At 42.5% G+C, this 1065314-nt stretch overlaps 3 protein-coding genes across 11 annotated transcripts; 2 read left to right on the top strand and 1 right to left on the bottom strand.

Annotated features, from left to right (window-relative positions):
- The first annotated feature begins 90590 nt into the window (after positions 1-90590).
- Positions 90591-715370, top strand: LOC124593688 (disco-interacting protein 2 homolog C). Its single transcript, XM_047131994.1, has 27 exons — positions 90591-92593; positions 465512-465586; positions 494764-494844; positions 603522-603656; positions 612658-612960; positions 623242-623358; positions 627974-628167; positions 629498-629621; positions 629750-629955; positions 630588-630815; positions 632034-632295; positions 633689-633923; positions 636421-636560; positions 641944-642161; positions 652809-653021; positions 657900-658131; positions 661153-661265; positions 662502-662748; positions 663351-663490; positions 664803-664930; positions 671485-671649; positions 680688-680803; positions 689900-690123; positions 700505-700699; positions 702233-702518; positions 710831-710954; positions 714869-715370. Exons 1-27 carry the CDS (start codon positions 90604-90606, stop codon positions 715119-715121), a joined length of 6744 nt encoding a protein of 2247 aa, XP_046987950.1. The 5' UTR covers positions 90591-90603; the 3' UTR covers positions 715122-715370.
- A 55998-nt stretch (positions 715371-771368) lies between these two features.
- On the bottom strand, positions 771369-794218 carry LOC124593179 (leucine-rich melanocyte differentiation-associated protein-like). Of its 7 annotated transcripts, none has more exons than XM_047131969.1 (5): positions 793918-794218; positions 785941-786122; positions 781997-782123; positions 775409-775506; positions 771369-772209 (listed from the first exon to the last, which is right to left on the bottom strand). In XM_047131969.1, the coding sequence occupies exons 2-5, from the start codon at positions 786114-786116 to the stop codon at positions 771999-772001; spliced, it is 612 nt and encodes a 203-aa protein (XP_046987925.1). In that variant the 5' UTR covers positions 786117-786122; positions 793918-794218; the 3' UTR covers positions 771369-771998. The 7 variants fall into 7 exon arrangements, with proteins under 7 accessions (XP_046987925.1, XP_046987883.1, XP_046987906.1 ...); XM_047131927.1 differs by having other exon boundaries at positions 775409-775542; positions 785941-786118; positions 793918-794217; XM_047131950.1 differs by having other exon boundaries at positions 775409-775542; positions 794012-794217.
- Positions 793884-871299, top strand: LOC124592818 (organic cation transporter protein-like). 3 transcript variants are annotated; one of them, XM_047131875.1, is made up of 7 exons: positions 793884-794078; positions 859246-859406; positions 862591-862819; positions 863113-863216; positions 864516-864670; positions 865073-865241; positions 870451-871299. In XM_047131875.1, the coding sequence occupies exons 2-7, from the start codon at positions 859264-859266 to the stop codon at positions 870683-870685; spliced, it is 1035 nt and encodes a 344-aa protein (XP_046987831.1). In that variant the 5' UTR covers positions 793884-794078; positions 859246-859263; the 3' UTR covers positions 870686-871299. The 3 variants fall into 3 exon arrangements, with proteins under 3 accessions (XP_046987831.1, XP_046987841.1, XP_046987851.1); XM_047131885.1 differs by lacking the exon at positions 870451-871299 and adding an exon at positions 866077-866158 and having other exon boundaries at positions 793885-794078; XM_047131895.1 differs by lacking the exons at positions 793884-794078; positions 859246-859406; positions 862591-862819 and adding an exon at positions 862876-863036.
- The last annotated feature ends 194015 nt before the right edge of the window (positions 871300-1065314 follow it).

Raw genomic sequence — 1065314 nt, 5'->3', positions numbered from 1 at the left:
TGTTGTGTGCTGTCCTTAGGTTAGTTAGGTTTAAGTAGTTCTAAGTTCTAGGGGACTAATGACCACAGCAGTTGAGTCCCATAGTGCTCAGAGCCATTTGAACCATTTTTTTTCTTACCTAAAGCGGAAAGAAAGATTGGATTGATTTTTCCCGGGATTTTCCGAGTAGTGCTTCCTAATATTTTAACCACTTGAGGTTAGGGGTCCTCTTTTACCACACACAATTTCGGACAAATCTCGGACCCACGGTTGTGCCGTCTCCTTGTAAGTCCGACCTTGAACCCTGTAATAGGAATTGTGAAGCACTGCAAAGAACAGTGAGTCACCAAGCCACACACGATTAAACATTTATTCTGCTGTATTCTACCGGATCATATGGTCCTTGCTGTATATGTAATCACGAGAGACGATTTGCCCCCACATTATACCTTTCACTGTTCTCTGGTTCGTGATCCAGTCACCGGTAGTGCCTCTCGTATTACACCACGCAGTTTCCTCGTTGCCTAACTGTTACGCCTCCGGTGGTCTAGCGGTTCTAGGCGCTCAGTCCGGAACCGCGCGACTGCTACGGTCGCAGGTTCGAATCCTGCCTCGGCCATGGATGTGTGTGATGTCCTTAGGTTAGTTAGGTTTAAGTAGTTCTAAGTTCTAGGGGACTGATGACCACAGATGTTAAGTCCCATAGTGCTCAGAGCCATTTGTTACACCTCGTAAGAGTATATTATGAACGGTTCAGTCATTCGCCGTGAACTTTCTGCTCTTACACCCTCGGCCTGAGTAAACAAAGCTGCAGTGTGGTTTCAGTTGATGCAGCATGGTGAACTAGTCGTACGGTGAATGCAGGACAGGGCACGTGCCTTAGCCGCGCACGGTGCCCCAGCGATAACACCCTATGCCCGCGCACTTTCGGAGATGCGCGTAGCTGTTTACCCGCCTTTCATCCCCGGCCCCCTATTAATCTAGCTAGCGCGCGCACACAATCGACCGGCCATCGGCCGCCATTATTGCGCTCCCGTTAATGGCTCGGTGATTCCGGGCACGCCCCCGGGCTCTTTGTAAACTGTTTCCTGCGTCCGCGGGCGCTTCCAGCACCTGTTACTCGCACCGTACTGCAGCTGTCGCGGTTGCCTCTGCGCTAGCCGGAGCTGCCTGTGGGCGCGTCGCTACCGCCAGACGCTCCGTCTCGAGGAACAGCTAGTCCACGATCTTCTCGTTTATCTTGGGGCCAGTACAGCGCGTTCAGGCTAGAGAGATCTGGAACGGACCTTCTCGTATAGCTTAGAGCGCTAGCTTTCGAGGCAGGGAGGTAGGTCACATCCAGCCCGAATCCGTTCAGTGGTTTAGCGGATACTGTTCTTGTACTAAGACCGGCTAGGAAATGGTTTTAGGCAATTTCTGTACATCGGTTACGCTGATGACATTTTCTGCCTCCACCAAGCGATGTGGCGCAGTGGATTAATACACTAAACTCGTATGTCGGAGGAATTTTCGCTGGGACAACCAGATTTACGTCAACCATGGTTTTCCTCAAGTTCTTACGGCAAATGCCGGGACGGTTCCTTCAAAAGAACGCAGCCTATTCCGTTCCCTTCCTCATTCTTGTGGTACACCAACAACCATTCTCCGCAAGCCACCTTATGGTGTACGGAGAATGTAACATTGTTGTTTACCCCACTTACTGTTTCAGTCGCGAATCGCTCCCGGTTCAAAAATGGCTCTGAACACTATGGGACTTAACTTCTAAGGTCATCAGTCCCCTAGAACTTAGAACTACTTAAACCTAACTAACCTAAGGACATCACACATATCCATGCCCGAGGCAGGATTCGAACCTGCGACCGTAGCGATCGCGCGGTTCCAGACTGTAGCGCCTAGAACAGCTCCGCCACCCCGGCCGGCAATCGCTCCCGGGAAGAACGATTGTAGGTTAACTGAAATCTCTAACTGTTCGTTCATGGTATTTCCTCGAAATATACTCAGGAGGTATATTGGGTAAAGGAACTTCTTTTACTATCTAACTATTTCCATTCGTCTATTATTTTCTTCTTGCGAATCTAATAAAATTTGTTTTCCTTTTTGAAAATGTGCTTTACGTATCACATGCTTTTTTTTCCTTCTCTTTTAATGAACAGTGTAAGTATGTAAAACACAAGAAAAATGGCAACTGTAGAAACAGACGAGCCTTTCTCTGCAGCTTTTTACTAGTTTTTGGTAGCAAACGACCCACCAACCTACTAAGGCGGTGTGTCACTCTATAATAGCGGGTGATCAAAAAGTCAGTATAAATTTGAAAACTTAATACCACGGAATAATGTAAATAGAGAGGTAAAAATTGACACACATGCTTGGAATGACATGGGGTTTTATTAGAACAAAAAAAAAACAAAGTTCACAAAATGTCCGACAGATGTCGCTGGACAGCAAAACGTCAGTAACTGCTACCGTGACGGGTGAGAGGTACGCTGATATGTTACAGAATCGCATCATCCCCAGCTTGGCTGATAAACATCTGCTGGAACATACGATGTTTATGCAGGATGGCGCTCCACCCCATATTGCTAGACGCGTCAAAGATCTCTTGCGCGCGTCGTTTGGTGGTGATGGTGTGCTGAGCCGCCACTTTCGTCAAGCTTGGCCTCCCAGGTCCCCAGACCTTAGTCCGTGCAATTATTATTGGCTTTGGGGTTACATGAAGTCGCAAGTGTATCGTGATCGACCGACATCTCTAGGGATGCTGAAAGACAACATCCGAGGTCAATGCCTCACCATAACTCCGGACATGCTTTACAGTGCTGTTCACAACATTATTCCTCGACTACAGCTATTGTTGAGTAATGATGGTGGACATATTGAACATATCCTGTAAAGAACGTCATCTTTCCGTTGTCTTACTTTGTTATGCTAATTATTGCTATCATGATCAGATGAAGCGCCACCTGTCGGACATTTTTGAACTTTTGTATTTTTTTTTTTTTGGTTCTAATAAAACCCCATGTCATTCCAAGCATGTGTTTCAATTTGTACCTCTCTATCTACATTATTCCGTGATTTATTCAGTTTTCAAATTTATACTGACTTTTTGATCACCCGGTATATAGGCTGTGAGACTCTTCCAGGAACGTACGCTCTCAGACTTTAATCAATAACCCACGCTTTGATGCAGAAAGCCTCCCTTGCAACGTCTGCCTGTGGACTTGGCTGGACGTGTCCGTGATGCTTTCGCGCTTGTTTAATGAACCTGTTACGTGGTCTACTCTTCTTCTTTGACTCTTCTCTGTTTCCTTTCTCAGGCCTATCAGGTGCGCGTCCCAGACTCAGGAATGAATTCAGATAATGTTTACGGACGAATCCTGGATATGTTTGTTTGAAAATGATGGCCGCATTATGATTCACCACAGACGGGGGGAGCGGTCTCACAGTGACTAAATTCGCACAAGACATACCAAGGTACAAAGTTAACTCAAGGGCTTATGGTGTGGGGTGCTATTGGGTACAACCACAAATCAAAGTTGAGGCATGTCCAGGGCACTGTGACCTGTGTGTCCTACTTGAATTACGTCCTGCGACCCGTAGCTATACCCTTTCTGCATAACACATCAGACGCCATTCTTCTAGCCAATGCACGGCCACGTGTCGCTGCACAACACGTGCCTTTTTGGTGTCACAGGAAGCCAGCTTTTTGCCCTGGCCCTCCAGATAACCAGGCTTCTCGCCAATCGGAATGTGTGGGATATGGTGAAACGACGCAGAACATAGTAATGTACATGTCCTGTGAATATGAACGTCCTGTCTCTAGTTGTTCCCTAAACATGAATGTATAATCTTCGCTGGGATACGCCCGAAGTTACTTTTATGTCGATCTCCCTGCTGCATTCTGTTTGTTGGATACTATACAGTGCACTCATATTGATATTCATATACCGTATTCTCGTATTTGGTTTATTAGGCGACATTGCGGAACGCCTTCTTTAAGCCAAGGAACACGAGCACCAGCATGGGCGCCAGTATCTGTTGCTTTCTGGTCTCACGAACGAAGCTAGTTTTAAATCCAAGCTAGTACTCCGTCTCTAACGATCGCCTCGCGGACGGTATGTTAAACACTGATCTTGCTGCCTTCCTACGTTCTTCACTGATTGGCTCTTCCTCCTTTCAGAAACAAAGAACACGCAGATAAACTGGGAATGGCTTAACACATACGAGTTAATCTGTGTACCCCAACTGTCTTCGTTTAGTGTTATTCATGTGAAAGTGTGCGGAAGTTTTCTAAGTATTTGCGAATGATGTAACTACGGCGGAACATGGCTGCCAGTACGGTGTTCTCCTAGTGGGCTGTGGGAAACCGCCTGTAAAAACCACATCGAGGCTGGCCGCCGCACCGACCCTCGTCGTCAATCCGTGGGGCGGATTCGGTCTGGGCGAAATGTGGTCACCCCTATCCCAGAAGCGGCTTGATAACGCGCGGCTATCGGGGCGGGTATTTGGATGCACATGTATGTGAAAGAAATACGTGCAATAGGCGTACTGCAAATTGAGAACATCCCATTTATACTGTGTTTTATGGTAACCTTTTAAACCCTTAAAAATCTCTGTGTTTATTGTTTCGTTCTTTACAAACTACGTCCAGTTTTCCTTAGAATGGAAGAACTTAATATCTTGTTTTAATACTCTAAAAGTTCGCGGATCGCATACCGCGTCGTTAATGTTTCACGCAACAACGTCGCAGTAGACCAGTTTTGTGAAGTTCTTGCAAGTTGTTGAAGCTTCTTGTCGCAAAAGTCAGTGAAAGCAACAACAAAAAAATCTTCTTTCGTGCTAGAAGAGAGTAACGAAGCGTTACATTTTATCCCGTCAGCGGGAAAGGTAAAGCTGACACTGTGTAAAGAAACTGCAACCCCTTGCATACAGTATAACTGCACAAACATTAAGAAATATCTGAGAATGTACGTTTGGAGTACGGCACTGTATGGTAGTCAATCATTGGCAGTCGGAAAACCGGAACAGAAGAGAAGCGTTTGAGATGTGGTGCTACAGAATAATGTTGAGAATTAGAAGGACTAATAGGATACAGAATGAGGACGTTCTCCGCAGAACAGACGGAGGGAGGAATATATGGCAAACACTGACCAGAAGAAGGGACGGGATGATAGTACGTGTATTAAGACAGTAGGGAATAACTCTCATGGTACTGGATGGAGGTGTAGAGGGTAAAAAACTATAGGGGAAGACAGCGATTTGAATACATTCAACAAAGAATTGAAGACGTAGGGTGCAAGCGCTATACAGAGATGAAGAGGTCAGCCCAAGAAAGGAATTCGTAGCAGGACGTGTCAAACAAGTTGGAATACTAATGACTCCAAACAAAGTTAAATTATTTACTTTACGAAAGACCATCGACGTAATATTTCTTAAAGCGAAGCAATAGACGATTCGTGCGTGGTAAATTCCATAAGAATACCTCCAAATAAGCACTCAAGGTGATATTCAAGACAAGATACGGTAAGGGGCCATACAACACGTGCATGCGACACCGTGTCGACAGTAATAAGATAGAATAAGTCCTTTAAGAAATCCGAGCAAAACCAGCCTCACATTTCCCCACAAATAAAATTTCTGAGCCCTTCGGGTAATGCAGCAGACAGGCAACACAGTATTTATCTAATAAGCAGAATGAGTTCTGTCGCAGTACTGCATATAATATACAGCACTGTTTAAGAAGGAAATACTGCTGTTTTATGGCGTTCTCCTTTATTGAGGAGAAAATAAGTTCGATACCAATTAAATGTAAATGTGCTAGGGATACCGAATCGGGCAGCTTACTGTATATCGCCCTCAAACAGAATTTAGAATAAAATTAAAATATCTTTTCCCTATAGTGCGCATTTCAAGATAGTTCAGAACTTGCAGCTTCACTTGCAAACATATTCCGCTTAATAGCTATGCCTTTCACCTGCCAGTAGTGCACTATGTAGCGCGCCTCAGATTATACGGGCCGGTGATGTAGTGCCCACACGGACAGTTCTTTACGGAAGGCGGAAGGAAAGCCGTCTTGAAAGTGGTTCGCCTGTGTCGCTGACAAGTGGACTTCCATCAAAACCAGATGTGACAATGCCCATAAGGGGAACTACCACGCCACGACCGGAGAAAGCAGAGGCTAGCGCCGTGTTACGAGGCGGCTTACTCTAGTACCGCAACGTAGCACACTGCGCTCTAACAACACTGTACGTTTTTCGTATCACTTTACACGCAACTGTGGTTGTTTGCAGACGTGTTTTACCGATCCTTTTCCCTCTGCCACTTGTAAAAGTATTGAGCTATGTTGTGGTTGCCTGTGTTCAAAAGTCACTGCAATCGATTGTGATCCTTTAACCAACCACTCAGTTGTGCGTTGCGGGGAGGAAAAGCCCTGGAACTGTCCTCTGTTAGTTCTCTCCTTCAGGCGGAAGTTTTCCAAGCATCAGTCACGTGTCGCGATTTGGTATTTCGTCAGTTTTCCTGAAGCTTGTTTCATATATGACATCTATCAGCATTCTGCTTCGTTTATGCTTCTAAGTATCGCCAGTCAATTCTTGTTGTTAACCACCTTCCTTTCTTCCTGCTTGTATGCGGAAAAAGATGAGACTGCCGAATGAGCAGTGTGATAATTTATAGCATATTTTGAATAGGGGGACATCTCTTCTAGCTGCCGACTTCTAAGCTAATGTTAGTAGGAGCAATTGTGTGTTGTGCATCTTCTGGACGCATTCGAGGGTTGCGAAGTGCTGCAATTTTTAGTAATTCTACGTTCAGTTGGGTCTGTTTATAGCTTTTGTGGGACCGTCTCATTCCTCTCGAGTAACCTCTTCTTCTTCTCGCAGAGATCATATCTGCACTCGAGCGAGGCGGTGCAATGATAAGACACCAGACTCGCATTCATGAGACAGCTACTATAGTCCCAGTCCCTATCGTGCAGATTTAGGATTTCCTGGGGATGGATGCGTTAAAAAAATGGTACTGCCGATTTGCTTATCCTCTCCTGTCTCTGACCCTAATGACTTCGTCTGCGACGGAACTTTAAACTCTATTCTTCTTTCGTTCTTCAATTTCTACACATTGTACACTCTCTAAAGTTCATTATATAAATACCCACAATGCGGTGGCGTGACGGTTTAACCGGAAGAGCCTTACAAAAGTCTACTCTTTCTTTCCAGTATGGTCCGTTTCTTAACTCCACAATAAGACACAATTTGAGTCTTATTTTTCGAGATTTCTACGTTCTATTGTTCACACACTTGATTCCATTGGAGAAGTATTAGTCATAATTATTTTTAATATTTAGCCATTCTCGGCAAAACTAAAATATTTAAATTGTTTTAAAGTTTTGATACCTTAAGTTTAGTCACTTGTAATGGAGGATAATCCGGTTTTGTCCGTTCACTCACCCAGACATAAGAAATACTTAGAAATGTTACACACAATTGCCATACTAAATTTGTCCATTAAAATTTCGTATTTGTTTTACCTGCGCTTACTGCAAGTTTAGATTTCTAGCGTAATTTACGAGGGAATTTTGATGAAGATGCCATTATTCATCGTTTTAGCGTAGGCATTTACGGCGTTTAATGAACTAAAGAAGTAGTTCTGAAGGCTAATCCATACCACGTGCTGAACATCGGGAACAGGATAGGAATACCTTGCTGCATTGAGACAACTTACACACACACACACACACACACACACACACACACAGACAGAGAGAGAGAGAGAGAGAGAGAGAGAATGTGTGTGTGTGTGTGTGTGTGTGTGTGTGTGTGTGTGTGTATCGGGGTTAGATGAGGATTTCAAACAAAGTGAATTATAGAACCAGACGGCAGTACCTAGTGTACTCCTCTCGAATAATGAGTATGGTCTAGCGACCATTACGTTCCCATTCGAAAGTTGTATCACTAACATCAGTCGAAAATCCTCACTCAATGAGATGTTTAGTTCAGGACGATGCCGCAGAGTTTGATAATCTGTATCTGTAAGCGAACGTCTCTCCTCTCCTGTCCTTTCCTTTCCTTGCCGCGAAGATACTGCCAGCAAGTCAACAGTTAACTTCAGGAGTCATTAAACTGCACTTGGATTCGTTACCGATTTCTTGGAAGCGCAGTCGCGCAGCCTTATTACCATCTGTTTTTTGCGTTTTGCCTAAAGTGCATCTAGTGACATAATATTAACAACACCGTTTACGGCGGTGAAGGTTTAACTTTGCTTTCGTGTACTCTGTTTGAAATGGGAGATACTGTAATAGTATCTTCTGGTAGCTGCTTTTCAATTCAGTGTTTTATGTTGGGATATTGATGCATGCGGAATTCTCTATATTTGTGGCTGTGTGGTCCCGCTCATTACAGAAAGGATAATTGCATCTTGTATAAATATTTAGTACGTTTCAGTCAGTGGTTCTCAATAGCAATTAATATATACTGATTAAATATTGAAATTGTAGAAGAAATAATTGTGGTTCAGCAGATAACGTACAAAGATATATATATTTTTTTTTTTTGTACAATGGTACCCCAACCTATTTTGTAATGCAGTTAGTGTGCTTGCTGTGACGTGTTAAAATTGCAGAGAGGTTAACAGCTTCCACTTTTCATCATCGGTCTAAATGACGAGGTAACGCAGATGTAAGGAAAACTAGGTTCAAATGGCTCTGAGCACTATGGGACTAAACATCTGTGGTCATCGGTCCCCTAGAACTTAGAACTACTTAAACCTAACTAACCTAAGGATGTCACACACATCCATGCCCGAGGCAGGATTCGAACCTGCGACCGTAGCAGTCGCGCGGTTCCGGACTGAGCGCCTGAACCGCTAGACCACCGCGGCCGGCAGAAAACTAGGACTGGAGTATGGGACAGTAAATGTTTCAGTTTCTCGAAACTGTCAGCCCTTGTAGAGGGATTACGCTCATGCTTGAAGAGGAAGACATGTATTGGCGAGCCTGAAAAGACAGCGTATCGTCTGGGCCCGAATAGGTTCGAATGGCTCTGAGAAGTATGGGACTTACCTGGTGAGGTCATCTGTCCCCTATAACTTAGAACTACTTAAACCTAACTAACCTAAGGACATCACACACATCCATGCCCGAGGCAGGATTCGAACCAGCGACCGTAGTGGTCGCACGGTTCCAGACTGAAGCGCCTAGAACCGCTCGGCCACAGAGGCCGGCGAGCCCAAATAGTTGTCGACGACTTGATTGACTTCGTGTAACACTGGCTGGTACGAACAGCATTAATTCGCTCAAATTTTCGGCTGCCTCGATGTAAACATTTTACGAATGTATTAATAATAAACATCATCGTAACTTCAACAGAACTTCGATTTACCTTTTATTAACTGCTTCGTTCTTATGTTCTTGTACAAAACCTTCCTTAATTTTATGTCTAGGCACAGTCAAAATTTTTGCTGTTTAAATTTCAGTGTCTAATGATCTTATTTATGTCTTCATTAAATTGTAATGTGCATGATTGCATGGAAATGCAATATGGAAATTAAATATGGAAAAGAGAGATGGAAAAATGGTGAAGTATTTTTGAACTGCTGAAGCCTGATACCAGGCGGACATTTGCAGAGATACGTTAAACACCGACCGAAAGACAGAGTTAGTGGCCTCCAAGAAACTTTTCTCAAGACGGAATCTAATACTATTTTTCAGTCTCTCACGTATGACTCCTGCAAGGACTGTGGTGGCAGACTGAACGAGATAAGAGAGCTCCCACAGAGACGTATATAAGCATTCGCTCTTTCCTCAGTTCATCCTGAAACAGAACTGTAAGAGACAGCTATAAGTTAACTTTAGCCGCGCCGATTGCCGTCCTAGATACGTCAACACCAAACCGTAAGATGCTCACTCAACTACCCCCAGCCACGAAAAGCGGTCCCCTGCCGCGGCTGGCGTTACTTTTCGTATGTTTACACAGCAGCATCCTTCACCACCCCTTCTACGTGGCGGGATTTCGTATTACTGAATCAATGAAGTGGCAGCCGTATTGGGTCCATCTATTATAAGGTTATACATTACCTTCGCTAGTGAGTCACTGCTGTTCTTCTTCCATCACTGACTTGTTGAATCCTGGGTCTATTCTGGAAGCGTGTCTCTAGTAGGTATTTTGTCAAGTAACAAAATGTGGAACAGGTGCATCGAATTACAAAACAGTTGACGAAAGTTGAAAAAGAAAGCAAGCAGAAGGATACCGGCAGCCGACAAGTGATTTAAGCTGCTCAGAAAAGTTCTGCACCACTCTTGTTGTTGTTGTTGATGTTGGAAATCTCTGTCTCAGTATTATTTTCATCAGAGGAATCGTTGTTTAGAGCCACGTGGGTAAATCAGCTAAAAGTAAAGCTGCATTCTCAGTGAAATTCAATAGAACACTCCTTGCGCCAGTCGAGAAAAGGGACAGTGCAGCTCAATCTGCGAACATGCCTTGAAAGACCATTTCAGGCTTACACCGGGCGCGCATTGTTACTCTACGGCAAGAGGAGTTGTTAGCAGGGGTCACAGTCATCGTTCGAACATCCACCCTTTATCGTCAGTGACATAACGTTGAAGATCGGGCATCAGACGTTCAGCTGAGTAAAGCATTCACATCCGACGTTCTGGTCTTCGACAGTGTTGCCCCATGAGCGACATACCGGAGCAGCTGGTCGTAATCTAATAGGAAGTATGAGGTATGCTGTTAACGTCTTTATTCCTGGCTACCCAAATAAGCGAATTCTGCGGATCAAAATTTCATTCCGCATTGGGAGTGTCCAGGAAGCAGTTCACCTATAGGCGCTTCCATGAAAGGCAGCGCAGCGATATTAGCCATAAAACTGTATCATTATTTTGTGTACGAGGCACTAATATGCAAGCACCGTTAGTGTAGAGCATCGTGCTCTGTTTAAATGTCTTTCTAAGGTATCGTCGTTATATTGCCATTTCTATGCCACACCCACGCTGTGAATGTAACACGTAGCCGATCTGACCACCTGGCAGTGAGTCTTTTTCTGTTATTTACATTTATAGTACGTGAAGTTCAGAAATAAAATATGAACACCAAGGCAATAAAATGCAGCTATTAAAATTTCTGGAGAAGGTGGGCTTCGAAGATTATCGAGGAACTTCAATTCACTAAAATTATGGCGAATTTCACGACGGGCCACGTGGGTCACTCGACAGCGCTGGGTAATGGTAATTGTATAATCAGTGGCTCGCTGGTTGGAATCGCCCAATGGCCTCTTACTATGTTTTTTTTCGTTTATTTCGAATACGTACATCATTTACATATGAATTTCATCACATGTACCGTAATTAACACATGTCTAATCATCAAATTTTATGAAAAATAAGAATCATCCTTTTTCTAATTACATATCACACATATTGCAAAGATAAATTCTTAATTATTGATATTTTTAAAAGATTGTTAATAAATTTGTAATATTGTTTTTAATTTTAACAATCTTGTAGAAAATAACGATAATTAAGAATTTATATTTACAATGAGTGCAATATGTAATTAGAATAAAGAAGAAGTGCAGTTTTCATTAAAAATGATGATTAGATATGAGTTTAGTAGCATACGAGTGATGAATTTTATATTTAAATGATGTAGGTATTCTAATTGAACGAAAAAAAAAACGAAATAAGTGGCCATAGCGAGATTCGAACCAGCGACCTATTGATTATTCACACTGTAGGTTCGTCGTCACTAGCTAGAGGCACTTACAGTAGTTAATAGAGACATTGTTGAGCTCCTTATCGACGTATTCACCGCTAGGCACTTTGAATAACTCGCGATCAACGTCTGTGTCGTTACATCATAGATTACTGTATCCTGGTGTTGGAACCGATGTGCGTGATAACCATCTTCACCCTTTCGTCATAGTGGAAATGTTGTCCGTGAGGATTTTTCTTCGTGTATAAGAGGTCATGAAATGCTAGAGCCGCCCTCGGGCGAGCACTGCCGTGGAATAACGCACCACGTGTGGCGGCATATTTGCAGGAAGTGACAGCCGAAATTTGTAATCGTGAAACGATGGTTCTCCGAAGCGTGCATTCCTACCTGATCGATAAGAAGTGGTCGGTCGTGCACATCGCTCTACAGTATAGACCGTTCCGTGACTTTAAGGCTGTTGCTTGAGACAGCAGCGCACCACTTCGTCCTGACCTATAGCCACACACGGGATATGGCCGGCTGTGATATAAAATAGAAGTTACATTCAGATTGTTCCAATACTTTTATCTGAGACCTGTTACCGGAGTTGGCAGAAGAAAGAATCATAGCTGTCCTTACCAGTCAGTGCAACGATGATGCTGCAGTCAATCGAGAAGTGTCAAGTGCTGACCACGGTATCTCTCTACACACGTGGGATCGTCTTCAGTAATTTTTCATCTGTCATCTGTTCCGGGGTGGGCACACTTGAAGCGTCTCATACCGCAGCTGTTATCACGGAACTGGTGTGTGTGTGTGTGTGTGTGTGTGTGTGTGTGTGTGTGTGCGCGCGCGCGCGCGCGGGAGGGCTTGCGTGTGCGAACATCAAAAGCGGCGTGCATAATTCGAGAGAGAGAGATACACAGAGGAGGCAGGTAATTTTTAATTATGTATCCGTTTAGCTCACGGCCTGTTGAAAGCCTCTTTAGTTGGCTCAACTTTGTCTTGCCTAGTGTATTGCACGTCCGTGTTCGGTTAAAAATACTGATACTGAATTGACCTGAATTCTAGCGACAAAATGTCTGAAGGTGGTTCATCGATATTTTCTGAGTGTTTAGTTATCAGAGACAATGTTCTCTCGAATGTTGGAGAGTAATTGCATTTCATTTGATTTTTTACCCCCCTTTATTTATATTACTGTACATAAGTACTGTCCTGTCAAATAGTTTACAGTTCGTAGTAATTGACGAAAAGTCATGTAGTGGAACGGAAGTGGCATATGGAGTTGCCCAAGAAAATATTATAGGCCCTCTGCTGTTGCTAATCTATATAAACGATTTAGGAGACAATCTGAGCAACACTCTTAGGTTGTTTACAGATCGTGCTGTCTTTTAACGTCTGTTGAAGTCATCACAAGATCAAACGTAATTGCAAAATGTTTTACACAAGATACACGCATTGAAAAGTTGTAATTGACTCCGAACAATGAAAAGTGTTACAACCCCCACGTGAAACATAACTGTTTACTTTCGGTTGCACGATAAATCACACAAATTGAAGGGTTGTAAATTCGACTAATACTTAGCGATTATAATGATGAACAACCTAAATTGAAACCAATGCACAGAAAATATAATGGGGAAAATGAACCAAACATTGCGTTTTGCTGGCAGAACATTTCTAGGCTAACTTATCTACTGAGAAGCCCGGTTTCACTGTGCTTGCCCAACCTCTGCCTGAGTGTTGCTGTGCACTGTAGGATCCTTATCAGATAGCATTGCCGGCGAACATCGAAAAAGTTAAAAGGACAGGTTGTTTCGTACTATTGCGAAATAGCAGAGCGTGTGTCTCGGGTGTGATAAGCGAGTAAGGTTGACAGTCATTTTAAAAAAAAAGCAATTTTTGCTGCGAAGGAATCTTCTCAAGAAACTTCAATTACCCACTTTACCTTACGATTGAAAAAAAGAAAATCACCGTTGATTTCCACCTAATAGGGAGAAATGAAAATCGTAATAAAATAAGATACCAGAGTTCACAAGGAAAGATTTAGCTGTTATTTTTGCGCACATGGTTTTCGAGAGTGGAGGGCAGAGAAACAGTGTGAAACTGGTTCTGTGAAACCTGCCTGTTGTTCCATTCAGGTATGGTACTTCCTGTTGACATCAGTAGTGCCCACAGGACTCTTAGCCTGGTCATGAATTCAGTACTGCTCGGTTGCGTCCCGCGTCTTTACAGGATGACCCAAAATCTGTTAATATTTGACAGTGCACTAATTCGCGTGATAATGCAGGCAGAGAGGTAAAACTTCACTCATGTGCCCCAAACGACTTGAGGTTTTATTGAAACCAGAAACGAGTGCAAAAACCAGCCGAGAGATGGCGCTCGATAGCGGTATGCTACGTTTCGAACTGTTAGCGTGACGGGTGCGAGGTACGCCGATACACAGGTTGCTTGAGAAAAAAAGAACCTCCCTAGTTTTAAGTGTAAATTTAATGTAGAAATTAATGGAAAAACAGTAATATCAGAAATTGAGTCCGCCTTGATGCAAAACACCTTGTTAATCGTTTATTTCTTTATTCTCCCAAACTAGTTTCGGCGACAGATATCACCATCCTCAGTGTTTTTTTAAATCTTATTTATTGTATGTTACAGCATGTTTTATGCAATTATTGTCGCTGTTTGCGACATATTTTCTGTGCGCTTTTTTTTTTTTGTTACCGTTTTTGTACTTAGCGCACATCATCTCGTGTTCGTTGGATGGTATGTAGCTGCTTTTTTACACAGAAAAGCAAACTTTCGCAGTTTTTTTATCATCCAACTGATCAGTGATCAGTCCTCTGCAGGTCTTCCTGCATTTCGTATCAGTCATCTCTGTGTGGACAACAGCCTTACGCCGCATCTGACATTTCCACTAAATTGCAAGTATTTTGTAGGCAATAACGCCTCCCTTCGGTTACTCAAGAAATTGTGTGTACATATGTCGCTTACGTCATGTTGAGAACCAAAGATGGAATGACCACGTAAAAGAAATGGCAGGAGAAGCAGATGCCGGGCTAAGATTCGTTCGAAGAATCTTGAGGAAATGTAATCATACACGAAAGAAGTGGCTTATAAAGTACTCACTCGACTGGTGCTTGAGTATTTTTAATTGGTTCAAAAATGGCTCTGAGCACTATGGGACTTAACTACTCAGGTCATCAGTCCCCTAGAACTTAGAACTACTTAAACCTAACTAACCTAAGGACATCACACACATCCATGCCCGAGGCAGGATTCGAACCTGCGACCGTAGCGATCACGCTGTTCCAGACTGTAGCGCCTAGAACCGCTTGGCCACACCGGCCGGCATTTTTAATTATTCCGCGACCCTCATCAAGTAGGATTGATAGAAGATATACAAAAATGAAATGAAATGAAATGATCGTATGGCATTGTTGGCCGGGAGGCCCCATGCGGGGAAGTCCGGCCGCCGTATTGGAAGTCCTGTTTAGTTGACGCCACCTCGGCGACTTGCGAGTCAGTGATGATGTAATGATGATGAAGAACACACAACACCCAGTCATCACGAGGCAGCGAAAATCCCTGACCCCGCCGGGAATCGAACCCGGGACCCCGTGCGCGGCAAGCGATAACGCTACCGCACGACCACGAGCTGCGGACAGAAGAGATACAGAAGGTCCAGCATGCACACCACTCGCTTCTTTTTCTACATTCCCCACGTTTACATGCTCTTCTCGTGCTTTGACGCGCGGCCTCTTACTCTGACGAAACATTAATTGCGGAGCAGACACTTCCTGTAAAGAAAGGCACATCCAACCGCATTACAGAGGCGATCAACGTACTCCATTGGCAGACTCTGCAAGTGGGGCGTTGTACAATCGCGGGGAGCTTTACTGCTGAAATCACAAGAGCGTACGTTCGGAGAGGAGTCGGTCAAGAAGTTACTTCGTCTCACACACGTGTCGTGAAAAACGAGCACGACGAGAAAATTGAGAGACTAATAGATGGAAGTTTTTTTGCCAGTAGTTTTTGCACTCTCGAGTTCGCGAATGCAACGGGGAAGGAGGCACCAGAGGTAGCCCTTGCTACACACCGTCAGGTGGCGTGCGGAGTGTAGATGCTAAGTTCTGTCTGCTAGGAAGTCATGAATTGTCTCACAAAGCCGGTGCTGTATTGGTTAAGCTCGTATTTTGTTCAGTAAACTACAGTTCTCCTCGTTGTGTCTAATTTCTGTTTATGAACGTTTTATTCGACCGCAGGGATTCGAACTGGCTACCGACTCGTCTAGCCTGGCGACATGGACTGCGGGGTTGGGAGAATATGTAGCCAGCGCGACTTGACAGGTGGTGCTTCCGGCTACGGCTGAGCTGTATTCGTGCTGTGGAGTGCGGAACAGCCGCTGCGGCCGCTCAGGGCAGGGATGCCGGCTGTGCGCGCGAGAAAGCGAATTGCCTGCCTGCCCCTCAGTTGTGCAGTCGGGTCGGTGTTGTCTGTGGCTGCACGGCGCTTTCCCACGCCGCGCCACCGCTTCTCATGCCTTGACCCACATCCGGCTGCCGCCACGCCTACCCGCAGCATGCACACCGCTCGCTTCTTTTTCTACGTTCCCCACGTTTACATGCTCTTCTCGTGTTTTGACGCGCGGCCTCTTACTCTGACAAAACATTAATTGCGAAGCAGACACTTCCTGTAAAGGAAGGCACATCCAAACAACTAGAAAGAGTCAAATATGAAATATGAATTACATCCATCATTGCTAAGTTGTTGGGTCGGTGACTGATACTTAAATTTAGAGTACGTATGTAATTTCGTGTCAGTCTCCCAATTGTTAATTCATTCGGTAATCGTTTCGATGGCTAACCATGACCATCAGCTTAGGTCGCGTCTTGCACTGTTAATAATTAAATTGTGTAGCAATAGAATGTATAGATGTTACGTCGCATATGATTTAAAGATGTAAAAGGTGCTCACAGCTGAAGAAGTATGCAGTACGTGTGCTCCATTCTGGCGCTGAAAATCGCATGTACTTCCCTCTGTAGATAAGGCACACAATCGTCTGTGTAGCAAAGCTTTCAAATCTGCGACGAAAAGAAAAACCCTTTTTTGCTGTCAATATCTTGCTCATAAAATTGATCTATATTTCCAGTCGTGTGAGGTGTAATCCCCTGATACAGTAGATACCTGCGCATTTTAATTAAAACGTTAACACGAATCGGTTTTACATAGTTTATCGGTTAACTGTCCTGTTCAGTATCCACTGAAAATCACGGCGTGACTTCCAAAATCCACTACTGGCCATTAAAATTGCTACACCACGAAGAAGACGTGCTACAGACGCGAGATTTAACCGACAGGAAGAAGATGCTGTGATATGCAAATGATTAGCTATTCAGAGCATTCACACAACGCTGGCGCCGGTGGCGACACCTTCAACGTGCTGACATGAGGAAAGTTTCCAACCGATTTCTCATACACAAACAGCAGTTGACCGGCGTTGCCTGGTGAAACGTTGTTGTGATGCCTCGTGTAAGGAGGAGAGATGCGTACCATCACGTTTGCGACTTTGATAAAGGTCGGATTGTAGCCTATCGCGATTGCGGTTTATCGTATCGCGACATTGCTGCTCTCGTTGGTCGAGATCCAATGACTGTTAGCAGAATATGGAATCGGTGGGTTCAGGAGGGTAACACGGAACGCCGTGCTGGATCCCAACGGCTTCGTATCACTAGCAGTCGAGATGACAGGCATCTTATCCGCATGGCTGTAACGGATCGTGCAGCCACGTCTCGATCCCTGAGTCAACAGATGGCGGCGTTTGCAAGACAACAACCATCTCCACGAACAGTTCGACGACGTTTGCAGCAGCATGGACTGTCAGCTCGGAGACCATGGCTGCGGTTACCCTTGACGCTGCATCACAGATAGGGGCGCCTGCGACGGTGTAGTCATCGACGAACCTGGGTGCACGAATGGCAAAACGTCATTTTTTCGGATGAATCCAGGTTCTCTTTACAGCATCGTGATGATCGCATCTGTGTTTGGCGACATAGCGGTGAACGCACATTGGAAGCGTGTATTCGTCACCGCCATACTGGCTTATCACCCGGCGTGATGGTATGGGGTGACATTTGTTACACGTCTCGGTCACCTCTTGTTCGCATTGACGGCGCTTTGAACAGTAGACGTTACATTTCAGATGTGTTACGACCCGTGGCTCTACCCTTCATTCGATCCCTCCGAAAACCTACATTTCAGTAGGATAATGCACGACCGCATGTTGGGGGTGCTGTACGGACCTTTCTGAATACAGAAAATGTTCGACTGCTGCCCTGAGCAACACTTCCTCCAGATCTCTCACCAACTGAAAACGCCTAGTCAATGGTGGTCGAGCCACTGGCTCGTCACAATATGCCAGTCACTACTGTTGATGAACTATGGTATCGTGTTGAAGCTGCATGAGCAGCTGTACATGTACACGCCATCCAAGCGCTGTTTGACTCAATGTCTAGCCATATAAAGGCCGTTATTACGGCCCGGGGTGGTTGTTCAGGGTACTGATTTCTTAGGATCTATGCACCCAAGTTGCGTGAAAATGTAATCACATGTCAGTTCTAGTATAATATATTTGTCCAATGAATACCCGTTTATCATCTGCATTCCTTCTTGGAGTAGCAGTTTTAATGGCCAGTAGTTTAATTCCAGAGCCGGCCGAGGTGGCCGTGCGGTTCTAGGCGCTCCAGTCCGGAGCCGCGCTGCTGCTACGGTCGCAGGTTCGAATCCTGCCTCGGGCATGGATGTGTGTGATGTCCTTAGGTTAGTTAGGTTTAAGTAGTTCTAAGTTCTAGGGGACTGATACCACAGCAGTTGAGTCCCATAGTGCTCAGAGCCACTTGAACCATTTTTTTGTAATTCCAGAACTTCAATGATGCTGCACAGTCGAGAGGAGTCTGCATTGATTATCCACACTCATGGGGCAAAAGCTTACGACCGTTGCCCACTAAGAGAATGAATGCTGCCTACATGCTGGTACATGACGCGATAAAAGAAGTATACGACAGCAGCAGCGCCAAATGAGGAATTACTCTAGCGGCGATACGGGCCGCAGTTGGAGAAATCTACTCACATCAGTAACGTTGACAAAGGGAAGATCGTTATGGACCATAATACCTAAATATTATTGCGGACGTCTGGCTGTTCTCCACGTTTTATTTCTTGCGCGACGGAGATGGCCTCCTCCAGCGGGACATGTTTCCATGTGCCGGCGCGGTAGCTCAGCGTGTTTGGTCAGAGGGTTAGCTACCCTCTGTAATAAAAAAACTGTGGCAACAGCTCAACACTGGAAAAAAAAGTGGCTAACGTTGCTGCCTCTGGATCACGGGGTCCCGGGTTCGATTCCCGGCCGGGTTGGAGTTTTCTCTGCCCTGAGACAGGATGTTCGTGTTGTCCTCATCATTTCATCATCATCATTCGCAACAGTGGCTAGTTTGGGCTGACTACAGTCTGGTACCGCGCGACCGCTACGGTCGCAGGTTCGAATCTTGCCTCGGGCATGGATGTGTGTGATGTCCTTAGGTTAGTTAGGTTTAAGTAGTTCTAAGTTCTAAGGGACTGATGACCTTAGATGTTAAGACCCATAGTGCTCAGAGCCATTTGAACCATTTGCCATTGGGCTGTGAATAAAATTGGACTGTATAAAAGTTGGGACTTTGTACGGGCGCTGATGACGCGCAGTTGAGTGCCCTACAAACCAATCATCATCATAATCATAATCATCATCATCAGAATATCAGGCGGCAACTCCGCGTCCACAAACCACTTCCCCGTAATTTATTGGAGTAGCTTAGACAACTGCTGTCACATCTCCGGCAGCCTATCAAGGTATTGTCAAAATCTATGGCACCTATAATACCTTCTGTATTGTGTTGCAAAGGTGCACCAACGCGCTGTCAAATGGGTGGTCGTTGTGTACGTGTCTCCACATGTTGTTCCAGCGCGCACGCGCTTTGCATTCAAACAGTGAAAAAGTGAGCTTATCCCTTCAAGTACTACATAGCCCATGTTTTGTGCTCCTTGTCTCCGTTCACTTGTTAATCCTAGATTACTCAATTTATGATTGCAGTGGTATCTCTTCGTGGTTCCCGCCAATCGGGACACGTGAGCGACACGTGCTCTTATGTAGCCTCTCGTTGTTAACATTGACTGAATTATTTACTACCTGACACTAAAGGTTTGCTTTCCACTGTTGCCTTGTCGTAATGTCATGATGTGCCTGTTTCCTAATAGTCTGCGTATCTATTTATCGCTTAGAATTTATCTTAGAGCGGCATCTTATGTGAAATATCAAGCAGCCACAGTCGGAAGGGTGAAGTGAAGTATTCATCTCTTTAGTGCTGATCTCGCCTTTTGCTACTGAAAGCAGCATATTCTCATTGTGCTGAGTTTGAGTTTGTCTAAAAAAGCTAATAGACACACGGATAACAAAGAATTTAGTGAAGGGGAACATTTTCTTGAAGAAGATACAAATGTACAAATGGCAGTGATGTAGGCCCAGACTTTTAAGCAGAAAATGGGGAATCAGAGGAAGAATCGCTGCGCAATAGTTGAAGATATATGGAGCTAGGTCTTGCTTAAATTGAAATGATAGTGTCTAAAGAAGGAGACTCTTTGCTCATTCTGTGTGTGAAATACTCCTGCAGTTAAAATAATTATTATAATTTGTAACTAGTAGATAATAAAAATGACTTCTTTCCCAATAACATTTTGAGCAGTAAAACTGTCATTACAGGGTATAGAATAGGTCATTTTTTAGTTATTTTGTATATGACATACCATTGGAGATCTAACAACTGTAATTAACTAGTACATAACCTATAAATGACACTTTCCTGTGAATAAAATTTGGAGTAGAAAAATTTACGATGGTTTAGTAGCAGTGTAACATCTCCTCCTTCCTTTATTGCTCTAACGTTAAATTGTTGGTATCTCTGTAACTCTCTATATGAAGTGATTCGCTGCGGAAAATGTTTCTTACTTTCATGCCAGAAGTATACCTTTGTCTGAATGACAGTTCCAACACAATCACTATCGTGGTCAAACCTACCGTCTGGCGAATGATTACTTTAACTTCTCTTTGAGATGAACTGAGCGTCAGGAGCGATTGGCTGTTGTTCCCAAAGTGTTATGTTTCCGGCAGCAGCGCAACCCGTGCTCGATGGAAGCGAGTTGTGTGCTACTGTAGTAGGTAATACCTCTCTGCTGGCAGGAGCGAAAACTTAAAAAACTGTTAAAACAGTAAGAAACTTACTTCCTTCCGCTCATCTGTGGAATATTCAGACAGTTCATTCATCGTGTTAATGAATAGAATACCATTTGAACTTTCGCCAAGTTTTAACGTCATATTAGCGAAAGAGTGACTCGTGTAGTGACGGGGTTTGTGCTGAGAAACGTTCTCCTTTCCTGTCTTAATGGAGATTAAATCTTCTCACTGCCATCCAGAAGTGACAGAATGTCTCATTTCAGCAGAACGAAATGTCGCATTAGGTCAACGTTGACATCATTACCCTTCCCATTACTAAAGTGTAAAACCGGCTTAGTAATCTAGCTAAGGTAGTTCCTGCAACCTTAGCAGTATGTATGAACTTGGTGGTTTTCCTAGCTGCAGGTGATTTACTACTTCGACTGTGATTGTGATGTCCTAGTCTGCTGCAGTCCAGCGTGTCAAGCAGATCCCAGTACGTGTCTGCCTGATGAAAAATTTTAGCATGCAAAACGTGTACCCCGAAACTTATGGTCCACATGGAATCCCTATTTGGGTTCACAGAGTGTGCGCGATTGTGTTGGTCTTCTACTTAGCTTGCACCTATCGAGCAAAGTCTCAAGCGAGTGGAAAAAAGCGGAGGTGACTCCTGTGTATAATAACGGGAAAAAAACAGACCCGGACGTTGGTTTCCTGCAGAATTCTTGAACATAGTCCAACTTCGATTATAATAAATTTCCTTGAGATGAAGACCTGCTGTCCATAAATCAGCAGGTATTTAGAAAGTGCCGTCAGGGCGAACTTCAGCTTGTTCTTTACTCACATGATATGTTGAGAGCGACGGAAGGCAGATTCCTTATTCATAGATCTCGGGAAAACGTTTGATACGGTGCCCCACTGCAGACTGTAAACGTAGATCCGAGCACACGGATTAGATGGCTCTGAGCACTATGGGACTCAACTGCTGAGGTCATTAGTCCCCTAGAACTTAGAACTAGTTAAACCTAACTAACCTAAGGACATCACAAACATCCATGCCCGAGGCAGGATTCGAACCTGCGACCGTAGCGGTCTTGCGGTTCCAGACTGCAGCGCCTTTAACCGCACGGCCACTTCGGCCGGCAACACGGATTAGAATCCCAGAGATGTGAGTGGCCCGAAGAATTTATAACAGAACGCAATACGTTGTCCTTTATACATCACGTGATTACTCTGCTGTTCACAAGAAAGTGACTGGCAGAGGGTTCAGCGAACCACCTTCAGGCTGTCTCTGTACCGTTCCACTCTCGAACTGCACGCGGTAAAAACGAGCACTTAAATTTTTCTGTGCGAGCCCTGATTTCTCTTATTTCATCGTGATGATCATTTCTCCCTATGTAGGTGGGTTCCAACAGAATGTTTTCGCAATCGGAGGAGAAAACTGGTGATGGAAATTTCATGAGAAGATCCCGTTGCAACGAAAAACGCCTTTGTTTTAATGATTGTCACTCCAATTTATGTATCATGTCTGTGACACTATCACCCAAATTTCGCGATAATACAAAACGAGCTGCCCGTGTTTGTACTTTTTCGATGTCATCCGTTAGTCACACCTGATGCGGATCCCACACCACACAGCAATACTCCAGAATAGGGCGGACAAGCGTGGTGTAAGCAGTCTCTTTAGTAGACCTGTTGAATCTTCTAAGTGTTCAGCCAATGAATCACAATCTTTGGTTTGCTTTACCTGCAATATTATCTACGTGATCGTTCCAATTTAGGTTATTTGTAATTGTAATCCCTAAGTATTTAGTTGAATTTACAGTCTTCAGATTTGTGTGACCTATCGCGTAATCGAAATTTAGCTGATTTCTTTTAGTACTCATGTGAATAACTTCACACTTTTCTGTATTCAGGGGCAATTGATACTTTTCGCACTATACAGATATCTTACCTAAATCATTTTGCACGTCGTTTTGATCATCTGATGACTTTACAAGACTGTTTGCAGATGACGCTGTCATTTACCATCTAAGACGGCTACTCAGATTGTCTCCTATGTCGTTAATATAGATCAGGAACAATAGAGGGCCTATAACACTTCCTTGGGGAACGCCGGATATTACTTCTGATTTACTCGATGAGTTTCCGTGTATTACTACGAACTTTTACCTTTCTGACAGAAAATCACGAATCCAGTCGCACAACTGAGGCGATACTCCGTAAGCACGCAGTTTGGTTAGAAGACGCTTGTGAGGAACGGTGTCGAAAGCCTTCTGGAAATCTAAAAATATGGAATCAATTTGACATCTCCTGTCAATAGCACTTATTACTTCATGAGTATAAAGAGCTAGTTGTGTTTCACAAGAACGATATTTTCTGAATCCGTGCTATGTGTCAATAAATCGTTTTCTTCGAGGTACTTCATAATGTTCGAATACAGTATATGTTCCAAAACCCTACTACTAATCGACGTTAGTGATATAGGCCTGTAATTCAGCGGATTACTCCTACTTCCCTTTTTGGGCATTGGTGTGACTTGAGCAATTTTCCCGTCTTTAGGTACGGATCTTTCTGTGAGCGAGTGGTTGTATATAATTGCTAAATATGGAGCTATTGTATCTGCAGACTCTGAGAGGAACGACGGCAAGTGTTCATCAAAGACAAGGGTAGTACCCGGAATGCACCGAGGAAGTATGATAGGACCGCTGTTACTCTCTATAAACTCGCACCCAAGTGATCTGACGGACCTGGTGTGTAGCAATCTTCGGCTGTTTGCTGATGATGCCGTGGTATACGGGAAGATGTCAATAAGTGACCGTTGGTTCAAAGCGTTACTTACCTCCTCAGCTTGAGCGGCTGGAAGAGCTTCCGTCCACAGGAGAGACAAATGAAATGTGAACCATTCATTACAAGCGGGCTCTTCGGAGATGGGAATAATTGGACACATTTATTTCGCATTTCTGTTAGCACGGGAAGAAACGTAATTGTGAACCTGCGCCAAATAACCAGTGACAGCAAAGCCTAGATAGTAACGAGAAGGCAACGCGCCGGGCATGTATTAGTACCTTAAGGCGTATCGAGTACTGACGGTCAGGTCTGCACAGAAATGACATCAAGTCGACTGCTTTCTAGTGATTACATGGAGTGCCCGGATAGCGGCTTGGCGTGTTGAATGGAGTGCCGGCGAGCGCGTTTTTCTCGGGAAGCTTTTGTCGCAGGTCGGAGAAAAGCACGCAGGTGGAAAATGTCGCACGCGGCAGCCGAGCAGCGTTCCTCCTTTAACGGCTGTGGTGGCGACGTCTGCTTTTTGCGCGTTCCATGCCGGCCTGGTATTCAGCGCTGTCACGGTTCTGCCAGTCTATTCGCTGCATGGAAATAGCAGCTGGGAGTCCGGTACATTCCATAAAACCACGCAAGAATTCAGCCCTGATCAAGGCTCCTTAGGCAAAACAGAAGGCTCATCCGACGATGCTTATCCAGTCAATACAGCATGCGGGAAATGGGGGCTTGCGTTACATGCCAAGACCAAAGCTGAACAATGTGATATTACTCTGCAAAATGTTACTTTTCAACGAGGTCACGCTGTGACGGCCGTAAGTTACTGGATATGATCAACATACACCACAGCAAACCGATATCGCACTTTACCAAACATTCCAGCAAGCGGTTAAGGCAATTAATTTGCGTTGGCAAGGATCTGAGTTCAAATCCTTGTCCGATAATGCATATTACCCTCGTTTCAGCATCAAAACGAGGGGCGGTTATCTTCCCCATCCTCGACCAGACGAGCTTGCTGTAAATCTCTTTCTGTGTAGGCTTCAACAGAGACATTGAACTCTAAACTTACTTACTACCTAACTTCCAACCACCGGTAATTGCAGGCACATGATTTTCTTATGTCTGTGGAACTGCTCGCCCATATGTTTCGAAGAGACTTGAAATATTTTGTTACAAATCAAACTGTTATGATGTATATGTTCATCATTCACGATAAACACCTCCATCGGACTCTCCTGTACATTAAGGTTCAAAAATGGCTCTGAGCACTATGGGACTTAACTTCTAAGGTCATCAGTCCCCTAGAACTTAGAACTACTTAAACCTAACTGACCTAAGGACATCACACACATCCATGCCCGAGGCAGGATTCGAACCTGCGACCGTAGCGGTCGCGCGGTTCCAGACTGTAGCGCCTAGAACCGTTCGGTCACTCCGGCCGGCGTACATTAAGGTCTTCAGCAATATGTGTCCTTATTGCACATGAATGTTTTCTGATGTCTTCGACCTACTTTCTTTAGGTGGTGTTCTCTATCTTTTCTTATCTCTTGAAATCCAGCAAAAACATTTTGGACCATCTACTACCCATTTCCAAGTTACATATCCCAACCCCCATTCCGTTCATTTTCGGTGCAGTCATATTTACGTGATGTTCTCCCGTCTTTTACTTGATCCGTATATTTGTTCTTTCTGTGTCTCCTAGGTGGTTCAAATTCTCGCCTGACAATCTGACTGTGATGTAATTTGTCCGATAGCCTGATCCATTGACACAGTCAGCGTCAAGTTGGGAAACGTTCTGACTTGTCAGTCAGCGTCAAAAAATGGCTCTGAGCACTATGGGACTTAACATCTGAGGTCCTCAGTCCCCTAGAACTACTTAAACCTAACTAACCTAAGGACATCACACACATCCATACCCGAGGCAGGATTCGTACCTGCGACCGTAGCAGTCGCGCGGTTCCGGACTGAGCGCCTAGAACCGCTAGACCACCGCGGCCGGCCAGTCAGCGTCAAGAGAGGGTAAAGTGAGGTTGTGTGTGCCGTGTCTGTCGCACATCACGGATTTCGAACTACGCGACAACGTTATATTGTGTTTCAAGTTACAAAAAACCGTCAAAGAAACTCGTGAAACGTAGAAGTTTGTGTATGGCGATAATGCTTAACTCTGAATACTGTTTTCTAATGGCACGAACGATATAAAAGGGGAAATGAGTCGGTAGAAGGGGAACAAAGTTCAGGACGTCCATTAAGCTTGTAGCAAGCGCTGTACACGTCGACTGCTGTGGTCCCGCGCGTTACCTACGTTCACGGTATCCGTAGATGAAGTTGTGGCGCGAGCTGAGTAACTATGCGGTGACAAATGAATGCTGTCAACCACCTTCCAACCAGCCACGCAGTTTGTTCAATATTCCTATCTGCCTACGGCTTCGTTCCTCTAGAGATCACGCACATTGCTTCTAAAAGACGGGCAAATTTTATCGCATTCTTTCTGTAGAATTGAACTGCAGTGGTCGTTAGTGTGTTGAGTGATTTAAGTTTTCTATCCTTTGGCCACCTACGTCGATAGCTGTCATTTTGGCGTCTATGAGCCGACTTAAAGGAGGAACTTCAGCGCGATCTTCTACTGTGAAACAGTTTTGGAAAAAGACCTTTAGTATTTCGGCCTTTTCGGTATCATTCTCTGTTTCAGTGCTACTTATCATCACAGAATGACGGGACAGATGACTTCGACACGTTTACTGATTTAACGTAAGCCCAGAACTTCTTAGGATGCTCTGTCAAGTTGGTAGGTAATAGTTTTACTTCCGTATTTATTCGTTGAACGTTTCACACACAGCTCTGCTTACTCTAATTTTCCTGATTAACTTATATACGTATGTCGATAGGCAAACGTGTAAAGAGGTTCTCGTTGCTTTCAGAGATTTAATCCATATTCCACATGTCCTAAATGTAGTGAACCTCAGGGATGGAAAAGAGTTAAAAATTAGACCTCTTTTTCGATTGCGATTGAATTAACAATCTTGGTGAACATGTAAATGTCCACGCATTCAAGTGCGTAAAATCACATATGGGCTATAGTTGACAAGTATTTGCAGATGGAAAAAATAATTATAAATGTACCTTCACTGTTAATATTTTGAGCGCTGAAGATTTACAGAAGTGTAATACTTCATTTAACTGTTGTTATATGGTATTATTAATGAGTTATTTTTACTAACAAATTAGTGGATGAAATGGGAAGAGTGGGCCACCAATAAATCGTTGAGGCACCTTTTAAACTGTAATGTGTGTAATTGAGCAGTTTTTCGACTGAAGTAACTGCCGTTATGGTTGTGGTATGTATTGATTCTTGTAGATAAGGATACAGGGGATAACTAATGAGGTGATTATGAAATCAGAAGTAATAAAGAGACTTCGACAGGCTAGGCTAGCGTGCGAGGTTGCATCAAAAGAGACTAAAGAATACAAGACCCACGTTTCTGTTTTTTCTGCTATTGGCTTTGTGAACGGAGGTGTTGGCTGGGAAGAGGGATGTATGTATTACTTATGGTAATTGATGTGGAATCAGTAGTTATAGTGCTCAGTTTTGTAACAGGCTTTTTTAAGGACATTCTTGAAAAAAATGTGACTTGCGAAAGTTGTATTTAGTTAGAGGTGTTAGTATAAAATATGATGTTTCACACAGTGAAATGAAACTACGTTCATCGGCTATTTTGTGGGAAAATTCCGCTGGAAATCAAAATAGCTTCTTTTGGAATATCAGTTTTCCATACGTCTTCCGCAGAACTGCCTTACTCCTCTCTTAATAATTAAAGCGAATGGTGCCGTCATGAATTTGTTTTATGCATTACTCCTTATGTTTTACTAGCTGTCCAGTATTTGCTGTTGCTGCATTTAATTCAGCGTTATTTTCAAAGGAGAAATAAAGGTTATTCTCATTCAATTCACTTGTGGATCGTTAAAACATAATTTTTGTCAGAACTGTAATACTCGTTCTTGGCCCTGCTTCTTATATGGTGGTGTCACCTGGTTTGTATTTAATAGCCTTGTTGCCGGAAAACTTGAATATCACGCCTAACATAACTCCGCCGCCTTGGCGAAAAATTGATATCGATTACCTTCAGCTGGTTGCCGGTCCCTCCTACGGCAGTATATTTACTCGCGAATTTAGTGTAGACGTTCAGTTGGACGGCCTCGTTGACAAGAACATGAAATACCTGTCAGTGAGGCTTCTCGAGATGGAATGCTCTCTCTCCTTTCGAGATGAATATCCATGTAATTATTCAACACCAAGGCGTTTGTCTAAGGCTAGAAAATAACCATTTACCTATCATTTTAATAATGGTCAAGCTGTAGTTTAAAGAACTGTTTTGGAGTTTAGTACCCTGAACAGCTAGTTAATAACAAGGTTCAGGTTTTAGTAGACAACTTCTTTGTGTTAACGACGTGTAACGCCAGTTTGATAGACTGTCGAATTGAAAGAGCAGTAATGTTAGTAGACAGTACCAACAGAACATCGCTCGTGTGTGTGTGTGATCCATATTAGATAGGTGAAACAGGAGATAATGTACGTTTACAGACTATGGCAACAAGAATGGTCACAGGTCTCTTTGACCCACGATAGGGTGTCACAGAAAAACTGAAAAGCATGATGAACTGCGTTGGAGACAGATGCAACTACCTAGCGAAAGCTTACTTACAAATTTTGACGAACCAGTATTGAGTGAGTAGTCTACGAAGACACTACTGCATATTGCTTCCGCAGCGACTGCGAAGACAAGATCAGACTAACTGCCGCGCACACAGTCTTTTAAAGCAGTCATTCAAATCTTCGGTGCACCAAGACAATGATGAAATTCCTGTAGCCACATATCTTTCTTCAGAAAGATTCCAAAACTCGACTTCTGTGCTGGACAAAATGTACCGTTAACAGTCGGCGCAGGTGATCTGTCCGGTTTCTTGCATTTTTTGCTGGTTGCGTCTCTTAGCCAGATTTGGGAACAGTTCTGAGCTAACCTAACTGACGACCTAGTCAAGATGAGAGCACCGTCGTCCAGTATACCCGCACGCCAGAGCGCTGCCGTTCAGTACACGTCATTACGTCAGTGCCCTGCGCAGCCCCACAACTAAATGTAGACCGCCACGTTTGTTAAACACTTCTCCTCAGGCGGTATCAGTTTGCCAGCACTTGAATCGTATATTTTTTACGGCCTTAAGTCAGCCGACACATTCGTCGGAAATTGAGAAAAACTGTTTAGGTAGTATTTTAACTTTATATTGGCATCTTTATTCGCATTGTTATGTGACGCAAATGTGATTGGCAAACAAGAAATAGAATTTTAGTTGTTATATTTTGGTTATGTATACAGAGGGGTCCAAAGAAATGTATCCGCTGTTTAAAAGTCCATAACTTGCAAACTAATTGACGGAGTTGCCTCATTTTTGGTGAAAGTGTAGCTTAAAGTCCAACTTAAAGATATCACTGTAGGTGTTCGAAATGGTCACCATTAACATCCACACACAAACGATGCCGCCGAACTGCAGCACGAAATACTGACGGCAACGTGTTCAGTTGTATATTTGCACATGAATGTACGATGGATTCTCGAAGTTCATCCGATGTGCGTGGCTTTTGTCGATAAACGACGTCCTTTAGTGTTCCCCACAGGTAAAAGTCGAGAGGAGTTAGGTGTGGGGAACATGGTGGATACTCCACAGAACCTCTACGGCCTATCCATCTTCCTGGTCGATTTTCGTCGAGATACCCCCGAATACGATTTTGGTAGTGGGCTAGGGTACCATTTTGTTGAAAGTAAACTTTTCCTTCCCCATAAATGGCTCAGATGGCAGGTAAAATGGATGTCTGAAGCTTCTGAAGGTACACATCACCGGTAACTGTGCCGTCAAAGAAGAATGGCCCAATCAAGCCCCGGTAAGACAACCCATACCACTCATTTACTCCTGGCAAATTCACGGCTTTATCTACATGGACGTTCGGATTTTTTGCGGCCCAGTAGATGCAATTGTGGCGATTTACTGTATCACTGAGTTTGAACTGCCGGCCGCGGTGGTCTCGCGGTTCTAGGCGCGCAGTCCGGAACCGTGGGACTGCTACGGTCGCAGGTTCGAATCCTGCCTCGGGCATGGATGTGTGTGATGTCCTTAGGTTAGTTAGGTTTAAGTAGTTCTAAGTTCTAGGGGACTGATAACCACAGCAGTTGAGTCCCATAGTGCTCCGAGCCATTTGAACCATTTGAGTTTGAACTGTGCCTCATCAGACCACACCACCGTCTCTGCAAACTCTTCATCGTTGCGCACCATGTTAGTAAACCACTCACAGTACTCCATTCTACGATCTGGGTCGTCCTCGTTCATTGCGTGTAGCAATCGTGGGATGTAGCACTTCCACTTTGCTGCCTGCAGAATTCGCCGAACACTTCAGCGACTCACGCCAGTTTCACGGGCACACTGTCTCACAGACTTCTGTGGTGAGCGAGTGAATTGTTGTTAACACACGACGGGAGTTAGCTGGACTTGTTACTGTTACAGATCGTCCAGATCGTTGTTTGTGTACATCTTTAACACAGCCTTCGGCTTCAAATTTGTCTCGAGTGCGACGAAGCGTTAAACGTGTTGGTGGCTCTGTTTGATACTCATTTCGCCATTGCCGTTGAACCTCATTAATATTTTCGTACGTAAAATACAACTTCAAAACTGACTTTCTTTCATCGAATGTAAGCCTTGCGCCAGCCATGTTTACTCGAGTAACTAGGTGCAACTAAGAACAAAACTCTGACTATCTGGCGATTGTCATCTGACAAAACAAAACAACGCAATACAACGCTTGTATGGCGATTGCCGGAACTACAAACTATTACACTACCAAAGATGAGACAACTCCGTCAATTAGTTTGCCAGTTATGGACTTCTAAACAGTGGATATATTTTTTGGACCCTTCTGAATATCATTAAAAGCTATAAACTGATGGCTTTATAAAAAATGTAGAAGATACTGATCTCGGACGTTCCTTGTTATTCACATTAACGTTATTTTGATTGCACACAATCCAATACGTGCAGTTCTACATTTCGCATTGCTGATGCATCGTACCACGAAAATAATGAGTCCATTCACTCGTCATCTTGGCGGTCGTCCTTTACAGGCCAGTTCAAAATTTCATCTCAGAAAGGTAGGTGTTCGTCAGGCAGAAGACGTTGGAGTTTTCTATGTCCTTGAGTGTATTGGACTTACTTGGAACCTTTCCGGATGGATAATCTAATTTTTCTGGCGCAGTCAGTGGACCATGTTGGAGACTCAAAAGAAAAGAGTGACTAATCAGTCCCTTGATCATTGTAGAAGCTTTAATACAAACCATTTTTCCTTGTCTTCCAGTACTTTGAGTTTCTTCACAGATTCTGGATTTCCTGTAGCACGGCTGCCGCCATGACTTTAAGTCTAGTATTTCCAGTAGCAGCAACCTAGCTAATAAGAAATTTACCTGCTATAGAAATTGTAAGAATCACCTCTGCGATATCCTGCACAACAAACAATCTGTCCTGTTTACCTAGTTTTTTTTAATATATATAATGATTAAATCTCTATTGCATAGGAAAAACTGTCGTCTCGCTGTGAAGTAATGATGAATGTTGTTGTTTCTCCCAGAGTCGGTTAGGTACAACAGATTTCTGCTGAGAGTGTTACTCTTATTCCGAGCGGAGCAGTTGCCTAAGAATAGATGAAGTTCGGTGTGATCTCGTGGTATATCGTTATAAAATCTTTTACAAATGAGCACATTTCATTTGGACTTTTTGCCTTCCGCCACGCGATAGACATTTACGGTGCTTGTATACGTTTTTAAACTGTGTAAACAAACTACATTGACTGGATTTTCGAGAAGAAAGTATTATCGGTGCTCCTATGTGAACTTTATTTTCAAAAGGGCACGGGTCACGACTGATGCATCTATACTTTTAAAGGGCGCGAGGCAAAGACTGCTGCCGCTATAAAAAAAAAAAATATTGTTTTTCACGATGCTATACAATGTACACTAACTGACGCAGTGGTTCCCCTTTAATGACAGCTTTTGCAGATACGTAGGAAGTACCTGAAGCAACAACAAACTCAAAATCACCAAATTACGGACTGATGCCGTTACAAAAATAGATTTATTTATTCACAGAATAACGTGTAAGAATCCACATTTCATTTAGCTGTACCACTAGCCACGCTATCTCTTATGTCTTATAGGTTCGTAAAAATATACGTAGTTCGCATGTTTTTAAAACTGTATCATCTCGTTGGTATATAATAAATCTTTTATTCTAGCACAGTTAAAAAAAAATCATAGAGAGAAGAATTGTCCTCCATAGTGGAGTTTCCGGGTCGGGATGAGGATCTGAGAACGGAGGGAGAACTGAATGGTTATGTTGTATATACGTGTCAACCATCCCACGTTATAGCCGTTCACGCCGCCGTATGACATGCTATAAATTGGAGCCCTCTAGTGGCAGAGGATTGCAACATGGGTCAGCGAAGCGGAAAAGTCGATCGAGTAATATGCGTGACATTTTATACGTCAACCGATATTGAGAGCAGCATGAAAAAATCGAAGGTATTACTTTTAAGCAAGACCTCTCATTTCGTCCCATTACATCCTATATCATTTGCGAAAAGGAAAGCCACTTTCCTCCGTTCCTCCGTCGACTCTGACGGTCAATGCTGCTGCTCGCGATAAGTAGGAAAATCCGCGTTCAAGTCCCGGTCAGGCACAGATTTTCAGTTGTCACTATATTCTCACTGCCATGCAGGTTCAGATTATCTGGCCGAGTTACTCTGATCCCATTTCATGTCCTTATATCTGCATTCGCTTCATCTCCCTTGATCCACTGATTTCATTTAGGTACATTTAATTCTGTTAGTGGATCTAAAGTCCGCCTGTTACGCAAAACAAATTTTCTTCAGATAGGGCCAAATGTGTTTCAGCACCTTTGTGCTATCGTCAGTGGGTTTTCTTGTCAACATGTTTTAAGCGATAATGAGTGTACGAAAAATTCTGGAGGACGACTCTTCAAAGCAGCATCCGGCCATCCAGATTTAGGTTTTCCGCGATTTCCTTAAGTCGCTCCAGGCAAGTGCCGGGATGGTTCCTTTGAAAAGTCACGGCCGATTTCCTTCCCCATCCTTGCACAATCCGAGACTGAGCTCCGTCGATGTCGACGGGACGTTCAAGCCAAGCTTCCTTTCTTTAATGTACTAAAATTAGACCTGAAACAGTTACCGTTTCTTGTTGTCATTAACCTCATTTTACATCACAGATATATGCTGGACCCTTTGTACGTCAAGGCTAATGTAGCTTGTCGTCTGCAGCTAAATTATGTTGATGTGAATTTGGTTGGCGAGTTAGCACATCAGTTTATGGCTCTGAGCACTATGGGACTTAACATCTATGGTCATCAGTCCCCTAGAACTTAGAACTACTTAAACCTAACTAACCTAAGGACATCACACAACACCCAGCCATCACGAGGCAGAGAAAATCCCCGACCCCGCCGGGAATCGAACCCGGGAACCCGGGCGTGGGAAGCGAGAACGCTACCGCACGACCACGAGCTGCGGGCACATCAGTTTATATCTGAACGTAATTTTCTTCTGATATTTCACGACTATATTTGCGATTACTTACTTTTAGCTGGCAGTTCCTCTTCCATGTGAATCAGATATCATCGCACAACAAAATTACATTCAGAAATAAAAATGTTGTGTAAACTCGATAACCAAATTCACGTCAACATTACTTAGTTGCAGATGACAAGCTACCAGCACCCGATAACGTCTGGTGGGGTCCTGCATAACCTTATAACGTAAAACTAAGGAAATGACTACGACAAACAACAAAAATATTTTTACTCGTAATTTTTGTAGATTAATCATCAATTACAATAAGTTTAAATAAACAAAACCCACCGACAATAGTAAAAAGGCGCTGAAACGTGTTGGGGACTATATGAAGAAAGATGTTTTGTATAACAGCGGACCTTATATGCTGTAATTTTATCTGCAAACATGGCCAGTGCAAGAACAGCAAAACCAGGTGATGAGCATTTAATTCATTCCGATTATTTGTTACAGGTACCACGCTTGTTTGCTGATTAGTAAAGGGAATGTGAAATATATGAAAAGGATCATCCATTATTGTTGCGTCTGTTCAGGCGCAAAAAGCGCTGCTCTAGTTTATCAAAAATTGCTCTTCAGTGTATTATGAACATAATTTTGATGTTAGCGCCCAACGTTTTTTAGCTATGTGAGAAACTTTAATACGAGAAATCAGTCACTGTTATATCCTTAATTTAACTAAAGTTTCTGTTGAGACGGTTATTAGTACGGAGCAATTACTATCTTCTCTGGTCAGCGATTACGTTCTAAATACTCAGAGCGTGTTGAAATATTCTCTGTTGGTTCGCCAGTTGCTACATAATGACTCTGACCACGTCATTATCGTAAACGTAATTTGTTCATATTATCTTCCGAAGTAGCTTAGCTTGTCAATGTGTGTGTACTAGACTGATGTGTGTCACCGCTAGGGAAAAGGAATATTTATCAGTATGCGACTTGTAAGCAAGCCAACGGCCTTGCCGCAGTGGTGTAATAACGGTTCCCGTCAGATCATCGAAGTTAAGCGATGTCGGGCTGGGTTGGCTGGGTTGGATGGGTGACAATCTGGTCTACCGAACACTGTTGGCACACGGGGTGCACTCAGCCCTTGTGAGGCAAGTTGAGGAGCTACTTTATTGAGAAGTAGCGGCTCCGGTCTCGGAAACTGACATACGGCTGGGAGAGCGGTGTGCTGGCCACATGCCCCTCCTTATCCGCATCCAGTGACGTCTGTGGGCTGAGGATGACACGGCGACCGGTCAGTACCGTTGGGCCTTCATGGCCTGTTCGGGAGGAGGGTATTTTTTTTTCTGTTTGTAGTAATACTTCTAGTCTAGAAGACTTAGAAAATAACTCATTTGTTTTCTTTTGTACTCATAGACAAGTCATAAGACGTGTTCTTTATTAACTGTATTTTTTCTTTTGTAGGTAAGAAGCGTTTAATGACCTTTGAACGATAGAAGGCAAACACAAGAAACTCGGTGAGTATGTTAATAATTAGGAAGCAGTGAAGCATCTTCCATAACGTTGCGGTGAATCACTGTGTTGAATAACGTGAAAAAAAAATTGCATTACTCTCTAATCAAAGTCATTATTACTAGTGCGTGATCTTTAATTTGATATTTTGGCGTAACAGTAAGTACAATTTCATTAGATTATTTGGAAATCAAATTTCTTACTGTGTGGCATGAGAATAGGCATTTGTTCGGTATCTTGCGCGTAAAGAAGCAAATATGCTATTCCTGGGCTAGTAGTCTCTCAGTAACTTGACTAGAAGCAAAAATTGTGGGGCAATCCATCTATTGGACTTTGTAGTTATGCAGTACGTACTTTCAGATTGTTTCAATCGGTATATACTAAACCTCTTACCATATGTACTTGTACAATTTCATGCTTTGAAAACGCTTACGGAACACTTTCGTGTGTATATGGATTAGACTGCGTTTAATCATAACGTAAGTTAATTAGGACTGAGTATTTTAGATTCTAATGTGTCACACGCGCTCGTTTTCGTGAGCTCTCAGCTTCCTAGTCCTCAGTTTAAGTCTGAAAACTATTCTTGGTTCTGTGGTTGCTACCAACCTACATATCCAAACTATGCTGTAAGTGATAGTAATCATTAGCAAATGTTTCGTTTTGTGTGTCGGGTAACTTCCGTACAGTAAGGCACGTTATTTTTAACACAGTAAGTTGCGCTGCGTCGTAAAGGCTCGGGGTTAAAATCCCCGTTTTCATCCTCATATGTGTGTCCGGTGGTTTCATTAAATAGGTTAAGGGAAATGATGGGATCTTCTTTTGAATATAACACGGCTTGTTTTTATTCCCACCAGGATTGTCCACCCCGATCTCACCATTCAGCCGTAATTGTCTTCGTTGATCGGACTTTAAGTTAATGTTTCGACCCCACCCCCAACCGCCAGCCCTCACATCCACCCCAACCATATTCGAACAGAAACATCTCTCCAGTTCAAGAACCAGATACTAAAATAGAAGCACACACACACACACACACACACACACACACACACACACACAATAAACTCGTAAATCTCTTCTTGGTGTCCAACATAGTTTCAACTTGGCCGTCTCACCTACTTGAGATGTGAAGATGGTGACACAAATCACCATACGCCATTATACGAATATCGTCGACTGAAATATCGGGACGAGTCAGTGAAAAGTAATCGACCTTCGGAAAACATCTATAGAGAAGACACGGCAGCTGTAACTTTACCATTTTAACATACGGAAAAACAACATGTTACTAACTATACAGTTAATCTGCACAAAGGAATTCGTATGGATTAGCACACCAAAAACTAGCGTATATACATATTTTCAGATAGAAATGTTATGGTACTTCCTTCGACTAGTATGTGTTTCATTCCTAAAATACGAAAGCCAACACTGAAAAGCATTGCTGTTTCGCAGATGACTCACTAAAAGTTTATCAAAACAAATGACATAACAGTACTAGTGGAAAGGAAACATCATAAAAATTAATATTCTCACAATAGCTTTAATTATCCACATTTCATGCGTGCATACAATTTTCAGAAGAAATGAAAAACACCTCGTGAAGATGCTGCAACAGTACTGTCATTGGACTTCGTGTAAACAAAATTGTGTTATATAGCTAAGAGCATATGCACCGTTTATTTATATATTTTATAATTCGCAATTGGTCTAGAGCTCTCTGAGTGGTTCCGTGATAATTGGCAAGTAACTAACTTTAAGTGGATAGGTACACAACTGTATAAAGACAAGTTGTCGTTAACAAAAATCTGAAAAAGTTCTTACTTGATTTTCTTCAAACTTTTACCCGATAGTCTAGTAAACGTTCCGACGGGCGTAGACTATACATTTCTGTAATAAATAGAATATAAATGTATAAATGGGAAAGGTCGATGGCAAAAATTTCGAAAGAATTTTTAGACGATACTCTAACAAACGTTGGGTCGAACATTATGTGGAAAAAATGTCGAAAAATTCTCGACCAATATGCTTAAAGTTTTGACAGAAAACTCTAGTAAAAAAAGGAGAAAACATAAGATGCAGTAAATGAAGCAGGAGAAAAGGAGTACAAACGTCTCAGAAATGAAGTCTATAGGAAGTGCAAACTGGCTAAGCAGGGATGGCTAAAAGACAAATGTAAGGATGTAGAGGCATATCTCACTAGGGGCAAGATAGATACTGCCTTCAGGAGAATTAGAGAGACCTTTGGAGAAAAGAGAACCACTTGTATTAATATCAAGAGCTCAGATGGAAACCCAGTTGTAAGCAAAGAAGGGAAAGCAGAAAGGTGGAAGGAGTATATATAGGGTCTATACAAGAGCGATGTACTCAAGGGCAGTATTATGGGAATGGAAGAGGACGTAGGTGAAGATGAAATGGGAGATATGATACTGCGTGAAGAATTTGACAGAGCACTGAAAGACCTAAAGCTATTTACAGTTTGTACAGAACCAGATGGCAGTTATGAGAGTCGATGGGCATGAAAGGGAAGCAGTGGTTGGGAAGGGAGTGAGACAGGGTTATATCCTACCTCCGATGTTATTTAATCTGTATATTAATCAAGGAGTAATGGAAACAAAAGAAAAATTTGGAATAGGGATTAAAATCCATGGAGAAGAAATAAAACCTTCGAGGATTGCCGACGACATTTTAATTCTGTCAGAGACAGCAAAGGACCTGGAAGAGTATGCTGCGAAAATGTGTGGTTTCAATTTCTTTCCCGCAGTCAGTTTCAGTTACACCAGCAGGGTATTTAAATACAGTAGTAGATAAATCGTTTCTCCCATATATATTCATTCTGCTTTTATATAATTTCAAACAAAAAGTGTGTACCCAACTACATGCTGTTTTGTTTTCTTCTTCGCAGTCGGTCTCAATAGAAAACAAAGTTGTATGTATGGCTTATTGGCTTATCATTAGGAAACTATTACGATATGTGAATCGTCCGGTACTTTGTAATCTTGCCCGTTCACAGATTAAAACGATACTAAAAATATCATTGAAAATATTATCCTTATAGATACAGCTGCAAGGGAGGTCTGACTTACCCCGTGTATGATTTAGCGACTTGAGTTCCCAATCATGGATTCGTTGGCAACATAAGTAAATAAAGTTCAAGGTTAGAGAGAGGGGTGAAGTGGAAATCGACCGACATAAAAGGGGGAATGATTTAGAGACGCGGAAGGAGAAGATTGGTTGGGAGAGGGCGAAGAGGAGGAGGAGGAGGAGGAGGAGGAGGATATCGTCACAGAGAGGTCCGAGGAGGAGATTAAGATATACCGGGTAATCAAAAAGTCAGTATAAATTTGAAAACTGAATAAATTACGGAGTAATGTAGATAGAGAGGTACAAATTGACACACATGCTTGGAATGACATGAGGTTATATTAGAACCAAAAAAAATGCAAGCGTTCAAAAAGTGTCTGACAGATGGCGCTTCATCTGATCTGAATAGCAATAATTAGCATAACAAAGTAAGACAAAGCAAAGATGATGTCCTTTACATGAAATGCTCATTATGTCCACCATCATTCCTCAACAATAGCTGTAGTCGAGGAATAATGTTGTGAACAGCACTGTAAAGCATGTCCGGAGTTATGGTGAGGCATTGGCGTCGGATGTTGTCTTTTAGCATCCCTAGAGATGTCGGTCGATCCCGATACACTTGCGACTTCAGGTAACCCCAAAGCCAATAATCGCACGGACTGAGGTCTGGAGACATGGGTGGCCAAGCATGGCGAAAGTGGCGGCGGAGCACACGATCATCACCAAACGACGCGCGCAAGAGATCTTTGACGCGTCTAGCAATATGGGGTGGAGCGCCATCCTGCATAAACATCGTACGTTCCAGCCGGTGTTTATCAACCTGGCTGGGGATGATGTGATTCTGTAACATATCTGAGTCCTTCTCACCCATCACGATTGTCATACGCAGTCACTGACGTTTTGCTATCCAGCGCCGTCTGTCGGACATTTTGTGAACTTTTTTGTTGTTGTAATAAAACCCCATGTCATTCCAAGCATGTGTGTCAATTTTTAACTCTCTCTCTACATTATTCCGTGGTTTATTAAGTTTTCAAGTTTATACTGACTTTTTGATCACCCGGTGTGTGCCGTTAACTTAAGCATTTCGCAATTGCGAAGCATTGTCAGATTCGCCAGTATCTGCTATAAAAACTAAACTAAACTCTGCGAGAACAGGCCACGAAGGCTCACCGGTTCCGACCGGCCGCCGTGTCGTCCTCGTCTCACAGGCGTCACTGGATGCGGATATGGAGGGGCACGGATTATATCGCCCTCCTTGGCAGTCGCTTCTGTGCTTACCTAAATGGAGAATGTTTGCGTGTTGCTAGGGTAAACTGCCGAATGGCAGGTTCGGAGTTTGTGTGTAAGTTGCTGCTCCTTCCCCTGGCGGACTACTTGAGATTTCGAACGGCTTTTACCAGACAGGCGGCTACGTGTTTCCGGGAAAAGCTTCAGCGGACGCATTGCTCCGGAAAGCCGAGCGCCGCGGTTTTCAAGTAATCCGCGGAGTGAGTAGCAGAGTGCAGACGCTGCGCTGGCTGGATGGGGAAGAACGGAATTGTCGGGGGGTGAGGAGGCGGCAGTAATTATCTCACAGGTAGGGAAGAGAGGGTCGCTTGCTACTGCGTGGAGCAATCAGCGAAGTGCACGCCGGTAACCGGCGGCGCGGGCCACACGTGGCGGACCCCTGCAGGGTAGAACAAGAGTACACACTGCCGCCGTGGCTGGCGGCTTACGCCGAGCAAACGCTCTCCACCAACAGCCACACAAATGCACTGCTCTTTCGCATTTCTCCTTCCTCTACAAGAACTACCAGCCCCAGAATTCTGACAAGGAAAGTGTACAGCCTTAATATCCAAAGCTGTCTGGAAGTTTTGGTGACGAAGTCTGCTTACTCTAAGCAGATAGCACACGGAAACTGAGGTCTGTTTTATAATTCAAACACCGAATTAGACCCTGCGAGCATATCATACTCCCGATGGCATTTATTTATGGTTTTATTTGTTTGTTTAGTTCTGTACGCCTGTTAATGTTGATCTGGCTTATATTTTGGAACAGCAGCGTACCAGCGAAATCAGTGACGTTGATGACAATGGGAGTTAGTTTTAGTCTAACAGTGTTGACTGGTCAGACAACACGCCAGCGAAAATCCAGCGTGTGCGGCAGCTACCGCGCTGGCGGACAATTGGGATCGCTTTAGCGTTTCTTATTCTTCTACGTACGAGTAGCTATGGATTACGGTTATTTCAACTGTTTCATTTCCTCCGTATTTCTCGTTGTGTCATTCTTCTTTCTTCTGTCCAAGTGGCTCAAGTAATCTCCTTCGGTTTTCCGCGGAAGCCTTTTGAGTCGTGTAATTTCTTTCAGAGTGGCAAACGTTCCTCAGTATCGCGTGGAGTAATTTGTACTAGAATTAGCGTTGCCAGACTAAATTGACAAAATTACCGACCGTTGCCTGTCGAAAGTATTCGCTGAGCTGAGTGCTGTGGGTGAGCACAAAATAAAAATTGTATTTGTTACGGCAAGTTACAGCTTTCAGCAATTTTTGTTACCTTTAATTTTGTTGCTAAAAGCCTCTCCATGTTTCAAACTACAGATTACAAGGATTGCATTAGTCTGCTTTTATCGTACCTATACTCAGTTTGTTTCTAGCGCGAGACAATAAATGATTCATCTGACTGAAAACTCTCACCGCATAGACATTGCTGCACGGAACCACCATTGTCCTAGTGATAATTTGCTTTTATGTTAGGATTTCTTCTCCTTTTAAAAACGCTTTCCACAGAGACAAGTTTTTGGACTATAAACTTTAGTTCATAATTGTTCCAAAGTTCTAGATATGTTCGTATAAATTATCAGTGTCGTCTTCAGTACCCAACACCATCGATGTTTGTACATATTTTTATTATGCGGACATTACCAAACGTTTAGTGATTTGATTTTGCAAATCAATAAATAAATTAGTGATACCTAACCATTTACGCAGTGACTGATTTTATTAGTTTTGTTGAACGGGTTGTATTTAAACAATCTCCTGGTGCAGAGGAGGCACATCCACACAAAAGCAATATCACACCAGCCGAGAGCGCTACTTTACGTTCACTCACACGTATCCAGATGTTATTTTACCTGCGGAGAAGATCAATGCTATCGTTGTTTTGGTCAAGCAGGACTACGTTCAAAAGATGCATTGTGTACTGTCTGTTTCAGCGTGTCGCAGGATCGGTGCAGACCCCAGAGAAGTGTTGAGAGAAAAATGGACACCCTCCCGAAGAAAAGTTCCGAATCGTAGAAGACTCTAGGTAGTCGAGTTCTTTATTGTACTGTCCTCTCTAGGTTAAATGGCCTCCCTGAGGTCCACAAGGACCGATTGTAACATATCGACATATCGTGTAGCATAACACCTTGCTACTCTGTTGAGCCCTATAGTAGGTCGGTGTGAGCACCACATTAACAACTCGGTAGAGTTCTTACGTCGATTAGAGGGAATGCAGTTCGAATGACTGACACTCTAGTAAGTTTTGATGTGGTCTCTCTCTTTCACTCTTGTTCCTCTGTTTAATTCGTTACGGTTGCTGAGGTTAAATTTGGCGCTGAATTAACGAACCTATTTCGACAAGTGTTGACTTCGACGTACTTTTTATTCAGTAACCTGTACAAGGCGTAGCCGGATGGAGTTGCGATGGGGAGCCCATTGTCACCTATTTTTGCCGATTTGTTTATGGAAGATTTCCAGGAACGTGTCTTGGAGTGTGCGGCTTTACAACCTGCGTGTTTTTTCGGATATGTAAACCATAATTTCGTTGTTTGTTCTCGTGGCAGTGAGAATTACGACGACTTTTTAGAATTTTGAATTAGCCGAATATTTTTTCACGATTGAAGTGGAAAAGAATGGCTGTGTTCCCTTGTTTGGTCATGGACTTTTCGGCTGGTCCCGGCGGTGGTTCGAGTCCTCCCTCGGGCGTGTGTGTGTGTGTGTGTGTGTGTGTGTGTGTGTGTGTGTGTGTGTGTGTGTGTGTGTGTTTGTCCTTAGGATAATTTAGGTTAAGTAATGTGTAAGCTTAGGGACTGATGACCTTAGCAGTTAGGTCCCATAAGATTTCACACATATTTGAACATTTTTTCCCCTTGTTTGATTTGTAGATCAGGAGGAAAGTGGATGGTACGTTGGGGCATACCGTTTATAGAAAGCGTACCTGTACTGACTTGTACCTGCAGGGTGATAGTTCTCACAATCCGGCCCAACTTGAAGGGGTACTTCCAAACATGGTTCACAGGACGCATTTCATCTCGCACCCTGAGAGTTCGTGAGTTTAGTTCGAAGCTTTCGCCAGAATGTTTATAGTAAAGACAAATCAGACGTGCGTCGCGCTGTTGACCAACTGTACCCCGAATGAATGATAATATTGAGGTGGCACGAAAGTGTATGGCGTTTTTGCCTTACGCAGGGAGCATTTCTAAAAGGATGGCTCGTATTTTGTGGAAGTATGATGAAGTGTGTGTTTCGACTTCCATGTAAGATAAGGGTCCTTCCATAAAGGATGAGCTTGGTTTCCGTAAGGCTTTTGTCTACCGTGTTCCTTGCAATAATGATACGTCATAATAGATGACGGAAGACAAAAAATTCAAGAATAATAACATCGTGCGCATGGCAAAGTGAAAAAACGTTCCAGGCTCACATTAATATATTGAATGTTTAAACACACATCTTCCTTCGAAAACGAGAAATAAGAGTTATTACAGCCAGAAGATGATTTTTTTGTGTATAATTTCTGAATTTCCATGCCGTTTGTTTTTGGAAGTAAACCACTTTCAGTATAAGATAATCTGCAATGGTCCGACTTGAATCTGTTCTTTAGTAGCTACCACACAACCCTTTCGCCAGCTTCCTCTCTCTCTCTCTCTCTCTCTCTCTCTCTCTCTCTGTCTCTCTCTTTTTCCTACTGTTACGCATTCAGTAAAATGCCAAGGCAGATTGTACTTATAATCTCTCATCACATTCATATCAACAAAAACGACTTTGTTTTGAAATGGAAAAGAAATTCACAGGAGAAACGTCCTACATGGTCAAAATGTGAAAGTTTGAAATACAGCTAAACGTGTTACCCAGAACTGTCGAATTTTTCGTTGCCTTATGTCTTGGAATTAGATTCACTAATTTACGGTTCCGTTTCATTCTCAGCTTTGTGAATCTCTACTCTGTACTTGTAAGCTAATGAAGCATTTGTGAGATAAAAAAATCTGAAGTGCTTTGATGGGGAAACTCCTACGTGTGGAGAGCGTTGTATCAGTCTCCGCAAGCTTGAGAGAGTTGAAGCAGAGTGTACGTACGTGAAACACTCTTGTTCCAGCTAAAGGTATAACAATGAGCAGCTGCCTGAAATATTAAGTTTTACATCTCTCTGCATTCGCTAATGTGTCCTTGGTCCGACCTCGTAAATAGGTGGTCCAGACTTTAGATGATGACACACGACTTCACTATTGTGAAGAAATTTCATGGTAGCATTTATCCGAATGGTCTGTGCGTAAATCATGCGAGATTACAAGACGCGCTTTTGTGACTGCGGGATAAATGGCACTAAGGAATTGATTTATATCCAACGGCGCAAAGAATACCATTGTTAAACTGCTCGACTACAGTGCATTTGCATGGAACACGCTGCCTTGAAGCTTTTGTTAACGACAAGCGAATTACTTTCACGAAGTCTTATTTTGTCACTTCTTTTGCCTGGCCTCGACGGTTCTTCAGCGTTATTTGTTCACACAGAATCTCTTAGGTGCTTGCCAGATATTTGAGCTAAATCGCATGATCGCTTGTTCCAGACCCATCAGTCTTCGGGTAAAACTTAATGTTGCTTACTCTGGCGCTGTAATTGCTTTTCTATTTCTTATCATTCGCTCGCGACAATTATTCGTTACTAACCAAAACAGCTGTCATCGCATTAGGCACGCTGCGGTTTGATTCGCTCTGCAAAATCCTCACAAGACACGGAATATATGAACTAAAAATAATTGTATTCTAGTTTAATTTTCCTCTGTTGCATCATGTCTTATTAAAACCACATCATTAGTCGTCTCATCTTACAGTTTAACGCCGTGAACTCTTGCTCATACCTTTGTGTTAAATGTGTTGGACGCAGCTAACAAATTCGTTAGTGGCAGACTTATTTTTGGTATTTCATTCGTTAGAAGCTTACTATGTATATTAAACTTTGTGCTTGTCGCACTGTTACGAACAATAACTAAAAAAGTTGCGATAAATTCCTATACTAAGCATTTTTAGTGGAAAATTCTACTATTTTGGTACATTAGTAGACAAGCTAGGTGCCGCAAACGTGATCCTAGTTCAAGCAAATAAATCAGTAAATACCAGCTCCTTCTCACGAATAAAACTGTAATTTTACAGGTATTACATAATTATGACGAAACTGTTGCAACTATTTAGCTATAGAAAATTAGACTCATGTTTATGCGAGGTACGTTGTTTCGGAAGCTGCCTATGTTGCATCATGGTAGTATGTTTTGCTATCCATGAAATATCCCACACCATGTATCCATACTGTCTTCTATACATCTACTTCTTCACTCTCACTGTTTGCAGCAGCTAAGAAATTTCGTAACACAAGGACTTTTCCCGTTTGTATTTCCAATGTTGGAAACTTTATATTCATCCCCATAGTCCTCGATCACATCTCACGACTGAGACTTGTGATAAATCAGATGAGTTCGCGCGGTATCCCCACGACGTAGTGCGTTGTCTTCGCTAACCGCTGCTCGATACATTCCGAACCGGTTGTCAACCGAACTCATATGCTGTAATGAGTACAGAAATTTGCCCGTGTTTCCTGCAAAATAAGTTATTCTTATGTAATGATACTGCGGAAAAGAAAACAGACTGTGAGAGTGTGCATCAACAGCGCTTTTCGCAAGGTATTAGCAATATGCTTAACACTTTCGCTTTCGCAATACGTCAGCCTCATACAGGAACATAAGTAAAAATGACAGTGAACTTGGTTTCTTTGATCTCAGTTACATACGAACGAGGGACTACTGGATAAGTTACGAGACTGGCGTACTCCAGAATACTGTGCCGTCGTTGGATCGTAGAAATCTTTCGAATTTCTAGTCCGCATGTATATTTTATAAAGTTCTTGTGGCTCACTGGGCCAGCTATATGTTCCGTATCTAGATTGGTGAAAAAGTAAGGAAACCAGTACTGAGTACCAAGTGTTATGCACTAATCAGTCCACAATAGCAGACACGTTTATGATTGGCCACATGCGTCAATAATCATGTTTTTGGATACTACTGCTTCTGATTAGTGTGATTGTGGCAGTTGGTTATTTTATAGTGAAAGATTTTCGTTTTACCTTGAAAAAAAAAAATCCACTGCAGTGTCTTTGTAAGATTGGTGAGCTTAAAAAGAGTGTGGATGCTAGTACGCGCACAACTTTTGTTTGCTTTACTTTGTCATTGTGAGTTTTAATCCTAGCATTACCAACGTATTTTCCATAACGTGCATTACCTAGAACGATTGGGGGGGGGGGGGGGCGGGGCTTTATGCGCGCGCTGCTGCTGCGCGCGCACACACACACACACACACACACACACACACACACACACACAAACAACAACAACAAAAAATCGGAAAAAATAAAATTCGTTGTCTTTATTGACTTGCATCAACATCATACTTTTTAAAAACCTACTGATGTATAAGGAAGGTCTGGAACCTGAAAACAGTGAATATCACGTTTATTGGGGAAAGTGACACTGAATTTTGGGGTTAAGTTCAACTGAAAATTTAAAACGTTTATGGAATCTGGTAGAAGAATTCGTTGGAAACATTTGTTTCACTTTTAAAATATAAAGTAACTGAACAGATGGCAATTTTTTCGAAACGTAGTCATAGAGTCGCCCATCCCGTCCTTGGTACTGCTCGAGTTAAGGTGATGGAGGTACAGGAACTAAAGCTTTCGTTGTGAACTGCTTAAATCAGTGTATGAGAAGAATGTGCTAAAACTGTATTTTAGTTTTACCCAGAGTGATGTAAGGTGGAACTGCCCACCTTAATCTAGCCGCGATGAAGTTAGACGCCAGACTCAAATTTATTGGGAGAGTAAGAATTCATGCACAAAGAGCTTGTAAAAATTTTTGGGTGTTTCCCTCAGTCTGAAATCCTTACCAGGTTATTTGAATTGACGAAAAAGAAAGCAAGATCAAAGCTGAACTGCACAATTGGTGAGGGGTTTGTTTAGCATGTGTGAAAATGGAACACACGTGATTGACGAACTGCAGAGGGAACATTACAAGAAAAGGAATGTTAGATTGCTCCTCATCACGTCTCCACATGTTCATACAGGGAAGCACTGTATTGATGCGTGGTCAGGGCAAAGGACAACTTTGAGTTAGCGTGACTGTTTTTTGTGATTTATTCGAGAATGTCTATGCGTACACCATAGTTTTCATAATAGACTGTGTTTCTCCTCCCTGTACGATGTGGAATTCTCCTCAACATTGCTGACGTGATGGAAGCAGTTGCATGTCGAACAGCAAGCATCCTTAATTTCGTCAATTGTCCTGTAACGTGTGGCATGTGTTTAATGAACCTAATGCCTTGTCGCAAGATGACAGATCACAACTCCAAAAGGGCAAGCAAATAGACAGAACCACGGCCAACTTATTTACCAAGAAATACCCCATTTAGTTATTCTCAAACAGCAATAGCGTAATGGGCTGGTGCTCTATTCTGCTGGAACCTTGCACGACCGATCAGTTCCCGACCTTGCAGATGTGGTATAAGCTAATCACGTAATATAGTGAGACATGGCGCAATGTGATTCAAAGCACCGTCGAAGGAATACGGACCTACCAAGTGGTTTGCACGCACTGAAGGCCAGATTCTGACACACAGTGGGTTGTTTCAAAGTTCCTCATAAAAAAAGTGGGTTTTATTTACTCCGGTTTTAAATGTTCCAATGTTCCTCGGGTTGGAACTGCAATATATTGCACACTCGATCGAAAAAAACGCTTTCCTTGAGGGAAGAGCTGTAAAGATGTCGAGCATTCGCCCACAAGCCTGATGACGTTTTTGCATGTAATTATCACTCATCTCGTTTACAAACAGTGGTTTAAATGCATTTAACTTCAACTAATTTTTCATATGTTTTTTTAATGTCGAGTATGGAACTCCCAATTGTTGTGACCGCTTACCAAGGGGCTCTTTTGGCGAACGTTCGACAGATGCTGCGGCCTCCACAAACGTTTCCAGTCGTGTTGGTGGTCGCCCTGGGCGGGGCTTATCTTTTATGCAACCAGTTCCGAAGTTCTCCGCCTTCCACCGTAAAACTATTGGTTTTGATGGCGAAGATTTCGGAAACCTTACAGTGGGATCATGCTGAATCTCTCTAATTGATTTTCCTGTATATATTTAAATTCTTGTGTCAGACGCATACATCTTATGATTATATTACTTTTGGCCAAAACTCGGCCACTTCCAATGCATTTTCTGTTCCTTGATGAAGTCCTATGCAAGAGTCTGGACACAGAAGCGTATTACGAAAGTCGACTCTTCTCCACAGTCACACTGAATATCATCTTGATCGCTGTAGCCCCATCTTGCTAAATTAACCTTTGATCTTCTTACTCCAGATCTCAGTGGACTCAGTCGACCATATCTCATCATAGCCAGGATGTACAGTTTCTGAAACTCGTTTACAGCCAGAGGAATGTAGGCCATAGTCCTCCGTAATTGTACCCTATTTTTTTCAGCAGTGGTTCTAAGTGCCATCGGCGTTCTAAGATAACTCGTCCTTGATTTCAGTCGTTGCGGACGCGGTTCGGCCCACACACAGGATGCGTTCCCTCCTGCTACCCTTTCTCTCTTCCGCCATTCGCAGCTCTTTCTCTTCGAACAGGAGGTGCCGCTATTCTTCCGAATTGATAAGACCATTCGACTGGAGTGGATTTCAACCAAACTGTTAAGATTCTGCAGGTGTCTTTGAGAGTTATGTCCGTCTGCTTGTCATGTGTTGAATTATACACCAATTACGACATGTATGCTATGCCGCTGAGAGCACAGTACCAGAGATTGGTGAAGTTTCAGGTTGGCTACCCCAATGTGATCCGGCCGGTTTCCCTAGAAGCTAGTTCCTGGTGGGAACTTTCGACTTCCAGTTACTGCAGTGCTTCTTGAAAGTAAGACATCTATCGAGTGACAGTTGTAAATACTTCGAGGTCTCACATTGTTAAATTTCGACATCTGACCAGCGTGCCTTTAATTTGTGACTAGCTTCCCTATATCTCAAATGGGGTCGGTCGGAGCCCACGTGATTATTACGATCTGTTCAGTAACATCAGTGTCATGTGTAGGAGGTAATTGGGCTTTCTGATCACTCTGTACATCGCAGAAATACGCACTCAACTTACGTCCAAGAGTCCAGTTTCCAAAATAATTCTAAAAACCTTTCTCGTGCTCCAAAACATATATCGCGTAATAGCAACAAAGCTAAAATTACCGAAATTCATATTCATATGGGACTGTACCCTCAAATATCTAGGCGTAACGTTGCAAAGTGACACGAAATGGTACCAGCATGTAAGTTCGGTTGTAGGAAAGGGGAATGACCGACTTCAGTTTATTGGGAGAATTCCAGGAAAGGAAGCTAATCTATAAAGCAGGCCACATGTAGAACACTTCGTCGTCCCATCTTTAAGTACTGCTACGGTGTTTGGAATCGCAATCAGGACGAGTTAAAGGAGCGCATCGAACCATTTAAACGTGCTGTTCGAGTTTTTACCGGTAGGTTCGGTCAACACGTTTGTGAAGTATTGCGGAGATGCTCCGAAATCGCAAATGGGAATCCCTGGAGGAAAAGCAATGTTCTTTTCGAGGAACACTATTGAGAACATTTAGAGGACCTGCATTTGTGGCTGACTGCAGAACAATTCTGCTGCCACCAACGTACAAGAAAAATAAGGGCTCGTGCGGAATCGTGTAGATAGTCGTTTTCCCTTGCTCTATTTGCTCGTAGAACAGGAAAGAAAAGACTGGTAGTGGTACAAGGTACCCTCCGCCATGTACCGTTGGTGGTTTGCGGAGTATATATGTAGACGCAGATGTTTTCTTTCAGTGTCGGTATGATCAAAGAGAGGAATCCGCTGAATTCCGGTTGTAGACCCTGGCGTATGTTATGTAAGACGGGTAACGAGCAGGTGTTGCGGTGTCACAGCTCGTTTTCCCAGAGACGAACTCTGCGGTCTGCCTGTTCCACGAGAGTGTTGGTGGCTCACCAGCACTCGCGGTTTTGCTGCTTAGTCTCGTGTCAACTCTGAGCCGCTGGAAACCTAACACTTGTCATAGGTTGTCACACGCCAAGGTTTCATACTGCTGTCAGTTCCCGTATGCGAACGTTTGGGATGATTATTACTCTTAACAGCGTTCCCGCCTTAAATCAAAAATCTTTAAAGGCTTTTTCGAATCCGAAAACGAATCATTTGTTGTAATATTGAGTTTCCACACCGAACTTTCAAAAGTCACTGATCTTCATACTACATCAAAAATTGATCAGCAAATTAGTAGCAAACTAATCAGTAAACAGTTCCTCCGATACTAATTGACGATGTTTCATTATCCTATCAAAAAGATCTCAGGATAGTCCTAGAAGAGCATCTAAATTGGATAGAACGAAAGCTTGCAGAATGCAGTAAATCTGATAATTCAGAAACCCAGTAAAATAATCCCACCGAAAATTAAACACAAACTCATCATTGCTTCTGCCGAATCGGTTCTGCTGTCGAACATCGTAACATTGCACAAATAAGTGTTTAACGTTGGATTATAAGGTGGTGATTGCCATTCTTATACTCGGATTGGTTGGATTCGACTGGGTAGGCGATGTAACTTGTATTCGTCATCATTGTATTGGTCACTGGAGTCTCCCGTAACTCAGACATCGAAAACCTATCAGCATCCGTAATTGCAATGTACGTGGTGATTCAGATGCCCCCACCGATGTCGTTTTATTCAACCCGCAATAAAAAAAAGTGAGTGTGTTTCGTATTGTCTCGCTCATTAGGCACAATCTGTTAGTCATACAGAAAAACTAAACAGGATCCTTTTGTAGAGAAATTTAATGTAGTTATTTTTTGTACTGCGATACGTTTTTGCTAGAGGCTGTAGTTTCCGGGTTATTCAAGAAAAACGGCCGGCCGGTGTGGCCGAGCGATTCTAGACGCTTCAGTCGCAGGTTCGAATCCTGCCTCGGGCATGGATGTGTGTGATGTCCTTAGGTTAGTTAGGTTTAAGTAGTTCTAAGTTCTAGGGGACTGATGACCTCAGAAGTTAAGTCCCATAGTGCTCAGAACCATTTTTTTTTTTCAAGAAAAACGTACAAAAGTGATTTTCAAACGCACCCCCACTCCTACACTCAGCTCCCACCGGTCAGGATTTCTAGCACGTTGTTTCATAGCAGTCCCTCCTACCATTGTACAAATATAAGCGACTGCACGAATTATTTCCAACATTCAACCTTTTTTGGTGTTCATTGATCCACCTTATTACGCCGCCGGCTTAGTTGAACACTTACAAATTGTAAAATTGACGTTTGTGTAAAATTTACCTAACAATTTTGTGAATTTTAACAACATAATATAATAACAATATAATATACTAACAACGGTGGATTATATGTACTAATACTGTTGCTAACATTGTAGGGTAGGCACCTTTCAGAGGTTGGTAGTTTGAACCAAAACAAGGAATAAGCCTATTAAACATGGCTCTAAAATGCGTACCTGAGGAGCTATGTGCATTTGTTCATCTTCGCTGCTGTGAAACACTTCTCCTTTACTGAACAAGTGCTCATAGCTCTTAAAGTATGTATTTTAGAACCTATATTTACTAGACACTTTTTCTTGTTTTGGTCCATACTATCACCTTTGAAAGATGCCTACCTCGAATCTTAGCAACAACAAAATGGTTCAAATGGCTCTGAGCACTATGGGACTTAACTACTGTGGTCATCAGTTCCCTAGAACTTAGAACTGCTTAAACCTAAAATCACACACATCCATGCCCGAGGCAGGATTCGAACCTGCGACCGTAGCGGTCGCGCGGTTCCAGGCTCTAGCGCCTAGAACCGCTCGGCCACTACGGCCGGCTTAGCAACAACAGTACCACTGCATGTATTTCACTGTCAGAAGCATCACAACGACTTTCGCTTATAACTTCGGACTCATTCGTTTCCGGTGGAGGTACCCATACCTCAAATGGATAAATTTATAATCATCCTAGAAAGTTTATAACATCATCATGGAATCAACCTCTCTATATACATAAATTTGTTGACGCCGGCGCTTATAACTTTGACGCTCTGTAACGTCGTTGGACGTATGTATGTAAAACTTGATCTACTAGGTCCCCTCTACGACTTCTAGAAGTGTGTAACATTAACTGTGAAACACCCTGTATATCTAGGGATTGGCGTACTTTCAGGAAATAAGGTAACACGTTTAGTAAATCCAGAGCTATTACTACAACGTTCCACACGTGTTAGATGACATAATATGTTAAAAATTTTAAAAACGATTATTTGCATCAGAATACATTGAAAATAATGAAAATGTTGCATGAATTTCGTTTGTAGCTGGGCCTGGTACTCTAGAGATAAGGGCTTTTCGCCAAAATAGCTGAGATACACGACTGTCGGCAGTAATAGCGCCAACACACACACACACACACACACACACACACACACACATACATTGATGCATGTGCGTGTCTGGTAGAGAAATATTCAGCGCTACTATTTTGGCTCTCAGAGGTTCGTTAGTGTACCAAGGCAGAACTTGGCAGACAGACGGAAAACAATAAATTATCATGGAAATGCAAAATGTTGTTTATTACCAAATATTACTCGACCTTTCATGTCATACATTGTCTGGATTGTGAATACTTCTCTAGATAATATTTCTGCATTCGGTGTCTGTAGATCATCTTGATTTCTAATGGCTGAGAGAGACCTACAGTCATCATTCATGTTTCTTGATAACATTGCTTCACAAGTTGCCAAGAACGGTACCAAAATTAATGGGAAGGTCAGATGATAAGGCTCCATTTACTGCCTGGTTTCGTAACGCTGGCCTCTCCAGACGGGGTGGGGGGTCCATTAATCTTGTGCGCCGGTGCGTTCCGCAGCGACGTGGACCGCTGCCATGCCCACTGTCGGGGCGTGTCCATTGGCTGACTCACACCTTGTTCCAGCTCCTGTTAAGTAGCTACTTTACGATGCTCGCCACACACACACACACACACACACACACACACACACTGCTTCACGTGCTGGCGGAGAGCGAAGGTGGCAACTATTTTCGATTCTGAGTTCACACGAACCCACGGACCTTTGTAGGTACAAATTGTCTCTGGAACCAGATGCTAACACCCATCAAGTAGTTCGTTGTTCAGCATTATAGCAATATCAGACGATTTTTTGTATCATCATATTGTTAGTAGAGTATGAAAACGGTGACTTAGAACAAGGTGCGTGATGACTCGTCATTCAGGTTTTTCCTCGTGAAAAGTGTTTAGTCGTTAGTGGTACACCGTTGAAGCGACGTTGATAATCGCTTCCGGTCTCCTGAAATTATTCGAACCAATAACACTGTCATTTGTTAAAGCAAGCTTCCCTCAGTCGAAATATTCAAAAGAAAAAAAATCGGATTTATTGCGGTATGTGGGTTTTATTTATAGAAGTGTTCACTGTATTACTTCTCCTCTTCTTAGAGCAAATTAGATTATTTAACAGTTTATGCGACACTCACCCTTCCCCCCCACCCCCCACCCCTCCCTCTGCCCCTCCCCTCCCTCTCCCCGTCCCTCTCCCCCTCCCCCCTCCCCCTCCCTCTACCACTACCACTACCACTACCTCTATATCTCCACCCCCCCCCACACACCACACCCCCCCCTCCGTTCTTTACCCATGTTTTAATATCACGCCGCTACAGAGAAGCATCATTTGGTCAGGATTTACAGAGGAGAATACGCATAATTGAAACGGACGACTTGGGACGTCAGCTAGTATAATATATGTTAAAAAATGACGAAATTCCTCCAGCTATATTAAGGTGTTTGTTTTATTGGCAACTAGTTTCGATGTTGTTACATCATCATCTTCAGGCCCATACTTGTTGGCAGCAACTGTATGTGTCTAACACTAGTAGTCAGTGGTGAGATAGGCGTGCTCCATTTGTTGCATCCTTGAGCCCCCCCCCCAACCCCCCACCCCCACCCCCACCCCCACCCCCACCCCCACCCCTTAGTCTCCATTTCTGTTCCTTGCTGGGCGCTTCGTAACTGGTCCGCGCCGCATCGAGTGTTTCGCCCGCTTTGGCCTTCCTCTAGGGTCGTGGTCGCCATCTCAGGAGTGTCAGGACAAATCTGTAGTGTTTGGTGCTCTGTCTCGTGGCTGTTTTCTCGGTCCCCATTCTTATTTCTTAGGGACCGATGACCTCAGCAGTTTGGTCCTATAAGACCTTACCAAAAATTTCCAATTCCTGTTTCTTGTGAAATTTCGATGTGTTTTGCGTTGAGTTTTCAGAAGTTCAAGAGCTGAATCCCAGGCCGTGCTGAGCTGGTATCCAGTGTCACGGTTGATTAGATTCTCCGCGATCTTGATCTCGATGGACTCTTTTTATGACACTGTCCCAGTATCTATGGGTCTCTGTGGGAATGTTCGTGTCATTGTAGTTCGTCAAGTAACTGAGCTCTAGACAGTGTTCTGCTATGGCTGATTCGGTTGCCTGTCTGCGTCTGGTATGTATCTGGTGTTCTTTACTTCTGATGTCCACTATCCTGGTGGTCTGTCCGATGTATTACATCCCACACTCGCATGGTATGTTGTAAATGCCTGGCTTCCGTAACCCCAGGTTTTCCTTTACATTTCGCAACTTGTGCCAATCTTAGTGGGTGGGCAAAATACGCTCTTGATGTCATGTTTCATCAGAATTCTGCTGAGATCGATCCAGCATATGGCAAGTAAGCCACCGTCTTCGCTTCTTCTGGTTCTTCTTCTGGATCCTGTGGTTGACCAGGAGTTCGAAGTGCCCTCTGGATCTCTCTAGATGGGAATCCATTCTTGCTGAACACCGACTGTAAGTTATATTTGCATCGCCAAACAGTTGGGGTCTGAGAGAGTACGTGCTCTGTGGACTAGAGTTTTGAGCTCTGTTCTTCTGTGCCGGATGGTGGCAGCAGTTGGTTTGCAGGTATAAGTCAGTGTGTGTTGGTTTGCGGTACACATTGTGCCCAAATTACCATCAGCCTTCCTCTTAATACATCCAGGAATGGGTGTTGTCTATTCTTCTCCAGTTCCTTGTGAATGTTATATTCGGGTGGCTTGAATTCAGATGTTGCAGAAAATCATCTAGCTTCTTCCTGCGATGGGACCAAATGACAAAAGTGTCATCCCCATATCCAAAAAAAGCACGGGTTGATATGTGGCCGATGTAAGTGCCTTCTTTCCAAATTTTTCCATGAGTAGATTGGCAACCACTGGTGATAGGCGGCTGCCCATTGCCACCCCTTCCGTTTGTTCATAAAATTGATTCCCATGTAGGAAATACTTTGAGGTTAGTACATGCCTGAATAAGCCGAGGAGAGCTCCATCGAATCTCTATCCAATAAGATCGTGTGAGTCATTCAGTGATACTCGTGTGAAGAGAGACATCACATCGAAACTGACCATTATGACAGAGTCCACAATGTGAAGCTGCCTCAGCCGTTATAGGAAGTCCTCTGACTTCTGAATGTGGTGCACACATTTGCCCAGATGTGGTGCAAGCATCTTTGTTAGGTAACACGCAGGAGGATAGGCGGCAGCACCGATATTGCTAACAATAGGTCGAAGAGGAACCGCGTTCTTGTGAAATTTGGGGAGTCCATACGGTCTAGGTGGTACTGGCCCTTTGGAACACAGCTTTTTGATGACTTGTTCAGGCAGGCCCGTCTCATTCAGTGGAGCCCTGGTCGTTTTGTCCATTTTGTCCGTAGGGTCACTTTCTGTTGGTTTGTATGCAGGATCTTCCAGACGTTGTTGCACTTTTCTCTCATAATCTGTCTTCTTTCGGATGACTGTAGAGTTCCCCATGTCTGCTGGCATCACCACAGTGCTGTAATCCTCCGGGGTTGCCCGAGTGCCAACTCTTTATCGCTTGAGATGTTGGATTTGGTTGTCTTGGTCTTGGTGAGGGCCGTGCACGTCTCTCCACGGATCTCTTCAGCCACACTGGATGATCGCTGGTTGGCCGCCAAATCGCCTGTGGCCCGTGGCACATGAGGCTGGCCGTATACGACACTGCACTGCAAGCGGGCTCAGATCTACTCAGCCTCACATTCACAGAATAAGTCTCTACACTTCTCCATCACTGGAGGTTAGTTTTGCTCTTTGTGACAACCGAATGAATTCGGCTGAGCGACTTGCAAGGAGCATTTCTTCAGGTATAACCCACCTTTCCAGTTAATGCGTTCGAGCGTGCTGCGTATGTACTGTCGTTCGTCTCGGGGCTGCGACTGTTACAGTTGTCTTTGTGAGCTCTTTCTCGATGCAGTCGTGGTCTTACTTCCTGGTTACGAAACAGAGTTGAAGTTTATTACGCTGTTGCTTTGGTCTTCTCTATTGTGGATGCAGCTTTTCGTATAAATTCCAGCCTTCGGCATAGAAGACCAGTTATGTTACTTGATTGAAAAGTCCCTGGCAAACAGAACACGGCATATCCTTCTAAAACGGAAAGAAATCTTCAAGCGCAAAAGTGACTTCGGGCGAGACCCCAAGGGAATGCTTTAAGAATCATTACTTTTCTCTGTATATATTAACAACCTTGTGGATAACGTCGTGAGGCTTCTATGAATGATACTGTTGTATACATGGAGGTCGCAACGGCAGAAAACTGAAGCGAGATTAGTAAGACCTGCAGAGCAATGATGCTTGGTGCACCGAGCGGGGTGTCGCAGTGGTTAGCACACTGGATTCGCATTCGGGACGACAACGGTTCAAGCCCGTGTCCGGTCATCCTGATATAGGTTTTCCGTGATTTCCCTTAATCGCTTCAGGCAAATGCCGGGATGGTTCCTTTCAAAAGCACACGATCAGCTTCCTTCCTCATCCTTCCCCAGTCCCGATGGGACCCGTGACCTCGCTATTTTGGTCCCTTCCCCCAAACCAGCCAACCAACACTTGGTGCAGAGATTGGCATTTGTCCCTCATATAATCCAGATGTAATATATTGCTCATAAACAAGTAGAAAGACACGCTATTGTGTGGTTAGGTGATTGAGGAAGAATCACTGCAAACAGTCATATCCATTAAATACCTAGCAGTATGAGTACTGGGCGGCTTAAAGTGGAACGACCCCCATAAAACTAAACTTCGTTCGACCAGTACTTCAGTGTTCCTTATCGTTCTGGGATCCGCACCAGATAGGATTGATAGAGGAAATGGGGAAGATCCGAGGAAGGGGAGCGTGTTTCATTACGGGTTCATTTAATGAGCGCTAAAGGAGCGCGGAGATATTCGGCTAACTGCAGTGGCCGACGCTGCAACAGAGGCGTCATCTGCTTCGCATTGTGGTTTACTGTTGACGTTCTGAAGCGTACGCTCCTAGAAGCGTCAGCCAATGCGTTTCTTCCTCCTACTTAAAGCTTGCGAAAAGATCAGCAAGGTGAAAGTAGAGAGTCAGGAGCTCGTATGGAGGCTTACCGACAATCATGCTTCCTCTGCACCACTTGCGGCCGAAGCAGAAAAGGGGCGAAATGACAGTGGTAAATAAAACACCGTTCGTCATTCACGACAAGGTGGCTTGCCGAGTATAGAGGGCGTCCCAGGAACGATCATTTGAAGCATAAACTTTATATTTGACATAAGCCTTATTCCGAATCGTTTCCCGGATATAACACACATAATGTGCGTCAGGAATGCCCGAAGCCGTAGTTTACCCGGGCCACATTGGAAGAAGACGAGATCACTAACAATACTGAACACTAACAATAACTGCTGGCCAAAGGGTGAAAAAAAATTGGGGGAAGTTCAAGAATAGAATCACGTGGCGGGAGTTTCAAATCGAAAGTATTCAGTTTATCATAACTTTACCTAAACTGGATTTTTTTCCGATCGTGTTATAAATGCTTGCTTCTTGGGCCGCATTGGTTCACACTTTGGACAGCCTGCTACACGCGGGCTGCGAGTTAGGTATCCGTGATGTACATTGTTATTTATTTTCTCTATTATCCAATACATTGTCAGATTTACGTTTGTACAACAGTCAGTAAGGTAAATGAATCCAAAGCCGCCAACCAGTTGCAAAACAATGTGGTTTCACTCCACCTAAACCACGATTTCGACAGATCAAAACCCGTCTTCTTTAGAAATACATGTAACTAAAATTTCACACTGCAAAAATTACCAAAAAATGAAACTGTCCGACATTTGTCAAATGAAACTATGCTGTCAGCGTACATCATCGTATATTGTTGTTATTGTGGTCTTCATTCCAGAGACTGGTTTGATGCAGTTCTCCATGCTGTTCTATCCTGTGCAAGCTTCTTCATCTTCCAGTACCTACTGTAACCTACATCCTTCTGAATCTGCTTAGTGTATTCATCTCTTGGTCTCCCTCAAAACGATTTTTACCTTCCACAATGGCCCCAAATACTAAATTGGTGATCCCTTGATGCCTCAGAACATGTCGTACCAACCGATCCCTTCCTCTAGTCAAGTTGTGCTACAAATTTCTCCCTAATTCTATTCAATACCTCATTAGTTATCTGATCTACCCATTTCATTTGTTTCCTTTACTGATTTCTCAACATACAGATTGAATAACATCGGGGATAGGCAACAACCCTATCTCACTCCCTTCCCAACCACTGATTCCCTTTCATGCGCCGGCCGCTGTGGCCGAGCGGTTCTAGGCGCTTCAGTCTAGAACCGCGTGACCGCTACGGTCGCAGGTTCGAATCCTGCCTCGGGCTTGGATGTGTGTGATGTCTTTAGGTTAGTTAAGTGTAAGTAGTTCTAAGTTCTAGGGGACTGATGACCTTTGATGTTAAGTCCCATAGTGCTCAGAGCCATTTGCACCCTTTCATGGCCCTCGACTCATCATCGTATACGTTATTACATATCCAGGCCCCTATGGTCAGCGCTTGGCAAGTAAGTAATCAAACCAGTCAACGAGCTGTTCAGACAACCAACCCATGTTCTCCTAAGAGTACACTAGTGCACTGAAGTCAGCTAAGGGGTATTCGGACATTTACTGTGTACTAGACAACAACTGCAACAAGACGTGCACAATAATGTGTAGAGATTCTTCATTATTTGTTGTTTTTCCAATGTGAAGTTTTACTTATGTGTATTTCTAAAAAAGACGGGTTTCGATCCGTCGAATCCATGGTCACAGGTTGAATAAAACCACCTATCTTTGCAACTGGTTGACTGTTTCGGATCCATTTACTCATCCCTAACCACTGCTGAAGTGCGACCATGTTTAAAATATTACAGTTAGTAAATATTACAATACGCATTTTACGAAGTTTCAGTTGAAAAATACATAGCGTGTATTTTTAACAAATTCACTCCTGAGCATTATCGTTCCCGTCACGTTACAGCTGTTACACAGTGCACGATAAATGTTCTAATAGTCCACGTTTAACTTCATTTTTGCACTAAACGGGGGAAATGTGTTGGTAGTCTGAATGCCACTGTACGTTCCCTAATGAGGGCAAAAGTGTCCAAGACGTGACCAAGCATTTCATCTCGGCCATAGGTCCACGGCTTCCGTTTGTACACCTCAGACGTCATCCAACCTCATAAACAAAAGTCAAATTGCGTAAGGCCTGGCGATATTTCTGGCCGGTTAATTGTACTACCACGGCCAATCTAGCGATTAGGGGAAACAGGGCTGAGACGTTCCTTCATACGTCTGATAAAATGTGTTCTACTTCGGAAACCACAAGTCAGTAAGAAGTTTTTTGCTTCAGGTGTGCGTTCCTGTCATATCCCTGAATATTGACCATGGTTGCTGTTGCGTGGTGTAGATTTAGATGTAGAATGCCAGGAAGAGCGTTTTCACGAAGGTAACAAAACTTGTAGCATTTCCAGAGGAGTGGTCCGTTAAAGGGCTGTAATGAAGCGGCATGCCTGGTTAACAGTGTTCGCGCGTGGCGGGACTGTACCGCAGGCCGGTCGGTGCGGTGGCGTTGTCGGCGCTGTTGCTGCGCTGCCAGGAATCCTGCGGGCGTGACCCTGCCGGCGCACCCACGCACGCCGACGCCGAAGGCCGGCACCAGCGCAGCTGCGGCCGCAGCCGCCCTTGCCAGGGAGCCCAGCCGTCCCCAAATGGACACTGCGGCTTCAGGCGATCAACACTCCACTCGGGTTTCTCGTGTTTACACTAAATCGCGAACCGATTACTTCCTGCATTCATGTGCACACGAGGTGGAGATCCGTCTTCAGTTACATCGATACACACGCAATGTTAGAGACTCTAAATGTGCATCAGCATTCACATCTGCCACCTTATGTTGAGTACGTCCGGCGGTTCTTCAACGAAAAAAGTGGCTTGTAAGCAACCCCTATGAATGCGATGTAGCAAAAGACCGATGATGTTTACAACATTCGACGCCCCACATATTGCCTGCCATGCAACCATAGTATTGGCTGCTAATAATACAGGGTGGCGGGACAGGAGGCATCTAGTGGTTAGCACGCTTGAGTCTACAGAGCATAGTTGAATTACTTGAGGACGAGTTACTCACAACACTGCTACAGTACTAGTGGTGTTTATACGGTACAAAGCAGAGCCATGGCAACGATAAACAAAACAAACATATAACAGTTGCCAAAGTTGATATTTCATCAGAAAGAAAGGCAAGGAATTTTAGTGAGAAAGAAGTGGCATCTGCAAGACGAGCCAGTGGAATGTGTGGTGTCGTACACGCCCTACTGTGCGGACAATGTAGACGTCGAGTACAATATGACTATACGTACTTAGTTCCGGCGTAACGATAAGCGACGGCATGAAGATGAAGAACGTAAGAGCAAAGAAGGCTGTGAGACGACGTGTGGCAGTAGTCCGCTGACAAGGACCGCACCACGATAGGAGCGCCCTCTAGCCGAGGAGAATATAAGCGCCGCTCCTGGCGGCCTCGGCCGGACAGTACTAGAAACACATTATGCACGTCGGCCTAACAGAGAGTGCTGCGATAGCAGTTAAGTAACGATTCATATCAGTTTCTTACATGGACATTGTCTATAGCGAAGAACATTACTTGTTTGCATGTTGCCCATCGCTTGCGACACCGTTGTAAATTCAAAGTTAAGTATTGTCGATCTTCTTATTTGTAATAAAAACCATTAATGTGATTTGCTTGAATTGTTGTATAGCTATCCGAGAAAGCCGCATCCTTTAGGCACCCTATAAGCTACGAGTGGGCAGAAGCCCCCACGTGCTTAACAAGTGAAAGTGATACTGAAACGGCTGTCGAACCACGTAGTTCATCATCGTTATAGGACGGGGAGCCACAAATCTCGTCTCCTGTGAAACATAGTAATGGATAACAATCATTGAGCAAGGAGCGGGTACTAAACATAATTACGTACTTGGAAGTTGCCCCGCTGCTTGGTAAAAAAACAGTCATGAACAGACTTCGAATAAGTCTGCAGCAATATTTACGTGTCGTGTATCAGAAAACTACGGGTATTCGAGGGAGGACAAGGTGCACTTGTTACAGAAAGTGCTGTTTGCGCGTTTCAAGGATTCTCGATACAGTACACAGTATATAGGATGGACATGGTAATGACCTACTACATTATGCACATCGGACTGCACGCGACATATATATTACAGTGATTTCAAGGGAAGGATGGATGGTTTCGTAACTTCAAACAGTGCTACGCTATTGGAAGACGTAAGATACAGAAATTTCAAACAAAGCGCCAACTAGGCGATACGCATTTGTAGATGAAATAAATAAATTTATCCCAACCCTTAGTAAAGAGTTTGTTTTCAACTCCGACCAATCGGGATTTGAAGTCGAAATAAGTATGAAAGGAACCCTGGAAATTAGAAGTACCAAGAGAGTTGTATCAAGATAAACTAACATCAATGCCTTGACGCATTCCTATACAATTGTACCGACTGTTAATCTGGGTAGTAAATTGGCTGGAAAGTAATTTATTGTGCTCTGATAAGTTGTAAGTGCTCTGCCCCTTACGATTCTTTCTCGTGTGCGAGAGCTGACAAGGCCAGTAGGGAATGTTTGTCACAGCAAGCAAGAGTGGAAAAAATGGGCCTAAGAGAACTACAGCTATGCTATGAGCACTTTCTTTTGCTTGATTCCTGCTCAGGGTACAAAAATGATACTTCTTTAGAGCAAAATATCCCTTCTGAAAAGTGTTTAACATTGCACTTCTTACCACCTGAAAACACTGGACAAATTCAGCCTCTGGATGTTCGATTTTTCCATGCCTATAAAATACATTTTCTCAATATCTGCAGGCACGGCTTTAACGATAGCCAGTTTCAGCGTAAGCCCCACGACAGACTGTTTCGCATTCGGTTGCTTGTCATCACATTCCATCAGTTCTCACCACCCCATTACACCAATATGATTCTATATGTACTCTTTAAGAGTTGAATCCCAACCGAACGCCCTGTACAGTTTGTATCTCCCAAGGAGTTCAGCTTCGATCTTGATGCTGCGAGCATTTGTGGTTACATGTGGTGCGCCATTTTCCATTCGGTGTTTGGCGCGAGCTAATCTTTTGTTTTGAACTTCCCTTGAAAGTAGACAACATCTATTTTGTAAAGTGTAATGCATACATCCCATAGAAGGTTGAGCTCTGCACCTGCCGGACAATCATGTTCTGTCTGTATGATGAGTCATTAGTAGCTAAAACTTTTCCTGTCGTAATTGTTCACACTTTCAAGTGAGCCTTGCTAAAGATTGAACTCCCGACCTAGCAGTCAAGAAGTTCCTTGTTTAGAAACCACTCGTTCGACAGATTCTTGGGTCTTGCTTGGAGTCTAAGATGCTCACTACGCAACATTAATAGAAGACACCGAGAAAATCCATAAAAGAGGGGGGGGGGGGGGGTGGGGGGCGTTTCGGCACGGGTTTGTGCAGTAAACATTACGGAGATGGTCAGAGACGCTGAAAGATATCCGTTTAGCATCACTGAAAGATCTACTTTTATTAAAATAATCTTTACTGCTTGAGTTACATTTTACTAATATTTATAAGCATGACACTCTTCAGCAACATGTCGCTATCGTCTGGTATCTTACATTCACCTGTTCATTAATATCAAGTGTGATGAGAGTTATGAATTGTGCCTACCAAAATGTAATCACTTTTGCGGGAGTCTTTGTGGCACACAGAGCACAGTAATAAACACGGCATCATCACTTCGCCCTTTCACGTTCAGACGTTAACCAAACGTTGCTTCATACACATCTAACTGTGAAAGCGTTCAGTGGTGATATGTTCTTTGCTAATCATCTGAATGTGAAACGCTAAATGATGGTGATTTGTATTATTGTACTCTATTTCCAAGAAAAATTTCCCGGAAAGAATGATAAAATTTCGGCACGTAACCTCACTGGCACACCCGACGAGTACTCCTCATCACACTTCAGATTAATGTACTGTATATGTAAATGGTAAATGTAATGCTCTAGGTGACGGCAGCATCCTTTTGAAAAGCATCGTGCTATTAAATATTGCTAAAAAGCGACTGAAGTAGTAAAAGGTATTTCAAAAATTTATTTGAAATTCCGATTCCGAGACACTATGTCCTGACAAGTGCCAGATGACATATTACTTCTGCATACCACGTAGAAAACCAGAGAAATTAGAGCTCATGCGCTGGATTATTGACAATTTTCCTGGATACGCACCATTCGGAAACGGGATTGGTGAGGAAGGAAAGTATAGCTACTCTGGTTTTCTATCGTTGATAGGACGCAATACGCTGTCTGACTCTTCTTAGAACGCCCATTCTCGGAATGTTAAAAGTAATCCTCTCCGTGACGCACAGCTGCTATCTTTTAGCGTCTGCCACTGGACTTCGTTAAGCACCTTTGTGAAGCTCTCGCTTCTGCTGAACGAACCTGCGGCGGCATGCTCATCGTTGTTATCTATTCTGTTAATCCAGGCTAACGGGTCATACCCCAAAATCGGTCGAACGAGTGTTTCTTAACCACTTCTTTTGTGGAGGAATTATGTTTACTTACGACTCTACGAATGAATTTGAACGTGACGTAAGCTTTTTCTACAATACTTACATGTGCTCATTACACTTTAGGTTGCAACGGACGTTTGCTTCTAGATATTTTACAGTTGTTAATGTTCCAGTGACATATCGCCGGCAGCGAAATCGACCAGCAATAAGTCTTTCCGCCTGCTTATGTGTAATAAATCATACATATTATATTATTGTCAACCCAAATCCCAGCACCAAGCGTAGATCCTCTGCATGTCTTCTTGCACTTCGCTACAGTTTTCTGGAGATCGCAACTTAGGTGCAGACAACGAACTCTGAAGGTTTTTGTGTGTTAGAAACGTCGCTAGTCTGTCATAACTCGGTAAGAGGTTCTACTGATAGGCTTCGGTTCAGGTTACTTACTGCGTCAGTTGTAAAAGAAACGTCAACCGTTGACAACATTCGCGGGGTGATTTATGAAACCACGCGTAACTCTATTGTTAATAATCCCATTCTTGTCGGAACCGGCTGTTTATCTTCATTGTAGACGCGCGTGCTAAGCAGCGACCTTTATTTCCGTACCTACGTGCCAGTGGGAGGTCGAAATCTACCGTACAAAGTTATAAACGTTACTGTTCTTAGTAGTCGTCATAAGTGTTTCAGTCAGAATGGAGCAATGTTTGAAAAATATACAAATTTGGGAGATGTCGTCAGCTAGTAGGGAACACTCCGTCTCGTCGGATACAGCAGATTCTTTTCGAGAGGCATAATAAAACAGAAATATCTGATCATGAAACTAACAGTGAAGTAGAGGACGTTTGCGAAGAAAACGAAATAATTATAATAATAAGACAATTGGCTATATTTGTGGATAAAAAGGTATTGCTTGACTGTGTTTCTTGACATTTAGAATAGGATACTTTTCGGTATTTTTAGTTTGCTAGTTTTACTATCATTTTTTAAATTGAAAACTCATCGTTTGCTTTTTCTCTACAGTTTACTTAATAGACAATTATTTGATCTCAGAAAATATTTCTGAACATTGTTTGAGCAGATTCACTTTCTTTTCAAGTTAATTTCAAAAACTTTTAAGAGGCCGATGTTAATGTAAGAACCTCATTGTTGGTTATATCATGTTTTCTTCTTTAACAAAGATTAATTTTTCATAAATGAAAGTCTTCCTTTTATTGATTCCTTAACAATACTTTCGAGAAACAGTAGTAAAGAGATTTCAGATAGGTTTTGTTTCCACGAAGTTGTTAATGTCATTCTAAATAGCGAGTGTAGTCAAGAGTTAATACAAGATGAATAAAAGTGAAGCAATAAAGGATAAAGTAAGTAGTGTGTTTGATCAGAGAACGCAGGACATGTTTGTAACAAAGACAAATTTATCGACATAACAGAGAGAGATTTTACATAATAAAGAAATAAGGGTTATTAGTCGTATTAGGGTCACTGGCGCCATGACAAGTTAAGTTCGACATCGATGTGGCGTTTAAAAGTAGTTGTGTTGTACGAGGTTCGTTATTATACAGGGTGAGTCACTAACTATTGCCACGTAGAATAACACCGAAAGTATGATACTAGCTGAAAAGTTTGTGGGACAAATGTTGAATGGGAAACGGGGCCCATAATATGACGTTGGTTTTTTTTGTTGCTAGGTCGGGTCACGTCAGAGATATAAAGGTCCACTTTTTCTTTTTTAAATGGGATGCTATAGTTTGGCACTTATTTTCTCATAGCGGCAATGGAGACGAATCCGATGATGTGTAACAGTAAGGACTTTGACTGAATTCCTCCATTACCGATGGAGGACGCCAGGAACTTGTCACTTTCAGCCAGGTGTCCGTGTACTTTTGATCACATAGTTAATCTCATGCAATGATGGGTGGATGAAAACTGTATGTCCCAGAGGTTCCAAAGTGAAACCACCTCCTTAAAACAACTGAATGTTTACTTTTTGCCCATTTATTCTTGTACTTATTGGTTACTACGATGATAAAAACGTTAATTTTGTGAAAAATTTAAAGTCGTATTCATTTTCATATTGCTGGGACATAAAAGCTTAAATAGGATGCTGCCTATTTCCTGCACCAATCTTCCCTAATCCAAAATTATGCACTTCTTCAATGCCTTATCGTCGACGGAGCTTTAAAAACCCTAATCTCCATTTTTCCCCTTCTTTGTGCACCAAAGAACTGATTAATCTTTGGTTTCTTAGAAGGGAATTCGGCAGATGAAGTATTTTCTTCAAACATAGTAAGCTGTGAATAAATGATAAATTATTATTTTACACCGTCATCTTTACAGGCAGGTCATCGTATTGTGTTAGGTCTAAGTTGTGAAATGTGTGTTCAGGTGTTCTGCAGGCTGAGATCACCCTGCGTATTCTTTTTCTTCTCGTCTTGCTGTGTCATTTTCAAGCATGCGATAACATAATTTTCTAGGTATATCCAGTGGTTTATGTGCTTACTACCTGCGGACTGTGCTCTGAATAGAGTTAGTACTAAATAAGTAATAAATTTGAAGTTCATGCATGATGCGGCAGTTTTTCACACATCTTCTTGTTCGTGACGTCATATCTCACGAAGTATGATAGGTAGGTGGTTCTTACCTCGACAGCTATTTACCTCGACAGCTATTTTTAGCCAGACAGTGAGGGATATGTGTATGAAATTTGATTGAAATCGATCCATTGGTCTAGCAGGAACGTGGAAAACACACACACACACACACACACACACACACACACACACACACTATATACTCCAGTTACCCCCCCTCTCCCCTTCGTGCCCTTTTGTTAGTCTACCGCCTCCCCCACCCTGTGTGCTTCACTTACCTTCCTCACCTAGCTCCCCGTGCCCCTCAGTTAGTCTCCCTCCCTCGTCCCCCTCAGTAGGCCATGCCGCCCCCCTCCGCCCCCCCCCTTCCGTACTCACAGTAAGGTCCTACCAGCCCCTCCTCTTCCTCATTTACTCTTCCCTCATCCTTAGGCAAAAGTTTGAAAGCAATCTACATTAACATTGTTGTTCCGTACATGGGAAAACTCGGGGATAGTTGTTGCAGAAATACAAAATAGTAGTCGTGTCATTTATAATGTTTTGTATTTATATTCAGCTCGATAGTTAAAAAAATGCCGTGACTGCCATTCTTTTTAAGAGAAATATTTTCGTATAGACATTTGAGCTATGGAGGTTGATTGTGAACCTGATACCGACAGCGAACGAGTGGCGGAGAACTAGATGCAGTAGACAGCGCGCTGTGCCGGTGTGGGCCGGCTGTGTGTGTACGAGTATGCACGCTCAGCGGACGTTGCCCCCGCACACTCTGACTCGCCCATAGCTCACGACCCGGCCAGAGATGCTCCGTGACCGCCCCGCAGTGTCCGGGTACTCGCAGAATGGGCCCGGGTACTTCCCCCCTGCCATTTTAGATCGGTATCACCGCTGGAAGGCGGCGTCGTCAGTGACTCTATTCTTGTTTTCTCCTTTGTTTTTCTACGTAAACTGGCTTTGCACTTAAGGGTATCAGCCTTGTGGAGCCTTGGCTAAGAGAGTACATAATAATGAGTTGGATGATCGCCAATGACAATAAGAATCTTGGGTGGCCCTGTCAAATTTGCTTGCGTGTCCAAAGCTACGCCATACGAACAATATCTGTGCTGTTTTGCCTTCTGGTCTGTACGCAATAATCGTGACCTGTCACGTATAATCAACACATAATAAGATTACTGTCCGTAGCCTCATTGTGTTCTCATTCACATATATTAAGTATAATTTCTTGAGCGGAATTCACTATTATGAACACATTTTCCATTTTCGAAGAAGGGTTTTTGCTTCTGACCGTAACATTTGTTTTAATAATCACCACAGAAATTTCGATTTTAAAATCATTTTCAACTAGAAGACACCGAGCCTACACACATGTCAGAAATGGAAATACATTCTGGCGTCCAACCCTGCTTTCACTTTTAATTTTTTTGTCGAATGATTTATCAAAAAATCTGTGTTCCAGAAATAGTCCGTAATACAGGTTCTGAAAATTAGTTTCATTTTGTTCCATCATGTCAAGATTTCTCACAAAATAAAATACCATATTTGAACGAGTCAAGTAATCCATACATATTATGAAAATGAATGTACCTACATAATTTTTCTGTCTGTGACAACCCATAAAAATTATGAAAACCAAAAAACCTCATCGCTTACTATATTTTTGCTGTTTATGCAATAAATCTGCCGCATGAAGCTTCACGTTTTACTTTATTACTTCTTCACTACTAACTGTATTCGCGACACGTAATAGAGACAGTATTCACACATGCCACTGAAGGCACCACAGAAACTGTTGCACTGTACGATAAATAGTTCAACAGATACGATGGAAAATAGTAAGAGGCAAGAAAAACTACCGTTTTAATTTATTACTTCTTTACTATTGACTCTAATCGCAAAACATCTCGCAGACAGTAGCCACATATTTCACTGGATGTACCTGCAAAATTATGTCAATGTACGACTCATATTTCAGGAGATACGACGTCATAAATATTGAACTGCGTGAAAATGAAACTGCACGGCGAAATTCGCTGGAGATAGAGGTGAAATATGTTAAATGTTCGTGAAATACACTGAGGTGACAAAAGTCATGGGATACCGTCTAATAGTTTGTCGGACCTCGTTTTGCTCGGTGTAGGGCAGCACTTCGACTTGGCATGGACTCAACAAGCCGGGGGAAATACCCTACAGTAATATTGAGCCATGCTACCTTTATAGTCGTTCATAATTACGAAAGTGTTGCCGGTGCAGGATTTTGTGCACGTACTGACCTCTCGATTATGTCCACTAAGTGTCACATGGGATTCATGTCGGACGATCTGTGGGGCTAAATCATTTGCTCGATTTGTCTAGAATGTTCTTCAAATGAATCGCGAATCATTGTGGCATGGTGACATGGCACATCGTCATCCATAAACATTCCATCGTTGTTTGGAAACATTAAGTCCATGACTGGTTGCAAATGGTCTCCATTTCCAGTCAATGATCGGTATAGTTGAACCAGATGACTCAGTCCATTCCGTATCAACACAGCTCACACCATTACGGAGCCACCACCATCTTGCACAGTATATTGTTGACAACTTGAGTCCATGGCTTCATGGAGTCTGTGCCACACTTGAACCCTACCATCAGCTCTTACTAACTGTAATCGTGCATTACCTCACCTAGCCACGGTTTCAAAAAATGATTGAAATGGCTCTGAGCACTATGGGACTTAACATCTGAGGTCATCAGTCCTCTAGACTTACATCACACACGTCCATGCCCGAGGCAGGATTCGAACCTGCGACCGTAGCAGCAGCGCGGATCCAGACTGAAGTGCCTAGAACCGCTCGGCCGCAACGGCCGGCACTAAAGTTTCCCACTCGTCTAGCGTCCAACTGGTGTGGTCGCGAGCCCAGAAGGGGCGCTGCGGGCGATGTCCTGCTGTTAGCACAGGCACTCATGTCGGTTGTCTACTGCCATAGCCCATTAACGTCAAATTTCGCCGCACTGTCGTACATCCCACAGTGATTGAAAATTTGGAACTTTGTAGTAAATTCGTATGGGATCAAACTACACACACACACACACACACACACACACACACACACACACACACACACGAACCTCCGACGGGGGGAGCCTCGCGGCCCGCCACATTGACTTCTGTGGTTATTTCAAGCAGTGTTGCTCGTCTCTTAGCACTGACAACTCTACGCAAACGCCGGCGCTCTCGATCGTTAAGTGAACGCCGTCGGCCTCTGCATTGTCTGTGATGAGAGGTAATGCCTGAAATTTGATATTCTTGGCACACTCTTGACACCATGGTTCTCGGAATGTTGAATTCTCTACCGGTTTCCAAAATGAAATGTCCCATAATAATAGCTCTGAAATTTTTGCAACATGAATCACCTATGAATGATAGGTACCAATGCACTGCCTTTTTATACGTTATTTACGAAATAGTGCCGCCATCTCTATATGTGCATATCGCTATACCAAGACTTTTGTCACCTGAGTGTATACGCGTATTTGACACTTGCATTCGTGGGCAGAAACACGAGTAAGAAGCTCATCCTAAACCCCTGGAACGATTTCAACCAAATTTTCTACACACTTAGTTACAGTCTGGAAGGAAATATTGTGGGGGTAAGAACCACAACTCTTCTGTTGGGCTGAGCGTGATAATGTCGTGATCGAGGGAGGGAGTAGATGGACAGATAGAGGGGGAGGAGGGGGTGGACGGACAAAGGAGAGAGGAGGAGATTGGTGAAAAGGGACGGGGACAGGTGATGAACAGAAACTGTAGAGGAGGAAGATAAAGGTAGAAGGCAGAGATGGTCAAAGAAAGGAAAGCGAAGGACATGAACAGGGAGAGGTGGGAACAGGAGATGGACAGATAGATGAGGATGAAGGAGGTGGTCAGAAATTGCGTGGAGGTGGAAATGGATAGTAAAGGGGGTGAAGGAGGTGATTGACAGAGAGGGATGAAAGAGGAGATGGACAGAGAGAGGGGGTGAAAGAGGAGACGCACAGAGAGGGGTTGAAGAAGGTGATGAAAAGAGAGGGGGGTGGAGGAGGAGATGTACTAATGGAAGATCGGAATAAATACATGGCTTCAGACACACAGCTAGTTGGAAGCATGAATATTATGATGAAATTTCAGTCATTGTCTAAATTTTACTAATTAGAGTTACGTATTTTAGGAATCACAACAATCAATTCTCTTTGCAACTATGAAAACACTATGTTAGCTTTGAATTTTTCAGTTTCCTCTCAGATCCTTCATTTTTAATCTCCCTCTTCAATATCCAAAAGCAGTCGGCTGCCTTGTTTTTCCATCTTCTCTGGTACCTCTTCTCCGTCTCCTTAACGTCTTGGTGGAGGCGTTTGCCTTGCTGTTCTCTTTAAAATTCCCGATTTTCGAGAAGTAGTCACTAGGTTTGTGTAGGAAGTGGACATCTACATTCGTGTTACAACACAGCTTAATCGTCCGACAATTTTGTTGTAGTTTAGATGCTATTTATCCAAGAACGTTTTAAGTAACAGACGTGAAGACATTCCACGCATGTTTCTTCTTACTCAAATGCGTACTCCTTCACCAATTTGAGAGTTTGTGAACCAAGAGAAATTCCCTCTTTTAATTTTTCGTGGCCGATTTAAGGCAGTATCCATCTTGTGAAAGAGCTCGTATAAACTGCTTCATCCATCCCAATTTGATTTTCATTGCAAGACAGGTTAGTCTCAGGCAAAAAGTCTCCAATTTCGCCAAACCTGTACACTCCATTGCTTTTGCTTTCTCAGCTACACCACTGACCTGAAAAGGGGGCGATTTTTTTGTACATAGCCTGCTGCCCTTATAAAATTTCCTTGACAAAAAATAAAATAAACTTTATTCCATTATGAAAAAAGTTAGCCACAATGGAAAAAAGTTTTGAAATGAGCATAAACAGTTAGTTAAGAAAACATTTTTATTTTCAATCATCTGATGTTATGGAGAATAAAGTAATAATTTCATGATCTAATCAGCCATAATTGAAAAAGTATGCGCTGTTGCCATTTTTCGGGGTGCACTCAGCCTCGTGATGCCGATTGAGGAGCGGCTATCCGCATCCTCCTCTGGGGATGACGCGACGGTCGGATGGTCCCGGTAGGCCACTCGTGGCCTGAAGACGGAATGCTTAAATTAACTTGGGTTAGTTTTTGTGGTTAGCTGAGCGGAAATATTGTTGGCTTCCACCGTTTGAACTGTGTTGACCATGGCATCAGATGTTAGTATATACCACGAGGTGTCTGTTTCTCGCCGGCCGCGGTGGTCTCGCGGTTCTAGGCGCTACAGTCTGGAAGCGCACGACCGCTACGGTCGCAGGTTCGAATCCTGCCTCGGGCATGGATGTGTGTGATGTCCTTAGGTTAGTTAGGTTTAAGTAGTTCTAAGTTCTAGGGGACTGATGACCACAGCAGTTGAGTCCCATAGTGCTCAGAGCCATTTGAACCATTTTTTGGTCTGTTTCTCTGACATGTGCATAGGAGAAAACTCTTTCTCTTGAAAATGAAGGTAAGTTCGAAACTACAATCGAGATGATTCAAATAAAGCTGACAATTAAAGGCAAATCCTGTAAACTACGATCCGGTAGTTTGTGGACTGCAGCTGGCGCCCAATAGGATCCCAGAAGTATTCCAAGGGTTCAGATTAAGTGAATGTGGAGGCCAAAATGTCAAAGTGAAGGTCACTATCCTGCTCCTTAGACCACCGTAGCTGGATTGCGGGCTTGTGACAAGGACAGTTATCGTTTTAGAAAATGGCATCGCCGTTGGGGTACAGACATCAGGTATGGAGGGATGCAGGTGCTCCGGAAAGCTCACGTAGCCTGCAGCTGTTAAGGCATCTTCGATTACTATCACAGGTGCCTTGGAAGTTCAAGTGAATGTTATACAAAGCATAAAAATGCAGCCTCCGACCTGCGGCCATGGCACAGTGCCTGTTCAGATTAGCCGTTCGCCTGGACGATGGCGTAATAGGAAACGTGAATCTTCAGACCAGGCGACAGGTTTCCATTGATCCACGATAATCACGTGCCCACCGCTATCGTAATTGACGTCGTGTGTGGGTCAACATGGGAACACGAAGGCGTCGTCTGCTGCGGAACCCTATTTTCAACAGTGTGCGCTGAACGATATGCCGAAATATTTATGATTGCACAAGCATATAACCTGTCGATGGACCTTCCACGGAGCGCTGGCTGTCGTAGTTTACAGGGGATACAAGCATCCGACCTCCGCGTTCTGTGATACGACGTTGACTTCCAACACCTTGTCTACTCCCAGTGTGTCCGTTCTTCACAACACCTTCCAGTAGGTGCTTATGACTTTACACGGGACTAGCCGACCAGCCTTGCTGTTCACGAGATGCACGTTGCCAGGTGGCCGAGCCACAACAGTCTGCTCTTCGTCAGTCGCTTATGTTAGCTGGCGTCCTCATTTGCGAATCATTCGTCTGTGCTCCGCTGATATACTCGTATTTTTCCTACCGCGTCAGGAGCCCGCAACGCCACCAGGCGACATCCAATCTCGCGGTGGGCAGCGGCCATAATGTGTATTGTATGTGTTGTATGTTAACCGCGGACCTAGAACGATAGAGAGGCTCCGTCCCCGCCGCAGCCGCAGTGGTCCACAACCCTAAGACGACTACCGCAGTCCACTTCACCCCTCCGCCGCCCCACACCAAACCCAGGGTTATTATGCGGTTCGGCCCCCGGTGGACCCCCCAGGGGACGTTTCACACCAGACCGTGTAACCCCTATGTTTGCGTGATAGAGTAATGGTGGTGTACGCGTACGTGGAGAACTTGTTTGCGCAGCAATCGCCGACATACTGTAACTGAGGCGGAATAAGGGGAACCAGCCCGCATTCGCCGAGGCAGATGGAAAACCATCTAAAAACCATTCACAGGCTGGCCGGTTCACAGGACCTCGACACAAATCCGCCGGGTGGATTCGTGCCGGGGGCCAGGCGCTCCTTTCCGCCCGGAAATAATGTGTATGGTCATCATGGTATTTCCAGCGTTGACGACTTCTAGAAGGACGTACCGTTGTGACGGTACGTAGATATTTTTATATATCGCTATTATTTCGAAATATGGGTAGTCGGGTGCATCAAGAAGGAAGGTTCCGCTTCCATGAGAGTATTAGAGACTGTGCTTTAACAAGGGTTGGACACGAGCTGGAAAGGAATCGTTCATGGTCTTGTCGAAGCGACTGTCCTGTCAATCGCTTTAAGTGATTTGCAAAAATTGTGAAAAAACTAAATGGATTTGTTTTATTGGGTTAACAGCTTCTGTAGCAGGTGTACTGATTTTTTTCTGTTGCTTAAAACAAATGCGTTTCACTGCTAATTGAGGAATCATATCAGTGGTGGATGACGTTAATTACGCCTTTTCACATACTTTGAAATCCACAAATTTCTCCCGCGCCAGCACGGCTTGTGTTCGATAAGGCTTGGTTTCATGTTCATTTTTCCTGTTTTTTCAGCTTTTACGAGCCCTATTCTTCTTTTGGCGTTCTTTGCACTTCTGTAAAACTTAGTACAAGTTTTCTTCAAAAAATTTTTACTGTTTCTCCCTTGCTGTACGTTCAGTGTAGGAAATTTTCTGTGAAGACAACTTATGCTAAGTTACATAAAAGTGAGGTGTAAAGAAATGTGATGTAGCAAAAGGCGAACGTGGGGTTTTTAAGTCGGAAAACCGCTAAGGGTGAACGTAAAACCAAGCATTTTTGAACAGATCTCTGCTGGCAGCGATGGCTGAACCTGTCGACTTCAGAATATGTAAGAGGAAATGATTAACGGCTGCCACTACTGACGATGTTATGCCAATGAAAGCGAAAAGTGTCTGGTCTAAAATTTTGTTGAATTGTGCTGCGGTTAAAAAATACACTTTTAAATCAAATGAAGATCAGGAGACGGGGATTTGACAGCGCTCCTAGCGAATTTTTGTTATTTGTCGTCAGACTTGGGGCTAATTTAATGCACCCACGACGACTTTCCCTCCTGTGCCAATCTCTCCGTTCAAATAGAGCGTACACACAACTTACTCAAGTACTAGTTACATACACAAGTATATTTCAGTCTCTATCTTCGCCTGAAGTTCCCTTACTTCACAGCTCTCCCAAGTACCATGGGAGTTAATTCCGGATACCTTAAACCATGTCCAACCATCGTGTACCTTCTTGTCAGAACCACACGGGGTAGCGGCGTGGTCTTAAGGCGCCTTGCCACGGATCGTGCGGCTTCCCTCGTCGGAGGTTCGAGTCCTCCCTCGGGCATGGGTGTGTGTGTTGTCCTTAGTGTCTTAGTGTAAGTTAGATTAAGTAGTGTGTAAGCTTAGGGACCGATGACCTCAGCAGTTTGGTCCCATAAGAACTTACCACAAATTTCCAAAAATTTTCCTTCTTGTCAGTGTTCCCCACACATTCTTTTTCTCGCCGATTCTGCGGAGAACCTTCTTATTCTTTATATCAGTCCAACTAATATTCAATATTCTTCTATAGCCCCACCTCTCAAACTCTTCGATTATCTTCTTTTTCCGGTTTTCCGACAGTCCGTGATTCACTACCATACAATACTGTGGTGGTGGTAAGTCCCTATGGGACCACACTGCTGAGGTCATCGGTCCCTAGGATTACACACTACTTAAATAGCTTACGCTAAGGACAACACACACACACTCATGCCCGAGGGAGGACTCGAACCTCCGACGGGGGAGCCGCGCGAACTGTTGCACAGCGTCGCAGACAGCGCGGCTACATAACTGTGCTCCAGATGTTCACACTCAAAAATTCTCTCTGAAATTAATGCAAACTTTTGAGAATTTTAGACTTTTTTGGCCAGTAATGCCCTCTTTTTCCTGCGGTGCTCTGCTTCTTACGTCATCCTTGCCTAGCGAATAAAGTTTTGAAAAGTTCTGCGCAGTGACGTGCCGCCGCTACGTCCAGATTGTGTCGTAATAAGTTTTAGTAGGCGTGCGTGACGTGGTATGTCGGTTGGAGAGAGAGAAAGCACACAGGATGCGCGGTGAGGAAGTGAGGCTGATTGGTTGCGGCTGAGGCAGCTGGACGCCCGGGCCACTCAGCGTCCTTGGCGCCCGCTTCGGTTCCTGCCGGAGATCGGAGCCGCAGCCGGTGCATTCCTCCCTAGTCACGCACCTGGTTAGTCTTCCACCTCCATTCGGAAACTCATTTACAAGTTTCTTCGCTATAGTCCTTTCTGCAACACACGTAGCAGCACGCAACACAGTGCTTTTCCAAAGCAGCGCTGAAGATCCCTCTGTGCCACCTGTGAAAGGTTTCGCCTAATTTCTCCAAACAGTACACTGAGATTGTTTATGTTAACATGACAGTTTCATGTGTGTGGTATGGCGTCACATTGTAAATAACTGTCTCTCTTGAAACTAACGTTTTGGCCGCGACTATAGTGGGTCTACCGTATTCAGGTCCCGCGTGTATTTTTGTTATCCCGAGTCACCGATTTTGTCAAAACTGTTCTAGCGAGCACGACACTACGTCACAATTTTAAAGACATGATATTTTGTCGCTAGTCGTGGAATGATTGCGAGACGTTATTGTAATAGGTTTTCGGTTACAGGAGAAGGGAGGATTGGGGGGCTCAGTGCACCCTACAGTGTGTGTTGCCGTGATAGGCAGTCATCAGCGAAAGCGGGGCTCGAGCAGTACGTTCGACTTGAGGACCATAGCAAATCTGCAGTGCCCAAACACCAGAAAGACTGCTGTAACAAAATAAAAATCCAACGAAACTTGCCGGCTGGGGTGGTCGAGCGGTTCTAGGCGCTACAGTTTGGAACCGCGCGACCGCTACGGTTGCAGGTTCGAATCCTGCCTCGGGCATTGAATTGTGTGATGTCCTTAGGTTAGTTAGGTTTAAGTAGTTCTAAGTTCTAGGGGACTGATGGCCTCAGAAGTTAAGTCCCATAGTGCTCAGAGCCATTTTCCAACGAAACTTGATTACTTGCCAGATAGCCAGGAATGGCCACAGAGGCCATTTGAATATTGGAATATTCTAATAACGAGAATAGAGAGGATGGACTTACGCTTCCACCAACCTGGCTGCCAACCATCAGAACAAACAGGCCGCGTTACCGGCGTGTAACCACCGCCGCGTTGCCGTATCCAGCTTGAGGAAAACAGGAGCCCACATTCGCCGATGACTACCAGTCATGGCAAACACTGTAAGAGGTAGTAAACAACAGCAGATCCCCACTCCCTCCGCCACAGGACGCCATCACAGTAAAGTTTCCCATTCCTTCCGCCACTAACGACCATTAATACCATCGTCTTTAAAATCGTGACGTAATGTCATTTTCGACAGAGCAGCTTCGACATATACACTGTCCAGCAACATTAATGTGACCACCTTCAAAAGCTTGGCTAACAACTTTTCACAGCAGGGAACACTGCGGGACATACAGGAAGAGAGTCAATGCGGTTCTGGAAGGTACCGACGGAGCACTATGGGACTTAACTTCTGAGGTCATCAGTCCCCTAGAACTTAGAACTACTTAAACCTAACTAACCTAAGGACAGCACACAACACCCAGTCATCACGAGGCAGAGAAAATCCCTGACCCCGCCGGTAATCAAACCCGGGAACCCGGGCGTGGGAAGCGAGAACGCTACCGCACGACCACGAGCTGCGGACCCACGCGCGTACACCGCGATCTGTGTGACACGTTGCACTGCACTGTCGTGCCAAGGAGAGACAAACCGCATGCAGGAGTGAACATGGTCGCCAAGGATAGATAGATACTTGTATTGATTCACTGTACCTTCCGCAACGACGAGCTCACCCAGGGAATGCCCTCCTGCCTGGACCCTTTCGACGATTGTTGCGGGGTATTTACTTTCAGACGTTTCGCGTTGTACACGGCGATGGACATCTGTCCAAAGGAGCATGCAAACGGATTCATCTGAAAAGGCCACCTGTCGTTACTCGGTGGTCGTCCAGCTGCGGTATCGACATGGAAATTCCAGCCGCCATCGCCGATGAACAGCAATCAGCATGGGTGCATGAAGTGGAGGCCTGCTGCAGAGGCCCACACGCAGCAACGTTCGGTGAACAGACGTTGAGGAGACACTGTTGGTAGCCCTTTGCTTCATCTGGGCGGTCAGTTGCTTAACAGTTGAACTTCTATTCGCTCGTACATATCGTTGTCATCTATGGCCCGTGGTGCTTCACAATTGCCTCGGCACCGGTTATGGATCGCGCCATTTCGTCTTGCACGATGTTCTTTTACCGCGGCGGCAAGTGAACAGTTTACACACACAGCCATTGTGGAAATGCTTCCACCCTTGGCACGAAAGTCAATGATAATGCCCGTTTGGGCTTCAGATAAATCTTCCCGTTTCCTCATTGCGACAAAGACTGCAGTGTTTTCCGTGTCATCTCTACACGCTTTGTATACCCTCCACTGCTAGTGCTGCCACCTGCCGTCTGTGATTGGTTATTGCACTTCGAAATCGGTGGTCACATTAATGTGACTGGACCGTGTTTAAGTAACCCTGGATCACAAAAATTCACCTTTGCACCGGTAACCGGAACGTTGGTTTCGTCAGTGATAGTTATTCACAATACGACGCCGTGTCCTGTCCAGAAAAACTTTAATCTTAACAGGCTCTGGACGCAGAAAACCTACGCAGTTATACCAGTTGGCTGTGTTGTTACCTGAACAATGTAATACCAGTAACACCCTATGGTATATCAGTCAGCGTCTTTCAGTAGAAGCAACGCTGTAATGACTTTAATGCAGGCGTGAGTAATGTATCTATTATTGCGCAGCTAAGTAGACAGTCAGTCATTTAAACACAATGAAATTTTATAGTTGAGCTCAGAGGCTACATAAGCCTCAAGCTCATCCCGCCTCTCTCTCTCTCTCTCTCTCTCTCTCTCTCTCTCTCTCTCCCTCCCTCCCTCCCTCCCTCCCTCCCTCCCTCCCTCCCCCTTTCCCTCTCCCTCTCCTTCCCCCTCCGGGCTATCGGAACGTGAAAGAAATTATTCTAGGCGACAGTTTGTTCAAAAAGCTTCAGGAAGTTGTTTCAAAAACATGCATCCAATTCCACAAGACTCTTATCTTTTACATACGTGAGTATGGAAACTTTCGCACCGAAACTAAAAGTGTACCTTAGTGTCACTTGTAAGTTGCCGGTTCATGTGTGTATCGCTAGTGGTCTGCCTGCTGCAACCAGCTCCCTCCCTCGCTCGTTTACAAAATGTGCGTCGAGTCAAGGCGGCGACACCACGTCAACAAAATGCATTTTGATTTCTCCGTTTCAGCAGGTAAAATTCCGGTGCAAATGTGTTGCAAGATTTTCGTCGGAGTACGGAACTCGATCGGCCGGAAGGGACGTATGTATCTAACATTACATCATGGACCTCAAAGGTTATCTGATTCCTCATGATGCGATTGGTTTGTGTGTGTGTGTGTGTGTGTGTGTGTGTGTGTGTGTGTGTGTGTGCGTGCGTGCGTGCGTGCGTGACCACACTGAACATTTTGGAAAGGGAAATGAAAACTTTGATCGTTAGGGTAGTTGTGGAAAGTACCCCAAGGTTGTATGTGGAAACATGCAAAAGAATGCCCTTGTAAAATCTGATGGTTCGCTTGAAAGGGATAAACACTGTCGCGTCCCAGATTTACGTCTTCATTCATGTAAAAGAAATTCAGGATGTTAAAAAAAAGATATTCCACCTTTTGAGAAGTGATAGTATGGGCCAAAACAAGACAAAAATGTCCACTAAGCATGAGTTCTAAAATGGTTATCTTAAGAACTGTGACCTGTGAGCACTTGTCCAACTTCATTGCTGTGAAACAATATTTTCTACTGTAAGCTCTTCGCTATTGCGAACGACATACAGAACGCAATAAACAATTGTTAACTCTTTAGTTTCTTATTGTAAACAGTAGAGCTTTCTGATGTAATCTGCTTCCTGTTAAGTACGTACGACCTGCATTTGCGAGTAACAGCGATCCTTATTGATCTGTTATTTCCATTATTGAAACACATTTTGAGATAATGAAATGCCTATTTGTACGGAATATTGTTAATGTAATTGTAAGCTGACAAAACCTCAGTATTTTGTATCTCCATCATTTTGTTTTGGCTCATATGAGGTTAAAATAAAATTTTGTTTGAAATAGCGGGAACGTTTCTGCGGTTGTCTTGTGAATTAAGAATTTCGCTGTTTTAATTTTCAGTTCCTGATTTAAGCTTACAAATAGCGGCGTAGAGGAAGCTTATGCAAAACTAAGTCTGTTGTTGCAGTGAGCCTGCCCACTCCAGAGAAATTTGCGAAGAACGTCTTCGTCAAGGCCTCGATCAAAATTATCATCGCGATGGAGAGATGTTGTTGACGAAATTTTTGTATTTTAATGTTGGTATATGGTTCAAAATAGCTTCAGTCAAGTACAGATTTCATCTGTAGAGTAGTTAAGTTTACAAGCAGTTTTAAAACCGTCTTTTGTTCCGGATAAACTGGTATACTGTGCCGCTTTTAAAACAAAGTGGTTTATCTTCATAGTAACTAAGTAAAAGTTCCTTCATAGATGACAGTTGAAGCATGGGCATGTGAACTGAGAAGCGCCCGCAATATCTTTGAAGAAGATTCACTCGAAGGATTTCACAAGACAGCAACCACAAATGACGACTTCGAAGACGTGTTTGGCGCGCTGCCAGTGTGTATGTTGGATGCAAAAGTATCTCACTATTTACAGCCTTGCAAAGGATAAAACATTAGGTGGAAAACATTATGAAAGCCTTGTAGCCCAGTTGGTTAAAAAATTACATGATAAGCGGGCTTGCAAAAGAGAAACAAACAACATTTCATCGGGAAAATGCACCTGATACAAAAGTGTTTTATTATTGGGTAAGTTATAGAATCTTATGTGGTACAAGGTCGTGGGAACACCTACCGTGTTCATCAAACATGACACATACAGTGTTTGACCAAATCCCACATATAAGGAAATTTGTCGGTGAAAATCATTTTCAGTCCATTTAAGGTGAATGGTTTGCAGACATACTTCAGGGTTGGAATCTGTTCACTAGAAAACTGTAAGGCAAAGTTCGTCGACCTAAAAGGTGACTTCATTGCTAAATAATTGAAATGTTGACCGTTCAGTGGCAGGTGGAGAGCTTTTCACCTCCGCGTCATACGTAGAAGGACGAAAGTCATTCATATGTCAGTGTCAGTCTCTGAATCGGTATGGCATATATTTATAACCGTGAAAAAACCTGACCTCTTGAAAAGTAATCTCATTTGGTCACTAATGAATCACTATCAAAAAACTGGTGACATGGTTAAAACAAGAATTGTCTTAATTCTTCGAACGTTCGAGGATAATTAAAGATAATGCTATTCTTTACTGCTGTGCAGAAGAGATAACGAATGTATGAGTAGCTCTTTTTATTTTGCACGTACGCTGTTGAAGGTCTGTTATTTGTTCATTGCTGGCCGGTGTGGCCGTGCGGTTCTAGGCGCTTCAGTCTGGAACCGCGTGACCGCTACGGTCGCAGGTTCGAATCCTGCCTCGGGCATGGATGTGTGTGATGTCCTTAGGTTAGTTAGGTTTAACTAGTTCTAAGTTCTAGGGGACTGATGACCTCAGAAGTTAAGTCCCATAGTGCTCAGAGCCATTTGAACCATTCCTTTGAAGAGGAAACGGTCGATTTGCTTCCCAATGCTGGCGCAGTCAAAGCTAGTGTTCCATCTTTTAATTACCTCGTTGCCGACGGGAAGCTAATCACTAGCCTTCCTTCTTAGAAAATGCAGTCTGATTCGATTAATTTTTTCTTTTATAAATAGAGTTCAGTACCATCGGTTCACATTTATTTCTTACACACCGGAATATTGAAAGTTTGCAGTTTCAAGTAATTTAAATTTGCCGCTGTAATAAAAATTAAAATGGCGGCCAACAAAAGATAGAGGATTTCTTTTTTAGTTAAGATTTTCCTTTTCCCAATAAATCATTTAAATTGATGCCACCAATAAAAAAACATTAAATTTTTTGCAAATTAGTTTAACACAAACCCATGCTATTTTCAACTAGAAGTACAGACGAAGTTGCTATATGATCGCAACTAACAATGGCTGCGCTTCTTGCAGCTATGATAAAACAATTAATAGAAAATTATAATTAAAAGAGGAAGTGAATTTTCAATAATTAATCATAAATAGTTTTAACGCGTTTGGCTCTATTTGTTTTTATCAGCAAATGAACATAAAAGTACAATAATTTTACATTAAATGTTTTTCATTTAACAGACCTAAAATCGATTCGCGTCTTGCGACGTACATCGGAAGAAGACGACAAAAGGGTACAAAACAAAATAAAAGAATGACATAGATTAACAAAGACTGTGAAACAAATATTGTCTATGTTATGCATAATTATCATCTTTTTAAGAAATAATTACATAATTGAGTGAATATTATCCACACGTTCGTATTCCACTCGTAATAAAAAATATATATGTCTCGTGGATGTTATACAGCCATAAGACTACGATCTGCTCCATCCGTATCCATTTGCTACTTCACTGCTGCTAAGACTTTTATGACCTCGACGTAGAGGACTTCATGCCTTTGTCCCGATATACCAGAGTCTCATCAGCTCACTGACACCTGTTTGCGTTAATGAGGCTCAACCGTACGTCTATACGAGAGGGAAGAAACTAGAAGTGTTACCGTTCATTAAGTAACCGAGGAAAAGATAGGAATCGCTATATCGTAGAAATTTCCTCGTGAATTGTGTAGATAGATGGATGATTTTTCATCAAGGGAGCATACTGCATCTCATGTATACTGTTGGCGACCCTGTTGTCTGTTTTGAGGTAGAGAGCACAAATATTACAAGGATGTGTTCGCAGGATTTCGGAAATCAGAAACGGGCGTGTTATTCTTTACTTCAAAGTCTAAACTTCTGAATTATTGGTCAGATTGTCAGCTGAGTGTGTTACTCCTCACTTCGAAGACTAAATTTCTGATTTATTGGGTAGTTCGTAACCTACAGCTGACACCATGTTCTTTCTAAACAGAACAATTCAGTCAGGTTTCCTAATAAGCAGCGAATGGGTTGACTGAAACTCCAAGTGGCGAGTCGTCATCGCATTTGAAAGGAGCGTGCTAAGTTTGCTGATATCTAACGGATGAGTCTCGACGTTGGCCGTCTCCAACGGAATGTAACCGGTCACGTGAGCGCAATTAACTGTAGTAGATCTATTTTAGTTGTCATGTTACAGTTATCGAAGTAAAAGGAATGGAACAGCTCAACTCTTTGCCCGTCCACAGCTTGCTCTACTCTAAAATTAACGAAGAAGCCAACTTGTCCTGAATCGAATTGTGACTGACGTACTATCTTAATGTGTCTGCCCCTCCTCCTTCCACCATATCACGCTGATTATAATCAGCTGGAACGTGCCTCGCTAGAGATGTAATTGAGTAGGGAAACCAAAGGTGTAGTGTCACAGACGAAGAAAGCTGCTGTTACCGGGGAAACGGTTATACGTATGCGTAGCGGTCATGGATCGTGTCCAGCTAGCAGAAAGCGTGTGTACACTCCTGCTGTGAGGGAGGAGTAAGTCCGCTTGGCTCCTGCATTTACTTCACGTCTTGATGGCTCTTTAGGACCTTTGTTTCTCGCAGTATCATACCACAAATACTGCATGTCGGATAGTGTGGTCTGATCGTGCGAGCCATTCCATTGATTCAACAATCTCACCGTACCAAACTACAGTACTGAATTGAAAATCTTACTAGGGCCAACGGGAGTGGGATGAACCCTGGTTCAGTGCAAGTAACGATTCTGGCCACTAGTTGGTGTGAACTGATCGAACAACGTTCTATGTGGCACAAACAGTACTCTGGCGTGGCGGTGTACATTCATACCTGGTCTAGGCGGGTATCAGTGATAGTGTTTTTTGAAGACGACCTCCTGTTACTGTATTCTTTCACGCAGCGTGTTTTGAGGCGGATTGCGGAGCTAGTTACCTCCGTTGAGGTTATGCCACAGATTTTAATCAGAACTAAGCATCCTCCTTGTAAGGTCGTTCATGTAAAGAAGTGGAACTAGTCAGTTAACAGAACGTAATTGGTATTTATGTATGGCCACATGTGACCATTTACAGGTGAATTCACATAACAGAGAAAATATCTCATCTGTCAATAACATTAGGATGTAACGCCTTTGCTCTAAATACGCTAAAAATTCTACAGAAAATTTTTCTCTGCTATTGGAGAAGTCGTGCGTAAGAGACTTCCTCAGATCAAATTTACGTTTCATCATACCTGCCAGGCATTTCACATTGTTCGGTAAGTGATCAAATGATATAGTAACATCTGTTTCTGAGCCTATGTCTGTCTTAATGAAGAGTAATTGTAATTATTAATGTCATTATTTCTCCTGAAATGTAATAGATAACTTGTAACAAATTTCTTAAGAGAAATATGCAATGTGATGCCGTAGTTGAAATGCTTAAATCAAGCAGTTGTGTACAACATATTATTGTTGTGTCGCGCTTTCATATAATGAAGACTTTTCTTGGTGTTACCATGCCCGAACCATACTGTGACACGGTGGTAGAGCTTGGGACTTCGCGTAGGCGAGTGCCATCACGTTCCTGTCTTACATGTAAATAAAATCGACAAAATCTCCAGATGTGAGGTGTGAAAAGTGAAAGTCCCACCTTTTCAAAAAATTGCCTTTTCAGTGCTGTTGTGTTCTTGGTACTCTGTTGCATGTCCTTAGGGTTGTTCTAAGGCCCAAATCACGAATAAAATATTTCAAACGTTCGTTATTAGACGGCGCATGGTCTTCGTGCCAAGCAGTGTTTCCCTCTGCTGTCCCAAATGCTATGCGTCAAGGTCTCCTCCACGTATTTGATGCACAGTTCGTGTGTAAGCTTTTGTTCATATCAATAAAACATCTTTATAATGAAAGGGAATAATTATGGTTTCAAAAATAGTACAACAAACTTCTAGATGTGAACAAACAACACATCGGTCTTCTGAGAGAGATTTTCTTGATTTAATTTTGTGCTTTCTTATAAAAAATTCGAAAGGCATGTGAAAAATGTTTTTATTGGCTACAGTTCTGCTGGTTAAGACATTACTGTTGTATGTCTGTTCTTTTATTATCACAGATAAAACATGATGCAATATGGTATTGCTTGTTGACGAATATGGTTTCCAAACTCAGTTTCCGGGGGATCTTTAAGTGACTGTAGAGGCTAATCCTGGAGTGGTAGATTTCTTCCACATTGTTGACATACGTTCGTTCTGGTGAGGACTGGCTACATAGTGTTGCTTTCCTGCAAGAGCTCGCTTTGTTTCCTAGCACTGCGCTTGCCAGTTTCTGTTTTCCACTTTAGTTGCTCAAAGCTCTGAAATCCTTCCCAAACATTGGGATGCCATAGTGGACGATTAAGTGCAGAGTTTCTCAGTTACCAGATTCAATTTAACAGCTTTTCATGTTGTCCTTTAATACATCTTTGTATTGTTTGTGTAGTCTTCCTAGTTTTTTCGACCATTCTTAGCTGGGTGTACGCTGACAGCACTTCTTCAGAGATCGTAGGCGCCTTCTGGAAGTAGTCCATGTCTTCGCACCCATTTGTAAGAGATAATATAACAGTAGCCTGGTATACATAGAGCTTGGTCTTAATACCGATGTTATGATTATCAAATACCTTCACCCGAAGACGACAAAAAGCGTGCTGGTACGTTTGACGGTGTCAGATTTTAGCATCAGTATTGCATTTACGGAAAGATGGTTGCCAAGGTATGGGAAGCGTTCTATGTTTTGCAGGTCTTGTTTGCCTTGTACTGTGATTGTCGGGGTATGGCGATAGATTTCGGTACAGATTGATGCAGAATTTGTGTCTTCTGTTAAGGCTTAATCTAATACTTGCATATGCTTCATTAAATGCATTTAGAATTGTTTGTAGATCTTTTTCTGAGTTGGCAAAAACGACATTATCGTCTACATATTGAAGTGTAATGATGGCTATAGTGGTTTTTTTAGTCTTGGCCCGTAGTCTACTGAGACTGAACAAACCACCGTCAGTGCTATATTATATTTCTGTGTTCTTTGGCAGTTCCGAGTCGACAAAACGAAATACAATTCCAACAAATATTGAAAGCGAAGTACGAGCTATCGCACAGTCAGCTATCACACAACCTTTCTTCATACCCACCGTGATTTTGAAATTATCTCCAGGTCTGTTGTTGGCAATAACCTTTCCATTCACGTTATCGTGTAGCGTCCTAACTGTGTTAATGTACAAACAAAACGTAATGCCACAGTAGTAATGGCACTTCGAACAAAAACTTTGTTTTTCGCACTTGGACACAGTTACTTCTGTGGTATGACACCTAGAACGTTCTTAAAAAATTATTTATTTTATCATTTGTCTCAGCATTTTTTACTGTGAAGAGACGTGCAACATCATTCTGTGGCATCAGAATACCTTGTTAATTTTTGGAACAGAAATAAGTTGTGTAAACAGAGATACATTGCATGTTGATTCTCCTGACAAATGTGCGACTTGGTACTTAAAAACGTTTGACGTTTCCAGTCTTCATGTATTTTTTACTCTCTTGTTATCGGTCAGTATAGATATTTTGTAGAGTCTTTTCGCCCAGATTCCTTGTTGCCCCTCGAACACACTGAGCCGAAGGCAACAAGATGTTCGATTGTTTCCGCGGCCCTCCGGTACGGATGCGGCACACGGTCGTCGGTTACGCCATCCGTGACGCATAGTTGGCCGGCCGAGGAAAGCGAGGTATCTGTATTCCTGACCTGCGGCGCGCCTTCGTCCAAGTGGGGCGTGCGGCGAAGGACGAAGCCGCGGTATAACACTTCGGCTGCCTTTCACGAAACAATGGAAGTGCCATGACAAGGAGGGGCAAACAAGGGAGGTGTGAGGTTTCCATGACACTGACTCAATTCTTGCGCACATCGGAACGTTACAAGCTTCAACACTGCGCTCTGTGAATCAGTGGTGTGTAGGAGACAGATGAACAATTGCCTTTTCAGCTGTTTTTGCATCACGGCGAATTCCAGCAGATTATGTAATTAGCTGTTATTTCAGGTATGACCTTAGGATCAGGAACGAAGTGTGTCCATCGCGATGAGGGTAACAATACGAAACGGAGACAAACGGATAAACATAAAAGTTTGTAGTTCGTATTATTGAACCTCTCTGGTAAGTTTACATATGAAGTAGTATTAAAATACATGTTTGGTCGTGCTCTAGGAACTGCAACATCTGGTGGTGGTGGTGGTGGTGGTGGTGGCTGTGGCCGTCGTCGTCGTCGTCGTCGTCGTCGTCGTCGTCGTCGTAGCGGGCTTCTAGCATGACACGGCGTCTGACCAATTGAATTATATTGTAGCTTGTTGTTTTTCTCCTATGTGCCACAATAGATATTAAAATACATGTCAGAAAAAATTCCAGGATTGACCGAGATACAAATTATGTTTGTAGCTGGGCCTCCACGTTTTTTTCCACTTACTGTCTACTTCTTTTTAAAAGAATTATCCATTTTTCAAAAGATTATCTTGACACCAGTACTAATCTTCCGCAATGAGCACAAGCCATGCGGCAGTCACACGGACACACAGCAGTGATTTAGAAGAAGCAACACATTTTCTTTTCATTCTGAACACATGTGAGAGATTTGTCAGTTTGGTTAAGGGCCTGAAGTGTCAGGGCAAATATCTGTACTACTAGGAATCAAATCTGTCAAAACCGTCGCTGCCTAACCCAATGTTCAAATATCTCGCCCTTGTGACGCCATTTTTCGCCGGAAACCACTTGAAGCTATCTGTGGGCTTTGCCTTGGTAGTGGTGATACTCTCCGCCAGGATCACCTCCAACCTATTGTGAAATTGTACGTTGTGAGGAAAACTCTTGAACAACATTGAATGACTATTGACTATTCCCCTAACAGTGATTATATTTTTTTCTGCTGTCCATACGTGTATACTCGTTGAAACAGGTATCATAATCTTTGTAGAACTCAGGAAAATTACTTACATTTCAAATAACATTTTATGATCCTGTTGTACGACCTGGATTAAATTCTCTGTGATACGAACGTACCACTCACCGTTACAGTTTGTCCTCGTCTTATCACAACTCTGTCACGTAAACTAATATTGAACATTTGCACACAGCCAGATTCTTGGCAGGCTAGATGCTATTGATCTGTATTGGGACACGTTTTACAACATCTTGAGTTTCTGATTGCGCATGTCTGGCTTCCGATCAATTTTTTGTTCTAAACTCGTCTGATACTTTTGGATATCAGTGCAACAAGTAGTGGCCGAGCGGTTCTAGGCGCTTCAATCTGGAACTGCGCGACCGCTATGGTCGCAGGTTCGAATCCTGCCTCGGGCATGGATGTGTGTGATGTCCTTAGGTTAGTTAGGTTTAAGTAGTTCTAAGTTCTAGGGGACTGATGACCTCAGATGTTAAGTCCCATAGTGCTCAAAGCCATTTGAACCATTTGAACAAGTAGTTGTATAATAAAGTTATTTATTTACGATTCACAGTATTTTAGGGAGAAGATGCGTACGTGAATCCAGTAGCTATTTTCTTTATCACACACATTAATTTTGTGATCTCTCCGGTTTTCTCGGCATGATTAATTCATTCATGGTATTCTGTCAAGCCATTTTTGTACAATATTTCGACGGCCGATCCATCTGTTTTCATCAAGTGCTGCAAGTTTTGCCTTTACATGTACTCCCAATGGAAACAATTCTGCAGAACACCTGGAAGCACGCTATTAATAAAATTCATTTTGTTTCGTTGGTGACGGTAGCTGGGGCTACTCAACGTTTTTTTTACTCTAGATTACAAATAGTCGATACCAGATCAAATCGTTTTCGCTGCTCCTTACATCGACGACTTGTTCTGTGTGTTGCATGTTGTAATCAAGCTGCCCTGGGACTTGTTTTTATTAAAAACAAAGGATGTTAACCGAGACTGGCTCCGAACTTAAAGATATCAACGATGCTGTGACATGTTATGTATACAGAATTTTTGCCGCGTCGTGTGATGCCAACCTGAGTTTTTACAAAGTGGTTGTTGTTCATTTTAGGGATATGAACTTCAACGGCTATGGAAGATAAAGTTATTAACTGATTAACAATCTAGCTTTTCTACATTACATTAATATTGCTTAATATTCTAACAATTAAATGAGGAATCGGACTTTGATAGAGAGGCCTGTTCTGAAATACTGTTATTAATTGTGAACCAATTATTAACATACGCCGCTATATTTTTAACGGAATGTTACTAAAAATGTCGTTGATTTATTTAGCTTAACTTTTCTCTTAGATCATAATAAACAAGTTACTATTTGAGGGTACTTCTGGAAGACAGGTAACATGACGCGTTACTTTTTTGTGCCTTTGTCCATTAACTCCCTTGCAAGCCTGATTCACATCATATGTTGGTACGGTTGTTGGTGACTGATGGATTATCTAACAGACAAATGAACGTTTCACGAAAAAAACTGCGACTAGCAGCAGTGTGTTGATGAAGTTTTCTCAGTTTACACCGCAATTGCGTGCTTAACGGTGTCTGCAGTGGACAAGATAAGTTCAAGATAGAGTTTATCTAGTAGTACATTGGATTGCAAAGAAGTATCAACTTTTAATAATGTGTAGCTGAAGCATACATTTGAAATGGTTCAAATGGCTCTAAGCACTATGGGACTCAACTGCTGTGGTCATAAGTCCCCTAGAACTTAGAACTACTTAAACCTAACTACCTAAGGACATCACACACATCCATGCCCGAGGCAGGATTCGAACCTGCGACCGTAGCGGTCGTGCGGTTCCAGACTTTAGCGCCTTTAACCGCTCGGTCACTCCGGCCGGCCATACATTTAAAGAAATGTGTGATGATTGTAGTCTATCTTTGCAAAACACCATTATGTCTATTTTCGTTTTTACGCCGCAATCATGCTTCAGAGCAATTGTAAATAAAGTAATATTTTCTCGCTAGAACATTTGTGAGCCTGTATATACTACATGTCATGGAACAGCCTGTCATCAGCAAAAATTTGTCGGTGCGTGTTATAAGAAAAGGTTTCCATTCTTCTTTTGTAGTATTATTTTTAAATATGTGTCTCTGGTTGTTCTATTTAACAATGGAGAAATCACTCTGTAAAATTTTAGCAACTTTCAGGAACAAGTTGTTTTTCGGTAAAAACGATAATTAGTCGATTTTCACCATAACACTCCGTAACACCTATAAAGGTAGCAACAATTGTACAGAGCGAGTTGGCTCAGTGGCTAGCACACTGGACTCGCATTCGGGAGAATTACGGTTCAATCCCGCGTCCGGGCATCCTGATTTAGGTTTTCCGTGACTTCCTTAAATCGCCTCAGGGAAATGCCGGGATGGTTCCCTTGAAAGGCCACGGCCGACTACCTTCCCTAATCCGATGGGACCGATGACCCCACTGTTTGGTCCCTTCAATCACATCAACCAACCAACCAACAACCATTGTACTGTGCATACAAACAGTACAGTTGTAATGATTTCGAACTTGTGCTGAAACATCTTTGGATCATAAAAAAGTAGGAATAACGTTTCTCGACAAAAGTAAATCACTCCTAATACGTACAGTAAGCTCCTGGTTGTCCCGTTTGATGATTATCCACGCATAATCGGCAGTTATTGAAAAATTAAGGAAATAACGTAGCCAGAAGTATTGTGTTGTAATTAGAATGAATATTTTCTTTAAAGGATACAGTACTGTGCGTGTGATTCATATTTCCCCGCCAAAAGATGGTGCAGCATCGGACATCCCTGAAATATTTTTCTGTTTTTAGTTTCATCTTTACGCCAAAGTCCGCTCTTATTTCCTGAAAATATGTTTTCATATAAAGCCGATTATTACCAACTTACGTGGACGATTGCTTTCCGAAAGCGAATGAAAGCAATTGATACGAAATACGTTGTGGCTCAAGTCGAATTTTATAAATAATTTGTCAGTTTCAGCCGAGTAACGTCCAAGTAACTTAGTGGGCTATCAAGTGTCTCGAGTAGCATGGTTTGTAGGTACACTAAATAGCAGTTTCGAGTAGAAACATATGTATTTCTGGATTGTTAATAAGTTATCTGTGCAGTCTCGGGTCCGCATTAACTTAGACAATCGGCACTTTCCTGTAGTTTCGTCCAGCGAGGTAGGAATCGGAAGAAGGAGCTAATGTCATCCATTACGTGATTCGCTCAGACGTACGCAACCTCTTCAGCAGATCGCGTACGTATCAGGTGGTTTCCCCGCACAGTTCATGTCAGTTGCAGCTATAGTTGCACAGACTATTCCCGACAGTATACAAGTGGTTGCATTGTCATTCATGGTTGCGAGCCCAGGAAGACGAAGGCTGAGCAGCCTCGAATGTCCCGAGAGGCAAGGCAATAAAAGCAAATGCGTCGTTCGCTCGTTTGGCCGGTCCTGCACGGCCATGCGGCAACAGTGGACCAGCGTTCCGGTTTTTAGTCCCTCCACTCGCCCGCCTCCCCACGCTCCTGCCTTTTTATCTCTGCCATCATCATCCTCCTCTTCCTCCTCTTCTCCCTTATCTTCGGCGCCTGGCAGCGTCACATGCACACGCACTCTAGGTATCCGAACGGACAGATTTTGAGGAGAGGCCCGAGTGCTTTGATCTCTCGTCATTGGGAAGGGTCCGCAGGAGTGCGCCGGTGGGCAAATGACCTTGTGCCGGCCGCCGTTGCGCGGCGCTCGGCTCGCTCGCTCGCCGGCCGCGGCTGGAGCTGTGGCTTTCACCGCGCCTCAGTCGCTCCGTGGACGGCTAGCAGGCCGTGCGCGCAATGCTGCCGCCAGGCGACGGTGATGCGCCATGAAGCCCATCACGTTCGAGAACTTGCGCCGCCTCGTCGGTGGCGGCCGCAAGAGCAAGAAGGACCGCGCCGAGTCGTCTTTCAAGCGCAGCGATTCCTTCAAGCGCATTTCCATCAAGAGGAATTACCTGGAACGCGGAGGAGGGAAGGCCAAACAAGCTGCCAAGGCGGCGGCCGCCGCCGCCACGGCGTCTGCCGTAGGGGGCGGTGCGGAATCTGCCGCGCAACCGGAACCGGCCTCGCTGGCGGCGGAGACCACCAGCAAGTTGGTGACGATAGCCGACGAGGAACCGGACTCAATGGTGATCGGCTACAATCAGTGGATTCGTGGTATGCGCGACGGCGGTGCGTCAACGGCTGAAGGCAGCGGAAAGTTGCGGATCTCGGTAGAACCGGCGCCATCCACGGCTGCCTCCCGACGTCCGCCGACGCCACCCCCGCGTCTCACGAAAGATTCTGGCTCGGTGGAGATCTTACGTTTCGAGCGTTCTCCCGTGTACTCGCGGAGGCAACCGCGCTGTTTCCGAGGTGACGATTTGGGACCTAGTGCGAGTGCTAGTGTGGGCAGCAGTCGGCCGGACTCTGCGCTTAGCGTCAGCCTCGGACGGGTATGGATGGACGCGCCCCTCGCAATGGCTCCGCGCAGCCTCGAGTTACCGCGTCCGTCGCCGACATCGTCGTCTGGTGGCGCCTTGGATGGTGGTGCTGGCAAAAGAGCACATCATTCCCTCGACTCGGCGCTAAAGGATCACCATCGTTTTCAACCACGCACCATTTCACCCGCCGTGTCTTCTAGTAAGGATTCTGGTTTCTCATTTTCCAATCCGAGACTCAGTGACGCTCCACTACCTTCTCCGCCACCGTTTAGTCCCCCATCCAGTGGCGGAGGCTTCTTCCGCAAGAAGAAGCCTGCTGTTGCGAAACCGAAACCTAGTGTGAGTCGCGATGGCTACTTCAAGAGGACCAGTGGTGCTAGCTGTTCTGTGAGACGTAACAGCAGCCGCAAGAGGAAAAGCGGTGGTGGAGGACAGCGCCGTAAGGGACAGCAGTCGAATACAGCGCGATCTGACATGTATCAGGTAGTTATTAGCCGACCCCCTCGCTCACTGGCGGCGCTCAAGCTCGATCCCATGATCTTCGTACCGCCAGAGAGACGAAGCGCTCGCCGTAACAACCACAAACCAGTGAAATACGAAGTGCGGGAAATTCGCGACTACTGTGCGCCGCATGACTCCACTCATTATCCCCTGACGCTCGGTGGACTGGATGACGACGACGATGACGATGACGGACTGTACGAAAGTATTCTGGGAGACTATCATGGTAAACAGTGTGACAGTGGAGAACGGCAGTACCCTCCACTGCCTCCAACCCGTGCAGCGACAGATGGAGACTCCAATGCGCGGTTAGGCGACGAACCAGCACAGATGCCATCCCCTGCACCGGGTCCAGTGAGGAGCAGTAGTTCTGGGGACAAAACTTCGCGTTCCTTGGGAGAAGGGGATAAATCGCGGCCAATTTTACGACATAGCAAAAGCCATGATGTGGGAGAAATAAGTGCACGACCGATCAAGAAAGGCGAACGCTCACGCAGTGTTGTTTCTCTTTTGTCTACAGAACAATTAGAAAGACAACCCGCGAATTACTTACCGGAACTTCCTGTGGCAGCTACGTGCATTACCCTAACTGGCGACGCTGCATCAGAGTCCGATGATGAACCACCTACGCCCCCCGTGCGAGTGACAAGTGTGAAACAGATTCAGTGTGTTACGGTAGTGGAAAATAGCGAGTCAGAAGAAACATCGGAAGAAGAGACGTATGTCCCATTGGGCGTGTCTCCCGTGCCCCGGCGACGACCAGTGCGGAGGAAGAAGTCACAGCAGCTGCGTGGCAGGAACGCCAACGTCAAGTACTTGGCGAAGCCGGGCGTGCACCGTGCGGCCTCGACTCTTCGGCGTAGCCGCCGGGGACACGCAACCAAGAAGACGGGTGAGTCTTCTTCTGCCTCATGCAGCAAAAAAATCTGGTGCAGGATAATTTTTACGGTCCAGACTGTCGCCGCCCACTTAATTGAATAGCCACGTCCGTTTATGAAACAAAATAAAACATCTGTCTATATCAGTCGGTCTCACGGTTTTCAGTAACACCCACTACTGGTTTCAACGGTAGATATTGCGTATTTTTTCGTAAGTGATAATTCGTATACATGTTTATTTCTGCCCAGTCAGCTGTAAATATAACAAGGCAGTAAGTACCTGGTAGAAATACAGGAGTATCCATTATCAGTTACGTGCAAATCCTCTGCATCCAGCTAAAAGTGTAAACCATCGAAACTAAACGCTTCATGGGTTCTGTAAAATGTTATGTGATTTACGCAGGTAGCTGTTTTATTTTATTGGTTCCTTGTGCCACTTTGCTTTAACGAGATACGGAAGTTTAAATTTCTTGTCTCGATTTTGCTGTGGCTGAAAATACAGGTATAAAAGGGAATGTGGATTTGACATTGTATTCGCCCAGCGCTGTTTCGATAATACAAAAAATAGTTGACATCCATATATAACAAATGAAGCCCGTAATGAAAATGACAGGCATATCAGTTGGCCACCTTTCTGTCTCCCACCAAGAATAATTCTTTCTACATCTCATAAGTAATCACATTATTGGTGAGAGATGTACAATAACTATATGACGTATTTATTTTCTAGCGGTATTTTTTATGTAGAGGTTCTTTTGTTTTACCTTTAGTATATTAGTTTTATTAGCCTAATACGGTAGGATTTCTGTTGTTCTACATACAAGGTGGGTTAATATGATGAGATTTTTGTTGTTTCGTTGTGGGTGCTCTCAAGTTTTCATAACCAAGAGCAAGCGTTTCATTTCATACTGTATCATTCTTAGCATTAAGTGGGATCAATAGTGAACACTTTTCTGTTAATTCGACTTGATAAAGAACATGACCCTATATTCCTGAAGAAACTGCTACTTCGTAGCAGCTGACCGCATGTTCTTCTCTCACCTCGCGGTGACGCGTACTCAGCTCGATGTTTACCGCTGTTGAGAGTACGTAATACAAACTTATTACCACAATTACGCGCTGTCCGAAAACTGATCGCTTCTTACTGCCCCTGTTACGAAACTACGACAACACAGAAGAGATGTAGAGGCAAGTACCGTCCCTGGTATGCTGATACATACCAGGTGTACCGGTATGAAATGAGCGTTAAGATACAAATGTGTCGATAGGGAACATTTGTTGTGAACGAGCCTTAATTTGTTTGTTTGGTTGGTATGACATCTGTCAAAGATATTTAGTATACATCAAGTCATGGAACAAACATCATCATTTGTTTTCATCGTGTTAACAATGTAGAATTTTGCACCAGAAGGTGATGATTTGGGGAAAGCATTAATTTTTTGTTTTCATTTGAAAAAGTGCTGCAGAGTCGCATCGAATGCTTGTCGAGGCATATGGTGATGATGCTCTATCAGAAGCAACATGCAAAAGATGGTTTCAACGGTTCAGAAATAACGATTTTGATTTAAGAAATGAAGAACGTAGAAGACCACCAAAAAAGTTCGAAGACGCCGAATTGCAAGCAATATTGGATGAAGATGATACTTTGAGTCAGAAGCAAATGGCAGCAATGCTAACTGTTGCACAACAAACAATTTCTGAACGTTTGAAAGCTATGGGAAAGATCCAAAAGTGTGGAAAATGAGTGCCACATGAATTGAATGAAAGACAGATGGAAAACAGAAAAACCATTTGACAAATTTTGCCTCAAAAGACATGAAAGAAAATCAATTTTGCATCGAATTGTTACTGGCGATGAAAAATGGATTTATTTTAAGAATCCTATACGGGAAAAATCATGGGTTAATCCGGGACAACCATCAACATCGACTGCAAAACCAGATAGATTCGGCAAGAAGACAATGCTCTGTGTTTGGTGGCACCAGAAAGGGGTGGTGTATCATGAGCTTCTAAAACCCGGTGAAACTGTCAATACTAATCGCTACAGGGAACAAATGATCAATTTGAACTATACATTGATCGAAAAAAGACCAGAATGGGCCAGAAGACATGCCAAAGTAATTTTTTTTACACGACAATGTAACTGCACACAAAGCAAAACTGGTTCAGGATACAATCAAAACACTTGGCTGGGAGCTGCTACCCCACACGCCGTATTCACCAGACTTGGACCCTTCCGACTACCATTTGTTTTCATCAATGGGAGACGCAATGGCTGAGGAACACTTAGATACCTACGAAGAAGTCGAAAATTGGGTGTCTGATTGGTTTGCTTCAAAAGACGAACATTTCTATTGGCGTGCTGTCCACAAATTGCCAGAAAGGTGGTCAAAATGTGTAGAAAGCAATGGGCAGTACTTTGAATAAAATGTTTTTACTTTTCAATTCAAAATTAGTGTTTCATTTTCACAAAAAAAACGCTCATTTCATACCGGTACACCTAGTTTTTCGTGGTCTTGATTACTGTTGACTTACAAGAAATTTTGTCGACTAGTTCCCAGTATTTCTCAGTCAAGTGGACTTAAACGTCGGTTTCTCCCAGCTTTAAATTCATCCTGTGTTCTTGCGGCGCAGAGACTTTACATGCAGTCGCCACAGAGCATGAGCTTCTTTGAATAATTTAAGCAAAAATTGTCGTATCACTGTCATATGACAGCGAGGAAGCAAGTTTCATGTTCTACTTGTAAAGCGAATAGAAGGAGCTGTTGAGTTCCGCTCGTTACTCTTTGACGTAGCTACACGACAGCCACTGAAGAAACTGAATTAAAGAGTGAAGAGATCAAAGTTCGAAGACAGAATAATTTTCAGTTATATGTCACTCATCTGAGAGAAAGATAGTGCTTTACAACTCTACAGAAATTAATTTAATCAAATTGAGCAAAAAAAGCGAAAATTAACACTTCACCCCTGATTTGAGCTTTAATTCCTATCTACATTTCGTCAATAGTGTTGGTACAAGCTGTAAGCTGGATTAGAGTTCAGGCCCGGTACATATTTTCAATATGTGTGATAGGTAACCTGGATAGTCCACGAAGACGCGGTGAAAAGTAATGCATGTTGATTTTTTTATGTGAAAACTCTTCCACGTTTTTAAATAAAACAAACATCATTAACGTTCTATACCTTTATTCTTCATGTCTACATATTTACAGCCTTTGACGCTAGAGGGCTCCGAATTGTAGCGTCTAACATAGCGATGTGTAACGTAAGTATGTCTGACCGTGGGTAACAGCGTACTCTAATTAAGAGTTTCGAATTCGAAATGTTCGTTCACCAATGGAGAACCCTCTCTTTCGGCTTGATAATATCAGAGCACACCGAGCGCTACGAAATCAGCAACCATCCGACGCCTTGGGTTCACTGTCATCGATCATCCTCCGTACAGTCCCGACTTAGCCTCATCAGATTTTCATCTGTTTACAAAAGTTAAAGAACACCTTCGACAACTTCACTTTGATAATGATGAAGCGGTGCAAGCAGAAATGAGGTTGTGGCTCCGTCAACAAAGTGAAACATTCTCCAGTGATGGTACAGTCTCAAGAAAATATTCTCTCGTTGGGAGAAATTTGTCGTCGTTAGGGTGACTACGTTGAAAAATAGATACGTGGACATGCAGAACAAAGATGTCGAAAGTTGATAAAGATTGTTTTATTTAAGGTGCCGTAACAGTATTTAAAAATTAGAGGCATTACTTGCAGCACGACCTCGTACAAGGTATCTACCCAGACTTCTCGTGCGTCTCATTTGACACATGCAGGCTGTTTTTCCGCAGCATCACTCCTTCAGCAGTAAACTGGAGGGCGGCTTCATCATTTTGTGTCGGCCGTTCATACTTCCACATACAGTCTGCACGTGCTTTAAATGATCAGGTGCGATGGGTGAAAATCTGACGAATCCATTCGTAGAGGTCTGGATCTGAGGAATTATTAACGCCATTTGATCCGTTCTTTCTCAGCTTCATTACGTGTCTGTAATACGAAGACCATTACATAAGACCAAGCCACACGAAACAACAACATTAAGAATTTAGGTTAATAGAAAGTTCTAAAAAGGAATAGCCTCAGGGTCAAGATGTCTCTACTCACTAAGCAACCCACTCAAAAGTAAAGTTTTGTCAATCACCACAAAGATGAAGATATACAACACTATTATCTGCCCCATAGTACTATGCGGCTCAGAAAGCTGGACGCTTACAAAGAATGAAAAAGAAAAACTGAGTGTTTTCGAAAGAAAGGTAATGAGAACAATCTGGGGACCTGTGTTGGAGAATGGTGCAGGGAGAATTCGAAAGAACAATGAAATTTATGTTAATGAAGCAACCCACTATCATTCAGAAATTAAAAAGTAAGAGACTGCAGTGGGCTGGACATGTGGACAGAATGGAAAACAACAGGATCACCAAGAAAGCATTTGAGGAACTCTCCAGGCAAAAAGACCATTGGCCGACCTCGTACAAGGTGTAAAGATGATAGAGAAGGTCATCGCAGCATTAGGAATTTCCGCAGGGTGGAGAGAGGCTGCGAGAGATAGAAGGCGGTGGAAGCAGATCGCTGATGCAGCGCGTGGTCTACAGGGCCTGTGATCGCTGAGAAGATAGAAGAAGAGAGAGATTGAAAGTTCTAAAACAAGATCCTCTGCAACGAGGAACACACTTGAGCTTAGACAGATCAAAAGCAAACTAAAAGGGAGATGGAAAAATTTTGTTTAATAAATTGAAAGTTGTTCCTGTCAGGGTGTCGTCCAGTGTTAAAGACAAGTACTAAGAAGTAAGAAATCAAAGACAGTGTAAATAAGCAAAAAATACTCCTTGAAACAGTTACAAGCTTCTCAGAGTTTTAAAATTTAAGTAACGTAATGACATGGCTTCATGTTTGTCAAGTAGAGGAAGCCTCCAGAAATGGAGAAGAGACACCTAAAATATAAATCTCTGTAAGTCATTGCATGTCGGTGACTTAGAAGATAAAACGTATACAGATATCTGGGTGAGTAAACAAAACTGGATATATGTATCTCTTTTGAGGATTTCACCTGTAAATTGTGGAAGTTCAGTCTCCTTCCACGATTGTCCCAGAAAAAATAGCCTTACTTACTTAAGTATTGTGGAGAATAATGAATGCATATTCCCTTTATTATGATGTCAGCATCACACAGTTGTGTTTAATGTTGTTTATTAACAGAGACCAATTTCAGAGCTTTCAAGGTTTGTCGTCAGCAGGCGTGGTGACCATTGATGTACTCTGCAACTGAAAAGTGTAATTTTTTTTCTTATTCGTAGCTGGTTATCAAGTGTCGTAATATGAAGACATACGTATCAACGATCTCTGACTATAAAATATATCGTGATGGTATAGTATGATGATGGTCACCAGGTGTGTCAGTTGATGGAGCCATAAGAGCGTCTAAATCGACTGTAATAAATAAAGAAAATGGCTCTCAGCACTATCGGACTTAACTGCTGAGGTCATCAGTCCCCTAGAACTTAGAACTACTTAAACCTAACTAACCTAACGACATCACACACACATCCATGCCCTGGGCAGGAATCGAACCTGCGACCGTAGCGGTCGCGCGGTTCCAGACTGTAGCGCCTAGAACCGCTCGGCCACCCCGGCCGGCAATTATTAAAAAAATTTAAAACAGCTGTGTGAAGTGAGTACCATCATAAGGAGAATAAATAGTGCATTACTCTCCGCAACAAGTCTATATTAGGTGTCGTCCCCAATATCTTCCAGCAAGATGGCATGTAGAAGATTATTTACTGATACTTCCATTCTTTAACAATTCTGAAGTTGTTTGAAAATAATTCCGTGTTGTGGTTTTTGTTATCAGTTTTTTGGTTAGCGCTTTCCTTGTTGTGATGTTACTTTCTGCGCAACCATGGCAGTGTTACAGAAATTACTGAATTTTAATGCACATGGCACAGGTCGCTTACCGAACATTTAAAATGCTAGCAGCGCACCGAGTTTTGTACGGTTTCCTGAATTAATTAATTTTAATGACATAACACGCAGTTCTGTTGTATCTTGTGCCTAAATATCAGTCAATTATAATTGGAATCAGTAAACACATACAAAACCCTACTTGTTACAATTAGGGAGAGGAGCATGAAATAGAATGATCGCAGTTACTGGGCAGTAAGTAAATCGGATGGTTCACTTCGGTCTTCTGTTAGGATACTGGGAAAATGTAATAAGTTTAGAAAGGATGTTTCTTAAAGAAACAATCGTGCAACCTTCTTTAGAATATCGCTCGAGTGTGACGGATCTGAATCACATAGGATTAACAGGGGATATTGAACGTATACCTAGAAGGTCAGCACGAATGGTTACATCTTTGTCACGGAAATGATGAAAACCTGGATTGGCAGACATATGAATATGTGCGCAAATAATCCCGGGAAACCCTACATTCGGAGCTTCAAAAACAATGCTAAGTGAAGAACCCAGAAATACAGGGCATCCCAGGAGGAATGGCAACATTCAGGGATATGACAGGAACGATCATTAGAAGCAAGTCAGTCTAGCAAACATGGACACTAAAATGTATACTTCAAACAGTTATGAACGTTTCTTCAGTCGAAGACATGTGTTTCCCATTATCGAAGAAGTGGTAGTGCTCATAGGTTGTAAGGTATGCATTTTAGTGTCCACGTGTACTAGACCTTTTTGCTTCGAATGATCGTTCTTGTCACATTCCTGAATACTGGCCATTCCTCCTGGGCCACGCTGTGTACTCCAGCTCCCTGTATATTTGCTCTCGTACGGACCGCGAAGACTGATAAACTAATGACAGCGCGGAAAGCGTCGTTTAAACAGACATTACGCTCGTGCTCCTTGCGCGAATGGTATGGGAAGAAAACGTTTGTGCGAAGGGGAAGAGCCCTCTGCCATGCACTTCACAGACGTGTTCAGAGTACAGATGTCGATGTAGACTATGCCGGAAAAGGTGTAGCAGTCCCTATCTTTCCACCAGTCGCCCAACCTACATTGGGTAACGTGGAATAAGTAACTTTATGTATGGACTATTTAGTTGGGAAAGTACTATGTAATGCGCTAATGTAATTCCATCGCTTGGACAGTGCGTGGCGGGTTGTGTCTTTGTAGCACCCTCCCCTCTCTCCTCCTCCTCCGTCCCCCCTACTTCCCGTACACGTCATTAATGGCAGTCCTGTGTATCAGTGGTTTTCACATGGCCTTCTTTCCGCAGCGCCTCGTCAGATTGCACAAGATAACCCGTCCTTGTACAGTGCATACGCAGTCTTGTTGCCAGTTGCGAAAGATACAATGATAATGGGACTCCCTCGTATGCGTGTAGTGTGGCGCCGTGTAGAGGCAGCTCGCACGCAAGGTTAACAGCTTCTGGTCACCACTGCTCACAGCAGACCGGCACCGCGAGCTCCGACGGGGAACTCCTCGGCGGACATAAACGCTGCTGGAAATAATCAGTCTGTGTGCCCGATACATGTTTACGTGCTCCAACAAGTTCTGCGTCAATTCATTTGCCACGTAGGAAAAGCGTTATAAGTATTTCGTCCATATGAGCAGAATAACGCTGTAGGAAAAGCTCGCCTACGTCATCTAAGAAGCTAATTAGAACAGGCATGTTCACGACGGGACAAGACCAAAAGAAACAGATTTCTCTGCAAATTCCATGCTTAAGTTCTCCATTGACACAGTTTTAGATCTTTGGTAACAAGCTTTTTGATGACAGCATTGTTCCTCCAACCGAACCGTCAGTGGTTGGGTAATGACTCTTCGGTGATGGACAGTAGACTGTGGATTAGTCTTGTACGCCGAAACAGTCTGGGTATTGAGGCACGCTGAACAGAAAATTCATTGCCTCTGCCTCTAGTGAAGAACTGGGACTCCAAACCTCCGGCAGTGTTCTCAGTTTACTCTCAGAACGACTATAATTTGTAGCATGTGATGAGCACTCATTTATCCAAGGATTTTTGTTAATTCCCCCGTTTCTTTACCGCTTCTCATATTTCTGGATTCTCAATTTAAGCTCTTATTTTTCCATCTTTTGCATGCTATCCTTTTGTTATTAACAAAATAATTTGGTGTTATTCTTCTTGAAGTATGTTTTCTGTAGTAAATTACACTGTGTGTGTGTGTGTGTGTGTGTGTGTGTGTGTGTGTGTACAATAAATATGTTATAACTTGAAAAAAAAACACACAAAAACAAAACATTGTTTTGTTCAGCACAGAATCTTAAAAATATATTCATTTGTTCTTAAGTAGCTATTTTAATAGAAACACAATTCTTGAACTATTCATAAATATTTGTGTCAAATTTCACCAATAATATCGATGTTGTTGTTGTTGTTGTTGTGGTCTTCAGTCCTGAGACTGGTTTGATGCAGCTCTCCATGCTACTCTATCCTGTGCAAGCTTCTTCATCTCCCAGTACCTACTGCAACCTACATCCTTCTGAATCTGCTTAGTGTATTCATCTCTTGGTCTCCCCCTATGATTTTTACCCTCCACGCTGCCCTCCAATACTAAATTGGTGATCCCTTGATGCCTCAGAACATGTCCTACCAACCGATCCCTTCTTCTGGTCAAGTTGTGCCACAAACTTCTCTTCTCCCCAATTCTATTCAATACTTCATCATTAGTTATGTGATCTACCCATCTAATCTTCAGCATTCTTCTGTAGCACCACATTTCAAAAGCTTCTATTCTCTTCTTGTCCAAACTATTTACCGTCCATGTTTCACTTCCATACATGGCTACACTCCATACAAATACTTTCAGAAATAACTTCCTGACATTTAAATCAATACTGGATGTTAACAAATTTCTCTTCTTCAGAAACGCTTTCCTTGCCATTGCCAGTCTACATTTTATATCCTCTCTACTTCGTCCATCATCAGTTATTTTGCTCCCCAAATAGCAAAACTCCTTTACTACTTTAAGTGTCTCATTTCCTAATCTAATACCCTCAGCATCACCCGACTTAACTCGACTACATTCCATTATCCTCGTTTTGCTTTTGTTGATGTTCATCTTATATCCTCCCTTCAAGACACCATCCATTCCGTTCAACTGCTCTTCCAAGTCCTTTGCTGTCTCTGACAGAATTATAATGTCATCGGCGAACCTCAAAGTTTTTATTTCTTCTCCATGGATTTTAATACCTACTCCAAATTTTTCTTTTGTTTCCTTTACTGCTTGCTCTAATGGGGATAAAATAACAGAACGGCTGTCGGTACGTGAATGAATATCATGGCACGGAACAAGAGGAATAGCATGATTTAAAGCCGTTGTGCCGTTTAATTGGAACTTTTCAGGAGCAAACTTCGTGCTTAGTGGAGTACTTCCAAACTTGATACGTTCTTTTGGTTTTACAGATCAATATTTGTTGAGCCTTTATCCTGACGGTGTTTCCATGTCTTGGATTAGTTCGTTGTTCGGGTAGTTTCTGATCATAAGGATTCTTATAAGGAATTTCTTTAGTCCGTTTGTTGTGACTTTATCTGGTTATCGTCTTTTTGATTTTATATAATTGAATATGACGTCGTTAACACCTGAGTTTCCTTTTACTCGTCTATTCATCATTATGCCGCTTCTCAGTATTCGTGTCGTGTTACTTTGAGCTGTTCTATTTTTTGCTTGGTTGTGGATTAAAGAACACAGTGATAGTACACACTGATTACAAACTTGATTTGAAGCACGTAGAGAATTTACCTTTGAATGGGACTTTGTTTCTCAAACCATATTCTAATTTATCTTCTGTAATTGCTAACCGACTGCTCATTTTCGGTTCGCTGCGAGCTTCTATAAAGTTTGGAAGGTAGGAGACGAGATACTGGCAGAAGTGAAGCTGTGAGGACCGGGCGTGAGTCGTGCTTCGGTAGCTCAGATGGTAGAGCAGTTGCCCGCGAAAGGCAAAGATCCCGAGTTCGAGTCTCGGTCGGGTACACAGTTTTAATCTGCCAGAGAAGTTTCATATCAGCGCACACTCCGCTGCAGAGTGAAAATCTCATTCTGGAATCACACATCTTATATACATTAAAATATGTTACAGGCCATAGATGATGCTTCATAAAATTCGAAAAGCACATGGCAGACAAGCAGAGTTTTATTTATATTCCGGCTTGGATCTCCATAGTAAAGGTGTAATAGTAATGAATCAGCGTTATCTTTTATCGTCACTTTATTTGCTTCAGAACTCTGACTCTGTATAATTGTTTTGTGTTTCTTCTCCCACGCTTGTCTACCTAGTATTTACTGAAGTTCAACTGCAGTAGAAGGAAACGAACCGATGGTGTTAGAGAATTGTACATAGGTTTGTCTTGAGTGTTATCTTTCATTTTGGACGTAAAAATTATCTGAGATATCTGATACACGCCCTTAAACATTTTGTTATTTGTTTTAATTTATTTATTTGTGTAACTTAGCAGAATTAAGGCCATCGGACTCTGTGTTACATCTAACCATAAAATTCTACATATTTCGCATTACGTTCATTACGATAAGTATGTTAGAAGTTACAACTAATTCGCAACATTATAAAGCATTTAGTAATTCGGTTGCACGAAAATACAAAAAAGTTTACATTCGTTCATGAATGCAACAAGAGAGACAAATTACAGTTTTAAATTATGAGGGCTAACAACAAAGGACATCAGAGAAAAGGGGGATGAGTGAGAGCTAGAAGAAGGTGATAAAACACGATTAATGAAGATGATGGGGGGTAGGGGGAAGAAGAAAGTGACACGACTGATTGAAAAATGAAAAGAGCAAAAAGCGTAAATGTGAGAAGATGGGAGCATTTTCTATACTAGTTGACAGAAGGGAAAACTGAACGTATGCGTTAATTTTTGGGGAAGCGTTATGAGGGTGACGGAATAAATTGTTTTAGCCTCTTCTTGGTGTACGTTGTTTGCCCAAACAGTGCCGACTGCAAGAACACCTCCTTGGTCTGCGCCAATCTCCAGAGTACGACACAATCGGGAGCCCGTAGAAACCCGCCTGGCTGAACATTGAGATCGAGTCGAGGATGGCCGACCACGCGCGTCCATCCAGCGTCAGCCTTGCTGCGCGCGCCCGTATCCGCGAAACCGCTCGCTTCCTGCCCCCCCCCCCCTCTCCCCACCCCCTCCCCCTCCCCCCTATAGCCTTTCTACTCGTTACTGTCCGTGAGCGGCAGCCGTGTGCCTTCATAGCCCGAGTGTCTCGACTGCTGAAATTTCCGTGTAGTGGTGGAAAGTCCTCATTCTGAATACAGTTGGATGCTATTTGTAGGAAGGACTTCGGTTGGGCGTATCTCCCAGTGCACGGAGAAATGATGCACCTCAAGACATTCAGAGGAAACAGAAGTCGACCGGTTTCTTGTTGAAGGAACCTTATTGACGTTCATCTCTTTCCTGGGCTTTGTAACAACGAGCTCAAGTACCTATTTTGGATGTGGCTGGTGCCAGAGTAAGGCGTGTTTTAATTTAGCTATTCCGTTTTATTGTCTGATGTGACGTCCGTGGTTATAACGATTAAATTTATTTTGTAATATTCCCTCTCAGATCCCTGATGATAGAGTAGTCCCTAACAAAGGTCGAATAATAAGTAACCAGTCTCGTAGTTTAAAGGTGTATCCAAGCCTTAAATTTAAAGCACTTAATAATTGCATATTACTGAGTTTACTTTATTATTGGCGTTGTTCTGTGTCACAACATTTCAGATGGTTGCAGGTTCTTTCGCTCCCATGGACCACATTTCATTTCCATGTAGTAAAACTGCTTCAGACGTCCTCTTCTCGGTTGATGTTCTTAAAAAAAAAAAACCATTTATCAGGTATATGGGAGCTGCGGAGGACCACACATCCGAAATATTATAGAATTGTTCACTGGGCGCTGTAAAGTGCAACAGAGCGAAAAATTTTAATGAGTACACGTAGAGCCACAAGGAGAGTAAAACACATTAATATTGTTCTATGCGCCGAGGAGAGCATTAATCAGAATCGAAACGGAAATTATCCTGGTGAATGCGATGGGAGAAAGCTGTGTTTTACATTACGCCAATCCTAGCATACTACGTACTTAAAACCGTTTATTTGTACGATGAATGTAAAAGAAAGTGTTTGTTAACTCCAACAACGTCCATTGGATATTATACTCTATCAGCTTCTACACTCTGAACTGGTGCACGACTCTGTGCGTTAAAAGCTGTAATGCAGCTGGCTTATTTCGGCATACTAGACTTGCATATCTCTGAGTGAGGAGCAGATACCGATATCAGGCTTTTCTTACGTTCATATTCGCAACGAAGCATTATTTCCCGGCGTAGTACAATTGTAGATGTTTACATCAGGTAGCCCACATTCATAACACACGAGAATTCGGCGTCGTTAGCACCACATGTAGCGTGTTTGAACGCCGGTGACAGAAAAAATTCTCGCCACTATAACTTGGGCGGGAGAGAAGCAGAGATGGTGACCCATTATTCCCAATCACCATACAGTGCGCCATGGTCTTAAATTACTAACTCAGATTTCTCCATAGAATTTTAAAGAGTTAGGACTTGTGACTATCGACGGTGATGCGTCCGTCAGGTGGGAATATTAAAATCGGCGACCTTCCCCCCTTCTCGATACTGCAGAGGAACGGGTTTCAAGTTTCCCTCCCTTCTTTAACCAACTGCAACAACAACACAAAATAATACACTGTACAAACACACATCACAATACAGATACGCACGTTAGAATTCCTATACCTACGTAATTCGGTGTGCCCCTCGAGCAGTTATGATGCTGAGTAGATCGAGACGACATGTGCTCTACCGTTAGGCTTACGTAAACCGGTTTCATTACTGCGCAAAAGTGATGCTGAGGAGGTGGCCAGATGCTGAGGAGACCTCTGATCTGAAGGTTAAACGTAAATATGTTCCTACATGATTTCATTGCATTGTGAGTCAGTAAAAAAAATTAAAAAATACTGTAACTAAAGGTTGTTTTATTTATCACTTCTAACAATACCACCTCTTGCAAAGTAGGTTAGAAATCAGATTAATAATGTTGCTCACGCAGCATATGTTCGCTTTATCGGGCAACAACAAAGTTATTGACTGTGGATGGTATCGTCAGAATGGAAATAATGAAGTCACTGTAAAAAAAGTCATTAATTTTGGCACTTATCTTGAATGGATTCCCTCGTAGCTTTCGTCGAAGTTGTTATGGCTCATCTTGTTGATTCTGGGGTGATTCCACTTTGACTGCTAGAAGGTCCAGATCTGTATTTTAGCAATATTTGAAGACCTAACAAATATGTTTTTCAGGAAATTCTTAATGATCAAACAATCCCAGATCAGAACAATGGTATGGTAGAAATAATTTTCGACTTGGTGTTCACGATCCACATTTTTATTAAACTTCTTGTAAATTCACATATACTACTTCTTAATTGTCACATTATCAAGAAAACAGTTTTGTATCAATCTTCATATATTGAATTTCCACTTTAACCAAACAGAAGTCATGACTGTTCTTTTACAAAGCGAAATAACAACTTAACTTATGCAAAGTGAAACAAAGACTGCTCTGCGCGCATTCGCGCCGAAACGGTTACAAGTAAGTCAAAGATTATGACAGCCTCACAGAAATGAATACACACAAGAATCTTATCACTATAATATATCGATACATCGGAGTACCTATACATTAATAAAACCAAATGTGAATATTGTCACAAAAATATGTCTGTTACTTCGCAGAAAAGTAGTACGATATTACTGGTATCGAGAACTGGGGTTGGAGTGCCGTAATGGTCACGTAAATATAGAACCATTACACACTGAATGACAGTTGCAACTTTGCAAAGGGGTATAGGTGAAAAGAAAACTGATGAGTAAGAATTATTTATTTTTGGTTACCGCCTTCGTTGCGGGAATATTCGGATGCGGCGCTTTTGAAGCGAAATGAGTGTTGCTCCTGACGCTTGTGTTTATGGAAATGTTTTCGTTACTGCGCCGCGGCCAGCCCGGGTGGCAGAAGAGTTACGTTCAGAGAGGGCCCCGCGGTTCAAGGTCGCGACCCGTAATAACTCTGAGGAATTCCCGAGGGCCCGCGTTGTGTAATGGACGCCCGTTCCCACCACGTGGCGGCCGCGGAATCCGAAAGCGAGCGCGCTCGGAGCCGGCGGGCCGGCGCTGACGCGGCCGTTCTCACACTGGCGAACGCCGCGCCGGCGCCCTCTTTACGTAAGGCGCGGCCGGTGGGAAAGTGTGTGCGCTCCGTGCTAAGATGTGCGCTGATTGCAGGACCGCTCTCGCCACTAGCCGCGCCGGATTACAATTTTAGTGCCCGCACCGCTCTTAATGCTCTAGTCCGAGCTGTAACGGTAGCAAGGCCCTTCCGCCGTCTAACCACGCTGATGAAAATGGAAAGTGTTACACCGTGAAGCACTAGTCTGATATCTATCAAGCTTTGTGGAGGTGTTTCACCACGTAACGGATACTATATGACTAAATTTTCATTCCGCTCGGAACTGGTGTCCACATTAATACACTACTGGCCATTAAAATTGTTACACCACGAAGATGTCGTGCTACAGATGCGAAATTTAACCAACAGGAAGAAGATACTGTGATATGCAAATGATTAGCTTTTCAGAGCATTCACACAAGTCTGGCGCCGGTGGTGACACCTACAACGTGCTGACATGAGGAAAGTTTCCAACCGCTTTCTCATACGCAAACAGCACTTGACCGGCGTTGCCTGTTGAAACGTTGTTGTGATGCCTCGTGTAAGGAGCAGAAATGCGTACCATCACGTTTCCGACTTTTATAAAGGTCGGATTGTACCCCATCGCGATTGCGGTTAATCGTATCGCGACATTGCTGCACGCATTGGTCGAAATCCTGTGACTGTTAGCAGAATATGGAATCGGTGGTTTCAGAAGGGTAATACGGAACGCCGTGCAGGATCCCAAGGCCTCGTATCACTAGCAGTCGAGATGACAGGCATCTTATTCGCGCGGCTGTAACGGATCGTGCAGCCACGTCTCGATCTCTGAGTCAACAGATGGGGACGTTTCCAAGACAACAACCATCTGCACGAACAGTTCGACGATGTTTGCAGCAGCATGGACTATCAGCTCGGAGATCATGGCTGCGGTTACCCTTGACGCTGCATCACAGACGGGAGCGCCTGCGATGGTGTACACAACGACAAACCTGGGTGCACGAATGGCAAAACGTCATTTTTTCGGATGAATCCAGGTTCTGTTTACAGCATCATGATGGTCGCATCCGTGTTTGGCGACATCGCGGTGAACGCACATTGGAAGCGATATTCGTCATCGCCAAACTGGCGTATCACCTGGAGTGATGGTATGCGGTGCCATTGGTTACACGTCTCGGTCACGTCTTGTTCGCATTGACGGCACTTTCAACAGTGGACGTTACATTTCAGATGTGTTACGACCCGTGGCTCTACCCTTCATTCGATCCCTGCGAAACCCTACATTTCAGCAGGATAATGCACACCCTCATGCTGCAGGTCCTATAGGGCCTTTCTGGACACAGAAAATGTTCGACTGCTGGACTGGTCAGCACATTCTCCAGATCTCTCACCAATTGAAAACGTCTGGTCAGTGGTGGGCGAGCAACTGGCTCGTCACAATACCCCAGTCCCTACTCTTGATGAACTGTGGTATCGTATTGAAGCTGCATGGGCAGGTGTACCTGTATACGCCATCCAAGCTCTGACGCAATGCCCTGGCGTGTCAAGGCCATTATTACGGCCAGAGGTGGTTGTTTTGGGTACTGATTTCTCAGGATCTATGCACCCAAATTGCGTGAAAATGTGATCACATGTCAGTTCTAGTATAATATATTTGTCCAATGAATACCTCTTTATCATCTGCATTTCTTCTTGGTGTAGCAATTTTAATAGCCAGTAGTGTGTGTGTGTCCACCACAGGTGCGCATTCTGTTCTGTAATCGAAGCGGCGCGGAGGCAGACGGGATCTCAGTTTCATTTGAGGAATTTCTTGCCGTGACAGAAACACGTGCTGTGTCAGATAACAAAGAGGTGGAGGCTGGTATGAAAGTTTACATTTTAATGTCACATCTCTGCGGGTGACACATCACAAGACCAAGTAGACCAGTCAAGGATCCGTACAGTCTTTAAGGCGTTTTCGATGTGAACTGCATTACATTGTCCAGCCATTATCCTGCTGGACTGTACTATTTGGTATCCAGGTTACGAAGGGTATGCCAACAAGGTTTACCATTCTTGCCACATACCGGTGAACATTCAGCCTCCACTCCATAATTACCAAATCAGTCCTGTTCCCGTATCCAATAGCTCCCGATTCTGTGATTCTTGGAGTTGCATGGCTCTCGTGGGTCGCTCCTTTGTGTGACCTCTCACGAGGCTGTTTATAAACAACCACAAACAGAAACGAAACTCGCCTTTGAACGCCACAGAATGCCACTTAACGTCCCAGTACACTATGCAAGTCTCCGCTCCTAACTGTTCTGGGCGATATTCCACCACGTATCCCTGCTTAGATTTCAGCTGCTGTCATCCGCCTGTTCGTCATAGCCAGTGTAGTTCGTCTGGAAGGACTCGTTCCTGTTCTCGCCTCACTATTCTCCTGGGTACATCTCGTCTACACTCGGTGTGCAGTCATAATTCTACCGCAAACTGTTCGTGCAATCTATTGGTATGATGCTCTCACACCCCCATACGCCAGTAACCTGGTGTTTTCAGAGTCCGAAAGATGGCTTTAAGCTGTATGTGTGTGCTCGCTGAGTATGCTGTGTTGCTATCCCCACCTGTACATTTGCATTAACGTTGGACATATTCAGTAGCAATGACTTAAACACATTGCTCGTCATTTGTAGGATGGCTTGTTTTTGTACTGAAAATAAGCTATCATAACGATGAAATTTTAATCATCATATCCCAGAGGTATGGAAATACTGAAGTACCGGGTCGGTAGGACTCGTTCGAAGCGTTCATAGTGTTACGGCTCCCATTTCCATCAGTGTATGGGAAGCTAGACGAGACACAAGATAGATTCTGCATCGTGCAGAGCATCCTGTTTATATAAATAGTGAAGTAAAGCTGGCTCTAACTAGCAGTCTCTTTGGAACACCGCAATGCTGCATTAATTGTGCTCTTGTTGGGGATGGTATGCCTGTGCTTGCCTCCTACATTCGAAACGACTTAGCCCAGCACTGTACAGGCAGACTGAAGTTTGACGTGGACTCAAAACCATGATGAAACTTCACGTTTTTTACATAAGCAAATCGTTGTCAGAACTGAAAGACTCGATAAGCGACAGAACATTGTCCTTGGACCGACTGGAGATTGAACTTCGGAGCTTTGGATTAGTGGTCAGGCATTTGCCCACCGAGCCACACAAAAGCATATATTAAATTTACAGAATTTTTTTATGATCCCGGTCTGCAATATTTTAACGCTACCGCCTTAATTGTTACATCAACTGTGGCATTGTTCTTAAGCGATGTTGCCCTCCTTTATAAATCTGATAACGAGACGCTCTAATTTCGGCAATGGCCAACCATATCTTCAGCATGACTTTCGCACAGTAATGAACTCGGTTTCCATGAGCCTAGCAATAGAGCACATGTCATCCCGATCTACTGCTGTTTGTGGGACGCTCTGAATTACGTAGCTTTGGGCATTCTTATGTGCGTATCTGTACTGTGATGTGATTATTTTGTTTGTGTTGTTGTTGTTGTTGTTGTTGTTGTTGGTACTGCTGGTTGTGCAAGGGAGAGAAACTTGAAATCTCTTGACGCTGCATAACTGTTCCTCTCGGGTATCAAGAAGTGGGGAGGGCGGAGGGTCGCCGTTTTTTATATTCCCACCTGACGGACACATTACCATCGACAGTCACAAACCCTAACTGTTGAAGATCCTACGGAGAGATGGTACTGTATGGTGACTGGGAATAATAGGTCACCATCTCTGCTTCCGTTACCACTGAAGTAATAGCGATGGGAATTTTTTCTACCTCCAGCGTTCTAACACGCTTCATGTAGTGCCAACGATGTCGAATTAGCGTGTGTTAATGAGCTTGCTTAGGAATGTGGGCTACCTAGAGGCTCATACCGGTATCTTCTTCTCACTTAGAGATCTGTAACTGTGGTATGCCGAAAAAGGACAGCTAAAATTACAATTACTATCGCGAAGTATTATGCAACAACACAGTGTGTAGAAATTGCTACATTGCTACGATTTTTACACTCATCGTACAGATAATCATTTTTAAACACACAGTATGCCAGGATTGGTGTGATGCAAAACGCAGACTCATCTTGTCGTATTCTCCAGGATAATTGGTTCAAATGGCTCTGAGCCCTAGGGGACTTAACGTTTAAGGTCATCAGTCCCCTAGAACTTAGATCTACTTAAAACTAACTAACCTACGGACATCACACACATCCATGGCCGTCCAGGATAATTCTTGGAAAAGTTACACACATAGTGTTTGCATTCGGATTAATGCTATACACGGCGCATAGAACATTATTAGCGCGTTTTACTCTCCTTTTGTTTTGTACCAGAAATTATTATTCTTTTTTTTACTGTGTACATTTCATTAACTATCCTTGCGGGTAGAGAAAACTGTTTGAGGTACGACCCGTGTAGATTTCGCTTCTTTTGCGGCAAATATCAGTGAGTTGCGATTAGGGCAGAGTGGTTCTAATTAGAAAATGTGTAATGTAGACAAAAGGTTGGCTGATTACAACAGTGCTGTACTGGGAGATGTCCTATTGTAGGCGGTATGCCTTTCCCTTCCTCTGACCTTCAAACTGTCTTGTCAGGACAGTTACGTAAAAAACAGCCGGCACACTTTGATGTTTGCAATATTTTTGTGTGTAGCAGTAAGATATAAATAAAATTTTAACCTTGCATTTATTTCTTCTCTGCATTTCATATGAGAGTTGCTGTGCGAAGCAGGAAGAGCTGCAAATCTTTAAACTGGAAAGTATTCACGAACCGGATGGTTGGTATTGATCCCTCTATTATGACATTGTTTTTCTCAAGCTGAGATATTCTTTTCACATAGGCCTTTCAACCGTATATATTATGCAGCTGCTTTCACACTAGTATGCCTTGTGCACCAGTGAAACTTCGCCTTTTTTGTTTACGCGTAGGATCATAGGATTCTTGTCTTGCTGGATAAATGTCTTTGGCAATTGTGCCGTGAATTTGTCATTGATCTGTATGTCAATCTCGGGGAACCGCACCTGCATCGTCTTCGTGTTGTATACCTCCCTCACGTGCCCTACGTACAATTTCTCATAAGGTCATGGCAGGGATTCTGAAATATGTAGTTTTCGCTCCGTTCTTTCTGCCCGTAATTTATAAATGGTGTGACACAGGAAACGATTTTGACTCGTATTGATTCGGCAACTTGAGAGACCTAATACCATGAGAAGCCAATTTCGATTTTCAGATATACTTGATAGTAAATAATCTCGGCTGATGGGCAAATACTGTACAAATTTCGTAGTTTGTTGTGTAATAAAACTTTATTTAGAACTACTCAAGAGATTTGCCGTTAAGGTAGTGCCATTTTTTCCCATTCTTGCGGAAGAATTCTTGGCACATTCGATACACGATTATCCAGCGTTTTTAGGCTGCACGAGGGGAAATGTAGACCGTGTCAGTTAAGAGTTTTACGCTTAATAGAGGAAGATCACGCAGGCTGAATGCGCTACTTGGGGCGTAACGAATTGACCTCTGCGAAACCGATACCTCTCCTGTCCCCTCTAATTTCATCCTTCCATTGGTATAAATCAATATGTAAAGCACTGCTCGCTTTGACGACTCCTGTGATTTCCTTGACAGGTCTTACGCTTTGGGAAATACTGAAAGTGTACCGTTGCCTAAAACAGTTTTAAAGCAACCCGTGACCTAAGTCAGAGTTACGTCACTACCTCGTTCCAAAATATGGAAAGCGAAGCGCTCGCAGTAGAAGAGGTTCATTGTCAGCGGTATCAGAATGATTTCTCCTCATAACTTAAGAGTCTGTCGTTTCCGGACCTGGGTCCCTTACCTCGGATTGATACATTTACCCTCCTCCGTCATCACAGAAAATTAGCAACATCACAACGGAATCACTGTGCATGCCTCGTGAAAGGAATAGAGTGATAAACTCGGAGAAACTGAAGCTTAATATAGTGTCTCGTCGACATTGCATCTTCTTGGCGCACCTTATGACGTGGCACTGGACTCGCATTCGGGAGAACGGCGGTTCAGATCCCCATCCTGCCATCCAGATTTAATTTTTCGTTGGTTTCCATATATCACTCAAGGGAAATGGCGATATGCTTCTTTTGAAGAGGAAACGGTCGATTTGCTTCCCACTGCTGGCGCAGTCAAAGCTAGTGTTCCATCTTTAATTACCTCGTTGCCGAGGGGAAGCTAAACACTAGCCTTCCTTCTCACGCAGTTTTTTCGGGAATATGGTAATGGTAACCGAAATAGCTTTAGCAACAAGCTGTATGGCGGCCTTTCAGAGTATAGGTGCGGGTATAGAGAGGCGAAAGTTACAGTTACCGGGAAAAATCCTATCGAACCGACCAGAGACAGACTCTTAAATCATTGATTTACTAGTTCTTAATTTAACCAGCAGAGATAGATAATTACGGAATTTTACTGACATCGAAGTTCCGGTTCGTCAGGTTGGTCGTGTGACGTTACGGAGTCCCAAATGCCAGACCCAAGCTTCAACACTTACGTCAGAGGCGGCGAACCAAATACTACGTGTTTCCTTTCACTTGCCGTATCAGCTCCTCAAGTTCGCCGTGTAAAAGTCAGAGGTGAAGTTCAGATGGCTCGGCGGAGCGCGGCCGGTCCCTTAATGGGTTTCGCCGAATGTTAGTGGCAGGCGATTTGCGAACGTCGCCGTTATGCCGGGCCGAGTCCAGAGGTAAACGGCCCCGCGCGAGGTGTGCGCGCCCGCCTGCACCGTTAGGTCCGCTGATGCAGCACCTTCCATCCGTCGACGGTGAACGACGCCATAGCACCGCATAGTCAACTACTGTCTGATGACGAAGATAGTGTAGTAATATTATTCACAGCAGCAGAAAACGTCTTTCTCATATTCAGCATCAATAAGATGAAGAAGGGAACTAATGCTTGAAGCCAAACTTCAGTAAGATCAGTTTAGGTTGTGGAGAAATGCAGCAACACGCGAAGCAATACCAACACTACGACTTCTCTTGGAAGGTCGATCGTACAAAGAGGAGTCTACATTTTTAGTATATGTTAATTTTTAATTTTATGCAGTATTTTCGAATGTAGGCGAAAGCCACTGATTTGAGATAATCTTTGATGGCGGGTCGTGAGTCTGGCCTGGTTAGTAGTAAGAGGCGAGGTTATGGCTACAAGTCCAGGTCTGGCTTAGTTTTAATATGCCGAGAGGTTTCAGAATACAGTAATATTGCCTGGAGTTCACCATTAAAATTTTTAAGTTGTCAGGAATAAAACAAAGGGAGCGAAAGGTTATCTATAAATTGTTCATAAACCACTTACGAGAAACGAAAGATACGAAAGGGAAGCACTACCTGAGACTGGAGTGAATCATGGTTGTATCCTATCCCTCGTGTTACAGAATCTCTGCATAGAACAAGCGAAAGAAGGAAAATGGGGGAAATTTGAAAAGAAATAAGAATATTGCGGTTTGCCGATGGTAGTGTATTCCCGTCAGACGCAGCAGTGGACGTGGAAGATAATATGAATGCAGTGGAAAGTATCTTGGAAAGATGTAACAGCCGGCCGGAGTGGCCGTGCGGTTCTAGGCGCTTCAGTCTGGAACTGCGTGACTGCTACGGTCGCAGGTTCGAATCCTGCCTCGGGCATGGATGTGTGTGATGTCCTTAGGTTAGTTAGGTTTAAGTAGTTCTAAGTTCTAGGGGATCGATGACCTAAGATGTCAAGTCCCATAGTGCTCAGAGCCATTTGAACCATTTTTGAAAAGATGTAACAAGTTGAATATCAATCGAAGTAATAGAAAAGTAATGGAACGTGGTCGATTTTAAAGCGGGCGGTGTTGAGGAAAGTAGAAGGCTTTTGCTATTTGGGTTGCAAAATGATTGACCATGGCCGAATTAGAGACGATGAAAACTGCATGCCGTCAATAGCAAGGACAGCTTTTCTAGAAAGGGGCATCTGAAAAAAATATGTGTGTAAGGAAATCTTTTACTAAGATATGTGGCCTCATATGAAAGTGAAACGTGGACGATAACCCGTACAGACAAGAAGAGCAGAGAAGCTTTTGAAATGTGGTGCTCCAGGAGAATCCTGAAGGATTAAGTGGGTTAACCGGATAATTAAGGAAGAGTACTAAATGGATCGGTCGATAGGACACGTCGTGCGACCTCAAGGAATCGTCAGTTTGGTGATGGGAGGGGGGGGGGGGGGATTGTATTGGTAGACCAAGGGATGAATACAGTAAGCAAATATCAGTGGTTGTACGTTGGAGTATGTTTTTATTTATTTATTTTTTTTTCAATTTATTCGCTTTCTTGACATGCCCATTTAGCCATCTTAATAGCGGAATGTCAGTTACGACGATACGATAGTAAGGACGACAAACGCTCAGTCTCCGAGCGGAGGAAATCTTCGACCGTTCGGGAATCGAACCCAGGCCTCTTCCTCAGCAATTCGCCGCGCTGACCGCGCAGTTTCCGAGGCGCACGTTGCAGTAGTTACACAGAGAGGAAGAGGCTTGCGCAGGATAGGCTGAGGTAGAACAACAACAACAACAACAACCACAACAGCAGCAGCAGCAGCAGCAGGTCAGCATAAAGGAGAAACTAGAACAGCAAGTAGCTGATATAGCAGGTACGCCTGTCAACTTTTGATAAATTTGTTCAGTTATTTTGGATCTGTCGGCGCTAGATCGTTTAGATCGTTGTATAAAAGCAACATATTTTTAGAGAGGTCAAGGGAAGGGTGCGAAAATTTAACTCGGTAAGGAAAGGCTTACTTTCATGTGGCTTACCTACTGTTTATGAGCTCGCTTGCTATACCTAAACAGAATTGTTTTTGTATGATGCAACCTTTTGAATGCTACAGCCTTGGTAGAAATTCCAACGCACTACTCTTTTGTCGAGTTCAGTGCTCACTGGTATTTTTTACACAACACCTTTAACAGTACGAATACTTGTCTTCCTTGACCTTTGTGTTTCGAAGTAGTTCAGTCATTGCAACACTTTTGTGTCGCTGGAGGTTAGTTCTACATTTGAATTGTTATTCCAGTTCGACAGCATTTATGCTGCAAGACCTAATTTCAGCGCTGGCATTCAAATGGTTCAAATGGCTCTGAGCACTATGGGACTTAACATATGTGGTCATCAGTCCCCTAGAACTTAGAACTACTTAAACCTAACTAACCTAAGGACATCACACACATCCATGCCCGAGGCAGGATTCGAACCTGCGACCGTAGCGGTCACGCGGTTCCAGACTGACGCGCCTAGAACCGCACGGCCACACCGGTCGGCGCGCTGGCATTGCTGTGAAATTCGTGCAGCTATCCTTGCAAACGTTTCACTAGAACAAAATTAATATAGCTCAGAAAAACACAAATACAAGTAACATCGTCTTCAAATATAACTTCACTCTGCAAACCACTGTGCCAGTAGGTACGTCTCCTTCGCGTTCCCTAAGAGAGCAATATGTACAGGGTTCCCGTATGTACCTAGATTGCTCACTTAATAATGACCCCTTAGACTCTGTAAGTACGCTGTCACAGAATCGTTGGCGTTTGTCTTCAGTTCATGGCTTATCAGCACCTCTGTTACACGCTCCCCTGGGTCAAACAATTTATTATGCTTACGACAGCGGGAATAGTTAATATTCGGTACGGTATGCTCATTTAGTTCTCCTTTTTTTATTAAGAAATTAATATTCATCCGTATGTATCGTCTAGTAGATATGAGGCTTGTACTTCTGGTCAGAGCGAACCAATCCATGCTGGACGTCTGTGCAAATTTCAGTATTGGATGACGCCGTCCCTGTTACGTGTGTTTGTTGCTAACAGTGATTACGTACTTGTCTGAGGTTTATTAGTACGTAAAGCTGGTCTCAATACGAAGGCTAGTTCTAACAGCTTAGTGTTACACTAGGAATGGTCCTATTGGAGGCGCTAAGCTTCTACAGTGTTCATACCTACGGATTTACCCAACCAGTTACGGAGGACCTGCTGTTCAGTGAAGGCTTAGAACTAGAGCGCGGTATGGCGCATTAACAACTCATTGCCAGAAACGAAACAAGCGACAAGTAACAGAAAAGTTCTAGGATCGAATGGTGGTTAAACACTGAACCGTTGGATTTGTGGTCCAAGCCACTTACGCGACGAGCCACACCCTCTTCCTATTCACTACAGTTCATCTGATTTTACTGTCTTAGTGCAGTAGTGATAAATTTTTGTTTTCTCTGAAAAATAGTTGATATTTTAAGAGATGAAATTTTAAGTGTAATCGTCTTTGGTGTTAAGTTTGCCCACTCTCCGGATTGCCGTCATTTCCGCATACGTGGCACTCCCTACAATAATCTGCTGCGCATATAGTGTCCGTAGTCGCTATAGGCGATTCCTTTCCTCAACTTTTCCTCCTCCTGCTGTTCTAATAATATTGGTCGTTATAGGCGATTTCTTTCCTCAACTGTTCCTCCTCCTGCTGTTCTAATAATATTGTTCTGTCTACAGATTTCTCTCTGTCTGGATGCGCATTCAGAAAAATCGCCATTGGTTGCTCCATCTGGACAGCTTATCTTCAACATCCTTCCGTTGCATCACATATCCAGGACTTCTACCTGCCTGCTTCCTTTTTTTCCTGTTGCCCAAGTTTCTCGGCCGTATAGGCCCACTGTCCAAACAAATGTTCTCATACTCCTGATTAGTTTCCTTATTTTCAGACTTATGTTCAGACTGGTAAACTTCTTTCTCATATTAAATGCAAGTTCGATCTGCTGTAATCTATTCACAATTTCTTTCCTATTGTCTACCGCCGGCCTAAGTGGCCGTGCGGTTAAAGGCGCTGCAGTCTGGAACTGCAAGACCGCTACGGTCGCAGGTTCGAATTCTGCCTCGGGCATGGATGTTTGTGATGTCCTTAGGTTAGTTAGGTTTAACTAGTTCTAAGTTCTAGGGGACTAATGACCTCAGCAGTTGAGTCCCATAGTGCTCAGAGCCTATTGTCTACCATCGCTTATGATCTTGCTCCCCAAACAGTTAAGCTCTGTCAGTTCTAATTCATCTCTTCCAAGTGTCATTCTTAGAGATTGGTGTATTCTTTAGTACAGCACACCATCACTTTAGTCTTTTTGTTGTTTATTCTTACACCAAACTGGTTACAGAAAATACTTTCCATTGTGCTGGGGATGTTCTCTACGCCTTCTTTCCTCTCCTCGGACACAGAAATATCATCTGCACATCGCAGTATGTCTGTCTTCTGCCCTAATGTCGACCGCAGATTGAAGCCCGGACCTTCGGATCTATAGTTACCTACCACATACCCACCGACTCGCAAAGAGATCGACTGAAATTTGAATTGCAGCGCGTCGGTGGTTTCGCGAAACGACGTTACGACCGCTGTGGCCACGCTTCGGCACGATTGCCGCGTTCATTGACATTCGTAACTCCGGGGGCTGCAGCAGCCGCCGCCGCCAGTAGCCGTCTTGTAGCGCGGCGATCAATTCGGCTGGCCGGCCGTTGCCCCATGTCGTGCTGACGAAATGCTCTTCTTTTTTTCCCCCTCCTTGCGGTTTAGTCGCTCGACAGTGTCATTACGGTCGACAGCGAACTTGCAGAGCGAGCAAGGTCCGCTCCGCTCGCAGCGTGCTCGTGGCTCGTTGTCCTGTTTTCCGTGCTCCGTTCTCGCCACATCCCTGCGCTCTGGTATCAAAGAATGTCGTGTTTTCGGAGAAGCAATGGGAGCTGGTTCGGCATCGAGCCAGGATCACGGGAGCCATGAAAGTAACGCGAGTTAGGGAATACCTTGTCGGACTGTAAGTTTCCCTCTGGTTCTGTGAGTCCCTCTGTATTTGCATCCTTATTCTGCTAACGACTGTGAAATACGTGGCAGGCAGTACTTCCCATTGTTCCGCATTCCAAGCTTCCTTACCATTCCAATCATGCATGGATCTCGAGGAGGACAATTCATTAACCTCCTGTCCTCGCCGCCGGGAGGAGGTCATTTGAACTAGGCAGCGTATTGAGCACTGCCTTTTTAGCCATCGTCATTTGATAAGTGGCGCTACCCCACCACTTTGTACACATTGTGCCCAAGCTTTAACTGTCTGCCACTTCTTGATGGAATGCCCATTTTTTAACCCTTTACGTTCCCGCTTGGGTTTGCCGTCTGAGTTATCGGCCGTTTTAGCAAATGGCGAAGGCCATTTAATTTTCGGTTTTGGACCTCCGTTTCTGTATGGTGTCTTTTTAGCTGTTTCTCCACGTGCCTGTTTTTAGCTGTCTTATATTATGTCAATTGGGACTTACGTATAGTCGTTTAACTCCTCTCTGTCTTCGTGTTCTATAGTTTTGACTTGGTCGCGTATGACCCCAGTTGTTTTTTGCGTCCTGAACCAAAATCAAACCCATCGTGGCGACCTATACGGGAGCGACACACAGGAGATTGTGGTACCTGTAACTAGAGTCATCACTTAAAGTTGGTTCTTGAAACTTGGTAGAAAGCCTATTACGAGATAGTTTGCTTCTGCCAGTGCAGGTTTTTCACCGTCTCCGCTAGTCTCTCCTGCGGACCGAACATAACTGTGGCCATTCGTTCGGCATTTCTTCGTATACGTTCGATATTCTCTGTTAGTCCAGTTTGGTACGGGTCCCACATACCTGAGCATTATTCTCGGACAGGACGCGCGAATGCCTTGTAAGCAATCTCTTTTGCAGGCTGATTGCATCTCTCAAGTGTTTCACCAATAAACCAAAGTCTGTCACCTACTTTACCTACGATCGAGCCCATGTGATCGTTCCATTTCATATCCCTACACATTGTTGCACCCAGGTATTTGTGCGAGCTGACCTATTACAATTGTCACTCATTGATATTATATTCGTCGGATACTACATTTTTCAGTTTTGTGAAATGTTAGTCTTAGATTTCTAAACATTTAAAGCAAGTTTTTCAGTATTTGTACCACTTTCAAATCCTGTCAAAGTCAACGTTCCAGCGACGTTTTTCAGAGAGCACTGTATAACCGCATCATCTCCGAAAAGTCTGATACTGTTTGCCAGATCATTAAAGTACAACAGGAACAGCAGCACTTTCACGTGGCATGCTTGAAGTTATTTCTTCGTTTGTCGAGGACTCCCATCCAAGATATCATGCTGCTTCCTCCCTACCGAGAAATCCTCAACCCAGTCACAAATTTCGCTTGACGACCATATGGTCGTACTTTCTATAATAAGCGTAACTGAAGTACTGAGTCCAATGCTTTTCCTGAATGAAGGCTGAACAGCCTTGGTTTGTGGCTTTAAGGATACCATGTGAGGAAAGCGCGAGTTGGGTTTCACAGCACCGGTGTTTTCTGAATCCATGCTTGTAGGAGGAGGTATTTTTGTTCTAGAAATCACGTACGCTTGAGCTCAGAATATGTTCCAAGATTTTACAACAGATGGATGTCCGGGATATTAGGGCTGTACGGTAGTTTGGTGGACCACTTCTGCTAGCCGTCTCGTAGATCGATATTCTACCAACCACTGGGCACAGTTTTTGTTCGAGGGATGTGCAGTATATCACGGTTAGGAGGGATCTAACTCAGCCGCAGATATGGTGCGGTATAGAATTTGATAGGGATCCTGTTGAACCTGGAGCACATTCCGCGTTAAGAATTTCAGCTGTTTCTCAAAGCCACTGACACTAATGTGTATTTCAGTCGTCTTTGCAGTGGTGTGAGAATTAAACTGTAACGTAGAATTTGCTCCGGATTCCAGCATCCAACATCACTACCGTCTCTGATTTCAGCTCTTGAGTAACAGTGGGCTCCCATTCCTCCTCAGACATTCGGGCACCTCATTGAAAGTGCTCGCAGCAGAGTTCAGGCCGTCATAAAGGCGCAGAGTGGATACACGGCATGTTAGTGTAGATATCCGGTTACCGGTACGTATGATCAGGTAGAGTAGCGGTTAGTTGTTTGTTAACTGCCGTGGGTCTCTACTATGTCTCCTGATTACTTATTTGTGCACGATTGCGTCTAGTACACGTGCCTGTAAATTTTGTTTTGATGAATCCACTGTAATTATCTCCATTAATTACAGGAACATAGACGTAAATTATTGGATAAACGCTGAAATGTAAAAGAAGATATTTACGAGGATCATTCAATAAGTAATGCTCCACTTTTTTTTTTTAAAGCCATTAATATACACAGACAACGTCCTTGTTGGTGCTTCACAGTTCATGTTTGCTCTTTCCTGTGGTGAAGTTTCGAACCGTTCTGGCAGAAGGCAGAGCCGTAGTACAGCATCAAAATGGCGTCTGCATACGACTCACATTACAAGCAGCGTGCTGTTATTGAATTCTTGTGTGCAGAAAAAGAAACCGTGGTGAACATCCATAAACGTTTGTGTACAGTGTATGGCGATGCTGCAGTTAATATGAGTGCAATTGGGCGATGGGTAAAGAAAGAGTCAGCCACAGGAAATGCAGAAACAGAGCTCCGTGATCAGCCACGCTCGGGACGTCCTGTTACAGCCACTGTTCCAGACATGCTGAATCGTGCGGATGCCATTATTCGTGCCGACCGCATGGCAACTCGACAATTGGCTTTGCAGTTGTCGTTCAGCATTGGAAGTGCGTCCGCAATGATCGAGACTCTTGGATATTCAAAGAGGTGCTCACGATGGGTTCCACGAATGCTCACAGCGAACCACAAAATTCAAGGAAAGGCCATTTCATCTGAATTGTTGGAGCGTATTGAGATCGACGGAGACCCCTTTCTGTCACGGATCGTTACGGGGGACGAAGACTGGTGCACCAGTTTGCGCCGGAAACAAAAAGGCAGTCCATGGAATGGCATAATCTTCATTCACCACAAAAAGAAGAAATTCAAGAAAACACCATCTGCAGGAAAAGGCATGGTGACAGTCTTCTGGGACTGTGGTGGCGTTATTCTCGAGGATGTGATGCCAAGAGTGTCAGCCATCAATTGAGAGGCATAAGTGAAGACTCTGAATAAACACAAGAACCGTTTCCGACGTGTTCGATCGGTCACGAATCCAGCAGAAATCTTGCTCCAGCACGATAATGCACGCCCACACACAAGTCTGAGAAACCGGGAACACATCGCCAAATTGGGTTGGACATCATTGCCTCATCCACCCTACAGTCCTACATCGGACTTCGATCTCTTTGGGCTGCTTAAAGATTCTCTATGGGGAACACACTTTGAAGATGTTGGGAGTGTCAGTCATGTAGTGAAAACATGGCTATGCCAGTAGGACAAAAGTCTTTACCAGCAGTGAATACACGTTCTTCCACAACGTTGGTGTACCGCCATGGAACGTGATGGAGATTACATAGAGAAATAGGACATGGGCAAGACATGTTGATGTACATTGTCTCCAAATTCTGACTCTTAACAATAAAAATGTGGGGCATTAGCAGTTCATACCTGCTAGGGAAACTCACCTGTGTCATGCGTAAAATCGATGATTGTGATGGAATCCGCAACCACGATAAATTTCTTGAATGGTATCAGTTTACCGGATGGGCTGTTTCTGCTAGGATTCAACCATCCTTTGTTTTCATGTTGTTCACTACTGAGTAGTTTAAGCTGTGTAGCCATTCTCAAGTTCGGAGTATAGCCCATTGAGCGAAAATAACTGGGTATCGCTGTTACAGTTCAGTACTCCATTACGTTTCCCAACCACGCTTTGCTTCTAAAATAGTGTGATATAGACAAGTATGCTGACTGTAACCCAAGTATGTGCATTTAACCGGTCATATTTTGGAAGATCTCGTATTACTCTGTCGACTGAACAGACAGTGGTTGCTCTATGCCATGTACTTTCATTGTATTGTACGTGATATGTATTGCAGCACACGATAATGGCTGCACAGAAGCAATTACGTAGTAGTGAACAAAATGAAATAATAGGATTGTTAATACCTAATACTAAGAGCCAGTGCGGCACACTGATATCATTCAAGAAATTACTTATTTATAGATTACCCAGTCGTTTAAAACTGATTACGCAAAACCATTTTCTAAATGTTGAATGCCTTCCATTCGCGAATGACAAAGGGATGATGATTCTTAACTGAAACAAAATTGAATGAGTGTATCGATTCATGCCGTCTTCGTTTCTGTCCTTCCTTATGTCTGCCGGTAAGTTGACGCACTTGATTGACAGTGGCTAAAGAAACACATCTTTCAGGCGCAACTGCTTCGAGACCAAAAGGACGCTCTTTATTTGAATCGCAGGGTCAAAGCGTAGCTACGGCGTTGCGTTGCAACGCCACTCGGAAAGAGCGCTCATTAGAATTGCTCACTTACAGTGAACCACTATTGGTGAAATTTACTGAATGATTTCTTTCGAATGCACCGCTTAGTTAACTGTATGGTTTATGTTGCGTGAGTCGCCGTGGGTGGATAAATACGTAACACTTGTGCAGCGTTTGACGGCACGTTATTACACGTGGTCAGTACGGGGTGACCGACTGGTGTCAGGACAACGCTAGTAGCTGCCGGTGAAAGTCGAGCGTCTGGCGCCTTTTCCGGTGAACGGCTAGGACTCTTCCGCGCAACATAGTGATCGAAGCTTATTGCGTAGCTCGTAACAGGACTGCTGTTTGCTGCTGCATCTGTTACTAGAAACTTGCGTAATGGTGAGGATTGAAATCGTAAGAGGGAACTTTCTCGTTAAATCACTTCTGAATCATCTGAATCTTGTGTTATGATGAAGAAATTCATACATATAAAGCGCATTTGGGAATGAAACTGTAAGAAACTTAATTTGAAAAACACATGAAAAGAGGTCACTGTTATACTTCGTGACAAGTTCACATAAAGATAGTAAGTAAATCTGTTATGAGCACGTGCAATGGCAGTTGATTCATTTACGGTACTGTGGAATTCTGTTCACAGTAAGCGAGGAACCGGCCTTCAGAACGCGAAGAGAAGGTTATACAAATATTGCTGCGGTTCTAGGCGCTTTAGTCCGGAACCGCGTGACTGCTACCGTCGCAGGTTCGAATCCTGCCTCGGGCATGGATGTGTGTGATATTCTTAGGTTTAAGTAGTTCTAAGTTCTAGGGGACTGATGACCTAAGATGTTAAGTCCCATAGTGCTCAGAGCCATTTGAACCATTTGAACAAATATTGCTGTTGTGCTGTTCGCTCCCTCACGCCGCGAACCAAGTATTGGAATATTTGCCAAAATAAAAGGTAGCTGCGAGTGGCTTCTTATCTCTAAAGATGATGATAGTCAGAGGCATTCGGTGTGATGACTTTTAAGTTTTACTACTTAAATTAAAGTCGATGCACAAGGATTTGGCAGAGAAAGATTGCTTTCTGTCTTTAAGCTCTGATATGGAAAAAGAAAATTGCGTAAACATCTAAACATGGGAATCAACAAGTGTCAACGAGAGATCTGTCTTATGGAATCCTCGTAAGAAGAAAAGAAAGGAAGGAAGAAAGGTACGTAGGCTAGAGTTCAACATTCAGTCGACGACTGGAGCACTAGAGAGGTAACACTGGATGGAATCGAGCTCTGGGAATAGTTCCTTCCTGAAGGACATGACTGATTTCCTTCACGTCCTTCTCAGTCCAAGCCTCCACTTCTTGTCGTCGACAAGGAAATGTGGTAAGACTGTTAGTGTTCACAAGATATGTGAATGATCTAATGTATTACGTCGTAAACACTATAGGTAGCAACGCCAGGCTAGCGAAATGCAGGAAGACCTGCGGGTCGATTATTGGTGCAGGGACTGGGAGCTGGCCCCCGAACGTAACTAAATGTAACATATTGAGCGTAAAGAGGTCCATTACTGTTCGATTACGCTATTGGGGAAAAATCACTGGAAACACTGTCAGCTGCAAAACACTCAGGTGTAAGCGCCCAGAGCGACCGAAGAAAAACTAGCGTAAGCAGATGCCAGGCTGAGATTAATTGGAAGAATATGAAGGAAATGCAATTTCACTAGGAAAAAAGTGGCTTGCAAGAAACTTGGTCGACCGATTCTTGAGTATTGCTCATTCGTCTGGGAGCTTTACCAAATTGCGTTAGCAGAATAAATAGAGAAGATCCAGCGAAGAGTGGTTTGTTTCGTAAGAGGATCGTTTGTTGGCGCGAGAGCGTGCGGATATGTGCAACAAAATTCAGTAGCAGAGGCTGCAAGAGGTGTATGTAAATCACAGAAAGGTTCTCTATTGACATTCCGATATAGTACATTCAAGGGAGAGACGAGCTAAATATTACTTTCTGTCACACGTGGTTCGGGAAAAGACAACAACGAGTAAGTCTGAAAAATTAGAGCAGATGCAGTTTACCGGCAGTTATTCTTCCTACACGCCATTCGTAAATAGAACAGGAAAGCAGGAAGAGATAGTGGTACGAGAAGCGCCACCCGTCACACACCGTAAGGTAGCTCCTGCAGCATAGGCGTAAATGGGACATTAAACTGTAATCTTTCTTCCTGCTTTCCAAATTCAGACTGTAGGAGAAATGGGACAGGAAATCGAGTATGGGTTTCACAAAAGAACCACCCAATCATTTATTAAAATGGTTCGGAGATACCACATAAAACTTCAACCAGTATGATCTGGCGGGGATTGAAACCCCGTGCCTACCGCCGGCCAGAGTGGCCGAGCGGTTCTAGGCGCTACAGTCTGGAACCGCGCGACCGCTTCGGTCGCAGGTTCGAATCCTGCCTCGGGCATGGATGTGTGTGTTGTCCTTAGGTTACTTAGGTTTAAGTAGTTATAAGTTCTAGGGGGCTGATGACCTCACCAGTTAAGTCCCATAGTGCTCAGAGCCTTTGAACCGTGCCTACCTAAAATGAGACCGAAATGCAAAATGCAACATTAGGCATTTCAATTTTTTATATTGTTGGCAAGATGCCACTTACCCACACAGATACATATTGATTTAATCACCACTAACCCCCTCCCCCTCCCCTACACACACACACACACACACACACACACACACACACACACACACACACACACACACACACACACACACACACACTACTAGGTTGAAATCCTATAACTCTGCTTTACAAGTGAGCGAATGCTATCCCGAGACCACTTGTCGGAATTTCCTTGTGGCTTTTCGCGGATGATGCTGTAATATACAGAGAAATTGCAGCGAAATGCAGGAAGATCTGCAGCGGATAGGCACTTGGTGCAGGGAGTGGCAACTGACCCTTAACATAGACAAATATAATGTATTGCGAATACATAGAAAGGAGGATTCTTTATTGTATGATTATATGATAGCGGAACAGACACTGGTAGCAGTTACTTCTGTAAAATATCTGGGAGTATGCGTGCGGAACGATTTGAAGTGGAATGGTCATATAAAATTAGTTGTTGGTAAGGCGGGTGCCAGGTTGAGATTCATTGGGAGAGTCCTTGGAAAATGTAGTCCGTCAACAAAGGAGGTGGCTTACAAGACACTCGTTCGACCTATACTTGAGTATTGCTCATCAGTGTGGGATCCGTACCAGATCGGTTTGACGGAGGAGATAGAGAAGATCCAAAGAAGAGCGGCGCGTTTCGTCACAGGGTTATTTGGTAACCGTGATAGCGTTACGGAGATGTTTAATAAACTCAAGTGGCAGACTCTGCAAGAGAGGCGCTCTGCATCGCGGTGTAGATTGCTCGCCAGGTCTCGAGAGGGTGCGTCTCTGGATGAGGTATCGAATATATTGCTTCCCCCTACTTATACCTCCCGAGGAGATCACGAATGTAAAATTAGAGAGATTAGAGCGCGCACGGAGGCTTTCAGCAGTCGTTCTTCCCGCGAACCATACGCGACTGGAACAGGAAAGGGAGGTAATGGCAGTGGCACGTAAAGTGCCCTCCGCCACACACTGTTGTGTGGCTTGCGGAGTATAAATGTAGGTACCGGTAGTATTTGACAGGAGAGAGGTAAGTGACGTCAGTAGGGTGTGAACAGAAGGTTGTCGGGCTACGCAGCGGTGCATTGTCCCCAGCGGTGCGTGCCACGGCGCCTTGTAGGGCGACGCTGTCGGCCCACGGCGGACACACACCCACAGCTGGTACGCGCGGGCTGGTGCACTTGATCCATGTCCCGGCCAAGGCCCCTCACTCGTGTGCTGCCCCGCCGTATCTCAGACTTAGCTGATAGTTTCAACCATGTAAATAAATGGCACGGTCCATAACAGGTTCTGTCTTCGCATACTCGGACGATTAATTGGTTGTGCCGTGCGTCTTCTTACGCTGACGTTCCGTTATTTTCTCTTTTTGCATCCTTCGCACCGCCGACCCTCATTACTGGTTGAGTAGCTTTTCTGCGTATACTTGGTGAAATTACGATGAAGAGTTTAGAGTCCAATGTCCTTTCGGCAGTGCGGCAATTATACGAGTTTTCTGTTGGACGATGATGGAGACGAACTCGAACGTAGCCCATTTGAGATTTTTGCGCGCAGTTCAATTCAAGCAATCTGTGAAAACCTACATAAGGATTATCCTCGTACTATCCTCCCGGTAAGAATCCAGTCCCCTTAGCATTGCCCAACCTCACCTAATGTTACACTTTGATTTCAAACCCTGGTTTTACATTGCAACTCAGACTACTGCTACTACTACTACTACTACTACTACTACTACTACAAGTATTATTATTATTATTATTACTATTATTATTAGTAGTAGTAGTATTAATATTAATAGTGCCACAGCATGAGTTGTCTTGTCTTTCTTCAGATGGGCAGGGAGAACGATATGAGGAAAGTTCCCTGTGCTCGACGCAACACGAAATAGTGAAGTCTTAACGGTAAACATGATGCCACCATCATAGAGATGAGGGCGCGTGCAAAGGCCTGTAAACAATCTTTTTTTTTCCCTGCTCAATACGCTATCGTCCTTCGCCGGTTCTTGCCTTTTCTCAAAGGCACACTTGGTTGTGCAACGTTTAAACAAGGAAGAAAATTGTAGATCACCTTATTTACGTGATGAATGACTCATTTCTAAATGCGCGATATTAGTGGTCGTTTCAGGTTGTTGGAAGCTGTTACTCATGTTAAAGAAATGAGTAAATTTGTTCCAGTGATACATGTTAGAAAGGATGCACTACGGAAGTCGCAAGTGTTTATGTCCTGTGTCAAATGGTTCAAATGGCTCTGAGCACCATGGGACTTAACATCCAAGGTCATCAGTCCCCTAGAACTTAGAACTACTTAAACCTAACTAACCTAAGGACATCACACACATCCATGCCCGAGGCAGGATTCGAACCTGCGACCGTAGCGGTCGCGCGGTTCCAGACTGAAGAGCCTAGAACCGCTCGGCCACACTGGCCGGCGTCCTGTGTCACCTAAGTTCATAGTTGCGGTTGGACTGTCGCATGTGGCCCGAAGGAGGGAAGAAAATCCCGACTTAGGCAGCTTTGAACCTTGTGTGCATTTCTGTATCATGTAGAGGGGATTATTATAAACATCACTTGAGCAGAATTCAGCGGGAAAACAAAGAAGTGAATTGCGCGCTGAAAAATAGAAAGTTCGATTCTTCTGTGTAGTTATGGACACGTTGTTGAGAGAAATACTCAGTACACTAGACGAGATGAGTTTCCATTTATATTGAAGGAAACGCCCCGCATTAAAACGTAGTGATTAGGAGAGCTATATTAGCCAAAAAGGCGAGAAATTTTCACTAGTCCTGGAGATCATACAATACAATAATGGCATACATTATACTTACACAATTATTTAATTAATTTTTATTGTCACGGGATATGTTTGTGTCAGTCGCATGAGATAACAGACCACCTCATAACCTATCCAGGACTGTTACAAAGAGAGGGGTCAGGGATTTTCTCTGCCTCGTGATGACTGGGTGTTGTGTGATGTCCTTAGGTTAGTTAGGTTTAAGTAGTTCTAAGTTCAGGGGACTGATGACCATAGATGTTAAGTCCCATAGTGCTCAGAGCCATTTGAACCATTTTTTTTGTTACAAAGACAGGAAAAAGCAGCACTATGAAATGCCAATCTAAAGTAGTTGCAGCAACACAACGCAAGAATAAACAAAATTTAGCTAACCTGCAAGCAACTTCATGGCGTTTGTTGGAAGAAACACAAAAAGACGTAGGTGGCATCAGTCAGATGTTGCTTCCAATTTCAGTTCTTTTGTGCAGTGTGTGTTACATATCGATTTAGCAGATGTTCCAGAATTTTTTGGTGGTATGTAATATTTTGATTTAGTTACATGGCGTAGAGGCATAAGGTGTGCGACTGTGTGTTCGATGCCTGGCCACATAGGTATTTATGACGCAGGCAAAAGTTTCGCAGGGGGATTTCTACAAAGCAAAGGTTTTCGCTGCAGCTATTGCAGACTTCTCTTAAACCAGAAATATTCTCATCGGGCTAGAGGCTTCCTTTTTCCCGGAATGTATGCTTTCGTATATTCCACACTTATTTCTTTCTCTTCATATTCAATTTAATGGGGACCAGTTAACACTTCACTTGTTTCTGTCACGCAGTGGCCAAGACTGCCTTGCAAAAAATTCTATCTTGCATTAGCTATTTAATCTATACTTGGCTGCGCCTTCATTTACAGATCTGGAAAAAGTAATTTCCGATTGTAAGTTCGTTTTTCGCTGGGAGCAGAGACGAGGCCTGGAGTGGGCAATAAGAGGGCCTACTCCTCCAACCTCTCCTCCCCTTGCCTTTCCTAGTTATCGGACAGAAGCGGCAGTCAGCCAGCAAGAGCAAATTGTATTTCACCCTCCGAGGGTCGGGGCTTTTTCTGCGGAGCGATCCCTGCCGCAGCCGGAGTCTTTTTCCTATTAATCTTCCTTCAGAAATGATCATGAGATGTTTTGCTCGTTCTATGGAAGCAGAATGAGACTGCCGATATCAGATTGACCTCCTCGAGTGCGGCGTAGGGATTCCGTCCGAGAACGTTCTCTGTTCTAGAGTAGCTGAAACCGCGGTGCAATAGTTTTGTAAAAATACGTTCAAAATTTAGCACGTGATCTAAGAGATCCGTTGTTGCATTAGACGCAGAATAAGTTGTTTCGTCCACGTGTCAGAGTTGTAATTGTTCAACTCGGGAGATTGCAGGCGATAACAGCAGAAAAGAGAGCAGTGTTTCTGGAAGTGTGTGAAAATTAATGAAGCAGTAGAGATAGAAATTCCTGTGGTCATAAATGTTTCACTGATGTAGATAGATGTTTACCATTCGAAATGATATTGGTTTGCTCCATTAAATTTTTGACAAACTGCCGGAGAGCCGTAAAAAAAATATTAGTTCATATATTATTTATCCTTTTTACTATAGCCTGGCGAAGGTGTGTGTGTGTGTGTGTGTGTGTGTGTGTGTGTGTGTGTGTGTGTGTGTGTGTGCGCGCGCGCGCGTGCGTTTGTTTTTACGACTGACTGGTCTTGTCTTAGATGGCTCTGAGCACTATGGGACTTAACATCTGAGGTCATCAGTCCCCTAGAACTTAGAACTAGTTAAACCTAACGAGCCTAAGGACATCACACACATCCATGCCCGAGGCAGGATTCGAACCTGGGATCGTAGCGGTCTCGCGGTTACAGACTGAAGCGCGTAGAACCGCACGGCCTCACCGGCCGGCCATATCTTAGAGAGTTCGGTGATAAATCTTTTTGTACGCAGAACACAATGTCAGCTACTAGTGCTTCCTTGAGCTACGTTATCGCAATAGAATAAATAAACATTTAAGAAAAGCCTGCTCGTCTCAGCACGTGATCGAAATGATGCGTGAATTAAAACAGTAAGTGGAAGGAATTGACAGAAAATAGGCTAATTGTCATTGCTACTCTTCGTAATTAAATTACGTGAGCTAATTGCACACAGTTTCGTTATGGTGCAATATATAAAGTGAATAAAGGAATTAGTACTTAAAATGCTGCGCGAATGTACGTCTGAAAACTCCCGCAAAAAGTAGACAAAAGCTTTTTCGGAACATTTACCTAAGCTACACTATTCACTTCCTGCTTTTGGATGTTTTAAAGACATTACAGTCAACAATTAACGCTGTATTTGTTACACTGAATGTGCAGACTGAATTAAGAGTGGAAGTGCGCTCTATTGCCATCAGTTTTATTGCTGCAAACCGTGTTTGGCAAGCCTTGTTTTGCACTGCGCTTAGAACAACGCGCAGTGGAGCGCGCGGAAAAACAAACTAAGTGGCTACAATATATCATCCATACTGCAGCGCTTGTAATTACTGCAATTCGCGCGTTTCAAAAGCCAATAGCGTCCGTCCGCGTTGATGAAGACCATTCCCTGGCGCCGCGACTGCCTGTGTATTGGGAGTCCATCGGCTCTCGTTTTTTCTTTGCCGCGGCTGTGATGAATGGAACCGTTCACTGCGACACGAAATAATAACAGCCCCTCTCCACGGAGCAGCCGATTTTGCGAGCCAGACGCGATCGTTAACACCGTGGCCAAGGACGTTGGGGGCACTAAGCTTTTTGCGAAGTGGTGAGGGATTTGCAGATAATCGGTGACTCTAATCGTAAAATGAAATGAAATGTAATGCAGTGCACGTAAATGGACGAAAAGCTAAGATATTGTTTGACTACTAGATCGTATCTGTTCAGAGTGATTTGAAGTGGAACATCCAGTCATGGGAAAGACAGGTGCTATATTCATATTTGTTGGTAGATTTCAAAGAAATATAAGGCCTGTACCGAGTTGGACTGACAAAAAAGGTGTTGAAAGTGTTGGAAGAGGAGCCGCACAATTGTTCAAATGGCTCTGAGCACTATGCGACTTAACTTCTGAGGTCGTCAGTCGCCTAGAACTTAGAACTAATTAAACCTAACTAACCTAAGGACATCACACACATCCATGCCAGAGGCAGGATTCGAACCTGCGACCGTAGCGGTCACGCGGTTCCAGACTGAAGCGCTTTTATCCGCACCGCCACAACGGCCGGCCCCGCATAATTGTCACGGATTTGTTTCGACAGCGTGAGACTGTTACAGAAATTGTCGACGGAGATGTTGGTCACGTTCTAAAATGCGCATTAAACATACTACTTGCTGCAATATATCTCGCGTAATGACAACAACGCAAAAATTAAAGTAATTTGGGCCAACACTTTTCATTATATATATTAATAAATTAGTAGATAACGTCGGAAGTTTCATGATGCTTGTCACAGATGATGCTGTCGTGTACAGAGAAGTCGCTTTGCTAGAAAATTATAGCGAAATGCAGGAAGACTGCAGAGAATCGACAATTCGTCTAGAAACTGGCAGAGGAATCTCAGCATAAAAAAATGCAACGTATTGCGTACAGATAGGTAAAAAGAGCCATCATTATATGATTGCACGATTGCAGAACGATCACTACAAGCAGTCGCACCCCTAAAATTTCTAGGAGTATGCGTACGTAACGATTTAAAGCGGAACTACTACATAAAGCTAATCGTAGGTAAGGCGGGAGGCATACTGATATTTATTGGAAGAATCCTCAGGAAGTGTAGCCGAACCATAAAGGAAGTAGCTGAAAAACTCTCTATCGACCAACACATCAATACTGTGTGTAAACAGGGTGATTCACGAAGATATGCAAACATTTTACCATGTTATTCTACAAGTAAAACTAAAGAAAAAAGTTCATATAAACATAGGTCCGCAAATATTTAGTTACGGAGTTACGGCTAGTAAAAGATTTTGCCTTAAATTTAGCAACGTCGCTAAAATGAAGCCATCGCAAAACTGTACGAGGTTAAAGCGGATTTCCATTTATTTTGTTGTTATTGGTCTGCTGAATTTATTAAAATATTTCCGAGACGTGTATCTGAAGTGATTTTCCAGTACATGTAGATAAGCAAAGATTATTGTAGAAGTATATTTGTTTACTTTCCATTAAGAATGTAGAAACCTTTGTCATTGTTGGCAACCGTTAGCGAGTTGTTTCAGTCATTTCCTAACCTTGAAACGAGTTTGTTTTCTGTATTGTTCAATGAAAGAGCATAATAGCAACAGTGTATTTAAGTGATACCACATAGTAACCGTTGTAGTTTATTTATGAAATACGGATGCCTTTCAAATTTACGACAGAGGAATTACGACAGACAATTTTTGAACGTTTGTTGTGAATGTATTGTGAAATTGTGCGTATGCTGTACAACTTCCATAACACTGAGCTTTATATTTTCCGGTTTAACACGAAGCATTCACGAAGATATGCAAACATTTTACCATGTTATTCTACAAGTAAAACTAAAGAAAAAAGTTCATATAAACATAGGTCCGCAAATATTTAGTTACGGAGTTACGGCTAGTAGATTATGTTACACATTCATATAGTTTTAGTTAACGTTGTTACCATCATTTTTCCAAAATTAAATTCTCTGCAACTTCTTTTGAAAATGTTTTGCAGTTGTCTGGAATTTAAAAAAAAAAAACAAATTGGGCCAAGTAGTTAATAAATTAAAAATTTTACTAATTTACTACTTTGCTTCTCTGGATGTTCTGGAAAACAATTGCAGATAAACATCTGTGAAGTTGCTAAATTTCAGGCAATATCTTTTATAAGCCGTAGCTGTGTAACTAAACATTTGCGGACCTATGTTTATATGAACTTTTTTCTTTAGTTTTACGTTTAGAATAACATATTAAAATATTTGCATATCTTCGTGAGTCACTCTGTATATCTTCGATAGCTTGACGGCTCCATGACATTGGCTTCAGTAGGATGCACTAATATTATCCGAACTCCTACGGGAATCAAAAAGTTGCAAGTAGGGGTTTAGCAGACGAGGTGCGCTGCATTGCGGATGTGCGGTAAGTTGGAAATTTGGGTCGGTCAGGGACAGTGTCCGGATGGCCGAAGCGGTTAAGGCAACCGCTCATGAGAAACGGTAAATGCGGGTTCGAGTCCCGGTACGGCACAAATTTTCAGCTGTCATCTTTTCATTTTCACACTACTCTTTGCGGCTGGAAGTCACTAGTTTGCTATCTACCCTTTCCCTTTCTTTCTCATTCTTGTTCTAGAATATTGTTCGTCAGTCTGGGAGTGTCTATCTCGTAGGGTTAAAAGAGGAAGTAGAGAAGATCCAAAGAAGAGCAATGTGTTTCATTATAGATTCATTTAATAAGCACGAAAGCGTCATGGAGATGCCCACTCAACTACAGGAGGGGCGTTCTGAATCATGGCGTGGTTTACGGTTTACTATAAAAATACTGAGAAAAAACGTTCTTCAAAGAGTCAACCAATACATTGCTGCCTCCTGGATATATCTTGATAAAATACTGTGAGCATAAAATAACAGATATATCATCACGTGGAGGCTTGCCAGCAATAGTTCTTCCCCGGGCCATTCGCAACTGGAACAGAAAAAATGAGGGAGTGGAGTGGAGTGGAGTGGAGTGGAGTGGAGTTTCCTCCGCTTCACACAGTAAGGTGGCTTGTGGAGTACAGATGTAAATTAACATGGTATTGTGCTTACATTCCTCCTGTAGTTGTAGAGTACTTACGGCATGATTATTAGGTTGGTGTAAAAGTTCGTAGCATTCTTGTACTGCATGTAGATATTTCGGTTGGTATAGGTTTATTTATATATCGGCTTTTTTTATTTGTAGTTCACTGTTGCCATTTGAGTCTGCATATTGTCACTTTGTCATTTGGAGATAGTGAATGGAGCTGTGGAGGCTAGAAAATGGAAGCCAAGTGGCATATTCTTCTGATCGAGTTCAGCAAGGGGTTGAAACTAGCAGAGGCAACCAGAAACATTTGCGTCTTATATGGAGATAAGGCGATTGGACAGAGCACGGCAAGAAAATTGTTGTCTCGTTTTAAGGACGATCGCTTTGACAATAATGACTCTTGACGTTCAGGAAGACTTTCTGGGTTGGATGAAAATCTTTTAAACACATTAACCCACATCGATCCACGTCAGTGTTCTCGAGAACTGGGAAATGCGACGAACTGTGCTCAATCCAGCATCATGCGACATTTGAGTGCAATGGGGAATACTCAAAAATTGGGTTTACGGGTACAGCATGCTCTAAACCAAATTTACAATAATTAGCGGGTGGTGATATGTGCCTCTTCGTTTCCTCGCCATCAGTTGGCTTGACAACAACATAGACCATTCCTGTCGTGTATCGTTACTGTTGACAAGTAACTGCGTCATTACGCTAACCTAACGAAAAAAAAGAAATTGTTGAGCCCAAACAAAGCAGCGACTCACTGTAGAAAGACCTGCGCTTATTCCCAAAAGATAATGTTTTTATGCGCGTAATGGAATAACGATGGCATGTTTACTAACAAGGGGACCCTCCATACTGTAAATTACGGATTTTGATGCGCTTCAAATATGTTGTAGAGGCACTTACGCTGAGTACCTGGCTATTCGGTTTTTTTGCGAGGGCCTTAGTTTTTGAGAAAATAGATTTTTAAGTTCATTGCGCGCTCCCTATACCCGTAACATTACATTATTCCGAGCAAATCAGCGTAGCGCAGCGGTAAAGATTGACGGCTATTGCGCTGGAGGTACCGTGTTCGAATCCTGTTCTTGTTCTTTTTCTTCAATATCGACCGAATTTTTCAGTTTTATTTCAAAGAATATCAACAAACAGTGTAAGGTGTGCGAAATTATGAAGATATATTCATTTATTATTTTTTTCAAATATTCATTCCGTTTGTGGTTCGCGTGATATTCTCCCAATTCATCTTCTTCGTTTTGAAATATATCAATTCATCATCAATAATGGTTTGTCTTTCGGCCAAGACATACTGTATTTGCGATACATATCCATCGCCAATTGCAACGAAATTGGCAGAGATCACGCTAGGTAATGGCATTTGTGATTTCGCCTTCTGATTCTTCGTTCAACTCATCTACTTGTGGATCTTCTTCTGGCTGCACTGCCGCAGAAACACTTGGATCTTCCATTTCACTGAATTTTCTAACATATGGCATTTCTGAGGAAGAGGATGTGGAACAAAAATGGAAAAAATTCAGAAACATCGTCCAGTACGCCTTAGATAAGTTCGTACCGACTAAGGTCCAAAGCGAGGGGAAAGATCCACCGTGGTATAACAATCATGTACGAAAGGTACTACGGAAACAAAGAAAGCTTCATCATAGGTTTAAGAGTAGTCGAATCATAGCTGATAAGGAAAAGCTGAACGAAGCGAAAAATAGCGTAAAGAGAGCAATGAGAGAAGCATTCAACGAATTCGAACATAAAACATTGGCAAACAATCTAAACAAGAACCCTAAAAAGTTTTGGTCATATGTAAAATCGGTAAGCGGATCTAAATCCCCTATTCAGTCACTCGTTGACCACGATGGCACCGAAACAGAGGACGACCGAAGAAAGGCAGAAATACTGAATTCAGTGTTCCGAAACTGTTTCACTGCGGAAAATCGTAACACGGTCCCTGACTTCAGCCGTCGCACGGACGCCAAAATGGAAAATATTGAAATAAACGATATCGGAATTGAAAAACAACTGCTATCACTTAGTAGCGGAAAAGCATCCGGACCAGACGAGATACCCTTAAGATTCTACAGTGATTATGCTAAAGAACTTGCCCCCTTTCTATCAGCAATTTATCGTAGATCGCTGGAAGAACGTAAAGTACCTAGCGACTGGAAGAAAGCGCAGGTCGTTCCCATTTTCAAGAAGGGTCATAAATCAGATGCGAATAATTATAGGCCTATTTCGCTTACGTCAATCTGTTGTAGAATAATGGAACATGTTTTGTGTTCTCGTATTATGACGTTCTTAGATAATACAAATCTCCTTCATCATAACCAACATGGATTCCGCAAACAGAGATCATGTGAAACTCAGCTCGCCCTATTTGCCCAAGAAATTCACAGTGCCGTAGACACTGGCGAGCAGATTGATGCCGTATTCCTGGACTTCAGGAAGGCATTTGATACGGTTCCGCACTTACGTTTAGTGAAAAAAATACGAGCTTACGGAATATCGGACCAGGTTTGTGATTGGATTCAGGATTTCCTAGAAGAAAGAACACAACATGTCATTCTTAACGGTTCAAAATCTGCAGATGTAGAGGTAATTTCGGGAGTACCGCAGGGAAGCGTGATAGGACCTTTACTGTTTACAATATACATAAATGACTTAGTTGACAACATCGGTAGCTCCGTGAGGCTATTTGCAGATGACACGGTTGTCTACAAGAAAGTAGCAACATCAGAAGACTCGTACGTACTCCAGGAGGACCTGCAGAGGATTAATGCATGGTGCGACAGCTGGCAGCTTTCCCTAAACGTAGATAAATGTAATATAATGCGCATACATAGGGACAGAAATCCATTCCAGTACGATTATGCCATAGGTGGTAAATCATTGGAAGCGGTAACGACCGTAAAATACTTAGGAGTTACTATCCGGAGCGATCTGAAGTGGAATGATCACATAAAACAAATAGTGGGAAAAGCAGGCGCCAGGTTGAGATTCATAGGAAGAATTCTAAGAAAATGTGACTCATCGACGAAAGAAGTAGCTTACAAAACGCTTGTTCGTCCGATTCTTGAGTATTGCTCATCAGTATGGGACCCTTACCAGGTTGGATTAATAGAAGAGATAGACATGATCCAGCGAAAAGCAGCGCGATTCGTCATGGGGACATTTAGTCAGCGCGAGAGCGTTACGGAGATGCTGAACAAGCTCCAGTGGCGGACACTTCAAGAAAGGCGTTACGCAATACGCAGAGGTTTATTATCGAAATTACGAGAGAGCACATTCCGGGAAGAGATGGGCAACATATTACTACCGCCCACATATATCTCGCGTAATGATCACAACGAAAAGATCCGAGAAATTAGAGCAAATACGGAGACTTACAAGCAGTCGTTCTTCCCACGCACAATTCGTGAATGGAACAGGGAAGGGGGGATCAGATAGTGGTACAATAAGTACCCTCCGCCACACACCGTAAGGTGGCTCGCGGAGTATAGATGTAGATGTAGATGTAGAGACGCTTTGCGAGCAACTGACGCTGTAGTTAGATGAGAACGTAAAGGAACTCCCATCCTCATTGGCCGCAGCGAGGAGCTGGGCTTCCCATTACGGGCAATGGTAGTCACGGGAGAGGGGATGATAATGGGTGGAGATAGATTTCAAGCAATACAAGTAGCGACCGTTGTACGAACATTTGGAACTCCAGCCGGGAACCACAAACGGAATGAATATTTGAAAAATTAATAACTGAATACATCTTCATAATTTCGCACACATTACACTGTTTGTTGATATTCTTTGCAAAAAAATTGAAAAATTCGGTCGATTTTGAAAAAAAAAAAAAAAAAAGGTACACGAGCAGGATTCGAACACGGTATCTCCAACTCCGTAGGCGTGAACCTTTACCGCTGCGCTACGCCGACTTGCTCCGGATGCATGTAATGATACAGGTATACATAGTGTGCAATGAACTTCAAAACCAATTTTCTCAAAAACTAAGGCCCATCGCTAAAAATCCCGATAGCCAGGTACTCAGCGCAAGCGCCTCTACAACATATTTGAAGCACATCAAAATCCGTGATTTACAGTATGGAGGGTCCCCCTGTAAGAATTGCTTCCTCGAGGTGTAAGCATCCCTGCTAACGTTTATTGTCGACAGCTGAGAGGTCTTGAAGATGCAATCCGAGAATACTGACAAGAAGAGTGAGTGAAGCGACGCTACTCCACGGTAACGCCCGCCCACATTCTACTAGACTGACAAAAAACACTGTACAAGAGATAGGTTGCAAAATCATTACACACCCACCGTATTCACCTGAACTTGCACTCTCAGATTTTCGCCTTTTCCTGGCTCTATCGAATAACGTTCAAGGAACATTCTTTCCGGGTGAAAATGCGCTACGAACATGCCTAAACGAGTTCTTCACCTCAAAACGGCGTTTTTGGCAGTGAAGCATTTGTAAAGTTACCCCATTGTTGACAGACTGTTGTAAATAGTGAAGGTTCAAATGGCTCTGAGCACTATGGGACTTAAATTCTGAGGTCATCAGTCCCCTAGAACGTAGAACTACTTAAACCTAACTAACCTAAGGACATCCACACATCCATGCCCGAGGCAGGATTCGAACCTGCGACCGTAGCGGTCGCGCGGTTCCAGACTGAAGCGCCTAGAACTGCTGGGCCACGTCGGCCGGCAATATTGAAGGACAATATATTATTGATGACCAGTGTCTTCGGTATGTGTATCTGTTGTGTTTATTGAATTACGGCAAAACGGTACGAACGTATGAGCGAACGTAATATTTTGTGAAAGAAAAAGAAAAGAAAAAAAAAGTAAACCTGAGGTTGGGCGCCGAGACGCTTAGAGCTGCTGAACTGAGCTGCGTCCGCACTGTCGGCCGGGTGAAAGCTGCGGGCGTCACTCGGCTGCTGATTGCGCGCGTGGCGGAACAGATTACGGCCGAGTGGCTCCGAGGTCGCCCCCGCCGACCCGGCTGCTCGCGTGGAGAAAGTGCTCCGGGCTTTGGGCAGGGCGGCGTGGGAGTGTAGCGCAGTGCGGTGTGCGGGCCGGGCCCCGTGCACGCCCCCGTGCCGGCAGATTACCATCTCGCCAAGAGGCCGCGCCTGCCGCTCATAAGAAACAACAGAAACCTGAGAGCTGATCAGACGTCCATCAACCGTTTCGTTGTGGTCAGGTACTGAGCCTTTCCGATAAATTACAGGCACGGCGCTGGAGAGGAGTCTTTTAGAACATAGCGCGCAAATACTGGCCTGCGACGGGTTTACCGTGTAATAACAGACACCGTGGACTGCAGCTGGAACTACTGTCATTTTTCTATTGGTAATTACAGACCTGATAGTGAAGTTCGCCATCATTTGCAGTTGCTGTAACTACGCTTGCTCAGAACCTTTCGGCGCGGCTTCCATCTAGAAAGTGCTGAGTGCTGGACAAAGACTGTGTCGCCCGCAGTTCTCGAGTCGGTGATTCGGTAGCAAAATAAGTCACTGAAGGAAAAGACAACCCATTTTATATAACCTTTACTAGCATAATTCTTAAACCTGAAAATGAAAGAAGTTCTTGTGGTCTTCAGTCGACAGACTGGTTTGATGCACCTCTCCATGCTACTCTGTCCTGTGCAAGTTTCTTCATCTCCCAAACCAACTGCAACCTACATCCTTTTGAATCTCTTAGTCTTCCTCTACGATTTTTACCCTCCACGCTGCCCTCCAATACTAAACTGGTGATCCCATGATGCCTCGGAATATGCCCTACCAAGCGATCCCTTCTTCTAGTCAAGTTGTGCCACAAATTTCTCTTCTCTCCAATTCTAGTCAATACCTCCTCATGAGTTATGTGATCTATCCACCTAATCTTCTTCATTCTTCTGTAGCACCACATTTCGAAAGCTTCTATTCTCTTCTTGTCCAAACTATTTACCGCCCACGTTTCACTTTCATACATGGCTACACTCCATACAAATACTTTTAGAAACGACTTCCTGACACTTAAATCTATACTCGATGTTAACAAATTTCTCTTCTTCAGAAACGCTTACCTTGCCATTGCCAGTCTACATTTTATATCCTCTCTACTTCCACCACCATGAGTTATTTTGCTCCCCAAATAGCAAAACTCATTTACTACTTTAAGCGTCTCATTTCCTAATCTAATTCGTTTAATAATTGCTTCTTTTAATTTATAGTCTTTCGAGTACACTCCAAGCAGCCGTTCACGTAAATAAATCAGAATTACAGAAGACTGGTAGAGAAAACGAACCAGACTAACAGAACAAACACTAATGACGATGCGAAAAACAAAGGCAAAAAATTTGAAATAATATATTCGAAATTTCACAAAATTATTTAGTTTACGTCTGTCAGTTCTAATCTCTCTTGTCGGTTCCGTTATGCCCGGGTGCACGGGTTCCCGGGTTCGATTCCTGGCGGGATCAGGGATTTTCTCTGCCTCGTGATGACTGGGTGTTGTGTGAGGTCCTTAGGTTAGTTAGGTTTAAGTAGTTCTAAGTTCTAGGGGACTGATGTCCTCAGAAGTTAAGTCCCATAGTGCTCAGAGCCAGTTGAACCAGTGGTTCCGTTATGAACGACTTTGGTTGTCAATAATGGTGGCACAGGCGTTGGTAAGTCGTATCCTAACAACATCCTGCAACTGAACTCGGGCTCGTTCACTACCTTGCCCGGGTTCCCGGGTTCGATTCCCGGCGGGATCAGGGATTTTCTCTGCCTCGTGATGGCTGGGTGTTGTGTGATGTCCTTAGGTTAGTTAGGTTTAAGTAGTTCTAGGTTCTAGGGGACAGATGACCATAGATGTTAAGTCCCATAGTGCTCAGATTCATTTCGTTCACTACCTATTTTTCACGTGGCTCATCTGCAAAGGGGGTTGGTAGTAAACGGTTGCATTTGCGCCCCTACTATTGAGTCATATATTGGCTAGCTTCTGAACAGCAGTGAATTGAACTATACACATTCAGATTGAAACTTATTTACTCAAAAGAAACTCTTTAACTTCGCGGCCATGCATTTTTAAGTTCACAAATAAATCCGATCTGTACAGATAATAATCGGTGCAATTCGTACACTGGTTATTGTCTCGCACCTACACACATTCACGTTGTTCCTTCGCATACACTGGCGTCCTTGCTTACACTCGCGGCACTTTGCAGCTCCCAACTTGCCACCACAGCGGACCAACCACAAAAGACCCAAGATTCCCGCTCATATTCACAGTCCTGAGTCGGTTCACATGACACTACATTAGTCAAAATAATCCCTAAACAATTCGTTTATAATTTTTTTATAAGATTTAAATACTTAAATCTAAATACATGATATAGTTTTACACATTTATCACCACAATTTTATAATTCGTTGCAATTAAAAGAAAACCAAAACACTATGCAACGCAACTACAACGCCCATCAAGACACAAAACAAGTATTTTCCGGTCTATTTTGCCCAACATATTGTCTCTGCTGCTGTGCTTTAAATTTGAATTACGAACTACTTGAAAGAGCTCCATATTATCCCTTGTTACCTTACAAATTTTGACGTGACGTCCGACTGGTTGACGCAGCCAGAAAGTGTGTGATTTGTGCCTTGCATTACTCTGCAGTCATAAGGCAGAGATGGTGCTACGCTTACGCTGTGTATTTACTGTACAAAGTGACTCTGGTTGAACTTCAACCTAGCTGTGGTAACTGTAAATTTCCGCACACAATTACACATGAATCCATGGCATCAACGTCTGGTTTGTAGAACGGGTGTTATATGCTAGTAGGGTTTTCCTTCAATTATGTGGGAACCTTGTCATTCTTTGTCTGACTCATTCCAAATCGTCCTCCTGTAAATAGGCAACGAAATGTGTGTATAGTCTTCTGTCCCTAAGATTACTGTTTTCTATGTATATATAATCTCCAATTGTGCTGCAGATGTTAATTCATTTTCAGAGTGCAGCTTCATAATCTTCGCGAGGAATTAGTGAACATAACGTGATGGTGACTTACAGAGCATGGTTAAGAAGTGGGTAGAGTACTTTGGTCGTATTCGGGAGTAAAGGGTTTCGGCTAACCTGGTTTCTGTAAGTCAATTCTGGTGAATACATGACTGATTTGCTCGCAAGGACAGCTGTCGATCCCTTCACATGTCCTACTACATCTACGTCTATACTCTACTAATGATTATGGAGTGAATGGCAGACAGTATTTATTGTATCTTACATTAAGATTTCTCCCCATTCATCAACAGATCAGTCGTAAGAAGAATGACTGCTTCTGTGTCTAAGGATATTCTTAGTTTCTGTCCCGAAAGACGCTTTTTGAGCTTATGTAAACAGATTCTAGCAACATGTACAACTCTTTCTTCGAGTGCCTGCTAGTTAAGTATCTCGCCAGTTAGTCAAGCCTGTGACCATTCGCTCTATGCCCTGTTTCAAATGCGTTCGGTGATGGTCTGATCTACCACTTACAAAATTTCTTATAGGCAACCGCATCAAGTACGAAATCCCGCGATTACAGTTACTACCGTCCGCTACGTTATTAATACGTGGAGCACAACCAGACATTACTCCAGTATCTAGGTAACAGTCCATTAGAACGTTCTGAGTCCCGAGTCCCACCTGTCAAGAAATTTTCTATCGATTGCAGTCGCCGCGCGGGATTAGCCGAGCAGTCTAAGGCACCGCAGTCATGGACTGTGCGCCTGGTCCCGGCAGAGGTTCGAGTCCTCCCTCGGGAATGGGTGTGTGTGTGTGTGTGTGTGTGTGTGTTTGTCAGTAGGATAATTTAGGTTAAGTAGTGTGTAAGCTTAGGGCTGATGACCTTAGCAGTTAAGTCCCATAAGATTTCACACACATTTGAACATTTTTTTGATTGCAGTTGTCTTGGTTAGATATTCCATGGCTACGTAATGTATTATTTCAGAAGGTAATGTTGGCACCAACCGAGCTTGTGCTCCGTTTCTAAAAATCCCACTGCCGAAGGGGCTACGAACCTCTTCTTCTTCCTTTTTGAGACTGAGAGAAGTCGTCGTCACGGATTCAGTATGCTTTATATTGTTGTAGTTAGTTGGTGACCCGCCTAATATTGAACTTACCTTGTTAGCTGAAAAGGGCTATTAATTCCTCAGCATTGTTTATAACTAACACGATACACCATTGATCGCACAGTTGATTGGTTAAAGCAGCCGTGACACAAAATATTTGAAAATGGGTCGTCTAGCGAAGGTACGGCTGTGCTTCAACAATAAGAGAAACAACATAACTGGAAAATGAGTTGTGAAAATGTTCATACTCGAGTGACTGTTAAAGAGATTCCCGAATACTCAGTGTAACTGGTGTCTGATATTGACCATAAGTTTTCTCTTCTTGAACTGCTTGCGCTTACACTTGAAGACGAAGTGCCGCGCATCTGCTTCCAAGTGGCAGAACACTCTTCGACAACTGTAACAGCATACCGCAAGCGCCAGAGTGCAGCTTCAAACTCCCTCTTGTTGACTCACTTAGAAGCGCAAACTTGGGAAATTGCGCTATCGACGGACCACTACCAACCAGAGTGAGGGGTCGGTTTAAATTCCTTGTTGAAAGCAGTGCCAGTTCCTGCTAGCAGTTCATCAGTGGCCGGCGTGTTGCTCAGTGAAAGCCTTTTTCTGTTCATAACACCCAAAAATTTTTTGAAGCTAACCATCAGAGCATTTAGACTAAAGGATGAAAGTACAAGCATAACTGATAATTAAGCTGCTAAAAATGAAATAAATCGAGCTGGCTGGTGTCTCACTGTAATCATAAATAACCACAAAGACTGATACCTACTTCGGTGATAGACATGAGAAAGTTATAAATTCAAATAGGACAGGTAATCAAGTGAAAGAAGCGAACAGCTTTTTGTTCTATAAATGAAGCTGAGTAAACTTGGGTCACATTTTCATGATAGGGAACTGCTAATCGAAAAAAAGCACAGTAATCATACTGGAAGAATGTGTAGAAGTCGCTGTGGCGTCACAAAAGACAGGGCAGCACCACTGAATAAAAGCGAAAACTGCAGATGGTAAGCCCCATCACCGCGCGGAGTGGCCGTGCGGTTAGAGGCGCTATGTATGGATTGCGCGGCCCCTCCCGCTAGAGAGGTTCGAGTCCTCCCTCGGGCACGGGTGTGTGTGTCGTTTTTATCATAAGTTAATTTAAGTAGTGTGTAAGGCTACGGAGCTGTATGTGTAAGAGATTAGTCATAAAATTTTAACCATTGCTTCGAAGTAATAAAGTTACGGGGTTATTTTTGTTGTTACATGTCTGTAGTTTCTGGTACACGTGGAAAACCCGCGCACCAACAGCACAGCATGCCACTAGTCAGTCTAAACAGAATGGCGCATTCCATTGATGAATTGCAGCATCGTACGGCAAAATTCGTTTTCGGTAGCAACGGAAATATTGCAGCTGTTTCAGACCATTGTAGATGAGTTTGTAAGCCACGTAATCGCCAGGGACGAGTGCTGAGTGTATCGCTTGGCCCCGAGGCGGCGCAGAGCAAGCAGTTTGTCATTGAGCATGTCTAGGATGCCTTTCAACGTGCTGTTCAGAAGAGATCTCCATGCCGTTCAGAAGAGATCTCCACCCCCTCGTACTGTTACGGTTTGATGGACGTCCCTTCAGGATTCATGGTGTCAATTCCCTCCAGTACTACTTCAGACATTAATGGAGTCCATGCCACGTCCTGTTTCGGCAATTCTGCATGCTCGCGGGGGCCCTACGCGATATTAGTCAGGTGTGTACAAGTTTCCTTAGCTCTTCGGTATATATATATATATATATATATATATATCGTGTGTGTAGAGATATTTATCCGTGAAAGACTTTGTAAGCTGGCCGGGGTGGCTGAGCGGGTCTAGGCGCTACAGTCTAGAACCGCGCGACCGTTGCAGTCGCAGATTCTAATCCTGCCTCGGGCATGGATGTGTGTGATGTCCTTAAGTTAGTTAGGTTTAAGTAGTAAGTTCTAGGGGACTGATGACCTCAGATGTTGAGTCCCGTAGTGCTCAGAGCCATTTGAACGAAAGACTTACTAAGCATCCCAACATGACAAGTGGCATTGAAGCGGACATATATCTGGCGCGCGTACAACGATATGAAGATATTTTTAGCTTATTTTTGACAACTGCGTCTCTGAAATACTGCTACGCCGTATATGACTGAATTAGGTATTGACGTTGCTATATGTTTTCCTATTCGTCAAATGTCGAAATGAGAAACGAATTTGTGGGGGAGGGAGGCGATTTGGAGAAAAAAGGCTTCTTTGATAAACCTGGGTGCACCGTTCTAACATACATTAAAAAGGATAGAACTTTTATTTGAAGTTTTTTCATATGTGTTAATGTTACAACAGTATACATGCAGTAATCTTGAACTCAGTATTTTTCAAGTGGCTGTTGCACTCCTTTAGTGGTCGTATGGGCACTTTTAAAAAATGTTAGTCTTGAAACTTCCTGGCAGATTAAAACTTTGTGCCGGACCGAGACTCGAAGTCGGGAGCTTTGTCTTTCGCGGACAAGTGCTCCACCAATTGAGCTAGCCAAGCACGACTCACGCCCCGTCCTCACAGCTTTGCTTCTGCCAGTACCTCGTCTCCTACCTTCCAGACTTTACAGAAGCTCTCCTGCGAACCTTGCAGAACTAGCACTCCTGAAAGAAAGGATGTTGCGGAGATATGGCTTAGCCACAGCCTGGGGGATTTTCCAGAATGAGAATTTCACTCTGCAGCGGAGTGTGCACTGATACGAAGCTTCCTGGCAGATTAAAACTATGTGCTGGACCGATACTCGAACTCGGGACCTTTGCCTTTCGCGGGCAAGTGCTCTACTGACTGAGCTACCCAAGCACGACTCACGCCCCGTCCTCACAGCTTTACTTCTGCCAGTATCTCGTCTCCTACCATCCAAACTTTACAGAAGCTCTCCTGCGAACCTGGTGATACTGGCAGAAGTAAAGCTGTGAGGACGTGGCGTGAGTCGTGCTTGGGTAGCTCAGTTGGTAGAGCACTTGCCCGCAAAAAGCGAAGGTCCCGAGTTCGAGTCTCGGTCCGGCACACAGTTTTAATCTGCCAGGAAGTTTCGTATCAGCGCACACTCTGCTGCAGAGTGAAAATCTCATTCTGGAATGTTTGTCTTATTTTGCTCTACACTACGACAGATTCAGTGCGTATCAAAATCGAAGTGTATCCTTTGGGTAGGTTTATTTGCAAAACCACTGGCATATTCAGTTGTCGCAGCTTTATATATATATATATATATATAACAGAAGAGATACTGAATTTAATTGATGAAAGGAGAAAATACAAAAAGGCAGTAAGTGAAGCAGGCAAAAAGGAATACAAACGTCTCAAAAATGAGATCGACGGGAAGTGCAAAATGGCTAAGCAGGGATGGCTAGAGGTCAAATGTAAGGATGTAGAGGCTTATCTCACGAGGGGTAAGATAGATTCTGCCTACAGGAAAATTAAGGAGACCTTTGGAGAAAAGAGACCCACTTGCATGAATATCAAGAGCTCAGATGGAAACCCAGTTCTAAGCAAAGAAGGGAAAGCAAAAAGGTGGAAGGAGTATATAGAGGGTCTGTACAGGGGCGATGTTCTTGAGGACAATATTATGGAAATGGAAGAGGATGTAGATGAAGATGAAGATGAAATGGGAGATATGGTACTGCGTGAAGAGTTTGACAGAGCACTGAAAGACCTAAGTCGAAACAAGGCCCCGGGAGTAGACAACATTCCATTAGAACTACTGACAGCCTTGGGAGACCCAGACAAAACTCTACCATCTGGTGAGGAAGATGTATGAGACAGGTGAAATACCCTCAGACTTCAAGAAAAATATAATAATTCCAATCCCAAAGAAAGCAGGTGTTGACAGATGTGAAAATTACCTATCTATCAGTTTAATAAGTCACAGCTGCAAAATACTGACGCGAATTCTTTACAGACGAAATGAAAAACTGGTAGAGGCCGACCTCGGGGAAGATCAGATTGGATTCCGTAGAAATGTTGGAACACATGAGGCAATACTGACCCTACGACTTTTCTTAGAAGCTAGATTAAGGAAAGGCCAACCCACGTTTCTAGCATTTGTGGACTTAGAGAAAGCTTTTGACAATGTTGACTGGAATACACTCTTTCAAATTCTAAAGGTGGCAGGGGTAAAATACAGGGAGCGAAAGGCTATTTACAATTTGTACAGAAACCAGATGGCAGTTATAAGAGTCGAGGGGCATGAAAGGGAAGCAGTGGTTTGGAAGGGAGTGAGACAGGGTTGTAGCCTCTCCCCAATGTTATTCAGTCTGTATATTGAGCAAGCAGTAAACGAAAGAAAAGAAAAATTTGGAGTTGGTATTAAAATCCATGGAGAAGAAGTAAAAAGTTTGAGGTTCGCCGATGACATTGTAATTCTGTCAGAGACAGCAAAGGACTTGGAAGAGCAGTTGAACGGAATGGACAGTGTTTTGGAAAGGAGGATATAAGATGAACATCAACAAAAGCAAAACGAGGATAGTGGAATGTTGTCGAATTAAGTCGGGTGATGCTCAGGGAATTAGATTAGGAAATGAGACAGTTACAGTAGTAAAGGAGTTTTGCTATTTGTGGAGCAAAATAACTGATGATGGTCGAAGTAGAGAGGATATAAAATGTAGACTGGCAATGGCAAGGAAAGCGTTCCTGAAGAAGAAAAATTTGTTAACATCGAGTATAGATTTAAGTGTCAGGAAGTCGTTTCTAAAAGTATTTGTATGGAGTGTAGCCATGTATGGAAGTGAAACATGGACGATAAATAGTTTGGACAAGAAGAGAATAGAAGCTTTCGAAATGTGGTGCTACAGAAGAATGCTGAATATTAGATGGGTAGATCACATAACTAATGAGGAAGTATTGAATAGGATTGGGGAGAAGAGGAATTTGTGGCACAACTTGACTAGAAGAAGGGATCGGTTGGTAGGACATGTTCCGAGACATCAAGGGATCATCAATTTAGTACTGGAGGGCAGCGTGGATGGTAAAAATCGTAGAGGGGAGACCAAGAGAAGGATAGACTAAGCAGATTTAGAAGGATGTAGGCTGCAGTAGGTACTGGGAGATGAAGAAGCTTTCACAGGATAGGGTAGCATGGAGAGCTGCATCGAAACAGTCTCAGAACTGAAGACCACAACAACAACAACAACCAAAGCCGTGTGACAGCTCCTCGTAATGAAGTCACGGCGTCCTTTCGGGGGACTACCTGCCGACGTGGGAGTGAGCGCCGGCGGTGTGCCGTGGCCCGGCGTGCCCTGCCGGTTGCGCCAGCGCCGCGCCGGTGCAGTGGCGGGAGAAAGTGAGTCGGGTCGCCGGGCGACGCGGGGCCGATCTGCGAGCGCGGCGCCGGGACAGCCGGCCTGGGCCGGACGCGCGAGTGCCAACCCGTGTCGACAAGGACGGACCCTCCTCCACGACAAGGACGCCGCGCACAGGCGACGCGGCGCCTCCGGCAGACCGTGCGCCGCGGTGACGCGCCGAGACGCGTGCCGCCGCCTCGTACGACACGGTTTTCGGCTTTGCCCTTCCTCGCCCTCCTGCTGGCGGGTTTCCCCCCTTTCAGATTTACTTGCCGGAGGCGCCGTTGCCGTGCTGCCGCGGTGTCGACCTACGACGGGATGCCCTCCTTGCACGGAGACTGGCCCCTCAGTTTGCCTCAAGTACACTCAGAGTGCGCCAACCGTGACCAAGGACTCGACCCTTTTAAGCGAACACTGTCGCAACATCGGTTTCATTTAACCTAAAAAAAATTCTCTTTTCCTTAGCTGGTATCGCACGACGTTTCGCTTTATCTTATTGGTGTTTGGATTTCGCGCCAAGCAATTAGCATGTTGTTAATTAGTACGGAAACGTTCCTTTCGACCGACCTCTGAGCTTCCGAGGCGTGAAGCGAATCCCACTCGCAGCCGCGGCGAGAATCTGTGCAGCGCTGTGCGACGCGTGATACCAAGTACGCGACGTATTGCTGTACCGATGTACTAGGAGACTGAGATTCATTGGAAGAATCCCAAGGAAATGCAGTCCGAAAAGAAAGGAAGTAGGTTACAGTACACTTGTTCGCCCACTGCTTGAATACTGCTCACCGGTGTGGGGTCCGTACCAGATAGGGTTGACAGAAGAGATAGAGAAGATCCAACGGAGAGCAGCGCGCTTCGTTACAGGATCATTTAGTAATCGCGAAAGCGTTGCGGAGATGATAGTCCAGTGGAAGACTCTGCAGGAGAGACGCTCAGTAACTCGGTATGGGCTTTTGTTGAAGTTTCGAGAACATACCTTCACCGAGGAGTCAAGCAGTATATTGCTCCCTCCTACGTATATCTCGCGAAAAGACCATGAGGATAAAATCAGAGAGATTAGAGCCCACACAGAGGCATGCCGATAATCCTTCCTTCCACGAACAATACGAGACTGGAATAGAAGGGAGAACCGATAGAGGTACTCAGGGTACCCTCCGCCACACACCATCAGGTGGCTTGCCGAGTATGGATGCAGACGTAGATGAAACATTTATTGCGGGAGCCGGCTTAATTGTTACGCTAGTACACTTGTAAAGTCTGTCAAAATGAAGATGAACAACCTTGCGAGACAAGGTTACTCTTCCCACTACTCTAAAGAACTAAACTCCGACCGAACAGGTCTCAGAAGGTCCAACGGGCACCGATCGGCCGCCGTGTCATCCTCAGCCCACAGGCGTCAATGGATGCTGCTACGGAGGGGCATGTGGACAGCACACCGCTCTCCCGACCGTATGTCAGATTCCGAGACCGGAGCCGCTACTTCTCTATCAAGTAGCTCTTCAGTTTTCCCCACAAGGGCTGAATACATCCCGCTTGCCTGCAGCACTCGGCAGACCGGATGGTCACCCATTCAAGTGTTAGCCCAACCGGACAGTGCTTAACTTCGGTGATCTGACGGGAACTGGTGTGACCACTGTGGCAAGGCCGTTGGCCACTACTCTGAAGACTGCGTTGCGACTACTTGAATGGAACGTGTACGCCGCCAACACTTTATTCGCCGCCTTCAACTGGCTCTTCAGCGGTACCTGCTGTCATCTACACAACAAAATAGCAGTATCATTCAGTGCAAAAGACACACAAAAGCACAATATTCAAATTTCGGCTTAAGAAATGCTTCAGCTAAACCTCGCAAAGTAAACTTCGTTCAGTGAACGCTGCCTGGAGCTAATGGCCCCACGCTCTGATGAAAGATGTCCCCACATATCAAGCTCTTGAGCAGTTACGAAAGGCATCCATCGCTAAGAAAAACCGGGAGATTACTAAACACAATTCTACCTCCGCGCACGGAAACGCACTTCCTGTTCTTGCATTCTTTCCGTGTGTGTGTGTGTGTGTGTGTGTGTGTGTGTGTGTGTGTGTTTTAAGGATCACCAACTCTCAAGTCAAGTGAAGACGTTAAAACACCAAATCCGCACTATGGTCCGCAGCTCGTGGTCTAGGAGCTAGCGTTGCTGCCTCTGGAACACAGGGCCCCAAGTTCTATTCCCGGCCGGTTTGGGAATTTTCTCTATCCGAGGACTGGGTGTTTGTGTTGTCCTCATCATTTCATCATCATCAGCATCATCATCATTTGTGAGAGTGTGTAGACTGGATTGTGAAAAGAAAATGAACTGTGTAAAAATTGGGACTTCGTACGGGCGCTGATGACCGCGCAGTTGAGCGTCCCACAAACTCATCATCATCATCATCATCATCATCATCATCCTCCTCACTATAGGGCCTGTGACGCTCAGTCCTATGAGAGTTGTCAAGCGAACCCTGATTGATTTCGTGAGCTCCACACAGGTCCAGGTAAACTGTTTCAATATTTATGCCCTTAGACGATCAGAATGATTACCCGCGTGAAGGTACAGTAGTTGCATTTGCCGATTCTCGCTCACATTAATACACTAAACGACAAAATACTGCTTCCCGCCAGGGCTTTTTCAACTGTTGCTAGCAACCGTCGGCCATCCAATGAAAACGACTAACCTTTAAGCTGCAACCCATTTAGGAAGATTGTGGAAAATGTAAATGTAAAATCTGTATCGCAAGCCTGTGAGCAGGCTATTGGCGTGACTCTAGCTGGAGCAGAATCCGTTTTTCGTACACCCTTACCGCCTTCTACGGGAAAGACCCCTGGTATTCGTTTGATGGGAGGCTGCGTGGACCTGAGGCCGTCCTGTAGGGACTGGAACGATGCCACATGTGGTAAGTGACACATGAAGATCCTTGGGCTGGCGGGAGAGCTATATCCTGATCCTTTCTTTCTTTCTTTCTTTCTTTCGAGCTCTTCCTAATTTACTCACTGAACCACCAAGCAACAAAATAGGCAAAACACTAAGATATTCTGAAATCTAGTTGTTACATGATTAGACACATCCTTACGATAAGTCCAATCTGTAAACCATGAACTTGTACGGAATGGGTGGGAGTGTGGTGGGGTATAGCGAATAGATTGCATAATATAGGACTACGGACGTCTCTGGCATTGTGTTCCTTCTGCCTGTTCTCTACTCCACGCTTTACATGCTCTCATTTTATGATCACATAACCGAGCGAGGTGGCGCAGTGGGCTCGCATTCGGGAGGACGACGGTTAAAACCCGTCTCCGACCATCCTGATTCGGTTTTCCGTGATTTCCTTAAATCGTTACAGGCAAATGTCGGGATGGTTCTTTTGAAAGGGCACGGCCGATTTCCTTCCCTTCCTTCTCCATTTCTGCTCCATTTCTAATGACCTCGTTGTCGACGGGACGTTAAACAATAATCTCCCTCTTAAGATCACCGGTGTATGCGGCTGTATGAGAATAAGATTCAGTCAGTTCTAGTGTAATTTATACCCGACAAAACCACATTTCATGAAGATACTGTAGCGCTAAAATGAAGAAGCTGCCTTCACCGTGTAATGGTTATCATTGCTTGTTGTTCATGCGGAGGTCTCGAGCTCGATTACCGGGGTGGACCGGGGATTTTTCTGTATGCGCCCGCAGTCGTCGCCAGTTTTGTGTATGCTTTTTGTGTGTTCTGATTCTTTCATTCAATCTGTAATATGCTGCATTGTGTCTACTTTTATGACATGATAAAGCAACATTGCTGCATATTCAGTCCTTGTGATGCCAAATATTTGGTTGTTTCTAGAGCTGTTCTTGTTAACCTAACTAACGTACAGTGTCCTGAACAAATGGCAGAGAGAATTACGGCTCATAATGTGTCACTTGGATGCGCTGATTTCACCCTTCTCAACAAATTCGGTAGCATACTTAAACGCAAGATCAGCCATGCCGTAAGCAGTGTAGTTGAACCACGAGAGGTAGCACTTCGTGTCGTTTTACGCTGTACCAAATGAAGTGTGCTTTTATGGTGTCATTGTCTTCTCTTATTGATACTGATGACAAATAAGTCGGTGGCAAATGAGTCACATAAAGTGGTGTTTAAAAAATGGAAAAGGGGAAAAAGAAGAACATTGCCGTAGGACCTATCTGTTGTTGGTGACGTGTCAATTTCTTACAAGAGTTTTTTTCGTAGAGGCTGCTCGGCGAAGATCGGAAAGTCGTCTGAAATCTTGGCGGGCTGGAATAGTGAAAGACTTTCTCTGTTTCAATTTGTAACCTCTATTAGAAGAAAGAATACATAAGAGGAAGATTGAGCCCTTGGGATGAGAGCATAGGAAGGAGCTACAATCTGACATAACGATAAATGTGGTCAAAATTAATTTCAAAATTCACCGATACTGTGAAGCGATGGAATGGACTGGCTACTGCGTGCGAGGGGTGAATACAAGCTCTCTTGCTGTTCCAAGCGCTTGACGCTGTGCTTGTACAGCAGTATTAACAAGGCCCTCTAAATAAACATTAGCTGCCCGTGAACAGTTTCATCCCACCACCGTTATGCAGTCGGCATTGGGAACGTTGTGTATAATGGGTTTAATTACCAATGGGTACAAATGCATGGCGCCCGACTGGAAGCTCCGTTGTGTTACTGCGAGACTATTGCCGCAATAATCTTCATTTTGATTTCGCGTGGACGCAAGACTGGTCCAGCTGGTTCGATGTGCAGAACAAGGCTGATTGTTTCCTCTGATTACGACCACAATTTCAGAGTGCTAAGTGAAGCTTGTTATTCGCTTTTCAACACCGTAGGCGGTTTGAAATGGGTCGTACAAGCGAGACAGGAATTATAGGGAACTTTTAAAGTGTACTGTGATTTTGTCTCGGTAGTTCACTGTATGTGAACGGAACGCTGCGTTCACATACATCTCGGTTTTATAAAACATCGTTTTCCGGTGGATACGTTTATCGAGAAGTGATAGCAGGGGGCCTACCTGCACTCACTGTGCAACGACACCGGCGTGCTGGAGCTCCTGACGAATGGCTTTCCAATAATTTGTTCAAATTGCTTTATGGCTACAGCTTTAGGATAACAACACTTTGTGTCAAAAATTTAACGCGGCAAGAATGCATATAGCCGTACCTTGTTACTATCCGATAGCCAAGTCTTATTTGCTTCCACAAGTTCCATGTTGCACAGTATAGAAATGAAATGTACAGACTTCTCTCGGGGAAGAAACTAACAGAAAATGCTGAGCGTGACAGTCAAGTCCATCATCCCCGTTCTCGCCAGTGAGAGTTGGGCACAATGCTGGAACCCTGCGTTACTGTCCTGCCCAACAAACAGTTTGTGGCCGGGGGGAGGGGGGGGGGGGCTGTCTGCCACTTGATACTGATCAGCAAATGATGTTTTATTGTAAATAATTGGTGGATGCTTGTGCAGTGCGATGTTGTGTTGCATTAGAGTTGTTACGATTGCTGATGTAGCTGAAGGCCAGTGAGATTATGAAATACGATTCCTACACACATCGTACTGCATTGGAATTGCTACAATGGGGCCCGAACTGGAACATCCTCATCCCAGGTACAAGTCACCATCGATAGTCCCTCAAGCCTTTACTGTGGAACAGGGGGGTGGGGGGGGGTGGACTAGGGAACTACGGAGATCTTTTGTGATTAATCCAGGACATTAGAACCCTTTCCGCTGATCAGAAAATATACTCTTATCACTGCTACTGCACTTGCTACGAGAAAACAGTAAATGAGTTTACATCCTCCAACAAGATTCGGACAGGCTAGTTGCAGGTCATCTAATTAAATTAATACCGAAACATCGATAGTCACCTCAGTGGTAACACCCGTAATATTGCGAAATTTGTTCCATGTATCAAATTATTCGGCGAATGATAGTGCGCAAGGGGCGGGTGTTCTTTTAGTAGAGTTATTACACCATGGGTCGGTTAGTGCGAGACTACTAATCCAAAGGTTCAGGTTCAACACTCAGTCGGCTGTAGGATTTCTATGTGCCACTTACTGCTCATTTCTCCACTTTCTACATGTGTAGAATGCACAGTTGTACCGGGTTCAGACTCCACGTTAAACTGTATGTGTGACCTTCCCCCCCCCCCCCCCCCCACACACACACACACACACCACCCCTCTATAACTGACAGAGTTTAAATGTAGAGTGAAGAAGAGGTATGCCACCTCCAAGAGTTCCATGCCTAATAAGACAGTGTGATGTTGTAACCAGTCTTCATGTTCACAACCGTTTTGTCTTAGATCTCAGATTTTTGTGTTACCGTAATGCAAAATAACTGTCATCATGATGGAAAAAGAGCCACTGAATTGTTTTTTTCCTCGTGTGACACTGCGTACTTTCCTTAACGACATTTCGACAGTAAAATGAATAGTATTCTGATACTGCAGATGTTAATTTTGTCTTACCATTCTTAATGATTAACACTGCCTGTTTTGTAACGACTCATTCGGGTAGAAACTGTAAACAGGCCGTTTGCAATCTTTCGATATGCACGTCCACCTCCAGAGTTAGACGCTGCTAGAGAGGCATTGCGCATTCCGAGGAGATTTACTGTTGAAATTCGAAGAGCGTGCTTTCCACGAAGAGTGAGGTATTTATTACTCCCTTCCGCATGCTGCTTGCGGAATGACCACGACGAGATAATCAGAGGAATTTGAGCACAAGCATACGCTTAAACATCACCATGTGCGAAACGACCAGGAAACACGAGCGGTGGTAGTGACTCCAGAAATATCTTCCACTGCACACCGTTAGGTTGTTTGCAGGGTTTCATTGTTATCCCATTTGCCAGCTTTCGAACTGCTGCAGTCTTAAAACCACACTGTGCGCAAAGGAACTTTCTTTTTGCTGTCGACGCTTGGTATGCGATGCTAGTGAAAATAGCGGAACGTGGATGGAGCTTATTGGAAATATGCACAGGAAAATTAAATATTTTTTCCTTACTTGCATGCCGTAGAGTCTACGATAGCGAGATGTGCACTGTAAAAGTTCCCATTTTACGCGAGTGGGTACCACAGTGTCTGGGTGGCCGATGTTTTACTGACGGTGCGTCTAAATTGCATGCGAGAGTATAAGTAAAATAAACGGCACCTTCTGTGAAATGTCTTTTTGGACATCGACTTCTTAGACATTGCTAGGTGACCAGCTCATTGGAGTCAATTTCTTCACGCCATATTCGTTATCTCCGTCCTTGGTATCATATACTTCTTGGTTTGTTCGTTATCTCCAACATCCTATGTCTCTGACGAGTCCGATGAATCTCATGGCCCATTTATCGTAACTTCGAATTTTTTTTATTTATTTACCGGCTTCCTAGCTGTCTTCTTATTGTGTAATTAAAAAAAAAATACGTGTATATCTATTTTCCGCGTGTCGGCGGATAATGTTTTTTGAACCTTTATCATTTCCATCCTTGCCTATTGCATTCGCAAAGAACAACTACTGTTGATGTACCTTCACACGGACTGTAATTTCTTTATTTTTCTCATCTTGATTACCTCGCGAGACGTATTTGGCGGGAGGCAGCATGTCTTCTGATTCTTCTTGAAATTTAAACCCTCGGAATTCCAACAGTAACCGACTCTGTGGTAAACGTCGTCTCTCGTATCATTCCCGTCATTGGAGTTTCATAAGGATCTCTGTAATATTTTCGCGCTTTCTAAACAATCGCGTGGCGAAACGCGCCGCTCTTCGTTCTACCTTCTGTATATCTTCTATTAATACAACCTGATGACGGTCCCAAACTGGCAAAAATTGGTCGAATGAGTGTTTTCTCTAAAACTACCATTTGTAATTTTGTTGAAGTTGCCATGAGAAATATCTTTTGCTTGCGATGACTAGTTTCGGACACGATGAACAGTATCAAAACATCGCCTTCATCGCATGTATTGAATCATAATAGAATCAGTACTTTCCAAATAGACACAGTCGGCAATCACGAACAACATGTATAAAATCATCTACAACATATTATCAGTACTAATTATCACGGTACCACCATAGCCACTACTTTGCTGGGCGACCTACATTTTCTCAAGCTTTTTCCTTAGAATGTCTGCCCAGCACGTGGTTTTCCTACCACCAGTATTCATTGCACTTTGTATTTTACCGTTGTTCCTGTGTCAAAATTTTTTATCGGCAATAACTTAATCAAAGAAAAATCGACCTCTTAGTCTATTAGTACACAATACCTTACATTTATTTTTGTTCGAAGTCATGGTATGGATCATATGCAGGTCTTACTGCATTAATTGGGTGATTTATGCTGATGTAGATTTGTATCTATGTTCGGCATGACAGGGCTTCGATTCTTACAAGAAGATCACACGGCAATCGGATTTTTCAAACTTTTTACCTTTATGTTACCAGACCTTCACAACTGCGAGCAAAATATCAGTTTCCCTAAGCAGTACGTTGCAACTCTACACCGAGCGAGGTGGCGCAGTGGCTAGCACACTGGACTCGCATACGGGAGGACGACCGTTCAAACCCCGGTCCAGCCGTCCATGATTAAGTTTCCCCTGATTTCCTTAAATTGGTCCAGGCAGACACCGTCATGCTTCCTTTGAGATAACACGGCCCATTTCCGTCCCATCATGACACAATCCGAGCTTGTGCTCCATCTCCAGTGACCTCGATGTCGACGGGACGTTAAACCCGATCTTCCTTCCGTTGCATCTCTCAAAAATTCACACGAAAATCGACTTCAAAGTTTTCTAAATGTGCTTAACACCCTAAAGTACTGTCGACGATTCGACAGACAGTATGGCACTGTGGTAGAACGCTTGCCTGTCATGTGGGGGGCTTGGGTTCTGTTCCCCGCGGACGCCAATTTTTAGGTGTATCTTCTACGAGAATTTCGTGAAGTGTAAAATACGTAAATATGGATGGAAAAAATTAGTATCGCGTAGCGCTAGAGCGTGGAAATAGCTCATTTTAGTGTTGTTACGCTCATTATGTTTTTTTTCCGCTCACTTCGAAGACCTAGGTCATTTAAATATAAAATTCATCAAATTTATGCTAAGTAACACACATTTGTTAATTTTATAAAAAAATAGTTGTCTTCTTATTTATAATTTCATATGGCACCAAAAATTGAGTTTTCAATGCACATATAAATTCTTACTTACATCTACAGGCATGCTCCGCAAGCGACTCTACGGTGCGTGACAGAGGGTAACCTACACCACTGCTAGTCATTTTCTTTCCTGTTTCACCTGCAAATAGAGCCTCTGTATGATCCCTAATTTCTCGAATCTTAGCTTCGTGGTCTTTATGCGAAATGCATGTTGGCGGCAGTCGAATCGTACGGCAGTCAGCTTCAGATGCCGGTTCTCTAAATTTTATCAGTCATGTTTCTCGAAAAGACCGTTGGCTTCACTCCCGGGGATTTTAGTTCCCGAAGCACTTTCGTAGCAGTTGCCTATTGTTCAAACCTACCAGTAACAAGTCCAGCAGCCCGCTTCAGAATTACTTCCATGTCTTCCTACAATCCGACCTTGTGCAGGTGCCTGAACTCGAGCAGTACTCAAGAATAGGTCGCACTAGCGTCCTATATGTGGTCCTTTACAGATGAACCACGCTTTTTCAAAATTCGCCCAATAATCCGAAGACGACCATTCGCCTTCCCTACTGCAGTCCCTACATTCCCGTTCCATTTCGTAACGCTTTGCAGCATTGCGCCCTAATATTTAAACTACGTGACGGTGTCAAGCAGGTCACGACTAATGCTGTACCTGTACGTTACGGGTATGTTTGTGCTACTTATCCCCATTACCTTACGTTTTTCTACTTCACGAGCCAGCTGCCATTCATTACACCAAACAGAAATTGTGTCTAGGTCATTCGTGTCAACCTACAGTCACGTATCTTCGACACCTTCCTGTGCACCACAGCATCATCAGCGAACAACCGCATACTGCTGCCCACACCGTCTGAAGACCATTTATGTGTATAGAAAATAGCAACGATCCTATCACACTTCCCTGGGGCACTGCTGATGTTATCCCTGTCTCCGATGATCAGTCGCCGCCGAGGAAAACGTGCCGAGTTCTCTTAGTTATGAAGTCTCCGAGCCACTCACGTCTGGGAAACTATTTCATATGCTCAGACCTTCGTTAACAGTCCTTAATGGGGCACCGTGTCAAATGCTTTCCGGAAAGAATTTATAAAAGATTTTTATACTGCTTGTTCGATTTGAAAATATTTAAAAAAAAAATGGTTCAATTGGCTCTGAGCACTATGGGACTTAACTTCTGAGGTCATCAGTCGCCTAGAACTTAGAACTACTTAAACCTAACTAACCTAAGGACATCACACACATCCATGCCCGAGGCAGGATTCGAACCTGCGACCGTAGCGGTCGTGCGGTTCCAGACTGTAGCGCCTAGAACCGCTCGGCCACCCCGGCCGACCAAAATATTAAAAATTAAACTTTTTGCATCTTCTGTGTATTTGACGGAAATGCACGTTGAACCATCACCTATGTTTAAAAATGTGCCACAGCCAGGAATCGACCTGAGGCATCTACATGGTAGGCGAACATTCTGCCACAAAACCACACTGGCTGTCGAAACATCGACCTTCATATAGCGTATCAAAGGCACTCGGAAAACTTTAAAGTCGATTTTATCGAGAATTTCCGAGAATCACATCGAACTACCTTGGAGGATTGATATGTAACACAGGACACTGTTATGACCATGACTTACACTTGCAACGTACCGAGGACATCGCACAGGTGCCGCTTATGGTCAATTGCTACAGCGCAACGTGCAAGGTTGACTGGCGGCTGCACTGACGTTTTAGCTTGCATTAATCACGGTGTTTCCAACCACTATACCTAGCCTTACTACTAGAACTCATATAAATTTAATGTTATGAGCATAAATAGGCGTACAAATCGTATTAACACACGACCGGCGATCACTCTCTGGAATCAGCCTTCAAGTACCTAAGAATTTCTATCCGTACGATTTAAGGTACGACCACCGTACAAATCCAGCCGTGTGCAACGGAGACAGTACACGTACAAGGAACAGTTGTACCCAACTTGTATATCAGTACGGTGCGCTTCTCACCAGTTTTCGAGAAAACGAGACCTAGAGTTTTACGAATCTTTCGAATCCCACCAGGCGTGGAACAGCGGTGTTAGCGCAACCGGCTGAGGCACCAGACAGGGAGTCCGCCCGTACGCCGTTTGAGCGCTTTTTTTGTTTTATATTCTTCAAATAAATACTCCCGTGGTGGCTCTTCAGTCGCCGATGGCGTTCGTGGTTGATTTCTCGAAAGTGCTTCAGAAGCATATCACAGTAGAGTAGCACTTGATACATCTGAGTATATGTCACAGTCGTGCGAAATACGAGCACAATGAGTGACACGTTGGGTGCATGCTTTCCTTTTCAAATTTTCAGCAAGAATCCAGAAGAAGTGCAGTTAAACGCACGAAAGAGGTCACTAGTAAAACACTCATTCCACCAGTTTTTAAGTAGGCCTACTGCTAATCATTCTGAACTCTTTATCACGATAGTTCAAGCAAAAAGAGTTCCAAAGAAGAGCCGCATGATTCGTCGCGGGTTTGTTTACTCGATAAGAGAGTGTCACGGAAATACTCAACGAAATGCACTGGGGATCGTAACAAGAGAGGTCATGCACATAGCGGAGAGCCTGTCTCGAAATTGCGAATGCCCACGTTCAAAATGAGTCACAAAATACACTAACAAACATCTCGCGAAATAATCACGGTATGAAAAAAAAAAATGATTCAAATGACTCTGAGCACTATGGAACTTAACATCGAAGGTCATCCATCAGTCGCCTAGAACTTAGAACTACTTAAACCTAACTAACCTAAGGATATCACATCGAACTACCTTGGAGGATTGATATGTGAATGATGAACTTCACGTGCCATAAATAATTGCAAAATTGCCCTGTGGTCAGCGTATTTTGCAATCATACGCATGAAATACATTTGCGGGTGCGGGCTACTTGGCAAATACAGTAGCAAGCGCATGTGAAGTGAAAATGGTGCGCCTAGTCGGGATACATGCGTTACGGTCCTTCTTGCTGCCTACCACTGCGGTATCCGTCTGACCTTCAGAAGGGCGTCCACTGACCGCTCCACGTGAGAAATGTATGTACGCTCACAGTTCCTCCGCAGTGGGCACCGCCAGCCATATACCGCTCCCCCGTCTCTGTAATTAGTGTCAGCGTCTAACGGCTAGGCGCTAGTATACGAAGTGCTCTCCAGTAATGGTTCTCCAGACTAGCAATCATTCTGAGGTAACGCAAGACCAATCGGATACGACGCAACATGAGAGCACAGGCACTTGCCTGCCGTGTTCGGAACACGTTTTAACGACACTTTCTGTAGTTCCTGGTGCGGTCGTCTTCACGTATTGCTCCTTACATTTCTATACCGAGCGACCCGAAGGTCCACAATGCTTAATACGGTGTAAGATGTTCTATGTACCTAACCAGGCCAAAGATACGATATTCTTGTTATTGTTTAGTAAGATATGAATTATTGCGCGGCAGAATACAATTACCTGAATTTACACAGTACATCCTCCACGCCATAAATTCGTTCTCACAAATGCATAAAAGTGATATGAAACTTGGATAGCCGCGTGGTCTAGGGCGCCTTGTCACGGTTCGCGCGGCTCCCTCCGTCGGAGGTTCGAGTCTTCCCCGCAGGCGTGGGTGTGTGTGCTGTCCTTAGTGTAAGATAGTTTAAGTTAGACTGAAAAGTGTGTAAGCTTAGGGACCGATGGCCTCAACAATTTTGTCCCATAAGATCTTTTAAAAATTTCCAGTTTCCAAAACTTGGTAGTCAAGGGTAAGAAAATTTACTTTCGACTATCTGTGGCAAATAATGCAGCACAGCCAAACGCAAACAGTCTCATATTAGGGAATCCAGCATCAGTTTTCCGTCCCACATTGCTTTGATGTTTTCACAAGTATAACCCAGTTACAATTTAGACTACTTTAACAACAACGCATCCTCTAAACTTTTTCACTCGACCTTTACAACGTGATAACCTTACTAGTCATCTAAACAGAAATTACACCTCCATTCGTAAGCTTCCTCCATTGTGCTTACCAACGGCGGCAGTCAACTGTAAATTGGCAAGCGTCCCAGATTCTTTTTCGTAAAGAAGATAGAATTTTTCTTTTCGAAACTCAAAATATTTATTTGTTTGAATTGATGATAAATTTTCAGTTGACTGTTATATTAAACAATGTTATCTTCAGTTCCAGTAGCAGCGTTTACAGCTGTAACCGGTTTCGACTTAATCGTCGAAACCTGTCATAGCTGTAAAAATTCACGATTGGGACGGAAAATAGAACTATCTCAAATCAGTTACGTGCATTACTGTGAAAAATAATACAAATTTGCATTTGCAGTTGCACAGTATATCATATTACAGTGTCGGAAGTACGGGGAGAACATTTACACTGTTAGCTACGGCTTGAATTAGCAAATACTAATGTTAACAGTATACAACCACAGATCGAAATAACCTCAGAAAACGCTTGTTGCAACTAGCTTTTCAGACCCCCTGCATTACAACTACGAAAAAAGAATATTATACCTTTCCTAGAACTTATTTTACCCTTCACCTTCATAGTAGTCCCCTTGGCAACGAATACACAGATTTTAAAGGTATACTGAAATTATTTCTGTATTAGTTTTGAAAGTCCCTAGTCCGGAGGTTAAATTGTGAATTAATGTTAGCCAACGACCAGCTTATACTTATAGGGGAAGCAGACTCAATCCTCCCTAGTTAAAAAACCAAATCATAGTAATACAACACGAGGGAGTGCAGTGCTCGTTGCTGTCAGAGAATAACAAATCAAACGCAGTTGTATAGATACAAATGTCTTAGAACATCGTGATAAAACTATTCATCGACCGCCTGACCAGGGGTTACATACGCTGTATGAGCAGCCCCTTACATTATATATATAATCAACACTGACTTCATGGTGCTCTTGTTTTTATCTACCTCTACAACCGTACTCCGCAAGCAATCTTACGTTGCATTTGGCTGTCACTTCCACTCTTTCCTGCTTAGTTGCGAATGATTTGTGGGAAGAACAATGGTTGGTAAGCCTCGCGCGATCTCGAATTTTACCTTCACCCGTCTTTTCGCGAGATATGCATAGGCAAAGGCAGTATATTGGTTGATTCCTCTAGGAATTTACGTTCTTGGAACTTCAACAGTAAATCACGCTGTGATGCAGAACACCCGACTTTGAGCGTCTGTCACATGAGGTCGCTAAGCACCTTCGTGACCATTTCGCGCATAACAAGTGGCCGTGGTGAATAAGTGTTTCATTGCACCGATTGCCGTCTAGTATCCTTGACAGACATAAACCCAATTTTCGTCTCTAGTGATAAGCTTTGAAAGAGAGTTTGAATCGGCTTGAGGCGGCTGTTTAAGTTTCCTGCAGACATGCACGCCTTGTTGGTTCTGATTGCCTTTAAGCAGTCGTAGCACAAACTTCGCCGTAACCCTTACGTTCAGTTATTCTGACAGCATAAGTTCGCGTTTGCCATGTTTCATTCCATATGTGTTACAGAGGTTTTGGGTAGTCTGGACGCCTGCGATCTTGGGTAATCAAGTGCGTAACGCCCTGCACATTCTCTGCTGTGGTGCCAGTTAACTGCTGACCGTAAAGATCACTGATTCATTCTATGTTCACCCGTTCTTGAAAAGTTTGTAGCAGTCGCGAGTCTGAGATTATCGTAAACCGTTGTTCCAAAAAGCTTGTTGCAACTTTTTTACGCATTTGCAGAGGTTTACTTGCGTTTAACACAAAACTTTATACAGGCACGTTGCTCTTGAGGTCAGCCACCGCTAAACCGCAAGCTCACGAAAATACAACAGAGGGCACTTGCTCACCAATAGCTTACTAAACCACTTAAATTGCAGCCACTTGCCGCACTGATTCGAGGAGGACGTATGGGGAGTCACTTAACGCTGTTTCATTACCCGCAACGATTAGCGCGCACATTTCAAATTTCGGGGATTTGGGTACCTCCTCGTACGTTAGTCTTCGGAAAGAGCAGGATACAAGTTTCCGCCCAAGCATACTCATCACGTAGCTGCCCCGCGGCATCCGCGAATAACGTCACTCCAATGTTGGGATGGGTCATTTAGTAAGACAGCAGGCCTTCGTCTTCGCTTTGATCGCCATATCCGACCTTATGTTCCGTTTTAAGCCTTCTTTGCACGTCTCTGCATTGATGTACCTGTGTAAGCTCGAACTTGTCGTTCATTGTTTAATTCATCTTTTCTTCCCGCCTAGTTGTCAGCCCCTTTCGGATCTCTTGCTGTAACATCAAGATTACGAAACACTCTTAATTTCAGGATGAAGAGAATTGCATTACTTGTGATAACTACAGCTTTTTTGTAATAAATACACACAGCTAAGCACTTGAAGCCGCTGTTTCAAATTCACTCGCCCACAGGAAATTGAACCAGTGATAATGGTACCATAAGTACTCTACGCCACATACCACAAGGTGGCTTGCGCAGTATGGGGTGTAGATGTATATGACAAATTGTGTAGCGTCTGGAATTCCAAGTTTGCCTTGTCGTATCGTACCTATTGAGGAACGATACGTTTCCATCGTTTCGCGTAAACAAGCAAGAGCGTGTTGGAACAACCCGACCCAGCGTACCACATACTCACTGTGTGACCGACAGTATTGGGTTCCAGAGCACTAACGCAATACGGTGTCGAGTGTCGGTATCGTTGCTAACTCGCTACACACAGCGATGATGAAATCTCGCTAGCTGAATGGTGGAGATACTCGAGGGACGACAGAATGTGCTGAGAGAACACTGGAATCGACACTGTGTAGTAGATTTCTCTTTCGTTGTTTTGTCAGAATTTGAATGGTTTTCACTGGAAGGAGTGATACTAAAAAAATGAAAAAAAAACCTTCATGAGAAATAATCAGTGAAATATTGTCTAGTATATTGTAGGCCCGAGTCATGTTCCCTTGTGTTTTGTAAGTGCCACTGTCATAGGCCGCCCGAATTTAAGATTAAATGCATCCGCTTTCTAAGCTAATGTAGAAGCGACGCGCGGACAGAACAATGGGGGGCACCAGAAGTGTAATAGCGCGCCCGCTGACTTGTATGGCGCGAGATGGACGTGGCTTGCCCACTGAGGTTATCGACCATCGTTCGTTTCTGTCGTTACTCTACACACGACCGTGTCATCGCTGGTAGTTTTCCACAGTGTTCGTTAAAGAATTATCCGGTGTCAACCGGAAAGCGACGCGAACCAACGCTTAAGACCGGCGTTAATTTATTCGACACCCGCGGTACCAGCTATGTTTATCGCAACCTGCGGCACCCTTCTCACGAACTTTGCGTCATGGGAACTTCCTGCGTTTTCTTGCAGCAGACAGGTTTATGGCGTTGATGGCACCTGTCATTTAGGTCAAGGATATCCCGGTGGCCACATAGGAACTATTTTCGTGCCTAAGCAATGACCCTTTATCTGAAGTCATTTTGTAATGACTTCATTTTTGGTATACGCTGTTGACACAGTCTCAAAATGTATGCATAAAAAAGTTGCTGTCCTCAAATTTGCATCATTCTGCTACCTTGTTAATTTCGTAGTTAATAGTACTTTCTTCTTGAAATGTTTTTCGTACAGCCAAAGCTATTAAATTAATAACTTATAATGCAAAGTAAAAAGACAATTTACGGAAGTAAGTCATATTTAAGAACCACCAAGAGCTGCTGACGACAATCATTATTTACAAACAGTTTCGAGCAACCGATTATCATTGTTATGATAAAATTATTTACATCAGCCTGTATAGTACTATTCATACTGTGATAGAAAAATATAAAATAACGAAACAAACAAACCTTACTTCGCTGAAACTCACTTCAGCAATAAAACGGATTAATGTTTCCCGGATACTGGTTTGATACGTCTCTCCACGCTAATGTGGCCTAACCAGACCTTTTCATCTCTGCAAAACTCCTTCAACCACGTACATCCGTTTGACCCTGCGTACTATACTCAAACCTCAGTTTGCTTCTACAATTTGTCTCACCCCACCCCACCCCACCTTATTTCCTTGCATTACCAAACTGAAAATTTCTTGATGCCCCGTGTGTTGTCCACCGCTCCTCTCTTTTAGTTAAGTTGTGCAACAAACTGATTTTTATAATTCGATTTAGTGTCTACTCATTAGTTAAGCTATATACGAATCTAATATTCAACAATGGTCTGTAGAACAATAGCCGGCCGTTGTGGCCGAGCGATTCTAGGCGCTTCAGTCCGGAACGGCGCTACTGCTATGGTCGCAGGTTCGAATCCTGCCTCGGGCATGGATATGCGTGATGTCCTTAGGTCTGATGACCTCAGATGTTAAGTCCCATACTGCTCAGAACCATTTGAACCTTTTTTGTAGAACCATATTTTAAAGACTTCTATTCTCATTTTGCCTCTGCTGCTTCTCGTCCACGCTTCACTTTCGAATGAAGCTGCACTCCAGACAATTAAATTTATTTTAGATGTTAACAAATTTCTCCTTTTCTTGCTGTTGCCACTGTCCACTTTACGCTCTCTCCACTTTGATCATCGTCAGTTATCTTGTTGCCGGTGTCTAACTTACTAATCGATCAGCATAATCTCATTTAATTGGACTACATTCCATTACCCTTGTGTTGCTTTTGTTGATAACATCTTTTCAAAACACTATCCATTGCGTTCAACTGCTCTTTCAAGTCATTTGCCGTCTCTGACAGAACTGTAATGTCTTCGGTATGCCTCAAAGTATTTATTTCTTCTCCCTGAACTTCAATTCATTTTCCGCATTTCTCCTTTGTTTCCTTTATTACTTCTCCACTGTACAGATCGAATAATTTCGGAATAGCCCAGCCACTGGTTATCTTTCGTGTGTTAGACTCTTACAACTGCAATCTGGTTTCTTATCTTATTTCCAAAGTCTCTTCAACTTTCCTACAGGCGTCATCTGTCTTTCCGCCACTAATGCCTATTTCTACAGCCTTGCATTTGTCCTATAGCTACTACTGCTTCGCCATTTTACATTTGCTATTTATTCTGGACGCCTGTATTCTTTTTTGACTGCGTCATTTTGATGCATTTTTATATTTTCTCCTCTGTTACCTAAGGATTGCAACTAGGATTTGTCCTTTTATGTATATGATCCCTTCCTGTCTTCCCTATTTCATCTCTGAGACCTACCCATTCTTCTTCTGTTGTATTCCATTCCCCTGCTTCAGTCTGAATGTGCCTAATACTCCCTCTGAAACTCTCAACAACGTCTAGTTTTTTCAGTTTATCAAGGTAATAGCTGCTTAAATTCTTACTTGTTCGTAATTTCTTCAGTTCTGATCTGCAGTTCATAACCAATGAATTACGGCCAGAGCTCACCTCTATCCCTGAAAATGCCATAAATTTTAAAATCTGGTTTAGAAATCTGTGTCTTACCATTACGTAACTAGCCTTAAACCATCCAGTGTTCCCAGTCATTTCCACGTGGTCAGTAACTTTCATGATTCTAAAACGCAGTGGTCGCGATAGTTAAATTATGCTCTGAGCATAATTTGTCTGGAGGGTTTCCTATTTCATTCCTGCCTCCCACTCCATATTCTACTATTTTTCGTTCTCTTCCTTTTGTCAACGAATTCCAGTCACCCATCACAATTAAGTTTTGGTCTCCCTGAACTTTGTGAATAATTTCCTTTATCTCATCGTATTCTTTCAGTGGCCATCATCTGTGGAGCTAGTTGGCGTATAAATTAGTAGTGCTGTGATGGATGTTGGCTTCGTGTCTGTCTTGGCTAAAATAATACATTCACTATGCTATTCCCAGTAGTTTACCCTAGTTCTTATTTTCTTATTTATTATTACGCCTACTCTTGCATTACTCGTCTCTGATATTGTGTTGATAACCATGTGTCGCATTACCAAATGTCCCGTTCATCCTGGCAGTGAATTTCATTAATTCCCACTATATCTAACTTCAACGTATCCATACCCGTTTTAAAATTATCTGACTGCCCGATACCACGTTCCGACATCTAGACTGTCAGTTTTGTTTTTCCTGATGATAATATCCCCGTGTTTAGTCCATGCGCGGAGATTCGAGTAGGTAAATATTTTATTCATTAGGATGTTGTAATTATTAAGCCTAACAGTGGAGTGTATGTGTTCGTGAAATTTAACGGCTGTAGTTTGCCTTTGCTTTGAGCCATTCGCAGAACCAACATAGCAAGCGCATGGTGGGTAATGTTACATGGCCCAAACAGTCAATCATCCAGATTACTGAAAAGGCTTCCATTGTGGTTGCCCCTACGGTAAGGCTATCTGTATTGTTGAAGCACACAAGCCATACCACTTCGGCAAGGTCCATGGCTTATGGATATACATAGGTACAACAAATTGTCGGCACAAAGTTATAGAATGAAATTAGAACTATAAAGTGCAAAACTTTTTAAAATGATTGTATGTAGGATGATTGATATGTTACCGATACCGACATCGTCATCTGTGTGAAAAAAGTCAATGCAAGAGGATTGAATTGCCGCGTGTATTCAGCCTATAATTACTTGTTACGTGAGTCTGAGCGGCTTGTAAATAGGGTCGTGATAATACAAGAAGTCGTGCGACGAGTTGTTTGCCGGGAATTCCTGTGACAGCTGTTCGAGTCTTTCCAGTTTTCAGCCAAGTAGAGCAAGGCATTAGCGGATCAGGTCAGAGCTGAAGTGCGCACGACATGAAAAGAGGTCCTGCAAGGTGCGACGAAATGGCAGTGCAGCTCTCTCGGCTCTCTCGTTTCCTAGTCTTACCATAGGCGGAAGGTGAGGGTATACGCTGTCCACTTGGAGCGAGATAGCGCAGAGGTTCAGCCTCGGGAACCGAATCAGGGAGGAGTGGTTCAAATCAAAGAGGCTTCGTTCAAATCCCCACCGGCTGTGCGGATTTAATTTTCCCGTAGTTACTCTGAATGACATAAGGTATACTCCGCGGTGAATACTTATCAAAGGACACAGCCAATTTCATTCAACATCCTTCCCATATCCGGTTTTATGCACCGGCTCTAAGGAAGACAGATGGAAGTCCCGTCGACGACAAGGTCATTAGAGACGCGACTTAAGCTCGGATTGGGGAAGATGGGGAAAGAAAATAGACAGTTTCCTTTTTGAAGAGATCACCCACCATTTTCCGTAAGCAGTACAGGGAAACCACAGAAAACTTAAATCCGGATGGCCAGAGAGGGCCTCGAACCGCCGCCCTCCGGAATGCAAGTCACTACGCCAGCTTCGTCTCTGAGTACTTCATCGTTGACGAGACACTGAATCTCTGGACATTGTTTTAGAAGACTCGTATCTCTAACATGGAGCAAAATGTGGCGTTATAACTTGTTTTTATTTTCTTAGTTTTTATGGCTGCATAAGTTGTTTACCATTGAATACTGCCGAAGTGTTTGTGGTGTTCTGCCTATCGGGAGGTGATTTATTGAATGGTGCTACAGAGTTCATCTAACTTCGTACCTTTACAACCCTGGACGCGCAAAACTGTTACGGCTGATCCAGGTGCGGTCACCAGCATTACGAGCATGAAGCGAATCCCCAATTAGTGCTCACTTAAGATGTTAGCCCTGGTTAACATGTTCATCTAAATACGTAAAATTTAAAATATTCATCACTGCACTCGATCTATAAAGTTGGCGAGTAACACCCATTTCACAAGACTTCCAGAAAACATGACGTTACACGCAAAATCGACAACCGCGGGAACTGATACCTACTTTCATTTGCGTCTGGTTTGCCGGAAGTCTTGTGAGACGAGTATTATCCGCGAAATAATTGTGACGAGGAATAATATGAATATTATTGCTCATCGTTTCGCAAGCAGCAATTTAAGCTACCCTCTCTGGTTCCTGCCTAACCACCCACTCGGAAGTTTGTAGCTACATATTCTGTGACAAGGAATAATATTAATTTTATCGCTGCTCGTTTTACTCGCAGCAAGTACTACATCGTATAGTTGTTGTACATTTCGTGTTGTTATCCCACTCTCAAGCTACTTTACACCATATCTCTGTGTAGAATGACATTTATAGCACGTAAATATATGTTGTTTTCTTCTATAAGTAAATTAATTAATTACTCGATTCTGCTGTACCTACGCAATGTTGAAGTTGCTTGTCCGTCTTATAAATAACATACGTTCACAGAATGAGATTCTTCACTCTGCAGCGGGGTGTGCGATGATATGATACTTTCTGGCAGATTAAATCTATGTACCGGACCAAGACTCGAACGCGGGATTCTTGCCTTTTGCGAACAAGTGCTCAACCTACTGAGCTACCAAGCGCTACTCACGACACGTTCTCATAGCCGTACTTCCGCCAGTAAATCTCCTACCTTTCAAACTTCACACAAGCTCTCCTGAGAAACTTGGAAGACTAGCACTCCATAAATTTCAACTTCAGTTTAGCTTATTCTCTTAAATGCCAGTAAGAGGACTAAACCGGAGGGAGTGAAACTTAAAAGTTCAATGCTATTGCTTAAACTGTCTATATGTAACTTTTAATCATAGCCAATTAGTTGTGAAGAATCAGCTGTCTGTACCTCGTATCGTCCAGTGCTAATAGGCTTAACTGAGGTTTTTTTTCTTTTAAAATACCATACGCCTTTTGCTTCAGACAATAAAGTGTTCTTAAATATAATACAATCTAATGGGTTTCGGGTCAGCACGGAAGTTATTTTCCTTAACATTAATATTAATCAGATTTAGCTTTATAAAGACTTTTTCCGACGCTCGTTTGCTAAATAACTCCACTTAAGTGGTTACAATATTGATTCAGTCAATAAAAAAGTCAACTGAAGTGGATTACCAATAATACTATGCGCTTCGAAAAAGCACCTGCGAAAATGCTGTTTATATCGATGCTTTAGCGCATTCACGTCAGGCCAACGATTACGTTATCACTTATGGACATCTGCCGCAACAGTTGAAACATTGGAACATCAGTAACGTCTTATGTAACATTAACATTTAAACTTCTGTAACGTCTATAATGTTCATATAATAATAAACAAATAAACCAATAAATAAAGCCATTGCCTCATAATAAGTAAATAAAATAACTATTTTACAAATCTTAACCAGCGGCTTTGAACTAAATAAATGTTCTGTGCAATTTCCGTCACTGGTCATGACGATGAACGTCGCATCCGTAATAAGATGACAACCGCCCAGGTCTGGGCAATAAACGCAGTTTAAGTTTATACCTTTTATCTTGACAGTACGTAATACGTTTCTTACTTGTAAATACATCGCATTTGCATGATGTAGAGTGACTAACACATCTGAAGTACATCACTAAACAACTTTCCTGTTACCACAGAAAGTAATTACGTAATAGCTGACGCAAAACGTGTTCATGGCATAATGCTGCGCCCACATTTACCTTAAGGTTAATACACATACCCCAGTAATAATTAAAATGAGTAAATCGGTTAGTATCTCTACTAGTAATTCTGCCTCCTGCTTTCAAAGCTCAGATCTTCATCTGCGTACTCATTACAGATTAAATATTTTTCAAAGTTATTCTTACGATTATCGGATGTCTATTATACTCACTAGGACACACAAACCACCTTTTCAATTCTGCTCTAAACTTAAGCAATGTCATCAAGTTACCGAAGTGTCTGGAACTCCATATAGTTGGTTCTGCCCTTTAAGGACCAACAATAATATTGTCTTCATTGCAGTGTCACTAATACATCTGAAGGCAAAAATCGCAATCAGCGAATAAATTTCGTAATAAAAATTATGAGCTGGACCCGAGATGGCGGATTCCAAAGTGGCTACCATGATGGTAACGTAATTTCACAGGTTTTCCCGTCCCCCATCTTATATAAACTGACTTCAGATGTTTTATGCAAGACGGGTGGATGACCGCTGTACAACAGGGAACACAGTTCGCTTCGTCTCCCTCTGCAAAGTCGAAAATAGTAGATGTAACTGAAAGCGAAAACGCTAGATCTCCCTGTTAGCGTTAGTCCGGTGTTTGCTGTTCAGACCCCTGGCCAGCGTATGAGGAGTCGGTGTTGACGCTGTACTGGCTGAGTTTTGATCCGGCTCTCAGCCTTGCTCAGCCCCTCGGCTTATTCGCCATGCTCGTCGCCTTTGGCGGCGCGGCGCAAGGCGAGGACGCTATCTGCTGTGCTAATTGGCCCCCGGCGCCCGGGCCGGCCGTATTTTGCGGTCGCGGCCGCCGTCGCGCAGCGAATGCGCCGCTAGCAGTAATTACCCCAGACACTCCGGTCCACCAGATACGTCGCAGCCGCAGGCCTGGCGCGTGCGCTTCACTCCTGTCCTTGAGCACGACTCGAACGGTTCGACATGCACATATCCTACTCAAAGTAGAAAAATAACATTTAGCCCAGTACAGCGAGTGGTGCAGAACAGTTGTTCTGTACATCTCGTCAGCATTATTCGAAGGACGGAGTAAATAAAATCCATGTAACAGCGTTCCAGAAGGAACGAGAACTTAGTGTGGTATGAGGTATCAATATCATCCAATGGACGCCTTCACAGTTGGGAACGGAATTTCAAGTTTCGGTTGGATGCCGGTAGCTCTCGCGCGTAAGCTGGCTCACACGTGCATCGGTCCTGTACTGCGGGCGCACTCTGCTGCCGCAGTACAGGATGGCCAGCGGTAGCCAGACGTCGACTTGCGCTCGGACTTCTCCACGTGACGCTAGGCAGAAGCCGTTTAGTCACGGAGCCAACATTATAGTGCGTGCTTAGTGTAGCGAGGATCTTCCTCGTTACCACTGATGAGCTAGACTCTGTTCCTAGCTGCATTATTTGTGTGGAGTCTTCATTCGCTTGCAGAAAAACAATTTAAGTAAATCTTCGGCTTATTGTGTTAGGGAGGGTAAAAATCGTAGAGGGGGACCAAGAGATGAATACACTAAGCAGATTCAGAAGGATGTAGGCTGCAGTACGTACTGGGAGATGAAGCAGCTTGCACAGGATAGAGTAGCAGGGAGAGCTCATCAAACCAGTCTCAGGACTGAAGACAACAACAACAACAACAACAACAACTGTGTTCAGGGGACCACGCCGGCCGCAGTGGTCGTGCGGTTCTAGCGCTGCAGTCCGGAACCGCGGGACTGCTACGGTCGCAGGTTCGAATCCTGCCTCGGGCATGGATGTCTTTAGGTTAGTTAGATTTAAGTAGTTCTAAGTTCTAGGGGACTGATGACCTAAGATGTTAAGTCCCATAGTGCTCAGAGCCATTTGAACCAGGGGACCACACCGTGATTCAGGTCGAAAAAAATAGATTTTTGGTTTTCATCCTATTTCGATAGATTAAGGTTTTATTTAAGTACTCAGAAAAGGATTAACGAGAGACAATCATAAAAGATCGTTTATCACCTCGAAAAACGGAGTTACATAATTAATTCGTTGTTTGTTTACAGTTAGATATTTGCGCAGTCTGGTGCACATTGAAATATCTGCGTTACATTTCCACGGCGCATCGCTGAAAGAGCCAAAACAAAGTAGCGCAGCTTATTAGTATTGTGGAGTATCGAGCTGTAATTTGTTTAGTGCATTTGAAGCGGAACGACACCGCAACAATCCGTGCTGAGTTCGTGGAAGTGTGCGGCTAGAGTGCACCATCATATGACACGTTAGTTACGTCACGCCAGACAGTACCTGCGTGATCAAACAAGTCTGAATGGTGAACAGTTTGGTATATCATCTGTCTGTGAGGAACTAGGGATCGCAACCGAGCGGTTCTAGGCGCTTCAGTCTGGAACCGCGCGACCGCTACTGTTGCGGGTTCGAATCCTGCCTCGGGCATGGATGTGTGTGATGTCCTTAGGTTAGTAAGATTTAAGTAGTTCTAAGTTCTAGGGGACTGATGACCTCAGATGTTAAGTCTCATAGTGCTCAGAGCCATTTTTTTTAGGAAGTGGATGTTCCCTGCCCGGAGACAGTCGTATCACAATCGAGGCGACAGTGTAAAAACTGAAAATCAGCCTTGGATCATTTTTCAACATCGTGCCCAACATTTTGAACATGCCATAGGTCGCCAGCCGCTGGATTGCACGACTGCTCACGCTTATTCAGAAATGCCGCCAAACCGAGCCCGCAGCTGTGTCAGGCCAGCTGCCTACTCACAGTGGACAAGTTCTGGGTGTACCGCCATGACCTCCAGACAAAGAAGCAAAGCAAGTGTGGGAAACCCGTGGATTCGCCGTCTCCGTAAAAATGGAAGACCCAGCCGTCTTGTAGTGACGTGGAGCTGAGCAGAATTGCCATGTGGTGGTCCTTAAAGATAATAATCGTAAGGCATAAACCGTCGCATTTGTTAGCGGAATCCCGTGAGGAGGTTACTGAAGGCTGTCAAGATGAAACGTCGCGAGTAACTGTCCAGTGGAGTGCTTTTACCTCGCGACGGTCCAGCTCATTCTCCACGGGCTTCTTTGGCCCTTCGCATTTATCACACGTTCGTATTCTGTTTATATGGCATCGGGGGACTTACTCCTCTTTCCTCGAATGAAGAAACCGTTACGTAAGAGGCATTTCTAAAATGAATTGTATGTAATATTCGAGGTTGAGGTTGTTAATATATTAGCTCCATACTTAGGAATCATTTATAACCGCGTGCTCGACGATAGATGTATACCTAAAGAGCGGAAAATTGCACGGGTCGCACCCGTACTCAAGGAAGGAAATATTCCTCGGAATAATTTGCTTAACTGCAGAACCATTTCACTTTCGGCGGTTTGCAGTAGCATTTTAAACGTCTACGGAGTTCCAGTTTTATGAGTTACGTGAAGAAAACGATTGGTTGACACACTGCACGGATTGAGAAAATATCGTTCTCATGAAATATAAGTAGCTCTTTATTCTCACGATGTAATAAATGGTATCGACATGGGACCTCAGATTGTTTCTATATTTATGAATTTCCAGAATGCTTTTGATACCGTTCCTCACAAACGGCTTCTAATCGTATTGCATGCCTTTGAAGTATAGTCTTAATTGTACGGCTGGATTTGTGATTTCCTGTCAGAAAGGTCACAATTTGTAGTACTTGAAGGGAAGTCAGAGAATAAAACAGAAGTGGTATATGAGGTTCCCCAAGGTAATGTTACTGGCCCTCTGCTGTTCCGATGTACCTAAACAATTTCGCAGAAAATCTGAGCAGTCCTCAGATTGTTTGCAGATGATGCTGTCCTTTTCGCTCTAGGAAAGTCATAAGAAGATCCAAACGAACTGCAAACTGACGTAGACAAGAATCTCTGCGGAGCAAAAAGCGGAAACTGACTGCAATAAAAAGTGTAAGGTCATCTACGTGAATATTAAAAGGAATCCGTTAAATTTCAGTTAAACGATAAATAACGTAAGTGTAAAGACTGTGAAGGGTACTAAATACCTAGGGATAACAATTACTGGAACGATAACATAGATAATGTTGCGGCGAAGGCGAACGAAAGACTGCGCTTTATTCGCAGAACACTGAGAAGATGTAACAAATCCACTAAAGAGGCTGCCTACGTCACGCTTGTCCGCCGTTACCTAGAGTACTGCTGTGCGGTATGCCATCGTTAACAGATTGGACTGACAGAGGACTTGGAAAAAGTTCAGAGAAGGGTAGCTCGTTTTGTATTATAGTGAAGTAGGGGAGGGAGTGCCTCGGAAGTGGTGCATAAGTTGGGAGTGGCGATTATTAAAACGAAGGCGTTTTTCGTTGCTGCGAAATCTTTTCGCGAAATTTCAATTTCCAACTTTCTCTTCCGAGTCTGAAAGTATTTTGTCGATGGCCATTTACATCGAGTGAAATCATCATCGTAGTAAAATAAGTCAGTCCTCGCGCGTAAATATTTAAGTGTTCTTTTCTACCGCACGCTGTTGGAGACTGAAACGGTAGAGAAATAGTGTGAAAGGGGTTTGATAAATCCTCAGCTAGGCGCGTAAGTCTGAATTGAGGAATTGTGATGTAGATTTAGGTCGTTTGCTGAACAGTGTACATTTCTCCAATGAAGTTCGCCTCCAAGCAACGCCACCTAGACGACAGGCCTTGCGACGTCACATACTGATGGCTGGGTCTGTACCGGGACGCTCCTGTTAAGCACTCTGCAACTGTACGAACTTTACGAGTTTCAGAGCTGATACCGCATAGGGATTCTCGTGCTTTCCTCTTCTACATGGCCTTGTAATCAAAGTATGGAAATTTATATCATTGAGTAAAGTAACTGAACAAAACTGCGCTATGTTATTTCAAGATGCAAAATTATTTTGACGATATGCTTTAAATACGCGTTTCTAGGCTAGAATACAAACTGTAATTTTAAATTCTGTCTTTCACCTCAGGAGCTACGCTTTCTTGCCGTAAAAATTCGGCAATATGCAACAACAAGCAGACGTTTTAGATTTTAAATAAAGCAGCTGGAGCTCCTACAGAATTTAAGAATTTGTTTCCCTGGTTATTTTCGTAATTTTTCCTCTCCAATTTGCTGACCTCACACGAAACTCAAATCATTCGACGAAATGGAACATCTCCTGACATAATGTTTAATAAATAAAAAAACCCGAAAAAATATTTTATTTCCCTGTTTCTCCAAAACTTTAGAACGTTAAACATGAAAAGATTGTTTCCCCTATATCCTTGATTGAAATTCGTGTCACAGAGTGCTGTTAATTTAATCATAATGCGCTTACCTCGAAATTCTGCTTTCTATACTGTTTAATCTGTCGAACTCTGAATTCATTAAAGCAATTCTCTAAGGTAGTTTACTCAAATTGAAATTATTTCCGAATAGCTGTATATGTAAAACTGAACAAAATCATTCTGCAGCTCATCCGAATAAAAGTATTGGAAACTTAATAATCTGGTAGGAATGATAAGGAATACTAAACATTTTCGGGCCACACTAATTAATATAACTATTCTGTGTGACAATAGTTGCAAATATGAGAGACATTTCACAGCCACCTTCGTATTAACCTCGCAGCAATGGTCCAGAATCAAGAAACAAATGATACTGGTACATCATACATAAATGCTTTTAAAAACAATTGCCAAAAGTGGTGCAATGAAAACAAAAAAACAAGCTACAAATTTTTGTCATTTACTTACCCTTGAATGATGCGTAGACACAAATTCCTGTCTGGGAATAGCTGCAATCCAGCGATTTCTCAACTTCACATATTTGGGAAATCGAAACATGTGCACTTTCATGCCTTTTTGGGATTTATATTTTCCCTGGCAAAAGGGAACGCAGCACTTGTATCCCATACTTCGAAGAACTGTAGGCGAATACTGTATGAAATATATATCACTTTCACGTATCAGACACTTTCAACACAACATACACGCCAACTGGACTGCCGACTGAAGATAAGATGGCCAACAGTTTGTGACGTCACGTGCCAATATGGCCGCTGTGCGTAGGCCTTGTATCTAGAAGGCTTTGCTCCAAGTCACTTATCATCGGAAAAGATATGTCGCGTTCAAGGTTGAATATGTAGAGGAGTAACGCCTTCAGCAAGCTTGATTTTTTTTTTTTGGAGGTGGTGATTAGAACTTTATGATAAGTAGGTACGACGGTTGGCTTGTAGACTTTCCCCTAAGCTTGCATATTTTTGCTACATGAGTAAGTACTGATCACTTTATAATCCAGGTGTAGCACACGGCTAGACTCTAGAACCTAGACGTTCATTCTTCGTGTACCGTAGACTACAAGGAGCAGCGACTTCGAGCGTCGCGGAAATTCAGTGCTGGCTGTGTATCTTGGAGGCAGGCGCGTCTGCGCACACACTGAGGCGCGACTTGGGCCGCTTGCGTTCAGTGCGTAAAATATTGTGTTGCGGGCGGCTTCGGCGTGGGGCGCAATTTTGGGGAGGCGCGGAAGCCTGCGTGCGGCGGTTATTTATCGCGGAGGTACGCCGGAAGACCGCGGACTGCTATACTGCCTCTGGCGCCGAGGCCGCTCCTTCGGTCCGCTCCGCTGATTTATATTCCGGGCGGCAATTTCGTTATGGGTCCTCGTGGGAAATTCGACAAATGGCTCTAGGAATCTGCTTTATATTCATTAGTTTCAACCGAGGTTCCGCCGTCTCAGTATGTTCGACTCCAGTCAGAAGTGGGTAAACTTCTTGGCAACCAGGTCACCGTAATGAAGGCACTCCGTTTAATGAAGTGATTATGCCTCGGGCGCCGTCTTTTTGCGCTCAGAGTAAATACAGCTGTGCCACATCGCCCGCTGCTCTGACGAGACGTTCGCTGGCATTCCGCCATCACGACCACGCTTTAATAGTTAGCTAACGAAGGATCCAATCGCTACTTATTCTGTTAAGGCAGTGTGCGTCTCTTAGCGTTACACGTTATTTTCGGTGCTCGGATTCGGTAGCTTTTGTATCTCTCTGTTGATCTCACATTATTTCTCCTCCTCCTCCCTCTCGCTGTCCATATTTTGCTACCTCTCTATCTTCTCCGCCCCCTCCTCTCCCCCCCCCCTCTCTCTCTCTCTCTCTCGCCCCACATCCTGACCCATCTCTGTAATCGTCTCCTGCTTCCCGTTTTCCATGTCCATTCCCTCACACCTCTCCGTTCATCTCGTCCTCCCCCTCTCTTTGACCTTCAGCTTTTTTTTATTGTTATTGCTAATTCAGATTTTGTAGTAGTGTTCTAACCACAAGCCATAAATACAGCTTTCATGTTTGCGAACAACGTTTCCTATTATATAAGTATATAGACGTACGTGTGTCAACGTTTATGACAGTAACGGGTAAAAATGTGAAGTAAATCGGAAAGATACTTTTTTAGATTTTTGGTAAAAATGTTTCCGAATTTGGTACCTAAAAACGCCAGTAATATATGTACCAGAGGGTGTTCCCATAGTTATATAAAAAGACTTGAGTATTCCAATGCATTGTTGCGTCGAAATTTCAAAGCAATCCATGAAGATCTTTGGGAGATTTGAGATTCTGGAGAAACGAACTTATACGTTTGTATTTATATAGAAAATATAGATGTTCCTAATCGCAAAGTTCCGGAAGATTTTGACCGATTGCTTTGAAATTTTGACGCAGCTTTCCACCGGTAAATGTGCGAGTTTTTATTTTCTTTTTTAAAAATATGTGTAATATATAAATGTACATAAATTCAAAAATAGGGGAATGTTGTTAGAAGAACCTCACAGTTACAATTACGTATGCCATACATAATATATTAAAGAAATAGGTACTTGAAAACACGCCTGTATTAGAATGCAACGTTTTGTCAAAATTTCAAAGCAATCGGTCAAGAACTTTCAGAGATAAACGATTTTTAACAAACTAACATTTACATTTGTGTTTATAGAGAAAATAAGTGCTAAACAATTAGCAAATGACATAATTTGTTTGATTTACGGATTCACTTGCCATATCACTCTTCTTCTCAGTTAAAAGTTAAGTAAATACATAAATAAAATAAAACAACAACTCTCTTCGCATATATCGCTTGTACATGTTCTACGGAAAGGCAACGTTATGTCGCACGAGACAGCGGTGATTTTCTTTTCCTATTTAATGAGTGAAACAATTTAGACAAAACTTTCGTTGAACTGTTGTTACCGGTGTCAGGCGAATTGAGCCGTCTTGAGATATCATATTAAATACGGAATTCTTGTTGCTACCTACATCTGAAACTTGGACGCCGTTTTTTAGCAACCGTCCTGTATGTTGTTTTAAATCTCAAGATGGCTTAATTCGACCAAAACCAGTAATAACCATTGAACAAAAATATTGTCTAGACTGTTTTGCACATAGAATATTTTCTTCGTTAATTTCCTAGGTTTGTACGTCCACCTATTAAAAAGCAGTTTTCACCAAAAAGTCGCAGACAACACACAGAAGTATGGCTGATACGGCTTGAAAAGATATTCCGTTATTTTATAAGTTCACGAAGGTATGAGATCTTATTAATTTTGCGAATTAAATGACACATTACTGCTAAAACGTATGTGGTTAACCAGTAACACTTCGATTTTCGCTTTTTGTGGAATAATAAAAACAAAATTGAAGTCTCAGATACCGGTGGAGTCAGCAGCTTTAAACATTCGTAAAGACGAAAGGGTCGATCATTTTTGTGTTGTGACAGAAGATGGTTGCAACACATTGGAACGCTGGTAACCTCCTTTCGGAATCTGCTTGTAGAAATATATCCCCGTGTAGTTATGAAGTCCTGAGAATAGTGCAGTATCAGCAACTGTGAATCAACCACGATTCACCGCTCGACAATGACGGGCAAATGGGCCGCGTTAATAGCTGTAAGATACGAGGGGAAAACTTCCAACTGTCCGGCCGGTTGCCAGCATAAAACTTCTCTGTCGCTATGATGTCTTGAATATTCATTAGTTAGTCCATTATTTTATATACATTATCGTTTTGCCACAAATTGAAGCAAATGATACCGCTACTAGAATACTACGCAAGCGAAGTAACAGTGCATAGCGGAAGATACGTCGTACCGGTATTATTGATTTCCCGTCCTATATAGTTAGTGCGCTGTGCGAGGGAAGAATGACTGACTGTGTGCCTCTATCGGTGCTATAATGTATCTTACCTTTTTGTCGTGATCGCTACGTGAAATACATCGTCGTGGCAGTATAATGGTCGCAAATTCTTTTTCGAATATAAATTCTCTACAAGTAAATTAACTCCACAGGATTTCGCAAAAATGACATCGCACTACATCGGAACGTCACAAAATGTGATCTTTTCCAGCCGGCTGGAATCCCGGGAGCTTTCATCGGCTGTAAACGCCGACAAAGTGTACATGGTCGCATCAGAAGGTAGGTTATATTCTTTTCAGGTTAAAGTACTCGCAAAGACTGACATCAGAGAGTTCGACCGGAGGAAATGTGTAAGTCTCCGAAGTGCCAACTAACTAAACATTGGCATACTCTCTTAGAACACGACTTATAAGTTTTGTTAGGCGAATTTCAGTTGTTTTTCCACTCTCGTCGACGTAATTATGTCACGCATTATCCCCATATTCAAAAATTAAATTCTTTCTGTGATAAATGGTCCGATATATGTGACTAGAGAACGCAGAAAACTATTTTACTGCTGCGTCTAACGCTGGCTATATTTTAAATCGCCCTTAAAGCAAATCGAAATTGATTTGATTGTACCATAGTGATTTGTCAGCGTAGGTCCTACTGGCGTTTGTATGACCTTTCTTCCTACGACATGAGAACCATTTATGGGGAGACTTATTTAACGTAGGATCTGAGAATAAGTGCATCATGGCATTTCTGCTCACAGTAAGTTCTACCAAACGAAGGGAGGGGGGATGAAGAAGGTAGAGGAGGAGGAGGAGGAGGAGGAGGAGGAGGAGGAGGAGGGAGGGAGGGAGAGTGAGAGAGAGAGAGAGTGAGAGGGGGGAGGGGGGCAGAGGGGGGGAGGCAGGTTCCGGAAATTGAGGAGTGCCCCTCGCTGTTAACAACCTCTCCTCCTTGTGCGTCTTTTGACGCCCTCTGTGTTTCACCGTAGTGCACGCTCTTACTTTCTTTAGCGTTATTTACGCAGAAAATGATGTCCTTGAAGTTGCGAAGTGGCTAATTACCATCAGCAGCTGGCCCTTGTAAGTTGACGGTGAAATTTCGCTGCTTTTGCTTTACAGATTTAAGATGTAGTGCGTACAAATGGCAATCTGCTCTTGTCAGCTCTTCAGAAATTCTCTAATCCTAAAAAGGAGGTGAATCGAACTGTTCTAACATGCGCAAAATTTTAATTGTTAGTTTTTCTGAAAAGCGGGAGCGTCAGATGTTTTTCTTTTTTTATTAACGACAAGTATTGTGACATTTCTTACAGATTCACCGTTTTTAAGTTGTTTTCCATAGTCAACCTATACTTGAGCCGATCTTCAGACGCGTCCTGTAAAATATTTCATTCTTAAATGGAAAATGGGCCAGTTGACTTCCACACGGCGCGAATTTAATACTCAGACGTTTCGTACGGAGTGTTAAACCGTAATATTCCTTACCTCTTATAGCGGTATTAGACGGAAAATAAAAAAAAATGCTTGTAAGCTGTTCACCAAATAATTACTAATTTTTACTACCTCATTGTGTCATTCTCAGTCGGAAGACTGGATTGATGAACCTCCGCGTACTAAACTACACTGTGAACTCGTCGTCGTCTCTGTACAGCTACTTCAGCCTACGGCCTTCTGAATCTGCTTACTGTATTCAAGCCCTGGTCTCACTCTACAGTTGTTTACCTCCAACACTTCCCTCCATTACGAGGTTAGCGATTCCTTAATGCCTTAGTATGTGTCCTGTCAACCATTACTTTCAAGTAGTACCGCAAATACAGGACTACACATGTAAACACCTCCACAGAAGAATTCCTAATGCTTGAATTTATTTCAGGTTGAATTACAAATGGGCCACCTTCAGAAAACAATTGACTAGCGTCTGAAAGGGGTCCTAACCCTAGGGGTAACCAAACAAAATTAAAGATATAATCCACTTGCATAGAGTCTTGCGCGTCAGACTTGTTTCTTAACGTTGAAAATACACTTTACGCAACGGACGGCCTTAAGCGCAATAAATATACTACATAATATTGTAATGCTAAATTTTTAGCGATCTGAGTACTCTTCATTTCTCAACCATTGTCAAGACTTTACGAATTTAGCATTATAATCAATTAATCTCTGTAGATTAATTATTTATTGTGCTTAAAATCCTCCATTATGTAATGTGCAATTTCAAAGGTGTGAAACAAATTTCATGCACAACATACTACGCAAATGGATTGTATCTTTGCATTTGCTTGGTTACGTAAGACCTACTTTCCCTTTCAGATGCTAGTCGGTTGGTTACAGCAGATGGCCCAATAAGCGGAAAACTATGGGACGTTCACGCCTCATCACATGTTATGGAGATTGGGGGCTTGCACACACCGGAACGCAGTACAATGGGCGTTGTGTATCAGATCTGACCACAGAGTACAATGCTGGTGCAGGCACAAATGCATCGCAGCACACCGTTCCGCGTACGCTGTTGAAGCTGAGGCTCCGCTATATACTTCCGTTCCCGTGCTGACCCAAAGATAATATTAGTTATTAAGATTGAATGGGCACGGGTTCATTGAGATTGAACTGTGTGTCATGGAAACGTCTGACGCTTCTTGTTACACCAGGTCGATGAACGTGCCTGAATACGCGTCATCTAGGCGAACGGCTTCTCGAAACTGAGACCCGGTGGCAGGCAGCTGGGGACAGTATTATGTTATGGGGGACAGCCACCTGGACTACCACGGGACCTGTGGCAGTACTCGAGGGCACCATGTCAGCCGTGGACTACGTGAACATTCTTGCAGTTCATCCTCAAACCTTCTTACTTGATGTCTTCCCTGACGGCGATGGCTCTTTCAGCAGGATAACTTGGTTCAAATGGCTCTGAGCACTGTGGGACTTAACATCTATGGTCATCAGGCCCCTAGAACTTAGACCTACTTAAACCTAACTAACCTAAAGACATCACACAACACCCAGTCATCACGAGGCAGAGAAAATCCCTGACCCCGCCGGGAATCGAACCCGGGAACCCGGGCGCGGGAAGCGAGAACGCTACCGCACGACCACGAGATGCGGGCAGGAAACTGTGCTGGAACCTTTATTGTTCATCTGAGACACTATCGGGTGCCAGCTCCACGTCTTCGAACCATCTGTCCGTAATGTATAGGAACTGCGTGACCTTTGGGTAGACTTCTGGAGCCGTACATCCAGAAACCTACCAAGGTTTAATCGAAACCATGCTACGCAGAATCGTTAATGTTTTGCGTTCCAAAGTCGGGCCAACACCGTATGAAGTATTGGGTCATAATATATTGGCTCTTTAGTGTAACATGAGAGTGTAAGGCAGATCGTCGACGACGAGGAAAGTAGCCGGTATGATAAAATGAAAAAGAGTCGCTGGCAAGTGACAGTAACGGAGTACTGTATGAAACCCAACACTAGGGTTGATGACAACAACAGACAAGTAGGTGTTCAGCGAAGGTCGTCCCGCTTCGCCTCCGCCCTCCGTCTGGGTACTCTGTCCCTGGAGGCGGTGTGTGGCTCTGGGGACCACGGCACGCCGTCTGTGCGCTAGCAGCATATGCTTGCTGTTTACCAAGGCGCGGCCGCGCTAATTGCGGGCGAGGCAGGGCCAACACGCCCAGCTGCCGGCGCATGCGCGAGTGAGCCCCGGGTTTCTTGACCTGCGACAGGATTCTGTGTGTGTGTGTGTGTGTGTGTGTGTGTGTGTGTGTGTGTGTTTTCACTGCTGCCATAGTCCCGTTCTGTTGGGGAGTATCCTGGCAAAGCGACCACGCCACACAGTGAAGGTGCATCTATATCTGTGCTCCACAAGCCACTGCGCGGTCTGTGACGGATCGTTGTCTACCAGTCTCGTCTCTTTCCCTCTCTCCTCCATTCCCCCCCCCCCCCCTCCTCCTCTCCATCACTGTCTCTTTCCTTTAATCGATAGTATGCGGGAAGTAAACCGTTGGTATCCCTCCGTATAGGCCCAAATTTCTCTAATTTTCATGCCGTGATTGCTGACCGCGGTGGCCGAGCGGTTCTAGGCGCTTCAGTCCGGAACTGCGCAATTGCTACGGTCGCAGGTTCGAATCCTGCCTCGGGGATGGATGTGTGTGATGTCCTTAGGTTAGTTAGGTTTAAGTAGTTCTAAGTTCTAGGGGGCTGATGACCTCCGATGTTAAGTCCCATAGTGCTCAGAGCCATTTGAACAATTTTTTTGAACGTGGGCATTCGGAATTTTGTGAGACAGGCTCTCCGCTATGTGCATGACCTCTCTTGTTACGATCCCCTGTGCAGTTCGTTGAGTATTTCCGTGACACTCTCATATCGAGTAAACAAACCCGCGACGAATCATGCGGCTCTTCTTTGGAACTCTTTTCTCTTGAACCATCGTGATAAAGAGTTCAGAATGATTAGCAGTACTTAAAAACTGGTAGAATGAGTGTTTTACTAGCGAGCTCTTTCGCGCGTTTAACTACACTTCTCCTGGATTCTTGCTGAAAATTTGACAAGGAAAGCATGCACCCAACGTGTCACCCATTGTGCTCGTATTTCGCACGACTGAAATATACTCAGATGTATCAAGTGCTGCTCTACTGTGATATGCTTCTGAAGCACTTTCGAGAAATCAACCACGAACGCCACCGGCGACTGAAGAGTCACCACGGGAGTATTTGGTGGAATAATATAAGACAAAAAAAGCGCTCAAACGGCGTACGGGCGGACTCCCTGTCTGGTGCCTCAGCCGGTTGCGCCAATGCCACTGTTCCACGCCTGGTGGGATTCGAAAGATTCGTAAAACTCTAGGTCTCGTTTTCTCGAAAACTGGTGAGAAGCGCACCGTACTGATATACCCGTTGGGTACAACTGTTCCTTGTACGTGTACTGTCTCCGTTGCACACGGCTGGATTTGTACGGTGGTCGTACCTTAAATCGTACGGATAGAAATTCTTAGGTACTTGAAGGCTGATTCCAGAGAGTGATCGCCGGTCGTGTGTTAATACGATTTGTACGCCTATTTATGCTCATAACATTAAATTTATATGAGTTCTAGTAGTAAGGCTAGGTATAGTGGTTGGACAAAATATGAAACACCGTGATTCATGCGCGCTAAAACGTCAGTGCAGCCGCCAGTCAATCTTGCACGTTGCGCTGTAGCAATTGACCATAAGCGGCACGTGTGCGATGTCCTCGGTACGTTGCAAGTGTAAGTCATGGTCAGAACAGTGTCCTGCGTAGTTTTGAGTTCATTATGTCGGAGCTAAATCAATTCGATCGTGGGCGAATTGTTGAATGATCGTAACCGACGGTCACAGAACAGGTTTCTGATAAAGAGGACGACAGCTGCAAAAGTCACTGCAGAACAAAAGGTCGCATCCGCGAACCCTGCCGGCTTCAAAACAACGCGAAGCGTACTCCGTGACTAGGAACTACAGGAGGGCCTGGAATTTCAAAACTACAAATAAAACTGATGCAAATATCCGTAACACGGAAACGTGGTTGCCATAGTGGAGCATGAAGCATTGTTACTTTAATTGGTGCATGCAAAGAAGCCGGGCGGGGTGGCCGAGCGGTTCTAGGCGCTACAGTGTGGAACCGGGCGACCGCTGCGGTCGCAGGTTCGAATCCTGCCTCGGACATGGATGTGTGTGATGTCCTTAGGTTACTTAGGTTTAAGTAGTTCTAAGTTCTAGGGGACTGATTACCTCAGAAGTTAAGTCGCATAGTGCTTCAGAGCCATGTAAAGAAGAGTTGTTTTAGTGTAGAGAAAACTCATACTTATTTTTACAAGCATCTGCAGTTGAAGCGGAGTTATTACCACGACGCAAGCTGCAGCAACCACCGTGTGACTGCGACATAATCGTTCATACTCCCTGCTGGCAACCGCGCCACCTTGCAAACTTACGCCGAATCTTACTACGAGACAGGCTTAAAGTGCGAGGTGCATTCAAGTTCTAAGGCCTCCGATTTTTTTTTCTAATTAACTACTCACCCGAAATCGATGAATCTGGCGTTACTTCTCGACGTAATCGCCCTGCAGACGTACACATTTTTCACAACGCTGGCGGCGAAGGCTTCTTTAGGAGTCTGTTTTGATCACTGGAAAATCGCTGAGGCAATAGCAGCACAGAACCCACAGAAATGCCAACTCTGGAGGCGATCTGTTCAACAGTCATTCGGCGATCCCCCAAAATAATTCTCTCCACTTTCTCGATCATGTCGTCAGACCGGCTTGTGCGAGCCTGAGGTTGTTTCGGTTTGTTTTCACACGATGTTCTGCCTTCATGAAACTGTCGCACCCACTCCATCACCACATGTCTCCTTCAACTGTCGATGAATTTCAATTGGTTTCACACCAAGCAAATTCAGAAAACGAATGATTGCACGCTGTTCATGTAAGGAAAACGTCGCCATTTTAAGTATTTAAAACAGTTCTCATTCTCGCCGCCGGCGGTAAAATTCCATGTGCCGTACGGTGCTGCCATCTCTGGGACGTATTGACAATGAACGCGGCCTCATTTTAAAACAATGCGCATGTTTCTATCTCTTTCCAGTCCGGAGAAAAAAAATCGGAGGCCTTAGAACTTGAATGCACCTCGTAGGTTGCTGTTCCAGTATGGGAGTTGCCATCGTTTAATCGTTGTTTTTCGCTTCTGCGTTTCCGATTTGTCAAAAGCGGAGCAGAATAGCAAAGAAGGCACACGAGTAGAAGGGCGGTCCGCACGCTCGGCTCGCCTCTGGACGGTCGCGCTGTCCGACGTGTGGGAGCGGCGGTGACGCTGATAGGCCGTTCTGAACGGTGCGGCGCTTATCTTTACGCGGATCGCGGAACAAACAGGCGGCCCGGCGTCCGGACGTGGCAGACGCCCAGCGCGGGGTATCCGGGCGATACGGCGGCCAGATAAGGCCCTGCCGCGCCCTGACCTTCTGCCGTCTCGACCTCGCCCCTCCCGTCCACACCAAAACCAGCTGGCCTGTCCCGCCGCCGGACCACGCTTCTTCCTCTCTGGCCTATTCCTACCGTCTCACGTGGCGCGCTTAGGCAACACGCTGGAGTCGAGTGCACGTAAGAAGGCGACTACGTGAATCGTTCTCAGGAGAGAGACACAGCTGCTTTCGTGCTCTCTGCCTCGGTCCCACGCCGCCCGCTCCATCCTGCCGTGGTACCTGGCAACCCTGTGATAAGCGCCGCATCGAACCACTCTTCCTGTTTCCGACTTTCCGTAGAAAAATTTGACATTGCTATTGTTGTGAGCTCCAGTCAAGGGACTAGTCTATTTCGTGCAAACCTCTTCATTCCCACGTGTGTCTACGTGACTACTGCAACCTACATCCATTTACAACTGCGTACTTTGAAACGTCCCCTTAGAAAAATTAGTGACTTACTGTGCTCCCCTTACGTTATTTGATTTTCAAACAGCTGAGCAAAACTGAACGTACTCAGACATTTCTCTCTTTACTTATTCTGACCATCACCAAACTGACGCACAATATTTTTAGCGCAACGCAATCTGACTTTCAATAATCCCTACAAAAGAATGGCCCTGACTAACAATAACCTATACCTTTCATGAATCACTTGCCTCACAAAAATCTTCGTTACTCGAACTACTGCAATACAGCGAGCGCCAATACTGCCAGCTAAATGAAAGATTCTAACTACTGAAATCACTAACTACTGATAGGCATAGTTAGCAAATGAAAGATTTTGATGAAGAACAAACAATGTATTTACCTTAACAGTGTTCAAAAGTCATAACTCGTATATATATATATTAGTTCATCACATCCAGTCTTACAAATTTACTGTCTCTGATGGACACACGTCCAGATCATCCGCTCTCAAAACTCCGCCATTTCTCTCCCCACATCCACCACTGCCCAAAACTACAATAGCATATACTCCAACAATGCAAACCAACCACAGCCTTCACACAACACAGTGATTTTCATATAGAGCGCTATGTGGCGTTACCAACATAAAAATCTAAAGAGCCTACTTACAACTTGTATTCAAACCTTCTCTTCCGTTCCGCCACCACCATCCCTCCTCCACGAAAACACACTCTCCCTTCCATTACCAAATTTGACACTTCCTCGATATCTTGGGGCCGCGCGGGATTAGCCGAGCGGTCTAGGGCGCTGCAGTCATGGACTGTGCGGCTGGTCCCGGCGGAGGTTCGAGTCCTCCCTCGGGCATGGGTGTGTGTGTTTGTCCTTAGGATAATTTAGGTTAAGTAGTGTGTAAGCTTAGGGACTGATGACCTAAGCAGTTAAGTCCTATAAGGTTTCACACACATTTGAGCATTTTTGGATATCTCGGGATGTGTCCTGTTAATCGATCCCTTCTTTTAGTGAAGTTGTGCAGTACACTTTCCCCCATTTTGCTTCAGTACTTTCCCTTTAGTTATGCGATGCGACATTCTTCCGTAGCACCGTATTTCAAAAGCTTCAATTCTCTTCTTGTTACCTTTCGCACAAGGCTACACTCTACACAAGTACCTTCAGAAAAGACTTCCAAAAACGTTAATTTGAGGTTAGATGTTAAAAATTTTGAACCTTCCGTTGCCTTTATCTTATTCCTGACACCTTCAAAAATTCAAAGACGGTATTCCAGTTAAGATTCTCAAAATTTTCTCTAAGCCTGGAAGTGATATAAACCAAGGTTTGGCTTTCTTCAGCCTATCTTATAATATTAGTATTATCTCACACGTTCCCACGTTTCCCCCAAACCCAAACTGATCTTTCCCGAGGTCGTCTCTACCAGTCCTTTCATTTTGCAAATATTTCGTGTCAGTGTCTTACAACCATGACCGTTCTGTAATAATCACACTTGCCAGCACCTGCTTTCTAATGAACGGGAATTATTGCATTCTTTTTGAAGTCTGAGAAAATATCTCCAGCCTCATACATCTTGCTCACCAGGTGGAAATAACAGCTCTCACTTGTTATTGTAATACTTGTATATTTGCTTTCTGCTGTGTTAATGAATAACTCAGTGGCTAAGTACCCCTATTGTACCTAACCTAACCTGAAAATGAACAAGTAATACATAAGGTGCTCCCTGAATGGCATGCAGCTGACAGACGCGCCAGAATGACGCTGTTGGCTGGCGCGTCGCGTGCAACACTCCCCAGATACCAGACTTCTGAAGTAAACACCACAGGAACAACGGAAGTATCCAGCTCGAATGCCTAACCCTAAGTAAAAATGATTTGTAAATATGGATATCCTTTCTACCACTCGTCAAGATAATACATTTGTAAAATCTGCATGTGTCAGTCGATGTTTGGAGTGATATGTAAAGGAGGAGGGGAGGGAGAAAGGGAAGGGAAGGGAAGAGAAGGAATTGTTGATGTCAGCTGCATCGGAACTTAAAGCGTCTTCACCGGCGACGAGTAAAAATGTGTGCCGGACCGGGGTTCGAATCCGGGATCTCGTGCTTACCAGGCAGTTGCTTTATCGAGAGCGCCACCCGAACACGGTGTTAATTGCAACTGCGCGGACTACCTTGGCAAGCCTCTCGGCCGTTCCACCTAGCGCCACCTGTCCGTAGTCCATGCCCCTGTCTATGTCCTCCATGCTCGCTACTTTGAGATTCCCGCAGGAACTCAGATGTAATCCTGCATCCACAGTGAAGGAGGTCGACTCGTTGCCCATCGAGACGAATCAGTTATACCAATGCATGTCCGAAAGAATACGCACCACAGATTCATTTTATCACATACAATGTTCGAAGATTAACAAATATGAAGACTGCAGAAACGAATGACACTGACAAAACGGTACCGTACTACAGACGATTATGATAACGTGTTCCACACCAGTCATAAATGACATGTTACATGTTGAAAAGCTTAAAAAAGCTGTCTGAGACTAAGTAGGTGAACTCTCATAATATTTCCCATCGTTGCTCGTTCATCCCTTATTTGTCATCGAAGAGCAGATGTGGAATTTCATTGAAGTGATTCAAACACAGCAGTGTGGAGTATCACGTGACGAAGACAAGGATAACGAAACCACTGTGGCTTGATACTGGACTTCATGGTGTAGCTGCACAGGCAATTGTGTAGCATATCCACATGTTGTCCTGTCAAATGTGCATACTGTTCCATTCCACTGTAGCAGCAACCAGCTACAACTGTCTTACAGTACCTTTAAGCTACTTTTTAAAAAAATTTCACTCTTGAAGTAAACAAGTTCTATAGTTCTCGATAACCGTTCCAAACAATGCTGCAAACCCAGACTGGTGAATTTAATAAGCAGTATTTTGCAGCCTATGGAATGATACTTAGCTGTACCGTGTGAACGACTGTGATGCCTACCTGCCCAGCACAGTATTCTTGCGATTGAGGATGGAAGAGGATGAACACAGACGGCTTCTCGTAGTGTACTCGTTTGTAATACTGCCCCGACGCAATGGCAGAAACACGCGACTCCTGTCTGGCAGGCCAAGAGTCCAAATCCTTGTACGGGCATCGAGATTTAGGTTATCTGTGGTTTCACGAAATCTATAAAAGCAGATGCGAGGATGATTCCTTTGAAAAGGACACGTCCCATTTTATCTTACAGAGATCGTGCTTAGTCTTTAATGCTTCACCGCCAACGACACCTTAAACCACCTAAGAGCGCCCAAGAATCGTCCGACCATTACTTATCCATCCATCGAGCGGATCACCATGGGTGGTATGCCCTTATTGTAAGAATCACTGAAGAGACTGTTGGGATTTAATCCAGGCCACTGACGAGAACACTGGGGATCCAAGACTTTGTGCTGTCACCTCCAATCACTTTTACTCGCCAAATCGCCATCATAAAAATTGTATATACTACTCTGGGTATAATGCCATTCTGCGTTGGTAGTTAGTTACGTTGGCTAAATAAGGAGTTGTCTCCATGATCCTTCTTCTCATTTTAGTTATAATACTCGTATATTTGCATAAGTTGGCACAACCATTCGACGATTCCGTCTCAGGGAATTTATAAACATAAATGTAACGCTAGGAAATATGAAAGAGTAACTCGTCCATGTGCCACACACTTGTTTGTAGTTTCATTCCGTATCCGAAAATTTTGGTTCTTGATTACATATATCTCGAATTCTGCTTACCTACTGCCCCTATTTTCAGTTTAAGGTCGCGAGGTTTTGCTCCAGTCTAGCGTCAATTGACTTTTTGGAAATGGAGTGCGTATGACAAAGATAAAATTTCGTACTCGGTTGTCCTTAAACACCACCCTTGTTGAACCACAGTAGCATTACGAAGGATGCGACGTATTTTCGCCAGTTTCCTTTTCCTCTGATTCCTTTTAGATAGGCAGTAATCCAGTTAATTCTCTAGTAGAGAATTTATTGGTTGCGGAGTACAGGGTCAGATTTCAACCCACAGTTGATCATCAGCCTTCTTTCAAGGGGGGAACCTACCACGAAATTATTCAGCGGCTTTATGAATGGAATGTCAGATTAGTAACGGAAATTTTTGTCTTTGGAGTAATGTTCTTTGCTAAAATAATATTTTCACGGAATGTCTATGCGTTCTAAACACGGATTTCGAGGAAGAAATTAGTATCTGTAATACTTTTAGAGGAGCTTCCATGCGACGATACTTAAATAGCCGTGCTTGTTATGTAGTCTTTGTCTCTGTATGAAAGTCGTCTGTAAATTATGTTGACTTGTTTACGTTCTGCTTGTACCAGAGTGTAGTTGCATGTGTTCTTCAAAGAGCAGTGGGCGGTAAGTCGCAGCATGAGGTTACTGTTGACTAGATTGTGTAAGATTGTATCCATTATCTATTCATGCGTGCTAACCTTGTAGTAACGTCTTTCCTACATAGCGATTTTATCTCCAGTAATTTGCACTCATATCAGATACAGTGCCATAAGTGTCAGACACACAAACATTGCAACTAGCCACAGTATTTGTTTATTCTCTCATCACTTAGTATTGTGTCAACCAGAGTTACCGTAGTGTATCCTAATACAGGAATTCAAACTTACGAGCGTTCAATACGAGTGCTGACCAGCGTTTTACGTGTTAATTTGCGTTCGTCGCGTATGTATTTCGTACGAAAATGAGAAAGTACATCAGGCGTTTAGATCAGCGCAGAATATGCATCAAAAGTTTGCAGTAGGACCATTGAATTAGTTAGCTTTCATCAGAATTGCAAAGAGGATAGGCTCTTCTGATATAGAGGCAGAAATCTAACACTTATAATCCGCAGAATACAGGACAACTTAAGCATATAGCTCTATCCTGTCCGTTCCACTTGAACTGATCGCTAGCAGCCTGACTGTGCAAACTTGTTTCCGTAGTCTGCGACTATTCGACTACCTTATATTAGGATCTAGTCAGCTTTCGTGAGCCTGCGCCATTAGTTCCTTTGCCTCGCAAATATATTTTACGGAATACGTTCGGACATTCTTCTTCTCCCTTTCCCTCGAACACCAGCGTCAAATGTTCATATTGTGTGAAACAATTATTTCAGCTCGATTTTAGCTGGAACATCGCATCTCGTTCAATTTCTTCTACGTGCTATGAACGCCATGACTTGACTGTTGCTGTAGTCAGACAACTTCGAGAAGCACCACGGTGTTACAGATCTGCCAGGGAAGTAACAATCGTTGGCTATTACTGCATATGTGAGGGAAGAATGAATATTTTAATAAAGTTTGTTTTGAACGAAAGTGAGCTTCACTCGGGCATAGTTTACGTAGTATTAGGCACATAAGAGTATTCCGTAGTTACGTTTACAGACTTGGAGAACTTGTAGAGGGGACTGAGTACGCAATATCTGAATATGAACCCAAGAAACATACCATTTCGGTGTTACACCCACTTGAGATCAGGTGTTCCAACTCATCAACTTGGGTTGAGGGAAAAATCAATGTCACATATTCGCCTGTTACGATATGCAACAGGACCGTCAAGGTAAAGTATCAGACCATCACGTGATGTCACATTTAACAGGTGATTCGTGCAAAGGTGGGTAGATCGAGGTGGTCGAACTACTTGCACCCCTCCCTCCCCCCCCCCCCCCCCTCTCCCTATCGCCAGCCAGATTTAACCCTATTGACTTCTCTTGGAGAGACACAAGAAGAGTTCCATTTGAAAGACCTTTGTAGATTGGTGAACGTTGGGAGGGGGGGGGGGGGGGGGACGGACGGACGGAAGATCTGCTGACACGAAATGAAGTTTCTCCACAAAAGATTGACAAGAGATTGAGTGAGCGTACCAGAACATGATTCGTAAGTAAAACAGTTTGCCGACATTGTTGGTCACCTCATCGATCCACTGTTACTTTTATTTATTTTTACACGTGTATTGATTAATTTAACCTGGCAAAATCACGGCGATCGCACCGTCTGTTACATCTAACTAAGAATTTTGCATTACATTCATTATAATAAGCATGCTATAAGTTACATCTAATTCAAAATAGAAGATTTAGACATTACTGTATTAGAGAAAGAAAAGTAGAAACATGGAATTTGTTCATAAAAAGCACAATAACAGATTTGTGATAAAACACAATAAATGATGATAGGAGAAGAAGAATGTGAGATGACTGACAGAAAGGAAAATGAAAATAACCGTAAATGGGAGAAGATGGGAGCATTTGCCGGAGGGGGTTGCCCACATACATTAATTTTTACGGAAATCGGTATGAGAGTGATAGAAGTTTTTCAATTTATTCTTAAAAGTGATATTGTATTTAGTTGTGCGCGCTGAGTGCAGGATAGCTTTCTCAATGAGTAGACCGCAGGAGTTAGTGAAGTAGATAAGTGAGACAATGCGTTTCCTTTACGATTTGTGTACATGCACTTAATCTTTGACGCGAAGTACTGGGGAGCATGTCTATTCCTTTTGAAGAAATGTAAACAAAGATTTAAGTTTCATCAGAGACAGTGATAAATGGGCGAGTTTCGTTACTTCTCTCCTTAGAGTTGTATTCTCAATGGAGTTTTGTTGTTGGAAACGAAATGTACTCTGTCACTCCAAATTAAATTCCATGGCGGATGGGTTAAATATTTGATAGGAAAAGTTATAGAACGAAAATGATACGTATCTGTACATGGGTTCTTAATCAAAATGTGTGTCGCATATGCCTTCAGCTATGCAGCGCGGTACCTTTGACTGTTCAGAGATGTCACTAAACCCGCCCGAAGATGTAAACAACCATGCATGAGCAACGCCTATTAGACAGAGGCGATCCGACATCCGATCAGTTCCAGTCATTCTACCAGGAACGAGGTACACGGCTCTTTTTGTCTGTAGTTCAACCATGCCTAGACGGTCAGTACCGCGGTTCAATCGCGTCCGCATTGCTACTTTTTGCCATGAAGGGCTCTCAACAAGGGAAGTGTCCAGACGTCTCGGAGTGAACCAAAGCGATGTTGTTCGGACATGGAGGAGATACAGAGAGACAGGAACTGTCTATGACATGCCTCGCTCAGGCCGCCCAAGGGCTATTACTGCAGTGGATGACCGCTACCTACGGATTATGGCTCGGAGGAAACCTAACAGCAACGCCACCATTTTGAATAATGCCTTTCGTGCAGCCATCGGACGGTGTGTTAAGACTCAGTCTGTGCACAATAGCCTGGATGATGCACAACTTCACTCCCGACGTCCATAGCGACACCATGCAGCGCTGTACAGAAGGGCCCAACAACATGCCGAATGGACCGCTCAGGATTGGAATCACGTACTCTTCACCGATGAGTGTTGCATATGCCTTCAACCAGAAAATCGTCGAAGACGTGTTAGGAGGCAACCCGGTCAGGCAAGTGCAGCAAGGTGGAGGTTCCCTGCTGTTTTGGGGTGGCATTATGTGGGGCCGACGTACGCCGCTGGTGGTCTTGGAAGGCGCCGTAACGGCTGTACGATACGTGAATGCCATCCTCCGACCCATAGTGCAACCATATCGGCAGTATGTTGGCGAGGCATTAGTCTCCATGGACGACAATTCGCGCCCCATCGTGCACATCTTTTGAATGACTTCCTTCAGGATAGGGACATCGAATGGCTCTGAGCACTAGGCGACTTAACTTCTGAGGTTATCAGTCGCCTAGAACTTAGAACTAATTAAACCTAACTAACCTAAGAACATCACACACATCCATGCCCGAGGCAGGATTCGAACCTGCGACCGCAGCGGTCGCTCGGCTCCAGACTGTAGCGCCTAGAACCGCACGGCCACTCCGGCCGGCGATAGGGACATCGCTCGACTAGGGTGGCCAGCATGTTCTCCAGACATGAACCGTATCGAACATGCCTGGGAGAGATTGAAATGGGCTGTTTATCAACGACATGATCCGCCAACCGCTCTGAGGGAACTACGCCGAATCGCCGTTCAGGAGGGGACAATTTGGACCAACAGTGCCTTGATGAACTTGCGGATAGTATGGTACGACGAATACAGGCATGCATCAATGCAAGAGGACGTGCTACTGGGTATTAGAGGTACCGGTGTGTACAGTAATATAGACCAGCACCCCTGAAGGTCACGCTGTATGGTGGTACAACATGCAATGTGTGATTTTCATGAGCAATAAAAAGAGCAGAAATAATGTTTATGTTGATCCCTATTCCAGTTTTCGGTACAGATTCCGGAACTCTCGGAACCGAGATGATGCGAAATTTTTTCCTGCCAGTTTTCCATTTTATGAATGTTTGGTTGTTGTCTCTGTAAGATGACGAGACAGATTCTCCGAGTAATCCCAGTACCCTATAGTTACGTATCAAGAAATATTAAATTAGTTCGCACTGCTGCTGGAAATTAACGTTGAAATTATTCGGAAGTGGTCATAATCCAAGAGTTATGTGCGTTCTTAGCACGCTGATGGAGTGAGCAGTCTTCAGTATGTGTTCGCAATTATGCGCCAGAGGCAGTTACAGAAGCGAAACGCGAAAGCCCGCAGCCGTTTCGCAGATGCAATCTCGCTTTGCGGCAGCACGGGACTGTGTAAGTGGTCGCCGTTTCCTACGTGAGTTCCCGCGCAAGGACACGGCACATTCTTTCTGCTGGCGCGCTCGCTCAGTACGTAACCAAGTTATTGCGCGCAGCTCTCTGCCGGCGTTGTCATTTCTGTGCCACGCACGGGACGCTGTTGGTGCGCAAATTTCTGGCAATTCTCGGAATACGAGGCATTTTGGAGCAACCCGGTGGTAGAATTCAGAACTATTGTATTCCTTTCTCCCCCTTTTTTTTGTCGTATTCCTCAAGACTTTCTTCCTGAACCGTGACCCACTTACCGTATACGGTATCGCATTTTGGGGTAACTCATGAAGCCAGACTGCAGTTTTCGGGGTCCGAAAGCATCTGGTGGGAATTCTTTGCGGTGTAAATTTGAGTTTGTATCGCGGAAGCTTGTTCAGAGGATTGTGTAAACTAAGTACTCTATTCCGGCATGTTTATTCTCTAATGAAATTTGTTATTAGTAATATACGCAGCGGTGATGCAGCTAAGTCAGAGCATCCCAGATGAATCCAGAAATAACGTTTTAAAGTGGACAATATGGCGAATTCTCAGAGGCACCCAAGTAATTTTCAGCGTTTGTAACTCTGTAATTCGGCACTGACTTTTTCTAATGGAACTATATACTTTTTCTGTGACATTGGAAATAACTTTCGGAAAGGGCTACAACGACGTAACATGTGTGAACTATGGCGTCTTCAAAATTACTTTGTGATGGCCAAGTACGAGGGAAGTAGTGGGATGAGGCTCACGGGAAAGGTATGGCACGCATTTAGCCACAAAACCAAGAAATCATTGAACAAGCAAAAAGACATCGAATATAGTGGCGTGAGAGTGGGAATATTATTCCCTCGAATCCAATTATTTTAGAACAGAACTAGGCCCAAGTGAAGTGAAATGTCGAGAATGACGATAATTAGCCAGAGCCAGGATATAGTTAAAACATAAGCCCGTCAGCACCCCATGTGTGACGATTCGTAGGAATTCAGAGACATGCTGCTAGATTTGTTTCCGGTAAGTTCGATCAACATGCAAGAGTTACGGAGCTCAGGTGGGAATTCCCGGAGAGAAGAAGACATTCGTTTCGAAGGACACTACTGAGAAAGTTTAGAGAACCGGCATTTGAAGATGACCGCAGAACGATGCTGCTGCCGCCAACACCCATTTCGCGTAGGCTCCACCAAGATAAGATACGATTAGGGCTCATACGGAGGCATATAGACAGTCGTTTTTCCCTCGCTCTCTCCCTCTCTCTCTCTCTCTCTCTCTCTCTCTCTCTCTCTCTCTGTCTGTCCGTGAGAGGAACAAGAAAGGAAATGACTAGTTGTTGTACAGGCTACCCTCCGCCACGCACCGTACGGTGGCTTGCGGAGTACTTATGTAGAGGTAGATGTAGATCTAGATAAATACTCAGCAGGTACCGTGGATTTATGACATCGAAATGGCTCTGAGCACTATGGGACTCAACTGCTGAGGTCATTAGTCCCCTAGAACTTAGAACTAGTTAAACCTAACTAACCTAAGGACATCACAAACATCCATGCCCGAGGCAGGATTCGAACCTGCGACCGTAGCGGTCTCGCGGTTCCAGACTGCAGCGCCTTTAACCGCACAGCCACTTCGGCCGGCTACGACATCGAAAAAGACAAATATAAACCAGCATTCAGCCCACCCACAAAATGATAGTATCTAATGAAAAAAAAAATACAACCAAATGTTATTCTAATTGAGATTTTTCACTTGTGATTTCCTTTAGTTTTATGGAGGTTACTGGTATGTGGAGTTCCACCAAGCAGAGAGATAAAACATCGATGGAACAACCAAGCAAACTGTGCAGGAAACCGCAATTTGAAAACAAACAGTGCCCAAGCAGAATAAGCGCCATAACCCCAGACTGATAAGGACATCAGTGTCCTAAACAACCGGCACCAGCTACGAAGATGTGGTAGTCCCTAATAAAATAAAATAAAATAAAAATCGAATCGCACGTGACCGGTGATGGCAGCAACCATGGTTGCCGTTGCCGGCGCTTCACCCCCACCACTTCCCGCTTGCAGTATACTGCAGTTTGGAACAGCTTGCTGACCTATGGGGTCGTTTGCAGCACACTGAGATTTTGTTGTCATTTCTTACAGATGCAAGGTTAATATTTTATCTATTATTACTATTGTCTGTTGAGACCCGCCCGAATAGTCGAGCGCGTTAACGTGTCGCTTCCAGGATTCGGGGAGGGGCGCGTATTCTAGATCGAATCCACCTCGCAGCTTAACGGCGAGGGCTGGTGAGCCTGCCAGCGTGAATTTGGTTGTTCGGCGGTTTTCCATACCCAGCTAGGTAAACACGGGGTTGGTACCTATGTTCCGTCTAAGATAGACGCTCCGCGAACATTAGTAAAATTTGTCACACACGAACGTGAGATTTACTTCAGATGCAAACAGCTGGGGCACACACATTCCTCCCGGACCGCTTGGTAGCGTCAACTCTGACCAACATTCCCCAAACTCGTATAATTGCGAATCGCTGGAGAAATGGTAAATGGCAGAAGAAGAATGCTATTGTTTGTTTTGTGGCACTGAACAGCGTCAGAGACAAGCTCGTCAAATGTTATTCAGTGGAAATGTTCGACGTCGCTCTCGTGCTGAAGGGTATCGTGTATGGGGTGAGTCGGGAGAGCCGTTTCATCCTTTACGCTCCCACGCCTTCAAAAACTATTCCTGGTTATGCTCACAACTGTTCTGTTGCTTTTGACAAGACACCTAACATGAAAGTTTCAAAGGAGGAGATGATGGGTTTCAGAGTCGAGACGTCGAAGAAAGTAACCAATTTAAAAATCTAAACGATCTGAAGTTCTAATGTGTCACCATAAACTACGATACATCATATACGATATCGAAGAGCTTTCAAAAACATACGGGCGTACGGTCATTAGAGTGCTTTCCTCTCACTGCCACTCCAACACAATCGAATTTATATGAACCCAAATTACAATTTACATTGCCAGCAAGAGTATTAAAAAAAAAAAAAAAAAAAAAAAAAAAAAAACTGCCTACAAGTGACGCACTCCACGACGAAGCTGTTGGGGAAGTGACCTGTGGATACCGGCAGGAAGCCGTCAGTCACACGCAGCGCATCAAGGAAAAAGCGTGACGGAATGAAGGCAATTGAAAAATTAGTTATAGGAAATGATGGTGCCAATAAATAACGGCAGGGACGAGAGTCATTTCAGTAGCGTTCCTGCGTCTTCATCACAAAAAGATGCGTTGACTGAGTTAGCTATATATTTGGTGTGTGCGGTTTAAGCAAATACCTGCACAGCAAAATAGATTTTTGTAAGTTTTGGCTGGTAATAGGAGATCTGTTACCAGCAGCTAAATCCGAATAAAGTTCATCTCAGGAACTCAATTGCGCGTAGGTAATACCTCTCACTGTTTGCATTATAATTGTTGAAATACTGAAGTAGTGTGTATTGTTTCACTGTTTTTCCGTCCTAGAAACCGATAAGTTGTCTCACCTCGATTAACATGCATTTTCTTTTTCTTTCTGTTCAATAAGCTGAAAGTTTGACCCTGCTGAGGTTTTCACGCGCGAGCACAGTTGAGCATTATTAGTTCTGACCTGTCTTACTTAAATAACAATATTGTACCGTATCGTTGATTGATTTATTTAGTATGCACTATATGCATCGTACGTGTGACAGAATATAAGTCTGTACATATCCTCAGGCCATCAGCCGTGCGGTGTCTGCTGACCCCGCGCATCGCCGGATATTGCAGCGAGTATTTGGCGGGTTGTATTTTTAGTGGCCTGTCTTTTTTCCTGTCTCAACCTGCATATCTTCGTCTGGACAGCTCAGTTCACGGAATCAACGACAGTAAAACAGACTATTTTCTTGAAGGCTTTGTCTCACTTACTTTAGTCTAGAAGGACATCCATTATTCGGAACACTCGTTGTCAGTGGCTTACAGGCAAACATAAAAAGTTTTGATTACTAATGCAGTACGGTTTGTGAGGAACACAAAGGAGGCATTTCTGGCATACTCCTACTACGTTGCTAAATTTCGTACTGGAACCTAGTGGTACACATTATCATCTAGACGTGTAATGCCTGAATTCAAAACGGATTCAGTGTAAAAGTGCGACCTGCCGTGCAATTATTCCTGTTTTTCACAACTTTTGGGTACTGTAGCATTCGAATTACCGTATGCGCTTCAGCTGTTCCCGGGAAAAATTATTTGCATTACTTCTGTTAGTGCTTTTCACCGAAGAAAGCGAAAGGCACTGAAAAATGCTTATTCATTGCCCCTGGAGTCACCACAGAGTCACCACATTCGTTTTGCTCGCCAGGAAATGTATATAAAAGTATTTATTTCTCTCTTTTTCGGCATAGCGGTCACATGGAATCACCGCATTAGTTTTCGCATCAGAAACCTTATAGAAACGTATATGTTTCTATGTTTTTCCGCGTAGCGTTACAGACGGCAGTGGTGGATTCGTAGTTATTTGTTCGCTTCCAGGAAAAACCTCATTCTTAGTTCTCCGGATTTTTTGCTCCTTCTGTGTTTCATCCCGACAGGAGATACTTCGCAGAAATTTCTGGTGTACTGCGTTCAGAAAATTTAACTGCAGGCTGTGAACCCAATGTAAGTTTTCTATGCTTGGAACAGGTGGCGCGTTTTTTAAAATATTTACAGAACTTTTTCCATCCGATAGCTTTCTGACTTGCTTGCTCTATTCACGAGCCAACAAACTCGTCAACAAGCCAAGTACATCCATTTTGGAGTCCTCCCACAGAAATGTGATTAAAGTGCGTCATAACGTTCGGTTATCAGCGGCATGGAGACCGAATGTTCCTCATGAGAACAAGCGTAACACAGGACACTATGGCTTACAGTCTTCGATATAAGGTATGCTCTTTTTGAAGTACTTGTTTTGGCGGTTTCACAACAAATTCTAATCATGTAGTCATAATTCTGAGTTGTAGAAATGTCGAAGCCAGAATAACCGTGAACTATCTTACAGAAAAATGCTTCACAAGATTGAGTTAGGTTCATTATTTCGTCACAGTACTACGCCTCATGTATGAAACTGATGCGACTGGTATTCGGTGTTTAAAGAGATTTGAGAGACAGATGATTTATTTAAATGATGTAAATATTAATGCTGTTATATATGTTACTAGATGAAACCGTTGTCTCAAGTTCTTTGTTGCGTAACTTATTCACATCGTCTTTATTATAATCGAAACGTGTGTTTTCAGTATTTACCTTTAAAGTTCTGTAATCAGTTATGCTCTCCAACTTTACTACAAATTAAGTCAGTTTTGTAACAAAATACAAAATAAAGCAATGTGCTGAATTTCTTCTTTGAAAAGACTCGAGAGACTGAGTCACATATAGCAGTAACACACGTGACTGTCCATGAAACTACATGGGTCTACCTACGTATCCGTTCATGGAAAGTAGCCAAGTGCTCAAGTTGCTGCTGACTAATTCGCTGCATTGTTCGTGAATGTGGAAAGTTGGCGCAGTAGAAGAATGAAAAGTAGCTATCACTTTTGAGAGAGTTTTGTTTTACGAATCAGTTTTGACTGCATATCTACAACGTTTACGTCCGCAGCTCGTGGTCTAGTGGCTAGCGTTGCTGCCTCTTGACCACGGGGTCTCGGGTTCGGTTCCCGACCGGGTTGGGGATTTTTCTCTGCCCGGGGACAGGGCGTTTGTGTTGTCCTCATCGTCAGCATCAGCGTCATCATCATCATTATTCGTGACAGTGGCTAGGCTGGATTTATAAAAATTGGACTTGGAAAAATTGGGACTTTGTACGGGCGCTGGGGACTGTGCCGTTGAACGCCCCACAATCCAAACATCGGTCAGAAATTTTCGGCTGATAGTTGCTGCAACTGTATTGGGCTTCCCACAGTCCCCACCCCCCTCCCCTCCCCTCCCCAGTCTCTCGACAAGGCGCTTACCTCACCCTTCTGAGTTCAATTTTCGTGAATTATTACGGAAGAGAATGTTACGGCGCTGTGGAAATTAGCAGAGGAAAACGTACAACCTGCTTGTCTCTTGCCAAAATAAAGTTGAGTTTTTGCGACGGTCTGAATCAGCGAACTCTCAGTGGCGTAAAATCTTATAAAGGTATGGAATATATGTCGTTATGGGTGCTGCATAATGTGTGTTACACAAAGTGATTGATGGTGAAAAAATTGTAAATGATTCTGTATCGGTAATATCATAGGTGTTAAAACTTGGATTCATTAAATTCCAGTTCCAACAGAAATGTAGAACAAGAAAGGGATATTTGTAATTGAGAACCCATCTGTTACGCCTGCCAAAATATAAAGGGTGAAGGTTTTATATATTTGAAGAGTATTTGACGAAACTTCAAGTTCTTTCCTTTAAAACAATAGTCACTTGGCTGGCGAACATCCGACAATTTCTAGCGTAATGGGCAGAAACGTTTAAAGTAAGATGGGAACTTGAGAGCTGATTCCGTTATTAGGGCACTCGACATTCTTTGGGTAACATAATAAAACGGGAACGGTATGATTTTATATGTATGTGACGGCATAAATTACCGTAGTTAATGAACACGATAACAGCTCTTTACAGAAGATGGCTTAAATAGCTACGGGGTACGTCGTGCATGGTCTGTTTGCCATGCAAATTAGGCTGTCACAAACTGCCGAAAACGACGTTTCAATCAGTATTATCTTGACAACCTTGTGTAATAGGCTTGAAAGCTCTTTAACACTCTCCCCCAGTCACAAATTCGTGTCCTATGACTTGACGTTACTACGGCATGTCTTTCGTATTTTATTTTAATGTGGTGAATACTACTGATACGTTTTCAGAAATAACGATTCAGTGGGACAAAATCGCCGTCCTTTGATAACTGCTGGGGAATCACTTCAGAGCAACTTTGTGTACACGGTCTTTTTTTTTTTTTTTTTTTTTTTTTTAGCCACCGGAACCCCTTCTAAATAACGTGTAGAACATTCCTGATCTTCCGTGGTAGATTAAAGATTTCTGTTTATGAACTGAAGTCGTAAATATCCTATTGCGTGTATGACGTAAAGAACACAGCTCCAGTTCTGAAGGAGTGATATGATACTGCGGAGAGATGCATTTGCCTGCGTTGTAGTTCTTCTCTTGCGTGATAGAAACACGAGCTATATATATATATATATATACTGCTAGGATGATGTAAAACATCTTGTTGGTCCACAGTCCGGCTCTCGGCACAGCAATGCGATCAGCAGCTAACGCATAAAAACAGGCATCGGAATATTCATTGAGGCTAAATACACACGATGGAACTTTCTATATTCTGGAAAAAAATTCTATAACGTCTTGGAATTGTCATGGGCACTCGATGATTTACTGCTGATTGATCCGTATGTCTTGCCGAATATTGGTGTTTCACGAACAGCTATTACAACTACAATTCGCCAATATACTGAGCACTGTGTTTTTTTTGCCGCTAATAAGCCATTAGCTTGTCAGATTGTTCTTCACATATAGACGAGGATACTTGGCGTGATGAGATGTGATTGTTAGATTTGTTCCCCACGCGCTGTCCCTCTTCGTTGTTGAAGACGATCTTACCTCTGTCCTAGATTAAGAAACTCGTGGACTGCAATATTGTACAGTGGGCATCTTCAGTGTACACTGAGGCGACAAAAGTCAAGAAATACGTCTTATTATCATGTCGGACCTCCTTTTGCGCGGCGAAGTGCTGCAGCTCAACGTGGCGTGGATTCGAACCTGGATTTCCCGCTTATCGCGAACGGTCCACGGAACTGCTTCGACTGCCCAAGCACGCTTCCCATCCAACACAAACTTGCAGCCTTATCCTCACTACTGACGTACCGACACCTCCCTGTGAACCCCTCACTCGCTGTCCCTGATTCCCGTAAGAGATCGGGCATGGTGTGCATCCGCACTGCAAGAAAGGATCATTGGTCGTCGTCAACTAAATTGATATTTTGATATGCCGATAAGGTGACGACGACCAGTGATCCTGTCTTGCAATGCGGATGCACACCATGCCAGATCTCTTACGGGAAACAGGGACAGCGAGTGAGGGGTTCACAGGGAGGTGTCGGTACGTCAGTAGTGAGTAGCAGGCTGGGACTATGGCTCGCAAGGGAAGCGTGCTCGAATGGCCGAGGCAGTGAAGGCGACTGCTCGCGATAAGTGAGAAATCCGGGCTCGAATCCCTGTCTGCCACAAATTTTCATCTGTTACCATTGATAGAATTCTATGCTGAAATGTGGCTAACGTCGTTAAAACTTGAGAACTTTTTTGAGTTCTCATGTTGCATTTACTGTTTCCTGTAATTTAACTGCCTAAAAAACAAAATTTGTCGTTACTACCACATACTTTTAACTTCTTATTTTGGGTTCAAACTACTTTATAAGAAGTCTCAGCTGTCTCAACAACTTCAGCATTTGTCTTCTTTATAATGGTCAGTAGTATGGATAATTTGAAATATTGTTTACATTTCGTGTTTATTTTCAGCCCAGATAAGCAGATTTTAAGAAGACACATCAGGAAAGTACACTACTGCCCATTAAAATTGCTGCACCACGAAGATGACGTGCTACAGACGCGAAATTTAACCGACAGGAAGAAGATGCTGTGATACGCAAATGATTAGGTTTTCAGAGCATTCACACAAGTTTGGCGCCGGTGGCAACACGTACAACGTGCTGACATGAGGAAAGTTTCCACCCGATTTCTCATGCACAAACAGCAGTTGACCGGCGTTGCCTGGTGAAGCGTTGTTGTGATGCCTCGCGACATTGGTGCTCGCGTTGGTCGAGATCCAATGACTGTTAGCAGAATATGGAATCGGTGGGTTCAGGAGGGTAATACGGAACGCCGTGCTGGATCCCAACGGCCTCGTATCACTAGCAGTCGAGATGACAGGCATCTTATCCGCTTGGCTGTAACGGATCGTGCAGCCACGTCTCGATCTCTGAGTCAACAGATGGGGACGTTTGCAAGACAACAACCATCTGCACGAACAGTTCGACGACGTTTGCAGCAGCATGGACTATCAGCTCGGAGACCATGGCTGCGGTTACCCCTTGACGCTGCATCACTGACAGGAGCGCCTGCAATGGTGTACTCAACGACGAACCTGGGTGCACGAATGGCAAAACGTCATTTATTCGGATGAATCCAGGTACTGTTTACAGAATCATGATGGTCGCATCCGTGTTTGGCGACATCGCGGCGAACGCACATTTGAAGCGTGTATTCGTCATCGCCATACTGGCGTATCACCCGGCGTGATGGTATGGGGTGCCATTCGTTACACGTCTCGGTCACCTCTTGTTCGCATTGACGGCACTTTGAACTGTGGACGTAACATTTCAGATGTGTTACGACCCGTGGCTCTACCCTTCATTCGATCCCTGCGAAACCCTACATTTCAGTAGGATAATGCACGACCGCATGTTGCAGGTCCTGTACGGGCCTTTCTGAATACAGAAAATGTTCGACTGCTGCCCTGGCCAACACTTTCTCCAGATCTCTCACCAACTGAAAACGCCAAGTCAACGGTGGCCGAGCCACTGGCTCGTCACAATACGCCAGTCACTACTGTTGATGAACTATGGTGTCGTGTTGAAGCTGCGTGAGCAGCTGTACATGTACACGCCATCCAAGCGCTGTTTGACTCAATGTCTAGGCGTATCAAGGCCGTTATTACGGCCAGAGGTGGTTGTTCAGGGTACTGATTTCTCAGGATCTATGCGCCCAAACTGCGTGAAAATGTAATCAAATGTCAGTTCTAGTATAATATATCTGTCCAATGAATACCCGTTTATCATCTGCATTTCTTCTTGGTGTAGCAGTTTTAATGGCCAGTAGTGTATAAAGCGAATCACTTACCCTCTGCGAGAGCAGGACTTCAGTTTTGCCAAACCTACGTCGTATCGCATTGGAGCGATACAGTAGTAGTCCACTTCGATGTAACCCCGGGCCGCGAGTGAGCGACGGCGATAAGACTTCAGAAGTGGGACCACCAAAAGTGACGTATTTTGTCGCGGCACTTGGCGAGAGCAGCTGCTGTTGGGTCGGCCCCTCGGAGGCAGTAAATGGACGGGGATGAACGTGGGCCGGCCGCCGGCGCGGCCTTCAGCCTCCCAACGCGCGGCCTTGCTGGATCCCACCACACCCTGCCGCGACAGCGGTTCTCCAGTGTCGCGCCGTGCCTGCTGCAGAATGGACACTCGATTTACGATCGTGTAATTCTCGGAATAGCAGAGAGTATATGTATTGGGAGCCGGTATAGGTGGGAAGACGCGGTCGGCACCGGCGCGTGTTTTACGAGCGACGAGTGCGGCGACCGACGGCGTCGTAAAGCGCGCTCGACGCGGCCAGTGCGCGTGCCGCGCCAAGTTAGGCCCCCACCAGCTTAAACAGTCAGCATTCCGTGCAAAACCTATGCTCTCTCCCGACAAACGGACGAAGCTGAGTGCGAGTCACGCGCGGGAACTGGTTACATTCCGTCTGCGTGGGAGTGAACTGATAGTATTTAAAACAGCGGGTATGAGTCCGTTCCGTAGGGGAATAAGCCAAATACGCGAGCACTATGACGACTTTCGCTTTCTGTAATGGTCCACAGTCATTTTATTAAATGAAACTATTTTCCTCAAATGCTGGTTTTCTTCCGATTAATCATTTACGATCTCGGTGTATTTTGCAGTGCATATACGTCGCTAGAAATATTACTGGTAAACTGTTGATTACGGTCAGAGGAACCTGAAAATGACGTCGCCACTTACATTGCATATGTACACGGTTTTTGCTATTACTAATGGTCTGTTGTTGAAGCTTTTTGTATGTGCTGCATTTTATGTTTTTATGTTGTGATTTTTCTTTCTAAACCTCTTCCTTTACTTCCTGTTTTTATTTAATTTAATAGTATGGCTAGGGCCTCCTGTCGGGCAGGCCGTTCGCCGGGTACCGGTCTTTCAATTTGACGCCACTTCGGCGACCTGCAGCCGATGTGGATGATAGGATGATGATGATGATGACAGCACAATACCCAGTCCCTGGGCGGAGAAAATCCCCCGACCCAACCTGGAATCGAACCCGGGCCCAGAGGATTGACAATCCGTCACACTGACCATTCAGCTACCGGTGGCGGACTTCACTTCCTGTGACTCTACCGTGTTTTGTATAGGACCACAGGAACATATGATGTGGAGTCAGTTTTCGTACATAATCGCAACGCACGTCTCTCTCTCTCTCTCTCTCTCTCTCTCTCTCTCTCTCTCTCTCTCTCTCTCACACTCTCTCCCCGTGGTTATAATGCAACGAGTAATGCCTTTCCATTTACTCGCAACTGGGAATGCCTCTGCGCCATACCATCTCGCCCAACTGCGACTCTGTAATGAACTAGGTTTCCGACAACCCGCTCCACACCTTGCAGTAGAGTGTCAAACAGACGCAAAAAGACCCTGTTTTGATGGTCTGCCAAACACTTTATGCGATCTGTTAAAACAACACAATCACATATATGTGTGAATGATACGTAGTCAATCATGTTTAAATAATTGTTTTCGGTTTTTGACGATATTGTCAAACTTCAGTATCATTTTAATATCCGAATGCATTTCTGTTGTTCCTTAACGTAAGTGTACTTCAAAATGGTACTGAACTCGAAATTGTTCTATCGTGACGCTTAACAAAATCTCGTTTAAAAACAGTTTCATAGGAAAAGTTGTTTCACATAAATATGAACTGTGCCTGGCATGCGTTGCAATATATAGAGGTATAGAAATACAAAGCAGATGCATTTACATGTGCAAAATAAACTGATGTGACGACATTCATGGGGTAGCGATATACAAACGGCAGCAGAATCGCTTACACAAGGTATAAAAGGGCAGTACATCGGCTGAGCTGTAGTTTTTACTGAGGTTCAAAAATGGTTCAAACGGCTCTGGGTGCTATGGGACTTAACAGCTGAGGTCATCAGTCCCCTAGAACTTAGAACTACTTAAACCTAACTAACCTAAGGACATCACACACATCCATGCCCGAGGCAGGATTCGAACCTGCGACCGTAGCAGTCGCGCGGTTCCGGACTGAAGCGCCTAGAACCGCTCGGCTACATCGGCCGGCTTTTACTGAGGTTATTCATGTGAAAATGTTCCCAGCGTGGCTAAGCCTGCATGACGGGAATTAACAAATTTTGAACGCAGAATCCTATTTGGAGTTAGACACATGGAACTTTCCATTTCGGAAATCTTTGAGGAATTCGATATTCCTAGATCCCACTGCCAAGAGTATGCCGAGAGTACGAAATTCCAGGCATTACCGCTCACTTCGGACTACGCGGTGGCCAATAGCATTCGCTTAACGGCCGAGAGCATTAGCATTTGCTTAGAGGTCTCAGTGCTAACAGACAAACAACACTGCGTGAAACAACCCCAGAAATCAATGTGAGACGTGCGGCGAAATTTGGCGTTAATGGGCTGTGGCAGCAGACGGCCGGCGCGGGGCCTTTGTTAAGGGGCTCCGGAACGCCCTATACTTGCAATGTTAAAATAACGCTTATAAATTACATCTTTCCTCACAAAGTATTTGAGGTAGGAGGTTGAACTTTTTACAGATTATTTATTGGAATATGGGCTACAACTTAACACAGGGATTTTACAAAATTTTAGTTCAGTTATTAAAGATGATTTTTTTTTCAATTGTAATGAAAATTCACAACATTTTTTTGCAAATTTTTATTTATATATTCAAAAATATACAGTTTTTTCGAAAAGGCTGTGTTAAATTATGCAGAAGGTACTGTGTAACATTTACTGAAAGTTTGAAACAAATATGTTTAGAAGATCCTTAGAAAACATGTAATTAGTATGAGAAAATAAGACTTGGGAATCGAGCGACAAAGATTGGATTAACTTTTTAGTGCATTCCAGGTCCATAGGATGGATTATCTTCATCCTCTGCAAACTCCTCCTCCAGCTTCCTCTTGTTCCTCCTCCTGTTTACTCTTGCTTGTATTTCTAGACTCTTTACAGCCCTGTCTGCAGCCCGAAGGCGTTCCTTGTCTAAAGCAAGCATCGCTCGTTGTTGTGTTCGTAGATTTTGCTACCATTTTCTTCAGTTGCAGTTACTGCAACACTGTTCCAAAAGGTGGTCATGTATGAACACTTATCACATTTCAGTTGTATTTCACTAGCAAGTCCTACGTGCTTTATTATGGAGAGTTCCAGACCAACTTCACTACAATGAATACATCTTACACAGTTTGAAAAAATTCCTTTGAGAACCGACATATCAAATATTTCATTCACATCCGATTCGCCCATAAAACATTCATAGTTTTCACTCATTGAACCAAGCTTCTTCTGTGAGGTATTTTGTTTCCCACTTTGACTGCTATGGGCAGGTGTACTTGAGAGGTTAGGTTCACTCACTTGGTTATCGTCTTTATTGTTTACAGTAATAACACATAGCTTTGGCTTTCCAACATTTCTCCTTTTCTTAAAAGCCTTCAGAGGATTTCTAATAACTTTACTTTTACTCATTATTATACTTCAACAAAACAGAGACTCAAGAAACAGAATTAATTACGAATATTTTCGAGATAACGACAGAGTAAATAAACATGAAACAATCGACAATCACACCAGCGATATATATTGAACCATCACAGGTTAGCCACAACACATACTTTATCTCACATCACTAAAATGTACCTGATGAACACGGACGTTAATAATAACACCATTTGACAGCAGTTTAACAGCGCCACAGTAGGTCACGCCCGTGTAGAACAGATTTCAAAAAAAATTTAAAAATAGTTGTAGTCTTCGGAATTGAATAAATTATATATCTATTAAAAGGTAATAGTCTGCAGATTCAGAAAACGCAAAAAAGTAAAAATTGAACTTTTCATGATTTTGAGCCTTTCCGGAGCCCCTTAACAGTACGACAACGCCTGCAGCGCCTGTCGTGGGCTCGTGACCGTATTGGCTCGACCCTAGACGACTGGAAAACCGTGGCTTGGTCAGGTGGGTACCGATTTCGGTTGGTATGACTTGATAGTGTTGGAGTGGGGTCCATGGTCCCGTGGAGTCTGCGCACCAGTTGTCAACAAGGCAGTGTGCAACCTGGTGGTGGCTCCGTAATGGTATGGGCTGTGTTTACATGGAATGGACTGGTTCCTCTAGATGTTCGGCTACTTGAATACCATTTGCATCCATTCATGACGCTATTTTACCAAACAACGATGGAATATTTAAGATTGACAATGCGCCACGTCACCGTCCTCAGTTGTTCGTGACTGGTTTGAAGAACATTTTGCACAATTCGAGCGAACGATGTGGCGACCCAGATCGCTCGACACGAATCCCGTCGAATATTCATGGGACAAAATCGATAAGTTAGTTTTGCACAAAATCTTGCGCCGGCTACACTTTCGCCATTAGGGACGGCTAGAGAGGCAGCGCGACTCAATACTTCTGCAAGGGACTTCCAACGACTTGTTGAGTCCATGCCACGTCGAACTGCTGGACGTCCGACACGATATTAAGAGGTATCCCATGACTTCTGTCACCTCAGTCTAAATGAAAGATGATGATTCTTCATGCATTCAATTACATTTGAAGTAGGGTATTCACGTTCTTTGGAGTATACAGAATTTTTTGTTCTCTTCGTGTTCTGCAAAAACAAATAGCGTATAAATTCGAGGTATTTCAAACATAATTGTACACATATTTCATTTGTGTCTCTAGCGAATTTCGCCGTGCATTTTCGTTCTAGTTCTGTTGGCACGTGTAATTCTGCCAGTAAGTGCTTGTCGTTTCGAGGGTAAGGACTTTCGCCGACAACGGATTCTCCGCTGGTTTGCATCATGCGAAACCATGTAGGACGTCAAATGTACCTGTGGTGCTGAACCCGTATGGCATGATTTTCGGCTCTGATAAAGGCTGACAAAATTATGGGCTCTCTGCAGTGCTGGTTGGTTGGTTGGTTGGTTGGTTTTGGGGAAGGAGACCAGACAGCGTGGTCATCAGTCTCATCGGATTAGGGAAGGATGGGGAAGGAAATCGGCCGTGCCCTTTCAGAGGAACCATCCCGGCATTTGCCTGGAGTGATTTAGGGAAATCACGGAAAACCTAAATCAGGATGGCCGGACGCGGGATTGAACCGTCGTCCTCCCGAATGCGAGTCCAGTGTCTTACCACTGCGCCACCTCGCTCGGTACTCTGCAGTGCTCATCCTCGTGGTGTCGAGCAGTGAACAGTGCAAGTAAGAGACAGATTGCGCTTCGTATTTTTAAGGTATTCCAACCGATTACAGGATAGAAATGCCAACAACTCGCTTTCAGTCGTTTCTTTGTGTCTTTCCTTCTCATTCTCACCCTCACCTGTAACGGTAGTAGCGATATCTTATTCCCAGTGTATTTTTATACAAAAGTATATTGTGTGTATACCAAATTTGTTTTCTAATGGTCTAGGTGTTCCCGAGTTATGCTTTTTTCTTACGCCGTTTCAACCCAAATCTTCAGCCGTGATGGTGCTAAGAATATCCTACTGTCACAATGAATTTTCCCCGGTAACATGTGATACGTGTGCCAGTTCTGCTGTGTTGTCACAGTCTTTGCACCCTTCCTGCTCCCTGTCCTCTACTGTATGTGTGAAACGTCATTGTGACTGTCACCAGGAAGTCTAGAGACCCCGATAAATACTGATTTGATGCTAATCTCTGTCATTATCGAATATTTTTTACGTGTCACATCTTCTAACCGCCACCACACTCGTACATGTCGTTGGGATATGTTACCTTCACAATATTTTCATAAGAGTAACGGGTCATGTACGTACAAAATTTGATCGTAATTTCTCGAGACGTTCCTATGCCAAGCTTTTACGTCACCCTCTTCTCACTTCTTCCTCTGTGGTGGGTGGTAGGCGTTCCTTGCTCCCACAGAAACCTTTGCGGGTTTGCGCACAACAGCTAAGCATACTTCGTACTGAGCTGTATAACGCATCTGTGCTAAAGATTTGATCCCAGATTTTTTTTTCCAAAACACGCCTTTGCTAGAATCATTCTGAATACTAGGTATGAGGGACATTCAAGTGGAAAAAGAGATTGATGGAACAGAAGTAAGCAAACTGTAAGTTGAAACTTCCTGGCAGATTAAAACTGCTTCGCAGGAGAGCTTCTGTAAAGTTTGGAAGGTAGGAGACGAAGTACTGGCGGAATTAAAGCTGTGACGACGGGGAATGAGTCGTGCTTAGGTAGCTCAGCTGGTAGAGCAGTTGCCCGCGAAAGGCAAAGGCCCCGAGTTCGAGTCTCGGTCGGGCACTCAGTTTTATTCTGCCAGGAAGTTTCATAACAGTGCACACTCCGCTATAGTGTGAAAATCTCATTCTGGAAACTGTATGTTATCTCGAAAGTAATCGTCACAACTGTTAATACATTTATCCCGCTGTGAGCCCAGACGGTCAATGCCTTCATGGAAAAATTTTTGCGGTTGCCTACAGAACTGTACCGAGGTGTGCACCTCTTCTTCCGAAGCAAGTCGACGGCTACGAATTTCTTTCTTCAGGGCTCCAAATATGCGGAAATAGCATGGCAAGAGGTCAGCACCGTATGGAGGACGTGTAAGGGCTTTCCACTGAAACTCCTGCAGCGTAGTCCAAACAAGAGGCACGCCCGCTGTAGGAAAGGGAGTTTTTCTTTAACAGCAAGGGCCCTACGCTCATTGGCTTCCTGGAACACGGCACTAAGTTAACGCTCAGCGGTATGTGGACATTTTACGAAAACTGAAGTGTGCCATCGAGTCCAAACGGTTGCCGTCTGCAGGTGGTTCAGTTTGACATCACCACCGGTATTCTCTTCGTGGGAACAAACTCTGGGAAATTAAAGCTCTCCCAGCGGCTTGGCCGACCTCCTCTCGGCGAGAGAGCCGAGAGGAGATCACTTTACTAAGTTTGGGTGCTGTATTTTCAGCATCGCAATATGTTGAGAAGTGATCCCCCCACCCTTTTGTGCTCACTGTCGTCAACCTATGACGGTTCACCATTTCCTGACCGAATGCCTTTTTTTTTATTCACTTAAGTTCTAGTGTATGTATGTCGTGTGAGTTATCGGCCGTTTTACGGACGGCACGCGGGCTGTCGACCGCGTTTTACTTTTATCCGTCGTAGCATCATTAATCTTTGGTTCGGAAGCTCCACTGTCTGCACGACGTATTTTGTGGACCCTTCTCCAAGGGGAAGTCCTAGTTCTTCGCTCTCTTTCTTCCTCCCCTAGGTTGGGCTTAACGTGTAGTCGCTTTTAACTTCTTCTTCGTATTGGTGTTCTAGGGTTATGACGTGGGCACCAGTGACTTCAGTTGTTTTTGCGTTCTAAAACAAAACAAAAAAAAAGAGTCCAAACGCCCGTGAATGTTGACGGACGGCATCATTCTTTTGAGAAATATTGCTCGCCGACACGTTGCCAAGGCTGTTTCGACTAAGCTGCATTATTTCTGGGAAGCCCTCACCCATCCTTCATACAGTCCCGATCTCTCCCGATGCGATTTCAACATTTTGGTGCTCTGGAGAACGATATACGTGGCCGTCGATTTGCTTCGGATGAAGAGTTGGACGCCTGGATACAATCACGGTTTCGTAGGCAACCACAAAAATTTTCCCATGAAATCTTATCTTGCGTCAGCACCGGCTTGATCTCCATCACCGTCACTAACTATGTGAGCTTCGTTCTCGTTTCCCACACTTTGACTGAAAAATTTCATAATGTTCTGCCTACATAAAAAAACGTGCGAGTCTCCTCTGAAATTATTCTACGTGCAACGTCATGTAACACGTAAGGTTTAGTACACAACTATAAATTGTATAACAGTGTGATTATGAACAAATGTAGCTCGAAAGTGTTTTTGTTGACAGATCGTGCACTCTTATTATTTGGGAAGTGTGAATGTTGCGTAGTTGATTAATTCTAATCGTTCTGTTTGTTTTTCGCCCTATTTCTGTATTATAGCTTGAGCAGTAACTAGGATCAAAATTTGTCAGTCATGAGAGTGGTGGTAATGACTGGTGAACGTAATAATTTCGAAATCGTTGTACTATTTGTGTTTCTTTTTATTTTGACAAACTAGCTAGACAAAAGGCATACATTTTCAAGATCTCTGAAACGCGTCCGCGGCTCGTGGTATAGTTGCTAGCGTTGCTGCCTCTGGATCACAGGGTCCCGGGTTCGATTCCTGGCCAGGTTGGGGATTTTCTCTGCCCGGGGACTGGGTGTTTGCGTTGTCCTCATCATTTCATCATCATCATTTGTGACTGTGGCTAGATTGGACTGTATAAAAAATGGGATTTTGCGCGGGCGCTGATGACCGCGCAGTTGAGCGCCCTACAAACTAAATATCATCATCTCTTAAACGTATAATAACAAAATAAGTTCGTCTTCACGCCAAGTTTCATTCATTACCTCCCTTTTCGAAACTTAATTTTTTTATGTAGATTGAGAAAAATATAATCAACAGAAATTGTTACTCCTAACGTGTTACCCGCCATTAATTGCAGCTTGTGCTATATTGTTTCAGCACGATACAATGATGGAGTGTCTTATGTTTTCTCTACTAACTACCTGCCAGATTTGTTCAACCGAAAATGTGACTCCTCCCCTTGTTTTGCCACCTTTTCCGCGCCCACGACAAAGAGGTTAGGCCGACAGGCCGCCGCGTAGCGCAGTTACTGTGTTACTTCGACGCTTTTGTACTGCTGTAGCTCTCACATCTGTGTTATTTTGAGGGCCTGAGTATCGATAGCGAACGCCGACGGCTTTATGTAAATACCGGTTCATTAGCGGGACCGTGTAAGAGACTGAGGGAGGACGTTCCGCCTCAGATGCTAGCCGACGCGCTTCGCCGTAACTTCGTTTTCTGTGTTTTCTCCGAATTTTGTGGACCTGCGACGTAAAAGGAACTTGCACCCCGCGCGAGTCGTGTAATCAGCCTCCAAGTTTTATTTGCACGGCGGATTCAGTTCCCAACTCTGGTAGTCGAAAATTTCTTTGTGACTGTCTCTAGAACAGTGCGTCAGGGGCAACGTGTTTGACATTTATTGTGTGATTCAATCCTGGGCGTGTACCCTAATTTTTCGTTTCTTAAAGTTTAGCTTTTCTTGTCCACGGATATATTATTTAGCTATAGTACACTTCATAGAATACTGTAGCTTAATCCAGTCATTAAATCCAAGTACTGTCTGGTATTGTTCATGTTACACTCGCACTCGACCACAAGTGGAATGCGTTCGTGTGTGACACTGGATATAGCATAACCCTCTCTATTTCGTAGCTCTTGCCACGTCATTTGTGGTCCACTGTTCTCATGATCTGGCAAATTTACTTTAACTTTGTAACCGGATGCACTTCCTGTCGCCACAGTCTTCAGTAAGTGTTATCATATTTTGATTGTTTGGGTGTCGTATTTTTTTAGGCTGGGATTGGGGTCGACTTCAGCATTTACCCTAATGAATGTGGAAAACCGATTAAAACCTCGTAAGGGCTGAGCTGACGTGTGTACCAGTCATTAAAAAAATGGCTCTGATCACTATTGGACTTAACTTCTGAGGTCATCAGTCCCCTAGAACTTAGAACTAATGAAACCTAACAAACCTAAGGACATCACACACATCCATGCCCGAGGCAGGATTCGAACCTGCGACCGTAGCGGTCGCGCGGTTCCAGACTGAAGCGCCTAGAACGGCTCGGTCGCAGCGGCCAGCGTACCAATCATTAATTGTCCATGCGGATTCAAGGTCGGACCTACTTCGTTCCAAGAAGCACATTTAAGCGTTGAAGCTGTGAGCATTCTACAATCCCCTACGTATCGTTCCAGTAGTAGATTTAGATATATTACAATGTCCGCAGAGTCGATTAACCTGGCTCTTCAACAGCCGTGGAGAAATCGTGTCTGTTTGTTTCGGAAAGACACCTTCTTCTCGACATAATTACTCAAAAAGTTTACAATATTTTCTGTCGTCTTGATCAAGTCCTTACATTATGTTACTTAAAAAATTTAAAATATATGTTAACGACAGTTATGTCATACGAAAATTTTGGCCTCCAATATTGTTTTTACTAATTCGATTCGAATGTAGATTTTTTTTCCCTTGATTACTGCTTTCTTTTGGATCCAGAATGTTGATTCGCCGTGCCGAGCTAGCCTGTGGTTACTTAAGAATGTTGGCGAGAGTTAATTAAAATCATCATTAACAGTGCATGTCGAGTGCAGCTTTTTACGGCATTAGCCGATGTTCTTTTTGTTTACATGCTCTTTTCTTCGGGACTTAATAATAAAAGTACTTGCCCCCTCCTTTTATCGAGTCTGGTATGTGTACATCAGTCTTACCTGATATGATGGCATGTTTTCACTTTTATAACGTGTAATTGACTTATTGTGTCCAAAACTTCTTAAGTAATAGAACCCAGTACGTTGTCCTCGCTGGTGAGTGTTCATCGGAGGTGAGGGTATCATCTGGAGTGCCCCAGGGAAGTGCGATAGGTCTGCTGTTGTTTTCTATCTACATAAATGATCTTATGGATAGGGTGGATAGCAATGTGCGGCTGTTTGCTGATGATGCTGTGGTGTACGGGAAGGTGTCGTCGTTGAATGACTGTAGGAGGATACAAGATGACTTGGACAGGATTTGTGATTGGTGTAAAGAATGGCAGCTAACTCTAAATGTAGATAAATGTAAATTAATGCAGATGAATAGGAAAACGAATCCTGTAATGTTTGAATACTCCATTAGTAGTGTAGCGCTTGACACAGTCACGTCGATTAAATATGTGGGCGTAAAGTTGAAGAGCGATATGAAGTGGGACAAGCATGTAATGGCAGTCGTTGGGAAGGCGGACAGTCGTCTTCGGTTCATTGGTGGAATTTTGGGAAGATGTTCATCCGTAAAGGAGACTGCTATTAAAACACTAATACGACCTATTGAGTACTGCTCGAGCGTTTGGGATACCTATCAGGTCAGATTGAGGGAGGACATAGAAGCAATTCAGAGGTGGGCTGCTAGATTTGTTACTGGTAGGTATGATCATCACGCGAGTGTTACGGAAATGCTTCAGGAACTCGAGTGGGAGTCCCTGGAGGAAAGGAGGCGTTCTTTTCTGAATCGCTGCTGATGAAATTTAGGGAACCAGCATTTGAGGCTGACAGCAGTACAATTTTACTGCCGCCAACTTATGTTTCGCGGAAAGACCACAAAGATAAGAGAGATTAGGGCTCGTACAGAGGCATATAGGCAGTCATTTTTCCCTCGTTCTGTTTGGGAGTGGAACAGGGAGAGAAGATGCTAGATGTGGTACGAGGTACCCTCCGCCACGCACCGTATGGTGGATTGCGGAGTATGTATGTAGATGAAAAGTATTCCATTGCTGTGTATTGACTGTGAAACTGCTTCCCCCACTGCTGTTGGCGAATCTAGTTTGAAAGTTCAAGTTGTTATTTTTTTCTATACTTCATGATGCGGTTAAGAACTGTTACGCCTATTTCTACTTTTGAGTATTGGCGTGGGTCATGAAGTGTTCAGTAAGTGTGGGAGTGGGGTTGATTTTCAGGGCTTTGAGATGTTAGGAATACCTCATTTTGAAATTCACACGTGTCTGATCTGTTTGCCTTGTTCGAAAAGTGGAAAAACATGGCCTTTCTGGCAACGAAGGTAAAACTTGAAGCAGGTGTTCGTGCAACTTAAAGACGTCCAGTTAAATTTGACGTTTCGCAGAGAAGTGGCAGACTTTATGGCGAAAGGCGTTGAGTGAGTTAAATGTTAATAGCACCTGTTTCGTCAGGAGTGTGAGATCCCTTACTAAATCGTCGCACGTCACAAAAAGTCGCCGGCTGTCCTCCTTTCACGGTGTTTGACGCAACTGGCTGCGCTGGGAGCGAAAGCACGGAGAATCTCGTGGCGCTACTGAGCCGTTGAACGCCGCCGGCGCTGCCACATGAAGGGGGGGGGGGGGGGGGGGAGACGCGGCGTCGCTTAAATGAGCGACTGCGGCCTGCGGCTTCCCCAGCTATTTAAAGACTATCGCACCACTGCAGCAGTTGTTCAGGTTTCCCCTCATCCGTACTCTGCAGGCACGCTAACTCGCAGTCTTGTGCCTAATCGCGTTCCTTAGTAGTGTGTTTCACTCGATTCGAGAACCATCATTTATTTCGGAAAAATAGCATTTTTGGTGCGGGTCGTGCAAGGCATCAGCCATTCATTGTAGCGTGAGTTCCATGAAGCGATTGGCGCAGCGGAAAGGTGCAGAACGATAATCAGGGTGTCGTGCGGTCGAAATATTTTATGCAAACTTTTGTATTTCCAATTTTTACCTTACGTACACTGCATACAACCCGAAAACGCACACTAAATTGAATTTATTAATATCTTCATAAAAGGCATGAAAGCGAAACGCAAAGTAAAATTTGGATTGCAAATAAATTTACAGGAAGAGCCTATCCGAGAACTTTGTATGTAAAATTACATTCTTTTATTATTTGCTTGTTGGTGATTTCCTCTGTTAGGGTGACACTCATCGTAAGAACAGAGAAGCAATCATTTTCGCTGCGCGGTGTGAGGCGCCTTGCCAATGTTCGCGCGGCTCCCCCATCGGAGGGTCCAGTCTTCCCTCTGGCGTGGTGTGTGTGTGTGTGTGTGTGTGTGTGTGTGTGTGTGTGTGTGTGTGTGTGTGTGTGTGTTCTTAGCGTAAGTTAGTGTTAGTTTAAGTAGTGTGTAAGCTTTGGGACCGATGACCTCAGCAGTTAGGTCCCAAAGGAACTTACCACAAAATTTCCAAATTTTGCAATAATTTTCTCCCCATTCTGCACACATTACAAACGTTGCATTTTTGCAATTGCAAGATTCTTTTAAAGTTTCTGTAGGAAAACAAACTCGGTTTGCATTCATTAAAGGTTCTGTCGCATAGCACAGTATGTCAGTAAACCACGTGTAACGCACCGTTTCGCCGAATATTGGCGAGGATAGCTGCTGATGTACAATGGAATGTATTTTGATCCACTTCTCTCAGGATGTGGTTTATTTTTCCCTCTGGATGGGGCAATAGCAATTTTGAAGCTTTTCGTTCATCTTTATCTGACGGTAAAAACAGACATCAAAGGGTTTTATTTGCACCGAGGGCTGCTCGAAGATAAAAATGAAACCAACAGAATACGAAATCGCATGCACTTTAATTACAGTAACTTATCGGTAAGTTATTTTCAGAGTCTTCGTGGACGCCGTAAGTGTAACACCTTCCTCCAAATGTATTTGTTATATCAGATTTTCCTTTGCCTCTCTTTGTTATATCTTTTTGAAAACGTTAATAAATCCGATATATTAAGCATTATTTCGGTTTATTTGCAGTGTAAATAAAGCAGAAATTGGAAGTAAAGCTCTCCGCTTAGGTGCTCCACCCATGACCTTCAGATTACCGTTCTGCCCTGTTTCCGCTTCGTCAACCGCCGTCTGGAAACAATGTTATTATAAATGGCTCATGCCCCGCCCGTCCCGCACCAGAATGGCTATTTTTTCTAAACTCTTGGACATCTGGAGTTCCCACTTCATTCACTTCCCTATCTGGCCAAGTCCTGCATACACCATACGTTTGAACGAAATCGTCGATGACCAGTAGACACGGTCCGCTTGTTAGCAACGATAACGGAAAACTTTGCAGGTGCCACATAGTTCCTTAAACAGTCATTAATCATTTTTTCCTCTACTCTTCCTGTTTCCAATTTTCCACGGTGTCCGTATTCTGTCTTGGACAGCGTTCCATAGCGAAACGCAAGACGGTTTATCGTCATAATCGCCACCCTGCCACTTTAGGTGCTGAAACCGGTCGCTGTTCCGCCTAGCAGAATCTAAGATGACCTTTCCCGCTCGGGGAACTTAAGTGCGTAGTGCAGCCTGCTATCCTACCTGGATAGTAATTTGTTCTAGGCGACGGAAAATGCCACCGCATTCCCTCTGTGTAACTGAGAAATCGTGACGGTGCTTTGTCACATTACCACGGCCGTTACATTAGCATCAGTCACGCTGGTACTTTGTGTTGTCGTGTGAAAGGACCTGGGCTACCACGACTGCATTACACGAAATCTTGGAAAGGAACTGGCAATTTGGAAGTGAGACTGCTGACCGACAAAGCACTTGTCCCACCCATGCTTGATTGTTTATCACGTCTTCCGGCTTGCTGTCGTATCTAATCGAAAATGAAGACTACTTCAGAGAAATTGCGATGCATCTAGGTTGTCCATATCAGCTACAGAAATGATGACTCATGGACAAGCCTTGACGCTGCTAACTTACGGCGAACATAAAGACTCAGTAAAAGGCAATGACAGCCGGACTTCATTTGAGCATGGCGCTGACGTTGAGACACATTGCAAGTACGCGTTATCCTGCTATGTAAGGACAAAATATCCGCTTTCATAGTGTAGAAGCGCGAGTATAAACGTTTTACACCGACGCCGGCGGCATTTGTTTTGTTCATTATTGTAGTTAAACTCATTATTCGTCATTCTCGTCATCATCAGCCATTTGACACAAACTGTTATGCAAAAGGACTCTCTCTTGAGCATACACAATTTTCTTCTTTTTCACCCTTGAGTGTTTCGGTGAAGGTTCACCATCATCAGTGGGTTCACATTATTTTCTTAATAGCACATACTGATATTCAGGTAGCCGTATGTCGTCTGCGGCCGGCCGTGGTGGCCGTGCGGTTCTAGGCGCTACAGTCTGGAACCGCGCGACCGCTACGGTTTCAGGTTCGAATCCTGCCTCGGGCATTGGTGTGTGTGATGTCCTTAGGTTAGTTAGGTTTAAGTAGTTCTACGTTCTAGGGGACTGATGACCTCCGAAGTTAAGTCCCATAGTGCTCAGAGCCATTTGAACCATATGTCGTCTGCAGTACAGTTGTTATTTTGGAGCAGTTTTTCATTTGCAGTTTCTGTGGTTTCCACTTTGTCACGACTGTGTGAAACAGTAATCGTAAACACACACTGTGTAATGAGACAGTGAGCAAAGTTTCTTGCTAATAGAGGGTAAAACGCGAATAAATATAAAGACGCTTCGACAGTAACAAGTAAAACAGCAAAATGATATCTTAAGTATCGCACGCGTAGAAATTCGTTTTGCAATTTGCCTCTTGACACAAATTTATGATACGGTCAAATAAAAAAATGTACAAATTGTTGTAAAGATTAACAAATTGTTTCACATCAAAACTAAAAACAGAACATTGGTGTTAATTACACAACGACTCTGAAGTCCGTATATTCTTATAAGCGACGTCGGTACGTGAGTGCTAGGAATAATACGTACTATTTTTTTTTTCTATTCTCCTTACGCAAATAGAGACAAAGGCGTCCATAAATTTCCTTGCACAAAAGTGTTTGGCTGTTCCATTGATCGTCAGACCCTCAAAGTGCGACGACGTCTTCTCCTCGGGATTACACTTCTTATAATTACCTTCAATTCGTAACCACATAGATTTTTGTAAGTATAAGTGAAGGGGGTTATGTGTACGACTGTTGCACTGCGTAGTCAGATCTTCGATGGATTTCTTACATCTGCTTTTGACTTGACTTTATAGCGATATTTTGTTCCATTCATTTAAAATACAACGTGTTTTTATTGTACTAGTGGAGTACATTCTTCCATTCATTCCTTTCACTTTTCAGTGTTTCCGCCTTTCCTCATCCACGCCACACTCGTTCAACGAGAGAAACTGCATTTCTCTCTTTTTCAGTATGTTTCACGCCTTTTCTATTTCGCTGTAAATCGCCGGTCCAGCGTTGTGAAACGTCGAATAGGAATGTGGTCATGAATACCCACATACTGACTTTATTCGTCCGTGGGACAGATAAAGAATACTGACGTACATTAATTGTCCTGCTTTCCTGCATTCTCAGTTTAGGTATGATGCTCGGGAGCATTGTTTCTAATAAGCGTGTTCCATTAAAGGGTACAGTTGCATCGAATCACTCGAGAGGGCTCAGTATAGTGCTAGGAATGTTCTTAAGCTGTTCGAAGTATTTATAATATTGTTTCAACGAAAACAGAAATTACATTTCTGTGACAGAGAAACTGACGGTAACTTTCACTTTTAAATTTAAATTAAGTATCCCGGTTCGAAGCATGGCGTGCTTACGCAATGGCTTTACTGTTATTTTTACTGTAAATAACGGGTTGTCGTAAATAATGGGTTCTCTGTGAATTTGTTAACGTTGGTTATTCGGTAGTACTGTGTCTGTAGCGATTTCGTATCTTGCTCAGATGTTAATCCAACAAGTGCTTTTATCCAAGAAATTAAATGAGAGATCGTAGGCAACTTTGTGTTATCCTGCTAGCTATCCTGCGAAAGTTGCAGAAGTAGCACTCCTGGAAAAAAGGATTTTGTGGAGACTCCTTTGCCACAGCCTGGGAGATTTTTCCAGAATGAAATTTCCACTCTGCAGCGGAGTGTTCCAGGAGAGCTTCTGTGAAGTTTGGAAGGTAGGAGAGGCGGTAGTGGCGGAAGTGGAGCTGTAAGGACGGGGCGTCAGTCGTGCTTGGGTAGCTCAGATGGTACAGCACTTGCCCGCGAAAGGCAAAGGCCCTGAGTTCGAGTCTCGGTCCGACACACAGTTTTAATCTGCCAGAAAGATTAATAAAGCTTTTGGTTGTCGCAACTTGCGCAAGGGCAGTTTCCTCTATCGAGAACTTGAGTGGTATGCCACTGGCAGGTACGGATTCAAGCAATAAAAACGTCGGCTTACCCGTTCGGTTTACCAAAACTACGTAAGTTTATGGTTTCTGCTTGTGCCCTGTGGAAGCTCTCGGCAACATCGAGGCTTGCATGCGTTCTACGAGACTGCCGGTTGCACCGTTATGATTTTTTAAAGCATGTGTATGATGACCACTAGATATGAGTGTTAGCAGCGGTTTCGACTCTCGAAATTACGTTTAGATTGATTGAGGTAATGCGTAAAATAAATTTTGAAAATTAATTTTTGATTCATTTATGTCGTTTTCCTGTTAGAAGTAATTTCGCTTCATAACGTATAAAATATTTCGGCTTTTTCTAACTATGTATATTTGTAGACACGAAAATTATCGTACGTCGGTTTGTTGTAACGGTATGTATTCTACTGACTAGGAATAAGGGTTTCGTAAGTGCTAGGGTGCGTTTTCGAACTACTAAAAATGCAGTTTGCTCAGGCATCCTTGTTCCTCAATAAAATGTGTGTTACAAAGTAATAAACTATCTGATAAAAACATCCTGGCACCCCTGTGTAATGTAGAGTTGATCATTAGATGTCACGAGAGCCAGATCAGCCAGTACAAAACGAGGAGGGGTGTATTGTACTGTGTTTTGGTAGTAGAGAAGCAGTAAGAGCAGTCTGAGTCATTCAGGAGAGCTTTGTTACTTCTAACGTGGGCAAGTCACCTGAGTAACAAATACTCAGGTACATTTCAACCATTCTACCGGTGCCCCAGTCGAGACGTATCGGCGGATAGGTTAGCGGAGGCTGGTTGCAAAAATTCCGTAAAAATAAGGAGCAGAAATCAGTCGAGAGTTCTAAACTGCTATCAGCAATCGAGCTAGCACAGTAACTGCGCAAGCGTCCCTTACAATGTTCGAGTAGGTCATAAGTCAGTGCTAAGCGACGCTTGATGTGGTGTAAAGAACAACGCTGCTGGACAGCTGATACTGGACACGTTTGATTGGGAATTATGACTCACGGTATACCCTGTCACAGTCTGAGGGAAGGGTTTGGGTTTGACGAATGCCTGGAGAACGTTACCTGCCGCAATGCGTAGTGCCAACAGTGTATTACGGTGGAGGTGTGTTACGGTATGCGGGTGTTTCTCGTGGTTAGGGTATGCCCCCTTAATGCGTTTCAGGATACACTAAATGTGGTAGGATATGAAAACATTTTACAGCATTATATACTACTTGCAGCAGAGGAGCAGTTCGGAGAAAATGATTGTTTTAGCAAAACAAAAGGAGTAGCTGTGCTGCAATCGTTGATGGACGATAACATTCCTGAAGTGACTGGCCTGCCCAGATACACGACGTGAATCCAATGGAAAACCTTTCGGATGATTCAGAACGTCGATCTGCCTTAGACCGCAGTGTCCAACATCACAACCGTCTCTGGTTTCAGCCTTCGTGGAAGAATGGGTTGGCACTCTTTCACCGATATTCAGACACCTCATTGAAAGTTTTCCATGTAGAGTTCAAACTTTCGTAACGGTGAAGGGTAGATACACTTCTTATTAATGTCCACTAATAGGTGTCCGGACCTTACGATTGGATAGTTTATCAAATATAAAAATTATGAACGCCCGGTTTTCTTTTCATGTTGTTGGTACATAAAAAGAATCCCTTCTCTTTCCATTCGATAGGGTACTTGATGCAGGTTCCCACATTAGCTTGTCAGACTATAAATGATCTATTTTTTTCACAGCGTTCTGGGTCAGAAATATCAGTGATCAGAACAATAAGGTGGTAAGTTCCTTCGCTGAAATAGTTACATATATTATCTTGATAACGAATACTATAAGGACGGCTTAGAGGCTAGTCACTTGTCCGATAGCCTGTGATATGTTTAATTACTGGAAGCCCTTTATCTACTATTTAGTTACTTCCACGTGCAGTGTTAACACGAAGCCAAACGATACAAGGCTCTGTATTGGTCCACTGACCTGTTGCCGGCCGAAGTGGCCGTGCGGTTAAAGGCGCTGCAGTCTGGAACCGCAAGACCGCTACGGTCGCAGGTTCGAATCCTGCCTCGGGCATGGATGTTTGTGATGTCCTTAGGTTAGTTAGGTTTAACTAGTTCTAAGTTCTAGGGGACTAATGACCTCAGCAGTTGAGTCCCATAGTGCTCAGAGCCATTTGAACCATTTGAACTGACCTGTTAATATTCATTACGGTCCCACATTGTTCTCTCTCTCTCTCTCTCTCTCTCTCTCTCTCTCTCTCTCTCTCTCCCTCTCCCCCCCTCTCCCCCCCCTCTCTCTCTCTCTCCCTCTCTCCCTCCCTCCCCCCAACTGTCCATTATTTAACAATGATCAGTGACTAGTTCGTTGATAGTTGACGTACTGTAGAAGTTTCATTTAACTCTTGATAGGTGGATAAATGGTGCTATTCGCTTGAGTGCGCGAAGGCATTATCAAGTCGCGTCGCAGAAACTACGTGCCAACGTTGGGGTGTCTTTAGAGGACGTGTATCTGCATGTCAGACAGCAGATGCCTACACTGTCAAAGTCTATATGTTATAAAGCTAGCATTTAGTTGTCCCAACACTTACATTGGTCCCGACGCACGTTTCAGTTCGATCGCAAGCTGTGGGAGCCATTGCTCTTCAAGGAAGTGATCTAAGTTCCCTCGACTGTGTTTTCAGTGCAGACTGAAACTAAACCGAAACCTTCCCACGCCATAAAACACTTCGGTGATTTGTTTGTTAAGGATCGTATCTCTCACATAGAACTTCATAGGACTTGGAAGACGTACAGAGCTATGACTCTCTTGAATTTTGACCACTCACAGTAAAAGCGCTATAAATGGTTCAAATGGCTCTGAGCACTATGGGACTCAACTGCTGAGGTCATTAGTCCCCTAGAACTTAGAACTAGTTAAACCTAACTAACCTAAGGACATCACAAACATCCATGCCCGAGGCAGGATTCGAACCTGCGACCGTAGCGGTCTTGCGGTTCCAGACTGCAGCGCCTTTAAGCGCACGGCCCCTTCGGCCGGCAAAAGCGCTATACGTTGTATCGTTGTGTTGAATAAATCGACCTAGAATTACAGGTGATAAGCAGGAAGATTAGTATAACCGAACGCCGTAGTGTACCTCATGGGCAACTATTTGAGAGCAGTGTTATAACTTACCAAATCGATTGCCTCTGCCAGGCACTTAAATGTGATTTGCAGAGTAACCATGTAGATTTAAATCAAGAACGGAACACTGTCCACACGTCTGTTAAGGGAATCCAACCTCATCGTGAATTCTGTTGCTATGTGCAGCGATAAATAATTCCAGACTGTTTTCTGCATTTTACCGTCAGGATCTCGTTTGTTTCAGATAATGTGTGTATGCGGCATAATCTTTTTCGTTTTTTTGGGGCGGGGGGACAACAGCTTTTTCTCCAGTTTTTATCTATAATGGGGAGTAGCAGTGGCCCTAGGCGCCAGCAGCCTTTACTGGAGAGAAAGCGATAAGGTTCATTCAGGATCGTTTTTTCATCACAAATGGAAAAAGGTTTTCATATCATGTAAAGTATGGGTTAACGAGTGTCGTTGTACGTTGATACTCTCAGCTTGCGACAACATAATAAAGTACTGGATCTAGATACGAGATGGATGAATAAGCTGGATTTCTGTATTATCGTCCAGTTTTGAACATGAAGTACAGTTATCGATTATTTGTTTGGTCTCCGGATATTAATTGTTTTCAGTGATTCCGCTCTTCCCGCAACTGTTAACTTTTAGTTTATTTTCGTGACATTGTTTAATTTCGGCTGTAGAAAACTTTCAGGTGACCTTTTAGAAAGTTTCTAACTTAACAATGTTTGATCTTCAGTTAATCGTTTTTAGGTAAAGTAGAAAGAAGTGACTAAATTTTTTGCTGTGCAGTAATACGAAAGTAAACTAAAAACTAGCAGTTGTAGACAACATGGAGTCAATACAAGAATTCGTAATTTGTGGGCCTAGGCTCAAATAAAATCGTCAAATATTCATTAATTCAGATATGCTTCAGCCACAGAATTTGAAGTCCAACGTATTCTGTGAATTATATTGCAATACAGTTAAAGGTCATGCTACGACAGCGGCTCGCTTGAAACAGAAACCCATTTACTGAATGGGATTCGAACTCGTAACCTCAGATTTTCTGGGCAGCACTGCCAACCGAGCAGCACTGCCAACCGACATATTTTCAGCACAGCACTGCCAACCGACATATTTTAAAGCCATTTCAACCCTACAGCCAGTAACCGAGATGGCACAGGTTGTGGAACGAACCCCCCTCCCCCCCCCCCCCCCCCCCGCCCTTTCGTACGCCGTCCATGCTCAGCCCATTCATAAATTTGTCACTTCCTGCAGGATATCCCGTGCCCGTGTTTCAGGGTCATCTGTGGTACCAACAGATGTCACCGAATTTGTGGAGCGCTTCTGCTGCACAAACTGTTTCGAACTAGGGCACTCATCGGTGGTGCTATTTCAAACAGAACCTGCTCGTGATGAGCCTTCAAGTAACATATTCATGATCGTAAGACGATAAACATAAGGAGAAAGTTACTACAAGCCACTCCATATACATCCGGGTCAGTAAATAAAGTGAGGTACGGATTTTCTAACTATTTCGACAACGTAACAGATGCTTATGTTGATAAAATAGAACAAGATACTCGTTCCGCAAACCAGAGCCTGCCGTCGGTAGAGGAGTCGCCACTAACGTGTGCTCTGCTGCACTAAATGCAGGCAGACAAGTAAATCAGGTAAAGTCCGTGTGTTCGACAGTGCTCTTGGAAGCTGTAGCCTGTGCTGTGATGTTTTAGCGGCCAGACTACTGGCTTCTGAAGTTACTCAGCCGCAGACTGTATATACTCCCGTGTTTTTTGTTAATGGCGAATGTGGAAACTTTTAGCAGTGCTGTTGTATGCTATAAACTATGACGATCGTGCCAAGCGCTCACCTCTTCTGCTGGCGGAGGCACAGTAGATTGCAGCGTTGTTATCGTGTTAGTATTTGAACAAGTTCCACACATATTAAGCCGTTTAACTTTTTTGGAAGCCGTTTTCGAATGCCACAGTAAAATGTTATTAGTACCATTAAAACTAAAGAAAGTTCCGTAATTCTACAGCCATAAACGTTAAAAAGCACTTGTGTAAAGTCATAAAATTCGCCGCCATAACTTGACAAAATCCACTCCTTGTTTTATTTACTTCTGGATGTATTCGGGGTGTTGTGTCACACAACCTTACGCTGTATAATCTTACCATCCACCTGGTGAGCAAGATGTATTAGACAGACGAAATACTCTGAGACTTCAGGAAGAATGTAATAATTCCAAATCTAAAGAAGACAGGTGCTGATGGGAGTCGAAGGTCATGAATGGGGAAGCCGTTAGTTGAGAAGGTAGTGGGTCAGAGTAGTCCCCCTCTGTCGTTCGATCTGCACACTGAGCAAGCAGTAAAGGAAATCGAGGGAAAATATGGAAAGGGGCTTAAAGTTAAGGAGAAGAAATAAAAACATTGCGGTTTGCCGATAACAGTGCAAAAGATTTGGAAGAACAGTTGAACAAAATTGGATTGTATGTTAACATTCAATACCAATTTAAGTGTTAGGGAGTGTTTTATGAATATGTTTGAATTGTTTATCCTCTACGTTTCACTTCTGCACAAGGCTACTTGCCTGACAGCCAGGAAGAGAATAGAAGCTTTTGAAATGTGTTGCTATAGAAGAGTGCTGAACATTGATGGCTATATCGAGTAACAAATGACGAGCTACTGGATCGAACAGTGGAAAAAAGAAAATTATGGCACAACGTGACTAAAATAAGTAATCGGTTGATAGGGCGCATCTTTAGGCATCAACGAATAGTCAATTTGGTAATGGAAGTAAATGCGGGGAACAAAAAATTGAGCCTTGAATAAAGTAAGCAGGGTCAAGTAGATATACGTTGGGGTATTTACGCAGAGACGAAGAGGTGTGCACAGCATACACTAGCATGGAGAGATGTATCAAACCAGTTTTCGGACTGAAGACTAAAACTACAACTAACAAAATGCACTAGAGGATAAAAGTATTATTATCGATCCGATACAAAGAGAGTTCATGTTAAGCATGGAAACATGAATATTTGATCATTTTCGGGCGTGCGTCCGTGTCATAATTCGTACTTGGTCGGACATTTCGGCCGAGTTTGCTCCAGCCATTCCTTATCCATGTCTTTTATTGACTGTCGATTGTGAAGGTGTACCTGTTCATTTTTTGATACGCCAGAACTACTTGACAAAATGCGCAAGCTCCAACAGATGTTGGCCGGTTCGACAGCGACACACACACACACACACACAAGCGTGCGGAATCTGCTAATGAGACGGTTCCTCGTTTAAATTCGTCGCTGGCATTAGGACAGAAATCCAAGGTGTGGCATGACAGGACTCGATTACTAGTAATTGTGTGGAACTGTGTTCTCGTCCCGGGCTGATGAGATTGTCTGCTATTCGTATTTCCCCTTCTTCCTTGAACGCTGCATCCTAAAAGGCTGTGGCTGTGGCTGTGACTAGTGAATCGAAGCCTTCGAACCCCACGGAATGGCCGTTGGAAGTACGATGTTCGCGACCGCAGAAGGCCTGTGTGCCATTTGCGTTCGATGCAGCATTCTTGTACATTGACTATTAATTTGTCCTATGTAGCTTATACCACAATCGGAGAGAATTTTGTTGACTGTGGTTCTCGGTGAATATATCGAAAGAGGAAATGGACGATGGAGTCGTAAATCGCCGAATATCCTAAATGCAAAGAAAACTTCAGGAACAATGAAACATAGTTAAGAAAACGAAGACATTCAAACTTTTTAAATTGTTTTCAGAATTGTGGACTAAGAAACAAGAACAACAATAACGCTAATATGGATAAATGCATGTTCCATCCACGAAAGTTGAATATATTTTAGGTAATAATTGGTGAGACACAGACTATGGCTCTGCTGCATAAAATGCGCTAGGTGAAACTCTGAAACGGGTTAAAGAGTAACTGACAAAGTGGCATTCAACGCGAGACTCCTAAAGGCGTGAGAATCATAGATCCACGTTCAGCTCCCAGTGCGGCAACGGCAAAAGTTTTAATTCGTTTGGAAGCTTGCAACAATTTAGAACATTGCTTGTGGATGGCAAAATAAATCTGTCCTCTGCTCTAAGGTTGATTTAAACTCTACAGTGCTTTACTAAGCATGGTCCTTTGAACTGACTTAAAATGCCAGTTACAGAGGCATTACAGTTCAAAATGGGCTCGTAACCACTATGCAACATAGCTTTTTCACACATAAGGCTCCTTGCGAAAGGCGAAAAAACGCTTTATTGACAGAATAAGAATTCTAGGATCAACAGAGAATTGAGTTCCGCACTTTTCGATTTGCATTTTTCCAGTTGGCCGCTGAGCCTCAACAACAGAAAATTTTGTGTGTTAACAAATGAGGAATTTCTACGCATGTCTCCCAGATTTCAGTTTTTTTTCATAATTGCAAGCAATTAACAATGATTGATTTACTGAAGTATGCGGAAGTGACCACTTAAGTATAATCTGCAACTACAATTCTGAGTTCGGGTGTAGCACTTAAGCCGCTAATTAATGAAGCATCTGTTTTTAAATGTGTAAATTTTCACGTCAGTGATGGCAATGAACATGGATTTGTCGTAGAAAAAACGAACACAGGTGATAATTTATTGTCGTTCTTACTCTTAAAAAAAGTAATGCGTAAAATGGGAGCAAGCAGAAAATACAATAAAAGCTGAACCGGATTATTACCACAGTTGATATTCGTAACGGGGCAGCTTCGAAGTGCTCACGGATGACAGCGATTAATACTCACCGGAGACAACCGTGAAAGGGAAGATAAACTATGCGGACGTAGCCACCAATCATTTAGAAACGCAGTTTTGATTGCACTGCATGCAGGATTATAGCTTCGCCGGTCGGCGTGTAGACCAGTAGCTTGTACGAGTACGTCCACCTACAGAGTGGCCGGCCATATTTATGGGATAATGAGCCAAGTCGCGCTGTACAGGCGTCGCGGTGCCGAAGGTTATCGGGATTTACAATCGCAGTCACTTTGCGGCCAGTGGGACTGTGTGACGAGGCGTGGGTATGTCCCATTGCCAGTGACTCACCCAACTTTCGCTGAGTAGTCCTAGCGGGCGATGCATACCCAATGCGATCGCCGCTACCCGATCGCAATATCAATGGATGAGTAACTTTTCTGACAGTCACACGAACGTGAGTGCTATGCCAAGTAGTGTGTGTTATATACCTTTTGTGGACTGGTGGAGGCCTCTGAACAGTAATGGATAGGTAAAGGGATTCTATCATGCATCCAGTCATTCTCAGAGTATTTCATCGTTTCGCCAAATAAGGCGCTTGCAGATGTTGCGTTCCTAGGTGAAATGCGGTAGGGAGCTGTTGTTGAGTGGAAAGGAACTGAGCCATAATGAATTTATTAACGTTTCTAAAAACACAAATGAATTTATTTCTAAAAGCAAATATCCAAGAACAATATTAAGTGAAAAGCCTAAACTTCAATAACCAACTGATGGCAAACACCTCAAAGGGCGACAGTATGAAACCAGTTCCTTTTTGTAAAGAATATTAAATGAAGTAAAAAAATACATTTACATTACAAACAGCAAAAATATGATCAATTGGTTGTTACAAACGTCAACCATCGGCTATTGCCAATAATTATCAAAACGCCATTGCCTTCGAAGTAGCCAAAATGACTGACAGAAGTCGTTCAAATTTATGACGACGATAGATGCGGTGGCAGAGGCGACGGCAGTAGCAAGAATTCCTCCTCCTGTACTAACGTAGAACGGCGGTTGCCGCTACCACAGTACTAGAAACTTCTCATTAGAATTTTCAGTCATGGTACTGAGGCATCTTGAACAAGATCACAGTTAACATGAGATATAATCAAGTATCCTGTAAAACAGACAACTCATTAATTATTTAGTAAAAAATTAACATACTACAAATGCAGAAATTCTTCATTAGTTTTCTTTTCTAGATGCACACAATTGAGTAAACAGCTCGAGCTCGTGATGCTAACCAACAGGCAACGATAGCCATGCATCAGAAATAAGGTAACTAGATTCAACAATTTTCACTGACTGTAAGGTACAATTCGTAAGTCAGAGGAACCACATCTGGATTCTATACCGTTGGATTCTAAAATCATTTTGGGATAGTGACGGCCACAATCCCACACACATTGACAGAGCTGGACTCAAGCAGTACCAGGCAAAACCTTCATAAACAACACATTTATATAAGTAACAACGGGCAACCAGGATACAGAGTCCAAATAACCACCACACGGTCAAGTGATGTGCACACTAATCGGATTCTCACCGTGATTTCTCATAAAATCCAGAGCCCATTGATAGACGCTTGCTTTGAGAGCACCGAGGGAAGGATGTAACGAAGATTACTCGAAGTAGGAAACCCACGAGTATCATCCAGCAGACGCCACCGCGTCCAGTACTTGCAAAGGTCACACCGGACTCCAAATCGGCACCACAATGGGCACCAACTGTTTGCAACCTCAGTAGCAGAGGACACGCCGAATACTGTGCGTCCTGCCGAAGTAGCCTTCCACTAGCATTGCTCACGGCTGCGACCCAACTCGGTCCCGCCAAACCGTGAGGAAAAGCACTACTCTTGCCAAAGCCGCGCGGGATTAACCGATCGGTCTTGGGCGCTGCAGTCAAGGGCTGTGCGGCTGGTCCCGGCGGAGGTTCGAGTCCTTCCTCGAGAATGCGTGTGTGTGTTTGCCCTTAGGATAATTTAGGTCAAGTAGTGTGTAAGCTTAGGGACTGATGACCTTAGCAGTTAAGTCCCATAAGATTTCACACACATTTGAACATTTTTGAACTCTTGCCAACGGGTCACGGCAGACGCTTGTCCACAACACCTCTCTGTAGGTCGCTGCAGCCCGTTAACTAACATCTCCGCCAACCTGCCCTCTTCCGGCGACAGTCATGCTCCATGCGCTCTCACGGCGCGAGGGATTCCAAATCGGCCGGAAATAACCGAAATTAAACCCCGGCACAATAGATCATATGCTACAGTCCAACTGCTATTAATACAGTGACCTACATATCAAGGCAGAGTTGAGTGAAGATACAGAAAACGTACGTGGCTGACACTGAAAGCCGGCCGGGGTGGCCGAGCGGTTCTAGGCGCTACAGTCTGGAACCGCGCCACCGCTACGGTCGCAGGCTCGAATCCTGCCTCGGGCATGGATGTGTGTGATGTCCTTAGGTTAGTTAGTTTTAAGTAGTTCTAAGTTCTAGGGGACTGATGACCACAGAAGTCCCATAGTGCTCAGAGCCATTTGAACATTTGACACTGAAATTGGTTGCGTTAGCCTTCCGGTACCGGTCGTCGGCATTGATCAGTGAGGTAATGAAGTCGCGTGTGATGTTATGCGTGCAGAAACACAAGCGGAACACAACATCCACAATGTTTATTTTGCTTATATATTATTTTTTGGGATGTAATTTGCGGCGAGAGACTGATTTGTAGCGTAGCCCGAGGTTAAGTTATGGTTGGAAGGTAATAGATTGAGAGTTGGTGAATCCCAGGAAAATTATCTTATAAGAATAACTGTAATTCTAGTTACGGCGCGTATATTAGATGTATCGGATTTTTATGAGCGGTTTACGTCCACCGTTTTGAACATGGAACACTCTTTTTAACCAATTCTGGTTTACAAGACCTTCTTATCCTATTTGCACTACATAAGTAAATACATAGTGTGTATCGCGAAAACAATGTACACATTGTTTCTAAAAGGACATTACTACTTTGAGAATTCAAAGAGACGTATTCTTATTACTTACAGACCTGGTTTTGATATCATTATTCAGCAAATTTCATCATTTTTTTCCCTTGTAGTAAACAGGTTGACTATAACCTCCATTGGTTTTGTGGCACACAGCTCATCGGAAGTACGTTTTTTGCCAAACTCACTACATAATGTCAGACATAATTCTTGCTCCGGACGCTGCTACAGAAGCCATAAAAAGTGATACAAACATGGTATCCTTGATGAATCCCCAAAAGAAAAAAATCAGGATGTGTCCGGCCCGACGAACATGGGGGCCATGTAATCGGTCACCTCAACGAATCCATTTACTTGGAAATACGGCTGCTGAGGAAATTTCTACATTGGGAGGCTGTAGGGCTGGGCGCCGTTGTGCCTGAAGTCTACGCTGCGTTATTGGTTAGTCTTCTTAGTCAACGGCGCTAGAAAGTTTTCCAGCATATCTGAGTGTACTGTTCCGTTAACTAATTGTTTGCATTTGGAAAAAGAAAACAGTGTAAACTTTGTTCTTACGTAATGCACAGAAGACATTAACTGTTGAGCTATGACGACCAACTTAGTGAAAAGTCGACGCAACACTAACGGTAATGTCTCCTAAGAACTCTGTCTTTATCGAATCTATGTAACATTCCCCCCCTCCCCCGAAGTTCTTACGATTAATTCTGTCAGTGTCTTTTAGTTCTTGCAGTATTGTTCATTTGTTCGGTTTGAGATGCAGACGCCTTTTTAACACACGCCAGTCGCATATGGGACGTGCAGTACGCGAGAAGCACGCCGGGTTAGCGAAGCTTTGCTTCACTTGTTCTGCGACGTCTTCAGACACGCGCGGTCGACCTGAGGATTTGAATGGCTTACGGAGTACACCAAGCAAGGCGGCGTTTAGCATTTACCGCCCTGATGTGTGGCTTATGAGCAGCCGCTCGACCGTGAAATCCAAGTTTCCTCACCTCGCGCCTAACTGTCATCGTGAATCCCGATGCAGTTTGGAGTTCCTGAGTGATAGTCTGGACAGATGTCTGCCTATTACAGGTTAACACCCTCTTCAACTGTCGGCGGTCACTGACAGTCAACAGACGAGGCCGGCCAGTAGCTTCTGTGCTGTACGTGTCCCTTCACGTTCTCACTTCACTATCCCATCGGAAACAGTGGACCTAGGGATGTATAGGAGTGTGGAAATCACGCGTACAGTCGTATGACACAAGTGACACCCAATCACCTGTCAACGTTCGAAGTCTGTGAATTCCGCGGAGCGCTCTCCCCTTCTGCTCCGTCACGATGTCTAAATGAGTACTGAGGTCGCTGATACGGAGTACCTGCCAGTAGGTGGCAGCACAATGCACCTAAATGAAAAACGTATGTTTTTGGGGGTGCCGGATACTTTTGACCACACAGTGCGCCTCGAAAAGCAGTCCTTAATATTCTTCTCGTTATATGTTTTGAAGGAAGTCACGTAGGTATGTAATTCATTAATTTCTTTAATTGTTTTGTTCTCTTATGTTTTTGATTAGCACCAGCACCTGTGATGTATTTGCTACGAACCTTTGAAGATTATAGTGTGCCGTAAGCAACAGCAGCTGCAACAAGTCCGCCGCTTATTCATTCCCTCCACCTTTTTGCAAAGGCGGTAGTGTTACTCATTGAACAATCTAGATGTCACTAGATGTTAAATTGTAGCGTAAGGGGAAAATATTAATGCATAGCTTTTACCACATGCATGAGACACCTGTTTTTGGTTGTTGCAAAATTGCAAATTTTAGGTCATGGTATTATCTGCCAAGAACTAACTTAGAGACTGAAGAGTACTTGACTCCTAAATTAGAATTCAGACAGTAGTACCAATACTGTGAACCAGAAATTCGTGTTCGTCGCTTAAACTAAAATTCAGTATATGTATTGTATGTGTTACGATTTACAAGTTTAAATTACTGTTGAAGTTTTTCTCATACTACTTTTTTCCTCTCTTTTTCAGGTAAGCTGCACCTCAAATATTATAAGGCGTTATTATGTCTGTAAGTAGTGAAGTACTACGTTTCTTTCATCTAGTTGCAGTATTTAATAGTGTATGGAATGGTTTCACATGTTTAATGTACGTCCTCGGTTTATGGAGAGCTATAAGGAAGCAATTTGAAAAGCCGGATTTTAGTCATTATTTGATGCTGTCTTACTCTGTTCTGTCGCCATCCGTATATTGTAACTCCACCAGCTCCGTATTCAAAAGCAGACAGACATTACGGGCAATTGTACTCTAGAGTACGTGAAACGTGTAATGTGAATAAAAGTATGAAAATCAACCCCTGGCTGCAGAATTCCATAGGTTGACATTTTCACTGAATTCACCTGGAGACTGTGGTATATTCTGAACGCATAATGGAATCAGAAATGGAGTGACTAGTAAATTGTGTGCGTGACATTTTCTAGGCCCCCCTCATGACCCTAGCTTTTCTTGGCATTTCCATTTTCTTAGATCGCCATTAGCAACGTATGTTATGGCGGGATGTCGAGCTTCCATGTGATCACTCTCCAGTAGCCAAGTCCAGGTCAACTTGCCACCATCACTTCGATTAAATTATTTATTTCTTCAGCTCTATATTCTGTCGCACCTTCGTCTATTCTGTTATGTACGCGTTTATTTAGCGAGAATACTAACTTTTAGAACCTGACTAATTTCGAAAGTTTCTGCGCATTTGAAGTATTTTAAAAAGACACGCTGCTCGTATTCATTTTTGCCGTCACTGCTCCCCTCGTCCATACAAGTCTTCTGAAACGAACAGCGAGTTCGACTAAACGTCAGCCATCTAAAAGTTGTCTGTTACGTGTTTTATTGAAAAGAGAAAATTCCTAATCTTGTGATAGCGGTTAAAGGAAGCCTGCATTGCTTTTTATATATATTCCCAGGTGAGCCCCTGATGAATATGCGATGGCGACCCTCTGCCACATGGCGTCATTCAGATGCGGTGTGGAGGTGCATAGGCTCAGCACTCGGCTCACCCTGGCATTTTCAGCGTGTCTGTTCTTGGAACCCTTACTTCTCATTCAGGTATCTCCTGAGGTGGATTGGTGCGCCCTGTGCCAGTCCTTCGGCCAAAGAAAAATCCACGGTAGTACTGAAAATTGAACCCATGTCGTCCACATGGCAGTCAGATACGTTGACTGTTCAGCTACGGAGTCCAGCTCTCCATACAGTGAAAAATGAAAATTTGTCCACGCCAGGACTCAAACTTACATTTCTGTTTTCAGTTTTTGTATACTCTATTGTACTCTTGTCGTTTTTTGTTAGTCCCATGACGTGTAAGTTATTTACTATGTATGTATGAAGATCATTGGGCGCCCTGAAAAAAACAGTTATTTTCTCCTGAATATACCAGATTCAATTCAACATTTCAGTGTCACTGTTATTTCACTCCTACTATTTTCTGTTCTTCTGCGGGGCATGACGTAATAACGTCCAGCATCACCCGGAGAACGAAATTGGTGGTGGACTGTGACTTACCCGGTCACAGATAAATCTCATACCTGGTTCAGTACGCCATAATTCTCGATGATATCTTTTCACGTCATTGGTGTTACTGTGGTCTTCAGTCCAAAAACTGCTTTGATGCAGCTCTCCATTCAACTGTATCCTGTGCAAGTCTCTTCATCTCCGTGTAGCTACTGCAACCTACATCCATCTGAATCTGCTTAATGTATTCATTTCTAGACCTCGCTCTACTATTATTACCCCCCACCTTTCCCTCTTCACGTCATTACATTTCGTCATTATAATATTGGCAAATTCAGTTTATTTTATATAAATCAGTATGACACGGTGACGCACAGTCCTCCGTCAAATCCATTCCCCCAAGGTGGGAAACATCAGTAAGACTGAATGTTTGCGACAAGCCTAGAGGTGTGTTCAGGTAGGTCAGTGGTCAAGGCGACCGTTCGCGATAATCAGGAGATGACGTATCGAGATCTAGTCTGCCAAAAAACTGCATTTGACACAATATATTTATAGATCTTACCCACTATGGCTCCATTTGTTTCAGAGAATCCTGCACGACTTGTATTACCCGATTTCTTTCGGAGTAACCTGCCAATGCGCTTCGTAATATTTGTGACGAACCGTCTCCCGTGCGTACTTTGGTGTAATTTTGTGCTTTAAAGTTCTGCCATCTGAATTTCTAGTATATCCCTCAGCCATTAGTGTTCTAGAGAACGGAACCTCAAGCACTAGATTTTCAGCATCAATGATGGACGGAACGCTTGTTATGAAGTAGCCGTTGCAGCGCATTGTAACAAAATAATCGGATACTTTTCCTAATGAAAGGGACGCACTTTAACAGAGCCACAGCAGTGCAATCGAGTGAGCCTGAATAAAAAACTAATATTGGGATTGAGACATCAAAAGATAACAGAAGAAGCAAATATTATTTTACTGGTGCTCAAAATAGTTTCGTAACAACTTTTTCGTCGTCCGTCTTCTGAATAGTTTGATGCGACCCGCTCTCTGACTACAGTTTCTATGCCGACAACCTCTGAGATCTTCATCTCAGAGTAGCGCATGCACCTTGGGCCCTCAGTCACTTGCTGGATATTATATTCCAATCTCTCTCTTTCCCTATAGTTTTTACCTTCAGTAGCGCCTTGAAGTACCATTGAAGTCATTCTTTCGTACCTTAACATATGCTCTATCATCCTGTGCCTTCTCCTTGTCAGTGTCCTCCATTCGTTTCTTCCCCGCCAATTCTGTGGAGATCCTCATCATTTGTTACCCATCTAATTTTCAACATCTTCATATAGCACCTCGTCTAAAACATTTCGAGCCTGTTCTCTTCCGATTTTCCAACGGCCCATGATTCACTTCCATACAATGCAGTGCTCCAAAAACGTGCGTTCTTAGAAATTTCTTCCTTAAATTAAGGCCACCGTTTGATACTAAGTTGACTTGTTTTGCCCAGCGTGGGGTAGCGTTTTCGCTTCCCACGCCCGGGTTCCCGTGTTCGATTCCCGGCGGGGTCAGGGATTTTCTCTGCCTCATGATGGCTGGGTGTTGTGTGATGTCTTTAGGTTAGTTAGGTTTAAGTAGTTCTAAGTTCTAGGGGACTGATGACCATAGATGTTAAGTCCCATAGTGCTCAGAGCCATATTGTTTTGCCCAGGAATGCTCTATTTGCCTGTGCTTGTCTGCTTTTTATGTCCTGTCTGCTTCGTCCATGATATGTTGTCTTACTTCCAACATAGCAGAATCCCTTCACTTCATCTACTTCGTGGGAACCAACTTTGATGTTTAGTTTATCACTAATCACATTCCTGCTATTCCTCATTACTTTTGTCTTTCTTCAGTTTACCCTCAGTCCGTATTCTGTGCCGAGTATACCGTTGATAGCATTCCTCGGGTTCGGTAATTCTGCTTCACCTTCACTGAGTCTAGCAGTGCCATCAGCAAATGTTAACATTGCTATTCTATCACCCTGAATTTTAATCCTCAACTGAAACTTTCTTTTATTTCCAAGACTGCATTCCTACCTGACACCGTTTTTAATCCGACCGCTTGGTATTTGGTGTTCCACTCGTATTGTTCTCTGTTTCCTATCTTTCCCAATTGCTTACACTAATTTTTTTAGAATGTGGAACATCTTACACAGGTTTACACTGTCGAACCATTGTCATGGTAACTGTAGTATATTCTCGCTGGAAAATCTAGGAGTACGTTGCCGCGTCATATATTTCTTGAGCAAGTTAGATAAAAATAATGGAAAAAGTTGAGTGTATGTAAGAGAATATTTTACTTAACGTATTGTAAGAATTGTTACTATGTAATGTGTCATTTCTCTAGTAGTTCATTGCTTCAGTTAAAGTTTAACGTCGACAGTCATCCGTTAGTTCACTGTTAAGCCACAGTATTCAGTTTTACCAGGTTCATGAGCTCGTGGTAGGTATAATCCTGCCACATGCTGCGTATAGTACAGTATGATAGTGAGCGAGTGTAATATCCTGGATGTTGTCATTTATTTGTTTCCCGGGGATGGCACAGACTTCTACAGGATTAAAAAGCGGGCATGTGGCGCACAGCTGCCTTTGAAAGCAATTTCCGTCCCCTGACAGTCCTATTAAACATACGCGGAGGAGCATTTGTGGCTGTCTACCTCACTTCATAATAGTACCAGAGCCTTGTGGAGTACTGCTTATGAAAGCGTACTCTTTTGTTAGCAGACGCGAGGACAAAATACATTGGATGCTAGTGACTTTATACTGGATTTAATAACCAGAAATCTCATTTTAGCTAGAAGCTACGTTTGTTTCTCTTTTAGGAAGTAAGACTCGTTAAACAGAAACGGGGGAAAAGAGCGAGGGCATCTGTCTAAAACTGCCATATTTATCTCTGATGACCCTGTCATGTTCTCCCCGTTTCAATCGACCGTCGTTGAATGAAACTGACATTTATGTTCTTATCCGTTTGCTATGACGTCTGTGAAGATAGAAAATGTCGCCGCAGCATTCTAACAAAGCTGACGTCTCTGACGACACAACCGTGTTCTTGAGGACGTCTGATTGCATTCGGTATTATGGGACCATCCGCCAACATTAATGCTCTTCACTCGCCATGTGACACTTCCTGGCAGGTTAAAACTGTGTGATGGGTCTAGACTCGAACTTGAGACCTTTGCTTTCGCGGACAAGTTTTATATCAACGCACACTTCGCTGCAAAATGAAAATTTTATTCTCTTCACTATTTCTTTCCACATCATCATTATTTCTAGCTGCACAACAATAGTGCTATTATTCTGTAGGCATGGAAACGTTTCTGATACCGATTTTAGTTTGCCGTAGAGCTATATGTTTCGCCTTGTCAATCACGCCGTTATTATTTATAAGGTAGAGTAGATACTCTTGTTCTCTTAGGATCGTGGGCGCTTTTCATTCCAGCTTTTTCCCATTCTGCTTACTTCTGTTTCTTTTCTTTTTTCCTAGATTGTATTTCAACACTCATAAGAGCTTCATCTTTCGTTGTTATCTACCAATGGCTTGCTGCCGGGATACGAGTTTTTGACTGCTCGATAGTTTTGTGAAAGAAGTTGTCGGATATTTATTTGATTTCAGAATTAATTTGTGCTCTGCATCGGAGTACGTGCGGGTTTGAATCTTTCTGGCAAATTAAAAGTGTGTAACGGATTGGCACTCGAAGCTGGGACATTAGGATGAGGGGCGCATATCGTGAGTCGACAGAGCTCTTGCTACGAAAAGCAATGGTGCCAGGTTCGAGTTCCAGTCTTACACATAGTTTTAATCTGCCAGAATTTTGTTTTTAATTATTGCTGTTACAAACTAAACCGTAGTTTCGTTCACTAATGTAAATTTGTAACACATATATTAAAAACATGCATCACTATCTCCTTCTGTATCATTAGTATTTCAGTAGGCTGGTGGCTCTCCACCTGAATCTATTAGAGAGCTGCCAATTATTATACAGTGTTGAAAATATTCGCTACAGCTAGAATAATCAGTACTAAGAACCCACTACCTAACCATCGAATACTAAATATCAGGATTTTGTCTGTGTGGTAAGGTATCTTTTTATGTAGGAATTATGACCTGATATTCCTAGAGCAGATGGTGTTCTGTCATTCAGAATCTGCACTGAACTGTTCGAGAAAAAAAATTCACTCTGAATACGTAGTATATTACTACAGTCGGTCTGCTTCTGATAAACACCCTGTCCCTTGTTATCTTATCCATTCTACTGGCAGTCGTTACGATACGAAATTGGTTTTCTTTCTTTGTGCGTGGGATGATCAGCGTGTCTTCAGCAAAGTTTCCCTAGCACCACATCAGCGGCTGTACACCCTTCGAGTGGCATCCAACACTACTTCCCCACCAGATTCATCAGGAGCCATTTCTCCCACATTGTCCGTGGGAGAGCGCGGCGCTAAACGCCCGACCTCGGCCCCTGATTTAAACTCCCAAAAATTCACTGTTCTTAGTAGTTCTTTGGTCGCTGATCTACCGTAGACACTTAACTTCTGGCGGTGTTGTAAAGGCCACGTCTTAATTTTGATCTTTTCGTAGTTCCTGTTGACGTTTTTCTCTACACCAGTGATTACTTGGTTGTGTAAGAGTAATTCCTAGTGAGTTGTTTTGAGTTACTTAACTTTCTTGCTCGACTGTCTTGTATTTTGATATCCATCCAGTTTAACTTGGGATATAACTTTTTATTATTTAAGTATCTAACAGCTGCTCCGTTTCCCCAAATGGTTCAAATGGCTCTGAGCACTATGGGACTCAACTGCTGAGGTCATTAGTCCCCTAGAACTTAGAACTAGTTAAACCTAACTAACCTAGGGACATCACAAACATCCATGCCCGAGGCAGGATTCGAACCTGCGACCGTAGCGGTCTGGCGGTTCCAGACTGCAGCGCCTTTAACCGCACGGCCACTTCGGCCGGCTCCCGTTTCCCCATTAGGGACTCTTATCATATTCACTATCAAATCTTCATTCCCTGTCTAAATTCTATGTATTGATTGCATTCAAGCGAAGTTTGCAGACAGAAAGATTATGCGTCACTTTGACGACGATAGATGGGAGGTGGTAAACAGCATAACTGCGGTCAATCAAATGCACTCGAGCCGCAGTGATGGGAGGAAGTGATGCTCGCCAGATGATGGACAGGATGCTATCCAGTGGCACACAGTTCCTCCTCCGACCGGATGATCCATCAGTATGTGAAGCCTATCACTTTCGGTACAATATTTTAGCTTCACGCGTTTCACACGCTAATATAAGGACAACCAGCAGCGTATGTGGATATCTGTCCACCATTCCAAACAATAACAACATTAAAGTAACGTGCAATAGAAAATTTTGTGAAATGTTAGACCTATCTAAAGTGTTTGGAAGAGGGTGTCAGTGACTTCTGAGAGTGTAGCTTGGCCCTTTTTCTTTTTCTAATCTTTTTCATTAAGTGGTCGGCCATCTACATTTAACAGGCAGTTCCAGCATTTTTATTCAGTCGATTCTAGTTCCATAATTTAGTGTGTCAATCCATGATCAGTGCACGTTTATTCCATTACGAAGACGTCAGTGTCAGTGGTGACATTAACACTGTCCTGAAATTTGTTTGATTCCCTTCATTTTGATACAGAGATGACCATTATTATAAGAATATGCCCTCACTTGGACAGTTTGTGGACAGAAGTAACGTAGTTGTCAGATACACTAAACTTATCTGTAATTAAGCAACCACCGTGGGAACCGTGACCTTAGTTTTTAAATGTCGTAGCTTATTTTAGGAGGAGATTTTTCGAAACTATTGGTTGATTTACACTACAAATTGTTTTTATCAGCGACGAACAACATATCTGCGTCGACATCTACGTCTACATAAGTATTAGCGTTCGCAGACGAAAACGTAAATGTACCGGAGGACCATGAATTGAAGAAGACTCTATAATGGTTCGAATCCATTCAGATTGTAATGAAACACGGGAGTTCAGATAATCACTTAATATTCATAGGTAAGTTAACAATCAAAATATACATCTTTGCCGTTTACATGGCACGCGCGCGGCCACGAGCGAAGGACAAACCCCCCGACCGACATCCAATTCACCACTGTCAAATCTCTCTCTCGCTACGGCGAGTGTACTGTTATGTGCCCTTGGTGGGGTGGCACACTGATCACTGTCTCTCATGTACAAATACCTCGAGGGAGGGCAGCACTGTCCAGAGACTTAGACAAATGTAACCACAGAACAATAAGCACTCCGGAAGCAACGATGCGGTGTACGGTGGAAGGTACTTTTACCACTGCTAGTCATTCCCTTTCCTGTTCCACTCGCAGATGGAGCGAAAGAAAAACGACCGTGTATGCGCTTCCGTGCAAGCCCTAATTTCTGTCTTGTCTTCGTCTCCCTTACGCGAGATACACAAGAGTATTTTTTTCCCGTTGGTCGCACAGCATACACGCCAGACAAGTGCCAGGCGGGTTGTGTGTGCAATAGGCGGTTGCGCATCTCCCGCACGCACCACACGCTCTGTCATTGCCGAGTTCGAAAGTTAGATTCTACTGGGCTGCAATCACGTAAATATGGCCGCCTCAGTTGATTCCCCCGCTAAATTCGAATTGCGAAGCATTTTTAGTTTCCTACAAGCATCGTGATTGCTAGTAATAAAACAATTTTTTATTTACAGTTTTTTATTTATGTACCGTAGGTGGTTGAAAAGCCATGTATGTTGTGTAAGTAGGCTTGTTCTGTAATCTGTCGCGAATGCCGCTTGTATAAATTTAATCAGTAATAAATCTCAAAAAATACGTCATCTCCCTTCGAGTGACTCCTATTCGAGTTCAGAAGCATTTGCGCAATATTCGGTTGTTGATTGAACTTAACGGTAAGAAATCTAACGGGATGCCTCTGAATTGCTTAGATATTTTCCTTCTGTTCGACCTGGCTGGATTGCAAACCCTCGAACAGTACTCAAGAATGGGTCGCACAAGTGTTACGAGTATGTAAGCCGTCTCCTTTCTGTTTCCTTTGCAGATGAACCACATATTCATAGAATTCTCCCAGTAAACCGAAGTCGACCATTCATCTTCCCTACATCCGATCTTCTATGCTTGTCTCGTTTAATGTCGCTTTGCAACGTTATGCCTTGATACGTAATCGACATGAGAGTGTCAAACAGCACGCTTCTAATGCTGCTGCGTTCGGACAACACAGGGCTGTTTTTCCTACTGATCGTCTGTAACTTGCGTTTTTCGACACTCCTAGCAATGTGCTGTTTATCACACCAAATTTTTCTCCAAAATGTTAATGCTGCACGAAAAAACATTCGTCGGCACAGTGGTGGGTTCTTAGATTTACTGTTGGAAGAAGCCGAGTGGATACTACATCATGTACAAAATATTCGATCAGTTTATTATAACTTGAACACGATGAAATTCTGAACTTGTAAAGAGTCCATGTCCACAGTACTGTCTATGTTTATATGTTAATAACTGTCACTGAACACCAACGTATCACACGATACAATACAGAATAGTAGGCTCTACCCCTAACATACAGCTGATTGTAAACTGTGCTTTATAGTTCTACATCTACGTGATTACTCCGCTATTCACAACAAAGTGCCTGGCTGAGGGTTCAGTGAACCACCTTCAAGCTGTCTCTCTACCGTTCCACTCTCGAACGGCGCGCGGGAAAAACGAACACTTAAATTTTTTTGTGCTAGTCCTGTTTCCTCTTATTTTATCGTGATGATCATTTCTCCCTATGTAGGTGGGAGGTGGGTGCCAACAGAATGTTTTCGCAATCGGAAGAGAAAACTGGTGATTGAAATTTCGTGAGAAGATCCCGTCGCAACGAAAAACGCCTTTTTTTTTTAATGATTGCCGCTCCAATTCACGTTTCATACCTGTGACAAAACGAGCTGCCCTTCTTTGAACTTTTTCTGTGTCATCCGTCAGTTCCACCTGATAAGGATCCCACATCGCACAGCAATACTCCAGAATAGGGCGGACAAGCGTGGTGTACAGTCTCTTTAGTAGACCTGTTGCACCTGTTAACTTTTCTTCCAATGAATCGCAGTCTTTGGTTTGCTCTACCCGCAACAATATCTGTGTGATCGTTCCAAATTTAGATTATTTGTAATTGTAATCCCAAAGTGCCTAGTTGAATTTACAGCCTTGAATTCTGTCTGTCTCACACTTTTTTTTTTATTCAGGGTCAATTGCCACTTTTCGCGGCATACCGATATCGTATATAAATCATTTTGCAATTCATTTTGGTCATCTGATGGCTTGACAAGACTGTAAATGACAGCATCATCTGCAAACAATCTGAGAGGGCTACTCAGATTGTCTCCTATGTCGTTAATATAGATCAGAAAAAATAGAGGGCCTATAACACTTCGTTGGGGAAGTTCTGTCTAATACAACTGCCACGCTGCTAGCTCTGTCGTGAGACGATGCTGTCGTCTTTGGCGTTGACTGCAGAGTGAGCTGTGCGCCTAGTTACCTTGGAGCCGCACTATGGTCTTCAGCAGTGGCGACGAATCGAAAACGTTGAGGGCGTGTCTATGCTGACGTCTCGCGTTCGTAGCTGCGCCTGACAGCGCTTCTGCTTCCGGTTCCGCCGTGAGATACCAACTTTGTCATGTGCCTCATTCTTCGGACGACACCAAACGAATCATCCTGTATCCTCCTACGGTCGCTTAAAGACAACAGTGTCCCGTTCACTACAGTGTCATAAGCAAACAGCCGCAAATCGCTGCTCACTCTGTCCCGGTAGTATCATACTTCGCCGTGCCAGTTGTGACGTTATCTCGTCTCTGATGAACGTTCTCCGCCCAGGACGCTGTTATTTTGAAAGTCTTCGAGACATTGACGTATCAGAGAACCTGTTCCATATGCTGGCAAGGTATCTGATAAATGCGGGAGTGTATACATAGGTCAGACCATTCGTACCATTTAGGACCGATGCCGAGAACATCAACGGCACACTAGACTGCAACAGCCCAGTAAGTCTGCAATCGCTGAGCATTGCCTGTCGGAACTCCACAGCATGGACTATGACCAAACCAAAGTCCTGACACAGACTTCAAAATACTGGGACTGTGTCATCAAAGAAGCCATAGAGATTAGAGTAAGGGAGCCACAACTAAATCGCGACAGCGGTTACGTGCTTAGCAAGGCGTGGGAACCCGCGATCACTCAGATTAAGAAGAAAAAAGATATTTCCCAGAGTGTACCGACTTCGGGGGAGGAGGGAAGAACAACGAGAGCGGTGCCGGCAGACCCTCCTAAACGAGAAGATCTGGGACACAGCGCCCAGACGGCGGGAGAACGGACGCTGTAGCTGGACCGCGCGCAGGGCGCGGACCGCACCGAGTCATAGGAAGCGCCTGAGGGAGGAGGGAGATTGTCCTATACAGTATATACCTGGCGCCGGACCACCGCCAGTCAGTACATCAGCGCACCATGGCAACGTGGTCGATTGCCGAAATATTGTGTTCTATGCACACTCATACCAGGCTGTTCACCCGAGATTTATTTCGTGCTAATATTCGTCACCGGGAAGGGAGGGGGGATAGTCGTAGCTTGTGACCATGATTACCACCAGTGAAGAGTTGCATGAAATCTTTGTTTGCAAGCGTAGAATTTTAGAACACGTTAGCGGAGTACAGTGAATGGGGCTAACGTGTTAGTGACGCCTGCTAGACAGCGTTGTTGGCGGACGCGCCCGCACCTGGTTGCGGCGTGATCCGCGTCCGCTTTGTGGCGCGTCTCATATGCGGACGGCCATCAGATATTCATGGCGGCCAATCTCGGCGGCGATTGAGCGCGGGGCTTATTGAGGAGGCCCGGCGCCTGCCTCTGGTAACGCGGCCTGGCGCGTCATAATGGTTTTTAATGAATCGCCGGTCGGCGCGGCTCTGCCGCTATCGATTGACCCGGTTGCCGCTCGTCGCTCGCCACTTTGTTGCCGGCCGCGGGTTTGTACCAGCGCATGGACACGGCGCCAGCACTTTGCTGTAATGGATGCCGACCGTTTTGGCGCTTCACCTGTTCCCGTTCACGTCCACCGCTGGTGTAGGTAGCGTTGCTTACATTCCTGTGGCGGACGGGACCGACTTGGAAGGTTCATTCAGAAATTGACGAAGAATTGGAAATAGACGTCCAGGGCCGGCCGTAGTGGCCATGCGGTTCTAGGCGCTACAGTCTGGAGCCGAGCGACCGCTACGGTCGCACGTTAGAATCCTGCCTCGGGCATGGATGTGTGTGATGTCCTTAGGTTAGTTAGGTTTAATTAGTTCTAAGTTCTAGGCGACTGATGACCTCAGAAGTTAAGTCGCATAGTGCTCAGAGCCATTTGAACCATTTAGACGTCCAGGGATTCGACAATATAGAGAAGCCACACGGGATCACACAGAAGTGCGGTCAATAATGGGAGACTACCGGACGAAAGGAATGCTGTACGTAAGTGATTGACAAAGAACGTCAACGTACAGTGTCCAATCACATTAAAGTGACCACCTGTTAGAAGGCTGAATAACCACCTTTTGCAGCGCGGACCGCTGCGAGATGTGCAGGAAAGCAATCAATGAGATTCTGGAAGGTACTGACAGGGATGTGGAGCCATGTTGACTGCAATGCCGTGACCAGCTGCGCTTTGTTTCTTGGTTGGGGATCCATGGCCCGAATAGCCCGATCGAGGTGGTCCCACAGATTTTCGACTGACAAGGGGACCCTATATACTGTAAACCACGGATTTTGATGCGCTTCGGATATGTTGTAGAGGCACTTACCCTGAGTACCTGGCTATCCGGTTTTTTGGCGACGGGCCTTAGTTTTTGAGAAAATCGATTTTGAAGTTTATTGCGCGCTGTGTATACCCGTAACATTACATATATTCCGAGCAAGTCAGCGTAGCGCAGCGGTAAAGATTCACGGCTACCGCGCTGGAGGTCAAGTGTTCGAATCCTGCTCCCATTTTTTTTGTTGTTTTTGTATGCAAGAACCGTACGGAAAATTTGATCCTAACGTTCAAAAACACATAGACGAATTAACTGGGAAATACAGAAATGTAGTCGTGTCCGGCACGAAATCCGGGAAGTTCACGAAACTGGTGTACGAAGAATTTTTGCGTTCTGTAATTCTTCCGTACGTGGAACAGAAATTTTTTTTGTACATTATCGATTCGTGGGGAGGGCAAACCGATTCAACTTTATACTATCATCTACTCACTGATGAAAGGAAAGCGAGCACCTGCACCATAAAAGTGGTCCCACCAAAGTGCACGCCTCATTTGCCAGTTCTACGGTGTTTGTTTTTACCGACAGGTGAAAATCTTCACGAAAATGATTCAGAATGCTCCCGTCTTGATGAAAGACAATAGAGAGATCGCTTCTAGGGAAGGTTCGATAAAATTGCATTCCCTAATCCTACATCAAATCAACACACCTAATTTTGAAAGCATGATTAGATACGCATGGTTCCCATCGAAATTAGCGGATGAAAGAGAAATCTTTTTGAATGCAAAAGAATTGTGTTTCCCGGTATTGCTCATGAAGAAACCGTGCGCCTGCAAGACGGTTGCTGTCATAAAATGCGCGTGATGCTGCGAAAATTTGTGCTTTGGTTGTTTCTTTGATAAGTATCACCCACAATATTGTTCTGGCACATCAAGCAAAGTGGACGATGAAAGATAAAGATTTTGTAATATTGTATGACAGAAAAAATTAATAACTGAATATATCTTTATAATTTCGCACACCTTACACGGTTTGGTGATATTCTTTGAAATAAAATTGTTAAATTCAGTCGATTTTGAAAAAAAAAAAGTAGACTACACGAGCAGGATTCGAACACGGTACCTCCATCGCGGTAGCCATGAACCTGTACCGCTCCGCTACGCTGACTTGTTCGGAATGTATGTAATGTTACGGGTATACACAGCGCGCAATGAACTTCAAATTCGATATTTTCAAAAACCAAGGCCCGTCGCAAAAAAAAAAACGGAAAGCCTGGTACTCAGGGTAAGGGCCTCTACAACATACTTGAAGTGCATCAAAATCCGTGATTTACAGTTGGAAGGTCCCCTTGTGAGTTTAAAGCCGGAGGGTGTGGTTAGTGGCCACAGGAATACGGTAAACTCATCTTGGCGCTCTTAGAACCACGCACGTACACCGCGAACTTCATGTTACGTTGCATTGTTTAAGAAACTGTATGTAGGGCTAATCCTGGTCTCCGAGCATAGACGAATACTTTCGTTGATCTAATGTGCCTTCCAGAATGACATCACCCGGGGAATGCCCTCCGGCCTGGACTCTTCCAGCGGTTGTTACAGGGCGTCCGTTTACAGACTTTTCACACCGTACACGCCAACCAACGACCATGAGTCTGATAGAGCATAAAAAGCGTTTCGTACGAAACTACCACCTGTCGCCACTCAGTGGATGTCCAGCTGCAGTACTGGCGTGCAAATTTCAGCCTTTGTCGCCGATTAACAGCGGTCAACATGGGCGCCCAAACCAGGCCCCTGCTGCGGAGGCCCATACACAGCAACGTTCGCTGAACGGTCGTTAAGGAGACACTGTTAGTACCCACTTGGTTCATCTGGACGGTCAGTTGCTCAACATTTGCACGTCTATTCGCCCGCATACATCTCCACAGCCGTCGTTCAGTCTTGTCACCCATGGCCCGTGCTGCACCACAATTGCCTCGGCGCCGGTTTTGGATTTTGCCGTGCACGGAATACTTCAACCACGACAGCACGCGAACAATTTACTAATTTGGCCGTTTCGGAAATGCCTCCATCCGTGGCCCGGAAGCCAATGATCTTACCCTCTTGGACGTCAGATAATTTCCCCCCCCCCACCACCAGCACCCCCACCACCACCATCACCCCCTCCTACTCCCTACCCGCCCTCCTTTCCTGACCCAGCCGCGAATGGCGCGCGGTTAGCCTCCGTGAGAACTCGGATGTCTCTAGTTTTGTCTTCATCAACGTTTCTCGAGGTATGTGCAGCGGGACTCCTCCATGAACATGTGCTCTCGGAATTTCAACAGTAAATCAGACCGCAAGTCACACCCGTACGTCGTACAGCGTCCGCCACAGGAGTTGCATAATCAACTCCGTGACGCTTTCGCTCTTGCTAACCGACTCCGTGACGAAATGTGTTGCTCTTCTTTGGATAGTCTCATTTTACTTTCATGGGCAACGCTGTAATCAACTGAACACCAAGTGTAACCCTGTGAATAAGTTTCGCGACAGTTTGCCATGCACTCAAGATCAATACATCGTTCGCCGTAGCTCCGCTCTCAAGCATTATAGCCCGGTAAAATATGAAGGGGAGGCTCTGTTACGTCTACGAAGTAGAATACTATGGGAATTGGCAAACTGAAAGTAGAACTTGGCCGCGGGAGCTGTCTGGACAGCTCAGTTGAGGATGACAGTGCTGTAAGTGGTAAACGCAGGCTGGCGCCCTGTAGAGAAAGCAGTCCTGACAATCTGCAGAATTAGCACGTGTACAAGGAAATAGGCCACACTCGTTGGTCGACAAACTAATTTCACTTGATGTATTTGAGTCTGTAGAAAACAGAGATGTGTGAGCTTTTTAGAGCTTGGTCAAACTGAAACTTGGTCGGAATGATGATGCACCGCACACACAGTCTTGTGCCGGATGTTCACCATGTTGGTTAAGATGATGCACATTATGTCAATTCACTTGACCACGATTCGTGAAATTTGATTCATCGGAGAAAAATATCTGTTAAATGAAATTAATTGACTGTAACCAGTTGCTGCAATTCAGGGGATTGTGAAAATCGTCACCATGCAGTTCTTGATGCTGCGATAAATGAAATGGATGCCATTTGTGTGCATGCAGTCTGTGTAGAACGTTTCTATACAAAATTCCTGAACCTCGCGCGATTTGCAGCTATCGCAGCTAAAACATTCACTGTGTTATTTTCGTTTGTCACCGGCCGCGGTCGGACTCTATCTCTAGGTTTAACACTTCCCGTTTCAGTAAACAGGTGGACAGTACTGCGAAACGTCGTTGCGAACGGAGCATTCCTCTCGGGGAACAGAGTAGCATACCTTTGACGAGCTTCGTCAACATTTGTATGGGCCTCAAAGTACGCGGCAATGACATCGACCTTCTCTGCTATCGTTAACATCGTGGAACAGTTGCGACTAGATGTGTACATTCCGAATCATTGTAGTAACATGCACAGTCCGACCGCGGACTGAGCGCATGATAACGGTCAGTGCTTCAGTCGATTGTGGGAGGTGTCACGTGATAGCATTATCAGAAATATCAAAAAAGTATTTCGAGTGTCTTAATCGAATGTGTAATTGTTTCAGGTGGTACCGTTTTGCAACAATTGTCATCCCATTTCCATGTGTGCCGATTACAGCGTCATATATGATGAAACGAAAGAAATGTTTCACACAAAAGTTACATATTTTTTTCACGAAGAATCCAAATATGCAATAAAAATAGGGGTTCCTATTTAAGATTCCAAAGTCACCCCCCCCCCCCCCCCCCCCCAGGTGTGGTGCAGGTGGGTCGAGCGTTATGTTAATGTATGTCCCTTTTCGAGGTAAACAAAGTTTATTACGACAAACGGTTTTAAATGCCACCCACACACACACTTGCTTCATATTGTTACGTATTGCTCTAATAAACATTTGGGCGGACATAGCCGTATAATTTTACATGTAATGTATAATTACGTATACAATTTATAACGGGGGAACGTTGTTTGCAAAAATTTGGAAAAGTTATCGATAGATTTACTTCAGATTTGTAAATGATACCCTATTAAACATACGGACGGACATCAACTATATGTTTTTTAAACAACACTGTACAGGGTTTCGGTTAAAACGGACTGCGAGGTAGAAAAGGCTTTACTGTGCTGTCAAAATGTGCAGTTTTGTTTCCTTTCTCGCATTCAATTTCCACTATGATAGGGGGATATATAAACCACTAGACAAATTGCTTCCTCCATGTATATTCATTCACGTTATACGTATTATCCAACAAGAATTGCGTACTGAACGGAATGCTGTTTTGTTTTCTTCCTCACAGATGGTCTAAACAGAAAACAGGAAGTTGTATTTTTGGTTAACCGCCGTATGACTAGAATACTGTTTACGGAATGTGAATTTGCGTTAACAATAAACGAGGTCAAAGACACAGGAGGGGGGGTGGCGGCGTTGATGGACGGAGGGGGGGGGGGGGTGAAGAATGGGACACAGAGAGGGGGAATGCGGAGATTGAAAGAGATGGAGTGGGGAGTCTTCTTGTCTTCATCCTCGCGGTAGACATACACAGTGCTTGTATCAGTCTTTATCAGCATCGTCGGTTCTGCTACCTGAAATTTAAATTCAGATGGTACGATTCCCGGCTGATGGCTCTTTTACTTTAACAGCTCAAGAGTCATTGACTGATGTCGCTATAAAAAAAAAAGTAAGATTAGTATCACTTTAACGTCAGTTTGTGCAGTTACATATGTAGTACCTGAAGAAATAACAAACTCAAGACCATCAAATTAACGACTGATTCCCTTCACAAAATATACGATTCAGTTTTGCACGTTTATATTTCTTTGTATGGCCAGATACTCAGCGTAACTACTCGTGAGATAACTGAAGGGAGGTATGACATGCATCATCTACTTGAGAGTCGTGTAAACATTGTTTCGCGTGAAATCGTACTTTAACTGTTTGTGTATAGTGTATTCTGAGGCAAAAACAGAGCACCTGCCCATCAGTTGCTAAACTAGCGTGAAAATCGCCTAAAAACTACATAGATTGGCCGGTGTTTCAGAACAGTGCTTGTTAATCCGCTCTGCGGATTCTGTCCGTGTCTCCCTGAGCTCCCTTATCTGAAACAAGTACGCCGCGTGTTAATCTTAACGAGCAGATGTCATAGATTGCAGTCTCCTACAAATTAACCAATGCTATTAACCGACTGATTTCTCGAATCAAATCGTCCTTTTCCAAATGTGTGTGTGTGTGTGTGTGTGCGTGTGCGTGTGCGTGTCTGTAATAATGCCGTCACGGACATGGAGGCATTAAACATGAACTAAAGAATTAAACGTTGGCCTTCTGCCATTACCTTCATAACAAGCTATCTAATACATAGATGCAGAACCGACAAGTGGTATGTTTGCTCCTGTTACCTTTTTCGACTCATTGCGTGGGCTGTTAGGTTTTTGCTTGTGCGTGTTGCGTCCGTGACCTTGGAGGGACTTCGAACTCTTGGCAAGAGCAGAGGCGGCCGGCACGGACGAGGAGCACGTACATGCCCGCACTAGTGAGTCCGCGCTCGCAACTTCTTGCTCTGCCTACGTCGAAACCCATAGCAGGTGCCCATTAATGTTTTCTGCGTTACACTGTTCACCTCTCCTTGCCACCACTTGGGGCACGAGTTGGAATGTCAGGAGGTGGGATACGTGGTGGGTAGTCACTGTTTACTTTGCCCTTTTTGTAGGAGATTCTCGTGTTTGTCGGTTTAACTCGCTCTCCATTCCTCTCACCTCTCTTTTTTTTATGTAAAGTGGAGTGTGATTCGAGAGCAGCAGTCATATGCTTTCCGAGCAGATTAGTCGCTCTGTCATCGCGGTTTTGTGGTCGCGGACGTCGTTTATTCGATGTGTTGCTGCCTCTGCAGCAGCAGCAGCAGCAGCTGCGAATAAACGACACGTATTAAGGGGACCTCATGGATTGGCTCTCTTCTGTTTTCCTCACTCTTACAGCAGTTGGATCTCAGTGCCTGGACATAAGTTTTCTAAAACAGTACGGCGCAGTTCTGAAAATGCTCAATAAAATTGCTTTTGAGTATTAGAATATTTCCGAGCGATGTTCATTACAGTGGTAAGTCAATAACTATCTGATCAATTTTTATAATTTACCACAACAAGTGTACACAATTTTTATTGGTATCAGTTTTCAACAGTTACCATGTTTTTCAGTTACTTATTATCTATCGTACGATGATACAGAGCTTGGATCAAATACATAATTTTAAGAGTATACATTGTAAGAAATGACAAGCAAAATACATGTACAGAATCAAATGTTCAAAGTATTATGCTAAATTATCTACACATTACGCAAGTTCTTAGATTTAGAAGTCCAGTCTGTTGATCCAGTTGAACCCTTCAGGTGATGCATGGTGGATGTCATTTATTGATCCCCCAAAGGCTCGTTTCGGGCATTCACCAACAACGTGATTGTTTGCAGGGCAGCTCCACAGTCACAATCTGGAGATGTTTCCCAGCCCCATTTGTGCTTTAGATATCCGCAGTTCCGTTGTCCTGTTCGGATGCGGTTGATGGTTCTCCACTGGCGTCTGGGTAGTGTGAAACCTGGAACTCGCATGGAAGGCTTTTCAACCAGTTGACCGTTGAACACTGACGATTCTTCCCACTGACTTTTCCATACTTCGTTGATGTTAAAGTCGCAGGCTTCAAGATGTCGTGCAGTTCGCCAAGGTGCGTTTCTTGACTTCAGACGCTGATGTTCTGCTATTAATATATCGCTCTGTACGGGTAGCTGGCGGTTCTTCTGAACGTATCTCCAGGTCTTCAGGAGAGCATCTGATCTTCGTAGAGCTGGAGGTTGGATGTTACTTACAACTGGTAGCCATGCACTTTGAGTGCTACGTATGCAGCCTGTGGTAAGTCGCATTGTTTGGTTGAGTTGCATTGTTCATCCAAGTTGGACGACAGTATTCAGCGACAGAGTATGATAGTGCCAGAGCAGTTGATCTCAGGGTTTGAGCGCTGCAACCCCAGAGGTACGAGCAAGCTTCTAAATGATATTATTACGGGTCTTCACTTTTGCGGCCACGTTGGAGAGATGTTGTCGGAAAGTTAGGGACCTATCGAGTGTTTTTCAGTTCACTTGGTCCACCGCTTCTAATACACCTTCAGACCACACAAAACAGATCACGGAACGCTGTTCTTCTATGTTTCAAACAGGAAGTGGTGCGCAAACCGGACTGATGTGATAACGCCGCAACCTACCACAGGCGAAGACCGCGGTGCCATGTAGCGACTGGAGAGCGCAAAAAGTCTTAAGAGCTAACTCAAAGACGATTAGAGCAAAATTGAATTCTAACTGACTTAACCTCGTATAAAACTATTCACATAGCCGTCCGTAGGTTAATTATTAGCGTGCAAGTCTAGTAATTGTATGGGTGCTGGGTTGAATCTTGTTAGTAGAAAAACGTATTTGAAACTTTTATTCAAATTCTAGACTCATTGTCAAATAGAAAGGTTAATTAACGAATATTGAATCATAATTGTCCAATAAAATGCTTTCTAATTACTTGTTGCATGCAACTAATTTAAAATTTGATACGAACATACGAAGGGCCTGTTGTTAATATTTTTTTTTTAAAACGTGATATACATCATTAATGCAATTCATTCTCTGGAAATAAAAAAGATTATTTTATTTTCTTTCGACGTTTCACATTTTCGCACTAAATTTTAATTTATTGTGAATACCGACATTTCCATGAGAACAGTAATTAAAAATCAGGTGATGTTATTTTTTGTTTCAAATGATTCGGTATATGTTTTCAACATATCCGTTTGATGACAAATACAGAATTTAAATAAAAGTTAAACGAGTGTTACTACTAGCGAGATTCCAACCAGCAGCCATATAATTAGCAGGCTTTCACGCTACAAATTCTGCTACCAATGGCTTCGTTTATAGTTTGAGAATGTTTCATACTTAACAGCGCTGGGAAACTTTCTAATCTTGAAAATCGGTTTTGACGATGTTATTTGAAAATTCTGTCGTACAAGTTTAGGAGACCGACGTCCGGACAATAAGTTTCAAACACAAGAACTATGAAAAAAATGGAAGAGGGCCAGCCCGTAAGGTGCCTTGCTAGATCGATTGCCAAATATGCTGCGGAAAAATGGCTACTTCAAGTTAGAAGCTCGACAGCTTTCGAACAGTTTGATTGCGTTCATGGGCTTTTCACAATCATAGCGGACTGTGTCTTAAATTTTGGCGGCATTTACACTCGAAACCAAAATAATTTAACGTAAATATTGTGTTGGAGAAACAGTCGCTACAGCGAATAGAATTGTAGCACTCATGAAACGACTGGAATGGTGTCAGCCCATATATTCGCAGTGAAAATGGCACCAGAGTGGAAGCTGTAAGAGATCAGCATATTCGCCGTATAGAGAAAGCTTTTGGTTCAAGTGGTTCAAATGTCTCTGAGCACTATGGGATTTAACTGCTAAGGTCATCAGTCCCCTAGAACTTAGAACTACTTAAACCTAACTAACCTAAGGACATCACCCACATCCATGCCCGAGGCAGGATTCGAACCTGCGACCGTAGCGGTCACACGGTTCCAGACTGTAGCGCCTAGAACCGCACGGCCACCCCGACCGGCAGAGAAAGCTTTTGACATTGTTGACTAGCGTACACTACTGGAAATACTGAATGTGACAGGGATAAAATACAGGGAGAGAGAGGTTATTTCCAACTTGTACAGATACCAGAAAGCAACAGTTGAGAAGGGAGTGAGATAGGGTTGTAGCCTATTCTCCACGTTTTCCGATCTGCACAATGAGCAAGCAGAAAAAGAAACCGAAACAATAGTTTGGAAAGGGGAAGGTAGTATTGGGAGAAAAAAATAAAAACTTTGCGGTTTGCCATCGACTTTGTAATTCTGTCAGGAACAGCAAGGGATCTGGGAAATCGGTCGAATGGATTTGATATTATCTTGCAAAGAGGTTGTAAGATGAACATCATAATAGCAAATGAATAGTAATTGAATGTAGTCCAGTAAAATGAGGTTATTTGGAGCGAATTAGATTAAGAACTGTCTCTAAAAGTAACAGAAAAGTTGTTGTTTTGGTAGCAAAATAAGTGATGATGATCGATGTCGAGAGGATATAAAATGCAGGCTGGCAGCCGCAAGAAATGCTTTTCTGCGAAGGCACGATTCTTAACGCCGAATACAAATTTGTGCCAGTAAGTCTTCCTGCAAATGTTGGTCTGGACTGTACTTTGTATGGAAAAATGGAAAAACAGTAAAGCGAGGGAGAGGATAGAAACTTTTGAAATGTGATAGTGCAGAAGAATGTTAAGTGTTGTATCGGTAGATTGTCTAATTAATATCTTCTCAAGCGAAATGAACAGAAAAGAGTTTTGTGGAACAACTCGACACTCGACTAAAAGGTGTAGGTCGACAGGACATATCGTGAGGCATCAAGGAATCAATTCGATAATGGATGGAATATGGGGGGGGGGGGGGGGTGTACACATAAATGTAGGTTGCCGTAGTTAATCGGAGGTTGAGAGACGTGTACAGGACAGAGTAGCGCGGAGAGCTGCATTAAACCAGTTTATTGAATGAAGACCACAACAGAGACATAATCATAATAAGACGTATAGCGCCCGACGCAGGATCTCTCTTTCTCCGAGGTTGTGTCGCCACTAGAATTTCCGCGTGTGAAGAATGTACCCTGAATACGTCGGTTCGAGGAAGACGTTGCCGCTGCGAGTCTACTGCCTTAGACAGTGAAGAGCTGATAGGGGTCAACATCGACTATCAAGGATTGAAGCAGCATAGACACGGTTAACTCTCGAAGTTAATGCTTGTGACAGGAATACTGCCTCTGAAACGCGAAGCATGGACGCAGGTCGCCTGAACTGATGAGTCTTTTTTTTTGTAGACATTGGTACCGCCGATGTCAGGACACGGAACGTTATAAACCACACGAGGCGATCCAGGCCTCTCGTCGATGGTGCGTCCTTCAGGCAGGGAATGCATGTATTCCGTTGTGGGGATGTCCATATGGGATGCAGTGGCCTCCTGATAAATCTGTTGTTGTCTCTCGGTGGCGAACTACACAGCAGCTTACTTTCCGGTCATGGTCATCCGTATGTTGCCAACACCACGTGGCAGGAAACCTCTTCCTTACGGTCCCTTCTTTTGACTACAATCCTATTGGACAAGTTGGGTCGCCTTAGAGCGAGACGAGCGCGACTTGAAGCCACTTACGACGCTGTTGAACAGTGTCGGCCCGTGATGATGAATCTCAAAACACTTTCTCTGTCCATGCCACAAGGTGTCCGGCATTGGTCATGTCCGTATGTGGTGCTGCATGCTACTAGAAAAGTGTGTTTAATTGAGTTGATCATACAGTGTGTATCGACATGTCTGAGAATTTATCATTTATTCAAATGCAATTGTGCGTAAACACCTTTCTCGTATACTGACACGCTTTGTTGGAATAGCACACTAATTACTTGGAAATAAAAAACACGAACGCCGTGTGAGTACCCAGCCTTACAATACTTCCAGTTGTATTTAATTTTACGTCACTTCCACTTTACTGTTGGCAATAAATTTTGCTTTTAACTTCTTTACTTCGAAATTAGTAAGAGAAGATTCAGTGAACTGGCAAGGATAGAATTTGAGTCATCTTGCAGGAACCATTCCAGTATTTTTTAGTTCAGGGACGTTATTGCAAACATGAACTTGCGTGACCTTACCTGTTCGACAGCCGCCCCTCTAGAATATTTGACCATCGCAGAGCACAGAGAAGTGAATGGAAGATATTACTGTACTATTGTAAGATGTTCTCCGGCTCCGTGTGTGGATGGGGGAGAGGCGTTGGAGCTGTTAGTGGCCTATGAACCTTCACCGTGGTATGTTGTTTGACGTATTAATGCTCGTAGATTCCGCCGATGAAGCCAGTTCTTCGAATCTTCAGAGTAGTTCTTTTGCGTACTGTACTGCGTCTTTCATTGATTGTTTTACCATTAATATTTTGCAGCTTTTACCCATTTTATACGCAGTTACGTAAAGCTTCATTATCCCCTTCACTGTCTCATAACGGGGAACATACACAATTGAACCTTAGTATAGCACAACTTATAGTTCGAAAAGTTCTTGGAGCTACAAAATAAAAGTGTCGTAAGGTATTTCAGAATTGTATACCGCATATTATTCGAAAAGCTGTTCTTACGCGTGGCTCAGAATAACGAAGAGACTGCCAGACACTGAAAGGTGCAGTGTTGACCGTCCACTGCGACCTACACGCCCAGTATGGTCACGGTAATGACAACTGTGCAATACAGCTGTGCGTTCTTTGATACGTTTTCCGTCAACCTGCAGTAAGAAGTTTGCATTTCAGAATAAGTACATGAAGAAAACGTATCGCAGCGCTTACATTAGCAGCCATAATTGTCGTCTATAGAGAAATACGACAAAGGCGACCAAAACTGAAGGCGCGACCAACTTCGTTCTCTGGACGGTTGCTCCTATGGTTGCTCTTTTGTAAACAGGTACCTGACGATTGCTTTCTTTTCGAGTATAGGTTTCAGAGATACCGTGAACGCGGATGCTGTCAATAGTGAGAGCCTATGCAAATGTTATATCTGCTTGCAAGTTACGAGTTAGAACCTTTGTGAATGAAGACTGTATGTAGTCAAGCTATAGAATATGCTTGTAGTCACCTGCACACTGCTTGCCGTACTTGTGCTGGCAGGCGTTTTTTTGGGCAGCGGCAAGCGCCTGGCGAGCAGGCTACCAGCGTAACAGAATACGACAGACCTCCTCACGGAGTATTGCAAGAGCCCAGAGCGACATTGAAACGAAACGTTACGATTATTCCGTTACAAACGGAACTTACTAAAAATGACACTGATGTTGAGCTTCTCGGATTATTCTTGAGAATGTTTGATTCTGTCGCTACCTTTTTGCCATACAAATGTTACGGCCACCGGGGTTGCTAAGCTCACTTAGGAAACCTATTTTATTTGGCGGATGTAAGGCATTTTCAGCCTGAGAAGCTAATTCACCTTAATTACATTTGTCATTGGTGATGAATGCTTTTACGCGAGCTGTCCGGATAGCCGATTTGGGAAGCGCGCCGGCCGCCGGTGGATTCCGACGGGTTGATTAAAAGGTGAGGACCAGTGTACCGGCCAGTCTGGATGTTGTACGAGAATGGTTTGAAAAGTTCTCGGAACGGAATAGAAAAAAGTTCTTACATCACTGAACCTTTTTCTATTTTTCAATGTAGTCTCCTTGTAGATTAATGCAGTTGATCCAGCGATGTTCCACTGCCTTGATCCCATCTCAGAAATGAGTTTCCTCCAGTCCTACAAAACAGTTGTCAACTCCGGCTATCAGTTCTTCGTTTGAAGTGAATTTTCGTCCACCAAGAAAAATTTTCAGTTTTGGGAAGAGATGTAAGTCTGACGGAGCCACGCCAGGTGAATAATACGGGTGTGGCAACAATTCAGACCTTAGTTCGTGTAATTTTGCCAGGGTGACGGCACATGTGTGCAGGCGCGCATTGTCTTGATGGAAGATGACTTTCTTCCTTGCTAAACCTGGCCTTTTTTCCTGTATCTTGTCTTGCAATTTGTCCAGGACGTTAGCATAGTATTCTCCAGTAATTGTTTGCCCAGTGGGGAGATAATTTACAAACAGAATTCCGTTCGCATCCTAGAACACTGATGCCATGACCTTTCCCGCCGAAGGAATTGTCTTTGCTTTCTTTGGTGGCGGAGAATCAGCATGTTTCCACTGTTTTGACTGTTGTTTTGTCTCTGGGGCATAGTAGTGCACCCAAGTTTCATCTGTGGTCACAAACAGGCGCAAAAAACTTGTTCGTTTCTCCTATAACGGTGCAGACATTGTTCCGATACGTCCCTTCTCTTGCGTTTTTGATCCAGCGTCAAGAGTCGCGGCATTACAGATAATTTTTTCATTTTTAATTCTTCAGTTAAAATGTGATATACTCTTTCAGATGACATCTGGCAAACGTGAGCAATTTCACGCGCTTTCAGTCGGCCATCCTCCATGGCCATTTTGTGCACTTTTGCAATTATTTCTGGAGTAATGACACATTTTGGCCGACCACTGCGAGGATCACCATCTAAGCTCTCCTGACCAAATTGAAATTCATTTGTCCACTTGGCAACAGTTGAATATGAAGGAGCAGAGACCCCCAGTGATTCTGGAAATCGGCATGAAAATCCTTTGCTTTCATACCTTGCTTTACGAAGTACTTAATCAGTGCTCGAATCTCGATTTTTTTTCCATCTTCGCAAATCACTACAAGGGAACAACAAGAGTCGACTCACCGCCACAGCTCTCTTCCAAGAGCACTGACGTGGCACGCGTTTACAGGCAACAGTCCAATGAATATCACGTGACCAACTCGTTGGGCTAGCGCTAACCTCTCCCGGTGATTCGGAGAACTTTCCAAACCAATCTCGTATTTTGGCCGTTCTCCACATCCGACTAGGTGAGTGCCGGGCTGGTACCCACTGCGCTCCTCTGTTACACGATTCGAAATCGTTCGCGTAGTTTACGGGATAACACTTGACGAAGACACGTCGAGATACACACATTCCTTCCAGGGGGTGGGGCGACAGTAAGGACATCTCGCCACCCTTTACTACTAACATTGCCAAATTCAAACTAATGTGCCGACGCCATGAAGATAAGGGTTAAGGGCAGGAAAAAGAAGAGGCACTTAGAACGGAGCAACGAAATTAACAGATCAAACACTACTTTAACAGGGAGAATTTGACTGATACGCGATTGTGCATGTGATTACCAGACGGCGATCGGTCTCTTTGCCGTAGTCGGTCGTTACGCGGCTGTACCCCACAGAAAGCAGCGTTGCGAGTTGCGGCTGTTGTGTGTCAGCAGACACGTCGCTCAGCCGCCTACCAATAACTGACTCCGACTAATAGTCAATGCTTACACTGTCGCCCAAAGCCTTGAGTGTCCTCCCAATAGGAGTGGATCACATCAGATATAGTGGCAGTGTGTTCTGCTGTAAAAGTATTCCTCCACCATCTCTCTGTCTTAGCATTGCAAAGTTAACTGCGGCTATATCCTCACATTCGACTAGCCCCCTCGGGTTCTTTGAGCTGCTGTAGTCCGTTCAGCACTATGTCCGGTATTCACCTTATCTGCTAAAGGGTAACTTTAATTCTGTATGGCCGTGCGAGAATTTTAAGCTCGTCCCTCCAGAATAAGAGTACAGTGTTTTAATTTCTGCGCCGTGTTGCTCGGTCCCTAATTGTGGAGCCAATCCGTAGAGCTGGCAACCGTACATGGCTTAGATCCTGCAGTGACTGGTGACGTCAGACGCGCGTTGCGTCTATCAACAGTGGTGAGCGGAGCCCAAATGGGTCAGGAGGGAAGCATTTGCGCCGCGCAGGTAGTTACAGCACCGCTGCCCCCCCCCCCCCTCCTCCCTCTGCTGTACCACGTTATGTGGCGGATAACGTGTCTTTCGTACATACACTGATACACGCAAGTGCAGATCATAACACGTCTCCAAGGGTGGTAAAGGATTTTCTCTTCCTTCACAGGCGTCTCTCCAGACCAGGCGGCAGCCGCTATAAGATATAGTCTCCCATTTCGAGCGAAGAATTGTAGAATAAGTGTTACCATGGTATACTTTTAGTATGGGATTTACTGTTCATTCCGTTTCTCGATCATTGTACAGGGCGCACCAAGTATTTTAATACGATTTCACAAGACTGAGTCTTCTACACAAAAGTTGACAGAAACTTTCTTTAGACATTACTCCCTATACCTCAGCACAGTTACCAGCATCGCATATTCGCTAATACAGGACCAGTATTGCATCGTTAAGGAATGACTATCTTGTTAGGAGCTGGTTTCCCCTTTCAGCAGGCAGCCTTCGTTTTGCGCTCCTCTCCTGTACGTTACATTAATTATGCTCCTAATTAGGGCGGCAGCTGTGGTTTCTAGAACTGACGCAAAATTACTTGGCACCCACGCAGAAACGCAGTGTCGTTCTCGGCGCTGGGCGAGTCCGCATCCTCCGTTCCGAAGGGGATGTCGTCCTACAAGGAGGCCAAACGGCAGTCTGTGTGTTTTAATTTTTAATATTCATGGTAGGGCCTTACTTAAGTTCAGCACTCAGATATCAGTAGACCAAAACACGTCGATGAAACACTGAGAAATTCTCGAGAAAACCAACTTTGAAACTTTCCGCGCATTTTTAGTACCCTAAAATAAGTTCAGCATTCCGACTGGCAGCGTGAGACTGTGATAGAATGTTCACTGCATGTGGACGGCCTAGGATTGATTCCTGGGCGTCGTAATTTTTAAATAAATATGTATACTCCTCTAGTATATCCGTGAAGTCTAGGGGCCCTACCAATTGAGATGCCGCAGCGGGTCTGATGGCAGTGACGCCAGGGGGGGGGGGGGGGGGGGGGCAAAAGACGCAATGGGGCCCGCCGCACCTGGCATCTGCCTGAGTATGACCGAGAGAGGGGCCGCCGCAAGGGTCTTGACACAGAATCTTTTTACCTGCGAGACTCAGGGAATAGCTACTTGGGACACTCATGAGGACCGCTGAAAAATCGAACGAAAAAAAAAGACGATGTGAATTATGAGCGTCAGAAATTTATTTGGTTAACACAAGTGTGTATAACTTGTCACTTTTTATCTATGGATTACCGGTTTCGATTATCATCATTGCTTGGTAACAGCAGGAATCCCCGGCGTGAAGCAGGCTCGCCCGTGCTGGCGTTGAAAACCGGTAATCCACCGATAAAAAGTAACAACTTATACACAATTGTGTTTACTAAGTATATTATACTATTATTCGATAACTATTTCCTGGCATAATGTTCAAAAAAATTTTAACGTCATAAATGAAGTCCAGTTCGAAGAATAGCCCCTCCACATTACAGTCACGTTCAGAGTAGTCATAATAAAGCAGTTTCGCCACTCTGTCTCGCTGGAGATGCTGGAAATTATCGATCCTCAGTTTCCTCGCAACCTGTTCTGCTCCACTGACAATAACTTTAGACTGCAGACAAAGCAAATTGTACTGTCCGGGATATGGAAATTTTCCTCAAATCCTGCTTCCGCACCGAAGTAGGACATCATCATCATGCTAATGGGCCCGATACGTCAGACACGCTACGTTTATTTTAAGAACTAAGATACGTAGACAAATGAAGCAGATTTCCTACTTTTTGGTCAGAACATTTATGAATTGAATTTCAGTTTGTAATAACGTTTTTCTCAAATAAAAACTGGAAAATCAACAGTTCACCAAACTGAAAGGACCGAGAAACGACTTCTAAGCACCGGTCGTTCAGCGTTCCCTTAAAGTCGGTCTCGTTCCACCTTGAGTCCCGTTCGGTCGGTCTCGCTCCTCGTTCCGAGCTGGGTCTCATCCTTTGCCGGTGGTGACTCGTCGCTTGTTCGAATTCCACAGTCCTTCGTTTAGCGCCTAATTTTTTTCGTTTCGTTCATTGCGTTAACCCGCTCTCGTTAAATTTCAAAGCGTTTCCTAAATCTCGACTTACCGGTTTTGCGTACACCATTACGCATCTACGAGAATCCCAGATTCGCTAGAACTCGCTTTTCGGCATGCTAATCTTCTTTCTTTTTTTTTAAGTAGCCGTGATTTCTTCTTTAATTGTTCTTAGATTTTTTGAATTAGTTAAAGATGTGAGCGTTCAACAAACTGTATCACTGCCCAAAACATTTCCTGAAATTCAGTTTTACTTTTAAAAATCGGGTAGTGGTATCCACTACAGTTTCAGTATCGGAGAGGATGATAAAAGCTGCCAAAGAAGGCCTTGCTAATGAGTCAGTTATTGTTAGCCGAGCAACATTATTTGATTAACATTAGCAAAAGAGCTTCAAAGCACGTAGTATATGTGCAGGTTTATGATGGACGTGTTTAAAGTTAGGCATCATAGCCTGCCATACAGCTAGATGTATTAAATCATTATCAGTTTGATATAGGGGACTATGTAATGGATACTGATCTATATCAAGTGCGCCCAGAATCATTTGTCGTGAAATCTGAAAAGAATTACACGAGTTGGTGTTCCCCTCCACTCTTCTTACCTCAAATGTGGGGTACGCCTTTGTTATCGAGTGAAAGTACTTCTAGTTTACAGTTTTGACTTTTTTAAATTGCCTACAGCATTACATAATTATACAGAGTGGTGCAAAAAAATGTATCTACTGTTTAAAAGTCAATAACTGGCAAACTAATTGACGGAGTTGTCTCATTTTTTGTGAAAGTGTTGTTTAAAGTCCCACTTAAGGATATCACTGTAGGTGTTCGAAATGGTCACCATTAATATCCACACACAAACGATATCGGCGAACTGCAGCACGAACTACTGACTGCAACGTGTTCAGTTGGATATTTGCACATGAATGTACGATGGATTCTCCAAGTTCATCCAATGCGCGTGGCTTTTGTCGATAAACGACATCCTTTAGTGTTCCCCACAGGTAAAAGTCCAGAGGAGTTAGGTCTGGGGAACGTGGTGGATATTCCACAGCACCTCTACGGGCTATCCATCTTCCACCGGCACTGTTACCTGTGAGGTATACCTTCAGAAGCTTCAGACCTCCATTTTACCTGCCATCCGAGACTTGTATGGAGACGGAAGAGTTTACTTTCAACAAGATGGTGCCCCAGCCCACTACCAAAACCGTGTTAGGGCGTATCTTGACGAAAATCTACCGGGAAGATGGATAGGCCGTAGAGATGCTGTGGAGTATCCACCACGTTCCCCAGACCTAACTCCTCTGGACTTTTTCCTGTGGGGAACACTAAAGGACGTCGTTTTTTGAGAAAAGCCACGCACATTGGATGAAGTTCGAGAATCCACCGTACATTTATGTGCAAATATCCAACTGAACACGTTGCACTCAGTAGTTCGTGCTGCAGTTTGGCGGCATTGTTTGTATGTGGATGTTAATGGTGACCATTTCGAACAACTACAGTGATATCTTTAAGGTGGACTTTTTCGAACAACTGCAGTGTATCTTTAAGTTGGTCTTTAAGCTACGCTTTCACCAAAACTCGGTCAATTAGTTTGCAAGTTATGGACTTTTAAACAGTGGATACATATTTTTTGGCCCCCTCTGTATATAAAACGGGTGGTGGACTAGTAAAAATAAAGTGACCCAAAAATGACTGGTCACCAATAAACTAGTTGCCAACGATGCAAATTTGTCTATCGCTGGAGAGGACCCGTGTGAAGATGGCGCAGGTGAGCCGTACCGCTGTACCCTCGCAGGAGTGGCCTGCCCCTGCGGCTTGAATGTGTCGCCAGGGAAGTTCAAGGCCCAGGCGTTGCGCAATCGGGGTGCCGGCCGCCGAACGGCGCGGGCCCACGCCGCGTTCCGTGTTTACATATGAATGGCCGCATTATGTGGCTGTGCCGCCCTGTTTGAATTCGGGATCGACGTATTTGGCCGGCCGCCGGATACACATTGCCTTCTGGTTCGTTACCGCGGAATTAATCACCGCCGGGCTACGCCGACATAGAATGGATTAACAAAGGCTGCGCATGACAACTGCTCCAGCTGCCCCGCGTGCGAATTCGGATGCACCGCTGCGGTTTGTTAACAAATAATCACAAAACGCCGTCTGATTTTGACAGACTGAATTTAAATACAGCCGAATTGTTGGTTTGAAACTAATCCGGTGTATTGATTTCAATTCCTGTTGTAGTTGAATAAAGCAGCAGATTCGTCGGCAGTATAAACATGTTGCGGTCCTACCTGTGTACCAATGGAGCAGCTGTTCGTAGCTCTGTCATAGCAGACTATGTGAGACCAGAAACACTGTTCGTTTACTGTTCTGAAATAACAAATTGGCTCTCAGTTACACTCGTAACTGCTGGCAGGTATATGCCTGTTCAGTTTATAACCAGTAGGTACTATAACTAAAGAAAAACAGAGAAAAAACGCAAACTTTTTAAATGAATTATTTATTTCATCGTTCTTATTTTCGGGCCAAGGCCCATCGTCAGACTCAGCGAGGATTTCTAGTACAGATATAACAAAAGCTTTTACATGATATGCAAGGTCTTTAGCCGGCCGGTGTGGCCAGCGATTCTAGGCGCTTCAGTCTGGAACCGCGTGACCGCTGCGGTCGCAGGTTCGAATCCTGCCTCGGGCATGGATGTGTGTGATGTCCTTAGGTTAGTTAGGTTGAATTAGTTCTAAGTTCTAGGGGACTGATGACCTCAGATGTTAAATCCCATAGTGCTCAGAGCCATTTGAACCATTTTTTTTGCAAGTTCTTTACACTTACTGAATTGGGGAAAAGATCCCCCTTGTACAGTGGGGACTGATGACCTCATATGTTAAGTCGCATAGCGCTCAGAGCCATTTGAACCTTGTACAGTGTAGTATAGAGGTGTGCTTCATTGATACATGTCATGCTGAACCAAGACCTAGCTAAAGAAAAGCTGACGGACACATGTATTTACATCTGCCATCACATCAACTAGAGATCAGATTTGCTGTACCGATGAACATTATGATACAGGCTTACAGTGGGCGTAGGTCCGAAACTAGTTACAGCGAAATAGCTACGATGAAGTAAATTGTTCTTTGAAAACAGTCTGGTTAATTTTTTTTCCCTTCAGCGAGATTTACGAAAACAGCTGCTTTATCCCCAAACCATCGCGGATAAATTAATTGTACAGTGCTTTTAATTCTGTAAGTATTCTTCATAACAGAAAAGATATACTTTTGCTTTCCTCCGTTTCGTTTTTATACATTTTTTCGACTAAGTGGGCAAGTGCTCGACTGCAGACGTCCAGGGTTCAAACCCAGTCGGTCTTACGATTTCTGTTCTGTCACATATGGCTTCTTTCAACTTTACTAATGGTTTTTTAAGGTTAACCATGCTAAGTTGCACCGCGTATCGGCGTGCACTTCAAGGTTAGGTTCCCCGATAATTGGCCGAATGGGACGGTACAGAGGTCACTTCTGGAGGAGGCAAGGCCATACCATCTCAAGTAGGACCATTCCCATTAAAGCACTCTGGTACTCAAACCTTTGAGTGGCGAACTATTTCCTTGTATATTTTCTAGTGTTCGTATTACATGTACGTTAATGATTGACTAGTACCATTGAAACCTTCATTCGTTGAACAATTAAAAAATCGATATTTTAAGGTTAAAAACATTTAAACTCAACAAAGACGCTGGTACGAAAAGCAAAGCAAAGTTACTAAATGCAGTGGATCTGTAACATGAAAATCGCTGATTTAGTTCTTAGAAACAATGGTAGTTGCATGTCATGCATCGTATGTAATGAATATCTCAGTAGTAAAAAGTCAGTGAAACAACAGTGCACCTTTTCACGTAAGCGATTACTGATTTGGAGCAATCATCCTACGTAAAATACGAAACGCTGCTGCTGCGTTTTCTACTCTTGTAATCATATGAAAGCACAATACTGCTTCGACCTCCATCCTCTTTCGCCCCGACGCGCATGCATGCACGACACACACACACACACACACACACACACACACACACACACAGAGAGAGAGAGAGAGAGAGAGAGAGAGAGAGAGAGAGAGAGAGAGAGTAGAAAATACGGAGTGATAAAGACATTTTGTTCATACACTGACTAAAAAAAGATGCTGCACCCAAAGACACGGTCGGAATCAATCTAACTTCGTGCACGTAAACACCGTCGGCAGGTATATAAATTGTTAGAGTTGCAGTTCTGTGTGCCAAGTAAAGAGGCCTCCTCTGTGTATTAATGTTCTGCGGCTTTGTTGTTAGCTAAAAAATCACTCTAAAGCAATATGGATCGATAAACAGTGCCCGGAACATTCTCCAGGAAAGATGAGTGTCTACAAAAATAGTATGTTGAAGAAAAATAAAGTGGAGTAATATACCACAGAGACAGTAGACAAAAATCGTTTGACCATAAAGGCAAGCAGTTGTCAATGAATGTACTCTATGACATCAGTTGCAAAGGATGAGAAAACCAGAAGCTGAAAGCTGCGAAAAATAGCCTTCCCGTTTGCGCAATGTTGTCTTGAAGCCAGATACAGTTCCGAAGAAATACTGCGCTCTGAGCACGCGCAACACACAGTGTGCACTTGAAATATTGGGTATCAATAGATACCACTACAATCGTCCTGAAAAACTACTCAATGAACGGACTGGTTTTAGTGACACCTCCGCTCCTCGATACCGACAAACCTGAAGCGCTGTGCAGTCGATTTTGTTTTGCCCCACAACAAACTGTTTGGCCAGTAATGTACATCATTGTTCTTGATTATGAGTGTGCTGTTATGCATACTTCGAAATTAATTTCTTGGTTTTTTTTTTTTTTTTTTTTTTTTTTTTTTTTTTTTTTTTTTTTTTGTTTGTACCGGTGTGCACAGTCACATCTTTGTCAGTAATGGCCTAATAACGCGGAAACTTCCGTAAGTCACATAAACGTGAATAAATAAATACTTTGAAACTCAGAAACAGAGATTACGAACAGCTATACCTGTGTAATGCATAGATTTATAGACAGTGTAAAAAGAAGTTTTAAGATTCCAGTCGTTTCGAAAGCACAGTGAGTCGGAAGCCGGCGGATGCGCGATGATGCATAAGTGAAAAGTTTCGTTTCATCACTGAAAATCGCGAATCCTGTGCAGAAGGCATTCTGCGGGTAATGATTTAACATTTGGCTTGCCGGTATTACAGTGCAGAGATGATTTGCGCGGATTGCATCTTTTAGTAAGATGGATCACATTTTTAAATCACTATCTTCCAAACGGTTGGATCTGCTGGCCGTGTAGACGCTTTGTTCCGCTCTTGACACCTAGATGCCCGACCTGACATATAATGATTTCTTTTCATGTTGTTATGTCAAAGACCTTGTGGTGTGCCTCTCTGCCGGAACTAATTACAGAAATGAAAATGCTCATTTGTAATGCGCTTGCCTCGGTGACTCCACATGTACATCATAATTAGTGTGCGATATCCAATTTGCAGAAATTCGGAGCTTATGGACTGTTGGTTTAAAAAAATCGCCGATACAGTAACATGAAAAAGGTGCATATTTTCGATCTTTAGCTAAGTTCAAATGGTTCAAATGGCTCCGAGCGCTATGGGACTTAACTTCTGAGGTCATCAGTCCCCTAGAACTTAGAACTACTTAATCCTAACTAACCTAAGGACATCACACACATCCATGCCCGAGGCAGGATTCGAACATGCGACCGTAGCGGTCGCGCGGTTCCAGACTGTAGCGCCTAAAACCGCCCGGCCACCCAGGCCGGCTTTAGGTAAGTAATTCCTTATAATGTGTTAGGAATAACAAAGTCGCGACACTGGTTCAGCTGCATTGAAAAGTATTGTACGAGGGCAGTTCAATAAGTAATGCAACACATTTTTTTTCTCGGCCAATTTTGGTTGAAAAAACCGGAAATTTCTTGTGGAATATTTTCAAACATTCCCGCTTCGTCTCGTATAGTTTCATTGACTTCCGACAGGTGGCAGCGCTGTACGGAGCTGTTAAAATGGCGTCTGTAACGGATGTGCGTTGCAAACAACGGGCAGTGATCGAGTTTCTTTTGGCGGAAAACCAGGGTATCTCAGATATTCATAGGCGCTTGCAGAATGTCTACGGTGATCTGGCAGTGGACAAAAGCACGGTGAGTCGTTGGGCAAAGCGTGCGTCATCATCGCCGCAAGGTCAAGCAAGACTGTCTGATCTCCCGCGTGCGGGCCGGCCGTGCACACCTGTGACTCCTGCAATGGCGGAGCGTGCGAACACACTCGTTCGAGATGATCGACGGATCACCATCAAACAACTCAGTGCTGAACTTGACATCTCTGTTGGTAGTGCTGTCACAATTGTTCACCAGTTGGGATATTCAAAGGTTTGTTCCCGCTGGGTCCCTCGTTGTCTAACCGAAGACCATAAAGAGCAAAGGAGAACCATCTGTGCGGAATTGCTTGCTCGTCATGTGGCTGAGGGTGACAATTTCTTGTCAAAGATTGTTACAGGCGATGAAACATGGGTTCATCACTTCGAACCTGAAACAAAACGGCAATCAATGGAGTGGCGCCACACCCACTCCCCTACCAAGAAAAAGTTTAAAGCCATACCCTCAGCCGGTAAAGTCATGGTTACAGTCTTCTGGGACGCTGAAGGGGTTATTCTGTTCGATGTCCTTCCCCATGGTCAAACGATCAACTCTGAAGCGTATTGTGCTACTCTTCAGAAATTGAAGAAACGACTTCAGCGTGTTCGTAGGCACAAAAATCTGAACGAACTTCTCCTTCTTCATGACAACGCAAGACCTCACATAAGTCTTCGCACCCGAGAGGAGCTCACAAAACTTCAGTGGACTGTTCTTCTTCATGCACCCTACAGCCCCGATCTCGCACCGTCGGATTTCCATATGTTTGGCCCAATGAAGGACGCAATCCGTGGGAGGCACTACGCGGATGATGAAGAAGTTATTGATGCAGTTCGACGTTGTCTCCGACATCGACCAGTGGAATGGTACCGTGCAGGCATACAGGCCCTCATTTCAAGGTGGCGTAAGGCCGTAGCATTGAATGGAGATTACGTTGAAAAATAGTGTTGTGTAGCTAAAAGATTGGGGAATAACCTGGTGTATTTCAATGCTGAATAAAACAACCCCTGTTTCAGAAAAAAAAGTGTTGCATTACTTATTGAACTGCCCTCGTACTATCTATCAAAAGTAGCGGCTGTAGGCTGATACTAAAATTTTTCGTCAGGCTTCAGCATTATTCAATATTAATAATCACCATTCAACAAGTATAATCAATAGTTACCCTGTACATGCATGGGAATTTTTCTCGCTATCCAAATTCAGCCGTTTAATCACTTCGATTGAACTCAAAACGCAACAGAAATAAAACTACCCAAAAGAAATGGCTATACACGCACTAGCGGCAAGAAAACTGGTCTTTGGCAGACTTTAGCTGCTAAGTCAGTCAGTTATTCTCGCTCCGCTACGTCGAGGGTGGATCGCCGGCATCTAATAGCTCGAAGTAGTCACATACTCAGGGAAAATGAGCGTGGGGAAGCAGACGCAGGCAAGGCCCGAATGGAGGTGGTTTGCCGTTGCCGTCTCCGACCTGTTACGAAGTGGCACGTTTATATCTGTGTCGTCTTGATGACGGTGATGAGTGCTTGTGCACTGTAGTGCTGGGCTTTTGTTGTTACGGGTGAAGGGAAGGGAGAGGGTGAAACCCGGCGCCAGCACGTAGCCTGCTCCTCTGGAGTAGCACAAAGGGGGACGCCGAGCGTAACGCCCCCATCTGACGGACACATCACCATCAAGTGTCACGTGGTCTCGCTTCATGAGACACAGCGGAGGTTTGGAACTAAATCCAGGACTCTGACGCATAGACTGCTGATCAGGAACTTTGCCCCACCAATTCTCCTCCCCATGCCGGCTAAATACTGAAAGTGAAAGTTTTCTAACGACAGGATTCGAACCGGCCGTCCCCGAGTCGAGCGGCCAATCTCTATGATTGTTATCGATGTGTCGCTATGTATTAAATAGTCTTAGCCCTTTGCGACTACTGTACTCGTTTCGAGTCGTCTGCACGTTTGACATGCTTGTGTGCGCGATCTGTACAAGAACTGGGAAACACAGTGTGTTGGTCGCTCCGCTTCCCCACCGTCGCCTTGCCTGCTAGTGTGAAGTATCTTTGTAGCAGCAGGCCAGGCGGTAGTGTGACGCGAGCAAGCGGCGCTATGCGGGTCGATTGTGCGCAGTTCTTTTGTGTCGCGCGGCGCGGGCGGAACCTCGTCAAGTGGACGAGCCCATATTTGATTAGCCCTTTCAGCGAGCGCAGCTGCGCCTGGCCTCCCGAGCGCCTGTGGCGGGAAGCCGGGGAATTTCTTTGGTATCTCGCGATCGCCGCACAACGGGCCACGCAGCGTTTACGCTGATTTGAACCGTGTGGCGGCGGGCAGCCTCCACTCAAGCCGGGGCTCGCCGCGTACTGCTCCTTTGTGGCTGGGCACTTTGTCTCCTAACGAACTAACAGCCTGTTGCGCTCGAAAAATGCCGCGCGGCGGTTCGTTATTTTCTTTATTTCAGAAGCTGCCTTTATCGCGACGTGTATGTTTTAGTAGCGTAATAGGTGTAAAAATGAATTTAAAAAAATAACTGTGTACGAAGTGAGTTGGAAAAATAACGTTTTTTTGGGAAGGATTTTATTTATTCGTCTACATCAATCTTTCACTCTCCTCAAAATAGTCACCGTTAGACATTGTGTAAGTAATCCAACGATTTTTCTAATCCCCGAAACGCTTCTGAAACTCTTACCTTGGGGACAGTTTTCAGCCCTCACACGACGGGGTTTTAATCTCATCTATGCTTGTACCAGGGCCGTCAAGGAAGTAAACGATGTTTACTTATATACCGGGTGATCAAAATGTCAGTATAAATTTGAAAACTTAATAAACTACGGAATAATGTAGATAGAGAGGTAAAAATAGACACACATGCTTGAAATGACATGGGGTTTTATTAGAACCAAAAAAAAAATGAAGTTCACAAACTGTCCGACAGATGGCGCTGTGCAGCAGAACGTCAGTGGCTGCTACCGTGACGGGTGAGAGGTACGCCGATATATTACAGAACCGCATCATCCCCAGCCTGGCTGATAAACACCTGCTGGAACGTACGATGTTTATGCAGGATGGCGCTCCACCCCACATTGCTAGACGCTTGAAAGATCTCTTGCGCGCGTCGTTTGGTGATGATCGTGTGCTCAGCCGCCACTTTCGTCATGCTTGGCCTCCTAGGTCCCGAGACCTCAGTCCGTGCGATTATTGGCTTTGGGGTTACCTGAAGTCGCAAGTGTATCGTGGTCGACCGACGTCTCTAGGGATGCTGAAAGACAACATCCTACGCGAATGCCTCACCACAACTCCGGACATGCTTTACAGTGCTATTCACAACATTATTCCTCGACTACAGCTATTGTTGAGTAATGATGGTGGATATATTGAACATATCCTGTAAAGAACGTCATCTTTGCATTGTCTTACTTTGTTACGCGAATTATTGCTATTCTGATCAGATGAAGCGCCATCTGTCGGACATTTTTTGAACTTTTTTTATTCTAATGAAACCCCATGTCATTCCAAGCATGTGTGCCAATTTGTACCTCTTTATCTATATTATTTCGTGATTTATTCAGTTTTCAAATTTATACTGACTTTTTGATCACCCGGTAGTTCGCGCCCGTGTCATGTGGCAGCCGCTCGCTGGTTTCCAGTGTCTACTGTGATGCCGACAGTTGCCGGCATGTGGTTGCGTGTCGGACCTTCTCGCGTTGTAAGTGCAGAGATAGCTTGACCTAGGCCGTGCCGATTGCGAATCCCGCCGACTGAGAGTTGCGAGGTGTCATTCGTTTGCTGCAGGCGGAAAATGGTAGACCCTCCGACTTTACCGCAGACGTGTTACCACTTATGGCGATGGTGTAATGAATGCCGTCAGTGTCAAGAAGTGGTGCATAATGTTTCAGAATGGCAGAACAGATGTTCGGCCGGCCTGTTTGACCGAACGGTTTTAGGAGCTTCAGTTTGGAACCGCGCGACCGCCACGGTCACAGGTTCGAATCCTGCCTCGGGCATGGATGTGTGTGATGTCCTTAGGTTAGTTAGGTTTAAGTAGTTCTAAGTTCTAGGGGACTGATGACCTCAGCTGTTAGGTCGCATAGTGCTCAGAGCCATTTGAACCATTTGAACCATTTAAACAGATGTAATCAGGGCGACCGTTCGTAACGATAGATGTGCTGAAACGAAAGGCGTATTGCATGTTTCGAGATCATTGACAGTTCACGATTAGTGACGTGTATGAACAATGTCCGGAGGCACCGCGTTCAAATGTGCATGAAATAACCGTTCAGCACTTAGGATACCACAGACTCTCTGCTTGATGAGTGCGACACATGCTCACGGATGACCAGAAAGCTACCTAAATGGGTGCTGCATTAGTATTCGTGGAGCGTTACGAAAGAGATTTCAACACGTTCTTTGACCAGATTGTTACAAGTGAATGAAACATTGTTTTGTCATACCAACCCCACAGTGAAGCGTGAGCTATGGAGCGGCACTATCCTCAGTTTCCGCAGAAGCCAAGCAAGTTCAAAGTGCATCAACTCAAAGCTGATGGCTTCTACGTTCTGAGACTGTGAATGGGTCCTGCACGTAGATTTCATGCCCCGCAACAGCGAATATTGATACATTCTGTGCTACCCTTGGGCATGTTCGTCGGGCTATCCGGAACCAAGGAAGGGTCAAGCTGTTGCGCGCAATTATTATGTTGCCCGACAATACAAGCCTGCATAATGCCCGGCAGACACAAGCCTTGCTGCGTGAGAAATTCCAGCGGGTCTTCTAAGACATCCTCCCTACGGTCCGGTCCTGGCACCGTCGGACTCTTTCTTTTGTCCAAAAATGGAGGAACACCTTGCTAGCAAATGCGTGTCCTTCCTGAAGGGCGCTGTCGTGACGGCATGGTACGAAGACGATATACAGAAACTCGCGGCAAGATACGACAGGTCCCTTAGCGTCAAAGGCGACTATGTGGAAAAGTAGTCTTCTTCTTCTTCTTCTTCCTCGTATTATTATTATTTAATAATATTTTAAGATGGCAGAACGATATTTGCTTTCTGGATGGTCCTTGTAAAAAGTCTGACTTTAAAGTTATTCTGATCCAAAAATGTTGTGTGTGAAATCTTATGGGACTTAACTGCTAAGGTCATCAGTCCCTATACTTACACACTACTTAACCTAAATTATCGTAAGGACAAACACACACACCCATGCCCGAGGGAGGACTCGAGCCGGCCGCGGTGGCCGAGCGGTTCTAGTCTCTTCATTCCGGAACCGCCCGACTGCTACGGTCGCAGGTTCGAATCCTGCCTTGGGCATGGATGTGTGTGATGTCCGTAGGTTAGTTAGGTTTAAACAGTTCTAAGCTCTAGGGGACTGATGAACTCAGATGCTAAGTCCCATAGTGCTCAGAGCCATTTGAACCATTTTTGAGGACTCGAACCTCCGCCGGGACCAGCCGCACAGTCCAGGACTGCAGCGGCCGAGACCGCTCTGCTGATCTCGCACGGCCCTGGTCCAAAAAATGAGATGTCAGATGTGGCAATGTCCGGCGAATACGGAGGCTGGGACATCATTACATTGTATTTTTTGTCCAAACATTCACGAACAGACAAGGAAGTCTGAACGGGTGCATTATCGTGGTGCAAAAGCCATGAATTTTTTCACAATAAATCCGGGTGTTTTCCTTTCGGATTGCTTCACCCAAACGCCTTTGTACCTGTAACCAGTACTCCTTATTGATGGTTCGAACTCGTGCCAGGAACTCACGGTGCACTACGCCGTTAAAATCGAAGAACACCTTGGGCATATTTGACTTAGCTTATCGAGCTTTTTGCGATTTTGGCATTCCAAAATGCTTCTACTGGGACTAATGCAACACGCGAGACTGCAAAATTTCCGTTACTTTTTGAACTGATCTCGTGTATAAAAGTTGTGGCCTCTCTCTCTCTCTCTCTCTCTCTCTCCGCTTTATCTTGTTAGCTACTCCATTGAAGCCTGGAGTAAGACCCACAAATGATTCAAGCAGAGGACTGAGCTGAGGATAAGCGGTAGTGCGATAGTGACAGCTGTACACTCTTTCTCTGTAGTGATGCGCGTGATCGTCGACGTGGGCACTGTTCGTTATGTGAAGGTCGGATCCAGCACGGCTGCGCCTAGTCGGCGTGGTGGCGTTTCGGATTGTGGACGTGTGTGGCCGGTCGGGTTACCTGCAGGTAGCAGTGTGGGCCGTTGCTCGGATTTCCTTCGCAACCCTGGAAATTGGACCTCTTCTGGCGTGCTGCGGCTCCTCTCCTTCTGATGGCACGCCGCACAGCTGTCACTGCCACTAAGCCGCTCAGAGAACCATGTGCGACGCTTTTCCTAGTTTCCGCTTTTATTGCGTCACTCGCCGTACGTTCGAAAAAGCCAGCCACGCTGCGTCCGTCGACATGTTAGGCCGTATTCGTGCATGTGGAGACCTCGAAGCCTTTGCCCCACTTCCCTTTTTATAACATTTTTTATGGCTGGCTGCATCAGCAGCCCCCATTCTGTGCAAATCTCTTCAACTCGGAGTGTATTTTAACAGTCAACGTCCTCAGTTATTACATAGGGTCCAAAAGGAATAGCCAACATTCAGTGATATGGCAGGAACGATCATTCGAAGTAAAAACATCTGCTAAAGATGGGCTCTAAATGCCTACCTTAAGTGAGCTATGAGCACTTGTTCAGTAGAAGAAATGTCTTTGAAAGTAGGAGGCATCACCAAGGGCTCATAGCTGTTAACATACGCACTTTAGATTCCATGTTTGCTGGACACTTTCTTCTTGTTTTGATTCATACAACCACCTCTGTAAACACAGGAACAAAGACGTAGTAGCAGAAGAGAGATGCTCCGCTCTTCATTCGTAAAATATCATGGCGATATTCGGGTTTTGTCCTTGTACGGGTCAGCATTGCAGCATCAAAACTTCTGGCTGCATCATTGATTCGTGCACGAAGGGTAACAGTGCCATTGAATGGTTTTGTGTGCAAACGATCCCTGACGTAACTTCAGAAAGAGAAGGCCAATAGTATGACATCGGGAGAGCGTGGGAGCCATGCGTTCGGACCATCAACACCCACCCACCCCTCAGCAAATGTGTTATTCTGCACCTCTCGCACATTCAGACTCCATATTGGGGTGCATCATCATGCTGGAAGAACGTGGACGGCAGCTGTTCGTCGATCTGTTGTAGCAGGGGCTTCAAAATGGCTTTGAGCACTATGGGACTTAACTGCTGAGGTCATCAGTCCCCTAGAACTTAGAACTACTTAAACCTAACTAACCTAAGGACAGCACACACACCCATGCCCGAGGCAGTATTCGAACCTGCGACCGTAGCGGTTCCCACTGTAGCGCCTAGAACCGCTCAGTCACTGTAGCAGGGACTGTTCGAGCATGTGCAGTTGAACAATTCCCATTATCGTTTCCTTTGCCTAAGAATTAGGCTCGTCACCCTATCGTGCATTATGCAACACCAAGGATTAAGCATACGCCTATCGTGGTAATATCCATGTGCGTTGTGTGTGTTCGGAGCACCAGATCCTAATGGTGTGTCGAGTCACATGTTCATAAATGTGGAACGTTGCTTCATCTGAAAACAAGCAATTTTTCAGGTAGTAAGTGGAGGTCAGCATGGAGTTCGCTACTGAATACCCCAGAGGACAATGATTGGCCTGCAGTGCTTGGACTATTTGAACCCTTTACGCAAAAAGGTGTAACCGCTCATGTGAAACTTTATGGACAGTTGGTCTCGCCTTCTGCAGTTCGACCAACTGAGTTCTGGGGGCTGCGCTGAAACGCAGCTTGCACTCTGTGAACACTCACTTGAGACACAGCGGGACGCCCACTTCGAGGACGGTATTCGACACTGTCTGTCACTTCAAAGTTATTGAACGGCCTCGCTGTGTTTGATTTTACCGGTGATGCCCTCCCATACTGGCGTCAATAATTCCTCAGTACCGTTGTCACATGTTTGGATTCTACATACCAGATGACACTTGCAACTTTTCCTGGCCTGTTACTACTTTGAAGAACTCTAAGTCTAATCTACTATATAGGACAAAGGAGAAAAGCTTTAAGAACTGTTAAAGGTTTTGCAACGAATTTCGATTCTGTACCTCTAATAGTTTACATGTTATGATTTTTGAAATGATAGCGGGAGTTCTGTGTTCGTCTACAGTTTTTTTCTTTCTACAACCCGGCGCAGTACCTGCATGCCTGTACGTTGGTGCTGAGCTCGACGATGGCCGGTTTGAATCCTGTTGGTAGATGAAAGTTCTTCCTCCCACCCCCTCCCCCCTCTCCGTATTTTGCCGACACGGAGATGGTAGGAGGTGGCGTAAGGTTCCTGATCGCCAGGCGATACAATAATGGCCTATATTAAATTCCAAACCTCTCCGCAGTCTCTCATGAAGCGAAAACATGTGACGCTGTTGATGGTTATCTGTGCGTCAAACGGACACACCAAGGGCGGCGGTTTTTGAAAATTTGTGGTAAGATCCTATGGGACCAAACTGCTACGGTCATCGGTCCTTAAGCTGACACACTACTTAATCTAACTTACGCTACGAATAAAAACAAACACACACACACACACACACACACACCGTGGCAAGGCGCCCAAGACCACGCGGCAACCCCGCGCGTCAAAGGCCGGCGGTCTCTTAGTGTTAGTGTAGAATGTTTTACTGATTATCTTTTATTACTTGCGAGTCTGAGACTCATACTAGGCAGGATTGATAGCGAAGACTGGTAGAAAAGTGATGCTCTTGATCACGGGTTCGTTTAGTAAGCGCAGTAGCGTTGAAGTGTCAGGCACTTGAAGTGATGCGTTGCAATACATGGAGAATTTTACTGTTAATGTTCCGAGAGCGGTGGTTCCTAGTAAAGTCAGGCTACGTACTACTTTTTTCCAGCCACACGTAAAATGTAATCGGCGGAAGAAAGAATCAAAGAAATTAGAACTGATATGGAGGATAACTAGTTGTTCTCCGCGTGTACCTACTACGAATGGGCCAGGAAAGATTGCAGTTAACTCCAAAGCAAAATGTAAGTTGGCACGCGGAGTATCGATTTAAGTGTAATTCGTCGTTGTGTATCTAAGGGATGGCAGAAGGGTACTAAGCAGGTGGGAAAAACATTTGTAAAGATTTATCGTCTAAAAAAATTATTTCCTTCGAAAGATATAGAAATTACTTAACGTAGCGGGAGTCGGAGACCGAACACTCTCGTTTAGAAGTTTTTACGGCTCTTGTGCTCCACAGTCAAACAGTTCATTACGTTCTCATTGTTGGAAGGTCTCTATGGATTCCCACAAAAACACTGTAAAGTAAACACAGAGAACATCAAGCAAGCGCTGTATTTCTGTATTAACTTTGTGTGTGTTTCACTGAGAGATTTTTTTTTATTTTAGTGTCGTAGAAGCGTATACCAAGCGCACTGTACTGACATAGTTGTGCAGTTTCCGCGACGGAAATCCTAGCTTGTTATGACTAGACCGACGCAGGTTTTGTAGCTCCTGTCACAGCAAACACACTGTCTTACAGGCAAAAATTCTACGAGAAGCGTTTGTCTTGTCTTTAAACGTACTAGCTACAATCCTTCGCCTTAAAGCTGAACTACTTTTTTTTTCTTTTTATCGCGAGTGCTTGGGGCACGTTTCTATCGATTGTCACGCCTTCTCGGAAGATTGATGATCTATTAAAATTTTATGGCCTGTCAGAATGCAGTCCGCAGTTCCTGCCTTCTTGTTCATTCGTAGCACGATTACGTATTGAGCATCATTTGTAGTAGACACGACAATTCTGAAATAAATTTTCGACTACAACAGAGTGTCAATTGAAATCTTACACGTTGTGGAGACAGGCATATTAGCTGCGGAAAAAAAGATATGCTAATCAGTTAGCCTCACCACGGAAAGTAACGTACTAACACGTGGATTGATTTAGATGTAAGATTGTTCCTCGAATTTCTCAAAAATAAAAAAAAAAATAAAAAAAGGCTCTGAGCGTTATGGGACTTAACATATGAGGTCATCAGTCCCTTAGACTTAGAACTACTTAAACCTAAATAACCTAAGGACATCACACACATCCAATCCCGAGGCAGGATTCGAACCAGCGACCGTAACAGCAGCGCGGTTCCGGACAGAAGCGACTAGAACCGCTCAGCCACATCGGCCGGCCGGAATTTCTCCAAAACAGTGATAATGGGGTTAATAGGCCACGGGAATAGTAGTAAAATATGTGGGCGCGATGCTGTGGATGGCCTGCCGGGGTGACCGAGCGGTTCTAGGCGCTACAGTATGGAACCGCGCGATCGCTACGGTCGCAGGTTCGAATCCTGCCTCGGGCATGGTTGTGTGTTATGTCCTTAGGTTAGTTAGGTTTAAGTAGTTCTAAGTTCTAGGGGACTGATGACCTCAGAAGTTAAGTCCCATAGTGCTCAGAGCCATTTGAACCATTTGATGCTGTGGATGACGATAATGACATTTCACAGCAACACAGGCTCTCCCTGCTTGCTCTCGGCATAAGTTTCTGCAGTGCGCCCTCCTAGCACGCCAAGCGAGCTAACGCTGTGGGAAGACTCTCTTATCACATTCGGTAGGATTAAAGTTTCAAATCCCTGGCAGACCATCCAGACTGAGGTTTTTCTGTGATCAATGACGTACTTCAGATTGTAGAGCCGAGTTCTTGTTTCCATAATCAAATACATAATTTCTCATGTTAACATCCCTTCTTCTCAACACATACTAATCGTACAGGGATGAATGAGGTACAGTTAGAAAGGTTTTCTAACAGGCGTCTGACACTGCGTACCAATTTTGCGGTAGAACGATTTGTGGGAAATTTTAACGAGAGAGACTTTTAAGTATTACAGGCAAAAGGGTATCACGGATGCGTAGCTTCATACCTATGTTTTACCAAGCTAACGTGTTAATCAAGAATAGAAGACTCTCTTCTCATATTATTTTATTACAAAGAGCATGTTATTTTTTTTAAAGTACTTATAAAGTGGATAATTTGTTTACAGCATTGTCATAGGTGATGGTGTTCAAAATTATGTGCATGCAAAATGCATATGGAAGGAAGTATCATAAATTCATGATTATTATTTCACGTCGTTCGGTTCAATTTCAACTATATCTTCTCTTCACTCACGCTGCCACCCTTACTCGAAAGGCTGTATTGTTCCAAATACTGTCAGTATTTACAAATATAAAGGTGCGAAAATTACGCGCTGGTCCCGTATTTCGACAACCGGCACTGTCGACGTTGTCTTCAGATGGTACAGGTTCTGCTGTTCCGTGCACTCGATGCCTGGGCTCAAATGGACCGTCAGAAGGAAATTCGGTACTAAAGACTCTGGCACATAGATTTCGAGCACTTCCAGAGAAGGAGATCCTCGCCAAAGAGTTACAACACCTACGAATAGTGTGCCGAATGAAAGAGTACTCATATCGTCAAATTTAGCAGGCATTGCAGTCAAAATTAACAGCGCATGGGAAAGAGGTTGAGACTCAAAGAAAGAGAAGCGTGTCTAACTTATGCTACTCCAGTATTCGGTTCAAGTAGACCAGTAGACTCTGCTCAAGCACGGCGTCCAGTGTATCTCGCTCCCGTCAACAAATATAAGAAATAGAAAAATCAGCGACACAGGCGACTAAAAAGGAGCAAACAAATTAGCGGTTGCCTAGCACTGCCTCTAATATAATCATGAAATGAAATACGAGACCAACATCGTGATTTAAAGGCCAAGTTTCCGGGACATAGCCCATCGAAGTAAAGATGTCAAAAAATCTATTAAACAGGAACAGAGGTTTCAATTTGAAGAAGGCTTGGGGTCCGGCTTTCGGTTAAGTTCCAGCCAGCCATCACATCCACCAGAGCTGGAGAGTTCTTAAGGAAGTGCGAGTTTCGGGGAATACAGGTACTGTCTCTGAAAAATAAAAGAGCATATATGGGCGTGGTGGGCGTCGGGAAGCAAATACAGCTATAAATAGCGACCGGGACCAACAATAATTCACGTTCTGTTTGAAGTACAGACAGCACACACCACAGCAAACTTCGCAGCACGCTGGGCCGATCGTCGACATATTGCGCATATAATGGAGACATCAACTCGACTGTATTCTCGGAAGCTCACCATTAATCAATCACGTCGGGAAACTCTGAGGTTACAAGTTCTCAGTGGTCTCCCTAGCTCGCTTGAGACAAATAGCAGGATGCTTCCTTTGAGAAGGACGACTTCCTTCTTCCCTGCCTAGAGCTTGTGCTCCTTCTGTAATCACCACGTTGTCGACGAGACGTTAAAGCCTAATCGTTCTTTCTTCCTTCTTAGCGTTGCGCACTCACTTTGTCTCCACGCCCAACGTGGCTTCTTAAAGGTAAAGGACGTCACGGCTTTCCAGGGGTAGATTGTTGACGTCCCCTCAGTGTGCTGTGCATTTCGTGAATTTCAGGATGCAATAGACTCGTTCCGTCAAATAATAAACAGGAAAAAATCTTGTTCGAGGATCCAAAGAAAGTTTTTGTAGACGTTCCTCTTGGCTGTAGGCAGATACCGGAGCTGGATATTGCCTTACAAGTAATAATGCATATTCAAATTATCCTTTTTATTGTAAAAAGAAGGTTTCACATCATTGGACGTTTATTCTGACATGAGAGCGTTTCGAAAAATCGTGATAGGTGGGTACGTCAATAGAAAATGAGTGAAAGTAAGACCAGGACTGAAGTACGTAGATCAAATTATAAAAGAAGAATGACGGCGACAATGATTACCTGATGTTTCCAGGATGCTTATTTTGCTAATCTCACATTAAACTGAAACTTCCTTGAAGTCAGAGTATCATAACTTCCATATGTGTGTTAAGTTTTATTGAAGGCGCTCCGGGCGTTCCAGAATTGTTCTGTAACATTCACAAACGCATCAATTTTCGTATACTGAAATTGAGAATATCTGCTGTCTGGGATCTTCTTGAAAGATACCGAACTTTTCAACGAACTAAGTTCTAGATCTGCTTGCTGTGCCCTTACGTATAGGGAGTTGAAAGTACACAAGATTCTAAATTGCGACTCTCAAGTAATTCCTCTTGTGCCGTGTGTCAAGTGGACAAATAGTTCATTATGGAAATAAACAATTAGAGGTGCGATACGGCAACCGCTCTGGTAGTGTGACCACATTTTTTACGGCAACAGAGACAGAGGGGGATGATATAAAGACCTGGAGAACATGATTTGCAGCTGCCTAGCCTAAAGTGAATGACCGTAATGGACAGATAAAAAAAAATCAACACAAAATAAGTCTCAACGACCATAATATTTCGAGGCAAACCTCGGGATCAGCATGAATAGAGAATTTATGCTTGTTGTTTATTTAATACAAGCATCAGCGACACAGATCACCCTCCAAATGTGAAAGTGAGTTCTCTGGAGAATAAATCGCGCCTGCGTGCTCGTTCGCTTGTTGGTGTCACGGCTAAATTTGCTGCTTCAAATATGGCGATCTGGACAAGCCGTAGGCAGGACATGCATTAGTCATAGGTCTCGGGTCAGAGCTTGTTCGCTCTGGGCCTTTGTGATACTGTAGAATCCGAACAACGGAAAGTAGTAATGAGAGTTTTTGTTTTTGTCGTTACTGTTGTAGTTTTGATTCTGGTGGTGATGGTGCCGTTGCCGTCGCCGCCGCCGCCGCCGCCGTCGTCGTCGTCGTCAGTGTTTTAATGTCCAGTGTCAGTCGAGTAATATGGGCCATACCAAAGTCGGGTGGTATGAGCCACATAACGAAATCTTTTCTTTGTTTTTAGGGTACGATGCCAAGTTACAAGAAGCAACTTGGCAGTGGGAGTCGAGGGCAGTGGCCTGAGACTGTAATGAAGAAAGCTGTTTTCAAATGTTTTCGAAGGCGGAATGAGCGAAAGGAGATTAAAAGCAGTTGCAGGCAATTAGCAGACATCTGCAACTCCTCAGATGGGGTCTTTCAAACAAACTTTGTTTGTGGAGAGTTTATTTGAAGAAAACTGAATGCAGTGTCAAAGATACCAGGGTGGGGCACATGAACTTGCAGATAATGAGGATCCATTGCATTACAATGAAAACATTTTTTTAAACTTCAACTTTGAAATTAAAAAAAGGATTGTTTAGGTAATTTGCGTCGTATAAAAGAATCAAAATATTATTTCCAGAGTAAAATTTACGTTTATTAAGTATGTGTTTACTTTAATTTTTTATCATATTGGTCTTCTGATGTATAAACAAATCACATAAACAAATGAGACTTGTATGTGAACTCGAAACACCTTTCTTATTTAAAAAAACCTGTATTTTGTTGTATGGCCCTTACTACCTGGCGCTTTTACTAATATCTCGAATTGTTAGTCTTAGTGTATCTTTTCTTAACGTGCGTCGTTTTCGTTACAAATATTTTTTCACTATTTACAAAAAAAGAAATGTTCAAATAAAATGATAATACTGGTTTTATACCAATTTCGGCTAAAGTGGCACATAGTTGCCTCCGTTTCCGTAATTACCGTCGGTCTGCTACAACAGGCAGCCCGTGTAAGGTTTTCAGAAGACAGCGCACGTTGACTTAGATGAATATCGGACTGGTCCCCTATCCCCGCCGCAGGACTCGAGACATACGCATGTACGTTTACGGTAACATACAAAACAAGGTTTACAGGATTGACAGGCAGATAGATGCTCTACACGACGATCGTCCTTTACGTTAATGGACGATAGTGGCATACAAATAATTTGAAGATCGTGAAACTAAATAAATGTAAACTCCTGGACGACGGGACAACGCAGAGGAGGAAGTAGAAGAAGAGCAAGGGACATAAATATACAGGCTGTATCAAAATTAATAGCTAATACGGGTGAAGCTGTAAGACAGTAGGAAAACGTTCTTAATAAGAAATTCAGAAGGGTTGACATTTCATTACACTTGTACCTGTTAAAAAGATGTTCCACTTTTCGTTGTCGTGGGCTCGGATGCAACGGTGCACCTCTCTGCAGCTAGCTACGAATTATTGCAAATGTGCCTGGAATCATATCATAAATCTTGGTAGGACTTTACAATTCACTGCAACAGTTCTTCAGCAGAATCAGCTGGATTGTTTTACATCTCACTTGTGAGATGAGTTCAAACAGAAGAATTCAGAGGTTGAGGTCAGACAAGGCAAGTTACTGGCCCTGCTCGACCTGTCCATCTTGGACCGCATCGGCACGTTGCAAGTCGTCTTACATCAGCAGAAAAATACGACAGTGTCCCATCTTCCATGCATCACATTCCACAGCCGTGGGGGAAATTAGAACTCACTCAGATGTGGAATTAACAGAAAAAGTTTACATTTCAAATACATTTGTACTCCTCGTTTCTGGACCCATCGTTACTGGAATGCTTCTATTATTGCATAATTTGATGTGTTTTTCGCTGTCGAAGATGAACCACCCTGTGCTTATATATCAAGTGCGATTTGCAGAAGTTCAATGATACGAATATTTTGACTCGTCACGGCACGGTTGCATACGTGATATTGAGGCAGTATTATGTACTTATCGGTGTATATTTGTTAAAATATATATTTGTTAAACCATTCAGTGGCAAGAGCGAGGTAGACTCCAGACAAGCAGCATGAGGCACATTTGGCGACACGTACAAGGTTTGGACAAAAGTATGGAAACACATACTTGAACATAAAGGCAGATGCTTGCCAAACCTGCAGGTTGCGCTGTTGTGTTTGTCTACGAACAGCACCTGTGCAATGTCCTCAATATGTTTGCAAGCGTATTTATGTAGTTGTGAGTGCGTTGTGTCTGAGCTAAGTGAAGTCGAACGTGGGCAAATTGTTGGTACTCCCATAGTGAGTGCTTTCGTAACCAAAGACGCCGAAATATTCGGCATTACAGGTGGCAGCGTCTCGAAGATCTATACCTCATACAGGGAAAGCAGACAAACATCATCCTTTAAATCACAACGCGGCCGAAAGTGTGTTTTGAGTGACCGTGACGGGCGATTATTGTAGAGGCTTGTGACGAAAAGTAAGAGGATGCCAGATATAAAAGTCACTGCAGAACTGAATGTTGCACTCGCGAACCGCGTCAGCGCCAAAACAACACAAACGGAGCTCAATAAACAGGGAATTGCAGGGCGAGCTGGAATTCCAAAACCATTCATCACTGAGGCAAATGCCCATAACAGGAAAAATTGGTGCCGAAGCCATAAAACTTGGTCTGTGGAGCAATGGAAGAATGTCAGTTGGTCGGATGAGTCTGTTTCACACTGTTTCCAACTTTTGGCGGAGGTGAAACATAACGGAGGTTCAGTGACGATTTGCGCAGCCATATCGTGGTATTCCACGGGCACCGGGCTACTTTCCATGGTCGCATTACTGCCGAGGATTGTGTGAGCACTTTGGATGATCATTTTCATCCTGTGGTGCAATATTTGTTCCCCAGTGCTGACGCTGTGCTGCAAGAGGACAGAGCCCCTGTTCACACAGCCGGCATCATCCACGATTGGTTTAGTGAGCACAAGGATGAATTCTCACCAGATCTCACTAGTATTGAGGGTTTGTGGTCTACGTTGGAAAGAAGGTGTATGAATGCTACCCACAGCCATCATCGTTCCAGAACTTGCCACTATTTTGCACAAAAAATGGTATAAGATTCCCTTGAAAAACATACAGGACCTGTATTTACCCGTTTCTAGACAACTAGAAGGTATTTTTAAAAAAAACGTTCAAAAGTGTGTGAAATCTCATGGGACTTAACTTCTAAGGTCATCAGTCCCTGAGCTTCCACACTACTTAACCTAAATTATCCTAAGGACAAACACACACACACCCATGCCCGAGGGAGGACTCGAACCTCCGCCGGAACCAGCCGCACAGTCCATGACTGCAGCGTCCAAGACCGCTCGGCTAATTCCGCACGCCAAGGTATTTTCAAAGCAACGATTTTCCTGTAGCGTATTAGGGATGGAATGTGTTGTATTCCTTGTGTTTCCGTATTTTTGTCCACAACCACCCCCGCTCCTCCCCCCCCACCAGCTCCTACCTCCCCCCCAGCTCCTCCCTCCCCCCAGCTCCCCCCCCCCTAGCCGGCCGGGGTGACCGAGTGGTTCTAGGCGCTACAGTCTGGAACGCGCGACGGCTACGGTCGCAGGTTCGAATCCTGCCTCGGGCATGGATGTGTGTGATGTCCTTAGGTTAGTTAGGTTTAAGTAGTTCTAGGTTCTAGGGAACTGATGACCTCAGAAGTTAAGTCCCATAGTGCTCAGAGCCATTTGAACCATTTCCTCCCCCCACCCCCAGCTCCTCCCCCCACCAACTCCTCCTCCTCTAGCTCCTCCACCGAGCGAGGTGGCGCAGTGGTTAGCACACTGGACTCGCATTCGGGAGAACGACGGTTCAATCCCGCGTTCGGCCGTCCTGATTTAGGTTTTCCGTGATTTCCCTAAATCGCTCCAGGCAAATGCCGGGATGGTTCCTTTGAAAGGGCACGGCCGACTTCCTTCCCCGTTCTTCCCTAAACCGATGAGACCGATGACCTCGCAGTTTGGTCCTTTCCCCCAAAACAACCAACAACCTAGCTCCTCCTCCCCCCCCCCCCCCCCCCAGCTCTTCCCCCCGATCCTCACCGTGCGTAGCTCCTGATCACGTACCAAGAGGTATTTTATGCAAGGTCATTAAGTTCAAACTGGACAGAGAAAACAGGTGATGTATCACAGGATTTCTGTAAAATAGACCTAACCAGGAAACTTGACAAATCCTTTTGTTCCGGTGGAAGGAGTGCGCATACGACACCAACTGAGTAGACAATCTGGCAGAAGCCAGTACAGCAGTTTCTCGGAACCTAACCGCCGAATAAAATACCAAGGGCTTTCCTGGTTGTACAGGAGCTCTCTTGTAGACGGGCGGGGTAAGGGAGAGGAGACATCTCCGCGAACAACGGCGGGTCCTTACGTCACTGAGATAGATAACCGCGGTCTGCAGGAAAATCCTGGCAGAATTGTTCCTCTGGTTAGTGCACATTATTCTCACAATATCATGTGCGTTGAAAGCAAATAAGAAAATATGCCATTTTTACCGGGGTTCCTGCGTTCATAAGTCCTTTGGATGACCAGTGTGTTGCTAAGCCCACCCGCCTTGCCCTTATCGATCCACGGTCACAATACTGATGGTCGGCTTTCGAAGTAGGACCGAATTGATGTCCTAGCATCCAGAGGATTTTAACTTAGAATAATGTAAGGGGTTGCACTTTCAGAGTAATCGTTCAGAAACATTAATCTGGCGACGTTAGTTTATTCACTTACTTCAAATAGCGATAACAGGCACAGTCGGCCGGAGTTATCGGTGAGTCATGGGCGATTAAGAAATCTCACGGCGAGGCAGGTAGATGGTTCCTGAGACAAAAAAGACTATAACTAAAGCACAGTGTAACTTATTGACCGGTACAATGGCGCTACAGTAATTTGTTGCTACGTTAGCTAAGTTGCATCAGTATCCTTGAAAGTATATGTACAAGCTGCAGCGGCCTGAAATTGATCGCGTAACAAGTGCTTGCAACTGCGCAATAGTTTTATCACGAATAGTTCCGCTACACGTGCGTGACGCCGTTTAGTTCGCAGATAACATCTTTGTTTCTTTTTCTCACGAAGACTAAGAGATAGCGATCAGTAGAAGTCTCAGTGAAGGGAATTCTGTGCAATGGAGTAATCCCTCGGACTGACCGTGAGAGGGAAAGGCCAAGAAAGCGACCTCCGCGAGAGTCCGTCAATTGTTTCGCCGCGTTCGGGCGATTGCGACTGGACGCCGGAAGTGCATTCGCGAGCAGACGGCCGTGTGGCGACCGACGGAATCGTTGCTCCAGTCGGCCGGAGAGCACTCGGCAAGCCGAGCGCTGCGACGGTCTCTTGACGCCGCTCCACTCGTCGAGTTTTCGAGAGTGCCAGTCGAGTGACTCTCTGCGAGGCACAGCTGCCACGGGGGCGCTTCTCGGAACCCCAAATCGACGCCTAACGTTCGCAGTACGCGGGACACCGGACGTGAGTGTCTGGCCAGTGGTTTGCGGAAAAGCGGCGCGGCGTCACGCGGACAAATTGCGTTAGTGGAGGCCGATTGCGGATGACAGCGCGAGGGAAAGCGGGCGGGCAGGCGCCCACGCGGTGCCGCAGAATCCAGGCGCCTGCGCGCTCTCGCCCATGACCATAACTCGCTGTCGTTGCTCGTCGCCCTTCGTGTTTTCAGAAGCATGCTAGGCCTCGGCTGCGCAGCTTCTCAGTTTGGTTTTAAGGGACTTGGCTTCACCGTAAATTCTTCGTTATACAGCTTCTCAGTTTCCGAAAGTCGTCACCACCACCACCACCGGTTAACCCTGCGACGGGTGGTCATCAAAGTACACCTCAAAACTTCGCCATTGAAGATGCTTCGTGAATAACTCAAGTCCATCCGAACAGGCCTCGGAATGCCCAACGCTACCGACTAACCCCCGTGTCACTCTCAGCCGATAGGCGTTACTGTATGCGGATATGGAGGGGCACGTCGTCAGCATTCCACTCTCCCGGCCGTTGTCAGCTTTCGTGAACGGAGCCGCTACGTTTCAGTCAAGTAGCTCCTCAAGTGGCCTCACAAGACCTGAGTGCACCCTGCTTGCCAACAGCACTCGCCAACCCGGGCGGTCACCTAGCCGAGTGCGACCCGGGCGGTCACCTAGCTGCATTTGTTGCTATAGCTATACTGTTCTTCATAAGTTAGAGAGCTTCTTCGATGAATTTTGCACAGCATACATACCATACTTAGAGGTACATGAAACTCTAGAATTTATTTAATTTATGGAAAAACGAACGAGCTGTTGTATTTTAAACTTCATGTTTAGAAAAAAAACACAAATTTTGTAGTTAATTACCTAAATTTTTACCACAGTTTTTAATAGATGTGGAAAATTCTAGAGTTTCATACACCTTTAAGTATGGTTTGTATGCTGTGCAAAATTCATCGAAGAATCTCTCTTATTTATAAAGAAAAGTGTACCTATAGCAACAAATGCTGCCCTTAGTAAGTGAAAAAATGATGAAATTTCACATGTAAAAAAATTATTTTGTTATGTTTTACAACTTCCACTGCTAAAAGTGTGAATTCTGAATCCTTCCTGGTGATGCTGACAAAGTTTTATGAATTTATTTATTAAAGTATAGACAGTGGAAATTAAAATGTCCTGTGATGCCTCTCCTGCTCCAAGTCGGCCCGTTTAACGTCCTACGCCCCTTACCTTCATAAACGGAAGTCGCATGCTGCCTCTCCACACGCATACAGACGCACCAACTCACAAGGAAACCTCCCCATCGGTTCCCCCTCAGGTTTAGTTATAAGTTGGCACGGTGGATAGGCCTTGAAAAACTGAACACAGATCAATCGAGGAAACAGGAAGAAGTTGCGTGGAACTGTGAAAAAAAATAAGCAAAATATTCAAACTGAGTAGTCCATGCGCAAGATAGGCAACATCAAGGATAGTGTGAGCCAAGGGCGCCGTGGTCCCTTGGTTAGCGTGAGTAGCTGCGGAACGAGAGGTCCTTGGTTCAAGTCTTCCCTCGAGTGAAAAGTTTAATTTTTTATTTTGAGACAACTATCAAAGTTCAGGCACTCACACATAATGAACTTAGCTCTCCAAAATTCCAGGACATGTTCAGATATGCTTGGACATATGCAGGATTTGACGGTCTGCACACCGATAAATTTGAAAACGTTAAAAACATATGTTTTGACAGAGCACAGGGAAAACTGTCCGACTGTGATACTGTTGCATTCATTTGTTGCAGTTTATGTGACAAACTCTTATGTTTTCATCACTTTTTGGGAGTGATTATCACACCCACAAGGAAACCTAAATCGGGCAAGGTAGAAGAATCTTTTCACCCAATCGCCAAGTGTGCAAGTTAGGTGCGTCGACAACATATTCCTGTCATGTGACGCACATGCCGTCACCAGTGTCGTATAGAATATATCAGACGTGTTTTCCTGTGGAGGAATCGGTTGACCTATGACCTTGCGATCAAATGTTTTCGATTTCCATTGGAGAGACACGTCCTTTCGTCTACTAATCGCACGGTTTTGCGGTGCGGTCGCAAAACACAGACACTAAACTTATTACAGTGAACAGAGAGGTCAATGTACGAACGGACAGATCATAACTTTGCGAAAATAAAGAAAATAAACTTTTCACTCGAGGGAAGACTTGAACCAAGGATCTCTCGTTCCGCAGCTGCTCACGCTAACCACGGGACCACGGCGCTCCTGAGCTCACACTATCCTTGATGTTGCCTATCTTGCGCATGTACTACTTAGTTTGTATATTTTGCTTATTTTTTTTTCATAGTTCCACACAACTTCTTCGTGTTTCCTCGATTGACCTGTGTTCAGTTTTTCAAGGCCTATCCACTGTGCCAACTTATAACTTAATCTGAGGGGGATGCGATGGGGAGGTTCCCTTGTCAGTACCAGTTTGAAGAAACGCGGAACGTTTGATGGATACTGATCTGTAGCAAGTGCAATGTCAAAACTAATTCGCTGTTCACCGCGGAATTAGTGTGTGTTGCCGAACCGTAACTGGGATGCTGCGTACGCTCCTGACAATACGATAGGGAAGTACTGTACGCACGGAGCAGCGGGAGCGCGCTGGCTAGAGCGGTGGGCGGTTGAGCGCGTGGTCCGCGGCGCGGCGCTAGTGTCGCGCGTGGGGCGCCGTGTGCGGCGGGCGCCGGGAGGCGAGGGAGCCGCCGCCAGTGTCGGTGCGCGCGCGCCCGGTGCCGGCCGCGGGACAAACGGAGCAGAGCAGATCACAGCACAGCAGAGCAGAGCATAGCGCAGCGGCGGTGTACGTACAGCCCGGCTCCGCTCGCGACGGGATGTCGATGTCGCCATGGACGACGACGACGAGGCCGCCCGCAAGCAGAGCGTCGTCGATCTCGAGGAGCTGTACGTCTGGCTGCAGCAGTTCGAGGACCCCACCATCGGTACGTCCGCAACTTCCTCGTTGCTGTGGCACGATCTGGTGGCCAAGTCACCTCAACTAACTACGTATAAACCACGGTTCGAACGAAATTAAACCCCTGGATGTTTCCCATCCCTCAACATCTTTATCTATTTATCACTCACACAATTCAAATTCCGCGTAAAGTACGAAGTCAGAGGTAGTCCAGAAACATCTACCAAACACTAAATTGTCACAATTCAAAAAATTTCGTTATTCACTGCAGTTACCGGTTTCGAACTTAACCAGTTAATCTTCGTATACAATACGCAACATCAGAATAGGAATTAACTTCATTTTCAGTTGTTTAAAATTGTTTTTCGCTGTAGGACACCGTGGCGCTGACAAGACGTGCAACAAAGGATCAGTGACGCTGCGTTATCTTTTTTCTACTGGACCACTCTAAAGATGGACTGAGATAATTCGAAACCGCTGAAGGCAATTTAATCATAGAATTACTTGAATACAGCTGCTATTTAATTATTCTTAGCTTTTTGAGAAGTGGTTAAATTTACCGAGCAACAATGGTCACTTGTAACTGGTCTGACAATGGTTGAAGGAACACGAATATATTGCTTTTTACGTGGAAAACGCCAAGGTGCTACTCTTAGGTCCTTTGTTCGTCACCCCCCCCCCCCCCCCCCCCATTGCGGATATCAGAAGCCGTAACTTCAAATATACGAGTAGCTCAGTACTCGGTACGGGCTTTTGTTAAAGTTTCGAGAACATACCTTCACCGAGGAGTCAAGCAGTATATTGCTCCCTCCTACGTATATCTCGCGAAGAGACCATGAGGATAAAATCAGAGAGATAAGATCCCACACAGAGGCATACCGACAATCGTTCTTCCCACGAACAATACGAGACTGGAATAGAAGGGAGAACCGATAGAAGTACTCAAGGTATCCTCCAGGTGGCTTGCGGAGTATGGATGTAGATGTAGAGATTGTTTTCTGCTCGGTGTGAATTTGCCACCGCTGAAGGTTTAAGCACCCTCGTATTTTCTTTCCCCCATCCGCAACAGGCGTCGAGTAGTTGATTCGAAAAACATAGAAAGGTAGCAGTTTACACCATCCAATCGTAACGGTAGTCTGATAAGATATTTAAGCAATTTTCGTGATTGAGATACTGCATTCACATTCGATGCGTTAAAATAATAACTTGTATATCCATGATATATATGTGAAAATACGGAGCAGTACGCTTATAGAAATGCATAATAATGCAAAGGCGGTTCGTTTCAATGGACTTGTGCAACTGGAACAGTTCTTTGTTTGTTCATTATTATAAATCAGAATGTTGCAATTACATTTACTAGTTTTTACGCCGAAATCGTAATGTTTATACGAGACACTGAGACTGCTACAGTTCACACTAAGCTGTGAAAACGATAGCCCGACATTACGTTAATATATTGATTTTTTTCTTTGTTAATTTAATTGCATAGTACTGGAACGTTCGATAGCGAAAGTTAACATGGCCATTTTTACATTCTTAAAAGAAATCAGTTTTTTGCTTGTCAGAGTGTGCGACTGTCATTAATTCTGCTCTCAAACAAATATCAATTTAATTTTTTGTGTTATAATATTAAAATAGTTTCCTGGGATCTTTGTTTGCACTATCGGAAGAGAGAGAATTTGATTCTTTGTTTTATATCGCTGCACGAAAGTGAATGAATGCAGTAAGCGAGCTCGGACGTGGGTAGACGCATTGTCTCACAGCGCGAGAAGAAAGAAGTTGAGCTGCCCTTTTGAAAGCCGTGTACAGTTCTCGGTATGGTGTACGTGTAGAGCAGTTGGCCAGAGACCTCACGGAGAATGCGGTCGCGCTACGCAGGTACCGGCGTGGCGCTTCCGCCTGGGCACGCCTACGCAGCCGGCGCATGCATCGCTCTCCTCTGTTTCGCAGAAGGTCCTCCCCCCCCCCCCCCCCCCCCCCGGCTGCAGGGGCAGTGACCCAGTCGCCGCAGCACTGGGACACCAGCCATTGTCACAATTCAGACGTACCGGAAATGGCGCCGCAGCAGCCTCTGACCAGGCGCCAGTGTGGCTGTGTGCGCCCCACTCCCGTCCTCACCCACTCATCCGGCACACCGGTTTTCCACGGGATATCTTCTCCGAGTTTCTTCTTTTATTATACCGTCACTCTTCCCACGTTTACCGCCATTCGTCCCAAGTCTGCTTCGCCCCGTGCCTAATACTAAGCGTTTTGACAATACTGCTATAGTCCAGGTTATCGAAGAGATCCATCCACCTGATCCTGTCTCGTTCTACGCTGTTCCTACATTTACTTTCTTGCCGTCTCGAACACCTCATTTCTCAAGCTGCGACATCGTCGCGAAAAAAACAGTTACCCGTATATGTAATAAGTTTCCTTTAATTTACGTCTATGGTCACACTCTTTTTGTTTAACAGATTACCGGTTTCGGTCTTTAATGACCATCGTCAGATCTGTTTCATAAAGACAAAGTCATAATGCACTGCAGCCGTACTGGCATCGTCAAATGTTAAATGCGGAATCAGCACCAGCATCGTCAAATACATATAAATCACATCAAATGCACGAGTCATGTTGTCAGTAATACTGAATATTCTGCAAACAGACGGTAACCTCCATTGCGCCAGTTGTTAGGGTTTCTACCGTTCCATTCAAGTACGGAGCGCGGGAGGAATGAATGCTTAAATGCTTGTTTGCGCTTTGTAAGTAGTGGAACTCTCTCTCCGCTATTCCTAGGGCAGCGAAACTTAGAGGTTGTAGCATATTCCCAGATTTATTACTGAAAGCTGGTTCGTGAAACTTTGGTGCATCTGTCTTCAAGTGTCTGCCTGCCAGTTCAGTTTCTTCAGCATCTCCGAGACGTTGTCCCAAGGGTCACCCTGTTAGTTCAAAATGATTCAAATGGCTCTGAGCACTATGAGACTTAACTTCTCAGGTCATCAGTTCGGTAGAACTTAGAACTACTTAAACCTAACTAACCTAAGGATATCACATACATCCATGCCCGAGGCAGGATTTGAACCTGCGACCGTAGGGGTCGCGCGGTTCCAGACTGTAGCGCCTAGAACCGCTCGGGCACTACGGCCGGCACCCTCTTAGTCCTATATGTTATAAGTCCCACGCACTCTAGCAATATTATAGGGTGGCCCACACAAGTGCTTCGTAAGCGATCTCCTTTGTAAGCTAATTGCATTTTCCTAGTATTCTACCAACGAACCGAAGTGTGCCACTTGGTTTACCCACGACCGAACGTATGTGATCGTTCTATTTCATATCTCTTTCAAGTTATTACACTCTGGTATTTGTATGAGTTAACCGATTCCAGTTTTAGGGGTAGGCTGCTACTTTTTTTCGTTTTATGAAGCGCGCATTATTACATTTGTGAACATTTAAAGCAAGTTGCTAGTTTTTGCACCACTTTCAAATCTTATCAAGATCCGACCTGGGTATGTACGCATATTATTAAGACAGTTCTTCATTATTGATAACCGCAGCATCTGCGAAAACTCTGAGATTATCTACTATTGTCTTTAAGGTAATTAATATACAATATGAACAATAAAGGTCCCAGCACAGTTTCCTGGGTACGCCTGAAGACACCTCTACACCTCTCGATGATTGTCCATTCAAGATAACATGCTGCGTTCTCCCTATCGAGAAATCCTCTGTTCATAGTATTTCAACTTCTTAATTACTGTTGACTGCGTCATTCACATAACTTAATTCGTCTGTATTGTTTTGGAACATGCACGCATTCTTAGAATGACAGGTGATCCCAGAAAGCCGAATGACTTCCACCTTTCAGTATGGCTGTTATAACTGAACTGTTTAGTGTTGTTAATCTAAATACCGGGATTTGGCAGGCAGAGTTAATGTGCGATAAATATAGGGTATGAAGAATCACTAAGGCTTCTCAGGTTGAGTGTAAGCTAGGCCAAAACACACACATCACCCAGGTGGGATTGCGTTCTGAGAATCGGCGAGAAAGTGTTCTGGATGAACCTGGCAATCAGGTGCTCATTCAAGCCAAACGTACGTGGTCATTGTGTTCTCTGCCTTCTTTATACGCCAGATATTACGACTAGACCTTGGCTTTCAGCGAATATGAGCATTTGGTAATGTGAAACTTGACGTGAATAAATACATAAGTAAGTAAATAAATAAATAAATATGTACATAAGTTGAGTGTAGCTCTGCGACAGTTATTTCCTGCAGTTGAGGAATGGTGTCTGAGAGGAACATCCTTGGATACTGCCTGTAGTTTTCAACCTCGGAAAAATAGGTCGTTACTCAACAGCAATGGAAGTTTCTAACAAATAATTCGGATGGCGAGACGAAAAATCAGAACTGGCCAAGCTGGTGAATGGACAGGCCCATAGCCAATTGTGTAGATCGTGAGTGAAGGAAATTTCCCGGTGTGGGCGCTTCAGCATTGCCCAGGGCTGGTTCTCCAAATGACACGCTTTTAATCTTCCTATCGAAATACTAGGAATTATCACTTGGAGTTCATGTGCGGTGTTTATAGCGTATGAAATATCACAAAAGCTTCGGGCACTGTGTACAAGCAAAACCAAAACACTCGTGACCCGGGAGGGATTGCTACTTGAGAATCGGCGAGGAAGTGCTGTGGGTGAGCAGATAAAGTTAAACAGGTAACTTACAAAATTAACCTCTTGTTCAAGTTGAATTATATGTTTTAGAAATTCACATGTTGCTGTTGCACCAAGGGTTCCACTGTTCGAAGCTAGCTCACCATACCAGTGTTCTACGCAAAGTACGTAATTGTAATAATAGTAGTTCCTATCAGGTCATCGACACTTAAAATTTATTCCCATGTAAGTACACTGGGTAGTTCTTAATATTTTTTGTCCATTGCCATAAAACATCACTACATGTAAAGTACTGTGGACCTCGTGCACCATTGTCTTTCAACGTTATAGTTCAAAGGCTTTTGACAAAAATTATAAATGCATTTCATACGATGAGGTACACAGAACACGGCAGATGTTCTTTGGTTGGGTACATCGATAGAAAAATCCTATCTATGTAGGTTTCTAAGACAACACAGCATTCACTTTTTGGTAGGTGAAAGGATGTAAATCTTAAAGAATAAGAAGTATTGTTATTAGATTGAAACACCAGCAGAGCAAGAAGTGAAGTTCACGGATACAGTACAAGGTAGAACGGACATACCATTAACAGTTTACGTTTGAACTTTAATTATGTTAACCATGTGGGTGGAGACTTTGGGCTGATTGAGCTAGTAATGTTTATCGTAGAAAGTGTTCCTGTTTTATCAGCTCTAGTGATAGAACTTGGTTTGCTGCTTTCCTCTAAGGATTTATGGAATAGACATAAACAGCTGACACTATGTGTTTTGCCTTACATTGAATTTGTAAAGCATAATATATCTTACCCGTAAAGTGGACGCTACTGATTCGAGTCATACCCCAGGAACGCGTGTGTGTTAAAATATCTCCACCTGTCCTGTCTGTGTAATGTCTAATGTGTTGCGAATGTAAGTGAAATTAGTAAAAGATAATACTAACATGTGAATAAGATACATAAATTGATTGAGCCCATAAAAGCTGATGGGATATTTGTGGTCTAAGTTGCCATATGCCAATTAATAATAATGATTTTGGAGCAGAGAGTCGTGTCCTATTAATACAGAATTTGAAAGCTCGTTATTTCTGATATGGTGAAAAAGGATCTTTCGTCGTCGTTGTTCATCTCCCAGCAAAGCCAGTGTCAGCCGCCTGTAACATTCGACAGCCGTTTCATTGTGTTGTATGTTTATTGACTCATTCGGTATAATGAGCACGTAATCTCACTTGAGTAGTAGATACGGGGTCTATCTTGTAATTAGGCTCTTGGTGTTAACAGTTATCTCCAAGACGTAGACGGCGAATTGTTCGTCCATCCGTCGATATAAACGTTTCCATCACCCAGGGCAGACTGAATGGTAACCTTGTCAGAACCCTGCTTTCGATTCGCGATCGACCCACGCCTCTTTTTAATACGATTCTTGTCAGACTGCAGCCATATTCCTTTCGAAACTCGTGGTGAAGTAGCTAGTCGTTAATGAGCTCATTGTCGACAGAACATTACGCCCAGTTGCTACGACTCCGCCCATCATAAAGTCGCGTAGTGCGTTGCCGCGTTGAGCTTTTTACTCCCATGCCTGTCGTTCCGTCTCTGAATTTATAACGACTGCCGGGACGGAATAGGCATAAATAATCTGGCGACCTTAGATAGAATATCTCTCCACGTCCGTGTACGAGTAATGCTAGCTTTCCACAAAGTATATGTGTCGTTGAAAGCTTCCTTATTAGCTTGCAGTTTTACTTCGTGAGAATAGCAACATCTATTAGCGACTACATTTTGACTTCACAATGCGGTACAACTCTACGCAACAATGATTACCGACGTCTCCGAACCATATGTTAGCCACAGGCGACGTTTGGCATTGCGTGATCAAAGTAGAGATGCTGTAGACTCCTTTATTGGAGGATTTTTACAGCTGTTACCTTGAGAAACCTGTTCGGCCTTCACTCTCGTCGTTAAACCTACGACACTAATTTATGTAAGGCGTTGCTGTAAAGAAAGAAGCACCACTTAACAAATACACGCCAGTTGTGACTGCTGTCTGTTCTTTAAGATTTTTTTCCCGGAATTTTGTTTTTCTTTGGAGGTTCTAGCTGCATTATTAGCGCACACGCACACAATTTTACAAACTGTATCCTGTTTCTTCCGTTGTGTTGCTAAGAAAATCTTAATCCCCTAAACCTTTATTTTAAGTGCTATCTATTACGAAATAACTAGAAGCAGAGATAAGTCCTGTTAACCGACTGCATATGTGTTCCCACGTACTCCACAGTTGAATCTTTTGTGAAGCAGAAATCGGCTTCTGAACTATGAATTTAAAACGGGAACACAGATTTCCATTTCCCGATGAAGATATCAGTGTTAATTTTCCATTGCTGTATGAGTTATTTGTACATTCTAAAATACCTCTCTTAATGTCCGAACGTTGTCTCTTTTTACACCCGTAATAGATCTATGTAATGAACAAAAATTGCTGTATATAATTGGAAAATAGTGTTATACCTTTAGCAAGCACAACTTTCCTCTTTAGCGCCCATACATATTCGGTGTAGTTTCAGCATCGTCAGCGGGTATAGTTTAATTTTTGAAAAGACAAATTATGCGTTGATGTATTCTTCTTGTGGTTCAACCTCCCGTTACAAATATATAACTACAAGATATATATATCTCAGTGCCAAGCCAGGCGTTTCCGGTAAAATAAAGTGAACTCACTGTCCATGGTTGAACTTCTCCGAAATATGGATGGATATTAAAGAAGAAAATTGGGTTTCTAAGGAAGAACCTATTTCTACACTTACATATTTGAAAGGAAACACGGACAAAAAGGAAGCGTCAACCACAAAGTGAAACATTGCTGTATTTGTGATTCTTCAGTTTCTCCCGGCACATTTCTTGCTCGAACAGTCCGCGGTTGTACTGCCGGTCCATAGCGTCAAGCCACTCGCATTCAAAATCACTTTAGTCAAAATCAAGGATGGTTTCTTTGAAAAGGCAGCTGCTTATTTCCTTCCACGCACCCGATAATTTGAACATATGCTCTTTCTCTAATGAGGTCGACCAGTACACAACGCTTGAAATGTGGTATTTCGTCCTATTTTCGTTATCAGCACCAAAGTAAATGGACTTCGATGAAGGTGATGTGCAAGCTGAGGCTTTCCTATATTGTGATTGCACTAATCACAAAAGCGCAGTGGGAGAACTGATCTGATTCCATAGTTTTCCGGCGAATCGCTCCGCTGCTGAAATAATCGGGGTGGGGTGCGGGGGGGGGGGGGGGGGGGGGAGAGAGAGAGAGAGAGAGAGAGAGAGAGAGAGAGAGAGAGAGAGAGGGGGGGGGGGGGTTTCCTGTCTTACAAACGAAGCTGAGTGATAAAGGCTTTGAACTCATATTGAAGTGTTGCAGGGTTCACATCCTAGTCCGCTCATCAGCATGTAGGCTTTACGTGCTTTCACTGATTTATGTAATGAGCCTTAAAAAAGGCCCCGTCTAGTTTTCTTTCTTATCCTTGTCAAATCTGTGCCACTTCTCCTTCTCGAAGTAACTCAGCATCGACGAAACAAAACTGTAGCCGCGTGGTTCGAGGTGCCTTACCACGGTTCGCGCGGCTCGCCCCGTCGGAAGTTCGAGTCCTCCCTCGGGCATGGGGTGTGTTTTGTGCTTAGCGTAAGTTAGTTTCAGTTAGATTAGTGTGTAAACCTAGTGACTGATGGCATCAGCAGTTTGGTCCCATAGGAACTTACCACAAATTCCCAGTTTTCAAAACAGTAATCTCTGTCGGATTTTATTACGAGATTAATTTACAAGTACATGGAGTTGTTTGAGCATGGGCACGTACAAGAATACGTGAAAGTACTATTCAGTTCAGAATAGTGTGCTGGACGGGTACTCGATACCGGAATCTTTGGCTTCTTTCTGGGAACAGCCTCCCAGATTGCAGCCAAGCCATTCCTCGGCAATATCCGTTTCTCCAGGAGCGCTAGTACCGCAAGCTATGCAGAACAACATATGTGTACTTTATTAGGTAAGAGAGAGGTACTGACGGAAGTTAATCTGTGATGAGGGGTCATGTGACATGCTCAGGCAGCTCAACGGTAGAGCAATTTCCTGTCAAAGCAAAAGTTCCAGGTTCGTCTCGGTCCAGCACACAATTTCAATCTATGAAGTTTCGATTCAGTGCGCTTCACTTTGTTCTGAGAACGGGAAAGCGTATGTGAGTCCTCTTCTTCTTCTTCTTCTTATTCCTGGCCTCTGTTCGTATTTTTACGTGGCCAGCTTTTTAATCTGGATTTGGCAAATGTTGGTTGTAGAGGGTGGCTGGGTGCCTTCTCCTCCCGCCGGCCGATGTGGCCGAGCGGTTCTAGGCGCTACTGTCTGGAGCCGCGCAACCGCTACGGTCGCAGGTTCGAATCCTGCCTTGGGCGTGGATGTGTGTGATGTCCTTAGGTTAGTTATGTTTAAGTAGTTAAGTTCTAGGGGACTGATGACCTCAGCAGTTAAGTCCCAAAGTGCTCAGAGCCATTTGAACCCTCTCCTCCCGTTCCATCTTCCCTCTTTCCTCCTGCGGGGCGGAATTTTTTGTACACATCTGCGTGCACATCTACTGTTATCCCCCTCAAGTGGAACTCTTTACTGTTTCCGAATTGTTTGTGAATCCAATAACTGAGGCGAGGCGTGGGTACCAGGCCTGTATTCACCTGGTCGGATGTGAGAAACCACCTGCAAACCACATCCAGGCTTGGCGGTACGCCGACCCTCGTTCTTAATCCGACGAGCGGATTCGATCCGCAGCCCGTGCGCCTCCCCGAATCCTGTAAGCGATATTTTAAAGCGCGCTGCTGTCCGGGTGGGTCAGTGATATGTACGTTTATTTTTTTTTTTTTTTTATTTTTTTTTTTTTTTTTTTTTTTTTTACCGTTTCTTCGTCGATATTGGGGAACATCCGGTGTAACTGTACTATGGCGATAGGCGGCTGACGATTTAGCAGCATCGCTTCGTGTTCAGGAACACAGTTAACATCTAGTGATATATGAACAACCTCCTTTGTCGTTCATTACGAATGATTTTCAAGTTGTTGATTTCTGCCCTGTTTAATCATTCGACGATGATGTACCACACGCGGTTCCTATGCCCGATTGAGCAATCGTTTCCAGCAGGAGATGCACGTGTTTTGGCAAAAGTTGAGATAAAGTTGCTGCAGAGAAACTGAAAGTTCCCGAATGAGATTTTCACTCTACAGCGGAATGTGCGCTGATATGAAACTTCCTGGCAGATTAAAACTGTGTGCCGGACCGAGACTCGAACTCTGGATCTTTGCCTTTCGCGGGCAAGTTTGGAAGGTAGGAGATGAGGTACTGGCGGAAGTAAAGCTGTGAGGATGGGGCTGAGTCGTGCTTGGGTAGCTCAATTGGTAGAGCACTTGCCCGCGAAAGGCAAAGGTCCCGAGTTCGAGTCTCGGTCCGGCACACAGTTTTAATCTGGCAGGAAGTTTCAAACTGAAAGTTATTAGCGTGTTCCTGATCTTGCATTCTTAATTCGTTTGCTACATCTACATCTACAAACAGACTCAGTAAGTACCGTACGCTGCGTGGCTTAGTGTACCACTAAAATTTCCACTATCTAATAGACCATAGATCCGTACGAGCCCTGATCTCTATCGTCTTACCAGAACTCTGAATAGAGATGTGGTTGAGCTCATTGGCATACAGCTGATGATTTGTGGGTGGCTTCTATTAACTGCGTCTTATTCACCGGAGCCTTTGTGTTAGTGCTGCGACTCGCTTCCTCGTTATCTTCGTGCTTTCCTTTGTGTCGATGTAAGAACACCAGTGATTGAAAAGTGCTTTGTCGTGAGCCTCTTCAAACAGCGGAGGACTAGTGACCTGTTAGCTGCTCGTTTATCGGCGGGTGCTTTCTTAGGAACCTTTGTTTGTAAATGGCAGCTGTTTGCGTGTACGTCGTCAAGAATCCGGGCTGCGGATGTTGCTGGAATGAACTGCATACGTCGAGGCCGGCCGCCAGTGCTGCACCAGATGTTGCGACTGCAGAATGGATCTGCTCTGTATGACTGAGCAACACATGGGAGCGCCGTATCAACAGCGGTGCCACTCGGGGGAAGTTAACCCAGTTTCTGTACTGTTGGAGAGCCTGCGAAACTCTAAAGCTCGTCTGAAAGCGGAGACTTTTCTTAAGAAAACCCCTCACATATTATTACTGTGTTACGGATTAGCAATCGAACGGAGGTACTTCACTTCTGAACGCTATATTTACCGGAAGAAAAAAGTATAGCCAAATGACCTAGCCCGTCGTTGTTCTGGTTAGTTCAGTCGGAACAGCATTGTTCGCGAAAAAGAAGTGTCCGGGTTAAGAATGTTGCGACTCACAAATTAAATCTGTCTCGCAACATAATAAATTGCATCGCAATTCTAGATATTTTCGTAGGCGAAGGTTGCGAACATAGGGACACCCTACGACGACACGAATGTTGTAGACAATAGCACAATTCAACATATTTTCGTAGGCGAAGGTTGCGAACATAGGGACACCCTACGACGACACGAATTTTGTAGACAATAGCACAATTCAACATACTTTTCATTCTCGTTTTCTTAATTTATCTGCAACGCTATATACACACGGAATCCTTTCGACGGTAGCCATCCAGCGGCGACAACATATGGACGTCTCTATCTCTCGTATCGATTAGCTGCTAAAGTGTGAATTTCGAACGGAAGTAATATGGATTCGTGATTGAAGACGGTTACCTTCAAATACAGTACATACTTGTATCAAGGAATCTGAAATTAAGAATGTTGTAATATAACGCAACTAGGAGAAGAAAAATGACATTCAAGACATTTAGTAAACATTTATTATCGTGACTCATATTGCATAAGCCATTTTAATATAACTGCAATTACTGCTATTAATCACTCTGTCTTCGGATCACACAGGCTGCACAACACTTCATCAAGTAATTACAGTGTAACAGCTTTAGGTTGTCTCAGGGTGGCAGCAACGTAATAAAGGCAACTGTCGACACAAATTGTTCCGAATGGTGCCGACTTTTAACGGTTACTTCTCGGGGGCAGGCAGCCAACATACAGCGCCCTTAATACAGCTCCTCGATTAGGGACTTAGCCTAATTCGTCTAGTTTACCAGTTAATAATAAGACGAGTACATGTGCGGCTGGAAGTTACACCTCACGATGTATTGGCTCTTGAGCAAAAAGATTTACAATCGCTGGTTTACGGTATCACATCCCCATTTCTGTTATTTTATCGGGTAATGCACGGAAAGAATGATTTTCGATACGTCACTGAGACTGAAGCTTTTAGGATGCGCCGCGCGGTCTAGGGCGCCTTGTCACGGTCCGCGCGGCTCCCCCCGTCGGAAGTTCGAGTCGTCCTTCGGGCATGGGTGTGTTTGTTGTCCTTAGCATAAGTTAGTTTAGATTAGATTAAGTAATGCGTAAGCTTAGGGACCGATGACCTCCCATAAGATCTTACTTTGTAAAGGACGTTTCAGGTTACCGTTCGTTGATAGTTTCTCTGACACTACCGTACACAGTTACTATTCTCTCTAATTAGCCATTCAAGTAACATCTATTGCAAATTATCAGTTGCTTCTTGCAGTATAGGTAAGTATTGACAACACAGATACACCTGAAGTAATATTTATTGCTCTTTCGCAAGGGATGCCTGCTAGTAGTAAATTTTTTTTCTTCCAGTTTCACAGTAATGTGGAATGCAACTAACGATATCAATTTCTCTGCTAGCCATTATTATCAGAATTACATGTCGATATGACGTAATTAAGAAAATGAGATGATGCTCGACGCCGGTAATAATTAGTGATTTGTTTCTAAATATCCCCTCAGTGGTAATGAGAAGCCAGGGAAAAATGGCAGCCGACGTAGAAGGAAAATTTTAGACTAGTGCTAAGGAGAGATGGAGATGCAATTCCGTGTAAAGTTCACGGTCTCCACGCATGTCACGCTTCCATACAAATTGAGACACTTAAATTCTTCCTTTCCTGCGCCTTTTGCATGCTCCGTCAAGAACAATGCTCTCGCCAGGCAAAATAATCCTCACTGAACAGCAAAGTTCCACATTGTGGCTCTAACAATATAGAGTTTTATCCTGTATGCCGAATATTAGCTCCAAAAACTAAAAATTAATAACACATCTTTCATAGGCAATGTTCTCTACCTCGTGTTCTCTTCCGTTCGCTCTAATATAAACGATTCTACCCATACACAAGCGAATGGTACTGAATTTTCTGCAAATGATCATTCACATGGATTCCGTTCGCTCCATTGCAAACCAGACTCCGGATAATTCCGCTATGCAGCGCTGCGTGAGTGATTCGCCTGCAGCTCTGTATAGGGGCAGAGCTTTAGAGTCGCACACCAGGCGGGCAGGGCTGTAGGAACCGGTGTTACAAGCTGTTCTTCGCGCGGCAAAAATGTGTTACTTCAGCGTTTTTTACAAAATGCTTGCAGAACCTCTTAGCAGGTAAAATTTTGACAGTGCATTTCTTTCGTTGTCTTCTTCCTGTGTAAAAAATTTCAGGGCAGATTTCGACGCGTCTTATTGGACCATTTCCCTGTAAGACTGCGAGAAATTTTGTATTTGTACTTCGAATCTTCCTTCTCTCTTCGGTTATTGTCTACAATACTTTCGCCAGTAGCATGTCACGCTTATTCAATCCGATTGAAGTCCGTGGAGGAACGTGGCCATATACCAAATGGAACCCAGATCTACGGAAATGTGTACATTTCGTTGCGGCGGGTCATCCGTGTACGTCTCAGGCATCGCAGTACGCCTAGCGAATTAATTCAGTGGCGTACGTGCTACTAACAAGACGCTGCTCCCGATGAGACCACTAGCGCCGCTGTCTCGCTCTGTGCACGTGATAGGCGCCCCAGTACCGTGCTTGTTGAGTGTTGCAGGGGCGCGCCGTGTGAAGAGTCGTAGAGACTCGCTCTCCAGGCTTACACACGCGTCACCTGTGTACAGTGCACTACCCCACGTGTCCCTTGTTCACTCAAGCTGAGCAGGACACCAGCTTCACCGAGCAAAGCGGTAGCTTTTTGGGAATAGATATGACAGGTCGCCGAGCATACAGAGCAGTCGCTCAAACCCAACGATTCTGGCGGACGGGTGATATGTGATCCAGAGGATGCTGCGAGCTTTCTAGCTAGGACGCCTGCTGTGCTGGTAGGACATAGACGGGAGGGGGGGGGGGGGGACGCGAATGCAAAATGTCGACCCTCGTACCATTTTGTAGCACGCGATCACCCATGGTCTCTCAGGCGTTGAATGTTTACTTCGTCATGGAATAGCCCACGCAGGTAGCATTAAACGCATGGCTCCCCCCCCCCCCCCCCCCCCCCCCCCCCTGGTTGATTATGGTTAGCCTCTAACCTATCGAATAGCCATCTGAGCGCAATAGCTTTCAAAAGTGTTCGCTACGCCATCCTGCTTGCCATCAATTCGGAATACTGCCTGCCATATGTACAACAGTGGGAACCACTGCCCACACAGACTGTACAGGCAGGATAAATGGTCTCGTACTGGCGTGTCACCTCAGTCATGTGTTGCCGGTGTCGCCATGACGCAATGTTGTTTCATGCACAGAGCAGCTCTCTTGATTTGTAGTCATGAGTGAGTTGAACTGTATGCACAGTCCTCAGTTCTGCAATTTTGATGAGCCGGTACAACTCCATGCAGTGACTATAAGGAGACAAATGTACAAAAATCGTGTGTACTGTTAGTCTACAAAAAGTTTGACCGTGATCGTGTTACTAATGGTTGGTTTACGCAATCGGACTTGAACATGATTATTTTTTCCAGAACATAGCATAATAGTCCGATTCGCACATACTTTCTAATGACGAAGGAAATTACAGTAATTGAACTCAAAGTGTCAATGAGTAATCAACTTCCTGCATTAACTATTTCATGAGAAAACTATCGAACAAAATTTTACGTATAATATTAATTACCTACTTGACTGTGAGACTAAATAACGAAAATTCCCTTCATCACATTAGCGGTTACGAAAATATTCTGTATAGTGACGCGGTCGCGAAGTGGGGCCGAGGCAGTTCCATATAAGTTTTACAGTCTGACGATAGTTTATGGATTTGTAGTTTTAGGTTGACGATGTCCACTATGGAAAGACGGTAGTTACTGTTATTCTGAAGAAGGTTGGGTTATTCCGACTAAAACGATAGTAAATTCTAGGCAAACAGTGCAACTGAGACTGTTAATTATTAAAATTAAAAGTACCATTCATGAGTACTCCTCGAGTGTCTGGGATCTGTGTCACGTCGGATTAAAGAAACACATCTAAGCAGTTCAGAGTCGTGCCGCTGCATTTGTTACCGACAGGTTCGACTAACACGACAGTATTATGGAACTTCTCCATGAAGTCTAATGGAAGTCTCTGGATAGGAGGAGGTTATTTTTTTGGCGAAACACTTCTACGAAAGTTTAAGGAACCAACATCTGCGACGGACTGCAGAGCATTCCTACTGCCACCAACGTGCATGTCCCGCAAGGACAGCAAATACCAGAGAAATCAGAACCGGAACGGAAGACTATAGGCAATCTTTTTCCAAAGCTGCATTTGCGAATGGAACGGGAAAGGGAATGATTAGTAGTCGTACTACGTGCCCTTCGCCTCCACCGTTTAGTGTCTTGTGGAGTATGTATGTACACTACTGGCCATTACAATTGCTACACCAAGAAGAAATGCAGATGATAAACGGGTATTCATTGGACAAATATATTATACTAGAACTGACATGTGGTATATATCCTGAGAAATCAGTACCCAGAACAACCACCTCTGGCCGTAATAACGGCCTTGATACGCCTGGGCGTTGAGTCAAACAGAGCTTGGATGGCGTGTACAGGTACAGCTGCCCATGCAGGTTCAACACGATACCACAGTTCATCAAGAGTAGTGACTGGCGTATTGTGACGAGCCAGTTGCTCGGCCACCATTGACCAGACGTTTTCAATTGGTGAGAGGTCTGGAGAATGTGCTGGCCAGGGCAACAGTCGAACATTTTCTGTATCCAGAAAGGCCCGTACAGGACCTGCAACATGCGGTCGTGCATTATCCTGCTGAAATGTAGGGTTTCGCAGGGATCGAATGAGGGGTAGAGCCACGGGTCGTAACACATCTGAAACGTAACGTCCACTGTTCAAAGTGCCGCCAATGCGAACAAGAAGTGACCGAGACGTGTAACCAATCGCTCCCCATATTATCACGCCGGGTGATACGCCAGTGTGGCGATGACGAAACACGCTTCCAATGTGCGTTCTCCGCAATGTCGCCAAACACGGATGCCACAATCATGATGCTGTAAACATTACCTGTATTCATCCTAAAGAATGACGTTTTGCCATTCGTGCACCCATTTCGTCGTTGAGTACACTATCGCAGGCGCTCCTGTCTGTGACACAGCGTCAAGGGTAACCACAGCCATGGTCTCCGAGCTGATAGTCCACGCTGCTACAAACGTCGTCGAACTGTTCGTGCAGATGGTTGTTGTCTTGCAAACGTCCCCATCTGTCGACTCGGGGATCGAGACATGGCTGCACGATCCGTTACAGCCATGCGTATAAGATGCCTGTCATCTCGACTGCTAGTGATACGAGGCCTTCGGGATCCAGCTCGGTGTTCCGTATTACCCTCCCGGACCCACCGATTCCATATTCTGCTAACAGTCATTGGATCTCGACCAACGCGAGCACCAATGTCGCGATACGATAAACCGCAATCGCGATAGGCTACAATCCGACCTTTATCAAAGTCGGAAACGTGATGGTACGCATTTCTCCTCCTTACACGAGGCATCACAACAACGTTTCACCAGGCAACGCCGGTCAACTGCTGTTTGTGTATGAGAAATCGGTTGGAACCTTTCCTCATGTCAGCATGTTTTACGCCACCGGCGCCAACCTTGTGTGAATGCTCTGTAAAGCTAATCATTTTGCATATCACAGCATCTTCTTGCTGTCGGTTAAATTTCGCGTCTGTAGCACGTCATCTTCCTGGTGTAGCAATTTTAATGGCCAGTAGTGGAGATGCATGTGTAACTGGAATGGAAGGATCCCAACAACATTCATCGGCCGCATCACAGACACATCGAGGCCCACGGTGCTGGATCAGCCAGTGACTCTCGCACCAACAGAGTTACGCCCGATGTGAGCACTCAGGTCTGCTGGTTACTGTCCAGTGGAGCCCCCCACCTAATACTCACCACGGACAGCGCCTGTCTGGTGCTGTGGCGAAAGCGGTAACAGCAGAGCCCCTCTATTACTGTGTTTCCTTATGGCATCGCGTCCAGTATGCCTAAGTGCTTGCACTAAAATGATTGTTTTGGGAGGAGGGTGTCATACCCCTTCCCTTCTCTAGCCCCTCTTGGCGCTGCGCCTGACTGCATCCTGACGGCAGTCGGCAAGGCTTTTGGTTGACGGAGCCCTTGTGCCGGCATGTTGTACGGTATGGCGTGCGCTTTGTTCTGGCGTTTCTCGCAGGGAGTCTCTGCAGTGATCCGCTTAGGCGGCCGGCTGACGTGACGTGGTGCGGCGTGTGGAACGGGAGCCCACGGTGCGGCCCGGCCTTTGTGATGGGAGGGGCTGAGCGGGGCGGGCCCGGGCACTTGCTATTCAGGCGGCGCGGCCGGCGCGACATCCGACCCCGGCTTCCTGTTTCCTGCAGGCTGCAGCTGCCGGACAGCCGTCTGGCTCCTCGCCGACCCGCCGTGCATTCGCAATCGGCCTTGACACCCCTTCTCCTCCACTCAGGCGCCACCTCTGGATTCACACCGCCAGCTTCCTACAGCCCACAAAAGACTTCCGTACTGTTGACGATCGTAACGGCTTAGACGAGATATCTCGATGGTGCGGTAAGTGGAAAGTCACGATGAACAATGAAAAGTATATGTGTTGTGTTGGCAGGAGAGCCAACACAGTGTTACTAGTGGAGGCCGAAATGCACGCGTTTTAGCTCACGCAGGCTGGCGTGAGGAGGGAAGAACTATACTGACGTGAGGTCTGGAACATGACAAGGAATTAGAATTCAGAAAACGGACGTAATTACTTTGATACTTAACTTTAATCTATTAATCATGAACGTCGCTCTTGACGGTACATGATTCACTATATTATCTGTTCAGAATACATTCTTGAAGAATATGGCGCCTTGCTAGGTCGTAGCAAATGACGTAGCTGAAGGCTATGCTAAACTGTCGTCTCTGCAAATGAGAGCGTATGTAGACAGTGAACCATCGCTAGCAAAGTCGGCTGTGCAACTGGGGCGAGTGCTAGGGAGTCTCTCTAGACTAGACCTGCCGTGTGGCGGCACTCGGTCTGCAATCACTGATAGTGGCGACACGCGGGTCCGACGTATACTAAAGGACCGCGGCCGATTTAAAGGCTACCACCTAACAAGTGTGGTGTCTGGCGGTGACACCACAGTATGGTACTGTGACGCGACAACGCAATCTGTGTGTTTAGCGCGTTGTAAATTTTCAGTTAATTGCTATTAACCAGTTTGGACTATTTAGTCATTATCGAACTATATCCAAATAATTTTATTGCAACATTTCGCAACACCTCTGTCATTAATAAGTTGATGTTCATGTATGAAATGATGTCCGCCCCTGGTAGCTGAGTGGTCAGCGCGACGGAACGTCGTACCTGACGGCCCGGGTTCGATTTCCGGCTGGGTCGGAGATTTTCTCCGCTCAGGAACTGGGTGTTGTGTCGCCCATATCATCATCATTTCATCCCCATCGACATGCAAGTCGCCGAAGTGATGTCAACTCGAAAGACTTGCACCAGGCGGACGGTCTACCCGGCGTGAGGCCCTAGCCACACGGCATTTCCATTTATGAAATGATGTGGCTGTTAAATGCGGTCTGGTGGATTGATTTGTACACTCGGGTGACGTAAGTCATGCCATACATCCTAATATCATGTCGTACCTCCTTTTGCCGGCATGGTGCAGCAGCCCGACGTGGCATGTCGTTGGAAGTCCCCTGCAGAAATACAGGGATTATGACGTATAAATGTTCGATAGGATTCATGTCAGGCGATCAGGATGCCCAAATCATTCGCTCGAATTGCGAAACGGAGTAAATATCGAGGTGCCGCCTGAGTGGTGGGAAGGGGTGTCAACGCCGATTGCGAATGCACGGCGGGTCGGCGAAACCAGTTTCGAACAATTGTGGCCCGTTGACATGCCTCATCGTCATCCATAAAAATTCCATCGTTGTTCGGTAACGTGATGTATATGGATGACTGCAAATGATATCTAGATAGCCTCACGTAACAATTTCCAGTCGACGATTCGGTAATTGTACCAGAGGATCCAGTCTATTCCACACCATTATGGAGCCACCAGCTACTTGCACAATGTGTTGTTGACAACTTTGGCCCATGGTTTCGAGGGGTCTGCGCCACACTCGAGCCCTACCGTCAGCTCTTACCAGCTGAAAACGGGACTCACCTGACCAGGACATGGTTTTCCAATCGTCTAGGGTCCAGCGATTTGGTCAGGAGGCCCGGAGAGCCGCCGCGGGCGGTGTCGTGCTGTTAGCAAAGGCATCCGCGTAGGACATCTGCTACCAGAGCCCATTAACGCCACATTTCGCCGCACCGTCCTAAGGGATACGTTCGTCACACATCCCACATCGATTTCTGCTGCTATTTCGCGCGGTGTCGTTTGTCTGTTAGTACTGACAACTGTAGGCAATTGCCGCTGCTTTTGGTCGTTACGTGAAGGTCTTCGGCCAATGCTTGCCCGTAGGGAGAGAAACTGCATTAATTTTGATGTTTTCAGCACACTCTTGGCACTGCGCATCTCTGAATATTCAATTCCCTAATGATTTCCGGGATGAAATGTCCCATGCTTCTAGCCTCAACTTCACTCCGCGTTCAAAGTCTGTTAATTCCCATCGTGCGACCATAATCACATTGGAAACCTTTTCACATGAATCACCTGAATACAAATAACAGCTCCGCCAATGCACTGCCCTTATATATCCTGTGCACGCGATACTACCGCCATCTGTTCATATCGATATCCCATGACTTTCGTCACCTCATTGTGCGTCACATCTGTTGCGACATATTGCTTACAGGTTACCTGGATGTTGTCTGATAAAGGCTAATAAATTGAAATTTGCCAGCAGCATCCTGTACAGCCCATAACGGACCGTACGTATGTGTTCATGTGAGGTCGTAAACATACACAGAGACCCCGAGTAATTAAAAACATATACATCTCCTTATAGAATCTGGATCCATTCGCTACTACAGTAACAAGTTTGTGAACTTTTTTTTGTCCTATTGATTTAATTTGGAACAGATGAAATTCCATGCCTGACGTATTCCCTTGTGCTTATAACAGTTCTGGTTTGTCAGAACTAAACGAAGAATCACTAGAGCATCATCCGTTGAAGCCACGAAGAGCCGATAAGCTTACGGCTTACCGGAATTGTGTGTTTGCACAGCACACGTCAGGCTGACTTGACAGGTGTCGTGGCAAACACACCTCTACTGTTCCAACTGGACTTGGGTGTAGCCAGCTTAAACAGACACAAGGTAGTGTCGTGCAAGCCAGCTTACAGACTTTAAGAATGAACGGTAAGTTTGCGCCGTTACAGGCTTGTGTGCTACAAAACAGCAATGTGTGAGATACAGCTTCGCATGAGGCTATAGAACGACTAGGAATTCCGAACTTCGACAAAGCAGATTTGGCGAAAAATCTATTAGACGTAGGTACTTCGAGGAATGGCAAAAAAATTGGTGTCATTCAAGTGATCCCTCCAGAACGTGTACAGGAACAATGTAGTAGTTTAATTGAGTATTTTGTATATGTGTTTCTGAAAGTATTAAGACACTCTATCTGCAAGAATACTAAGAATAACTTTTACTTTTAGAGTTGGAAGAGAAGTATTACAAATCACAGTATCTTGTTGTTCATTTGAAGTTTCAACGCCACGGCCGGCCGCGGTGGTCTCGCGGTTCTAGGCGTGCAGTCCGGAACCGCACGGCTGCTACGGTCGCAGGTTCGAATCCTGCCTCGGGCATGGATGTGTGTGATGTCCTTAGGTTAGTTAGGTTTAAGTAGTTCTAAGTTCTAGGGGACTGATGACCACAGCTGTTAAGTCTCATAGTGCTCAGAGCCATTTGAACCATTTTCTCAACGCCACCAAGGTGGTCTTCAGACTGAAGATCAGGAACTCTTAACTGACGGTTTTTCTAACGTGTGGCGGATCCTCATTTGCGTCTTCTGACAGGAAGTATTCTGACGCTGCAAGTGTAATCCATTATGCTATCGACCTTCTCGTGCACTTCTACTCCCGCAGTCTGAGTAACCCGGCTGTCATATAAACAATCAGGCGCGAACTGTGTTGTCCGTGTTTCACACTGCAGTGGCACGGCGAAAGCAGGCCGTGTTAAAGGGGTCGACATCCAAGTGTCGTACGAGTGCACAGGCATGTGCATGCTATTGCATCCATCTAAACGAGGCTTGTGAGGCAATGCGCACTCCCCGATCGTTCGTAGTATCGCTGCCGTAGCGATGAAGTGGGAAGTCCGACCCTTTCTCCTGCGAACACTGAAGATAAGTCTCCGTTAAAGCGTGGAAAAGCTTCGCTCTTGGACTCAACTTTCTGCAACCCTTTCCAACCCTTCTCCCTGTCCTGGACATCGCAACGGGCCATTTGGAAGAAGGGGCGTGGCGTGCTAAGTGCTTTTACCTCTGTGCTCCTCAAACAGCCGTAAGCGGCGACAATCGTCAATGTACTCACGTGTTTATTTAATTTTACCGTCATTAATGAGCTGTATGTTGGAGCAAGAAAATTTTTTAGAAATTCTTTATGGAACGAGTGAGGTTTTAAATTTGCAAGGCTTTCTCCCATTCATCTCTGACTGCAGTTTGTTGGGCGTTTGTACGAAACGTTTCAGTGTTCAGATAGGCCGCCTATCTGTCTTCATGCTGATGCATGTATGGCACGCCCCCAAATGGTTCAAATGGCTCTGAGCACTGTGGGACTTAACATCTTAGGTCATCAGTCCCCTAGAACTTACAATTACGTAAACCTAACTAACCTAAGGACGTCACACACATCCATGCCCGAGGCAGGATTCGAACCTGCGACCGTAGCAGTCCCGCGGTTCCGGACTGAAGCGCCTAGAACCGCACGGCCACCGAGGCCGGCGGCACGCCCCCAAGCTTGGACCGTTGTCGTCATGTGCGAGAGGCTTACTGGCAGACCTTGGATTGGAGAGGATATTTCTTGCTTCTCATGTATCACGGATACAATATTTTAACATATTTTAACTTACTTTAACCTTATTTTGGCATGCTTTGTGGACACTATTTTAACATATTTTAATCGTAATTATGTATGCTTTGTAGACTCGTATTTTAATATGCACCATGAAACGTATGTCCTGAAACCGAGGAGTGCTTTCCTTTATAGAAATAAATAATTTTTGCAACTGTAGCGGATTTTACATTGCCGAAGGTTTTGCGTTGCTCTGATGTTTGAACTACTTACGCAATCATTTTAACGTCGTAGCTATGGTTCAGTTTGGCATTTTTGACCTATAAAAATCATTTTCGTAAGGAACGTAAAAAAGTCTTGGAAGCTACTTTGGATCAAACCTTTTGATTTTTACTTCGATTTCAACACACGGAGCCATGTAGCCATTGTAAGCGACCCATTTCTTTCGTGAATCACCCTGTCTTAGGGTCCTTCCAGTGAATCAGAGTCTGACCTTTGCCTCTCTCTGCCCCCAAAAGGTTGTGTTAGTCTCCGTTTTGTTTGCTTTCGCTATCTCGACCTGTTCGAATGACAGTACCACGTCGGAGTTCAAGCGTAAAGAAAGACAAGAGCGCTTTTAACTGTTTTGTCAGCAGCAAGTACAATGAATCAGGTGAAAGGTGTTCTTGAAAACCATGGCACACATTTCGTATTGCGCATTTTTATACTGTTGTAGATGTGTGGTAAGTGCAAGATATTCGGGACATCGCAATGTGAAGTCAGTTTGAGGCCGAATGTTATTACCTAAAAACACCCGTTATCCAACCCTGAGTAACACTGAAGCATGTTAAATACTAGCCTTCCTTCCTTCCTTCCTGATTTACATCGGCGCCAGAGCTTGGACTTACCTTTGCCTAAGCCGCATGAGATGCGTGGCCGAGTGCCGTACACTTGCCCTTGCACATGCTCGCAGGTCGCAATGCTAAAAAGATGCAGCAGGAGAGGATGCTAGGAGACGGGAGCAAGCTGTCGTATCAAGGTGACAGCTAGCAGCGCTTGTTACACGGGTCATGCGGACGAAGGGAGCGTCCGACCCTGGCGCTGTTTGCCAAATGCAGAGTGGGGCAGGTGCTGCATTCCTGAGGCGCAGGTGCGCTCCGCCATGGCCACCTGTCTTCACCGCAGGACCTGCACACTCTTCTCCCAGCTGCTCTGCAGCGACAAAAACCACTGCTGTGCGACAAGGACGTTGCCCCCTTTCTATGTTACTTGTTCGTTTGCAGTGACACAGGTTTAATGGCTTACATACTGTGGGAAACGCTGTCGAATTGATGGGTGTTGAAGTTATACATCCACGAGAAAGAATTAAAAAGTAAGATACACTGCCAAGTTATGGCCATTTATTAAACCGCATACACATAAGCAAGAAGGCTATGACAACATACAGTGTAAGTTCACTTTTGCATATAGTTCCCAAGAGACTGTAAACATTTCTCGGAACGGGTAACCAGCTTTTCGATTTCGGATGCGTCGGAATCACCACCAGCTACTTTCCTAATCGTTTCGGAATCGTCGTTCACTGTGATCCTCTTTTATCTTGGCGAACAAAAATCATGATAGCATGGCGCTAGGCATATACTGTATGGAGCATGTTGCCATACTTCCCACTTGAATCGCTATAACAGTTCTGACGATTGACAGGCCCCGAGTGCGGTGTTGCGCTGTCGTGCAGCAAAATCACACCGGCGCTCAATTTTCCCCGCCGCTTTTCTTTAATTGCCTTACGGAATAGGTGCAACGTTTGACAATATGAAGCAGAGTTGATTGTCATGCCTGTCGTCGTAAGTATCACTCGCACCACACCCCCATGTCAAAGATCAGTGTTACCATCACCTTCCCTGCTGAAGGTTGGACGTTGGTCGTCTTTCGTTGTGCCGATGTGGTCTGCACACATTCCATCGATGGTTCAAATGGCTCTGAGCACAAAGGGACTCAACTTCTGAGGTCATCAGTCCCCTAGAACTTAAAACTACTTAAACCTAACTAACCTAAGGGCATCACGCACATCCATGCCCGAGGCAGGATTCAAACCTGCGACCGTAGCGGCCGCGCGGTTCCAGACTGTAGCGCCTAGAACCGCACGGCCGCTCCGGCCGGCTTTCATCGATGTTCTCTTTGTTTCGGGAGGGAGTGGGAGGGTGGGAGCATTCTGGCAATTTCCTGCAGTGTTATGCGCTGATCCCCTCTAATGACCAAATCCATTTGTAACGTTACTGGACTGGCAGGCCTGCCTTCATGATATTCTTCAGTGAAAGCCGGCGTCAGATGTCTTTATAATACCAGAGCAAGATACTGCACGCTCACCGTATACAGCAGTGATTTCTCGATGAATGTCCGTGCAATTGAGCCGTTTAGCCCATAGAAACCTGAGCGTTGCATGAGCCTTCAATTTGGAGTGCACATCCAACTGGCGCGCCATTGAACCTAGCCCGCTGTACACAAACAGTGCGACGGGATATCACGTCACCCGTCCTATCAGACATATCAGCCGGGGGAGACAATCGTGGTACACCTTCGCCACCACTCGTAATGTGTTATTTACGATATAAATGTAGATGTAACTGCGTCCAGTAGATGATGCTTTGGGAATCTTGCATAGTCCAATGTTGTGTCTGTGTTGTTGTCGGTAATGTTAAAATGAAAAGTAGGGAAGTCTGACAAATAACTTACAGGACATACGCAACCGACAAACCTAGGAGCAGCAACGACGTGTGAGTTATGAGGAGACGTTCGGGATTTAATCGAGAACACTGACGCGTAGCCAGGTGGTGAACTGTGTACCACACTGAGCGACGTGACACAGTGATAAGACACTGGACTCGCGTTCCGGGAGATTACCGTCCACGTCAATGGTCGGCTATATGAACTTCAATTTTCAGTCGTTTCCGTAAAATAGCTTAACGCAAGTACCGAGATAATTCTTTTCTTCTTGTTCTCCACGTACTGATGGTAAACGTAGTTGCACAAAAGTTAGACACATTTTGGTATTTAGGACGCGCAAGTCGCAAATCTGCATTCAGTCACTGTGAAATACGTCGTTCCTAGCTTCTCTTACATAACCCGAGCCGCATGCCACGTTGGTTTCGTAAAAAGGCCGCTACCAGTTCTCTTTCCGACTATGTCCTTGAGACAGACCTAGTGCACCTTCTGCAACAATCTTATTGTCAACGGCACTTAAAAATACAATCGTCTTTCTTCTTTGCTCCAGAATCTCTTCTACAGCTTAGATTTTGCCGCGTGCTGAGTGACGTCAAGCAGTGGTTAAAGAACTTACTTCACACGTACGGGCCGGGCGAAGTTCAAATCCTCCACTAGTCATCCAATTTTTAGTTAAATCTCGTAACGCGGTATCTTGGCTCGGTACTTCGAAACGGCCACGGTCGAGTTCCTCCCTCCCCCCCCCCTCCTTCAAATCGTTCCTTTCCCAGTCCAAGGTTGTACTCGATTTCGACAAGTATATGCTCCATACGAATGCGACTGCGAAGATGTGCTCCAGATATAGTAGCGTGCGCCTTTTTAAAAATATTTTCATAAATGTAGTTGCGTCAGCATTATAACTGTGACTGGCTGGGATAGATGTACTGATACTACCGAAATATCGAAATATTATCGGTCGAAAGCTCCACTTGTGTGAATGTGGTATCAGTAGCTGCAGTATCCATACTTCCTTAATATTGATGCTGTGTATCCAATTTTGAAATACTTTTTTTCGTGGTACACGTTTCTTTTTATTCGGTTAAAACAATGCCAACGGTGTGTTTACTCGTCCGTTTCTTGCTTGCAATGGTGATATGATTAGTGGTTGCACATTTCACTGGGAGAGCGTAAACGGCCATCAGTGAAACACTACAAGGTTTGCAGCATAAACCAGAGGCAGCTACAAGCCAGAAGGGCGATAGCGTAAGGGCTGTTTTTCCGCTCCCCGCCTCACCCCTCGCAAGCATTCTTGTCAGCCGGCTGCTGTAAACGCCCCTCAGCTTTCTTAATTGTACTGCTTCCAAAATGCGACGCGATTAATGTCGCCTTGCGTGATACCGCGGCAAACAGGTGCCGCTTAGGAAATTAGCTCGCGCACCCTCACAGCACATTCCCCAGAATTAGTCCCTTTCACTCCAAACCAACCAGCTAACACATTCTCCAGAAGTGCACGAGTCAGCAGCTCTTCCATGTAGCCGTTATTATCTCCGTACTGGGAAGCGAGTCGCCGCGGGGCGTCGATAACGCTGCGCCTGGTGCACTGTGAGGGGCAAAGCCGGCGTGACGCTGCCTTACCGAAAACTGTGCTATCAGCGGATGGGGGCAACGGCCAGCTGATAGGTCTGGCTCTCTTCCTGCCCGCGCCACGGCTGCCATATCTGTCGAGGACGCACAGCTGCGGGCTCTCTGGAAACCTGCCGCGGAACCCTTCAGTCGTCTCAGCGGACACAGCATCACATGGTTTTATGAATTTACTTGTCACGACCCAGTAGCAATGAGACGCAGCAGTTTCATGCATCAGTTCATTGGAGATGGACGAACAGATGCCGCTAGGCGAAAACATCGGAGGTCCAGTATGGCCTCAAGTAAAAAATGTAAATGTCGTGTTCGCCGGGTGCAAGTCTTTCGATTTGACGCCACTTCGGCGACTTGCGCGCCGCGGGGATGAAATGATGATGATTAGAACAACAGAACAACCAGTCCCCGAGCGGAGAAAATCTCCGAGCCAGCCGGGAATCGAACCCGGGACCTTAGGATTGACATTCTGTCGCGCTGACCACTTTTTTTTTTTTTAATCTCGCTGTAGTTCGTTGCAATTGTTCGTGGCGGACGTCCCCTGACGCCCATTGAAGTTCGTTATTGATCCATTCGCTCAGTTTTTTTTTTTATTGCAGAGGGCAACTAACCCTCTGACCGAACACACTGAGCTACCGTGCCGGCTCCACTCAGCTACCGGGGACGGACACGGCCTCAAGTGATACTGTATCTTCATCACACCGGACAAAAAATTGGTAAACTCCAGGAGCAATACCGATAATACCGTGCAGCGCCGCCTGTAGACTCGATAATGGCCACATTACGGCGACCAACAGAGTGAGCAAGTTTTTTCATGTTCTCAATATCCAGTTCATTCCAATCATTGATGATTATACCTCGCTGGTGATTTTGACTGCCACGTTTCGCCCGCAGCTGCAAATAGCGTCAGACATTTTCCATGGAATAAACATGTGGTAAGTAAGTCGGCCAATATAGGTGCAATAGGTGCAATAGTCTGGTCCGAGTGTTTGTCAAACCACGGAGGTATGCGTGCAGTCCCGTGAACACCAGTTCCATCATGTTGTAATACTGGGATGCCAGCAACACACTTGTCATGTATATATCGAACTAAAGAGCAAATTTGACCACCGAAAATGTTGCCATAAAGATCATGATTAAAGTGCACGGTAACCTGAACCAGTGATCTCCGTATATTATGCATAGAATACCACCAAAACGTCAAAGAAACCACGATCCAAACACTACGGGTTAAATCCCCAATAAGCAGTCGGTGCTCTCGACGCCTTGCCTAGTTTGTAAAGAGACACGCGCCTTCAGTTAACTACTGTCCAGTTTCTGAGATGTATGGCCAGTGGAAGACGTGCAACTCCGGCAGGTGTGGCTATCGGTTCTAGGCGCTTCAGTCTGGAACCGCGCGTCCGCTATGGTCGCAGGTTAGAATCCTGCCTCGGGCATGGATGTGTGTGTTGTCCTTAGGTTAGTTAGGTTTAAGTACTTCTAAGTTCTAGGGGACTGATGACCTCAGAAGTTAAGTCCCATAGTGCTTAAAGCCATTTGAACCATATAATTGGCTTGTGCAATGCACTCAAATCTAAATACGGATTGGAGGCAGTTGCGTTCGCAGTATTCGCCTGGAAACTGGTTGAGAGGACTTGCATTCAGTGACAGCAGCAAGGCCGGTTTGAAACTGGTTGTCAGTGACAAGGCGAGACGCTAGTTTCCGATCCATGTGTGTTAGGATCTTCCTACGGGCAGTGTTCGTATGCCCTTTTGTTCCTCGTAGACACGTTGGACAGCCGGCATTGATAAACCAACAAATCGGGCAACTTAAAAAAAAAATGGCTCTGAGCCCTATGGGAATTAACTTCTGGGGTCATCAGCCCCCTAGAACTTAGAACTACTTAAATCTAACTAACCTAAGGACATCACAAACATCCATGTCCGAGGCATGATTCGAACCTGTGACCGTAGCGGTCGCGCGGTTCCGGACTGTAGCGCCTAGAACCGCTCGGCCACTCCAGCCGGCTTGGGCAGCTTCATTCAAGGTATTGTCATAGGCGTCCAAACTGGATATCTACTTTCTGCCATTCTGTCACGTCTCCAAGTCGAAAAGTCTTTCTGTCTACATTCCGTACAGCCGCCTGTCACGTAATACATGACTTCGCTGCAATAGTGATGGAGCGTCACGTGACTACCCGTTACCAGTTTATCAACATTTACAGCGCTTCAGAGCGATTAATGTGCTCTTTTAGAGAAAGTGACTAACGTTTTGTCCAGTGAGCGTTTTTTTGTTGTAGCCCATTAGCATTGGAGTCAGACAGCGTTCTTTGTTGAGTGATGAGCTTCCTAGTCGCGTTTCGAGGTCGTCGTCCTGGCTGTTGGCGACGCCAGAGCGGGTTTCAGGTACACCGGTAGAATGGGTCTTCGTCTAGCCTGGAGCTGATTGGTTGGTTTTGTCTAAACTGGTACGTTGTGCTTGGAACCTACTCCGTTAACAGCTGCTTGCTTTTCATCGGACGCAGGCACTTTCTAGCGCCCATTGGAAATAAACTTGTGGTAAGTCTTGGCAGGAAGCAGCACTTCGCAGAGGAATAGTGTTGGCGGGATCACAAAGTGACCTATGAAACTGCCTGCATTCTGCTTCTAGGCCAGTTCGGGCTGAAAGGGTTGCATGTTTAAAACAGTTTCGTGGAACTGCTTGGAACTTACGAAATTGAAGAGCTAGCTAGCACTATGGGTCCATTGTACACAAATACACAGAATATGTCCGTAACAACCTCTGAAATTTTGTCAATGGTGTTCGTATTCGCACTGTATTGTACAGTAAACACTGCGTTATTGCGCTCTGTACCAGCAGGTGACGCCAGCCCTTCAGCGCAGAGCGGAGAACTTAGTCGATCGATCCGAGGGCTTGTTTATTAAGTGTGTATCGGGGTGACGGCCCAGCATCTGGCCGGCTACGAGCACTGGGAAGGTGTGATGAGCGTGAGTCACGAGATCGGCGTAATGAAAGCGGGGAGCGTCCTTCAGCTGTGCACCGGCTGCGTTCGCTCCTTGGCGCTGGGTGGAGGGGGCGAGTTGTAGGCCCGGCCCGCTGCCGCCGGCATTATTTCTGGCGAGCGCCTCGTCCGCCGCTTATCGGCCAGCGCCGCTATAAATACGAGCCGCGCCGGCCTTGCGCGCGCTGCTATCACCGCCTCGTCTCCAAACAGCCGGCCGGCCCGCCAGCCTTTGTAAGCCCTGCCCACTGCCAAAGGCATTGTACGCACGTGCGCTCCAAATAAACGCTTGCTTTTGATACGCCACCACAGGCGGCCGCCCGCCCACAGCAGCTTTGTCATCGCACAATACCACTTTTTATGTTGCCGATGTACACAAAATTTATTTTACGTGTGCGCTTCCCAGCTGCCACTTTTTCCGTCCGAAAATTTCGTTAAGTGTGTGGCTCTCGACGGGGCGTACTTCTAAGGCGTTACACAAAATATCTTCCTCGATTGACGAATTTAGGCACAGGTTGCCCCCGTATGTAGACGCGTCATTTGTGAGGCAGTTAAGCCTTAGCTCTAATTGCCCCTAATTTTTCAGTGTGTCCTCCAAGTCACTTGGGAAAATAACTGTTGATCATGTCTTTTTTTAGTAGACGTTGAGCTTTCATGTCACGAGGATACTGAACCAGAAGAGGGAGGGGGACCGTCAATTGATAGTAGTTTCGCCGTAAATTGCGAAACAGTTTTCAGATTTCAGGGCGCATAGCTCTGGTTACAGTTACCACTAGTGAGTATCCACTAGATATTCCGGCATTCTTTAAACTGATACCGAAGTAGTGATAGATATGTTTGGTGGGGTAGGATGCCAGTTCATATGTGAATATTTTTGTTCTAGGGAAGGATGGAGGTAGAGGGAGGGACAATTACCCTCCTCCTGCTCCATACTTTGTTCTGCCGTGGGGTAGGACCATATTAGTGAAGCATTACATCTATTCTCTCTTATATGTATCATAGTGTGCGTGTGCGTATCGAGCATCTTTTCCCAAAAACTTGAATCGATTTCAGTTAAATTTGGCACAGAGATTGCAGGTCTCATGAGTATCAGCACTGGGGGGATTGTAACCTGCATGCTCCAGTGGGAGCAGAGATATGGGCTAAAGTTTATTTTTCTAGGCTCTTATGTATGGGCTGCTCTGTTTAGGAACAGTATGTCCTGCCAGATTGTCCTGTTATGCAAGGTAGCCTACATGTCAGAGGCAAAAACCGTTTTCCAGCCCCCTCCCCCCAACGTGTAGGCCCACTGCACAGTAGGCATGCTGTACTCGAGTGGTATTGACCTGCTTTAAATGGCAGTCCAGTGGCAAGAAACCGTTTCCTAGCCCCTGACGTGTAGACTGTCCTGCAAGACAGGTACGTTGTGTTGGAGTAGTGTCAGCTTGCATTGAGGTATGGATAGGGAGAGAGGGATGCAGGAGTGGTTGGATAGAGAACAGGGGAAGGAGTGTAGGGACAGAGACAGGAAGAGGAGGAGGATGACGACAGAGTGGTAGAGGAGGAGACAGTGCGTGTAAAGGAGGAGGAGATGGACACCATGAAGAGTTGGTGGAGGAAATGGACAGAGAGAGGGGTGAGGAGGCTATGTACAGAGAAAGAGGTATGAGGAGGGGATGGTCAGAGAGATCGGGAGCTAGACGCAGGTAGGTGGGTGGGTGAGGTGGTCAGAGTGATGGTGGAAGAGGGAGAAAGAGTTGGGAGGAGTGTGGGCAATATTGTTTCAAATGCGTATGTGGGCGAAGTTGTGTGGGTAAGTTCAGTTTGCTAATAAAAGAAAAATTATGCGGAGGACCACATTGCACGGTGATAACTCTGCAAGTTCTTGCATTTTCTCGTGGGGGAACGTTCGTAGTGGTAGTACTGGTGGGACACTGGTGTTTCAGTTTGGTTAGTCTCTTTAACAAAGTGTTGTATTGTTTCCGATAACGCTCACACTGGAAGAATAGATGATTGAAATCACCTTTTGCTGTTGAATCGCACCTACAAATAAGACAACCTTTGACTTCCGTTATTTTGAGGTGACTGAGAGGTAGTCCTGAAGAAAACGCTTCCTTATGAAGGACGAGAGAGGGGAAGGTGGTGTGGGCAGCACTGTGTCGAATGCATATGCGGGCGAAACCGCAGGGGTAAAGGCTGGTTTGGTGACACAAGAAAAATTCCGTGAAAGATGTACAGAGCACATGGCACCGTGATAATTCGGCAAATTCTTGTATTTTGTAGTGCGGGGACTGTGGTAGTGCTGCTGGTGCTGGAGGAAAGTAGGGCGTCAGCCGCATGCCCAAACGCTAAACAGAGATTTTCGGGAATTGTCATGGGTGATGTGAGAATGATTGCAGATAATGTTGCTAGCCAACTTACTTCTTGCTGCGCTTCTTTCCACGCATTGCAGGCCTTCGTTTCAAATTAGGCGCATGGTTGTATACGTTGAAATTTGGGATAAATAAGTGATCGTTGTGCTGGCGCCCTATGCGACAACGTCCAAGTGCTCATTTATGTTTGATGCTTTGGTGCACTGGTAACCAGAGAAAGTTCTTCAGGCACACAAACTGGTGTAGCTCAAACATTGTACGCATACGCGATCACTTTTTTGCTTCAGTCCCTTTGCAGTTGAGCAGATGTTGTGTCTGGATGTCTTTCAGACGTTCAAGTCCAACATTCCTTCCAGTTTGTGTATAGAAACTGATGTACTTTTATCTGCTGTGATGGTTTCTTCGTCTCACAGCGTACTGTAGATGGATTTAAAAATATCACTGTTTTTATCCGCAGTAGTCCAGTGTTTATTTACATAACTTCAGTTTGTCATCTCTACTCCTGGCTTCAACGCCAGTGATTGTAGTGATTTGTCCCAATACGAAATCATCGTTGCCCTTTGATATCGTCTCGCGATATAGACAGCCTCGTTAAGCTTGAAGATTATTTTTGTGCCAATTATGTCCAACGGTGCACCTGTTACTATACTGCATCTATACCTACTTCTGCAGGTGTGGCTGTACGTACAGCAACGAGCACACAGTTACGTCATGTCCGCCCTGCAAGATACTATTGGAGCTTGTTTGCCATTCTCGTCCTCTAACTTACTATGAAGTATTAAGCGTTTATCTGTGTCGCTCAGATGACTATAACGAGTGTTTCTGCCATGAAATGTTGTTTTTGTTGTTATGTGTGAGTATGGAATGAAAGGAAGGAAGAGGTTAAAACGAGCGGCAGCGCAGGAGTATGAAACAAACTGCTCGTACCACTGACTGTTAGACCTTAATATATCCTATCCAACGGCCAGTTACCCTTTGCATTAGGTTTTTTACTGCATAAGACGCTGTGGAAAAGTTTGCAATGTATGTAAAGTCACGAAGCTGGCACGTTCCTTATGATCAAGAATTTCACACTACTGCCCCCCCCCCCCCCCCATTTTCCTCTTCCTCTTGCCGTTTGGTGAAAAACTTGTTGCACTACCGCGATTTGCAGAAATTTCTGCTGTTTCTAAAGTTTTCCTAAGCTGTAGCTGTAATCCTGCACCTTAGAGTCAGGAGAGATTACGCTGTTGTTTGCTTGTCGTCGCGTATTGTCTCAAACTACATTATCGAGTACAGCAGGCCTTCAGTCGAACAAAAATATTAGTTGCTGAGTGTAAAATTCAATCGACGCAGTCGAGCACCCGAAAACATTCAGGGTCGTAGAGATGGCGTCCTACGTCTAGCGAAGGTACAAACTACGGTGCGACCTATGAAGTCATTATGTTAAAGCTGTTTCGATTAGTTCATTAAAAAATGTGTGGGAGGTCACTTAGGTAACATTACCGAGCAGATGGTGCAGGAGGAGGGGGGGGGTTACGGTGGCAATTTAAATCTTCGTTCGGCCACAGAGGTTTAGATTTTCCGAGATTCCTCTAAATCACATAAGGCAAATGGGTTCCCTTGAAACGGCACAGCTGATTTCCTCGATCCGAGGACCGGTCCGTCTCGAATGATTTCGCCGTAAACGGGACTTAAACTTTTTATTCCCTCAGGTAACATCAGTGGTAAATGATGCGATCTCGGTAGCGCAGTCCGTGCTTTTAAAACGGCAGTAGTTAATGATGTACATTGACATTCTTCTTGCACTGGAATTGGCGGAGCAATATAGTGAGCAGTTTGTCTTGGAGGAAATGTTGAATTGTGATACCAGTGTAGAATGTACAGAAAACCAAAGTATCAGATGCGAAAGTTTGGTTTGCAGAACTCTCCAAGTGCTTTTGTATTACGCTGTATCTACAAGGATAAGGTCGCTTGAAGTAGAAGGGCGAGTACTCGTCTCGATTACCAGTTGTCAGTCGCTTACATAACAGCAGTGGATCAACAAGTCTGTTTCTGAAAGCAGCTTCTCTCGTCAGGCCTACTCTAGAAAGTCGGACAGTTAACGTCCGTAATTGGAAAAGCTTGTGATTTAGCGCAGGGTTTGCAAAATCTCGACAGATTGTGAATCAGTGCGGGATTTATGAGCCACTTCTGTTTGCATGAAGTCCAATCTGTTTTAAAATTTGCTGTTGTATACTGACGCTCTCTCCCTCCCTCTCTCTCTCTCTCTCTCTCTCTTTCTCTCTCTCTCTCTCTCTCTCTCTCTCTCTCTCTTTGCCTGTAATATGATCAGAATCTGTCCTGTCATCTGATCCCTTCATATAGTCAAGTTATATCTCAAATTTCTTTTGCCCCCAATTGTATTCAGTATCTCCTCATCTGTTACTCTCGAACATTCAGCACTCTTCTGTAACGCCACATTTCAGAAGCTTCTTGTCTCTTCTAGCCTAACTGCGTATCGTTCACGTTTCACATCCGTATAAGGTACACTGCAAACTTCCTAACAGTTACATTTATATTCGATATTAAAGAATTTCTCTTCTTCAGAAACGCTTTTCGGTTAGTAAGTAGAATTAATTACTGCGTTAATTTGTGGGATTTGAATATGCGATTTCGCTGAGAGATGTTTCAGCATTCGAGTCAGTTGGTGTTACATACTTTCCTAAAGCACATAATTTGTCTTCTGCACCCAGAAGAAAGGAGGTCAAAGTAAATGTATAAGTATTCGTCTCTAACTGTTGCAGCACTCATGTGCTGTTCCGTATCCTTATACAACAAAGTCGCGTTACATAATTTCCAGTGATAATCCTGTGAGTATAAATATTGTATCAGAAACGGAACCACAATGAGTTGTTTGCGACACTGTGGAAGAGAAATTTGAGGAATGCGCATATTTTCTGCTAGTATTTTTGGAGTGATGGCTGTCGTCATTATGGAAATTCTGAGTCCTCACCAAGCATCTCTCACCTTCACCATGAATAATCGATTACTATTTGCTGTTGCAAAATTGTAGCACGTACCTTCAGACTCCATAAAACGATTTTTGATATTTGTTGTCTCCCCGAAGAACTTTCGTAAAGTAGATATTGGTCAGTTCGTCGTCAATTAAGGAAGTATGCAAGCAAGGATGTTTTGATAATTGGTAACAAATTTTAACCACTTACATCGTAATTACGCGGAGTCAAAAATGTACTGGGGCTCCTAGAAGCTGCTCCAAAAATGAACAGAACAGTATCTACGTTAGAGTTTAAAAGCTGCAAAAGCATTTCGTATAATGACGTAACGTCGAGGATGAGCGTGCGTATGATCCTCTGCAACACTAAAACATTTCTGTGATATGTTGCGGTCTTCGCAGTTTCAGAACATAATCTCCGATTTAGTATCTGTAAAGGGTGACAAAAAGATGTAACTGAAGTTCAAGCGATAAGCGTCGTCTCATCGATACGGCGGCCTAATTTGATTAAACACGATATAAAGAGTTTCTCTGCCTTATAAACGTCCACACTTTTTCACACACGTGTTGATGCATTGCATAGTAATGGAACGTGTAGCGGTTTCCTGTCGACTTCGAAAGCTTTTGAAGCAGTTGATTTTTTTCATCTCACAACGTCTGTTCCATTCTTCCTAATTTGTTACAAAATTTAATAATTAATCCATTCCACTATGACATTACTTTCGACTGGCCGTAATAGATTAATCAATTGAAGACAAAAAGTCTGAAAATCAGCCCGTGATCATATTTTGACACTTGATTTTACAGATCCCTCTTTATAACATAAACTTTTACACTTCACGTCCGCCTGCTTAGCTGGGTGGTAACGTGCTCGCCTCACATGCAAGCGGGCCCGGGCTCGATTCCCGGCCGGGTTGGAGATTACCCCGCTCAGGGACTGGGTGTTGTGTTGTCCTCATTATTATTTCATGCTCATCACCGGCACGGAAGTCGCCCAATTTGCCGTCGAATGAAATAAGACTTGCACTTGGCGGCCGAACTTCCCCGAATAGTGGCCTCCCGGCCAACGATGCCATACGCTCATTTATTATCATTTACACTTCACTATTACCGATTTCGGCAGATCATAGGTTAATCTGATTCGGCTCAAAGTTTTCTCTGCAAGTGGCGGTTCTCAACATCTTTGTTAATGTACATGCAAAAATTTTTAAATATACTTCCCGATCTAGATATCGATTCGTTAATCTGAAATTTCATTCGAATCTTGCACAGCGACTCACTGAACAGAAAAGCGTTTCGGATTCCTGTTACGATCTGTAGTTGCATTAGTAGGTGAATTAAAACTAACTCCTTAAGTTCGTGGATAGTGGTGTACCTCACGCAATAAAAGAAATAACAGTATTTCTGGGAGCTGTATAATAGGGTATGCAACGCCAGCGTACTGTTGCCAGACACACTCCATATTGCAGAGCTCTTTGTTGTCGGAGCTGCTGCTGCTGCTGCTGCTGCGTCCTACGATGCGGTCGTCCTTGCGCTGACACCCACTCGCGCACACCTGATGCCTCTGTGTGTCTCTGTCTACGTCTGGGATTCCCACTGCTTCATCGTCCCGTTACTGCGGCGGAGGATAACGCTTGGAATAGAACAGCAGGTACACCAGAAAAGCGTTGAGGCTATTTCCCTCATGGCTGTAAAGCTGGTCTACTGGTAACACGACTCCTCACCCTGTTTTCCAAATAACGGACGTCTCACTGTCGGTTCTTCCTCTCGCTACCTTTGTTTTGTGAAATAGTCCGCAATATGGCGGCAATACAGTGACTGCGTTAGTACTAATAACTGTGACCTTTGTCATAGAGACGAACTCTGCTATCACGAGAGACTGTGACAATTCTTCGCAGCTTGTTGTTGGATCTGAAAAGCTGCTGGCACGTATGCGTTGTGGAGTATCAATGTTAGCTACCTCTTCTCGCAGACATACTCTTATCGCACGAGGAGAAACAAATACTGGTTGTGTGGCTTCGTACATACTGCCTGTACTAGAAGGTGAACAACACAGATTAAAGCAAGGAAGTTCAACAATAGTTCCAATCTTCATTGTCGATATGTTACCGGAGAAATGCTTGGAGAAAGTAAAGATAAACTGCCAGAAGAAAATGTACACCTGGAAAGATGACGTCGATTCTGATCCGATGACGGCATACGCCACCTGAGCATATTAGATGTACTGATACTGATCTCAGCGTCGCCAGCCAACAGGTGGCGTAGTGACATAGCTACCAGAGCGCCATGTGTGTCTACACTTTAATAAGGAATGGTCACAGCCAGCCGGCCGGAATGGCCGAGCGGTTCTAGACCCTTCAGTCCGGAACCGCGTTGATGCTACGGTCGCAAGTTCGAATCCTGCCTCGGGCATGGATGTGGGTGATGCCCTTAGGTTTAAGAAGTTCTAAGTTCTAGGGGACTGATGACCCCAGACGTTAAGTCCCATAGTGCTTCGAGCCATTTGAACCATTTGGTCACAGACAGAAGGCTCAGGTGATGCAGGTGTGTGAAGCGAGCAGGCAATCATGCCGTGGCAGCGTGCTGCTTCGATTTAACAACGATGCTGGTATCAGTGGTCACGTGAACAAATTCACACCCGTAGCCGAGGTTCTGGACGTCCAAGCGGGACAGCAGTGGCAGATGGTACAGCTACCCCTCAGCGTAGGTGAGAGGGCTTGCGAGCTCAGACCTTTCAAGACGAACTGTTGCGAATTCCTTTTTAGCATTAGGACTACCAACACACATCTGTAGCGTGTCTTCCACCTACAGCACAGCATCGACTCGCACGGCTGCTCTGGTGCCGCCACAGGATCTCTTGGAAGACGGAACGGTGTACTGTGATCTTCAGCGACGAAAGCAGATTATGCTGCACGCAAGTAATGACCATTCCCGCGTAAGACGTAGACCTGGTGAGCGCTGTCTCGTAGAGTGCATTCATCCAATACACAGCGGTCCCACTGCAGCCCTTCTGGTCTGAGGTGCCATAAGCTACAACAGTCGTTCACTTTTGGTGTTTCTGGACGAGATACTAACCAGCGCTCGGTGAGTGCGGAATGTTGTTAGACCCGTTCTTTTGCCGTTCTTGCAACAGGAAGGTGATGGGTTGTTCCAGCTCTGGCTGTGAAACTCAACATACTCTGCAAAACGTGCAGTAACTTCAAATGGTTCAAATGGCTCTGAGCACTTTGGGACTTAACATCTGAGATCATCAGTCCCCTAGACTTAGAACTACTGAAACCTAACTTACGTAAGGACATCACACGCATCCATGCCTGAGGCAGGATTCGAACCTGCGACCGTAGCGGTCGCGCGATTCCGGACTGAAGCGCCTAGAACCGCTCGACCACAGCGGCCGGCGTGCAGTAACTTCCCTGGCCAGTACGATCTCCGGACTTGGCTACAGTCGAGCATGTGTGGGATATGATGGAACGAGAAGTGACTCGTGCAACTCGTCAGCAAACAACTCTTACAGAACTATGTGAACAGGTGGAGCAAGAGTGGCATGAAGTATCCCAGGACAGTGTTCACCATCTGTGCGATCGACTGGATGCCACAGTCAGCGTCAGCATTGCCACAAGTGGAGGCTACACCACGTACTAATATCGGCGTTTCAGCAAGGGTCGATACCTGGTACCTCAGAACCGCTTGTGCTACTGATCTGCAAATCTAATCATCTCATGTGCTCCATATGAACTGTTGCAGCAATAAATATTGAGCGAATTGGAAACCTTAAAGGCCGTACTAATTTTTTTTCGGCAGTGTATGATCTGCTTGTCCTTCGATATCAAAAAAGGATTTGACGTCGTGTAAAGAGTAACAATCCCGGAGTGCCCATAAAAGAGAAGCGTGCATAAAGGTGTAGCAAGGGATACTCGCCTGCAGTATGAACACAATACTAGCTTTGTGCTATTGACAAAGGTCATTCATCCTAGTTTCAGGCCAAAACGGGAATCCAGCAAAAGAGTGGCACCACTACTGTTTTGCTCTATCATGGATGAAGAATATCAAGAAATCCCATACACCGTTTAATTACTTGGCTTCTGTTAATGTCGTGATTTGGGGAGTACAATTGAAGTTGGGCATGGTGGAGGGATGAATTCCAAAAATACAATCTCCAAATACGGGACACCAAAACAATAGTACTGTCAGTCAACAGTGAAGGGCGATCAGCAAACGTCAGTCTAAGAAATACTCCTGTATAATATGGAAAGCTTTCTCTACCTCTGAAGGGTAATTTCTCGAGACAGTGTAGCCGCAAAAGAAGCCGTAAGTAGGTTTGATCAGATGTACGTGTTTCTTTGAGCATGATAGACAACTTATATGAAATCCCTAGGGGCCAAGAAAAACAAAATTTTTCTTCAAACCAGTCCTGACATAGGCTAATAAAGAAACTCTCAGTGACTCGTCGGCAAATATGGGCGGCGGACACGATGTTCTTGAATTTCACGATACAGAAAATAAAAGTGGACGAATTCAGAAATGAAAAGGATAGAGAGGGTGCTGGGATTAAGACAGCACTTTTGGAGCCAGTCAGAAAATCTACACTAAAAGTGCTTTGGGCACACGTTAAGTATGGAACCAGAAAGGCCACCTCGAGTAAACCTGGAAAGAGAAGTTGTCTCGTAAGTTGTGCTCATACTGGCAAACTGTTTTCTGGAGAAAGTTACCGTAGAAATCCGTAATTTTTTTTGTTCACATTCTTTTTTCAGTCCAAGCCACTTTAAATGCTTCATCTGCAACAGTAGCGACGGTTGCACCTCTCTCTTACTTAAACATTTGAGTTTCGTCGATGACCAAGCTCTCGTAGCTGGAGGTGTAGATAATGCTCATTACGCTTTTCTAAACTTGAAAAAACAAGGAAAGGGGGCGTAGTAGTAGCAATAAAACAATATTTCTAGGTAGGGCATTAATATGTGACAGAGTACTGAAAGAGAAACGATTGAAGATGGCAAAAAGCTTAAATTTTTTGGTACCATCAAAAGGTTCTGATGCTGTGCGCAGAAGGTTAGTTTCCTCAGTATCTGAAGAAAAATTTTTTGTTCTTCCAGCAACCAGGACGCACAATATCTTCAACTAATGTCTTGTGTTACTAGTAGCAATGCGTTGGTCTAATCGACTGTAATTATTTCATATTACGGTGAACAGTAACTTACGTTTCGATCGGCAATGATGAGTGGTCATTATGTTCGAATTAAATATAAGATATTGTATATATATATATATATATATATATATATATATATATATATATTTTTTTTTTTTTTTTTCTTTTAATGCGTCCGGCTGCAACATGCATTGGGGGCTACTGTGGTTTTTGTCTTTTTCAGAAACCCAGAATGTATAGTTTCGGCTGGTATCTCCGGTAAGCATCTGATGTGTAACTGTTACACGTGAGGGTTAGGGATAGGTTACGGTGGATTATGAACTTAAGGTCAGAAGGCAAGAATTTGGCGTAAGCAGCGCCTCCGAGTGAAAGCTGTTCCACTTAGCCACGGCGTTATTACCGTAAACAAGGAGCTGGCACGCCACTGTTGCGTAGTGTAGATATATAAATTCCTGAAGTCAGGCTGTATGTCATAGTTGACAGCCGGTGAGCCACTGCGCGTAGTCTTGCACAACGAGAAAGTCCTGTTCAGCTGCTTTTACTCGTATTGTGTTAGCGTGCAACCAGATTTTTGTGCTGCTCCTGTAACACTCAACACGTCGCTTTTATAGGCATTCTCGTATGGTTAGACATCTACAGAATATACCAGCTTTGCCGGAAAGTATCAGTTTTACATTCCTACTAGGTTTTCAGTCCCATGACAGAATCTAGGAGTTAAGTTTCAAGGAACGACGACACCTATTTGTTTGCGTAAAACGAAGGAGGCTTTTATCCTAACGTTTCAACTCTAGACAATGAGTCACTTGCCTCAATACAAAGCTGGCAGCCGCGAAAAAGAAGAGAAATACCTTCAGCCAAGCTAATGTCTGTCGGATTTCGTGCGGCAGTGTGTATAGCCAGTGCACTAAGTCAACATAGTGAATGCTACGCCGACGGCTGAAAGTAACCAGTCCGTATAGTAATGAAACGAGGAACTGTGAATTTCAGAAAACTCTTGAGTAAAACTGCAAATTTTCTAACAAATTAACGGGGCGATACGAACAGTTTCTAAATCAAAAATGTTAACGAATATACGCATCACATCAGAAGATATAGGACGGGCCGCATAAGTTGTTGACTCAAATATTTCAGGAACCGTTCAAGGTTAGTCCATGGTGATTTTTTGCATTAAATTGTTAAAGATTGAACGATTATTAATTGGACAATGGTTATTTGGAGAGTGATTTGCAAGCAGAAACTGGAGGAAGTTAGCCAATGTGAAACTCTGCAGTCTAAGTTTCGTGTGCCACAAAATTTTCTGAGTCGCCACACAATTTAATTGAAATTGGGAAATTAATATAAGAACTGAATTAATCACTGAATTGGTAAACGTAACTAACGTGTTAACATTAATAAAAAATATCAAGTGAATATGTGGCATGAGCATATGGGAACAATTTAAGTGCAATCGTTAAATCAAATAATTCAGAGCAAGCTGGAGCTTAAGTCTGTACAAAAACAATAGGACTAAGATAATCAGACAAAATCTACAAATACAGGACCTGCCTTCTGCACTTCAGAAACGCGAGGTTGTATGCCTATATCTTATAAAATAGGACGGGTTTGTCTGAGAAACAGTCATCGCCAGTTTAACATAGTTAATTAACATAAAAAATCATATTTAAAATACACAGCATAATTTTAAACTATGATCTGTCGTTGCCTGTTACGTCTCACTTATATTATTATTATATTGAGTGCTGTGGTACATTGCGGTGATAAATGAAAATCAGATCTTCGGCGCTCATGGGAAAAGTTCACGCAAACACACGAGAACAGAGATAAAAAGAATTTTGCCCATCACAGTAAGTCAGAGGCTCAGAGGTTAGTCCCTATTACTGAGTTAATTTAAGAATACTATGGAACACTTTCCGACAAAGAAATTGATCTGCATCACCTTCCACATCAAATAAGCTACACTGGCGTGAAACACCCGCAAATGCCGTGAATATTCATGAACAAAGCAAAATTATAAAGGTTTGTGAAAACTTCAAGAACACAAATGTAAAACGTATAGACACAAATAGCAATAAAATATCACGCGGAATGAAGAATGAAACTTACTCAAGATGCTACTGAAATTACTCACGGTGAAATTACCACCACGTGGTATGAAAAAAGCTACACAACCTGAAAATTGAAACGAAATGAAAATTAGAAGAAATACACACACACACACACACACACACACACACACACACACACACACACGAAAGTATTACACATACATTCCAGTTAAAAGAGAAGTCAGGCAACTGAATTTTAAACCTGTGTGCTAGAGTAACAAGCATGTTACACCATGTGTGGATTACGATACGAACAACAAAAACAACTACCGTCTGAAAAAAAAAAAAAAAAACTGAACACGTGTGAGTAGAACTCGCGCCCTGTGGGTCCCGTAAAGAGTTACGTATGATGATGATTATGATGATGATTTCGTGTGGCTCAGCGGCCTGGTACAAAAGTCTACTAGACGCCACTTGCGTGTCACACCAACCTACCTCCAGTTTAACGTCGTTTTTGGCAACTCCTCACATCGTTAAGAGTTGAAGGCTAGGTTAAAAAAGGAGGCTGGAAAACCCGGTGTCCGGCCGAGATTAGATCTTTACTTGTACTGTGAAACCTTGCTTCTTGACAAATTTCACGATTCCAGGTCAGCGGAATATACTCATGAGTGAGCTTGCGAATATGGAAATACGTACGTTACAGAAATGGCCACATCTTTTGATCACATTGATTTAGAACCTTAAATTTTTTACACAGCGAAGGGACCGTAGACCTTAGTATGTGATACAAATTTCAGCTGGATACATGTACTCGTTCCTGAGAAAAGGGGCTCTTAACAGTCGGAGTTCCGTTTTTACCAGTTCAGATAGGGAACCGTAAAAAAAGGAGTTGGTACTGATGTATCTGCCATTAGGATCGCTATGACAAGAGACTATACGTCATTTAGTGAGACATTCCTTAAAATACATCTGGCGGAAAACAGAATTACGATATCTTAAACATTTCGGAAAATATTTGAGATCGTCGTGTTAGGGGGAGGAGTAGTAGTGAAATTTTAGTCGTAGCCAGCAACAAATGGAGTTGCGTAATTATTTGTTTGTGTCTCGTTAACAGGGGGATGTTTGCGATCAAATACCAGAGCTACAGTACCATAGCAGGCCGCTAGAGGAGGAAAAAACAGAAACAAAAAAGAAATAAAAAAAACCAGGTGACTTATTCAGCCGGACTGGTCTGACGCAGGAGCAACCTTCCTTTTTCTACCGCGAACGATTTTCGTTTTCGCTCGTGCAGCGGAATGTTATGGTGCGATGGCCTGATTATTTCAGTGTGTACCAACAGCACAAATATGTTCCAGCAAATATACAAAAATAACTATGTAACTTCATTCTTTCGAGATGATAGTTAAAAATTTGACTAACCCCTCCTATGCGACTCGGGCCGCGTAATGTGACTACAGAACCGATAATGATTACGTGAATAAAACAACAAACACGTATACTATAAATCTACTCAGTTTTCAAGCCGCGCCATTTCGAGTAGAATACTCCAGCTGTCAATGGTTATCCCGAGTATTTTAGTGGAACTGATACGCCTTGAAAATAGAGATTCTGTTGAGACATTTCATCGCGAAAGACTCCGAGGACACACTCTTCAGCATTTCAAGTTGCGTAAGCGACAGTACTGCAAAACAAATTATTAAAATAGCTACTGGTAACTAACCAAATGGAACACACACGAAAATAAGACGCCCAGAGGCTTTCCGTAGGGCGTAACTAGCAAGCCTGCCCACGTAAATCCTTAGCGAGAGCCGAGTTCGGGCAAGAGCGTGGCGTAGGCTGTTGCCGAACAAAAAGCGCCCTTCCGCCGCGCCGGTTTCCCTTGGCCCGGTGTGACGTCAGCAGAGGCGCGGGTGGCCTGTATAATGGACGCGCTACCGCGCTCCGCACTCAATTGTGGGAGCAGCGCCACCGCCGCCGCTGTCACGGCCACGGGGCCTAATTTAACACCCACCAATTATATATAAGCTGTCTCTCTGACCGCCGCCGCCGCCGCCATCGGCCGCTAATAAATAAAGCGATCGGGGTCGCCAGTCGCGGAGGACACATCGGAGACTGACTCGCTGCCAGCAAGTTCAAAACACGCCGCGCTGCCAGAGGAGGAGACGAATAAAGTCATACGGCCCGCGCTGGCGATACGCAGCGGAATTACTTGTAGCGGGGTCCGTAATGGGTATCTAGGTCAGATTTTCACGTTTGTACGTCTCCCTTGCTTATGAGTAGTGTGTTGCCCTCTTCTAATCATAGGATTATCTAACAACCAGTTACTGAAAGTATTTACGATAAATATTTCGGAGATGACTTACACGCGAAACACAGCACATTTGTTTGGACTGCAAGGCACCTTATGATGTGTAGTGGAGAGTACGTTTTGTTCCAATGCCACTTCTCCCGTGCTAAATTTATAGTCACGAATGATCAGCGAAAGATGATTCGTGGTAATCCTCCCTGTGAGGTTGAATATCTCTAATTTTTCCTTCGCGGTTTTCGTGAGATATGCATAGAGGGAATAACAGCATGTGGGGACAAATGGTCATGGGATAGCGATATGCACATAAACAGATGGCGGTAGTGTCGGGTAACAAAATATAAAAGGGCTGTGCATTGGTGGAGCTGCCAATTCTCCTCAGGTGATTCGTGTGAAATGGTTCTAGACGTGATTGTGGCCGCACGGCGGGAAATAACAGATTTTGACCGCGTGGTGTGGGCTGTGCGTACATGGGATGAACTGGGTCTTTGGTTTAAATGTTTATTTTCGGCTACTTGGAGACCATTTGAAGCCATTCCTGGACTTCATGTTCCCAACCAACGATTGAATTTTTATGCATGACAATGCACCAAGTCACTGGGCTGCAGTTGTTCGCAGTTGGTTTGAACAACATTCTGGACTATTCGAGTGAGTGATTTGGCCACCCAGATCGCCCAACATGAATCCCATCGAACATTTATGGGATATAATCGAAAGGCCAGTTGGTGCACAAAATCCTGCAGCGGCAATCCTTCGCTTTTAATGATGCCTATAGAACCAGCGTGGCTCTGTATTTCTGCAGGGGACTTCCAACGAATTTGCTGAGGCCTTGCCATGTCGAGTTTCTGCACTATGCCGGGCAAAAGGAGGTCCAACATGGTATTATGACCTGTCACATGATATGTATCACCTCATTGTACTTGGTGTTTCAAAAAGGAATTTTCAAAGAAAATTCATGTAAATTAATTCATAGTACCTACAGAGGTGATTGTAGTGTCAATTTGTTGGGAAATACGTCAAGTTTTGTCTAGCGTAGTTCGCTAGCGCCGAGGCCCACCGTAAGGAGCGCTAGCGGCGGTTGCGTTAAAGATGGATGCCTTCACTGGACCCGAGCGTGGTAGCTGTGTGTTTCGGTTTGAAGAATCGAAGGCAGCGACAATAATTCAGCGTAATTTCCGCACGTTAAAGATCCTCCTAGTAGGACTACGATTTATGAGTGGCATAAATGTTTTGTAGAACCAGGGTGCTCGGTAAGACATGAGAAGTCATCAGGTCGTCGAAGCACATCTTGAGGAGTGAGACAACGTTTTGTCAACAGCCTTACGAAATCGACCCGGCGTGCATCTCGCGAACTGCAAATCCCGGATTCTTTACCTGAACTTAGAGGAAGAATGTACGCCGCCGCCGTGCAAAGTTACACCTGTAATGCCACAGCGGGTTTGGGAGGATATTGACGTCCGATGGCATGCGTGCAGGATAACCAACGGAAGCCACCTAGAACGTCTTTAGTTTAAGGTAAAAAAAAAAAAAAACCTTGATGTGTTTCCCTACAAAACAACTCTAAACCCAGCTCTATATCATCTTTCAGTAAGTTTATATGATTTTTTTTGAAGTCGTTAAATCCTTTTGGAAACACCCTGTATATGGGTTGACTCTCCTAGGAACCTCCCCTTCAGAATTTAGACAGTAAACCACAACGTGATGCACGACACCCTTATTGTATCGACTGCAACTAGAGATGGCTGAGGTTATCCATCACGCTTTCGCGTTTTGAATTGAACCAGCAGTGAAAAGCTCTGTTCTTCATTACTACTTCGTAGACGCTGTGTTCCATCCCTCGTGCGCCGTCTAAAACACCACGTTCCAACTCATTTAAATCACGATAACCTGCCATAGTAGCAACAGTAGCCTATCTAACAACTGCCCCAGACACTTGTTGTCTTATACAGGCGTTTCCGACTGCAGCGCCGTATCCTGCCTGTTTACATATCTCTGTATTTGAATACGCACATGCCTATACCAGATACTTTAGCGCTTCAGTGTATTTTACTGCAAAGAATTTAAAACATGCAGTAGTCAGTTCCACCTTTAGACATGAATCCTTTTTCGCGTGCTCTCGGCTGGTGTGTTGCTGTTCACTTTTCCTTCCACAAACGGTTCCACAGGAGATTAACGACACAAGTGGCATCCCTCTGTCGCGTATCTCACAGAAAACAGTGATGATATCCCACATTGCTATATGTGCTGTTTTAAATGCTCGGTTAAATGCACGCTCCGTGGTCGTTGTTGATGGGATGTTAAACCCTGATATTTCATTCAGGTGCACAATGTACTGAAATTACTTGAATAGTTCCATACTAACAGGTCCACAGCCTAAAGTAGTCTGTTAAAATCAGAACGTATATTTTGTTTTAGAATACAAATTTTGCTATGTAATGACTTAGATGACGAAATCATGCGCGAGTGATAAAATGCCTGGGAAGCGGAATTTCAGCTGCTAAGCGACGCGGACACACTGGACAAAGTGTCTTGGGTAGAGGAATAGCGCCAAGAACAGGCGATGGAGAAACCTATTACCACACACCGAAACACTGAAATGCGTTTATCTGTTATTAAAATATGCAAAACAAAATTCATTTGAATATACCGATGTTTTGAATACGGAAAAACGAGGACGAACGTCAGGAAGAAAGTGAATGAAAAACAGAAACAGAAAAATGATGTGATGTTAAATCCTTTGCTTTATACCGATGGTGTCTTGATACTGGAAGAAAAAGATGAATTACAACGTGCGCTGAACCACCTGAATTACACCCATAAACAGTAAGAGGTATCTAAAACCAAGACTATGGTGATGGCCTTCGGGGACAAAGATAGCGTTTGATCCAAAACTATTGTAGATAATGTGGTTTTAGAACAAGTGTACTTATCTGGGAGTTCAAATTGTCCCAGACAATAAGAAGATCTAGGTGTAAAACTGGATACATTTGGAAGTGTATGTGGTCTCATCCATACAGTATTTAAAAATAAAACTAGAGAAGAAAGCAGAGTAGAATTCTAGAAAAATGACTCCTCCAGCTCCTCCTGATGGGAGTGAATGCTGGATACCTGCAAGGAGAGCATTAGGTAAAACAGAAAGTGCGAAAGAATAAAAGGAACTTAAAAACGCACGAAATAAGAAGCGAGCCGGCCGCGGTGGTCAAGCGGTTCTAGGCGCTTCCGTCCGGAACTGCGCGACTCCTACGGTCGCAGGTTCGAATCCTGCCTTGAGCATGGATGTGTGTGAAGTCCTTAGGTTAGTTAGGTTTAAGTAGTTCTAAGTTCCAGGGGCCTGATGACTTCAGACATTAAGTCTCATAGTGCTCAGAGCCAATAAGAAGCGAACCAATGCGTCAATAACTAAAAGTAGAGCCAATTGAAAGCAGAATAATCAAATACCGCAACATCTTATACGAACAGGTACAAAAAATGGACAGTAAACGACTTTCCAAACTAGCCTTAGCAGCTTATAAACCTCCATGAAGGAGAGATGTTGGAAGCACTAAGAAATGACGGACGGGTAATTAGTGAAGACGGAACGGCATCAGTGCCTAATCTATGAAGAAGAAGAAGAAGAAGAAGAAGAAGAAGTTGGACAATTATTTCCAGAACGTCAACTGAATGCAAGCAATATTGAAAACTGTGTGTCTAAAGGGTGAATTTGTAAACAGGTTGTCAGTTTACGACGAGTAACGTGTGTTGGTAAGTAATGAAATGGGCGCTCAAATGTTACATGTAAATACATTAAATAACAGTTTCCGGTAAAAGCATATGTACTAGTTTATTGGATTCGCCGTATTTTTCGATGATTCGTGCAGTCTCAGGTTAGCGTTAACCCAGACAATCTGGAGCGTGCTGCATGTTGTCTACTTCATGCATGTTGGGCGAACTTTTCGTCTGATTCGGTATACGGTTCTTAGTTAGGGATTTTTTGCCATTTTTCTTTCATTTATGGAAACTTGTGTATTTATAGAAAGCAAACGTCGGCATTGTGACTTATTTTTCAATCTATGTGCACCCTTTTTATAGTCGAACAACAGCCATTGATTCTTGCTACCCATCTGGTGCCACGAAACAAGTGCATTGTAACGTGGAGACTACGTAGGTCTTACACAGTACCTCTGTTACAGTCTGCATATTTAACGCTGTGGAGAGACCGCATGATCGTGAAGTTTTCCCCTTCTACGTCTACGAAAGCCGCTGATAGCGGCGGAACGTAAGAACCAATACCTGCCGTAACACCTGGTGTTGGGGCCTCGTGCCCGCGCCGTGAGACGGGGAACTTTTGAAGTGGAAGCCCTGAAGTTGCGGCGCCGCCAACTATGTGGCCATCAGCGGCCGCCATGATCAGAGTGCCTTAACTTGCCGATGGCGGGGATCAAGTTTCCCTCGCGCTTCTCACCGTAATATAAGGAGCAGCGGCGAAATACCGCCGTGGAAATTCATTCTTCGCCTGCCGTGCAGATCTTTTTTCACTTCTTGCTTTACACAACAGCAGAGGACAAAATGTTAAAGATAACCCTTATGCTGTTGTGAACAGCAACGCGTTCATCTCACGTCTGAAGCTAACATGTAAGCTGGAGATGGAACAGGAACGAAAAGTCTGCTGAATTTAACTGTGAAACTGATAACATTAGTCACTGGCTATAATTTGCAACCTATTAGATTCGGGCATATTTTCATAGCGTTGTTCTTCAAACACAGGGAGTAACATGGCGGGCTGGTCGGAGTGGCCGAGCGGTTCTAGGCGCTACAGTCTGGAACCGCGCGACCGCTACGGTCGCAGGTTCGAATCCTGCCTCGGGCATGGATGTGTGTGATGTCCTTAGGTTAGTTAGGTTTAAGTAGTTCTAAGGTCAAGGGGACCTCAGAAGCTAAGTCCTATAGTGCTCAGAGCCATTTGAACCATTTAACATGGCGGAAAAATGAATCCCAGCATCAAGAAGGAGTTGTGCAAGATACATGAAAGTTGGTACGCGTGTTTCTACATCTGAAATGAGACGTCTATTCATATTTTGCCAGTCGCGTAAGAGTAGCGTTAGTAGCGCCACTACGAGGATGCAAATCAGATTTGCTTCAAACATGAACTGTGGAACGGTCTGGAGCGTTAGTTACGTTTGAGATTGGACGTAGTGTATTGATGTTAGTCAGCAATTGCTTTAAAGCGGCAAAGACATAATTATCAACGGCATACTGAGTTTGAACGAGGTCGTGTATATTGCAGAAAGACTTGGCGGGAATGTAGCCGCTGTAAATATTGCTGGCTCCTGTGGTCTCGGGAAGGTACGGTCCCAAGAAGATCGGTCTCCGCCGGCCGCTGTGGCCGAGCGGATCTAGGCGCTTCAGTCTGGAACCGCGCGACCGCTACGGTCGCATGTTCGAATCCTGCCTCGGGCATGGATGTGTGTGATGTCCTTCGGTTATTTAGGTTTAAGTAGTTCTAAGTTCTGGGGCACTGATGACCTCAGATGTTAGGTCCCGTAGTGCTCAGAGCCATTTTTTGAAGACCGATCTCCGGACGGCCACGTGACCCTGTCAAGACACACTGGACCTACACCTGGAGTTATTGTCATCAGGACCGCTCTTGTGGTTATCCCACGCACCCTGACTGTAAATTTATATCATTCGACCTCATCTGCTGCCATTCATGGATGCTATTCAAGGGGGTGTTTTCCAACGGGATAACGATCTCCCACATGCCGTTGTTGTACCCCAACATGCTGTTTACAGTGTGTCGACATGTTTTCCAATCGAGCACGTATGGGACATCATCGGACCCCAACTCTAGCCTCATTCACAATCAGCACTAACCGTCCCTGCATTGATCAACCAAGTCTAACAGGCATGGAACTCCATCCCACAAACAGACATGCAGCAATTATGTGACACAATGCATGCAAGTTCGCATGCTTACATTCAACGTTTTGGCGGTTGCACCGGTTATAAATGTACTAGCAGTCCACATTTGCCCTGGGTTTTCTCGCATTTACATTAGCCTGTGGACTTGCAATGTTAATCACTTAAATTGTTTACCTAGACAAATGTATTCCATAAATTTCATTACTTTTCATTAATATTTTCATCGCGTTGGGGTTTGTTTTCGGTCAGTGTAGAATTGTCTCGCAGTAACAACTGTCTCGCGTCACTTAAGTAGTATTTAGAGTCCACGGTCTAACAATGCCACCACTTGCAAAGTAGGTTATAAATCAGATTAATAATGTTGCTCACGCAGCATATGTTCACTTTATGGTGTAACAACAAAGTTATTGACTGTGGATGGTATCGTCAGAGTGGAAATAATGAAGTCACTGTAGAAGAGTCATTAATTTTGGCACTTCTCTTGAATGGATTCCCACGTAGATTTCGTCGAAGTTGTTATGGCTCATCTTGTTCATTCTAGGGTGATTCCACTTTGACTGCTAGAAGGTCCAGATCTGTATTTTAGCAATATTTGAAGACCTAACAAATGCGTTTTTCAGGAAATTCTTAATGATCAAACAATCCCAGACCAGAACAATGGTGTGGTAGAAATAATTTTTGACTTCGTGTTCACGATCGACATTTTTATTAACGTTCTTGTAAATTCAAATACACTTCTCCGCTTTTACAAAGCGAAATAACAACTTAACTCCTGCAAAGTGAAACAAAGACTGCTCTGTGCGCATTCGCCCCAAAACGGTTACAAGTAAGTCAAAGATTGTGACAGTCTCGCAGAAATGAATACACACAAGAACCATATCACTGTAATATATCGATACATCGGAGTACCTATACATTAATAAAACCAAATGTGAATATTGTCACAAAAATATGTCTGTTACGTTGCAGAAAAGTAGTACGATATTACTGGTATCGAGAACTGGGGTTGGAGTGCCGTAATGGTCACGTAAATAAAGAACCATTACAACGGCTATAAAAATCTTCGCATTTACTCCTTCGTTTGGCATTGCTTCGAATTTTTGAGAACATTGTTATACATTTTCGACTCGGTATTCCTTCCTAAATATTGCGAGATATTTATATAACGTTGTTTCTGATTATTGCAGGGTAGAGAATAAAAACCTGTTAGTGTCAAAGTAGGTTAGCGATGAAGAAGCAAGGAAAATTTTTCACGTAACCAGAAGTCTGAAATGCACCGTCGTGGAATTACAGCCGTAAAACTACAGCCAATCAACGACGAGCGTGCCTGCGTTTACACTAACTAGCCCGACTAATACTCGTTACGCTAAAAGGCGCAGTTAGTAATTAGATTAAGATAAATATTTCCAGTGAGCAGTCAAAGCTATGTAGACTTTAAATCTTCGCCATGGCTGGTTGCGTTAGACGGAAATTTTGTGTGATGTTACTGAGTAAAGCGTGACTATTTAATCAGCTACGTTTAAAGTAGCGTAGTGTCGTTAATTTACCAGACAAACTTCCACCTGCTCGTCGGTGATTGGCTGTCGTTTTACGACCATGTATTCACCACGGTTTGCTTCCGAGCCATCGTTATTTAAAAAAATTTGCTCCATTAGACCTCCCGTTTTGTAAAAGTGTACTCACCAACATGCCTCAGTCTTTTCTCATTCGAGGAAAAAATCTAGCCTGAAAGCTCTGACTTCTCGTGCAGCGCGCTGTTTTGTGTGACAGCTGGAGACGGATTGCCGCGGTACAGAGACAGACGCTGCCAATTGTCGAACCGTGTTTCCTGCTTATTAGGCAGATGCTCTGATCACCGCGCCATCCGGTCACTGTGGTCGTTGCAACTGCACAGACTACCCTAGCACGCCCATCAGGCCCAGATTCTCAACTTACCCCCACACACTATTAATGTAGTGTCCCTTGCCCATTATCCTCATTACTCGCGACATTTCGTCGATTCCAGTAAGCTTTCGAGCCTGATGTGCATCCGCACTGAATAGATCATTTATCATCCTCGCCTCAATTGTACATATGTGTTGTCTGTTCTTTTGGACATGTCCTAAAGAACAGAGACCACATATATATAAAGATACATATGTAGCCAATTCCTAATTTTATGTTGTTTTGTTTAAAGCATGCGATTTTTTGAACGATCTGTTTTCAGTCTTGATGTCTCCACCAGAAGGTACGAGACACAGCCACGCATACGTACTCAGGCACAACTGAGTTGCGGTTAGCGCCCTACAGAAAGCCCAACAAGGCAAGGCTTGTTTTATGGTTTCGTCGTATGTGACACAGATAGTTCTTGAATAGAAATCCATCCGCGAAACGCGGATGTAAGCAGACTCAAGATTCCACTCAGATAGTATCACCGACAATATCAGCAACAATACTAAAACACATCAAGACAGTATCAGGTCTGTGTCTACAGCCTCCGCCAGAAGAGGCAAACAGGACATTTTGGAACTGATCGTTGTTGCCTCTCACTGGATTCAGGACTAAGGCAGAGTTAAAGGCAGATCAGTACAAGTGATCATTGATCTGAATTGCCACGCACTATTTTGCTACAAATGATGCTGTTGTGGCCTTCAGTCCATAGACTGGTTTGATGCAGCTCTCCATGCTACTCTATCCTGTGCAAGCTTCATCTCCCAGTACCTACTGCAACCTACATCCTTCTGAATCTGCTTAGTGTATTCATCTCTTGGTCTCCCTCTACGATTTTTTCCGGCCGGAGTGGCCGTGCGGTTCTAGGCGCTACAGTCTGGAACCGAGCGACCGCTACGGCCGCAGGTTCGAATCCTGCCTAGGTTAGTTAGGTTTAATTAGTTCTAAGTTCTAGGCGACTGATGACCTCAGAAGTTAAGTCGCATAGTGCTCAGAGCCATTTGAACCATTTTTTCTACGATTTTTACTGTCCACGCTGCCCTAAAACACTAAATTGGTGATCCCTTGATGCCTCAGAATATGCCCTACCAACCGATCCCTTCTTCTAATTAAGTTGTGCCACAAATTTCTCTTCTCTCAGATTCTGTTCAATGCCTCCTCATCAGTTATGTGATCTACCCATCTAATCTTCAGCATTCTTCTGTAGCACCACATTTCGAAAGCTTCTATTCTCTTCTTGTCTAAACTATTTATCGTCCACGTTTCACTTCCATACATGGCTACACTCCATACAAATACTTTCAGAAGTGACTTCCTGACACTTAAATCTGTACTCGATGTTAACAAATTTCTCTTCTTCAGAAACGCTTTCCTTCCCATTGCCAGTCTACATTTTATATCTCCTCTACTTCGACCATCATCAGTTATGTTGCTCCCCAAATAGCAAAACTCCTTTACTACTTCCAGTGTCTCATTTCCTAATCTAATTCCCGCAGCGTCACCCGATTTAATTCGACTACATACCACTATCCTCGTTTTGCTGTTGTTGTTCATCTTATATCCTCCTTTCAAGACACTGTCCATTCCGTTCAGCTGCTCTGCCAGGTTTTGCTACTAATAAGGGATCTAATAGTTTCTATGAATACTTAACTGTAAATTGTTGCTAGTAAGTGTTTCAGTATTTTGGCACAGATTTTTCCTAATCGTATTTGGACATGTGACAAGGTTGTATAGTTCTAAGCCACTTCATAAAACCATATACTTTCGGTGAAAGGGGGTTCTGTTCCTGGCACATATTTATGTTCGACATCAAGAGCAACTTACGAATATAACAAATGTAAATACTCGGCGGTGGTTAATTGATCACAGTTCGTCAGATTCGCCCAGTTCTTGGGCACTGTTACATGGTTCATAATGGATCGAAGTGTTTAAACGACCTTTTCCTAAAAATTGAGATTCAGCCATGTCGAAACGACGCTCCTCGAATGGAAGTTTTCGGTTTACATTTAATCCACGATGAGGTCATTACTGAAACGAGCAAAGTTTTCTGCTGCTGTGCAGTTTCGGTGCGCGACTTGTCTCTCATACGAGAGATTATTTTCGTGCGATATCGATGGCGGCTGCAGATGAAAGTTTTTCGGTTTGCCTTGCGTACTGTTTCTTCAAGAATATTCGACAGCCTTTTGCGCTAATAAATTCCCCCATGCAAGGTATCTAAACCTCTCCGTAACACGCTAGAGTCCAAAGATCCCACCAGTGTAAATTCACTGGCAAGCATTGTTTTTAATCCGATCTAACGAGGACTGAAAACTCTCGAATAGTATTTTAGAGTATTCTTGCTTATTCTCTTGTTCGCCAGACGCAGTACCGGGCGTTGTGGCCGAGCGGTTCTAGGCGCTTCGGTCTGAAACCGCGCGGCTGCTACGGTCGCAGGCTCGAATCCTGCATCCTGCATCGGGCATGGATGTGTGTGATGTCCTTAGGTTAGTTAGGTTTAAGTAGTTCTCACAAGGGAACCTCCCCATCGCACCCCCCTCAGATTTAGTTATAAATTGACACAGTGGATAGGCCTTGAAAAACTAAACACAGATCAATCGAGAAAACCGGAAGAAGTTGTGTGGAACTATGAAAAAATAAGCAAAATATACAAACTGAGTAGTCCATGTGCAGGATAGGCAACATCAAGGACAAGATAAACTGAGGAGCGCCGTGGTCCCGTGGTTAGAATGAGCAACTGCGGAATGAGAGGTCCTTGGTTCGAGTCCTCCCTCGAGTGAAAATTTTACTTTCTTAATTTTCGCAAAGTTATGATCTGTCCGTTCATTCATTGACGTCTCTGTTCACTGTAATAAGTTTAGTGTCAGTGTTTTGTGACCGCACCGCAAAACCGAGCGATTAGTAGACGAAAGGACGTGCCTCTCCAATAGGAACCGAAAACATTTGATCGCAAGGTCATAGGTCAACCGATTCCTCCACAGGAAAACACGTCTGATATATTCTTTACGACACTGGTGACGGCATGTGCGTCACATGACAGGAATATGTTGTCGACCCACCTAACTTGCACACTTGGCGAATGGGTAAAAAGATTCTTCTACCTTGCCCGATTTAGGTTTTCTTGTGGATGTGATAATCACTCCCAAAAAAGTGATGAAAACATAAGAGTTTGTCACATAAACTGTAACAAATGAATGCAACAGTTTCACAGTCGCACAGTTTTCCCTGTGCTCTGTCAAAACATATGTTTTTTACGTTTTCAAATGTTTCCGTGCGTAGACCGTCAAATCCTGCATATGTCCAAGCAAATCTGAACATGTCCTGGAATTTTGGAGAGCGAAGTTGATTATGTGTGAGTGCCTGAACTTTAATAATTATCTGAAAATAAAAAATTAAACTTTTCACCCGAGGGAAGATTTGAACCAAGGACCTCTCGTTTCGAAGCTGCTCACGCTAACCACGGGACCACGGCGCTCGTAAGCTGACACTCTCCTTGATGTTGCCTAGCTTGCGCATGGACTACTCAGTTTGTATATTTTGCTTATTTTTTTCATAGTTCCACACAACTTCTTCCTGTTTTCTCGATTGATCTATGTTCACTTTTTCAAGGCCTATCCCTGTGCCAACTTATAGCTAAATCTGAGGGGGGTGCGATGGGGAGGTTCCCTTGTAAGTGTAGGGGACTGATGACGTCAGATGTTAAATCCCATAGTGCTCAGAGCCATTTGATCTATTTGAGCCAGACACAGTGTAGTGTCTAGAACTTCCACAATGGATAGAAGTTGCTCCTGTTCTGAAAACTGCGCTCCGAGACAATCTCTTAGAACGTTGGGAATCCCTTAACAACTAGACTTGGCAAATGTCGGAATGGGTCCTATGGAAGAGCATGGCGGATATCCTTCCATATCCTCCCTTAAGCGGAGCTTGTGCTGCGTCTCTGATGGCCTCGTTGTTGACAGGATGTTAAACTCTAATCTTCCTCCCTTCGTTTCCGTGGCGCGCCGAGTGCCGCGTAGATTGGTGGATGTAAACAGAGCGACACGACACGGAGCGGCGTCGTTGTTTGGGAGCGCGCGCCACGTCCCCGATTGTAAGCGGCGGGGCGGCCGCTGGCGTGACGTCACGCGCCGCTTTTTGTCCGCTACCCGGCTGCGGCGGTCGGCTTTTTGCGGGGGCGGACTCCTCCCGGGCCTGGTTGACTCTTGACACCGGCAAATGCCCGGTTCCTCTTCCGCGGCGCTTCTCGCTCCCAAGTATGCAGCCGCTTCTAGCCCGGCATTTCACCGCTGCTGTGGGTAAGTCCTTTACAATACGCTGTGGTTGTGTGAGACATAAAATTTGAGAGTATCGTTAGGAGTAGCCCAACGGAACTACACAGCTTGATACTATTCACGATACATGTAAAACATCTAGTATACAGGTCCGGAAGCTCAGCAAGGTCTTATGCGGACGATGCGAAAGGCTGCGACGCCAGAAAACTGTAGTGAAACGCGGGAAGTCGCCTGTTGTCAGGGCTTGACATTTGACGCTTAACGTGCCCTCAACGTTAATACACGAAAGCATTGCGCACGAGCAGCGTTACTATCCTGGGTGATTTTCGGTGTGTGGGCATTATCTCTGGGCCTAAGGCGTCTTCTGTGCCTAACGTCTCGTCTCCTAATACCAGAGGTATCAGGAGAGGCTGTAAAGACTCAGATAATAGTTTCAGACTTCAGAAAATCCAGCAAGTCGAACTGTTCACACGTGTATACCCAACAGTCGGTTAGGGTCGGATGGGGTCGTGACGTGATGTGTTGCCATCGAACCACGTCCTAAGGTGTCGGCGTAACGCGAAGGGTGTTGCTCAGATGGTGGTGGGAAAGTGCTGGCACTATCTGCTTTATATAACACTGACGTTCGGTACTTGTCTAATTGCAATCCCCCTCTTCTATTCTTTTTTTTCTGTGATATTCTCTGTACGTCGTAGAATAGTATTGTTTGGACGTCGATGACACTATGGTGTCGGACAACAGATTTGGTGGTTCTCTGGTCCCAGTGCATGATCTGCTATTGCCAATTTATCCGTGATGCCCAGAACACAAATCCTATTGTGTTTCTTGTTGCGGCCTAGAACTCATTGACTGGAGTAAGGTTCTCTTCAGTGATGAGTCCCGCTTCGAATTCTGCCCTGATGACCAACGAAGACGTGTGTGAAGACGCCCCTGACGGCGGTGGGATACCAACCTGATTGTCGCCCATCATACGGCCCGACAACCAGAACTAATGGTCTGCGATGCCATCTCATTTAATAGCAGGCCTCCCCTTTCGTTGGCATCCCCGGAACCCTTTCAGCACAGTGGTGCGTCGTCAATATTCAGTGTCACGTTTTATTGCTCTTCTTGGTAAGCTCTCTTGGGCTTACATTTCAGGAAGGTAATGTCTATCCGCACTAGGCGGGAGTTTCTATTGCTTATCTTTGTGCCTGCTAAACCCTACCTTGGCCAGCAAGGTCGTCGGATCGCCCCCCGATTGAGAACGTTTGCACCATTGTGGGCAGGGTCGTCAAACCAGTTCGAGATTTTGATGGTCTAACGCTCCAGTTGGATAGAATCCAGCACTTACTCCTCAGGAGAAGATTCAACAACTCTATCAAACAAAGCCAAGCCGAATAACTGCTTACATGAGGGTCACAGGTGGACCAACATGTTACTGACTTGCTCAGTTTGTAAAGCTCTTTCTCTTGAATAAGTCATCCAATTTTTCTGAAATTGTTGTCATTTGATTGTGTTACGTCGTATCTACCGATTTCTGTCGCATTCGGATAATTCCTTTGTGATGCATCTTTATTTTTCTTTTTCCTCTTACACGAGGGTTGGAACTTAAATAGTGGCAACTGTTCATTCACAGCCGATACAAAGGAGTTGCACGTTTGCACCTGTTACTGTCCTTCAAAGTAGTCACCAGCGTTGTGTAGAACCCGTTGTCAGCGATGTGGAAGGCGTAGTATACCTTTAGCAGAGTTTGTTCTGTTGATGGTGCGAATGGAGCGGTCTACTGTCTGTCGAATCTCTGCCACACGATACCTTCAAGTGTCTTAACTCGTGTGGTATTCTCCCTCCTAGATTGTACAACCTCTCTGGAAATTCCGCAAGGAAATATTTCTTAGTCAGAAATGTTGATAATCCGGCAAACCATGTCCCAAAACACCCCGCTGCTCTGTTGAGTCCACTTGGTTGGTCGGCGTACGTCACATAAAGATCTCGTTAGATTTCATCCGGCGATTGGAAAGGTTGCGTTTGAATGACTGATATTAGTAAGTTTCAATGGATTGTGTCCCTCTTTACTAGCGTTCTTGTAATGGATTCGTAATGGTTAATTGTTGCTGAGTTATTGACTCCCACTTACGTTTTATTCATTTACTAGTTGTATGAGTAATCAGACTGGTTTGCTATGGGGACTCTATTATTGAAAATCTTCTTGTGGAAAATTTCGAGGAACGCGCCCTGGAGTTGGCGGCATTGGAAGCTACATGTTTTCTTAAATTTGTGAGAGAAACGTCTTTTATTTGGCCTCATAGCGTCGGGAATATTCACAGCTCTTTAGAAAATAGCAGTTAAATCCAACCAAATATTCGCTTCAGTATGGAGATGGAAATAGATACTTTCCCTTCCCTACTGTGTTGACCAGAAGGAAAGTGATGGTACGTTGGTCCAAGCCGTTTTTAGGAAGCCAACTCCCACCGATTTGCATCTTCAGACTTAAGTTGTCACCATCTGGCTCAGCGTCGCCATCTATACGCTGTTTATAGGGCGCGTGTCATCTCAGCCCTTGAAAGTTTGTCAGCTTAGTTAGCCCAGTTTGAGGTAACCTTTCGAGAAATTGGCTATAGTGAAAGACAAATGAGAAGCGAGTTACGCTATCGACCAACCGTAAATGCTGCTTAAGTCTACAGTTTTGCTGATCCTGGGGGAACACTGCAAAGTGTGTTTTTCGACCAAAATGTAAAAGGTGAGAGCCTGTAAAAGATGATCTTGGTTCGTGTAAAGCGGATGTTCACTTAGCCCATAGAATTGTGGTATATACACGGGATAGACGGTCAGGACTGTGGACGGCTAGTGTATAGAATATAAGCATCGCACAGGCTTACAACAACCGGGAAATTTAGCGATTGTGGACCATTCCTTTAACACTGGTCATTCGAGGGAGTATAGCGACGCACAGACTCTGGCGTGCATTTCCAGTTACTGGGCTGGTCTTTTCAAGGAGGCCGTGGGGATTAAACCAGCTTTTAACTTTATAAGCAGAGACGGAGGTTTTTGCTAAAACTCTGCATGGAATCCTGTTCTCTGCCTGGCCAATATAGAGCAGGTCAGAGTTATAGTTTTTAGTTACTATTTCACTGTTGGAAATGTCTGGCGTTGGTCATAATCAATTGTGTAGATACTAATTATTTACGGTGCGCGTTGTCATTGTCGGTGTAGCGCCATCTGACGAGGTTTTAAGTTACGAAGCACAGAGATCTATGGTTTCATTTGTGCCTTGAAAACAGCTAGAGGCACACCTGTGGAAAATAACGGCTGTTGTCGAGGACGTTACGCGACTGCCTTCCCATAGGTTATTTGATTTTTGATAGTACGAGACGAGTTCAAATTTCACACTTTTTTGTGATTTTTCGTCTCTTTTCGATAGATCGAGTTGTCACAGGCCTTAAGACATTTTTAATTACATTTTGGGGGCAACCCATACGGCCACGCAGATTTTGGTTTTCTGTGAAATCACTATATCCATCACGGCGAAGGGGAAATGGCCAGTTACCCAGCCATAGCCGGTGATCTGTTTGTAACGTTATCGTCGTCGACGTGACGTGGAGTGCTAGTCTTCCTTGCCACTCTTTGCTTATAATTACTTGGAAATTTAAGTCCGCCTGTCCTAATCATTACTGTCGAATGCTTTCGTCGTTGGGGACCACTACCGAACTGAGCTCTCCACAGAATTTTTATTTTTTCCTGTTCGTATCGAATAAGTAGCACTCGTAATATACGTAGGAAGCTAGTGAAGCGCCGTGAGCACCCCACGTAGGCTCTGCGGAACGCACACATTATTCGCACTCGTGTGGCCCTGCACTTGCCTCGGTCCCGCTGCGCAGACTTTTCATCCCAGGCTGGCGAACTCTGGTCTAATTAGCAGTCGCTCCCCGTCCTCCTCCCACCACGTGAGACGCCGCCCCCTATTTGTTCTAATCCAATCACGCCGCACCACTTTGAACTCTCGTTACCGGTTAGACCCGCTCCAGTGTTCGAGCTGAGTCGCGTGCCGACATTTATAATCGCATTTGATGACTGCGCGCAGCTTGAGAGTGCTTGCGCGGGGCTGTTCACGGTCTAGGAGGACTCGGAGCTGCTCGTACGTACTCTTCGCCAGAGAGCGCAGGGCCACTTCGCCGACTAATAAGCGAAACTGCTTTGCAGTTGCCGCGAAATTGGGCAACGTTCAAACGAGTAGCGATTGCTGCTGCCTGCGTTATGCATCTGCGTTGTAGCAATTGGGCTGGTTTTTTTTTTTTTTTTTTTTTGTTGAGTTAGCAAAATTAACCGAAGGTACACGTTGGTAAGCAGTGTGTCTTGTAAAGAGAGTGAGCTGATATAATTCAGCATAACAAACAAATACTTCTTTAGCCATTACAAGTTTCGCTGTAACAATATTGAGTAATTTACATTTATTGATATAAAGTGGTTGGAGGTTACTGGGACGAAATCAGTGACAGAATGAAAGTTGTGTCAGTGTTAGAGGCCTGCTGAGGCAGTTTACTACACTGGTGTACACAATTTAAGGAAGACAGCAACTTTCGCATGATATATCACTACGAAATAACATAGCTCGATGAAACTTGGACCTTAACTAGATAGTTCAAATGGCTCTAAGCACTATGGGACTTAACATCTGAGGTCATCAGTCCCCTAGACTTGGAACTACTTAAACCTAACTAACCTAAGAACATCACACACATCCATGCCCGAGGCAGGATTCGCACCTGCGACCGTAGTAGCAGCGCGGTTCCGGACTGAAGCGCCAAGAACCGCTCGGCCACAGGGGCCGGCGAACCATACGTAGAAAGTAGAAAGACCTGTTAAATATAGTACAGAAAGTAGTTGAAAGAAATAGGCATTGAGACAAACGGGAATGACACTTTTATTCAAAGACAGTAATTACGCTGAAGTCGCCGTGATTTATGACGGTCCCCTGAACATTACTAAAGGCATGACATGGTTCTTAAGAATGTGTGTGACCACGACGCACGGTGATGCATGCTTGCAAAGTGCTCCCATGCTGGCCGTAAGATTGGTAAGTTTTTACGCTACGGCATACCATTGGTCCACCAGCGCGCGGCTGACAATTGTTGGATGCTTTTTTGCGGATGTTCTGCAGAACGTCGCCTCACCAAGTGCTCGATGTGATTCACGTTGTGGAAAATGGCAGGTCAGTCTAATCGCTGAATAGCTACTCGTTCCAAGACCCTTCCACCTACGCAGTTCGGTGCCGTAGTGCATTGTCCTCCATAAAAATGAAGCCAGAGCCAAATGCACCCATGAAAAAACGTACTTGGGGAAGGAGTACGACCGGCGAGTGTACCGTGTTCAAAGATTTTGAAGTCCATGCAACATCATGCCTCCCTAGACCGTAAAATATCGACCACTAATACGATCATGTTCGACAGTGCGCAGTTTACCAGACTGAAGCGCCTAGAACCGCTCGCCCACTCCGGCCGGCATAGAGGCGATAGCCTATCTACAAAACTGCCCTTGCAACGTTCAAAGCGACAGTATGACTGACTCAACAGCAGTCGTAAACTACCTATATTGAACATGTTGTTGTGGTCTTCAGTCCAGAGACTGGTTCGATGCAGCTCTCCATGCTATCCTGTGCAAGCTTCATCTCCCAATACCTACTGCAACCTACATCCTTCAGACTCTATTTAGTGTATTCATGCCTTGGTCTCCTCTACGATTTTTACCCTCCACGCTGCCCTGCAATACTAAATTGGTGATCCCTTGATGCCTCAGAACGTGTGCTACCAACCGATCCCTTCTTCTAGTCGAGTTGTGCCACAAATTTCTCTTCTCCCCAATTTTAGTAAATACCTCCTCATTAGTTAAGTGATGTACCCATCTAATCTTCAGCATTCTTCTGTAGCACCACATTTCGAAAGCTTCTATTCTCTTCTTGTCCAAACTATTTATCGTCCACGTTTCACTTCCATACGTGGCTACACTCCATACAAATACTTTCCGAAACGACTTCCTGACACTTAAATTTATACTCGATGTTAACAAATTTATCTTCTCCAGAAACTATTTCCTTGCCATTGCCAGTCTACATTTTTACTCCAAACGTCTCTTTAATTTTCCTGTTTACACAAAGAACGTCCGTCATCCTGATTACTTGTGGGGTGTAAAGATCCTACCTACTTAAATTATTTGCAGAAATACAGGAACCGTCCAGTTTTTGTGCATATTATTTAGACCAAGACAGATTTCTGTTATTTACCCATTATTATTTGCCCTGTATATCATTAGTACAAAGTTTTTGTGTAGTATCGACGGTTAGTAAGGACGCCGTAGCTGCCTTATATTCTGTAATTAATCAACTTTTTTGCTTTTATCATTTTCTGGGGAAGGGTCGCCGAAAAAATGTTTCGAAAGCTTCGAAATTCTGTGGAAAGTTTGTTGGAAGTGGCTAAGTGTTGTCATTCTTAATTACTGGATAAATATAGTCCGGGCATTTGCAGCCAGTTACACACACACACACACACACACACACACACACACACACACACAGACACGTAGTTTTTAACTACGATACTTATCACAAGCTGCGAGATCGTCGCGAAAAAACAGTGACCCGTGTATGTAATAAGTTTCCTTTGATTTGCGTCTGTGGTCACAAACTTTTTGTTAACAGATTACCGGTTTCGGTCTTTAATGACCATCATCAGATCTGCAGCAACAATGGGAAAAACGTAAATACACTCGCAAACTGTATACAGCTTAAGAACAATAGATAGGCCATAATGAAAAGTAGTGTCCGGCCCCGGTAGCTGAGTGGTCAGCGTGACGGAATGTCAAGCCTAAGGTACCGGGTTCGATTCCCGGCTGGGTCGGAGATTTTCTCCGCTCAGGGACTGGGTGTTGTGTTGTCCTAATCATCATCATTTCATCCCCATCGACGCGCAGGTCGCCGAAGTGGCGTCAAATCGAAAGACCTGCACCAGGCGAACGGTCTACCCGACGGGGGCCTTAGCCACACGATATTTCAATGAAAAGTAGTACTGACAAAATTTACCCTTGTGCGCTTTTACCTGTTTCATAAAAACAAATTCCTAATGTATTGCAGCCATAGTGGGATCGTCAAATGTTAAATGCGGAATCGGCACCAGCATCGTCAAATACATATAAATAACATCACATGCACGAGTCATGTTGTCAGTAGTACTACTGTTTAAAACAAGCTGCCGTACAGTAACCACCAGATGTCGCTAATGTCGGCATACACTAGTTTTCAATAATTAATTGAAACAGCGAAAATAAAGAGGGAAGTCTATAATAAGCTTATAACGTGTAAAAGGCATTACAGCAATTAAAAGAACAACACGACAAAAGTAATATTATTAAAAATATTTAAATCGCACTAATGTAAATTTTGTCAGTACTACTTCTCGTTATGGTCTATTTATTGTTCTTAAGCTGTATACAGTTTGCGAGTGTATTTATGTTTTTCCCATTTTTTGCTGCAGATGTGATGCTTGTTATTAAAGACGGAAACCGGTAATCTGTTAACAAAAAGTTTGTGACCATAGACGTAAATTAAAGGAAAGGTATCTTACTGTGTTAAAGTTTTAATCTAAGATTATACTCTTAACGAACAGATTATGAAAGCATACGAAATTTTTAAATTCGGACAATAATTATGCGCAATTTTGAAAATCAAATTGTTGTTGTCCCCGGAAGACGTTAGGTACTCAGCCTGCAACTGGAAATGCGCTTTAGTAATGCAGGTTACAGTGTCAGGAAATAATTTTCTTATCAGGCAGCTTAACTAGACATCAGTGTGGCTCGCTCAGAAACCCAACTTCATGATAGGGTAACAGATGCACCTCAAGTTCTGTAGCAGTTACACTTTGTTGTACATCAGCATCAGAAAACATTATTAGTAAACTAACAAAATCTGATGGGACCGAGGTGAAACGCTGCTGCCTCAAAAAGGCGCTACTCTAAACAAAAAAAAGAACAAAAAACAGCAAATACTGGGCCTACGAGTCTGCAGAGGGCCAAAAATTACCACTAACTTTTGTAGTTCTGTCCTCCTCAGTTGCGTGTAATGTTACGGTATATTGATAATTTTTACTTATGGACCGTCTGACAGCAACTGAATAAAACGCAATTTTAGTGCCATACGCGTTTCGCCTTTATTTTCTGCAAGGCATCATCAGTGACAGGTTACGTGGACAATTTCTTACATATTACGCTCCTGTTGCATTTTTGGTGTTGTTCTTCTTCTTATGAACGCCAATTTGCGGTTTTTTTCCCCATTCCACAGCACTATGCACTAAACGCTGTTCCGTCCCCTGATTTATCTGTTGGGAAGAGACATAACGATGGCTGGCTTGCGCCCGATTACGTTTTCCGCTGAAATACGATCGAGGGTTGTTCGGGAGCGGTATCAGCAGGGCGCAGCGCGATAATCCCTGACCCGGTTTACGTCGACGGGCCCGGACCAGGCCTCCGGCTGCTTCGCATCTGTCGTTCCCCCCGACGTCTCCCCTGCGGCTGCACATCGTCCCGCCACCCCGTTCCCTGCTTTTTGCTGCCCCTGCAGACTCGCGGCCACACTATTTGCTGTTTTCAGAGTCGCGCCTATTTGAGGCAGCGGCGTTTCATCTCGGCTCCAGACGCCCTGGCCTGCGCCCCTGTCGTTGCTCGCGCCTGCCTGCCTGCCTCCCTCTATTTGTTGACGCGCTTTTTACCAGCATTGCGGGACTGATAGCCTCATTCATCATTCGCTCCCCCCTCACTCCTCACCCCCCTCCGACAGGCGGCAGGCAACCGGATCCTCCTTCCCTTTGTAACGGCGAGGGCGGGGTCACCTGTTACGCCGTTTCAGCTGAAATTACTTGTGTCGCGAGGGTGTGAATTATGGGCACGCGGATGCTTTTTTAATTTCATCTGCAAGATTAGTCGCACTCGGTTAATTCTCTAGGAGCCCCTCGTAGTTAACGTGTATATTTCATTATCTAAGTAGATATGTAAAACCGATGTATTCATTTCCGTAATAACGAGGCAGTAATTAAGTCGCGACGAAAATGTTACACATGTGTAGTATTCAGAGTAGGAGGTGAAATATTAACGGCTTAAGAGGGAAGTGAGAGCACTACATAAAAAAGTCCAATAAGCAACGAAGGTATAGAATGGATTAACAACTGAAGAATTTATATCCGTCTCCGAGCGCGATAATTTGTTACATTTTGATTACAAATTCCGATCAGTTGTGATAAACTTCAGGTCGGCCTAGAAGAGAGAGAAAGAACATGTCATACTTAAGAGTTAACATTTACTGTCGTTCACGCTGTAAAATTTCTTACCTTGATGAAATAGACATACAATTTAAAATAAAAAATCCGAACTCTATGTCTGCCACTCAAAAATTAGAGCAGAAACCGTGCAGAAAATTTTGTAAAGCGTGATCAGTGTTAAATTTTCTGTACGGAAGAGAAATGTACAACATAAAGCCAAGCTTATCACGTACACACGGTGGCCGAATGCTTTTTCTGAGTCGCGTTCCTGTATGTACTTTCGAAAATGAGAAAAGAAATGACGAAATAAGAACAAAAAATGGTTCAAATGGCTCTGAGCACTATGGGACTTAACATCTGTGGTCATCAGTCCCCTAGAACTTAGAACTACTTAAACCGAACTGACCTAAGGACATCACACACACACACACACACACACACACGCACACACACACACACACCCATGACCGAGGCAGGATTCGAACCTGCTACCGTAGCGGTCACGCGGTTCCAGACTGAAGCGCCTAGAACCGCACGGCCACACCGGCCGGCAAATAAGAACAGATTAAAATATTTACAATGAATGGAAAAATAGCTCGACTTTTCCAATAACAGTTTATCAAACATACTGTGGGATTATAAATCTCAGAGTAGGAACATAAGAGAGGGAAGAAGGATGAATAATTTAGGAAGGGGCTACATAGAGACACAACAGGCAGTGCCGCTGGTGGTGGTGGTGGTGGTGGTGGTGGTGATGGTGCTGCTGCTGCTGCTGCTGCTGCTGCTGCTGCTGGTGGTAGTGGTGTATTTCGTTGATGGGACGCCACTCTCCCCCCATCTACTCCATCCACAGTATTTCCAGATAGTATTTTGTAGAGAGAAATAGTGTGCCGGCCAGAAATTCTGTTCCGCGTGCATAACGCTCCTGCTAGACAACACACCACTTACGGTACTCGGGTACGTCTTGCGCCTCGACTCAAAACTGATTAGCCGCGGATTTCTCCTCTATTCATTCGCAAATCCCGTATGTTTTGGCTCCTCATCCTTTTGAGGCTACATCTGTTTAAATTTGTTTACTATCAAGAAGGGTGAACCACACGTTACTATTATTCTGTAACTTCACTATTAAGTAACCATAAGCAGTAATTTCACTTTTTAAATGTATATCAATTGGTTTAGGAGGCTGTGCGTCTTTCTCAGTTGTTTTACAAGTAGTACCGTTACTATTTTTGAGTTTTCTATTTCTGTTTGGGTCGCGATGGCCACTAATTTTTTGTATATGTGGAGGTAAATTTGCCTATAATCAGTGTCGGTATGAAAAAGTTTCTCGTTAACAGTTGTTAATACACCTGTTGGTTAATATAAAATTTCCCTTTTTCACAATTGAAAACGTTTCTGTTTCTCGATTTACGGCACATTGCTCAAGACAGCACAGTAGTAAACTATTCGCGCTCTGCCACTGAGTTGATCGATTATCTCATACCGTTTGTAGGTTGCGAAACAGTAACGCACTGCTACGCCCTAATTTAGTAATTCGAGCAGTGCTTTTGATCTTGTGTCGCCGTAACTTTTTTTAAGTTTTCTAGAAAACACAGGGGCTATTAATACTAGGCTAATTGTTTTTCGCATAGTGAAACAGATGGCAGAAGTTGACACTAACGAAAGAAATTATATGATTTGGACATCACATGGAGATAGAGCATGCTCTGCGAGTGGGGCTACTGCTTTTGTTATGTTTTGCCTGCTAAAGTGTGGTGCACGAGACTCGAAATACCGTTTCGTTACTCACTGAAACATTTTGTTTTCTTCCCTGCACGCATTTCGTGCCCGTCTCCGATCGAGTCTGTAGTTCTTTCAGATCATTACCCTCAGCGGACTAGGGGTAACTAAAGCGATTCGTTAGCCGCATTGGTTCAATTGGTTCAAATGGCCCTGAGCACTATGGGACTCAACTTCTGCGGTCATAAGTCCCCTAGAACTTAGAACTACTTAAACCTAACTAACCTAAGGATCATCACACACATCCATGCCCGAGGCAAGATTCGAACCTGTGACCGTAGCAGTAGCCACTCTTTGCTTATAATTACTTGGAAATTTAAGTCCGCCTGTCCTAATCATTACTGTCGAATGCTTCCGTCGTTGGGGACCACTACCGAACTGAGCTCTCCACAGAATTTTTATTTTTTCCTGTTCGTATCGAATAAGTAGCACTCGTAATATACGTAGGAAGCTAGTGAAGCGCCGTGAGCACCCCACGTAAGCTCTGCGGAACGCACACGCGCCTCGAACCGCTCGGCCACAAATCCCGGCGCGGAGTAGACAATATTCGTAATCCTCCAATTTCATCTTTGGCATCCTAAGGCTTCCGGCTTACGGTACATCGCCGACTTTTCGATAGCCCACAGCCGGACAACAGCCACTGCCGTACGGCGATCGCATACGCGCCGTACCTTGCCACTTCAGAGGTCGGAAGTAGTACGTCAGAAATGCCGTGTGTGCCTGTAATTGCTTGCGCGGAGCAGTTGTCTGACAGTTGACTGCGGAACTATTTTCTGTGACAGTGTTTTCATCTCTTCCGACTTAACTGTCACCTGTAACGCCAGTGCAACCATGTTGACTGTTCGTCAGTATCTTGGAGAGAGAGAAATCTCTTCGTGAAACGGAACTCACTCAGATAGCGTATCCGTAAGCACGATTATACCCGTGGTGACTTGCTAGGTTAGCGAACATGTATTTATGTGTAGTGGCCACATCAGTAATAATGTTCAGTAACGAAATAAATAAATAACGAATAATTTGTAACTGTTGTGTGTGTGTGTGTGTGTGTGTGTGAGAGAGAGAGAGAGAGAGAGAGAGAGAGAGAGAGAGAGAGAGAGGGGGGGGGGTAGGGGGAGGGGGGACAGAAACCCTGGGAGGGTGAGTGGTCGGGAACGAGGGGCTGCTCTATTGCGTGCGTGGTGACACATGGAGACAACATAATTGCGGTACCATATGGTCACAAGTAACCTAGCAACATCAGTGCCCTCTTAAAACACGTAATGACGCAGTACATTCGCGTAACTGTAGAATATGTTATTGAACTGTTGAGAGAGGCGTCGAGGTTATTCCCCATAGAGACGACGACCACCCCGCTTATTCACACTTCACGAAGAAGATTCTCATACTGTTCTATACACGCGCGCCCCACTGGCCGGTTACACATGCGTGGTTGTATCTTTGGCGTCTGCGGCCTGCGCATGCGCCGGACTGGATGTGGCTGCCTGCACCTGTTCCCCGCAGGGATCGGCGCCGACAAACAGGACGTGGTGCAGGCCGAGCGCTTCTTTCACGCACCTTGGCCCGCGGCTTTAAAAATAGCGGCTTAACGACCCGGCGCACGTGGGTTCACGCTGAAGGAGAGCCGGCTCTACGGAGATCTCCTGCTATTAGCCGTAACTATTGAAAGTTGGTTCAAATGCACGGACGTCTGTTCATCCTACGAACAAGCAAGTTTATATTTTTCTGTCATTTGGATTCATAACATGTAATTAAGAAAGAAACTAAAATATCAGTATATGACTTGTAAACATATTAGATAACAATATTATGAGGGAGGACAATGGCGAAGAAGGTAAGTCTGGGAACTCAGGGAGGTGTACAATGAACCAGATAGTGTCGCGAAAGCCAAGACGAGGAAAGTGAGAAGGGACCAAGACAGAAAAGAGTTGGAGAAGAAACCCGAAGCGCGATCACCTTCAAGCAGACCTAAAATCAAACGGAGAGACCAGGTGCCGAAGGATCTTCAGACACTTGGAGCAAGGGAAGGGGATGCTAGTGACAAAACGCTCTGGATGAGTCTGCTAGACGAGGCCAAAATCCAACTGTGATTAGTGGGGCCGAGAAAGGTAAGAGTAAGTTACATAAGAGTGTAACTGGTGGAACAGTTTCGCAGATAGAGGCCAAATAAATAAAATAAAAAATAAAATGGTACCGTCTCTAAATTTACAAGTCACCTCTCACGGTAGTGGGAGACAGTCCATTTTTTCCTGTTTTTCAGTACTCCCCATTTTCTTCTTCTGCGACTTTCAATTCGAACTCAGTTGCAGGCAGCGTGAAACATCATCTCCCTCTTCGTATCCCGTTGGATATGAAACCTTGTTTAGAGGACAACCACAGTTACGGAATGTACGCTAACCCATGACGTATGCTCTGTGAGACGGCGATGATATAGTGAGATTACAAAGTTCTGTATTGTTTTTAATCTCTGGCGACGTTTTGCTTTAACCTGTGTCCAATAAATTCCTCGCGAAACAGTTCACAAAACAACATCACAAAGAAAAATTGTGGGGTTTTAATATCACGAGACATACCTTCTCCAAAGCAGCGGTAAATTCTTACCTGACCTGCATAGCATCTGCCTTTCAGACAGGTGTCAGTACTCGGGACCTGTGGCTAAGCCATGTCTCCGCCATATCCTTTCTTTCAGGATTGCTAGTTCTGCAAGGTTCGCGGGAGAGCTTCTGTAAAGTTTGGAAGGTAGGAGACGAGATACTGGCAGAAGTAAAGCTGTGAGGACGGGGCGTGAGTCGTGCTTGGGTAGCTCAGTTGGTAGAGCACTTGCCCGCGAAAGGCAGAGGTCCCGAGTTCGAGTCTCAGTCCGGCACAAAGTTTTAATCTGCCAGGAAGTTTCATATCAGCGCACACTCTGCTGCAGAGTGAAATTCTCATTCAGGTGTCAGTACGAGGTGCATTCAAGTTCTAAGGCCTCCGATTTTTTTTTCTCCGGACTGGAAAGAGATAGAAACATGCGCACTGTTTTAAAATCAGGCCGCGTTCATTGTCAATACGTCCCAGAGATGGCAGCACCGTACGGCAGATGGAATTTTACCGCCAGCGGCGAGAATGATAACTGTTTTAAATACTTAAAATGGCGACGTTTTCCTTACTTGAACAGCGTGCAATCATTCGTTTTCTGAATTTTCGTGGTGTGAAACCAATTGAAATTCATCGACAGTTGAAGGAGACATGTGGTGATGGAGTTATGGATGTGTCGAAAGTGCGTTCGTGGGTGCGACAGTCTAATGAAGGCAGAACATCGTGTGACAACAAACCGAAACAACCTCGGGCTCGCACAAGCCGGTCTGACGACACGATTGAGAAAGTGGAGAGAATTGTTTTGGGGGATCGCCGAATGACTGTTGAACAGATCGCCTCCAGAGTTCGCATTTCTGTGGGTTCTGTGCACACAATCCTGCATGACGACCTGAAAATGCGAAAAGTGTCATCCAGGTGGGTGCCACGAATGCTGACGGACGACCACATGGCTGCCGTGTGGCATGTTGCCAAGCAATGTTGACGCGCAACGACAGCAGGAATGGGACTTTCTTTTCGTCGGTTGTCACAGTGGATGAGACGTGGATGCCATTTTTCAATCCAGAAACAAAGCGCCAGTCAGCTCAATGGAAGCACATAGATTCACCGCCACCAAAAAAATTTCGGGTAACCGCCAGTGCTGAAAAAATGATGGTGTCCATGTTCTGAGTCAGCGAGGGCGTAATCCTTACCCATTGCGTTTCAAAGGGCACTACAGTAACAGGTGCATCCTACGAAAATGTTTTGAAGAACAAATTCCTTCCTGCACTGCAACAAAAACGTCCGGGAAGGGCTGCGCGTGTGCTGTTTCACCAAGACAACGCACCCGCACATCGAGCTAACGTTACGCAACAGTTTCTTCGTGATAACAACTTTGAAGTGATTCCTCTTGCTCCCTACTCACCTGACCTGGCTCCTAGTGACTTTGGCTTTTTCCAACAATGAAAGACACTCTCTGTGGCCGCACATTCACCAGCCGTGCTGCTATTGTCTCAGCGATTTTCCAGTGGTCAAAACAGACTCCTAAAGAAGCCTTCGCCGTTGCCATGAAACCATGGCGTCAGCGTTGTGAAAAATGTGTACGTCTGCAGGGCGATTACGTCGAGAAGTAACGCCAGTTTCAGCGATTTCGGGTGAGTAGTTAATTAGAAAAAAAATCGGAGGCCTTAGAACTTGAATGCACCTCGTAGTTTGTCGACCGCCGACAGACTCAACATTTCTCTTCTCCGTAACAGCTGAATCCCTTGTCTTTGTGGAGCGGAATAGTCACAGAGCCTGCAGCATTACACGTCATTTTACGATTATTTTTAGTGTGAGCGGTTATAAGTACGCTGTGGGGTGAAATTAGTTTCTTCTCTTGTATGTGCTATGTACCCCCTGCATTATGGTGTTGCCTGAACGATAATGGACGCAAGCGATGTTTGCTGTAGGAGAAGATACGAATAGACTGTTAAAAAGTAATCTCTGGGATCGGTCTGTCACACTACTAGCCGTTGACAGAAAAACATATTATTTCCAACCCATGGCACAGACCGGAACAGCGTTTGCTTTCTGAAGTGTTCCTGCTTCCAGACGTATTCATTTTTCATCAGGTGATTCAGTGAAAGTAATACGAAGGTTGCCCAGAAGGTGATGTACCGCATTTTTTCTTCTTCAATAGTTCTTTATTGAACATAATGAGAATTACACATACGAAAGAATGGTGCTTTAACTACACACCCTATTTTTCCACGTAATCTCCATCCCGTTCTGTGGCCTTCCTCCAGCGCTAAACAAGAGCTTGTATGCCCTGTCGGTACCAATCCTTGTCCTGGTGGCGGAGCCAGTGCTTTACTGTGTGAATCACCTCCACATCGTCCTCAAAATGTCTTCCACGAATAGCATCCTTTAATGGCTCAAACGAGGGGTCTAGGTCAGGTGTGACAGCCGTGGATGGTCTCCCCGACCGCTGCAAATCGTGGAGCTCTCCGCCGAACCGCCTTCTGATGACCTCACCCTCCGTGCCCAGCGACTAACTGGGCTTCTGTCGACGGCAGATGCTCCATAGACTTTGCACAAGTGTTTGTGAATAATCCCCACAGTTTCTGTCTCTGTAGTGAGAAATTCAATGACGGCACGTTGCTTTTAATGTACATCACCTACAGATGCTGTTTTGAAACTGACATCCGGCACCTGTAAAACACAATGCACGCACGTTTGCATGCTTGCATCCAACATTCTGGCGGTTATACTGATTATTAGTGTACCGGCATTTCACGTTTCCACTGGCTTACCTCGCGCTTACATTAACCTGTGATCTTGCAATGTTAATCACTTAAGTATGTTAGCTAGACAAGTGTATTTCTGAAATTTCGTTACTACACATTAACTGTTTTTTGATGTTGCGATTTTTTTTCCGTCAGTGCACTTAGCACCTTGTTGACTTCGGTGTTAAACTTAAAGATGCAGGCTGCAGAGTATGGTGGGATGCTGCTTCGTGTTGCATGACATTAGACTGTAATCTACCTCTAGATTTCGTTTCAGTGAATGGAGGAGAGAAGAAAAGTTGGAAGAATAGAGTGGAGGGCCGGCCGGAATTGATACTTGAAGATGATGGTTCAAAATGGCTCTGAGCTCTATGGGATTTAACTGCTGTAGTCATCAGTCCCCTAGAACGTAGAACTACCTAAACCTAACTAACCTAAGGACATCACACACATCCATGCCCGAGGCAGGAGTCGAACTTGCGACCGTAGCAGCAGCGCGGTTCTGAATTGAAGCGCCTAGAACCGCTCGGCCACAGAGGCCGGCACTTACAGATGATGGCTGACCTTTGTGAAGCGCGCTGATATGATTTGCTGTATTGTTGACAGCCGGCTCTCTGGCCGAGCGGTTCTAGGCGCTTCAGTCTGGAACCGCGCTGCTGCTACGGTCGCAGGTTCGAATCCTGCCTCGGGCATGGATGTGTGTGATGTCCTTAGGTTAGTTAGGTTTAAGTAGTTCTAAGTTCTAGGGGACTGATGACCTCAGATGTTAAGTCCCATAGTGCTCAGAGCCATTTGAACCATTTGTACTTGTGGACAGTTGCAGACTGCGATGTTCCGGCGTGCTTTGCAGCCATCGCTTTGCGAGGCGATTCCCCGGCGGTAAAGGCGAGAATTAATGAGAGCGGGGAGTGGCGCCGCCTCTTTGACACGCGGGCCGTGCTAATCTGCCGACGCATGCGCAGGAGCAGACGCAGGCGCTGCCAGAGCAGAGGCGGACGTTAATCGCGGCCGGCCGGCACGCTTCATTAGCGAGTCCACGCTCCTTTATTACTGGCGACCCTGCTACCGAACATTAACCTATTTGCATCCTCCACAGTATCTGAAGCTGCCCTGCTGAGATGCCTGATCCTCAGCCCCTCTCTCCTTGGCTTGCCTTTGAATTCATGTCTGCCTTAGTCTTCGTTGAGCTTACAAATAGTATATGACAGTGTTTCCTGTGTCCTGCGAAACATTGCTGTTCCACAGGAAGTGAAAAACTGCGACGCGAAAAACTTTTGATATCACGACTTTTCCCGTGAATTGTCACGATGTTCTCTGTTATTTTAAAAATTTCAGTATGATGTCTGTACTATAAGGTATTGTTTCAAACTGAAGCAGTCTCTGAATAAAACAAGTTATTCTCATTTTTTAAAAATTTTATTGACATTTAAAATTAACAAGATGTTATAAAGTGTTACATCAGAGGAAAAGTTTGGCAACCACTGTTACAGGTGAATGCTATAGGCGCTGGTGGCCTTCTCTCTCTCTCTCTCTCTCTCTCTCTCTCTCTCTCTCTCTCTCTCTCTCTCTCTCTGTGTGTGTGTGTGTGTGTGTGTGTGTGTGTGTGTGTGTGTGTGTGTGTGTGTGAGGCAACTTGCCTGGAAAATCGGGAATCCTTAGCTAATGTCTTTATATGCATACGCTGTAAGCAACTGTGAACTGCATCTTAGAGGTTACTTCCCATTGTACAATCTACTAGGATTTTCCCCGTTCCTTTTCATTTATGGAGCGCGGTAACAGTGCTCGCCTAAACGCCTCTGTGTTGACTATCGTAAGCCTAATCTTGTCCTGGCCGTACCCGAGAGAGACGTAGGGGGCTGCAGTACAGTGTAGGGGGCTGCAGTACAGTGATGCCACAAAAGACGTGGGATACTTCCTAATACCGTATCGTACCTCCATTTCCCGGCGTAGTTGAGCAACTCCGCGGGGTATGGACTCAACAAATCGTTGGAAGTCCCTGGCAGAATACTGAGACATGCTGCCTCTCTAGCCTTCCACAATTGCGAACATGTTGCCATTGCAGTATTTTGTGCAAGAACTGAGCTCTCTGTTACGTCCCATAAAAGTTAGATGGGATTTGCGTCGGGCGATCTGGGTGGCCAAACGATTCCCTTGAATTCTCCAGAATGTTCTTCTAACCATTCGCGATCAGTTGTGGCCCCGTGACAAGGCGCATCGTTTTTTGGGTACATGACGTCCATTAATGGCTCCAAATGGTCTCTAAGTAGCCGAACGTAACCATTTACAGTGAATGTCTCAGTCCATTGCGTGTAAACACAGCGAACGCTATTATGGAGCCACCAGCTTGCAGAGTGCCTTGTTGACAACTTGGGTCCATGGTTTCGTGGGGTCTGCCCCACACTGGAGCCCTACCATCAGCTCTTACCAACTGAAAACGGGACTCATCTGACCCAGTCGTCTCGGGTCCAACCGATATGGTCACGAGTCCAGGAAAGGCGCTGGAGGCGATATGCTGTGAGCAAAGGCACTCGCGTCGATCGTCTGCGCTGCCATAGCCCATTAATCCCAAATTTCACGGCACTGTCCTAACGGATACGGTCGTTGTACGTCCCCCATTGATTTATGCGTTCGTTTCAAGCAGTGTTGCGTATCTGTTTACACTTACAAGCAATCGCTGATGCCCTTGCTCGAAGGTCGTCGGCCACTGGGTTGCACGTGGCGAGAGGTAACGCCTGGAATTTGTTGTTGTCGGCACTCTGTTGACACTGTGGATCTCTGAATATTGAATTCCTCAACAATTTCCTTAATGAAACGTCCGTTGCATCTAGCTTCAGTACTCTGTACGCGTTCAAATTCTGTTGATTTTCACAGTGCGTCCATAATGACGTCTGAAACCATTTCACACGAATCACCTGAGTACAAATGATAGCTCCGCGAATGCACCGTTCTTTTATACACTGTGAACGCGATACTTCCGCTGTCTGTATATATGCGTATCGCTATTACGTGACTTTCGTCACCTCAGTGGATATTCCTAGACTCATCAGTTAAAGTCGATTTCTCGGGTTAGTTTGCGTTTGCCTTGAAGCGTTTGCATGTTTTGTTCTTTCAACATCATATTTACGCTTTCTCATGGATCAAAGAAACTTGTAATCATTTCTGCTGTCTTTCTTTGTATAAGCTCAATATCACATGTTAGTCCTATGTGGCAAGTGTCCCACGGACTTGGCAGTATTCTAACATGCGTCCCACGGGTTCTTTGTTAGCAGCCTCCTTTGTAGGCTGTTTGCCTTTCCCTGATGTTTTCTCAATGAACCAAAGTTTTCTATGAGCGTATGTGATTGATCCATTTCAAATCCCCTCAAACTGTTACATCCAGGTATTTGAAGGAGTCGACAGATTTCATCTGTGATTGATTGATATTCTAGTCATAGGATGCTACATTTTATCATTTTGTGAAGGGCAGAATTTTATATTTGTGAACATTAAAAAGCAAGTTCCTAATCTTCGCACCCCTTCGAAATAATACCAAGATCTAACATATTATTTGTCCAACTTTTTGCGGATAATGCATGATTACAGTTAACCGTGTCATCTGGTAAAAGTCTTGCTACTGTTAATATTGGATAATATTAAGGTCATTAATAACAACATGAACAGGAACCCTTGCGAACACATGAAGTTCTACAGATGTCGATCATCCTCCACCGTAGAAAACTCCTACCAAGAAGTCATCAGTCCAGTCACAAACTTCGCGTCACGTCGCATACGATTGTACTTCCGATGAAGAATGTATGCGCAATACTGTGTCAAATGCTTTCCGGAAGTTACGAAGTACTGCATGTACCTCACTATCGTAATCCATGGATTTCAGTACGTCGTGGGAGTTACGAAAGACTCGGGTAATTCTGAAAGATTCTAGGGGGAGCTGAACTGTTCGTTGACGGAAAAAAATGTTCTGAAACATTTTATTACAATTCACTCGGTGATACTGCTTTTGACATGATCCGTAGTGGAATTGCATAACGAAAGACGAAGATTCACATTCAGTTGTTGTAATATTTGTTGCTCGATCGCAACTACCTCAGGCGCGCCTGGCGACTTCTGGAATCTTCCTTATTGTTCCTGTAAATGAAATTTATAATGAAACACTTTATCTGTAGTAACTTTGTTACGAAATATTATGCTTGGAAAAAATTCTGTAACAACAAGAAATACCATCAATTTCGGATATATCTTGTCTTTAGCGCGCGCGCTTGGGCCCGTATGCGGGAACAGCAGCGTTCACCAATTTGTTTTTTCCTGGGTCCCCATGTTAGATAGAACCTGCTGTTAGTTCACGGAACCGTTCCTAGCATTGGTATGACGTACTTTCGAGGTGCATTAAACACCTCGCTTTTTTTCGTTTCTCACAAACTGATCACACGAAATCTGTGGAAGTTTCATCCCTTCTCAAAGCAATATCCCTGCGGCCGCACGCATTTTTTACAACGTTGACACCAAGATTCCGTGGCTGCTGCAAACACATTGTTAGGAGACCGTTTTCACGTCTTGGAAATCGCGTTCCTGTCTCATCCATTGTTACAATCGATGAAATGAAAGTGCCATTGATGCCGTCATCACGCGTCGACAGTATCTGGCAATAAGCCACGCACGCAGCCTTGCGGTCGTTCGTCAGCATTCCTGGCGCACATCAGGACGACACTTTTCCCCATTTGAAGTATCAAAAACAGCCGTCATTCCCGCCGCTGCCGCTAGTGTCTGTGCCACACAATGCAGATATCTCTATCATTCATTCACAACGAGCCCAGGCGTATTTTAAAACAAACCGCATCTTTCTGTCTTCCTTCAGTTCAGAGGAAAAAATAATCGAAGGTGCTATAATTTGAATGCGGCTTGTATACACCCAGAAAATCACTTGGTAATGCTTGGCGGATAATATTGAGTTGAATTCTGTTTCAGCACTACGCAAACGTATGTTGAAGATTCGACGGTAATTAAAATTGGTACCTGCTGCAGATTCTCACCGATACAATTGGACCTCATTGTATTGAGTAATACCGGCTAAGCAGGGCTGCGTTACAGACATTGGAATCACTTTCAAGGTTTAAATTCCAGGTCTGTCATCCAGATTTGGGACTCTGTGGCGTTTACTAAGTCGATTAAGCTTATTTCCTGGATGATTACTATGAAAAGGACTCGATCAATTTCATTCCTCCTCCTAGCTAAGGCATATGCCCAACAAAAAGAACTTTGAACTAAATCATGCTTGTAAAACTACGTATAGCATCCCCTCCCTCCAATCTCTCTGCCTCCAATAGGACGACCTCCCCTGTTAAGTGTGCACCATTGAATCTATATATTTAAATATACTTATTCAATCGTGCATATTGTGTTCATACTTCTTAACAGCGCAGTGAAAACATACATCTTTACCCTAAATAGGAGTCAAACCTACAACCTACGCCTTAGAAGGCTGCGTCGCTACGATCTAGTCACACAGGAGTAGCTAGGCCGCTGAATTACTAGCTGACCGAGACCTGAATCGAATCGGCGCGCCCTATTGACGACCGTGGGACTTGTAGAGGGCCGGTCGTGGCTTTCAGACCGTTTAACCGCTTTTAAGAACATAACACACTGATTCTACAGCTGCCCCTGAGAAACGCAATACACATACCTCTAAAATAAAAACAGACGCGGAATTGTGTGTGGACTGTCAGCAGGAAGGTTGCGTGAGCTTAGGGAGAGGCGTCAGGAAGGGTATCCGAGCGCAGCATCAAGCGCCCACATCCAAGACAAATAAGACCCTCATCTTGTGCGAACACTGTAAAATCAACCACGTTTCGTGTGGAACCTGCGGTTAAGCTGATGTCATGCTGACGTTCGCCCTTCTCTGGAAGTGAGTTTTTCCCTTTCCGTGGAGGAATAAGTTTTTTTTATCATCAGATTTGACTGGCATGGGGCAAGTGATTCCACATAGTTCATGAACACAAACTGTGTGCGAGTGTCCTGCATGAAGCTCCAGACACTGTCGCGTAGTTTATTCGTATGATACCATTTATCGTTACGCCAACAATTAAAAAAATAACTTAGAAAATAAAATCACATCAAGAAGAAAGACCTAAATGTAAAACATGTCAGTCCTCTTGTAATGGGAGAATGGAAACTTCGATGCCGACTTACGTTTTTGTTGTACTTTCTTCTTCTTTGACTACTTCCTTTGTCCCGCATCGTGCGCAGGGTCGGCAGGGTTAAGTAGGGAGTTGGCATGGTTAATTTTAAGGGGTGGCTGGGTGCCCTTCCTGCCACCACCCCATACCCCCTGGGACGGAATTAGTGTACCGCAGCTGTCTGCGTCTAGTGTAAGTCGTGAATTGGTGCGAATGTGTTTCAGATATCTGTGGGTCGGGTAAATGAGGTGGGACATAGGGACCAGCTCGGTGTTCACCTAGTGGAATGTGGAAAACCGCCTAAAAACCACATCCAGGCTGGCTGTCACACCGGCCCTCGTCGTTAATCCGCCGGGCGGATTCAATACGGGGCCGGCACGCCTACCCGAGTCCAGGAAGCAGCGCATTAGCGCTCTCTGCTAACCTGGCGGGTTAGTTTTGTTGTAGTTTCTACCAGATCGAGAGACATGATAGCAGAACCAAGGAAAGCAACCCACGCCCCGCCCTTCCGTACCCCACTCGGATACCCTCTCGTGCGCTCTGGCACAGACAAGCGGCTTTCTTACCTTTTTGCCCGAAAAGACTACTCCAGATCCTTTACAACGACCGCCAATACCTTTCTGCATTAGACACACAGTAAATGAAAAGAATCAGGGAACTAGTAACTCATAGAACCCCATACATCCACGTGACGTGGGGGGGGGGGGGGGGGGGGGGGGGAGAGATAGCGTTTACGTTCCGACCGAAACGGTAAACAACGCCCATTTGTTAAATGCGATATCATACAGCAGCAAGGAACGCACAGAGAAACGGATAAAAACAAACAGCTCAATTTCAAGAGCCTTCTTTACGAAAAAGAAATACGACGAACACAAATTATACGTCGTTGTAGCCGTTTAGTGCCTGCGAGGTATGTATATTTGGTTATTGGGCCTGAGTGCGAAAAATGTAAACCAAATCTTTAACTTCTCACATGATGTATTTTCAGACGGGCCTAAAGAATGGTAAATGTTAAACAGCGTTCTCGGTTATCAGAACTATGTGATTACGACTTCAAACGCATACGCTTACGTCCAAGAGTATTTCATAATCTCTGAAACGTGGCTATGTTTAGTTTCATCATAATCATCTTCAGGTTAACAACGTTGATGCGATGAATTTCTAAGAACAGTGTGTCTAAGCGTGGCGCTGTGGCTCGTATCTGTACACTTACGTCAGTCTCTCTCTCTCTCTCTCTCTCTCTCGCCACTTGTCTGCTGCTACTGGAAATAGAATCTGTTTGAATAGCGCAAACTAGAATCAAATAAATCAAATATTCGCAAATTACCAGCATATTTTTTTCTCATTGTTTGCATTTGCTCTGATTTATTTCATTTGATATACTTGGTTTCGTCGTTCGTTTAACACGACAATGAACATTGAGTCTGAAATAGAGAATTGTTTCATCGGACGTGAACTAAATAATCAACTTCAAAGATAATGTAACGCTACACTTTCATCTTCGTGGAGTTGAAAAACTGTACGTAAATCGATTTTGTGATCAAGATGAGCTTCGGCTGCACGTTCACGTCGTATCGCAATCTAGCATTTTATGTTACAATTATGTATACAGTCACGACCAGTGGATAGGCGGTGACTTTGCAGCTTTGTAATCAAGTACTTCAATGGCGAAGATTGTATACCGAGCGCACACACGCTGCCGTCAGCCTCATCACACGCACATTTCAGAAAATAAACACACAGTAAAATTAATACGTTGGCAGAAGCACACTGCAGTATGGGAGACGAAGAACGTAACACTGCGTCATATAAGAGACGACAGCTCGCAGAACGCCATGTGTAGAAGTATGAAACCGAAATTTCCCTGTGGATGGTGCTAGCCGTCAGTGTATATCCCGTGAGACCGCGCAAGTCCCATACATCGGAATCTGTTTCAAACCCGTAAACATGTAGAGTTTTGTGCTTACGAACTATGATTTGCGGACAGCATTGATTTTCTGTTATCATTGGAAGAAAACTGCTGCAGAATCGCATCGAATGCTTGTCGAAGCTTTCGGCGAGCATGCTCTTGGGAAAACACAAGTGTTTCGAGTGGTTCAAAGAATTGAAAAGTGGTGATTTTGACGTGAGACACGATGAGCGCGGGAAACCACCGAAAAAGTTCGAAGACAACGAATTGCAGGCCTTATTGGATGAAGATGATACTCAGACTTAACAGGAACTCGCGGAACAATTGAATGTGACGCATAAAGCCGGCTGGCCGTTGTAGCCGAGCGGTTCTAGGCGCTTCAGTCTGGAACCGCGCTGCTGCTACGGTCGCAGGTTCGAATCCTGCCTCGGGCATGGATGTGTGTGATGTCCCTAGGTTTGTTAGGTTTAAGTAGTTCTAAGTCTAGGGGACTGATGACCTCAGATGTTAAGTCCCATAGTGCCTAGAGCCATTTGAACCATTTTTTGAGCAGAAAGCCGTTTCTTTGTGGTTGAAAGCTATGGGAAAGGTGCAGAACGTGGGAATGTGGGTTCCGCATGAACTGAATGAAAGACAGCAAGGAAATCGAAAGACCACTTGTGAAATGCTACTCGTCAGATAGAAAAGAAAGTCATTTCTCCATCGAATAATGACAGTTTATGAAAAATGGATATATTTTGGGAATCGTAAGAGTCGTAAATCATGAGTGATTACAGGCAAACCATCGACATCCACTAAAAGACCAAATCGCTTTGGAAAGAAGACAATGCTCTGTATTTGGTGGGATCAAAAGAGTGTCATCTATTATGAGCTGCTTAAAACATGACGAAACCTTTAACACTGATCGCTACCAACAGCAGATGATGGATTTGCATCGAGTATTACGTGAAAAAGGACCGAAATATGGAAAAAGGCAACACAGTCATATTGCTCCATGATAACGCCCCACCTCACCCAACAAAACGGGTCAGGAAAACGATCGAGGCGTTCAGTGGGGAAATACTAGGGCATGCGGCTTATTCTACTGACTTTGCTCCGTCCAATTATCATTGGGACACGCTCTCGCTGAACAACACTTCAATTCGTATGAAAGTGAACGAAAATGGCTCTTTGACTGGTTCGTTGCAAAAGAACTTTTTTTTGTGTGGTTTTCATAGCCGGCCGGAGATGTGGGAGAGATGTATAAATAGTAATGGACATTGTTTTGAATAAAATATTGTTTATCAGTTTCAAACAACAGACTTGTAATTATTGTAACCAAATTCCGGTTTCATACTTCATCTGGGACACGCTAAATGTCTTGTTCTTTTTCGGTTTTGTGAAGTGAACGTTACGATGATATTACTGTTTTTATATTAACGAATCTATGTTCATACGGCATTGTATTAACTATTTTCCAAGTTTTTGAAAAAAAAAAACTACTCGTTTACATGCATGTGTCAAGTGAGTTAGTAGCCGATTCTTAACATTAGCATACGTGGGATACTTTAACTTGCTGTAAATCTGCGTTATAAATTTAATAAAGTAAAGTTACTTTTCTACTTCAAAGACCATCAGCTGTGGAACCGGAGAGCGGTTAGAAAATTTTACTACCAACAGAGATACAAAAGTGAACGGTAGACAAAAGTTGGCTATCCTTATTCTAAGGTATCAATTTTTTTCTCGTTCTTTTCTTTGCCTGTATCTTATTTTCTGTGCTTATCTCGTCTTCTGTGCTTCCCACTTGACACTGATTGTCAGTACGAGTCACTGGAAACGCTTTTTGGAGGATGTCTCCTGAAGAGTACTTGCTGTAGTAGTAACAGTGCACGCTGAAGCACTTGCTCTCGAGTTTGTGCAGAGTTACTTCAGTTTCCTGCAGTTTACTCACTCTTTGTGTTCGGTACGTCGCTATTTGTTAGGGTGTGACAAGAATTCAGTAAGTCTGCTAGTGTGTTACAATTCCAGCCATTGCTGTTTGGCACCGTGAAAACGGTAGCGTCCTTTACGATGCTAATATAATGTATCCTAGATGCCGCATTCAACCCTCAAAGTGTCTCCTGTGAAGCGTTTGGATCTTTTGAAGGTGTACCGATTCATTGCACCGTTGCTGTAATCCGTACAGTACATAATGAGTTGATGTACAGTGGCGATGTGTTGCGATATCTAATTGCACTTCGATTAAGTGGAACATTAGCTTATATTACACGTTGGATATATATCACATGAAAAGTTTGTAAGTGCAATAATGTTGACATGAAATCTCTCTTCTTTTGCAGGTAAGACGCCATTTTGCTGTCTGGCCGCTGCCCGCTTTGTAGACAACATGGTGTGACTGATACGTGAGTAGTGATTACAACGGATTGTTTCTGTTATTTGGTTGCCATGACGAAACCAGACTTCAAAGTACGCAAATACCTGTTCAGAAATACATGTCTAACATAAACTGCAACGTCTCATCATCTCCATTTATACTTCATGAGTCTTCAGATTATAGTCAGACATTTCGCTCTGTTTTTATTGCTTACTCTCGTTTACTATACACGCCACTTGTCTAATGGTATACGTGAGTAGTTCTTTCGTGTGCATGCACGTGGGAGGATGAGGTGGGTGGCTGTATAGGAGTAACAAGTTCTTGAAATACTGTGGAAAGGCAGGTTCGTAAAGTCTTAAAATCGATTCGTCATATGAAGTACAATGCCTCTCGTTGTAGTTAAGCCATCCTCCTTAAAGCTTTATTGGTTCCACAAAAAACACAATATGAAATGCACACCCTATACATTCTATTCATTCCATTCCCCGTGGTCGATCGGTCCTCGCAACGATCCCAGGCATGCGAATGATGGATAGTAGTGGAGGGTTAAACGTCTTTTAATCTTTTAAGACAGTTGCTGCTCGGGAATAGATCCACAATTAAACTTCCACACTGCAACGCATTATAAGATGCAGTGAAAATCCCCGAGAGGTCGAAACTACTTGTCTGCCCGACAATCGAATTCAGATCTTTGGAAAGAGCGTTTCATGTGAAAGTTTAACATACAGATTTAAATTTAGGTGCGATAAACACATCCGATCTCTGAGGAAGCTTTATTATGGCCCATACCGAGCTATAAAGTAAACGTTTCATTCTAGGAACTGTCCCCGGGCTGTGGCGGAGCCATTGTATGATAGTTCCTCGCAGGTATGCAAATTCCACGTATGTATGTGAACAGATTCTTTATATTCAAGTTGAAAAAGTAAATGAGAACGATAGAGATATTTAAGTTTTGAGTTCAAGTTGATTGGCTTGTTAAGGGGGGGGGTTATAAAGACAGTTGTTTGCGAAAGGCAAGTGTCAGAGTTCAAATACGGTGCCTATAACATAGATGTTAAATATAATGCTTTCCGTAACACATTCCTCATGCTCTTTGAGAGCTGCTTTCCATTGGAACGTTCAACAAGGGGTACTAGCTGTAAAAGGCAGCCTGGGTGACAAGGGGGAGATTGGGTCAGTGACTGTGGGCTCTCATGGATATGATGGAGTGCCTATCTGGATATTACAGTTCTGTACTACACCTTGTTAGCCCTGTACTTAGCCATATTTATAATTTCTCCTTTGAGAATGGTCAGTTGCCTGACCGATTAAGGTACTCAGTAGTAAAGCCTGTTTTTCTAAAAAGGGAGAAAGGAATAATGTAGACAATTGTAGACCTATTTCTATGCCATTATTGTTTGCTAAAGTAATGAAAAGGCTGTCTATGTCAGGATACTTGATTATTTTATTTCACATAATTTGCTACCAAATGTACAGTTCGGCTTTAGAAGTCGTTTAACAACTGCAAATGCTATATTCTCTTTTCTCTGTGAGGTACTGGATGGATTAAACAAAAGGTTACGAACGCTAGGCATATTTTTTGATTTAACTGAGGCTTTTCATTGTGTTTATCCCAAAATATTGCTCCAGAAGTTGGACGATTATGGAATACTGGGAGAAGCACACAATTGGTTTACCTCTTACTTTAGCAGCAGACAGCAGAAGGTCATTATTCACAGTGTTGAGAATGGCTGTGGTGTGGGTTCTTAGAGGGGTACAGTCAGTTGCGAAGGAGGAGGGGGGCGGGCGGGGAGTAGGGGGGGGGGGCGGCGGTGCCTCAGGGATCAGTGTTGGGGCCACTCTTGTTCCTTATTTATATAAATAGTATGCCCTGTAGTATTACATGTAATTGTAAAATATTTGTTTGCTGATGACACTAACAATATTGGCTCGATTTCACATAGTGCAGTTCATGGCTTGTAGAAAATAACGCTAAATCACACTAAGACTCATTTTTTACAGTTTATAACATACAATTCTACAAAACCCGACGTTTTAGTTTCACAGAATGGGCATATGATTAGCGAAACTGAACAGTTCAAATTTCTAGTTGTTCAGATAGATAGCAAACTGTCGTGGGAAGCCCACGTTCAGGATCTTGTTCAAAAACTTAATGCTGCCGTTTTTACTATTCCAACGGTATCTGAAGTAATTGATCGTTCGACACGAAAATTAATCTACTTTGCTTATTTTCATTCGCTATGTCGTATGGTATTATATTTTGGGGTAACTCTTCCCATTCTAGAAGGATATTTTTGGCTCAGAAACAGGCAGTCGGGAAATAAGTGGTGTAAGTTCGCGAACCTCTTGTCGACCACTGTTCATTAGCATGGGTATTCTGACGTTGGCCTCTCAATATATGTATTCTTTACTGTTGTTTCTTGTTAGTAATATCAGCTTATTCCCAGGAATAAGCAGCTTTCACTCAGTTAATACTCTACAGATATCCAATCTGCATTTGATCATACTTCCTTAACTCCTGTGCAGAAAGGTGTGCAGTATACTACTGCATCCATTTTCAATAAGCTACCACAAGAATTTAAAAATCTTAGCACTAATCCGCGTGCTTTCAAATCGAAAGTGAAGTGTTTCATCATGTGTCACTCCTATTCTCTTTGAGCAGTTCCTTGTTGATTGCGTTTACTTAAACTTATGGCTTGACTTTTTGGGCTCATAAACATTTTAATGTATTTATTATTACTTCTGTGGTGTAATTTCATATACTAACACGTTCCATGACCTTGGAGAATTGCTCCTCACTTTGATCCTATGGAATTAGATGTGTAAATATAACATAAATAAGTCACAGTTATGACGTGCGATGAATTTTGATGCTAATGTATGTGTACCCAGAAGTGCCACAATAGGCCGCTGTTACGTGCATTCTCCAACACAAGCTTCCGTTCGCCATTCCATGTGTGCACTTCACTAGGTGAACGGACTTTCCGTTGTTTGTAGGAATGGATGCTCTCCATCGGTGACGCAGAAGTAAAGCGCCGTCATGATCATCATTTTATTTTATTAGTTTATTCTAGTTTTGCAGTATCTAACATATATGCTTCTCTAGACAACACAGTACTAATTTTTAAACACCACTACTTCCATAGCCGGCCGCTGTGGCCGTGCGGTTCTAGGCGCTTCAGTCCGTAACCGCGCTGCTGCTACGGTCGCAGGTTCGAATCCTGCCTCGGGCATGGATGTGTGTGATGTCATTAGGTTAGTTAGGTTTAAGTAGTTCTAACTCTAGGGGACTGATGACCTCAGATGTTAAGTCCTATAGTGCTTAGAGCCATTTGAACTACTTCCATAAACAACAACAGCAGCAGTGTGAATATAATTTTCTTGTTCCTTTCAGGACAGATACATTGTCGCTCTCTATTCTGGCTGTTCATCTATACCTCAAAATTTTTTCCCTGCATCGAATGTAGGTTGCGGTTCTATAGCCGTGAAAACTGCACGTACTACGTTTCAGCAGAATGAGCATCGATTCTGCAGCGTGCCGTTCTGACAGACCGGTTGCGTGGCATCGTAGAAGTCGGAGAGCGTCCGTTGATCAAATATTCTGGCTCCGTGTTACTGCCAGTTGGCGCTTCATATTTAAGGAAGGCACTGTGTCGGTCCGCTTTTGGACGACGATCGTAACCGGATTACGGCCGTCAGGGTTGTGTCGGCTGCGACCTATATCCTGCCCTGTGATACAGCAGCCCAGTCCCTTCAGTCTCATAGCTATGTTTCTCAGACTGAGTGATAGAGCAAATTATTAGTGGAAAAAGTCAAATTACAGTGGCACCAGCCATAACAAACAGAAATGAATCAGAAATGCTCATTTACACTCTGTAGCACAGGTGGGCAGCCGCCGTCCGCGATTTGTTTTAAATCGGCCCGCGGAAGAAATGCGTGTTAGAGAGAGGAAGCATTGTGCTCTGCCCGGCGCATATTTTGTGTTATTTCCGTGTTAAAAATAGTAAATAATTCATGTCAACTATGGATTAGTGAAAATTCGGGAATACATTTGCCAAGGTAACATATTTAAGTGATTAACGTTGCAAGATTATAGGTTAATGTAAGCGCGAGATACACCATTACAAATGCGAAACGCTGATACATTAATAACCTGTGTAACCACCAGAATGTTGAATGCAGGGATGCAAACTTGCATGCGTTGTGTTGTACAGCTGCCGGATGTCAGTTCGTTGGACGGAGTGCAATGCATGTTGCACTAGGTCAGTCAGTACAGTGACTGTTAATGCTACTTGTGGATGTGGAGTTATTGTCCAACGATGTCCCATATGTGCTCGATTGGAGACCGGTCTGGTGATCGAGCAGGCCAAGACAACACGTCGACGATCTGTAGAGCACGTTGGGTAACAACAGCCGTACGTGGGCGAGCGTTATCTTGTTGGAAAACATCCCTGGAATGTTGTTCATGAACGGCAGCACTAGAGGTCGAATCGCTGATTGACGTACAGACTTGCAGTATGGGTGCATGGGATAACCGCGAGATCGCTTCTGCTGTCATACGAAATCTCATCTCAGACAGTAACTCCAGTAGTACGTTCAGTGTGTCTAGCACCCAGACAAGCTGGGTATACGCCCTCAACCAACTAACGGCCATCATTGGCACAGAGGCAGAATCAGCTTTCATCGGAAAACGCAAGAGACCTCCACCCTGCATTATAACGAGCTCTCGCTTGACACGACTGAAGTCGCAAGTGGCGGTGGTTTGGAGTCAGTGGGATGCACGCTACAGCGCGTCTGGCTCGGAGCTGTCATTGAAATAACCGATTTGTAACCGTTCGCTGTGTCACTTCATTGCCAGCTGCTGGTCAGATTGCTGCTGCAGACGCAGTACGATGCGCCAGAGCCATGCGCCGATCATGATAGTCTTTCCTGTCGGAATTTGCACCCTCATAGTGGTGCTACTAGCGCCACTCTTAAGCGACTGGCGCGGAATCTGAACAGACGTCATGTTTCAGATGTAGAAACACGATTACCAACTCTAGTTTATGCCGCACAACTCGTTGGGGTCGCTTTTTTCCCGTCACTATGTAATGAATTATCTGCAACCAGTTACTCATGATGACATTTCAAGATGCCGGTCATCCCATCTTCATAGTATTACATTTTTTTTACGTGTGGTGTCACCGCCAGACACCACACTTGCTAGGTGGTAGCCTTTAAATCGGCCGCGGTCCGGTAGTATACGTCGGACCCGCGTGTCGCCACTATCAGTGATTGCAGACCGAGCGCCGCCACACGGCAGGTTTAGAGAGACTTCCTAGCACTCGCCCCAGTTGTACAGCCGACTTTGCTAGCGATGGTTCACTGACAAATTACGCTCTCATTTGCCGAGACGATAGTTAGCATAGCCTTCAGCTACGTCATTTGCTACGACCTAGCAAGGCGCCATTATCATTTGCTATTTATCTTGTGATGCATGTACCGTCAGACCGATGTTTAGCAATTATGGATTAAAGTTAAGTATTCCAGAAGCTACGTACTTTTCTTGCTAGTATAATTACTTTAACTGTTCCAGACCTCACGCCAGCCTGCGTGAGCTTAAACGCGTGCCTTTCGGCTATCTCATAGTGGCTTGGCTGTCTTGCCAAGTCACAACATTACGTAATGTGAATATAATTTCTTCATTAACGGCGTCGTAGAATTTTGCAGTGCTAATTTTTAGGAAGGCTATTTCAATAGGCACTAAGTATGGAAACAATATTCACGACGCGTAAGTAGCTGTAAACATCTGAAGATGGGGTGAACAAATGGTTCAAATGGCTCTGAGCACTATGGGACTTGACATCTATGGTCATCAGTCCCCTAGAACTTAGAACTACTTAAACCTAACTAACCTAAGGACATCACACAACACCCAGCCATCACGAGGCAGAGAAAATCCCTGACCTCGCCGGGAATCGAACCCGGGAACCCGGGCGCGGGAAGCGAGAACGCTACCGCACGACCACGAGCTGCGGACTGGGGTGAACATAAAATGAATGTACTCTCAAGAAAGAGTCTTCGGAAAAATAATTTGTTGACGCGGCGTGTCGGAAAAGGGGTATCATCCGTAGTCATGCGTTAGCCCATAACGTTCCCCTCAGCATTCACAATCCTGCGTGCTTTATGATACCGGAACGGTATTACTACTCTGAAATTGTTGTAGAAGTTACTAGAAATGAGTTATTTTCCCGCGCACCTGGCACTCCTATCTACATCCAACCACGTCAAACGGTGCTTCTTCCCGCTCAAGTTGACTCACAGCCTTCTGTACCGATCGTTCGACATATGCTTAGTTTGGAAATCGTGTGCTGTGTGTGTTTCGTCGTCAGGCGAGGACTTCCCATTTCTGTTGAGAAGGCTTCAGTCTGGCTTCCTTGCTTCCTTTTTCGTTGTTTAAGTACCCTAACTGCTTTGACGATGCAGTTAGGTGCCAAGGAACGCTTTCGTTATTTTCTGATATTATTTCTAGTTGTGTTGACATGCTGGTGGTTTATGGTCTAGTCTGTGCCTCATATCTGGAGAAGTGGACGAACACGTAACTTTACCGTTTACGAAGCGTCGATGCTTATGACTTACATTGTTTCTGTGGAGGCTGTATGAAGGGCAGTATTTCAGTCGGTATTAATACCAAGTTTGTGGTATAATGTGACGTCTTTATTTGCTGTCTCCATAGTGTGGTGTGCATAAAGTTTGGGAGTATAGCTCGTTGTGAGCCAGCGATGTTTAAACAATACTGTGGCGTATGGTCGAATTAGGATTAAACAGTCTCTTGGCAGTGGGAGGTGAGACAAGCATCACTAATCGCAGAACAGCTTTTCCTTAGCGGCTGAACACCTTGTAGTCTGGTTTCGCACCGTCCCACACTGCAGATTTCCAGATGCTGAAGGCCATTTCGGCCGCCATTTATCACACGCACGCGATCTGCTTCTGTCCGGCTTAATTACGCTCCAAGCGTCCCATGAATCAACAGAATTTGGCCGCGGCCTCGCGACGGCAAACGTTGATTCCCTATTGAAACGGGGCGGGGGCATAATTTGCCGTTGTGATCCGCGCCGCTGCCGCTGCTACTGCTGATTTAGTGAAATCCCGGGCTGCGTCGGACGTCTGCGCGCGCTTGCACGCTGAATTATAGCCCACCAATTCCATACTATAAACTGTTGTCGCAGGCGGGCGCGTGTGTGTACCGTTGGTGCCCCGAAGCTCTGTAACATTCGGAGCAATGAAATTATTACAGATACTGCACTTATTTCTTGAGTCGGTTTTAAGTAACCAAATTAGGAGAGAGTAAAAAAGAAAGAATACAGTTGGGCAGTATCAAAGATACGGTGTGCTAATGTTTCTAAAATGTATTTTAATATTACGAAGTATGCATAAATACTAAATGTGTACACGCTTTAAGGAACTAAAAGTATTACGTATGTGTTTATTTTACATTTAATAATTGATCACACATGTTTTACAACCTTCAGTTTAGCACATGGTTACTTTAAGTGTTCAAAATGTTCGCCGTTGGCGGCTATACACATAACGAAACGACGAGCCGTCGCCGCAGCTACGTCAATGTTGCAGTATAGATCGCTGCACATGTCGCTGTAATCTCCTGGCGAAGTTCCTCCAGCGCGTGGCTTACGTCGATAGTCGTTATCTTTCACAGTTCTCCACAAGTAAAAGTCCATAGGTGTTAGATCTGAAGACCTTGGAGGGAACTCAATGGGCCCTCTTCGTCCAATCCAAGGCCCCGGAAAATTGTCATCAGGGAAAGCTCATGCGGCTAGGTGGTAGTGGGGTGGCGCCCCGTCCTGTTGTTAGAAGACCCCTACATAAGACCATAAAGCCCACGTATACCTGGCAAAATTGATGTGCGTAACATTTCCAGGTACACTTCTCCAGCGACAGTAGTATCAAAGAAAAAGTGCCCTGCTAAGCCCCTAGATGATAGTGCACACCACACATGAATCCCAGGTAGATTGTCCGCTTTATCCATATAAGCATGCGGATTTTCCGGTGCCCAGCACATGCTGTTATGCCGATTAACGGTTCCATTAAGTTTAAATTGTGCCTCGTCACTACACACTACCCTCGTCACAAATTGTTCGTCATCAGTTACCATTTGCTGATACCATTCGCAAAACTGCATTTGGCAATGAGGATCGTCGTCATTAATCGCGTGCAGTAATCGTGGAATGTAACATTCCCACTTCGCAGCTTTCAGAATTCTTCATACAGATGTGCTACTAACTCCCACTTCACGTGCACATTGCGTAGCAGACTTCTTTGAAGAATAAACAGACGTCTCCAACACGAGAGTCGACGAAGCAGGTCTTGTAGCTATACGCTGTCTTTCTGATCATCCTTTGTGAATATCACAAATCGTTCCACGCAGTTCAAACTTGTCAATGATGCGTTTAATTGTTTGGCGGGTTTGCGGTTCTGTTTCAAACTCCCGCCTCCACTGACGTTGCTCTTCAACGGCATTATCAGACTTGAAAAATCACTTCACAATACATTTTCGTTGTTCGAATGTCAAGCGTGCTCCAGCCATCTTGTTTACTGAATACCAAGATAAAAGTACTAACATCTGTTGAGCCAAAGACTAAACTACAACACACTCGTAACTCAAGACGAACAATGTCGTTATCTCGATAGAGCCTGAGAAGAAGTGATTACATTTTTCTGGCGGACTCTGTATATTGGACATTGAGCAGCACAGGCGGTTTGCCGACCAGCATTTCATATTGTGGAAGAGACAAGTTGAAGCAGCAATCAATTGTCACCAGTAGCCTCGATTCAGAAAATACTAGATAATAATTCAAACTTCGTGCCATAGTAAAACTGTGTGCCACATCGGGACTTGTTTGCTTTCTGAGGGCTGTCGATATCGGCAGTCAGTTATTATTCATGGCCCCTACGGATGGTGGTAGGGCCGACTCCAGCTGTTACCGAGGTGACATTCCGTCGTAGCAGCTAGGTGTGTGACGATCCCCTTATATTGCCCGTCTTAAATTGCTAAATCCAGAGATCACACTCTGTAAGCATGTCAGAATGAGCAGTTAGAATAAACATCTGAGAGGGGCAATCTCTGTACGGATAGGGGGGGCTTCTCTTGTTTTTAATAGAAACTGAAAATTGCTGCAGAAAGTTTAGTCTAAGATACGGGGTGCGGCTGGTGAACGATCGGTGAACCGAGTAGGTGGTCAATAGCAGCGGGCAGCCGACAGCCAGTGTGGCGGATCACCTACCAAGGGGCTATCGCGTATACTGAGAGAACCTTTTCCGGTCTACCCACGGCACTATTTGACTTCGAGAAGTTTAACGGTGTAAAAGTCACTTCAGGGAGATCACTCACATAATCTGCCTGTAATTAAATGCCCTAAGAAATATCACTATTTATCTGTGAATAAGCCCTTATGTAAATGATCATGAGAACCTGACTTCGTTCAGCAAAAGATATTGCCGAGGGCTAACTTGAATGATACGATTCCTGTTTAAAATCACAACTTTCTACGAGAAATGCAGTTGCACAGAATAAATAAATATCATTTGCAAAAATATATCATCAGTCCTCTACTAAAAACTAAATCTAACCAATCCAACGTTCCAAACGAGTCAGATAGTATCACTATAGTTCAGAAGAGTGATCGTCGAAAGCCATGCTACTAAATAACTTCTGGCAGAAATTAAATTTCTCGTCTCTGTGTTTATCCATAATACGCACAATCAGTCGCCACTTAAAATCATTAACCAGTCTTTGAAATCAATCGTTATACTTAAAAATCACAATATATCATTCTTGGCGCAGTACATGTCATCATCAGTTCACATACAGATACGGACAGAGCAGAATGTTTTTACATACATACTAATATTACAAACGCGAAAGTGACTGTCACACTTGCATGGCTAAAACGCTAAGCCAATTTTAATGAAATTTGGTACGGAGATAAATTGAACGCAGACGAAAAACATAGGCTACTTTAGTAAGTATGTGGTACAACACATTTATTGATTTGAGGGATGTAATGCGTATTATAGAACAGTAATTAATCTTCTAAAAAGCTGTATGCTCTTTGACTCTTGAAGTTTATTATATTTGTAAAAATGCTTGTATTGTTTGACACGGTCTATATAATGCGTTTCAGCGTAGTGAATGCAATGCTTACACAGTCTTCTATGTGTTTAATCCGTACTTCCGTACCATGTCACAGATCTATTGTGTTTCAGCGGCTGAGCGTCACCCGTTTCTTACAGTTCCTAAGACGTGTACTAACACGCGTCAACTGTTTGTGTTCTTTTGGTTAGCGCTTTTGACCTTCGTCCGTATGGTCCCGAGCTCGATCCCCTGCCTAGTCGAATTCTTTCCGCTCTCGCTTGGGTGTGTATGGTGTCATCATAGTTTTACCAGCGTCGACGCGCATGCCGCCGAAGTGGCGTCAAATAAAAAAACTTGCACCAAGCGCCCGAACTTCTCGAACGAGGTCTCCTGGCCAATATGGCCATACAGACGTTTCGTTTCATTTCACTGATATGCGAGCGCTGCGGCGGGTATGATCTAGTTTCTCATAATTTTCTTCTATGCCGGCGGATTCTTTGGCGGCTGGCTTATTCTCGGTCGCCTGCCCGCTGTTGTTCACCCGCTGATCCGTTCACCAATCGTTCACCAGCAGCATTGACACACAACTTACTCTAGGGTGTCTGCAAAAATTTTCAGTTTGTATCAACAATTTGAAAATCTCCCCTCCCTCACTCCTTGAGTCAGGACAGTGATTGCCTCTCTCAGTTGTCTTCGTAATTTCTCTTCTCATTTTGACATACGTACAACGTGCCATCTCTGGGTTTAGTAATTTAAGACGGCCCGCATAAGCGGACCGCCGCATACCAAGGCGCTTAGACGAAATGTCACCTCGATGACAAGTGAGTCGGACCTACCACTATCTGTAGAGATCGATAGTATTGACTGACTGCATGTTATCAGGGGCCAGTCACAGCCTTTCGTGAGTAAGTGTTCTAACAACTGAGCTATCTAAACATGATTCACCCTATGCTAAGGCTAAGTCATTACTTCACAGTATCCATACTTCTGGGTGTGCTAGTATCGCAAGGTACGCAGGGAACTCCTGTGAAGTTTAGCAGGTATGAGATTAGGTACTGGCGGAAGTGTAGCTATGAGGACTGGCCGTGAGGCGTGTTTGGATGGCTCTGTCGGTAGAGCACTTGCCCGCGAGAGGGAGAGATTATAGGTTCGAGTCCCGTTTCAGCAAAGCGTTTTATCTACCAGGAAGTTTCAGATGAGCGCAATCTCCGCTGCAGAGTAAAAATCCATTCTGGCAATCATCAGATGTTTGGGAAATGATATACTCTGAATGCCATGTGAAGTCGTTCCTCCACTTCTGAATCCTATGCGCTGCATTGATCTTCGTGCTGTCCTGCTGGAAACGGGTTTTTGGTAACACGCCACGTTTAAAACGGCGGTCGGTCTGCGGAGACTGTTGACGTCTGTTTGCCAACACGTTCTTTGTATTCGTCCTTCGTGGCGTTTTACGCGTATGGAAACATCGTGCCTGCCACATTGAAAATCCATTCTAGACAGTGTTGACCTAGGAAATCCGAACTCTTGTATAATTTCAAATACCCAGTGGCACATCAGTCTGGCACAATTATCAACGCACGCTCGAAATCCGTTAACTCACTGCTTGTTGACATTTGCACCTACACACGAGCAACTGTCAAACGGTGTTGACCAACCTTGGTCGGCCGTTCAAGAACATGTGCGGCAGATTAATGAAGACAAACAAAGCTGATCGTACCACCATATGAAACTTATGCTTCACCGGCACAATTCAGAAGCGTTTTTCGATCTCTCGATAAGGATCCGCTACGATAATCCAAAATCCAAAAGGTAATGGCTGTGTGCGAATGAATCACCAGAAAGTACAGCTGAGCCGGGTTTACACACCTAAAAGGCGTTTTTTGTGTGTTCCATGGAGTATTCGCAGGTCGTTCATTTTGATGAGCTGAAACCTGGACAAACTGTGAATACAGATCTTTACCGCGAACTGTTGCATCGAATAAATAAATCTTTAATCGAAAAGTGTTCAGCGAAGGTCAACGGAAAAGGCGTTGATGATAATGCCAGACTGCATTTCGCAAAAAGAACCGTGAAATAGTGAATTGGTGTGGCAGGTATTGTGTGACGCACCATACTCACCCGATATTGCATCATCGAATTTCCATTTATTTCGATTGGAACATTTTCTAAGTGACAAAATATTTGAGAGCCGGCCGAAGTGGTCGTGCGGTTAAAGGCGCTGCAGTCTGGAACCGCAAGACCGCTACGGCCGCAGGTTCGAATCCTGCCTCGGGCATGGATGTTTGTGATGTCCTTAGGTTAGTTAGGTTTAAGTAGTTCTAAGTTCTAGGGGACTAATGACCTCAGCAGTTGAGTCCCATAGTGCTCAGAGCCATTTGAACCATTTTTTGAAAATATTTGAGAATGTGGATGATGTCCAAAATGCTATCATCATAGTTTGCTCAAAAACCAATTGATTTTTATCGATCAGACATTGAAAATTTGCGCGTTATTTGATTGTTGATAACTAGGGTGAATTTACTTCAGTGATTAAAAATAAAAACAAGTTAATAAGTTGTCTGTTTGAAATCAAAGTAAAGAAAGACATTACTTTCCAGTCCCCATAATATTCATGATTATGTAGCAATGTTGTCCGCAGCTCGTGGTCGTGCGGTAGCGTTCTCGCTTCCAGCGCCCGCGTTCCCGGGTTCGATTCCCGACGGGGTCAGGGATTTTCTCTGCCTCGTGATGACTGGGTGTTGTGTGCTGTCCTTAGGTTAGTTAGGTTTAAGTAGTTCTAAGTTCTAGGGGACTGATGACCATAGATGTTAAGTCCCATAGTGCTCAGAGCCATTTGAACCATTTGTAGCAATGTCACTTCAGAATACATTAGCGTATTTTTACAATTTTTACCCTCGTCCCCCTCCCCTAAATCTTAAAGAATAGTATTTATTGCCAGTGAATCTTATATTTTGTTTTCAGCTGCCATCAGCTATTATATGCTGATTGCGCTCATCACAGATTTCCTTTTTCTAATTGTCAGCTATACCACTTACGTAATAAGGTGCTGGGTGTCTAGCGCAAGCACAAACACCAGTTAAGAAAAACATATTTCGAAATTTCCACGGGCAGTTGCAGGTTTGTTGTTAAAATTCCGATACCGTACGTTCCAGGTTTAATCAAGTAGTACACATCTCGCGAAATATCCGTGACAGTAAAACTGGATAAATTCCAAGTCGTACGGAGTTTTATTAACCATTATTCTTCCTTAGCAGCATTCGTGACTGCAAGAGGGATGTGCAGAAATATTAGTGGTTTACGACGTACCCTACGGCATTCTACATAAGGTGGGTTGTAGACTATAGATGTAGATTTACTGAATATAATAATTTAGTTCAACAATCGAAAACCTTTGAACTGGCCTGAGGCTGCGGTTTTCATATCGTAGATAACTGGTAGCACAATAAGAAAGGCGTATGTAAGTGGGACGTGTAGGTGGGCGTATCGCAGTGAGGCCACTGGCACTGCCTCTGGCCGTGTGTACGGGGCAGACAACCTGCCCAGCGGGTTCGTGCGCGGGAGAGAGCTGGAGGCTAATTTTAGCTGCGCTGATTGCCGTCCTAAGATACGGCAGCACCAAACGGTAACCTGCCCACACAACTACCCCCAGCCACGAAAGGCAAGAATGTCTGTGTTAGGCCCGCCGAGCAAAGTTGTTATTTGTGGTCCCCTACCTCGGTTGACGTTCCCTTTCGTGTGCTTACACAGCAGTACCATACGTCACCCTTTTTCGTGACGGGACTCCATATTACAGAAGCAATGGCTCGGCAGAAAGAGTGAGACGTATCACGAGGTGATTTATTATCCTTGTCGCTGAGCTCTTACAGTTTTTCCTTCGCTTTCCGATATTTTAATATCGTTCGTGGGTCTGTTGTGAGACAGTATCAGTATCTTCTTGGCATTACTAGAGTGCTCCTTCAAGAATTTCCAGCTATGTTGAACAGGGTCACTAAAGTAAAATGTAAAAGATGTAGAAAAAATTTTGTCCCATCTCTGTCGCTTACAGTCCTCGATACTTCGGTTCGTAGTGCAGTTCATTTGAGCGCTCTGTACTGCAACGTGAACAAAGCAGTTTCTGTACAAACACTGTAGTGAGACACAAATCTACATCTAAATCTACATGGATACTCTGCAAATCACATTCAAGTGCCTGGCAGAGGGTTCATCGAACCACCTTCACAATTCTCTATTATTCCAATCTCGTATAGCGCGCGGAAAGAATGAACACCTATATCTTCCCGCACGAGCTCCGATTTCTCTTATTTTATCGTGGTGATCGTTCCTCCCTATGTAGATCGGTGGCAACAAAATATTTTCGTATTCGGTGGAGAAAGTTGGTGATTGGAATTTCGTGAGAAGATTCCATCGCAATGAAAAACGCCTTTCTTTTAATGACGTTAATCCCAAATCCTGTATCATTTCTGTGACACTCTCTCCCATATTTCGCGATAATACGAAACGTGCTGCCTTCTTTGAACTTCTTCGATGTTCTCCGTCAGTCCTATCTGGTAAGGATCCCACACCGCGCAGCAGTATTCTAAAATAGGACGGACAAGCGTAGTGTAGGCAGTCTCCTTAGTAGGTCTGTTACATTTTCTAAGTGTTCTACAAATGAAACGCGGCCTTTGGTTAACCTTCTCCACAACATTTTCTATGCGATCTTTCCAATTTTAAGTTGTTCGTAATTGTAATACCTAGGTATTTAGTTGAATTTACGGCTTTTAAATTAGACTGATTTATCGTGTAGCCGAAGTTTAACGAGTTCCTTCTAGCACTAATGTGTATGACCTCACACCTTTTTGCACCATTCCGATATTTCTTCTAAATCGTTTTGCAGTTTGTTTTGATCTTTTGATGACTTTATTAGTCGATAAACGACAGTGTCATCTGCAAACAACCGAAGACGGCTGGTCAAATTGTCTCCCAAATCGTTCATATAGATAAGGAAAAGCAGTGGGCCTGTAACACTACATGGTGGAACGCCAGAAATCATTTCTGTTTTACTCGATGTCTTTCCGTCAGTTACTACGACCTGTGACCCTTATGACAGGAAATCACAAATCCAGTCACATAACTGAGACTATATTCCATAAGCACGCAATTTCACTACGAGCCGCTTGTGTGGTACAGTGTCAAAAGTCTTCCGGAAATCCAGAAATACGGAATCGATCTGAAAGCTCTTGGCAGTAGCACTCAACACTTCATGTGAATAAAGAGCTAGTTGTGTTTCAAAATCCTGGTGAAAAACATTGAAAATACCCATCTAGTGATTGTCCGCAATTTGAAACACCAACTGATCAGTGCTACTAACGAATTAAGGCTTAGCTAGTACCTCATGAAGAACGCAACAAAATTTGACACTGCTTTTTTGGGACAGCTGGGAGGGCGTGTTGGTCCAACTGTCTCCGCCCGACAGCGTGGCCTCTAGACGTTCAGTACTAACATCAGTACAAAACCCGCTGCCCCGTGGTGCATGTGGAAGGTTAGGGGAACACATGGAATGTAATCTGGGTTAGTGTTGTTGGGTTACCTTCACGGACGATTGCAGGATTTTTCAGGTGCCCGATGAAAGCTCAGAAGAATGTGCAGGTGGTCAGGTACCACGGCACATCTCAGACATGCATTGTTCAGGAGCTCGATGAGTCAGGCGTTGGGCTCGTATGACCTACGGACGGCGGACACTTCCCGTGGCTATCGAGGATAGTTTGAGGACCGTTTAGTATCGGGATAGGATCATCGATGCTACTGTCCGATCCTACAGTCTACATTTCAGCGATGGATTCGTCTTCCAAGACAGTAATGTACTAGCACAACCAGACCACCTCACGAAAACCTTCCTCCAAGGAAGCAGCAATCAACCGAATCGAATGGCCCGTACTTTGTACTGACATGAACCCTATTGAACATTCTTGGAAGCAGTTGAAGTTTGGAAACGCTGTTGTCGCATTGGATGACCCCAGTAGAGCTGTCAACGAAGAGTGGGACGGGATACATCAGCAACGTCTCTGATACCCTAAGGAAGGATGCCAGCGATGGTTCGAGCATGGTATGGTGTACGGAGTGGAGCATGACGCTACTGAATGTTGCAAGGCAGCAGATTTTGATTTCACAGATGTACATTTTTAGATAGAAAGTCTATACTTTGGTTTTTTCTGTCCTTGTTTTTTGAAGTAAAGCTGTTGTTGCTTTTTCTCTTGTAAGGCTCGTTCTGTCATTCCCTGCTCCTCTTGAATCTCAGTCCACTCCCGTTCGCACGTATGCAAAACCTTTTCTAGCTGTTAATTTAAGTCAAATATGCCAAGTTGCCTGATGCTGAAACACTCACCACCCCGTAGACGCCTGTGTAGATTCAGTGACCTTCGTACATATAAGCTGATTTTTTTTCGAAAGAGTTGATGTGTTGGGCGTTGGGAAGCTAGGAGGCGCGGAGCAAGAAATCACTTTGTAATGGCCGGCCGAAGTGGCCGTGCGGCTAAAGGCGCTGCAGTCTGGAACCGCAAGACCGCTACGGTCGCAGGTTCGAATCCTGTCTCGGGCATGGATGTTTGTGATGTCCTTAGGTTAGTTAGGTTTAACTAGTTCTAAGTTCTAGGGGACTAATGACCTCAGCAGTTGAGTCCCATAGTGCTCAGAACCATTTGAACCATTTTTGAACTTTGTAATGTGACGCCCTGTAGGAAATGTCCGTTTTCTTAGGAAAAGCTTATTTCTATATATACGGTATGACCGAGTGAGGTAGCGCAGTGGTTAGCACCCTGGTCTCACATTCGGGAGGACGATCGTGCAAACCTGCGTCCGGCCATCCTGATTCAGGTTTTCCGTGATTTGCTTAAATCGCTTAAGGCAAATGACGGGATGGTTCCGTCGAAATGGTACGGCCGACTTCCTTCCCCATCCTTCCCAAATCCGAGCTTGTGCTCCATCTCTAGCGACCTCGTTACTGACGGGACGTTAAACATTATAATCTCCTCCAGATTAGCGAGAAGAAAGGACATAAAAGATGAATCCTGCAACGCATTTCTTTCTTAGTTGAATGATATCACTTCCATTCTCCAGATCCTTAGAGACAGTTCATTACATAGTTTACAGATTAATGTTATAACTGTTTGTGGCCTCGGGCGTATGAATCTTTTACGTGATGCAGATGGGCACTTGCTGTGTCACAGAAAATTATTTCCACATTGATTTTTTTTTCGGTGGTTCCACTACGCCCCATTGAAGTTTTGGAACTGATTTGGGATATTATTTATTAATGCATCTATGATTAAGATTAGTATGATCACAGTCTGGTTGAGAACTCAGATGACAGGTATAAAACAAAGAATTCATACCCGAATCTTACGGAATAGTGTGCACAGCAGCTCCACGACATAATACAGTACAGTAAAATACGTCTTCGTTGATGTTTAGATTGATTTCGGATCTTTGAGTAGTATTAAGATGCAAGACACAGAGCTAAATGTGCGATGGAACTGTGGAACAAGAGCGGCGACCTTTTGACGACGTCAGGGAGTTAAAGAGAGAGGCGAGGAGTGTTGCAGCGTGAAAATGTGAAAACTGTTTCAGTGGATGCCGTCAGGGGAGAAGGTAACTGCAGTGAGAGATACGGAGCCACAGTGGAGGCGAAGCCTTGGTTGACGTTGATAGACTGTCTTCTGGCTGCGTCATTCTTGGCCGCTGTAGACTCGTCGAGTTGAGCGAGAGCCAACGTGGTGGTTTTGCATTTAAGAGACCTTAATTCTGACTTCCCCCTCGGCCAACCAGTTTCCATTTCCTGCAGTTTCTGAATATGACAGAGTCAACATCTTCGCAAAGAAAGTCGACTACACGCAGATTGGAAACCGTAACGCTTTATATTCCAGCCTCCTTCTTATCAGATTTGTGAATGTGTTCCGATTTAGCCGTCCGAGGTGGCCGAGCGGTTCTAGGCGCTTCAGTCCGGGACCGCGCGACTGCTACGGTCGCAGGTTCGAATCCTGCCTCGGGCATGGATGTGTGTGATGTCCTTAGGTTAGTTAGGTTTAAGTAGTTCTAAGTTCTAGGGGACTGATGACCTCAGATGTTAAGTCCCATAGTGCTCAGAGCCATTTGAACCATTTTTGTGTTCCGATTTACAAATCAAAACTGAAGTGTACTAGTTATTGTAGATAGTGTAGAACTGAGTATTGTTGTGAATAGGTCACAAATTTGGACACATTCATGAGCATTATATAGTTTTAAGTGTTGGTGTTTCTGATCCGTTTTAATCTGAAGTTTGTAGGCAAATTTTTACACACCTGACCTCGTAAACAGTGCCAGGATAGACTTGGTTTACAGTGACAACTGGGTTGGAACGCGTCTGATAAGCGACGTCTATTTCTTCGTAGATATCTGGGAACTGTTGAAAATGGTTTGTGTCAAACTGTTGAGATAAATCTTTACCTCTCAGTTCGCGCCCTTTGTCCCTTATGCAACTCATTTGTACAGACTACATCTGTTACAGTAAGCGAATGTGGTAGCAGAGGATGCAGAAGGCCCGATCATATTTTCCTTAGGTTTGCACAGGACCAAAATTTGATTTTGAAATTGCATGTGTTGTAATAGAGACTGCTCTGAGAGAAATGTTTTACCAGCTTAGGTTGCCTCAGTAAGGTACAAAATCTGGAAGCCAAAATTAGAAGAGTGAATGAATGCATGCAGAGGCCTTTTGGCAGGCCAAACAGTGTTAATTAGCTGCTTAGATCTGTCATCCCTATTGTATGCGCCTACGACTACACTTAGGTACAGAAATTGCTATAATTCCTGTCTAGCGCTGTTGTTACAGTCAAGAGAACGCATCAGTGAATAAGTACTGCGGCAATTACACAGGTGTCTCCCCCAAGTGTCGTCCGGGGCATTTTCTGTGTTGCTCCGGCATATACGTATTGTTTCAAATTTTACAATGTGTCTACGGAGGCAGCACAAATGAATGCTGCTCATAACTTGTTTCTTGCCCTATGTTAACGGAGAACGTGGGTGTGTTTCTCGTTACACGCAAAGGTTTTTTCGAGTGGGATTTTTTGTGCCTATTCGGTAGGACGCTCTGGTGCGATGTATATTAACATGACAGCAAAAACACAAAGAAGCCATCACTCCACCAGCGAATGAATAGCCCTACTTGCATGACTTCAGCAGACGGACAGCGCTGCTCCGCTCGCCATGCGTTTCCTGTTCCAGTCGCGAATGGTCCACGGGAAGAAAGATTTTTGCTAAATCTCTGAGTAACCTCACATCTCTCTAAGTTTACTTTCGTGTTCTTTTCACGAGATACACGGAGGAGGAGCTATATACTGGTTGACGCTTCTAGGAAAGTAAGCACTCGGAATTTTACCTGTAACCTACAACGTGATGCAGAAAGCCTCCTTGCAACGTTTCCCACAGGAACTGGCTGAGCATTTTTGTGACACTTTCGCACTCACTAAATAAAACTGCAACGAAAAGCGCTGCTCTTGTTTCCTATTTTTTCTGTCAAACCTGTCTGCTAGGGATCCTAGTATGACGATCAGTACTGAAGTGTTGGTCGAACGAGATTTTGTAAGGTAACTTCTTTGTGGATGGATTATTGCAATGTATGTCTATATGGCATCTGCAGTACTTGCGATTTGTTTTATATGATGATTCCATTTTAAATTGGTCCGGACGCATGCACCAAGATATTTTATGGTTGTGACTGCTTCGAGCGATTGTTCTGTAATCAGCTAATCATAAAATAATAGATTTCCCTGCCCATTTATGCGCACTGCGTTGAATCTCTTTATGTTGCGGGACAGCTGCATACCCGTACACTAAGCGTCGGTCATATGCAGCTCTACTTGCGTTTCCCTAAAATTTTCTGACGTTGCGACTCCTCTGTATACAACAGCAGCATCCGTGAAAATTCTCAAGGAATTTTCGATGTTATCCCCTGTGTCATTTGTGTTTATGTTTTGGAAAGTAACTGCCGAAGTTACTTTTACGCCTGAAGTCTTCTTTCCGTTGAGAATGACATGCTGTGTTCCGTTTACTAGGAACATCTCAAATCCAGTCAACCAGTTAACGCGAAAATGGCGATAAATTTTACCGTTTTCGGGTTTTAAAACGGCCAGTTTCCAGTAGTGTCTGGCACTCACCAGATCGGTAATGTTCACCGCGTCTCGCTTGACCGACTTGACTTCTCTCGTCATGTGCAGGACTGTGTACTTTATATCACCATGCAGCAGCGCTGCTCTCTTGTTGCAGGAGTGGTTAGTAATTATTATCCTGTCCATGATGACCCATGTGAAAGCGAACATCGCATTACGCCAAATTAAGACTTTCGCGTCGAATGGACACAAAAAAAGAAATGTTCAAATGTGTGTGAAATCTTATGGGCCTTAACTGCTGAGGTCATCAGTCCCTAAGCTTACCCATCTAAATGCCCACTACTTAATCTAAATGCCCGAGGCAGGACTCTAGCCTCCACCGGGATCAGCCTCACAGTCCATGACTGCAGCGCCTCAGATCGCTCGGCTAATCCCGCGCGGCGGACACACAAAATTCCGCACGAAAAAAAAGTGTTTTATTTGTAGCCAGAAAGGAACCGACGTTTTCCGTTGTCACTGTGCTTATTATGAAACACGTGATGAACAGTATTCGTTTGAGCTGCCTACATCGTGATATTGGTGTTTCGTGGAAAGTACGGAGCGCTGCGTGTGCTGTGTTTGGCTGGAGGAGAGCGGGCCTGCCGGAGCTGGTGACGTGAGTGCGGCCGGCAGCCCAGCCAGGTGCAACACACATGCGTGCCGCGGCGCACCTGACGCGTCCCAGGTTGCCCCGCCGTGCAGCGACACACACAGACCTCCCTCCTCCGATACACAGTACTACCTGGCAGCCCCGCACTGCAGCCTGCCACTCGTTGTCGCACGGCTCTCTCATCTCGCCAACACTCGTAGCTGTACTCCTCCCCCTAGTATTACCACTTTTTGATGTAAGAAGTAAGGAATTGTTATTGTTGTGGCCTTCAGTCCTGAGACTGGTTTGATGCAGCTCTCCATGCTACTCTATCCTGCGCAAGCTTCTTCATCACCCAATACCTACTGCAGCCTACATCCTTCTGAATCTGCTTAGTGTATTCATCTCTTGGTCTCCCTCTACGATTTTTGCCCTCCACGCTGCCCTCCAATACTAAATTGGCGATCCCTTGATGCCTCAGAGCATGTCCTACCAACCGGTCTCTTCTCCTTGTCAAGTTGTGCCACAAACTCCTCTTCTCCCAAATTCTATTCAATACTTCCTCATTAGTTATGTGATCTACCCATCTAATCTTCAGCATTCTTCTGTAGCACCACATTTCAAAGGCTTCTATTCTCTTCTTGTCCAAACTATTTATCGTCATTGTTTCACTTCCATACATGGCTACACTCCATACAAATGCTTTCAGAAACGACTTCCTGACACTTAAATCTATACTCGATGTTAACAAATTTCTCTTCTTCAGAAACGCTTTCCTTGCCATTGCCAGTCTACATTTTATATCCTCTCTACTTCGACCATCATCAGTTATTTTGCTCCCCAAATAGCAAAACTCCTTTACTACTTTAAGTGTCTCATTTCCTAATCTAATTCCCTCAGCATAACTCGACTTAATTCGACTACATTCCATTATCCTCGTTTTGCTTTTGTTGATGTTCAACTTATATGCTCCTTTCAAGACACTATCCATTTCGTTCATCTGCTCTTCCAAGTCCTTTGCCGTCAAAAGTTAGGTACCAATTTTAATTACGTTATCATTATATTCATTAACAGAATGAGGTAATTATAGAATTTCGTAAAAGAAACTAACACCTTTTTGACAGTAATACTTATATATTGCAGTGCTTTAGTTCTGACAAAACATGCTTAAAAAACATTAATAAAACTACCTTATTTTCTCCATCTGTACCTCACATACGACCATTTGTTAGACGTTAAGGAATAAATGCCTTCAACAAATAAATTTGATACAAATGACACATTTTGATTAGTAAACACTGATAACTACTTGTCTGAGGCGGCTTCTGTACTCTCAAAAATACTGGCAGGGACGGTCCCAACAAGACAAAACTCTTCATACGATTCCTCCTCACAAATTGTTTCACGTAACTGGAGGATTGCACTGCATCTGTCAGGGCACAAAAATCTGTGCTTCTGTTTAAACCGAAAAACTGTAGCTTTGCTGCAACATTCTTCTCCGAGAAATCGTACGACTTTTCAAGACAGTTTAAAGCTTTTTGGTATAACTGCATAAAACTTTCTCTCCAGTTTGGTTCTTCGTGTAGAAGATAGAACGTCCATGACATTCGTATTGGAACAACTGGTCTTATTTGCTGTCTTGAAGTTTTCTCTTCAGTAAGCACATTCCTCCATAAGCTTTACCCATAGAAATAGTGTCTCTTTTCAAGATGTGTCCGCCCCGTTAGCTGAATGGTCAGCGCGGCGGTCTGTCTCGCCAAGAGGCCGGGGTTCGATTCCCGGCTGGGTCGGAGATTTTCTCCGCTCAGGGACTGGGTGTTGTCCTCATCATTTCATCATCATCAGTGGAAGGCAACGGGAAACCACCACTTGAATCACTTCCCAAGACGCTCATGCGGTGGACCTCTCTGACGAGGCTTCCCCCATTACAAGACCTGCCGTAAGGCAGAACACAAAGTTTTTTTTTTTTTTTTTTTTTTTTTTTCAAGATGTTGTTGCACTGAACAAAAACCTTACATACATTGGTGAAGAATAGTAAATGAATGTCTCGGAATTTATTCTTAAGTTCGTCTTCTGGATCAAAATACTTCTTCAGAACTGTAGAAGAGTCCCCTCCCAGTGATTTGAAGTAGCTTTTGATGGCATACCAGTTGTGGATCAGTCTTTCTACAGCGCGTACGAAAGAAAGCCAGCAAGTTGCAACGTGTCTCAATATCTGCATCCAACATCTACAAACTGAACATATTTCTTCAGGTCTCCGCAGCGCTTCGCAGGAATGGAAATACGAGTAAGTATTTTCAGAATAACATTTTGCACGTCTATTTCAAGACAATCAGTTGCATGACTCATCGTATAGGGAACAATATGAGCTGTGAACAGTTGGTCTCAAAATTTCTGCCATGTGCATCATGAATCAGCCAAAGAACAGAAGTTAGCTTACCCTAATCGAAGTTAGTGTTGTCTGCGGTATAGGCAGTAATCCTGTCTAAAGGCAAGCCGTTTTCATTAACTACATTGTCATATTTATGAATAATTGAACTTACTGTTTCTCTGGCACTTTCATAAAATTCCAGCAACTTTTTTCGTACACCACTTGCAGCTTTGACGTATCTTACACAGAGACAAAATCTTTTACGATTACCTTTATTGCTGGCATCTGTTGTAATTGAAAAGAAACAGTTTCGGTCACATCTTTTAGGGAGTTTGGAGCCAATATATCTTCCACCAAACTTTCTCCCTTCGTTCTTCCACACGAATCACTGCTAGCAACACTATAATCCTCTAAAATATCAGTTTCTTCGAACAGCCCATGCTGGCGTAAATGTGGTCATGTTTGACAAAACACTATTTTTAGTTCTGGTGCGGTCACTGTGCGTGTGAGGTGTTTGAGAGGTGAATTGGTTAGAAAAATACGAATCGGGATTTGTCGTTGTATTTCGTGATCTTGTATTTCCATCGTGTGTTTCAGTTCTAGCTTGTTGCTTAAGATCTGACTCACCGCCATGAGGTGTAGAGAATTTACGCGCAGATGAAACATCGGGCCTTGTGGCATAGTCCAATAACAGGTTTCACCCACGATCTCCAGGTGTTTTGATATCACTTCTTGTTTAACTTTCTTCGTAGGGGTTGTATTGACTGATTTTCATCAGAACTTGATTCTTTAACACTTATGTCTTCGATGAGCTTTGATAACGTCACAGTTTATGTAGATTTAGTTTTAAACAGCATGAACAATCTCGTTGGATATTGGGATGGAAGTTCTATTTAAATACGCAGTGGAAGACGAGGTAAATAACACAGCATGCTCAGCTTCACCAATGAATGGCAAGATATCACGAGATTTCGTTCTTCTGAGGCTCCAAAGAGCGGAAAAAAGAGCTCCTTCGAACATCAACGGTGCTCAAACCAAATACGGACTTTAAAATAATTAGAGACAAAAAGACAAACGCTTGTTTTTACGGGGCTGGTGTTCATAATACGTGTCGCAAAATTCTCACCTCAAATACGACGTATCCCGTACAACATGCGAAGGTGGTAGTCCTACCTCCCTCTCTGTTATCAATCATAAAACACACACACACACACACACACACACACACACAAAACGTAGACTACTACGATACGATTTTAAGGAGTATCTGTGCAAATAAGTGACTGTTTCGTTGAATATCTGACAAATAGAATCCTTACGTCATAATGGATCGCGAAAGTCCAACAAAAACTAAAGGACATCTGGCATACTGTAAGGGAGCATGGTAGGACCTCTAATGTTCTTCCATACACGTAAATGATTTATGAACTGGTATGCTGCATTATAACACTGTTCTCTGATGATGGTGTTGTGTAGAGGACAGTGTACTCATTGGTGGACCGCAAGCAAATGCGGAAAGAATTTGACAAAATTTGCTGTATTCCCAGGCTTCCACGTCGACACAGCAACCCACCATACAGTCGTGCACCGCGGGTTGCCGAAGTTGCGGCGCACGTGCAACACTACGTCTGGAGATCGAAAGGAATGAGTCCGGCATTAACACAAACACGCAGGGTTGTTTTCAACCGAACCTCCAGCAGCCGACACGGTACCGTGTCGCGCCAGCCTCACCATCAAAGGTCATCGCGGCACTACCTGGTATCCTTCCGGCGGGCGAGTATTTCGGTTGCCATCCGACTGCTGTGCACCCAGTTCACACTACGCGCTTACACCAGGTGCGGCTAGTAGTTTGCGAATCGGCGTCCACCTCGGCGTGCCAACGAGGAGTCTCTAATCTCACTACAGAGTTGACGGACTTTGTCCATCCTCCGGATGCCGTATGCTCACCACCGCCTACTGTCTCGAGGACTATCATCTTGAACCAAGCAGTGCAAGTCATATCTTAAGAAATTGTGCTGTTGCGTTCTGTTTGATTGGACTTAATAAACATACCATTGTCCCACGCCACTTCGACACATCATTTTGTAGCGTGTTTGTTCATGAAAGGCAGCTCACTTTAAATTTTGGTAAATGTTAAATAATGTTTATAACGAACGGGAAGCGCTTGGTATTAGCCAAATGTAAGATTAGTTGCGAACTTGTTGTCACGTCATAGAAGATTTTGGGGGTAATACTAAGAAGCAAAATGAAATGGGATGATCACTTAAAAACAGTATTAAGGATGGTAAATGGAAGAATTCAATTTGTTGGAAGGATCCTGGAAAGTGCAGTGCTCCTTATATGAAATCGTATCCTACACGCTAGTTCAAGTAATTCTAAGTATTGTATCGGTGTATGAGTTCTTCTCAGATAATGCACTGCTGGGATCGTTGAGTTCTTGTCAGATAATGCACTGCGGCGATCGTATTAGGCTGGAAAGCACTTATGTAAGAGTAGCAGAGATGATAGTGGAATTTAAATGGGAATTGTGGGGAACGAAAGTGATGTAGTTTCCAAAAGCTCATTTGGATAAATATAGAGAACCTCAATTCGAGAAAGACGGAGTTATCGTTCTGTTGGCGTTGTTCTCGTAAAGATTTTGAGAATAATAATGGAAGGATTTGGGCGCGTACGTGGATGTACAGACAATAATATTTTTCGTTCGCTCAATACGCAGTTGGACTAACAATCGCAAATATTGGTACGAAATACATTCACCATGCGCTGCACGGTGGCTTATGTAGATATCGAACTAAAGTATCGTTGGCAGATGCCACAGTCTCTATCCAAAAATAACTTATTTCACACAACTACCTCCACGGTATGAATGTTCGACGTGTAATCAGTCAACTATGTAATGGCAACTTTATTGCTCACAGTGGTTGTTTACCTGCAATAGATGATTTGTCTGCTTCGGCATCTCTTTTTTTTCACCTCCGGAAACCGTTTATAGTATCGTTACATAACTAGCTGGCGCAACAACTAAGACACTGGACGATTTAGTTCCCTGTGCGACCATTCACATTTAGGTTTTCCAAGTTTCGCTTAATCGCGTAAAAGAAATGCCAGGATGATTACTTAGGAAAGAACACAGTCGATTTCTCTCTGTAATCAGAGCTCCTGCTGTCTGTTACGATCTTTTCACATCGGGGAATTAAACGATAATGGTCTGGTGTTAAGAATTTACACAGCCCGATATAAAGTATTCATCGGGATATAGTGAAGCTCGTGACTTGTAAGTCCAAATTTCGGCGTTTTGAGGACACAGTTTTATTGTGAGGTGTCTATACATTTTAGTCGTGTGTGTAACTATGTTACACATGTGGTCATGAGAAGTCGTACCGAAGACGAAACCATTTCGGAAGAAAACTAAAAGAAAACTTCCACTCATAACTGTTTACACACAGAAAGATGAAAAAATAGGCTGTTACACCCTTCAGTTACTTTGAAAATTGAGAATTAATTTTCTTGTGACTCGAAACACTGTCACAGGAATATAGGTGTAAATAGTAATACTGATGTCGCAAGTCATACATTGGTTTAGAGAGACGGTTTTTTTCCCTCAGAGGCGCATGTGAAAAGTTTGCACTATGTTATCCTGTGCATCTCAGTAGAACCAGAGTTTTAACCTCTTCATGTTGTGAAGCTCACCTTTCAGAACTGGCAGGTCTAAACCATCTACTGGTTGGCTGTTCCAGGTACAACAATCAGCAGGGCAAACTTTATGACGCAATCGAAAACAGAATTCCCCCACCCAAGGCTATCACGAACCTTACTGACAGGCGAAAATCTATATGCGCATTGCAAGATATTTTCAAGAGACCGACATTCTTCTCAAAATTTTAAGATGTGAAGAAACCGAGTCACAGCAACAACTGCAGTGGGGTCAAAACGTCGAACATTCCAGGAGAAACATGACGCGGCCTAATAACCCAGAAGATTTTAACTTCAGTCTTCAACACTATGTGATTGACTAAACAGGATCACACCAGCAACTGATGTCAGAAGGCGAAGCCGTTTGCACTCGTTTTCATAATTAGTGTTTTGCGTGCGGTGTAAATATCTAGCCCAATTATTTGTCGCCTATGGCAACCCAATAAACCTAAAAAAAGTCAAAATTATTTATGTTATTTGGAATGACAATCTGTATTTAAAGTGTGCGACGTATCGGAAATCCACTGTCAACAAAAAAAAAGTAATTGCAAACCGATTAAATGACAATCTAACTGACTAAATAGGTAGGCAGAAAGAGGCCATACAAATACACTTAAAAAAAAAAAACTGCTCCATGGGGCGCAAATTACGGAAGGAATTAAGACGCCTTCAAGTTTATCAGTCTAGCAACTTTCATAAATTTTTGGCAGTACACCATTGCAGAATATTTCTAGTCCTTCTTATAAGATTCAAACTTCGATAATTAAAAGTGATAACTACAGAAACCCTTAACCTGAGAACAAAACATAATGTAAAGGGACGTATTGATGACGACGAGCCATCTAAACGCTCAGCGGCCATTACAACGGAGAAAATGTTTATGACTGACACAGCGAAAGCCAACGGTGGTCAGAGGAGTTGCAAAAACTTTGGGTAGAGAATTATACGTGAACATAAGATTAATAAATTGATGTTAAACAATGGGACAACAATCTACTATTACGACACGCATTTTACGATAACTGATACTTCCGACGTATTCAGGGTAATCGAATTTTGATGCATTGAAAATAGGAGTGGTGACGCTGTCTCTATCGCTGCTGTTGTGTTTACGCACGTCCTTGCGAAGCGTGATCTGGTAAGATCGAAGGAACATAAAAACATTAGAGGCTAAAGTGCTGAGCTTATTAATGTTTGTCTTACCGTGGTCCCTCAGTTTTTCTGGACGAAGTGCTTTTACTTCCAAGAGAATCACGAAGACCGCGACAAAACGTAATAGGAAAAGTTTAATAATAAATATCGAAAGTAAAGACGCTGCAAAGCAATGCAGCTGACATAAGCTGGATGTGTAGAGTACCAAGATGAACATCTGATTTAGAGACATTTCACGTACTTAAAACTGTCGAAATTACAAATTCGAAAAAGTCATCAGTTGAATGGCCAGCCACTCAAGTGCAAATACAGCCAATTTTCTCATTGCACTTCAGAATACGGTAGAGTGGTTAAGACATTGTTCTCGCTATCCGAAGGAATTAAACTTAAATCTGCGTGCACCATTCAGACTCGGACTTTACATTGTTACTTCAGACGAACGTTTAAATGGTTCGTTCAAGAAGGCTACGGCTATTCCTTTCTTTGATCCTAACTAAGCGAAAGCACCGCCTCTAATGATGTTGACGTCGGCGAAGCTTTAAGCCAACATCCTTGAAGGAGTTGATTCCATGGTAATGTGAGACGGGGCTGACCTAGACAAGCTGCTTGCGCAAGGCACCACGCTTCACTTCCTGAAACTTTGACTTCACTAGGCCAAGGCTCCTACACTTGTTTGTATCAAAGCTTCACCTTGATGTCTCTCAGCAATCAGTGTTCCTCGCAGGCAAGTAAACCACAAATTCAGCCTTTAATAATATTCTTTATCGAGACACAGTGGAAACGACACATCTGAATTGCCAAAGGATAAGAGTAACGCTGTCGCAGAAACTGTATCGTTCTCACCGAGAGGAAAAAGGACAGCACTCAAATATTTGATTAAAAATTGTAATTTTTTGATTAGTGCATCAACGGTGTACTTGTCATTAATTTGTGTGTTGTCCGCGTAACGCACTTCACTATAAACTGTTTCCGACACAGACCTGTTCTGATGATTCAGCACTGCTCTTCATTTTTCTTCAAAAACGTACGGTATTCAGGCCTATGAAATCTATCTGTAAGATCAGAAGCTAATCTCATCGGTATAAATGTGTAATTCTTAGTGTAGAAATAAAATCTACAGAAGAAAGGAAGTCTTCCGCCAGTTAACTGTAATTTAGGAGAATTATTTATCTTTTCCAATCGACTTCGTACACTTCGTGGATTTTGGCGAGTTTGTCCAACATTGCAGTTTAGTTTTTTTATGAGTTACTCTCTGTAGACGTTTTCTGTCTAAATTATTCGTCACAATAGTTGTTTTTCCCCGAAAGCAAATTGAAAACTATCTTGTGATATACCGCCTCTATGTCGAACCAGTAAAAGCACTTCGAGCGGTTTACGATGCAGCAGGGAATAGTAATGAGACCTGTTTAGTAGGAAATGGGTATGCTGTTGGCTTCTCGTCTACAAACTGTTGAGGCGCTCAAATATTCGTGATTCTGAGACAGACCTCTGCCATTGCTGCTGATTCAAACGTTCCTAGAACTTTGTCGCCAGGGCTTCTGTCTGCTTCCGAATTCTGGATTAGTCTGTCGCAAACTGCCCGGACAAGTTGTATTTCCTCCGACTAACCGCTTAGGCTTCTGCGCCACTGTGAGCCCTTCCGTTAGGAGTAATCCTATTTACTTCCTCCTCCGGAAAACAGGTTACTGGGGAGCAGTGCTCTTCTTACGATCCTGTGTTAACTATTGTCGGAAATGCTCCAGCATTACTGAGTTGTTCTCTTGATGTACACTGAAAGCGGTCTTCTATATTGTACACAGGAAAGAGTCCCATCCGAATGTTCCTGTTTATCCGTATTTTCTCATGCAAAGTTGTATTTAGTACTGTTCGTGTAACCTCTCAAGAATTTCGGTATTGAAATACTCACTTCATCTTTTTATTTATTTTTTACATCCTTCCCTTCTCAATTATGTTATTCGCCCCAATGTAGGTAATACAAAACAAATTGTGAAACCTGTTTCTGAAAATTATTCTTTTTGTTCGTAAGACTCAAGCTGCAGGTCAGTAAAGATATTCCTAAATAAAGTCTCTGTAAACTAATTACGATTTCCCTTCTTGAATTATTGTTGTATGTTAGAGTTTGTCTATTTTTGTTGTAATTTGCGTGGTTTAACAGAAATTTTAAATGTTCTCAAATTAAATCAAGTTGTCCACTGGCTTTTCGGAGTAAATACAAGAACTGGATTCCAACATTGTACTGAACTTTCCTTGTTATATATGTGAATACCACTAAATAACTCCTACACTCAGCCATCTTCCTTCGCTGGAGTAGAGCTATTGAATGGTTTTTCGCTGAAGTTTATTTCAAATTTAGGTTTTTGAAACTAGCTCAGTGTGTGTATTGAGGACTCTGCAGGCACTACAACCTTCCGAGTCCCCTTGTCGTATTTACGTGATGCAGTTTTGAAATTGTGAAATCATATTCATGTGGGTGGTAGTTCACAGCCGTATCCGGCTTCTCAGATATAGGTTATCCGTTGTTGCCGGAAAGCCGGCCGCTGTGACCGAGCGGTTCTAGGCGCTTCAGTCCGGAACCGCGCTGCTGCTACGGTCGCAGGTTCGAATCCTGTCTCGGGCATGGACGTGTGTGATGTCCTTAGCTTAGTTAGGTTTAAGTAGTTCTAAGTCTAGGGGACTGATGACCTCAGATGTTAAGTCCCATAGTGCTCAGAGCCATCTGAACCATTTTGTTGCCGAAAATCGTATAAGGAATGGGTCTTTGAAATAAACACAGCGTATTTCCTTTCCCAGTACCAACTTCAGAGCTACTTCTCTAATGACAACGCCGTCGACGGGATGTTAAACCCTGATCTTCCTCTCCTCCGTATAGGCGTTTCTTTCCTCTGACGCTTGGCCATCGATTCTCTGTTTTTTGGTAGGTGTTACTTGACAATAACTACAGTCCAAATATGAACATCTGAGTTTGCATAAACTGATCATCTCGGATTTTACCAAATTGTTAATATCAGTGAAATACGCTTACAGTATTGACTCAGTACGAAGACATTTGTGATGGAGTATTTTGAACGAGGTGGAGACTTTCTTTTGTTTCTATTGTCTGTACTAAAACCGAATAGCGTCATCTGTATTCAGTTTTCAGTCTGGTTTACTTAACATGACATTTCAAAGATCGTTCTAAATAGAGAACGCAGATCGCTGGCGTTGTAGTTAGTGACTGGTGTCACTGTACAGTGTGTTTCATAAAGGACTTTACAACTCTGAAAATTCATATAAATTAACTAATTGTACCTACAGAGGTGATTGTAGTATCAATTTGGATGGAAATACGAGATTTGTCTTGCGTAGTTCGCTAGTGTTGTATCGCATCGTAAGGAGCGCCAGTGGCAGTTGCGTTAAAGATGACCGCCTTCACTGCATGCTAGCTGTGTCTTTTTGTTTGAAGAATCGAAGTCTGCGACAATAATTCAGTGTAATTTCCGTACCAAGTACGCTAAAGATCCTCCTAGTAGGCCCACAATTTATGAGTGGCATAAATGTTTTGTAGTAACAGGGAGCTCGGTAAGACATGGGAAGTCATCAGGTCGTCCAAGCACATGAGGACGTCGTTGAGCGGGTGAGACAACGTTTTGTCAGCAGCCATACGAAATCGACACGGCGCGCATATCGCGAACTGCAAATCCCTCATACGGCTGTTTGGCGTGTGTTGAGAAACCATTTGCATTTGAAACCGTACATATTGTCGATCGTACAAGTAATAAAAGACACTGGTAAAATTGGTAGGATGAACTTCTGTGCGGATATGTTAAATCGATTCGATGACGATGGACGTTTCTTGGACAAAAATAATGTTTTCTGACGGGTCGAATTTTCACTTAAGTGGCAAGGTTAACACACACAACTGTAGGATTTGGGGCAGTGAAAATGCACATCAAACATTGCAACATGTTCGTGATAGCCCTAAACCGAACGTCTTTTGTGCATTGAGCAAGAACAAAGTGTACTGCCCTTTTTTTCAGTGAGAGAACCACGTGTGGGATAGTGTACGTGGATATGTTACAACAATCTTTGATGTCACAGGTCGATGGTGGTAACAAGAACGAAATGTTTACTTAATGCAAGATGGTGCACCACCCCTCTACCTGGCTGACATCCGCTATTTTCTCAGTGACCGCTTTCCAGGTCAATGGACTGGCCATAATGCGCCAATTGCATGGCCTCCACGTTTCCCAGACCTGACACCAGTCGATTTTTTTTTACGGGGATTCATTAAGGATATCGTGTTTGTACCTCCTGTGCCGGCCCCTCTACCTGAACTTAGAGCAAGAATTTACGCCGCCACTGAATAAGTTACACCTGCAATGCTACAGCGAGTTTGGGAAGAAACTGGATTTCATTGGGATGTGTGCAGGATAACCAACGGAAGGCACATACAACGTCTTTAGTTTAAGGTAAAAAAATGTTTTTCCCTACAAAATAACACTAAACACAGCTCTGTATTTTCTTTTGATAAATTATATGAATTTTGAAAGTTGTAAAGTCCTTTGTGAAACATCCTGTATTTGTGGCTTAATATCTAAATAGGAACAACGTATGCCAACATTCTGGGGAACCTTCTTTTATAAATGAGCTGAAGTCATCACAATGGTCTATTCTATTGCATTAGTAAATGTTGGTGCTACGTAGGACCTAATCTCAGATAAGTGGCTTCTATTTTCTGTTTGTCTCGTGACTAAGTGACATGCCACTATGTTTAACACACTGTATTCCTGAGAGGAGCCTATCTGAAATTCCTGTCCTAACAAAGTAATCAGGTTTCCCATGGTTCCCCCAAAAAGTGCTCATTTCCATTCGTGGATAGTTTTTCCAAACGGTACACAGGTTTCCCATGGTTCCCCCAAAATGTGCTCATTTTCATACGTGGATAGTTTTTCCAAACGGTACACAAGTTTGCTATGGTTCCCCCAAAATCTGCTCATTTTCATACGTGGATAGTTTTTCCAAACGGTACACAGGTTTCCCATGGTTCCCCCAAAATCTGCTCATTTTCATACGTGGATAGTTCTCCCAAACGGGACACAATTCCTTACTCGACGGAGCTAGTGCTCGGTTTCTATTGTTGAGTAGAGGATGGAGAAAGGATGTTTGTTTATTGCTGGTGCTGGCATACATACGGATCTACTACCCAGACACTTAACAGCATGCCTTAGCTTTTCATTGCGTATTATAGGTAATGTTCGATAATTTTATCCGATATTCAGAGAAAGCATTATCCAGTCATTTCCCCAACGGCTATTGAAACACTGCTTGCTTGTAAAAAAAAATTAACGAGTTAACTAATTTAACCACTTTCTAGACTCTGCGTCCTTTATTCTTTTTACATTCTATGTTACACTTGGCCATATGTGGTAACAGTATTAAAAACAATCCTTATTAGCTTCTGTATAACGAGGAGTTACAGCTGTAATAGCTGAAGTACTGACGAGGAGAGGATTGGAGGGGTTGGGGGGAGGGTGGAGTGACACGGAAACCTCGTTAGCACAGCAGCAACAGCAGAGAGAACCTGTACGCAATCAAGCACTTGAAGAAATTGATTGCAAACGTTTGATTGAGGTAGGGTGCAGAGCTGACAAGATTCGTAGTGCAGAACCGGGCGCAGCGAGAGCAGTGCGGAGCTGGTCCGCAGCTGCGCAGCCGGAATGCGGCGGGTCGCGAACCCGGCCTTCACTTGACCTGCCGGCAGCGTCAGCGCCACTTTGCGCCTGCCTGCCTGCCTGACCGCTTTCACTGCCTTCGGACGACGTCTGTATTCCCTCCCCACTCAACCTCTGCCCCATATAGACATGTACGCCTCTTTCTCCCCTTCCACACGTGCACCCTCTACGCTTCACTTTTCCAGTTAAAAATAGTAATAGAAATTATTCGAGCATATACGTATCTACACGGACGATGAGCTATGTAGAGAAGCATTGCAGGGTAATGGGAGTTTCATAAGAACCATCTCATTTTACAGTGATATGTCTTCTACATGCATGCATCTGTAAGGGACAGCCAAATGAAAACGAGACGGGCTATATAACGAGCATGGTGCGGACGTTAGTATTAAGAATCAAGAAAGAACAGCACAAAGATTCTCTTCTGCGCCATTTTGTGTTAAATGTGCTCGACGTGAGGACAGTGAGAGACCTGGGTGCATTTGACTCCACTATGGAGGCCGAGAATGAGGAACAGCGAGATGTAATGCGGTTTTTGAATGCAGGAATAGTGGAGAGAAGTGTAATTCACGCCGGAATATATGCTATGTGTGGCGAACGTAGTATGTCACGTGCGCTTTTGTTAGCTGGGAGTAAGCGATTCTGAGAAGGTCGGGTGTCACTAAAGGACAGCAGTCAGCCAGGACAGGCTCATTGTGTCATTATTGCCGTTGACGCTGCCGTCAGAAGTGACCGACGGCAGACAGTGAGAGATATTCGGCTCATGTCGAGCATCAGTCGTATTGCCGTTCACGCCGTCATGACAGAGCATCCGAAGTTCGGCAAAATATGTGCGCAGTGGGTTCCACATAGCTTGACGGTGTCGCACAAGTTGAGCAGGATGTAGACATCACTTCGGCAGCTGGTACAGTATCTTCATGAAGAATGTCGTTTCCTGGCCCGTATTTGTAGCCGGAGATGAAATATGTTGTCATAATTTTGAGCTGGAAGGCCTCAGCGCCAACAGTGGCACCACGTAAATTTACTAACATCGAAAAAAATCCAAAGCCGTGCACGCCAGCTCCGGGGAAGCGATGATGATGATCTTTGACTGCTCGTTGACTTTCTGTAACAAGGCGTCACAATTAAAGCACAACGTTACGTGAACATTGATCGAACAGGTGCACGCTGGTTACACTCATGAAGGCATTGCCCGTTTTGTATTAACAGTTATGACGGTGATTTTTGAATTTTATTTTTCATTTGTATGCCGCTTATACAGCGATGTTTTATTTTTTTAAATTTCGTTTAAGAAGAAAGGTTTCATTTACCTTTCACAAATGTTCCATGCTTCCTCCACAAATTGCCCAAAAACCATGCAGACAATAGTCAAACTCGTCTTGCCGGCCGTTGTGACTTTCGCAAACAAAAATCGCATTCGTTAAGATCAGCCAATCTCGGAGACCAGCGCTGCAATGCGATATTCGGAAGCACCTTCCGCAGACGCAAAACGTTTTATCTTGCTGTGTTATGGCCGTCTCGACTCTACGCACATTGCATAACGAGCGAGCGAGCGAGTGAGCTAGCGAACGATCGGATTGGATCAGAGAGACATCGCACACATATGAAAAGATAATTTGTATTGACGCTTAGATCAACTTTTTGTGTCTTCATTCATGTAGAACAGGCGGTCGGCACAACTCCCTTCAGTTCTGCAGAATCGTGGTGTCAGCACTGTTTATCCTTAGCTATTCGTTAATGACATGAAGGACGTTCACTGATCCAGTGGCAGTTTGCACAAAAAAAGAGGCCGTCTAGCGATCTGACGTCACAAGCCTTAAACATAATGGGAATTGCAGAAGATAGGGATGAGAATTCTCAATGTAATACGCATTTTCATAATCGTCGAATATTGCAAATTTACTGTGAAACGACAATACAGTACTATGCAGACAATAGAAAATAAAAGAGAAAGACATTACAACGATCGACAGACGGAATTCATTGTTCTGTACGACAGGAAGCCGTTCGTGATGATTTTGCACGTATGCAGCGCGTGAGGAATTCGTAGTATGAATAGTAAAATTTCTGAAGTCGTACACATCATTCCACTGTCAGTTTCAACGGGTTTCTATGGAACTTAACGAAGAGTATGGAGAATATATGTTACTGCAATGTACGTTGGTTAAGTCAGGGGGCATTTCGTAACGACTTTTCGATTTAAAACCCGCTAGTGTTGAATTTATAAGGAAAAACGAGAGCAGGAACGAAAAGTACAGCATCCGGAATAGATGGGAGACCTCGTATTTTAAGTGGACTTCACTGCACACTGCCCACAGGAAGACAGTGAAAAGTGGGAACACTTTATTTCTTATTTGAGGGGGATGCATTTGAAAAGAAAATTGCATTGTAGCAGGGGCAAACTCTGACAAATACAGTCCAGTTTCCTTAGTGACTAGCTTTAAACACGGGGTTTGAAGAATTCGTCGTGACCGTGAAGCAATTACAAGGATAGTTTTCATGTAATTCCCATTTTAAAGACAAATCCTTTTATGTCAAAGCTGTTCTTTACATTTACGTTGTTTTTCTTAGTTTCCACTTCTCCATATTGAGGTTGCTAAAGTGTTACAATATTTCGATCAACATGTGTATGCGAAAGCCCTTTTTTTCGATTATGAAACTAAATTAGTCAACATTCCGTGGCAACCTGAGTACGAAAATCTGTGAAGTTGACTGGATCCGTCAGTATGCAAACAGTTTGTACCAGATGAAAATTGTGTCTTCAGTGTACCGAAAATAAACAACAATGAAAGTTTGTTTTGTTTGTGATCTGTGTTGTTGAGAAATGAGAAGTATGAAATCGACCCGGTGCGACTGCATTGCCATTTAAATGCGGCGTGTTCACCGTTCTTCCTGCTCACACTCGGACACGCTGCTATGGCCGTGGAGGAAATGTGCAGTCAGCCTGAGCGGTATGGCACTCGTACCAGGGGACGGCTCACGGCCGCTCATGATGTAGAACAGATCCTCTTGAGAAACCGGATGAATGTTTGTTTTTCTTTTGAAACACGCTGAAAACTGATAGTTAGCGGAATGAGGAGAATTAGCCGAGCAGAAAACACTTCCTGATCTATCAGTCACTGAAAATGTTAGTTTGACATCTTGTCCGATGGGGTGGTGCATTGGTTAGTAGACTGGACTCATATTCAGAAGGAAAGTCGTTCAACCCTCCGTACCACAACCGGATGAATTTTTTTAAAACATCCTGTATCAGTGGAGCCCCATTTGGAACGAACGAAATGATTGCAAAAAAGACAATTATAAACGTAACGTGCAGACAACTATAAAAGTTGCGTGCATTGAGTCATACACATTTAGAAAGCAAAGTGAGGCAGTTGTTGACGATCTAGACCGATATACGGTACTAACAAGTTCTTTTTCAATCCTGGCCATTTAAATTTAGGCTTTCGGGGACTTGCCTAAAACGCTTAAAGGCGACTGACGTTTCGTTTAAAAATGCCATATTTTTCTCCACCTGGAATAATTTTAAGTTTCCAAATCATCTTTGTGATTTCATGTGGTCCTTCCTCCCTTCCTTTCTGTACAAATTACCGAACACTTCGCCAGCCTTCGTCATTGAGCATTAGAAATTATGACTGACGAGATAAAACTTTGTACCAGACTGAGATTCGAACCGAGATCGCTGCATTTTCAGTCTTGCTCTTTGAGGCGTGGTGGGATGACGTATTAGATAGCACACTGCCTGCTTAAAGCGGAGTCTTTGTTTAAAATCCCGGTCCTGCACACAGAATCAAATCGTCACATATATTCAAAACTGTATGAAGTATATCTTCTTTGTGACTATTGAAGTGTGTTTCCGAGGTTTTTTCGTGACGTGATAACCAGTTCGTATATTTTCGGATTTCCAGCCGGACTGACGACGAGATCGTTCTGAGTCCAGATAGTGAGCGCATCTGTGCCCATCACTCCATGTACCTGATAAAGGCGAGTGTGTCGGACGTCGAAATGTTGTACATGAATATGAATCACAGCATCTGTTAATTGGAATGAACGGAGTTCTGATCACATAATATGGAATGAGACCAACCAGAGAAACTCCCAAGTATTGAACAGCAGCAGAAACGAGGTTAGCGACGAATTTACCATTAAAATTGCGGACCGTGTAGTACAAGAAATGAAAAGGAATTCTGCAGCCTTGGTGCGAAAATAACGCACAACGCACGATGTAAGGAGGATATAAGAAGCGAAATAGCGCAAGCACAGAGGGCATTCCTCGATAAAAGAAGTCAACCAGTATCAAAATAGACCTTAATTTGCGAAAGAAATATCGCAGAATGTTCTTCAGCAGTACAGTATTGTATAGAAGTGAATCATAGCCTGTGAGTAAAACAGGAAGGGAAGATAATGGAAGCGTTCGGAATGTGATTACGGGAGGAGGCTGAAAATTGAGTGAACTAAACAGAAATACAGTGGCCGTCTACAGAAATGGCGAGAAAATACATACGTGGAAACAGTGTGGGGATGATAGCATTTGGGTTCGGACATCAGAAAATAGTCTCCATGGTACCAGAGGAGTCATACAAAGAGGTACTTGTAGGGGAAGACAAAGATTGGAGATTATAAAAGAAACAATTGAGGCCCTTGGGTTGAGATGCTTCTCTGGCATAAAGAGACTCACACAGGAGAGGGAAGCATGAAGGGCTTCGTCAAACCATTCCGATAACTAATGACAGAAAGTGAGGGATGAGAAATCATCTACCTGGTTGGACACAAGAAAACACACCGTCCAGTAATACCCACTCTTTTTATTCTTTATCAAGGCCTACTACTACCACCTTTGGAGCCTAGAAGTTACGAAAGGCGTCAGGCTGAGAGATGTCTGCTTCGTAGAAAGCACCAAACACTCAACACACGGGGCGGGATAGTTAAGAGTGTAGAATACAAACTCCTCTCTCCAAACATTTCTTTGTCGATGAGGACAGGCTCTCCGTGCGTGCACGAAAGGTGCCTTCAGCGCGCATGTTTTCAGTGGAGCCGGCTTCCTTGTGTGTCTAGCTCTCACGACGGCCCGATTTGCCACTAAGCGTCGTGTGTCAGGGCGGAGTTGGCAGGCGTGGATATTTATAGTGGTGGAAGCGTCCTGCAAGGGCTCAGCGGGTGGCCGCTGCGGCTCGCCACGTGTGCATCTCACGCGACACGGTTTTAGCTACAGTAGTTCCAAGGCCATAGCTCAAATATTTAACTGTACCACCATCACTTACAGAGATTGGACGATCATCTTCTTATCGACATAACGACATATGGAAGACTGCCAGGTCAAGCTACTGTCATCATGTACCATGCAGCTCTGAGCATTGTACAACTCAACAATAAGCATGAACACCATTTTAAAAGCTGGCTACATTTGAACGCAAATACGGTAGGGACTGACAATAAGTGGAGCAGAGATGGATGGGAAATCTTGCTAGCGACGATACGGGCCGCGGTCACGTTCTCGCTTCTCGAGCACGGTGTCCCGGGTTCGATTCCCGGCGGGGTCAGGGATTTTCACCTGCCTCGAGATGACTGGGTGTTTGTGCTGTCCTCATCATTTCATCATCATTCATCAAAAGCGGCGATATTGGACTGAGCAAAGGTTGGGAATTTGTACGGGCGCTGATAACCGTGCAGTTGACCGCCCCGCAAACCCATCATCATCATCATATCATCATCATCATCATCATCTTATGGCCCGGCGCCTGGAACGAAAGTCTCTGAAAGGGCGAAACTGGTCGGCTGTTCACGTTCTACTGTTGTGAGCATCTATGGAAAGTGGCTGATGGGCAGTGAAACGTCGGGTAGCCATCAAGATATCGGACGTCCACGCCTCATCACATAACATGGAGGTCTAAGGCTTACTCTCTCTGTAAAGTGGAGTAGGCAGCATTCTGTGCCACATCTGGAGGTAGAGCACACTGTCGGTGCAAGCACACGTGTTTTGGGGGCAATCTTCCAGCATAAACTGTTGATTGTGGAGCTCCGCAAAAGACGACCCCTACGTGTTCCTATGTTGACCCGGCGACATCGTCAGTTTAATAACAATTGCAGTGGACAGCGAGACCGGAACCATGGATCATTAGAAACGTATCCCCTTGTAAGATGAATCCCGTTACTTGTTACGTCAGGTCGATAATAGTGTTCGAATACGCCGTCTTCCAGGCGAACAGCTGGTCGATACACAGCACATAACTGACGCCAGCCGGCAGGAGTTGTATTAAGCTATGGGAGGCATTCACTTGGGCTCGCATGAAACTGTTGGTAGTAATTAAAACCACCATGATAGCTGTGGACTACGTCAAACGTACCACCTGTTTCTCTTAATGCTTCCATACTACCATGACATCCTCATGCAGAGCAGGATAACTGTCCACGTCACAAGGCCAGCGTCGTGGTATGAGGGACATGACGGTGATGCCTCGCCACCAATGTCGTTTCATCTTAATCCGATGGAACACATCAGGGACTGTATTGTGCGCGGCTCTGCACTCACAATTTACGAAAATTGGGTGACCTGTGCGCAGACAACATAGCTAGAACTTATCGAATTCATGCCACGCAAAATCTGTGTTGTACCGTGTTACAAAAGTGGATCAACATGCAATTAAACTGGCAGTCACAACGTTTCGCCTTATAAGTGTGTGCACAGATCTATGTAAATTAGCGTAAGAGCTGCATCGAACCAATCTTGGAACTGAAAACGATGACGACGGTGCTACTTCATCTTGGTAAATCTTTGTTGTGAAGTTTACCACCTACATAATGTTGTCGGAGTATGACAGTATTACAGGTAGATTTACAAAAGCTTTGTGCCGCGCTTCACGCTTCATGGTAAACGATGATAATATCTCACTCTAGTAGGCCAATATGACTTGATCACGTTGACCAGAAGCTGAAAATGCAATGTGAATATGTCATCTAATGAATAGTGTCATATTACGTCTCCTCAGCGTTCATGTCATTTTCTTAAAGTACGCGAAAGCTGTATAGAACGACCTAAAACAGATTAATCCTTACTTAAACAGCTGCTGTCGTTGCAGTGTTTTTAACCAGGTAGTAGCTACGTATATGGATTAAAAATATAAATGAAAAAACTCTAGAGAATCGGAATAAAATGTTAAATATCACACACGGGTTTGCTTTCTGTTCTCTGATATCACACATTGAAGGGTTTAGACTATTTCAGCTCCGGTATGATATTCCCCGCCGTAAAGCTCAATTATAGTATGTCAGCTAGTGATGACAACGTTCGCCCTGTACTGTAATTGTCCAGCTGAATTGCAGCCAATAGATTACGTAGTTTATTATTGCCTGTCACGGGAAATTTTTGAGCGTCCGGTTTGCCACGCTGCAGTTAACTATTATCCACCGTACCCCTTCGTGTCACCGAATAACGCCGCTAGTGAAACAAATTTTCTCGAGCTGCACGTCACCAATTGTGAGATCGTTGTTCGCAACCCGCACAAAAGGATTATTGCCTGCCATCAGTGAGTTACTGCTGACATTCTCTGATTGTCCCTGGCATTTCGTCTAGGAATGGAGTGTCTCGCCTATGCGACTACCGTGACCGAAGACGTAGACGTCTTTTAAATTTTGCACAATGACATGTGCGTCCCAGTGTAATGTGTGGAATAATGAGCGTACGTCGCTTTAAGAGTAATAGATGGGTCATCTTGTGAGGAGACAATCGTTCCTGCACATTCTCTCGGTGGTACGACGATAAATGTCTTCGTCAGGAGAGAACAGTGTCTTGTCTTAAGTTGCTTCGGGCGAGACTGCGTAGAGGTAAGTAAGTGCACTGAATGCACGGGCAATACGATTAGCAGAGTTCTCATAGCAAATATTAGGCATCTTATAGTTAGCGTGGCAGTCTGATATGGCTACAAGCTGCAGATACATCTCCTGAGCGTCATTTCTGTCCACTGTAGCTCACCTGTTAATATTTTTAGGTGGGTGTAAACTTACCCCCCCCCCAAACAACAGGATATTTCCCCACTCTCCCCCCCCCCCCCGTAAATTTGCCCCCTCCTCCCCCCCATCTCTCTCTCTCTCTCTCTCTCTCTCTCTCTCTCTCTCTCTCTCTCTCTCTCACACACACACACTATTAAATTAACTATTGTATTGTTGACAATGGCTACACGTGTCCATTAGAAATGACATTTGTTGAAAGAGTTCTACCAAAGCCTAGGATGTGTTTTTTTCCCCTTATAAAACTGGCGTGGCAGAAGACGTAGAAGAAATTCAAAGGCGCGCTGCCAGGATAAGAACAGGTTAGTGAAGCCTACACTGATATGAAATGAAGATACTCAAAAAAGTAGGATGGCAACCTTTAGTAGACAGGCATAAGTTGTGCGACGTTTGCATGCCTCCGTGATTATGTACCTCATGTGGATAACGGCTTCCTTAGTGGCTTATACTTAGTTCAGGTAGAATCCTTTGTACCAAGGACAGGAATCCTTTAATGTGCGTCGTGTGTGTATCATTTATGACGAATGCTTAGTATCAGCTTCCTTTAATTGAAGGCCATATTTACCTGTTCACCTATGATATTTTGCTAGCAGTACCACCAAAAACGGCACAACATCTGTTAACTTCTTCGTATAACAGTTACGGAGCATTAGGAGAGCAAAATGCGAGAAGGATTAGGTGGGAAGGTCCGACGTGAGGGACGTCGCAGGTAAATTGCAGTCACAATTGAATTTACCTACTTTTTTTATAATGTTCAGAGGAAAATAATATCTGAAATGAACATTGGAAATGTATTTTAATCGTGACTGTGTTGAGGCTATGGTTCCATTCGTCCTCCATTGTAACCATACTTTGAGTGTAATGTCATTCAATGTGTTTTGGCTTGAATAAAACACCGAGTAAATCGATCAGCGTTACGTTTATCGGATGTGTAGTGACCCAGTTTCATTTTAGATATTGTCTCCGCTGCGGAATTAAACTGTCTCGGGTGATGGAAGCTCCAAATGGGTAGCCCCAGAACTGTGCTCATCAAGCTGATGATGGCTTCTGTATATGCCAGCGCCCCTGCTGCAAGGGAAAACCAACGCGTCGGTCGTAATGCTACATTAAGATGCTCAAATAAGTGCCGTGTTCATCAACGATCGCAGTATTGGGCACTCGATAACCGGTTTATTTATCCTTGCAATTTGTGAGAGCTGGCGTCACTCTCAGTTCCCTTTTTCCATTCTCTTCAGTCAACCTGCTCAGCACATCGTAACATTGGAGTTGGGGCGGAAGATGTAAGTAATATTTACACTCTAGATGGATACTTTGTCAATAACTCTTGCTTTCTTGTTGTAATTCCATGGAGTTTTTCAGCCGGTTGATGTGAAATATTTCCGTGGATGTAAAAATTAAAAAAAAAGCACTCCGTCTTCAGGCCACGAGTAGCCTACCGGGACCATCCGACCGCCGTGTCATCCTCAGTGGAGGATGCGGCTAGGAGGGGCGTGGGGTCAGCACACCACTCTCCCGGCCGTTATGATGGTATTCTTGACCGAAGCCGCTACTATTCCGTCGAGTAGCTCCTCAATTGGCATCACGAGGCTGAGTGCATCCCGAAAAATGGCAACAGCGCATGGCGGCCTGGATGGTCACCCATCCAAGTGCCGAATACGCCCGATAGCACTTAACTTCGGTGATCTCACGGGAGCCGGTGTATATTTCCGTGGATGTAACAGGACATATTGTAAAACTCAGTTCCAAGATTGGTTCGGTGCAGCTCTTAACGCTAATTTACATCTATCTATGTACACACGTTATGACTGCCAGTTTAATTCCATGTTGATTCACTGTTGTAACACAGTTGCGTGGCATGGATTCCATAAATGCTTGCTATGTCGTCTGGGCACAGGTCAGGCAATTTCCGTAAATTAGGGCCGGTGATTTGTGAGTGCAGAGCCGGCGCGCGATACAGTCCGTGGTGTGTTCCATCGGATTAAGGTCAGAAAAATTTGGTGGCGAAGGCATCACTGTCGTGCTCCTCACACCACGATTATGGCCTTGTGGCGTGGACGGAGATGTTAAATCATGAGAACATGGGGTCCATAATGCGTTACAGATGAATCGACCGCCGCGCGGGATAGCCGTGCGGTCTGGGCGCCTTGTCACGGTTCGCGCGGCTGCTGCCGTCGTCCTCCCTCGGTCGCGCGCGCGCGCGCGTGTGTGTGTGTGTGTGTGTGTGTGTGTGTGTGTGTGTATGTGTGTGTGTGTGGTCTTTAGCGTCCGTTAGTTTACTTTAGGTTAAGCAGCGTGTAAGTTTAGGGACCGATGACCTCAGCAGTTTGGTCCCATAGGAATTGCCACAGATTTCCAATGATTCGACCGACAAAATATTCGCTGAAGAAACGAATTGTTTCATTAGATGTGTGACAACCAGAGCCGTCCTGTTGCAACTAACAGTAAAGTTACGGTGCCTCGAGAAGCGGAATAAACTTCATTATGATGTTTGGTACGTAACGTTGTAATTCCAAAGAAAATAACCCCTTCCTCTCCCCCCTCCCCCCGCGCACTGTCTGCCGAAGTGGTATGGCACACCTCACTCAGATTTTCTGGCAGTGCAAGGTGTTCTCATTAGAAGTTGGATTGACCAAATTATTGTGTTTTGACTACTCACGTACCCACTAAGGTGAAACGACGCCTCACCACTGAAGAAAACATATTCCAGTTCTGCGATTCTGTGGATATGAACAGATGATCGAAACCATGTACAGTACGCTAGATGCTTTTCTTTATCCAGAACTTTCAAATCTAGCAGGCTACAAAGATGATTTGAACTTGTGGATCGCTTTCCAAGCACTAAAATACGAAATCTGAGTTTCGACAGATAGTATTTTCAGACGTTTTAAAGATGAACGCAGTATCTCATCCTTCACGCCAGCAAGGTTCGTGTCCGTCAGAGTGGCTGGTCTCATGGTTCTCTTCTAGTCTGCGACAGTCTGTTTTTCCAAGAATCGGGCGATTAATCCCCATTTTTACACAGTCCAACTTTTCACGCAGCCCAATCGAGCCACTGTCACGAATGATGATGATGATGATGATGAAATGATAAGGCCAACTGAAACACCCAGTCCTCCGGCACAAAAAAAATCCCCAACCCGGCCGGGGATCGAACCCGGGACGGTGTGATCCAGTGGCAGCAATGCTAGCCAATAGACCACGAGCTACGGACTGTCATCTCATGGAACTTCATCCTTTGGATGGGAAGTACTAGTGTGCTCATAGCCTGCTTGTCTTGAACAGAACAAAGTCTCTGAAGTGGGAGACTGAAATCCGCGTTTTTTTCCCGCCAGTCGGCGGCGAAGAGCATTCCGTCACTTTAGTGGTACGGGGATGCCTTTGGCGGTAGGTGAATACCTTTGTTTGTATTTGTCCTGAGAGTAGATCCAGGCAGTGGCGACGGGTGTGATGGGCCCCCTGTCCTCTGCCCGGGGTCACTGAGCCAACAGCCGCCGCCTGTCTGCCTTGGCTCCGCGCCACGCGCTGCTGGGGACTTGCCGTTCCACGACAGGGCAAAACACGCTGTCATCTCATCCCGCACTTCACACCTGTTATTCCAATCATTTCTCTCTCCGGATGTTAGCTATTACTAGGGGAGGCAGGGGAACAAACTAGAACGGAACGTTTAATTATAGCTGAAACGAAATCGAGCGGAATATGTAGCTAGAGAATTGTGGCTAGAAAGTACGAAGTTCTTCAGTGGACTCTTAACAGATTAGAAAAGACCGAGACGATGGTCTAATGGAGTATGTAGATGACATGGAGGAGATTCAGGGATGCCTTACAGCTTCCGTTTGAAACGAAAACGGAAAATGATCAGTTTTTGCAGTGGAAAATCTAAAAAAGTCGTATCTATCCATCTGTGAAAATACCTCTGAAATTACGCAGTAGATTCGATGTAAAATAATAACGGACAGGTCCTGTACGCTGAACGCCTCTTCTTCGCGTGTCTACAACGCGATTTTGTAAACGTCCCTGGGACAACGCCTTCTGCAAGCCCTGTAGACGGCTGTTATTTTCGCCTACGGCCGTTTGCGCTTCGCAGCTGAAAGCCGTCGGAAGTGCTGCCAGGTGTCAGGGATTTTCCTTATGTTGATTGTAGGAGTGTCTTGGTAATGAAGAATAAATGTTGTAAAACTTCATGCATAGTGCAAAATTTTTTCATGCATCTCAGTGTTTATGACGACAAATCTTGTGATATGTGTGTCGTACGTTGATCTACTTTTGGAGACACATTCAGCGGCATATGTGGATAAAGTTTGCAAGAAGTTTTGCGAATAGAGTTAGTAGCACAAGAGTAATAAATTTAGATGTCACACATGATGCAGGAGTTTTTAAAGCATCTCATTGTGTATATTTAACTGGAAGAATACAGTAAGTGGAAACTAACAGTACTGGTAGTCTGCAGAAATCAGCAGAGTCCTCTAACTAGGTAGGTATCAGGAATAGTTTTCCACGGGGTTCTCTCTTGGGTCCCTCATTGTTCTCAGTATATATTAATGGCTTGCCGCTCTATATTCGTGAATATGGAAACCTAATTCTTTTTGCTGATGATACAAGTATAGTAATCACGCCTAATAAACAAGAATCAGCTGAGGAAATTATAAATAATGCCTTTCAGAAAATTATTAGGTGCTTCTCTGCAAATAGAGACTCACTAAATTGTGAGAAGACACAGTACGTGCAATTCTGTATAGTAAATATTAACCTTGAACAGAAGTCTGTTGCTAAGGCAGAATATTCAAAATTTCTGGGTGTGTGCATTGATTAGAAATTGAATTGGAAGAAACACATTGATGGTCTGCTGAAACAATTCCGTTCAGCTACTTATGCTATTAGGGTTATTGCAAATTTTGGTGATAAACATATCAGTAAATTAGCCTGCTATGGCTGTTTTCATTCACTGCTTTCGCATGGCATCATAATTTGGGGTAATTCTTCATTAAGAGAAAAAGTATTCATTGCCCAAAAGAGGGTAATCAGAAAAATAGTTGGAGTCCACCCTAGATCACCCGAAATTTGTTATTAATAACCCATCCCAAATCAAAAGTAATAGCAAAGTGAATGGCTACAACACCAGAAGAAAGGATTGTCGTCACTATTCTGTGTCAAATCTGACTTTGGCACAGAAAGGGGTGAATGAAGTTATGCTGCGACAAAAATCTTTGGCATTTGACAAATAGCAATAAAAATCTGACAGATATCCAACCAACACTTAAAAACAAATGAAAAGAATTACTGAATGACAACTCCTTCTACTTACAAGGGAACCTCCCCATCGCACCCCCCTCAGATTTAGTTATAAGTTAGGACAGTGGATAGGCCTTGAAAAACTGAAAACAGATCAATCGGTAAAACAGGAAGAAGTTGTGTGGAACTACGAAAAAATAAGCAAAATATACAAACTGAGTAGTCCATGAGCAACGTAGGCAACTTCAAGAAAAGTCTGAGCTCAGGAGCGCCGTGGTCCCGTGGTTAGCGTGAGCAGCTGCGGAACGAGAGGTCCTTGGTTCAAGTCTTCCCTCGAGTGAAAAGTTTACTTTCTTTATTTTCGCAAAGTTATGATCTGTCCGTTCGTTCATTGACGTCTCTGTTCACTGTAATAAGTTTAGTGTCTGCGTTTTGCGACCGCACCGCAAAACCGTGCGATTGGTAGACGAAAGGACGTGCCTTTCCAATGGGAACCGAAAACATTTGATCGCAAGGTCACAGGTCAACCGATTCCTTCACAGGAACACACGTCTGATATATTCTATACGACACTGGTGACGGCATGTGCGTCACATGACATGAATATGTTGTCGACCCACCTAACTTGTACACTTGGCAAATGGGTAAAAAGATTCTTCTACCGTGCCCGATTTAGGTTTTCTTGGCGATGTGATAATCACTCCCAAAAAAGCGATGAAAACATAAGAGTTTGTCAGATAATAATCGTCTGAAAATAAAAAATTAAAATTTTCATTCGAGGGAAGACTTGAACCAAGGACCTCCAGTTCCACAGTTGCTCTTGCAAACCACGAGACCACGGCGCTCCTGAGCTTACACTATCAAGGATGTTGCCTATCTTCCGCATGGACTACTCAGTTTGTATATTTTCTTATTTTTTCCATAGTTCCAAGAACTTCTTCCTGTTTCCTCAATTGATCTGTGTTCAGTTTTTCAAGGCCTATCCACTGTGCCAACTTATAACTAAATCTGAGGGGGGTGCGATGGGGAGGTTCCCTTGTTAGTAGATGAATTTTTAGATACGGAGTACCAACTGTAAAAAAAATTGTATTGTATAAAGAAAACTTACGTTAAACTGACACGTTCTATTTCATTACGAAATGTTGTTTCTATGATCTATGGAAAAAATATTAATCTAATGTGTGATGTTGTATCTCCTTAATTACGATAAATAGCTGGTTCTTGCCCCACAGGAATTGTCGTGCGGCAGCAACCGATATCTCCACCAAGGTTGGCTGAAATCAGTGCACTTGTTTAGGAGGAGGTGTGGAAGATAATACATCCATTTTTATAACATGTACGGATATACACATACCGGGTCTCTCTCCTAACAGTCGTTAGGCGACAGATATTTACAATTTCGTTTTGTAATGTGTAGCTGGGAGTCATTCCAAACAAACACTGCTTGTCACGTCTATCATGCGACGACCAGTTTGTTTCCCATTAGAAAGAAAACGACTGTTAAGCAGAACTCTGCGTGTCCATTGGATAAAGTGGTCCCAAATTAGTGTAGAGCCATATTCGTTTCACCGATTTGTATTAATATGGACTGTAAAATTGGAAGAAAAACCAGTGCTCCAGCAGTTTTTGCCCGACTTGCCCTGTCTCGTGTGTCGCCCTATCCAGGCTGTCTGCTACCGCCACTAACCACTAAGCAGCACCGTTCAGTCGCTGCAGGAGTACTCTTGTTCTAGTGCCCTGTTAATACATACCGCTATACCAAATATCGCACTAGACAAATTTGGGAGTGCTCTATCGAATGGTTACACAAAAGCCGTTTTAACCGACAGTTTTCGTTGACGCTGGGTGTGGCAGAAAACATATGATGAACAGCATTTTTTTGGCCGATTCCATCGACACACTGCAAAAACGAGATTCCACATATCCGCCGAAACAGCAGAGAAAATGCACACAACTCTCCGGAGAGACCCCTGTAATATATACAACAAAGGTCTACATCTCTCTAAAAAAAAAAAAAACTGCGTAATGTCCTCCCTAGATGTCTTGACCGCCAAGTGAAATGCTGTTCCGGAGCTACCTCTGGCTTATTCTCAGAGTAAGCTTTTTTTGTGAAGGCACCAACCGGAACAGCTTATTTCTCGCGGTAAAACGTCTGTGACGCATTGTAGATTCCGTCGCCCCGCAGGAGAATCCGTCCCAGATCAATACCACCCCCGCCCCCTCCTCCCCACGGTTACAAAATCACCGGAAATTCCCAGAACGGACTCTTCTCGCTGAATAAATCATCAGCGTTCGAGACAGCCGCTCCCGCTGAAACCGCCTTCATGTTCGAAGATCAATAACTGGAAAATATTCCCCTGCGATATTACGAACGAACTGTTCTTTCCTCAGGTTCGCATCCCCTGATTGGCTCGTTACAGAACACGATGTAAGGTTTCTGGCGTCGTATCCAGGAGCAACGGGATTCAGATGCCCCGTCCCGCCGTACTGGTTTAGTTTTCATGCCGTTACAACTAAAAATTCAAAATAAGAAGCGGGATGATTTCTTTAACAACGGGGTCTTAATGAGATTCTTCCTCTACCATCTTACAACTGACTGACTGCAGCATATGAATGACCTCGACGTCAACAAGACATAAAATTCTTCTTTCTTTCTTTCTTATATAGAATATCAAAAGATAAACTTTACGGTGTGACGCAGTAGTTAGACACTGGACCCACATTCTGGAGGGCGGCAGTTCAAATCCGTGCTCGGTCACCCAGTTTTATGCTGTCCAGTCTGTTAAAAGTTGTGAAAACATCTCTGAGGTTGCACGACTTTCCTACGTGTGGGTCTGCGCAGAGTGAAACTTCTTATCGGCTGCATGTACGAGGGTCAAATTTTCAAATGTGTCAGAACTCTTGAGGGACCAAACTGGTGAGGTCATCGGTCCCAAGACTTTCACACTACGTAAACTGACTTATGCTAAGAACAACACAAACACAAACACACACACACACACACGCACGCGCGCGCCTGCGCCCGAGGGAGGTTCAAATGGCACTGATCACTATGAGACTTAACTTCTGAGGTCATCAGTCCCCTAGAACGTAGAACTACTTAAACCTAACTAACTTAACGACATCACACACATCCATGCCCGAGGCAGGATTCGAACCTGCGACCGTAGCGATCGCACGGTTCCAGACTGTAGCGCCTAGAACCGCTCGGCCACCCCGGCCGGCCCCGAGGGAGGACTCGAACCTCCGGCTGGAGGGGCCGCGCAGTGCCTGACATGGCGCCTCTCACCCCGCGGCTACAAGGGTCGTTCAGTAAGTAATGCAACTCTTTTTTTCTGAAAACAGGTTGATTTTATTGAGGATTCGAATACACTGTATTATTCCCCACTCTCTTGGCTACAGAACCCTATTTTTTAACATAATCTCTCTCCAGCGCGACGGCCTTACTCCACCTTACTGTGATGGTTGTACGCGTGTATGGTACCACTCTATTGGTCGCCGTTGGAGCCGATGTCTTGATGTTTCAGTAACCTCCGCATCATCCACATACTGCTTCCTGCGGAGTGCATCCTTCATTGGGCCAAACAGATGGAAGTCGGAAACTGTAGAATCCGGGCTGTAGGGTGCCCAGAGTTGTGTGAAGCTGTACGTTGGTAGGGAGAAGGAGAAGTTCGTTCGCTTTTTTGTAGTGACGAACACGCCGAAGCAGTCTTTTCAGTTTCCTAAGGGTAGCACAAAACATTTCATAGCTGATCTTTCCGCCGAGCGAGGACATCAAACAGAATAACCCTATCAGAGTGCCAGAAGACCGTCGCCCGGACTTTACCACGGAGGCTGCTACTTTGAACTCTTTCTTCGGAGGAGAGGCGGTGTGGCAACTCCGGTTGGAAGTGATGAACGCATGTTTAATCGCCTGTGAGGACGTTCGACAAAAAATTGTCACGATCAGCCCCGTAACGCGCAGGCAATTCCGCACAGATGGTCCTTCGTTACTCTGTATGGTATCCCGTTAGACAGTGAGGAACCCAGCGGGTGCACACCTTCGAGTACCCCAACTGGTGGACGGGTGTGTCGGCACTACCAAGAGAGGCATCCAGGTGAGCAGCGAGGTATTTGATTGTGATCCGTCGATCACTTCGAATGAGTGTGTTTGATGTTCCAACATTCTGGGATTCACAGGTGTGTGCGGCCGGCCGGCGCGCGGGAATCAGATAGGTTTGCGCGGTCTTGTTACGATGATGAGAGACGCCTCGACCAGCAGCTCACCGTGCTTTTATTCACTGCCAGGTCTCCGTAGACATTCTGCCAGCGACTATGAGTATGTGCGATACTCTCGTTTCCCGCCCGAAGAAACTCAGTGCCAGCTCTCTGCCCGGAACGCACCCCCGTTACAGGTATCATTTTGTGGCTACTTAACAGCGCCGCCACCTGTCTGTACTTTATGAAACTATAAGCGGAAATAATATACGATGTTCCATAAGTTCCGCATGTTTTTCAATCGAAATCGGAAGAGGACAAAATATGTGTTGCATTACTTATTGAATGCCTCTCGCACGTGTCGGTGGGAGAGGGGTTCGTACTGCATTCACAAGATGCAGCTCGCCTCCACAGTAAGGTGGTGATGAAGGCAAGCTACGTCTCCAAAATATTGTGCCAGCGAGACATACATCTCAATTCAATTCTCAGCTGCAGTGAAAGGAGAACCTAAAGATGTACCCATCACCACCCTCCTCACGATAAGGCTACAGACTCCCATTTCGTAACAAGTGTACAACTTTGTTACTTTTGCATCGTTGTTTTTATGGGACTGGCTTTGACTTTGATATCGTTAACCAGATATAGTTAAATCTGTGTGTACAACAGGAGCCGTCGGAAATACTCAGGTCTTATGTCAGACATTTGGCCTTCATTGTGGCAAGCCGTGCACACGGTTTGCCTGTGATTCTTAGACTATAAAGGTGTACCTCGTGATGACTTCAGATAACAGTGCAGTCCAGCATTGCTCGTGGGCATATTTTTAATAGGTGCTGTACTGAACGGATAGCTTAATCTGCAAGTAAGTGTGTAAATAACAAAATGAATTGAGTATTTCTCATAGTTCACTGTCCTTGCGTTGTGAAGGTGTATCCAAAGCCGGTATGAAAGTTTGTGGGTGTGTTGGAAGTATTCAAGATTTTCTTTCATGCTTTCGGACTCGCCGAAAATGGCCGTTTATGAACTTTTCAATTTTTATAAATTGCACTAGCGTCGTATCAGGCGTTGCGCGACGAGCTATATAACCCATCAGTGCTTTAGTCATCTTACTCCCAAAGTAATTTTGCAGACACGTAAGCCATATGGGTACTACGTTCGACCTAAATTTTTCCAGGTTTATCAGAGTCACCCCCTGTCGTCCTGAACTCTTAGATATCTCTGGGAATGCTAGCGGTGTCGGTCGTTGTCCCACAGTATATATCTTTTTCAACCGAGAGTCGCTGAACTTTGAAATCGTAAACGCTAGATAAAATAATCTGGGGAACGCAGAGAAGTCCTTAGTTCAATGACATAAACTTTTGTGCTTATCACGTACTTCGTGATAAGTGTTGTTTTTTTGCTTGTAATGAGTCCTCAGAAGAGAACAAATTTCTTGAATGACAACATTTTGCCACACCGGCCGCCGTTAGTTGGATTTTATTTTGGGTTTTCCATTACTGCACACCATTGGTATTCAGCGGTTTTCCAGTGACTGAAATGCGTACAGGGTGTAACACAGATAAAATATAAGTACAAAACAACCGTCTGTTGTTTAATCGAAAGTCAATAAAAATAAACTGAAGACCCATCAAATGGCCATATTTGGATCAGAGCCAAAATTTTTGTATATGATACGTACTAGGCCAACCCACTAAATTTTAACACTGTGTGCGGTAATTATTATTCTTTTTGCTAAACAGTTGCATTTTAGCTATGTTACTTGTCGGTATTTCAGTCACTGGACAGCTGAAATTGTGCAGTAGTGCAAAACACAAGATAGAAAGTTCTAACTAATGGCAGTCGGTGCGACAAACTTTTGTCACTCAGATAAAGTAAGCGTTAAATACGTCTATAGCCATTTTTTTATAGTTTTGTTTATTGATATTTGCAAAGCAGGTTTGATAGTCCAATGGTCCCAAGGCAGATTTTCCTCGTAGAAACCTCACAACGCTTCCCACGACAAGTAAGTTTAGCATATTCTGCGTGGTTCGTCGTAGTAGCGGATTATGGAGACGCCCTTGAAGCCGACATCGCTATCCTTGTACGCTGATAGGAGTGTCGGGCCGTGACAGGCAGTTTAATCTCCAACTACGGGCCCGCAGTCCGCTGTAAACAGGCATGTTTATTGTGCAGGCGGCGGACGCTGCTTGAGGCAGAACTGCGTGTCGTGCTGGCCGGCGGTTGACCGACTACTCAAGCAATTTGTAAGCACCACCAGCCACTAAAAGTATTCAGTACTGGTAGAAGCTGCACAGCTTCGCTTCACACCAGGGAAGTTTCTGTGTTACATCGGATAGGATTTTGTACGGAGTAACCTAGAAACGTAACGCAGTCATTGACTGAAGGGTTGGACTGGGCAGGGAAGTTTCTGTGTTACATCGGATAGGATTTTGTACGGAGTAACCTAGAAACGTAACGCAGTCATTGACTGAAGGGTTGGACTGGGCACGGTGGAGTTGTTGATTGATTGTCTCCCATGCGCTGAGATCGACCAAGTCTGCAATTTGTTGGGAACGTACGATTTGTCTTGGAAATTGTACCACCATAATAATTGTCGTATTTAAAGTTCATCAAACATTGTAGAGGTGAAGGTCGTGTTCAGTACTAGGAGAGAAAATCAGAAGCATTAGGGAATGAAAAACAAATTTGCATCAGTATCGACTTCAGTGACTTAGTTGCACTAAACTACGCGTTTCAGAGTTTTTAATTACCCTCAGACAGTTTCGATCTAAACTTGATCTACTGATTGTGTAAGTGCATTAGCGCCCATTTTATGGCGACTTTGATGTTGCGAAATTGGTACGCCCTTTTTCATTATTACGTTTTAAGTGATGGTTATCCTCTCTCCGGGCTCACCTCATAGTGCAAAACAGCACATCCTACAGCAGCCACAATGACGTCACTCAGATGGAATCAGATACAGATGTTGTAGGTCAGTTTTAGATCATCCCTACGTGACGACGAGAGTCAAAATCCTTATACCCATAGTATTGTTTTAATGACTGTGATTGGTTATAGACATTTTTATCGTACTCTTGATTCTTCAGATGCAGCAACATGATAACTTACGGTGGCAGACCTAAAGAGATTATAAAATGTGGACTTGCAGTAGCGAGGAAAACTTTCCTGAAAAAGAGAAATATTTTAACATCTAATACAAATTTAAATCATTGCCGAAGGTGTTTATGTGGAGGGTAGCCTTACAGGTAAGTGAACATGAGCTATAAGCAGCTCAGCCGGCCGAAGTGGCCGTGCGGTTAAAGGCGCTGCAGTCTGGAACCGCAAGACCGCTACGGTCGCAGGTTCGAATCCTGCCTCGGGCATGGATGTTTGTGATGTCCTTAGGTTAGTTAGGTTTAACTAGTTCTAAGTTCTAGGGGACTAATAACCTCAGCAGTTGAGTCCCATAGTGCTCAGAGCCATTTTTTTTATAAGCAGCTCAGATGAGAACAGAAGCTTTTGAAATGTGATGGACAGATGAGTGCTGAAGATTAAATGGGTAGATCGAATAACTTAAGAAGATGTACTGACTTGAATTGGACGAAAGAAATTTGTGGTCCATCTTGAGTAAAAAGACTCGGTTGATAGGCATTAATGGATAGTTAATTTGGAAATGGAGGAAAGTGTGGGGATAAAAATTGTAGAGGGACATGAATACAGTAATTAAGTTACAGTCGATGCGAAGATGGAGATGCCTGCACAGGGCAGAGTTGTGTGGAGGCCTTCATCAAACAATTTTTCGGGCTAATCACCACCAACAACAACAACATCAAAAAATGTTCAAATGTGTGTGAAATCTTATGGAACATAACTGCTAAGGTCATCTGTCCCTAAGCTTACACACTACTTAACCTAAATTATCCTAACAAACACACACACACACACACACACACACACACACACACACACCCATGCCCGAGGGAGGACTCGAGCCTCCGCCGGGACCAGCAGCACAGTCCATGACTGCAGCGCCTGAGGCCGCTCGGCTAATCCCGCGCGGCACAACAATATAAGTAACAACGTAAAGTGAGCACCGCGGCTTCATGTGTGAATCAAAAGAAAACTAGAAAAGACACAAGCACGAGCTGTAATTTGTGCTATTGTTAGTGGTAGCCGCTTGCGTCAGAGCACGCCGCCTGGACCCCTGCCACTGTGAGCACCTGCGGCCTACGTCCCCAGCTTGTCCGTCGCGAGCCGCTGGAGGACGCCTCCCGCGGCGTTGCCGGCCACTGCCGCCAGATGGCAACAGCGGCACGGCCCGTATCGACCATGTGCATCATGTGGCCATACACGCCTCTCGTTCGCTGTGAGACACACATTTTTGTACAAAGGACCAGTTCCATGTCGATAGAGGGCCTGAAATATTGATTTCGCCGATGGAGAAAACTAACATTAATGCTCTGCTATGGGATCATCGGGGGGGAAGCAGCAAGTGTAAGAAACTGACGCGTCATCACCTTGAAACCTCACATAGAATCACGAACATCGTTGACAGCGTAATGAGGTTGGCTTTGATATAGGTATATCTCACGTCCTTTTTCCTTTTTTCTTTGATGACGCTTTATCATCGCATATTTCTCTTCTCATAATCAGCGTCTTTGCATTGTTGCTTAGGCAGACGAACGCTGTGTGTAGTACCGACGTTGCACTCTCACATTAACTCCATGGGCATGAAAAACTGTTTCTCCTTATTTGGCGACTATTTTCATGTTTACCTATATATTCCGCAGGGTATGTAGTCATTTCTTGCCCAGCGTATCTACAAATATTGCCTGTAACTTTTCGTATGTGGTCCAATTTCGCTTATTTTATCGTCGTCGTTTTGAGATTCGTAAGTAAATCTGAAATAATGCCATGAGATGTCGGAGCCCAGTGCTGAAGATACTGGACACGTATCCCAGAGGTTTTGGATCCAAATCTTAACCCATTCAGTAGGGTTTAAATAAGCAATTGTTTCCCTAAACGAGTTGAATGTATATTGGCATGCGTCCATGAAGATCACGGCCGAAACAACGCCCGCTCCCAACCCCCCTCAGTCACGCTAGTCACTTGGTGGTGTATGTCCAATGAACTTGATGTTGGTGGTACTTTATTTACGATGCATAATACATATCATATTTAACTCTGCTGAAGATCGTGCTCGCGCAACAGATTTCTTGTAATTTTCTCCACTCGAGTTTGCTGAGCAATCCTGCAGAACTCTTGTGAGCCAGCGTATAATATATGCAAGTGCGTAGTAATTTGTCCAGTTTGGTGAAGGAGATGCATAGAAACAATCAGTCAGGCTTTGTTTTACGTGGACGAACGCCATGACGAAAAAAATAATTTTAATTGTGCACTTGTTGCAATAAGAAAACAAGTGGAATTAACCATGCTTTATTTCTAATGCCGTACATACTTCTTCGGAATATCAAAGTGGATTAATTCACGAATAAAGGCTGATGCTGCAGTCCTACTCAGAAGCCACGTATATAATACGTTACGTAGAATTTCGAATAGGGCACTAAGCTACTCCAGATGTAAAGTTCGTTTCAGTGCGTTAATAAGCACGCTTCGCAGAGGCAATTCAAGAGCGGCTCCAGATATTCTTTGCTTGTCATTCTACGATTCAGCGGTTGCTAGCTATGTCGATCGATATCTGAATATGTCTTATTATTTCATCCCTCCCCCCCGAACTCTCTCTCTCTCTCTCTCTCTCTCTCTCTCTCTCTCTCTCTCTCTCTCTCTCCCCCTCCCTCCCTCCCCCTCCCCCTCCCTCCCTCCCTCCCTCCCTCCCTCCCTCCCACCCACCCCCCCACCCACCCACCCACCCATCCTCCCCTTCATGTGTATCTGAGCAGCAAATCTCAACCGAGAGAATTTGCGTGGGTTATTCGGAAAGCTTGATAATGTACTGATAACAGTCCGCATTTATTTGTATGACTTCCAACAGCGTTACTGTTCAATTTATCGGTGAAAAAAATAGACCCGTTTCCGTTAACGACGTGTTTGACATACTTATGCACATTTGCATAAACTCCTGTTTCGAAACTTGACAGATACTATGTAAGCACGTAGCCAAATTTAACAACGGTCATTTAAATTTCGTTATTATCGCGATTCGTCGTGGTTAACTTACGGAAAAATTTGTTCGTTTTTTTTTTTTTTTTTTTTTTTTTCAGAGCAGTGACAGAGATGATGATCGCATAATATTTTATTTTCTCACAATGAATATCGTATTCATAGAATAACAAGCGTACATAAAATTGATTCCGATAATGTCATACGGTAGCAGAATGATAATTTAGATTTTACCACCTTTCTGTAATTCCGCACAATAACAAGGCAAAGCTGCATCACCGACGAAACGACGTTGTCAACAGAAGTACTCTGAGCACCACGAACATACTACGCAATCATGCACTCATTGCGTATACCGCACATGATTATTATTATTATTATTATTATTATTTTGCAGTGGTTTACAACGATTTACAATATTAGGAAACTTTTAAAGAACGATCTGTAAAGCATGCGCTTTCAGTTAATATTATTTGAACTATTGCATTTGAACTAGGGACTGGTTAATTTCATGGATTAAGCAAAGTATTAAATGATCTGCTTCAGTATTAAAATACGAACACAGCCTACAAGATTTTGTGAAATCGTAAATTCTAATTAAGACGGGATCAGACAGTTAAGAAAATTGGCTTATCGAACACCAAATTTTGTAGTGAGATGCCATTACTCAAATGGTTCAAATGGCTCTGAGCACTATGGGACTTAACATCTGAGGTCATCAGTCCCCTAGAACTTAGAACTACTTAAATCTAACTAACCTAAGGACATCACACACATCCATGCCCGAGGCAGGATTCGAACCTGCGACCGTATCGGTCGCACTGTTCCAGACTGTAACGACTAGAACCGCTCGGCCACAGCGGCCGGCTATGGATGTCTGAAGACAGCGTTAAATAATATTGAAATTGAGAACATTTCGTACATACAAAAATTAAAAATAAAGGTAGCCGCTTAGCACATGTCAGACACATTAAAAGATTCCGGAAATATTATCAGTGCATTTAGCTGAACGGCAAAGAATTGTGTTTGGCAAAATGAATCACATGAGCTCCAATCCTTACAGAAGCATAATTAGTTCTTTATGATGGATATCAGCAAGTTGGTGGGATAATTTTAAATATAAAACAATTTAATAATCATATTAGACAATTTCTGAAATATTTGAGAATGGCGGAAAGTAGATACATAATAAAGTTGACTAGCCTTCCAACTACACTTTCTGGACATTAATTGAATGTTAAGTATCTTAAGTGATCAGACCTATATAATCAGTCTTTCACTGCGAAACTGACTTACACATCACCGTGCAAAAATGAACAGGCCAATGTGCCAGCCATTGAATATTACATTTATCAGATAGAATCTTACGGTTTTAACGAATCGATAAGGACATTTCTATAAAAACTGTCTATTTCCAGATTTCTAATGTAAGCCAATAATGCACCTTTAATGTTTTGTGTTTTTATACTATTGGACACACAATCTCAATGTCACATAAGTTCTGTACCTTAGCTTATAAATTTCAAAAACTACTCTCTGAAGTAGAAAAAGCACACTCTTACTAGGCAGGTGTGCTAACCACTGTACTGTGGCATTGTGGCTACCACCTCGATTGAAGATTGCGTTAGGGAGGGCATTACACTGGTTAGTCCGTGCACGTGTGGTAGTCACAGTGCCAAGGCTGGTATAGTGGCTGGCACATCTGCCTAATAAGCGGGAGACTCGGGTTCAAGTCCCAGGCTTAGCACAAATTTCAATTCACTACTTCAGCTCTATCCTTTTCTACTTCGCTCGTCGTTCACAGGTGATTATTATTCTCGTGAAAACGGCGCACTGAGCGACCTGATTCCGTGAAGCTGGTAGCCGCGAGGTGGCGCGCGCGGTGTTGCGCCACCGGCGAGTGCCGGGGGTCGAACCGCGGCCGTCCGCCGCGATCGGCGGTGAAAGTGCGCCGCGCTCGCCTGTCTGACCTTTCGGCTGCAGCTCTCTGTCAAACAGGGACAGCCGGCGACCCGCGTCCTGCGCGCCTTTTGTGGGTTCTGGGCGGCCGCCGCCCCGTTATGAAGCCGCTTCCGCGCTCCACTGAACGCCTCCGTGCGTAGGCAGCTACCCCATTACCTCTGACGCCCCAGTTCCCATTTGTCTGTTTTAGAGGAAGAATACAGTAGCAACCACTTTGGCATTCAGTGCAGTGCCGATACCGCAGACAGGCACACCGCCCCAAAAATGCCTGGCACCAGTGTGCGACGATTGGCAGCAACAGAAGGCGTGTCTCAATCTCTTATCTGGGGGAAGGGGTAGTTCATGAACATTTGCTGTACCCATATCATCTACAGCGCATCAGGCCCTAAGACCACCGAAACATAGTACATAGTTTTGGGCATACCATAAGGAAATGATAGAGGGCCGTCACTGTTAGTGACTTTTTATAAATGAAACTGTGGATGACATTGAATCTTTTGTATGAATGCTGGCAGGTGAAGTAGCAATAAATACAGATTCCTGGCATGTTAGCGCAGTAGCTACGGTTCCAGCTCGAACTAACGAAATACGTGCATTCTCTAGCACGTTTTGAGTTTGTCTCACACATGTTGACATCCGAACAAAAACGACACAGGGAAACCTGCCGCGACTTGTTGAAATACAAAACACGGGCAATTTTTACCGATAAAAAACGATCACGGGTAACGAGACTTGCTGTCATCAGTACGAGCCTACCACAAAACGACACAGTGCAGACATGCTGACGAATGGTTGACGCTTTGATGGCAGTCAGACATTGAAGCTAGTGCGTAGCGCGAGTTGAACAACATCCCACAGAAGAGCTAGTCTGACAGTTTCATATGGTTGGATGAACATTCTGGTCATTGTACTCAAGACTGTTGCAGGCCATAGAAACTATTAAACCCACCATCTTAACTTTTCTCTTTTTTTATTAATCCAGCCACAAAGATTTTTGTACTGACAGAGAAATATCGTGTGATACATGGAAACTGTAACCGCCCCTCACTACTGATGGTGAACTCAGTTTTTTTGTCCGTGCTGCAGTAGTAGTTGTTTTTAACCCGGGCAGTTTCGCCCGTGGTTTAAAATGTCTCACCCTTCAGTTCAGTGGATTCGGGTGAAATACACTACTGGCCATTAAAATTGCTACACTAAGAAGAAATGCAGATGATAAACAGGTATTCATTCGACAAATATATTATACTAGAACTGACATGTGATTACATTTTCACGCAATTTGGGTGCATAGATACTGAGAAATCAGTACCCAGAAAACCATCTCTGGCCGTAATAACGGCCTTGATACGCCTGGGCATTGAGTCAAACAGAGCTTGGATGGCGTGTACAGGTACAGCTGCCCATGCAGCTTCAACACGATACCACAGTTCATTAAGAGTAGTGAGTGGCGTATTGTGACGAGCCAGTTGCTCGGTCACCATTGACTAGACGTTTTCAGTTGATTGAGAGATCTGGAAAATGTGCTGGCCAGGGCAGCAGTCGAACATTTTCTGTATCCAGAAAGGCCGGTACAGGACCTGCAACATGCGGTCGTGCATTACCCTGCTGAAATGTAGGGTTTCGCAGGGATCGAATGAAGGGTAGAGCCACGGGTCGTAACACTTCCGAAATGTAAGTCCATTGTTCAAAGTGCCGTCAATGCGAACAAGAGGTGACCGAGACTTGTAACCAATGGCACCCCATACCATCACTCCGGGTGATACGGCAGTATGGCGATGACGAATACACGCTTCCAATGTGCGTTCTCCTCGATGTCACCAAACACGGATTCGACCATCATGATGCTGTAGACAGAACCTGGATTCATCCGAAAATATGACCTTTTGCCATTCGTGCACCCAGGTTCGTCGTTGAGTATACCATCGCAGGCGCTCCTGTCTGTGATGCAGCGTCAAGGGTAACCGCAGCCATGGTCTCCGAGCTGATAGTCCATGCTGCTGCAAGCGTCGTCGAACTGTTCGTGCAGATAGTTGTTGTCTTACAAAGGTCCCCATCTGATGACTCAGGGATCGAGACGTGGCTGCACGATCCGTTACAGCCATGCGGATAAGATGCCTGTCATCTCGGTTGCTAGTGATGCGAGGCCGTTGGGATCCAGCACGGCGTTCCTTATTACCCTCCTGAACCCACCGATTCCATATTCTGGTAACAGTCATTGGATCTCGACCAACACGAGCAGCAATGTCGCGATACGATAAACCACAATCGCGATAGGCTACAATCCGACCTTTATCAAAGTCGGAAACGTGATGGTACGCATTTCTCCTCCTTACACGAGGCATCACAACAACGTTTCACCAGGCAACGCCGGTCAACTGTTGTTTGTGTATGAGAAATCGGTTGGAAACTTTCCTCATGTCAGCACGTTGTAGGTGTCGCCACCGGCGCCAGCCTTGTGTGAATGCTCTGAAAATCTAATCATTTGCATATCACAGCATCTTCTTCCTGTCGGTTAAATTTCGCGTCTGTAGCACGTCATATTCGTGGTGTAGCAATTTTAATGTTCTTTAGTGCACGCATGAGCAAGTTTAGGTTGAACACACGGGAAGTTCCGAAATGTTTAGCCCCAGTTGTGAGTCACAAGCCGACCTCACGCGATGATAGAAATGGTAATATATGACATGTAGTCTTTATTGCTGTCTCTGACCGTGAGATGTGCCTGACCATGAGAGATGGGTTACAGAGTGTTGCAGCAATTGTCGTCATAGGAAAGCTCGAGAGGAGCACAAATGATTAGCAAATAAGTTAACAGAACAAACAGGATATCTAGTTAACTTGTACTTCCCCAAGCAAACGAAGATCCAGTAAAAATAATGCAGTAAGAAACAGAGTGCAGCAACAACAGTGAGGTTGCAGCGTCGACCAGGTAGCGTCTACGTAGCGTCCCGTAGCGAAATGGCTCCCAGCTCAAGTGGGGTGAGCGGCTGCCACCGGCCGTCCTTATTGCGACGGCCGAAGACACTCGTAGTACAGAAGCTGGTGAAGGCGCGGCCAGCGGAAGTGCACCATTGGGTCCGCTGGACTCCGAACTTACCATTCCATTACCATCCTTGATACAGACAATTTTTGTATGCATCTGGAACGAAGAGTCCCCAGGATGTCAGATTAGTTGTATCGCCGCACTTTACGTAAAAATCCAGATGTGAGCGATTTTTAGAGTCCAAATTAAATAAAAAATTGTGTAATATATGAAAATAATATATGAAGAAATTTTTAAAGTGAAATTAGAGTCGTTCCTGGATTCATTAAATCTACATTACAATGTACAAAAAGCATTGTTGTCAACAACGAACGAACGAATATCATAATTTTAAACATGATCATGTAAAAGTACTTGTGCATTCCTATGCTGCCACGGTGCATTTACATTGGCGATAATGTTTACTCGTACTACGAAGAAAAACATTGCATTTGGAAAGTTTGTATGTTTGAAATTGAACATATTTGAGTGAAAATATTTAAAAAAACCGAATTTATTCCGTTAGTGCGCTCATCACATCTTTTTCAGTAACGGATATAAGCAAGAAAATGCCAACAGATTGGACAATTGTGTTCGGTTCAGTCAGCTGCAGCAAAAAAAAAAAAAAAGGCTCAGAGTCACCGAATAGCAAAAAATGGTTCAAATGGCTCTGAGCGCTATGGGACTTCCGAGGTCATCAGTCCCCTAGAACTTAGAACTACTTAAACCTAACTAATCTAAGGATAGCACACGCGTCCATGCCCGAGGCAAGATTCAAACCTGCGACCATAGCAGTCGCGTGGTTCCAGACTGAAGCGCCTAGAACCGCTCGGCCACACCGAATAACTCTTCTCACTAGAGACAAGAAACTTACGGAAATCTCATGATGCAATGGATGCTAAGGGCGTCCACCTGTCTGTGTCTGGTCGCGCGGCGTTAGCCTAGCGGTCTAAGGCGCTGCAGTCATGGACTGTGCGGCTGCTCCCGGCGGAGGTTCGAGTCTTCCATTGGGCATATGTGTGTGTGTGTTTGTCCTTAGGATAATTTAAGTTGAGTAGTGTGAAAGCTTAGGCACTGATGACCGTAGCAGTTATGTCCCATAAGATTTAGCACACATTTGAACCTTTTTTGTCTCCGTTTGCAGTTGCGACGGAAGCCTCTCTCTCCGGCAGTCTCTGTTCATACGGCGCCTTTTCAGCTCACTTTAACGTGACTTTCTTGACCACACTGGCACTGCCGCATCTTCTGCCTTCTTTCCCTCCTTCCTTCACGTCGGCAAGCGATGTCCCATTTTATTCGTCGTAAATGTCCAAACTCTCTTGTCAGAGACTTCACACATTGTACTGCAGAATTTCTGCGTTTTGAATCCTTTTCCTCCTGGTCTTTTTTCATTTTTCATAGAGCTAAAGACATGGATCATCGGCAGGATATATAACAATACATCAGAAAATCTAAGATAGAATAAATCTTAATGAAGCATATCCAAACCACATTTTTTACTGATGACATGCTACTTTTTGCCTACAGTGCGTTTACATTATTATAAATAAAAAAGAATGGAAAAGTGTAATAGACCTAGTTCGAAAGTAGCCCTGACAATACATTAAAATGGGATTAAAATAATATATAACGAACGTATCGAAAAGAAAGTAGCGCAAAGTGAGAACGAAGTGATAGAACCAGTTGACGAGTTTTTATATTTACGACTGTCGAAGGCAACGACTTGATCAGCAGCAAAATATACAAACTGAAGACTAAAAATGCTGTGGGATGATGTGGTGACCCTAGTAAAGTTTTAAAAATAAATCTTCTGAGATGACTGAAGAGGAAAATTTGCAGCGAGTTTGTATTACGAGTTTCAACGTGGGATAGTGACGTATTTTAATTGGTCAAGCATTAAAAAAATCTGAGGGCTTCTCCACGAACAAGGGAGAGATGCGTCTTGGGAATTGCAAGAAACGAAAGGAAAACTGACAAATAAACTAAACTGTGCCCGCACAGGCCATGAATGCCGAAGGGTACCGACTGGCCGCCCTGTCATCCTCAGCCCACAGGCGTCACTGGATGTGGATATGGAGAGCATGTGGTAAGCATACCGCTCTCCCGGCCGTATGTCAGTTTCCGAGACCGGAGCCGCTTCTTCTCAATCAAGTAGCTCCCCAGTTTGCCTCACAAGGGCTGAGTGCACCCGTTTGCCACCAGCGCTCGGCCGACCCGATGGTCACCGATCCAAGTGCTAGCCCAGCCCGACAGCGCTTAACTTCGGAGATATAACGGGAACCGGTGTTACCACAGCGGCAAGGCCGTTGGCAAAACAGACAAATGGACTAGGCAATATACTCCAGTGGAAGAAATTATTATGACCCTACTAAAAATTAAATCGAGATAGATTATGTGTAGCCAGGCGTTTAGATGGTAAATGAACCGAGGAAGGTTTTTTGCTGCACTTCAAGAGATTGGAAAGTAGGGATGAGTAGTTCCATTAGGAATACGGAGTGTGATATTGTACACCATAACTGCGTTTGGGCGAAGGTGCAGAAAAAATATTCTGTAACAAAAAGGTGGAAAGGCATAGATGCGTATACAGATAGGAAAAACGCTTGTATAAAGAGAAACAAATCTCGCACAGTTGAAGTTGCTCCGTCATTTCGCTGTTCTTTTCTTAATGCACCAGAGAAGAGACTACACATGCAGTACTGAATTCGTTGAACCCAATGCTATTGCGATATGGAGTAGCTCCTGACAACCTACTTGCAATGTTGTCACCTTTTTCAAAATCAAAATAACAATTTATAACTTTTCTCGTAGCAACCCGATGGCACAACTGACATTCGCCAATTATGCTAATCATACAGTGCCGTATACGTGTATGACCTTTGCTGTAAGGGCGGAACCTTTTCTTTCATTTTATCCTCACTTCCCATTACCTCTCGTACTTCTCCTTCTCGGCGTTACTATACATATTAATAATGTGCATTGACGCACAACATAATTCCATTGGACTAAGTTGAAGTAATTGCAGGTTTGTAACAAAAAAGTAGATTTCGAGGTTTACAGGGAGTTTTCCATTTACAGTAAAGTGATAATTCTGAGTAGCTGTTTTTTGGTAATTACAAACGACCTCAGTGAGAAGGGAGACCCCAGAACTACTTAGGAATGTGATGTAGTCTCAACTTTTTAGTGACGGCAGCGTATTTCAGTTTTTCTAATACGTATGATCAATAAAAGTTTTCGGCCGTGGTTGATCAATGCAAATTCGTCGATGATCCACAACATGCGTTTTTAGGGGTACATCATTTCACGAGTTTAAGTGTGCAAGTAGCCGCAAAAACCACCTCCATGCTTCGTGTAAATCACGCGAAACGGAAACGACCGCATGCGTTGGCTGGCTGAGAATCGTCCCCAGCGCCGCCATCTGTCTTGTAAATTTGAATGTGTTTACTGCAGCTTCTGGCGTTAAACGATGCCGCTGTTACTGTTCGTTGCCTTGGGGGAAAAAAAGGAAAATATTTGCGGGATTTAGGCTGTGCAACTTTAATAAGGCCACTGCCGTAACGAAGAGGACTTTTTTGCTAAAGCGTTGCGCGGCCCGCTGGCGCAGCCGTTTCCTGGATTCATGAAGCACGCACAATTGGCCTTTGCGGCACTTTTTAAATTCTGCACTACCATGCGTTCTTCTGTTTCATAATTTACCCATTAAATTCGCATGAACTGCTTTCCAGGCGTAAAAGAGCAAAGGGAAAAAAGGGAGATTACGGGAAATAAACTTGTGCTTCGACTCGAGATTGCCAGCTTCCTGATGCCGCACCTGTACTTTTCTGTTCTGTTTCGCACTCATTCTGTCTACCTTGCGATATCTACACTCCCGTATGACTAGTAGTGATGCTCCTTGCATTACGCACACAATAATTATTTTGGTTTTCATTTAACTCCCTTAACAGTGATGTAACTAGAATTCCCAACACTTCCAATACTTATAATTGTTCCTGTATTCGGAGGATGGAACCGCGCGACCGCTACGGTCGCAGGTTCGAATCCTGCCTGGGGCATGGATGTGTGTGCTGTCCTTAGGTTAGTTAGGTTTAAGTAGTTATAAGTTCTAGGGGACTGATGACCTCAGCAGTTAAGTTCCGTAGTGCTCAGAGCCATTATTCGGAGGTTGTGTGTTGAAGTTTCACGTGAGATATGTTGTTGGGAAATGCTCGTTTGATGCTGCCACCAGCATTAAACTATTAAAGTTGCACGCCCTTGTTAAAGATAACGGCCGTAGTTCGTTCTTGTTTTTAGCCGTCCGCCAGGTTATATTGGCTGATGCTACAAGGCCAGTTCTGTCACTCATCCAGGTTATTGACCCTCCCACCATGTACTAGAAAGGCTACTGCCCCGCTTCAGGAGCGATATGTTTCTCTGGCGTGTCTTAGATCCCTATCAGATGTGTGGGGTCTCTTAGATCCCTATCAGATGTGCTCGCAGCTACTCCGTACAGCTGTCCAACATCGTTGAGTCACATAAGCCACCGCACCACGTGGCAAGGTCCATGCTTCGCGAGGGAAAGTGTACAGAAGTGAAGCACATTTTTTCACTTGTATCAACGATGAACAGATAGAAATGTGCTAAGGAACGCGCATCATCGTTCAGTCCGAATAAATGTTCCGACACATCGTGTGACGAGAATTAACTTTTAAATTCACACAATACCGCCATCACACGGTGTATTGGCGAAATTTAAGTTCCATGTGAGTGATATTTCTCAAATATTTACAGTTGCTGCCTTCTCTGATGACGCAACGGCCAACTTCTATCGCGCACGCGCACGTACTCAACTTTGTGACCGGTCGTTCTCTCTCTCTCTCTCGTTTTCTTTTCCCTTCCATCGGTCCCTAGACTTACACACTACTTAAGCCAACTTATACTAAGAACAACACACACACACACACACACACACACACACACACACACACACACACACACACGCCGCTCTGGCGGGAGGGGCCGCGCAATCCGTGACATACCTATTGTACTGCTATCTAATAGCTAAAAAGAAATTGAGGTAAGCGATATTTGTCACCTTGAAATCTACACCTTCTACAGTTTTAAGATATAAAAAAAAGAAAAAAGTAAGAAAAGTAACTGCCGCTACGAGATGAGTCAGAAGAACTTGTATTTGCAGCACATACTAGTTGTCCCGGTCGACGACGACGTCATTCGAGGCGAAGCACAAGCTCGGATAGAGAATGAAATCGGCCTTCTCCTTTCAGAGGAACCATTCCTACATTCCGCTTAATTCACAGAAAGCTGGATGGCCGGATGGGGATTTGAAACCTGCTCCTTCCGCGTGGATTCCACTCTGGTAACCAATGTTAGATCGGAGTGTCGAAGCAAGGCCACCGGCAGACCACAGAGTGCATTCTGACTCTCCCAGTACTACTAGATGTCAATACATTGCAACCTGTTGTATTTAACTGGATCTCTGTATTTGGACATCATTCGAGAATCTTTGATAAGAGTACTTTAGTATGTGACACATGCATTGAACTGAAGTATTTTCCGAAAACAGTGTGTCGTATCCTAGATACGCAAGACACATATTCTTCCTGAGAAAGACTTTCAGAAAATGAACGCCCATTGATAAGAAACTCGACATTGTTTCAGGGACAAATCAGTGGACAGGGAATAAACACTGCCCAAAAATCAGAATTTTGTTCTAGCTTCACAGATTTAAAGCAAAACTTTTCTAATCTCTGAAGAGCGCTGTCATATCCTAATCCCGATTACCAGTGTGACGAAATAACTTCAGCAGTCTGTCTGTTCAACAAAAACATTCGCCGGAGAACGGTGACTGCTGAGCAGTTAGAGATACGCAGTGTGTAACGGATATAAATGCAGATATTTTTATATGTGGCACCTTAATTTGTGCATACGTCAGTGTGATATTTGTTTGTTCTCTGCATCGAACAGTCTCCCCATAGACATGTCACATAATTTGCTACCTGGTGTTTTCTACGCCACGAAGAGGATTACGCCTGTCAGTATAGAATAGCCATTTTGCGTGCGTATATCTGCACTTTAACGGATGACGTGACGGAAGTAATGTTGTTCAGCACACCGTCCTCTGTCACCAATAGAAACACCTGTATTTCAACCCGTAACACCATGGATACTGACAGCTCCAAATCCACAGGTAATGGGAGAGTGGATTGTGTGTTCCTGTGTCCAAACACAAGTTAAGGGGAATTCATTTCGCTTCCCACTGAAACCTCCAGTTTTTCTGCAGCAGACACAGCTATTCTCGCAGTTTCACATTACTTGCAGAACCTCACAGTAAAAAATTTTCATTTTGACGGATTATAGCAGCTTGCTCCAAGGCACACAGACACCAGTCTTCCTCAAGAAAACATATCTTCTGGTAACGGGCATTATCAATATCGTAAAAGAAAGCGCAAATATCGGGAAAAAGGTAAGATTTATGTGCATCAAAAGACACGCTATTATAAAATATGTGCCAATAATCAGTGACTGATCGAAGACCGCCGCTCAGAACTACACATTTAAAAACATCTTATGACCGCTATCAGACGTGTCGATTACTTGCAAAATGATTTAGATTAGATATCTGTAAGGTGCGAAAAGTGGCAATTGACCCTGAATAAGGAAAAGTGTGAAGTTATTCACATGAGTACTAAAAGAAATCAGCTAAATTTCGATTACGCGACAAGTCTCACAAATCTGAAGGCTGTAAATTCAACTAAATACTTCGGGATTACAATTACAAATAACCGAAATTGGAACGATCACATAGATAATATTGTGGGTAGAGCAAACCAAAGACTGTGCAATTCACTGGCAGAACACTTAGAAGGTGCAACACGTCTACTAGACTGCTTACACCACGCTTGTCCGCCCTATTCTCGAGTATCGCTGTGCGGTGAGGGATCCGTTTCAGGTGGGACTGACGGATGACATCGAAAAAGTTCAAAGAAGGGCAGCTCGTTTTGTCACAGACATGATACGTGAATTGGAGTAGCAATCATTAAAACAAAGGCGTTTTTCGTTGCGACGGGATCTTCTCACGAAATTTCAATCACCAATTTTCTCTTCCGATTGCGAAAACATTCTGTTGGCACCCACCTCCCACCTACATAGGGAGAAATGATCATCACGATAAAATAAGAGAAAACAGGACTAGCACAGAAAAATTGAAGTGTTAGTTTTTCCCGCGTGCCGTTCGAGAGTGGAGCGGTAGAGAGACAGCTTGAAGGTGGTTCATTGAACCCTCTGCCAGGCACTTTATTGTGAATGGCAGAGTAATCACGTAGATCTATATTGTATAGAAGCAGAAGAAGAGGAAAGCGTCCAATTGGAAGACGAATATCTACAATCGAAACGCAAAAAAAGAAAATGTTGTTGGCAAATACAAACTTCTCATCGTATCGCTGGTTCAACACAATTGAGGCAAATAAAAAGTTTGGAAGTTCCATAATTCGCCTGAGATATGATTAGGGATCATTCCTTAGCCATCTTCGTCGAATATAATCCTTACTGTTAATGCGATAGTGTGACAATAGGACTTATCAATCACATTTTCTCCGAATTTAAACTGTACGCAAACCAGTGAATTGATTTCATAGAAGAGTTACTCAGATCTCAACCCAACCAACTAATACAGTAGCTCTCCTTCATCAAAATCATACATTAATTTTGAAACTAATTACGAAATTAATGAACGTAACCTTACTGTGTAAAATCCTAGAACATTTCTAAAAGACCTAGACATCAAACATTACGCTTGACCGTCAAAATTTGCACTTTATCCGCGCGGCTAGGCGAAACGTGGTACTGAGAACTGCAGTACTTGTCAGAATTACTGTATTTCTCTTCTCTAGGGGCCGCGAATACGGTGAAAGCACAGTCTTCCGTGTCATGTGCTTTTTTTGTGGTTCATGGTTGGCAGTTATCTAAATAACTGCAGTTAGATACGAGCCGCATATTCTATTTGCGATGTCTGTGTGTTACGTAGAGGAAATATTGAAGCCTGTTTCGTGTGCGTATACTTATTTAAATAAATAACACCGAAGACTTATACGTAAGGCTTGAGTTCCAAAGTTATTAAAAGTTCAATGTCGCTTTCAGATGCTGAAAAACGTAGTACTGGTAGTGAATGATTATTTCTATTGTGTACAAAACGCCGATTTTGGTAAGAAAAACGTTTTATCATTAAATGATTATAGTCAGATTACGTTCATCATCATATCCTGTATGCATAAGTTAGCTACTATCGACAGGCAATAATATGTATAACTGTAAAAGTCTTCTTTGGTGACTGTGCTCAATACCTTGATATCACAAAGCCAAAGGAAGCTGTTTATGGTATGTTAGCATTTATGGCGCATATATTTCCGCAGAAAATGAAATATGGCTGAAACTTTGATAGAAATTTTCTTAGTAATTGCCTTTGGGGCACTTTATTAAATGCTAAGAAAACACTTGCAATAGATAGTCATTATTTTGAAGGGTTGATCTTTTTTTATGTGCTTTGTGACAGCGTGGACTTTGGAGAAAACTGGATGCACCGTATTCTAGGGACATTAGAAATTAGTGTCATAGCAGTTTTCTACTGACCCAAAAAAAATTGTATTTGTATCGCGTGCGTGCTTGCGTCCTCAGCTCTTTCCCCGTTTCGAAGCAGGGCTAAGGCTTAAACCCTTCTTCTAAATCATTATAATGATACAAGTTTGACCCACTACCTTACTACATTAGTGGGTCCTATTAGTGATACATTTTTTATTACATTTTTGCAGCTTAGTGTACTTATTAGTGGGAGCTACAGTTAACATTAATAACAATGGGCATCTAATCTACTTGTGTTGCTTATACTAATTCCTATTATTAATCTAAGTTATATATATTTACTGCAGCGTTACATGCGTGCCAGTGAAGATATAAACCTACTTTTACTGCCCTGCTCTTCGAGCTAACCCCGAAGAGCATGCCCCTGGCACTGGGCGGGCCTCGATGTTTATTCGCTGCAGTCCCTATCTTAATTTCCTATATCTAATTCCTACAAACTACTCTATCCTACGTCATGTCCGGTATGTGTGTGTCGCAATCGGTTGTTGTTCCCTACTCCCCCTAGTCCTGCACGTGGCGGTTCCCAACTTAGAGGTAGTCGGCCAGTCCACGCACAGGCGGTATGGGAACAGGGCTCTTGGACTCAGTTGGTGGTTATTGTCGCTCATTTTTTAATGTATTTCTCCTAAGTAGTCGATTAATACTTTGCGTGATATCTCGTTTGCCAGGGTGTTCAGGGTCTGAAACGTTTCTTCTCGTCTAAGTAATTGGTATGTGTCTCGGTTGGGTAGTCTGTCTCGTAGTCCGTTGGCGATATCATTGAAGAGGGGACACTCATAGACCACGTGCTCAGGCGTGCCCTCCGGATCGCCACAGTCACACGCTGGTGTCGCCCTTTTCCCAAATCGACATAAATATGTCGGGTAGGGTCCATGGCCAGTGAGAAAGTGGATCAACCCTCGCGTGGGCTCAAAGTACTTCAGGCCAAGTCGTTCCCTCACCTCGGGTAGGAACTGGAAAGTTCTTCGTCCAGTCTCTTCTGCTTCCCAAAACTCCTGCCAGAGCTCTTCCCCTTTTGTCCTTATCTCTCTTTTGTCCCTTAATCTGATACCCATGATCTCGGCAATTTTCTCATTATTTCCCTTCTTGGCCCAATACCAAGCCGCCTGTTCTCTAATCTTTATATCCAGGGGACAGAGCCCCATTATTATTAATAGGGCTCCCCCTGGAGATGTTCTATAGGCCCCTACGGATCTTAATATCATGCTTCTCTGAACCCTTCTCACTGCCATGGCGGGCACCACCCTCGTGAGCCTGTGCGCCCAGACTCCCGAGCCGTAGCCCACTACTGAGGTTAGAATACTATTATGGTAAAGTCTAATTAGGTGTGGAGGAAGATGAAATCTTTTGTGGCCTATGGAGATTAAGTTATTTAATATCTGAAGGGCTCTCTGGGTGACTGTTTCAATATGCTTCCCAAAATTCCACCTCTCATCAATGATAACTCCCAGGTAACGTGTCTCTCGTCGTCGGAGAACTGGTGAACCATCTATTCTGACAGTCGGGTTTCTAATAAGGTTTCCTTTTAGTAGTAAGTAGGTCGATTTACTAGGTGATATCGTCATTTTTGTCGATTGGCACCACTTCTGAAGTTTGTCTAGTGCTGTCTCTATTTTTGGTTCTATGTCTTCGCGGCTACGGCCGCCAACGAACAGGAGGAGGTCATCCGCGTAGGCTATCACCTCTAGCACCTCATTACTTTGTTGCAATTTATCTAGTAATGGCTCCATATGGATATCCCAAAAAAGGGGTCCTAAGACAGAGCCTTGGGGACATCCTTTGGTGATTACCTTTCCAACTCTTTCGCTAGACGATGATAACCAGACCTCCCGATCCTTACAATAGCTCCTCAGGCAACCATATAGCGGCCCTGGACACTCTTTCTCCCGCAAGCAGGAGAAGAGCGAAGGCCACCAAAGGTTGTCAAAGGCGCCACTGATATCCACCATGATGCCAACCACGTATTTATGCGGGGTCGAGCTGCAGACCTCAGCCGCCAGAGCAATAGCATCAGATGCTGATCGCCCCGGCCTAAAACCGAACTGCCTGTCACTCACCCCGCACAACACTCGGTGTGCCGTCAATCTGTCAGCCAGCAGTTTCTCTAATATTTTACCAAATATGTCCAACAGGCAAATCGGCCTGTAAGATTTCACATTTGCTGGGTCCTTGTCTATTCCTTTCTTTATAATGATTACGTTTGCTGTTTTCCATCTCTTCGCAAATTTCCTCTGTCGGAGACATTCGTTGTAAAGATGCGTTAATGGCGCAGTTAATTGTGGCGCCAGAAACTGCACTACCTCCGCCACAATGCCGTCCGGCCCAGGAGCTTTACCTTTTTTCAATGATCTTATATGAGCTGCCACCTCCTCCTCTGAAAAAGGGTAGACAGCCGTCTCATTACCGTATTCCTCCTGGTCTTCGTTTCTAAGTTGTTTCTGCCCTTCTGTTTCCCCTTCCGCATTGTCGTCAGGCAACAGGGACTGGAGGAGGACCCCCGCAGTTTCCTGCCAGGACTCCGTCATCCTGTCTCCGTACCTGACTGTTGATAACTCCAGAGGAGAGCGGATTTTTTCCCTTACCAGCTTGTATGGGAGCCCCCATGGGTCCGTGACCAGCTGGTTAAGCACGAAATTCTCCCAACTTCTTGTCTGCATAGCGGCACCCATGTGCAGCTGTTTGAAATCGGGTAGAGATTGCAATGCAAGCGCAGACTGGCGAGGCAAGAAAGGCCGCGGACTTAATAATAAGCGATCAGCCGCGGCAGCGGTGATGTCATGGGGAGTGACGTCACCGCGCGCCTCCGCTGGCCGGCCTCGCGTTGTCCCCGCCGACCTGTGCCTGTCTCTCCCCTCCCCTCCCCGCCCCCACCACGCCCACGGCCCACCTAGCCCCCCGCCACACCTAGCCCCCCGCCTGCTGGCTTTGTTGCCGCGGGCACAATGCTACCTGTCGGCCGTCAGGGCAACATCGCGTAGCGGCACGATCCACTCGCACCTCGACATTTCTCTATTCAACAGAACTCATTCCTTCACTACTCACACGCGTCGCACAACTCTCTGAATTCTTCGACCTCTGTGGTCTGTAGTGACGTGCCCTCTGTGCTTCGTTAGCTGGTCAAGGTACTCCAGCAAGTTCGATCTCGAAAACTCCTTCGTTGCACATGTAGCTTCTTCGAACTGCCCGCAGAGATGTCGTGGTCTCCTGCAGAGTCTTGCGCGTGCCTGCGGCCAAAACCCACGCGTTCATAGCGAGCACGGCGAGAAACTACACGCCTTTTCGCACCACTGCCTGCTTAGACCACGTTCACAGCCAGATGCGAATCAATTCTAGGCACTAGTACAGTTGTGTAGTAGTGCTTAAAATAGTCACTTCGGCAATACCAACGGTAAATGATATGTAGTAAACTAATTGCGTTCAGAAACATTCCGAGAGGCGACCAGTGGGCTACAAAACGTACATCCTTTACGATTAGTACACGGCTTCCAACCGTATTGCACCTAGCTTGGTGGCGCAGTGATCAGCATACTGGACTCTCTTTCGGGAGAACAGCGATTCTAATCTCTATCGGGCCATCCAGCTTTGGGTTTTCTATGGTTTCCCTAAATCACTGAAGGAAAGCGCTGCATTCGTTCCTTTGAAAAGAACAAGGCTGATTTCCCTCCCCAGTTTAAGCTTGTATTCAGTCTATAATTAATTGCACTTATTTCGTAATCGTTCTCCCTTCTGCTCGCTTTTCTTGTCGGAACCAAATCTGGGTAGTTCAAAAAATGGTTGAAATGGCTCTGAGCACTATGGGACTTAACATCTATGATCATCAGTCCCCTAGAACTTAGAACTACTTAAACCTAACTAACCTAAGGACAGCACACAACACCCAGTCATCACGAGGCAGAGAAAATCCCTGACCCCGCCGGGAATCGAACGCGGGAACCCGGGCGTGGGAAGCGAGAACGCTACCGCGCGACCACGAGATGCGGACTCCTGGGTAGTTGTATTCTGTTTAGTGACTCACCAAAAAATCATAGTTGCAGTAATAAATCCATATACAGGGTAGTTAAAATTAACCTTTGCCCAATTGAGAGAGCATCCACGAAAAACAAGTCATCGTAGACCAACCAAACTTGGAAAATATTTGTAAGGACATACGGAAGAGATGTAACGAGTAAACCTTTCAAAGACACCCATTTTAATTTCCACATGAGATGCTAACATTTGGAATTACGTATCATGTTTACGTTCCAAGTAACTTAATGTGACAACCATCTGCATCCACGACGGCGTGGAAGTTTCTACGGATACCATTTCATAATTGTTCGGTGCACACTTCGAACGATGGACTGTGGAATGTTCAGCTGTCGTGACACAGCTCGTACACTGCTAACATATTGCGTCCAGCATTCTGAGCCATGGCAACAATAATTTCAAAAATTTGTGGCTCAATTGGCTGTCGGCCTCTCCCGGGAGCAGTTCCCAGATCGTCAGTTAATTCGAACTTCCGAAACGTGTCCTTCAACCCCGGTGCGGCAAGAGCACCTCTGTATTCCTGTAATGCGCCAATTCTCGGGAAGAGCAGAAGCGCTGTTGTTGTTGTTGTTGTTGTTGTTGTTGCTGCTGCTGTTGTTAGTATTTTAGAAAAGCAGCTTTACAAGTAAATTTCTGCTCACCTTGTCCAGACCCACGTTAACTGTGTGCAGTTGTAATGCAAACTGATGTTTACGTTTCAACACTACGCCGCCTTGCCAATACCGGCGCCTAACAGCATATCGTACTACTGACAATGTAGATCCTGCAGCACACATTCTGAACATCATTCAAATACAGTTGGGTACCCTCCTGTAAACAGTGTTCTGTCTGTGCTGGTTCAAGTATGAAAGTTGAATTGTAACCACCCTATACTCTTACAGCATTCAGTAACAATTCCTATATAAAATACGGTTCAAATTACAATAATAATACGGAGATTAACAGTTCTATTGTTCGTTTTTGCACCCTGTTTGATGCTTAAGCTCTTGCTATTGTTGCGGTCTTCAGTCGAAAGACTGGTTTGATGCAGCTCTCAATGCTAATCTATCCTGTGCAAGCCTCTTCATCTCCGAGTAACTACTGCAACCTACATGCTTTTGAATCTGCGTATTGTACCGATCCTATTCAGTACCTCCTCGTTAGTTATGTGATCTACCCATTTAATCTTCAGCGTTTTTCTGCAGCACCACATTTCAAAAGCTTCTATTCTCTTCTCGACTACACTGTTTATCGTCCATGTTTCACTTCCATACATGGCTACACTCCACTTCCTGACGCCGACAGGGGTGGCCGAGCGGTTCTAGGCGCCACAGTCTGGAACCGCGCGACCGCTACGGTCGCAGGTTCGAATCCTGCCTCGGGCATGTCTGTGTGTGATGTCCTTAGGTTAGTTAGGTTTAAGTAGTTCTGAGTTCTAGGGGACTGATGACCTCTGAAGTTCAGTCCCATAGTGCTCAGAGCCATTTGAACCACTTCCTGACACTTAAATGTTAACAACTTTCTCTTCTCCAGAAACGCTTTCCTTGCTATTGCCAGTCTAGATTTTATATCCTCTCTACTTCGACCATCATCAGTTATTTTGCTTCCCAAATAGCAAAACTCATTTACTGCTTTAAGAGTTTCATTTCCTAATCTAATCCCCTCTACATCACCTGGTTTTATTCGACTACGTTCCATTACCGTGTCCTTGCTTTTGTTGATGTTCATTTTATATCCCCCTTCCAAGACACTGTCCATTCCGTTCAACTGCTCTTTCAAGTACTTTGCTGTCTCTGACAGAATTACAGTGTCGTCGGCAAACCTCAAAGTTTTTATTTCTTCTCCCTGGCGTTTAAATCCTATACCAAATTTTTCTTTGGTTTCCTTTACTGCTTGCTCAGTATACACATTGAATAACATCGGGGATAGGCTACAACCCTGTCGCACTCCCTTCGCAACCACTGCTTCCCTTTCGTGCCGCTCGAATCTTGTAATTGCAATCTTGTTTTTATAAAGACTGTAAATAGCGTTTCAAGAAGAGATTTCCAGTCAATATTATCAAAAGATTTCTCTAAGTCTACAAATGCTTTAAGCGTAGGTTTGCCTTTCCTTAAACTATCTTCTAAGATAAATCACAGTGTATGTATTGCCTCGCGTGTTCCAACACTTCTACAGAATTCAAATTGATCTTCCCCAAGGTCGGCTCCTACCAGTTTTTTCATTCTTCTGTGAAGGATTCGTGTTAGTATTTTGCAACTGTGACTTACTAAACTTCTAGTTCGGTAATTTTGTCACCTGTCAGCATTTCGTTTCTTTGGAAATGGGATTGTTATATTCTTCTTAAAGTCTGACGGTATTTCGCCTGTCTCATACGTCTTACTCATCAGATGGAAGAGTTTTGTCATGGCTGGCTCTCCCAAGGGTATTAGTAACTCTAACGGAATGTCGTCTACTCCAGGGCCTTGTTTCGACTTAAGTCTTTCAGTGCTTTGTCAGATTCTTCACGCAGTATCATATCTTCCTTCTTATATTCCTCCACGTCCTCTTCAATTTCCTTAACACTGCCCGCAAGTATATCTCTTGTATAGCCCTTCTGTATACTATTTCCACCTTTCTGCTTTCCCTGCTTTAATTAGGACTGGTTTTCCACCTGAGCTGTTGATATTCATACAGGTGGTTCTATTTTCTGGAAAGGTCTCTTTAATTTCCTGTAGGCAGTGTCTGTTTTACCTGTAGTGATATATTCTTCTACATCTTTACATATGTCCTGTAACCATTCCTGCGATTTTGCACTTACTCTCGATCTCATGTTTTAGACGTTTGTATTCACTTTCGCCTGCTTCATTTATTGCATTTTTGTATTTTCTCCTTTTGTCTATGAAACTGAACGTCTGTTGTGTTATCGAAGGATTTTTACTAGCCCTCGTCCTTTTACCCACTTGAAGCTCTGGTGTCTTCACTATTTCGTATCTCAAAGATACCCATTCTTCTTCTATGGCATTACCTCTGGTTCTTTCAGTTTATCCACGTCCCATCTCTTTAAATTCCTACCGTTTTTTTTGCAGTTTTTTCAGTTTTAATCTGCATTTCTTAACAACTGAATTGTAGTCAGAGTATATATCTGACCCTGGAAATGTCCTACGATTTAGAACCTGGTTCCTAAGTCTCTGACCATTATATAATCAGTCTGAAACCTTCTGGCGTTTCCAAGTGTCTCTCACGTATACAGCCTTCTCTCATGGTTCTCAAACCAAGTGTTGGCTTTGATATGCTGTGTGCAAAATTCTACCAGGCGGCTTCCTCTTTGATTCCTTTCTCCCAGTCCATATTTCCCTAATACTGTTCCTCTTCTTCCTTTTCCTGCTATCGAAGTCCAGTCCCCACGACTAATACATTTTCAGCTGCGTTAACCATCTGAATAATTTATTTTATCTAATCATACATTTCCTCAATCTCCTCCTTATCTGCATACATGAATTGTGCTTAAAACTGCAGAGATTATCGAAAAGCCGGCCGAAGTGGCCGTGCGGTTAAAGGCGCTGCAGTCTGGAACCGCAAGACCGCTACGGTCACAGGTTCGAATCCTGCCTCGGGCATGGATGTTTGTGATGTCCTTAGGTTAGTTAGGTTTAACTAGTTCTAGGGGACTAATGACCTCAGCAGTTGAGTCCCATAGTGCTCAGAGCCATTTGAGATTATCGAAAGCACATTAAAGGAAAAGAAGAAATACGACACAGGAAAAGAGGTTTCGTGTTAGTAAATGACATTCTGCTGCTGCTTCACTTAGGTAGTAATTGGTTAATAATGCGTTGCCCGTGTTAAAAGTCTCGAGAGCACATCAAGAGATCAGAAAATTAATATGCTGTTATTGGCTAATTCTTTCATGATCGACTTCCATATTAAACAATTTTGTTTTGGGACAGGCAAAATATATAACAATAGTGAATATAAACTCGTTACATTGCACCAATATAAAGTGTATTACCACAAATATGTGCAGCTGAAAAATGTACAAAATAATAATTATTTTATTTAATTTGAAGAAAATCAACGAACCAAAAGCTAATGCGAGAGGGGACGTTAGAGGCAACACCGGCAAGTATATTCGTGATGGAACTTACTCGGGAATGTAACCGTATGACATGCTCCGTTCTGTATGTGAATTATTTAGAAAGCGATGGAATTAAAATGTTGTGGCCTGTGAACGATAACATTGTCAAAACAATACAATACAGAAACAGAAGTTATCTGAGTGACATCTATACAGTAACTGGCATGTGCAGTGTTCACGGCAATAAAACAAGAATATATGTAACTGTACCTAGTTGTATTTGTAGTTCTTTGGCTAATTTTTTTCTTTCACCAGAAGTTGTGGTGGTTAATAGATATATTGTAGACAAATCAGGATCATACAGAGAGCCGGCCGGGGTGACCGAGCGGTTCTAGACGCTACAGTCTGGAACCGCGTAACCGCTACGGTCGCAGGTTCGAATCCTGCCTCGGGGATGGGTGTGTGTGCTGTCCTTAGGTTAGTTCTAAGTTCTAGGGGACTGATGACCTCAGATGTTAAGTCGCATAGTGCTCAGAGCCATTTGAACCATCATACAGAGTCGAGGGTACGTTTGATGTCATTACATTAGCCATACATTCTTGTTTTATTGCCATGACTGATATCCATGGACGTTGCTATCTGGACGTCAATCATATAATAAGTTATGTTTCTGTACTGTTAAGTTGTGACTGCGTTATCGTTGACAGGACAGGGGAGGTTCGGTTTGATCGGTTTCTTTGTAGTCCACGTAATAAGTGTTTTGGTTGCACAAATATAGTTACCTGTGTTGCTCTTAACCGCCTGCTCTACCTTTTCGTGATATTTTGGTTCGTTCATTTCCTTAAAATTAAAAGTAAATGGTTATTATTTTGCAGATTCTTTGACTACACGTATTTGTGATTACAATTTGTATGCTGCTATATTGCAATGAGTTTATATTCACTATTGTGATATGTTCTGTTTATAACACGTCTGAAAATGAAACTATGTAATTGCAAAATCGATCGTTTGAATTAAATACCATTAATTTAAAAAAAAAACAACTGAAAGGAACTTCGAATGACAATATAACACACACACACACACACACACACACACACACACACACACACACACACAAACAGTCGTTAGTATTACTGATCGCTTGTACCCACACTCGAGATTTAGTGAGTCGCCATCACCGAAGAAAGGCGCGTGTGGCAAGTAGTAGTAGTAGCGCTGTGTTGGGAGCGCAGGTAGCCGCCCTGAAGAGCGGGGTGGAGGGAAGCGACGGGCCAGCAGCGTTCCCTTTGATGAGAGTGGGCAGCCGGGCTCGTAATGCAATAAGCCGGGGCCTGAGGAAGCCTCCGGTGGTCTCCGCTCTCCGCGTTTCCTCCGCCAAGATTACTCCCGGCTGCTCGTCTGCGGCGGAGGCCCGCAGCCGGCTAACCGGAGGAAACTTGCAGGCCCAGAAGTAGGGTAGGCGCAGTCGGGATATGGTGACGCACGGTAGTTGCCAGGGACGAGTCACATGGGTGATGGCATGCATCCTGCGGATGCGGACGGACTGGTGTTTCCGCCGCCGTTGCTGATACTGCCCGTCGGCGGCTTCCCAGACTGCGTGGCGCGCCGCGCCGGCCAGATTCACCTACTAGTCGTCATCTATGATGGCCGGCATTACTGTCGTTCATGTAGGCTGAAATTTGACGCGTTCATGCCCAGGTTCAGCTTTCCCAGTGATGGTAACATGGTAGGCAATTCTGAACCTTTTTGCACGTTTCATATCTGACACTTCCTTCCATTTGTAAGTTTACCTTGTTGCATATTGGTGTCTTAGTAAATACGGATTTATCCAGACGTGCAACGGATGTGCAGCACTTAATATGGACGTTGATTAGCAGAAGGTAACTATAGTACTTTATTCTACTTATATTTTATTCGATTCTAAGGAAATTGATTGTAAGCTTCGAAAATGGTTCAAATGGCCCTGAGCATTATGAAACTTAACATCTGAGGTCATGAGTCCCCTAGAACTTAGAACTACTTAAACCTAACTAACCTAAGGACATCACACACATCCATGCCCGAGGCAGGATTCGAACCTGCGACCGTAGCGGTCCCGTGGTTCCAGACTGAAGCGCCTAGAACCGCTGTAATCTTCATTCTGAACCTAAGTTGTTTGTAATTTCAGCATCCTGCAAATGGAACTGACACTGGAATGAGATTTTCACTCTGCAGCGGAGTGTGCGCTGATATGAAACTTCCTGTGTGCCGGACCGAGACTAGAACTCGGGACCTTCTGCAAGGTTCGCAGGAGAGCTTCTGTAAACTACTGGCATTAGTAAAGCTGTGAGGACGGGCCGTGAGTCGTGCTTGGGTAGCTCAGTTGGTAGAGCACTTGCCCGCGAAAGGCTAAGGTCCCGACTTCGAGTCTCGGTCCGGCACACAGTTTTAATCTGCCAGGAAGTTTCATATCGTAACTGACGCTTCTAGCGTCTTTCTTAAGTTTCTTTCGATTTGCTTGGATGTGAACATCGATTTACTGGATGTTAATTGCAAAATGTTTGTTTCGGCCACCATTCTTCAACGACTCGAGCAAACTCCAGCTCGTAATTCATAAAAAAACTCTCGACACAGTGATCACCAAAGATGGAGTACTAATCAGCGATATAGCGCGAGGACACTAACGGAAAAAAATGATGCACCATCAAGAAATAGGCTTCACTCAAAAGGTTGCTGAGAAATTGAACCATTATTTGGGGGCCTTATTTTCATTTGGTAAATACCTTTTAAAGTTGCCGGCCAGTGTGGCCGTGCGGTTCTAGCCGCTGCAGTTTGGAACCGCGTGACCGCTACGGTCGCAGGTTCGAATCCTGCCTCGGGCATGGATGTGTGTGATGTCCTTAGGTTAGTTACGTTTAAGTAGTTCTAAGTTCTAGGGGACTGATGACCTCAGATGTTGAGTCCCATAGTGCTCAGAGCCATTTGAACCTTTTAAAGTTGCAAACAGGCGTGATGACTCTTTCAGCTGCTCGAAATAGCGATAGCTAGCGGGTTTTCAGGTGACACCTTAAATTCATACACTGTCGGGAAAAAAACCTGCAACGGGAAGTAGTAGTTACGCGACATATCGGAAGTCGGTATGGGTGCTTGTAAATGTGATAGACGATGTCTATTCAAATTTCAAGCCATTCGCATAAGAGTGACGCTAGTAGTGTCACTACGAGGTTGCAAATCAGGATGGAGGTCTGTTGTGTTTTTTGATGAAAGCTGATTCTACCTCGGTGCCAGTGATGGTCGTTGTGTTGGTTAGGAGAAGGCCAGTTGAGGGCCTGCAACCAACCTTTGTGCCTACTGGACACCTGTAGCAGGAGCAATCTCTTTGTGACCCCAAGCACACTTATTACAAATGCCTTTGCCAATCTGGTTATTCGACGTATTGTGCTACCATTCATGAACGGCAATGCAGTGGGTGTTTTCCGTTAGGAAAACGCTCGACCACATGACACTGTTCTAAGCCAAATGCTCTACAGTGTGTCGACATGGTGCATTGGCCTGTTCGATCACCAGATCTGTCTCCAGTCGCCCACGTATGGGATGTCATAGAAGGACAAATCTAACGTCATCCACAAACAGCATTACCCGTCGCTGTGTTGAGCAATCAAGTGCAACAGGCATGGAACTCTGTCCCACAAAACGTGTACGACACAAAGCATGCATATTTGAGTGCTTGCATTCAATATTCTGGCGGCTACATCGGTTATTAGTATAACACCATTTGACATTTGCAGTGGCTCATCTCGCACTTACGTTAACCTGTGATCTTGCAATATTAATGACTGACATAAACTACATACGGCATACAGGTATATTCTCGAAATTTCATTATTCTACATTATTTTTTGTTATCGCGATCTTTTCAGTCACTGTATATTAGATCGAGTGTAAAAAGTTTTTTTAAGTGGTTTGAAGATAGTTTACGTATGCGAACAACATGTGTTTAACTGCACATAAATAAATCTGTAATAAATTTTTGAGACGCAATAACAGTGTATTGTGACCACAATTATTGTCAAAGTTTCACTTCCATGCAAGGCTGCACTCCGGACAAATACCCTCACAAAAGATTTCCCAACACTAAACTCAGTATTCAGTGTTCACAAATTTCTCTTCTTCAGAAAAGCTTTCCTTGCCATTGCTAGTGTATATTTTATAATCTCTCTCCTTCGGCCATCATCGGTTATTTTACTGCCCAAGTAGCAAAATTCATGTGCTACTTTCATTGTCGCGGTTGCTAATCTAATCCCTTCAGCATCGCCTGATTTAATTGACTACATTCCATTCCCCTTACTGATATTCACCGTAATCCTCCTTTCAAGACACTGTCTATTCCGTTCAGCTGCTCTTGCAAGACCTTTGCTGTCGCTGACAGAACTATGTCATCGGCAAAATTTTCAAGTTTTTTCTCTTCTGCGTCAATTAACATTAAAACCTTGAATAAATCAACGAGAACAACCAGTTCGACCGAAGTTAGACTGTACAGGACACTTAAAAAAGGCGTTAATTTACGGTTATTTTAATCAGTGTCGTAGTCAGAAGTAACAATATGGAAAGCATATTTCCCCACGTTTGATTTTCCAACACAGGGAGGGGTAGAACATACATAAGTTTTGCAACTCGTGTTACAGGTGCACAATATGGGCTTCGTTTGTGGTGTGGCAAACGTCAGTAAGCACGGCAATTCATTGACACGATGTGTCCGGGAAGGCGCCACGGCAGCCTGCATTGCAAATCTGGTAACTGGGTTGCCTATCTGCAGGTGCAAACAAATTCGATGTGACAATACGGAGAAGAGAGTTACCGGTCAGTCTTAGAGTGCACATTCTAAAGGTGCAGTCTGTGCTTGTAAGAAATCTGCAAACCATTGGGAGGTGTCTCTGTACCACAGGAAATTCGTATATAGCAATAAAATGCAGCAAGTTCTCACTGGTTCTCTGGTATCCTATTGTAGGATACACAGGTCCCGACGGTAATAAAAGGGTTAAGATGAAAATTCACACTAGACAGAGAAACTGGATGTACGGGCTCAAATTTCATTCGCTGTAGAAGTTAATGCTACGTTATAAACTATGCTCTCAGGGGACATTCCAACCTATTTTTTTCTACTGTTTAGTATAACCTTAATCCCATCCCTAGCATTTCACATATAACTAGTAATAAAATAAAACAAAGATTTTTTTTTCCTCCTACCCAGTAGTTAACCAGAATAAATGATTTTAGTCTAGATTTCAATTTTCTTAACTACCTGTTAGTTTATGTCCAAAAGTTTAGTGGTTATATATGGAGCTTCTTGTTGAGCTGCTGACAGCTGTATTAATGAGTAATGAAGGCGAATTTTCGTTGTATTTTAACTGTGGACATTGCTATTATTCTCCAATTCCGACATTATTTACTAGTGCTACGGAGGCATGTGTACTTGGTCAGCAGTTTCATTATTACGGATTGTTTATGGCGAAGAAGCACAGCTTAGAAAACTACAGTGCCCTTCTGGAAATGTTCGTATTGAATATACTACGCTCTTGCTTTCTTCGCACCTACGAACCGGCACATCCAGCCCTTTAAGGGAGTGCGTACGCTTTAACCTAGAATCTCAACCACAATGCGTCCCTGGATGTTTCAAATGAACGAAATGTTTCCAAAGACAAAAGTCACAAAGTACCAGCAATATCCTGGGAAAAACTGGGCGTCGCATTCGAAATTTTTGGACTTTTATTCGTGTACGAGCCTTTTTGCAACATCCTCGGCACGCATATAATTAGTGTCATTAGCTGTGAGGACACTACTGAGTCACTGGTGCCGCAGTGTGTCCATTCATTGTCGTCTTAATTGCTGCCAGTTCCATTTCCGCCTTGCATCGCGGACTTGTAGGGGCAAAATATTACCACGAAAGCATTAAGACGGCATTCAAAAACTCATATGTTCGACCTTCGTGCATAGAAATACACTCCTGGAAATGGAAAAAAGAACACATTGACACCGGTGTGTCAGACCCACCATACTTGCTCCGGACACTGCGAGAGGGCTGTACAAGCAATGATCACACGCACGGCACAGCGGACACACCAGGAACCGCGGTGTTGGCCGTCGAATGGCGCTAGCTGCGCAGCATTTGTGCACCGCCGCCGTCAGTGTCAGCCAGTTTGCCGTGGCATACGGAGCTCCATCGCAGTCTTTAACACTGGTAGCATGCCGCGACAGCGTGGACGTGAACCGTATGTGCAGTTGACGGACTTTGAGCGAGGGCGTATAGTGGGCATGCGGGAGGCCGGGTGGACGTACCGCCGAATTGCTCAACACGTGGGGCGTGAGGTCTCCACAGTACATCGATGTTGTCGCCAGTGGTCGGCGGAAGGTGCACGTGCCCGTCGACCTGGGACCGGACCGCAGTGACGCACGGATGCACGCCAAGACCGTAGGATCCTACGCAGTGCCGTAGGGGACCGCACCGCCACTTCCCAGCAAATTAGGGACACTGTTGCTCCTGGGGTATCGGCGAGGACCATTCGCAACCGTCTCCATGAAGCTGGGCTACGGTCCCGCACACCGTTAGGCCGTCTTCCGCTCACGCCCCAACATCGTGCAGCCCGCCTCCAGTGATGTCGCGACAGGCGTGAATGGAGGGACGAATGGAGACGTGTCGTCTTCAGCGATGAGAGTCGCTTCTGCCTTGGTGCCAATGATGGTCGTATCCGTGTTTGGCGCCGTGCAGGTGAGCGCCACAATCAGGACTGCATACGACCGAGGCACACAGGGCCAACACCCGGCATCATGGTGTGGGGAGCGATCTCCTACACTGGCCGTACACCACTGGTGATCGTCGAGGGGACACTGAATAGTGCACGGTACATCCAAACCGTCATCGAACCCATCGTTCTACCATTCCTAGACCTGCAAGGGAACTTGCTGTTCCAACAGGACAATGCACGTCCGCATGTATCCCGTGCCACCCAACGTGCTCTAGGAGGTGTAAGTCAACTACCCTGGCCAGCAAGATCTCCGGATCTGTCCCCCATTGAGCATGTTTGGGACTGGATGAAGCGTCGTCTCACGCGGTCTGCACGTCCAGCACGAACGCTGGTCCAACTGAGGCGCCAGGTGGAAATGGCATGGCAAGCCGTTCCACAGGACTACATCCAGCATCTCTACGATCGTCTCCATGGGAGAATAGCAGCCTGCATTGCTGCGAAAGGTGGATATACACTGTACTAGTGCCGACATTGTGCATGCTCTGTTGCCTGTGTCTATGTGCCTGTGGTTCTGTCAGTGTGATCATGTGATGTATCTGACCCCAGGAATGTGTCAATAAAGTTTCCCCTTCCTGGGACAATGAATTCACGGTGTTCTTATTTAAATTTCCAGGAGTGTATATACAGTCTTTGAGAGTTACTTTATTGGTCTAATGTTTATACAATATGGGATGTATAGGTATGACTTTAAGTTTACCGGAGCGGTTATACGGTGTTTCACATTATACCAGCATTGGAAAGATAATTAGTTTGATATTGGCCTATCTTTGAAATTTCTTAGCAGATTATATATGAGCTATCCGGGCACTACTCACGACCCACCTTCACAGGTTCAAATCTGTCAGTACCTGTCTCTCGCTATATAAACTTAAAATGAGCTCCACTTTCATACTCCGCTGGACTGGAATTCCCGGTAGAAAGGACATCGCAGAGACATGGCTTAGCCACGGACAGGGCGGGAGGGATTCACTTTACAGTAGTGTGCCCGCCCTGCACACAGTTTTAATCTCTAATGAAGTTTCCAAACAACACACATTTCGCTGCAGAATGATAGATTCATTCTGCAAACGACCATGCGTGAGAAACAATAAAACAGTTCTCCATATCACAAATACAGAGATACCAGAGCGTACTCCAGCACAATGGAGAGACCGAAGAGGGCCCAGTATCTACCTCTGTGCCGGTATCACATACATATTTCGACTCATATATGTGGAAAACCATCAAACATGTTTATTCACAAAGACCAGTTACACTGGAGGCGTTCTGGAAAAGCTAAAAAACGTCGTTTGCTTCCATCGCACCAGAGAGACAGACAGACAGGCAGCCATAATTAGCACATCAATTCGGCAGCATGGGAACTATTTAACTGGTGGTAATGGTCTCATCGAGGACGTACAGCGTTTCAGCAACGACGCAAGATTGATACTCGCATTTCATCGTTTAAAAGATATTGCCTGAAAGATTGTATACGATGTTTGTTGAATTAATGTTGAATATCGTACAAAATGTTAAAACAGTCCACATCTACAAGCAACAACCCGTAAGACACCTAAACAAAATTCTTCGTGGTTTTGTTTGAAATCTATTATCACGTGGCTGTCCCAGAAAGAACTCGTAGGTGCAAGGTACCACCGGCAGTGCACCGGTGTGTACGTAGCCGCTCCACGTATGTGGGGTGGGGGGCAGCTTTTCCGTGCCGTCAGCTGCCTGTGGCACACACATGGCGGCTAACTTCTCTGGTATTTGTCGGAGCGGCCGCAATGCAAATTTCTGGCCAGCAGGGCGCATCTGCGCAGATTCGGCACGAATTTATGCATGAGTAACGATCGGTGAGCGCCAAATATTTTTTAAAATTAAAAGACTGTAACTGTGCTCTTTTCTTCCCTTTTTTAAAAAAAAAAAAGGTTGGGGCATAGAAGTGTGTTTCTGTTTAGAGCGAAGTGGGACATCGGTTTTCATGGGGTTATACGTTCAGGATCAGAATTTCTACCCTGAGATTTTACACGCTCACAGCTGGTGATGAGCTGGAACTATGCCGATTAAATATTTCCCTCTCGTGGCTGCATTTTCCGCACTAGGAATGGTGTGATAGTCATAAGAAACCTTGAAGTTTTCATTAGATTTCTGTTGTCTCTGTTTATATACAGTACGCCTAAAACCTCAGTGATTAAAATTATGTATATAATAGATGACTGGAATCTGTGTTTTGAGAAAAAGGACCAGTGATCAAAAATACTATTTTATTGATGACTAGCTGACAAACCTGTTATTGCTCGCGTTTTTGTTTTGCCAGTTTTCTGTTAGAAACGAAAACAAAAAAGAACTGTTTTTGTAGTGAAATATCGAAAAAAATCATTTCCATGTATTCGTGAAAACGTAACATCTTTGAAATTACGAAAAAAAACACCGGTAATGTGCGAATGTTAAGAAGCATGATTCCCTACAGTGTCTGTACGCGGGGCGCAACTTTTTCGCGTGTCTACAACGTCTCTTTTGCAATGCTTCTTCAGAGCTGTATAGACGACTACTGTTCTAGCTTACAGCCGTTCGCGCTTCGCAATTGTAAGCTGTCAAAATGGATGCCAGGTGTCAGGGGTTTCCTTAAGTTGAATGGAATGTAGAAGTGTGTCAGTAGTAAAGAATAAATGTATTGAGACTTCATGCATGATGCGGTAGGGTTTATGACGTCGTATCTCTTGAACTATGTTATCGCACGATGATATATCTGTTTAGGTACATTCAACAGCGTATGTGGATTTTGTCAGCGAAATACGTTGCGAATACAGATAGTAGCATAGAGGTAGTACATTTAAACGCCATGCATGACGCGGCAGTTTTTCACGCACCTCATTACTTATGACGTCATAACTCCACAACTGTAATAAGTAGGTCGTTTTTACCCCCACAGCAATTGTTGCGTGACAGTAAGGGATATATGTACCAAGTTTGGTTGAAATCAATCAATTCGTTTAGGAAGAGATGTGGAAGACACACACGCTACGGCAAGCTCAAAAAGAGAGAAACAGATATGTATACGTGCGTCTGATAAACCTCTTTCCTCCAAAATTTCTCTCGTTCATACCTTCTTCGTATTACCACAGGTGGCGTGTCACTGATCTCATTTGTATTAAAATAGCGGTATACTCGAGGCACCTATTTGCTTCCACCGCTTTGAGTGGAATGCAGAAGTTCTAATAAATGTTCACCAACCTGCAGTCTTGTGTAGTAGTTGTCTCCTGCGCAGGCTGTGATAAACTCTGCGAGGAACAAATATTTCAGAAATAATTAAATCCCAATTAATTTGTTTATACGGGACGCCACTCGCTTTTTATTACCAGAACACGAGAAACTGCTAATTGTATTATACTGTATGGAACTGGGGACCTAGAAACGACGGGGAGGCTTCGTCTCCGCCGTAGCCCGCAATGGTACACAACCCCACAACAGGCTAGAGCAGTCCAGCAATCCACTCACCCCACCGCCAAACTTTCTGGACGCTATTTTTCTGGGCGTCGAGTCGAACGACTCTAGTTTTCTCCACATTGTCTCTACGTTTGATTTCGTTGCCTTCGTCATGTGGCTGTTTTCTTAGAGTAGGACGCAAAACGCAAACGACTGTGTCAATCGTCGAAATATTATACAGAAAACTGGAATCACTAGTCCAGCTGGGTACTTTATCCTCTACCAGTCACGATCGGGAAAGAGAATCCATAGTGCAAATTTAATTTAATGCTAACATTTTATTGGTGAGATTGGTGTTAATTGTCTTTTTTTGCGTCGGATGTGTGTTGTTCGTTATATGAAATTTATATGATGTCGGTGTAAGTAGGTTTATTGTGTCTGATAGTTTACTTTTTGTGCTTTTCAGGTGACATCACTCAGAAGGGCTATGAAAAGAAGCGGACGCGACTGCTTGCTCCCTATGTCCCCAAACAGTCTCAGGGTGAGTTTCCTAACATATAAAACTGGAATAACACTAATTATCGCCTTATTGTATGAATGGTGTGTCCCTTGTTTCCGTGTCTCGCTGAAATTGACTTCCATTTTAAATTGCCCGTTGAAGCGTTTCGTACAATTACACATTAAACCTGCCGTGTGATGTGCTAGGAGATGATTTTCTTGTTCATACTATCAGTATTCACGATGGTATACTTAATAGTTATGATCAATATTTGCTGTTCATGGTGATACAAAAAGGACACTACAACCAGAAAATTTCTAGTGAGTTTTAACAATTACTGTTCGTGTCTACTCTAGTATGGTAGCTGATGGGAATAGCTGAATTGATAAAATCAAACCATATCGACCGGGGTGGATTGCTTTCTGGCCGCTGACAACGTTTGCTAGCAGACCATACTGTTTTAGAGCAACTGTTTCGACGAAAGAGAAATAGCTAATGATAGCTGAAATGCTGTGTGCAATTGAGTTCGATATCATATTCTTTACTGACATGTCAGGCATATTAAACTCCGCCTCGTCTGCAAGTTAGAGTTGATAAATAGCGGAAAGTATTTTATCACAGCTCAGTATACTTCGATTTTTCGCGTATAGTAAATGTTCTCAAATCCAACACGCACCTCTAGTAGAACAATTGTTGCAAGTGACACATAATATGTTGGAGATAGCTAGAGATTCTTCGCTCGGAGACTGTGACTTTTCTGCTGCTTCTGTTGTGCTCTCCATTCCGAAGACTGGTTTGAGGCAACTCTCCATGTTACTCTATCCTCTTCGTTTCTGCTTAACTACCGTAGCGTACATGCGTTCGAACTTGCTTGCTGTATTCAAGCCTGGTCTCCCTCTACAATTTTTATTGGCCCACCCCTATCTCTTCTCCCCCCCCCCCCTCTCTCTCTCTCTCTCTCTCTCTCTCTCTCTCTCTCTCTCTCTCTCTCTCTTTCTCTCTCTCACACGCACACAAACACACACACACACACACACACACACACACACACACACAAAGCACGATCCCTGCTTTTTATTCAAGTTATGCTATTCGTCAATTCGATCCAGGACCTCTTCCATTTGTTATTCGATGTCACCAACTAATATTCAGCCTTCTTATATAGCACCACATGTCAAAATCTTCTATTCTCTTCTTGTCTGAATTGCCTTTCGCCCACGATTCACTTCTTTACAAGACAAATATCTTCGCTAAAGACTTCCTGACACACAAATTTATATTCGACGTTTCGGCCATCATAGTTTATTTTACAGCCCAAATAACAAAACTCACCTACTTCTTTCAATGTCCCGTTTCCTAACTTGTTTCCCTCAGCATCGCCTAATTCGACTACATTCTGTTACTGTGGTTTTAATTCTGTAGATGTTCGTCTTACGTCTTTTCAAGATGATATCTATTCCGCCCCAGACCTCTTCCAAGTGTCTTGCCACCTCTGTCAGAATAACCATGTAATCAGCAAAGCATAACATTTCTATTTCTTCTCCCTGAATTGCTATCCAAAGTTCTCCTTGGTTTCATTTGTTACTTGCTCAATGTACGGATTGAGTAACAGTGGGGAGGGGCTGTCTCACTCCTTTCTCAACTACTGCTTCCCTTTCATGTTCTTCGGTCCTTATAATTGCACTATGTTTACTGAACAAGTTGCAAATAACTTTGGATTTGATGCCAGCTATCTTCAAAATTTTGAAAAGTGTTGTTCAGTCCACATTTATAAATCTACAAATACTCCTAGCGTATGTTTACTTTTCGTCAACCTGTCTTATAAGATAAGTCGTAGGGTCAGCATTGCGTAACGTGTTCAGTCATTTCTCTGGAACGCAGAATGATCTTAACTCAATGACGGCCTCCACCAGTTCTTCCATTTTTCTGTAAATAATTGGTGTAATTATCCTGCAGCCACCACTTGATAAACTGAGGGTTTGATATTATTCACACCTGTCAGCACGTGTCTTCTTTGGAATTATTACTTCGTTCCCTTCCCTCACATATCCTACACACCAAGTGGACTAACTTTGTGATGGCTGGCTCTCACAAGGGTCCACATAATTATGAGGGAATGTCATCTACTATAGGGGACCCCGTTTCCGCTTTGGTCTTGCAGTGCTCTCTCAGATTCTTCTTGCACTGTCGTGTCTACCATCTAATCTTCACCTGTTTCCTCTCCTGCTTCTTTATTATGATTATTCGAGTTTGTTCTTCTTACATAGACCCTCTGTATATTCTTATCCCTTCCATCTTTCCTTTCTTTAATTAGTACTGGTTTGCCGTCTGAGCTCTTCATATTCACACAGTTGTTTCTCTTTTCTCCAAAGGTTTGTTGAACTTTCGTCAGAATAAATCCAATATCTCTGTAATTATCCATGGGTTTCTAGTTGGCTTTGTCTCTTTACCTCTTATGCCTTCCCTATTTCATCTCACGAAGCTGCGCATTCGCCTTGTATTTTATTCCTTTCCTCTGTTGCCAACTTTGTTTAATGCTCCCTCTGAAAATCTCAACAACCTTTGGTTCCTTCAATTTATTCAGATTCCACGCTCTTAATTACCCATATTTATGTAATTTCGTTAGTATTAGTCTGTAGTTCATAACCAATAAATTATGACTAGAGTCCGCCTCAGTAAAAGTCATATGGTTTAAAACCTTGTTTTTTAATCTCTGTCTTGCCATTATATGATCAGTCTGAAACTTTGCAGTGTGTCGATGTCTATTTCATGTATACAATCTTCTTTCAATATTCATACACCAAGTTTTCGCCATGATTAAATTATTCTACCAAGAGGCTCCTACTTTCATTCCTTTTCCACAGTCCATGTTCTCCTACTATTTTTCATTTTCCTGGTACCGAATTCCAATACCCGTTACAATTACAATTTCCTTTCCATTAACTGTCTGAATAACTGCCTCTATTTCATCAAACATTCTTTCCATCTCTTCATTATCTGCGAAACTAGTTGGCGTATTAGGCTTATAGTGCTATCGTCAACGATTTTGTGTCTGTCATGGCTACGATAGTGTGTGTCTATGCTGTTCATAGTAGTTACCCGCATTCCTATGTTCTTATTCATTATTAAGTGTACTTGTGCATTATCCCCATCTAATTTTGTGTTGACAACCCTGTACTGGTCTGGCCAGAAGTGCTATTCTTCCAGCCACCGGACTTCACTAATTCCCATTATATCTAATTTAAAACTACCCATTTTCCTTTTTAAATTCTCTTCCCTGCCCAGCCAATTAAGTGATCTAACATTTCACGTTCGGACCTCTAGAGTACCAGTCTTGTTTTTCCGCATGAACACATCCTCCTGAGTAGACCCCGCCTGGATATTCGAATGCAGACCTACTTTAGAGTCTTTTACCCATGAGGATGTTGTCATCATTAAGCCATACGGTAGAGCTGGACGCCCTCGGTGAGAAAATAAATATCACAGCTGTAGTTTGCCCTTGTTTTCAGTCATTCGAAGTACCGGTACAGCAAAGCCATGTCGGCAAATGATAGATGCCAGATCAGTCATTCATTCAGCCCCTTGCCCCTGAAACTATCTAAAGACTGCTGCCCGTCTTGAGGAACAACGGATTAGCCTGGTCTTTCCACAGTTGCACCTACGGTAAGGTGCACGGCTGTCTGTGTCTTTGAGGCTGGCAAGCCACCACCCTTTTTGGTGGCTGTGGTTCATGTGTGTTAGTCAAGTCCCATACATTGGCGCAATTTTTGATGAAGGAAAGTGGGAGAAAATTGTATTGCAATCGTGCTTTATGTTGATTATTTACTAGAGCTCTAGACTGTAAATGAGAAGCTTATGTGCTTGAACTGGCTTAAAGTTGTCAAAGGACACGAAGAAAGAGAAATAATCCGTCCCTAGCAAATTATACACTCCTGGAAATGGAAAAAAGAACACATTGACACCGGTGTGTCAGACCCACCATACTTGCTCCGGACACTGCGAGAGGGCTGTACAAGCAATGATCACACGCACGGCACAGCGGACACACCAGGAACCGCGGTGTTGGCCGTCGAATGGCGCTAGCTGCGCAGCATTTGTGCACCGCCGCCGTCAGTGTCAGCCAGTTTGCCGTGGCATACGGAGCTCCATCGCAGTCTTCAACACTGGTAGCATGCCGCGACAGCGTGGACGTGAACCGTATGTGCAGTTGACGGACTTTGAGTGAGGGCGTATAGTGGGCATGCGGGAGGCCGGGTGGACGTACCGCCGAATTGCTCAACACGTGGGGCGTGAGGTCTCCACAGTACATCGATGTTGTCGCCAGTGGTCGGCGGAAGGTGCACGTGCCCGTCGACCTGGGACCGGACCGCAGCGACGTACGGATGCACGCCAAGACCGTAGGATCCTACGCAGTGCCGTAGGGGACCGCACCGCCACTTCCCAGCAAATTAGGGACACTGTTGCTCCTGGGGTATCGGCGAGGACCATTCGCAACCGTCTCCATGAAGCTGGGCTACGGTCCCGCACACCGTTAGGCGGTCTTCAGCTCACGTCCCAACATCGTGCAGCCCGCCCCAGTGGTGTCGCGACAGGCGTGAATGGAGGGACGAATGGAGACGTGTCGTCTTCAGCGATGAGAGTCGCTTCTGCCTTGGTGCCAATGATGGTCGTATGCGTGTTTGGCGCCGTGCAGGTGAGCGCCACAATCAGGACTGCATACGACCGAGGCACACAGGGCCAACACCCGGCATCATGGTGTGGGGAGCGATCTCCTACACTGGCCGTACACCACTGGTGATCGTCGAGGGACACTGAATAGTGCACGGTACATCCAAACCGTCATCGAACCCATCGTTCTACCATTCCTAGACCGGCAAGGGAACTTGCTGTTCCAACAGGACAATGCACGTCCGCATGTATCCCGTGCCACCCAACGTGCTCTAGAAGGTGTAAGTCAACTACCCTGGCCAGCAAGATCTCCGGATCTGTCCCCCATTGAGCATGTTTGGGACTGGATGAAGCGTCGTCTCACGCGGTCTGCACGTCCAGCACGAACGCTGGTCCAACTGAGGCGCCAGGTGGAAATGGCATGGCAAGCCGTTCCACAGGACTACATCCTGCACCTCTACGATCGTCTCCATGGGAGAATAGCAGCCTGCATTGCTGCGAAAGGTGGATATACACTGTACTAGTGCCGACATTGTGCATGCTCTGTTGCCTGTGTCTATGTGCCTGTGGTTCTGTCAGTGTGATCATGTGATGTATCTGACCCCAGGAATGTGTCAATAAAGTTTCCCCTTCCTGGGACAATGAATTCACGGTGTTCTTATTTCAATTTCCAGGAGTGTATTCGTTAACTGTTGATGGAAATAGTCGTATCTTCGCGAATTATACTTGTTAAATGTTGATGGTTTTTTTTCTGGACTTCGCTGTTGTGATGACTGCTACGCCATCAGTGCAGGTTTCCCGCAGAACACACAGTCACGTCCTGTGCCCACTTCGCGTCCTTTCTACAACTTTCTAGTTTTTTAATGTCGTGCGCCATTGTGTTCAGCCGCACCTATGCAGTTACCAACCCAAGCCCTATCACTGTAGGCTGTACAGGACACGGAAGACTCTCATTTAATTAAATGTACCGACTAATGCAAAGTAGTGTATTGGGTCACTCAGACGGAACTCGTGGTTTTCACACTGGAGAAGGCTACGAATTTATCATCACAGTGCCGAAATTTGCCAGTGCCGGAGCGTTTAACGGCCTTGTTTCACCTGATCGTTCGTGAAACAGTCGCTAGGTAGTTACTTACGTTACCGTGTTCCAGTGCTTTCTAGCGAGACACTTACAAACTTATCCCAGCTTTATTACTGTAGGTAGAATTGCCGATACCAGAAACAAAACAAAAAAAAAAATGTCGTACACACTATTAAACATCAATATTAAACTTCGATTAAGACACACCCAAGCCTAATAGAGAGATAACAGAGACAGAGATACGAGACTGAAGGGTCAGCCACTGTGTAGATTCCCTTTTCGTTGTGAACGGCAGTGCGCGAAAATGTGAAAATCGGTACGATTCCCAAACGATTACCTAGTTGTGCCTTCTTCTATCATTTAACTGTTCAGATAGAACTTTCGGTATTTTGGTCTTAATACTGATAACATTATACAAAGCAAACATCGAAATTCTAGGCACTAGAAGAGACTTACATGCCCGTGGACGTTATGAAACAAAAAAATAAAATCAGAATGTGAATATTAAATTTGACAGTTTGAAAGTGGGTCACGTGATGTGTTGTAGAACGAAGTTCTATTAAAAAAGTTTGCATGACCTTATTATATGGTTCAATTTTTAAATTCGATTGTTTCAGATTAGGCTTTACCGTGACTGTTATTGATATCAGTAATTACTAGTTTACTGATACCTGACAAAGTTTATTTTATCCCTACTATGTGTTCCAGACGTTGAAAATTCCAGCATCGGGTGGCTTCATGTGAATTACATAATACGACATGTACGCGTTGTGTGCACGACTTCGGTGTAGCCTGTGGCACTGTCTAGTAGCAGAAGACTGACAAAAACGAAAGGCTACTTTAATACATGGCTCGAAGTTTTGTGAGGTCTTTCATCGCAAAAATGGACAGAAACATAAATTTAAAAATGCTGCTATTGTTTACAGGCGCCTTTGCCGTTGTATTTACATCACATACACTTCGTAAAAGCCGAAATAAGCAAAGACGGCAGGTAGAACCACAGGAAGTAAATGCAGGCTTTATTTACACCGTCAGTGCGAAAATTCCTAGACTGGGTTAATGAAAAACGGAGGAGTGTAAATGCTTCAGACGTTCCTAGTACATCACCGAACACAACGTTCAAGCACCATGTCAAACTGTCGGAAAAGTCCTTCTCTGGAACACGGTTAAATTCACGCGTCAAATCGGCGTCTATGTCTGTTGTGTCCTCCACGTAAATTCCGCACCCTTTCGTTTTATGTAGGTTCTTGGTGATAATACCGAGTCTCTATACCCGTGATGATTTTTCCGAAAAGAAATTGTTCGTGTTTTGTATTTCAGTCAAGTACCGGCAGGCGTCCACGCGCCCATGTTTCTCGTCGGGAATCAAGGTGTGCGGGACACACTTTGCGGACACTGTCTTCTCCTTCAAAACATTGATATAGAGACGTTCAGTTCGTTGCTACATTTCGTTTTGTGACACAACAACGTTGATACACTATGGTCTAAGATCCACTACTCGACAAAGCCTGACTGGTCGAATGCGCATCTGTTCTCTACAATTGTTAGTTCAACCTGTCACGATAGCTCCTTCGCGGCAGTGCCTTGTACTATAATGAAGTCTCTGAACTTTTTGGACGCACGGTGTATGTTTCTGCCCATCTTTGCAGTCAAAAACTACAACAGTTCGAGCCATTTACGAAAAAAGTATTTTTATATCCTCCTCCAGCTACTAGAAAGTGCCACACGCTTTGCAAAGTCATACACATACATATCGTATTAATGCACTTCAATCCACCTGATACTGGTGGTGTAAACCTGTGATGCACGTAGTGTAAATAAAATAAATTGTAGTTGGTAACAGTAAACTTGTCGTTTCCATTGGCATGTAAGTTTCCACTTCTCGCCTGTTCCTGAAAAGATGGAACGTTGAATTTCACTGCGTCGACTTCTCCAATCTCCCTCGGCCCTTACCATTTTCACGCGTCGGCTGTTTCGTTTCCTTAAACGTGGGCAGGTAGTAACTAAATTCTACTTGCGCAAAGCGCCCCCGTCCTGACGAGCATCTGCTGGCAGAACGCTTTGTCTCAGAAGTTGGTCTGTCGCCGCTGCAGACTGCTACTTCCGCGTCGGATCCGTGCTTCTCGTGCAGCCGCCTCTCCGCAGATTTGTAACTGGGTCTGAGATCGTTCGCCACCTTCGTAAAAGTCTGACGCGAGCGCAGCTGTTCCACTTTCCCTACCAAACACAACAGGCTAACAATACGCCGCACTCGCGGCAGAAACAAACACATCGGCCGCTATATCCTGTTGGATACTTGCGCAACGGCGATCCGAAGTTCCGTCGCACACTGAACTTATTTCTTACGCGGCACGTGAAACAAACGTCTGCGTCTGCTGACTGATTAGACGCTGTAGATGTGTATCCATACTAAACCACATGACCAGAAGTCTCTCGCCACATATTTCGGCTAATTTTAAACACGCTAGCCGTCCAAACGACAGCTGAAGGCTGCATGTGTTTCTGTGGTGGTGAATTTTCGGCTACGGCTGGCACGCGAGTGTGTCTGTAACTCAGTGTAGGTGATAACATAAAGCAGTTGGAGGATAAAAAATTTAGGAATGTTGTAGGGGTGGAGAGAAAAATGTATTTTTATAAAACCTGTGCCGTGGAGCACAACCTAAAATACATTTTATATGTGCATATATATATTTTTTTTTTTTTTGTGGCATCTGAAGATGCGATTTTGAAACCCCAGAATCGATCATGTAATACGATAACTTAAAAAAGACAGCAGAGTGATGATCAAGAAAAGGAAGACCTGGGAACGAAGTTTTTCGCGACGGCACTTACATGTAAAACATTCTCGGTATTCTTGCCGCGTCAGTTCTGAATAAAGTCTCGAGCTTTCGACGATTACCTCCATCGTCATCGCCAGGAGCAACTGACTGTCTTCGCTGCTGCTGTGGTAGCCTTATTTATAGCCCGCGGACGGCTTATGATTGGTCAGCTTATGATTGGTCGGCGATTACCTACTGCTGTCGCAGACGATGTCACTGTGTGCGCCGGTGGCGCCACCGCTTCTGTTGGAACGTAAACCTTGGAAGGAACGTCTCTGCTGCTTCTCTGCATCGAGCGCTCGTTTCCATGCACAGCTCAGATGGTATCCGCTATCGCGGTTAAAGTTATTTTGGCTCATTCTTATTTCAACAGCCTTCTTAATAACAGAATCCCAGTACGTGGAGGCATGGGACAGAATTTTTGTTTCATCGAACAAAATTTTATGTTTGTTCGTGAGGCTGTGTTCCGCAATTGCCGATTTCTCCAGTTCTCTATTTTTAATATGGCGTTGGTGTTCTGCACAGCGGTCGGAAACGGTACGAATCGTCTGACCTATATACTTACTTCCACACTCACAGGGTATATTATAAACTCCTGGGACCCTGAGGCAGAGATTGTCCTTAACAGGGCCGATCATCTCCTTAATTTTTTTAGGAGGACGAAAAATCGGTCTTATACCTCGTCTACGCAGGACTCTTCCTATTTTGCTGGAAATCGAGCAACAGAAAGGAAGAACCGCAATCGGTGTTTCATCCTGTGAGCGTGCAGCATTTTCACGTTTCCTTTTTTTGAGAACGCTTCCTTTGTATCGAGTGCACCATAGCCATTATTTCGGAAAACGTGCTTCAGACGGTTAATCTCGGACCTTAAGTAGTCTTCGTCTGAAACAGTTTTTGCTCTATATATCGACATTTTATCCAGAACTGACGCGGCAAGAATACCGAGAATGTTTTACGTAAAAGGAAGACCTGTTCGTCCAGTTTAATGCACACAGGAATATCTTGCGCGATGGAACTGAGACAGACCCTAATGGAATTTGCGGGGCGAATTAACGGCCGTTGTTTCGATTTTCTGGGCAGCCTGGGTGATTTTGAGGCGATTTTTCACGCTCGTTTAGACAGGAATGGGGCTGTTCCTCAATCTCTGCCTCAGAAAAACAAGATACACGTAACTTCCTGGCAGATTAAAACTGTGTGCCCGACCGAGACTCGAACTCGGGACCTTTGCCTTTCGCGGGCAAGTGCTCTACCATCTGAGCTACCGAAGCACGACTCACGCCCGGTACTCACAGCTTTACTTCTGCCAGTATCTCGTCTCCTACCTTCCAAACTTTACAGAAGCTCTCCTGCGAACCTTGCAGAACTAGCACTCCCGAAAGAAAGGATATAGCGGAGACATGGCTTAGCCACAGCCTGGGGGATGTTTCCAGAATGAGATTTTCACTCTGCAGCGGAGTGTGCGCTGATATGAAACTTCCTGGCAGATTAAAACTGTGTGCCCGACCGAGACTCGAACTCGAGACCTTTGCCTTTCGCGGGCAAGTGCTCTACCATCAGCGCACACTCCGCTGCAGAGTGAAAATCTCATTCTGGAAACATCCCCCAGGCTGTGGCTAAGCCATGTCTCCGCTATATCCTTTCTCTCAGGAGTGCTAGTTCTGCAAGGTTCGCAGGAGAGCTTCTGTAAAGTTTGGAAGGTAGGAGACGAGATACTGGCAGAAGTAAAGCTGTGAGACCGGCCATGAGTCGTGCTTCGGTAGCTCAGATGGTAGAGCACTTGCCCGCAAAAGGCAAAGGTCCCGAGTTCGAGTCTCGGTCGGGCACACAGTTTTAATCTGCCAGGAAGTTTCATATCAGCGCACACTCCGCTGCAGAGTGAAAATCTCATTCTGGAAGATACACGTAGTTACGATACAATAGCAAGCAGAGCAGAGTTTATACGATTCGTACACAGATGGCGCACGCAACATTCCCTTTCTGTTAACGGACGAATGTGACGACAGGAAGGGCGTCCGCCCGCTTAGTTGGATAAAAATTAATGTGCCATTTCATGAAAACAGTGGTCGGGATAAACATTAGGAAATACAAACAAAATGTAAGTGAAAAAATCGATCTGCAAAAATGGAGTGAACAATACTAAACGTATCCCTTTCTCAGGGGTATCAATTTTTTTTTCCGCTGCGTTTGTTGCTATTATCATGAAGTGCAACGATATAGACGGGATATAGATAAGTCAGTGCAGCACAGAGAATGGGCAGAGCGGTGAACGGCCTGCGGTAAGCATCCTGGGGAAAGGCGCAGAAGCAGCTGCCGTAGGTGTTTCGACCGCGGAATGCCGTCTGGAGCGATGTCCTTGCCACAGCAGGCGGGGCAGCGTGCCTTTACGGGCAACACCAGGATGCCGGGGCAGAATGCCGCCTCTCCACCGACCACTGGGCCGCGTAGGGGCAAACTTCTGGAGGTTATTCCTGACAGGAGGAGCAGAAACGCTTATATCGACGTGAGGCTGTTTCTGCAAATGTATAGTGACTCTGCTACGAGGAAATCTGTACTGGTACGTTACATTACGCGTTACGTGGTATTAATTACTTCCACGTTACAAACGATATTGCAAGTGGCTTCCATGGGATGCAAAGTGAGCGTTCACACGTCGTTTCACGCATTGCCTCACGTTTTAGGATGTTCCATGCTGTAGCTGAATAGCTTCACTGGTACGCTGCCAAAGGGTCTTCATATCAGCAACTGCTTCAGCGAAATAAAACTTTCCAGATGCCGCCACGAATAAAAGTCGAAGGATTTAAGTCCGGTGGTGTAAGTGACTAATCACAAGGGCATCCTCGTCCTACCGATGTCGTTGGATAGATGATCACGATGATGATGATGGTGGTGTGTTGACGAACAGTAATGCTGAAGTGGGCTGGTGCTCCAGCCGCAGTATTTGTCATCATCGTAAAGGGACACTTTCCGAGCAAAATTCAGTGTGCGCAGAAATTCCACACACGTGTTTTAATATTTTTTGTGTGGGATCTAAAATTTGAAAAACCTCTCTCACACCGGCCAGATTTAGCTTCACTGATCAGGATAGTAAAAACATGCGTATATTAAGGGAATTTTCATTCACAAAGCAGGCTTATCACATCCACACAGTTCAATACTTTTCTATCCTGATTAAATTGAGCTTAACTTAAATTCCATAAGGCAGTGAAGCAATTTCGAAGTGTCGGTGCGGCGAAAATTGTCAGTCGATCTCCTGAAAACATTTGTAATAATTATTAACTTTCGGTGATCACATGGGGAAGACCGGAGATTTGCTGGTAAGACCGTGTTAGCCTATTTATTTGAACTGGATATCTTGAGCATACAAAACGGCAGGTTCGTCCAGTGTAAATCAGACGTTCCCCACTGATCCCGTGCAACAATAATAATCAGTTAAATAATACGCGTACACACTTACTTTAGTTTAGTTCGTGTATTAAATTCCTTCTCATACAGAATCTCATCAAGATGGCGACTAGCTCAACAATACATACTTATACATCCTCCTCCTTTCACGGCTAATCGGCAAGCATTGCCTCATTCTTTTCATAAGAGAAAATATAGATAGCAGAGACGCTATTCCATGGAGTAAATGGACTCTCCAAGGAATAATAGGGCTTGAAACTACTTTGCATTGATAATCATCGTATATTAAAGTTTAGGAATCGGTAAGATAAGAAGAGATATTTCGAGATACTTACTGAGTTATGTAATTTATAAAATTTCTGAAAATATCGCGGAGAGACCGCTGCAAGAGACATTACAGTGTACAGTTTTATGATCCCATCCCTACCGAAGGTCGCGTCTTCGTTGTAGAGTCTTGACAACAGAAAGACCGTAGTGATGACGGACTGTTGAAACAACCAGCGAAAAAACATTTCTCGTGGGGAAAAGTCCTCAGCTTTGTTCTGTAATCCGTGCACGTGTTGCAGGTGATGGGAATAGTATGAGCTTTCATGTAGAATACAAAACATCGTCCTGTGACTTATTCCATAGTGGCGGACCAAGCGCTTGGAGCTTTGACTGAGGTTTGTCCCAATACCGTAGAGAACCTGTTGTTAAGGAGCTGATGTACGAATATACCATGGCGGGCGAGGTTGTTCATCTATTTGAAAGCATCCATGCTGAAACAAACGCCGAAAATTGGATGCAGGGGCTTTGTGAGTTGGATGGTGCCGTCTGCCTACGGCAAATGGCTTGGTAAATCCCTGCAACCACTTTACAATTTCAAAGTGCTTTACCGCCGACGAAAAAGTCTCGGCATGCCCCTGGAACGAATAACGGATCATTCTTAACTGAAATCGCGCTACCTACATCACAAAGAATATTGTTCTTCATCATGCCTTCTACGTTGGCAAGAATGTATTAATCGAATAATAATAATAATAATAATAATACATTAATTCCGTATGATGTTTAATGTAATGTACCAGTACTAACCGCTTTAGTGCAGACCCGAATCACACGTTGATACTAACGTTTTGTGTCTTTTGTCTTCAAGAATGACCTGATGTTTTTCTTCTAATTATCAATACGTAGTAATTTTTTTCGTGTAGTGAGAAGAGAAAGTGGTAGAATGGTAATGAAGTAAAGTTGTCGTAAATCATCTGTTATTTAACTTCTAAAGTACGTCAGGGAGATGTAGTTTTAACAAGAGAATAAGGAAAGATGCTTAAGAATACGTTTTACACTACTGATGCGCCCGCCATTGACGGTCAACACATAACGGCTAGAATAGTCTACTGCACTGCCGAACACTTGTTATGATGATCTCTCATTTGATAACCGTCATATCATATAGATGCAGATGGCACGTAATCGAAGAGTACACGCATTGCCAGTATGCGAAGTCCGAAGCTCATCGTCGTTATCAGAACTTCATTCCAGAGTGATAGCGTTTTTTTCTGTTTTTAACGAATCAAATGATGTTATGAGCTGAACCCGTCAGTATTCTGAACTACGTAAATTATAAAAAGGTCAATATGGACAGAAAATTATTAACAAAATGATAGACATAATTTGACATTCCATAAAATTAATTTGAAGCTTTAAACTAACACGTTTGTATTATTTACAGTTTCGAAATTAGTGCTTGGGTACTTAGTGCATCGGTACGTGCAATGCCAAGAACTTTGTATTGGCGGCAGATTCCTTTAGACAACCCTGCTTTTCAAGCCGACAATTGCAACTGATGGGATAGAAGGGTGCACACTTTTTGTGATTCGGCGTGAAAGAAATAGATGTCACTGTTGAATCGTGTATCGAAAAGGACCGATTTATACAATTACTGCGTACAGTGTAATCTGAGTGTGTGTTTTGCTCGTTGCGTCAGGGATGAGGGGGCGTCTTGATACCTTATAACTCAGGTCTTGATTTCTCCTGAAAAACAAAGTTCGGATTTGTGAAGAACACTGTACGCAGAAGGAAGCAACACGATTTTTATATATCATGTTTGCGACCGAATTTTGTTTTGTGTCGACAAATAACCTTGAATTTACTGCCTTTGTTGTCCCTCTGAGACACGAAAAAGATTCGTGATTCATGTTGCCGTCTGCCACGACACTGCACCTATGTTTAATTCCTGTCGTGCAATTGTCGGCGGCAGCGCACGTAACCGTTTCAAGGCTAACCGCGCAATAACCGAGCGGTCGCGTCCCGGCGTCTGCTGAATGCTGCATCCCTTTTGTTTGAAAGAACCACTTCTCAATTCCAGACTTGTTGTCTGTGTTGCCATTATGAGTCTGAAGCGGCGAGGTCATGGTGCTATTCTCGGCACACATTGCCAGCTTTTTCATTTGGCCTCCGGAACATTTAATAAATCTTGCGTATCGTATTCATTACTTCGCGACGGCATTGAAACCCGACTAACGAGAAACAACGGGACACACCATGTTTCCAAAGTGCGTTGTTTATGTAACGAATGTAAATGAACGAACTTTCCTTGGAAAGCAGTTGTTACATTTAAGCGTTAAATTATTTTCCTGTACTTATAAATACGTTAATTTTTTATATATTGTTTTAGTTAAGAATATTGATTTGTGTGTTGCTATTTCCCTAACATTTTTGTGTGAAGGTCCTTTTTTGCAATGCAATTAAGTGTGTGCTCAATTTTCTTCTCTCTGGTCCATGGTGCTGCGCTCTTCTTAACTCTCGATCGAACCGCTTAATAAGAACCGTTAACAAATTTAGTTTTTCGTTGCTTTGACTGTTATGTACTGATTCTCATTTTCTCTTAGCAATTGCATCAATACTCACTTCTGTTTAGTTTTAGTTTGTGTGTATGTAATTTGGGAGCGGCTGTTTGAAGAGTTTTTTCTCCGTGTTGTGGCTTATTTAATGTATTAACACTGTTATATTACAGAATTTATTTTGCTGGCAGCAGTGTACGTTTTATAACACAACTGAACTCTTAGCGTGGTTTATTCTGTTTTGCTCGTACTACCACTAAGTGTAAAGACTCATCATCCTGACACGAAAATTTAGCTAACACAGAGCGGGATTCAAGTGGTGCCCTTCAACTGCCCACCGAATGGATATGTAATAAACTACAGTGACCGGTTTCCTTCAGCCTACGTCACAGAGTCGCATCGTTGTCTCATTGGCAAAATTAGTTAATCACTGACGACAACATTTTCGTTTTGTACTTTCTTATTAAAAAAAATTTCGCTTCTCTGCTGTGGAGAGTTCGAAAGTAGTTGTTCAGGGTGTAAAAATACCTCTGTGCACTATTCAGCGACACGTTTAACTGAAACTGTTTAGTTCTAATATTTTATTGTTGTCCTTACCGTCCAACGTTTTTCCTGACGCAACAGCGAGTGTAAAGTGTGCCCCTAATACTTTTTGTGTATGAATGACATGTTAAGGAAGTGGATACAGTAGAGTCAGGTCTGTACACACACTTTACTAATGATAAAGATATAATGACTTGATTTTCCTATGAGACGGATAGTATTTACTTCTTACACAAGCTCACTGCGAAGTATCGACCCAGCTCATGGTATTAAGTGACCAAAACCAATCATTTGCAAAGTAGTGTACCATAGTCTTAATTTGTAAAAAGTTTGGCGGAAATAAAATAAGACGGTCCAGTTTACTTGATGACGTGCATTGCACATAAATTTTAAAACAAAAACCCCGCGTTGCTGTATGTAGAGTGAAGGGAAAAAAGCCGCACTTTGCTATGGGCTTAAGATTGCTCATGTCAGTTCAAGACAAAAATGTATCTAGCAAAACCTAGTGCAACAAACAGGTTTAATACAAATGTGATTTAAAGAAGAGGCTCTGGCTATGTGACACGAGGCAATACCATGGGGAACAGATGTGCCGACTCGCCGATGTTCGAGTCACTTTCGCGCCAAACGTTTGTTTTGCGTTGTTTTCTGTGTTTCTTTCTGTTGCTTTTACCTTTAATTAAACATTAAGACGTAACATAAACTTTTAAAAAACGTAGATGACCACTCTGTTTCATCCCTGACACAAATAAAGCCAATAGAAGATAATAGTGGATAGAATAAGAAAGTTTGTATCCAAATAGGTTCAAGAACACAATAGGTAGGCTACACGAGATTGCGCATTATGCTATGCACAATAACAGTACTTCTCCCATTATTCCAGCACACCGGCTTACGCCAAAGCGTACTTGATTACGCCAAAGCGTACTTGAAAGCCACGTTCACGTGTGACAAGCAGGTTCGACCAATAATGACTGTTGTGTAGGTTGAAAATAGCTAGACTAGTCAGTCCATATCGCCTTATTTATAAAATGTTCGTTATCTTCCACTTGGAGCAAAAGCCATTCACAAAACAGTACTCATCGAGTACAGTCTTCTGTCGCTGGAGTTAACATGGAAATGGATGCAGTTCCTCATCATGCAACACTTCAACAACCATTCTTTGTAGTATGTGAACTGTCTTGCAATATGACGGGTACTTCGCTGAGGTTTTTGGTAAACGATATGAAGAATCACGTCCTCTGTTTGTGGAGTATGCCTAGTCGTTGGACGACTTCTGTCCATTACTTGTGGACGAAAATTACCGGCGTCCCGAAGGCGTTCTCCAGGTGACGAAAAACCTTATTATTGACCTTTGAAGATATGCGCCGCTTACGCTCTAGGAGCAGCAGCAGCAGCTCGGTTATCGGATGCACTCCGGACCAAAAGCATATCGACGTGGCCATCGTTGGTGTACTCCATCGGCAAGTCACCATACATGAGCTTGACGGGGCTGGTTATGGTTGTGCACTGCGCTGTTGGTGGACACATGCATGCGGTTTAATGGATGCCACTGTCATGCGATAGACAACTGCCATGTGACAACATGATGTCCTTCCTATAAACGACGAGAACTAGAGAACGGACGTAAAAAAGAGTTCCGTGGTGGATGTGGGTTTGATGTCTCAGCAGTTTACTCACTGAGCTACGACGGCTGATCAGGTGGTACACGTTTTCCTGTATATTACGATGCGCTGCGCGAGGTGACAGTGTTGCCATCTCCTCTTTTTCATACTTTTTTTTTCCTTCAAAATACACCCGATCTGATTTTCCAAGGTAAACTTTTGTCTTTAAATCCGAATGCGGCATTTTTTCTTCATCCTTTACAAGTGAAGAGTGGGTTTTAGTGAAAGAAACAAAAAAAATGTTTCGTGCAGTAGATACGGAATATTTTAGAAGAAGAGAGAGGAGAAGAAAAACAGGAATAAGTAAAAAAGAAGAAATAAGAAAATGGATTGAAGACAGTAACATTAGATAACTCGTTCAGATAGATTGGACGCTACTCATATTTCCAAAAAATAGCGGACGTAATTATTATCTAAGGAAAAGGGAGAGAGGAACGCCGTCAGTCAGACATAAGACTACTAAACTTACCAAGCGACGGAAGAAGCAGCATAATAAATACAATTAAAACCCTTTTACTATCGTCATAACGACGGTACAGTTGCGGCGTAATACGTCTTCTTCAATCTCTAGGCGCAACGATTATCCTTTTCCAGGAATACGTATTGGGTGGTTTTGTGAACATCTTCTTTTCCACTTCTCTTCAAAATTCTTGTGAGATTAACTGAATCTACCGTATTTGGACGACAAAAAACGACAATAGTACTCTACTGGCCATTAAAATTGCTACACCACGAAGATGACGTTGTACAGACGCGAAATTTAACCGACAGGAAGAAGATGCTGTGATATGCAAATGATTACCTTTTCAGAGCATTCACACAAGGTTGGCGCCGGTGGCGACACCTACAACGTGCTGACATGAGGAAAGTTTCCAACCGATTTCTCATACACAAACAGTATTTGACCGGTGTTGCCAGGTGAAACGTTGTTCTGATTCCTCGTGTAAGGAGGAGAAATGCGTACCATCACGTTTTCGACTTTGACAAAGATCGGATTGTAGCCTATCGCGATTGCGACATTGCTGCTCGGATTGGTCGATATCCAATGACTGTTATCAGAATATGAAATCGGTGGGTTCAGGAGGGTAATACGGAACGCCGTGCTGGATCCCAACGGCCTCGTATCACTAGCAGTCGAGATGACAGGAATCTTATCCGCATGGCTGTAACGGATCGTGTAGCCACGTCTCGATCCCTGAGTCAACAGATGGGGACGTTTGCAAGACAACAACCATCTGCACGAACAGTTCAACGACGTTTGCAGCAGCATGGACTATCAGCTCGGAGACCATGGCTGCGGTTACCCTTGACTCTGCATCACAGACAGGAGCGCCTGCGATGGTGTACTCAACGACGAACCTGGGTGCACGAATGGCAAAACGTCATTTTTTCAGATGAGTCTATGTTCTGTTTTACAGCACCATGATGGTCGCATCCGTGTTTGGCGACATAGCGGTGAACGCACATTGGAAGCGTGTATTCGTCAACGCCATACTGGCATCACCCGGCGTGATGGTATGGGTTGCCATTGGTTACTCGTCTCGGTCACCTCTTGTTCGCATTGACAGCACTTCGAACAGTGGACGTTACATTTCAGATGTGTTACGACTCGTGGCTCTACCCCTCATTCGATCCCTGCGAAACCCTACATTTCAGCAGAATAATGCACGACCGCATGTTGCAGGTCCTGTACGGGCCTTTCTGGATACAGAAAATGTTGGACTGCTGCCTTGGCCAGCACATTCTCCAGATCTCTCACCAACTGAAAACGTCTGGTCAATGGTGGCCGAGCAACTGGCTCGTCGCAATACGCCAGTCACTACTCTTGATGAACTGTGGTATTGTGTTGAAGCTGCATGGGCAGCTGTACGTGTACACGCCATCCAAGCTCTGTTTGACTCAATGCCAAGGCGAATCAAGGCCGTTTTTACGGCCAGAGGTGGTTGTTCTGGGTACTGATTTCTCAGGATCTATGCATGCAAATTGCGTGAAAATGTAATCACATGTCTGTTCTAGTATAATATATTTGTCCAATGAATACCCGTTTATCATCTGCATTTCTTCTTGGTCTAGCAATTTTAATGGCCAGTAGTGTAATATAAATTAGAAATAGTTGTGAGAGGATGAGAGAAAGCACTGAAGATTCAGGTCTTTATAAAACAATCACACTAGAAAGCTGCTTAACATTCGCTGATGACGTCGGATTACAGATAGCGCAGAAACTACAGAAAAGCAAATTGAGGTCCTGACAGAGAAGGCTGAAAATATCAGCCTACAGATCTCCTTCGAGAGAACCGAATACGTGTCAACCTAAAAAGCTGCTTTACGACAAGAGATGGTGATATGAAGAGCGCTTGGGGAGATCATACAAACAAATGAGATAGAGAAACCAAAAGTTTACTCGAGCATTCTGGAAGACTGGAAAGATCTACAATAAATCACGCCTCTCGGATGTACGTAAAATTGAGAAATTAGAACACTGTTATTAAGCCAGAAACCATATACACAACAAAACATTGGTCATGGATCGGAAAGGTGCACCAGAAAACGTAAAGAAACTAGAGAGAAGAATCACCAGAAAAATCCTAGAACCCAGTGAGACAGAAGGAGGCCACAGATTGCTGGGTAGGCAAGAGACCGAACAGATATCTAATATAGCATGACTCAAGAAAAAAGTCAACTGAAATTTTAAGGCATATCAAGTGAATGCCAGCACCCCACAAACTAAACGGGGCTTGCAGCATACTAGGTGAATATTTGCAAGGAGGAGAACTGGTCAGGACAGAGAGAAACTTTTAGGTAAGGACGGAAGTACTGCTCCAATACCGACAAAAGAAGTAACATCGTTGTATTACTTCAAGTAATAGTGAGAAGGATCATAGAAACAATTCAACAATAAAATGGGGTCGGGATACTGGAAATAACTAGTTGTCACCAGAAAAAAGGATTGGATAGTAATGAATGTTTCGAATTGTTCAGCGCAGCACTTTGACGATACACATCTGTGATAATATACTGTCTAAGAGAAATCCAGAGAAAAGTATGAAAACGATGAAATGTCTATATTAAAGATAATTAGTGTAGAAGTTTTGTATTAGTGCAGTTTAAATGAGCATATCTCATGTTGAAGATGACTTGGCTACGACATCGCCACATGTTCTGAGCGCGAGATAACGATTTCATAGCTATGATCACCCCAGCGTTGCCCCCGTGGCTATGACAACACAGTTATAACTGGTGGTTTTCCGCAGCGGGTGTGATGGTTGGCTGGTGCTCTTACAGTATCGTAAAGTGATGCAGGCCACAAGTGATGATGGGCTCGAGGCGGGGCGGGAGCGTCAAGAGTCTCTCTCTCTCTCTCTCTCTCTCTCTCTCTCTCTCTCTCTCTCTCTCTCTCCACACGCGCTGGGCGCCACCCCCGCCACACCCCTCCTCGACCGTTGCTAAACGTTGCTTTGTGCGCCAGCCATCCGATAAATATTTATGTGTCGGCCGGTGCTGCGAGAGATGCCAGCTTGCGGAGCGGGGGGGGGGGGGGGGGGGGGGGGGCAGCGGGCAGCTCACACACACACACACACCATTCATTATAGGCAGCATGTGAAATGGCTGCTCAAGAGTCTAGTCGCATGGTCGCCGAGATGCTAGGGCTATAAACCGATACATACGTAATCGCTATGGGGCCTGTACAGTAACGATCAAGGCCTCTGACCTTTGACTGCGTGATATCGTGGGATGACCAAGCGATGGACAGTGAAACAACTGTGCTGAATATACCGTGTTACTAAATGTCTAAAGATACCTGTGAATGGAATTACAGAATAAAGATACCCTCATTCGACTTTAAAATGTTTATAGGACTAGTGGACACTACCAGAGGAGAATTTTTCAGGAATGGATTGAAATACTGACGTCACACATCTACGGATCGCCATCGAAATGTTATGCACTTTCTGTGTAACCTGCGACCGTGATGGTTCTCTACCTTATCGATGTTTGAATCTAAATGGTAGTACATGGTCTCTTTCCCCGAGCTGTGTTTTTGTTTCCACCACTGCTTGCCAGGCAATTATGTTTGACATGAATCCGAGACAGATCTTTGGCGTTCACACTATGAGGTCCTACTCAAAAATTCGGAGAATATTCCCGTACAAATCAGAATTTTAAATCCCACCGTCGCCATAAAGATAGTACTCTCACACTTTCAGGCAAAGCTTCCGCCATTTTCCCATTGTTCGAGGTAGTGCTGGGAATCTGTTGACTGAATCGTGTTCAGAATTAGTTGCGATTCCTCTTGAATATTTTCTGTAGGGTTAAAACATCGCCATTTCAGCTTCAGTTTATTTTCGGGAAGAGGAAGAAGTCGTAAGGGGGCTAGATCAGGTGAGTAATGAGCGTGGTGCTTTCAGCCAGACATACACTCACAATGCGTGACGTGCCTTGCCTTGATGTAGCAGCGTCTATGTTTCCCTTTTTTTTTTTTTCAGGACGTCCGCGAGTCTCCTCAAAATTGCGCAGTAGGACTTTCCTTCGACTGTCTGGCCACGTGAAAGAAATTCCTCGTGGGCAGTTCTGAGATCATGTACAACCTCTCGCTCGACGAAAGATCCGTACCCAATGACTGGAAAGTTGCAAAGGTCACAACCAACATTCAAGAAAGGTCGTAGGAGTAATCCACTAAGTTGCAGGCCCACATCATTAACGTCGATATGCACCAGGATTTTGGAACATATATTTTGTTCAGACATTTTGAATTACCGTGAAGAGAACGGTCTATTGCTGTATTTCTAGAATTCGAAAAGGCTTTTGACACTGTACTACACAAGAGGCTTGTAGTGAAATTGCGTGCTTATGGAATATCGTCTCAGTCATGTGACTGGATTCATGATTTCCTATCAGAGATGTCGCAGTTCGTAGTAATTGACGAAAAGTCATCAAGTAAAACAGAAGTGATTTCTGGCGTTCCACCAGGTAGTGTTATAGGCGCTCTGCTGTTCTTTGTCTATATAAACGATTTAGGAGACAATCTGAGCAGCCGTCTTAGTTTGTTTGCAGATGGTGCAGCCGTTCATCGTCTAGTAAAGTCATCAGAAGATCAAAACAACTTGCAAAACGATTTTGCAAAGATATCTTAACGGTGCGAAAATTGGCAATTGACGCTAAATAATGATAAGTGTGAGGTCGTCCACATGCGTGCTAAAAGGAGTCCGTTAAACTTCTGTTACGCGATAAATCAGTCAAAGCTGAAGGCAGTAAATGCAGCTAAATACCTAGGAATTACAATTATGAGCAATTTAAATGTGAAATAACTCTTAGAAAATGTTGTGGGGAAGGCAAAGCAAAGACTGCGTTTTATTGGCGGAACACTTAAAAAATGTAACAGATGGACTCAAGAGTGCCTGCACTACGCTTGTCCGTCCCAAGAAAATCGTGAGATCGCTGTTACGGATATCTTCAAGGCACCCACTGCGGTCCATTTCTTGAAGATTCCCTGTAGAATTGTGGGGAAAGGTTCAGTTGAGGAAATCCTCGTGGTACCGGCTGGACTGCTAGCTTTTTTCTCTGTGAAGACCTGACTGTGTAGCAGCCTTAGGTCATAAAATATGACATGACCTCTAGTCGAGCAACATAGTTGCGGGCTTTCTATGAGTGTGCATGTTTGCTGCCCTTGCCTGAGCTATGATTTCATTCCAATTATCTCCCGGCATGCTTTACATAATGTCATTACTACCAACTGCCCGCTAAACCAAATCCTAATCAGGCACAAATGCCAGGTGCGCATAATCAGAAACACTCGCCGTTGTTTACTGTATCGAGTGGTGAATATCTTCATTTTCGACTCATTTCCTACACTGGCCCGCATATACTTCACGTGCTTGTTCAGATGTGCCACTAGCAAGTATTTACGTTATTTATTAAAAAGTGGTTATTCAATTTAAGTTATTTTGTTGTTACATGTGAACGATTAACTAGAAATTTCAACAACTTAGTGTGTCTTAGGTTCGATTCGGTTTATTTAAATTTTCCACCGTCAGTTCCGTTCAGATAATAATATACAATATTTTGGAAAATATTGACCCTTGTTGTTCGTATTCTTTTTTAAATTCTCGACAAAGTCTCCTTCGCAATGATAGGCATCAATGACATTCAAAAGTGTGAAGAACATTCAAAATTTTCCTTCGTTTGTGTTAACGAATTACTTTTTTGCAATTCAGTCGTTACTGCAGTCCGTCGCAATTGAAATTTCAACGCGCGTTAGAGCAACAACTACTGCAGCAAAAAGACGTCTGTTGATGCCGTTGTGAGTGCAGCGATATACGTGCTAGCATTCTCTTGTCTCTCCCTAAATTCTGCAGATTATTGAAGCACAATTTTACACGGGTGGCCCATTCAGTACATTTGTTACAATCGCCTTTGTTAGGCGTAGCCTGCTTATCCGAAGAATAGCAAGAAGAATGCAGAGGCGAACTATAAATTAGCTTTCCGTTAGTATGTTACTACACAAAAAATTAGTAAATACACCAACCAACCATTAAAAAATTGTATAGGGTGGTCAGAAAAGTCTGAAATGCCTGTAAAGATGTTGCATGGTAGATTGTGCTGGAAAATAATTCGTTAGACAAAAATCGGATACGATGCGCTGTTTCCGAGTCAATTAGCGTTGAAGGTTGCTCGTCGGGCCGTTGCGCGCGTGTATTCAATCCGCCCCTTCAGAGACGGTGTCGTCAAACGTGTGCTTCGTATGGTTTCCTAAGACCGAACGGGGGAGCGATACCAGAATTGGACTTGAGTCCGTAGTAACGATCTAACTCGAGCCAAAGGATGACAATCTTGTGCGCTATCATCTATTCTACGCGAACAACTGACACCGACTGTATCTGCCGGACGGCTTGAATGTGCTCGCGCAACGTCCTGATTGACTAACTTCAGTTCTAATTTTCTCGGAAACAGAACATCGTACCTAATTGTTTTCATAACAATTATTTCTCAGCACAACCTATCCTCCAACACCGTTACAAACTTTTCAGACTATTTGTGACCAGCTTGTGTATACATGCTACAACTAGTTTCGATGTTTGAAGCGTTTCCAGCGTTGCCCGTGCGCGACTATTTAATATACGGAAGCACCAAAATTTTAGTGGACTTCATATATTTGCTGACAAAGATAAATACTTTTGAAAATACCGCTGGAGCTACAAAATTATGACAGCACACGGTTTTCTTAGTTGCTCGTGCGTGGTGCGGCAAATAATTTCCATGTTCACTGCCTTTATATTTAAATCGGAGCACATTTGGTCCGTCATTTACTATAACTTAGTTTCCAATTCACATTCCTCATATACGAATTTCCATGACGGTTACATCTGCACAATTTCACTTGTTTTCACAACATGTGCCTATTGTTAATGTTGGTTGCCGTTTGCAGAACGCAATTCATATACGAAGTTTCCCCCTTAACGTCCACAGCCATCTTTACGTTAATGTGTATGTTAACACAGTACACCGAAACATAAGTAAAATAAGTCACTATTTTCAACCCCCACAATTACAAGTCAATAAATTTGTGGAGGTCTAACGATCTGTTTCAGCGAAAATATCCTCTGAAAGAATGCGGTAAATGCTGACGTCAAACATTTACGCTAACTTGAGTGTGCAAGAACGAATTCAGCCTCTCGGAACGAGTAATGGGATACATGGTATTTTGCATCACTGGTTGCTGTAATCATTCATTTATCAATTTATTTAACATTGTTTCGAAATGTCATGTAGTATTTTTTATCCCTTTGTTTCCATAGCACAGAGCTTAAAATCCTTTGCTGTAGCTTTAAGATAAGTAAAAGGGAAAAAAACATATCCTTTGCTCCAATATTCGTTCACATCACACTTTTAACATACTTAATTCCACACTATATAATATGTTTCGACCTACAGCTATCATCAGGTAATGTAAATAAAATGAGAAAATAACGAAATTAGTAGAAAACACTAACGTTACCAATTAAATGCAACAGTTCTCTCCAAATTGAGAATAATGTTTAATATGTTTGTTTCACGTCAAAACAGTAATACTGTCTGCGTCACGAATAAGCAGTAATTGAAAGATTAAGCAGCCTACAGTAAAAACATTAAAACACCTTTAAAGTTACCTGTCCCTTCTGTATCCATGTTTTCCTTATTTATAACAAAAACAAAGGGTTCCAAATCACGCAATGTAAATTCCAAAAGAAGTTAAAGCAGTCCTGTTTATATATCCTGCGATAGTCCTTGATAATACACGACAAATAATTCTATTGGGCGAAAATGTTCACAGTAAATAAAAATTGAATATGACTTTATTGTCTTTTTTGTATACTAGTATTTGCTTCCCTAGCTCGCCAGGCTGACTACGGTACATAGCCGCTCATCAGCCGTGAGCCTTAATAGTAGGATACAATTTTAGTTTTAAGCAAGTTAAAATTACAAAATATATTCTTGACATTTTAAGTAATGAAAAGGGCGATTGCCCATTGAAAATGTTATAAAATTTTTTGAAATCCTGGAAATTTATTACAGTCGCCATTAAAAAATAACGAAACTAACTTCTAACACCAGCATTGGGAAGGATATATGAATAAATAGGTAATAAGATACTTAAATGTAGGTGTGAGGAGTAAGAAACTAATATAGAGTTCGTATGTAGGATGTATTGGAGTAAAGAGAGAGATGGATAATGTAGAAAAGGAAAGGAGGGAACCCGATGTGAGAAGAGATAGGGAGGAGTGAGTTTGACCTAATAGCAAAAGGTTGTCGCGGCGGATTTGGTTGTCGAAGGGGGAAGTTATTAAAGTGAGGTTAAAAGAGGAGTTTCAAGGGTGTGTAGGTGCGGGGTCGGTGGGAAGTTTCGGCTTTAGCTCGGTAGCATTCCAAGATGGATGAGATTGTTTGTAATCAGTATAAACAATATCAATTATTTTCGTACTAGAATTGTAGACATATCACATTTATTTAAGGTGTAATGCGACGACTTGTCATATACTGGAAACGGTACGCAAGATTTTACTGGAGGTATCAAGATACATATTAATAATGAGACAAAATTTAACTTAAATTCAGTTAACGCCGTTACGCGGTGCACTACACTTGACGTGCGGGACGAGCAACAGATGGGGACGTCCCCAGAAGACACAAAAGAACAACGCCGCCTATGCACAAAGCGGCGCCAACATTTATGCAATAGTACCGCAAAAACGTCAAAATGGAGCAGAAACTGGAAAGTAAATCAGTTAATGTAGATGGAATTTGGATTAATGAACATAGCAGTTGCAATAAATGGAACGAGTGATTAGATGAGGATAAAATCAAAGAAGATACAGTGACATGAAATGATATGAGCGCAAACCGTTCAGATGTTGTGAACCTGCAGAGCGATGAAAATACCGTTACAATTGAAATTTGTTCCAGACCGCGAGACGAATCCGGATCTCCAGCTTATCCCGCGCAGTCTCCTCCTCCATTAGGCTCTCTCCGCAGGTCTCCACTACTCGCTCGAACTTACATTCTCACTGACATTTTCCTGCATTATTTCTGAACACTCTGTTACAAGGGGTTCTTTCACAGCGTGTGTGGGAATATTACCGTTGGTGGATCGAATTCAGCTCAGCGGAACAAATGTTGCGTGACCTCCATTAAGAAAGCACGTTGGTCGCTTTGGAGCTTTGTAGCTCTGTAGTTGGTGTTGAACTGGTACGAGACTGTCCTGCGGACCTCCATCGCCGTCGGGAGTTTTGCCGGTGAAGTTGTGTGCGTGTGGCAGTCGGCTGCATTTAATCAGCACAGTAATATGGGTCGACGTCACACAATGGCAGAGAGGAGCCCGTGATCACACAGAGAATGGAAGTTGCCCGATTTTCGTGTTTACACGGAACGGTGTACCACTCGTCGTGGCAACAGTGGTCGTGAAAAGATCCGCACCGCCAGTGCCTGAAGACGTGTGTGACGACTTGTCAGTGACAAACGGTGTCAAACCCGACAGGAATTGCTGTTGTCAGTAAGTACTGATGAATTTCAAACAGTTTACGGGCGACAATTGCGAAAGGAACTACGTGCAATGGGGATCTGAAGTTGTGTAGCTCACAAAACCCCAGTGCTCACGGCGTTACCTAAGGCTACATGTCTTCACTGGACAGAACAACGCGGAAACTCGACAGAAGCGAACTTGAAGCGCTTAGTGCTGTCCGATGAGTCGTAATTTTGCCTCTTTTCAAATGATGCGTCACGTGAACGGACTATCCGATGAGGTCAAAGGTGGTACCGAGACGTTTTAGGGGTGCTTATCTACCTATGATTGGAGCCCAGTGTTTTCTTACCGTAAATGTGGTCCTCATTGTATTTTGAAACATTCTCGGTGGCCAGATGGTGCGCTTTCTTTTGTATCTTGATGACGAATGTGCTATGGAGAGTCCCGTCTTCCAAGGTGCCGGCCGGTGTTGCCGAGCGGTTCTAGGAGCTACAGTCAGGAACCATGCGACCGCTACGGCCGCAGGTTCGAACCCCGCCTCGGGCATAAATGTGTGTGATGCCCTTAGGTTAGTTAGGTTTAAGTAGTTCTAGGTCTATGGGACTGATGACCTCAGAAGTTAAGTCCCATAGTGCTCAGAGCCATTTGAATCATTTCTTTCTTCCAAGGTGATAATAGTGGTGTTCATACGGCTGCGTACATACAGGGTATGTACCTGGTGTGATGAACACCCTGGGACTCAGTCGCTTCTCGACCCGCCCGCTAAACGTTCGATCTTAATCATATAGAAAATGTCTGGGATTATTTGAAACAGCGGGTAGAAATTAGCAGTCAACATACGCGCAGTGGTGTAGCTCTACGGGATGTAAACATGAATGTGAGGGGCTTCTGGTACGAATGGCATACTTTAAAAATCTTGTGCATTCTCTTCATCGCCTAATTTAAGCCATTCTCAAGGCCAGAAGCGGTGAGCACGTACGCTACGTAACAGAAAAAGTGAAGGAATCAGAAGACGTGGTCGGATGTCGTTTAGAGTGATGCCGTGACCGAGGAATTCAAATGGTTCAAATGGCTCTGAGCACTATGGGACTTAACTTCCGAGGTCATCAGTCCCCTAGAACGTAGAACTACTTAAACCTAACCAACCTAAGGACATCACACATGTTCATGTCCGAGGCAGGATTCGAACCTGCGACCGTAGCGGTCACGCGGTTCCAGACTGTAGCGCCTAGAACCGCTCGGCCACTGCGGCCGGCGACTGAGGAATATGGACTGATGATGAAAGGCGTCATTGTGTTCAGCGATAAACTGCGGTTCTGTACTACCCTAGATCACCATCGTCGGGTAGTATGCTAGCGACCTGTGGAAAAGTACAATCTTTCGTACGTTTTGGGGAGGCACCGTTGGAAGCCATCGGATATGACTTCAGATCAGCGCTGCTAGTTGTTGAGCGTATTCTGATGGCACAGAGTTTTGTCACCCACATCTTGCGTCCTCATGTGTTAACTGTGATACGATACTATCGTAGTGCCACTTTTCAACAGAACAGTGCTCGTCTTGCCGTGACACTTGTCTCTTCGAACTATTTGTATGATGTCGAGGTACTGAAGTCGACCACAAGATCCGCATTTCTCCACCCGATAGAACGTGTGTGAGACCAGTTCGGACGTCAATTCCTTCCCAGTGCAAGTGTCCAGGATATCAAGGATCAGGTGTATCAGTTGGGGGCCAGCTTGCCTCGGGAGAGGGTAGAACGGTGTTGTGACACACTACCCAATAGAATCAGTGCAGGCATCCTGATCGAAGGGGGTGCAACACCGTAAAGATAAGTCGACTCATTTCACTAAGTCATTTGTAAATTTGATTCGCTTTTGTAATCACTGAAATAATATCACATACCCTCTCAACCCTTGAAGTGTCATTTCGTTTCATTTTCTCGTCAGGCAGCGTAAATAATTGCCTTGTAATTTCCACTGTGCAGAGGCGGAAGTTTGAGTCAGCACTGGAAGCGAACTCACATAGTGTTGATTGTTTAGGCGACTGCTCGCGGAAGTCAGGAGTTCCTGGTTGGGGTCCCGTTCTGAGTAAAGTGTCAGTTGTCATGACATACGATGGCGGCCTTTCTGCTCCCCGTGAGGTGTTGTGACGTTGGTGCGAGTGTGGCAGTGTGTGGTGGCCGGCTGCGCTGTCAGAGTGTGGTAGTGGTGACTGTTGTTGTTTTGGCAGCTCCATCGTCCGGCCGGCAGCAGCCCCGCCAGCGCCGAACGCAGCGGCGTGTCACGCACAACGAGAAGAGATACCACTCAGGTAGCCGCCGCGCCGCCGCCGCAGCGCGTAGATGGCTGTGCCCGTCCTAGCTATAGCTCTAGCGTACGCCTCTCTCCAGTCAGCCTTGCCACGCGGCACACACAATTGTTGCGGAAGTTCCCGTCTGACACGACCCTGAGAACAGATGCTCTCGCCCTGTCAGGTCTGACGAAAGCTGTGTTTTATGACAGAGCTACTAGTCACAACACCTGAGTAAGTATGGGTGTTACTGCTTATGGAAAACCGTATTGATCGGACAATAACTGATAAGAGGAATCGTTTTATTTCTGCGAAACTCCCTAGTGCTTCGTTTCGAACCGAAGCCACCACACCCTCAGAGTGAATAATTCTCATTTTAGTCCTTACGTCATGGATGAAATAACTGGTAGTTCTACTGCTTCGAAACATGTTTCTCTAAAACTGAATTCCTCTACCATCCCCTCCCCTCCCCACCCCTCTTATTCTTTATTCATAATTCTTGTGGCTGACCTGATGCGGCCCGCCACGAATTCCTCTCCAAAGCCAAATTGTTTCTTTCAGAGTAACATTTCCCTAACGTTAGCAACTATTTGTTTGATATGTTCTAATCTCTGTCTTCCCCTACAGTGTGTCGCCGTTACATCTCCCTCTTACAAGGGAACCTCCCATCGCATCCCCCTCAGATTTAGTTATAAGTTGGCACATTGGATAGGCCTTGGAAAAACTGAACACAGATCAATCGAGAAAACAGGAAGACGTTGCGTGGAACTCTGAAAAAATAAGCAAAATATACAATCTGAGTAGTCCATGCGCAAGATATACAACATCAAGGGTAATGTAAGCTAAGGACCGCCGTGGTCCCGTGGTTAGCGTGAGCAGTTGCGGACTGACAGGTAATTGGTTCAAGTCTTCCCTCGGGTGGAAAGTTTAATTTTTTATTTTCAGACAATTATCAAAGTTCAGGCACTCACACATAATCAACTTCGCTCTCCAATATTCCAGGACATGTTCAGATTTGCTTGGACATATGCAGGATTTGACGGTCTACACACGGAAAAATTTGAAAACGTTAAAAACATGTTTTGACAGAGCACAGGGAAAACTGTGCGACTGTGAAACTGTTGCATTCATCTGTTGCAGTTAATGTGACAAACTCTTTTGCTTTCATCACTTTTTTGGGAGTGATTATCACATCCACAAGAAAACCTAAATCGGGCAAGGTAGAAGAATCTTTTTACCCATTCGCCAAGTGTACAAGTTAGGTGGGTCGACCACATATTCATGTCATGTGACGCACATGCCGTCACCAGTGTCGTATAGAATATATCAGACGTGTTTTCCTGTGGAGGAATCGGTTGACCTATGACCTCGCGATCAAATGTTTTCGGCTCCCATTGGAGAGGCACGTCCTTTCGTCTACTAATCGCACGGTTTTGCGGTGCGGTCGCAAAACGCAGACACTCAACTTATTACAGTGAACAGAGACGTCAGTGAACGAACGGACAGATCATAACTTTCCGAAAATAAAGAAAGTAAACTTTTCACTCGAGGGAAGACTTGAACCAAGGACCTCTCGTTCCGCAGCTGCTCACGCTAACCACGGGACCACGGCGCTCCTGAGCTCAGACTTTCCTTGAAGTTGCCTATGTTGCTCATGGACTACTCAGTTTGTATATTTTGCTTATTTTTTCATAGTTCCACACAACTTCTTTCTGTTTTCTCGATTGATCTGTGTTCAGTTTTTCAAGGCCTATCCACTGTGCCAACATATAACTAAATCTGAGGGGGCTGCGATGGGGAGGTTCCCTTGTTAGTATCATCGAACTTATTCCCTAATGTCTTAATACATCTCCTGTCATCGTGTCCTTTCTTATAGTCATTGTTCTCCATAAGTCTCTTTCCTCGTCGATTCCGCGGAGAACCTGCCCATTTCGTATCTTAACAGTCCTTATTTTCAACATCTTTCTATAGCACATCTCAAACGCTAAAGTCGGAACTTGAACCCAGGCCTCCTGTTTCCTAAGGAGATGCGCTGTCCACTGCGCCATCTGGCATTTTGGCTGCATGAGGTACCCTAGTCCAGTGCCCTCCGTAACACAAACTGCAGTTCATGCCTCAGCCCACCTTGGTTTTCCCCTTCTGTTAGCCTCAGTACTGCCGAGGCTCTCCGATATTGGAATGACGGCCAACGTAATGGAGAAATCCCACCTGTACATCAGGCGTTGGTGATCTAGTGAGCTGATGCAGTTACATTTTCTTGCAGATGCATTCAGTCTCAACTTTATCTTCGATCCATTTCTTCCTCCGTTCTTATCGAAGAATTCCTTCATTTGTTTTACTTCCTTATCCCTAACTGTGATGTTTCGTTTATCACTAATCTCATTTCTACTACTCCTAATTACTTTCGTCTTTCTTTGGTTTACTCTCAATCCATAATGTGTGCCCATTATTCTATTCGTGCTATTCAAGAGGCCGTTCAATTCCTCCTCACTTTCAATGAGAATATCAGTGTCATCAGGGGATATTATCGTTGATACCCTTCGACCATGAGTTGTGGAACCTTTACAATGCTTTATCTACGTGAACAGTGCCACGATAAAACGGGGGTCAGATGTAACTTGATTGTGAGTCGCGCCAGTAATGGTCGTGTGAACCAGTCCACAGGATGTAGGAAGAAGGAAAAAACGATACCCGGTAAAGCATTGTCAAAATATAAAAAAAAAAGCCCAGGGAAGAGACTTGCAGGGGGCGGGAATATTGTAGCTACAGAGAATCATGGCTCGAACCGTTAGTGCACCAGTAAATGACGCCGTAACTAAAATGCGATTCACTCGAGCTTGTGAAAGCAATTCAGTACCTGGCCGGCCGCCCCCCCCCCCCCATCATACGACAAAGAACTAAAATTCTTTTTTATTCCCCCCCCACCCCCCCCCCCCCCACCCTACCCTCACCCGATATATCTTAAAGAAGTCTTGTACGAAAAACGCGTGGAACCATGGACTGCGAAACAAATAGTCATCCATTTTCGATATGAGGTCTTAGATTTCTGTCGTATTGAAGTGTAACATTGGATTTTCAACAATTTAATATAGGAAGATTGGAGTATGATTGAATAACATGAACTGAACCAAATGTTGTGAAAAACTTTGAGCCACGAAGGCGCAATTGTAATAATGTGAAGTAAATAAATGCTCGCAGAGCACGGGAGAGATCGCGTTGATTTCATATCGCTTCACGTGGAGGAGCAACACGTGAAAACACTTGGAAAACTTCTGTCCAAAGTGAAAATGGAAATCAAAATTCTCCACTTTGAGTTAAGTGTTTGCATACTGTTCTCATTATTGTGCAAGATAGTTATCTCCCAAAATATTTGTCTGTGCGATGTTCTAAGCTGCCCGTTATTCATCAGCTGTTTGAAAATAGCTTTGTAATCCGATGTATTGTTTGTTGCAACCTCGAAACAAGGAGTTGTTTTTGATTCGGTAATATATTTATGTAAGTGATTCATGAGGAGTCCAGAAATACAATAGAATAAAATATGAGTACCCCATTTGCGTTTGCATTAGGAGTCAGCCGTGTCTGCGTTGTCTTTTATGTGAGACGTACATGATCTCTTACACGTACAGAAATTTACACTCCTCCTGTAATGATAACTAAAATTTGGAGCAATATATAATTAACTTGACTTAAATCATCCCTTTCCTGGTGTAAGAATAGATTAGACAGAAAACTACAACTAACAGACAGTATCTGAATTCTAACAAGTAGTGTGTGTTGTATGGAGACGGAGCTGTAAGGCTATAGCGGATGGCGGGCTCCGGTGACTGGTGTCTGTGTGTGTCGCTTCTGCCTCTCTTGCACGCTGCTTGCTGTGTTTTAAATGCTCACTCTTGGGCTGCATGTTAGTGCCTGCTCTGATACGTAGTAGTAGCTGTAGTTGTTGGCAGCAGCACCAGATGTGGCGGCTACAGTAGAGCTCCGTAGACGCAGCTTGTTGCACCTAACTGCAGAGGGCTGCTCGCTGCTGGTATGGCACCGCTCTAGCTGTGCACTGCCGCTCATCATCAGGAGCATGACTTTAGAACGCAGGTACTGGGCAAAGTACATACCTACTAGAGTTTGGCCGCCTCTCCTAGGGGATTTCCTGCTAGTGAAGGCGGCTGGTTAGTTACGAGCACGATGTCTCCCAATGGATTTTGCCCATTATCACTAGGTGTAAGCCTTTTCAGAGAACTCAATTTGTTGGTTGGTGAAATTTGGAGAGAAGCTCTTTGAAATTCTGTAGCTGTTTCTTCTAGAAACCTGGAGTTGGCGTTTGTGATTAAAATCCCAGTAAGGTCAACATATTAGAAATCCAGAACGGCGTAATCTTTACATATCAGATCGTACACTCATCGCAAGTTCAGTGCTCTAATAAATAGTTGCAAAGTATTAATAGTTCCAATTCTGTGTCAGACCTATGTGCTGCGTATACTTCTCGATTTAGGAAGTGACCAATTTTTGATGGTAATATAAACCTATGTAAATATGGATGCGTGGAATAATAGCGTACTATTAGTCAGTTTTTGTGTCTTCACATGATGAGACTAAAATACCATAGAGGTTTGTCATCTAATTGAACATGCGTTCACATGCGGTGCAGGACGCCGTCAATATTTCGTCACATATTTCGTTCCTAATGCTCTATGGTGATTGTAATAAAGCTGTGTAGTATAGGCAATAGGATCGATCCCTTTTCATGAAACTATTTGATAGGTATTCAGAAATTAAGTCGCACGTATTTATTTCAGAACAAGACATATTCTTTTATCGAGGCATTACAAAACGACTTGACACATATGAACGTGGAATCAATTTCTTCATCTACATGTACATGGATACTCTGCAAATCACATTTAAGTGCCTGGCAGAGGGTTAATCGAACCACCTTCACAATTCTCTATTATTCCAATCTCGTATATCGCGCCGAAAGAATGAATACCTATATCTTTCCGTACGAGCTCTGATTTCCCTTATTTTATCGTGGTGATCGTTCCTCCGTATGTGGGTCGGTGTTAACAAAATATTTTCGCATTTGGAGGAGAAAGTTGGTGATTGGAATTTCGTGAGAAGATTCTGTCACAACGAAAAACGCCTTTCTTTTAATGATTTCCAGCCCAAATCTTGTATCATTTCTGTGACACTCTCTCTCATATTTCGCGATAAAAATAAAACGTGCTGTCTTTCTTTGAACTTTTTCGATGTACTCCGTCGGTTCTTAATGCGAAAAAAAATTTTATGTCCACCGTACGCTGTAACAATTTTTTTAAATATAGATGGACGGCATTACATCATTATGTAATGCGTTACTGACCATTATGGTAACGGGTAGACTGTCAGAAACAAAAAAAATTACTCAGATGGTTGGTTGATTTGTGGGAAGGGAGCAAACAGGCCGGTCGTTGGTCCCATCGGATTAGGGAAGGATGGGGAAGTCGGGCGTCCACTTTCAAAGGACGCATCCCGCTGTAGTCAGATGAAGGTTATTGCATCATGCAGGTTCCGGGTGGCCATAAGTACAGTGCAGCTACTCGGGAAGATCCACTGTGGGCTGTACTTATCGTATGGCAGAGAAGCTTGGTAGACAAGCAAATGCGTTAATACGGAACCGTTTTACGCTTGAAAAAATAATTCCAATTTTGGCCCCCAGGTGCTTATCTGGTGCTGTGAATGCGAGAAAGACGTACAGAAATGCTTCCATATGTAATTAATTGGGAACGCGACGTGGACAGAAAATGTCAAATAAATGAGAAAGCCATAATGTTGATTTTATTATTAACCGTCACTTACACAATTTGTCCAGTATAAGCACATCGACAAGATGATGCATCCGTAAAACGACGCGATCAAGAGTTGCTCGCAATTACTCCGGCGGAATATGAGCAACATGTTTCCAGATTACATTATCATCTTTTTTATACCAAATAGTGACATCAGGCTTCTCTTCAGACCTTTCAATCGGCGATACACTCTCAATCTTGCCCTGTAATTGCAGCCGTTCATATAAAACAGTCCCACTAACAGCGCACGCTCTCTCTTCTCGATACCCCTTCTGTTCACTCACATTACGAGTTTTCAAATGACAGCGTGGATGTCGTACCGTCATTGAAAAAGTGTACAGTACCAGATTTGCACCTGCTCTCCAGAATGAGAACAAATTTTTGCTCACACTGGACTTCCATGAGCAGCAGCACTTTAATTACAACGCCCCGGTACATTATTGACTAATTTCGGGTGTGGCCAGTAATGTAATAAATAGTTCAAAATAGTTCATTTGTAAAAAAAAAAAAAAAAATCTGACAGCCTGCGGTGGACATAAAAATGCATTCCAGCGTTAGGAAGTTACGTCGATACTGTGGAGACACACACAGGAGAAAACTAACACTTAATCAGTTTTTTTGTTTCCTGATTATAGAAATATGCTCCTACGAAATGCAGCCATTGGGCAGTCAATGTTTTTAAATGTTCTTCCGTGGAAACTGTCGCCTCGGATGTGTTTCCAGTTTAGTGTACACGCAATTCCCAGCATGTACTCCAGTTATTTCTGGGACTTGTGTCGAGACGTGTTAAGTAAATTTAAAACTGTACGAGATACAAATGTGTTATAACATGAAATAAATCGACATTCGTGGAAAAATGGAAGACACGCTGGGTATTATCATATGCGCATCAGACTGAAAAATATCCGCTTAGAGCTCGATATGTCAACGACGGAAGACATGCACACAGCGTTCCTCAAATGCTCAACGGCGCAGCGAAATGGTGGAGCGGTCAAGACACTGCAGACTGGTTTTCGGCAGCAGCAGGTCTCTAAGCCCTGCCCGACCACCATTTTTTAAGCTTTTCTTGGTTACCCTGAATATCATCGAATCTGGATATCGGGGAGATTCCTGGAAAAAGGCCATGGCCGATTTATTGTTTCATCCGTGTTCAGTTCATGATCCGTCTCTAATGACATGGATGTCGATGAGACGTTCAACTCCAACCTTCATTTCCAAATGCCCGAGAAACTGATTCCCATCGCCAGGCGACTGAAAATTTTGTGTTGCTTTCGGCCATACGTCTAAAATTTGTGGTGCTAGTCTGCTGTAATGCCTTGATTAAAGAATTGACCTTTTCATGTATTAACGAGTATAAATGCAAATGGTAAAACAGTTTGTGTTGGGCTTAACACTGCTGTGAATGTCAGTTGAAATACACTTCCATCGGTAACTGGTCGTTTTAGTTACAATTCTAATGTGTTTAAGTGTTAAACTTCCATCAACAGTTAAAATTACTGTGTAATCAGTGTCTGTTTTGTGCGTACGATTTTGTATACAACGTGTGACGCTGTCTTTGCTCTGCACCGTGAGACTGTGACACAGGCAGCCTACAAAATCTTTTTCGTATTATCAACATTTATCGCACATAAATTTTAACTGAAGCTTTGTGCTGATGAGTTTCAAATACTGTGAACTGTGAGTGGAATCGTAAATGAATTTGTGCAGTTCAACTGATAGCATTGGGAAATAAATAATGACGATTATTTTGAATCGATTTCCCTATTTGATTGGTTCCTTTTATTCTGAAGTGTAAGAAAATCACTGGCGTAATGGACCTAATTTGCTTTTGGACATTGGTTATTCATTTTTTAAGTTTTTTATAATTGTAACGGAAAGATTAGAGTCAGGGCGCACAGAGGCGTTGAAGCAGTCTGTGTTCCCCCGCCGTATGTGTGATAGGAACGGGAGGAAACCCTAGCGTGCGGTACAGTGCTAAGTGACCCTTTTCATATTTGCAAAGTATGCACGTACATGTAGCTGCGGTAGATGAGGAACTCTGCCCTGGAGGCTTAAAAAAATGTTTTCCCGCTCAGGCCATCCAGTGTTTCCCGTCGATAGAGAGAGTCGTGGTAGAACGGTAGGGAAGTCCGGTTACACTCATTATGGACTGTACTTGAGGACTGCGACTTTTAACTGCAGTAGAAAAAATATATAATACTGCGTCAGTCACGAAGTTGTATTTAACCTACTATGCATTTCTATAGTTAACCAACACCTTCAGGTCGTTCACATGGTTGTTCTTAGTGGTAAGCTTAACACTTAGGTGAAGCAGCATGTGAGACGGCCAAGAAGTTAAGGTGTGACATGCACTGTTAATAAGAACTACTGAAGTGAGTGACGTGGCGGATGGGGTAAAGATATTAAAGGAGCTTATAGTACGATAGCAATATGCGTGCTGCAGTCTCCAGCTGAAATTCCCAAATGCTTCCACTGTACATCAGTCACTCAGTGTCGTTGTTATGTATCACATAAATTAAATTTCTTCTCCGCAGAGTTTAAAACCAAAGAGTACACAAAACTGAATCACAGCCATGGAGGAACAGTAAGGAGATGTGGCTGCGTTACAGACTTCTGCTGTACATTGTTTTGAAGCCGGCGCCGCCATGTTAGTAACCCCTATACATTAGCAGAGTACTGTTTACAGTTGATTCTTCTTTCTAATTTCTGTCGTGAACACCCAACAGTTGCTTTGAATAGTAAATATTCCATTGCTTTCGTGAATAGCACAGCGTGAGGACGGCATATTCAGACGTTTTCTGGTCTTAAAGGCATATTATTTTCTGATTCTCTAATGCGACGCATTTAGCCTCGATATTGTTACTTTGATTTTGTTATTCCTTTCGAGTATCCAAGATGCGCAGCATGTGACGTAAAAGGACTGATTAAACTATGTTCCGTCTATGTCCTTTTCCCGAAAATGCTGAGAACATATTTTGCTATGTCTGAATTGTTTACAATTGTTCCTTTTCACGGCGTTTGACCAGAGCGCTCTTCAAGTTATAATGACTGGAAATCTAAAATCATATTACAGAAATAAAAGCACTATGTTGAGAGCAACAAGCACAAGTAAAATACAGATACATAAAAGAACATATCACTTGAACGTGTCCACTTCAGAATGGAATGTGAGTCCTTTAGGACTAGTAAGCCTGTAGATGGTATTAGCTGGCAATTTCTTTTTGTTTATTTTTTTATCAACGCACTTCCACCAGAAGCTAATGTTTGGAGCTACTAACATGGCGGACGATAGCTTCAACTTTGTGACGTCAACATAACTTGCCGTATTATACCTCCATTATCATAGCAGACTGAAAATTGACCAAGGAGTGTTTGCTATGATGATGTTATGTAAACTGTCTGCCTTTCAATTCTTTGGCGAAAAAATTTAACATACTTGCTATGTAACAACAATACTGGGTGACAGACGTAGATTGATAATCATACGCGAATTTGAGTGGCAGAAAGCAACACACGTTACGCTCTTCACTATGCATACCTTTAATATCGTGGAGGTATCTACCGTCTATGGAACCAAATGAAGGCAATTTTGTTTATTGCCATACGCGTTTCGCTTTTTTTCTTTGGGAAGCATCGTCAGTGGCCTGAAATACATTTTTCCTTCTATACATACAGTAAGTGTATTGTGTGGTAGATACAATACGCCGATATATTACATTTTGTCGCGTCTTTCTCTTGTTTTTTTTTAGGTTAGAAGCAACTTTTGTTGCACAAGTTCCGTAATGTGAGCTTATCGTTCGTGCTACAGAAGTTGCTTCTAACCTTAAAGAGAGAGAGAGAGAGGGAAAGAGAGAAACACAACGAAATGTAATGCGGCAGCATATTATATCTATCACATGTATTTCAGGCCACTGATCATGCTTCCCAAATAAAAGAAGCGAATCGCGTATGGCAATAAAGAAACTGCCTTCATGTAGTTGCATAGACGGTACATACCTCCACGAATTTAGAGCGACTAAAGGAAAGACGGAAAACAGGAAAAAAATACCTTTAATATCTTTAAACTATCGGCTGCGTGACACCTTTCAATTCTGTGAATAATTCGCTTAATTGTTAACAGTAAAATGTGCAGCCCAGTCTGTTGGCCGCTAGCACGAAACTCCAGTTGTTCACCGCTAACAAGGAGAGGTTGCCTGCGGTGGGATTGAATTTTTGAAACCATCTCTACGATTGATGTAGTTCAAGCTCCCAGGTATCACACCCTGAAACGATTTACCTTGGTACACTCTCGTTTGCGTGTAATCGACGAAAAGGACTTTTGCGTGATGCCAATTTTTTAAAAAAAGGAATGCTGCCTGGTTTGGTCGTGCGGTGTAATGAATAGGTCAAAGCCTCCACATGCAGAAGGCTGTGCGTTCAAATCTCCTCAGGTGTTTTAATTTTTTTTAATTTTTAAATATTTACCAAAATGGCTCCAGTCATTATTTTTATTCAATTAATTGTTTTAAATGCAATCTTTTATTTCTGTTCCTTTGTTACTTCATTTTAATCAATGTATGAAGTTTTCGTTTGTTCTTATTTTATCTTTATTTCATTTTCTTCCGCTCGTAATTTTTGTGAATGTGACTATATTTATCTAATACAATGTTTAAATATTTGAAAATGCCGATCTACCAGTTAAAAAATAAAAGACGAAATAATTTACTTACTCTGAATGTGCGGTGTGTGAAATTGTTGAAACTATAGAAATTAGACCGAAACTGATACATAAAATTAATTAAAATCACATGAATAAAGATTTCAAGCGGAAAGAGAATGATAGAAAGGAAAATGAGAGCAAATCAAGACGTTGATTAATGAATAAAATGATGTCACAAAGAAGTAGAAACAAATATTATTTGAATAAAACTTACGATAAAAATCATTTCTATTAAGATTTAAAAATAAAATTTGAAGCACGTAACGAGATTCGAACCTACGACTTCCTGTATTGAAGACACTACTCTGTCCATTACACCACGTAATCAATGTGGTCAACATTCCTTTTTTAACACAATTCATTATGACGTAAAATCCAGATTTTTTTTTTCTTTGTCAGTTACTGGCAAGAGTGAGTGCAGGGTATGATAATTGGGATCTTAACCTACATCACCGTAACGATGGCTTCAAAAAGTCGATCCCTCCGCTAGGACCTCTCCTTGTAAGAAAAGTCATGTAAAATATGCCTTCCATCTCACGGTAATAGTTAACCTTAGAAACGCGTAGTGGATGAAATAAAGCTTCATGACAAACGCAGAGCTATATATATTTGTCACTGCAGGGACACGGCTGTTTTCACGAGGTATGTCAAATTTTCCCCGCCTCATTGAATTGTATGGTGGAGCAGCGTATGTGGATCGCACTAGTAGTGCCAATCTGTTGGGAGATACACTTAGGAAGCGACGAATTGTCACTTGAGAGGCGAGTGTTGGTAAGATAGAAGGGTGAGTGCGCAGTGCCCTAACCAGCAGCGGCGCAGCCCGCCTTACGGTTGGCGGGAGGGGCTGGGAGTGGTGTTGAGGCTGTGTGTGTGGTCGCGGCCGGTCTGACCCGAGTGTTGACTGCAGCGGCGCCGGGAGGCGGACCGTCTGCGGCCGGCGGGGGCGGGGGCGGCTGTGGCTCGGGGTCCAGCAGCCCCGGCGCCAGGGCGCGCCGCCGAGGCAACCGGCGGCTCACGCGCAACGAGAGCCGCTACCACTCTGGTGAGTACCTCCTCTTACAGCTGCAGTTGCCGGTAACAGTCGACCACAAGCCATCGATGTCTTCAGCATATACAGAATGGCGTAAAAAGCAAAATACAGATACGTCTAATAACAGCAATAATTAACATGACATATTATCCCACAACATTTTCTGTACAGAATGTAAAAACATTTTTGAGGAAAATTTCCCCTTCAGTGTATAGCATTCTCGACAAAGACTGCAAGTACACTGAGCAATCAGAAAATTACGACCACCTAAGTAATAACCGGCAGGTCCGTCTATGGCACCGATAACAGCGACGACGCTTCGTGGCATGGAAGCAGTGAGGCCTCGGTAGGGCTATCTTTCCCATCTACATCTATAGTTCAATTCTTTTATCTTGGCGGTTCGCGCATGCCCGCCCAGGCGCGGGAGATTGCTGCGTTGCCAGTTGTACGCGCCAAGAGAAGCACCGCCATAGTATAGTTCGCAAACTTACGTTTAGGGGAGAGCGCGCAGTTTATGAAGTAAAGCCACCATGGCCGCGTTAACCCTTTCGCTGCTACAGAGAGGTACTCCCCGCAGTCCGCGCTGTGCGCGATTTTGTCATCATTGCACTGCTCGCCTGTGCAGACACAAGGTGTTTCGACTGCTTTGTCACACTTTATCATTCGATTTCACAAAAACTATTTGGCACAAAAATTTGATTTATACACATCTTTTTGACTGATACCTTCCCCCCATAAATGACTTAATTTTGTTTCGATGTTCAACGCAGTTATTGTGCAGCATTAGATGTAGTAAACCATTGCACGAAATTTTGAAGAGTTTGCAGAGGTAAAAGTCCATAGCGTATACTTTCCGTATGGTCGATTTTAGTTGCTACTAGAAATTTAAAAAAAAAGATACATTCAAACGAATAAAATTCATAAGGTAAGACACTTCTATATTGTTTTTAAATAAAGAAAATATTAAGCATCGAACAAGGTTTGAACTCACAACCTTTCACTCAGCAGCCACACACTTTAACCATTACGCTAACGCAGCTCGTCATTCAATAGAACTCCCGGAGGTCTTTAAAATGTCGCGCAAAATACAGACAAACACTGTTGGTATGACTATGAATTACTCACGTTTCGTCGAAGTACAATAGGAAATAAACAATTACCGCTGTTCTTTATTGCGAAAAAGCTGTTAGTAAGAATAATACAAACACCTTTCCTTGCTATCGGCTGAATTAGGAGGCTTATTGCTTGTTTAGTTTAATTAATTAATAGAATTTGAAGCAATTAGTATAAAGAATGCTTTTTCCAAACTTTCTATAAAACGAAGTCTGCTATCAAGACATTGCTTTTGTTCAATTACTTTATTTGTGACTGAACGTTTCTAAAACTGAAGATACTCGTCCGTGCTCTGGACTGCAGTCGAGCTCTGGCAACGTCGATCTCTGTTCATTGGCCGACTGTGTTTTGTGACGTCAGATGCGCAGAACGAACCTAAACTCGGCCGCCGTCGTAAATGACACACACTTTAGAATCCACAAGTCACGGTAGGGTGTTCTACGGTGATTACTTTTGCTTTCACTGTGATCTCATTTATTTCCCGTTCCATTCGTGAATGCCGCATGGAGGAACGCCTGTCGCTAAGCCTTTGTATGAGCTATTATTTCTCTGATTTTCCCGACGTTGTCACTTTATAAGGTGAACGAGGGAGGAAGTAACATGTTGCTGTTCTCTACTTGAATGAGTGCTCCCAGCATACCACCAGTAATCTCTTCCTTGATTTATGTGGCCTCTGTTGTTGCGTTTGCTTCTGGAGTTTATTGTCCACTTCTGTGATGCACTCTCGCTCCTGGTAAACGAATCAGTGACGCAATGGCTGCTCTTCATTGGACCTTCTGTAGCTCCTCTAGTAATCGCACATGTTAACAGTGTGAATGACGAGCAATACTCGATCTGTCGAACTAGCGTTTTGCACCTCACTTGTTTCGTGGATGAGTTACATTCCCTTAGGATTCTTCCGAGAAATACGAGGTGCGGCAATAAAGTAACGAGACTGATGTGAAAAACAATGTTGCTTACCGTTCTAGTCAAGTTTAGTGTTGTCTCCTTCAAAGTAGTTCCCTTCTGATTGTACACACTTTTTGCAGCGCTTCTGCCATTGATGGTAACATTGCTGGAACTCATCTTCTGTAATATCCTCCAAGACCCTCGTCACAGCTTTTTGGACATCTTGTGTTGTTTGAAAATGGTGTTTTGACTCTTGGAAACAGAAAAAAGTCACACGGAGCGATATCTGGTGAATAAGGTGGCTGTGGCAGTACTGAAATTTGAGGTTAAAAATTGCTGTACTGACAAAGCAGTATGGGATGCCGCATTATCGTGATACAGAATGCAATTATCAGCAATGTTGGCACGGACACAAAGAACTCTTTTACGAAGTCTTTCTAAAATTTCTTTGTAGTAATATTGGTTAACTGTTTGTCCAGGAGGCACCCACTCTTTATGAACCATTCCCTTGCAGTCAAAGAAGCACACAATGACGCATTTTACTTTTGACTTCGACACGCGAGCATCTTTTGGTCTGGGTGAGCACCATTGCAAACTTTGGCGTTTTGTCTCTGGATCGTACTGAAAAAACCAACTTTCACCACCATTGATAACACGGCTCAACAATTCTAGATTGATTTCTGTTTGCTCTAACAGATCGGATGCCACATATTTCCGTTTTTCTCGCTGTTGTGGCGTGAGATTTTTGGGGACAATTTTTGCACATATCTTTCTCATACCAACATCTTAAGTTGTTATTAGACGAACCGTTTCTCGGTTGATGTTCAGTTCTTCTGCAATCATTTTCACGGATAATCTTAGATCAGATCGTACGAGTTCACGCACCCTGGCCAAGTTGACATCCGTCCGTGACGTTGATGGTCGTCCACTGCGGTCTTCATCTTCAACATTCGTTCTGCCCTCACTAAACATTTTACGCCAACGAAAACCTTGAGCTCTTGACATAACCTCCTTTCCAAAAGCCTTTTGAGGCTTACTGTAAGTTGTCGTCGCGTTTTCATCCAATTTAACGCAAAAAGAAATGGCATACCGTTGCGCATTTTATGCGGTTCCATTTGCGTGACGAGAGACACAAACACGTGTTAACTTATTACAGCACAACTCACGATCGAGCAGTTGCATGGATGTGCCGCTTGGACTAGAAGCAGCTTATAGACCAAGGTAAAAGATGTTGTGCCTGCGCAAGCCTGCAGGGTTGCCACATCTTGCAAAGAAAATCGATCTCGTATCCAAGGTTCTCGGGTGTCCAGCCGGATCCGATCGTCGAAGTTCCACGATATTTTGGCGAATAACTGTCCCACCATGAGCACCACCTGATGATGGCGGAACGGTTATTCGCCGGAATATCGTGGAACTTCGACGATCGGATCCGGCTGGACGCCCGAGAACGTTGGATACAGCACATTCGCCGGGAAAGCCTCAGATCACATAAAATCAATCTCATTACTTTATTGTCGCACCTCGTATGTAGATGTTTGTGGTAGCGTAGTAGTGGCTCTAGGTTAATAGTACATTTTCTGGAAAGAAATATGTGGGTGGCTCGCCGCATGCAGTCGGCCTGTGGTGGGTGGCAGCACACAGGCCGGCCGCGAACCCAGGACCCAGCACACGCAAGGAATGGGGGCGCGTGCCGCGGCGGGCACCTCGCATTGCGGGCGAGCCCGTTCCAGCGGCCTCCCAGGCACGAGGCCCGCAGCGCACCAGCACTGGCGATGGCCGGCCATACGGATGCAGATTGTTCGTCGTTTCACCCCGCATATCTACGTCAATACCTGATCTCCTCAAGCCACTTTGCAGTGTGTGGCGGAGGGTACTTTGGGGTACCTCTGCGACTTCCTCCTTTTCCTGTTCCATTCACGAATGGTTCGCGGGAAGAACGATTGCTAATAAGCTTGCGTGTTGCGTCGAATGTGGTTTTATCTTAACCGTCTTTTCGCCAGATACACCGGGTGATCAAAAAGTCAGTATAAATTTGAAAACTGAATACACCACGGAATAATGTAGATAGAGAGGTACAAATTGACACACATACGTGGAATGACATGGGGTTTTGCTAGAACCAAAAAAATACAAAAGTTCAAAAACTTTCCGACAGTTGCCGCTTCATCTGATCAGAATAGCAATAATTAGCATAACAAAGTAAGACAAAGCAAAGATGATGTGCTTCACACGAAATGCTCAGTATGTCCACCATCATTCCTCAACAATAGCTGTAGTCGAGGAATAATGTTGGGAACAGCACTGTAAAGCATGTCCGGAGTTATGGTGAGGCATTGGCGTCGGATGTTGTGTTTCAGAATCCATAGAGATGTCGGTCGATCACGATACACTTGCGACTTCAGGTAACCCCAAAGCCAATAACCGCACGGACTGAGGTCTGAGGACCTGGGAAGCGAAGCATGACGAAAGTGGCGGCTGAGCACACGCTCATCACCAAACGACGCGCGCGAGAGATCTTTCACGCGTCTAGCAATATGGGGTGATTCTAATAAAACCCCCATGTCATTCCAAGCATGTGTGTCAATTTTTACCTCTCTATCTACATTATTCCGTGGTTTATTAAGTTTTCAAATTTATACTTTTTTGATCACCCAATACATACGAAGAAAAAATATGGTGTTAGAATCTTCCAGGTGCGTACGTTCTCGGAACTTCAACAGCAATCGACACCTTGATGTAGAATGGCTCTCTTGTCGCATTGTCATTGGAATTCCTCGATCATCTCCGTGACGTTTTCGGGCTTACTAAATGAATCTGCGACGAAACGTGCAGTAGCTCTTTGGGTCTTCTCAATCATCGATTTTGTACGGATCCCAGACTGTCGAGGAGTAATCGGGTATTGGTCGAACGAGTGTTTCGTAAGCTACCTTCTGTGTTGACGGACTAAAATTTCGTGACGCTTGTTCCAATGAATCAGTGCGGGTCTGCCTTTCCTACGATTAGTTTTATGTCGTCGTTCCACTTCAGATCGCTCCGTAGGCATACTCTTAGATATTTTGTGGAAATAACTGCTTTCAGTGACTTTCCTGCAGTTGTGTAATCATACGAAATGGTCTTTCTCTTTGTGTATGCGCAATGCTTTGCATTTGTTTACGTTGAGTACCAGCTGCCATTCGCTGCATCAAGAATGGATCCTCTCCAGGTCTTCCTGCATTTCGCTACACTTTGTGAAAAGTAATGGTCCTGTAACAGTCGCTTGGAGTATGCAAAATCAGTTTTACGTTTGAAGATTTCTCTCCGTTCAGAGTGACACGCTGTATTCTCTTTGTTAAAAACTCTTCAATCGAATCACACAGTTGGTCTGATATTTCGCACTGTCGCCTTTTGTTCATTAGGCGGCAGTACGGAACTGTATCGAACACCACGTTTGTTCGTTGTTGCTCTCATTGTCTTCTGTGCAGTGTGTTGCTGGTCCCAAGTCGTCGTCGCCCTTGTACCAACAAATATGAAATGGTCCAAGGATTGCTGCTGAGATGACTTCCGAAGGTTATTCCAATGAAAGCAGTTTCTGCATTTTGAAATAGATATATTCTTCAGTATTTGCACACTCTGCGCGCTAATAACGTATAATAGTTTTGGCTTCAGCAGTACTAAAAAACAGTGTCAAGTCCCTGTGCGACAACTTCTCCGGCAAGAGGTCCATTCCACAAAAGATTCCCGCCAAATATCTGGACATGCCTCTCAACGAACAAGAATAGCTGCCTCACGCGGAGGTCAGTAGTTTATAACACTATTGGTGATAATAGCTGGTACAACTACGGAGCAATTAATAGAGTTACATGAGTTCAAGTGAAGTGCTTCAGAACTAACTTAAAAATGCCGGATATAACTATTGAAGTACCAACCTATTTTTATGAGTATGTGTATATCGAAATTATTTGTACCAGACTGAAAAGATCGATACCTAGTGGTGTCGTATGGTGTATGGTTCTCATTATATTAATGGTTTGGTAGAACAACACACACACACACACACACACACACACACACACACACACACACACACACACACACACTGTGGGGTATGCCGGCCTTTTAAGCCAAAGCCAGATCCGCGCACCTCTTACTGCCAATCCGTTATTGAGTCCAAAATCAAACCGTGTAGTTGTAATGGAATTGCAGCTGTTGAAACGGAGAGCGCAGTCTTTTTTTTTTTTTTTTTTGAAGCTGTGTAATCGGAATTGCGACCCGACGCACATTGGATAATGAATGAACATACGAGCTTGTTAACTGCATAGGGGAGAGACCCACCGGCAATCCCATGAATTGGCAACGTATAATTCGTGCTAAGCTACCTTTAATTACGATGCGTAATTTAAAATTTACGCCTAGTTTCTACCTTTATTCATGTAAAACATATAGTCTTGTTGAATTTGATGGAATTCTTTCCAATTCAAATGGTTCAGATGGCTCTGACCACTATGGGACTTAACATCTGAGTTCATCAGTCCCCTAGAACTTAGAACTACTTAGACCTAACGAACTTAAGGACATCACACACATCCATGCCCGAGGTAGGATTCGAACCTGCAGCCGTAGCGGTCGCGCAGTTCCAGACTGAAGCGCCTAGAACCGCTCGGCCACTGCGGCCGACTGGAACTGCTTGAAACACAACTTTATTAATATGGGACCATTGTTTGTCTGTTCGTTTTTCCATTGCCACAATTACGAAACCGGTTTCTCCTCTGCTCGTCAGCATTTAAAATGCATCACCTCACTACGGGCGGCTCTATATCGGAAATACACGACATTCCGTTAGAATCCGTGCCGTTAGGAGCGTGTGTGACAAATGACGAGCGAGTCGCGTTTAGCGAGGGTGGTAGTGAGCATGGAGTGGCGGTGTTATTGCAGCGCGCGGGCGAGTGTTGCAGACAGGTGCTGGTGGGCAGACAATGGTCGGTCAGCTCGTAAAGCAGCGGCAGGGCGGCCGTTGGCGCGCGGCCCATCGGCCACATTGTCCGCCGCCAATAAAGCGCTCCTCCACGCCTCGCCTCGTGGACTCCCAGTGGACGCTGCGGTAGCCCGATCCCCTCCACGCTCTGCTACACGGAACGGAAAATTGTCTCCGGTCCAACAATCGCCATCGGCAGCAGGGAAGGCGAACGGAAGGCTCCCATTTGTTGTAAGGGTCCTGGAATAATACGATACACACGTAAAGGATGTTGCATACGGGACGCTAGTGCCACCAGTTCCAAGGTGCCTCATGTCGTCATCACGTTGGCACGACATCACACATCGGACTAACACAGACACGCGCTGCTTGGATCGTAACAATTAGGTATAGCGCATGCGAAAGTGGAACAGTTGTTCCTGGCGACCTCGAATGAGAATCTGTGGAAAAAACAGCGGCGTAATTCTCGCATCACTCTGTTGTGCACATTTATAGAACCGGTATTCGAGGAACACCGTGTGACCATTATGCTCGCACCGTGGTACGTAGGGGTCACATGTATAAGTTGACAGATATTAAGGCACATGCAAAGACATATAGATAGTCAATTTTTTACGTAAGTCAATGTGCAGATGGAACAGAAAAGAAAATTGGTACTATTGATACGATGAGCCCTCTGCCATGCACGGTGCTTCCGGAGTGTACACAGCACATTACCTTGCCGGATATAGTGTAGGAAACCCATTGGCATTCTCAGAATTGGTAATACAGGTCCCCTGTATGATATTCAAGTGAATCCTAGACCACTCTCCTTGCATAGTAGTGTTAAGTTCAGGCAACTATAATGGAGGTGGACAGCGACACTGTGCCCTCGTCTCCAGAATAGACCTCAGAAGCTCAATAGTATTGAGATCTAGTTGTTGTGGTAGCCAGGGGAAATGCGACAGTCATCCTCGTGCTCATGAAACCAGTTCCGAGCTGTGTGAACAGCGGCCCTGGCGTCGTGGAACACAGCTTCACAGTTGGGCAACAAACATTGTACATACCATGGGATGGATCTGATCAGCCAGAATGGTCACATAATCCTTTGTCGTAATGCGACCTTACAGAGTAAGCATGGGGCCACAGAATACCACAATATGGCTGCACAACTCTCGTCACCGACGCCCCCCCACCCCTCCTCCTCCTCCTCCTGCTCCTCTTCCCTCCCCTCCTCTTCCCTCCCCTCCTCTTCACCCCCCTCCTCTTCACCCCCCCTCCTCTTCACACCCCTCCTCTTCACCCCCCCCTCCTCTTCACCCCCCTCCTCTTCACCCCCCCCTCCTCTTCACCCCCCCCTCCTCTTCACCCCACTCCTCTTCACCCCACTCCTCTTCACCCCACTCCTCTTCACCTCCCTCCTCTTCACCCCCCTCCTCCTCCTCTCCTGAACCTTCGCAATTTTGCTGGAGACAACGAGATCGACCTCTGCCGAAGATTCGACCACATATCGATCGTAATCGCCTTCACATTCATTAGAATTTTTTAGCCTTTGTTCGAAGTTTACGTTTATACAGGAAGTAATAGCAATAAACAAACGAAATCGCTTATTTCAGAAAACGGATGTTTTCGATCGATTTTAACAGTCAGGTTAAACTAGAGACGAAAAGAGCCATTGTAACAGAAAACCAATTGTTTCAGCGATAAACACTAACCCTAATGTAAGATCTATCCCAGATGTATGTGTAAAGAGCTTAATTAAGTGGTATGGAAAGTAGATGCATATGATAAGAAGAGTAGAGAGCAAATGTAGGAATAAATTCTTTGTAGAATGTATCTTTTACATCCTTTGAAACAAATGGATCACAGATCTACGTTTCTTATCGAAACCAAATGCTTGTGTATCTAAACAGGTGATCATATCATTTACTGGAGTGAGACACAAAATGACTCATTATGTCAGCGTTAGACCTTCACTCAAAACTGATGGTAAGGGCAGAGTGGGAATATTGTCCATCTTCTTAGCGAGACGGTATTGGAGATATGTGACGTTTCCTACCTGCGACCTTATGAATAGCCGTGACGAGTGCCTGAATGCTTTAATAATGTTTTGTCGTTGTGAGTGACTGTAAATTCGGTTGCCGGCACCTTAATTAAGAGCTTAACGTCCTCACCATCAATCCATGAGATTCTTCGGACAGGATTACGAGAAATTATGCATATAATCACGTTCACATTAACACAAATGTGAGAAAAAACTGATATTCAGCAGCTTGTTTGGAAGACTCATGGAGGACGTCATTCGTTCACCACCTGTTTTCCGTGGTGCGATGGTTATTAGAATAACCAGTCACTTTTATGGTCGAACAAGACTCAAAGTCACCACACCATGATCGTGACGTTGGCGTGTACCTAAGTGCGGTAGTAGTACAGAGCATTATAGTGAAGGAAAAGAAAAAGTCTTCGAACGGGCGTAGAAGTCCCAATGGTACCGACCAGCCGCCGTGTCATCAGTGGTAAAAATAATTGATAATGTGACCTTGAATATGCCCATAATCAATGGATATGAAAAAGCTTGCAGTCTTGGTCATCTGAGTTAATTGAGCCATTTTTGAGTAATCGTTGAAATGACCCTCAACTCTTGCTATTGACATTTTCGAGACGCTATGTTCGCTGGTTGTAGGACAATTGGTTGGTTTCATTGTGCATTTGGAGAAGTGGTATCGATTTCCATATTCGTCAGAAGTGAAGCAGTCGCCCTGGAATTATCGCTATTAATCATGCACTAAGCGAATGTTTTTGGTCATGGGATACGATGCATGGACCAACACACACTTTGCGAATGTGTAGAAAACGTCCAAAACAAAGAGACTATATGTACCGATTACATAAGACCAAGTGCCTGTGCTGGGATGCGAGTATTTTCCTAACGCACTAGATTTTCTAAGCAAAAAGATTGTGGTGAGAAGCAAAACTTGAGACTGCGTAGGCTTTCCCAGCTTACTACTACATTCGTGGCATGTTCGCTGGATTTGCAGACGGATCCCAAGATCGAATGGACTTATTTCGTCGCTTCAGTCGGCCGCGATCTTCGCATGCGAACCTAGTTCAGCTTTGCATCTGAAGCTGGCGGCTAATTCGAACGCCGAAATGTATCGATTTGATCTTAGGATCCGGCCGCCAACCCGATAAATATACTACGAAGCTGAAGTTTTTTCTTAATCGTTTGCGAAGAACGAAGGAGAAAAAGCAGCGTTTTTGGTGTGCCCGGTTGCCTATAGCACAGGGGGTAGACGGCTCGCCACGCAACGCGCACTCGTTATGCTGGCTCCGAAAGCGTAGCCGCTGGGTCGCTAAGCATACTTTAGTTTGTGGTAATCTGCACCTGTCAACTACGGTTGTACATCATTACATGCAGTGGTGATCAGTAGGATGAACACTTTCTTTTCCGGCACGATGTCCACCGTTGCATACCACTGTTTCTCCGCCGTCGGCTACAACGTAATACATATCTAATTCTGTGCTTATGGGTTCCAAGAATTCGTCATAGACTTGTATTTTATACACCGCACATTTAGGCAATTTCACGTGTAATGAAATGACTGGAACTGTTACAAGTCGGAGGAGGGGTGGTGGTGGGGAGGGGGTGGGGGATGAAAGTGGTCCGGACGAGTGGATGAGATTGGACGTGAATGTGTGCATATAACCACACCCCGTGACGCACACGCCATGCGTACGCCCGCCATGTGATCCACACCGGTTCAGAGCATAGAGCGGGCTGTGTGAGTGGAGCAATGCGAGGGGAACGATGATACTCTCACTAGAACAGCGGATGTTCGTTGTGGAAAGTTCCTTGACAGCACATTCGTGGAAACGGTGTGATCAGTTGTTCGCTAAGAAGTTCAATGGCGTCAAAGTGCACGCAGAAAAAGCCATGCAACGCTCAGTCCGAAAATGGCGTCAGATAGGATCTCTTTTGAACAAGTCTAGAAAAAAAAAAAAAAAAGTGCCTTGACACCAGAAAATGTCTGCAGTTCAGCATAAAATGCTTCAGAGGCCTGCCAAATCAACCCGACGCCTGTCGCAAGAGACCGGCATATCACGTCGATCACGCAAAACAGCACCTGTTCTCCAGGCCACTTCCATTTGCCCTACCCTGTATTTTTATTTATAGACTTGTTATTGAAGCTTTTAGGGCTTAAGTTATGTTACTCAGTTTAGTGATGTTGCTGTCTGTCTTACGGTTGGATAACATTCTCTTGTAAGTGCATCTACAAAAATGCCGAGGTGTATTCAAAATATGGGCAGAGCAATCCAATTACACTCTCTAGTCACATTAATGTGGCCACCTGCCAGTGCCTGAATCACCATCTTATGAAGCACGGACCTGTGCGAGACGTGCAGGAGTAGTGTGTGTGGGTTCTGGAAGATACCGGCAGGGTTGTGGACCCAAGCCGACTCCAGTGCCGTGGCCAGCAGCGCAAAAAATCTTGGCTGAGGATCCATGGCGTAAACAGCCCGATCGAGTTGGTCCCACAGATTCTTGATTTGGTTTAAATCTGGAGAGTTCGGTAGGCAGGGGAACACGGTAAACTCGTCCGGGTGCTCTTCGAACTGCGCAAGTGCACTGCGAACTGTCTGACATGTTGCATTGTCCTGCTGGTTGGTGTCTTCATACCGAGGAAAAACAAACTGCATTGTGGAGGTGGACGTGGCCCCCAAGGATGGATATATATTTGCGTGATTCACTCTGCCTTCCAGAATGATGAAGTCACCAAGGGAATGCCCTCCTGTCTGGAGCCTTCCAACGATTGTTGCAGGGTGTGTGCCATACGCGCCAACTAGCGGCTGTCGGATGGAGCGTAATGCGCGATTTATCTGAAAAGACCACCTGTCGCCACTCGGTGGACGTCTTGTTGCGGTATAGTCGTGCAAATTCCAACACTTATAGACGATGAACGTTGTTCAACAAGGGTTGAGGGGGAGGATGCGTGGACCAGGCTCCTGCTGCGAAGTGCCGTATGCAACAACGTTCGCTGAACGGTCGGTAAGGAGACATTGTTCGTGCCTCCTTGGTTCATCTGAGCGATCAGTTTATCAACAGTTTTACGTATGTTCGCCCGTAACCTTTTCCGCAGCATCATCTGTGGCTTGTGCCTCACTAAACTTGTGCTGGTTTTGAATAGCATGGTATACAGTAACCGCGGCGGCGCGCTAACAGTTTACAAACTTGGCTGTTTCGGAAATGCTTCCACCCTTGACAGGGATACAAATGATCATGCCGTTTTGGACGTCAGATTAATCACTCCGTTTCCGCATTACGAAAGCGACTGCACTGTTAGTGTTACTCGAGACTTTTGCCTATTGCGAGCAAGTACTCTACCGTCTGAGCTACACAAGCACGACTCACACCACGTCGTCACAGCTTCAATTCTGCCAGTATCTCGTCTCCTACCTGCAAACTTCACAAAAGCTGTCCTGCGAAACTTGCAGAACTACCACTGCTGAAAGAAAGGATAGTGCGGAGACATGGCTTAGCCACAGCCTGGGGGATGTTTCCACAACGAAATTTTCACTCTGCAGCGGAGTGTGCGCTGATACGGAACTTCCTGGCAGTTTAAAACGGTGTGCCGGACCGTAACTCTACCGTCTTGAGACGAGATACTGGCAGGACTGTGAGGACCGTGCGTGAGTCGTGCTTGGGTAGCTCAGACGGTAGTGCATTTGCCCGCGAAACGCAAAGGTCCCGAGTTCGAGTCTCGGTCCGGCATACAGTTTTAATCAGCCAGAAAGTTTCAGGTTTACATTTATTTGGGAACACCTTTACCAATCTTTCAAGTGTAATCAATTATCGCTGTCTTCAGTTCATCTATTGTCTTTGGGTTATTTTAAAACAGAAATGTTTTAGCGGCATCCGGCCCCGGCCCCAGATCGAATCCGTTCGGTGTAATTAACGAGATCCATGTGCTGGACAGTCTGGATGTGGTTTTACGTTATTTCCCACATCCTCTTAGGTGAATACCGGACTGATACCCACGTCTTGTCTCAGTTATACGTTTCGCAAACACACAGAAAAAGTTCTCACAAAAATGGGATAACACTATACGCAGGCAGATATAGTACACAAATCTCATCCCGGGATGAGGTATGGTATGGCTGGCCACCTTCTATCACAAACATTGCCATATCCAATAATTAAGATGTCGTTCACATGAAGATACGGGATAAAGGTCAGGAAATAGATGATGATTTAGTACATATGGGTATTTAGACATTTTTTGCCCGGTCCCTTAAAGTTGAAAAAAGGCTATCTGATACACCGTCAGTCTCCAAAAGTTGGGCTTCCATCTTTCGGACGTATTTCCGTTGTTACTATGCCTTCTATTATCAGTTATTGATCAGAAGCGCTAATCATCAAATTGCAAGACTGATATGTGACCCCATTTGCGTTGGGGGCTGTGTGGTAGACAGTGGATGGTGGTACGGTAGTTTTCGCATTGCTGACTGAACTGCCTGTATCACTCATTCAGTGCATGCTGTGACAGCGGCGAAGGTTAGATCAGTGCTGTTCTGACGTCAGATGCCTGTCCGGTTTCACCGGTTTTTCTAGCTGCAGGGCTAGTCACGGCATTTCATTCTGTTACTAGAGCGGCAGACGATGTATCAGGCTGGTTTAAAGTAGCCTTTCTCTTTATTCTATCCTGTGCGAGTATATCTGTGCGTCACTGCTGCAACCTAGATCCATCCGATCATCTAAAATTTTCGCTACTGCACCTCCCTCATTAACCAAATTGTCAGTTCAATGATACTGCTAGATGTGTCATATTAACCGCTTCCTTATTTTAGTTACGTTGATGTGTTAATTTAGTTTATTTATTTTCGCAGTTCGGTTCAATACCTCCTCATTAGTTATTCGTTCTACTGTCGAATATTCAGCATTTTTCTGTAGCTCATGTCCAAAACTTTATTTCTCTTCTTGTTTGAACTATTTATCCATCACATTTCACTCCCTTACAAGGCTACACTCCATACAGATTTATTCAAGAAAGACATTCTAACTCTTAAATTTATGTTAGATAGGAACAAAATTTATTCTTTTCGGGGACGTTTTTCTTGATATTATCAGTTTTCGTTGTATATTCTTTCTACTTCCACCATCAACAGATAAATAGCATGGCTCATCTACTGCTTCCCATGTCTCTATTTCCTAATCCAGTTCTCCAGCATTGCCCGATTAAATGAGAGTACATTCCATTGTCCTTGTTCTACATTTGTTGGTGTCCATCTTATAATCACGCTAGCAATGCTTTTCCAAGTCCTTTACTGTCTCTGACAGAATTGCGCTGTCTCGACAAACCCCAAAATGTTTGTTTATTCCCTCTGAACCTTGCTCAGTATACAGATTGACTGACAAACGAAATAGGCTACAATCCAGTCTCACTCACTTCTCAACTGGTGCTTCCCTTTTATGTCTTTACAATCGCAGTCTGGTTTTTGTACACTTTGTAAATAACCTTTCGTTCCCTGTATTTTGTCCGTGCTTCTTCAGCATTTCAAATGGTGTAGCCCTGTCAACAGCGTGAAAAGCTTTTTATGAATCTACAAATGCTGTAAATGAAGGTATCCCTTTTTTTGCGTCTGGTTCTAATATAAGCCGTATTGCCCCGCAAGACCCTAATACCCTCCAGAAGCCAAACTAATCTTTCCCCGGTCGGCTTCTACCATTTTTTCCATTCTTCTGTAAATAATTTTTCTCAGTGATCAGCAGTCATGAATTAATAACCTAGTTCCTAATAAATTGTCATTATTCGTAGTGGTATCCAGTCCAAAAACAAATAAATTGGCAGTGTAAGGATTGGTTCGGTAGTAGATTCGTTAACATTTTTTTAATCTTTCGTCGTCCAAATTAGACTGGTTGGGAAACTGCGACTGTTTATAATACAAAAGATAAAATTAAAACAATTATCTGCACCATTACTTTTAGGTGGATGAGTGGTTTACATTAGAAATCTGTTTGCAGAATGTAGTTAGCTGTCTGTTATTCACTTTCAAATAATAGCGGAACATGTTCAGTGACAAAGCTGAGACAGTGGCGGTGAACTCTTTTTAGAAGCTTCTCAGGCGTACCAGACGATACACAATAACTTACACTATCATCTGTTTTTTAATTACCAAAATCATGAAATTTCTCCGAATTAGAGACTGGAAGGAGCTGTCTGTGTGTGCTTTGAAGGTAATTTTGATAGCCGAGTTCGCGTTCATTACCATTTACTCCTGACGGCCGGTTTCAACAGTCTGTCATCTTCTGATCTTCAAAAACAATTGTTGTTATAGTCCTGTTTCGTTTTGACTGTATCGCACATGTTACGTTGACACTGTAGTGGATAGTATGTAGCACATTCCACAGAGGTGCGTTAAAAATAAAAGAAGGTATGTTGCAAATAAAAAAAAATACAGTGAAATGGCACATTGTGTAACTAGGGATGTTCACACACTTAACATTCCACTGATGCGTGTCAGATGCTGATTGCGTGACAGTTCACGTTTGTGCACATGTTTCGTGTAAATACATAATGGATCCACATTGTTCTAAGTACACAGTTCAACTCAAACCTGTATTTATTTTTAACAAACCTGTGTGGAAAGTGCTATATACTGTTAACTAAAATGTCAAAATGACATGTGTGATACAGTCGTAGCGAAACAAGGCGTATAACAACAACTTTTTTGAAGATCAGAAGATTACAGTTTTTAACTGTTGAAACGAGTCATCAGCAATAAATAATACTGAATGTCATCTTGGCTATTAAAAGTTTCTTTAAATCATGAAAAGTATTCCCAAATCACAAAACCCATATATTAACAAAAAAATAAATATACTGAAATCGAGGTTTAAAAGTTGTTGTGCGATAATATGTTTTAAAAAAGTTTGTGATTTAAACCAGTATACCGGGGGGTTCAAAAAGAAAGAACGGATTTATTATAGATAAACTATAAAAGATACAAATACATTGCGCATTTCACTGGACAGAAAAAGGTTCAAAGCTCTGACAAAGCTGCCCTGTTGTCTGTCTGCAGCAACTTGGCGACGACACCATCAGAAAAACCATTTTGTGTGTTGGAATTTGCGCGAAGTCGATCAATTTTTGAAGTGCAACGTGCGGTCCGCTGCCGATTCAGCAAGAAGCCGCCTATGCACAAGCAGATTTGTAACTGGCGTACAAAATACTTGGAAGTTGGTTGCATCTGCAAAGGGAAGAGCACTGGTCGGCCACTCAAGACCAATGAAAATGTCGAGCGTATACGATATGCGTTCACACGGAGTCAAAATGGTTCAAATGGCTCTGAGCACTATGGGACTCAACTGCTGAGGTCATTAGTCCCCTAGAACTTAGAACTAGTTAAACCTAACTAACCTAAGGACATCACAAACATCCATGCCCGAGGCAGGATTCGAACCTGCGACCGTAGCGGCCTTGCGGTTCCAGACTGCAGCGCCTTTAACCGCACGGCCACTTCGGCCGGCCACACGGAGTCCTCGGGAGACTAAAAGACGGGCAGGTCAGGAACTTCAACTTCCTCAAACAATGGTGTGGCGTGTTCTGAAACGACGCCTGCGTATGAGGTCTTAAAAGTTGCAGTTACTGTAGGAACTGCGTCCAAGTGACCGTATCAGCAGGTAGTAATTTTGCAATCCAGTTCTCCAGGGTATGGTAGTGTACAATCTTCTGAACGACTAATCTTTTCGGACGAATCGACATTTCATCTATCGAGTTCAGTAAATCGCCATTATGTAAGAATTTTGAGGTTACAAAATCCAGGCCTCGTCTTCGAACATGACTCGACGAAACTGCGTGCGTTATGTGCCGTTTCTGTTAAAAGTTTGTGGACCTTTCTTTTTTGCGGCGGAAACTGGGTCGGAAAGTCATACCTGGACCTGCTGCAAAATTGGTTGTTTCCTCAACTTCAAGAAGATTCCAGTGACTTCTTTTTATGCATGATGACGCCCTGCGTCACTTTCATCTTGAGGAGCGGCGTTATCTTAACACTATTCCACAACGTTGGATTGGAAGAGGCCTTCCAGCTCACCAGACCTCACAGCTTTCGTTTTTTTGTTACATGGGGGTACATACGAGACAGAATCTTTGTCCCACTTATGACAGCTACTGTTGAAGAGCTGAGAAATCGAATTGTTGAAGGTGTCTATTCAGTAAACAGGGGCTTTTTGATTCGTGTGTGGAATAAAGTGGACTACCGTTACGATGTTTCTTGAGCTACATTTGGTGCTCATGTTGAGTGTGTTGTATAGCTTATGTGCGAACACACTTAGAACCGTGCTCTATTCAGCGACATGCACAGTGTGTTTGTCTATTATAGTTTGTCTATAATAAACAACTGAAATCTGTTCTTTCTAGGAGGGTTGTCCAGAAAGTAAGTTCCGATCGGTTGCGAAATGGAAAGCAGTGGGAAAATCCGGTAAAGCTTTGCACAGATGTGTTGGGTAGTGTCTCTAGTATGCCCGTCAATCGTGTCGTGTCGCTCTTTTCAGTTTTGAGTGAACAGTGAGCACGTAAAGATGCGTAGGGAATAGCGTCTCCCGCCAAGTATGAGGGCCTGGTTAGAGATTTCGCCTGTGCCATGCAGCCCACATAACACAACTGTCGAGCAGTTCCTTCTTTATGCCAATTCTCGGCACACACTGCAGGGGCAATGAAGACGCTCCTGCAGCGTTTCCGATGAGAAGTGTTTGATCACCCACAGTGCAGTCCCCCTGAGTCTCATCTCTGCTCACAAGAACCGCTAGCTATGAAGATAAAAATTTTTCACAGACAATGAGGTGCAGACCAGTGCAGATAATTGGCCGACAGCACAGGCGGCTGCTTTCTATGGCGAGGATATTGGAAAGATGATACAACACTATGACAAAACTCGAAGGTGCAGCGGCGACTATGTAGAGAAGTACATGGAAGGTGTACCTAACTAAACTTGTTGTAGCTGGGATTCACAGCCCTAAAAAATGTTCTTTGAAGAATATCATCTTTACGCCAGTGACTGTTAAGTTTTTATTCCACTATTGCAATTTCGGCCTTAGGCCATTATTAAGTGCAGCTGAAAACTACAGAATGTTTAAAAAATTATTTTACAGATTCATTATGTATCTCGGCGTTGAGCCGATTATACAAGACAATTTAACTATGTAGCCATGTTACTTACATATTATGGCTTCAAGCCATGTCAGCGTAATGTAAGCTGACACATTTGTATGTCGTTGTGAATATCGTTAAATACATTCGTGACGTTGTTACACATTGCAAGCACACGTATTCAAACATCGTAAAACAACATAATCTGTAAGTGCACATGCTCGTTAACCCATCACTAGTCACAAATGCGTGAGACCACAGCTTCAGACTACTGTTCGCAGGCTACTAATAACCGTTTTGGCTCGTAAACGGATTACAGTTATTGTTTTGCTATGTGTGGAGCGCCATTGCAGTCCATGCATGTTTTAAAAATAAGTCACGTAAGATTTTATGTATAACGATGTATAACCCTTGTGTATGTAATTCGATGAGTAATCCTCACGTTTATCTATGATGGTTTAAGAATAAGTCTCATAAGATTTTATAGCAGACTTTATAATTGTGCAACGAGGGCGTACTCTTTGCTTTCTAGTACAGTCGTTGGACTGCAATGGCGCTCCACACATAGCAAAACAATATCTGTAATCTGTTTACGCGCCAAAACTGTTATTAGTAGCCTGCAAACAGTAGTCTGCAGCTGTGGTCTCACGCATTTGTGACTAGTGATGGGTTAACGAGCATGTGCACTTACAGATTGTTGTTTTACTATGTTTGAATACGTGTGCTCGCACTGTGTAACAACGTCACGAATGTACGAGGGTTATTCCAAAAGTAAGGTCCGATCGGTCGCGAAATGGAAACGACTATGAAAATCCGATAAAGCTTTGCACAGATGTGTTGGGTAGTGTCTCTAGTATAACCCCAGTTAGCATCACGTCGCTCTTCTCATTTCTGAGCTCGCAGTGAGTGCGTAAAGATGTCTAGAAAATAGTGTCTGCCGCCAAGTACGAGGGCCTGGTGAGAAATTTCGCCTGAAGCTATGCAGCCAACATTACATAACTGTCGTGCCGTTTCGTCTTCACGACAATTCTCAGCCGCATTCTGCAGGGGCAATGAAGATGCTCCCGCATCGTTTTCAAATGGAAATGTGAGATTACCCACAATACAGTCCGCAATTGTCTCCCCCTGAGTTTCATCTCTGGTCACATGAACCGCTGTCTTTGAAGACAACATTTTGACACAGACAACGAGGTGTAGGCCAGCGTGGAGAATTGGCGGAAAGCACTGGCGGCTGCCTTCTATGATGAGGCTATTGAAAAGTTGGTACAACGCTATGACAAAAGTCTAAGTCAGAACGGCGACTACGTAGAGAAGTAGCTGAAAGGTGTAGCTAATTGTTACAAGTAAAACATATCTGATGTTCACTGTGGTTTCAATTTGGCAATCAATCGGACCTTACTTTTGGAATAACCCTCGTATTTAACGATATTCACAACGACATACAGATGTCTCGGCTTACATTACGCTGACATGGCTTGAAGCCATAATATGTATGTAACATGGCTACATAGTTAAATTGTCTTGTATAATTGGCTCAACGCCGAGATACATAATGAATCTGTAAAATAATTTTTTAAACATTCTGTATTTTTCAGCTGCACTTGATAACAGCCTAAGGCCGAAATTGCAATAGTGTAATAAAAACTTACAACGGTGTACCTAGCTGTTGCAAATAAAACGTTTCTGGTTTTCACTGTGGTTTCCATTTCGCGACCGAGCGGAACTTACTTTCTGGACAACCCTCGTATATTAATCACCCTTTACACCAATTACCTATATCTTTGACGTGCTGTAAGCTAGTAATGCTCTTTTAGTTCCAGTATTGTGCTTTTAAATGTGTACAGACTGTGGACTGCTTTTTTTCATGCTTGTGTGTCATTTAATTATGAAATCGTGTATTTATAACGACTCTCAAGAGTTCTTCGTGCTAGGACGTCTTTATCAAGAACTGGAATGCCATAGGACGGTAACTAATAGCGAAATTACGTTCAAAACTGACAGTGAATTACATCAGCAAACACAATGGTAGTGTAAGCGAGCGATCTGCCTGAAGACGGGTGTATCAGCCGTCAAAACACGCCGTGGGAGAAAATGGAAGTAAGGCTCACAGATAACTGTTTTACATCATCTTTAAATTTGTTGCTCCTTTCTTTACCGACCGTAGGTAAACAGTAGATAGGTAGGTCGGTTGGCTGGTTGGGCGGTGGTAGGCAGGCACCTGCGAAGGCCGTCGCTAATGGAGTGGGCCGGTGGCAGGCGCGCCTGGTGCAGTGGGACGCTGGTCGCCGGCGCGGCAACAGCGCGTGTGCGGCGTGCAGGCTCCACGGCGCCCGGCCGCTCTGCCAGGGGAGGCGGTCGAGCCCTGCCCCACACCCCCACTGCTCTCACCAGGCCCACGTGTCCGCGCGTACATTCGTACTGTGTACAGTGCGGGCCAGGGACTGCTCAGCATTTTACCACATGTTATGCCGTCGGCACACGGACCGTGCATTCGAGCGCTGAGCGTGTCGAGTTTCCGACGTCATAGCGTGGAATAGCACGTAGAGGAGCCTCGCCGAATGTGCAGAGCAGTATCTAGCATGTCAAATATTCTGAACGTGCGTTTGGATCAGTGAGATGAAAGAAGGCCACCTACGTTACATGCACGCCATCCCTCTTCACTAGTGTCGCAAGCCGCCATTTTCGCCTTCAGTTGAAGCCCACGTGTATGCAGGGTGGTCCATTTATAGTGACCGGCTCAAATATCTCACGAAATAGGCGTTAAACGAAAAAACTGCAAAGAACGAAACCCGTCTAGCTTGAAGTGGGAAACCAGATGGCGCTATGGTTGGCCCGCTAGATGGCGCTGCCATAGGTCAAACGGATATCAACTGCGTTTTTTTAAATACGGACCCCAATTTTTATTATATATTCGTGTAGTACCTAAAGAAATATGAATGTTCTAGTTGGACCACTTTTTTCGCTTTGTGATAGATGGCGCTGTAATAGTCACAAACGTATAAGTACGTGGTATCACGTAACAACCGCCAGTACGGACGATATTTGCCTCGTGATACATTACCCGTGTTAACGTGGACCGTTTACCAATTGCGGAAAAGGTTGATACCGTATTGATGTATCGCTATTGTGATCAAAATGCCCAACGGGCGTGTGCTATGTATGCTGCTCGGTATCCTGGACGACATCATACAAGTGTCCGGACCGTTCGCTGGACAGCTACGTTATTTAAGGAAACAGGAAGTGTTCAGCCACATGTGAAACGTCAACCACGACCTGCAACAAATGATGATGCCCAAGTAGGTGTTTTAGCTGCTGTCGCGGCTAATCCGCACATCGGTAGCAGACAAATTGCGCGAGAATCGGGAATGTCAAAAACGTCGATGTTGAGAATGCTACGTCAACATCGATTGCACCCGTACCATATTTCTACGCACCAGGAATTGCATGGCGACGACATTGAATGTCGTGTACAGTTCTGCCACTGGGCACAAGAGAAATTACGGGACGATGATAAGATTTTTTGCACGTGTTCTGTTTAGCGACGAAGCGCCATTCACTGACAGCGGTAACGTAAACCCGCATAATATGCACTATCGGGCAACGGAAAATTCACGATGGCTGCGACAAGTGGAACATCACCGACCTTGGCGGCATTATAGGAGGAAGGATAACTGGCCCCCATTTTTCGATGGCAATCTAAATGGTGCAATGTATGCTGATTTCCTACGTAATGTTCTACCGATGTTACTACAAGATGTTTCACTGCATGTCAGAATGGCGACGTACTTTCAACATGATGGATGTCCGGCACTTAGCTCGCGTGCGGTTGAAGCGGTATTGAATAGCATATTTCACGACAGGTGGATTGGTCGTCGAAGCACCATACCATGGCCCGCACGTTCGCCGAATCTGACGCCCCCGGATTTCTTTCTGTGGTCAGGGATTTTCTCTGCCTCGTGATGACTGGGTATTGTGTGATGTCCTTAGGTTAGTTAGGTGTAAGTAGTTCTAAGTTCTAGGGGACTGATGACCTCAGATGTTAAGTCCCATAGTGCTCAGAGCCATTTGAACCATTTTTTTGTAAGTTGAAGGATGTTTGCTATCGTGATCCACCGACAACGCCTGACAACATGCGTCAGCGCATTGTCAATGCATGTGCGAACATTACGGAAGGCGAACTACTCGCTGTTGAGTGGAATGTCGTTACACCTATTGCCAAATGCATTGAGGTTGACGGATATCATTTATTGCATTAATGTGGTATTTAAAGGTAATCACGCTGTAACAGCATGCGTTCTCAGAAATGATAAGTTCACAAAGGTACATGTGTCACATTGGAACAGCGGAAATAACGTACTTACGTTCTGTATTTTAATTTAAAAAACCTATCTGTTACCAACTGTTCGTCTGAAATTGTGAGCCAAATGTTTGTGACTATTACAGCGCCATTTACCACAAAGCGAAAAATGTGGTCCAACTAAAACTTTAATATTTTTTTACGTATTACACAAGTATGTAATAAAAAAGGGGGTTCCTATTTTTAAAAAAACGCAATTGACATTCGTTTGACCTACGGCAGCGCCGTCTAGCGGGCCAACCAGAGCGCCATCTGGTTTCCCTCTTCAAGCTAGACAAGTTTCGTTCTCTGTAGTTTTTTTCGTTTGACGCTTAATTCGTGAGATATTTGGCCCGGTCACGATCAATGGACCACCCTGTATATGCCATTTCTGAGCGCCAGTAAAATTGAGGATCTCTCGAAAACCTGTCGTCAGTTTCATGACGTAAAAAAATGACGAGAAGCTTCATACTCGTGGTTCTACATCTCCCATCTACATTTATACTCCGCAAGCCACCCAACGGTGTGTGGCGGAGGGCACTTTACGTGCCACTGTCATTACCTCCCTTTCCTGTTCCAGTCGCGTATGGTTCGCGGGAAGAGCGACTGTCTGAAAGCCTCCGTGCGCGCTCTGATCTCTCTAATTTTACATTCGTGATCTCCTCGGGAGGTATAAGTAGGGGGAAGCAATATATTCGATACCTCATCCAGAAACGCACCCTCTCGAAACCTGGCGAGCAATCTACACCGCGATGCAGAGCGCCTCTCTTGCAGAGTCTGCCACTTGAGTTTATTAAACATCTCCGTAGCGCTATCACGGTTACCAAATAACCCTGTGACGAAACGCGCCGCTCTTCTTTGGATCTTCTCTATCTCCTCCGTCAGACCGATCTGGTACGGATCCCACACTGATGAGCAATACTCAAGTATAGGTCGAACGAGTGTTTTGTAAGCCACCTCCTTTGTTGATGGAATACATTTTCTAAGCACTCTCCCAATGAATCTCAACCTGGTACCCGCCTTACCAAGAATTAAAGAAATACGTATTGCAAGCAGCGAATTATGAGAGTATACCGTTTGAAGGCAACATAACATTGAGGATCCATTAAAAAAAACTAATTTTCCTGGCACCATTAGTTAGAATTAATTTCCAATTAGTAACATAGCTACGGTTAAAGGTTTCATGGGATACCCCGTGACATGCAAGTACGGTCGTCGCCGATTCACGCTTTGTGTGGTGCAGTTAGTAGCGTCATACAATTGTCTGAAATCAGGTTATGTGTTGCTTGTTCTCATCTCACTGGACCCATTTTTTTCCAATAGGTTATAATACCTTCTTATTAATTTAATAAAACTACAGAATTGTTCAAATGGCTCTGCGCACTATGGGACTTAACTTATGAGGTCATCAGTCCCCTAGAACTTGGAACTACTTAAACCTAACTAACCTAATGACATCACACACATCCAAGCGCGAGGCAGGATTCGAACCTGCGACCGTAGCAGTATCGCGGAACCAGACTGAAGAATAAAACTACATTGTGTAATATTTGATGTTATGTAAATATAGGGTGTTCTGAAATTACCGTTACGAACTTCTAGAGCTTGTAGAGGGGAGTGTGTACAAAAAATTTATTTTGAATAGGAACCCATGTCCGGTAACGTACCGTTTTCGTTCTGCGACGGTTTCAGTTCAAATGTTTAACTCATCCGCTTCTGTTTGATAAACTGAATTAGGCGTGAGGCAGTACTGTTCTTAAGTAACAGTTCGAAAGAAAACATAACGCTCAATCCATTTCTCACTTAAGCACATTTGTTTGCATTAACATTTAAACATCGCATACTTAAATTATTCCAAAACTGAAAAGAATCCATCATACTGTACGTACACAACAGTACTGATGCATTACAACAGCGATTCGATGTGGCGACCACCAGTATTGTTGCAGGCTTTGTACCTACGAAGTATGTTCCAGTAAACACTCTGCATCTCGCCTAGTCTTTCATCAGTTTCTAATGCAGCTGCCAGAACATGTGCCAGCAGATCTGCTTCTGTCTCTACAGGATTCTCCGTAAATTAAACTTTGTGTACGATCCCACAAGAAGTAGTCCCTAGGTGTTACCTAATAACTGTTGTGTGACACGCCTAATTCAAGTAGAGATGGATGAGTTAAACAACTGAGCTGAACCCACCGTAGAACAGAAACGGTACGTTTCCGGACATTGGTTCCTATTTAAAGTACACACGTCAAAAAACGTTTGCATCACCCCAGTTCCCAGAACTCCTGAAGATAGGCATTGACTGTGGATATAGAATCACAGACACAGTTCCTTTGACTGTTCAGAGATGTCACTAAACCCGCCCAAAGATGTAAACAACCATGCATGAGCAGCGACTGTTAGACGGAGGGGGTCCGACAGCCGACCAGTTCCAGTCATCCCACCAGGAAGAAGGTACACGGCTCATGTTGTCTGTTGTTCAACCATGCTTACACGGTCAATACCGCGGTTCGATCACTTTCACATTCTTACTTTGTGCCGAGAAGGGTTCTCAACAAGGGAAGTGTCCAGGCGTCTCGGAGTGAACCAAAGCGATGTTGTTCGGACATGGAGGAGATACAGAGAGACAGGAACCATCGATGACATGCCTCGCTCAGGCCGCCCAACGAGTACTACTGCAGTGGATGACCGCTAGCTACAGATTATGGCTCGGAGAAACCCTGACAGCAACGCTACCCTGCTGAATAATGCTAGCCACAGGACGTCGTGTTACGACTCATAATGTGCGCAATAGGCTGAATGATGCCCAACTTCATTCCCGACGTCCGAGGTGAGGTCCATTTTTGCGACCACGACACCGTGCAGTGCGGTATAGATGGGCCCAACAACATGCCGAATGGAATGCTCAGGATTGGCATCACGTTCTCTTCACCGATCAATGTTGCATATGCCTTCAACCAGACAATCGTCGGAGACGTGTTTGGAGGCAACCCGGTCGGGTTAGGCACACTGTCCAGTTAGTGCAGCGAAGTGGTTTTGACATGGTACTGTATTTTGCTTTTTGCCTTTTCACGTGTTTATGGATATTGAAGTTTCTGTTTATGTATACTACAGACCGAACAACCTGACTAGCATTTGGGCAACGGAGGATTTTTCATAAACAGTGTGATTTACGAGCCAGAGACAGCCGACAACTGCCGCTGGAGCGCGCTGCGGTCGCGTGTGTCACGTTGTGACACATGTACCGAATGCACAAGTCACATCGTCTCTGAGCTCACCGTTGAAGTTCAAAGACACGGTCCGTGTGCCGACAGCTTCAGGATGCTTTTCTTTCCTATTGCGGACGGAGCGGGAGAAGAATGCTTCCGTGCGTACTGTAATTAATATGATTTTGTCTTCACGATACGTCCCGGACACTGTACCTATGAGTCTGTAGTTCTTTCCTAGATTCCTCTCTTCATGGTATGTATTTGAACTTCGGAAGTAGGCTTTCGTGGGACAATTATCGTCTTGTCTGCAAGCGCCTGTCAGTTCACGGTTTTCAGCCTTTCCGCGACACTCACCCGTGAGTCAAACCAACTTGTAAGGGTAAACTTTCTGATAGATTAAATCTGTGTCCTGGATCGCATCTCGAATCCGGATTCTCCTTTTTTTTTTTTTTTTTGCGGGCGGGTGCTCTACTTAAGCTCTACCTCCGCCAGCACCTATAAGAGCGTGCTAAAATGTAATACCTCCGCATTTTTGAAGTTTTTTTAAAATAAAATTAACGTTATTAACATTATACATAGTAAATGCGTCGGTTCTAAATTGCAAAAACAGGCACCCTTAATATTTTCATGTCGTGATATCGTCACGGAGAAGTTTTCAGTGGCCCAGGAAAATGTTTGCTGGATTGTAATTCCAGTATTAGATATACGGGTCTTCAAAAAGTCTCTTCGCAGTGCCGTAAGATTGTTAGCTGCGCGTGCCGTATGCTGCAGTGAATATACCGAAATGAAACTCAGTGAAATACAAGTTATTAAATTATTGAATATTCATATTTACTTACAAATTTTCACATTAAATGTTGAAAGTGTGCCCCCCTTTTGTTGAATACACAATTTAATTCGTCTGATCATGTTTCGAAACACAAGCTGTAACATTTCTTCTGTAACAGAAGCAGTGAAAGTGGATATTGCAGTTTTCAGTTCATCGATGGATTTTGGACGGTTTTGATAGACAGTTGCTTTCGCTGCACCCCAGAAGAAAATGTCAGGTGGTGTTAGGTCAGGCGATCGTGGAGGCCAAAGTCCCTGTGAAATTATGCGATCACCAAAAACATCAGCAAGCAGTGGCATTGAAAACGCGAGCTATATGCTCGGTTGCACCATCTTGTTGAAAATAACCGTTCAGTATTTCGCTTAACACAAGTTCTCCTATGAATGGGTACAGAATATCACTGCAGTATCGTTGTGCGTTTATTGTTTCGTTGAAAAATATGGGATCCACAATCATATGGCACAAGCAGCTAATAATCATACGGGACTGCGGAGAGACTTTTTGGACACCACGTATGTGACGGTGCAGTCAAAGTCATTAGTCAATCCGGCTTCGTCAAACAAATGCCAAAATTTTATTTCTTTGACGAAGCTGAAATTGCTGATTATTTTGACTGCACCATCACTTATAATGCTGTGATTTGTGTAATGCAACACGTTTCTGCTCAGGTCTGAAGATAGTTATCAACCGAAACTAGTAACCTGATAACAAATAAGCATTTAAGAATTATGATGGAAGTCTTGGAATTGTAATCGGTACTAGTTATTTGTTGATTGTTACCAGGAATGGGGAACAGTGGTTTGAGTAAACCGTACGTACTCTTTCCCGTAGAATCCGCATATGCGATGAACGTGGGGGTTCCTCTTTTGAAAATACAGAGTTGAACCCGCAGGAGGGGCGATTAGGAGGTGGCCAGTTGTTGTACGGACAGATGACCAATCTACTCATATTAACTTTCCAACTAGATTTTTTAAATGTTTGTTTTTTATTTATTTATTTTGTACAATGTCTCGTTACCGAAATACTTCTTTGTCTCAAGTTAAAATACACGCCCTATATAAGGAACATCTTCATGACATTATTTTGGACCTTTGATCCCAGAGGCAGACGCTCTTGAGAGATTTGTATACGAATCTGTCCATGGAGAATGCGTTCATCTGTATTACGAGGTAGCTATGTTCCTCGGAGACGCTGTGGTCTTAGCAAACGGCTGGCAGAGGCTTTGAAAACTTCAGAGTACTTCCTAAACCTTAAATTCCAGGGATCTGAACCCAGCTGAACAAGTGTGGGGCACCAGCTAGCTCGTTTCATTGTTAGAAACCTCCTTCATACATACTAACCAGATGTAGAAACTATGTAGGCAACCTCCTGACTCCAGCTGCACCCGCAGAGCTATCAACACCTGCTGGTCCGCTTCCGCTTGGCCACCTGCTGTGTACGCTACAAACAGAGATTATTCCGTACAACCTCTCACACACTAACGTGGCTGTCCTGTAATATATATGGTGTGCGAACACAAACACCAGCCGTCCAGAGTTTGTATCACGTAAACAAGGGATTGCTCCATTCGGAAATCGGCGATACGCGCAAAATTAATAAAATAAAGGGCAAGGTGGTGCTGAACATTTTGAATCCTAACGGAGCAGAAAATTTTTTACACATATTAAATTGTAATGGTGAATATATTCTAGTTATAAGTTTTGTTTATAAAGGTACATTGCTTCAAAGTGTATTCTTCTTCATTGTACGTAGTAGAATTTAAAATGTTGAAACAAGAGAAAGATTAAAACTTTGTGGATTGTACTACTTGAAATACTGTAGGAAACTGTCGTACAGTTATATAGAGTATCGAAGATTACGCTTTTTAACTATTCCTGTAGTTGTTCCACGTATAACTATTCCTGTAGTTGTTACACGTATCTCCCACAGCGGAATTGTTTGAAGTCGACTGGTCGTGCGGTAGCGTTCTCGCTTCTCGCGCCCGGGTTCCCGGGTTCGATTCGCGGCGGGGTCAGGGATTCTCTCTGCCTTGTGATGACTGGGTGTTGTGTGATGTCCTTAGGTTAGTTAGGTTTAAGTAGTTCTAAGTTCTAGGGGACTGATGACCATAGATGTTAAGTCCCATAGTGCTCAGAGCCATTTGAAGTCGACTGCCTTTACACAAATTTGGTGGAACCGCACTTTGCACTATCATACCTGACCCATTCCGCTTTCTTCACAGATCTAGTGTCGTAATATTTGATGTTGCAGAAACCACAAAATACATTTCCTTCCTCCAACTCAGCTTCAGGTGATTATGAAAGCATTTCTGCAGTCCTTGACCTTTCTTTGGGAGTTTTCAAAATGCAATTTTCTCTTCCCTCTTATAAGACTGAGATGAACTGGCGAAGTTATATGGCAAGCTGAATTTTTCTCTCTGCTGGCACGTGTGGTACCGGTGATTTTCGGTGCCGCTGATAAAACATAAGAGAACTGAGAAAGCCCCACCCTACCCAATAAAGCATTTACGTCAGCGCTGATGTCTGACATCGCTTTAACATCTATGCTTGCGTCCTCGGAACGCTTGTAGATAAACAATTCGAGGCTCTCAGGGAAGATAACCACAGTAATGCAAAATATAATGTAGCTTACGTTAATTCTTTAAGAAAAATTTAATGTTACTGTAATTGCAAATGACCTTTTTATTCCGTATTATTTATGCACTGGGAATAGTTCTTCCGCTGCAAATAGCGTATTAAGAGTATTGTTGAAACCTATGGGCTTACGGTTCGTGAATGGCAAGGGTGCAGACTACGCTCTCCTTCCATAAAGTTTTGGTCTTCCAGGGTTGCAAAAATCTTCTTTTCGTCAATTGGGGCATCCTATTATAGGACTGTCGACAATAATTCTTTCTGTACTAATTATTGTTCAGATGCACTATCAGCTAAGCTCTTTTCTTTCCAGAGTTCATAAAATTTTAATCTAGTTTATATACGTATCATAACAAAACGATTTATTCCTTTTACACCAGTTCCCACAAACAGATACGTGGAAATGAGGAGCAAATACGGACACAGAACGCTTACACAAATTCAGTTTAAAAATACTCTTTGGGATTCGTAAGTTGATAATATCATAGAAATCAACCTGCGCAACAAATACAGAACAACACAGGAAATGATGATACTCGGCACAAACATACCATACATTAATCGCGGCTGATGTCTGACGGAACAGATAAACATGTGAATGTAAAAAGAATGTTGCTAAAACGTGACATCCAAAAATTACCATAAAAATGATGTGGCCGCGAATTGATCGTAGTCTACTAGCATATAATAGCAAAATTAATTTTTGTGCAAACTGGCACTGCAACTTCGCCATTGATGTCTGGTACAAAATGAGAATCCGTTTGTTGATAAAAAGATAGAACTAAGAGGTAGTTGCAGTCTCTTTTCTTAACCTCGTTATCGTACGTGTTTTAATTTTCGTAAACCCATATTTTGTGAAAGAGTGTCACAGCTAGTATTCCTTCATATGATACAAGGGGCGATCAAAGAGTTTCCGTTTGAGGGTGTTGCTGCAGCGTACACTATGTGATCTAAAGTATCCGGACACCCCCCAAAACATAAGTTTTTCATATTAGGTGCATTGTGCTGCCACCTACTGCCAGGTACTCCATATCAGCGACCTCAGTAGTCATTAGACATCGTGAGAGATCATTCCAAAGTGTATTACCACCATTTGAAATTGCCTTGAATATCCAAAACCACTCCAATGATGCAGAGGTGGTCCAACAACTACTTCAGTGAATTATTCCCAGTTGTCGGGTATCAAGCGTGCTTTGTTTTCTCGCGTCCTGTTCATGAAGTGGGAGATTTTCTTGGTTAATCGTGAGTCGTCTATTCGTGCCGTATATCAGTAAAATTTCATACTTTCTCCGTATGATGTAACGAAATGCCTCGAGCTTGGAATACAGTTCTTCCCAGTTTTTCGCATCCAAATACCGTTTTCTATCTCTGGTCTGAATATTTTCCTCAACACAGCGTTATATTTGAATTAATGCGAAACTGAGTGTATCTTCTGCGTCGAACGTGCGCACTACTTCCGCCAGACAGCGGGAACTCGACGGGAGTGTGGGTGGCGAGGTTGCCTTTCCCCAGCCCTCGCTGGCTGGTGTCGTCTTCCGCCGCTGACTGCTGTCGGACGGCGGGAGGCAATATCCGCCCGCCTGGGCGCCACAGGGTTACACCGGCGGACGTGGTCGCTGTAGGGCGTGCTTCAAAGCCAACCGATGTACTCGTCTGCCGCAGCTTCAGCGAACTAAATCTGACAGTGCTCTCACCAGCAGAGTTTTAGGACAAGCTCGTCGTTTTGCTGGTCACGTTATTGATTACGAAGGTCATACCGAAAGTCACCAAAAATTCACAGATACGAATGTAAATCAATACGTAAAGCCATTTCTTCCTGTTCTGTAGGTTGACTCAACAGTGACTCTGTTATTCTTCTGCTTTAACGCTGTTGATTCAGTGAATAGCTCTTTGCGTAGTGATTTCAGAGCATTTCATTATGAGTGTCTCGCTGTCCGTATGCAACAAGCAAAAAATGAAGTATCGATCCTTTAGAACACTCTGAAGGGGCAAAAGGTGCGAAGATTATTTGCTGAATGTAGTTGATGTGTGGTACTAGCTGCCTAAGTGAATGAAAAATTTACACCAGTACATAAATCGCCTGCATTTGGGTATGTATCTGTCTGCGACGAAGAGTATTTGGGTAGGTAGTCCACTTCGATAATGAACAGGAACATCGAGACAGCTGACCGAATGAGTCGTGACGGGCGTAGTGCCAGGATTGATGATATTATGGTCGGCCGGGGTGGCCGAGTGGTTCTAGGCGCTACAGTCAGGAACTTCGATAACGAACAGGAACATCGAGACAGCTGACCGAATGAGTCGTGACGGGCGTAGTGCCAGGATTGATGATATTATGGTCGGCCGGGGTGGCCGAGTGGTTCTAGGCGCTACAGTCAGGAACTTCGATAACGAACAGGAACATCGAGACAGCTGACCGAATGAGTCGTGACGGGCGTAGTGCCAGGATTGATGATATTATGGTCGGCCGGGGTGGCCGAGTGGTTCTAGGCGCTACAGTCAGGAACTTCGATAACGAACAGGAACATCGAGACAGCTGACCGAATGAGTCGTGACGGGCGTAGTGCCAGGATTGATGATATTATGGTCGGCCGGGGTGGCCGAGTGGTTCTAGGCGCTACAGTCAGGAACTTCGATAACGAACAGGAACATCGAGACAGCTGACCGAATGAGTCGTGACGGGCGTAGTGCCAGGATTGATGATATTATGGTCGGCCGGGGTGGCCGAGTGGTTCTAGGCGCTACAGTCAGGAACCGCGCTACCACTACGGTCGCAGGTTCGAATCCTGCCTCGGGAGTGGATGTGTGTGGTGTCCTTAGGTTAGTTAGGTTAAAGTGGTTCTAAGTTCTAGGGGACTGATGACCTCAGAAGTCAAGTCCCATAGTGCTCACAGCCATTAGAACCATTTGATGATATTATGCACAGGTTGAACATTAGTCACAATTGAGTATTTGCAATCATCCAATGCGTCTCTAACTACCGCAAAGTTTGTGCCTATTGCTACAATACCAACTCACCTGACACAGCCGCGCGGGGTATCCGTGCAGTCTGGGGCGCCTTGCCACGGTTCGCGCGGCTCCCCCCTCGGAGGTTCGAGTCCTCCCTCCGGCGTGTGTGTGCGTGTGCGTTTGTGTGTGTGTGTGTGTGTGTGTGTGTGTGTGTGTGTGTGTGTGTGTGTTTTCCTTAGCGTTAGATTAAGTAGTGTGTAATCCTAGGGGCCGATCACGTCAGCAGTTAGGTCCCATAGGAACTTACCACAAAAAATGGTTCAAATGGCTCTGATCACTATTGGACTTATCTGAGGTCATCAGTCCCCTAGAACTTAGAACTACTTAAACCTAACTAACCTAAGGACATCACACACATCGTGGCCCGAGGCAGGATTCGAACCTGCGACCGTAGCGGTCGCGCGGCTCCAGACTGAAGCGCCTAGAACTTACCACAAAGTCCCAATTTTCCAACTGACACACAAACAAAAACAAAGTTCGGAAATGTCGAGATTAAAATAATCCGTTTTGAAGAGGAAAGAGAAAACTTTCTTGGTCGCATACTAACCGTTGACGATACTGTTCACTAGGAACTCAGAGTAAGTGGCAGAGCACTGTGTGAAAGTATCGATCTTCCCCTACAGCAAAAATGTTTAGAACCCAAGCATCTGCAAGCAGACTGATGATGACAGTGCTCGTGGGATATCAGAACTCCACTCCTGATTAATTATAGTCCTATAGGTTAAATAGTGAACAGAGACAGGTACTGTGAGCTACTGCGAGATCCGGAACACAGTATCAAAACGAAGAGGCAAGCTTACAAAGCATGTGATTTCTCTTTGGTTAAGTCCCGCTCTTATACAGCTGTGATGACAACCTAGGGCATTCAAAATCTTGATTTTGGTGTGCTGGTGAAGCCACCAAACCGTCGTGAGAAAGTTCCAAGTGATAGTAACTATATTGGTAGGATGAAGGCACACTTGTGTGAATGCAAGTTTTTGTCGTATGAAGAGGTTGTGAAGGCGTTACAGCTGTGAATGCGGACGACACCATGGTGCTTCTTCCAGGGCGGAGTCAGGAAGATCGTCAAGGAAGGAACCAGGGGCGTAGAGGTTGATTAAGTTTGTGTAGAGGAATAAAGTTACAATGTTGTCATCTTAAAAAATTGTCTTTACTTTTTGAATTGTCCTCGCAATTTTTTTATTTTTGGGTAAACCATGTACAAGATCTTAATTTACACACATTTCTCGTTGCGTCGGTCCTGCAGCTGTCTCTATACGGAACCGAAAAGACGATTGTCGGAGCGTAACAAGTCTAGACAGCAAGGAGGATGGGGAAGACTTCCCTACTCAAACGCCCCAGCTATTTCCCTCAGTAATGAGGCGGGCAGCACGGAGCCGCGCGATATCTTACTGCAGATACACTTGCTCGCCACCCTCACTCGCACATGACGTTCTGTAGATCCCTTCATGAAGGAGACCCATCAGAGATATAGAGCAGGTCAGGTTATACGTTAAGAGGCACAATCGCTGCAGATTACTTCTTTGAGGTATACTAACAACAAAATGGAACTAGCTTTAATCCTCTCCCACTGATAACTGTAGAAACTAGTTCGATTATTTTGTGTATTTTAAAAGGAAACCTATACGTCCACTGTTGCTACTTTTACACTACACATTTGCTATATTTATGTAATACTTCGAACAAATCGTTTATGTAACTTTATGCGCAATGTCAACCTTGTTTAACACGAACGTTAGAGTAATACTGAGTTTATATCCTTGAGTCCAAATATCCTGATAAATTGTGGGGTGAGTGCTTACTGAGGTATTCTTTTGCTCTTATGATAACTGGGGATTTTAACTTCTTGCCTGATGTCTACCAACAACCTATTACAGAACGAAAAATCGCTTTGTGGTGGAATGTGCGCCATTTCAATCAGCCAGGTCGTTTCAAATTATTATAGACTTTTGCACCAGAATGCAAATCTCCGTTGTGAACCTTCGACAGGGATGTGTAGCCTGTATGAAACTTACTTTTTCTTGGAATATTATGTTCGTGAAAGACACAGTTCACTTTAAACTCATTCTTGCTGTTAGCCACAAGTCTTATTAAGAGCGATTGACCGCTAGGTCCCTGAAATGGCGTCTGCAAGTATGTTCGCTTGTCAAGGACACGCAATGTTGCTATTGCTGTTTTCTGTAGAATAAATACTTCTAGCTGCAGTGCTTCAGAAGATTGTACCATAGTAAAATTTTGAGTGAAAGCAAGCAAAGTTTGCTAGCAGTCCAGTTTTAGGTCAGTTAGGTGGACGGAGCTTCGTATGTGAATGGATGCAACAATTAGCATATATAGTCTGCCCAGTCAAGGATATCAACTAAAATGCAACACTTTGCGGTTTTCGTAATAGTTCAAATCAAAGCAATTCCCTACGCTGGCGCTGATAAAGGTAGACCTGTTTAGGTCATCTGTCGCTATATTCATTAAAAAAAATTCTCCATTTCGAAATGTCTGAAGAACATAGAGCGGTGGTAGTTCTCTGAACTCATCTTCGGTGAATAAGTGTGGGACCAAACACCCCAAACTTCTAGAAAACTCAAGTTTTGAATCACACTGTACCATATCCTGATGCAAGTTTTATTGCGATTTCGTTCTCAGTTCACTGTCTTCCCCAATGAACTATCCTACTCTTTCTTGTTGCGTACTGTGGATGCAATTGGAAGGACATCGCTATGAGGGTTACCTTGGATGCTTGTCTTCCCATTTCTGAAGTGTACCTCACATATCCTAACAGAGCTGCCGTCCATTTACACATCTCCAGATGCATCCTGAAGTCTTAGATGAATTCCAGCCTGTGATCTGTCCTCTTTAACTAGAAATTCAATGACAACACGATGTCGAAATGAAACATCGATATGGCTATTGTGCAAATGATAGAAGTTACTCATGTCACAGTGTGTCAACACGCAATCTGCAGTCTATAGATTAGTATAATGTAATTGTCTTTATTACTCAGTTCTGACAAAGGGGTAATACCGATTTCCAGTGTAAACGTTACAGCTAATGTTTCGAAAATTGGGAACAAAAAAACACGTTCACAACAGATAACTTCTATGTTAATGACAACGCAGTTGCTACTCCTCGTAGCAAAAATCACATAGTTGACTAGTTCCAAATTGAAAACACACCTTAGTACAAGGATCTGAACCTTCCTCATGTCACACTTACGACAGTTACATAATTGACATTGCGTCAAACACTTCTGGTGTTAACATTAAGAACATGGGTAACTCAGCCTGTACTTCCTGGAGGATTGGTGTCTAAAATTCGCCATTACTTCTTGCTCAGAATTAGTTTTTCGGTTTCAAATGGTTCAAATGGCTCTGAGCACTATGGGACTTAACTTTTGAGGTCATTCACTCCCCTAGAACTTAGAACTATTTAAACCTAACTAACCTAAGGACATCACACACATCCATGCCCTAGGCAGGATTCGAACCTGCGACCATAGCGGTCGCGCGGTTCCAGACTGTAGCGCTTAGAACCGCTCGGCCACCATGGCCGGCGATCCATGTTAAATCGTTGCTTTATGTGTACGTCCTGTTATTTGACTACCGTAATTGGCCGTGAGTCCAGTGATTGAACAAAGATATTGTAATCAATCTAGAGCATGTCACTTCGTCGATTAACTTTAAAGATTGGTTGGTTGGTTGGTTTGGAGAAGGAGACCAGACAGCGTGGTCATCGGTCTCATCGGATTAGGGAAGGATGGGGAAGGAAGTCGGCCGTGCCCTTTCAGAGGAACCATCCCGGCATTGGCCTGGAGTGATTTAGGGAAATCACGGAAAACCTAAATCAGGATGGCCGGACGCGGGATTGAACCGTCGTCCTCCCGAATGCGAGTCCAGTGTCTAACCACTGCGCCACCTCGCTCGGTAAACTTTAAAGAACTCTCGCAATATTTATTGCAGAAAATACAATGACTTCTTCGAAAGGCTAGGTTTACACGAAAGCAGGAATATATGAGTTGTCTATGTAGCTCAGTACCCATGTGACAGAAAGTGCCGTATCAGGTGACCTAGTACCTGCTTCTTATTTTCTATTCATACCGAAGGTAACTCTGTTATTGCTTCCTTCACATATAGCGATATTCTGTGTACATGAAAAAATAGTACGCTACATGAAGGTCGTCCGTACTCTAGAAGTGCTTAGGTATTCTAATACCTTTGCTACTTCGCCGTATGTAAAATTGTGATAATATTCAGTCGAACCTGGACAAACTGATACATCTTGATATGTAATTCTGCAGGCTTTCATGGCCGTTGTCACTGTAGTTAAAATACTCTGCGTTATTAGTTCGCGTTATATTTCTACTATGTGTTCTGGCAGTAGTGGACACCAGAAGATCCTGAGGAAGATCCCAGCAGAGGGGTCGAAACGTCGAACATTTCAGTAGAAATATGACGCGGCCTAATAACCCAGAAGATTTTAACTACAGTAATACGTCTTGAATCAGTCATGGCAGATAAACAGATAGGAGTAACAGTGTGAAGTGGAACGATTATGTAAACTCAGCTGAAGACAATGGCAAGCTTCGATTTATTTGTAAGAAGTAGGAAACAGCAGAATATTTATGTGAGAGATTCTGACGTCCACTGGATTCACTAAATCCATGGTGCCATCCAGCCTACCAAATTTAGAGCTACCGTAGTTTGCCTACATCGCTTTGAAAATGACAATACCGATTTCCTTTCGCAGTCCGATAGTCAGCTGCGGCTCTGACGACCTCGTCGTCCACGGGACGTTAAGTCCTAATCATTTCTTAGGATTTGTAATGTATTATCCAGTTAGTCACTGGATACGGGTGTATAAAGGGCGTCACTTCGTTTCTAAAGGGTGACAGTACCCTGATCTGGATCCCACGTTTGTCTAGGACGCTACTGCTATTCCCGAGCTGGCTGCAAGCCTTGCGTAGCGCGTGTTGTGACCGCAGCCATCAGATGAAACGCTGATTGCCCACTGGCCATCACCGCTTCCGGCCCCAAAACGCTGCTCCGGCCCGCCTCGCTATTGTCGCTGGCCGCCGGCGGAGTGTGGCAGTCCTGCGCGCTCTGTTCTGCACTCAAAACGCCGCCACACTCACTTGCCGAAACACGTTGAGGAAACAGCTGCTGCCATGGCGGAGCCGTTAAGGCGAACGTACAGCGGGCCAGTTTGGGGGCCTGCCACGGCTTCCCATCACGCAGTACCTTTAGCTAGATGCGCTCGTCACAGCAGTACTCAGTAGCGGGGACAGCACTACACTGAGCTAAGGCGGTTGCCACGCCACACTGACAAGAAAAGCAGCACACCCCGAACGGCTAAAACCGAATAAAAATAGTTTTTAAATACGGTGATGTCTCTGTTGGTACCAGGCATCAAAGTCATTTATTAGTAGATCTGTGCATCTGTCGTACAATCGATGTTTGAAAGGTAAATAATCAGAAAACCCTACTGTAGCACTAATTGTCCTAGAAACAAAACCATGTAACAGAAAATTACATTATTTTCAGAAAGTATGAACTCTGTCGCTGACGTCTTGTTGATTTTGTAGGCTTGAAAATTAAAACACCCCAGGTCACGCTACACGCATCTCACTATCCATATTTATTCTGTTAAGTACAAGTTTCCTGCGCCGAGATGCACAACTCTGTAAACCTACTGGTGGCAACTTCCTGATTATAAAGGTGATTTACAGTACTTGTTGTCTCATGTAATGTGATCTCTGTGATAGTTGATATTACACTGTTGCATTGTGAAGACACCGAAAATGATGTAGCATGTCTACGTGTTGCTCTCCTCACGTGTGCATTCTGTTCCATTGCGCTTTGTTTTAATCACTTCACTGAAATTCTACTGTTGTACTTCGGAAATGAATAAGTAAAGAACGTACGGCGTCATAGTGAGTTGTATTTTGTAAAATACGGCTTTGCAAATACTCTTAAACACATACGGTTTCAAGCAAATGTTCAGAGTATGTGAAATAATAAGTGATTTATGATTGCTATGAATTTGGTGGCCGTAATCGTTTCTTACGTGTGATATTGTTGCTCCAGCGGCTTGGCTTCGTACGTTTGTTCCGTAAACCTTCAAACGTGGGTTGTACGCAAATGCAGAGTCACGGAGATGAATGACCGTAGTGGGGATGGAACAGTCTCCCCATTTTAAAATTAGCTTCATTAATCTTTACCTGTTGAGTGCTTCCCTTGTGAGTTTCCGTTAGTGTACTTTTTTCGACGATCAGTTTCTTTGTTCCAAAGTGACGTGTATTTATCTTTCCTGCGCGGTAGTGTAGTGTAATATATTCGGTGGCGGTCGTCGAATGTGTTACTTGGGAGCTGTGAACAGAAGAACGTTTGCTTTCGATCAGTACAGATTTACGATAGGTGTTTAGTGTGTGTGTGTGTGTGTGTGTGTGTGTGTGTGTGTGTGTGTGTGTGTTTTTTTAACGTCCCGTCGACAACGAGGTCATTAGAGACGGAGCACAAGCTCGGGTTAGGGAAGGATGGGGAAGGAAATTGGCTGTGCCCTTTCAAAGGAACCATCCCGTCATTTGCCTGAAACGATTTAGGGAAATCACGGAAAACCTAAATCAGGATGGCTGGAGACGGGATTGAACCGTCGTCTTCCCGAATGCGAGTCCAGCGTGCTAACCACTGCGCCACCTCGCTCGATACGATAAGTGATACTGGAAATACATTATAGTTGTTGCTGTACAATTACAATTACCAAGTTACTTAGCAACTCAGACGCCAGCACCCCCAGCAATTGGACGCATTCCTGATAAAGTTTAATATTTTATGGCTCTGTCTTTAATATGCCTAAGCAAACATCTGATCGACCCCGATCAGTACTAAGTCCAACTTTTAGTGAAGTTGTATTGCAACAGTTCCTACATTCACCTAAAATATCTGTATATTTCGAAAGTGCGGTAAGCCAACGAAATCTAAGGCGAATTGTAAAAGCTGCAGTAATTGGTTCAAATGCCTCTGAGCACTATGGGACTTAACATCTGTGGTCATCAGCCCCCTAGAACTTAGAACTACTTAAACCTAAGGACATCACACACATCCATGCCCGAAGCAGCATTCGAACCTGCGACCGTAGCGGTCACGCGGTTCCAGACTGAAGCGCCTAGAACCGCACGGCCACACCGGCCGGCGCTGCAGTAATTATTGCATGTCATGAGGAAGAGGGAAGACCCTCCCCCACCACACACACACACACACATGCGCACACACACACACACACACACACACACACACACACACACACACACACACACACACACGCCGCCCTCCCCCCCCCCCCCCCCTCCACCGACTTAAACTCGCCATTTGCTGCCTCCCATCTCATACAGGGTGTTTATAAATTAGTTATACAAAAGCAACCTGTAATTGTGATAAAAAGTAAATAACTTACATAAATGTTTGATACAGCACTGAATGCAGTATATATTCAAGTTTTGTGCTTGCTAACACTGTTAGTTCACGACCTTCCCGCTAGGTGGCTTGCGCGAATGAATTATCCTAACAATTATCATGGAGTCGTATGACGGTGCAGAGCGTGTGCAGTGTTGTTTATATTTTTATGAATCCAAATCCGCTACTATAGTTCAGAAATCTGAAAATTTGTGGTAAGGTCTTATGGGACCAAATACACTTCAGAGACAATTCAGGACTAAATATCACAATCCAACACCTCAAAGACAAACTGTTATTAACTGGTACAATCACTTCACCGAAACTGTCTATGTATCACGTAGGATGTTGGGTAATGGTTGGCCAGCAGTCCCTGACGCAGCTATTGAACAAGTGCTGTAGTTTATCACTCGTAGCCACATGAAGATATTGAATATGTGGAAGGTATTTCGTAAACGCCAGTCTTTCAATCCGTGCGAATTGGAACTGTTGCGATCTTTAAGAGAAAGTGACAAAGAAAAGCGAACTGGGTTTTATGTAGAAATGTTTAACAAAATGCCGACTAAAGATGATTTTCTTGATAAATTTGCGTACAGTGATGAAGCCACCCTCCGTACCTGTAGTAAAATGAATCGACATGATTTTCGGATTTCACGTATGGGACCCCCCTAAGGCAAATGTTTTTTGCGGTGTAATGTGTAACAAAATATACGGTCTTTTCTTCTTTTTTCCGAGTCAGCTATAACTGACCTAACGTACATGGACATGCTTGAACATTGTAATGCGTCAGTTACAACAGGATATGGGAACAGAATTTATTTTGCAGCAAGATGTCACGCTACCACATTATAATAGTGAAGTTGTCACATATCTCCTTAGGAATGTGCCGACTTGCATTAAACATGGTGGAACAGTGTCTCGGCCACCATGATCACCTAATCTAACCACAGTGACTTCTATGTATGCTGTTAAGACAGAGTTTGTTCCTGCGCGTCAGGAAAACATCGACGAAATGCGACACTAGCAGTTGCCACCACATGTCAAGACTTGCTTCGTATGATTTGGTAGGAAACTGATTACAGAGGGGACATTTCTCTTGTTACAAAAAATAGCCACATTGAACATTTGTAAATAAAACTTAAAGATATACTGCTTACAGTCCTGCATCAAACATTTCTGTAAGTTATTTCTCTTTTTCAAAACTGAAGGTTACATATACATAAGTAATTTATGAACACCTTGTATTTCTTTCTCACTGCATTCTACTGGCAACAGCAGATAATCTGCTGCAAGCTGATGTGTTCGGCAGTACTTCGTTCTTCTCGACCACACCACGCATGTGAACATATGTTGTCATATAGCTATCTATTCATTAACTCATCTTCTTCACGCGTCTGGTACTTAACTCTGGGCATGTTTCTACTGGCTTCTAGGAGAATGTAAGCTCTCACGTTTACTGCCAAAAACGTCAGTGTTGTCGGCGTATGTACAGTAAATTAAAATAGGGAAATACTGTAGTGCGTGGATGTTCTCATTTATAGCTGTGTGACTTGTGCTGGCCGCAAGTGGGCCTGCGAGATTGCCAGCACCAGCATGAGGAAGCTGCAGGTGCCTTATTGCCAAGGCTGGCGGCTGCCAGACCAAGGGCGCCGTATCGATTCGGCGTGGCGCCGCCCCTCCACCCCCGCTTCTCTGGGGGCGGGGGGGGGGGGGGCTGCTTTCCCTCCTGCGTCTGGCGTCGCCAGTTATCTCGCCCACAGCAAACAGCTGGCAAAGCGGAGATGCTTTTCAGGAGAAATGCGCCACAGAAATTTTGCGGAACTTCCTTTGCGTTGTAGCATTTGAAGCCCCGCACGCCTTTCCGGGATCTTCCTTTCATATGTGCGTTGTAGAGGATTTCTATTTTATTCAGAGATCGAGCACAGAGCTTGTTTAAAGATCGTTCTTAGCTGCGACATACTAGTCAGCCGTTTTGGAAGAGATCATGAGCAACTGATTGTCTACTTCACTCATATTTTGTGTGGTTATCGTTCCAGTTTTCTGATTGATTCAGTACTAGATTTTAAAACTGGAGAGCTTCCATTTGTAATTACACTGTTAATATTTTTCAACCTTTCAACGTCTGTATTATTGACGTTGTTGGAGTTCCGTCCGAGCACGACCTTTTCTACATTATTACAAATAAAAACTAATTTTGTCACTGTCTACGCGCAAGATGATTTTCTTTCGGGCAACGAAACAGCACTTCGTAAATGTTTGTATTAATAAGTACTTCCGTGCAACCGTCACGTTACAGAGAGAGCAGGTGTGTGTGATTAGTGGGCAATTTTCCAGACAGAGCAACTGGCTTGTAAATACTCGGAGTTCGTTGCGTTAAATTAACTATCCGCCAAAGAAAGAAACAGATTTTAGAAACTCTTTGATTTGTAGCCTAAGCTACTATTTGAAAATAGCTTTGGTTGCAGAGAGTGCTGTCGTAATGAAACCGTTGAGAATAATGTTCCACTCACCACGACGCCTGTAACACCATCACCATCACTAGTCATATGCGCAAATATTGCGCAGAGAAATATAATAATAATAATTGTTGTTATAACAATAATAACTGACTAGATCTCAATGGTCCGCCTCCATTGCTTACATGCCATCTGAGATCCAGGGTTTGATTCTGGGTACTGCCGGAGTGTACTCAGGCTAGTGAGGTCAGTTGAGGAGCGACTTGAATGAGAAGCAGCGCCTCCAAGGCCTGAAAGCTGACAACAGCTGTGTACTGATCACATGTCCCTCCATAGAGCATTCAAATGACACCTCTGCAGAGAATAACGCAGCGACCGGTCAGCATCGCGTCGTATTAAGGGTCTGATCGAGGAGCTTTGTTTTAATTGTGAGCCACTGAGAGCTGCGAATGCACATGTAATAAAATGCATTTTCGTAGTAATTGTCGTGGAGTCGGCTACGTATTGGATATCTGTAGGTCTTTAAGCTGTTACTATTTATTCCAGTGAAATTCTATTTCCTTACAGCGATTTTTTTTAGTCTGTTTTGTTGTTCGTCTCATTCATGTACAATCGATTGCTAGATAATATTGTTTCGTTTTCAGGTACCTGTTACGCATGCATACCGAATCGAATGCGATAAATATAGTTACTATCGTTACATCATACGAGTGCATCTGCCACAGTGTGTGAAAAACCCGTGTCAAACACCTTGTCTTTGTATCAGCTGCCAAAGCAAAAAAATTTTGAAACATTTGATGGGCCAAGAAAAGTTTTGTACTAAAATATGTATAACGTGCGTCTAAAATGTTTGCTGAGTTATTTCTAACATAATTCCTTGATTTCTGAGTTTCCGTCGTTACAACTCCAAGAAAATGCATGTTTTTCTTTCAAGACGCGTTTCAGTTCACTGAAGTAAACATCATCAGTATTCTATAATTAGTGACATTTACTTTTTGTTTTGCGTTTAAGATCGTAAGACAGTTTAACAGTTTATTAGTTTTTACTTAAGGCAATTTCTGCTTGTTTTTTCGCCTACATCAGGAAATGCCGTCTGCTTAGCACGTCTTCGCTTTCTTCCTTCATTAGACACTGATACCTTTAATCTGATTTTTCGCTTCTTTGCAGAAGTATGCAGTTTTGCATTTTATTCGGATGTAAAGTAAAATACATTGACCACGGTACATTTTTTCAAAGGTTTAACGTAACTGGAATCTATCAAATAAGCGTGCTTTCTGGATGCCAGTTTAAACGTGATACAGGCAGTTGTTCAATGCAACCGTTTAATCAAGCCTATATTATTCCAGATGGAATTAATATGAGTGGCACCAGCCTTATTCCATTTGATGATGGTTTTTGCAGAAACATGAATCTCGATCAACATGACAAATGTCCCAGGTTCTAGTCCCGGCACACAGTTTTAATCTGCCAGGAAGTTTATCAGCACACACTCCGTTGCAGATTGAAAATTCATGTTGGAAATTTCCAGTAAAAATTGGAAATTTTTGGTAATGTCTTATGGGATCGAACTGTTGAGGTCATCTGTCCCTAAGCTTACACACTACTTAATCTAACTTAAACTAACTTATGCTAACGACAACACACACCCATGCCTGAGGGAGTACTCGAACCTCCGACAGGGGGAGCAAATTTCAAGTAGTTTACTTTCGTGCTGCCTTGTAGTCGTCATTCTATTTCTGGAACACATAGCGGTAACAAATTTTCTGTTGCCTAGATCTTCGTCAATTATGACATTAACCCCAAATCCTCCAATATCGATACCATTTTGTGGAAGCATTCGTCGTTGTAGGTCGGTCTTGTCTCATTTTATCTGTAACATTGATCTATTCCGAAATTATGCGACGAAAGCGGTATTTACTATTCACTTCAGACGTGCTGTAGCCGATTGTTATTGCCTGATGGAGTAATTCTCGGACCAGCAAACGTGATCGAAATAGCGCGGAACGTTTATTGGTGATAACGATGTCAGGTCGCAACTGAGGAAAAAGTATTTCTTTCGAAAACTGTCTATATTTAGCTCTTGAAGATTAGAGAGCAATAAGACAATAATTTCGATCTTTCCTAACGAGCGAAGAGCCGACGCGACATGGTTAAATAAAATGACACTGTATGTTAGCGTTGATCATCCGTCATTCCAGATTTAGGATTTCTGTGGTATCCGTAAATCGTTTGGAGAATGCGATGATTGTTTCCTGCAACTGGACGATCTAGCCTGTTCTTGCTTCTGAATGTTCTAGAAGTACGAAATATACTTAGCAGAACCTGCTGACGTTGTGTCCATTACGAATTGAGCTTTGGGCATTACGTTGACAAAGAGCAGTCGCTTCCTGGTTGAAGATACCGGGTGTCAGGCACGTTATCTGCTGCAGTACGTGCCCGCTATAACGTCGCAGCGACACCGTGAAGTCACTGTATTGTCACTGTCTCTTACGTTTGACATCGTAGGCGTGTAGCCTGCTTCGTGAACGGGGGTTGGTGGACATGTGGGATATAAAGTGTATAACGAATGATCGCATATGTAAGCCTGTGCGTGCTCTCATTAGTGGAATTTTGTCCTCACAGCCTTTATGGGATTGACTTGGGGCGAACTGAAGAATTTTAATACAATGGTGTGGAAAACATAAGGACGAGCTAGATGAAAGAAACATTACGTATCAACATTGCATATAAACTACTCGATGGAAATGAGTAAAAGTGGGGGAGCATGTTGTCAAAAGTATCCTAGTCGTGCACAGAAAGCTGGATGTCACATGGCATGATTTCAGCGTGACTACAGCACCAAATGGGGCTGACCCCGAAACACAAGGCAGCTGTAGAAACGGCAAAAGACAGTATGTGTCAATCAGCGAGCAGTGTGGTGGTGTTCATTACAACACGGCCCGGACACAACATCTGAATGGTTTCACACGGGAAAGAATCATCGCGAAACTGGGAGGAGAACGATGTGTGACGAGTGTAGCCCAGGAGTTTGGTATTGCTCACGCGTTGTTTCACGTGCCTGAGGAGTGTTCCAAACCACAGCCACTGCCTCCCGATGGAGACGAGGTGGTCGACCACCATCAACTGCAGTAGCGGATGATCGCTGCATTGTGCAACAAAGGACCCACCACAAAAGCGGGTGCAGTTGCAGTCACATATAAGGCACGCAATGTCACCCTCCACAGTGGCATGGGGACTGCCCGGGGGACGTTTCTTTGCCCGATATCCTGTACGTTCCGGTTCGTTGACACGTGCACATTGGCTGCATCGTTTGCGATTGTGCAAGAGCGTAGGAACTGGACCAAAGAGGAGCGGAATCGCGTTCTCTTCTCGGATGAGCGCAAACTGAATCTGAGTAGTGATTCTGGATGTACTCGCGTATGGCGAGAGGTGAGAACATCTAACGCACGCAGTAACATTATCGAACGCGGTCGTTCTTGTCGTTTCCTGGCTATTCGTCAAATATGGGGTGCCTAGGAAACCTGCTTTCTCGGGTCGCTAGACAACAATTCAAACAAATCGTAGTAATGTTTTTATTACAGAAAATAAATGACAATACTTCACTTTGAGAATTTACAGTGATGTGCCGCAAGCAAAGGGTGACATAGAAATCAGAAAAATTTGAATGTGCACGATTCGTAATACAAGAGAAGTATTATAGTTCCTACGTCGCTTTTATACAAGTGCCTATTCTTGATGCCGCTGTGAAAGTCGTAGAACTGCTAGTCTTCAACTGGGACGTACCAGACGGCGCAGCGCTTACGTCCTCTTCGTGTCGAGGTCGCAGCCGTCGGGTTGTCGTCCTAGAGAGGGGTCGGTCCCCGTTCAGTTTGGTGACGTCTCCTTCACACCCTTCTCTGCTGTAACGTGTGCGACCGGCGTGCCGTAACAGATCTGGTGGTCCATGTCTTATTGTGGGAGGAGGCGGAGAGGAGCTCTTGGAACGGAAGGATATTCGGTGAATGAACTGGCCTGTCTGTTCCCCCGATTTAAATCCCATCGAGCAAATGTGGGATGCATTGCGGAGACGTATCGGAGCATGTCCATACGTACAAACGATCTTCCAGCAGTTGTCAAGAGCGCTGGGGAAGGAATTGAACGCCCTACCACAGGAAATGCTTGACAGTCTTGTGGCCATCATGAGAGCACGTTGCAGAGAATGCATTCGTGTCCTTGGTGAACACACACCCTTGTTAGAACCATGTTCCGCCTTTGTAATACCCAGGGGATCATCATAAGTCGCAGTGACTTGGGTAAATATTGTCTTTGAATAAAAGTGTCATTTGCGTTCATCATATTGCGAATTTATTTGTTACCTTCTGTACTACACTGTAGCAGTTCTTTCTACGTATGTCCCAAGGTTCATCGAGCAGTGTTACTTGGCAGTAAGATATCATGCGAAACTTACTTCCGCCCTTAAGTTTTGCACACCAATGTAGATTTCGCTCTCAAAAGTCAGAACTTAGAATTTTCTATGCAGACTTTGGTTAGGTACCTAATATCTTTGCCTACTAGATGAGCGTATTCAGCTTTTGCTGTATATTCTCCCATAGGGCAAACAAGCTTATGACCACTCGTACTGTTCTTTGTACGCGCTCGCTGTCTTCCGATTTGGTGCGTGATATAGTATAAATGCAGTAATTTCCCGTTAGTGGCTAGTCTTCGGCTAAGAAATGGCGACAGTAAAAGCGTTCTCAAGCAGACGATCGTCTCATCGTACATTCACTGATCAAAAGTATCCGTACACTTATTAGTGAACATAAATACGGACTATGTCCACCGTTCACCTTTATCACGGCGTGGGCTCTACTGGAGACACTTTAAATTACGTGTGTGAATGTCTGTGGAGGAATGGCAGCCCATTCTTCCTCAAGAGCCGAAACCAGAGAGGGATAGTAATGTTGGATGCTGGGGCCTGAATCGAAGTCGACGCACTAACTCAGCTGCAGGTGCAGGTGCATGTGCAAGTCGGGACGCTGGGCAGGCCATTACATTGCAGGAACGTTACTGTCCACAAACCACCGCCTCGCAAATGCTGCTTCGACAGGCTGCATTGTCATGCTAGTATAGTCATCTTCTCCGAATTGTTCGTCCCCTGTACACAGTGCATAATGCTGTAAAATGTGTTCGTATCCTTCAGCATTTAGTATTTTCTTGGCCACAGTAAGGGGACCACACATTTAATTACGAAAAGCACCCTCACACCTTAATTCGCCTCCTGAGTGTTTCACTGTTGGCAGTACACATCATAGCAGGTAACGTTCTACAGTCAATCGCCAGACTCAGTCCTTCCATCGGATTACCGCATGGTATAGCGTGAGTCGTCATTCCAAATTAATCGTTTCCAATCGTCCGCTGTGCTCTTCGCACAGCTTTAGACCTTGCTTAGTGCTGACTACAGAAATCTGTGGCTAATGTGGCGCATGCACGACCATTGTACCTCACTCTTTTTAACTCCCTAAACACAGTCATTGTGCTATCTGGACTGATGGTAGCACTTTGCAATGCCTGATGTTCCCTGTCCGTAATAACACGAGATGCGGCTGATCTTGGTTTAGATGCGGTTGTTCCTTCGCGTTTCCACTTTACAGTAGTGTCAGAAGGAGTTGATTTAGGCAGCTTTAGAAGGGTTTGATACTCAGGTGAAATCGAATAACTAGTCCACGTTCGAAGTCACTCATCTCTCTTGACGGACCCATTCTGTTATTGTTGCTTCTCTGATGAAAACACAATACCCCCCGCCTCCTTTTATGCTGGTGGTCCGCATGTAGTGACAGGTAGTGGTTAATTCCGCATTGCGTAAGGGTGTCCAGGTACTTGTGATCGAGAAGTGTATATATCGCCATACACAGTCGATAATAAAAACGTGTGGTTCAGTTTTCAGGACTTACTTTTGACACCCATCACACAGTGGACAGGATTAAGAAATGTGGGAGTCTTGATCCAGTCTGGAAGAGGTAGAGAAGACTGGGCAGATGTGATCGCAAACATCCAATAGAGGGTATGCAGCAGAAGAGGAGGAAGCTGATAATTTCTGACCAATAGAGAAAGAAATATTGTTGTATTGACAGGGCTCGGGAAATGCTTCACTTTCACGTTAGAACTTATACTTACAGCTATTGATAGTGAATTAATCATGGAAAACACCCAGAAACAGAGTCACAAGAAAATCTTTCTTACATGAAATGCTAAACTCTTACAATCGCCGCCAATATTTTGCACTTCATTACGCCGAAGCTACTAATACTGACTTGTAAGTCACATCGTTGCTTGTGTCAACGTGCGGCTCACTTTGTTGCTTCAACTGTGATTTGACGAGCAGTACAGTGTTCATCACGGTCTTAGAAATGTGTTATGGAGTATCTGCGCATTGAGGGTGATGGACGGTTGATGGGTTAGCAACGTTGGCAGAAGTAATTTGAAATATTTCGTGTGGTGTGGCTGGTGGATGTTGTTCCATGTTTCCCACGTTTAACGTACTGTGAAGAGTTGTAGAAAATGAGATGTAACATGCAAATGGCTCTGAGCACTATGGGACTTAACATCTGAGGTCATGAGTCCCCTAGAACTTAAAACTGCTTAAACCTAACTAACCTAAGGACATCATACACATCCATGCCCGAGACAGGATTCGAGCCTGCAACCGTAGCGATCGCTTGGTTCCAGACTGAAGCGCCTAGAACCGCTTGGCCACAACGGCCGGCTGTAACATGTAAATAAAATAAAATGTTCAGTTTCATCTTTTATGTGTGTGGAATTTGCCCGGAAACTATGTCCGTGCTTCTTCGCTACGTTCTGTTTGTTGTCACACACTTGAGCAGTATTCCTGTGTAGGCTGTACACGAGATTTGTTAGCAAATACAGTTCGTCCTACCTTTAGCCTAATGACACTTGAAAGGAAATAGATGGTAAATTCACTGCGTGAACAGTGGAAGTGTTGTAAGCGATAAACTTTGTTGTTACATAATTTAATGGGGGCTGCGAAAGAGAAAATGTTTCAATAAGAGGGTTGTTTCTGAGGGAGGAGACCAGACAGCGAGATCATCGGTCTCATCGGATTACGGAAAGAAGGGGAAGGAAGTCGGCCGTGCCCTTTCAAAGGAACCATCCCGGCATTTGCCTGGAGCAATTTAGGGAAATCGCGGAAAACCTAAATCAGGATGGCTGGACGCGGGATTGAACCGTCGTCCTCGCGAATGCGAGTCCATTGTGCTAGCCACTGCGCCACTTCGCTCTGTGTTTCAATAAGACTCCGAAATTATATGTAAAGCTTGACAGAAGTGCACTCATTCGTAAATACTGGATGATGAAGTCCGGGCATTTGCGCACCATCAGCCACGTTGCCTCGAGTCTGTTAATGAGTAGATTGTGACAGCATTTTAAATTTTTATATTTGATCATACAGTAGGGAAAATATTGAAAATCGAATTTTTGTTGCCGCTGGAAGCCGTTTGAAAATGTGGAAGTGGGTCAGGGTACCGTGCCCCGGTTCCGGAATACTCGTTTAGCAATATAGATACGTCGAGCCAATCGCATATTAGTGTAGAAACTCCGATCGTCTGTTGGTTAGGAGTTAACTGCTTCTTGCGGTGTCGAAGGCATATAGGAAGACAGAATCTGTTAATCTGAATCTGTTGCTTGAAAGATGTCGTGTGTGAATAACGCAACCTGTCTTCCACATGGCAGTCCAGTCCGATGTGTGGATTCTTCACGCTGCGCACGGCTGGATGCTACCCGGTGCCGGTAATAACAGCACGTAATAAAGCGCCAGTAGCCACGGCAGTTGTGCACAAAGAGTAGCCGCGTGCAGAATGCGCGTTGCGGCTCGGCTCGGCGCCTGCCAGCGGAAGCGATGACGCGATACCTAGTGCTCTCTGCCTCTGGCCTTACACCTCTAGCACCAGTGTGTGGCGGGCCGCTCGCCGTGGCTGATGGCTCACCGCGCGAGATCTCCACGCTGCAGGTAAACCGACTGCGCCGTCGCTACCACTGCCGTAGCCAGCCGGATTCTTTCGTACACAGCGATATCGTAGGGACACGAACCGTGCCATTAACTTCGCTTGCGGTGCCAACAATACCAGCTGAGGCTGTCTGGTGTACCGAACTGTCACCATACGCATTGCAAGCCATACATCTGTGCACACGACAGTGAGAAGTGTTTAGGACGAATCTTCTTCGGACTAAGCTACAGCCTAAACATTACGAGCTTCTTTCCACTTTTGGAGACACTACTCGCGCTGTCAACGACAGTGACTGAAATACGTCGCTACGGTAACGAATGAGCTGTTGAGTTGTAGCTCCTGTAAAACAGCCGCTGTGAAATTAAAGTACGGCAAGTTCCCGATTATCCCGGTTAATGCGAAAACGAGACTGCACGGATAATGGAAGTCTAGGTATAATCCAAGATACACTTGTTATTTACCGGAAACTGCTGTTTTCTATCTCAACAAATCGTGCTACATTTTGCATTTGCAAGCCCATTGCATTACATATGCATTATACTCCGAAACTCACAAACTGTTCACACTATCACTTAAAACACACAGACTTTCGTATCACAGTCCAGTTCAGATCACTTTCGGGAAATAATCGTCCTATTTTTTTTCTTCAGTTTTTTCTTTTCCAGTCACGTTTTCCTTGGCGACGCTTTTCACTTTCCGGTGAGGCAAAACACCGGTATAGTGAAATGCCTTTTGTCCCGCCTTTTAGCGGATAACGGTAATCTCAGTCGCCTCATGTTCCCTCCTCTTTCTTTCTTTTTTCTCTGCAAAACACACTGTGTTTGCTATACCCGCTTCTCTTAGCTACTCAAATCCCGATTCACTAAGGTATCACTAAGTAACCACTCGCAGATATTTTCGTAGCCTACATCTACGCAACCAGAAAGTTGTATTCCAAACGAAAAGTATTGGATCTAATTTATTAATAAAAAATAGCTGACCCCTGCGATGGCAGCCATCGTGCTTGATAATCCGCACGTGGATGATCGGGACTCTGCTGCATTCACGTTCTGATTCAGAGTCGGTCAGTTACAACTACTGTCTAGACAGGGCGCCGCCTCTCCAAGGCTTTACATACACACATTAATTTTGTCATTTCGTACACAAAAGTATGACGAGAGTAGCTCCCCACACAGGACGAAGTAAGTAACGGTAACCTGCATTGTGTCTAGCTTATCTGAATATATTAACGAACTATGATGATGAAATGTAGCACCAACAGTCGCTTTTATAAAATTTGTTTCGTATGTTGTCCGCGACCAGTCCAGGTCTTCTTCCCTATTCTTCTGTTGTGACTTTTCGCTAATGGATTACACAGCTATCGTTTTGTGTTACGGATTTTCTAAGACTTTACAGGGTAAAGTGACCTTTGTTTAAAAGCTTCATTATTGTTTTTTAAAATTAGTGCGTCATTCGGAAACAAAGGGATTGCCGTAACGCTAAGTAATGTTTCGTGATATTGCAGTAACTGTTGTAAAATTCCGGGTGCTGATTTACGTGTAGCCTTACATGGGAAGGAAGAGTGATTAGTCAGATTAGTAGTAAGGATTATTTGGTTATGTGTATTTGGGAGAATGATGGGCAATGTTAATTGGTTACATCTCATAGAAGTCACGGTGCTTATAAAGTATGTATACCCTTTAACTATGTGGAACTAGAGATTCGAAGTAATTGTAAACTGTATTTGTCCATAATATTCCCCTTCACCGCGTTTCGATGTTTTAAATTCGTCTTGCCATTGGAATTTCTTTGTGACTCTTTAACGGTTACCTTCTTATGCTAAACAGTCATGAGACTCTTACTGGCATCAGCGACATCTCTTTTCACGATAGGAATTGATTAAATTGGCTGAAAGCCAACTGTATGTTACACGTGCGAACATACTTGTTGACCTGCATCTTCCGTGCGCTCCAGCCCTCAATTCTGCCGTCAACTATTTTCGTTGAAACGCGAGCTAGACCAAAACGTAGAGCACAGTTATTACTTCAATTTGTGGATGATTTTGCGTCTCTTATGAGAACGCTCCAGTTATTTTTTCTCACATCTTCAGACCTATGCTACACAACCGACGCCTTATTTAGAATAAAATTATTTTTATTGGGCAAACATGATTCGTTCAGGTATTTCTGCAAAGTGTAAGTAAAGTTTGGAGCAAATGGTACTATATCGGCTTTCTAGTGGAATTCGTCGATCGAATGTGGTGCTAACCATAGAACTATTTTCCCTCAGCCCAGCAGCAGGCGAACTCTAGTATGTGGTCCCTGGCTCAGTGTATAATGTGAATGTTGCCGTCTCAAAATGAGTACGGTACTTGCCTCATCTTTCATGACAAGCGTTAAAGTAATGTTGTAAAGGAGTGGCTGTTGGTGTTTTATTTCATCATACATGATAGTACATATTGTGTGCCGTACCGAAACTCGAACCCTTTAGTCTGCTAGGGACGCAAATTTCACCCCAACTCCTGTGTTTAGCAGACGTTCCATTCTGTAAAGGCTCGTGATTTATGTATAACGCCTTTCCTGTTTAATCGACTTTATATACTGGAAAATGTAGTGCCTGAATATAGATTGCCTTCGAAGCCGAGACCATGTTTTACGAAAATTGGTCGATTTATCTTTTAACAGCGGAGCATGTCATGTGATGAACTTAAAATTAATGGTGCATGAAATCTGATGCTGTAGAGTTAGACTACCGTTAAGGATCAGGCTTGTGCACTACGATACAAACACAGGAACGGCGCCGACATGTTAAAATCTAATAAAGAGAGGGAGTATTTGATTCCTGGGCGGTAATTATCAGCTAATATCTGTGCATTCTCGTAAGACATTACACTTCTGTCACATTATGTAGCACACCAGTACCGAAGAGTGTGGTTCATTTAATCCTGTAAACAAAAGTTACTCTCCGTGCTTGTTTCCTTTTTCGTTGTATGTATGTGATAAGCAGTTCAGCAATAATAAATCTCTGCACAGAGAGAGTAGGTAGCCCTGGTGGATGGTTAACTCCTGTGTGCTGGCGGCTATACGCCATCGTGATACTGTCGCTATGCTGGCTACGGCGTGGCGAAGCGGTGGGACTGCATGTATAGTGGAGCGTCTTACACGGTAGCCTGGAGAAGTGTTTGTGTTGTGCGCAGCAGATGGAGTGCTGCAAGGTGCTGTTCAGGAGGCGGCACAGCTACCATCACCTGTCGTCCAGGGCGCCTGGTACCGTCGACGTCAGGGATGTTCAAGGTAAACACGGTCAGTTTCCGGGATCTGCATTTGTGATCTCGTGGCAGGGCAGGGTGCGAATGCGGACGCACGGACTGTTGGGTCTCTTCCGGGAGGAACACTTGGAAAACAAGAAACGAACGCGGCAAACACGTTATGACAGCATTAAAATCTGGTTCTTCTAGACGAGTACTTGGCTTGACATACTGCTCTAATCGGTACTCCAACCATTTCGTAACTAACAGCAAGTCGAGGAAAATTTGCTATGGAGATACGCTATTGATGAAAGTGCAGGACATACTCGCTTGTAACTACAAACGTTGCTGCTGTCCCTGTGGTTTTGTATCCGAAGACTGGTTTGATGCAGCTCTTCTCGCTACTCTGTCCTGTGCAAGCAAAATCATCTCCGAATAACTACTGCAACCAACACCCATTTGAACCTATTTACTGATTCATCTTTTCGTTCCCTCTACAATTTCTACCCCCTCACACACGATTTGTGATCAGTTCATTTTTTTTTCTTCTGGATGCAAATTTCTATTATACTTGCAGTTATTTTAGAGTGCAATTATAGCGACGCCATAAACTGCACTATACAATCTAAAGCCAAAAAGAAAACTCGTCGATTAAAAACCTATGTCAACGAAATCAAGCTATGTCTAATATCGAAGCTCTCCTAGCAGCTTTGGAAAAAGATATTTATTCAAAACTAACAACACTTTGGTTAGTTTCAAGGATGGGAAAGGATGGAATTTGCGGTTTGTTCCGCTAATATTTATTCATTAAAAACTTACTTTTCTTCTTGATGGAATCCCAGCAGATTTAATGAACAGTAAGCCAGCTTGGAATTACTACCCTTGTGTATGAGATGGTTCTACCACAAAGTGGTAGAACTAGCCTTTAATACTTGGTGCGTTCTTAAAAATTGGGCGTCAACCAAAATTTCGAATCTACGAGAATATCCTTAGGAGGACGCTTTTAGCACAGGTTTTTTCGAGTTTATCTTCTGACTTTTGTCAGTTGTCAGCGCAGCGAAAGTGAAGTATCGTGGGTCTTCTCATTAGCGTCGTGATAAGTGTGAAAGACTCCGACCCTGGACGGCACATTCGAGCCTTTGTTTCGACATGGGACTACGAAGAGATGTGGGAGAAATATGACGACTTCCCGGAGACTGTGTTTTTTTAAATTATTGTTATGCAGTGCTTACGCTTTCTAAATAGCGCACATTTTCACTTTTGGGCAACGATGGTTATCCATGTATATCATATTATTCAGTTGTAATTCAGAGTCTAAATACGAAATGGAATTACTGGATAGTCTCATAGTCACCAGCTGATATCCACCAGATTCGAAATATGTATACCCCATAATAGAATCACACTGAAATACCGCCGTCGTTTAATACGATTACAGTACGCCTTTAATTAAGGACTTTTCCTTGTCCTTACGTAATGAGAACAAGAGTGAATGCACAAAGTGATAGACGCATTTTACCACAATAATTTTTTTAAAGTGATGTCACGCATTCGTAAAATATTATAAAGTCATATTCTGGAGAAACATGATAGAATCCCAGTCCTATAATTACAAGCGACTTCTGAGATTTGTTCTTCTAACTTTCTTGTTAGATCCCTTTCCCCATCACTAAACCATAAGATACTGGTTGCACACACCAAAGAACGGCTCTTGAAACCCTCGTCCAGCCAGCCAGACTTACAGATTCCCTTGTCCCGAAATTGCTTAGTTAAAATTCCTGAATGGTTCATTTGGAAAGTACAAAGCCAGTTTCCTTCCCCAAGCAATGCTTGAGCTCCATCTCTGAAAACTCGCTGACGACGGGACGTTAACCCTCAGTGTCCTTTTTCACCCTTCGGTCATTGTCAAAGCTAGGCCACCGTTGCTGATACCATCGTTTTTGACGATAAGGAACTGGAACTCTGGATGCTAGTCCTAACAATTTGTCGTTGATCGAACTACCAGCTACACCTCGCTTGATTCATTTTTTATAAAAAGCCCAATTAACAAATTTTCCTGAGTTGAATTGGTGTTACGTCGCACATTTCTAGTCTAATAAACATGTCACAGAGTTCTAAGGCAATAGCTACTTCGCACAGTGATGGTGCTGTTGGTACTAATGTATGGAATAAACAGCATCGACCTCACCTGTGCATGCTATTTGTGAGGGCTTTCACGTATGCTTAGGTATCAACACTGGATTAAAGTTCACTTGCCTTCTGCAACTTCGTGTACACTCGAGGCTTTCAAACTTAAAATACAGGACACTGCACCGATAAAAAGGGCTCCGCCGAAAGGTGTCTTATTGTACTGAATACGACATGTAAAGAGACTGCCTCCTGAAAGAGCGCGCGCTTGCTTGCGTGCGTGCGTAAAAGGGGAGTGGCTGATTGGTGTGGTTAATAGGAGGGAAACATGCATTTCACCTTTTTTTCGGTTGTGTGACATTTTACGTATCCTGTTCCTCTTAGTTTGCTCGTATCCATTTATTTATTTTTTAAAGCCGTTTCAAGATATCGTGTAACACAGCGCTCTTTGCTGGCGGCTCAGCTAAAGCGAAAGTGTCGGCGGTATTGCTCGGAGTCATGTTCGAGCAACTGTTTAACACGCGGCTTTTAACTGACGTTAATTACAGGGAGCAGGAACGAGCAGCGCGTGCTTCGAGGCTGTCGTTCTTGCAGACAACAAAGCGAAATGCTGCTGTTGGACTAATTCTGCATTGTTAGCTTCGTCCTGCTGTTAATCATAGATGTGATGTTACCGAACAGTCAACGATGAGTGTTCTTGTTGAAAGATTGAAAGGTAGACAATGACAGAGTCCTCAGAGGCATTACACCAAGTCTGTAAAGCTGAGCAAGGAGTCTTGCACTGTCTCTCTTTCAAGGACACAGTCTTTATCAGGAATAAACGTTCATCATTAGTAAGAGAACACCGTACTAAAATAAATACAGATGGCGACGGTTGTCATAAATTCTACACTCAACCTACTTTTTATGGTCCGATGTTCTTTGCTTCTGTTTCGTACTGAGTAGTGGTTGCCTCTTATACAGAGAAGCGCTAAAAACGCTAAACAAAGTTCACAGCAACATGTTTCATCACATTTTTTGCAAATATGTTCCTTATTTACTAGTCGTAAACGCAGAATAGTGTCTTGTTTCCACTACTTTAATTTCTCAGACAGGTGTCGTACATTGTTGCTCGATGGAGAAGAGAACAAGAAACTAAAACTTGGTACGAATCTTGCAGACCGCAGTTATAGCTTGATGAAGTATACGATTTTTTGTTATTTGCGTGTTCAAGTTAGTCTGTGTTGTTTTGCAGCAGAAAATAGAACAAAATCCATTTTTTTGGGGGGGGGGAGGGGGGGGGGGCGGAGACACGCAATCATCCAGAGCTCATTTGGTTTAAGATATCGGCCATTTTTTGAATGATACCGCACATTTTTTCGGCTTTATTTAGTGTTTGTGCATGTTCATATCTTGATAGCATCGGTGCAGGTAAGACGTTTTCAGCGCCACATCGCTTTTCACGACTTTCACAGATTATGTCTGGTTAGAGTAGTCAGGCGCATTTTCTCTGGTATTTCAGCTGATATTTGCGATTTCATTTCTACATTAAGGAGCTGGAATCAGCGCAGACAATCAGTGCTGATCACATTTTTCATGCGATACCCATTGTCGACGGAAAGCGCCGGTTTGTTTTCCGTCGCTTACAAAATTACTTTTTAAAGCGGAATTTTACTTGCTCTTTCGATAGAGCGTTCGCAGATCAGTCCAGAGCGATACGTTATTTTATCGATGTGTATCAACTGGGACTATGCAATTTAAAGAAGTACCAGTGCTCGATGCAGCAACAGCGTTGCGCCGACCCGTGCTGACTGCTACCGTCAAGCATTCAGCGCTACTGAGTCGCTGCTGAATTGCTGTTTATTCTTCTTGTTTTGCTGTCCCTATTGATACATATCGATAAAACGAATACCGCACTAGAGTAATTTGGGATCGCTCTATTGAATAGGGACTTAAAATAGCGCTTTAAAAATTTGTTTTTAATGGTAAACAAACCGACGCTTTCCGTCGACACTGGGTTTCGCGAGAAAGACTTGAAGAGAACTATTTCTTTCGGCTGACTCCAGCTGCACAATGCAAAAACGAAATTTCAGGTATCTGCTGAAACACCGGAGAAAATGTACCTGACTACTCTCATGGTGGCCACCCAGTATGTACAGACTTTCCGCAGTACTTAACTAGATGCAAGTATTTGTAAGCTACCAGTAGCTCGTGTAAATACCAAATCTCCCGGCAACGTACCATGTTTCTGCGGCTCTTAACGTAACCTGTTGTAACGCGACATAACATCGTTTTAGCTGAACCCGTATGTATATGCCAGTGCGGCGTTTTTTTTTTCTAATACCAACGCATGAACTGCCACTAGCATTAGAATATTATTTCAGTTTCTGTTTCTTGTTTTCCCTTTAAGCGCGCATAAAACCGTGCCGCATGTTCTCTCATGTGTGTTAGCTTTATTAATTATGTATTTACCTTCATCGTCAGTTACATAAAGCACAACAAAAATTTAAAACTTGCTTAATAGCCGTTACACTGATGATATCTGATCTAAACAATTTCCCCAAGAATGTCATTACTTATTTTATCATCAGTCTTGGAACTGGTTCCTCTCCAGTGTTCATCTCTTCGTCTCAAAACAGCACCTTGCACCCAACGTCCTTCATTATTTGTTGGTTTTATTCCAGTATCTGTCATCTCTTATAGTTTTCACCCTCTATAACTTCCTCTAGTGGCATGGAAGTTATTCTCTGATGTCGTAACACATGCTCGGTCATCCAGTCCCTTCTTCATGTCAATGTTTTCCAACTGTTTCTGTCATAGGCGAGCCGGCCGAAGTGGCCGTGCGGTTAAAGGCGCTGCAGTCTGGAACCGCGAGACCGCTACGGTCGCAGGTTCGAATCCTGCCTCGGGCATGGATGTTTGTGATGTCCTTAGGTTAGTTAGGTTTAACTAGTTCTAAGTTCTAGGGGACTAATGACCTCAGCAGTTGAGTCCCATAGTGCTCAGAGCCATTTGAACCATTTGTCATGAGCGATTCTGTAGGAGAGTTAACATTGTAAAATTGCCATTGTAGCTTACATGATATATCTTGTACACTGTCATTTGTAGTTTATTCTCTTTTGATCATTAGTAAAGAGACCCACCTCCCTAGTCGCGTTCGCTAACGCACGCCCGTGCGGTGGCGCTCAAATCGGTTCGAATCCTGTAGTGGAAGAAATTTTCACTGCCAGTATTTGGCCGGCAAGGGGAAGAGAGGTGGTGCCGCAAAGTTTGTCGTCACCACTCCTTGCGCCAATGTCCTGAATTAAATGCCAAACTTCTCTGTAGTGTCTTCTGTAGTGAGGAGTAGTGAGGCTGTTGCTGGTGATATGTCCGCCGCGTGGGGACGTTTAAGCTCGGCGGCCTCCTTTGTTTTATTCGAGGTAAGTACATTATGCACCAGCGCTGTGTTTCATACTCTCTCTCTCTCTCTCTCTCTCTCTCTCTCTCTCTCTCTCTCTCTCTCACCACTATCACTACCACCATACAACACAAACGTATCACTACACTGTACACGCGTCCTTTACACCCGCCTACACTCTACAAAAACATTTGCGACAATTCTCACATACCCACATGGAAAGGGGCCAATGTGTGCGGAGGAAGAACCCTTTCCGATAGGCGGCTGAACTCACCCCGTTGGATACCCCAGCCAACAAAGCCATACGGCATTCATATTTTTATACTGTACAGACGTCTCTGATATCCAATTTCTGTACGCACAGGGTCATTTTCCTTTCATTTCTTTCTCAATCATCACTCTACTCGTTAAATAGCATTAGGTGCAACCAGCACATGTAACTATTTTGGAACGAAGGAATGAGGATTAGGATTTAGTGTCTCGCCGACGACGTGGTGTACAGACGGAACACAACTAATTGCTACCGCTTTCTGAAAGAAATTAGTCTAATTACTTTGCCACCGCTTTCTGAGAGAAATTATCTTGTAATTACTCAAGAACACAAGATGCGAATGGGAAAAGCAAGCCGGCCGCTGTAGCCAAATGGTTCTAGACGCTTCAGTCTGGAACCGTACGACCGCTATGGTCGCAGGTTCGAATCCTGCCTCGGGCATGGATGTGTGTGATGTCCTTAGGTTAGTTAGGTTTAAATAGTTCTAAGTTCTAGGGGACTGATGACCTCAGATGTTAAGTCCCATAGTGCTCAGAGCCATTTGAACCATTTGGGAAAAGCTATCAGCTGTGTCCTTTTAGCAAACCTGACAATTTCTGCATGTGTAGTCTATTACAAAGGTAATCGAATCTAATGGACTGCACAGAGTAACCGTGAATAGCGTCAGCACAGAGCAAAGGCTAGAATACCGCCACATTTGCCACTGGCTACTCTCAAAAATCAGGTGGAGAGAGAAACGTGTGGCGAACACTTAAAGACCTTTCGTTCTGATGCAAATACTGTCCCACATAAACAGAAAACAATAATTATGTTAGTAAGGAAAGAACCAAAAGCATACATACAAAAATAATCTAAAATAAAGCCATGAGATCATAAAGGGTTGCAACATAGCATATACAACGAGAAGAGATTGTTGTGTGTCTTACGTCTAGCCTCTTTGTAGTATAAGGAGTGAACGAGGTATGCTGCACCCAGCACTAAAAGTAATACCGAAGGTAATAAAATGGAAAGAATGCGTTCACAAATGCTGTAGCAGGATTTCTCACGCGAATTACTCATTATTTATCTTCAGTAAGATTATTTACATGAACGCCGTGGACCACGTGCTCAATCCGGAAAGATTATCACGCAGTGGGGCGTTTCGGACTGCCTCATTTCGAATTTCTTCAGACATACAGTTCTTGTGGGTGAGTGCGCGGACACGTGCATTAGCAAATCGTGATCCCGGAACCAGTTGCAGATTGTTAACGGCTTCCAGCGGCAACAGAAATTTGATTTTCAGTATTCCACGCAGTTATTGGGTGGATTTAAAGTGCTGTCATGACCCACTCGTTAATAAGAGGTATAATCATACTTTACAGAACACTGTAAGACAAATACAGTATTACAGTTAGAGGCTGTGTTTGGCTTTAGGCGCTCGAGTACCCCGACTACACTCATTCAGTGTTTGAGAATGAGAGTACTTAGCGACTTCCAACGAACGGTACACACAATTTCTAAACTTTACGAAACTTTTTACTAAATCGAATTAGTGAAAAGATAGAAAAGGAGCTGAGTGAAGAACAGCATGGGTTTAGGAAAGGAAGAATCACGATCGACCTGATATTTTCTATCCGTCAACTGATGGAAAAAAGTTGGGAGTATAACAAAAGGGTGATAATGGTTTTTATAGACATAGAAAAGGTATATGACTCAGTTGACAGGGAAAGACTCTGGGAAGAAATGAAGAAGATAGATATAGAAGATGGATACATTAATGTTATAAAGGCAAGGTGCAGATGACACAATTGCAGAATTAGAACACCATTGGGGAACTCTGAATACTTCGAAATAAGACAAGGACTTAAGCAAGGAAGTATTCTATAAGGACTTAAGCAAGGAAGTATTCTATCTCCTGCACTTTTTAATGTTGTGATGGAGGGAATGAATAGGGCAGTTAAAGATATAGTAAAAGAAAAAGACAAAAAGAAGATTTTTGCGGATGATATGGTAATATGGGGTGATAAAGAGGTAGATGTACAGTTACAGCTTGATGCGTGGAAGGAAATAATGAAAAGGTATGTATTAAAAATAAATAAAGATAAGAGTGAAGTAATGGTATTTGGAAGAGAGAAAGGGATCAACGGAAATATTACCTTGAATGGAGAACCCCTCAAAGTGGTAGAAAGTTTCACTTGTTTAGGGAGTGAAATATCTAGGGATGGGAGAATAACTAACGAAATTAATAGGAGGTTACAGAAGGGAGGCAATTTCTACCAAACAATAAAACACCTGATTTGGAATAATGAAGTTTCAGAAAGAGCAAAACTCGTTATGTATAAGAATTATTACATCCCTATTGTCACCTATGGTGGAGAAACATGGACAGTGACAGAAAGGGACTGGAGCAGACGGCAAGCAGGGGAAATGAAATTTCTCAGAGCAGTTAAGGGAAAAACAAGAATGGACAGAGTAAGGAATGTAGAGATTAGAAAGGACCTGAAACAAGAAAGTATGAGAGAAGAAATTGAAAGAAAGAGTTTAAGATGGTATGGGCATGTTAAGAGGATGCATGGGCAGAGACTCCCCAAAATTATGGAAGAACTAAAGATGGATGGGAAAGACCTAGAGGGCGCCCAAGAACACGGTGGAAAATGGGAGTGAAAATATCTGGAGAAAGGAGAGGTGTGACCTGGCAGCAAGTGAAGGAAGAAAAGTGGTGGGAGGACTGAGCCAGACTGGAGAGGACTCATCAGCACCCAGACCCGGCAGTAGCTGGAGCGGGATTCGGATATAGATAGACGAAACTTTCTCTTTTTGACATCTCCTACCAAATGGTTAAAGGAAAATCGTTTATCGCATACTGCATTTCCGCTGTTCTTTCCACTTTGCCGATAGTATCTACAAATTTCACTGAAGGTAACTGCAAAATTACGTCACTGTAGCACACACATTTCAGCAGATATGATGTTGAACAACATTGAGATGTGTGAAGAATTAACTCACGCTTAAAATGGGGAGCAAGTTACCCAGTCTGTATTAGTCCTGTGTTTGATAATGAGAGCATTTCGCGATTTCCAAAAACTTTGACCATTGTTTCATACCTTTTCTAAAATTTTTCTGGCGTACATAATTAAAGTCAAATATATAACACATTAACTCACTTATAATCAGACGTTTAAAGCTCTTTTGTACATGGGAGATAGATTCTTAAAGGAATCTGGGATTCTGTTCTCAAAAACACTCCAAGTAATAGACTTTGAGATTTTCAGAGCGCTATTAAGTACAAAAACATCTTCATTTAACTACTCAGATCGCATGTAGCTTAGGTCTTAGCTTGTAATCTCGTAACCCTGTGGTCGCTGGTTCGATGCATTAATAAAATTAAACGTTAACTAACTAAATAGAAATTAAAATACTTCTTAATTGCTATAAATCACGAAGATACAAATATAATGGTAAGAACGCAAATATGATATTACTAAAAGTACTAACTTCATTATGGATACTCGTTTTTTCATGCGGTTAGTAATTGAAAAGGAAAATATGTCATTTTGATTAAACATGACGTTTCACATATTTGCTAATTAACATTTCAGTTTCATAATAAACAGATAAAGAAGCGTGCCGATAGCGGGAATCAGACCGGCGATCTCGTGATTGAGACTAAAAAGCTAAGCGCTCAGCCGCTGGCGATGTGGTGACATTTAATGAACCACTTTATGCTTACCTTGGAATCTTCAAATTTTCATACGAGTTTTTATCAGAGTATTTTGAGTACTGTGTAGTGTGTTAAACGTTCCTCATCCAGTGTAAACCACGGGTACATTTCTAAAGCTGTATTATGTTCTACTTGTTACTTTTAAACAGCCACTTTTCACTTCCGTACAACGCTACACGCCTGATACATGCTGTCCGAAAAGATTTTTAAAAAAATGTTCGAATGTGTGTGAAATCTTATGGGACTTAACTGCTAAGGTCCTCAGTCCCTAAGCTTACACACTACTTAACCTAAATTATATCTATTGCCGTTAAGTGTCTCATTTCTAATCAATCACGCCAGCAGCACTAGATATAATTCGAATGCATTACATTACTCTGGTTTTACTTCTGTTGGTGCTGATCTTATCTCACCAAGACACTGTCCATTCCCTTCAACTGATATTCCCGTCTTCGACATGATTACAATTTCATCCGCAAAACTTACACATTTCCTGCGAATGATCGTTAGTCCCTTTTCCAAATTTCTGTTGCTCCTTTCTTTTTACCGCTTGCTCTCAGTACAGATTGTGTAACACGGACGAGAGCCCCCCCCCCCCCCCCTTTTCATGCCCTTCGACTCTCTAGTAGTGCAGTCAGGTTTCTATTAATTCATCATTCCGAAGAGTGATGGAGCTCTCCACGGTGGTCGATTCTTTGCACTTCTTTCCGTCAGTGAACGTTGTGATGGTAGAATACGGTGTAGGATGCCGCAGCAGACGTACGTGATGGCTTTGTTAGGAAGCCGGAGGGTTTGTGGGGTGGCGCGGACCGCGGACGTGACTGTACGGCCACCCCAGGCAGTGGGCGCGTGCCCGCTCTGTGGACATTAGCGCTCAATTAGCGACAGATCGATGTGTGGCCCTCCAAGGGGCTCGGCCTTCTGCAAACACCGCTGCAGGTCCAAGTGCTCTCTCAGGACGCAGAGGTGTCTGCCCTATCACACGTGCAGGCAAGCTCTTGTCTCCTGGTACGAAAGCGTAGGGAATCGGCGAACGGGGATCCTACCACTACACTACCTGCCGATTTCCGTTTGTTGTTCACTTTCAGAGTTAAAAAGAGAGTCGTTACGATATTACAGGGTGAGTCACGAAAGGCTTTACAACGATGTAGAAAGTTATTTCAATAACTTACAGAACCGATAGATGTGTCATTTTGTAGGAAACCACCTCAATTTTGACGTAAAAGTATAATGTGTAATTTTGGTTCGATGTGACTACCATTTGTGACGCGACGAACATGCCACCGCTAATCAGTTTGTTCCCGCATTCGTAGCAGCAAATCTGGCGCAACTCGTGCATCGCCAGCGTAGATTCGATTTTTCGGGTCTGCTAAATTGTTTGTTAGGGGAGAAACATACACACAGTGTTTAATGAAAGCCAAGATAAAGAAATCGGGTAGTGTCAAGTTAGGGTACCGAGGTGACCATGCGATTGGCGCTTCACGACCGATCCACCGACCTGGAAAGCGATTATCGAGGAAACCTCGAACATCCGTGAGGAAAGATGTTTGTGCATCATCTTGCTGATAGTAAACCATCACATCTCGATCAGTTCCATAGATCTGTGGAAGTGAAAAGTTTTCAAGCATATCCAGATACATAATAGCCGCACGGTCTAGGGCACCTTGCCACGGTCCTGGCGGCTTCCTCCGTCGGAGGCTCGAGTCCTCGGTCGGGCATGGGTGATGTGTTGTCCTTAGCGTAAGTTAGTTTAAGTTAGATTAAGTAGTGTGTAAGGAGTACAGGAACAGTTGTCTCAGATGAAGAAAGAAAGAAAATATCTGAAAGAATGAAGAAATATTGGGCAGACAGAAGAGCAAAACACCTTTCATATAAGAATAGCCTCTAATAATTATATTACCTAAATATATTAAGTTATTCTCGAACCAAATTGTATCCACGTGTAACAACATGTTTAGAACTTTGTATTTTTGACTACAGTGGTCCAATGAAGGCCATAAAATAAATAATAATAATAAGTGTGTAAGCTTAGGGACCGATGACCTCAGCAATCAAATTTCCAATACTACGCAATACGGTAGGTTTTTGTTGTATTGTACTTCGCAATAAACCAGTGGAGACAGGTAAATAGTAAATATACTAGATCTTACCGCAATGTAAACGAACAATTGTGTAACGGAATCGAAAAAGAATGTTGCCATCCAGACGCAAGACTCGAATCCTGAGCTCGACGCGCTAAAACTGCGTACGTGGGACTAGAGCCACACCGACGTGAATACGTGAGGTGTTTTGGGATATCAGGTGCGACAGACCGATAGACTCAGCCGCTGCTCTTGCGGCGAGGTGCGTCACCTGGTGACGCCACATGTTCAACATTTCTCGTCCACTTTTTTTTTTTTTATTTCCCGACATTTGCGATTCCCATCTGCCTTATATTATATTACTTGTTGAAGCGTCATCTACGTCGCTTCGGAAGTTTTTGAACGTTAATATGAATCACCCTGCCTATGATTTTTAAGTAGAACAGTTACGGAAATATCTGAACTTAAATAGCGTTAGGATGCGGAAAATGATGGATTAAAAAATGGTTGGCGCCCAAGAATTAACAAAGCAGTGACCGAAAGCGCACCCCTAACAAACGCTGGTCTGCCGTCAGGACCTCAACTGCGGCGGCGGCGGCGGCGGCGAGTTGCCATTTGCGGAGTGTTGGACCCCGAGCCAATCAGAGGCGGCTTGCCACGAACGCAGGCCAATCCTGTACGCGACCGCGGCTGCAATTTCCGATCCCTGGCCGTAAACACAACGCGGCGACAGGCAGTTTCTGACCTAACGCCGCACGGCGCGGATTAAGTTTTTTCCTCTCTTGCAGGAAATATTAACTGGTTTTAATTAACTCGGGCCTAATTAATGCGTAGCGTGGCTGTGAGGTGGCCGCAAATAATGTGGCGATTCGCGCTCTGCCGGCCTCAGTGGCGCGGCGTGTCTTTTCGGAGTCACGGGGACGGCGATACAGGCCATGCATTCATCGTATGCTGAGTCGGTGTCGCCGGGTGTCGGCGCTGCACAGAGAGCAGGCGCGTAATTGCAAGGAGCTGCAGCGCGCCGCGCCGCTGCACTTCTGGCCGAATAATTTGGCGACGCTCCCTGCGGCTTGTGCGTAATCACCCACGCAATTACGTCACGTGAATGGCGGCTCCCGCGCTCGTTAGGGGGTCGCCGACGCGGCGTAAAATAATTAGACAGTAATCTATCTCCCGCACTGCGGCACGCCAAATTGAGAGGGGACCGATCTAACGAGATTTTATGTCGCCGTGGATTGAAATTTGTAAGACCGCACCCTTCTTTTCCCCGCCGACTTTTTTTCTGTTTCTTTGCTGTGAGTGCGTTTTTCGTATTGAAATCGTATGTCAAAACAATTTTCGCGAAGTATTTTCGGAGCTGTTGTTTTTAATAAAATCTTGCTGGAACCGTAAACAGCACCAGGCAGTCAAATGATGATCGTGGGGTGGGTTCCGGCTGCGGCGAGGTGGACGAGGGGCATACAATTTGTTACTGGCCACCCCTAATAATAACACTCTAATATATAAACTGTTTTCTGTTTTAAGGTAATAATAATAATTCGTTTACACGAGTGCATAGGACGTCGCTTCAGCGCAATTGTCGAGAAACTGCAATTTAATGATACACGTGATTTCGTGTGAAAATTTGAGAAGTACATTTGTCACACAGTTGATCTAGGAACTGTAGTAGTAGCACTCCCACAGAACTCTAACAATATACTTACATGGTTCCATATAAGTATATAGTTTTGGCAACACCGGCCATGACCTCCTCCTTCTGTGCGGATGCACACATATTCCCCGAACTCTTACGGGACTTCGTAAGAATGTCTTCCACGAGTAACGAGTGTGTTGAGGTGGGACACTACGAATATAGTGTGTGGACATACAAGGTGAGAATGTGAGTCTCGCGGGAAGCGTGCGCGAGATAGTCCCTGCAGTCACGCCAACCTCTGTACACTCGGTGGCTCAGAGGGATAGAGCGTCTGCCATGTAAACAGGAGATCCCGGGTTCGAGTCCCGGTCGGGGCACAGATTTTCACCCGTCCCCGTTGATATATATCAACGCCCGTTAGCAGCTGAAGGTATTAATATAATTCTAATTTCGAACTCTAACAACATCATAATTTACACAATATCGAAAACACGCTGAAAGTTAATTCCTCCGAATTTTGTATGTGAAAACTCTTAAAGCTTTTTAAATAAAAGAAACGTGATTAACATTCTACGTCTTTATTCTTTATGTCGACATATTTGCTGCCATCTGCCTCTGTAGGGCTCCAAACTGCAGTGTGTAACACGAATGTCTGTAACGTAACTATGTCAATGCGGGAGAAACAGCGCGCTGTTATCGAGTTTCGTTTTCGAAGAGTTCGATCACAAATGGAATACCTTCTCCTTCCGTTGACAATGCCTGTCCCACACGAGCGCTGCGACATCTGCAAGAACCCGACGCATCGATCATTCCCCATACAGTGCCGACTTGGCCCCATCCAATTCCGTCTGTATCCAGTACTTAAAGAATACCTTCGAAGACTTGACTTTGATAGCGATAAAGCAGTGCAAGCAGAGGTGAGGTTGAGATTGCGGCTCCGTTAACACAGTCAAGGCGGCCGCTGTGGCCGAGCGGTTCTAGGCGCTTCAGTCTGGAACCGCGCGACCGCTACGGTCGCAGGTTCGAATCCTGCCTCGGGCATGGCTGTGTGTGATGTCCTTAGGTTAGTTAGTTTCAAGTACTTCTAAGTTATAGGGGACTGATGATCTCAGATGTAAAGTCCCATAGTGCTGAGAGCCAATTGAACACAGTCAAAGATTCTACAATGACAGTATCAATAAACTGGTCTCTCGTTGAGAGAAGTGTGTTCGTCGTTAGGGAAACTATGCTGAGAAATAAATATATAGACAGGAAAAATAAAAATGTAGAATCTCAACAGCGTTTGTTTTTATTTAATAAGCTTTAAGAATTTTCATATTAAAAAAATTCGAAGGCATTACTTTCCACCATGACCCCATAAAATGGAAGCGTGCACTTACCATCGTCAGTACTTCACTAAGCACCAACACGATTTTGAAGTGAACGAAGGTGTGCAGACCACGGCGATGAGAGTGTGTAAATGGTGAGCGAGGGGACTGACGTTCTTTCAGTCACTTCCGCGTATGTTTAGGAAGCCAGTGTTTCTGATTCCCCCCCCCCCCCCCCCCCCCCAAAGGTCTTCTCCGTCTTGTCCTACCGTAATCAGATTCCTGTGGTTTTCCGGTTCTACTTGTGGACTCAGAAACCGTGTCGGATTTGTTGTTGCACAGCAGATCCGGTTTGTCTTTAAATGTGTTCTTTTACCTAGGTGGAATGTTGCCCAGTCACGCTGCAAACGTATCCATGAGCGCAGGCCTTCGTGCAAGCAACTTAAGAGTATCTTGTGTGCTACGTAGCTTGGAATTTGTAGGATTACGGCCATTTTCCAGACTTCTGGTTTTTGTGGCACTTTACTTTCCGAATGTTAGCTGTCACATTTTGCACGGTAAATGTAAAGATATAAAAGATTCTACTAAAATCTTTTTTGGCCAGTCATGACCCCAGTGAAGAGTTTCCTCCCCTTCCATTCGCGCCTGCGGGTAGTTCTGTACCAGTTTCCGGCCGACAGCTCTCAGGACGTCAAGTATCAACATTGCGAATGTATAGATGCGCTTTCATGTTTCGAGCAATGTTTTCCTTCCGTGGCTGCCGTGCCCATTTAAACGTCGCTATTTCTGTTTTCCATGCTTTACTCAGCTTCAGAATACAGTCTTTTCAGACGATGTAATTCCTTCGTAGTTAAGCTCGAAGCCATGACACCACATGGAGACTCGTCTGTTTTTATTTTCTTGCATTTAATCGAGCCCCTGTTAGTGTTATACCCAAATCCACAAGTCATCTCTATACAGGTCCACGATTTAATTTGACGTCTGAGATGATACTGAGTTTTGGCTAACGAACACAAACTTTACACAATGCTTGCTCATTAACATGGACTCCAGTGTGGCTGCCGCCATTAGAATAAATGGTACTAAATCTGATATCGGATTTTGTCAAGGCAAAGTATTTGAAATTATACAGTGGATTTCATCGTTGTATTAGACAGTTCTTCAAACTTCGTATTTACTTATGAAGGTACACCTTATAGTTGCGTCTTGTTTGTCAGTCGAGAGACCAGTACAATCTCGAAAGCCTTTCGGAAATACAGATTGAAAGAATTTACCTAGTCCACACGAGCTGTTGATTCTTTGAGAGAAGCTACATTTTCTTCAGAAACGTAATGGTTGAGCGTTGAAAATTCTACTGGGTCCTGCATCAGAAAGTCGTATACCAACAGTTGTCTGTAGTTCTGTGCTTTCAGTGCTGTGACCCTTTTGTTAACATCCGTGACCTGCTCTTATTTGCAAACTGTGCGCTGCGCAGTGGTTTCTCGAGAAACATAAGCGAGGAAATGGACTAATTCCCCTGCTTACTTATTGTTAAATATAAATGGAATTCCGCCAGGGTATGGTGCCGTGTTCGCTTTGAGTAGTCTCAATCACTTTCGAGTACCAAAGCTGCTAATATAAATATCTCATTTGTTAATGCGTACGACAGACAGTAGTATTGTAGTATCTCCATGCGCTAATACATGTTGAGACGCGTGTTTTAATATCTCGGCTTTCAGTCTACTGTCGTCATTTTCAACAGCAAACCGAACCACGAGAGATAGTATGGGGGGTCATTCACACCGACATTGGACACCTCTCTTTATCATCTCTACACAGAAGTACAGGGCAGAGTATTAGAGAGATAAGGCTGTATTACCAGACTGGGTAATACAGTCTGGTCATCGCTGCATGATTATGACCATCTGTAGTTCACAAGCTGTATAATTTACGAATAAATTTCCAACCGTGTAAAAACAGCGATTTGTGTTGATGAAATGAAATTACTTCATTGTTTATATTGAAGGTGATGTCAGATGCAGTGAACAGTCGGTTTCGTCCCTGCCGCGCCAGGAAGTTACTTTATTGTAGACGCACACGTGATGCAGTAGATTATTACTAGTATTGCCCGATGTTGTGATTCGCTGCAGCCAAGTTTTATTATCACTACAGAGGTATGATTGCGACTCCTGCTGCTTTATTTCCATATTCATGCTCATACAATGCTGCTAAGCTCCTCTGTGGTTATGGTTATTAAAACCGTTGCTAGCTGTCTGTCTGGGGAAGGGGACAGAAAACGCCGACAATCATACGAGAGCGTCTGTGTTCATTACATTCACCCCGCGCAGACCCTAGCGAGACTGCGAGCCGGAGAGCTCTACACCATCGCTGCGTGCCGTGATTAAACAGAGGCCGCCGCCTCCGCCGCCGCCGACTGGCCCGTCGCTAATTTATCGTAAGTAATAAGCGAGCCCGCCATTACGGGCCTGGATAAATCACGGCGCCAACAGTTCGGCGATAGCCTTCCGTTCCGCGTCTCTCCGGCTTACATTCTTAGCGCGTGCATTCAATTTACGCGACAGCGTTGCTTATCGCCGCCCGTTATTGCTTCCGTGTCGTAATTAAAGACGCCCTCCGACTACAAATTTGAGGAGCCGCGCTCGGCCGGCTTCAAAGTTCTCAGCGTCGTCAATTAGGCGCGCAGGTGCCACTGGACTGCCGCTTGCGTTTCGCCTGCCGTACTAGCATGTCGCTGCAAACGGTCGACGTGTGTGTTCTATACGTGTTCTCGATAAGGAATTGCGAGGAAAAGAAACTACTCATATAGCTCAAGGTTGCGTGGCAGTGACGTAAGACGCACCCCGAATTCGTGCGGATGACCGTTGATCTGGTACATCGGCCACCCCGAGTGTGATTTTAGGCGGTTCTCCACGGTCATTTTAGGAATCCGCTGGGTTGGTCCATATATATCTCAAAGTCAACATACGTCATGCGAAGACCAAATAAACTTAAAACCTGGAAACACCCAGACTGGACAAAATGAGAATGGCAGTTGGATCATGTTTGCATGGATGAGAACTACCACAAGGAAATCTACAATGTGAAAGTCATGAGAGGAACTGACGCCGGATCAGATCATTACTTGATAAAAATAAAAATTAAATTCACCCCACTGAGAAAGAAAAAAAAAACACCCAAAACAGAAGAGAACCTATGACCCTCATAAATTGATAAATAACAAGAAATATGAAGAACAAACTAGGAATATAAAAATAAAATATGATATAGATGAATAATGCCGCAATTGAAACAGATAGCTAAACAAATATCCCAATAAATCCTATGAAAAACCACCAGTGAGTGGTAAATTAACGAATGTGATAAAACAGTGGAAGATAGATACCATGTCTGGTTAAGGTATTAGTCCAAAAACAGAAGACTCCCACTTGGAACTCACAAAACAAAGAAATATGACTCGAAAAACATTAATGAGGGTCAAACGTCAGTATCAAAAAAACCCGCCAGGGTAGTCGAGAGCGCTAACGCGCTGCTTCCTGGACTCGGGTAGCGCGCCGGCCCCGGATCGAATCCACCCGGCGGTTTAACGACGACGGCCGGTGTGCCGGCCAGCCTGGATGTGGTTTTTAGGCGGTTTTCCACATCCTACTAGGTGAATACCGGGCTGGTCCCCACGTCCCGCTTCAGTTACACGACTCGCAGAAATTTGAGACACATTCACACTCTTTCACGATTTACACTAGACGCAGACAGCTGGGGTACACTACTTCCGTCCCGGGGGGTATGGGGTGGCGGCAGGAAGGGCATCCGGCCACCCCTTAAAAATTAACCATGCCAATTCCATACTTAACCCTGCCGACACTGCGCACAATGCAGGATAAAGGCGGTAGCAAAAGAAAGGAACGTCAGTATCAAAAAGATATACTTTATATGATAGAACCAAATAGTAAGAAAACAAACTCACGAGATTACTACAAAACATTTAGCAGACAACTCCAAAGATGTGATCCCCCAACGGTAAAAGATAAAAACAATAAAATGGGACATAGCGATGAAAGAAATTCAGAAATTTTAGCGGAAACATTTAACGGACTACTACATTGCGAGAATCCCCCCTGAGCTTCTTGAAATAAACACAGAAACTCCAATAAAAACCCCACCAGAAAATATAAACCCAATAACAATTCAGGAAGTCTACAAAGCTTTGAGCGAGCTCAAGAACTACAAAGCAACTGGCCATGGCACTGAAGTCGGCAAGGCTCCTGTCGGTGGTGCCTTCCAGAACTTCACTGACTTCTACAATGAAAGCTTTCACGGCCGGTATTGTCTTCACTTAAAACTTCCGGGCTGATAGGCCGTGGTCGAAGTATAAAACTCCCCCCTGACGTTTCGTCTCCGACTGCGGGGGACATCCTCGGAGGTACAGTTCGCCGAGGTTGTCTCCCGCAGTCGGAGACGAAACGTCAGGGGAGAGTTTTATACTTCGACCACGGCCTATCAGCCCGGAAGTTTTAAGTGAAGACTGACTGACTCCGTTCCTGTACGTCTCTCAGTGGTCCGTGCTGCAAGAGGTGGTTACTCAGGCTTTCTGCAAGTGGTCGCACTAAAGTTACTGGACACAGTAGAATCACGCCACATCATATCAGATAATTTTTTTTCTGCGTGGACATCACCGTCGCAAGTCGTGCTTTGGATCCGCTGGCAGTGCTTAAACTTTTAATGGAACTCGTTCTCGTTCATAGAGTGTATTCTGCTTAGAATATCCAGTTTGTCCCTTTTCGCAGCTTTAAAAGTTGCTTACATCCGATTCACTTACCAGAGTCTGGCGTTCACATTGATCTACAAATTATCGATGTAATAGTGTAGTGTTTCAACAACGCAGATCTAGTAGCAGTGGTCATGCGTAAGCCGTACAATGTAATAAGCTCCAAATGTGCGCCCATTATGGCAAATATTTCACGTGTTGGTGGCTTATCCTATCATTGTACGTATGTAATGTTTTTGTCTTCCAGAACCACTTTCTGTTGCCCGAAAGATTTCTCAATTGAGTCGTTCTTGTGCTCCATAGTATGCTAGGAGCTTGCAGATATCTCGCATAATATTCTCAACAGCTCGATAAAACATTGCATTGGTCAACCACGTAAGAATAGTGATTACATTTAAATTTGTTTTGAGGATATGAACTGTCAGATAATAAGTATATTCTTTTGAGACTCGATTGTGACCTGGAAATTTGTCGGAAATTTTAACTGATAAGATAGGAATTGTGAGTGGAGTATGCGTCTTCATCCCTTCAAAAACACTACCACATTGTCAGATAGTATAAATAGCAAGAAAATCTTAAACATATAAAACGAAATAGTATTATGTAAGTTGTTGTTAGCGTTTATACTAGATGTCCTACATTCAGCAGTAAAGTGCCGGCTGTAAGACGTGTTATTGTGGAAGTAAGTAAACATTTTCGAATTTTTCTGCCACTCACGGTGTTGTGACCTCAGCCATAAAGAAAATGTCAATTTTTTTAAAAGGAGTTTCATTTGATGTACCGGTTTTGTATTGCCCTTCCAGGATCGTCAGAGTATTTCTTCCACACCCTTTAAAAATTATTACTCGGTGACTCGTAACGCATGTAAAGATTTCTGTCTGTCTGTCTGTCTGTGTGTGTGTGTGTGTGTGTGTGTGTGAGAGAGAGAGAGAGAGAGAGAGAGAGAGAGAGAGAGAGAGAGAGAGAGAGATCGTAATGCTAGCCGTTCTCATACATGCAGTGCGACATAAAAATGCCCTTACCGTGACGCGTTACTTCCAAAAAAATGGCTCTGAGCACTATGGGACTTAACATCTATGGTCATCAGCCCCCTAGAACTTAGAACTACTTAAACCGAACTAACCTAAGGACATCACACACATCCATGCCCGAGGCAGGATTCGAACCTGCGACCGTAGCAGTCGCGCGGCTCCGGACTGAGCGCCTAGAACCGCTAGACCACCGCGGCCGGCGTTACTTCCATTCCGCCAGTATTTGCCAGCTGCGGTTGCATGAAGAGGAGAAAGTCGGAATGTGAACTGCATCGGGTTTCGTGTTGCAAGGTCAAAAATTTTCGGACAGTGCCAGCGAGTCATCAAACCGCCTAATTGCGTCCTTGTAGAAACCGCTTCCCATAGCCCTTCTCGCGATCACTAGGTGACGCAAAAAGTTGAGTCTGCCTCACATTATTAGTGTTCCACAACGGATGGCGCCGTGGTTCAATACGATTTATTTCCTGTGACTACGTCGGAAATTTCGATTTGTGTTCCTGGTCGCCCTAAATCGATTGTAACTAATGCCGGGACAATTCCTGAAGGTCACAATCAGTTTCCTTCCTTATCCTTATACTACCTGAGCTTGCGCTCAGTCTCTAATGACCTCGTAGTTGACGCGACGTTGACATCAATCTTTTTCCCCTTCTGCTTCGTGAAAGCAGCAGTTTAAACTTAGTGGAACAGCGTTTCACTCTAAAATAACGCGAGACCCGCAGCTCAAAGCCACGTCAGAACTGCGACGCTACTTGACATATAAAGTTTCCGACCGGCGTGTGAGTTTCCACCTGTCTGTACTGACTGTTAAGCTGAAACTGAACCGTTGGATAGTGTCACTTCCAAAATCGGCCGCGAAATGTGTTGTGGTTATAACTGGTGTTGCGTGACGTTCGTAACACCAGCGTGTCATAAATCCAACGGTATTTTTTACTTGTATTCCATCTTCCACATTTCTTAAATTTCCACCAGAAAATTAAAGTACGCGTCATCCTGAGAAAGTTAAATCACTGAGATTATTATTAATGACTTCTTAGCATTCGTTACTTGCTCTAATCGCTACAGGGTGAGCCGCGATATCTACGAGGCGTGTTTTTTAAGTAAGTAACGTTTTGAAATTAAAAAAAGACGTGCTACAATATCTCAATAATTTTATTTTTACATGTATGCCTGTACCTTAATCTACTTTTCTACATAATTTCCGTCAATATTGAGGCACTTGTCATAACTTTGTACTAGTTTTTGAATACCCTCCTCGTAGAAGTCTGCCCCCTGACTTGTTAACCACTGCATCACCACTGTTTTGACTTCGTCATCGTCTTGAAGACGCTGACCGCCCAGGTGTTTCTTCAAGTGCAGGAACAGTTGGTAGTCACTGGGCGCCAGATCGGGGCTATGCGGAGAATGATCTAGAGTTTCCCATCGAAAAGATGTGATGAGATCTTTGGTCTGATTCACCACATGCGGACGGGCATTGTCTTGCAGCAAAACGATGCCCTTGTTCAACTTCCATGGACTGTTGCTTTGATTCTGGTGTGACGTAGGCCATCCGTGTTTCATCGCCCGTAATAATTTGGCTTAAGAAATCATCACCGTCGTTGTGGTACAGCTCAAGGAAAGTCATTCACTGTCTAAACGTTTGGTTTCGTGCACATCCGTCAATGTTTTCGGTACCCAGCGTGCGCACAATTTTCGGTAATTAAAGTGCTCGGTCACAATCCCATGCAAAACACTACGAGAAACATTACGAAAGTCATCCCGCAAGGAGGAAATCGTAAAGCGTCTGTTTTCTCTCACCTTATTGTCCACTTCCTGCACCAAACTTTCATTAACGACCAAAGGACGCCCACTCCGTTGTTCATCATGCACATTTGTGCGGCCATCTTTAAATGCTCTCACCCACTTTCTTACCATTCCATCACTCATTCTCGATGAATATCGATCGCTTTTTGGCCTTTAGCACTAAGAAATCTTAACAGCCCGTACTTCACAGTCGGCGGAACTCACAATTATCCTCGTAATTCTCATGTATGGTTTAGTACGTTTGTTACGTTATTCCATTCTCCGTTACGAATGAGATCCCACAATGTTATAAAACATTGTTATTGATCAAAAAAACTGGTGTTCTATTAGCATATTTGGAGTCATTGTTGGTGTACTACAGTTACGTAATTCTTTCACCTACTTCGTTTATCTTACTTTTCCTTTTATTCGTTGAAAGTATGACGTGCCTCTTGACACGTGGAGGCTGGAATGATTTTGGTACTGCCTCATCTTGCAGCACATTACTTTATAACGCGTCGTGAATATATCTTACTTTATGGAGCCCCCGGCGATATAATCTTGCACGCTACAGGAAATTGCTATCGTTAAAGGCAGGAGGAGAAGCGTTGCTGAACGTCGTCATGATGGAAGTGAGGGGGTCAAGCGACTAGGGGACCGTGTATCTCCTACAGTTTTTGTCGGAGTGTATTGCTGTGTAATTATATAGCCACTGTGACCTATCCGCTCTGCGTGTATGCTTTATTTTTATAAGTTCATGGAGTCAGAAGTTTGCAAAAGTTCTGCTAAAGTGGTTACAGTGGCCTACAAATGGATATGTCAACTTTCCATTTTCGTTTTCCTCGCTCTTCTTGTGATTCCCTCCCCCCTTTCTCCCTGACCTCTCCATCTCCCATCCTTCTTCCCCTCCTACTCTTCTTCGTTTTGCATCCTACCGATCTCCTCCTTACACCTCTCTTCCATATCCTCGCCACCCTACTCCATCGCCTTCTTACATCCCTCCATTCTACTCCTTCCACTCTATCTCCTCCGCTCTCACCTCTCTACCCTACCGTTCTTCAACTTATCTCTTTACGCCTCTTGGTCTTCAACAATAGCAAGGCGGAGAGAAACAGTTAAGATGGACGATGCGGATACCTTTCGTCAGCAATGATCATAGAACCGGAAGTTTATGAATTTGAGAATAATAAGGACCATCTAACGAAATTTTCGACTTCTCGAAAAGAAGTCGTCGTCGAAATGCAAAGCCAGCTACACCTGTGCAATTATAATTGTACAAGCGCATCTGTGCAGATTTACATATCAGCTCAACTTGACTCCTGCTGTGCACACACGATTCCGATAAGCTATCCATTTATCAGTTCAGCAATGCCTCAGCAGACGAAGCTCTAACGATACTCGATTTAGTTCTAACAAGTCGAGACTGTGTTAACATTAGAGAAAAAAAGTATTTGGTAGGAAGAATGGTCGAAGAAAAGAAAATTGTATTACCCTGTCAATTTGTCACTCAGCTTCCTTCTAACTGGCAGAAGTTACGAGTACCTCGAATTTTCTACAGTAATTTTACTTCCAATAACCGCAGCAGGCTCTGTTTTTGTTACTGTTTCTATCAATTTTTAAACGCAATTTCGTTTCTTCTGGCGAGTAGTTTCCATTTTGACAGTTTTCTACCAATTTAGAAGTAACTACACATTTCTTTTCGAGTTCGTTATAAGCTGCGCAATTAATTCATCACAGGTAAGGTTTCCTGTGGGAGATTTCAATAACCTCTCGGTTCGCAATTTTTTACTTGTTTTGGTGTTCCGTTGTTAATCTGTGTACTCACTGCGATTTACTTGAACATTCCAAACGATTTATACGTACAGGTTTCTGTGTACAGTCAAGTTACGTGCAGGTAATGACATCAGTGCAGTTTCTTAATCCACTTGTTCAGATTTGACTTCACAGATGCGCCTGCTGTGGCACACCCCTCAGATCTAGCAGCCCGAACATTGCTGTTGTGTAGTGTCGGTGTGATGTCTACGGCAAGCTGATATGATGACTGAAACTTGGGGAGAGACGAGTACGTTCTGCTTCAGAATAATGCGCAATAATTTTATAGCTAGTGATGACTACGCCATAATGCACATTGAATATGCCAATATGGCACTAGCGACTGGACACCATTTTTTATTTATTTTTTGTTTTCATCGCGATCCTGCGTTGGACACTATTTAAAATATTAGATCAGCTGGATTCGAGTTGCTGAGTACTTCCAAGAACACCGACTCACTTGCGCTGTGATGATTTCACGCGGTTCGGCCTACTTCCGTTTCCGCTGCCTCCTCCTGCTTCCATCTTCAGAACGCGACACACAGAACGTGACAGGCGCAGCATACGGTGCCGTCGGTCCTCATGTCCAGGTACTGCGTGGTTACTACCCACGTTTCTTACAGATAAGTTAACATTAACCAGCGCCCATTCACAACTCTAAATTTCGTGGTTAACAGTACAGCGTAACAAAGACCATAGTGTTTTTCTTAACCTATCGTGATTGTGTGATTGTAAATATATTTCAAGTTTTCGTTAAAGCCGTAATTATTGGTAAGAAATGTGGCTAGCTGTATTTAACAATACGAAAATGTTTCAGTTCCTGAAAACTGAGTTATTTACCTCTCGTATTAATACTACACCAAGTGAAGGCCTTCTTTGAAAAGCGCAAGCCCTATCCAGGGCTTCAGTATACTGACGTCTTATACCGCTTTGAGATAACAATATTTGATTGTTACTGATGCTGATAACGTACGATAGACCAGTTCGACGCTTGTAATACATGGTGAGCACAAAGTCTTGTCCTGATTATAAAAATTTATTACAGGATAACCGTTTGACATAATAATTTACATTTGATGCCGTTACATAGGTTAGTGTTACTAGTTTTTTTTAAAGACCACTTAAGTTAGTAAACCTCAACGTCTGCTCCCTTGGTAGCTCGGAGAATGTCGAGGTGGTATTCCAGTTCCCTCCAGGTGTTTCGTAACATGTGTTCTGTCACAGTAACCACAGCAGCTTGTATCCTAGCGTTCAGTTCGTCGACCTCAGCATCTGGTGTGACGAAGACTGACCTTGACATAGCCCCAGAAAAAAAAGTCAAGAGGCGTAATGTCTGGAGAGGGGAGTTATGTCCGGATCGGTGGACTGGAAGGAACAGTCCAACATCCTGGCCACCCAGCTCTCCAAACATTACGCACCTTGACTTTTTTTTCTGGGGCTATATCAAGGACAGAGTCTTCGTCACATCAGTTGCTGACGTCGACGAACTGAGGGCTGGGATACAAGCTGCTGTGGGTGTGGGTACTGTTACGAACCACCTGGAGGGAACTGGAATACCACCTCGACATTCTCCGAGCTACCAAGGGAGCAGACGTTGAGGTTTACTAACGTAAGTGGTCTTTAAAAAAACTAGTAACACTAACCTATGTAACGGCATCAAATGTAAATTATTATGTCAAACGGTTATCCTGTAATAAATTTTTATAATCAGGGCAAGAGTTTGTGCTCACCCTGTATATCATCTTGTAGTTTCGTAGAATACTGCGCAAAGTTTAAAATAATCCGAAATTTACGAACGAAAACGTTGGAAATTTGAACTGACCTAATATGCGTTAAATGTTCGTCACTGAGGAAGTGTTACTTGAAGAATTATATACCGCCAAAGCTCTTTGCTTTTAACGCATACTTCGACGAGCCATCCAAAAAGGCGAAAGCGCACCGCTCGATGTATTAAAACTTCACTTGCTTCTCACAGATACCTCTTGTTGACGATTTTTGACAAATAAAGGGCATTGTAACAGCAATCGACGAGTGTAGCAGAAATGGTCAGAGTAGTCCACTCCAGCCCATATGCGCCCACAAATGTTTACTCAAGAGGGGTAGTTATCTAGTCAATATTTTTTAAAGATACATTAGTGCTCTACATTGAAGGTAAGCCTCTTTCATTAATATACGATACGTACATTTGTAGGGTTAGTTGTTGGGAATAGACAGACGTGTCAAGTTGACATTTATGTCTCATACTACTGTCTACAGTCTCTTGGTTGTGTAAAACACAAGTCAATGCAATCAAAAGATACCGCCTTTTATGTCACACAGTTTGGCACTCGCAAACTCACTGGAAAAAAAAAAAACTGTAGGTTGCTTTCGTTGACCTAGAACCATTGGAATGTACAAGAAGCAAGGCTTCACAGTACAACTAAAGGAAAAAACGAAGTTAGTTAATTTGTTATTACATCACATGCAAAAATTATTTTGTCATTAGTTGTCCGACTTCAAAGTTAAAATTGAAACTTCAGCGAAAGTGTTGTAATTTCCGGGTCAGATATATTTCCAGTAACAATGTGGATAACGGAAAAAAATGGAGACTCCCCAGTCCCCTGCTGTATGAATATTTTTATGTACGTAATCAGTTTTATACAGAACCCTCGGAATTCGAGTCGTAGTCGCACTTGATCAATTTTTTTTAAATATATTTGTGAATGTGGACACGGCAAGCCTTCAAAAACGACCATCAAATTGGTCAATAGAAACAGCTGTTAATAGTCCGGGACACCACCAAAATGGCCCTAGTCTCTCTGTTATCGTTTGGACGTGGCAACAGCAACAGAACTGATACCTCTGTGGCTGGATGTCGCGCGGTGTTGCACTCACTTTAGTTTAAGACGGTCCAAACAAACTGCCTATTGGCTTCTGTCTCGGTTTCAATCAAACGTCGGCCGAAGAACCCGAAGCAGAAGCCAATAGGCAGTTTGTCAACAACTGTCCACTAAAGCCTTAACAATTTTGTAAAGGTCCAAACACCTTTTCGACCTTGATATTTTACATTTTTTTCATTTTTCCGGTGCAGAAATTGAGGTTTCTTTAGCATTTGGGTCCAAAGATGGAGTACAGGGGAATAGACGTACTCCGCTGTAGTTGTTTTACTTCGCGAAGCTGAATTAAGTCTCAGCAAGCCTTTGAGAGTCAAATGCAAACTTCCTGTTAAGATTAAGATGAGTAGCAGTCGAACATGCTTTTCTTTTGGGGAAGTGGGGACGAGTGCTGGGCAGATATAATGTAGTATTTATACCCGCACTGCTCTAGAAGTTTGAAGTTTCACTTTCTGTTGCTCATTGAGGACTGACTGTACATGGAAGCGGTAGAGAAAAGTTCGGGTACTTTATTTCGGCAGTGTTCTTTACAGGTTCACATCGTCCAAGGTTGCGAATCCGCCGCCAGGACTAGAAAACGATATAATTTAACGCGAACAACCTGACAACCAAACAGCGCAGTGTTTACTAAAGCCACAGTGTTTCCCCTTGCATTCGGCAATGTTAAATATGCGCTTGAGTAGAGTCAGAGACATTCATTTCTAGAAATGCGTGAGAATCCTGAAATTAAGTCTTGCACAGATTTCAGAAGGGCTCAAGTCTCTCTTCCCCCTTGCGGGCGCCTCTAGTTGTATCTGTCTAGTTCATGTATCCACAAGATTTTTCACGTTGCCAAACTGGATGTATGTTTATACAAATGAGCTTTTATATGAAATTTAAATAATTCTACGCTTGGATAAGAGAGTTCAACGGTCCAGGAATTTTTCTCGCTCACAGAGGTTTGTCACCCAGTTTTTCTGATTAAAATGTAATTTTTTTATATGATTGTGATAATTTTAGTGAATGTCTTGTACATTTCGAAGAGGAGGCTGATGCGTTTATAGTTTTTTTCGTGTTTTGTTTCTGAAGTAAAAGAAATGCAGCATTGTTCAAATTCTGGAGCACTGTTTTACAACAGTAGCCGTGTTTGCATGTGTTTGCAGAAGGACGGCATGGAGATCATGGTTAGACATTGGAATCTAATCTTAATCCTGACTAAAATGTAATCGAAGGCTATCCTCTGATTTCTTCGTAAAATTGCTGTCTGTAGTTAGGATGCACTACGAACATACACTGTGCAGTATTCGCGGAACATGTCTAACGTAAGCCATCTTCCTATACGGTCGATAACTGTGAAGTCGAAGATTTGGTACAAGATATAGATGAATATGGACCGGATAAGCCGCTATGGCGGTATGTAACGCCTTACAGCAGCCGTGATAGCAATGTAGGTTCGTGTTGATAGTGGCGACGACGTGCTCCCGTGCTATTGGAGGTGCTGCTTGGCGCTTCCCGTGCGAACAGTTACCGCTTATGGCGCAGCTCGTGATGGAAGGTTATGGTCGCCGCACCCTCCACTTTAGCACTTGCTACGAGCATCCGCCATAAAGAAAACCTCATACAGGAGGCGCTGCACAAGCTCTCAAGATGTTGCTATTGCACGCGCGGATCAGATAAAGTGCAAATAAGTAACACACGTTGCCACATGCTTGTCCTTAAATTTCAGTGAAAAACCTCAACACAACACTTGGGGGACAGATCTTTTTTTTCCTTTCTTTCTTTCCCATGTCAAAAGAATTTTCTGTTAAGCGAAGAATGCGAAAAAGTACGGTATTCTCGATCTCGTCAGATTTTAGTCATTTCATTTCCCGATTAAGTTTTAACTTGTCTTAATGTAATGTACAGGGTGTCCAGAAAAGGACTCTCTGATTTCAAAATTAAATACCTCGAAAACAAAGATCGATAGAGGAATGCAGTAAACGGTATGTTTATTGTGAAAGCTGTAAGAAGTTTATACAGCAGTTTGAAATAATAGTTACAAAAGCTGCTAACAGATGGCGCTGTAATCGCCATACGTAATGCCTAGTATAAATAGTGATCCGAAGCCCAGAGCGATCAGTTCCACTATTGAAACGTGAAAGGAGGTTAGCGTACCGAAGGAAGAGATTAAAACCATGTACTCCATTGAACAACGCGTTTTTCTGGTGCTAGAGTACCACAGGTTAGAAGAGAGTCCTACGGCAACAAGGCGAAGTTTTCAAGCACGATTTAATGTTCCAAAAGGATCCGATGCGAAAACCATTCGTACGCTCTTCGCAAAATTTCAACGAACAGGCAGCGTAACTGATGATCTAGTGGGGCATGTTGGCCGCAAGCAAACCGCAGTTACGCCTGAAAATATCGCCACAGTTTCCGGAATTATTCAGCGAAATCCAATGTCATCCGTCCGTAGAATTGCATCTGAGACTGGTTTGAAGCGTTCCAGCACGCAGAAAATACTGAGAAAGAGCCTACACATGTTTCCATTCAAAATTCAAACGCACCAGGCCATACCCGTACGAGCTGTGCAACAAAGGGTTGCCTTTGCTAATCAGATGCTCACAATGATTGATAGTGAAGGATTTGATGTTGGCTGCATCTGGTTTACAGATGAAGCACACTTCCACCTGAATGGATACGTGAATAAGCAGAACTGGCGATTTTGGGGTTCCGAAAAGCCATATTGGTGTGAAGCAAAACCCCTGTATTCTCCTAAAGTTACTGTGTGGGCTGCAGTATGCAGCAGATGCATTTTTGGCCCTTTTTTCTTTCGAGAAACGGTCACTGGTGCACGTTACGTTGCAATTTTGGAACACTTTGTCGCCACACAGCACGCGTTAGAGGATCGACCAGGTACTGAATGGTTTATGCAAGATGGAGCCCGACCACATCGGACCGAACAAGTGTTTCGCTTTCTTGAGGAATACTTCGGGAATCGATTCATTGCTTTGGAATATCCAAAATTTATTGGTGCAGGCATGGATTGGCCTCCATATTCGCCGGATTTGACTCCCTGTGACGTTTTTTTGTGGGGCACAGTGAAAGACATGGTCTACCCGAAGCATCCCGCCACGCTGGACGAGCTTGAATCGGCGATCTCTGTGGCATGTGAATCCATTTTGGTTGAGACACAACGAAATGTGATGGCGAATTTCATTCTTCGTTTGCGCCACCTCTGTAGTGCCAATGGTGAACATTCTGAAAACGTCGTGATGTGATTGTTTGCAAAGATTATTTTCATACGATTATTTCACTTATGTATGCTGATATGAGCTGTACAGCGTACAGCGCCATCTATTAACAGCTTTTGTAACTATTATTTCAAACTGCTGTATAAACTTCTTACAGCTTTCACAATAAACATACCGTTTACTGCATTCCTCTATCGATCTTTGTTTTCGAGATATTTAATTTTGAAATCAGGGAGTCCTTTTCTGGACACCCTGTACATCGAAAGTATGAGTTACGTAGAACATAGTTTTTGTGGGAGAAAATGTGTTAGTGTTTACTAACCAAACTGATAATCCAATCGGTGAACATAGTGACCGCATTTTCAACTGGTGAGATTCGTACATTTTTAAAAGAGCATGGTTTAAAACTTGTAGCAGTGACTAATTCGGATAGTGTTCCCGATCCATCCGAATTGCATCCTACCAATGTTGTAATTCTTTCCTTTTTTCCCCCCTGAGCACGATTGCCTCTTGAACGATAAAGTAGCAATGCGTATGCAGGAAAAAATGGCCACCAGTTTCGCAGACCTTAAAGACAGTTTTCACGTCATATTCCATGCTAAATCGCTCAAGATAAATTTCAGGATGGTTCCTTTGATAGGGGCACGGCTGACTTGCTGCCGCATCCTGTCGTAGTCCGAGCTTGTGGCCCGTCTCTATGACCGTGCTGTCGACAGAACATTGAACTCTAATCTTCTTCTAGAAGAGCTCCAACCCGATAGAATTTGCATAAAATTCAGTACCCATTTGTTTTGTTAGTTTACCAACACTTTTCAGCAATAAATGCCACTGAAATGGGAGCATTCTGAGACCTAGCTTGTTCGGAGGGGGGGGGGGGGGGGGGAGGCAGGACAGTCTGAATATCTTGGTTTTTGCCATTCTTGTACTATTTCTGTCTGGCTCGAATATATAGCGCTCAATCGTAGCCGTAAATTGATCTCTGTTTTTAATTATCAACATTGACCTGGTCACCCAGTGGCGAAGTGGGTGCTTGGAAACAGAGGGGCCATGGGATCGAGTCCCGGTCACTTCCAGTCTGCCTTTAATCTAGGCTTCATCTCTCAGTGATATGAAGAGTCGCCAGGAACGATACGCAGTTAAACTATGGGCCCACTTTCCACGGTTGGATAACTGGGGGTGGGTAGGGACATACAAGCCGCCATAAGGCTAGGCGCAAATTGAGACGCGTATAGCGCGTGTGGCGCGAAGCAGCGCAGCGCGCGTTTTTGTAACATCACAGGTTCGAATGGGACCGCGCAAATTGCGGCGCGACGCGACGCGACTGGGACGCGACACGCGCCTGCGCCAGTTCTCGCGGCCTTGGGTTGAGGCACAGTTTCTCGCGCCGCGCGTCGCGCGTTCCTCGCTAGCACCGTGAGAAATTTGAAGCGGGGAGCGGAACCGGCCATACGCTCACATCGGAACGACGCATATGAGCAGCGGTAGTATTGCCCATACGATAAATTTTGCCTTACTGTGTACTAAATTTTATTGCCTTTGGGTAGTGTTTCGTTTTTCGCCATTTAAGCGCTCCAGCTCTCTTCGTAGGTACGTTATGCTTTTTTGTTATTTATATCTGCATAGTTTTGTTTTGTTTTTCTTCTGACAAGAAAAATGCATGCTTTAGTAACTGTTGAGTCATTGGCCTCTGGAATTGTATCATATGTCTCCGCGATGTTTTCAGATCGCAAGAAGGGACAGAGGGTAGTGAATAAGGAAGCAAGGAATATTATAAAATCATGTGATTAAGAATCCAGGCAGGAAAGTAAAACAAGGTTATCTTCTCGCTGCCTAGTATGCTGGCGTATCTGTATGCCTAGTATGCTGGCGTATCTGTACGGTCTGTTACAAAAATTTAGAAAGGAATAACGGCAATAATGGTTCAAATGGCTCTGAGCACTATGGGACTTAACATCTGAGGTCATCAGCCCCCTAGAACTTAGAACTACTTAAACCTAACTAACCTAAGGACATCACACACATCCATGCCGGGGGCAGGATTCGAACCTGCGACCGTAGCGGTCGCGCGGTTTCAAACTGAAGCGCCTAGAACCGCTCGGCCACACCGGCCGGCAGAAAGGGATAATCTCCACAGGTGCGATACCTTTGTGCTCCTGATAAAATGCATCCAAGATCTGAAGTATAGAAGTCTCAGTGTGATTACGCTGATCTGGATGTAATAATGTAATACGACACACTGTACTACATGCATGTGAACATCACATTTCCACTGCAAGCTAGAAAGAGTCGAAAAGCAGTCACAAATAACGGTGTTTCAATTGGTTCGCCGTTATGAAAAAAACACTTCAATTGTTGCATGCACATTATCAGCATTAATAAACTAATTATACAACAGCCTACACAAATGAAGAAAATGGTCGGTATTATTACGAAAGTAGGAATATCCTAAAAGAGTGTTATGATTAGATATATTTAATTTGTTGAAATGTACTGCGGATCTACTTTCATGACAATGTTTTTCGAATTCCAACTCACAGTGTACACATGGCTAGCTTGTGCATTCCTGTCGCGCGCATTATCATCCGCTACTGACAATACACTGACCATTGTATTGTGCGACAGATCAATTGTTTTTTTTCCTCAATAACAACAATTTTATTCGCGATCACACATTGTCAGTTTGGCAAGCCGTAGGTGAGTAACCAGTATCTGGCATGTGCCTATCATTCCGCCTGAAGGAATGCTCGTCATTATTTTAATACTGCTCAGATCAAGACAAGGAACAAAATCCTTTGGTAAGTTTCCATTCCAGTCGCTCAGTGTTAAAAATACGATGGGTGACGGGGATTCCACCAAAATTCCAACAGAATTGCCAATCTGTTTTTGTGTGAGTTGTTAACCTTTTCTCATTCGAGGAAGCATCACCGTTTGTAACGGCCACATTTTTCTTGGTGACTGGTTTAATTGTACTTTCTTTCTCACAGTGTAATTTGCCAAACTCATCTCACAGCAGCTATGGAGACAGACTTCCGAAACGGAGTGCCTCATTAATCAAGTTATTGGCAATCACAGAGCTCAATAGTTTACGAAAAACCTCATAGTGTCGGTCTACAGTAAAATAAAAGAAGAAATTTCATGTTGATTTTCATACGAGAAAGCTCTTGTTTCGCTAGCCGTCGATAACACTTCAAAAATTACAGTTACTGGAGTGAAATAAATAGAAAGGGAAGTGTAAGTACTGATATAACGCCATAGATAAGAAAGTTCCGTGTGTTTAAGAATTGTCTCCTCCTTGTGTGGCATCATTCGCCAAACTTTCGTATCGATATCTCGAGCGGTTTAGGAGATATGAGAGATGTTGCGAGTATTTCATTCTCGCGGGTGAGATCGGAAGTGAGCGCGCTACGTGGGATCCATTTTCTCGAGATCGGAGGCAGAGACCTCCTCCCAAGTCTAAACAAAAATTCAGCATGTTAGCTAAACTTCATACGCAGCAACATATGGTGTAATACGCACCAAACGCAAAATCATAGCGACCCATAATTTTCGTTGCAAACTTTTTGAGTTTTGCCTAGTGTCTTACGAAAACGTGTACATCACAATTAGAATGGTCATTAGCGAGGTGATGGGCACTTCGCCACGAAGCAGACATATAACGCTACAAGTAAGGCAAAAGTCATATATTTTCAGTGAATAGTTTCTGTAAAATCGTTTTAGAAAGATAACAGGTTGCGCGCGCTTCAGTTCAGTCAGCGCAGAGCGTCGCCAGTCGGCGCGTGCGAAGTATGGTGTACGCGTCGCAATATGCGCTGCACCCGCGCGATTCGTGCGGCACGTGCGTGTCGTGCTGTAGTGTCGTGTCACGTCACACGTGCTATACGCTTCTCAATTTGCGCCTAGCCTAATGACGTCCAGTTCACACACTTGTTCCCGGCCACTAAACAACACGAAAATTATTATTATTAGTATTATTATTACTATCTACAGCAACACTGTAGAGCTATCAGTGACAAAATATTTAGAGTTCCGTTGCAGAAGTCCCTTCTTCGGCAACTGCGTTAAGCTAATCCATCTTTATGTTAAGCGAATTTGCGGTTCTTCCCCTTGACTTAATTATTTATTCACCCACAGATCATGTAGTAAACGGCATCAGACAGATCATCAATGACTTGATTTTTCTGCCGTTATGTTTAAAAAATATATTTACAGTTCTTAGAAAAAACTGCCAAAATATTTGGACGCAAGGTACGCAGATTTCGACACACGTTTCAGCAGTTTTGGCACAACTCTTACGTAATTCGACAACTGACAATCGCAGCAGTCCGAACGCAAACGGTAAAGTAGCTGTAATAGCAACGAATGCTTACTTTGTTCTGTCTACCTAATAAAAACTATGCCAGTAAAATCGAGTGACGTTACTTTCGCAGGGAGCATGTTCGTATCGTCCTGACAGAGCTCCCACGTACGGAACAGAAAAGGTCGGTCGACTTCAGCCCACTAATGTATCGCATCCGGTGGCTGGCAACATTGGCAATCTAATAGTACAGTGCCCGTGACCAGCATATTTCTTCCAAAGTGCTTGTCGTACCGTGCTGATTCAAACCATTGAGCATATTTGAAGTACCAGCACTGCGTGGCGAAAGCACGGCTTGCGTCCCTCCCCCCCAGTCCCCCCTTTCTTCTCCCCCCCTACCACGGCTTTCGTTGGGCTTGTAAGTCTCCGGTGGAGCTTGCTTCCTCTGCTACCCAAATCCCCGTAAGAATTCGTTCAGTTGTGAACAGAGGGATAGACTATCTCTTTCTTTGTGAGATAAGTTTATTCGTTCAAGAAGTGAGACCTTTTCTAGGTCAAAGATTTTTATGCCATGTTAAAACAGAAACAAAAAAGTTTGGAAGTTCATAGTAAATTGAAACTTCCTGGCATATTAAATCTGTGTGCCGGACCGAGACTCGAACTCGCGACCTTTGCTTTTCGCGGGCAAGTGCTCTACCATATGAGCTACCCAAGCACAACTCACGCCCCGTCCTAAATAGTAAATTGTCGAGACCGCAGAGTTGTTTCGAATAAAGAGATTTCGGGCTAAACGCCGGACGGAGTGGCCGAGCGGTTCTAGGCGCTACAGTCTGGAACCGCGCGACCGCTACGGTCGCAGGTTCGAATCCTGCCTCGGGCATGGATGTGTGTGATGTCCTTAGGTTAGTTAGGTTTAATTAGTTCTAAGTTCTAGGGGACTGATGACCTCAGAAGTGAAGTCCCATAGTGCTCAGAGCCATTTGAACTTTTTTTTTAACAGTAGTCAATTTAAATATCGCAACAGTATTTTTAAATGCGTAACAGCCATTAAAATCGAAGTCGCAAACAGAGAATCTTCAAGTACTTACGAAAATGCATAATGTGACCTCAGGTGGTAAAGTATCTGTCTGACATCGTTCACAATGTCGAAGTCCATATCATTTCTATGATGCTAACAATGCTGCATCTTATCGTTTGTTCTTTAATCATAGTTTTTTCCTGAGTTAGATGCATTTCAGTCCTTACGGCAGTTTGCTCGATGTTCGTACTATAATTCATTTAAATGTGTCCATCTCCTCACACGCCTGTTGTGAAAAAAAATAGTGACAGAACACAGTTTCCTGTAGATTTATGTTTTGAAAGTCATTGTAAACGTTCCAAAATGTATGAACCTGAAAACGTGATTAGCGTCGCAGTCCGGATGTGGTAACTTAGTTGGGCTGCAAGGCGACAGTGCCATTACAGTGTAACTCTTTTCTACCCGAACCGCTACGTTAATTGGCTGTGCATCTGTCGCTCCGCTGCCGGTTCTTTCGAGCGTTTGGCGTTCACTGAATTGTTCACTAATTATGCAACTTCCTAGCTGCCAGCTAAGTAGGCCCCATTGCTATTAATAAAACTTTGCCTTTTGCAGGGCATTACTTTTTGCGCAGAGCGATGCTCTAATTGGCCTTATCCACCCACGGTTGCCTCTTCTTGTTAAGGAGTTTGGCAGTCTTTACCCTTACCCACTACCGCCTCTTTGCTGCAGTGTGGTTTCTAACTATTTCAAGTCGACGAAAACTGGATTTTCTCCACAATTTTTGCCTGGTACATTTCTAAATTACTAATTTGATTCTTTCTCAGAGGAAAAGTTCGTCTGACGTAGCCAACTTAAGTTCCAATTGCCTTACACCTCACTCAGTGAAACTTTCCTCAAATGAAATAGTTTTCTTACTCGCTCGGTGATTTATTGTGTCAGGTCAGTAGGCATTTTCGTGGCTCGATCCCATAACGCCAGCTGAAAAATTAGTATTACGCTGCATATGTCGCATATTGGTTAACTGAGGAGCAGAAAAGATAGTGTGCGGAACAAATCCAAGTGAAAAAACAAGCGGTGTTTTGCATTTTCGTCACACGCAACGATGTTTGAGCTTTAAATCTATGTTTAAGCAAAAGGAGGATGTACTTACAGAGGACGAAAAACAACAAAGCGAAAGCTGCGTGTTGCCGATGGTTGCTGTAATTCATTGAGGGCATGTGGGGATCCCAAAATTGTAAATTGTTTTCCAGTGCCGCTTCTGGTTGGTCGTGTAAACACTGTAAACACACAACCGATTTGAAATGTGCTTGCGTTGTGAGGTTACGTCTTTTCAGATAATCTGGACAGAGTAACATCTTGTGCAGTGAAGAAATAGAAATATTAGATTGGGCATGAAGTTGTCTGCCGTTAACATTTAACTGAAGAGAAACAGGCGTTGTACTTGCTACATCATAAACCGGAACAGCTGATTTTCAGATGCAGTTCGTGCAAAACTGGCAATCGGAAAAATCGGTATTTGACCGGTCTACCAAAACCGCTGCTGGGCTTTACTTGTAATCAGGACAGCGAGAAACGGTCTTCGAAATTCTGTTTTCGTCTTCCTGAAGTTTCGTCGCATGTTTAGTGAATGTGGTGTTAAGCTTGCGATGCTTTCTTTCATTTTTTGGAAAGATGTTATACTTTTGTCAGTGAGTTTATAAATACGGTCAGTTAACTGTAAACAGTGTTAGACGGTAAGAAGCCTCTTTTAGAGTATAAATAAAATACTGAAATAATTGAAGCAGATTTATTAAAAAATCTTCATCTGTTCCTTTTCTGCATTATCGTCATTCTGATTTAAAGATTTATCATATCTCCAAATGAGTTGCTAGATTCCCTCTGCGTGAATTCTGCCCACCCGCGAGTTTATCTAATCAGACTCATGCGAAAATTTATCATATGGTTTACTTGTCATGAATCGCCGGTTCTCACAAATTTTGCATAATTTTCCTGCACTAGTTCCTTGCTGACTGCAGACAGACAACAACTTCTGTCATCAGGTCTTCAGCATTTGTCTTTCCTGTATTATACAGGATGGCCACAAAGTCCCATTATCCCCTATAATAACCAACATAAACCTAACTCAAATAACGCGGGAAACAATTCTGTAGAGGAGTTTTCCTGAGATACGAAACATTTCTTGTCCAAAGTACCGTCATTCACATGGAAAAAGATAAAACGCCGCCAATCGTGTGCGACATTCGTCGGAACATTGCTGCATAAATTGTATGACAGCTAGTCGTCCAGCATCTTTCAGATCATCAGTGGTATTGTAACGGCTTCGTGAAACGATACCCCTCCATGACGAATATCACGTGTTGAGGTGGGGGCTTCGTGGTAGCCGTATTACAGAACGGATTTCACAATGAGCTGGATTTTCAGTTGCAATACCCATTTCGAACGGCTCCTGTAACCGAATGAGAGGCAATATGGCTTCCTCCCTATCGTTTTTATTCCTCGCTCCCTTGCTACACGAAAACAGAGACTACTGTCCGGATAGCCCTTGTATTATCTACGAAAATATCAAGCTGATGCAGGCGATTGGACGTTGTTGCTTGAGAGGCGGCGTAGAGGTTAGTGCACTGGAATCGCATTCAGGGGGACGAGGTCAGATCCCCGTTCGGCCATCCAAATTTAGGTTTTCCGCGAATTCCCTAAATCGGTTAAGAACAGGCCCATGTCATGTCGTCCACCTTAATTCGAGCTTGTGTTCCTTCTCTTATGATCTCGTTTTCGACTCTAATTTTCCTTCTTCATTTTGTTGCTCGATTTCGTTCACTCCGCAATTTTATTATGTTCCATATATAATAAGTAAATTACTGGTTATCGTGTATTTCATGCTTACTTTCCAAGCCGACGTATTGAACTACCGCAGTGGCGGCATCGGGACAACAAATGAATTAGTAAGTTCCAGAGGATGTGTACAGTTCTGGCATACGACTTTTACATAAAAAAGAATTAATATAGTTCCGACGACGACGCCATTAGACACGAGGCACAAGCTCACATTAGGGAAATCGGCCGCGTCTTTTCAAAGTACCCATCTGGGAATTTCTTTATTTTTTATTTATTTATTTATTTATTTATTGTTCCGTGGGACCACATTTAGGAGAAGTCTCCATGGTCATGGAACGAGTCAATACATGAAATTATAACACGATTGTAGAAACAGATAAAATGAAATATAAGAAACATATTCAGGCGACAAGTCGTTAGTTTAAATAAAGAAAATCAAGAATGTAACACTGGAATTTGCTTAATTTTTTAGCTCTTCCAGGAGCTCCTCGACAGAATAGGAGGAGTGAGCCATGAGGAAACTCTTCAGTTTAGACTTAAAAGTGTTTGGGCTACTGCTAAGATTTTTGAGTTCTTGTGGTAGCTTATTGAAAATGGATGTAGCAGAATACTGCACTCCTTTCTGCACAAGAGTCAAGGAAGTGCATTCCACATGCAGATTTGATTTCTGCCTAGTATTAACTGAGTGAAAGCTGCTAACTCTTGGGAATAAGCTAATATTGCTAACAACAAACGACATTAAAGAAAATACATACTGTGAGGGCAATGTCAAAATTCCCAGACTATTGAATAGGGGTCGACAAGAGGTTCTCGAACTTACACCATACATAGCTCGAACAGCCCGTTTTTGAGCCAAAAATACCCTTTTTGAATCAGAAGAATTACCCCAAAAAATAATACCATATGACATAAGCGTATGAAAATATGCGATGTATACTACTTTTCGTGTTGAAATGTCACTTATTTCAGATACTGTTCTAATGGTAAATAAAGCGGCATTTAGTTTCTGAACAAGATCCTGAAGATGGGCTTCCCACAACAGCTTACTATCTATCCGTACGCCTAGGAACTTGAACTGTTCCGTCTCGCTTATAACATGCCCATTCTGTCTGATTAAAATGTCAGTTCTTGTTGAATTTTGGGTTAGAAACTGTAAAAACTGAGTCTTACTGTGATTTAGCATCAAATTATTTTCCACAAGCCACGAACTTGTATCATGAACTACATTATTTGATAATGTTTCAATATTACACACAAGATCCTTCACTACCAAGGTGGTGTCATCAGCAAACAGAAATATTTTTGAATCACCTGTAATACTAGAAGGCATATCATTTACATAAATAAGAAACAGCAGTGGCCCCAGCACCGACCCTTGGGGAACGCCCCATTTAACAGTGCCTCATTGGGACTGAACATCATTACCACTCTCAATATTGCGGAGGATTACCTTCTGCTTTCTGTTCTTAAAGTAGGAGGCGAACCAATTGTAAGCTACTCCCCTTACTCCATAATGTTCCAACTTCTGCAGTAATATTTTGTTGTCAACACAGTCAAAAGCCTTCGTTAAATCAAAGAAAACACCTAACGTTCGCAACCTTTTATTTAATCCGTCCAAAACCTCACAGAGAAAAGAGACTATAGCATTTTCAGTTGTTAAGCCATTTCTAAAACCAAACTGTACATTTGACAGCAAATTATGTGAATTTAAATGCTGCAGTAACCTTGTATATACAACCCTCTCGATAACTTTAGCAAACACCGATGGCATAGAAATAGGTCTATAATTGTCAACATTATCCCTGTCTCCCTTTTTATAAAGTAGCTTCACTACCGAGTACTTTAATCGGTCAGGAAACCGACCACTCCTAAAGGAAAAGTTACAGATATGGCTAAGTACTGAGCTAACATACGTGGAACAATACTTCAGTATTCTGCTAGATACCCCGTCATATCCATGAGAGTTCTTGGTCTTTTGTGATTTAATTATTAACTCAATCTCCCTCTTGTCAGTATCATGGAGGAGCATTTCAGGTAACAGTCTCTGAACACTTTTTTCTAAGAGCGCTATGTGATTCCCTGTTGGGACTATGTTTCTATTTAGTTCACCTGCTATATTCAGAAAGTGATTATTAAGTACTGTACATATATGCGACTTATCAGTAACACGGACATCCCCACTACGCACTGATTCTATATTCTCGACCTGTCTCTGCAGACCAGCCACTTCCTTTGCGACTGACCATATGGTTTTAATTTTATCCTGAGACTTAGCTATTCTATCTGCATACCACATACTTTTTGCCTTCCTAATAACTTTTTTAAGCACCTTACAATACTGTTTGTAATGGGCTGCTGCATTTAGATTTTGACTGTTTCTAACGTTTTGATATAATTGCCACTTTGTTCTACAAGATATTCTTATCCCTTTAGTCAGCCACCCAGGCTGCCTGTTTGTGCTAGTACCCTGTTTTGAACGTTCTAACGGAAAGCAACTTTCAAAGAGCACGAGAAAAGTTTTGAGGAAGGCATTATATTTATCGTCTACTGTATCAGCACTATAAACATCTTGCCACTCTTGTTCCTTGATAAGGTTTACAAAAGTCTGTACAGCAACTGGATCAGCTTTCCTAAAAAGTTGGTAACTATATTTAACATGTGTTGCAGCACAGAAATCTTTTAGACTTAAAATTTGTGCATCATGATCTGAAAGGCCATTCACCTTTTTGCTAACAGAATGCCCTTCTAATAATGACGAATGAACAAAAATATTTGCCTTAGGTTTCTTAAAGAATCACCTAAAGATGGATGAACATTTGTCCTCTTGACACTGAGGCCACGGTTTCAGAGCCACGATATTTGTACGTACTGTCTTAGTCTCTTTTTAACAGTGCGTTTTAATAACAACACATTAAGTAATACAAGAATTTGTGTAGATAAGGGGAGACTATGTGGATATATTAGGGGGGAACAAGGATATGTTTCGACTAAGATTTATATTTAATGTATTTTTTAATTTGTACATTTTAACCGAAATTACCTTGGAATGTTTCATTATCAGTAAGAGCGCTTATGACGGTGCTGTTTAGTGCCCGAAACCGACAATCATCACCATTGCTGATGACTGAAATTGTGTGCACTACAGCTCATGTCTCGAATAGAATAGCTCTTCGCAATGAGTGACTGGCCATCGCACGTAAGAATACTGCCGATTTTTACACACTTCAAGAAAACTAAATGTACAGGACTACAGTGCTAGTAAATAGTCACAAGTATGTGACTGATATCACAGAGGTATACATAGCACTTACGTCACCGCCGCAGCGGTGAGGGGAATTCAGGCAGGTAAGATTCTTCGTCATTATACGTAGACTGCTTGAGGCTGCCTGCCAAGCTTTATATTCCGTGTCCGATTGCTGTTAGCAACACTAGTGGTAGTGGCTTACGCGCGTATGCACGCTACCAGGTAGCAGTTGTGTTAGTTATGTGACTTTCAAATTGCGTAAATAAAAAAAATCCGGTGATCACCAGAGTTTGTGTGCTGCATGTGATAGTTATACTTCCTTTAGCGCCGCAGCTGTAGTATTTTGCAGTTCCAAGTTTCTATTGTGTAATTCGTTTTTGTTTTTATAGACTTAATGTTTTGTAACCAGTTAATATATAACGTTGTGTCAGGTGTTGTGTGAGTTACAGTGATATTCCCATTGAGGGCCATAGTAGTCCCAGGAATGTAGTTTCCTTAAATTCCATGATGGGTGAAGATATGTAGCATGTCTGCTGGTCAAGTCTCTGTTGGTAATCAAGTCTGTGGCTATGGAACTACCTAGACTTCTCGTATGTCAGAAAGTAATTAGAAAATATCACCTGATAAAAGAGATCAAAAGATGAACATAGTTAACCAAAGCTATCAGTAATGAAACCGTCGACCAGTGCGTACGGGAGCCATGATGAAGTGCTGCCGTCGATGGATCCTTAGACCCATGGCCTCAGATGGACGGACCTACTCACTGTGAGGCCCAGTTTGCCCCAGGCTTGGGAGATGGTAAGCAGTTTGAAACAGTTCCACTGGCCATGCCAAAATGTAGTGACTTTTTAGTCTTATGTATTGCAGGTGTTTCCAGACAATAACACAATATTTTGGTTCCTAATTCTGAGTAGACTGTTCGAACTCTCAGAAGGGGAAGACTGTGCTGAGTAATTCAGATGGGATGTGCACATCTGAAAAAGAGTCAAATGTGGTATAGTATTAAACTGCATAGCTCATGTTTGGTGAGAGTATCTTCATTCTCTTGACTAGTAGTCATCAGTTCATGAAATCTGTCTTGCAACCAATAATGAGATGCGTGTCTCCCAGTTTGACTTTACTGGGGCACTTGCTCTTCTTTAATGGTGCTTATTAAATATGCCAGGGGCTCCTCACTTAGTCTCACAGCATTGACTGGACGTCTTTCCAAAAAGTTTTCATTCAGTCCTTGTAGACAAGTTACCAGTGTACCAGATCAGCTAGTTTTTGTTAGCCAGTGAGATAACAGTTTTGGAGGGGCATTCCTAGTGCCAAAATTGGTAACTTGAGATAATGGAAAGGCTGCAGCATTACCTGTTAGCTTCAGTTGTCTCGATCAAAGAGACTGTCATATCTGTGGCAGTTGCCACTGTTTGATGAACAAATCTTCTTGAGTTTGTAGTGTGGTATGAGTATCAGTGGGACGTGAATGGTTAGCTAAAATTGCTACAAGCTGAAATGAGAGGAAATAATAGTTATGCATTATCTGCCATTCGTGCAAAGCCAAGAGCTTTTTCCATTAGAGTTAGGCTTCAGATGCTCGTACTTGTCAAGAAAATGCAGTGGTTAAATTACTGGACCCATCTTCTGAAGGAGTGTGGCTCAAATCCAAGTACAGTCATCCTGGCATTGTTTTTCAGGGGTTTGCCTGTATTACTTCAGGTAAATTCCAGGATGGTTCCAGTGATAAAAGCTGGCAGATTCCTCTCTCATCCACCTCCACCACACTGGCACCATCCATGACTACACCATCTGATTAAGTGAGATGGTGCAGTGGTCAAGATACTGGACTTGCATTCAAAAAGATGATGTTTCAGTCACCATGTCGTCATCCAGATAAAGGTTCAATGTGGTTCCCCAAAACTGCTTAAGGCTGATATTAGGGTGGTTCCTTTGAAAAGGACACAACCGATTTCTTGCCTCATCTTTTAATGATCTCAGCTTGTGTTCAGTCTCAGATGACATCATTGATAGGACATTAAACCTTAACTTTACTTCCTTTCTAATGACCTCAAAGTGGATGAGACTTCTGCATAATCTATCTTTCTGTGAAAACAAAAAAGTGGGTAGGAAATTGGAAATTTTGTGTTTTTTGTTTGGTGTGTGATTATTGGGATGGGTAGGGGCATCATAGTAAAGATAATGGTGTGCTGAGAGTCTCTGTAACGCCCTGAGGAAAGGGAAAATCAGTCTGACTTTCAACCAGGTGGTGGATAGGAGTAGCCCACTTGAACTGATAGAAATGGAAAGAATCAGTATTGACTGATTTATGGTTGCAGCCATTGTGAGGTACTGGAAATCACTGTGTTTAGAGTGCATGCGGCTGCTAAACCAGAAGTGACATGTGAGTCAATGGTGGTTGAAATAATGTATGTAATTAAGTTTAGAATCATTTTATTTACTGTCATACCTTTTTTGGTGTGTGTGTGTGTGTGTGTGTGTGTGTGTGTGTGTGTGTGTGTGTGTGTGTGTGTGTGTGTGTAGCTTTAGACTAGTGTAGTAGGCAGAGTAGTGTTAGTAATGGTAGTGTGTGTCGTGTTGCAGAGGTGCGGCAGGAGGCAGTCCAGCAGGCGCTGGCGGCGATGCAGGGCCGGCCCAAGCCATCACTGCCGATGCCATCCAAGCGAACCTCCGTCATGGCCAAAAGCCCAGACCGGGACCGCGACCGGCATGACTCTGGTAAATGCTGTACACAGCTCTTCCACCTTGTTATCTAGTGAATAACGTCTTGTTAGTTTTCCCCCCTACTGATAATAGTTTCAGTGGAAGTCTGCAAGTGTGGGAGTGTCACTTGCATATGTATGAACGCACTGCACTTCAAATTGGGTAGAAGTTACAAGATAGTACTTTGAAACTGTGTATCTGCTATTACACTCCTGGATAGTGCACGTGAAAAAGGAACACCCCAGTATTTCCCTGTGAGCTTCAATTTTTTGTATTTTATCCGATAGTCATTGCCGGTATGTGAGTGGGAGGCAACAAAAGTTTTGGCATTTGGAGGAAGAAGTTGTTGTTTGACATTTTGTGAAATGATTTCACCATCTTAACTAGGTTGTTACATTCATGACCCCCTCTCCCCTAATTTGCAGCAACACAAAGTGAGAAGCCCTTTTTTGAACTGTTTCACTTTCTTCTGTCAACTATTTGTAGTAGGGACCCATCTCACACAGTGGAAGAGAACTGGAAAGAGTAGTATAAGTAATATTTCTCTAGTGGAGCTCTTGCACTTTCTACCAATAAAATTCTGTTGTTGCTTCAGTTTCCCTATTTTCCATGTGTTTGTTCTTCTTAACTGCTACCTCATCATATTTAGTTGAATCAACGCCCTCAGAATTGGTGTAACTTACAATATTTCTGAAATTAAATGGAATTCTCTTAGTATTCATGTGGAGAGTCGCTCACTTTTTATTACTTTCTGTACCATCTGAGATCTTGTTTGAATCTTTTTTTAATTCACACAAGTGATCTTATGTGTTTACTTTCAACCCCACCCCACGTAAAATGATATTCACAATCCAAATCCATATTTTGCATCCTGCCTCACCACACAGACAGCTGCATCAGTTACTTAGTAAGGGTTCAGGGAGTGCTTTATTGTGAGACATTAAAACTATTCTGTTATTACTCACCTTTCTCTCTCTCTCTCCCCCCCCCCCCTTTTTTTTTTTTATATAAATATACTGATCACATGGGACCAAACTGCTGATCACTGATCACTGGTCCCACTTATGCTAAGGACAACACACACAGAGCCATGCCCGAGGGATGACTCGAACCTCCGACAGGGGTAGGGGGTAGCCGCGCGAACTGTGACAGGATGCCCTAGATCACACTGCTACCCCGCGTGGTCTTTCCTCTTTGCAGCTTAGAATGCAGACAGCTCTCGTTTCTGAATGCCTACAGTAGCATTGTGCCTTGAGTTGGCAAGGTTTTCTCTTACGTTACCAGAAAATGTCAAAAGTTACTAAAATGTGAATGTAGAAAGTGTTCTCATGCAAATGAGCCTTATCTGTCTGACAGCAAAATAATTTGTACAGATCTCATATAAAGTATAATGTTCCTAAGTCTAGTACAATGTGGATTGTAGAAACCAATTACAAAATAATAATATGTCTAACAGTTAGTAACCAAAGTTTTTAAAGTTTCTAGTTTTAGTCTGTAAGAAATTGTACTTTACATCCGTCACTCCTACACCTCTTACAAAACTACTTACTACTTAATTGCAACCTCCCCCAACTCTTTATCTTAGATCCTGGGTACATTTTTGTTAATGTGTAATGTGCTACCACAGGGATCTGTGAATCCCTAAAACAAGATTATCTATGTGTACTGACAATGTGAAGTGCTCACGATACTATTGTTTCATTATTTAGGTAAACATGAGGAGCAGCATTGTGAGCATACAGATACAAATCATAATGACAGAAACAAAAGGAAATCTACATTGATAATTTAATCTGTTCATGTGAAATATGAAGCATACCAGAAAAAAGTTATTCATTTATTACGACATATTCTAAAAAAGGCCAGGAGCTCCAGTAGTTGCCTATTAATGCCTATCAGGTTTCAGCAGTTGACAGAATGATGCTTCTAGCAATCAAAATCTCTTCTGTCCATAAGGCATGTGGACAGAAATATTAGTCTTTCTTCTGTTGATAACCAATGTCTCATTTCCACTTACGTGGGTGAAAGACTCAACCATGTTAGTGATATAGTTCAGTGTAATTTTATTAATAGAGAAGCATAGAGAAGCATCACCGCAGAATATGCTTTCCAGTGAAAATTCATGTTCATCACTGTTTGGAATTTGGCTGCCTAGTGTGTAGCGGTTCCACCTTCTTTGTTTATTTCGTTTGTTGCTCTCGGTGTCGACGTAATGCGTTGCCACACTGGCTGAAAAATGGGGTTTGTAATTTGGACGCTGACTACGGTAAATAATGTGGCCGACAGACGGACAGTTACGTTTCACTTTCACTTTTACTTTCACTTTGCACAACCCCCCCAATAATACATATTTATATATGTATGGCCAGTGCACTATTGTTTAAACTTCCCATAAGCCTCATTAATAGTTTGCAGGCAAACCTCCACATACTGCTACAATAGTTTACTGTTGAACATTTAAGAGCAGTGATAACATAATCACATGTTCACAGTCCTTCAAATAAATTGAACAGTGACAGTGATAGCTTTAACACACGGCCTATTGGTGTATCACTTATTTCACTGTTAAGTTGATGCATTGTTGTCATTCTAAGAAACACAGATTCCTCGTCTGAAACTCGGCCGTGGACTGACTGTCACATGACCAAAATTCGGCCCCTTATATATCATCATAGGTACTGAAACTACACTCTGTTTAAAGTCAAATGTACAGAAATTACAATAAAACTTAAATTAACTGACTACATCGAAAAATTGGTTCTTTTTAACAGTTTCTTCTACTACAAAGTTTAGGCTGAATTATTTGTTTAAATCCTGAAATTAACAAATATAGTTTCTTAAACATACTTTTGACAATACTGTTAATTACTTTGGAATTAATTAAGGGCTGGCTGTGCTTACATGTTTTCGAATAGAGCCAAATAGATACTTTAAGAAATTAAGATTACTAGCATTAAATCTTCGAAATGTTTATAAATAGTATAGAATTTATATTTGTTTGCAAGTCAACCATAGAATTTACGTTACGAAACAATTACTGATTTCACGCTATAATGAAAGATACTAACTAGGCATAGTCAAAATAAATTAGAAAACCACTTACATACATAAAACTAACCACAAAATTACATCTGTTATACTCTTTAAGACTAAGGCCCAACCTTTCTCTTTTATGTAAATGTAGATTACACTGACGTATGTTAATGGTAATTAGTTAAAAATGAGAAAACAAATTTAAGGAGGCAGATGGCAAAGCAAGAGGGGGAATTAAAATTATACCAGCTTGCTGCGTCACAAGTGTTCTGCATGCTCCACTATAGAGCAAACGTTTACAAAAATTACAGATGCACACTAAAGCTGTCCATCCAAGGCCAGAATGACATACTAATGATGAAAGTACTGAACCTCTAGCATTGGTTCTGGTATTCACAGCAAATGCGTGGCACATAATTGCTATTAAAGAGGGTGTGTGTAGCCGTAGTGAATTGGATGTTGTAATCTTCATGATATGATAACTAAGCAAATATTTAGCCACTTGTGAAATATTCTCAATTGACATGCACTTCAACCTACACTGAAATTTCACACATTGGTATCAAGTAAGATTCACTTGACTGTTGTAGAACAACAAACCAAACATTATGCATGTACCGATTACCTGAAATGTAGAAAATATTGCAAGCAATCAGGGAGGTGATGATTGTCCTTTCAGTTCAGCATTTGAAAACCAGCTTACTCATTTGCAGGAATACTTGAAATTTATGATACCATATTGGAATTGCCTTTCTCGTACAAAATATCCTATACTTTTTTGCTCTGAATAGTAATGAGAGAAATTTCATGAGACTAATTCCATTATTATGTTTGACATTATTATCTTTAACAATCATTACCACTTATCGTAGATTAAATACAATAAAATTATACATTTGCATACAAAAGCAGAGGATCACTAAACACTTTATTAATGTAATTTAAATGTTCTAAGAGTTTTTATTAATTTTAATGCACTTCATTCAACATACTGGGCAAGTTTTGAATATAAAATAAATATAAACTTTGTCTTTAAGTCATACTTTCAATTTTATCCCTCTAGAGTAAACAAACAACACAAAAAGTTAGGATGCTTCAATCTTAGATTTTTCTACAAGCCCATGTTCTTCAAAGTAGGTTTTGTTAGTGGATTAATTGACAATCTCTCATTGTTAAGGCTGAAATTAGTATTACTAATTTTTACATTATTAATAATAACATACGTACAATTGTTTGAAAAAACAGCAAAAAGGCAGAAATAAAGAAGCAAGTTGTGATCATCAACTCTGAAGTATTCCTTTGGCAGACGAGTTAGATAAGGCATATTGTGACTTAATACATGCTTCCATTGCCACGGAGGTAGAAGGTGTACAGTTTCAACATTGGAATTCTTTAACAGTGAAGCACATTTCAGTGTATCTCATGATATCTTGACTTGTGAGTGGAGCGCTTGAATAAGAGCGTGAACAATTGAAAATATGTGTGAATAGTGTCATAAGGAAGTGTATATTCAGTCCAACTGGACAGTTGGTACTTAATATTTTGTAAGTTTAGATCAGTGCAGAGTAACAGCACACAGAAAGCTACCATTGTACAAAGTCTGTGTACAGTTCGTAAGCACCTATCATAGAACAGAGAGAGTCTTCCATTCCAGTCCAGCCTACACCATGGATGCCTGTGTTGTTGTGAGATGAAATATAGTCTGAACACGCAAGAAAAAAAAAATTAAAAAAAAAAAAAATCTTGAAGAAGAAGAAGAGGGTGAGACACTTTTCATTTGCTCGAGAAATGTCTTCATACTGATGATTACTGAGTAAGGAAGCACTTTTGTGAACATGATTAAAAAGGGTTGATCAAACCTGAGACTGTTGTAGTGTTACAGCTCATTTTATAATGGATCATAAACTGTGGGATTGTTTCTGGTGTAATTTTATTTGAATTGTCATGAGTGACTTTGGGGGGGGGGGGGGGGGGGGGGGCACTGGGAGCTGTTGAAGACAGTCTGCATGTTGGTTGGGCATGTGAATGGAACTATTAGTGTGGCATCAATGTTGTCACTTTGAAAGGTGCTACACATTTTGCAAAACGTGTTGTGCCATAGGATGTAATGTATCTAGTACTTGGAAAATTTATAATTGAAGAATAAGAACCAAACTAATGCAATATAAAGAAGCTGCGGTCCACATCATCACTAAGCCACTCTGAGTTTAACAGTGGTCACATAAGTTTCGCCATGAATCTCCTACAAACAAGTCTGATTTACTACAGTAGACCAAGTGATGGAAGTGTCATCAATCAGCATGATTAACCACTGATTTGAACACCATCTTTTCTGTGTTGTGACCAGATGAAACTACTTTTGTCCAGCCATTACTGTGGGTTCTTTGATTGCTCTGGGGGAAGATTCATCAAATTAGAACACATGAATTATTAGTTCACTTCAATACATAAATGGATAAAGGATTTATTTAACTTTGACACAGTTCTTTGCCACAGAATTGCTTGATAATTTACAACTGTCTTTGACTACGGAAGCATCACTTGATACTCTAAGTAGCAAATTGTTATCTTGATGTTCAGTGTTCGACATTTGTAACAGTACACGTTCATTTGAAAGGTTACAGCTGTCATTGTCTTCTACAGCAATGTTGACTGCTGTAGCTGATGTCACAAACTGGGACTGAGTTCTTGTTCTTGGATGCCTGACACTATATTGATTTCAGATGTGATGGTGGTATTGTGATAAGAGGGGAGTAATGGTCTTCAGAAACTCCACCCGTATTTTTTTACAGAGTGCAGCAAGATCTTGCTAAAGTCTGTTACTTCTGTGGTACTGATTTGCACTGACAACTTTGGTGTGGCACCATGATCTCTGGGTGGTACCACATTCAGAACACATTTCCGTATCATTCCAGTCAGTCCTGAGAATGATTTGCCACAAAATATTTGTCTTATTTTAGGTGATCGATATTTACAATCTGTTGTTATTGATTTGTTTGTGACAAACAATTGAAAGTGCCTTTTCAGTAAACAAAGATGTATGCACCACTGGGAACAAAAATTCTTCATGTGACAGTCAGTCTCTGAGATCTGGCTTGATCAAAATTTTGAAAATAGTCAACATAAAGCAGTAAATTTTTTTTATGAATTTAAAGTTTAGTTAATAATGATATTATTAATCCATATTTGAGTCTCATGTTAGCCATGCATTGTTCTTGACTGTGTCTAGCATGGCCTGAAAACAAATGGCTGGTATGGCCTAATGAAAAATAGGGTCATTGACTGATTCATATTTACTGAGAAAACAGTAAACTGTGTACGTGTCTTGACATATTGCGAATGTATGAGGTTGCATAGTGTTGACAATTCAGATCTAGATTTCTATGGCTCTCCTAAATTGTAAAATGGTTCCTTTGAAAAGAACATGCTTGCCAAGTGCCAGTGTGTGAAAAGATGAATGGAGCAGTCAGCTCAGTTGAGGGGTATTGATGTATCATTTACTGAGTGACCAACAGAGGAGTGTCATTAGCAGAAAGGAAGCAAATCGTATTCAAATAAGGGTCACAAGTGACCACATGTTCATCCTCTGATTGTCCACGAATTGTAAAAACATTCTCAGACCACAGGTACAATATTCAGATGACTTGGTCAAGGGTGACCGACAGCTAAAACATGTTATGATGACAATATTATGAGGATGGCAGATTGCTATTCACCACGTAGTGGAGATGTTGAGTTGCAGGCAGGTTCAACAAAAAAATTGCTGAACAGCTCTTGGCCAAAGGTCTTCCTCTGAATTTGACAACTTACACCCACACATTCACGCAAACATGAGTCACACACATGACCACTGTCTCCGACTGCCGCAGCCAGACTGCAAGTCAAGTGTCAGGGTATAATAGGAGAAGCAATCTGGTTGGTTGGGATGAGGAGGAGTCTGAGGGGGAGGGATAGCAGGGTAAGTATGGGAGACAGTAGAGTGCTGCTTGTGGGAGCATACAGGGACGAGATTTGAGAGGGTAGGGGCAGCTAGATGCAGTCAGGAGTGAGTTAGACAGTGGGTGGGGGAGGGAGTGGGAGCAAAAAATGAGAGAAGTAAACAGACTGGGTGCATTGGTGGTATAGAAGGCACCTAATTGGCACTACCCTCTCCCTACTTCACTCTGTATGCTACCACAAGCAGCAGTTTGCCGTTCCCCATCCTTACCCTGCAATCCCCCCTCCTCCCTGCTGCAGCCACCTCCTTACTCCACCACCCATATTATTGCTTCTCTCATCATGCGCTGATGCTCACAGTCTGACTACGGCAGCCAGATATAATGGTCATGTGTGTGAGTTGTGTTCACATGAAGGTGTGGGTGTAAGTTGTCTAATTCAGAAGAAGGCCTTTTGCCCAAAAGCTTATTTATTTAGCAATCCTTACACTATTCCTGTCTGTGACTCAACATCTCCACTATATGGTGAGTAGCAATCTATCCTATTTATAATATTGTCATTATTCCATTCTGGATTTTTTGTTGTTATGTTATGATGATTGATATTTAGTTTTACAGGCTTGAAGGGATATGACCACCCTTCCATGCATACGTCTCTGTATAAGGTCTGCAGTCTCCAGGATAATAAAGCTGACGATAAAGCTACTAATCACTGCAGGCAGGGGGTTTCATGGAAGTGGCACTTGTCATAGGCAAACACCAATGAGAATACTCACTTTAATGAGCATTTAGTGTGAGCAAACTGCCATTGAGACTGGATCCTCTCAGTGGATGAGACTGGGTTTGCCTTCCAAAGTATTGTCAGATGTGTTTAACTTTACAACCATGTTGTAACACATTCCAAACTATAAAATGTCTGTAAACAAGTTGGCTGAGGATGAAACATTGTCTGTCTGAGGAATCGTCTTTGTGTGGCTCACAGGACTTTGATTTGCCCCATAGAAATAAAATCCTTTATGCTTGTGTGTGTCCCTGGGGCTGTGCAGAGGAGGATGATTTCATAGTATACAACAGTAGTGGTCTACATAGAGGGCTGCTATTGTTTATGACTAACTTCAGTGGCAAATAATTCAGCACACTGAATATGTAGCTTGATCTCCCAAGATGAATCCCACCTGTGTGTCCAAACTGTAATTTTGAATATTTTTCAAACTATGCCTGTGTAGTCAATTTTGACATGAAACATGAGTGTACAGTTTGGTGTTTAAATCAGTGTTTTTATGTTTTCATATTTCTGTAAACTTTGGTACAAAATGTTTTCATAAATGACAAGGTATTTGAACCCCCACCACCACCACTACCACCACCGACACAAAAAAACATAAATGACTGTTCCATGGCTTCACATATTTTATGTCTGACATGCAGAAAACTGACGTGTTAAGTGTTGTGCTGTACCTCCAGCAGTTATTATTGCTTGAGGTAATCAAACTCTGTTGTGCTGTACCCCACTTAACATATCAGTTTTCTGCATGTCAGACATAAAATAGAGCATTGATTATTTGAAACCATGGAACAGTTATTTATGCGTTTATAGCCATACGAAGGCAGTAAAAGTCTTCCTCATTGGATGGCCCTTTCTCAACATGGTAGTTGTCAATAGTCTCTTTCTTTTTGAGGCTCATCCTTGTTGTCACATGGTTCTTGGTCATCAATGACAATGTCAGTTATTTCAATGTCTGTCAATATTTGATACCCAGGGTCATCATCACATACCAGCAAATATGAATTAACTGATATGTTTGTTAAATTTATGTTGTGATTGATGGATATTCAGATAATCAGTGGATTAAAAATTTTTATCATAAATTACTTGCCTGTATCAGTTTTTGTGTTTTGTGAATGTTTTCTTTTGTATTTTACATTTCTGCCAAGTTTCAATACGTATGATAGTCCATCCCAATTAATGGGAATCACTGTAAATTGTTTCACTTATTCTTACACTATGTGCAGTGTGAAAAGATGCTAATAAGTTTTTGTCGGTACAGCATCAAGCTCTGATGAAGACAGTGTGGTAAATGAAGGTGGTGGCGACGTGCAGAGCACACCAGAGCGAGAGCGCGCAGTCGTGCCACGATCCCATCAGCATGGGCACCAGCACCCGCAGGGGCAGCCACAACTGCAGTCGGACACCAGCAGCACAGGTTCTGCCCGCGAGACGCCGCCACAGCAGCGGGAACGCTCGCAACAGCCTCGTCACACCCGCCTTCCTAATGGTGGCCCTGGGCTCACAGTTTGGGATGAGCGTGATGTCGCTGACATCACTGATGTCATGCACAACATGCGGCCCTGTAAGTACATTTTGTAATATTACCGGTAATAGTGAATTTGTACTGTCTGATTATCCTTTTTTTTTAAAAAAAAAAAGAAAAGAGATGCTTGCCACTAGCTCTCGCTAGTCTTTGTCAGTTGTTGTCAGACCTGTGGTTCTTATCAGTCATATTCCAGTGAGCTTGGAGTGGAGCAAGCAGATTTTCGTGATATACGAGAGGACTTCTGAATTTCTGGCATGTGCCTAGAAACTAAAGATAATGTTCCAGAAGCCTTACGATAATGAGGCAGTTGAATTAATTCACTCCTGAGACTTCTTCACAGTAAAAAATGATAACTATATTATGTGTATGTACATGTGTTTATAAGCAATAAAAAAAGAGCATAGCAAATGACCAGTTTCTCTTGTGATGCACTGTATCTGCTGCAAGGATGCACTGGCACTCATATCATGGCAATGCATTTTTAGACACATACACACATGCGGTGCAATCTGCCTGTACAACTGAGGCCAGTAGTGTGTGCCACTGAAGTGCTACTTGACACAGAATAAGCCAGTTTGAATCCTAGAGGTTCTAGATATGTCCATCAGGAATATTTGGCCAAGAAGATGGAGAGAAGTTGCGGAGTTCACTTCTCCGTAACGTTGCTGGGTGTTGTGTCTAGGAATCCTGCATACTCAGTTCACTAGATAAACAATCAAACAACTCATATTAATGAGTTTTATTATAACACAACTATACAATACTTCACTTTATAGATGTGTCGCCAGAAAAGGGTGACATACAAAATAATCATTCTTCTTCTGAATAGATGAACACAAGCCTGTGCTACATAGGAACTGCTAATGATAGAGGCTACAGTGTGTCGCTAACAGAGTGGCTAATGTTGAAGCTGCTATCTAAGTGGGCTCTCAGTAGTGGGGCATGGCACTTATGTTGTCTTCACATAGCTCCCGCTGCTGTCAGTTTCTCATCCTGGAGGGAGATCAGTGAGTGTATGATTGGCTGACCTCTTCTCATAGCCTTCTCTTCCCTGTCATTCCCAACTGGTGTGCTGGCACTGACTTTACGCCGCAACAGTGGGTATGAGTGTTACAGATCTCCACAGAAGTGTTTCATGGTATGCAATTATATGACACTGTTGATGATAATCTATGAAGCTATTGTAGATTCATCCATAATAATAAAAATGTTACACGAGACTGCACACCTCAAATATTTCTCCCCAAAAGTATTTCTCGTGAGATGACAATGGGCAGGTGCTTTGGAAAACATTTTCTGTGCATGGGTACACTGTGTGCTTGACTTTATCACAATCAGATAATACAGACTGTTCATGAAGAGAGACTTGTACCTTGAGCACCATAAAAGAACATTGGTGCAATATGTGGAGAGCGTCTTAACATCATACTAAGAATTTCTTTGACCTGTGAGACACTGCAGTTGACAAATTTGGCACAGTTGCATCGATTGAAGAAGGGCTTTGTTACTTTTGAGCACCACAGTACTAGGCATAAGAACAGATGTCATTTTTGTCTTTTGGTACAAAGAGATGTTTAAAGACTTCCAAAATCTTGCATTTTCATGTGTAATTGACATTGGTATAGGTGATAAAAACAAGACATTAAGTCTGCAGTATTTGTGAATGTAGAAGTGAGTTCCTGTGGATCACAAATCATATTGTGGGAAATTCTAATTTCCCAAGAACAGACAGTGCCTCCTACCTTCTTAAGAGATGTACAGAGAAACTTTGTTAGTATACTTTCTTGGGATAGTTTCCATCTATCTTAAAGAGCCTTTAGGATGGATCACATGAGTGATAGGTAAGAAATCTACTTTGTAGACTGATTACATTCCCCTAATACTTTACCAATGAATCAAAGTCTGTGACTTGCTTTACCCACAACTGAGTATAAGTGATTATTCCATTTCATGTTCCTACTAAGTGGTACACCCAGGTATTTGTATGAGTGTACTGACTCCAGCTGTGACTCACTGATATTATATTCATATGATACTATGTTTCATCATTTTGTGAAATGCACAATTTTACATTTCTGGACATTTAAAGCAAGTTGCCAGTATTTGCACCACTTTGAAATCTTATGAAGGTTGTGTACAGCTTGATTCAGACTGTACTTCCTTGCAGGTAACTAAATCATCAGCAAAAAAAGAGTCAGGTTGCTATTAATATTGTCTGGAAGGTTATTAATATACAACATGAATTGCAAGGGACCCAAATACTTCTCTGGGAAACACACAAAGTTTCTTCACATCTGTTGATGACTCTCCATCCAAGAGAACATGCTGTGTCTTCTCTATGAAGAAATTGTCAAACAGTCACAAATTTTGCTTGAAACCATAGGTGACAATAAGCATAGTTGTGGTACTCTGTAAAATGTTTCTTGAAAATCAAGAAATACTGTATTTGCTTGACAGCCTTGATCCTTGGCTTTTAGGATGTCAAGTAAGAAAAGTGAGAGTTGGGTTTTACATGATTGATGGTTTCAGAATCCGTGCTGGTTGGCATGGAAGCACTCATTCTGTTTGAGATACCTCATTGTGTTTGAGCCCAGAATATGTTCTACAACAATTGGATGCTAGAAATATTGGATGCTAGTGTTTTGGATCACTTCTGCTACCCTTCTTGTAGACAATTTCACCTGTGCTTTCTTCCAGCTACTGAGCAGTTTTTTGTTTGAGGGATTGGCAAGAGATTATAATCAACAGAGGGGCTAAATCAGCTGCAAATTGGGTACAGAATATGATAAGAATTCCATTGGCTCTCGGACTTAGTTCAGTTTTAACTGTTTCAGTCAAGGCATTTAGTAATGTTTTACAGGATTCTTGTCACACCCATTATTAACAAAATTATAACTACCCCAACTGATTGTTGGGTGATTGTCTCTTCAAATGATTACATTATGTTTAGGGTACATATGTACAAGCAAACTGAGTTTTTCTCAGAAGTTTTTGGTTACATCAGGAAGTGAGTTTGGTGGTTATTAGAAGGGCCCTGTTATAATTTTATGCCCACTGAGGATACTGAGTCTTACCAGAATAACCTCACATCCAACTTAAGTTTCTGTCTTGGTGAATTTGAGGTTCTTGTGTACTGTGACAAATACGCCACCTCCATTTCCCACTTCCCTATCCTTTCAGTATTATATGCTTAAATTTTCTCCGGAGGTGCCATTACTGTCAGCTTCAGGTTTTAACCAGCATCCTGTGTGTAGTATCATGTGAGCTTCAGTCCTTTTTAGGGATACATCAAACTATGACACTTTTTTGTGAATCTTTCAAAATTTAACCACTAGGATTTTAATTTCACTGATCTGCAGGGATCTTTTCTTTGGATCTTACACTAATATTTCTGGGTTTCTTACAGATGTTATCTAAATTGAGTGCATAGTCAGTTAATCTTTAAAAAAAGGGCCTTGCTGCAATAGAAATAAAACTATTTGTCAAAGGAACTTAAATCTAACAATGGAAACTCGAGGTACGAATATCAACAATTTAGAAACAGACAGACGCTACTTACCATAAAGAAGACACACCAAGTTGGAGACATGCACAATTAAGCTTTTCACACACACAAAAGCAAGCACACCTCACCCACACACGTGCGTTAACTCCAGCATCTCAGACCAGAAATCACGTGGGATGTAAGCAGCAAACTGTAGGGGGCAGGGAAGGGGTAGGGATAGTAGTGTAAGGGTGGAGAAAGAGACGAATGCTTTCTGGTGAAGTGTGCAGGGATTAGACTGCCAACAGGTGCAGCTTCACAAGGTTTGTGGGGCAGGGGGGGGGGGGGGGAGGGAGGACGAAAAAGGAGAGGAGCATGGAATGATGGGCAGATGTGTTGGCAGAAGGCTGCAAATTAACAGCTTGGGAGATGAGAGTGAAGAGAGAATGATAGGACAGTAGGGGTCAAAGGTCAAAGCTGTTGGGGGGGGGGGGGGGGGGGAGGGCGGGGGGAGACAGTATGTTACCATAGGTTGAGTCTGGGAAAATTACAGGAGCGGAGAATGTGTTGTATGGATAATTCCCTTATGCGCAGTTCAGAATAGCTGGTGGTGGATGGAAGGATCCAGATGGCTTGGTTAGTGAAGCAGCCATTGAAATCAAGTGTGCTATGGTCAGATGCATGTTGTGCCACAGGATGGGCTACTTTGCTTGTGGCCACAGTTTGGTTGCGGCCGTTCATGCTGGTCGACAGCTGCTTTGTAGTCATATGAATATAAAACCCTGTGCAGTGATTGCAGCAGAGCTGCTAAATGACACGGCTGCTTTCACATGCGGCTTACCCCCTGATGGGGTAGGATAAACCTCACAGGATTGGAATAGGAAGTGCTGGGTGGGTGGATTGGGCAGGTTTTGCACATGGGTCTGTAACAGGGATATGAACCTTGTGGCAGGTGGTTGGGATTGTCTGTCATGACATAAGCTGTCAGTTTAAGATCATACACTAATACAGCATGAAAATTAAAGTCTTAGTAATGTCCCAGTCTGTTTTCTTGTAGGTTAAGTAAGTGAGTGAATAACTTTCCTCTTAATGTATAACAAGCAGCACTGTCTTCTCATATGACAGAAATATTGTGTTCAATCATTTTTTAAAAGAATTGTGTCATAGTTTGCTACAAATTCTGTTACTCAGTTCTAAAGAAACAAAATTGGTACAACACCAATGAACGTGAAGTGCAAACTCTGTTCTAGAATGTCCATAAGCAGTGCTCCGTGCAAGTTTGTATATTAGATGTTTGCATATTATGTTAATAGAGAACCAGTCAGGGAGTTCCTAACATTAGTGTGATTATTACAGTTATGATAGTGCTCACTGTGTGTTTGCCAATTAAGTCATTCTCTTCACATATATGATCCCAGTATGGCATTACCTGGGAAGCTGTTGCATTTTATACTTGTCTACTTTATTCTTGGTGATAACAAAAAGCACAAAGATCCGGACTTCAGCATTTGTGGGTTGTTGTTGTTGTGGTCTTCAATCCGCAGACTGATTTGATGCAGCTCTCCTTGCTACACTATCCCGTGAAAGCCTCTTCATCTCAGGGTAACTACTACAGCCTGCATCCTTCTGAGTGTGTTTACTGTACTCATCTCTTGGTCTCCCTCTACGATTTTTATCCCCAAAGCTTCCCTCCAGTACAAAATGAGTGATCCTTTGAGGTCTCAGAATGTGTCCTTGCAACTGATCCTTTCTTCTAGTCAGGTTGTGCCACAAATTTCTTTTCTCCCCAGTTCTGTTCAAACCTCCTCATTAGTTACATGGTCTACCTTTCTGACTTTCAGCATTCTTCTGTAGCACCCCACTTCAAAAGCTTCTATTCTCTTCATTTTGGCCTGTGATCCAACAAAGAGGACTTATGGCTGCTCTTAAAATTGCAGTGTTTGCTTGTTCTCTGCCTCCAAGAAACAAAATTGCATCCTCACAACTGCTTGGACCTTCCCCCTGAGGATGGCATTCCATCTCGTAGGGGATTCATGCTGTTCATCTGGGGTGACATTCATACCCAATACATCTCCTTGACTACCTGTCTTCAAGCTGTTGCAGTCTTCACTTAGCCTTTTCCCGATGTCTCGTTTACATCCCCCTGTCTTCCGATGTCACCAGGGCAGACTTCCTCCAGCCTATTGGCCAACTCTCTCATCCCTTTCTGCTGCTCCATGTCTCAAATGTGCACCATCCCCTTTGTGGGTCTTGCAGAACCTGTCCCAGAGGTGTCCTCGCGGCTGACCTCAGTCAACTTAACCACATCTGCCTTAACATGGGAGCACCCACATTCTTTTCAGACTCTATGCGCATCTATTCCCATTTGGACCTCTCCTTCTGCACTGCCCAGCTTGCCCATCATCTTGAGTGGTCCGTTCTCTCTGGCATATACTCGAGTAGCCATTTCCCATGTGCTATCTGTTTGCTGACTCCTACACCACCGAAGAACACACCCAAATGGCAGCTTTCTAAGGCCGACTGGAGGCTTTGCTCCTGGCAACCTTTGACGAACAACATTTCCCCATTTTTAATGTCCAGATTGAATATCTTACAAACATTATCCTTACTGCTGCAGAATGTTTCATTCGTTGCCCTTCCTCATTACTGCGCCGTGTGCTGGTCCCTTGGTGGACTGAGACTTGTAATTTGCATGCAGAGATGTGCTGTCTGCATTTTTAACTGTCATCATATGATGGCAAACTGCATTTGTTACAAACATTTCCGAGCACAGTGTCTTCGTGTTCTTCAGGACAGCAAAAAAGCTTGCTGGATTTTCTTTATTAGTTCTTTTAACAGTTCGCCTCCCTCTTCCAACCTCCGACGGCTCTCTGGGACTAAGGTCCATTCCCCAATTTCCGGCCTGACAGTAGTAGACAATATCGTAGTGGACCCTATTTGCTATCTCCAACTACTTGGGCTGGTATTTTGTGAAGATTTCGAGCTCCTCCCACTATCACCATGTCTTCCTCCAGGAGACGAATGGAAAAGCCTCGGGTGATATCCTTCTCTTCTCAGAATCATGAGTGCTACAACGCTGCCTTTACTATCAGGGAGCTAGGTCATGCTTTTTCTTCATTCCGATCCTCTGTCACAGGGCCAGACAGTGTTCACATTCACATGTTGCAGAACCATTCTGTTGTGGGCATGCATTTTCTGCTACATAAGTACAACTGCATCTGGACAGAGGGTATGTTTCCCAGACGCTGATGTGAAGTCACTGTCATACCTATAACTAAGGCTCGTAAAGATAAACAGCTTCCTTCTAGTTACTGCCCCTTTTCTCTCAGCAGCTGTTTGCTAGGTGATTGAACATATGATTCATGCCTAGCTGGTATGGTGGCTTTAGTCTCAAAATTTACTAACCCCTGCACAGTGTGGATTTAGAGTGCGCCGTTCTGCAGTTGACCATCTCGTCACTTTGCCGACCAGTGTTATGCGTGGTTTTCTGCAGAAATACCAGACTACATCCATGTTTTTCAATTTAGAGAAAGCTTAAGACACCTGCTGGAGGACTGGTATCCTCCGTACTATCTACATTTGGGGCTTCCATGGCCGCATGCCCTGATACCTTCACAAATTTTTAAAAGACCAAATTTTCAAGGTATGTGTGGGTTCTGCCTTGTCAGACACCTTTATCCAGGAAAACGATGTGCCTCAGGGCTCTGTCCTGAGTGTCATCCTCTTTGCTATTGCCATTAAACCTCTCTTCCACTGGACATCTCCGGCTCCCTTTTTGTTGACAATTTTGCGATCTTTTGCAGTTCTCCATGGACTTATCTCCTGAAGTGGTGTCTTCGGTGATGTCTCGATCATCTTTACTAATGGAGCATCAACAATGGCTTTTGTTTTTACACTGACAAAACTGTATCAATCTCTGGCAGCACTATTGGTGTCTTCCACTGTCTTTACATCTTGGGCCTGTTGCTCTTCTGTTCATTGAAACTACAAAATTCCCGGGGCTCATGTTGAATAGGAAAATTTCTTAGCCCTCCCATGTCTTACCTGGCTCCCCACTTTATGCAGTCCCTCAGTGTCCTGTGTATTCTTAATGGTACATCCTGAGGACCAGCACCCATGTCCGTTCGAAACTAGATTATGGGTGTTTCGTTTATGCAACTGCATGTCCATCCCTCTTACACCTCGCAATAGTATCCACGATAGTGGCATATGTGTGGCCACTGGTGTCTTTTACATTAGCCTGGTTGAGACTCTATATGCAGAAACTGCCAACCTACTGCTGTCATACCGCCATGACTTTCTCCTCAGCAGATACGCATGCCGTTCATCTGCCATGCCTGGGCACCCATCTTATGCCTCCTCCTTTGATAACTCCTTTGCTCGCCAGTATGGGGCATGTCCCTCTTCTCTGTTACTTCCTGGAGTTCGCTTTCGGCTCTTGCTCCAGCAACTTAACTTCATGCTGCCTACCACGTTTCCAATGGATGTGAACTTGCCGTCATCTTGGCTTCATGTGGTAGCCTGTGTTCACCTTGGCCTTCATTCACTTTCCAAGGACACTACTCCAGCCTCCTTCTATCACCGAAAGTTTCATGACCTTCGCACGGAACTTCGCGATAGTACCTTTGTGTACGCTGATGGCTCTTGGACTGACTTGGATGTGCCTTCATCATTGGTACTGGTGTTTTTCAGCATCAGATTCCATTAAAAATGCTCAGTATTAACAGCAGAGCTCTTTGCCCTATATCAGCCCATGCAGTACATCCATTGATACAGGCTTTTCAATTGGGTCATCTGTTCAGACTCTCTCAGTGCTCTTCAAAGCTTGTGTGTGCTGTACACCATCCATTCCTTAGCGCAAAGGGTCCCTGAAAGATGTCACTTGCTCACTCTTGATGGAGCCACTGTGATGTTTATGTGGGTTCCTGGTCGTATAGGTCTGACAGGAAACGAGGCTGCTGACGCTGCTGCTGTCGCTGCAGTCCTTGTACCTTGTCCTGCTAGTTCTTCCATACCTTCCGATGACCTCTGTGGTGTCATGTATCCGCAGGTGGTGTCACTTTGGCATCACCACTGGTCCTCCCTTAATGGGAACAAGCTCTGGGGAATTAAGCCTCTCCCCTCAGCTTCGGCGACCTCCTCTCGGGTCTCTCGCCATGAGGAGGTCATTTTATCTAAGTTAAATATTGGGCACCGTCCTTTTAGCCATCACCATTTGTCAAGTGGTGCTCCCCCACCACTTTGTGCTCATTGTCCTGAACCTTTGACAGTTTGCGTTTTCCGTCTGAGCTATCGGCCGTTTTAGTGAATGACGTGCAGCCTGTTGACAGCATTTTATGTTTTATCTGTTGTAGGAACATGGCGAAGGACATTTAATTGTTAGTTCAGGACCTCCATTTCTCTATGGCGTATTTTATAGACCTTTCTCCACATCCCCATTTTCACCTATCTTTCCTTTTGTTGATTGGGCTTAACGTGTAGTCATTTTTAACTCCTTTCTTTATCTTCATGTTCTACAGTTCTGACATGGGTGCATATGACACTCTTTGTTTTTGGACCCTAAAACAAAGACAATCAAACAAAAGTCTCCATTCAGATACAAACCTGATTCTCAGTTAGTCAATTACTTCTATCTCAAATTTACCATTCACTGTTCGTCCAGAGTCACAAACTGCTTTCGGGGCATACCTTTTCCATAGTATAGATGATAATTATTAATTTCACCTTTGATTTACTCATGTGGGCATAATTTAGTTCAGGAGAAGTGCTTGCATGCCGCTCAGCTCTTTGGAATGTTATTTGAGTGATACTCTAATCCAAGTGTTGTCTGTGGATATCATTCTGTTCAAAAGATTTGGTTAGCCTTCAGTAATCCCAGCAATTCATGACAAATCATTGTGTGCTGTTCCTTCTGATTATGAGAGAATATTCAGCACCAACTTTACTCATACATTCTGCATTTTGCAAGCTGTCACTCTCAATTGAATGCACAGTTGATTTTAGCTAGTTAAACTTCTCTGGTATCAAAACCTAACTGACGACCTTAGTTCATAAGTTCTTACACTTTGTCCATATTTTCATAATTTCGGAAGTGTCAGGCATGCAGTGGGTGTTTTCTGTTTGAGATCTTCCTGTCTTCCTTCTGACTTGTCTCTCTTTAGTTCATATAACATCCATCCACTACCCAGCCCACCGATATAGAGAGCACCTCATGCCTTCCCACTGCATTGGAGAAATTAGTCTTGTTGCTTGTTGGTCATACCCTGTATGAATAAATTCAATGTCTCATTTATATTCTGAAGCAAATAATGGCATTTTTGTGCATTTAATTTTTTTCTTTCAAGTCAGTTTGTGTGTTACTTAGATAAGGGCTGAATGAACAAAGATAGTGCGTTTGGAAATGGAGCAATGTAGAGTGTTTCAGGAAGAGAATCCATTGTAGCTTTGTGCTTAAAATAAGAACTTCATGAAAATAAAGTTTGCAGTGCTGCCATAACGTAGAATTTCCATGATTTTGAATGTTTGCCCATGTACCCATGCAATCAGTCAGTTATATTCTTGGTATTACAGCAGACATGCTCTGTTATAGCAGTCAACTCCTAAAAAGATGTTACTGTTAGTGTTGCTAACACTTTTAACATTTAGCATTAGATAGGAAAAACTTCCCTAATGTTCTGGAGAACGTTATTGTAATATTTCTTGATTTCTTTCTTTTTCCTCATATTCCTTTATTTTTTGATAATGAAAATTTCAAGTTTGAATTTTTCTTGATTTGTTTGTTTGTCTTCTTTGTAAGCTGACTTTTATTTTACCATCACATTTCTTGCTTTCAGATTCCCAGCCACCTGATGTTACCCACAACACAGCACAGTCTCGTCGTCTAACAGCTGCTGACAGAGTCAATCGGTATAACCAGTCGAGGCAGTCTTCAACATCAGATGACAATATGGGTATGTAACAACTTTTTATGAGGTGAAAACTAATTCATATACTTCATTAAAAAAAAAAAAAACTGTTAAGCTGTATGTTGCAAAGAAGAAATTGAAGAATTGTCACTCTAAGTAACTGTGTTTCAGATTCAGTCAGTTGATGAGATGTTTCAAATCGGCAGATTTAAATGAATTTCGGAATTACTGGAAGGTGATTGTTGGCTGTGTTTGGAAAACTGACATTTCTGGTAACAGGCCAATTAAGGGCACAGATTTAGCATCTAAAATGGCTGTGTGTGGAAAACTGAAACTTCTGCTAACAGCCCAATTAAAGGCACAGATTTACCATCTAAAATACCTTATGGGGGAGGGAAGTAATAGAGCTATCATGACTTGGCTCTAGGACAGTATCACAGAATATTCACCATCTGATTAGAAGATTTGTGTCATATGCCATTAAAATTACTGCTTCTTAAGAGTTTAATCATAATGGTGCAGTTATACTCCAGAACAAAAAAAGGATGCACAACAGAAAGTCATCTAAATGTGATGGAAATCAGTAGATTTGATGTACACATACGGGCAAACAAAGATTACAGTTTCAGAAAAATTAGATGATTTATTCCAGAGAAAGAGCGCCACAGATTTAACAACTCAGTAATGCAGTTATTCAACTTGGCACTGATTAATAGAGCTGTTTGATGTCCAACTGGGGGATATTGTGCCAAATTCTGTATATTTGGTGTACTAAATTTTTCCTGATCTGGTTGGAGGGCCGTGCCCATAGTTCTCCAAATGTTCTTAATCAGAGAGAGCTCAGAGAGAGAGAGAGAGAGAGAGAGAGAGAGAGAGATATAGAGAGAGTGAGAGAGAGAGAGAGAGAGAGAGCTGGCGACATTGCTGGCAAGGGAGGCATCGGCAAGCACGGAGACGAGCAGTAGAAACTCTTGGCTTGTGCAGGAGGGCATTGTGTTGCTGAAATGTAAATCCAGGATGGTTTGCCATGAAGAGCAACAGAACGAGGCTTAAAATATGTGCTGCAACCATAGGGGTCCTGCTATAAAGAGAAATGGTACCCCAGACCAACACTCCTGGTTGTCAGGCCATATGGTGGACAACAGTCAGGTTGTTATCCCACTGCAGTCTGGCACATCTCCAGACATATCATCGGTCTGGAATCTCATAGACTGGAGTAGAATTGTCTTAAGTGATGAGTCCCCCTCTGAACAGAACCTCAATGACCAGCGAAGACATGTAAGGAATCACCCCAGACAATGGTGGATACCAACCTGACTGTGATTTGCCACACTGCCAGACAGCCAGGAATGATGGGCTGGGTGTCACTTCTTTTCATAACAGGACCTCTGTGATAGTTATCCACAGTACCCTTACAGAACAGTGGTATATCATAATACTCTACACCTCATTTTGTTGCCCTTCATGGCAAGCAATCCTAGGCTTACGTTTCAGCAACATAATGCCCACCCACACATGGTGTGTGTTTCTACTGCTCGTTTTTGTACTTGCCAAACCCTATCTTGGCCAGCAAAATTGCCCAATCTCTCCCCAATTGAGGACATTTGGAGCATTATGGTCAGGGCTCTCCAGTCTGCATGGAATTTTGATGAGCTAATGGACAGGATTTTACACAATATCCCTTAGAAGGTCATCCAACAACTTTTATCACTCAATGTCAATGTGAATAACTGCTTGCATAAGGACCAGAGGTGGAACAATGCATTGCTGACTTGCTCAATTTGTGAAACTTTTTCTCTTGAATAAATCGTCCAATTTTACTGAAATTGTGATCATTTGTTTGTCTGTACTTTTACGTCACATCTATCGATTTCCATTCCATTCAGATAATTCCTTTGTGATTGATCAATTTTTTGTCTTGGAATATACAACAGTTTAGCTCCATCATGAGGACGTTATTGTTCCTTTGTCTCCTTCTTGGCACCTCCTGATATCACGAAGACTCATTCACATATGCAGCTAAAATACCAAAATCTTATTTATGTACAGTGTATAAGACAGCATGTACAATCTACACCTATGTTGCTTTACTAGGAATCATTTATGGCACTCCCACAATAATTCCCTTCACTACTGCACTACAGAAAACTGTCTTAGTATGGGTTACCAGTCTCACTTTTAACTGCGAGACAAGGTTAAATCACCACTATTCCAAAACTAATAACCACATTCAGTAAGATTCCAAAATCTGATCACTGAACTGAATAATGTACACTACTAACAATAAATACACCATTTCCAACTGGTTCCTCACTATTTCAGTTGTAATCTCCACAAAGACAAAACTCAGTAACAGTTAAAAGTCAGTTTTAAAGAGATCAAAAAATAGCACACTTCACACCTTCATTCAGGAAATGTAATTTGTTGGTTTCAGTTGTACATCACAAAGTCCATCTCTTTCACCGATCACCACTTCCAGATAGCTAAATGTTCCACAGTTTGATACAAAAGCCGGCCGGAGTGGCTGAGCGGTTCTAGGCGCTACAGTCTGGAACCGCGTGACCGCTACGGTCGCAGGTTCGAATCCTGCCTCATGCATGGATGTGTGTGATGTCCTTAGGTTAGTTAGGTTTAAGTAGTTCTAGGGGACTGATGACCTCAGAAGTTAAGTCCCAATAGCGCTCAGAGCCATTTGAGCCATTTTTTTAATACAAAATCTTTTCTGAACAGTTATGGTTGACACATTAGGTTGTAATACTATCCTATAAAATCAGAAGTGATTAGAGTTCCACGTCTGTGTATAGCAATGGCTTTGCCAGCTCTTTTAAGATTTGCACATTGAAAAAATAATGTTTATTGCCAACAGAAATTCATGGAAAGTTGCTAAATAGTACACTCATTCATTTTTGACAATTATGATCCACAGTTCAAATATAGCTGTACTTCTCTTGAAGGTTATTTACGTTGTGGATAATCCAAAAACTCCAGGCACAGATGAAATTTCCAAGAAAATATGCAATAATAGTTGGCAGTTAAAGTTATCTAGAAAGGATCATGATACAGATGTATCAGAAGAAAGTGCTGGTACATTTTACATAATAATTAACTACAGTAAAAGAATGTGGAAGATGCTATATTGTTTTAACTCCAACCAAAAACAAACACAGATGTGTTGACTGTTTTAAAAAGAATTCTCCTGATTTATGTTTTTCTGTGTCACTGTGGATGAGCTGTGAGATGTCACATTCCACCAGAAACAGAGCACTGGGTGGAAGCCAATTGCCATGTACTCCACCAGCAGTGGAAAAGTTGCTTTTATTTCCTAGAAGAGTTATGTCCAGTGCATTTCGTGAAGCAGAGGTATCCTTTTGGAGAATTCTATGTAAGTCTTCTGAGACAATTGGATAAAAAATGCTTGGGGTGAGGTCAGGTTTGGAGTGGAAAGAAAATGGAAAACCAGCAGATTTTCAGCACAAATTACTGAAACCTCCATTCACCATGTTTCACACCGTGTAGCTTCTTCCTAGTCCCACATCTGTAGAAATTTATGGCTGGTAAACATTTGGAGCTCAGTGAATAGTGTTTTCTCACAGTCAAAGGTATATATTTTGCAGACAAGAAATTACACTTCAGGGATGAAATCATCTCACTGGAAAAATGTGGAAAGAAAGTGAATTCATCTAAATTGGCACCAATTCAAAATGTAAGTATATTTTTGACGCAAAAAAAAGTTGCTTCACTGCCAGCCCAAGACCTTTTCAACTTTGCCATCATAGCTTCAAGAAGTATTCTGTTGGTGTCGGATTTTTCATTATTTCCTTTAGTATGTGTTGTCATATAACTGACACAGTTTTGATCATGCTCATGGTAGGAGTAACAGAAACACTATCAAATGTCACAACCAAATTACTAATTAAATCATAAACAACAATCAATTTCTGTACAATGAGAATTGTTTTTTAATTAACAAGGTAGGAAATACAGGAAAATACCAGCAATGAAGTAACATTGCTTGTGAAATGTCATTATGGATAGTATCAACACTGTTCTGTTTTGTTAATTTCCCATATTCACATCAAAATAGGTGAGCTTCAGTTTCTGAACAAATTCACCAACATAATTGAAGTGTGTTTCATTTCTCTTTGAAATATAGACGATTTCTTTTTTCAGGAGTGTTACTACACATAAAATAATATTGTAGGTGATACAAAGTGCATTTAACTGTTCATATTCAGCTCCTCTACGTAAATAATGAAGACAGAGCCAGGTTTGTTGCTGCCACTGCAATGGTCATGCTTCATGATGCATAGCACTGACGTGGTAACCTTACCCATCTTGCTAGATAGTATTTCAGTTGTATTGCTTTCACTGGGTTGTGCTGTACATAGCTATTTGGTTCCAGTATAGCTTTGGACATACAGTGAGTAAAGATCTGTCTGCTGCACGTTAAATGACACGGAGAAAATTTCACATATACTAATCCATTTTAAATTGTCGTAAGTGAAGACTGTGGTTTTAGTCAAGGGGAAGACCTACTCTCTATGAGGTTATTTTTTAATTAGTTAGGCATGTTTCCAGTGATGTAGTGCTCAATGTGAATTTTCATGTTTCATTAGCCTAGTAATTGTTGTCAGTTATTATATGCGTTGGGTTTTCTCAGGTACTGGGAGATGGAAAGTGTCTGCAAAGATCCAGCAACTCCTCAATACACTCAAGAGGCCAAAGCGTCGACCTCTTCCAGAGTTCTATGAAGATGATGATATAGAACTAGAAATTGCAGCAAATCCTAAAGATCCAAATGCGCCCAAACCAGAAGGCAGTTCGATGACTTCTGCAATTGGAGAGCAACTTGTGGTTAGAATTTCCACACTAAAGTACTTACTAATTTAATAGAGATATATCTTTTCCCAAACTACTGTGTAATATTATTGCATTAGTTTGTAGACTATTGTAACAATACTGATGAATCAAACTAAAAAAATGAGATAGTAATAGCACTTCACACTTTTTCAAAATTTTACCTCCATGTCTCCTTAGAGGTTTCTGCTCGTCGATGAATAAACCATTGTATTCTTGAAACTGCTTAGTGCAGCCACCATAGTAGTCAACATTAGGAAGGTTATTCAGTAATGGTTCTCAATAAATGCTTTTATTCAGTTTTTGGTGGGGAAGTAGAACTTGTGGGAACGTTTGCAGGGAACAAGGACTGAGGAATGGTAATTACTGTCCACTTCTCCTGGATTCTTTTGAGAAATGTGGGAAGACACACTACAACTTGCCTGGGATTAGTGATATACCTTTATCAAGCATAATTTTGTGATATGACCTTTTACAGTGAAGAAAAGCTTGCCTGTATTCTTTTACTTGCATTTTTTATTAACTTTTTTTGGATGTGAATAATCACAGAAGGTAAAAATTTTTGCTTGCCATTTCATCGCTAGGTCAGATGGATATTGCTACAGTTTATCCCAGACATTTCGTCACAAGTTATGGTGAATACTGATTTCAGCCCTCTGAAATTAAATTTGTTGGCAGTCCTCCAAATACTGTCTTGAACACTTGGTACTTAAGTTAGGTAGTCTGATAACTACATACAGTATTACATTCTTCCTGATAATGGGTTCTCTGGTGTAAGATAATGAGAAACGGCTGTGTGTTCAATCCCAAGAATACTCTAAATTTATTATTTTGTGGAACAGTATTCTCCGAACACACAATACCACATTTTGGGAGAACTTTTTGCGATGTGTTTGTACTGCCTTTCATTGCCAAGAAAATTTATTGTGTTTAAATTCACTGAAGCAACAAAAGGTCATTGCTATAGATGGAGAATCCCCAAAATTCAAATACTAACACTTGAGGCACCAATTCATACTATAACACAGTTCGAAATTTTAAAAAGAGCTAATCGAATGTAACTTTCCCTATTTTGAGTCCCTGGATCCTGTAGCAATATGGAGCATTACAATGGGCACTCTTTCACCACTTCCAATAGTTACACAGTATGGAAAGTTGCAGCAGTGGATTAAATTAGATGCTGCTGTTGCTTCTCGTTCCTGAAAGTGCAACAGTAGATTAGAACCATTTATTTTCAGAGCTTCTCAGTGTCTCTCATAGATGATAAGGCTACAGTTTTTAATATAAATATTAAGACATTTTAGATAAAAATACAATTGTTTTATAGGTACCATCTGGATTACCAAGAAATCTGGAGGCTGCCATTCAAAGGTATGGCTCTGCATCATACAAAGCTCCTGTAGCAACAGTTCTAGACCCCAATGGAAAGCTGACCATCACTCTGACTTATGGTTCGTTTCATTCTGTTTGGCTACTTCTGATACTATTTAAAAAATTCTGAAGACTGTTGTTAGTAGAATCAAATATATTTTTAATTTTAGTTTCTTAATGAGTACTAACTGGTACATTCTTATTACAGGAAAGCTTCTCAGTAGATCACAGAAAATTGCTTACACTTTGCTTAACAAGGCCTTTAGCAAAGGCGGCGATACTTGTCTGAAGCCTGGTGACAGAATTGCCCTTGTTTACCCAAATAATGATCCTATAAATTTCATTTGTGCCTTTTATGGGTGCTTGCAAGCTGGAATTGTGCCAGTTCCAATTGAAGTTCCTCTGACAAGACGGGTAAGTTTTTTTTATCCATCCAGTTTTTTCCCCCAAAAACTAAATTCTAATATAATGTGTCTTACAGATGTAACAAGTAATGTGTTTTAATAGATTTTGCAGCAGTTATTATTCTGTTCAATTGTATCTTCTAAACTGAAGAAAAAGAACATTAAATGGGAATGCTGTGGATGTCATAGGTAGTAGCTTATTTTCTAACACTTCTTATCATGTTGAACAATGGAAATTCCAGGATGGAATGACAACAGTAGTGTCAAAAGGATAGATCACTACTCACGATATAGAGGAGAAAGTGGCCAGAGATAATGGTGTGTGTGTGTGTGTGTGTGTGTGTGTGTGTGTGTGTGTGTGTGTGTGTGTGTGTAGGCATTTGAAAGCCTAAATATATGTATTTTTGTTTTGCCCCTCTGTGACTCACTATCTCTTCTGTGTGGTAAGTATCAATCTATTTTTTCCATAATGTTTTTTTGATCTGTTAAACTTGTTGTTATTTGTGGTTTCAAGTCAACTTTTTACATTTGCGCTCACTGTGTGTGATACAAAGGACATTTAAGTTTTACTTTTCACGTAGGTGTTGGTATTTTGAACTGATTATTCTCACCAGATTTGCTAACTCTAATGTGTATATGCAGGATGCGGGATCGCAACAGATAGGATTCCTGCTAGGCAGCTGTGGCATTCAGGTTGCATTGACGTCCGAAGCATGCCTAAAAGGTCTGCCAAAAACTGCCACTGGTGAAGTAGTGGCATTTAAAGGTTGGCCCAAACTGCAGTGGTTTGTTACTGAACACTTAGCAAAGACACCAAAAGACTGGCTTCCCCCTCCAAGACTGACAGATGACACGCCTGCATATATAGAGGTAATCGCTGAATAATGTCACCTTAGTATCAGATATTTAGATTATTGTCTCGTAAACACGGGATTTGTTTAGAGATAAATCTTGAAATGTTTTGTTACAAAATGTGGCTACAATATTCAGAACACTTATTTTGTTGTGTAATAATGAATTGCAGAATGTAATGCAACACCAAATATCTTAAAGTGTATTTTTCACTGCCATTTTCATAATTGGTTGAATTAAAACAGAATCAAGACACATCTTGGGACAATTGTAGATTTTGCTAGATTCATTATGATTCTTTCTCATGGATTTAATAGGTTTTTTCACAACCTACAAAAGAAAATACATGGTCTGAAAATTAATGTTAAAGTTAGGAGGGTAACCATAATGAATTCCACATAGTTCTGAACAAAATTTGGATCATACATTTGCACAATTCTAAAGAAAATTCAGATCAAACATTTGTGGTGGAAGGTGTGTGTTGGCAGCTACCAAGTGGACTGGCAACAGCTCACCATGGGGAAGAAACAGCCATACAGTGACTTCAGTCTGTAGATGTTTTCATTTAAATTTTTCAGAGTCAGTCTGTCTGTGTGTTTGTGTACGCGTTTTGTGTTTATATTTTTTTGAAATTTTTACATAGCATCATTTCCTTGGATGAACAGGAAATATTGTCATATGCCAATAACAAAATGTAAGTACTCAAATCATGATGATGATGATGATGATGATGATGATGATAAAGTAATGTAATAAGAGCATGAAAGCTTTCGTGAATATATTCCTTGTTGAACAAATAAATGTAACGAGCCCATAGAGGTTATGTCATCTTTCTGAAGGGCATTTAGCACAACTGCATTGGCATCCAAAGACGCAGAAATAACAAAAAGCAGTTGACTTATTTTTATTGCTTATGTTATACTGGTTCCAGACAGCTTATTCTTGTGGTATTGTTTAGAGTTTGTAAGCTGTTAGTTAGTTTTGTCCTACAAAATTGTAATTGAAGCGACATTTTTGTTTCATCTATTAACATTTATTTTCCTTGCATTTTCATTTAGATTCATTTTTTAATGTTATTTCTCACTGTTTGTTACTTGTGGGAATTTTTCATTTATTAATGCAGTTTGATTACTCTGAAGTATGCTCAAGTACCATATCATCCCATGAAATTTGTCAGGTCAAGATTTGTAGATTGGTTTCATATTTTGTTTTTATCTAATGAATGCTCTGTTTCAGTACACAACAGACAAAGATGGTTCAGTCATGGGTGTCACCGTTACCCGAACAGCTATGCTGGCTCACTGCCGTACACTCACAATGGCCTGCAGTTACACTGAAGGTGAAAACATGGTGTGTGTCCTCGACTTCAAACGAGAAGTTGGACTGTGGCACAGTGTTCTCACAAGTGTTCTCAATGGCATGCATGTGATTTTTATACCATATGCACTCATGAAAGTTAACCCAGCATCATGGATGCAGATGATCACCAAATATAGAGGTATGTTCATAACTTTTCATGGGTACTTACTATTTCTCAGGTGCAATGTTTTAGAGCTGTTGTAGTTTTTATCTGTTTCAAATGTCAGTTGTTATGACAATACCTGTAACCTTAAAACAGGTAATGCATTTGGCAGTAGCTATGCTTATTAACTTTATTGTATGCATTTGTGGAAACTAATTCCCACTATTTGAAATGTGGGCTACTATTTTTCTACTTATAATCTCAATTGTGACATTAAGTTTGCATTAAATTGACACTACACAGCCAGAAGAAATGGAAGTGTGTGCCTGGAAGGACAGCGTTGAATTTTAGTATTAATTTTGTGAGCACTTGTTTCCCTTAGGCAAAATTTATTTCTCAGGAGAAAATAATAACAACTCTGAAAGGTTAATATTATATTTATCGGCACCCCCCCCCCCCCCCTCCCCGACACACACACACACACACACACACACACACACACACACACACACACACACACACACAGTTTCCTTGGATGTGCTGTATCTTAGCTTTGAAACTTGGTATTTAGTGCAACAATGAAAGATGTGATGTGAAGGTAAGAGGATTGAAGAAGAAAAGCTTCAATTAAGGGAGTGATAAAAACTGATAGTAAGACAAACTGGTGGGGTATATTTATTGACTCATCGAACAGTTGCAAAAATTAATACTTGATGGCTGAGATGTGCCTCCAAAGCTAATTAAATAATTCATACATCTGTCATGATGAAAATCGTGTGAAACAGAATAGTACATTCCTGCTGTCACGGATGGCGATGCAGTTTCAGTATCATTGTGGGACAAGTTACAATGACACACTTGGACTGATAGTCTAACATGAAAACATTTCTTAATTGCAGTTGCCCATATTGTTCATGTCACATTTACAACCTCTGAAGGCTTTGAAATTGAATTATTTCCTGCTCTCCACAATAACTGGATTCCTTGTAATTGTCACATGGTTAAGGCAGTTCAGAGACACACAGGGAGGTTCATGACAAACTAAGAGATTACCACTTATTGTATAGAGAAAGAATTGAGTGTTTGAAAGCAGAGCTGCAGGTTTCAACTTTATATTTATAGACCTATCTACCACTTAACACTTGATTTATACTGTGTTTAGCTATATTTATTCACACTATTGTTCACTTTCTGCACAGGATATTGTGTGAACATATTAAATAAAAAGGTTTGATAGTTTTCATTTCACGGTCTTCTGCACATAAGTCTAAACACTTCACGTTTTCATTAGTGATTCCAATCAAACAATATCGAAACAAGAGGCAACTGAAATCCTGTTTCTAAAGCTGAATATTAAATTAAAACATAATCTTCCTGTATAACACTTTCTGTGTTCTTCTGTCATTCATTTGTACAAAAATGTTCACAGCAAGTGTTGCAGTTGTAAAATCTCGGGACCTGCACTGGGGCTTGTTAGCGACGAAAGACCATAAAGAAGTGAGCTTGTCATCACTCAGGTTGCTGTTAGTAGCAGATGGGGCAAACCCATGGTCGCTCTCCTCGTGTGACCAGTTTCTTGGTGTCTTCCAAGCCAAAGGCCTTCGTCCTGATGCCATCTGCCCATGTGCTAGCTCCAGTGAATGCCTCACAGTGTCTGTGCGAAGGTGAGTAACTCCAGAAACTTGACTGCATCATCTGTGAATAGATGCTATGAATATGTATTCATGTGTGTTGTTAATAATTCTAAGACATAGGCAATTTATGGCAATCTATGACTGAATGTGCATATTAATCTATGAATATCTTTTCATTTGTTTGGTTTAGTGTTATTACTGATTGTAATTGTTTGTATTCTAATTAAAATGGGTTCATTTTAGAGATGTATAGAAAGAAGTTTTAAATCCTGACATACAGTTGCTATCAGTAAAAGAAAATGGGGTAAAGACAGGAATGGTTTGTTCATTTTGATTATTTGTTAAATTTGGAAAATAAAATTTACTTCAATATCTGCTTTTTCTCAGTGGTGGGCTTTATATTTGTGTCAAAACTGCATTTTAGGAAGGGTCTGTTTATCTTTATTACCTTGGTTTGTTGGATATGATTTACAGAAAAAGGAAGATAACTTTAAATTTAAACTTGAGGCCATAACTGTGTCATAAAAAAATTGAGAAACTGGGTAGGCCTTCTAAAGCTAAAAAGAAAAACTGATTACCAGCAGAAGTCACAGGTTGAGAAGTGGTATAGTTAGGTTTAATTATGTAACTGCATTCTTTCAGTCCTTTACACATATACCGTAGCTCGTAATCCCAGCTGGAAAACCTTCAGCATACACCATAACTTTTTTTATATAAGTACGTTAACAGCATGAAATGGGTTTCTGAAACTATATCCTAATCACCAAAGAAATGATTGCTTATATTAGTAAGGAACTACTTATATAATGGAAGGAAACATTCCACGTGGGAAAAATTATATATAAAAACAAAGATAAGGTGACTTACCGAACAAAAGCGCTGGCAGGTCGATAGACACACAAACAAACACAAACACACACACAAAATTCAAGCTTTCGCAACAGACTGTTGCCTCATCTTTGTTTTTATATATAAGGAACTACTTATCATAACAGGTTATTGTGTAGCTGTTTTGCTACTTCAACTGAGCATTTACCCTTTACAGGCTTTATTAAATTTGTTCAACTCAGTGGCAGTTGATGAGCAGTTCACTACATGCATGTTCCTCCACACACTGAGAAAATTGCTTCTCACATTTGTTCCTCCCACTGTCAAACATATGTACTCATTATTTTCTATGAGATGACGTAGGATCTCTGATGTTTTTTTTTTTGCCTTCTTGCAATAACCATGAACATGCATGTAGTGAACTAGTCATTCACTGCCACAGAGTATGTCAAATGTGACAACATTTGTCACAGCTTACGGACACATTTCAAGATAAGAAACTAGTTGTGCACTAATACACCATAAAAATAGTTCTTTAGTTATTTTAGCAGTCCCATTTCTTTTATTGTGAGTTATTAATTATACATCAGTTATGTATCATTACACAACTAGAGTTTATTTGTGTGTACACAGGCTAAAACAAAGATTAAAAAATCAGCAGCAGTGGTATTATATATATTATGAACACCAGATAAACTGAAGCATCGTGAGCCGGGGGGTGGGGTTGAGGGGGGGGGGGGCGGTGATAAAATGAGACAACGAGTAAAGAGAAATGTTCTTTTAAGTTAGACACTATGTGTTAAGAAATGAAGGATATAAAGTAGAACTGCACAAGAAAGAGCAAAGGTTTTCTTGAATAAATACTTAGTACGGGAGTTACACTATATAGTGTACAATTCAGAGCCTCGGTGAAATCATTTCAAACAGAACTTCGTCTTCTTCAAATGATGGACCAGTGAAGATGTTTGTTCCTACATATAGATACCTCCTTTACCATAACTGTTTAATTTTTTAAGTTACAGTGAAAACAAGCAGTTTTAGTGGATGCTAAATGTGGAATTTGTCAGAAACTGGGAAAAGAATGTTATTGGAACAAAAGAAAGTCTAATCTTGTCCCAACAAATTGTCCCAGTGGAAATATATAAGTGTTTATATGATACAAATCGAACAAAATTCCCAATATAACAGATATGCCCTAGATTGTGCTGAATAGAGCTAAACCACTAAAACATGGATATTAATAATTCACTTTTCAAAGTTAATTGTGTCAAAGTCAAATTAAAAATACCCCAAAAATTTCATGATCCTGTTTATTTGCAGAAGTCGTGAACAAGCCTCAAATATAAAAAGTTAGGGGAAAATTATAGCATAAATGTTAGTTTAAAAAATAACTACAGGGGCTATTTACTGTCATGTAATTTTAATTTTTGCTCAAAAGCTAGTTTTGTCTTTTAATTTATCAGTTTTTTGTGATAATAATACTGTCAGTTCTTCCTTTAAATTTATCTTAATAATTATGTATTGCAGCTATTTGTTGCAATTTATCATAATAATTACTTATCAATATTAAGAGTAGTTTTTAATCATCTTCATTTTTAAATGTTAGTTAAGAAATCTGAACAAAATAAAACTAGGAATGATTTTTGCACATGCTATTGTTATAAAACACTGCAATTAAAATGTTCTGTGACATTTACAGACCTGGCAGAGCTGGAGTAAATGCTACTGGTAGAGGAGTTTTGTCAATGTCGGGTCTCAGTTATGGCGTCGTTCGTGTTGATCAAGAAAATTCACTGACCTCTTTGACGTTGCAAGACTGTGGTCAGGTCATGCCTGGCAGTGAGTATAAATACGTTTTAACTATTTTTTTGTTGTTGACAGTTTTTGAGGTCGTATTTGCATAAATCGGTTTCAATCAAAATAACAGATACCCTTTGTGTATTGTGCAGATCTGTCAGTACCATAACAGAAAGTAGCAGTGTAACATTATAACCATGTCTCTATAGCTACAAATGTTACAGGAAAGTTCTTGCAGAATGTAAACACTTTTGGATTAAAGGAAGCTACTCACTCAAAAAGCAGAAGCATTGAGTTGTCAATAGCCTCATACAAAAGAAAGAAAACTTGCTTGTTTTCAGAGTTCTCCTTTGATGAGCCAGAGTAAAATACCGAAGCATTCAGGTACATGCACGCCACTGCCACTACAAGGTTGTGGCTGGATTAACAGTGCCAGTGCTTCGTTTCTTGGCAGGTGGACTGGTTCTGGTGGGGGTAGTGTTGGGCGTGGTGGGTAGAGGGAGAAAGATGCAGGGAGGGGGACTAAAGGTGGGTGGCTAGTGTCTTGGAGGGAGGCAGTTGGTTTGCCTGCTAGGAACATGGGAGGGAGGGGTGGCAGGAATATGGGCTAGACATGTAAGCCACTATTGTTGGGGCCGATGGGGGGGGGGGGGGGGTGCCATATTCTGAAGGTGATGTGGGGACGTGAATTAGGAGGTGGTGAAAAGGTGGAGGAAAGAGAAACTGTTAGGCAGAGGATGCAGGACAGTGGGTTACCTGAGATTGAGGCCAGGATGATTATAGGAGCAGAGGATGTGTTAGCAGGATAGCTCCCATCTGTGTAGTACAGAGAAGCTAGTGATTGGTGGAAGGATCCAGTTGGTCTGGGTTGTCAAGCAGCCATTCAAAATGAGCATGTTGTTTTAAGCCGCGTTTTGTGCTCTGGTGCATGTTGTGCCACTGGGTGCTGAACTTTGTTTATAGCAACAGTTTGGCAGTGACATTCCTCCTGGTGGACAGCTGGTTGGTAGTCATACTGACGCGGAAAGCTGTGCAGTTTTTGCAGCAAAGTTGGTATATGACATGGTTGCCTTCATAGGCTGGAACTGGGATTGGCATAAGGATGGACTAGGATGTTGTGTAGGTTGGGTGGGTGACAGAACACCACTTTAGGAAGGGTGGGAAGGATTTTGGATGGGACATCCCTCATTTCAGGGCAGAATGAAAGACCCTGTGAAGGATATGGTTCAGTTGCTCAATTACAGGGTGGTACTGGATGTTAGGGGTGTGCTTCTGTCTAGCTGATCCAAGGAGGTGGTGGGAGGGTTTAAGGGTGTGTGAGGATATGGTGTATGGCTCAGGAAATCTGTTCATGGACTAGATTTGGTGGGTATTGCCTGACTCTGATGCCTCCATGAGACCTCCAGCATGCTGGTAATGGGAGTTCTCATCACTGCAGGGGGCTTACGCCATCCACAAATGGCAAGGCTTGTATGGGAGGAATTTTTTGGTGTGGAAACGATGACAGCTGCAAAATGCAGGTACTGTTGGTGGTTAGTGGGTTTAATGTGGACAGAGGTGTGGATGGAGCCATCATAGAGTAGGAGGTCAACAACATCCAGGAAGGTGGCACATTGGACAGTGGGGGACCAGGTGAAGTGAAGTGAAGTGAAGTGAAGTGAAGTGAAGTGGATGGGAGGGATGATGATGATGAGGGCATGAAGAAACAGAGGTTGGGTGTTTTGGCTCTGAGTCCAGATCAAGACAATATCACAATGAACTTGAACCAGGTTAGGGGTTCGGAGTTTTGGGGGGCTTGGACGTTTTCCTGTAGATAGCCTATAAAAAGGCTGATATAGGAGGATGCCATGTGGGTGCCCGTGGCTGCGACATGGATTTGTCTGTATACCATCCTGTCAAAGGAATAGTAGTTGTGGGTCCGGATATAGTTGCTAAGGTGTCATTCAGTGGGGACACAATAGCCAGCTGTAGGGGGGCCTCCAAGACTGTTGGGTTTGTGGATTCTGGTGAGCATGTAGAAGGCAGGTCTGTGGGATATTGTTGTAGTGAGAAAGGAGGTGGACTCAGGGGAGAGATTCTGGGAAGGGCCTACGGATTTCAGTAAGGAGGTTATGTTGGATTCCTGGGATGGGATCACTATGACAGAGCTTTTAAATGGAGGATTCAGACAGTCAGCAGAGGCCTTCTGTCAGATAATCACTGTGACTCATTATGACAGTGGCAGAGCCTTTGTCTGCAGGGAAGATGCTTGTGATCTGTTTTGAGTTTGTGTATGGCTGTCCTTTCTTCTGTTCAAATGTTAGTGTTCTTAGGAAGAGGCCTTGGAAAGGATGGTGAGGCCATGTTGGCTGTTCGGAATTCCTGGAAGGTGATGGGGGGGGGGGGGGGGGGGGGAGGGCATTTAGGTGGGAGGAGAGGAATGTCACTGTTGGATGGTGGTGTGAAATGATAAAAGCAATGTTCAATGTTGGGATTAGGTTGGCTTTGACAGTTCCAACGTGGTTAAACTTTGGCAGAGAGCTGAAGCTGAGGCCTTTGGATAGAATTGGAACTTCTATGGTACTGAGGGTTTTGGTAGAAACGTTAACAACAATGTTTTGTGGGGTGTTGGGAGGGAGTTTTGGAGGATATGGTAAATTGAAGAAGTCAGCTAGGCAGGTTCTGGATGCTATGAGGGGGTTGGCGAGGATGTGAGTAGGATGGGTGTTGATTGAAGGTGGTGCCACAAAGTGGGAGTAGGATGTCAACATGTTGGACATTTCATGGAGGTGGTACCTGGAATGCTCCTCCAAGTGTTGCAGTGCAAGAGTTTTTCTTTTGAAGATGTGTATGTAATCAGGATTGCACAGTAACAGTATCTTGCCAAGTCTGCTTGCTGAGAGAGTAGAGGTAGTTCTTGGATGCTTGTGCCTGGGAGAGATGTTTCTGCAGTACCAGGTTTTTGAGGGATAGGGCTGTCACAATCTGAAAAGGAGGAGAAGGCAGTGGTGGTGGTGGTGGTGGTGGTTGTGAAATGAGGGGTGGGATCCAGAGAAAGAGATTTTTATGGTTAGGTCGCTAGGAGGGGATTCCATTGTTTAGACAGCATTTAAGGTGTAGGATGCAGGACTGGGTTTTAGCCATGGAAAGGAATACTTTTCTGAACTGGAGCAGAAGGATGGAGCAGGGATCCATTAGGGTATGGGTGGTATTAGGAAATGGGAAATGATTCAGGGAAGGGGCAAGTGAAAGTGTTGGGTTGTTGTAAGGGGAAGTGGATAATATAGTGTGAGTTCAGGGAGTGAAAAGGACAGAAGAAACTGTGCTGGGACAAATAAGATAGTTTTGTAACCTGAGGATATTTGATCATGCAAAAGTTGTCATCACATGTGGTGAAAAAGGAAAAGTGTAAAATTCGGATGGCAGCAGTGTGTGAGGAGGGAGCATGGAAGCGTAACAAAGGCAAGTAGAAAAATGGTATAGATGTGGGAAGACAATATAGCAGAGACAGTTTGGGTGTAGATTATGGACATTCACAAAGGAGGGGTGTGTGTGTGTCTGTGTGTGTGTGTGTGTGTGTGTGTGTGTGTGTGTGTGTGTGTGTGTGTGTTTGCTCCAACATAGTACTGGCCAGGCTAATAATACCAGTGCTTTATTTCTCAGAAGGTGGACTGGTTTCCCCCTTCTTCTGTCCTGTTACCTCCTCCCAATTCATGTCTCCACATCTGGGAATGCTGTGTGGTGATTCCCATTCCTCTATGCCACATGCATATAATTCCACTGGCTGATGGGCAACATGGTGATCAGCCAAGCCCCCATAGGCCCTTCTGTGGCCAGAACTACAGCCACCATCTTAAAAAACCAGAGATGAAAGATAAAAAGCACCCATCAGCCAAAATCAGTGGACACTGTTGAAATGATGCCTTTATTGCTGATGCCAGCTACCCTTTTTTGTTGTTTTGTAAGGAGTTTTCATGACTTTATACTCTCTGTACCTTACAGTTTCATGACTTATGTGCTCAATTATTTTCTCTGGGAGTTTTTGTGAATTTTTAAGCCAGCAACAACTGATTGTGCTTCTCCTTTCATTTTTCACAGCTATTACATTCAGTCTCTGAGGTGCAGGTAATTAAGATCACAACCAAAAGAAATGGTAGCATTTAGGGTGAGCCAAAAGTTACTGAATTACTAATGATGTCACAGTCGTGTCTCAAAGAGTAAATGTAATAACTGTGAAAGCAGTTTTCTTTAGCATCAAATTCAGAGCAATAGATGGACATCCAGTTTTTCATTTTCATGCTTAGTTAGTAACACATGCATTTTAGATTGATCAAACAGTTCTTTCAAATTTCTGAAAAGCATTTACAGTTGCAGGAAATGCACGCCACTGCTTATCATAAGGACACAACTTATCAAAACTCGATATATTATCAGTACTTGGGAATGTCTTTGTGACCATGTAATATTTTATAGAAGACAGAGTACTCTAATAAAAAATAACAGTTTATTTGCAGCAAGAGAGATGAATAAAAGATACTGTTTGCCCATCAGAGGGCTCGCCTGTGGATGAGCACCATCTGACTAGTAGCACAACAATGATAGATAGTAATGTTGTGCCAGTTAATTGGTTTCTATAGTTGGTGCCACTACATCCTCTTCCACACTAACAACTATAACCAAAGGAAAAAATCATAGACTTTACATGGTATAGGGGAGGTGCCACCAGGGAAGATGGCACATCAGGATCCATGGGCATCACTGCAGAAGGACCTATCAGGATGACACGTGACAGGAGTTGCACAAGTTACCCCATGATAGGAGAAATCGCCTGCTGACCAGGATGGTGCTGAAGGCACTGTCAAATGAGTCCATGGATAGAGGCCATGGAGTAAATCATGGACTCATTGCAGATGGTGATAGTCCCATGGATCCAGGCTCTGAGGCATTCGAGCTCATGGGCACATGCTGGTCTGTCCACCTGCAAGTAAATGAGAAGCCTCAGTGATGACATGCACTGGCTGTGAATGTGAAAATTTAACAGGGACCAGTGACGGGTAGTCTGAAACCATTGAACCAGGCTGTGGCCTTCAGTCAGGGTGACCTCACAAGTCACTAGGAGACCAGCATATGAGAGAGGTCTTGTGTAAGACACAATTTTGTTGCAAGTAGTGGCTATAAAATAATCTTCGTGCTCCCATCTCTGATGACCTCTGTGTTGACAGTGTGTTAAATCCTAAGCTTCCTTCATTCCATCCTCACATAACATATGCTCAAAAGATTTTCTTTTATCTTTTATAAAGCTTACTGTGTATATTACAAATTAAGTAACACATACAATATTGTCATTATAAACTTTCAAAACTTAAATTTTAAGCTAGTAACTTTTCATTTTATTCATTGCATTCTTGTAAACTGTAATGCATTAAAAAGAAAAACTTTTGTACAGGTGTGATTGTGGTTGTGAAAATGGATGGACCATCGTACCTGTGTAAGACTGATGAAGTAGGTGAGATTTGTGTGAATTCAAGTGCAACTGGCAGCCAGTACTGGGGACTGCAAGGTCTGACGAACAGCACGTTCAGAGTGCAGCCTCTCCACAGTGACAGCAAGCCGATTGGGGAAGCCGAATATGTTCGGAGTGGCCTTCTTGGATTTCTTGGGCCTGTATGTATCCATTCCTTGTATTAACCATTTCACTTCTGAAACATTCTGTGTTTGACATGAGAAATATGTTTTCTTTATTTTAGTTACATTGGTACTTTGACTTGTTTCAATGAAATATGCATTTGCTTTGACAAATGGTAAGGATGTGGTGTATTTCTAAGTTCGCTAGTGCTTGAACTGAAAACATACTGCATTGGTTTAATCGACATACTCTCCAGGACCTTAAAGTGCTTTGCTCCTGTTAAATGGAGTAATAAATGAGTTTCTGGTGGTAACCTATATGTAAACAAGCTGCAGCTACAGTAAATGTGAAATTTGAATTGCCATTATGTTTCCAAGTGAATACAACTATGAATTATTTGGTTGTACCCATTTAATCACATTTTTTCGAAAAAGAAAAATAAGACGATAAAGGCACTGGAAACTAAATAATTATTGTAGTTATGTATAATACAAGATCCAGTCTCAATAATGTGACCTTGCCTATGATCGATGTCAACCTGCAATAACCACTTACAGATGGTAGGTGGCAGCACTGGCAGTGGATGGTATGTAAAGTGTGTCAGGGGGACATAGAAAAAAGTGGAGCCATTATAATAATGTGGAAACAGAGCAGTTTATCTTATGTCTAAATTGGCATAATCATTGGATTTTGGGGCAATGGTGGTACCATTTCTGAGACGACAAAGTTTGTAAACTGTTGGTGTGCCACCTTGGTTAAAGTAAACGGTGCATGGCAAAATGGTGCTATCCAAAGCTGGCCCCAAGACAACTGTTATGCACTACAAGGCCATAGATGACAGGGTGAATGAAGGTTGAGGAGATGTGTATGGATGAATAGAGCTGCACTGTTGAGCAACTGATTGTCCATATGAAACAAAGGGTTACCAGTAGTGTCTGCTCAATGACCATTCAATGAATGTTGTGGCTTGTGAGTTCCTACAGCAGGTGTCTGGTTCTTGTAGCCATGCTGACTGTTGTTTATTGGCAACAAAATAGGGAATTTGCTTACTAGTGCCACTACTGGACATACACTGAGTGGTGACAGGTGGCGTTTACAGATGAATCTGTGGTATCACCTCGATGGAGCTGTTTGGGTAATGGGTCTTCAACTGGGATGGCTACGGCATGGGAAACAACAAGGTTTCACATCGCTGTCGGTACCTTCCAGAATCTCGCAGACACTCTTCCCACACGTCTTGCAGCCGTCTGTACTGCAGAAGGTGGTTATTCAGGTTTTTAACAGGTGGTCACATTAATGTGATTGGACAGTGGATTTAAATCATTGTGTATCATATGGTGCTTCTTTATTGAAAACAAGTTCACTTGTGGATGAACACCTTATGCCACCCGATGAAACATAAAATTTGTTTCTTCAAGTCAGTTCTTCTTCGAACTGTTTACTCCACATTCCCAACATTGAAGCAGATACATGTAATAAAACGAACATATTTAAATACTAGTTACATCTACATCTACATGGTTACTCTGCAATTCACACTGAAGTGCCTAGCAGAGGGTTCATCGAACCATTTTGATACTACTTCTCTACCATTCCACTCTCGAAAGGCACGTCAGAAAAAGGAACACCTAAATCTTTCTGTTCAAGCTGTGATTTCTTTTATTTTATTTTGATGATCATTTCTCCCAACGTAGGTGGGTGTCAACAAAATATTTTCACATTCAAAAGAGAAAGTTGGTGGTTGAAATTTCGTAAATAGATCTCGTCGCAAAGAAAACTGCCTTTGTTTCAGTGACTGCCACCCCAACTTGCATATATCAGTGACACTCTCACACCTATTGCGCGATAACACGAAACGAGCTGCCCTTCTTTGCACTTTTTCGATGTCCTCCATCAATCCTACCTGGTAAGGATCCCAAACCGTGCAGCAGTATTACAGCAGAGGATGGACGAGTGTAAGGCTGCTCTTCTAAGTGTTCTGCCAACAAAGCACAGTTTTTGTTTCGTCTTCCCCACAATATTATCTATGTGGTCTTTCCAATGTAAGTTGCTCGTAATTGTAATTCCTAGGTATTTAGTCAAATTGACAGCCCTTAGATTTGTGCCATTTATCGTATACCCAGAATTTATCGGATTTCTTTTAGTACCCATGTGGATGACCTCACACTTTTCTTTGTTTAGTACCAATTGCCACTTATCACACCATACGGAAATTCTCTCTAGATCATTTTGTAATTGGAATTGATTGTCTGATGATTTTACTAGACGGTGAATTACAGCGTTATGTGCAAACATTCTAAGGGGGTTGCTCAGATTATCACCTAGGTCATTTATGTAAATCAGGGACAGCAGAGGGCCTATGACACTACCTTGCGGAGCGCCAGAGATCATTTCTGTTCTACTCGATGATTTACCGTCCACCACCACGAACTGTGACCTCTCTGAGAGGAAATCACGAATCCAGTCACACAACTGGGACGACACTCCATATATACGCAATTTGATTAATAGTCGTTTGTGAGGAATGGTATCAAAAGCTTTCTGGAAATCTAGGAATATGGAATCGATCTGATCCCTTGTCGACAGCACTCATTACTTCATGGGACTAAAAAACTAGCTGCGTTGCACAAGAATGATATTTTCTGAATCCGTGTTGCTTATGTACCAATAAGTCATTTTCTTCAAGGTGATTCATAATGTTACAGTACAGTGTACGCTCCGAAATTCTACTGCAAATTGAGGTCAGTGATATTATGGGTCTGTAATTCAATGGGTTACTCCTATTGCCTTTCTTGAATATAGGTGTGACCTGTGCTACTTTCCAGTCTTTAGGAACAGACCTTTCGTCAAGTGAGTGGTTGTATATGGTTACTAAGAAAAGTGCTATTGTGACTGCATACTTTGAAAGGAACCTGATGGGTACACCATCTGGGCTGGAAGACTTACCTTTCTTAAGTGATTTGAGTTGTTTCGCAACACCTAAGATATCTACCTTTATGTCAGTCACGCTTACAGCTGTTCTGGTTTTGAATTCTGGAATATTTACTTTGTCTTGTTTCATGAAGGCATTACAGAAAACTGTATCTTGTAACTCTGCTTTAGTGGCACCATCGTCGGTAACATTTCTGCCACTATCACGCAGTGACGATATTGACTGTTTTTTGCCACTGGTGTACTTAACATACGACCAGAATCTCTTTGGGTTTTCTACCACATTTTGAGACAGTGTTTCATTGTGGAAACAATTAAAAGCATCTCGCATTGACATCCACACTAAATTTTGAGCTTCCATCAAACTTAGCTAGTCTTGGGGATTTTGCGTTCTTCTGAATTTGGCATGCTTTTTTCGTTGCTTCTGGAACAGTGTTCTGACGTGTTTTATCTACTATGGTGGATCAGTCCCGTCTCTTATTAACTTATGCGGTATGAATCTATCTATTGCTGTCGATACTCTATCAGCTGTATAGCTTAGAATAATACATACAATCCCCCTCTCATAAATGCCTTAGTCATTTGCCAGTTTTCAGTTCCTTGGTGAAGTGTTATACAAACTTGCAAATTTTTTCAGACCACATAATATAAAAATATCCTTGCATATAGACAGTAAATTACAAAGTGAAATTTTTGACAATTATAAATCCACTGGACAGTGGTATCTAGAATCTAATGTATAAATTCTTTTGCTGCTGTTCTTGATTCTGTGCAGGACAAACAGTGAAAAATCAAAAACTTAAGTCCAGCTTTAAGTCATTGTGAACACTCTGTTGGTAATATCAATGAAAACTTTTCTGTTTCATATATTGCTGACAAAGAATTACAGCTGGATCTCCTCAAACAATTTGAGATATACATTCACGATCTAAAATAACTTTAAAAAATCCTGTACGAATAAACTGAATACAGAACTCTTTCATCTAGACTTTCAAAGACATCTTGGCACCAAAACACCTTCATAAAAGGCAATAATAAGATAGATTCATCATTGTACATAAATTATTATTCTCTTATTCATGTAACTACTATGTTACACTGTTGCTCTTTATTATTTTACATTGCCATTGCCAAATGAATAACAGCTCTATTGTACACACTTTCAGTTCATTCACTTTTGAATTATGTACTGAATGTTTAATTCTATTTGATTGTCTTCTGTGTGATGTTTTGGTCCATATTACATATATTTTTTTATGTGTGAACGTACCTGCAGCTTACAGTGTTCACTTGCATTCATTATCTATGCCTGTAAATCTTTGTTCTGTAATGTAATGCATCTCAGGTGAAAAGGACGTGATGCAGTGAAGTGCATTATCTCCATATTTGTATTCATTATACTTACATTCAGTGTTATAGTGTGAAACAAAGTGCAGTTACATACACACACACACACACACACACACACACACACACACACACTCACTGAGAAAGAGAGAGAGAGAGAGAGAGAGAGAGTTTGAAAATAAAAGCTGCAAAATGTGTATTGTCAGAATGAATTTGTCATGTTCTACAATGCTTTGTAATGTAAGTACCTTAAATCGTAATAATGGTCTTTCCACTTCTTAAACATTTTATTAATTAATTTCTTTTGTTTCTGCCAGCAACCTGGCACCTGTGACACCTCTGTCTGATGATGAGGCTGCAGTGGCTTAAAAACTAGTAAATCATATCAAAATACAAACGAAAAGCTGGTTACACGTGAAACCCACATAAATTACCGATATTAACCAAGTGTTTAGTAAGTGAACTCCTTTTGTGTTAGATTTTGATGCCAGCCAAAAGATGGCATCATGAACAAGAAAATGTGGCTCAGACAAAACTCTAATTATGTGGGTTTGTGTGATACGTTCTTCATTCCAATTTGATAAACGGTAGGCTGTACACAGCAAGACTCGATACAGAATTACTATGCAATAAGAAACAAAACTAAACCTGAAAACTGAACAATAATTCAATAACACTAAATGAACTTAAGTAACTTTAAATGCGAACATTTTAGGTTAAGCTTTATCGTGACTGTTACTGACATCAAATGAAACAACAAGTTTACTGTTACCAGTCACAGTAATTGGTAACAATAAACTTGAACTTAAGTAAATTTAAATATCCCTGTGCAATCTATTATTCATTGTAATAAAATAACAAAGAATTGAAGAAGGTCATTTGGGTGTTCATCTGGTATACAATGTGTTACTATTTGGCCAGTTTGTTTAGACTGCATTTAAATTTCACCCTCTTCTTCCTTCCTGCTTGTCTTTATCAACTTTTTGTATACCTCTGAACAAGAAGGCAGAATGGAAAGAGATGTTTTTTAATTTATTTTTAAATTTATATTAATATTTTGTGTATTAGATATTTGACTGTGATACCTTTCTTTGTTTCGGGCATCTTCCAACCTTCTAGCTACAGTAGTACATGTCGGTGCATTCCTGACCGCTTGTGATCCCTCCCTGCCACCAACTCCTCCTCCTCCCCCTCCTCCTCCTCCTCCTCCTCCTCCTTCTTTCTTCCTTCCTTTATGTTTAACTGGCTGCTGCAAGTGCACAGCACCTGCTGTTCCACCCAGTTATAAGTTTTTGACAAGCGTAAGTAATAATTTCAGTGCAAAAGTAATTATCTGTTTTGATCATTAGTATATCTTACTTTTTAAAAAGTATACCTCAATGCTTTTTAGCCACAGCCATCATCAGAATCTGTCAGATTAACAGAAAAATGAAAATCAATACCTATACAATAATTGTAGCAATGCATTTTATAGAAACAAAATGTAGGCATTCCACGTTTAAAAACTTGAAACACTGTACTTCTTCAGTTTACACGTACAGGTGTACCATGACTAAGGCTCAAATGACTTACAGAAAAGTAGCTGGGTGACATTGTCAACAACCCCTGATATTTCAACAGGTGCACACCCTGCCCTGAAAATAGCAGGGTATTCTCTTGTCGAAATACTGGTGGTTGTCGATGACGGCACCCGGCTGCTTTCCCATAAGTTATTTGAGTGTTGTATGTGCAAGGAGAAACTAAGGTATCATGTGACTAAGGCTGTTCTGTGAAGCATCGTGCTTTAAATAATGCTCTGTGGCCATCAGGTGGCATTACAAGCAATAGGAACTGTCATTGTTAAATTTTAGTTAATCTTTACAAATTAAGCATACAGTCATTTCATGAGAGTAAAAGAATAACAAGTTTTAGCATACATTTTTTAAAAATACTGTAGGCTTAATTGGTAGATGTTAATAAATTAACTTTGATAATTCCTATTCCTTTTCATGCACTCTAACAGCCACAGGGCATTATTTAAGTCAGGCTGACTCACTGAACAGCATTAGGCTTGGTACAATTGTACATCTGAAGAGATACAGTGTGTAGAGCTTTTAAATGTGGTACGTTTACATTTTGTTTCCATAAAATGTATTACTGTATTTACTGTAGATATATTATTTCTCATTTGTTCTGTTTATCTGACAGATTGTGATGATAGCTGTGGCCGAAATGTGTGAAGGCATAATTTTATTTTATTTATTTATTTTTATTTTTTTAAATAAGGTTTTTATTATTTTACACATCTAGTTCCATAGGACCAAATTGAGGAGCAAATCATGGAACATGTCAGTACATGAAATTACAACAGAAAAGTAATAACAGATAAAATAAAATGTTCATGAATCCAAAAACGCCATAAATTTCTGTGAACACAGTCACCAATACAACACAAGAATGAGATTAATTTTTCAAGGAACTCCTTGACAGAATAGAAAGAGTGTTCCTTGAGGCAACTCTTCACTTTAGATTTGAAAGCGTTTGGATTACTGATTAGATTTTTGAATTCTTGTGGTGGTTTACTGAAAATGGATCATGCAGTCTGCTACACACTTTTCTGCACAAGAGTTGCATTTGGATTGCATTTCCTTATCTGCCTGGTATTAACTGTGTGAAGGCTGCCAATTTGTGGCAAAAAGCTAATATTGTTAACAAAAAATCCATGGTAAAGAATTTTGGTGTATATTTTAGGCCACTGTCAGAATATCCAGACTAATAAAGTGGGGTTGACAACAGGTTCGTGAACTTACACCATTTATTGTCCGTTTCTGAGACAAAAATACCTTTTGAGAATGGGAAGAATTACCCCAAAATATAATACCATATGTCATAAGCAAGTGAAAATAAGCAGAGTAGACTACTTTTCATGCAAAACTACCACTTAGTTCAGATACTGTTCTGAGAATAAAAATGGCAGTGTTAAGTCTTTGAAAAAGCTCTTGAACATGGGCTTTCCATGACAGTTTACTATCTATCTGAACAAGTAGGGATTTGAACTGTTCAGTTTCACCAATTGTGTGCCCATTCTGTGAAATTAAAATGTCAGGCTTTGTTGAATTCTGTGTTAGAAAATGTAAAAAGTGAGCCTTACTATGATTTAGTGTTAGTTAATTTTCTGCAAGCTGTGAACTTCTGTCTTGTACTGCACTGTTTGGAACAGTCCCAACATTGCACACAACATTCTTCACCATCAAGCCAGTGTCAACATTGCTCACAACATCCTGTGCTACCATGCTAATGTCATGCATCATCAGCAAACAGAAATATTTTAGTCACCTGTAATATTAGAGGGCACATCATTTATATAAATAAGGAACAGGAGTGGCCCCAGCACTGATTCCTGGGGCACCCCCCAGAGAACTGCCCTATTCGGACCCCAGTCTAGAGCAATTCTCAGTACTGTGGAGAATCACCTTTTGCTGTTTGTTATTAAAGTAAGAGGTGAATCAGTTGTGAACTACTCCCCATATTGCATAATGGTCCAACTTCTGGAGCAATATTTTTTGATCAACACACTCAAACACCTAAAATGATCAGTTACCCTTACATTCCCAACCTTTTCAGTACCTTTAGCAACACTAAGGCATAAAAATAAGTCTAAACTTGTCTACATTATCCCTTTCTTTCTTTTTATAAAGCGGCTCTACTACCGAGTATTTGAATCATTCAGGATATTGACCATTCCTAAAAGAAAAATTACAAATATGGCTAAGTACGAGGCTAAAATGTGCAGTACTTTACTATTCTATTAGATACTTCATCACATCTATCAGAGCCCTTAGTTTTCAGTGATTTAATTGTTGACTCAGTCTCCTCCTTGTCAGTATCACAAAGGAGTAATTCAGATATCAGTCTTGGAAAAGTATTTTCCAGGAGGGTTGTATGATTCCCTTCAGAAACTAAGTTTTTATTTAATTCACCAGTAATGTTCAGAAAGTGATTGTTAAATACTGTACATATATCTGACTTACCAGTAGCAGAAATATTTTTACTACATACTGGCCTTATATCGTTGACCTTGTGCTGCTGACCAGGCACTTCCTTCACAACTGACCATATGATTTTAATTTTATTCTGTTAATTAGCTATTCTGTTTGTGTACTGCAAACTCTTTGCCTTCCTATACCATTTTTAAGCACTTTACAGTATTGTTTGTAATGGGCTACTGTAGCTCTATTGTGACTACATTTTGATATAATTCTCACTTTGTTCCACACGCTATCCTTTTCCTGCTATTCAGCCACCCAGGCAGCCTTTTACTGCTGGTACCCTGTTTAGAACATTCTAATGGAAAGCAACTTTCAAAGAGCTCGAGAAATGTGTTAAGGAAAGCATTATATTTGTCATCTGTGTCATCGGCCTGCCACTCTTGTTCCTTAACAATGTTTAAAAAGTTCTCTATTGCCATTCGATTACCTTTTCTGCATATTTTGCAATTATATATAACATTTTTTTGAGTACAAAAGCCTTTTAGTGTTAAAATTTGTGCATCATGGTCTGAAAGGTCGTTCACACTTCTACTAACAGAATTCCCAAGTAGTAATGAAGAATGAATAAAAGTGTTGTCAGTGGCAGTGCTTGCTGTTCCACTGCACCCTGGTTGGATAAAATACAGTCTGCATCAGATCATATGAATTTAGATTTTCTGACATCCTTTTTCTTGCACAACCACATGCAAAATTAATATTTAAGTCACTACATACAACTAATTTTTGATATTTCCTAGAAAGTGGTCCAGGAACGCTCTCTAGCTTGAGCAGAAATGCTCTGAAGTCAGAATTAGGGGACCTATAAATAACAACAATTAGAAGTTTAGTTTCACTAAATTCAACTGCTCCTTTCAAACATTCAAATGCCTATTTAGTGCAATGCTTTGGTAAGTCTACAGACTCCAATGGAATACTGTTTTTTATGTGCATGGACACTCCCACACTCTCCAAAGAACTCCTTGAAAAACAGCCAACTAATTTGTATCGTAGCGAAGGAAACCTCTGAATTGTCGGATTATTTAGGTGGTGCTCCAACATACCAATAATGTCAGAGTTAATGTCTATAAGCAATTCACTAACTTTATCTCTAATACCTCTTATATTTTGTTGAAATATGCTAATTCCTTCATTAGTTGGATATCTGACCTCTTTTGAAGGAGGTTCCTTTGTTTGAGAGACTTACTTTAAGCAGAGATACCTATCAGATGACTTCAGTCTAAAAAAGGTGTCGCTTTAACACCAACCACTTAAGGAGTTTTCCTATGAGTGATCCCACCACCACCCACTGCACTGGCAGCTATAAGCTTTGCCCACCTCTCCTTCCCATACCTATTCAGGCAAAAGCCATGCCTAGTGAAACACGATCTATTGATGACTCGACAGACACCACTGCAATGTGAGCCATGCCCTTTGCCACCAGTGCCTTCTCAAGCCCCATGTTAACACCCCTAACAGCAACATTGAGGTGAGGCCGATCATGATGCTGAAACAGCTGCACGAAGTGCGCATTTGTGCCACCAGTTTGAATAGCTATCTTACAGGTCACCACCTACATCATACTCCCTGTCCCTATCAAGACTGTTCCCAGTTCCACCCACAATTACTACCTGATCCTCTTCCATAAAATTCCTACATGACTTCCCTGTGTTATATCACCTGAACCAGCCCTGCACTAGGCTTCACAATGCTGGTGACCTGGTACTCACTCCCCAACATTTGCTGCGACTGCTGAGTTACACCTCTGCCTTGTGAACTACCTAGCGGCAGAACCTTCTTCTTTCTATTAGAATTTGCAACTGATTTAGGCTCATTAACTGCCAAGGTCTGCTGCATGTCTCCTGTAGCTACACATACAGCTACAAGAGGCTCCTCTCCACCAACCTCTGACAGTAATAGCAATCAAGGTGGACAATTACTTTGATGTGTGATAATGATCACGGTCTTTTATAATGATTTTATGTCATCTATAGACAATATTTATCAATTCCTCATGTGAGATAACAGGAATTCACATTTTGTTTAATTAACATTAATACAGAGTATCATTTTAAATTTAATAAATTATTATACACACAAAGCAGTCTTCACAAGCAAAAACTGGTAAATATGCCATATTCAGGCAGAAGAGAGTTAATATTTTTTATATACTTCCTTAAAAATGCGACAAAATATGATGAAAACCCTTAATGTCCATTAACTTTGTAAGTCTTGTATTGCTAGTAAATGAGTTTCCATCAAATATATAAGTTTTAATTATCATTATACTTCTAATAAGTGCAAGTTGTGGAGCTATATTTTTGAGGATAAGTTTAGCTTACAGTATTTTTGGATTTTTCAAGCCTAATATGATTTAATGAATGTTCCCTTTCTGTTTCCAAGGGTGGTCTTGTGTTTGTCTGTGGTTCTCGAGATGGCTTGATGACAGTGACAGGAAGAAAACATAATGCAGATGATATTATTGCAACAGTGCTGGCTGTAGAACCAATGAAATTTATTTACCGTGGTCGTATCGCTGTCTTCAGTATCAGAGTGTTACGGGATGAACGAATATGTGTGATAGCAGAACAACGACCTGACTGCAGTGAAGAGGAGGTTAGTTTTGAAAAAAATAATTCTTTTGTAGTTAAACGGTTGTTGATATTAGTTACCCTACACACTCGACAGCAGAAATCTTGTACAACAAATACGCCAAACATTTTTGTGCTATAATCTTATTTATGATTAATATTTTCCATGATGATCCTGTTAATGTTGGTTGCCAGGTTTTACATTATTTGCATTAAACCTTCCATGATGAAATCTCATTTATCAGGAGACAAACTGAATAATTCTTTTCCGCTTACTTTTTATTTTACTCATGAACCTTAGAAAAAAAGGAAGCAGCAAAATAAAAGATCAGAACTGAAAGGTGATGTATTAAAATGTAGTCAGTAACTATAATTAATAAGAAGCACATGAGAGTTAGCATAGGATGTCACAGTTTTGAAAGTGTTCAGGCTGTAAAGAGAAGAAATGAACAGGTACACTATGGAACAGGTGATAGTACAATTGATGAGTTAATTGTCAACATTGTTGTTTAAGTATAAATTTCAACACGCTTTTTTTTACCATCTCAGTAGTTCAGAGTCATTTCTGATAGCACATACGTTAAGGACAACACAGCACCCAGTCCCCAAGTGGAGAAAATTTCAGCCAGGAATCAAACCCAGGCCCCTTTGCTTAACAATCCACTGTGCTGACCGCACAGCTGCAGAGGTGGACAACAGAGAAGTCAATGAAAGACAGTGTCTGTCTCTCAGTTCAGGAACATGAACTGTAGATTGACCAATTGAACAGGCTAACTGACCAATGTGGGAAGCTGTGAGTGGTTATTGAACCTTGTTTCTATAAAAGAAAATTAATTAAAGAAGCAAGGAAACGATCCACTAGTTCATGGGCTAAGTTGTTAGACGTGGGTAGTCATTTCTGATAGCACATACGTTAAGGACAACACTGCACCCAGTCCCCAAGTGGAGAAAATCTCAGCCAGGAATCAAAACCAGGCCCCTTTGCTTAACAATCCACTGTGCTGACCGCCCAGCTGCAGGGGTGGACAACAGAGAAGTCAATGAAAGACAGTGTCTGTCTCTCAGTTCAGGAACATGAACTGTAGATTGACCAATTGAACAGGCTAACTGACCAATGTGGGAAGCTGTGAGTGGTTATTGAATCTTGTTTCTATAAAAGAAAATTAATTAAAGAAGTAAGGAAACGATCCACTAGTTCATGGGCTAAGTTGTTAGACGTGGGTAGAAAAGAATAAGATTATTGCTTACTTGGGCTCTGGATTTACTTAGGCATCTTTTCAATCTGAGAACAGTAAAACAAAATAAGTGTTCTTTCCCATCATCTTTTCTTGCTTACACAAAATGCACATGATATTAGACATTGATAAATGTTCTCCCTGCTTGACAGTAGTATGTCCTTACAATGCTGTGAATGGTTTATTAAAAGATGACATTACTGAAGTCCAAAGCAATGTTTCCAAAGTACTCATATGCCCATTAGGGACTACACTGTGGGGATCACAACTACTAAACTAAACCATAATCGAAATGTTTTCTGCAGGCATTCATTAACTCTTTCAAAAAGAATGAAATTGCCTGTTTCAGAATTTCTGTACACACCACTGACAGCATTTACAATAATTCTGTTTGATATTGAGTAGTGGGATAATTTTCCATTGAAAAGGAGCCATCTGAACATTTTAAGCATAGTTGATTTGTCTGTCACCTTTTTCATTTATGCTTGTTACAGTAATTGGTAATCAGTTTTGTCTCGACTCCAATAGTGTTTGTAATCAACATTAAGTTTCATGTTTAGAATGTTCCCTTTAATTTTGCTCCTAAAACACTAGTTTTTGATATAATTTTTCACATATATGAATACTTTCACATACCAAATTCTACAAAGTCTCTGCATTACTAGAGTGAAAAGCAGCTTCCACAGTCTGTGTATTGGAACAATTCCCTTAAATACACACATTTACCACCTTTAATAAATTTACAGGTAAACTTTTATCATACTGCTCTCAAATATTAATTAATGTATTACTTTTTCCACTCATTCTCCAAGAACCTTACCACTCAGTACATAATTTGGCTTTGCTTTGGCTGTTGTTCCTGTGTAAAGATTGCTCAATAAGTTTGGCAAAACCATAGAGAATAACATGAGGTCAAGCAAGACACCAAACCTCAATTTCTTCAGTAATAAGACAGAAATAAACTCTCCCTCTCTCTCTCTCTCTCTCTCTCTCTCTCTCTTTCGATGAATGGAATTGTATGATGTGGGAACTACTTGCAGGGCCAGACTTGTCCACTTCTGCCATCACAGTGACAAGGACCTTGTTTTGGCACAAGAGTACTTTAATACATGCCAATCTTTCAATACCGTATGAACTTTTGGTGGATAGGTCCAACAGAACAGACACCATTGTTGATGCAGTGACCATGTATGTGTACATGATTTAAGAGAAATACAGATATCACTTCCAGTTGGGTACAGAATTAAATTCAATGACGACAAAGAAAAATGTGTGCCGGACCGAGACTTTAATCCGGATTTCTCTCTCTATGTGAGCAGTCACCATAACTGCTTGGGCTGTACAGAAAACCTTTGCTATCTAATGTTACTCCAGCTGCAGTTCAGGCTAAAATACTTCTCATTACGAGAATGAGTACGAGAGTGATGTAAATTTTGCAGCTTTGAATTGTCGAATCTCCTCCACCAATGAAGTCCATTAGAGGATATAATGTGCAGATTTGTCTGGATTTCGAACGTGATGAAAACTTGGGTGTTAAAATAATATTTTCCAACACACTGATGAATCCTTTTAACAGCAGATGTATAACAGCAGATACATTTTCTGCAAGCATATACGTACGAAGATGTTCATATAGCAACTGTTACAGGCTTTGCAACATTACATTGGCGAAAATGCGACTGATAAGTGCTTTGCTCTGCTCAATATATACTCCATCTTAACTGTATATGTTCTTCGGCTTATTGTCAAAAACAGTTACATTTAATTACATTTACTGATTTGTATTGAAAAGCTAATGATTTACAACAAATTATTAGTCCAGTTTTAAAGACACTAAATGATGATTCATTCTGGATACATATTCTAAATATTGTTCTTTTTGACCCATGTGGGGAAATTTGCTAATGAAGTTACAGTAACAATACCTATCATAAAATCATTAATTACATCTTGATTTCACATTATATTTTACTCCTGACATTAGCTGAGGTACAGAACAAAGTGCAAAAACAGAATTTCAGGTTAACATTCTGTATGATAATTTCATAGTCTCAAAATTACGGAAAATCAGTAGTGTTTACATCAGAATGTTCAAGTAATTAATGAAAAAGTTAATTACAACCGATTTAAATGGTTTTTCATTATTAACATGATGACTAAAATGAACAAGTCATGTTAAATATATCAAATATAATGGAAGGAAACATTCCACGTGGGAAAAATTATATATAAAAAAACAAAGATGAGGTGACTTACCGAACAAAAGCGCTGGCAGGTCGATAGATACACAAGCAAACACAAACATACACACAAAATTCAAGCTTTCGCAACAAACTGTTGCCTCATCAGGAAAGAGGGAAGGAGAGGGGAAGACGAAAGGAAGTGGGTTTTAAGGGAGAGGGTAAGGAGTCATTCCAATCCCGGGAGCGGGGAAAAAAAGGACAGGTATACACTAGCACACACGCACATATCCATCCACACATACAGACACAAGCAGACATATGATTCGAACATAGTGTGCATCTGTACTGAAGTTATCATTACCATCAAGGCACTACGTGTTCAGTGTGTGATAGGTTGAGGACCTGGGTTGGAAGGGATGCATAGCCAAAGTGGTTAAGGTGGCTGCTTGCATAAAGCAAGAGGTCAGAGTTCAAGTCCCAGTCAGGAAGAAATTTTCACTTGTAGTTTTTGAATTTAATTCAAAGCCCAGTGTGGCTGAGATCCATATTTCTCTTAAATCATGTTAATCTTTAACATTTCTTGTTTGAGTCTCCATGTGTAAATCCCAATAATGTTTCCAAAGGTGACAAAATAATCAGCCAAGCTGATATCCTTCAATCCCCTGCAAACAAAGAAAAATAAAATCCTGTCACTTTCCTCATGGAATCAAGTAACATGGTGCAGTGATAAGATACTGGGTTCACATTTGGAAGGATGGTGATATCCCCTCTCAGCTCTATAGATGTAGGTTTTCCATGGTTTACCAGAATTGCTTGTGGTAAATGGCTGGGTGATTCTGTTGAAAAATGCATGGCAGATTTCCTTCCCTTTCTGTATCCACTTTAAACTTGTACCCCATCTCTAATGGTACCTTGTCACTGACACATTATTTTGTCCCTCCCACTGTCAGAATGGTTTTTTGCTCTTAGAAGAGTACTTCCAGCTTCCTGCTTTGACTGATGTATGTACCTATTCATATGAAATGCTTGTCATATCAGCAGTCACAAATCTTAATTCAGTAGTGTTGTATCACAATAAAGTAAATTTTACTGACAGTTTCTTCAGATGAAACATCATTCTGTTGTCTAGAACATGGCAAATCTGTACTGATCATAGAACATTTAATTGATTGATCCAGTGATAAATGGTAATGAGAGCTGATGCAGTGCTTCAGTGTGCTTCGCTAAACTTGGATTGCACGTGGAGCTCAGTCCCCTTTCAGAAATTAAATTGTTTTAAACTGCATTCTACTTATCTTCATCCATTTTCATGAAATGTGTAACACCACTAAGCCACAAGTTTCCTTCCATCCTCAAGTATGTTGCCTTAAGTTAAGTATTTTGTTATTTAATTATCAGTGTTGTCATGACAGCTGAAAATAAATTTATTTTTTGTGTTGACTTTGTTTTTTATGTTTCTTTTAATTGCATATTCTCTATTTACAGAGTTTCCAATGGATGTCACGGGTTCTCCAGGCAGTTGACTCAATTCATCAAGTTGGCATCTATTGTCTGGCTCTTGTGCCACCAAACTACTTACCTAAGACACCTCTTGGTGGAATTCATCTCTCAGAAACAAAGCGTCGGTTCTTAGAGGGAACTCTTCATCCAGCTAATGTGCTACTTTGCCCGCACACTTGTGTCACAAATCTGCCCAAACCTCGTGAGATACATTCAGGTATATTGCTTATTTACCACCCACGAAAGCAAAGAGAATATGTATGTTCTTGTACATGTTCCACTGTGTCAGAAATATCAGATGAAAATTTTGCATGTGAATGCATGTTTCCGGTTCATCAAAGAAGCATCAAAGCCACCTACAAGAAGTTAGGCAGCAAGAGAGAAAAGGGTTAACTGTGTATTTCTCGTGGATGCTGATTTGTCTGATAATACATTTCTTGGCTTACTAGGACTTCAAGGCACTACTTTTTGTCAGAGAAGGTGAACAGGTTTCATTAGTAAATATCAACAATACAGGCCAAGGGAATGTTTAGCAATATATGTTATGTGGCCTTGAGAATCAGTTCAGTTCCTTCTTGATGTAGTATAGACGATGCCCATGTAAACATTACAGCTGTGCCATCCAGCAGCAGAATTGGACAAATATATGGAATGTTGACAAACTAAACTGAAGCTAGGTGCTCTGCTCAGTATTAAGAAGACATTTTGTAGGACAGCAGTAAGGTTTGGTAACTTATGTGTTTCTTTTGCTTTCTTAATATTTTCTTTGGTGGTTTGTATCTTCATATTAATGTTGCTTAATGAAAGCAAAAATGTCCCAGTTGTGGTGTAAAAAGTAAAAAACCAACAAAATTGAGTTGTTTCTGAGTTATTGAAGTCCATTGCTGCATCTGGCTGCTTGCCTGTAGATTCTCTCTGTCTTGATTCAAACATTTGAGATCACTCCTTTTTTTCCCTTTTCACTTTTGCATCTTTATAAACTGTAACAGAATGTCAGTTGCCTGTCACTTGTGATGAATGGACGTTATTTAACTAAACAGTGACCAATGTCAAACATTCTGTGCTCATTTTTGGTTTTTTTCATTTTCATTTACTACAATGTTTCATGCAAAAGGTACACACTTTAGTTGAACTACATACTCAATTAAAAAAGAAAAAATAAATTTAAAAAAATTGAATTTGGCCTATAGACTGCAACTACTCTTCTCCTCCCAGGACCGCTTCATTCTGTCACTTTTTTTCCCTTTCCTCCTCACCGAGCGAGGTGGCGCAGTGGTTAGCACACTGGACTCGCATTAGGGAGGACGACGGTTCAATCCCGTCTCCAGCCATCCTGATTTAGGTTTTCCGTGATTTCCCTAAATCGTTTCAGGCAAATGCCGGGATGGTTCCTTTGAAAGGGCACGGCCGATTTCCTTCCCAATCCTTCCCTAACCCGAGCTTGCGCTCCGTCTCTAATGACCTCGTTGTCGACGGGACGTTAAACACTAACCTCCACCACCACCACCCTTTCCTCCTCAGAAATGACCCATTTGGGCCAACTGTTTGGTGGTTTCTCTTGAAACTCTCCTCTTTTATGGACTATCCATGGTGTAATTCAAACTTCTGCAGCATCCCCTTTCATGTCATTTACCCATTTAGATGTCGCCTTTCACTCCACGATGTAGTTGAAGCTCCTTTTGGTCAGTTTGCATTCATCCATCCACAGTAAGTATCTGTAGAAATTCAACCTCCACTTCCTCATTTCTCATTCCTCTTTTTGATTTGCTTGGATAGTGCTTTGTTTTTCGTCTTCTTTCAAGTCCCATCAGTAGTCCTCATTGGTCTGAGAATTTTCCTCAGACTCTTCTTTCTTTTTGAATTCCTGAAGCTTCCCTTTTCTCTTTAAAATAAGACACTCTGAGGCATACAATTCTCCAGGTTGTACTGCCGAGTTATAGTGTCTGATTTTGGCCTTGTAGGATAACACCCATTTGTTGTACTTTTACTTGTTCTGTGTTCGCCTGTAGGCCAGATCTAATTATCTGGCTCTTCCTGTGGTTGTCTCCCTATCCAGTCCATTGGGTTGGATCCATACTCAGTTATTGTATTAATAGGAAAAGTTTTGAGTTAAGATTGAGATAAAGCTGGGATGGCCTTACTGTGAATAGAAATTGGAAAAATGTTGCAAGCTTACTTTGGTGACATCATTTCGAGCATTCTTCCATTGCTGTTGATAGTAAGGGTCATCCAGGATTTATCATGATCTTATCTCAGTTTTTCCATTTCAGTAGGTTAATTGAATATGTACTGAGTGTGCACTATCTACTTTGGAACAGCTGTATTGAATATAAACAATGAATTCATGAGCAAGACATAATCTAAACATTCATGTTTTAATGAAATAAAGTCTCTTCAGAATGTGCCGATAGTTGCTATATTCCAATACAATGGAATTTCAGTACAGTTGTAGGACTCCTTTAGTCACCAGAGACAAAATAATGCCTTTCCTTATCATTCTGAAAAAAAAACATGGTTAAAGATGTGACAGCTCAGTTTTGTCTGTTTGTGTGTCTCTTAGCTGTTCTTTGGCTTCTCCTGTTTCAGCAGCTGGTAAGTAGCCACTTACATGCTACCTAGTACAAATCTGCAATTTAGACTCTTGTATTTTGAATTTTAATGTATTTCTTAGTTGATGTTAAGGCAGAGAGAACAAGTATGCTTGTGGGAGGTAAGGAAAAAAAAGTGGTGAACACATCACAAAAGGCAAACAGATTACAAAGGGAACTGATGAAAGAGGTTACAGTAACCGAAAAAATTAGGTTTTTTGACTTTTTTCTGTTTAATGTTGATGAAGTAATTAACAGAATTTTGTGTGAGACAGTGAATATTAATTTTGTGTGAGACAGTGAATATTACTCTGAACATAAAGAGTGGAAAATTATTTACTTATAATGTAGCTTGAGGTGAAGGTAGTATTTTCTGTTAATAACTGCATGAAAAAGCACTCATTTGTTGTAGTTGAGGTTTTAATATATTTAAGGTTGTTTATTTGGTATTTCTTTAATAGCTACTAACAGTTTCGTACAGACACGTAGATTAAGCATATATTTTGTGAGTTCATTCAGTAGTGTAGTGGTAGTGCAAAAGAAAATAATTTTTTTTTTTGGTGTTTTCTTTTGTGTTTTTAACTTTTTTTGAAGTAGTAACAATAATTTCTTTTTGTAATGTGGCTTCCTAGCTGCTGACTTTGTTACAGACGTTGGGCCTGCCTCTGTCATGGTAGGCAACATAGTGCAAGGCAATCGGCTTGCATCTGCCCAAGGAAGAGACATGGGAATTGTGGATGAGGAATCTGACTCAGCAAGGAAGGTGAGACTATTGTCTGAATTCACAGTGTACATTTTTGTTATGCAGCACATAAACCTAAAAATAAAAACCATGTGAATTAAAGATTGGCAAGATCACACAAAAATTTACTGATAAATTTGTAATTATCATACAGCAGAGACCTTTAAGCTGTTATACTGAACATTAAGAAGTTTTTTGGTAGTATCACAACAGTTTTGGAGTAAAAAAACTGATGGGGGGTGTATTTAAGATAAAACTGGATACAGGGAATATTGATAATTTTTTTGCTAATAGTGCAACATCAACTTCATTCACGACGACATCTGACTGCAGAAATGTCTTTGGATTATTACTTATTAGACCTTGTATAATGTAATTGATTTTTAAAAAATAGACTGTAATTGTAATCTACTCGCCAAGTGGCAGCAGGAGAACACACACATTTAAACTTGCAAGCTTTCAGACGAAGTGGCTCCTTTTTCTGATAGAAGGATTGAAGAAAAAGGATGAATCAGGAAATGGAGAGAGTTCAGAAAAGTCACCCAGAACTCTGGTTGAGGGGAGGCTTACCAGACGAGACAAGAAGGAAAGACACACTCGTCCTGTCCATTAAGTCTCTTTTAACCCAGGGCTCTGAGAAACTTTCCCAAACTCTCCCCATTTCCTAAACCACACCAGTTCTTTTACTTCATCCCCCTTCCTTCCCCTTAAACTGTACTGCCAGAAGGAGGAGCCACTGGCTCCAAAGCTTGCAAACTTAAGTACCTTTATATACGTATGTGTTCTCCTGCCGTCACTTGTTTAGTAGATTTTTTGTCTATCCAGTTACATTATATTCTCATAAAAATGATTATTTTCATTGATTTATAAGAGTTCTTGAATCACTAAACTTATATATGGTTACATATTAACATTATTTTAATGAATGCAGGTTTTAAAGTTTTGACACATACTACAACTCTTACGAAATACTTTTGGTATGTGGGGTTATTTATGACCAAGGTAAAAGAAACTTCTGATTTTTTAAAATAGTAGTCATGTCATGTCGAGTGATACTTCAGGACCAGTTGTGCAAAATTTAATGATGCTTTTCAGGAAATATCCTTCAACTGCCTTAATAAGCAGAGGTAGAAATTTTACTTTTTAGATGTTGCACTTTTATTTAGCTGTTGATCAAAGTAATTTCCATTTAAAAAATATATTTGCATTGCTGGTGTATGCTGTTTTCATCAGTATTTCTCTTTTCTCTTAAAACAGTACCAATTCATATCAGAAATTCTGAAGTGGAGGGCACAGAGCACAGCTGACCATGTTATATTTACATTGCTCAATAGTAAAGGAACTGTAGCAGTCACACTTTCCTGCTCACAACTACATAAGAAAGCTGAAAGGGTTGGCAACCTTTTACTCGAGAAAGGAAAGATCAATACAGGCGATCATGTGGCACTCATCTTCCCACCTGGAATTGATCTCATTTGTGCATTCTATGGTTGCCTTTATGTTGGTACGTATACCATTGGACTAGTGTAATTTATTGTTTTGATATTATGTACCTCATGCTCATATTTCATCTTCCCCCATCCCTACCTTGCTATCCCTCCTCCTCCTCCTCCTCCTCCTCCTCCTCCTCCTCCTCCTCACTCCAGCCTCCTCATTACCACTACCACGCACACCATATTGTTTGTCTGATGAGGTGCTATTGGAGTGCACAGTCTGGCCTCATCTGCCAGAGACAGTGGCTTGTGTGTGTGTGTGTGTGTGTGTGTGTGTGTGTGTGTGTGTGTGTGTGTGTGTGTGTGTGTGTCTTCTAATTCAGAAGAAGACCTTCTGACCGAAAGCTTAAATGTATGGCAGTCTTTTTGCCATGTGTGTTTTTGACGCACTGTCTCCTCTATAGGCTAAGTAGCAATCTGTCCTTTTCACATTCCATCCTGGACTTTCTATCATTTGATCTCACCCATATTTTGTATTTTAGTGTAAATCCCAACTGAAATTAGAATTTATTTAGTTATAGAAAATAAAATTAAAGCATTTCCTGTGACAATTTATGTTTTGTAATTGATTGGTTTTTCTAGTGTTTGTTAAGCATATTTGATCTGATTACAGGTGCTGTGCCAGTAACAATAAGACCACCACATCCTCAAAATTTGCAGACTACACTTCCTACTGTGAGAATGATTGTTGACGTCAGCAAATCTGTTCTTGTTTTATCCAATCAGAATGTAATAAAGCTTCTAAAATCCAAGGTCAGTATACAGATTGTTAACCTTAAATATAGCTTGCCATAAGTCACAAACTGTGCTATTACTCAGGAAGAGTATGTTTATGCTGTAACAAAGTGACAAATCTTGCCATCACTTAATAAAATTATGTTGTCAGTTTTTCTTACAATAATCTTTTTCAATGTACAGAAAGTCACAGCGTCTGTGTCATTGCTTCTGTATGTCTGACAATGTCTTCCTTAGAGTATGTATTTTCCATTGCATTGAATAACTTGTCTGCACCAGCCAGATCCTTGGAACACTGATCTAAAAAACACTGTTTAAATTGAAAGATGATATTATTTTTATCAGTTGTTTCCTGTTGTCTGGATTTTTCATATGTGACTGGTTTGAAGCAGTCATTCGGAATTGCGCATGTTGTGTTTGGTAGTATGTCCTGCCGTCAGATGGTCAACTTTCTCTTGGCCACAGTTTGGTGGTGGCTATTCATTTGTGTGGAGACCTGGTCAGTGGTCATGTCCTCATAGAATGCTGTGGAGAAATCACAGCAGTGGTGTTATATGATTACTTTCAGCTTTTGTAATAAGATAGGATATGCTGTGATGTGATGGGACTGGAGTAGGATGTGATTGGTTGGTTGTATTGGACACGTCTTGCAGGTGTGTGTTCCCCAGGGGTATAACCTCTGTGACAAGAGTGTCATGCCCTCTTCTAGTTATGTGGAAAAGGGCTTCATTTCATCTCAATTATAGAAAGATGTTAGTGAGAAACTAAATGTTCTACTATTGCTGTTTTTATGAATACCAGAATGACTTGATTTTTTTCAAAATTTTGTACTATACACATCTTGGTATGTAGTGAGAGTAAGAGGCTCAATATTCACTTGAGTGGAAAAGCTGATTGTGTATCACACCATGGAATAACCAGTTACTCCACAGGACGGAGAATACTACATAAAGGAAGACATGATCAGTTATACAGAAGCAATGACTGAGAAACTTGAGATACAGAAAATTGAGAAAAGTTAGTTGTAAGAAAAAAGGAAAGTGAATAGCAACAAGGAAACACCAAAAGTTCAGTATGTGAGGAGAGACTGTCATATTTCAAATGTTTCTCAGTGTTGGAAGCTTCTATTTCAGAGTACTTGCTGTACTTTGAACACCAATATAATAGTATTATGGCAGAACTAGTAATAAATGTTGGATTAGTAGTACCCTTTTTGTGTACGTAATTCTCTAGTATTTAATGATGTCCATTTTTTGTAGATGTAATTATTTCTGTTTATTTTAAATTGCAACAATGTTCATTGTTTGGAGTAAGATGTCTTTTGTTCTAGGAAGCAAGTAATGTGGTGGATATAAAGTCTTGGCCTATCACACTTGACACAGATGACATGCCAAAGAAGAAGCTGCCTACAATGTATCGGGCACCAACTGCAGAAATGCTGGCTTACCTAGATTTCAGGTAGAAAAGAATTTTGATTGGCCGGTAATACAGAGCAAGATGTAACAAAACTAAAAGCTTAAACAATGGAAACTCCAGGTTGGAATAACAACAGTATTAGGAAAAGGACAGATTGCTACTCAACTTTGCAGCCAGTTGTCTCCATCTCAGTAGATCATATTTACAATGAGTAGCAGTCTATCCTTTCCCTAATATTGTTAAAATTAAAAGTTTTAGTAGTGAAGAGAAGCTTCATAATATTACCATGCGTCACAGGAAAAGTATAGATAATGCCAAGAGATTTTCGGCACTTACAAATAAGTTTCTTCTTCTTGACAGTTACAGAAATTTTAGCATCAGTAAGCAAGATATATCTTTATACAGTGCTGAGTAGTATATTAACAAGAGGGTTTTTGAAAAGATTATCACAGCAGTGAATTAGAATTTACCCGAGCATACTTAGATCCATGCTGTGTAGAATGAGGTGAATGAATCACAATACATGTCACTTACATTTATGCCGTAGAAGTTTTTGTGGCCTATCAATGTATTTGAAAGAAAAGGGAAGAGAGCAGCCCATATTGACAGAAATGTAGATTAAAACAAAAATATTTTGTCTTTTGGTGGTAATTGCGTTCATTTTGCATCCAACAAAGCTGAATGTTGATATTTTACATTGCTGTATTAGCCAGCTGAGAATTTACAGACAGCAGGTTGTTATAGGAAACAACCATTAGAGAGAGAGAGAGAGAGAGAGAGAGAGAGAAAATAAATAAATGTATACTATTTTCATTCTTTCTGTGTACTGAGGGACTCAAATTTCTAGTAGAACTACTGATTTGATGTTAGATAGATAGTTGTCTTTGACAATTTACTGTTGCAGAAAAGTGAAGGGAAATAAATTTCATTGATGGTAACTAAGCCTCCATCCTGCTGCTGTGGATCAGTGGCAGTATGCTAAATGTTATTATGTGGTGTTGATGTCAATCCTTTTGGGAGTACATTCCCTATTTTTTGAATATTTAAATTAATGCCATAATGCTCTTACATTTAGATTCATTTTTATCTACTCTCTGTTAAGCCATCCTCACACGGGATGTGTTTGTTGTCACAAAACGCACCAGACATTGTATCCATCGTGATAGCTGCATGCTCTGAAATGACATGCTACATCTCGCGGAGTGTGCTCCCCATCATGATTTGCAGCTGCAGCACTCCCAGCAGCAGTTGTCAGCCGCATCTGGGTACAAATAACACAGTTTGTCTACAAGAATGTAAACATGTAAAATAGATGCATTAACTCTGTTAGCAGTCATTTAAGAAAAACAGAGAAAATTGTGAAAACAATTCTGGGCTCATTGAAGGCTGGAATAGTGAACTGCTGGTAGTGGGATACTACGTATGCTGCCACTGACAATGACAAACAAAATTTACTGCAAATTGCATTTGGAAAAAAGTTATATTATAAAATACATTATTAACAGAAAAATACTTAAATCATCTTCCCAAGACCAACTTCCGCTCACTCTTATTTGCCTAATTTCCACATTGTGAAAGTTCTGCTTATTTAAAAATTTTGTTTGGCATTCCTTTGCTGTCAGTAGCTTTGGCCTGATGCATTTCACTTCATCAGAAATGGAGGGTAGCTTTGGCTTAGCAGTGCTTATTGTGATAATTCGTACTTCTAACATTGTACAAGCTCTCCTCCTCCTCCCCGAATAAGTCTAATAAGGCACACTTTTATTCCTGTGACCACATACTATCAGTGTTGTTCTCTCTGTAGTATAAACTGCACTGAACAGCAAGGGAATCGACCAGTGATGTAGTTCATAAACTAGCTGTTCATTGGTTTATGTACCCTGGCACATTCGGAAAATCAAAACAAACTCTGTCTTGAACAGTGAGTGCTCTTAATTATAATAAACTAGCGAACCTGGCAATGCTTTGCTATTGCCAAATATGTACAGGAAGTGGTATACCGTATTTACTCGAATCCAAAAAACCGCCTGTGGCTTAGAATCGAGTGCAAAATAAGCGGAAGTTCTGAAAAATGTTGGTAGGTGCCGCCATAACTAACTTCTGCCGTCGAATGTATGCAGTGCTACACAGGCATGCTTTGCTGTCACAAAGATAAATACTGGTGCCAAAACCTCTGCTTCAGAAAATAAATTAAAAAAAAAAAAAAAAAAAAGGTGGAAGACGAGCTTTTTTCTCCACCCTGAGTTTTGACCTCTGCATTTTCATTCATACATTATCCAACGAAGTAAATACAAATTCCGTATTGTTCATCTTCGAATGTAGCAGCATTTCAATGTACTACAAAAACCCGACTGGCAAGACTGTTTGGGATGTTTGTCAATATGGCCAACTCTTTGTTCTGAATTTTTTCCTACCTGTGAGAAGAGATAGTTGCTAATAGGAACTTTTATGAATTGTGAATCACATCCAGTATTCTCTTCACCATAAGAATAATGCGAGTATAAACATTTTGCCATGAATTGTTTCATGTTTGCTGCTATCTCATTTAAATCCTGTCTGCCTAATAAACTATGAAACTAGAGTGAGACAACAGCAAACGTGGAAGAATATACATATCATGTCATGTTTATATTCATGTTATTCTTATGCCTAATAGTGATACAGTCAGAAATGAAGCACGACAGTTGACTAGATTTTTAAATCTAAGATGACTCTAATTTCTGTGCAGAATGTAATGTACTAAAGAGGTGTCTGCAAAGGTTTTCAAACGGAGAAAATTTTTTACTAAACTCTTGTTCAGAACATCTTCTGTCGTACGCAGCCTATTATTTGGTTCTTGCTGATAATTATCAAAGAAAGCAGCTGTGTAAGTAACAGCAAATAGCAGTCTCTTGCCATTGTTTCACTAATGAGACGATTCCTCTTTTTTAATTGTAAGCGGCGGTAGCGCACACAAAAGCAAGCCATGCCATGAGCAGCGACAGGCTGTAAACACTCATCAGAATGCGACAAACCATGTATGACACAGTACAATAATGCATTTTCAGCTTAGAATGACGTAAACACCTATAACAAAGAGAATGGCACTTATCAGATCAAAGAAAAATAAGCAAACAATTCAAACCAGATGAAGCACGTGAAAAATGAAGGGTACCCATATAAACACAGTTGGAGCGCCTGACGCATAACAGTGGCTGCCTAGTAAAGCTTTAAGTGCAAAGATTACGGCTCGAACCAAACTACTGTAGCTGTATCGTCATTCATTTGACCTAAATTGTGTCTCATATTACAATGGCACAACTTTGTTTCGATTTGGAGGTGCGACCTAAAACTTTTCTCTCCCCTTGAATTTCGAGTCTCAAATTTTAGGTGCGGCTAGATTCGGGAAAATTTTTTTCCCTTGATTTCGAGTCTCATTTTTGAGGTGGGGCTTAGATTCGAGTAAATACGGTACATTCTGATCTCCTCCTGCCCCCCTCCCCCACCCCCCCCCCCCCAATCCATCCTTCGTCCATTTCCTTCCCACCCCTCTGTCCACCTCCTCTTCCACCCTCCCTATGACCTTGAGCCTTGTTTATTGTTACTGCAAATGAAACATTGAGTTGAAGTCACTTGAAATGAATACATATATCAGTTGGTATCATTTATTTGATAGAGAGAGGTCTCTCCAGTTCCTGGATCTGTGAAGATCATAGCTTCAATGTCAGTATTTCATATAATTTTAATCTGCCGACAGGTAGGATTACAGCATTTTTGACATTTCAGATTTTGTACTAGTTTTCTAAACATACACAAAAAAGTTATAAATACAGCTTTCCTATTTTCTGTTAAAACCGGCTGTGAGGAAGAAAACAAAATAGAAGATTGTTGTGCATAAAATTTTGGTTAAAATTATATGTAAAGAGGGAGAATGTATTTGAGAGAAACCGTTTGTCTAATGTTTTATATGCTCCGCTATAGCAGTTAAAACTGACTGTGAGAAAGTTAATGAAACCACACATTTTCACAGTATAGTACAACAGAGCACAGCATTTTATTTCTTGCAGTCGGATTAGTAGAAAACCGGCACATTGTTGTTTAGAAAACATGTATAGACCATGTCCATCTGAATTTTTATTAGAGTATCATATAAAAATTTGAAATAAATCATTCAAGAATGTTTTGAAATTTTTGGGAACAACATTAAATGACAACTTATCTTTGTATAGTAATATAAATAACACCAAGTATTTCAGTTCATATTTGTACAAATTAGTAATAAACTCCCAGAATCTCTTAGAAAACATAAAAAAAAGAGTGCACAGGTAGCCAGACCCGTACTTTACCTTTATGGTTCGTGACTATCAATTATGCTACAATTCCAGCATGTCAGCAGTGTCTAACTTAAAGCAGTGCACCATTATCATTCACAGCACGCAAGTTATAATACAGAAAGCATCAGATATGAGTAGCCTTTAACTACTGTTGTTATACTATAATATAAAAAACCAGACAAGTGTGAGTAGGGCTCGTTCTCGAAGGATTCTGTACAAACTTAATTACAGATAGATAGTTTATCTATAGTTTTAGTGAGTGAGTTTGCAAGTATCAAAATATGTGCCATGAATGGCTGTACCTTTTAATTGCATTGACTTAGAAGCTTAAATTTTTTTACACCACCAAGTGACAGTAGACTTCAGTATTTGACATAAATTACAACTTCATATCTCCATCCATTCCTGAGAAAAAGGGTTCTTAACAGTCATACAGACATATGGACAGTGAAGTGATCCTATAAGGGTCCTTTGTTACTGACTGAGCTACGGAGTCCTAAAAACTACCAGGTATGGGGTTCAATTCCATATAACTTAATCCAATATGGTGTCTGCCATGATCTGTTCATGTCATGAAACCAATGTTGCATCTCATTAGCCGCGTTCCTCTCCACAAGGCAAAAGTACGACTTGGCAGACTCCTCCAGTCAGGCTTTGCATTGTGGTGGGATGTGAAATTCCACACTGTGATGTCGTGAAACTCCAGCAGTTACCTGTGAATGCTTTCTAGTACAGTGACAGGATACCTTTAGGTGCAACGCATGTTAAAATTTGAAGGAAATCGTTTCTTCACCTTCATAAAAGGTAACAGTATGTGGCACTGTTTTTGAATCTCTGTTGGTTGTTCATTGTTTTCATTTCTGCATTCTTCATTGTTTATTATTGATGGCTGGCTGTGTGCTCATTTAACAGAGAAGTTCTTGCTTTCTTTACTTTTGGATATAGATTTTTCTCAACAAATTCTGTATGAACAACATACGCTAAATATTTCATAATGAATTCAGTTAAAATTTTATGTTACAATAATTTTAGTAGCCATAAATGGGTGTACTGTTGTTGGTGATCGTGGTGGTGGTGACGACAATATGTTAAACCAAATGTTAGGTTCCTTAATATGGTTAAACAATACCTCAAAGCATTTTATCTTTGTTGCACTTTATCTAGTTGAACAATGTTCAAAATTTTTCATGTGTGTTGTTGCAAACTCATTCAAGGAAATACTTCCTTAACACCAGCTATAGAAATTTTTATTAATTTGTGTTTAAAAACCAAGTATTAAATCATGAGGAACTATGAAAAGAAAGTTATTAAACTCAGAACATTGTACTTTAACATATCTTAGTTAATAAAGTATGAATTGTTGTTATTAAGAAGTTAGAAAGCACATGAACAAGTAAATAAGCTTAAGTAAAAGAGAATGAGTACTGTATAGGGAAAGTAAAAGCATAAGATAGGGTTGTTCAGAGAAATTGAGTATTTCATGTTGGTGAAGAGTGTGTCTTATTGGAGAGCATTTATTGTGAGTGGCTATTGGTGGTTGTAGGTAGAAGTCACACAGCAACAAATATGTATTGTGTAGAACTTTCCTGACAGATTATGACTGTGTGATTGACTGAGACCAGAACACACATCATTTGCCTTTCTTTGGGAAAAGTCTGTGTTGGAGTCTATGTAACACAGTTTTATGAAAAGAAGTTTTATTAAAGCACACATTCTGTACATTTTATTCTAGAGCATTGTTTCTGGGCTTTCAGCTCCCTAATCATTGATACATAATGATTATGCTAGTTGGTCTCCGTTGTTTTGATTTTTTGTTACAGGCATACACTCATACATTGATGCTTTCTGTCTACTGGGGACTATCATATTGAAACTAGTCTTTCAAAAATTGCTGTTATAAACCTACTTTCATCTGAGTCCATAGTTTCTATCTGAATTTATTTTCTGTTTCTTTTTTTCTTATTTTTGTTTAATTTTTGTGAATGAACTACTGCCCATTTCACCGCCTCTTATGTTTACTATTTAACTTCCTAGTTTAGATTGTATTGTAGATATATTTGCAGAGTTTAATTTGTCTTTCCCTGCAAAGCATTACTGTATTACTATGTTTGAAAACCATGAATTGGCCCTCCCTGTATATTGATAACTCACATTTTTTGACTGGCCATTCCACCTTGAATGTGCTTTGTGTTCTTAACTCTTTATTAAATTTGTATTTAGAATTATAAATGCAAGGTTTTATTTGTAACTAAAATAGGACCTGTTCCACATTTCTGTATTTAGTGTTTCAACAACGGGCATGCTAGCTGGCATTAAGATGTCTCATGCTGCAGTGACATCACTTTGTAGATCAATGAAGCTAGCCTGTGAACTCTATCCTTCTCGTCATATTGCGTTGTGCCTTGATCCTTACTGTGGTCTTGGATTTGCACTGTGGTGCCTAAGCAGGTAAGTTGATCAGATACTCAGTTTTGAACTGTTTGATTTGTACATATACCTTTTAGATTATAAATTTCCTATAGCTATTTTAGAACAATTGTATTTAGAAGAAGTAGTAGTAGTAGTAGTAGTAGTAGTAGTAGTAGTTATTTACTTCAAAACATTAATGACAACAGTAGCTGAATGTTTGTTGCTATGATTGGTAATAACTCGCTTGAATTCAGAGAAAGTGAACTTTCAAACCCCTGCCACCTATCTCCATCCACATACACACGACACACAGCCATATTTAATCATTTAATCAAGCCGTTGTGTAACAAGTTTGTAACATTATGGCCAAAATGAAAATCCACTTATTAACTTGTTTATTCGCACCGCAATGACAAAGTAACATTGACCCTACAAAATCTGAGGCAGTACTAACCATTCCAGGGCCGCTGCCTCTGGCCCTTATATAGTTTACAATAATTGAAATATAAATATGTTCAGTGTTTAAAATAGTGATTTTGAAGTTTACAATTGAAAGTTAATTGGTTGTACAAAACAAGTTACAGAATTTGGATTTACAATTTGTTAGTCTTACCAGAATAATAAATATGCTGAAACAATATAGTTAACATTGTGATAATATATAAAATACTTCTCCACAATCATGTTTGATTTAGAAAAAGGTTCATAACTTTTTAAATACAGGGTTCAGTTTTTGATACTAACATAAATCCTAGATCTTTACGCGTAGCTGAATAACAATTTCAATCGGGTTACTCTGTACGAATTTTGTAAATAGATGTGTTGCGTATATTTCCGGATAGAAACTATATTTCATAATAATTTTACCATGATTCATCCGTACTATGTTCCAGGTGCATCAACTTCATTAATTCAGTCAGTTCATATTGTTACAATGTTTGCTTATTTAATTACACAGCTTCGAGTATTGTTGCTGTCTGTATCATTCTCTTCGTTGTGTGTCATTACATCTCTTACTTTACAGCCTGACCTACTTGGTTACACAACATTACCTATGTATCTGGCTTATTTTACAATTATTGATAATATAATATAATATAATATAATGTAAATGGATAGATAGGAAATATACTCATGAAGCGGTGGCAGAGGAGCATGCGCACACACACGCACGCTCACACACACGTGCGCACACTCACACACAAAAAATTGGATTTAACTTTCATAAGCTTTTGGAGCCAGTGGCTGCTCCTTCTGGCGGAAGGAACAGGAGGTGAAGGAGAGTTGTAGGGAAAGGGGTATAGTTCAGGAAAGTCACCCACAACCAGGTGTCAGGGGCGACTTATTGTAAAGAATGAGAAGAGGAAAAAAAACACACACACACACACACACACACACACACACACACACACACACACACGCACGCACAAATGCAACTCGCACAGATGACTGCAGTCTCAGACAACTGAAACCACACTGCGAGCAGCAGCACCAGTGCATGATGGGAGTGGTGACTGGGTGGTGGCATGGAGGGGGCTGGGGCAGAAAGGAGGAAGGATAGTATGGTGCGGGTGGCGGACAGTGAAATGCTGCATTTTTGACCATAATTATCCTCCTAACCTTGTACAAAAACAAATCTCCTGTGCCTTATCTTTCCAGTCTCCCACCACCTTCCAAAGTCCCACTGTCCGCCCGCAGGGGAGCATTCCCCTCGTAACTCAGTATCACTCAGGACTGGAGCAACTGAATTACATTCTCCGCCAGGGTTTCGATTATCTCTCATTGTGCCCTGAAATGAGAAATGTTCTGCCCACTATCCTTACCACACCTCCTACAGTAGAATTCCACCGCCCACCGAACCTACACAATATACTTGTCCATCCTTGCACAACCCCCTGCTTCCAGTCCCTTACCTCATGTCTCATACCCCACCGACAAACTGTGGCCAAGAAACAAATGGACCACTCTGTTGCTGAACACGCTGCCCACCATGATATCCTTCATTTCAGGCTCTGCCATAAGGATCCTTCCCACCAACACCAGCTTTTCTGAATTGCACAGGTGGGAACTTTCCCTGCATTACATCTTATGTTTCTGTAACCCTCCTGGCCTCATCCTTTGTTACTCCCTGTCCTCACCCATCCAGCCCCCTCCCTGTTCCCATTCCAGGACTACACAGCTGTCATTCCATCACCACACCCAGTCCTTTTATTTCTTTCATTTTCTGCTACCCCCCCCCCCCCCAACTATTCCCTGCCCCCCCCCCCCCCCCCAAATATAAACTGCAGCACTTCACTGTACACTACTCCCCCCCCCCTCCCATACTATCCCTCCCCCTCCCTGCCCCAGCCTCCTGCTTACCCACACCCAGTCACCACTCCCATCATGTACTGGTGCTGCTGCTGCTCACAGTGTGGTTTCAGTTGTCTGAGACTGCAGTTTTGTGTGTGAGTTGCATTTGTGTGTGTGTGTGTGTGTGTGTGTGTGTGTGTGTGTGTGTGTGTGTGTGTGTCATTGACAAAGGTGTTAATGGCCGAAAGCTGTAATTGTGAGAATCTTTTGCTTGTGCCTATCTGCGCTCAGCGTCTCCGCTATATAGTGAGTAGCAACTTTCCTTCTTCAATAATTGTTACTTTCCTTTCAGGGTTTTCCACTGTTTGATTTTTGCATGACTTCGATCCTAACCCAGTGCTGTTTTCCTATGTTACTATTTTCTTTTGCGTCACTATATTCAATATCCCTCCTTCTTTCTCATCTTTCCAGTGTTTCTCTTGTCGTCTTACAACCGCACTGCATGCTCTACTTATGAGCCACACTGTATCAACCGTCTCGGCTGTGCACAACAGATGGCTGCAAGACCACACTGATGGTTGGTGCAGCAACTTATGCTCCATGTTACTCCTGCCAATATAATTAATCCTATACTTTCAAACTGGTCGCTCTCCCTGTGTCATTTCTCGTATTTTTGTGTGTTAACTCCTGCACCTTTCCAGTACCACACGTTCTTGAAACTCAACCTACGAACTCATCTCCACCCCCCACACTTTCTTCGTTCTATCCCAATTCGCATTCACACTAATACTAGGGCTTACACATATCAGACAAGTAGAAAGAGTAGAATGGATAATACTTAGGAAAATATTTGGCGCAACTAACAACAATGGAATATGGATCAAGAAACCTACAGAGGAACTATACAAAAATACGGAGACAATCACAGAAAAGATTAGAAAACACAGTCTACAATTCTATGGACACCTATACAGAATGCCACCACACAGACTGACCAAACAGATCTTTGACTGGGTAACCACTAGAATCAACAAGTGGGCGGCTGAGGTAAAAAAGGACCTGAACCAACTCAACATAACAGCAGACACAATAAACGACAGGATAAAATTCAGAAACATCATTAAGAAAAGTAAAATACATGAGATTCACTGTGACAAACGAACAGGTGTAAAATATATATATACAAAAACAAAGATGATGTGACTTACCAAACAAAAGCGCTGGCAGGTCGATAGACACACAAACAAACACAAACATAAACATACACACAAAATTCAAGCTTTCGCAACCAACGGTTGCTTCGTCAGGAAAGAGGGAAGGAGAGGGAAAGACGAAAGGATGTGGGTTTTAAGGGAGAGGATAAGGAGTCATTCCAATCCCGGGAGTGGAAAGACTTGCCTTAGGGGGAAAAACGGACGGGTATACACTCGCGCGCGCGCGCCCACACACACACACACACACACACACACACACACACACACACACACACACACATATCCATCCACACATATACTGTGTATCTGTATATGTGTGGATGGATATGTGTGTGTGTGAGCGCGCGAGTGTATACCCGTCCTTTTTTCCCCCTAAGGTAAGTCTTTCCGCTCCCGGGATTGGAATGACTCCTTACCCTCTCCCTTAAAACCCACATCCTTTCGTCTTTCCCTCTCCTTCCCTCTTTCCTGACGAAGCAACCATTGGTTGTGAAAGCTTGAATTTTGTGTGTATGTTTCTGTTTGTTTGTGTGTCTATCGACCTGCCAGCGCTTTCGTTTGGTAAGTCACATCGTCTTTGTTTTTAGATATATTTCCCATGTGGAATGTTTCCCTATATATATATATTTTATTCTCTACTTTTATCCTTGTGACTTCTCACCACTTTCAGTGAGTTTTTTTGCCTTTTGCTATCGTCATCTCCCTCTTATTTCATCCTGTTTTTCCCCTCTTTTGCATACATTTCATCCTTTTCATGATTTTTCACAGGTATTTGATTGTATTTTTGCGTAATTTTTTGGATGTAAGTCTACATTACTTACTTAATTTTTCGCATTTTTTCCACCATCATGGATCCTTGCTTCTACGATCTGCGCCAATACAGAAAAGTTTCCTTATCCTTAGCCAGATCCCTGTCCCTCATACTGTTCATGCATTGTTGCTTGGCTAATAGAATCCCCTCTAATGGCCTCACCATCAAATTACCCATCTCTGGCTGCCATCCCTCCTTCCACAATGTCCTCCACCAGTCAGATTCCGCCAATCTTTAGGCCTCACTGACATAGTCCTGCAAAAACCATATAAACCAAGCCCAAACCTCCTTGCAATACCTTCTCTCTATCCGCAGAATTCTCCTGCTATGCAATCACAAATTCCTGGAGCCCATAAAACACATTGAAACTCATGCCCTGCAGGAACTTGATCAATGTGCACAACACCACTTCAAAAAGCTCTCTATCCTGCTCACTTCCCACTCGTGCCTTGGAGTACCACTGTCCACCACCTCTACAACAACGTCCAAACCTCCCCCACGTCCCCTCACAGCTGACAAACCCTGTCTCGCAGACCTACTATACCTACCTCACCTACAAAAACTCACTCCCACCACCACCACCACCACCACCACCACCACCACCACCACCACACAGAATCGAGAACCGAAATACAGTCATGAGTCTTTCTCCAGAAGCCTTAGCCCCACAGAAATATCAGTCCTTTCCAAAGGCCTCACCTTTTGCCCCACTCTCAAATTCAATCATGCATGATTTGGTAAAGACCTTCTCTCCTTCTCCCAGTCCCTACAGTGGAGACTCTTTTTCACCACCAACCCCACCAGTCAGACTCAACCAAAGACCAGATTGAACCTTGCCTAACTCAGTTCACTCCTTCATCCAACCATGACTCCGCCACTGCCCCCAAACCACCCCCTGTTAACTTTCCAGAATTTCTTAACCTTGAACCTCGCTTCACCATCGTTCCCCAAATCCCTCAACATGCAAACTAACCTTACATCCACAGTAAGAACAACAGTCTACCATCTAAAAACTGATCCTGACCTTGTGATCCTACCTGTGGAAAAAAAGACTTCTCCACTGTTGTTTTGAACCGCAAGGATTACGTGGCAGAAGGACTCCGCCAGCTACAAACCTTGCCACAGTGACCCCATTCCAGTAATCCAGCAGGCTCTCCAGTCACAGATGCTTACTAAAGTCTATAAAACTAACCATCCAGGATGCCCCATTGTGGTTGGTTACCGTGTCCCCACTGAGAGAATCTCCGCTCTCATAGACCAACACCTTCAACCTATTACCCAGAACCTACCCTCATGCATAAAAGATACCAACCATTTCGTCCACCAGCTGTCCACAGTTTCTCTCCCTTTACCACACGGTGTCCTGCTCGTCACTATTGATGCCATCTCCCTGTACATTAACATTCCTAATGCCCATGGCCTTACTTCTATTGAACATTACCTTTCCCAATGCCCTATGGATTCCAAACCAACAACCCCCTTCCTAGTTTCCGTGGTCAACTATATCCTCACCCCCTTCTCCTTTGAAGGCATTACCTACAAACAAATCCAGGTTATAGCTATGGGCACCCACATGGCACCATCCTATGCCAACATATTCATGGGCCATCTAGAGGAGTCCACCTAAAAACCCAGAATCCTAAACCGTTCAGCTGGTTCAGATTTATTGATGACATCTTTGCTATCTGTATCAAAGATGAGAACACCGTATCCACATTCCTCCAGAACCTCAACAACTTCTCCCCCATTTGCTTCACCTGGTCCTACTCACCCCAACAATCCACCTTTCTAGATGTTGACCTCCACCTCAAACATGGAAACATCAGTACGTCCATCCATATCAAACCAACTAACCACCAGCAATACCTCCACGTCGACATCTGCCACCCATTCCATACTGAGAAGTCCCTTCCGTACAGCATAGCCACCCATAATGGTCACATCTGCAGTAATGAGCAGTCCCTCTCGAAATATACTGAGGGTCTCACTCAAGCCTTCACTGACCAACCTTGTACAAAAACAAATCTCCCATGCCTTATCTTTCCAGTCTCCCACCACCTCTCAAAGTACCACTGTCCAGCCACAGAGGAACATGCACCTCGTAACTTAGTACCACTCAAGACTGGAGCTACTGAATACATTCTCCGCCAGGATTTTGATTATCTCTCATCATGCCCTGAAATGAGAAATGTACTGCTCACTATCCTTCCCACCCTCCTACTGTAGTATTTCACCATCCATCAAACCTACACAGTATACTTTTCCATCCTTACACAACCTCTGCTCCCAATCCCTTACCTCGTGACTCATACGCCTGTAATAGACCTAGATGCAAGACATGTCCTGTACATCCTCCCATCACCAACTACTCCTGTCCAGTCACTAACATCACCTATCCCACTACCTGTGAAACCAGTCATGTGATTTACATACTAAACTACTGCATTCTATGTAGGCATCGCAACCGATAAGCTGTCTGTCCGCATGAATGGCCACCGACAAACTGTGACCAAGAAACAAGTGGACCACCCTGTTATGCTGTCAACCATGATATCCTTCATTTCAGTGACTGCTTTACAGCCTGTGCGATATGGATCCTTCCCGCCAACACCAGCTTTTCTGAATTGCACTGGTGGGAACTTTCCCTGCAATATATCCTACGTTCCTGTAGCCCTCCTGGCCTCAACCTTATTACTCACTGTCCTCACCCATCCATTCCCTTCCCTGTTTCCGTTCCAGCACTACAAAACCGTCATTCCACCACGACACCCAGTCTTTTTATTTCTCTCCCCTGCCCCCCATCTAAACTGCAGCACTTCACTGTCCGACACCCCTACCATATTATCCCTCCCCCTCACCGTCCCAGCATTCTCCCTACCCCCACCCAGTCACCACTTCCATCATGTACTGGTGCTGCTACTTGCAGTGTTATGTCAGTTGTCTGAGACTACAGTTTTTGTGTGTGTGTGTGTGTGTGTGTGTGTGTGTGTGTGTGTGTTGTTGACAGCTATAATTGTGAGAATCTTTTGGTTGTGCCTATTATCTGCGACTCAGCATGTCCGCTATATGGAGAGTAGCAACTTTCCTTCTCTAATATTGTTAAATCCTTTTGTGTGTGTGTTTGTGTGTGTGTGTGTGTGTGTGTGTGTGTGTGTGTTTGTGTGTGCGCGTTTTCCCCTGCCGCCAGATGCTGAGTAGGTATTGTTATCTATCCGTTTACATTATATTACTTCACAGTTAATAAGTTATGAGATACAATTGCTGGCCAGTACTTATATTCAGGTGGTGAAATGTGTAGTGCTACTGATACATGTAAAAGTGACACACTACCTAGATGTCAGAACTAATGGTCGCTTTTCAGGGGAGGAGAAAAGTATGGGTTACAGAGGTTAAAAAGATTAAAAAGGAAGGACAGGTCACACAGACATCAGGACAAGACAAACTCACCTCTATTAAGAATAGGGATAGACATCAGATAAGCATCATTATCCTGGTGCCTGAGTGACTAACTCTTGCTTTTAAATATTCACCATCCCTCTCTCTTCTCCGTGAAGGGACATTAGTTCCAAAATCTAATTAGTGTGTCAGTATTGGTCTATCGTTAGTACAGCACATTCTCTTTACTCAAGGTAACTGATGGCCGCCAATTCCGTCATTTACTTTACTTGTTTTATGACTGAATTTTCTTATGATACAATTAGTTTACAATTATGGACACATTTTGAGCTTTAATGTCTGTCAGATGGTGGCAAAATAGTTAAAATTACAGCAGTGAAATAAAGTATTACAGCAGCTTTTCAGTAGTATACATAAAAAGTTATAAATATGTTAATTGTTACTCAGTGTATTAGACACGGCTAATTAATAATCTGTAAAAGCCTGTGTGTAGCCACCTACAAAGATAACTGAAGAATATGTAGCCTGCAAACTGTCTCAATCTGTACCGTTTTGTAGAAATTGTGCATATTATGTAGGGAACTTGGAATTAACTATCTACCAACACACTGCAAGCAATTATATTAAATCTATATTTTTATGATTTTTTTGCCCATTTCACTTTGAAGTAACAGTTGACAACTTTATCCCTTTCATGTTTTTAAAGAAAGATGTCAGTATTGATGTAAATTTTTTTTCGTTATTACATGGACTCACTTTTTAACAGAATAACACTATCTAGCTCCACAAATGACATTTGTACCTTGTGATGCAGGTGACACTGTAGTGTAGTTCAAATGGAAGGAAAGGATCCATTCAAATACTCAGAACAAATGGGAAACAGACCACCACATACAGCAACACCCTTTAAAATTAGCATTATTTTGCTCTTTGTGAAAGGATACAAAACAATAATGTGCAAAGGCACTCTGTTCGTACTGTTTACAATGAAAAAAGTAATTTATTTTTAACAAACAGCAAAAAGAAAGACTAAAATAGATTTATGTGCAAGGGAACTGCACTACTTATATGGATACGTTAAACATTGTTGGATCTCTCTTTACTATTTCCACAGCCTGAGTCAATGATAGGGTTTAGCTGCTTTGATGTCTGCATGTGGTGCTGAATGCTCAGCAAAACTAAGCTTACTGGCATTGCAACTTGTGAGCACCACTTTGAGTAGTTACAAAAGTGTCGTCATCATTCCAGACGTAATTTTGCTTAGCTATAATGTTTACTGTTTGTACATGTCTTAATTTCTGGTGCTTTAGATTATGAGACTATTTTCAGGCTTTCTGTTCATCAAGTGACATTTTTGCTTGCAGTATTTATTCTGGACATCACTCAATTCTAATTCCTCCATCAGAAGTGGAAGTGAATCCTGCACTTTGGCTCTCTGCTGTCAGTCAATACAGAGTGCGTGACACTTTTTGTTCATATGGTAAGTTAGGTTTCGTTTATTAATATGCAGGCTGTTAACATTATAACATATGTTACATACTGCTACCTTGTCCATAACAGCAGTGTATAATAAACATTAAGTAGTACAGCAAAAAAGACTTAAAAATCATGTCAACGTCACAATTAAGATGCAGATTTTCTGTCTTAAAAAATCTTTTTTCAACCAGGAAGTTCACCTTTACAAAGATAAGAACATGTCTAAGGAAACAACAGAAATGATTGACGATAGTTGAGAGAATCCAGACTACAGTGAACAATCAGTCCTGTATTCAATTTGTTCTTCTTTATATGAAATGGTACTACAGACTTTGTTATGTATCATAATAAATATTGAACCAAGTTCATCATTTTGAAAGACACAGTAAAACATGTCTAGATTGAGCCTTTGCATTTCCCTTTTCGGATTTTGTAGTTTCCCTATAAAGTTCAAGCTTCTGACATTCCACACCCCGACTTGTAGGATATTATTCTTTTGTTGATTATTCAGTCTTTTTCTCATGGTTGCCTCCCCCTTGGCACACTCCTCCCGTAGATCGAATGGGGGACTGTTCCAGAATCTTTTGCCAACGGAGAGATCGTCATGACACTTTTTCAGTTACAGGCCACATGTACTATGCATACACATTACGTGTCTTTAATGCAGTGGTTTCCATTGCCTTATGCATCCTCATGCCGTTGATCATTGCTGATTCTTCCACCTTTAGGGGCAGTTTCCCTCACCTACAACAAGAGAGTGCCCTGAATTTCTGACAAGGCCATTGGCAGAATGAGGGTGACCCCTTATGCCAGAAGTCTTCAGCCGCCAGTGCTGTTCATTAATCATAATTTAAGTGGTGGCAGGATTTGAACCTGGGACTGAAGATGTTTTGATTACTAATCAAAGATGCCAACCCCTAGACCGATCTAGATATAGTAGAGGTCAGTGAAGTGAAATGGAAAGAAGACAAGGATTTCTGGTCAGGTGAGTGTAGGGTAATATCAACAGCAGCAGAAAGTGGTATAACAGGCGTGGGATTTGTTATGAAGGGAGGGCAGACAGTGTGTTACTGTGAGCAGTTCAGTGGTAGGGTCATTGTTAGCAGAACTGACAGCAAACCAACACAGACAACGATAGTTCAGGTATACATGCTGATGTCGCAAGCTGAAGATGAAGAGATAGAGAAAGTACGTGAGGATATTGAAAGGGTAATACAGTATGTAAAGGGAGATGAAAATCTAATAGTCTTGGGAGATTGGAATGTAGTTGTAGGGGAAGGAGTAGAAAAAGGGTTACAGGAGAATGTGGGCTTGGGACAAGGACTGAGAGGGGAAAAAGACTAATTGAGTTCTGCAATAAATTTCAGCTATTAAAAGTGAATACTCTGTTCAAGAATCACAAGATGAGGAGATATACTTGGAAAAGGCTGGGTGACACGGGAAGATCTGAAATCAGATACTGGATTGTAAGGCATACTCAGAAGCAGATACAGACTCGAATCACAATATAGTAGTGATGAAGAGTAGGTTGAAGTTTAAGAGATTAGTTACTAAGAATCAATACACGAAGAAGTGGGATAGGGAAGTACTAGGGAATGATGATATACACTTGAAGTTCTCTAAGGCTATAGATACAGTGATAAGGAATAGCTCAGTAGGCAGTACAGTTGAAGAGGAATGGACATCGGTAAAAAGGGCCATCACAGAAGCTGGAAAGAAAAACATAGGTACAAAAAAGGTAACTGTGAAGAAACACTTCGGTTTATCGATGAAAGGAGGAAGTACAAAAATGTTCCGGGAAACTCAGGAATACAGAAATAAAAGTTGCTGAGGAGTGAAATAAATAGGAAGTTCGGGGAAGCTAAGGCAAAATGGCTGCATGAAAAATGTGAAGAAATCTAAAAAGAAATGATTGTCAGCAAGACAGATTCAGCATACAGGAGAGTCAAAAGAACCTTTGGTGACATTAAAAGCAAGGGTGGTAACATTAGGAGTGCAACAGGAATTCAACTGTTAAATGCAGAGGAGAGAGTAAGTAAGTAGAAATAATACAGTGAAAGTCTCTCTGAGGGGGAAGATTTGTCTGATGTGGCGGAAGAAGAAACGGCAGTTGATTTAGAAGAGATAGGGGATTCAGTATTAGAATAAGAATTTAAAAGAGCTTTGGAGAACTTAAGATGAAATAAGGCAGGAGGGGGGAAGTGGCAACAAAACGACTGTTCATGTTGGCACGTGTGTGTGTGTGTGTGTGTGTGTGTGTGTGTGTGTGTGTGTGTGTGTATTGTGACATACCATCTGACTTTTGGAAAAATATCATCCACACAATTCTGACGGCCGCAAGAACTTACAAGTTCGAGAATTATTGTACAATCAGCTCAACAACTCATACACTCAAGGTGCTCACAAGAATAATACACAGAAGAATGGAAAACAAAATTGAGAATGTGCTAGATGACAATCAGTTTGGCTTTAGAAAAGGTAAAGGCATGAGAGAGGCAATTCTGATGTGGCTAATAATGGAAACAAGACTAAAGAAAAATCAAGACACTTTAGTAAGATTTGTTGACCTGGAAAAAGCATTCGTCAAATGTAAAATGGTGCAGATTCTGAGAAAAATAGGGGTAAAGTATAGGGAGGGGCAGCTAATATACAAGAACCAAAAGGGAATAACGGTAGTGGACAACTGAGAATGATGTGCTCAGATAATGATGTGCTCAGATTAAGAAGGGTGTAAGACAATGATGTAGTCTTTCGTCCCTACTGTTCAGTCTGTACATTGAAGAAGCAATGATGGATATAAAAGAAAGCTTAAGGAGAGGAATTAAAATTCAAGGTGAAACGATTTCAGTAACAAGATTCGCTGATAACATTCCTGTACTGAGTGAAAGTGAAGAAGAATTACATGATCTGCTGAAAGGAATGAACAATCTAATGATGAAGTTAAGGAATTTTGCTACCTAGGCAGTGAAATAACAAATGACGGATAGAGCAAGGAGGACATCGAAAGTAGACTAGCAATGGCAGAAAGGGCATTCATAGCCAAAAGAAATCTACTAGTATCAAACATAGACCTTAATTTGAGGAAGGAATTTCTGAGAATGTATCTCAGGAGTACAGCATTGTATGGTAATGAACCATGGACTGTGGGAAAACTGGAACAGAAGAGAATTAAAGTATTTGAGATGTGGTGCTACAGACGAATATTGAAAATTAGATGGATTGATAAGGTAAGGAATGAGCAGGTTCTGTGCTGAGGGAATGACTTCTATGGTACTAGAGGGACCTGCATAGGGCAAAAACTGTAGAGGAACACAGAGGCTGGAATACATCCAGAAGATAATTGAGGACGTATGTTGCAAGTGCTGCTCTGAGATGGAGAGATTGACACAGGAGAGAAATTCGTGGTGGGCCGCATCGAACCCAAAAAAAAAATAAAAATAAAAATAAAATAAAATAATAATAGTAATAATAATCATACTCTTCAATTTTTCTTTTACCTCCTGCAGAAAATCACAGGATCATCATTAGCACTTACATTATGAATCATAAGTCTTATTTGATATATTCCTGAATCACTGTGGAACTAATTACCATCAGTAAGAGTAATCTCATAAAAATATTGTATTACCATTAATGGCTAGACAACTATAGGCAATAACGTATCTGATATACTTATGAGATCAGTGTGATAAACAAGGTGAATCGAAAGATATGTTACAAGGTGTGGTGGTTGTTAGATGGGCACCATGTGAGCATGTTGTGCTGATAAACAAATGTTCAAAAATTCTTCGGTTGTGTCCTAGTGTCTCTCAAATGTGCATGAGGGCATAGGTAGTTCAGACCACTCAAGTTAGGCAAGAAGTAAAGGAGATGATGTCAGTTACTATCAGTGAACACTAGTTTAATTCTCTCAGAGTTGGTGCTCAATATGACCACCACCAAGTTTGATATGTTTAGTGCACTGCATGATAAAATCTTGCAGAACCCGTGGAAAGATTCCCAACAAATCACTGATGACTCCATCTGCTACTTGCATTCATACCACAAGATCTTGTACTGACTCCATGGGTGTCTCATACACCACAGTTTTCATCTACCCCCAGAAATGAAAAACCCTTTGGATGAGGGGGTCAAGGGTTTAGCAAGATGTCATCAAGTGATACACAAAATGTGTCTTAAGTTGGTGGTCATCATATAGAGCACTTTCTGTAAGTGAATTAGACTGGTGTTAGTGACATTAATGTCCATTGTTTCCATTACTCCTTGTCCAGCTTGCATGGTCAAAACTGCCTACATCCTCCTCCACATTTCAGAAACACTAGTATACCCCCCATGAACCATGGACCTTGCCGTTGGTGGGGAGGCTTGCATCCCTCAGTGATACAGATAGCTGTACAGTAGGTGCAACCACAGTGGAGTGCCAGACAAACGTGTGGTTCCTGAAGAGGGGCAGCAGACTTTTCAGTAGTTGCAGGGGCAACAGTATGGATGATTGACTGATCTGGCCTTGTAACACTAACCAAAACGGCCTTGCTGTGCTGGTACTGTGAACGGCTGAAAGCAAGGGGAAACTACAGCCATAATTTTTCCTGAGGGCAGGCAGCTTTACTGTATGATTAAATGATGATGGCATCCTCTTGGGTAAAATATTCTGGAGTCAAAATAGTCCCCCATTCAGATCTCCGGGCGGGGACTACTCAGGAGTACGTCGTTATCAGGAGAAAGAAAACTGGCGTTCTACAGATCGGAGCGTGGAATGTCAGATCCCTTAATCGGGCAGGTAGGTTAGAAAATTTAGAAAGGGAAATGGATAGGTTAAAGTTAGATATAGTGGGAATTAGTGAAGTTAGGTGGCAGGAGGAACAAGACTTCTTGTCAGGTGAATACAGGGTTATAAATACAAAATCAGATAGGGGTAATGCAGGAGTAGGTTTAATAATGAATAAAAAAATAGGAGTGCGGGTTAGCTACTACAAACAGCATAGTGAACACATTATTGTGGCCAAGATAGACACAAAGCCCACGCCTACTACAGTAGTACAAGTTTATATGCCAACTAGCTCTGCAGATGATGAAGAAATTGATGAAATGTATGATGAGATAAAAGAAATTATTCAGGTAGTGAAGGGAGACGAAAATTTAATAGTCACGGGTGACTGGAATTCGAGAGTAGGAAAAGGAAGAGAAGGAAACGTAGTAGGTGAATATGGATTGGGGCTAAGAAATGAAAGAGGAAGCCGCCTGGTAGAATTTTGCGCAGAGCAGAACTTAATCATAGCTAACACTTGGTTCAAGAATCATGAAAGAAGGTTGTATACATGGAAGAATCCTGGAGATACTAGAAGGTATCAGATAGATCATATAATGGTAAGACAGAGATTTAGGAACCAGGTTTTAAATTGTAAGACATTTCCAGGGGCAGATGTGGACTCTGACCACAATCTATTGGTTATGAACTGTAGATTAAAAATGAAGAAACTGCAAAAAGGTGGGAATTTAAGGAGATGGGACCTGGATAAACTGAAAGAACCAGAGGTTGTACAGAGTTTCAGGGATAGCATAAGGGAACAATTGACAGAAATGGGGGAAAGAAATACAGTGGAAGAAGAATGGGTAGCTTTGAGGAATGAAGTAGTGAAGGCAGCAGAGGATCAAGTAGGTAAAAAGACGAGGGCTAGTAGAAATCCTTAGGTCACAGAAGAGGTACTGAATTTAATTGGTGAAAGGAGAAAATACAAAAATGCTGTAAGTGAAGCAGGCAAAAAGGAATACAAACGTCTCAAAAATGAGATTGACAGGAAGTGCAAAATGGCTAAGCAGGGATGGCTAGAGGATAAATGTAAGGATGTAGAGGCTTATCTCACGAGGGGCAAGATAGATACTGCCTACAGGAAAATTAAAGAGACCTTTGGAGAAAAGGGAACCACTTGGATGAATATCAAGAGCTCAGATGGAAACCCAGTTCTAAGCAAAGAAGGGAAAGCAGAAAGGTGGAAGGAGTATATAGGGGGTCTATACTGGGGCGATGTTCTTGAGGAAAATATCATGGAAATGGAAGAGGATGTAGATGAAGATGAAATGGGAGATATGATACTGCGTGAAGAGTTTGACAGAGCACTGAAAGACCTAAATCGAAACAAGGCCCCGGGAGTAGACAACATTCCATTAGAACTACTGACAGCCTTGGGAGAGCCAGTCCCGACAAAACTCTACCATCTGGTGAGCAAGATGTATGAGACAGGCAAAATACCTTCAGACCTCAAGATGAATATAATAATTCCAATCCCAAAGAAAGCAGGTGTTGACAGATGTGAAAATTACCGAACTATCAGTTCGACTGCAAAATACTAATACGAATTCTTTACAGACGAATGGAAAAACTGGTAGAAGCCTGCCTCGAGGAAGATCAGTTTGGATTCTGTAGAAATGTTGGAACACGTGAGGCAATACTGATCCTAAGACTTATCTTAGAAGAAAGATTAAGCAAAGGCAAACCTACGTTTCTAGCATTTGTAGACTTAGAGAGAGCTTTTGACAATGTTGACATGAATACTCCCTTTCAAATTCTGAAGGTGGCAGGGGTAAAATACAGGGAGCGAAAGGCTATTTACAATTTGTACAGAAACCAGATGACAGTTATAAGAGTTGAGGGGCATGAAAGGGAAGCAGTGGTTGGGAAGGGAGTAAGACAGGGTTGTAGCCTCTTCCCGAAGCTATTCAATCTGTATATTGAGCAAGCAGTAAAGGAAACAAGGGAAAAGTTCGGAGTAGGTATTAAAATCCATGGAGAAGAAATAAAAACTTTGAGGTTCGCCGATGACATTGTAATTCTGTCAGAGACAGCAAAGGACTTGGAAGAACAGTTGAACGGAATGGACAGTGTCTTGAAAGGAGGATATAAGATGAACATAAACAAAAGCAAAGCGAGGATAATGGAATGTAGTTGAATTAAGTCGGGTATTGCTGAGGGAATTAGATTAGGAAATGAGACACTTAAAGTAGTAAAGGAGTTTTGCTATTTGGGGAGCACAATAAATGATGATGGTCAAAGTAGAGAGGATATAAAATGTAGACTGGCAATGGCAAGGAAAGCGTTTCTGAAGAAGAGAAATTTGTTAACATCGAGTATTGATTTAAGTGTTAGGAAGTCGTTTCTGAAAGTATTTGTATGGAGTGTAGCCATGTATGGAAGTGAAATGTGGACAATAAATAGTTTAGACAAGAAGAGAATAGAAGCTTTCGAAATGTGGTGCTACAGAAGAATGCTGAACATTAGATGGGTAGGTCACATAACTAATGAGGAGGTATTGAATAGAATTGGGGAGAAGAGGAGTTTGTGGCACAACTTGGCTAGAAGAAGGGATCGGTTGGTAGGACATGTTCTGAGGCATCAAAGGATCACCAATTTAGTACTGGAGGGCAGCATGGAGGGTAAAAATCATAGAGGGAGACCAAGAGATGAATACACTAAGCAGATTCAGAAGGATGTAGGCTGCAGTAGGCACTGGGAGATGAAGAAGCTTGCTCAGGATAGCGTAGCATGGAGAGCTGCAGCAAACCAGTCTCAGGACTGAAGACCACAACAACAACAGTATACACCGAGCAAGGTGGGAGCAATGGGTAGCACACTGGATTCACATTTTGGGGGACAATGGTTCAAACTCATGTCTCACCATCCTGATTTAGGTTTCTTGTGACTTCCCTAAATCACTTCAGGCAAATGCTGGGATGAAAGGACGCAGCCGACTTCCTTTCCCATCCTTCCCTAATCTGATGGGACCGATGACCTTGCTGTTTAGTCCTCTCCCCCAAATCAACCTACCAACTTAGCATGCAAATGAAGCATTTTTGAACATATGTTTATTAGCAAAGTATGCTCATGTGGTACCCACCTTCCAACCACTTCATCTTGTAACATATGTTCTGATATTTTATTTCCATTACAGACTGTATCATTTGAGAAAGACAATTCAGCACATGATAGTAAATACATATTGATATTTTGCCCCATTCTTCCTAGAGCAAGAAGTTTCTGTAGATTTGCTGAGGTAGTCTTTCGTAGTATTTGCCAATTATGTTACTTATGCTAGAGGTGTTTAAGAGGAATACATTCAGAAGCTACTGGCACTGTTTTGTTGTAATTAGTTTTTGTTAACTATTTAGCTATGATATTCTCTTTTTGAACAGGGGTATGATTCCCCAACAGCTCCCATCTGTGGAAATGTGCACGCGTGTGCCCCCCCCCCCCCCCCACCTCACCCCCACACACACCTCTTCTCTGTACATTACAGAGTAGTCAATTTTCAAAAATAATGTAATTGGATTGATAAAAAGTACACTCACCAAGTGGTGACTGGAGAAAACACATTAAGGGGCAGTAAAACATGGAATCTTTCAGAACCAGTGGTCAAAGTGTTGAAGGGGAAGGAAGAAGGGTGAAGGACAATGACTGGTGAGGTTTAGGAAGTTGGAAAAGTTCAAAAAAGTCGCCCACAACCTTGGATCAGGGGAGACTTACCATCTGGTATGACTTACATAGTGATTGATTGTTCCATCTGATGATCTTTCAGTGTTTTTAGTCAGTACAAGACATACTTTGCACCATTTTAATAGGCAACAAATAGATAGTGAAGTAATCCTAAACTCTTGCTGAAACCCTGCTGAAAGCATCAACAATCCTTGTCTGTCATCATTTTCTGCATCTTTTGACATTTTTTGGACCTCTCTGTTCCAACACAGCTTCAGTCATGATTGAACGTGGCATCTGAGATATCAAAATTTATGGAACTATATAAAGTGATAATTATATCTGTCCATTATGCAGCCATACTCTACTCCCATTGTCCCTGAAAATAGTAAAATAACATACTGACCATGTAGAAAAATAGAATCACAGTGGGGCAGTGTAACATACTGATCAGTCTTCTTTAATTTCAGAAAGGCAGTAAATTGGTACACACCCTTATTTCATAGTTTTTAAGCACAGCCCATTCAAAAACATATATGCCACTTCATAAGACCTTACTCATTTGTATATGATTTCATTACATTGACTTTTGCTGAATAGTCACTTGTATTACTAGTGACATTACTGTTTCAGGTGTTATGGAATTGTGTACCAAGGGCCTGGGTACATCAGTGAACCAACTAAAGCAGCGTGGTATCAATCTTGGATGTGTGCGGACATGTGTAGTAGTTGCAGAAGAACGTCCACGTATTTCACTTACTACCAGTTTTTCTAAACTTTTTTCAGCATTAGGGCTCAGTCCACGTGCAGTATCCACTAGTTTTGGATGTCGTGTGAACGTTGCCATTTGTTTACAGGTATGTCTCTTTCATTCTCTAGTGTTCTAGACTGGTAAAAATACTGATTTATTGTTCATAATGGTTTCTACTTCTTCATTCTTCACTTATTACCTAAGCAGAAACTTCCTGAGGGAGTTGGAACTTGAATAGTGGCAACTGTTTTTTTACAACGTATACAAAATAGATACATATTTAAAAGTTTTGTTGCCCTTCAGAGTAGTCACCAGCATCGTGTATAACTCATTGCCAGTGATGGGGAAGTCGTAGGATACCCTTAGCAGCACCAATTGTGTTGATGGTTCGAGTGCAGTGGTCTGTTGTGTGTCACATCTCTGTAACAGTTCTAAAGTGAATGCCCAGAAGTGCTTCTTCATATTAGGAATGAAGTTAGTCACAAGGCCATCAGTTCGGGGAGTTCCACCCTTAATCCTAAATGGCTGAGAAATAACATTTTCTTCCTCTGTAAAGAACATCGGCGTAATTCTGGACCCTCTTAGAATGGACCGAACACACAACTACAGTCTATAAAAAGGAGTCAGTGTCACTTCATTCACTACAGAAATAAACATAAAAAACTATTTCCTTTCGTGCTCAAAAAGGAGCTTGTAGGTTCACTAATACTCCCCCTATTCCCCCTACTTCACTGTGGTGATGCTGTTTTCTAAGGACTTTTGTACGAAACCTCATACAGGCTGGAAATGGCAATGACTATTTGTGTACAATACATTTGTGTTGTGTGCTTTCTCAATCATATCACTCCTATCTATGAACAATTGTCATAGCTACTTGCTGATAAGCATAGAAACTATCATTCTTTATGTTTGCTCTATCATCTTCTGTATCAGTATGCTTCCTCTTATTTATTTCAACTCTTACTCTAAAATCTGAACAGCTCAACAGAAATATTCATATCAACAAAGTAAATTCATCTCTGTAGCATTGTATAACACTGCCATGCTCTCTAAACTAGTTTCTGTATCAGGAACTTGATTTCAGAACAATCTTCCTCAAAATATCAGAGAGATTCCTCCCAAACTTTGAAAGACAGCTAATGGCCACCTTCTACTGTAATACCCATCTCTTCCATTCACTAGTCTGCAACTCACCCTCATCAATTCTCCCTTCATCACAATTTTCCCCTCCCCATTGTTGGTGGAGCTCTCTATTTGAATTCTGATCTTTCTTAGTTAAGCCACTGTCACTGTCATTTCAATCTTCTGCTCTTTCTTTTTCCCTTTCACTTCTGGTCATACTAACTTATATCATTCTTAATACACTTTACTATTATTATCATTATTAATGTGAAAGTTTGTAATATCTTTGGCATGTGTTGTTCCTGGCCAGATGTAAGAGAAAAATGATTCAAATGGCTCTGAGCATTATGGGACTTAACTTCTGAGGTCATCAGTCCCCTAGATCTTAGAACTACTTAAACTTAACTAACCGAAGGACATCACACACATCCATGCCTGAGGCAGGATTTGAACCTGCGACCATAGCAGTCACGCGGTTATGGACGGAAGTGCCTAGAACTGCAAAAATGGCATACTGCAGACAGGCACAATGAAAGGATCATTACACACTAAGGATGTGGCCAAAGCCTTCTTCAGAAAAGAAAGGAAAACGCAGATTGCATTCACACATGTAGGCACATCTTGTCCGTACATGGCTGCTATTTAGTTCAGCTTAAGTGGCCAGAGATAGCAATCATGTATGCATGAGGTGTGCCTGCTTGTGTGAAATTGTGTGTTTGTTTTTTCCTTTCTTTTCTGTAGAGGGCTTTGGCCAAGAGCTTAGCACGTAATTTTTTTTTTTTTTTTTGCAACTTAACGTCATCTTTATGGTTAGTAGCAATCTGTCCTTTTTCATAACAGTTAGTATTCCAACTGGACTTTCCGTTGTTGGAAATACACATACAGTTGTTTTGATTGTCCTTGCTATTCAGTACAAGTAATTAAAATGTATTTCTTCTTGGTAACACATTTGGCTGCGTTTTGTTTCATTTGGGGCAACTTAAGATGTTTGATGTATTCTGACATAGAAAATATTGTTCCCAAAATGTCGTCGATGTCCTTAAATTATAACCTGTAGTGGCTAGTAGAAATAAGTGGCAAAATGAACATCATTCTTTTCAGCATATTCAGTTACACCCAGCATGTTCCTTCTGCAGCATTATATTTGACATATAATATCCCTGATAATCTTCTCAGTAATTCATTAACTTCATATTCGTGTTGCACTCACAGGTGGCATGTGCAAGTGTTTCTTGTGACATCAGGGTGTACATGACCCGGGACAACCGGGAGATCCGGGAAAAACCCGGGAATTTTTTCATCCGGGAGAAAACCGGGAAAAACCCGGGAATTGTTTAGAATTCCGGGAATTTTTCATTGTTTTAGTTTTCAGTTAAATTTTTGTGATTTTTGACTGGTAAGAACCAATACTCTAACAAAGGATATTACTGTATCCCGCTACTGCAGAATAATACTGCAGCAACAAAACATGAACGAGAAAAAAAAAAAAAAAACAACGAAAATAAAACTTAAGTTGCAAAGGAAATGCACCATATACAAAAACAAAACAGTGCTCATACAAGCGTCTGCCAACAGCAAAGTGTGTCAAAGGCTTTAGGAAGACTACCGAGCGAGGTGGCGCTGTGTTTAGCACACTGGACTCACATTCGGGAGGACGACAGTTCAATCCCGTCTCCGGCCATCCTGATTTAGGTTTTCCGTGATTTCCCTACATCGCTTCAGGCAAATGCCGGGATGGTTCCTTTGAAAGGGCACGGCCGATTTCCTTCCCCATCCTTCCCTCACCCGAGCTTGCGCTCCATCTCTAATGACCTCGTTGTCGACGGGACGTTAAACACTAATCTCCTCCTCCTCCTTTAGGAAGACTGCAATGCTTCATAACAAAAAATTGGCTCCTATGAGCGTGACGTGACAACTGTTTAAATTAGATTCGTTTGAGCAGTTGCGGGCGGGCTCTTGCGCATGTGCAGTTGAGTCACGTATGAGTAGTACCTTCTCCCGCTTCCGGTTACAGAAGTGTGGCTGCGCGCCAATGCTTAATATTGGGAAATAATAGTAAATCTGGGCCTGATGCACAGAGCAGTCTGAGTTGTTGTGGGGAGGTGGGTCGTCTCCACATGACCTGTGTTTACGTTTAGTGATTTTGTTGTTTCCTCTTCGTTTGTTGCTCTCACGTTAAATGATAACAAAACGGATTTTTGTGGCCGGGAGCTATCAAATGAATTAAAATACGTTCGCATAGTTACGGAAGGCCAAAATATGTTATTAGTTTCAGATATTATTTCCACCTTTCTGACAATCAAGCTTAATCGCCTTGCAGAACAATGAAGTTATTTTTGCCGGTTTGTGAAAGAGATTCGGCTTTCATTCATCTTTTCTGCTGAGGCAGTCAATTTATTTGTAACGAAGTATTTAATTTCACACTATTGGCTAATTACAACTGTTCGCTGCATTTCAAGTGCACGTATGGCATTATGCCATAATAAAGAACCAAACATGAGATAATACAGTACTGGTACTCCAAGAAAATTTACATACGAGTGTGCATTTTAAGCCGAATTATGCATTTTAGTATGGTTCACGAAATTCCGACGCTCTTGAAGTATCCTCTGAAGTCTTGTTTCTTTTATGACATAATGTAAGATCTTTTAATGTTTTACACGTACGAACATATATATGGGCTTTCTGGCGCCCTCTTGCAACTGCTGAAACGAACCTATTTCTGATAGGTCGCGGGAAAATATTGTGAATGGTGGTTTCAAGAGCTTTACATTCAAAGCAAATTTCCTAAATCACAAAGCGTTTGACTTTGATTTAAAAATCAACTCTTTGAGGACGAGCATTTAGAAGAATTTCGAGCTCAGATCAGACATTTACGTCGTAATTAAAAATTTTGCTGGCAAATATGCGTGATGTATCTTAAAGTGTATCACGCACAAAAAAGATCAACATTATATGTGGAAGCTTAACTTCTCTTCCAGTTTATTAATCTTTGAGACCAATATTATATGTGAATGCTGTGTATATTAAATAAAACCATTAACTTTTCTTATTTGTGTGTTCGCGCTACTTATGAGTGATCTTGCTATTGGCTGACTATATCACGTGTCCTATGCTGTCATCAGCTGGCGAGATCACGTGACATGAGCTTTGACTGGTCTACAAAAGTGCATCATAATCTCCATTTCAATTCTTCGGAAAGTGACATGCGTTGTTTGGCGGAATTCAAATTTATACCTTCGTCATACGAAAATATGTAGCGTACATGTTGCTGCACATCAAAGGTCTTAAGAAATGTTCCCCCCCACCCCCCCACCCAAGTTTCGTTTTCTAAAGTGGGGAAATTCTACGTCGGTATATAAAACCATAAACATTCAAAAGATTGATGAGTTTTTTACAGTGCTGAGGAATAACTTAACACGGAAAAAGTGTATTTTCATCCGGAAGAAAGTGTATTTTTGACCGGAAAATCCGGGAATTTTTTTTCTTTGTCCACATATACACCCTGGACATTTATCTATGAACTTACAGATTTTGATCAACCAAACCCCACAAATCAGCAATGTTGAAGACAAATGCAGGCAGACATGCAAATGCCTTAGGGAAACAAATATTTAATTATGCTTTCTTATTAACATATACATTATTTGTCTTCCATTCACTTTGCATATGCATCCATCTTTTACACATTGTATGCTGGCTCAAGAACTAAGACACTAATGAGGTTTATTATACATGTACATAAAGCCCGGGAACACTTTCAGTTATTTTTATTGCACAAGAACCAAACATTGTACAGGCACCATACATATGTCATTTTGAAGAGAAACCCTGAAAGTTTTTTTATTCGTGTATACCGCCACAGCGTAGTTTGGTAATTTGCCGACAGTCAGCGCTAGTCGCAAACATGTTGAGTTCAGGTGCAGAGCGAGCTTTCTGTGTGTTTGAGTTCGACAAAAACAAGTGTGCTACAGCTATTCAACGGATATTTAGAACCAAGTATGGTAAGAAGCCACCAACAAGGAAGGCCATTTACCACTGGCACAACAAATTCGTTAAGACGGGTTGCTTGTGCATGGAAAAGAGAAGCAGATGTCCCAGTGACAAGTGAATGTGGAGCACATACAAGAGACATTCATAAGCAGTCCGAAGAAGTCGGTGCGCCGTGCATCCCGTGAACTCGAAATGGCTCCAGTGACTGTGTGGAAAGTCCTGCGACAGAAGCTGTCTATGAAACCATTCAAATTGGAGCCAAGTGCAGAAGCTCGGTGATGACGACAAAGACAAGCATTTTGAGTTTTTTTTGCAGTTTCAGCAATTGAATGAGGATGGGGATCACATTGTTGATCACTTAATTTTTAGTAACGAAGCCATTTTTCACATTAATGGGAAAGTGAACAGGCGTAATTGTTGAATCTTGGGGTACAAAGCATCCACACAAATGAACTGAATTTGAACGTGATTCCCCAAAGGTAAAAGTTTTTTTTTTGCCTTGTCACGTCAAAAACTGTTTTGGCCATTCTTCTTCACCAAGAGCACTGTCACTGGATATTCCTACTTGGACATGTTGCAACAATGGCTGATGTATCAAATCCAACCAGACTTTCCATCCATCTCTCAGCAGGATGGGGCTGCACCCCATTTTCATTGTGAAGTTCGTGGGTACCTGAACACGGAGATGCCCTCAGTGGTGCTACAGAGGGGGACAGCTATTTCATGAAATGGCCTCACTGATCACCAGATCTCACTCTGTGTTACTTTTTTCTGTGAGGACACATTAAAAATCTGGTGTATGTACTGTCTCTACCACATGATGCAGCAGAGCTCTGGGAAAGAATACAGGAAATGACTCCCACAGTCGATGATGCCATGCTGGGATGGGTAGAGCAAGAATTTGATTACCATATTGAAATCTGCCAGGTCACTCGTGGTTCACATATCGAATGTTTGTATTAAAAAAAAACACTTTCAGAGTTTCTCTTCAAATTGCAGTATGTATGACATCAGTACAATGTTGTGTACATCAGAGGATGTTGAAACGTTGTAGGTATGTTCATTAATCAATGTGCTGATGGAGTATCCTGAAAAAATTATAGTTCCAATTTCTGCCGCCAGGAAAAATATGGCACTCTAATCAGTCAAGATGTGTAATGTTTTCTGTTTTGACATCACTACACTGTTTGTCACTTGGAAACATGTTGATTTCTTTTGTGGAGTAACTGTTGGTGTAAAGGGTTAAGGAGGCTGACTTTTCTCTACAAGCTGCAGTGGCTACTGAGAAGAAAGATGTTGTATTACTGGTGAAGTTGTTTTATCAGAATGGCAGCAATAGCAGTGCAGCATTACGAAAATATTGCCAACAGGTTCTCCATATCAATAAACGGGCTACAGAATATGATCAAGAAATGTAAAGAAACAAGTAATTAAGTGGTACAGAAGGGAAAGGGAGGCAGCTGTTCGTGATGTTGCAATAGCTATAGCCAACCATGCAGCACATTCTGCAGCCAGAGCTTGAACTTTATCATGGAAATTTTCTCTCCCCTGGTCAACAGTTCAAAAGATTTTGTGGCACATTTTACACTGGTGTGTCTACAAGATTCAGAATGTGCGTCCAATGAAGCCCCAACGTAGGCTGTAATGCAGTGACCTTGCCCTTTGTTTCTTGGCACTTGTGGAAATGGATGACATGTGACCAGGAAATATTCTTTGGACTAAAGAGGCAAATTTTACTACGCACGGTGCTGAAAATGCACAGAATTGTCACATACAGAGTTCTGCTACCCCATATGTTACACAAGACATCCACTGCATGCAGCTTATGTGACTACATAGTGTGGTTCCACAAGCTCTTTCATTCTCGATTCATTTTCCTTCTAGGAGATAACGCCTCCCAGGCTCGTTAGGTTTACAGTGACATCTGGATGTTATAAATACCTCCTTAATCAACATGTGATTCCAGCTTTGCAAGAGCACAACTGCGTCCATGCCACTATTTTCATGCAAGCTGGGGTGACACTATGTCACTTGCAGGTGAAAGATTTGCTTCGAGAACCATTCAGCATTGACTGCATCGTCTCTAGGCAGTTTCAAGATATGTGGCCTTCCAGATCCCCCAATCTAAATACATGTGACGTATGGTTGTGGGGATAACTGAAATATCTTTTCTATCAGGGATGTATCTGAACTCTTGCTGATCTGAAGGAGAGCATATAATGACATGTCTCTCTGATTACACTGGATACACTGCTAGCAACTGTGGACCATCCTGTGTTACAGATGCAGTAAGTTGCTGACTTGGGCGACCATATTGAACACGTGTTGTAACTTCTGATCTTATCCCAATAAATGTGCCAGAACCATTTAATCATGTGTTTGGTTGTTCTTCTCCTTTCTGTGCACTCTCACTTGATTCTGACTGCTTACAGGGCCACATTTTCCCCTGGTGTCAGAAAGTGGAACTATTATTTTTTTTCAGCACACCCCACAATCACACCAATTAATGATCATACCTACAACGTTTCTGGGTGCTGCGATGTATAAAACCCACACTACAGCTCCTAGAACACCATCACTTTAATTAAGACCACCCAGTACCAGCAGAAGCAAAGCTCAGCATTCTAGCCCTAATGGGCCATTCGGAACATAACGACTGCCATGTGATCCTCTGCCACTGGCATAACTGTATTCAGTATGGGGGTGTATGGGCTCAGCATTACTCTCTGTTGGTCACTGGGGACTTAAATATTATGTTCTTGTTGTGTTCGTAGGGCAGGTCTTGCATGTGGATGCAATCCATGTGCCAAAACCTTAGGGATAACTACAGTATAAGGGTGGACCAGAATATTTTGTAGACGTGGTGGGTTGCGGGATAATACTTCGGGGAAAGGAGGATAGATTTTTGAGAAGTGTGTCCCTTATTTCAGAGCCTGGTGGAGTTTAGTTGAAGCTCTGACGAGAACAACTTAATCCACCGCCCACCTCCTCCCCTTTATTTAACTCCATTCTCTTCTGTTATATCTTGCCGCCGCCCCCCCCCCCCCCCCCCCCCCCCCCCCCCCCCCCCCCCCCCCCCCCCCGCGCGTTTTACCTCTAACCAACTCTACCACACCATTGTGCGTCGTGCGTCCACATAACACTTCCTGCGCTTGCAACAGGGCAGATGTGCTGGTGCTACATTCCTATCCTTCTCCCTTACTGCATTCCCCTCCCAGCCGTCACCCTGTTTTCCAACCATTCCACTTTTTTCTCCCATGACAATATCAGAAAGCTTAGCAATAATGTAAATCTAGTTCATAAGCCTGTTGACTGATCAATGCCTCAATGATTGGTTACTTGTGCTCATCCATTGTTTGTAATCATTATTAAAATTAAGATCACAAAGTATTTGATAATTGCCTCAATTAATAATAAGAATATTCCTGCATTTCTGTCAGGAATATTGTTGCAGAGGTAAATGACATTTCAAATTAGTGGCTGTTCTGTACGAAATGTGCATTTTTGGGTTGTTAATTAAATGTAGTGTGTACTAGATTATTGCTGCCAGTATTTAATTGTTCATTCAGCTCACAGCAGCAATTTTTGACAGTGCCGCTGTCTGTTAATGTGTATGTCTCTCTCAATATCAGAATATAAAACACACACACACACAAACACACACACACACACACACACACACACACACACACACACACACACCTGATCACAGTCTCTGCTTGCCAGGCTTCTGATGAAGGCCTGTTTGGCCAAAATCTTTGTTTGACAGTATTTTTTTGTGCTTATTTGTGACTCAGCATCTTCGCTATATGTTGAGTAGTGACTGTCATTTTTGTAATAGTGTAAGAAACAAAACACATGTAGTTTGTGTGACGCACCTCAAGTAGAATACTTCAAAGTGGTCATCAACTTAAAGAATTGTTCAGTAATGATAGAAGCAGAAGAAATGAATTAAAATTGAAACTCACCTGTCTCAAGGAAAATGTAATTTAATTGGATTAAAGAATTGTGTAAACACTATGCATAATATTAAACTTTCATGCAAACTTATCTAGTCAACTGTTGGTATGAGGCTAGTATGTTTTGTGACACATAGTAGGCTGTGTGAGCCAGATTACTGTCAGTAGGAGAGAACTTCATGAAGCGTTTTAATAGAGGGTTCTAGTTGCAGAACAGTTCCAAATAATTTTGTGTATGGATCACCCTGAGTTGTTTGTAGTAAAAGTTACCTTATTCAACCTTAACAGTTGCTTTCATGTATTTTCCTCCTGCTGTAGTCACGTTAAGCAGTGCCACTAATTTTGTCACCGAATTTCATCTCCATATGCGGAAGATTGAGGGTTGTAAGAGTGACTCACTGTGAGATAACATAACCATGATTTAAAGAACTCTTCTGTATTTAACTTTCTCGTAACTGTTACAACATAGAGTGAACAGATCGCTTGTTACAGTTTGCTTGTAGCTAGCCTCTACGTGATACTCCATGTATAGGTGGTGAGTCAATAAGTAAGCCCGAGATCATTTTGATAACCTTCTTTTGTTCCGGTGCGAAACCACTGTCAACCAGACCACGTCTTCCTTGGAGTGCACAGCATCCCCAAGTCACGACAGTAAAGTGTAAACAATTTCTCCATCGCAAATCGTGTCTTGTTAATGCATTTTTGTCTTCATATTTTCACATAAATCAGAAAATTGCACACGCAGTCTGCAGTTCACTACTTAATAGGTACTAAGATATTTTTTAGGTGCCACAAACATATTTCGTCAGCCTAAGGGGATAATAGCAGAACATGTTATTCTAGAAAATTTTGTGTTACGTACACTCCAACCAAATTCAGCATTGGACTACCACATTAATGAGAATACGTGTAAGAAATAATAATGGCTTCTCTTTTTATAATTTTGTGAAACTGGGTTAGTAAACTTTCATACATGTCTTTGATATGTGTAGTGAAAATTTAAAGTTGTTTCAAGAAATATTTAAATTAATTAATTAAGTTAATGATTTTTATCTACTCACATTTTTTTTTAATGCAGGTCTGTAATGTGGATTACAGCTCTGTGCGGGTGTGTGCGTGTACATGCATGCATGCGCATATGTGCTACAGTGCGGTTTTTCCTGATATCACTGTATTGTGTTTTTAAAAGTACCACTAGAGAAAAAAGGTTATATTTAAGTATTTGTTAGCTGTGATCTGACACTGAATTCGCTGAATTTGGTGTATTTAATTCCATTATGTATATGAAGCATTGTAGGGAGTTGTGTTGGTAGTGGATACAAAATACATGTATTCAGAATTCCCCTCCCTACCCAGTGTTCTTTTACAGAGTGAAAGAAATGTGAAATATATGCATGTAATCTCTTTTTACAGGGTGCATCTAGTCCAGAGCCATCAACAGTTTATGTTGACCTACGAGCACTAAGAAATGATAGGGTCTCTCTAGTAGAGAGAGGGAGTCCTCATTCCCTGTGCTTGATGGAATCGGGTAAACTGTTGCCTGGAGTAAAAGTGATAATTGCCAACCCAGAAACAAAGGGTCAGTGTGGTGATTCCCATCTTGGAGAGGTAAGTATAATATACACGCTGATGAGAAAATAATAGAAAAAACATGCCTTACGACAATTTTCTGTTGACAATATAATATTCAGTGGCCAAAATTTTTGCGTTTTCTGTAATGATCTCTAATTTATTGTACAGTACTTTCATATTCTATGAAACAAAAATGTAAATGGATCGCATAATAGTGATGTGATAAAAACTACACAAATAAAATGTCTGATACCTAATAAAAATGAACAGCAACATTGATACACTGGTTCTTACATACATTTCTTTTTTGGAGTGATTATTAATTACAGAAACCATAGTATGGTTGGTGAACATGTCACATGACATTCTTGTAGTAGACAAACAAAAACCAGAAGAAAGTGGTAGATGCTGTCCTTGATGATAAGTGTTGTCACTATTAATGGCTGCAGCTGCTTTGTGCTCCTACTATTAAGACATGTTGATCACACTTTATTACATACAGGAATCTGTGAAAACGGTTTGTACATTTTTGTTTTCGTTAAAGAGTCACATTAATTCTAAATGAACTGCAGTGTTAAGCAACATAAAATTATCACTTACAAAGCCATAGTGCAGAAAGTGGAATAGATGGCTGTAAATCAAATGTAATTTTTAGGGATTCACTGTAATTGTATTTAATACAATACAGGTTTCAGCCTATCAATCAAAAATAGAGATTAAAAAGGCACAGGTTTGTTCTTATGGCATAATTTTTGGTACAGTCACCATGTTCAACACGAGAGGTGAAAATTTATAAGAAAGGGGTGATTATATGCAAAACAGTTTCTTACTTTGTGCAATACACAGCAGAAATAATTGATTTGAGCTCATTCTGGTTAAGATGTAACAGTATAGATTAAATGTTTTATTATCTGATGCCTTTGACTTTAATGTAATCACTATTCAAAATTTGTTCTTGTTCATTCATGAAATAATGTAAACAGCCTTTTTGTGTGTTCTTCAAACTTTAGGTCATTTGCGCACTTCGCTTCCAGTGTGCAACGTGAATTTCTTTATAGATGACACTGTCCATAAAAATCTGAAAGTATATGTTGAAAAATTCAGTCATTGTTAATTTCTGTAACATATTTCTATCAAGTCATCAATGTGATTTTTTATGTGATGTATCTGGCAGATACAGCAGCTGATATTAAAACCATGAAAATCTCTTACTCACTAAAACTTGTGAATAAAAGCTGGTAGAAACACTAACTTTAAGATACATAAGTTCTTTCATTTCTGAAAAGAGGGGACAAATTTCAATGGAAAATGGCAAGACAAGGATTAGAAAGTACTACCACCAGACCACAAGTTTAAAGAGAAACAAACAGAACTGTGCTGTTGTTTATTAAAATTGAAATTCGTCCTGCATTTGCTTGATTGTAAATTCATTTTCAAGGCCCTTCTCTTTCTAAGTATATTAGTTGATGATTAAAATTTGGTAATAAAGAAATACAAATAATGAGGAGAATTTTTTTATAAAAGTGTTTTTTATTTAATTCCTTATTCCAGAATTTTGTTATGTTATAGATTTGGGTGCAGTCCAGCCACAATGCAAGTGGGTACTTCACAATTTATGGAGATGAGAGCGACTACGCAGACCATTTCAATGCTCGTTTGGTGACAGGCACCACAGGGGAGACATATGCCCGTACTGGATATCTCGGCTTCCTAAGGAGAACAGAGTGCACTGGTCAGCAGCAGACAAGCACAGTGATCGGAAGCAGTATCGGAGAACAGACCTCAGCAGTGTTGGGCGCAGGAGGTGAGGGCTGTGACTCCCCTGCTCCTACACAGCCCCTGCTGGATGCTCCAGGTGCAGTGACACCCACTTAGCATGGGCACGCGCGTGCAGTCGCAGTTGCAGCACAAATCAAGATGGTTTAACACATCTGCTATTTATGCAGCAGTCTTGTCTCTGTGAATCAAACTCTAAGGTGAAGGAGAGGAGTTTGCTGTCATGTCTTCCTCACCGTGTTATACTGAACGAGTCGAAATCTTTATATGTTTCATGTATTAAGCTGTTTTGTTTTATACTTTAGTAGTTCTTTATCTACTAGTATTTCACTGCGTGTTAGCAAGCAGACTGGCCAGAAATTATGAAACAAAACTCATTGTTATAATTATCCTTGTATTTGCGTAAGACAGATTATTGAGGATTGCACTCTTGAAAAACAAAATTGTGTGGTTGTGTTCACCCCAACAAGTATAAGCACAGTTTTGTCCTCCTCAGTGAGTGTTTATGTAGTTCCTTTTTGGATTACATTTTTCTATGAGGAGCGTTTGAAAAGTCCGTGCAAAGTCCGAGAGATGGCACCACCGGCACGTATCGAGGTCATGTTCAGCTAGTAGCATGTTTGGAAAGAACACACACCAAGTTTCAGCCATATTGGTCTACTTCTTTGTGTTTGGCATTCGTCGAATCGAGGAAGTCAAGTGATTGTCAAAAAAGGGCCGAAAACGAATTTCGTGTGGTGATTAAATATTACTTTATGAAAGGTAAAATGCGTCAGGAGACTAAAGAGAAGCTTGATAAACATTACGGTGACTCTGCACCTTTGATTAGAACAGTTTATAAGTGGTTTCAAAATTTTCAAGTGGCCATGTGGGCATAAGTAATGCTGACCATTCTGGATGCCCTGTGGAGGTTAGGACTCCAGAAATCATTGATCAAATCCATGATATGGTGATGGATGGCAGAAGAGTTAAGGTGCGTGAGATTGCTAGTGCTGCGGGCATCTCAAATGAATGGGTACATAATATTTTGCATAAACATTTGGACATGAGAAAGCTATCGGCAAGATGTATTCCGTGATTGCTCATGCTTGACCAAAAACGGAATCATGTGAAGTGCTGCAAGGAAGGTTTGCAACTGTTCAGGAAGAATCATCAGGACTTTAAGCATCGTTTCGTCACTGTGGATGAAACATGGATACATTACTATACACCTGAGACCAAACAACAGTCTAAACAATGTGGTACCAAAGGAGAATCTGCACCAAAAAACTGAAGACCATTCCTTCGGCCGGAAAGGTTATGGCAACTGTCTTTTGGGATTTGCAAGGGATAATCCTCGTCAACTTTCTGGAAAAGAGTAAAACTATCACAGGTGCATATTATTCTTCGTTATTGGACCGTTTGAATACCGAGCTGCAAGAAAAATGCTGGTGATTGGACCGCAGAAAAGTCCTTTTCCATTACGACAATGCACCAGCACACACCTCAGCAGTTGCGGTTGCAAAATTAATGGAAATAGGATTCCAACTCGTTTCACATCCCCCCTGTTCTCCAGACTTGGCTCCCTCGGACCACTATTTGTTCCCTAATCTGAAGACATGGCTGGCGGGACAAAGATTTTATTCAAACGAGGAGGTGATTGCAGCAACTAATAGCTGTTTTGCAGACTAGGACAATTCCTATTATTCGGAAGGGATCAATCAATTGGAAGAGCATTGGACGAAGTGTATAAGTCAAAAGGAGACTGTGTCGAAAAATAAAAAAGTTAACCACAAACATGTAAGTAGTTTTTATTTTTGCACAGACTTTTCAAATGCCCCTTGTATATCTGTCACTGTGTATTTCAGCTAAAGATCTACAACAAATGCGCCAACCCAGTAGTGTTGTGGACCTGCTCTGTGACTTGTGAGATACGTTGTTAGAGCACTTCCTAAATCTTATTGTACCTTTATGATATTTGCAACTTTTTTTTTAGCAGTTTGGTTTCCTGGCTGTGTCATTGTACTTTCCAGAGCATTAATAACACAAAGTGCAGTGAAGTACGCTGGAAATTATTTTGCGTAACAAGAAACCAGGGAGAAATGTTGACAAGTAAGAGGCAAACATTGCCAGTAACACAAAAGATGTAATGAGACAATGAGAGATAGCAAGAAGCTTAATAACCTATCTCACAAAACTCTGAGTGGGTTCATTACAAAAACAGTGGCATGGTACATTTGCTAGATGGCAACTGGAATTGATAGTAATAGAAGCACCAAAATGTAATACAGATTGGTTTTTCTAACACATTTTAGGTGACCCACTTGGACTACATTGACATCTGATGTGACATTCAACAACGTACCAACTGAAAAATGAAGAATTGGGTAGCCGTGTTGTTCACACTAAAATCTGAAAACAATGTTTAATAATAATGATTATAGGATGAAAGAAACTAACTTGTTCCAGATAAGATCAATGCCCCCAGTTGAGTGACATATTGTTCATATGTCTTGCTATCATCATATCATCAGAACGTTGTTTGTATTCTGTCCAGGGCTTCTTATTATTGTATTAAAGTGTGCAGAAATTATTGCGATATTTCTGTAGGCTGATATGATTTTATTTTATTTGATATTTCATTTCTCTTCCCTGACGTCCTCCCCCCCCCCCCCCCCCCCCCAAATCCTCCGCGCCACCCCTGCTGCCCTTACGGCTGCAAGAACTAACATCCTCCAGAATATGATTTTACTACTACTAAATGCCACACAATTTGAGACATGAAAACTTCATTTAAATAATAATGAAACAAATTCTGTGAAACTGTTTTTAATGAAATCACAAGTTTAACATTTTGCCCTATTCTCAGGTACAAATGTCATGAATCTGGAGACAGTAGTTGACTTACACTGGTTTTACACTTCACATGTTTTGATAATTGGTGCTTGCCAGTGTTTGTTATGATATGTGTCCAATGTAGAAATAGTTACCAATTTTGCCTGAAAGGAAACAATAAATTTAGCTTAAATGTGCATGAGACTCAACTGTTAATATTGGAAACTAACTAGTCATTGTCAGAAGTTTCAGATAAAACAGTATAATGGAGAAAAGAAATCTATCTTCTATAACTAATGGTTTCCAGACATGCTAATTTTTGTAATCATTTGTTTGTCGCTGCTTTGTTAGAATTAGGTGTGCACCAAACCTCTCCCTCTTTCAGTCTTCTTCTTTTCCCTGGTGTTTCCCCATCTAATGTGGGATACAATTTTTCAATGTTTGGCAGATTTTATTTTTTATTATTTAACTTTGTAACCAGATGTCCTTCCTGATGGCACTGGCATCAAGGTAATCTATGGGAGGGAAGTTGTGTGCATCATGTGTCAATGAATAGTGTAAACCTTGTTCTGAATAGTGTAAACCTTGTTCTGTGTTTTATCATATTCCATCTGTTTGTGTATCATATTCTCTGAAGTGGAATTGGGGACAAGCCTAGCATCTAAGAAGTGCAAGTAGGCTGGCCTATATAGCAGCCCACCATTTGATCAGGGTTGGGCTCACCACCTTGTCTTGTAAGCTAACACACTGCATATTATTCTATACAGGCAGATCTCACCAAACACACTTCTCACTACCGACTCTTATTTGCCTACCTACTCTTATTTGCCTACCTACTCTTATTTGCCTTATGTCGCTTCTTATCTCAGTCTTCTTGTAAAGGTTTTTTCCGTAGATCAGATTTTCTTGAGCATGATGTAGCGCAGTATCCATCTACATTGTTCATGGTGAATGTGCACATCCAGAATGTGCAGGTTTTGAAGTTGTGGACAGAAAATAATGGTTTTAGGACATCGGTTAGTCAGCATTACGGTATGTACTTTCGAAAAACATTAGGTTTTTGTTACCCTAGGTGCCTTACTTCTGTTACTGATGAATCCAAGAAACTGTTGAGAACTTGTTGATATTAAATAGATTTTAAATATTCATTTTTGTACATTTGCACAATCTCCATTAACTGTGCCTATTATTGAAGAAGAGCATTTTAAATAGGATTTATTTACATTTTGTTTGGCTGCTGCTAAATATATTTCTCTAACATGTGTTACAACCATCTTGATTATGTGATAAATGGTATGGTGATTCATTTTGTACATACATTTGATGTTAGAACATGCTATGCAACATTTTGAATTTTTTTAGTGTGCTCTTTCCTTTTTAATTAAATATTCTGCACAATTCAGTTTCAGTGTTGGCCTTTAATGAAACATTGATGTTTTGCAGCTTTATATTGCTATGCTTTCCATCTGCAGGAAAATTTATTTCACAACTAGAATAGTTCAACAATTTTGTATTTTATACATGGTTATAAAAGTGACGTTTAATATAAAGCATGGCCTTCAGTAGTTTATGTGCTGTTGCTGTCTTGTAGCTGATTGAATGGAGCAATAGGCTTATTCTTAATCTGAATATTTGCTACTGTTATCATGTATATGCTAATAATTAGTTTATCTATGCAGCATTTAAGTCATTTCTAAGTTCCATTTAGTAGTCCCTAATGCTCTAACTGGTGATATGAGCCTTACATATTGTCCTGAAACACTGAAATCATTAATTAATTGCATGAACTCTGTCCCCCTTCTCTTCTAAAATCTCTAAAATCATTTAGTGGAATTCATAGTGACTGTATCAAAAAAAATGTCATAGCTCAGTCCCTCTGGAAATTTGCCTTTTCTCTAGCCAAAATTCAATCAAAAACTTTTCTGCTGCCCCTTTGTGTATCCCTTATGATATAAATCGCTGTCTGTAACTTGCCACACATTCTTCCACAACAGTATTCATTTTTTCTCTTACCCAAAATCCCTATTCTTCACCACCCTGATCCTACATAATTTTACTACCAGAGCAGAACATTAATGAATCACCTCTTCGCATTTCACAAGAGCCTTTTACCCTGTAATGACTGAGACCCTTGCTCTCAAATAGCCGGAAGCGTATGAATCTTTTGTTCACTGAACTCCCCGCCCCCCTCCCCCTCACGTGCACATGCACACACAAGTTCTTGAACTATAGATTAAAATAATAATGAACTGAAATGTATGACAAATACCAAAAACTATGCAAAACTTCTCATTGTGTAAATGTAATGCACTGACTGGTTCCCAAGAGAATTAAGGGGAATTACAGCAATTACCCATTCACACATGCTGTATGAAGGCTAAATGATGGCCTGATAGCTTGCTGCTGGTATGTTTGATTTTATCACCAAGTCTCCTTAGTGTTACATATGAAGTAACAGAAAATCAACAATTTAAGTCACACTAGATGTTCATAGCTACATTTTTGTACCCTCCAACCCTTTTACAGAAGCTCGAAATTTAGCGCAGACTTCATTGCGAGATGCCTATAACAGTTTCCACAACGAAACTTTTGTCTCGAAACCTGGCAGAATGGAGTTACTATTGAAGACAGTGCTGCCAAAGCAGAGTTACTAAACACAGCCTTCCGAAATGCCTTCACAAAAGAAGACGAAGTAAATATTCCAGAATTTGAATCGAGAACAGCTGCCAACATGAGTAACGTAGAAGTAAATATCCTCGGAGTAGTGAAGCAACTTAAATAACATATTAAAAGCAAGTCTTCTGGTCCAGACTGTATACCAATTAGGTTCCTTTCAGAGTATGTTGACGCATTAGCTCCATACTTAACAATCATTTACAACCGTTCTCTCGACGAAAGATCCATGCTCAAAGACTGGAAAGTTGCACAGGTCACACCAATATTCAAGAAAGGTAGTAGGAGTAATCCACTAAAATACAGGCCCATATTGTTAACATTGATATGCAGCAGAATTTTAAAACATATATAGTGTTCGAGTATTATGAATTACCTCGAAGAAAACGGTCTATTGACACAGTGTCATCATGGGTTTAGAAAACATCATTCCTGTGAAACACAACTATCTCTTTATTAACATGAAGTGTTGAGTGCTATTGACAAGAGATTTCGGATTGATTCCATATTTCTGGATTTCCGGAAGGCTTTTGACTCTGTACCACACAAGCATCTCGTAGTGAAATTGCGTGCTTATGGAATATCATCTCAGTTAAGTGACTGCATTTGTGGTTTCCTGTCACAGACGTCACAGTTCGTAGTAATTGATGGAAAGTCATCGAGTAAAACAGAAGTGATTTCTGGCGTTCCCCAAGGTAGTGTTACAGGTCCTTTGCTGTTCCTTATCTATATAAACGATTTGGGAGACAATCTGAGCAACCATCTTTGGTTGTTTTCAGATGATGCTGCCGTTTATCAACTAATAATGTCATCAGAAGACCAAAACAAACTGCAAAATGAATTAGAAGAGATATTTGACTGGTTTCAAAAGTGGCAGTTGACCCTAAATAACAAAAAGTGTGAGGTCATCCACATGATTGCTAAATGGAACTCGTTAAACTTCGGTTACATGATAAATCAGTCTAATCTAAAAGCCGTAAATTCAACTAAATACCTAGGTATTACGATTACGAACAACTTAAATTGGAAGGAACACACATAAAATGTTGTGGGGAAGGCTAACCAAAGACTGCGTTATTGGCAGGACAGTAAGAAAATGTAACAGACCTACTAAGGAGACTGCCTACACTACGCTTGTCCGTCCTCTTTTGGAATACTGCTGCACAGTGTGGGACCCTTACCAGATAGGACTGACGGAGTACATCAAAAAAGTTCAAAGAAAGGCACCATGTTTTGTATTATCGTGAAATATGAGAGAGAGTGTCACAGAAATGATACGGGATTTGGGCTGGAAATCATTAAAAGAAAGGCATTTGTCGTTGCAACAGAATCTTCTCGTGAAATTCCAATCACCAACTTTCTCCACCGAATGCAAAAATATTTTGTTGACACTGACCTATCACCACAATAAAATAAGGGAAATCAGAGCTCATACGGAAAGATATAGGTGTTCATTCTTTACGCGCACTATAGGAGATTGGAATAATAGAGAATTGTGAAGGTGGTTTGATGAACCCTCTGCCAGGCACTTAAATGTGATTTGTAGAGCATCTATGTAGATGTAGATGCAGAAAAAAGATAATTGTAAATGGCCCTTCTCAGGAGACACTAACATATATATTGTGCAGTCTCCTATTGGAGCGTAATGAGCATCACAACCTATGGAGTTGTTCTTTACAGATTCCAATTAGTGTAGCAACATTAAGGAATGGGTCATGTGAATGTGAAATTATGTTTCCTCATATCATTGACGTGTATTCCACTCAGGATTTTTCATTATTGTACAGACTTACTGGGTCACATGTTGTTGTTGTTGTTGTTGTGGTCTTCAGTCCTGAGACTGGTTTGATGCAGCTATCCATGCTACTCTAGGTCACATCTTACAAGATAGCATCTATATGATTGTCTTCATATAGTCTCTTTCGTAGGAACAAAGCGTCATTTGGTTTAAAAAGTCACTTTCAAGATCGTTGCCATTTTCCCATAAAGCTTTTTCATGTGAGTACAAATTTTTTTAGAATATTCTGCAGGAAACTGGTTTCAATATAACCATGCAAAATGGACTGCTTCTTGAGAGATCTGCTAGAGGTCGTGATTATGAGAAATACTGTGTAAAATTCATCAAGTCTAGGTGCTTTGCTTCTTTGTAGAGATTTCAGTTGCTTTTTGTACCTGCACACAAATATCTGTACATCTTCCAGCTTGGCATCCATGTGGCATTTGTCCAAAGGAATTATAGCTTTATTTTCCTAAGCTTTTCAAGTCAGTGGTCCCTTCTTCCGGCTGAAGGGTTAAGGAAAAGGAAGAAGGTGAAGGAAAAAGACTGGTGTGGTTTAGGAAATGGGGAGAATTCAGAAAAGTTACCTTGAACCATGGGAGGGGAGACTTACCGGACATGATGAAGCCAGAAGGGGGAGCCACTGGCTCTGAGGGCTTGCAAATTTCAATATCTGTGTGTGTGTGTGTGTGTGTGTGTGTGTGTGTGTGTGTGTTCTCCTGCCATTTTGTGAGCAGGTTTTGTATGTATCCATTTACTTTAATTTTCAGAAATTTATTATTTTCTTCATTGAGAGAGGTGTTTTGGAAGCTTTGTAAGTGAATAAGATGGGACTAAATGTCTTTATTACACACACACCAGTAAGATGCATGATCTTATCTCAGTTTAGTTTCCTCTAGGCTTCATTTACCAGAACATAGCAGGGGAATGGGTTTAGCTCACCATGCTTGTGCTGTGGATTATTATGAAAAATGCTGTTACTACTTGATTTAATTTATCGCTATTGCAAGAGTACTTCCTCGTGTGTGCACGTGTGTGCACGTGTGTGTGTGTGTGTGTGTGTGTGTGTGTGTGTGTGTGCATGGGTGTTTCCACTTTAATTTGCTAAAATGAAATGTCTTTTACAGAGTTACATGATGCTGTGTTTGTGGTTGGTGCACTTGACGAGACTATTATGTTAAGAGGAATGCGGTATCACCCTATAGACATAGAAAATAGTGTCATGCGATGCCATAAAAAGATTGCTGAATGGTAAGATACCTCTCTGATTCACTTTTCACAATTTTTTGTATGTTTGTAACTTCTGTAAGAGAAAGTAGTATCAGTTCATAAAATTTTTCAAGAGAATTTGCATGTTAATTTTTTTTTTTAACCAATCAAATTGTAATGAGACATACAGTTGTTTGATTTACAAGCATTTCTTTTCAGTTTTACATATAGTTAGGGATCACGTCCTAACCAGACTGCAGATATTTCAGATAACTTTCATTTTGGTTAAGAAATTGGTTTTAGAATCTGTGGGTTCCATCTTCAACTAATGCTAACTCTGTTTGTAGTATTTGATAAAAGGCACCTTACTGTAAGTGGTTCACAGACTTTTCAGTGTAGTGATGTTCTCCTTTCACTGAACGATGAGTGCCATTGTAACATTATTATGAAAAGGAAAGTTGCCACTCACCATATAGCGGAGATGCTGAGTCGCAGAGGCACAGCAAAAAGACTGTCACTAATAAAGCTTTCGGCCATTAAGGCCTTTGTCAACAATAGACGACAGACACACACACACACACACACACACACACACACACACACACACAAAATTGCGTACATTATTGCAGTCTCAGACAACTAAATTTGAGTGTGGTTTCAGTCGCCTGAGACTGCAGACATGTACGAGTGACTGTGTGTGTGTGTGTGTGTGTGTGTGTGTGTGTGTGTGTGTGTAGGTCTTAATGGCTGAAAGCTTTATTTGTGACTGTCTTTTCATTGTGCCTTTCTGTGACTCACCATCTCCACAGTATGGTGAGTGGCAACTTTCCATTTCATAATCCTGGGTTTTCCATTTTTTGACCACTGTAAGAGTATGTTTTTGGGAGTCTACAAAGTCAGCATTACCAGTGTATGAAATCACTAGTTTCTGATATTATTCAATTAGTCAAAATAAAAATTATTCATGACATGTGGAGTTGTATCAGCATACTAATTTTACATCTAAATCACGCTCAGCAACAGATCTGTGATATTTTCAAATCTGGGCAAAAGCTTGGTAGTGCCACCCCACCCCCAAATCGTTTGAGATAGGCCATCAAAAATTTAAAAAAAAATCAATTTTTCAAAAATATGTTCATTTTGTAGTGCACATCTTTCTGAAGTGTTTGATATACAAAACATACATGTTTGAGGAAATAGAAGACATGTTATTTCATCTTAAATGTGCCAAAGCGCAGTGCCATGCCTCTTCGCACAGCATTCTTCTATCGCGCATAACTGTACTTTGGCTCTGTGGCATTCACGTATGTATATTTTGTAATGGAAGCCACCAAAACTATATTGAGGACAATGGAATTTAAAATGTCCTGAGGAGTGAGGCAAGCAACACAGTACACATTACATCAGTCCTTAGGACCCGGCATTCTTTTCTCTTTAATCTTGCTACAGCTTTACACAGCATGATTTCCTTTCTGCAAAAGAGTCAATTACCTCATCAAAGTTCATCAAATGTTGTGATATATGAAAAATCAAAATTTAATTATGTAGTACTGATAAAGCTGCTAATACGAATAGTACACAAGACTGGTGTGGTTTCTCGATTTGATTACATCTATTTTGTTACTGTTTGCTAGATAAAATGAAACAGATCTTTCTAATATTGCACCAGTTGTAACACACACCAAATAAGTGAAACTGTTTTTGCGCAAATTGTCTTTTTTATGTATCTCATTTACACAAACAACACGACAGAATATAATTCACGAAGTGCCATCAGTGCCTATGAGGCTTCCTACAAGCAAAAATTTTTATGTTAAGAAATAATTTTATGTTTCAATCAGACACTCCAGTCTCAAGCTTGAATCAAAAATTAGTAGTCCAAAATATTTATATAAATTTGGAATCATAATATTCTTCCATATAATTTGTGTGATTTCCCTGTTTCTTCTTCTTCTTCCTCCTCTTTCTAACAAACAATCTTGTCATCACTAATTCTGTAACTATATGTGCCACTGTCAAAACTTATTCTCTGGTTAACTTCACTAACCCCAACCCTACCAGAATCACTGGTTCAGTTACCCGCATTTATTCTCCGTTTTCCGTTTTCCATGCCATTCGGAGAACAGAATTTAGTCGCCTTCCAACCAGGGACTATACAATTGGCCCTTAGTAGTGTAGCCTTCTGGCAAAAATTTTATGTCAAAATTTCATTTTTTGGATACATCGAGAAGATGACATGTAATCTTTCTTACCTGTTATTTCTATAACTCATTTGTTTCCATTCTGGTAGACTGAATCTGTGGATTTTACTAATAATTATGACTATGCTGATCATTCGCACACCCAGCCAACCACATAAACAGAAATTGGTATTCACCTGTTTGGGCTCATATGGCTCAACTTGTATAGCCCCGTTTCCTTTTGTCTCCTGGTAAGTGTTTTTATTTATAGATGCGATGGGAATTTCCCCCAGCAGAGATATCATGTACACTATACACACATTCAAAAATCAACTTGTGATTCATTCAGAAATCATATGAATAATCAAACAGTGGAAAATACAGGATGGAATGTAACAATATTATGAAAAGGAAAGCTGCTACTCACCATATAGCAGTGATGCTGAGTCACAGATAGGCATAACAAAAAGTCTGTCACACGTAAAGCTTTCGGCGAGTGAGACCTTTGTCAAAAATAGATATCTCTCTCTCTCTCTCTCTCTCTCTCTCTCACTCACACACACACACACACACACACACACACACACACACACACACACACACACAGACACACGTGGTAATATCATATGAATAATCGATAGACCAATGTTTGCTGAATGCTAGGCGCTTTGTGCAACAAGGTTTGTTTGCTTCAAAAATATGAATTTGGCACCCTCTGCAATTGCTGTCCAAGGGTGATACCCCAGTTGGTCCCCCTCCACCCCCCTAGATCTGGGCCTGATCATACTTCTTATGTTACTGAAGTAACAACTTGCATTTAAAAAACTTCAATTTGTAAAAAACAAAACTTTAATTGAAACAACCATTAAAATTGAGAGCCAGTGCTCACTTTCAGGAAGCACAATGCCCAGTATATCCCACATAAGCAATCAAAATACAAACTATTCTTAGTTTTTGGAACTATAATGTAATTTAAGTAAAAAATCTACACATCAGTCAGCAGCAAGAGAACACACATACCAAGTTTTTAAAGTTTGCAAGCCATTGGAGTCAGTGTCTCCTTCTTCGGGCAGAAGGGTTGAAGTATAAGGAAGAGGGGTGAAGGAAAAGGACTGGTGAGATTTAGGAAAAGGGATGGACTCAAGAAAAATTGCCCAGAACCTCGGGTCAGGGGAGATCACCAGATGGGATGAGAAGGAAAGACAGTCAATCAGGTTTCGCCCTTTTTCCTTCCGCTTCAACCCCTTCTGCCAGAATGCCAGAAGGAGACACTGGCTCCAAAATCTTGCCTACTTTAATACCTGTGTGTGTATGTGTGTGTGTGTGTGTGTGTGTGTGTGTCTGTCATGTCATCTTGTCACCAAATAAAATATGTTTAATCCTGAAAGCTATGGGTTTTCTTCTTCTTCTTCTTTCATTTCACCCTACTTTGGGAAATGTTAAACCATCCCCCATTCCATTTACCATGCCGCGTGAATTGTTTTGAAGACATGTCACTTTATCTTTTTTTTGTCTGTGCAGAAATAAGCAGGGAGATAATGTAAAAATGTCATTTTTATTATGCTTGTTGAAAGCAATAAAATATTTAGATAGAAGCTGCCAGAATACAGCTTCAAAATATAATTTATATGAAAACAAGTTCATGTAATAAGTTTCTGATTATTACATGCATAATCTTAGTCATGTAGTACTTATAGTGGTAATTTTAGAAGTTTAAATGATCATTCATTGTAAATATTAAATAGCAACAATTTAATTAAAGAATTTCATTTTCAGTGCTGTATTCACATGGACAAATTTACTGGTGGTGGTGGTTGAACTGGATGGGAATGAAAATGAAGCTCTCGATCTTGTTCCTCTCGTTACAAATACTGTTCTGGAGGAACACCATCTTGTTGTCGGAGTAGTGGTTGTTGTTGATCCAGGTGTAGTGCCAATTAACTCCCGTGGAGAGAAACAGCGCATGCATCTTAGAGATGGCTTCCTTGCTGATCAACTAGACCCCATATATGTAGCATACAATATGTGATGAGGTTCAGTGGTCTGTAGACCATTCCTGTGGAACTGTGAGACTGGCCATACCTTGAGAAATTATTCAGTTGTTGTGTGCGTCACAATTAGTCTGTGTATTCAAGAATACTTGTCATGACGACAGATTTGAAGACATTAGAAGTGTGTGAAATATTTTGATGCCTAGTATGAATTTATAACAGAAACAGTGTGACATTGTATGTTGCCACTTTCCGGCAAAGGTGGCAGACATCGACTATATTGTGCCACTAATGTTGATTTCATGCGTAACTGAACTACCTAGAGAACCACTTTTGTACTTTTAATATTTGTGGTGGTTCTTTTAAAGTGTGTGATTCAAGCATCTGCTAAAGACTCTCAGTTGAGCAGCCTGTACGGTGCACTAATTTTGTGATTTTTTTGTGACAGTTGTGAGTTTATGGACAAGCTCAGAATCAACACTATCTACAGTGGGTTTAAAATGTCTTAAAATTTGTTTTCTGTCAACGATATTTCTGTTGAATGGTGAACTGACTGTACTGTATATTTAATATAAAAAGCTACAAATGACTGTTACTTCATCTTTTTCCATCCACAAGTGCAATGATTACTGCACACACTGAAGTCTGTGATCTGAGATTCTTTCCCATGTCCCTTTAACAGTGAGGATTAGTCAGTGAAATTGCATGGATGTGAAAGAACCTGCCCAAAATTCATGAAGAAAAGAGAATACCGCAAACCTGGAGCCACAACTGTGAAAGTGTTTAGAATAAAGGGACCATTGGACATAGCTTGTACTTTTACCACTGTGATGTAACCAGATTTGCTTACAGGCATTGTAAGCCTTGAGCATTTGACTTCGCTCAAAGAAAATACCATTATCAAAGGCATCTGCACCTATGATTTTGAATAGTGTTAAACTTTTAGATTTTAATGTGAGACAGTACATAACTGATGATGTGGTGAAGAAAAATAAACTTCGAGCAGGATTTCTAGTAAGGTTGGCTGTGTGATTATAGACTGCCCGATATTAAGTCATCATTATGCCTTCAGCTCGTAAACATGTCTAGTGATACAACTCACCGTTAGGAATGTGTAAATGCATGTTCTGCTTACATTACATAACAGAAATAAAGTAATTTTGTGTACATTTATGTAATATACTTTTAACAAATTTGTTTGAAATGTGACAACTAGCTCTGATTTTTTTTTTTTTTTTTTTTTTTTTTTTTTTTTTTTTCTGTCACACTTAATTTAAAAAAAAAAGGTCCCTATAATGAGTGTTGCTATTATCGACACCAAGCGATTTAAAAATCTGTTGACTCTCTTTTTTAAAAAATTACATTCTAATTGCTAATGCTTATGTATTTATGTAACAGACAAAGTGCTTCTTTGGCAGCTTACATTATTTTCTTTCATAGTAAGTCTTAAAGAAACATACGCCCTGTTATCATCACCCATCATTGTCGTCATTGTCATCACCATCACCATCATCATCCGTCATCATCATCATCATCATCATTATTGTTATTTGAAGCACAATAACAACAATTTAGCAAAAGACAGAGCTGACTTCATGCATTTTGTGTGATACTCATGTAATACAAGCAACAATGCCATGTAAAGAATTGATGTCTCAGTTTCTGAGTATGATATTTTCTTTTTATATATATATATAACTTGTTTTGCTTGTGCTGACTATTGTATTTACTATTTCTGTTAAAGCCTAGTGCAATACTGTTGTGAATTTGAAGGAATTGATTAATTCATGTATCTAGTCTCTGTTAATACTGGAACATAGATTATAGTCTTGCCACAATCACTGTGAACCTTTTTCTTAGATACATTACTTGAAAATTAATGTAAGAATGGAATTATGTTCAAATGTATTTCACTTGTGCCAACACAGAAAGACATCACGAGTCATTTGTCCTTGCGTGAAAAATTATTTGATTCTTAAAGTATTAGACATATAAAAATGTCGTAAATCAAATGCTAGGTGGTGTTATAGTCTGCACAAAGCCTAGTATGTTCAAATACTCCCAGAAGAATCATTGCAAGACTGCATGAAAGGGAGGAAGTTTACTGTTTTCATGGCCAATGTCTTTCATCATCTGGTAGCACAATATAAAAACTTTTGTTATAACTTTATGAAACAGTCTTACTATTGTTTGGTTAGTATACTACACAAATTTTAAACAGCAGTATTTGTTTTAAGAATATTTTGAAGCACAGATAAATTGACATTGTTTGGCTTTGAAGTGGATTATCTTTATGATTGTTAGGTTTCTTTGTGATGACGATACTAGTGAACATTACTAATGTGAGTTCTTGAAGAAATTGTATTTGATGAATTGAGGAGGGGAAAAAGTGACTGAATGCTTTAACACAGACCATACCATATGGAGTAAGGCAATTTTGTAAATTTTTATGGAAATGCTTTTATATTTTGTATTGTTTTGGTGAACTTCTTTTCAACAGATTTAGCTGTAGCTATTTTCATCACTGAGAAATACATTTCCAAAAGCCCAGTGTACTGAATATTCTTGTATTTCCAATGTCAATATTGCTGCATTGCTTCTGTACCTCATTTGATGAAGAGCCCTGATATAAAATTCTACTGCATCTGAATAATACACATTTGGTTAAAATGTTAATTCATTGAATAGCAGTGCAAACTAGACAATTCATACAATAAATAGCATTTAATTGTGGAAGACTTACAATATTTCAGTGATACATTAAAGAAAATTATGTTTTAACGTGTTAACTGTGTGCAACATTACAACCATGTCCATACTTCCAAATGTCAGGGCTCTTCCCTAAATGCATATAGAAGGGAACTTTGATATTTTTATAAGAAGGTTGGTGACCTTTTCCTTACTTCATGTGGTGAGCTAAATAGGAACACTGTCACACATATTGATCAAAGTTCATTTATGTCTTGTCTAATCTCTGCACAAAAGGTGAATTACAAAAAAGCGTTGGTATTTTTAAGCCACTATACTGTTGTTTGATGTAGATTGTGTATTAAGTTTTAGCCATAAGTTAACTCCTTCAAGGGAGTTTCTTGTAAATAACCTACCAGAAAGGTTTACATCATTGCACATTAATCCTTCTTGTAACTCCTACTTAAAGTATATAAAGGTGTCTGTTATAAGATGCCATATGCTTTATATAGCTCTTTATCATGAAACATGGGCTACCGTTAGTACTTGTTACTGATCTTTTCACTCTTCCCTAAGATGCATATTGCCTGTTAACCAAACACAAAGTAAACAGAAATGATTTCAGGCACAGCTGAAATGTGATAGTGCAAAAACTGCCTTCATTTTTGAATAAAAAATTATGTAAATTTTGCATTTTCATACATCAACGTACAAAATATCCTAGATGATTTGAAAATTTACCGTCACTATCTAAAATATCACTTTGATGAAAATTATTAATCTTTTACTTTGTGGAAGGTTACTAAGAGCAATTTTTATGTAACTCGTCTGAAATGTGACAGATATATTTTTGTCAATTCAGTAAAATCATTTTGAGTATATCTGTAGAACATTGCCGACATAAACAAATCATCAGTAACATTCCGAAAGGGAGGAGGGGAGGCATTTTTGTTTTTGTATAGCCTTTTGTAAAATAAACTAAAACAAATGGAATTGATGTATGCTTTAATTTATAATTTTATTTAATGTTTCATTTGTGGGCATATACTTTGGCTTTACAAGGTCTCCCACAGTTTAATGTATCACATTCCTCTTGATATCACTTTCTCCTTGCTGGTTTAAAGCAATATTTATTCATTGCTACAATATACAATGGTAAAAAGGGATATCAGTTTGGTTGGTGCCGTGTGTGTGTGTGTGTGTGTGTGTGTGTGTGTGTGTGTGTGGTTGAGGTTGCATGTAAATGCACATGTACGCCATGCAGATGATTTTCTTTTGGTTGAACTAATAGTACTTACTGGGTCATGACTTCACTGACATTGACAGTATTCCTCCATATTCTTGTCTTTTCAAGAATAGTGCGAAAATGTCTTTTGGTGTTTTTATGACAAGCTGCACTGTCTACAACAAAAATGCTGCATTTTGGTTACCACAGTGTGAACTTTAATATGAACTTTTTCATGATATTTTTCCTATCCATCTTATCATAGAACTCGCATGTCTTCAGTTTTGCATTATCTCCACTCGTGCGCAGCCTCCCCGTGGGGTTGGAGGCTTGTCTGCTCCGTAAAGTAGGACAGATGGTGATCTGTGGCCAGTTTTGTGTACTGATGTGATCTGTATGCCAGGAGAGCACAATGCTGGTGCATGCACAAGTGTTTTGGAGTACACCGTTCATTGTACATTTTTGAACATGTAGCTCCACAGCAGACCACCCCTACGTGTTCACATGTTGACCCCACTACATCATCAATTATGATTGGATTTGGCAAGGGACTGTCGGGATTCGACCATCAATCAATGCAAACATGTTGGCTTTTCACGTGAATCACATTTTTGCTATTCTAGGTCGATGGTTGTCTACTAAAACGCCGCCATTGAGGTGAAAGGTGGCTTGAAACATGCAGAGTGCCATGGACACAGGCTGGTGGGAGCAGTATTATGCTATGGGAGACACTCTCCTGTGCTTGCATGGTACCTATGGTAGTAATTGAAGACATGATGACAGCTGCAAATCACCTGCATCCCGTCATGCTTGATGTCTTCCCTGACTGTGATGTCATCTTTCATTGGTATAACAGTCCATGTATCAGAGCTAGAACTGTACTGCAGTGGTTTGAGGGGCATTACAGTGAACTCACATTGATGTCTCAGCAACGAAATTCACCTGATATAAATCCTTTGGTAACTGTCTGGGTCGCTATCAGGTGCAACCGTTGCGTACGCGGATCAGCAGTCTGTTATTTACCTGAATTAGATGACCTGTGCACAGGCATCTAATGTCACACAGCTCCACAATCCTACCAATAGACTGTCAGATCCCTGATATGCAGAATCAGTTATTTATGTCATTCCAAAGACAGACAGACAAGCTATTACATGTAGCTAGACAGTAATGTTTTGCCTTATCAGTGTATATGGTGGCACTGTGCAAATGTATTTGTAGATTGTTAGTTTTTTCACTGCCAGAAAATTTTTATCACACTTTAACCATACACAGTGTGCCTCACATCACTTTTGAGGTTTTAATCTTAACTAACATTGCTTCACGCCTCCCTCTATTCAGTGCACACATTACTAATTCTTCAGCATAACTGAGTGTTCTGACTCCGTGGCTCATACTAGTTTAACTTAGTTTTGAAATACACACCATTGATGCCCCAGGCACACTCTTCTGTTGTCCAGGCCATAAGTATAGTGATTTGTAAACTGGGTTGTCCTTCGTTTGGTATAACAGATGGAGAACTTGTACTCAAGTTACTCCTGTCTCTCTTTAAAATACTGCATAGTTTTAATGTTAATTCTAGTGAATGGAAGTAGTATTGGGTGCAGCCCAAGGTCTGATCTACTTTAGCTATCAGATGTTACCATCATCATTGTGACAGCATAAGAAAGCGCTCTGTAAGTACCTATATTTCATTTTGCTTACATTAACAGCACACATTACAAATATGTAAGTATATGGCTTGCTTCACACTATCTGGCAGCTATACATTCTGCACTACCATCTGTTGATAACAAAGTTGTTTTGGTTATGTTATAGGATATGAGTTCTAGTGCTTCCCTCACTGTTGTAATGAAACCTGGTATTCATTGCCAGGAATTTAAGTCAGACCAAGTTCATAGTTTTCTTAACTGTCTTCTGCCATTTTGGTGAAGCATGTTTATGTTTGGGCTTTGTGATTAGGAAAATAACTATAGACATTCATTCAGTCACGTTTGTAGGACAACACTGATGCAACTGCATTTTTATCTCTCCAACATAAAGCCATGAATATTTTAATTTGTAGGAGCAATGATGTGTTATGACATCAGGCAACCCCATTCTCAGTAGATTCTTAGAATACTCAGTTACCTACAAGTATAACTCTTCATTGGTAGCATTACCATGTGGAATTCACACAATATTAGCCAACACAGTTCCATACAGAATGTACTCAGCATAACCTCTATATCTGTAAGTGAGTTTTGTTCCGAGTGATTCTTGCCTTTTCATATTCATGTCACAAACTTCAGGACTTCTAGAAATTTGGGTTTATCTGGGTTCTTCTAGTTTATGAATAGCCAAGTAATAGTTCTGCCACACATTGTGTCCACACTCTTGACAGTAACATGAGTTGATGATAAAAACTACTAATATCAATGAAATTCTGTCCTGCTCCAGCACAGGCCTTCAATTGTCACACTTTGCTGCATAAAGGCTTGTTCAAATTTCTCTGCATATATTAAATGCAAAAGTGTTGTAAATGTTGGGTATACATCTTCCTGGTACCAGCCAGAACCAGCTGACATCAAGGCATTAACCAGGAAGTTCAAATATGATGATCAAGTACTGACCTAGTAGTAATAGAAGATGTGATAAAATCAATCATATGATACATTTCCATCGATTCATGGTCCAGTCTTGGCAATCCCATGCCCATTACAATCTCGATTGGTGATGTCACGAGATCAACATGGAAATGCAAGTGGAGCCTCATGTTCAATGTGTGATGAACAGTGTGCTCCAAAATACTTGTGTCTGTACCTGCATGGTACTTTGTAATCAGATCTGCCACAGATTAGTACCTATCCTGCTTCACAGAAGGCCATGACTCTGGCCTCCACATTTCACCAGGTAGTGCGGACATCCAACACCATGTCACCTACTTTTGGTTGCACCATCTTTTTACAACTTTCCATAGATGCTAATGAAATTAGCACACAAACAGCCAATAGCTTTGCCATTTCAGAGAGGCTAGTTTTTAGCACAAAGCCATCACAATCTGTCAAATTTCAAAGTCGCTTATGTCAATAGATTTCCTCATTTGTGCACCCTATCATTGCTAGAATGGTTCCCCATCAATCTCTGCATCACTGATATCTTGCAGTGAGAAGTGATCATCATGTAATGGTTTGTCAGTCCATCATGGAGTGCCCTTCCCATCACAAACTGTTTTGCTTGATCAACTGTTCTATCTTTGGCCAAGGTAATGTGATGTCAATGCAAACTGTTTTTTAATATAAAGGCATTATCAAAAAAGTGAACATTTTCCCAGTTAGAAATGAGTTCTGAGCATATGAGAGGCAACGAGTCATAGTAAACAAAATGACTACTCAAAGTAAACAATGAACAACACAAAATGACTGATTAACTGTTTCACAACAGACAACATTAGAAAGAACTTACAATGCATCAGTTGACTTGATGTGTATATTAAATTTCTAAATAATTTTTTTTATCTTTAATATTTGCTTCACATGAAAACAGTGAGAAATGCAAACAATATAACATCAGAGGAGCCATGGTTAGTAAAGGAAATAAAAACATTATGATCCAAGAAAAGGGATGTACACAAAACAGTTAATAAAAGCATAGATAAACATGTGTTCAGCTACATTTGGATTGCTATTCTTGTTTATAAAAAGTTATTAAAACTCAAAGTATATGCATATGGTATCCTAAATTTATAATCTGAGACTATAGTTAAAACCATATAGATGAAGGTCTAAGAGAAGCAGGAAAAACTGTCCAGCAGCAAGATGATTTTTCTATTAAAGAAAATTACCATATGATGTACGGCTATGTCAGTAGTCTTTCAATTAAACATTTAGTATTCACTTCTTAAACGTAACTGGGGTGCTGAAGTTTCAAAAAGAAACCATAGCGGTGTTTGCAACAAACATGCCACAACCAGTTGTTGGTTTGATTTCTTTAAGGAAAATTGTTTTTTATTAAACTCAAAGATCTTATGGGTTGATAACATTTTAAGCAAATATTACAATGTGTGACACAGTGGCTATTTTCAGTGACATGTGTACTACATCACCTGCATTAATTGTCTTCCTCAAAGGTGAAAGCAAGCTTGGATTAGTATATGGATTCAGATAGCTGATGATAATTATTTATTGACAAGTGTCACTTGTATTATCTTACTCTAAAGTTCTGCAAAATTATTGAATTTAACAATAGCTGGGAATATGTACAAACATAATATCTTTAGTTGGGCACAATTTGGAGTCAAAAATTACCATCTGTCACTTCACCATCTACACAAAATATTAAATGAAAAAATATCACCAACTGGAATGTTGTTTAATCTGTTAAAAGTATTTGACTGGACAATACACAGTATTATTTCCAAGGAACTTAAATGTTATGGCAGTATGGATGCACATAACTGATTGACTAATAGAAAATGTAGAACTATCTTCAGCACTTAGCTCACTGAAGATAAAGAATCATAAATATTTTATGCATTTCGTATTCCTGGATTGCTGAGTAACCACATCCTTGTCTACTGTAGCTGTTAATTATGTTATCCCACTATTACTTTCATCTTCAAGTGAGAGGATTACATTTTAATACACTGCTTGACAAAAAAAGTGAAGCACCGAGAAGACATGGTTAGATGTTAGTGAACTTCGTGTTTGTACACACCACCAGTGGGTACCAATTAACAGTTAGAGTTTTTACACTCTGTGACAGGTAGAACAGCTACTAGAATGTGTTAGTGTTGTTCGTGTTTAGTGTTGTTACCAAAGCTGGTATAGTGTATAAGGGGAACAAAAATTGTTAGATGTTGAATGATCACTGTGAAGGACACAGAGATGCCACATATTCGTGAGAGAGAGTGTTATCAGCACCTGGCAGGGTTTGAAAAGGGCCTCACTGTAGGTCTCCATTTGGTCACCTAGACTAGCTGCCCTACTAGATAATTACTATCCCATACATAGGCAATTGTTAACAGCAAAACACAAACTGCTAGTTTTGGAGTGGTGCCGTGACCAGGAAGCGTGGACAGCTGACAGATGGCGTCACATTATTTCACGATGAATCACGGACCTGCACCACCCCGAACAACCGTCGGTGAGTGTGATGGCGATCTGGGGAGTGATCCTGTATGTCCACTGTTTTGGACAGACACATCTGTGCTACTCCTGACATCATAGCATGGGGAGCCAGGTTCGTGGCAAGTTGTGTTTGAGGAAACTGTGACAACACAATGGTATGTCATGGACATACTGCATCATTGTGTGGTGCCGATTTCGGCTTGACTATGGTCATCCACATATGTCACATGTCTTTATGAGCTGCCTGCAGGAATTGAGGTCCTCCTGTGGCCAGCAAGATAACCATTGTGTCCCTGAAAGAACAAGTATGGGACCAGATAAGATGTCAACTCTGTCCCAGTGCCAGTATCCAGGATATTACGGACCAGTACAACAGTTATGGGCCAGCTTGCCTTAGGAGAGGCTGCAATGGCCGTATGACACACTTCCCAGCTGAACCAGTGCGCGCTTCCAGGCAAGAGAGGGTGCAACATATTACACGTGGGTTTATATTACCAAGTTATTTATTAATCTGGATCTATTTTGAAACCACCAAAATAACATAAGATCCCCACCCCCTCTACATTTTATTTCCTCCTGTCGTTCTCGGTGCTTCACTTTTTGTCAAAATATAGGTGAAATTTTTACATAGCATTCACTATAGTTTCATGACAAAGCTTCATCTCACTAGAACAACCTATTGGAGTATTAATGACAGGTAGATGAATACATTCTTGTATATGGTGGTGGTGAACAGAAAACTAGGCAGAGGAGCGGCCTGTTTCCACTTGTAAACTTTTCTCACTGTGATTCATACATCACTAGTCATACATCACTAGTCAAAGTTAAGCTCCAAGGTATTTCAGCCCTGACTTGAGCATGCTTACTTCTGACAGTATACTGCAACCTTTGGTGCACCTCAGGTGGATTATGAGTCACTTGCAACATTTTGATTGGCCAGACTCCTCAGTTCCACCAGAAGTGCCTTGAGCACTAGAATCAGGTTCCAGACCGACCTGCTCTTCCAACAGTGAATATGTTCTTCCAGTCCATTGATTCTGATATCTTTGCTTTCTACATATCAAAATTTTGGCATGTTTTCGCGGTTGACTCCACTGCAGTTCTTGCAAATGGAAGAACATTTAAAACCTGCTTTTCTGCAGAAGCAGCTCTGCACTGGCTCGGTTTACATGAACATGAAACAATGTGAAGAAAACAAGCCTCTGACAGTGGATATTGTGAATATAGCCCCATTTCTTAGGAGGCTACCAGTTTCCCATCCAACTTTGGACTTGCTGGTTATGCCATTACAAATAATGTTCCCTATCACCATTTTATGGCAGACTGGCAAACAGCTGGTAGTGCAAACTGTCTAGTGTCTTGGAACTGCTGACAACTCCACTATACAATGTGATAATGAACTGTTCTCCAGCTGTTACTATTTCTTTGTGGGTAGCACCTACTTTCTTGAAAATGCCAAGTGCTGAGTTTAGGTGCTGATGTTTATTAATAATGTTGCAAGAAACATTTTTTCTTGGCTGAAAATGTGGTTTGTTGTATGACGTCCACTAAAGGCATGAGTGAACAGAGTATTTTCAGTGTCAAATATGTAGGATGCAGTTTAGGTCAACATCATCTCTCACTATGATCACACTTCCAAAATATTTGGTTCTTGAAAAGGCAAATGTTACAATAATGACATCAGCATTATCTTGAGCCTGGTCCACCTCAATGATATACTCTCCAAATTTCTTTTTAAAAAGCATGATGTAGTGATTCTTGTTTCATTCACTGTACAAAACCTTGGTCTCAGGGACTTGGTTCATCATCTCTGATTCAACTGCAGCTTCAACCGAAGAATGTTTTGTATCCTTACAAATTCTACCAGCACCGTGTGTGCTACAGTGCTCCGTCTTGCATGGGTACCCATCAGATACAGTAGCACACTGATAACCCAAAATGATGTTGCAGATAAGAAGCATAACTTTGGGCTATTGATTTGAAGGAAGCATTTGAAGGCTATTTTACTTTGTGTGTAAACTATTCCTGTCAATGACAAAAAATTTATTCGGTGCAGCTGAGTTCGGAACATTCACTGGAACAAAGTCATTGTAGAACGAAGATTTTGTTCTTTTTCACATGCCTTTTTCTAACAATAGAGACGTTAGATAAAAGGTAGTTTCACATTTTGGAAGGGATTTTACTTCTTCATCACTTTGTTTCATGATACAAATCCTTTAGAACAGAGTTAAAGGATCAAAAGGAGTAATTTTAGGATCCCCAGCTTTTATAACGCTGATCGCAGAAAGGAGAAGCTCGCCCTTCTTTTCTATGGATCTTTACAGTGTCAAAATTGTTAGCAACTACACTTTATCATACCTTTTTCCCTCTCTGTGTGACACATAAGATGATTAACATCCTCTACTCCAGTGACATAACTGCTGATAGACATTATAATATCACTTTTGGGAACAGAAGGCTGCACTGAAAACCAGCTGCGCAGCTTATGCAAGTCCATACCATTGTGACTGCCATGACAAGTTATTGCATTTACATGCTATTCTGATGTTACACAATTCACTTCGCAATATGATTCAATTTCTACACAAATTTTCAGCATGTGACTAATTCCCAAAGACCATCTTGTTAATACGTTATCTATAATTAAACAGCCAGAAGCAAGTTCTCCAGAATTCTTAATCGTTCTCATCGATGCCTGTTCTGTAGTCATGTCAGAAGGAATCCAAAACCAGCACTTTTCTGTTCGCTGTATGGTAAAATGCCCTTTGGTTGTGAACTTTTCATATTCCAATAGATGCATATTTTTCTTGACTCTCAACACATCCTGTAAATAGAGGTGCCCACTTTTAGCACACAAAAATTGTCCTGCTGAATGGAAGTAGGGAAGTATTTTTCAGACAATATCGAGATGGTGTTTCCATATGCCTGTTCAATCATTGCAATAAATTGTTTTAGGAGAGTGACCATCCTATAGTACTGAACCTATAATTTTGCTGTGGGTTCCTTACTTTCAATCATATTCAGGGCATTCTCAATTTTTTTTTCAAGTGCTTGCTTAATGGGAACACTTGAGTACTGGGCCACAGACAGTTGTGATGGTATACATGGTGGCCATGCTGCAAAGTGAGATTTTCATTTCCAGTGTGTAACATATTTCCACTATACCAACAGAAACTGAAATAAAAGTTCTCAAAAAATTGGTATTTTACTATTTTGCACAAGGTTTGAAAAATTATTATTTTTTGATGAACAGTAGTGCCCTTGGTATTAGGAGCAGAAAAAAGTCATCGTAAACAAATTTGTAGAGTATTTCATACTCTTTTAGAAAGAAAATAGACACCAAAGCTCTAAGAGCAAAAGAAACTGAGATTTTTCTGAAAAATTGAAGAAAAGTCCAAAATTTTTGAAGTTTTTTGACAACAGAATGTTCAGCCAACATAAATTGTGTTGGCAAAACTTATTTTTCCAATCTTTCAAACTGTATTAGGAAGTTAAAAAATAAAATCTTCTATCCCACCTTTTGCATGGTCTAGGCCTTTTTTTCAACATATTGACTGGGCTATTAATGGCAGTTAGAACCGGTTCCGGCCCAATAAATGAAGTGATTGTGCCTGTCCTGTCTGGTCTATCAGCTAGTTCATTGCCACTATTTCTGAATGAGCAGGGACCCACAGCAGATTTGCATGTTGCTTTTCTCTAGTCTCACAAGGGCTTCATGGTATTCTACAATGACCTTAGAACTTATTGCAGGGGCTGACACAGATTTCATAGCTGCTTGGCTGTCTGTATACAAGTATATGTCATGCACCTTGTAGCACCTATGCAGATTTTCATTTGTTCACACTCTGAGAGTGAATACTTACACCTAGAATACTGTGGCCCCCCCTAGAGAGACTGCTTTCTGAAGTCTAGGCAGTACCTCGTATACTCCAGGCCCAATGCTTCATCTGTTTTCAATTTGCTAAGGCCACCAGACTATGTCGTCTTAACAGTGTTGTGGCTCATTCTTCCACTGCTCCCCTCTTCCAGTTGTTCCACTGAAAGGTTTATTGAAGCAGGCAACTGGAAGTTATTGGATGGTCAGCTAGCATTTCCCCAACCATTTCTATATTTACCACACACTCTATATTGGTATGAGATCCTGGAAATCTTAAAGCATGTCCCTGCTGCTGCCACCTCCACTGTAACCCAAATGTGTAATTGGAGCATGTTCAACATGGGCCCCATTCCAGCAGTGGGTGTGTTGCTAATTCCACCTGTTGTAGCTAAACAGGCCAACCAAGCTCCTTAGCAGCTACCTTCTGATACAGTTTATTCAACCATGCTGTAGCCCTGTTGTCATAGGTCTTATTACAGTGGTGTGTATTCATTAATACTCCTGTGGTTTAAACCTCAGTTTGTATCACAGGCCTTTGTAGTGCTCACAGGTTGTCTTTTGCCTTGCAACATGTATATTTATATGAGGGTCCATGATAGTGTAACATCCAGGGTTACATCTACATACTTCACTACGCCTGTACTGGTGGAGGTCCATCGAAGAGCTTGAGATTCGAGCAAGTGTGCTGGATATGCTTCCTTGTAAATGGTACAGCAACAGTTTCTTGGTACTTACCCTTAGATCCTGTTTTCTGCATCAGTTTTGCACATTGTCCAGTGCACATAGTGCCGTTGTTCTAAAAGTACTAGCAAATTTGCCAAGTAAATACTACGACTAAATTGTCTGCAGATCTTTGACAAAGTATTCTTGAGTATTTAACTCTTCTATGAGTTCATTCACAGTAGGTTCCACAGCAGTGGGGACAAAACTCCTCCTTTCAGATACATCCTGGTGCTGTTGATCACCATTTTCTCGTGTGTCATGTTGGTATCTACCTTTCTTTTACTTGGCATTGTCTTAATCCACCAGCTCTAACCACGGATCTGAAGGCTATATTGCTAAAAGCCTCCCTCTATATCCAAGAAGAATGTAGAGAGCAATTTCCTGAAAGTGTAGAGCTTTTCCAACTTTCAAATAAGTTGGTGAAGTGCTGTTACACATGATCTGCCTGGTTGATATGCCTGTTGGTTTACATAATGAGGAACCCTAACATGCATGTTACCCAGTTTTTCTAATGTCCATAGAAGAAGGGAGGACATACAGTTTGGTCTCATACCCTTAGTCTTGATTTGATCAGTTCTTCCTAGCTTCAGAATGAAAACAACTCTTATCTCCGGCCGGAGTGGCCGTGCGGTTCTAGGCGCTACAGTCTGAAGCCGAGCGTCCGCTCTGGTCGCAGGTTCGAATCCTGCCTCGGGCATGGATGTGTGTGATGTCCTTAGGTTAGTTAGGTTTAATTAGTTCTAAGTTCTAGGCAACTGATGACCACAGAAGTTAAGTCGCATAGTGCTCAGAGCCATTTGAACCAACCCTGATCACCCTCCAAGCATTTCGAATGATTCCTGCTCCTAAGCTGACCCCTGAACAATCCACAAGGGAATCTAATTAAACCCTGTACTGAAACTTCCTGGTAGATTAAAACTGTGTGCCCGACCGAGACTCGAACTCGGGACCTTTGCCTTTCGCGGGCAAGTGCTCTACCATCTGAGCTACTGAAGCACGACTCACGGCCGGTCTCACAGCTTTACTTCTGTCAGTATCTCGTCTCCTACCTTCCAAACTTTACAGAAGCTCTCCTGCGAACCTTGCATAACTAGCACTCCTGAAAGAAAGGATATTGCGGAGACATGGCTTAGCCACAGCCTGGGGGATGTTTCCAGAATGAGATTTTCACTTTGCAGCGGAGTGTGCGCTGATACGAAACTTCCTGGCAGATTAAAACTGTGTGCCCGACTGAGACTCAAACTCGGGACCTTTGCCTTTCGCGGGCAAGTGCTCTACCATCTGAGCTACCAAAGCACGACTCACGGCCGGTCTCACAGCTTTACTTCTGCCAGTATCTCGTCTCCTACCTTCCAAACTTTACAGAAGCTCTCCTGCGAACCTTGCAGAACTAGCACTTACACTTTTTTCCCCTAAGCCTATGATGTAGTTCCTCTAGAGGGACATGTGGATTGTATAGATTTAGTAGTTATAATGTCAGCTTTCCTCAGCCCTCTTTGTCTCCTATACACAGGTCACTAGGCACTGTTGCAATTGCAATATATGTGTTCTTCACAGAAGGTCAGTGCCCTGATTACTTCACATTTGTGTACAGTGCCCGCCGGGCCGTGCCTTCTAGCATGCAAGCAGTGTCATAAACCTGCCTTGCAGAAATGTTTGCAAAATACCAATGTCACCCATGCGTGCCATCTGATGTGCCAACCAGTCCCTTAGCTATTGCCTTCCAGACACAGCTCTGAGAAATTTACAAGAATTCCCCAAAACCATGTCTGCATTTATTCCTGGTTCAGGACCACTTCCAATTCCTGTCTTCTCAGAAGATGACTCAGGGTGGCAGTTGCCCCTTTGCTGTGTTGAAAGTTTATCTGTACACTTGCAGCCTCTAACTGAGCCTTTATCCTGACAGCCACCTGTGAGAACCCTAAGTACAATTTCAGATCCTGCTCTCACATTTACCATCAGGGATTTTTCACCATTTTTCATCACAAGGGTTTGGCCGTTGATTATCTTCCAGTCCTGTGTCAAGACTTTCTGGTTCTGCACCTGTATATTCTCAGATAGAGTACTGGAGGAGTATCCTTAAGAAGTTTCAGTACCCAAATTAATATCATTACTGTCTTGAAGAGCTCGGCCACTCTTTTGACCAGCAGCTTAGCCTCCTCCCACAGAGATATTTTGAGCACCACCTCCTTAAACCAATCTACTGTTCCCATCTTCTTGCATGCAATGATAAGAGCACCTTTGCCCAGAAACACCCTCCTGAATTTGGAACCTCGAGTTACATCCTCCCCAATCTTCTTAAATACAAATGTCTGAACCATCTCCACCTGCCATGAGCCAATGCTGACCAGAGGATATCCCAACTGGATATTCACCATCCTGGAAACAGAGTCTGCAGCATTATAGGTCTGTCTTCCTGTTTCTTGCCTCAGCTTTTTCTGGGTCCATTTATCCTGAGAAGCAGGAGTATTAAACTCTTCCCTTGTTCTCTTGTTTACTGTCTTAAATGTAGAGATCTGATTACCCCCTTCACTCTGAGACAGTCTGTTTTTGGAGGTCTTAAGTTCAAGACCTTGTAGTTCCCTCCTTTATGTTCTGAAAGCCATTCTTTTCTTTTTCTTCTTAGAGAGGTTTCCTGCTCTGAGGTGCAGACAAGGAGGTAATCTTGACCTGGTCCAACTTCTCAGTGACAATTTCCACTTCTTGGACTGGAATATCACCCAATCCATTTGTGGAAACAGCTTCCACTGGTTGCAACTCCAATGCTTGGGTGTTTGAGGTCTCATCGAGTCCCTCAGTTTTTGTTTTGTTTTGTTGTGTGTCCTCCATTTAGTTCCCATGAAAATAGAATATTTATTTGGTTGACACCACGAACCCCATGTGGTGCAAGGCTAGTTACTTGGGAAGATCAACCAGTATCACTGAGGCTCCATGAATGAAATATCTTTCCATGTGCCACATACCCCTTGACATGGATCACGTCACATCTTGGACTGGGAATCTGGGGAAGGACTATGGGAGTGGATGTAGGAGAGATGGGACATTGTGGCATACTCTTCGTCTGGTTCATCTATTGTGGCGTGTGTGGAATGGGAGACCCCGCCAGTAGTTGTGCTGCAGTGGCATAGCCTTCAGCTTCAAATGAACAAACAAGCCTATCTGCCCGCATGATAAGGCGGTGTCTCTTAGCAGTTATGGCAACTTGGCCATTTCTGTTGTTACTTAGAGCATTACTGGCACACTTGTAATTGATGGATCTTAAAGGGTAATACATTCTAGACAGAGGCCAAGCTTTAATATTTACTATAATTCTTCAATAGATCACAGATTTTAAACTAATGGCAGAAAGTATAATTAACTTCACAAGAAAAAAAAATGCGAGGCGAGTTATTGAGCAAATTTCTTTTCCTCTTTAACTTCCAAAATTACTTGCTCACTCAACAAATGTGATGCATTTGTAGCAGAATTACAGAGAACTGCAGAACATATTGAGTACATACAAAAATTACGTCAGTGATCATATCGGCTCAGACATTAATGACAGTAGCTATTATGTTCACTGTTTATTTCAAAATAATTCTAGGAATGAACAAAACAAGGTAGCACCAGTCAAGAGGCAGGTTGTGAGACTTCCATACATTATTGTTATATGAAATGAGTACAGTTTTAAAGCGACTGGTGGCTCACGCATCAATAAAATTGCCGCCCGACCTCTACTCGGGCGCAGTCTTCGTAACACAGTCACGGCCAGAGCTGTGTTTGGGCTTGGTCTCCAAAGTGTTGATAAGGATATTCATGTAGGAAGTGCACAACACAAATGCTGACTTTAATGCAATTTATTTAGAGACCAGTTTCAGTTCAGGGCCATATTCATGATAGTCAAATATGCAATTATAAAACCTACATTACATATTTGTTTTTCAAAAGACAAGGTACATGCTCATAATTTAAGCCAAACAGAACACTTCTGAACACAATAGCTGTTTGAAATGCAGGCATTAATCATTATAAATGACATTAAAGCAGCTCAACAGTCAACAACAGAATCACAAAGGATAACAATGTCATAGCGACTATGACTTTGTGATCATTTGTGATTCTGTTGTTGACTATCTTGAGTCAGTTTAATGTCTTCATTAGTGCCTGCATTTCACACAGTTATTGTATTCAGAATTGTCATCCTTGACTTAAATTATGTACCATGGATATTTTTTTAAAGTGTATGATACATAATGTTGGTTTTATAATTACATACTTGACTACCATAAACTGGTTCTGGACTGAAACCAGTTGGTACATTATATGTATGCTGATACCTACATAGACAAGCTGTTTAAATAAGGATGTTTGCTAGTCTAGTCTCCACAGCTTCCTTATAGAAACTATCCCAGTAACTGCAGGTGCGTGCCAGAATCTCTTTGCTGTTATATTGCATCAGATGACTTGTACCAAGGCTGGTTACAATCATGAATTTTCCCAGTTTTTGTAAGACTGTGTCACACTTATATCCCATACACTGGTCTTCCACAGCCCTAACTGACAAATGTTTCCATTGCCACAACTGCACGGGATAAGGTAGACACCAGCCTTATGCCAACTAAGATTGTCCTTCACAGAACTTGAAGCACCATAGTCTTAGATGGTGGTTCAAAACATGTTTCACATCATGTTTCCTCATAATACAATCAGCCTTGTTTGGCATAGTATGTACTATAACCAAAAATGCTGTAGACATAGGTGCCACATTCTTTTCTCTCTCTGATTCATTGTTGCTCTATAGCTTAACACATATCTGATCTGTTCCTCATTACACCTAATCTGGTGGAAGGTAACTTCAAGGTGGGCTAACTCAGCTGAAAGACTTTCAGGATCTGAGATGCCAAAGCCAATGAACGAAGTACCCCTACACACTGAGTCAGATGGTGACGACTAGCTGCCTGAAGATAAAAATCAGTGTGAGTCAGCTTCCTATAAATGGAGTGTTCCAGTTTTTCCATCTCCATAGTGAAATGAAAATATGGGTGGATTGAACTGAAATGTTACAATATACTATGCATATTCTCACTGCCTTGGGACCAAATAACAAAGTTACCATTAAAAAAAATTTAACTTTTCAATGCTTTCAAATTAATGGCACATTCCTCAAAATATTGATTGGTAACAAATATTTTTAAATAAAGTAAAAGAAAACATAAAATAAAAACAAGAAACACTGTACATTATTCTTTATGTGTAATGGCAACACATAACAGCTCACAAAAGGGAAGTGAAAAATCCATTTACCACCACAGTTTTAATACCTCATAAAGGTGCCATGGCAATATGTGTACCACCACATTTTTTATCCTAAATCACAAAAATAAAATTATCAAAAAATAAATCTAGTCATTTGATCACAATCCTAATAGGATAGCAAGAAGAAAGACCCGCAGTTACAGATGCAAAAGGTCTCCCATTGCACCTCCATCTGTCTACTCATAGAGTTGATCACTGAGTAGACTGCAAGTGTAAGTCAACACATGTAGAAACAGGTTAGATAATTCAACACCAAAGTAAACATCAACTAACCATAACAAGGCACTTTTCTTCAGGATGGTGCTAGTCTTTCTCTCAACTCTTTTTGATGGTTTAGCACTGCATGCAGTGAACAGAATCGGGTAATAAACATTGCATTTTATGAATACAGTCCCACTTGTCCAGCAAAACTGTGCATATTTTGCCCAGTATTTAACATCAGCGTCTGTAAAAGATGATCTTGGTTTGTATAAGAAGAGTGTCTACCATATTCCATACAGTTGTGGCATACTGCACATTGGTCAGCTCATCAGAACAGTGGAAGCTGGTGTACACAGCACACAGCGTAAATGTTTGCAACAGTCAAGGAAATCTGTGACTGCGGAACATGTTTTGGTATCACAGACCAGGCAGTGGGTGATGTGTCACAAGTGAAAAGGTACTGGACGTATTCTTAACTCTTTCACGGACATATTTTTTGTAGCAACTCAATGAAGATAATTATTTGCTATCCTATTAGGATTGTGATCAACTGACTACATTTATTTTTTGATGTTTTTTTTTGTGATTTAGGATAAAAAATATGGTGGTACACACATCACAACGTCACCTTTATGGGGTACTAAAACTGTGGTGGTAAATGGATTTTTAACTTCCCTTTTGTGAGCTTATATGTGTTGCCATTACACACAAAAAATAATGAACAGTGTTTTCTATTTTTATTTTATGTTTTCTTTCAATTTATTTAAAAATATTTGTTACGGATGTTAAAGTTTACTTAACACAATGTGAAAACAACCCTTGAAACTCTATCACACAGTAAAGGTATGAGCTGATACAGGTCACAATAATGGATATTGCAGAAGTGAAACAATGTGTTCTGACAACAGTAGTGATCCCATGACAAACAGAAACTGACTGTTGTAGCAGTTTTCATACCACAGATGCAGTGTACCACCACAAAATGCCAGACAGAGACAGAGGTGATAATATGTATTCCCAAATGGTTTGGGAAAGCCCTAAGTTGGAGACTAGTATGCTTCCCAAGGACCACAAATGACAGATTAGTATTGTGGTAAGTATACTTCCCAAGCCTCTTCCAGAAACTATTTTGGTGGTAACCATACTTCCCATTAACCACTAAAACACTGTTGTTTGTTGGGATATATACTTCCCACAGCCCTAAATGCTACATTTCACAAAAAATAGAAACTACAGCTGGTGCAGTGGACTGTCACTAGATGCCAGGAGACTACAGAAGTGGTAACACTCATTCCATTAAATGCTGTATAGAAATACATTTAGTGGGAAGTATATCTCCCACTGGCTGCAAAAGGGTTGAGAGAGTTATTGGGATTAAACTAGCAAATGATGTTATAAATAAAGATGATGTTTTAAGGCTTAAATTCTGCCTGGAATTCTGCTGGTTGACATGGCCCCACAGGCCTTGCAAATGATGGAGTGCTCACCTGTCAAAATACCTTCAGCTGTTGATGGCATTACCTGGCTGCATTACTATGAGTTACTTTAACACCTCACTTCTTGCCTATCAAAAAGTTCAGTTCTGCTATAACTACATTTGTTGTATGATTTAAATGAACTATCTTACATTTTTAAAGTTAACAGTGTTTTTCATGGTCATGGTATAGGCATAATCATGAAATACATCAGTAAGGCACCAGTGGAAGAAAATCCACATTTTTTAAAAAAATTTTTTAAGTGAGAGTCCATTTATTGAAATGAGTCAGTTATTTGACTCAGAAAACATATGTTAACACAGTTCTGTACAAGGCAAGATATAACTTTGACAATAGATGTCGTCGGACATGGGGGAAGATCAATGTGTGACTGCTTGTCCTAAATTCTGATGAGCATAACCATAAAACCTTAAAATGCCTGAAATTTAGTTAGATTTGTGTTCTTCATTCATTAATGTAACACACAATAATTCTCTGAAGCTGTTCTACACTTTACACATACAAATGTTCGACAAATATTACATGTGTTGTACATACTCCAGTAGATAAATATTTAAGCAGCTAAGCACCTCAATGAAAGTTCCACCACAGATTTACCTTCAGGAACCGTAGTTCTAGATAGAGGCAACATAAACTGTGATTAGGCACCGTAAATGAAGCATGAAAACAAGCATGTTTCTACGGGGTTTATTGTAATGTGTAACAGCTTACAACTAATGGAAGTCAACAATACACATGAAGGATAAACAGCAAAAGCCAAAGCATCTAAAGAATGTAAGATAACACATTTCAAAGAAAAACATTGTAGCTTCTATAAGATTACATTAACATTGTACCATTAACAGAAATACAAAAATTGATAACTGTACTCCTGTCTTCTGAAAGACAGAGGATTTTTAAAAAAAAATATGGCCGAAAGAGTCAGCCTATAGGAATTGTGAAGCAAACCCTGTCATCGAGGAACGTGTGCCACAAAGGGTGTAGATTCCACACGAGATGGGGAAATTCACAGATGTCTATTGTCGCCTAAGTGCTGTAGTGTGGGAGTAAGACATAGGAGAACGTATATAATAGGGAAACCGAGTAGAAGCTGTTTGTAGCTGAGGAGACGTAGCAGTGTTAAATATGCCGGACCTAAGATCAGCTATAAAGGGAAACATTTATGGAAACCATTTAATTCTCTAGTAATGCAGGGAATTAAGCCAAAGTTATTTTAATCTACCATCCTTCATAAATTTTCATGATGGTCCCAATAAAACTTGAATATGGATCATATCTATAATAGTTTAGGATTTACTGTTAAAGTTAAATTAACAAGTTTTATAACAAAGACCTGAATGCTAAAATCTGAATGCTTTAGGCAATCTTAACGATCAACATTTCATATACCAGCGCATCACTAAAATGACAAATGTTATAAATATCAACTCTGTAACTACATTTGTTTAAAAGATATAGTAAATTTAAATTATCAATATTTTCATTTAAACATCAGATCATCATTTCCTCCACGCAAAACACATTGAACAATCACAGCATGACACCTTATTGAATCACTAGGTAATAGAATATTTGTTGTACACTTTAGTGCATAATAATTACTTTTGTTCTTTATTTATTTATCAGAAAGCACATTGGTGCAAAGCCACTGGCCGTGATATTCAAAGTTAAGAAGGAAATTGCATTGGTTTTATGTAAAAGAGTTTAACAATGGATATTATTGTTACTTTATTTAGAATGTGAAAGTGGTCAAGCTTTGATTATTTAAATATGTTAAAATGTAAAATAATGTGGAATAAGCTGTAGCCAATCAGGTAGACGGGTTCAGGAAAGGGTACTGCACTAGTCAGTTGAGCAAGTATGTTCAGTGCATAGGAAGCACGGCTGGGGATGGGCATGGGGAATGCTGGTGCAGATGCAAAAGCAGACAGTTCAGCTGGAGACACTAAAGGGACAGTTCGGATGCAGATGCGAAAGTAGACAGTCGGTCTTTAGACAGCTAGGAAGTGAAACGACTTAGAAAATTTCATGTTGTTTGGTATCGCAGGATTTAGTCTCTGAGCGGTGAGCAGCTGCGTGCCTGGTGTGAACCCTAACTCTTTGCGTAGATAACTTGTATTTCACGTTGAGATTGTGAATGATCAAACTGTGTCAAATGGATATGCACTCGAGTGTAAGAGTAACTCTAAACACGACCACTTTCACTATTTGTTTGCTTTCTGAATAAACATTATTCTAACCAAATCACAACTGTGTGGCCTATATCATTTATGGGTCTTTAATTTAGTTCCTGATATTATTATTACTGTTATTATATGTTATGTTAACTTTGAATTTCACAAACTTTCCATCAGCCATACAATTTAACCAAATGGTCACAAATGTTTAATGTAGGCCGTGTAATGTGACACGTGCAGTTCAACACCTAGACAAGTTTGAGCCAAGACATTTCGACGAAGAGAAACCGCATGTGAGCCTGAACATCTATGGGATGGTAGCTTGCAATTGGGGGCTTGTCCAGGATAGAAATTTGGAAGGTGTTAGTGGAGGGATAAGAATGTTGCAAAGTGTTGAAACAGGATTGAACTTTGGAAAGTGTTAGTTGCGGAATATGAAGTCTGGAAAGTTTAGAATTGGATATGAATTCTTCAAAGTGTTGCCAAAAGTATTATCTGAACTTCGATAGGCAGGACCTCTTGCAAAAGTTAAATGTCAGATTGGTTCGGCACTGAATATTAGGTTTCTTTAATGGCTGTGAAATTACAAATGTAATTCTCACAGTTAATGACATTCTGTGACCTAGGTCTCAAGTCTGTGGTAGTTTGCATGGGGGCTCTGAGCTACGAATTTTGCAAGAATTGTGTGCACCAAGTTTTAGCAGTGGTTAGGAGTTATAAAAAATTAAGAGGCGACATCGAAATCACATGGTTCCAGCCAGCAGCGGCATCTTCAACAGTGATTCATCAGGCAGCGGCAGTTGCAGTACCACAGCTGAGGCTACAATATCTTCAGCATCGGCTTCAACTGCAACATCAGCAGCAATACCATGGCAGAAGGATTCTGCATGACAAAGCTAAGTACCTGTGCTGATAGCGAGATTATGTATGATTCTGTAGTTCAGTTGCCAATAATAGACGTCGCTAATATTAAGCAATTGGCCAGTTTGTGTGGGTCCAAAAATATTAGCGAGCCGCTTAGCTCGAAGTTGGAGCAGGAGAGTGTGATCAGCGGTGAATTTAGTAGGGCAAATAGTCCAAAATCAGGCAAGGGAGATGAATTTGGAGGAGACATGTCATAATTAATGTAAATGATAAGAGGATTGGGATCCAAAATTGATACTGTTAAAACTGATATGGGTGACGTAAATTTAGAAACTGATTTGGTTCAATCCAAAATACCTTCCATTGTGAAACACGAAGTAGGTAAAATTGCTATTGGAATTGAGGTATTGATAGACGGAAAATTACAAACCATTTAGGATGAAATTGGCAAAATTTCTGATCAAGTTGGGGTACTTGGCTCTAAGGTAGATAAAGTGGAGAAAAATTTCAGTGGTAAGATGGAGAAGTTGTAGGCAGCTCTGGGAGGCAATGTAAGAAATTGTATGAGTAAGCAAGATGCTCTAATGGCTGCAATGACAGAGGCTATTAGAAACTTATCCATTCGAATAGGTAAAGGGGAGAAAGAAGTAGATAAAAACAGGAACAAGTAGAATCTGGCATTAAAACTGAAAATAGCGAAGTTAAAAAACAAATCAATTAAAATAAAAAGCGAATTGAATTCTTTAGCTGCACATCAAACCTCTACCGTGATCAGTGTTCTGTGGATGAACTCTGGATCGGTCAAATGTTTTGGAGACAATGGGAAATATCACCTAGTAAATTTTCTAGCAGCATGCAGGGATGGTTTTGTAGGGGGAATGTCCGACAAGGCCAAGATAAAATTCGCGAAAAGAGATTCGGAAGGTGACCTGCAATCATGGGCAAATACACAGTGATACAACATTCACTACCTACAAAATATTTCAAAGCAGTTTCCTGAACAAGTTCTGGAGTGAAGCAAAGCAAATTCGACTCCAAAATGAGTTTCTGAATGGACCAACATTTAAATATGGGAATGGGTTGAAGTGAGAATTTTGTACATGTGAACTTGTGAGATTAATGCATGTGAAATGCCCACTGGGAGTGCTTACTGAAATTACGATGTCGAAAAGGCGATTACTGGAAAATTTGCAGTGGGATCTAGTGCACAGTCCTAGCAACTCAGTAAACAAATTTTTGGACTTTGTAGAAAAATTAGAACGGGTGTTGAAATTAAAACCACAAAGTAAGCAGACAAATAGTTTTCAGAGTGGAGATCATAACTACAGTCCGAGTAATTACTATGAAAGACATCCAGGAATTTATCAACGGAATGCAAACAGCAGTTTTGATAAGGGAAATGGTAACAGGAACACATCCAATGATAAATTTTAAAGGGGTAATGGGAACGGATACTTTTGTGACAGGGGCAAATTAAACCAGTGATGAATAGGATGCAAGTAAAAGGGGAATGTGATAGGTGCTAATAAATCGGCAGAAAGGCGTCAGAATATTGAAATGAAATTAGTAAGAGATGAGAATCAAATAGGTAAATTTTCAGATCAGACCATACGTAAAAGATGTAATCCTAAGATAATGAAAGATAAGAATAAAGGTGATGATGATGGTGATTTAGGGCTAAATAATTTGTTTTACGAATGTGAGACAAAAGAGCATGTGAATGTTAATACAATGAAAGATTCTATGTGCCAAAAGGAGGCTGAGGTGGAACTGAATTTGGTGGTGTTGGATGGTATAGAAAATTCTAAATAGGTACTAAACAGCGATAACGATATCGATTATGATGAAGGTTATGATGTTTCAGGTGATACTGTGACGGCGAAAGTTGTTAATGAGGTTAATAAGGGCAGCACAACATTAGTCTTGTCTCCCCTTCCATCCCGTATTTTCCCTGCCTACCCTATCTCTGCCTCCCTTATCTCCCCCGAGTCCTTTTCTTTTTCCTTCCTCTGCCTTTCCCCATTCCCTCTTGCGTCTGCCCTGCTCCCCCCCCTTCTGAGTCCTCTACCTCCGTAGGTTCCCCCTCACCTTTTGTTTTTCCTCTCCTCCACACTCCCCCCCTCCCCTCATCTGTCCAGCCCCCCCACCCATATGCTCTTGCCTGTGGTGTGTCATTTCTGTGCCGACTTTTTAGTGCAGTGTTTCCAGAGATTGTTAAGTGTTGTGCGTCTTTTCCAAAGTGCTGCAAGGGGACATCATGCTGTCGCAGGGTGTGACTTTTATATCTCTTGCAAACAGAATCCAGACTGTCACTGTGTTTTTTAATTGTCTGTCTACTATTTTCCCTGTGTGCTTCCTCTGTATTTTATCATCATCGCCCACCATTTTTTTTAATGTTTTAACTTTCCACAATTTTCCGCTGTTTTACATTTTATGTCACCATTTTATCGCCTGCTTTTATTGTTTCTTACCTACTTATGTTTTAAAAATTCTGTAGGCTGAAGAGTTGCATACTAAGCTGCTGCCAGGCCGCCCCCTTTGGGGGGAATTGAAATTCAATAAAGGAAATTTAAAAAAAATTGGTCTTGTCAGTTGTTGTTCAATTTGTGTGTGTATAGGCGGAAGGTAATAATGATGTTTTACGTGCTGAAGTTAAGAAAGTTGAAGCTGCATGTATTGATACTTCAGAGGAAGGAATCTGTGCGTATCTTTCTACTAACGGAGGTGAACACGAAAGTCTGGGTGGATCTGTGAATCTTGAATGTTTGTTTGAGAATGAATGTGGATCTGAATTTGATGTGCGATCTGAAATTAATGTGGCACAGGAAAGTGTAGGAGAGGAAAAGGTATTACGCTCAGGTTTAAATCAAAATACAGTGGAATTTAATGGTACTGTAGATTCTGAAATTGTACGACACTAGCTATAATTTATATGATGTAACGGTAGAGGATCATGTAACTATGAACGGTTCTTATAGTCATGATTTGTCAACGGTGGTAAATGAGGTTTTATGTAGTGAGTTGTATGATGTATCAATGGTTGTTGAAAGTGTTGACTGTGAATATGTTTATAATGACATTGAAGTAAAAAGTAATACTTTGTTTCATGATAATGATGTTGTAACTACTAATGTCGATAATTTTAAGGGAGAATACAGTGAGTTTGATTCTAATATAGAAAGTGATATCTGGACAGAATGGTATGTTAAGGAGTAATGTGATTTTACTGTAACTGATTGGCAATGGTATGGTAGAACATTACGATCATTATTGCCTCATTTGTAGACTCAAGAGAAGTTTAAGATAACGATAGTTCTAGAAGGGAGAAAAAATGAAACTGGGGCAAAAGAAGCATTTAATGAATTATTTTGGGATGAGTACAAAATGGAGTGGTGGATTGAACAGGATGTGTGTACTCTAGAGATGGAAGAGAAGGGGGACAGTAGGTTAACAAATAAGTGTATCTGTGTTGAGATTATAAGATTATTTGGAGGGTTAATTTGCAATGTTTTTTCAGGATTTATTAAAGCTTGTGTGCTGATAGTCGCATAAGGATTTTTTTGGTCACAAGGTCTGTGCAGTTATAAAGAGATAGTTTAGATGCACATGTGGGTGCGTGGAGGTCGAAGAACTCAATTACTTGGTGAACAGTACCAAGACAAAAATCAGTGCACAGTATGCATATAAAATAGGTTTTTGGGGGTATGTAAGAGATTTATTTATGTGCACGTATGTGTTAGGCTTTAGTTTTTGGATGGTTTTATGTTTGTTATAAGTTCCAAATTATAAGTTATGGTCACACCAATTTGGTTGCATGGAGGTTGGAGAAATTTGGAAAAATGAAAATTAATAATGCTTACCTAGGCCGACAGATGTATGTTTATCTACTTATCTGAGAATATTTTGGGGGAATAATTTATTGTTGTATGGAGTAACATTTTGTGTACACAGATTCACTGCACGGAATTAAACGAGGGGTAAGATTTGTTCATATTTGTTGTTAGTTTTGAGTCTAATGGGAATTATTTAAATTAAAAGAAAATATTAATTTGCTGATGAAATTGAATGGGAAACTGTCACAAGATGCATGTCTCTAGTGGGACCTGAATAATGTGTCAGAATCATTGAAGAATTTACGAGCATCTTGCAGATGCTGTAAATCAATTGTTTACTGCGTAGTTTAGATCTGTTTGTATCGATTCCACTGGGGGAAGCGTTCAGTGCAGATCCTGGGTGGTTTCAGAAAGAGTTTGTTTTCTGGTATCTACACCCAATTTGAATTTCAACAGATTTGTTCCCAAAAAACGTTGGCAATGGAATGCAGAGCCATACAGAATTTTGCCAGGGTACTCGGCTCCAAATCCGTGGAGCGCTGCTGGAGACTTCGTTGTGACAAAAATGGTTCTGTGAAAGTGAGCGCAGTGGCGCTGATATTTCTGCAGCATTTCAGTAGACAGTCGATTTTGATAAATGTAGAGTTTTATTTGACATTTAATTAATATTCCACAATTCATAATTTATGTAGATATAAGTTTCATAAATTTAAAGCCTGCTGCATCAACACCACAACAAATAATTACACTGTTGATCTGGCGTGTAGGGTATTTATGTTATTGTTTTATGAATTTATTTTATGTCTTGTAAATTTGGGTGCTACTTCATAACATATAAGGCACGCCAACATGTTATGGAGTGGAGGTGTGTGAGTTAATGTGCATTGCACTCTCATTTAAATATATGGCTGAAAGAATCAGCCTACAGGAATTGTGAAACGAACCCTATCATCGAGTACTGTGTCCCACAAAGGGCGCCCATTCACCACAAGATGGGGAAATTCACAAGTGTCTAGTGTCTATTGAGGTGTAAGCGCTGTAGTGTGCGCGTGAGACAGACAAGAACATTAACATTGTACCATTAACAGAAATACAAAAATTGACAACTGTACTCCTGTCTTCTGAAAGACAGAGGATTTAAAAAAAAAATGGCCGAAAGAGTCAGCCTATAGGAATCGTGAAGCAAACCCTGTCATCGAGGAACGTGTACCACAAAGGGTGTAGATTCCACACAAGATGGGGAAATTCACAGATGTCTATTGTCGCCTAAGTGCTGTAGTGTGCGAGTAAGACATAGGAGAACCTATATAATAGGGAAACCGAGTAGAAGCTGTTTGTAGCTGAGGAGACGTAGCAGTGTTAAATATGCCGGACCTAAGATCAGCTATAAAGGGAAACGTTTATGGAAACCATTTAATTCTCTAGTAATGCAGGGAATTAAGCCAAAGTTATTTTAATCTACCATCCTTCATAAATTTTCATGGTGAGCCCAATAAAACTTGAATATTGATCATATCTATAATAGTTCAGGATTTACTGTTAAAGTGAAATTAACAAGTTTTATAACAAAGACCTGAATGCTAAAATCTGAATGCTTTAGGCAATCTCAATGATCAACATTTCATATAGAAGCGCATCATTAAAATGACAAATGTTGTAAGTATCAACTCTGTAACTACATTTGTTTAAAAGATATAGTAAATTTAAATTATCAGTATTTTCAGTTAAACATCAGATCATCATTTCCTCCACACAAAACACATTGAATGATGACAGCATGACACCTTATTCAGTCATTAGGTAATAGAATATTTTTTGTAAAGTTTAGTGCATAATAATTACTTTTGTTCTTTATTTATTTATCAGAAAGCACATTGGTGCAAGGCTACTGGCCAAGACATTCAAAGTTAAGAAGGAAACCGTACTGGTTTTATGTAAAAGAATTTGGATATTATTTTTACTTTATTTAGAACGTGAAAGTGGTCAAGTTTTGATTATTTAAATATGTTAAAATGCAAAATAATGTATAAGCTGTATCCAATCAGATGGACGGCTCAGGAAAGGGAACTGCACTAGTCAGTTGAGCGAGTATGTTCGGTGCATGGGAAGCGTGGCCAGGGATGGGCAGGGAGAGTGCTGGCATAGAAGCGAAAGCAGACAGTTTGGCTGGAGACACCAAAGGAACAGTTCGGATGCAGACGTGAAAATAGACGGTCGTTCTTTAGGCAGCTAGGAAGTGAAACGACTTAGAAAATTTTGCGTTGTGGGGTATCGCGGGACTTAGTCTCCAAGCGGTGAGCAGCCGTGCACCTAGTGTGAACTCTAACCTTTTGTGTAAATGACGAGATGGAGTGTCAAACTTGTGTTTCACGATGAGAATGTGAATGATCGAACTGTGTCAAATGGATATGCCCTTGAGTGTAACAGTAACTCTAAATATGACCACTTTCACTATAGTTTGCTTTCTGAATAAACATTATTCTAACCAAATTGCAATGTGTGTCCTACACCATTTCTGGGTCACTAATTGAGTTCCCGATATTATTGTTACTATTATTATATGTTATGTTACCTTTGTATTTCGCAAACTTGCCATCAGCCAGACAATTAAACCAAACGGTCACAAATGTCTAATTTAGGGCATTTAATGCAACACGTGCATTTCAATCCATAGACAAGTTTGAGCCAAGACATTTCAACGAAGAGGAACTGCATGTGAGCCAGAAAATGTATGGGATGTTAGCTCACAAGGAGGGATGAAGAGATAGGTCTCTAAGAATTGGCATTCTGGTCTGAGTTGCTGGAATGGTGATCACGAGTGTGTGAGGTATGCTTGCTTGTGTGAATGCATATGTGTATGTGTTTTTCTTCCTTCTTCTGATAAGGCTGTGGTCAAAATTTATTGTGTAAGTGTCTTTTAATTGTGCCAGTCTGCAACTTAACTTGCCACTTTCACGGTAAGTACCAATATATCTTTTCCTTACATTGTAGAATTCAGACTGAGAGTGATACATTTTGTATGAAGAAGAAGGGAGGTAAAGACAAACAAAAAGGCATATTCATCACCTGGGATCTGAGGCCAGTCTGTTCTTTCAGAGACTGGTGGAACTGGTGAAGACAGATAATTTGACCCGTAGCACCCAGTCGTGACAGCTGACTTGCATCTTCTTTCTGAGGAATAATGTGATCCTCTGGTCTGGAGTAGAGTAATAGAGGATTGCATATTACCACAGACTTTATTGGTTGTGTGACCAGCTCAGCTGTAGATTTCTTGACAGGTGCTTAGCATGGAATTTATACAGTTGCTCTGTATAGATCAAGGGTTTATTAGCACACTAAAATGGCTAATAAGTTACCACGAGTGTGCAGAATGTTCATGACAGGCTTTTTAGGTTAGGAGAGAAGGTGAGAGATTCATATGAAAACTCGCCATCTGACGAGTCCACCATTAAAGCCTAATTCATATCAAATACAGTGTGCAAGAATAAAGAAGTTCCAGTTATAAAGCCTAATTCATATCAAATACAGTGTGCAAGAATAAAGAAGTTCCAGTTATTAATTGCTACACTCACCTTTCTTTAAGTAAGCAAATGCTATCGCATTATATGAGAGGCTGAAATTAGGTTGAAACTTTAAAAAAGGAAATACGGAGGTATATTCAGAAAGAAATGATATGTGTATTGAACAGATAACTTGGTCTTGGCAGGAGGAAGAGTGCATATAGCAGCATGTAAAAACATTGCATCTAGCAGGGACCAATATAACCCAACTGAAAATATAGTGGACAAGAGTAACTGGTATTAAAAAGGAGGAAGGAAGATAAGGAATTAATATCTAAATGACATCAAAATCATTAGAGATGGAGCATAAGCTTGGGCTGTTTCAAGGGTGGTGGAGGAAATTGTAGAAAACTTAAATCTGGATGACTGGATGCAGTTTTGAAAATCGTCTTTATTACAACTCCACCACCAAGGCTGCAGTGAGCATCTCATTCAAGCAGTGCCACCATTCAACAGCTCCAGGCAGTTCCACCAGAGGCCACTGACTGTGAATGGCACCTCAGTCACCTGCAGAAAGAAGCTAGTGGCCCCTGGCAGGCAAAAGCTCTTTATACTGTCTTGCACCAGCTCTTGCTGGTCTTTCTTGTACACTTTATTAAAATATTATGTTCCGTGTTCGTTATGCTATCATGCCATGACTCAAATAATGGTTGTCAGTTTGTTATAACTGTGCTTGTTACTGTGTTCAGAGTTAGAACACAAGCAGTGATAAGAACTTTTGTGGGCTCAACTTCAATGACAACTTTTTTGTGTAATTTCTCCATGGAGGCAGCACTTCAATCACTTCTCCACCACCAACAACTTATTACAACCATTTTGGAAAAACTCACGGCTATGTTGTTGGGTCAGGCTCCACCATCTTAGGTGCACCCACCACCGTCTCCACGTTATGATGACTCTGCTGAAGATCATGAAAAATGGCTCCACCAGCACTTAGTTGCATTTAGGGTACAGAACCAGGACTTTTTGAGGCATTGTTTTTGGTCTGGATTCCTCATCTCACGTATCAGTTGTGTCAGTTGACTCTCGTGCAGGAACCAATCTCTTTTTTTCTTTGATGAACTGTGTAGTTTGTTATCTCCTTATCACTGCAAGTGCATCCATATTACTGCTGCTCATGTACAGTTTTACCAATGCTGCAAGCAACCACATCATTCAAAGCGGACTTGGACGGTGGAGCTTCAGGTTCAAAGCCGTAAGTGTCACTTTACTTCTAAGAATTCTGAAGACTCCTATGCCAAGGTCGATGTTCACAACACAATCATCTGCCTCAAACACAACAAGGAAGTTCATCACAAGACCTTTCAATGTGAAGATAAGTACTGGGATGAGGTGTTGAATATTGCTCAATCTTTTGAAGTCTCCCATGCAGTGGGCCACCAAACCGAAGAGTGGGGCAATGGCACCATCATCGATAATGAACCACAAAGGTGCATAGCAATGGGCTCACTGAGGACGAGGAAGTCAGTGCCATGCAAATCCAGAAACCTGTACACAATGGACAAACCTAGTGGCAGCCACAACAACAATGATAACATGCAGCACTTCTCTCCTGTCCTTCTTGCTTTATGCAACGGGAGAGAATGGCATACCCAGGCAGTGGGCAATGTGCCACAAGTGTCACAGGAAAGACCACATTGTATTATTCTGTCTTTCTCAGCCTTCCTCTGAACAAATGGACATGGACATTCATTCTATTTCAGCATTATCCACAGATCAGAATAAGCTTTTTACCGCAGTGTCTGTGCCACATAAAACATTGTTGCTGTAAGTGGATACCAGAGCAGCTGTTTCGCTCCTCGGTTCTGAAACTTATGCATGTCTGGGTTACCACTGGCTCCCATTAACTGCCATTTGGTAAGCTACAATAAACAGCATACTGTAATTTTTAGTCTATTTATGGCCACCGTGGTTTACAAATCTGTAGTCCATCCTATCACATATTTGGTTGTTAACAATCCCTGTACTGAGAATTTGTTTGGCTTAGATGCTTTCATTGCTTTTGAAATTTCTATTGCTGGTTCTGTACATCTTGTGTTGGATCAGGTTCCACATCAAACTCTATGTTCACTGTGCTCTGAATTTCCAGATTTGTTTTCTGAGGGTTTAGGGTGTGAGACTAATTTTACGGCACATACCGTGCTTAAAACTTTGGCTTGGCCTCTTTTATTCTGGCACCCATACCTGTGTCTTTATGTGACAAAGTTAAGTTTGAACTGGATCGATTGATGTCATTTGGTGCCATTCAACAAATTTCATTAGTGATTGTAAAAAGGCCGCTGGGTCAGTTTCTACTTTGCTGCAACTTTAAAGTTACCATAAATGCACACTCTGTTACTGACACATACCCTTGCCTCATCCTGATGATTTACTTATGAAATTGGCCAGGGGGCCTACCTGCAGGTTCCATGGATGACATCTCGAAACAGTTTGTTTTTGTTAACACGCCTTTGATGTTTAATGTTTGGGATGACTAGTTCCCTGGCTGTACTTAAACACTTTTTGGAACAACTTAAGGCTAATATTCTTTGTTTAATCAACTATACTGATGATATTGTCGTCACTAGTACTATGATAGGAGAATGTTTACGTAACCTCTGTTCTCTCTTTACTGTCTTGCGCATCACATGTCTTAAGCGTAATCTTAATTAACTCACAATATTTTCAACCCTCTATTGAGTGTCTTGGTCATGAACTTCCTGGCAGGGTGTTCCACCCCTGGAACAGCATGTCACCAGCATCATGGCTTTGCCTCAACTGTCCAATTTGTGGGAACTTCAGATATTTATGGGTAAGTTAGCCTGCTGTCACAGGTTTCTTCAGCTGCTGCTGCTCTGGCTGACTTCTGCACCAGCTGCTTAGTAAATTAGTAGTAATTAATTAGTAGAAAGCATTTGTGCAACTCTAAAACAGGTTATGCATTGTGTCTTGCCTTGTGGTCTTTCAACCTATTAAACATTTAGTCTTGGCCACAGACGTAGCGTATAATAGGGTGAGGGTGGTTCTGGCCATCATCACGTGGATGGCTCTGAGCAACCTATCGCTTTGGCATCCAAATCGATCAATGCACTCCAGCAGCACTATTTACAGGTTTAAAAAAGTAGTCCCTGTGACTGTATATGCTGTCACAAAATTTCACGTTTTCTTAAATAGTACAAAATTCCACTCTGCCACAGATCACAAACCCTTAGTTTTCATGTTTTGCCCTTTGCCTGCTTTACTTGACAAAACCACTCATCACCTTCAGCGTTGGACGTTATTTTTGTTGAAGTATAATTACAAGACCCATTTTCAACTTACATCACAGGACATATTGTCTCTGCTGCCCATGCAGCATGATACGTCATTTGATCAGGAATAACTGTTATGTTTCAATTTGACACAGAGGTATGACAGACTGTTGATGGTTTCTCCATTACCAGTTCCAGGCCAGCAGCTGCAAGCCTGGTGCTTTATAAGGTTGTGCACATGATACAACATGGGTGGCCTGACCCACCAGGCTGGCCATCTAACGTGTTACAGAAATTCTACGATTTCTATCATCACTTTTCCCTGTTGGATGGTGACATGCTCTTGTCAGTGGAAGGCTGTCCTCCACAGCTTGCAATTCCTGCACCATTTTGCAGGGAAGTTCTCATGTTGTTATATCAAATTTAGAGCCTCATGCTCTAAACAGTTGGTGTGTGTTGTGGGCTGGTATTGTCCATGAGATGGAGTGCCAAGTTGTGGCCTGCCACCAATGTTTGAATCAATGAGCAGCACCACATGCTGTTTTTCTCCTTCGCCAGTGTCCTTGCTACCTTGGGAACGAATCCATATAGATTTTGCAGGACTTTTTTTGGACACTTTTTGTCAGTTGATTATTGATACCTTTTCCAAGTTTCCTTTTGTTGTTAGTTGTCCATCTACCAAGACAGAAGTGATGGTCTTTTTTAATCAAAGACTTCAGAAAATGGACTGCAGTTTGTGGCTCAATCCTTTAAATATTTTTACTCCCTCAATGTCATCTTCCATGTCATGTTGCCACATTTTCATCTGCAATCCAATAGGCAGAACACTCTTGCCGACCTCCAAACTGCAAATGCACAAGTATGTCATTGAATTCCCAGTGAAAGAAGCCCTTAAGTTCTTCTGCAGTTCTTACAGGATGACCCTCATTGGGGACAAGAGCCTGGCTGAACTCCTACAAGTCAGGCAGCTGCAGACACTGCTTCACCTCCTACTTTCGAACAGTAATCCTGCAGTGGCACCAACATCATGGTGTGCGTCTGGCCCTGTGGCTTTGGACAATACCCATGTGGGCTTCCAGGCATCATACATAGCCAGCAAGAGTGCTGAGTGTTCATGGTATACACTGATGAGCACCTTGTGGTACGTCACTCCAACAGCGGCTTGCTCAGGTGGGCACTGACACCACATGGCAGCTACCAAGCTGATGCCTCAACCACCAGCATTGCTGTTCACTTTGGGCAGCAAATGCTACCAGCACCTGCTGCCCCCTGTCAGCCCCTCCCATGTTGTTTCTGAACCCCACAACTCCACAGGATGCCTGCCCACCCTACTGACAGAGTCTCTCACCACTCCTCCAGTGACCCGGACACGTGAAGCCGACGTTCCTTGGCCTCTTGCCGCCATTGCAGTGCCAGCTCTTGTGTGGCAGATGCTAGGGCTTTATCAGCACACTCATAGGTACTCCTCCACTGTGGTTGGCACTGCCTTCCCTGCCACCAGCACCTGCTTTCTCCTGTCAGCCCTTCCTGTGTTGTTTCTGGACCCAAGAAATCCACAGTACCCTTGATGTTGCTTCTGACGTTGACATGTCTGGTGCTTACAAGGAGCTGGAGTCCCCTGCCTGCTCTCTGGGAGGGAGAGGAAGATGTTCATGTCTGCATTTGTGGCACTTCTAATCCTAAGTGTGCGTTCACATAGACCAGGACCTGTGTGAACCTAGGATAACTGCGTCCAACGCCATGGACGTGTCAACCATCAGAGTGTTGTGTTGTGGAGCCAACATCTGGGTGCTCCTCCTCCCTCTCCCAAGGATGGAGGAATGTAGTAAAACACGTTACTGCACCTTTGGCCCCTGTGGATGCAGCACACGTCTCATTCAAGTAGCATGCTGTTCAGCAGCTCCAGGCAGTTCCAGCAGAGCCTGCCAAACACAGACTACATCTGTCTCCTGCAGCAGGAATCTAGCAGCCATTGGCAGGCGAATACTCTTTATAATGTCTTGCACTGGGTCTGGCCAGTCTATCTTGTACATGTTACTAAACAATTACATTTGCCATTATGTCATTACTCAAATAAATGCTATTGATTTCTTATAACTGCATTTCTTAATTATGTCTAGTGTTAGAAAACTAAACAACGTGCCACCTCACTTGGTCATGACTGCTATTGTGGACTAAGAATTAATTTTTAGGGCTGCCAGATTCAGACACATTGCTCATAGTCATTCAAATATACACCAAGTTGAACAGCGTGGAAATGTGTTAACACCAATGTGTCTGGAGCTGGTGACTTTAAATTTGCTTAGTACCAACTTGTAAAACAACACATGTGACAAACTGTCTTGTGAGGTAATACTGAACACATTACGCCTCAAACATATATACTCCAACCTCCTGTTCATGAAATAAATGTCCAATCCTGAGTCTTTTCAGGAGTGTCACCATTGAGGCATAAAAAATACAGATGTTATTATAGCAGCAATGGTCACCAACAGTAGAAGGTTTATCAATAAAGCTGTATTTATGTTTTATACAAGTGATAGTCCATAAAAACATTCTTAAAAGATGAATTGAAGGCATTTACTTTAAATTTGACAATTGTAGAAAAACTGTGGTTAAAATTCAGAGACAATGTGGCTTCAGCTGCTACGGAATGTGGTCATGTGTGTCTGTCATCCATTTTTGACAAAGGCCTTGTTGGCTGAAAGCTTATTTTGTGACACGTCTTTTGTTGTACCTATCTGCAATTCAGCATCTCCACTACATGGTGAGTAGCAACTATCCTTTTCATAATATTGTTACATTCCATCCTGGTTTTTCCATTGTTTGTATTCTAGGTAAATACATACCAAGTACTAAGAGACAGCAAAGATCTTCCTTAACTTAATTGTAACATTCTGCAAATGTTACAAAAAAGAAGACTGTTGCAGAAGAGAAAGTAGGACAGTGACAGAAACAAAAACTTAATGATAAATTGCACATCCATCGAAACCCTTTTGTGTGGTGTACAACTACTTCCAAAGTCAGATTCCAGTGAAGCACCTGTCAGAAAATTCTTAAAGATTCTGGGACTATGTTGAGCAAATGAGGTTCAAACTTTTTTGTCTGAACTACAGGGTGTCCCAAAATAATGTATACACTCTTTGAAACAGAATGTCTCTTTAATTAAAGGAGACAGAAATACAATTTCTATGGGTAATAATTTAGAAGGCAGTGAAAAACATAAAATGCTCTCTTTTGTTTCAGGATTGTCAGAAAACATGGCATTATTGTTTGAACAATGCAAATGGGTGCTCAAGTGTTACTGGAAAACAGAGAATTTGAGTGTGGAACGCTGTCATTGGAGAGTTGAATTTGGAACACCACCACCAACTGGAGTAACAATTACAAGACTCAGAGATAAGTTTGAAGTCAAAGGAACAGTGCACAACATGAAGAAGGGACACAGCGGACGAAAGACAAGCTCAACAGACAATGAGAGTGTTGGTGCAGTAATCCAGGCAAACACATGATCCCAGAAGAAATCTATGAGGCAATGATCTTGTGAGACTGGAATCTGCAGAAGCAGTGTTCAGAACTTTAAGTTTTACATTCCAAGACTCCTCCATGCTCTTAACAAGGATGATTCTGATAGGTAAAGCGAATTTTGTGAGTGGTTCATTAACAGATGTGAAGGAGAGCAACGTTTCCAAGATCGAATTCTTTGGTCAGATGAAGCAACTTTTAAACTTGATGGAACAATTAACTGCCATAATTACATGTACTGGGCCAGGGAGAATCCATAAGTAACTGAGCAAAGGCATGTTAAACTACCAGGAGTAACAGTCTGGTGTGGTATGTCTTCTAGAAGGTTAATTGTACTGTACATTTTTGACAACACTGTCACTGGTGACTCGTAGTTGGAAATTATAACTTCTGGTCTTAGCGTTGTGTTTGGAAATGAAGCTTATTACTTTCAACAGCATGGGGCACCACCTCACTTTCACCTGGATGTGAGTGCATTTCTCAATTACACATTCCTTGTCAGATGGATAGGATGAAGAGGGAGTGTGGAGTATTCCGCTCAATCTCCAGATTTAATTCCTCTAGACTTCTTTCTGTGGGGTACTCTCAAGAACACAGTTTGCACTGTGGGACCACAGACACTGGATGATCTTAGAGAGCAAATTGAGCAAGCCTGTGGTGCTATTCTGTTGGAAACAATGAAGTTGGCATGTCGCTCAGTCGTAAGTCATCGTCGACGGTGTATTGCGAAGGATGGACACCAGTTTGAACATTTACCACGATAAGTCAGACCATGAGGCACCTAACACCACTAAAATTGTATTTCTAGCCCCATTCATTAAAGAGATGTACAGTTTCAAAGAGAGTATACATTATTTTGGGACACCCTGTATTGTAAATCAGTGTCATGTTAAAATTGAGCACAACAGGCAGTAAGCCAAACTGTTATACATTACATTTAAAATGCACTTACACATCACGATTCTTCTACAATGCCCCTGTTTGACTTCTGTATCACCTCACTAATAGAGATAAGAAAACACTGAACTGAAAAACATTTAAAAACGCTTGAAGCAAACAAGCGATCAGATCTTGATAGAATTCCGATTAGATGTTACATTTAACATTTATTGAGCTAGTTACTTAGCCTCATGTACCATTGATCATTTTCAGGGCAAATTTTAATTTATATTCACATCGCACATCAATTTGCAAATGTGGCTACATGCTGAACATCTATAATGTGGTTTTTTTTAGATGTGAATTAGTAATTCATACCAGCCACCTTTTACACATTACAATGATAGAAATTCTTCTACAGAATAGGAGGAGTTGTCAAGGAAAACTACGTTCTGTTTGTTTTCAAATTTTACTTTCCTATCTCACACTTTTACTAGTAGCATTGTGCACTCCTTTCTCAAGAAGAACTATTTTCTATTTGTTTTCAATTTTTCTTTGCTGTCTCTCAGACTTTTACTTGCAGCATTGTCCAATCTTAATGTGGAGTTATGTAGGTCATTTCTCCTTCTGATATTGTAATTATGTGCCTCATTGTCCCTTTTGAATTGCAGTGGATTATTTACAATAGACTTCATGAGGGAATAAATATACTGTAAAGCAGTAGTTGAAATGACCAACTCCTTAAACAAATGTCTACAAGATGACAAAGGGTGAACACAGCATATTATTCTGACAACATGTTTTTGACCAGAGAAGACTTTCTTTCTTAAAGATGAGTTATCCCAGGTCATTATTCCACATGACATTATTGAATGAAAATATACTAAATAAGTGAACGTACTGATTTATCTCTCTAAAGATTTGCAATTATTCTAAGTAAGTGCTAATGAGGCTGAAATAAGTTGTTTTAGGAGTTCTAAAATGTGCTTTCTTCAGTGTAAATTCTCAGCAATATGAACACCTACATTTTTTGAAGTTTCCATCCTACTTATTACTTTGTCACCATGTGTCACATTTCCCACTGGTGCAGTACCCCAAGAGAATTGCTCGTACAGTTAACAGTCTTGTGACTGTCAGAGTTCACATCATTTGTGTTTTTGAAAAGCATAAAAGAATTGATGTACAAAATTACAGACCAAACTTACAAATGATCTGTTGGCAGCATCCTGGAAGAAATGAAGCTTCTTTTAAAAAATCAGCATTGCTCAATGAAATATTAACAGTGAGAAATGAAGTTTGCTTTAAACACACAATATATTTTAGAAAATCAAAAACTGATGAACAGGTAGTTCCCCTCTTCCTAGATTTTCGGGAGACTTTTGACATCATATCAGGTTGTTAATTGATAACGAATATAGGATCTTACAGATTATTTTCAAAAGTACATGATTAACATAAACAACTTTTGATTAATAACTCCCAGTACATCAAAGGGAATGTTCAGCTGAATTGAAAGAAATGTCAGGTGGTCCAAGAAATCATAATATGTTTGATAATGTTTTCAATACATATAAAATGACAAGTTTGTTTTCGTGGCCGTGTTTCCGAAATAAAGTGGTAATGCGACCTCCAGACCAGTTGAAAGGAAACACAGATGCCAACAAACTGTAAGTAATTATTTATTTGCATAAAAAAAACATGATGTGAACTGTTTGATAATCTAAAAATAACAAAACAGTATCATTCTAGATCCCACTGAAGATGCCTTAGAGTAAGAAAAAGGCGAATTGTACCTGGGAAAAATAAGTTAAGTTGCAGCAAGAAAAGACAGTTTTATTTACAAAGCAAGTAAAACATACAGAATGATTTATGAGACAGGATCAACACCACTGTCAGACTGTTTGCTAATGATGCTATTGTCTACAAGAAAGTATGATAAGAAGGAAATGCACACCAACTTGGACAAATTTTCCATTCTATGTAATAGATGTCACTGCAATTTTAATTGTGGATAAATGCAAGACAGTGCCCATAACAAAGAAAAAGAATCTAGTACTACCTGGTTACAAGACTGCTGGTAAATTTCCAGAGACAGTCATATAACTAAAATATTTAGGGAGAAAGTGATATAAAAAGAGGACAAATATGTGAAATTACTAGCATAGAATTTGGATGAAAGACAGATTTGTTGGGAGTCTTTTGGGAAAATGTGCTAACTGTAACAAAATTCACATACATGATGTTAGTGCTCCAACACTGTTAAAGACACTGAATGAATTCAAAGACATGCTGTTAGACAGGGCTGACAACAGGTGGGTCCTTCTCATCCTTAGGTATAAGTAACATGTCCTGGCTCTTTAACCTTTCCCAATATATTCCTCTCCTCCTCAAGCAAAGGACTATTAGTTCAGAAAGCTGGGACAGTGTATATATTTTTATATATTTCTAATACCAGTATCGACATTTTTCATGAACTTCAGTACAGACCAGCAATTCTGTCTTCCAGTTTTATAGTTTTCTGGAAGTTAATGTATGTGAAAAATTTTCAGCAATAGAATATCTGAATTAAATATAACTAGTGAATTTTTCGTACTGCACGTAACTCGAATTTTACCTCATTCTAGCCAGAATTCTTCATTATTACGTCCTAGAACTTAAAAGTGTCCTGCTGCATTGTCACCACATTCAGTTGTCTGGTAACATGCTCTGTCCCACAATTTCAGTGGCCTATGCACTTCTGATTTCCTACAATCCTTCAATGATTTCACGTGGTGACATAGAATTAGACAAGGTGTACAACTTTGCTTCCACTGTTTTTTCCCCAGCATTTGAGGCTTTAATGAAACAAATTGGTTACACATGTATCATTCAAAGTTCTTTCCATCGCTGGCCACTACTTTCTCCCATCTTTCGGGCAGTGCACGAATCCCACATAAAAAAAACTGTTCATCTTTTGAAGCGATCCACGAATCGATCCAATTTGTGACTTCTTCATGAGATCAGAAGTATTGGTCAGCCAGGCCATGCACCATTGATCTAAACAGGTGATAGAGGGAGCAATGTCTGGAGCGGCTGGGGTAGGACTTCCCATTTTAATGTTTCCAAGTACATTTTGACCTCTTTTGCAACTTGGGGTCGAGTGTTGTCGTGCTGCAAAATCACCTTATCGTGCCTCTCGCTGTATTGGGGCCATTTGTCTTTCACTGCTCTACTCAAATGCATTAATTGCATTCGATAACGAGCACCTGCAATTGTTTCACTTGGTTTTAATACCTTACAGTACATGACGCTGCGCTGATCCCACCAAATGCAGAGCATGATCTTGGAGCCGTGAATATTCGGTTTGGCCGTCGACGTGGAAGCATGGCTGGGATATCCCCATGATTTTTTGTGTTTAGCCGTCCTAATACCATGGGGTCTATGATGACCGCAGGCCATAATTTTCTGTAAAATATACCTTCATTTCCTATTCCTAAAAATTATGAAAAATTCAGACTTTTCCTGAATTAAGTAATGGGTTCGTAATATATTAATATAACTTTTTGAAAATATTTAGTTTCGCAGAAAATCAAGAGAGAACTGCTGAATACCATTGGGGTTAAATGTGACCCCTTTTCTCTCTTGCGATATTATTACCCAATAATGCCGCATTGAATCCATAACTGTTGCTGTATTTCCTTTGTTTTATTCTTGTAAATATTGTTGTAATGGGTGATTGTTGCCCATACTTTATAAGCCGACAGTTATTTGTGCCATACAAGTTGAGACTACTATTGTGTGTGTTGCATTTAGTGGAAAATGTCTCGTCACCTTTCCGAAGATTAAGTGCTTGAAATATTACTGCATGATAATCCTCTATCTTGAGAATCGAATAGTGATATCAGCGATATAGTTTCTGATGTCTCATGCAGCGATGGAGAAATTGATGTCTTAGAAGAGAATAATCCTCAATCAGACGGAAGTTCGGAGTAAAGATTTGGACAGCGCAGATGTCCAGCCTGAACAGGAAGTAATACATATTTCTGACTGTTATATGTAAGTACAGATTGTATTTTTGTAAATGTGGGTTAGGGTCTAGCGCCAAGATATACCGCTTGTATTTTTAATTTTTTTTATTTTGTGTAAGTCTAAAAACAAAGAAGAATTATGGAACAAACATGAGTTGAGAAGAGCTTGTGGAAGAGAAGAGAGATGGAACATAATGCGAGTAAAGCCAGGTCCAACAAAATTCGCAGTGAAAAATGTAGACTCCATAGAACCAGCATTTCAGTTGTTTCTCAGGAGAAACATTGTTGATGTAATTCTAAAGTGGACTAACAAAGAGGGTAGTCTTGTTTACGGTAGTAAATGGAAACCAGTAGATACCATTGAACTGAAGTGCTTTATCGGTGTCTTGATCCTAGCAGGTGCTTACAAGGCCCATAATGAAGCAGTTACACATCTGTGCAACAAAGAGGATGGTAGACCCATTTTTAGTGAAGCAATGGCTAGAAATCGCTTTACGCAAATTTCAAGGTGCATCCGATTTGATGACGCAGATGTGAGACGTCACAACTGTGCTCCTGACAAGCTGGCTCCCATTAGAGAAATGTTTGAAATGTGAGTACACACATTTCAAGAAGCATATGTTCCTCACAGCAATGTAACAATTGATGAACAACTTGTGGCATTTCGTGGTGGTAGATATCCATTTCGGCAATATGTTCCTCAAAACCAGGAAAATATGAGTTGAAATTATGGGCTGTATGTGATAGTGCAACATCTTACATTCTCAAGCTACAAATTTACACTGGTAGACAAGAAAATGAATCTCGTGTAGTTGGTCAAGGCAAGAGAGTTGCTTTAGATATGGTGAAAGGCTTAGAAAACAATGGCAGAAATGCAACAACTGACAACTTTTTCACTAGCCTTAGTTTGGCGAGAGAACTACTGAAAATCAATCTCTCACTCTTAGGAACAATTAGAAAAAATAAAGGAGAACTACCACAAGTTTTCACTCAGACCAAAGGTCGAGTCAAATATTCTTCTATTTTTGGATTCCAAGAGCATGCTTCAATTGTTTCATATTGTCCGAAAAAGGGAAAAGTTGTAACTTTTCTCAGTACAATGCATTCATGGAAGATCGTGAAGAATGCAAGCCAGTAATGATTCTGGATTATAATGAAACAAAATCAAGAATAGATACCATGGATAAGCTGGTTAGAACGTACACTAAAAAGAGGATGAGCACAAGGTGGCCAATGGTATTATTTTACAACATGATTCATATCAGTGCACTGAATGCATTTATCATATGGCTACATCTTACACCAGACTGGGCAGAAAGGACCAACTACAAGAGATGGTCATTGCTAATACAATTAGAAAAGCAGCGTGTCGGAAGAAAGCCAGACAAAATTATTTCCCCAGTACTTCCATCAACAGTACACACAAAAAAGAGGAAGGTGTCCGTTTTGTAAAAGGTTTGAGGATAGAAAATTCACCGATAAATGTTCAAAATGTGGATGTTCTGTGTCTAAAAACCACTCTGCAATTTACTGCTGTAAGTGTAATGCGTCATAAATGTCAATTCAGAATTTTATCAAAAATGTTTGTAGTTTCACGATAATTGTTTGTAAATTTTACAGAAATAAATAATTTTAAAAAATAGGCTTTTTAATTTCATGTAATGTCACTGACATCATGTTTTAGACTGTGGAAAAAATAAGGAATGTGATTTTATTCTACCATTATTAAAACTATCCTTAATAAAAAATAAATTCCGTTGGGGTCACTAAAGACCCCAATGGTACTCAGTGTAACAAAAAATACTCGGTATTAGAAGGGTTAGGGTTAATGTAATGAGAGGGTGTATACGGGGACAAGGAAAAAAAAAAAATCCCGGATTTCCCAGTTAAAAGTACACTTTCTCCTGGGTGAAAATACACATTTTCCCCATTTAAATGACGGTAAACTTTCCCTTGGAACTGTAAAACTCATCAATCTTTGAATGGTTTAGGTTTTACAGACCGGCGTAGAACTTCGGGGCATTTTAGAAAACGAACACACACCGAAAAAGAAAAAACCACACCCGCATGTTTTGGGACAAGCTTCTATGTGCAGCAACATGTACGCTGCCTATTTTCGTATTACGAAAGTATATATTCGATTCGAGTTCCACCAATCACATCACTTTAGTGAAATCGAGATAGCGATGCTTTTGTACGCCAGTCACAGCTCATATCACGTCATCTCGCCAGCCGATGACAGCAGATCTTCAGATGACAGGGCATGTGATGTAGTCAGCCAATAGCAACATCACTGTTATGAAGCGTTAACACACAAATAGAAAAAATTAATGCACATAGTGTAGCTACAAGAAAAGCTAAGCTTTTACGTATAGTCTTTGTCTTCTTTGCGTGTTTTACACTTTAAGATACATCACTCGTATGTGCCAGTAAAATTTTAAATAATGACGTAAATGTCTGTCTTCAAAGTGTTAAGCTTTACAAGAGTCAAACACTCTGTGATTTGAGAGATTCAAAGGACATTCTCGTACCATACGTAACTTAATTCACCTTGCATAAAATTAAATTTACTTTGAAAGTAATACTTTTCAAACCACCATTCGCAATATTTTTCCACGACCTGTTAGGATTCATTTCACCAATTATCAGACATCAGAAAACAGGTGTTACTGCCCAAGCGCAACTACGATGACATAGGAAGTCAGTATGTTCATATGTATATAGCGTTTACAGATCTTGCATAGCATTAAGAGATCTTACATTACGTCATAAACTAAACAGGACATCATATCATACTCCGAAAACATCGGAATTTCGTAAATAATTCTACCTATCTATATCCGGATCCCGCTCCAGCTACTGCCGGGTCTGGGTGCAGACGAGTCCTCTCCATTTGGCTCGGTCCTCCCGTAAATAATGCTAAAATACATAATTAGGCTTAAAGTGTGTCCTGATTCACAAAGAAGTAGGCCCCAACCTGATTTAAAGTTTTCGCGATGCAAATTTTCTTGTAGTACCGGTACTGTCTTATCTTATGTTTGGTTCTTTATTATGGCGTAATGCCATACATGCCGGAAGATGAAAACGTGCATTTGAAATTTAGTAAATAGTTGAAACTAGCCAGTGGTGGGAAATGAAACACTTCGTTTCAAATAAATTTATTGCCTCTGCGAAAAAGACTAATAAAAGGCAAATTTCTTTACCAGATCGACAAAAATATATTCATTGTTCTGCAAGGCGATTAATGCTTGACTGCCAAAAATGTGGAAATAAAACAAAATCAGAAAACATGAGGAAAGTTTCCAACCGATTTCTCATACACAAACAGCAGTTGACCGGCGTTGCCTGGTGAAATGTTGATGTGATGCCTCGTGTAAGGTGGAGAAATGCGTACCATTACGTTTCCGACTTTGATAATGGTCGGATTCTAGCCTATCGCGATTGCGGTTTATCGTATCGCGACATTGCTGCTCGCGTTGGTCAAGATCCAATGACTGTTAGCAGACTTTGGAATCGGTGGGTTCAGGAGGGTAATACGGAATGCTGTGCTGGATCCCAATGGCCTCATATCACTAGCAGTCGAGATGACAGGCATCTTATCCGCATGGCTGTAACGTATCGTGCAGCTACGTCTCGATCCCTGAGTCAACAGATGGGGACGTCTGTAAGACAACAACCATCTGCACGAACAGTTCGATGACGTTTGCAGCAGCATGGACTATCAGCTCTGAGACCATGGCTGCAGTTACCCTTGACGCTCCATCACAGACAGGAGCGCCTGCGATGGTGCACTCAGTAATGAACCTTGGTGCACGAATGGCAAAACGTCATTTTTTCGGGTGAATCCAGGTTCTGTTTACAGCATCATGATGGTCGCATCTGTGCTTGGCGACATCACAGTGAACGCATATTGGAAGCATGATACTGGCATATCATCCAGCATGATGGTAGGGGGTGGCATTGGTCACAGGTCTCGGTCACCTCTTGTTCACATTGACGGCACTTTGAACAGTGGAAGTTACATTTCAGATGCGTTAAGACCCGTGGCTCTACCCTTCATTCGATCCCTGCGAAACCCTACATTTCAGCAGGATAATGCATGACCAGATGTTGCAGGTCCTGTACGGGCCTTTCTGGATACAGAAAATGTTTGACTGCTGCCCTAGCCAGCACATTATCCAGATCTCTCACCAACTGAAAACGTCTGGTCAATGGTGGCTGAGCAACTGGCTCGTCACAATACACCAGTCACTACTCTTGATGAACCGTGGTATCGTGTTGAAGCTGCATGGGCAGCTGTACCTGTACATGCCATCCAAGCTCTGTTTGACTCAATGCCCAGGCGTATCAAGGCCGTTATTACGGCCAGAGGAGGTTGTTCTGGGTACTGATTTCTCAGGATCTATGCACCAAAATTGCGTGAAAATGTAATCACATGTCAATTCTAGTATAATATATTTGTCCAATGAATACCCGTTTATCATCTGCATTTCTTCTTGTAGCAATTTTAATGGCCAGTAGTGTATTTTGTTTTCATTTAACATGAGACACATAAATAAAGAATAGAATAGCAAAATCACTAAAAGTGGAGACTATTCCTCCTCCCCACTACAACTCCGACTGCTCTGCGCATGTGCGAATCTAGCAGCTTGGGTTCGCCAGAAAAAAATTTGCGGGTAGTATCTGCTGCTTGTTGGTACTGCTGATACAGCTACTGCTCACACGCAACTCAACTGCGCACGTGCAAGAGCCGACTAGCAACTCTTCAAAACAACCTAATGTGAACAATTGTGACATTATGGTCATTGGAAGCAGTTTTATGATGAATTGCATAGTCTTCGTCCTATAGCCTTTGACACGTTTCACTGTTGGCAGACGCTTGCGTGTGCACTGTGTTTCATTGTTGTAAAAGGCGCATTTCCTTTGCAACTCAAGTTTTATTTTAATTTCTTTTGTCTCGTTTATGTTTTATGGCAGTATTGTTCTGTAGTGGCGGGATACAGTAAAATTCTTTGTTAGTGTGTCAGTTCTTACCAGTCAAACCCTGACAGGGTGTATACGCAGACAAGGAAAAAAAATTCCCGGATTTTTCCCGGTTAAAAATACACTTTCTCCAGGGTGAAACTACACTTTTTCCACGTTAATTGCCAGTATATTTTCTCCTGGAACTGCAAAACTTACCAATCCTTTTAATTGTTATGGTTTTATACACGGGCATAGAATTTCCTGGCACTTTAGAAAATGAAACTCAGGGAAAAAAAGACACGTTTTGAAAATATCTTTGATGTGCAGCAACATGTACGCTGCGTATTTTCGTATTACGAAAGTATACATTGGAATTCCACCAAACACCGCATGTTACTTTCCGAATCATTGAAATTGAGATTCCGGTGGGTTTGGTAAGCCAGTCATGGCTCATGTCACGTGATCCCGCCAGCCGATGACAGTGGATATTCAGAGCATAGGACACCTGATGTAGTCAGCCGACAGCAACATCACTGTTAAGTAGCAAGAACACGCAAACACAGAAATTTAATGGTTCAATTGGCTCTGAGCACTATGGGACTTAACTTCTGAGGTCATCAGTCCCCTAGAACTCAGAACTACGTAAACCTAACTAACCTAAGGACATCACACACATCCATGCCGAAGGCAGGATCCAAACCTGCGACCGCAGCGGTTCCAGACTGTAGCGCCTAGAACCGCTCGGCCACCCTGGCCGGCACAGGAAGTTAATAGTTAAATTAATATACATAGTGTTGCTACAAGAAAAGAAAAGCTTTCACATATAATATTGGTCTCTAAGGTTAATAAGCTGCAAGAGGTGCTAAACTTTTGCATATAATGTTGATCTTTTTTGCGTGTGTTACACTTTAAGATGTATGACACAAATGTGCCAGTAAAATTTTTAATTATGACAAAAATATCGGATCTTCAGGATTTGAAATTCTTCTAAATGGCTCATCATCAAAGAGTTGACTTTTAAATGAGAGTCGAACCCTCTGTGATTTAAGAAAGTCATGGTACATTCTCGCACATACTTCAACTTTGAAAATAACGCTTTTCAAACTACCATTCGCAATATTTTCCCATGACCTGTTAGAAATAGCTTCGTTTCAGCAGTTGGCAGAGAGTGCAGATAACAGGCGACACCGCGCTTGCGCAGCTATCATGACGTAGGAAGTCCGTATGTACGTATGTGTAAAACACTGAAAGATCATACATTGTGTCATAAAATAAACAAGACATCAGAGGATACTCCAAGAGCGTCAGAATTTCGTGAACCATACCAAAATGTGCACATTTAAAGTGCATATTCATATGTCCAGATTGCCAATGAAGTAGACCTCGACCTGATATTAAGCTTTTCAGTGTGGTTTTTGGGATGTAAATTTTCTCGGAGTACCAGTACTGTATTATATCATGTTTGGTTCTTTATTATGACATAATGCCATACATGCTAGAAGATGAAAACGTGCAATTGAAATGCAGTGAACAGTTGAAACTAGCCAATAGTGTGGAATTAAACACTTCGTTTGAAACAAACTGGTTGGTTCAACGGAAAAGATAAATAAGTGTCAAATTTCTTTAGCAAACAGACAAAAATAACTTCATCGTTCTACAAGGCGATTAGTGCTTGACTGTCAGAAAGATGGAAGTAAAATAAAATCTGAAACTTATAACATATTTTAGTCTTCCATAATTATGTGAATGTATTTTAATTCACTTGATAGCTCCTGGCCACAGATATCCGTTTTGTTTTCATTTGACATGAGAGTAAACGAAGGGGAAACAGCAAAATCACTAAATGTAAACAAGGATCACGTGGAGACTACACACTTCCCCACTATAATATCTCAGACTGCTCTGGGCATCAGCCCCGGATCTATGATATTTGCTTATCAGGTCGAATTTTCAAAAGTATGTTCATCTTGTAGCGCACATCTTTTTGAAAAGTCTTAAACGTAAAACATAAGTGTTCGAAGAAATATAAGACATGTTATTTGGTCTTAAGTGTGCCAAAGTGCAGTGTCACGCCTCTTCATACAGTATTCCTCTATAGCAAATCACTGCATTTCGCTCTGTGGAGTTGAAACGTGTATATTTTGTAATGGATGCCATCAAACTATATTCAGGACAGTAGAAATTGAAATGACCTGTTGTGCCTCTCCTGCTCCCAGTCAGTTGGTTTGACAGCCTGCCGCTCTTCTTTTTTTTTTTTAAAAAAAAACCTCGCAATTAATAGCGAATGGAATTATTTGTAATTGGGAGAACAAGAACTCTTCAGAAAATTTGCACTCTTTATTGCCTATTAGCTAATAACTTGCTGTGTTGTGTGACATAAAATTAAATATAGGATACATAAAACCAATAAAGACAAGAGGCAAGAAAGAAAGTACACATTTCTTCAATCCTTAGCTCCTAGCATTTTTTCTCTCTAATCTTACAATAGCTTTACATGGTGTGCTTTCCTTTCTACGAAAGAATCTATTACCTCATCACAGTTCGTCAAACATTTTGCTACATGAAAAATTGAAATGTCGTTATCTAATACTGAAAAAGCTGTTAATACAAATAATACCCAAGACTGGTGTGGTTTCCTCGATCTGATTACGTCTATTCTGTCACTGCTAGATAAAACAAATAGGCCTTTCTAATATTGTAGCAATTTTGTAACACACACACACCAAATAAACGAGACTGTATTGGCACAAATGGTCATTTTTATAACACGACAGAATATAATTCATGAAATACCGATATGAAATGCCCTTAAGACCTGCTACAAGCAAAGAGCTTTGTTAGGAAATAGTTTCACGTTTCATTCATACACAGCAGTTTCTCAAGCATGAGATCGATAAGTAGTATTACAAAATTTTTATATAAATTTGGAATCGTCTTACTCTTCCATAATTTGTGTGATGTCCCCGTTTCTTCTCCTTCTTCATTCTAACAAACAATCTTGTTATCACCAATTCTCTAGCTATTCCCGCCATTCTCAAAATTTGTTCACTAACCCTGCCAGAATCACTAGTTTAGTTATCCTGCGATTATTCTTCGGTTAGGTGTTGTTACACGTTCGTACAAGACGTTTTCCACGTTACTTCCAGAATAGAATTTAAGTGGCTGCTAGCCGTGGACTGTACAACTGGCCCTTACTAGTGTAGCGATCTGGTTAAAAATTCTCTGTCAAAATTTCATTTTCTTCGATATACCGAGAAAATAATACATAATCTTTCTCACCTGTTATTCCTGTTAGTCGTGTACTTCAGTTCTGGTAGTCTGAATCTATGGATTTCGCTAGTAATTATAACGACGCTGATCATTCGCTAACCCAATCAACCACATAATCAGACAGCGATTGGCATTCATCCGTTCGGCTTTACTTCGCTCTGCTGGTATAGCCCCGTCCCCTTTTTTCTGCGGAAAGTTTATTTCTAGATGCGACGAGGATTCACCTGACAGAGACATCACGTACACTATGCACGCATCCAAAAATCAACTTATGGTTCACTCAGAAATCAACTTAAAATGTGTTCAAAAACCAACAGGGATGCGTTTCAAAATCATATGAACGATCGACAGACCAACGTGTGCTGGATGCTAGGCGCTTTGTAAAACAAGCTTTTTTTTCCCTCAAGAATATGAATTTGGCACCCCCTTTTCTTGGTAGCATCTTGCTGCGACTGCTTGCACAGCCAAAAGCCACATTCCTGTAGCCAGAAGCGAGAGAATCTACTACTAAAATGAGACTCAACTGCGCATGCGCATGAGCCCGCTCGGAACTGCTAAAACAAATCTAATGTAAACAGTTGTGACTTCACGCTCAACAGAGGCAATTTGTTTATATTAAGCATTGCATAGTCTTCCTAAAGGCAGATGTTTGCACGAGCAGTGTGTGTCGTCGTATACGGAGCACTTCCTTTGCAATTTAAGTTATTTTCGTTTTTTTCTCTCGTTTATGTTTTATTGTTGAAGTATTATTCTGCAGTAGTGGGATACAGTAACATCCTTTGTTAGAGTATCGGTTCTTACCAGTCAAAATTACAAACATTTAACAGAAAACTAAAACAATGAAAAATTCCCGGGTTTTCTCCCGGATGAAAGAATTCCCAGGTTTTTCCCGGATCGTATACACCCTGATATATTTATATGAAGAGTGAGATTTGTAATATGTCTGAAGTTCAAATATAAGTCATTAGATGAGGCAAATTAAATTTCGCATGTCTACTTATTCTTTTAAGTAAAGAGTCTTAAGAGATTCCTGTACCTAGCAGCACACCCGGAGAAGAACTGGAAGAGAGTTTGCAGCAGCAGGCTAGCCAGCAAGGAAGGTCGGCCGAGCATCTCAAGTAAGTCATCTCATAAAAGAAGTGGAAGTTTGGGTACCTACTTTGCATTTAAATCATTGTCCAAAGCCATTAGAGTACTGTGTATCTTTATTGCATCACCACAGTTGGTGCCTGGACCTCTTATAATGACGACAAATATTATGTGCTAATGTTTGTTCTCAGAGCTCCCACGCATGACTACACCCACCATGATAATGTATGATATACCAGGTGTCATCTGGAAAAAAAAAAAAAAAAAAAAAAAAAAAAAAAAAAAAAAAAACCACCACCATCAGCACTGGACTCACCACTGTCAGTGACCCTACCTCTGCTGCCACGTCAAGAGATTCCACTACAACAGTTGCCTTGCTGTGATTATGTGGTGCTCCACACACAGAACACTTTCTGTGAGGATTCTTTCATTGCTGCAAACAAGCACATTTCCTGATTCAAGACTTGATATTTCTGTACAATGCTACATGGCTGAGTGAAAGATGGGCCCTCATCGTATGGAGTCATTGAGATTCTGATTATGGCCCTGCTGAATCCATCCGTGACATATTCTCATGACAATGTGGAAACTCAACTGACAAGAGCAGTGAATTCAGTGGACAATAAACCACATTCTTAATAGGACACGATCCTGCTGTGGTAATTTTCTCCTACTTACATGAAGTGTAACAAGATTTCTTCATGGGCAAGCAACATTCAAATACAATTTCTACACAAGAAACTTGCCCATAAGCTTACATTATATGCACTGGGGTGCAAAACTTTCACATGATGTGTCTTGGCTAAATAACACAGGTTGATGGAACCTGGACCTTACACAGAAAGAACTGCTAGAGTTTAGTACAGAAGGTAACTGATAGGGATAGGAACAGAAATGACACTTTTATTCACAGACACTGAAGTCACTGCAACTTATGATAGTCCCCTGGATATGACAAAAGACGGAACTGGGATCTTAACAGGGTGTGTGAGCCTCACAGATGATAATGCAACATGCTCCCCTGTTGGCCATAAGGTTGGGAAGGAGTCATTGTGGTATGGTGTTTCAATCCACCAGCGTGGTTGACAACTGCTAGATGGCCATGGGAGCATGTGGACATGCTTACAACACATCTTCCTAATGCTTCCCACACATACTCGATGGGAGTTGCAGGAGGGGGGAGGGGTGGGGGGAGGGGCGCAAGCAGTTAGGCCAGTCCATTCATCAAATATCCTCTCATTCCAAAAGCTCCTTGATCTGCACAGTTCGATGTGGTCATGCAAGTTAAGGTACCACTATCATGTGCAGCCCACATAAAAATTAAGTTGGGGCCAAATGTACTCCTGAAGAGACACAAATGGGAAAGGAGTACAGTGTCACAATAATGTTGACGAGTGTACCGTGTTCAGAAATATGGAGGTCAGTACGTCCATGCAACATTATGCCTCACTGCATTGTAATACCTGCACCACCAAAACGATCTTGTTCAACAGCCTGCATGCATTACATGTTCCCATCTCTCATCTTATGAGGGTACAAAATGCAACAGGAACATTGTCGAATATGATCCTTTTGGTGGTCCTAATGTTAATGGTGTGGGGAGGTATAATGTTGAGTGGGTGAACTGCCCTCAAGTCTTTGAACACTTTACACTGACTGGTCAACATTATTGTTACACTGTATTCCTTCCAAATGTGTGCCTTTTCAGGGGTGCATTCGGCCCTGACTCCATTTTTACAGATGACAACACAATACCACATCGAACTGTGCAGGAGGAGCAGCTCTTGAAATGAGAGATATTCATTAAAATTGGCTGGCCTGCCCATTTCTCCTGACTTAAATCCCACCCAGTAGGTGTGGGATAAATTAGGGAGACTTATCCCAACATGTCCAGATGCACCAACAACTGTCCATCTGTTGTCAAAGGTGGTGGAGGAATCAAACGTTCTGCCACAAGAAGTGCTCACCAATCTTGTGGCCAGCAAAGGAGCACACTGCAGAACACGCACTGCCATCCACAGTGAACATACACTCTGTTAAGAACCATGTCCCATCTTTTTGTGATGTCTAGGGGACCATCACAAATCGCAGTGGCTTCACCGTAATTTCTATCTTTGACAAAAGTGTCATTTGTGTTCGTCTCACTGCATATTTCTTTAAGTTACCTTCATCCTTAAGTTTTGCACACCAGTGTATACATTGTTGGTGATCTTACTGCTGCCTACTTCGTGCGACTCCACTGAAATAAAAATCATTTGTACATCCAAATATGCAGTAAATTTCTTACCAGTTGCATACCGTTTTCATACTGTTGCATATTAATGGCCAGAGTTGTATTTGCATGGAGACCATCTAAATTCCTTATTTGTATAATTTTCTTAATGATTTGAGAATAAAATATTGTGGGTTATGAAAATTTTCACATCACAGATTGAGCACTTTGTAAGGGGAGAGATACTGTCAGAAGGGGTTATTTGTAAGAGATTTCAAGTATGTTTTTACATGAGATTGTCAGTTCGGGAGACCGAGAGGGGAGGGGAAGAGAAAGAGTGGGAGGGGGAGAGGGAGGGGAAGAGAAAGAGTGGGAGGGGGAGGGGGAAAGGGAAGGAGGGGGAGAGACAGGAGAAGGAGAGGGGGGGGGGGGGGGGAGATGGTAGAGAGCTGTTGCAAAATGATTGATGTAGCCTTCCTCAACCTAATGGCATCCTCATCTCCATACTTACTTTGCAAACCACCAAATGGTGCATGACTGGGTGTGCCTTGCACCAGTGCTAGTCTTTTTGTTTCCTGTTCCATTCATAAATATAGCAAGAGAAAACAACTGTCTATATGCCTCTGTAAATGCCCTAAATTCTCTATCTTCATGGTCCTTATGCAAACCATATATTGGCGAGAGTATAACTGTTCTGCAGTCAGCTTCAAGTGCCAGTTCTCTACATTTTGTCAACAGCATTTCATAAAAAGAATGCCATCTTCTCTCCAGAGATTCCCATTTGATTTCAGAAGCATCACCATAATACTTGTCTGTTGATTGAACCTACCGGTAACAAATCTACCAACATACTCTGAAGTACTTTGATGAAATATGTACTGTACAAACCAAACTCTTTAACAATTGCAGAGAAATTTAGGAAAAAAAATTGTCACAGTGTTGTCCTTCCAGATGTGATTTACTTTGTGACAACTGTGCTTGAGCAAAACTATTTTCACAAAGTTAGCAGGAAGGAAATAATACATAGAAGCTTTGAATTCTGTTATTTTCAATACAGGATCCTTTTCTCCCATTTCTATCACAATTCAGCGGCACATTAAACTAAGTATGACTTCAGTATATCATTGTTTGCCCTGTTCCGAGAGTTAACAACACACGAAACTTAATCTGTTGAGTATACAGAATGCTCTTTAACACTCATCATGTAGCCCTCATTTTTGACAATGGTCACCTTTCTGGGTAACAGCTTTCAAAGTAGCCTCTCATGACGTCTCCCCTTCTGAAAGTCTGTGGCTGCCTAATCTGACCATGTTACTGGTATTTGGGAGCATATTCTACTCCTGATACAACTAAGTCCTCTTTGAAGCATTTCATGCAATCTTTGCATTCACAATGAGACAGTGACACACTGCTGTTGCTAACTTATTCATCTGTCACTTCCATGAACAAATAGTTCTTTCACAAGGATGTTGAGATTTTGTTTTACTAGGCAATTTTTTCCCTCATCAGGAGCTTTTGTCTTTTCTGCATCGCAAAATAACCTTGTTAATCGTCAATATTCTGTTAATTTTTTGTATGTCATGGCATGGGTTATATTTCTCTATGGGACAACTGATGTACTAACAATGAAAAATGGTTACACCTGTATGCTGGATCTTTTGAGATGGAAAGTTGCAGCAGACGAAGGATCCAGAACTTCACCTAACAGTTCAAGACAACGTTTTAACACACCACTAGCCAACAATTACAAAGGGGGTGCAGTAAGTTTGCGAGGCAGCTGCTAGAAGAAAAGACAGGGCAACCAATCAGGCAAGCTGTGGGTGCCCCTTTTGGCCTATACAGCTTCATGGATGTAAAAAAGAGGCGAAGGAAGGAAGGTAGGTTAAGTGTCACTTAGTAACCTCATGTTAAAGTATGGCTGTATTACGTAACCTTTTAATGCTGGAGCGGAGAGAACTGTTGAAAATTATTTTCAATCTGAAATATATGTGCACCATTTCAACCAGCAAATTATATAAATGGGTAAATACACAAAAGTTATGGAAAGAAAAAGAACAAGTATTAATCTTTAATTTCTTCCTTTTATTAAAAAATGTTTTCAAAAGCTCGTGTACACAGATTTTAGTAAAAAAAATTAAAAAAGTTCATTGCCTCCTCTTATAACATAATTACATGAGCAACAACAATACACTGTGCAACAACAGTAACAATAAATCTTTTCACAGAATGATAACAGTGAAACACACACTTCACTTCAAACTGCTGGCAAAATCTTTAGCAAAAGGTTTTTATCCATACGGTTTATTGGTAACATTTGGGAATGAAAACTAGACGTGCAAAGAAAAACAGTCTTGCGATATATTCAGATTTGGAGATAAAGGGATATCATGTGAACTGCTGCTAATGTCTGTCAGTTTGAGCAACAACTGTATTCTTTATCCATTTATTTGATTTTAAGGATAGCCTTTTTTGGTTTTTTTTGTTTTTTTTTTTTTTTGTAGACATAAGGTCAGTACAGTAAACATCAACTGAGATTCCTTTTGTTGCAGAAATGAATCATTATTTACAGCCTTGTGCATAGCATTAAAAAGAAAATGGACTCCAAACAAGCACCGAGGGATCACAAATCATGTTTTCCCTAAGTGAAATTAAACTTATAATCTTCAGTTTCCACTTACTGGTATACACACTTCAAATGACAGTGCTGCGGTTGTGGCCTCTATGGAAGTACCTCTCTATAGCCAGCAGTACTGAACTGATAGTATCAAACACTCCACCACGCATTGCTAAACGTTCCAAAAAGGGTCGACAGAATAATCTGTTCGCCTCCTTCTTTTCGTGAATCGTCACATATCGATCATCCATGTGAATCAGGTGAGGAAACCAGGATATTACAAACAATCTGTCGAGAGTAACAAACAATTCATTAAGACTCAACATTTCAACTTTCTCCACAAACTATGCAAGAAAATGTTTAGCGGTTTGGAGGCCGATAATCACAGATGATGTTCCAGACATTTATAACAAATGCTACAATAGGTATTTAAAGCAATCATGCAAACACATCCTACATAAAATAACACAGCATAATGCAGCAATAAACAAATGTAAATAACGAATATGCACTGTGCTGTTGCATTACTAATAAAAGGGAAAGATTAATTATGAAAAGTACTTCTGCCATTAAAAATTTAGTGCATGTATAAATGTTGCATTAACAACTTTACAGACTATTAGGTTTTATCTCTGAAAGAGGAAAGAACATATGCTCCACTTTTGGAAAAAGTGGACTTACAGCCATCTGCAAAGAAGTCTGCAGTAACGGAGTCTGTTTTGTCTCTAGTTAAAATCAAATGTCACATCACTGACACAGGCTCCTTTTATTCAGGGAAGTGATCTATGAAAGGGCTATCATATTCTGCAATGGTAAACCTCTCTGCCTCATCCAGTCTTAACTGCAACTGTCATGATTAACTGCAACTGTGAACAATATGAAGATGACAGCTGCTACCATCCACAGCAAACAGGACACAGTGCAGGGTTATCATTTGTCATTTCAGCAATGGATCACAAAGGCAAACTACATACAATAATGAATTATTTCCAAATTATAAGATACACAACCCACTGTCCCATATGGATACTTCTGTGGACTGTGAGGTGGAGTTAATAAAGACGGGCATGGACGTTTGTGTGTGTGTGTGTGTGTGTGTGTGTGTGTGTGTGCACGTGTGCATGCCATGGGTGTTTCAAAAAGCACAATACGCAGGTGCCATGTTCACCTCCATCTCGCTTGAGAGCTGTGCATCATACCAAGGCTGCCAGATTGTGTTGAGAGTGGTTTAACATTCCACAGACCTGAGAGTAAAGATGTAGATTTTACCACTAATAGGGATGGAGTAGGAACTGTCCAAATTTTTCTTTGCCAGTTGGCTCCCTAGTCCTTCACTGAAAAGACACGAGATCCAAAGAAGAGTACATGCATTTGCAACTGCCAATACCAAAACACTGTTTTTAATTATACAATGTCTGGGGTAATTGAGCATCATGCGTTTGGTGTGGAGGAGTACACTCATAATAGTGGTTCTGTGATTAGCACTCAGCGAGCATTTCATATTCGGCTCAAACTTTGCTCACATGATTTCTGTTCCTTATATAAAAACTATTGGAGTTTGGGTATCAAACTTCAGAGCATCAGGTTCTGCGATGAAAAGAAAATCTACTGGCCGATCCTGGAGTGTAACAATGCTAGAAAATGTGTCACATGTGAGAGGGACTGTTCAGCTATCTCCAAAGCATTCAGCATTTAAACATGCAGCTGCCCTATGACTCGCTGACAGGATTGTAAGAAAAATACTGCACAGAGATCTTCACACACATCCATACAAAATTATGGTTAACCGAGAGTTACATAAGAGAGATTCTGAAACTTGTAGAGCTGTACGCGAGGCAAATCTTCAGAATATTCCCCCTGCTGTTGTTTTGGTTTCTTCTGGCGATAACCAGTCCCACTAGCCAGATACTGTAAATAAACAAAATTCCCACTTCTTGGAATCAGAAAACCTTGAGGAACTTCACCGATGACCATCTCACACCCATCGTGTGACAGTTTCACGCACTGTTGCTGAATCTGATGTGTGGGGTCCATATTTTTTCGAAGAAGATGGTGTAAAGGCACAGCTGCCAACCTCGAGAAGAGGACGTCAGTAATCATGTGGCAAATGTGGAGAAGGGTCCAGTTACAGCCCCCTCCCCTCCCTCCAACAACTTTAAAAATTAGAAGCCTGATTCATGCCTTTAAACACTACATATCACACATTTTCTGACCCTAAATAAATAAGACACATTTAATTGATCATAGCTTTATTTTCATATTAAAATTAATCCAAATTATCATTTTCAATAAAGAAAATTTCTTCAGCTTCAATGTCACTCACATGTCATTCTCTCTCTCTCTTTTCCACCACCTTTTCACGTGACTGCAACTCTCACAAACTGCTGATGACAAATTTTTACAAAATCAGATAACAAATGCTGTTGTCATTGATGCTGTTGCAGCAGTATTGAGGGAATGAGAGACTTATTTTTTTATCTACATCAGTACTGCTGGTGCAAAGTAACACAGCATTTTTTTGTGTAAGGAGTCATACAATTGTTTAGTATTTTTACAACTATGACTTCGAACATTCCAGAGGCACTCCTCTGCCTCATAGAATGAGACAAGTTAGTAAATTATGCTTCTTGTTAACTCCATTTCGTAAAGGAACATGTGTAAAGTCTACAAGCAACACCACAGACAGGGCAAAAAGAAACACAAGCACAACATAGCAGCATTTAGTGATAGCAGGACAGGAACAATGTTCCTCTGATCTGCACCAACACAGCCAAGGAACACTGGTTTTGTGTTCTTTACACAGTCCAATCTAGCCATGGTTATGAATGCCCCTCTCCTGTGCTTGCCATTAAAACACATTCCAGAAACCTGTCTCTCCAATTCAACAGTGAGTAATACATGAAAGACTCCGTATGTTGGAACTATAGTTGGAGTCATGAACGACGGTGGTCAAGTTTAGGCTTGTTCTGCGCACCTACGTCACACATTCTGCGAAAACCACTGAGCATTCAGTAACATTGTCAATATTCTGCTGTTAATGCCGTACCAATGCAGTCACTAAATGTGATCGTAGCAAGTTGTTTGGAGAATTTCTATTCCATTTTTTGCAACTTGACATCACTGATGGTGGTGCTATGTGATATATTCTGCAGAAGCAAGTGAGAGACATAATTTTCAGGATATGTGCTTTCTCCAAGTGGAAAGCATGTGCATGCACATACTGCAACTCTCATTTGGAATCGTCAACAATACAGTTTTCAACTGTGCCTCAACATGCGCGAACTGCCGTCATTCTTGGCTCAGACTATAGCAGTTTGATGCACAGAAGAATACTGTTTAAGTTGATAAAATAGTAGCTCTATTTGATGTTACAATGTAACATACATTTCACACATATGTTTAAGTTGAGAGTAAAAGCTTATGCTCTAATTTTGAGTCTATCAATGTACTGAAAGCACAATACAAAACTAAAAATCACATTACTCACCTGTATTGAAGATGTTCATACACTGTTCCACCATTCAAGTAACTTGGAGCAGCAGGATTTCCCATCATACTAAGAAATCTCAGATTAGGGCAGCTTCTCTGTAGATTTCGTATGAATGGGAATAATTCATCTACCTAAAAAGTACCAACTAGTCCTTATTGCTAGTACATATTATGTCAGATAGACCCTATTTTATTAAATTCAAAACACTAGTTCACAGGATTTAATTTTTTTAAATAAATATTTTTCCTCTTCATGTTATGATGGCTGTACTATGGTCCATCTTAAGTGGGATGTGCCATACATTATAGAACGGTGCCAGGCATATTCAGTTATTACTATTACACAAGCAACAAAAGTTCGGGGTAAAAGGAGTGAATGCAACAGAGCTATAAAGAAGTATCACAGACAAAGAAATGGCCTTTGAGGCACATCCTGGACTACAATAGCTATTTCCTAGAAAGGAAGGAGTCAAAGCAAACAACCACATGCACTTGTCTTTGAACAGCTCGATTCACAACATCATGGCAAATATGGGCAAAAGACAACAGCGTATTCACACTATTGATCATCAATGTTTAGTGAAAATGCACATTTCAAACTTAAGATGGCATACTGATAAAACAAATGTTGAACATACAGCATTTGTAAAGCATTCTTCCATGTGAGAACACGAAAAGGGTCACTGGGGTAATAATTTCTCCTTGTTATTGGAAACTATAACGTTGCACAATGCTGCTCGAAGTATCACCCAAGAAACCAATGCAACATCTTGCACAGAAGCAGTTACGTTAAAGCAGGCCTGGCCAAATAGCACTCCGTGAGCGAGACTGCTCTGTCGATGCTCCAGCCTAGTGCTCAGAGCACAGCAGCGAGTGAAAAAGGGTGGGGGAATGAAGGCTGCAGCCAGACACCACTTCAGCAAATCAGTTTGCTTACAATATTACTTCTGTTATATCAGATTTACGTTCTGCATTAGGAATACTCTGGTGTATATGCACTTGTCCCAAAAAGAAAATGTGGGAAAGCCACATCGCTCAATGTAATGCCAAACGGGAATTGCATTACTTTTCGTACTGTTTAAAGACCATGCAAAGCACTTAATATGCCATCGCACAATTATGAGCTGGAAAAACACTTATTGGAACATCATTTCACCACCAGCCACAAAGACAATATCAACAGAACAAAAAACCAGCCTAAGTTGCAAAATATTTTATTTTTCATTCGATGACTTTTCAAATCAACCTATAGGACAGAAAACCAAATTTACACTCATACGTAATACAGTTATTACCAAATTCTTAAGCACATGTCAAAGATACACAACATATCGTTTTAAACTTATGTAACAAAGTTGAAAATGGCAATTCCAAAGATGTCAAAAAAATGTGTAATGTACATTTACAGTGCACACAGGTAACTGGCAGTTTACTCCTCCCTCTGTCGTAAGGAAACCTCAGGAAAGGCGGTGCCCTATCAAAATGTAGGAAATCTTTTTATTTCTTAAAATGTTCTCCAATCATCAACAATAGAACAATTCTTACAATAACCGTACAAGCAATAATCATACACCACCACAATAAAATTAATACTTTCAAAAATCTTTACCAAAAAGAGTCTAATAATTAAAACCACTGACCAGCAATACACAGCAGCACTATATACGACACATATTACAAAATTGTATGCTATGTCGACATATAAAAATCATATTACAAAATTGTATGCTATGTCGACATATAAAAATCATTAAGTGTGAAAAGCAATTAATTATTAAAGAAATATTAAAAGAAACCAAAACAATAGGACTTTTTAAAATCTTTATCAAAAAGAGTCACATACATAAAATTAGTGACCAGTAATACACAGCAGTGCTGCATACGGCACATGTTATGAAGATGTATGCCATGTTGGCACATAAAAATCATTTAAGTGTGAAACTGTGCAAGTCAACAATAAAATTATTACTTTTAAATCAATTACAAAAAACTGTCTATTACTTAAAACCACTGAATAGTAAAACAAAACAGCACCATTTATGGCGTGTATTACAAAGTTGTATGCCAAATAGGAACATAAAAATCCCTAAAACTGAACAGGAATGTTAGTATTAAAAGGAAACAATAGGAGATTAAAATCCTCATCACTTTCTACCATTTACAAGCATAACAATGTTTATCACACCAAACTTTACAAATTTAATTTTATGCACATTTTGCAGCTTCACAAATTCCATGCAGATAAAACAACTTTTTCATAATATGTCCCACGTAAAAAATGAACATTAAACCATAAGCAGTCTTTTTTTCAAGGCACCAAAAATGCACTTGCCATCCAGAGGAAGACATAACATAGCCATACTCGAGGGCATGTAAGGTGGGAGTGTGGTTATAGGGGGAGGGTGGGGAGGGGGGAGAGGACAGGGGGAGGATGGAGGGCTGGGGAACAGGGAGGAGCATGAAGATGAAGCAGCCAAAAAACGGTGGTTAAATGGACAGCACGACATAAACGTAAATATATTATCAGTAGAAATAATGCCTACTTGGCACACAACTTTGTAATACATGCCGTAGATGGTGCTATTTTGTTTCACTGTTCAGTGGTTTTAAATAGTAGTGAGTTGTTGGTAATGGGTTTAAAAATGAATAATTTTATTATTGACTTGCACAGTTGAACTCTTAATGATTTTTACATGCCAACATGACATATAATTTTGTAATACGTACCATATGTGGTGCTGCTGTGTAATACCGGTCAGTGATTTGAAGTATTTAACAAACACAAACATACACACGAAATTCAAGCTTTCGCAACAAACTGTTGCCTCATCAGGAAAGAGGGAAGGAGAGGGAAAGACGAAAGGATGTGGGTTTTAAGGGAGAGGGTAAGGAGTCATTCCAATCACGGGAGCGGAAAGACTTACCTTAGGGGGCAAAAAGGACAGGTATACACTCGCGCACACGCACACATATCCATCCGCACATAGACAGACACAAGCAATGTCTGCTTGTGTCTGTGTATGTGCGGATGGATATGTGTGTGTGTGCGCGCGCGCGCGCGCGCGCGAGTGTATACCTGTCCTTTTTTCCCCCTAAGGTAAGTCTTTCCGCTCCGGGGATTGGAATGACTCCTTACCATCTCCCTTAAAACCCACATCCTTTCGTCTTTCCCTCTCCTTCCCTCTTTCCTGATGAGGCAACAGTTTGTTGCGAAAGCTTGAATTTCGTGTGTATGTTTGTGTTTGCGAGTCTATCGACCTGCCAGCACTTCCGTTCGGTAAGTCACATCATCTGTGTTTTTAGATATATTTTTCCCACGTGGAATGTTTCCCTCTATTATATTGCTGATGAAGGCCTTAATGGTTGAAAGCTTTAATTGTAAGTCTTTTTGTTGCTGCTATCTGCGACTCAGCATCTTCGCTATACGATGTGTAGCAACTTTGCTTCTTGTACAGCTATTGTATGAATTATTGTATTGTTGATGACTGGAGAATGTTTTAAAAAATAAAAAGGTTTCTTATAGTCTGACAGAGTGCCCTATCCCATTCCCGAGGTTTCCTTACGACAGAGAAAGGAGTAAACTGCCAGTTATCTGTATGCACTGTAAATGTACATTATACATGGTTTGACATCTTTGGAAATGCCATTTTCCACTTTTTTATGTAAGTTTGAAACGATATGTTCTGTACCTTTGGCATATGCTCAGGAATTTGGTAATAACTGTATCATGCATGAGTGTAAATTTGGTTTTCAGCCCTGTAGGCGGATCTGAAAATGGATCTTGGTCTGATACTTGTCATCAAATGAAAAATAAAATATTTGGAACTTGAACTGGTTTTTCGTTCTATTGGTTAACAGACGTTGCTGACCCAGGCTACTCCAGCAAGCTGGAAGTTCACAAAGACAATGTGATGAACTCACTTTACGACGAACGACAGTGAATGTTGGCTGCAATGAAGGTGGCCATTACCAAAAAAGTTTATGGCACATCACCAATTATTTGAATTAATTATGTAGCTTATGGTATGGGGATAATCATTTGGTGACAGCTATGGCAGATAAGATTGATGCTATCAAACAAAAAGTGAACCTACAGAAAATCACCCGAAAAGTACTCTTACAGAAAATCTCCTTCCAGTTCATGATGTGGAACGTTTCCCATAACTCCAAGCAGTCATTTGTGGCCCAGACATGACTGACTGACTACATTTTAGTAATTGAAACATTTCATTACAAGTTCTCAAAGAGATTCAAAGACATTGCATGACTGATGTCGATTTATTTGTCCAATCATTCTCACTTTTGGCTCATTACTTCCCACTTGAGCTGACAGACTTACAGTGAAAATCCCAGCTCAATGACCAGTTTTTCCAATCCAGAAATTTACAAGACTTTTATAAAATATTGATGAAGTCAGGCAAATGTTCAGGTTTAACTCATTTTAATCGCATAACTCTACGTGTGTGACTGTATCACGATGCTCCAGATGTATTACATATTCCAAAATCGAAACGTATATAAATTTGTAAGCATCACAACTTAATGTTAAATGCCCATATGTAAAGCTTTTGTAATTTTGCTCACTGTATTAGCACTATCTAATATGTTTATTTAAAAAAGTAATAAAATTATTGCGTTGGTAAAAAATAAGGAGATGAAATTAAACACATGAGCTAAACTGCACCTTTTAAAAGTACACTGTAACATTTGTCCCTTAGAAATAGTTGCACTGTGTTGCTAACACTCCTTCCAGGGCTTATTTCGTGTGCAGCTTTCAGCATATAGCCATCTCATTCATACACTTGCTCGTAATAGCGTGGTTGTAGGGGAAGCAAGAGCGCTGAGCAGATTTGGCTGGTTTTGAAGTATTTATTATTGGCTGATTGGAACACAAGCTGCAGACTAGTTATAGGAATGAGCTGTGGTAGATGTGCACTTGTTCAGCAAAGTGCAGTGTTTCACAAGATATGAGCTTCAATGTAACAGCAGTTGCAAATGAACAAAGAAGCAAACAGATTTCCTTACTTGTACTAAGTCCTCCCCCTCCCCCCCCCCCCCTTCTTGGCATTAGCAGTGGGAATCTGGCATCAGACAGTAGATTCAAACAAAGAATACTTACACACAAAAGAATACAAGGTAATAGAGGGATTATCTACTGTATACAGAGTAAGAGGTACCGTGATAATATAATAAATTCATGTTCAGAATAAACAGAACACCTTGAATGAACAGAGATAGGAAGTTCATATCTACAGGACACGTATATTAGAATTTTCTGCAGAACTGATTAGCATTCCAGTCACCTCAGTTCAGCATTTATACTGCTGCCCAGTACGCACAGGATCCACCATGGGCCCTGATAAGTTGTTCCATTGATGCGTACAAGGCTTGAATGGCATCCTTGTGGTATGGCCATCCAGGCTGCATTCACCTGGTTCTAAAGTTCATCTGTGGTGGTTGGCATTGGGTCACGGTGCTGTGCCCGTCGTTTCAACACATCCCACACATTTTCAACTGGCGATAAGTCTGATAATTTAGTGAGCCAGAGCAAAAGACTTGACATCTTGTGACACCAAGAAGGCACGTGTTTGTGCAGCAAGGGTATGGCTATGGGTTGAAGGATATCACTCACAAAGGTCACAGCATCCTTGACACACACTAAGTGTGATTGTGGTTGTATCAAAGAGCACCTCACACCGTAAGGCCTTGAGCTGCATGAATCCAATCAGTGTGATGCTGCTCCCCCTGTCTGCAGCGAACCAAACAGAATCTGGATTCATCCGAAAAACACTATCTGATGCAGCTCCTGTCCCCAGTGATGTCTTTCCATACACCATTGTCATCTAGTATGTTTCTGCACCTTTGTCAAAGGTAGACAGGGAAGTGTATGATGCACAAGTAACCCATGTCGTAATAAATGGCAACAGACTGTCACCCTCGATAGTGTACGATGTGTTCCACTGTTGAGCTAGAACTGAAGGGGACGCAAATCTGTCCCACAATGCCATTCGCATGAGGTGACAATCTTCTTGTAGTGGGTGGTCTGGGTGGTGCAACCTAACCCATCGTCTTGTGTTCTATGACCTTCCGTGAACCACTCTGCACGTGCCCGTTGCACTGCCGAAATACTTTGTCCCACATGAGTAACAATTTCCCAGATTGATGCATCACATTCTCTCACGCAAATAATGCGCCCTCTTTCACACTCACAAATTTCATGGTACGGGTCGTGCATACATCTGCGAGGCATCTATACATCTGCTCAAGTCGCACTGATCCATTATCTTCAGTTTACAGTGAGAATGAGAGCCATAGATACATTTTACCAGCAGGTAGTGTTGTGCCACAATATCGATGTTGAACTTGGACTCACAGGCCAACATGGCTCAAATGCTAATCATTTCTGCAGAACATGCTAATGTACATGTCCTGTGAATATGAACGTCCTATCTCAAGTCATTCCAGATGTTCTGGTTTATTTTTCCTGAATAAGAGTATCAGTAACAGCAAAACCATTCTTGTATATAAGGTTAATTGAACATTATCAACTGAATCTGGATAGCTGTAATCAAATTTTCAAAATTACCTTATTATAATTCAGCCAAAGAAGCTGGAGATTTGGCAGATGTGGAAGTATAGTTTCTGAATCCAGCTCATTACGGTCCAAGATCAAAGAGGTAAGGTTAGGGAATTCTGACAAGAAGTCCAGATTCCTGTTGATAACACGGATCCATTTCATTAAATGCACTAATTTATTTAAAGTAAGATAAAGTAGGTAGCAAATTCACATTTAAAATGACACACAAACCAGTTTTCACACAACTAATGAGGGATGTACTGAAGAACACAATACAGCCCATCGGCTTTGACAATTGGTGGAAGGAATGCACTTTCAATTAAAAGTACGAGGGTTTTCTTTGGGACACGAATATACCTATGGCATGTGCAATGCATGCACAAAAAGACTTAAATGTGTGTTGGCTTCACCAATACTTAACTGAAATATGATCTTGTAACTTAAATTAGACCTCAGGATGCATTACAAATCAGTCTTGTCACCACAACATTTTATATATGCCGACACTGATGTAACTGTTCAAAACACAGAAGTAGTATTGTGATTTTCAATAGTCTCACTAATTTGTACGCACAAATTCTGTCATTCTATTTTGAGTATATTTTGTATGCACTCTGATACACCATGTACTGTACTTACACAACTATACATTGTTTGGAGGCCTGTGGACTAAAGATGTACACAATGAACACATTTCATCCGTCATTAGGTCAAACTATGGATGTACGTGGACTTTTCAGTCATCTGGTCCTCTGACAACCTGCAGAAGCAATTTAGTGTTGGTGTGTCAGAAAACCTGCAGAAGAAAAATGCTACAAATATTTATTCTTACTTTCCTTTGCAAACAATATGCTGCTGAATAATTGGCCATGTCTTGAAATAAATAAAGGAGAAACAAAGAAAGCTCAAATGTGCAGGATGCACATACTGAGCAATAATGTTGGCTCTGTTCACTGTTTAACTGACTGCAAAACAACACTGGCACAAAAGTTGATAAAAAAATCTTTTGATGTAGCAACACATTGATCCGCAGTGTAGCCCAGTGTATGGGTTAGACTGAAAGGTGACAGTCTGGTTGTGAATTGGCAAAGTGATACCGAACGCTTCAGTTAATCCCAAAGGTCAATGAGTAACCCCAACACGGAGCACAACCAACATTCTTGCTAACCATCCAGATTTAAGGTAACCGAGCAGTTTGTCATAATAATGTGCAAACTGAAACCCACATGACTGGCAGCCTCAAAAAGTGTGCATTTTGTATCATAATAGGAAAACTTGGAAAAATAATATAGGTTTTCCTTTTAATAAATTGAATGGCATCTGATTTTTTCTTGGGAAAATGTTAACTTTACCCAGGCATACAGTTCCACTATTCTTAATTTTCAATATGATTCATGACAAAGTATATTCTCATATTAAAATTACAGGCACAATTTGATAAAATTGTGTATTTTTGAGTTGGGTTTACCTGTAACAACATGTGACAAAATAAAGATTTTGAATGAAGTTATCTGCACTGGCTGCAGAATACTTTTTATTAAATGTCGTAACAGGCTTTCCTTCAATTGAAGATGCATCTTCAAGTGATAAAGAATCTTTTTAAAATGTCATTGCCGAAAGCTACCTGCAGTCGGTACTACCTTGCCTGCTGCCACTCAACTACCTTCCTGCTTGTGGCATGATTTTGCTATATCCTTCCTTTTAAATATGGACTACTGTTTTTAGTGCAGTATTTCTTTACAACTTGTTGTGGAAGATAATGAGTGGCTCTAAGACAGTTACGTTTCAGTGATGACTTTTGAAAAGATTCTTTATCGCCTGAGGACACGTCTTCAATTGATGCAAAATCAACAATGACTTTGAGTAAAAAGCATTCTACATCCAGTGTGGATCATTTCATTCAAAATTGGAAATTTAGCTAGGGTTGCCAGCAATTTAAAATAATCTGCTCAAAATTAAGATTATTCATTTGTTTTGCTTTACTCAGTCTCTGAAATAGGAAGATGTATTTTGTAATCCACACTTAGATCAGCAAAATGCGCACACACACACACACACACACACAGACAGAGAGAGAGAGAGAGAGAGAGAGAGAGAGAGAGAGAGAGAGAGAGAGAGAGAGAGAGGGGGGGGGGGGGGGGGGGCATTCTCAGAAGTCATATTCTTAGAAGTCTCCTACAACAGTATACCTGTTTGATTTCCTCTGAGAGCAAGATTAATGGTTCAGTAATAACCTTTGAACAAGAAAGAAACAATTAAACTACTATCTTGATTTTGAGGTGCAGAAGGGAGAGCAATTGACCATTTACTCCCAGGTATTTCCTACACTCAGCTACATAGGAATACACATTACCTACACAGGGACGTAAGGTGTTTTCCTGTTGTCGTGGTTAAAACAGCACCTCTCATGATAGGTCAGGAAGTAGCCCTGTCACGCAAACACCAAAAATCTGAGGGATATTCTTGGCATTGCCTGCCAGATCATCAACATTCTGTAATGGACCCTGTCATGAGCCACAGGAACACACTGCTAGGGGCATGCTGCACGTAACAGGATAAGAAGAGTGATAATCTAAAGCAAGGACCTCTCACTCACACCTTTGCCTTCGTTTTCGAGGAAAATACTTGTCCAGTGTAATAATTAACCTTTCTCTGAATCAAAAGTTTGCATCCAATCACTTAGTCAGTCTGATTCCAAGATGCCACAACAAAAGTAAGGCAGAAATATCACATTCTGTGCATCTACACAGGATGATTGATCTGTGTGAAGTAGTCCAAGATGGTACCACACACACAAATGGAAAATATGCATATACGCACACCTTGCATTTAAATGCAGTGTAAGTTACTGAAACTAAACTAGGTGCCAATCATTGAAGTTGCATCTCATACTACATACACTACAGAATCAGTATTTTTAATGCATAATATTTATCGTGAGGCACACGTGCAACCAATAGTCCTAAAAGTAGGGGAGAGTATAAGGCATTCCTTTGTAAGTAAACAGGAATAAAGTTCTGAAATGTATTCCAAGTTTGAATTTAATGACACGTCCATGAAAAGAAAATAACAGTCATCTTGCATTTAGAAAGCATCACAGGTGTAAAACATCTTCCTCTTTTCACACATGGTGGCCTGTGAAGCAGAAGCATATGTGGACTGTGCGCAGATGGATTCTGTCTTCTTGGCTTTTTAAAACTATTTAAGATTCTCATACAAATTAAGTTTAAGAACACAGAAGACAAACATTCTGGCAGAATGACCATAATCATTCTAAGCTCACATTCATTTTATCTACTATTTCCTCTGAGTCTTTACTTTAACACAAAATTAATTTGATTAATGCTAGAAAACTGTAACAGGTGCAAGATGAAAACATTAATTGTAGTCCTTTAAAAATGGAGTTCAGTTGCAAAATATGAATAACTTAGTAGAAAAAAAACACTATAAAGTGACTGCAGCTGATTTATAACCCACAGCAAAGACTCTTTCCTAAGAGTTACAGTCATAGTACGCCCATGAACAAAAGTTTTGGTAAGAGTGGAAGACTGGAATCTAACCACACATGTTAAACCCATCGATAACAGGTGTCAGCTTTGATCCATGACTTTGTTTTGCTTCCCATTATTTTCTGGAAAGTAGGTTGCAGTGACATATTAATCTATAGTGTAGCGTATGGTCAAGTTAAGGATAAAAATGAGACAGAGTTGGCAAACCCAGAGAATATGAAATCTTAGTTGTTGCAAACGTAGATTTTGATGAGTGGTCTATGTTTTACACTTTGAGACTATCATGGGTCAAAGCAGGTAATGGTATAAACAGGTTTAAATACTTCCCTATTAACTTTACTCATTTTGTAACAAAAAGAACAAAAATATTTTTCAATGACGTTCATTAACTATTTTATTACCTTATATCTGGTACAAACATTACACTTAGGCTTCAATACTCACTTGAATTTATTACGAGTAAGATCAAGAATCTTCAAAAGTATTCCATAACTGTCAACCACATTATAGGGCATATGTGACAGGTTTTCATCAACAAGTGACAACCGGTCATTCTCATATGGTGTTATATCAGCATTATCTCGCTGATCCACATAAACATGGCTTGTTAACGATGTCATATCTTACTGAAACAGAAAACTAAGGTTAGACAATATGGTAAATAATATGCCAAAGTTATTCAAATCATACAAGTTGCAAAATTAACAACGTCTCCAAGGGTCACCCATTAATTTCTGCCTATAATTGTTGTAGAGAGAATCTGGACTGAGGTAAGAAATGAATTATTGATTTTATCTGACAAGAAAGCTTTGTGCCAGACTGGCATTCAAACACGGAGCCTTGCTTTTTGCAGGCAGTGGGATACCAATTAATGTCATCTCAACATAACTTATTAACTTTCACAGAACTTCAACTTGCTACTTGTTTCTCCTCTTTCCATTCAGACTCTGCACATAGTCTCCCATGGTGCTGGGACTAGTGACTCTGACAGAAAGGATGGAAGGAGCTTAGTTTATCTACAGCAGCAGGGAAGAGTCAGTGACAAGCATTGCATCAATCTGCGAGGTTTGATCCAATGGCATAGTTAATGTCCAACAGCTGGGTAAAGGCAGGACTACAGGTTTGAAATCCAGTCTATCACATTGTTTTGTGACTACCACCTCATTTCTTGTGGCATTTGCACTGTTTAGTCAATTTAGCTCCCTCAGAGTTATTGCATTTACTAAAAAAGACAATGAACTACACAGTGATTTCTTGTTGTGCTTTCTCAACGTTGCCCTCTCAGAGTCAGCGGCATTTGCAAAGCAAACATTGGCCTGTGCAGAGCCCACTGGATTTCTTGCCGGATGGTGTAATGTGTGCCAAAAAAATTGTTACATAAAATAATCAAAGCAAATACTTTGATTAAGAGTATTTGTCAGCAACTTGCTGAAATCTGTTTAAATATTTTGCACCTGGACAAATCACAAGTGTTAAAATTTTATATACTGACTGTAATTGTACAGTAGCATGCCTATGATATAATGAATATTTCTCAGTTCATCATAAAAGAGGCTTCACAAATTCTTTTAACATAAGACAGTAGTCTTCAGTGATGGGCAAAAATCAATGGAGAGTGCATGGAATTTGAAGCTACATATTAAATTACAGGAGAGGCTTCACTAGTTCAGCTGTCAGAGTACAGTATAAATGAGAAAAGAGAGAGAGAGCACGAAACACTCAATTACAGAAAGATGATGAACACAACAACTGAATTTTACACTATACATGTGCATAACAACACTTACAAATAGTCAGGGAATTCTGAGTAAGCAAGGCAGCAGCACTATTTAATAACACATATGCCAATGACACAGATAAAGAAACTCATTTATTACTTTTGCAGCAGATTATTCTGGAACAAATCTGTCGAATTCGATTACAAATGTCAAGTCACATTACGTAAATATTCGCAAAATTTGCTGTACAAATGTGCGCTGATGATCAGAACTAAACTTGGAGAACTACAAACTAACTGTATCATAGCCACGATACATTTTTACTGTAGCTCATTCGGCTTAGACCGAATAAGAACAACTCAAACACACAAATATGTAACACTGGTGTCATACTTTACAATCCACTGTCAACACATACACCTGGTAGCAGGTGTACTAACATTCAAACAAATTTCAGGCTTGCAGCCGATCATGGTCTAACTCATAGCACAATATTTCAACTGGGCACCTGCCAGTCATCTTCAGGCGAGACATCAAAAGCTGATGAAGACTTGCTCTGTTCCACAATATATAGCACACTGTGAGTATTCCTCGCAGGCATCAAAGTCAGGTTGACAGATGGACCACATTTCATGGTGGTAGCGCCCTTGCTGGTGGAACAGCGGAATTCAGCTGTACTCTGCATTACTGTTTGCCACGACTATGGGTGCACTCTGTTGTCTTTGATCACGACACACTGCAGAGACGATGAGGTCCCATGTATTGTCCAGCTCGTAGCCAACTTTTCCACCAGGGATGGATTCTTTAATAATGGAGTTCCAGAAAATGTTGTTGTTGATGTCACGATCATAGTTCTATCATACGCCACTGAACATGCTGTGGAAACAGAGCTTTCAGCAGTAGTGGACTTGCCTGGTTGCAAAGGTGAGTGCAAAGTTTACGTTCAATGCGATGTTCTTTCACAGTGCGCGTGGTGTGTCCTACGTAAACCATTCGACTTTAACAACCATATTAACAGCAAATTCCAGCCATCTGCAATAACAAATTGTCCTTCACGGATTCCAGAAGGTCTACAATCTTAGATGGTGGATGGAAAATCACTTTCACCTGAAATTTACAGAGGGTTCTTGCTATTTTAAAAATGCTGCCCACAAAGGGAAGAAAAGCTAATGATTTTGCTGGCTTGTTCTCTTTTTTATCCGCTTCCTGATACTCGATTTTAACTGCAGTGCCCTGTCAATCTGCCGGGTAGTATCTCTGAACACTGTCTTTAAGTGAGCTCTTTAGGCAGACTCTGAAGCTGAGACAGTGTGAGCTCTATGTGTGAGTGTTTTAAGCATGCTCGTAGTTTGCTAGGACTCGAACCTCCGGCGGGAGGGGCCATGCAATCCGTGACATGGTGCCTCAAATCACACAGCCACTCCGCGCGGCGTCATAGAATCTGTGTGAGGGGCCTCTGTTAAAAGGGATGACAGGGAGGGATGACATCAGAGCTAACCAAATGGTCAGAACTGTAGAATCTTTGGCAATAATTGAAAAAAAGTTTCAAGTGGACATCACTGCTTTGTTTTGGCATGCTCTATGCTCAACCCACTTTGTGTTCAACCAAGAACATTTTGAACAGACTGACAGCTTCACTACAGGTACCCCTCTGTCTCCCTTGGTGGCCAACCTTTTTATGGAGGAATTCACAGAGTGGGCGGTTGAATCAGCTGCCCTTAAACCAACTATATTTTGGAGGTATGTGGATGATCTTTCATAGTGTGGCCGAATGGAGGATATAAATTAACAGAGTATCTTCACCACCTCAACTCCGTTCATATCATCATTCGGTTCCCTCTGGAAATAGAGAAAGCTGTCTTGGTTTGATGAAAGAATGATATAGCTCTCTGGGGCATTCAGTTTATCGTAGGCTCCCTCACACAGATCACTATTTGCAAGTGTAAAGTTATCATCACTCGTTGCAAACTATGTGTGTGCTTAAAATGCTCATACACAGAGCTCACACTCTCATATCTGGATAGTCTGCCCAAAGAGTTCACCAACCTAAAGACAGTGTTCGGAAACGAAGAATCAGGAAGCGGATAAAGAGGTGATGATGCTATCAAAATCATTAGCTTTTCTTCCTTTTGTGGGCAATATTTCATTTAAAATAGCAAGAACCCTCTGTAAATTTCAGGGAAGGAAAGGAAGATTGGGTTTAACGTCCCACTGACATCGAGGTCATTAGAGACGGAGCACAAGCTCGATTGTGTCAGGTACAGGGAAGGAAATCGGCCATCCCCTTTTAATGGAACCATGCCGGCATTTGCCTGGAGCGATTTTGGGAAATCGCAAAAACCCACTACACCACCTTACTCAGTAAATTTCAGGTGAAAGTAACTTTCCACCGATCCTCTACAATTGTAGACTTTTCGGGATCAGTGAAGGACAACTTGTTATTACAGAAGGCTGGAATTTACAAAATACCTTGTCAGTGTGGTATGGCATATACAGGACACACCACACATTGTTAAAGAATGCTGCACTGAACACCAATATTACACTTGCGTTTAGCAACCAAGCAAGACTACTACTGCCGAAAACTGTATTTCCACTAAACATTCAGTGGAGCACAATAGAATTATGATTCTGACCACAGCAACATCTTTCTGGGATTCCATTATTAAAGAATCCATGTAGATACACCTGGTGGAAAAGCTGGTGAACTGAGCTAGTGGCTACAAGTTTGACAGTGCGTGGGACCCTGTCATCTCCACAATTTGTTCCAATCGTAGATGACAGAATGCGCCAACAGTCGTGGCAAGCAGTAATGCAGAGGGCAGCTGACATCCACAGTTCCACCAGTGACAGTGTGGTCCATTTGCCAACTTGATTTTGACACATGCACAGATTACTTGCATTGCACTTTATATTGCAAAATGGGGCAAGTCTTCCTCAGTCTTTGATGGTTCACCTGGAGATGATTGGCAGGTACCCAGTCAAAATACTGTGTATGAATTAGATGATAACTGGCAGCGTAAGATTTTTTTTTTGTTGGAATATAAATTCACTGAAAAAATTCTAAAATTCACATCACGTGTACTATCTTTAGTATGTGTGTTTTTGCACCAGAATGTTTCTGCTGTTTATCTGATTTTGCTGTTTCCGATGCAATTCCAAAGCACCACCACACAAAGGCACTCAATTCAAGAATAGTTAAGGAGGAAATAGTTTTTGCTGGTGCTCGTGTATTGATATTTCTCAAATGTGTAATGCAACTAAGTTTCGTGTTTCAGTAACATTACTGACTGGTTCTTGTACATGCTCTAGGTCCATGCGGTTTGATTGCTAGTTTCCTTTTCACGTGAATTCCAATTGAGGTGGCACGATATTAAGGCATTCAGTAAGAGTGCATTCGAACCCCCATCCAACCATCCTAATTTGAATTTTGTATGGTTTCTTCAAGTTGCTAAGATGAACGCTGGAATGGTTTCATTGAAAAGACCATGGCCAATTTCCTGCACCATACTCCTCAAACCCAATCCAAGCTTGTGTACGTTTTATATACGTCAATTATATCTGTAATGCATCTTAAATGTTCTGTTGTGCTGAATTCTTAAATGACAAACAAATGGAAATGGAAATGAAGTCCCATGCTGCTTGACAGAGCGTAGGGGAATGATGCGGGAGACCCGCACTGCCGTACTAGGCAAGGTCCTAAGGGAGGTGGTTTGACGTTACCTTCCTACGACCGTACTGGGGATTGATGATGCAACTAAGGGCAGGTGAAAATCCTTGACCCCACCGGGAATCGAACCCGGGACCCATTGCTTGGGAAGCAAGAATGCTACCGTGAGACCACGAGCAGCGGATGACAAACAAATATATATAGAAATTATTTATACAATTACACAGCTTTATGAATGCTTTGGCTTTGTTTAGGATAACTTTTTCTGACTAGGCACACAATCTCGCAGTTGATATAAACTCAAAATTTTAACAAAATATGGATAAAAATTTCAGATTACTTGACAGTAGTGGAACAGGCAAAGTTGCATAAATGCTGGATTTTTGAACGATACAAGTTATCACTTGGAATTACAGTTAGTGGTAGGGAGAACATCTCTCTCTACGAACTACTTTGCTACTTGATGCCTGAATGACAAAAACCAGCGAAGCTCTAAAATAATTTTTATATGACTTTCTTGGCAATAATTGAGTAGTGGCCACACATGCATTTTCCATAGATGGTGTACGATTTCAATGCGACTGCATCACAAGAAACAAAATTAGCATGTTTTACATGCTGTTACACACAGCCTTCGCTGATCATCTGAAACGTCGGTAGTTTATTGTACATGACAATGACGCACACAAGAGAATTGTATTGAGATGGACTCCAATCATGAACATCTACACTCTTCTGCTAATGTACGATGAATGCACATAAAATGAGCAAAAACACTTTTTAAAATTTTTTTTATGATGATGAGGGTGTTATATGAACATATAAATTTGGATATACTACAGTACAACCTACTAAAAGATTTCCTTAAGCTTTGCCACTTTATAACCAAATTATAATGTTCCAATTTAACCTAGACCTCAGGCTATCAGGTCACGTTATGGAGGGGATTTAAGTCTACCAGTAGCTATCAGGCCATGTTATGGGGGGCATTTAAGTCTATGAGTACCACCAAGGGTTTTACAACACTCTAGTCAACCTTCTGACAGGCCTTTGATTCAGACAGTCTGTTGAGTAATGTCTGTCGGATAACTAGATAACTTAAGTGCAGTACTCTATGATACCCTTAGATTATTACGGACTGTTAATAAGTAACTTATCTATCAGTTTATTTAGCTTGTGAATTTATTATTAAGCGTTGTTGTAAACCCAATTATAAACTGCAACAATGCCTACTTTCCCCAGTTTTTAATTTGTAATATAAATCCCTTTTTCAGTACATATAGGCTACTGTACACGAGATTTTGGATAGAAAACCTTTTTAGCTGTTGGTTTTTCAATCATCAAACACACTTCATTAAAATTTTTATAACAAATTGGATGAATATGGTGAGTAATTACAAAGCTGACTGAAACAGTGTATACTTACAATTTTTTTGCAATTGAATTTTTTTTATGCATAAGATATTGTGGGATTCAATTGTAGCAGCTTTGCAGTAGGTAGGCAGTCACACACTTTTTAAAGTTTTGTAGTTCAGAAAGAGATTTTACGTCTTGGTAATCTGTTGTACAGTTTCATTCATACATGATATACACTGTTTTTGCATAGTGTGATGCAGTGACTCACATGTACATCCCTGTTTCAAGTTTCAGTACAGTCAACATGGCCAATTTAGTTTTCAGGAAATAGGTTTCAAATCTCGGTATACGTTTTTTCTGGCATAGGCTAACTACTTCCAACAGATAAATGCAGGGATGGGGTAACATATTTCATATCTTCAAGGATTGGTTTACCTGATTTTCTGCTGCTTGTTTGTTTCACTGTTCTTATAACTGCCTTCTGTTTCCTGGAAACTGTTTTGGTCTGGTGTACATTTCCCCAGCAAACAGATTTACGGCTAGAATCAACTGACAAGTTTCACACCTGGATAACTAACTTACACATAATTACTAGTTCACACACCAAATCAATTTAAAGTCGTGTTATGAATATAGTGTTATTTTCTCTTTACATATTTTCTGTGTGCTTTTCGTTCTGAATTTTCCTCCTGAAAATTTCTTTGAATTTTTGTACTAATTCTTGTCCATAATGAACACACATTGCTAATACAGTGGTTTCAACTAATTACACACATATGCTCTCTTTTGTCTGGATCACAATCCACGAAACACAGTGTTACATGCAAAACATAAGAACACTTAAAAGGGGACTTGTTATGGGTAACAATAATAAGAAACAACTTCTTCTAGTCAGTCATAATTTGTTTTCGTACAAGTTTACGTTATACGAGTCATTTAGGGGATGAAAGACTATTACCAAATACAGATATTCCATGTTTTTATCGTATTAACGGAATTTCTGTACAGACTTTTTAACTCCGAGCCACACCATTCTATGAAGAAGAAAAAAAGTCATTTATTTTCGACGATAAGTCAAACTGGTAACTACGAAAATGTGGTGAGCCTGTTTAAAAAATTGTAGTCCGACGTAGTTGATGCATTGGTTTTCATTGGCACTCAGTGTTGACCCCGTCTGTCACATTCCTATAAATTAGTTCATTAGTACAGTAACGAATGTTCCCCTCTAGCGCAAAAGCTTTTCCATAATATTAATTTACAGTATGATACTTTAATCACTCAGATACAAAATTACTGAAAACAATGGTAAGCAGACGTTCATGTGTAATTCGCTCAGACGTTTCCATCAAATGTCAAATATTTGCGATTATGGCGGGATCTGTTATCTAACTATATTTCATTTGTGAACTGTAACAATATTAGTTACCTCTTATCGTTTCACCTACTGTCTTCGTTTCAGAACAATGTCACGTCGAAATGTAGTCGCTATAAAGTTGTGCTAATTACCTAAAAACAATTTATCTGGCTAGATACATACAAGTCCTACGAAACCTTCAATCCTTCATATGACATTTTACCATCTACATAACAGGCAGCAAAGTTTCTCCCTCCCAGATGGTGGAATGGGTGGAGGGGAAACAGGCACTTGAATCGCTGCAGACAGGAGGGGGTACTAACCTACACAGTACACACACAACAATAGCAGTCTGTTCCGTGAGCAAGTTCTGCCCTAGTCCATCCACGCCAGCTGCGACAACGTCAAGTCGTCTACCTCGTTGCTCCACAGGCACGTGTAGCCGTGCGCCACCGGTTCCGCGGGATCACTTCCAACGCGCACGGTAAGAACACAGCTCTAATACGATTTCCCTAGAGGTACTCCAAACAGCCTGTACTGTAGGGTGTGTGTCCGTTCCTTGTACTGTACAGTATTACGACGTTAAGCGTAGATGCCTGCGTCAGTGTTTTGTTTTTGGTGTGACGCTAGCTAAAGGGGGCAAATAACGTAACTGTTAGAAATAACCGGTTATTGAGAAGTAGCAGTTACTGTGATAACCGCTCATTTGATATTAGCTGACCTGTTATTTCAACAGGGATGTGGCGACAGTGCCTCGCGGCATCTATTTACCGAAGATTATACTACGCTTTCGCGTCACCTAATCTGAGATCTCAGATCTGGCTACGATGGAGAGGGATAGACCACCAGGAATGTTGCTAGAACAATGTACTGTCTCGTGCGCTCTCTCTACTTTCAGCACTAACAAATAAAGTTAATGTCAGAGCGATGGCTGATAGAGGCGACCGTAAAGACATTGCATTAACGGGCTACCACTACAGGTATCCTGGAACCTGGTATCTGTGTTCCCATGGAGGTATAAACCTCCATGTGTGTTCCTGACTCCAGTTAAAGGTCGTGGAACCTGACGATATTTCCAGAGAGAATGGTTACTGGAGTCAGCAAAATATTTTCGTACCGCTACGGAAATAACCGCTGGCCATCGCGGGTTTCAGAGTGTTGACAAGTAACGGGACTCTGCTCTCTCCACGCGCTCTCCATTTTTTGTGGTTCCGGAACAGGTGTCACTCTCTGTCTTTGCTTGCGTTAGGCTGGTATTACACTATCATATTTTTTTCGTCAAAGTTGTTATGTCAAATAAATTTGATGGTGTAATAGAGAAATTTGTCAAACATCACCTATCAGCTACTAAATATGATCAAATCTAGGGCCTTGCCTGTATAGGTTTGATTATACAACTCTTTCGTCTTCTGTTCACTCTTCACTGCATTTTGAAATGTAACCACTACCACATGGAGCGCTGGCGTCGACACAGCTATTTGACGTCTCTGTAGTGTGTTTGTAAACATGGCTTCAAATTTCTCCTGTTCCTTCGACTTTTTTAAATTTGCTTCGACTAGGGTGGAGAGATTGGGCGTGGAGCATGCTATTAATTGTGTGATAATAGGCAGGTGAAATATGCTGCAGGCAGAATCACAGCTATAGCCATCCACCTCTACATCTGGAAACATCCAGCCAGCTTTTCAGCAAGGCGGAATAGATGTGGCCACACTCTAAATTAAAAATTCTTTCCTAGCTTTCCATTCTACTTTGCCTATTTTTGAACTCTGGATGCCACAAGTTAAAAAGCACTTCATCTGTTTCGTACTTTTTATTAATTTTGTAACTGTTGGAACACTAATTGCATTAATTAAATTATTGAAAAGTAAAAATAGTTGTTATTGTCCACATAGTGTACTAAACATTTATGTACTTTCATATAGTCCTCCTTTAGAACCTTAAAAATCGCTTCACGTTTTTCTGGAATTGTTTTGGTTAATATGCAATGTGATATCCGAATGCTGTGTTGTAAACTAGAATAGGTCTGCCCTGTATCAAGAAATCACAGTGCTAGTTTGTCTGTCTTGTGCCGAAATAGCATTTCTCAAGAGTATTCTGTTTTGTAATATGAGAAGCCACTTTAGTGAGCAAGTACACCTTCATCAATTCGGAAGTCGGTCGGTTGACTTGGGTAATTTGCATATTAAGACTTGACTTCCTGCAGCTCTCGTAGCAAATTTTGGTGAGTGCTTTTATCATCTCGACATAATACCTATGGATTCATCCAAGATGTTTCCTTTTTTTTTTTTTTTTCCCCGGCCACTTATGTTCCTAATACACACACAATGCAATTGTGGCACTAGCAACTGGAGCGCGTAATAACAAGTTGTTGTCCGCCTTCTTGAAATTTGACGAAAAATATGATGACAGTGTAATACTCCTTTTTAGCGCACTGTCAAAAATCTTTGTCAAAGAAATTTGACAGTGTAATTCCGGCCTTAGAAGGTGTTGACCTCGTTTCATGCTCTTGTTTTTCTCTCTGCCTTTAGCACTAGGCTAGTAGTATGAGCATTTATACTTGAAAAGCTGATGGAGGCATATTTGAAACGAATACAAGTGTGCTTACAACAACAATCATGTTGGATACTTTGTCAGAGGCATTTAAATAAAAGTATGGATTTTCTTATATCAGGGCCTGCTAGTATGTATGCATACTACATGAATGTTTTTAAATAACATATGCATTTTTTATTTTTCAAGGAGCTCAAGTCAGATCATTTTCTATTATGTTAAGCAACACTAAAAAACTGTCAGATGCACTGATTGCCATGTTAAGTTTCTGTTATATGCAAAACTTAACCCTTCATTTTGAGTACTCATCTGTCTCATTCATGAATTAATCTGTTAGATAGTCAGACATTTATCTGCCATGACATGGAATTGTAAGAAAACAAAAAAGTCAAAACAGGCAGGTGGCATTGATAGATGAAGTGTTTATTATTGCCTCATATGTGTGACAGAAGACGGGGGGGGGGGGGGGGGGGGGCGGCAAAACATGGGATGGACAGGTAAAATATTCCTCAGGACAGGAAATTTTGTTATTGAGAAATTTCTGAAAACTTACGCAACTTTGTATGCCCAACATCAATACTATTATTTCAGACACACAAAATCTGGATATCCAAAGAAGAATTAGATCAACAGAATAAACAAGGTACTGTATTGACGTCTGAGGCATTTAAATCTGTAATTACAATCCCAAAAAAGCATGTTTTGGCAAATGTGAAAATTACCAAACTATCTGTTTAATAAGTCACAGCTGCAAAATACTAACACGAATTCTTTACAAACGAATGGAAAAACTGGTAGAAGCCAACCTTGGAGAAAATCAGTTTGGATTCCATAAAAATACTGGAACACGTATGGCAATACTGATCCTAAGACTTATCTTACAAAATAGATTAAGGAAAGGCAAACCTACGTTTCTAGCATTTGTAGACTTAGAGAAAGCTTTTGACAATGTTGAATGGAATACTCTCTTTCAAATTGTGAAGGTGGCAGGGGTAAAATACAGGGAGTGAAAGGCTATTTACAATTTGTACAAAAACCAGAAGGCAGTTATGAGAGTTGAGGGACATGAAAGGGGAGCAGTGGTTGGGAAGGGAGTGAGACAGGGTTGTAGCCTCTCCCCGGTGTTATTCAATCTGTATATTGAGCAAGCAGTAAAGGAAAACAAAGAAAAATTCGGAGTAGGTATTAAAATCCACGGAGAAGAAATAAAAATTTTGAGGTTGGCCGATAACATTGTAATTCTGTCAGAGACAGCAAAGGACTTGGAAGTGCAGTTGAACGGAATGGACAGTGTCTTGAAAGGAGGATATTAGATGAAAATCAACAAAAGCAAAACGAGGATAATGGAATGTAGTCGAATTATGTTGGGTGATGCTGAGGGAATTAGATTAGGAAATGAGATACTTAAAGTAGTAAAAGAGTTTTGCTATTTGGAGAGCAAAATAACTGATGATGTTCGAAGTGGAGAGGATATAAAATGTAGACTGGCAATGGCAAGAAAAGTGTTTCTGAAGAAGAGAAATTTGTTAGCACCTAGTATATATTTAAGTGTCAGGAAGTCGTTTCTGAAAGTATTTGTATGGAGTGTAGCCATGTATGGAAGTGAAACATGGACGATAAATAGTTTAGACAAGAAGAGAATAGAAGCTTTTGAAATGTGGTGTTACAGAATAATGCTGAAGTTTAGTTGGGTAGATCACATAACTAATGAGGACCTATTGAATATAATTGGGGAGGAGAGAAGTTTGTGGCACAACTTGACTAGAAGAAGAGATCGGTTGGTAGGACATGTTCTGAGGCATCAAGGGATCACCAATTTAGTATTGGAGGGCAGCGTGGAGGGTAAAAATCATAGAGGGAGACCAAGAGATGAATACACTAAGCAGATTCAGAAGGATGTAGGTTGCGGTAGGTACTGGGAATGAAGAAGCTTGCACAGGATAGAGTAGCATGGAGAGCTGCATCAAACCAGTCTCAGGACTGAAGACAGCAAGAACAACAACAACCCTTACGAGGTCAGCACGACCATCATCCACTGGAATTCTACATACAGTAATGCCAAACATAAGAGATGCACAACAAAGTGAAGGTTAGGAGAAATGTAATTATTCATTCTCCCATTAAAAAATTAAGACCCTTATAGTAGCTGAAGAAACTGAGCAGTTTTCCAAATCTTACATAAAACTTGGCTTAGCGTAATCACACTTTCTTCAAATGCACTCTCTCGTACAAGAGAAAAAGAATGTAGCATGATAAGTATACTTCTGTGTTGTATTACAAGAGCATACACTTACTCTATTAAGCAAACAGCTCAAGAAATTAAGCTTCGAATTTTACCTATAGTATTCAGCTTCGTCTATCGCAAACTGTCCGAACTGGTGCTACTTAAGAAAAATATGAACGAAGAGGGTGATATTATCCAGTGTAGTTCCTGTAGCAATATAAAATTTCCAGATATGTCTAGAGTTCCTAACAGTTTTGTGCCCCGGAACATTTAATTTAAACACTTCTTAATACTGGTGGGCATCAGGAAAAGGAAATATCAGAACACAAGGCAACTAACGACATTAAATCAAGTTGATCAAAATATATAAATCTATCAATAATATTTCATATATTAAATAAACTCTGGAAGGAAAAAAGAAATAAACTTAATTGTACGGAAAATGCAATAACCTCAAAACTGTAATAATGCACCATTATGGTTAATCTGCGAGAAGTGCCTCAGTATGAGGTTTTGGAAGTCAAAGATGAAGTAAAGTTATTGACATCTCTACTGAAAAAGTCCGAAATTATAAAAATGTAATATAAAAACAGTAAAACACAAAAGTGAATAATAAAGAATGTATAAAGCATTAGGAAAACCATAAAAATTAAACAGAAATAATAAAGGAAAGATGGAAACCAAAATTTATAATGTTAACTTTGTTATAGATGAAGGCTACATAATTTAGTACACTTAATAGATGTATTGTATACAGGTTCCCATAAATAGTGGCAATAATTTCATAAATAATGTCATTCTCTTGAACAGTTACATGCCTACTTCAATTAAATGTAGCTAAATAAGCAACACATAAGATAGTGTGAAATCTACAGGGACAACACCAGTCTTAACAATTATGCTCGGACTTAAGACATGCTACAGATAAATATGTAAAATGCCTGTATTAGTTTGATATACCAGCTATATGAAGTGTAGTTAAATCAAGCAACAATACAGTGTTACATCCAGTGATGTGTAAAGTGCTTATTGAGGATGTCTGTGAGCTCCACACTAAATGAATGACATTTATTTTCATTTTTTCTTTCATCTCTACAGGATTTATTGTGGGAGCCCTATCTGGCTACTCAATGTTAACAATAACATATTATAGGACGGGCCCTGTGAGATCGAGTGTTATCATAGCATGTTTCATCGACTTGAGGACATTCGCGAAATGTCATTCCTACAGACCTGTGCCTTTAAGCCGTGTACAGATGAGGACACATCTTGTGCCACTAATGGTAAAGTAAGATGGTACAACTTCCGGTTCCAAGTGCTTGCATGCCATCTGGTAGCTGCGTTTGTTCATACAATGACTGCAGATGGCGCAACATTATTTTATAAAATAGATTATGATGAACTGAGATTGGCAGCTGCTGCTATTGCATCGACGAAGAAATTTACGTTAGCATGATAGAAGCTGTTGCCGTCATTAATGCAGTAATATCTCGGCAACGACGACAAATAAATTTATGTTGGCATGATAAACCCCCCCCCCCCCCCCCCCCCCCCCCCAAGAACGATGGACCTTGCCGTTGGTGGGGAGGCTTGCGTGCCTCAGCGATATAGGTGGCCGTACCGTAGGTGCAACCACAACGGAGGGGTATCTGTTGAGAGGCCAGACAAACGTGTGGTTCCTGAAGAGGGGCAGCAGCCTTTTCAGTAGTTGCAGGGGCAACAGTCTGGATGATTGACTGATCTGGCCTTGTAACATTAACCAAAACGGTCTTGCTGTGCTGGTACTGCGAACGGCTGAAAGCAAGGGGAAACTACAGCCGTAATTTTTCCTGAGGGCATGCAGCTTTACTGTATGATCAAATGATGATGGCGTCCTCTTGGGTAAAATATTCCGGAGGTAAAATAGTCCCCCATTCAGATCTCCGGGCGGGGACTACTCAAGAGGACGTCGTTATCAGGAGAAAGAAAACTGGCGTTCTACGGATCGGAGCGTGGAGTGTCAGATCCCTTAATAGGGCAGGTAGGTTAGAAAATTTAAAAAAGGGAAATGGATGGTTGAAGTTAGATATAGTGGGAATTAGTGAAGTTCGGTGGCAGGAGGAACAAGACTTTTGGTCAGGTGAATACAGGGTTATAAATACAAAATCAAATAGGGGTAATGCAGGAGTAGCTTCAATAATGAATAGGAAAATAGGAGTGCGGGTAAGCTACTACAAACAGGATAGTGAACGCATTATTGCGGCCAAGATAGACACGAAGCCCACACCTACTACAATAGTACAAGTTTATATGCCAACTAGCTCTGCAGATGAAGAAATTGAAGAAATGTATGATGAGATAAAATAAATTATTCAGGTAGTGAAGGGAGACAAAAATTTAATAGTCTTGGGTGACTGGAATTCGAGAGTAGGAAAAGGGAGAGAAGGAAACATAGTAGGTGAATATGGATTGGGGGAAGGAAATGAAAGAGGAAGCCGTGTGGTAGAATTTTGCACAGAGCATAATTTAATCATAGCTAACACTTGGTTCAAGAATCATAAAAGAAGGTTGTACACATGGAAGAATCCTGGAAATACTAGAAGGTATCAGATGGATTATATAATGGTAAGACAGAGATTTAGGAACCAGGTATTAAATTGTAAGACATTTCCAGGGGCAGATGTGGACTCTGACCACAATCTATTGGTTATGAGCTGTAGGTTAAAACTGAAGAAATTGCAAAAATGTGGGAATTTAAGGAGATGGGATCTGGACAAACTGATTAAACCCGAGGTTGTACAGAGTTTCAGGGAGAGCATAAGGGAACAATTGTCACAAATGGGGGAAAGAAATACAGTAGAAGAAGAATGGGTAGCTCTGAGGGATGAAGTAGTAAATGCAGCAGAGGATCAAGTAGGTAAAAAGACGAGGGCTAGTAGAAATCCTTGGGTAACAGAAGAAATATTGAATTTAATTGATGAAAGGAGAAAATATAAAAATGCAGTAAATGAAGCAGGCAAAAAGGAATACAAACGTCTCAAAAATGAGATCGACAGGAAGTGCAAAATGGCTAAGCAGAGATGGCTAGAGGACAAATGTAACGATGTAGACGCTTATCTCACTAGGGGTAAAATAGATACAGCCTACAGGAAAATTAAAGAGACCTTTGGAGAAAAGAGAACCACTTGTATGAATATCAAGAGCTCAGATGGAAACTCAGTTCTAAGCAAAGAAGGGAAAGCAGAAAGGTGGAAGGAGTATATAGAGGGTCTATACAAGGGCGACGTACTTGAGGACAATATTCTGGAAATGGAAGAGAATGTAGATGAAAACGAAATGGGAGATACAATACTGCATGAAGAGTTTGACAGAGCACTGAAAGACCTGAGTCGAAACAAGGCCCCGGGAGTAGACAACATTCCATTAGAACTACTGATGGCCTTGGGAGAGCCAGTCCTGACAAAACTCTACCATCTGGTGAGCAAGATGTATGAGACAGGCGAAATACCCTCAGACTTCAAGAAGAATATAATAATTCCAATCCCAAAGAAAGCAGGTGTTGACAGATGTGAATACTACCGAACAATCAGTTTAATAAGTCACAGCTGCAAACTACTAACGCAAATTCTTTACAGATGAATGGAAAAACTAGTAGAAGCCAACCTTGGGGAAGATCAGTTTGGCTTCCGTAGAAATATTGGAACACGTGAGGCAATACTGACCTTACGACTTATCTTAGAAGGAAGATTAAGGAAAGGCAAACCTACGTTTCTAGCATTTGTAGACTTAGAGAAAGCTTTTGACAATGTTGAATGGAATACTCTCTTTCAAATTGTGAAGGTGGCAGGAGTAAAATACAGGGAGTGAAAGGCTATTTACAATTTGTACAGAAACCAGAAGGCAGTTATGAGAGTTGAGGGACATGAAAGGGAAGCAGTGGTTGGGAAGGGAGTGAGACAGGGTTGTAGCCTCTCCCCAATGTTATTCAATCTGTATATTGAGCAAGCAATAAAGGAAAACAAAGAAAAATTCGGAGTAGGTGTTAAAATCCACGGAGAAGAAGTAAAAACTTTGAGGTTGGCCGATGACATTGTAATTCTGTCAGAGACAGCAAAGGACTTGGAAGTGCAGTTGAACGGATTGGACAGTGTCTTGAAAGGAGGATATTAGATGAAAATCAACAAAAGCAAAACGAGGATAATGGAATGTAGTTGAATTAAGTCTGGTGATGCTGAGGGAATTAGATTAGGAAATGAGACACTTAAAGTAGTAAAGGAGTTTTGCTATTTGGAGAGCAAAATAACTGATGATGGTCGAAGTAGAGAGGATATAAAATGTAGACTGGCAATGGCAAGAAAAGCGTTTCTGAAGAAGAGAAATTTGTTAACATCGAGTATAGATTTAAGTGTCAGGAAGTCGTTTCTGAAAGTGTTTGTATGGAGTGTAGCCATGTATGGAAGTGAAACATGGACAATAAATAGTTTAGACAAGAAGAGAATAGAAGCTTTCGAAATATGGTGCTACAGAAGAATGCTGAAGATTAGATGGGTAGATCACATAACTAATGAGGAGGTATTGAACAGAATTGGGGAGAAGAAGAGTTTGTGGCACAACTTGACAAGCAGAAGGGACCGGTTGGTAGGACATGTTCTGAGGCATCAAGGGATCACAAATTTAGCATTGGAGGACAGTGTGGAGGGTAAAAATCATAGAGGGAGACCAAGAGATGAATACAATAAGCAGATTAAGAAGGACATAGGTCGCAGTAAGTACTGGGAGATGAAGCTTGCACAGGATAGAGTAGCATGGAGAGCTGCATGAAACCAGTCTCAGGACAGAAGACCACAACAACAACAATGATAGAAGATGGTGGAGTAGGCCTCGGATTTTAAGATGTGACGGTGGTGTTCAGGAATTGCTCTGCCTATTACATTATCAACTGAGCTTGGAGGGCAGGGAATCATATAAAAATTTTCTGAGAATGCGTGAGACAGAATTCTTCGAACTGCTTCGTTCATTAGGTCCAAGAATAACGAAGCAAAACACAGCTATGTGAGAATGTATCTCAGCTTCAAAGATGTTAGTAGGTACCTTTATATAAGTCTAGTATTACTAGGCTGCTCTACATACTGTGCATACTTGGAAGCTGTAACTAATTCCTTGATTTTCTTTAGGTTAAATCTAACACTGAGATTTCTAGCTACTGGATAAATCTACAGAAGCCTAATGTTTTCATTCAGAATACTAGTAAGAATTATATCCCCAATTATTCCTGAATATTGAGACACAATTTACCAGTGCTTGAAGGGTTTATATATGGAGGTACATTGATTTTGTTAAATTTCATAAGAACATGTGCAAAATAAGCTCATGTAATAACACACTTAAATGAACTAAAAAGTATAATTAGGGAACAATTTTTGTTCAGATGTGTTCTCTCAGCAAGAATCATATTTCAGGGTTGGGGTATATTCTTGGTGCCTCTGCCACAACTTTTTGATGCAGTTTTATTTCTTATGTTTGGTTAATTGGCAAACCCCTAGCATTTTCTTTATTCTTTAAAGTGGAATTCTTAACAATTTCAAATTTTGGGGGAAGGATGTATCTCTGATTCAAGCTTCACCTGTGCCTGTGTCCAGGCATTATCACATACCTTTATAGTTTGGCAATTACATTCAAAATGTAGCCTTACATTGTAAAAGTTTATGTTAAGAATTGAACCTTACAGTCTGTAGGCCAAAACTACCTGAGGAATTTTCAGACAAAATCAGTTCACTTCGTAATTCATCATTTTCATTTGCTAGGGGAAAATGTGTCCAAGACATAGTGCTTCCAGACTTATTTCTCAGTTCATGTGTAAGAAAATCACACTGACATATTCACATCCCATTTTCTTTCAGATGCCATCAACAGAATGTGAATGGAAACGTATCTCAAAACAGTTCCAAGACATGTGGAACTTTCCAGATTGCCTTAGTACTTTAGACGGGAAGCATATGGAATTCCGACCACCAAGATGAATGGGATCATACTACAACAATTACAAAGGAGGTAACAGCATTGTGTTACTGGCACTTGTTGATGCACAGTATAAATTTACATGTGGATTGCAATGGGAAGAGTAGTGATGGAGGAATGTTCCAGAACAGTCCACTCTGTGAAACTTTTACTGGTGCTGAAAACTTAATTAACAGTCCTACACCAGAGATATTATCAGGAACTCAAACTGCTGCAGTGCCTTCAATAGTTGTAGCTGACGATGCTTTTCCATTACCAGAGCATATAATGGAACCACATAAGGGAAATCTCGCACAGCAACAGAAAATATTTAATTACTGTTTGAGCAGGCACGAAGAACTAATGAAAATGTATTTGGAATATGGAGCAATAGGTTCAGAATCATCCTTAAGAAAATGGAGCTACCTGCTGAAGCTGTAGAGAAAATCACACTGTCTACTTGTGTGCTACATAATTTTTCACTGGGCACTTGTGGGAAGAGCTATGTTGGACAACTGGAAAAGAAAGAGGACGCAAATCACTGTGTTATAATTCTGGAAGAATGGCAGCAAAATAATCTGAGGAGCATAGGAAGATTAGGTCAAACAAGTCAGTTAAAGAAGCTAGGACAGTGAGGGACACTCTTCAGGAATATTTCAACACTACCGGTACTGGGTATGTACAGTGGCAGTGGGAACCTGCAAAAATATTTCAGTGCTGCCACAATGCCAAATCTTGAAAATAAGTAGTGCAAATTATGGCTAAAAAGTGAATATGGTGAACAGGACAGTGTATGATATTCATAAATTAATTTAGTTGGTATTATCAATACATTTTGTAATTTGAATTTGCTATAATTACAATCCACATTCAAGGTAAAGCACTGCGTTCAATCTTTCTTTATATTTATTTTATAGGTATTAAGCAATTAAATTGTAATGAAAATAAATAAATAAATAAACTTGTTACTCAAAGAAATAAACAGTCGTGTTACTTCAAATAAACAAATAAGAAGTCTAGTTATACAAAATAAACAAGTAAACAGTCTTGTCACTCCAAATAAACAGTCTTATTGCTCAAAATAAACACATAAACATTCTTATTACTCATTATTGCTCAAGTCTTCCTCTTATACAGTACAAAGTATGTAAAATATCTCTCTCTTAGCTTCCATCACCAGAGCTTTACTTTTAATTTGCTGTAGAGAAGCAGTTACATGTCAAACAAATGCTTCAACATTAGTCGGAGCAGTTCTTGGTTTATGTAAGCTGGTCAGTATATTGTCAGTTCTTTTCAAAATAGCATTTTTTTCTTTGCTGTAAGCCTTCTCCCTATTTCATGTGGACTGCTGTAAGATCACGTGAACTGCTGTAAGATGATAATGATGATGATGATGATGATGTTTGAAATGGCTGGCCATGTGCAACTTCACATTTCTCTAAAACTAAGGAATACTCATTAACATCAATGAGAGAGACGGGAATTTCACTGACAAGACAGCCATCCTGGAAAATAATGATAACAATTGTACACTGCTTGCATTGTGTGCTTTATACTTTCTGTGATTGGATATTTATGGCCAGTACGAGACACTGTGCATGATCGTGGGCCATGAACTCAGCTTCACAACGTATTTAATTTTAAGTTACAAAGGAAAAAAGAATAAGGGCACTAGTGTGACTAGAAACTACAATCTTTGAATTGTAAACTAAATCCATCAGACAACTGAGCTATTCATTCACAACACAAATTCATTAGTATAATATGTCTTGTGATGTTGCCAATACAAACCAGTTATCAGCTTAGTTTTTTCACTTACTGTACAAATTGCAGAGGAAACTGAAGGGTAAAAAAATTACTTACTATGACGTTACTGTATCTAGCATAGTCCATGCTTTCTTGTGCAAATTCTATGCTGCAAGTTCCTTTCCTTGCCTGAACGTGGTCTCGCAAAACTTAAGTTTCTTAAAATACCACACTGCGGGATCATAAACGTCAGCAGATCCCCTACCACTCTTTGTTGAAGCTTTTATTTTATAAGTTCTGACACAAACATTGTGCGTTAACTTTTCAACTTCGCTATAATTTCAGCGTGAGATGAACACCTAACCTCCATCAATGAATCAAGTGTTTTGTCGAGTGAATATTTCCTGGCGTGTTTGTTATGATATGTGAGGGATTTTGTGACTTAAAGAAATGTTTCGTGTCTGTATGCCTCAATAAGAATTTCTGTAGCTTCCTTATACCACTCCATTATCACACAGTGCACTATTGATTGTAAAAGCAAACAGATGTATGTACTCAAATGGAAGCCATAGGGCACAGAATATAGCTTTCTTTGGTTGCATTCCATTTATTAGCAATGCGACATCAGGCCACTAATTGGCACACCGCTAGGTAGCTGTTCACATGAAACAATTTATTCATTATTCAAGTCATGGCGCAAGAGATATCTCCATCTGTACTGGGGCTTTAGAGTTCCACGTGGTTCTATTCACCTACAGTGCCCTATTGCTTTCATTGATGTCTGATATATGATAATGGTTTTGGCTTCTGCCAGATCTGCTCTCATTTTGCTAACTAAACCAGGGCACATCCATGAAAATCACTGACTCTCCAACAATTACGCAAACAGAATTCAAAGTACTGCCCTACAGAAGAGAAAAATAGCTGGAATTTTCGGTCTCCTACAGCTGCTGGTCTGGAGATGTGTTAATGCCACAATGGCGGATGATGGACAGCATCCTGCCAGAGAGGGATTGTCTGCCTCAACTTGCCTTTGAACATCTGAACAGAGAAAACCATGTTACTCTTAGAACTTTCCGTGATACCTTGCCCCCATCTTGTTCGAACCAGTCTGTACAGGTTCTTATGCCTCATCACAAAGGATATCTTGTGAATGAATGGAGCGTTTTGATAGGCTCTTACTGAATTTACCCATCAAACTGCTGCTGCCACCAGAGTGGCAGCCCTGTCTGCCATTTTTTGTGCGGGCGAGACTTTCAGTGGCAAAATTATTTTGCACAGACCGCCTTATTGCACTAACAGTTAAACCCTGCAAAAGTGATCTACACATCATGAAATATGGGAAGACACTTCCTCAATTACACTGTTCTGCAATTTATGAGCAAAGCTTGACTTTTTCCATATGAATCCTCCCAAACTACTGCTGCTGATTTGGAAACACTGTGCACCATTTTCTGCAGATGAGTTTTCAGTGACAAAACTGTTTTGCACGGATCAGCATATTGCACTGAAAGTTAAACCTAGAAAAAGTCATCTACAGATCATGAAATACAAAAAGGCACTTTCTCAATTACATTGCTCTACAACTGTCAAGATAAGCTTGAATTTATCAGTGTGTAGCTGGTCTCCAACCCGGCTGTATCACCACATTACATATCAATGTGGTAAACACCCAATTCGTATCCAGCACCATACAAAATCACAACTTCTGCATTCTGCATTTAGCTGTCAACCACCAGACACTTGTACATGTACCACAAAGACAGACAGCATAAGCACATTCACCTCATGCACTCCTTGCAGCATAGATATTTTCCATGATGTGCAGTCATCCACTACAGCCAACAGCCACAAGTCACATCTGCCCCTGTACTGGCCCGATTTGTGACCAGAGAACCCTCAGTGGACTGAGGTGTCACTCTCCAGACTGTTGTACAAAGGCTGGGTCTATCTTCTTCGACACAAAGGCGTTACTGTTTTTGACCTCGACCTGCTTGCTTGCTAGCTTTCTACACCCACCTCCAGACTCTTGGGATTACAACAACAAATCTATTTCAACATGATTTACCAGAATATTGTACCATTTACGTGATACTTGTCGATATCAAGCACATAGTAATATCGACTGCACAGCAGTATTGCTTGCACAGTATAATTCCGAAGATATAGACTGGAAATTATTTCTCCAGCAACCCTAAACTCTGGGGGTGCAACGAGGTGGAACATGCTGTAAACCATGTAAAACAAGAAACTTATCGTGTCTGCAAAGACTTTCACATGAAAACTCGAAAAAGTAGAGGAAACTGATAATTCCACTCGCGAATACCGATGTCAGTGATGTAACAGATTCCAAATCATCCTTATGATTTACATAGTCGACTAAGGTGTTTCTCATGTCTAGAGAAACAGCAAACGTGTCTTCCACCTGTCTCACCAGCTAGATGCACACAACACAATCGATGTTCTCCCAAACAAATAACGACTGGAAACCCGCAGAAGCACTCAACTTTACAATTTATATGGGAGGGAATAATGCTCCAGTGCAAACATACGTCCATAATGATACTCTGAAATGTCCATGGACACAAGCGTTCATGAAGGCTGTATGGCACATACTGAGTATTAGTTCGCTATTCAGTCGTCTAGAGGGCGACATGGATAGGTCAGCTACATACCTGTTCGGTTTGGATGGCTCCTGCTGTAAGCCAGAAACATTTATCGTCCTTGCCACAGGCCAACACCTCTGCGCGCCATGCACCCACAGGCAGAATCATCCTGCGAAACCTGCCACATACATATTTGATCACTGTACTTGCAGTTAAATATTGAGATTGCAGTCTCAATCGCATGACATTCGACGATTATCGAAGTATCGGAAGTAACCCCTCCTGATGACTGTGGTTCTGGGAATATAAATACACTCCTGGAAATGGAAAAAAGAACACATTGACACCGGTGTGTCAGACCCACCATACTTGCTCCGGACACTGCGAGAGGGCTGTACAAGCAATGATCACACGCACGGCACAGCGGACACACCAGGAACCGCGGTGTTGGCCGTCGTACGGTGGTAGCTGCGCAGCATTTGTGCACCGCCGCCGTCAGTGTCAGCCAGTTTGCCGTGGCATACGGAGCTCCATCGCAGTCTTTAACACTGGTAGCATGCCGCGGCAGCGTGGACGTGAACCGTATGTGCAGTTGACGGACTTTGAGTGAGGGCGTATAGTGGGCATGCGGGAGGAAGGGTGGACGTACCGCCGAATTGCTCAACACGTGGGGCGTGAGGTCTCCACAGTACATCGATGTTGTCGCCAGTGGTCGGCGGAAGGTGCACGTGCCTGTCGACCTGGGACCGGACCGCAGCGACGCACGGATGCACGCCAAGACCGTAGGATCCTACGCAGTGCCGTAGGGGACCGCACCGTCACTTCCCAGCAAATTAGGGACACTGTTGCTCCTGGGGCATCGGCGAGGACCATTCGCAACCGTCTCCATGAAGCTGGGCTACGGTCCCGCACACCGTTAGGCCGTCTTCCGCTCACGCCCCAACATCGTGCAGCCCGCCTCCAGTGGTGTCGCGACAGGCGTGAATGGAGGGACGAATGAAGACGTGTCGTCTTCAGCGATGAGAGTCGCTTCTGCCTTGGTGCCAATGATGGTCTTATGCGTGTTTGGCGCCGTGCAGGTGAGCGCCACAATGAGGACTGCATACGACCGAGGCACACAGGGCCAACACCCAGCATCATGGTGTGGGGAGCGATCTCCTACACTGGCCGTACACCACTGGTGATCGTCGAGGGGACACTGAATAGTGCACGGTACATCCAAACCGTCATCGAACCCATCGTTCTACCATTCCTAGACCGGCAAGGGAACTTGCTGTTCCAACAGGACAATGCACGTCCGCATGTATCCCGTGCCACCCAACGTGCTCTAGAAGGGTTAAGTCAACTACCCTGGCCAGCAAGATCTCTGGATCTGTCCCCCATTGAGCATGTTTGGGACTGGATGAAGCGTCGTCTCACGCGGTCTGCACGTCCAGCACGAACGCTGGTCCAACTGAGGCGCCAGGTGGAAATGGCATGGCAAGCCGTTCCACAGGACTACATCCAGCATCTCTACGATCGTCTCCATGGGAGAATAGCAGCCTGCATTGCTGCGAAAGGTGGATATACACTGTACTAGTGCCGACATTGTGCATGCTCTGTTGCCTGTGTCTATGTGCCTGTGGTTCTGTCAGTGTGATCATGTGATGTATCTGACCCCAGGAATGTGTCAATAAAGTTTCCCCTTCCTGGGACAATGAATTCACGGTGTTCTTATTTCAATTTCCAGGAGTGTATCTGTACCATTCTTACGTCTTGACATAGTTTTCTACGTAAAAAATAATAAAAAAAAAAAAAATTCTCATTCCCTCCGCAGCTATCGCAGTATTCCACGTCAAATCCATACCTTATGTTATAATGGGAGATATCCACTTTTTTTGCACGTCAGAACTCATACACGTACCTTATAAGCCTGATGCTGAAGGCGAATCCATCATGCATCCCCTACTACTAAGTGTAATACTTCGGCAATAACTGGATCCTGGTGATACGAAACAATACTGAGACAAAATCAGCAATGGGTGGACATGTCTCGTTAGTTTCTCTTGCACGTGACATGACTGTCTTAGAAAGAGAGGAATAATCGTCTTACAAGCCGTCATATGTTAAAAACACGATCGCTACGACCATGTTACTCACAAGTATCGCTAACGATATCCATGTTAACAACCATACAAGCCTTATAAATCGAAGTTTGGCATTACCTCCGAATGAAGTTGGTTTTCCACACAAATACGGCAACACTGAATATTGACAGTGATCGCCAGAGTGTATATTAACATACCACCAGTGCAGTTACACGTTGACAATGGTGTAAGCTCGTAGTAAAATCACCGAATTCAGAAAATGCTGTGGCTAAGGAACTTGGTATGAAGCTGGTATTTGCAACTCCATGATGCCGCCTCTAGATATGTCTCCAGTGTTTGTTACACAGTCTGTCTCGATGCCAGGTCAGAAGTTCTGTTATATACCCACTGGGTTATAGGCAATGGCTGATTGAGAATGATCAGATACAGTAGATGGTATGCTGATTGAGGTCATAAGAAACGTACACTGGCTTTTCAGATCTCTAGAGGTACACATCCCAGTAGGAATGCTGTCTGTGATTTGAAATCAAGTCTTCCCTTTCAACCACATACCAGCATTGGATCCTATGGAGAAGTCTTTTAATGATTACAGCCACTTGTGAAACATATTCGTGGCACTCTCATATCATGAAACGAGTCACCTTTTTCGAACCTGTCTGTTACAGTAAAATTCGAACGTGTTTTTAAATAGTCCTTGTGCATCTTGTAATTGCTCCTCAGACTCTGCCCTGCCATCCACGTGCAGCTTTGTACATATGATCATTCCAATTTAAGTCGGAGAGAGCTATATCTACCTCATTCTGCTACCCGTGTGGAAAAAGGCTAAGCTGAACCGTGTTTTGACCATTCAGTGGTTCAAATGGCTCAAATGGCTCTGAGCACTATGCGACTTAACTTCTGAGGTTATCAGTCGCCTAGAACTTAGGGCATTTATGCAGTTTAGCAGGTACGGAAAAAATTTATCAATTTTTTTCAAAATTTGATCGATTATAGTCAAATTTGATACGCTGATTACGAATACGATATTTATTTTCGCCCCAGTCAATTATTTACATCAAAAAAATTGTTTTAAATTTTTTTAAAATTTTTTTATTTTTCAATATTTTGTCGATATAGTGAATTCTGATGCGCTGATTTCGAATATAACATCCATTTTCATTTTCCCTTGACCGTCGGCGATATCTTCTGCCCGATAAGCGCGGCGCTGCCGATGACGCAACATTGCGTAATACACTAACTAATCAGTATTTTCAAATCATATGCGGCCGCTGCCGCGGCCGCATTCCAAAAAAAAAACTCCCAACCTAACCTCAAGTGGGCTACGCTACAGATCACTTTATTTATGAAAATACAAAGTACAATCACCAACAAACTTTACATATTCACCCACAAAGCTCTCCAAGCCAGATACATTTGGAATGAAAAATTTTTTCCGTACCTGCTAAACTGCATAAGTGCCGAACTTAGAACTAATTAAACCTAACTAACCTAAGGACATCACACACACCCATGCCCGAGGCAGGATTCGAACCTGCGACCGTAGCGGTCGCTCGGCTCCAGACTGTAGCGCCTAGAACCGCACGGCCACTACGGCCGGCGACCATTCAGTGGAAATGAGAACACGTTTTAGTGATTCTGCCAACTGCATATGATGTGTAAGGACATTGCCAAACGAGCCCACTTCTACAATAGGAAGTAGTATAAAAGACAGTAAGGGAACTGGGAGAAGGATGAGGATTTTGCTACTACATTGCGGTGCGTCTCAAAACTATATACAGATACTGCAGTCCGAAACAGATCCGTGTCCCTCAGGGTCCATTTATGTCTATCACTCCAACGTTCTATTATCGTTATTTTGTACCATGCAACAGAGAAAAATTACGAACTATAAAAGCTCCACTAACCTCATCTGATAGAGAACTCGATAAGGTTTTTGCCGGATCTCTCTCTTCCAATATACCGAAAACAAATAACATATATAACCATCAGCGATCTACATATTTCTAGCACCTCAAGCGTAGTGCGTAATTTACGTTCTTTATGTGGATGGAATTCACAGGGGATTCTTGTGTTCTTAGGATAAAGATCTCCATGCATTGTCTTTGACCAACCCGCCCTTCAGCACTATCACCCATTTCATCTGCAACTGACCAAAAGTAGGCCATCACGTCATACATCTCGTGAAGGAATGGAGCATGCTAAAGTCAAAGCTTTGCAACAACCACTCGAAAGTAACGTGCTGCTAAAATAGCGTGAACACCTCGAACTAATTTATGAGCATAACATGATGTCATAGGGACGTAATCTGTTACCAAAAAATCATCCATAAAATACTTCAAAATGAACTAAGACCGAAATTGTACAATCGTACAGAAAATAAAGAAAATGGCAGCTGAAGCCTTCAAGAAATCATTCAAAAAATTCATCACAACTGCGGACCCTATCGCATTGAAAATTGTAAATCAACTATGCTATCATTTCTGAAGTACTGTTCTACTCTCGGTGATCAGTACCAAGAAGGTATTGGTAAGAGAGAACACAAACACATCCCCTCCTAAGGCTACACAATTCTGCGCTTAAAACAGGCTATAATGTTAGAGAGTTGCAGTTTCTGACCTATTAGTCATATGGAATGCAATACTGTTTATATTCCTATGTAAGAAATATATTTCCGGCGCATGACATACATCGTTTTTGCAGGTTTCTGTGCGATAACCTATGGTGACAAACTGTAAAATGGATGAAAAACTGCTTCCTTAAAACATCGATTCTGTGTGATACATGCTCAATATAGCTTTCCAGAGGTTCACTGTTCACATCCGTGCATGGTACAGAATTTATACTATGCTTGCCTCAGTCCTATAGAAAACGATCGTTAGTAACGGAAAATACCTCTTACAAGGAAACAGATAAACACATAGCAGTAGCGTTTGACATGTGAAATTACATGTGATGCCGCCACTAAGTCTGCAAACAAGACATTTGTCAAGCAGATGCATAAACGGGGATTGCAGTGCCTCACAACCACGTGTCACTAACTTAGAATCACCGTATTTATGAAACTGAAGGCTCGATTTTATATCCAAGATGCGACAGGGGAATCGACTACGTCGCATAAATCTTCGATTGTTTAGAGGAATGTGTCGAAACAGGATGGTCACGTTTCATCACACATGAGGTGGAAGTCGCCAGATGACCGAATGGTTTGCTGTTAACGATCACAAGTAGACAGTGCACTAAATCACACACAGAACACGCGGCTGTGTATGAGTCGAATGCAGGCTATGTCACACAACTGATGCATCCTCACAGAACAACGAGAAAAAAAGGTCAAATAACCTACAGCAACATCTCCCTCTCTCTCTGGAATGCATTATCAGTCTACCATTAACTCGTACCTCATTAAACTCCATCACAACAGATCACTCCATCCACTCTCTGCCATCCTTTAACGCAGATGCAAGTAAGTTTAGAGTCGGATGGTTCTTTGTCTTTGATGCTTTCCTGGAAAAACAATGTCAGCTTTTCTTTATCAATAATACCTCGAGAGATACACAGTAGAATGCTACCTTGAAAAAAATGCCTGTTTCCCTGGTTCCTGGTGCTTCCATGACAACATTTTCTCGTTTTCCTCTTGCTGTCACATACTCGTTTCCATGTACAAGAATTGTTCTGCGCCAAGCAGAAGACACACAAGTACTTCCTCAATTTCACCGCATGTCGATGTACGAGGGCTATCCACAAAGTACATTACGTTTTGGAATTAAAAATAAATAAAGTGTTGGAAATTTTTTTTATTATATACAGATGAAAGCCACACTTAAATACTACTTTTCTACATAGTTGCCATTTAAATTAAGGCACTTATCGTAGCGATGGACGAGCTTGGAAATTCCTTCGTCGTAAAATTCGGCCGCCTGCGCCTTCAACCACGTGGTTACCTCTTCTTGAAGCTGTGCGTCGTCATCAAAACGGTACATAGCCAACCACTTCTTCATTGCTGGGAATAAGTGGAAGTCGCTCGGTGCCAGGTCGGGACTATACGGCGGATGAGGAAACAACTCCCACTTAAAAGATTCGAGAACTTCACGAGTGGCATTTGCCGTGTGGGCCCGGGCGTTGTCGTGAATCAGCAAGATCTTTGAGCTCAACTTTCCCCTGCGCTTGTTTTGTACTGCTCTTCTGAGGTTGTGCAGAGTTTGGCAGTACCTTTGAGAGTTTATTGTAGTGCCTCTTTCCAGGAAATCCACAAAAATCACACCTTTTCTGTCCCAAAAGACAGTCATTACGTGGTTGAAGGCGCAGGAGGCCGAATTTTACGCAAGGAATTTCCAAGCTCGTCCATCGCTACGATAAGTGCCTTGATTTAAAATGCAACTATGTAGAAAAGTAATATTTAAGTGTGGCTTTCATCTGTATATAATAAAAAAAATTCCAATACTTTATTTATTTTTAATTCCAAAACGTAATGTACTTTGTGGATAGCCCTCGTATTTTCCCCCAATTTATGCGTATTTTTCGCCATTTTTTGTAATTTTATCGATTTTATGTCGAGACCCCTTGCAACAAGTCACAGAAAAACCCAAAACTCTAGACTGTGTTCATAGTCTGCCACAGGGTTTAGGTCTCGGACAGGGTGGAACTAAATGTATGCTGGACGTCATCCCTCAAAACCTCCCAGAGTAATTGATGACTGACACCCATGTCATGTCCAACTGCTCAAGTATTTGACGTAGGCACTTCCTCGAAGAGCTCGGGAACAGTCTCTTGAAATGCAGCTTCCCGTCATGTTCGATGTCTTCCAGCGTCACCATGATATCCTGATAACAAACCTGTTTCTCCAAGTCACCAGCGAATTGCTGTAATCCTTTGCGGGTGTGGGTGGCACGTTGCTCGGTGCTGTTCCTCACCCAACCATCGAGCTTCAAGCACATTACTGTCGGCTAGTTCATGAACAAAAATTATATCTCAATGTTCTTCAAACGAACAGTGTGCCACCATGCTTACTGTATGACTAAATTGCAGGTGATGTGTGTGTACTCCTAAGCAAAGCTTACGTGTGACTGCCGCCGACATGAGGTAGTGACAAACAGCAAGACGTATTCGACATGTGTGCATATCACATTTGGATAGTGATGGGGCGAGGGACGTTCGTTTGTGTGAGCCAACAACCATAGCACTGCCGATCAACTGACGAATGGCAACAGGGCAATCCCATGGCCAAACGGAGTGTTTGGCGCCAAGTTTCCATAGTTTAAGCTTTGTACATTGTCTACCTACATAACATTAGCAATTTTGGTTCCTACTGGCATCAGCTGACCAGGGTTAAAATTTCGTGCCAATTTTTCACGACCATGTGTATATGGTTGGTTTCCTAGGACGATTCTGTCTGGGTGTGTGTGGCGGGAATGATTCACATTCCTGGTTAATGGCAGGAGCTGTCCAAATGGAGAAGCCGGTTGGGGCGCAGGAATACAGCTGATTTAACTGTGTCGCCCTCTAGACAGCTGAATATAGAACTAATACTCAATATGTGTAGGGCAGCCTGTGTGATCAGTGTGTTCTCCATGGAAATTTGAGAAGATTCAATTGGACGTTTGTTTACTTTGGAACATTTCCTCCCATGTAAACTGTCTGGTTGAGCGCTTCTGTGCATTTCCCATCTATATTTCGTTAACAGAATATCGGTTATGGTGTGCGTCTAGCAGGTGAAAGATGGATGGAAGAAATGTTTACTGTTTCTCTAGACATGAGAAACACCTTAGTTGACTTTGTAAATTATGAGGATGATTTGGAATCTGTTATATCACCCATATCGGTATTGGCGAGTGGAATTACCAGTTTCCTCTACTTTTTCGAGTTTTCTCATAAAAGTCCTTGCCGACAAGGTAAGTTTCTTTGCCGGCCTGAGTGGCCGAGTGGTTCTAGGCGCTACAGTCTGGAACCGCGTGACCGCTATGGTCACAGGTTCGAATGCTGCCTCGGGCTTGGATGTGTGTGATGTCCAGTTCTAAGTTCTATGGGACTGATGACCTCAGAAGTTAAGTCCCATAGTGCTCAGAGCCATTTGAACAATTTTTTTTAAGTTTCTTGTTCTCCATGGTTTACAGCATGTTCCACCTCGTTGCACCGCCCCGAAAGTTTCGGGTTGTAGAGAAATAATTTCCAGTCTATATCTTCGGAATTATACTGTGTAAGCGATACTGCTATGCAGTCGATATTGCTATGTGCATGACATCGACAAGTATTGCGTAAATGGTATGATATTCTGGTAAATCATGTGAAAATACATATATTGTTGTAATACCAGAGTTTGGAGGTAGGTGTATAAAACTAGCAAACAAGCAGGTTGGGGCCAGAAACAGTAAACGCTTTGTGCCAAGAGCAATCGACCGAGCCTTTGTACAATAGTTTGCAGAGTGACCTCGGTCCACTGAGCCTGCTCTGGTCATGCATCGAGCCAGTGTGTGTCAGGGGGCAGATGACGTGTGAGTGTCGGCTGCGGTGGATGACTGCCTGACCTTGCGAAAAATGTCTACTGCTGTGAGGAGTATATACGGTCCATGCGCTTATGCTGCCTGTCTTCACAGTATATGTGCGAGTGTCTGATGGTCGATAGGTATATGCAGAAGTGATGGTTTTGTATGGTGCAGGATACAAATTGTGTGTTTATTTACATCGATACAGCATGTGGTGATATAGCCAGGTTGGAGAGTGGTTTCATCCTGAAATATTCAAGCTTTTGTTGACAGTAGCAGAGCAACATAATTGAGGAAGTGTCTTCCTGTATTTCACGATCTTAAGATCACGTGTTCAGGGTTTAACTGTGTGATATGGCGATCTGTAGAAAATAGTTTTGTTGCTGAAAGTCTTGTCTGCAGGGAAAAATGGTAGACAGTGCTCCCACACTGGCAGCATCACTAATTTGGCAGGTGAATTCAGTAAGAGCCTATCAAATCACTCCATTCATTCACAAGACATTCTTTATGATGGGGCATAGGAACCTATACAGACTGGTTCAAACAAAATGGGGACGAGGTATCTATGAAAAGTTCTGAGAGTAACAGGATGTCTTCTTTGTTCAAGTGTTCAAAGACAAATTGAGGCAGACTATCCATCTCTGGCAGGATGCTGTGCATCATCCACTGTTGTGGTATTAGCACATCTCCAGACCAACAGCTGTAGGAGACTGAAAATTCCAACTATTTTTCTCTTCTGTAGGGCAGTGCTTTGAATTTTGTTTGCATAATTGTTCTGATTTTCTTGTCTGTGCTTAGACAGTCCTCTCTTTCGAGACAACAAGAACTCCTTTATGATTAATGGTATTTTCGCAAGCATGCACATACATGATGACTGCTGTTAGCAGTGAGAACGTTTACCATTTCCGAGACGTGTGTTGAAAGTAGGACTTTACGATTTCTGGGAAGGATAACACATCATGGGTGGGGTGCATCGTTAGGACCAACAGGGAGAATGCTATCGCTGTTATTCTGAGTTATTTTCGTAAACAGACAAGCTGAGACGTCACGAAAACTCCTACAACATCAAAAGCGACCATTAACTATTTCTGTGATACTTCACGATTTCTGGGAAGGGTCAATATGTAATGGACCGGCCGTTCCGTTAGGATTGCTAGGTAGAATGCATCATCGTATACAGTTTCTGAAAGCATTTCAATAGATTTCTATAGTGCGTCGAGAGGGAGACTTCGCTGTTATTTACATAGACATGTGACATTGGTATAACACAGACAACCTTTTAGCTGCGCTTGCACAGAGGAGCCGCTATGCAAACATCTCACTGCACCTGCGGGTACAAAGGCTATGCATAAGCCACTGTGGCTAGGTAAACACGTGTTTTGACAGGAATTTCTCAGGTGTCAAGTATGAAAGGGATGCCAATACCTCATGTTTGAATGATCCAAATAGACAGCTGCACATGGCATGGCAGCTGACAGCCACGTTGTCGCTTTGCGGGGCAGGCTGTACCGGCATGTGCATGCATTGGACCTCTGTAGGGAGCAATCTGCTGATATGTTGCGGTCAAATTTCTTAACGATTGTTTGAAAGCTTTTGTATGTGCATTGAGTGTTTGTGTATTACATTATCTTCCTCTGTTTAAGCGTCGTGAGCGTGTTTGCAGAGCATTATACATGGATTATTTTGACAATTTACGAGTTGCTTGCGTGCCTCTACATTAGTGTACTGCATTAATTCAGTAATTTGCGAATAGTTTGCAGGTCTGTCGGCTGTGTATTGTGATCCCAAGCACATCAGGATGAGTGTTTTATATCAGCATAATAAATAAAGTACGTGAATTCCATCCCTAAATAAGTTGTTCCAACTTCCAACTGAAAATAAAGTAGACTTCTTCCTCTCCAGCAGCCCAGCACAGACTGAGTCCTTTCCCCGCAAATTCCAGCGAAGAGGTGGTGGTTGGATGACTTAGATTAGTAGGGGTAGCCCAAGTGACCTAGTTTCCTGCCAAAATTTTTCCCATCATTTTCTTAGATTAATGGAGGTAGCCCAATTGACCTTTCTTCCTGCCATTTTCTGGTGGAGGGTGAGAGGGGGGAGGGTTTTAGGTTGGTGAGGGAAGTCCAGTTGACCTGTTTTCCCACCAAAATTACAACTTGGCGCCATGATGACAGTGAGATGTTGCCACATCTATCGCCGTCATATTGGATCCGCCATCTCGAATAAATTTGACAACAATGCAATGTGGAGCTGTGCTCTCTTTGTTCTATTACTCCAGTCATTATTCCACCTTGGACCTCTGTAGGGAACAGATCACTGATACATCACTGTCATATTTCTTGACAATGGTTCAAAAGCGTTTTATATGCAATGAGTGTTCGTGCACTGCATTATTTCGGCTGTTTAAGCGTTGTGAGCGTGTTTTCAGAGCGTCACGCATGCATTATTTTGACAATTTTACGCATAGTGAACGTGTCTGTACATCAGTGTACTGCGTTATTTTGTGAACATGTCTGTAGGCTGTGCAATGCATTATTTAGAGAGTTTACAATGAGTGAGCGTGTTTGAAGAGCGTTTTACTTGCATTATTTAGACAATTTAAGAGTTGTTTGCGTGTCTGTACATCACTGTACTGCATTATTTCGGTAATTTACGAGAAGTTTGCAGGTCTGTAGGCTATTTATTGTGACCCCAAACATGTCAGGGAGTGTGTTTTGTATCAATGTAATAAATAAACTACATAAAATCCATCCCTAAATAAATTGTTCCAAACTCCCACTGAAAATAAATAAAGTACACTCCTTCCTCTCCAGCAGCTGGACACAGACTTAGTCCTTTTCCCACCATTTTTCCCCAAATCGCCATTGTGGATTACATCACGGGAGGGATGACAGTGCCCTCTGGTGGCAGTACTGTGTACTAGGTCAGTTGGACTCCAGACCTCATGGTGAACACACTGGATGGAGCTACTGCATATGACAACTCAAATTTTTTAAATAAACAACGCATGCAAAATAAGAAGTTACATCCATCCTATCCAGCAACCTAGCACAGACTGAGTCCTTTTCCCGCCAATTCCAAGGAAGAGGTGATGGCTAGATGACTTAGGTTAGTGGAGATGGTCTGATTGATCTATTTTCTCGCCATGACATCATTGTGACATTTCCACATCTGTGGTCATCATCTTGAATCCGCCATCTTGAATAAACCCGGCAACACTGCAGAGTTGGGCGACACTCTTCGTCCCACTCCTCCTGGTGGCGGCGTATAAATACGATATTGCAGTGCCTGTGTTATTCTGAATTACGATGCAAAGGTCCTTTGCACATGCATGCATGTCTGTAGTAACTGGCAAGGCAGCGACTACAGACGTTGTGAAATACATTAAATGCATTTACAGTTGCAAATATGGTCTACCATCAAGTGTACAATGGAATGAAGACAATGAACATTTGTGCTGGACTGGGGCTCGAACTCGGATTTCCCGCTTATCACGAGCAGTCGACTTACAATTATGCTACATGAGCATGATTCACAGCCAGACCCAAACTTCCATATGTTGTCCACCATGTGCCTACAACCTGTACTTGTACATCCATTGTGTATATTCCCATACAGGGGAGATATTTTACTTGAAAGTCGCTTACAACTTTGCATCGTAATTCTGAATACTACAAGCACTATTTTATCACAAAGGTATTTTCATCTGAAATCAAGACATAAACATTAACCTAGAAAGTTGACATTAAAATGTCTAGAAATCTTTCTGTCCAGACATTATTCGAAAAACTCATCATTAGAGATCGGATGATATGCATAATAAAAACCATAAAATATGCATGAAAAATGCTTAAAATGCTTGAAAAGTGTCGAAATACGCAAGTTCAAATATTAAAAATCGTGGTAGTTACTGAGTGCCTATGTAACGGGTGATCAAAACGTCAGTATAAATTTGAAAACTGAATAAATCACGGAATAATGTAGATAGAGAGGTACAAATTGACACACGTGTTTGGAATGACATGGGGTTTTATTAGAACCAAAAAAATACAAAAGTTCAAAAAATGTCCGACAGATGGCGCTTCATCTGATCACAATAGCAATAATCAGCATAACAAAGTAAGACAAAACAAAGATGATGTTCTTTGCAGGAAATGCTCAATATGTCCACCATCATTCCTCAACAATAGTTGTAGTCGACGAATAAAGTTGTGAACAGCACTGTAAAGCAGGTCTGGCGTTATGGTGAGTCATTGGAGTCGGACGTTGTCTTTCAACATCCCTAGAGATGTCGGTCGATCACGATACTCTTGCGACTTCAGGTAACCCCAAAGCCAATAATCGCGCGGACTGAGGTCTGGGGTCCTGGGAGGCCAAGCATGACGAAAGTGGCGGCTGAGCACACGATCATCACCAAACGACGCGCGCAAGAGATCTTTCACGCGTCTAGCAATACTTTTTTTTGGTTCTAATAAAACCCCATGTCATTCCAAGCATGTGTGTCAATTTTTACCTCTCTATCTCCATTATTCCGTGGTTTATTCAGTTTTCAAATTTATACTGACTTTTTGATCACCCTGTATACATGATGTGGTAGATAAGTAATGAGACTCAGTCTAGAAAAACAAATTTATTGATCCAATTTGTACAAAACGTTAATATTCTTCAAAGTACTCGCCTTGGGCGTCGACACAACGTTGCCAGTGCGTTTTCCAAGCTTCATAGGCCCCACTGTAGTCCGTTTGAGTTATCCCAGTTAGTGCCTTCGTGACAGCATGTTGGATGTTCGGAATATCGTTGAAACGATGACCCTTCAGGCATCTTTTGACCTTCGGAAATAGGAAGAAATCAGGAGGACTCAAGTCAGGGCTGTATGGTGGCTGTGGCAAAACTTCAACTCCAATTTGGGTCAAGTAGGAGGTCACGAGGAACGCTGTGTGCGCCGGAGCGTTGTCGTGGTGGAGACGCCAGCGTTGAGCAAGGTCCTGTCGCTTCCGTTTGACGGCTCTGTGCAATCGCTGAAGGACTTCTTTGTAGAATTCGGCATTGACAGTCTTCCCCTGAGGGACAAACTCTTTGTGAATTAACCCCCGCTTGTCGAAAAACACAATCAGCATTGTCTTGATGCGGGACTTTGACATTCTTGCTTTCTTCGGCCGCGGGGATGCCGGTGTGTGCCACTCCGAGCTCTGGGCTTTCGTCTCCGGGTCGTACTGGAATGTCCACGATTCGTCGCCTGTTACTACGTTGTCTAAAAAGTGTGGATTATTTTCCAAATCATTCAACATCTCACGGCAAACGTCCCCTCGTTGTTGCTTTTGTTCGGCGGTGAGCACTCGGGGAACCAATTTTGCGCAAACTTTCCTCATCATCAAATCTTGCGTAACGATTTGGTGAACCGTAAATTTATTCACGGAGACCTCATCGGCGATCATTTCGAGACTTAAACGACGGTCGGAGTCCAGGAGTTCTTTCACTTTGGCCACCGTTTCATCCACACGACTCGTTGAAGGGCGTCCAGATCGTTCCATGTCTTCAACGGATTCCCTCCCGTTTTTAAATTCATTAAACCACCGGAACACTTGAGCTCTTGATAGGGAGTCTTCTTTGTAGGCCTCCGCAATCATAGCAAAAGTTTCCGAAGCAGTTTTGCCCAAGCGAAAGCAAAATTTGATTGCATACCGCTGTTCTATCGAGCGATCCATCTTCAGCGTTTTCACAAGTGTCACGAGCACACAAACAACATAATACGCGAAGCTCGACCCTCACTGCACCAGAGCTCCGACGCGACTGCGAACCGGTTCTATTGTTAGCTCAGCTCCCCCACCACGTGACGTACAGGTGGAGACCGCCCTGCGAGCGACTGGGGCGCCGCGCGGCGGCCAGTCTCATTACTTATCTACCACACCCTGTATCAATTCCAAAGAAGGGCGCCGGCCACACGAAAAATTTGTACATTTAGAACGCTGGTATTATTTTCTGGATACTTTCTGGTGGAGGTTATTATTTTCTTGATACTTTCTGGTGGAGGTTAAAAAAGGGAGCCTTTCTGGAATTGTTTTATAAAAAGTTGCAAAATGGGGACGCATACAGTGTTTCAAGAATTGTTCCTTCTTTGCCGTCGTTCTCGGTAACAAGCGGCTGCGAAGCGAGTGAGTCACAGCAAAGCAATCGATGTATACAGGACCAACTTCGAGATAAATCGCATGGAAAGGGGCACGCTCAAAAACCAATAATGGACCAAAGCATCATTTACAATTTACAACTTTCTACTATTGTAAACATAAACAACAAAATGTTCGGTAGTAAGATTGTGTCTTCGATCACTCAAAACATTTTTATAAGCAGAAAAGAACCGTTCTACATCAACTGAGGTAACTGGGCAATATTTGAAAAAAATGGTTCAAATGGCTCTGAGCAGTATGGGACTTAACTGCTATGGTCATAAGTCCCCTAGAACTTAGAATTACTTAAACCTAACTAACCTAAGGACATCACACACATCCATGCCCGAGGCAGGATTCGAACCTGCGACCGTAGCGGTCACGCGGTTTCAGACTGTAGCGCCTAGAACCGAACGGCCACTCCCAATATTTGAATTTGGGTACTTCGTTGGCACTTATTGTTTCCGGTAAGAGTTCCTCCGCCCCATAAATAAAACTATCAATTTGTCACAGGGGTTGTTTCCAATCATTTCTTTAAGTTTTCTTGGGATTACCTCTGGCAACGAGGAATTCACTAGAATAATTATATTCATTAACTTAATAGACTCATTCAAGGCCAAAGCTTGAGTATCAAGCTTTTTAGTACTTGCAGGTACATGGGAAAAATGAGTACTAATCACAGCGATGTCTTTGTTAATGCCGGAATCATTAAAAGCTTTCTTTCACTGGCAAACTGCCAAACCCTCTGCACTATCCAAGTCGTTTACTACCCCTCCAATGGCCGCGATATGTTCATTGTAAAACAACACAGCTTCGACTGCTATACCTCAGTGAGCTACCTTTGGTTCGAGAGATAAAGCCACATTTCAAAGTTTTTCTTTGTAGGTCTTGATGCGAGCAGCCTTTAGAAACACTTTCTTTGCGGATGAAATCAGTTTATTTACATTCTCAAACGTGGAATGCACTTCAGCAAATCACGTCACATGAATCAAATTGGGTCTGCCTGCTCCTGTTCCTGTTCCTCTTCTGTAATGATTTCGCTAGACAGTGGCCTCTCGGTAAGCGATTGCACGCAGTTCTAGGTCGCGATCAATCTGTGAGACATCAAAACTAGATCGAGCTAGAGATCGCTAGTGTAAATTTTTAAATTATTGTAAACACAGAAAATCCCTTTTTGAAGTATTAGCAGAATTTGGACTAGGTCAAAAGACAACAAACATCATAAAAGAAACACTCACGGAGACCAAATCCAAAGTAAAATTTATGGGAGAATTGAGCACAGAATTTGAAATAGATACAGAGGTACGACAAGGGGATGTATTGTCCCCAGTGCTCTTCAATTATGCCCTTGAAAAAGTTGTTAGAGAATGGAGAAAAGCAGGTGCACCAGCACACAGACTGGGGCCAAGACGTAAGGGCATAGAATTAGACTGTTTAGCATTTGCTGATGACATGGCACTGATCGCACAAGACATTAGCTAGAATTATTACAAGAGCAGGCTGCAAAAATAGGATTACAAATTTCATTTGAAAAAACAAAATTTATGACTGACATCAAAGATGCATCTTCTGATCTCAAAATTGGTAATAAATACATCTCACGAGTAAAAGAATTTAAATATTTAGGTGAATGGATTGCAGAGAATTGTAATGAAAAGAAATCTGTCAGATCAAGAGTCCAGAAAATGGAGACGGCGTTTCAATTAACAAAAAACATTTACAACACAAAGAGTCTCTCGTGGACCTGCAAAATACGACACTACACAACAGTAATTAAACCCGAAGCTCTCTACGCATCTGAGACACTAAACGTTCAACACAGAACACTAAAAGAGGAATTAGAAGTGAAGGAACGTAAAATAATGAGGAAAATCCTAGGACCATGAACTAAAGATGGTGTGCATTATCCAAAGCCCAATGCAGGAATATATAAAAATATCTCCAAAATAACAGACACAATGCGCATGAGAAGAATCCAATTCATAGGGCATTTAGAAAGAATGGACTCAAACAGGTTAACGCACAAAATCCACACATTTTTAAAGAACAAAACTACAAGACCGAACTGGTACAAACAGACAGAAAAAGACCTGAGAGAATTAGGGTCTCCAAATCTACACGATAGAAATGAAATCAGGAAAATCACAAACACACGGGGTTTTGAGAAAGAAGAGAGAAAAACTAACCGACATACGTGGTCTACGCAACGAAAGCTAGCCCATTCGTTGTTTATGAAGGAATACTGGGCGAAAAGGAAGGCCAACAAATGATGATTACGCGTGGTCCTAAGTGATCCATCTGCGATGTAGAAAGAAGAAAAGAGCGAAAATATGCATTGTCACTAGCTTTTAGTTAAAATATGCAATAACCGGTGAAAAGGAGCCAAATATGCAAATGCATTTGCAACATGCAAGTGCGTTTAATCCGGTTCTAGTTATGAGACAAGTACACTACTGGCCATTAAAATTGCTACACCCCGAAGATGACGTGCTACAGACGCGAAATTTAACCGACAGGAAGAAGATGCTGAGATATGCAAATGATTAGCTTTTCAGAGCATTCACACAAGGTTGTCGCTGGTGGCGATACATACAACGTGCTGACATGAGGAAAGTTTCCAACCGATTTCTCATACACAAACAGCAGTTGACCGACGTTGCCTGGTGAAACGTTGTTGTGATGCCTCGTGTAAGGAGGAGAAATGCGTACATCACGTTTCCGACTTTGATAAAGGTCGGATTGTAGCCTATCGCGATTGCTGTTTATCGTATCGCGACATTGCTGCTCGCGTTGGTCGAGATCCAATGACTGTTAGCAGAATATGGAATCGGTGGGTTCAGGAGGGTAATACGAAACGCCGTGCTGGATCCCAACGGCATCATATCACTAGCAGTCGAGATGACAGGCATCTTATCCGCATGGCTGTAACGGATCGTGCAGCCAAGTCTCGATCCCTGAGTCAACAGATGGGGACGTTTGCAAGACAACAACCATCTGCACGAACAGGTCGACGACGTTTGCAGCAGCATGGACCATCAGCTCTGAGACCATGGCTGCGGTTACCCTTGGCGCTGCATCACAGACAGGAGCGCCTGCGGTGGTGTACTCAACGACGAACCTGGGTACACGAATGGCAAAACGTCATTTTTTCGGATGAATCCAGGTTCTGTTTACAGCATTATGATGGTCGCATCCGTGTTTGGCGACATCGCGGTGAACGCACATTGGAAGCGTGTATTCGTCATCGCCATACTGGCGTATCACCCGACGTGATGGTATGGGGTGCCATTGGTTACACGTCTCGGTCACCTCTTGTTCGCATTGACGGCACTTTGAACAGTGGACGTTACATTTCAGATGTGTTACGACCCGTGGCTCTACCCTTCATTCGATCCCTGCGAAACCCTACATTTCAGCAGGATAATGCACGACCGCATGTTGCAGGTCCTGTACGGGCCTTTCTGGATACATAAAATGTTCGACTGCTGCCATGGCCAACACATTCTCCAGATCTCTCACCAATTGAAAACGTCTGGTCAATGGTGGCCGAGCAACTGGCTCATCACAATACACCAGTCACTACTCGTGATGAAGTGTGGTATCGTGTTGAAGCTGCATGGGCAGCTGTACCTGTACACGCCATCCAAGCTCTGTTCGACACAATGCCCAGGCGTATCAAGGCCATTACTACGACCAGAGGTAGTTGTTCTGGGTACTGATTTCTCTGGATCTATGCACCCAAATTTCGTGAAAATGTAATCACATGTCAGTTCTAGTACAATATATTTGTCTAATGAATACCCGTTTATTATCTGCATTTCTTCTTGGTGTAGTAATTTTAATGGCCAGTAGTGTAAACACATTCATAAAGTTTATGAAGTATTATTAATGAACAGATCAATTACTGGGCATACGTTACGAGAGCCCATCACAATTATTGGCGACAATGAAAAACTAAGTAAGGTTCATGGCTTCAACTAAGAAATCATGTCCAAAGTAAGAAACTGACGACACTTATGGGAAATATGCTAACGAACCGCATTCCACTTAAACAGCAGAACTGCAAACTAATAGCTCAATGTGAGCGTCTGTGAACAGTTGATTAAGCACAATTTCGAGTCTAAATATCTTGGTGTCACACTCGATTGGTCTCTAACATTTAAAAGACACCTGGCAAATACTAGCAAGAGCTGAAAACCAGAAATATTATAAAGAAACTGAATGGCACAACCTGTGGTGCTGAAGCACTCACTGTAGGGACCACAGCTTACGGAATACCTAGTTGCTGAATACTGTGATCTAGTTTGGCAACACAGTGCTCATACAAGGAAACTGGACAATTATCTGAATGAATCAATGATAGTTATTACGGTTACACTAAAACCCACATCGATCCCTTGGCTTCACACTATTAGTAATATTCCATCATCTGAATTGCGACGCCAAGAAGCAACCAATCGACAATGGAGGAAGCTGCATCACTCCAACTACGCTAGGACTTCGCAATTCATACAATCTTAAATGACGCTCCTCCAGACCGCTTGATATCAAGCACTCCACTGTGGCATACTGGAAGAAATAACAAGAGGTTCTACGTTAACTAAGAGTAGTGGAAGAGGTGAAATGCTATAACAATAAAACGTCAAGGTGTTCGGGATCGTCCGCTGCTCGTGGTCGTGCGGTAGCGTTCTCGCTTCCCGCGCCCGGGTTCCCGGGTTCGATTCCCGGCGGGGTCAGGGATTTTCTCTGCCTCGTGATGACTGGGTGTTGTGTGATGTCCTTAGGTTAGTTAGGTTTAAGTAGTTCTAAGTTCTAGGGGACTGATGACCATAGCTGTTAAGTCCCATAGTGCTCAGAGCCATTTGAACCAATTTTGTTCAGGATCCACCTGCCAGAATACCAGGATTTGATCTGAAGAGAGTTGACAGGCCAAGACCGAGCAGGGTAAGGTCCACTCACACCAGGTGCAAATGATGCATGAATGGGGGCTTCAAAACTCTCAAGCCTATTACTGTGGGGTCCAAGAACCAAACTTTCAGCATATTGTCAGAAACTGCCCTCTGAGAAAGTATGCATGGCCATTCAGTGACTTTATTAATGCTCCCTCTGCTATCAAATGGCCTCTTTCATTAGATGTTGAACTGATTAAAGGTATCTTTCTGAATTAACAGTTCTAATATTCCTCTTAGTATTATTGAACTATTAATTTTCCGCATTTAAACATATTAGCTTTGTACCAAAATCCTTAAATGTATAGTTGTAAACTACATGTATTTCTTAATATCAGCTGTTGTCGCCATGCGATAAACAAGAAATTGTTTCAGAAAATGCCCAGCTGAAAAACAACGTGCCATTGTTAACAGACTCTTATGGCCGCTGGACTGTCTTACAGCTTCCTTTATCTGTCTTCGTTCTATGATTAAGATCCTCTGTGTTGCTTTGATGGGCTGAAGTACTGTCTAGCCCATGACGTATCTCCTGCAGCACATGTACTACGGGAAGTCATGCAGAAAAAAAGCTGCCTAAATGCCCATTTCTTTCACGCACCTAAACTCACAGCAACTACCTATGTCTACTTGAACTTGGTTACTGGTTTGAGTCTTGGTCTCCCTCTGCAGTTTTTATCTCCAACATTTCTTTCCGTTATCAATTTCACAATTCTCCGTGACGCCAAAGGATGTATACAGTTAACCGACTGCTTCTCCAAGTCAGATAGTGTTATCAATTCATCTCCTCATTAGCTATCTAATCTACCAATCTGACCCTCAGCATTCTTCTATAGCACCACATTTCAAAGTTTTTCTCCTTGCCTGAACTGTTTATTGTCCATGTTTCACTCCGTACAAATATATTCAAAGCAAACTTCCTAAAACTTAGATTTGTATTCGAAATTAGTAAATTTTTCTTTTTCAGAAATGCTTTTCTCGCTATTTTATATCTTCTCTACTACGGTCTTCTTCAATTATTTTGCTGCCCTAGTAGCAAAACTAATCTACTTTTTTCTTATTTCCTACTCTAATTCCCTCAGAATAGCCTGATTTAATTCCACTACGTTCCATTCCATTGATTTACTTTTCCTGATGCCCATTTTATAACCTCTTTTCAGGACACACTCTATTCCTTTCAACTGCTCTCCCTATTCCTTTGCTGTCTGACAGAATTACAAAGTCATCACCAAATCCCAAAGCTTTTATTTCTTCTCCCTGAACTTTCATTCCCTTTGCAAATTTCTGCTCGGTTTCTTTTACTGCTTGATCAGAGTACGGATTTAACAGCTTCATGGATAACTTACCGCTCTGTCTCACCCTGTCTTCAATCACTAGTTCCCTTTCATGTCCTCGCAGTCTAATAGTTGCAGCCTGATTTCTGTGAAAGTTGCAGATAACCTTCCGCGCCCTGTATTTTAGTCGTTGGTATCTTCAGATTTTCGAACTGTATACCTCTCAACATTGCTAAGAGCTTCCTCTAGACCTACAAATGCTATAAATATAGATTTTGTCTTTCTTGAACATATTTACTATGTAAGACTTATGGTCAGTATTGCCTCGCTTGTTCCCACGTTTCTGCGGAATCCACACATACCTTCCCCGAGGTCGCCTACTACCTGTTTTCCCATTGTTCTGAAAGAAATTCCTGTCAGTATTTTGTAACGACAACTTATTAAACTGATTAGCTGATAAACCTGGCATTGCACGGGTATTCATTTTGCCAATTTTCTGTTACGAACGAATGCAAAAAATGAACTGTGTTTGTAGTGCACTATCGACAAAATTTCCTTTCCATGTGTTCCTGAGAGCAGCTTCGAAATTATGAAACAGTTTCTTTACGACGGGCGCAGTTGCTTCACGTGTATACAATGCGATTTTGTAGACGTCTCTATGGCACCGCCTCTACATGCGCTCTACAGATGGCTCCTGTTTTCGCCTGCAGCCGTTTTCGCTTCGCAGCTGAAAGGTGTCAAAAGCGCTGTCAAGAGTCCGGGATTTCCTTAAGTTGACTCGATTGAAGGAGGGTCTTTGTAGTAAAGGATAAATGTGTTCAAACTTCATGTATGATGTGGCATTTTTTCGCGCATCTCTATTTTTATCACGTCATATCTTTGAACTATGCGTCGTACAAAGATATATTTGTGTAGGTACATTCAGCGACACATCTGGATCTTGTCTGCAAAATATGCTGGGAATAGTCAGTTCAAAACCATCGTACAATATGAATTAGATGAGTATGTGCCAGGCAAGATCGTAAGAGATGGAAAAGAGCCACCGTGGTACAACAACCGAGTTAGAAAAATGCTACGGAAGCAAAGGGAACTTCACAGCAAACATAAACATAGCCAAAGACTTGCAGACAAACAAAAATTACACGAAGCAAAATGTAGTGTGAGGAGGGGTATGCGAGAGGCGTTCAACGAATTCGAAAGTAAAGTTCTATGTACTGACTTGGCAGAAAATCCTAAGAAATTTTGGTCTTATGTCAAAGCGGTAGGTGGATCAAAACAAAATGTCCAGACACTCTGTGACCAAAATGGTGCTGAAACAGAGGATGACAGACTAAAGGCCGAAATACTAAATGTCTTTTTCCAAAGCTGTTTCACATAGGAAGCCTGCACTGTAATTCCTTCTCTAGATTGTCGCACAGATGACAAAATGGTAGATATCGAAATAGATGACAGAGGAATAGAAAAACAATTAAAATCGCTGAAAAGAGGAAATGCCTCTGAACCTGATGGGATACCAGTTAGATTTTACACAGAGTACGCGAAGGAACTTGTCCCCCTTCCTGCAGCGGTGTACCGTAGGTCTCTAGAAGAGCGTAGCGTTCCAGAAGATTGGAAAAAGGCACAGGTCATCCCCGTTTTCAAGAAGGGACGTCGAACAGATGTGCAGAACTATAGACCTATATCTCTAACGTTGATCAATTGCAGAATTTTGGAACACGTATTATGTTAGAGTATAATGACTTTTCTGGAGACTAGAAATCTGCTCTGTAGGGATCAGCATGGGTTTTGAAAAAAACGATCGTGTGAAACCCGGCTCGCGCTATTCGTCCACGAGACTCAGAGGGCCATAGACACGGGTTCACAGGTAGATGCCGTGTTTCTTGACTTCCGCAAGGCGTTTGATACAGTTCCCCACAGTCGTGTAATGAACGAAGTAAGAGCATATGGACTATCAGACCAATTGTGTGATTGGAGACCAATTGTGTGATTGGATTGAAGAGTTCCTAGATAACATAACGCAGCATGTCATTCTCAATGGAGAGAAGTCATCCGAAGTAAGAGTGATTTCAGGTGTGCCGCAGGGTAGTGTCGTAGGGCCGTTGCTGTTCACAATATGTACAAATGACCTTGTGGATAACGCCGGAAGTTCACTGAGCCTTTTTGCGGATGATGCTGTAGTATATCGAGAGGTTGTAACAATGGAAAATTGTACTGAAATGGGGGAGAATCTGCAACGAATTGACGCATGTTGCAGAGAATGGCCATTGAATCTCAATGTAGACAAGTGTAATGTGCTGCGAATACATAGAAAGAAAGATCCTTTATCATTTAGCTACAATATAGCAGGTCAGCAACTGGAAACAGTTAATTCCATATATTATCTGGGAGTAGGCATTAGGAGTGATTTACAATGGAATGACCATATAAAATTAATCGTCGGTAAAGCAGATGCCAGACAGACTCATTGGAAGAATCCTAAGGAAATGCAGTCCGAAAACAAAGGAAGTAGGTTACAGTACACTTGTTCGCCAACTGCTTGAATACTGCTCACCGGTGTGGGATCCGTTCCAGATAGGGTTGATAGAAGAGCTAGAGAAGATCCAACGGAGAACAGCGCGCTTCGTTACAGGATGATTTAATAATCGCGAAAGCGTTACGGAGGTGATAGATAAACTCCAGTGGAAGGCTCTGCATGAGAGAGCTCAGTAGCTCGGTACGGGCTTTTGTCGAAGTTTCGAGAACATACCTTCACCGGAGAGTCAAGCAGTATATTGCTCCCTCCTACGTATATCTCGCGAAGAGACCATGAGGATAAAATCAGAGATTAGAGCCCACACAGAGGCATCTCGACAAGCTTTCTTTCCACGAACAATACGAGACTGGAATAGAAGGGAGAACCGATATAGGTATTCAAGGTACCCTCCGCCACACACCATCAGGTGGCTTACGGAGTATGGATGTAGATGTAGATGTAGCACGGAAGTAATAAATTTAAAAGTAATGCATGATGCAGTGTTTTTCATGCATCTCATTGTTTATGATGTCGTATCTCCCGAACCATGTTAGGTAGGTGGTTGTTACCCCGAAAGCGATTGTTGCCTGATAGTAAAGGGATACGTGTACGAAATTTGGTTGACATCAGTAGAGTCGTTTAGGAGGAGATGTGGATGTGTGGATACACACACACACACACACACACACACACACACACACACACGTACAACAGATCAAATCTAAAACGCAGAGGATTGGTTGTTATCGTTGTGGTATCATCCAAAGATCGCGGTGCCGTAACAAAGTCGGTGCGTCGCGTCGATACCACAGAAGATAACGATGTCTCGCTGCACACTGCGATGAATGCAAGGCGCTGGCGGTGACACGCCCTCTCTCAGCTTCGCGCTGTCACCGCACCGAGAAGCCGCTATACAGCCGAGCAGAGGAACATCCTGATCGGCGATTAAGACGACAGATAGGACATGTGTATATACTACGAGTTCTGCTGAACTTTAACAGCGAACGTCAAGGCTAGGCACTTCACGTGAAGAGTCTTGTAAATTTGTCTGTATCCAGTGATCGTTTATTATTCAGAGAGTACTAAATATTTAGAACATTTCTGTGGAAATGGATCATAAAAAGTTAAGTAAATCTTCATATGTATCTTCTAATAAAGTGAACCAATATTTTTCACCTTCTAGTTTCCACTCGTTCTCCTCTCGTAGCAAGTAAACAACCCACCGTCGTACCGACGATTGTATAAGGGCCGTTCAAAACTAAACGAGTCGGAGGTATAAATTACAGAAACCAGTACCTGGATGTTAGAAGTATTGACCCTGGCTGCTGAGACACTTGTCCCATTCTAAAAGAAGGTGGCAAATGGCTCTCTCAAAATTCCTGGTTGCGCGGAGTGGCCGCGCGGTTCGAGGCGACACGCAAGGGATTATGCGGCCCCTCCTGCCGGAGGTTCGAGTCCTCCCTCGGGCATGGGTGTGTGTGTTGTTCTTAGCATAAGTTAGTATAGGTAGTGTATAAGTCCAGGGACCGATGACCTCAGCAGTTTGGTCCCTTAGGTATTCACTCACATCTGAACATTTCCCTGGGCTGTGATGTTAACCAGTTCCGCACGTACAGCTGGATGTCGTCGTCCGAGGTGAATCGTTTGCCACTCAGAGCCTTTTTAAGGGGACCGAAAACGGCGTAATCATAGGGAGAGAGGTCTGGACAGTATGGAGGGTGGACGAGAACTTCCCATTTGAATTTCTGCAGGAGTATCCCGACTGTGTTGGCCGTATGAGACTTTGCATAGTCGTGGAGCAGAATGACCCCACGGGTGAGATTGCCTGGTCGTTTTGATTTGATCGCTTGGGAAAGGGTGGTCAAGGTTTGCGAGTAACGCTGGGCGTTCACTGTTGTCCCGTGCTGAATCAGAAAGGGGCCATCTTGGTCTAAGAAGAGCGTCAGCATAACCTCTCCTGTAATCGCGAATGACAGCGTTGGACGATTGATGCATGCTGCTGCTAGCTCTGTATAGTCACGTAACGGGCACGCGTTTCCTCTAGCGACGGGCTGCGAACTTAGCCGCTCTGGCCGGAACCACACCTCGTTACACACGCCTCCTGTCACCAGTTTGCGCGTTCCAGACTCCGGCTCGTTTCTTTTTGTACGCCCCTTATATTTTCGTGAGGGACAACAAGCATGATTTAAGATTACGGGTCACAAAATGTAGACCATCGAATATTTTGCAGATCGATTTGCACGCGATCCACGTCGCAGCGAAACAAGTTATCGCGCGTAAGAAAGGTTCCTCCTCCACACTAATTTGACAACGGATAACCATCTGGTGAGCAAGATATATGAGACAGGCGAAATACCCGCAGACTTCAAGAAGAATATAATAATTCCAATCCCAAAGAAAGCAGGTGTTGACAAATGCGAAAATTACCGAACTGTCAGTTTAATAACTCCACGGCTGCAAAATGCTAACGCGAATTCTTTACAGACGAATGGAGAAACTAGTAGAAGCCGACCTCGATGAAGATCAGTTTGGATTCCGTAGAAATACACTCCTGGAAATTGAAATAAGAACACCATGAATTCATTGTCCCAGGAAGGGGAAACTTTATTGACACATTCCTGGGGTCAGATACATCACATGATCACACTGACAGAACCACAGGCATATAGACACAGGCAACAGAGCATGCACAATGTCGGCACTAGTACAGTGTATATCCACCTTTCGCAGCAATGCAGGCTGCTATTCTCCCATGGAGACGATCGTAGAGATGCTGGATGTAGTCCTGTGGAACGGCTTGCCATGCCATTTCCACCTGGCGCCTCAGTTGGACCAGCGTTCGTGCTGGACGTGCAGACCGCGTGAGACGACGCTTCATCCAGTCCCAAACATGCTCAATGGGGGACAGATCCGGAGATCTTGCTGGCCAGGGTAGTTGACTTACACCTTCTAGAGCACGTTGGGTGGCACGGGATACATGCGGACGTGCATTGTCCTGTTGGAACAGCAAGTTCCCTTGCCGGTCTAGGAATGGTAGAACGATGGGTTCGATGACGGTTTGGATGTACCGTGCACTATTCAGTGTCCCCTCGACGATCACCAGTGGTGTACGGCCAGTGTAGGAGATCGCTCCCCACACCATGATGCCGGGTGTTGGCCCTGTGTGCCTCGGTCGTATGCAGTCCTGATTGTGGCGCCCACCTGCACGGCGCCAAACACGCATACGACCATCATTGCACCAAGGCAGAAGCGACTCTCATCGCTGAAGACGACACGTCTCCATTCGTCCCTCCATTCACGCCTGTCGCGACACCACTGGAGGCGGGCTGCACGATGTTGGGGCGTGAGCGGAAGACGGCCTAACGGTGTGCGGGACCGTAGCCCAGCTTCATGGAGACGGTTGCGAATGGTCCTCGCCGATACCCCAGGAGCAACAGTGTCCCTAATTTGCTGGGAAGTGGCGGTGCGATCCCCTACGGCACTGCGTAGGATCCTACGGTCTTGGCGTGCATCTGTGCGTCGCTGCGGTCCGGTCCCAGGTCGACGGGCACGTGCACCTTCCGCCGACCACTGGCGACAACATCGATGTACTTGGAGACCTCACGCCCCACGTGTTGAGCAATTCGGAGGTACGTCCACCCGGCCTCCCGCATGCCCACTATACGCCCTCGCTCAAAGTCCGTCAACTGCACATACGGTTCACGTCCACGCTGTCGCGGCATGCTACCAGTGTTAAAGACTGCGATGGAGCTCCGTATGCCACGGCAAACTGGCTGACACTGACGGCGGCGGTGCACAAATGCTGCGCAGCTAGCGCCATTCGACGGCCAACACCGCGGTTCCTGGTGTGTCCGCTGTGCCGTGCGTGTGATCATTGCTTGTACAGCCCTCTCGCAGTGTCCGGAGCAAGTATGGTGGGTCTGACACACCGGTGTCAATATGTTCTTTTTTCCATTTCCAGGAGTGTATTAGAACACGTGAGGCAATACTGACCCTACAACTTATCTTAGAAGCTAGATTAAGGAAAGGCAAACCTACATTTGTAGACTTGGAGAAAGCTTTTGACAATGTTAACTGGAATACTCTCTTTCAAATTCTGAAGGTGGCATGGCTAAAATACAGGGAGCGAAAGGCTATTTAGAATTTATACAGAAATCAGATGGCAGTTATAAGAGTAGAGGGACACGAAAGGGAAGCAGTGGTTGGGAAGGGAGTGAGACGGGGTTGTAGCCTCTCCCCGACGTTATTCAATCTGTATATTGAGCAAGCAGTGAAGGAAACAAAAGAAAAGTTTCGGAGTAGGTATTAAAATCCATGGAGAAGGAATAAAAACTTTGAGGTTGGCCGATGACATTGTAATTCTGTCAGAGACAGCAAAGGACTTGGAAGAGCAGTTGAACGGAATGGGCAGTGTCTTGAAAGGAGGATATAAGATGAACATCAACAAAAGCAAAACGAGGATAATGGAATGTAGTCGAATTAAGTCAGGTGATGCTGAGGGAATTAGATTAGGAAATGAGACACTTAAAGTAGTAAAGGAGTTTTGTTATTTGGGGAGCAAAATAACTGATGATGGTCGAAGTAGAGAGGATATAACATGTAGACTGGCAATGGCAAGGAAAGCGTTTCTGAAGAAGAGAAATTTGGTAACATGGAATATAGATTTAAGTGTCAGGAAGTCGTTTCTGAAAGTATTTGTATGGAGTGTAGCCATGTATGGAAGTGAAACATGGGCGATAAATAGTTTGGACAAGAAGAGAATAGAAGCTTTTGAAACGTGGTGCTACAGAAGAATGCTGAAGATTAGATGGGTACATCACATAATTAATGAGGAGGTATTGAACAGGATTGGGGAGAAGAGAAGTTTGTGGTAGAACTTGACTAGAAAAAGGGATCGGTTCGTAGGACATGTTCTGACGCATCAAGGGATCACCAATTTAGTATTGGAGGGCAGTGTGGAGGGTAAAAATCGTAGAGGGAGACCAAGAGTCGAATACACTAAGCAGATTCAGAAGTAGGTATTAGGAGATGAAGAAGCTTGCACAGGATAGAGTAGCATCAAATCAGTCTCAGGACTGAAGACCACAACAACAACAAACCAGACCTACCAAGGAGGCGCAACACAACCGGTGATAAATGGGAGTGACGCAAATAATGTTGCGGAGTCTTGTATCTGTCGAGGTCGAATAGGAGGTGCAATTTTCAAGCAGGCATTTCAGAAACAGCAGGGGAAATTGTGATGGATGACCTCGGGCAACTAGAAGACCGCGTGAATTGGCTGCAAGATAGACATGCGCTAACTGAACTTTGCCAAATCCAAACACAATCGAGGAATATCCAACCGGCCACTGTAATATGATAAAGCGATGTTTCACAGATATTTACACGTAAACCACGAAGTAACCTTGTAGGGTACCCCTAAGCCGCACAACCTGTAGAGGAGAACGTCACTGGCTGCAGTTTAATGTTTGCTGCGATGACTGCCGTTGGCGTATCTGCAACTTAATTTTTCGATACCCTACAGTGGATTCAGTCGTATGCCTACAGCTATTCCGGCAGAATGTCTTATAACGCAAACAAAACTGACGGGGGTATTTGCAGCAAGGCAAACTACACCCAGATTATTCTGGTACGCCGGCCGAAGTGGCCGTGCGGTTAAAGGCGCTGCAGTATGGAACCGCAAGACCGCTACGGTCGCAGGTTCGAATCCTGCCTCGGGAATGGATGTTTGTGATGTCCTTAGGTTTAACTAGTTCTAAGTTCTAGGGGACTAATGACCTCAGCAGTTGAGTCCCATAGTGCTCAGAGCCATTTGAACCATTTTATTCTGGTACTGTCGGTGAGCGCCGAGTCGCACATTTGAACGTCGTTGGACGGTTTGCAACGCACCAGTATGCTGGCTTCCACAGTTTTCAAAATTAATTTCTGAAGATGGGGATGGGGTGAAGAAGTGTGACACTGTCAGGTTGGAAATAGTGACGAACTTTAGGATAGGATAAAAACTGCGACAGTATCTGTAATCGGTGGAACGTGTTTTTGGGTTTCCGTGAGCGGCGTTGACAATAATTTTTAGGATTTAAATATTATGATGAAGAAGTTCTGAACGAATTTATAACACGTTTCTTGCAGTAGCCATTTTCGCAACAGCTGTATATAAATTGCAGTTTTTTCAAAGAAAATGGCTTTTGCATGATGCACATAAAATTTGTATTTTAATTTATTCACCCAGACGCGTTTCGCCTTTTTTACAAGACATCTTCAGTGGGTGTCCTGAAATATTACAAGATTTGTCCTTTGTACACATGGGTTATGGTTTCACATCTAGGTTATAGATTTAAAAACAGTTCCTTAACGTTTACGAATTTATGCATGTTTTGCATTGGAAGTAGTAAAATGTGTCCCCCATTCACGTGTTAAGCAATTTACACATACTGCAGAATGGGTCTTGCTTCTTGTTCTGTCTATAAATGCCGACACACGGTAATTACGATCAAACCGGCGCTTTGGTGTGTACAGTGTACCGCAGACATATAAGACGGTCGTTCCGCTTCCTCTTCACAAGCGTTTCCGGAACATCTAGTGTAGTTACTGGAGAAAAGTTGCACAAAGTGTCTACAGAATAGTTTTGAGCAACCTCAGACGCAATAATTGTAATGTCTGCAGAATTCGAGATCACAACGAAGACATTTGTTTTTATGTTGTCATAAAAGTTTTCACTTCTCAGATGTGTAGTCGTTTCCGCTTGTTTTCAGTTGCTAATAACTACGGAAATTCGGGCAGTAGTTTTCACTTGCTCATTTGTTATACAAAAAAGATCTCTGTACAGAAAGATGTTCTTGAAGAAATAACACAGGAATATGCATACATTTGCATGCACATACCAGGGTGGTATGATAAGTCTGGTAAATTTCCATGAAAAAATGGAACATTCTTGTTACTCATTCATGGTTGGTAAGTTTGATCGTTGCAAGGACCGTATAAAGAATTTCGTCTCTAAGTGTACCGACTGCGATTTTTAACGGAGAAAATTGTGTTTCGAGCTGTTATTAAACATTTTCATTGGAAGGGCTGGACTGCCGCACAAACCAAAACAGAATTGGATGAGAGTCATGCGGACTATGCGCCATCACTGAAGACCATTTGCTTTTGGGATGATGGATTTAAACGTGGTCGGAAAAGCACCGAATACGAAGCGTGCACCGGCCTTCCAACTGCGGTCACCACAAAGAAAAACCACTAACAAAATGCATGATATGGTAATGCAAGACAGTCGTATAAAAATTATGAGATTGCTGAGGCTGCAGGCATCTCAGCCGAGCGAACGGAGAATCGGCAATGAAGCGACGGGCAAAGTGGATGCTGCGACTGCTCACAGTCGACAAAAAGCGCATCCGGGGTAACATTCCAACGCAATGTCTAGTGATGTTTAATCGCAACCTTTAGCGTCGAATTCTGGCTGTTGATGTAACCTGGATCCATCATTACATACCAGAGGCAAAACGGCAGTCAAGACAATGGACAAAGGCTGGTGAAAGTGCACCGAAGAAAGTGAAGACTATTTTGTCAGCTGGTATGGTGTTGGTCGTTGTTTTTTGGGCTTCCCACGGAATAATCCTAATAGATTATTTGGAAGAAGGTAGAAGCGCTCCCTCCTCCTTCCCCCTCGCCACCCTTCTCTTCCATGAACCTACCGCCTCCAGCATAGCAGTAGTGATGCACAACGGACGTCAATGAGCGGAGCGGGCCTCTATGGCGAGTTCTCTGACCTGTCGGGCGCCGCGCCACTAGGTAATTACACTCATGGGGGGGAGGGACACGTGAGGCTGCGGGCTGAGCGCGCAGCATACAATGGGACTGTAGGCACTGTTGTTGTAGTTGCGGCGTCCGCACGCATTTACATCCCTGTGTTGAGCGCCGGTGCCAAGTGGTCGCCACTGCTTGACCTTTAGCACGCAGAGTGAGAGTTGCCGGCTCGTTGCGCTCTTGGGTGCCCCTCAAAGAACGGATCGTTTGTTGCAACACTTTCTCCCAACCGTTACTGGGAGCGAGGAATGTGTAGTCTGCCACTTCCTGCCTGTAAAAAATATACAGGGCTTTACTTCCTACATTTTGCAGATTTAAAGAAGGCAACTACCAGGTATGAAATGAGCGTCAAGATACAAATGTGTCGATAGGGAACATTTGTTGTGAACGAGCCTTAATTTGTTTTTGTTTGGTTGGTATGACATCTGTCAAAGACATTTAGTATACATGAAGTCATGGAACAAACATCATCATATGTTTTCATCGTGTTAACAATGTCGAATTTTTTACCAGAAAGTGATGTTTCGCGGACAGCATTAATTTTTTGTTTTCATTTGAAAAATAGTGCTGCAGAGTTGCATCGAATGCTTGTCGAGGCATATGGTGATCATGCTCTATCAGAAGCAACATGTAAAATATGGTTTCAACGGTTCAGAAATAATGATTTTGATGTAAGAAATGAAGAACGTGGAAGACCACCAAAAAAGTTCGAAGACGCCGAATTGCAAGCAATATTGGATGAAGATGATACTTTGATATTTTGACTAAAGTTCAGTCTTGATCACACCATTTATGTTTTAATGATATAGGTAACCGGTTTCGGTTCTTTTTACAAAACCATCATCAGACCTGTGGATAAATTTTAGGAAATACTAGAAACCAATCTTTAAATAAAATGAAAGTGTCTAATGATGTCAAAATTTAACAAGATAAAATAAAATTAATTATACCCATGGCTCCCTTAGGATGGTAGGCGGAGCTCTCCTCGCTGCTACGCAGTCAACTTATGGTTATTAGTGCTGAGCACGAGCTTAAATATGCAGAGGCTCTGCCTACTTCCTGTCACACTACTTCACATCTGCCAATCAGCGTTCATAATATGACGCCATCGTCAAAGTATAAAAGCAGGAAATACACTAATAACATAAAATTGATTCATTTAAATGTCTGAGTAACAGATAGTTAGTATGTGTATAGCTTATTTATATTTTAGATAAAAACAGTGAACTACGATGTGTAATAGTTGTGCCCTCTATGGGCAACCTTAATACTATTACATTGTCAGTTACATCAAAGATATGAAAGTCCTTGGAGTTGTGGTATATATCGATTATACCGAGTCGCCTACATCACAATTGCATCTTTGTTGGATGCTGCAGAATCGTCTTACTTTAACTGTAGTTTGATCACTGTTTTCCAAAAATGTTTACCAAAATTGTACAAAGTTTGTCTAGTCAGGCAATTGGAAATTACAAAAGGTTTAGAAATATTAGAACCAAAATTATGAAACTTGGTATGAAAATTAAATTTAATAAAACTTGCCTCATGGAACATATCATACCAACATATTCTATAGTCAATATCCAATCCAAATCTAGTAATGTAACATATGTACAACAAAAGAGTAGTAGCATATGGATTAAATCTGAAATTAGAGAAGCTTTTAAGATAAAAGATCTTTTAAATGTCGAAATGTATAGTCTGCATTTATTGCTAAGTAATGAACTCTCACCTTTGATTTTTTTCTATTTTACTAAGCAGCATTGATGAAGGAATAGACTTTTTACGTAAAGCGATTACCCAAAGACATCAGAGAAAAGTTAATTTACTCATAGCTAAACAACAAAATAAGCTTTTAGAAAAGGTCAACAATATACATCAATTTTATCCGAGGACAATGAATCTTACAGATATTCAGTTCACAAAGTCCGAAATGTCGCTACCTGACAAAGGCTTAAAATATAACTTAACTCCCTAACTAAATAATACGAATGTTAAACACATAATTGCTGATGTTATAGCAACAAGCAAAATATCGAAAATAAATAAACCCGAAGCATGTATGATAGCCCTAAAAACGAAAGATTTAATTCTAAAAGAGAATAATAAGCTGCATAGAAAAACTGAAGATAAAACACTTAAAAATATCAATAATAAACTACTAGCAGAGAAAGCAATTGTGGTAAAGGCCGATAAAGGAAATACCTTTGTTATTATTAAAGAAGACGATTATATATTTAAAACACTCTCATTTTTTAATGAAAATGGGATCGTTGAAGTAACTAAAGACCCCACTCCAAAGTTCCAGATAAAGATCAAGAAATTAGTCGATGAAAATATTCACCTCTTGACCCCTGAAGAAAAGTATATGATGAAAAATATGAATCCCCAAATACCTAAATTAAGATCACAGATTAAACTGCATAAAAAAGAGAAATCTATACGACCTATTGTCAACTACAAAAGTAGTCCTTCATATAAACTAAATATGAAACTTAATAAAATTTTGAAAGCATTCTATATATATGACAGCAATTTCAGTATCAAAAACAGTTATGAAATAGCACAACAAATCCACAATATAGACATTCCAACTAGTGCAAGTTTCGCCTCATTAGATACTAAAAATCTGTATACAAATATACCCATTAATGAGACAATAAATATAATTAGGGATAACTTAGTACAATACAAAAATATGACTAAAGACGAAATAGTCGAATTTATAGAATTGCTTGAATGCACTTTAGATTACAATTATTTCTCTTTTAATACTAAAATCTACTGTGAAAAAGATGGCTTAGCAATGGGCAATTCTTTGGCTGGGACAGTTGCAGACATTTTCGTGAACCACATTGAGACGCAATTCCTGAAAAATAACCCTGATATCGCAAATAAAATCATATATTACAAGCGATATGTAGATGATACATTATTGCTTTATAATGGTTCAAAAGATGAAATTGAGAAACTTGCTATAAAATTAAACTCTATGCATCTGAAGTTACAATTTACGGTTGAGCATGAAAATCGAAAATCTATTAACTACCTAGATCTCACTATAACTAATAACAATGGGAAACATTTCTTCACCATATACAGGAAACCTACAACCACTGATGTTATTATTACTGCCACATCATGTCATCCTGACAAGTATAAAAAAGCATTTTTAAGTCCATGATACACCGAATACTAAAATTAGCGCTAGAAGCTAATGAGATCAAAAAGGAAATGACCATCTTAAAACAAATGGCAAAAACCAACTCTTTTGACACACGACAGGTAGATATCATTTTTAATAAAGTGCAACAATCACAAAGTACTCCACTAATAGGTAATCCAAAATATATGAAGATGACATATGTGGGAAACATATCAGATAGAATTACTAATTTATTCAAAAATTCTGGAATAACAATAGCATTTACAACTGACAATACTTTACAACAAAAATTAAGACATACCGTAAGTAAAGGTAATTGAAAATCTACCAGATCAGGAGTGTACAAGATCCAATGTAGAGACTGTGAGAAAATATATATCGGCCAAACAGGTCGAAATTTTGCAGTAAGGTACAAAGAACATACGTCGGGTACCTCACGAACAAAGTCCGTATTCGGCCAACATATAGCATTCAGTAACCATGCTGAGGGGACAGTAGAGCAGAATTTACAAGTTCTTCATTATGCAAATAAAGGCTTACTTATGAATATCCTAGAAGAAATCGAGATATATGCTCATTTGAAAACCAAATCATCAATGCTTCTCAATGAACAATTAGATTTTCGCGAAAAATATTATTACGACCTTTTTGACGAAATTTTATAATAAAACCATCTACTCTTTTGTTTTTAAAATATAAGACTAGTTATACCCATGGCAAAAGCTATGTATGTAAAATATGCTGTACAACATATAAAAAATTTAATAAATTGACATTGATTAGTATAAAAACTATTATATCGATGAGTTTTAAAAATTTAATCAGCGGTCTCATCAGTTATTCAGACGTACGTAATGCGGAACGTACTCTTGGATGCTGCCCTACTGCTATAAAGAATATTGCTATGAAAACTACAGTTAAAGTAAGACGATTCTGCAGCATCCAACAAAGATGCAATTGTGATGTAGGCGACTCGGTATAATCGATATATACCACAACTCCAAGGACTTTCATATCTTTGATGTAACTGACACTGTAATAGTATTAAGGTTGCCCATAGAGGGCACAACTATTACACATCGTAGTTTACTGTTTTTATCTAAAATATAAATAAGCTATACACATACTAACTATCTGTTAATCAGACATTTAAATGAATCAATTTTATGTTATTAGTGTATTTCCTACTTTTATACTTTGACGATGGCGTCATATTATGAACGCTGATTGGCAGTTGTGAAGTAGTGTGATAGGAAGTAGGCGGAGCCTCTGCCTATTTAAGCTCGTGCTCAGCACTCATAACCATAAGTTGACTGCGTAGCAGCGAGGAGAGCTCCGCCTACCATCCTAAGGGACCCATGGGTATAATTAATTTTATTTTATCTGGTTAAATTTTGACATCATTAGACACTTTCATTTTATTTAAAGATTGGTTTCTAGTATTTCCTAAAATTTATCCACAGGTCTGATGATGGTTTTGTAAAAAGAACCGAAACCGGTTACCTATATCATTAAAACATAAATGGTGTGATCAAGACTAAACTTTAGTCAAAATATAATAATCAATTGATCACTGTTTTCCAAAAATGTTTACCAAAATGATACTTTGAGTCAGAAGCAAATGGCAGCAATGCTAAATGTTACACAACAAACAATTTCTGACCGTTTGAAAGCTATGGGAAAGGTTCAAAAGTGTGGAAAATGGGTGCCACATGAATTGAATGAAAAACGGATGGAAAACCGAAAAACCATTTGTCAAATTTTGCTTCAAAGACATGAAAGAAAATCAATTTTGCATCGAATTGTTACTGGCGATGAAAAATGGATTTATTTTAAGAATCCTAAACGGGAAAAATCAACCAGAATGGGCCAGAAGACATGGCAAAGTAATTGTTTTACACGACAATGCACCCGCGCACGAAGCAAAACTGGTTCAAGATACAATCAAAACACTTGGCTGGGAGCTGCTACCCTACCCGCCGTATTCACCAGACTTGGCCCCTTCCGACTACCATTTGTTTTCATCAATGGGACACGCATTGGCTCAGGAACACTTTGATTCCTACGAAGAAGTCGAAAATTGAGTGTCTGGTTTGCTTCAAAAGACGGACATTTATATTGGTGTGGTGTCCACAAATTGCCAGAAAGGTGGTCAAAATGTATAGAAAGCAATGGTCAGTACTTTGAATAAAATGTTTTTACTTATCAATTAGTGTTTCATTTTCACAAAAAAAAAAAACGCTCATTTCATACCGGTACACCTGGTATACTCGGTTACTAGCAGCGTACATCCATAACCACACTCTACTACCACGGTGTGCTGGCTTAAGAAGTGGTGGTACCAAGTCGTGAGGTGGCAACAATATTTAGGAGTATTCTCTATCATCTTCTGCCAGTCACACTTTGTTTGCTGTAACTGCTCCGATTAGCTATTCGGATCCATGTTAAAAGGCAATGCTATTTAACCACTCACGGACGTTACTGTGATCTAAACTAGTACACGCAGAAATCTATATTACTGTCGGTCTAAAATTACCAACCAGTGACAGTTGCAGGTTGCCTGTCAAATGGCTTCCATGGGCAACTTTAGTTTTCAATCTTTCATATGACTGACGACCAACTTTAAAAATGCCGTTATAATTTATTCATAGCGGGGTATAGCCTTATGTTACACGTTTAACACACTTAGACTACTTCTATAGTTACATACTGCGTATATATCTTGAGGCAATGTTAACTCACGGCTCGCAAATCACATAGAGTACATTCATCTAATATTTGAGAATGTGAGCAGTTTGAAACTTACAAGATAGTTTAAACACAATTTCAGACCTTTTCAGAACTTCTTGTCGCTGACGCCAGCAACTAAATGATGAAAGAAACAATTTTTATCTCTTACTTCACTATATTTTCGCTGTTCATGCAGTAAAACTTCATTAGGGATGCCAATGTAATATCATTACTACTATCTCCATTCGCAACACATTTTGGCAACAGTATGCACACATTCTGCTAACGGCTTTGCCGCAGTGCTAGCACCGGTTCCCATCAGATCACTGAAGTTAAGGGCTATCGGGCTGGGCTAGCACTTGGATGGGTGACCATCCGGTCTACCGACCGCTGTTGGCAAGCGGGGTGCACTCAGCCCTTGTGAGACAAACTGAGGAGCTACTTGATTGAGGAATAGTGGCTCCGGGCTCGTAAACTGACCTACGGCCGGGAGAGCGGTGTGCTTACAACATGCCTCTCCATATTCGCATCCAGTGACGCCTGAGGGCTGAGGAAGACACGGCGGCCGGTCGGTACTGTTGGGCCTTCCAAGGCCTGTTCGGACGGAGAGTACGCACGCTTACCAGTAAATTTACATACAAAATTTTGTCACTGTACGACGTACAGTTCAGGAGATACAACGTCATAATCACAGAGGTGTGTGAAAGACTAGCTTTTGCTTGGAATGGAAGGCAAATTACGGAGCCGTTACGCATCACTCACATGAACGTATAAAGGAGTATCATTTTCTTGGTTTACCAGTTTTGGTTTTCACTTTGTCATTAGTCTAGGGGTGAATAATCAAGAAGTAATAAAAGTAACATAAATACGTTTTAAAGATGGATTACAAACTGCAATAAAATATTTATTTACAGTGGTTACCCGTATCGGTCAGATAATTTATACTGCAATATGAGTACTGCCTGCAAGCTCGTACATATTTATCGTCCAGTCGCTGTCGCTGCTCTGAAATTATCTTCCGCTTGATGAAGCATATCGATGCGTCAGCGCCGTCTCCGTGGGAACCACCTGAGTCGCTTTGCTGGAATACGATCTACAAGTTTTCGACAAATCCCCAGAGATGGCTGTCTGTCCACTACTAATGGTCATCTAAAAATGGTTCAAATGGCTCTGAGCACTATGGGACATAACATTTGTGGTCATCAGTCCCCTAGAACTTAGAACTACTTAAACCTAACTAACCTAAGGACATCACACACATCCATGCCCGAGGCAGGATTCGAACCTGCGACCATAGCAGTCGCGCGGTTCCGGACTGAGCGCCTAGAACCGCTAGACCACCGCGGCCGGCAATGGTCATCTCTCTCTCTTATATATACAAAGTATTGTTTGAAGTAATTATTTCATTTAATGTACTGCACTTATTGGTTCATTTGTTATTAGTTTTTGTGTAACAATTCGGTATATACCAACTGTTTTACGTCCTGTATGCCTGACGTACCATAGCTGACGTAATTCGGTACGCGGTGAGGGAAGCATCGCGTATTTAAGCAAGGTCTACGTGCTTCTCCTTAGCAGTTGACGGTCACGGAATCACAGCACCTGTTCCGTTCACCGCCACCGCCTACCATCATGGGTATAATTTCTTCTTTTCATTTTTGTGATACATCACGTATTTCATACGTTACCACTATTGTCAGACTTCCATCTAAATCCATTCGGTATTCATATTACAGCATGCATGGTTTCAAGATGGTCCTGCTGCTACGGTCGCAGGTTCGAATCCTGTCACGGGCATGGATGTGTATGATGTCCTTAGGTTAGGTAGGTTTAAGTAGTTCTAAGTCTAGGGGACTGATGACCTTATATGTTAAGTCCCAGAGTGCTTAGAGCCATTTGAGCCATTTTTTTTTTTTAAGATGGTCACGTTCTGACAGAAACCGATAACCACTGTCAATCATATTTTATTGCGGGCAAGACTGTTTGTAATGTATTCTTAATGTATTTTAGTCACACCAATGTTTTTTTCCGCGAGAAACTATCCCAATAATTATGGTTTGGTGTCTTCAGCCCAAAAGTTTTTACGTGTGTAATGTCAAACATTTAAAACGTCAGCTAATCTGTAAAGCTGTTTTATAGATTAGAGTTAGATTCTTTACACAATAGGAAGTAGTGGTGTTAGTACTTCAATCCTAACCGAAAACTTTCGTTCTAATTATCACAACACTTCTGGCTTCGTTCTTTTAATTTTATTTTAAATCGCCGGCCTACGTACGGATAACCTGCACGCCGGAAAACCCGCGCCCAGATAATTTGGAGCTTGCTGGGGTTTTCTCGTTTCATTACGGACCTCTTATGAGCGACTGTAGTCGTCTGCAGGAGAAAAAGTCGTACTGGAACACAGACCCCTAAACTGATTACTGGGAGGAGCAGGAGCGATATGCGGAGGCAACAGGTGCGGAAAGGGAAAGCGGCCGCAGCTGCCTGTGTCGCAACGAGCGTGCAAGCACTTCGGTACCTCCCCCTTCCCTCACACCTGTACACGTGCACGCGCCCATGCCGAGCAGGCGGCGTGCGAGGCTGAGGGCACGCCGCTAGGCCGTAGCCTGTAGTACTGTGGCCTTGATGGCACACTGCGGGCCGTAATACGCAGTGTAGTCACATTAATGTGACGACCGCCCATTGTATAGAAAGCAGATGGCAGTTATAAGAGTCGAGGGACATGAAAGGGAACCAGTGGTTGGGAAGGGAGTGAGACAGGGCTGTAGCCTCTCCCGATGCTATTCAATGTGTATATTGAGCAAGCAGCAAAGGAAACAAAAGAAAAGTTCGGAGTAGGCATTAAAATCCATGGAGAAGAAATAAAAACTTTGAGGTTCACCAATGACATTGTAATTCTGTCAGAGACAGCGAAGGACTTGGAAGAACAGTTGAACGGAATGGACAGTGTCGTGAAAGATATAAGATGAACATCAACAAACGAAAAATGAGACTAATGGAATGTAGTCGAATTAAGTCGGGTGATGCTGAGGAAATTGGATTAGGAAATGGAACACTTAAAGTAGTAAAGGAGTTTTGCTATTTGGGGAGCAAAATAACTGATGATGGTCGAAGTAGAGAGGATATAAAATGTGGACTGGCAATGGCAAGGAAAGCGTTTCTGAAGAAGAGAAATTTGGTAACATTGAGTATAGATTTAAGTGTCAGGAAGTCGTTTCTGAAAGTATTTGTATAGAGCGTAGCCATATATGGAAGTGAAGCCTGGACAATAAATAGTTTAGACAAGAAGAGAATAGAAGCTTTCGAAATGTGGTGCTACAGAAGAATGCTGAACATTACACGGGTACATCACATAACTAATGAGGAGGTATTGAATAGAAGTGGGGAGAAGAGGAGTTTGTGGCACAACTTGACTAGAAGAAGGGACCGGTTGGTAGGACATGTTCTGAGGCATCAAGGGATCACATATTTATCACTGGAGGGCAGCGTGGAGGGTAAAAATCGTAGAGGGAGACCAAGAGATGAATACACTACGCAGATTCAGAAGGATGTAGGTTGTAGTAGGTACTGGGAATGAAGAAGCTTGCACAGGATAGAGTAGCATGGAGAGCTGCATCAAACCAGTCTCAGTACTGAAGACCACAACAATTACAACCGCCCATGTGCGTGGTCAACGTCCAATAGCCACTCACAGACGGCAGATGACGGCACTACCAGTGGAGCGCATATGAAGTGTGTCGCGGGGCAACAGTGCAGTCGTCATAATGCGGTAACGGGCGGTTTATCTGACTCCCAAAAGGGCATCACCATTGGCTATCGGGCCACTCGTGCGACCATTTCCGAAACGGGTAAGTTTGGAAGCGGTTCGCGTGGTTAAATATACCGTGCTTGGCAAACTGGTGCCATCGAAAGCTGGTGCCGAGGCAGCTGTGGTGCACCACGCGCTATACACGACACGGGTGAATGTTGGCTGTCATGATTTCTATGGGCAAACAGACTTGCAAGTGAGCATCTGAACCGAGGGATTACTAACAGTGTCTCCTCAACGTCCGTTCAGCGAACGTTGCTGCGTGTAGGCCTCCACATCAGGCAGCTGGTCCACGGACCCATGCTGACTGCTGCTCATCGACGACGTAGGCTGGATTTTGCACGCCAATACTGCAACTGGACGTCCACTAAGTGGCAATAGTTGGCCTTTTCAGGTTAAGTAGCCCCCCTTAATGAGAGTGGTGAAAGCCCCCTGTCAAAAACAAACTTAAAACTTAGTCTCTGAGGCGTTGTCTCCTAACATCAGGGGTAACAAAACAGTGAGATTAAGAGTCTGCACAGGGTGGCTAGGTTGGGCCAGTACAGTGAGATGTGGAGCACCATCAAACAGAAACCTCAACGACAGTGAGATGGGTCCTCAAGATGGAGGATATGACCGTGAGTCAGCCAAGAATGGCCAATGTGGAGCCAGCAAAGGATAGTAGAGTCCTTGTGAGAGGACTGCATGGAGCACTACATAGATCTGTAGTCTCCTTTATCACCCATAGTTTTTTTTTTTGTGAAGTCAGAGTAAGCTATACCATATTCCAGACCCCTAAAACTAGACAGCGTAATACTGTTCAGACGTCTGTTTCTGTAATACCTATCTCAAGAGTCAGCTTACTGATAGCCAGTTTGGCTAATCTATTAGCAAGTTCGTTCCCTGGGACGTCAACATAGTCCAGTGCCCAGATGAAAGTCACTGGGAGTCCACTTTGTTAGGGGCACACAGGGAATTCTGAATAATTATGACCAACGAATGGTGAGGGTAACACTGGTCGTGATCTTGCAAGCTGCTCAACGAGTCACTGCAGATGAGAAAGGACTCACCCTTGGAGCAATGGATATGCTCAAGAGCACGAGAGATGGCTACCAACACTGAAATGAAAACACTGCAGCCATTCAGCAAGGAGTACAGTTCAGAATGTCCCACATGAGTATAAGCAAAGCTTACATGACCAGTAACCATCAAGTCATCAGTACAGATAACTTCTGAATCCTGAGATGTGCTGAGAAAAGTGGCTGTGGACCTCAGGACGAACCGAATCTTTCGGACCTTGTGATATATCAATATGAAGTTGTGGCCAAGGGATGCACCACCGTGGTATATGTGAGCAGACCCAAAGGAGAGGGGGTGGAGGTAACAACTGGAGTTCAGGGAGGAGGCACCCCATATAGATTGCAATCATAATCACTTATCTGGCCGTCATTGCAGGAGATGGATTTTCGTGTTTGGAAAGAGGAGACAGTAGTTTGGGTGCTTAGGGAGCTGTGAATGTGGGTAGCTTAATTGGCAAGCAGTTGCTGGTACCTGATCCACCATGGTGGGACCCCAGTCTCCTCCAAAAGTAAGGTGTTCACACGGATAGTTCCAAAGACTCCTGTCGCAAGTTGAACCCCACAGTGGTGTACTGTATCCCAATCCAAAATGCTGAGGGTGATGCTGAACCATATTACAGACTCCCATAATCGAGGCAAGATTGTACAAGTATCAGCTCTTTGTAAAGCTGCAGAAGGATGGTGTAATCTGTATCCCAGATGGTTTTACTCAGGTAGTGGAGTGTTATAAGGTGCATCCACCACTATCACATCCGCTGGCAAAGATTAGGAAACCACATCACAACAACAATTGAAGACCAGTCCCAAAAAGCAACAGGTCTCCACCACATTGAGTAGTTGGTCGTCAAGGTAAAGTTCTGGTTGTGGGTGAATACTACGATGTTGACAGAAGTGCATGACATGAGTCTTGGCAGCTGAAAATGGAAAGCCATGAGTGAGGGGCCATGACTGCACCTTTCATACAGTGCCTTATATTCGATATTCAGCAGCACTCACATTCGAGGAGGAATAGTAGAGGCAAAGTCATCAGCATACAAGGAGAAGGTGATACTGAGGGCCCCACAGATGCTGGTATGCCACTGATGGGTAATAGAAAGAGATGGACACTCAGGACAGAGCTCCGCAGGACCCCATTCTCTTGGATGCCAGGGTTTCTGTGGGGAGCGCCAATTCGAACCTGAAACATACAGCGTGACAGCAAATTCCCACAGACCCCACCTCTGTAAGTTAGCGATCATGTGGTATCACCATGTGATGCCATAAGCCTTTTGCAGATTGAAGAAGACAGCTATAAGATGTTGACTTTGGGCAAAAGCTGTTTGGATGGCAGACTTCAGGTAAACTAGATTATCAGTAGCTGTTGGGTGGCAAAAACCACCCTAGGACAGAGTCAGAAGAGGGTTCAAGCAACTTACAGAGAACTTTGGTGAGACTAACTGGGTGACAACTATCCATCTCCAGAAGGTTCTTACCTGGTATCAGTACTCAGGCAACAATGCTTTCTCGCCATTGCAATGAGAACGTGCCCTCACTCCAGATGTGGTTAAAGATGGCAAGGATATGATGCTAACAATCCACTGGTAAATGCTTGATCATTTGGCTGTGGATGCAGTCTGGCCCTGGGGCTGTATCTGGACACTGACGAATTCCCACTTGCTGAATGGAGTGGAGGCTTATATGGCTCCAGGTGGCATGTAGTAAAAGATAATTGGTTTCACTTCACTGGCTGTTTTAGAAAACAAAAGGCAGGTTGATAATTTTCAGATGCTGACGCTCAAGCATAATGTAGAGGAAAGTGTTAGACTGCAGTGTCTGGGTCAGTGTAGAAAATGCCATTTACAGTAACACCAGATACATCTGAAGGTGTCTGGTATCTGTAGAGTTATGTGATCTTTGCCCAAACCTGCAAAGGAGAGGTAAATGTATGATGGTTGAAATGTACCATCCCCAGCATTATCACTTCCATAATTTTATTAAGTGGTGGATTCAGTCACAGAGTCACTTGAAGGTAATGAGGTGCTCCATCGATGGGTGCCACTTATGGTGTTGGAGAGCCCGCCTAAAATCTCTAATGGCCTTTGTGATTTTAGATGACCACCAAGGTACAGTCTTCCGTTGGGGTGGACCCAAGGAACAGGAGATTGCTGAATCAGCATCCGAAAGAATGGCTGTTGTTGTATTCTGGATGGCCTCATCTATATCTCCATGCAGTGGGGAGTCGAAGGCGACAAGCAGAGGTGAAAGCACCCCAGTCAACACTAATGAGAACCCATCTGGGCAGGCATCGAGGGGAGTTATGCTACAAGAGGGACAGGAAGATCAGGAAGTGGTCACTATCACACAGTTCACTGTAGACTCTCCACTGGGTGGATGGTAGAAGATAAGGACTGCAGGTGTAAAGATCAGTGGCTGAGAAAGTAGCATGCACAATACTGAAATGTGCAACCAGTATTTGAGAGTCAAAGGTCAAGTTTTGTCAATAAGTTTTCGAGGTCTCGATTGCAACCAGTGAGCTTGGTTACAGCCCACAAAGGGTTACGGGCATTGAAATCACCCAGGATTAGGAAGTGTGGAGGGAGCTGAGAAACCACTGCAACCAGTATGTTCTGAGACACTTCACCATTGGGAAAGAGGTTACCATTGTAGATTGTAATATCCTGAAATGCCCTTACCCAAACAGCCACAGTCACCAAGGCTGTATTAAGAGGCACAAGCTCGCCATACAGAATGTCCAAAACATATGTGCAAACTCAACTTGTCGTCCTGTCATAGGTAGCACAATTCTTATAACATCCCTGGTATCCACAAAGTGGTGGGGCCCATGTTACTGGAAACCAAGTCTCCTGAAGGTCAATGCAGAAGGAAGGTGAAGTGCTTAAAAGATGTTGTAGCTCCCCCAGGTAGTGGAAAAAATTGCTACAAGTCCACTGGACAACAATATTTTCAATGAACAGTGAGGCCATGAAGACATCTTGTAGGTGGGTTTATGCCCTTTGATCACCTGCTGACACTGGTTAAGGAGGTAACGCATCAACACGCACAAGTTCTGAGTTCAATTGTGTGGTGCGACCTAGGGCCTCTGAAGCTGCCAGGATCTCTGCCTTAGCAAAAGTGGCTCTGGTGGCCATTGGAACCACCTCCTTGTTTGAGGACTTCTTCTTATCTTTCCTTTCCTTAGAGAGGTAATGATGATCATTATGAAGCCCCACAATCAACAGGCTGTGGCTCCTTCAGCAGATGGCTAGTATCTGGTTGTAGACCAGCAGAAGCCTTGGAAGGAAGTGTCCCGTGGGACCCCTTCCAAGCGAGAGAAGCCAGAGGAAGGCAATTTGTCTCCAGCTGGGAGTTGGGAGCAAATGTCCCGGTGGGTGGGAAGTCAACAATTCCAAAGTAGATGAGAGAGAAGGAGCAAGATGGGAGCCCCCAACCATCAGGGGGTCGGGCTTGGTTGAGAAGTCCTAAGGGCCTATAGTAGGAGGAGTAATGGGTGGGAGCACTGTCACCAAAGTGGGTAATATCATCACAGCTGCAGCATAGGACACTGTTATGTACGCTGGGTACAACTGCTGATACTTCTTCTTGGCCTCTCAGTAAGTAAGTTTGTCCAATCCTGTACTTTTGTATCTTCTTCTCTTTCTGGAAAACAGATCAGTTTGATGAATGGTGCTTTCAACAGCTGGAGGAAGGGGCACAAGGCGTCTTCGCATGCAGCAGCCACCCACAGTCTCTACAGATGGGGCTAGGATTGCAATGCAAAGACATGTGCCAGAATTTCAAACACATGAAGCACCACATGAGGGGGGGGGGGGATATATGGTTTCACATTGCATCAGTATACTATCACCTTGACCGTTTTGGGCAATGAATCGCTCCCAAAGGACAAGATGAAGGCACCGGTGGCAACCCTATTGTCTTTTGGCCCCCTATGGACATGACAGAAAAACTGTACACCCCGTCATTCGAAGCTGACATGTAGCTTGTCATCAGATTGCAATAGCAGATCTCAGTGAAAAATGATGCCCTGAGCCATATTTAGACTACCATGGATAGTGATTCACTGGGATGTCACCCAACTTGTTGCAAGTGATCAGAGCCCATGACTGGCAGGGGATGCTGTTTCGATCAAAATTGATCCACTTTTCATTTTTGAGATGGCTGCCATTTCCCCATTCTTGTCTTCTGTGTTCTCCACAGGGAATAAGGGCTTTGTGGCCAAGAAGGAATCCCCATCAGTCCTTGTGCAAACTAAGTATTTGGGGGAGTATTTCTCTGCTTGCCACTTAGCCCTACATTTCTCCCGTGGCATAGCCAGTGAAGAGAACATTTTAGGGTTGCATCTCTCTGCATTAAACGAGGACCTTCCTTCCATGTAGATTGCTGGGCCATATGATAACCATCAGAAGATAACTTTATTCGCTTCACTCGTGGCTCATCTGCCTTGGTGCCACCTATTCTGAATGGGGGCTCTTCCCATGGGCACTAACCAGCCTCAGCAATGGCAACCTGGCCAGTAATCCATTGTTCGTGTCCAATACCCCATTCACGATGGTCACAAACTCCTAGGCATACCTGGGGAGTTTTCAGCTTCCAACAGTGCGATCCCTGCATGGTCAGGGGGCTATCACCCTCTAGGTACTTGAGGACCCTCCCCCACAATGGGATGGCTACTGTGCGGGTTTTTGGCTATGTTACCTTATTAAGGGGAAGTGAGCAAAGACGGAAAGACACAAAGCTGGAGCATACACCGCATTGGACGACCTTTCCTGCACAATCCGCACTTCTGGAGGGTTTTGAAAATTGGTGGCAGGCCAAGCCCAACAATGGGAACCATGTGTTTATTTAATGAAAAGTTGTAGAAAATCCAGGAAGTGGAACGCCGAGTCCCAAATCATAAACCAGGTTCAAGCTTGATAGCCAAGCACGTACTCACAAAAGACTTATGAGCCCCTTGGAGGGGGGGGGGGGGGGGGGAGGAAGTCTTTGATGGACAGATATCGTAGTCTTCATTACTATGACTGAAGTGTTTTTTGTTATAAGCTAATGTGGAATAAACTTCCTTTATACTAGCAGAGAGGAACCCTTAGACTTTGACGTGAGAGTCTCATGCTGAGATTGTGTGTGACAACACGCTATGTTCCAGACAGGCATTTGAGTTACAACATTAAGAGCTGCGCAGCCTACATAATAACCGTGGCAGATTGGCGCAAACTGCCTCACCATTTGTCATCAGCACGTCGGCTTCCCTGCAATTTCTTACACTCTGCGTTGTTAAATTCGCGGCGGCCTACAAGCTTAGTTATCACTGAGCGGCGGCAGATGACATTTCCAAACACGCTGAGTCGAAGAGCATCGGTTGTAGGAACGAAGCTGCAGTATTGATATAAATGTATCACACAGCTCTGCTTTGCAATTATAAACGTGTCACTCCTGCGTCGGGTACAGTTTCAAGAAAATTTTTGATAAGTACTTGAGAGTGACTAACATTATAAAAACACACACAGTTACGGAAAGTTCGTAACATGCTCTGCAGATAATTTGCACATTTTTTCTTCGAAATTGTATGTAACGAGTAAGATTACTGGCTACATATGTACAATTTGTCTGTCGCTACATGCTGAACTGCACAGTACTAAGAGAATGCTTTCCGGTCCAATAAGTTCGAAAGCTAATATTTGGGCGCTACCTACCAGCTGTTTCTAACTAAATTATTTAACGCATAAAGCACAGCTATACAAATATGACCCGCTCGTAAAATATATATATATATATATATATATATATATATATATATATATAATGTTCTACTGTCACTATATGTAACTCCCTTCACACAAGTGTACTTCTGTGTCTACTTTCTTAATGTACATATACAGATGAATGCAACTATATATATATATATATATATATATATATATATATATATCCACACATGTGTGGATGGATATGTGCGAGTGTATACCTGTCCTTTTTTCCCCCTAAGGTAAGTCTTTCCGCTCCTGGGATTGGAATGACTCCTTACCCTCTCCCTTAAAACCCACTTCCTTTCGTCTTCCCCTCTTCTTCCCTCTTTCCTGATGAGGCAACAGTTTGTTGCGAAAGCTTGAATTTTGTGTGTATGTTTGTGTTTGTTTGTGTGTCTATCGACCTGCCAGCGCTTTCGTTCGGTAAGTCACCTCATCTTTGTTTTTATATATATATATATATATATATATATATATATATGATAGTGACCGGGCCAAATATCTCACGAAATAAGCATCAAACGAAAAAACTACAAAGAACGAAACTCGTCTAGCTTGAAGGGGGAAACCAGATGGCGCTATGGTTGACCCGCTAGATGGCGCTGCCATAGGTCAAACGGATATCAACTGCGTTTTTTTTTAAAAATAGGAACCCCCATTTTTAATTACATATTCGTGTATTACGTAAAGAAATAATATGAATGGTTTAGTTGAACCACTTTTTTCGCTACCTTGGTAGAGACGTGATCCATTTCATGACGATAGTTCTCTCTTAAGCTGACGAAAGACAGACAGATGTGAATATGGATGGGTAGTTAAACAAATAATGTATCACAGACTGGCAGTGCAGAGAAACGTGTTTTTGAAGAAGAGAATATAAATCTTAATATTCAAAACTCTTCTGTGATGGTATTTGCCTGGAGTGTTGTTTGTTATAACTCACCAGCCTTTGTAACACTAGAGCCAGAGGGGGAGAACCCAAATCCACATGAATTGGAGAATTCACCAATGTATCTGCTGCATCCATGACCACTTGCATTATCAGTAGTTTTTTAAACACACACACTTCAATGTATAACTTCCAAGGAGACAGCATCACTGCTGACACACTGCTCAAATCCTTGTTCATGTCATGCTCACTGAGTCTTGGAAGAGAGCTACAGACAGAAGCAATGTGCCCCTTTCTATAGCACCTATTATGTGTTGCTGAGAATTTCCATTCATGTTGCATGGAATAGTATGGGCATGAAGGCAGTGAAGTAATATGCTGTTGCTGTTGTGATGCACACTCTTGTTCTCATGAATGATGATTACCCATATGACAGACTGCTGCAATAGCTTCTCTGTTCCCTTGTGAACTGACTGAAGGCTGGGAGGGGTAAGAGTAACTGATTTTTGAAACTTCAGACCAGGCTTCTAACTGACTATCTGCAGTCCGTGTAATGTTAAATGACTGAGCTATGTTTAATACTTCTGTAAGCATAGGATTTTCACACTGTAGAGCTCACTCTCAAATTTTGCTATCGGGAGCAAGATGTGTGATTGCATTTTGAACCATTTGATCTGCATAGGATTCCTTATGAATATTTGTCACAAAATTACAGTGATAACTAAGTCCATGTAGTTCTATTGCCTGTGCCCTGTATGATTGTTTTGGCAACAGCAAAACTCCAGGTGAGCAGCAGTAATATGAGTACGTTTACAGTGGTAGGTAGAAAGTAACTTGCACACCTGATTGAAAGAAAGACTTGAAGATTCTTATAAGGCTGTGGCTGACACAACCACTGAGACACACAAGGTGAGGTCCACGACAAAAAAAGAGCCTTGCACAAGTTTCATCCCAGTCTCCTGCTGTATTGTCATACGCAGGGAACTGCAGTGGATATGTTGTTGGCGGGGCTACATGTTGTAACAATTTAGCCATTACACTGGAAATAGCAACTGTCGGCACCTGCTGTTGCTCAAGAAGAGAGTTAAGCACTGCCTCCATAGAAATTAAACTCAAAGGACCAATAATTGAAGAGGAACATGCGGAATCAAATATGGTACTCTTGACAACCCAAGAACACTATAACTATATTATATGAAAAAGCATAAACACATGAAAGACAAAATACATACAACAGATAACATACGAGTGGCAGGTGGAGCCTTGCACTCCAGCCTGTATAGTCTTTAGTTTTAAATGGGAGCACAGCCGGAAGGCTGCTTACACAATTGCTGTCATACTAGCAGGCCAGGTGGTCTCTAGTGAGAAAGTCCAGCACAAACTTCACAACTATCACATGTGAACTATGAAGTGGCACACACACAAGTTTGGTAGTTACAGTAGTAACCCTGGACACCTGCACTGTGTGTTACTGCAAGACAGTCAGAACTAAATTTTGTGTTACATTATTATTAGTGACATGTTTATGTGATCAGTACAAAGTGATATGTTCTTGAACGGACCTTGAGGAGACAAAGTGGGTTCTAAGTAAAAAATGTAGGGTGATATTTAAAAAAGATGTAACAAACAAAGCTATAAGAAAGGCAATCATGCTGGTTGATGTCCATCTGATAGATAAACAATATTTACTTCATACTTCTCTTACTTTGATTTAAGACAACAAATTAATTAGGATGGTCAAAGTAAATGAGACACTGTGCATAAAGAAGTATTAATGTTCATGTATGTCAATTCAAATGTTGCATATAACAAACAACAATCTGGAGTGTCCTGGAATCACAGTGATATGACTGAATATCAAATGAGTTATAATTATTTACACTTTTTTATTTCAGAATTAATGTACTGAAGAAATGGCTTATGATGATATTTTGAAGTACTTGGGAGAGTCTGGACGTTACCAAAAACGTATTTATATCTTCCTCAGTTTGCCTGTGATATTTTGTGCTACACACGAAGTGGCAAATGTTTTCCTACAAGCTAAAACAAAACATAGGTGAGTGCTCTCATACTTATTTACCTATCATTGTGTACAAATGTTAACTCCTTGAAGTCTTTTTTTCCCACCTTCACTACTTTTTGAGAGAAGAGAAATATTGGTAATGATGAAGTACACTACTGGCCATTAAAATTGCTACACCAACAAGAAATGCAGATGATAAACAGGTATTCATTGGACAAATATATTATACCAGAACTGACATGTGATTACATTTTCACGCAATTTCGGTGCATAGATCCTGGCAAATCAGTACCCAGAACAACCACCTCTGGCCGTAATAATGGCCTTCATACGCCTGGGCATTGAGTCAAACAGAGCTTGGATGATGTGTACAGGTACAGCTGCCCATGCAGCTTCAACATAATACCACAGTTCATCATGAGTAGTGACTGGCGTATTGTGATGAGCCAGTTGCTTGGCCACCATTGACCAGACGTTTTAAATTGGTGAGAGATCTGGAGAATGTGCTGGCCAGGGCAGCAGTCGAACATTTTCTGTATCCAGAAAGGCCTGTACAGGACCTGCAACATGCGGTCATGCATTATCCTGCTGGAATGTAGGGTTTCGCAGGGATCGAATGAAGGGCAGAGCCACGGGTCATAACACATCTGAAATGTAACGTCAACTGTTCAAAGTGCTGTCAATGCGAACAACAGGTGACTGAGATGTGTAACCAATGGCACCCCATACCATCACTCCAGGTGATACACCAGTATGGCCATGAGGAATACACGCTTCCAATGTGCGTTCACCGCGATGTCGCCAAACACAGATGCGACCATCATGATGCTGTAAACAGAACATGGATTCATCCAAAAACATGACGTTTTGCCATTCTTGCACCCAGGTTCATCATTGAGTACACCATCGCAGGCACTCCTATCTGTGATGCGGCGTCAAGGGTAACCACAGCCATGGTCTCCGAGTTGATGGTCCATGCTGCTGCAAATGTCATCAAACTTTTCGTGCAGATGGTTGTTGTCTTGCAAGCGTCCCCATCTGTTGACTCAGGGATCGAGATGTGACTGCACGTTCCATCACAGCCATGCAGATAAGATGCCTGTCATCTCAACTGCTAGTGATATGAGGCCGTTGGGATCTAGCACAGCATTCGGTATTACCCTCCTGAACCCACCGATTCCATATTCTGCTAACAGTCATTGGATCGACCAACATGAGCAGCAATGTTGATTCGATAAACCACAATCACGATAGGCTACAATCTGACCTTTACCAAAGTTGGAAACATGATGGTACGCATTTCTCCTCCTTACATGAGGCATCACAACAACGTTTCACCAGGCAATGCTGGTCAGCTGCTGTTTGTGTATGAGAAATCGGTTGGAAACTTCCCTCATGTCAGCACGTTGTAGGTGTCGCCACCAGCTCCAACCTTGTGTGAATACTCTGAAAAGCTAATCATTTGCATATCACAGCATCTTCTTCCTGTTGGTTAAATTTCGCATCTGTAGCATGTCATCTCCATGGTGTAGCAATTTTAATGGCCAGTAGTGTATATACTGTCAAGCTGCTGGTGAAACACCAAGTTTTGTGAAGAGATGTAAGCAGAACATTCTAGGGCTAACACCATACATCACACTTCACACTTCTGTGTTCGGAAAATACTTTCCCTATGCATTGTTTTTTCCTACAAGTGATTCATAACCCATTGGTGAATGGCAATGTGCGGAATAAACTTGTTTCTTCCATGCTGAATCACCTACTGCAGTCATCTTGTATGCTGCAAACATAGCTAAACTAAGGTGCTTCCTTAATTCCAGGCAGTGGCCTTTCCAATTAAAGTTGTAATCCATCCATGATCCCAAAATCTTAACACTTTCTACTTCTTGTATTTCATTGTTTGAGAAGTCAGTTTTGTCAGAATTCTATAATAATCCATTTTCTGTGATTAGGCTGTCAGTTTTTCCAAGTACTTTATTTAAACAGCTGTATTTTCACTAAGGAGACTTTCTGTACTTTTTATTCCTGTACTTGTATCATAAAGAAGGTCAAAATGTATGTATTATGATACTATGAGCAGAGAGCTGTTAGCAGTATTCCACATCTTATCTTTCTATGTAATGTCTCTCTTCATATAGGTTGCAAAATTAAGAGTTATTTTCAAGTTTCCTGCATTTCTTCATGACTTATGTTACTCACTGTGACAAAAAACTACAAATATTCTGCAATAATATTTCATTGCAATACAGTTCTCCATATATTATGTTGAAATATGATTTACAATGTAATGTAATTAAATAAAGTTTTTGCTGGTCACATTTTTTTAGTATACTGTGCCATTTACTGTCTTATTGGAGTGTTGATGCATTTGCTGCTGATAAGGTGTTAAAATTGCCATATCTGATATGGTTGTTCCATAAAATATATGTAACTTGGACCCACCAAGTTTGTTAATGTGTAAGAGTTATGAGTTTGATTTTTAGACAATGTTTCAAATGTCTGATTTCCTAAGAATTTAACCCTTACTCCTGCTGAGTTCATTACTTTTATTCAGGCAGAGAAAAATAACATTTCAATGTAATTTTAAAATTTCATTCCTATATTCGCAACTTCTTTCTTTAAAAAAGTTTGTATTAAATGCGAGGTGATACTCATTAAACATACACAAATCCAAGGCATAATAAACAATGGAACTCATAGTTGAATAAAAAGTATTCTCTCTCTTTCTCGATATTATGAATAACTTGTACATTCTCCTATATGAGCTGTTGTTTTATATTTACCTCCCAAAAAAGGAACCTGTGCTCAAAAACTGTGAAAACATTTATTTCTGACTTATTTACTTTCCACTTAAAAATTGTGATTTTTAGCAAGTGAATGTGTGTTATTAATGTGTTGTTAACAATATTAGGTGTGAGAGGTGTCTTTTATGTCACAAAGCTGTTATCATAAGCGAAAAAGAATAAAACAAAATGAGGGAAAATACTTCACACTTAATAAAAAATCAAATGATTTAGCATGCCCACAAGCAAAAGAACATACACTGACTCTGTATGTACAGTAATTTTTACTTCAGACAAATATACAGCACAAAAACAACTTGAAATATGTCATGCTTTTTAAAAAATAATATTTAATGTTATGAGACAGTTGTCAAATTGTGATTGCTATATTCTATACAGAAAATAGTAGTTAACAATTTTTCACTTTCGCCCAGGTGCCGTCTTCCTTATGAAATGGAAAATAGTACATATGTTTTGGCACCTGAGGTAATTAATATGACAATTCCATGGGATACTGCAGCAAAGAGATGGTCATCTTGTCAGCGGTTAGATGCAAATTTCACCCAAGAATATTTTGATGCAAGATTACCAACAAATAACACTGTGGATTGTGACAGTTGGATATACGACACGACAACTTACAAGGGCAGTGCCGTAATGGAGGTTGGTCAGTATAATTTATGTCCTTGTAAGAGATCGTACAGCTTTCCTGACTATTTATTCTGCAGTGAGGGAAAGCAATATGGTCCACAGATTTTAGAGGCAGTTGAGGTGCGGCACCAACTTTTTTGGCATTTGTATAAGAGTGATGTAATGTGAACACGTTGTCCACTGATTAGTGACTTGGAAAATGTTGGTGCAGTCAGCACAGCTGCCTGTGGTAAGTGATGGCTTTCTCCCTCACTGTAATCTGTATATGATTACTATTGATTAATAAGCTTTGACTTTTCTTTCAGTTTAACCTGGTCTGTGAATATGCATGGTTAAGTGCAACTGCTGATTCAATGTTCATGGTTGGAGTTCTTCTTGGCTCTATAATATTTGGTGACTTGTCGGACAGGTAAATTGATAAGCTGTGGCAATACAATAATTAAGTGCACTACATTAGTATTATTTGACAATATAATGTAATTGGATGGATAAAAAAATCTACTCCCCAAGCAGCAGCAGAACATGCATATAAAGAAAGATTTTTCTTATGCAAGCTTTCGAAGCAGTGGCTCCTTCTTTCTGCAGAAGGATTGTCTGGTAAGTCTCCCCTGACCTGGGGATCTGGGTGACTTTTCTGAACTCTACCCCTTTTCCTATACATCTCCAGTTCCTTTCCCTTCTCCCCTCTTCCTTCCTCTTCAGTCCTTCTGCCAGAAGAAGGAGCCCTGTCTCTGAAACCTAGCATAAGTATAACCTTTTTTATACATGTTTTTCTGCTGCCACTTGGTGAGTAGATTTAGTTATCTAACAAATTACTTTACATTGTCAAAAATTGATTATTTTCATTGCTACATTAGTATTAGTTAGTGTGATGTAGAGGAAAAATTCTTCCATGGTACTAACACGACTGAAATAATATACTATATTGCCTTCATCACTACTCTTGTTGTTAATGTGAGTGATAATTGTGCAAAAAATGTAAAACAACAAATGTGAAGGAAGCTGAAGTGTATGTTATATCTGTTCAATCAATATCAGTTATAATCTGCCACCCATAGTGCACACAGTTTGAATGTGCTGAGTGAGGTTATGAAGTGGTCAAAGTGGAAGTCAGGAAGTTTTCTTTAATAAGACTGGAGACTGTTATCTTCTTTTTGCTTATTGAAACTGACAGTGTACCACTACTGATAAACATTGTGTCAACAGGCAGTCGGTGTTAACTAAAAAAATAGTTTGTGCTTGGTTTAAAAAAACTGTGGAAAGTTGCATATATTACTTTCACTCATTCGTTCATCTTGAGCTATATATTTTATCATCATAGAGAACCTTCAGGAATGTGGAACAAGTCAAAGAACATGTTCCTACGACATGCAGAGTGGACAACTAGCATGATGTGAATTTTAAACATTGAATTTGTAATTGGGAGAACTGGTTCATGAATCTGAGTTCTTTATTGTTACATAAGGTAGCTCCAGGTACATACCAGAATAGTACCTAATGAAGTGCTATGTTGTATTCCTTTCCCCAGTGTTGTCAGAACTATACATGTTCCTCAAATACACACACATACTCTCTCTCTCTCTCTCTCTCTCCATAGAACATGCCCAGCACAGGAGTTGCAGTTTTGATAATTTTTTACTTGCGTCACAAAATGACCACTTTTCGCAAAATAACCACTTAAAATGGATTTTTTTAATGAACTTTTCAGATTTGGGCGGAAACCAATTTTCTTCCTCTCCCTTGTCCTCCAGATAATTGGTGGAATAGGAGCTGCAGTATTGCCAAATTATTCTTCATATGTTGCAGCTAGAATGTTGATTGGTGCTACTATTTCTGGAATGTTTTTGGTAGCCTATGTTATAGGTAAGCATAAGTGTTAGTTAAATTACAAGAATATTTCACATATCAAATGGCAGCACACACTCGGATACACACAAAAAAGGTGGTTTAAAAGAACCAAGAATCCTTCATTTGAAACAAGAGATGAAAAGGTTGAGTATATTTGTGCCTTTGCAACCAGCTGGAAAGTAATGTCCTTTTCTATTTTTCTGTAACTGAAGTTAACTTTTAAGATAATTTTTCTTAGAGATATTGAAACCCAAATTGCTGCACTTTATGTATTTCCGATATGCCATATAGTTTTAATATTTTTGTATCACACAAAATAATGGGAGCTATTATAGTACTTAACTTATGGAAGATTTTGAATAACATTTTTTTTAAAATTCATATTGCAGAAATCAATGCAGTTACCTCATTTTTCAGCAGTGGAAATGGTTGGTCCAAGCAAAAGATTAGTTGCTGGTTTGTTGTGCCAAGTATTTGGTACAACTGGATACTTGCTGACTGGATTCTTTGCTTACTTTATAAAGGAATGGAGAATTCTGCAAACAGCATTTTCTGTTCCTGAAGTGCTTTTCCTATCATACTGGTGGTAAGGAAATAAGTACAGTGTTATGTTTTATACTCCTCAGTGATTTTGACCATATAGAGCCCTTTGACAAACCACTCTGAGGGTGGTACAACCAGAGCTAAAATAATACATGACTGATAAAACTGGAGCTTTCATACCATAATATTACACACGATGTTATTATCACATTACAATTAAAGTGAGTGAAAGTCCATATGATCACATTAGTTGTTTGTGGTAGTCCATTGAAAGACCTGTGACCTGTTTAATACCTTAAAGGTGAATCCTCACATGCATTTCTGTATAAAAGAATTACGATCTTAGTATAACAAAAATCATAAATGTTCTCTTTTAAAAAAACTGTAAAAAACTTTCATGAGAAATGCTGTTCTGTATAGGTATTGTCAAATGCTGTCGTGTTAAATAAACTTACAAAACTTTTGTTAAGGTGCAAAACTGGTCTTGTATCTTTGAATGAGCTATGAGCTACAAGAAACAGCTAATGTGATCATATGGACTTTCACTCATTTTAATTCAAATTTGACAATAACACCTTGTGTAATATGGTATGAAAGTTCCAATTCCATCAACCATATTTTGATGTATTGTTTCTACAGAGAAGCTTTCTGTGATCATTGGTGTCATAGATGGGGAAGTTCAGAAAGTTCTTCCATTAATTAAAAAAAAAAAAAAAAAAAAACACTTTAATCCCTAGTTGATATATAATCCAGACTTGAAATATCTGTCTCAATAAACTGAGGAGAGTCCCACTTAAAATATTTTCTTTGGTGAATAATGTTTGTCACTTTTTATTTGCACATGACTTTGTACATAAATTGATGAATAATCGTTTCAGGCAAGAGGAAAATTTTCTTTGGGTTTAATGTTGTGAGTCCACTGGTGTGAAACAGATAGCGGAAGTGTAACACAAAAATGTTTTTCACATTATAAGGGCACTTTGAAAAATGAGGCACACATGTTGTCCCACACTAACACTGGGAAACAAGAGTGGTAGAGTGTCAGAAGAAAATACATGTTCTAGGTTTGCTGCAGACAGTTCTCTCACAGTATGGATGACAAGTGTATCACAGTGTGCAGTGCAGTGGCACGGCAGGAGTTGAAAAATAGTATCATGTATCTGTGTCACTTTGAAATGTAATGCAACATTCAATAAAAATTACTTGGCCTGCTATAATAATGTGTAACTTACGTTTTGAAGTTTCCTCATGGTAATTCATTGTATAAAAATGGAGAAAGTATCTAGAGAAGGAAGTGGAAATCCCAATTATTAAAGCCAGCACCACAACAACTGTCTCATGTCAACAGAAAATTCTCGAGGAGATCACAGATTGTGTGTAGAACTAATATAACAAGATCAGAAAGGATCAATTATTTATTAAGTTGGTCTTTGAAGACTAATTAACAACTACTTCAGCATCAGATATTTCTCATGTGGTAACAACTGTGCTTGTACTGCATGTAAAATGCTCTCTCTCTTATGATTTGTATTTTGATTTTGTCTACTATTGATAGGTATTTGGCACATTTTGTTCACTTTTACCATTGTCAGCATATGTTGTAGTGTCTGTTATGTGCAAGTACTACTTACCCAATATTTAGAGTCTTCTTGAAACTTATGATATTACTATTTTTTTTTTTTTAAAAAAGAAATTTCCAACATTTGACTATTAATCGTGTACTTATTTTTCATGACCAAGATTTCAGTTTTGTAGCCATTCCCAAGTGCATGTTGATTAAATGGTAAAAATGTCTGACCTGGCTGTGAAATGTTGTCATCGTCAAAACAAATTTCTGGTCTTATAGACTAGTTGTATTATTACAGGATATGAGAACACATCGAAGATATATAATGTGACTGACAGTGTGCACAATGAATATCAACAGCGAAGGAAAAGACAGATTGCTACTTACCGTAAACAAGACAAAGTAAAGTTGCAGACAGGCACAATTAGAAGACACTTCCCTAAAGATTTCGTCCACAGCCATTACCATAAAAGACAGACAGACACACACACACACACACACACACACACACACACACACACACACACTCAAGCAAGTACACCTTATGCACACATGACCACCAACTCCAGCATCTCGGTCATTTCGGCTTTCTCGTGTGTATGTGTGAATGATTTGGTCTGTCTTTTACTGATAAAGGCTGTGGCCGAAAGCTTTATGTACGTGTCTTTTAATTGTACCTCTCTGCAACTTGACATGTCTTCTTTATGGTAAATAGGAATCTGTCTTTTCCTACATTGTTGATATTCCTACGTGGAGTTTTGATTGGTTGATTGCACACAATGAGAAACATTAACATACAGTGTGATGTATTTAACAGCTAATGTATTTCTGTGACCTACATTCATCCCTTCTGTTCATGGACCCCAAAGTGATGAATGCTTGTCACAAGAATATATTAGCTATTAATACACCATACTGGGTGTTCATGTTTCTCATTGTACACAATGTAAGCCATAATATTAGTATCTTCGATTTGTACTCCTGTCCTGTAATACAACAGCTGGTCTATAAGACCAGAAATCTATTTTTTGGTGATGATATGTCTCAGATAGGTTAGACATTTTCAACATGCACTTGACATGGATACAAAGCCAAAATCATGTTTGTGAGAAATAAATGAACAATTAACAGTCAAATGGCAGAAATTTTTTTCAAGAAATTCTATAATGAATGAAAATTGGAATTGCAGCCAATAATATTTCCATAAGTAGAAATGACTATATCCAAAAGCTATATAAGGGTTATGCACACATTCCTCATCAAACTTCTCTGATAACTAATAATAATCTTACCTTTATTGATTTTAAATGACATTAGCCCCCTTAATAGTGCAAAATTTCAAAGTTTGTTTGACAAGCAAAAAAAGTGTATCATCTCTGAATCTTTCAGAGAAGAACATTATTTTGAGAGGAGTTAAGATGAAAACACAGTAAAGAGAAAAATATGAGCGTCATTTCATAAGTCATGGCAACTATGGTATATTAGGCAAACATGAGACATCGCCATAATCACAGTAAATACATTCAAAAGATCATGGCAGACTTTACCAAAATCAGCTGACAGTTTGCAACCACATGTGAGTATGGCTTTGTACCAGTACCTGAACCATTCACTGTGAAGTTGGCCATGTTACAAGATGGATCCTCCCACACCCACCCTGCTTACCACACCTCAGTCGGGTGTGATTATGACCACATCCCGCAAATGAGAAAACCACTGAATGAGAGGCGTTTTGCAAACAGGGTGAATGGCCTCAGGTCATCTCGGCGACAGGTGGCATACATTAGTGGCAATGCAAGCGGCATTCAGTGCCTTCCCCATCTTTGGAAATGCTGTTTGTATGCACTGGCGGACTATTTTGAAGCACAGTAATTGATGTTGCTTCATTTATGATCCTTTTGAACTCATACATAATAAATTCACACAGAGTTACAAAGTGTGTGCTTCATTTCAACCTTTACCACAACCTATTGTACAGGAACCCTGTTTTATGTTGCCTGTTTTATGTTGGCATTCAGATACACACTGCCATAGTGGTTCCAGTGCAAATCTTGGAATTCTCATGTTGTTGTGTTATCGCAGGATATACCTTAGTTGCCATGACTTATAGAATGACCCCTGTAGAAAAGTCAGTGCTCTTGAATTGTTTTTGAATTAAAGGAGACCACTCCCTGAGAAGCATAAATGTTGAGTCATCAGTAGGCACAACCAAAGAGAAGAAAACTTGTTAACTTTCAGAGTAATCTTTCTTGAGCTTAAAAACGCACACACACACACACACACACACACACACACACACACACACACACATGCACAAGCATATGCATACTGGTGTGTGTTAGCATGTGTTGCAAGGGTAACTACCATCTGTGTAGTTCAGAGAAGCTGGTGATGGAGGAAAGAATCCAAATGGCCCAGGTTGTGAAGCAGATTGAAATTGAGCATGTTGTGCTCAGCTGCATGTTGTGCCACTGGGTGGCATGATGTGCTCAGAAGTACTTTTTGCCACTGGATAGCACAACATGCAGCTGAGCATAACATGCTTAATTTCAATGGCTGCTTCACAACCTGGGCGTGTGGATCCTTTCCTTCACCATCAGCTTCTCTGAACTCCACAGATGGGAACCACCCTTTGCTTCTGTTACTATCCTGGCCTCAGTTTCTGGAAACCCATGGTTCCCACATCCTCTCTCCTTCCTCCAACCTGACACTCCCTCCTAATTCATGTCCCCACCGTCTCTGACAACTGAGCATCACAAGCCTAGCCCATGTACCTGCCACCACTCCCATCTGAATTCTTAGCCAGCAAACTCACTACCTTCCTCCAAGCCAGTAGCCACCCACCTCCAATCCCTCTCCCTGCCTCTGACTTCTCTCCCCTTCTATCACCACCGCACTTGACACAACACCCACCACAATCTAGTCCACCTGCCAAAATGCAGCACTGGCATTGTTTGTCCAGCTGGCACAATGTAGGGGCATAGGTGTGTGTGTGTGTGTGTGTGTGTGTGTGTGTGTGTGTGGCTCTAGCTCAAAAAAGGATTACTGTGAAAGCTAGCAAGTACTCTCTTTTTTTTGCCTATCGGTAGCTCAATGCTTTTGATTTTCAGTGAGTGGTCTCCTATAATTCAAAAGTATAAGAGTATTTACACTCTACCAGACTTTCCTACAACCAATATAAAAGACAAATATGCAAAAAAGAGAATAAAACTCACTCTGAATTGGACACTAAAATAAAACCGCAGAAGAGACAGAAACAGTGGAAGAGCATATTCAAAAATTTATTTTTTTGTTCACTTAACATGTTATTTCCCATAGACTCCATCATGAGAAGGAACTCTTGAAGATGTTGAATGAGTGAAAACACACTGCAGCTATAAAACTGCTTCTGTAATATACGCTGGCAACTCAACTGTGATTAATGACAGGCCACTTTTGTTCTGCGTGTAGACCATTCATTGTCTTAGATTCATCCAAACTAGTAACTTAATAATTAGTGGAAAAGTGACTATTAAAAATAAACATAAATTTCTGGTTACACTATCCTGCTACCATTCTTCTATTACTCAATATTTAAAAATCATGTGAAAATCTTGATAAATTTTTGGAGAATAGCAATTAAAAATTTCCATTATTATAACTTTGCAGAAATTAGTAACTTTATATTAATAAATTAATTTTTAAGGTTCATACCAGAATGGTTACTCACAAAAGGCAAAACTGATGAAGCCAAGCACTTGATTCTCAAGGTAGCCAAGCAGTATAAAGCAGATGTTCCAGATGATGTCCTGGACAAACTACTACAAGAAGAGAAAATTCAGGCACGGACTGCAGCTGCTGTTCAAAAGCCATCTCCGCTGGATCTAATGAGAAACAGCAATTTAAGGAAGAAATCATTAAATATATTTTTCCAGTGGTAAGTTTTACATAACCATGGCAAATCATTTTCAAGTAAGACAATGAATGTAATACTTATCAGTGGTGTCTTGTACTATATGAGGACTGCAAGAAGAGGTCACTGACGGATTAGCTGTATCAGTACCAATCAAATGCTATCACTGATTATTGACTGCTTTCTGGTCACTCCCAACATATTGTATCATCTGCATTAATAAAAAAATAAATAAACACAATAATAATTCATTAAAAGGCTTGGTTACTGATATAATTATTTAAACAGACATCAATTGAATGAATTCTTTAAATATGCTTGAAGTTAAGAGACATAGCAGATCCCCATCTCAGCAAAGTTTGCTCAAATGTCTCTCCCAACAATAAGACTGATATCGTGAAGATGAATAATTGACAGTGTTACCCATTTAGATGCCTGTCTCCACATTAGTATTTATATGTGGACAGCCACATAACTGCAAATAAGTAGGATTTGCCCTTAAACATTTAAAAGATAGAAATGGTGAGTGCACTCAGATAGAAAGTGACTGTAAGTGAATTACTCAGAAAATAAAATTTACTAGGTTTGATTCTATATGGAATGGGTCTGCTTGGCGACTGTGTTTATTAAAATTGAGAAACATACAGCAGTCAATTTCTAATAATCTGTTTGTTATGTTTATGCAGTAAACAGATTATCAGTGATTGATTGCTGTACATTTCTCAATTTTAACACAATTAATCTTCTTTTTATTAGCTTTTCAGGTATAGTGCACTATACAATGTGTTTGCGTCAGTGCCTGTGCTCCTGACCTGACACTATAGCCTTAATCTAAAATTATCTATAATAAAACCACTGTACAGAGCAGTGGTGGATATTGTGCAGTTTGTTCTGATGCCTATGCCAGAAGAAGAAGGAAGCAGACAGTAAAAGCTGAAGATTGACCAAAAAAATTGAAGAATGTAATTCCATCAGTGATTGCATAAAAACTGGTTGTGTCCTCTATCTCTGAAAATGTGTCTCTGGACACAGATACAAGTTTATTTAATTTTTTCGTGTTGATGTTGCAATGCCTCTAAGGACTACGAGAATCACATTTGTTATTTACATAGAACTTCAACATAAACACAACACATTGAGTTCCTTGTACAATGCTGGTAGCTCTTGTTTACTGAATGGAAACAGCAACAATTACTTCACAATGAATTGTCATATTCATATAAATTTGTTTGTCCTACATACAAAATGAATGCATTATGCATTGTAACTAGGAATGTAGAAATTGTTGTACTTTGTAGTGTATGTATGAGTATATAGCTAACAAAATAGTCACACATGGTCAATACTTATCATCATGACTGTTGAATTACACAAAACTGCTCTACAGACAAAATAAAAGGTGTCACACAAAGGTTGCAGTACTGTAACAGTTGGTGTAATTACTTAGTGTACCAAGCTGAATTGTTAAAAACACACGCACACAATGATTGTGTGTATCTACTTCTGAATGCTTTGGCTTGATCTTTTGAAATGGCACAATTTTCAATCTGAAAGTGAAGATAAAAGCTGGTGAAGCCTCCTTAAATTTTCTTTCCCCAGAACTTGCTATATCAGAAAATATCTACGTATTTTGTACATCTATAAATTCATTTTTTACTAGCCATACCATTATTATTGTTATCGTCAACATCATTATTATTACTGGCAGCTGTAGTAAAGTACTTCCAGTATTAATTTTATTGGTTCATAGTCAGTATTATTTACTTGCATTGTCACTATAGACACTCAGATTGAAATTGTTGTTTCTCAGGTAACTATGATAAAATAAATGTACTGTATATATGAAACTCTGGTCCAGCGTAAGAGAGGGCCTGATGGCCTAAGCAGATCAGGCAAAATAAATAAATAAATAAAAATGTATATTGCTCATTCCCTTACAATATTTCAAGAGGTACAGGTAAAAATATTATGTAAACTATATCTAAGAAGAGGTGAATTGTGGGCTACAAAATATTCCACTAAATGACCAAATGAATATCATGAGGTGAGTGGATTTCTTTTCAGGTGTCATCACCCTATTCTTTTCAAGCATCATCACCCTAAACTGCCCATGAGGAACCGTATTTGCCTCTAACTTTCTGCTGCCAATGAAAAGGGTAGTGCCTAATCTGTACTGGGTATAGTAGCAACATTAGACTGTAGCTCTGTACCTGGTCCAACTTGCTTCATAGAAGTACCAGTGGGCCAGACGAATTGTTTACTGAAACAATACATGAGCTGTCACTCTCTATCAGCTAATTAATTTTGTTTATGTCTTTTTCTATTGTGGTAACTTCTTTTACCACATATTCTCACCATTCTTTGATCTCTTAGATGACAGAATCTTTTACATTACTAACTTCTATTGTTAAGGTTTGGGTTCTTAATTTGTGCATTCTTTCTGTGTGTTTAAGTTTTGTGGAAATAATTTTGTTGCTACATTTGTCAGTTTCCTTCATGCATGCACAGAGTGCAAACCTGCCTCATACTTGGGTGGGGGAATTTATTTTCTATTGTCTAGTCAAGTTTTTCTTCTTTTTCTGGCAACCAGCTGATAATTTCTTCTTTCATTGACTGCTGGTAATGACTAATCTGTTCAGTTTTTCCCCCCACATGCAATTTCATTAACTTGCATAGCTAAGTTCCCTTGTACTATGGGCAATTTGTTTTAAGCATGTACAATTTTTTTTGCATTATTAATCCTAATTTAGTATGTCCTTACATTTGTAGGACAGTACTCTTCACTTCTGTCAGGTTTTTAAGAGTTTTCTGAACATCTCGCCAGTCTGATAGTGGGATTTATAACTGATTGCTGAACATCAGAATTAGACTCCATTATGAATATTAATTAGATAAAAATTAAAATGCACTAATAAATAAATAAATTAATTATCTAGTTACACTAGCACATAAATATATCTTATCTTTTTAAGAAATATTCTCACTGTTGCCAGATACCATGTAATGGCATCCAACTATAAAATGTAACAGATTAGAGGCACTTTGTCTATTAAAAGCCTGACACAAAGGACGACTATTATTAGTTGTGCTATGATTAAACAACTATGTTGAGCAGTGGAAGCTACTGTGTAAGAGCACAAGAGCATGTGAACACCCTAAATTTTGACACTTTGCGGATTTATTGGTTTCTTTTTCTTTGAATGCTTTCAAACATAGATGCTGTAATTTGAAAGATATGGCACTTAAATCTACCGCATTACTGCTGCTCTAGACTCCATGACACTTGGTATCAGGGTTGAGAGAACACCTTTAGTTGTGCACATTTTAAGGAGGTTTTGCACATGCGCAGCTTGCCTTACAGGCTAAATATGTAGGGATTTGATAAACAATGTGCACAGTTGACAATGTGCACAGCTAGCCCTTGCCACTCAACTAGAAGTTTATGTTGGTGCCACCAGGCCATAGCACACTGAGGCAGACTTCTATTCCCATTCACTTGGCATAATTCCTGCTAGATGATAGCACATTCCTCAGGTACACTAATTCACTCAGTATGTAGTGAAATTAGATCAGACATCAGTATATGTTAAAGTTGTACTGACAGTAAACCTATTTTGTGGATTTCTGAAAGGGTTATGGAATATTAAGGTATGAGTTTTATCATACAGTAATCCATTTGAGGCAGTGACAATCATTAGGGCCTAAAGCACATCACTGTTCATTGTGAGATTATAGCATTTATTCATGCTTCTGAAATCTGTTGATCTTATGATGAGTCAGGTTTGCCTGTGCTGTAGGCCCACATTGTGTATCTGAAAATTCATGAAACGCTGTATCACTGGTTTCTCTGGTATTCACTTAAATATGGGATCGATGGCCATGTGCTTTAAGTTCTTATGGACCTGAGTGCCTCATTTGCATTCTAGTCAAGCGACCGTGTTGGTAGACATTACTACTTGAGTTTAATCATTTCCACAAATGACGGTCTGTGTTTGTGCTGCACGAATTAGCTCTTGTGCACAATGAAAATATAAACTATGTTGAATCTATTTTAAATGCTAACAGAAAAGTATAGCTGTGAGGATGGGCCATATGTCATGCTTGAGTAACGCAGTCGGTAGAGCACTTGCCCGCAAAAAGGAAAGATCCTGAGTTCAAGTCTCAATCCGGCACACAGCTTTAATCTGCTAGGAAGTTTCATACCAGCACACACAGTGCTGCAGAGTGAAAATCTCATTCTGGGAACATAAAAGTAAATTATCAGGAAAAATTAGTCACCAAGGAACTGCAGCCTTCAAAAACAGATCCTTTGATTCAGGGAGTGATGAAATCAAATGAGCGTGACTACAAGTGCACATTTAACAAGGGAAATGTATAGTTAGCACAAGTCGTTATGTGGGTGCAGCGTAAGAATATCTGATTTTTCAGCCCAGAAATAAGTTCGTGACCATACATCTGTGAGGGATCTTGTACATTTGGGGGGGGGGGGGGGGGGGGGGGGGGAAATCTTTTGTTAGATAAGTTGTGCATCTTATTATTATTATTACTGTTATTATTATTATTATTCGCAGTGGCTGTAGCATAACTGTTATACAGCAGATGCTATTAATTTCACAGACCCAAATTTAACTGAATCTGAAAATTTGAGAACACTCAGAATGTATACTTACATGCTGCTACTGATGCTGAGATTGTCTTTCTAAAAGAAGTTCTGCACATAGAAAATTTTGAAAAAATTAGTACTTCTGCTCTATTCAGAAAAGTAGCCAGTGATAAAAAGAAAGTTTTAACTTTTTTTAAATCAACAGAAGCTGCCATGTGGCACATCTGAAATTGTCCCTTTTCCTTCCGTCCTGCATCTCTCCATCCACTTGGTATTGTTGGAATCAAAATTTTATGCATTAAATGATGATAATACATGGATTAGTACACAACAATCAAGTCCTGTCATGGTCACCAATGTGGCATCCATACAAATAAAAAAAATTGAAGCAATAAATACAGTAATAATAATAATTGCTTGGAAGATATGATTACTGAAATAATTATTTAAAGAGATGTCTCTCTTTAAATATTCTTGGAACTATATGAACATAACAATTTTGAGTTTCACCAAAGATAGCTAAAATGGCTCTCTCGATAATAAGATGTGACTTTGTGGAAATGAATAATTAACATTGTTGCCTGCTTAGATGTCTGCCCCCCACATCAATATTTATAGGCAGAAGCCACATAATAAGGAATATGTAGAATTTTTTCCTAGAATTAAAAAAGAAACAGGAATGGTGAGGGCATTCAGATGTGGAGTTAACTATAAGCAAATTACATATAAAATACAATGTACGTTATCTTTTAATAGTTTCTCTGGTAGGGTGCACTGTACAATGTGTTTATGTCAATATCTGTGCTTCTGATCTAACTGTGTAGCCTTAATCCAAAATTCACGTACAATAAAATAGCCGTACAGAGCAATGGCAGAACTGTACAGTTCACTCTGATGTCTATGCAAAAGGAAGCAGACAGAGAAAGCTGAACATCAGTTAAAAAGTGAAGAACAGAATTCCACCAGTGATTACATAAAAACTGTTTAACTGTCCTCTATCTCTGAAAATGTGTCTATGGATGTAGATAAAAGTTTAATTAATTTTTGGTGTTGATATTACAGTATGCAGCAGGCAACACTGTTTTTAACTTACCTGCATTTACGAAACCCAAACTGACACAGGGCATTAATAATTTCTAAAATCTTATATGTAATCGTATTTGAAATCAACATACGTATTGATATGTTAGATGCATTAAACACAATGTTGTTTGCTGGATTAAGTTGGTGCACCAAAAAGCAGTCAGTACTGGTCCATATTATTCAGTTTATATCAGTTCAGACACTCCCTTCAGCCACCTTGCTGGGAGTCTTCTTAGAGTGCAAGTATAAACTGTGATGAGGACTTCAGTGTATAAGAGAATAACTTAAATCAACAAGTATTTCTGTTACTTGTGTCAAATCCTAAAGTTAATGTACTGGCCAGCAAATCATTTTTGTTAAAAGTTATAAAAAAGTAATCGAAAAAATTAAAAATGTATGCATATCCTAGATAAATCTGATGGATCCAGACAACTACAGTACCAAAATAAAGCACCAAATGCTGAGCTCTCACAATTAACCAGTTTTATTCGGTGTTTTGAAATAATACATGTGATGAAGTTTTTAGATGTTGGTTTGTCCTTCAGCTGTGTCAAAAAACGTGAATGAGAAGGTTGCTGAAGTATGTTTGTGTCATATTATAAGGATGAATCAAATATAAATGATCTTTGAATTGAGTGTCTACTGGACACACTAGAATTTCATGGCTTTTGGGTGTGTGAGGAGGGGTTTTTGGTTGGAAGTCTGCTCCCAAGGTGTCTCACTCTCTCCATGTTCAATTAACATCACAACAAAGAGGTGCATCATGTAGCTGCAAAATGTGTCACAATAAAATTTATCATGAAGGTGAATGTTAACGTTAACAATATAAGGAAAAGATAGATTGCTACTTGCCGTAAAGATGACACATTAAGTTGAAGACAGGCACAACAGAAAGGTAGTTACACATTATATACATGTGGTGTCTGTTCTTTTGGACATGCCTGAAAGAACAGACTCCACATGTATACAATTAAAGTGAGGGTGGCCAATGGTCTCTTAAGTGAAGATGTACACCAGGCTTGAACTATTATGGGAATTGGCTAAATGCCATGAATAATGAGGATAATGGGCAAGGGAATCTACATTAGCAGCATGTGGATAAGTAGAGAATTTGGGTCTGACGGGAGGCCTGCTAATGTAGTCTGTGCAACCGCAATGACCACTGTGTCTGGATGATGCAGTGGTCAGCGCATCTGCCTATTAAGTAGGAGACCCGGGTTTGAATCTTGGTCCAGCACAGCCAATGTCTGCAATTTCTTTGTGACTTACACATTAGCTTTCAGCCAAAGCTGTCTTCACAATAGGAAACACACACACACACACACACACACACACACACACACACACACACACACACACACACACATTCACACAAGCGAGCACACTTCACGCACACATCCGGTCCGAGCTGCCAGAGATGGTGGTCATGTGTGTGTGAGGGTGCTTGCTTTATGTATGACTGTGTGTGCATATCCTTTTATGATGAAGTCTTTGGCTGAAAGCTAATGAGCAAGTGTCTTTTTGTTGCACCTGTCTACAACTTTACACGTCATCTTCATGGTAAGAAGCAATCTACCTTTCCCTTGCATTGTTGATATTCCAACTTGAAGTTTCCATTGTTTGAATGTTAAATTTGATGTTTATTTTTCAATTTACTCCCTCATTTTGGGGAAAGAACCTTTCCATAACCCCCAGTGAGATACTGATATAATGAAGAAAGAACAAGAGCATGTCAGTTACATGACCCACTGGCACTACAGCACAGAACCTTAGGACTGCCTATGAAGGCAGTCAACACTTAACTGTACTCATAATCTCTGTCACATTTTAGGTGTGTTGGTGAGCAGTCAAGTCATTTGGAAGGGGTTGGCAATGTGCGGAGACATAGGTTATTGTCTTACGATTTTTTTAAATTTCATTTACACGTCAAGTTCCATAGGACCAAATTGAGGAGCAAATCTCCAATGTCATGGAACGTGTCAGTACATGAAATTACAACATAAAAGTAATAATAGAAAAGTAAAATGTTTATGAACCCAAAAATAGTCAATCCATAAGTTTAAGTAAATGCAGTCAACAATACAACAAGAATCAGCTTAATTTTTCAAGGAACTCTTTGACAGAATAGAAGGAGTGAATCATGAGGAAACTCTTCAGTTTTGATTTGAAAGCACGTGGATTACTCCTAAGTTTTTTGAATTTGAGTGGTAGCTTATTGAAAATGGATGCAGCAGTATACTGCACACCTTTCTGCACAAGTGTTAAGGAAGACTGATCCAAATGCAAGTTTGATTTCTGCCGAGTATTAACTGGGTAAAAACTGCTTATTCTTGAGAATAAGCTAATATTGGTAATAAGAAATGACAGTAAGGAATATATATATTGAGAGGCCAATGTCAAAATACCCAGACCAGTGAACAGTGGTCGACAAGAGGTTCGTGAACTTACACCACTTATTGCCCTAACTGCCCATTTCCAAGCAAAAAATATCCTTTTAGAATGGGAAGAGTTACCCCAAAATATAATACCATGTGGTACAAGCAAATGAAAATAAGCAAAGTAGACTAATTTTCATGTCAAATGATCACTCACTTCAGATACCATTCAAATAGTAAAAGTGGCTGCATTAAGTCTTTGAACAATATCCTGAACATGGGCTTCCCGTGACAGTTTACTATCTATCTGAACACCTAGAAATTTGAACTGTTCAGTTTCACTAATCATATATGCATTCTGTGAAATTAAAACACATGGTTTTGTTGAATTGCGTGTTGGAAACTGTAAAAACTGTCTAACGTCTGATTTTGAGTGAAGATCAAAAAGATGCTGTAATTGAAATTTCTTACACCTCTGATACAAAGGACAAATAATAAGATGAAACACTTTTGGTAAAAATCATGATGTTTAATGAAACTTAGACACAGCATAACAGCACTGAAAAAAAAATTGATCTGTGTAGAATAATGAAGGATCAGGTACAGGTTATGGGCAGAAGGTACAGGCAGAGGGTACTGATGAAAATCAAGCTATGGCTGTCTAGTAGTTGATTTCCTTCAGATTTGTTTGACCATTAATGCTGCAATCTTCTTTATCAACTTCAGGATTCCTGCTGGTCTAAAACAAGGAGTGACCTGATCAGAAATGTGCTGCTCTTTCATGACATTGCCAAGCCCAACACTGTAGCAATAACACAACAGTTGTTGGTTTCTGTACACTGGACCACCATTCAACAACAACTTTGCTTGAAAAGCTGGAGGAAGCATTGCTCATATGACTTGACAAAATCCCAGATATAAACAACTTGATCACATGTACCACAAGCTCTAGGTCTACCCTTTGTTGCAAATATCCTTCCATGGATTCTTGCTGTATTTCTCAAAGAGGCTTTCCAATCAGTAATATTTCCTAGCCCACTCTTATTTGACTCCTGTTCCCATTCCAATAGTTCATGTGTAACAACACTACTTACAGAAGTGAAGCAGGACTGTTTGACAATAATTTAACTACCCATAATTTGATCTGATTGAGATTCTAATTTCAAGTTTGAATATATGAATTAAAAATTGTGAATTGTATACTTTTTTGGCAGTCATAAGTTTTTCTCTCAGATTTATTAAAATGTAATTTTAACAGATCAATTAAAGCTATTATAATTATTATGTTGAACAAAACAGGCTAAAACTCTGCTTACATAAAAAAATTCAGATAAAGCATCTACTTACTTGTGCATTTTCAACTTTTCACAGTGTAATGAATAGTCCATTAAATTTTGGGCATGCAGCTGCACAAGTAAAATTTCTTCCACTGATATTTCAGCTGCTTACTGTCCAGCCATCCTCAGAGTAAGTTGCAAGACTTACTTTCTCGAAACTGACAGCAGAAACAGGTAAACTGATAGACATTTAGAATTAATGAGTCTTGTAGTCTTGAAAAGTGGAAAAAGTATCCTTTTTGAGTTGATTGGCACATTACACATTCATAGTGGCACTGTATTGCACCCCCAGCATGAGATGTAGCTATTTTCTGATTAGCAGTATCTTCAGTATACTAGTAGATACTGATAAAAATATTTGCCTCCTCGCCTTGAACAACACAAGATCTTGTCAATGGGAGAGGAGAGATTAATTATCTAACTGATGCATAATAGTCCACAAAGAACTGCACACTGCAGTCATTCTTTCTCACTAGAATTAAAGGTGAACATGATTCAATAATGCTGATGGCTATAATTTTCAACATTTGTTTCTGAAGTGTTTGGTTTTCCATTAGTGGCACCCAGCACTCTTTCCGGCTAAGTGCTGGACGATACCCAGTGTTCTTGTGATGTTGAATGTTGGGCTGACTTATCTGGATGTCTTCTGATTCAAGGCATTTCCAATGACAAGCAGCCTTTGTTGTCATTTATCCGTTACCTGAGGAAAGTTCTGATGAGCATTCTTACCTCACTGGTAGGTTTATCATCAAATAATGCTGTATGATTTTGACTCTTTTGTTTTGCTGCATCAAACACTAGGCTTTATGTGTTTTCTATCAGCAAGGACATTAAATCAGATATTTGTAATGTCAGCAAACTTTATTTTCTGTAAATAATGACTTTTTTTTGCATGTTGAATGTGCTTTTCCGACTGTTAGTTTGGGTCCTGGCAAACATGTCTAAAGAACACTGGGAACCCAATGTGCTGCTAGAATTTTTATTACACTCATGTTAGTAATAGTTTGGCAAGTTTGTGCCTAGGGTTGTCACTAGATGAAAAAAGGTTTTGCACTGTCTAGAAGAATATGTAGCATCTCCACCAAATTTAACAAAGCCTTAATTGTAACAAAATACAAATTGTAAGATATAATGTAGTTTAACTATTGTTGAGGTGCCCCATCAGGTAGAGGTAAATGATTCTCTGTCCACACTGATTCAATATTTACATATTGACTGTATCTGTGTTTGTGTTCTCAGCTGCCTTAACTGAAGTCATTAAAATTGAATGTGAAGTGCGCGGGTTACGCACACAGATTGTGATTTGAAATGTTAAATATTGGCAACATTTACAAATCTCACAAGAAGAAAGGCTTCTCTCTGCTGTAGATGTATAACTACATTTAGATGCGCAGGCAGAAGTTCATTTTACCAACGTGTGGATTAATAAAGAGACCATATCCACATAATTACAGTATGTTATATATAAAAACAAAGATGAGGTGACTTACCGAACGAAATATGTCTGCTTGTATCTGTATATGTGTGGATGGATATGTGTGTGTGTGCGAGTGTATACCCGTCCTTTTTTCCCCCTAAGGTAAGTCTTTCCGCTCCCGGGATTGGAATGACTCCTTACCCTCTCCCTAAAAACCCACATCCTTTCGTCTTTCCCTCCCCTTCCCTCTTTCCTGATGAGGCAACAGTTTGTTGCGAAAGCTTGAATTTTGTGTGTATGTTTGTGTTTGTTTGTGTGTCTGTCGACCTGCCAGCACTTTCATTTGGTAAGTCACATCATCTTTGTTTTTAGATATATATTTCCTATGTGGAATGTTTCCCTCTATTATAACCATATATATATATACATATATATATATATATATATATATACACACACACACACTGACAGAAAAAAATAGAGGCAAGAGTGTGCTGGGCTGTGGTTGGTGGGAAGAGGTGAACACCTGACCTTGAGTAGCTTTCCCACCCACCGTCTCACCAGTCTGAACAAACCTACACTACCAATAGTCGTGCATTTGAGTTGTTCATTTTTGTTATATGTTTATTTTTGTGCTGTGCTGCAAACTATGAAGAACAGTATTAGTATTCTGTAATCATAAAACTGTAATTTTAAATGTAATGAAGAACATAAGCATTGCCTACAAAGAGATTTTTGAATTCATTCGACCTTCAAAGCTTTCATAAATATGTACAATACAAAATACTGTAGTACATACAAGTTCATGGCTTCAATAAAAAAAAAAAGTAATCTGAAATGGCTTACTCCCCTTTAGTTCAGCTAACTGGGGCTGTACTGCACTCATAAGATAAATACTTCCAGAAAAATGACATTAAAAATGTTTTGATAAAAAAGATTGAGACTATTTAATAAATGATGGCTGGAATGCATTTATTGGAAAACTTGAAATCAGTAATACTAATGTGATAAAGATGCTCAGAAAGAAAATTAAGAAGTTTGGAACATGGGAGTTAGTTTTAGAATGGATGAGACAAACAGTTTCAAATGAAATCTTAATCATGGTGTACCTATTTTCTCACTGTCATCAATATGACCCTTCTCTGATGCAGCGTCATAGCAACTTTCACATCCAAATAAAATGAACACATTTTTATGGATTTGGTTGTTAATGCTTTCTAAGCTTATACAAATATAATAACATAAGCTTAAAGTATGAATTTTGATGTCTAGTCATAAAAATTAAAATGGAGAACAGCAGATTAATCATGTGTACTGTGATCAAACAGACCATGGGTGTTACGTTCAATCAACAAATATCCTGGGAGAAACTGGAGACTACATCCATATTGTGTGTGTGTGTGTGTGTGTGTGTGTGTGTAGAAACTGGTACATCTGCCTGATATGGTGTAGGACCTCGCTGAGCATGCAGAAGTGCCGAACATGAGATGCCCATATAGATGATGTTTCATTGAATGGTTCGCACGCTGACACTTGTTGATGGCCCAGCATTGAAATCTGCAGCAATTTGCAGAAGGGTTGCACTACTTTCACCTTGAACAATTCTCTTCAGTCATTGTTGGTCCTGTTCTAGCAGGATCTTTTTCTGGCTGCAGCGATGTTAGAGATTTGATGCTTTACTGCATTCCCGATATTCATGGTACACTTCATCACCAGCTCAGAGAAACTGTGTCCCATTGCTCTTGTGCCAACTACAACACCACATTCAAATTCACTTAAATCTTGATAACTTGCGATTGTAGCAGCAGTAATGGATCTAAGAACTGTGCAAGACACTTGTTGTTTTATATAGGCATTGCTGATCGCAGTGGTGTACTCTGTCTATGTACATACCTCAGTATTTGAATACACATGCCTATACCAGTTCCTTTGTTGCTTCAGAGAGAGAGAGAGAGAGAGAGAGAGAGAGAGAGAGAGAGAGAGAGAGAGAGTCTGTCTATATATTGATTAACTGCATCTTTTCACTTTTAGATATGACATGGCTGATAATTACATTTGCCATGATTGGAAAGCTAGGGATAACTGCAGCATATGGTACATTGTACATATTCTCATCAGAACAGTTTCCAACTGTTATTCGTAATGTTGCTCTCGGTGCTAGCTCAACATGTGCTAGAGTGGGAGGCATACTTGCACCATATGTTAATCTTTTGGTAAGTAAACTGATGAATTTCTCTGCAATAACCAGTAAGAAAGAACTAAAGAAGTCTGTTGTTATAGCTGTAAAGTCAATTTTCAGTATGTCAGTGCAATTATTTTGTCTACAGCACTGTTTTTGACTGAAAAAATTAAACCTTTCAAACTTAAGTACAGCCAGTTCCACAAGAAAGTGCACACCATTATCTGTATGAAATAAAACACACTATTATAAAAATATGTTTTCATGAAAATACATGTTATTACTAACTGCACAATTACCTAATAGTTAATCCGACTGCTGCCATTATCAATTATAGCTTGGCACATTAGCCCTCTCTCTGGCAAATCATCCACATTTCCAACCTCTAAATACCATTTGACCTATTTTGCAATGAAATTCTTTGACACTCAAAGAATTTTAGCAGCAGCTACATATGACATCTTTGGTCCCTTTGGATGATTCACAAGGCGTACTGCCTTGTGACACTTCAGGTATTTTGCACTCACTTTAAATTTCAACTGACAAGACAAAACATTCAACTCTCGAACTGTTTATCTAACTGTTTATCTGTACTCTGTGCAAAAGTGCATTGATTACAGATTTGAGACCACTACCAGAGATGTTGCTGTGGATATTACATTTAAAATTATGATGTATACTTTCTTGTGGAATTGACATGTATATTTTTACACTTGTCCAGCATACAGCAAGTATAGTTATGATGGTATAGTTTTAATTCTATGAATATAATAGAGGGAAACATTCCACGTGGGAAAAATATATCTAAAAACAAAGATGATGTGACTTACCAAACAAAAGCGCTGGCAGGTCGATAGACACACTACAAACACAAACATACACACAAAATTCGAGCTTTCGCAACCAACAGTTGCTTCATCAGGAAAGAGGGAAGGAGAGGGAAAGACGAAAGGATGTGGGTTTGAAGGGAGAGGGTAAGGAGTCATTCCAATCCCGAGAGCGGAAAGACTTACCTTATGGGGAAAAAAAGGACAGGTATACACTCGCACACACACACATATCCTTCCGCACATACAGACACAAGCAGACCAAATTGTGTGTGTCTGTGTATGTGCGGATGGATATGTGTGTGTGTGCGAGTGTATACCTGTCCTTTTTTCCCCCTAAGGTAAGTCTTTCCGCTCTCGGGATTGGAATGACTCCTTACCCTCTCCCTTAAAACCCACATCCTTTTGTCTTTCCCTCTCCTTCCCTCTTTCCTGATGAAGCAACCATTGGTTGCAAAAGCTTGAATTTTGTGTGTATGTTTGTGTTTGTTTGTGTGTCTATCGGCCTGCCAGTGCTTTTGTTTGGTAAGTCACATCATCTGTGTTTTTAGATATATAGTTTTAATTCTGTAGATATAAACCCAGCCTGCCTTGGATTAATTTTTACTTCTTGTTGTTGTATATTTTACAGTCAGTAAAAAAGGCCAGTAACGAAAATACTCTGCGCACTGTGATACACATTGAAAAATGTTTATATGTTGTTGCTACCTGCATGTGCTGGTTACACAGCAACATTTCTTGCATTGCTTTTCTGATATACATAGTTAAGCATTTATATCAGTTTCGTTATCCATTTCTGACCATTATTTTTGATGGTCGTGGCCGTTTCGTCCACCTTTAGTGGATATTGGTTTCAGTCTCATTTAGTTACTGTGTAGTAGTGCCTGTCTTAGATTATGCAAAGTTCAGAGCCCTGCTAGCCTATATAGAACCACAGCAATTGCTTGATGTTTCATAGAAATGCAACCTTTTCATTTATTTTGTCAGAAGATGGAAGACTCACAGTATAACTGTGTATTTTTTTGTTTGTCCAAGAAGCCATGGTGCAGGATACTACACCAAAAGTGTTAAACCATTTATATGAATATAGATTTTAGGGAAATGTACTTGTTTAGACTGTTATCGAAGTAAATCCTCTCAGAGTCTGAAATACACTGAGAACTTATGTACTTAACTTCCCAAGAAATTCTTGCTTCTGCTAAAGATGAAGAGTAAGTGCCAGATAAAAGTTTTATTATTTTCACATTAAAAAATATTCACCAGTACCATACTACAAAAATATTCAAGTCACTAAGAAAATGTATCCACACTCCATTAATAAAAAGTAAAGTAGTCATCAACACAAAGGATAGTTTTAATACATATTCTTTGTCTACATCTTATTGTAGGTGAAATACTCTTGCCTTCTTCTTGATGTATTCAGATTGTTCAGTCAGCCATGTATGGTGCAAAATTTCTGATTGACATGGTATTTGGTTGGTTTGTGGGATTAAAGGGACCAGACTGCTACGGTCATCGGTCCCTCATGGTATTTAGGCTGTGGTACAAATTAGCATTTTTAGACATGCAGAGCTTAGCAAAGATGAAACTGATATTAAGTGGCAAGAAAGAACCATTCTTACTTGTTTTTGTATTAATTTTTACTGTGCAAAGGAAAAGGAGACATTGCTACCCACCACATAGAGGAGACACTGAATGGCAGACAGGCACAGTAATAATAATAATAATAATAATAATAATAATAATAATAATTTTGTCTTTAAGCCATTACAGCAATAGACAAAGTCATACATATAATACAATACAGTACAGTACATGCTATAGAAGGGCAGAATTGTTAAAAACTTTACGGTTTAATATCACAGATCATGAAATCCTTTACATTGTAGAATGGGTTTACAACTAACCAGTCATAAAGTGTTTGTTTGTATTGTTGCTCTGGTAAATTTTGTATACCTTGTGGAAGTTTGTTAAATAATTTGTGGCCCATAAGTTCATAACTGTTGACTGATTTTGACAGTCTGTGGTAGGGCATATAGATAGAGCTGTTTGTCCTAGTGCTGTAACAATGTACACTCCTGGAAATTGAAATAAGAACACCGTGAATTCATTGTCCCAGGAAGGGGAAACTTTATTGACACATTCCTGGGGTCAGATACATCACATGATCACACTGACAGACCAACAGGCACATAGACACAGGCAACAGAGCATGCACAATGTCGGCACTAGTACAGTGTATATCCACCTTTCGCAGCAATGCAGGCTGCTATTCTCCCATGGAGACGATCGTAGAGATGCTGGATGTAGTCCTGTGGAACGGCTTGCCATGCCATTTCCACCTGACGCCTCAGTTGGACCAGCGTTCGTGCTGGACGTGCAGACCGCGTAAGAAGACGCTTCATCCAGTCCCAAACATGCTCAATGGAGGACAGATCCGGAGATCTTGCTGGCCAGGGTAGTTGACTTACACCTTCTAGAGCACATTGGGTGGCACGAGATACATGCGGACGTGCATTGTCCTGTTGGAACAGCAAGTTCCATTGCCGGTCTAGGAATGGTAGAACGATGGGTTCGATGACGGTTTGGATGTACCGTGCACTATTCAGTGTCCCCTCGACGATCACCAGTGGTGTACGGCCAGTGTAGGAGATCGCTCCCCACACCATGATGCCGGGTGTTGGCCCTGTGTGCCTCGGTCGTATGCAGTCCTGATTGTGGCGCTCACCTGCACGGCGCCAAACACGCATACGACCATCATTGGCACCAAGGCAGAAGCGACTCCCATCGCTGAAGACGACACGTCTCCATTCGTCCCTCCATTCACGCCTGTCGCGACACCACTGGAGGCGGGCTGCATGATGTTGGGGCGTGAGCGGAAGACGGCCTAACGGTGTGCGGGACCGTAGCCCAGCTTCATGGAGACGGTTGCGAATGGTCCTCGCCGATACCCCAGGAGCAACAGTGTCCCTAATTTGCTGGGAAGTGGCGGTGCGGTCCCCTACGGCACTGCGTAGGATCCTACGGTCTTGGCGTGCATCCGCGAGTCGCTGCAGTCCGGTCCCAGGTCGACGGGCACGTGCACCTTCCGCCGACCACTGGCGACAACATCGATGTACTGTGGAGACCTCACGCCCCACGTGTTGAGCAATTCGGCGGTACGTCCACCCGGCCTCCTGCATGCCCACTATACGCCCTCGCTCAAAGTCCGTCAACTGCACATACGGTTCTCGTCCACGCTGTCGCGGCATGCTACCAGTGTTAAAGACTGCGATGGAGCTCCGTATGCCACGGCAAACTGGCTGACACTGACGGCGGCGGTGCACAAATGCTGCGCAGCTAGCGCCATTCGAGGGCCAACACCGCGGTTCCTGGTGTGTCCGCTGTGCCGTGCGTGTGATCATTGCTTGTACAGCCCTCTCGCAGTGTCCGGAGCAAGTATGGTGGGTCTGACACACCGGTGTCAATGTGTTCTTTTTTCCATTTCCAGGAGTGTATATTTGCCCTGCGTTTTACTTTAGGTAAGTTCTTTTTTGTGTAGATTAAAACATAATAAATATATAGGTTTATTACTGTCATGATTTTTTGTTGAGTAAACAAAGGTTTACAATGAGCCTTGTATGGTGAGCCTGTAATTATCCTAATAGCTTTCTTTTGCAGTAGTAGTATATCATGCACACAAGTGGAGTTTCCCCATAAAATAATGCCATAGGATATGATGCTTTGGAAAAATGAGTAGTAAGATACTCTAACATAATTTTTAGGTACACAGTGCATTAATCGCCTTAACAAATAGGTTACCCTAGACAATTTACAGCTAATATACTTAATATGTGGATTCCAAGAAAGTTTATCATCCAAATATATCCCCAAAAAATTTAACACAACTAGGATCATCTGATGGAAACTTGTCTTTTAAACTAAATACCATCTGCTGGGTTTTGCTTTCATTAAGCAAGAACCCATTTGCTTTAAACCAGAGTGAAGCTTGCTCAATAGTCTCTGTAACACATGTTTTAAGGCTATTAAGATCATTACTGCTGTTCAGAAATGTTGTATCATCAGCATAGAGTACTGTTCTGGATTTGATAAATGATGGCAGGTCACTTATCATTATTAGGAAAAGGAAAGGGCCCAGCACGGATCCCTGCGGAACACCTACCTCAACTTGTTCTATGCTGGACATTTTTTTCCCAACACAGACGGCTTGCTTACGGTTTTGTAAATATGATCTTAATAGCTTAAGGCTGTTACCTTTAACACCGTAAAAGTCCATTTTTTCGAGTAGCAGTGTATGTTCTACACAGTCAAAGGCTTTGCTTAGGTCACAAAAAGTCACCTGGGCAAAGCATTTATCTTCAAATACTTGATGGATGTATTTAACAACAATGTCTATGGCATCAATGGTTGACAGGTTTTTCCTAAAGCCATACTGTGATCCACTTATTAATCCTATGTTATCAAAGTAAACAGATAATTGTTGGTAAATTATGCATTCTAGAACTTTTGAGAAAACTGGGACTATGGATATTGGCCTGTAACTAGAGACAGAATTTTTATCTCCTTTTTTATGTACTGGAACTACCCTAGACAGTTTAAGCTCATCAGGGAAAAAACCCTCCAGTATACACTTGTTTATACAATATGTTAGGGGGTACACTATACAGTCTATTACTTTCTTAAGCATGTTACAAGACAGGTCATATATGTCTACACTGTCTGATGATTTTAACTGCTTCACTATTCTTAACACAAAACCAGGTGAGACCTCAAAAAAATTGAAGGTACTTGTGTTTTTTGATGACCTAGCAATATTTTTTGACAGTAACTGTGATGAGCTGATTTCAGGTTTAATTATAGCACTTCCTACTTCCTCAACTGATTTAATAAAAAAGTCATTAAATTCCTGGGGAGAGATACTAATTTTGTCACTTCTTTTATCTTTGGCGACACTATTTATTAGAGTCCGTGCTGCTTTGCACTTATTGGTGGATTTCTCAATACTTCTGAGATTGTGTGCTTGTTTGGCTTCCACAATTGCTTTTTTGTACTCATTCCTAGATCTAGCATAGGCTAGTTTAGCATGATTGGTTTTCAGATTTTTATAAATATTGTACAACAACATAACTTGATTTTTCATAGTAGACAGCTGTTTTGTGTACCATGTATTTTGTCTATTTGGAACTTTTGCTTTTAGGACTCTGTCAGTTACTTTGCATTTCTTTATTGGTATGCAGTCATTAAAGTGTCCAAAAAATGCTTTGAGAAACCTATCAAATAGTACCTTTGCTGGCAGATAATTGCTTAGAGTATAATGTGTCTCATCATAACACAGGCCAAACCAATCTCTGTTAGAAAGGGACGTACGAAACCTGTCAATTTTCTCATCTGTGACTGGTATAGTGACCACAACTTCTGGGACAAACTTATTTACATAACTCTTATCAGGAGGGAACCTACTTGTATAATTTAAAGATACTGAATCATGATCAGAATACGGAAATACTGTCATAAAACATGATTCTTCTGTTGTTTTAAAATTTACAAAAATATTGTCAAGACATGCATGTTCTCTTGTAGGTTTGTTATTGACTGAATGTAAGTTGCACTGTCTTAGTAGGTTTTGGAGTTCAGTGACAGTACGTTTTTGTGTTGTGACATCGAATTCAGCATTCACATCTCCACCTATCACAATATCATAATGTATCCATCTAGTATCTGTAAGTACATGTAACAGCAGGTCCAGTTTTTCTAAAAATACATTGGTTATACCCTTAGGTGACCTGTACAGGGAAATTACAACTAACTTAAAACTGTCTATTACTATACCAGCAGCTTCAAAGTTCTGTTCATCACACAGAAAATCTAGATCTAATCTATTGAATGTACCGCTAAATGACTTGTTAACATATATTACCACACCACCTCCTAAATGCAATTTTCTGCAGTAGCTACTGGCTAGAATATAATCATCAAATTTAATAAATGTAAGTTCACTCTCACTAGCCCAGTGTTCACTTAAACAAAAGATATCAAACCTATTTTCTAATCCAAAGTCATTGACAATAAATTCTTTATCCCTTACTCCTTCAATGTTAAGATAACAGATTATAAAATCAAACCTGTCTTTCTTTACAGATGCAATATTTTGCTGAGAGGCTATTATATCTCTGGCACTATTTATCTTATGGGCTTCTTCCCCTTGCTGCCTTCTACTAAAAAATCATTTAGACGTAATGGAGGTACAGTTTTCCGTTTGCCCGCTACACTTGATACTGCTTCTACTCTTGAAGGTCTCTTCGCGTCTTCTTGTTCATGGCATGATCTAAGTGGTTGGGTTCCCACTGTAGGTAGTTCAAATGTTGCTGCAGAATGGACAGCTGGATCACCTGTTGGTACACTTGTTGCTGAATATGCTGCCACTTTTGCTGTTTCTGTTATCTTAGTTCCTGAACGAGGTGTTCTACCTGTTGTAACTGTAGTTACAGCTTCCTCTCTCCCAGCACATTCTTTTGTAATCAGTGATACCTGATGTTGTGTTACTGCTGCAACTGGAGTACACGGTAGGGAAGATACTTTGCAGGCGTCCTTTACCAGTGGTAGTGGAATAGGATCACTTTTGTTACATATAGGAGAAACAATATCCACTACCATTTTGATCTTTTGACTGAGCAGCGATTTGCCCCATTTATTTAAATGTTTACATGTGTTGTGAAGTGCTGTCTTTCAAGATCATCAATACTGAGGAAAAAAGCGTTTGAAGTGGTCTTGCAGATCCTTTCATACATCCTGTTTGCTTTTTGGATTTCTCTGTTCACACAAGAAGATTCAGTAAGGCCATGTCTGTGTGGAATGCCTACAACAATAACTTTTTGATCCTCTGTTGTACGTAGCACATCTCTTAGCACTCTGTTTGCTACTATTAGTTTATTCTTATATACGTCGTTTGCACCGTCCAATATTACAATACATTCACTTTGTGTCACGCTATTATTGTTTTTATAGTTTTTCAAAACTTCTTTTAGGCCTGCTCCAGGTTTCACAACACTTGTCACATTGAGATCCTGCTGGAAACGAAGAATTCCTGCAATTCCTCTTCCGTGGCTGTCAGCAAGCAAAACTGTAGGCCTACTAAAGTTTTTAGGAGTCACTTTGTTTGCAACATCGAGACAGTTACGTTTTACTGACTTATTGCGCTTTGTAAATTTCCTGTCCGCCGATTCCGATTCGTAGTCTTGGTGTGAGTTGCTTGTTTCAACATTTTTAAGTTCACAATCTGTAATAAGATGTTGAAATCGATTTCTTAACGGAACTTTTAACGCACTGGAAACAAATTTAGGTTTTGCACATTTCTTTGGTTCACTGTACTCTTGCAGTTGACCGAGTTCTTTATGTGATGGGTCAGATACACTTTTAATAATGTTTTCCAACAACAGAGCATGTTCTCTTGTGGCTTTCAGTTCTTTCTGCAGTGATTCGAGTACTATGATTTCACGATTTGCGCGGCACATTTCACTTGCTGCCAGACGTCCGTTACACTTTGTTCCACATGTACACGAGATGTTTTCTTGATTTATTTTCGCGAAGCACTGCGAATGATACCAAATATGCAACACTGAACAAATTCTAATGCCACTTGATACGATTTTGTCGCATAACTTGCACCTTATTGACGCTAAATACTCGCAATTTATGGACCGATTTACTACCACATCTATATGCGTCGCCATCTGAGAAAATATGCTAGTATTATTAGCTATCACACTATTGGTTATAGCTGTCATGGACCATCTAGATGAATTCTTCCTAATCCCCCAGATCCCAAACTCCTCATCTGGTTCAAATTCACTGATGACATCTTTATGACCTGGACAGACAGGGAGGATGTGCTTTCCACATTTTACGGGAATCTCAACACCTTCTCCCCCATTTGCTGTCAGTTTAACTAAATATGTAGTAATTACAGTAATGAATGAGTTAAATTGGAATGATCATTTAGGTAATGTTGTACGAAAGTTGAACCAAAGATGGTATTTTATTGGCAGAACACTAAGAAGACACAAGAGACTGTCTGCAGTACGCTTGTCCATCTTCTGCTGGAGTATTGCTGTGTGGTATAGGATCCTTACAAAACAGGATTAACAGAAGACATTAAAAAAGTTCAAAGAAGGGAAATTCATTTGGTACTGCCATGAAATAGGAGAGAGATAGTCACAGATATGCTACATGAATTGATGTGGCAATCATTAAAACAAAGATGTTTTTCACTGCGGTAAGATTTTTCCCAAAATCTCAATCACTAACTTTTTCCTCTGAGTGTGAAAATATTCTGTTGAGACCAACCTACATAGGGAGAAATGATCATTGTATTAAAATCAGAACTTGCATGTCAGGTTTAAGTGTTAGCTTTTCCCATTTGCTGTTCGAGAGTGGAACAGTAGAGTAGCTGTGTGGCTATGGTTTTATGAACCCCTGCTAAGCACTTCAGTATGAACTACAGAATAGTCATTTAGAAGTAGCTGCTCCATCTGGTCCTCCTTAGCCCAACTTCGTTCATGTTGACTTCCATCTCAAGGACGGCTACAACGGTATCTTCATCCACATCAAAGCTACCAACCATCAACAATACCTCCATTTCAACAGCTCCTACTCATTTCACACCAAGAAATCTCTTCCATAAGCTTAGCCACCATTGCTCATTGCATCTAGTAATGAGTAGTCACTCTCCAAATATGACAAGGGTCTCACTGAGGCCTTCACATATTGAAATTACCCTCCCTGCCTTGTCCAGAAAAAAGTCTCTTATGATTTGTGTTTCTAGTCATTTGCCATCCCCAACATACTGTCCAGCCACAGAGGAGCAACCTCTCATGACTCAGAACCACCTCGGACTGGATCAACCGAATCATGTTCTCTGCCAGGATTTCAGCCACCTTTTGTCATGCTCTGAAATGAGAAATATCCTCTTTTCTATCCTATCCACCCCTCCCACAGTGGTATTCCACTGCCTACCCAACCTACACAATATCCTTGTCCATCCGTATTCCACACCTGCTCCCAACCTCTTGCCCCATGGCTCACATCCCCATGACAGACCTAGATGCAAGGCCTGTCACAGCCATCTCCTACCCCATCAAAGGCAGAGCCACCTGTGAAAGCAGCCATGTGAACTATCAACTAAGTTGCAACCACTGACCGAGTGGTCTAAGGTGCTGCAGTCATGGACTGTGCAGCTGGTCCCGGCGGAGGTTCGAGTCCTCCAATGGGCATGGGTGTGTGTGTTTGTTCTTGGGATAATTTAGGTTAAGTAGTGTGTAAGCTTAGGGACTGATGACCTTAGCAGTTAAGTCCCATAAGATTTCACACACATTTTAACATTTTTACAACCACTGAGCCTCATTCTAAGTGGGCATGACCTGTAACAAACTGTGTGTCGACATTAATGGCCACTGCCAGACTGTGGTCAAGAGATAGCTGGAACACTCTGCTGCTGAGCATACCACCCAACTCAATGTGCTTAACTTCAACAACTGCTTCACAGTCTGTGCCATATGGAATCTACCCATCAACACCAGTTCTCCTGAATTACATAGATGGTAACTCTCTGCAACATATCCTTCATTCTGTAAGCCACCTGGTTTCGACTATCACGTGCTCCACCTCCATTACTCCTTCTGTGCTTGCACTCCACCCCTACACACATGCCTTCTGTCCTGCCAGTGCACCTGCATAATCATTTTTCCTTCTCGATTTCTCTCCTCTTCCTTTAGCCCACATCCCACCAGCACAGCCTCCCAATGCTGTGCCTAGCAAGCAGCTCTCTTGTCCTCACTACATACATGCATGCTCACACAGGCAGCACTAGTGTTCCGTTACCCCTACCCTGCTATCTCACATCCTCTCCACTCCATGCCTCCTCTGTTCTGTATCCCTACTACCAACACCAACAAAGGTCACTGCTCACCTCAGATGCAGTTGCAGTTGAGCCTTACCGCAGATGGTAGTGACTGTGTGTGTGAGTTATGCATGTGTGTGTTTTGTTTTGTCAGTTTCTAATAAAAGACTTCATCTCGTAGCTAATAATATCTAGTAGCCTTTTTGCACTGTGCCTGTCTGTCACTCAGTGCGTCCTCTTTGTGGTGAGTAGCAGTATGTCTTTTTCATAATATTGTTATTCCAGTCCAGATTTCCCATTGTTTGATTTTTCACTGTACAAAACTACACATGGTAAATTCCATTCTTTTTTGAATACTGGCGGCCACTACCTTTGGTGATATTTGGTGCTCTATCTTTGGCAGTAGGAGCTACTGCACTTTTACTTCCAGAAACAATGTATCAGAACTTACCAGACACTATAGCAGAAGGAGAAAATTTTGGAAAGTAAGAATAATTGATCCAGTTTTAGTGTGCCCTTAAGTGACTGATGTGCAAAATTTGTGAATTCTTTTGAATATTTCAGTCCTTTGTTATTTGCTTGAACGTTATCTCTGTTAATCATTTCTGCCAGGAAATGAGGCACTCTACAAATCACATGCTGAGGTACACTTTCAACAGTTCTTCCCAGCCACTGTGGCCTTGGGCTACCATGTAACTATTCAGATGTTCCTCTAAGAGTTTAAGAACATTTTGTACACCACATAACCTCTTTGTATTTTTCTATTGATGGCTTCATTGAAATAAGGTCAAAACATGTGTTTCCAAATACGTATTAGAAAATGAAAGGAAGCCCCCTCCCCCAGAAATGATTGTTTGATTTCTTTATTAATCCATGTAACAATTTACATTGTGTGGATTTCGTCAGCAAAATCATATACAATACAATATACCTACAATTTATAAACATAAAATTAATATTTACACTTATTTTTAAAGTATATTTCATTAGTTTTATATCCTTATGTAATTTTCTTATAGTACTGTACAATTCTGGATTTCATATTATAATTATTTCCTCATGTATTACAATACAAGCTACTTTAATTATGCTACATGTGTTAATTAAGATAGTCCATTACTGCGTAATAACTTTTATTTAATAAAATTTTTTTTAGTTTTATTTTGAACTGTCTAATTGTGTCAGTATCTTTTATATTTTGGGGTAATTTATTATATAATTTAACGGCATTGTACAACAAACTCTGCTGAGTTTTGACTTTATTTTTCCTCTCCAGATGCAGATTGTATTGGTTTCTGGATTCATAGCTGTGTACTAAAAAATTTTTAACATAGCAGTCAATATTTTTTTTTACATACATAATACTTCGAAAAATGTATTCACAGGGGACAGTTAGGATTTCCAGCTTTTGGAAATGTTCAAGGCAATGAGCCCTACTGCCACTCCTGGTTATTATGTGAATTGCTCTTTTCTGTAATTTGAAAACTATTTGAATATTTTTACTGTTGACTCCCCAAAATGTTATTCCATAGGTAATAACAGAGTGGATATAAGAAAAATATACAGATCTGACACATGTAGTATCACACACTGCAATCAGAATTCTAAGAGCATAGCATCCTGTAGCGATTCTGTCAGTAAGTATTTTAATATGTTCTTTCCACTTTAACTGACTGTCAACATGCATACCAAGTCTACACATTCTATAGTTTCATTGTTTAACTTAAAGTTGTTATAGTGTGGTTTTTGCAGACATAGAAGTTAACAGCATATGTTTTTTTTTAAATTTAGTGTTAGTTTGTTATTGGATGCCCACTCATGTACACTGTTTAGTGCTTGTTCGGCTTTTTCTATCAGTGTCACTGATTATAACATTTGAGTCATCTGCGAACAATATTGTTTGTCCATGCTTGATGCTCTGTGGGAAGTCCTTTCTGTAAATGAGGAATAGTATTGGGCCAAGGACATATATTTTTCGTGAAGCAGTATTTTTCTTCAGTGAACATTGCTGTGGTAACAAAATGGCTGCACTCCCCCAGTCATGCACACAATGCTCTCCAAACTAACAGATAATGGCATCCAGGGGTGTCCTTCTGCTAACTACAAGTGCCAAGCAAGGAAATACACTTCATGATATTTTTAGGTAATTTAAAGTTCATGTTGGCAGCTGAAATTTGGGGATTTTAACTGAGGTTAACTATGAGTTACAAACAAGTTAGAGCAGGTTTTTACATGATGAATCTGACCATTCCGTTGTCAGTAACAGATCTTATGTCATTTTCTCATTTTTTCTTTTATTTTTTTAGAAAAGCCTTCTTTTTTAACTACTGAGAGGTCTACTTTGGTGAATTCATTTTTTGCTAGGTCTCAGAGCTGTAGGTCAGCATATATAAACTGTTATCTACAGAGTTATATACTACTTTGATCTGGAGGCTATTGGATTTCTCCCAAAAACTTGTCATCCAAGTTTGATATGACAGAAAATTTCATTTCTTACATTACCCTTTATACTTATGAGCTAGTAAAGATAGATATGCTGATTAGCATTTTCTAGAATCATACTGTCAATGCAAATATTTCTTGCTCTTTCCCATGTTCTGGATATAATTTTAGTTTCAGATAGTTCCACTTAGAACAATATGATAATGTGGATGACTAGAACATCATAACCAACAATAAATATAAAGCTTTTAGATTGTCCTTCCTGTTTCTACCTTTTTCTGGTAAAGGAGAAAACCTAATGCTTGAGATTTTTCATTACTTTAATTTTACATAATTTATGCTTCCAAGTTGTATCAAATTATAGCATTTAGAAGGCTTTCACTGATTCACCACAAGCTTTATCTGCCTTAAACACAATTAAAAAAACATGCAGGGGCTGATATTGTGTGTGGTTTCCTGTAAGAAACTTTTGACAGCCATTTAAATCGTTTTGTATGTATAAATTCGTATTTTAGGTCTATGCTAAATTTTAGAAGCAATGTTTTAGTCATTTTGTAAAGATCATTTTTGTGATAATCATTTATTTCATTCCTAAAATTTAGCTTACGGTAATTGTTTGTTTCCTTTTTCCTCATTTGACTGATTTCCATTTGTTGTGTTCAAGAGAATGATATTTTTTGTACTTTTTACCATATTCTATGTATTCTGAATTAGTCCATGTTGTAGCTTTTGCAAAGAGGTTTTTAATTTTGAAACCAGGATCTTTAGTAGTAGTATGAGAACAGTGACAGAGTTTCTTTTTATGTAAAAGATTATGCAGCCTTAAATAACAAATTTGTAAAGTACCGTTACATTTTAAAATTTGTCGTGAAGAATTAGGTGCATAAAACGAATACTTGTTCTATAAAATACTCTTGTCAATAAGTCATTTATTGCAGATGTTCAAAAAAGTTATGAATTTACTCAAATATAGTTTGGCATTTTGAAACACTACTGTGCTCTGTATCAATAGTAAAAGTACACTTTCATTATTTTATAAACCAGATTAAGTGATTAGTAACAATAATGTAGTAATGTATCAGTATTATAGAGACAGGCACTTATATGAGTGAAATATGGAGAATAGTGACCTATGTCTGGCTTAAAATATGTAATATATCCTAAAAAAATTGTAGTATTTACAAAAATACTTCTTCCTTTCATTAGTTTGCATGTCAGCCCTTTCATTAGTTTGCATGTCAGCCATTCCCTCATTTGTTAACATCATCTACAGGGATTTAGCAGTTCTACTGTGTTATGACTTTTTCCTGTAACTTCGTTACATTTTTATTTTGTTTTATTGTTATCATTCTTTCTTTCTGTTTTTCTGTGAATGAATTTATGGGTACATCATCTTCTTCTTCTCCTGCAGGCTAACCAATGATAAACAAGATATTAATGGTGATGTCCTTTTGGAGACCAAGGAGACTGAGAAATGAAAGATATGAAACTTTGTGAATTATATGCACTGATGGACATTGTACACAAAACACACATTGTGTTATACAAATGTGTAACACAAATGTGTAAAATGGCAAAAATACTTAATTTAGTGGTATTTCAATTGCTGATATTTGCACATTGTATTTACATTGTTCAGATATATCATGCCATGATTTTTTACAATCAGCTTTGAATTATATGTCAGCCACAACTTTTAGTACAAGATTTTTACATAATGCATAGAATGATCTCTGGCACTATTTTGTGGAATGAGAATATTTTCAAGAAGCACAAACTGTCAGTAAATTAACTTTTTTATCATTTGGCATTGCATTATTAATATTTCACAACGATATGGATTTTATTAAAGCTTTTGAGATATTTCAAGCTCTTCATTTTCAGCGTGATAGTAACAGCTTTTTCTCACACTGCAGTGTCCTATGGTCAGCAGGAAAGAACAAACAGTCGATTTGAATATACTTTACTGTAATTAAAGTAAAATGCCTTCTTGGCATACACTAAGCTTTAAATGCAAGGACAACAAGAAAACCTCACAAGTCTTGGGGTGGCAAACCAGATAAGGAAATATGACAATGGAAGAAAATGCTGACCAAAATCTACTCTACTAATTACACAATACAACACGCTACTAACAATACTATGGCGAGTGTATACAATGCTAGGGCCGGCATAATTACTGGCCAGAGCTGTTCCTAGTGGTAGGTAAACACTACCATTCTGACTGTCTGGGCATGCCTACGAAGCCGGGTCACCAAATTGCTATGTGAGTCATATGAGTTCTGATCGGTGGAACACAGTCACATGTTGTCTGGCAAAGTAGTTTAGTGTTTATTTGGAAAGTCTGTTTGCTTATTATATCCACTGGCGATGTTTCTCTCTCTGCACTCCTGCAAGGAGGTTGGCAGCCCATCTCGTGTGTCAGTTGTGCGTGTCCTCTAAGTAAGGGGTTGCTACGACACTCATGTTAGCAATTAAGTTAACATCTGTGTGCAAAAATACAAGGGTGGTTTGGAAAGTTCTCTGAACGGAATAGAAAAAAAAGTACTTACACACTGAAACTTTTTTTACTTTTCAATGTAGCCTGCTTGTTGATTCATGCACTTGGTCCGACGCCACTCCAGTGCCTTAGTCCCATGTCGAAAATGAGTTTCCTCCATGCCTGGAAAATAGTTGTCAACTCTGGCTATCAATTCTTCGTTTGAAGTGAATCTTCGTCCACAAGAAAAATTTTCAGTTTTGGCAAGAGATGGAAGTCTGAAAAAGCCAAATCAGCTGAATACCTTAGTTTCTATAATTTTGCCATGGCGACTGCACAGGTGTGCAGGCACGCATTGTCTTGATGGAAGGTGGCTTTCTTCCTTGCTAAACCTGGCCTGTTTGTTTATATCAGGTGGCGATGTTTCTCTCTGCGCTCCTGCTAGGAGGTTGGCAATGCATCTTGCATGTTGGTTGTGTGGGCCTTCTAAATAAGGGGCCACTATGACATTTCTGCCCCTGGGAAAAAAATGGTTGACTTCCATGGGCTTGTGCCCGGCAGGGGCGGCAGGCGGCGATGTAGCACGGGCAGCTGGCGGTGGAGACAGCAGCTGAGGCAGAGGCAGAAGCAGTGGTCCGCCACAGAGTGCCCCCACAGGCATGGTCCATCAGACTGAGGTGGAGCTGGTTGACATGCCGGCAGGCGGCACAGTATGTAGACAAAAAAAGAAGCACGGCCTTCTATAGTGGATGATGGCTGAGCAGCTTATTGAGCTGGGTCTTGAGTGTCTGCAGAAAACTTTCTGCCCGGCTGTTTGATGCAGGTTGAAAAGGAGCAGTCTGGACAAGGGAAATTCCGTTGGCAGTGGAGAATTGCTTAAACTCGGATGAAGTAAACTGTGGACCGTTGTCCATAACAATCGTTTTGGGGGAGTCCCTTGACAGCAAAAAGGAGAATTTTGATAGTGTCAGCAAAAGTGGTGTTCATCGTGCGGGATATGTAAGGGTATACCAACATGGAGTCGATCAGTATGAGGCACTGGGAACCATGAAATGGCCATGTGAAATCCAAATGGAGACGTTCCCATGAAGCAGCTGCATCCGACCGCAAAAAATACTGGCACGGGGTGTGCTGCCTGACGTCTTTGGCACGTGGTGCAAGCTAACATGAGGGAGGCAATGTCTTTGTCCAAACTGCACCAATACAGGTGTCAGGAGCCCAGCTGTTTTGTAACGACAATGCCCCAATGGCGAGCATGGAGGAGGTCGAGGACATGGCGGCGCAATGCGTGCAGTATGACCACCTGGGGAACATTGGAATCTCTATGCAAAAGGATGATGCCACTGCGAAAAAAGTGACTGTGCTGATTATCCCAAAAAATGATGGACCTCGGCACCGCAGACGCTACAGTGACTGATCTGCCAGCCCGCATAGATTTGGGGGTGGAGAGCTTGCACTGTCTGATCCTGTGTGGTGGCCCACCGTACTGCATCGGCATCCAAAAGAATCACATCCAGAGTTGCATCCAAATCCGGTTACACATGGAAATAAACACAAACGAAGGGGGAGGCGTCATACTCATGGTCCGCCCCGGTAGGCAATCAGGACGGAAAATCGGCGTTTGCGTACCGTTCAGAGGTGTGATAGACAATATCAAAGTCGAACATCACCAGAAAGAGTGTCGAATGCTGGAGGCAGCATGCCATCCGGGTGGGCACTGCAGTACTCGGGTGAAGCAAAGAAACCAAAGGTTTGTGATTGGTCTGCAGAATGAGATGATGACCGTACGTGAAATTGTAGAATTTTGTCAGGGCGAAAACCAGTGCCAAAGCTTCTTTTTAAATTTTACTATATTTGGTTTGAGAGTCGGTCAATTTTTTGAATGTGAAAACCACTGGCCTCTCAAAGCCGTCGACCACATATGAGAGGACCACATCCAGGCCATAGTCTGAGGCATCGGCAGCGATGATGAGGGGCAGGATCATAAGTGGTGTAACCAGCCAGAAAGGGAGGGAGGGAGAGAACTGACATGAGATGTGTGAAAGCTTGCTCACATGCCGCCGTGTCCCAAACCCGATGTGCATCCCGAAATCTCATCGGCATGGGCTATAAAATGCTGATAATAGTTGATTTGACCACGGACAGATAGCAGTTGCTTCACATTGGTGGGAGGAGGCAGGTTTCGAATCATCTCGACATACTCCTTAGAGGCGTGGAGGCTGCAGGCATCAATTTTGAACCTGGGATTGTTGGCCTCTCGCGCAAAAAAGTAATGCTTTTCCTTGCGGCAATGCATGTTAGCCTCAGAAAAAACCTGAAACAGCCAATGCAGCTGGTCCACAAGGTCCACTGCGGATGAGCCACCAATGATGACATCATCAGTAGTAGTATAGTGAGGTTACGAGCACACTTTTGATATCAAATTGATATACAAATTAATTAAATTGATCAATTAATCATCCCCGCTCCTGCCCATCCCCGCTTCTGACCACACCCACTCCCGCCCACAATCCCCGGATGACATCACATATTTTTCTCAGCTGCACATGTGTCCCAGCCTTCCTCCCCCTTCCCCAACCCCCTCCCCCAACCTACCCTATTGTCGGGAATTTCGAATTTTGGAAGGAAATTAAAATTGGCGGTATCCTTTCTGGGTCTCGAGCAATGGTCCTACTGGGCAGAAAGCCCAAGTGTACCTCCCTAACGCAATTAAACCACCAGAGGCCCTTGGAATTGATGGGGAATTAAAATTGGCAGTACCCTTTCCGGACTCAAACCCTGATGCACCTGGATGGAAAGCCCAAGTGCACCCCCCTAACACAATTAAACCACCAGAGGTGCTTGGAATTGACGGGAAATTAAAAATGGCCGTGCCCTTTCCAGGATTCAAACCCTGATTCTACTGGATGGAAAGCCCGAGTGCACCCCCAACACAAGGAAACTGTCCAGATGTGGGAGAGGAAGGTTAGCTTAGTGTACTTTGTTTGTATTGGTCGGGAAACTGGTACAATAATTACGTAATTAATCACAAAGATTGGGCCTAAGTACAAAAGTATATGCATAGCGCTACAGAAGGACGGCATAAAAGCGCAATACAGCGCAAAAACTGATGACACCATACAAGTGGTGTTATCCTGGTGTGAAAAAATTTCGCAATACCACTCGAAAGTAGCGACATACACACACAGTCAAATTCTAAACAAATGATTCAAATGGCTCTGAGCACTATGGGACTTAACATATGAGGTCATCAGTCCTCTAGAACTACTTAAACCTAAGGACATCACATACATCCATGCCCAAGGCATGCAGTCGCGCAGTTCCAGACTGAAGCGCCTAGAACAGCTCGGCCACAACGGCCGGCACACTCAAACTCTACCTTACACCTAAAAGCTGGCGGGAAAAAGGTGGGGTGTAAGACACTATCTTTATTCTTTTTGTTGGGAAATACGTTCAACTGACGAGATGCTGGTGTTGGATAGACAGGAGTTTAAAAAGTATATTACCTGTTAGCATACAGTAGTTATCACTGTTTGACGTCAGAGATCGCTACAGATGCCTGACCAAAAACCATCCTGCAGCCCAGGTAATCGAAGCCAATACACGCTACCACAACTGATGGAAAAAAATGCGTCACAGTTTTAATTCGAAATTGTTGTGGAAAAACCAGCACTCCTAATGAACCGGTTATAATGCAGCACATGTACCAGGGAAAATCGTCATCCTAAAAGAATACAGAGGAGGCGGTAGTTGAATGTGCATTCTCCTCGACAGGCATCCACAAACTGCCGAAAATCGAGGACTCTTCCTTCCTCCCTCCACCCCTCCACCTCTCCACCTCTCCACCTCTCCACCTCTCCATTCAACTACAGGAGGGACACAGGCTCCTTCAAACGGCCAGCTGCTCTGCTGACCGCCTTGCAGTGCTGGCAGGCCGCTATCCGCCCTTTGCTGGCGGCACTCAGCTTTCAACACAAAAGGGAAATTGAGTAGCATAACCCCGCCCATCCCGAGGACGCTCCAGATGGCTACTTCCAAAGTCGCGCCCTTTGCTGTTTTTCTGCCGACTCGTGTGCAGCTGTAGACCCCAAACACCCCTCGCGATATGCGGCATGCCTTTGATGTGGCGCCCCGTAGCACGAAAGGGAAATTTACAGGCGTAACCCCGCCCATCTGGAGAATGGTCCAGATCAGCACTCGGCTTTCCACAATCTGGCCACCGCCTTGAGGTGGCGCTCCTTATGCCAACACAGTAGCGTGTATAGTCAATTAAACAATACGAGATAAAAGGACGGCCATCTCAAGTGCAACTTGTTCGTCTAAAATATAGCGACTTAGCCCCCACACGCTACCCCCTGGACAGAGAGCGGCTTTGTCCGGCGACCAACACAGCAGACACGCCCCCCCCCCCTCCCCCGTCCACCACGCCCGCAGCAGCCTACCGTTCGGCGATGGGGAGCAATTGTATTTGACGTCAACCCATCTATAACCAAGCACGATGGGGAACAATTGTATTTGACGTCAACCCATCTATAATCAAGCATCTAGTGAAAAAAGCAAAGCACATTTGCGACCATAATAATTGTCCTCTTTCCTCGAAAGTAGGTGAAGTCAATTTTCTTTTAGTTTTATGAGCAAAATCGACATAGTTTTTACGTTCGACTGCAGTCTCATCTCATTATTTTGTGATGCCCAGCGAAGTGTACCGCCACCGATCACAAATGATCAGCAGAGACGTGTCCACCCTGCGTAAAATCAGGAAAAAAAAATTCGACTATTTTAAAGCGAGAACTACCGATCACCACAGAATGTCCTCGTTTTTTTCGAAACTGTCATCAGAGTAAAGAAAAAGCGAGGATTTAAACTCCAAAGAAAAATAAATCTATATTAAGCAAATTCTTCCAGCTTGTTGAACAAATTACACGACCTGAGAGCGTCTCTCGCATTCAGTATCTATAAATAAACTGTCATGCACGTGTGTATTACAAACGTTTCAGACAATCTTTCACACATGTAGGAAAAAACACATTCATTTTACGTTTGACAACAAGAAGCAATAATTCAAGAGAAAGTAGCTATTTTGTACACTATGACAGGGCCCCTTTTACCAGTGCTATGCTGTATTATACTAGCATTTACGAAACAAATCGTGAGAGCCTGCCTCGCCCTGTACAAGTGGGAGAATGAAATTTCGTTAAAAGATATCGCAAAACGAAAAAAGAAGACCGAAACACTCGTCAAGAATCATTTCGCAGTGCCCTAGCCATCTCTTCCACCCGCCAGCCAGCACGTCATTGATATCAATTTGATAGGCTAATTAATTAAATTCTTCATGAGAGTCACTTTTTATGGCGAGTAACGTTTTTTTTCAGCTGACGGATTACACTTGCCAAATAGGACAACTGGGAAACCATGGAGGGAACACGATGTTCTTTCTGAGGAACACTACTGAGAAATGACATCTGAAGCTGACCGCAACATACATTTGCGTAAGGACAGCGCTATTAAAAAACACTATCGTAACGCCGATGCTACCATCACCCTGCATAAAAAGCGGTCTTGAGTCTACAGGCATACACAGTCGCTGATAGTGTTACGCTTTCAAGCAGAAATGCTGTCCGAAATGCTATCCGCAATTTGGAATCAAGTGTATCCATTCAACCACACATTTGCGTTGGATCCTGTAGAGATGTCTTTTAATCATTACACTCACTGGTGAATCAAATTCGTGCCATCCTCATATCTTGAAACGAGTCGCCTTTTTTTCCGAACCCATCTGCTAAGGATCCCACACACCAAGAACTCAAGCGCTGTTTTTAGACTTCCCTCTGCATCTTGTAACTGCTCCTAAATCTCTGCCCCGCCCTCCCTGTAGCTTAGTCCATGTAATCGTCCCAATTTAAGTCTGACCTGTACAGAAGTCGGAGAGCGCTATATCTAAAACAGCGGGATCAAGACGCGGTCGTTGTAGCTGATGAGACTGCTGATCGACAGACGAATGATCGGCAGACAGGTGTCGAGGGACGGGTCTTGTAACTTCAAAATATCAGCCTGAAAACCCTCGTCTGGTGTGTGAAACACCACCATACCGCGAATCAACGAAGAGGCATAAGACTACTTGCAGGCAACGTTGGTGCACCGGAAGTTACAATTGCGGGAGAGACCCTGGAGCGTCATAATCCATTCCCGATAAGTCTGACCTAGTGTAGGAAAAGAATGTCTGACCTGTATTTGTGCGTCAAAGTACTCAAAAAGGCAGCCCTTAATCTGAGTAAATGAGAGATCGCTAGGGGACTGCTCAGGGTTCAATTGTTGAATTAAATGATACACCTTTGGACCGACTGTTGCTAAAAAAAAAAAAAAAAAAAAAAAAAAAAAAAAAAAAAAAAAAAAAAGCCCGACTTCGATTTTCTTCATAGATCCCACATGCCAGTAAATGTTATTCCAACTGTTCGACATGATTTGACCGCGATTTGGCAAACCTATCGAGAGCCGGAAACGTCGGGGTGGAGCCACGTGCAAAGTGTTCAATATACCTGTGATGGAATCAACTCTGTGGTGAAAGTTCCGAACGCATGAGCGCGGCCTGAATCTGCTATAGTGTTTCCACCAAGGACTGAAGAAGTTCCTTGGAGGTGGCTGTTCTAAAACGAAAATCCCATCCTCGTCGCCAATAACTGTAGTGTCCTGCGTCGGCAGGAAAGAACTAACAGTCAATTTGAACACATTTTATTATAATTAAAGGAAAACGCCTTCTTGGCATACACTAAGTTTTAAACGCAAAAACAAGAAGTAAACCCTACAACTCTTGGGGTGGTAAATCAGATAAGGAAACAAGACGATGGAAGAAAATACTGATCAAAATCTAATCTGCTAATTACACAATACAACATGCTAATACAACGCTACAGTGAGGGTATACAATTGCTAGGGCCAGCATAAGTACTGGCCAGAGCTGTTCTTAGCAATAGGTAAACACTGCTGTTCTGACTGTCTGGGAATGCTTATAAAGCCGGGTCGGCGAAGTGCTACACGAGTCATATGAGTTCTGATTGGTGGAATACTGTCACATGTTGTCTAGCGAAGTAGTTCCGTGTTTATTTGGAAAGTCTGTTTGTTTGTATCGGCTGGCAATGTTTCTCTCTGCGCTCCTGCCAGGAGGTTGGCAGCCCATCTTGTCTGTCGGTTGTGCGGGTCCTCTAAGTAAGGGGCTGCTACGACGCTCATGCTTGCAATTAAGTTAAACATTTGTGTGCAAAAATACGAGGGTGGTTTGGAAAGTTCTCTGAATGAAATAGAAAAAAAGCACTTACACACTGAAATATTTTTAACTTTTCAATGTAGTCTGCTTGTTGATTCATGCAACGGTGCTCCAGTGCCTTGGTCCCATCTCGAAAATGAGCTTCCTCCAGACCTGCAAAATAGTTGTCAACTCTGCCTATCAATTCTTCGTTTGAAGTGAATCTTCGTCCAAAAGAAAAATTTTCAGTTTTGGGAAGAGATGGAAGTCTGACAGAGCCAAATCAGCTGAATGAAGTGGGTGTGGCAACAATTTATACCTTAGTTCATATAATTTTGCCATGGTGACTGCACATGTGTTCGTGTGCGCATTGACTTGATGGAAGATGACTTTTTTCCTTGCTAAACCTGGCCTTTTTAGCGCATCTTTTGTTGCAATTTGTCCAGGAGGTTAGCATAGTAATTGTTTGCTCAGTGGGGAGATAATCTACTAACAGAATCCCCTTCGCATCCCAGCAAACTGATGCCATGACCTTTCCTACCGAAGGAATTGTCTTTGCTTTCTCTAGTTTCGGAGAATCAGCATGTTTCCATTGCTTTGAATGTTGTTTTGTCTCTGGGATATAGCAGTGCACCCAAGTTTCATCTGTGGTCGCAAACCAGTGCAAAAATCTTGCTCGTTTCTCCTCAAATCGGCCAAACACTGTTCCGATCTGGACAGATCCATTCTCATGCGTTTTTGATCCAGCATCAAGAGTCACGGCACGCATCTTGCAGATATTTTTTTCATTTCTAATTCTTCAGTTAAAATGTGATTTACCTTACAGATGACATCAGACAAGTGTGAGCAATTTCACCCACTTTCAATTGATGATCCTCCATGACCATTTTGTGCATTAAAGTTAGATTGCCAGAGTTTGTACTCTGCATGGTATTAAATTTTCTGGACATCACAGAAGAACTGAAATTTAAACATAAATTAACAGAAGGCAAACAATAGCAAATTCTCTATTGTTAATTTCTTAAGAAAATTAATGAAATGTATGTTAAATTAGAATGATGCTGTAGTTAAGTCAGCCTGGGAGTGGTGTTTCAGTGTTTTGAGTTACTATTCCACTGTGTCAGTTTTAGGTGGGATGAACACAGTGACACATCGAAGTTGTCCCAAGGAACCACTGAGAATGTTGAAGGGAGAACGGAATCACTGTTGGGCATTGAAGAACAAAATATAAAGCACCAAGAACAGAAAAATAATTGTTGAAGTGAGAGGATATACATATATATACATATATATATATATATATATATATATATATATATATATATATATATATATATATATATATATACACTCCTGGAAATTGAAATAAGAACACCGTGAATTCATTGTCCCAGGAAGGGGAAACTTTATTGACACATTCCTGGGGTCAGATACATCACATGATCACACTGACAGAACCACAGGCACATAGACACAGGCAACAGAGCATGCACAATGTCGGCACTAGTACAGTGTATATCCACCTTTCGCAGCAATGCAGGCTGCTATTCTCCCATGGAGACGATCGTAGAGATGCTGGATGTAGTCCTGTGGAACGGCTTGCCATGCCGTTTCCACCTGGCGCCTCAGTTGGACCAGCGTTCGTGCTGGACGTGCAGACCGCGTGAGACGACGCTTCATCCAGTCCCAAACATGCTCAATGGGGGACAGATCCGGAGATCTTGCTGGCCAGGGTAGTTGACTTACACCTTCTAGAGCACGTTGGGTGGCACGGTATACATGCGGACGTGCATTGTCCTGTTGGAACAGCAAGTTCCCTTGCCGGTCTAGGAATGGTAGAACGATGGGTTCGATGACGGTTTGGATGTACCGTGCACTATTCAGTGTCACCTCGACGATCACCAGTGGTGTACGGCCAGTGTAGGAGATCGCTCCCCACACCATGATGCCGGGTGTTGGCCCTGTGTGCCTCGGTCGTATGCAGTCCTGATGGCGGCGCTCACCTGCACGGCGCCAAACACGCATACGACCATCATTGGCACCAAGGCAGAAGCGACTCTCATCGCTGAAGACGACACGTCTCCATTCGCCCCTCCATTCACGCCTGTCGCGACACCACTGGAGGCGGGCTGCACGATGTTGGGGCGTGAGCGGAAGACGGCCTAACGGTGTGCGGGACCGTAGCCCAGCTTCATGGAGACGGTTGCGAATGGTCCTCGCCGATACCCCAGGAGCAACAGTGTCCCTAATTTGCTGGGAAGTGGCGGTGCGGTCCCCTACGGCACTGCGTAGGATCCTACGGTCTTGGCGTGCATCCGTGCGTCGCTGCGGTCCGGTCCCAGGTCGACGGGCACGTGCACCTTCCGCCGACCACTGGCGACAACATCGATGTACTGTGGAGACCTCACGCCCCACGTGTTGAGCAATTCGGCGGTACGTCCACCCGGCCTCCCGCATGCCCACTATACGCCCTCGCTCAAAGTCCGTCAACTGCACATACAGTTCACGTCCACGCTGTCGCGGCATGCTACCAGTGTTAAAGACTGCGATGGAGCTCCGTATGCCACGGCAAACTGGCTGACACTGACGGCGGCGGTGCACAAATGCTGGGCAGCTAGCGCCATTCGACGGCCAACACCGCGGTTCCTGGTGTGTCCGCTGTGCCGTGCGTGTGATCATTGCTTGTACAGCCCTCTCGCAATGTCCGGAGCAAGTATGGTGGGTCTGACACACCGGTGTCAATGTGTTCTTTTTTCCATTTCCAGGAGTGTATATACTATACATGTGTGAGTGTTGGATGGAATATGCATGTTAAGTTTTATTATTTAATTTAATTTAATTTGATTTAATTTACATTTTATTTCTATTTTTATTTTGATTTTGGTTCACTGCCAAGATATGCGAATGCACGGATCGTTCTTAGATTTTACTGATACAAAAATGTAGCTTGGGATCCTGTATAATTATTGAAATCCATGCCCAAAAACAGTTAATCATTATAGGCTATATACACACACAAAAATGTATTTCACCATTTTCAATATGTGTGATTTAGTTACATCTTAGTGCAGGCGAAATCTGTGTCCTATTGCATGTAACAAAAATCATTTGAATATATCGTTAAATACTTTGAAAATGTCAGTTTCCTGTAGATCATGATGAAAGAAATGATATCCCCGATCTCCAGTGTCGACTGTGGAAAGAACAGGATAATAATTACGATAATTTGAAATTGCTGCTTAATGGCGGCCAGCTGTCACCGTCCAGCAATGTTCAGCTTGCTGTCGGCACAGCATCTGAATTTTTTTTTTAAAATGATGGGACAAACAACTGGGATATGTGGTGCAGATTACAGTTAAAATTAACAGCAGCAATACTTTAGACATATATTGGAGCTCACTGCTCAGATAATAAAACAAGTACCCACCTTATTACGTAGATTGCGTACAATGGCGTTACACTGATAAGTAGGCTCTTACGGACAAGTCCTATGAAATTTAGGTACAAGAGATACTGCCTTTGCTTCTCGCTTCTCACAGTGCCTATTCACTGAGAACACTCAGAGGCATGTTAATAAAATTCTGTAGCATTCGTAATTTCGCGTCAATGGTGTGTTGGAGGGAAAGGCGGTTGGCATCCCTGCACAATCTGTGTTTAGTGTGACTGCCGGAAATTTCATTGTTGTTTGTTTGTTTGTTTGTTATTGTTCAGTTCTGTATTCGGTAGAACGTTGTGTCGCACAGTTTGTGAATTGCGAGATGGCAGACTTACAGGAGCAAAGCATCTGCATTAAAATTTTGCATGGAACTCACGAAACCCTTTACACAGACACACCAAATGATGCAGGAAACCTACGGCGATGAGTGCTTAAGCCGTACTCGGTATTAGGAATGGTGCACACGGTTTAAAAATAGCCGGATGGAAGTTAACGATGGCGGCCGTTCAGGACGCCCTTCGACGACTACCGACGCCGCTGGTGTCAGGAACGTCAAAAAATTTGGGCGTGCTAATCGAAGACTGACTATCCGAGAGGCTGCAGAAGAATTTAACATTTCAGTTGGATCATGTCATGAAAGCCTAACACAGCATCTTGAAATGCATCGTGTTTCCACCAAGTTTGTCCCTCGGCTCATGAGTTAAGACCAGAAAGATCTTCGCCTCGTAATCTGTGAAGAGCTTTTGGATCCCTCAAATGAGAATTAGATGTTCCTTAAAAAAATCATAACTCTCGATGAGACGTGGGTCTACGCCTATTATGTTGAGACCAAGATTCAGTTTTCACAGTGGATCAGGAAAGGTTCTCCAAGACAAAAAAAAAAAAAAAAAACCTCGTCAGGCCATGTCAAATGACAAAGCCATGCGGATAGTTTTCTTTGACTGAGCGATTAGTTCATCATGAATTCGTGCCACAGGAGCAAACTGTTAATCGATAGTACTATCGGGACGTGTTATGACGCCTTCGAGAAAATGTGAGATGGAAACAGCCTGAAAAGTGGAAAGACACTTCATGGTTCCGGCATCAGGATAACGCACCTGTACATTCATCCCTGTTGGTGCGTAACTATTGCACAAAAACCGAAATCACTGTGCTGCCTGATCCTGCGTACTCCCCAGATCTGGCCCCTGCGGACTTTTTTTATTTCTAAAGTCGCTCATCTGTCAACCAGAGATCCACTATCTAACCCGTCTGCATTTATTGAACGGTCGGAGCCGACAGTATTTCTCGCTTGTGGGAACCTTGTTAATTATTACAGGGGAGATGTCTCCAGAAAATTTCCTCAAGAGCGAGTACAAAATACTGTAAACGATTCTGCAACATACTGAAAGGTCTATAGTTCTGTTCTGAGAGCTTTCTTACATATCGGAATAGCGCTTTTTCCTGTCACTCGAGGACACTAAAGAGAACCACGAAGCGGGCGTCTAGGATATTTGCGTAAATCATAGGAGGCGAATGATGGTAAATAATTTAGTGTCCCACTCAGAAACAATAGGTTGCATTGCCTGCTGCTAGGAGACACAGGGACACATTTTCTGTGCTGGGCGACCAACGAAACCGACATTTCCAGCAGTCGGTCTCTACGATTCGTTTAATGGAGCTAAAGGGTTGTGTCAGCTTAAAGGGTACACTCGCAAAAGGCGCACGCTTGCTGCCTGCTGGTTGCCGGCTGGAGTTTCAGTTCTTGACTGTTTGTCTTTCGAGCTAGGCATAGTTCTTCCTTTCTCGAGCAAGTAATGTACCTCTTGTCCCTATTTCTGTTTAATTTTACCTTTGTTTGTTTTATGCGAAAATAATACTCCAAGTTCCGTATGAATATACAGTGTGATCCATTGATCGTGACCGGGCCAAATATCTCACGAAATAAGCGCCAAACGAAAAAACTACAAAGAACGAAACTTGTCTTGCTTGAAGGGGGAAACCAGATGGCGCTATGGTTGGCCCGCTAGATGGCGCTGCAATAGGTCAAACGGATATCAACTGCGTATTTATAAGTATGAACCCCCATTTTTTATTACATATTCGCGTAGTACGTAAAGAAATATGAATGTTTTAGTTGGACCACCTATGGCAGCGCGATCTAGCGGGCCAACCATAGCGCCATCTGGTTTCCCCCCTCAAGCTAAACAAGTTTCGTTCTTTGTAGTTTTCTCGTTTGACAGTTACGTTGTGAGATATTTGGCCCCGTCACGATCAATGGACCACCCTGTACACTGATGGAAATAAATCGCAACACCAAGAAGGAGTTGCGCGACGTACATAAAAGTTGGTAGGCATGTATCTACATCTGAAAGATTTTGCCTATTCAACTTTCGCGCCATCATTTGAACGAGGACGTGTAACAGGGCTACGAGAAGATAGATGTTCCTTCTGCGACGCTACAGAGAGACGGCAGGAATGTAGCCAGTGTGTATGACTGCTGGCAGCGGTGGCTACGAGAAGTACGGTCGCAAGAACACAGTGTTTCGGACGGCCACGTGACACTACCAAGAGGGAGTCTCATCGTGTTCGGCGTATAGACAACTGCTCCTCAAATTGTTGCTACAGATGCAGTACGATCTGGCGTATGTACTGCACCTGCAGCAGCAATTTGAGGAGCACTTGGCACCACAGTCACACAATGAACTGTAACTAATCGGTTACTTTCAGGACAGCTGCGAGTCAGACGCCCTGTAGCGTGCATTCCGCTGATCCCAAACCATCGTCTTTTGCGACTTCAGTGAGCAAGAGCTCATTGGACGATAGGTTGGAGGTCTGGTGTGTTTCCTGATGAAAGTTGGTTCTGCCCTCGTGCCAGTGATGGCCGTGTGTTCGTTAGAAAGAGCTCAGTTGAGGGCCTGCAACTAACTTTTCTGCGTGGTGGACACGCTGAACCTACACCTGGAGTTACGGTCTGGAATGCGATTTCGTATGACAGTAGAAGCACTGTCGTGTTTATCTCACGCACGCTGACTGCAAATTCGTACATCAGTCTGGTGATTCGACCTGTTGTGCTGCAATGCATGAACAGCATTTCAGGGAGTGTTTTCTAACTGGATAACGCTCATGTACATACTGCGTTGTAACCAAACATGCTCTATGAAGTGTCGATATGTTGCAGTAGCCTGTTCGATCGGCAGATCTGTCTCCAATCGAGTTCACAGGAGACAACATTGCACGACAACTCCAGCATCATCTACAACCAGCATTAACCGCCCCGTATTCACCCAGCAAGTGCAGCAGGAATCCCACAAACTAACGGGACCTGTACAGCACGATGCATGTACATTTGTAAGCTTGCATTCAACGTCCTGGCGGTTAAGGTGGTTATTAATGTACCAGGATTTCACATTTGCATTAGCTTACTCGCACTTGCGTTAACCTATGATGTTGCAATGTTAATCACTTAACTTTATTACATGGACACATGTATTCCTAAAATTTCATTACTCTACATTTACTTTTTGGTGTTGCGAACTTGCGATCGTTATTAATTTTAATGATAATGAAGTGAAATTAAGTGACCCGTAAAAAATGTCACGTCTCGGCCGCAGTCACGCGTGTGTATGTCGCGGTTTCAAACCCTCTCACGCCGCACTTTTCTGCACGCAGCCAGCGCAAGGACAGTAACGTGTGCTTTGCAGCACGGCACAAGAAAAGTATCACACTTACTTCCACTGGTAGTAGGGTCAGGGCATTTCCGTTCCGTAAACATATATTGGGATTCTAGCCCATTCCTCTGCAATCATGCGCCTTTCGGTCCTGCGTCAGAATAGACTGCAGTTAAGCAAAAAAATATTAGATGATTTTTCTGTAAAACAAATTTTCGACATAATCGCAGTTGAGCTCGGTGGATTTATTCCACGTGTATGACATTTTTTCACTCATATTCCTTCGTAAAACAATTTGTTTTTAGCAGAGATAGACTCTTCGTTCGAAGATGTCTTTTCTCAAAGCTGCTTTTGGGGCTGGGTAAGCTATGTCGTAGCCCGAGTCACATAATTTTGTCATTTCTTTAGCATGTAGTGCTCGGTCTTCGTCGATTTAATACGCAAATGGACCGAGCGAGATGGTGCAGTGAGAATGCACTGGAGTCACATTCCGGAAGACACCACTTCAAATCCTTGCCTGACCATCCACTTCTAGGCTAAATAGTATGAGTAAAATACAGGATAGTTTCTTTGAAAAGGACACGCCCTTTTCATTTCTTGCCCTTATGCAGTCCGACCTTGTGTTCCGACGGTAATAACCAAGTATTTGACGGGACGTTAAAATCTAATCTTCTTTCCTTACTACCTTCTTTGTTTCCCAGTTCTTGGATGAAAATTTTCTATCGAGATGGATCTGTAGAGAAGTTCCAATATTATAGTAACCACGTTCACTTGACATAATCTCTCTGGACCGTTATTTCTTTTTTTTGGGGGGGGGGGGGGGGGTTAGGGGGTACTTTAAGAATGAAATGTTCAATAAGTAATTTCTTAGTGGCCTTATGTTTAATCGTTTTTCAGAAATTGCCCTCTTGCAACCAGGCAGCTTGAGAGCGACTCGAGGCACGATCTAGGAGCATCTGGTGTGGTACAAGTACTAACCTAGCAAAGAATCTGCTTGCGTTTTTAAATCGATGTTTTGTGAATTTTAAAATGAATACCTAAGCTATACGCAATATTCCAAGTAGCGCGGCTCACTTTGCCGTTCTGCAGATTTTCGTGATCATTTTCTCGCGATTCACTAACCAAACCAATTTACCGCTTTTAATGCAGTAACACACGCGATCTGTTGATGAAACTCCTATCGAGGTGCTGCAGACTCGCACTGGAGAGAAAGCGGTTCAAATCCCTGGTCGTTCATCCAAATTTAGGTTTCCCCTTAGTTTTCCTAAATCGCTGAAGACAAATGCCATAGTTTTTCTGTTGAAAAAAAATCATAATAATTTCCACCTACATCGTTGTCGAATCCGAGCTTGTGTTCCGTCCCTAATAACCTCTATGTCGGCGAGAAGTTGAGCCCCACTCTCTTTTGTTCTTTTTAGAGATGAAACACGTTCAAGCTGTGAAATTCCTCCTCCATTTTGATACACTTTTAATGTATACAATGCATACCCAGCAGTTCAACAAGTTCAAAGCGTCGATGCCTGTTTTCAACAGCAAAGGCCGAGGGAGGCGGTGCCCTTTCGCAACGTAGCAGGGCGCCTGGAAATTCACGGAAGCGAATAAGTAGGTGTGAGAGAATTTTTCGTTAGTGTAGGCAAACATTAAACGTCATATAGCGTTGTTGGCTATGATATCTCACGGGATGGGTTCAGCAAAGCAGAAAGGGTGTTCTTGCTATGCGCACATTGGTGCCTTTCCTTGCGGATAAGTGAGAATTGTACCGTATGTGTTTTTGTGGATTGTAGGTGAGCATAATGGATACGTGTTAGGTTTGTGTCGTATGATGACGTTGAGAGAGTGTGAAATCCGGTGATGGGACATAGCCTACTTCTCTTGAAAAACACGAAGACGGTCGCCGAGCTGAACGTCCCCATCCGACGGACGGACTGCTACGAGATCAACAGTGTCACATGTCCTGACTTCATGAGACACTGCGGAGAGATTTGAGATTTAATCCAGGACATTGACACAAAGACTCGTAACCAGGAACTTTACAGCACCACTGGCAGTGAAAATTTCATCCACCACCAGGATTCGAACCCACTTCGCTCGGAGTTGAGCGCCACTGCACAGGCGTATGTTAGCGATCTTTATTTTTTTTTCTTTTACTGATCTAATTTTGTTCGTTATTGTTCGTTCCATACGTTCGGGGCGGGCTTCCCATGACACCCGTTCAAGTTCATCGTTGATTCATTCACTCAGTTTTTTTAATAAATATATTATTACAGAGGGCAGCTAACCCTCTGACCGAACACACTGAGCTACCGTGCCGGTGTGACCTCGGCTACAGAGGCTAGTGTCAATGAACGAGTAAGAGTGTTTGACAACGTGATATGCGGTGTTGGGAGTATACGTGACGGTCTAGCGTGTTTCGTGGATGTCGAGCAGAGATTTCCCTTGCTGGTGGAGAAGAAGTAAGATTTAACTGGTACGCCTAGAAACCGCTCTGATGTGTCAACCGCAAGTCTCAACAAGATATCAGACCTGTGGAGCAATCGGGGCCGGGCTTGGTAAAAAGCTCAGTACACTCACTACCACGTAGTTATAACACAAAATCTCCGTAGGGAATGAAAGGACAGCGTTCAAATTGACATATCAGTGTAATAGTATCAGATTGAATGTTTGTATTGGATAACTCGGTATGGAGCTACTGACACTTATGTTTAGGAATATTAAACAGTAACAGTGATAATCAATTTAGAGCTGACAGTGACTGCTGGTGGACTCACACACATTTCGTTGTGCAGACCAAGGAGTGGTAGTTGGTTACTAGCGTTGATCATCCCTCTTTTTTGGGGTGTACTCGGAGATACGGAAGAGTTAGTACCATGCGCTAATGATGAGTGGGAATGTGAAATCCTCTAACTGACATTTTTTTCGAAAACGCGTTTTCAGTGCTATTGTGTTCTCGGTACTCTCTTGCATGTCCCTAGACTTGTTCCAAGCGTCAGATCACGGAGGAAATATTTAAGACATTCATTACTAAATGAGCCAACGGCCTTACCGCAGTCGTAACACCGGTTCCCGTCAGATCACCGAAGTTAAACACTGACGGGCTGGGCTTGCACTTGGAGGGGTGACTATCCGGTCTGCTGAGCGCTGTTGGCAAGATGGTGAGGCAAACTGAGGAGGCACTTGATTGAGAAGTAGCGGCTCCGGTCTCGTAAGCTGACATATGGCAGGAAGAGCGGTGTACTAACCTTATGCCCCTGCATATCCGCATCCAGTGATGCCTGTGGGCTGAGGATGACACGGCGGCCGGTCGGTACCGTTGGCCCTTCATGGCATGTTCGGGAGGTGTTTAGTTTTTTAGTTTTATTACTAAATGGCGCATGGTCTTTGCGCTAAGCAGTGCTTTCCCCTGTATGTCCAAGAGCCATGCGTCAAGGCCTGCAACATGGGATGGTTTACAGAGGTAAGAGAAAAGTCTTTTGTGAGTGGGCTCAGCTTTTTGAGCTGTGACAGAGATTTTGCAGTTATAGAAAAACTAAGAAAGGCCTGTGTTGCACAATTGTTCAGTCAGCTAAAGCTATGAACCCTTTCTATGTAATTACAATACGTAAGACTGGCTTCTCGGGGTTTAAAGATGCTGCTGTAACACTGTTGTCATGCAGGGGTGTAATATCGCTAATTGCAGTATGACCAAAGTGTCTCATACTCATCCATCTCACTTAACTACTAAAAATTCTTGCTCTGAAAAAATTGGAAAACTATAAATTTATTTAGAATAGGGAAGACCATGGCTGATGTATGCCATGTAGTACTTCATCAGAAAGACCAACCATGTTTATCAGCTGCAAAAAAGGAGTATCTGCTGAGGATGTTGTCATTTCTTCCTCAATAGTAGAGGAAGTTCTACAGTAAGCTTTGTGGCATCTGACTCCCAGGAAGGGGTTGTTTAAGAAACAGAAGTCAGTACTGAGAGACTTTTTCTTGAATTTAGTTTTGTTGTTCTCGGGTAAAAAATTTATACATTTTTGTTGTCTACAGTTCTGCTAGTTAAATATTACTGCCGTATTTCTATAGTTCTAAAAACTAAATTCAGTCCGAACAGGCCTTGGAAGGCCCAACGGTTCCGACCGGCCGCCGTGTCATCCTCAGCCAACAGGCGTCGCTGGATGCGGATATGGAAGGTCATGTGGTCAGCAAGGCCGTTGGCATTTGTTTGGTTCTGGTATTACAAATAAAACGTGGAGACCTGATGATAATGGCAATTGAAACAAAAACTGTCTTTTTGGCAATAATAACCAGTCAGTTCCCTGGTAGGGCACTTAGGAAGCTCTTCATAAATTTTTAATTTTTCTCATTTCTTTTTTCACTGATGAGGTGAGCAGCTTAGTTCTATGCTATAGGAATATCTTCTCAACTTTTTTGGATACAAGTAAGTTATGTACAGAAAGAGGTACATTGCTTTTTATATTGCCTTGACAAATGAGCGATTTAGTACTTAGAACGCTTGACATATCCACCTTTCAAAGGTATCTAGTTACATGTTATCCAAGGAAAAGGATCATACGATATACCAGTATGTTTTGTTCTGTATGTTTCGTGTAATTAATGTACTATCAAAAGTTATACAAAATGAGTTCTAACATGGAAACAAAGCGTTTTCAGATCCATGTTCATGCAACATATTATCTTTTTCTACTGGTGCCAAATGTGTCCGGATAGATTAGATTAGATTAGATTTACTTTCATTCCAATTGGTCCATAGTGAGGAGGTCCTCCAGGATGTGGATCATGTCAGAAAAACAACAATACATGACAAATATTTACAACTAAAACAAATAAGCCAATGTACCATTCCACAGGTCCCAAGTGGAATGATCGTCACTTTTTAATGAACACTAAGAGTCATTTTACAAATACTAATGCACTGAATTTAAAATAAAAAAGTTTTTTATTTATTTATAAGGTAATAAACATGTAATACAACTACTGTAACACTTATTTACAATGAACACATTACTGCACTGAAATGGTGCAGAAGTTAGATTATACTTACACACACACACACACACACACACACACACACACACACACACACACACACACACACATACAAATTTTCAACGAACACATTACTGCACTGAAATTGTGCAGAAGTTATATTGTACTTATATACAAATCAGTTGGTTTTACTAAGAAATTCATCAATGGAGTACAAGGAGTTGGCCACCAATAAATCCTTTAGGCTTCTCTTAAAGTGAATTTCATTGGTTGTTACGCTTTTTATGGCTGCTGGCAAGTTATTGAAAATGTGTGTTCCTGAATAATGCACACCTTTTGTACAAGACTAAGTGACTTCAAATCCTTGTGAAGATTATTCTTATTTCTGGTATTGATTCCATGAATTGAGCTGTTGGTTTGAAAAAGTGATATATTTTAATGATAAATTTCATTAAGAAATAAATATATTGGGAAGCAGTAGTTAGTATCCCTAGTTCCCTAAACAGGCTTCTGCAGGATGTTCTTGAGTTCACACCACATATAACTCTTACTGCACGTTTTTGTGCCTGGAAAACTTTAGCTTGGCTTGATGAATTACCCCAAAAAATAATCCCATATGACATTATGGAATGAAAGTAAGCATAGTATGCCTGCTTTTTCATTTTTATATCCCCTATGTCTGACAAAATTCGCATTGCAAACAGAGATTTGTTAAGACGCTTCAGCAGTTCTGTGGTGTGCTCCTCCCAGTTGAATTTATTATCAAGCTGTAATCCCAAGAATTTAACACTGTCCACTTCTTCTATCTTCTTGTCATTGTATGTCAGACATATACTCTTGGGACACCCCTTACTAGTTCTGAACTGCATGTAGTGTGTTTTTTCAAAGTTTAGTGACAAAGAATTGGCTAGGAACCAGTGATTAATGTCCACAAATATTTTATTGGCTGATCTTTCTAAGACTACACTTGATTTGCTATTTATTGCAATGTTTGTATCATCGACAAACAAAACAAACTTGGCATCTGGTAATGTTACTGATGAAAGGTCATTGATATACACAAGAAAAAGTAAGGGCCCCATAATGGAACCTTGTGGGACCCCACATGTAATTAGTTCCCAGTTGGATGATGCCTGATAGCTTGATACATGTCTCTTTCCTAATAACACCCTTTGTTTCCTGCCAGAGATATAAGATTTGAACCATTTTGCAGCATTTCCTGTTAAACTATAATATTCTAGTTTACTTAAAAGGATATTGTGATTTCCACAGTCAAATGCCTTTGACAGATCACAAAATATACCTGTTGCCTGCAATTTTTTGTCTAATGAATTAAGCACATTTTCACTGTAAGTGTAGATAGCCTTTTCAATATCAGAACCTTTTAGAAATCCAAACTGTGACTTTGACAGTATGTTATTTGAGATAAGATGGTTATAAAGACGACTGTACATTAATTTTTCGAAAATTTTTGAGAATGCTGGCAACAGTGAAATTGGACGGAAATTTGATGCTATTTCTTTATCTCCCTTCTTAAACAGTGGCTTAACTTCAGCATATTTCAGCTATTCAGGAAATATTCCACTTATAAACGACTGGTTACACAGATAGCTTAATATGTTACTTAGCTCAGAATCACATTCTTTAATTAACTTTGTTGATATTTCATCATACCCACTAGATGTTTTTGATTTTAAAGATTTTATGATGGACATTATTTCTGTTGGTGTAGTGAGGGTCAAATTCATATTATGGAAGTTACTTGAACTGTGTGGTCTAAGGTAATCCATAGCAGCATCTACCGAACCTGACAACCCCATCTTTTCGGTAACAGTTATAAAATGTTTGTTAAAAGGTTCTGCAACACTATACACATCTGTCACCAATGTATCATTTACTCTTAATGCTATTTGTTCCTCTTCATGTCTGGTTCTACCGGTCTCCTCCTTCACTATATCCCATATTGTCTTTATTTTGTTATCTGATATGACTATCTTTTCCTTGTAATGTATTTGCTTTGACATCCGCATTACAGTCTTTAATATTTCGCAGTATTTCTTATAATGTGCTATAGCATCAACATTGGAAATGTTTCGGATTGACAGATACAGTTTTCTTTTTGTTTTACAAGATATCCCTATTCCTCGAGTAATCCATGGCTTCTTTGTAGACTTTGCTCTAACCTTGGTAAGTTTTGGGGGAAAGCAGTGTTCGAATAAGGTAAGCACTTTATTAGCAAAAATGTTATAATTTTCATTCATGCCATGAGCACTGTAAACATCAGCCCAGTGAATGTCTCTGAGGAGTGTCCGAGAATAATCAATTTTTGGCTTACTGATTACCCTCTTGAGCTCAGATTTAACAGATTTTATATCCTGTTCAGTATTAACATTTAACAGAAGGAACTGCATGTCATGGTCTGAGAGGCCATTGACTATTGGTTTTGTAATATAATTTTGTTCATTGGACTTTTCTATAAAGATATTATCAATGGCTGTTTGTGAGCAAGTGGCTATCCTAGTGGGGAACTTTACAGTGGGAATTAGGTTGAATGATAGTGTTACTAACTCAAATAAGTTCTTATTGGGAAAGTCTTTAAGGAAATCTACATTGAAATAACCAGCAACCACTATTTCTTTGTTTTTGGTTGTTAAATGGGCCAGTACAGCTTCAAGGTGGTTTACAAACAGATTAAAGTTACCTGCAGGTGCCCGATATACACTTAATATTATGAAGGATTTTTGTGAAATTCTAATTCTGTTGCACATGCTTCCATATGCTGTTCTAGGCAAAATTTATGAATGTCTATGTTCTTAAATTTATGACAGTTCCTGATGAATGTGGCAACTCCTCCTTTCTCCATTTCTGATCTACAAAAGCGTGATGCTAACCTACACCCTGTAACACTTAAAAGTTCTATACCAGTGGTCACATGATGTTCAGAGAGGCAGATTATGTCAGCTGGGTTTGAAGACTCCAATTCATCTATGCAGATAGTTAATTCATTAATTTTATTTCTCAGTCCTCGAATATTTTGATGCAATAAAGATAGCTGACATTGACTGAGTTAAAATTGGGTGGAGTTAAAATATCTGCTGACAGTTGAAAATTCTTAACCAATGGCTGTTTATGCTCATGTAATCCAAAATTAAGGCTTTGCAACGTTTATTACATTCAACTTAAAACTACAAATAATGCATCAAGTAAAGAGCGACTCAAACAGTTTATTTTACAAATGTTCGATGTGAGCACCGTTCGTATCACATGGCACAAATCCTGTCGATGTGCGAGTTGTTCCCAACCCTTGATCTGTGTGTCTGGAATAATTATTGTTGTAACAATTACTTCGAGCCTGTTTCTTAAGTCGGGTAGATAGACTAGTAGCGGAGGAACATACGCACGATCCTTTATGATCCCCCAAAGGTAAAAACATCGTGGCGTCAGTTCGGGTGAATGTGGAGGCCACGCGAAACTAGCTTTGTTATCCGGCCCCTTGTGGCCAATTCAGCGGTCGGGTACAATGCCATTTAACTAATCGCGTACTGAGTTACGTCAATGAGGCGGCACGCCGCCTTGCTGCCAAATAAAGCTCTGTGACTCAGTTTCTTACAATTGAGGATGGTTAGTTGATTTAAGGGAGAGGACCAAACAGTGAGTTCCTCGCTCTCCAACTGAGGAAAAAGCCATAGTTATAGCGCGTCGAGATAAGAAACACCAGTTACAGCTGCTTCACCAAAAAAGATAGGCCCATAATCTTTCCTCCGGAATATGACACAAAAATCATCCAGTTAATGGAAGTCTCTTTGCAGCTGTACATCTCGTGTGGATTTACTGACCTCCAGATGCACACATTAAGCGTTCTCACATTCCCATTTAGGAGAATGTCAATTCCTCACTAAAGACAACAAGATCCGGAAAATCTTCATCGTAATGCAACAACATTTCGTTCGTAATGTTAGCGCATAAATCATAGCCTGCAGGCTTTAGACCCTGTAACAGCTACAGATGACAAGGATGCAGTTGTAAACATCTCCTTAAAAGTCCTCAAACAGACGTCACTACAAATGTTAATTCACGAGTAGCTTTCCGAACTGATATCCTAGGGCTACAGGTGAAAGACTCTCTGACTCTTTCAACATGTTCTTCAGTCATGCTTGGTCGTCTCGTATTCTTCTCTTTCCAAAGACAACCGGTGTCTTTCGACTCGTGGTATCACCTACGGATGTTATCACTTGGAGGATTGCAATGGAACTTAATACGGAACGCACGTTGAACTGTAACAACAGAGTCAGACCTGGCAAACTGTAAAAGAATAAAAGACTCTTGTCAGTAGTAACCTTCTTTGATAGTAGTGGTTTCTAACGGAAGACACAGGAGACAGGAAACTATGCACCTATTGATTTATTGTGTGTAATTGTAAGTTGAATTTCATAAATGCTACATCCGGCATTTTTCTCTGCCAACGATTGTGAAGTACAGACGGTACTTGCCACTGAACCAAGTAGGATATTAGTGTTTCTTCCCGTTCCATTCGCGGGAAGAATGAGTGTTAAAATGTCGATGTGCGAACTATAACTAAACACATCCCACCAACTGCCTTTACCAATAAATTCCACCGCCCGTATACCTACATTACTCTCCATACACTCTTCCAAAGAAACTTCATCCCTCTCGTTCTCACAGATCATGAACTCCGACCCAATTACCCATCCTACCAGTTACGAGTCCACCCCACTCATTCCACCTCATCAGGGCCTCCTCTCCCTCCCCTCCCCTCCCCACATTTCCTTACCCCTCCTATTTTTTCATCTGCCTTTCTCTCCCCAGCCTTTTTCCCAATAACCATTTGCGTCACCATTCCCGCTACTCCACCCCACCTTCTGTCCCTACAGAAACTTCTACTCCATCACTGTTATGCACCAGTCCTCCAACCTTATACCGCCAGATTCTTTCCTTCCTCATCGGACAACTTTCCCCACCTTCAACAACATTCCCGCTACTCCACCCCACCTTCTGTCCCTACAGCAACTTCTACTCCATCACTGTTATGCACCAGTCCTCCAACCTTATACCGCCAGATTGTTTCCTTCCTCATCGGACAACTTTCCCCACCTTCAACAACATTCCCACTACTCCACCCCACCTTCTGTCCCTACAGCAACTTCTACTCCATCACTGTTATGCACCAGTTCTCCAACCTTATACCGCCAGATTCCTTCCTTCTTCATCGGCTAACTTCCCCCCCCCCCCCCCCCCTTCAACAACAGACTCCCTATCCCAGCCTAGGTCCTTCTGCTTCTTAGTGACAGGAAAATGCTTCTTTCAGATATCAATGCCTCGGCGTAAACCTTTAAACGTTTTTTTTTTATATCTCTCATATACCTAAAAACTTCCATTTTATTTTTCTCTTCTAAGAAGTTTTAAATTCAATGTAAATATCTCCCCTATTTGTTTCTTTTTCATCTCATTTAATTTTTATTGTCAATTGGCTCAATCTTCGCCCATATGGGGAACAAGGGGGGGGGGGGGTATGAAATAACAATAAAGAAAAAAAATCTCACCAACCTTACACCTACACAACCTGCGCATACTCTCCCAAAGGAACTTCTATTATCTCCCCACCCCCTCTTCTGCCCCTCACCCCTCCCCAGATCATGAACATCCGGAAAATTATCCCTCCTATGAGCTTTAAACCCACCACACATGTTACACATCACCAGGGCTCCCTCTCCCTCCATTCCCCATATTTTCACTATTCAACTTCTTTCCCTTCTGCCCTTATTTCCCTAGTCCACGTCCTCATCAAATTTTAGCCACCTTAAAAACTTTCTGCTCCAACCCCTCTTGTATCCCAACAGCTACTCCTACCTCATCGAAACATCTGCACCAGTCCTCCATCCATATACCACCTACCTTCTTCTATCTTCTCAATGAACATCTTTTCCCCTTCAGCAACAGACTGCCTACCCAAGAGCGGGTAATTACAACTTTAGTGTCAGTGAATTGCTTTTTTTAACATCAGTGTCCTTTTTTAAGATTTTTAAAAATGTTTTTCAATGTGATCTTCTTGTGTTTCCTGATTTTTACCATTTATTACAACTGTTTTTAACTAAAAGCCAAGGAAATCATGTCTCTTACATATAAAAACTTCCATTTTAATTTCACCTTTAACAAGTTTTAAATTCATCGTAAATATATCGCCTCTGTGTTCATTATTTTATCGTCTCATTTAGATTTTATCGCCAATTGACTGAAGAGCGGATTGACTGTACCACTGACAGTTCGATATGGGGCGAGGGGAACTGAAATAACAATAAAGGAAAAACAAACAGTAACTAGTCTAGTCTTGTCTTCAAAGTTGTAATATATTGCTAGATTCCTCACGTAGTTGTCGTTTTTGAAACTTTGCGAGTTTTCGCGGGCTTGTTGTCGTGTATCCGAAAGCGTCTGCCAGTTTAGCTTTTACACAGTTTCTATGACACGCTCCCATGGAGCAACCAGACTTGTCCACTTTCGTGTTAGCCTTCTTGCATACGTTCAGTACACCATTCTTATTTGGTCCGCCGCCCCACGAACTTGAAAAATTCTGTGGGCTGGGTCGCGCGAGCATTTTGTGAACTATGTCCTTTGTAGACTTATTGCACTTTGTCTACCGACAAACTACAGTCTGCCATCTGCTTTACCTACGATTGAGGCTGTGTCATCATTCCTTTCCATATACCCACATGTTTTGTTACACCCTGAAGTTTAACGGCATAGAAGACGCGTTCAGTAGTAGTGACACAGATAAATATGTTACAACTTCCCGTCTACAGACCTTTAACATAGAATGATTTTCATAGCACGCCTGCTAATAAATCAAAACTGGACGGACAATGTTAGTGGACTTACGCCATAAGATCAGAGGCGCATGGCACTGGACAGTTCAGCAACAGATTCCAAGCCGTTCTTTGTTTTTTAACTCGGACCTGACGAGAAGAGAAATTATTAATATACTAAGGGTATGTCAATGAGCTCTAACAAAACGGAACGTCTGTTAAAATGTGCCCTCTTCAAACTGTAATTCCAGCTTTGTTGAAGAGGACGCTGTACATACGTTAATAAAATGAGTTAAAATACAATTATCGAATAACTATTATTTTGTACAATATTTTAGAAATTAACCGTTACTTATCCCTTGCAGTAGCTATTAATTCTATTGAATGTTCCCGTTGCCGAGACTATTTTCCATTTCACTCGCGTTTGTAATAGGGAACTTTCGTACTTTCATGACAAACTTTCAGAGGTGTGGAGAAAAATAAGAAATAAGTGTCTAATGAAAATGGACTCTGGAATGCATACCTTAAAAGCTATTGGCACTTGTTTATCTGTGGCACTGCAGGCTCTTCGCTTTCCATATTTTGAGAGATGGCAGTATGGACCAAAACAAGAAAAATTTGTGTAGTGAACGCGGGCTTTGAAGAGTTATGAACGTTTCTTCATCTTCGATGCTGGGAAAAAAGTCTCTTTTACTGCAAGATCTTTGTCTTTCGTATTTTTGGAAGAGATAGTATGGACGAAAACAAGAAAAATTTGTCTAGTAACAATGGGCTCCACATCGCATACCTTGTTTGGCAGAAATGTGTCTCACAGTAAAGAAGCAGGTGCTCATGGCTCTTAAGGTATGCATTATAGAGCCAATGTTTACTAGACTTTCTTGCTTCGAATGATCGTTCCTTCCATATTTCTGGACCATTTCTCCTGGGACACCCTGTATATGCCGGGTGTCCCTTCTATGAATAGTCATCCGCATTTTCGCTGATGTTTCATCGGATATATGCAATTTCTTTTATGTAATGTGCAGCGAGAGACAGCCAAAAACATCTTTCACGCGACTCCCATTGACTATAAAAGGCATTGGTTTGATTCCCATTACAAAAAAAGAAAAAAATTTCATAACGGATTTTTACGTGCTCATTCGACAGAGCGGTTGCAAATTAGTCTATTACGATATTTTTCTGATCAATATGTACGAAAGGGCAGTAAAACACGAAGGATAAACAACCAATGCTCCAGCAGTGATTGAGCAGCGCTGGTGCATGGCGGTAGCAACCAGCACGGACCAGTGTAGTGCTGAACCACTAGCTCTTCTTCTTCTTTTACTACCCCGGTTAATACTTGTCGATAAAACTATATCCAGTTAGATTAATTTAGAAGCGCTCTATCGAATGAACGCGTAAATTTCCGCTTTAAAAATAATTTCTTTGTAATGGAAAACCACAGGGCGTCGCATAGAAGATATGATTAGCATTAGTTTGCAGTGACTCCAACTACACATTGGAAATACGAAATTGCAAAATTTGCCGAAAGAGCTGAGAAAAGTAGCCTGACGACTGTTAGTACAGTGTGTTTCCAGAGGAATGGTACAACTTTACTGTGTTATAGCATCCAAACTAAGTAAGATTTTCACACCATGTTTGTCTTATGTGACACACTAGCTCTGCAAGTTTTTGTTCAATTTAGTATGTACGCATGTGGTGGTATGCACAACATCCAGTCTGTATTCATGTTCTATCCACAAACAAACTTACATCAACTGTAGCAATGGCAGCAATGATTCGGTTCTCTAAATCATTCGTGTAGCTGATATGCGTTTGGTGGTCTCTGTACTTGACATATCCTCATAGAAAGAAGTCCATCGGTGTGATGTCAGGCGATCTAGGAGGCCAGGAAACTTGACCACCCTTGCCAATCCGGCTGTCTGGAAACACTTGGTCTTGAATTGCTCGCACAGTCTGAGCCCATTGTGTTGGTGCACCATCTTGTTGGAAAACGACTGTGTCTTGGAGGTCAGCCAGTTGTGATAACGCAAATAGCTCCAGGATATCAAGGCGATTATTGTACTGAACTACTTTTTTCTGAGAAAAAAATGGTCACACACTGCGATCAGCCATCAAACAACGGTGCGGTCTGGTTGTGCCCAGATGCGAACATTGTATTGTTTACCTTACCACACACTTGGAATGTTGCTTCGTCAGAAAGTGCTAGGTCAGTGGTCGTTTCATTGTGGTAAGTTCCTATGCGACCAAACTGCTGAGGTCATTGGTCCCTAGGGTTACACCCTACTTAATTTCACCAGCTGCGACATAATCGCGTATATAAACAGTGATCCAATACTGTCAAATGTTTTTTATTCCAGTCTTTGATCACAATATCAATTCTTTTGACAATGCCAGTTTCAGTCAGTAATGACCATCCTCAAATATTTTCTACACCATGTCCTAAATTTATCTGGCCGTAATGGCATCGTCAAAACATATAAATGTACTCAGATCTGTGCTGAATGTACACTCCTGGAAATGGAAAAAAGAACACATTGACACCGGTGTGTCAGACCCACCATACTTGCTCCGGACACTGCGAGAGGCCGGGTGGACGTACCGCCGAATTGCTCAACACGTGGGGCGTGAGGTCTCCACAGTACATCGATGTTGTCGCCAGTGGTCGGCGGAAGGTGCACGTGCCCGTCGACCTGGGGCCGGACCGCAGCGACGCACGGATGCACGCCAAGACCGTAGGATCCTACGCAGTGCCGTAGGGGACCGCACCGCCACTTCCCAGCAAATTAGGGACACTGTTGCTCCTGGGGTATCGGCGAGGACCATTCGCAACCGTCTCCATGAAGCTGGGCTACGGTCCCGCACACCGTTAGGCCGTCTTCCGCTCACGCTCCAACATCGTGCAGCCCGCCTCCAGTGGTGTCGCGACAGGCGTGAATGGAGGGACGAATGGAGACATGTCGTCTTCAGCGATGAGAGTCGCTTCTGCCTTGGTGCCAATGATGGTCGTATGCGTGTTTGGCGCCGTGCAGGTGAGCGCCACAATCAGGACTGCATACGACCGAGGCACACAGGGCCAACACCCGGCATCATGGTGTGGGGAGCGCTCTCCTACACTGGCCGTACACCACTGGTGATCGTCGAGGGGACACTGAATAGTGCACGGTACATCCAAACCGTCATCGAACCCATCGTTCTACCATTCCTAGACCGGCAAGGGAACTTGCTGTTCCAACAGGACAATGCACGTCCGCATGTATCCCGTGCCACCTAACGTGCTCTAGAAGGTGTAAGTCAACTACCCTGGCCAGCAAGATCTCCGGATCTGTCCCCCATTGAGCATGTTTGGGACTGGATGAAGCGTCGTCTCACGCGGTCTGCACGTCCAGCACGAACGCTGGTCCAACTGAGGCGCCAGGTGGAAATGGCATGGCAAGCCGTTCCACAGGACTACATCCAGCATCTCTACGATCGTCTCCATGGGAGAATAGCAGCCTGCATTGCTGCGAAAGGTGGATATACACTGTACTAGTGCCGACATTGTGCATGCTCTGTTGCCTGTGTCTATGTGCCAGTGGTTCTGTCAGTGTGATCATGTGATGTATCTGACCCCAGGAATGTGTCAATAAAGTTTCCCCTTCCTGGGACAATGAATTCACGGTGTTCTTATTTCAATTTCCAGGAGTGTAGAAAACATCTGAGGATGGTCATTACTAACTGAAACCAGTCATCGTCAAAAGAATTGATATTGTGATCGAAGACTGGAATAAAAAAAACATTTGACTCTATTTAATGTAACTTAAACTACCTTACGCTAAGGACAACAACCCCCGCCCCCCCCCCCCCCCCCCCCCCACACACACACTCATGCCCGAGGGAGGACTCGAACTTTCGATGGAGGAGCCACGCGAAACGTGCCAAGGCGCCTCAGACCGCGCCGGTACCCCGCGCTCAGTGGTCGTCAAATGTTTTTGCTCAAGTGCCAATACTGACAATGTGGGACAGCACGTAGAGCCACATATGTACCGATTTTGTCATTAGTTGGTAAAGTACATTAGTTAGTAAGTAATGAGCCCGTAATACAGTAGCTGCAGAAAGGGCGCGATAAGTTGACCCCCCCACCCCAAATTATCTTTACGACTATATTCATATGTATTTCAGAAATTGGGATAGGTGTGGTTTTCGGCATAACGTTCACACAGACCTAAAAGTCTTGGAAGCCATTTAACAGAGTTGATGTGTGCGCCATGCGTAGCACTCGGGATATCTAAGCGATATTCCAGTTCCTCCCACGTCTGATCTAACATGTCCTCATTAACGTTGTGCCACATCCTGTGCACCATCGTTACTTGTTCTAGGATACCCAGAACTCGTCCTCTTCAGGAGACTTACGTGTCCCTTGAACCTCTTGTGCCAGTCTGATGGTCGGATGTGATGATGGTTTGCTTCTCTAACGTGTCCGGATGTTCCCCTGGACCTGATTGTCAGATATGGTCTCTCTCAACCATTCCACCCACTGTGCCAGCAGCGGGCGTTGTCATTTTCGTCAACAAAAAAATGGTTCAAATGGTTCTAGCACTATGGGACTTAACTTCTGAGGCCATCAGTCCCCTAGAACATAGAACTACTTAAACCTAACTAACCTAAGGACATCAAGCACAACCATGCTCGAAGCAGGATTCGAACCTGCGACCGTAGCGGTCGCGCAGCTCCAGACTGTAGCGCCTAGAACCGCTCGGCCACTCCGGCCGGCTTTCGTCAAATGGACCGTTGAATACGAGACAGCACAAAAAAATGTGTTAAGTGATTTAAATGCCCGTTTCCTTCTACTCACTGCATTGTATTAAAACAGCCTTAATTAATTAAGTGTTTTTGCTGCAAAAAAGTACCGCATTTGATGACGACCGTATCTGCAATAAGCATTCACGAATTCAGGGTACTTCCGTGTCACAATGTATGTAATTGTAGTCGAAAGGTTTGAGTCACGCAAGCCCGTTGATTCGTCATCATCAGAAGAGAAGCGATAAAACATTCCCCCTCTCACGTCCTCTAACGCCGCAGTGGCCGGCCTTTTAGACATCTGCCCCTGAAGTAAGCGGCCATCTTTACTTAACTCACGGCCGAATTTACCTACATCAATTAAAACTGTCTCTCTAAGTATTTTGTTTGTTACTGAGTAGGAAAACTACACCCTGAAGAAACGTTGATGTTTTTGGATTCCCGTCGCAGTTGCTAGGTGCATATTGTTATAATATGCGGCTGAGAACCGCGGACTTAATTCGGGCCGCAGTTTGACTACCCCTGTGCTAGGTTGTTTGGAAAAATTCTGTCCTGCTCTAAACGGTGAAGAAAGTCCACACCGAATAGAGTACGTTGTGACTTGTTGTCTGGTTTCAATACGTGCAACAGTAGCAATCGGTATGAATACATATGTAAAGCTTTCCGAAGGACCCACTGCACTTTTGCCGTAGGAATTTGCAGCTCCTGCAACGCCCTCCGAGCAGACCCCTGCAGTGATTGATGAAGTGCCAGCCGCACCCATTTTGTGTTGGCTTCAGTTGTTCGAAATCGTGCTGTATGATGCTTCATGTCAACGCTTCGTGTCTGCACACAATTCCTGTATTATCAGCATATCGACGTTCGCGGGGGTGGGTGTTTCCTATACTGCGTTTGGAAGCTCCTTTGAAACTGCGTGTCCAATTTAGTCTGAGTAAACGATTCCAAACACTGAGCCTTTTCTTGAACTGTCGTCATTGCGCTTCACTCACGATACCCTGGAATACACACAAACGAAACTTTGTGATGAAAATGAAAGCTTCTAAACTAGTAAGGTAATATGTTTTTTAATATTTATGTGACAGGCCTATTTTAGCTTACTGCTATTATCTAATGACGTCTAGTTGGATGTGATGCCCCTACTGCACATATAGCAAATGTTTTCTGTTATGTCATAGTGCGTATAATATTTGTGGGCACGAAACGTTAAAAATACGTTTTTGACAGGTATTTTGACATTTCAACGTTTTGACGAGTCTTTACATATAGCATCGTAGCAAAGAACTGTCAAAATATCTGTTAAAAAGTGGTTCAAATGGTTCTAAGCACTATGGAACTTAACACCTGACGTCATCAGTCCCCTAGACAACTACTTAAACCTAACTAACCTAAGGACATCGCACACATCCATGCCCGAGGCAGGATTCGAACCTGCGACCGTAGCAGCAGCGCGGTTCCGGACTGAAGCGCCTAGAACCGCTCGGCCACAGCGACCGGCTATCTGTCAAAAACGTATTTTTTATGTTTCGTGACAACAAAAAATACTATACTTACTGCTACTTGACAGAAAAAATTTACTATAGATGCAGTATGGGAGTTACTTTCAACTAGACGCCGCTTGATAATGACAACGAGCCGAAATAGGCTTGACGCGTAAATATTAAAAAACATATTACCTTACTGCAGCTAGATTTGGAGCTTTCATTTTCATTATGTCTTATAATGACATATACTATGCTGCAAGCCAAATAGAATGTAAAAAAAATTGGTTTATGTAAGTCTGCAGGCTTCCATGGTCGCTGTCACTAAAGTTAAAATCTTCTGCGCTGTTAGTCCGCATCATATTTCCTCTAAAATAATCGACGTTTCGACCCCTGTGCTAAGATTTTCTTCAGGATCTTCCGGTGTCCACTGCAGTAGTGGACACCGGAAGATCCTGAAGATGATCCCAGCAGAGGTGTCGAAACGTCGATTATTTAAGAGGAAATATGATGCGGCCTAACACCTCAGAAGATTTTAACTTAAGTGTGTTAGTTCGCCTGCTACATAAGCCAAATACAGTGTGAATATCTTAATTAATGTGAGTGACCATACTACAATTCTAAAGGTGGCAGGGGTAAAATAAAGGGAGCGAAAGGCTATTTACAATTTGTACAGAAACCAGATGGCAGTTATAGGAGTCGAGGCGCATGAAAGGGAAGCAGTGGTTGGGAAGGGAGTGCGACAGGGTTGTAGCCTCTCCCCGATGTTATTCAATCTGTATATTGAGCAAGCAGTAAAGGAAACAAAAGAAAGATTCGGAGTAGGTATTAAAAACCATGGAGAAGAAATAAAAACTTTGAGGTTCGCCGATGACATTGTAATTCTGTCAGAGACAGCAAAGGACTTGGAAGAGCAGTTGAACGAAATGAACAGTGTCTTCAAAGGAGGATGTAAGATGAACATCAACAAAAACAAAACGAGGATAATGGAATGTAGCCGCGTTAACTCGGGTGATGCTGAGGGAATTAGATTAGGAAATGAGACGCTTAATGTAGTAAAGGAGTTTTGCTATTTGGGGAGCAAAATAACTGATGATGGTCGAAGTAGAGAGGATATAAAATGTAGGCTGGCAATGGCAAGGAAATCGTTTCTGAAGAAGATAAATTTGTTAACATCGAGTGTAGATTTAAGTCTCGTATTGTTCGTGGAAAGGAGGATTGTCGGTGTGCCTCTGTGTGGGCTCTAATCTCTCTGATTTTATCTTCATGGTCTCTTCGCGACATATACGTAGGAGGGAGCAATATACTGCTTGACTCCTCGGTGAAGGTATGTTCTCGAAACTTCAACAAAAGCCCGTACCGAGCTACTGAGCGTCTCTCCTGCAGAGTCTTCCACTGGAGTTTATCTATCATCTCCGTAACGCTTTCGCGATTACTAAATGATCCTGTAACGAAGTGCGCTGCTCTCCGTTGGATCTTCTCTATCTTTTCTATCAACTCTATCTGGTACGGATCCCTCACTGCTGAGCAGTATTCAAGCAGTGAGCGAACAAGCGTACTGTAACCTACTTCCTTTGTTTTCGGATTGCATTTCCTTAGGATTCTTCCAATGAATCTCAGTCAGGCATCTGCTTTACCGACGATCAACTTTATATGATTATTCCATTTTAAATCACTCTTGATGCGTACTCCCAGATAATTTATGGAATTAACTTCTTCCAGTTGCTGACCTGCTATATTGTAGCTAAATGATATGGGATCTTTCTTTCTATGTATTCGCAGCACATTGCACTTGTCTACATTGAGATTCAATTGCCATTCCCTGCACAATGCGTCAATTCGCTGCAGATCGTCCTGCATTTCAGCACAATTTTACATTGTGACAACCTCTCAATATACCACAGCATCAACCGCAATTTCTAAGTGTCAGGAAGTCGTTTCTGAAAGTATTTGTATGGAGTGTAGCCGTGTATGGAAGTGAAACATGGACGATAAATAGTTTAGACAAGAAGAGAATAGAAGCTTTCGAAATGTGGTGCTACAGAAAAATGCTGAATATTAGATGGGTAAATCACATAACTAATGAGGAGGTATTGAATAGAATTGGGGAGAAGAGAAGTTTGTGGCACAACTTGACAAGAAGAAGGGACCGGTTGGTAGGACATGTTCTGAGGCATCAAGGGATCACAAATTTAGCATTGGAGGGCAGCGAGGAGGGTAAAAATCGTAGAGGGAGACCAAGAGACGAATACACTAAACAGATTCAGAAAGATGTAGGTTGCAGTAAGTACTGGGAGATCAAGAAGCTTGCACGGGATAGCGTAGCGTAAAGAGCTGCATCAAACCAGCAGCTGGACTGAAGACCACAACAAACAAACAAACTGCAATTGTAGCGTACGTTTTGAGACAGCCTGTATTTTTTAGCCGCAGCACGCAGTGCCCTTTATTTGGTACTTTGTCATTTCTTTTTATCACGTGCGAAACACAAGCGGAGGACGGACGCCGACGGTCCGGCGGCTGGCCGCGCGAGGGCGTGACTCAACGCGGACGATATCGAGCGGCGGGCATGTGGCTTGCAGGCAGTGCCTACCAGGCGTCGGCCGCGACTGCACACGCGCTGCGTCTGCCGCCGCCACAAAACACTCCGAGTGTGCGCGACCCCTACAAGCCTCGTCGCCATGGGCTGTGTACACTCCAAAGCCGCCGACGCCGGCGATACGCCGTACCAGCAACCTGTTGCCGAACAGTCGCCGGTGCCAGATGGCGACGACGACGCACAAAGGTAGACAGTGCACACCCCCCTGTTGCGTGCTGGTATAGAGCGGGCTCTGCTACGCTGCTACTCAGCGCAAACTGAAAAAGGACCAGTACAATAAAGGTTTATAATAATTAGTATTGCTCGTATTCCCTGAGTACGAATACAATAACACAAGGCGGAAAGATAAATTCGCAATACAGAATAACACGGAAGTATACTGGACGCTCCGAACACGTCGTAAAACATTCTACGAACCGAAACGCTGTTTCCGGAACATAATAATATTTAAAAGGCAATTAAACTTCTGTATAAGTAACTGGTGGACGGAGATATGCTATGATTTATTTAAACAGAACCATATATTCAGTAGATCGGCATTCCTAATCTCATGGAATGTCACATTCAGTCAGTATAATTTAAGGCGCTGTTCTCTCAAAAACTACAAGGCTTGTTTGCATGGCAGTCTTCCACAGCAACTCCTATTATATTGCGTTTTTTCCGTCTTAAGCATACTGCATTTAATTAAAGGGAATTTTACACAAGACGAGTTTCGCGTTTATTTACAAAGCATCTACTGCGGTCGTTCTGGAAATATGGATACATAATGTTTGTACATTTTGGTTGTTATAGGTTAAGAGAGTTATTTCGTTAAAAAGAAGGTGTGCATTTTACTTACGGTGTTTCTGCCTGTTGTTCACATATTCTGGAAACCACTGCTTTTTCCTTCGTTATAGGCTGAAGTTGAAAAAATGTTGGTTGTACATTCGCACTCGGCAATTCTTTACCTTTTCGAAAGCAGTATTTCTTTTGCAGCAACCCGCACTCAGCACAGTATTACAGCTTTATGTTTGTTCATTTGTTTTTCGTGCAGGTTGCCAACCTGGAGGATTTAAATTTTTTTGGAAATGTTTAAAGACTTACAAAGGAGATAACGGCATACAGTGAAATATTAAAGGATATATCAGGCATCAAACAAGTTAAGAAAGAGCCCGAGAGAACCCAGACAAGAATTTGTTCAGCCAAAAGATAAACTTTTGGCTACAATATGGTTTCAAAGCAACCAGGACTCAAATGAGCTGGAGGGTGTTGTCTACACAAAGAGAAAGAGGTCGGGAAACTGAATCTAAAAGCACTGCGTGGTCCAACTGGATCCACAGACATATAATAATAATGATAATAAACATATTTTATTCGTTCTTTATAATTCCTAAATGGTGTATACTCGTTCGTTACTGGCTAGAAATAGAAAAAAGGGCTTAATTAAGAGTTGAGAAAATATCCTCCAAGAATTATCGTTTTATTATAATTTTACTTTGTATTTATTTGTTGTAAGTGCAGAAAATTCGTTGTGAAGTGAAGTTTAACAGCTGTGTCGTATGCTGTGGACAAGATGTTACAATAAATAGCCTCCTTTCACCCAGGATACTGAAGTCTCTGGAAAAGCCATTTTGACGTTTGGATCATTATATCTTAACACATACCCTGAAAAATGTGCAAAATATCCAAATGGGATTCGATTTCAGTGCTCTTAATCTGCTATTTTACCCAGAATTTGAAAGCAGCTATTACTTCAACTTGTTATGCTGTATTAACATACGTGACGAAAGCGTGCATTTGCAATCACCGGCGCCGGCCGCGGTGGCCGAGCGGTTCTGGGCACTTCAGTCCGGAACCGCGCGACTGCTACGGTCGCAGGTTCGAATCCTGCTTCGGGCATGGATGTGTGTGATATCCTTATGTTAGTTAGGTTTAAGTAGTTCTAAGTTCTAGGGGACTGATGACCTCAGATGTTAAGTCCCACAGTGCTCAGAGCCATTTGAACCATTTTTGCAATCACCGGCGGCGGAAAGGCAGAAGATAGAAAAAAATTTAAACCGCATTTGTTTTTGACTTGTCAGATTTTGCGTCATCACTGTACCTGCGCACTTGACGGGAGTCTGTCTCGTCATCTCCTCGGTACAGCTTTGCTCGTTATGCGCGGTGCGATGCGAGGATGCGGCAATCGGCTCGGTTGGTAGGACTGAGCTTATCATATCAACGATGGCGGCTTCCCGCGAGGTCTGTTGCGCAAGAAATTTGCAACGCGTGCGAGTTTTCCTTCTCACCGGGCGCAGCTGAACCTGTGGTGGCGGGAAGTTCCCGCGCTGCTCGGCCGTGCCGTGGCGTGACGTCTGCCGGTGTAATAGCCGCAGGGACAGCCGGCCAGGGCTCGCGGCTGCCAGCCTTATCAGCCCAGGGTCGCCGGCACTGCGCAGCCGACGTGTTTACTGCTCATCGCGCACTTCCTGCCTGGCGGAATCCGACATATCTATTTCTGCACCTACATTTTAGCATCGAAAAAAAAAAAAATGTGTCTGTTGTGTATCATGTGGTTATAACTGTAAGTCACTTTGTTACATCTACCGGGTGACTATAATTAAAATGCGGCTGCTCACAGACGTCCGAGTGTGGCCTGTTCTGTGAGTCTGTAGCTTTTATTCTGTCAAGTCGCACAATGGATTGATCCAACAAGTATCCGTTGGCGCCTGCAAGAAACAATTTCCACCTCACACTACTACAGAAGTCAGACAGACGCTCCTAATGTACCAACAAGAACTGCTTGGAAAACATTCAGCAACAAATATCTTCTGGAGTCGTCCACTGTAAGGAAAAGACACAAAAATATTCTATATTCTCACATAACAAGTGGAAAGCTTGGTTACGGGAGTATTGCTAGTTAGTGTAAGAAAAACATAAAACGAACGAAAAATATTATTTATTACAAAAATTCTGAGAAATCAAGTGAAACTTTTTCTTATAAAATAATAATAAATTTCCGGGTATTTTTTGGAGCTGTAGATTGCCTCTTATGGATAGGGATGTTATTATTTTACAAAGTATGGAAAGGTTCTTTTCTCCCTTTTCTTTAAGAATGTTACTTACTCTGCAGAATGGCTGAGAGCCGCTCCTACACAACTTGAATAACTTTTCTAGGTACAGTCAAGGCTGTCGTGTGAGAAATGTAATGGAGTGTACAGTTACGGAGGACAGATGGGGCTCGCATACGCTGTAGCGCACAATACCGTGAGCTGCGACGACTGCTGCCTGCATCGCTCACTGCTTACAAATAACACAACTATCTCTTTCTATCTGGATTGACCTAAACCAATCAAACTCTCCCTGTGCCTTGATGAAGTCAAGGACTCCTATCCAACCCTAGTCTAACTATTGGCGTGGTTCACCGGTCAGATAACCAGTCCACCGCGATGCCACTCGATACTCGCTCACAGGCGTTTAACTAGTACTCTCTCCGTGTTCGCACCCCACAATAAGTGTGGCGGCCAACACAGTGAACAACGCTTAATCGCGAGCGACTCAGTGTAGAGTGGCACTCCGATTCGCTAACGACAGAGGTGCTCTCCCAGTGAAGTACTGAGGAGAGACTTTATTCCTCGCTCTTTGCGTACACATACGAGCGCACTCGCTCTCGTTACGTGTTCCCACTCCAAGAGCGACAATGGAAAAGTTGCAAGGGTGTATTATTCGCTGTCGTCCCTCACTCCTCTGGCTGTTTGCGTCAGAAATATTCCGCCAATCAGCGTTTCTCTTTTAAATGGGAGAATGACGTTTCGTTTGAGTCGACCAATGCGGAAATCTGTAGCATCTCCGTTAGGCATATAGGCCTACTGTCCTCCTGTGAGAACTCCGTAACTACGCAGTCGGTCCGTGAAAGATGCGTCTTCTCGTCGCTCCCACACAAAGTAGCGGAATTTGCTTTTAAGTCGAACACGGGGGTCGTTATTCCTTCGTTCTGCCAAAGGCTGTCTTCTCTCTGGGTGGTCGCTTTGACTGAAGTAGGTGTGTTATTGACCCAGCCCTCTGAAGGGACGGTCTTCCCAGTGAGCTGGTTTCCTCTTTAGAACGAAAATTCCTGTGTCCATCATGTTGTGTACGCCAGCCTCGACTTTATTCAACCTCGGTGCGCGCTTGCGAATTACTTACTAGATTTGCATATCGCTTACATGAATTCATGCAAAATTGACCCTACCTTATCGAGTTTGGGTTCGAATGAAGCGTCTTGATGTGCAGAATACGATTGTGAGGACGGAACATGTAAGTAATGGAGGTCAGGAGACCACGACACCTTACACTGTTATTATCGCAAGGCTGCGAAACTTCTCAGATATCTTAATGCGTTAATGAGGAACAGGTTTACACTGGAAAAAGTTAGTTTCAATTTTGGCCACCGGATGCAAATCTGGCGCTACGAATGCAAGCGATTCATGTTGTTAATTTTACTATAAACCTTCGCTTACACATTGTGTTGAGTGTGAGCACCGGAGACGTCGACGAGATGCAGCATCCGTAAAACTTCGTAATCAGGACTTGTTCGCGGCAGTTCCACTGGAATCTGAAAGTGTAGTGAAATTGCGTGCTTATGGAATATCGTCTCAGTTATGTGACTGGACTTGTGATTTCCTGTCAGAGAGGTCACAGTTCGTAGTAATTGACGGAAAGTCATCGAGTAAAACAGAAGTGATTTCTGGCGTTCCCCCAGGTAGCGTTATAGGCCCTTTGCTGTTCGTTATCTATATAAACGATTTTGGAGACAATCTGAGCAGCCGTCTTTGGTTGTTTGCAGATGACGCTGTCGTTTATCGACTAATAAAGTCATCAGAAGATCAAAACAAACTGCAAAACTATTTAGAAAAGATATCTGTGTGAGGTCATCCACATGAGTGCTAAAAGGAACTCGTTAAACTTCGGTTACACGATAAATCAGTCAAATCTAAAAGCCGTAAATTCAACAAAATACCTAGGTATTACAATTACGAACAATTTAAATTGGAAGAAACACATAGAAAATGTTGAGGGGAAGGCTCACCTAAGGCTGAGTTTTATTGGCAGGACACTAAGAAAATGTAACAGACCTACTAAGGAGACTGCCTACACTACGCTTGTCCGTCCTCTTTTAGAATACTGCTGCGCGGTGTGGGATTCTTACCAGATAGGACTAATGGAGTACATCTAAAAAAGTTCAAAGAAAGGCAGCACGTTTAGTATTATCGCGAAATATGGGAGAGAGTGTCCCAGAAATGATACAGTATTTAGGCTGGAAATCATAAAAAGAAAGGCGTTTTTCGTTGCGACGGAATCTTCTCACGAAATTCCAATCGCCAACTTTCTCCTCCGAATGCGAAAATATTTTGTAGACACTGACCTACATAGGGAGGAACGATCACCACGACAAAATAAGGGAAATCAGAGGTCGTACGGAAAGATATAGATGTTCATTCTTTCCGCGCGCTATACGAGATTGGAATAATAGAGAATCGTGAAGGTGGTTCGATGAACCCTCTGCCAGGCACTTGAATGTGATTTGCAGAGTATCCATGTAGATGTAGATGTAAATGTTCCTGTAAACAGGCCTTCAAATCAGGCAGAGATAGAACGTGTCCCTGTTGAACGCCTTCTTTTAGATACTCACAGAGCCAAAAGTTACATAAATTCAGATTCAGATCAGGTGCCCTTGCCGGCCATGCATCTGGAAAACCTCTGAAGATAACACGTTCGTGGGAGGTTTGCACTAAGCAGCTCGTTCAATGGGCGCGCGGCATGCCATATCCTGCATGAAAACAGTGATTTGGGATTACGCGCTGTACAAGTAGGTCTCCATAACGTGCACATGCATCGCGGTACATCTGACAGGTCACACGGGTGCATGCTCTTCAAAGCAGAGCGTGCGGAGAATTAAAGGTGCTTGTGAATCCACCCCACACACGTACGGCGAGTGAAATGAATGGATCTTCGTGCACAACACACGATTTAATAGTTCCCCAAATTCGGAATTTCTTTGTATTGACTGCACCCTGTAGTGTCAAATGTCCCTCGTCACTCCATAGAATGTCGCCCGGCCACATGTGACCGATCAGTGCCAGAAACCGAAGGGCAAATTCAGAACGTTGCTGCGTATTAAGAGGTTTCAGGTAGAATTTGAAAATTTAAAACGCTTTAAGACGGATAATCTTATGTTAAAGGTTTAGCTCAATAAGAAAAATATTCTAGTGCGAAACTGTGTGTTTGTCTTGAAGACCGTGACTGGCGCCGCACAAATGTCCGGATCTTGTTCATCCACTATTCGAGAATAAGACAACTTCGTGACTTCCGTCAACAAACTTTGCACATAATTTCAAACTTTTACGAAACTTTTCCTCCCTGACACGCCCTCCACCCCCCCCCGTCCCCCCCCCCCCCTCTCCAGTGCCCATTTTCTGAAGAAAGGAAAAAAGTTTATCGCTGACTACGTTTCCGCTGTTCATGCAAACTTCAACATCAGGCATAACGTTTTATTTATTGGTTGTTTACTACTAACTGTACCCGCAACGCAGTTTGCGGGCAGAATCCAAATGCGCCAGTGAACGTACTTGCAAAATTATATAATTGTACAACTCATAGTTCACGAAATATGACATCGTCATCGAACAACACCTACAGTTATGCTCATAAATTAAGGATAATGCTGATACATTGTGAAACAACGCTCTGGTGGGCGGTTTGCGGGTTTAAATCACCTCGGGGTATGACCATGCGGTGCATTTGACCTGCGGTCGTCGCACGGTGGCGCTGGCAGCAGTCCACATACGCAGAGGTGTGTTGGTGCATGTCAGAGTACGGTGCATCGAGTAAGTGTGCAGACGTTTTCAGACGTGAGAATGGTGACCGTGTGTTGAAAACGACGTTATGAGGGGTAGAATACTAGGGCGACTGGAGGCTGGCCAAACACGTCGTAGCACGGGCCTTCCGTGTGCCACAAAGTGTGATCTCAGGATTATGGCAACGATTCCAGCAGACAGGAAATGTGTCCAGGCGCCACAGTAAGGGACGTCTACAGTGTAAGACACCACAAGAATACCGATATCTCACCATCAGTGCCCCCAGACGGCCACGGAGTACTGCAGGTATCCTTGCTTGGGACCTTACCGCAGTCACTGGAACAGTTGTCTCGAGACACACAGTCTACAGACGACTGAACAGACTTGGTTTATTCGCCCGGAGACCTGCAAGGTGCATTCCACTGACCCCTGGTCAGCCCGTAAAGCCTGGTGTCAAGAACACAGTACATGGTCATTGGAACAGTGGTCCCAGATTATGTTCACGGACGAGTGCAGGTATAGTCTGAACAGTAATTCTCGCTGGGTTTTCATCTGATCTGGCGTGCACCAGGAACCAGATACCAACCCCTTAATGTTCTTGAAAGGGACCTGTATGGAGGTGGTGGTTTGATGGTGTGGGGTAGGATTGTGATTGGTGCACGTACACCCCTGAATGTTTTTGACAGAGGAACTGTAACAGGTCAGGTGCATCGGGACGTCATTTTGCACCAGTATGTCCGCTTTTCAGGGGTGTAGTGGGTCCCACCTTCCTCCTGATGGATGATAACGCACGGCCCCACCGCACTGCCATCGTGGAGGAGTACCTCGAAACAGAAGGTATCAGGCGAATGGAGTGGCCTGCCTGTTCACCAGACATAAACCCCATCGAGCACGTCTGGGATGCTCTCGGTCGACATATCGCTGCACGTCTTCAAACCCCTAGGACACTTCAGGAGCTCCGACATTCACTGGTGAAAGAATGGGAGGCTATACCGCAGCATCTGCTCGACCACCTGATCCTGAGTATGCCAACCCGTTGTGCGGCCTGCACGTGTGCATGGTGATCATATCCCATACTGATGTCGAGGTACAATGTGCAGGAAACAGTGGCGTTTTGCAGCACATGTGTTTCGGGACGGTCTTCTCAACTTATCAGCAATACCGTGGACTTATAGATCTGTGTCGTGTGTGTTCCCAATGTGCCTTTGCTATTAGCGCCAGTTTTATGTAGTGCCAGGTTGTGTGGCACCACATTCTGCAATTATCATTTATTTATGAGCACGAGTGTAGTTCACGAAATATGACGTCATACACGAAATACTGAAAACCGAATTTTTGTTGCCCCTACACTGCACTTGATACCGGGTTCGGGGATAGCGTTTAAGTAATATAGAAGCATTTGGAGAAAAGGTACGTCTACTTCTTTTTTCTACTCTATCACGATGGTTATTTCCCCCTAACAAGGGAAACTCCCCATTGCACCCCCCACCCTCTCAGATTTAGTGGTACAATGGCCCAGTGGATAGCACTTCAGAAACTGAACGCAGATCAAGCGTGAAAACAGGAAGAAGATGTGCTGAACTTTGAAAAAAGAAGCAAAATAGAAACAGTGAACGGTGCAAAATCAAGATGGGCACCATATAGAGATTCGCAACAACTACGGTGTCGTGGTTATGTGGTCACGGTGTTGGACTGCAAAGGGGACGATCCGTGCCCAAATCTCCCTCGTGTCCCATTTTTTTCACAAATGTATGAAGTGTACGTCCGGTCATCGACGTGTCTGTTCACCTTCTGTAGTCTTGGCAGTTGACATACGATATGTCATAGAATATGAGTCATGCGGTAAGAATATATTATTGTCATACGTAAATGTGATGAATAGTGAGAGCAGGCGAGATGCCTCATAGATCTCTCACAGAGACGAAACCAACAAATAAATGAGTGTGAAATATATTACAACGAAGGAATTCAAGAGTCAAAACTTCCAAAACGGAACGCAAGAGGCTTAACATGTAGTACTTGCGTAGAACAAATAGGAGGTACTTACGTTTGAAGGTCCCTTCGTTACACGTCGATGTTGCAAACGGACGCTACACCACGAATATAGCGCACAAGCATGTCAATGACCGGAGGGACAGTTCATAATTTTGTGGAAAAAAAAGTGATGCATGAGAGAGATTTGAACCCAGACTTTCGCCTTCGCAGTCCAACCCGTGACCACATGACCACGAAACGACGGTCAGCAAATGTCGCTCAATACTGCACGTGTTGCTTTTGGAGCGTTCACTGTTTCTATTTTGCCTCTTTTTACCACAGCTTTTCGCCCTCTTCCTGTTTTCATACTTTATCTGTGTTCTGTTTTTGACGGGCTCTCCAATGCGCCATCTTACCACTACGTCAGAGAGGGGTGGTATGGGGAGTCAGGAAAAAGAATTGGCATTCAGAGAGGAAAGTGGTGATTGTCATTTCGTGAAAACATCTCGCCGCAACGAAAAAGGCCCAACTCCCTTAAGCTCTTCGTGGCACTCTCTCTCCTCTTTCGCGTTTATACAAAACGAACCACCCTTCTGTGAACTTTTCTAATATTGTCCGTCTGTGCTATCGATTAACGATACACCGCAGCAGCACTTTAGAAACGAACGGACAAGCATAGTATAGGCAGTCTTTGTATAAAATGGTTCAAATGGCTCTGAGCACTATGGGACTCAACTGCTGAGGTCATTAGTCCCCTAGAACTTAGAACTAGTTAAACCTAACTAACCTAAGGACATCACAAACATCCATGCCCGAGGCAGGATTCGAACCTGCGACCGTAGCGGTCTTGCGGTTCCAGACTGCAGCGCCTTTAACCGCACGGCCACTTCGGCCGGCAGTCTTTGTAGTAGTAGTACTAGTAGAATGACTGTGTGTTACATATTCTGAGCTCAAACATAATGTCATTATCTCGGACCAACAAGCATGGATTTCGTTAATATCGGTCATGTGAAAGCCCATCTCCCGCTTTTCAGACATGACATCCTGACAGCCATGAATTCTGAAGATCATTTGAGTTGAGTACCATACAACACTTATTGATGAATGTAGGATCATATGGGGGTACAAATGGTCACATGTTTGTATGACTAACGGGATAGCGTCACAAAAATGTTGAAAAATCTGAACTGCGAGACTCTTATTAAAGATAGATGTAAATTATCTCGCGAAAGCCTACTCATAAAGATTCAAGAACCAGTATTAACTGAAGAATATAGAGATAATCTTTAGTCCCGCACGCTATAGCTGCGTAGGGATCGGAAGGACAAAATTAGACTAACTGTAGCACGCACGGAGGGATTTAAGCAGTCATGGTTCCTACGTCCCAAACGCTTTTGGAAACACAACATGCCAGTACCTTTCTAACTTCGCTCTGCCATGCTCTTTGCATCGGTTTGCGGACTAATTTAACCTGTTCCTATAGTTCTGGAGTCGCCCAACTACCGCCTGCGGGCCGGATCTACCAGCGACATTAGTTCATCCGACTCGCCAACGGTGCCTGAATTTTCTTGATAAACGCGTGGAGCACGAGACGTTTCTACCCTGCTGCTGAATTTACGGACTACGCGCAGCGGTTAAACCTGGCAATGGAGCTTCTGCAACAGAATTTGTGTATAGGGAACCCCTCTCACTCCCTTCGGAATTTTTCGAACAACGACATAGTCACCTGTCACGAGAACCTTCTTTCCTACATGAGCAGGTGAAGAGTACCATTTCTTATCTTTCGACCGACGCCGGCAACTCGACTTACGGAGCCGGATATCTTGTACACTTGAGGAAATTTATTCTGAATTCTGTGACTTGGCTTTTCACACAGCAGTGAAGTGACACAGTTTTGTTTCGTTTTTACCAGCTCCGAAACAAAACATATGTTATTCTTTCTGGAAAGGAGAGCTGATCCATAGCTGTCAAATCCTGCGTGGCTGTCAAAGTTGTCATTTGTGGCCGACATCATATCCCACCTGAATGGACTGCACTTGAAACTTCAGGGAAACCTTAGCCTCGTCTGTGATCTGTACAAAATCATCAAATGAATTCGGAGAAAGCTGTCGTTGTTTGAAGCAAAACTGGAAAGAGATCGCTTTTGTCATTTTCATTTCAAAGAGCTTAGTGCTATAATCCCCGAAGGTATCAACTTCGATTTTCCGAAAAAAATAATTTGTGACTTGAATAAGCATTTTTTTTTTTTTTTTGAGAAATGTTCAGATCTTGACAGAACTGAGATTCACGTTGTTCTGTTCCAGAATCTGTGTGGCTCTAACCTTGATGATGTGGCAAATTGAATTACAATTCGACTTGTTTAGAGAAGCACAGAGATGGAAAAGTTGATGAATTTTATCGCTGCTTATCTGATGTTGAATTTCCGTAACTGAAGAAATTTGCCTGTGTTATGGCATCGGTGTTTGGAACAACGTATGTCTATGAGGAAATATTTGCGGAAAAGGAAGTATGTGGAGTCAGCACATCGAAAAACTGACTGATGAATATTTGAAAGCAATTCTCTTGACTGGATGCAGCAATACCAAACCAAACCTTGATGATCTTTTGAAAGCCAAACGTGAGTTTCAAAAAACTCAGTAACGTTTTTTGCTACTTGCTGTGAGAGATTCGGATACGTGCTTACTAGAACTGATATAACTATCGTTTTGCTAACATCGCCTTTGTGACATCTTCTTTAGTGAATAAATACACTGGCCAGCCACATTAATATGACAACCTGTCAAAAGCCTGAAAAACCACCTACTGCAGCGTGGATCGCTGCGAGACACACGGGAAGAGTGTCAGTGAGGTTCACGAAGGCATCGATAGGTGTGTGGAGCCATGTAGACTCCAATACTGTGGCCAGTTGCGCTATATTTCTCGGCTGAGGATCCATGGTGTGAACAACTCGATCGAGATGGTCCCACAGATTTTCTATTGGATTTAAATCAGTGGAGTTTGGTGGCCAACGGAGTACGGTACACTCATTCTGGTGCTGTTCGAACCACGCACATACACTGCAAGCTGTGTGACACGTTGCATTGTCCTGTTGGTAGATGCCGTCGTGCCGATGAGAAACAAACTGCATTTAGGGGTGTGCAGGTTCCGCAAGTGGTGTTGTGCATTCCGAAATGAGATCACCCAGGGAATGCCACGAAAACGTTCCCCAAGCCATAACGCTCCCTCCTCCAGTGTGGACTCTTCCGACGATTGTTGTGGGGTTTCTGCTTTCAGACGTTTCACGCCGTATACGCCAACAGCTGTCAGTCATCTGGAAAGGCCACCTGTCGAAACTCAGTGGACATCCATTTGCGGTACTGACGTGGCACTTGCTAATTTTATCCTCAGTCATTGACGAACAGCTGTCATCGTGGGTTCATGACGCAGATACCAGCTGCAGAAGGTGATATGCACCAACTTCCACTGAAAAGAATGAGATTTTCACTCTGCAGCGGAGTGTGCGCTGATATGAAACTTCCTGGCAGATTAAAAGTGTGTGACCGACCGAGACTCGAACTCGGGACCTTTGCCTTTCGCGGGCAAGTGCTCTACCATCTGAGCTGCCGAAGCACGACTCACGCCCGGTACTCACAGCTTTACTTCTGACAGTATCTCGTCTCCTACCTTCCAAACTTTACAGAAGTTTCATATCAGCGCACACTCTGCTGCAGAGTGAAAATCTCATTCTGGAAACATCCCCCAGGCTGTGGCTAAGCCATGTCTCCGCTATATCCTTTCTTTCAGGAGTGCTAGTTCTGCAAGGTTCGCAGGAGAGCTTCTGTAAAGTTTGGAAGGTAGGAGACGAGATACTGGCAGAAGTAAAGCTGTGAGTACCGGGCGTGAGTCGTGCTTCCGTAGCTCAGATGGTAGAGCACTTGCCCGCAAAAGGCAAAGGTCCCGAGTTCGAGTCTCGGTCGGGCACACAGTTTTAATCTGCCAGGAAGTTTCCACTGAACAGTCGCTGAGGAGACACTATTAGTACTTCCTTCCACTATCTGGGCTGTCAGTTGCTCAACAGTTGCACTTCTATTCGCAAGCACACATCTGTGCAGCCACCGTTCTTCCCTATCATCTATGGCCCACAGTGCACCACACTTACCTTGCCGACAGTTTTTGGGATGCTTGCTTTACTGTAACTACGGCGGCACGTAACAGTTGATAAACTTGACCGTTTAGAAAATGCTTTCATCCTTGCCCCGGAAGCCAATGATCATGCCCTTTTGGACGTCCGATAAATCGTTTCGATGCCGTATTACGACAACGACTGCGCTGTGTCTCATGTCTCCCCGACACGCTTTATACACTCTCTACTGCTTGTGTTGCTACCTGCAGCCTGTGTATAGTTACTGCACGTTGACTTCCAACATAGGCGATGATCTCACCAGTGTGACTGGACTGTGTATGTTGGTTTTCCTTGTCTTTTAAGCATTGCACGGTACTCATCCATGATTAATATGGAGTGCTGATTTTAATTTCTCGTCTTGCTTCCTACGGCTTTCGTTCTGGCTTGCGAGTATTGTACACAATGATGATGATGAGGCCCCACACCCGTCATTTTCTCAGTTATCTGGCCCTCTGTGAGAAACGTTTGGTGACCTTCTGTGTAGCTTAATGCTTGCCAGACCTGTACCGAATCCGTGAGGAAAATTAAGGACCGGTGGCCTGGTTCACCGACCAGCCTGAGTGTGATTTTTAGGCGGTTTCCCACGGTAGTATAAGCAAATTCTGGGCAGGTCCCGAACGCAAGCTCCGTCTCAGAAATTACGATACACAAATAGTAAAAAAGCGATAACACACAGTACAAAGGTTACGCGATTCACAGACAGATAAAGTACACGACTTCCTTCCTTTCAGTTAACTGACGACTGTGGCAACAGGTACGGTATCTGGCCACAAAGCATAAAACGCATGGGACTCAGTACGGCGGCATAACTTTAGAAAAGAAAGACGGAGAGAGAAATTATTTCATTTTTACCTTGTCGATCGGAAAGATGGGTTTCGAGAGCACGGTGTTATTATCATACACCTGCAGCCCAGTTTATTTGTGTGCTAAGCGCTTCACCTTGTACGACGAAGAAACAATGGAGAAAGTGAAATACAGTTCTGGAAGGGGAACGATAGTGTAATGTGAGTACATACGAACGCTGACGACATAACCCACTCGATCAAATGTAAGGGAGACTTATAAGACCTGCTGAAAGGGATGGAGAGTACACTAAACACAGAATATGACTTTGAGAATACACGTAATAAAAGTCGAAGGTGATGACGTGTAGGAGAAAAGAGAACTACTTCGAAACTGGGATCGAAAAGTAGTGGAATTGAAAGAATTCTCCTACTTCTGGAAGCTACATTATACACTTTTGCTGAAGTAAGTAAGACAACAAACGAAATTAATGGTTCAGGCGGGGGAAGCTTTCCTTCTTCCATCTGACATTGGTATGTACACAAAGAAGCTGTAAATAGTAAAATGAAGAAAGTCTGTGCAAGACTCTTACCCGAAGAAAGGCCATATTAGCAAGACATCTCTGCATGACTTACCAGTAAGAAAGTGAGGTTAGCAAGATAGCTGTTACTGCTTCCAGGAATAGCTTATCCGGCGTTGCGAGAATCAGTAGGAGGGAAAAAGGGGAAGCAGACAAAGACTATAACGCGTAAAACAGATTAGAAAGGATGTTGGCTGTTATAGTTACTTGGAGCTCGTGCTATATTCCTGAAGCCCAAGTTTGGTTTGAATACAGTAGTGGTTTACCAAGCATGGTCCTGTTGGAAGTAGTGTAGCGGTTTCTGCTCCTTCCTAACTAATTAATTAATTAAGATGAGATATGGAATGTTCCTGCCGAGGCACATTATTGCATGAGACACACTAACAGCGCAAGATATGAATCTGTGTGAATTGCTGCATGTAGAGGGGTACGGAGTATTTCGCGAGAAAAGACTCCAGCAGTTTCCAAAGGTTGTCTGCTAGCCTGACTTGGAAGAGGTATGCTTACCTTGTGTCTTCTATATCCGTCGTTAGCCCAATTGGATTTCTTCTCCGTCGGTCGCCAATGATAACATGCGTGCATTAAACAATAAATCTTTAGCGTACGTGCGGGAATATTTCAATAACTACGATAATCAAACGACAGGGATGCCACCAGAGTTTTTATTACTTCAATCTCAAAATCAGGAGACGACGTGTGTTATAACAAACATTTTCTAAGAGCTAGTCTAATACTACAGTTTGTATCAAAGATCGCAGAATGCAATTATCACTTGTCGAGCATTATAATAACATGGAACAGCTGTCATAACACGAGTGTGTTGACACGTAGAAACTACACGCAAATGTTTTTATCAACATTCTTTGCACACACGTATTGCCTCTCAGAAAAATAGTTGCAGACTGTGTTCACAGGCGATTCCTGACCCTTGTCTGATTGTTAACTTAATTTGAACGAGACACAATATCCTCCCGTATCGTGAACATGTTGTTGGTGTGAAAAATATTTCCATATTTCCTTATGAGTTAGCCTGATTATTTTGCACCTGCCCGCTCATGATTGGTCATTTCAGTCCGCAATGATAAATAAACAAATGAAATATGTAACTAAAATCAGAGTTACTGAACTCATAATTAGAAAGCCAATAGTGTGGATACGGTCATCAGCATACTCGGAATCTGCGCAAACATTTAAACCATTAATATAAATAAAGTTATACAATTGGCGCCACTACTAACAGATGAACCACAGCCTTCAGTGCACGTTTGAACACAACTCCTCTTCACTCTCACACTCTCCTGCCATCTGTCTTTTATGGGGAGGGTGTTCTTCAGCTCTTGCCTGCTCGCTAACTTGCAGCAACGTAAGGCTTCATACACGGTATGATGAAATATAAATAGTGGACTGAAATGGGACATAAATGATACATATCTCGCAACCAAAATGTTTTTCAAAATTTTCTGTTTTATGAAAAGTGGAAAATTTAAAAAATATAGAAAACTCCGACGCCACTGGGACTTTATCCATACTGTTACAGTATGGTTTCTCTGCTATTTTGAGTTACCAACTTTTCAGAATTTCATTTTTATTTTAATTCCTATGGTACTCATCCCTACTGTCGGATAAAATTTGATATCTATTACATATAATAAACTCAATGTTGTGGCTCCTCTATTTCATTTCACAATATTAACACCAAAATATGTTTAACAATTTTTTTACAAAAAATGTTTTACACATCAGAGTAGATTTACTTACGACACAGCCATATCATGTGTTGCTAACTGTGAAATCAGCTATCGATCAATAGGCTAGTCATGGCGTTCATGTGTTTATAGCATCCTGTTTCCATTAATCTCCAACACCGCAATACATGCAACTTACATTGAACAGGACACAAATTAGATGTATGAAATAGCGTAATCATCCAGGAAACAAAACTCGCAATGAAGTTTTTTGTATTAATATTCAATAATATAAACAACATATATTTAATATAAACCAAACATGATTTATTTTCCTATTTAGAAAGCGAATAATATCTTAGTGTTGTTGACAAAAGAAACATATACTCTTAAGTTGCCCTGACACGCACCTGCACTTTACCGGTCACTGTCAGGCCCTTTACTGCACAGCTGTCGGCTCCCCGTTCACTAATCCCTGCGCCATACCATCAAGCGTACAGCTGAACTGACAATCCTTGCACTGTGAATGCATTCTTTCCCGTCTTTTTTTCGTAATATACACAAGTGAGAGTCATCTGTCGCCCTCCTTCCAAAATTTCATCACTGGTGGGATCCGTTAAAGACGACCTGGGCCTGCGTAAACCAGGTGTTTACAAAATTCCCTGTGAATGCGGCAAATCATATATACGGCAAACAACACGAACTGTGCAGGAACGCATTGTGGAACACCAACGGCATACTCGCCTTCTCCAACCCACCAAGTCCGCAATCGCCGAACATTGTATTTCCACAGACCATTCCATGAATTACAACGACACAAAAATTTTGGCCCATACATCAAACTTTTGGAGCTCGATTATCAATGAATCTGTGGAAATAAGATTGTCTGACAACGAGACATCAATCGAGATAAAGGTTATCAGCTAAACACTGCTTGGAATCCTGTTGTAGAGAAACTTCGTAGCCGACGTAGTTATCTGTATAAAGATGGAAATCGACCTGATACCGATACGCCAGGCTTTCACAGTGGAGGGCGAGAGGCGCAGCGCACGGAGCCGTTATGAACGCGCAGGCTGAGCAGCGCATGCGCAATGTCACCTCAGAAGACTTTAAATAGCGGAGCTCAGCGCGTACTCGCCAGTACTACTACAGTGGCATTCACCTAAAGATGGCCAGAAGACTCTGCGCCGAAATACCGTGGCAGTTCTCCCGTGTTTTTATGGAACGATGAAGAAATTGATGAAATGTATGATGAGATAACAGAAATTATTCAGGTAGTGAAGGGAAACGAAAATTTAATAGTCATGTGTGACTGGAATTCGAGAGTAAGAAAAGGGAGAGAAGGAAACATAGTTGGTGAATATGGATTGGGCGTAAGAAATGAAAGAGGAAGCCGTCTGGTAGCATTTTGCACAGAGCATAACTTAATCATAGCTAACACTTGGTTCAAGAATCATAAAAGAAGGTTGTATACATGGAAGAATCCTGGAAATACTAGAAGGTACCAGATAGATTATATAATGGTAAGACAGAGATTTAGGAACCAGGTTTTAAATTGTAAGACATTTCCAGGGGCAGATGTGGACTCTGACCACAATCTAATGGTTATGAACTGTAGATTAAAACTTAAGAAACTGCAAAAAGGTGGAAATTTAAGGAGGTGGGACGTGGATAAACTGACTAAACCAGAGGTTGTACAGAGTTTCAGGGAGAGCATAAGGGAACAATTGACAGGAATGGGGGAAAGAAATACAGTAGAAGGAGAATGGATAGCTCTGAGGGATGAAGTATTGAAGGCAGCAGAGGATCAAGTAGGTAAAAAGACGAGGGCTAGTAGAAATCCTTGGGTAACAGAAGAAATATTCAATTTAATTGATGAAAGGAGAAAATATAAAAATGCAGTAAATGAAGCTGGCAAAAAGGAATACAAACGTCTCAAAAATGAGATCGACAGGAAGTGCAAAATGGCTAAGTAGGGATGGCTAGAGGACAAATGTAAGGATGTATAAGCATATCTCACTAGGGGTAAGATAGATACAGCCTACAGGAAAATTCAAGAGACCTTTGGAGAAAAGAGAGCCACTTGTATGAATATCAAGAGCTCAGATGGAAACCCAGTTCTAAGCAAAAGGGGAAAGCAGAAAGGTGGAAGGAGTATATAGAGGGTCTATACAAGGGCGGTGTACTTGAGGATAATATTATGGAAATGGAAGAGGATGTAGATGAAGATGAAATGGGAGATACGATACTGCGTGAAGAGTTTGACAGAGCACTGAAAGACCTGAGTCGAAACAAGGCCCCGGGAGTAGACAACATTCCATTGGAACTACTGACGGCCTTGGGAGAGCCAGTCCTGACAAAACTCTACCATCTGGTGAGCAAGATGTATGAGACAGGCGAAATACCCTCAGACTTCAAGAAGAATATAATAATTCCAATCCCAAAGAAAGCAGGTGTTGACAGATGTGAAAATTACCGAACTATCAGTTTAATAAGTCACAGCTGCAAAATACTAACGCGCATTCTTTACAGACGAATGGCAAAACTGGTAGAAGCCGAGCTCGGGGAAGATCAGTTTGGATTCCGTAGAAATGTTGGAACACATGAGGCAATACTGACTCTACGACTTATCTTAGAAGAAAGATTAAGGAAAGGCAAACCTACGTTTCTAGCATTTGTAGACTTATAGAAAGCTTTTGACAATGTTGACTGGAATACAATCTTTCAAATTCTGAAGGTGGCAGGGGTAAAATACAGAGAGCGAAAGGCTATTTACAATTTGTACAGAAACCAGATGGCAGTTATAAGAGTCGAGGGGTTCGAAAGGGAAGCAGTGGTTGGGAAGGGAGTGAGACAGGGTTGTAGCCTCTCCCCAATGTTATTCAATCTGTATATTGAGCAAGCAGTAAAGGAAACAAAAGAAACATTCGGAATAGGTATTAAAATCCATAGAGAAGAAATAAAAACTTTGAGGTTCGTCGATGACATTATAATTCTGTCAGAGACAGCAAAGGATTTGGAAGAGCAGTTGAACGGAATGGACAGTGTCTTGAAAGGAGGATATAAGATGAACATCAACAAAAGCAAAACGAGGATAATGGAATGTAGGCGAATTAAGTCGGGTGATGCTGCGGGAATTTGATTAGGAATTGAGACGCTTAAAGTAGCAAAGGAGTTTTGCTATTTGGGGAGCCAAATAACTGATGATGGTCGAAGTAGAGAGGATATAAAATGTAGACTGGCAATGGCAAGGAAAGCATTTCTGAAGAAGAGAAATTTGTTAACATCGAGTATAGATGTAAGTGTCAGGAAGTCGTTTCTGAAAGTATTTGTATCAAAGAAATGAATGGAAGTGAAACATGGACGATAAATAGTTTGGACAAGAAGAGAATAGAAGCTTTTGAAATGTGGTGCCTCAGAAGAATGCTGTAGATTAAATGGGTAGATCACATAACTAATGAGGAGGTATTGAATAGAATTGGGGAGACGAGGAGTCTGTGGCACAATTTGACAAGAAGAAGGGACCTGTTGGTAGGATGTGTTCTGAGGCATCAAGGGATCAGAAATTAAGTATTGGAGGGCAGCGTGGAGGGTAAAAATCGTAGAGGGAGACCAAGAGATTCAGAAGGATGTAGGTTGCAGTAAGTACTGGGAGATCAAGAAGCTTGCACAGGATAGAGTAGCATGGAGAGCTGCATGAAACCAGTCTCAGGACTGAAGACAACAACAACAACGCAGCTGACATTAATACTTTCTACCCTTTTTTCCCCTATCCCCCTCCTTACCTCTGTATTAACTTACATAATAATCATGTCATTAATATACTTACTTCACCGATTAAAATCAGACGCTTTTCGCAACTTTACCATTCTGGATAAGAATATCACAAAAAGTATTAGCTTTTCCACAAATCGGTTTATTCGCGTACTCCCCACCTATACAATGATTAACTTTGCCGTTCATTACTTCAGTGTTAACGTTAATCTGTTTTCCTTCTTCAAAATATTTTTCCACATATTTCACCTCTATTTCGCTTATATTTTAATTTATGACATCTGTGTGTGGCATCAGTTCGTAATTCTGAACATCGTCTTTCCTCATTTTATTGTGATATCCATGTACTTTTTTTTTATTACTTCTAACTTCTCTTAATATCTCCTTTTAAGTATGTATTTTGTCATTTTCAGTATTTGCATTCATTTTCAGTATTTGCATTCCTAGAAATTAACAAATTTTTCTAGTCTGTAAATTCAGAGTTCATTTCGACCATTTCAGTTTCAAATTCCTTACGTGTATCTTCAGAAGATTTGCCAACAGATCAAGTCTCTCAATAGCTGTGTAGTTATTAATTTGCTAGCATTTCCTACCCATATTCTCATTCTACCTTTAACATACTTTTGACAACTATCTCGATGATTTACTTTCGACAGCTATCTCAATACATATATTGCACTCCTAAGACCACGTTTTTCAGGAGTTCCAACTCTAATCTCATAATCAATACTCGTACTCGACAATCCTCTTGATTCAACGTGACACACTGTTGTTAATCTCTTGTTCCCCTTTTATCTTGACAATGTCATCAAATCCTACGTTATGAGATTCACTTAAAGGCAGTAACGTATCACTCTCATCTTAAACTAATTCATTTATATTATCCTAATTATTGGTAATTCTTCTCTGGGTGGCAATCTCTTGACGTGTATTTTTACTAAAAGAATTCATCTTGTCTGATTTGCAATAGCAATTATATACCAGTCATAAGAATTGAAGCCCAAAAAATTGCAAGTTGAATTTCTTCTAAAGTTACGACAAAAATTATTTTATTTAGTAATATTGTAACTACAGCTTACATTAAGTACTGCGAAGTCAGGCGCCGCGTCCACGCCGTCACGAACTTGAAGCCACGTGCGAAGAGCTGCTTAACAAGCTGGACCCTAGCCAGTTGTAACGTCCTCAGCCGCTCGCCGTGCTCCAAGTCATTCCCACCGTCCAGCTGTGCGTTAGGGATGGGAAAAAACAACTGGTTAAAACCGATACCGATTATTGGTTGTTTATTTTTAGAAAAAAAAATTTAAAACGAGGTTCGTCGGAAGTTCTGTGGCTTCTGAAAGATCGATATCGTCCTTGAATGATATTGTTTCTGATAAAAGGAGTCAACAGGTTGGACAATAAATATTCGTCATTGGTTATTGAAATTTTGACTATTGTCGTCTAATTCTTCCTGGTAAATGTTTTATATTCCATTTATTATCTAAATTGTTGATTTAAATTTTTTGAAAGGACATCTTTTTGGTTTTGTCAGTAAAAAGTATTCATATTCCTGTTAAAATGTGAAGACATGTATTTAACTACAAATGGCTTTTTCATTCGGGATAGTGAAAGAAAAAGAACGCTATAAATTTTACTCAGAAGTTTACTATTTGTCTCCCATTTCTTGCTAATGTTCGCTGCACGTAATGAACATTGCCAAATGTGACATCTATTATTATGCAAGAGGCGCAATATTCATTGTCCATAATAATGTAATCCACTATGCTAGTTCAAAGTTCTCTCCTAGTGTTCAATGTTTAACTTAATCTCTCTCATGCGCAATATTAATTATTCAAAGTGTTTTCTACCATATCAGTTATTCAGTGTCTAATATCAGTTTCCGAGGTTCACATGTAACAATTGTTGTTTAAAATGTTATATATTACACGAAACTTATTCTATTGGCTATTTTCAAAGTTCACACGCAGTGTCCAATTTTCAGATTATTTTCTACTACATCAACGACACATTCTTTAACGGCTGGACGCCAAAGTATAGCAGTTCCTGCCCCTTCCTAACTAATTAACTCACCAGGGTGAGGTAGGGAGTTTCCCGCCGGGACACTTTGCTGTGCCGGACATGCCAACAACACAAGTTGTTCTTTGTGAATTGTCGCAGGTGGAGCGCTGCGTTGAGTATTTCGCGAGAAAACACTCCATCGTTGTCCCCAGATCGTCTCATAGTGTGACTCTGAGGAGGTATGCTTACTTCTTTGTCTTCTGTATCTGTCTCTTTATCCCATTTGGCTACCTTTTCCCTCGACACGTATCATAACATGCATGCATCAAACAGTGACTTTTTGAGTAAGGTGTGGGAATATTTCGACTCTACGATAACAATACTCAAGATACTAGGATGCCTCCAGAGTTTTTATTATTTCATCCTTAAAACTATATGCTATAACGACTATTTTCTTGGAGCCAGTCTCGTCACCGGGCATCGAAGATGGTTCAAATGGTTCTGAGCACTATGGGACTTAACATCTGTGGTCATCAGTCCCCCCCCCCCCCCCCCGAACTTAGAACTACTTAAACCTAACCTAAAGACATCACACACATCCATGCCCGAGGCAGGATTCGAACCTGCGACCGTAGCAGTCGCGCGGTTCCGGACTGCGCGCCGAGAACCGCTAGGCCACCGCGTCCGGCGCATCGAAGATCGCAGATTCTAATTATCACCTATCGAGCACCATAATAATATATAAAACTGGCGTAACACGAGTTTGTTGACAAATAGAAACCGCACATAAATGTTTCCAAAGCAATTTTAATTAACGATTCACTTTCATGCTAAATAACGTAACAAAATGGCTCTGAGCACTATGGGACTCAACTGCTGAGGTTATTAGTCCCCTAGAACTTAGAACTAGTTAAACCTAACTAACCTAAGGACATCACAAACATCCATGCCCGAGGCAGGATTCGAACCTGCGACCGTAGCGGTCTTGCCGTTCCAGACTGCAGCGCCTTTAGCCGCACGGCCACTTCGGCCGGCAAATAACGTAACACCCTACACATACATACTGGTTTAAATTTTAACGTGATTTGAATAAGACCCAATATCCATTCATATTACGAACGTGTTGCTAGCGTAAAAGATAGTTCTAGACTTCGTAGTGAGATAGCCTGACTGTTTCGCACCTGCAAGACGCTCTCATGATTAGTAGGTTCAGCCCGCCACTGATAAAAAGCAGTAAATAACATCTTTAAAGAACTTTGCTTAATTACATAGCCGTAAGTATGGATAATATTATCTGCAAAATCATTTAAACAGTAAATAGAAATAATTAAAGTTCCACATTTGGCGCCAGTGCTAACACGTGATCACAGCTTCCTATGCACGCTCCAGCACGACTTGGCTCAGTTCTCATGCTCTCGGCCATCTGTCGTTTATATAGTGAAGCATTTACTAATCATGCCTGCTCTCTAACTTGCAGCAACGTGAGCCGTCATACACTGTAGGATGGAATATAAAAACTGGGCTGAAATGGGGCATATACGCCCCCATAGTATGCCCTTGCCTTCCTCCAAGTTTTGAACTTACTTATCCAGACACTTGCAGGGGATATATTGTGTAAAGTGGTCTCGGAAGCACAGTGTAAGTTGATATTTCTCACATCCACTAATCGTTACTTGAGATGAAGGGAGTGTTAAGTTAAGGAACGCAGTCATATAACCGAAGAGAATTGAGCTCCGAATTTCTTGTATTCTGACACCAACCCGTTGCGCTACCGACCACACTTAATTGAAACGGTGGAGAAGTATTCGTATAATTATTGTTGTTCTATTTTGTTAACATAATTATGAAAGAAGCTAATGTAGGATGGAAGGCATCAGACTGGATTCAAAATTATATTTTATTTTATGCGCAATTGGCTTCAAACAAATGTCTAACTTCAAACGGAAAGCACATGTACGAATGCAAATAATCTATATATATATATATATATATATATATATATATATATATATATATATATATATATATATATATGGTGTCTGTTCTTTCGGATAGGTAGGATATGTAGGAAAGATATATACGTCAAAAATAGTTTTGCATCACCCCAGTTCCCAGAACTCCTGAAGATAGACGACATTGACTGTGGATATTGTATCACAGACACAATCCCTTTTGTTCAAAGATGTCACCAAACCTGCCCAAAGATGTAAACAACCATGGATGAGTAGCGCCTATTAGATGGAGGGGGTACGACAGCCGATCAGTTCCAGTCATTCCACCAGGAAGGAGGTACACGGCTCGTGTTGTCTGTAGTTCAACTACGCCTAGACGGACAATACCGCGGTTCGATCGCGTCCGCATAGTTGCTTTGTGCCAGGAAGGCTCTCAAGAAGGGAAGTGTCCAGGGGTCTCGGAGCGAACCAAAGCGATGTTGTTCGGGCATGGAGGAGATACAGACAGACAGAACTGTCGAAGGCACGCCTCGCTCAGGCCGCCCAAGGGCTACTACAGCATTGGATGACCGCTACCTACGAATTATGGCTCGGAGGAACCCTGACAGCAACGCCACCATGTTGAATAATGCTTTTCGTGCAGCCACAGGACGTCATTTTACGACTCAAACTGTGCGCAATAGGCTGAATGATGCGCAACTTCACTCCCGACTTCTATGCCGAGGTCCATCTTTGCAACGACGACACCGTGCAGCGCGGTACAGATGGGCCCAACAACATGCCGAATGGACCGCTCAGGATTGGCATCACGTTCTCTTCACCGATGAGTGTCGCATGTGCCGTCAACCAGACAATCGTTGCAGACGTGTTTGGAGGCAACCCGATCAGGCTGAACGCCTTAGATACATTATCCAGCGAGTGCAGCAAGTTGGAGGTTCCCTGCTATTTTGGGGTGGCATTATGTGGGGCCGAAGTACACCGCTAATGGTCATGGAAGGCGCCGTAACGGCTGTACGATACGCGAATGCCATCCTCCGACCGATAATGCAACCATAGTGGCAGCATATTGGCTAGGCATTCGTCTTCATGGACGACAATTCGCGCCCCCATCGTGCACATCTTGTGAATGAGTTTCTTAAGGATGACTAGAATGGCCAGCATCTTCTCCAGACGTGAACCTTATCGAACATGCCTGGGATAGATTGAAAAGGGCTGTTTATGGACGTCGTGACCCACCAACCACTCTGAGGCTTCTACGCCGCGTCGCGGTTGTGTAGTGGGACAATCTGGACCAACAGTGCCTTGATGAACTTGTGGATAGTATGCACGACGAATACAGGACGTGCTACTGGGTATTAGAGGTACCTGTGTGTACAGCAATCTGGACCACCACCTCTGCAGATCTCGCTGTATGGTGGTACAACATGCAATGTGTGGTTTTCATGAGCAATAAAAAGGGTGGAAATAATGTTTATGTTGATCTCTATTCCAATTTTCTGTACTGTTTTTGGAATCGAGGTGATGCGAATCCTTTTTTGATGTATGTGAGTTTGTATATATGTATGTAATGGCCAATGATCTCTTCAGTGCGGATGCACAACAGTTCGAACTCTTAACGGGAATCGGCGAAATGCCATGAGTAATGAGCATAATGGGCATGGGGCACTACATTAGTAAAGTGTGAATTCTCTGAGAATTTGGGTCTGACGGGAAGCGTGCTGCTGTAGTCCTTGTAGTTTCGATGACTACTCTGTCCGGTTCGCTTAGTTGTCAGAGCATCTCCCTATGGCCCGGGAGCGAATACCGGTCTGGAACAAATTTTCAACTTTCCCCATTGATTTAAATAAATGCCCACTCGCAGCCAACGTCTGTAACTCCATTGTGGCAAATAATATATGTATGTTCGTACATGTGCACGCTACTTGAAAGTGCACGTTTGTTCGAAAGCGACCTTGGAATAAAATAAGATATCTTTTAGAATCCAGCCAAAGTGGTCTTAATAGTGTGTGGTTTTTCCCTATAGTCTTACAGTCTTGACAGTTTTCAATCCCTCAGAAGTTAATAATATATCTAGAAAAATTTTAAAAAGCCGTTCCAGTAGATAGGAAAGTAAATGAAGAGTGAAACAAATAACAGCGAAAAATCTGAAGCAGGCTATACAAGTGGTTGTACGTAGCTATTCGTACAGCTGTACAAAAACACAAAAAATAGCGGCATCTGATATGTTTTGCACAAGTATGTGTGTCACGTATTGCCAAATATTCTTTTATTCTTGAAGAAGCATATCGTTCAATTACGTATGTGCTCCTTTTTCAAATGCCTGTCCACAAAGTCTCGATGGTGCTGACCTTTAACGTCTAAATTTTGTGGTTTTTACAATAGTGACACGAGGATGATTTCTGCTGTGTGTTACGGGTCCTTCGTTCGTGAGTGTTCAAACGCTTTTTAGCTTCTTTTGTTTCTGTATATGAAGTCGAGTTCACGACACAGTTAGCTGTTCATCACCCGCAGTCATACCAACGGAACATTCACGCTTCCACAGTAACGCTGTATTTTCTTCTCATTGCACCCATTTGATCTTACCCACGACATGAGTCTACCACTGTTATCGAAAAAATTACATTTACTCTCATTTGTAATTAGAACCTCGTGGAAGAAATCTGTATTTTTTTATCCACGGGATCAATGGCACACTGATATCCTCTACCCTCGCTCATCTTCTTTCTCATTACCACCGAATATTATCCAGCATGTCCGAGTACCCAGCTGACTTTTCAAGTTTCTAGTTCATCAGCTACGCCGGCCGCGGTGGCCGAGCGCTTCTAGGCGCTTCAGTCCGGAACCGCGCGACTGCTACGGTCGCAGGTTCGAATCCTGCCTCGGGCATGGATGTGTATGATGTCCTTAGGTTAGTTAGGTTTAAGTAGTTCTAAGTTATATGGGACTGATGACCTCAGATGTTAAGTCCCATAGTGCTCAGAGCCATTTGAACTATTTTTTTCATCAGCTACATGGTGTTTTCAAAACTCGCTATATTCAATATTTTTTAATAAGACCCTGCACTTGTACGTGCCTCTGTTCTCTGAGTCAGAGCTTTCGCTGTGGATTCCAGCTTTTTAAAATTGAGATGCCTGTATTTCTTGCACAACGAGTTACCACTTACGCAATCCCAATACGCCCTCCAGAGCTCGTCGTGGACTCATTCCCTTTCTTTCAAATATCTTCGAAGGCTCTCTCACGCTGGTGTGAGATACGCATCGCTCAGAGAAAGGATATAGCGGGAAGTGCGGCTTACTCACTGACTCAAGATTGCTCATGAGAAAGAAGTGGTTTTCCCAATGCAGATTATACGATCAATGATTATAAAGGACGAGTCCAAACTCCACGAGCAAAATGTTTGAGGTTCCTAGGCATATCTTCTGAGTGCGGATGAACCGTGGTGTCTGGTGCCACGTTGTAGTGTACAATGAGCGTGAATACACAGTTTTATGTGTGAAGTGCCACATTTCTATACTACTTGAGTATGACATAGAACAGCAAGTAAACACAGACCGTCTCGAATCCCAGAGTGAGCAATATTTTACTGATTCATGCCAGCGTGTTAAAGGTACTTTAATTTTTATTAAAAAGAGAGTTTCGTCATAAAATTCTCGCGGTAAGTTGTATTTCATTTGTATTAGTGCAGTGCATATTTTAATAACGTGTTCCATTCATTTATTGAAAACAACAGTAAATATCAGAGAGAATTTAATCATCACCAGTATATTCTTTCACCTTACGTTAAACAGTTTACAGTGCTCAGATAATTTGCCGGTCTAAGCCTTTATTATTCTACTGCTTCTGTGTTAAAGATGTCGTCAAACCAGGTTTGAAGTGCATTTTTGTTTGGCGGTTGTTCAAAAAGGAGCGGGAAAGGTAAACATTTGAGTGCCTCAGATCAGAATAACAAGCGCATGAGGGCTAACATTCCAACCAACGTTCTGGATAGTTTTGTCTGTGAAATCAGGGCTTGAGTTATCGCCTAGTTTTGTCGGTCTTTTTCTTATACTGAGACTGAGAGGTGTGTCGGTTGCTGGCAACAAAAATCAGCTATGATGGACACCCTTGCAGTGGAGTTGATAGTGCACAACACTCAATATGAGGCACTAGATGCAAAGTATTATGCTCACACTGACCTTTGCTTGATAATAAGTCTTTTTTTATGGCTCACGCGATAATTTGTTCTCAAGAAGTTAACATGCAAGCATCGTAACTCGTCGCCAGTTACAATACTCCATGGGAATGCTCGATGAGCAAACTGACGACGTTCAGGCAAGAATGAAGTAGTAGTCACACCTTTGATTTTTGTTGCTTTGTGTAAGAACATGCAGTATTCCTGAAACTTGCCTATTCACTGCAGATGTCGCACGACATTTCAATGGTCACAGTTTATGATTTACGGTTCATCAGTTACTAGATTCTCTGAATGTGGAAAATCATTCATTCAGGAATGATCTATCTTCAGACAAGAAAATCCTTTTCAGACGTGTTTTGCGCAAAAGGACTCCCCCTCCCGCCACACACACACACACACACACACACACACACACACACACACACACACGCACAATATATATAATGGCTTAGAGTTGCCTCCGCCACCTTCACTCTTCTATTAAACCCAAAGCGAAGTCACAATTCTCAGACTTTTGTCCACTTGCGATTCTCTTTCCAACTGTTCAATAACGTATGCAAAATTCGGTACGTAACTGCATGATACACTTCAAATAAGAAAATGACAGTTAATACAAGCACTTGTAGCGCGATGGTTACCTGGTCGGACGACGCCTGACATGAAGCTGCTGGTGGCGTGTGGCCGGTGGCCGGTAGCTGCTGGCTGCAGCAGGGCGACGAAACTCTCGAGGGTGAACTGTTCTGACGTTGAGGCAGCTATGAGCTGTTTTGCGGCAATACTTCTGCAAGATTTTGCTATTACTGATGGGTTAGAAAGTGAAGCGCATGATCTTTTACTTCCATCAGACTGATAACTTTAGCAGACAGTCAAAACGCGGTTTAAAACATTTCGCGACGTTTATCACTTTGTTTCACTCACCCTTTCTTTTCCAGTCTACTTTATAGTAGTGGAACATGGGAAGGAAATATGAACTTTATTTTTTTTTTAAATGAATACACGACATCAGTAGATAACGCCAGATAATGCAAATGGGGAACGGTCAGTTCCTTGCATGCAAACGGAATGTAGGGATGATGGGAGATGAGTTCATGTAGCTCGCCTCCAGCGTGACAGCAAATAAGGGGACAGAGTTGACAGCAACTGTAATCATGAAATTTCACCGTGCGCCACAGTAGTGGTAGGTAGGGTAGAGGCTAAATAGAAAACAAGAACAGTTTGGTATCGCGTACTGCACCTGCCAGGGGCTTGAAGCAACGTGAGGGGGTGTTAAAGTGCGCGTCATTTATGTTGGCGGCGGAGTTTAGGTTCGTTCTGCGCATCTGACGTCACAAAACACAGTCAGCCAATGAACAGAGAACGACGTTGCCAGATCTCGACTGCAGTGCATAGCATGGACGAGTGTCTTCAGTATTAGAAACGTTCAGTCATAAATAAAGTAATAGAACAAAAGCAATGTCTTGATAGCAGACTTTCTTTTATAGAAATATTTAAAATAAAGCCAAACGTGCTTGGTGTAAATAAAACTTTTGTTACAGTCGCGAAAGACGGAATATTTCTCAATATTACGTACGACACCTATGTGGTACTTAAATGAGATATTGTTATACAGTAAATTTTATATGAAATTTAGGTATCTTGTCCACATTTCATTCTCAACATTGTGGCAACTAAAATCGACCATACGGAAAGTATACGCTATGGACTTCTACCTCTGCAAACTCTTCAAAATTTAGTGCAATGGTTTACTACATTTAATGTGCATAATAACTGCGTTGAACATCGAAACAAAATTAAGTCATTTATGGGGGGAAGGTATCAGTCAAGAAGATGTGTAAAAATCTAATTTTTGGGCCAAATAGTTTTTGTGAAATCGAATGATAAAGTGTGACAAAGCAGTGTGAACACCATGTGTCTGCACAGGCGAGAGCAGTGCAGTGACAAAATCGCGCACAGCGCGGAATGCAGGGAGCACGTCTTTGTAACAGCGAAGGGGTTAATGCGGCCGTGGTGGCTTTACTTCATGAACTGCGAGCTGCCCCCTAAACGTAAGCTTGCAAACTAGCTATACTATGGCGCTGCTTCTATTGGCGCGTGCGTCGTGTGCAACTGGCAACGCAGCACTCTTCCGCGTCTGGGCGGGCATGCGCGAGCCGCCAAGATAAAAGAATTCAACTATAGTAGTGCACCTGGACAACAGCCGAGTCAATCACACCAGGCACATTCCAGCTGAGCAGGGGATCATGCAGATTTCCACAGCGTGGTAACATGGGCATCGTTCAATCACCACATGTTCATACTGTTGTAGGATGCAAAGACAGAGCCACAATTTGTTTCCAACAACACAAGGGTAGGTGACTATCCCTCCTCTGACCCAGATTATCACATGAATCTTGGCTGCACACTGGCACAGGTCAAGTGATGGGGGACATGGTCTACTGAGTGACGGCTGGAGCATAAAGAAGTGTCCGTCAAACCAATCGCATCAAGTGTGAGTGCTGTTGAGTGGCGAATTTTCCACATGGTACCATGTCGCTGGGATTGATGCTGGGACGTACAACTGATGAACGTTAGGCTACACTGCAGTCCACTTCGTTATTAGATACTTGATCTCAACTTTGTTGCAAGGTATACCACGCAGTAATTAAATCGAGGAATTCTTTAGACATGGGGAGCACTTACATGGGTAGCTAAGGTCCAGAAAGGAGACAGACATTTGCGCAGACATAGGTGCAACATGTCCTGCCAACACTGGTGGTGATGGAGGTTGGCATGTAATCGTCCAAGAGCTGTCATGCGAATTTCTGTGCCCAACCATTGTTTGTTCATGAATTCAGATATAAGGCTGCCACATGACACCGGATCTTGATGAGTTCAAGTCCCCCATCCTTTTAGGGGATGATGAGTGTATTATATTTGACCATAAAATTTTACCAGCCATCAAGAAGTGGCCCAGTGCAAGCCGGGCTGCGAGCAGTTGGCAACAACAGGGAATGTCCTGTATTATGGATTGGATTGTTTGGGGGAAGAGACCAGACAGCGAGGTCATCAGTCTCATCGGATTAGGGAAGGATGGGGAAGGAAGCCGGCCGTGCCCTTTCAAAGGAACCATCCCGGCATGCGCCTGGAGCGATTTAGAGAAATCACGGGAAACCTAAATCAGGATGGCCGGACGCGGAATTGAACCGTCGTCCTCCCGAATGCGAGTCCAGTGTGTTAGCCACTGCGCCACCTCGCTCGGTGTCCTGTAATATGAACCAGTTTGGAAACTACATGGACGCTCAGACGTTCCACATGTTGCAATGCATCAAGGCAATGGAGGCAGCGTTGCTGAATAGTCATGTGGGTGACTTGGAGTTGACTGCTCCGGTTTTTCGATGGGTGGTGGACGTAAAGATGATGCCAAGGTATTGGAAATTCTGTATGCAAGGTAGAGGCACCAGTTCTTCTCACATGAGTCCACGGCCAATTACAATCGCTGCAGACTTTGCAACACTCAAAGCACTGCCAGCCACGTCGGTGCACGTGGGGATCGCATCAAGTATGCACATGCTCTCTACCCATGACTGTACAAGCAGCAACAGGGCATCTGCATAGGCGCGGTAGTGGAACATGTATTGCCACAGAGTGAATACTGACAAGTGTGTCTTGAGCCATCCAATAAGTGGCTCCAGGGCTAGAGCATACAGGAGCATCGACCGCAGGTATCTCTGACGTAAGGAATGGCAGATCAGTACCAGTCCGATGATACAACCATTAGCCTGGACAAGGGAGTGGGCACTGGCGTAGAGACATTGTACATTACCAATGAAAGAGGCAGGAAAGCCCATTCACTCCATGTCGGCGAAGAGGTAACCATGTCGCACCCGATCAAAAACGCTGTCAAAGTAGAAAGCCACCAATGCTGCACGGATATGACATACCTACTAGAGCAATCACATCTCGACATTCATCAATGGTCATCCAGGCATTGACAAGTCCACCAAGCTTCGTTTGTTTGGTGGATATTATACTCAGAAGAATCCACCGACATCTTGTCGCCAAAATATGTGCAAATATCTTGTAGTTGGCACTATTTAAGGTTAGGGTGCTTTCATGGGAAACCATAATCCTGTTCAATGGCTTTTGAACTGGGATGATAATGTCTTCTATAATAACCAGAGTAACCGTGGCGGCTGTCATCGACAGTTCTTGGAACATCGCGATCAGCCTTGATGCTACCAAACCCTGAGAAGCGTGGTAGACTTTCACAGGGAGGCGATCGATGCCAGGAGACTTGTTTGGAGCACCCTTCCTTATCTCGTCCTTGACGTTGTCACAAGTGATGTCCTTCATCAGGGTTTCCTCTTCGATGCCCGAGATGGTGCACGTGATATGGGACAAAATCAGCTCCAAATCATGAACTTCATGTTGCTCGTACTGATAGATGTGGAAAAAGTGTTCCATAAAGCCAGCCTTGATATCTACCTGGTTGGTGGGTCCTATGTCCCTCTGCGAGATCAGATGTTGCCAGCAATGATTCCTGGCAATCACGATGTGATGCACTGAGGGGTCTTCCCGCCATCTGCAATGAGTCAGTGGCCTATGTGACCCTTGATATTGGTGTGGTCCTTGTGATCGACCTGAGAAGTTGGTTGCATAACAGGATTTATGACGGTTCCATGCAGACATCTCTCTACCATATTTCACTAAGACTCGTCCTATCATAGGCTTGGCACACACCAGCCACAAGCCGTTGTCGGTGTTCAACGCTGTCCAAACTTCCACTATACGCCGCTGGGATTCAGGATCGGTAAGGCATGTGGTGTTTAATTTCCATGGAACATGATTGCACCACTCCACCTGCTGTAAGTGGATGATGGTGCTGACGTACGCACAGTGGTCCGAGAACGCCAGAAGCCAGCGTTCTATATCTTGGATATCACCGACGAGCCCCTGGAAGGCATAAGTCCAATACAGGCGACTCACAAAGTGGCCCGTCTGATATGTATGACCTAGCACATTGCCATGTCGAATCTGCCAAGTGTCACAGTGGGAAAGATCGCGGACAACAAAGCTTAGTTGCTGGTAGGGGCTGAAGTGTGGTTGTTGGTCTTTCAGATGTAAACCGCAATTGAAGCGGCCGAAAAAGAGGTGAGTGATCTGAGAGAAAAGTAGAGCTCTGTCCGTTTTATGGCCAGAACCAGACGGGACATACACATTTACAATATGGTGGCCATCATTGTAAGCGCATACCATTCGCGGAAGGCAGGTACATGACATCCTCAACTGATACGTCCTCACGAACATACGCTACCTCTCCGCATCCAAGGTCGTCGCCAGGAGAGGCGTAAGAGGGGTAACCGCCACATCCGGCAGGGCGGAAAAGTGCACCTCCGACAGGGCGGAAAAATGCATCTCCCGAAGAAGCCCGAAAACAGTGTCGGAAGCCCAAATCATTTCCCACAGAAGTTGGCGTTTCCTCCAGTACTAATGCCGACGTTAATCGTAGCCACGCGGTACGTCTGAAGCAATGGCTGACCGCGTGGAGGGATCTTACCGGTAGGCAACAGAAGTGGGCAACCGGCAGCGCGGTTCGCAGGGTGCCCCTGGAATCCACCGCTGCTGTCATGCCATTCGTTTACTGCTCCCTTGCGAGCACAGCACGCCCTACGCGGGGTCCGGCGCGTCCTCGACGTCGTCGCCCCATGCCTATGTCGTCGGCGCCTCGGATGTGTCCATACGATCCATCGTAAATATCGCTAATGGCGGTGGCAGAACATCCGAGCAGCCAGTGGGACGGAGTTGTTCTAGGTCGTCGGTTTGCGCAGGCGTCACGCGTGTCACTGCTGGTCCAATGGCCAATGTAACATCATGGTCCTCTTCATGTTGAGAAATCAGGGCTATGGGTCTCGGAATCCGCGACGAGACGCGAGGCATCCCCGGTCGGAGGTCATACGGTACTGCTTGGTTGATTTGGGGAAGGGGCTGAAACAACGAGGTCATCAGTCCCATCGGATTAGGGAAGTATGGGGAAGGAGATCGGCCAAAGGAACCATTCCCGCATTTGCCTGAAGCGTTTTAGGAAAATCACGGAAATCCTAAATCAGGATGTCCAACTGGACGGTGCTGCTGCTTGCGCTTCTTGGGTGACCGCTGCTTGCGCACCCACCTTCATTATTGGAAGACGGGAGGGATTTCCAACGTTATGGTACAAAAGCCGTCGTAGGAACGCTGAGTGGTGAAAGTTCAATCGAAGCGTCCGGCACTGCATCGACAGACTTCGATGTGATAGAAGGAGGTAGGGATGCAGGCGCCTCCTTTCTGTCGGACACCACAGATAGACGAGTCACTTATGGCAGAGGGTCTGTTGGTCGCCGAATGGTGGATTGTGAAGTGAGGGTTGCCAGCTAGGTGACAGCCAATACAGTTGGTGGAGCCTCTCTCGACATCTCAGCGGGCAGCAGTTGAAAATGCCCCGTTTCAGGCATGCTAAGCGGAGATGATCCTCGTTGCCACCGCAGAGCAGATCTGGGTTGACGGTCGTGGGTAGTGTCCGCGCGACACCCAGCGATGTTTAAATAGGACGGCACGTTACAACGAAGATAAATTGCGATCTGAAACGCCCGGTTTAAAACAGGATACTTACTGAATTGCACCCAGCGTTCTGCTGTGCGACCAAGAATCACGCCTTAGGGCCAGAAGGCTGTGAATTCTTCTGCCGGCAGGCCGAAAGGCAGCTCAAAAACGAGTATGTTACCACCGTCACCGCGCCGACGTTGTCATCAACGTGAGAAAAACTGAGACCATACTGAGCAGATTTCAAGATCCTGTCACATGCCACGTTATCAACGACCTTGACAGATACCACACTACTAAGAAAGGAAAAATGAATCCCCAGTATGTCCGATGGTGTGACAAACTTTGCCGCTTCGGGGAGGAAGCGTTCTACTTCCAGCGCATTTGGTCGTGTGTATTCTTTGTTAAAGGTCACTTTCCTAAAGCGGTTGGTCATGTCCCTACTCACAATAAAGCGGAGTGTAAGTCCGCAAAGGAAACAAGGCGTGCTTTGTGCCTCGCAGGCAGAAACACAGCGCACGTCCGCACTGCTCCGCTTCTAAAGCCAGATTGACACTCCGTGTTACCAATGCTTATGAATTAAATTAGCCACCTAGGATCGTGAAGTTACCCGATTTTAATTCAAAATATCCCCCGTTTCAAAAATAGTTGGAGGGATACTTACACGCTAGAAAAATGAACATAAATTACATGGAAAATTAACAGTTAAATATTTTACTTTCCTAATCCGAGTTTCATGGCCCTGAGCAATGCCATACACTGCTTTTCATATTTCTCTCATCGCTTAGAAACGAACATATCCTCCTTTGCCTTCACCCTCCCTTTTGTAGCAATCAGTACTACTATTCAGTTTTCAATCTGCTCTTCTGAATCGTTTTCACGTTTTTAAGGGTAATAAATACTCCTGCCACTGAGGCATTCGAAAAGGGAAGACGGTGGAGAAGGAACGGGACTTTTTCTAAATTTGGGAAGTGTGGAGTTTTGTCTGTAGATTTCGTATCAAAAACTTTCTTCCAATATACAGTATTAGGTTTAGACAAATCTAATCAAAGTTTCTCACGCACGAGCGTAGCGTGATTCTTCCATCCACAATACAGCTGCTGACAATTGATGAATTTTTGAAGCACAGGAAACCTTTTTACCACTGGGAAAAAGAATGTAAGTGTACGATTCGGACACGTTAGGTTCCACTAAGGAAATTATTTCAAAAATAGAATCTGGGAACTCAAATCATCTTTTGATATATGATACAAGCAGATCTATGATACAAGCAGAAATCCAAACAGGTTTTTTAGAAACAATTTATTTGCTGTTGCTGCATTTCATTGTTGGCTTTGAGTCCGCCAAATGTTTCCTGTGCAGCGATACGCAAGTATATTTTATCTAATCCAAAGAAGTGTCTTGGATTTGTATGACCTAAAAGCAAAATTGGAATTGTCTTAATAAGATCAAAATTAATAAAATTGGAACACAGATCCTATAGCATTTTTCTACTTCCGACTTAATGTTTGTGAACAAGATGAAAAAGTTATTAAAATCTGTAAGTATGCCTAAAACATAGGGCATGAATTCAAGATATACGAAAATAAATACGTTATTCGTAGTTGAAACCATATGTTCTGTAACTGAAACGGTCTTTCCATAACAACATTTATCAGGTAGGCATTAAGTGCATTATACCGTTGCAGTACACTATCCGCACATGAGTTGACAGACAAGCTTCGAGTTGCACAAGGACATAGAATATCGTGTACTTCAGTACGAAAAAACACTTGAAATTCTTTAAATGTCTCTCTCCTGCCAAAGCTTCTGCTGATATGAGAACCCAAGTTTCTCAGTAAATCTTCGATGCTTGTTGGAAATTTTAAGCACGCTTTGAAGTACAAATGAAGGGCTTATATGAATAGTGGTACAAGTCCATTGCCTCCACTTTTCTGTCTCTAATGCTACTGAAATTAATGGTCGAAACAAACAGAAGGAAAGGTTCATCTCTAGCAAGAAGCCATATGCTTGAATATTTCTGGTATCTCAACTGCAGATTTTTCAGCGCTCATTTAACTTTAGGTCTCTTTATCTCAGAATGAACAAAAATGGACTTGTACCACTATTGAAATAAGCCCTTCAAATATAAATCATGTGACATGAGCATTTAACACGTGTTTCATGTGGGAAGTCTCCATTTAGGCACGAAAAAAATGAATGATGCTCTCCAACCATATCATTTGCGGTATTCGAGCTAAAAGCGACGAGATTATCAAGATTAATGCTGTTTGATTTGAAAGAATGATTTGCTTTGTAAAAGATGTTAGCAGAGCCTGATGAAACTTCAAACGTATCAAAGAAACTACTTTTAATCTGGCCTGGATCCCTATCAAAATACACGACTGTTAATGCACATTGTTCAATAACAGTTAGATCAGTAGTTTACCCATAATCAGTGAAAACAGCATACTTTGGTGTCTCAGTTTATCATACAACGGCTCTGAAATTGTCTTCCTTGGCACATTCTTAAAAACACTTCTGGGCGACTGTTGAATCAGAAAACACATTCTTACAAAGAGGAATCAATGTATCCATGGTGCTGATTTGTAAATTATTGGCAGCGAAATCGTTGTTCAAATAATTTCTGTTCTTTTTACGTCGTCAGCATTGCTATTTAGCGCTGAAGATTTATTAGGAGTAGGTGCAATAGTATTCATTTAATTAATATGCTTGGAAGACATCGTGTGCCTCAAAATTTCAGATTTATGCGCTGTTAAAACACTATCATATACCTTGCAGTAAGCCAAATCATGTCCGTCCCTCCGTTTGTCGAGAACCCGATGTTAGGGTCTTTTTCAAATGGTTCAAATGGCTCTGAGCACTATGGGACTTAACTTCTGAGGTCATCAGTCCCCTAAACTTAGAACTACTTAGGCCGGCCGCGGTGGTCTAGCGGTTCAGGCGCTCAGTCCGGAACCGCGCGACTACTACGGTCGCAGGTTCGAATCCTGCCTCGGGCATGGATGTGTGTGATGTCCTTAGGTTAGTTAGGTTTAAGTAGTTCTAAGTTCTAGGGGACTGATGACCACAGATGTTAAGTCCCATAGTGCTCAGAGCCATTTTAGAACTACTTAAACGTAGCCGGCCGATGTGGCCGAGGGGTTCTAGGCGCTTCAGTCTGGAACCGCGCGACCGCTACGGTCGTAGGTTCGAATCCTGCCTCGGGCATGGATGTGTGTGATGTCCTTAGGTTAGTTAGGTTTAAGTAGTTCTAAGTTCTAGGGGACTGATGACCTCAGATGTTAAGTCCCATAGTGCTCAGAGCCATTTGAACCATTTTTGAACTTAAACGTAACTAACCTAAGGGCATCACACACATCCATGCTCGAGGCAGGATTCGAACCTGCGACGTAGCGGTCGCGCGGTTCCAGACTGTAGCGCCTAGAACCCTCGGCCACCCCGGCCGGCCGGTCCTTTTCAATAAGCTCACTTCGTAAATTAGGAGCTTCGGGTAAATTAGGTGAGACAGGAAATCCAGGAGGAGCATGCATGTTGCCTATAGATCTCGCACTAACACTTGCTTTACGCAACCACTTATCAATTTTAGTGAAATAAAAAGCACTATATTTTAATAACTGTAGTATTACTGACCACAATTATAACTCACACCAGATCATTCAATCTTGTAATCCGGTAAAACTGTGAGATACTGCTATCAAAAGAACAACAAGCTGACTCGTAGGCTTATACGGCACATACCAATTCAAGCAAACAGCAGAAGCAAGAGCAGAGAAACCGACGAATTCTCAGGCTCATTGCCTAATGTGACACGTCACAATTCTGATATTCTCATATATGGACTGTAGCTACATTTTAGAAAGTTAAAGAACCATTTGAATATAAACAAAAATGTTTGGTGTCAAAACTATAAAATTACCGGTAAAATACCCGCCGTTGCATATTACCTTCTAAAATACCCACCGACCAAGGTTTTACCCGAAAATCGGGTAATTGCCTTACTGGTAATACTACTTTCATACTAGACCATGAGTACTGTAACACCTCAAGAAGACAACACTCCTTCCAGACACTTCAGCAATGTTGCCAGATCGTGCATATGGCCGGACATATAATTCTGAGGAGGGGTCGGTTTCTTTGGCCACCTTAAGTGAATGACTCGGACTTAATCTCTGCAGCGGCTCGCTGGCCACCGGGTTTTATGTCTAAGACTCAAGAAATGTCGCAGAGTAAGTTTTAGCAACATCTGAACCACGGTATAGCAGCCTCCTTGAGTTTCCACATACTGTATGGCAGGAGTTCTCAAACTGCGTCGCGATCTGTCCCCTTCTGAAACATAAATTATTTTAGCCCCCCCCCCCCCCCGCCCCCCATGCTTCCAAATACAGAGATATGTAAACTGCGTTCGGCAACGCCTGTATAAGACAAGAAGTGTCTGGAGCAGTTGTTAGATCGGTTACTGCCGCTGCAATGGCAGGTTATCAAGATTTAAGTGAGTTTGCACGTGGTATTATAGTCGGCGCACGAGCGATGGGACATAGCATCTCGAAGTAACGATGAAGCGGGGATTTTCCTGTACGACCATTTCACGAGTGTACCGTGAATATCAGGAACCCGGTAAAACATCAAATCTCCAACATCGCTGCGGCCGGAAAAACGCGACCAACGACGATGGAAGAGAATCGTTCAACGTGACAGAAGTGCAACCCTTCCGCAGATTGCTGCATATTTCAATGCTGCGCCATCGCAAAGTATCAGCGTGTGAACCAATTAAAGAAACATCATCGATATGGGCTTTCGGAGCCGAAGGCCCACTCTTGTACCCTTGATAACTCCATGACAGCCCTTCAAAACCGACATTGGACTGTTGATGGCTGGAAACATGTTGCCTGGTCGGTAGACTCTCGTTTCAAATTGTATCGAGTGGATGGATGTGTACGGGTATATAGACAACCTCATGAGTCCATCGACGCTTCATGTCAGCAGGGCTCTGTAATGGTATGGGTCGTGTGCAGCTGGAGTTATATGGGACCCCTGATACGTCTAGATACACTCTGACGGGTGACACATCCGTAAGCATCGTGCCTGATGGGCTGCATCGATTCATGCCCATAGCATATTCCGACGGACTTGGCCAATTCCAGCAGGGCAGTGCGACACCCCATACGTACAGAATTGCTACAGAGTGACTGCAGAAACGCTCCTCTGAGTTCAAACACTTCCGCTGGCCATCGAACTCCTCAGACATGAACTTTATTGAGCATATCTCGGATGCCTTGCAACGTGCTGTTCAGAAGAGATCTTCACCCCCTCGTACTCTTACTGGTTTATGGACAGCCCCAATAACCTTCAGCACTACTTCAGACATTATTCGAGTCCAGGCCACGTCGTGTTACTACACTTCTACTCGCGGGGGCTCTACACGATATTACGCAGATGTACCAGTTTCTTTGGCTCTTCAGGGTATTGACTTTTGTCCAATCACTGCAACTATCTGTCACAACAACAACAACAACAACAATAGTAATAATTAGAAAGTGTCATTCTAGTACATAAGAGGTAAACTTTTTAAAAAATTATCATTTTTTTTTTACATTTGTGCTTCTTCATGAGAAGGAAGCGGATTCAGTATCCACTGGATCTCTGAAACAGCAACTCGCAGATCTCCTTCCAGCTGCAGTCGAGACCGATGTTCCGTCTTCATTAATGCAATTGTTGCAACATACAAACACGTACGCAATAGCACAACTGTTTACATATATCTTGAATAGCTTTTAACTATTAAACAGCACGCCCTTCAGCTCTCGCAAAGTGAAAAAATTCAATCAAAATTGTGTACAGCGATGATAATGAAATTCGAAAACACGGGTGAGCTTGGTGTGGCACCTGGAAGAGGAAGGCGTCCTATTCCGGTGAAAGTTATTGACGAGGTTGCTGTTGCTGGAACTGACTATGCTCACGCAGTGTCACAGGAATTGTCCATCCCATAGTCAACAGTACGGAAAGTTTTGCGGTCTATTTTTCATCGGTACCTAAAACAAGATCCAAACTGTGCAGCAACTGGAATCTCATGATCCGCAGCAACGTTCTGATTTTGCTCTTCGGTTTTTGGCACAGATCGAAGTTGCCGATTTGTAACTGGTCAATATTCTATTTAGCGACCAGACGCATTTACACTACAGGGTGCAGTAAATACACAGAACTGCCGAATTTGGGTACTGTTAAACCGTGTGCTGTGCACGAAGAGCCATTGTACTCGCGATATGCGACTGTATGGTGTGATTCTGTCCATTCTCCTTTGACGAGAATACACCCAGAGGGCCTGTGAGGTGTACCCTGAGGTCTACACGTTATCGAGATCTTCTTGTACACCTTTGGGTCCCTGGCCATGTGGGTATCCCGGGTAATGAGCTCGCTGATCGTTTGGCTGGGGGAGCAGTTACTTACCCCCCGTTTTCTGTAGCCCCTCCTGCAGGGGATTTACGGCTTCACATCAAATCCCACTTCGCACAGTCATGGACCAATTCTTGGGAGGCTACTCCCCTGTCTAATAAACTTCGTGCCATTAAGGTGACACTAGGCCCGTGGCGTTCTTCCTTTCGCATCTCCCGAAAGGACTCGACCACACTGTGTCGTCTCCGCATTGGCCATACTCGGTTGACCCAGGGTTTTCTTTTGCGTGATGAGCCACCCCCACTATGTGGTTGTGGAGCCTCCCAGTCAGTAGCCCACATTTTGGTTGAATGCCCCCTTCTTTTGGCTAAGTACAGGCTCCCCCACACTTGACCTTTGATGTTGGCTGACGATTCCCGGATGGTCTCTCTGGTTCTCGGTTTCCTCCGGGAAAGTGGTTTTTATTCTCAGTTTTGAGGTTTTTAATCTCTCTCTGGTGTTGGGCAGGGCGGTGTGTGTTTGGGTGTCTCCCACTGTAAGCAGTGTTCGGAGATTCCTGATTCACCTTCCTGACCGAATTCCTCTTTTCTTCCCCTTTTGCTCTGTTTTTACCTTTTTTTTTTTTTTTTTTAAAAAAAAGGGCTTGGTTAGTCTTTCTATTCCCTTACGTACTTTCTACATTATAGCAGTTGTACCTTTTAAGTCACAGGTGGTCTTGCCTATGCTGCTTCAGCATAGTGTTGGGTTCGTTCTCTTGCCGACTTCCCTCATTTTGTTTTTACCAATGACAACATGACTGCCTTTTTACGTTTTTTCCCTTTTTCCGTTTTATTGTTCTGACTTTACTGAGTTGTCCCATTAGCGGAATGGCGCATATTTGAAACAAGGGACTGATGACCTTGCTGTTTGGTCCCTTAAACCTCAACCAACCAATCTTCTTGTACAGCATATTGGAAGAGCGCAACTGCATGAAACCATTGTTTCCATGCAGGTTGGGACAACACCTCAAGTCGCTCGCATAGTGAAAGATATGGTTAGCGCAATGGTCCACGAACGTGTTATCTCCAGAGGTTTTCGAGATGCATATCTTGTAAGATTACCTGAGCTGAATCGATTTGAATTTTGGCTGTGGCATATCTAAAAGAACACGCTTACCGGGACACGTTCCGTCTGTGCCTGGTCTGAAGGGCAATATACAGGAACTCGTTGCTCAGATTCCACTGGAACTGTTGGGAGCAACTGTTGATCACGTCTTTTTGCGGATGTAGCAGTGTCTCGTCGATGTCACCGGTGGTCAAAGTGAACAAACTGTGTAGGCGTCGATTAGTTGTAAAAGAAACATTATGCATTTCTGCCCACTTTCCATTACGTAAGGAAATATTTCTATACGTATTTCTTGCAGTCAGAGCGCCATATTTGCATTTGGTGGCCAAAATTGGATTTTTTCCAGCGTAGATCGCTTCCCAAGTTTCGCTACCATACGTTAATCAAAGCCCACACTGGACCTCTGTGAGTAGCTGCGCTTTGATTATAACCACCCGGTACTGCTTTAGAAACCAATGCCTCCCTGTGTGTCATGGAAAGTACGAATTTTACGGAGGAGAAACATCACACGTTCTTGTCATTAACTGCTGTTTAATTCCAGTAAATACTGCCGCCGCATGGGTATGTATACCAACACAATTTGTCTATGACAGATTATTGTAAACAAAAAAGAAATTCACAAGAAAGAAACATCTTCGCCTGTAGTCCTTCCTTCCAGAGATTTTCAAAATAGAAAGTCCTTGCATTTCATTTTCATAACATTAGCCTACAAACTCAAGAAGCTGGAAAGATTTCCTATATTAATACTGTCATCAAGTTTCAGAGCGAATTTTTGCTTTTGAAGACGTGGTAGCAGGATAGTTTTCGTGTCAGTGATTACTGCATCAATACAATGAGTCACGGTATCATGTGAGAGTGGTACAGGCATCAGATGCTCGCCAAACGTATCTCCTTCACGATTTTGCAGTTTCGTCGGCTGCGGTACGACGTAATTTTTCAACAATAATGTGTGGTGATTCGAATACTGCAATTAAGTAGGATACCTGTAGAGATGCTATTAGGGCTTTCTTACGAACTGATAACAGGTTTTTGAGGAATCTGTGATTACCTTTTAATTGTTGCCCATGGCACTTGAAAAATTCGATGAGTCCGGATGTTTTGTCTGTAGGTGTCTCTTTAGTTTTATAGGTTTCAAGCTGTCGTTAGCTAAAATTTCCAAACAGCGGACACATTGTGATAGTTCCCCGTTATTCAAAAGAATGCCTAAGATAAGATAATCAACTTGATATTTACGTACTTTAGTTTTGCGTTTAGAATAGGAACAGAGGAAGAGAATGTACTTTGATTAAATTGGAATCTTTTTTGTTAATATAACTGAATTTTTCGAAGGAGAAGAGACACTGTGAATCACTTCCATGGGATCTCTCGTGATTCGCAAATCAGCAACTTATCCTTGGGAAGGATAGAATTTTTATCGCTTTAAATCCGGTTAGTTACTTCCTCTGAACACACAATAGAAATGAACTTCTACCTTTCTCACCACTTTTGAGCGAACCCCGAAAGCCTGGTTGAAATCGGGTGGACTGTCAAATGACTGAAGAACAGTTTCTTCTTGCAGTCACTGTTGCAAGGAAATGGCGGTCACATTGTAAAGTAGCTTATCGTCATTACTAGTTATTCAATGTTTTGTAAGCAGCTAACACAGCGGGTGACAGGTGACAGAGACTGTGTGATGAAATACTATTCGTGATATTTCTCACCATTCTTGCTGACAGGATCTACTGGGCAGCTTTTGTGAAATAAGACACCAGATTAAAGATGCGCCAGCTTCAAAAAATGGTTCAAATGGCTCTGAGCACTATGGGACTTAACATCTGAGGTCATCAGTCCCCTAGAACTTAGAACTACCGAAACCTAACTAACCTAAGGGCATCACACACATCCATGCCCGAAGCAGGATTCGAACCTGCGACCGTAGCGGTCGCGCGGTTCCAGACTGAAGCGCCTAGAACCGCTCGGCCACTCCGGCCAGCACCCGTTTCCTAACTTGGTTCATGGAAATGAGAATCAGACGCCAGCAATGTTTGTTTACCGGAAGTCTTTTTCTACATAACATAGAAATATAAATACCTCGTTGAAAGCCGGCGCCCCCCCCCCCCTATTACTCTCTGCGCCCCCCCCCCCCCCGCCCCCACTTTGAGGACGGCCTCGGTATCGTACCGCAGCTGCTGGCTGGGGAAGCAGACGGAGTCTCGTTATCAAAACGCTGTTTACTCTGTGAGAAACCTACAGACAGGCAGGAAATTTTTTCACGCTGTGATTACAAGCGTGACTCACTACGCGGTCTGAGTTCACGCCTTTGTCTTTTTATGACGCTGCAGCTACAAGAATAGTCTCTAATTCCTTGTGTGGCAAGGAGTGTTGTTATTAATGAGAGTGTAATATTCTTTCCAGAAGGAGATGCGTAGGTCACGAGCAATAACGGTGAAGTAGATGAGTGACACAACTTACGCTGTACTCCGAAGGTGTACTGAGGCCGCAGACTCCCTGGTTAGGGCTTTAAGTTGTGACATTAATCTTCCTGTGACGAAGGTGTTCATGTTACATGTTACTCTTCTCGTGTTCTACTTCACACTTTAGTGTTTATAGTGTGTCAGATGCAAAGACAGCAGTCAAAATTACTGCTCACCTCCCCCACCGTTTACAACAGATTTTGCAGTGCTGGTCAACAGATTTGCAAGGCTATTAAGGTGGAAAACAGCAAACTCAAATTGGAGAAAAGTTAATAACATGACCGAATATGTAAATTATTAATATTTCTGAGTGACCACACAAAAAAGACAGAATTAATGCCGAGCGGTCTAAGGCGCTGCAGTCATGGACTGTTCGGCTGGTCCTGGCGGAGGTTCGAGTGCTCTCTCGGGCATGGGTGTGTGTGTTTGTCCTTAAGATAATTTAGGTTAAGTAGTGTGTAAGCTTAGGGACTGATGACCTTAGCAGTTAAGCCCCATAAGATTTCACACACATTTGAACATTTTGAACAGAATTTATGGCTTCTTCAGGGTGGGTCAGAAGTCGTGATCAAAAAGTATTCACGTGACTTAACATAATTTTAGTTTCGCGGTTACATGGATGTGGAAATATATTGTAGATTTCTAGATTTAAAATAATGTTCCCGGCCCGTATTACATCTGTCTTCTGACAGAGATCACTCAAATTACAGCAGTGCAGGCGATAATTGCTAAGCGTAAAATTACAACAGTGCAGACACTATTCCATGAAAATACGGTATGCGATCGTGTTATTTTTCTTGAGGTTCTGACGAATACTAAGGTATGTGATCGTATTCTGTTTTCTTACCAATATGATACTGTTTGCAAACATTTCTTATAATGGCGGATCAAAGCAGATTCTCAATTGAACGTCTTCTTCTTAGCGTAGAGTGCATGAAAAGAAATGAACGGGTGAGACGTATGATGAAATTATGAAAACTTTTCGTCACTTGAAAAATGGCTCTGAGCACTATGGGACTTAACATCTGAGATTATCAGTCCCCTAGAACTTAGAACTACTTAAACCTAACTCACCTCAGGACATCACACACATCCATGCCCGAGGCAGGATTCGAACCTGGGACCGTAGCAGTAGCGCGGTTCCGGACTGAAGCGCCTAGAACCGCTCGGCCACCGCGGCCGGCTTAGTCACTTGAAGAAATAAGCTCCAACGGAGGCTAATCTTCGGAAACTGGAAAGAAAGCCCTTTGTAACTGGGTCTATGGCAGATGCACAACGCAGTGGAAGACCCTAGAAAAATGACAATGACGTCACTAAATGCTTAAATGTATTGTTGCTTCACTCACCAAAAAAGTTAACAAAATAGTCCGAGGAGATGAATATCCACAGAACTTTCATGTGTCACAGAATGACTAAAGAAGGTTACCGTTCACTTCGATCCTGCAACATCAATCTCACTACTCTTAACTTCGTAGTCCTTCCGCGAAATGTACGCTGACGGCAGTAGAATCGCTATGCAGTCAGCCTCAAAAGCCGCTTCCCTAAATTTTCTCGGTAGTACTGCTCGAAAAGAACATCGCCTTTCCTCCAGCGATTCCCATTTCATTTCTCGAAGCATCTCCGTAATACTTGCGTGTTGTGCGAACCCACCGGTAACAGATCTAGTAGTCCGCCTATTAATTGCTTCGATGTCTTTCTTTAATCCGACCTGGTGCGGGTCTCAAACACTCGAAGAGTACTCTACTATGGGTCGCACTAGCGTCCTATATGCGGTCTCCTTTACAGTTGAATTACACTTTCCTAAAATTCTACCAGTAAACAAAAGTCGGACATTCGCCTTCCCTACTACAGTGCTTACATGCTCATTCCAATTCATATTGGTTCAGAAGGGTTCAAATGGCTCTGAGCACTATGGGACGTAACTTCTGAGGTCATCAGTCCCCTAGAACTTAGAACTAGTTAAACCTAATTAACCTAAGGACATCACACACATTCATGCCCGAGGCAGGATTCGAACCTGCGACCGTAGCGGTCGCGCGGTTCCAGACTGTAGCACCTAGAACCGCTCGGCCATCCCGGGCAGCCATATTGCTTTGAAAAGTTCTGTCTAGATATTTAATCGACGTGGCTGTGTCAAGCAGCAAACTGCTAATACTGTACTCCAACATTGTGGGTTTGTTTTTCCTACTCATCTGCAATAACTTAAATTCTTGTACATTTAGAGCCAGCTGCCCTTCAGCACACCAGCTAGAAATTTTGTATAAGTTATCTTAGATCCTCCTACAGTCACTGAATGACGACACCTTCCCATACACCACAGCATCGTCAGCAAATAGCCGCAGACTGATGCTCATCTTGTCCGTCAGATCAGCGGTCCTATCACACACCCTTGGGGCACTCCTGACGATACCCATGTCCCTGAAGAGCATCGCTGTCGTGTGTAAAACCCTAGGTTCTGTTACTTAAGAAGTCTTCGAGCCAGTGACGTACCTGTGAACCTATTCCATATACTTTTACCTTCGTTAACAGTCGGCATGGTGGCACCGTGCTAAATGCTTTACGGAAATCTAGGAATACGGAATACGCAATGATTCGCAGGATCTCATGTGAGAAAAGGACAAGTTTAGTTTCGCATAAGCGATGCTTTCTAAAACCGTGTTGATTTTTGGATGCCACCCAAGGAAATTTGTCGACAAAAAAATGGTTCAAATGGCTCTGAGCACTATGGGACTTAACCTCTGTGGTCATCAGTCCCCTAGAAGAACTACTTAAACCTACCTAACCTAAGGACATCACACACATCCATGTCCGAGGCAGGATTCGAACCTGCGACCGTAGCAGTCGCGCGGTTCCGGACTGAGCGCCTAGAACCGCATGACAACCGCGGCCGGCATTTGTCGACAGATTGGCACGCTGATTGATGAGCTCTGGCATAGAGTTGGAGCGACATGGAATGCGGCACCGGTATGTGTCATCGACAATCATTTCGACCCTATGTCCAAATGAATTAGAACCGTTCGCTACAAGGTGGCACCTCTGTACACCAAATTTCTCATCTTGTATACTCCCAAATCACCTAAAAATTTAATCATGCCTTCTCCCTACTCTAACATATAAGAACAATGAGTATAATTTCGTTATTTTACATCCTTCCTTTTGTTGTAACCTATTTTAGTAATAGGTTTTTGAAATCTATAACAAGATCTACAAAACTGGCATTAAGGGTGCAGTCCTCTTTGAACGCAAAAAAGTACGTAATTTTCGTGATTTTTTCCCAAGTAAAATAAAAATTAATTCTAAAGCTCATATTATAGTTTTATTCTTTAACACTTTTGTTTTTAAGAAATCGTTTAGTAAACTACATCAGGGGCTCCCTGTAACCACTGCACTGCGTGGAAGGGCGCCTTGCAGACGGAACGTTTGTCATCGATGGGAATTTCCGAAAACTTCTTATTGGACTGTAACAAAATTTTGTATAAGTCATTTTCGGTATATTTCCTAACAGCTTACAGAGAATAATTCAAAAATATTAAGTTGTAACAAATGGTGACGTGTTGAAACAAATACTTTTTTTCGCCCCTAAAATCGAGAAAAAAACGTGCACCGAAAATAGACTTCTGAAGATACCACAAAAAGGCTACATACCCTGGTAGAGAATCAGTTTAAAATGCCTTATCGTTTCCAAGTTAGATTTCTCACCAGTTTGACAAATACGGTTTCCAGTAGTTAAGTTTTTGTTAGTTAAGTTAAACATAACTCTTGTCATCGATGCCTGGACAATACAGCAATCCTTCCAGATCCAAGTGGACATCCTCCTCCACCTTCTTCGTGACCATAGTGCGCCTGCAGGCCTGTTTTGCAGCTTCTGTCATCCTCTGCTCTGCTTGGTCGATACGCTTTTCGTCCGCTTTTGTGCAGAAGTTGAACAGACTTGCCTGATCTCAAAGTCGAACGCGTTCATACTTTACATAATAACTGTTAGGTCGTCGTTGAAGGTGCACATCGATTATTTTTGCCCCGCTATGATGGTTTTCGGAGACACTTTTTCACAAATCGCTGTGTAACTCAATAACAGAATTCCTGGCGAGCTGGGGATGAACACCACAATATAGTAGGTGGCACACAATGCCCTACAAGCACAAACTCATACATAAAACAACAAACAGTTTCAAAAGACAGTTCAAGATGGCACACATAAAATAACAAACATTCAAGATGGCACACAATAACAACAAGCACAAACTCGCGCACAAAATAACAAACATTTTCAAAAGACAACTGAGGATGACACACAGTGACCTACAAGCAGAAACTCACACATATAATGTCAATCATTTTCAAAGGACAAGGCATAATTATAGCATTCTAAACAGATATTTCAATTCACAAGCACATTCCAGAAATAGTAGGAGACACAGACATCTACCAGAAAGCAGGAACATACTACAATGCAACACATGTGATGCGAGGTATGTAGGACAAACCACCAGTACATTCGACGCCCGACACAAGCAACATATCAGAGCATGAAAATATGGGACAAGCGACTCATCTTTTGCAGAAGATCAAGAGAAAATAATCAGAAACCTACTATAAGAGAGAAAGATATGAAAATGGAATAAATAATGAAACACAACCCCGAACCTTACAGGAAAATTTCCGCATATACAACAAAAGCTGAAAAGTGGATACTACTTAATGACCAAGTCAGTATGACTAATTGGTCACTGTTTACACTGATTGATTATATAATCGAGAGTAATCCGAAAGGTTGATCACAACATCCATTTTATCTCCCAAGAATACAATTGCACAAAAAATTATAAACAAAGAGAGATAAAGGAAATAAAATAAAAGTACACACACACACACACACACACACACACACACACACACAAAACACACACAAACGCGCGCGTGCGCACGTACGCACGCACAGAACTTTAACATCAGCACCTATATAATCATAAAAAATAATTGAAAACAAAGCCTGAGAAAGTTGGCGAAATTAACAAGAACAAATGACACTGTACACACAAAAATGGAAGTTAAATTGCTATACATTGAAAATAGTGACAAAAAGGAAAAATGTAAACTTTCAATCAGTTTGCCACCAGGGACAAACCTATATGGCATATAAATAATGTTTTAGACGCTCATCCGTAAGTACTTTTCCATTTTATTGTAAAAATCTCAACGAACTCTGTTAAATCTATAACCTGTCAGTGCAAACGATAGTCTGTATGTGAAAACGAAAAAATCGTGAGATATTTCAGGACACCAAAAGAAGGTAATTAAGGCGAAACGCGTTTGCTTGCACAGAGTAAATTAAATGCTTAATACGCAGCATGGAAGAAAAGGTGTCTTTCCTTTGAAGCACTTTAATTTATATACAGCTGCCGCGAAAACGACCAGCAAGAGACTTGTAATATACCAGAGAGCGCAGAGAACATTTTAAGAAAAAAAAAAAAAAAAAAGATGATTTGAAATTTTCGAAGACTACTAGCCTCTCAATTCTATACTACCTTGTTGGTGGAAATGCAAAGGATCAAATGACGTGCATCTTGAGTAATAAGTCCTGTTTCTACCGAGTTAATGTTATTCGAAGTTTTAAGAACTAGTCTAAGATTTCATTTGGAATGTAAGATTTCATCAATATAACGGGGAATTTAGGAGCTGGAAGAGACGCAACGCAAGGCTGGTTGGTTGTTGTTTTCAGGGAAAGAGACCAGACAGCGTGGTCATCGGTCTCATCGGATTAGGAAAAGATGGGGAAGGAAGTCGGCCATGCCCTTTCAGAAGAACCATCCCGGCATTTGCCTGGAGTGATTTAGGGAAATCACGGAAGACCTAAATCAGGATGGCCGGACGCGGGATTGAACCGTCGTCCTCCCGAATGCGAGTTCAGTGTCTAACCACTGCGCCACCTCGCTCGGTCGCAACGCAAGGAAGTTCCATATCACGAAACCTTTCTCAGCCGCCCTATAAAAATGTTTCAGATCCTTACACTCGGAAACATGTGAAGAAATACAACGCTACTCGAAATTATCTGACTACTAACGTTTTTCTGGTACCTTTGTTCTACTTTTCTTTAATGCAAATGGAAATAGGGCTAGTTTGAAAGTATATCTCAAAATCTATCAGAGTGAGACTACAATAATGTATAACGAACAAAGAAAATAGTTCAGACTCACTAGGAAGTTACACAACCGGCGGACGAGTTTTTGTGTAAAGGCAGCTGCAAACAATGACTTGATAGACAACATCGGAGTGAAAGAGAAAAGTAAACTAAGGGAGAGTTAAAAACGAAGCTTTGAACATACTTCAAACGAAAGTTTTCGAATCAATGTATTTTACCAGTTGGAACTTACGGCAGCGGCACATCGACTTTCCTTATGACAAGTGTTCTTAAATTAAAGGCTGCTCATTGAAGAACTGAGAGGAGCATGCTGGGAGTTATCAGAAGTGGAAAAAGAAGGAAACAGATTTCATTATGTCTCTAATCGCAATGAAGTAAACTGGCACGCAGTTGGAAATTTTCTGCTGTATTTCAAGCAATAACAAAGGATGTAAATGAGATCTAATGGAAGGTAGGTGGATGGCATCAGAGAGCATGTAGAAGTCAGGTGTATATGTATAGCTGAATGACCTAATACATGGTAAGGTCTAGAGAAGATGTAAATCCAGTAGCTTACGACAAATGTCTGATGATACACAAAACTCCCATTGACAAATTACATTTTGGCTTCTGTCTCGGGTTCTTCAGCTGACATGATTTTTCTGACATTTCGCCAGCACTAGTAGTAATTGCTGGCAGTGGACCCACCAACAGCGATGGAGCCACCACCAGCATGTGGGGCAGGGGGGTGAAGCTTGGCAATGCCAGCCACTAGTGTTGGCGAAACGTCCGAAAAATCATCAAAGAAACGTCGGCCGAAGAACCTGAGACAGAAGCCTACATGGAATTTGTCATCAAGTGGCCATGGATATCTTAACTGCTATGTAAAACTCTCACTGCTGCATCATTTAGTTACATTTGATAGAATCAAGTCAATCGCTGATAATGACAGCATAAAAAGAAAAAAAATCGGTACATGTAAAATGATGTCACAGGTTATCCTTTCTTTTCTTTCCAGAAGGAAGTATCTTCCTAAGTTTGCTCCTTATAAATACATATGAGCATTAAAATTGTGACCGGACATTTTCTTTGGTAGCTGCTGTCCAGTTGTTTTCGGTTCCAGGCGCACGTCTTATCGTAACCTACTTTAAGTGGACGCGTGAGAGAAAACACACACACACTCCTGTTATGTTTCTCGGTCAAGGCACACATTCTACAATTACAGCTATCAGCTGTCTGTGATTAGCCCTACTTGTCTTTCCGAACAGAAAGTTTCCACCATTCTTTCGTTACCCTAATAAAGCGACGGAAAAAAAGTAAGAATCGTTTTGGGATATGGCGATATCTTTTAAATAATAAATTTGTAAAGATATTTAAAGCACATTACTTTAAAATATGTGACAGAGCTGTGATATCATGACTGGACAATTAATCTGAACAGAAAGGCGCACTTTTTGACATTAGAGATGTAGCTCTTGATGCAAATGGAACATTAGTACTGTACTTTAAGTCGGTTATGGTGAACGCTAGCTTGTCACTTCTACTAGTGACATTATCTTTCGACACAATACGGCGAAACTGCCGTAGGAAGACACAAGATAAAAATTGAAGGATGCATCAACCCTTACGAAATAGCAACATATATGAAAGAAATGTTGCACTAGTGGTTTGTACAGCCTTTCTTAAGTGCTTAAGTGGCGGGAAGAAGAGAGAGAGAGAATATCTCAAATTTCAGCTCCAATTTAGGGTCACGTGCAATCTCGAAGCAGAATGAGAGCACCTCAGTCCTCAAGTAAGAAAGTAATTGCAGGGAAGTTTAAAGTCTTTAGCAGAATTGTGCGGAAGGGAAACGTTAGTGATGGATAAGACAAAACCATCCTGCGGTGCAATTCTTAAATACTTCTCTGAAAACTAACTACAACAGATATTTTTGAAACTCCTCGATATTAAAAATGATACTTCTTGACACAAAAAAACCTGAAGCATTTGAAGAATTTTAGACTCAATCTTGGATCAATGACCATGTTTCACTTGTACAAACAAGGGAAGAACTACGGTAATGAGTAATTTTATAGTTTGATATACAACACACTGGTGCCTCATGGCGTAACACCTTCCATCTTATCACTTCTGTCAGTGTGTGTATGAACCATTGCCCATCGCGGAATTGAATGCCACCTGGCACTGCTGTGGACACGTGGCGCGGTGAGGAAAGTCAAGTATATAGGCGAAGAGTCACGATTGCAGAATCACTGTAACGACGATGCGAATAACATGTGGCGAAATGTACAGACATAAGCGGCTTTGCAAAAGATCAGATTATTATGACCCGGTGTCTGTACGGGAACGAGAATCTCCGAAAGCTGCTCGGCTGTAGGTATGCTGCTGTCGTGAGCATCTAAGGAAAGTAACTGAAGAACGGTGAAACAACAAATAGCCAACAAGGTGTTCGTACATACCTAAGCACAGAATGTGTAGTTGGCAAGATTACCCATTACATAAAGCGGAATAGGCGGCAATCTGTGCCACGTCTGACAACAGATACAGTTCTGGTGCATGGTATTGGTAGGCTGTCCAGTCACTTCAATGTGACCACCTGTCAGAAAGCTGAATAACAATCTTTTGCAGCATGAGACATGCAGGAAGAGAGTCAGTGGGGTTCTTGAAGGCAGCCGGCCCCTGTGGACGAGCGGTTCAGGCACTTCAGTCCGGAACCGCCCTGCTGCTACGGTCGCTGGTTCGAATCCTGCCTCGGGCATGGATGTGTGTGATGTCCTTAGGTTAGTTAGGTTTAAGTAGTTCCAAGTTCTAGGGGACTGATGACCTCAGATGTTAAGTCCCATAGTGCTCAGAGCCATTTGAACCATTTCTTGAAGGTACTGACTGGGATGTGGAGCCGATTTCAGTGCCGTTGCCATCTGCCCTATGTTTCTAGGTTGAGGATCCATGTCGCAAAGAGTCCAATCGAGGCGATCCCTTAGATTCTCGATTCGGCTTAAATTTGGGGAGTTTTATGGCCAGGGGAGTACAGTTGTCACCTGGTTCCCTTCGAACCACGCCCGTACACTGCGATCTGTGTGACACACTACCCTACTGGCAGATGCCATCTCGGTGAAGAAAAACAAACTGCTGGTGGGGGTGGACATGGTCTCCAAGGATTGATGCATACTTGTGTTGACCCTCTCTGCCTTCCAGAATGATGAGATCACCCAGGGAATGATACAAAAACATTCCCCAGATCATAACGCTCCCTTCCCCAGCCTGAACCCTCCCAACGATTGTTATCGCGCCATACACGCCAACGTTGTTCGATGGGGCGAAAACGAGATTCATCTGAAAAGGCCACCTGTCGCCCCGCTCATTGGATGTCCAGTTGTTGGTACTGGTGTGCAAATTCCAGCCTTCGTTGCCGATGAACAGTAGTCAGCGTGGGTGCATGATTCAGCTACTTGCTGTGGAGGCCCTTACACAGCAGACAGGACTGGCAGCCTATTGGTTCATATTGGGGAGCAGTTGCTTGACAGTTGCACATCTATTCACCCGTAGACCTCTCCGTAGACGTTGTTGACCACAGTCAACTATGACCCATTGTACGCAATAGCGGTTTTGGATACGCCACTTTGCCAAGCACGGTACATTGTAAGCACCATGGCATGCGCACAGCTTACAAACTTAGCCGTTTCGGAAATGCTTCCACCCTTGACCCTTTTGCGTATCATATAAATCGCTCTGTTTCCGCGTTACGACAACGACTATACTGTTTTCCCTGTTCCTCAGACGAGGTTTGTACTCACTCCACTGGTAGTGCTGCCACCTGCCGTCTGTGAGTGGTTACTGCACGGTGACGTCACACACAGGCCGGGACTCTGCAGCAGAAGAACCCTACGTGTTTCCATGTTGATCCTACAACTTAGTTACGATCGCAGTGCACACGCAACCGTGTAGACTGGACCGTCGATCTATGGGAACATGTTGCATGGCTGGATGAAATATGTTTCTTGTTGCACCAGGATACGTCCGGGTAACCCGTCATCCAGGCGAACGGCCGCTAGAAACATGCACGGCACAACGGACGTAGACCGATCGGTCAGTATTACGCTATGCTGATATTCACCTGGCCCCCGCATGGAGCCTACGGTGTAACTAATGGCGTCGTCACGCTTACGGAATACGTGAACACTGTTGCGGAGCACCTGCATCCATTTATGCTTGATGTCTTCCAGCAGCGTAACTGTTCAAGCCACAAAACCAGATTTGTGCTATAGTAGTTTGAAGAGCGTGATACTGAACTCATGTTGATGGCTTGGACACCACATTTGTCTCGTCTGAACCTGATGGAACACATGTGGGTCGCTGACAGGCACCAGCTTCGTGCCCACGAACCACGGCCTGTAATTTAGTGGAACTGCATGCGCTGTGCATAGACATCTAGTGCCTTATTTCCGCGGAAAGCTATCAAGAACTCGTCCGATGCATACTACAGATAACCTCTGCTGTATTGTGTTCCAGAGGTGGACTAACATGGTATTAACCAGGGGGACATAGTGTTTTGCCTCATATGTATGGATATGAGCATTATTGAGCACTTTTATTTGATTTAGTTGATAGGAAATCCTAGTAAAACTGAATAAGATATACATATCTCCATCTGAAGGTGGTTCGACAGAAGTTTGGTAAGAGTTGCTGCTACAGTTACATACAAGCCACTTATGTCATCGCTGTTATTTCAGTATATGTATGCGTGACCCTTGCAAACTAATTTTTAAATCTTCATGCCTAGACAGTCCAATAAGCCTTTCCTGAAAACGTGTTTCTACTTGATATATGCAAATTGGAATGAATAGACGAATTACTTCCTCTTTTTGCAGCAGGACGTCGTTGTACCGCTGACTGTACTCTCGTATGATGAGACTTCGTAGCCTCGGCTTTTAGATAAAATATAGTTAATAAGGTAAACCACGGTACAAATAATGATCCGACACGGAAAAGACAAGGAGGTCTTTTTCCAGAACAGCACTGCCCCGCGCACACAGCTACTGGCAGGATTCCGTGAACTGATGCCTTAGCTGACAATAACGACTGCTTAATAAATAGAGAATCGGCTTGTCGGTATCAGTGTGATATGTATCTGTTCTGGGACTGCGTTCAAGCCGATCACCGGACAGAGCATCTGTGTTGCTCTAGCTCCGCCGCTGTGTTGCCGCTCGTAAGCCGAAACAGCTTTCGCACATGTTAACCAGCCGGCCAGTGACGTCACGGCAGTTCAGCAAGTATCGGAGAGGTCATCTGTCCGCCACAGTGGCCCGCTGTCTCGTTACTCACGGGCGATTGACACGACGCGGCGTCTGCCGGTCTGCGACCGCATTTTGGGTTACGTCCCGCGGACTGTACTCATCACAAAGCTGATCTTTTCACTGACTTACGTAATTACTGTATGTTGTGGACAACGTGATCCGTTTCAAAGTTACAGCTATAGCTCTCACCGTTGGCTCTTAACTATTATTTATAAAATGTGGTGTTATTGAAATAGCGACTTGAAGATGTATACATACTTCTTGTCAACGATATAAGGTACCATTACTCAATACTGAGGATCTTACCCATTTGCGAACACCGAGCGAAGTGGCGCAGTGGTTAGCACACTGGACTCGCATTCGGGAGGACGACGGTTCAATCCCGTCTCCGGCCATCCTGATTTAGGTTTTCCGTGATTTCCCTAAATCGCTTCAGGCAAATGCCGGGATGGTTCCTTTGAAAGGGCACGGCCGATTTCCTTCCCCATCCTTCCCTCACCCGAGCTTGCGCTCCGTCTCTAATGACCTCGTTGTCGATGGGACGTTAAACACTAATATCCTCCTCCTCCATTTGCGAACGAGCACGCGTGAATGTACAGGGTGGTTATAACTGAACTTCCACTACTTGAGAGGGCCCCGTGACAATCAAGTTATCGTAGAACAATCAAACCTCGTGGAGACATTTATAAAGATATGCGAGAGAAGAAAAAACGCGTAAACCTTTGAAAGAAACACATTTTAATTTTCGTGTGCGAGGATAACATTTATTAATTACACAGCATGTTTACGCTCCAGGTTACAAACGTTGCTCAACGTGATGGCGATCTGCATTCACGACAGCCTGTAGACTGCTCTAGTGCTGCCCGAAACAACGCTGGACCACGGATGTTCAGTTCGTGCACTGCTTGCAGGTCACACGTCGCGTCCAGTATTTTTTGTCATGGCAACAATAGCTTTTTCAACAATTTGTGACGCAATTAGCCGTCGGCCTCTCCCAGGAGCAATTCGCAAATGATAAGTTAATTCGAACTTCGGAATCATATTTTTCAATACCACTTCGGAAAGAGCACATTTCCGTATTCCTTTAATGCGAAGAGCACCAGGGCTGTTACTGTTGTTTTGGTAAGACAGCTTTACGAATAAAGTCCTGCTAACCTTGTCCAGATCTATCTTGACTGTCTTGAACTGTAATGCACACTGACGCTCAAGTTGCAGTCGTACGTCGCCGTTCCAATACCGTGGCCAAAGGGCAAATCTAGCACTAGAACTAGTAACAAGGCAAATCCTGGCGCGCACAGCCTGAACACCATTCCCTACCCTTACGGTAAATATTTTTCCGTCTACACTGGCTCAAGCAGCGAAGGTTTAATTATAACCACTTTGTATTTATTCAGAAAGCGTTGGCGGTAATGTGTAGCGTGTAATAGTAGATAGAATTTTCTAATATCTCTCGACTACTCAGAGTTTGCTTTTGTACAGTGTTTCATTGAGTAATCCCATAAGAAATGAGCCGACAGCCATTACATTAGTCGACGCTGGTGTGCAAAATATTCTATGACATAATCTATCCCTTAGACATAGACACATAATTTCTCACGAGCTGACGCTTTAGGTGTAACGCTCCACTGGCTTATTTGTAGAAAAACGTGTCACGTAATCCATTCGAAGGGCACGCATGATTCACACGCGAGCAGACTCTGCAATGTTTAAACTTTCTTATTTCTATTATCTTATCACTTCTCGGAATATATCTTTGTGCTTTGTTCGGAAATCTAAGTGCAAAACTGGAGGCCCTTTAACAGCTTTAAGTACAGAGTAGCAAATAATGTGAAAAGCAAAAAAGAAAACAATTCTCGTAACTTTCTTATTTCTAGTTTCGAAGTGAATTTCTTTCTTTCTTTTTATACGACATTTATACATCATTAAGTGCATCTCGCCTAGTATGATTGCCAGCAGTTAATTCATCCTCTCGTCGTAGGTACGAGTCCTCCCTCGGGTATGGGTGTGTGTGTTGTTCTTAGCATAAGTTAGTTTTAGTACTGTGTAAGTCTAGGGACTGATGACCTCACCAGTTTGATCCCTTAGAAGTTCACACACATTTGAACATTTGAACAGTTAACTCATAAATTTACAGAGCTTGATTATAAGCTCGCTTTATCAAAATCTCATGCAGCTTTGAACAATCGATAGCCATACCCATTTGACACAGTCCTACGATTGCTAATCGAAGCGTCAGTATGTCAGTTACATAGACCTCACTTCCTAAACAATACCTTGTCTCGACACCCAAATTTACGTGACAAGTAGACTTTCAGACATATTCTTTTATTTCTTCCTTCCATTCAAATATTGCTTCTTTCTCTCAAAATTGTGTTTTGGACAAGTGACGTATATTCAAAAACTTGGCCTTGTAACATTAAGTTTCACTACAATCTGTGAAATGACTACTACAGCCCGTCTTCATAGTCGCGGTGCTTTGCCCAGAGGTAGTGGAGTCGAATCCCGGTGCCGCAAGAATTGTTCAGCAGCAGTATTTGGACTTCAAAGGTAGAATATGTGATGGCTTGCAGTCCTAATAACTAGAAATTACTCCGAAGCCCTGGTTTGGATACCAAACAATTCGGCAATGTCCCGTTGAGTGTGAACTTGGGACAGCTGGTGGTGACAAGACTGTCCAGTGAAGTCGTCTTGTTCGGCAGTCCTTTTGATGTTACGTAAGGCTACATGATGCCAGCGGTTCTGACACCAAATGTTCAAATGTGTGTGAAATCTTATGGGACATAACTTCTAGGGTCATCAGTCCCTAAGCTTACACACTACTTACCCTAAATTATCCTAAGGACAAACACACACACCCATGCCCAAGGGAGGACTCCAACTTCCGCCGGGACCAGCCGCACAGTCCATGACTGCAGCACCTGAGACCGCTCGGCCAATCCTGCGCGGCGGTCTGACCCCTTCCGTTCTCTCTAAATTTCACGAACAACACGAACACACCACCACACATTCACGTATTCGCCACGGTCGCCTCAACGCAAGAGTTACGTTTAAGATGGACATTTACTTTAACAAAGCAGCTACAGTTGTGGAAAAAAAACGGGTCACATGAACACACAAGCGAGACAGCTATTTACAATTTGTACAGATACCAGATGGCAGTTATAAGAGTCGAGGGGCATAAAAGGGAAGCAGTGGTTGGGAAGGGAGTGAGACAGGGTTGTAGCCTATCCCCAATGTTAGGAATTAAAATCCTTGGAGAAGAAAGAAAAACTTTGAGGTTTGCCGATGACATTGTAATTCTATCAGAGACAGCAAAGGACATGGAAGAGCAGTTGAACGGAATGGACAGTGTCTTGAAAGGAGGATGTAAGATGAACATCAACAAAAGCAAAACGAGGATGATGGAATGTAGTCGAATTAAATCGGGTGATGCTGCGAGAATTAGATTAGGAAATGAGACGCTTAAAGTAGTAAATTTGTTTTGCTATTTGGGGAGCAAAATAACTGTTGATGGTCGAAGTAGAGAGGATATAAAATGTAGACTGGCAATGGCAAGGAAAGCGTTTCTGAGGAAGAGTGTTAACATTGGGTATAGATTTAAGCGTCAGGAAGTCGTTTCTGAAAGTATTTGTATGGAGTGTAGCCATGTATGGAAGTGAAACATGGACGATAAATAGTTTGGACAAGGAGAGAATAGAAGCTTTCGAAATGTGGTGCTACAGAAGAATGCTGAAGATTAGATGGTTAGATTACATAACTAATGAGGAGGTATTGGATAGAATTGGGGAGAAGAGGAGTTTGTAGCACAACTTGACTAGAAGAAGGGATCGGTTGGTAGGACATGTTCTGAGGCATCAAGGGATCACCAATTTAGTATTGGAGGGCAGCGTGGAGGGTAAAAATCGTAGCGGGAGACCAAGAGATGAATACACTAAGCAGATTCAGAAGGATGTAGGTTGCAGTAGGTACTGGGAGATGAAGAAGCTTGCACAGGATAGTGTAGCATGGAGAGCTGCATCAAACCAGTCTCAGGACTGAAGACCAAAACAACAACATTGGTTTGTACCCTAGATTTATGAGTACAAGTGGCCTCTATCTGACGAAGTATTTTACTAGCACAAAGATTTACCGTGAAATTCGATAATTTCCACAGGCATGTAATCCGAATGGGACAACGACACATTTTATCTTCCACACCAGACTGGTAAAGCCGACGAGACGTCAGTCCTTGGGGATATGCTGAGCAATACGGTAGTGAACCATAAAAGGAATTCATTAAGGTCATCTGGAAACGAATATCAGAGGATTGCCGTGATAATGGAATTTACTGCATAGGATGGAAAGATGAACTCTACTTACGTTATTCTGGAGCATTAAACATTGGTCAGAAAAAAATTTCCTAACTGGTTAGTGATTAGTTGCCAAGAAAAATATTGGATGACAACAGAATTAATGATGTGTTGGGTGGGTATTGTTTTGATTCGCAGCCAGTAGGAGAGCTATGTTATGCATTTCAAAGTCACGTCACACCTAAAGTAAAGAATAAAGTTGCTTTATTGAAGACAAAAAAATGGCTCTGAGCACTATGGGACTTAACTCCTGAGGTCATCAGTTCCCTAGAACTTAGAACTACTTAAACCTAACTAAGCTAAGGACATCACAAAAACATCCATGACCGAAGCATGATTCGAACCTGCGACCGTACCGGTCGCGCGGTTCCAGACTGTAGCGCCTAGAACCGCTCAGCCGCTTCGGCCGGCCCTATTGAAGACAAATTTAGTCTTTTTTACATGGAGGGTAGACTCCAAAACCACTGATGCTTGATGCCATCGTAAACAAGCCACTTGAAGACCGTGTTCGAAAACGCTATTCCAATTTTCTTTTAGCAAGAGATCTTACATTATCAAGAGCAAGTCAGAAATTCCTCTTTGGTGCCTTACGCCAACAGCTACACTAAACATCATGTAACAGTTAATCTGTTTTCTACTCCATTCTTCTGTACATTATTCTTGTCAGCAAATTCAAGAGATGTTAAGCTGATTGTGCGATAGTCCTCGCATTTATCTTCCCGTTCTATCTTTAGGATTGTGTGGATGATATTTTTACTGGTCTGACCGTATTTTCCAGTCTCATAGATTCAACATATCGACTTGAATAGTCGTTTGGTTGTCCCTAATGATTTGAAAAATTCCGGAGAAATGTCAACTATTTCTACCGCTGTATTTGATGATAAGTCTTCCAAAGCTGTGTTAAAGTCTGACTCTAAAACTGGATCTGCTATTTCTTCTATATTTACTCCCATGTCTTCTATCACGTCATCGAACAAATCCTCCCCGTAGAGGCCTCCACCATGTGCTTCCACCTATCTGGTCTATACTCTGTGTTTAGCAGTGAAATTCCCACTGCAATCGTAGTGCTGGCGCCATGCTTTCAATTTCACTGAAGGTTGTTCTGACCTTTGTATGCACTGAATAAATCCTTCCTACGACCATTTCTTTGGCTCTGAGCACTATGGGACTTAACATCTATGGTCATCAGTCCCCTAGAACTACTTAAACCTAACTAACCTAAGGACAGCACACAACACCCAGCCATCACGAGGCAGAGAAAATCCCTGATCCCGCCGGGAATCGAACCCGGGAACCCGGGCGTGGGAAGCGAGAACGCTACCGCACGACCACCATTTCTTTTTCGATTTTTTCATAATCACTGCAGCCATCCTGTTTTAGCTTCTACGCACTTCCTACATGATTCATTCATATGTGATTTTCACTGCTGTATTCCTGTCTTTTTTCTCAGTTTATTTTCTTTGTATTTCCTTCGTCCGTCCATCAGTTGGAACATTTCATCCGTTACCGTAGGCTTTTTCGCTGTTACCTTCCTTGTACATATATTTATCTGTCTCACTTCATAGAGACATTCATTTCTGTCTACCTGAACTACCTACAGCAGTATTAATTACTGAATCGCTGGTTACTGAATATTTTGCTTGCTTTGATAAGCAGTCCTTTAAGGTACTCAAAATATAGTGGACTGTGCGAATGCCAACACAACTTTAAATTAAGGTCAAACACTTTCTCATGAAATGAACACTGATAAAACTTTGTAATTCTGATCAAAGTGCATAAATGCAACTATTAATCATCTTTGTCACTTCATATCATTGTTATTATTCTTTGAACTAACACCTTTACCATTTTCAGGCAGCTTTTCAAGTAAGGCAAATTATTTAAGAAAATAACTGCAGATTGATTTAAAAATGCACTGGAAGTGGAGTATTTATCAAACTACAAAACTAGACTTTAAACACTATAACTCTACACATTAGAAAGCAATCACAACTATTTTTACAGCTGCCAGATAAGCCTTTCCATAATAAATTAGCACACTCGGAATTAAAATCACTGGGATAGGATTCCTGTCCAGGTTTGTAATTTGGGATAATCACGGGTGTAAGATAGACTTTTTAGCAACACCACGGTTATTATCAAAATCAACCAAATTTCACAAATACCTGTTCCATTTACAGAGTGCCAAATATAAACAATTTAGTGGAAGGCTGGTAGTATTGGTGGCGTAATTTGCAGTGGCTGTCGTTATGGCGGCGATGCGGTCAAGGCAGTACTGTTGGCCTGGCCCTGTTACAGATCTTCTTGGCGTCGGAATTATACTTTTACACGACCAAAAACCATGCCATGATAATAGTATCACGAAATACAGCATCCGAGGCCCATAAATGCTGCTCTTGAGCTCTTCTGGCCTCAAAACTCCAAGAATATGAGCCATAATGATCCGCTACTGCTAGCGAGGTGTTAACCACAGCACTGCTCAGCCCAGACTCCGTTCTCGTCACGAAGGACGAGTTGCCACTTGCGCGCCAATCGCAGCTTTTCCACTGTGCCATGCTACTTTAATAGCTGCGGGGCTTCCCTACATCTTCTAAATTCAACCTTTCGTTTCCTAACTGTGGACCAAGTCATTTACAGTACATTATGTAACAATCATTCCAGAAGTTATTTAAATCCACAAGCATAGTTTAAACAACATCGCTCAAAAAATTCACATAACTGAAATATGTTTATATAGTCACAGAATTTCCATGAGAGATACAACATTCTGTAGAAGCAACTGACATATAAATATTGATACTGATACAAAATAGGCCGAATAAAAGGTGTTCAATATGTTTCTATATATGAAATGTAGCTATGCGCCCAGTTCTGACCATGCACAACGGGAAACACATGGTCCTAAAACCCACTGCATTTCATAAATGGTTCAAGATATTAAAACGAGTTTTTTTAATGATAACACTCACAGAGATGCATACTTTGCCGTATGACTAAAACTTAAAAACCACTTTACCTCTCTACAGACCGAGCGAGGTGGCGCAGTGGTTAGACACTGGACTCGCATTCGGGAGGACGACGGTTCAATCCCGCGTCCGGCCATCCTGATTTAGGTTTTCCGTGATTTCCCTAAATCACTCCAGGCAAATGCCGGGATGGTTCCTTTAAAAGGGCACGGCCGGCTTCCTTCCCCAATCAGATGAGACCGATGACCTCGCTGTCTGGTCTCCTTCCTCAAAACCAACCAACCTATCTACATATAGTTATATACCTTTTTTGATGGAAAAATGCACTTTGTTTGATATCATATAATACCTCACCAAAGAAGCATATTGTGGCACGCCACACGTTAATATTAACGATATTCTATGTTAGTTAATTAACTTTAGACGAAATTTGTTTGTTGTTAGATCACGAGATATAATCGCTAAGTAACTACGTGTTTTAATCATTTCAGTTTGCATCAGGCCCCTCTGTTTTATATACAACATTTAGAATTATTTAAAGCTATAAGAAATGATATTATTTTGCCATCTGGTTTCTCCAGCAACGCTGCTGAAATGATATTTATACAGAGGAGCCTGAAGCTCTACTTCAGTTTCTTTTATCCTGTGATTCACATGTACTACAAAACAGTACAGCATACTATACGAGTGTTCCCTCTGATCAAAGGCTGATTCGTAGTTACGTCGGGGCATAATTAGCTCTAACATGTCCATTGCAACTGTAATGATGTGATGATAGATTCGCCACTTGATTGCCAAAATGCTGAATGCGCTTTGGTTAACCTGCATGTGTAAGATAGATAATAATTCAAAGTAGTTTCATACGAAATTAGTGCTCACTTTGACCGGTCTGCATATTCTTGAAATATTTGGAGTCAGCAGAAAAAGCACCCCTGCACATGTGACTAGAAGGGGAAAAAGCCCTAACAACTGGTACAATGGTACATACACCTTGGCAAGCTTTTCACTGTGTTTTGAAGGGTATAGATGTACATGCACACAACAGTCTTCAACAGCAGTGATCAAAATATTATTAGACAGTGTAAACTGAAACACAAGCCGCAAACCGAGTCCACTTGTAACGTTAACACCAACCACCTTCACGTCTGTCAATACTAACGTTAAACCCCTGTGAGGAATTTTTGAGAAATTGTGACAATGAGATAACCTAATGGCAACAGAACAATTAGACTGGGATTCGTTTACGAAACACTCCAGCAGAGAATGACCAACAGTGAATAGGTGGGTCAGGGACAGACATTCTGCTAGCACAAAAGTAAGTTGTAATATTACGTATTAATATCGGTCGCCATCCTATGTCGGTATTCTGGTATCAAGCAATTTAATAAAGCAGAAGGCAGTGCTAAGGCTAACCTAACCTTCCTTGATTTACACACTAAACTCTTTCTTTATATCTGTTCACACTACAACACAGTAACCTAACCTTGCAGATAAATGTACAACTAACCTGGAAGTCAGACAAACAAATGGCCAGCGAGGCAGCAAACAGTAACAAATGCCTCTCAACAACATGTACCTTAAATCAATTAGGTGCAGTAGTTCATAGAACCATCACCAACACACATGAAACTAATAACAATACTAAACAGGGAAGAGCATGAAATGATTCTGATTTAAATCGGGGGGTCTGTTAATGATCATACTTTATAACATCATTGGTTGGTACAGGATCCCTATGCCTGTGCATTAACCAACTTGCAATAGAATAACTAACAGTAAATATTTCTTTCTTAAGCTCAATTCGAAGCAATTAAACAGAATGCAAATCTAACTACACTCCTTCAGAGCCTTTGCTTTGCAACGTAGCCTAGGACATGTGGACCCTTAAACTTTCATGGTTTGAAGAACAATGCTCATTAACAGAACTACACAAGTATGTGTGAGAAATGGTAAGTATTCTCATCAACAATTATTAATTAAGTAAAGCACAACAAACTATATCTCTTTAAATAACAAATGTGCTTTGATAAGTAGTCTTCTAACGTACTCAAAATATAGTTGGCTGAGCAAATGCCAACACCACATTAAATACAGGTTCAACCACTTTCTCATGAAAAAACTTTGTAATTCTGATCAAAGTGCATAAATGCAACAATTAATAATCTTTTTCACTCCAGATATATTACATCTACATCTATACTCCGCGAGCCACCTTACGGTGTGTGGCGGAGGGTGCTTATTGTACCACTATCTGATCCCCCCTTCCCTGTTCCATTCACGAATTGTGCGTGGGAAGAACGACTGCTTGTAAGTCTCCGTATTTGCTCTAATTTCTCGGATCTTTTCGTTGTGATCATTACGCGAGATATATGTGGGCGGTAGTAATATGTTGCCCATCTCTTCCCGGAATGTGCTCTCTCGCAATTTTGATAATAAACCTCTCCGTATTGCGTAACGCCTTTCTTGAAGTGTCCGCCACTGGAGCTTGTTCAGCATCTCCGTAACGCTCTCGCGCTGACTAAATGTCCCCATGACGAATCGCGCTGCTTTTCGCTGGATCATGTCTATCTCTTCTATTATGGTTCTTGTAACTAACAACTTTACTAGTTTCAGACAGCTTTTCAAGTAAGGCAAGTTATTTAAGAAAATGACTGCACACTGATTTAAAAATGCTCTAGTAGTGGAGTATTTCTCAAACTACAAAACTGGACTTTAAACACTATAACTCTACACATTAGAAAGCAGTCACAGCTGCCGAATAAGCCTTTCGATAATAAATTAGAACACTCGGAGTTAAATTCAGTGGGATAGGAGTCTTGTCCAGGTTTGTGATTCGGGATAATCACGGGTGTAAGATAGAATTTTTAGCAACACCACGGTCATTATCAAAATCAACCAAATTTCACAATTACCTGGTCCATTTACAGAGCGCCAAATATAAACAATTTAGTGGAAGGCTGGTGGCACTGGTTGCGTAATTTGCAGTGGCTGTTGTTATGGCGGCGATGCAGTCACGGCCGTACTGTTGTGGTGGTGGTGGTGGTGGTGGTGGTGGTGGTTAGTGTTTAACGTCCCGTCGACAACAAGGTCATTAGAGACGGAGCGCAAGCTCGAGTTAGGGAAGGATTGGGAAGGAAATCGGCCGTGCCCTTTCAAAGGAACCATCCCGGCATTTGCCTGAAACGATTTAGGGAAATCACGGAAAACCTAAATCAGGATGGTCGGAGACGGGATTGAACCGTTGTCCTCCGTACTGTTGTCCTCGGCCTGTTACAGATCTTCTTGGCGTCGGAATTATATTTTTACAGGGCCAAAAAACCATGCCATGATAATAGTACCACCAAATGCAGCATCAGAGAGCCACAAATACTGCTCTTAAGGTCTTCTGGTCTCAAAACTCCAAGAATATGAGCCACAATGATCCGCTAGATGTTAGCCACAGCACTGCTCAGCCCAGACACCTTACCCGTCAAAAAGGACGAGTTGCCACCTGCGGGCCAACCTCATCGTTTCCACTCCGCCATGCTACTTCTGTGGCTGCGTTCCAGTAGTTATTTAAATCCAAATGCACCGTTTAAACAACATCGTTAAAAAAATTCGCATAACTGAAATATGTTTGTATACTCACAAAATGGTTCAAATCGCTCTGAGCACTATGGGACTTAACTGCTGAGGTCATCAGTCCCCTAGAACTTAGAACTACTCAAACCCAACCAACCTAAGGACATCCTGCCCGAGGCAGGATTCGAACCCGCGACCGCAGCGGTCGCGCGTTTCAGACTGTAGCGCCCAGAACCGCTCGACCACTCCGGCCGGCTTATATAGTCACAGGATTTCCATGATAGATACAACTCTCTACGTAAGTAACACTACAATTTGACATAGAAACAAGATACAAAATAGGTCGAAAATAGGTGTTACACATTTCGCCCGAAAATATGAAAGTAGATGATTGCGTCGGCTTCGCCGCGTCGTCCGTCACACGTTCATCCGCTCGTATGGCCTCACGTAGGACAGTTTGCCGTTGGAAACTGATAATTTCACTCGGTCGCCATAGCGTTGTGTGACACGCGAGAAAATTGGGCAATGTATTTCCGTATGGATTGCATTGCTCCACGGATTTACTGGGATATGTTGAGTGGTGAGCCCAGAGTAATTCTCTACACACCTGTATGACTAAATCAAGCTAACTAAAGATCAAGTGCCTACCTCTGACCCAGGAGACGGGGTTAAATTAGTTTAAGGGCGACAAAAAGTTGCACAGAAGGTCTGCGACATTTATGTGAATACTGATCACATCTTTCTCGCTGTTTCATTTGGTCGCCGATAAAAAATGTCCACTTGTTGTTCAAAATGTATTTGTTTACGCGTTCCGAGCGCAGGCCATCGTCAGATCATGGGATAACACAACTTAGCCCCAATGTTAAGACTGAAATCATGTGGCACGAACTATAATGGACAGTCAAATGAAAACGAGACAGATGGAAAAAGAGTAAGTAAACTGTTTGCAATTTCATAGTAACCGCCAATTTGTTAACACATTTATTCCACTGTGAAACAAAACGGTCATTGCATTCATCGAAGGTTGATTGCGGTTGTCTGCGGAGCCATGATTGTGAGATGTGTACCTCTTCGACCGAGTCAAAGCGACGGCCAGGAGTATCTTTCTTCAGGTCTGCAAAAGTATGGAAATCACGTGGGGAGAGATTGGAAATGTGGTGGGGAGGACGTTTAAGGTTCAAAATGGCTCTGAGCACTATGCGACTTAACTTCTGAGGTCATCAGTCGTCTAGAACTTAGAACTAATTAAACCTAACAAACCTAAGGACGTCACACACATCCATGCCCGAGGCAGGATTCGAACGTGCGACCGCAGGGGTCGCTCGGCTCCAGATTGCAGCGCCTAGAGCGGCACGGCCACTCCGGCCGGCGACGTTTAAGGGCTTCCCACCGAAACATCTGAGGCGTATTCGAAACAGCCTTGACAACATGCAGGCCCGCCAAAAAGTAGCCAGACGGGAAGAGGCCACGGGTTACGAGCATTGGGAATGTTGAAGCGCTACGGATAAGGAGGCAGGGACCGTGATTCATTCAGATAAATCTAAAACGGCAGCTTACACCTGGAATGAAGAAGAAAATTGCTGTATTGAATACAGATATAGTGTTTTACTTGGAAGTGTGACTTCTAAACGGCTGGTGTTTGATGCCGTCGTGGAAAAGACATTTAAAGAACGTGTTCGAGAACGCTATTCCGATTGTCTTTTAGAAGGGGATCTTGCACTCACTTCTGCGTCTGTCTGTTCGGCAGTCAAGACCCCTTTTCCTCAGGATCGGTTACAGGAATCATGTTGCAGTTTCTGTCAAATATTAAAGTCTATGGTCCCTTGGTGGTGTAAAAAATGAAGCTTTTAATTCATTACAGTCATAAGGTACGTCAATTTAAATCACGTATTTTGATGCTCGCAAACTCATTCATCAAAGGGTGTAGAAAAATATCCGCTACCAGGCACAATAAAAGGTTATTTATTTGTCACACGACCAGTTTCGGGCTTGCGCCATCCTCATGTGTTTATACATTAATGTAAATGTTTATACTGTTAGAGATCACAGTACTTATACAGTCGGGTTATTTATGTCACACGACCGGTTTCAGGCTTGCACCCATCCTCAGGTGTTTATACATTCATGTACATGATAATACTGTTGGAGACCACTGTATTTATACAGTTGGGTTGTTAATACAGCGATCTCCAATAGTGTAAACATGTATATGAATGTATAAACACTTGAGGATGGGCGGTAGCGTTCTCGCTTCCCACGCCCGGGTTCCCGGGTTCGATTCCCTGCGGGGTCAGGGATTTTCTCTGCCTCGTGATGACGGGGTGTTGTGTGATGTCCTTAGGTTACTTAGGTTTAAGTAGTTCTAAGTTCTAGGGGACTGATGACCTCAGAAGTTAAGTCGCATAGTGCTCAGAGCCATTTTGAGCCTTAAACGTCCTCCATCACATTTCCAATCTCTCCCCACGTGATTTCCATACTTTTGCAGACCTGAAGAAAGATACTCCTGGCCGTCGCTTTGACTCGGTCGAAGAGGTACACATCTCACAATCATGGTTCCGCAGACAACCGCAATCAACCTTCGATGAATGCAATGACCGTTTTGTTTCACAGCGGAATAAATGTGTTAACAAATTGGCGGTTACTATTGGAATTGCAAAGAGTTTACTTACTCTTTTTCCATCTGTCTCGTTTTCATTTGACTGCCCATTATAGTTCGTGCCACATGAATCAGTGAGATTCCGGAAGGTACAAACAGGGATGTGGAGCCATTGCGACTCCAGTGCCGCAGCCAGTTGCTCTAGGTTTCTAGGCTGAGGATCCAAGGCGCGAACAGCCCGATAGAGGCGGTCCCACACATTCTCAGTCGTGTTTAAATACAGGGACTCTAGTGACCAGGGGAGTACGGCAAACTCATCCTGGTGCTCTCTGAACCACGAGCAACGTGACATGTTGCATTATGCTTCTGGTAGATGCCATCGTACTGAGGAAAAACAGACTGCATATGGGGGTGGACATGATACCCAAGAGTAGATGCTTACTTGTGTTGATGTACTGTGCCTTCCAGAACGACGAGATCACCGAGGGAATGCAACGAAAACATTCTCCAGACCATAATGCTCCGTCATCCGATCTGGGCCCTTCCGAAGAGCATTGCAGACTGTTTGCTTTGAGGCGTTTCGTAACGTACCCGCCAACAGCCACCTGTCATCTGAGAAGCCACCTGTCGGCACTCGGTGGACGTCCACTTGCAGTACTGACGTCCAACTTCCAGCCTTCATCGCCAATGAACGACAGCCATCAGGGGTGCACGAACAGGCACCTGCTGTGGAAATCCATACGTAGCAATGTTCTCTGAACAGTCTTTGAGGTGACGGGGACTGCAGTTGGCCCGACGTCTATTTTGGAAAGCGCCATTTTACCATGTACTGTATAATTAAACATCTGTGGCACGCAAGCAGTTTTCTAACTTACCCACTTCAGAAATGCTTCCACCCTTGGCCCAAAAACCAATGATCATGTAGTTTTGGACGTCAGATAAATCGCTCCGTTTCCGCAACGACTTCACTATTTCCGCGTCACTACGACATGCTTTATACCGTATACCCGGCCTTGCTAGTGCTGATACCTGCAGTCTGTGAAGGGTTAGTGCATACTGACGCCACTTTAATGCGACTGGACCATGTATTTGTCGGATTTTTCCAACCTCTGTTTTCCTCTACAGTTTTTAAACTCCCTCTGGTTCCCTTATGTCTCAACACATGTTAAATTCGCCGATTCTGCGGGAAACCTCCTACATATTCCTTACTACCTCAGCCCACCTAGGTCTGAACATTCTTCTGGAGCACCACATCTCAAACGCTTCGGTTCTCTTTTGTCCCGGTTTTCCCATAGTCCATAATTCACTACCGTACGGTACTGTGTTCCAAACGTACATTCTCAGAAATTTTTTCCTCAAATTAAGGCCAATGTTTGATACTAGTACATTTCTTGTGACACACTTTGCTTGTACTGGTTCAAATGGCTCTGAGCACTATGGGACTCAACTGCTGAGGTCATTAGTCCCCTAGAACTTAGAACTAGTTAAACCTAACTAACCTAAGGACATCACAAACATCCATGCCCGAGGCAGGATTCGAACCTGCGACCGTAGCGGTCTTGCGGTTCCAGACTGCAGCGCCTTTAACCGCACGGCCACTTCGGCCGGCTTGCTTGTACTGGTTTGCTTTTTATGTCCTTCTTACTTCGTTCGTCATGTGTGGTTTTGCTTCCAAAGTAAAAGAACTCCTTCACTTCGTCTACTTCGTGGTACTAATTTTGATAACTTCATCACAAATTCCATATCTGCTACATCCAATTACCTTTGTCTTTTTCCGGTCTACTCTCAATGAAAGTCATCTACTCATTTAGGCTGTTCAACCTTTTGTGTTGGCAGAAGAACCAACACCGTGTTACTGGCCGGCCGAAGTGGCCGTGCGGTTAAAGGCGCTGCAGTCTGGAACCGCAAGACCGCTACGGTCGCAGGTTCGAATCCTGCCTCAGGCATGGATGTTTGTGGTGTCCTTAGGTTAGTTAGGTTTAACTAGTTCTAAGTTCTAGGGGACTAATGACCTCAGCAGTTGAGTCCCATAGTGCTCAGAGCCATTTGAACCATTTGAACCGTGTTACTAGTGGAGGCCGAAATGCACACGTTTTAGCTCACGCAGGCTGGCGTGAGGAGGGAAGAACTATACTGACGTGAGGTCTGGAACATGACAAGGAATTAGAATTCAGAAAGCGGACATAATTAGTTTGATACTTAACTTTAATCCATTAATGATGAACGTCGCTCTTGACGGTAAATGATGCACAATATCTGTTCAGAATACATTCATAGTAACTGAATATGGCGCCTTGCTAGGACATATCAAATGACGTAGCTGAAGGCTATGCTAAACTGTCGTCTCTGCAAATGAGAGCGTATGAAAACAGTGAACCATCGCTAGCAAAGTCGGCTGTCCAACTGGGGCTAGTGCAGGGAGTCTAGACTAGACCTGCCGTGTGGCGGCGCTCGGTCTGCGATCACTGATAGTGGCGACACGCGGGTCCGACGTATACTAGCGGACCGCGGCCGATTTAAAGGCTACCACCTAGCAAGTGTGGTGTCTGGCGGTGACATCATACAACCCATCATAATTTTTGTCGTTTTAACTGAGAATAAGAATGTCATCAACGAAACTTATCATTGATATCCTTCCTCTCCTGAATTTTAATCCTGCTCCCGAACTTTTCTTTCATTTCCGTAATTGGGTTTTCGACGTACAGATTGATCAGCAGTGGAGAAAGGCTGTATCTTTGTCTTATAGCCTTTTTAATCCAAGTGCTTCGTTCTTGGTCTGGCACTGTTACTGTTCCTTCTTCATTCCTATACATATTATGCATTACTCGTTTGACCCTACAGCTGATACCAATTTATCTGAGAATTTCGGACATTTTGAACCATTTTACATTGCTTTTTGTAGGGCGACAAATGCTACGAAGGTGTCTTGATCATTCTCAAGTATTGCTTCCATTATCAAAAGCAACGTCAGAACTACCTCTGTTGCGCCCATAGCTTTTTAAAACCAACTGTTCATCACGTAAAAGATCCCCATTTTTCTTCACCATTCTTCAATATGTTATTTTTGTCAGCAGCTTTGTTACAGGAGCTGTTAAGCTGATTGTGCGATAATTCTCGTACTTATCTGGCATTGCTGCCTTCGGAATTGTATGGATGATATTTTTCCGGAAATCCGCTGTTGTGTTTCTAGTTTATTAGCTTCTTACGAGCGTGTGTAAACTGTGTGAAACATTTTTATTCATTCATGTATAAAGTAAAATATAAATTTAGATAAACGATTAAAGTCTTTTGAAAAGAGTAATGAAAAATCATTAACAGATTAAGAACACTTTACCTCTGTGTGTGAAACTGTTTTTTTTTTTTTTTTTTAATTACGTAAATTGGGCTTTCGCAACGGGTTGTGATCTACTATTACACGAAGTTAACCTACATCTCCGTGGAGAAGTCGGAGCATCAAAGACTGGAAAACCATCACAGCCATCCCTTCATTTGCCGCTATAACGATACTGGCAGAAGGATTTGCAGCACTTGGCCCTTTCAAGTGTCTCGGGCTCAGTTCCATCCTGAGGGTCGTCCAACTCAAGTAATTTCTGCACGAGAGTTGATATTTCCAGTCTAATTTTCATCAAGTCCTTAATATCTTTACGTGGAATTTTATTTTGTTTTGTGGCTATTCTGTATTGATCTACTTGTTCACTGTAGCTAAGTAGAGGAAGTAGAGAATGATCTTGAAAATCCGTTTCTTTGCCCTAAATAAAGTGAGGTAAGTGGAACAGCATTGCACAAATGCTGATCAGATCACTTAGTAAAACGACATCAGCTGGTGAGAATTTCTGGGTAGCCTGTCATCGGATATCAGATGCATCGAGTTGTACAGATGAACTGTTACATTCGTAACTGTCAGCGGCTGTTTCGAGCTTACTGAACGAACCACTGATGAAGGACGTTTTGGATCATTTCTGTTACTCCCGTCTATTTGGGGTTTCTGACTGGCGAGGAATATGCGTTGGTCGATAAAGGGTTGCCTTAGGAATCCTTGGGTGAATCGAAGGCATCTGCTTTTCGTGCGACAAGTTTTACTATTGCTTTAAACCTCTCCAGTTCCATAATTGTAGATACTTTGGCTGTGGTAGTTTCCAGTGATCCATTTCAAACCTTGTAAGCGAACAATAATGACTCTTTCCGTCGATTTATGTTGCATTTATTTATGCTGACGGTGGACACCGGGTACCGTGCAACTATCCTTGCAAATCTTTCGGCATTTCGTTACAATCTTCTGGCGTTGCGACTTCGCTGCCTACGACATAAGCCTGTCGGAGTTTTCGACGCTCTCCAGCAAATAAATTATGTATAAGAGTACGTCGTGAACAGCAACGGCCCAATAACACTCCCCAGCAATAGGTGTTGAGGCCTATCTTGTAGGAAGAGCTCCATCCAATCAAAAAACTGGTCCGATATTCCGTAAGATGGTATTTTATTCACTAGGCGCCAGTGCCGAACTGTATCTTACACCTCCCAGAACTCAAGCTACAACGCACCGACGTAGTCTACTGCCTTGCTGATCTTAGATTAGGTTAGATTAAACTGGATGAACTCTTCGTTCCATTGATTCCTCCTGAGAAGACCCTCGAGGATGTGAAACACGTCAGATTCTTATTACATTATCTGGTATTAATAAGGAGATACGATACTAGTAGTAATAATAATAATGCTGTTGTTGTTGTTGTGGTCTTCAGTCCTGAGACTGGTTTGATGCAGCTCTCCATGCTACCCTATCCTGTGCAAGCCTCTTCATCTCCCAATACCTACTGCAACCTACATCCTTCTGAATCTGCTTAGTGTATTCATCTCTTGGTCTCCCTCTACGATTTTTACCCTCCACGCTGCCCTCCAATACAAAATTGGTGATCCCTTGATGCCTCAGAACATGTCCTACCAACCGATCCCTTCTTCTGGTCAAGTTGTGCCACAAACTTCTCCCCAATCCTATTCAATACTTCCTCATTAGTTATGTGATCTACCCATCTAATCTTCAGCATTCTTCTGTAGCACCACATTTCGAAAGCTTCTATTCTCTTCTTGTCCAAACTATTTATCGTCCATGTTTCACTTCCGTACATGGCTACACTCCATACAAATACTTTCAGAAATGATTTCCTGACACTTAAATCTATACTCGATGTTAACAAATTTCTCTTCTTCAGAAACACTTTCCTTGCCATTGCCAGTGTACATTTTATATCCTCTCTACTTCGACCATCATCAGTTATTTTGCTCCCCAAATAGCAAAACTCCTTTACTACTTTAAGTGTCTCATTTCCTAATCTAATTCCCTCAGCATCACCCGACTTAATTCGACTACATTTCATTATCCTCGTTTTGCTTTTGTTGATGTTCATCTTATATCCTCCTTTCAAGACACTGTCCATTCCATTCAACTGCTCTTCCAAGTCCTTTGCTGTCTCTGACAGAATTACAATGTCATCGGCGAACCTCAAAGTTTTTATTTCTTCTCCATGGATTTTAATACCTACTCCGAATTTTTCTTTTGTTTCCTTTACTGCTTGCTCAATATACAGATTGAATAACATCGGGGAGCGGCTACAACCCTGTCTTACTCCCTTCCCAACCACTGCTTCCCTTTCATGTCCCTCGACTCTTATAACTGCCATCTGGTTTCTGTACAAATTGTAAATAGCCTTTCGCTCCCTGTATTTTACCCCTGCCACCTTTAGAATTTGAAAGAGAGTATTCCAGTCAACATTGTCAAACGCTTTCTCTAAGTCTACAAATGCTAGAAACGTAGGTTTGCCTTTCCTTAATCTTTCTTCTAAGGTAAGTCGTAAGGTCAGTATTGCCTCACGTGTTCCAGTGTTTCTACGGAATCCAAACTGATCTTCCCCGAGGTCGGCTTCTACTAGTTTTTCCATTCGTCTGTAAAGAATTCGTGTTAGTATTTTGCAGCTGTCGCTTATTAAACTGATTGTTCGGTAATTTTCACATCTGTCAACACCTGCTTTCTTTGGGATTGGAATTATTATATTCTTCTTGAAGTCTGAGGGTATTTCGACTTACATCTTGCTCACCAGATGGTAGAGTTTTGTCAGGACTGGCTCTCCCAAGGCCATCAGTAGTTCCAATGGAATGTTGTCTTCTCCCGGGGCCTTGTTTCGACTCAGGTCTTTCAGTGCTCTGTCAAACTCTTCACGCAGTATCGTATCTCCCATTTCATCTTCATCTACATCCTCTTCCATTTCCATAATATTGTCCTCAAGTACATCGCCCTTGTATAGACCCTCTATATACTCCTTCCACCTTTCTGCTTTCCCTTCTTTGCTTAGAACTGGGTTTCCATCTGAGCTCTTGTTATTCTTACAAGTGGTTCTCTTATCTCCAAAGGTCTCTTTAATTTTCCTGTAGGCAGTATCTATCTTACCCCTAGTGAGATAAGCCTCTACATCCTTACATTTGTCCTCTAGCCATGCCTGCTTAGCCATTTTGCACTTCCAGTCGATATCATTTTTGAGACGTTTGTATTCCTTTTTGCCTGCTTCATTTACTGCATTTTTATATTTTCTCCTTTCATCAATTAAATTCAATATTTCTTCGGTTACCCAAGGATTTCTACTAGCCCTCGTCCTTTTACCTACTTGATCTTCTGCTGCCTTCACCACTTCATCCCTCAAAGCTACCCATTCTTCTTCTACTGTATTTCTTTCCCCCATTCCTGTCAATTGTTCCCTTATGCTGTCCCTGAAACTCTGTACAACCTTTGGTTCTTTCAGTTTATCCTGGTCCCATCTCCTTAAATTCCTACCTTTTTGCAGTTTCTTCAGTTTTAATCTACAGGTCATAACCAATAGATTGTGGTCAGAGTCCAAATCTGCCCCTGGAAATGTCTTACAATTTAAAACCTGGTTCCTAAATCTCTGTCTTACCATTATATAATCTATCTGATACCTTTTAGTATCTCCAGGGTTCTTCCATGTATACAACCTTCTTTCATGATTCTTAAACCAAGTGTTAGCTATGATTATGTTGTGCTCTGTGCAAAATTCTACCAGGCGGCATCCTCTTTCATTTCTTAGCCCCAATCCATATTCACCTACTACGTTTCCTTCTCTCCCTTTTCCTACACTCGAATTCCAGTCACCCATGACTATTAAATTTTCGTCTCCCTTCACTATCTGAATAATTTCTTTTATTTCATCATACATTTCTTCAATTTCTTCGTCATGTGCAGAGCTAGTTGGCATATAAACTTGTACTACTGTAGTAGGTGTGGGCTTCGTATCAATCTTGGCCACAATAATGCGTTCACTATGCTGTTTGTAGTAGCTTACCCGTATTCCTCTTTTCCTATTCATAATTAAACCTACTCCTGCATTACCCCTATTTGATTTTGTATTTATAACCCTGTAGTCACCTGACCAGAAGTCTTGTTCCTCCCGCCACCGAACTTCACTAATTCCCACTATATCTAACTTTAACCTATCCATTTCCCTTTTTAAATTTTCTAACCTACCTGCCCGATTAAGGGATCTGACATTCCACGCTCCGATCCGTAGAACGCCAGTTTTCTTTCTCCTGATAACGACATCCTCTTGAGTAATCCCCGCCCGGAGATCGGAATGGGGGACTATTTTACCTCCGGAATATTTTACCCAAGAGGACGCCATCATCATTTGATCATACAGTAAAGCTGCATGCCCTCGGGAAAAATTACGGCTGTAGTTTCCCCTTGCTTTCAGCCGTTCGCAGTACCAGCACAGCAAGGCCGTTTTGGTTAGTGTTACAAGGCCAGATCAGTCAATCATCCAGACTGTTGCCCCTGCAAGTACTGAAAAGGCTGCTGCCCCTCTTCAGGAACCACACGTTTGTCTGGCCTCTCAACAGATACCCCTCCGTTGTGGTTGCACCTACGGTACGGCTATCTGTATCGCTGAGGCACGCAAGCCTCCCCACCAACGGCAAGGTCCATGGTTCATGGACTAATACTAATAATAATACTAATAATAATAAATAGATACATACATACGTATAGCACATCAACTGACTTTATTCGGAAATTCGGCAATGGAGTAGAAGGACTTGGTCGCATTTATATCTTTCAGGCTCCACTTAAATTAAACTTTAGCTAGAAGTAAACATGTTGTTGATGCTAGAAAGTTATTGTAAATATCTGTTCCTGAGTAGTGGACCCATCTTTAAACTAAATTAGGCGTCTTTAGATAGTATGCTGAGAAGTGGTAGCTGGTAATCCCAGTTCCTTGAACAGCTTTCAACAACATGTTCGTGAATTCACCTGCAAATAATGCTTTTGGACTCAGAAAACTTTCTTTGGCTTTTAGAGTTACCCAAAAATATAATACCATGGAACGTTATGGAATGTAAGTAAGCAAACTGTGCCAGTTTTTTATTTTTGTGTCACTTACGTCTAGTAACCTTCGCATTGCAAATAAGAATTTGTTTAGGTGTTTGAGAAGTCCCGTGATATGCTCCTCTCAACTGAATTTATTATCAAGTTGTAATGCCAGGAATTTAACACTGTTGGCCTCTTCTATTGGCGCTTTTTCATACTTTACACTTATGCTGCGTGGAAACACCTTATATTTTTTGAACTGCACGTATTCAATCAAAGTTTGATGACAGTGATTTGGCTATACACCATTTATAAATGTCTATGGAAAATGTCATTAGCAGCCCTTTCTAAAACTATGCTCGACTTGCTATTTGATACAGTATTTGCATTGTCTTCAAACAAAACAAATTTTTCATCTGGCAATGTAATGACGAGAAGTCATTAAGAGGCCACAAGTAGAAGCAATGGATCTAAGATAGACCCTTCTGGGATACCACACAAAATTACTTCCCAGTCTGATGACGATCGATAGCTGAAGTCACTGCATTTCGTACTTACGCGGTTTCCTGTTTGCGAGATATAATTTGATTTATTTTACAACAAAGTTAATGAAACCATAGTATTCTAATTTACGTAAAAAGATGTGGCGGGCATAGAAAAATGCCACTGGTGCACGAACAGTGCCAGCTTTTCATAGGATCTCTGCCTGTACAATACTTGTTCTACTAGGAGATTTTTGGTCCTCAAAACGGTAGCAATGCGTAAAGATTGTGGTAAATATAACTAAGAGTCTTTCTTTCACATGCTTTTGCGGATTTATGTTAGTAACTGTTCTGGACTCTTTCGTTACTTGTCTCAGTCTTGTTGTCCTGTAAAATGTCACATCCAGCCTTCACATGGCGATCCTGGTCTTCCGCGTTGCTGATCGAAGAAAAACACACCAACTTTCGCTTCACTGTGTCTCCAAGACAGCACGTATTAGCAGCCTTTATCTAGAAATCTATATTTTTAAAGATTAGAAAAACATACCATGAAAACTCTTATTCTTCTCTTTCTGATTGACTTATTGCCATTGTCCTCGGCTGATGGTCGGTATCTCGACCATCACAGAACCTCAAGTATTTCATTAATTGAGGAAAAGAATGACATTGGCGATCCCATTGTCCAGGACGATACCTTGGATGCCTGTCTGTGGACTTAGGAGTGGTAATATCAGTCTGTGGTGGATCACGTTTGTGAAACGATTCTGGAGGCTGTTTCGGTATTTAAAATTTGGTACCCGTGGTCTAGGGGTAGCGTCTTTGATTCATAATCAAAACGTCTTCGGTCCCGGGTTCGATTCTCGCCACTGCCTAAATTTTGATAAATAATCAGCATTGGCGGCCGAAGACTTCCGGCATAAGAAGTCAGCCTCATTCTGCCAACGGCCTTGTCAAAGAGGGCGGAGGAGCGGATAGAGGTTCAGGGCACTCTCTTGTCCTAGGGTGGGAAATTGCCCCTAAGGGCGGAAGAATCAGCAATGATCAACGACATGAGGATGCAGAAGGCAATGGAAACCACTGCATTAAAGACACGTAACGTGTATCCACAGGACATGTGGCCTGTAATTGAAGAAGTGTCATGATGATCTCTCCATTGGCAAAAGATTGAGGAATAGTCCCCCATTCGGATCTCCGGGAGGGGACTGCCAAGGGGGAGGTTACCATGAGAAAAAGATTGAATAATCAACGAAAGGATAACTTTCTACGAGTCGGGGCGTGGCATGTCAGAAGCTTGAACGTGGTAGGGAAACTAGAAAATCTGAAAAGGGAAATGCAAAGGCTCAATCAAGATATAGTAGGGGTCAGTGACATGAAGTGGAAGGAAGAAAAGGATTTCTGGTCAGACGAGTATCGGGTAATATCAACAGCAGCAGAAAATGGTATAACAGGTGTAGGATTCGTTATGAATAGGAAGGTAGGGCAGAGGGTGTGTTACTGTGAACAGTTCAGTGACCGGGTTGTTCTAATCAGAATCGACAGCAGACCAACACCGACAACGATAGTTCAGGTATACATGCCGACGTCGCAAGCTGAAGATGAACAGATAGAGAAAGTGTATGAGGATATTGAAAGGGTAATGCAGTATGTAAAGGGGGACGAAAATCTAATAGTCATGGGCGACTGGAATGTAGTTGTAGGGGAAGGAGTAGAAGAAAAGGTTACAGGAGAATATGGGCTTGGAACAGGGAATGACAGAGGAGAAAGACTAATTGAGTTCTGTAACAAGTTTCAGCTAGTAATAGCGAATACCCTGTTCAAGAATCACAAGAGGAGGAGGTATACTTGGAAAAGTGCGGGAGATACGGGAAGATTTCAATTAGATTACATCATGGTCAGACAGAGATTCCGAAATCAGATACTGGACTGTAAGGCGTACCCAGGAGCAGATATAGAGTCAGATCACAATATAGTAGTGATGAAGAGTAGGCTGAAGTTCAAGACATTAGTCAGGAAGAATCAATACGCAAAGAAGTGGGATACGGAAGTACTAAGGAATGACGAGATACGTTTGAAGTTCGCTAACGCTATAGATACAGCAATAAGGAATAGCGCAGTAGGCAGTACAGTTGAAGAGGAATGGACATCTCTAAAAAGGGCCATCACAGAAGTTGGGAAGGAAAACATAGGTACAAAGAAGGTAGCTGCGAAGAAACCATGGGTAACAGAAGAAATACTTCAGTTGATTGATAAAAGGAGGAAGTACAAACATGTTCCGGGAAAATCAGTAATACAGAAATACAAGTCACTGAGGAATGAAATAAATAGGAAGTGCAGGGAAGCTAAGACGAAATGGCTGCAGGAAAAATGTGAAGACATCGAAAAAGATATGATTATCGGAAGGACAGACTCAGCATACAGGAAAGTTAAAACAACCTTTGGTGACATTAAAAGCAACGGTGGTAACATTAAGAGTGCAACGGGAATTCCAATGTTAAATGCAGAGGAGAGAGCAGATAGGTGGAAAGAATACATTGAAAGCCTCTATGAGGGTGAAGATTTGTCTGATGTGATAGAAGAAGAAACAGGAGTCGACTTAGAAGAGATCGAGGATCCAGTATTAGAATCGGAATTTAAAAGAGCTTTAGAGGACTTACGGTCAAATAAGGCAGAAGGGATAGATAACATTCCAACAGAATTTCTAAAATCATTGGGGGAAGTGGTAACAAAACGACTATTCACGTTGGTGTGTAGAATATATGAGTCTGGCGACATACCATCTGACTTTCGGAAAAGCATCATCCACACAATTCCGAAGACGGCAAGAGCTGACAAGTGCGAGAATTATCGCACAATCAGCTATACAGCTCATGCATCGAAGCTGCTTACAAGAATAATATACAGAAGAATGGAAAGAAAATTGAGAATGCGCTAGGTGACGATCAGTTTGGCTTTAGGAAAAGTAAAGGGACGAGAGAGGCAATTCTGACGTTACGGCTAATAATGGAAGCAAGGCTAAAGAAAAATCAAGACACTTTCATAGGATTTGTCGACCTGGCAAAAGCGTTCGACAATATAAAATGATGCAAGCTGTTCGAGATTCTGAAAAAAGTAGGGGTAAGCTATAGGGAGAGACGGGTCATATACAATATGTACAACAACCAAGAGGGAATAATAAGAGTGGACGATCAAGAACGAAGTGCTCGTATTAAGAAGGGTGTAAGACAAGGCTGTAGCCTTTCGACCCTACTCTTCAATCTATACATCGAGGAAGCAATGCCCGCATCTCGTGGTCGTGCGGTAGCGTTCTTGCTTCCCACGCCCGGGTTCCCGGGTTCGATTCCCGGCGGGGTCAGAGATTTTCTCTGCCTCGTGATGGCTGGGTGTTGTGTGCTGTCCTTAGGTTAGTTAGGTTTAAGTAGTTCTAAGTTCTAGGGGACTTATGACCACAGCAGTTGAGTCCCATAGTGCTCAGAGCCAGCCAGGAAGCAATGATGGAAATAAAAGAAAGGTTCAGGAGTGGAATTAAAATACAAGGTGAAAGGATATCAATGATACGATTCGCTGATGACATTGCTATCCTGAGTGAAAGTGAAGAAGAATTAAATGATCTGCTGAACGGAATAAACAGTCTAATGAGTACACAGTATGGTTTGAGAGTAAATCGGAGAAAGACGAAGGTAATGAGAAGTAGTAGAAATGAGAACTGCGAGAAACTTAACATCAGGATTGATGGTCACGAAGTCAGTGAAGTTAAGGAATTCTGCTACCTAGGCAGTAAAATAACCAATGACGGACGGAGCAAGGAGGACATCAAAAGCAGACTCGCTATGGCAAAAAAGGCATTTCTGGCCAAGAGAAATCTACTAATATCAAATACCGGCCTTAATTTGAGGAAGAAATTTCTGAGGATGTATGTCTGGAGTACAGCATTGTATGGTAGCGAAACACGGACTTTGGGAAAACCGGAACAGAAGAGAATCGAAGCATTTGAGATGTGGTGCTATAGACGAATGTTGAAAATTAGGTGGACTGATAAGGTAAGGAATGAGGAGGTTCTATGCAGAATCGGAGAGGAAAGGAATATGTGGGAAACACTGATAAGGAGAAGGGACAGGATGATAGGACATCTGCTAAGACATGAGGGAATGACTTCCATGGTACTAGAGGGAGCTGTAGAGGGCAAAAACTGTATAGGAAGACAGAGATTGGAATACGTCAAGCAAATAATTGAGGACGTAGGTTGCAAGTGCTACTCTGAGATGAAGAGGTTAGCACAGGAAAGGAATTCGTGACGGGCCGCATCAAACCAGTCACTAGACTGATGACCATTGTTTGTGGCGGTTTTGATTCAAGGCAGCTCTGTTTGAGAATTGCGTGACCTATGCATAAACATTTGGTGCCACGTACCTCCGGAAACCTCCAATGGCTTGTCCAGTCCATGCCACGCAGAATTGCTGCTGTATTGCGTTTCATGGAGGACCATCACGATGTATGCCGGTAGTCGTAATGTATTGGCTCACCAGTGTAGAAGGTAAACCCTAGGACGTAGAGCAGTAACAAAGGACTGCGGAGAACTGGCATATACAGGGTGCACCATTTATCTTGACCACCCTAAATAATTCTTTGTCGAGATGCAAATTCCAAAATGTTTCAAGCAAATGTTCTTTAGTCGTCAGGGGGACCTCGATCAGCTTCGTTGTAGCTTTGTTTCTTACAAGGATATGAACAGCGGTATGACTTTTTTAAATGGCGCCCTTATTTTTGATTCAGTACTTCATTTCCTCTCCTAAAGACCTGTTCAAAAATGTATCACAGAGTACCATTCACTCCAGCACAACGTTATTAATTACATAACACACCACTGACTTCGAGCCCGGGATCAGAAACTCGTCCACTTGCTAGAGTTGTCAGAAAACAAATGAAAACTAAGTGAAAACATAACAAAAAATTGACTTTGACTCTCCTGTACCATTGCCCAGGAGTAGAAAATTCAAATGTCCTCAAAGTAGTGACCCTGAACAGCTATACACTGGTGCACTCGTTGAATGAAAGAATTACTTACTGCTTCCAGTGTTGCCTGCTGAAGAGAATTAAAAGCAAACACGATACGTTCCTGCATGTCCTGTGGAGTTGTTGGAATATCGCGAGAGACAACGCCTTTAATGCATCCCCAAAGAAAAAAGTCCAGAGGATTAAAATCAGGAGACCTAACAGGCCAAGTAACTGTTCCTCCTCGGCCAATCCATCTGGCAGGATACCTTCGGTTCAGAACACGATTTGCACGCAAAGCATTATGTGCTGGACATCCACCGTGTTGATACCACATAAGCATTCTGGTTCTTAGCGGCACTTCGTCCAGAAGACGAGGAAGAATTCGTCTGAGGAAGTTGGCATACGCTGTGCCATTTAGACTACCATTGATGAACGAAGGGCCAATAACTGTAGTACCAAGCATCCCACACCAGACGTTAACTCTCCACCGACGCTAATGTTCCACCTCTCTAAGCCATCGTGAATTGTCGCTGGACCAATAACGCATGTTCCTTGTATTTACCTATCTTTTGTTTGAGAAGGAACATTCATCGGTAAATAGAACATTGGAGTAGAAGTTCGGGTTGGCGAGGATTTGCTGCTGTGCCCACTGACAGAACTGTACACGATTCTGGAAATCATTCCCATGCAATTCTTGATATAGGTGTACGTAGTAAGGATGGAACCGGTGACGTATAAGAATACGATGCACACTGCTTTTAGGAATGCCAATCTCGTGTTCAAACTGTCGTCTGCGCACATGTGGATTCATAGCAACGGATCCGAGAACAGTAACTTCGGCAGCTTTGTCTGTGCGAGTGCTACGACGATTGCGTTGTCGTGGGTTGAAACTTCCCGTTTCCTGATGTGTCGCAACAAGACGAGAAAACATCCGTCGGGAAGGTGGGTTCTTGTCAGTATATCGCTCTCTGTACAGTTCCGCTGCCTGCGTAGCATTTCGCCTACCTTCAACAACGACAGCAATAAAAGAAACGTTATGTCGATGCAGTTTGTAGGAAGGACAGCCTTTACTATATGTCTGCTCTACACAACAGGATTCAAACGGACTAAACTACTGTACTAAATGTACCTGTACATAAGAAAATAGTATTGCAATTACTGATCTGCTAACTTTCATTCCACATAGATGAGTAGCATTTCTACCTTCTCTTCGTTGGTGTACATTCTACGCACGCAACTCTTCCACTGACGTTGGTTGACGTAATGACGGGTGTGCATTCTACTTATGTTTACATCTGTTCCCTATCATCGTCAGCACGTGGATGTGTTCCATTATCCCGAATACCTGGACTAAGCGCTGTGAGCGTCAACGTCAATGTTGTGTTATATAATTAATAACGTTGTGTTTCAGTTAATGGTACACTGTGATACATTTTTAAATAGGTCTTTAATAGAGAAAATGAATTACCGAATAAAAGATGCAGAGTGCCATTTAAAAAAGTCATACTGGTGTTCATATCTTCGTAAAAACAAAGCTACAACGAAGGCAGTCATGCTGCCTGATGTCCCCCTGACGGCTAAAGAACATTTTCTTGAAGCATTTTGTGATTTGCATCTGGACAAACAGATATTTAGGGTGCTCAAGATAAATGGGACACTCCATATATGCAAAAAATCGAAGATAAAATGTAGAGTTAAGTTTAAGCAGTACGAAACTGTTTCCAAATACACTTCGGAAAAAAAGTTCAGCACCAGGAAAAAATTAACGTAGAGTAATGAAATTTCGGGAAAACACTTGTCCGGGTAACATATTTAAGTGATTACCTTGGCAAAATCACAGTGTAATGTAAGCACGAGATAAGCCATTGCAAATGTAAAATGTTGGTACATTAACTTACAGTGTAACCGCCATAATATTGAATGCAAACATGCAAAAATGTATCTTTTGTGTTGAATAGGTGCAGGATGTCACATTGTGGAATGTAGTTCCATGCCTGTTGCACTTGGTCTGTCAACACACGGACGGTTACTGCTGGTTGTGGATCACGCTGGAGTTGTCGTCCAATGATGTCCCATGTGTGCTCTATTGGAGACAGATCTGGTGATTGAGCAAGCCACGGCAATATGTCGACACACTGTAGACCATGCTGAGTTACAACAGCGGAATTTGGGCGAGCGTTATCCTATTGAAAACTAGCCCTTGGAATACTGTTCACGAATGGCAGCACAACAGGTCGAATCACCAAATTGACGTACAAATTTTCAGTTAGGGCGCATGGGATAACCGCGAGAGTGCTCCTGCTGTCGTACGAAATGGCACCCCAGACGATAACTCCAGGTGTAGGAAAATATGTTTAGACCGCAGAAAGGTTGGTTGCAGGCTCTCACTTGTCCTTATTCACACATCAAAAGAAAGTTTTGCATCACCTCGGTTCCGAGAGATCCGGAACCGTAGAGAGAGTTGGAATAGAGATCAACATAAACGTCATTTCCGCCCTTTTTATAGCTCATGAAAACCACACATTGCATGTTGTACCACCATACCGCGAGACCTCCAGAGGCGGTGGTCCAGATTGCTGTACACACCGGTACCTCTAATACCCAGTAGCACGTCCTCTTGCACTGATGCATGCCTGTATTCGTCATGGCATATTATCGACAAGTTCATCAAGGCACTCTTGGTCCAGATTGTCCCACTTTTCAACGGCGATTCTGCGTAGATCCCTCATAGTGGCTGGTGGGTCACGTCGTCCATAAACAGCTCTTTTCAATCTATCCCAGGCATGTTGTTAGATAGGGTTCATGGCTGGAGAACATGCTGGCCACTCTAACTGAGCGATGTCATGCACAAAATGTGCACGATGGGGGCGCGAATTGTCGTCCATGAAGACGTATGCCTGGCCAATATGCAGCCGATATGGGTGCACTATCGGTCGGATCGCACAGCCGTTACGGCGCCTTCCATAGCCACCAGCGGCGTACGTCGGCCCCACATAATGCAACCCTAAAACCAGGGAATCTCCACCTTGTTGCACTCGCTGGACATCGTGTCTAAGGCGTTCAGCCTGACCGGGTGGTCTCCAAAACACGTCTCCGACGATTGTCTGGTTGAAGGCATATGCGACACTCAATGGTGAAGAGATCGTGATGTCAATCCTGAGCGGTCCATATGGCATGTTGTTGGGCCCATATGTATGACTCTGCATGGTGTCGTGGTTGCAAAGATGGGCCTCACCATGGACGTCGGGAGTGAAGTTGCTCATCATGCAGCGTATTGCGCACAGTTTGGGTCGTAACGCGACGTGCTGTGGCTATCCACTGCAGTAGTTGCCCTTGGGCGGCCTGAGCGAGGCATGTCATCGACAGTTCCTGTCTCTCTGTGTCTTCTCCATATCCGAACAACATCGCTCTGGTTCACCCCGAGACGCCTGGACACTTCCTTTGATGAGAGCCCTTCCTGACACAAAGTAACCATGCAGACACGATCGAACCGAGGTATTCACCGTCTCGACATGGTTTAACTATAGACAACACGAGCCGTGTACCTCCTTCCTGCTGGAATGACTGGAACTGATCGACTGTCGGACGCTCTCCGTCTAATAGGCACTGCTCATGCATGATTGCTTACATTTTTTTTGGGGGGGGGGGGGGGGGGTTTAGTGACATATCTGAACAGTGAAAGGGACTGTATCTGTGATACAATATCCACAGTCAACGTCTATCTTCAGGAATTCTGGGAATTGGAGCGATGAAAAACTTTTTTTGATGTGTGTACCTTCACACCCACGGAGAGAGGCTGTAACGTCCCGGGGTGTCAACAGCTTCAGAGGTTGTCAAGAACGTCGTCCTGTTGCTCATCGCATTGAGAAATATCGGTTTCGACGGCGAAATGTTAATTAATGAACGCCCCAAGAGAAGGGTGGTTTCACTGGCGCCCTTTATGCCAACCCCGGACGCCTTTTCGTGTCGGTCCTGAGCGGTGGTGCATTTTTTCCGCGACCACCCATAAGAAAACCGTATAACTTCAGCGCTGGGCGGCGCGGTTCTGACCCCCATCGCAGAGGCGTCAAAAGAAGGGGTGAAATGAGGGTAAGAGGGGGTGCCTTTTGTGTTCCAAGTCCACGGTGGCGTTTGGAAAAAATGGTTCAAATGGCTCTGAGCACTATGGGACTCAACTGCTGAGGTCATTAGTCCCCTAGAACTTAGAACTAGTTAAACCTAACTAAGCTAAGGACATCACAAACATCCATGCCCGAGGCAGGATTCGAACCTGCGACCGTAGCGGTCTTGCGGTTCCAGACTGCAGCACCTTTAACCGCACGGCCACTTCGGCCGGCTGGCGTTTGGAGAATTGTGGTGAAATTCGGTGCATACGTGATATTATTTACCCACGTTACACATCGCATGGACTTCTGAGCTCTGGCCTTTTTTTCAGTATGTGTCGATGCCTTGCTGTTTGAAACGTCGTCGAGCCCGAGGGTGAGGTCGCAGGCGCTATGCTGGTACTGTCTTACAGAGGAAGCTTGTAGGCACTTTGAGCCAAATTTCAAACTTCCACGCAGTAACAGAAGACAATCAAGGGATCTCGAAAAAGTTATCCTTTGATTCCGTTGCGCAGTGCAGTTTCAGATATGCAAAAGATCGAGCTGTGGGATACGTACTCTACCGCTGCTGATCGAATGTGGTCACATTTGTTTCGATGTGAAGGGCGTCAGCGACACATCGATTGTAACGAGAGTAAGCGGAATGCACTCGTTTGTTTTTCCTAATCAAGCACAAAACAGTATCATGCGGCAGGCGGGAATATTATGAGTGTACAGTCATGCTCGTATTCAGTACATTTACATCCGCCCGGCCCGTTAGCTGATCGGTCTAACACACGGTTTTCCGGAGCGGGAAGGAGCGCCTGGTCCCCGGCACGAATCCGTCCGACGGACTTGTGTCGAGGTCCGGTGAGCCGGCTAGTCTATGGATGGTTTTTAGCCGGTTTTCTATCTGCCTCGGCGAATGCGGGCTGGTTCCCCTTATTCCGCCTCATCTACACTATGTCGGTGATTGCTGCGCAAACAAGTTCTCCACGTACGCGTACACCACCATTACTCTACCACGCAAACATAGGGGTTACACTCGTCTGGTGTGAGACGTTTCCTCAGGGAGATCCACCGGGAGCCGAACTGCACAATAACCCTGGGTTCGGTAGAGGGTGGCGGAGGGGTAGTCGTGGAGTTGCGGACCACTGCTGCTGCGGCGGGAATGGAGCCTCTCCATCGTTTCTAGGTCCCCGGTTTACATAGAACAACATACAACATTTACATCCACACCGCTGAGATCTGACCACTCACCGACATCTCATACAGAATCCTGTCTCCCAAGAGAATACTTCAACGCCTTACATGCCAAAAATATTTACAATGAAATGTCCCCAAAGTGAAGCCTAAATCATTTATCTAATCACACAACACGTTTTTTCCTAATTTTTGGTTAACAATTCAGATGATCATTATGATGTTTTCAAATTTTACAGATCACATACGCTTTTCGATCTGATATTCATATATTTTAAAACTGTGGTTGCGTGGTTTTCAGTCTGAAGACTAGTTTGATGCAAATCCCCGCGCTAGGCTATCCTACGAAAGTCTCTTCGTGTATGAATAACTGCTGCAACCTACAGCCATTTGAACTTTCTTACTGCATTAGAGCCTCGTTATTTCTCTAAAATTTTATCCACCCGCACTTCCCTGCATTAGCGTATTAACGATTCCTTGATGCCTCAGAATGTGTCTCATCAAGGGATCCCTTCTTTATTCACGTTGTGCTATAAAAGGTTTTTCCTCGCAGATCGATTCAGTACATTCTATACATCCATCTCATCTTCTGCATTCTTCTGTAATACCACATTTCACAAGCTTCAGTTCTCTTCTTCTCTGGACTCTACCACTTCGGTACAGCCGGCCGGTGTGGTCGAGCGGTTCTAGGCACTTCAGTCTGGAACCGCACGACTGCTCCGGTCGCAGGTTCGAATCCTGCCTCGAGCATGGATGTGTGTGATGTTTTTAGGTTAGTTAGGTTTAAGGTTCAAATGGCTCTGAGCACTATAGGACTTAACTGCTGAGGTCATCAGTCCCCTAGAACTTATAACTACTTAAACCTAACTAACCTAAGCCGGCCGAAGTGGCCGTGCGGTAAAAGGCGCTGCAGTCTGGAACCGCAAGACCGCTACGGTCGCAGGTTCGAATCCTGCCTGGGGCATGGATGTTTGTGATGTCCTTAGGTTAGTTAGGTTTAACTAGTTCTAAGTTTTAGGGAACTGATGACCTCAGCAGTTGAGTCCCATAGTGCTCAGAGCCATTTTCTAACTAACCTAAGGACAGTACACACATCCATGCCCGAGGCAGGATTCGAACCTGCGACCATAGCGGTCACCCGGTTCCAGACTATAGCGCCTAGAACCGCTCGGCTACTTCGGCCTGCCTAGGTTTAAGTAGTTCTGAGTTCTAGTTGACTGATGACCTCAGATGTTAAGTCCCATAGTGCTCAGAGGCATTTGAACTATTTTTCTTAACTTCGGTACAAGGATCAAGACCAACACCTTCAGAGCAGACTTCCTAACACTTAAATTTATATTCGGTGTTAACAAATTCCTCTCTTTCAGAAATACTTTTTGTGCCACTTCCCGTATCCATTTTATATACAGGGTAGCTACAATAAAACTTTCGCTACTTGAGAGGGCCCCCAAGAAAAACGAGTGATCGTAGGACAATGAAACTTTGTGCAAACATGTTTACACACAGGCAGAAGAGAAGTAAGAAATACACTGTGAAAAGAAATAAATTTCAATTTTCACATGAAAGGTTAATCTGTTAACTGTGTACGATGTTTACGTACCAATTTACAAACTTTACTTAATGTAACGACCATCTGCATCCATGGCAGCCTGGAAGTTGTAGCTCTATTGCAGTTTTAATGAAACAGCTTTAGGAGTAACGCGCTCCTCATCTTGCAGTATCTGCAACTGTAATGAAGACTGATGCTTGTTTCAAACATACGTCGCCGTACCAACACCGGCGCCTAATAACGTAAGTCCTGCAGCGCACTAACATATAAAGTTGGTTACACATACGGTAAATACGAGTAGTTTTCATCTACACTGGTACAAGTAGCGAAAGTTTAAATAGAACCACCCTGTACATTGGTCGTCTTCAGTTATTATGCTGCCCAAATACCAAAATACATTTCCTATGTTTCCTTGTGTAATTTCCTCAGCATCGCTTGACTGAATTCAACAACATTCTGTTACCCTGGATTTAGTTTTGAAAAGATTCTCCATTTCGTTCAATTGCTCTTCAAAGCCCTTTGCCGTTAGAATATCATCACGTTACAAATTTGTATATGCTGTCAGAGCGTCTAAACTTACAGCCGATGCTCAAAAGGTAGGTCCTGCTGTCACAGGCGTATTTTGAGAAATAAGAATAAATGAAACAGAGGAAACAATTGGTTTAATCATTTGAATATCGAGCATTCTAAACGGTCCTTGACGAAACACACTTTTTCTTGTTTTTATTTCCTCTCTGCGCTTTATCAGTTCTTCTTGCTGAAGCCGGCCGAAGTGGCCGTGCGGTTAAAGGCGCTGCAGTCTGGAACCGCAAGACCGCTACGGTCGCAGGTTCGAATCCTGCCTCGGGCATGGATGTTTGTGATGTCCTTAGGTTAGTTAGGTTTAACTAGTTCTAAGTTCTAGGGGACTAATGACCTCAGCAGTTGAGTCCCATAGTGCTCAGAGCCATTTGAACCATTTTCTTGCTTACCGTTCCAGAATGACGAACAGCACTCGTGAATCGGTCAAAGGTGAATTTTATAAGCTACTTTCATCGTGCGTGATTAATACTCGCTTAGAGTTCTTACACCGAATTTCCCCTTACTTAACAATAGTTTTATATTTTCATCTCACTCTAAATTACTCCGAACGATACTCTATAATGTTTTACGCTACGTGATGTTTCTAATAGTGGATCACTATTTGTGTAGTTAGTCCTACAGTAAGAGGAGCATTCGTTTCCGTTTCTAGGCACTACGTTATAATTTTTTTACGAGTCTTCTGTCAATCTGTGTACTCTATATTTCGCTACGATTTTCTGTAGATGTGACTTCTACATGTATTGAACATCATCCGCAGAGAATCAGTCATGTAGCTTTTGAACGTAGTGAACGACACGGAAATGCCGAAACTTGAGTGACAATATCAACAGGTTCGAGTTGTCCAAGCGACAGAGTTTCTCAACGGAAATTGTTTTACTGTATACACAAGATGATAATAGTGAACTGAACATCTTGCTTAGACGATGGCCAACAGCATGTACAAGGTTTTTTTTTTTTTTTTTTTTTTTTTTTTTTAAAATAGATAACGCTGTTCTGTCTGCAATTTTATTTTCTGCCGGTTTCTGTTCTGCCGTTGATGATAGTTCAGTACCGAAACCTGTAGAAAAAAAACATTATTGCAGGCAGCAAAGTGTTATGCATTTTTTAAAATTGATAATATTAAGGAAATAGGAGGAACAGAGAGTGAAAGTTGCCAGTTGTTTACCTCCTCTACTGCGTTCGAGTCTTTATTTCGATCTACCATACACTAGTATTTCCAAGTAACGCCCCAAGAGTTTCGTGTGACATCCTCGTAACAGTCGCCAGTAGACGGGTGGAAGATGTGGGCGGATCGAGTGTGTGTCCCCCTCAAAAGCAGGAACATCTGGGAGGCCTCAAGCCGAGCTCAACGGGAGACGTGGGTGATCCGACCCAGCCACAAGGCCAGGCGAGCACAAAGGACAGCGGCGTCTGCAGCTGCGTTCCTGTTTGCTTTAAGAAAACCAAGCGCAGCGGTGATTAATTTTCTAGTGGGGCGTTGCATCGCAGGTACCATCTCCAAGGTCTCATTTGCTCTTAGTCCTATAACACAGAACACAATTAATACAACGAAATCAAAATTAGAGTGTCTATTTCGTTACTAGTTTCAGAACACATTGAACACGCCCCGCTATTAAAATGTTTTTGCGTGTTGGCTAAAACATATATGAGAGCTTGTGCATCTTGCTGTTGCATCTGCGATCATAACGAAATAACTAAAACAGCGAACAGTTCATTTTTATCACATTTCGCAATGTGCACTGATAATCCGAAACATTATCACCTCCTGCTCATTAGCGAGTTGGCCCAGCCTTGGAAGTGGATGCAGCGGGTTTTCTGCATTGTATGTATCCGAAAAGTCCTTGGTAGGTTTCCCGAGGTATGCGGCACGAGATGTCCCAAAAAGCCGTCGGCACACGGACCGTGCTGTCGAACGTCAACGTTGAGCGTGCCCAGTTCAACGTGCTGCTGAACGCTCAGGAACGATGTGACTTGTGCATACGGTACGTGGGCCCCAACGTGGTATACGCGATCGCAACGCACTCCTGCGGCAGTTGAGGGATGTTTCTAGTTCGTAAATCGCACTGTTTGCTCAACGGGCGCGCGTAAAATTCCCACGTTAGCCCTATTAAAATGCACATTTCCTTCTTCGTTTACGAAAAGGAAAATACGATGTCCAGTCAATAAGGGCACAGGCTTATAAAAGTTCCATTACAAAAATTGCGGTACAAATCTGGAATACTTCTCCGCATAAGATAAACATTATTTCATCATTCCCACATTTTAGTAAAACCCCAAGGTCAGTCTTACTTGATCACTGTTCCTACCCAGTAGCAGAATCTTTGCAACGTTTGAATTACGAAGCGTAAAAGAAAAAGGAGCAAAATATCTTTATACAAGTAGCGCAAGCTGTCCTGTAGATTAAGCCAAACGAACAAAGTCACCCCTCAAAAAAAGGTGAGCTTATTTTTACGTAACATCAAATATTATAACATACACTTATATTAAACTAATAATAAAGTATCAGAACCAAATAAAAACGCGAATGTTAGGAAAGAAATTTTTGAAGTGTTAAGACGCGAACCACCGCCCCTACTAAAACTCAGTACTGAACAGACACGCTACTCATTACACTTAACCAACAAGACGCTCATTCTTCTTGCCCATATTGTGTTACCCCTTGCTAAAAACGTTAATCGTAGATAACTGTTACTAATTGAAATTTAATTATAACAAATTGTACCAAGAACAATGTGTTTTGGGTGGATCTTCAGTGTGTCACTGCCTTCAAATAGCCTACTCTCATAATACGCAAGTAACAATAATTCTTTTGCCACGAATGTGATGTTTCTCATTATTTATTGGAACGAATCACACAACTAACAACGATTTTTCCAGTGATTCTCAATTTACTGGTGCTCAGAAACGGCATATATACATATAGGCTTGAAACAAATGCCAATATGGCGCCTCACAACTCTGTACTGAAGGGAGACGGCGTGCGTATGACGTAGGTGGCGTTGTACCATCTCATTGGTCAACGCTCAGATGCACGCTCAGAATATCTGACATGCCAGATATTGCTCTGCACATTCAGAAAGACTCCAGAAAATGCTATTCCACGCTATGACGTCAGAAACTCGACACGTTCAACGTTCGGATGCACGGTCCTTGTGCCGACGGCTTAAACACGTCACATAGTTCCCATAAATTCCGGGCCAGTGATTGTGGGCGCGGAGCTGGCGCACTACAGCGTCCCAGATGTGTCCCATCGCGTCGCGATCAGGCGAATTTGATGGCCATCAACGTCAGTTCATTATCATAATCCTAAAAACACTGTAGCACGGTTCTGGTCTTGCGACACGGACAGTTATCCTGCTGGAATACGCCACATCGGTCATACATTAAGTATGAATGGTTGCAAGTGGCTCGAAATCATGTTCACGTAAACCACAGGAATTTTGGTGCATTAGATTACTACCACAGGTCCCATGGAAGGTCAGGTGCATGACCCAAATAGAATTATTACTGCCCACACCGGCCTGCGTCCGTGAGGCGATGCATGTTTCAATCAAATCAAATGGTTCAAATGGCTCTAAGCACTATGGGACTTAACATCTGAGGTCATCAGTCCCCTGGACTTAGAACTACTTTAAACCTAACTAAGGACATCACACCCACCCATGCCTTAGGCAGGATTCGAACCTGCGGTCGTAGCAGCCGCGTGGTTCCGGACTGAAGCGCCTAGAACCGCTCGGTCACAGCGGCCGGCATGTTTCAATCAGTCGTTCGCCTTGATGACGGCAATCGTGGACACGACCATAGACCTGGCGTAAGAAAATACCAGATTTATTCGACCAATCGACTGGTTTCCACTCATCCACTACTCAATTCTGATGGTCCCATACCCATGCAGTCGTTGTTGGGTCAACATGGTAACACGCATGGGTCGTCTGTTGTGGACTCCCGTGGTCAACGATGTGCGCTGAACGCTGTGTTCCGGAAAACTTGCGCCTGCCCCAGCATTGGGCTCTGTCGTCAGCAGGCCTCCGACTTCCACATTCTATGGCGAAGCATTGACGTTCAGCATCATGTCGCCTACTTGTCGTTTCACCGTCCTCCGTCCATTTTGCGTAGTTACCAACGACCATAGCATGCTCAGCAAGTGATCAGCTGTACCGTTTCCGAGATAGGCGTTCCCAGGCACGAGATGACAACAACCTACTCTTTGTCAAAGTAGCTGGTGTTCGCAGAAGTGCACGTTCTAAGGCGTGGGCACTTACGGCAAGCGAACTGCTGATCAGCTTCACCGTTTCCGAATGCTCGGTCCCAGGCGTCGGGCCGAAACGATCTTCCCTTTATCAAAGGGGAGTGTCAGGGTATTTTCCCTTTTACAATCCGTATCGTCGCCAGAATGATTCCCCCATTCGTCTATGTTCTGAATATACATGATGAGTCACGTAAAACGTAACACTCCTTTTATTTCGTGAACGTTTTCAGATCTTGGCAAATGATAGTATGCTAAGAGGCATGTACGTTGGAATGTGATAAAAAAGTCTTAACTCGTATCGATCGAGATATTGAAGCAAGTTGTTGTTGTTGTTGTTGTTGTTGTTGTTGTGGTCTTCAGTCCTGAGACTGGTTTGATGCAGCTCTCCATGCTACTCTATCCTGTGCAAGCTTCTTCATCTCCCAGTACCTACTGCAACCTACATCCTTCTGAATCTGCTTAGTGTATTCATCTCTTGGTCTCCCCCTACGATTTTTACCCTCCACACTGCCCTCCAATACTAAATTGGTGATCCCTTGATGCCTCTGAACATGTCCTACCAACCGATCCCTTCTACTGGTCAAGTTGTGCCACAAGCTTCTCTTCTCCCCAATCCTATTCAATACTTCCTCATTAGTTATGTGATCTACCCATCTAATCTTCAGCATTCTTCTGTAGCACCACATTTCGAAAGCTTCTATTCTCTTCTTGTCCAAACTATTTACCGTCCATGTTTCACTTCCATACATGGCTACACTCCATACAAATACTTTCAGAAATGACTTCCTGACACTTAAATCAATACTGGAAGTTAACAAATTTCTCTTCTTCAGAAACGCTTTCCTTGCCATTGCCAGTCTACATTTTATATCCTCTCTACTTCGACCATCATCAGTTATTTTGCTCCCCAAATAGCAAAACTCCTTTACTATTTTAAGTGTCTCATTTCCTAATCTAATACCCTCAACATCACCCGACTTAATTCGACTACATTCCATTATCCTCGTTTTGCTTTTGTTGATGTTCATCTTATATCCCCTCTTCAAGACACTGTCCATTCCGTTCAACTGCTCTTCCAAGTCCTTTGCTGTCTCTGACAGAATTACAATGTCATCGGCGAACCTCAAAGTTTTTATTTCTTCTCCATGGATTTTAATACCTACTCCGAATTGTTCTTTTGTTTCCTTTACTGCTTGCTCAATATACAGATTGAATAACACCGGGGAGAGGCTACAACCCTGTCCTACTCCCTTCCCAACCACTGCTTCCCTTTCATGTCCCTCGACTCTTATAACTGCCATCTGGTTTCTGTACAAATAGTAAATAGCCTTTCGCTCCCTGTATTTTACCCCTGCCACCTTTAGAATTTGAAAGAGAGTATTCCAATCAACATTGTCAAAAGCTTTCTCTAAGTCTACAAATGCTACAAACGTAGGTTTGCCTTTCCTTAATCTTTCTTCTAAGATAAGTCGTAAGGTCAGTATTGCCTCACGTGTTCCAGTATTTCTACGGAATCCAAACTGATCTTCCCTTAGGTCGGCTTCTACTAGTTTTTCCATTCGTCTGTAAAGAATTCGTGTTAGTATTTTGCAGCTGTGGCTTATTAAACTGATAGTTCGGTAAATTTCATATCTGTCAACACCTGCTTTCTTTGGGATTGGTATTATTATATTCTTCTTGAAGTCTGAGGGTATTTCGCCTGTCTCATACATCTTGCTCACCAGATGGTAGAGTTTTGTCAGGACTGGCTCTCCCAAGACTGTCAGTAGTTCTAATGGAATGTTGTCTACTCCCGGGGCCTTGTTTCGACTCAGGTCTTTCAGTGCTCTGTCAAACTCTTCACGCAGTATCGTATCTCCCATTTCATCTTCATCTACATCCTCTTTCATTTCCATAATATTGTCCTCAAGTACATCGCCCTTGTATAGACGCTCTATATACTCCTTCCACCTTTCTCCTTTCCCTTCTTTGCTTAGAACTGGGTTTCCATCTCAACTCTTGATGTTCATACAAGTGGTTCTCTTCTCTCCAAAGGTCTCTTTAATTTTCCTGTAGGCAGTATCTATCTTACCCCTAGTGAGATAAGCCTCTACATCCTTACATTTGTCCTCTAGCCATCCCTGCTTAGCCATTTTGCACTTCCTGTCGATCTCATTTTTGAGACGTTTGTATTCCTTTTTGCCTGCTTCATTTACTGCATTTTTATATTTTCTCCTTTCATCAATTAAATTCAATATTTCTTCTGTTACCCAAGGATTTCTACTAGCCGTCGTCTTTTTACCTACTTGATCCTCTGCTGCCTTCACTATTTCATCCCTCAAAGCTACCCATTCTTCTTCTATTGTATTTCTTTCCCCCGTTCCTGTCAATTGTTCCCTTATGCTCTTCCTGAAACTCTGTACAACCTCTGGTTCTTTCAGTGTATCCAGGTCTCATCTCCTTAAAGTCCCACCTTTTTGCTGTTTGTTCAGTTTTAATCTACAGGTCATAACCAATACATTGTGGTCAGAGTCCACATCTGCCCCTGGAAATGTCTTACAATTTAAAACCTGGTTCCTAAATCTCTGTCTTACCATTATATAATCTATCTGATACCTTTTAGTATCTCCAGGGTTCTTCCATGTATACAACCTTCTATCATGATTCTTAAACAAAGTGTTAGCTATGATTAAGTTGTGCTCTGTGCAAAATTCTACCAGGCGGCTTCCTCTTTCATTTCTTAGCCCCAATCCATATTCACCTACTATGTTTCCTTCTCTCCCTTTTCCTACTCTCGAATTCCAGTCACCCATGACTATTAAATTTTCGTCTCCCTTCACTATCTGAATAATTTCTTTTATTTCATCATACATTTCTTCAATTTCTTCGTCATCTGCAGAACTAGTTGGCATATAAACTTGTACTACTGTAGTAGGTGTGGGCTTCGTATCTATCTTGGCCACAATAATGCGTTCACTATGCTGTTTGTAGCAGCTTACCCGCATTCCTATTTTCCTATTCATTATTAAACCTACTCCTGCATTACCCCTATTTGACTTTGTGTTTATAACCCTGCAGAAGTAGCATGGACAGTGTTGTCTATAGGCCGGTAATTTCTGCTTCAACATTCCTTGCAGGCACCAATGAGAATTTAGATATGCTACTTTTATACGGTGAACGGTGGCACAAGATGTATTGCCAAGGAATGTGTCGTCAGCCAGGTGAGTGCCATTTGCATCTTATATCGACATAAATTCCACTTTTATCATGTGTCACTACAGCAGGCACTCGGAGGACGTAATTTAGAAAGTTGTATAGAATTTTGTTGGCTTACTCTGCATTGCTTGAGAGACGACACTACCTTTTCCCAACGAGAACACTTTCCGATGAAGCAACGTTTATGAACCACGGTAATGTAGGTTTACGTAGCATTCATTGCTGGGTAGCTGAAAATCTACGCTGGCTTCGTTAGATACAATAACAAAGACCGTGAAGCGTAAACCTATGTTGCAGCATCATAGGAAATTCCACTATGGTACCTTTATTTTATCCGAGGGACAATAAATAGAGATATGTTTGCTCACTTTTTTACAAACATTCTATCTATGATACTACAAGAGGTACCATTGTATAAGCGACAGAGTATGTGGTTCGAACAGCACGGCTGCCCAGCTCACTCTTCCCGAGTTGCAACACAAATACTGAATGGAAAGCTCCCTGGCCATAGGACAGGACGGAATGCTGCAGTACATTGGCCGGGCAGGTCCCTTGTTTTGAGTCCTCTTCATTCCTTTCCATGGTAAGTACTGAAAGATGCGGTCTATCATGAAGCCCCAACTACGCCAGTATGCGGTATGCGCCTTCGAGTAGTCACAGCGCGCAACGCCGTATCATTCAATATACAGTACTTTCATCTGTACATCTGTCTCTCTGACGGAAATTGCAGATGTCTTCTGCAGTCGGCGGTAAAGATATTTAAGTGTAAAACGGCGTTTCGTTGAGAAAAATATTTATTTTATGCGTGACATACGGTCAGTCGTGCCGCGGTGGTCTAGCGGTTCAGGCGCTCAGTCCGGAACCGCGCGACTGTTACGGTCGCAGGTTCGAATCCTGCCTCGGGCATGGATGTGTGTGACGTCCTTAGGTTAGTTAGGTTTAAGTAGTTCTAAGTTCTAGGGGACTGATGACCAGAGCTGTTAAGTCCCATAGTGCTCAGAGCCATTTGAACCATTTGAACGGTCAGTCGTTCTGAATAATCTGTTTAGTTTATTCAAAGTGTATTACTCCTTATTACCTTTTCGAGTAGTATTTAGAGACACATTTGCTCAAGAGCAGGTGGTTGATTTTAAGAAGCATTCAGGCGGCACCAGGCACAAACATATCAGGTTTTTTTTTCAGATCTATGGAAGTTACTGCATTAGTTTCCTTTCTTCCGTGAATAGCGTTGTTTATGACTACGTAGTATGAATAACTGACGTTTCTGTTTCGACTTTGGCAAGTAAACAGCAACAGGGAGAGTTTAAATGGAAAACTGTCTGACGGAACTGTAATTGTTACTATCCATAAAGACCTGGAAACATACATTTGAAATAGTTTTCCTAAGACCTATCTGCTAACATATGCCGCGTAGTTCCATATACGAAAATCATAACTGACTATATAGCTATGTAGTATAGGAAATCGTAGTTTACATCGCAATAGTTAAATCTGTCACATTACTTTCCAGTTTTAGTGCGTTCCACGGATACTTCTGCGGAGAGTTTCAGCCTCCAACTTTAATGAGTATTACAACGCTGTATTCGTCTTTTCAAGCGCTTTCGGGCGCCGTTCAAGAAAGTATATCATTCTATTTAAAAATCATAGTTGTTTCAGTATCTCGATCGATACAAGGCTTAAGACTCTTTATCACATACCAAAGTACGTGCCCTGCAGCGTACTATCATTTGCCGAAAACCTTGATACCTGGAATCGTTCCCGAAATAAAACAGGTGTTACGTCTTACGTGCTCACCATATATACTTGTACTTTCCGTACCGCGTCACGTGCCCACACCACCACCAGGCGGCATTCAGTCTCGTGTTGGGCAGTGGTTATTATATTTTGGGTCATCACTGTATGCAACCGAAGGAGATATAATGTCCTTCTCACAACCACATGCACTTAGCAGGTATGGTGTAAGACCATCCCTTCTTTAAGAAGGTGTGACTGAAATTGTGGCGTACAGTGAAGATTCTGAAGCTCCTAGAACATCGGTATTATTATATCACTGACGCACTGATACGAAGCACTATAGTTGTACATAAGCTCTTCCCCTACTTAGGAGAATTCGTGTACGGTCTCTTTTGCTCTCTATATCTTACTCCATGTAATTTCAGAATTTCAAATAATATATTCCAATCAACACTGTAAAAAACTTTCTCTAAATGTGCGAAACGTATAAACGAGGGTTTGTTTCTATTCCATCAGTCTTTGAAAATAAGTAGGGGGGATCAGTGTTGCCAAGCGTATTCCTACATTCCTCCGGAATTCAAGTGGATCGACTCTATCGATTTCTACATACCACTGTTCGTTAATACATGCGAACTGTCGGTCCGGTCATATATCTAACAGCATCTGCCTGCTTGGTGATGGGACTATTCTTCTGTTATTCTTATATTCGTGTCTCATATATCCTGCATACCTGGTGCAACAGTTTTGTCGTATGCGGTTCTCCTGACGATATAACAATATTAGCAGCGAATCTCTTCACTCACATCCTTTCACTCTGAATCTTCATTTTCCCTTTCGATACATAGTGACAGATTGAAAAATGGAAAATACAGAATCCCTGCTTACGCCCTTTTCATTTCGAGCATTCTCTTGGTCTTCCATGTATATATTCTTGTATATGTTTTATTATCGTTTCTCTCTCTCTCTCTCTCTCTCTCTTTCTCAACACAGTAGACTTCGAAAAATTATTCGATTATATCATCATCATCATCATCATCACCATCAGCCAATTCGATCACTTGGTAATGTGGCCTCTTTGAGTCGGCGTGCAACATAGCGTCTCAGTAGGTCTTCCATTGCTGCCGATCGAGATCTTCCCGTTGCCAGTTCTCTCCGGCTGTTTTTCTCAAGTCTCTCTCCATATATTGGCTGGTCTTCCTCTTGGTCGTTTTTGGTAAACTGGGCTCCAATCTGGTACTTATCTTGACCACCTGCAATCTTTTCTTCGAGTGACATGACCAGCCAACTGCCATTTCAAAGTCTTCACTCCTTCCATTGTGTCGCTGACTTTGTTGTGTGCCTGATATCAACTGCTGTCTTCCTTTGAGTAGCCCAACATTCATCTTTCCATTCCTCTTTGGGCTACCATTAGTTTACTGACAATTACCTCATTTAACGTCCATGTCTCGCAGCCATTAGTTATTACTGGCAGTATACATATACCAGAAACTGTTTTCTTCCTTCTTGGACTTCAAAACTGAAAAGTATAATCCATATGCTTGCCAGCCTAATTTAAAATGTCGAAATCTTCTCTAATATTTTGCGGTTGACCCAGACTGTCATACTCTGAGCCCGTATGAATGTGCATAGATCCAACAGACATATTTCCCGCCGGTGTCCTTCCTTCATCATGACCTTGGTTGTATCACAGTTCATTCTTAGGCCAACTTCAGGGCAGACTGACGCAAGTTCACTAACCAGTATTTGGAGTTCTTCTACACTATTTGCAGATTGTAGAACATCATTGGCTAACCTCAGGTTACTCAACGTCTTCCCAGAATTTGGATTCCATTTGTTTTCCAATCTAATTTAGACATTAACTTTTAGAGGACTGCTTAATATAGTTTTGGAGGTATAGAGTCGCCTTGTTTTACGCCTGTTTCGACGGGAAATTCATTGGTTTCTTCAGATACATTCATAAACGCTGTGGAGGTTTTGTATATATTGAATAAAACTTTAATATAGGCCTGTTCTATTGCTTGCTCTGTTAGAGCCTCAAATGCAGCTGGGAAACCGATCGAATCGAAAGCCTTTTCAGAATCTATGAAGCGAAGGCAAAGAGGTAGATTGTACTCATTTGTTCTACTAACTGTTTCGCGTACACTGAGGATATTATCAGTTGTACTAAACCCTGCACGCAACCGAGCTTGCTCAGTGGGTTGGGCCAGGTCAAGTGTAGTACCCATTCTGATGGTCAAAATTGTAGTAAAATCTGTACAGTATGGAGAGGACGCTGATTGGGCGATACTTCTTTATATCTTAAGGACCACCTTTCTTGTACATTAGAATTATTATGGGTTTATTCCAGTCTCTTGGTAATTTCCCACTGTGGAAACAATTTGCAAATATTTTAGTTAAATGCTTTATGGATTCGTCATCAATCAGCTTTGAAATATCGAGTGAGAGGTCGTCACTACCTGAAGCGGTTCCTTTTTTCATCTTGTCTATAACATGTTTGACTTCTGAGGGGATTATTTCCGGGATGTGAGGAACAGAGGCATCCATTTCATGCAGGACTGACATATCATCAGTACAGGTTACTATAAAAATTCTCGATATATTTGAGTATTTCTTTCTTACCTCTAATTCGGCCTTGGTCTGTGTCTAATGCAATTAGCCGATTCTTTCCAATCATAAGCTGCCGCTTGGCTATCTTTAAATTAGATCTATTTTCAAGACTGACGTTTAGCGAATCTTCTTCATGCATTTTATGTCGTCTTTCATGCTCTTTCTCAGAGTCTTGCAGAGTTCTGTATATTCTATCTTATCTTTGTCTGTTTCTACTTCATTTTTCTTCTCTCGTCCATCAAACTTAAAGTTTTAGTTGTCAGCTTCTTTGGTTGTTTTTGAGATCTGCACAAGCCACCCACTTCTTTAGTTGTTGTGATTTGTATCTTTCTTATTGTTTCTGCTTCATATTCTTTTAATTTTCTCATAATTCTTTCTTGAAATTCCTTCTTTCGTTCTTCGAGATTTTTAAAATTAAAAATTTTTCTTTTTTCTTTAATTAGTCTCAATTTTTCATCTTTTGTATTCAATTCAAATCGTGCTCTTATTAATCGATGATCACTGTTTGTATTGAACCTGTTCAGCGCAGAGACATATTTAACGTTTTGAGGCCTGTTTGTAAGAATGACACCTATTTCATTTTTTCACTTTAAAGTTAGAACCCCTCCGAGTACATTTGCGACTAGGAAGCTTCTTGAAGAGAATATATACAATAGGTGTTCTCATGCATTCTGCAAACTGATATGTTCCTCATCGCTGCCGTTTCTTTCATAAATTCCATATTTGCCAATAACTGAATCACCTTGATTTTACGCTCCAACTTGGGTATTAAAGTCACCAATTATAATTTTATAAAAGCACTATCTCCCTTTTTCACAGGTTTCTTTCAGGCACTCATTAAAGGATTCTATTTCCTTAGTCAGAGTAACTAGAAGTAGAAGCATATGCGTGAACTATGAGGATTTTATACCTTTCTGATATTTTGAGGACCAAACGAGCAATTCTGCATGAAATATCTTCTAATACGGCTATGTTGTCTGCTGTTGTTTTGTTTACTTAAACTCGACTCCATTTAGTTCTCCCATTTGGTCCACCACGGTAATAGATGAGATTTCCCAAATTCAGTCGAAAGCAATTTTCCTTTTTAGGATGTACTTTACGTAAGCCAACAATGTTCTACTTAATTTTTTCTAGTCCCTCTTCTAGTTCTGTCAATCCGTCGTCTCCCACTAGTGAACGACAATTGCATGTGCATAAGTCAAAGCATTGCTTCTCTCGTTTTGTAGATTTAGCATTTTGTGACACTAAAGCAACACCCAGACAGAGGTCAGAATGCAGAGCTAATGCAGCTCCGGAACATTTTACCTTACTGCCACACATGACGATGCAAAGGTGAGAAGCATAATAGCCAAGCTTCCTTCAGAACGGATTGTTGATTTGATTTTCAAGGCCGCCCTTAACGTGGAGTACACAAACCTTTGGCTGGCTACTCTTCTGGAGTACAGACGCCGCCCATGCTGCTGGTTTTGATCCACCCCGAGTATTTAATTTCCACGGTCCAACAATATCTAAGAGGCTTTCTCCGATCCGCCACTTGGCGAGGCGTCCGGTCGGGGACTAGCATATATATAAAAGTGTGCTGATTTTTCTGTCTTGGTTCTGTTATCAAAAGTAACGTCAGAAATGCCTCTTTTTTATGCCTTTACCTTTTCAAAAACCAAACTGATTGTCACCTAACAAATCCTTAATTGTTTTCTCCAGTCTTCTTTGTCGGTTACATGAATGCAAGAGTTATCAAGTTGATTGAGCCATAGCTCTCGGATCTGTTTTGCATTGCTGTCATCGAGACTGTGAGCACGTGCCATGTCTCCAGTCTCACAGAATGAACACACAACCTGATCAATCGTTTGGTTGCCACTTCTCCCAGGGAGTTAATAAATTCCGAAGTTATATTCTCCATCTCCCCTGCTTTGTTATGACGCATTTAATTCCTCTGGTTGTGTTTTCAACTCTTCTGTTATATTTTCTTTGCTATCTGTTCTGCTTTGTCTATCATGTGCAGTAGAACAGCAGAATTATTCCGATGACTTGCTACTTGCAGGTGCAAATTCTATTTTTTTTTGAAATACTGTAGTCTATTTTTTGTTATTTAACCAAGACCTGCGCACATAACTTAATTTTATGCACTGCATGAGACTCACCTCATAGCTTTACATAAATTCGATTTGGAAATAAAATGATTTTAATTAAACTTTTGTTGAATTTCCATTTTTTGTCCTGCTAGTGGGGTGAGGGCCTTTCTATATGTGTTACAGGTCTGCGATTAATTGTTTGACAACCAGTAATAATACTGTCTACATTTGAAGCCGTCCATCTCCAATCGCTGTTTCAATAATGTATATTATATAGATAAGAACTAATGTAGTCTACCTCAGTGGAACATAGACTCAACCAGATCTGAAATCGAAATAAGAATCTGCATTAGCTAGTCAATAACGGCAAGCATACTTTGTAAAGCGAACTTCTTGTCCCCCAGAATGATGTTTGGTGAAGTAAACTGTTAGTAAAAAACTTGTAACAACATCTGGTGACGATAATTCTCTTCTTGCACACACCGTTCCTTGAAAATCATTTGCGACAGGTGCTGCCCCCACACACAGACCACACTATCATAAAAAATCAATTTTGAGATATAGTGAGTGATTTAATAGCGCAGATCTATAGTATGTAGTAAGTAAAGTAACCGTTTTACATTTGTCTCACAAATACAAAAGAATCATTGCACATTGAGCAAACTAAAATAGGTTATTTACTTCGCTGTGGAAATGGCTGTAACTTCAAATTTTTTTCTCGGCAAACGTTAAAAAACGAAATAAAGGCGCCATCTGTTTAAGACCCCTACAATTTAACATGCATGTTTATGCACGTACTGCTCACAATAGCTGTATCTAAAACATAAAATCTAGCAAAATGAATCAATAAATTCTCTCAAACTACTCACAGTATACCGTTTCGCCATTTTGGGCCCTGGGATACGGAAAAGACACGAATATGTTCACGCCATGGAGACATTATAGAATTACTGACACCACTGGACTAGAATAATGTTATGTCCTTGCCATAGCAAGCTCTCTATTTGGCGTATTTCCAAAAAAGGACTGTGTGGCTCAAGAAAGGGTTGAGAAATGTTATTGACTGTTTCGCTTTTATGGCAATGAATTAGCAGCCTGTGACTGAGAGAGCTCAGTATTTATAACAAATTTGATTTAGTGGCTATTTCCCAAGTTCGGCAGGGTTTGGGACGGGGGAGGGGAGGGTAGAGGAGGAGAAGGGGCATTACTTGGGAATGGGGTTTGGGGCTGCGTGAGGGGGAGGGACGAGGGGGTGGAATGGAGGCGATGGGCATGTCTTAGGAGAAGGAGGATGATGACGTAATGAATCTGTCTGCATTTGTCCCTGCCCCTGTATGTAGGCAACCCGACAGTTTATGGTCAATTTGATTCAGAATACCTGTTGTCTTCCTGCTGCAGAAAGGAGGCAGTGTGTCGCAAGAGATAACATGGATCATGTTTTGTAATTCTGTGAACAAATCCTAGTCTTGATCTCGTGTTTCTTAATTGCAATTATCCTTCTCGACCTCACTGTGCCGCGTTCAGATCTAAAACACAGGAGGATAGGTGCTAACACAGGCGTCAGCTGATGTGCGTCGATACGTGGTACAATCTGTACTGTATCAGTGGTAGCAACTGTCCTATATTTTTGCTAACCTGATCCGAAGATGATCTAATTTGGCCGAAACCGGTAAGTGCAATTGAAAGAATGTGATCTAGATTTCGTGTTGTTCATAATATTCATAACACTTGTACCATTTAGCATCGTTGCATTTTAACGATTTTATCTCGGCTGATTCAGTTTACTTCATTCCAGTAAATCAAATTCAACTACTCAAATAATAACTAACAAAAAAATGGCTCTGAGCACTATGGGACTTAACTTCTGAGGTCATCAGTAATCTAGAACTTAGAACTACTTAAACCTAACTAACCTAAGGACATCACACACAACCATGCCCGAGGCAGGATTCGAACCTGCGACCGCAGCGGTCGCGCGGTTCCAGGCTGTAGCACCTAGACCCGCTCGGCCACCCCAGCCGGCAAAAACTAACAAGACTGAAATAATTTTTCTAGATAAATTTGCCAGACAAGTAGGGACAAGTATTAAGATAAAAAATACGATACTAATGCAAATTAGTTCTGTTACTTGGGAAGCACAAGAGCATATGGCAGCCATTCGTCTCTTTTGCTCGCCACCTTTGTCATTTACTTGTGTAATGGACAGTTAAACAAGAATTGCAACGAACCCTTTTCAAAAGTAAGAAAAGTTTGAAACTTACTGGCAGATTAAAACTGTGTGCCGGACCGAGGCTCGTACTCGGGATCTTTGGTAGAGCACTTGCCCGCGAAAGGCAAAGGTTCAAATGGCTCTGAGCACTATGTGACTTAACATCTGAGGTCATCAGTCCCCTAGAACTTAGAACTACTTAAACCCAACTAACCTAAGGACATCACACACATTCATGCCCGAGGGAGGATTCGAACCTACGACTGTAGCGGTCGGACGGTTTCATACTGAAGCGCCTAGAACTGCTCGGCCACTGCGACCGGCGAAGGCAAAGGTCCCGAGTCCGAATCTCGGTCGGGTACACAGTTTTAATCTGCCACGAAGTTTCATATCAGCGCACACTCCGCTGCAAAGTGAAAAACTCATATTGGAAACATCCCCTAGGCTGTGGCTAAGACATGTCTCCGCAATATCCTTTCTTTCAGGAGTGCTAGTTATGTAACATTGGCAGGAGAGCTTTAGTAAAGTTTGGAAGGTAGAAGGCGAGGTACTGGCAGAAGTAAAGCTGTGAGGGCGGGGCATGAGACGTGCTCGGGTAGCTCAGATGGTAGAGCACTTGCCTCGTAAGGCAAAGATCCCGAGTTCGAGACTCGGACCGGCACACAGTTTTAATCTGCCATGAAGATTCGATGTTTGTGAAGATTGACCTATGCGGAAACAAGAAAAGAAAATATTAGAAGCAGTAAAAGGTTCACAGAAACATCCGGAACTGAAAGAAAGCTGAATGAGCAAATACTAAAAGAAGTGAAACAGAAAGTGACATACTAGTTAAAGTGATACAGAGAACAAAGAATAAGGTAGACACTCAATTCTGGACAACAGCTTTACAAAAAGTTCCTTAGAAGGAAGAATCCTGGGGAAAAAAATCAAGAAGCAGACACAGAGCAACTGTATCACAAAATGTTGCCAATGGAATGAATTGCAGCAACTGGACCCACGTTCAGAAGGACAATGGTTCAAATCTCTATCCGGCCATCCATAAATCGCTCCAGACAAATTCCGGGATGTTTTTTTTTTAAAAAGGAACTGCCGATTTCGTTCCCCATTATTTTGTAATCCGAACTAGTACTTTGTCTCTAGTGACCTCGCTGTCGACGGAACGTTGACTTCTTCCTCCGGTCGCTTCCTTACTTTACTCGTATAACCAAATGGTAATGGTGGCGATAGACAGAGAAGGATTGCTACACCAACGAGGGGTTGCTTCTAGTGTTTGATAATGAAGTACTGAATTGGTATCGTGGCCTATATTTCTTGCGAACAGACCTTCGCGCCATATCGAGCTGTACTTTGTTCCTGCTTACTGAACGATGTAGCCGTCGCGCGTTCCGCTGCTGTGGGATACTTACAGATCCCGCAGCTAACAAGGGTTTACGGAGATGAGGGCAGCGCGTGACTCATCCTCAGGCGTCTGCAGCGGAATGTGTCTGAGGAACTGCGCCGCCGCGTCCGTCGGTTTTTTACCGCAGGCCGGGAGCCCCATTTGGCTCATCGCCTTGCCCAGGCCTTTTCATCAGCACCCATTCCCAGAGAAAGGCCAGCAGCTCCTAGGGCTTAGGCGCTGTTTGTCTGTCTGTACAGGAAAAGCGTCTATAATTTTCAACTCAGGCGTCTGTTGATATGCCACCAGTGTTGACAACATTTTTCATTTGGCGAACAGTCACAAGCTGACAAAAAATAACGGCCAGCGGATATTCATATAATTATTACTACTATTATTATCCAAAATTCTTGGAATATTAAAACTGAGTATCAGACTGGTACTCGAACTCGGAATCACTGCCAGTTGAGTTGTCCAGGCGCGGCTCACAATTCGCCCTCGCAGCTTTACTTCCGCCACTTCCTCTCTTTTACCTACCAGAGTTATTGTTGTTGTCGTTCATCCACTTCGTTTTTTCAATAGGAACATTACTGGTCAATAGCTCGAGAAGAGCATTTATTTGCTTATATAGTCGTCGCAAACCTGTCAATAGGAGGTGCGACAGTAAAGTAATGAGACTGATGTGAAAAAAAAACAACCTTGCTTACCGTTTTAGTCGAGTTTAGTGTTGTCTCCTTCAAAGTAGCTTGCTTCTGATCGCACACACTTTTTCCAGCGCTTCTGCCACTGATGGTAACATTTCTGCAACTCATCTTCTGTAATATTCTCCAAGACCCTCGTCACAGCTTTTTGGACATCTTGTGTTTTTTGAAAATGGTGTCCCTTTACCGCCGTTTTGACTCTCGGAAATAGAAAAAAGTCACACGGAGCGATATTTGATGAATAAGATGGCTGTGGTAGTACTGAAATTTGTTTTGAGGTTAAAAATTGCTGCACTGACAGAACAGTATGGGATGGTGCATTATCGTTATGCAGAATCCAGTTATCAGCAATGTTGGCACAGACATGAAGTACTCTTTTATGAAGTATTTCTAAAATTTCTTTGTAGTGATATTGGTTAACTGTTTGTCCAGGAGGCACCCACTTTTTATGAACAATTCCCTTGCAATCAAAGAAGCGCACAAGCATGTATTTCACTTTTGACTTTGACACGCGAGTTTTTTTTGGTCTGGGTGACCCCTTTGGCGTTTTGTCTCTGTATCGTACTGAAAAAAACCAACTTTCATCACCAGTGATAACATGGCTCATTAATTCTGGATTGATTTCCGTTTGTCAATAAAGAAATATTTTGTCAGCAGCTCTTGGCGGCTGAATAATGGCAGTTTTCAAATTTACAAACCCTACAGTCGGTGGGCCGGAGCAGTCCAATTGCCGCTCTTCATTCTTTTGCAATATAAAACCGAACGTGATACAAACTTATAATTTAATGCAATGAAACAAAGATGAATTCTTGACGTGATGGTGCAGATGTCAGGACTTTCTGTTTTATGGTAGTAATGGTGGGGCCTCTTAGCGGGGCTAAACGGAAAGATTGGATAAACATATGTGATCAGACTGGCCATTACTCACTGACATATCAAAAGTGGTGGGATACATAATAATAATAATTTGTCGGTCCTTCTTTTGTCGGGCGTAGTTCACCAACTCAAGGTGGAATGGACCCAACAAGCCCCCTGTAGAAATACTGAGCCATGTTGACTCTATAGCCGTCCATAATTGCGAAAGCGTTGCTGGTTCAGGATTTTGTGCACGAACTGACCTCTCTATTACGTTCCATAAACGTTTGATGAGATTTATGTCGGGCGATCTGGGTGGCCAAATCATTCGCTCGAACTGTCCAGAATGTTCTTCAAATCAATCGCGAGCAATTCTGGCCCAGTGAGATGACGCATTGCCATCCATAAAAAATCCATCGGTGTTTGGGAACATGGGGTCCATAATGGTTGCAAATGGTCTCCAAGTAGCCGAATATAACCATTTCCAGCCACTGATCGGTTCAGTGAGACCAGAGGTCTTCGTACATTCCATGTAAACTCAACTCACACCATTATGGGACCACCACCAGTTTGCACAGTGGCTTGTTGGCAACTTGGGTCCATGGCTTCGTAGGGTGGACGCCACACACGAACCCTTACAGGACTCATCTGACGAGGCCATGGTTTTCAAGTTGTCTAGGGTCCAACCGATATGGTCAAAAGCCCAGGAGAGATGCTGCAGGCGATAAACGCACTCTCGTCGGTCGTTTGTCCTGGCCAGTTAACTCCTCATTTCGCCGCATTGTCCTCACGGATACGTTAGTCGTACGTCCCACAGTGATTTCTGCGGGTATTTCACGCAGTGTTTCTTGTCTGTTAGCACGCAAAGTCGGCCACTGCATTGACCTTGCTAGGAGGTAATGCCTGAAATTTGGTATTCTCGACACGCTCTTGGCGCTTTGAATATCGGAATATTGAATTCCTTTATAATTTCCAAAATTGTCCCAGGCGTCTAGCTTCAACTACAATTCTGCGCTCAGAGTCTGTTAATTCACATTGTGCGGCCATAACCACGTCGGAAACCGTTTCACTTGAATTGTTGTTGTTGTTGTTGTGGTCTTCAGTCCGAAGTACAAATGACAGCTCCTCCAATGCGCCCGACCTTTTACACCTTATGTGCGTGATACTACCGCCAGCTGTATATTTGTGTATCGCTATCCAGTGAATTTTACCACCTCAGTGTAGTGAAGATGTTGGACATGTACAGTAAGGTATGGTAATTTGTTAGTATTTTCACTAACATTTATTGTTTTGTTGGAGCAAAATAACAAATTTGCTGTAAATAATTTATATTTACAAATTTGAGCCACATTTTACAAACGTATTACAATCTTCCTGTGGCACTGTTCATAGTTATTGATAAAAGTGCAGCACACAAATGAAAGGTAATTTTGAGTAGCAAAGGTAATTCTGCAGTAGTGGTAAGGTAACTTTGCAGCTCAAAGTTTCACTTACCCTGCTGCACCAGACCTTATCTTCAGAAGTGGAGTGGCCGTGCGGTTAAAGGCGCTGCAGTCTGGAACCGCAAGACCGCTACGGTCGCAGGTTCGAATCCTGCCTCGGGCATGGATGTTTGTGATGTCCTTAGGTTAGTTAAGTTTAACTAGTTCTAAGTTCTAGGGGACTAATGACCTCAGCAGTTGAGTCCCATAGTGCTCAGAGCCATTTGAACCAGCCATTCAGAAGTGGAATGTTCACTACAATTCTAACACGTGTAGCCTGCTTCCTTTGACCGTTGTTTTTGCCAGCTGTCGTAATAGGGTGTTAAACAAAAACAGCATTGTGTCCATAATGCACAAGTTTTTTTCTTCATATTAGATGACTAAGTCTTCAAGCAGATGCCGCAAATCCAATCGTTACGTTTCCTGTTATCTAGACGTTATCGCTTGAATGAACTGCATGCACTATTGGAACTTTCCTTTTCATTGAGAGATTTGGTCTATGAATTCTTTCTCTTTCTGTTCTTCTGGGGTGGTGAATTCTTAGGTGGATTTGTTAAATAGTCTCTGATTGCATCTTCATTGATGCTATAACTGTATTTGAATTTTGACCACCGCTGCTTGTGTATTGTATTGTGTATTAAACTGGGGACCGGCCGGAGTGACCGTGCGGTTCTAGGCGCTGCTGTCTGGAGCCGAGCGACCGCTACGGTCGCAGGTTCGAATCCTGCCTCGGGCATGGATGTGTGTGATGTCCTTATGTTAGTTAGGTTTAGTTAGTTCTAAGTTCTAGGCGACTGATGACCGCAGATGTTAGGTCGCATAGTGCTCAGAGCCATTTGAACCTAGAAACGACGGGGAGGCTTCGTCCCACCGTAGCCCTTTGTGGTTCACAACCCCACAACAGGCCACAGTCCACCGCAGTAGCTGAGTGGTCAGCGTGACAGACTGTCAATCCTAAGGGCCCGGGTTCGATTCCCGGCTGGGTCGGAAATTTTCTCCGCTCAGGGACTGGGTGTTGTGTTGTCCTAATCATCATCATTTCATCCCCATCGACACGCAGGTCGCCGAAGTGGCGTCAAATCGATAGACCTGCACCAGGCGAACGGTCTACCCGACGGGAGGCCCTAGCCACACGACATTTCCAACAGGCCACAGCAGTCCACCCACCCCACCGCCCCACACCGAACCCAGGGTTATTGTGCGGTTCGGCCCACAGCGGAACGTCTCATACCAGTCGAGTGGAATCCCAAATGTTTGCGTGGTAGAGTAATTATGGTGTACGCTTTAGTGTTGGCAGTGTTTGTGCAGCAATCGCTGACATAGTGTAACTGAGGCGGAATAAGGGTAGCCAGCCTGCATTCGCCGAGGTAGATGGAAAACCGCCGTAAAAACCATCCACAGGCAGGCCAGCACACCGGACCTCGACACTAATGCGCCGGGCGGATTCGTGCAGAGGACCGGCACACCTTTCCGCTCGGGAAGCAGCGCGTTAGGACCACTTACTAGCAGTATTAATCTTATGTGTTCTTCCTTGGATTGCAGCTAAGTTGCACGCAAGTTTTCTTACCTGTGACATGTTTGACCCAATGCTCAACTACTGCATCTGAACAACGTAATTGACAATATGACGCACTATTTAGGTGATATTGCAAATGACCTGCTCAATTTTTGCATTTGTGGATGTTTAATGTCTTCGTTGTCCACTTTACCACTTTTGACTTTATTGTTTCTTTACATTTTATTTGCACGTGCTTTCATTGATTGTCATTGGCTTTCTTCTCAGAGATCATGTTGAACCAAACACTAAAAAGTTCAAAATAAAATATATTAACTAAAAATTTTAAAATACATTTTAAATGGCGGTTTACTGAGTAAATAATTCCGCTATCGTAAGGGAAGGTAATTTAGTACCAACAAACAGCAGTAGATTCAGTTTTGCTCATGGTGTGTGCAATACTTGCCTCCAACAATATTTGCAATAGGCTTCTTGAAAGAACACGTGGAACTGATGTAAGAGCAACGGCAGCAGTCGCCCATTGAGTGATCTAATATTGGGGGTCCGGTTCTCGTTACACCAAGCGTTGGCTTCCTAAAGTCTCTGTCGTCCAGTATTTCACAAAATAAATAAATTAAATTATTTACGTAGCAGTATAGGTCTGTTACTACCTATTGTGTGTAGATAACACGTTTATTATTCAATTCTTGCTGCTTTAAAGTGGATTTACAACTACGTAGAAACAAACCACCCCGCTTCCATCATTTGATGCGTCTCACAATAGTAACTTGTTTTGTCAGTGCATTGCACTGACAGTGGAAGAGTGCAGCTGAAGCGCAACTCGGAATGACATTTTCATGCCATCTGTTGCATAAGAATACGAATCACAACATTTGATGGATACATCGCAGCGATCATGTAACAGAGTACTAAAGTACTGCGAAATTACCTACACTTTTAAAGTTACCGTATTCCTTACTCGGCCTAGAAAGAAGGGATAGGCAGTAGCTGTTAGGAGGCAGATAGGATAACAGTTAGATCCGGAAAGGATGCGTTACATCCGTCATTAATGGTGGTAGCAGTAAGGTAAGCTATCACTAAAAAGGAAGACAGATCTCGGGACTGATTTCTTGGTCAGCCATGCGGAAGCAGTGGAAGATACTCTGGGAAAGGAATGCTTAAGAGTGAGTCCATTAACAAATAAACACCCACAAGTCATTTGTTGAAGTTACTTCTGGAAGTTCTTTGATCTGAAAACATCCCCAGAGAGTCGATTTCCTCGTTTCGTCAACTTCAAGAAGTAGATTTCGCAGGCTAGTGGAAACAGTATCTTGCATCTTGCTGTCATTACTTATCGAACCTCCCAGTTACTGGGAGTGTTACTCGAACTTCCAGAAGTTTTGCGTGTTCAGTACCGCAACGAAAATTTCAGTGTCGTAAAGGAGAACGGCGCAGAGATGGATTCAATCAAATGTACCGTTGGAACCACAGTAAGCCAAGGAAATGCAAAATGAATTTACCGATTACTTTGTATCGACAGCAGAGGAAGTAGAACCGCAATACAGGCATATTTAAATTGTAGTTGATTTTGTAATTTTAACATGAACATAAATACATTACATTTGACGTAAAAGTAATAAATAATGTTTGTAAAAGCTGAATAGTAACTAAAAGAGACAATCACTTGGTATTATAGCTTGCCGCTTTCTTGTAACCTGGTTATGACTATTTGATTGTACATGCGACAAAAGATGTTCAAAACTTCCGAGTGAAATTCTCATAAAGTTTTTAACCTGAGAAAAGTCCTCCAATTTTAGTTAACTAAATAGTTTTCCTTGAAAATTTAAAAAATTGAAAACTTAAAAATGCTCGCCACCGTATCAATTTCTTCACCAGTACACTTCTTTTTTTCAACTTTTTGTTTTTCAGCATGATTTTTTAATAACGTTAATGCTACAAATTGTTGATTGCTCTGGTTTTTAAGGATGATGAGAATTTCCATTTGCTTATCTCAAGACACCACTAGTGAAACACTTCTGCAAGTATTTGGAGCAAGTCTCTCAAATGAACTTTCTTACAGAAGTATACGTGCACAAGTTTTTGTTCCAATGCAAAAATTTTGAAAAGCAATTGCAAAAAGTACTTGCGGAAGTTACTTTCTAGTAAACATACGCCTGTTGGACGGATAGAAGTCGGGACATTTTACAACAGTTTCCTGAGAAGGTTCAGACTTCACTCATAGATCACAGCGCCTGGTGCACGATTTTTTTCCGCAGATGCTGCTGCAACTTTCACCAAGCTCTGTGCGAAATTCCAAATCATTTCAACCGTTGGTTGACTGCAGGCAGCAATCTGAGCAAGGGGCGTTGAACGAGTTCTCGGAATGAAGAATTCGAGAATCGTGTCACGATAAAGTTTATTATTATTATTATTATTCACGTTTGGGCCCTACTGGACCATGCGAAGTACAATCACGGGGCATTCAGTTATTTTCTTTTAGACTTTCTCTCTGCCCAAATTGTTTTCATTCTCTCGGAATGAGCTCTTTTCCTTTCATCAGACCATGTGGTTCCAGTTTTCTTTGGTTTTTCAGCTTGACCAACTACCCAGTCATGAATTTTTTGCCTAAATAATTTTCTGTCTTGAATTTCATCTTGTTTTATATCTGCCTCTTTCATGTCCTCTTTTATAGCAGCAATCCATTTTATTGTCTCAAATTTAGCTTTACTTCGATTTTCGTAGAATTCCACTACTTGTTTAGTTAGTCTGGTAGCATCCATTCTTTTAATATGCCCATAAAATTTTAATCTGCGTTTTTTCATATCCGAATATATGCTGGTGTATTGTTGAATTTCACTATTTGCTCTTAGCCTGTATGTTCCTTCTTCAGTATATTTTGGACCTAGAATTTTTCTGATTACTTTTCTTTCTCTTTTTTGGATTTCTTGAATGTCCTTTTTTCTGTTTAAAATTAGCGTTTCAGCCCCATAAAGGCACTCTGGTTTTATGACCGTGTTGTAATGTCTCAATTTAGAGTACCTCGAGAGACATTTTTTGTTGTAGATGTCTTTTGTAAGCTGTCTCCATCTTTTGACAACGAATTTCATTTCCAATTTTTTCTAGACCAGTCTCTGAGATTGTTTCACCTAAATATTTGAATTGCGAAACTCTTTTGATTTTTCCATACTTAGTTTCCAAAAGTTTGGGTGCCAGTTTGTTGCTCGTCATATACTGTGTTTTTTCAAATGAGATTTGGAGACCTACTCTTTCTGCTGTTTCTTTAAGAATTTCTATTTGTTTCTGAGCAATTTGGATGTCCTGCGTTAGAATAACCAAGTCGTCTGCAAAGGCCAAACAGTCTATTCGAATATTTGTTCGTCCTAATTTCACTGGTTGGTCAATTTTGAACTCCAATTTTCGTTCGCGCCACTCTTGTATTACTTTCTCTAGAACGCAGTTAAATAGCAACGGAGAGAGTCCATCACCTTGCCTCACGCCTGTTTTTATTTCAAAGGATTCTGAAATTTCTCCTCTGAACTTTACTTTTGATTTTGTACCAGTTAGCGTGTCTCTGATAATTGCCGTGGTTTTGGGCTCCAGGCCTTGTTCTTTCACAATTTGGAAAAGAGATTCACGATCCACTGAGTCATAAGCCTTTCTAAAATCTACAAAGGTACAAACTAGTTTTTTATTGTAAATTTTTTGATGTCTGAGAATTAGTTTGAGGACTAAAATCTGTTCTGGGCAAGATCTATTTGGCCTGAAACCTGCTTGATATTCGCCAATTTTCCATTCAAGTTGTTGTTGTGCTCGGTTCAGAAGACATTGAGAGAGGATTTTGTATGTGACTGGAAGAAGAGAAATTCCTCTGTAATTATCAACATCAGTTTTGTCTCCCTTCTTATGAAGTGGGTGAGTCAAGGCGGTTTTCCATTCATCAGGAATTTTTTCAGTTTGCCAAATGTTTTGCATGATTGAAGTAATTTCTTTAACGGTTTTTGGACCAGCTGCCTTTAAAAGTTCTGCAACAATTCCATCTTCACCAGATGCTTTGTTGTTTTTCAACCTATGAATTTCTTTAATGATTTCCTCTTCATTTGGTGCAAGTGAAACTGGATTGCATTGTTGGGGAATTTTTGGTGGAAATCTTTCTGTGGGCTCGGGGCAATTTAGAAGATTCTTAAAATATTTAGAAAGTTCTTTGCAATTTTCTTGGTTGTTAAGAGCCAACTGTCCATTTTCCTTCTTGAAGCAAAGATTCTGGGGTTGGTACCCCTTTATTTTGGTTTTAAAAGTTTTATAAAAATTTCTGGTATTGTATTTCTGAAAATCTTCTTCAATTTCTAAGAGTTGACTATTCTCATATTGTCTTTTTGTTTGTCTAATTAGTTTTGAAGTGTCTTTTCTAGTTGTCAGGAATGTATCATATGTGTCTTCTGTCTTGTTGCTATTCCATGCTTTAAATGTCTCTTGTCTGGCTTTGATTGCATGATCACAGTTTTCATTCCACCAAGCATGTTTCTTGTGTTTTCGTAAAGGAATTTGATCTTGAGCTGTTTTGATAATCTTGTGTTTGAGTTGTTCCCAATTTTGTGCACTTGTTTTGTCAAATTCGTCTGCTAATAATGATGGTTGGATTTTACTGGTGTCAAATTTGGGGATTAATGGTGTCCTTTTGTTGAACTTTTGGGGTTTTAGCTTTAGTTTCACACGGGTTAAGTAATGGTCTGAGTCAATATTGGCGCCTTTACGAACTTGAACATTTAAAATTTCTTTGTGACATGGATACGAGATTGCAATATGGTCAATTTGGAATTCACCTATGTCCTTGTTAGGTGATCGCCATGTGTTTTGTTTTGAAGGTTTTTTCTTAAAATGACTTGACATTATTTTGAGATTGAAATTTCTGCAAAATTCTACCAGCCTCTTTCCATTTTGATTGGTCCATTTATGTGCAGGGAATTCACCGACCGTTTTTCTAAATTTTCTCTCTTTCCCTAACTGTGCATTAAAATCACCCATTAAAATCTTTACATAATTTTGAGGAATTTTGGAGACTGTATTCTCTAACACTTCCCATGACTTATTTACTTTTTCTGGATTTGTTTTATTCTCCTGGTTGATAGGCATGTGTGCGTTAATTAAACAGTACATTTTATTTGCACATTTCATGGAAATTGTCATTAGTCTGTTGTTTACTGGATTTACTTCGATTACGGAGCCAAGAATGTCTTGCGAAATTGCGAATGCAACACCCAGATGCGGAGTGTTTTTAAGAATTCTTTTGTCTGTTTTACTTTTAAACAATCGGTAGTTTCCAAAATCCATGGTATTCTTATCAGGCAACTTTGTTTCTTGCAGGGCTAAAATTTTGATATTTTGTTCTTTTAGTGTGTCTCCTAATTTATAGAGTTTTCCTGGTGTCAAGAGAGAGTTAATATTGATAGTTCCAAAAAATGTTTCGACCTTGGGCATGAGTCGGTCAAAAGACTTCGATTTCCTCTGGTTTGGGATATAGCGTTTCAGCCTAGTCTCCCCAGAATCCGATAGACTAGTTGCGCCACTGATGGCGGAGGATTTGTTACCACCTGGGGTAATTTTGTAATTACTAAAACGCTCCATAATAGTACTTAGAATCAAAGGGTTGAGCTCAGAAAAGCTCAGTGGTTAAGACTGGAGTGGTTAGTTCCAGAATTTGTATTACGGCCGCACCTCTGGTGAACAGACGCCGACCACAGTGCCGCTTGTTACAAGTCAGACGCAAGGTGGATTTATTGTATTATGTGCCTCTTCCGCTAGTTCCACCGTACCGAGATTCGTTCTCTCCGCCTTCACTACCGTTGAGGTCTTCGCTGTAACCCTAGCAAAGGGGCCCTGACAGAGTACTATCACCCGGGCCAGGTGAACTCTGGTTTTTTAAACGAGGTTGTTACTCCTCCCCCTCCTCCTTCCTCATCACTTGCATAATGAGGCCCCGGGCTTGGGACCGGTACAGTTTATATTTTATTTTTTATTTTATTCTTTTTTTATAAAACTGCGGTATCATCCAGATATCGCATTGCCACATCAAAGTTGGCAACGCGAAACGATACCACGTACATTAGCGAGGGCTCACTGCAATCGGCAGAAACGTAAGGGAGGCGCCCCTGAAGACCACCCTTCCTACTTCATCATAGCTGCGCCCACAGGCTGACGTCAGTATTGTGCCGATAATGCGAGACATGAGCCCAGTTTGAGACCTCAGCTACAGCAGTCGAAATCACAGTGCAGCACCAGCAAGTTGTTAAAAGTTTCAGACGAACGTGTACTTTTATAAATGTCCAATATTGTACCTCGAGAGCACAGTCGTTACTTAGTGCATTAACCAGTGCTCTCATGGTCAGTGACAGTCGTAAATTGTCTGATATTCCCGTGGCAAAGAAATATGTCAAAGGCAAGTAAATGTTTTATTAATTAAAAGTTCATAATTGCGTATATGACTTTACTCCTTAAGTTTCCATCGTGAATTGCCGTCCTCGAACGAGACCGTGAATGTGCTCAAGATGATGCATATGAATGATGTAAGAAAAGCGCGAAAAATCGCGATTTGATATTGGAAAATCGTCGTACGATGATGCGAGAAATGTACAAAATTATAAATATTTCGAAAGAAGGTTGTTTGCTACATTTTACGCGAAGAATACCACTTGAGAATGTTCTGTTCACGATTGGTGCCGCTCCTGCTTACGGTTTCCGAACAATGTTTCGCGCAAAATTCGTGGCCACATGTTGACGTGTTTCTACCTCCTCCAACAATGGAGGGTAACGTTTTAACAATGTCGACCACTAGTGCTGGTGAAACGTTTGAAAAATCGTTAAATAAACGTCTGCCGAAGATACCGAGGCAGAAGCCAACAAACAATGCTTCAGTATTTGGTGTGTTTTCACAAAAACAAAATCGATTTTCTGCGGTGTACATGAAAATGAAAGAAGAAAAAATTTACTACTACACCCTGATTCAAACCGGCAATCGAAACAGTGAACAGAAACCAGTTCTTGAGCTCCAAATAAGACGAAGTCATCAGTTTGAATGGTCATGGTACAGACCTGATCGATCTGGAGGCAAAAATTCAAGAGAAGAGACGTTGTTTTCAGAACGAAAAAATAATATTTCATCAAGGAACACTGGGTTTAACGTCCCGTCGACATCGAGGTCATTAGAAACGGAGCATAATCTCAGATTGCCACAAGGATGAGGAAGGAAATCGGTCTTGTCTTGTCAAAGAAACCACCCGGCATTTTCCTGGAGCGATTTAGGGAAATCACGGAAAACCTAAACCTGGATGGCTGGACGCGGATTTGAAGCGTCGTCCTCCCGAAAGCGAGTTCAGTGTGCTAACCCCTGCGCCACTTCGCTCGGTCATTTTTCATCAAAGCAATGCTTCTGCTCACAGAATTTTCTTGGAAACTCAGAGATCGCACTACCCCCAGTTGCGTGTCCACATATTCATAGATGGTCGCGTAGTATTAATATGGGATCATGGCAGAGGACAACTTTGAGACAGTGCGACTACTCTTTATTATTTATTCCACAGTGTCAGTGCGTACACCATCGATTTCCTAATACAGTATGATTCTCCACCTCGTTCGGTGTGAAATACTCCTCAATAGATGCCACTAAATGCACATCCAACAGCATCCTTAAATTCGTCAACTGTCTCGTAAAGTTTGGCAGCACCTACTGTTAAATGAACCCTACTAATGCATTGTCGGAAGATAACAGATTATGTCTTCGGTGTGGCCACTCCAACGGCGCAAACAAATGGACACAGCGACGTCCAGTCCATTCGAGGTAACCTCTAACGGCAATAGCGTAATGGGCTGGTGCTCCATCCTGCTGGAACCATTCACGATCGAGCAGTTTCCAATCTTGCAGATGCGGAATAAACCAATCACGTAACATGGCGTGATTCATAGCACCGTCAAACAAATATCGACATACCAAGTGGATTGCAGACATAGCAGCCCAGCATCGCGGATGATGGGTGCGTTTCTGGATGAGGTATCGAATATATTGCTTCCCCCTACTTATACCTCCCGAGGAGATCACGAATGTAAAATTAGAGAGATTAGAGCGCGCACGGAGGCTTTCAGACAGTCGTTCTTCCCGCGAACCATACGCGACTGGAACAGGAAAGGGAGGTAATGACAGTGGCACGTAAAGTGCCCTCCGCCACACACCGTTGTGTGGCTTGCGGAGTATAAATGTAGATGTAGATGTAGATGTAGATCATAGCGCATGGTGAGTTTTCTTCACTCCAGTCTTAAACGTTTCTCGCTTTTGCACTGCGACATATTGTACACTTATCCGAGAAAAACCTTTTCCTTCTTGAAGGAAGACTTGTTAAAACATCGAGCATTCTCCCAAAAGCAGCGATCGTGTGAGACCCAACTCGCTTTATTTGTTCATGAGACCCAGCAAATATTAGATACAGGCTCCCAGGTAGATGCTATTTTCCTTGACTTCCGGAAGGCGTTCGATACAGTTCCGCACTGTCGCCTGATAAACAAAGTAAGGGCCTACGGCATATCAGACCAGCTGTGTGGCTGGATTGAAGAGTTTTTAGCAAACAGAACACAGCATGTTGTTATCAATGGAGAGACGTCTACAGACGTTAAAGTAACCTCTGGCGTGCCACAGGGGAGTGTTATGGGACCATTGCTTTTCACAATATATATAAATGACCTAGTAGATAGTGTCGGAAGTTCCATGCGGCTTTTCGCGGATGATGCTGTAGTATACAGAGAAGTTGCAGCATTAGAAAATTGCAGCGAAATGCAGGAAGATCTGCAGCGAATAGGCACTTGGTGCAGGGAGTGGCAACTGACCCTTAACATAGACAAATGTAATGTATTGCGAATATATAGAAAGAAGGATCCTTTATATGATAGCGGAACAAACACTGGTAGCAGTTACTTCTGTAAAATATCTGGGAGTATGCGTGCGGAACGATTTGAAGTGGAATGATCATATAAAGTTAATTGTTAGTAAGGCGGGTGCCAGGTTGAGATTCATTGGGAGAGTCCTTAGAAAATGTAGTCCATCAACAAAGGAGGTGGCTTACAAAACGCTCGTTCGACCTATACTTGAGTATTGCTCATCAGTGTGGGATCCGTACCAGATCGGTTTGACGGAGGAGATAGAGAAGATCCAAAGAAGAGCGGCGCGTTTCGTCACAGGGTTATTTGGTAACCGTGATAGCGTTACGGAGATGTTTAATAAACTCAAGTGGCAGACTCTGCAAGAGAGGCGCTCTGCATCGCGGTGTAGCTTGCTGTCCAGGTTTCGAGAGGGTGCGTTTCAGGATGAGGTATCGAATATATTGCTTCCCCCTACTTATACCTCCCGAGGAGATCACGAATGTAAAATTAGAGAGATTAGAGCGCGCACGGAGGCTTTCAGACAGTCGTTCTTCCCGCGAACCATACGCGATTAGAACAGAAAAGGGAGGTAATGACAGTGGCACGTAAAGTGCCCTCCGCCGCACACCGTTGGGTGGCTTGCGGAGTATAAATGAAGATGTAGATGAAGCCTTATGACGTTTTTGCACGTCATTATCACTTAGTTCATCTACAAAAGAAGGTTTAAATGCCTCTAATTCCAGATATTTCTTCGTATGGTTTTGTATCGACGAGTATGGAACTCCAAACGCTTGCAGCAACTTACGGACGGACTCTTTGGCGAACGTTCGACAGACGCTGCAGTATCGACGCACGATTCCAGTTGTCTCGTTGGTCGTCCTGTGCAGGGCTTACCATTTATGCAATTAGTTGCAAATAGCTTTTTCACCCACCGTGAAACTGTTGGTTTTGATGGAGAAGGTTTCTGAGACCTTACAGTGAAATCATGCTGAATACCTCTCATCGATTTTCTTGTATGGGGTCGTTCGTAAGCCCACGTGCTCATTACGATCAGTTCCTCCAAGGTGTAAGTGGACTCATCAGATGTATATCAGCAGCTGAAAAAATAAAAAACAACAACTCATTATCATCTATGTAATACGTAGAGGGCAATGGGACTTTTTGATCACTCTGTAGAGTATTTTGCAGCACTTCCAGAGGAACTCTAAAAGGATGGCATAATGTCACTGGAACACTGCAAGTTGAATTGTGTTAATGTTAAAGCGGTTTGTGTTGAAAAATAAAAGGTTTTCCAAAACGTAAATTCTCATTCCCGCTAACAGGCCGGTAATTTGTTAGGTCACCCCCTTAAAGTGGCAGCAGGCCACGGCTCTCGAGGGTGGGAGATAAAACAGGCTGCTGTGATTCGACTTTATACCGGTATTTAGGACAGGCAAAGGTGCTCCGGGTGTTTGTAGAGGTGTGAGACCTTTGAGCTGGAGCAGGATACGGGTGGGAAAAGATAGCAGAGTACGGAAGCTGCGGTGAAGTGCTTCGAGGAACATGATACGTATCTTGCGAAAAATGCCTTATTTTTAATTTTTTTAAAGTGCTTACGATGAAATAATTAATCTATAAGAGAACCATGTCATAAAATATTAACATAACGTCAAAGACTGGAGAATAAATATTGGTTGTAATTGAAAGACAGCGTATGCGAGAAATGTTAAAGAAAATCTGTAAACTTCATTCTACTCTTTGTAAAACAAAAGATTTGGAAGCGAGACTTTCTCTTCTTGTAATTCAGTTCACATGTTGCCTACGATCCTATGGGAGGTACCTTCGATTGGGCTCTGTAATGTGTCTCATTTATTGAGTAATTATTATCACATTGACAGTAAATATGTCTGCATCATTGTAGAAATCTTTCAGTAACGACATATTAATTTTATTTTATGAGTTTTATATTGCAAATGAAAGTGCCAGGAATTGTGCACAAACTGCCTGAAGCCAGAAGAACTGATAGTTTATCGTGTCGCACAGTTTAAATACTATAGAGTAGATCGGGGGGAGATGCCTATCGGGGTGAGATGCCTAAAGCTGGCATTTCCGCCGGCTCTCAACAAATTGCCACACCAACCCGCACGGCAATCGCTAGCTGTAGTATGGGGCGAAGGCAGCTCCATGTATCGCTGTGGTAATTGTTCCTCTTCTTTGGAAGCAACAAATACAAGGTAAGAGCTAAAATAACGCCTTCTTAATAGTGCACAGCTATTTTCAAGAGCGTACTAGCGTCTAAATAATGTTTAGCATGGAAGATACTTTGTAGTTTAAGTTGCCATCCGCAGTTGCCACACAACGGTCATGTTGTGCCAGTCACGGTAAGTGGCATCTTACCCTGATCCTTGGGAGAGACGCCACTGTTTTCTCGGGGTAAGATGCCAAATAGTATCCCTCAGGTACGCAGAATTTCTTTTCGTAGGAAATGCGTCGAACGTATGTTAGGACATCAAACAGAGGTCAGTGGTCTGAAGAATCCCTACAATGGCTATGGAACACGTAAGGACTGATGGAAAGAATTGTTTTAGAGCTTCCCAAGAATATGGGATCCCATATAGAAACCTGAAACGACGTCTGGTGAGGAAAGATGAAAGGCAGCATGGCATGGGCCCACAAAGTAAGCAGCATTCTATTGATTATAATGTTTTCTTTGATTATGGAGAAAAATGAGACTAATTTTAAGCTGAAATATGAATTCACCTAAAAATTAATGATTGAATTACACTTTTTTAATTCCTCAAACTTTTCTCAGCGGTGAATAACAATCACATTACAATTATCGTTATTATTTATAGGTAGCCTTGGTGAAGAGAATGAGAAACAATTGCTCACTTACATAAGACAGTTGCAATTTCCACCGACCGGAGAAACTCTTCCTAGGCTGGCATTCCAGTTTGCGGAAAGAAATGGAATTCCTCATAGATATTCTAAAGAAAATCAAATGGCAGGTTGGGACTGGTTACAGTCCTCTCTGAAACGTAACCCACAGCTAGCTATGAAGAAGCTACAAGGTCTCTGTATTGATAGGGCTATGGGAATGAATAGAGAAGCTATTGCAGCATATTTTTCTTTAGTTCTGGATGTCTTAACAGTAAATTCTTTACTGGATAGCCTGACCACCTGTACAACATGGACGAAACTAGGTTTCAGATGAATCCTAGGCCAGACAAAGCGATAACAGAAAAAGGTTCTCCTTCTTTGTATCAGGTAACTTCCCAAGAAAAAGGGGAAACCATAACGGTAATCACCTGCTGCAATGCCGAAGGCAACTTCATTCCTCCAGCGTGCATTTTAAAGACTAAAAGAAAGAAGTCTGAATGGGAGGATGGTCATCCGAATGGTTCTATTGTATTTATGAATGAGAGATCAGGGTATGTCACCTCTGTGATATATTCATGAATTTTTATGAAAGATCACTTTATTCCCAGAAAACAACAAAGAAAAAGTAGTTCTGCTTCTCGAAGTGCACACCTCACATTCTACTGATCCAGATATGCTTGATCTTGCAAAAGAAAATGATGTGATCGTGATTTGTTTACCTCCGCATTTAACACACTATCTTCAGTCTCTGGACAGGTGTGTTTTCAAATCACTCAAACAAGCTTTTTACAGAACAATGCGAAACTGGACATTGTGTCATCTTGGACGTAAAGTCTCAATAGCACAGTTCCCAGTCTTCCTCACCGAAGCCTGGAAGAAATCTGCAGTTCCATCCATTGCTCAATCTGGATTTGAAGCTTGTGGCTTGTACCCATACAACCCGGAAAGAATCCCAGAGGAGGCATTTCAAATTTCTGATCTGGTTGCTACTGGTGTGGCAGGCAACAATGAAGAATATAACACAGACTGTGGCTGGTCCCGGCGGAGGTTCGAGTCCTGCCTCGGGCGTGGGCGCGCGCGCGCGCGTGTGTGTGTGTGTGTGTGTGTGTGTGTCCTTAGGATAATTTAGGTTAAGTAGTGTGTAAGCTTAGGGACTGATGCCCTTAGCAGTTAAGTCCCATAAGATTTAAAAAAAAAAAAAAAAAAAAAAGAAAAACCCACCGACTCTAGAGGATGTTCTCAAGTTGTTGTCCCACAAAAAGACAATAGAAGACTTGAAGCACAGGTTGATAATGAACCGATGCCAGGAACATCATTCGAAGACATTACTCCTATGCCTATCTTGGATCCATTACCATCTAAGTGCAGAAAGAAAACCGCTGAAGTTCTCACAGAAGGGAGTCGAAAAGAAGCACCAAAAGCTAGATCACAGCAAATTAAAAGTAAAAAATCAACTCCAGGTTGGTCTACGTTTAGCAAACCAAGTAACTCAGCAAATGACAATGATTATTGTGCTGAATGTGCCAAGAATTACTATGATAAAAATGGACCATAGGTGAACTGGATTCAGTGTGTCATTTGCAACAAATGGTTGCATGAAACCTGTACAGAGGAAGAAAACATGTGCAATAACTGTGCAAAGAAATTCTGATTTCATTTGGATGCTTTCTTTTCATTTCCGTGCTCTTGAATGTATTTATATATTTGTTTTGTATTCTATTCCTTACAAACGTAATAAATTTGCTTTCTGAATTACTTATGTAGCTATGTTGTATCATAAATGCACCAAAACTAGTGCTGAAATCTCCTTGAAATATAAGTGTTAGCTCACCCCGATGCCTGGGGTGAGATGCCTAAACGACACTGTTCATAAAAAACTTAAATACGCATATAATTACTAATCGTTTAGTAACGCCAACTGGCCTTTACATAGAAAAATCTCATCAGTGAACAATATTTCAGTGCTGATCCTAAATCTCCAATTCTAACTCGCCTTTTGATTCTCCAAACCTTAAGTATGGCATCTTCCACCGATCTACTCTATTCTTAAAAAGTTGAACATGCATATTGTACGAAGTCCGAATTGATACGTAATACCACTCGTTACATGTAAGTTAATTTAACGTTTTCACGGTCAAACTGCTTTTAAACAATGACTCGATACATCGAAAGAAAGGTAAAAGCGACGACCTACGCAATACAATAAATGTGATATAATACAACAAGACAATTGATTACTTAATTGACGTGTGTTATAATAGGGACTGCATCGTGCAATCGCATTTGTGACATTTATTTCTCGAGGCAAACATTTGTTAATGCACTGGATACTTTCTGCTGGATTTAATTCTTTTCCTCACTTTATTATCCGCCAGGAAGGAAGGACACATTACAAGCTGTAGTGCGAGATCTTCTAAATATGCGAGATCTTCTAAATAGTTTCGTTACAGGATTTGTCTCATTCTTGAGTAAAAAAATTATTTAGTTCCATTCAAAAAGTTTTTGGTTATGTCTCAGTCAGTAATAAGGTTACTAAAACATCAAATACGTACAAGGTGCGGGAAACCAGCACGCAACATTAACGTTTATTGTTTCATAATGGTCTCCTTCAGACCAAGTGAATCGCTTCGTCTTTGGTATTTCTGACTAAATAGATTGCGTAGTCGTGAATATTGTGTCAGTCAATTTTCTTCTGCCTTTCCTTTCCTACCGTGATATCGCCGTTTTTTGTTTACAGTAAAATGAATGACCAAGGAACCTATCACTCTTCCATCTAGACAGAACATCTTTTATGATAGATTATCCTCTTCATGCGACCACATTATGAAAGTCATAAAGAAACATCAAAGAGAAAGAGAGAGAGAGAGAGAGAGAGAGAGAGATAGAGATAGAGAAGGAGCGGCTGCTTTGCGGATTATCTCCTGAAAACAGTTCGCAAAGAAGCTGGACGCCGAGGAGAGAAAGAATGCTTCCCACGGCGACGCCATCAATATTTTCAGAAAAACCTCCTCGTTAAAAATAAAACAGGTTGAGTAAGACTTAGATGTCTGTCGGAAATTTTTTACCGATTGGAACACACACTGTGAATGGGACACATCAAAACTAAGCGATCTGAGCTGCTGAGACGGTACTTCAAGTCTATTGAAGAAGTTACCCGGGTTGCATGAGTGGTACAAACAATATCTCACATATAGTGTGAAGAAGACAGCAAGATGTTTATTTAAATCGTGTGTAGGTACATCAGTGTTGCTTAATATTTCCCATAATGGTAGTCCCTACATTCAGGGCTTAATAGAACGTGCGATCTTAGTGTCTTTATCAATTCTCGAGGTAACGATAAAAAATTCTAGCATGCTGACGTTCCCCGTCGTGTTTCTTATGCAGGTTCATTCTCGATCTTACCATCTTCGAGTCATCATCATTCGTTACAAACGGTGAGTGAGCTTAAGCTTTACTTAGAGCACACACAATTTCCGGTTCTGAGTGTTAGCCTAAGGAGCTCTGCCACCTCAGTTTAGAGGAACAATGCATAAGTAGACAGATGTTCGCCGTGGTACAGGGGTAGCGTTTCTGATTAGTTATCAAAACGTTCTCGAGCCAGGCTTTGAAGCCAGCCACCGTATAAATTTTGAATAAAAATCATCAGCTTTGGCGGCCGAAGACTTCCGACATAAGAAGTCATCCTCATTCTGCTAACGTCCTTGTAAAGTGGGCGGAGGCGCAGATGGAGTTTAAGGGTACTCTCTTGCCCGTCGGGTGGGAAACTGCACCTAAAGGTGGTAGAATCAGTAATTATCAACAGCGTGAGGATACCGAAGGCTATGGAAACCACTGCATTAAAAATACATATTGCGTATCCAAAAGACATGTGGTCTGTAGATAGAAAAGTGTCTTGATGATCTCTTGATTGGCAAAAGAGTCCCCTGTTAGGATCTTCAGGAGCGGACTGCCAAGGGAAAGGCGCCCATGAGAAAAAGGTTTAATAACCAACGAAGGGAGAACATTCTACGAGTCAGGGCATAGAATCTCAAAGGTTTGAACGTGTTGGAGTAACCATAAAATCTGAAAAGGGAAAAGCTAAGGCTCTGTCTCTATGTAGTGGGGGTGAGTGAAGTAAAATGGAAAGAAGACAAGGATTTCTGATCAGAAAAGTGGACAACAGCAGAAAACGGTGTAACGGGAGTAGGATTTGTTATGAATAGGGATGTAGGGCAGAGAGTATGTGTTACTGTGAATAGTTTTGCGATAGGGTTGTTCTCATCACTGTTGACAGCAACATGACATCGACAACGATAGTTCAGGTACACTTGTCGACGTCGCAGGCTGAAGATGAAAGAGAGAGAAAGGATATGAGAATGTTGAACTGGTATTTCAGTACGTGAAGGGAGATGAAGATCTAGTAGTCACGGAGGACGGGAGAGCGGCTGTAGGGGAAGGAGTAGAGTAAAGGGTTACTCAAGAAAATGGGCTTGGTACTAGGAATGAGAAAGACTAATTGAGTTCTGCAGCACATTATAGCTAGTAATAGTGAATACTCTGTTCAAGAATCACAAGAGGAGGATGTATACTTAGAAAAGATCGGGAGATACAAGAAGATTTCAGTTACATTACATCATGGTCAGGCAGAGATTCCGAAATCAGATACTGGATTGTAAGGCATACGCTGCAGCAGGTATAGACTCAGATGACAATACAGTAGTGATGAAGACTTGGCTAAGGTTTAAGATAATAGCCAGGAAGAATCAATGTGCAAAGAAGTGGGATACAGGAGTACCGAGGAATGAAGAGGTACGCTTGAAGTTCTCTAAGGCTATAGATACTGCGATAAGGAATAGCTCGGTAGGCATTTCAGATGAAGAGGAGAGATTTCTGGTCAAAAGAAGCCTACTAGTATCAAACATAATTATTTAAAATTAATTTGCGGAAAAAATTTCTGAGAATGTCTGTTTGGAGCACAGCATTGTATGGTAGTGAACATGGATCGTGGGGAAACCGGAACAGAAGAGAATCAAAGCGTTTTAAACATGGTGCTATAGACGAATGTTTAAAATTAAGTGGACTGATAAGGTAAGGAACGAGGAGGTTCTGCGCAGAATTGGAGAAGAAAGGAATTTATGGCAAAGACTGACAAGAAGGGAATAACTTCCATGATACTAGAGGGAGCTGTAGAGGGTAAAAACTGTGGAGGAAGACAGGGATTGGAATACGTCTAGCAAATAACTGAGGACGTGGGTTGCAAGTGCTACTCTGAGATGAAGAGGCTGGATCAGGAGAGGAATTAGTGGGAAAAAAAGTAAAAAGTGAAAGACAGTTAAAGGGAAAAACGAGCAATTGGATAAGGGAGAAAGGGCACCGGCAGAACTCACAGCTAATATTTTGTGCGGCGGCAACGCCTTGCGTGATAAGTACGATCCACCGCGAACTTCATCTAAGATTGCAAATCTTTCTAGATCGGCGAAGTGTCATTTATGAATAAAATATAAGCAAGAATTTCACTTTTATTATGTGGTTTTTAGTATAAAATAAGTGCAACTGCTGTTGGCATTTTATTCGGATCAATTAATAGCACAGTTGCGGGACCTGCATCAATGTGTTCCATGTGATGTACAAGAAAAGGATCGTATATTATTGCGAAAGGCTGGAGTCTACAAAATATCATGACGTTCTGTTATGTCTTTTGTTGATCAGAACACACACACACCGTCGAAGAATGTTGCGTGAACAAAGCCGCACTCGTCTTTTACAATACACGAAGTCTGCTGCAATATGTTGTATTTCCACTGGATATTCATTGGAGGTCGCAAACAACTTTGCCTCCTGATATATAATTTCGAATTTATTTATTAAAAACTGTGTGGGACACGCATGTCGGAAAATGTCAATAATGCGAACAGTATGTATCAGTTGAGTAACAAATGAAAAATGCAATTATTTCTACCATTTGCTCTCAGCGAAGACTACAGATTACGATGAGCCCCACGGCGAGCGGCAACCCACTAGACTTCGGATTTCGCATTTTCGCCATCGAGGGCGCTGCCCCTTGGCAGCGTGTTCGGGCTTGCAATTACGATACTGACGCATGCGCGAAAGGCACAAAGCACGTTGATAAAAATTTGCAACGCAATGTCCATTCTCGTCAATCTGTCGCAAGTGTCAGTCGTGGTCAGAACAAAGTTCTGTGTAGTTGTGAGTGCGTTATGTTGGAACTGAGTGAGTTAGAATGTGGGCAAATTATTTACGTTCGTACGGTGGGTGCTCCCGTAACCGAAATGTTCGGTGTTTCAAGAGACGCTGTATCCAAGATATACTACGCATACAGGGAAAGCAGAAAAAGCATGATCTGCTAAGTCGCAATGCGGACGAAAATGTGTTGAGTGATCGTGAACGCAGTCATTGAAGAGTATTCGGACGGAAATAATGGGAGGGACTGTAGTGTACATGTTGAGTGATCTTGACAGACGGTCGTTGCTGAGGATTTTGACGAAAATAAGGGGAAGGCAGAAGAAAAAGGCACTGCGGAATGAATACCGTTCTCACGAACTTTGTCAGCCCCAAAACAATATGAAGGGAGGTCCGTAAGCAGAGAATTGCAGGACGAGTTCGATTCCGAAACCACTCTTCAGTGACGCAAATGCCCATAACAGGAAAGCCATAAAACCTGGACTGTGGAGCAGTGAAAGAACGACTTTTGGTCGGAGGAGTCTTGTTCCGCTCTGTTTCCATCTTCTGACCGAGCTTACGTCCACAGAAAGAAACATGGCGTGGTTCAGTGATGATTTAG

The sequence above is a fragment of the Schistocerca americana genome, chromosome 1 (assembly GCF_021461395.2).
Source record: "Schistocerca americana isolate TAMUIC-IGC-003095 chromosome 1, iqSchAmer2.1, whole genome shotgun sequence".
NCBI lineage: Eukaryota > Metazoa > Arthropoda > Insecta > Orthoptera > Acrididae > Schistocerca > Schistocerca americana.
Note: the sequence above shows the minus strand (reverse complement) of the source record. Positions and strands in the feature narration are given on the sequence as shown.

What these genes read in the sequence shown, in the direction of transcription:
- LOC124592818 (XM_047131875.1), top strand. Translation starts at nt 859,264, where the DNA reads ATGGCTTATGATGATATTTTGAAGTACTTGGGAGAGTCTGGACGTTAC. An exon ending in TTTGGTGACTTGTCGGACAG is followed by an intron (nt 863,217 to 864,515) that starts GTAAATTGATAA and finishes TGAACTTTTCAG; the next exon opens with ATTTGGGCGGAAACCAATTT. An exon ending in CTTTTCCTATCATACTGGTG is followed by an intron (nt 865,242 to 870,450) that starts GTAAGGAAATAA and finishes TTAATTTTTAAG; the next exon opens with GTTCATACCAGAATGGTTAC.
- LOC124593688 (XM_047131994.1), top strand. Translation starts at nt 90,604, where the DNA reads ATGAAGCCCATCACGTTCGAGAACTTGCGCCGCCTCGTCGGTGGCGGC. An exon ending in AAGTTCCTCTGACAAGACGG is followed by an intron (nt 629,956 to 630,587) that starts GTAAGTTTTTTT and finishes GTGTATATGCAG; the next exon opens with GATGCGGGATCGCAACAGAT. An exon ending in TAAAGCTTCTAAAATCCAAG is followed by an intron (nt 663,491 to 664,802) that starts GTCAGTATACAG and finishes CTTTTGTTCTAG; the next exon opens with GAAGCAAGTAATGTGGTGGA.
- LOC124593179 (XM_047131927.1), bottom strand. Translation starts at nt 786,116, where the DNA reads ATGACATCGTTAACAAGCCATGTTTATGTGGATCAGCGAGATAATGCT. An exon ending in CTTACTCGTAATAAATTCAA is followed by an intron (nt 782,124 to 785,940) that starts GTGAGTATTGAA and finishes TGTTATCAACAG; the next exon opens with GAATCTGGACTTCTTGTCAG. An exon ending in TATGAACATCTTCAATACAG is followed by an intron (nt 772,210 to 775,408) that starts GTGAGTAATGTG and finishes TACTCTCGACAG; the next exon opens with ATTGTTTGTAATATCCTGGT.